This window comes from Vulpes vulpes, chromosome 3, assembly GCF_048418805.1.
Source record: "Vulpes vulpes isolate BD-2025 chromosome 3, VulVul3, whole genome shotgun sequence".
NCBI lineage: Eukaryota > Metazoa > Chordata > Mammalia > Carnivora > Canidae > Vulpes > Vulpes vulpes.
Genome location: NC_132782.1, coordinates 8,518,965 through 9,672,397, shown reverse-complemented (window position 1 = coordinate 9,672,397; position 1,153,433 = coordinate 8,518,965). Strand labels below are relative to the sequence as shown.

Below are 1,153,433 nucleotides of genomic sequence, written 5' to 3'. Positions count from 1 at the left end.
GCCAAAGGCAGAAGTTTAACTGACTGAACTACTCAGGCAGCCCAAGATTTTATTTATTTACTTATTTATTTAGAGAGTGTGCGTGAGGAGGAGGAACAGAGGGAGAGGGAAAGACTCCCCAGCAACTCCTCGCTGAGTACAGAGCCCCATGTGGGGTTTGATTCCTTGATCCTGACTGAGATCATGACCTGAGCAGAAACCATGAATCAGATGCTTAACCAACTGAGCCACCCAGGTGCCCCACATTTCTGGTTTTTATTATAGGGAAATAGTTCCTAAATATATTCATAAAGTAAGATAATTTTCTTAAGCAGAAAGTAGTAGTTTATACAAACTTAGTGTTTGAAATAGTGAGTCTTTTTGATCACTTATACAAGGTATGATTAAGTAATTGTCAATAATATCAATAATAAATACTGTTGTGGGAGCACCTAGCTGGCTCAGTTGATTAAGTGTCTGCCTACGGCTCAGGTCGTGATTTCGGGATCCTGGGATGGAGCCTTGCGTCGGGATCCTGGGATGGAGCCTTGCGTCGGGCTCCCTGCTCAGCGGGGAGCCTGCTTCTCCTTCTCCCTCTGGCTCCCCCTTCTACTTGTGCTCTCTCTCTCTCAAATAAATAAATAAAATCTTTTAAAAAAATGCTGCTCTATCATGCCATCTAGGTAGTGTTTCTGAAAAGGGAAAGTATCTTCTTTTTGTCAAAACCTTAAACTGCTCAATTCGTTCCCAATGAGAGGAAACAAATAACTGCTAAGTGTCCACTATTGGCAGGTCAGTTTGCCTGATGACTAGCGCTAGATACTGTGTGAAATACAAAAGTAGTTAAGACTTGGAGTCTACGGTCAAGCAAATTGCATCTTTGGGGGTGGTTGGTAAGTGAACAGGGCAAGGATGCAGAGATGTATGTAATTACTATAAAATATAGAAAGCTAAATTGCTAAATAGGAACACAAGTGCTAGGGGAGATACATGAAAGAGTAATTAACTCTGACTCAGAGACTCAAGGATGGACTCATGAAAATAATCTTGGCTTTGAATTCACAAGTATTTGAGATGTGGCGTAGGCATTCCAAGTTGAAAGGACAGCATAATCAAAGGCACAGTAGCATAAAAGTACATGCTGTAATTGGGAAAACTAAATTAATCTGCTAGGTTTGGGGTTTAGGAGTTGAGGCAGATTAAACTGGGTAGTGATAACGATAGGTTGAGTACAGATAGATTGTTGAACATTTTAAAGAGTAGTCTGAGTATTTTTCCCCCCTTTGGAAATGGGAAGGCAAGGATGGGAAGTGATGTGATTTAGTCTGGATTTTTAGAAGATTAGTGTTAACAATATAAAAATAATAGCTAGCATTTAATGAGGTCTTGGCATGTGCCAAGCACTGTTCTATATGTGTAATATATATTAACTCACTTAACCCTCACCGTAGTTCCATATTTAGTTATTATTATCGTTCTCCTTTTACAATGAGGCACAAGGAGCTTCAGCAATTTGGTAATGGTCATATAGCTAAGAAGGAACAGAGCTAGGTTTTGTCCAGACTTAATGGCGTCGGAGTCTATGCTTCCAACTATGCTCTCTCTCAGTATCCAATATAGGGGGTGCAGTGAGTAAGAGAAAGTTGGAGGTAGGAAGACCATTCAGTGAGTCCAGGAGTATGATGATAAAGGCCGAATAGGAAATTAATGGTGAAAATAAAAATAGAAGGATAAAACCAGGAAGAAACATTTAGAGGAAGAAGTAACTAATTTGGACAATCAGTCGGACATCTGGAGTGAAGAAAGGAGAGGAGATGAAAACAACAGCAAGGTCTTAAAATGCAGGAAGGTGGCGAAGTGCTAGTAACAAAGTTAAGAGGTGCATGGGGCATGGAGATTGGGAGGGGGTGATTAAATGTTTGGTTGCTAATATGCTCACCATAGGGTGCCTGCGATTCATTTCTGTGGATGAGTCAAGTAGGCATTTGGAAACAGAAGTCTGTTGCCCAGGAGAAGGATTGAGGCTGGACAAAGGTTATAGAAGTTGGCAATCATTCAACTGAAATGTATTGAGTACCCGTCATCTGCCCAATTCTGTATTATAGATACAGTATGAACATGTAAACATGTTCTCTACCATCATGAAGCTCACCATGGAATAGAGACACTGTCAAGAAATTGATAGGTGATTTAAATGGTTATTGGTTCTATGAAGAAAAGTGAATGGTAGGACTGGGCCTTATAATAGAGATCTAACTTTAATTGTGGGAACTCGAAAGGCCTTTTCTGAAGATGCTTAATTTGTGCAGAAACCAGGAAGAGGAATAAGAAGGAGTTACCTGAGTTAAGAATGCTGGATGTTCCGGCAGAAGGAACAGTGTGTATGGAAATGCTGAGGTAGGAGAGAGGTGTGAGTACTTCTGGAACTCAACAAAGATGACAGTGGCTGAAGTTTAGAGAATCAGAGAGGGGCACATTCTGACAGAAATTTGTAAGGGCCATCAGAAACCATATTATATAAGGCATTTTAGGCTGTGTTAAGGATTTTAGAATGTATTTTAAGTCAATGACCCATTATTGATGAATTTCAAGCAGAGAAGAGGCATGGTAAAATCCGCATTTTTTTTCATGGCTTCTAGGAAATAGGATGGATGATCAGGGTTAAAAAAAAGGAAGTGATTTAGTTAGGAGGTTATATCAATAATATCCAGTGAGAGACGATTGGGATTCAACTTCCATGGTGGCAGTGGAGAAAAAGAGAAGAGGCAGCAGAGCTGAAAGATATGATGATGAATCATAGATGGAAAGTGGGAAAGAGATAGGAAAGATGACTTCTAGGTCTCCTTAAGGAACAATTGAGTAGATGGTTTCCAATCTCAATTAAGTAGTTGGAAATATCAGTGTCCTACACTAGCAACATTTAAGAATAGTTACAGCTCAGTTTTTGAAAATATAAGTTTAAGTTCCCTGTAATAATTCCTATTGGAGATAATATGTACATAGCTTATCAGGTTTCTGGAGCTCAGAACAGAGCATAGGCAGTTATGGAGATGTGCATTTGCAAATATATAGCACACAGAAGGTGATTAAAGCCATGCCAATTGGTCAGATTGCTATGACAAGATGGAAGAGTGAGAAGAGAAAGGATATATGAACCAAGACTTGAGGAACGTCAATACTTAGGGTTAGGGTGGGCGACAAGGTGTTATTGTTCAAAATAGAATTGTGTAGGAGAGTATGAGGTAAGTCAAGAGAGTCCAGTGTCATGGAAGACTAGCCATATAGATAGTTATTTTATGTTTCTAGTAGGTCAAGAAAGATGAACGTAGAACAATGTTCTCTAGATATAACATCAGAGGTGACCTTAATGAAAATGGTTTTGAAACAGTGAGGTCCAATAACATCAGACTGAGTTGAAGAGTAAACAGGAGATGAGGAAGTGGAAGAGATATGCAGGTAGGCAATGCTTTCCAGAGTCTGACTATAAAGTAGAGAAAATGTCACTTACAGAAAATGTCATTAAAGCAGGAGCTGGAAGGACATGTGAGGAAAAGGCAAGGCTTATTATTGTTGTATTTTATTTTAAATACAGGAACTATTAAACACATTTGAAAACCTAGGGGAGGAGTTTAGTAGAAAGGGAGAGGTTGTGCATAAAAAGATGTGGAAACAGATGGAACAAAGTCCCTGAGAGGGCTGGAACTGATGAGATCTGAACTAAAAATGGAAGAATTGGTTGCTGTGTCTGTGGGAAGGATACACAATTATGTTGTAGAGAACTGGCCCGGTGAGGACAGGGCTGATGCAGCAGGGCTTAGAGATTTGGTGGTAGGAAGATAAACTCAAACTGGCCTCATGGTTTCTATCTTACTTTGAGATTCATGAAGCAAGGTCATGTACAGAAATGACAAGATAGAAATACCACCTTGGAGCATCAAAGGTCTCAAGTCTAGAACGTGTTGTGAGAGGAAAAATGTTCCGAGGTCAGAAACTTAGAGCATGCCTGCATTTAAGGACCCAAGGGAGAAAAAAAAAGTGTATGCAGAACACTAAGAAAGGATGGACCCAGAGGCAGGAGACCAAAGAGCCTAGATTGTAACAGGACAGAGAAGAGGTTCCAGATGTCTCCAAAGGGAGAGTCAATGTCAGGTGACCTGACTAAAAGCTCTTGGAAAGCTAGTATTTTTTTAAAGTTTGTGTCACCTGACAAGAGCTGGGCTAAGTGCTTTCCATGAATTAGATCATGGCAAAGGCTAAGAAGAATGTAATATTAACTGTAGACAGATTAAGTGACTTGTCTAAGCTCAAACGGCAAACACTTATATAGTGAGGTTTTTAATGTAGGAAAGACAGCACGTGAAGCTCGCGAACTTACCATTCTGGATTCTGTCTCAAAAGGCTAACCAACGTATATTGGGCCTTTGCTATCCACAGGCATTTTGATAAGCATTTTATTTCTGGAAGGTTTAGGTTGCTAGTCGAAACAGGAAAAAAAAAAATTAAAAATAAAGACTTAACAGTATTGGCCCTTAACTAAAATAGAAGACTATCATGTGCTCCAAAATCATAGTAAGGCATCTTATTAAACTCATAAATAACAGTATTTATTAAGTGCTCATTCCGTAAATACAAAACTGAAAGATGGGATGGGTTAAGATAGGGTTAGACCAACATGTTCTCTCACCCGTCAGAGTTTACAAGGTGTTACTGACTCCATACAACTGAAGAGCAAGGGGACAATACCTAAGAATAAATACATGAATAAAATATTGATACTGAGTAAACACAAAGACAGTGCTGAGCAATACAGAACATTTTAGGAGTTGGTTGTTCAGACGGGATCCAAATTAGAGTACCTCTGCCTAGAAATTGGGCCACTAGAAGGAATTTCTGGAGCAACATGATATTTTTGCCATATCTCCCTCCAGCACCTTAATATAAAAGCTTGTTATCCTCTAGGAGGTCCAGATTCTAAACAAGGCCAGATTAGAATGAAAATAATTGATACTGCTGAGGTGGGTAGTTCAGAGGTAAGGATGGGTTACTGGTGGTGTTCAGGCCTGAGTTAACAGTCTTGCTGGTTCCAAAGTCAAGTCACTAATGTCACATGGAAGTAAAATGTGAAGAATATTTTTCACTATATCTAGTTATATCTATATGTATATCACTATCTATCCATCACTTATCTACTATATGTTTATTTTTATATGTCTGTGTTCGACTAACTGAAATAGTTAAATAGATCTTTATAGATATATTGGCAATGCCTGATGAGTATCTATCTATCATCTATCTATCTATCTATCTATCTGTCTAATCTATAGATATATAGTGCAATGCCTGCACTGTACTGCTGTTTCTATATTAAAAAATGATTTCCATGTTCAAGCAGATGGATCATGTTCACAGAGCTTCATAGATTTTATTAAGGCAGATATAAGTCTAGGATAATCACACAGTCTTCATCCACACGATAATTTCTCTTTAAGAGGAAAAAAACCACCCAATTTAATGCTGGTTATAGAGGTATTATTTGCTAATCATTGTAAAGTAAAAATTTCAAGTCTATAATAACTCTAGAGATGTGAGGTCCTTTACCACATTTTGATTAATAACTGCTTTTTAATAATTAAACACTTTTTTAAAAAAAATTATTTATGATAGGCACACAGTGAGAGAGAGAGAGGCAGAGACATAGGCAGAGGGAGAAGCAGGCTCCATGCACCGGGAGCCTGACGTGGGATTCGATCCCGAGTCTCCAGGATCGTGCCCTGGGCCAAAGGCAGGTGCCAAACCGCTGCGCCACCCAGGGATCCCTAATTAAACACTTTCAATACCGCCCATGTGTCAATCTGTCTGTCTGTCTAATAAAATCAAGGCACTAAGAGTAAAGAATATTTTGTGTATTTGTGGGGTGACAGTAGATTTCTGTATAGGGCAAATTAGTTTTCTTCTCATTCAGAAGACTCGTCCATTGATAGCCCTTAGAGAAAAGCAGTTTCTAGAAATCTATGCATTGTAAAAACCAAACAAGCAAACCACAGTGGCATGTGTCATGAGCTTTGGCGAGCATGGTTTTGCTTGCCATATGAAGCATTTAGAGAAGAGGGATTCTGGATCAAAATGAAGACAGCTAACTTGAAGTGAGTAAAGCTCCAGGTATAAAGGCTGCCCCTATCACGTGGAAATTTCTCTTCTTGTGACCCTTTGTTCTCCTGCTAAGACCTTGATTTTAAGGCTGTGGTTTCTGAGGAGTGGGAATTGCTGGGAATGGCTGGCAAAGGGATCCTGAGTGATTTTCTTGTCCTTTCAAAATCTTCTTTAAAGTCTGGACATGTCGGGCCACTGCTAAATCCGTCTGGCATAGCATTCCTGACAGGCAAAATTACTATCTTGGAGCCGGCCTTCACTAGGGCTTCTGTTTGAACTCCCTGGAAGCTGACATCCCCATAGAGTACGAAATCCACCGCATTGGCTGTCAACAAGCTGGCAGCTTACTGACTGTGTGTGTCACCTGCTGGCTGTTCTTCCAGAGTGAAGACTCCTGTCTGATGATTTATCCCAGAAAGAGGCTTGCAGATTAACTGGGAATGAGCATCCTGTGCCCAAACGAGAGTGAGATTCTCGTTCACCTACCTGCTTGTCTCCTCTTCTCCAGTGTCCAAAGGGCAATGATCAGACAGGCTGCTTTCTAGCAACATACAGTCTTAGTCACCTTTCAGCCAAATGAAAAATCCAGAAGCAAAACAGATCATTCGGGTTTACTGTGTGAAGTGGCAACACCACAGAAATCAGCAGATTGATAACTATTTAGAAATAGATTTATCTGATTTCATTTCCCATCTAGAGTGTGGGTCAGTGTGTGTGCCTCTTTATGCATAGACACCTAACTCGTTTGGGATAAAATATTTAAACGTGAATAAAAACAATAAGCAGCCCAAATGCTCTTAAGGAGAATTCACTTAGAATTTATAAATATGTAGTCGATGGGAAAATAGATAGATGGCTAACTAGACGGGCGGGTAAATACACACATCCAGAAAAAGAAATTGGCATCAAACAGAAATGTGATTAAGTCAGGGGTTTTTTTTAGACTACATAGACAAAGTCTGTTTACAAACAAGGATCTGCAACTCCCTTTTTTCCCCACCAGTGACATGGGTTTTTTCCTTCTCTCTCTTTTCTTCTCCCCAAAATGCGTGCTCAGCCCGAGGAGTCTGCTGAGTGGCAGGGCCGGCAGCAGGGAGCAGATTAGCAGCAATATTTGAGAGACAGACTCCGGCTGCTTCCCTTCATCACTCTGCTCTCACTTCCAACTTCAGCCCTCTCCCCACCACCTGAAAGGCAATCAAAGATTAAGTGAAAGAGAAAAATATGTCAACGTTTTTTCTTTCAAAAAGAAGTCTATTTGTCTTACAGCTTGATAAAATGCCCTAGTAGGTTATGTTTACTTAAGCTTTCTTTCTTTCTTTTTTTTTTTTTTTTTTTTTTTTTGACTTTTGATTGCTAGGCCTGTGATTCCGAAGCACACCGGATAGACCCCACAGACTAGTCAGCTGTGGTCACTCGTAACAAATATCTAGCATGGAGTGTGACTACAAGTCTGTAGTTATTTACATTTTTTTTTTCCCTTGCGTGAGCCTAACTAGGTTGTAGTAGGTGGTTTTGCGTGCCAGCATTAATGTTTAAAGAGAGCCAAGGATGGAAGCAGTGTTTCTCTCTTACTGCCTATACTGAAACAGGAAAAAAAAAAAAAGATTTTTAAAATACGTAGTCCCATTGTTACCTTAATCCTCTGCTATTGGTCAGATCTATAACCTGACCTTAGTTAATCTGGGGATAATTTTGTTCCTGGTGATGCCACCTGCTATAGACATTTCCTGTTAAAATCTACTAGTTAAGCAAACACTAAGACCTTGGTCTTAAGCAAGCACTAAGAACCTTGGTATTTTAATCTGTAAAATGGGGATAATGGTATAGCATGGGATTAAGTGTCAACTATATGTTAATGTGTCTACTATAATACCTATAATTACATAGGGAGTGTTCAGCCAACATGAGCGTAATCAAATTTAACCATTCCTACACATTCTAATGAGCCCTCCATCGACACTAACAGAATAAAGAGTTACTATTATCATGTAAACTTACGCACATAATAGTCTCCTCTAAAGCAAATGCCTTAACCCTAAATCTTGATATTAATGGTAATAATCAGCAACCTGAATATACATAGCACTTTACAGATATCGAAGATAAGTAATATCCATTTACTTTATCCTTCCAATGATCCCAAGACTATTTAAACATGAGATTAATGAAACTCTTAGAGCTTAAAAACACACTCAAGGTCATACATGAATCATGCAAGAGAAGAGGGACTGGAGCTCAGAATCTAGAACCCAACTAGAATCAATATTTATTGATTTTAATTGAGGACAGAGCTGGTAGGAAATGAGATATGCTTACAGCAACCAAATCAAGTAGATATCCGTCTTTGGCAGCTTTTGCAGCAGCCATATTCCACTGGGTCTACTGAAACTAACATTTTGTGAGCTAAGGTGGTCTTCAGGTAAGTGAAAATACAATGTATGTGTTGTGGCTTTTAATTTCATTTCACGACGTGGTCTGTGTTCGGCTACCTAATTCAATTGACAGCATTTTCCTTGATGATTTTTGGATTTTGGATTATTTATATGGTGTAGACTCTCTAACCCTCCACCCAACTTTTTTTTTTTTTTTTTTTTTTTTTTTTTTTTTTTTTTTACAGCCTGATGGTCATGGATATAATTTTCATTTGGTTAGAGCAATTCATTTATAAGCCAGTGTGTGGCTGACCTATAGGAACCCTCTACCAGAAGTCCAAGGGTTTATCGTTTTTACAGAGTCTCAAGCATTCAAAAACTAAAGTTTCCTATTTCTTGGGGATATAAATGGACCTTTATCTACACTTTTGCCAGCATTCTCCATTTGCGAGAGTTCGTGATAGTAGTAAGAGGGAAGCAGGGGGCCAAAAAAAGGAAACTATGGGATATATTTAACAATTTATCAATACATGCATACTGGCATCTAATTTTTGACAAGAGGCAGCTCCATTTTGAATGATTCTAGAAACTCTGAGCTTTGTCCATTCTGTAGGATCAATAAAATAGTTGCAAATTATTGTCACATTCATTGTCGATTCTGAACTTCCATGGTAAGAAATGTCTTAGTAAGCCATTTATTCATTTTTGCTTGTTCGAGCAAGACATTTAGAATGTTTATTATGATTTTCATTTTTTTGAAAAGAAAAGAATATCATCATTTTGTAAGAGTATAATCTGTGACAGTGTGAAGGAAAAAAGCTAGTGTGTAATTACATTGTCAAATTCCAACAATGCTCAAATTAATCTTCCTATTTGGTTTTACATTAATCATATTTTTAATAAAGATCACCTACCCCTGTGCAGACATTTCAGTACTCTGGCCCAATATCTTGTCTGAAAACCAACTCCTCCTCCCACAATAAGCCGCGTGCCTGATTGTTTTCACACTAAAAATTTCTTCGTGGTATGCACTGGAACTCTTTTTAGGAAAAAAATCTCCAAAAAGAGAGTGCTTTGGGGTTAATTGTTTGCTGTTACCAACAAGTAAAGAAAAGAGAAAAGACATGGTTAATGTGAATATCAACTCTAAAAATCTCATTCTTGAGCAGAAGGGATACTGCAAGGCTAGCAGATGTAAAATTTCATCAAATGTCAGTCACTTTACACCACTGGCCTCGCCACAGCCCTTTGGAGTGTTATAAGACTTCTCTTATTTTTTATTGGAACTACACCAGGAATTATAGTAGGAATTATGTCGGTCCTGCAGCAATTTTCGAGAAGCCACAAGTCCATGATCCTGAAACTTTGACTGCTGACAAGAAGTTGCTTGGAGCAGCAGTGTTATTAACAAGCTACCTTGCCCGCACCCCATCTGCACTGGAAGCCATCCCCAGCTCATCACCTCCATCTGTCTCTCTGTACGACGGGGCGTGCACACCAGCAGGCTCTGGCCATGAGGTCCAGTTTGCTGCTGAGTTACTCATCAAACATCCCACGCTGTGTAGACTCCTTACTCTCAGTATTGTGGGCTGCAGGCAACCAGTTCTTGAGTCTGCCAGAAGTGTATACTTATCTTCTTTTATAAGGAAGACTCTCACGGCAGTAATTTTGATGCCCTAAGAATGAAGATATTTAAGCATGTGCCCAGAGAGATACATTTGGTGCTGTGGGTGTCTCCCTGGGATTTATTATACCTCTTAGGGGAGGGGGGCATCCCTTGATTTGATGCCATCAGGGCTTCAGAGGCACAATGTCCCCTGAAGACTAACAGGTCCAGATTCTTGTTTCAGCTTTGAAAAGGCTTCTGGGGACTCAAAAATTCAGGGCTTCTGGATTAAAGCATAGGATATGCATGAGCCTACTGTTCTGCTCTGCTCTGGTCTTTTCCTGGCAAAAGGCTCTACTTTCATTCCTGCTGCTGGTTATCACATGGTGTGCAAATGAGTTACCATCCACTAGAGTTTTTGGTTTGGGGTTTTTCTTTTCTTTTCTTTTTTTTAAACAGGCCCTGTAACTTACTTTGCTCCAAACTGGTGGGTTATCAGAAATTTCATTTTCGTTTCTTAACCTCCTTTTCTGGGTAGAAATGGGGGAACGGTGAGAGACAGTTTTCGTATTGTTAGCTCTCTCAGATTCTTTTGTGATACTTTTGTGACATAGGGAAACGTCAATGACTGGCCACAGAACAGGACCATGGATCCTAGAAGTCATATTTCTTTTGACTCAATGTAGGATGGGACACATGAACTATAGAAAGGGCAGCATTATGTTGTAACAGCGAGGATGAGGCATGGACATTGTGGGGGAAAAAGCAAAACAAAACAAAACTCTACTTTAAGTTCTAGCTTTGCCAAATACCAGTTACTTGGCCTTAAGTAAGTTAAATGGCCTAAGCCTCAGTTCTGTCATTTGTCAATGGGAGGAAATAGCATCCAACTCCTAGGTAACTTTGGCATGTGGTAGTAATTAAACAAGATCGTGCATATGCGGGACTTAGCACAGAACACGACAAATAAAACATGCCTAAGTGTTATGTTAGACTACTGTTCTGAGGACAGAATGTTCTACCAGAAGCAAAGGAGAAAATTAAACTGAATGATTCTTTTCAGTTTCACTGTACCAAAACTTTCTGCTTTATCCTACCCCGTGATTTTTAACTCACAGGTGGAGAATCTTAAAGAGAAAATTAAAACTGCTATTTGGTGATTCTATTCAGGAGTTCTGCATATAGAATTCAACCAAGAATTCAGGACTTTGGGTCCTCCAGATGTGTCTCTATCCATAAAACTGTATTTCCTTTGACTCGTGTAGAACTGTGTACCCAGAGGGCACTCAATAAAAATAATGACAAAAAAATCAACCCATTGCTGCACACAGGAGTGAACTTAAAGATCGATTTCATATTATTTTTAGTGTTCTTCAAAGCACCCAGTTTCTTGAGGGAAAAGTAAGCCATATTGCTTGTAAGCTTTTATGTTTTCTTGTTTAACATCTGTCTTGGTCTCTCGGACTTTGCTACCATCACTGACATGTGGCAAATCAGTTCTTGAAGTTAAATGTTATCAAGCGTATTAACTAGCTAATTTTATAGAACCAGAGAGATCACGAGCTTTAGATTCAGGCACCAAATGGCACCTACCTGTCACAAACTCCGACAAAGGTCAGTAAAAATGGTTCCTATACTAGAATATTGAAATCTTTAGGGCATAAATGCATATAAGTAAAACTGGGAAAATCTATTAACTAAAATAGGTTGATGGCATCAATGTCAATATCCTCCTTGTAACACTAAACTATGACTTTGCAAAATGTTACTACTGGGGAAAATTGGGCAAAGTATAGAGGGAAGATATTTCTGTGCTATTTCTCACAATTGCATGCGAATCTACAATTATCTTATTAAAATTCTTGATTAAAAATATGAAAGAGAGATACTTTAATAATGAGTCATATTTATAAGTATTTTTTCCCCACACATCTTCAACGGCTCATTGCTTTGTAGAACATCTAAGTGAGATGTTTTCTACAGTCAAACCCATTTAGTTGGTCCATGGCCTTTAAATTTCATAGCAAAATGGAGTGAAGTGGCTCAACTACTATAGCTTGCTCTTTTTTTTTCAAACGAACCTTGGAAATTGGGACAATCCTTACTTTTAGACCTACAAAGAATTGGCCAGAGGATAAATAGAATCCACAAAAGAAATTTGCATATAAAGTGGCACAGAAATGTCTTCAAAATAAAAGCATCTTTCACTGATCTAGTTTTAAAATAGAATGATATATAGTGACAAAATCTAAAATTTTAGAGCAGCTTCCTTCTTTCAATTCTGAAATGTATATATCCATTAGCAACAGCAGTATATAGTCCTGCTGGGAGCTTAAAAATAGTTATTTTCTGATAATTTCATGTCCCATGGCCTACGGTGTGATGCCCTTGTTTATTCTTCATGTCAGATCTTCTTAATATTTTTGCTAAAATCATCAGGTGCAGATTCATGTTTCTTTTGATAATAATTATTTGAATCTGGTCATGTGAGCGTGAAGAATTGTTATCAATACTAAAGATCCAAAATGACTATAGATCACTAAAGGTGGTATACTGGAGTGTTAGCGTGGCAGGAGTCAGTGACAATACATCTTTGTCTTTTAGACCTCAATAGAGCCGTGCTGATTTTAACCATAGGAAAGAGTGTGGAGGGGGAGAAAACCATGGCTTTCCAGCTGTGTTTCTGTAACTCAGATATTTACAGCTGAGATAACTAATCCTCTTGGCTTTTCTCTGCTTTAGTGAAAACAACAACAGTGCCTAATGTACAGAACAGGGCTAATCATGGTGGAGTGTTATGTATATTTGTTTTGACCTATGTTAAAGGAAAATGTGGGGGAGAGATGCTTTATTTTGGGTACCTAGAAATTATTTCCATATTTACTCCCCATTATCTCATGTCCCCCAGAAGACTTTAGAGATCAGGACAGATGGTAAGTTTTGCATTTTCACTATTCCCAGACACCAATCCATCCTTAAATGTCTGAAAATTGTATTCAGAGATGCTGAAGTATCTATACCTGTTAACTTAGGTTGTGAAATAATGAGTCACAGGGAAAGACATGGGACACACATCTTTTTCTCTGATGATCACTCACTCAGTGCCTCGTGGATATGATTTCATAGATCTTTAAACTAATAGCATTCATAGAGTCTTCACCTACTTTCCCTACAATCTGCATGTTGGTTCTTTCATCATCCATTCTCAGATTTAGTTGGAAATCTCCCAAAGTGTAGCTCATATGACTCTTCTTGAAAGGCAACTGCCCAATCAACCGTACTTGACTTCAAGGAAGTTTTGTAGAAACTAATTATAGGAGAGTCACGATAATCCCCAAACTCTTAGGTAGGTAGAAGACACTGTGGAGCTGTGCGGTTATGTTAACAGCTTATTTATGGAATGTGGTCTTTGTTTTGGCAATTTTTTTAAAGGTTTCACTGCACACTTTTAAGGCACATGAGTATGCATTTGCTGCTCATTACGCGCTGTAGTTCTGGGGCAAAGCTGGGTACAAAGAGTCTCTGAAGGACAAACCCGACCATTCATCTGTACACATGTACCATGCTGGCTGCTGTGTGTTGTAGAAAGAGGCTCTGCAGATTCTCCAATCGGAAGAAATAATGAGCTTAAAGCAACAGCTCCTCTGAAAACAGTTGGCAGTTAGATAATGATGGATATGCCACAAGTTCCAGAGATACCAGCCAAGAGAGATGAATGATGCATATAAAGAAGGGAAGGCTAAAATCTACTACCTTTGTTTTAAGGGTGAAAACACAAGATGCCGTTCAGGATGTGGCGACATAATTTGAAGTACATTGTGCTGCATGATAAGCAGCACCACATTCCAAAACAAATTGCTTTCTGAAGAAGGTTATTAAGAAAAAAATTAGACATGGTAGGAATTGCTGCGAAGTGGAGGTTGAAATCTTGGCCTTGAGTTGAAGTTTTCATTTGTGCTCTCTTGCTGGAAAAAACTTCATATTCAGCCACTTGGTCCCTTTTTGTAAGGTGCACATAGTCTGGTTAACTTCCGACAGTGTTTATGGACATCAATACCATTGATTAAAAAGTAAAAGTTCTGTCAAACAGTAGTTTGATCTTCATGACAGCAAACAGCCTGTTTGATGTTTTTATTGAATCAATTGATTTTTTTTTCACTGAATTGATTGGTTGTTTCACTGTCATGTGGACACTTCCTAAATCAACATGTCCCTCTGTTGAGGTTGTCTGTGAAAAAGTCTGAATTCATGGATGTGTCTAGAATCTTGGGCTAATGGAATCTTATGAAATCCAAACCGCATCAGAACAAATGGCATCGATGCTGAGAAGAATTTTTCATTTTTCCTTTTCTTCAAATTGGATTCGAATTTCAAGCAACTCAGTGTTACAGACTGATAAAAGGTCCTTTTTTCCCCCTTATCTTGTTTAAATATGTACTTTGGATGTTGACTGAGTTGTTAGATAATACTCTATCAATAAGGAGAAGTTGATTTGTTATAGAATTTTAAGGATAAAAGAAAAAGGAAACAGCTCCTTACACTGCCTCATCTCTTCCACAGACAAGCTGACACATCAGCCAGCCTTCTGCCTTTCCAAGGGAATTATCAAATCTACTATTCACTGTGGTCAAGATTTTTTAAATGCCCAGCGAGTCCCACAAAACTTCATTATTTCTCTAGTATACTTAGATTTACTGATAGGCTTTTGTTTTTAGTTTTTTTTAACAAATTTTATTTTTTAAAAAAACTTTTTTAAAAAAAGATTTTATTTATTTATTCATGAGACACACACACACACAGAGGCAGAGACACAGGCAGAGGGAGGAAAAGCAGGGTCCATGCAAGGAGCCTGATGCGGGACTCGATCCCAGAATCTTGGATCAGGCCCTGAGCCAAAGGCAGATGCTCAACCACTGAGCCACCCAGGCGTCCCAGGCTTTTGTTTTAACAGTGGTGGTTAGGCACAAAGATAAAGTCTGCTATATTCTACTATAAAAGTGACGCACTGACCATTTACATACTCATATTCATGCACTGGCCTTTCTCCTCTGTGGGAAAAAATGGTAGTTGCAGACTTGTTTATCTGTTCTGGGCTCAATGCAACATATTAAGCACCACATCTTCATGGAGAGATTGATGTCCTTGGTATGTTTCAGCATGTCTGTCTCCCATAGGGGCTGCTGCAGGATCTCTTTAGAAGGTGGACTGTGATGACCCTGCGGGGTCACTTTATAATGGCTCTGACATATCAACTTTCAACACACACTGGGGTTGTTCAATCCTCCAAATTCACTTAATAGTGAGACTCTACCTATTTGGTGCATACCCTCCCTTTGACACGAACCAAAGTGTGCCTCTGGATTTTCACCTGTCATCCATCCATCCATCCATCCATCCATCCACTTTCAGTCCTCAGATCCTCTTCAAGACATTTGATTTATAATAAATACCTTTGTCTCCTAGTTGACTGATTGAAATTATCTGAAACAAGTTTTCCCATTTCTTGCTTCACTCTAACTTCCAAATATCTTTATGCTTGTATCTTTCTTATCACTTCAATAAGCCAATGTATTTTTAGCTCTTTTTTTCTTTGTTTCCTACCATTAAGCACAATTTTATGAGCCAGAACTTTCCTCCTACGTACTGAGCCTTGTAATTATTTCCTGATTCTTCCGAGTGAGCATTGATTTCTAGTGGCTCTATCACCACTATCCACAAATATTTTTATGTCTTCCCTAACAAAAGAAAAAGATGTCTCTAGCTCATAGTACTCTTTGGTTACTACTCTTTTACTGCCAAGTTTCTCCAGAGGGCAATTTACAATTCCAGCCATCATTCCCTCACCACCCCTTCACTGACAGTCTGGCTTCCAGCCTCATCACTTTACAGGAACTCCTTTTCCCAAGGTCACGAGTGTCTTCCTAATTGCCAAATCCAACAGTGTGTTATCAGTTCTAATTCCTGAAATCACTGTAGCATTAAACACTTACTTGACTTCTTTGACTCTTGCCTACTTTCTTTTTTTTTTTTTTTGGCCCCTCAGAGAACTTGTGCATTCTCATGGCTTCGATTTTGAGCATCAGGGATGGGTGGAAAAAGAGCATTGATATCAGGCAGAGATATCAATTCTAATTCTCTATGGTTCTTACATTTATTAGCTATATGATCTTCGATACATTTTTGACTTCTTATAACCTTAGTTTCTGCATCTAAAAAGTAGAGAGAGAATAATGCCTTTTGCATGGGATAACTAGGATTAAGTAAAAATGAGCTGCCATGGTGGATGGTCAATAAATGTGAGTTTCCTTGATTTTTCTGAGTAATTTCCTGAATTTCCTGCAAAGTTTCAGTTATATTTCTTTCTTAGTTGCTTATTTCTGCTAGTTGCACCTCAATTGTGCATAGTAAAACACAAATATAATTTTCATTTCATGACCACCACCCCAAACTTCCTTGTCTACAATCCTTTCTCTTACAGAGTCACCATAGCCTTCGCAAAGGCCAGTGACCCTACTGGGGTTCGCTTGGGAAGCTCTTGACTGTTGGTCCTCAGAAGGGATCACGGACACAGGTTTGCCGAGGAATCTCCATATCCGTGAATATTGGTATCTCTCCCAACTCCATTTTGACTCTATCTTACGTCTTCTTGCTTGGTAAGCTGGCTTTTTCCTGACTTCTACCCTTGACTTTCTTCTGGGTCCAGCGGAGACTCTGGGTCCTGGTTTGGGTCCATCCTTGACCGTCTCCTCAGGTCTCTCTGGTTTTGCTGCTTTCCCTAGTGGTTGACAACCAAGTTCATGGTTTTCTAGGGCACCCGAGTTGCCTCTCTAGATAGCTTTTTGTTCCCTCACCTAACACAACTCCATAATTATCAAAGGCACCTTACTGGGACCTGCTTCTGAGATCACCACTTCAGGGTGTGACAAGTGATGTCATCACTTTCAATTTCTCAAGCACTTGAATTAACTTGTCACCTTTATTCCCCTTCTCTCACTCTAGGACAACCCTCAAATCCATTCAATCCTAAATTACTGTAGCTTTGCAAAGCTACATACATGCATCTTTTCTCTTATTATTTATACCAGTAGAATAATAATGTCACTAACGACAATAACAACTGCTAACATTTGTCGAGAACCTATGGTGTGCTATCCATTCTGGCAAGACTTTCCAACCTTCATCTCTTCTAAAAGAGAAAATTGAGGCTTAAGGAGGTTAAATACCTTGCTCAAGGTCATAGTAAGTACTGGAGCTAGGGATTTAAGCTCAGATTTGTCAGCTCTCAAATGCATGTTCTTATTCACTGTTTTATTTTGTTTGAAATGATCACATTTCCTTGATGGAAGCGCTTATGTGTTTTTCATAAATATTTTTCAAATTGCATATCTTTCCAGCCACAGATTTTGTGAAATTGCACTGAACAAGAGGTTTCTTGGAATTAGAGATAAATTGTAAATAGATTGTTACTCTAGTAAAGATTTACCCAGTATTGGCCAGAAATAAGAACAGTCCCAATACAGAGAGAAGCCAAGAGAAGGGAATAGTGTCATATTGCAGAGAAAGGAAATGGGTGAAAATTTACTCTCCAGTGTTGTCAACTTATTTATCAGTAGGGGCATTCTCTGGTTGGGAAGAAATAAAAGGAAATGTCCTCGGAAAGAGTAAAAATTGAAACACCGCTGACGGTGTCAGGCAATAGGAAGTCAATGGAGAGGAGCGTGGTGTGGTTTAGGAGAACAGTTTACTGCTTGAAATACTTCCCATTAGCATTAACCCCTTGAACATGCACATGACAACGTCAAAATGTCTGTGTGAAAATCCTAGCACTCTTTGTTCATAGTCTGAGACAGAGCACTGGACTTGGGATCTGAATACTGAATTTTCTTCCTAGCTCTATCACGAAATAGCTACTTGACCTTGGACACATGTCCCAACCTTCTTGTTCCTGAGTTTTCTCATCTTTAAAATCCCTGAGAGTTGGGTTGTATGAGCTCTAAGTCTCTTGCCTGCATTTGCTATTCTATCCTCTCAAAATGTGGTGAGGACTTAGAGCTTAGCTTTGTGGCCCACTACCTACGCGACACATTTACGAACATTACATATGGATGTCACGGGTTGCTCTGGTCACTCAGATTGTGGAGAAAAATGAAAATCTGGATAAGAGAGTCCCCAGATGGGGCTTAAGCACAGACATCACAGGTTACACACCTTTTGTAAAGTACCAGAGTGTGTTAGCACTCTGCTCTGCCGGCAAGATCCCTTTCTAATTCTTGAGTCAAGCACTCTTCTGCCCCTTGATGCATCTATTTCCTTGCACTGCTGCATAGGACTTTGGTTAGCATGTGCAGGGGACGGCCTGTGCGACTGCAATGCAAAGGTACAATTACAACCGAACAAGGGAATAACGTGGGCAGTAGTTTAGTATCTCAAGATCCAAAGAATGATCACCTTCGGCTAGACTAGTAGACCCAAATTGCCCTTTTTATTGCTTCACTAAAACACACCACTTTGCCCAGTTCATTTATTGACTTTTTCATCTCAAGCACAAATTCTTACCTAGGTAGAAGTTAAAGGTCCGCAACACACTAATTGTAGAAGCAAAAGTGCCAATTCAACAGAATTCCAAAACCACGGGAAAAGCCTATGAACTTGACAACTCTTGTGTAAATTAAGCCTGAAAATGTTTTTTTTTTTTTAAGAGGCTTCGGGTGTTCCTCGAAGAACTTTACCTTGGTTACAAGAGTGTGTATGTCTATGGAAAACAAGAAAAGAGCTTAGTGTTGTTGGCAGAAAAGAGTAGGAGACCGTGAAGTTGCTTTTTGGGAAACAACCAAAAACTAGCTGCAAAGCTTTGATTTCAATCTCACCCCAAAAACTATCACCGTAGCTTCCAGAAGCTTACATGATTTGCATGAATAATCTATCCGCCCCCCCCCCCCACTACTCTGCTTTGCGAGCAAGCAAGCAAGCAAGAGTTAAAACACAAGAGCAATTTTTAGAGGAAACCTTATGACTAGCAATCAGTGTTAATAAGATTCTTTTCCTCTTGCAAGATTCACAGAAAGCCCTAGATCCATGCCGAGCACATTCAAAGGCGAGGGACTAAGAACTCCTCTCACAGGTTCATTATCATTCTCAGGTTATTCCAAGCCAAGTGAATCAGGAAAGCAAATGAATTAGTGAGAATTACGGAGCCTCTGTGGTCTGAACCCACTCCAAATCTCGGTGAAGATGAAAGGTAGACGCTGATGTCTTATGTCCCAAGGTTCTCAGGATGGGAGCCCCAGTGCCTAGCTGTTCCCCCAGAGCCTGGCAGAGATGTGCAGGCAGTTAATGTTGCCTAACGTCTTCTGACCGTAGGTTCAGCCATGTGGGAAAAGTTTTATGAGGCTGCAAAACCAAACCCCCTTTCACTCACAATTAATTACAGAAGACTTGCTATAGCACCTAGCTGTCAATGAGTCCAGCGTGGGCACTTTTCTTCTTACTTTGGTCACTTACGAATAATCAAAGATACCAGGATAATGCTTTATTAGGGGATGATACCAAATGGGATTTTTGAAGAAACAAAAAATCTGTAAGATAGTTGAAGTGCTAAGGGTAAACTTCAAAAGCATCTTCGAAAGAGATGCTTCAAGCTGAGGAGCAGGACTGAGTTCGAACTGAAGTCCCTGGCATCACAGAAGTTTTGGTTGTTGTTTTTACTGTTGTTTTGAAGGCTACTGGCAAATCAGGGTGGGCAGGAGGGAGAGAGGGCATGCGTTTTTTGGTTGCGGTGCAGATACAGCGATCCTTGGAGCGTCTATGGAATTTAAACAAAACATGTAGTAAAGGTTTGGGAGTAGCAGTTTGTTTTCATTAAATACTTGTTACTGCTAATTATATTTGATCACTATAAAGAATACAGTTTAATTAAAGAAACACGGTGGTTAGAAAAATATTTGATTTCCAAAGGAGAACAATTTATCTTTTCATTAGTAAGTGAGGGGAAAAAGTAATTGTGACTGTATGTTTTTCAGCATGTTATTGGTTTTTATGGAGAGGTTTTATTCCATTCGTAGGGGAGAATCTGATTTCTGTTCCTAAATTTGTGGTGAACTACTAACATCATATCACGTTGTTTGCATGCATGCTTCCAATTATTTAACATAAGTAATTATTTGAAAAATGAAACAACATTTGGCAAATGATATAAAACAACATATTCTAACATCAATCTGAATCAACGTACCTTCTTTCTCTTTGGCGATCATTTCCATGTTAACTCTTTCAGTGAATGCCGAAATGTACAGTCACATGAATGTTTTCCCTAACCAACATATGGTTTTCATTCTCATTTTGCAAGGTAATATTTCAGCAGTGGTCTGGAGGACATTAATGGAAAATGAAGGCAGATAACTATCCTTGTAACTAAAGCCTAGTGTTCATGCTGCTTGTATATCATTGTATATAATAATTCTCTTAAGCAATCACAAAATTTAAAATTTTTGACTTGTAAAAATGTATCCTCTCTACATCAGTTTAGTTTGAGTGAACTCCCACAGGTTCTGGAAGTGTAATGGACCAAGATACATCTCAGTAGAACTGGTATAAGATTAAGAAAAAGGACAATTTCAAATATCGTGTTTATGGTACGTAAGTGTCAGGAATGACTCAGAACAAGAGAAACCCTTTTCCTTGCAGTCTTCACACCAGAAACAGCACTGAAAAGTAAGAACGTTCAGAGTTTGGCATCATGTTTTTAAAGGAACTAATTTTTCTTTCCATTTTAAACATGTGACTGTGAATTTTGGACGATATTTTGCTTGTAAAATCTTTGGATGGTTTGCTTCTTTCAACACCTTTTTTTTTTTTTTTGCTATAACATGCAAGAAAGGTACTAAATGTGCATAGTCATGTATTTGGAGAATTATGCTTTTTAAAATGTTTTCTTTTATCTCACGGAGAAAGGTGAACCTAAAAATCATTTAAAATACAGTGTAGATGCATTTAAAGCTTCACAGCTATTTTTCTCTTGCATTATAATTTGAACATTCAATTTCTCTTTGGCATATACACAAATTACATTGAACCCAAGCAAACATAAGCTCCCGAAGGGCCCGGGGGGGAAAGGAGACACTGTCTCATTGGTGCCACTGCCTGGCATTCTGCTCGTGTCACTGTCCTTAGGATTTTCTCCTCTCTTCACTTAAATGTTTCCCAGTGAGAAGTTTTCCCTTTCCTTTCTTTTTTGCAAAGCTAAAATAATTTGACACTTCTGGGTAGAGGAGGAAAACAAACTTCCAGCTTTTGATAAATCATATTAGTGTGTATGAAAACCTGCATGTTCAAAACTCCGTGAGCAATTTTACACTGAAATCAGCGTTTGCTAGGTTTCTGAATAAAGCGCAGGAATGCAATTAGAGCAGTTTGGGATACAATGAAGGGCCTCGAGAGCAGCTTTCTGCAGGCTTCCGTCAAAGCAGAAACACACCTTTGTTCCTAGAAATAGGACTTAGAGCACTGTGAATGGGCAGCGGCGTGGCCACGGGAGTGCTCCTGCCTTAGCACAGAGGCCTGCCTTGCCCTGTGCTGCCCACAGATGACCAGGGAAATCCCAGAGGTACTCTAGAATTTCTGCATTCTCATTTCTTCAGCCGTAAAATAGCTGTCACTCACCTCTCACTCTGGCCAGAGTGACACCTGCCAGTCTCAAGAACAAGGCCGAATTACGGTCCCTGGGCCACCGCGGCTCAGCGATGGGTGTGCATCTAGGGGTGTGTTGCTAAACTCTGTCGTTTGTTTTTTGAGACGTTTCTTTCAAGGAGGTTGATTCTCAGTATATTGTTGTTTAACCTTCTGAACCTGTGTTTCTGTGGTCCCCTGTATATCATAATGACACATTTAAGACTATTTGCAAACAGGTGGCAAGAGCCATGGGGGAGAAGTGTAGGCGTCACTGTGCAGGGCGATGCGATGTTACTGTCCTGAATGACCCATGGCTTTGGCTGTCAGTGGAAGGCTCCTAGGGTGGTTTTAGGACCCAAGTCCTAAAGCATTCCCTCGGACCCACAATTCCCATCTAAAAGTTCTGTGGTGTGTGTGTGTGTGTGTGTGTGTGTGTGTGTGCGCACGCCTGGGTGCATGAGAGAGAGAGAGAGAGAGAGCTGTCATCATGTCATATGAAGTTATGCAACGTTCTATCCCTTGTTGATGAAATGCAACATGACAGGATGTAATGTAATGTAACGTATCAAAAAATGTAAATCCTATAGTTTGTGGGCTCCGCTACCTGCTGCCGGTTCCTGTAGGGGGGTGTGTGAGCTGGACTGACGGAGCGGCCGGGAGTGTTCGGCACGCTGGCCGTGGTGTTCGAGAACCAGCACACACCACAGTTCACTGATTTCCCCAATTACTTTGGGGCGGTTTGGCACGTATAGAAATGTTCAACAAAAGTTCTCTTGTTGGACACTTCTGGGAAGTAATTTGATTGTTAATTACAAACGCTCAGGGTGATTGCTCTGCATAATTGTTTTACTCCTTCCGAACTCCATCAGAAGCTTATCCGCCCAAGGTTTATTTTCAGACCCTGGAATTTTTAACATCGTCCTTATGTCACACTGATGCAACGTGAGGGACCTCTCCAGAGAAAACCCTTTAACCAGCCAGGCCTCCCGTGGCAGGTGGAAGCGCGGAGACAGTAGGGGACCACACGCGTGTTATCTCCAGTGGCATCTGTAATCACAGAACACGCACCCACGCCCGCACTTCCAGGCTCCGCACCTTTTGAGAAACAACTTCAGCTATACGCTCTAAATTGCTTGAAAATCGCAAAGAGCAAAAGGCACATCTCAGAATTAAACCAAATGCATTCCAGATACGATTTCTTTTTATTACCAAGCTGTAGTCTCGACTCTTAACAATAGACAACACAAAACAAGTCCACGTCGCTTTAAAGGTAAGTGGGCAGGAGCTCATCTGATACCGCATTCCTGAGCATGGAACCTTTTATTTGCTGTCATAGTGATGACTTTTAATTGTCCTAATAAATAAGCTTTTAAAAGGCTTCTAAAATGTTCTCTAATAACATACTTTGGTCTTTAGCCATAGAAATGCAGAAATAATTAGAAGTGGCATTGTGTACACTGCCTTCTGGACTGGGCTGAAGGTGAAGGAGAAAGTCTCATGCTATCCTTGTCAGCTGCAAGGGTAATTACTGCTGGCTGAAATTACTCAACATTTGTTTATAAGCTCCCCAGAGCATGCTGTAAATAGATTGTCTGTTATAGTCCAATCACATTAAAACACTGCTCCTTGCAAACTGCTACCTCCTGCTTTCTGTAAGCTAGACAGAGAGAGCCTGCTGCTCACTTAGTGAGCACCGAGCAGGGAAGGGCTATGTTTAATGTGATTGTTTTCATTAGATTCTTCTCTGTCCAAGATCACATTTGTCGTTTTCGGAGTCTGAATGCTAGTGGGGTCCATTACTTTCATTAGGACCCTTGTATTTGCATTAGGGAGGATGGATATCTTTATTATGGGGATGTGCATGTAACAGTTTGGAAGGGAATTTGAAACAGTGCAGAAGACTGACCACAGACAGTCCCTTCCACACAGGGGATTTGTTTAGCTCTATTGAGTTTTAGGAAGTGCAGAGCACCTCTTGGTTACACCAATCTGATTTCATTTAGCAGGTACTTATGGAGTCCTTGTTGTGTGCCTAACACGGGGCTAGGTGCCATGAAGGTAAATATTTATTATTTCTAGAGAGACTAAAATATGGCTGGGGAAAATGGCTTGGATACAAGATGAAGTTAAAGACTCTTAAGATATGTGATGAAATCTAGATTTGAAATACAACAAGCACCAACATGAATAGGCGGAGTATACATGTGGACGATCAGCAAGTTTTTGTGTTTGGAGAGCAAATAGAATTTACTGTTTTGGAAAGGTAGTAAGGCTTTATGAATTAAATTAATTGTGTCCCCTTCAAAAGGCACCAGAGACAACCCAGAGAGTAGTTAGCTCAGCTTTTTGGTGACCCTTGCTTTTAGTTTATAATTTCACGTGAGAGAGATTTGATTGGACCTTTAGGCTGGCTGGCCTGAAATGTTTTGAATACAGAAGAGAGCATGAAACTAAAAGCAGCTCAAGAGAAAGAACCTAGATATTCATTGAACCAGATCCTAAAATAGTCCAAGGTTGCTCTCTAATTGATTAGTAAATAAGTTTAGCTATTTTGTTTTTGTTCTTGCCGGGAAAAGAACTGGAATAATTCCTGAGTTGTTTCCATTTATAATTGACCAAGATTTCCAAAGTCTGGGTGATCATGTCTCTACAGCAGTCTCAAATTTTTTTTTTAAAAAAAGTATTATAAACCTGTTTTGAAAAGGAAGAGATATTGGAAGACAGATACTGCAGAGAAGGGATACTACTCAGTAAATGGCACGCATGGGAACAAGAAATGCAAATTGTATACATGCAGATCTGAGACACAAAAGGACTAGTTGTGAATTGGAAGAAAAGTGGGCATTAATTTTACTTTCCAGGAAATATTTAGCCTTTCCCTTCCTTCACTCCAATTCCATTTTCCCCCCCTCAGGGAAATTATCCTTCTTTTTCATCTAGTCTGGAATTGATACGAGGTTTTGGAAAACTCTCATTTCCCATTATGCATGCCAGTGTCACTGGAAAGCAGTTCAAGAGACTGAGACATTTGGGTACCAGAAATGATGATTCAATTAGATTTTACAATAATTCCTGGAAGTACTGTATCCTAGGCGTTAGTGCCGGCAAGAGCATCAGCTGCAGAGCCGATCTGGGGTAGGCACATATATTGCCATGGAAGCCAGTGATGTTTTACATAGAAAACTAAATGAGCACGGGGATGCCGGTGGTGTGTTCATTTCAGGAGGTTTGGCTAAATTTATTTTCAAGAGAAAAAGTAAAGCTAAATAAAATCGTTCTTTAGGGCTGGCACACATTGTCTTCAAATAGACTGAGTCCATTTGTAATCTATATAACATTTTTATATGCTTCCCATTACTCACTTTATGCCATTAGGAAAGCACTGAATCTTTAAAGAGAAACTTCCTACAGCTAAAAAAGACATTAAGGGGGAAAAATGCTGGGAGCCATAGTGACAGGTACAACTAAGCTTGCATCCTTCGGTTCCCTGGAAACCAGTCAAACACTATCTCATCTTGCAATGGTTGTGTCTGATCCTCTGCTTCAGACATCTTCCTAATAATGGCAACTGCAGAGGTGACTCTCTGCAAATAAGGGCTTGCAGCCACTGGGCATCCATCACATTTCTCCAGAGCAACATTAGACCACCCTAATGGGTACTCCCGTCTTCATTATGATATTAATTCTCTAAATTTCCAAAGTGATTTCATTTGTAACATGACAAAGGCTGGCTGCTCAGGAGACAAACTGTTTTCATCCCCCTCCTGCATGCGCACAAAGGCCTGCTCTCTTTAGTCTTTGGGGGAAAAGGAATGTGATAGCATCAGATCTCTTGTGATACACAAGGCTGGCTAACGGCTCCACCACCTGCCAGCGCTCCGTGCCTGCCCCTCCGGCCTGAAGCTCTCTAAAGCACTGGTGGCTTGAGTGGAACATGGAGGTTGGTTTGGAAACCAGCGATCTGGACAGAAAACAGCGGCCGAATAAAAAACTCGGCATGGAAGCTGAGTGGGATTTGAGGGTAACAGTGGGGTCGCGGAGAAACCACATCTGGTGCAAGAGGCCTGTTGGGGAGATGCTAGCGAACGTTCTGCCTTTTCTCCCTTGTACACTGGAGCCTTTGTTGTGGCTACAAATTCCAAGACTGCCAACTCCATATAACCTCCAAAATATGGTCGTTCATTTCTCTTTCAATATGCTGGCCTCCATGGACTTTCATCCAATCTACCCGCATCAAAATTAGCTTATCTTCTACAATCTTTGCTAGACAAAAAAACTTCACACTTCCGGAAAAAAAATCCCTTCTCGATCAGTATTGAGGATTTTCTATTCACCAATGATCATTGCTTTCAACTGAGTTGGCATCATAGATAGAAGGTCCGAATTGAGTGACACAGTGCTAAATTTCTGAGAGGTCCAGCACTGGTCAAAATACTGAAGGAGATGAAATTTTTCTGTGCTTTCCCCTTTCTTGCCTTCCACGAGCAGCTTTTTCGTCTTAGTTCTTCTTACTGCTGACACGTACTCTGTTTAAAGAAAAAAAATTCCTATTAACATGGTCGAAAAGAAGGGAACTATTTTTGAGTAAGGTATAGACTAATCGGTAGTTCACTGTTATTTAAGATCCCAGTACCTTTAACTGGAGGTGGCACATTTTAGTGGTAAGCATCAGCAAAAGCTGAGCTTGATTCCATGAGTGAATTTTACAATCTCATGAAAGTGAATGAAAGAAATTACCTGGCCTTTATTTCTTCAATCTGTAAGTGGGGGAACGGCGCCTTGCATTCCCTGCCCCTGAGCTGCCCGCTCAGCCCAGCCCCGCTCAGCTCTACTGTGTTCTTTGACATCGCCCTGGACGGCCAGCCTTTGGACTGAGTCTCCTTCTAGGTGTTTGCAAAGTTCCAAAGACAGCAGAAAACTTTTGTGCTCTGAGCCCTGGGGAGAAAGGATGTGGTTATAAGGTCCCTTCTTTCACAGGCTTATTCAGGGATTTCTGTGCCCGGGTGGGGACTTTGCTTGCCATAATGGCACTGGTGGCAAGCCCATCTATGGAGAGAAATTCGATGATGAGAGTTTCACCCTGAAGCACATGGGTCTTGCCAACTTGTCCATGGCAAATGCTGGATCCAACACAAATGGGATCCAGTTTTTCATCTGCACTGCTAAGATGGAGTGGTTGGATGGCACACATGGTCTTTGGCAAGGCGAAAGAGGTCACAAATATTGTGGAAGCCATGGAGCACTTTGGATCCAGGAAAGGCAAGACCAGCAAGGAGATCACCATACCTGACTGTGGACAAGTCTAATACATTTTTCTTGTGTTTTATCTTAATTACCAGATCATTCTTTCTGTAGCTCAAGCAAGCACCCTTTATCCCCACCTGCTTAAAATAACCTATAACCTGTGCTGTTGCTGGAGTTCTATGGGTTTTATAGTCCACAGTCTAGCTGGGTTGCAGAGTTAAATTTCTGATTAGGAAATAAAAACTAAACAAACAAACAAAAATCAAGTGAAGGAACTGGATATAGACTCCAAGTTCTATTTTATATTATTTCATATTGTATTTCTATTAATATTTTAAGTAGTATTCTATTTTATATTTGACTTTTTGTCTATGTATGTTCAAATACCTGGTGCCCTTGCAGGATAAATTTAGGCCATATCTTATCATCACAAAGTTTTAAATGAATATTCATATCATTGATTTACAATTTTAGGATATTTACTACAGCTCAGAATCCTCAGGCCGTTATAATTTAGAAAAAAAATTGTTAAGATTTTATACTTGAATAGATTTCTTTTAGGTTTTATTATTAGCGTAATGCAATCATATGCATTATATGTTTCTTTTAGAAATATCAAAATACAGATGTACAGATTTTTAACAAAGTAAAGCAATTATTTGGGAGTGATAAATTTTATCCTATTCCCCAAACCACAAATTCTTCAAAAGAAAATTATTTTGAGCAAGAGAACAGTATGGAACAATTCATCTCTCATCCATCCTATTTTTTCAGTTTAAGAGATTGTCCTATAAATTCCTTAAAGTTGTTGCTTTTTTGGTTTTAAAATATATTCAAAATGAAGCTTTGTTTCTTCAATCTAAAACTTCCATAAATGTTACAATGCTTCCCTTTAGAAATTGAGAGTTGGCTGTTTTTTCTTATAGTTCAATTTCTACAATAAGCCATGATTTGCTTCTCAAGATTTAAAGAAGATAAGCGTATGCCCTAAAACTTAACATGAATCTAATAAATATTTGTCAAATCTGTGTTCAGACCATTCCCAAATTAGCAATGTCTGATTTCAAATGGCTCTTACAGACAACTGTCAGACACTTCTGATTTCACTGCTGACAGAAACTTCACAGAATCCTGTCCCCTCCCTAGTCTCTCCTGTAGCACTACAGTCTCAGGATCCCTTGCCATGACTGTAGCATAACACCTGGTGGTGTGATGTGTTGGGAAGGGAACAGCGTGGAGATTCCTGATACCAATGGAGGGCTTTTATAGTGGGAGATGTCCTCCTTAGGCCCCAAATTAAAACAAAGGTGTAGAGTTACTGATCAATCATCTGAATTTTATTGTTGACAGCCTACTATGTGCAAACCAGCCCTTTACCTCCAAATGTCCTCCTCGGAACATAATGCTTCACTTTCTTCAAATGATTGGGATTATACTGGTCATAAAGCATAAGGTCTTAGGACATAACACCTAAGGCATAAGGCCTTTGCTGTTAGATTAGTTTCAGATGAACAACATTTACCGCAATCTAAATAAAATATAAACAAATGTATAGGATTATTGAGCCTTTGACATCTGACTGAAACTCTAAATTAAATCAAAGCTCTTTGAGTTAGGGATCATTTCTTAATTGTATTTCTATTATGTGTGCTTAGTATTTGCTAGGTGCTCAATGTATATCCATTGAACTAAGCTGAACCTACCCCAAGATCCATGACTGGTACATTTCCATTAGTTTATAGTACAGAAATTCAAACTCATGGTTTGGACAATCTATACCAGTAGTGAGGATGATATTAAGAGTAACAGCATGCCATTATGTTGATAATAAAATATATGGCATATTTAAATAATGTCTTGCATGGTGATAGAAATTTTTAGTAATCAATATTTTAATTTTAGGCTAAGCAAAACAAGTGGCTAAACCATTTTAGGTTAGTCTTGAAACCAAATTAATTTGAAGAGCTGTTTAAAATTACTTCCATATTGCTATTTTTTAACTGACTCTCAACTAATATATTTTAAAATATTAGTTCATAGAAATGGTTTTCACTTAAAAATAGGATGAGCAAAGAAATCACTGATGACTGTTCTTATAGTGGTAAAATGATTAACAGACATTCGCAAGCTGAGAATCAGACTGGCTTTATTAATCCAATGATTTTGCATAAGCTTAGCCAGCTGGCAGATATTTAGATTCCTTTTTTCTGTGATTGCCATCTGCAAAGATTGAGAACAGGGTTTAGACTCCACCCTAATCTGTCTGGATTCTTAGACATCATCCTTCTAATCCAACAGGCCCTACTCGTGCCTTTTTAAAGCATTTGTGAAGGTCCTAAATTAATCTAGCTCTTCACAATAAAAAACTGTAGCTCAGGGTATTTGGTTCAGAGAGTGACAACCATATTAATATTGAGAAAAAAGGCCTTTTTGATAGAACATGCTTTCGCATTCCTCTAGTCCTGAGTGCAAAGCATGGTGAATACATTTAAAAAGTTTTGAACTCTTTGCAGTTGTTGGATATTAGCCCATAACATGAAAAATAACAAGTCTCAATATTAGTTTTTTTTTTAAGGTTTTATATATGTTTGAGAAGAGAAAGATGAGCAGGAGGTAGGGGCAGAGGGAGAGGGAGAAGCAGACTCCCCGCTGAGCAGAGAGACTGATGTGGGGCTTGATCCCAGGACCCTGAGGCTACCACCTGAGTCAAGGGCAGAAGTCCAACTGACTGAGCCACCCAGGCACCCCCAGTTTTTAATTTTTCTAATTCACTAGTAGAACAGTTAAGAGTACTAGTCTAAAAATTAAGAACCTTAAGTTCAGATTCCAGCTTGACTAATAAATGGCTCTGTGTCCTTGGACAAACCCCATACTCCTTAGTGCTGTAACTTTCTTAATGTTCAAAAGAGATATATAAAAAAATATAATGTGTATTTATAACAACTACAATTATATTTCTTTAATTACTCACTTATAACCATCACTCACTCCTTTTAAAAGACTAAACAGAATGTTCATTTATTGTATTTTTTAAAAAAATACTAAAGGAATATGATTTTTTTATATCATCATGCCTTCATCTGCTCATCATTATTGTTGCTTTTGAAGTGACCTTGGGAGTTTTGGCGAGAGGATTTTTTTATAAGTAGCTTTTTTTCAATAGACATTTTCCTCCTGAATAGCTAAATTCTATTGCCATTGTTTCAGTGATTAACAGAAGCATCAAGTCAAGTTGTAATCATGAAAGAGTTTGAACATTTGTTTCCTACTCGGTTTAAAAAAATCAAATGCAAAAAATACTGATAGAATTAAGCATAAAACCCTATCAATTTTCTTCTACCCTTAGCTAAGAAAGCCAAAAAAGGTCTGCTGGAGGTAGAAGCTCTTACACAAGGTAGCTCTCTGTAAAGAGATCTGTGTTTGCTTGGAAAGCTCTTATCCCAGATATCTACATAGTTATTTTATTCAGGTGTGTGCTAACATGTTACTTGTCAGAGAGAACGTCCCTGATACCCTGTCGAAGATACCATCCCCTGTCTCGCTCAAGCTCCTTCCTCTTTATTTTTCTCTACATAATACTTATCCCCACTTGAGATGTATTTATTTATTGTTGATGTCCCCTCTCATTGCTAGAGAGAGAGCAGACATACCAGCAGACACTACATTGTCACCAGTGCCCAGGACAGTACTTGGCATTTAGAAGAAGCTAAATAAACATTGAATGAATGAATGCCTGGAAAAACTTAGTGATAAACTAAATCAGTCAAGTGAAGGAACAGACCATTGTGGAGTAAATAATAATATAATAAAGAATATTCATTCCTTGCCTCAGGGAAGTCCAGTCTCTAGAGTAGAGCTTAACTGCCTACAAGGACCAATAAATTAATTGTAAACATGTGGGTAAAAACAATAGGGATTAGTAAGAACTGTTGCAAACCGGAAAATGTATTCCTATCTAAAGAAATCCACACATTTCAAACATTTGGAAGCCCAAACCAAACAGCTATGTGCTATATTTGGTTCACAGGCCACGTGCTTATAATGTGTGCCAGGTAACCTTTGTGGAACAGTGCAGGTAAGGATGACCTTGTGCTCTATTATGGAGGAGACAAAATGTAGAGCAAAATAAATAAAACCTAAAACGGAAGCTACCTGAACATTTGAATAGCTATTGATGTAGAAGGTCACCAAGAAAGAGAACTTGGGCTCTTGGACACTGAGCCTGATGGTGACAATTATCAATTTATCAATAATTAACTTGATATTCCTGGGGGAGGGATGTTTAATGTGATTCTAAATATTCACTCTAAGTCAATATTTTTTCAAGCTGTCCATCCCTTGCTTCTAGAGAAAAGCTCCTGTGTCTACAATCAGATCCCTTTCAGAAAATGAGAGCATTGCAGAAATTATATTTCTGACATTTATTTTCAAAGCAAAAATGGAGTCAGACTCCAATATATAAAGAGGCCACTGATGTTTCAGTTTTTTCAGTAGACATTTATGGAAATCTCCCATGCTCTAATCCCTGTGCTTGGCTTCTGCTGCCAAGAGGTTTACAGTCTAGAGGGGGAGATGACTGGCCTTCTGAGCAGATTACGTGCATAGCGGTATGAAGGACCACCCACCAGGTGAGACCTACCTATGGGAACATTATATTTGGCCATTGGCAGGCTTTCCTCTTGGATGTATACAGTGAAGTACCATTATGTTATATTTCCTATTTTTTAATTAAAAATCATATTTTAAATAGTGTATCAATCTTAAATTCCAATTTAAATATTGACCAGAAGGAAGGGAGTAGTCAAAGGTACAAAGGAGTTTCTATCTGGATGTGCCAATCGGAAAGGGTGGGTGTTGTAGTATTCCTCAAGCTTTATTTGTTTGTAGGGAAAAGTAAATTCCGGGGGGTAGCCTAGTTCCACAGAGTTCAAACCTGGAAACTATTAACAGAAGTGCTGATCTTAGCTGTCCTGAGGGTGTTGGGAGAAAAGGGTGTATCTCAGTCACTAAATATAGATTTACAGAGCTCCCATCAAATGGTGACGTTCTGCAGGAGCAAAGACAGGCACCGGATATCTCAGGAAAGCAAATGAAGGTTGAAAGAAGCCATTGTGAACAGTGCATGTTTTCCATTATGCACAACTGTGCATATGACAAGTATATATGTAGCCAAAGTGAAAAATGCATGATTGCCAAACTGGGCACACACTCCCCTCCGACACAATTGAAGCACAGCTTCTAATGCATCTGTGATTGTGGGTCAGTTGATATATACCTGGAGTCCTGTCAGTAGGAAATATGAATGTGCATAAAACTCTTAAATTTAGTGTTTGAGGTGGTTGGAACGAGCCATTCACCTTCTCTTCTCCCCCTCCTCCTAGCTTCTCCTTTTCTCTTTTCTTCTCCCTCCTCCCTTTGTGAATTTATGATTCAGAAATTATTCAAACTGACTTCAAGCTCTGTCATTTCTTCATGGGTGTTTTATGCGCGTTCTTGGATTTTCATCTTGTCACTGGGTCTAGAAGCGGTGGTATATCATTACATTAGAACATTTTACTGTGCTGGGTCTGTCAGCTTGCTTAACTGGGGTGGAGGAGCCAAACCAGATTCTCAAATGATCCACTGGATCTTTTCTGCAAACATTAAAGAGAGGAAAAAAAATTAGTTCCAAATTGAACAAATGCTACATTAAAATAAAGGGCTACATGGCCTGACGCTGCAGCTTTTATCTATGATTTTGTTTAAATTGCTAAAATATTACTAGTTTTGGGGTGCTTTTGCATGCAGCTGATGTAAAAGGAGGTTAAATACTCCTTAATTAATGGTTCTTATCTTGTCTTTTTCTTTTATGGCTATATACTCTACTTGTTCTATTCCCCAATTAATGACTACAACTTGCCGTATGTGATTATAATATATATGTTGGAGTTATTTAGTCTTTGCTATGTAATCTTCAGAACCATGTAATAGGAGGGCAATTATCTCATCCTGAATATATAGCCTTAGAAAGAACCTTGAATATATACTTCTCTTTCTCTTTCTTCCTCTCTGTCTCTCTGTCTCTCTTTCTCTTTCCAAAATTTGCATGTGCTTGTCTCTCGAGATAACTGAATTTTCTCAGTGAGGGCAAGATGATGATTAATCAGCTGGGTTCCTATCTGTGTTTAACTGCTTGTCTCTAGCACTGAATGGGACGAGTCCTTGCAGGAGTGTACTGGAACGCTTTGCATAATACAGATAGCTATTCGAACTGCTGTATTAATATATGTCATCAACAACTTGTCACTTTAGTACCTTTTAGGATGTCTGTGGGAGTACATAATATAAATCTGAATTCTGGGCAAAACTATACAATCGGTTCATTTCCAAACTCTATTATGTATAAGATTAAAACCCTGAAGGTTTAAAATGACAGGTTCATTGTCAAGTGCACTGTACTTTTTATTCTGAAGGGACAAAAAGACTTTGTGAATTCTTAAGTCTTCATGAAAACTCCACCAGTGATCTTTAGAGCAGCACTGTGCTGGTGAGACCTCTACTACCTTCAGGGTGTCCTGCGGTGCTCTCCATCTGGATGGAATAGGGAAAAAATTGATAAAAGAAATGGAAGGAAAATTATTTTTTTGGTTGTTTGTTTAAAATCACCAGATGCTTATTTCATTCCTCTCTCTTCCTACCTGCCTCCTTCCCTCCTCTTTCCCTTCCTTCCTTCCTTCCTTCCTTCCTTCCTTCCTTCTTTCTGACTTCTTTCCTTTATCGCTTTCTCTGTATGTTTAATTTTTATAACTTTGTTTTGATTAATCTTTTGCAGCCATACCTGGGAGCTGGCATGTTGAAAAATAAATCACATGAGTAATGTCTATAAAGTCTAGAGAATGATTTCCTGACTGAATGGTCACTTGTGACAAGGCTAAATTTGCTCTGTTTGGAAAGAGGCTACTGCTCACCTGGGAGCTTTGCAATTGGTAGATGACTAGCAAGTCTTCTCGTAGAATGCCATCATCCCATGGCAATTTGAACAGAGAGGGCTGCATTCCCAGATTTACCTTCCAAGATTACATGAGTTTTTGAGTCTCCAAGAGTGAAGGTTACAAAGTATCACCTGGAGGTGGGGGGTGCTTCAGAGAGAAAAATACACACCAATATTCTCTATTACCCCTACCCAAAGCAGAATCTCTGAATGTAAATTACAACAAAGTAGGTGCAATAAACTCTAAATTATCTGTGTTAATGCAGGGGTGCATCTGTTCAAAGCCATTTATATTAAATTTAGATGACATTCTGTCAATTGGCAATGGGTGGGGTGTATTAGATTTATTATTTAAATTATATTGCATCTAGGCTCATATTGGAATCTCAGTAGTTTGCATTTCCTGTGCAAGCCATAATAAGAGGGAAAAAGCTCAGAAATGTATTAGATGGCAAATGGAAACCACTCTGATAGCAATCATTTCTAACAGATAAGCTAGGAAGTAGATAATTTACACTTGGGTGATATTTAGATTACTAGAAATGACCGTAGGTATATGTGCTTAGAATTCATGCCTATACAAACATTGTTAACAGGTTGACTCCTGAAAAGGAATGTCAATCAATGATCATGTTGATGTGAAAGCAGGTTTTTTGGTTACCAAAGGACTTAGATTTGAACTCATCTTTAATCGTACCCTTTTTTGAATAAACCTTCAAAGTCTCTGAGTATCAGTTTCTCTACCCATAATATGGAATGATAAACCTACCTTTCTTATCTAATGTGTGTTGTATCCTGAAGTTAGGTAAGAATAGTTACAAAGATGGGTAAGACATGATCTTGGGCCACAAGGAGAATGGGGGTGGGTAGGGAGCAGACAAGTAAACAATCTCACTAACACAGGGAGAGTTATAAGAGAGGTTGCGTGGAGTAATTCCATAACCTGCCTTGTAATAATAATAATATATGTAATAATAATATATGTAATAATAATAATATATATGTATGTATATAATATATAAGAATATACTATGTAATATAATATATGCATAATATCTATGCAATCTATATAATCTGTACTATTTAATATCACATATACATATATATCTGTATCTACTGAACCATGAAATCTTTGACGTTAGGTATCATGTGTAATTTACTTTTGAATTAGTAGAAGCCAGTTCAGGCATAGGCCATAAAAGGCCCACAAAGCTTTCTGTGGAATGAATGATTCTTAAGCTACTCAGCTGAGAAAAACTTTGAAGCCTAGAATTGGGAAAGTCAGACTTAGCACCAAGTACTGTTTGCATGCTGCCGGGTCAGCACCAACCCTACAGGTAGGTTATTTAATGAAGTCTTATCTATAATATACCTGGCATAGTGTTTGGCATGGAGCTCATTAAAGCAGAATTAATACGGGCTATGGCATAGGGAGTAGGAGCCATTGAAGTACCCAAAATGTCACTCTCAGCATCCTGACTTACTTATTGGTTGGTGGAAATTTCCTGCCATTAAGCATTCACACTGACAACTAGGAAATTGCATCCCTGGAAGTCTTCCTAGAAGTTTTGATGTCCCAGAGGAAAGATAAAACTTTTAAACTATGGCAAATCCCTAGCACTGTGGTGTGAAGTGATTTTTGATATTAGCAAGCATTACATCAGAACCCAAAGGGTACATGAGATATAGTAGAAAAGCTTGGTAAGAGAGACAGAAGGAAAGGTCTATAGTCTGGGACTGGGACAGTGAGAGTCCAACCCAACAGGTGGACCTTGGGGTGCGGGGGTGTTCTTTCTTCAGCCAGGATCAATGTGATGAGCTCCATTACTTGGCAATGTTCTGCTGTCAGGTGGTGAGAGGGCCCTGGCTTCAGTCTTCACTTTGCCGTGGACTAGTCCTGGCTGTTTCTGTAAATCTGCCAATAACGGTAGAAAGCAGGGAAAAATGTCATGTGTTGAACTCCTTCTCTCTACCATAAGAAGTGAGGAATAAACTCAAGAATACATCAAAGTGGGAGTTTTGATAGGGGTTAAAGTGGCCACATCTGTACATTTCCTTCCCTGTTCCTAGGTTACCAGGAGAAGACATCAATTACGGAACTGAAGAGTCGGTCGGTATGGGGTAGGAAGCAAATAAGAGGAGCTCTGTAGACACTTTGATTACCCGTTTCCCCTTGTAAGTCGAGTGCCATTCATTTAGGCATTCTTGTGCAGAAAAAGCTGTCAGGCTAAGTCCTGCAAGGGAGATGTGGAGACAAAAATATCAGCATGCACATTAAATATTGAATGGAAGTCAAATACTGGTCATGAAGATTGCTAAGCAAGACTAAGGAACAAAATTCTAAAGCCACAGGTAGAGATAAGTCCCACACTTTTCATATGAGATTTAGCAGTGTGCGGAATTTTTTTTTAAGTGTTAGGGAATAATCCATTTCATTAGAGTGTTTGCAGCAGATACATGAATGGCATAAATCACATATTACAATTTGCCATGGAAATCTTACTGTCCCAATTAATTGTCTGTTTAGTTAGTGCATTCTGCAGTGAGCCATCCTTCTAAGGCCTGGTGGTATTTCATGGTACGTCAGTCAATAACCTGCATCCCCAGCCTAATTGCCAAGGAGCTATATCCTGACTCTTAGACAGAGGTTGGCCTTGGGAAGGATAAAGTTATGTTTGTTAAATGCAAGCCTCATGATCTCTGGAAGGCGTTAGCAATAATCTTCCTGCCCATTGCACAAATTTCTCCCTGTAAATGCCAGTGATCATGGTGTAGACGAGCATGTGCTCCAATCCCATGATTTTACTTGAAAACTAAACTTCCTGTCAGCTTCTAAAGCCTTGCTCTCTCTTTTAATGTTAGCATTTTGTGAAAGTAAATGGAATTAGAAGTAAATCCATTTAATCACACATGAAGCACAATTTTTCCTGAGAACTTCAGATATTTTCATATGAACAATGGAAAAATGAACATGTCATTTGCCATCATGTCATTGGAAAATTCTAAAAAAATATTTAATTCTAGTTCCAAACACTTGTCTATCTTATTTAGAAATAATGTTTTATTGGGTTTTTTTTAGTACTGTATTTCACCTGTATCTTTGCAATATAACTTTTTGATTTTTTAAGATTGAAATATAGTTGACATACAATATTAGTTTCAGGTGTACAACATAGTGATTTGAAATTTATATACAATACGAAATGATCACCATGATTAGTCTAGTAACCATCTGTCACCTTATAAAATCATTACAATGTTATGACTATATTCCCTATGCTGTACTTTGTATCCCTGTGACTTATTTGAAATAAATCTTTTTTTAGATTACTTAGCTTTGAGTCTAACATTAAATGACAAATTTTCTCTAATATTGTTTATTCTAAAGAGAGAGAAATTCTTGTGCCTGTGTACATGCACATAAATACACACACGTCTTATAGCTTTTAAAATTCAAGTGCGAATATGTCTAATTCATCTCCCAATACAGTATATCAGAAGAAAGGTATGGATTTAATGTGAGTAAACTAATTTGTATTGTGAGAAAATAGTCAAAATAATTGCTAAGAATAAGTTTCCCAATATTTACCAAAGTTTAAATTTCATAGCACAAACCCAATTCTTAAAAACTAAAGTCTGAGTGAGAATAAAGATTTCTCTAACTGGTGTAGGTGGTCAAGAATCTATCTTTTTGAGTTATTTTAAAATTCTTATTGGATTTGCTATTACTTTGAAAAATGAATCAGGTAGCAATCCTGCTTATTTGCCACAATTTTCTATTTTACATTAGGAGGAGAATAAATGTACTCAATTAGAAACAACACAAATCCTTTGATGAAAAGTTTTACATTTAATTTAACTCTTTGCTTGACCGAAAAACTGATTCAGGGCTGCTGTGTAAGGTTGTACAGTTTGTGTACTGCCCAAAATTGACTGCCTGAAGATCTGGATGAAACTCTAAATCAAGCCTGGTCTTAGCTGATCATACCTTTGCTTTGGGGGCAGCAACTACCATTTCATCTAATTTCTACAAACATCTCATAGAGACACTCTGCATTTTTTTTTAAGCAAACTCTATACCCAACATGGGGCTCAAACGCATGATACTGAGATTGAGAGTCACATGCGCTACCAACTAAGCCAGCCAGACACCTCAACATCTATACTTTTAATTCAAATTTAATTTGTAGTTTTATTTTTTTAAGATTTTATTTATTTATGAGAGAAAGAGAGAGAGAGAGAGAAAGAGAGAGAGAGAGAGAAAGAGGCAGAGACACAGGCAGAGGGAGAATCAGGTTCCATGCAGGGAGCCTGACTTGGGACTTGATCCTGGGTCTAGGATCACGTCCTGGGCTGAAGGCGGCGCTAAACCACTGAGCCACGCGTGCTGCCCCAGTTTGTAGTTTTAAAGTCAGCTTTCTAAGACTATGTTTTAATAATCTGATTAGGTCAATGTTTTGTTGACTTTTGTTGACTTAATTCATGTCTTTATTATAAAGTAACAACTTCAATACACAAAAATTGAATTAACATTCCAATTTTATCCTTTACATATTATCCCCAATAAAAATTGAATAATCTCATTGGAGGAAACTTTTACCTGTTTTTAAAATCAGGGGTTATAATAGATATATATTTACAATAGATCCTTTTTTTACTCATATAACTTAAGAGTTAGAGAAGTAGCTTTAGATTTTTTAAACCTAAATATATGCTACAAAACAATCTAATTACTTGTTTTTATATCCTTACTTAACTGCCATTAAGAAAATGTTAGATGAATAATATCATGAGTTTTGGTTGAGTTGAGGTCTGAAATTTGATTAACATTTCCCTTATATTTATCTTAAAAATAGATACCCCTCTGAATTAGGATGAAGAATTAAATGTAGTACTTGCACTGAGAAGAATTAAGGATAGAGCCATATACCCCAGTGAAACGAAAGGGATAGGACGTCAGGGTATAGAGTTGTCACCTTTGAATTTCATCCAACAGTGTGTTCAGTAGCATATTCAGAGTGCGAAGTAGATAGAGCTTGTTGAAGGGCCATTTTTATATCACAAGACATCAAGTTTAGAGAGAACCACATTGACAACCTATAGGTCATCTCTTTTAAGACAAAGGTGTTCACCCTAAATATTCTGGCAGCTGGGACATGGTGACAAGTTTAGATTTAGAAATGGAGCCATATGATGAAGATGGCTAAGTTGACTGCCCACTTTGAATACATGAACAACATCATAAAGCTGAGCTCTCTACTGCCCTAAGCCATCTTCTTAACATTGACCATCCCATCTTATTTAATGCCACCATATTTTGGGGTTCTTTGTTATAGCAGGTTAGTCTAGACCCTGACTAACAAATTTGCATGTGGGAAAATCTGCTTCCTCTTAATTTCTTCTATTAGTTCAAGTTATTGCCTCTGGAATTGTACAGAATTAGTATTCTCCCTTTGAAATGTGACATCACTTTAACTATTAAGGGACAAAGCTGTCTACTATGCATTTATTTTTTCTTTCCTAAGTCTTCATCAGACTTGATCCCCTCCTCACATGTCTGAGCAGTCCCTCCTTTAATCTGGACACCACATCCCCTTAATGCAGCCAGAATTTGCTGCTCTGTCACATTCTCATGTTCTTTTCTATGAAGAAAACTCTCAGGTCTCCCCTATTATAATCTCCTGGGAAGCCCTTAATTTATCTCTGTTAAATTTCATCTTGTTGATTTTAATCCCTCATTTCAGCAAGTTGAGATAATTTTGAAAGAGTGCAGGTTTTAATGAGAACATTGGTAAGTGCAAACAAGCAGTTTGACTATTCTTCTCAATAAATTGAAAGATTGTTGTTAAAATTTGAATATTACTGCTACCGCTTTTCCTAATGAATTACTAGTGCCAGCTGCTATAAACCTTTTACAAGCATCAGGTCAGATTATTACTCACAACAATTCTATTATTATTTCTATTTTTCCAATAAGCAAATGAGTCTTCAAGGGAAAGGATGACTTGTCTACACAAGTAGAACAATAGCATAGCCAAAGTGCAAACCCAGAACGGTATGACATCTGAGCCTAATTAGCCACTAGATTCTACTGCCATTTGATGTGCCTTCATCAAGAAGTACAGGCTTCTGCCTTGTACAAGGTTCTATGTCTGGAAAGGATAAAGCATATATTTACCTGTCATCACAGAAAGCATGTGCTTCTCTGTGTCTATTTTTGTCATGTTAACTTAAAAGCAAGGAAAGGAAACATTCCAAATAATTTAGAAAACTGAATCTATCAAACTATTAGGCTTGTTTTATACACAGGTGATGCTGGACTCCTCTCTTTACTGAAAACATGGGGTATTTTCTTTTTTTTTTTATAATTTTTTTTTTTAATTTTTATTTATTTATGATAGTCACAGAGAGATAGAGAGAGAGGCAGAGACACAGGCAGAGGGAGAAGCAGGCTCCATGCACCGGGAGCCCGACGTGGGATTCGATCCCGGGTCTCCAGGATCGCGCCCTGGGCCAAAGGCAGGCGCCAAACCGCTGCGCCACCCAGGGATGATGGGGTATTTTCTACTCAAGTCTTTTCACAACATGGTTTTCACAACTGAATTTGGTCCTGAAAAAGTAGGTCTGGTTCCTTTTTCTGTTGTTTTCGATCTTTTTGCTCCAGCTAGAAAGATGTTATTACGATTCTCAGGATCACAGTTGGTTTTCTAGAAGACTTAGCATTTTTTGCTCAATGTCTCTTTTCTTTGCTGAATTGGCTGAGAGATTTCTAACATCCAAGAATGCTTGCCAGCTCTTGGGTTTGATGGGAAGCACGTGTAGTTTATGCTCAGGGGTCCCCAGTCTGTAAGTGTGTTTCTGTAATTTCCCCGTGTTCTAGAAGTCTGCTCACCTTCCCTTTATGTGCAAGTCATACTGCTGTTCTTATGCTCTTCTCTCCTAAAACTCAAGAAAGCAAAGCACAGACTAAGGAGTTATGGATGTCTTGTTTGGGACATTTATATGTTGGGATTTTAAAAAGCTTGCATTATGGAGTCGTAAAAATGGAAATTGTTACTGAATGATGACGGGAAAAATATCATTGAGTTCAGAGAGAGTTTCCTAATCATCTATTTCAATCTCTTCTTTATATAGATGAGAAAATCAAGTCCCAGAAAGTTGAAGTGACTTGCTCAAGTTCATATAGATAGGATGGCAAATTTGAGTAGGAAGGCTTCTGTTACATCCCTCAAACTATATCATGTGTATTCCATTTCTTGCTTACACATATATTTATTATTTGGCCCTATGCCATGCATCCTATTTGTAGAACAAAGCATGTAGTGATGGATGTAAAGTATTTAAATCTTGCCTATGCTTCTGTCTTGTCTCTAATAGGCAGTGAATATAAGTGATAATAGTAATAATAATACTTGACATCATAGAGAATATTTATTGAGCACTGACTATAAGCTGGACACTATTATAAGAAATATATATATATACTATTATATTTTACATCTTCTATAGATAATATATATGTTACCAAATTATCTGACCCTCAAAGAAAATTTCATGTCATTTTTAGTTCAAATGAGGAAATGAAGGTCCAGGAATTTGTCTGAAGTCACAGAGCTCATTGTGGCAAAGCAAAAAAATTCAAAATTTGGAATCTGGCTTGGAATCTATGTTCTAAACCATTACGCTGTGCTCCCTCTGATAGTGGACTTTCTACCTAGTTTTTTCACAGTGGAACTAGTGTGTGTGTGTGTGTTCCTGTGTTAATACCATATGTGCATTATAGTCTTTCTATATGTGAGCAACAAAAAGTTTTCAGAAAAAAAAAAGTCTGGTTACTCATATCTACTCATGTAAGATTAACTTCATGGGCTCAGAATTTGTTGAGATAATCGAATAATGCAGAAGGAGGATAGACACTTCCTGATTTAATGATTACAATTAAAGATCAATTATTAGACTTGCATAGCAATTTATGTGTTTTAAACGGACTATCCTATGCATTTTACACCACATTTGCTTGTCAAAACTGTCAATCCATAAGCCACAGAGCAGGCAAGAAAACTTAAGACAGAGAGAAAGAAATGAAAATTAGTGTATCCATTTTTTTTTTTTTTTTAGTGTATTCACTTTGAATGTAAAAAAAGTGATACCCATGATGTTTTTGGCCAAGAATATAATAGGACATTTTTGTCACCTTCCCTCCACATCACCAATATTCTCACAGGCCACCACTCTCCTATCTCCCATTTGAAACTCCTCAGCCCATTTTAAAAGACAGTCTATTTTTCCTTTCAAAATAAAAATCTTAAAATTATAGGAGAAAATATATTTTGAGCAGTGTTCCTTCTTGCCTCTAAGAATAAGCACAGCACATTTAAGTCTGAATATTGTGTCCTTAAAGCAGATATTTATTTATTTATTTATTTATTTATTTATTTATTTATTTATTTATTTAAAAGATTTTATTTATTCATGAGGGACAGAGAGAGAGAGAGAGGCAGAGACACAGGCAGAGAGAGAAGCAGGCTCCATGCAGGGAGCCCGACGTGGGACTCGATCCCGGTCTCCAGGGTCATGCCCTGGTTTAAGCAGTTTTATTAATGCATAGCCAAGAATGTTATGTATATCTATTTTAAACCTATTTTAAAGTTTATAATCGACTTTTCACACTGCAGATATTTATGGCTTATTATAGGAAAAAACGACGCTTTATAGCTTTTTGTTTTTCCAGCATTTATACTGTTAATTTTTAAAACATGATCACATATCTAACACATTTAGAAAATAAATATCTAATACAAATCTTGGCATATTTAGGGTATTGCTAAGTATCCAAAAATTTGAAAGACTGCTCTTTTAATGATATCCTGTGATTCAATTTAAACATTCAGCTTTTATATGATTAGTATTTATACTCAAAACTGGGTAAGTTCTGTATATTTCCTATAAACATGCAGAATAAATATCCTTAGTCAATGGGGAAAGGAAAGAGATGGGCTTCAGAAGAAAAATTGGAGGCTGGCTGTCAGTACATTTTAGCCTAGCACTTTCACTTCTTATAAAAACATTCAAAATACTGCAATACATTCAGAAATATCAAATAAAGTTCAAACTGTTTAAACTTAATTTGCATCATATTACATCAGATCAAGTTTCTAGTTATTTCTTCAATCGATATTTGTAATATGCGTATTTTTTAATAAAGATCCAAGAAATGGACTGAAGCTTTGTTTTTAGTACAAATGTATAATCTGGATTTATTATAAATATGAGCCTAGCAGATATTTAGCATAGATTCGTGTCAGTCAAACCAATGTCACTGTATTGATACTCTTCTTCTAATTGGGAAATGGAATTGAGGTGGCATTTTTATCATGATGTCCTTTGTGGTTGACACGTGTCTGTTCTGAAATATCTTTGTGCATGAATTCGCAGTGCAAATGGGATAATTTGCCTCCAGATAAAGTTATGTTTTAGAAGACTTAAAAAAAAAATCCAAGGAAGGCAGAGATATCTGATAACACCCTCTTTGAGGATGGAGAAAGAAATAAAATACGAAATTGTTAGAAGTTACAGTTTAGAAATATGTACCTGCTTTATTTGTTGTTATGATTAGAGAAGAATGGATTGAATTAATCTTTGAAACAGAACTGTAGCAAAAAATCTAAGTGTCAAACATTAACTGCATTAAAAGAACCCATTATTTGTCTTTTGTTCTCTGTCCTTTTAAAAAAGATAAATGCCTCTCCATTATATTTCATTATCAAAGTTCTGTTTAGAGTCCAATATTTGCAAATTTGACAGGTTAAAATATAAACTAGTCTACAGCTGACACATTTGAGAACTTATGAACTTATCACTCTGCAATCTAGATTTTTATGCCACTCTCTAGATGATTTCTTTTTTTAAAACAAGGATTCTTTCAAGTCTAAACGCCTATAAATTACAAAATTAATGCGCAGTTTGATTCTTCTTCTTATTTTTCTTCCTATTATTTTATTTCAGTCTCTTTTATTCTCTTCAATTAAAAAGAGAGCAAGACAAAAGAAAAGAAGGAAACAGAAATGACCTGAATCCTCAAGGTAAATGAATGCTGTAGATTATGCAAATGAATTGTTGAATCTCTAACTTCTAAACTGGCAATTGGGAAAACAACCTGATAACAGGAAACTCTCCCCCATTTCTAGAGATTAATAAGAATAGTTACACTGTTACTCATTTCAAACCAGTGTTTGTTGTAAAACCGCATTCTTTTGTATGCATCATGAAAGCATAACATGAAAAACATCAAAATGGCCTAATTTTGGAAGCCAAATAGCAAAAATGAAGAAGCCGCTCCCTTTCTCCCCAGTGGTTTGCAATTGAACCCCAGTTTCCTAAAGTTCATCCAACCTAAGGGAAGAAAGAAAACAAGAGAAACAAGGAAAGACGCAGCTATCCTGAAAGAAATGTATTGAAAAAGAAGAGAGAAAATAAAAGCAAAAATTAGTCATGTAAAGATGGAGAGACTGAGCTATAGAAACTGGTCACATAAATAGTCATGAAATGAAAAGTTTCAGATTTGTATTGAAGTAAAAAAAAAAAAAAAACTACTTAGAGAAAGGCCAACAGGCCAGACTAAATAATCCTCGACTTACCGTCCAATTCTGAATCCCATATTAGCTGCAGAGATTTTAATGTAAATATGCCATTACACTGTCATTACAGTGATCAGGCTTCATGGCTCACAGGTCACATCTCAGCCACTGTTAATTTTGCAGGCAAAAGCTTTTTTTCTCTTGAAATGTTAATAACTTTCTATTAGTTAATGTAGCGTGACTAAAATTCAGATTAGATATAATTCATTTTAATATCTGTGACTGGCTATCCTGATCATTTAGCAATGGTTTCCAGCTGAATACAAGATGCTAAATTGGACTCATTTGCATAGCCCTGTTAAAGCAATGCCATTCTAGAAATGTAGGCATCTTCAAATTAATTTAAAAGATTTTTTTTTCTCCTGGTTTTGCTACTAGGATAAAATCTTTAGTTGGCAACTAATTGAAGTTACCATGGGCTGAATACACATCCTTTTCTCTGCCTGTCCTCCCATCCCCCACGACAAAAAGAAACCAAAACACTAGTCAGGAGTGTTAATTGGTGAGTGCAGAAGATACCAGTGCCTCAGAACGTAGGGAGGGCTTAGTTTAGTAACCGTAATGTTAAAATCTGAACAAATCTGAGCTACTGACAAGGTTTGCAACTACCAGGTCTAGAAGAAAATTTAATTCCACCTTTGCAAATCTGTTTTTAACTCTGCACTATGTAGATGCAATGTATCACTACCTGTCCTGGATATGGGGTCTAGTTTGTTCAAGTAGATGATAAAATCTGCTGCTTTCCAAGGAAGCCTGCACCAGGGTGGAAAACACTGTTGTTATTAATCATAGATAGAGTCTGTTCTTTTCTTCCTTTGCATACATAAGACCCATTAATGCTAATGGAAAACACAGACAATACATTCATGCAACATGGGGCAACCAGACCTCTGACTTATCAATGCCAGTTGCTAGACACTCAGACAAACAATCCAGTGAATACACCTGTGGAAGGGATTAGGGATTCTTTGACTGTAACTTGATCCTGTTTTTTAAACTGTATCATAAGTGATGATGTTTTCCCCTTTCAATGAAAATGCAGACAACTTAAAATATTAATCACTTCCCAGTTGTCTCACTTCCCACAAGTCTCAAAAATTTTGTGTAGAGAATAGGTAAATAATCTTATACAATTAGGTCAAAGTTTTGGTTCAGAAACCCTAAAAGATTCCTAGAAAGTTAAAAACTGAAATAAATAATGTTTTAAATGTTTTCTCTCACTTTCATTAATTTAAAAAGCGGTTTGAAATGTTCATTTTCCTTTATGAATGTATTTCATCATTATCCATTCACTTTGGTATAGATGTTTGGCTTTAAGAATTCACATTGTTACTCTCTTTGAAATATGATTTTCAGAAATGAGGGTATAATTATTTTTTACCTCAAAGCAAAAAACAGGTCTCGATACAGATAATGTGTATCAAGGTTTCTTTTTATTTGAATTTGATCATTTCTAGGCTATTTGAGAAAATATGTGAGTCGGAAAACAGTCTGTTTATTGTACTACTCTCCTACACCTTTCTTCTTTCTCATCCTCTTCCTTCGTTTTTTTCCTGGAGCAAAATATCAGATTTTCCTGCTGATGCTTGTAATCTGAAAAGTTAAAGAACTGTTTGTTCACCCCCATCCCCATTTCTCTTGACCTCTCTCCTTGCCCTCAGGAATTTAAGGGGAAGTATAAGATTCAGCTGCTATATGTGTGGGAGAGATAGAGAAACTTTCAAGAAAAAAAGAATCTAGTGGAGATTTTGAATAAACATAGAATTGGCACAATTATTCCCTTCTAAAATTTATGTGATAATTTTCAGTTGTGTTGTTATGTGGTATATAAACCACTAGGCAATAGGCACAAGATGCCAACCAAATAATAAACTTCAATATGACTGGCTATTGGGCAATTGAGGAGCTAGAATGCCAGCTCCTGAAAATACTTCTCCATTTAGTTTTCCCTCAAGAGTCAATGGTTACTGTAGACTAAGTTTGATTGGCATCTTTCATCTCTCAGCCTATAGACATAGTCAGATATGTGTGCCCCTCTCTGAAATTCTTTCTACCAGCTTATCTCTCTCTTTCCCTTCAGGGTTAAACTTCTTGAAAGAGTGACTATTTCTACTTTCTCCTTTTTCTTCACTTCCCAGTATACTTCCCACCTTCATTACAAGCACCCTGCCATTTAGCTTCCTTTCTTCCCAACCCTCCGTTGATACATCTTATGATCTATTATTGACCCAATCACATGCACATCAGTACCTCCATCTCTGGTCTGGTCATTTGGTCAACTGATTGAATGATTAATTCCATCCCAAGGATCTATTTTGGCCCAAGTGTTAGAATAGGTACTGGAGGATATTCAATATGCCTGGCGTATAAAAGCCTGGATATGTAGATCTTGAAAAATTATCCCTGTTGATTTTTTTTAAAGATTCTATTTATTTATTAATGACAGACACAGAGACAGAGGCAGAGACATAGGCAGACGGAGAAGCAGGCTCCACACAAGGAGCCCAGTGGGGGACTTGATACCAGGATCCGGGGATCACGATCTGAGCCAAAGGCAGACGCTTAACTGCTGAGCCACCCATGTGTCCCATTCCTGTTGATTTTGAAGTGGTGCCTATAATCTGGCCACTGTTCCTTAGACATGTTATCTACTTCTAAGGTGTTACCTGTCAGCTATATTGGAGTATCTCCCAAATCTATAGCTTAAACTTGGGGCTCTTTTTTTGACAGTCTAAGCCAAATATCTAGTTGTCTACTGGCTATTTTCATCAGATTGTACCAGTGTCAGATGAAGAGAATAGTGTGCAAACTGGTTCCTCTTCATGGTTCGCCAAAACCTGATTCAGGATAGTAAAGTTTCTCTTGGCATCCAATTCTGAAATGTGGGAGTCAACCTAGAGTTACTGTCTGTATATCCAGCTGGTCACTAAATTATATTAATTATATTTCCCTCATAGGTCTCCAATTTGAACCTTTTTCTCCATTTACTGCATCAGGTCGGGGTTTTATAATTTCTGTCTGGGACTGTTTTTACTATTCAATCTATTTTTAGTGGCCACCTCCACTCCAATTTATCTTCATAGCCAGAACTGTATTTCCACAGTACAGATCTCATTGCTCCTTCTGTTAAGATATTTTAGTGGCCTCTGCACCACTTTTAGGGTTAGAAGTCTCTGTATGGTGAATTTTTCCCTTAATGATTGGCCCCTGACTGGTTGTCCAGCCCTATACCCTGCATTATACACATTTGTACTTTGTGCCCCAATATGAATGAATTATTCCCATTTCTTGGAAGGAGCCATGCTCTTGCTTGCATCTGTGTCTTTGTTCACACTATTTTCCTTTTGCAAGCACTCTTCTCTTGCCACTTTCCCACCTAAGAAATTCTTACTCACTCTTTTTTTTTTATATGTATATTTTTTTTATTGGAGTTCGATTTGCCAACGTATAGTATAACACCCGGTGCTCATCCCGTCATTACTTATTCTTTAGTACTCAGTTCAATTTCTTAACTTTCCTAGCAAGCCTCTCCTCCCTCTCTCATGCCTTTCAGATAGGATTAAGCATGGCCTCTGTGCACCATGGTGTACTGGCTCATACTTGAATATCTCACGATATACCCCCCCCCCACACACACACACACCCCTCATGAGTGTCAGGAGAAGAGGGGAATGTATTGGTACACATTAGACCCTTTATAAACATTTTTGAAAAGTTTTTATTTATTTATTTGAGAGAGACAGAGATAGTGACAGAGATAGCAAGAGAAAGCACGAGCAGGGAAGAGGGAGCCGATGGATATGGGCTTGATCCCAGAACACCGGGACCATGACATGAGCTGAAGGCAGATGCTTCAACTGCAACCAAACCACCCAGGCACCCCTATATATTTTTTAAAGAAATAAATGAATAGTCAACATGCCTGTCTGTCCATCACCAAACATCTAGCATAAAGCAATATTGAGCCCACTTGGTCTTCCTAAAGTTTCAATTCACCAAAAGTACTCTTGACTGATCTTTGAGCATAAAATCTCTCAGGAGCCTAAGGAAAAATTTCACTTTGAAAAGGTTGTATTTCAGACTCGTTCTTGAGATACATTAGTTACTTCTAGCTTTTCCTAAGGTCACCTGGAATTTTTGGTTCCTCCTTTCCATTCTTTCTTCTTTTCTTTTCTTTTTTCAGAAATTTCAAAACTCTTTATGGATTTAGAAAATATTTCTCTGGATAGTGACATTGGTTATTTCCATTTAAAACAGATACTTGGGGATCCCTGGGTGGCTCAGCAGTTTAGCACCTGCCTTCTGCCCAGGCCGTGATCCTAGAGTCCCAGGATCGAGTCCCACATCGGGCTTCCTGCATGGAGCCTTCTTCTCCCTCTGCCTGTGTCTCTGCCTCTCTGTGTGTGTGTCTCTCATGAATAAATAAATAAAATCTGAAATGAAATAAAATAAATAATAAAACAATACTTGACAATAGTTAGCCTGAAATAGATCTTCTAGTTTTCAAAGCCTTATTTTCTGGTAAGTCATTTTATTAAAAAACAAACAAAAAACCAACAACCACAAGATATTTTGAAATACAAAATAGTTTGGAGCAGATTTTAGAACTTCATAATGTACCATAATCTGTGTTTAGTGGCCCTTATAGAAAAATTCCTCATTCACTACCAAAATCTCCACATGCAGAGAAATACAAATGTCTTCCTCCTTTTATTTATTTCAGAATTTCCTAGTTGTAATATACAAATGCAGTCATGTAAATATGCCACACCAACATAAAGCACATAAAAAGATAAAATCTTAGCCTTACCTTCAAAAGGCAACCACAAATTAATAAAACAGTTCTGTTTAAAAAAAAAACCCACAGTCATGTTTTCCAGTTACATAAATCCAGTGGCACCACACTTAGATATTCTAGCAAGGAATAAACTGAGAAAACAAAGGTTAAATAGAGACTATTTTAATAAGGTGAATGCCTTCCAATATCAGAGAAAGAAATCACCTCATAACAGACAAAATCATCTGGTCACTTCAGTATAGTTATTAGTTTATCTGATTATTTTTTACTTTCTGTCTAAATTTTTCATGGCCTAAGTATTAAAGCATGAAAATAAATCTTTTGGCATTTTTATTAAGATATTTTTCCATTTTCCACTATTTGAGGTTGCCTGTGTTGTTAAGAAGACCATTAGGCTGTATCTTCTGCAAATTTTCTTTGTGTACTTTCAATCTACTGATCACTTTTATTCCTCTAAAGTATTGATAACATTTCTAAACATTTTCACAATTAGATGAAATATTAATAGCAGTGTTAGGATCACAAGGAACACGTTGGTTTCAAAATACTCCTGTGAACTAACTTTGTGGGGGCAAACTCCTAGAAGGATGAATAGTTGACTGGATTAAACATTCAATTAATTAGCAGTTATCTGGGAGGAGAAGGTCAAAATTGTGAAGGTAGGGGAACTGGAGAATGGATTTAAAGAAATGAACTATGATGAATCAACTTATATGAATAATTACACCAAACTTGAGTTAATTCCATGGAATATATCAGTACATAGGACAGAGCCATTGGAAAACACTTTATGGTGGTAATTGTTAGGACTTGGTCCTTGATATTAGATACGGAAAGATAAGAAAAGACATTCTGGAAGGTGAAAGCAAAGGGTAACATTGGAATGAGCAATTAGATTTGGAAAAACTTCAGTTCTTCATAGGTCTTACATTAGATGGGATGGAATCAGATAATACAAAATGTGCAGTTACATAAGCAGAGGAATCTGGATTCAAAGCAACAGACAAATATAAACCTCTAGAGACTTATGGAGAGTGGTAACAGGAAGAAGTGGCAGCCATATATGAAGTAGAGGTCCTATTTGTTATCTGATGCTATGTGACAAAATTCCCCCAGATTTAGCAGCTTGGAAGACATTCATTTATTATCTCACAGTTTCTTAGGGCCAGAAATCTGAGATAATCCTAGTTGAGCATTCTCTGGCTCAGATTCTCTCACAAAATGGCAGTCAAGCTATCATCTAGAGCAATAGGCTTCCTGGGACTGGGAAATCTCTTTCTAAGTTTGATCATGTAGCTGTTAGGAAGCCTTTGTTTCTCACTGGCTATTATCTGGAAACCTCCATCCTTTGCCATTAGGGCCTCATAGGCTGTCCAAAAGTTCTCACAACATGGCAGCTGATTTCCACAAGAGGGAGTGATCCTGGAATGGAAGTGAAAATAAGAAATCAAGAAAAAGAGTGTTCCCAAGATGACAGCTGCAATCTTTTTGTAATGTAATATCAGAAGTCACATACCTTCACCTCTTCCATAGTTTACTGGTCACAAGACCAACTCTGGTAATATATGGGAAGGAACTACAAAGTGGTCTAATTGTCAGATGAAAATTATTGGGGTCCATCTTGAAAACTGGCTACCATGGTAGTTGGGTTAGAAAGCAAGCCAAGAGGCTATTAGAATGATCCAGTGAGAACAAGTTGAAGACATGGCAATAAGGATGGAGAGAAAGGGACAGATCTGTGAAATGTTCAGAATACAGGACTATTTAATACTAGTAAGTTTGATACAAGTAGGTCTCAAAAGCTAAAAGAAAACTTCAAGGTTTTGAACTTGGATAATTTTAAGAGTTATCTGGCTACCAATTAATTGGTATAGAAATGGTAGTTTTTAACATGAACATAGCTTGTACTGTAGACCTGTTGAATTTGAGTTGGCAGTTATTTATCTAAATAAAGATACTCTATAGGTATTCTGTACCTTTTAATGGAAAGTGAGAATGATAAAGGCAAATAATATATTGAGTACCATTCATTTTTAATAAGTTGTTTTTTTAAGCCTCACTGCTAAAACACAGAATGTCTGACAAAGAAAATCCTGCAGGAAAAAAAGAAAAAAAAATTCCAAGATGGCTTTAATAAATAAATAAATACGGAAATTCAAATTATTGTTTCATATTATCGGTATTTTATTTTCGATGATTAAAATGTGTAGCGAAATGAGTCACCAATAAATTATCTAGGTTGAGATTTTTTTTAACTACATCCATTTACATGATTCATGTAGTATATGTATCCTCATAAGATTTAAAAGGAGAAAAGATCTATTAATTTATGCCCCCCCCAACACTTTTTGTCAAAAGTGCAAAAAGAATAGGAGAAACAATGGGATTTTTTTCACACTTTATTTTTAGGTGAGAAAACACTTTCTCTACGTTGGCTAATGAAATCAAGTATGTTTCAAAGGCTACACATTTAAGATAATCCTTTAAATATAAAGCCTTATTAATTCATGAAATAATGGATAGTTCCAATGAGAACTTCCAACTTTTTTAATTTTGAAAATTTAAACATTGAGAGCAATTTTGAGATTTATTATTAATATATCGTCACCAGAAACTGGTCTACCTAGGCTCTTTGTGCTGAGAAAAAGAAATACTATATAATGATGCACAATTTAAGCAGAACAAAACAATTAAAAACAAGTACTCACTAAGAATACTTTTTGCGAAGTCATTTCCCTAAGTCAAGTATGACTCTAAAAGTCCTAGTTTACATAATCCTACATTACTCATTAATTTGTACTAAAACTAATGTCCTCAATATTTTTTCATTTCAGTCTTTTATCTACAAAGTAGCTGGAATGATTAAAACGAAACAAAACAACAGTGAGATTATGTAATGCCATTAATATCATTCCATGACTTTCACTTTTTCTTAAAATCAAATTTCTTATTATAGCCTACAAGGCCCAGTAGGCCGAATTCCTTTTCTCACTAATCCTTCTCCTCATCTTTAACTAGCCTTCAGTTATGCTGGATTCCTTTCAGTTCACAGACCAAGATGAAATCTTTCCCACTTTACAGACCCTTTATATTCTGCATCCTATTCCTGGAAGGTTAAGTCCAATTTTTCACCAGCACGGCTTTTCCTCATTTTAAAAGTCTCAGCTTAAAAGATAGATTCTCAGATAAAATTTCTTGGCCAAGTAATTCCTCCTTGCACACTTACCCCCGTACTACTTATCAAAGCATCTTGATAGGAACTTTTTAGCTTGCAATTCCATTGAGTGTATATGAACTCATGGATTTATATACACATGCATACATATGCACACACATACATATGTGTATATGTATATATGTGTAAAAGTATGTTTTTATGTGTCTACGTCTCACCATATGTCTATATGTATGTGTGTATGTATACTTTATTAAGGAAATATATATTCCAAAAATATACAAATACTGTGATCAATGAAACACATCCATGAATCCAGATCACACTATAGAACATTATGTGGATGCCAGCCAGCCTTGCTCGAGACAGCTACAAGTACCTATCAAACTTCCCACCAGCTCCCCACAAAGATAACATATGATATTATAACTTTTATCACAATAGATTAACCTCTTTTGAACATTATATATGTATGTACTCTTTTGTGTCTAAATTCTCCACTCAACATTTTGTTTGTGATTCATCCATTTAGTTAAAGTTTGTTCATTCTCATTGTTGAGTAGTTTTCCATTAAACTGGATGTGACAATTAGAGTTATCCATTCTACTCCTGATGAATAATGCTGCTTGAACATTGTTGCATGTGTCTTGGTGCATGTATATGTGCAATTTGGGGGGTAATGCAGTTGCTATGTATAGGGTATGCACATACGTAGCTTTAGTAGACACTCTCAGTGGATTTCTAGAATGTTTGCATGTGTGTATAAGCAGCATCAGTGTTTCAGTTGTTATATATCCTTATCAACACTTGGTACTGTTATTATTTTATTGTTGGTTTTCTGGTATGCGTGCATGTATATTGATAAGTAGTTTTGATTTTAATTTCCATTGTCTTAATGTCTAATATTAAAGATTTTTTTGTTATATTCACTATTTTGGGGGGTATACCTTATAGAAATGTCTATTCATGGCTTTTTCCCATTTTTAACTTGGTTGCCCATTTTTTTCTTATTTGATCTGAGATTTAAATATATGTATTTAAATATATGTGCATATATACAATGTGTATATTCTGTGCATTTATCCTTTGTTATCGATACATAATTACATATATTTTTCCTACTTGAAAATCTGCTTTTTCACTCTCATAATGATATATTTGCTGGTCAATTGTTCTTAATTTTAATGAAGTCCAAACTTATCTTTCCTTTTTGGTTATTTTCTCTGTGACATATTTAAGAAGACTTTACCTAGGTCAAATCGTAAAGATATTCTTCTCTGCCATCTTTTTCTAGTTTATTACTTTGTTCTCCATATCTAGTTTTATGATCCACCTGGAATGTATTTTGGTACTGTGAAATAAAGGTCAAGATCTATACCTATATCGTCTATATCTATATCTATCTATATCTATTTCTATATACGTATCCTTTTTCTCTTTTGCACATCCAAATACTTTTGCATCTTCCACTCCACTCTGCAGTGCTTGTTGTAAATCAGGTGACTATGTAAATGCATTTGATTCTAGGCTCCATGCTCTTATACTATTTTAATAATGCACATTTTAATTTCTGTGTTTTTAAAATAAATCCTGGTGTCTGATAATGTAGATCCAAAAGCTTTGTTCTTTAACATTCATTTCCTTTGCTATTTTTGGCCCCTTGCATTTCCATAAAAATCGGCTTGTCAATTTTCATTTAATCACCTTTTGGATTTTGATTGCATTGAATTTACAGTTTAATTTTAGGGAGATTTGGCATCTTTACAATATTGAAATGTCTGATCATGAACATGGCATTCATTACAGAATGAGCCATCAGCCCTTTACCTTTGCTTGCCTGCAAGAAATAACTTAAACTGACAATGTTGTTGGGTGTTGCCCATCATTCCAAACTGAGTGAGACCTCTTTGACTGGCAGAAGCTGTTGGTTCTCATGGCTCACCTTGTTGTGGCTCACCAACAAATTTGGAAGTGGAGGGGTATTGGAAGCTGATCCAAGATAGAATCACAAATTTCCATTCTTCTTTCTCAAATCCCAGCATCATTCATGCATAAATGCTTCTCAGATTATTGTGTACATTTATGTACCTTCCAGAGCCTTAAAACATTTGCCTTTTGCTAATTCCATAGGGCTTTAGAAACATTTTGGGAGAAATGAGTTTGTCTCAATTATTGTCAAAAGTCCTAAATAACGATTTGTTCCCCAGGAAGTGGCCTGCTTAACTGAAATAGTCCAACCTGTTGTCATAATGTTATTCATGAAAGCCTATGATTACATTTGTAATACTTGCAACATCTATATCCATGTCCCTCTCTATACGGTATTTTTTTTTTAATCAAGACTTTCTAGGAGTTTACAAATTTTATGGTTATTTTAAAATAACAAACCTTTGGCTTTGTTGATTTTTCCATTGCACATTTGTTTTCTATTTAGTTAATTTTTACTAGGTTTTTTTTTTTTTTTTTTGCTATTACCTTGTGTTTACTTAACTTTTTCTGGCTTATTGAAAATCATATTCAGATAATTTATTTTATACATTTCTTCTTTTATAATATACATTTAGGTAATAGATTTTCTGTAAGTAAAGGTTCAGCTGTAATCCACATATTTTGAATACAATATCTTCACTAATATATAATATATCCAATATATATATAATATATCCAATATATATAATATATAATGTCATAAATATTAAGTGATATATATGAATATAATATATTCACTAATATATATCACTATCTCACTATCACATATCATAGATCATTACTACATATCATAAAATATATATTTAATTTCCATAGTGACTTCTTTGAGCCCCGAATTATTTACTATTTTATTTGCCCAATTACCTAATCTGGGGGGATTGTCTAGTATTGTTTGTAATTGATATATATCTTAATTTCACTGTGCTCAGGAAAAAAAGTGTTCAGAGTTACTTTGTGTTCCAGAACAAAGTCAATTTGTTAAATATTCTAAGTAAACTTAAAAAAAAATGGGTACTCTGTCATTTTGAAAAGCTTCTATATATTAATTTTTTGTTTGCCTGTTCCATACTTTACTGAGAGTAAATCTCAAACTATGACTGTGGAATTTTTGGTTCTTCTGTTTCTGCAAGTTTTTGCTTTTTATACATTGAGGCTTTCCTATTAATGCATATAAAGTTAGGATTTTTATATCTTCACATGAATTGACCCCTTAATTATTAAAAAGTGTTTCTCTTAATCTCTAGTTATACTTTTTTATTTTAAATCTACTTTATTAAAACAGCTGCTCACCTTTGTTTTGTTTTGAATTGTTTTTCTTTTACTTCCAACATGTCTGTTCTCTTATATAAAAAGATATCAACAGCATATAGTTGTGTTGAATTTCTTGTCTGGGCTGATTCTCTTTGATTTGAATGTGTATATATATATATATATATTGGTCATTTACATTCAAACTGATTGTGTATTTTGAGTGGCTTAAATCTATCTTATTTTTTCTTTTCTTTTTTGCCTGTTTATTAACCAAGTAGTTTTTATTATATAATCTTTCTCCTTTGTTAGATTTTTATTTACACACTCTTTTATTGATCTTTTAGTAGTTATTCAAGAAATTATAGTATACACATTTAAGAATCTATCTTAAATTATTACTTTTGCCACTTCCCAGAAAATGCAAAGGCTTTAGAATATTTCATCTCCATTTTCCTGCTTTATTTCTGCATTCATTTAAAAACTCCACCATCTTTTATTGTTGTTTAAAGTAGAACTTGGCAAAGTAGGACTCATGGGCCAAATCCTGCCCCAGTACCTAATTGTTAGTCTGTTTTAATCTGTGAATTGAATTTGGTTTTTACATTTGTAAATGGCTGAAAAAAAAAAAACAGCATTTTAAGATATGTGAAAATAATATGAAATTTAAATTTTGTGTCCATAAAGAAAATTTTATTGAAAAATAGCCACACTCATTCATTATGTTTCCTATGGCTGCTGTCCTAGCACAGCAGGAAGGTTGGCAGCCATTGTGATAGAGATCATTCATGGTGTTCCCACTACTTTGCACTGCTGCTTTGTGCACTAAAAATCTCAGTGATGCAGCTCTAACTCATCAGAGTTTCAAGTGTCATACATATTGCTGTGCTGCAATATCTTATTTTACTTTTTTATACCAGTGCACCATGTATACAAATGGATTTTGTGTATACACACACACACACACACACACACACACACACGACCACCATGGCAAAAGAAAAAGGAAAAAAGTAGTCTTTGAGTATCACACTTTTGAGACACAGTGGAGTATGGTTTGTTTTGTCATCAAATTAGATGACAAAGTATTGTGGCTTTTAGCATTAACAGTATGGCTGTACTAAAAATTTACAATATACATCAACATTCCCAGACTAAGCACTCAACACAACAATCACAACTCACAGGAAAGCAACAGTAAGAAAAATCAGAAAATTTAGTATGAAATATCTTTCAAAGAAGAATTTCTTCTTTGAAATAAAAAATGAGTCTACAACCAGAGTAAGTTGTTGAGAGGCTCATTTGTTAGCCAAACACTGCATAAGTATTGTGAACTGGCAGCAATTTCATTTTGATGTCTTAAAGATGTCATTTCTTTTCTGCTGGATTTCATTTGTGTTGAAAGTGAAATATTTTTATTATCATTTCTTTGCAGGCAATGTCTTTTTTTAAACTTGCTTTTAAGAATTCCTCTTTGTCCTTGATTTTAACTTTTAATACTATATAACTAGGTGTGATTTTGTTTGTTTGTTTGTAATTATCCTTCTTAAAGTTAGTAGACCTTCTTGTATCTATTTGAAAAACTCTTACCCCGTGTCTCTTGAAATATTGCTCTCACTTCTTTATTGCTTTTCTCCTTCTTGGACTCCAGCTACACATATGTTAGACCTTTTCTTCAAACACAATGTCTTTTATGCTATTTTACATCTATTTCATTCCTTTTTCCTTTAGTGTTTCCTTCTGGATTTTCTATTTAGCTCCACTGTTATTAAATTCATATATTGACATCTTAATTTTAGTTGTGTGGTATTTTGTGAGGCTTTTTGTTTTTGTTTTTTATTTTTAGAATTTCTAATGATTCTTACTGTAGGTTTACTTTCTATGGTGAAATTTTCCATCTTTTCATCATAGTATTGTTTATACATATTAATAATAGTATCATTGACTTCTATTATCCTTGATGTGAATTGGCAAATGCTTTAAAAAGAAAACGTGATGATAAATGTTAGGGTCACCTCAATGATTTTCCATTTTCTTAGGAAAATAGTTTTCTAAAGTTCTGGTTGCCTTGGTTATTTTCCATTGTTTTTAAAATAGTGTTGTATCTTTCTTTGTCTCTTTCTTTCTGTGTTTTACTCAACTTCTATAGCTTTACTCAGGATGATAATCTGAAATAAGCTGCACAAAAAAATTCCCCAAAACAAAATACACCCCCACCCCCAAAATTAGCCCTTTTACTGGCCCATAGTTTTATTTCAACAAACATTTTCAACTGAAATAATTAATGTACTAAATGCTGAGTTTGTGCTAAAAATCTCAGAATGAATATTTCAATTGTACTAGAACTTAGGACCCTTGCTCATGAGAAAGCCTAAGGTGAATGGGAATAGAGAGGTACAAGAAATGTAAAAGAGTCTTTTTTAAAAAAAAAAAAATTTACTGCAAAATAGAGACTTAGTAAATTAAATCTTTCCTCAAGGGCAGCCCCAGTGGTGCAGCAGTTTAGTGCTGCCTGCAGCCTGGGGTGTGATCCTGGAGATCCAGGATCGAGTCCCACATCCAGCTCCTTGCATGGAGCCTGCTTCTCCCTCTGCCTGTGTCTCTGTCTCTCTCTCTCTCTGTGTCTCTCATGAATAAATAAATAAAATCTTAAAAAAAATAAATCTTTCCTCAAAATCTATTTCCTATACTCTGCCCAGAACTATTAGGAAAAATAAGGAGAAACTATCTCCCAAAAAATAAAACCAAATAAGAAAAATTTTTTAAATTTACAAGCAGTCATGATTTCCTGGAAATTGTCTGATTAAAAGGTAAGAAATTTATAAAGTACCAGCTCCTTGTTTGACCATGGTATGGAGAGACATTGTATTCTGATACTTTCTGCGAACAATACTATTAAAAGTACATGGGTCATTATCCTTCCAAGTCTTTAAAACCTTTCAAATCTCAATTCGATATTAATTTCACATCAACAGGGTCTGGACTAGAGTGAGACATATAAAGCACTAAGGGCATGCAATTTAAGGACATACTCCCTCTCAAGGTCATAGAAGAAGCAACCCCATACTTGCATGCCCCTGGGAGTGAGTGACTCCTTAAATTTTATGTCCTTGGTGGGTGGTATGTCTCATCTGACTTTTAGGCCTACTTGTGAGGTTATAATTACAACAAAATCTTATGATTTTTCTTTTCTTTTCTTTTCTTTTTTTTTTTTTAAATCTCATGATTTTCTAATTGTGGAAGCAGGCATAGAAAACTAATTGACTCTCCTAGGGCCACACTGGAACCTAGAAGACTGATCAAAGTAAGTAGAAAACTTGGGGTGCCTGGGTCGCTCAGTGGGTTAAGTGTTGCCTTTGGCTCAGGTCATGATCTCAGAGTCCTGGGATCGAGCCCCAAATTGGGCTCCCTGCTCAGTTTGGAGCCTGCTTTTCCCTCTCCCACTACCCCTCCCTGTGTGTTTTTGCTCTCTCTCTCTATCAAATAAATAAATAAAATCCTTAAAATAAAAGTAAGTAGAAGACAACTTTGGTAAATATGGATAGGATATACAATTCTCAATAGTCAAACTTAGATCAAAGCCATATGAGTAATTTAGAGTAGCAACAACAAAAGTAAATTTCCCGGAATCAGTCCTCAAATATCCAGCATGCTCCATACCCTGAAAGAATAGTATTTTTGGTTTTTGGGTGGGACACATTGACTTTAATGTTTTTTGTTGTTTTTGATCTCTGCCACACCAGTTAGGCTTAAACTTGAATTAACAAATGATACTTAAATTTTTTCCTCTAGCTTGATGATCCTTAGTTACAAAATCAAACTATTATTGTGTATTCATTTTTTTTTTTACCTTAGCAGACATAGCGCTAATCGCCACAAACATGTTAACAAAGGCATTTGCAGTCAGCGTGTACAGAAAAGTTTTAAGAGATTCCCTCTATAGGAGTGGCCTCTGTTTAAGAATGTAGAATGATTTACAGGTGTTATAGGCATGCATTATTGTTGAACTGCTGCTCGATTAAGGCATTTGTGGAACTACAGAAGGGCTGCGTTGAAAATGAGTGCACCTGTTTGCAACCTGCTAAAAGATGCTTTGAGAATAAAATGCAGTTACCCAAAATAGTCCTAAAATCAGAGATTAGAAAGCCTCATCTCTTTCCAGCCTTCCTTTTTTTTTTTTTTTTTTTTTTTTTTGTATTCAGTGTCTTTCTCAGGTATGAACTGAAAACTTCACTTTGGGTCAGAGTCGTTTTACTTAGGAACGAAGGTTGAGTTTAAAGCGGTATCTCTTAAGTGTAGGTCAATGGTTGATCCATTACAGTACCCAACCCTAAATACTTTTTGCAATTAATTATATCTATATCTGTTTTTATAGAGGAAAAGAATAAAGAAATGACAGTCAGCAGTTTTAGGAAATACAAGTTAAAGGTGTCCTATCATTTAAAATGATATATCATTTTGGAAAGAAAATTTAAAAGCTGGTATATGCAATCTAAAATTAAATACAGATTTTGAATTTCAGGCTGTGAAGCTAAAAAGATCAAAGGAAAGTCTTTATAGTACTTTGGAATTTGGTATAATACTTCCCGGGAGGTCATTTACTCCCATAATTTAGTCTGACTTATTTTGGCTTCAGGTCCATTAAAAATGTGCAGCAAAAAAGGAGGCCTCTTTCTACTTTAATTTTTAACAGCAACTTGTCAGTAGAAAAGAAAGGTATCTGAAAGAGGATCATCTATCATAGTTCTAATAGCTTTCAAATCTTCTAACTTTTTGAGTCCGATTGAGAAAGAAACTTGCCTTGAAATATCTATATTTTAACCCTTTCCACTGTTCTGTGGGAGAATATTACCTTTGATTTTAAGTGTTTCTCAACTGTGTCACCACCTCCCATGATACCCATGGTTGCTACCCCTTAGCTAAGGAAACTTCAGATGTCCTGAGGATTAAGTGTGTTATTAGCAATTTCGTTCCATCTGTTCTTTTCAAATGATTGAGTCCTACTGATGTGAATTCAGCTCATCAGTGGAAAGATGACTACAAAAAATGAAGACCTGGCTACATAATTCCTTTTTCTTCTTTCTTTCCTGTCCTTTCTCGCCTTTGTCTCCCTGCTCTGTTTCTCTCCCTCCCTCTCTATCTCTCTTTCTGTCTCTCTTTCTCTCTCTCTCTCTCTCTCTCTACACACACACACACACACACATACACACGGAAGGATTTTTTTTAAGCTGCATTACTCAAGGGTTAAAGTGCTTGGCTGGACTCAGAAAGGCAGGAATCTCATGCCCTATGTTTGTACATGTATAGGTTTCATTGTAGTCAGTTCATTTTTCTAGTCTTCAGTTTTCTTCTTTGGAAAATAAGGATGTTGAGTCAGATGAGGTCTCTTTTATGCTTGAACTTGTCCTTTTTTAAAAATTTTATTTATTTATTCATGAGAGACACACAGAGAGAGGCAGAGACACAGTTAGAGGCTCTCTGCAGGAAGCTCAATGTGAGACTTGCATCCTGGGACTCTGGAATCATGCCCCGAGCCAAAGACAGACGCTCAACCACTGAGCCACCCAGGCGTCCCTATGCTTGAACCTGTTCTGAGCATGCCTAGTCTGGGATAGTAGTAATTACTGTTATATGATGGCAAATCCTACAGTGTAGTGCTCATCTCTTCTTAATGTGGGCCCAGAAAACTGACAAAGGATTACTTTAATTGTATCAATGTAATTCAACTAAGCTTTCTAAGTGTTCATCGAGCAGATTTCTACTTTCTATGAAGACCTAAATGGCTATCAATCAGCTCCTGATGAGTGGCTGCCTAGAATCCTGTGCTGGGAAGGAATGTGAAATGAGATCCAGGGAGCCCTGCGAACTCTGAGCACTGGCCTCCATTGCTGAGCAAGCAGTACAGTACGTAAGTGGGGCACACCCACCACTTATTAGCCATCTCTGACTTCCCTATTTGTTGATATAATGCAAAATGCACTAGTAGGAAGATATTAGCACAAATCCAGCTTGAATGAAAGAAAATAGAAGGCAAAAATACATCTTTACATAGAATTACCAACCACAGCTGCAGCCCTTATAAACTTAGGGATTTCTAATACTTGTCAATCCTAGAATTATTATTATCATTACTTCAAGAAATACATTTATTTTTGGGGGGCCTCCTAAACACATTTACAAAATAGAGGTATATTTTATTGAATTTTGTTAATCTAGGAACTTCAGGACATTAATTCTGTATTTTTGACATATTTTAGGGGGTCTCCCTACCAACCCACCTATGCAATCCTCATCCTTTAAATAATTCCATATTGGCTTGGTTTACTATGAGAGGTAATCTCTGGGACCACTTTTTGACTCAGATGAAATAAGGTTCTGGAAGGTCAGCCTCTATTGTATTATAATAGAGGAATATGAACAACATTAAGCATTATGGAATTTATATTCTCATTTTAGTGGTATATTAGGTTGGTAGGAATTTTTAGATATTTTCTATTGTATATATAATAAAACCAAACAAGCTCTTGGAGATCTTGGCACCATACACTTCTCAGAAACACTTATGATATTTGCTGAAGAGTTTGAAGTATATATTTACCCCTTGTGTAGCATAGTGTGATGTTACATTATGCAGAGAATTCTAGCCAAACCATATAAATTCTAGACAAACCATATACAAAAGTCTAGCCAAACCACAAATAATCTGTTGACCTCCTTGCATTTTTCTAAGGTTTTTATATTAAAAGGCTTTATTTTCATATAATTTCACACTTACGGAAAACTTAAAAGCTGCAAGTGGTTCAGGAAACATCCTATATCCTTCACTTATTCACTAGTATTTCACTCCTCTCATTTGCTCCTTCTTCTCATTCCCTCTTTCCCTTCTCCTTCCTTCCCTCTACATCCTCCCATTCCCTCCACTTTTATTTCTGAACCAAGTGGTTGTTAACTAGAGCTACCATGCCCCCTTTTCTGGTTACTTCAGTGTATCTTCTAAGAACAAAGTCATTTTTTTACACGACTATGATATAATGACCATTAAGTCAGAAAATCAAATATTGTTACTATTATATGACCTAGAGCTCATGTCCAAATTAAATATATTTTACAACTAATTTGTATTTTGCTGGGAAAGGTTCAGTAGTGAGGGGATAATTGATGATATAGGAGAGGGATGAGAATTATTAGAGCACAACCTTGAATATGCCAGATGAGTTGCTGTCTGGTGCACAAACCATGGAGTTGTCTTTGGTTTTGAGAATAGGCAGATTGTATGGGCACAGACAAGAATGGGTTGATCCATTCTGTCGTAATGGAAACTTGATAGTCTCCTCTGTTACTTTTATCTTCTTAGATAACTAAGAAGCTGATATTAAGGAAGGAGGAGTAGATTTAATGGTTTAAGGGAGGAGAAGAGAGCAATGGGATGATAAATGGATCATGAAAATGTGTTATGATTGCAGGTAGCATCGAGGGCACACTTAAGACTAGTGGTCCTAAAGGTAAAGTAACACAGCGGAGCATGACTACTTTCTCTCAACCACCCTTGGTGGTTTACATGAAGGGGATTGTTTTATTTAAAGCAGGGCTGATATTTTGACATGGTTGTACAATGAAGCAAGAATAGCAGAGTTGAGGGTTTTATGCAAGGGAGTAACGTTGAAACCTGACCCTACCTATAAACTGGAGAGTGGGGAGGTGAGAAGCTTACAGGATGAGAGACAGTGAAAAAGATTGCAGTTACTCTAGTAATGATGAGGTCTAGGAGTTATTCTAAGAGGTGAGAAAATTAAGATCCCTGGAGGAGATGTCACGGGACTCAGAAATCCTGAGTTTTAGAAAGAACAATCTATATGAGAATTGAAATTATGACAGGAATAGTTACATTTCTGCCAGGGAAAATATTCCAGGAAAGAGGAGTGACACGGAGCAACCAGGACTGGTAAGTGTGTGGTGGTGTCCAATGAGAGAGTCAAAATTTGCAATTTTTTTTTTTTTTTTTTTTTTTTAGTGGAGGGAGGTTCGTCTGAAAGCAGCAGTGGGGAGCATGGAAAACACTTAGCACACCTCAGGCTCGAAGGGACAGGGAAGTGGGGAGAAAACATAAAAGGGCTAGAAGTGAGGTAGAGGTCTGCAGAGCCACCAGGCTTCTGTGAAGCCTGCAAGGGAAGGGTCCCGCACGCCCCAGAAGTGCCACATCTAAGAAGGTTTTCTTCTCAGCACAGACTTCACAGCTTTGTGCATGTAGTCTTGCAGTGTTCCATCAGATGGTAGTGAAGTGTCTTAAGGAGAAGCTCCGCTTTCTAACTTACAAAATGGGTTATAAGGGCTTGGGAGAAAAGTTGAGAGTAAGAGGTTTTGTTGATTATAAACCATCAATTCCAGTGAAAGGACTTGAGCAGTGGGGAGAGATGCAGATATGAAGTAAAAATAAAAATGTAGAGCTTTTAGGGATTGGAGTCTGGGAACAAGAGGATGACCTTCAGAGATTCTGATTCAGTTGATTTTGGGTACAGCCCAGGCATTAGTAGTTTTAAAAACTCCCAGTAATACTAATATGCTGCCAGGGCTGAGAACCATTGTCCTAAATACTTTACTTGCATTAAATTATTTAAACAATTCTTCTAAATGCCTATAAGCACTATATTAAATTCACAACATGTGACACACACAATGTTACGTATCATAAAGACTAAGTGAATAAATCACTCAAGCACACACACAGTTCTGTTTATCCATCACTGTCATTGTCAATAGCTCTAAATTAACACAGAGAGATTTCACCCAATAACTAGATGCTTCCATGTTCATTCATTGAGAAGATCAAATGAAATCTGCATCCAACTGGAGCTCGGAGACACGTGAGGTCATTGGACATCGTGTGCTTTCAGAGTGTACTTCCTGAGTAAAATCATTTCAAAAATGAGCACACTTTTGCTCTCTTCCTGATTGTGTTGTTTATTGGAGATCAGGCTAGGATAAAATAAATGCTTTCGTCCTAATTTTAATAGCTCAGTACCTGCTTGAGTCTTTGACTATGAACACCTTTCCATAGTCTCTATTTTATAACATTTGGAGTTTACATTTGATTTTTAATTTACTATGGCAATAGTGATTCCAAATCCTACCAGAGGTGTTTGGCTGCCCCATATCTTCATACCTCTCCTGTCTGCCATTGAAATATCTCTCAATTACCCGTGTTAAGACATGTTGCTAAACAACTTTATTTGGAATTTGAAAATTAAATTTGCACTCTGATCATTACAGATATTGATAAAATAACAATCATCTTCTGATCAATGGTGGCCTGATTTCACAGTTTCCCATAGTAATATAAAGCAACAAAAGCAAAAGGTGTGCTCTAATTTTAATTTTAAATCTACGGTCGTCTGCATGATTTACTGGGAACTTATCTCAGTTCTACCTTAATTATGATGAGCCTGAGCATCATCTGTCAGAAACAAACACATTGAAGTTGCTGAACTCACTGCTCACAGATTTTCTTTTATTATAATGTTAAGCACAGGATGTAAGAGATCCTAAATGTAGCACATCAGAAAAATATTATCTTCTACAAATACAATGATTTGGATTTGCTCCTATTCAGAAGACGTGCTGAAAATGCTGTCGGATATTGTACACTGATTTCTTTCAGTCTGCAATAGCTAATCCCCCTTTTGGATTGATACAAGTAGTCAAATCACTCCCAAATCTTCAGGAAATGAAAGGCTAGATCACTAATCACCGCACACATACTTCACTTTAATATTTCATTCAGCATTGATAGAAGATTATAATGGAAGATATTATGAAAGGGCACCGCTACAATTGTACTCAGTGGGCCATGTGTAATATTCGAAAGCACAGCATCTCTGTGGGTACTTGGCAAGCTGCAGTTGTTAGGTGAAGAATAAATGTTAAACCGGATTCTCCCAGTCATCCAATCAAAAACATTTATTATGTGCCCTCTATGTGTAAAGAACGACATTAAGTATACAGTTTTTATCTCTGCTATTATTCTAAAACTATGCTCCTGGTGTGTTTTAAGCAGAGCTGAATGGGTCGTGCCATTCGAATAAAATGAAGGTATTTTTTTCCCAGTTTCTAGAAAATAAGTTAGGGCTTCGGACTTTTTCAATTTTAGCTTTCTTCTGCTAGTTATCCTTAAATGTGAGATGCCTGCTGCTGTTTGTTTATGTCATAGCTTATTTTAGATAGTTTTACAAGCAGGAGTTATTGGAGTTTAGTGCATTTTTATTTTAAGTTGTTCAGGAAACAACATCATGATTACCAAGTGTCCCTTTTTCTCACGTGAACAAGTCTGAACACCAGTGTGACTTCAGATGCCTAAGGAACAAGTCTAATTCCTTAATTCGATTCAGGCTGCTAAAAATGGGTAAGTTCAGACAGTTGACTAGCACACAAGTTTCTAAAGTGTAATCATGTAATTTGAAAGAATTAACGCAGCATTTTATGTAAAGAGTGAAAATAGGTTAGATCCCAGGAGGGTTTGGTTTATTTTGTTTTTACTTACATGATTTTCTAGTGAATGAAGTTAAATCATGTCTATTATTTCTTGATGCCAATCATTTCCTACAACTGCATCAGACCATCTCTAAGTTTAGGCTTCACAGAATATGTAACAAACTCGTTTTATTTTTGTCAAATAGCATTAGCTTAGTAGTTAATAATAATAATAGCATTAGCTTAGTAGTTAATAGCAAACTCTTACTGAGCACATACTTTGTGTAAGGAACCATATTCTACACCCTTTGACTCATCCAAGTCCCACAACCACCTTATGAAGAAGGTGCTACTATTATCTCCTTTATTTGGGTGAGGAAACTCAGAACCTAAACTAAACCTCATTAACTAGTAAAGCTAGTGAACTAAACCTTGTACAAATCAGAGATTCAAACCCAGTCAATTTAGCTACAGAGTCTGTGTTCCTGACAATTGAGCTAAACTAACCCCATTTTTTTAAAATTCAGAAAAGTTTTATTATTTAGGATGCCTTTAGCTGCAAGTATCACCCTAACCTAAACTGGTGGAAACAATAAAAATAATTTAGTGGCTCACATAATTAAAAAGACTAGAAATAGCACTTGCTTCAGGCAAGGCTTGATTTATTGGTTCAATGATGTCACTAAGAACCCAGTTTCCTTCAGTCTCAATGCTCTGTTTTCCCAAGATGGATGCCAGCCGCGTCAGAGGAAAACGCTTCCTTATTCACATTCAGCAAGAGAAAAAAAAAAAAAAAAGTGGCTTGGTCTCAGTATTTCTTGCAAAAGTCTTGAGACTCACTCTGAATGAGCCGGGGGAAGCTGCTGACTGCCCCCTGAATCAATCACTTTGGTTAGGGAGATGACCTGTTCTGCTTGGTTTAGGCTAGATCACATTTGCTTCCCTGAAACCACAGAATCCTCAAATGGGTTTCTGGTGACGGGGACATAGACACTCCAAAAGCAAACCACAGATGTACACAGAATATAGTACTTCTACAGTCTATAGTCTCTTACATGAAGGAGATCGTCTTCCTGCATGGTTACAGGGAAGTCATTTTCCCTTTCACAGTTTCGAGGTTCAACAAGATCGATGTCATCTATCATGACATTGAGATGGGCAGTGATGAGTTCAATGTAGGAGGCTGTGGACCGCAGTCATACCAAAGAAGCCACTTCTCTTTCTTTGTCCTCTTCCACTTGCATGTTTATATCGAGTATTACAAGACTCTTTCACTATGAGCCATATACACATATACACATATACACGCATATATATGTATATGTACACGTATATATGATATTTCTATTTCTTCATCTATCATTTATCTCTGCCTGATGCCTATTCTTGGGAATCAACCTTCAAACTGACGAAGATTCCATATAAAATGACTTTGGGAGGAGCATCTATTCTAAATCATCTTGTCAGGCTACCATGTAAGTGGCAATGGCTATAAAACCAATATTCATCCAGAATATTTCACTTTGTGGACATTTGGATTACTCAATAAAACAGAATAGAACATTTCATTTAAAATGACTTTTTCAAATATCACTAGCTGACATTATTATCCATAGTTGTTATAGGAATAATTTTTTTTTTCTCTAGTACTGTTTTTGCTTTTTATTCATACTCTTTTAGGAACTAAGTACTTCTTTGAGATATGGAGCTCACAAAGACTGTAGTCTGACAAATTTCAATGCCAAGGTTACACTGGCGGCTTGTGATGTGTAGGAATGAAATTCGTGTCTAAAGGAGACATACATGCTTCATGTTCTTCTACGTTTAAAAACAAACACCATAAGAAATACCCACCTCAGGATTCTCATGTCAAGGCTAAACCATTTACAAAGTACAGTAATAAACATGCAAGTGGAAGAAGAAACAAAGGAAGATAAGTGATTTCTTTGGTATGACTGAAGTTCATGCCATCCTAAACTGAAATCATCGCTTACCCATCTCAATGTTACGGTATATGACATAGACAGTCTCGTTGAAACTCGAAATTGTGAAAGAGAAAATGACCTTCCTATAATTATGTAGAAAGACTACCTCCTTTATGTCGGATGTTTCTATCTCAATCAGTTGTGGTGATCTACTTGAATTAACTGTAGTGTTTTACAGATTTATACAACACAAAATGAAAGTACTTCACTGAGTATGCGTGTGAATCATGGAATTTTTTTAGATTTTCTCCACCTGTCTAGAAAATGTAGAGCTGTAACAGAGCCATAAAATCTGGAATCTCCAACCAGAATATATCTTTTGAAATAACAACTGAGAAAAGTGAAAAGAAAAAATATTTAAAATAAAATGCTATCTTTACATTCATATTTTTTTCAAACGAAACTTTATGGCAGTTTTAGATTTTCAGAAAAATTGCAAAGGTAATACAGAAAGTTCCCATACATGCTATAATCAGTTTCCCATATTATTAACACCTTATATTAATATAGTATTTTTTTTACAATTATAAACTGATATTGATGCATCATTATTAACTAAAATCCATGCTGTATACAGTTCTTAGTTTCTAAAATATTTTTTTTTATTTTAGAAGTTTAAAATATACAGAATTATTGTGAAAAGTACTGAATTTCCATGTACCCTGCACTGCATTTTCCCTATTCTTGACATTTGTATGGTACATTTGCCACAATTAATGAACCAATATTGATGCATTAATATTTAAAGAGTCTATACTTTATTCAGTTTTCCCCTAAGGTCCTTCTATTTTAAGATCCAGTCAAGGCTATCACATCACATTTGGTCATCGTGTCTCCTTAGGCTCCACTTGGATGTGACAGTTTCTTGGACATTCCTTGTTTTTAATGACCCTAACAGTTTTGAGGATTATTGATTAGATATTTTATAGAATATCCCTCAGTTGGGATTTTTCTCATAGTTCTATTTGGTTGGACTGGATCTTTGAGTTCTGAGGAGGAAGAGCACAGAAGTAGGGTTCTGTTCTCATCACAGTGTATCAAGGAACATAGGATTTACCAGTGTTGATGTTAACCTCAGTTACCTGGCAGAGGTCCTGCTAATCAGGTTTTTCCCCTATAAAGTAACCCCCCCCCCTCCCAATACTGTCCTTTTTGGAAAGAATTTTTTTCACACAAACTATACTTAATGGGATGGGGAAGCCATGCTCCACCTTGTTAAGGGCAGAGGATCTATATAAATAATTTGCAATTCTTCTGCGTGGGAGATTGATCTCTCCTCTATTTACTTATTTTTATACTCAATTTTTTATATGCATTCGTGTCAATGACATGAATCTTGACCAATAGTCAAATAGCATAGACAAATAGTCAAATAGCATAGAATTGGTGTAAAAACATTTATTAGAAAGAGTGAAAAATGGGGCCTAATAGGCCAGTATTCCAGGGTTGGACTGGTATTAATTGGAAATGTCCAGTATTCTAGGGAGGGCATGAGACTTTCCTCGGGTATAAACTTACTTCTTCCTTGCATTATGCTGCCTGTCAAATCTTGTCTAAACTCTTTCTGTTTCCTATGTTTAACTGTATCTCAGTGATAATGGATTGCAGTGGTCCATTATCTTCTGGGCAAAGTAGCAGATACTAGGATTTGTTCTAATTGTCTCTCTCTGAACGTTTATTAGCAACAACAGCAACAGAGGCACCAGCAGCAGAGACACTACTAGGTTTATTGAATGGGCCCCATTGTGCTGTGTTTGACACAGAATGAAATTTAAGCCTGACCATAGCGCTATGAATCACAATGTATTATCCTCATTTTGAAGACTAGGAAAACTTCAGAGGGTTAAGGAACTTGACCAAGATCACTAAGCTGGCAAATAGCGAGGCTGCGATGTAAACTAAGATTTTTGTGATTCAAAATTTTAAGTTATGAACTACTGTTTACTGCTTCAACTCACTTCATCACTCATAGTGTTAATGACTCAGCATTTCCCCTGTCGGTCTTTGCCAAGCTGATTCTTTTTTAGTTTATGATACTTTTGTCATTTCAGCTCTCAGATAATTAAAATTTTTCTCCTATATGCCTTTTTTGGTCCAATAATATCATGTGTGAAATGCTGTAATAAGAATTTTTCATTATGTTTTGTTGCTTACGCATTAGAGTTTTGTTCTGGGGGCTAACATCATGTTAGCTAGTTGCTAACATATTTGATTTTTCCGATGGTTTCCTTGGTGTTCCAAATCTCATTAACATTTTGACTAAGACTATTCATTAATCCATATACCCAACTAATTACCATTAATCACCTGGCTTTTCTTTCAATAAAACTCCGGGTGAATAAAAATAATACACATATCAAGATAGTATGAAGAGAGAATGTGGTGAAAATTATGATTAAGGGATAGGATTCAGGAAAAAGATTAATTTTGAATAGGAGTATCAAAGCAGCCTTCTTGGAGGAGGTAACATTTGACTTAGTTCTTAAGCAGCTGATAGAATTTGTGAACATGGAGATGGATGTGAGCACAGTACAATGTAGAATTGACCTCCAAGATTCCACTTTCTTCTGGTTCTCTTTGTATCAGACACTTTTAGGTGCTCATCATCTTCTACCTGCCTTTTATTTTATTTTTTATATTTTTTAAAGATTTTATTTATTTATTTATTCACCAAAGACAGAGAGAGAGAGGCAGAGACACAGGCAGAGGGAGAAGCAGGCTCCATGCAGGGAGCCTGACATGGGACTCAATCCCGGGACTCCAGGATCAGGCCCTGAGCCTAAGGCAGATGCTCAACTGCTGAGCCACTCAGGGATCCCTCTATCTGCCTTTTAAATATAAAATGATTGGCTTCTGTCTGCGATTCTCTTCTTTTTGTTCTTTATACACACAGTGTGCCTTCAACTATCAGCCACATCTTGAGAACCCCAGACTTTTCTTTCCACCTACAAAATATCTCAATAGACATCTCAAACTCAGAATGTCAAAAATAACTCCTGTTCATTTCTTAGATATATCATAATAACTAAATTAATTTACGTTTGAGTCAAGCGTTCCTAGGTTTAAGTGCAGTTTCTTTTTCTTTTTTTCTCTTTTTTTTTTCTTTTTTTCAAGATTTTGTTTATCTGTTTGTCAGAAAGAGAGAGAGAGCACAAGCAGGGGGAGCTTCAGGCAGAGGGAGAGAGAGAAGCAGTCTTCCCACGGAGCAGGACTCCAGGATCAGGACCTGAAACCAAAGTCAGACGCTTTACTGCCTGAGCCACCCAGGTACCTTTGAGTGCAGTTTCTTTCACATACTTTGGGGCAAGTCACTTAATAGCTATAAGCCTCAGGGCAGCCCTGGTGGCCCACCGGTTTGGCGCCATCTTCAGCCTGGGGCGTGATCCTGGAGACCCTGGATCGAGTCCCCACGTCAGGCTCCCTGCATGGAGCCTACTTCTCTCCCTCTCTCTCCCTCTCTCTCTCTCTCTGTCATGAATAAATAAATAAAATCTTTAAAAAAAAAGTTAAAAAAAAAACCAACTATAAGCCTCATTTTTTTCCTCAGTAGAACAAATAGTAATTGTACTCATATTATTTAGATAGTATAAAAATTAAAAAACATAAATGTCTAAGTTCTCAATGCTGGATGTTATTGTTAGTATTTTTACAATTTTAGTAAAGGATGTCACCATCCACTTGATCATCCAAGCACCAAACTTTGCAATCGCCACCAATGAAGCTCTTTAACATCACCTTCCACAAATGCTGTCAATTCCATGTCTGCATGTCTCTTTTCTATGCCCACCTGCTACTTCCTTAGCCCAGTCCTCTTCCTCTAATTACAGTAGGTTACAGCTAATTTCCCTGCATTAGGTCATATCCTGCTTTTTAATTAATACTCCACATTATTGCTAAAATAATGTTTCAAATATGCAAATCTGGTATTTCTCTTCTGCTTTAATCGATAGTCTGTATTATTTAAATGTTAAAGTCCAAACTCCTTGTCATGATCTGGCCTCTGTCATAACCTCCTGAATTATCCCGAATAAACCCTTGGCTGTGAACCCCATAGTACTAAATCTCCCTCCTCTGCACCATGCTACTTTTTTTTCTTCCCAACATTCCATACTGTTTCACACTTGGACTTCTTGGAACCTTGACACATCAATGTCTTTTCCACCCACGCTGCACTATGGAAAAGGTATCCACGGCCCTCAGAAATGTCTTTTCCAACACCTTTTAAGACTGACTCAGCAACTTTTGAGTCCCCATTGCAAACTTTATACATGCTATTTCCATAATACCCTAAACTTCTGTTGCACTCATTTATTTACAAGCCTTTCGATCTTACCAGACTAAGTATCACTTGAGGGCAGGAATCTCACATTCTGATTTAAAATTTATTCTCAGATCCTAGTAAAGTGCTTGGCATGTGATAGGTATTTAATAAAAGCTTGCATGCATTATTGAACAAATTGGTCTCCAAATGATCAAAGTTTACTCATTTCCTCACACTTCTGTTAATTTATATATATATTTTAAAGATTTTATTTATTTGTTCATGAGAGATACATAGAGAGAGACATAGACAAAGGCAGAGAGAGAAGCAGGCTCCTCATAGGGAGCCCAATGAGGAACTCAATCCATGGACCGGGATCAGGCCCTGAGCCGAAGGCAGATGCTCAACCGCTGAGCCACCCAGGAGTCCCTCTATCAATTTATATTAATTCACAACAACATATCTATTTTTGAGATACTTTACTAGACAGAGAAGTTTGCTAGACAGGGAAGTTTGTCATTGGAAAGAGAATTCAGTGTTATTTGACCACCAAATCATTTATACCAATGGCGCTAGACATTGGTATCAGCTGGTACCAGCTCTGGAAGACCCAACTCTAGACACATCTTCATTTATCTCAACCCATCATTGGTTGTTTCTAAACTGGGTCCCCACCCATGTCAAAGTAGCTCTGGCTGATGGCATGATGGTCCCATTTCTCAGATATACATCTTGGAAAGCAAATTTGCCTAAGGTTCTCCTGCATCTGATGTTGAATTCAAAAGTAAGTTTAAATTTGATAGACAGAGCTAGAAAAGATGCCCGGCACCTTCTGAATTTAGCCTGTCACCAGGTACACCACAATGCAATTTCCCATTTATTAAGAAATAAAATGAAGACGAAAAGCATTTAATTTTAATTGCCTCTGATGCTCACCATATTGTCACTTTTCACTGGCTCACTATGGCTGCTCAGTTAGAATTTCTCTTTCATGCAAACAACAGGACTAAATTGAATTACATAAAAAGAAGCTACACACTGACTCCCAGCAGTATGTTTTGACAAAACATTTTGTCTCCATAAATGATTTCAGATCCTGTAGTCAAAAGCCTTGACTGCAAATAATGGGTTCATAAAACCTATCTTTAAAATTTTACCTGACAGTAATACCGTGCAAATATCTGCACTTCCAGTTCACCTTCTCCACTTGTTTACATCAGGATTTTAATAGAGTGGCTGTCACAGAACAACAGCTAAAGGCCACTGTTTGATAAGTTCCTGTAAAAACACACTGTTTAAAATGAGAATTTCCTTCCTAAATTCAGCCATCATAAAAGGTGATGGTGGTGGTGGTGGTTAGAAAATTATTGAAGGAAACATGTCTTCTTGGAGGACCTCAATAAAATTCTCAGAGTTAAGTGACATTCTAAATAGTGATGACTTTCAGATTCTGAGTTTTGAGTTGCTAAAGCAGCACCTGGCAAAAAAGTACTCCACATAGTAGGTTCTCAATAAATGTGTTGCTCACAAATTACAGCACCCATTCTTTAAAAATATGGCTGCATAGAAGCTGAATTTTGCCCTAGTATGTTAACTTTATCAAATAAAAACATGAATTCTTTCCATAAAGAAATTGTATTACTATTTTAAAAGCAACGAAATATATACATGCTATGTGCATGTTTTGCTTATTCGCTCTTAAAGCCTCACGATGAGAAAACAAGTAAGACCTTAAGAGTGAACTGAAGGTTTGGTTAGTGCTTACTACGTGGCTTGCAAGGTGCTAAACACTTTGTATGGGCTATCTTGTTTAAGCTTCTCATCAGGCTGATGAAGAAGGTATTTTTTTTAGAAGGTATTTGTTTAATGAAGAATCTAAGAAACTGTTCTATTTCTTAAAATTGATTTTTTCCATTTAACTGAAACATGTTATTAGTTATAATGCCATAATAAGAGTAATATATGTGAAACATTCAGTGTCTTCAGAGAATATCTTTTTTTACTTGTTTTTTTTTTAAGATTTCTTTTTTTGGAGAGAGAGAGAGAGAGAGAGAGAGAGAGAGAGACTGTGCACAAGTGTGCAGCAGGGAGAGGCAGAGGGAGAGGGAGAGAGTGGACTCTGAGTGCTGAGTGCGGAGCCCAATGTGGGGCTGGATCTCATGACTGAGATCATGATCTGAGCAGAAATCAAGAGTTGGGCATTTAATCTACTGTGCCACCCAGGTGCCCCTATCTTTTTTTTTTTTTTTTTTTTTTTTACTTCTCAACAGCGTTTCTGAATGTGGAGACTCTATTTCTCGTTGAAACATGTTTCGGTGTCTGATGCTTTTTTCTAAAAACTGTGCAACTTCTTTTAATATCTCAAATTCAGCTTCAGTTTTAACAAGGTGAATTCCACACCTGTTTTAGTTTGGTTTTTCAGTTCTGTGAAATAAATAGCAACAGTGTTAGTTAGCATTATCTACATTTTAAGAAGTTAAAATTAGCTATCATTTTAAATATCAAGTGCCACAGTTACAATCGTAGTAAGAATTTGAAAATGCCAAAGAGTACTTCTAGACTCTCATGTACCTTGTCAAGACTGGACACTACGCTTCCATTTTATTTTCTGCTTTCAGAATGATTGTGCTAACTCCTACTCATTTCAACTGGTGTTCTCCTTCGAGCCAACCTTTTTTTTTTTTTTTTTTCTAAAGAAGCTTGTTTCTTTGTGAAAGTTCCTGGAATGATGTCAAATGAGAATCGGTCACATGACATTCTCTTTCTTGGCAAACTCCTTCCACACGATTAGAGAACTTTTATAAATTAAAATTGTTGAGATTATTTTAATTCTTTTTTATTCTAAGTAAATTAAATTCTCTGTCTTGTACTCTCTTGCTCATTTTATTTCATCAATGTCTATAATTTGAAAATAGGAAGGAAATTAGATTTTGGCTCACAATAAGATGATATTTCAGGGATTATAGCATCCCCTGTGATATTAAAGACTTACTCTATTGAAGAAGAAATGGCAATCCATTTTTCGTCTGTCTCGTTTCGTGATATTGTCTTATGTATGTATTCCAAATCTATGCTCCTTTTACAAAATCCCTAGGAAAGACCTCTGTGAATCAGCATGCACAAACCCTTGAATCTTGAGGTTGAGACAACGTAAGATATGCAGCCCGGAAACTGTTTTGCCATTCAGAGTGCATCATTTCTTCACCACAGGGGAAAGCTTCAAAAAATATTGAATTCAACATTCTCGTAGCAGTACTTGTTTGCTCTCTTGCTTAGGAAAAATGTTATAGCAACTCTCACACTTTTGCCATTTCTGAGAATTGAAGAACCACGGAGTGTTAGAACTGAAGTGTATCTTAGATATGATTTCGTTATTCAGAGGAACTAAATTGTGCTTCCAGTGTTCATCCACATGGAAAACCCAGGAGGCAAATAAATAGGGGGTCCCAAATTGAGTCTCCCATCTATTTTTCTCTAATCTCATGTTTGAGACACTTAACGTGGTCATTTTTATCCTTGGACTCAAGATGCAATTGGAACAAAAGCAAAAGTTACACCCCCACTCCCCACTTGTGCCCATCTCCTTCAAGGGCAAGGAAATCTTATATTTCACTATATTTTACTTCCCAATTTACCCCAGGTCAAATGCTCTCACAGTCATCAAGTCTATGAGGATCATGAGTTTGGGCTTCAAGCAAGGGTGATAGAAATGTGTAACTGGGGACTTTGTAACCTCGAGCAAATTACATAGCTATTTTGAATCTCAGTTTGACCACCTGTAAAATTCAGGGAATAATAATATTTACTCATAGCATAGTCTGAGGAATTTAATATATTGATTCCAACACAATTTATCCCAACACAGAGAAGCCTTCAACAAATAATAAACACTGCTGTTGGATTTACTACAATAGGGATGGAATATATCTTTGTAATCACCACCAGCAGGATGTATGTTCCTTGCTGCCTCCTCAGTCACTACTCTCCTAGTTATTATCCATTAATTCACCTGTTTTGGAATGTTCTATGAATGGAGTTTCTGTAAATAGAATTTGTATCTGGCTTGTGTTTATAAGACTGATTCATATTACTGTGTATATATATGAATATACTAGTATATGTTCATTCTCATTACATGAAAATATCACAAATTATTTATCTATCCTAAAGGTGATAGGATTTTTGGAATGTTTTTAAATCGAGTTCATTATGAATAAAGCTGCTGTGAATATTCTTGTACATGTCTCTTGATAATCATAGATGCGTCTTTCTCTTGGATATAAAACCAGGAATGGAACTACTGGTTGTAGCTTATGTATGCTCAGCATGAGGAGACGCTTTTAAGTAATTTTCCAAAATTTATACTCCCACTGGAAGAATATGAGAGCTACAGTTGCTCCACATATTGCAAATACATACTGTTATTTTTATACTGTTAACTTTCAAATATTGACTCTTCTGTTTGGTGTATAGTAGTGGTATCTCATAGTTCATTTCCCTAAAAAAGCTGAGGGCTTTTAGTTATTGTTGTTGTTTGTTTTTTCATATTTCATTGACCAAATGAATTCCTTATTTTGGAAAATGTCATGGAAATGTTTATGCGTATTTCTATTGGGGTATTTATTATTTTTCTTATTGAATTTTAAAAGTTCTTTACACATTTTGGATTCATGTCTTTAATACGTATATTCCACAAATATATTCCCCCCCCTTAATAGCTTGCCTTCTACTCTCTTAATGATATATTTTCGTAAATGGCCGCTTGAGTACATTTTCTTTCTTTTTTAAAGGTTTTATTTATATATTCACTTTAGAAAGATGGGGAGAAGCCATGGGAAAGAGAGAGAGAGAATATCTCAAGCACACCCCATACAGAGCTTGGAGCCAGACGGGGTGCAGACCTCAATGCGGGGCTCAATCCCCTGACCCTGAGATCATGACCTGAGCTGAAATCAAGAATCAGATGGACGCTCAACTGACTGAGCCATGCAGGTGCCCCTTAATGATATATTTTGAGAAACAGAAGTCCCTAATTTTAATGAAGTCAAATTTAATTAACTTTTTTTTTTTAGTTAGTGCATTTTGTTGTCTTGATTTAGATTTATTTATTTATTTATTTATTTATTTATTTATTTATTTTCCCATCTGAACCTTTTGACCATTCAGAAGATCAACTAAGGATTACATTATAAAAAGGAACAATTTACATTTTAAAAATGTAAAATTTTTAAATGTAAAAATTTTAAAAATGAAAGTTATTTTATTTTATTTTATTTTTTTAAGATTTTATTTATTTATTCATGAGAGATAGGCAGAGAGAGAGATAGAGAGAGAGGCAGGGGGAGAAGCAGGCTCCATGTAGGGAGCCTGATGTGGGCCTCCATCCTGGGTCTCCAGGATCACACCCTGGGCTGAAGGCAGTGCTAAATCGCTGAGCCACCTGGGCTGCCCAAGTTATTCATTTTAATTCATCATGTGCAACCCTAAAAATATGTTTTATATATTAATGTGAGTTAAAGGATAGAAAGATAAAACAAAAAAAATCCAGTGACAGGTAAGGAAGGAAAGCCAAAAAGTCTAGCCAACAACAGGCCTGAAAGCAGATATAGAAGAACAGAGAGTGGGATGCACTAAGTATAATGCAAGAATAAAAACTTGACCAAAGTGGGAGAGAAGAGAACCTACAAAGAATTGAAGGAACAAAAAGAATTGAGAGAGAAAAGAGATGGAAGGAAACAGAAGGTTGGAAATTCAGAAGTAGAGGCTCCAATGAGGCCACACTTTTTCAAGTTGGGAGCTATAGAGTAAGATCACCCTCTGATCTTGAGTTAATTACAATTTGATTAGCTGACTTAACCACTGTTCAAAGATCTTCTACTTAAACCTGCTCAACATTGTTCAAAATAAATAGCAGCCAAAACAAGAATTGGGGAAGGGATTATTCTTTGGACAGTGGCAGCTGAGGTCAGAGCAATACGTGAGACAACTTAGAATCCTACTCATCAATTCTGGGCCTAGAGTTCTTAGTGCTGATTTTAAAGAATTCCTCTAAATAATGTTAGGTGTATGAATGTTTTGTAGATTTGATGTTGTTTTTCATTGGGAGTGTGTGTCATGTCCTTTCAAAAAGTGATCTTGTCTCAAATCTTTTTGTGTCACAATAAATAAAAGTGACCCAGTGTGTAGGAGCTAAATGTTACTCCTCTTATTAGGCTAACATTTTCTAAACTGTAGATTTGACTCCAAAAAATTATTATTATGTGTTGTGACAAGCAAAAATTTAATATGTAAATTTGAAAATAGTGCATCAATGGCAAATATTGTTTTTTTTTTAAAAAAGCTTAATTTATTTATTTATTTATTTATTTTTTAGAGAGAGTCTGTAAGCATGGGGGAGGGAAAGAGGGAGAGAGAGAGAAGTCTTAAGAAGATTCTTTGCTGAGCCTAGAGCCTAACGCAGGGCTCCATCTCAGGACCCTAAGATCATGATCTGAGCTGAAACCAAGAGTTGGACACTTAACTAACTGTGCCACCTATAGACGCCCCAATGGCAAATATTGTTTTGTGAAAATTTTGCTTTTTATATATGTGTGGCTATTGTAGATTTCAGTGCATTTCTGATTGTGGATTATTTTAGTTTGCTAGGGCTGCCGTAACAAAGTATCACAAACTCAGTGACTTAAGCAACAGAAATGTATGGTCTCACAGTTCTGGAGGCTGAAAGTCTGAGATCAAAGTGTTGGCAGGATTGTGAGGGATAGTTAATTCCATGCAGCTTTCCTACTGCTTTGCTGGCAACCTTTGGCATTCCTTGGCTTGTAGACACATCCCCTCAATCTCTGCCTTCATATTCACATGGAATTCTCTCAATGTGCATATCTTTCTCTGTCTATAAATTTCTCCTTTAAAAAAATATTTTATTTATTTATTTATTTGGGACACAGAGTGGGGCAGGGGGTGGAGGGAGAAGCAAACTCCCTGCTGAACAGGAAGCCTGACGTGGAGCTCCATCTGAGGACTCTGTCATCATGACCTGAGCTGAAGGGAGACGTGTAACTGACTGAGCCACCCAAGTGCCCCTTCTTCTTTTATAAGGACACTGTCATATTGGGTTCAGTGACCTTATCTTAACTCATCTGCAAAGACCCTGTTTTCAAATAAAGCCATAGTCATGGACATTAGGAGTTAGGACTTCAACATCTTTTGGGGGGATCCAATTCAACTGTTAAATTGGGTTATTGTCAAAAAAGTTTGAAAGCTTCTATGTAGGCATTTCTTTTCCACATTATCTTTAAACCCTAAAACCAAGCAAAATTGTATATTGATTTCAAGATGCAATATGGTATAAAGTATACTGATTTGGGGTGGTCCTCTCTGACCCTCATAACCACTAGCAAATAATTTGTATAATTCTAATTATACTTCTTTCTATTTAAGCAGCCAATGCACATCTTTCAAGGTGTTTAGAAAGTTAATAAGGAAGCTGAATAATGACTTATAAGGCCATATTTATGCTCACTTAAGCTTACTTTTTTATCAACCCTTAAGGATATAGCTAATATTTATGTAATACTTAGCCATTTATAAAAATACATTATCAAAATATAAGGTTTTTATTAATCAAATGTTATCTACAAGATTGAGTTCTTTGGGAGGATATATGTAGATGCCAGATATTTACAACTAGCTGCATGTATTTATTCCCTGATTCTTAATCACACCACTGTATGCAGTCATCAGTTTTCTGACAACCATCTGCTTAGATGTCACTCATTCCTTCCACCCCATCTAGTTGAAATTAAAATATTGACAGAAATAATTTTTGCATGGAAAGTGGAAAAGCTAATAGGGGTGGTGAAACTAGATTGGATTTTGCATGCATTGCCCCTGACAATATTCTGACAATTTTTAGCTTGCTCCTTCAAGTCATGCAGCACTATAGGAAAATAAAATATAAAGCAAAGATTTGAACAAAGTATAAGCCTGGGTTTCTTCTGATGGTCTTACAATATTCTTGAAAAGTAAAAAAAGAAAGAGAAAGAAAAGAAAACATGAGAGAGAGAGAGAGAGAGAGAGAGAGAGAGAGAAGGCTACTAAGCTGTAACCATCATATTTTATGGCAACTATATGAAGTTAGAAGAATGGCACTAATAGAGATAAAATGTTATTCTAGTCTTTTACAAATGCATAATGACAATAACAACAATAACACACTAGACATGAAATAAAATTTTTAAATGGAATTGAGAAAGCATTTCAAAACTTTAAAAATATACCAATTATAAATTCATTTTGAAATTCTTAATAAACCTAGAATATTCTTTTTTGAGCATATTTAATGTCTAAACAATCCAACTCTGAAATTCTTTTTGACCTTACCAAAGACTTTTCAGTCACATGAAAAATTCTAAGCTTAGATTTTAGAATTTCCTTTACATTATTAAACTAAACCCTTGATTTCCTACTCTTAAAAAACTCATAAGCTAATAAAAAAATTATACCACTAAGTGGTTGGATTTATCCTCCCAAAACAAAAAGTGGTATCTCCAGGGGAGTAGAGGCTCATATGTACTTACAATTTATTTGATTTTAAAAATTGTATCCATGCAGTCAACAGATAAATCATTACATCAGTGAACTGGATTATGATGGCATACATTGACAAGGACAGGGAATGAGACAACAGAGTGAGTGGCTAGTTGAAGGAATCAGAGGAGCTAGTTGAAGGAATCAGGAGCCATCAGAAAAACAGAAACAAGAAAAATAAAGAAATCATTTCCTCTGTGCTCTTTCCAAAGGCATGGGAGAGGGTTTTCCATATTTGAATCACAATTGCCAGTATAGAGACAATCTTTCGGCAATGATGCCAGGATATCTCAAAGATATGACCAACTTCATTCCAATCTCTGGCATATTTCTTCCTTCCTACCTCTCACAATGCACACATTTCTATCTCCTATAAAGGAAAAGACATTGGTTTTTCTTTTTGTTTTCTTTCTTTCTTTCTTTCTTTCTTTCTTTCTTTCTTTCTTTCTTCTTTCTTTCTCTTTCTTCTTCTTTTTTTTTTATTTTAAAGCCAGGGCAAGTACATCCTGAACTTCCAGTTTTGGAAAAGTGTTTCATTTCGTCTTAGATCTATTCATAGTTTTTATCATTTATAGTATAAGTTTCCATGTTAGGCTCTCTACTGGGGACTCAAAGACGAGACAGGAGAACTCATGGCCCATTGAGACAGGTGGGACATGTACTGTAGAAAATGGATATGATAGATGGTAAAGGTAGAAGGAATGGAGAAGAAAGTGGGGTGCAGGAAAATGTTTCAAGGAGAAAGTAATATTTGATTGGGGTTTTGAAGGTAAAGGAGAAGTTTGAAAACTTGAGTATAAGCATTTTGGGCAGAGGAAATATTGTGTTCCAAAATAGCATCATGAAAAGGCTTAGCTTGGCAAGAAAGAAATTGAACATGATTAGATCAGAAAAAAAGAATGTTCATCCAGAGGATAGGCATCAGATGTTGCTGTTCTAGTCTCAGTTCACCTTTTCCAAACCAGGAAGGAACTCTAAATAACACATGAATCTCAGTTCACAAACACTACCCCATTAGCCATGGCATGATCAGTCCCTGTCTAAGTTGATGAAAGCAATGGCACACATCTTACAGGACAAGCCCCCTCCATTTTTCTTTTTTCTTTTCTCTCTCTTTTTTTCTTTATGATTCATTTATCTATTTGAGAGAGGAGATAGGAACAGAAGGAGAGGAACAGCATCTCAAGATACCCTGCTTTGTGCAGAGCCAGGTGCAGGGCTCGTTGCCGTGCTTGCTCCCACGACCCTGAGATCATGACCTGAGCTGAAACCAAGAGTCTGACACTTTACTGACTGAGACCCCAGGTGCCACCAGCCTCCTCCTTTCAAGATGAGTATGACTCAAGTAGGATGGTCTATTGGCCATATGAAAACATGACTTCAGGAGTTGGCATATATGATTAGGCCAGTGCTTCACAAGTGGATTCTACTATCAAGAATTGTGCTTATGCTAAAGATGTAGCAGGAACCAGGAGGCCATGAATTATAACTTTGTCCTACTGAAGGCATAAAAAAAAAAAAGCTGAAGTCAAGGAAATTAAGTGACTTGCTCAAGGTCATACAACATATCGGTGAAAGAGCTGGTGCTGAAACAAAGATTTCTGGCTCCCAGGCCGCTTTCATTTCCTCTGTGCCATGTGCTGGTCTGTCAAATGGAAGTGTTTGCTGACATTTGAGAGGGCTGAGTTCAACCCATGAAAGAAATGTAAGTTCCTTGAGGAACTTTGAAGGTAATAGACTTCTAATCACCTTTTCCTGAGGAATCTTGCCTTAGATTTGCACTCACTTCTGGATTTGCCATAATGCAAACTTCCCTGAGCTTTCAGAAGGGAAACAACAACAACAAAAAAACCTTCATTCTTTTCTTAAAGATACCATTTCTAGTGCCCACTGGTTTTGACCTGGTTGAGACTATCTGATATTATCTGCGTAATTCAGGTTTAGGTTGCTTTCAGCCAGGGTCCCAGTGGGAAAAGGAGAGCACACGTACAAGGGTCAATTGAAGAGACTTCAGGGAAAGTACTATTGACAAAGAAGTGGGTGGGATTAAGGGAAGCTAACACCGGATAGTGAGTCACTCCAGGACCAGCTAAGGTTGGAGAGATGTTGCCAACCTAAGTCCAAGGACGGAAGGTGGAAAAACTGCTCCTGGAATCTGGAGGGAATATCTGCAGATGTGAGAGATGGCCCTCCGATGGAAACCGTGGCTATAAATATAGGAATATAAGTCATCACCAATCGGAAGCAGAGCAAGGAGGGAGCCAGGAATTATAAATACTCCAACTCCAATTTTTTTCCTGCCCTTTGATCTCCTCAGTGCCTCAATTTGATCAAACCGAACAGAAAGTCAGAGAATAAGGCCATGCAAGGAGTCTCCAAGGGCACAGAGAGGAACAGGATACAGTGGCGCGTGCATCTGGAGGAGAAAATGGAGAAAATTCAGGATGGGGGGAACACAAATGCATCCCAGGCCTGCTCCCCGCCCCAGGCTCTCTTCCATCCACTGATTCCACAGTGCTTTCTGGAGGTGCCAGCTCCACAAACTGCTCTGATTTCAGAAAGTTTACCTAACACTACTGGGAGAATTATGTAAATATGAATAGTTTGGCTGAGCGGTGACTAAGGAGAGAGGGAAACATGACCTCCATCTGCAAGCAGTGGTGGGAATGGAAATGATTTCCTGTGGGAACACGGCTGGTATTACTGTTAAATCATTTGTATACTGTTAAATGAGTTGTGTGCTGGTGGGGCAAAGAGGTCTTAGAACTGTGTTTGCTGGCATTCTCCCTACCTCCATCATTGTCTACAAGCATTTGAAAGGTTGAAAAAACAGCAAGAGAAGGCTCTGATTCAAGGTGATAGAACCAGGTAGAGTACAGTAAAATCGGGAGAAAGATATTGTAAGAAAAAAAACATAACACTGTTCATTGCAGAAGAAGTTAATCTTTTATTAAAATATTCTAAGGGAATAAAATATGGGAAAGCTCTTCTTTTGCATATTTAATCTCGGAGTGAACAGAACTCTAAAAACTTCCTGCTGAAGATAATCTTTGTGCAGAAAAAAAATGCACAGTTTATTTTTTGTTTGCATATGTAACAAGCACACTTAGCAACATTAACAAGCTTCAGGAAGCTTCATGTTTAAGATTCGGCTAATTGATATTTACTTTTATTATCTGAATATGGTTTCTGATACGAAACATTCTTAAATCTCTGAAGATAAAAATTCTTTTTTTCCCCTTCTGGTAAAATGCTGAATATGTAGTTTAAAAAACGTAATAAAAATTTTATGAAAAGGGGTTTTGATATTAGGCTTGTTTTCAAGGAATATATTGAAAGCATAGCATAAGGCTTCCTTTAAAAATTTCAATTAAGTTAAGCATATATTGTGTACCCACTAAAGCTAATATTTTTCAAGTTTAAGAATTCTCTACCTAGCCTGACAAATTCTAGTGGACAAAAACTACGTCTTATATTTTATTGTTTCTCCTACACACCCAGCATTGTCCTTAAGAATAAGTTATGGTATAAAATTCCATCAAACAATGTTGTGCGATCGCAGCAATAATTCCTATTATGGACCAGACCATGTCTGATGCTGCTCTGAGCACATGATGTTTTCCACCCGTTTACGATTCTTGAAAACTTCATGAGACATTTCTATCTCTGTGGAAGGGGATACTAAGGCTGGAGAAGCTAGATGCTTTGCTCAAGATAATGCCGGTGGTTAGTGGCAGGGCCAGCATTCAAATCTGAGAAACAGAATGCCAGATTTTGAGTTTTTAACAATAACATCATACTATTTTAAAGACAAAGATAAGGTGGGGCCAGAATATAAGGAGCCTTATATGCCAGGACAGTAGGTTGTCAACTGAGAACCACTGCAGGTTCTGCAGGTTTCAACACAAAAAAGGGCCATGATCAAATTTCTCTTTTAAGAGGAATATTGTGTCTTTTTTTAAGGTTCAGTGAAGACGGACAGAAAAACTGCCTTTTTAGTTCCATGCACAGTTGTTTGGGTTTTTTTTTAAAGGTTTTATTTATTATTTATTAGAGAGAGAGAGAGAGCATGTACACAAGCAAGGGGAGGGAGAGGGAGAAGAAGACTCTTCAATGCACAGACAGCCCAAGGTGGGACTGGATCCCAGGACCCAGAGATCATGACCTGCGCCCAAGGCAGCTGCTTAATCCACTGAGCCACCCAGGTGCCCCATTCTATGCACTGTTTACTTAACATTCATCCTGGGGCTAAAATAAGCTATGCTGAAGAGAATAAACAGAGTTAATTCTATAATTCATTGGTTTTTAAACCATTTTTAAAAACCTTTGCCTCAACAATATTTCCCATGGACACTGAATATGAAAAATATATGGAATGGTTTAAAATACCTTATTCTTATGATTCTGAGAGGAAAGAGTAGTTTCTGAGAATAACACTGATAGGAAAGTAGAAACCACGACCCACTTTCTCAATGGCTGTTCCTCTCCCTCTGCATACATCATGCCCACTGACAAGGACTTTACTCACCAGCGCAGGCTGATTGCTGCAACAAACAACTGCAAACTTGTCAAAGACTTCTTTCCCTTTTCTCATGGATATAGTAGAGTGGGATTTGGAGAGGGTGGGAAGGGCCTCAGTATCACAGCTGCTTAGAGTCAGGTCAGTGGAGCGTCCATCATCTTCAATGCATGGAATTCAGCACCCAAGCAGCACATCGGGGAGAGGGAAAGCATGGAGAAGGCACACCGCACTGAAGTGCTTCACCCCCAAGGGACAAGTCCTGTTAGTTTCCATTTTATTGGTAGGACGGAGGCCCAGGGCTCCACCCTGCTGTGAAGGGCTGGCAGCTGTAATGTAGGAAGAGGAAGGATGCTGGGTGCCTATCTCTGCCACAGCAACTGCATTAGAAATTGAAATGGATTCAAAATGGCATCACTCAAGTTAAAGCAAAGAGTAAGTGGCCCCGTGAGGCATGACTTCTAAGATGTGGAGCTAGGACTTGAACTCAGACTGTCTAACTGCAGAGTCCACACTCAGAACTGTGAGTGCCACAAGGAGAATACACTCGCTGTGTGTCCTGGCCTTTTGAGGACAGAGTAGCTGCGACAGTGATAGGTGGCCATCAATCTCTGGTCTTCACTTGGGAGCACAGGTCGACTGTTCAATAAATGTCAGTTATTTTTATTATTGTATTAGGTTTCCAATAAAAGGTAACATTTTGGAAATGATTTTAAAGGAGATGGGCCATTGACAAATGGGAAGTTAATGTGAATGGGACTTCTTCCAAAGTCATTAGAAGGCTTTTAAAAAAGGTACAAAGACTGGAAAAATGAATGAAAGGCGACTGCGAGGGGCTCATGAGCCTGGAGTGGGAAGAAGGATTCTTGCGCTAGCTTATTTGCTCCTTTTTACCTTCTTTTTTTTTTTTTTAAGATTTTATTTATTTATTCATGAGGGACACACAGAGAGGCAGAGACACAGGCAGAGGGAGAAGCAGGTTCTCTGTAGGGACCCCGATGTGAGACTCGATCCCAGGACCCCGGGATCATGACCAGAGCCAAAGGCAGAGGCTCAACCACTGAGCCACCCAGGTGCCCTCCTTCCTACCTTCTGAGAGGCTTCTGGCCCTTGTCCTTCCTTAACTTCAACCGTCAATCAATGTCGGTTTTATTTGATCTGGGCAAAATACTCTGATGCTTGAGCCTCAGATTCCTTATCTTTAAGAAGAGAAAGTATGAATCACATCATTTCCACAGCTTCTGCTAATGCTGTGGTTCTTCAAAATATCTGAAATTCTAGGGTCTCAGTAACTACTAATTTTTAAAAATGTTTCTTTTGCTCTCTCAGTTTTGGGCAACCTCAAGCTGTGTATCAGATTAGTTTGAAGATATAAATGTTTATGTTCTGTATATGTAGGTGTTAATTGCAAGTCTGACTTTAAATAGTTTGATATAAACCTATATTATACCATTAACCTTTCTCTTTACACATTTTCATTGACTTTCTGTTTTGTTTACAGGGTGAGGTTTTCACAGTGGAATTTGGCAATGGGATCATGGAAAATCTTAGGATTTAAGGACATCCATAGGAAATGTGAGTGGGAGTGTGTTTTCCTGAAGTTAATGGTAACAATTTAAAAATTAGACTGACAATAATGTTAAGAAATGGCGTGCTTTATTGATGAAAGTTTCTGCGGATATTTTAATAGAAGATAAAAATTAGAAATACAATTATTTAGACCTTGGCTGTGAAAAGAAAACAGTATTTCATCTATTTTCTGTATTTAAGAAACAGAACCGTTTTATCTATTAAATTAAACTGGAGCATGCTATCATCAACCTAACACACACAAAAAGAAGTCTATAAAAACTTCAGTCATTTTCATCTCAGCATGATGACACCCCCCTGTGAGGTTTATAATTCTCAATTAAAATGAGTAATTCAATGAAAGAACAAGTCCCATGAGGGAAGATGCCAGGAAGGAATCCTAATGTTAAAGAAATATTTTCCCATGGTAAGTCTGTTATGGTTCGTGATGCTGCTAACATACCTATGCCCACAGTCTTGGAGTACCTTTCATGTTAATGAGGTAGTGCTAAAAATAAATTCAAGAACAGAAATTTAAAATAGCTACTTTTGTATGACTAATCACATTGCTTTCTATTAAAATCGTCTTATCTGATAAATACATCTTTTGGTTATTTATATTATTAATAGTAGTATAGGTAGTACCAGATTCATTGAAGCTATAAATTGTTCTGCTTCTGATTCCATGGGTCTTAGTTTGTGTCTGCTATCTTTTTGCCATTTTGCTGGGGTTTGCCATAAATGTCTAATTTATTCCTCAGAATAATCCTATAATGTTTGAGGAAGTGAGGTTACTTGGGGACAGTCGCACATGTTAGGAAGTGTTCAAGATTGGAACTGAAATCTTTTGAAAGTCTCTTTCTATATAGTTGGTCATTGGCCTGTTTATTTTTTACATCTTCAACTGATGGCTTTGCATAACTTGAACATTTTGAGTGCATAGGACCTGGATCAAATGTGAAGATGAGATCATGAATATCGGATTACAAAGAACACTTGGAGGGACCAGCTTTACAACTAAGTAGGTAGAGTTGCTAGGCTAAAGGGTCAAGCACCCTCCTTACCAGCCTGCCAGTAAGTAAATTTCCTGTGGCTCTAGGTGTTCTGTAGTGGTCAAAGCCCTCCATTAAATGCAAAAGTGCTTTCTAGGACAAGGACATTATGGTCTTAGCCATTAATACCTTAGTCTGAGTTATTTTTTAGATCTTACCTCCAAATAGAGCCAAAGGGCATGGGATATAGGACAGAGGACTTATAATAGTTAATTTAGAGTCACAGACGTGAGGGATGCTTGAAAGTGAACAGCTAAGAGGACACTAAGATGGGTTTCTCTCTTGATCACTGCTAACACATATAGCATCTTTCTCCAAGTTTATAAAAGTTTTCCTATCTGAGAATAAATTATTTTTAAAAACCCCACTCATTCTAGGTGGTTGAATTACTAAAAGATACCCCCCCCAACACACACACACACCCTTCCCCAAATAATGTAGCCCCAAGCTAAGGCACAAGAGTTGGTGAGGAAGTCCAAGCTGGACTTCAGCTCTATGTATTCCATTTGGCAGAGTACTTTTGTGCACAATTCCTACAACCTTACTTGGCAGGTCCAGGTTTCCAACTACGTTGCATGAAGTCATAGGGCCCTAGAAAGGGAAAGAAAAATACGTTCATTATAGAATTGAGTACCAACTTTATTTAAGGCTGCAACTTACTTTGGGGTAACTTGGTGTCAAGGAACTCTAGCAGCATTACGCCACAAGAGGCTCACAGAGGCTCCACCCTATAGGGTGGAAGCTGGGATTAACGTGGAAAATATGAGATTTGATCGAGGCAGAATCATGGTTATTTAAAGATGTCAAGGTGATCTCCCTATAATACTGAGCCTAGAAAAAGTTCTAGGTGCTTTTAGTTATTTATCAAAGGGATATCAATTATGGTGGAATTTGAGGCAATCTGTAAGGACTACTTTATAGCAGTCTATAAGGAATTCAGAATTTTTCTGGAAAGAGGATGTTATTTTAATTTCCAAGTAGGGAACCTCATGTTTCTCTTTAGGCATTAGTTTTGAACCAGTTATTTAGTTAACAATAGTATATGTCAATATATTCTTCTGCTATGTTTATACTGTTAGCAGCTGTAGTCACTATGAAACTGCTATAACTTGTATTAAAATTTTTGAAAACACAGAAATACCAAGAATGAAATAGAATTGAATTTCAATCGCACTAAGAGACACAAGTCTCATCCCACTCTTGTATTGACTTCATTTGTGTCTGCCATCATCTTCCTTCCTATTTAGTTAAAGTCAGAAGGATGTCGTCTGTGCTCAAGATCAGGAAGTGTGTGCAGACCAATATCAAGGACAGTCCAGGCTGTGAGTCTTTGAGCTGTTTTGGTTCCTCTTCAGATTTCTTGGTCCCTGGTAGCCATACATTCTGTCCAATCTTAGCAGCAGTTATCTCTGATGACCAGTTTGTTGATGATCAGTTGGTTTTTACTAAGGCCTTTGGAGAAATAACGAGGGCCAAATTCTTCGAATTGCTTTGATTCTTTCTATAAGATTCTTCAGTGATATCCTTCTTCAATGCTCTGGGAGCAAAGCGGTCAGGCTGCAAGTATGCACACAGCTTCCTTAATCTCAAGTAATTCATTTTTTCAATCTGCATCTCAGACAAATACTGAGGGCCCCTTCCTAAGAATTCTCATCAGAATTTTGACAAAGTCTGGAGTTTTGGGGTAAGTCTGAGTGGTTATGTATAGAAATACATGGGTTGGTAGTAGAGGGTAGAAGGAAGGGGGGGAATGGGAATGGGTGAGATGTTTAGACTAAAAGGACTTGGGGGAAGAGTGAGAATATTTTTAATTTTCATTGTTCCCTGGCATCAGGACCGTTTGCAGATAAAAAGGCCAAAATAAGCATGAATTTTGTTTTAATTAACTCTCTAAGATTTGTCTACCATTTAGTTGCCCCCTCCCACCCTCATCTGTTATTTTGTTCACTTTAAGGCCATAAATATTATTAATCCACAGAGATTTCTTTCTGCTTCCCTTAGTTAATTAAAGATACACTAGAATTTATCTTGTGCTACCACCAGGAGGGCACAAAAAGTGAAATATTATATTGCTAGATAGTTCATTCATTAGCATAAAATAATCAGTGAGATTGTGTATTGGAGTTTCAAATACCTTCACCAGACTTTCTTTTAAAGGACAGATGTAATCAGTCAATGGAAGAAAATAGAAAGAGAAAGAGGGGAGAAGGGAGTAACAAATTAAGGAGATAGGCAACCCTGAACGCACACGTTACTTTTTTAGAGATAGTTTCACTTCACTCCAGCCTGGGAAAGAGCTGTAATAACTCCCTGCCCACATATCATTAGTAAGAGACACAATGGCCAAGTCTTCCTTCATCTGTTTCAAGCTGTGTCATTCAGTCGAGAGAGGGGGAGGGCACCAGGGCAGCTGTCAAAAAAAAACCTCACTAAAATGATCATTCTTATATTTTACTTACTTTATTTTATATTAATGGTTTTATTACAAAAAGAAACTATGATGTAAACTTCATGTATCATTCACTTACAACATTTTAGACCAAACCAAGCAGAACCCAACACTAGACAGCTCCACTATTTATATTCCTCTAAGGGTAGCTCATCCTGCCCTCTTTTTCCACCCTCAGTGTTTTTCTTCCTTCAGGGAGAGATTCTATATCAGTGTTTCATTTCTCCTCTGGGTGGACTTAAAGGCCAGACACATTGATTATTAATCATTATATTGGGGTTTCTCTCCTTTCTTGACCAATGACACAATCTGCAGAGCATGATAGGTATACTGTAACTGACATCTGTACTGAAAGAAAAAAAAATCAGGTTATGGCGTATATATCTGCACTAATAAAAAAAGCCATCCTTCAAATCCTCCTTTTGTAAGTCTTACTAAAAAGACCACTGTGTTACAAATGCATAGGCACTGAGCCATAAATCCAGTAACAGAGACATATCTAAAAGCCCATTTTGGGACATTCTTTACTTGGACTCTTGGGACACTCCAGGCTTAACAAGAGTCACATTTTTTTCTAGGTTGTGCTGCTGATGAATACCAGGGAGAAAACTTGAAACATATGGGATTTTCCACCCCTATTAGCTGGCTGTGCTATTTTACTTCATCTATTTTGGTGTATATCTTTATTTGTGTAAATGTCTCCACTTAACATCATTTGCCATTCATGCTTTATAAAACTCATTGGCTTTCTGGTGTCTGGGCATATTTGAAGTGTATTTGTGACTATTAGTTTATCATTTTCTGTGATAGGGCATGAAATTTCATGAGGTAAAGAATAGGAGGAATCTAGTGTAATAGTTAAAAGCATGGATTTTTATTTAAGGTGCCAAGGTCTGAATCATGGCAGTCGGTCTCCCTATATGTCTTTGGGCAAGTTATTTCACCCCTAAGAAGTTCAGGTTTCCCAGCTGTGGAATGGAAGTAATAATAATACAAACCTGGGACACCTGGGTGGCTCAGTGGTTAAGCATCTGCCTCCCACTCAGTGCATGATCCTGGAGTTCCAGGATCCAGTCCCACATCGGACTTCCTCCATGGAGCCTGCTTCTCTCTCTGCCTGTGTCTCTACCTCTCTCTGTCTCTGTGTCTCTCATGAGTAAATAAATAAAATCTTTAAAAAAGTAATAATACAAACCTAAAGCTCAGGACCTACATTTAACTCAGGGACTGCCTCATAGTGAGTCCTCAATAAGTGAGGACATTATCACTACTATTGTCAGAATGGCCAAATCAGGATACCTGGTAAACAAGGTGTCTGTATATCTTTAAATAATTACACTGAACCCAAAGGCATACACCAATGTTATCCTGAATCAGTGGGACATGTGGTCAACCCTTATGTAGACTATAGACAATCTCAGTATCAGCAGGAGGAAATTCAATATTGAATTACTCATTTTGATACAATGTTGAGAGGCACTAATGGCAACCACAGTAAGAAACCAAGGGAGGAAGGATTTTGTTACTGTTCTTGTTGCTTATTTCTTATTTTCTTTCCCCCCCTTTTTTTTTTTGAAACATTTTTGCAGTGTTGGAGAGACGGGTTTGTAGTCATACCTTTTAGCTTCGCCCATGTGTCCTCACATACAAGGGTAGTCTCTCCTTTGGTCACACCATCTCTGACTGTAAAGGACAATATGGATTTATGCTTAGTGACCTCTTGCAAGTTTTCTTTCTTTGCTGCAAAATTATGGGGAGCAACAACTTGATTTATTCCATTAGTTTTGAACTGTGCTGCCAATAAGTAAATTGGTTCATGGTAATCACAGTATTCACTTCAATTAAATGATCATCAATTGAGTTATTTGCCTTTTTGCATGTAATTTATTATGGTCTACTTTTCTCTTTCAATTAAAAAGTTGAAGTGTATAATTTACTTGTTTCTGGGGATTGAAAATAAGGGAACTAGAATTCTAAAATGATTATCTTAAAGATTTAACAATTAGAAATGTTTATGTTTCTTTATAGTTTACTGACAATACATGATTAGGAAATTATTTTGTTGTATGCAATCAAAAACAATTATTTCCTTATGCAAAATCCACCTCAGGAAAAGAGAGATGAAACAGATGAGAAAACACATTTTACCTAATGATTTTCTTTCAGGAAAAATATTGCTATCATGATCCTTTTTAATTAAATAAGAATTTAGCACTTTTGCGTGTGTGTTCTTAATGTCAGACTCTTTGGTTATCACACTTACACCTCTGTTATTAATGTTAGCCATGGTTTGCAGATGAGGAAAAGCTAGTTATCAATGAATAATTCAGATTCCATAACTGTCAGACCTCATTATTTTAAATAGGGCCTGGTAGTTCCAGTTGTAACCAGCTAATTGCCTCGTTTAAACTTAAACTGTTAGACTATTCCACATAATTCTGATTTTAAAAAACTTTAAATACATTTAAAATTGCTGTAGTACATGGAGCAATTTGCCTTAAATCAATCTAGAAGAACAAAAGGCATTCTGCTTGTGATGTCTTCAAATAAGAATTAAAATTTATTTTAATTGAATCCACTAGCTGTCATGAAATGCTCACTTCACATAGCATGAACAAAATGTTTTTAATTTATAAAAAAAAAAAATAGAGTGGGAAGCTGGAGACCGAACAATTCGGTTTAAAATTTGATCTCTTTTGTTTCAACATATTGCCAAATAAAAGTCCAGGACCAAACTGAATGTGATGGAAGAGATCACTGAAAGCTACGGCCATTGCTTCCTAAATCCCTGTCACTCTGAAAACTAAAACAACTGTAACTTTACTGGTGACTTAAAAAAATAAATAAACCTGTAAAGCTAGTGTGGGTGGCTAGAGAGGTTGAGTGGCTCATTTCTTCCATTCAGAGAAGATGTCCAGGTTAGGAGACCTCCTCTGAGGGCCACACCTTCAGATCTGCCTCCGTGTCCACGCCAACGTGGAACCTGCCGGCTGCCCCCAGCCACCAGGAGCATAGAGGAGGGACAAGTAGGAGGAGCAGGCCGTTCCAGCAGCAAGCGCACCCAGGATGCCCATCCTCTCTCTGGGACCTTCCTCAGCTGTGCTGAAACTCTCTCAACTGTGCTCCTCCCATTAACCCTCCTTCCTTCTCTCTGTTCTTTTCCAGAGGTCAGAACTGTGCTTTGCCCTGAAGGCTCCCTGGACCCATCCTGCTTGGTTTCCCCCTTCTCGCCCATGTGCAAGCTCCCCTGGAAAGCCCTAGAACATCCAGATCTGTCATAGTGTTTGCTTCTTGCAGGACCCGCAGTGACACAGCAAGAATTCTACAGTTTCTTCAGGTCTAATTAAACAGTTCTCTTCACAAACCTCATCCCTTACACTTGGCTTTGATCATCTTTGGAGATGGTGAGGTTTGGCAGGAGTGGCTCTCCCAGTGATGAAGAGCTTCATATTGTGGTTGAGGCCTGCGTATAATAACATTTTGTTTCTTTATTCAGGCCAAACAACCCTACCTGTGGTGAGTCTCTCGTAACCTGAATATACATATTTTCCATTTCCTGAGTCTTCTCTAGGTTCTTAATGTATCCCAGCATGAACACACAAGGGCTGAGCATGTATCTAGAGTACTCTTACCTAAACACTTTATCTTAAAATCTCACTTAACCCTTCTTTCAGTGGGGTCACTGCCTCCAGGAAAAATAAATTTGTTTATATCCCAGGTCTACAAAGCTTTGTTACTTTGATGTTAATTCTACCTTTATTTTATAAATTCTGATTAGAAGCAATGTGGTTTCTTAACGTAAAAACCGTGGTTGGTTATGCTCTAACGGGGAGGGGGGGAGATCTCACAACGAGTTTAAAAAAATCAGCAAAGCGCTATTGTGATGACTTACATCATAGTTCAGTAACTACAATTTCAGTTCTTCTTGAAAATATACATTAAAGGTTTATGCCCACGATCATGGTTGTGTGACTGTAGAAACACATTTTATAGCAAGGGGGAAGAAATGTTTCTACGGTCGTGACTTACTATCCTCGGATCCTGTCTCTTGTGTTGGGAGGCCTCTACAGCCTCCAACATCTAAACAAAGATGGGAGAAGGGCCATGGTGTGGAAGTTACATGGGCATTTGGAAATAATATACTGAGGTTTTAGCTAAGTTTAAAAGGTGCTTTAAAAAAAAAAAAGTGCTTAAAAATTTTACTATCACGGTGTCCGCAACATTCTGTTGTACTTATGAAAAGAATGAAATTTGGAGGTCCATATTCTTATAGTTTAGTTTTAATGCCACCATCTACCAGCTTTGACACGCGGGTTCATCATGGATGTTCCCTGGGTCTGTTTCCTCACCTATGGGACCAGTCACATTCAAGGGCCACTCCCAGCCCTACAAGTTGAGCAAGTGCGCTGCACCCCCACACCCTTTAAAAGAAATGTTTTCCAGGTATTTGAAGGGAACATCTTTGTTTACTTTTCCAATATAAATCTGTATTGGAGGGAACAACGCATAGGGTTGTCCAAATTTAATATCTTTTTCTGAGGAGAGGTGAAACATGAACTTATTTTCCTCTGATTCAAAGGTAGGGCAGTTTTTATTTCCTTAGTTTTTTCACAGATAAGTGTTCCACCCCAGACTACCTTTGTATCGTTAGCACCATACTAAGGTTTCAGAAAGTTACGGATTACTTTCCTTCTCTCAATTTACATGTAAGAACTTCTGAAATATTAACACATTCTGGAAGGTTCGTTCCCCTGTATTACCATGCGATTTCTGAGCAGGATTAGTTTTTGTCTGCTCTGTAACATTCTGAAAGTATAATAGGCTACTGTGAAATAATATAGTAAATATTTCCTCTTCATGAATTCTTATATTCTGACAGGTTTTTCCCCCCAGAAAACCCAGAAGATAAAATGCAGACATACACAATTAATGTCAGTTACAGTTCATAGAAGCACATGCTTTCCTTCCATTGCAATAACTGAACATTTAGGAACTGAAGAGTTTACCATCTGTGAGCTATGTGTCGGCTTAGCTGTCTGAGATCAAGCTTCGTGTTTTAAATATTGTGCTCTGAGGAAAGCCCACCTCAGTCTCTGAATGCTGTGCTGTGGCCACACTCAGATACCCCAGTAAGAGGGAGACCTTGCTTGTCCATCTTAAAACTTTAGCACTGGCTCTACTCCTCACCCGTGACATGGGTCTTTAGTGAAGTTAACCATTATATTTAGTAATGTTCTGAATTCTACCAAAAAAAATGAGCACTAATGTACCACATTTAGAATTTTTAGATAATTACATAAATAGGACCATAAAGATTGCAAATGTCATACTTAAAATTGATTCCTTCTACACTGCGGTTTAGAATCCTATTGGATAGTAAACGCTTTCTTATTAAGCATTCATTTCAGTTAATTTTGTTGCAAACTAATAAAAATAGGTGCCTTGGGTTTTTCTTTGCTTTGTTTTAAAAGGTTCCATTAAAATTTAAATTCTTAAAGCCATTATTATAATGTAAATTTGTTTTAGTAGATAAAGACTTTGATTTGCCATAAGCCAGATTTGCCAGAAAGGAAGAAATTAGTTTATTGAGTAAGTATTTGGGTAGAGTGGTGTTTTGGGTTGTGTTATACATTTTGTATTCTACTTAGCATTGAGAAGGATTTGATAACCTAGGACAAGATTCAGAGAATTAAATAGTGTCTGTACACATAAATCGTATTTAAGTCACATATTTCCTTAAAAGTACTGGAGCCTGGTAGAGGTGAGAATCCAAAGGCATACCTTGCTTTCTATTGTGCAAATTTGGAATGTGAAAAATTGGAATATTTTCAAAGGCCAAGATTGGAAGTATGGTCACTGTTAACACCTGTTCTATAGGGGGACAGATTCCTTTCTATGATTATGATATTGCAATGGGTGGAAAGTTCCAAAAAGAAAGTAAATATAGTTTCCTAAGGATTAGTAAGACTTTCAATGTATACTGAGTGCTTCTAACATATGGTACAGATGGATTGCAAGCTACACCTGGGTGATTGACTAGTTCTAGCATTTGGTGTTTATGTTGTGATTTTAAAATAGCCATTCATTAGTCTGCTGTGTGTGTGTGTGTGTGTGTGTGTGTATGTGTTTAAGGTGTTTAAGAAAAATATTATTTTACAATTTCACAGAATATGGAGAATACTATATCATAGAAAATTTAAGAGCACAAATCACTGCTAGTTGTTAGTCACTGATTCTTAATACCTACTTAGTCAACATGAGGAACAGATGGCTTGTGGGAATATCTTTTTTCTTCTGCAGTGTTCTAAAATGGAGAACTTATACTTCAACTTTTTAAATAAAAATTCTAATCCCCAAAAACTTCTAGCAGCAATAACTATGGATTCAAAGGTATATGCTAAGAAGTGGTTAATTGTAGCAGAAAGGAAGGTTATTCGACATCAGCCTTATCTAGCATTTGTGATCTTCGCCTCTGCAACTTAAACCTCATATTTTCAGTTCTGAAATTTTTGCTCACTTGGAAATAAACTGAACTTTTTAAAATGAAATAATTAAAGTTAATTTAATAATTCATCATTAACATAAGATATTAGTGCATATTAGTTACATTCAAATTAACAGAATAACCAATAATCTGCTGTGGGCACATATAAGCCCTTTAAACCTGAGCTGTATCACTCAGGAGTGCTCATGTTTAGCAGTAGGATAGATATTCCTTCAGAAAAAAAGAACTGTGCAATTTGCCCACGTGTAAAGCAAACCCCAAACATCACATCATTTATCCATACACATTTCAATCTCTATCCATAAAATATCAGAACTTTTTTTACATAAGATAACGGCATTATCATATGTAAAAATCCAAGATAATTCTCAATATTACTAATTATCCACTCAGTGCACAAATTCCCCTCATTGTCACATACACATTTTTTCAGTTGGTTTGTTCAAATCGGAAATCAAACAAGTTCTGAACATTGCATTTGGTTCGTATGTTTCAAGGAACTTCAAATCAATAGTTTCTTCTTGCTCTTTTTATTGTAATTTGTAAATGGAAGTCACTAGAATTTCCTATACACTGTATATTGTATCTCTGTATTATTATTTAACATAATTCTTTGTCCCAATTTGATGAGATACAAGTTTGAATTTTTACAATGAAGCTGTACAACTGGGGCAGTATATACATCAGGTAGCACATATTATTACCTCTTTTGGGGGGATGTTAGTTGGCCATTGGATTTAGATATTATCAATCTGATAAATCTATTATGAAGTCTCTGTTCAGCTTTACAATTAAATATTTCCATAGCCATGGTTGATCATTGCCTCCATCCAACAGTTCATTCAGGGATTATGTCTATTTTTGTTCTCTAAAAGTTCTATAAAAAGCTCTATTTTGGTTCATACAATATGTACATTGCGGAGATCACAGCTATGTAAGTGGGAGGATGATGACAGTTTGTAACGTTTTGTTCTTCCTGGGGGATGGGAGAAAACAAGCATTTCATTAATGTGTGTGTGATTTCAATTAATCAATACTGTAAATGAAGCTGTTTTCCAATATAAATGACAGTGGAGTCAACATTCCTGAAAATACTAATGTGACTCCTGCTACCGTGGAGGAAATAGCTTATTTTAATTATAAATCTTGATTCCTACTCTAGGGCTAAGTATACTGACTACTTGGTGCATTTAGCACCATTGCTCATCCATTCTACCTTCTGATTCTCATGGCAATTCTATGCCATCAACAAGGAAAGTATCATTTCTTCTGTTTTACAGATGTGGAAACCGAGGTCAGGAGAGTCAAAATCACTTTCCACTCTCATCCAATGAGAATGGAACTGGGATCAGATCTTGGGTTCCCGGTTCAAAATCCAGTATTGTGGGGTTTTTTTGTTTTTTGTTTGTTTGTTTGTTTTTGTTTGTTTTTATAATCATATCATACCTGAATTATCTCTAGTTTCAGGCTGCCAGGTCATTTGTTTAAATTCAGTAATACAAGGCAGCCTGGGTGGCTCAATGGTTTAGGGCCACCTTCAGCCCGGGGCATGATCCTGGAGTCCTGGAATGGAGTCCCGCGTCAGGCTTCCTGCATGGAGCCTGTTTCTCCCTCTGCCTGTGTCTCCGCCTCTCTCTCTCTCTGTGTGTCTCTCATGAATAAATAAATAAAATCTTTAAAAATTCGGTAATACATATGGATAAGCCATTAAATTATATAAAACTGATACTTCATATGAACAAGTAAATATTAAATAATACGCATAAAAAAATAAAATAAAATAAAAATAAAAAATAATACACATAAAATTAGAAGTTGCTTTTTTTTAGAAGTTGCTTTTAATAATTTCCATGGGACCATTAAAAAGTAGTACCTTTCTGCCAATTTTCATTTTCTGTTGTGATTTTTGTTGCATTAACACATTCTCAAAACTTCTGAATTTCTGATACGTGAGAGATGCAGAGAATAAGACATTTTGTCTCCATTGGAGGACTTCATGGTATGGTACAAGAAAAGAAGATAAACCAATAATTATAGCATAGGTTAGGAAGATGATGGGTTTTAACTTTCAACCATTGACAATTTTAAAGATTTTTTAAATTTATTTATTCATAGAGAGAGAGAGGGAGAGAGAGAGAGAGAGAGGCAGAGACACAGGCAGAGGGAGAAGCAGGCTCCATGCAGGGAGCCAACGTGGGACTCGATCCCGGGTCTAATCATTGACAATTTTGATTTGACCCTAAATTTCTGTCTCTCTTATTACTGTCAGTATATCAAATGAACAAATGTTACTTGCTCAAAACACCTAAGATACATTTTACAAATACAGCTAGGGGCTTTTGTTTAAGCAATCCTACTTGTTTTTAGGTGTCAGACATGGCTAATCACTGCTTTGAAATTTTCTTCGGGTCTTTCCACCTGAAGAAATAGTCTTCTCTTGTTGGTTTGAAAGGTTCACTCTCAGGTAACTGTTGTGTCTGAGCATGGCCTTACCATTAGCCCTGTCACCAAAATAGGCAGATCCAACTGTTGGAGCAGAGTTCAAGGCTAGCTTTCCACAAATCCAAGCTATCAGTTTATACCTGGCTCAAAGAGTTTGGGACACATTTCAAATCTAGTAGGTATGAGTGTCTGTTTCTGGGGCCCAGTTCCTACAAATCTCTGATAATAGTGGATGACATGTTTTCCTAAAACAAACAAACAAACAAACAAACAAAAAACAAACAAAAACACTAAATTATCCACCCGGAGGAAAACTGCATTTTTGTCTAGAGAAACCAGTAAGACACAACACTAAATGATACCATGAAAGAAAAGTGAGGGAAAACAATAATACAGACATACTATGAATACTAACATACTGAATTAGGTGAATTTTAATGTTATACGTGCCTGGCCTAATGCTTGCAATGATGAGATGAAGATTTTGGTCTTGGAGATGCTCTTAAGCAGATTGGAAAAGCGTCTATGAGATGTGTTATTTTTCCTTGGTGTCTTTATCACTGACCCCTAACCAAAATTTTTAATCAATGGAAAACCCAAGACTCTTCCTAGTCTCTAAATCATAGAAATTTTATGGAAGTGTCTTTAGATCTCCAAAACATCTTACCATTGTTTCCTGGTATGTACTAACATATAGGTGTACACACGTACACACACACACACACACACACACACACACACACATACATATATACCACCCCTCAATATATATTTATTAAACACTTTATTACCACTTCTTAGAAGAGAAAGCCAAATTTCAGAAGCTAACTACCTTAGATATCTGAACAAAGATTAGGTATTGAGTATTTTTGACTCAAAAGCCGAAGTTTTCATCTGTTTCTTAATTTCAAAAGGCAAATGTTATCCTTCTACAGCAGATATAGTGATTTTCCCTGAGAAAACTTTAGTTCACCTGGTGACTGATATAAATGATGAATTTGCTGAGTCATCTTGTTCTATTTGTTTAATGTGGTTACACCAGATGGAAGTATTGAAGTAGGATAAATGAGATGTAAATACCATGAAAACAGCATGTATGCCTGGCTAGGGAGATATAGTGAGCACATTTTGATAAGAGGTTTCCATGATTCCCTTCCCAGTAGCTCCTTAGGAATGTTCTGACACTGGAATTTAATGATTTCCCTAGGAACAAAAAATTAAATCAAAAGAATATTTTGCATTGGCTTTACATTTTTTTTTCCAAATTTTGTGAGGGAAAGAACATTTTGAGTATCATTCTCTTTTTGGAAAGATTGTGGCACCTTGGTACTTTATATTCTAATGTGAAAAATCGTAGATACATAGGCATAGGTAGCTGGAAGACCTTTACATACCAGCTTTCTTTTGAGGAAGGTCATTATTAAGACTATAAAGCTTTTTACTGTCCTTCATTTTTTATCTCCAGAAAGCATTTATTGGCACATTCACAGTGCTCAGAATTTTATACCAGGCAAGGTGGGCAATAATGAAAGAAGATAAAGGCTGAGTTCACAACTGGAGGAGTTATAGAAAGCTACCTAGGGGCAGCCTGGTTAGCTGAGCGGTTTAGCGCTGCCTTCAGCCTAGGGCGTGATCCTGGAGTCCTGGAATCGAGTCCCACATCGGGCTCCCTGCATGGAGCCTGCTTCTCCCTTTGCCTGTGTCTTTGCCTCTCTCTCTCTGTCTCTCATGGATAAATAAATAAATCTATAAAAAAATGAAAAAAAAGAAAACTACCTAATGTGTGTGTACTCATGACTGTGCACCATAAACAGCAGGATCCAGGCTTTTCCACTCAGTTAAGCTACTCTGTGGATACTCTGAGCAGGGAATGGATTTGCTTCTTTTTCCCTCAACACAGCACAATCAAGGGCACAGCTCCATGGACTATGCAAGTTTCGCTAAAACCCAGCTGGAGGATCCTTTACAAATTGTTATTATTTGGCTTCATGGTCCCATTTATTACCATGGAGGTTGAAGCTTTTGCCATATAGATATACATTTTCCTAAGTGGTAGGAATTTGAAAATATCTGTCTTCAATAACCCACAAGAAGTGTATTGTCCAACTGTGATCTTTTTGAAGCACACAATAAGAAGTATATTTTTCATTGTGATATGTTTTTGTAACCACCTAAGTATATTTTGTATTGTGAGCCATTACACACACACACACACACACATGCACACACACCACTAACACAAAAGTTTCAAAAAAATACTATGTGCACTGGACTCCAACATTTTCTTTACTTGCTTTACTTGCTTTACTTGCTTGTTTTATTATATTATATATTATATATATATTATATATTTATTATATATTATTATATATGCCTGCTCTTTTGGAGATTATTTTAAATATACTAGTTGCTACTTAGTGAATTTATTTCATAACCCGCTTATGCATCTGGATTTATTGATTGAATGACTTTGTGCTAAAGAATTTGCAGAATTGGAAAAATTACATAAATAATCTTCAAGTAGAATCTATTTGATGTTCATAAGAAAACAAGAAAACTGATATGCTCAAGTAAAGAGTTATTAATTTAGAAATTGATTAATTAGGTGTGGTCAGATACAATTTGTAGTTTGAATCATGTTTTCCCTGCGCCACATCTCCAATGTCTAACACGGTAACTCTAGTTACTCTAGGAGTTTATAAATGATGCATTGAATTCGGTTAAAACCAGTAATGTGGTTATAGAAATGGATAAAAGTCAAAGATGAGAAACTAGAATGGAGAAAGAATCCAAATAACTTGGGTACTTTTTATATGTTTGACTTTAAAAAAGAAACAGTAACAAGATTATATGATTTTTGTGGATTTAATTTGGAGAGTAAAGGTAAGATTTTGAAAGAAATATTAAGTTTTTAGGAGTACATGGCTGTGCCTAGTGTTTGATAGTTAGATTCTTCGGGAGAATGGACATTAGGGATCATCCAAAGTCCAAACTCTTTCCCAATTTAAGATTTCCTTTTGTTGTATCCTCATATGTTAGCATACTTTTTGTAGTATCCATCTTTCCATAAAACATTCTAGTAAAGGGAGAATGCACTTGAATAAGCAGTCTGGTCTGTTGTTCATTATCTTGAATTACTGTAGGGTTCTTCTCTCTCTCTAACTGAAATCTGACTCCTTGTTTTATCCACTCCTTTTCCTTGGTCTGCCTTCTACCATAATATAAAAATTTATTTGCTTCATTTATACAGTAGCCCTGATCACCTCTTAGCCATGTACTTTCAATATTCCTCAATGTCCCTGAAACTTAAAGTTAAAAGTGTTAACAAGGCTGACAATGTTAAAAAGAAACTGAGGTTATGAAAGGGAATGAAGCATTGAATAATCACAAAACTAAAGCCCAGTTCTTCAAAATGTTGTGGGCAGTTTTTCATGGTTATCAAATCAGGACCTCCAGTGTTTCTAAAACTATGCATATTGTTGACTTCATAAACCAGTTTCAACAAAGTAATATTTATTGAGAACCCTTATGGAAAATGGTTCTGTGTTAATTGAAGGTATAACATATTTTTAATGGTTTCTTTGCATGTGGGAACTGCTTCTTCCCAAACGATTAGAGAGCTCTTAAGCACATTTGCATTAATATCATCATTTGTCTAAAAGTTTACTGAAAAAGCTGAGCTCCTCCTAAAAAGAGATGATCTCACGTTTGAAGAAAAATATGTTTCCCCATTAGAGTGACACAGTTTACTTAACTGTGTTTTTTCCCTTAAGTAGTAGTCTGCAAGGTGGAGTCATCTTTGACCCAAAATATTCACCTCAAGATTTTCTATAATATAATCCTTAGTAATAAAGCATTAGGCAGAGTAGCTAAATGCAATTTTAGAAAATAGTATTGGAAATTTTCCAATAATTTTTAGGCAAAGGATACTGGAAGTGTTCACTCTAATTCTCAGAGATATGCATTAATCACAGGCTTATGTATTTTTAAACTATAAATCATTTTTAAAACTATACATCATTTGTATATAAAATTCCAATAATCTGAAACATATGAAATTTTGAAAGCTCACAATCTACTAAACCCTAGCGATTTTCAAGGAGCATTTGAAAGACTAATGATGGGTAACAAATGTACCAATGTCACTAATCCTCATTATAATGCAGTCATAAAAATATATAAAATCACAAATATACAAGAAGAGAAACAAAGATATTGAGTTTTACAATCTCTGGTCTTTCTAAATCTCTTGTAATAGTTTCTAATCAATAATAAAGTATATAAATTACACATATATGTGTTTTCTTTTTGGTTCTCCAGCCTTTAGTCAATCCAATAATGGCAATCTCAAACAGGCATACTGCTAAGAACCAGAAAAGCGAGGAGTACTGCACTGTGGCAAAGGTGGTAGAAAATGCGCTTGTTCCTTTAAAAAAAGATTTAAAAGTGTGTTGAAGATCCCAGACTGCATGCCCCAGGAAATGACTGAAGGCTATGAAAGAAAGTATAAAAGAATGTACATCCATTCAAAAAATCATAAATGATGAAAGAAAACAAATAAATGCTTAGAATCAGGACAAATATTCTTGAAAAAAAATTTAGAGGACCTAAGTTTTCAACAAAATAAACAGGCAGGAAGATTGTGCATATGTGAAGTTACAGTGTTAGAAGGAGAAAAATATTCAGGCCTAATAGTGACTTTAACGGAAATGGAGAAAAAGAATTAAGGTAGAAGAGTGGTAGCTGAACAGCTGAAGAAGCACTTTGCAGAGGCTAGTACCTTCTAGTCATGTTGAGTCAGATGCAGTTGTTGATATTTAGCCATGTGTACTTACAAACACAGCCATTTCAAATAGCTTCCTCCTTCAAAAAAGTTTCCTTATCTGAGCTCTAAGAACTACCCGTAGTAGAAAGCCGGCTCTTGTGTCCCAAGGCAAAACTATTGAAGAGCAATGCCTAGTGGTTTTTTTAATTAATTAATTAATTAATTAATTAATTAATTAATTAATTTATGATAGTCAGAGAGAGAGAGAGAGAGAGAGAGAGAGGCAGAGACATAGGCAGAGGGAGAAGCAGGCTCCATGCACTGGGAGCCCGACGTGGGATTCGATCCCAGGTCTCCAGGATCGCGCCCTGGGCTAAAGGCAGGCACTAAACCGCTGCGCCACCCAGGGATCCCCTCCCCCCCCTTTTTTTTTTAATTTTGCCTAGTGGTTAATCATAGGAATTCACATCTGAATTAGGCTTTTTAGGTGACTTTCTAATGTACCCTACAGTTTAATAGCCATCATTTGTCCACCATTCATGGCTGAGAAATAGTCCTAGTATTTCCTTTTGTACTTGATCCTCTGGCTTGACCCTGTGGATTCCTAACCCTAGGTAGCCAAGCTTGGGAGCTGACTAGTAGTTATGATTTATTTTCGAACAAATCAAAAGCAATAAGCTCTGCCCAGACATGGCAAAATGGTAATCAACAGAACCAATTATTTTCTTTTTTTCAGCAATTTTAGCCATAAATATAGAAAAATAATCAATTAGTGGAAGATATATATATATAAATATAAATATATATATATTTATATATATTTATATAAACATAGTGGAGAGATACACAAGTCATACTTACAGAGAGTGTTTAAGAATCAAGAATGTCTACTTCTGAGAAACACTCACATTTTTGGAATTACGAGAGCTACCATCCAGCTAGAGCTGCATTTGGAGTTCAAGAACACTTTTGTATTCCTAAACTTGGTAATACGGTGGAACTTCTTACTATTTCATTGTGTATCCTTAAATTTCTAATTTATGAAGTGACTGAAATGGGCACCGTTCTCTTCAACCATAAAAGCAATTGCACGTCAGTGTGAAGTCCAGACCAAGATTTTAAAGAAAAGTAAAATGCTTTAATTTTAGAATAAGAAGGAAGGAAAGCCAAGAACTAGTTATTTGAGTGTCTAATCAGCCCTAAGTAACTGAGTTTGATATACATTTTGAAATAAGATTAAATAATATGAACTTTCATCTCTTTCCTCCCCACTACCAATCTAAAATCGCAAGAAAAATGTCCTGTTATCCTGCTTGTTAAATTAAAATTAGTCTACATGGCCCCAACTTCCCTTGAACTTGGAAGCAAAATCTCCAGTAATGAGGTCACAATTTTGAGTGATATTCTTAGCCCATTGCTTTAAATGGTCAGAATCATTGTGATTATGATTCCAGTTTTCCTTGGTTGCAAGTGAAAATGTTTAAGCACCAAGTACTATGCATGGTAGTGAAGAGAGTCTTATTTTAGGGGACACATTGAGAACATATTAATGATTTTGGCTGAAAAACCAGCATTGAGGGAATTTTGCAAGGGATAATATCACAAACATGCATACACAGTATTTCTTGAGAACTAAAATGTTTTAGTTATTTTATTTCATGGCCTTTAATGGCCATAATTTTCCAATGTGGCACCTCCAATTAATTTTCAAGAGTTAGTCCAGAATCTACCAATGTGCGATAATATCTGGGTTTGCCTTGATATTCCAAACTTCTGATACTTTCTGTAAGAAACCTTCATCTCTCAACTTTTTTAATGGCACTATTCTGTTGTTTATGAATTTTGGAAACTTCAGAAGGATTAAAATCCATAATAACTTAAAATAATTGTCACTACCCTAGTTTAAATGGCATCTCTTGATCACTAGATCTTTGTAAATGGTTTCTGCTTCTGTTCTTGTTTACTACAAAACATTTTTTTTCACCAAACAGCCAGAATGGATTTTTGAAGTTATAAGCTGATTTTTGTCACACACATACACACACACATTTCTCACATAAGCTACTTAAATCCATTAATGGTTATCTACAACTTTGAGAATAAAATACGAACTTCTCCTTGGAACCATCTCTCCATCTTATGCAACTGACCCACACTCCCTGAGCTCTAGCTTGATCTCAGCCCTAGAATTTTGTGCTGATTTGCGTTGTACTTGCCCTAGGAGAGCCCTAACTTGGATCTTCCTGTAGCTGACTGTGGCCTCAGCCCAAAGACCTCCTCAGAAACTTTTTCTCTCACCAATCCATATAAAGTGGCTTTCCTTAGCTACTCTCTTTCACATCAGACCAGGCTTAACAAACTTTGTTCTCCTTCCTCAGGCCCAGCTGCCAAATGCATTCTTTTGGTTTGTGCATTGATTTCTCTTCCAAGTATGTGGTCCTGGATCGCAAGTCTGCTTTTACTCAATGGCTGTAATATGAATCACAGCAACCATCTGCTGAAAACATTGCTTTCCTCGTTTTCTTCAGAGGGGTGATGGGCCTGGTAGGGTCTCTGTACAAGTGGACACTACAGCATGATTCTGAGGAAGAAGTTAAAAATCATTAATGGTTGGATTTTAAAAATACAAGCCTACATGAGAAAGTCAGTGTCATATGTGCTTTCTGAAAGGCAATTATATTCTTTAAATTGATATTCCCAAGTAGGAATTTATCTGGAGGAACTACCACAGACAATAATACTACAGACAAACGTGTAAAGATCTATGAATATAGAGTTCAGTGCAGGGGGCTGCTTAAAGACCTATCCATAGTCATTAGTTCAGTAAATTATGAGACACCTACACAAAGAAATAAAATGCAATTCTTTAAGTGTAGGGTGTACATATATATATATTCATATTGACATGGAAATTATCTTTACAAAATGTTGCAGGGAAAAGTGGGTTGCAAAACAGCATATCTAGAGGGAAACTATTTATTTAAATTACTATATATTAATAAGGACATTTTCATATTAAACTGCATATCCTCATAGATATTCAACGGAATTCTGTTAGTGGTTGGTTGTGTCCAGATTGTGCAATTTTTTACTTTCTTCTCTATACCTTTCTCTAGTGATTTATTTTACAACTAGAATGTGGTTAAAAAAAAAGTGAAACAAATAACTATAGAAGAAAAAATACTGTTACAAACTGCAAGATGGGGAAATATTTAAGTGTGAGAAAACATGGAGGACTGCGTGGCCACGTGATTTTAACTATGCCAACATATACAAGAAGAAAAGACTTGAAGGACTGGCACAAAAGCAGTAATTGTGTTGGGATTATAGGATTAAGACTATTCATATACTGCTTAAAACTTTTAGTAATGCTGCATTATTTCTATAATTGCTAATATTTTGAAAGACTAATCTACATGTACCTATTGATCACTTAGCAGAATTTGGGAATTCATACAAGTGTTGTGGACTGGGGACTTGGACAAAAAACGGTTGGAATATTAAAATATGCTATTATTTACATATTATATATTTATATGCATTTATATACACACACATATATACACATCACCATGAATTGTCATGAAATATATGCATTACCATGACATAAAGTGCAGTAAAACTACAATATTTGAAGTCTGCAGAGAAGTAAAGTCAGTTCTGAATTCTACTCTAGTATGTCTACACATAGGTAGAGTTTTATCTTGAGGACCACTTTATACTTTGTAGACCGAGGAATTTCAGAAAGAATATAGACTTCAAAGCTTCAGTTCATGCTACATTGGCAGAAGCACTTCCTCTCCTACTTGGTTCACCACTTTGAACTATATTAGTAACTAATCTAGTCACCTTGCAGGATCTAATGTGGGGCATATATGCCACAGATAATTCTTGGTACTCTAGAAGAACTTTGATCTTGTACTGCCTTTTTTAGTAACTAAAAGAATACTTGGGAGTGAATCTAGTGGAAATGTTTCTATACAGAACAACTGTCTCAGAAAATATTCTACATGGCTATGATGTATGTTTTTTTTTTCCTCTGGCTTTAATGTAAGAGCAATTTCAATTTTGTACCTCGGTATATATTCTATATCTACTAGTTCATTCATATTCTTTACATCTCTGAAGAGTACATGTAATCATTGCTGTATAAGGTATCAGTAACACTAAGGTTGGCATCAATAATTAAAAGTGATTTTAAAACAGATTGTAAGCATATAAACCTATTCAGTTCCAATTTTTGTCTTTTGGAACTGAAACTCAGATGTCCACCAATCACTTTATAAATCAGTGAGTGTTTGCTTTTATTGCTTATAATAATGTTGGGTAAACAGCAAATCACTTATATTGCTTTCATGGATCTTTTAAATAAGCCATTGCATTTTAAACAATAACAAATTTTTCTCCTCCTCCATTATTCCTACACGTTGGGCTCTGTTACTGCTTAGTCTATATAGCATCATAGTCTGAGTAGATGCTGGATGAAGAATACTGTCCAGACAAGGTAGCCATTTTTCTTGCAAGTAGAATTAGTAAGACACAAAATTGAACCAAACATTTACTGAGCTTCTGCCTTATATTAAGCATGTTGCTTAGCATTGAAAATATCAAGATAACAAGACAAAGTAGTGTTCTCACGGGCCACTAGGAAAAACAAAAGCTGTACCTATAGGTAGACACACTATGATAGGAGAAAGCTTTGTGAACATGGGAAGCTATTGATATGCATGGATAGCAGGATGTAATATAATGTAAAAAGTATCCTAAATAGAGGTTTGTGTAATGTACTTGCCTGATTATAGAAGAGGACATAATTAACTTTGGGTGACTGGGAAAGAATTGGTCCTCAAAGAAAACTGCAAAACAAATAATCTGAGCCAGACCTCAAATGATGAGTTAGAACATTCCTGGAAGACACACATCAAACTATGAAGAGAAAAACTGACTCTCCCATGTCATGGACTATTCCATATGATGGAATGAGAATGTCAACTATCTTACTAATTTTATTGTATTTTTTTATTTTTATTTTTTTAATAAATTAATTTTTATTGGTGTTCAATTTACCAACATACAGAAAAACACCCAGTGCTTTAATTCAGTATATTCTTACATTAGTGGACAGCTTCGGTGGTTTCATTAGCATTCCATTTGGCATCTCTGCCCTTCCTCTAAATTCTACGAATTTATTAGGTTTCTTTGCCTTTCATGAATTGTGCACATTGACAACAGAGGTGGTTGGCCATAGATGAAAGTATGTCGAAAATACGCTGGCGATCGTCGCAGAGGTTGGCCCGCATCTTGCTCTACATCCTGAGTCTTTTCTTTTTCCCACTGGCAAAGTCAAATTACTGGGGCCCCAAACGAAGAGAAAGAATTGTGATCAGTCAATATAACTGGTCTGAAAAACTTCCTGAGAAAGTTAATTTCTCAACTGGTTCTGCAGCCTGGCTCTGGTCTCAGTGGCATCAAATCACACTGTTATACATCCTAATATGGTTTAGTTTCTTCTAAGTCTGGGAAATGTGCAAGTGTTAATATACATTTTTGGGGGCATGTTCCTAGATCATAAGATAATGCAAAATATTAGATCGACAGTGAGAATACCGCATAGGGAAGAACAAATTCTGATATTGATACTAGAATTAAGCATATGTTATAAACTCATGTGACACAGAAAAGGAGCAATTGTACTTAGCAAGGAGATTATGTGTGTGTACGTGTATAGAGTAATTATAAATTTAGCATTAATCTAGGTGAGTGAGCTATATTGGGTCAGGGGTATTTCACAGTCTTAATTTAGAACTGCAAGTCAAAGGAAAAAGTCTGGTTTAAATGCTTGTATTTGACCATTGCCAGGAGAGAGATATGGAGATGCCAGTTTTGTCTGACTCAGAGAACAACAATAACATGTCCAGAAGAATAGCCAGAAATATGACACTGTAGTTGATAGAAACTTGTGTCCCTTTTATAAAACAAATATACTATGAGTTTTTTTCTTCAAAAAACTCTATGACATTGCTATTGCCTCTGGAGTTCTTGGTAAAGCACAAGAACTTATTACACCTTATTCATTAAATAAAATTCAAGAATTATTCCTGAATTTTTAAGTCTAGGAGAGGCTGGAGTCTATTTTATGCAGTGGAGGCTTCCTGGGGCTCTTTGGTAATCTGTAAAAGCTGCCATTGTTTGGAGAAGCTGTGAAAGCACTGGCAGCTGTTGATACGTGCGAGTAGCAGGAGCAACTGCTAATGGCTGAGAGAACCACTGAGGTAGCATAGGATCAAGGAGACCTTGTTGTTCAGTGAGACCCACCTAACCATTCACCCTGGGGGGTTTCTTATATAATTTTCACTGAAGGGAGAAAAACAGTAAAGTCTCACCAGAAAACCAGACTGCGATTCCAGCTTAGGAACTATGGCTAAGGATTGAAAGCAAGGATGGTGTGTATAGGGAGGAAACTGGTCTTCTGATTCTGGGCTGGATAATATGGCTTGTGAAGAAAGACTTCAATTAGAAACTAACTTCCAAGCATTCTTTGGTTCAATTCTTTCCAAGTATTTGTAGGTTCACAGCTACTGTCTGTTCAACACTATCAGAGCCAAGAAAAAAAATCTATTGGTTTAGATACTAGCAGACTAATGTTATTCCAACTGAGCTACAGTTATTTTTTTTAAGATTTTATTTATTTTTTCATGAGAGATACAGAAATAGAGGCCGAGACATAGGCAGGGGGAGAAGCAGCCTCCCCCTTGGGAAGCCCAATGAGGGACTTGATCCCAGGACCTCGAGATCACATCCTGAGTCAAAGGCAAACGCTCAACCACTGAGCCACCCAGGTGTCCCTGAGCTAGAGTTATTATTAAATTTTCTCTTTAAGTAGTTATGTCTGTGAGAAGACGTAACAAAATTTCTTCAAAATTTTCATGTCTTCTTCAAATTGGCCAGATTTATTTCCATGTATTATGCGGAATGGGAAACCAACATTACCTGCAAAAAAAAAAAAAAAAGAGTGAAGAAAGGAATAATACCTATTTCAGGAAGGGTTATGGTAGGAAGTATATTTAAAAGTGACAATGAGACCATATCTGCCTACTAAATTCTTAGAAAATCTGAGTATTCTCTAAATAATCTTGCTCCCAACTGCCGATCGACAGAACTCTCTAAATAGGACTGCTCTCAGAACATTAATCTTGCAAGAGGAGATATGCAAGAGTGAAAATGGTCATTTGTCTAAAGAATGGACCCAGGATTGTTTAGGAAAGATCATTTTGTTGTTGTTGTCTATAGGCACTCCTGTGGCCCAGTTTTATGTGGATGTGGGCGACCATCTGTTAAGATTAAAGTCTGCTTAGGTTTATTGTCATGAGAGGAGGAAAATTTTATTTTTGGCTCATTTAATTATTAAAACATATGTATCTGCCCTTAGTCAGTAACACAAAATTTCAGCACTCAGACTTCTTGCCAGAATGTAGTCTCAAATGTGCTGTGGTGAATACTACCCAAGGAACACGTGATCTATCTATTCATCAAAATCAGAGTTTCACAACCTTTTCTAAGCCTATGTTCCCATTTAATAAAAAACATTTCCTAGAGAGTCTCAAAGCTTATCTATTGAATATAACTGTTTTCTGCATATTCCTACCGATCTAGAAGTTGTGTTTTACTTTCTATAGATATTGTATTTAAGAAATGGGGATATTATTTTAATTTTATGGATATTAAGTAATATTTTAAGTTTGTATATGCTTTATAACTCCTGCTCCCCTCCCGAGATATGTCTTCATACAAGCAGGTGATTAACTACATCACCAATTAAGAACCGTTCTTCAAGATGTCCAAGATACTTTAAATGTTACCTTCGGATCTAGCGAGACCATCATGGAGTTGTACAACTAGCTTGCATTCCTTTCTTCTTCCTTAACCTGAAATGGAATGAAGGAATTTTCTATTTTGAATTTTTCTATTGGCTTACATTGAGGGACTTGATAAACAAAAATTATACAAACTTATAGGATATTGTTGAGGATAAAATCCACTGTATCTTACATATCCTTTCATAAAGACATGAAAATATATATGTGGCAGGGGGGGTATGGGGAGCAGAGACTTTGCTTTTCCTAAAGGACAGTTTTGTCTGTTTTATCTATACATGCATCTTGAAATCGTTCTCTTTTCTTCTTATCTTTGGCTACTGGGATCATTAGTCCAAACATAAGCTCACCCCTTTTAGTTGTACGAAATTTTATCGTGTATATTTTATGCAACTTAACCTCTAGATGGTTAGGAGCATCTATTTTGGAGTCACCCAACCAGGGACTAGAATCCTAGTTCTTGGCATTTACTAGCCCCATGACCCAAGTCAAGTAACTTAAAACTCTAACTTTTCCTTTCCTTAGGAAAATTAGAAACTAAAAAAATACATTCCTCATGGAGTTGCTGTGAAGATTAAATAGGAGAATTTATTGTGTCTGACACAGTCGGTGGCATATGAAACACTTTCCATAAGAATAATTATGGTTTGAATCGTTTCCCTTTTTGCCCTGATAATTTTATCTTTGAGTGTTTTTGTTTGTTTGTTTTGTGTCTTATTTTGTTTTCTACGTTGGTGTTAAGGTGTTTATTCAGAGAACCCCAAATACCTTTTAAAATAAGGTTGAAGATAGGTAAATAAAATAAGGTTGAAGATAAGTAAATAAAGATCATATCATGCCTGTGGGATTCTTCAGAGCAACTTAAGGAGACAAGTTGGGAGCTATTAGGAATTGGAAATTCCAATCATGGCAAGTAAACTGGTTTTGAGGGGATTAACCAAAAGAAATTTTGCAAGGTAAGTGGGTATTTTAAAAAATTCGTAGTATCCTTAATTTTTTCTTTTTAATTTCTGCTTTCATTTTTTTCTTGTTGCTTTGCTCTGCCCACCCCCAACAATATGCCCCCTGACTTCAAGAGTAGAATCTACTTCATTCTTTTGATCTCTTTGCCAGAGTACTAGAGGCTCTTAAAGCTACTGAGTGGACAGTTAGGTGGGATAGGTTTGAGGTAGAGCACCATCCATTAGGGAGCTAACATTTGAGAACTGGCAAGGAGCTATCATCCCCTATCCCCATCCCACATGCCATGCATGAAGGCCTGATGACCCATGAATATTCAGGGAAGCCTCTAAAGGTTTAGCTACACAGTGTCCTCCATGGACATTAAATCTAAGAAGTAAGTCCTAATAAGGAAACTAATATCATAGGTAGGGCTCCAGGTTGAAATAGGATTTTAGCATATCTTAATTATAATAGTGAAGTTCTTAAAGTTTTATGAATGGGCAGGGCCAATTGTATGCTTGTTTTTCTTCTAATAGCAACAATATTAAGATCTTATGAGTAACATTGTAATAAATCTAAATACTAACCATAAGGGCATGAAATTTAGACTTTTTTTTTTTTTTTTTTTTTTACAAACCCTTGTGTCGAGGGCTGACTTTCAATAGGTCGCAGCAAGGGAGCTGCTCTACTACATAGGAAACCCCAACCCAGAAGCAGGTCGTCTACGAATGGTTTAGCACCAAGTTCCCCACGAACATGTGTTGCGTGGCGGGCGAGGGGTAGGCTTTGTCTTATAGTCATCTATGCCAGAGGTAAATGAAGTTATATTTAGAGTTGTTATGTAATTTAGGTGTATATTTTCAGAATATAGCTGATTAGGAATAAATAAAATGCAAGAAAATAACCACCAGAGAGAATCATAAGAGATGCAAAACCTCTTTTTTTTTAAGTCTTGAAGTGATTGGCTTTGATAGAGATGGTTCTGTTCCTCTTAAGAGGTTATCTTAGACCTTGTCCAAACAAGATTTCATTCCCACAACTCCACAAAAACTGCTTTCATTGGTTACCAATGACCTTTATGTTACTAAACACCTTGATCAATTCTCAGCCTTCATCTTGATTATCAGTATCATGCAATTATCAGAGACATGATTATCAGGTCCCTGCTTTCTTCCTCATGTGTTACCTTCATTCAAATTCAGAAAAACCATACATATTGTTCACTACCTCATTGATTGCTCCTTTCTAATTCTCTCTCTTCTTCTCAAACTCTTAATGTTGAGGAACCCCATAGCTCTGTCCTTTGTATCTCTCTTTTCTCCATGTACATTTACTTTTCTGGTGATCTCATCCAGAGTCATCACTTTATATGCTAACTATATGTTGACAAAGCCACTTTCTAAATTTTTTTTTTAATGGCTCTCAAATTTGTCTCTCCAATCCAAACTTCTGCCTTATACTCTAGCCTCAAATCCAACTATCTATTCAATGTCTTTCTGTCCATGTCTAATAGACATCTCAAATCACTGTGCCTAAAATGGAATTTCTGATTTCTCTCCCTTTCAAACCTGTTCCATTTTTCAAGTTTGGTTGACCTCAACTCTACCCTTCCAGTTGCTCAGGCCAAAAACCTTGTAGTCATCTATGACTCTTTCCTTTACCCCACACATACAATTTGTTAGAAAATTCTATGATTTTTTTATTCAAAATGTTTTCACAATCTGATCGCTTCTCATCACTTCTGCCAAATGCCTGGTCAAAGCCAGAATTATCCTCTATCTATCCCTGCTCTACTTTCTCTTTTTTTCTCTTTTAACACTTATCACCATTTAAGAAACAATGTAAGTCACTTATATATCACATTTATTATTAATTATTTATCTCACTCAAATATGTGTAAACTCTCTGGGGGCTATTGTTGGGCATTTACTGTCCCTTCTACTTATTGATTGATTGCAAATTTTTATTTGGCTACCATAAACATCTTTATCTACCATAAACATCTTTATCCTAGTAATCCTATCTCTGGCAATCTATTTTAGGAAAATAATCCTAATAATTTCCTAATAATTTTAAGAAAAAGGATTATTTTCCTAAAATAGTTTGCCAGAGATAGGATTACTAGGAACAGGACTCTTTTAAGACTCTGGATAAATATTACCAAATCGCTTTCCAAATGGATTGTGTCAATTTACATTCTCACCAACAATGTACTAGTGTTTACTTCAATACATCCTCATTAATTTTGTGTTGCCATTTTTTGACAATTTAATTGCCAAAAAAATGTTGTATGCTAGTTATTTAGCTGCAATTTCTGTGACATTGAAAATGTCACCTTCTTGACTTTTAAAAGTTGCCTGTGCTCTTTTCACCTCTACCAATCACCTGTACCTGTCCGTTGTCCAATTATCTTGTAGTGTTTTATGTCATTCTTTTCTTGTCAATTTGTCAATTTTTTGCTTGATATATCTTAAAACTGATATTTATTTGATATGAGTGACTGTCACAGCTATAATGTCTAGGTATACTGTACATATAATAAGTAAAATACACATGTTATCATTCAAAATTGAGTCTTTAAGGATGTAAATGTTCATCTACATCTGAAACTAATGATGTACTATATGTCGGCTAATTGAATTTAAATAAAAAAAGGCAATTCATAAATTTTTAAAAAAGAATAGAAATGTTCAGTGGCTTTATTCATAGGTGTTACAGAGAGAAGGAGGTTTCCATGGAAAATTTAAATGTTTATAAAATTTTTTTTCATCTCACTATACGTGGAGCTCAACGCTTGTCTCCAAATAAATCTCACAGAAAAGATTTTAAGTATATGTAGTAAAGTTTATTCTTGAATGATGTCTAATGTCCCTACAAAAATGTGGCAAAAGTGCAAAGCAGGTGGAGCAGAGAAATAAACAGAGGCTTGGTGCATAGATGAGCATGACTTAGAAATGCACTTCCATTGATAATCTGTCAGCATCAATTGTACTTTTAAATTTTCTTCTTCTTAGAATTTATTCTCTGATACCAATTTCTAGCCAAGGAGAATGACATTGATTGTAGATAATTGACACTGAACTTTTGGGGTGATTTTAAAGGTGACTTTAAATCTCTTCATATTTTGCTTGTTGGTATTTTAAAGATCTAATGATAATGATCTTACATTTACAGCCAGGGCAAGCTAAAAAAATCTCCCATTACTGCAGAGACCCTGTCAGAGACAATTCATTCTATTGGATTTTTTCTTTTTCTTTTCTTTTTGAATCTTTAGTTAAGACTGCCATATGGTTTCTTTTTTCTTTATTACATTACATGTTCTAAAACCTTTACCCCAAAAGTGAATTTATACCGATACTATGCAGAAGGATCAAGTTTTCACCAGAGATGCTGCTATCTGCAGGGTTAAATGTGGCCTCTATTGAGTTGTGGGCAGCAACATCACAAAACAGTGTGAGGTGAGAATGAAGGCTCTCTTTGGACCCAAAGAGAATTCAAGTAGGCAGAATGTAATTACCCAAGTTGGACTTAAGCCAGAATGACGGGGTTAACATCCTTACTAACATCCATCCTAATTGAAGAAAATTGAAACTAACAACAGCTACTTTCCCAAAATGTGAGTCATACACCTTTTCCTAGTGTCTTTCATTTTCTCTTTATTGATAGAGTCTCCCAGGCAAGGACTGGGTTTTATCTCCGTCAACTGTCTATTGCCAGCAAAACTGTTGTTCTTTAAAAATATGAAAATGCAATCTAGTCATTACTCAAAAGATTTATGAAACGTGAGAAGAAGTATAATTTCTCTTTTGGTGTCTAGGTTAAAAACAAAAAACAAAAAACACTATACACATGGCATGGAGCCCAGGTTTATAGACTTTGTGATTGTTTCGCTCTGATGTCAAATCAAATAAAATTATAGTCACTTGGCTAAAATTATGAAAACATTAAAATATAAGATTCAGAATAAACCCACCTTTAAAACCTATTTTAGGGACGCCTGGGTGGCTCAGCAGTTGAGCATCTGCCTTCAGCTCAGGGCGTGATCCTGTGGTCCCGGGATCGAGTCCCACATCGGGCTCCCTGTGAGGAGCCTGCTTCTCCCTCTGCCTGTGTCTCTGCCTCTTTCTCTGTGCCTCTCATGAATGAATAAATAAAATCTTTGAAACAAACAAAAAGAACATATTTTACACCTCCTATAAAGGATGATAATAGCCCTTTGAATGTAGTATGTTTGATTCATTTGTTCACATTTCTGCCTTCCTACGCTAAAATGTGAACTCTTAAAGGTAGGGAGGATTTTTTGGTTTTGTTTCATAGTACATTCTCAATGCAAATGATTGAATCCTTCTTATTTACTTTATTTACATGCACCTTAACAACTAACTAACCAGTTTAGATGAAAGGAATAATGTGCAATTTCTCTTCTTTTTGAAATGTAGCTTTTCTTGGATTCATTAATCCCTACTTTCTCCTTTTGTTAGAATATTCCCAATTCATACTCCTCCAATGTTCATTTTCTTCTTTTTCTTCTATTGGAAACAATCACGATCCTATAATTAAATGCATTTAATTAACAATGAGATTTTCTAATTCTTACTCTCTTGGAAATTGTTTTTTTAATTTTAATCCCAGTTAAAAATATTGAATGCAAGAAAGACCTTGCTAATGCAGGGACATATTAATTTACAGCCCAAATTCACTTTCAGGTATTTGTTCTTCAAATGACTCTTTAGCCAAACATCAGGGAGCTGCCCTATGGTAGTGGCTGGGTATACAAGCAGGGCAACCCAAAGAATCTTTGAAAGTAAACATCAGGGGAACAGATATCAGCTCTCGTGCTTTTCTTTTATGTGAATATTACCTTTCCCATGATGCTTGGCAGTTTTGAAATGCTGCTGTAATGCAGTTTGTAGCCCATAGCAGAAAGAGACAGAGATGTAAGTGTGATACGGTCTACAGGCCCAGAGACAAAACGAACATGTAAAAAATTGAAGTGACAAGGTTATATGGATAGCTTATTTATTTAAGGTTTCTAAACTAGGTGGTAACACCGTGATAAGAGTTGAACAATTTGACTTGAATAAAGGAATCTTTAAACTTTTAACTCTCTCAAATCTAGCTTTCCTGTTTTTGTCTCTTTTTATAGTTCAAAAAGTTTGGTAATATATTTGATGCTCCACATTTCATGAAGCTGTGCATGTATGGCCTGGGATTAGGACAAGTGTCAGTCAGAAACACAGCACTACTATAAAAAGTGCTGTTCTTGTAGAATTTCCAACCCAATTTAAACCTATTTATTTTTGATATCTTATAAGAAATATTTAGTGCCATGGGACTTACAGCCCAATTTTCTGACTGAACAGGTTCAGATAATTTTTAAAAGCTTATGATAAGCAACTTTAAAGTTATGTCCAAATCTCTGATTTTAGACCTCCTTGCAAACCACAAAAGATTATTCTGGTAAATGCTCCTTAATCTTTGGTTAGCCAGCATTTGATTATCTTTATGGAGATGGTTATTGACACCAGCAGACTTTTGAGCTACCTTCCCCAACTAGTAGGTGGATACTAGTAGGGCTCAAAAAAGTACTAGTTTTATTATACTATTATTACTAGCTTTATTTTATGTTTATTACTATTTTAAGCATAACCAGGGGGTAAATTTGCTATAAAAGTCACACAGTGCCTTCCAATGGCAAATGCAAATGGCATTCATAGTTTTGGCAAATAATTTACTTCTACGTACTCCTGGAGAGGAAGGCAAGTGACGTGGTGTGTCTGTCTAGTCAGGTGCTTCTATGTGGAGTCTTGGGGGCATAGAAAAAAGCGTTAAGTCCTTTTGAGGTTATTTTTATAGAAAAACTGGTGGAGTTGAGGATTTAGCAGCATGACCACACTGAGGTTCTTATGTGATATCTTAAATAGAGCAAGAGAGGATTTTGGCTGTGTCTTTCCTTTCCTTTTCTTGTGTTCTAGGTTGTTATTTCTGCTAACTCATACCCAATAAATATCTTTTCTCTTTAAGTTAACCAGGGAAAGTTTCTATTGTTTGCAACTAAAAAGCCCAACCAATAGTAAAAAAAAAAATATGCCATGATGCTTTGTTTGCTTTGCATCTGAGATTGACATTTAATACTATTGACATCAACCTAGATTGTCTATAATAATTGCCCAATAAATATTAATACTTCAACTAGATGAAATTAAAGCAAAAGAAAACTCAATAGGACATTTTTGTCTATATCTACCTTTATGAAAAATAATTGAACAACAGAGTCTAGAAATTTATTTATAAAGCTACTTTTGACTTTTGTTTTGGTTCTGGTACATAAGGATTTTGGAAGTCATTACTCTGTCCTAACAACATTGAAAAAACAAACAAAAAACATCATGAAAACTCAATTCACCCTAGATCTGTCAGAAAAGTGAGGTCCTAGGCCAAACAACTTTCCCTAAAATTTGGAGAAACAGACAAATGAGTGTAGAGAATCACAACCTACCCACTAGAAGAAGCTGCCATGGGAAACAGTAAAGCTGAGCTGCTTTTGAGGAAAAGCCAGAGGCTCTGAGAGTTAAAAGCCCAGAGGGACCCAGTTCTAGGAGGAGTCTCAATATCTTGGCAAGTTTTGCCTCCACAAACTTAACCAGGTTCTCACACTAAATACTGAAGCAAAAATCCTCCAGTTTTCTATCAGGGAAAGAGGAAAAAGAACCATATTGAAATATACCAGAGCACTCTATTCTTATCAAAGCAAGTTTCTCTTGAGGCTTTTTACCAGAGCCTAAACCATTGGGGTTTTATCAGTGCCTAACGGACTTAGGGGGAGAGAAATATCCAATCCCAGGTGGCTATATCCATCTATGTGAAAGAAGGAAGTATTCAATTCCAACCCTCTCTGGCCTTCCACCTGGGAGAAAAAAAATGCCCAACTTCAAGCCACTCTGGTCCACCTGTCCACCTAAGGTAATAAAAAACTGAGGAGCACTTACAAAGTTTACAGTAAAGAGGTACAGGATCACTAAAAGAGTGAGACCTGATTATAAAATACAAATGCTTCATCTGCATTCCATACCTCACCACCACATACTAAAGTCCTAGTCACCTTGGTTCCTTTCACTCAATACATCATATCCAGCTGGTAGTAAAAATTACAAGGGATAATAAAAGGCAAGAAAGCACAGTTAGAAGAGACAAAATAAGAATCAGAACCAGAATTAGACATAGCAGGGATGTTGGAATTATCAAAATCGGAATTTAAGACAACTATGATTAATATGCTAAGGGCTCTATTGGATAAGTGGGACACATGCAAGAACAAATGGGCAATGTAAACAAATAGATGAAAATTCTAAGAAATAATCAAAAGGAAACACTAGAGAGAAAACACTGTAAAGGAAACGAACAATGCCTTTGATTGGCTCATTAGTACACCAGACAATGAAGAAAAAGATCTCTGAGCTTGAGGATATGTCAGTAGAAACCTCCAAAATGAAAAAGCAAAAGGAAGAAAAACTGGAAAAACAGAATAGAATATCAATATCAAGGCCTATAAGACAATTACCAAAAATGAAACATATATGTAATGGTAATCCCAGAAGGAGAAGAAAGGGAAAAAGGAACAGAAGCAACATATGAAGCAATAATGAGTAAGAATTTCCCTAAAACTAATGTCAGACACAAAACCACAGATCCAAGAATCTCTGAGAACACCATGCAGGTAGATGAAAAAAAAAAAAAAAAAAAAAAAGGAAACGAAAAAAAGAAATCCCTACATGTAGGCATACAATATTCAAACATCAAAAAAATCACAGATAAAGTCTTGAAAGAAGCCAGAGATGTGAATTATATCTGACTTCTCTTCAGAAATCATGCAAGCAAGCAGAGATTGGAGTAAAATAGTTAAGATGTGAAGGGGAAAAAAATCACAATTTAGAATTCTGTATCCTTTGAAATGATTTTTAGAAAGTAAAGGAGAAATAACATTTTCCCCAGACAAACAAAAATTGAGGAAACTTGTTGCAAGTAGACCTGCCTTGCAAGATATATTAAAAAAAAAAAAAAAGTTCTTCAGAGAGAAGAAAAATGATATAGGTCAGAAACTTGGATCCACACAAAGAAAGGAAGAGCATCAAAGAAAGAAAAAGTAAAAGCAAAATAAAAACATATTTCTCTTATTTTCATAGATTTAACAAATAACTTGTTTTTCAAAATAATAATGCAAAAACCTTTCAGTTTTTTAAAAATATTTATTTATTTAGTTCAGAGAGAGAGAGAGAGAGAGAGAGAGAGAGAGAGTGTGTGTGTGTGTGTGTGTGTGTGTGAATGGGGGGGAGAGGGGAAAGGAGAGGAGAAGCAAACTCCCTGCTGAGAGCGGAGCGCCAACCTAGGGCTCTACGGAGGGGGGCGTGGTAGTGTAAAGATCATGACCTAGAAATCATAACCTGAGCTGAAACCAAGACTCAGTGGCTCAACCAACTGAGCCACCCAGGTGCCCCAATAGTGTATGTTTTATACATACACACTTATGCCTCTCATGTATACATGAAATGAATGACAGTAATAATACAAGGAGCAGTATAGGAATTCGATTATTTTGTTATTATAAAGTACTTACACTATGCGTGAAGTGGTATAATGTTGTTTGAAAGTGGACTTGGGTTAGTTGTAAAAATGTATTGGAAACCCTAGGGATATTACTAAAAAAAAAGGTAAAAATAACTGTATAACTAATATGCAAATAAAAGAGAAAAATTCAGTCATATAAGATGCTCAATTAAAACCAAAAAAGGCAAAAAGAGAGAGAAAGAGAGACAAGACAAAAATAAAAAAATAAAAACAAAGAACAAAGGCAATGATCAGAAGACAGAGACAGATATGGTGGATATTAACCCAATAATATCAATAATCCATTATTTATTTTTAGAGATTTTCTTTGTTCACTTTACAGTAGGGGAGGGACAAAGGGAGAGGGAACCTCAAGTAGATTTTGTGCAGAGTGTGGAGCCCCATGTGGGGCTCAATCCCATGACCCTGAGATCATGGCTAAAGTCAAACCAAGAGTCGGATACTCAACTGACTGAGCCACTCAGGCACCCCTCAATAGTCATTCTAAATGTCAGTGGTTTAAATATACCAACTAAAAGACAGAAATTGTCAGACTGGATGAAAATACAAAACCCAACTATATGTTGTCTGTAAGAAACTCACTTTAAATAAAAAGACATATAGTGTAAAGTGCTGGAATGAACTCAAAATGAATTAAACACCTAAATGCAAGACCTGAAGCCATAAAACCCCTAGAAGAAAATAGGTAGTAATTTCTTTGACATTGGCCATAGCAACATTTTTCTTGACATGTCTCCTCAGGCAAGGGAAACAAAAGGAAAAATAAACTATTGGAACTACACCAAAATAAAAAGCTTTTGCACAGTGAAGGAAATCATCAATGAAACAAAGCAACCTAAACTAAATGGGAGAATATATTTGCAAATGATGTATCTGATAATAGGTTAATGTCCAAAATATATGAAGAACTTATACAACTCAACAACCCCCCCAAACAATCAGACTAAAAAATTGGCAGAGGACCCTAAACAAAGATTTTTCCAAAGAAGAAATACAAATGTCCAATGTATGCATGAAAAGATTCTCAATATTACTAATCATCAGGGAAATGCAAATCAAAACTACAATGAGATAATACCTCACACTTGTCAGAATGGCTAACATCAAAAACACAAGAAACAAGTGTCGGTGAGGACATGGAGAAAAAGGAACCCTACTGAGCTGTTGGTGGGGATGCAAACTGGTGCAGCCACTGTGGAAAAGAATATGGAAGTTCCTCAAAAAATTAAAAATAGAATTACCATATGGTCCAGTAATTCCACTCCTGAGTATTTACCCAAAGAAAACAAAAACATGAACTTGAAAAGATATATTCACCTCTATGTTTATTGCAGCATTATGTACAACGGCCAAGATATGGAAGCAACACAAATGTCTATTGATAGATGAATGGTTAATGAAGATGTGGTATATATACTCAATGGAATATTACTGAGTTATAAAAAGAATGAGATCTTGCCATTTGCAATAACATGGATGGATCTAGAAGGTATAAGGCTAAGTGAGATAAGTCAGACAAAAAAAGTCAAATACTGTGATTTCACTCATGTAAGTAATTTAACAAAACAAACAAGAAAAAAAGAGATGGATAAAAAGAACTCCAGACTTTTAAATACTGAAAACAAACTGATGGTTGCCAAAGGGGAGGTGGGTAGGAGAATGGTGAAAAAGATAAAGGAAATTAACAGTATACTCGTGATGAGCACTGAGTAATATATAGAATTGTTGAATCATTTTATTGTATGCTTGAAACTAATATAATACTACATATTAATTATACTTCAAAAAAATAATGTATTAGATTAAATTATTAGATTATTATAATAGCTCAGTTTGATTTTCTTCATTCTATTTTTCTTGCATCCAAACTTTAAGATTTCAGACTTTTACGATTTTATTTCTGGATCATCAAAGTAGTCTCCAAAATTGATTCCCTATTTTCAGACTATATAATTCTAAACCTTACTACTGATTAATATCAGATTCATATTCTTTGAAACATCAACCTTTTACTGTGCCCATATCTAGGACTGTTGACAATACCAACTCCGTCTTTAGCCTTCCATCTTGTTCATGTTTGCTCAGTGATCTCTTTTGTGGCTACATGGTCCAGACCCCTTGGAGATTAATATACATATCTTAGTAATGCCTATCAGAGCCAGGAATGGGGGAGGCTTGTTTTGGCCTCCCATGAATCTGTTAGAAATCTCCCTGATATACAGGTGGTGCCCCAAGATCTAATTAAATTAGCTATCAAGTGCATGCAAGTCCTTGGAGATGCATGGGAACCTCTTGATCTTACTACAGTGCCCTTCTGTGTATCCCCTCACTCTACAACATCTGTGGGCTAAGGTCTGGATTTTTGGAGAATAACTATCCAGGTACTGTGGATTGTCCTCCCTGCCAAATCCTCCCTGTCAGTAAGGTACCAGAAAGAAACCCTATGTAAACTGTATGGACTGGCCTGCTTCATTTTCTGGTCTCAACTGAGACAAGAAGTGCCTTCTCAGTTTGGGAAGATCTCACAGTCTGTGTTCCATCTTCCCACCACCATGTTAGAAACTTTAAATAGCCTTTTATTATTATTTCTTGAATAAAAATCAATGTTCAAAAAAAATCTATGTTCTATTTTTTCTAAAAAGTTCCCTATAATTGAGCTGTTTATCTATCCATCCTCATGCCCCACCATAATCCTGTAAATTCCTTATCATTTCTAGCCAATGCCAAACATCCTCCCTTGTTATTAGTGTTTTCTATTTCATATAATATTTATCTATTATATATATTTGTCCACAGTTTACTCGAGTCCCTCCATCTTTATAATTCCCTGACTACTCTAGTTATGGAACATAAGTAAAGCATGAGGAATATGGTCAATAATATTGTAATAACATTTTTTGTTGATAGATGGTGACTATGCTTATCGTGATGAGCACAGAGTAACGTGTAAAATTGTCGGATCATTATATTCTACATCTGAAACTAATATGACATTGTATGTTAAAATAATTTGAAAAATAAAAATAATAAAAAATGTAAAAGGGTGAAGGAAGATATACCATGTATGTAAGTCTGCTCAGGCTGCCGTAACAACACAGCAGAGATTGGGTGGTTTAAACAACAGAAACGTGTTGCTCACAATTCTGGAGGCTGGAAATCCAAGATTAAGGTGTCAGGAAAGTAAGTTTCAATCTGAGGCCTCCTCTCTTGGCTTGTAGGCAGCTGCTACATTACCTTCAAAATCTACCCAGAGTCACATAACTTCTAGTAACTTCCATTGCTACCAGCCCCTTATCATCTCTCATGGATTGTTCCCAGAGCATCTTACGGGTCTCTCCCTCTTTCTGCCCTTCTCCCCCTACACTCTATTCTCAACACAGCATGTCCCTATAATACTATGGGAGCTCTGTTCACAAACTTGTCTACTAAACATTGTGGAATCTGGCCCTTTTCCATCTCTCCAGTTTCATCCCCTCGCCTCCTCAGCTTTGGTTATGAGACCTTTCTGCCGCTCCACACATGCTTCACACACACGTCACATGTGCTCCTGCTGAGGGCCTTTGTTGTTACTGTTCTTTCCTGGAATTCTCTTTTGCCAAATCTCTGCTTGATTTTCTTCTCACCTTCTTCAGATCTTGGTTGGAGTGTCATCTTCTCAGTGAGATCAACGTATTTAGAAATTGAATCTCCATCCTCCTTCTCTACATATATTCTCCAATTTATAAATATATAGCATACCAGCTCTCATACTATTCTGCTCACTAGAATATAAACCCATTGAGGTCAGGTTTTTATTTTATTCATTTATTTACTTATTGGTCTATTTTGTTCATTGGTCTATTTTGTTCAGTATTTTTTCAATTGCCTAGAATAATGTCTGTCCAATAAGAAGCCCTTAATATATTTGTGTAAAATACATAAGGGACACACTTACCTTTGTGTATGCTTCTCATTGCACTTAGGTCAGGACGACCATAAAGTGTCTCTCCTTTCCTCTGCCCTCTGCCCCACTGGACACCAAGGCATGCAATTCGTATTTAGCAACTGGGGTTTTGTGTGTGTGTGTGTGTGTGTGTGTGTGTACACAGTGCACACAACTAGTGAGTGTTAGAGCTGAGAATGGAACCTATGTCTTCTAAATTTAGTCTGTTCATGGCTGCGTCCTTCATATGACAATGTATCTCCGCCTCAGAAGAATCTGGCTGAAGAGGTCTGAGTGTTGTCCTTTAAATTTAAAAAATCACTATCTCATTCATACCGATTTCCTGACTAGCAAAAATGTATTTAATGCTTGATTCACATGCAAGAACTGTGTGATATGGTGGTGAAATATTGTAATATATTTGGTGAAATTTAAGCAAAATACAGAGTACATTATTGCAATACAGCCCAGTTGTTTATCACATTAATGATGATATAGCCTCTTTAAAAGGTACAAAATGCCTTTTTTTTTGCCTAGCAGAGCCTAGCTTTGAAGACTGAATGAAAAATGTGTGCCAGTCTCCCACTCTATGCATTATTCCAACCACCTTGCCCCATTTCCCAAGATTGCTTGAATTTTCTGATGGTCACTTTTGCAAGGAAAATTCTTTAATGTTACAGTTATCCTCATGAACTAAAAAGTTAAGATATGAGAAGTGCATACATACAAAAAAAATCAAGCAGAGAAAGTGTAACTTCTTTGATTAGGCTTTTTGCATCAGCTGAGGGTTAATTTAATATTTATTTTCTCTGTTTTATACTCTTGCTGTCTCCTGGGAGAAACTACTGCTGCTTACAGCACAGGTTTTTATAGTTTGATTTATCTCTCATTTTTCTCCAGTATTTACCAAATAAATACAAGGTTTCATAGCTTTACACTCCATGGCAAGAATGTTCTAAATCTCTCCCTAGTTTTTGTAAAAATCTTTGACAGCATATTCTTATCATTTTTTCCTGTTCAAAAAATTATAGAAATCAGAGGGCAAAGAAATACTTGTTTTTCCCTTAAGAGAATGGAGTGAATAATCATAATAAAGAGTTTTCAAGATCATTCAACATTCAAGAAACCTCATCCTACTGTAAGACTAATTTTACTACTACCACTGTGATTATTACCCTTACCTTTATTACTATTAGTTACCATTATTGAGCTGCCTTACTTGTATACTTTCCTTAATTCTCAAACTCTACTATGAAATGGTACTATTTATTAGTTATTTATTCCACTTTATGGAATAAGAAACTGAGATTCACAGTGGTTAGATAATGTTTTCGAGGTCACAGAACTATTAAAGGTTGGCGTTAGGATCTGAACACAGACCCATGTGCTTTCTCTTCATATGTGTAGTATGAAATTGCTGTGAAGTCTATAATCTAAATAACTGTGTTCTTCCCAAGTATAATGAACATATTTTATTTTATTTTTTTAAAGATTTTACTTATTTATTCATGAGAGACACAGAGAAGCAGATACGCAGGCAGAGGGAGAAGCAGGCTCCACGCAGGGAGCCTGACGTGGGACTTGATCCTGGGTCTCCAGGATCAAGCCCTGGGCCAAAGGCGGTGCTAAACCGCTGAGCCATCTGGGCTGCCCTAATGAATATATTTTAGTTCTCTATTAAGGAATTTCCAATATAATTCAAATTCTTTCAGTGTGCTATGTCAGGATTTTGTTCTTATATTAAAATATTTTAGAAAATAAAAAAATAAGATTATAGGTGATAATAAGGATTCTATTTTTAAAATTATAGTGATAAATGAAGGCAATTCAGTAAATTTTCCTTTTGAAATCTAAACTTTATCATAGGATATTGTATGAACTACTAGATTTATAAATTAATAAATCTGAGGAAAAATTAATTGTATGTTAGTTCAAAAGAGGAGATCCTCATTGAATTAGTTTTGAAAGTTATTAGACGGGAGAAAAGAATAAAATTTTATAGCACTTTTTGCATGGCAGGCATATTTATTTTTTAGCAGGTATATTTCTTATTATAGATCTAGTTTCTTGACAAAAGACCTTTGAAGTGGGCATTTCATCCTAATCTTAAAGATGAGGAAACTGATACTCAGAGAGAGAAAATAATTTCTTTAGTCTCCAAGCCAATAATTGTAGAGCTGAACCGGAATGTGGTCCCGAGATTCCCTTGTTAACAGTCCACCTGATTCTCTTGGTCTGCGTTGCTAAGTATTGAGTCTCTGAAAAAGAATGTTTGTGGTGGAGAGTGGGGAGGTGGTGGTGGTGGTGGTGGTCGTGGTGGTGGTGAATCAGACAGATTGCTCTAGGAGGCTTGGTTAGATTGGTTCTTGTAAGCCACAAGAGTTTGACCTTCCTTTGAATAAAGTGGGAAGGTCATAGAGGCTTTTTGTGTAGAAACACAGTACAATCTGGCAGACATTAACAGTATGAGTGTGACTATTCTTTTACAAATAGACTTTAGGATAATAGGGATTGATGCAGCAAGAGCAATTAGGGACTAATGCAGTATTTCATGCAGAGAATCTGATTTCAATCATATTTTAAGGATAAAACTAGTAAGATTTTTTAATGGATTGAATGAAAACTCTCAATCTCATGCTATGAGAAATATTATGTATCTTCTCTGCCTTCTCTTTCATTCTCCATAAACCAGTTACACCTTTGTCATAGTCAGAGGTATGTCTTAGGAAGAACACTGGGTTCTTGTGGGGGATCCAGGTAGTTTTTCAGGAAAGAGTGGTTCTCATGTGTATGGGTTCAGAGGAGACATCAAGACTCGTGTAGAGTCAGGCTCATCATTAGCGCTATGAAAATATTTGAGATTATCCAAGAAGAAGGTTTAGAATGAAAAGAACAAAGATTTGAGAATAAAATGAAGAAGAATACATCCATTAAAGGGGTGAGTTGATGTAAAAGCAGTCCAAGAAATATATATTAAAAAAAAGGTTAGAGGGAGTTGGAACAAATTTACCAAGGTTAAGTGTGGGGAAGCCCAGAGAATGAGTGTGTGGTCAACAATCAGAGTAAGGAAAGGAAGTAACTGAAAGGAAGTGGAATTAGCAACACAGAACTAATTTCAATGGTGAGGAGGAACTCTATTACTGTAGTTTGCCTGCTGGCTTGTTCACTAGACACAAAGCTTCTATAGCATGGTGCTGAGTTCTTGAGTCTGCTCAACTCCTTTTCCTCACCCCCACCTCATGGTATATCACACAGTGGAGATTTGGGATTTCACTGTCCATCTGAAATGGTGACTTGGATTGTAATGATAAATCATGGGGCCTGCGTTGTATATGCTATGCCCCTTAAGCCTCTTAAAAAATATTATCCTCAATTAATTTTCGCTGAGAGACTTAAGACAACTGGACTATATAGCATCTTGAATTGCATTTGTCATTTCCTGCTTAATTATAGATGTCTCGTCTTATTTTTAGTGCCACCGAGAATTACTATCTTTGGGAGCTAATTGCTATAGAGTCAGAGTGTCGGTTATTTGTGACTCGTACAATCTATCCTGATGACTATACAACTTACATCCAAGGAATGCCACATTCCACAGTGTGCTGTGTTGGATAACAAGATCATTTTACACTGAATTCCAAGTTCCCTAAACTCCACCACTAATATATCTGGATGTGAATACCCTAATTTGTGAGCTATATAACTCCTTTGTTCCCTTGCAATAGATGTTGTATTAAAATGTCCTTCATACCCCAAAGACAGTGTTCCTTCCCTATAAAGCACCCCATTATACCCGAGAGCAGTAGAGGGCTTTTGTAGCCTCACTCAGAACTCCATTCATGGCCTCTCTAATAAAGGCCTCTTTGTAACATGCACATTAGTAGAACTCCCTAAAATCTCAGGTTCTCTGGAAGAACTCTAAAGAGAAGGAAGGGGAATGTTAGAAGATGTACTTGGCGCAAATATAAATAAAAGACTGATCAGTTCAAGATCTTTTCCCTTTGCAATAATGCCAATGAGATGAAGAATCCGTGTGCCTGTTTTCATCACATTGTTCTGATGATAGCACCTCTCTTCTTTGCCTGCTTTATTAGTGTTTACCTACTTATTTTTTATACGTTCCACCTTTGGCCTTGCTTTTTCAATGCAAGAAACTTATGCATACCCAGAGACTAAAAATTTCCATAAGCTGCATCTTATCAAATAAAACATTTGTACAAATGTAAGGATTTTTGGATTTCGGAGTGAAGTTTCCTATCCCTACCTATATAACATTGCAAAGGAGATTAAGTTTGACTTTGAAAGCAGAAGCATTTTTTTTCCTCCACTTTTGTGTAATACCTAATTTGATTATTTTGTCATTTTTGTTCTATGAAAGAAAGAAAGAAGGGGAGAAAGAGATGAAGAGAGAGAGTGAGAGGAAGAAAGAAATCACAGTGGAGGAAAGTCAGACCAGAGATTATATTAGGCTGAGGCAAATGGTATTCACCTTTTATAGTCCCTATGTTTTATAATGAAGATACTTCATTGAAACAATGATGCATACTTCAAGGGTCCCCTGGAGAGCCGTGAATCCTGTTTGGAGAGATTCATGAATATGTGCATTAGCACAATCCAACTGGAACTTGCCCTTAAAAACGAACCACAAGAGAAGCTGATCAGTTTCTGCTTATGTATATAATCAGAAGGTTATCATATTATCTCCCTCTCCACGGGAAAAGCAGATGCGTATTTTTCTACCACCTTAAGATGAGAAATGCCAAAGGAAACAACAATTTTTCCCCCTCTGTGATGTTCATTACGTGAAACCCCATAGAGACCTTTTAATACTGGGTAAAAAGAGCAGAAAATGAATAGAGGCTCAATTTTTCAAAATGAACTTCAGTTTTTGCATAAGATGAATTGTAGAACAAGCCTTCAAAATACACACTTCTGCTTTCATTTGCTGAAGGGCATTAATAAACCCGCATCGAGTTCAAATATTGCTAGAAATTGCATGTATGAGCCGTCTGTTTCAGAGTCAAAGCTCACAGAAGGGTACATGAACCTCCATGTCTTAAAGACAAATGAGGGGCACATGGCAGATTTTGAAGTAATAGTTTATTTAAAGTACAAAGAATTCCATGAAAAATATTTCTAGCCAGCAGTTGGGGACCAAATTTCACTAAAAATGGCAAACCACCGCTAAGTTAGCCACAGTGATGAAGAGCATCCAGGTATATTTGTAGATTTATCTTTAGTTTTTTTAGACTACTAAAAAGTGGGGGGTGAGGTGGGGGAGCCTCCAAATCTTGACCATCGTGTGGAAAGAAGAGAGAAAAATTGTTGTTGCCTGAGTACTGAAGTACTGTTGTTCAACTATCATCTTCTATGAAGTGCAGAGCACACCCATCATTTGCAAATGTAAATAAATTCGAAGTTTTTTTTTTTCTTTCCCATTTGAGGAAAAAAGAAATATTCCTTAGAAAAGACCTCATGTAATTTGTGATGCATAGTTATTCTCACTTGAAGTCCTGTGCTCTGAGTTCGGCCGTGTCAGGGTTTGCAGCACGTCGTGCAAACATAGAGGACAGTGATAATTGTCTCCAAAAGAAGAGTACAATTCTATTAATGTGAAAAACTACTTAATTCCTGTCTGGAGATTTCTTTTTTAACTTGTCGGTTAGTCATTACTTAGGCATCTGGTAATGAATTGCCAGAAATTGTTTCAATTTATCATTTCTAGTCCCTGTGTTCATGGAGAAAACGGTCTTTGAACTTGTCCAGTATTGTTCTCAAACCTCTGGATTCAGAGCTTCCTGGACATCTTAGGCTCTCCACGATTTGAGAGTCTGCACCATTCTCAGTACGCAGCACAGGGCCAAGGGAACATTGTTAATTTGAGAGGGTACAATGGTGTAGTCATGCATTTAAATTATTTCTAACTTTTCACCAGAAGTCGTATTCATGTTTTGGAAAATTAGTACTTAGCCAAGCTCCGAGGAAGAAAGCATTTTATTTAGTAATAGTTCAAATAATGCAGTAAAAATGTCTCTCTATGCATTTGAACTGGCCCTGGTGGCCTGATTCAGTATTTTGCCCATTTTCTTGGCTTTTCGAGCTTCACACACACACAAAAAGAAATTGTACAAAAACACTTAGCACTATTTTTTTTCCATAGCTGGTAACGGGGCTTTCGCTGCACAAAGGCAAGGAGAGATTATTTGGAAAGGTGAACAGGTTTTTAGAAACACTGAAAAACTCTCCTCTTATGTTTTAGGCTCCGCTTTCTGAGTCTTTCCTGCATGGTTTACATCCTCTAGTCACTAGAATCCCTGGAAGGATTAGGCTTTCTAATGTTAAACGCTGGATGTGATCATCCACAATGTCCATAAAAAAACCCCAAATTTCATAAAAAATGATGTCAAGAGAAAGACTGCTATGTACTGACAGTTTTCTTATTTTTTGTGCCTGTGCATATAAAATCTCTGTGCGCCCACCTCTCTATTCCCAAACTGCCTCAGAATCCACGAACGTGGCACAGAGAATGTGGCTTGGAGCTCTTTTTGCACCTAGGTCCTATCATAGGATCTGAGAAGTTTTATCTTGTGCAAAAAAAAAAAAAAAAAAAAAAAGGCAGTTTTCACCAGCAACACAGCCATCTGTTTAGTGAAAACAGAGCTAGCTAGTGAATTGCAGCTTCTGTGTGTGTGTGTGTGTGTGTGTGTGTGTGTGTGTGTGTGTAGGGAGGTGGTGGTGAGGGAGTAGGAGGTCAAAGGGTAAATTCCAATTGCTGTGACATATTTTTATGAGCTGAATCATACCCAGCTTTTAGCCTTGAAAGGGGAAGAGGATCTTAGAAAGGGAAGTAACATGAATGGGCAGGTCAGGAAAATCCTCCAGAAGTGCTCCTCCAAATTAGCCGTTAATTGCTCCCCAACCTGCCATCCTCATGCGTCTGAATTTGATTGCATTGTCCCAACAACTTGAAAAGATCCGTGTTCTCTTGAGTGGATCCCGGGAAAATTTGGACGGCCAGAGACGAAGTTATGTCGGAGAATTTCCTTCCCTTTTTATACCTCTGGTATTTTTTTCTCCTCGTTGGAGGGGTGAGGGGTGAAGCATCCTTGAGAGTCCGCGGGGAGGAGGGGACGGTGCGGGGACTCGGTCCCAGCCCGGGGCTGACAAAGCGGAGCCGCGGCGGAGGGGACCGGGGGTGGGGGACCGGGGGTGGGGGGCGGGGGGGGGGCGGGCCCCGGGCTCCGAGCTTTGTTCCAGCCTCAGCCTCCCCACCCGGCCCTCGCTCTCGGCAACTGTGGACGCTATTTTCTGCTTTTTACAGGAGGTGCTCCAGGAGGAAAAGAAAAAAAAAAAAAGAAAGAAAGAAAGAAAAAAGAAAGAAAAAAGGAAAAAAAAAAAAAAGAAAGAAAAAGAAAGCAAGCAGGGGTTGGGGTGCGGTGGAGGCGGAGGCCAGGGCCGCGCGCCCGGGGGCGTCGGGGTCGGGGTCCCCGCGGCCGGGGCCCGAGGGCTGCAGGGGCCGCGGGGGGGGGTGAGCCAGCACATTCCGGGCGTTCCTGCGCCCGCCGGCCTCGGCGTCAGCTGAGCGCGGCCCCTCCCGGGAGGCCCGGGCCCCGCGGAGCCGGAGCTGCGGGCCTGGGGCGGGGGCGCGGGGGGGGGGGGGTCCCCGCGGGCCCCGGGCCTGCGCCTCTGCCGCGGCGACTCCCCCGCGCCGGCTCCCGCAGCCCCGGCTGCAGAGGCGCCGGCCGAGGCCTGCAGGCACCGGGGCCCCCGGGGCCACCTGGGTGCCTCGAGACGGCAGGACGACCCTCTCTGTTGCAAGAGGCACAGACATGAGCTGCACCTGGAATGAAGTTATGGGCCAGGGAGGGCGGGCGGGGGGGGGCGAAGGGGCGCAGGGCGTCCGAGCCGGCTCCAGCTCCAGCTCCAGCTCCAGCCCCAGCTCCAGCTCCAGCTCCAGCTCCAGCTCCAGCCCCACGGGCGGGGCAGTCCTGCCCCCCTCCCCCCCCCCCCCCCCCGGGGGGCAGGCCGGGCGCTGTCCACCTGCTTCTCACTTGTGAAAATCACACGGGGCAAGGTTATATGTGACACACATCGGTAGATTATTATTTTTTTTTCCCCATGGTTTTGGAAGTCAGGGTGAGTGGAAGCATGCCAGTTTATTTTCCTTATTTACATGGACTAAAAAAAGAAGAAGAAGAAAAAAAAAATCAATAGACCTTTTTTGGTATGGATTTCTGTCTTCTGTTACACACTCCAGGAAAACTAATTGTGCATTTCTTTGGCACTTAGAGCCCATCTGTCTGCCTCGCTGAAGTCCACCCCATAGATGATCAGTAGAGGCTCCCTAAGAGTTGAAGAGGTTTCACGCGTGTGCACTTTAGCTCCACCACGTGATGGTGTATTTCTTCACACACTAGAGCACTTGCCCCTCCAAGATCTCAGGTCACCTGATGGACAATAAGAGGAATTTATTCTGGGTTTTGAAGTAGAAGCTCCTTAAGGGCAAAACTGGGACTTCGCCATAGTCTGGAGGCTACCAGCCTCACGATGAGCCTCCAGTAGGTGCATTTCCTTTTGGAAAGTACAAATAAGCCAAACTCCAAATTTCAACTTGTATACTTACGGTAATTGGCCTCAACTATGTGGAGAAATGAGATTTTTTTCTTTTTTTTTTTTTAAGGGCGTGAAAGAACTTCGTGCCTTCAATCAGTACATGTAATTATTTGATGCAGTGACAAAGGTATATACAAGTATAGAATTGTGTATTTTGAAATGTTTATATGCATTACATTTTATTTTTTGATTTTTTGAAATGGAGTGGAACAATTACAAGAAAGATCACATTTGTTGCATAAATGAATGTGCCCGAAATATTCATTTGTATTAGAAAAAACAATTATGCTACATTTTGCCAAATTGTTTTACACGAATTTCAACTACATGATGTAGCATTTTACAAATACCCAACAAGACTTTTCTTAAGGACGACTAAGAGAAATGACTCTCAGAATACTGTTTTTCCCTGTGAAACTGAAGGAATTTTTCTAACAAATGATAGGCGAGGTTACATGAAAACTAACATTCCATTAAGAATATTCTTTAAGAAGTTTTCAGAAGAGAAAGAACGATGAAGCATTAATATTTCTGTGGTGAGCTGAGCAAATAGAATTTTTATGTCTGATATCATTTGGAACTTTGTATTTTTATAGTGTGATTCTAGGATTTTGATGTATTTTTTTGCTGTGTCCCTTAATGTGTACCTGGGGGTTTGTTCTTCATTGGCTCTTTTAACTAGAGAAAAATCAATGACTTCTTCATTCATAGACTGATCCCTGATTTGTTTGCTATATTATTGTTATCACTGATCTTTTCTAGACACGGTGATAGTGCATGGAATTTATGTTTCAATATTTTTATGAAATAACATAAAATGAGAAACAGGTTTCACATAATGAAAACAAACTTTTGCATCACATAGTTTCTAAAAAAGTGTCATTTAAAATGTACACTAAAATTACATTTTATTTCTTTATAGTCAAACAAAAGCTCTCTGAATGAAGAGTCAGGGATTCCTTGGGCTTTGTCTAAATTCAAAGTGCCCTCTACTGTCAAAAACGTGTACTGCTCAGAAAGAGAACACTTGAGGAGTCTGAAATCCGAATCTAGACAGTGAGAGACAGATGGAAGAAAACCAGGATAGGTAAGGGCACTGCCATTCAGCCCCAGGGCAATTCAGTTTGGAATGTTCCATCAGTGAATAGTTATGCTGCCATTCCAAGTTAAAAGTTACATGTAAATCATTTGTAATTTTTGCAACTGTTGCTTCATGCTTCTTTTCTTTTTTCTTCCCTTTGGTTTTTAAACCTGAAATTTCACTTTGGTGCCACTGTATGTCTTCCTATTGTGATCCGAACCAGGCGTGTTATGTCTGCGAGACTAAACTTTAAAACCGCACACATCCCGTTATCTTCATTTTACCCCGGAGGAACATTACTTAGAGTTTCTTTTCTTATTTTTCTATGTTATGGTATTTTCATCTTTATTATGGGTTATGTATACTTAAAAAGGCAAAATATTTATCATCCCTCTGACAGAATCAAGCTAAGTAATCAGTTGAACCAGACTCTTAAAAATATCATGCAAACAAATAAAGGGCTGCCTATTTTGTTCCTTCTTAAGAAGGTGTTTAAACATTATCAAGACAGTCGTAGCATGCTCTGTGTGTTTGTGTAAGCTTATTATAATCTTTCAATTAAATTCAGTGACCCAAAGAAAATTTTGCCATAAGAAATTCAGGCTATTCCATAATGTTAAGTTGTGTTTTATAATGTACTGCAAAGCAGTGGAACTTGAGGTATGTGATAGATGCAGGTGAAAGTTCTAGAAATCGTTACTGAGATGCTTTATTAAAGCTACAGACGGTGTGGCAGTATATTCAAAAGAGAGTATTCTGATTGACTATATCTATTTTTATAAAATCAATAATTTGAAGTGAAATTAAAGAGGCACTGATGCAATTGAGAGACGGGAAAGCTCATAATTTAAGTGGCCGGTATGTCTAACAGGTCTTGGTTAACTAGCTCTTTGCAATATTTGGTCTGTATTTCAAGCGAAAGCAGACTAGAGAATTAGATCATGTGGAGGAAGATTTTATATAAAAATCAAGGGCTATTGCTTTTCTGCCGAGTAAGGGTAGAAATAGTTTTTAAGTTAATGAACCACTAGGGACTTCAGGAGCTACCTTTGGTGGAGAAAGCCAGAGAGCTTCCATAGCGTGGGCCTCAGGCCACCGCCCCATTTCCAGTGTGTTCTTTCTCTGTGCCTCTCATCTGGTTGGCTTCTGACTTTGCCACATGCCTGATGTCCATGCTGTGTTCTGTGAGTGAGAAGGACATTCAAATAACACTTAACACCGATACTCTCCTGGTGTGAAAGGTCATATCTATCAGGAGTATTTGTGTGCCACAAACAAACAAGTGAGTGAACAACTAAGCCAACACATGAACGGGAGAGAGAGGCGAAACTTATCCCCAACAAGTGGTTCTCTGATGGCAGAATTTAGAGGTGATTTGGAGAAGGAGAAGTACTTCAGGGTGAATCTCTTAGCCCGAGTGCGTACTTGAAACGTAACTTTTGTGGAATCACCATTTCTCTTGATTAGTGCTGTTATTTTCCACTCCTTGGAAAAGAATGGCTTCTGTAATACTAATCCTAAATTCCATAAACTCATGCCCACCTAAAAAAAAAAGTCTAGTACTATGATATACTAGATGACCAACTAAATGTTGTATGCTTCTATTTCCCTTTCTTTTTAGAATCAACTCTTTTCTTCTGAATTCAACTTGAGATAATCTAATTTCTAGATAACCTAATCTCAACTGATTAATAATGGATCCCTTTTCTTTGGCATAAGTAGTGTTTGTCCTTGTGAGTCAGTTTGGGAAAACTTTAAATCAACGGGTTGACATCCTTTAGCCAGTGACGAGCAAAGTTCGACCCATGGAACTCTTTCTTCCAGCAAAATGAATCTTGAGGTAAATGCTACAAAGAGAAACAAGCAAACATTGGCTCCCCGAAGAGATTGCTCTTTATTTCCTACTTGGAACCTGAAACTTGTTCCTTTTCTTTCTTTTTGGCCTGGTTATCCAGCTGTTCCAAAGCTTCTGTGGGCTGTGCAACAGCCTCCTGACAAATTCCATTTCTCTGCAAGGTAGCCAGCCGGTCACTTTCTTTTGTTTGTAACCAAATAAATCTAATGGACATAAGTCATGTCTTTCTCAGTGAGCAACTCATAGATTCATAAGTGATAGGCACAGTAAGTTCACAGACTTTCATTTCATGATCTGGAAGCTTGCTGGAATAGGGGGCTTGGCCAGTGCCACATAGAATGCGTGTGCAAGAGACTGAGACTCAGTCCCAAGCCTCCTGACAGCCGCAGCATTATATTGGAGCACTGATGAATCACTTCCACTTTCATGATCTGTTGGATTTTACATATGGCTTTGTTGACAGAAATTCTTATCTTTCACATCCTTACGATCCAATGCTGAGAACATTGGTTTGGATACAAAAGTAAAGAATGGAAATTGAACAATTTTAGGAAGTGAGAAATTATGACAAATTGAAGTATTTGTAGTACATGTAGGGCTCTAACGTTACACAGTTTAGTACAAGGATTATCTTCCCTAAAAAAAAAAAAAGTGAAATCTAGTGTATTTAAACAGTGGAAGGGACATGTTTGGATTGCATATGTTTATGTAACTGTATCAATAACAACTGTCTATCTCCAATTTGATAAGGTGCACAGCGAACCCCTTCTCTTTTTCTTATAAGAATTGTTGCAGAGAGAAGGAAATATAAATTGTGGAAAATTGTCTTTCTTTAACACATCAGTAGTGACAAAGCATGCCACAAGCATTTAATAAAGGGATTATTGTGGACTTTTTTCATTCCTGGGAACCAACAGAAAAATCTCAAGGGACAGATCATTAAATCTTCTTCCTCAGTGTTAACTTGGACAACAGCTCAGGAGATATCTCTGAGGGTGCAAGGCACTTATTAGAAGCATGTTTAGGAATCTCTGACTGTTTTTCAAAAATCACTTCTGCAGCAAACAACAGGATAGTTACCAAGCATTTCTGGAAAGCATGTATAACTGAGGAAATTCAATTCATTAAAAATATGATAAATTATAAATGGTAAAGGCTGAAAAAGGGTAAGTTGTGGGGGAAATATAAATTAAATATGAGAAGTATAATGTAACCATGAGAGATCACTTGGTATATATTACTTTACTATATTTTATATTATACTTTTTGAGATAAGGCAATTTACCACAGTATTATTTTATGCTTCACTTACTTTATAGGGGATAAAGCAAAGCAAAAATCCAGAAACAGAAACGTACAAAGTGTGTTTTTCTCCTACTGCTATTTTTTCACATTATTAAATATTCTCACTCATAACATAGAACATATTTATGGATCCTTCATCAGCTATAATTAATTCCCATTACTTTTTTCTTCCTGAAAGGGATTATTACTAAAACCATGATTTTTTTTTCTCCCAAATCTTTATGTCTCCTTGACCCAGCACTTTACGTTTTTTTCTTCTAATGGATTTAAAGTAATAAATACAGTGTCTTTCATTTGTGTACCAATTCAGACTTAGTAAGTATTTTATAGTCAAACTTTTATTTGCCTCTCCTAAGGGCTCTCTTTCATAGTTGGCAGGCACTTTACTGGATGGTAATTTATTTGTTTGACTTTTTAAAAAATAAGTTTCCGTGATTAGCTCAAGATAACCCCTATATTAAGAGATTAAAATAGGTTTAAAGTTCAGATCTTGGGAATCACAGCCGGGAACGCATTTTTTTTCACTCTTGTATTAAATCACTCATCTATGTATTTATATATTTTTCTGCAAGTATTTGTTGAACACCTACTTATATGAGATACTCTTGGGGCACCTGGGTGCCTCAGTGGTGGGGCGTCTGCCTTTGGATTAGGGCATAATCCCCAGGTTTTAGGATTGAGGGTCCAGGAACCGAATCCCACAGTCCCCTAGGTCCTCTCTGCATGGAGCCTGCTTCTCCCTCTGCCTGTGTCTCTGCCTCTCTCTTTGTGTCTCTCATGAATAGATAAATGAAATCTTAAAAAAAAAAAAAACATGGGACATTGCTGTGTTTAGCCTGAATCAGCTTTCCCTTACTAGGGGTAAGAGCAGCAACTTTAGGAGGGCAGGATGCTCCTTGGGCCTCAGGGCACCAATTGAGGCTGTATATTTGGATAGATTTTATGACTAATTACTTTTAACTAATTCCCATGAAAGATCTTTATTTATTCCCTTTTTGCTTTTGAAAAATAATGTTTTGGACTCTCCACCTTGGAACTGATGTTTAATATGGTTCCTAACGTGCAGGCCCAACTTTGCTTGTAACTGTTAGACTTCCATACCTGGCTCTCAGGAACCAGGAGGTGTGGACACTTCCACTGTCCCCCTCCACTACTTCTCATCTCACCCCCACCTCCGCCTCGTGCATCTTGTCTGGGAGGTGACTTTTCTGTCTAGAGTCAGACCTTATGGAAATCTGTGATTCTGAACTCCAGATAATGTCAGCTTCATTTTTATTCACTTGGTTTTTTTTCCCCTTCTTCCTTTCTCCTCTGTGCTTTTCTGCTTCAGTTGTTCTTTTATTTCCTTATTTATAATCCTTCCTTCCACTCATCTCTACCATTAATTATACCATTTATACGTGGCATTGGACAAGTCACTTAACCTCAATGAATCTGGTTTTGTTATCTGGATAAATAGAAATAACTTTACTTATAGAGCCATGGAGATGATTAAACAATGCATTTGAAAGCACTGGACTAAATCCTTTTTACATAGTAATTGGGATTGGTGAGTGCCTTATGAACATTTGTCTTCCTTGGATTTGTGGATAAAACCTGTAGACAATTGTAAACCAACTTGTGAGGTTGTTATAACATGATCAAGAAAGAGTTCAGTCGATGTAGGCGATTCTCTATTCTATTACTTTATTATTTATACCTCACTTCTCGGATATTCCTTTGGTTTTAGCTATTACTGTTGTTTTTGTGATTTCTAATTGACCATTTTCTTACACCTTGAAAACATTCAGTAAACAAGTAAAAAGTTGGTTTTTTTTTTTTTCCCTGTAAATGAAACCTCTAAATAGAGGGCCTACGTCTTAGTATTCTCTATTTATAATCACTGGTTAGGAGATCTCACCCTTTGCTCTAAATTCTTTTTATATGCTGATAATTATGAAATTTATATCCCTGGCCTGATGTATTCCTTATGCTCCAAACTGTGATAGCTCTACTCGCATGCCTAATGAGCATCACAAACCTGTATGTATAAATCTGAATTATTGATACTTCCCAGAAATCTTCTCCAATGTTTTTTTTTTTAAATTTGGGGGGACTAATTATGCAAAGACATTGGACCAATTCTTAGACTTTTTTTCCTCATACTTTAATCTAATTTACAAGTAAATGCTGTCAAACTCAGTCCTCAAGGATATCCCAAACCAGCGCCTCCAATGCTACAAGCCTGGTCTAATCCACTTGCCTGGTCTAATCTACCCTTTCAGCACTCCTAACTGGTATCCCAGCTTTCACTCTTGCTCCTTTGCAGCCTATCTTTCACCTAGCAGCCAGAGGGAGACACTTAAAATGTAAATTAAATCGTGTGTTTCCCCTACACAAAACTTTTAAAAAGCTTCTTCTTATATTTAAAATATAATCCACAGTTTTTATGATGGCTTAAGAGTCTCTATCTACTAAACAGATAATCTAAATTAATAAGAACTTCTGGCTGCATCTTCTAACTTATTTCTTCCCCGTTTCCCTCACTTTTTCCCATTGACTTCATTACCGTTCTTGGAAAACATTTCAACTAGGTCCATCACTCTTGTTATTCCCTCTGCCTAAAATGTGTTTAACCCAGATGTGTACATGCCACAGACCTTTGCTTCATTGAAGTTTCTGCTCAAATATTGCTGGCTTCAAGACATATACTTTGACTATTTTTTGTATTTTATTTATGAAGATATTCACCCTTTGTGTCTTTCTTGTTTCCATCCTGATGTTTAAGTTTCCCTCTCTTATTATTTCCTTGTAAAACTGTCTTTAGCATCCCTCTTTTTTTTTAAGATTTTATTTATTTATTCATGAGAGACAGAGAGAGAGGCAGAGACATAGGCAGAGGGAGAAGCAGGCTCCCTGCAGGGAGCCTGATGTGGGACTCATCCAGGGACTCTAGGATCACACCTGGAGCCAAAAGCAGACACTCAACCACTGAGCCACCCAGGCGACCCCTTTAGTATCCCTCTTAAAGCAGGTCTGTGGTGACAAATTCTCTTAGTTTATCTTCACAAAATTTTTGTTTTCATCTGAAGGATATTTTCACTGGATATAGAACTCTGAGTTGACAGATTTTTTCCACTCACGACTTTCTCAATGTTGTCCCCTTGGCCTAATGGCCTCCATGCTTTCTCACAAGAAATCCACAACAATATAAATCATCATTCCCTTTTTTATGTTCTTCTCTGGTGGTTTTGAAGGTTTTAATTTTGTCTTGTTTTAAAGTTTATGCTATTTGGAGCTTAGGGTTTGCTGAGCTTTTTGGATTTGTGAATTGATGCTTTCACTAAATTTGGAAAAATTTCAGCCATCATTTCTTCAAATTTATTTTCTGTACCAATCTATGTGTTCTTTCTTCTTCTTCTGGGACTCTTATGACATGACTGTTAAGACATTTTGATATTTTTTAATTTTTTCTTTATATATTTAAATATGTGGTAACTTTTATTATTCTATCTTCAGGTGTAATAATTCTTTCAATTCTGCCATTGAGCTTCTCAGTGAATTTTTAACTTTCATGATTGTATTTTTCAGTTCTAAAAGTTTCATTTGGCTCTTTGTATGGTTTCTGTTTCTTTGCTAAGAATTTTTTTTTTTTACCCATTTGTTTCAAGAATACTTCTTCTTACCTCCTAAAAGGCTATTAAAGTCCGTCTGTTTGATGATTCCAATGGATAAGTCATCTTGCATTTGGCTTTGGTTGATTGCCTTTCTCCTTGAGAGTTGTTTAGGTTTTCCCATTTTTTTGTATACTGAGTAATTTTGAATTACATTTTGAAATATTGGACATTTCAAACAGGGATATCTATTACATTATGAGATTCTGGATCCTGTTAAAATCTGGAGATCGCTATTTTTTTAGTCTATCCTGTTAGATAAAAACTGCAAGTCTTGATCTTTCTTCTGTGGCCTGTGGTCCCAATGTCAATTTATGTTTCAAAACCTTCATGGTGCTATTTTGGTCTTTCCTGATTATACATCAACCAGGGACCAATCTGGAACTTGTACAATGATTTACCCTGTAGTTTATTTTTTAAGACTTTGTTGCATTGATTCCAAGTGGTCTCATTCATCTATAGTTCAGCTTGGCACTAATCTCAGAACTCAAACTTAATGCACAGATTCAAAGGGTTCCTTTCTCCAGCTCCATCTTTTCAGTGATTACACCCCTATGGTAAGGTTTCCTGGAGTTTCCCCTTCCTGGCATTCTGACTAGAAAGCTGGGGTTGTAGATTCCCCATACTGTTGCACGTGTCCCACTATTAGGCCTGCTATGTGGCAGAGTAGAAAGACAAGAGAGTTTGAGGGTCTCCCGTGTAGCCCCTGCTGCCCCTTTTGCTACCAGAGAAGTTTAGTTGTGTTATTGGCTTTTATCTGGAGGTGGGCAGAGAGACTTAAAAGAACTTTACCCTTCAGGTGATGCTGCCACGGGGGTTGCCTCTTTGTTGTTGGCATTTACCCAGAGTAAGACAGACAAAGTCCAAAGTGCTATTCTTTTGCCCTAGTGGGAAGGGGCAGGGTGTTGCTTTGTTGTCAGCACTTAGTCAGTGAAGAGCAGGGGAAGTCAGGAGGAATTGCTGTTGCTGCAACCGCAACCATGTGCCAGTGAGGATGTGGAGGGGTACATGACTGTTCTATCTAAAGTCTCTCTGCAATTGTTCTCTATCTGCTTATTCTCTGCTTCACAGCATTTATTATTACCAGGTGTGTGTATGGAGGTATATCTCCTATAATTTCATATATATATATATATATATCCTAGTAAACCAAACTGGAGGTGGTACAATGGCTGGCTGCAGTTTATGTTGTCACCATTTGAGGAGAGTGAAAGAAAGAAGGAAGAAAAGAAAGAAAAAGAAAGAAAGAAAGAAAGAAAGAAAGAAAGAAAGAAAGAGAAAGAAAGAAGAACGAAAGAAAGAAAGAAAGAAAGAAAGAAAGAAAGGAGGGAGGGAGGGAGGAAGGAAAGAGTATACAAGATCTGCTTATGTGAAAGGAAGTTTAGGAAGATCTGCTTTCTCATTTTTTGCTTGCATATTTGGGATTTTAGTAGGGAGATGCTCCCTCCTTTCCTTAGGAATTATGGACAACTGTTTTCTTCCCCACTGAGAATTTAGGGAGACTATTAAGAGGGGATTATGGATTTGGAGTCAAATAAGAAAATTAAAACATATTGTTTTGGCTATATTGGTAGATCTAAATGGTCTGTTTGGAAGACAGTTATGAAAGAATGGATTTTCTGAACAAAAAGCATGCTTATATTACTGAATGGAGGTCTTGGAAGAAGAATGTGGCTGAGAAAAGTTAGGCAGGACCAAAACTGTCACAACATACTTGAAAAACAAGTGGTCATCACTCTCCATACCTGACTTTTCCATGAATCTTCTTTAGTTTCTTTGAAAATGGAAACTTCTAGAATTAAATGATCATTCTAACCTACAGGAGAATTTTAAGGTAGTCCTTATATAGTAAAAGCACATATATCTAGTTTTTAGCAAGGAAATGGTGACAAAACTGCATTTTTTAAACATTAAAATGGGGGATTGGTTACCCCCTTTGTTTTCCTCTTACTCTCTGCTGTCCATTTCTGAAGCTGTACTGGTTTCCTAGGAGACTATTAAGGAATGAAACTTGATTGGCTATATTGGCAGAAAGAGAGTTGGTGTACATTTTGAGAAACATTTACATATCAGCTACACGCAAAAAAAGAAATGCTTGACACATGGAAGATTTTTTTTAATTGCAGTATGAAAAACCTCCTTGATAAACTAAAATTAGAGATGGAAACAATAACCTAGCAGGTCATCTTGTCAATCACCCTGCCAATTATTCCTTTAAATATTCTCCTCCTTGTCCAGTACAGTTAATGTCTTTATTCCTTTAGAATAATTTCCTCACTAGACTATTTCTTTTACCAATTTGCTACATATTCTATATCTTTCCGTTTTCAACTAGTCCCTTGCAAGATTAACAAAGGATGAGGAAGATGTATGAAGAATATCTCCCTCAGTATCTTTCTGAGCAAGAAGGATGCACAAGTGTAAAGCAAACAAACACAACTCTACTATTCATGTTATACAATGTTCTGCAAGACTAGAAGCACTAGTTCAATTTATTTACAGGGAAGTGGAGTAAAGCAGAGGATAGCATCAAGAGATTGCTAAACAGGAACCACCTTTATTTAAAGCTCACAGATGGGACGAAGGATGCAGTTCTAGCTGGCCCTTAATTTGAAAATATACATAAATAAGCAGGCTTGTTTTTGCAATTCTATTCCAAGATTTTGGTACAATATTTTTTTACTGCTATCTGTAACTATCAAATTCATTCCAAAACATATTTTCAGTTGACAAGAAAAGATCGGCACATGTTTCTTGAGTAAAGAATTTTACCATTTGTTGATAGGTATATTTTTTTTCATGGGGAAAGATACAAAAAAAAAACTAATTAAGGAAAATTTTCTCTGTGGCTGATCTTGAAATTGGATGTTATAAAAGATTTTAGGAATGTTTTCTGCTATGTACATTTTCCTAGCTTAAATCAGTTTTTAAATTTAGTTCAGCAATTATTTGAGAGAAGTTGATGTTTCTTGCACTGATCTATGTGCAAAGAAAGAAAAAGGAGAGCACTAAGATAGCATCTGACCTGGAGGAGACTATTACCTCGTTTGGTAAACAACAAAGACAAGGGCAGATGTAAAGCAGCACGTGATCAATAGAAAAAACAACCTGCCTATATGATCATATCACTGTAGCTAAACTGTGGTAGTTTCATGACCCATTTTGTAATGTTAAAATAGAGACTAGCAAAAAAAGAAATTTCTAACTACAAAAACTCTTCCAAAGGATTTTTTTTAAAAACAAAGTTTACTTTGATATCTATGCAAAGATAATAATTTGTATAAATGTTACTGAATTTATCAGCATGTATATTATAAATTCTGTCTTAGAAAATACTCTATTTCTTGGATGTTATTCTTAAATGCAGAAACACGAGTTAGAGGAAGACTTTTCTAGAGTTGATATTAAGTTGTAAGATATAAAAGTTTATGTTGCAGTCTTGGAGCTGTTCATAAAATAGAATGGGCAGGAGGTAGTGAATTCTCCATCACTGCAGGTATGGAGGAAGGGAATGAAAGACCACCTGTTAAGAATGTTGTAAAGGTATTTCATGCCTTTGAAAATAGTTGGAATGGATGATCCCTGATGTTCTTTCAAAATTTATGACTTTATGAGTCTATGATAGTCTGTAATATCTCTCTGTCTCATATAAATGGCATTCAAAGTTTTTTTTTTTTATTGTGATCTGGGATAGTCTAGGAAATCTTAGGCAAATATGAAACAGGATAGGTTTTGAATAATGTGTAGGATTTAGGTAAGAGAAGAGTTAGAGTAATCTCATTATAATGAGAAAGGAAGAAAGAAAATGAAAAAGAGAGATAGGCACAAATGAACTTGGTATCTTTGGAAACAATGAAAAATTTGGCCTGACCAGAATGTAGGATTGTGCAGATAACAAAGGAATAGAGGTAGATCTAATTGCAAAGGGCTTTCAGTACTAGAAACTGGTCAGGGGAGATTTTATCTCACTTGGATATTATAGAACTGCTAGATTTTTGTCTATTAGAATAACTTGTTGATACATGTGTTTTAGTGAGATAAAGCTGGCATTGTTATATTGAAGAAGGAGGAATAAAATATGTAGATAGCTTGGGCATTAGTAGATGAGGACCTAGTCTGGGAGAGTGCCAGTAGGAACAGGATCTTTGTACAAATAATTACTTAAAACTATTCTATTTATATTTACTGATCCAGATAGATATAAACTATTATTCTTCTAATATAAATGAAATAATATAAAGGTGCACATAAATTGTATTGCAACAGCTAAAGATATTTTTATAGCATGTGTATTAGTCTGGATTATCCAAAAAAGAAACAAGGGGGAGAGGAATAGACAAAGGGAAGAGAGAGAAAGAGACAGACTAGACAGACAGACAAACAGGTGAAAGGGAGAGAGAGAGAGACAGAGATAGAAAAAGACTGATTTTAAGGAATTATTTTACATAGTTTTGGCAGTTGGCAGGTCTGACATCCACTGGACAGTCTAACAGGCTGGAAACTCAAGTTAAGTGTTGTTATAACAGTCTTGAATCCAAATTCTGCAGGACAGTAGGCTTGAAACTATGTTGATATCTTGAAGAGAATTCTTTCTTCTTCTGGATACCTCTGCTTTTTGCTCTTATGGTCTTCAACTGATTAAGTCTCACCCACATTATAGAGGACAATACAGTTTTCTCAACATCTACTGATTTAAATGTTAATCACATCTAAAAAAATACCTCCATAGTAACATCTAGACAAGTATTTGACCAAACAAATGTGGCACCCTAGCCTAGCCAAGTTAACATATAAATTAACCATCACAACATGTCATATATATAGAAGTGGATTGCTACTTTGGCATTGATAGACAACCATATTTGTACAGTTCCACACACAGGTAAGTATATAGTTGATTACTTATTAGAAAGAACTGTAGAGAAGACATATGATTGATGGGACAGTCTGATTTCGTTAACTATCCACCAGTCTAGTTTACTAAAATATAACTTCTGATACCTTGATTAGTTGTTGACAATATCAGATGAAACCCAAAATAATCCTTTTAATCTTGTTTTTTTACATAATGTGCAATAACAGGAACCTACTGCACACCTCAAAAGAAAGGAAACAGCTAAATTCTCCCTTCTGAGAATTTTCTCTATACCTTGTGTCTTGGAGAAAGGGATGGTGGGAAAAAAGATAGCATTGATCTTTTTAGTATTGTACCCCATGGTAATTTGAAAAGTTATGTTAGTTCTGCTTTTTCTATTATGCTTTCTGATTATTTCTCCTTTCTTTTTGAATTCCATCTCTGTCATATACCCTCATAAACCTTCTCATGTTTTTTTAGTCTTATCCAAGTTTATTTATCTTTATAATTATATGGTTTAGTGTAATTAGCAATGTACTGATAGCTAAAGCCTTGGAATGTCTTGCTCTGATTATTCAAAAGAAAAAAAAAAAAAGGGAGACTTATTTGGCTAAAAGTTAAATTCATTTGTATTCTTCTCCAGGGACTGCATTATAGAAGAAATTGAGAAGAAAAATAGAGAATGAGTTTGGCATATGGAGAAGTAATTAAGAATTTCAGCTTTAAAAAAATCAAATCAGCACAGATAGTGGGCTAGTGGGTTTTGCTCTAGAGATACAACTTGGGCAAATAGTGTGGGGCAGATGATTTCTCCTTAAATGTAATCCAAATGAGTTCTCACAAGAAAAAAAGCAGAAAGGAAACAGAAGTGGCAGTATTAAATTTAGTGACCTCTGAGCAGAGACAATAATTTAATTTTAAAGTAAAATTAGCCAATATGGAATAAAATTTGATATCACCTAATAAGATACACAGCCTTGAAGGAAGCATTCAATTTGTAGTAATACTAAGAGAAAATGTTCAATGGGGAAGAATGTCCAAGGAGAAAATTTTGGTAATGGGGTGACCTAGAAAGAAGTCCAGTAAACAGGTTATGAAAGAAATATTGCTGACAGAGTAAGAAGGCAAGCAAGATATAGTCTGCTAAGAAAAACAACAAACAACTAAACACAAGAGACGTCAGTCAATTTCACTTTCTCAGAAATTCATTCTCTGAGACCTGGTAGTAAATGGTCTTCTTAAAGACTGTAGAACCAAGAATTGCTAGTCCCCCCACCCTCAAACACAACAGCATTCTAAGTAATTTTACAATTACGGTTTTAAAGAATAAGCAAAACAAAGTTAATCAGATTATTTACCTATACCACAGAGAGGATGTAAGGATTAATGAGTTAATTATTGTGAAATATTAAAACACTTTGGGAATATCTGAATGAAAAATGGAAATAATTATTTATGGCTTTGCTAGGATGTCTCAGTAATCATAATTACTTTTTAGTATGGACTCTTTCCTTTCTAGTTACCTTATGGTTTCCAGTAAAAATTAGACTTGTGGCATAATTTGGCACCAGAACAAATATTCAATCGAACAAAATTATGTAGATAGAATAATGCTAAAAATAATATGCCTTTGATTCTCTTCTGATAAATGATCATTTTCTACTATCCACTTCATAATTTTCTTGTCTAAGACTGTGTTTAAATGATTAGACAGGGAATATATAGACTAGTACATACTTCCTGAAATGGGATACATTTGCGGCCATTTGGTTAGTTTCTCCTTCAGACATGCTTGAAAACAGTTTGAGACAATTTGATGAAAAAAAAAAATAATTGAATGAAAATGAGTAACAATTACCAAACTTACAAAAATGCAGTATCCTTGGTATTTGTTGAGTTGAATGCAATAGGAAAAGACAAGTTAAGCCTTGACAGATAAAAGGAGAAATAGAGGAGTGCACAGCCATAAAATTTGAGGGTTGGAAAGATGTGGAGAGGTCATGCAGGTTACCACCTTTCTGGCAGGACCACACTAAAAACTACTAAGCCCGTGAGAATTCAGCCTAATGTTGAAAACAAAACAAAACAAAACAAACTTAGAAACTAAAATTCTCTAGCTTAAGAGATAGATTTGACTCTCTTGAATTTCCCTTTTCTCCTGACAATTTTTAAAGATTCTATTCTTGATTTTAACATGACTTCTTATGAGGTGCTGACTGCCTTGTTGTAAATGTACCAATTATATCCTTGAATAAGATTCATTTCATTGATTACATAAAATAAAAGCTTTGGGTTTTGAAGAACAGCCTTCGTGTCTTTCTAGTTCACACTGGCTCTTTGATACTAAACTCTGGCAGGTCTAACAAGTTTTTAAAAAATCATTTGATAACATTTGTAGACAGGGGAGGGGTAGGCATAGGCAACTTATTAGAAATGCAAAGTTTTGGGCCCTACCCCAGAGCTTTCAAATCAAGATCTGCCTTTTGACAAGATCCTCAAATGATTCACATTAGCACTTTCCAGTTTTTGACATGCTGATCTAGAGTACCTAGGTGTCCAAGAGATACTGCAGACCTCGCACTCTCCTCCTTAGGTAGGACTGCCTTTTCCCCACATTCACTCTCCAGCTGATAAGACTGTATATTCAAATCAGAAACCCAGAGAGTCTTTCTTGATCTCTTTCTCTTTTTTACCACCTATACACAATATGTTCACAATCTTGTCATTTCTATTTTCTAAGTACCTCTTCAATATTTCCCCAGCATTATGCTGCAGCATAATCCCCTGCAGCAGTCACTTCCAGAGGCCCCGTATTCCACACACAGACTTGAGCACAATCTTTTAACTAGTCTCATTGCTTCTAACCTCACCTTTCTCTAATCCCATCTCCTTGATCATTCAAGGTATATTTTTAAATTATATAGGATCATAGCTTGACATACTCAAAAGTATTTTCATGATCTGTCCTCCGCTACAGGAAAAATATTGTTCATGTAGACCCTTTTAAACAATCTCATCTTCCATAGCACCCCAACTTATTTCCATGTGCTGTAGTCATATGCAAAGATTTGCAGTTTCCTAAATATGTCATATTTGGTACCTCTACACTTTGATATACTTTTGCCTAGGACTGAAATGTTCTTCCCTTGTCAACCAGATGCACTGCCACACAGTAACTCAAGACCAGATTCAAGTGACCCTTGCTCTGCAGTGCATTCCCTGGTTACCCTCCAGGCATTACTAATTTCACCCTTCAGAACCTCCAGCCCAATTCTATCACACCTCACTGAATGCTTTATTTATATCTCTACCCTGATGTGGACTAAGTAGTTACAAGAGATCATGTATTTTTGATGTCTTGGGTATTGCATATAGTTGATGCTTAATAAATATTGTTGAACCGATATCAAATATAGTCATTATTTTTGAAATAAATGCTATTAATCAAAATCATTCTCCATATGACCATAAATCACCCTTTACTTCAAACCAAATCTTTTACAAAATATAATAACGTTACTGAATTTCATGTGATAGACAACTGTTTTGTTTTTTTTTTTTTCCCTCTAGGAAGAATTGAGTCTATTGATAGAAATGATGAAAAGCATTACAAGAACTGGGTGAGATTGTTTTTGGACTTAGGTTCTGGGTGGGGGGGGAAACACATTAAATCTATTCTAATTTCTGATTACGACCAAAAAAATACAAACACAACAAATCTTTTATGAAAATGTGTGTACAGGGTTTTTTGTGTAAGCATATGCTTTCATTTCTCTTAGATAAATGCTTAAGCTTGCAAAAGGAAAAATTGATAAATTGGATCTCATCACAATGAAAAACTTTTGCTTTGCAAAATCCCATGTGAGAAGGATGAAATGACAAGCTACAGACTGGGAGAAAATATTTGTAACCACATACAGGATAAAAGACTTGTGTGTAAAATACATGAGGAACTCTCAAAACAGAACATTAAAAATCAAACAATCCAATTAGAATATGGGCAAAAGACATGAACAGACATTTCACCTAAGAGGATATACAGATGGCAAATAAGCACATGAAAAGATGTTTAACATCATTAACCATTAGGGAAATGCCAATTAAAACCTCAAAGAGGTATGACTACACACCTGTCAGAATGGCTAAAATAAAAAAAATAGTAACAACATCAAAAGCTGGTGAGGATGCAGGAAAGCTGAATCACCCCTCCATCACTTGTGGGAATGTAAAATTGCACAGCCACTCTGAAAAAGAGTTTGGCAGTTTCTTGTAAAGATAAATGTGTCCCTATCAGTTTTTAGAAATGGACCGTAATCATCATATAGAACATTCATGTCAAAAAATGCCAAAGATAAAAATAATCTAACTTAAAGGATTGACATGGAATATCTGTACATTGTAGATGATAGACCACATTCAGTAAAATAAATCTGATGCACTAATATTGAAAATGTATTTCAGTTAACATAGAAACCCCAGAAGAGAGCAATACGATGACTGATGGAAATATGGGCTTCAGCAATGTAAGTGATGGTGTTAGGCAATCTGCAAAGTGCTGGAAACATGCTGGATATCACTACAACTATTTATCTCACAGAGTCATTGTGAGAACCAATTGGGTAACATATGTAAAGACACTTTGAAAACTGGGAAAGTAAAAAAAAAAAAAGAAAAGAAAACTGGGAAAGTATCGTAAGCATATTAAATATTAGGAATTGTTTTGACACCACTAAGTTGAGATGGTGCATAGAGGTACATTTAAATATCTTAATTTTCCTTAATGTGCTCATTAATCTCTGAATCTTTTGTAAACTGGTAATTTCAATCAATTTCTTTTACCTTGATGGGGTAAATAGTATCTATTTTTAAAATATGACCAATTTTCTGGTCATGCTGATTTGAGGTTTTGAAGAATATTAATTTTTTTCCCAATAGCACAGAGACCAGCCAATTCTTTAATCTCTCAGATACACTCCTTCCTTTTGACGGCCTTAGCTGCTGCCCTCATCTTGGCCATCATTCTATCAGGATAGCATCTTGGCTACTCACTTTCCTTCTAGCCTCTTTTTCTCAAGTCCATCCTTCTCAAAAGCTGCTGAAAAACTCACTGTGTTATTGGCTTCACAATTTTAGAAGAATCACCATAATAGTACTATGGTAATCCATGAAAAATACATAAATGAAGAGTAAAAAATGTTTATCATCATTTGTGGATTATGGAATCAATATCAAGGAAACCTAAAATAAATAACTAAAAAAAGAAAAAGAAAGAAAAATCTCCAATTCACTGTTTTTCTATAGGACATATGATGTAAAAAAGAAAAAAAAAAGAGAGATGCCATGCAAAATGGCCTGTCAACACCAAGGTGCTGGAGCAGATGAGGGAAGACTAAACATTTCTTTCCTTAATTTTTTGCCTCACTTCAGAGGCTGTACTTTGAAGAAGTTCTACTTCTGTCTAAAGTCTCACAAAATCTCTTATGATGACTGATCCATCTACTTCTGGCCCTTACCCTTTTTAAATCCTGTTCAATAATGTCATGACATCTTCTCAACACTTTCATGCCTCCTAGATAAGACATATTTCCTCTAAACTTCCCTTGGTCTCAAACAGACAATATTTATATTCCCATACCTGAAAGAGTTCTTCCTTCCATTTTGGTACATGGTCTTTGGTTTTTATTTGTATCTCTAAGAGAACCATTTGGGTGAATTGCTCATAATGAATTTGCCCTGGAATCTCTATCTCTTGTCATATAAGAAATTTTTGCCACTTTAAAATAATTTTTAATACTTTTTAATTGAATTTTATTTTTTTTAGCCTTATACCTACCAAGGTTCCCAGAATTATATACTCCCAGCTTCAGCTAGGGCACTCTAGATGTTTCTGTAGGACCCAGTATGATTTACTAATTGAATGCCTTGTTCTCTTTCATGACAGAAAGAGTTGGGGATAGGTGTGTGAACTTCTCCTAATCAGTATTGCCTATAAAACCAATCCTAAAGAATAGGGTCTGTTTACTGGGATGTCAGTCCAAAGAAGTTTTGTTGTTGTTGTTGTTGTTGTTGTTGTTTGTTGTTGTTGTTGTTTTTCTTTTTGTGGTCTGATCAAGGCAATGGTGCATAATGAAAAAGAGCAAGGGTTTAAAATCAAAAGATGTAGTTTTGCATTCCAGCTCTACCACATGTGAGCTGTGTGGCCCTACTTAACCTCTCTGAGCTTCTTCTTTTTTTTTTTTTCTTTGTAAAATAAGGATAATAGACATACCTACCTCATAGTTTACTGTGAAGATTAAATGAGATACATAAAGCACTTTGCATGTAATGTCTGGTATGTAGTAGATTCTAGGTAACTTTCTGATTATTTATGTTGAGTCTGGGAATCAGAGCCAGTTATGTCAAGAAAATGATTTTTTAGCAATTTTTAGCCATATAAAATTTGAAGGTCAAAAAGAAGAGTTGCAGACATTAAATAGAAGGCCTAAGGGGTGACCAGAAATGACCCCTCCTCCTCCTCCAAATAAATAGATGAAAAAGTTAATGTGTTAATGGCTGGCTCAGAAAGAATTCCATTAACTTCAGCTCCTTTGTGCACAGTTTGCTGTACTGGGCTGGTCCTGGGACTTGTTTATAAAACATTAGCATAAGACCAGACACAGATGACAGGTGAGGTAATAGATGATATAGACAAATCAACCTGACTGTTGTAAATTTCAAGTTTGTTTATTCCAAATTTTGGTGTAAAGCCATTGAGATCTAGAACCTGGTCTTTAACAATTAATTTTGAACTTCTAAAGTGCTAAATGCATTGGGTGTTCTAAACATGTGTGTGATTTGTGACTATCCACAGCAATGCTATCTTTTCTCCAGTTAGGTTAAAGGAGAGTAGAACAGTGTGTAATGAGGGGCTAGATAACCATTTAGAGAATGTATTGACCCAATGATTATCCAGTTCCCTTATTTCTTAAAATACCAGTTATTTGCCTTAAGGGGAACAAGCTTTTTAATTCTCTTTCATTATAATCCTACAATTTATTGCCATATGCTCCAAGATCTAACATTATTGTATTAGCTCCATTATCCCAGACTCCGCTCTAATTAATAGCTCATCTTATGCCAAAACATAGAGATTAGTTTGAGGTTTTTACAGAAAAACCCTACAGAGGTGTTACCTAGTGACTGGTAGTCTCCCTCTTTTGATTGTTTTATACAGTGTTCTGATAATCAATATATGCAATTAGTTTTATAAAATTTAGAGCAACTGTTACTATAAACAATAAATGTACTATTAAAATATGACACATTAAAAAACTAACATGCTGTTCAAAATAAGTTCTTATAGTAAAATTTAGGGTTTTAGTATGTCATATTTTGCAAATGACAAATCAGTATCTTTTCATGTATTTAATTAATATTGATGACATGGGTATTGATTAATAGCTCCAGTTACAGTTATGCATATCATAAATGGATTTTGGATTTCTAATTAAACAACCCCACTATAAAGCAAGATACTTATCAGTGAATTCACAGTGTTTCTAGTTCATCCGTTTCTTCATAAACTCAAAACCCTGTAATTCTGATAGTTATCCCAATAAGTCTAATTATCAATATATGGTACTCAGAAAACCTTTTGGGCTATTTGAGCTTTATGAATTTTGAATGAATTTGAATTTAAAATGTGGCTTAAGGAAGGTTTCTATGTGAAAAAAATCCAAAATTCTGTTTATTCCTTTTATAATTTTTTTCATAATCAAGGTGGAATACTAGAAAATGCATGCAATTTGGGTTCAGATAGACTGGAGCCTAAGATCTGAACTCCTCAATTTGTCAACCATGTGACCTTGGAAAAGTCACTTGACCTCCTGAACTACAAGTTTTTCATCTCTAAAATAAGAATAATTTGATTCAGTGATGTGTGGAAGCTTAGAGATAATACGTGTAAAGCCTCTGGCACAAGGCCTGGTTTACAGCAAGTATTCAAAATTGGGTGCTACTGATAGTAAAAATAATAACACTAATAAAGAATCTAATGCAACATAACAATACCAAAACTATTAATTAAACTAATCATAATATGTCAAGATTAAATACTTTAGAGTCAGTAGGTAATAACTAGTTCTGGATCAACACTCAATCTTAACATAGAGAATAAATAGAACACTTTTTCTTTCTGTCAACATAAAAGTGTTTTCTTGCATTGAGAGTCCCATGTTTCACAACAAGGTTGCGTCATTTATCTGTTCATTCACTTGTGTGCCCTGGCATTAACAGCCCTCCGCAATTGTTCCTCTCTCCCTCACGTCTCTGTTTCCTCCCAAAGGGATTAAAAGGGTTGCATGTGAGAGTCTTACTTAGTAGATGCTTATCTATCTCTTTTATATGTTCAAAGAATTCTCAGTAAAAAATACCAAGTTTTAAAATATGGCCAATTTCGAGTAGGATAGAGGAAAACATTATTGCGAGTTTAGGATAGCCTATTGAAGAGAGTGAAATGCTTATAGATATATCCGGAGAAATTGATTAAATTTTATTGATTATCCTCACTTAAAAAATGGAGATAAAAGATCAGTCTTTCAAGGTTATTTGAAGAATTAAACTTCTAAATAATATAGGCAATGTTCAGCTCCTGACAAGTAAAGAGCATTTATTAATTATTAGTGATTATAATAATTATAGTAGTGGTGGTGGTGGTGGTGATGACGATGATGATGATGTAAAGAAACACCAAGAGAGTTTTGAGAGGAGAGAGGGGTGATTTGGTGTGATACATTTAGGGCTTTATGAAAATTTTCCTAAATAAATGGTGTCATGTTCTGTATTCCTACATAGAACAGATATCCAAGACAAACGTTCTGCCCCTAGAAGATACATATTTTAACATCTAATTATTTAGATGTACCACATAATTAGGAAGCAGGAAGAACAGATCCATAAGTGTGTAAAAAATATAAGGGAAATTATCTATCTGAGATGCAGCACATATAATACTCATACAACCAAAGCAGCATAAGGTATGATGTAAATCATTTTACTAAGTCAGATTAAAGGTGCTATTACTCATGGTTATGTAATACTATCTGTAATTTCTGTGTTAAACTTGACATTATAAATCCTTTAATCTGCGTATTTAAAAGCCATTCTATGGCTCATTTTTCAAACAGATTCCCGTTAACACATTTACTGCTAATGAACCACTAACGCGTTCTCTCTTTCTTAGATAAACGCTGTTGACCAACATTATTATTTGCTCCTCATATAATTATTTTTTTGGCTTTTTAATTTAATTGCTTCAATAAAAAATACACCAATAATGCATTTTTAATTACACTTCCCAGGTGACCTATGTAAAAAGAGGTTTTCTAATGAAGCCACAATAATTAGCCTGTCACAGTCCAGTTTGGGGCTATTGTCTAGTTGTCCTTTCCATGGCTTGTTGTGGCATGACTAGAATTCTAAAGACCTTGTGTATTATCTCCCATAATACTTAGGAAGGTATTAAAAATGTGTGCAATACTGGCAGAAGCAGGCTTTCTAATTATTGTCAGCTATTTCTAGTGTGACGTGGTAAATTCCCTTGAGAACAGAAACAACAGCCCACTCCAGGGTTTGTAATAGGCCCTAGAGCCTAAGTAGTTGTAGACAGAGCTGTTTCCCTCCGGATAGATAATTGGTTTACATAGCAGCTCAACATCTGAACCAAATCCATTTTTTTCCTATTGTGATTTCACTGTTTACTCTAATATACATAAACTATTTTGATATATTAAATAGCATATGACTCATTCTTTAATAGCTGAGTAAATTTGCATGTTTGCCTCACCTGGAATACTAATGGCTATTATGTCTGCCTACTTTTCATGCATGAAATATTAAATATTTGGTTTGTTAAGCACACACGCTTACTGTAAATAATGTGTTCTGGCAACTTGTTAAGTACGATTATCCTTTGGTTTCATTTTTCCAGGGATGAAATGTGGCTTTAACTTAAAGAGAGATGCAGATGATTTCCAAGAAATTTAAGGATGGTTGTCCTTATTAGTGTAGTACAATAAATTACTGAGAAACATTTGTTAATGTTTGTATACTACTATTCACAGTAACCTGGTGACACTTTATTGTGCAAACAAAGAAAGTATACCAGATTCTCCTGGGCATGCAGATACCTTGCTTCACAGTGGTAGGTACATGTATCATGGCATGTAGAAGCTTCAGCGAGACTTGTTTTTAATATTGTTGATTCCTAACAGGTAAACTGCTCTTGATACCTGTTGTGAACAAATCCTATCATAAATGCTTTTCTTTTAATACTATGTCAGATCTTGAAGGCACCACTTTCCTCCTTTATCCCAATGCGACTAGATGTAAAAAAAAAAAAAAAAAAAAAAAAAAAAAAAGCCTATGATATATAAGAAGGCCAGCAGAATCGGGGAATACTTTCTACTGTTTTATACAATCCTTTTTCTCTTCCCTTCCATAGAACAGTATAATACTCATCCGATGCTTTCAGTCTTGCCCCCAATAAGGGTCTTTTCTCTGTGTTACCCTGTGGGATCATGTGTAAGGCATCTGCTATTACTCAGTAGGATACTTCCACCAGCCTTCAGTATTTCCCTCTCTATTACTCAGCAGGCCCTATGAAATCATTTTGGGGACTCAGAATGATAGGATTATTTGGCCACCTTGCATTTAATGTCACGTGAAAAGGTGTGGAGACGATCTGTCCTGACATCCTGGTTTGTGTTTTTACAGAAATAAACATTCTCTTCAATGAATAAGAATATAAAGTGGGAACTGAAACACTATATTATATTCCAGCAAATTAATTGTTTTCCACGAGTTTTGCCATCATGTGTAACAGAAAGGGACCCTTCTCCACCTCACGGTAAATGGCACAAGTAGCTCCATGACTTTAGGCCAGTTCCTTAATCTCTCTGAGCCTCAGTTCTGTCATCCGTAAAAAGAAGAAAGAAAGAAAAGAAATTGACTTCATAAAGGGGTAAAGATAGGTATTTAAAGTGAATAACATAGCTCGCAAAAACAGGATAATCACTCAGCAAAAGTTTAGTTCTTTCTCCAGTTCCTATTTTTTTACATTCAATTTCTTTTTAATAAGGTTGACAAAATATTTGATGAATAGATATAAGACTATGATTTTAATCAGAGATGCAAAATTTGCCCTTTTGAAAAAAGATGTTCTAAATACTTTACCTCTAGTGTATGTCTTTGACATTGTATGAAATGTACATACCTGGTTGCCATTTTGAATTTTTAAATACTTGTGTTTGTATTTTAATGAAGATTCAATAAGCATTGATCCAAAGGTATTTTAGCAGATGATAAATATCTAGACATGACAAAAACATACTAAGATTAAAATACGTTGCTTCCTTAAAAAAAAAAAAGAAAAAAGAATTTCTTAGAAAAACAAAAACAGAGTAAAAAAAATCAGTGATGTGAGTGGTCAAATATCACCTTTTGGCATTCTAATAAACTGTTGCTTAGATAGAAATATCAAGCTATTACTAATGGCTATTAATGTGTACATGCTTCATGTAATTTTATAGTATCTTATTTTAATATCTGTAATTTTAATGAATTGCAATTTAGGAAAGAAACAATTTTCATTTACTTTATATAACATAATTATGGATCAAATTAACCCCACACTAGTCTTAATTACATTTAGTTTCATTTGGCTGATCAAGCAATTAACATGCCACTGTATTTTGGAAGTAAAAACCAAGTTGTTATGGTCTTTCCTCCAAAAAACATGTACTTGTTCATCTGAAGTGTAGCCACCATGTAAAATTATTTCTTGGAGCGTGTGTGTGTATAATTTTTTTTTCGTTTACTGTACACTCAGTGTGTTCCTGCTCAAGAATAGGTATAATGAGGAAGTGCAGCACCTGGGGTCCTGTTATATGCTACTGCTTAATAATCTCTCCTTCATGCCACCCTTTATCTGCTACATTCAGATTGGTTTTCATGCATTTCTTTTTTAATTGGAACTAATTTTAGGTTTGCCATTACTTGTGATTAAACAGCCTCTTTACCACACATACATTTCCTTCCATTTACGTATTGTTACCTTCACAATCTTCTTTAGAAGAGAATGATTTGTCAGGAAGAGACCATCTTTTTACTCCATTAGCTAAGTTATATCTGTAAGGAGCATAATTTTAACAGCAATAAAAAATATTGGGTTTAATAATAATAGCATTCAGTACCATATGAGTATCACTGCAACTAATCCTTTTCAACTAATTGAAAATGAAAATGGCCCTTTGCAATATGTGTGTATTGTGAATAATCCTAATTAGGATAATGCAAGGTTATTTTAGCACAGTTCAGAGGCAGGGTACAGTCTCAGAAAAACAGCTGAGCTGAAGTGTAGTCCATTTAGAGTTGCCTTGGAGCCTATGGGAAGGCACAAACTTGGGCCATGAATCCCACAGAAGAGTTGGTTCCTAATTGTTTTTAAACAGGCCACAAATGGAAAAGGACCCAATATTGTGATGTTTCTAATATTCTCCAGAAGGAAAAAACTAATTCCTAAAATCTATGACAATAGCCTAATATCCATGATAGAATATATCTCGAAAGAGCTGAGTAGAAGATACTTGAACAAGCTCCATGCTGGTGTATTATTTGCTTAGATTCCAAAAGCTTTGTTTTTATATTTCATGATAAGTATTTTTTTTCCTTTTCAGTCTGGATAAAGATAGTAGCTTTCCCTTGTTTTCCTGTGACATTTCATATTGTGACTGGATTTGTCAGATTGCATCAGTCACATTTGATTATATTATATCATGTCAAGAAACAATGAAAAATAAGGTATGTTTCTACTTTTTTTACTGAAAGAAGCAGGATTCATGGTCCATCGGATTTCTTACATAAATATTCCCATTCACATAAATGAAAGAAACAAAAATATATTAGTGTGGCAAAAAAATAAAGGAAACTAATAATGACTGTCAATTTAAATAACACATGCTCATTGTAACTAATTTATTTCACCTGAAGGACAAAATATTATAGTTCTATGTGTGTCTAAATCCACGAGTGATTTGTTGCTTTTTAAAAACTATAGTTAAAGTCTGGGTGTTTGCAATCAGTAGTGACTAAAGATCAAAACTTTTTTGTTACTAAACGTGAACAGTTTTAAGAAGTTTATGTTGTATTCACAAGATTTTTTTACTGTTTCCACTATTCTCATTTTGTTTTTATAGTAAAGTAATCATCCAAATAGATACTCTGTCTGTGAAAAGGGTGTTTGGTTAATTAGTGCATATTGACTATTTTAAGTCAGGTCAAAAAATAGTAGTGATGTAAGATGTTCATTGGCTTTAGTTTCTCACTTAAGATGAAACACAACAGATAAAAGAGGAAAAAAACAAAACAAAACATCTAGACCACCAGGAACATATCTGTACTTTACAAGGTGTGACTGTTACTTGTTATAACAGGAGAGAACCTGTGTGTGTGCACCTGTGTGTGCATGTGCACACGTGCATGTATGCACATGACAAGGTGGGGGGTGGGTGTGGGGGTGGTGAACCAGGTGAGCCTGGGTGGGCTGCCTCTGCTCAGCTCTTCCCTCAAGGCTGTGGTGGGGAGGGATCAACAGTAGGGCCTCAGGGCTTACTGTCCCAGCTCACTTCTTGACCATTTTCTGAAGTCTCATTTCAAACTCAAAATCACCTTCTGAAGTTGCAGCTGAGAGGTTAGGGTGTTGCCCAGGGTCACACAGTCAGTAAGTGGCTCAGAGGATGCTCAGGTGATTAAGCAGAAAGCAGCACTTGGGGAAGCCTTGGAAGGGACCCAGAGCAGGTGGGGCATAGATTCTCTCTAGGTTGAGGGTCTTCAGAACGGGGTTGGTTGAGAAGCACTGGAGAGGAGGGAACACCTTGGCCACTTGCTCCAAGCCTCACACTTGGGCTTCACTGACCAGGGACATGGCATCTCTTACTAGCCCGTGAGAGATTTCTAGAGCTGTTCTGATAATGAATGAAGCATAAGGCATGTGTGTGAAACAGCACCCAACACAGTAGGTCCTTGATAAATGTGTCAACTATCATTATCACGTGCCTGCCACACACACATGAGGTTCAATAAATCTTTGTTGAATTGGGTTAATATTGAATTGCCAACCATTATATGCAGAAAATGAAGTCAGTTTAGGATATGGAGACAGTATCTCATCTTTACTGAAGTTGAGTCATGCTGGGAAGTCCATAGTCATACTGGTGTCTGCGACCCGGTACTTCACCAAAAATATTAAATCAATAGATATATAGATAAGTGAAGTCAAGTAGAACCAGGTTTGAGTCTGGGGTCCGATTAGAAAAAATTCCTTCAGTTTACTGAACTCCCTCTGTTAAATGGGAATAATATCTAATTCATGGGGTTATTTGGAAATTAAATGAGTTAACGTGTGTACTCTAATGAGTATGTTACCAACCAGGTAGTATATATTTGCTACTTTCCCTTAATTTCTGCCCCCACTTTTCAAGGACATGCCCTCCCACGTAAACCTTCCAAACAGCATGGGAAGGGGCTAGGCTACAGAGCAATTCTCTGATGAATGTCTTCCAAAGACGGGATCTAATGCAGGATTTGCCAGTGATAGAGACAAGGAAGTCGACAGCAGACACCGGTTAAGGGAACTGGTCAGGATCCAGGCCGAGGCAGAGGGGACTTTTTAAGGTGAGCAGGGTAGTTTATGTCACAGTGACCAAGGAGGCTGGCACCACCCTGTGTGAGAATCTTTGCAATTGAGACCGAGGAGGTCAGGCAAGGCCTGTCCCTGCTGGGGAAACAAAAACAATGAAAATTTCAAATAGAGAATTGGTTGCCCTGGTATCAGAGGACTGCTAAGATGACAGAGAATCACCACAGGGAGCAACCACTTCCCCAGGGATGGGAGGGGCGGGGGAAAGAGGTCGGAGGCACCAAATATCCTCAAAGGGAGTTATTACTCTTCCAACCCTCAGATCCTCACTCTTCGGTTCCTGGTGCTGATTATGAAGCTATTATCTTTTAGCTACAAACCCACTCTTCTATATTACGCTTTGTAATACTGGGGCTAAGACCCTGCAAACTTCACCTCTCTTTTGCTTACTGTCTCTATTGAGTTCTGCTAATAGCAGACCCTCCAGGGAGGCCAATGACTGGAGGAGGGAAGGGACTTGCTCCTCTCTGTTTTGTGTGATGCTTCTGTTAATGGTACTCCAGCAAGGGCCTTCCCCGAGTATTGGTAATATATTCTAGTTTCCACCTTTTTCCCCATGCTCCTAGAACTAGCCCTATTATGCCTACTCAGGGGTCTCAGCTCTAGCTGGAGAGTGCCCATCCCCAGAAAGAGTCAAACACTGTAGGAATCCTCATCGGAACTTCTAGGGTCCGACACCCTCAACCTCTTTCTCCTCCTGTCCCTTCCCTAGGGAGGGAGCTTCTCCCTGCATTACTGCCTCTCTGTTACCACTGTGGTTTTTGTTGCCTCTCCAAGTCCTAGAAAAACCATGTAACCAATTCTCTACTTGAAATTCTCTTCCTTTCTACTTCCCTGTCCAGACTCTGACCTATTCTTCCACCCTTATGAGATCTTTAGATCTGCACACAAAAAGTAGATGCATCCTTTGTGCACCAAATGTCCTAGAGAGTGAGAGAATCTGGGAGTTTGGGAATGTTGTGTTCCTGATAATATCTCAGAGTAAATCATCCTGAGCTTCTCATGCCTAACCTCATCATGGCTGGCATCCTTTGTTCGCTATCAATCCTTCTATGTGGTACATTCTAGGAAGACATAGATCACGTGGCAGCGTCTAGCCTGGCACACAGGCACTATTAAATTATCTGTTGATAAATCACATAGGCGATGGAAATATTTTCATATATCTGTGTAAAACTGATGACAACTACCTATATTTAATGCTCAATAAAGTGGACATTCATGAAACTCTATGCCTATAATGAAGTTTTCTTCCGTGACTCGTGAGTAGTTAAGCAATAGAAAGTTCCTTTGTGATTGGAAGATGCATAACTTACAAATACAGCCAAATACATATGTTGTGACTTTTCCTATTTAGGAAATGAAATGGACTTTAAGAACCTTCTGGGGCCAGATTAATATTGACAGATTTTGAAGGAAATGTATAACACATTCCTTATATCTTCTCTTGAAAAGAAATATGTTCAATAGAAAATTCAGATCTAAACGGAGAATCACTACCTTTCTCGCAAAAGAATGAAATTCACATCAAACTGTTCTTTAAATTTAAACGACACTATTTTAAAACAATAGTTTAGAAAGCAGGTTTTATTGTCGACATATTGAATTTGAAATTCACGACTTGAGAATTTGTTAAATTTCAGGAGTATGCTCTGAAGAGTATTATGCAATTGGTTGATACATGAGAGTTAAAAGCACATTTTGTATAACGTGTGTGAGACTGGTCCTCTAGTGACTTATAGACTGAGGGTCAAAGAAGTAAAATGACTGTTCCGACTCAGGCCTTCTCTCAATTTTCCATCATGCAGCCCTCAGAGAAAAAAACAAAAAACTGGTAGGAATTCACTTTTATTAGTACGTACATGAATAATAGAATAGTTTTAAGTGTTATGTGTATATGTACATATGCTGTTTAAAAGTCTTATCACATCCCTAAGTGAAGTTATGGGACTGGATGATAAAGATTATCCAGAACTTGAGGAATCAGTGCTCTAGGACTGGATATCAAGACATGATTCTGAAGAGAATGGGAAACTTAGAAGCCTGACTCTCCCTCAAAGAGAGAGTTAGGATATATACAGGGTTTAAACACAAAATATGGAAGAGTAAAGGCATCACTGATTTGGAAGGGATAAGTTCATAATCCCTCGCACTCATATTGCAGACATAGGCATGGAGACAAATACTCTTCTGCAGTGAGAGCCTGCACCTAATCCTGAGCTTGTTTTCCTGGTCAACCCCTGGCCAGAACAGGTGGATTCTTGAATCCTTTAACATTACAAACTGGTCATAGAAAACCAAAATAGTTGAGGAGGTAGAGATGCTGCCATATGGACTTCTCTTACCATATATCCAAAAAACACACAAATTTAACAAGTTCACATTGATCATTTATAAATATTTTACAACATCATTATGGGTGATGGTAGTATTTTCATCTTCAAAAACGACAACTACCATTGTAGTTATGTGGTATCTTATAAAGTTCCATGACTTTATTTGCAGAGAACACTGTTGAAAACACTATTCTCAATTCTCTAATCTGTGGAGACAAGCAAAACTCCTCTGAACTTTTAAAGTGAAGCATTATTGAGATTTTCTCCACAATACAGGAAACATAGATAAGAATCTCTCCCTTTTAATCTGCATGGGTAGATGTTGCCCTGTGAATGCCTTCTGCATTCCTAGTGAGCACCTGGCGAAAGCCACTAAACTGTTTTTTTTGAGGAAGAAACAAAATAATCCAGTTTGACACTTCCTTAAGAATCTCCAAGAGAAAAATACACTACTAGTACGGCATGGTGATTCTGTTAAAGAATAGATTGTTATAACCTACAATCTTTAAACCATAGACTGTCAGATTTGGAAGGGTTCTTTAAAGTATTTTACCCAACCAATTAAAGTTCCATCACCCCTCACCTTGCTCTAAGGTAGTCATTCAGTTTATGTTTAAATATCGACAGCGACAGGAGTTCTATCACCTTTGGAGATAGTTTATGCAGTAACCATAACTATTGTGACTAGTTTGACCTTCTGAGGTTAGAATGAGGCCAAACCAGTGCCTATGAAGAGAGTGCCGTATCATATCACCTTGGAGTTGGTATTTCCATGAAGAATGCCTACTTTTCTTTTCAATGTTTCTCCTGGGACAGTTTCAAGTTCCTTTCCCATCCTACCAACTGTGTCAGAAGTAGAAGAGGGGAGCTTTCCACTTACCCACTCCTCTGCCTACCTCCCTTATTTAGAAATGCACCCAGCAATACCTTTGTAGTTGCTTATTTCAGTGATTCCCAAAATGGGTTCTGTAGGACATCATTCTTACAAGCTACTATATGAAAAAAGTTTCAAAGGACAAAGATATTCAAGAAATATTGCAAATCTCTATGCTTCTCATTGTAATTCACAGTGAATAGGATCATCCTAAAAGCTCTAAGAAGCCCTTGAGAAAAGAAACCTGTTTAACTTTCCATAGTTTAGTATTCTCCAAACTTCTTTGATCTTAGAACCCTTTTTCAAGTAACATCTGCTAGCATTTCTTTGAACCAACTGTTCTTTAGAAATGCATGTTGAGAAATGCTGGCCATAAATTTACTGAGATGTCAAATCATAGGAGGAGGACGGAACAAATATTTGGTCAAATATGCTTTTAGTAATGGGAGATGTCATGTAATAAGAAGAAAAGGCAACATCATCACCGCAGCATCACCGCTTTCAAGCTTTTGCTCTCCCTGCTTTTACTCAAGTCTTCCTTAGGGTCTCGTGATTTTGCCCCTAGTTGTCTTGTTCTATGCATGAGCATTACAGACTCATACAGAACTACAAGTCACAGAACATTTATAAGAATTCTGTGGAGCCTTAAAATGTCATAAATAAGACCACCACTAAAAAAAAAATAAATAAATAAGACCACCATTATAATATTATTTTTAAAAGAAAGGCAATGGATTGGGAAGAATTAGCCTGAGCGACTATTACAAACATTCACTTTTCTTCATTATAGAGACAAGTGGTTATATGGCATGAAATTCCTTACCAGATAAAAAATAAAATGACCAAAACCCTTTATAAATATTTAATAATTAAAGATAATTTATTCTCAAGTGGAGTTTACCAAAGAAGGTCCTAGAAACAGTTTTTTTCTTTTGTTTTTTAAAGTTAGATTGCTAGCTCTTGGAGCAATATAAAATCTTAACAAGCTACAGCAAGAAGAAAAAAAAAAGGCTGCTGTTATTTAAACTATATTTTATAGGTAAATACTTGGAATTATGACTTTCAGTTGATATTTCCTTGTTATGATTTGGTGGTATTTGCAACAAGGGTTTAATACTCTGACCTGTGTTTTATTACTTATCAGTAATTTTGTAGCTAACGACCAAACTAAAGCAAAATCAGAAAATGGACACAATTACAGTAGAATTTACAGAGAATGCAATTCATCCCTTCTGATAAGGCAATAAAAAATCTCTCCACTGCTGTAATGGGCCATTCTCAAATGGGGGTTTTCTCGATTGTTTGATTAGACAATATTTTAAAAATTAATAGGAAACGCTCCTAGTAATATAGTGGTTTTGTAAGAAAGAAATAAGGTTTCCTTTTTTAAATTTCCTTTTTTTAGAACATGAACCAATACTCTTAATAATGATAATTTGATAATTACTGTATTTCTAAGTTTAGGAAACTGGTAGAAAATAAAATCCTTTGTTGGCAGTCAGTACATGTTAAAAAAAAAAAAAAAACAAACAAACCCAAAACCAAAAAAAAAAAAAAAACCAACCTCAAGCCAACAGCCCTGAAAACAGAATCCAGTGTTCTTCAGAATGTAAAACTGAGAAAATGGAATTGACTTATTATTGCCCAACAATAATAATTTATGAATTGTAGCATTATATATATGTATATATATATTAAATTCACACACACATGCATGCACATACACACATACAAGAACCATTTCCAAGAATGTATATTGAAATTTGATAGGAGGAAAAAAGAAACAGGGTCCTCCTTTATTTTATGTTCTTTAAAATTGGAATTTATAAGCAATGAGTTCACATAAAGTATTAAGAAAAGCAGAGGAGAAGGTCTCTGCCTTTATTTCAGTGTTTTGACTATGAAAATAGCAGGTATTGATTAAAAGATGTTATCATACTGATAGGCATTCAATAAATTACGCGGAATGAGTTAGTATTTTTAGATAGAGGATTATGTCTGTAAAATTTCCTAAACATAAACACCATCTCATTAGAGCTACCACCTTCCTGTGGTGTTCTGGGAGATGCAGTTTGGGATTTTGATTCCTAGTTCTGCCCCTTATTAGCTGTGTGATCATAGGCAAGTTATATACACCTCTGAGCCTCGACCATTGGTTATTATACGCAAAACAGATATAACAATGCCATCCTCACTGTGCTGTGATCATGGCCCATACAGGATTCCAGAGTGTCTTCCCTTTAGTAAGAATATAATAAATCTTACATCTCTTTTCGTCGCCTTCTCTTTTTCCTCTTCCTCCTCTTTCCTGTCTTCCTCTTATCTTTCATTTTCCTCCTCCATCCTCATTGTTATTAAGCGCCTGCTGTTGACATCTCAATTAGAATGACCATATTTCAGTTCTCCATTGCATCAGACTTCACCAGGTTAAAGGCAAATACATGTATCACAACTGCAGTAATCAAAAAAATAGAGCTACCTTGATAAAATAATGAAAAGAAAACAAAAGAGAACTCTGGTGCCTCAGTTCCCCAGACTTTTTCCTTCCATGAACTGTACTTTAAAATATGTTTAATGATGCAATGGAATGATTCCTACGGAGGCTCCCAGAGCAACTAGCTGAGCACAATGGTGGGAAGTGTGTCTCAGTCTGCACTGGCCTTGGCCTTGCTACCTGCAACTACATGCTTCTAGCTTCTCCCCTCAGCCTCACTATTCCCTTCGCAGGCTGGAGGTGGGGGTGCGGTGGGGGTGGGGGGAGGACTTAAGAATTCAGTAGCAAAAGTTGAAGAAATTATGAGGATTCTGACATTTAAGAATTTCTTTCTGCAGTGCCTTATAATTTTTAAATGTCAGAGAGAATTGGAGTGGCTATTAAGTCTGAGATCTTAGCACAGAGTTAGGTCAGTTTTATTTTACTAAAATCTCCCTGTTTACGTCTTGTAAGCAAACACTGTACTCCAATGTGACCATCTCTTTTCCTCATCTGTAACTACTCTATCATTGGTTTTAAGGGTAAGGGCCATGATTTCAAAGACATAGCAATAAAAACAAAAGCAGACTCACTTTATGGGCTATAGGGTTGTGTTTTGTTTTGCTTTGTTTTTGTTTTGTTTTGTCCAAAGGGCAATAAAACAAGGAAGAAGCTAACATGTTTGATGTGTTTCACATCCAAATAGTTTTATCATCAAGAATCTTATCAATAAGCAGCATAAGAGCACCTATTCAGAGATCCCAGAGTCACCTTTAGAGTAATATTGGTATTTAGATTTTCTATAGAAATCAATTCGGCTGTAAAGGAGTGTTCTTTCAAAAGTAAAGCCAAAGGAAAAAAAAATCTAGGAAATTACGTATTCACTTAATTTACTATCAATAAAAGGCAAGAAAGTTTTAAAATCTGTAATAAATACCAAGTTACTAAGTATGTGACTTGCCAGTAGGAGGGGGAAATTCTGGATGTATAACTGATTCTACTCTTGAATTTTTTCTGTGATCTCATATGTTCACAAATAATTTTTTTTTATTTTTTTAAGATTTATTTATTTATTTATGATAGACACACAAAGAGAGAGAGGCAGAGACACAGGCAGAAGGCAAAGCAAGCTCCATGCGGGGAGCCCAACGTGGGACTCGATCCCGGGACTCCAGGATTACACCCTGGGCGGAAGGCGGCTCTAAACCGCTGAGCCACCCAGGGATCCCTTCACAAATAATTTTTGAATAATTGGTTCTCTATTGTTGAGGTTTGGTCCAAAGGTCATATTCCTAGTGAAAATTTCCAAGACTCCTCTGGAGGGGAGTATTTTCCTTCCACTCTGAATTTCCAAAATGTTTTTTCTTTACTTCTCTTTCATTGCTTATTAGTTTTACTTTATGTTGTCATTATTTCCATATTATTTGTATCTTTCCTATTTAAATGTCAGTCCAGGAAAGCAGGGCTTTTGTCTTATTTACTTTTATATTCACCACACAGCCTTATATGAAATAAATACTTACATTATTAAATATATGAATGAAAGGATGAATGAGTGACTCCTCACTTGAAGTCCATTACCTTAAGACTAACTGCCAGAGTGACACACACACACACACACACACACACACACACACACACACACATATCTCTGCACACCCACATTCAGTCAAGAGTGATTGCAGAGATCATTCTCTTTCACTCTCTTACCATATTTTACTCGTTAAGATGCTAACACTCAGAGAAACCAAATACTAAAAGAAGATATACAATATGTCCAAGAACACTTGTGAAAGTGTTTTTCAACTGGAAGAAAACTTAGAGATGATCTTGTTTGATACTTTTACTCTTTTCTCAATCGTTTATGTGCCCATGTACATATGAATGTATGCATGTGTGTATATGTGCTTATCTATTATTTTTAACCAAACAAGAGTGTCAGAAAGGACAGTAAAGGCCACATCAGGACCTTTGTTAGAGCCCGGACTAGAAGACTGTTCTCCCGGTCATACATTACACAGCCTGGAAATGATACTGTTTCTGTGATACATGAACCCACTAGTAGCTTTGTCCTTTTGGCTCAGCCAAACCAGCTCACACACGTTATGTGGGAACTGGACCTGTCTAAGAATGCCTTGTACAGATAGGTCTTGAAGACTTAGGGAAGACAACACACATTTCTACGATGGCAAAACCCACCGAAAACACACAACCTACTTTTTACTCTTTTTATGAGAGAATAAATAGATACTTCTGCTTATGGTTCTCACAACTATGAAAAAGATATGCATTCTCCCATTTCTCCTCTCACCTTTGATGAGGAAAGAGGAAGAGCTATTTAAGATTATAAACTGAATTGGAGACAGAACCAAGATTTGAACCTAAACATTTCAAGTCATAGCCTGTTCCCTTAATCTTCTGCTGTTGTCTCCTCGTAGGTGTGGGATGTCACATAAAGAGCATAGAAAACAAAAAATTATTGCGTTTCTGTAGAAATGTTCATGTTGTCCTAATAAAATACTTTTCAACTGAGGAAATCAAAATATTTTGTGAACTTGCAAGATGTAGACCCCAGTGGCTATACTTTAAAGGTCAGGGAAGTTAGAGAAGGATTTTATTGTGTTCTTTTTTCCACGCTGAGACTCATGTCTAAATATTTAGCTTCTCTTTGTTTAGTGATCCTGTTTTTGTGGGTTAATTTGGTTTCATTTATGATTTTATTCGATATGTCAATAGCTTTTTATATAAAAAAGACAACAAAAAAATCAAACACAGAAATAGAGTATATGAATGCCTGGATAAACATGGTTGAGAGTTTGAAGTATCCTTCCAAACTTTTTAATGTAATATATAAATATGTTATCCACACATATCAATAGGGATATTTAAAGATTGAACTGTATATATATCATTCTACTACCTTTATATACCTTATATATCATTCTACCTTTTCAACTTCACAGTCTGATTTCTAAACTGTGTTGAACCCTACTCTTATTAAGAATATTTAGCTTATTGGTCATTTTGTTTTTGTTTTGTTCCATTTTTAGACAAATCTACCATGGGTGTTTTGCCCCTGCCACCTTCATACACCAATGGAGCTGTTTTCTTATGATAAAATCATAGCTGTAGAATAGCTGGCTCATGCAGAGGAGGTGCCCCAATAGCATACTGTGACCTGAAGATGCCTTTAGGCATATTAGGAAGTGCCTATGGGGTCAATACCTGGGGAATGGAAGGGAAAGAAACAGGACTCTGAGAAGCTGGCTGCCATGCAGTCTCAGGGAAAGCCTCTGCTCATCCTCCAGGGAAATTTTAAGTTGGGATGGCCTCCTAGAGTAGCCTTGAGCTGGATTGAGGTGGACGGTCCTAAAATTGATTAGTCACAGGATGTCGGCTGCCCAAGGAAGGAGGCCGGCCTGCCCTTGAGCAAGGTGGTTCTCTTCAGCCAGAGTGATTCCTGAAGACTGTTGACAGCTGAGGGCTCGCTGCCAGCAGTACTGCCAGCAGCTGGGGAAGGAGTCCTAAATTTCTGAAAGGGGGTGTGGGTGGTGCGTCACTGCACTGTGTCAAAGGCAAGGCACGTGATATAAATTGATACATTTATCAGCTGATAAATTGTACCAGATTACCATCCAAAACTTTGTTTAAATACACTAATTTCACCAGCAGTGTGTGAGACTGCTTGTTGCCCCAAATCCTTGACACTAACAACTGTCAATCTTTATTATTTTTGCCAACGTGATAGACAAAAAAATCCTCATTGTTGTTTTAATTTGCATTCATTTATTAGTGAGATTAATATCTTTTCATACATTTAAAGGCCATGCATATTTCTTCTTTAGTGACTTGCCTGTTTATGCCTCTTTTGCCATTTTCTATTGTGCTCATCTTTATGCAGGAAGGATATTAACCGTTTACTTGTCACATATGTTGCGTGCATTTTCCGGGTTTGCAATCTGCTTCTTAATATGCCTCATACATCCTTCAGTGTAGTCTTTCATAAGTCAAGTTCATCAATCTTTCCTTAATTTCTCCTCCTTATGGTAAGAAGCACATTTCTTATTCAAGATTATACATATAATCTTTATATATCCTTGCCTTCTAATACTTAACCATATATTGAAGCCATTTTGAGGTTTTTAAGTAATGATGTACATAACATGATACTACAACTGAAGTTTCTGTTGAGGCACCAAGACACGATACCTTATTGCAAAGTGTCTAGATGGGGCAGGAAGAACGTGATGCAGCCATTACAATTTCATATCTTGATGGTTGCAGGACTCTTCAAGCCTTCAACGATGTCTGGGGTAGGTGAAGGTCAGGAGCTGCTGATTAACGGAGTGGATGTTGTTTAGATAAAGCTCTTCACGTCCTGGGAATCTCACTATCAGCCTCAAGGGGAGGAGTGGTATGGTGGGCCTCCCTTCGCTTTAAGGAAACCACTTCACTAGTTCAACTGTCCTCTGAAGTTTCAGGGCACAGTGGGTAGGTGTCTGATGCGGGATGGAGAACTGAAAGGACAAGTGACTAGCTTACTAGCTCCTTTGATGTTAGAATGAAGGGCAGATTGCTACTGAGTGGCTGATCTGCATTCCCAGAATTTCTCAGAACAGAAGTTTCTGAGTGCTTCCTGTGATCAGAAGCTCCCCACCCCAGGCCCCTCAACACAGAAGCATAGAATGTGGGGTCAGCTTAGGTCTTGTCCCAAAGGGTCACCCATGAGGGCAAAGAGATATCAGCAGAACTCAGATTATATTTAAAGAGAAAAAAGGAGACAAGACAAAGTTTATAATTATAACCTACAAGCCCCGCTTCTTCAACATAATAGTTACAGTAGCATGAAGCAAGGGTCTAATTTTTTCATAAACTTAGCTGATTCTTCCAATACTATAGATGAAACGATGCAGTCTTTCATTTGTGGATTTGAAAACCAGTTTTTAAAAAATATGTTAAATTCAAGTATCTATCTACTTGTTCCTGTATTCCAGCTGTTCCAAGAATATACTCATTCTTCTGGGCACCTGAGTAGCACAGTCCATTAAGTGTCCAGTTCTTGCTTTTGGCTCAGTTTGTGATCTGAGGGTGGTGAGATCAAGCCCCTTGTGGGGCTCTGCACTCAGCAGAGAGGATCTCTCTTTTCTTCCTCTGTCCCAACCCTTCCCTCAAATAAATAAATAAATCTTTTTTTTTAAAAATTTAAAAAGAATATAATCATTCTTCAACATCGTCATCTTCTGTTAATAAATAAATTGATAAAATATTTCCATGTATGGTTAGAGAAATTTATTATCAGTTTGGTCTAAACTTTTTTTGTCTCTACCTTAGTATTTATTTTTTTTAATGAGTAAAATAAACTATAAATTAAGCAATATCCCAAATTATAGCCATTTTATTGGAATTACAACCAATTCACAGAAGGTTTTAGGGAGACATTTCTATAAAGTTTAGGCTTCCCACCAAATACTTAGTATGTTTTCCATTATCTCCTTCAGCAACTTTTTATGGCTTTTTTCCTGTATGTCCATACAATTCTTATTTTATCCAATTTTAGTTATCATATATTTTAATTATTGTGGTGAATGGAATCATTCATTTTCATACTTGCAAACATCATAGGATCATATATATAATAAATACATTATACATAATATATATAATTATTTGTACTGATGAATGCTTAATAGCTGACTCTCTGGAGGAATAATAAAATTCCTGACTTTTAGAATTTGCTATTTTTCACGGTGTTAATATTTCTGCCATTTTATTTCTTGAAATACCTATGGACATCAATGTCACAAGTTGTGGAACTAGGAAAAATATGCTGAATTTACTCTTGTGAGCTGTTACAAACCAATTCTAGTATGTTACTATTCCTTACATCTTTTCTAGTCAAGTAGTTTTTAAACGGTTACAATCAATTGTGGCATCCAAAGTAAACCTTATAAGAATTTAGAACCTAATAATTAGAATTAAGACCTTAGAAATTAAAATGTAGAAAAAATTAAGATGTATTGTTCCTAAAGGTATTTTTTCCCTTGAATTCATTATTCATCACTATGTCTAGTATCCATTAATTGGGGAAACATTTATGATCATTTATCTTGGTCTTCCTCATAGGGGCTTTTGATCTTGTGGTTTCCCTTTTCCTTCTGGTGCTTGGTCAACGGTTGGCTTTGTAGATGAGTGAAGTGCACTGCATTGGATGTGGGAGTCTATGACACTCAGCAGGCTTGAAGTCTCCACTCGACCAGACAAGTTCTCTGTGCCAAGTAGCATAGGGTTTTTGTAAAATTCTCAAAGCTTTTCAGTGTGTTCTTTGTTGGGGCAGCTCCCCAAAGTTTCTTCTGCATCTGCTAGTTGGATTTTACAAGTGTCTGTGCCAGGTCAGAGTTGAAATTCGCAGTTAGGATGCCATGGAAATTAACTGGACTTTTTTTTTTTTTTTTTTTTGCTTTAACTCTTTTTTGTTGTGATGAGCCCAGTTTACCTGTTAAGATGCTCGCCTCGTTCTCTCATCTTTCTCTCTCAAGTAGGAGCCATCAATGTTTACCTTAAACAAATCTAGGAAAAAATGCTGCATCTGGTTGTTTGGGGCTTGACTAAATTTCACTCCTCCATCATCTCTTCCTGCTTCCTTTTCCCACTCTCTCAAACTGGAGCTGAAGGTATTTTCCCACTGACTATTTCATGCTTGAGGGTCTTCCAGGCCTTTTTGGGAATATACTTCCAATGATTTTTGAAGTAGCTCCTTTTTTTTTCATATTTGTTTGCTAGGGCTGCTACCATAGGCTTAATGACTTTAACAAGGAAATGTATTTCCTCACTGTTCTGGAGAATAAGAATCTCTCATTGGCTCATAGATGACCATCTTCTCTTCCAGAGTTCATGTGGTCTTTCTCTGTGTGTCCTCGTTTTCTTTTCTCATAAGGATGTCAGTCATATTGGTTTGGGATCCACCCAAATTATCTCATTTAAATTGAATTACATTTTTAAAGACCTTGTCTCTAAATATAGTCACATACTGAGGACTAAGGGCTGAACTTTAACATAGAAATTTGAGGGGGGACACAATTTAAGCCATAACACCGGGGTTAAATTGTTAAATTATTGTGTATCAGCTGGCACTTTATTTGATTTTCTTATTTCATGATACCTAATCTGATTTGCCTCCCCTAATTCTTTATTTTTTAAAAGTTTTATTTATTTATTTGACAAAGAGAAAGCACAAGCAGGGGTAGCGGCAGAGGGAGAGGGAGAAGCAGGCTAGCCACAGAGCAGGGAGCCTGGTGTAGGGTTCTATCCCAGGACCCTGGGATCATGACCTAAGCTGAAGGGAGATGTTTAACTGAGCAACCCAGGTGCTCCTAATTCTTTCATATTTTTATATTTTCTTGGACTTTCTAATAGGATATGGGGAAAGGGGGAAGATAAACACAGGCTCAAATTGCTGTCTTTATTTTGAAGTCTTCTGTTGTTTTCCAATGCCTGTTCAGGAAACAAAGAGAAGAGAAAACATATCATTAGTGATTACTGTAGTGTACTCATCTAGCCTAACCCTGAAGGGCATGAGTTATGTGTGTGCCTGTGAGTGAATCTTCAGTGAAGAATAAAACTGAAATGCTATCATATTTAGTATTCATTTGAATTGATCCAAAATGTCTATAAACCACATTTAAAGTTGTTGATTAAATGTAATTAACATTAACAGGATTCATAAAATTAATGATGAAATACAATGGAAATATTTGTGTATTTCCTGAGATCATCTCCAGAATATCATGGTAATGCTTATTTTCTTGGAACCATATATATATATATATATATATATATATATATATATAGTATATAATATATTAATTTACAGTATTTTACTGTAAATACTGTAAATTATAATTAATACTGTAATTAATTTACAGTATTTTACTGTAAATACTGTAAATTATAATTAATACTGTAAATTAATATATTATATACTATATATATATATATATAGTATATAATATATTAATTTACAGTATTTTTCCCTATTTTTATCTAATTGTATTCTTATTTTCTGGTATATCAAAATATGAGTCTTTATAAACTACAAAAACATTGTTAACAAGGATGGTTAAAAATAAGTCTGAAGGTTTCATATTGTAAGAACATTTCTTGTGAATGTATTCCATTCTACCCTCTTGACGCCTCAGCCCACACAACTAATACAACTGCTCCCTTTAATTAAAATGAGAAAATATATTACTTTTAAAGCTTGGTCTTAAGCAGAGCTAGATACAAAATCTATAGTTCCCATAATGGGAGAGTCACTATAAAATGGAATAAAATGATAAATTGATAAATACATTGTATAATTATTTGTTCCCCATTGCCATCTATCTTTTATCACTGGAAAAAAGTACAAAAGAATTATAAAGCCTCTATTTAATAAAAAAAAACTAGGAATTATATAACTTATGAGATCTAAAAACATTTTTGAAATTAAAATTCTCCTTAGATCTTTTTACCCTTCACATAATTTTTCTATTCTCTTTGTAATAATTAACAAAATCCTTCCAGATAATTTTTCCTCCCATTTATTTCAGAAGTGCCAAATTATGAAAGTGAAAATAGTTTTCAATGGCATGTCCTATTTTGTACTTGTCCACAGATGCTTTGGTCATACATTGGAAAAATGAGAACAAATGCAGCTATATTATGAGATGAGCTTTCGATACCAAATAAGTATTCCCTGAAGGGGAAGAAACAAATATGAGCTGCTCACTCTGGGAGCTATTCAAGTCCTCTAATCTGTTTGAAATTATTTTGATGCCATTAATTAAAGATTAGAATTTTCTTGTAGCAAGCAAACCTCAGTTTGGCATTTCATACCTGTGCTGTCTTAACAGTTGTTAGGATTCTGGAATCAAAATTTCCTGAAACATTACATTTTGACTCAAATGAAATACATTTCTGCTCATAACAGATATTTCAGAGACAAGAAGGAAGGAATGGGGAGATTGGAGGAATCAACCCAAATGGGTCACTATGCTCACATATATTTGATCATATATAGACTGATGAAAACACTCCCTGCTTCCATAGCTTTGCTTATAGATTTCGTATTAAATGAAAGAGATACAGCAATACAGAGCTATATTTAGAAAACTATTCACACTCAAAGCATTTTCAAGATGTTTCTTTAATAATATAAAAACAGAAAGACTGCACCATTGTTTTATTGTGTTTATCCATCCATAGGCTAGTGTGAAGGAATATAAAACTGAATGGCTGCTCCTGAGGGAAGTAGAGAATTTAATATGTATTTCATTTTAACTCTGTTTAAAATAAAGTATCAAGGTGCTACTTGGGTTTACTGGACTCTTAGCTTATGTCCCACTTTTAAGGCAGGTTTTAAAACTCCAAGGTCTCCAGGCTCGATCCTGGGACATGTATAGAGACTAGGCTGAGTCTGTCATAACTGTCTTGTGATGAGAAGCAGAATAATCAAAATAACACTTATCTACTAAATGTCAGATACATTTTCTATTAAAATAGGTTGTTTTAACCATGCTTGTAGAGGGAAAAAAATTTAACCAAGAGAGTAATCATGGTACCCAGGTTTGAAACTCAGAGCTGTCTTACTCAAAAGGCTACGTTGATTCCAACTCATGAAGTTACCTCCGAGATAGTCAAGCACATATACTGATTCCATAGCTAGTTACTACAGTGTATATGAAGTCACAAGAATGGAGGTAGGGAGCAGTTGAGGTGAATTACAACTCTAAACTTTCTTTTGGCTCCACCCAAGAGGTTCAATCAAGTAGTTTCAACCAGAGGAATGAAAATATGTTTTCTATATATATGTATATGTATACACACATAGCATATATATATATACACACATATATATACACACACACATATATATACACATAACTTCTATAACCCATTGCTCGATGACTTCCTAACCAAAAGTATCTCAGATGAATTACAGACTCACTAAGATTCATAGATATGGAATATCTGAGTTCTTGAGGTAGTGTATTTACCACCTCAAGTTACTTACTTGTCCTCCTCCCAACCACCCTGCCATGGCTGAAGCATAGGAATCCTTTACATTTCAAGAACATCCATTGCTTAACTGGTCCAATTCTGTCTCCTGCCACTCTTTGTTTGGTACAGCAATATTGAGACACCAGCATTTCCAGGACATACCATGTTCTTCCAAATGGCCATGTCTTTGCTCAAGCTGACCTCTCCTTTGGGGATGCTAAGGCCACCACTACCTCTTTCTTAAATCCAGCTTGTCTACTTGGGGTATCAGATCAATGGCAATAGTTTTTGTGGCTCCTCCTGTTAAGTCCCCAAATAGACTAAAGAGATCCTCCTCAGCTCCCACACACCTTGTATATATCTAAATTATAAAGGTAGTGGCTTGTTTTTATCTTTCGTTACTATCTTATTGTACTCTAAAACTCATTCTGACAGAAACAATGCTCTCCATGTCTACATTGGTGAAGAGATCAGAGTAAACCCTCACTAAAATTTGTTTAATTAATTGCTTAAAAACTGATATAGAAAATAAGACTATAGGATCTTCTTTTTAGTTTTTCTTTTGGAAGCGAAACCAATATATATTCCAATCATATGATAATTAATAATGAAAATGCATTCTCAGGACTACACACTACTATGTACATAAAAAAGATGTACCATAGTTTCAAGCTTTCTTTTGATTAGAAACTTAAAGAAGAAATTTTACTATTTAAGTATTCTTTTTTTTAAAATAAAATGAGAAAAATTCCATATTCAAAAAATTTTATTCTTTTTCTTTCAATGATACTCAGTTTCAGTGGTCTTGCTATTTAAATACTTAGAATTAAGTGACCACATGAATGTAAGGGCAATGGACAGAATTGTTCCTCCTTTATATTTAACAGTAGAACCTACTGAAGGGGATTACCAAAGAGCTAAGCCAATTTCCTTGAATTACCATCAAAGGGGCTTTTATGTACTACTTTCAATTACAGTTTTAAAATTCATATTCAGGAAATACTGATGCTGTGTTCTTTACTTTTTTGAATAAGCTGAGACTTAATTTATTTAGAATAACACAATCACAATGAAACATTATGAATGTGCCTAAAAAATTACCATTCAGTGAGTTTATCCCATGTATCTCAACATAAATATTTTCTTGAAATGTCTTGGGGAAAACAAAACCCTTTTAAGAACTATATCATAATGATTACTCATACAGCATTTACTACATTGTTCATAAACTTTCTCTTTCATTTTTTAAAGATATGTATAAGTGTGACAATATAAAATTAATCTTAGAAAATTTAGAGAAGTTTCCTACTCAAGGTTGTAAGTCTACAAGTGTTACTCACTGGATGATTTGTGTAGAATTAAAGAAGTGCTTGGAGCCATCAAGAGGTCACTGGGAGAAATTTGAAAATATTTATTTTGTTTTGCCATAAATGATACTATAATAAATATCCTTGTATCTACATTTTTTTTGCTTGTAATTACTTTCTTTAGAAAATTACTTAGAATTTTGAGTAAAAGAATATGCAAAATAAGGGTTTTTTTTGAGATTTTATTTTTAAAATCCCCCCTCCCCCTTTTTAAGTTTTTATTTAAATTCCAGGTAGTTAACACACCATGTAATATTAGTTTTAGGTGTACAATACAGTGATTCAGCATTTCCATACAATACCTGGTGCCCATCACAAGTGCACTCTTTAATCCCCATCACCTGTATAACCCAATTCCCCCACCTTCCCTCTGGTGATCATCAGTTTGCTCTCTATTGTTAAGAGTCTGTTTCTTGGTTTGCCTCTCTTTCTCTGTTTTTCCACTTTGCTTGTTTTTTTTTTTTTATTTCTTAAATTCCACAGATGAGTGAAATCATATGGTATTTTCTTTCTCTGACTGACTTATTTCACTTAGCATAATATTCTCTGGTTCCATACATGCACCCTGATGTTTATAGCAATATTATTTACACTGTGGAAATTATGGCCCATGTATCCATCAACAGATGAATGGATAAAAAAGACATAGTATATATATACAACAGAATATTACTTAGTCATAAAAAAGAATGAAATCTTGCCATTTGCAAAATAAGGTTTACTGTGTTCCCTGATGATTCTCCAAAAGGTTTTCATACCATCAGCAGTATATGTGTGTCTGTTTGTTTTCCTCATCCAAATATAATTTCTCATCAAAATATGTTATTTTTAAGCAATTTATACCACAATGATCATTTAAAAAAATCTTACTTAGTTTAAATTTTTTGTATTAATTTGCATTTTGATTTGTGATGAAGCTTCGTATGGTCACAGCCATTTGTATCTGTGTGAGCATATAGGAACATCTGAATTTTTTCTCAACACAGAAAAACTGGTTGGTTGTCTTTCTCTTGTAAATGTCAAAACTTTGTATATAGTAGATACATTAACTTTGCCTGCGATATATATTTCAAATCCATCTTTCTACCATGTTATTTGATTTATAATATTATTTATTTTGATTCCTGACATACAGAAATTAAAATTTTTAATGTAATTAAAATCAGCATTATTTCTTATTATCATTTCTGGGCTTCATTTCCTCCTTAGACAGCTTTTTTTTGCATAGTAAGACAATGTTACTGTTCACCTGTATTTTCCTAGAGTGTGTTTTAGCTCATTGCTACATGGATAAAGTTTTGGGCAATTACATTCTCATATTTGCCTTAGCATAGAGCATGAAGAAACTCATGCTACTGTTTTTCAATCACATGAGGCTTTAAACTTAAGGATCTGTAAAGTTTCTTCCAGTCGAAACATACTGATTTTATGAGTCTGCATTGTGACATTATTCCTGCTGGCATAAAACTTTACAAGTTACTAAATGCATTTGATATTTGTTCTGACTCTGTATAGGTTTTTGTAAAAGCTCCTTTTTTGGTCATCTCTTCCATGATGAGACCATAAAAACTCAAAGGCAGACTGCTTCTGTTCCAGATTAGAAAAAAATTCTAAAAAAAAAATCTTAAGCTTTTGACAGAAGGGCACGTGAGTGTCTTGCCACTGCTTCTCTAGACAGAGGCAGCAAAAAAGTTCCAGTGGAATGCTGTTTAGTGAAGTTTTCAGCTAAAAAAGAATTGCTTTCTTCTGTGCTACCATGTCAATCCTGGTAGTCCTATTTTATTTTGTCTCATGAGTTTTCCCCCTTTGATGTTCACCTTACCTCTATTTGCTCTCATGATTATTTTACGTGAATCATAGACACAGGGACTATGGGGAAATGACAGGTCATTGTATTCAGACCTCTGTACCTAGTGCATGTTATTGCCAGACACTTATATTATTCCCTTTCGAATTATATTTCATCTCTTTCTGAATGTCTTATTGATGTTTCTTCAATGACCTCTTTGGGTGGCTATTCCAATGTTAAATTGTTCTTTCCTTTAGGACACTTTCTCTTATAAGTAATTTAAACATGCCCTTCTTATTTCTTGTAAAACATTCTAAGTCAACCACAAATGATTCTTCCCTCTACTGTATATTATTTCTTTCTTCTCCAGTAAAATACCACATGTCATAGGAAGCAAGCTCTCCATTCAACATGTAGGCCATTCAGAAGAAACCTCAGATTTATGACATTCCTTCACCTCTGAAATTCTTTCCAGTTCTAATATTCTGTGATTCTTTGATTCCTACATTTAGTGGTGAGATTTCTAAATCAGTCTCTATCCCATAGTTTGTTATGTCTATGAACTTCTAAGTTTTGTGTTCTTGAAATCTATTATTCTTAACTTTTGACCATCTAAAAATATAAATTGTATTTTATAAAATTATCTACTTTTATTTAGTACTTTTTATGTACTACTTTATATTATTGAAAGACTTAGGTATTTAAGATTTTTCTCCTAGTGATATTATCTAGCTTTTTGTTGGAGCTAAATATATGTACACACACACACACTCGCTTACATTGTGAGTTTATTCACATTGAAGTGTATTAAATATGTTATGAGACATATTATTATTAAACACATTGTTAAACAATTATTAAACACATTAAAGTTTATTCAATATATTATGGAGCTATTACATTCAAAACCCCTTTTCTCTATACTTTTTCTTTTTGTGTCATCACATCATTTTTTCCTTTTTCTTTATGAAGACTTTCTGAGGACACTTATCCCATGAAGACACTTTCTAAACTCTTGTCCTATCCTCTCCTCTCCTCTACGACACTATTTTTCCAATTCTTTATTTTTTGAGGCTGACAAGAAAGTTTCTTTACCTCCATCTATTTTCAGGTACTCTAGAGCAAGCTAATATTTTCAAAAAATATATATACTTTATTTCTTTTAAAACTCAGCTTACAAAGTGAATTGTTCAATCAATAATCTCATACCAAATAGTTTCTTTGTTGTATGAAATTTTCTAGTGTAAACCATATGCTAGGCCACAAAACAAGTTTTAGCAAATTTGAGAAAATTGAAATCATGTCAAGAATCTTTTCTGATGACAATGGCATGAAACTAGAAATCAATAACAAAAGGAAATCTAGAAAATTCACTAATATATGGAAATTATCAGATCTAATCAATAAAAAGAAAGTTGTAGGATATGAAATTAACACACAAAAATCAGTAGCATTTCTATACATTAACAACAGAATTTCTGAAAAGGAAATAAAAAATTGATCCCACATAATAACATCAGAAACAATAAAATATTTAGGAATAAATTTAACTAAAGAGATGAAAGATCTTCAACATGAATGTAGAAAACTACCAGACATCGAAGAAAGAAATTGAAAAAAGATGCAAATAAATGGAAAAGTATCTCATGTTCATGGATTAGAAGAATTAATATCAACACTACTGAAAGCTATCTATAGAATCAATGACAATTTCTATCAAGATTGCAATGGAAATTTTTACAGAAGTTAAAAAACAAACAAAAAATAACAACAAAATGTCTAAACTTTCTAAAAAGTTTTATTTATTTATTCATGAGAGACACACAGAGAGAGAGGCAGAGATATAGGCAGAGGGAGAAGCAGGCTCCATGCAGGGAGCCTGACGTGGGACTTGATCCCCAGATTCTGGGATCATGCCCTGAGCCAAAGGCAGACACTCAACCACTGAGCCACCCAGGCATTCCCAAAATGTCTAAAATTTATATGAAACCATAAAAGACCCCAAATAGCTAAGGAATTCTTTAGAAATATAGTCAAAGCAGGAGGTATCAGATTTCTTGATTTCAAGCTATACTATAAAGCTATAATCATCAACATAGTATGATTCTGGCATGAAAACAGGCTGATGAAACAAAATCAAGACCCCAGTAATAAGTCCAAGCATATACAGTCAGCTAATATTTGACAAGGGAACCAAGGATACTCAATGGAGAAAAGATAGTCTCTTCAATAAATATTGCTGGAATGATTGGATATTCACAAGTAAAAGAATGAAACTAGACTCAGCTTATACCACTCACACACACACACAAGAAAAATTCAAAATGGATTAAAGACTTAAAGGTAACATCTGAAAGTGTGAAAGTCCTAGAAGAAAACTGATGAACAGAGTTCCTTGACATGGGCCCTGGTAATGATGTTTTGGATATGACACCTAAAGCAAAACAACAAAATAAAAAATAAACAAAGTGGAATTACATCAAACTAAAAAGCTCTGCACAGCAAAAGAAACCATCAACAAAATGAAAAGACAACCTATAGAATGGGAAAAAATCTTTGCAAACCATATGTCAGATGACTCAACTCAACAGCAAAACCCCAAATAGCCCAATTAATAAGTAGACAAAGGACCTGAATAGACATTTCTCCAAAAAGTTATACAGAAGGCCAACAGTTACATTTAGATGCTCAACATCACTAGTCATTAGGGAAGTGCAAAGTAAAACCACAATAAGAGATCATCTCATGCCTGTTAGAATGGCCATCATCAAAAAGACAAGTGATAACAAATGCTGGCATGGATGTAGAGAAAAGACAGTCTTTGTACACCATTGGTAGGGATGTAAGTTGTTGAAATTACTATGGAAAACAGTATGGAGAATTGTCAAAAAATTAAAAATAGAACTACCATATGATCCAGCAAGAAAAACATTAACTTGGAAAGATACCTGCACCCCCGCATTCATAGCCACATTCTTTATAATAGGCAAGACATGGAAATGACCTAAGTGTCCATCAATGGATGAATGGATAAGGAACTTGTGGTATATACATACAATGGAATACTACTCACTCATAATAAAATGAGGAAATCCTACCATTTGTGATGATATTGATGGAGCTTAAAGGCACTATGCTAAATGAATTAGGTCAGAGAGAGAAAAACAAATGCTGTGTGATCTCAACTATATGTGGAATCTGAAAGAAAACAACAACAACCAAAACTCAAGGAAAAAGAGATCAGACTTGTGGTTATCCACTGCATAGGGTGGGAGGAGAAGGAATTGAAGGAAGGTGGTCAAAAGGCATAAACTTCCAGCTGTAAGACAAATAAGTGCTAAGGATTTAAGGTACAATATGGTAATGGCAGCTAATGCTGCTGTATAATATACAGATAAAATGTTAAGAAAGTAAATATTAAAGGGTTCTCACCACCAAGAGATTATTTTTCTTCATTATTTTTTTTCTTTCTTTTTATTGTATCTATATAACAGGATGGATGTTACCTTGAACCTATTGTAATCATCTCACAAGATATGTAATTCAATCCATCCTACTGTATGCAATAGACATGCCATAATGTATGCCACTTATTTTTCAATAAAATGGGAAAAAATAGGTTACTTTCACAAAGATCAGTGTTCCGTGTATGAAGTCAATCATCTTTTGTGTTGTTAGGAAGAAGAATATTAGGTTATAGCCCACAGATCATAAAAGGGAGTCAAGTATAATTAAGAAAAACTTTGTAATCATCACCGAAGTGTTTTCCAAGTTTGATTATTTCCGGAATTATACCTACTACTGATTAAGGGAAGTAAAACACAATAGTTGGATAATTCACCACAAGGTGATTTTTATAGCACCTGCAAAATACAGCTGTGGGTTCTTTCTTAAGGTAGCATATGTTTCTGTATTTCTGAACTGATGACCTGCTTTGCACTTCTCAAATAGCAGCAAAACAAAATTCTCTTAGAATTGAAAAAATTTTAAACATGTCAAATAGTATGTGAAGTTGAGAATCCTCTAAGGCAGAGGAATCTAGTTTTTAAGAGAGTAGAGAAATAAGCAAAATGACCCAGACAGAAAGCTTACCCTAAGAGAGAAAATAGCTGGGAGTGGAAAACCAATTCTTCAGAGGACAAAGATAGGAGGATAATTGGTTCAGAAGAAAACTTCTACCTGAAGTGGAGAAAAGCAGGTTGATAACCCTTGTGGAACTATGAAGGAAGAGAACCAGAACTGTCTTCATAATCATGGAGGCTGGGATGGCCCCCAGTATTAGAGTTTCTATTGTGAAGTTAAAAGATAGAAGAAAGGAAGTCATTGTTCACTTGGAAAGGAGCTAAAATGTTTTCAGGCCAAAGAAAATTCAACACCGGGATTGAAACTATGAGGAAATAAAAAGATAAATGAAACACTGGATGGAAAACTAAAAATTAATAACTTTTAGAAAGACTATTGAAAAAAGGATAATGTATATTCCCCAAATTATTGAATTCATTCATATTTCTGCCTTTATTAAACTTGTGTATCATTTCAAAATAAATGAAGTCAGTGACCGTATTTCTCTTTCCTACACATAAATGTATAGATATGTATTGGACATTTACACATATCAAACATGATGCCTGCAGAGACAACTCAGTGCTGTGTAAGATGGTTATGCAGTGAAGCTGTGAGCTACTAGAATGAGAGTAAGGACTGCATATGTTTAAGTGTGTTATGCCGGCAATAGAATGGTTTCCACATTTCTTTGTAATTCTGAGAATCTTTCCCATTCAGTCTGCATCTGGAATTTTGTTCCTTCTTTCCAAAGCAAGGAGAATAAAACCCTAATATTATATATTTTGAAATAGAGACAAAACCAAGGAACACTGCAAACTGATAGACAATTTTTGGAGAATATAGATGCCTTTAAAGACCACTATTAATGATCGTGTACTAAAAATTGGAGAGTGGGGGTTTCTTACACTAATTTTAATGACATTATACAAAGGAGAAACCATCTCCATATACAAAGACTTCGGACAAAGAACCTGGACATTTTAAGGGGAATCATGACAGGCTGAATGATTTAGAAAGAAGTACAGATACAGCTCTTCATGCAATATATTTCCTGGCCAGTTCTTCATAAAGACTTTCTTAAAATGAGCCAATCCTTTTTGAGTGTAAATTTAAAACAAAATAAAATACCACCATGTGATTCAAAGACATTGGGATTTCCTCTGACCTTCAGAAATCTAGTGATCTCCTCTTTTAAAACTTCTGCCCATTCCAGAGCCAATGGAAATGAAAACCACTGGAGTAGGTGATGTTGGTGCCCTATTCATATGCCCTCACTCAACGTTTGGCTTCCAGCACCTACAGATTGAATTCTATCTCTTGGGGTCAGAATTGCCAAGGAGTACCCTCTGGGAATAGCTCTCTACCAATAATTGGCAGGAATGATATATTAACTCTCTCCACCCCAACCCTCTGAGGTGTGTGTTTCACACTGGCTGTGCTTTCCCCAACAGGATGAAGCCCTATCACTCAGAGTGCTGGATGGGTTAATGAACATTTTGGGGCTACCTTCCCTTCCTTGTCTCATTTCCTCCATGCCCTACTGGTTGGTGGTTTCTTCTGCTCCGAGATTAACTACTTGTACTAGAATCCTTCTCTCAGCATCCGCTCCTGGGGGCATATAAACTGTGGTACCCTCTCTGAGATCTATATGCACTCCCAGGGTGATAACATTTTTAGAAGCTCTGTGTTCTCATAAGCTAAACACCGGTGAAGCTCAGCTGCTTCTTCAGTTCTCAAAATAAATATTCACTCCCACAACTTTTACAAATTTAAATGACTTTATCGAGAATTTGGAACGATCTCTGGGAGGAGTCACTTTACACAGCACTTCTCTTTTCTCTCCCTTTTTGTCTTCTACCTCCTTTTTGCAGGTTGCTGTGGAACCACAAATTCTCCTCCCTTCTATTACATAGAGCAATATCTTCTAATTTCTTCTTCCTTTCATGGCACAGTGCTGGCCAACAAGGGTCTGGGAATCCACCTACTACCCCCAAAATTTCTCTTTTCTCAAAAATAGCTCTGCTCCTTAAAGGGGTTTTGAAGTTACCAGTTAAAGTAACATTTCTGTACTTCGTTATGGTCACAATGACCATATTAATGATACTTATATTTTAAAGTTATTACTGGCTCTCCTTATATAGAATAAAAATAAAGTAGTGATTCTCAAAATTCTGTGTACAATAAACTGAATAGACTCTTCTTACCTCATTAGTGTTCAATAATTGTCAGCTCTTTTCATCATCGTGGTGAAACTCTAAGTTAAAGAAATCCTTCTAGTACAGTTATGAATAATTAGCGGGATTTAGTCCACTCTACTTGATCAGAGGTGGAATTAAGCTAAGCTCTATTGGGTTTGAAGCCTATACCATTTGGGATATGCTTTAAGAAGATAAAAATATAGGGGTGCCTGGTTAGCTCAGTGAGTTGAATGTCCAACTCTTGACTTCTGCTCAGGTCTTGATCAAAGTGTCATGAGATGGAGCATCACATTTGACTCCTCACTGAGTGGGGAATCTGCCTGAGATTCTCTTGCTCCCTCTATTTCTCTCTCTGCCTCTTCTCCCACCCCTCTAAAAATAATTTTTAAAAAGAAACAAAAAAAGAAAAATACAAAAGTTGGTATATGAGCTTTGGGAAGTCAGGGACTTGGAAAATTAACTTTAATTAGCTTCACAGTGAATCAGCCTTGGTGCCTGGCTTTCTTATACAGGGTTGACAAGCCAGAAATGAAGCATCTCTTAAAACTTCCCCTTATAAAACTGGAATACTGAGTGCCTATAGTCTTCCAGGCATTGTTCTAGGCAATTCATTAGGAGTAATTAATTTAATCTATTTTTAATCCCAGATTCACAGATGAGGAAACTGCAGAACAGAGTATTAAATAAGTAATCTATCTGATAGGGTCCACAATTACTATGGCAAAGCAATAGCTTAGGCTGTGATGATGTGTTTCTAAAACCATTACACATAACTTCTATACCATAATGCTTCTGAAAATTGAGTCTTCTAAATAGCTCACTCAGCCTTGAAACAGCTCACCATCTGTGAAAGGAAGTACACACCAAAGATAAATCCAGCATGAACAATAAAGCTCTACTTGCTACTTCCATACTACCTTCACAGGTCATTGGATCAGTCACTTACTCAGGCAGAGGAGTACCAAAGGTGCACTTACATCTCCTGCAGCTTTCCCACAGGGCAACCACAACAGTAGGAAACTCACTATTTGATTCCCTTCAAAGTAAAATTAAACTGTCCTATTAAACCCAAAACATATACATTAATGCAGACATGTTAATCTGTCTGATGTTGTAATAATACAATTACTACAGCAAAGTATGTCCAAATATAGAGTCCCTGAGGCAACCCAAATTCCTGGGTTAGTAAATGAGCCCTACTGGGATTATAATAAATACTCCACAGAGTATTTTTCTGTCTTACAAATAGCTCCTACCTCAATTGCCTTTTGTCAGTTGTACTTGAGGGCATAATCAATCTTTCTATTCCACTGGACTGAACCCAAAGGGAAAAAAAAACTCTCCAAAATGACAAGAAAGAAGATTGTTCTTTCCAGTGAATTCATAATTGATACTAATATATCCTTGGTCAGTTAGGAGCAACTGTAAACTTAGAAGTAAGGGGTGACTCTCTTCTATTCATTGTGTGGTGGTGATTTGAGAGGCAGAGAAAGCCAGCTTGCAAAGAGAGAAATTGCTAGTGAAGTTTCCTGTTCACAGAGCTGAGCTGCATAATTTCTCCTTTGGGGTTATAATATACCTGCATATCATTTATAATGCTTGGGCTTTCCTATTGGTTTCTTTATATTTTAATTTAGTTTGAATTTATTTCCATTAATTACCATTTATGGAGTCCTAATTAATACAGATGTAGCCACAAACTTTTATTTTATTAAAAACAAACTTTTTATCAAGTTTGTCTTCATTCAGAATTGCAACTACAGTTTGTTATGACACTTTTCAATTATTATTAATAAGAGCCAGCATGTTCTGATTCATCTACGACCAGGGATATACCTTACTGTAATGTGGCCAGGACTTGTGATTTCTGAAATCAATGGTTATTTTTTCAGGATACACGGCATTAAATATGTCTTTACCAGGTCCTTCCTTAATTCCATGTTCTCCTTTTAAAAGATTGAGGTCATTTTATTTTTAGTTTCTTCAAGTCATTAATATATTCCTGTTTTTCCTCTTCATAGAAACTTTTGCTAATGAATCCTTGCTTTATTAGAGCTTGGGGCTTTTTAAAAGTTCAGTTCCACTGTGAAGTCAAGATCTTAAAATTCCTTACAAGTAAATGATTTTTGCTTTATTTTCATCTCATCTACTAGATTAGTTATAGCCTTAACTAAACTTTTAGTTGATAGTTCAAATGTGTGTGTAGAAGCATGCATGCAATTCTATATGCATGTAATAGTAATAGTAACTAAAGTAAATTATCATGCTAAAAATAAGGGGCAGATGAAGACCAGCACTAATATTAGCTAATTAAATAAAAGTAATTTCATTAGTGAATCAGATTTAACCCTTATATGGATGTTGTTTTTTGGTAGTCCAATGTAATTTGAGTATTTTCTGAGGTACAGGATGTTTCCTCTACTCTTTTGGTTGCCTACCTGATTCTGTTACATTTTCTATTCATGAGAAAATTTTAGAAGAAGCTGAAAAATATTTTAAAAGGAAAAATGTCACTTGTCAATTGTTCTAAGCAGATGATAATGTATTTTAGTAACAACAATTGGAAAATGGGTTTATATTCTCTTCAAATTTTGTCTCATGAGTAGTTTAGAAGGGTTGGATTGTTATCTTTATAACTTCCAGAAAACAGTTAAAGTAAAATTACAGAAAACAAAACAAAATATTGATTTGGTTATTCCAGGAAGAGCTAATAGTATTTGCATAACATTACAGTCTCCATTGTTATCTCTCTCTTTAAGAAGATATTTAAATTTTGGAGCTATATTTATCATTTAAAATAACATAATATAATAGAAACAGTAGGTACCCTCAAGCCACATCTCTTTACATCTCTAATATATAAGTATTGTGTCCTTGCAAGACATTAGTAAGACTCACCAGAGAAAATGAAATTTTATGATAACTGATTGCAATTTTCTTGTAGCAAGCTGAGCTGGTGTAATCGTATATAGAGATTAGAACTACAGCTCAAGCTTAAAGAGCATGTAGGATAGAGCAATCATTATGCAATAAATATTTTACTTGTAGGGCATACCTTTCTTGCCCTGACTTTGACTTTTTTGTGTGAAACATAATCTCACATAAAATACATAAAATGTGTGGGAACCATTCACTTGTCTTTTTAGGGTTTTTAAAAATTATTTATTTATTTTTCGAGAGACAGAGAGACGAGAGAGAGGCAGTGGGAAGAGGCAGAGGGAGAGCAAATCTTAAGCAGACTCTGTATGGACTGCAGAGCTTATGTGGAGATCGACCTCAGGACTCTGAGATCATGACCTGAGCCAAAACTGAGTCAGATGTTTAACTGACTGCATCACCCAGGAGGCCTTTATTTATAGTTTTATCATATGTGCAGTCACCATGTTTTTTAATTTTTGAAGTTTACATACATGAAATCATATTGTCTGTATATTTTGGTGAGTTATGTTTTTTATCTAACTTTATGACTTTTGAAGGTATATCAATTTGTAGATCATTCATTTTTACTTCAAATAATAGTCTGATTTGAAGATATATTATTTCAATATATTATTCTATATATTAATATATATTATATATACAATATATTATTCTATATATTAATATATATTATATATACAATATATAAGATATATTATTCTATATATATTTGTTTTTAGTATTACTCTATTGCTATGAACATTTTTGTATGCATCTCTAATTATATATATATTTAGAATTGAAATTGCAGAATCAGAGGATATGTGTATATTCAAATATATTAGGTAATTCAAATTGTTTTGCAAAATTTTGTTATTTAAAAATTCCATCCATATGTGAAAGTTCATTATTCTAAGTCATGGTCAAGATTTAGGATATACTAATTTTTTAATTATCATCAATCTGATAGGTGAAATATATCATTATGTATTTAATTTGCCTTTTTCTGATTACTACAGATGTTGAATAACTTTAATATATGTGTGTCATTTGTTTTTAATTTCTTTTGAAGTGCTTGTTTATGTCATTTGTCCATTTTATTCTATTGAGTTGTTGATCTTTTTATTATTGACTTATAGAAATTCTTTATATATTATGAGTGCTAATCCTTTGTCTTTTGTGTGTTTTGCAATTGTCTTTTCCAGTCCTGGTCATAGTTTGCATTTTCTCTGTTTCTAACAATGGAGATAGAGAAAATACAAACTATTTTAACTATTAACAAAGTCAAAGACTTTTTTCCTTATGTTTGTTTTTTTAATGTCTTATTTAAAGACACAACCATTGCCTAACCAGATGATTGTTTCCTCTAAAAATATAAAAAGTTTGCTTTTGGAAATATATGTCCTCCTGTAATTTATTTTGTGTATGATTTAAGTATTCTTTGTTTTTATTTTTGATGAGAGAACCAGTTGTAACTCTACCACTTACTAAAGACTTCATTCTTTCTCTACCAATCTGAGTATCCAGTTCTCTCATTTTTTAAGTCTCCACATATTTAGAAGATTTTTGAATGCTCTGAAACTATGCCATTGGCTTATCTATTCCTGCACCATTATGACAAGCTTTAAATATATTAACTTTGTAATCAATGTTGGTATCTAGTAAGGAAGTCCTTCAACTTGTTCTCTTAGAATAGCTCTTGGAGGAGGAGGGGCACGACGGCGGAAGAGTAGGGGTCCTCAACTCACCTGGTCCCGCCAACTTACTTTCAAAACATCCTAAACACCTACTAATTTGACCTGATATTTGAAGAGAGAACTGCCTGAACGCTACAGAGAGAAAAGTTTTTGCTTCTAACAAGGTAGGGCGGTGGAAATAAATAAATAAGAATAAAGTGGGGGAGGGGAACCTCTAGTGGCCGGGCTAAAGTGAGGCAGCTAGAGCCCCAGGGCAGGAAAGCCCAGCCCTGGAGAAGCGGGAACTTTAAAAATCCCCGCTGGAGTTTTTCCAGAGGGAAAAGTGCTTAGCAGGGAAATTGGTCAAAATCCCAGAAGGGCAGTGAAGCCTCAAGATTCCTTGGAGTCACTGTTAGAGGAGGGGCACCCAGGGGAAAGCTCACCGCAAACTGCTGGCTGATCTCAGTAAAGGGCTGGAGTGCCACAGCCTGCAGGGCACCTGGGAGAAGCTGGTTGGTTAGGCGGCGGCTCTGGAGTTGCCTTTACCCTAGAGGCTGGCAATGGAAGGAGGCGGCAGTGCTCTGTTCCCTTCTGGAGAGACGCCCCCAGGAGTCGGGTCTAGTAGCACAGGCCCCAGATCCCAGGGCGCCCCAGCAGACAAAGCCAGTGATCCTGTTCTCCCCCAGGACAGGAAGAAACGGGTGGGGGGAGGCACAGGACAGCGGGGACCCTCCTGTACCCTGGTGCCCCCAAGTTGTGCGTAGCAGTGCACCTGCGCGCCCAAGAGCACATCTAGGCCAGTGTGGACTGAGAGCTGCGGTTATTTACTCGTGGGGAGCTGACTCCAGAGCTGGAAATCTGGCCACCACCAGTGTTGTTTTTCCTTTTTATCCTCCTTGTGCCTGGGAGAGGCAGGGCGCCAGGGAACAAAGGTCTCGGAGTAAACAGCTCCTATGAGCCGAGCACTTGGTGGGGAGCGGGGCATCTCCCCCAGCTGCACACACCTGAGAATCAGCTCAGTAGACCCCTCCCCTAGAAGACCAGCTGGAAGAACAAGGGAAAAGCAAGTGTATTAACCAAGCAGTGCTGGAAAGCTCCAGGACTGAGGGAAAATAGGATATAGAATTAGAAGGTCCTTTTTTTTCTTCTTCTTCCATTATGACTCATTTTTGTATCAGGCTAAAAATTTACAATATTTTTTCTCTTTTACCACCTTATCTACAATGTTTTACCAGCTCTTTATTTTTAAGGTTTTCCTTTTTGACTTTTATATTTCTACAATTACATGTCTTAGATATATTTTCCACTTCTGGATTCCCTTCAATATATTCAATTTAATTTTGGTAGATATACAAGATACAGGTTTTTGTTTTGTGTTTTGTGTTTTTCCTGCCTCGTTTGTTTTACAGTGGTGGAAGTTAAGACCTTCTATAATACGACTAACATACACCCAGAACCAAGTGGAATACTGTGCTGGTTCATTCTGAGAGATTACATTCTCCCTTCCTTCCCATTCTGCCCCCCTCTTTTGTCTTATGTTTTGGTCAATGTTGGGGGTTTCTATAAGTATTTCTGGTTTATATAAATTAGGGATTGAGCATCTTCTAACATGCAGAACTTAATACACTCAGAATCAAGAAGATCACCCTTTAGGACCTCTCAGGTAGACTACGTTCTCTCTTTGCTACCACTTCTTCACTACCACCATCCCCCAGACCCCTTCCCCTTTCTTTTTTTTTTTTTTCTCTTTTTTTTCTCTTTTCTTTATATATACTTTTTCTTTTTCTGTTTTCTTCTTTGTGGTTTTTGGCCTTTTATTTTTACTAGTTGGTTTTAAAATTTGTTTTTCACTTTAATGGTCCTTTTGTTTTATTTTCTTCTGTTCTTCTTTTTCATTTTCTGGTTTCTGACCTCTTCAGAATCATCTAGGGTGTATTTTACATAGGTTGTGGTTGATATTTTTGACTCAGCTGGCTCATACAGCCACTATGCACTGGACAAAATGACTAGAAGGAAGAATTTACCACAAAAGAAAGAACCAAAAAGAGTACTCTCTGCCACAGAGTTACAGAATATGGATTTCAATATGATGTCAGAAAGCCAACAGAAACACAATTATAAAGCTACTGGTGACTCTGGAAAAAAAGCATAAAGGATTCTAGATTTAGTTACTGAAAAAACTGAGATCTAATCAGGCCAAAATTAAAAATAGATCACATGAGATGCAATCCGAACTGGAGGTCCTAACGATGAGGGTTAATGAGGTGAAGAGAGAGTGAGTAACATAGAAGAGAAATTGATGGTAAGGAAGGAAGCTGAGGAAAAAAGAGAAAAACAATTAAGAGAACACGAGGAAAGGCTAAGGGAAATAAATGATAGCCTGAGAAGGAAGAATTTATGTATAATTGGGATTACAGAAGAGGCTGAGAGGAAGAGAGGACGACAGAGCATATTTGAACAAATCACACCTGAGAACTTCCCTAATTTGGGGAAAGAAACAAGCATTCAGATCCAAGAGATAAAGAGAACCCTCCAAAAATCAATAAAAACCGTTCAACACCTCAACATTTAATAGTGAAACTTGCAAATTCCAAAGATAAAGAGAAAATCCTTAAAGCAGCATGAGACAAGAGATTTTTAATTCATATGGGGAGAAGTATCAGTAACAGCAGACTTCTCCACAGAGACCTGGCAGGCCAGAAAGGGCTGGCAGGATATATTCAGGGTCCTAAATGAGAAAAACATGTATCCAAGAATACTTTATCCAGCAAGGCTGTCATTCAAAATAGAAGGAGAGATAAAGAGCTTCCAGGATAGGCAGAGACTGAAAGAATATGTGACCACCAAACCAGCTCTGCAAGAAATATTAAGGGGGACCCTGTAAAAGAAAGAGGAAGCCCAAAGAAAAAATCCACAAAACAAGGACTGAATAGGTATTATGATAACAATAAATTCATATCTTTTAATGGTAACTCTGAACGTGAATGGGCTAAATGATCCCATCAAAAGATGCAGGGTTTCAGACTGGATAAAAAAGCAAGACCAACTATTTGCTGTCTACAGGAGACTCATCTTAGATCTAAATACACCTTCAGCCTTAAAAATAAAAGGTTGGAGAACCATTTACCATTCAAATGGTCCTCAAAAGAAAGCTGGGTAGCAATCCTCATATCAGATAAATAAATTTATCCCAAAGACTGTAGTAAGAGATGAAGAGGGACACTATATCACACTTAAAAGATCTATCCAACAAGAAGACCTAACAATCATGAATATCTATGCACCTAATGTGGGAGCTGCCAAGTATATCAATCAATTAATAATCAAAGTAAAAACATACTTAGATAATAATACACTAATAACAGGAGACTTCAACATGGCACTTTCTGCAAATGACAGATCTTCAAAGCAGAACATCACCAAAGAAACAAGGGCCTTAAATGATACACTGGACCAAATAGATTTCACAGATGCAGATAGAACTTTCCATCCAAATGTAACTGAATACACATTCTTCTCAAGTGCACATGGAACTTTCTCCAGAATAGACCACATACTGGGTCACAAATCAGGTCTTATCTAATACCAAAAGATTGGGATTGTCCTCTACATATTTTCAGACCACAATATTTTGAAACTAGAACTCAGTCACAAGACAAACTTTGTAAGAAACTCAAACACATAGAAGCTAAGAGCATCCTACTAAAAAGATGAATAGGCCAACCAGGAAATTAGGGAAGAATTAAAAAGATTCATGGAAACTAATGAAAATGAAGATACAGCCATTCGTAATTTTTTAGGATACAGCAAAAGAAGTCCTAAAATGGAAATAATCAAAAGCATCCTTCAAAAATTTGGAAAAAACTCAAATACATAAGCTAACTTTGCACCTAAAGGAACTGGAGAATGAAAAACAAGTAAAACCTATACCAAGTAGAAAAGAGATAATAAATATTTGAGCAGAACTCAATGAAACAGATCAGAAGAACTGTAGGACAGATCGACAAAACCAGGAGTTGGTTCTTTGAGAGAATTAATAAGATAGATAAACTCCTAGCCAGCCTTATTAAAAACAAAAGAGAAAAGACTCAAATTAATAAAATCATGAATGAAAGAGGAGAGATCACAACCCATGCCAAGGAAATACAAACAATCTTAAAAATGTATTATGAGCAGCTATATGCCAACAAATTAGGCAATCTAGAAGAAATGGATGCATTTCTGGAAAACCACAAATTACCAAAACTGGACAGGAAGAAGTAGAAAACCTGAACAGGCCAATAACCTGCGAGGAAATTGAAGAAGTTATCAAAAACCTCCCAAGACACAAAAGTCCAGGGCCAGATGGCTTCCTAGGGGAATTCTACCAAATGTTTAAGAAATAATACCTATTCTACTAAAGCTGTTCAGAAGGATAGAAAGGGTGGGAATATTTCCAAACTTGTTTTATGAGGCCAACATTACTCTGATCCAAAACCAAGACCCCACAAAAAAGGAGAAGTATAGACCAATATCCCTGATGAACTCGGACGCAAAGATTCTCAACAAGATACTAGCCAATAGGATCCAAGAGTACATTAAGAAGACTATTCACCGTGACCAATTGGGATTTATCCCCAAGATGCAAGAGTGGTTCAACAGTCATAAAACAATCAACGTGATAGATCACATCAACAAAAGAAAAAACAAGAGCCATATGATCCTCTCAATAGATGCAGAGAAAGCATTTGACAAAATACAGCATGCAGCATGCATGATCAACACTCTTCAGAGTGTAGGGATCAACACTCTTCAGAGTGTACACTTCAGAGTGTAGAGGATAGACATTCCTCAATATCTTAAAAACCATCTACAAAAAGCCCACAGCGAATATCATTCTTAATGAGGAAAAACTGAGTCTTTCCCCTAAGATCAGGAACATGACAGGGATGTCCACTCTCACCACTGCTATTCAACATAGTACTGGAAGTCCTAGTCTCAGCAACAAAAAGAAATAAAAGGCATTCAAATTGGTAAAGAAGAGGTCAAACTCTCCCTCTTAATAGATGACATGGTACTGTATCTAGAAAACCTAAAAGACTCCACCTCAAGATTGCTAGAACTCATACAGCAATTTGGCAGTGGGGCAGGATACAAAATCAATGTCCAGAAATCAGCGGCATACCTATACACTAACAATGGGACTGAAGAAAGAGAAATTAAGGAGTCAATCCCATTTACAATTGCACCCAAAAGCATGAGATACCTAGGAATAAACTTAACCAAAGAGGTAAAGGATCTATACCCTAAAAACTATAGAACACTTCTGAAAGAAATTGAGGAAGACACAAAGATATGGAAAAATATTCCATGCCTATGGATTGAAAGAATTAATATTGTGAAAATGTCAATGCTACCCAGGGCAATTTACACATTTAATGCAATCTCTATCAAAATACCATGGACTTTCTTCAGAGAGTTGGAACAAATCATCTTAAGATTTGTGTGGAATCAGAAAAGACCCCAAATAGCAGGGAAATATTGAAAAAGAAAACCATAGCTGGGGGCATCACAATGCCAGATTTCAGGTTGTACTACAAAGCTGTGGTCATCTAGACAGTGTGGTACTGGCACAAAAATGGACACATAGATCAATGGAACAGAATAGAGAATTCAGGAATGGGCCTTCAACTCTATGGTCAACTAATATTCGACAAAACAAGGAAGAATATCCACTGGGAAAAGGACAGTCTCTTCAATAAATGGTGCTTGGAAAATTGGACAGCCATGTGCAGAAGAATGAAACTAGACCACTCTCTTGCACCATACACAAAGATAAACACAAAATGGATGAAAGATCTAAATGTGAGACAAGAATCCATCAAAATCCTAGAGGAGAACACAGGCAACACCCTTTTTGAACTTGGCCACAGCAACTTCTTGCTAGATACATCTATGAAGGCAGGGGAAACAAAAGCAAAAATGAACTATTGGGACTTAGTCAAGATAAAAAGCTTCTGCACAGCAAAAGAAACAGTCAACAAAAATAAAAGACAACCTACAGAATGGGAGAAGATATTTGCAAATGATGTATCAGATAAAGAGCTAGTATCCAAGATCTATAAGGAACTTATTAAACTCAACACCCAAGAAACAAACAATCCAATCATGAAATGGGCAGAAGACATGACCAGAAATTTCACCAAAGAAAACATAGACATGGCCAACACGCACATGAGAAAATGCTCTGCATCACTTGCCATCAGGGAAATACAAATCAAAACCACAATGAGATACCACCTCACACCAGTGAGAATGGCGAAAATTAACAAGACAGGAAACAACAAATATTGGCGAGGATGTGGAGAAAATTTGCACTGTTGGTGGGAATGTGAACAGGTACAGCCACTCTGGAAAACTGTGTGGAGGTTCCTCAAAGAATTAAAAGTAGAGGGATCCCTGGGTGGCTCAGTGGTTTGGCGCCTGCCTTTGGCCCAGGGCGTGATCCTGGAGTCCCAGGATCAAGTCCCATGTCAGGCTCCCAGCATGGAGCCTGCTTCTCCCTCTGCCTGTGTCTCTGCCTCTCTCTCTCTCTCTCTCTCTCTCACTCTTTCTCACTCTCATAAATAAATAAAAATAAAATCTTAAAAAAAAAAAAAAGAATTGAAAGTAGAGCTACCCCACAATCCAGCAATTGCACTGCTGGGGATTTACCACAAAGATAAAGATGTAGTGAAACACCAGGATATCTGCACACCATGTTCAGAGCAGCAATGTCCACAATAGCCAAAGTGTGGAAAGAGCCTTGATGTCCTTTGACAGATGAATAGATAAAGAAGGTACACACACACACACACACACACACACACACACACACAGTGGAATATTACCTAGCCATCAGAAAGGATGAATACCCACCATTTCCTTGACGTGTATGGAACTGGAGGGTATTATACTGAGTGAAGTAAGTCAATTAGAGAAGGACAATCATCATATGGTTTTACTCATATGGGAAATACAAGAAATAGTGAAAGGGATTATAAGGGAAAGAAGGGAAAATGAGTGGGAAAAATTAGAGAGGGAGACAATCCATAAGAGACTTCTAACTCTGGGAAACAAACAAAGAGTTGCAGAAGGAAAGGTGGGTAGGAGGATGGGGTAAACTGGGTGACAGGTACTGAGGAGGGCACTTGATGGGATGAGCACTGGATGTTATACTATATGTTGGCAAATCGAACTTGTATTAGAAAGAAAGAAAGAAAGAAAGAAAGAAAGAAAGAAAGAAAGAAAGAAAGAAAGAAAGAGGAAAGAAAGAAAGAATACCTCTTGGATATTATTTGTCTTTAATCCATATGTATCATCGAATCAGCTCATCAACATTCATTTAAAAAAAGCTTTTGTGATTTTGATGTTGACTCTATAGATCAATTTTGCAAGAATTCATATTTATTCATATATAGTCTTTCTATCCATATGCATGGTATACATCACCCCTTCACAAAATTAGGTATTATTCTCTCTTGGTTCGAAATTATTCCTTGGGCACTTATTAGTGCTGTGATCTTGGGAAAATTACTTCATATACTTCTATCTCAGTTTCTTTATGGGGTTAATAATTTTCCTACCTTATAGACTCGTTAAATTATTAAATGAGTCTAATAGAGTGGTAACTTACACATAGTGTGTACTCCAAAAATGATGATAGTATTGATAAAGTGGGAAGAAATTGAGTGTGGCCTTCTTGTTAGATCCATTTGCATAGGCAGAGCAAATTAAGTCAGGGCAGGCAAAATGTATAAAATTTGACTTGTAGACCAAGTCAAAGATGAAAATCTTATTAGTAATAAAAGCTATACCGTTTTATCCCCTGCACACTTTGATTCCCAGCTTACTCTCCTTTAGGATCAAACCATTGGTCCATGGTAGTAGGTTCACCGTGCAACGTTGCCATAACTTCTTGATAAAAATCATTGGGCTCTTTGTTTAAAATGTTTATTCTCAGAATCCTTTCTTACAGATTCCAATTCAATAAATCTATTTTAGGTATCAGGAGAGTGAATTCTAATAAGTGCTGGCGGGGGGTGGGGGGCAGAGAAAAAAACTTGTCATCTACCTTCTATTGTTCAGTAACTAGGAATTGGAAATTAAACTAATAAAAGACAGATTAACAGGAGAAAAACGGTTTATTTATGCATACAACACATATACATGAAGGAACGCTCAGTGATGAGTAACTCAAAGAGGTGGTTAGCATTTGGAACTTTATATCATCGTAGAGGAAAGGGAAGGAAGAGGAAAGACTCCAGTGGGAAGAACAAATAGGTTTCTTTGGGAAAGATAAGGATTTTTTAAATTTTGTTTTGTTTTGTTTTTCCTTAGGATAACTGATGAGAGATAAGAAGAATTGTAATAATATTCATCTATACAAGTATGGTGGTCTTTGAGTCTTCCTCTAGGCCATAGAACTCTACCAGTGAGGAAATGTATGGTAGATTTACTCCTGGTTTCTCCTCTGGGAGTAGAATCCATCTCAAAAAGGCAAATTATGGCAGTCCTGATTTCTTGGAAGTTTCTGCTTTTTGTCAGGTAGGGGAAGCTCTGTGAAGATTTCTCTCTGCGTCTGTTGAATCTCAGATGTCTTCAGCCTAAAATAATCTTTCTATAAACTCTAGAATTCCTAGTGGGTCCTTACAGACCTTAGGGAAATCCAAGAAACACAAATCTACGACATCATGTACTAAAATAAAATATAACATATTATTCTACTTCTGATATCACTGAAATAAAAGATTTCAAGGAAGTCATTTGTACTTCATTCTCTTTTATTTTATTCAGATAATCATGCACACTCTTTGTCATTAACCTTGAAGAAAAATGGGTATGAAATACCACTGATCATTTTGGAAAGAGACAATGTATCCAATTGAAGCCAAATAATTTCTTAAAGAATAGTTATAGTTCTCCTTTTGGTGTTTGCATTTTGGTTGTGTCCTCCAAATGCATCTGGCCAGATCCATTTCTTGAATCCTCTTGTAACAGCACAATTTCCTCTTCCACAGTTTCTCTCATATTATCCCAAACCTCCTTCTACCACCTTAGAGATGCTATTAAAATATCTTTAGTGACTTCATTGGAATGTGTGTACCATAAGGGGAGTGAGCTCATAAATAAAATGCAGCCAGATCAGTTTATATCTGATATATTAGAGAGTGGTTAAATCCAATATGAATAAGAAAGTTTGGGGATCCCTGGGTGGCTCAGGAGTTGAGCGCCTACCTTTGGTCCAGGGTGTGATCCTGGAGTCCCCAGGATTAAGTCCCACATCAGGCTTCCTGCGTGGAGCATGCCTCTCTCTCTGCCTACATCTCTGCCTCTCTCTCTCTCTCTGTGTCTCTCATAAATAAAATCTTAAAACAACAACAACAACAACAACAAAGTTTGTTTTCTTTCACATTTTTTTCACATCTTTGTGAAGAGATTAAACTATAACAGGTTTCTGCAATTCATAAATCAGAAATACATCATGCATGTTATTAAAAAAAAGCTTTAGTACTAATATAAAGATATACACTTACAGTTTCTTCTCTATTTTTGATGTATTTTGTGAAATTCTTATTAGTTTTCACTATGGTTGTCTCACTTTACTTAAAATTTTAGATATGAGGTACCAGACACAGATATATTAAAATAGTCAATAAAATTTTAGATATTTTCAGCCTAGTTACTGAAAGCCATGCATTTTAAAATTTTATTTATTTTTGTTTTTTAAAATTTAATTCCTGTATAGTTAACATATAATGTTATATTAATTTCAGTGTACAATCTAGTGATTCAACAATTTTATATATTGCTCAGTGCTCATTATGACAAGTGTATTTTTAATAGTCTTCACCCATCCTCCAACGCTGAATGCAATGCATTTTTAAAAAATTTAAAATATGGATAAGATGATGTGGTTTTTGTCCTTTGCAATAATATAATCCTGCTCCCCCAGCTTCCAACCACCCCTCTTGCCACCAATCTCACTAGAATAGAAAAAGTAGAAATCAGTTTTAATAAAAAGTACCTTATTTCTTCCATACATTGCATCAATTCTGGTTATTGAGTATAGCCCTATGGCTCATTTGTATCCAGCATTGTGAGTTCTGAGGAAGGAGCAATTAGACTTGAACAATGGGATTCCAGAACATAATGGACAATATGCCAGGTATTTAGTTTCACTATCTTCATTTCTATTCACATCTTTATGTACTGTGATTTTTCCTTAATTTAATTTTAGCGCCATTATTGTATCTTCTGTTTAATTTTTTTATAGCTTCCTATAATTAAGCTTTTATTTGGAAGTCATTTTAAAACCACTGCATCGTTGTCATGGAATTGTTGGTAATGTGTGATTACATTATGTTGTCTTTTGCCAGGACACTCCTGTAAATGAAGCATTATCCTCAGAGATTTTCTTGGCTGAAAATGTAAGTAATTAAAAATGTAAACAAATATTATCTGTTACATATGCTGGAATAATAAATACTTCAGCATAATACAAGTTAATGTCTCTTTTGGGAAATAGTTTAATCCTACTACAACATGTTTTATAAATGGACAAATAAATGGTTAAGCACTTAATATCATATGTACTATAGCATGCAGATGTCCAGGGCTTTTACACATTCTCTCTGAGTATTTATGCATTTTTTAACAAGCACTATCAATATTCCTTTAGCATTATTTGTTATTTTATAATAATGTCAACTTTGGAGATGTGAAAAATAGAATTACCCTTCAAAAATTCCCAATTAACATCTAATGTAAATGATAGTCTAGGAAAATGGGCACTCCTGTGTATATATTTTAAGATGAAAATTAATACATCCTGACTGGAACACAATTTGGCAAAATGTAACAAAAGTCTAAAAATATGCATCACCTGTCTCCATTAACTTATTTCTTAGAAATTATCCTAAAAAATCATTGAAATATATACAAAAAAGAGTGTGCATGCTTTTCAGCACTATATTATTTCTAATATCAGAATATTGTAAATAATCTGAGCAGATATTTGTAGAGAATTGGTTAACTAGAATATGACAAATCATAAGGTGGCTATTATGTTGCTATAAAAACCAAGTTACAAGGGAAAAGTAAATGACATGCTAACATTAAAGTTCATTTTACTGGGACGCCTGGGTGGCTCAGTGGTTGAGCGCCTGCCTTTGACTCAGGGCATGATCCTGGAGTCCCAGGATCGAGTCCCACATTAGGCTTCCAGCATGGAGCCTACTTCTCCCACTTCCTATGTCTCTGCCTCTCTCTCTGTGTCTCTCATGAAAAAAAATGAATAAAACCTTTAAAAAAAGTTCATTTTACTAAATGGATAAGCAACAACAAATAAAAATAGACTTAACCAAGAATAGTTTTGCAATGGTTATTCAAGTCTGTTAAAAAGAAATCATGATGGGCTCCATGTAAACAGCATCCATTGTTTATCAGTGGTTTTGTCCACACTAATGGCAACCACCTAAAGAAAGTTATTAGATCAACTAGTTAAATAGACAGATAGAGGCCTCAACCCATGAGATCACGACCTGAGCCAAAACCAAGTCAGATGCTCAACCGACTGAGCCATCCAGGTGCCCCTCAATGGCAATATTCAATTTGTGATAGATATTGTAGCATAGTTTTGTAAGATGTTATTATCAGTGGATATTGCACAAAGAGTAAAAGGAACCTCTTTGTATTATTTCTTACAATGGCATGTGAATCCACAATAATCTAAAGATAAGAAGTTAAAGCCAAAAAAAAAAAGTATCATACCACAACCAAGTGGGGTTATTTCAGCAACGCAAAGCTGGTTCAATATTCAAAACCATCAGTGAAATGTCCTAAAACAGCAAGCTACAAAAAATAAAATCACGTGATTGTATCAATTGAGGGAGAAATATATATGTATATATGTATTAGCAAAGGAAAATCTGAAATTGAAATTAAGAGAACATCCTCATTCATAATAGCATCAAGAACAACAAAATAGGAATAAATTTAATAAAAATTTTTAATACTTACCTGTTAGAAATTATACCACATCACTGAGAGAAATTAAAGGAGATCCAAAGAAAGGTAGTCTATGTTCATGGATTAAAGTCTCAATGCTGTCAAGATGACAACTCTCCTCAAATTGATCTTTACATTTATTGCAATCCCTATTACATGTTAGCAAGGTTTTGGGGGGAAATTGTCAAGCTGACCCTACGATTTGTATGGAAAATCAAAGTACCTAGAATAATCAAAACAATTTTAAAAAATTGATGGAAGACATACAATCGTTTAAAAATGTATTAAGTCCACAGTAATCAGGACAATGTAGTATTGGCATGAGGACAAAGAGACAGATCAATGGAACATTTAAGAGTTCACAAATGTAGTCTTACAGCTAAGTTCAATTGATTTGCAATAAAGATGAGTTAATGGCAAAGGGTTAGTGGTTTCAAAAAATGATACTAGAACAATTGAATGTGTACATGCAAAAAAAGTAATCCAGCAATTAGACTTTAACTTATTACCATATTCAAAATAACTCAAACTGAAGTTTAGACTCATGTAAGGGTAAAAACTATAAACTGGAGGAATGCAAAAGAACCATCTTCATTAACTGTGGGTTGGGTAAAGAGTTGCTAGCTGTGACACCAAAAGTAAGGCCAATTAAGTAAAAACATGATATATTTGATGTCCCAGATTGGGAGAAAATTTGACAAGTCATAGATCTGATAAAGGAATTTTACCTAGAATACAAAAAGACTCTAATGACTCAATTAAAAGAAAACATACAGGGCAGCCCAGGTGACTCAGCGGTTTAGCGCCGCCTACAGCCCAGGGCCTGATCCTGGAGACCTGGGATCGAGTCCGGTGTGGGTCTCCTGGCATGGAGCCTGCATCTCCCTCTGCCTGTGTCTCTGCCTCTCTCTCTCTCTCTGTGTGTGTCTATCATGAGTAAATAAATAAACTTTTTTAAAAATCTAAAAGAAAAAGAAAACATGTAGAGGCACTTGGGTGGCTCAGTCGTTGAGTATCTGCCTTTGGCTCAGGTCATGATCCTGGGTCCTGGGATGGAGTTCCATATCACGCTCCCTGCAGGAATCCTGCTTCTCTCTCTGCCTGTGTCTCTGCCTCTCTCTCTGTGTCTCTCACGGATAAATAAATAATATCTTTAAAAATAATAACAGAAGACATACAACCCAATTTTTATAATAAAAAAGATATATTGAGAGATTACAACAAATAAAATATATGAATGGCTTTTGCTATATCAAAAGGTACTCGACATTGTTATTAGAGAAATGCAAAGTAAAATCATGAGAGATCATTACACAACCATTCAAATGGCTGTAATCAAAGAGACAGACCACACTAAGTGGCGGTGAAGAGGTAAAGAAATTGGAATCATTATGCATTGCTGGTGGGAATGCAAAATGTTATAGGCACTTTGGAAACAATTACGCAATTTCATAGAAAATTAAACATAAACTTACAATAAGAACCAAAGAGTCCTTTTCTAGGAATCTAAGAAATCAAAATGTTTTTTTCACACAAAGACATGTACACAAATGATCACAGCAGTATTACTCAAAACAGTCAAAGTGTAAAAAAAAAAAAAAAAAAAAAAACAGTCAAAGTGTAGAAAAAAAATCCAAAAGTCCATTAGCTGATAAACTGATAACATACTGTGGTATAGACATCAATGTAATATTATTTAGCAATTAAAAGGAAGGAGTTATTGATATATGGGTGTCTAAGACATTATCAGGAAAAGGAGTTAGAAGCAAAAGATTCTGTGTATTGTCCCAGTTATTCTAAATGTCCAGAAAAGGCATATTTAGAGAGTTAGAAATCACATCAGTGGTTGCCTAGGACTCAGAATGCAAAACAGAGATTAACTGTGAAAGGGCATAGGAAACTTTTTGGGTCGATAGAAATGTTCTAAAACTACATTATGTGATGTTTTCTCATCTTTATAAATAATCTACTAACATCATTAAATTGTACATTTACAAGGGTGTCAAATATTTATCTCAAAAAAATCTGTTCAAAGATAAACATCGATATACTATGTAGTACATATTTCATCTGAATAAATGTAAAATAAGCTATTGGAAAAGCCTAAGTCCTTCAGTCAACCCTTGCATGATCCAGAATTTTTGTTTGTTTGTTTTGCTTAGTCTGAAAGCCCCAAAACTCTAATTAACCTTCCTTCCCTCCTTCTCTCCCTTTTTTCACTGCTTTTCTTTCTTTCTGTCTGTCTGTCTGAAGTAGAGTTGACACACAATGTTATATTGTTTTCTGGTGCACAACAAAGACTTACTTACTCAATGCTCACCACAGTGAGTGTTGATCCAGGATTTTGGTGACTAGTCATTCATTTTGTTTTGTTTCCTATATCCTGTGATGCACATTGCTTATGTTATTGTTTTCAAGTGAAGAGATTCACTAGATAAGTGCATAATATGTTTAGTAAAACTTAATTTAAGAAAAACAAGTTTTATGGATTTTTTTCAAGCTATATTCTTAGACAACACATAGATGCCATCATTTTTAGAAACATGGTTCACACTCTAGTGTTTCCTGATGCTATGGTAGTTTGTTGAGCAGGTGAACACACAGATGTATAGCTATCTTTATCAGGAAACATTTGTTTGATGTCCACCTGTGCACATGTCTATTAAATACTAAATTTGTTCATTTTGTGTTTTGCATCCTTGTAGGGTAAAAAAGTGATATAACAGTACTCTCTCAGGCAGCATTCTAACATCATGAATTAGAGGAGATGTCAGCAATGTTGGAGAATGGGAATAAGCTAGAGGAAGCTCTAACATCACAGATGCACTGCTTGTCCTAAATGTGACTAGGGTAAAATCCTGTCTTCTAGTCTTTAATATCCACCTATAGTTTACCCCTTTTTATCTCTGAATTATTGTACACACTTCTACTTTTTATTTCAGATCATCACATAAAAACTCTTGTTATGAGTCTTACCTATACCTAATGGCATGCATAAGTGCTTAAACATACATGGCCTTTCACCTTAAAGCAAATAATTTAAAACAGGTTACATTTACATGAAAGGCATATGAACAACTGAGTGTATAGGATTCTAGTATTATACCTTGGTTCTTAAAAAGAGGCCTATTTGTCATTAATATTTTGTGAATATGGTTATGAGCATTCATACAACACTGAGCCATTTCATATCACATTAATCTTCATTCACTTCTATAGCTCCATGTAGGAATTCTTCAGCCTCTATTTTAAAGTGTGGAGAAAAGCAACACATGACCCATGAGAGTTATATAAAGAATGTAAAAGTTAGGCTTCCATTTTTTGTTTATTTTGTTTTAAAGATTTTTTTTTTTTTAATCTTAAATTAGAAGGCTAATAAGATTAACAGCCTGAAAAAAAAAAAAAAAGATTTACAGCCTGCTACATTTCTCAGGTATCTCCACTAGGGTTGGAAATCTTGTGCCTTTGCTGAGTATGACAAAGCAATGACTCACACAAAGGGAGAGGAGAACAAGAAAACCCCGGGGGACAGTGGAGTAAGTATTAATTCTGTGGTCATCTTCTCCACTGCAGGAAAAAAAATGAAAAATTCTGCCATTAACGAAATCCTTATCTTACAAAGGAAAAGTGTCTTTAAATAAAGCCTAACATGACAGAAGAATTGCTAGGTAGAGAACATATGTTAAACATAGAGATCATTCAATCTTTTTCTTCAGTTATAAAACCAGGTGATACTTTTAAAGAGTTATAGGAGCTGTTTGTTCCTCCAAAGTATAATAAGGAGAAGAAGGAGGGTATTATTATTAATCAGAAAAAAATCTTTAGTTACTTTTTTAAATAAATGAAAATGATGACATATCCCATTAGTATGTATATGGCATTAATGATGTGTGTATTTGATGTCAAAAATATTTAAATTGAGAGGGGCCAAAACATAATAATAAAAGTGTCTCATATCTGTATACCACTTCTTGATACAGGGTGGAGCTTTACTAAAACTGGGACCTATTTTCTAAATCAGCAGGGAAGATTTCTGAAAGAGATAGGCTTATAGTTCTTATTAATTCAAAATTGCTATATTTTTTCAGGCTCAGACCATGCATCAGACATTAACCCTCCCATACTCTATTTCCTTTGCCCCCTTCCTTTTTACTCTGTGGATGATAAGGGATACCAAATCAATAGCTGTGTAGAAGAAGCAGATATAACATTCTGAGAGACACTGGAGAGAGGGAATAGAAGCAACAATTCATTTTTCTGTCTCAGTTTAGATTGTATTTATACCACCTGCTATGCCTGTGGGAATGGAATCTATAGTAGTGTCTTTAGACACAAACTTTCTCTTAGTGACTTTCCTTTTTCTATTCAGTGTGATAGCATTTTTTTTTTTTCTGGGAAAAGTAGCCTATGGCACTTGGCTGAAGAGATGAGACTTCAATGAGATATAGGAGACAAAGAGTGACAAATTAAAATGACAAGGCTGTCTTATAAGATTGTGATCCAGTGAAATGAAGTATTTCTGGCCCAGTCAATGTAGACAGCATTATGCTATGTGGGAATAGATTGCAAGACCTGGGCAGCCTGTATATGTCTTCGAGATAACTGAATTTGTCACTATCAACACTCTCCCAAATTGTGTCTTTCCTGGCTTTTGAGAATAGGAGTATGGACAAAGGTATTCATATAAGTCAAGTATTTAGGGGTATTTTATTTTTCCTTAAAAAAAAACACCAACTTAAAAAAAATATATTTAGTAATATATTTGTCTCTGACATAAAATTAATCCAAGGAGAAGCCTTGAAACAGATAACTGATTGCCCTAACAGTGATAGTGAACTTGGGCACCACATCTATTGAATGTCTTGTTACATCTATCCCCTCAGAACTCTACCTAATAGGTGACTACACACGTCTCCTGAGCTTCAGTCCTACTTTGGGACCTCTTTACCTAGTCTTAGCACTATTATTCTAAATTCAACAAACATTAAATAAAATGAGTAGGCTTTCTTTAAAAAATCAGTGGAAATGCCATTGAAAATCATCAGACCAAAGTTTACGTTTAACCTGCCTTTTGCTGCTTGGTACCAAATGGGGTTGGGAAAGAGAGTAAAAGGTTGTAAGCATGCTTGAGAAAGAGGATATCTACTATGTCCTATCTTTATCTCCTACATGTTACTTGGTAAATCACCAAATCCTATAGTTTCTTTGCAATGTTTTTTACAAACATTTCTCCCTTTCCAATCCTTCTGCTTCCTTCCTAACCCACGTCTTCATTTCTTTTCAAAGTGAGAAATGTGACTCATTCAGGGAATCTAATCATATTATAAAACACTTACTGTGGAATCCTGAGAATACATGAGAGTAATTTTTTCCCTTTCATCAAAGTTCCTTTTGATGATTATAATCATTTATATTATGTTTGAAAAGATGTGGCCATCTATGGTAGGCTGTACTTATTGTCTGTTTTGGAAATATTTTAAGATTTCTTGAGGATGCAAAGCAAGAAAAAGTAACCCCTTCATAAAGCAATGAATGTCTTCAGTTGTGGATAGCTATATTTTTCATCTATGGCTGGGGAGATTTTTAGTTGTTTCTAGTTTATCAATGTAATCATGACAAAAACTAGATGATGGTGTGCTTTTTTTCAGGTATGTGATAGTTGCAGAATGGCCAGATTATCATACTTGTGTCTTTACTTAAATATTATGCCCATTTCCTCCAGTAAGAGTATGCATTTCTTCTTACTATTATTCATCTATGCAGTATGAGAGATATTTTGGATGATTTCTATTTTCCAAAACCAAATTCTAAAAAGTTCAGATAATTATTTAAGAAGCTGAGTAAATGAGTGATGCCAAACTTGATTGTTGCAGAAATCTTAGACTCCCCCCCAGACTGAGGCTCCTGGGGCATCTCTTTCATACCCAACTCTAGGAGTGGGTTATAACAACAGCCCTTTGGATGCAAAAGAGTTTGAGTGGAGCAGTATTTTGTAATTTGGAAACACAAAGTAAAAGTTAGGATTAGAGCTATCACTCTTGGAAATAAGAGTCCCTTATACTGAATCAAGAAAGCTTCCATACGTATTCCCATTCTAAGAGAAAATAAAACCATTTCTCAAAGTCCCCATCCTTATCCTATTGTCTTATTTTTTAAAGTTTAGGTTATTTTACTAGTTCCTGTTTTTGGAATTCCCAGTGTGTTACAAAAGTAAAAGGTAAATTATATAATGTCAAAACAAAATTCAAAATACTCATATAAAATGCAAGACCCAAATGTGGCTTATTTCTCTGACCCATGCAGGTTAAGAATCAATAAACATGACCTCTCTTTTGTAAAGTTAGTGTTTTTAAATTAGAAATTGCTCAATATACAAAATTTCCTCTGGAGCTGATGGAAAAAAAAAAGGTGACACTTCAACATCAAAGATAACACTACATGAATGAGCTCAATGATGGTCATAGTAGGCTCAATTGGATTTAAGATGAATAAACAATTTCAATAAATTGAATTAATTAGATTGGGCCTGAGTGTGCAAGCAGTCTATTTTCTGAAATTATGTACAATAACTTGTTCAAGAAGTGCTGGTGTATAATTGCCTGAAGTCAGAGGATAAAAAAGAGAAAAAGCTGAAAATCCATTATGTTCGTGTTAACAGTCTAACTAAACTAATTAACTGCTATCTGAATTTTCACACCTCTATTTCATGATCTTTCTTGCCTCAAACCTCCAAACCTCAAAAGCAACAAATAAACAAAAAACTATTTGAAAGAGAACAGTACTAAATATAATGCGAACCATCCCATTTTGAAAATCGGTTACTCTTATTTTTTTCCACCTTCACAGGTTCACGTTGCCTGACCAACAATCTTGTCATATATATTCTCTCTATAAACTTACATGTCCTAATGAGTTTTGTGCACAAAATCAAATAATCAAATAATAAAATATTTTTATACAGCTATCAACTGTGTTATGTGTTAACCTACATTAAAATTTAATACCAAGAATTAGAATTCCTAATATTCCAGAAAAGTTTGGAAGATATTCAGATTCAAACTTTTAATATAATTGAGTAAAAAAATTTCAAACCAATACTCAACTCTATATTTGTTATACAGTATTGAAAATGTCTAAAAGGCTTTCTGTAGTTTCTACCTAGATTAGAATCAATTGATTCACACACCTTCCCTAACTAGGAACTACTGTCTTATATTTGATTTCTAAAGAAAGAGATATGAAAAGGAAACAAGTTTTCTTAATTAAAAAGTTATACTTCTGTAACAGGAAAGTGACCAACACCCAAAAAATCAAAACTGTTATGTCGAACCATATGAAATCTCCAATATTTGGCTATTTGTGTCTCATGTAAATGTATATTTAATACGTTTCAACCAGATTTAGCTCTGAATTAGAATTACTTATTTCCTATAAATTCCAATTAATGGAGGCATGATAATATATTGAAAGATCTCCCAAAAACCTTCAAATTTTCATTGCTATTTAATGTCAAGATGCCTATTTTAGCCTTGAAATTTTGAAAAGCATATTCTATAATGTATCCTGATTTCCAAATAACAAATTTCAAACTATGAAATGTAGTTTTTTGAAGGTTCAGTTATTCTCATACTATCTTATTCTTTCATAGAAGATATTGTGATGTTGCTCAATAATTGGTTTTGTATATATTTTATTGTGATTTATTTTTATAATTTAATGAAGTTCAATTTATTTACAAGAAGAAATGATAGTGATAGTATTTTACATTGTAACAAATATATTTTTATTTTCAACAAAATAAAATTACTTTATGTAATATTTATGACATAAAATGTCATAATAAATAATATTTTTACACTGATTATTTCTTTATAGTTTAAAATACACATTAGAGTTAAAAACAGAACTACTCATGAACAGTTTTCTTAGTTCTTAATAAAATTTCTCTTGTTGAGTTTTTTATTCATGACTCATGAATAACAATAAATCTGAGATTACACAATCAATAAGTAAATTAAGGACTCACACACCAAAAATTGTGTTATACTCTACGAATTGAATCTGCTTCTAGTCAGTGTCATATGCATGCACTGCAATCTTTGAAAATGATCAGACCCTAATTTCTTATACCGCAATCCTTCTTTCATGCTCTTTGGTGTACAGATTGTCTGGCTAATTTCTACATTTGAGTGTTGACTGCGAAGTGGCACTGAAGTTCAGCAGGACACATTTCCTGTCTATATCCATGGCTGGTTGTGCAACTGGTGCGAACTCTCAGGTAATGAATCTAAGGTCACGAGTTCACTACTGTACGCAGTCGTTTGCTTTGTTGTATTTAGAGGTTATGGATCACACCCTTCATCACAAATAACTTTCTTGCACATGTATGTTACTTGTCACAGGAGCAGTCCATGTGCTAGGGTTTGGAAGGATCAAAGCAAATCCATAGGCACGGGTGGGAAAGTCACTCAAAGTGCATGTCCACTTGAGACTGAGTTGACATCTTCCTCACCCGGGATTCCTGCTGTTCTATATTCACATGTTCTCCACATTCTCCTCCACCCCTTGCAGCAAGGTAATAATGGGATTTTTCATTTGAGGGAGAGAGCCCCCTACTAATTATATTATGCCCTCCCACTATACCCACGATAATGAACCAGTGGATCTAACACTCAGAATCAACTCTCACAAATTCTGTTCTTCCAGCCTTTCTATATGGATTTTGAGTTTTAATTAAGATCATTAGGAACACAAAATTTCTCAAATCAAGAGTGAAAAATTCCACAAATCCAGGGACTTCTTATACATTATGAAATCAATTGCAAGGGTCAAAAAAAAAATTTTCCTTTACAATATTTATAAAAAAATTTAATAATCATTTAATAAAACTGTGCTTGTTTTCAATATCTACTCCCAGCAAGCCATTAAGACATAATCACACTATATATATATATATATATATATATATATATATATATATCTCAACAACATGAAGGAAGATATTTTATAGAGTTTAGAACTAATATCCACTCCACTGGCTTTCATTTTCTAATATACTAAATCTTTGCCTATAAGTATTTACATTTTTCAGGTATTAATAAAATTTAAAAAGCAGTCCCTGCTAGAATGGAAACCTCCAAGTGTAAACATTGTAATAGTTGTGCACCCAATAATAACATATAAACAAGGTAAAGAACATTTACAAATAAAACTTTCAAGGTCTAGAAGTAAGAATATTAAAGTAATATTAACCAGGCCTGTCGATCTTGAAACTTCTATGTAAATGTCAATGATACTGTGATGCCACAGTACATAAGGATTTCTTATACACACTCCAAATATACAAAACAGGGCTGTAGTTTACATCAATTAAAGAACTTTTGTAAAATAAAAAAGAGAAAACTAGAAAAATGGACAAGTAGAGTATTACTACTAGTAAAGAGAGAAATGCAAATTAGAATAGCAATACTCTACCTGCAGTAATAGGTTATAGTACTCCATGAAATTTAATGCACAGACACCTCAATTGTATGACTCTACAATTCTATCCCTGAGTATGCACGCCATCCAGAAAATAACTCTTGCTTAGGTTCATAATGGGGTATGTATAAGGATGCTTCAACATTGTGTGTGTGTGTGTATGTGTGTGTGTGTGTGTGGTGTGTGTATATGCACGTGGCCATGCTTGTGTACGAGTGGAAGCAATCTAAGGATCCATCCATAGGGAGATGAGTAAGTAAATGTGTGGATAGGCAGAAGCAATAAACCAGAAATACATAGAGGAAGAGGAAATCTTAAAACTTATTGCTGAGTGAATAAAGTAAAACAAACAGAAAGAATGCAGAAAAGTAAAAGCAAGAACAGTAGTATGATAGGTATTACATAAAAGCAAAAATCACAATATACACCTACAGATCTTTTTAAGTATTCTTACACATCTTGCAAATTCACTTTTTAGAAAAGGTCTATTTTTTTACTATAGAGAGAGAGGGTGAGTGTAAGAGCTAGTGGGGGGAGAGTCGGAGGGAGAGAATCTTCAAGCAGACTCCCCACTGAATGTAGCGCCTGACACAGGGCTCAATCTCATAACCCCAAGATCATAATCTGAGCCAAACCAAGTGTCAGATGCTTAACCAACTCAGCCACCCAGGCGCCCTACAACAAATTCACTTTTAATGGGAATACATACCTAATAGGAAGAGGAAAAGGGGGGGGGGAAGATGAGGATAATGGAGAAAAAATAAAAGCAAAATAAAACAGCAATAGACCTTGAAGAAATTCGCTATGATGAGGTGTCATGAGCTGAAGGATTCAACTTGCTTCTTTGCATCTGAGGTTATACAAGAGAAAGAAATGGAGGAGGAGGAAAGAAGAGGCAGATGAAAGAAAAGAAATGATCAAGCAAACATATTAATCTTAGTCTTCCTGAATTACTGAGGATGTAGTTTTAGATAAGTTTGTAAACTCAAAGTAAAGTGAAGTCAGTGTTCTCAGAGCATCCCCAACACTAGCACATTCAGAGAGGTTGGAAGTGGTCAGCTTACTTTATGCTTTGCACAAAGACTCTGCTGGTTTTCATTCATCAAATGCTCCTTACATTCTGGCAATGATACTCTCAGATTTTATTAATTCGGGAATTGTTTTTCTAATAAGGCTATTTGTGTGATGACATGCCCATGTCACTTTGAATATATTTGGTGAACTATTAGAATCTTAAAAGAGTACATTGGGTATATTGTGTTTGATTAGAAAAAGTGCCACTGATTGCCCTACAGCTAAACTCTTTATTAATTTGTACCATGCAATTTCTAGTTTGAAATTCATAGGCATTTAGAAAATTAATCCTTTACAGAGAGAGGATAATTCAGGTGGTGAACTTAGTAGAAGGAAGGCCTTTTGGGTATTTGCTTTGGACACATTATCCCCAGCAGACCTGAATGAAGAGCACTCTCCGAACCATTTGCTGCAGAAATCCTTTCGGAAAGGCAAGTTCAGACGTTGGCCTTCATCAGCTTATGGAGGGTGAATAAATTTTGCATTTACATAGTGTTTTGCATTTTAGTCTTAAGGTGTGCTACATTGTACACTTGGTTCAAGTGGGCAGAAGTATATAATCTCGGGCGCTGGGGCAAAGCAACCCATGGTTCTAAGCACATTACAAACATGCACACATGCAAATAAAAAAGCCCCCATTCTTCCTCAGTGGTAGAAATCAGTGTTGACAGGAAAATCTTTCACCAAGAAGCCAACTGTGATATCACAAGCATATGATTAGAGGTAAATTTTCTGCCAGCTAGCTATGTAGAAACTTCAAGCTGAATTACCTTCTTGGTGATTTCCGTCCGATTCTCAGAGGAGTTTCATGGCATAAATATCAAAGTGCAGAATTGAGTTGAGAGCATAAGTACGTGAATAAAAACTGGTTTCCATAGAAAAGGGAGTGGGGTGATTAACTCATATCAAATAACATTATTTGATAGTTCTATATTTCTTGCGCATGACTCAAGAGACCAAAAAAATTCACAGAAAAAATTATAGAATCAGTGTATATGCAGCTGGAAACATTGTTCAATAGGGTAATTATCTCTAAAAATTTTTTTCAGATGATGAACAGGTAATACTTTGGAACTCAATCTTTAGTATAATGTCGTATATACTACATACATTTATGTGTATACCTACAAACTAATTTTTCAGAATACACCACAATAACCAAGAGCAATACTCCATACATACCCACGTATAGATGTGTGTATGTGCATATGTATGCATGCCGGATGGTTCTCCGTAAAATAAAGCATAAATGTTAGTGAAAAATTAATTTAACAAACAGATATATCTTCAAATTTGCAAGGAATCTATCCTCAGTTGTCTAAAAAAAAGTAAAAACTCTCAGGTACATTTTTAAAATAAAGTTTTGTATTATATTACCATTGTCCATGGCGACAGAAATTCTTAGGAAAATTAATGGATGGCACTTTACAATATTGCTTCTCAAGTTTGTAATTTCTCCTTTTCTGTCAATATATTCTAAAACAAATCATGAAGAAGCTGATTTTGTGGCCGATGATCATAGTACTCATGAAGCTGTTAACAATTCAAAACCCTCTCCTGAGCGGAGGAGATTGGCCAAGGATGTCTATTTCCTTTGTCTTGTTGCTGTTTTCAGAAGAAGAATTGTATCTTAAAAATAACAGCAAAAATTAAAAATATAAAAATAAAATAAAACAACAATAATGACAATTCCTAATGAGAACGTATGCTGGAGACTGTGGAAGTATAAGGTAATAATTTGAACATAGTTAGGCAGTTGATTGACACGACTTGGGACATAAAACATTCAAGGTGTGTCTGTGTGTGTTTTGACTATTTACTCATTAATAATAGTTTCTGGCCTGCATATAACTTCCCAGCCTTCAGCTTAGTTTACATCTGTTTTATCTGCGTATAGGATGGAGGATCCGGATTTCTTCCTGATAATGAGGTAACAGCCAAGTATGACAAACTAAGTCCCTGCCAATCTTCACGTCTAACACTTGGTTTTGTGATACTTTTTTAATCTGTGCTTTAAAATCAACTAATATAGTCAACTAATAATATGTTCTATGATTTTTCTAAATAGGTATCCTGGGGAAAGGGTCAGTTTTAGAAATAGGTAGGTTATAGATGAGGACACGCTTAGGCCTTAGGGCCATAGCACATCTGTGGCCAATTCTGAACAAATTTCTACGGCCTTTCAGCCATAGCCTCTGCACTATGCTGGCAGGTTTGTAAACATCTTTAAACTAACGAAGTGGGTGAGAGGGGTGGGGAACAGTGATATAGTAGCAACCAGATTGACAGGAACACCACATTATTATCTTTTATTCCTGATTTTTTTTTGTTAAAAATGCACATATTATTAATTTTCATAGCACGTATAGAAGAACAAAAGGAATGATTTAAATGTCTATTACCACCTATTATCTGGGACTACATTAAGGAGGTGCTGGTCAGCTTGGCTTCATTTGTCCTCCAGACGCTACAGAGATGTGAGGCCAGGCCAATTGGGGTTAAAGCAGGCAGGGAACTGGTACAGCTGGGGATCATTAAGAGTGATCAAGGGCCAGCCAGAAGAAAAAGTCAGCTGAAAACAAGGCTGAACGGTCTTCCAGGCAGAGCGGGAGAGTCGTGTGCACTCAGGAAACAGCCTAACCCCATCCAGCGAACTTTGTTGATTTAATTAGATTTTGTTTAAAATTCCAAAGTAGGAGCAGCTTGGTCAGCTTTGATGCAAAAATTGGCAGGGGAAACTATCGTTAATTTTCAAAAGTAATATTATTGGGGCATTTAAGCAATGTTAAAAATCTTTGTCATGGTTAAAAAAAATGCAGTACAGCACACAAGTATCTCCTTGCTGATAAAATATTATCATCTTTCCTTGAGCAATTAATTGATAGATTGTGGATTATATTACACGCCTGTTCATTTATGTGCTTTTAATTTATTGGCTTTCCTCCTGTCTCTGTCTCACATTTCTGTTCCCTCATAGTACTTTCTGGATGGCTTTCCAAATAAATAATTTGCATTCAAATCCTTGTCTTGGAGTCTATTTGGTAAACTAAATCAAGACATAGAAATCCTAGTAAGTACTTATATTTGATCTTTACCTCACAGGGATGTTTTGAGGATCACATCTAGTAATACATGCAAAAAATCATTTTTAAATGTAAAGTGATATAAGTGGAAGTTACTCAAAGACCCCCAAATTTATCTTTGAACCTATTGTAATTTGCAGAATGATCAAAATAGAGAAGGAATTTAATAAACGTCTGTGGGAAAATGATAGAACTATGATACTTACTTGGCCATGTGAAATATTTTTAGAACTAAAATCTATTTTGCTATTCTCATGGTCACACACACATGGGCAATGCTGCCACGGAGTTCTTGCTGCTTGCTTCTGTGCTTCTCTGAGAGAAAGGGTATGACACCAAACTAGGAGAGCGAAGGCAATGGATGGCACAAATAATATCAGCTAAAACTAGATCCTTGCCTATTCAAATCTTTGCCAACAAAAACATAGCTCTGAGGAAGATAAACAAATTCTGAGTCCCTAGAGACCAAGGCTAGGTTAAAACTAAGATGATGAAGGAGAAGGATTCAGTTCACTCCCAGTATTTTCCATTGTCTTTTTTTATGGAGTCCTAGAAATTTCATCCCTTCTAGAATTTTGCCTGTTTAAACATAGCTGACCGCAGTAGTTCGCAAAGTGTGGTCCTCAACCACAAGTATTAATATTATTTGAGAGCTGCTAGAAGTGGAAATTCCTTTTTAAAAAAATTCATTATTTATGTATATTACAAAATGATCACCACAAGAAGTCCAGTTAACATCCGTCACCATACAGAGTTACAAGTTTTTTTCTTGTAAGAACTTTCAAGATCCACTCTTCTAGCTACGTTCACATATACAAGACAGCACTGTTAACTACAGTCACCATGCTGTGCATTGCATCTCCGTGACTTACTCATTTTAGAGATGGAATTTGTACCTTTGAATCTCCTTCACTCGTTCCCCAATCCACTGCCTCACACAGCTACCAAGCTGTTCTCTTATCCATGAGCTTGTTTTGTCTTAAATTTCACATATAAGTGAGATCATATGATATGTTATATTTCATTTAACTTAGCATAATGTCCTCAAGGTCTACCCATGTTGTCATAATAGGCAAGATTTCATTCTTTTTTATGACTGAATAATATTCATATATAAACATATATCTATACATATATAATTCTATTTCTCACATCTTCTTTATCTATTTAACCATCAGTGGTCATTTAGGTTGCTTCCATGTCTTAGATATTTTAAGTGAATGTGGGGATACATATATCTTTTCAAATTAGTGTTTTCATTTTTTGGGTGAATACACGGAAGTGGAATGCTGGGTCATATAGTAATTCTATTTTCAATTTTTTTCGAGGAACCACCATAGTGTTTTCCACAGTAACCACAGCAATTTACATTCCAACCAACAGTGCACAAGTGTTCCCTTTTCTCCACATCCTTGCTAACACTTATTCTTGCTTGTCTTTTTTGTAAAAACCATTCTAAGATGTGTAAGCTGAGATCCCATTGTATTTTGATTTGCATTTCTCTGATGATTAGTGATGTTGAATATCTTTCATTAATCTGTTGCCTATTCCTCTTCTTTGGAATGATGTCTAGCTAGATCCTCTACCCATTAAAAAAAATCAGATTGTTATATTTTTTGCTACTGAGTTGTAGGAGTTCTTCATACACTTTAAATATTTTACCCCTTATTAGATATATGATTTGAAAATATTTTCTCCCATCCAATACGTTGCCTTTGCATTTTTTTGATGGCTTCCTGTGCTGCGAAAAAGCAAAATTCTTGAGCCTCTCTGTACACCTACTAAATCAGAAGCTCTGGACTCAGGGCTCAATAATGTGTATTTTAACAAACATTCCAAGTGATTCTGACAATTAAAGTTTGAACCTATAGTAATCTCTTTGTATCAACTAAGAATGCCTCTGGTTTAAACTGAAAGTTCTGGAACCGATCTAGCCTTCTAAATTTCTGTTGTACCAAAGCTTGCCTATTTATGGTTTTAGAGTATCTAAAATTGAGGATCTGAGTTACATCATCCAAGTGTCTAAGTGCAGAGCAATAAAATGAAGCTCGAAGGATTTCTAGTAATAAGACATTGGGAACCACTGGGTCCTGCCTAACCCAGTGAGGGTAAGGGAGAGCAGAAGTCTATGCACATCTCCCAAGGATAGCAAAGCTAAGCTGGTGGTGGGAAAGGAGGTGTCTCTCCCAAATTCTCTCTGCAGTGCTGTTTGGATGGGGAAAGAAAGGTCTTGCTTATGCATAGCTTCTTTCCCCAGACCATCTCGAGACTTAAGTGTATCATTTCCTTGGGAAAGAACATCACTTATATTATTCTTGATATTGGTTATATCTCTTGGTAAAGGCCCTGGCGTGACCTCTGTGAATGGTCACCTCCAACATTCTTATAAATATTGGCTCTTAGATAAGTAGCAATGTTTATTTTATTTGGAAAGTACATGCAAACTGGGTATAATGGCACTTTATCTGTATTTACAAATATGTTTGTTAGTATGTTTAAACTCAGCATTTCCATGGAAATTTACAGTTTATGATTTAGGAAGCCTTAGAATCAATGATCTACCATTTAGCCAAATCTTCTTTTTTTTTTTTCTAAATTTGACCATCCCACTATTTCCAAATATTGATGATTGTATATTCTCCCTTTGAGAATTTTCTGTTAAAAAAAAAAAAAAAAAGAAAGAAAACTAGGGACGCCTGGGTGGCTCCGCGGTTGAGCGTCTGCCTTGGGCTCGGGGTGTGATTCTGGGTCCAAGAGGTCCTCCCCTGCGAGGAGCCTGCTTCTCCCTCTGCCTATGTCTCTGCTTCTCTGTGTCTCTCATGAATAAATAAAGAAAAATCTAAAAAAAAAAAAAACTATTGAATTTGTAAAACTATTGTTGAGATCTAAGGAAATTGATTAGGTTCCAATTAGCTCCTTTATCAAAAGGAAAGTTATTTTTATGATGGAAAGGTTGAGAATATTTTCATGCCTGAGAGGAGGAGATGCCCACTGGCATTCAAATCCATATAACTTAAACTCAATAGAAAATCTGAAATATTCTGCTTATACATCAATTGTTTTTCACATAATAAAGGAATTGAGGAGTTTAATAAATCGATAATAAATTGGTTTCACTAGGAAAAGTGTTTAGCATTTATTGTGTTTTAAAGTGAAGAAGACATACTTAATGTCTGATTTCTTTAGGAGTTCCAGGGAATTTGAAATATTGTATGTGTGTCTGTTAATGTAGAAGGTGGCTAGGTATGTGCTTATGTATGTGTATATATGAGTGCACTCTACATGCCCATATTTCAGATATCTAATAATTATTAAAAAGAGAATCTTGTAAGAAGAGTACTTCCAGGACATGATTGATGTAGATGAAATCTTAAGACTTGATAAATGATGGAACACTGGAGAAATCTTGGTTCAAGGTCATTTTATTAAGTCCTCTTTTTAAGTAGGAAACAGTCTTATGTTATATAACCAATCAGAAACACATAGACTCTAAACTACATTGCCCCACCCTTTAAAATGATTGGATTTCAAACTAATAGGCTCATAAACTTGGATTCTGAAGTTTTAAGAGTTAACACAGAAGTATTGCACGTCAGTTTAGATAGTAATGATTTGAATGTGTTCACAATTATCATTGCTTTATTTTATTAATCTTCGCACATCTGTTAAATAACTTTACAACACAACTATATAAATCCATTAAATAGATAAATGTTTTGATTATCTTTTATTGTTTATTTTTTATCTTCAGGGATTCATTACATTGACTATACCTTTCAAAACATAATCTACAGCTTAATTAAGCCTCGCAGTTATAAATTTTGAGCCGACATATTAAGAGAGAAGTTATTGCTTTTGGGGGTACAATATTACTAATGAATGTTTTGCTCTGTGACACCACTGCTGGTATAAAATTCTAAGTCTATCCAAAAGAAACCGTCCTTGATTTCACTATTCAGAGATCATAAGTCAACTTTTTATGTACTATAAGCTTCTTAGGAACAAAATCCAAACCTATTGATGGCTGAGTAAATTTCACAGCTTGTAGAAAAGACACATATCATTGTAATGTGTGAAATTTTAATCAAAAATGTTATGAAGGAGAAAGGTAAACTGACTGCTATAATTAATGTGTTCTGACACAGAGATTTAGCTGGCACATTTGTGGACCGTGCTGTGCTCTGTTAACTGTTCCGTTGCTTAAGGACTGTCAGAGTTTGAGGAGTTCCTGTGTTATGGTTTCACCACTCGACACATTTTCCTAGAGCCTCTGCTTTGTCATGATTTGAAATTTAACGTCATTTCTCCCTTGGCTTTTCTATTAATATTTAGTTAGGTGTCAGGGGTGTCCGGTGATAGGGAATGGTATCGTCCCCTTAAAAGCAGCTTCATTTCAAATGGAACTACAGAAACATTGCTTTTAAAATGAATCATCTTATGTTTCGTTTCCCTACCATTTTTTAAAGATTTTATTTATTTATTCATGAGAGACACAGAGAGAGAGAGAGAGGCAGAGACACAGGCAGAGGGAGAAATAGGCTTCATGCAGGGAGCCCGATGTGGGACTCAATCTCAGGACCCGGGATCATGACCTGAGCTGAAGGCAGATGCTCAACCACTGAGCCACCCAGGCATCTCCTCTGCAATTAAAATATTATCCAATGTCTTAAAGGGGAGAGCATTGAGCAAAACTAAGTGAGCTAATGAAGAGATTAGGAGCCATACCCTCACGTCGCACCCCAGAGAAAAGTATTTCCATATTTTTGCCACGTACATTTCACCATTAAATGACACTTAGTCTCACAAAGTAAACGAAATATTTCTCCATACGGGATAAGCTCTGATTTTTAAAAGAACATTTGTCATATATTTACAAGGTGGAAGTAGCATCATAATCATGAAGTATTTGTAAAATGGTGCTAAAATAGCCTTTCACGCCAGACACTGGGCATGAGAGTGAGTTTCATGGCAGATGCTAGGGTTTGATGGTGGCTCTGTATTTCAGAGAGATTCTTCTGAAAATTATAGATTGGGTTCTTGGCTCTGCTGTGTCAATCTACTTGCAGAGATCTACTACAAACTCTCTCAGAGCCCTGCCAGTGTGGTTGTGCAGTAGACAAAAGACATACCTGAAAGGGGAAGACAGATATGCCACTTAAATTAAATAGGAAATGAATTGGCCAGCAAGCTGGCATGTCTGCTGAGACAAATCATGGACAACATGTCTCTCAACAACAAAACTTATTTGTTTTCTCTTGCCAACAGATTCATCACTGCCCAGGCAAAACAGGCAAAATACATTAGTGTCATGGTAAACTGATAAAGAGAAGTGCCTCAATCTAGCATCCTCAATGGTGAAAGTCTTAGGGCAGTATTGATCTGTGTTATATAAATCTTGTTTTCTGTCTGCAGAAGTGAATCAGGAATGACCCGCAAGGTTAACAAACATTGTAATGTCTTTCAGCTGGGGCAGATGCCTGTGAGTTCCACACATTGTGTTTGGTCAAGTTCCATCTTGTCATTTTACCGCCAAGAAGCTTAACTAATTGCTGGCAATCATAAGAATGTTTGACGGAAGGAGAGAATTCCTACAATTTTTACCCTCTCTCCCATCCCCTCTTTTTTTTTCCCCCCTTAAGTCTTAACAAGCAGTCAAAGCCAAGTAGCGGAAAACAATCAACACTGAATTAGCCAGCAGGAGTCTTCACTTAGTTGAAAGTTTATGTAATTGGCATGTCATGTTCCTACATTGCCAAGAACAGACCTGATTAAGCTGATGCACTTTGTTTCAGGAAAGTTTGACAAAGAAAGCGTCTCCTCCTTTTGAGTTGCATGTCAGGGTATGTACTTCCCATGATTTTCTTCTGTCCGTAAGGAACCCAAGGCTAAATGTGTATTCTGTGAACCAACAAAATAAAAATTGTCACCAAACTAAGGCCAGACACAATAGGTGTTTGGGGGAAAAGGCAGGGCAATATTGGTGGTGAAAGATAATCAATTAATGGAAAGAAGATTTATTAGCAAAAGTGCAATTCCCCACGACGGCCTGCTTTATTTTATTAACAGAGCACTATTAAAGGAATGCAAATTCAGTCTTATTTTGTGACAGGGGTTCACTTGATCATAAATGCTTTCTCCACATGCAGGGTCTTATGCTTTTGCTTACAACAAATAGTTGTAGCTTTTCTTTAAATAATTTAGATATTTATTGATTTTCAACAAATAGTTGTAAGTAAAAGCCTAAGAACCTTAAATTTTTTTACAATGGAAGCTCTCTTTAGAGACTAATCAGCCATCTGAATGTTGTCTGCTAACTTCTTACAGTGCTTCATTAGGCTGTGTGTGATGGATTTTGCCCTTATTTGGAAAGTCTGCCTTTTTTGATGAAAAAACGAATGCCTGGCATTAGAAGAGACTCTATAAAGCTTATGATATCTTATTTGTATTTGCTCACACTAGCGTCTCCTTGTCATAACCCTAAATCAAATGGTAGATTTGAACTTGGCTTAGATTATTAAAGCTACAAGACAGCAGTTACTGAGGGAGCGGTCCACGCATCTATTACGTCATAGTTGACAGTATAAAGGCAAGATTCAGGGAACTAATGGAGTTTCTTTTTCTTCTCCCCTTCTGTCATAGAAAGGTCAAGCTAGTTTTCAACATTTTTATGTATGTCATTCTCAATATAGCAACAGAATCTCTTATGGAAAACAATGTAAGTAAATGTCTCCGCGATGCTACTAGTCACCTGATCAAAAGCCAATGTTGAAAAACACTTCTAATGACTGTCTCTTATGCATCAGTGCACCTACTAATGAGCTGCCAGAAAAGGCTTTGTAAAGCTTTGCTAAGATAGAGCAGGAATGTGAGAAGCCTGAGATATAACTTCCCTGCTGTGATCCCTGCCTTTCTACTAACAGGGAGCCTAGACTTGGAGCTGCTAATGAGCATGCTGGAGAGAGTGTCCAAACCAATGCAGGCTGGAGACAATTCACCTGTCTGCTTTCAGATCCAGGGTATGATGCATGACAGTAAGACACCCGGTAGTAGCTTTTCTTTAAATAATTTAGATATTTATTGATTTTCCCTCTCTACCCCCCATATTTTTATTTAGTCCCTGCATTTTACTTTCTTCCAGTGATTTCTAGCGCCATCAGAGTAAAAGGAATAAGAATTGAATTGTTCTATCGCCTTCCTCCCCCACCCACATATATGTAAGAAATTAATGTCATCATGTCATATAATAGCAATATGGAATACCTAATTAGTTTTCCTGTAGGAAAGAAAAATATGTGCTTTCCAGAGGTGATATTTATAAAATGAGGCAGTTGAAATTAATAGCTTTTTAAGAGCCAAAATATGGATTATTTGAATTAAAGGAATTCAAAATATGGTATGTATTTTGACACTTAAAACAATGCATGACATAAGTTAAAGACTTTTCTCCCTCGAGCAATGCCTGTTCAACATCTTTATCCACAGCAAAACCCAGCAAGATCTTTATAAAGAACGCTTACTTAACTTGGTTTGTAGAAATTCCTGGCCTATAAATGAAATAGTTAACTGCAGGATACCTTTCAAGTTCAATGCTAAGCTGTTCACATTACAGGTTTTGATGCTATGCTTCCTTTGAGTTTTCCTGGAGGCTATTTTACTAGTTAATTTTTTTTTTTTTTTTAGTCAAACAAAATTACAGGATACAAACTGTGTAATTTCACCGATTTGCAATGCCACAGTTATCCCAGAAAGAGAATCAACACCCCTGTCCATTAATTACAATCCTGACTATCTTCGAGCATCCCAGGAGGCCGCCCGCACGGTGCACACGGGCTAGTACAATCTGTCCCTTCCAGTTGCCAATGTTCCTATTTCCCACAGCGCACCCTGGCTTTTTCTCAGGTTGATACAACATGCCATGGGACATCGCAGGCTTGGTGCCAGCTGGGGAGATGAGAATGCCATGTGCCTCGGCAGCCCCTTTTATCCCAGGATCTCCAAAGAGCTTTGTAAAAATCCATCTTTTAATCCTCTGGATACCCCTGTGAGATAGGTATTAGCCCAACTTCACAACTAGCACAGCTAAAATCGGGGAGCATCCACCACCATCCATCATCAGCCCCAGAACCCTTCTTACTGTTGGATACGGTGCAAGAAGAGAGCTTGAATTCGGAGCCCAATTCGGACAATGTGGGGAGCGAGTTGAGAGTACATGTTTCCTGCCAGGAAATGTATGAGTTCCCAGAGAGAGGGGGTCGCACATAAATACTTTCCTTGAAAAAATAAACAAAACCAAAAATGTAAAAATAATATAATAAATATTTGAGGTCACAGCTGTATTATAACAGGCCTGATTCCGAGCTAGAAATCCTTACCCTCTTAAACTTGATACTCCAAAGTACTCTATTTTATTTATTTCCTGTAGCCACAAGAGTAGAAGCAATAGTAGAGGTGAACCAATAAAGGTTTTTGAGTAAATCTCAACTCTCTACCCAAATTGTAGAAATCAACTTCTTGCTCTTGGAAACTTATAAGCTAAGAGGAAAGAGAAAATTATAGTTAAGTTTATCAACATAAATGACATTCAGGTTATATCATGAATAAAACCTGCTGCTGTTCAAAGTTACCTTTTGAGAATTTCACTATGTGTAGTGATAGAATATTGAGAAAAATGTCTCTTTTTATCATGCTGTTTGTAAAATTCTGTCATTGTATATCCACACCTAGTAGAAAAATAAGTTCTTAGCTAATATATTATTTTCTTATTGAAGAGTGATCTTGAAGTACAACGGAATGCTCTCTTAGGTTTCCTGAAATACCCAGGAGCATGATAAATATAATATTATCATTGTCCTTTGGAACATTTCATGGTTTAAATTTTGTTTTAGCATGAAGTTTTATTTTTTTATTTTCAGCTATTTGCCAAAATATATACAATTTTTAAACATACAGTTCTCTTTAAATTCTCTCTTCTTTAAGATCAATATGATTTAAAATATTCTTTGCCACTCAGTGGACAAACATTTCAGAACCTAAATAAATACCTAATAAATAAATTATTAAACCTGTAAGAAAGCTTCCTTTCTTTTTTATTTTCCTCAGAATCTGAGCTTGTGAAGAAATGCAAGCAAAGCACAATGTTATCTCAGCCTATCAATACATAAGCCATATTCTTCCCTAAGCAAGGGAATTTCTTGGAAAGAGATGTTCACTCTTGAGCCACTAGGGTCCCATTATATATGTATCATATTGACTGGTGCCTTACACTCAGTTTAGATTTTTATATTTCCCACTTATGTCAGTAAAACACTTGAGCAAGCATCCTTAATATATTTGCAGTTATAGATAAATTATATATCTATGATACTATCCTCAAAATATATATTCTAAAATATGCATATAGAGAATATTAAGGATGAGAAAAATAAACAAACTATATTAATATCTTATTTATTTATTAACAGGGAAAAACATATTTTGCTTCTCATAATTGTACTGACTATAATATTTTAGTGAGCTCTACGTAACCAGATATGATTCCTTATTTTTGGAAATCTTGGTTAAAGACTTGGTGGTATAGTAGCATCCAAAGACTGGCTCTAGCTTTGGATTATTCTGATACTTGGTTTTAATTGTTACCATAGCTGGAAACAATACCTTACAAAGTTATTATAAAAGAAATCCATTTATGAAATCTTTATAATGATTTTCTAATTCCATCCCAAATATGCAAATATTTACATTTGAATGTTGAACATAAATTTCTATCTGTATGATGACAGTGATTTTTGCATTGAGTTGGTTTGAATAGCATTTTCACATTTTTAATGAATAACTTCAAAATTGCTGAAATTCTAGAGATCACAAAACGAGTTAGAAAATTTCTTGCCAAGATTTTTTTCTTCTTTAATGAAAGAAGATGCATCTTTATAGAAGATACATCACTTTGACCACAAAATTCCAAAATGACAAATCATCTCCAAATAATCTATTTTCAAAATTTATTTTTATTATATATTTTTTCAAAATGAAGTTTCTTTATTATTCATTGGTATACAAAACATCTTTATCTAAAGAGACATATGAATGTTTTTGTTCTTTGCAGGGGAGGGAAGCCAGTTAATTATCACACTACTGGAGCCACTTGTCATCAATGAATTTGGAGTACTTATCTCTTTTATAAAATAAAAATAGACATATGTTCTAAGAACTTTCTTGTAAGATAACCAGTAAATATTTTCATGGCATTCTTTATGTCATCCAAAATTACTATAAAGATTCTACTATTTTTAAAAGATTATATTTATTTATTTTAGAGAGAGAGAGAGAGAAAGAGAGTGCACATGAGCAGGCTGGAGAGGCATTGGTAGGGGGAGAAGCAGACTCCCCTCTGAGCAGGGAGCCCGATGTGGGGCTCCATCCCAGGACCCTGAGATCATGACCTGAGCCAAAGACAGACACTTAACTGACTGAGTCACTCAGGCACCTCTAAATACTCTACTTTTTAACTGGATTGCTCATAAAAGAATAAACTCTGGACTTGTTTGTTGTTGTTGTTTTAGTTTCATAGTATGCAAACTGTGAGTTGTTACAATATGCTGAAGGCAAACAATTGTGTAAGCCATCTCTTTTGACCACATTGTGGAACTTCATTCTTTCCTCAGGATGGAATACACAGCAATAAGCTTCTTTTCTTTGGACCAGTGTTGATCTCTAGAAAAGCATAATTTCTTTTTGTTTATTGGATGCAAATAAATTTTATTACAAGTTCTAATATTTTTCTGTATCCTAAATGGAATGATGACCTGTCCACTTTGGAGACCATCATTCCACATAGCCAGAGGATGAGGTGAGGATGACTAAGAAGACGGTATCTGAAGAGAATTTTAGTTGAGTTTAAAGTAATAATGTCAAATATAAAAATAATGTTGGATAATTGGGCACAGTCACAAACATTAGGAGAATTCAGTATATTGGCTGGTCATAAAAGCAGTACACAGAAGTCAATAGATTTCTTCCATACTGAAGGCAAATTGGACTAGAAAATAATGACTAAGTTGTTATTTTTTAAGATTTATTTATTTATTTAGAAAGAAAGAGAAAGAGAGACAAGGCAAGTTGGGGGAGGATTATAGGGAGAGGGAGAGAGGGAATCTCAAGGCAGACTCCCTACTGAGCATGGGGCAGGCACAGGGCTCGATCTCATGACCCTGAGATCATGACCTGAGCCGAAATCAAGAGTCATGCACTTAACTGACTGAGCCACCCAGGTGCCCTTAAGTTGTCATTTTTAATATTAACACAAAGACATGATACCAAGAAGGAAACCTAAAGAGAATTGTTCAAGACCTAGGTGTACATAATTATAACATGTTCTGCAGGATATAAAAGGAAGACTGGAAAAATGAAGAGAGCTACTTGGTTCTTGCATAGAACTACAGAAGCCTGGGGAATAGGGAAACAATGGTTGCCTCCGAGAGAAGGAACTCAGAGGCACCACACTTAGTTTTCAAGGTATATTTTTCTAATTGTTTAAACATTTTTTATCTATGTGAAAGTATTATTTTTAAATAAATGTTAAAATAGCTTATTCTTGTAATACGCTTACACTGCATGGCAGGCAGGGTTATAAGTGCTTTACTTATATTAACTCATTTAAACATTACTACCACCACCTGAGTTGAATACCATTATTCTTATTTTGTAGATTAGGAAACTGAGGCACAGATCGGTTATTTGCCATAGTAAGTGGCTGGAATTTTTAACCCAAACCTAAGCTTTAAGTATTAGCATATATTTCCTCTCCAGAATAAATATCTAAAAAATTATTTTTCCCCAATTTCAGGTGACTTCAATAATTCAAAATAAACAAAGAAAATATATGCTGATGAACATACTGTTTAGATGCTCTAAATACTGAAGAGACACTATTCACCTATGCTGCAATACCTCCCACCAAGCACACATCCTTCCACAGACCAATACGGACATAAAACCTAATTATGTCCTGTATTTCATGAGAATCCAAAAATCTGATGCAAAATCTGAGGCAGCAGAAGAGGAGTCTTCTACTTAATAAGGAAAAAAAATAGAAAATTCACAAACTTCATCTGAAAAATGACTTCTTATTCTTTCCTGTGAAAGAACCCCCCAACCAGTCACATATACTAGTTCCTGCCTCAGGGGAGTTTTCTTTTTTTTTTTTTTTTTTTTTTAATTAATTTTTATTGGTGTTCAATTTACCAACATACAGAAAAACACCCAGTGCTCATCCCGTCAAGTGTCCACCTCAGTGCCCGTCACCCATTCCCCTCCAACACCCGCCCTCCTCCCCCTCCACCACCCCTAGTTCGTTTCTCAGGGGAGTTTTCTCTGTGCTTTTCCCCCCATTCCCACATCTTCATGGCCAATTCTGCCTGTAACACACAAGTTAGTCCTCCCTTTCCACCAAATCTTACCAGAGTAATACATTTTATAATTACTTTTCTCTAATATGAACTTCTTATTATACTCCACTGTAACCTGAGATATACCTGGTCGTTCTTATTCACATTTTTTCTTAGAAATATTCTCTAATTTTTAAACATGTAGTATGATTTCTCCTTTTCTTATTTTTATGGAACTTGGGAAAATGGCCTCATTTTCTTCTCTATATGCTATATGATCCAACATAGTGTGGAACTCAATAATTATTTAATAAATATATATACTAACTCTTTTTTGTGTACATGTTTGCTAGATATTGAGGTTCTTAAGAAAACGAATAAGATGTCGCTGCTTGCTGTAGTGGACATATTGAAATTTAAGCATGATAGCAATTACGTGAAATGACCAATTCGATATCTTAGGGTATATAGTTAGTCTAAGGTTTTCTTTACCTTGTTTTCTTGATTTCTGATAATATAATCTATTTGTATCCATCACGTATTGTTTAATAAGGTTAAACGTTGCTCCTTAAAAAGACCATGACATGTAATGTTAACTCTAAAAATAAGTGAGATTTATATAGTGTGTCTTTGGTTTCATAATGTTGATTTTCGACCACACTCTAGAGGTTAAATATTCAACTTACATTTTTCCAACCCTTTTTGTTATGATCCCAAATACTTATGTTTTGTTCTCTCTTTTCGATCATGTAGCCTAAATGCCAAACGGTTGAATAATGAAGCAGCACATATCAAAATAAAACTCTATTTTTTCTATTATCTTCTTGGGTATAATTCCATGGTACAAATTATGGGTTATTATTTTAAGGAAACGTGTGTGTGTGTGTGTGTGTGTGTGTGTGTCCATGGTAACATAAAGTAGAAAGCTTGTGTTTTAGAAATATTTTACACAGCAATAAGAAATGGAGAAATCAGTTGTTTGATCTACATTTACTATGTAATTTCTACAGGCCATGTGCAAGCTATCTCTGAGCAAATGGGACATTTTTGAACCTTTGTCAAGCAACATGCTGCAGATAACAAAATGTACATGCTGGGACTGATGAAATTCTGCAAAGGAACAATGCAATGAATGTCAACATAGGATACTACTGCTTCTAATGAGTAGAGAATTCCACAAGACTGGCTGCCATCTTGTCCATGTAGCTTTTTTGGCTTGGAAAAGTGTCTCCTATATATGTAACTGCACTTCAAAAAGAAATATTTGAAAGTACAGAAAGACATAAAATTAAAAGTGAGTTTTCCTATCAACTCCTCCTGCTGCTTTCTTTCATAAAACTAAATACTAACCTTTCTATTAATCTATCAACAATAAATATTTCTACTGGCTTCCATTAAGAAAGATAAGGAATTTAAGTCACTACATTATGAATGTATGAAATTTAGGTCATTTCATTATGAAATGAAATTTCATTTTCATTTTCTAGAAATATTTTATTTTCCAAAGTTAGTGAATTATATTTTTATCTTTAGTTAATAGATTACACCTTTTACTTCCTGATCCAAAACTTTTGGATCCGTACTATTTTCCAGAGTGACTGCACCGGTTTGCATTCCTACCACCAGAGTAAGAGGGTTCCTCTGTCTCCCCATCTTCACCAACATCTGTTGTTTCCTGTGCTAATTTTAGCCATTCTGACAGGTGTGAGGTGGTATCTCATTGTGGTTTTGATTTGCATTTCCCTGATGATAAAGCAGTACTAGATAAGACAAATATATTTTAGATCTCATACCTTCCTCTTTCTTAAATTTCATCTTCATTTTATAGAAATATTTTATTTTATTTTTTTAAAGAATGGATGAGTAGCAGGTTTCTGAGGCCTTGCATTCCCCCACCCCTCCACCACCACCAAAAAAGTGTTTTTTATTTCACTGTGCCCCCAGTGGTATGCTGCTGGAATGGACTTGTACCAGCTTACAAATGCTGACTGTTTAGTATTTCTTCATGTTTTTCTATTGGTTACTTATATTTCTTCTTTGCTCCTATATATTCTTTTCTCCTTTTAGAATGCCTTGAGTTTTATCTACTCCAATAGAATGTAAACTCAATGAAAGCAAAGATTCCTTCTTATTCATTACCATGGCAAATCCATGAGAACAGTATTTAGTACATAGTAAGCACTTGATAAATATTTGACTAATAAATAAATCAAATTCTGTCAGAAAAACATTAGCCCTCCTAGATTTATTTTATGTGCCTCTTTACTTTTTTTTAAGTATTCAGTCATTTTTGTTCAAGTGTTCATATTTTGGATGCTTTAACCTATGTTCAGGGAATTTTTCAGTAAATTTAGTAAATTGTTATTATTAATTTTTTATTATTTCAGCAATCAGCTCAATTTAAGGAACTGTTCTCTGTTCCTTTTTCATAGAAGCATGTTATTGTGCCATGATGCAGTATCCTTTCAATGCTCTTTGAGCAGGTATCTTTGGAATTCTTTTAACATCCCTTTTCTTTCCATTTTCTCTGCTTGTGCTGATCCTAGTTTTCCTGTTTCTGTAGCTCAGTCTTCTTTTAAACTATTAGTATTCCCTAGGTCTTATGATTCTTTAGTGATTATTTTTTATTTATGAGTGAAGAACTAATTTAATGAATATAGGTAGTTTGTGTGGGCTTTGGTTATTACTATCGGCCCTTCACCTGATTTAAGAGGACTGACCACAGAAACTGTGTGAGTGGATACAGTCTAACAACTAGAAGGATTCACTTCAGTCTAGCAGACAAGAGACTTGCCACACTACACTACATACCACATATCAATACTAAAAGGCTCTACTCTGAAAAGTCAATATTCTGTTTGAGGATGTAGATAGAGAGATGATAGACAGAGATACAGATAAATATATGTATATTTGAATAAGATTTTTAACTTAGCTGGCCCTTCTTTATCCATACGTTTGATTCTATATGACTTTACTTTTAAGAAATTCTACAAAATGATTGGCCCTCTCATATCTTGTCCTTCTCTTTCCTATAGCTTGTACCTCAGATTTTTGAAGTTTTTTTTTTCTCACTTGTATGCTACTTTATATAGTCAATTCAATGAGTCTTACTGAAAGGAGTAGAACCTTTTAGTAGGAGCAGCCTAATATCAAAGGCCATGTGGGAACATGAAGGAATAGATGTGTTCTGAACATAGTGTGTTAAATTTAACATAGCAAACCAAAGCTATTTCCTTTGGAAATGTTTTCGTCTATTATGGATATTTAAGGAACCATAATTGCTCAGTGAGTTCAAACAGGAGAACTCTTAACTAAACTTCTAAATTATGTTCGATTGCCTGTTGTGATTAGACAGAAAAAGGGGTTATTGGCTCTTAGGAGTCTTTATCGGCCCTGCTTCTCAAGTTCCTGGAACTTTTCCTCTATTAATAAGTATGCTTAGCTTGAACTTAACAATGACAAATGACCATTGGCATATCTGTCTATTTCCAGTAATTGAACAGGCAGTCTATAACTCCATGTACTATAGATTTGTTGTGTTATAACAATCTAATTATATTAATGCCACTTATTTACAATGCTATCTTCTGATTGTGATGTCTCCTTGGCTTCTAGAAAATATGTAAATTGATTATTTAATCCACACAATACATACACAATTTTCATCTGGATTGCTGCCACAATCAACACGTTCAGAAAATAAAAACCTTTAAATATCTAACTCTAAGAGATCTGAATCTCTAAAGTTTTGGTTTGAATGAATGGTTCTATGGATCAGAGTACTAGACTGATCAACCTGGGCTAGTTACCATTTCTAAGTTCAGTATTTTTTTTTCACCTATAGAACAAGTGAATTGTATTAATTATTATCTTGTATACCTCTTAGCTTTAAAATTATGTGATTGTAGGAATCAAAGACGATAACACATTTAATAATAATATATATTAACACAAAATGTAAAAATCTAAGAAATATATTTAAATTTGAATGCATTGCCTTATATAAGCTTAAAATTATAAGAATAATCCTGGGTTAGTGCTCAAGTTTTACACTTGGAAACTCTTGAAATGATATAAATGTAAAGCTTTCCTGAATCACTCTTCTTCAATTTTGGCAAAAAGCTAATCACTTTTCAATGTATTACTATAGAATATATTAAATGCCAAAAATGATTAATAAAAGTTGAAATCAGCTAGTAATTTCATTAAGTGAAATGGGAAATCAGTGGCACAAAAGGTGAAAAGTAAATGCCTCTTTCATGTTCTCATTTAAGTCATAAATAATGCAATTAGAGCTTTGTCTTAAATGTTTATTGAGACCACGCTCCCTCATTGAGAACTTTCAGACTTTGCTCTCCCTGTGCTTAAATGTTCAATTTCATTAATACGGTTTTGGCATGAGTAATAAAGTATAAATATTTTACAGAATCAAAGTTCTAAGAAGGGACTATGAAACAGTTGGTGTATTTCTTAAAGTAGTTCCCTCCAAATTAATTTAAATTGGCTCTGGAATGAGCACTGAAAATTTGCTTAAGGACCATAAGAAAAAGGTAATTATGAATGGCAGAGCATCCGACTTAGGGGAGCTGTCTGGTGGGGTTTTTGGTGTTCATCCAAGTTTTCTCTAACAACTTTATTAATTATCTGGAAGAAGAAATAAACAGCATGTTAATTAAATTTGCAGCTGATAATAATTGGGAAATGTTGCCAACTCTAATACAAAAAAGAAAGAAAAAGAAAGAAAGAGAGAAAGAAAAGTAATAAAAGGACAAATAGATTGGGTTGATATCTGTCAAAACTAGAAGAAAACAAGAAAGAAATGACAAATATGATAGAGGAAAATAAAAGTATAGAGCATCCCAATCATAAGTCCATGAAAAGAATACATTAATAAATGATTTTAAATATTTGTAATATAGCTAGTAATATAACTAATAAATATTATAAGCTTAAATATGGTAGACAATCTACCATCTGTAATGCTTTCATACCTTAAATATATGGATAATCAATAATTATACACAAGAAAAAAGAAAAAGCACTAGCACAAAAGATGCATTAAATGTTGGCGTTAGAGATTTGGGGAGATGAATGTGATAACTAGGGTAAGAACATTTATCATGCTAAATCATGTTTAGGCTTTCTTTTACCTAATCTCCATTTGAAAACTCTACTACCAGCCTTTACAGTCTTTACCTCTTCTTCAAGGTAACTATTGGGATTTAAAAAATCCTAATATGTTTGCTTTTGAATACGAAATATATTGCGTAGCATTTATCAGACATACTGCAGGGTTCTTTGCTCACAAAGAGTAGTTTTTATTATATATATTCAAGCCTAAATAGCCATAACATAGAAGGGAGATGAGGAAAAATGGCAGATAAATAAAACCCTTAAGGACAAGTTTAAATAAAGATGCAGTTCTTTCTTTCCTTACTCTCCTTAATCTATTGTTCTCCTAGTCAAGATATCCATATTACAGGAACAGATTAAACTCCCAAAGTCTCTTAAAAATCCTTTATACTAAAAAAAAAAAAAAAAAAAAAAAAAAAATCCTTTATACTATTTGTCATTACAGTATATATTTATCTGTCTCTCTTCACTATGTGGTAATCCTTAAAGATAGAAACCATATCTTAAACATCTTTGCAATTTTCAACATCTAGAACATTTAATATCTAATAAATGTTCAGATAAAGTTAACTGACCGAATACATGTTTTATGATATTTTGGGAACCTCTTTTGGCTACTTATTAGTTCTGTGATATTGAGCAGAGTTTTAACTTTCTGAGCTTCATTCTTCTTAATCCTAAAAATGGAGAAAAATTTTTTAAATGGAGAAAGTAACTAATATCTTATTTTCCATAGATCTCAATAAATATGGCATATAAAATACAGTGCCTAGCCTGTAAAATTCTAGCTCCCTTTCTTTTTCTTAAAACTTGTAGTTTTCTTTTGAGATTTTATCCAAATTTTATGTTCAACTCTATATGCACTGTTAAGTAGGTGTTAAGTGACTTTCCTTGACTTTTCATAATGATAATATGTAAAAAGATCTTATGATTTATATATTTGGGAATTTTAAGACAATTATTACTTAGAACACTATATGACCACTCCATAAAAATACACATCACCATAAAATAACTGCATATGGAGTATTTAATCCTGAACTTCTAAAGATGAAAAGTGAAAGTAGTTACAATAATCATTATTTTCAATTTTATGTAGTTAAGTGGTTTTACACAAAAAAATTAGCCTTCCAAATGACATAGTTATAATGCGTTAATGGTAGCATAACGTGTTATTACATTATGCAACATAATTTCATGGATATTATGTATGGCATTTTAGAAACTCATGTACTTACAGTTATTAGAAGATACTCAATTTTTTCAGCTCATATTCTTCTTAACCCTATTACTTAATGTAATCCTTGAGTGGTTTCTCTGCCTTTTGATGAGGTCTTCGTATGGATTGTATAACTTATTTTCTAACAGTTTAACATACTGGTCCCCAATTTCTTGATTATCGTCTTTTTATCTTATTCTTATTTCCAAGTGAATATTTAGAATATTGTCTTAGAGGGATTCCAAAGTCAAAAAGTAGTCGTGATCCAATGTAGATAGTTTATAAAAGCTGCTTTGATTTTAGAAGTTGACTATTTATGTAATAAATCTTGATAAATTTAGATGGAATTGAATATTTCTTCTATCCTCATTAGCACCAGAAGTAGTACTTTATTCCTCACAATTCATTCAACTCTTTAATAGCAAATTATCCTTTAGCAAATGGTCAACATTCAAATTCCCCATTTGCTGAGTACCTGATTTTTGGGAGACCAGCCATATGTTTAAAAATACAGACCTTCCCTTCAAACAGAACTGGGTTCAAATCCCAAATGTGACAATTCCTATATGAATTTAGGCAAACTGACCTACCCTGGGCTCATTTTTTCCTTATATAATAAATTTAGTGATAATTACTCTAAACATTTCTTAAGGATATATTGAAATAAGATTGCTAAAACATCTGGCACATGGTAATTGTTCAGTACATGCTAACAGATATTGTTATTCTAATTAATAGTTTAATGTTTCAGATAGTAGTATTAAAAAGGTAAAAAAAATATTCATAGTTTTATGAAGCTAAGAGCTGAAAGATCACATAATCAGGTGAAATTAAAGTCTCTGATCTCAAGAAATGTCAAGTAGTATTTGTTAAATAAGAAAACTGGGGACAAAGATTTGGTATAGCATTAACTTCAGTGGAAGTCAGTGTGTTAATTACCATAATCAATATATAACCAAAGCAATGTGGATATTCTGGAGAAGGGGACAGAATGATTACAGTTGAAGAAGATAACAAAAGATTTAGAGATTTGAATTTGGAGGATAAGTAGTAATATAAAATATGAAGAATCCTGGAGGGTGTTCAAAGTTAAGAGAAAACTATGGACAAAGTCATGAAAGAATTAAATTGTTGAATGTTTGCAAGGTCAAGACTTCTAGTATTCTATGAATGAGGGGTGTAGGGTTTAGGAAACAGAACAAACAGTGGTGGGAGGTATGCTGGGTAAAAATGATGACTGGGAATGTATATGACATTGTTTTTTGTGGAAAATGTGGAGACATCCAGTGATTAAAACCATCCAAATAATTTAGAAATTGTACTTCTGTATTTGCATGTGCATATTTTTTTTCTATAGGAATTGCGGTAGAGTTTTGGGTTCTATTCACAATAGCCCAGAGCTTGTTCTCCAGCATCTTACAATCTATTCAGACATTGATTGCAATAGATAAATGAAAGACATATAGAAAGTGATCTGACACTCACGTTGGGAAGCATAATTTGGAAAGAAGGCAGTACTAATGACTATCTGGATGGGGTAAGGCAGTATTTACAGTCTGAGAAGACCCAACTATGATGAGTGGGCAGGTTCCAAGCAAGGATTTTTTCCTCAAAACAAAAGTGATGACTACCTTTTTCCTGACTTGTTTCCTCTATTCGCTATAGTCTTTAGTGTAGGAATGCTGTTCTGACCCTCAAGTTTATTCTTTTCATTCTACTTTTCAGGCCACTCTGAGTTTTGCTTTACTTCTTTCCTCTCCTGTTGTTCTTTGGAAATGGGTAAAGAAATGTTTTGGGAAGAGGCCTGAGATGACGAGAAGTAGAGTCATACCTTGGAGATATTGTGGGTTTGGTTCCAGACTACCACAATAAACATATGTTGCAGCAAAGCAAGTTAAATGATTTTTTAAAATCCCGGTGCATGTAAAAGTTATGTTTACACTATACTATAGTCTATTAAGTATAATATAGCATTATATCTAAAAAAATGCATACTTAATTTAAAAATACTTTATTGCTAAAAAAAAAAAAAAGAATAGTAACCATCTCCTGAGCTTCCAAAGGGTCATTATTTTTTGCTGATGGAGGGTCATGCCTCCATGCTGAGAGCTGCTGACTGATCAGGATGGTAGTTGCTGAGGATTGGAGGGACTGTGACAATTTCCTAAAATAAAATGACAATGACGTTGGCTGCATTGATTGATTCCTCCTTTCACAAATAATTTCTCTGTAGCATGTGATGATGTTAGATATCATTTTATCCACTGTAGAACTTCTTTCAAATATCAGCAATAAGGCTGCTTTGCTTTCTTATCATTTGTGTGTTCACTGGTGTGACACTTTTAATTTCCTTCAAGAACTTTTCCTTTGCATTCATAACTTGGTTAACTGGTTGGTATAAGAGGGTCAGCTTTCAGCCTCTTTTGGCTTTCAACATGTCTTCCTCACTAAGCATAATCATTTTTAGCTTTTGATAAGTGAGAGATGTGTTCACAATTCCAGACTTCAAGTTACATTATAAAATTGTAGTAATCAAAAGAGTATGGAACTGGCACAAAAATAGACACATGGATCAGTAAAGCAGAATAGAAATCCCAGAAATAAACCCACAATTACGTGGTCAATTAATTTTTAACAAAGCAGAAAAGAAAATCTAGTGGGAAAAAAGATAGTGGGAAAACTGGACAGCTACATGCAAAAGAATGAAACCACTTTCTTTCACCATACACAAAAATAAATTCAAAACGGATTAATGACCTAAATGTAGGTCTTGAAACTATAAAAATACTAGAGGAGAGCACAAGCAGTAATTTTTCTGACATTGGCCATAGCAATATTTTCCTAGATGTGTCTTCTGAGGTAAGGGAACTAAAAGCAAAAAATAAACTACTGGGATTACATAAAAATAAAAAGCTTCTCCACAGTGAAGGAAACTATCAACAAAACTTAAAGGCAGCCTACTGACTGGTAGAAGATATTGGCAAATGGTAAATCTGATAAAGGCTTAGTATCCAAGATATATAAAGAACTTCTACAACTTAAGACCCAAAAACAGATATTCCAATTTAAAAAAATGGTCAGAAGACATGAACAGACATTTGTCCAAAGAAGACATCCAGACGGGCAACAAACACATGAAAAGATGTTCAACATCATTCATCATCAGGGAATTGCAAATCAAAACTACAGTGAGATATCACACCACACCTGTCAGGAAGGCTAAAATTAAAAAACACAAGAAACAACGAGGATTGGCAAAGATGTGGTGAAAAATGAACTCTTTTGCACTGTTGGTGGAAATGCAAACTGTGGAGCCCCTGTGGAAAACAGCATGGAGATTCCTCAAAAAGTTAAAAATAGAACTACCCTATGATCCACTAATTGTACTATCAGGTATTTACTACCAAAAATGTGAAAACACTAATTCAAAGGGATATATATCCCTCAGTATACAGCAACATTATCTGCAATAGCCAAATATCTACTGACAGATGAATGGATAAAGAAGATATGGTATATAGACGCACAACGGAATACTATTCATCTGTAAAAAAGAATGAAATCTTGCCATTTGCTGAGACATGGATGGAGCTAGAGAGTATAATGCTAGGCAAATAAGTCAGAGAAAGACAAGTCCTTATAATTTCACTCATATGTGGCATTTAAGAACAGAACTAATGAGCAAAGGGAAAAGAGAGAGGGAAACACAAATGAAGAAACAGACCCTTAACTATAGAGAACAAATTGATGGTTACCAGAGGAAAGGAGGATAGGGGAATGGATGAAATAGGTGATGAGTATTAAGGAGCACACTTGTCCCAGTGAGTACTGGGTGATGTATGAAATTGTTAATTCACTATATTGTATGCCTGAAACCAACATAACACTGTATGTTAACTATACTGGAATTTAAAATGAAAACACACACACAAAATAGATCTGTAAGTCTTCATTCACTTAAACACTTAAAGCTTATCGTAAGGTTATTAATTCATCTAATTTCAATATTGATGTGGCTCAGGGAATCAGGAAGCCTGAGGAGATGGAGAGGGATGAGTGAACAGCTGATTGGTGGAATAGTGAGAACATGCACAACATTTACCAATTAAGTTTGCCATCTCATTTGGGCATGGTTTGGGGAGCCCCCAAACAATTACAATGGTAACCTTAAGGATCCTTGATTCACAAATCAGCATGACAAATACAATACCTATGAAAATTTGGAAAATGTGACACAGATGTGATACAGAGATGGGTAGAATTAAATATTGCCATTTGCAACAACATGGATGGAGCTAGAGAGTATTATGCTAAGCAAAGTAAGTCAGTCAGGGAAAGACAAATACCACATGATTTCACTCATATGTGGAATTTAAGACACAACAAATGAACATGGTGGGTAAAAAAGAAGACGCAAACCATAAAACAGACTATAGAGAACAAACTGATGGTTTCCAGAGGGAAGGTGGAAGGGTGAAATAGGTGAGAAGGATTAAGCAGTACACTTGAGATGAGCACTGGATGTTGTATGCAAGTGATGAATCACAATATTGTACACCTGAAATTAATATTACACTGTATATTAACTAACTGAAATTTAAATAAAACCTTGGAATGAAACGAACAAAAAACAAAAATAAATTATACAATGTCTGATCTCACATCACAATGGAAGGAACTTAGAAATCAATAACAGAAAGATACATGGAGAATTCAACAATACATAGAGATTAAATAGCACACTTTAAATAACACATGGGTTAAGGAAGAAACCTGAAGAGAAATTTTAAAATATTTTTAACCAAATGGAAATGAAATACAACTTACCAAAATTTGTGGGATGCAGTGAAAACAGTTCTAAGAGGGAAAATTATAGCATTAAATGTGTATATTAAAGATCAATAATCTGAGTTAACTATTTTGTAAAACTACTAGCTAAAACATTTTAAATTGTTTATGTGAAAAATTATACTTTGTTATGATTTGACTGACCTACTCACCAACTTTCCTTAGAGCATTTATTTTTTTCTTTATATTCCCTGAAAGATATCAATCATGTATAAAATTATTCTCCTTGGAGTTTCCCTTTATGTAAAAATAAATAAATAAATTATTTGAAACATTTCAGACACTGTATATTTTTGCTCAAAAATATCTAGAGTTAAAATTACCTGAAATAGCAAGCAATTTGTTCTAACCATCTGTTCTATTTATTTCAGCAATTGTGGATCTTTATCCTGCTTTTGATTTCAAATTTTGCTATGTGTGTTGTGAGTAAGTAAACTATAGAACAGCTCATGCTTCTGATGTACAACTGTGTCAAATGCATAAACTATAAGGTACACTGATAGGTTAAGGGAGAGGAATAAAGACCTTCAATCGGAGAAGGACAAACATTGTATGGTCTCATTCATTTGGGGAATATAGATAATAGTGGGGGGAATAGAGGGGAAGGGAGAGGAAATGGGTAGGAAATATCAGAAAGGGCGACAGAACATGAAGACTCCTAACTCTGGGAAAGGAACTAGGGGTGGTGGAAGGGGAGGAGGGCGGGGGGTGGGGGTGACTGGGTGGCGGGCACTGAGGGGGACACTTGATGTGATGAGCACTGGGTGTTATTCTGTATGTCGGCAAATTGAACACCAATAAAAAATAGAGTTATTATTTAAAAAAAAATACCACGGACTCTCTTCAGAGAGCTGGGAAAAAAAAAAAAGAGAGAGAGAGAGACATGTATAAGAATGTTTACAGGGCAGCCCGAGTGGCTCAGCGGTTTAGCGCCGCCTTCAACCCAGGGCCTGGTCCTGGAGACCTGGGATCGAGTCTCATGTCAGGCTCCCTGCATGGAGCCTGTTTCTCCATCCTGCCTGTATCTCTGCCTCTCTGCACCCCATCCCCCTCTATCATGAATAAATAAATAAAATCTTTAAAAAAAAGGAATAAAGACCTATTAGTTAAAAATCACAGAAAATCCAATTTATTTTAAATAAACCTCATTTAAACCTAGACTGTATTAAGCACTGCAATTTAAAATAAAAAATTCTAAATAACCTGACGCCTCCTGCCAGAAATATGCTACAGACATCTCTTGAAATATGAAGTATGGACAAAAATATATCTATAGAATCAGTTAGTTTGTGGTCTCCCTTTCCTTCCTCCTCTCCAAGGTTTAGAGAATCTACCCCACCCAGCAGGTAACCATAATGATGCCTCTCACACATGACTTGTTTATCGGCTACCTAATAGCCATTCTCAACCCTCTCCTCCCTTCTCCAATCTTTGTTACAGAGGCTAAAAAGTTTAACACTTCCTCTCCTAACCTCTATTGTAGATAGAAATGCCCATATGATTTAGTTCTAACCAATAAGCTGTTAGGGGAAATCTGCTCTGAATCTTCTGAAATAAGTTTTCTTACTGGGCAAGAGAATAGAGACTATTGTAAAGTTTTCAAGCACACTTCCACCTTTGGATGTAGTTGTGTGAGAATATCACGACTGGAATTGTAGCAGCTATGTGTAATCAAGAAGTAATATGACGTGGTGCTCCTGGCTGGTTTAGTCCCCGGAGTGAAGAGAGGGTGACTCTTGATCTCAGGACCATGAATTTGAGCCCCATGTTGGATATAGAGGTTATTTAAATAAATACAACTTTTTAAAAAATAATATGACAATTCTGGAAGCTTAAAACAGAGGGTGAAAATTCTCCAGTTTCTTAATAACATTGAGCTCATGAGCGAACCACAGGATAGCCTGACTACAGTTCCCTCATCTGGTCAACAATAAATGTCAAATACTGGTTAAGGAAAGGAAATACATGAAACCAGGAGAATAATTTGTCATAGTTAAAATAAAAAAAAATCATGTACTCTCAAAGCCCTCAAATATATACCATGTTAAATGTACACAGAACACTTTCTTCTGAGTTGCTTTTCATTAAACTTGTTGCTTTACTCAATAACCAAAACTAAAAATACATAATTCTAACAACAATATTTATTTTCATTCAATTACATTTTTAAAAGATGATATCTTTAAGAGGGATTTATTCTGTCCCTGAAAGGCTATAGTATTTCAAATTCATAAAACCTGATGATTTTGTGAGCTGGCCTGGAGCCTTTATTACCACCCACAGCATTTTGTGAAATGATCCATTCCAACTGATTCATAAACAAATTTTGGGAATACAGTCTATGTCTTTGGTAGCAATACTAACCGTATTTTCTAGAAGTTTGGTATTTGCTAATGTAGTACCACTTTACTAGATTTATGGGGATTAATTCCTTGCTCTTTGGAATTAAAATGAAGCAAACAAAAACTTCCCCCTTATGGAAGGTTTAAGGCCTGAGTCAAGACACTTTCCATGCATTCTCTAACTTAGTCCTCACAATATCACTATGATAGGAATGAACATCAGGGATGAAGATACAGCTATTCCAAGAGATGCTACAAGCCAAGATAGCACATAAGTATGTGATAAACGAGATTTGTTAATCTCCACCATAAGTAGAGGTTGCAAGAAACAAAGATATATGTTTTTAAAGTAAATTGTGTGTGTGTGTGTGTGTGTGTGTGTGTGTGTGAACAATTTTTTTTTTCTCTCAGGTTACATTCATTAATAAGTTTTGTTTGTTTGTTTTCTGTTTTCAGGACCTCTCCTGGTGTTGAGATTGATGATTCCATGGGATTTCTGGCAACTTTCTCATTTGTGCTCTGTGGAGTTTTCTGGGGTTCCTTAGCTTGTCCCTTGGGATAGAGCTGGTGAATTAGGGGCTGCTACTCCTAAAAGCCTGCAGAGTCAGGCCCCCCATTGCTGGTGCCCTTTCTACTGGCTGTCCTGGGCACCAGATGCTTCTCTCTGCTGTTGTGACAGTTGGGAAGGCACTGTGTCTTGATTCTTTTCATCATCCTGCTGGGCCTGTTCCTGAACTTTGACAGTAGCTGCTGCTTAATGACAGCAAGGCTGTTGGTAAAATAGCTGTTGCTTGTGTTAAATGATCTATAAATCTATGATCAAACACTGTGGTCCAGGGAAAGTGGGCCTAGAGTTAAATGTGGCCCAACCATTTAATAAGATGAACTGTGAAAATGTTGCAAGGAAGACCGAGTACAAACAAGGTTTAACACCATGGTCATCAGAATATAAAGACTTCCTTATTACAACATGAGGATGACCTCGCTGAGGTTTTCAAATTCAGCAGTGAGTTGCATTTTTGATTGGGTTTCAGAAGTCAGAGGGACTTCCCAATGAGTCCATTTTCCTAGCAGCTGAATGCTAGTTATCTACCTTTCCTCTGCAGGCTATAGGGCTCTATGATCTAAGTTGGGCAAAGCCAAGATTTTCCTCTACTTTATAAAAGTTGGTCATTAAGAAGGTTTTATATTTCACCATTTTTTAAAATTCTAAAAATGTCCATTTCAAAGAGATGTGTGAATATGCAAAAGTTAAAGTTAAAAGGAGAAAATCATCAGTTACTGTTAAGGGAGAGGACTGTACACTGAAAGGACATAAATGAACCTGAAGACATTTTTCCTCTGTTTCAGTCAAGCTGTATTTTTTAAGAGCCAAATAAAGTCTAAAATAAACAAAAACAAATTCATACTTTTTGAAACTCTAATCAGTGCCTTGGCGCCCAACCTAATTTCTGCGGGTGAGGCTCCTGTACACCCAGCAGACTGAATTCCTAATAGTGAACATAAACAGGGACCTACCTAACTCTAAAAATGATTTTTCTTTTGTGTTGTTTGGATTGAGTACTAGAGGCTAGATTTTAGACGGTGTCAAAGAGATATAGGGAAAATGAGGGTCCATAAAATAAGCTCCTCCTCACCTATTCCACAGCCAGTTGCTGGACAGGCAAGACCATTTCCATGAAATTTAAATGAGGCATTTAAATTGGCTTCCTGAATAAATTACTCTACGTGGATATTCTCCTATCTGACATCCTTGCTGATGTTAGATCAGTCTTGCTGTTACATGAAGGGTAGTTTATGTAAAATGGGTCAGGATTGGAAAAAAAAATTAGGTTGGCCCAATGAGCAGGTTAAACTAGAATAAGAGAATATTTCTCCTGAAACTTACATTATTCGTAAAATTAGATGCAACAAAAATTACATTAATGAAAAATTAAGTTTGAGCTCTTCATTACAGAGGTATAAGGAATTTACATGTTACAAGAAGAATAATTTCTTTAATAGGAAAAAAAAAAAACTCTGGGTTCCAAGAGCTTATACTGCTTAATTTGAGGGGAAAAAAAAAGTAGAATTGTCAGTACCTAAGAACAAATGGGATCTAAGGAATTGATGATTAAATTTCTGTACTCTCCTGAGTCCCACAGGTTTCCTCTGCTGAGAAGTGGAACATTGTCCACGGTGCAAGATGTGAATAGTGAAAGAAGCAAGCTCACCCAGTGTGGCATATCCCTCCTTTGGCTTCCTGCCTTCCCCAGATACACCGAAGCTGATTTTCTCTTCCTCGTTTGCCTCACCTTTGTCTTACAATCAGTACAATAGCTCTGCACCTGACACTTGCACTTAACTAGAAATGTCTGCCCTGAGGTCAATGTTATAAAAAGTGGCATAAAAAAGATGGCGTGAGTTCTTCAGAATAAACACTTGCTGTCTCAATCATGATTCACCACTAAATGAGATCACAGATTATATTAATTCCTCTCTATATATTGGTTAAAGAGTATGAATACTTCCTTATTGAAATAAAGAAAGCAAGTCTAATAACTGTATTGACTCTGAAAAATCCCAATTATCCTCATGATATTTATGATTCTTCAAAATATTTGAATATACATTCCTCACAATATACCTTTTGCATCTCTAGATACTTTATATTCAGAAAAGTATTTAGAAATCTATGTAGTAATCTTAATGAACTATTTTATGTTCTCCAATTGAATGATATACTGATAGGATACCAAGAAACTAGGGCATTTTAGGGATATAAACATTAAAGTGAAACAAGGTTACGTTGTTTGGTAATGTGTGATGGAATCTGAAGCTCAAGATGTCTTTAAATTGTGGGAGAGGTCATAGAGATTCCAGGAATTCCAAATGGTATCTGTTAGGGCATAAATTGTATCTTCCTCAAATTTTTATATTAAAGTCTTAACTCCCACTATCTCGGAATCTGACTGTATTTGGAGATGGGGTCTCAAAAAGATAAATTAAATAAGTCATTAGATGGGCCTTAATCCAATATGACTGATGTCCTTAAAAACAGAGAATATTTAAACCCAGACACATACAAAGGGAAGATTATGTAAAGACCCAGAGAGGAAACAGCCATCTACAAGCAGAGAGGTTTCAGAAGAAAACAACCCTACCAGTACTTTAATCTCAGACTTCTAATTTTCCTAATTCTGAGACAATAATTTCTGTTGTTTAAGTCACCTATCCTTTAATTTGTTATGCTAGCCTTAGCAAACCAATACAGTACACCAATGGCTGGAAAGAGATAATATCTTCCCTAAATTGTTTTGTCTACTCCTCATACAAAATAGTAAACTCTGAGGCAATCTGACTGATTAAAACCTTCAGTAATTCACTAGTTAATTCACACTGTCAACAAATAAGCACCAACTGATTTTTTCTATCCACTAAAGTTTGGAGCTATCAGGGTGTCTTCTCTAGAAATTCATGGCTAGTGAGAGATACCAACACAAAAAAATAATCCCAGTCAGTATGCAAGTTGTCAAAGTGAGAATATTCATCCCCTTATGCGTTCATTTATTTTCCCAATCCAATGTAATTTGTTGAGTTCTCATTCTGTGCCAGCACTAAGCTGGAGGGATATTGAACTCTCGTGACAAGATATTTCAATGAAGCACTTCCTAATAATGTATACGTTTTCAAATGAGGAAGAAAGGTTTCACTCAGTGTGTTTTATTGGTGTTCATTTGGATATCCCACTAGTATCTCACAACGGAACCTCCACGATAGTGATGTTCCTTCCTTCCTCTGCTCCTCTTTCTGGTTCTCTCATCTTATTTCATGGCATGACCCTCCATCTAATCACTTAAGTCAAGACCTGAGATTAGCTGTGGTCATCCTTTCACTCCTACCCTATATCTGTTAGGTCATCAAGTCTAGTGACTCTTCTCAGATATCTCTAAAGGCTCTCTCTCCATACCTTATTCTGTATCTTAGGCCTTCATCATCTCCTGCTTAAATTAGTTTAGTCTATAACCATTATAGTCTACAATTTAGGATCTAGATTATTATATTCTATAGTAGGAGAACTTCTACTCCCTGTCGCCTCTCATTCTAATCAGCCTTCCATATTGACTCAAGAATCATATTTCTAAAGTGAAAACATGAACATGCACCTTTTTGTGCTCTGTATTTCATGATGGTTAATGGGTTATAACCTGAACCTCTTAACCCAGAATATTAAGTTCTGCCTGTTACTCCAGCCATACTTCCCACCATTTACCAAAGTATATCTAAAGTTCTTATCATTAAAAAAAATTAGAATTTGAGATTTTAAATGTAGAATATAAACCTGAAAAAAAAATAGGGGAAAAAAAGGAAAAGTTTTTATCTCTCTCTCTCTCTCTCTCTCTCTCTCTCTCTTTTTTTTTTTTTTTTTTTTTTTGCACTTGTCAAGCTCAGGAGAAGATAGCCATCCTAAATCTTAATATTTGTGCACTCTTTCAATATTTATGATTTGATATTTGTTAAACCAAATGTTCTAGTTTAGGACCTATTTATAATCATCATCATTATCACCACTCTCCCTTTATTATGCATACAAGACTTTACCACATGTAGGGAGGGAGGAGGAAGACTACAATATTCAAAGAAAATGTATGATTACATATAATTAAATAGGAATAATCCCTACCTTCTAGTATCTTGATAATGGAGACTGGAAAATATCACGTGGATATAGGTAAGCAACAAAGTAAATCAATTCAACATCTTTTTCCTCAATTGTATTTTATTTTTTCCTTTTTTTAAAAAAAAGATTTTTAATTTATTTATTCATGAGAGGCACACAGAGAGAGGCAGAGACACAGGCAGGGAGCCTGATGCTGGACTCTAACCCCAGACCCCAGGATCATGACCTGAGCTGAAGGTAGATGCCCAACCACTGAGCCACCCATGTATCCCTGTATTTGATTTTCTTAAAGAAATCTGACTATATAGAGTCATGAAATGGACCCATTAAAAATGTTTAAATAAATAACAACTCTTCATATACTTTTCTGACAAGAAAAAGAGCTTTTAGTGAAGAATATTTTGAAGGAAAATTAAAACATCCAAACCTTCAACTCAATGAAGGCAATAGGATGACATATAGTATATTTTTCCTGAATAGAATATGTATTATGTCTTATGACCTCCAAATTGCATATGCCATGCATAGCCCCAGAAGCAGGATCAAGGAGTTATTTAATACAGCTGATAATATAAATAATTGTTTTCCTCTTATATTAATGTTTGCTAAAATATGATTTTGTGATCCATTTCTTCAGAATAATAAACATTGAGGAAAAAATGCCCACATGTTGTAAATCAAACAAGGAAAATTCGCTCAGTTTTTGACAGCAAAAACTGACAATCTGGGTCTTTACACGTTGAATTTTTACTTTTTTTAAATCCCTCCAAAAACCAAATTGCTGATACTGCTAGCCTACCTTTTTGGCATATATCACATTGCTAGAAATCAATAAATATTAAGACATTCTTTTCAAAAGACTAACAGTTTCAGGCCATCCAACCATGAATATTGTCTTCAGAAGTTCCAGCCTTCTGGAGCCAGCCATGGAATTCATGAGAGTTCTGGGAGGGAATAGTCCTGCAAGGGTGTCTGAGGACAAAGGCCCTGAATACTATGTTAAGAAGCACTGATCATCAAAGAGAGAAAAAGAACCCAGCTTGATTTTAATGAAATCTGTTTAAAGTGCAGGAAAGGCAAGGAATGTGGAAAACATCAGTGAGTCGGGAAGCAGGTTGGAGGAGGCCCCAGTCTGTTCAGAAGATTACTTGGTACCCGACGATAATTAGATAGTCTCTTGGAAATACGTTAATGGATGGCCCTTATTCTGGACAGGTATGTTTCCTTTCCAATCCTCAAATTATTCCCCAAACTGGATCTGTTAAAACCCTCCTGCCTACATCAGTTGGGATTGGAGATTACAGTCTTCATTGTGGTTTCCAGGGCTTCGAGGAAAGCTTCCTGCTCTACAGGTTATGTGGCTAAATGGAAGTTTCCAGCCTTCAGGGCTGCTAATTTAACAGCTTTCGCATTAGAGTTCAAGGAAAATAATCCTTTTTAAAAAGGGTACATTAAGTTATTTCTCACTAAATCATGAGAAAAGCCTTTTCTACCAATTACAAAGTATTAAAAAGTTACCAATTATTAGGAGCTTTACTGACAAGGTCATTTGTAAAAGAATCATTCAATCTAGCCAGAGAAACCCGCTGCTGAGAACACAACTAAAAACAATTCTTCAGCTAAATTCTCAGGAAATTAATGTTTCTGTTATATCTATATTTATATTTAGAGAAGGAGCAGTGAGAATGTTTCATCCTTGAACTGAGAACCTACCTCTGAGCTCTTTGCAGAGAAAAGAAAGTTTGATGGCAGTGGCAGGCTTGAACAGTTTGGACGTGCAGAGTATTGATTTCTCTCTTGTATTTATTCTATTCTTGTGTTAGGAAGCGTTAAGTATCTGGAGAGGGCCGGCCAAGTGGACATTTTTAAAACAGTTTGACATGATTGAAAGTCTTCATATTTGTCAAGGTGCTTACCTGCTATATAGAATTGTTTTTTTTTTTTTTTTTCGCATTTTTGCTCTCAATAGATGTCATATCCTTGAAATGTGACAAATCCATGTCTCTGAAATAAGAGTTTTTCAGTGTAACACCAGACGCAGTCAGTTGTGGACCAGGAAGCCACAGTATGTTCATCTATCCACATGTTTTTACTTCCACCCATCCACTTTTTTTTTAAATATATATACTAATAAAGTGGTCGGTAAGTGCAGGAATGGCCTGTATTGTAGTGTCCAGTACATGGATCAAACGTTGTTCCTAGTACCGTATTCTAACCGGGCAGGGCCAGTTTTTAGTCATGTCTCAAAAGGTACCACAGTTCCCAAGTTGGTTTCTCCGGCAACTGTAGAGACAGTTGAATTACAATTCGTAATTGACTAGTCACTAGCCCCGGGGATTGTTCTTCATCCGCCCAGCTTCCATGTGGCCTGTGGAGTGTGGATAGTGGTTGCCCCTCCCAGTTTCCTGGGCCCTTTGAGACAGAACCAGTGAACCACAACCCTCTGTGTTCTGATCACTGGACAGACTTTCTTTCTTTCTTTCTTTCTTTCTTTCTTTTTTTTTTTTTTCTTTACAATTCATTCAGAACCGCTTTTACTTTCCTAAAAGACTGTTATTCCAGGGAACAATGCTGCTTGTTTGGGATTGTTTTGTGCTCTTCATACCTGTTGAGCTCAAAGTATGCTAAAGCTGCCAACTCACTTTATAAAGAGTCATCTGGAAAACAATTTGAAAATGTCACCTCTTTTGCTTCCTTTATAAGCTTCACACCAATATGACTCCCCTATGACCAAATATAATGAGAAGAACTTTTGTGAGGCTCCCAACACGTTTCTCAGATCCTCCTCATGTGGAAGCCATTTCAGATAAGTTGTCTGAAGTTAAAGATCTCGTCAAAGACTCTATGTTTTAAATAAATTTGTGGAAAACTCCTTCTCAGCCCTTGAAAGAATATTGTGTATATTTTGCCCCAGGTTGATGTGTGTGAGAAGTCTTGGCATCTGAAAAATGCTAGTTAATTTAGGCACTGAAAGTCAGTCGAGTATGTCACAAACATAGAATAATTCCAAATAAGCCTGCTATTCAGTAGCATTACATATTTTGGGAAATATCTAAGCACAATCTTCCATCGGTTGAGGTATAAATAAATTACCAAATTTAGGGATCCCTGGGTGGCGCAGCGGTTTGGCACCTGCCTTTGGCCCAGGGCGCGATCCTGGAGACCTGGGATCGAATCCCACATCGGGCTCCCGATGCATGGAGCCTGCTTCTCCCTCTGCCTGTGTCTCTGCCTCTCTCTCTCTCTCTGTGACTATCATAAATAAATAAAAATTTAAAAAAATTAAAAAAAAAATTACCAAATTTAGATAAGCAAGATAACTGCATTTGGAATTATAATTACTTAGAGTTGCATTCACATTTGGTTTTCGTTTTCCACAAACATTGATTTGATCCAAGTAGGTGAAGATGGTAGACTAATGTGAAACTTCACCTTTTTTAAGTCCATGTCAGGGTCTGTACAGTGCACACGCGTTCGGGACAGAGGCTGTGTGGAATTGTCAGGCTTCTGTAAGCATGAACTCCATGGAGACCCCACTACTGCCATTAGAAGGGAAGTGCTCCTTTTGCTTACCATTGTCAGTCACATTATCGATCACCTTGGGAAGAAATGTTACCACCAATGGTACAAACTGAGCCTGAAAAGTAACTCAATTAACATGGTTCCAATGCCATGGTCACTTTTTCAAGATGTGTTCTTGCTCACTCAGTGACTTTCCTGTTTTCATTGATTCCAGGCACTCGGGTTCTCTGAGAATATATATGACCAAGTGCTCTTTTGCTTTTATGGCTTACCATAGCACAAATTGCTGCAGATGTGAATGTTCTTATTGGCATACATGGAAGAATGACCTTACTTTATAGTGCTATTATAAAAGCACAGTTTAAACCAGCCTTTCAATTTTTGTGTGACAGAAGAAGGGGCTAATCTTATAGGTCTTGACCTCCCTCGAGCATTCAAACTATTGATGACAGAGCACAAGGCTCTTTACATTCCCTGCTTGTCATTTTCTTGGCCTTAGATGGTTTCCAACCCATTTCGGTGCATACGCCTTATTGACGTCCTGCGTTGGAAAGTCATGTATCTTCTCAGCCTCAACATCTCTGGTCTACTCTTCTGTAAGGATTGGGGAAAGAAACGATCTTCCTGGGTCCCAGACCTTGCTTTCTACATCTCCGGTTCATAGCAGCAACAATACTACTAGAGGTATGAGACCTCCTGCCTTATTAATAAGAATACCTAATCAATGCATTATTTCAAGCAACTGGTTGATCATCCAATTTCATGGTTCACATTTGTTCACTAAGCTGGATCTTTCTCAGAGACACCTTTAATTTCTTTTACAGAAGACGTCTCAGATTAGTTTTACAGTTTTTACCAAGGTTTCAATGAGCATTCTACCTACTGTGCTTATTCTCCCCTTAGGCATTTATCAGTACTCTACACAAATTTAAGCAGGAACATTTTTTAATTCCACATAAGGACATTTGCATAAAAATATAAAATTTTAAAGGATGTACAGAATAGCATACAAAAGAAGACATAAATAATACTAAAAGGGGGCATCCTAACCCATCTGTCAGTTTTGTGGTTTCCCCTGGAGATTCCAAGGTGCCTGTTGCTCCAAAACTTCCTCGGAGGGGCTCCTTCTGCAGGGGAGGTCACCACTCTTACCATATACAATTGGCCCCAGAGTGTGTGCTAGACACAAAGGCACCCACGTGGAGTGTGGCCAGCAGAGTGTACATTTTCCTGGCGAGAGCACTTTCACCAACTGGACTGCCTTAAAATGGATGAGACTGACAGAGCCGATCAGATTTTCATCTCTTTTGTGAAGTTTGAATGGGACGTTCAAAGAAAGGCTGAAGACAATAGTGGGGGGAAAGTTGCTGAGAGATCCACAGAAAGGAAGCAGTAAGCAGAAACTATGGGGATGTAGGACTCAGGGTTAAGAAAACGCCTCCATAGAGAAGAGAAGAATGAGGGCCAGCTTGCAAGTGACAGCAGGAGCTGTGGATGCAGACAGAGAGTGACCTAGTTGGTGTCATGTGGAACACTAAGCAGGGGAGAGTGGGTGACTTGTGCTGAGGGGACAACTTGGTTCTCCTGAGCTGTTTTTACCCTGAAAGATCATCCACTTCTTCATGGTGGCTGGCTGTGTGGTTGTGGGCGGATCCTGAAAGCTATTTCCATCTCTATGACTCCAGTTGGGCGGCCACTTTGCTCCTCCGCATTTCCTCATTTATCTTCTCAATAAACAATAGCCAGAGTGTATAGGATTCTCAGGAGACAGAAAACCTCACACCATATTTATTTTTGGTCATTTTTAGTGGGGAGAGTAGATGATCTCTAGCACAGATCACTTGTAAATATATTGTTGAGAAAAGTTACAAATTCAGCAAAAAAAAAAAAAAAGTGATTTACATTAACAGCAGTAGTCAAAGGATTGTCAGAATAAGTATTTCCCAGCTGTTTTCTGAGGGGCACACATGGAGGCAATTTTTCAAAATGAGAGTTTAGGATGAGGATGATGTGTTAAGTTTGGGAAAGATTTAGGATGTCCATTAAGCTTATTAAAACCTCTGTCAACACTTGCACTTAAGAACAAATACTACTTCTGTTTAACCTAGCAAAAGAAAACACCGTTTCATTACATCAGAGCAACAGATAATATCTCACCAAATTATTTTTTCTATGGTATACAGTTTTTAAATCTTTGACTTATATATGTAATAACCACATTACATCTTATAAAGGATAGCTGGTCTTGAGATTGTACTTAGCTGTGAATTATTCTAAACTCTGGAATTCTTATTGCAAGATGTTATGCAAGAGTTCTTAGAAATAATACCAAAGGTATGTTGGCTATTAAAAGTTCTGTAAATACCAGTTTGGAAAATTTCTTTCTGTATCTTCTCATCCACCCTCTAGTTGTCTATGGTAGGTTTCCTTTGTGGATTGTCGCTCAATTTAGAGATGTTACATATAAACTTTCTAACATGAGGAAATTGGAAGAGCAGTGAGTATAAGCTGTAAATACAGTTATCTTAACAGCTTTGGAACAATGTGATAAAGATTGAAGAGACCAACAGGGATTGGATAAACACACGTTTCATAACTCCTGTATGCTACAACTGGATTTCTGTACCACTTGCTACAGTTTAATAAGACACTGGATATTCTGAGATACATGGTTTGACACACAAAGTAGAATAATCAAATTTTATATTTCAGTAAGATATAAGAGATGGCAATTAACACGATTTTAATAGGAGTTCAACTAGTTTAATGGGAGAAAAAAGAGAGAAAATGATTTTAATTATAAAATCAACTATTGGGTTTAATCTAAAAAAGATTATTTAAGGACCTAAAGGAGGAAATCACTTGTAAATTATGTGATATCTCCTTAATAACTCCAAAAATAGAATGGTCAGTAGAATATAGTTACATAAAATCTTTAGCCGAGTAGCTTTCAGTACTCTGATAGTACTTAGGTGTAGAGTCGTGTGGGGGTCAGCAAGGATGTTAGAATTTTCTGATTGTTAAAGTAATAAATGTATCCTTTGAAAATTTGGAGAACCATAGAAAAGAAATTACCACCCACTCATAATTATAGTGTCTAACAATATTGACTCTGTTATATTTGGCAGATATTTTTTCCAGTCCTTTTTATGCATATGTCCTTTAACAGAATTGAGATATTAATGCAAGTTTTTCCAGCTTTTACCTGTGCTATCATTTTATCAATATTTCCATATATTCCATAGTATTCAATCAAATGAAGATTATTAAAAACTTTCTCCAATTCTCACTTCAAGAATTACATAATATTTCATTGAAATGTATTTAACATTTCTCCCACACTGGTTAATTCAGATTGATTTCTAACTGAATCAATTTCTTTCTTTCTTTTTGTACATCTTATATTCTTTAATAAGTAAACATTCTTTAAATAGTAAACATATTTACTTTAGATGGATTCCAAAAATAAAACTAATGGGTCAGATGTTTCAATGTTTTAAAAACTTGCAAAGCATATTTCAAATATTTTGTTATAAATTTTGTAAAAATGTACATTCTCTACTGTAACACATTAGAACCTTTATATTTATTCATTTCTGAATTTCTCGCTCACATTCTTTTTACTCACCTATTGCCTATATATTTTTCTTATTGATTTTATATTTATTTATTTATTTATTTATTTATTTATTTTTAAGATTTTATTTTTTTATTCATGAGAGACACAGAGAGAGGCAGAGACATAGGCAGAAGGAGAAGTAGGCTCCCTCTGGGGAGCCTGATGTGGGACTGGATCCCAGAACCCTGGGATCATGACCCTAGCCAAAGGCAGATGCTCAACCAGTGAGCAACCCCAGTGCCCTATCTTATTGATTTTATAGGAAGTTTTTTTCATATTAACCCTTTATTTTGCATGTTAAATAAAAATATTGGTAATTTGTTCATATCGTTTGCTCTTTTTGTTATTTTAATAAATAGAAGGTTGATGATCATGTTCTAAAAGCTACTGATATTTCTACTATGATTTCTTTATTTCGGTATAAGCTTAGTATATCCATTTGTTTGTCTTAGGACTTATGCAAATTAGGAATGAATCCTCCCTTTAGGCTATTATACTTGTGAGAGAGAATTTTCTGAACACCTACTTAGGGACTAGTAAGCGTTATTCTTCCTTTATTCCTTACCAATGTTTTGAAGAGAGGAAGTATTCTGACCTTATGTGAACCTCTCTCACAGCAGAAATGGGGTCTGTGATAACATTTCATGAAAATTCTCAACTTGTCAGTAGAGTGCAATCAGTTTCCTCTAGCTTCGGATAGAATCAAAGAGTGTAACCTGCACTTCTAAACAAAGAGACGTTGAATGCAAGATTTTGTAGAGGTTTTTTGCTCCACCCTCAATTGAGTATCATCTAGAAAAGGAGCATTGAGGTCTTGGTCAAACTTGCTTATGAAAAGTGGAAGATAGTCACTGACTGTTTATTTCATGCCAGTTCTTGTGATAAACTTCTTTGTAGAATCTGTGTCTAGACTGTTTTATTCTATCTTGTTGACCTGATGTTTATTCTAATAACATCACATTGTTTTAGTTGTGTAATTTTATAGTTAAGTATAAAACCTTGCATAGCAGATATTCTATTATTAGTCTTTTTTATCATTTTCTAAATATTAATGTCTATTTGATCTTTCTAATAAAATAGATTAGATTCTGAAATCATCCCATTGGGATTTTTATTGGATTTTCATTAAACACATGCACTAACTTTAGAAGAAAATTATAATATTATCTTTTAATAGACATAATATCTCACAAAAGCCAAAATATGTTAATTTTTTCTGAAATATAATGTCTAATGGATTGAAGCTTGTTGTAGTGGAAAGAATAGTGGGTTAGGCATTAGGAGATTTGATTCCCAGGTCTGGGTTTCAGTTTTCTACCTTTGCAAATGTGGGGAAATTGATTCACTGCTCTATGGCTCAGTTTCTTTATTTGAATAATAAAGAGGTTATACTAGATGAGACATTAGAATGGTCAATGAGTTCCATCCCAAATTGTGAATGCAATGAACATTTGATGTTATTAAAAATAATTGTTTTTTGCCCACTGGCAACTTAGCAATACCATCTTAGTTTAACAACCACTCTTCCTCCAAGTTTAGCACTTCTTTTCTAGTTAAAGATATATTCCACAGAAATGGGTAGGAATTATTAGGCATTAAAATTTTTGTTTGCCTTATAAAGAGATTACCTAATTTCTTGTGGAATGGCACCATGCACTGTATTTATAAAACTAGAATCCTAGATTTGAGTTGTTTGGTTTTTAGTAACATAACCTCTTTATTCCTGGGATATCTTGCACAGAACTCCAGTATACAGAAATTAACCTGGTGGGAAAGAAGTCACAAATAAGAAAAAAATGAAATACTGTCACAAAATTAACATAGTAATAGGCTACAAAAAGGGGTTTAATGCAAAACAACTTGGTTAAAATGAAATCCACCATTTGAAGCACATTCATGGTTTTAAATATATCAACCTAAAATACAAAAAATAATGCCTTCTAAATACGAAAGTGAGATATGCAAGCAGCTATAAAACAAGAAACCAGACTCTCTTGTGTCTTAATACAATTAAAATGTATGTTCTCTGTGTCATTATTCAATCTGGATTTGTTCCATAGTGTCACTGAGAAAATCAGGGTCTTTACCTACTGTAATCCAACAGCTCTGAGAGCCTCATTTTTCTCTTCATTTAATGGTATAGATGAGCAAAGAGATAAGGGATTCACTCTTAACCACCTAAATCTGGGGATGACATGTCACTTCTCTCTACTTTCTTTGACATCAGTTGTGTGGTTCTATGTGACTGCAAGGGAATCTGGTAACACTCAATCTCTTTTGTTTGCCATGACCCCTACTCCATACTCAAAGTGGATTGTTGGCAAAGGGAGGTCGTATTATTACTCAGAACATCTATATATCTGGTCACAGGAAGAGGTAGTTGTACATTGCCATAGACACCGCATGGCAATTACTGTTTATCTTATGGTGCCATACAATGCATAAATTCTTATGTATCGATACTGAGTTATTGTAATTTACTTTTAAAAACTTAAAAATTTTTAAAAAAATGTTTAGAGGAGTGAATTTATTTATTTATTTATTTATTTATTTATTTATTTATTTATTTATTTTTACGACACTAAACCTGAAAATTGTATAGTCAATCTGTGGGAGATTGAGGCGAAAATTGAGATGAACATGTATATTCTCTGGATTATGGCAGTATAGGTATCTAGTAATTCTGCCTACAGAGGAGGCTTGTTAAAAAAACAAAACAAAACTCTAGAACTACCTAGACATAATTAGAAAATCACTAATGGGGGCCTTATGGTAGAGAGTTATTGGTTCTAATTGATTTACAAATTGGTTTACAAACCCCTGAATTCATATTCTTTTCCATGTAAATTTGTAGTTCCACTGGCTAGGGACAATGTATATTTCTTTACCCCTTAACTTTGGGCTCAGCTACATGACTTATATTGGCTAGTGGATTTTAGTAGACATGGAGTAAGAAAAGGTTTGAAATGTACTTGCTTGGTTGAGCTTGGCATTGCCCTCTTGCCTTTCCTGCCTTTCCCATTTAAAACATGCCCCAAGAAACGCATCCTCCAAGGAGGATGAAAGACATTTCAAGAACTGGAGTCAAGGCTGTCGAAGCCCAGTTGAACCTAGTCAGGATCATCTAACCCCAGTGAAATGGCAGATGCATGTATAAGAAAAAATGACGGCTGTTTTAGGTTACTGGGTTTGAAGACGTTTTCTTAAGCAGAAATAATTGATTGATAGACTCCTCAACAGCTAACAAAATGAACTATGATGAAAGTTACTTGCCAAAGGCAAGAGTCAGGATATATAATCAGACGATTTTATTTCTAGATGGGTGACCTTTATAACACCACTTTTAGTTCAAACTTAGTTTCTATAGATATCTAATTTACGTCATGGCTTAAGTTCAAAATAACAAAGCTTATATATTCTAAATATAAGCAGAATTAAGACACTATTAGAGAACTAAGCTTTGTTTATGCTTTTTGTTATAGTTTTCTAGAGTGTGTTTTAAGCATTGGCCACAAGCCACATTGGGACATTAAGTAATCACAATACTAACACATTTCAATATTCAGCTGGCAACAAGGCCTACAATTACACTTAAGCTTTTATTCTCTGTGTCTGCAATTACCTAACCAGTGAAAGAAGATTTTCATGATTGCCATTAAGGGTTTAATTATGACCGAGTTAGATACAAGAACACTTGTTAGCTGGATATCTATGCATCCCTGTGGTTATATTTGCCCATCTGAGGACAGGGCCCCGAAAGATAGGTTGAAGTAGTAAAGGCAGCAATCAATTGCATTATTGTGGACTCAGGACCCCAGAGCTGCCATGCTAGTTTCCTTTCAGCAGCTTCATAAGGCATGGGCCACTCAAATGGCCTCAGTGGCTTGGGACGGCTGATTGACTTCAAGTGCAGGAAGGACATGCCTGGTGTAGTCCTCCTGCTGTATGAGTCTGGATACTTACTCTGCTACAAAGGGCGGAATAAAGGAAAGTTCTTAGCACCTAAGTAATAAAAGACAAAGCAAACACTTTGGGCTTCTTGAAAAAGAATTGAAAGATTGGATATTACTCATTCATTGGTTTTATTTATTGAATGTTCCTGTCACTCTAATAGGCCATTTACAAATGTAATCCAACATTGAATATTTAGTGGCTTTGTTATAAACCATATCAAACAATTTGAATCTAAGCATGTCAGAAGAGAATGTCACTGGTTTGCCTAGTTTTTGACAGGCATGTTTGTTGGCAGATAATAAGCCAAAAGTGCCATTGTTTTTTTTTTTTTTTAATCTGTGGAATCCAAATCATACCACGAACAAAGGCTCCACTAGGAAATAGCGGAAATAGATAGATATTATGTAGTGCTTTGGAGAAGCTAGTTAAAAAGTATGTTAGTTCATAAGGGAACTAAGCAAAGGTGATCTTATTTATCTGAGTGTCTGAAGCACATATTGTCCTGATTAGTTGTTTGCTTAAAGACGATAGCAGTGATTATAATACAGATATTTAAAAAACCTCATGTTTTTGTTACATCAAAAGAAGAAACGTTATTCATTGTCCATATGCTAAATTTATTTTAACAAGAATGTGTCAAACTACTTTTATAGCTCTAAAATAGTATTTTTCTCTTCAGCTCAAACCTGTTCTATCATTTTTAACTATTTGGAAAATAAATTTGATGACTTTTAGAATGTACCAGAGCATGGAGGATTCTCAGTAGGAATTTCACATGCCACAATAAATTATATTTTTAGAAAATGTTTGCAATTTAGCTTGAGCCTGAAAAAGATGAAATTACTTTCTCTCATACATAAAAATTCCCTTAAAATGAATTTATGTTGAAGCAGAATTTAAAAATATGCCATCAGTGATTATTTAAGTTGAAGAGAATCAGAATTATGCTTTAATTCAATTTTATTCATTCATTAAATTACAAAACATGGTCACACGATCCACTCTTTCAATAAAATTCCATGTTAGAATTTAAAGTGAGAAACTTGCAACTTAGAATTAAATGTAGCATCAGGAAGACATAAAATATCCCAAAGAACAAAGTCAACATAAAGCCATATTAGAAAAATGGCCCTGTTATGGAAACCAGTGAACGTGTTAGGAGGGAAGACATGAAAAGAAGGAAAGAACTAAAATACTCAAAGTGATTAGATACGTGTATGTGAGAGCAAAGAGGTCCACTCTGTAAGTCTTCAAACATAGACATCTTTTCTACCATCTGGAATTTAAAAAGAAAGAAGAAAAAATCACATGCAGACAGATCACATTGCCTGTTTACTAGTTTTTTGTTTTTATTTATTTTAGAAAAAGTGCATGCACACACACACACACACACACACACACGTGTGTGAGGATGGTGGGAGAAGGAGCGGGAGAGAGAATTTCAAGCAGACTCCCCATGGAGCTCTGAGCCTGAAGCCAGGCTCAATCTCAGGACCATGAGATCATGGCCTGAGCCAAAATCAAGAGTCAGATGCCCAACCTACTAAGCCACCCAGGCACCCCACTTTTTATCTTTAACACACATTTTGTAGCACTCATTATAATCGGATACAAGCAACTAGCTAAGTACTTTGTCAACTTGTACCATTTCCAAGCAATTCCACCAGGTAAACATTGACATGACTACTGATGTACAGAGCAGGTAATAACTTGCCCGAGATCACACAGCAGTAAATGGTGGGGGTGATATTCAAACACAGCAGACTGATTCCAGTAAGTACACAGAACCACTATACTTCATTATTTCTGTAGTAAGTCAACAAGTAGCCACTTCTTTGCCTACATTTATTGCCCCTTCCATCTTTATGTTTTCAGATTTTTGCAAGTGGTGTACATATATTAAACTAAACTCGAATTTTATCTAACATAATTTTCATGCTATTCTTTTTTCTTTTCTTTTTTTCTTTTTGTGGAATATATTCGCTGAAGAGAATTAAGAAATCTGTGGAGTAAAATCTTATGTGTTCAAATACAAAGAATTGCCCCCAAAAATTTTCTCTTAGAATATACCTTATATTTGAATTCTTCCCAGGTTTTTTTTTTTTTCTGTAGAAGGCAAATTGGAAATAACCATCAACAATGTTAGTTTTGAGGACGCCTAGGTGGCTCAGTGTTTGAGCATCTGCCTTTGGCTCAGGGCATGATCCTGGGGTCTGGGATTGAGCCCCACATCGGCCTCCTTGCAGGGAGCCTGCTTCTCCCTCTGCCTGTGTCTCTGCCTCTGTGTGTGTGTGTGTGTGTGTGTGTGTGTGTGTCATGAATAAATAAATAAAATCTTTAAAAAAAAACAATGTTAGTTTTGGATGATCATAGAGGTTACCTATAATCTTTATACTTTTTTAAGGGGTCAAATACAGATTTACTTATTATCTTTGGGACTAAAACCTTCCAATTGTGTTAGATGCCATTTTACATAAACCTTGTGTAGATCATTTTAAAAAGGAAGAAAGCAACGATTACATTACAGAGATCACATACTATAAAAATTCTCATAACTAAAACAGACAGACAAAATAACAAGAGCCACAACAAAAATCTGAAACTTCCCTAATGATCAAATAGGAACTTATAACTTGGGATAAAACTTCCATAATGGCATCATATATGGATTCAAAAACTTTCTGTTTCAGGACACCTGGGTGGCTCAATGGTTGACTGTCTGCCTTCGGCTCAGGGCATGATCCCAGGGTCCTGGTGATCCTGAGTCCCCCAGGGAGCCTGCTTCTCCTACTGCCTATGTCTCTGCCTTTCTCTCTGTGTCTCTCATGAGCAAATAAATAAAATATTTTTTTTAAAAAACCCACATTTCTGTATCATATAAACTAGGTAAACTAAAGATAAACATTTCTAGGAAATCTTTCTAAATGACGAAGATATGTCTTAATCGATAACAAATTGATGTGGAAGATGTGTAAGTAGCATTTAAATAAAATTGTCTCATAGAATGTGAGTGGAAAAATGTTGCAAAACTGAAATATTTTAGCATGTAACATTAACTCAAATCTATAACTAAATTTTTAAAAGAAGTACTGAGGGCAGCCCAGGTGGCTCAGCAGTTTAGCGCCGCCTTCAGCCCAGGGCGTGATCCTGGAGACCCGGGATCGAGTCCCACGTTGGGACTGCTTCTCCCTCTGCCTGTGTCTCTGCCTCTCTCTCTTTCTCTCTCTCTGTGTGTGTCTCTCATGAATAAATACAAATAAAATCTTAAAAAAAAGTATTGAAAAGGCACATTTGACCTTTTCCTTTGTCATATTAAAAGTTTATACCCCAAATTTTTGTGATTATATGATATAAAAACTTTCAGTGTGTATGATTTTAAATATTTCGTACTCAGAGATTGAGTTATTTTCTTTAGCTGCTGTCTTCATTGTTTGAACAGCAGAAATGAAATCAAGAGGCTTGCTTCTCTAGCTCTTTGTCTAATTCTGTATTCTGTTGAGTACTGCTCATGATTAAGAACCTCAATAAATGTTAAATGACAATATTGACTCTTGTACTCTCCTTTTAAGTATGCTTACCCTTGAAGCTTGCATTGAATATGTGTACTTTTATTTTTATTAGTATATATATATATATATATATATATATATATATATTTCACAATTTAAAAATGTTGTTACCCATCGATATGCTTGCATTTGGTTTGTTATGTGTGTGTTATCTGTCAGTATTAACAAATTTAAGTTATTAGAAAAATTGGGCTTACATATTTATTCTCTGAACTTGTGTCAAGTACTAACTAGCTATAGTATACCTTATGCTCAAAATGATTAGGAAGTACAAAATAATAAAGCTATAATATCCTTAAGAAAAGAAAAGCAGGCCCCAGCAACTGTAGATCATCCTTTGTAAATAATAGTCTATCATTAAATATTTTATGAGTATTTCACATAAAAATAGTGCTTAAGAATATGCTGCAAAATATAGGATTATGTGTTGGGAGAATGTGGGTTTAGACTTATTTGAGAAGATGAGCCTTATGATGGAATTTAAATAAATTGACTTGCTCCAATCAACAATGGTCTTAGGGGGACACATATCACAAGTGTTAGGAAAAAACCCTTACAGATGACTGGAATTCTCACAATAGTTTTAAGGGATACAAAATAGGACTTGTCTGGGTGGAGAGATGAGAATGTGTGTGTGAGCATGTGTGTGTGTGTGTGTGTGTGTGTGTGTGTGTGTGTATACACCAGTGTCTTGGAATTAAAATGAGATGGAGTTGAATATCAAATTAAGAATTTATATTTAAACTAATACATAACAGAATATCCACTGGAGATGCTTGGTTGAAAGAAAATATTTTACTGAAATAGTGGTGACATGAAAATGGCCTTGAAGTAAAATAGTCTTTGTAACTGTGTATGTGATGAACTAAAGTAGTGACAAATCATATTCTGGCCGGCCAAATCAGAATAGAAAGATGACAATGTCATTATAGAGAAGGAGTCCATTCATAAGATGATAATAGGAATACAATCATGGTGTCCTTCTTGGAGAAAAGTGACTATAAATATCCACTAGTGAGCTTCAAATTTGCATTTTTCTTTGAATTAAGAAAACTACATTCCCCATTTCATTACCAGATTTGTATGAAAAAAATAGGTACAAAGTTAGGGGTGAGGGTGGAATTATATAAATTGGTCTCAGAGGTAAGGGAGAAATGGTTAAAAGGCTCCCAGTCCGAAGTGACTGGTCCATAGTGCCACCTTGCGTTGATGATCCAGTTGTTCGGTTTGATTTGGTTTGGTTTGGTTTGGTTTGGTTTCCAAAGACTAATTTCTTTGTGCTAAACAAAATACAGAAGCAAATATGGGCGGATTTTGCCCTAATTTCAAATTAGTGAAGTCATAAAATAAGTGGCAAATAAATATTTTTGAATAATTTTTATTCACTATTCTACTCACTCTGTTGCAAATTACTGCTTTAAAAAAAAAACACACACACAAACTAAAATGTCGTCCATCTACTGGGACCATGGAAAGGAGTATTGGGACAGGTGGATTCTGTGCTGAATCTAAGGGTAGAACTAAACAAAGCATGTTGTTTTAGAGTCTCTATAATCAAAGAAGGTACATGACCAGAGTATGCACAGCCTGATATAACACCACAATTAATTTACATTAGGTCATCTGTTTTGTCCAGTATTTTTAAATGGGTACCAAATTATTGATATTATAATGGAAAATTTTTTGTTAATTCACTGTTTTGGGGATGATTGAGATAGGAACTGATCAAATCTATCTTTATGAAGTCTTTTTATTATATCTAATCCTTCATTATTTGAAGTAACAGTTGATTACTACTTCTAATCATCAGCCACATTGGATCTCCGTCCATTAATCCCTGGAGGGCTCGCAGAAAAAGTGCTTGGGAAAGATAATTTAGGCAATAAACCACAAGCCCTATTTCGAAAACTACTATCCAAAATTGTCTCATGGCCTACAAGTCTTTGGATTGCATACTTTTTCTTCCTGGAAAATCATAGTAGCTGTTTCTTTCCTATCTTCCCTTGTCTCAATGACTGATTCATTTAGGGGAAAATAAGCTTGAATTGGCTTTTTCAGTACTTTCCTTTTCCTACTGTCGAATAACCTCTCTCTCCTTAAATATAGTCTGGGATTAAATGAGAAAATAAAGATAGTATATGAAATTTATTTAGAGTGTAGTCTACCAAGATACTAGGCCTGTCCCTGAAGAGTCCTCAGTTTCTTATTCAAGTCAGTAGAGCTTCTTAATGAAAAACTTAGACATACCAACACACCTCTAGAGTCTTTATTTATTATGAAACAAGAGGCTTAATGTGTTTTATATATAAATATCCATAATTATATATATAAATTTTAATATATAAGTTTTGAACGTATAATTTATTTATGTATATATGTACAATTCTACTGAAAACTCTATTTCCTAAGTTTGCATGATGGATAATGAGATTCTTTAGATGTCAATAGTAAATAACTAAAGCAATTTACCTATTAAGGATAATTTTAGATTCTATGTAAATTTTACTATAGGCAAAATTCTTCCCATCTAGCACAGAAGTCAATAAAATTTTCATCTTTAGAGTTTGAGTATGCTAATTAAAATTTCATACTCTTAAGACCGATTTAACAATATGCTTAATTATTGTCAAAGAATCTCAGCTCTTCATAAAAACACATTTCTTAAATGATAAACAAGGAATTTGTCACTAACAATTATTCTGGATGTCATGTCTTTCCTTTTCATCATAAAAATTCTGTCATTCCTTTGCAGAATGCATATTTTTGTCTATCTGAAGTGCATTATTTTTAGGGGAAAGCTACTCAACAGATTAGGGAATTTGAGCCAGCCAGTGGAGGATCTAACTACATAAGCCCACTACACCTAATTATAAAAGATGAAGGCTTTAAAATTTGCATAATTGCAACTATTGGTAGGGGTCGGTAACATATTTGCATTATCTACTTATGTTCCATACCAACATTTTTAAGCACCACTTAAAAAAAAAAAAAAAGTCTGCTAAGTCAGATGCTTGTAGGTGTCAGAACATTGTAACCTAAAATGCAGGCAATGCCTTTCCCTACCCACATGCCTGGGTTCTGACAGCTTTCTAAAATCAATTTCTAGGTTTTGGTACTATTTTATCTCCTGAATTTTGAAATAAACAGTCTTCCTATCCACAGTTGCATGTGGCAAGAAAAATGTCTGGTGCTTCTAAACCAAGTCCTAAGTAGTCCTGTACCCCTTTGTTTAAATAGTCATTCCATTTGCCATCATTCATAATAATTAATATTTACCAAGTGGCATTCTCAAAATCAAAAGGTAGAGATAGTCAAGAATAGTGGTTGGTTATAAAAATTTCCCCTGTCTACCCCCTATTACAAGAATATTTAGTCCTTGTTAGAAAATGTTTAATACCTCTTGACTACAATATTTAAATTTGATGTTTGTGTCTGATGGAAAGGAATTAGAAAGTTTTCTACACAGTAGGATATTCCAAAGAAAGATAGGGGGTTGTATTTCAATGGACGCAAATATAACAATGCTAGAAAAAATATGGTACTCAGGTTTTCTATTTCTCTTCCATCAGCTTTCATGGGAAATAATTAGCAACGAGTATAAAATTGTTTTTGATGCAAGAGGGTTGCTAACATTACATCGAGGAAAAATAAGCCATCTAGTTATCATTCCCGTCATGGTTTTAATTTTTCTACTCTGTTTTTGGAGGTGTCTGTATCTCTCAGCACTTCCTTCTCAATGTGGTCTTTTCTTGTCTCACAGCATAGTTTTTAATATTTAATTGAAAGTGAGTATTTTGGTTTATTTCAGTAAAGCCATTTCAGTAGTTCACCTGTCCTCAGTATCCTGGCTTTCACTTCTGTACTGTCTCTGTACTGAAGTCTTTTTCCCCTGAATTCCTGTTTTGATTTTTTGTTTGCTCATTTTTATGAAGTTCCATGTAGCTACCTATTCTTTACAGCTAATGTAATAATGTTTAGTTTTTATTACAATTCTCTAGACTCCGCTCACTTTCTATCTGATATTCCCACTATGGCTGTAGTAGCATGTTGCAAGAGTAGGTAGTCAGGATTAGGGGAGTAAGGAAAGAAATAAATGGAAAGCACTTGATATTATTTTGAGGACAACTAATCTTTACTAGTAAAAGAAGCAGGGCCCATCATATTAACTAGATTATTAAGGTTTTGCCACAAAGGTATTATTCGTAAAATATAGCTGTAATTTTGTGGCAAGAAGTCAATGTGGAATAGTCGAAAAACCATGGACTTTAGAGTCTCAAAAAGCAGGTTTAATCCAGGTTTAATTTCTATGAGCTCCATAAACTTGGGCAGATGATTACACTTCTCTGAGCTTCAGGTTTGTCTTCTCTAAAATAGAGGTAAAATATCTGTCTTATTGGATTTTAATGATAATTAGAAGTAATATGTGCCAGGTACCTGGACTTTGCACAGAGAAGCTATCAAATCAAACTATCATCATAGTTTTTATCAGCAAAATCTCAAAATTGATTTATCAATCCCTCTTTCTTCCTATGTTCTAATTCAATTGTTTCAGATGTTGTTTTGATATTTAAACAACAGCAGCTACAAAAAGATCACTTCCCTGAGAGACCGGGATCCTTTCAGCCCACAAAGTGTAAAGGCCCTTGTGATAGAGGCAGCGGCTTCCTGGGACACCACCAGCGCTCTGGGCCTCTATACACTTAAGTATTGTCATGTAGACTGAAGAGCACTCACTGAAGACTCAACCAGCCATTTTCCTGAGTGTCTCTGCCTGTAATGGGAAATTTCTCCCTCTCCTCTGTTTTATATCCCCTTGAAGTCTGGCCTAGGCGCCTCTTGTATCAGGAAAATGTTGTCCTGGGGTGAGGAGGGGTGAGGGAAGGAAATGGAGCACAGCGTAAAGGTGATTTTTTCTAAGTAGCAATCTACAAATATTTAATTCAAAATGTACAATGTCCAGGGCACTAATGCACTCACAAACTTCCATCCTCGAATACACAGAGTCACAGAGGATGTGTGATTATTATTTATTATTTTTAAAATTTATTTATTTATTTTTTGTTTTTTTTATTATTTTAAAGATTTTATTTATTTATTCATGAGAGACACACAGAGAGAGAGAGGCAGAGACACAGGCAGAGAGAGAAGCAGGCTTCAAGCAGGGAGCCCGACGTGGGACTCGATCCTGGGTCTCCAGGATCACAACCCTGGGCTGAAGGCAGAGCTAAACAGCTGAGCCATCCGGGCTGCCCGTGTTTTTTTTTGTTTTGTTTTGTTTTTTTTTTTAATGTTTTGATAAAAGTTTAATGTAAACTTACATAATTATCATGGTCATGCAAAGAGATGGAATAGAGGACTAAAAAAAAAAAATCACAGAATATTAAATCTAAAAAATGACCATTATTAGAAATCATTTTATAGATGAGAAAACAATTCTCAAGGGATTGGATGATTTCCTTCAGCAGATTTGCTAAATGAGAATGGTGACTCCACGATCAGAATTAGGTTCTATGTCCTGTGCTACGTGTCTTCTACTCTACTGTATACTTAACCATGTACCTGTGAAGCAAGTAAGGCCAATCCCCCTCTGGGAATATGGTCACATGAGACAACTAGTGTGTGTGTCTCTCTCTTTTAAGATTTTATTTATTAATTCATGAGAGACACACAGAGAGAGGCAGAGACACAGGCAGAGGGAGAAGCAGGCTGCTTGATGGGAGTCCCATTCGGGACTCGATCCCAGGACCTCAGGCATGACCTGAGGCAAAGGCAGATGCTCAACTGCTGAGCCACCCAGGTGGCTCGTAAGTCTCTTGCAAGTCTAGCTCAGATCTGGCCATCTGTGAAGTCTCTTTTATAGAAGCTAAAAGACTTCTATGTTTTTTGGGGTGTGCATTAAGTTATTTAATTCTGGTATAGTCAATATACAGAATTCTATTAGTTTCAGGCACAAAATATAGTTATTCAACACTTCCTTATATTACTCAGTGCTTGTTTAGCCTCTACTTTTCTCTTGTCTCCCAGTAGATTCACACGTGGCATTCATGATGCGACAGTGTGTGTATCTGGAGTGTGCTTCTTTGATATTAAGAAGTTTCTAAGAGGGAACAATTTTCAATCTAGTTCATACAAGAAAATGTGTCCTTCTTGGCCTGCTCAGTGTTTAGTCAGATAGAAAGACTCAGAGAAACGAGTTAGGAAAGGGAAAACATTAAAAAAGAAAAGCATTTTAATTCCACAATGAGTCATGCATTGTCGAGTAAGAGTCTGGAGAGTCAAATGTCAATTTTTTTATTGTTTTCATACCATACAAATGTAACTGGGAGATAATGTATTCATTATAATGCTATATTCATAAAAAAGAACCCAAAACAACGTTTGCTTACAAATCAAATATGACAAGAAGGTACGTTTCCTCTAATTAAAATTGCTTGTGATATCCTGGCAATTCCCAATGATCCAAATAGCCCAGGAAGTGAGGCTGTTTTCGCTGGCTCCGGGTGAATATATCCATTTACTTCACACTTCCAGCAAATCCTGAGACTTTTCACTTTCATTGCCCACGTTCCCTTCAGCTTCTGCTCTCCTGAGGTAAGGTTCAAGCCCGGCATTTTCTGTAACTTGATTCCTCAGCACTTTCGAGGACGGAGGGGTACCAATGAGCCTCTAGTTTTATTGTTAACTCCTTCATAGTAGAATAAAGCCTTTTTTATCATTTTCACTCATAGAAATAAAAAGCAAACAGCCGCATTTTCTTTCACATAAGGTCCAAACATCACCACAAAGTATAGTAAAATCTATGGTCACATTTCTCTGAGCTTCCAAAGCAAGCACATGTGCGTGTGCGTGCCCGTGTGTTTGTGTAGGCCTGCAGGCCCGTGTGTGCTTGTGTGTGCGCGTGTGTTGTGTATTTCCTGTCACATCCTCACCTTGATAATGACAATAGTGGATGGCTCTGCACGAGTGTTTTCCTCACTGCAGATTGTGATTTGCTGGTTTTTGAACTCTTGACAAATTTGGTGACACTCTGGCTGATCCACTTTATCCCTGCTTTGTTTGGACATGGTCTTGCTCTCTGAGGGTCCACTTCCCGGTTCTCATTGACTTCAGGAAAAGGTTCATTAGGCCTGATCTCCCTTAGTCTTTTTTCTTCCTCCCCTTTCTTCTCTCTTCTCCACGCTGGACTCTGGGGCTCTTTATTCCTCAGGTCCCCTGTAGGTTAAGCCTAAGCTCTTATCCTCTCTTCTCTTTAACTCACAGTCAGCGCTGGCATCTGTATTCCGTAACCCTCCATATAAATAAATAAAAGCAGGTACCAGCCTCCCAAATCTCCAGGTCTAGCCAGACAAACAGCTTGAGACGCGGCTCCTGTCACAATTTCATATCACCTTGGAGCAAATACTCCCTGGTGCCATCGAGATGCATCTGACTGTAACTTAAATTCCCTGGTGTTTAAGTTTGCCAGACTCCTACAGCGCTCCATCACCTACAAATAATTAACATCTAAAGGAAGACAAACTGTGGGCACACATGATGCACTAAGGCAGAAGGAATGGACGTACCTATGCATGGGATAATTAAGAGTTTCTGTGGAGATTTTCATGCTTTTTGGAGCGTCCGATCTGTCAGTCGACAACTAGGGTCTGAGCCAGTTTGAGTAGTTGGATCGGTAATTTGCATTTGACACGATTGTTCACTCCTCATTCTGGGTTTCCAAGATGCTTGCTCTTTAGAAAAATTCTGCATTTTTCAAATAGTGTGTTGAAATTATTCCAAAATGATGATGGTTTGAAAATGAAACTCATGGGGGGGGGGGGAGGGCTAGTACTGCAGCTCTTGTGAAGTTTTGTTTTTGCCTCTGTTTTTACACTTGAGCTATTTATATTACCAGTTCATAAAACATTATCATCCCGGGTGTATATAAGTGCTGTATGTTGGTGATTTGGTTGGTTGCTTATCTGATTTTTTCTTTCAAATTCCTTTGCACCCCCGGTTGTTCCTTAACCACACTTATCAGTCCCTGAATGGGCAAACACTTGAATGTCTAACAGCTTTCTCTTAGACTGTGTTCTTGCAAACCGTGCCTTGTTTGCATATATGCATATATGTTAACATGAATGACTTTGTTATCTAACTCTATTTCCCACTTTTACCTTCTGTTTTTAGTAGCCATCCCTGTTTTTAGGTCTATTGTTAGTTCATTTTAATGGCTCCCAGTGCTCATGCTATGCACCTACCACATTTTGCCTATTCATTAGAAGTCTGCATTTTACTTCAGAGTAAAGAAAAACACACAAATACCCCAAGGTTGGGCACCTGGGTGACTCAGTGGTTGAGCATCTGCCTTTGACTCAGATCGTGATCCTGAGGTCCTGGGATTGAGTCCCACATCAGACTACTCGCAGGGAGCCTACTTCTCCCTCTGCTTATGTCTCTGCCTCTCTCTCTGTCTCTCATGAAGAAATAAACAAAATCTTTAAAAACAAAACAAAACAAATATCCTAAAGGTGTGTGTGTGTGTGTGTGTGTGTGTGTGTGCTGGGTGAAGGAACTATCGTGACCTAATTGAAGGACGGAAATAAAAGGAGAGAGGATGTGAATCAGAATTCTGAATAGTTTAGAATAAATAGGATTAAGACTTAAATGTCTTAGATTCAATATTGTACAGCAACAGGGTAAACATATCTGTGCAGACTTGCTGGATGCCAACCATGGCTCATCAACTCACCAACTTTCTAAACTTAGGTAAATTACTTAAACCTTTAAGTATCAATTTCTTCATCTGTTATGAATATATAGATAATATATTTCTTGTATCACTCCAGATAGACTATATTATGCTGCTATAACAAGCCATCCCCAAATCTCAAGGGATTAAAGGAGCAGAAACTATTTCTTGCTCATGTTACGTGTCCATGTTCGTGCCTTAGGTGAGCAGTGTCTTTCAGTATCTTTTTAAAAAATATTTTATTTATTTATTCATGAGAGAGACATGGAGAGAGGCAGAGACAAAGGCAAAGGGAGAAGCAGACTCCATGCAGGAAGCCTGATGTGGGACTCCATCCCAGGATCCCGGGATCATGACCTGAGCCAAAGGCAGATACTCAACCACTAAGCCACCCAGGTGACCCATCTTTCAGTATCTTGACCCTCACTTCAATTCTCTTGGTTTTCCCAGTCACTGATTCCTTGCCAACTCGACCATCATAACCATGTCTTGCCCCTTGGATCTACTTGTGCTACTGGTCTTGGTGACAGTTGCCTCACAGCTGTATTTACTATAGCTTTACTTATACGTTTTGTCATATAAATAAGTTTATTGTCTCAACTAGCACTTTTTAAGAGTAAAAGGGGGACAAGTAAGTCAAAACTGGGACTGTTTCAGGGAAAATGGGATGGGTAGTCACTCTACTTTGTTGACTTTAGCAATGAATCAATGGGCTGTTTTAACAATTTGCTGTGGTTTTTTTATTCTGTATGGTGTCCGCTCACTAAGCTTGTTCTAACCTTGAGGATTTTTGCATTTTTCAAGATAACCTCCAGCATCACTTTTCCTGGACATCCTTTTCCAATTCCCTCTTTCCTCCAGTTAGTGCATTCTTTCCCATAGAAAGAGGAGTATACTTCACATTGTATGAAAATTATTTACGTGCTTATCTCCTAAAGCTATGAAGTCCTTGAACACAGGGATCTCATTTCATTAGTCTTTGTATCCCCGGGAACCTACAAAGTCCTGACACATGGTAGGCAATCAATGTTTGTTGCACGGATGAATGCAGTCCTAGAAATGTAATACCTTAATTAAGGAGACCAAATCTTTAATGGGTTGGGAAGTGGGTATTTTAGCCATTGTGGGAGAACAGCTGGAGATAGATTTTGAGGAAGAAGGTATTTCACTATTGTCTTAAGACTCCTTGTCAATCAACGTTTTTGTTTACATTCAAATACTTATTCTAATTGATTTGTAGCATTTGAAGTCATTAGTGTATAAGAATTAGAGTGTTCTAATACTATATAGGATAGTTTTAGATATTCTAAAACAGAAGATACTTTATTAATAATAATAGTAGTAGTAATAATAACCACATGAATCTTTAGAGAATTAGGTCCTTCAAATACCTGGCACATTTTTTTAAATTTAATTTAAAAAAAAAAAGCCCACAACTCCATCACTGACAGAATTTATCAGACTTCCTAAAAAGGTCTTCCTTAAAAGGCTGATGGTAAAACTTTTTAAAAGACCAAAATTTGCACAATAGTTCCATAGCCTCGGTAACTTACATTAGGATCCATTTTCTTTATATTATACCTTCTTTATCTTCCCACCCAAGGCATTTCATTATTGCAGGAGTCCCTCTGCCCCAAACACTAGCCTCTTGCACCTCAAATCCATGCATCAACATCATGGGCCAGTGACTGCAAACCAGTAATTAGATCGCATTGCTTCCTTTACCAAAAAATTACTTAGGTGGATATTTATAATTTGAAAATTAAAGGACAGCCTGCCATTCGAAATCCCTTGACAGTTAGACCTAACTTACCTTTCCAGATTAAAGACCTACTAGTGTTCCCCAGAATTCCTACTCTTTAGTAATGCAATTGCCTGCCTGAATGTACTAGATACTTGTGCAACTATGTCTTTTTTTACATCCTTTCTTCCTTCCTTCAGCCTTCTAAAAAAACCTCTGCTTTTTTACCTTAAATGACACACTCTCGTTCCATTTCATTTCTATGAATTTACAAATTTACCTTTACCTTCAAATGGTTTATATACTTATGGTTTATACTTCAAATGGTTTTTAAGTTCCCAGACACGAATTTTCATTTCTTATTCATATTTATTCCTCTTAGCACCTACTTAAAGCTTCTGCAAATTATAGTTACTGGAGTTTTGTTTGTTTTTTTTAAAGACTTTATTTATTTATTCATGAGAGACACAGAGAGAGACAGATATATGGGCAGAGGGAGAGGCAGGCTCCTGCTAGGGAGCCCAATGCAGGGCTCTATTCCAGGACCTTGGAATCATCACCCAAGCCAAAGGCAGATGCTCAACCACTGAGCCACCCAGGCATCCCTAGTTAGTGGCTTTTAAATGGAATTGAATTAATTGTTGTAAAATAACTTACTGCATTAGAGTCCAGTTGAAGAAAGACAATATTTTAAACAGTCATACTTGGGAGATGGACTGGACTTTCATGAGCATTTCATCTTTCTCAAACGATTTAACCAAGGTACATATTTCTAGGCTAAGATCAATCTTTCTTATTTCTTAGTTTCACTTTTTCTTCACATCAAGATTTATTAAAAATAGAATATGCTTTATAAAAATATATAAATGTTTTGCACAGTATACACAATGATCATGAACTTGAAACTGTTAAAATTGACAGTAAAACCTCTAATACTCTTAATATAGGGTGACGCAAAATGCCTATAATAGTGACATCTGGTGGCCCCTGGGAAATGTTACATCAATCTACCAATTTTAATTTCTATATGTACTTCTATTTTAGTAAGACAATTGCCTTTGTCCTTGTAAATTAGTCTTAGTTTTTCAAAAATATTTACTGAGAAAAATTAATATTATGCTATCTTTTCATTCTCTAATATGTACAAATCTTAAATATACATGGTTAGTTAGTAAAAGTAAGCTAAATTGTAGACCCGAGTTCTTTTTATGACTACAAGGGGCAGAGGGTAAAAGAATGAATTAATAGCATCTGTAATCCATACCACTGTAACTCTAAATGCAATTCTGATCTCCTAGAACATTTATGTTAAAATTCATCCTTTGTACCTAGTTGATGGAACAAAGTTTTTTTTTTAAAATAGAAGACTGGAATTCCACATCAACTCTACCACTCCTGAATTTTGTGACCTTGAATCAGTCCTTTAATTCCTTGGGCCTTGATTTTTTCGTTGGAGAGATTTAGACTAGATATCCTCCATCTTGAAAATTCTTAATGACAGGGACTTAATAGACAGTGATGGTTAATTACAATGACATAGCTCTCCTCTGATATTTGGCTTTTGGTGCATAGAGGATAGGTATTTTTAAAAATGATAATAAGGCTTCTTCAAATTTATATTCAGTATTCATGTAACATCCATTATCAGAGTACCCAATGGGATAACTCAAGATTCCCAGGACCACTGGCAAGGAGCCAAAGCTATTACAGTCACATTTGTGAATAAATTAGAAACAGCTTAGGCTCAGTTTCTCACACTAAAGAATCGACTAAATGTACCTGCTGCTCTATCCCCATTCAGTAATTTCCAATGTCTGTTAGAGAATAGATTCATTAGAATCATTTGGACACTTGTTCGATGTACGTATCTCATGCACCCCACTAAACCTACCAAAGAGAGATGACTGGCAGCCATATTTTTAACAAGCTCTCCGGATAATACCGGTGGCTATCCTGGTTTGGATACTACTTACTAACACAACCCAGAAACCACATAGATTCAGACAGAAAGAAAAACTGGTACCATCTAATTGATAAAAGATAAACTCCTTTAAATCAAGACTTGTAAACTGAAGTGTCTACAGGGCTCCATAAGTGATTTAAATGGGGAAAAATGGCCAAGTAGCAATTAAGGAGAACTCGAGATAACATGCTCCATGTAAAGTAGATAGCCTTTCATTAGCTCTAGTGGTTGCCAGGAGGCAAGCTTCCCAGGGTTGCCCTGTGCTTTGTAAAAAGAAGATGAAAATAGGATTCTTATGTGAAATCTCCAATATGTAGGAGTTGGAACTAATTCAATGTGAGCCAAATGAAACACATTTGTGGCTTCAAGTTTATATTCTCTATTTGAGATCCAATTCTCATTGTGCCCTCTGCATCACACTTCTCTCTTTTTCAGCTCCACTGCTTTTTTCAGTCTAATGTGTTTAACCAGCCAGATGAACCTACAGAAAACCCCAAATAGAATGGCTATTCCATCTTTTCTGTTGTCATATCCTTTCAAATTCTTATAAAATTTGTTGAAACCTTGTCTCTTCCATAAGGCATTTTGGAATAGCACTCTCTAAACAATTCATTGCCAGTGTACTCTTTTCAAGTATAATGCCCAAATATCTTTTTCAAGTCTGTTATTTAACAAATATTATTATAGGTGTTATTCATCTTCACATACTACTCTTACAGACTTTAGTGTAAATAAGTGGAGATAATATTTCCAATAATAACTTTTCATTAGTGACTAAGTATTTACAGACAATTAGCCTTCACATATAAATTTCATGGTGAAACCTTATTATTTATTCCTTGAGTGTCTATTACTTGCTTAACATTACCTTGATTCAAAGCAAATGCTGTGAACAGCTGTCTTCATTCTAAAGCAAGAGTCACAATTTTGAAAATAAATAAACAGAAAGGACTTCCCCAATAAGAAAATTGAAAATAAGCTTTACAATGAAATGTTCTCATAGTCTGTATCCAAAGACAGTATGAAAGGAAGCCTCTGGGGAGAATGGCAAAGCAAAATACTTTAAATAGAGACCCAGAAACTTTTCATAAAACAAACACTACAACTTATGCTGGAAAGAAGTTCTAATAATTAACCAAAGGTAGTCAGTCCACTTTTTCGTTTTTCACTTGATTGTTTTTGGTCATGATGAGGGATTGGGTAAGGTTTGCAGTGACAGGAAACTTCAAATTCCCTGAAGGGAAAGGAAGGAAAATAAAAGCATATTATTCTGAGACAAGATTCCCTAATAACAGTATGAGGACTGAGGCACACCAAAGCACTATCAATTATCGCCACATATTCGAATTGGTCATCCAAAGGAACTTCGGGATTTATTGTAACCTGGAACGCATCCAAAGCCACTATTTCTGAATATATGACATATCACTAGGACTCATATCATTGTAAAATGATATGACTCGATTAATTTGAATGAAGATAAAAGATATCTAAATTTTATGTCCTATAATAAGCATCACTTATATGACACATTAATAGAATTTATAGAGGTTGATGATTTATTGAATATTAGCTATGATTATGGCCTGGTATGAAATGATGGAGAAAGAAAAAAAAATAAACACAAAAGATCATTTCCACGCTAGAGTAGCTTAAGCTTTATTTTAAAAATATAAATAAACTATAGGCATAAAGATGCCTCAGAACAAAGTAGGATTCCAAATGAATTGTGTATTTTGATGAGAATTTGGTCCACTGAGTTTTAGGGAATTATAGATTCAGAATACAGCAGCAATTACTAGGGAAATTAACTAAGCTCTTCTTAAATTGTCAACATAGCTAAGTTTAAGTCTTCTAATTCATTTAATCATTTATTCATTCAACAAACATTTGTTAAGTGCTTTTCTGCATTTTTATTAAGCGGTAATGCACTCACATGGCTCAAAAATTTTAAAAAACATTAAGAAGTCTCACTACTGCTTCATCTGCTTACTCCCATAAGCGATCATATTTATTAATTTATTTCTTATCCTTATAGTTTATTTATGCAAATGCAAGAAAATATTAATAGGCTTTAGTAGTGTAACCCCCTAATACACAAAAGATAGTATATTGTGAATATTGGTCTTTATCTTACTTTCAGTTTTATAGAAGTCTCCTATAAAACTGAAAAATATTCCACCATGTGATTTTACTGTTGTTTAACCCATCCCTTCTAGATGGATACAGGTTATACCCAGTTTCTTGCTAATTTGCTCCAATAATAATCTTAGAGTAGTGTTCATATTCCTTGCCTTTTCTTGCCAAACTCCCTCAATAGATTCTAACACTCTAATAACGCATGCATTACCATTGGTTCAAGAGAAGAGAGTTAGGAAAGGCCATGGAGCAAAATAGTAAGAGAGAAGAGGAGAGGTGACAAATTTCCCTTCCCACAGAAGCAGTAGTTCTGAAACCAAAATATTACTCAATTGTGAAAACTAAAAATCCTGCCATGGTTGACTATAAAATATAAAGGAAAATAATTTTAAAGAGAATGGACAACATAAATTCAGGAGAGGTACTAGTTGTTCAAGAAATCCTAAACAGGGACGTCTGGGTGGCTCAGCTGTTGAGTCTCTGCCTTCAGCTCAGGGTGTGATCCTGGGGTCCTGGCATCAAGTCCCACATCGGGCTCCCTGCATGGAGCCTGCTTCTCCCTCTGCCTGTGTCTTTGCCTCTCTGCCTCTCTCTCTCTGTGTCTCTCATGAATAAATAAATAAAATCTTTTAAAAAAAGAAATCCTAAACACTCTTTTATGATATATGTATACACATGTGCAATTTTATGTACATATTTATATGTGCAACTATATAAAAGTCTGTTATGTGTTAAACATAATGAAGAATTTTAAACTTGCATATTATTGCTGTTGGTAACACCCTTTAATATATAAGCCATAGCAAGAATTTTCCTCCATGTCCTTTGAAGCAATTTTAAGAAACCCTAACACAACTTAAGGGAGAGATGACATTTTTGGCAATCCACACCTCACATGATAATTTTTTTCCTAGCAATAACCATCTTTTCTGTCTTAATCTCTTATCAATATTAAGTTGTGGATCATTACACAGTCAAAATGTTAACTGAATCATGTCATGTCCCATGGAGTTTTATCATGTTTAAATTTTCAAAACTTGACTACATGTAGGAAAATGAAAGGTATTAAAAAAAAAAAAAAACCAAAGCCCAGGTTCTTCCCAAGCTCTGACAGCTTGAAAGGAACTCCAACAGAGAAACAGAAGTAAAATGAAAACTCCCGGAGCCTTAGCCCACCCATACAAGGCTCTAATTGGCAGCCTTCATAGGGAATTTGTCAGTCATCCGAGTTCCATATACTATATTTCCTGATTAACTTTGAAAACACAGACATCATCTGATACTGTAATTTGTCTCAAAATTAAATAACAGTTAAATATTTTACAAGAGCCTGCATGCATTCAGGATCTACATTTATTTTAAAACCTCCTTGTTACATATTTCTTTATCTCCTTTTGTTAGAACTGTTGCTTACATATCTACTTCAGATCCTAGTCCTTTTGCAAATGAGATCATGTTCATGGCTCATTTAGTAAATTTATCTTTTAAAAATGCTTCTATGTAAATGTAAAATATTTCAAAGCCCTTCTCTGCAATGTGAATGTATAACAGCACACACCTGACATCCACTTTTGAAAACTTGTAAGATCCTCTGCTAATTGAAAAAAAAAATGCAGCTGCTTTAGAAGATTTCAAAGAATTTCAAAATTATCTGGCTTTAAAATCCTGTACACTTGTGAGGGATCAATATTATTTTGAAGAATATGTGACTTCTGAAAGCTCAGAGTCAGTGGTGAAGCTCAAAATAGAACCAATGAATCTTGACTCTCAATTTGTGTCTCTAGCTAACCACATTAACTGGACAATTTTCTTTCATCTGTGTATTATTAATAACATAATATCCTGTGACACAACAGACTAATAGCCTCTTTGGAGAATTACCTTAGAGTTATGTGGTACACGTTTTTAAAGAACATGTTATGTGCAGATACATATAACTTATGACTGTCACGTAATTAAATAATTGCCACCTATTTAGATGAAGGTTTTCACTTTCAATAGTCTTAGTCTTATAAGTAGGTATAAGCCACTTGGAAAATGAGACATCTACATTTACAGAGTAGCTTTTCTCAGAAAACTCCAGTTTTCTCATTCCCAGATACCTTATGAAAAGAGAGGTAGTTAGGACTTTCACATCCTAACTTTAAATTTGGGTTCAGTGAGGTCTGGGCTGAATAGATTACTGCCTCTGGAACCAAAGGAAATTAGTATTAGACAAGACTTTAAACCCAAGCTATTCAACTTGGATTCAAGATCAGTGGGTTTTCCAACTTGTGTGGTCTCTGCTTAATGTTAGTACCGTTAGCTATTCAAGTATCATGATACCTGCACTATATTTCATACGTTCAAACTCTTCCCTTTCTTAGTGGTTATAACAATGTGCTGTTAGAGTTTTCATTTTATTTCTCTATTTCTAATTTCTTCTATACCTTAAATGAAAGTTTTCCTTAATAGTCTCTCCTTGAACTTCTTCCTTTCTTTGTGATAAAAACTTCCATGGCTCAATTACTACTTATACGAAGCTCTTTCCAACATGTATAACACCAGCTTAACCTTACTCCTGAGATTTATTTGCCTTCTAGCCATTTCCTTCTGGGTTTTCATTAGCAGCTCAAATTCAACATGTCCTAAGCTTTCGTTAGCTTTTTACTCTTAAAGCTATCAGCCACATATACTCTGTGACTCCATATGCAAAAAAAACAAAAAATAAAAAGCCTATTTTTTTATCAGATTGTTTTATAATTATATCTTAATAGGTCTTTTATCCCAACTAAGCTACAAGTCCCTCATGAACATGCTTTTATTCATCTTTGTTGTCCTGGTAGACAGCACTGTAGAGCAGTTGGCAGATGTTCAATAAATTTTTGGTGACTGAATGACTGAATGAATGATCATTGGGTAAAGGTCTGGTAAACTTTCAGGTTACGTGAGATGGAGGGAGATCAATTTCATACCAGAAAAATAATGTAACCTTTGCCTTTTAAAAAGTTGCCAGAGAATAAATTATTAAAATCCACTCTATTAACATACTAGAACACCATTGCAATGTGTATCATTATTATGTAGTTTGGGGATACAATTTTAATAAAATGATAGTCTCTTGATGGAACAGCTTCAACAATAGGTGTTATTCTCTTAAAGTCAGTCCTAAGGAGTATCATTATATTAAAGTTTATGTTAGTAAAGTGGTAGGTATTTATAATTACGAAAGAAGCACAATTAAGACAAAAGCATTTCCAATCAAATAGGATTTGATTATCCATTAATGCTAAATGGGGGGTTCATGACCTGAGCCTAATGGGCCCTTTACAAGTTGTAGTGGACAATTAAACAACTCAGCAGTGAAACTGACATTGAGGAGCAGATTTTGCCTGCCAGCCGCTCTCAGGGTTTGGATTTCACTGGATCATGTTCCGAAAGGTCAGCGCTGGCCAGATGACCAGTCCAGAACTGCAGATGGCAGTGTGGTCACCTGACCACTCTGGGGCTCTCCAACCTGCTGCCCAGGCTCAAGTTCACTGAAAGGTCATGGCAGGCCCTGGGTCGCTACTCAGGAACACCGTAATTCCTGGGTATGCTCTCTTCTACATTATGTAGAATATAGTAGATAATTTTGGTCTGCGATCCAGAGGACAAAACGATGACACTGTTGTAACCATTGCAAGATAGCAGCTTAGCTTTAGGGAACAGCAAAATGTGGGCCAGCTTTCTTCAGAGGAATGTCCACGTCCTGTAAATGAAACAGCATTTCCGTACTTGCCAGAAACTTGGAAGACACATACCTGCCTTCAAGTCTGACTGTGCCAGTTATAACCTTCACATCCTTATGCCAGTCATGTCATCTCCTTGAACCTCAGTTGTACTTCAAGCTATATAGACTGGTGAAAATAGGATTGTACCTATCCTGTTCTGCCAACTTCAGAGGGTTGAGAAACAGAGCACGTAAGTCATTGCCAAATGTCTGGTGATATACACACACATACATCCATTTTCTTTGTGTTTGAATGAGTCTTTGTATGAATTTCCAAAGGAAAAGAGTACCAAAAAAAAATGTTTTCCTTATTTTTAAGCCATGCAAGTTAGGCTTAATGAGCATGTGAAATTGCATTCGTTACCCCTAAGCTCTTTTAAAAAGAGATCCAAAGGAGAACAAGTTGATCTAAGAAAATCTTTTGGTCAATGATCCTCTTGCACAAATGTTGCCAAATCTAGGAGGAAAATGAAACTAACTTTAATTTTGAATGTTTTTATAATCTCAGAATCTGAATCAGGGAATATACATTTGAATGTGGCTTGAAACTATTGTATTATTTACGTTCAAATGGCATTAAAAAAAACTATAGGACATAATCACATAATCTCTCCCTGGTTCTGCCATTTTCTGACAAGACAGGTTGTTTGTACTATAACTCTCTCTGCTTCAACAGGATGTTTGGTTTGTCTACAAGCTCCACCTCTTGGACATTACTCTCTCCAGGTAAATGGACAGAGATTATGTCCGTAATATGAACTGCTCATCTGCACACAAGAGAGAGAAAAAGCTGGACTCCCAGGTGGTGCCAGAAACTTAAATAGTGAGGTTATTCTTTTCTGAAAAACCTCTTAAGAATGATCAGAAATGGATTGTCGGTCTGGAAGCAACCCCTGACACACACAAGTGAGCCATTAGCTAAGATTCTGCAAAGTTTGCTTACAAATGTCCTTCTCAAAGAGTTAATCTTGAAATTTTTTAACTTGTTTATTTTGAATTGTAATGTACTAAGGAAGGACTTAACACATTTTAACTTAGAACAAATGTGGAAAAAAAAAATGTATTAGTTTGAGACAATTTTCACCGGACAAAAATCAAATTCACCTTGGTACTTCCTAATCCTGCCCAATTATATGTCTCTGCACTGAGAGAATAGGGCATCTGTATACAGCTAACATGATCTTCTCTGAAAGTTCTCAAGGAAAACAGTCAAGAACACAATGGGCAAGAGGGCAGAGGTACAGTCCTCACGCCTCCCGTTGGCGTGGCTTCGCTTCAGGTCCTGGGGAATTGAGAGACTGCTGATTTGCATGGTTGATGCAGATCAAAGGGAAGGCAGAGTGTCCCGCTGCCCTGTTGCTTGCACCCCAATAAATACTTCTGGTTCCTTGGAGTAGAAGCAAGCAAGAAAATAATTAGATCAGCTGTCTCATCGAAACTATTAAGCTAGAGTTTTGACCTTGTTTTTGTGAAAATTGGAGAACAAGGCAAATTTAGTAGCATGCAGGAAAGGAATAGTTGGAGAGATAGAAATAGACTGTCATAAGTGTCCTCTTCTAATGTGTGGGCTCTGAGCATTCTGAGTATCCCCTGCCCTTATGTTGTGCCTGTTCTGCTATCAGTTTCTAAAAACTATTTCTACACATATGTGGCTAAAACTTTCCTCTCGTGGGTATCTCCGATCTATACTGGTGGTTGGATTTGGCTCCAGGAACCGGGATTTCTGTTTGTTCACCCAGCCACCCACGTATACACCTCACCTACTGATTCTGCTTTCCTAACCTTCCCCAAAGCTCCGATCACCACTGACCTTTGCTGCCAGGACTTAATCTGCCCCAGAGGAACTACTGGGACAGCTGCTGGAGACAGACTATCCTCTGTAACTCTTCCATATTTCACACCTTAGTGGCCCTTCAATTAGAAAAGGTATGCTCCAGTGCCTAAAAGTGCTCCTGTGGAGGCTGCTGTAGAAACATTTGAACTGTATGCAAATCTATCACCCCTCCCTTTCTGAAACCAAGTCTCTCTTTTTTTTTTTTTTTTTCAGCCTAGGTTTCTGTTCAGCCCCACACCACCCAAGCCTGGCTTGCAGGGTCAAGCTGTTGTTTCATAGTGGGAAAAAGCTGATGAAAATCCTTCACACAGAGGTGTTAAGAGCTTAATGATGAACACTCCCTTGAGTATCTTCATTTTGAAAGAGATTGCCTGGAGAGGTTATTGATTTACACAGAGAAATGGATTTCTAATCCTGGAATTTCGTCAAGAGAAGGAAAAGAGATTGACTTGGGTGGGGCTGGAGATCATTTTTTGTTTTGGAATAACTCCAGAAATTAAACAGAAACAGCCACCTGATGTGTCCTGCTGAGGTGGACCAGGTTACACCAGTGCCTCTGACTCAAATAGAATGATGACCTTTCATAGAGAAAAGAAAGGGGAGAGAAGGCTGAGGGGGGAAGGAAATCTAGAGCTACAGTCAGCATCACTTCACACTAATATAAAGGGAACAGAGAATTCCACAAAGCCCAGCCCTGTGAGAAAATGGGTTTCTAGGCAAATATTTGGATAACTTGGGCATACTTCTATAACCATGGAGTTTGGCAATTGAACTAGATTAAAATGAGTATGTTCTAGCAGCATAAAATAAAAATAAAGCATATTAAAAAAACATAATTAATCTAATCAACTATAGTGTCCACTTAATTGTGTTTCCATGAGATCTTCCAAAGTGTCATCTGTTATACATTATGACTCAAAGAAAGAAAGGAAAGAGAGAGAGAGAGAAGAAGGGAAAGAAAAGAAAAACCAAACAGAATAGGTTGAAATGAGATCACTGTAATTGGGTATCAAAGATGACTTTTAAAAATACCCACTTTCTATCCAGCTACACAAGTGCAAGAGGAATAAATAGCAGTAATATTATAATATTTATTTAAGATAGTGGTAGTAGTAAGGATGACCAGTTAGCACCCTATTCTGAATCCTTACATCACAGCAATGCTATAAGACTGACACTATTTAGCATTTTAGAGAGGAGGAAAAGGAAAAAGTTGATGGACTTAAAATTAGCAAGTGGCAGAGCCAGCAGTAAGCAAAATAGTTCTGTGGTTTTTCCTTAGTGCATTCTGAAGCTACGCATGAGCCTTTCAAAGGAAGGTTATTCTAAACGTTTGCTGTGCTTTTAATTGGCTCTTTTGTTTCAGTGCTGTAGTAGTTTCCTAATGACAGAGCCCAAATAATGACAAATCCTCACAATATTTGCAAATCCCACAGATCAATACTTCAAATGGAGGTAGCACCAGTTGCTTTGGGGATTTAAACAGGAGGAGAATGATTTTCTAAATCAATCAATCAATTGCCATACTTTTCTTCCTTTAGAAAACAATGGCAACAATACCACTTAAAAGTCTTTGTTTCAAAGTTTGGAAGAGATCCTAGAGATAATCTTGTCTCTCACCCTCACTTTGCAGATGTGAAAACTGAGGCCCAAAGAAAAGCATTAACGAATTTGCTCAAGGTAATACAATGATATGAAAGGGATTAATTTTCAAAAAAAAAAAAAAGTAGTTTGAAGTGGCACTCACCACTGTGTCATTGTGTCTTTTGGTGATTTGTGATATAGTTAGTCTCCATGACTCAGGTGGCTTAGCATAAAACAGGCATTTTGCCACTTTTTCTTCATCTTGATCCTTTTGCTCAGTTTTGACTTTTGCCCAGAGGCTCCAGAATCATTAGTTTTTTTTTTAAAGGTTTTATTTATTTATTCATGAGAGACACACACACAGAGAGAGAGAGAGAGGGGGGCAGAGACACAGGCAGAGGGAGAAGCAGGGTCCATGCAGGGAGCCTGATGTGGGACTCCATCCCAGGTCTCCAGGATCACACCCTGGGCTGAAGGCAGATGCTCAACTGCTGAGCCACCAAGGCGTCCCTCCAGAATCATTACTTTTGGTAGATGACGGCAAACATTCAATTTTTAGTAGGCTATTCCTCCTTTCCTGTATCCCTCCCACCTTCATTACTATTCTTTTTTTTAAGATTTATTTATATGTTTGTTTTCTTATTTGAGAGAGAGACTGAGAGAGAGAGAGAGAGAGAGAAAGAAATAATAGCGGATACAGCCTAGAGGAGGATGTGCAAGGAGAGCGCATGGGGGGTGGGGCAGAAGCAGAGGTAGAAAAAGAATCTCAAGCGGACCCCGAGTGAGCAGAGCCAGACCTGGGCACCATGTCCCCACCCTGAGATCATGACCTGAGCTGAAACCAACTGAACCACCCAGGAGCCCCTGCAATTCTTTGTTAAAGAATGAAATCTTTTAACAAGTTTGGTTTTTTTTAGGGAGGAATCACTCTTTTCTTTCTTTCTCTTACTGTTTTTAGCAATGCTTCATTTCTAGGACCAGCAAGGAAATCATGGGTTAAGACGTTTAGCTAATAAATTTTTGACTTATTTTCCTATAATCCACTCCCTAGTTGTAGAATTATTTAGCCATCTTACACATTAAATTTTGTAGTGAGTTATGTGTGTGTATATGTATGTGTATATATTTGTATGCATGTGCATGCATATGTGTATGTTATATATATTTAATACATCTCCCCCCCTCCACCCACACACACACAACTCTCCTAGCCCTAGTGCCATCTATGAGACATTATAGAGCCTAGACTTTGGATTCAAATGTTAACTCCAATTCTTAGTAGGTAGGTAACTTTACACAATTTATTGCCTTCTTGACTCTCTTGTTTCTTCCTAACTAGTTAATAATAGCATTTTTTTTCAAAGCTGTTTTCTAAAATAACAGATATGTGATTGTATAAAGAGTCTAGCACAATTCCTGGTGTATAGTAAGTGATCAATAAATGCTGTTATTATTTTTGCTTGGCTTAAAGTAGGTGTTCAATACACATTATAATGTTATTATTCTATGTCTCTGACCATTCAAGATTTCTCTCACTACCGTAGCAACAATGCTCTATAATTACCACCACATAACTTAAGTCTTTAAATAGAAAAATGGGCAGGATGTAATATACTTGTGAGGATTATGTAAGATGATCCACATACAACTGTCATATAAGGTGGTTAATGACTGTTAGATATCATTATGTTTGCCAACGTAACTGTTGTATGAGGCTTGCTGTGCACATTTTCCTTCTCGGGCTATTTTAGCTTCTTAGGTAGATGAATCAGCTTAGTTCTTCATTTCTAAAAGGAATATAAAACCACCAATTATATGGAAATCTTAGTTCTGCCCCTATTGTCTTTTGTGGCTTTGGCCAGACAATTCATCATCTGTAAGACTCAGTTTCTCAGTCTTAAAATATCCAAATGAGACCTTTCCCAATTTCATACAGAAGTGATTTTTTTGAATCTGTTATGTGAGCGAAAACCACAGGGCAATCACTATTCGCCCCCAAAACATGTGACCACTGCTTTGCTTTCAGAGTCTAATTTGAAATAATCTAATGAGATTTCTTATAAAAGAAGCGTATGCCAGTTGAAAGTCAAATACTAAATACCCCTGCTTTAGATACAGTTCTTAACTTCCTATATTTTCTCCATTTCCTAATTTGGCAGTCAGGTACAACATCAGGATAAAGGGCAGTGTGTACATTACTTAGACATCGAGGATCTCAGTGTAAGCCATTTGTTTTGTTAATGTCATTATAAATATTTTACAACGTCAGCCTAGACCTTATTATATGTGGAACCATAGAGAGTCATAATCTGATGAGCCATAAAGCAATATAGTTTTGTCAAAAAAAAAATCTATTTGTTGAGTAAAATGCATTTACACTTGCTTGCTATACTAGGTGGTGTCTAGTGACATCTATTGGAGATTCCATGTAACGGATAACATACAGCTAAAATCAACATTCGATGGGTGTGGTAAGCTTTTAGTGTGGAGAAAATGCACTACATGGAAACAGGAAAATATAAATTCAGTATTAACACTTATGGTGGATGTCTCCCCAAAGAATTAAAGATGATCCATATATATCCCATAAAATGAATAGCTTCAAATGGCTGGAAAAATTGAAGGGGAAGAGAGCAATTTCCATGGTAACCATATAAAGGGGAATTTTTTAAAGAAAGAATAAGGTGAAGAACAGAAATAAAAAGAGGTTGACCAGAAAGAAGAATATACCTGACAAGCAAATAAATAGGGCAGAAGCAGTTCCTTAGTTGAAATATTGGGTAAAATACTATTTAATTCTCTAGAACAATAGCCTTAATAAAACAACTATGGATGTGATTACAGCTATATCGTGCATTATGCCATAAAATCAAATTTCCCAGATAAAAGTATTGTATCACAGACATGCCTGAAAGAGCAGTAGCAACACAGCATGGAGAAGAGAGTAGACCGGTGGTCAGGAGTGCCGTTCCAGATACCACGCCTGTGTAATTTCTGTGGACCTTAGTTATTTTACCCACAAAATAAGAAGGAAGACAATTTCAAAGGCCAAAGACAGCTTTAAATTTTTCCAAGTACGACTTTAAAGTAGTGGCACCTTTTCTCTATCAGTGATTCCATGATCAGTCATTAACTTGATGTGCAACTTTGTACAACGCACTTAGCCTCTCTGTGCCAGTCTCTTCACTTACAATCATAGGTGTTTGGACTAGATGTTTCTAGATTGACATCTCTAAAATGTGATTCTTTTCAAACATTCAACCACATTCAACCAAGCCTATTTGTACCTGAGTGAATTAAAATTCTACCTTGAGGTAGAGTTAAAAGAATCAGTGAAACCCCAAGCAGCTAGATAAAAGGACTACTTACATTAAACACGAATATAGTTCAAAATATGTTTATATGAGACTGAAGAGGATATTTTGATTTTCTTAAAAATATATGCCTCTATACCATTTCTGTAGTTTGCTTGATAAGCAGGGACAACAGAAACAGTAGCTTGTCTCTGAAGGCCTGTCTCCTCCCCAACTCTACCCTCGATTGGGCTTCAAGTTTGGTACAGTGGCAGTAGAGGGAAAAAGAGGTCTAAGTTTCAGAGCGCAATGCCCTGGATCCTCCCAAAGCCTTTAAAGTTTAAGCTGAGACGCATTCAGGGATTGCCTAAGATTATGAAACATAACTAAACATGCATCTCCTATACCTGTTCTGAAAAGAGACATTTTAGTATAGGAAATCACACTACCTACATTCAAACTTTACTCAGACCATTCTGGAAAAGGGTACAGGTTACTAGGATTGCTTCATTATCAACAAAGGAGAAACTCTTTTTCCTGACGTTTGACTTAAAGCCAAGCTTAGAATCCTCTTGGTCGTAAATTAAAGACCAATTTTATTGGGCACATATTATGTGCCAAAAATGTTGTTAAAACTTCAGGCACAGTGTCTCATTTAATCTTTATAATTGAATGGTCTTTTAACCTTGTATAAATGAAGAAAATTAAGCTTTGAAAGTTTAACATATTAAGCTTAACACTGAATTGCGGTATCATGAATTCATGCTCATTCTGCCTCTCTCCCCTCTTTATCTCCATATAAACATATATGTGTGTGTATATAATGTGTGTATATGGCACACACATGCCTGCACACACACAGGTCCACTTTAATTTGCTTCTAGCATTGTTATTTAGATTTAATCTTTCTCATTTGTATTATGAGGTAACAGTCAGTAATATGTTTAGTTTCTATATAAGAAGGGCTAAGGTAAATTTAGGGCTAACAAATAGCTTTACTTTCTATTTCTGATGTTGTTACTTTGCCATGGGAAATAAAACAGAATGCAGAGAAATTTATATAAGGTCAAGAAATATCAACTGCTTTTGGTGAAGGTGAATGGGGGGGGGGGGGGTTGAGGGACACTGAATTAAACTTAATATGTTTATTTTAAGTAACTTAGTCTTAAAAATTTTATTTCAAGATATTCTTTCAATGAATGGATAAAGAAGATGTGGTTTATGTATACAATGGGATATTACTCAGCCATTAGAAATGACAAATACCCACCATTTGCTTCGACATGGTTGGAACTGGAGGGTATTATGCTGAGTGAAGTAAGTCAATCGGAGAAGGACAAACATTATATGGTCTTATTCATTTGGGGAATATGAATAATAATGAAAGGGAATAGAGGGAAAAGGAGAAAAAATAAGTGGGAAATATCAGAAAGGGAGACAGAACATGGAAGATTCCTAACTCTGGGAAATGAACTAGGGGTGGGGTGACTGGGTGGCAGGTACTGAGGTGGGCACTTGACGGGATGAGCACTGGGTGTTATTCTGTATGTTGGCAAATTGAACACCAATAAAAAATAAACTTATTATTTAAAAAGAAAGGTATTCTTTCAACTTTTCCTTTTTCATTATAGAGGATTTTCAGCATATTAAAAAATAAGGCAATAAAATGAATCCAAACCAACATGGGCAGTTGGCCTCTCCCAAATTATTTTGAAGCAAATCCTTAGCATCACATAATTTCATCTCTATATGTTCTATAATGTGTTACTAAAATATAAGGAATTTGGGGGCACTTCACTGGCTCAGTTGGTTAAATGGTCGTCTCTTCATTCTGGCTCAAGTCATGGCCTCAGAGTGGTGAGATGTGTGAGACAGAGCCCCATATTAGGCTCTTTGCTAGGTGGGGAATCTACCTGAGATTATTTCTCTCCTCCCTCTGCTCCTCCTCCCACTCGTATTCTCCCTGTCTTTCAAATAATAAATAAGTCTTTAAAAAAATAAAATGTGGGCAACCCCGGTGGCCCAGTGGTTTAGCACCACCTTCAGCCTGGGGTGTGCTCCTGGAGTCCCAGGATCGAGTCCCACGTCAGGCTCCCTGCATGGAGCCTGCTTCTCCCTTTGCCTGTGTCTCTGCCTCTCTCTCTGTGTCTGTCATGAATAAATAAGTAAAATTGTAAAAAAAATAAAATAAAATGTAAGGAATGTTGTGTAATATAACAATATATTTATTGCATATATCTCAAAACAATAATTTCTTGTTAGCAAATACTCAGTCGATGTTTTTTGAAATGCAATTGAATTCAGAAAATTTTCTTAGCAAATAAGACATAGGAATTTTTTAATCTGATAAAATCTTTTAAAAAGCTATAGCATATATCATAATTAATGGTAAATTATTGACAGGTTTATCTAGAAATGAAGAACAAGACATGGGGTGCCTGGGTGGCTCAGATGGTTAAGTGTCTGCCTTTGCCTCAGGTCATGATCTCGGAGTCCTGGGATCAAGCCCGGCATAGGGCTTCCTGCTCAACATGGAGTCTGCTTCTCCCTCTCCCTCTCCCTTGGTGCTCTCTCTCTCTCTCTCTTGCTCTGTCTCAAATAAATAAATAAATAATCATAAAAAAGAACAAGACATGGATGAATGCTATCACTACTTGCAGAAAATATAGTACCAAATCTTAGCAATATAAGGAATCAATAACAAAATGATATTCATTTTCAAAGCAAGAAATTAAGTTATCAGTTTTGTAAAGGCATGATTGTGTATGTAGAAAATACAAATTCTTTAGCAAGGTAGCTAGATGTATCAAGGTAGGTGGATACCAGGTAAATGTACAAAAATTAATTGCATTTTTAAATACCAAGAATAAACAGATGCCAAATGAAAAATTTTTAAATAACATAAAAAACATGAAGTACTGAGGAAAAATTCAATCAAGGCATGTAATACCTCTACACCAAATCTATAAATACACAAAAAAACTATAATTATCATTAAAAAAAATAAAGAGGTCCTATATAAGTGAAGAGATATATAATGTCCATGGATTGGAACTGTCAAAATTACAAAAATATTAATTCCTTTCAACATGATTTCCAATAAAAACCAAATTAATATCTATAGACTTTATATCTAGTTGTATATTCTTTTGAAGCATACACAAATATTTACGAAAATAGATTTATAGTAAATATCTAATATGAAAGAATCATGGAGGTTCACAAAATACAAGATAAGGGCTGATCACTTCACTAATAAAGATGCAATGAGCCACTTTCAGATTTAGAGAGTTGACTGGACAGCAAAAAGAAATAAAAACCAAAGGTGCCAGTTCCCTGGGCCCTTGTCCAAGACACTGAACAAAAAAAGCTGAATGATCACACTGCAAGTTGTAGACTATCCTGATTTTGAGGAGCCAAATCTGGACCAGAGCTAAGTGGTTTTATATTTTACAGCTCTACATTGAGGAGAATTGACAGGAAGCCCCATAACTCAATGGACACAGGAGGTGATGAAAAACTGTCTTGTAACTGCCTTCCAGAAAAGATAAACAGACAAGTGAGCAATGGCTTCCTAGAAGATTCTTAAAGGCCTCGCATACTCTCATGTCCCCAGATCATAAGGTGTACTGTCAAGACTCAAATAAGCTGCAGTTCAAGCCTTTGCTTTTATGAATATATGCAAGGTCAGCTAGGTAGCACGGATGAGCCATTCCCCTAAAACTATGTTCTTTGTGAAAAATATAGTAAGCAAAAAAAGACTCAGGTGCTATCACTACTTGCAGAAAATATAGTACCAAATCTTAGCAATATAAGGAATCAATAACAAAATGATACTCATTTTCAAAGAAAGAAATTATCAGTTTTGTAAAGGCATTATTGTGTATGTAGAAAATACAAATTCTTTAGCAAGGTAGCTAGGTGTAGCAAGGTAGGTGGATACAAGGTAAAGGTACAAAGTATATTTGTATATTAAAAGATACTCCATATCATATGCCACCAGCTAAATGCCAATTAACACAGTGAGATACCACTACACACCTATTAGAATGGACAAAATTCACAACACTGATAATATCAAATGTTGGCAAGGATGTGGAGTAACAGGAACTCTCTTTTATTACTGCTGGGAATACAAAATGGTACAATCACTTTGAAAGACAGTTTAGCAGATTTTTTGTTTTGTTTTGTTTTGTTTTTTAACAAAACTAAACATACTCTTACCATTCACTCCAGTAATTGCATTCTTTGGTATTTACTCAAAAGAAACAAAAGTGTATGTTCACATAAAACGCTGATGTTTATGGAAGTTTTATTTGTAATTTTCAAATTCTGGAAGCAACCTAGATGTCCTTCAGTAGGTGAATGGATCAACAAACATTGGTACATTCAGACAATGGAATATTATTCAGTAATAAAACAAAATGAACTATCAAACCATGAAAAGATATGAAGAAACCCTAAATACATATAACTAAGAAAAAAAAGCCAACTAGAAAAGTCTACATACTATATCATTCCAATTATATGATATTCTGAAAAAGGTAAAAGATACTATGGGGACACTAAAAAGATCAGTCATTGTGGGGGAGAGGAAAAAGGAAGAGAAGAATATGCAGAGCACAAAAATTGTTTAGGATAGTAAGAATACTATGTATGATATTATAATTATGGATATAGGTCATTGTACATTTGTCCAAAGTCTTAGAATGTAAGACACCGAGAATGAACTCCAAAGTAAGCTATGTGCTTTGGGTGGTTATCCTTGAAAAAATGTACCATTCTGGTGAGTAATGTTGACAATGGTGGTCGCTATGCATATACAGGGGTGAAGGATACATGAGAAATCTCTATACTTCTCAATTTAGTTGTAAATCTAAAATTGCTCTCAAAACAATTTCTTAAAAAATAAAAAATAAAAGTAAAAAAAATAAAAAGCAACACAAAATATGATATTTTTAGGAACTTAAAAAATAAAGAAGGGAATGGGGAAGAAGATGTGGGGAAAATAATTATGGCTCAATGTCAAATTTCTGAATATATATAATTTTTTTTTATTTTATGATAGTCACAGAGAGAGAGAGAGAGGCAGAGACACAGGCGGAGGGAGAAGCAGGCTCCATGCACCGGGAGCCCGATGTGGGACTCAATCCCGGGTCTCCAGGATCGCGCCCTGGGCCAAAGGCAGGCGCCAAACCGCTGCGCCACCCAGGGATCCCTGAATATATATAAATTTATATATATATATATATATATATATATATATATATATATATATATATATCAGAAATGAGAAAAATAAAATCATGGTTTAACTGAGTCAGAGAGATTGAAAAGAAGAAATAAATAATACAAATAAATACAAAGCAATAAAAAAGGAAATATTACTAGATGTAACCATCAGTATCCACATTATGTTTAAAATGAATTCTTACTGATTTCTCCAACACAAATCTATTACCATATGCATCAACCCCCTTGCTAATCTCTAAGAAATCTGATTTCTGTCATTCATTAGCCAGTTACTTAATTATTCAATTCCAGTATTCTTGTATAATAGCACCAGAATTCTTAACCTATACCCTATGGGAAAATAACTTTATCAACTAGATAACAGTACTAATGTGAAGTACTTTTGCCTTTAGGCTTCATTTATATCTATGAATTTATACCTATGTATTTATAGAGATGTGTGTATGCACAGCTTGGCATGCAAACACATAATTCTTTGCTTTGTCAGCTGTAAAGCAACTAAAAGCCTAAAATTAATTACATACCAGTAGCAACAAGCACACGAAGTGCCCAGATTTTGGTTTCTAACACCCTTCAATAAATGGAATGAGAGCTCCTTGGGGGGTAATAGCTGAATTTAAGATAAGGCTAGAAAATACACAAGATGAACCTGGAGCATCTCGTGCCATAAAGTTAAAAAATTCTTAAAAAAAAAAAACAGATGAGCAACCTCTCTCACATAGTTGGGGTATATCAAATGAGTATATGAGCCAAATGAAAGAGCTTCAATGGGAAAGCTAAAACAATTCAAGCAACAAAATAAATAAAATAGATTATAATCCAAAACTTAAATACTAATGAGTCCACATTGATATAAATAAATGATTGAAAAATAGGGACACAAGTCAGATCTAACAGTGAAGAATAATTCTAAATAAATTCTGCAGGTACTCCACACTAAAGAAATGAGCATAACTCCTCACTCCTTAAGTGTGGGCTGCACATAGTGATTTCCTTCCCACCGGTACAGACTGGAGGGGGGAACAGAATAACTTTACCATGGAGAAACCTCACAAACAGTACTTCAGACAGGTGATCAAGGTCAACGTCAACAGTTATAAATCATGTTGATAGTATGTTCCCTGGATATGATGTGATGAAAGTGGCACTTAACCTTTGTGATCTTCCCCCCAGAAACTCAAAATCCCAGGATAATCATGAGAAAAAATCAGACAAATTCTAACATAGAGCATCCTATAATATACCTTACCAGTACTCAAAACTGTCAGGGTCTTCAAAGACAAGGAAATTCGGGGAAGTGTTACAGCCAAGAGGAACCTAAGAAGATATGACAAATAAATATAATGTGGTATCCTGCAACAGAAGTAGAGCATTAGGTAAAACCAGAGGGAATCAAAATATGAACTTTAGTTAATTTTAAAAGGAAGGACATGACAAGAAAAAAAAAACCTCACTGAAAAGACTTAAATAATAGTACACCATGAATTATCCCCCAAAACATAATGTATCCTATCCTTGTAAGTCTGGGTTTGGAATTTGTAATGCAGCATTAGAATTAAAATTCTAAGATATTTTAGGCAACACAAACACCTTAGAAATACATTTTTTTTTCTGTTAGTACAATGAGGCAACATCCATTAAAAGCAGGAAAATGAAATGATGTCCAGTTACTGCCAAACAATAGAAAGTTGGGTGTCTGTTAGGTCTAACTATTCTTAGTTCTAACTGTACTTACTCACTAATCTTACTGGTAAGAAGATCCAATGTTTATGACAACATTTCTGACACAGGTTTACAAGGCAAGCGAATTCCCTAAAATGAAATTTATAGAGAAAAATTCGAAGTTTTATCATTCAAGTTGTCGATTTTTATTTTATTTTTCAAATTAAGGATTTAATGTGCTTAAGGTACAGAAAATACATGAAGAATGTCAGTAGCTCAAAGGGTCCTGCTCCTCCCAAGATATACTCTCCCAAAACAGAGCCCTGTCACCAGGCAGGACCTGGCTGCAGCCAGATTTGCAGACCAAGGAATTCACTTTTCTTTGAAGCAGTGATTAGATAAATGGATGCACCTGAAAATATGCTGATCCTACCCTATGTCTTAAAATTTCTATGATCTACTATGAGGAATTGGTTCTAGTCCCATTATCAATGTTCTTTTTTTTTTTCCTGTCTCTTTCTGTATTCTCCTTTTGTAAATAGTAATTCTTCTTGTAATTTTCCTATTTGGGAGCGTTTAAGTTTTAATTAAGAGTTTACTAGTAGGGGGCAGCTGGGTGGCTCAGTGGTTGAGTGTCTACCTTTGGCTCAGATTGTGATCCTGGGGTTCTGGGATCAAGTCTCACGTCGGGCTCCCCGCTTGGAGCCGGCTTCTCCCTCGGCCTGTGTCTCTGCCTCTCTTTGTGTGTCTCTCATGAATAAATAAATAAAATCCCTAAAAAAAGAGTTTATTAGTAGGGCTTTTTCATGAATCCAGTCAAAAGATAATAATAATAATAATTAATAATAATAATAATTATTATTATTAATAATAAAACCTGGAAGAGGAATGGATATAAGTTAAAGACTGTAGACTCAGAGAAATGTGTCTTTTGATTTCTCAAATCTTTGGGCTGTGTGTCTTTGAGATAAATACTTTTGAAGCTGTTTCTATATAGTTAGAGTTGTAACATGTTTCGAGGAGATATATATTTGGAATCTTATAAACGTGGATAGGCGACTATATATCCCTGGCCAAACAAAATGGATAAAATATAATAGAAATTCCAAATATATCATCATTAATCAGCTATGATATGAGACGTGAGTGTTGGTATTTAGAATGGCCTCTCTAGGACTGAGTATGAGGAAGGAGCTTTGCAAAGGTGATGTGAGTATAGAGAGAATGCATCCTTGAGTACTACTGTCAGAATCTCTTTACTTGCTTCCTGTGCAATTTAAATGATGTAAAGGACTTTTTTTTCCTGTTCAAATTAATTAGCTTTCTTTTTTTTCTCTTCAAGCCCTTGTCAATGCTATGTTTTACTATGCTGTATCTGTATTTTTGCAAATACAGAAAGTGCAAAGATCACATGTTCTGGCAAATGCTTTAGAAGTCTACGTTAAATAATTTTATTATTTTTGCAAAAGCGATTAATGAAATGAGTAATCAATAGCCACTTAACATTTATTCCCTGGAGGAAATGCTCACATACTCTTGTATTTTCCTAATTTCACAAATTAGAAAAGAGGTTTTTTTTCAAACCACATGAGATAGTTTTGGATAAATAAAATGTAAAGATGACTTTGCCTTTGTAACACTTTGGTGAAATATTTCAAAATAGTAACACAGTATATAAATTAAAAATATGCTGTTGATTGAAGCAGTAAAGATAAAGACTAGAAATTGAGTCCTAGAGTAAGAGATTGTGAGAGAAACAGTTGCTTCAAATATTTCTTCTATTCCTTTTTCTCTTTCTTCTTCTTCTTCCCATTTTGTGCATGTTACTTATATCTTTTGAGGTCATCCCACAGTTTGGAGATACTCTGCTCTGAAATTTCCATTCTATTTTTCTTTTTGCTTTTCAGTTTGGGGATTCTATTGACATATCCTCAAGCTCGTAGATTCTTTCCTTAGCCGTGTCCAGTCTACAAATGAGCCTATCAAAGGCATTCTTCGTCTCTGTTACAGTCTCTTTGATCTCTATCCTTTTTTTTCTTTCTTAGAATTTTTATCTTTCTGCTCCCATTACCCATCTGTTCTTTCATGTTGTCTACTTATTCCATTAGAGACCTTAGCATGTATATACTTCTTATACTTCTTATACTTCTTAGCATGTATATACTTCTTTTAACTTTACGGTCTGATAGTTTCAAATGCTCACTATGGTTGATTCCAATGCTTACTATGCCTTTTCAAATTGTTTTTGTTTTTGTTTTTGTTTTTGTTTCTGCCATTCAAATATTTTTTTGGTTGAAAGGTAGACATGCTATATTGGGTAAATGGACCCATGGTAAATAGACTTAAGTGATGTAGTGGTAAGCTGTGTGTGTGGGTGGGGGGAGCATTCTATAGTTTTAGGATTAGGTCTCAGTCTCTCAGAGAGCATGTGCCTGTGGGCTGTGAACTTCACAATTGTTTCTCTGTTCGTTTCATCCTCTGAGGTAATATAGAATGGCTAGAGGGTGCTGCAGTTCTATTTTTCCTCCTCCAGGTCGCTTAGGTTCTGATAAAACCCCAATAGGTTAAGCTCTGATAAAACAGTCTCTCTTGAGGGCAGGACAGAGTCCTGCTGTTAGTTAGAACAGAGTCCTCTGATGTATTCTAAAGTGGTTGCTTATTCCCTCCTTGCGCTAGAAGGCCAAGGAAATTTTTCTTTGATCTCACAGGTTCTCACAGTGAATCTGTTAGAACTCCAAGAGTTAAAACTCACAAAAATGTGGCTGGATCCCTCTGACTGGGTTCATCTGTAGTTATTTTATTATTATTATTATTTTTTTCTCTCAGGCTTGTCCATACTGAACCTCCAGCAATTTGTCAATTATAGTTCTGGCTTCCTAGGAAAGTCTGTGGGTGGGTTTCTACACCTGTAACTTTGTGATTCTCTATATCTGCCATCTGTCTCTCTAATTTGGGGGGCAGTGTTTGCTCTGTGGCCTCACTTCCCTGATAGATCTAAGAAGAATTGCTGATTTTTCAGTTTGCTCAGCTTTTTACTCGTTAGGATGGAGTGGTGATTTCCATGCTCCTTACGTGCCAGGCTGGAAACCAGAAGTCCTAAATCAATAAACTTTTATTCTTTTTTTATATCTGATTGTGTAATAGGATTTTACTAGTCTCATAAAATTAGATGGCTATTTCAGTATCTTTTTACTCTCTTTTGTTTGCTGGAACAAAACTATAAGATGGAAGTATTCATTCTTTAAATCTGGTAAAATTAACCTGCAAAACAAGGTGGACTGAGGAGTTCTTATGACTCTTTTAAATATTGCTTCAGGTTATATTTCCACATAAATCAATTAAATTAGTTGAGGTTTTTTTTTTTTTTTTTTAAATTCTCTGCATTCAGTCACAATTCTTTTTTAGTACCTAAAAAAAACAAACAAACAAAAAAAAAAAACTCTGCGTTTTGTACATCTATTTCTCTTTTTGTGGTACTTTCCCCTCCTTATATTTTGCCAGCTAACTTTTATTATCCTTTAGTTTTATTTGATACTTTTGTCTGTAATCAATAGCTCTCATAAGATACGTATGATCCTAAGTTCTAAAGAACCGTGTCTTCCAGAAAGCCTTCCTTGATCTAAGTAAGATTACGTGTACATGCTGAGCACACAGAATACTGTACTGCTGTTCTATATTCCTCATCACAATAATACCCTCCCCCCAGACTAATCAGTAAGTCCCACCAGTCCATTATCTCCTTGAAGGTGAGAGATTGACTCCTTTACTTTATTCTTTGATTCCTTAGTGATTGACATATATTGTATTAAAACACTTGTTAAATACAATAATTATTCTATAACATGATAATTAGGTTATGATGTCAAGGAGGAAGTTATCGACTTTCTCCATACCTTTGTTTTGGTATTGACATAGGACATATTAATTGTTCAGTGTACGCTCTAAAACAGATAACCGCTACCATCTGGTGGCAGTTACATGAATTACAGCCCGTAGACTCGATATTTTCTTTTAAACTTCAGGCGGGGAAATCAGATGAGTGGGGCAGTGAGTAGCAAATAATGTGGTTATCAAAATACGTAGGTGGTCAAAGTTAACACATTATTTTTGAAAACATTATGGTGCATTCAAAGGTAAATCTATAATTACATAATTTTACTCACAATCTCAAAACTCAGCTGTTGCTTGAAGATAACCAGTAGTTGAATACACATTAATTATTGTTATATTTCCCCACAGAATTAACTTTTTGTCCTCATAAAATGTCCTCTATTTCTAGTAATTCCTCTTGCCTTAGGTTCTACATCAATATTAATATAGCTGTACCACTTCCTTCTGATGTTGCTTTTTTCCATACTTCACTTTCACTGGATCTGTGTCCATATATGTAAAGTTTGTGGCTATCTGCTCCGCTGGTTCTGCTTTATACATCAGGTAGCCCTCTGGAGCTCACCACACCTGTCTTCTCTCCCTTAGAGAAGCCCTCACCACCATTACTTTAACCCTTGCCTTCAACATCATGCTATTCTGGTTTGTTCTAAATTATTGGGCAAATAGGATCATTTCTTTGTTCTGCTTATATGCCTTTCATGTCTCCTCTGCTTGTGACCTTTTGGCTTTGAAGAAGAGCACCTACTAGAAATGCAGTGATTATAGCCTAATCTGTCACAGAGAAGACATAGGTGGAAGATGTATAGCTCATACTATGAAATTCCAAATAAGAAATTTAACATGACCAACAAATAAATTATTGTCCACATTTTTATACATTTACTGGAAAATTATCAGTGATGCATAGTTTCAATTTTTAAAAATTTTTTAAAGATTTTATTGATTTAGAGAGATACAGAGAGAGAGACAGACAGAGAGACAGAGACATAGGCAGAGGGAGAAGTAGGCTCCCTGCAGGGAGCTAATGTGGGACTCGATCCCGGGACTCTGGGATCACACCCTAAGCTGAAAGCAGACCACTGAGCCACCCAATCGTCCCTTAAAACTTTTTAATGATTATTTTTATTTATTTATTTGAGAGATAAAGATAATGAGAGCATAGGGGGAGAGGGAGAGGGAGAAGCAGACTCCCCCCTGAGCAGGGAGTCAGCACGGGGCTCTATCCCACGATGCTGGGATCATGACTTGAGCTGAAGGCAGATGCTTAACCACCTGAGCCACTCAGGTTCCCCCAGTTTCAGCTTTTAGAGAGTAATTAAAAACTAGTATTCATGGGCAGCATAATGGATGATGTAGCATCATTGGTAACGATGTACCCAACATTAAATTAATGGTACTAAGATACTGTGGAGGCAAGATCTATACTGTTTCAATACAAACACGTTCTACAGAGCCACAGCACAGCACTATGATTATTAATGATGTCGCTATTTTTCTAAATATTGAAAATATGAAGCTAGCCAGGAATATAGCCATTTGACAAAAACCAACACACACAACATCATTCATGAACCTGAATCGAAAGAGACTGTGCTTGGACACTGCAAGGAATCATGATGTGTACCATTAGAACCTCTTCTCTGTGCACTGTCAAAAAAAATCTTTATTACAGACCACCATACTTTATATAAACTCAAGAATATGGTAATGCATTTTAAATCATGTTGTATATATAGAAAGAACCCTGCATAAAATAATTGCCTGAAGCCCTGCTCACCCTAGAAGTAACTCTGTAAGCAACTCTAATAAGATAGTATAGGACTTGTTTAGAAGTGGGGCCATAGAGGGAAAATATCCCTAACTGATAAAGATATAATTAAACAGAACAAATTGAGGATTTCTTTTGAGAGAAGCAAGGGGTGCACTCACTGATGATGTTCCATAAATTAATGAAAGGCACCAGTTCAAATTTTGCCAAAGGACAGGTTGAGCACAGACCTTGATTTCTATACTTTTCTGAGTTTCTTTCTAGGATAATGCAATATGACATTCTAGAAAAGATAAAACCATGGGAATAGAAAATGACTTAGAGATTTTAATGCCAATCTGCCCTATCTGAAGAAAATACTCAGGGGGTTATTATAATTAGATGACAAATGAAACAGAGCAGCGATTCCAAAAGAGACCTGTAAGAGAGGGAAATTTTGTTAAAGAAGGACGTTAAAATCTCTCTCCATGTTTTTCTTAATCCATCTATCATATCTACGTTCCTATCTATCTAAAATGGCTATGCTTTTGAAATAGAAGCTTGGGGGCACCTGGGTGGCTCAGTGGTTGAGCGTTTGCCTTTGGCTCAGGTCATGATCCCGGGGACCTGGAATTGAGTCCCACATCAGGCTCCCTAGAGGGAGCCTGATTCTCCCTCTGCTTATGTTTCTGCTTCTTTCTCTGTATCTCTCATGAATAAATAAATAAATAATCTTTAAAAAAAAGAAAGAAAGGAAGAAATAGAAGTTTTATGGACTCTTTATTCAAAAAAATTATCAAGAAAAATATTCATAGAAGCTTGAAATGGAAATTTTAAATTTTCTCAGCCAAACAGGGTTGGTTGGTATGACCATTGAAATTGATATCACTTATTTGATATAATATTAAAAGGGATAAAAAAGAATCCTTTTTAAAATGTAAACAAGATAATATAATATAAGTAAGGAAAGTGAGAATAAAAAAGATTCATTTTTGTAAAAGCAAACAAACCAAAGCTCTGTAAATGTACAAATGTTTGTACATAATTTTGTATGGGGACAAGATGAGAAGGGATATAAAGGCTGTTAACACGGGCTTGATTATGAATGGGTTAAGGAAGAAAGTGATGGGGAGAAATCATTAAGTTTTTATACCGTCTTGCACTATTTCACTCATCCCAGTGATCATATAATGCTTCTTTAATTAATATTTTAATAAGGAAACTTAATTAATGGTTACCTATCCATTTGGATAAACATTTAGTCTTTGGTTGAGCACCTACTATCTTTAAGATATTGTGTTGAAGTGGAGGTATTAGGACACACAAAAGATCTGCCCTCAAGAAACTATCAATCATTTTTCCACTCATTTGGACATAGTCAGGCTTCAGAGAGTTATAAAAGTCAGAACTAAAGGGAAATCCAGAAAAGTGAGCCCAATATTTAGTGCCAGTTTTCCTCTCCTTGATGTATTTGCCAATTAACATATACTTCTGATAGGCTGAAAAGATGTAAAGCAAATGGTAGCTTAGGGCCTGAGAAATTGGTCAAAGCTTCTGGTCCTTTCATTTGGCTGATGGGACATAATTGTGTTTCAAAGCAACCAAGAAGGAGGATGTTGAGTCTGAAGACCTTGAAAAGCTACCACCTGAGAGACGGGAAATAGACCATCTTTCACAAATAACAACATCTAGGTAATAATAAGCTTAAACCTGTTTACCCTTAACCTAGCCTGTCAGAAGTAAAACTAAATCTTCTTTGAAAGGTGCAACATCATCTATAGCATGAAAACACCATTTTCATATGCAATGTTTGGCATTAAATCAAAATTACAAGGCATAAGAGAAGACAAATGACATAAAAAAGATCAAGAGAAAAAAAAAAACAAAATAGAAAGAAAGCTAAAGAAGAATGTCCTGTTTGATTAATCATGAATTTGTATCACAAAAATAAATAACAAAGTCCATGAGGAAATATTTTGAATTGAATGGCTATGTCTATTTAGACCATACAAATATTTATGAAATGCAGCTGTAACAGTTACTGAAGGGAAAAGGAAGAAGACACATTACCAACATCACAAATAAGAAATGGAGATAGAAGTATAGCTTATACAGACACTAGACGCATTAAACCATGATTTCGTGAACAGCTTTATGATAATACCTGATAAAATGTTTCAAAATATCAATTAAAAAGGATAAATTCTTTAAGAAATACAAATTATCAAAACTGCCATAAGAGGGAAGAGAACATCTGAAAAGTCCTATATCTATTAAAGAAATGCAATCTATAATTAGCATTTTTCAACTAAGAAAACCTCAAATATAGAAAGCTTGGAGATGGAGAATTATTCCTAATATTTAAAGAGAAGACAACATAAATGTTGGTCAAATTATTCTCTAAAATTTAAAGGAACTCCTCCAAATTCACTTTATAAGGACATAAAACTTGATATAAACATCTAAGATAGGTATAATTAAAAAATAAGTGTTTAAGCTAATTTTCCTAAATATAGGTGAAGATTTACTAAGCAAATAATAAGTAGCAAGCCAAGTCAAAGTGAAAGAATTATAATATACATGGTTAATTGGACTTTTTTCAAGGGTAAAATATAATTTAACAGTTTGAAAGATAAATAATGTCATTCACGTCATTAACAGGACAAAGGAAAAAATATGTGACCTTCTTAAAGAGAACCTAGCCAGTACAATATGATACGCAAAAGAAAAAGTTGAGGATTAAAAAGGGAAAATAAAATTATTTATTTGTTGGAGGCATGGTTATATATCTAAAAATTTTAAAATAAGTGTATATGGAAGGAAGCCAAGTGTCCATCAATTGATGAATGGATAAACAAATTCAAGTAGGATACATACAACGAAACATTATTCAGCCTAAAAAGGAAAGAAATTCTGACACTTGCTACAAGGTGGGTAAACCTTCAAGACATTATACGAGGTAAAAGAAACCATCTGCAAAAAGACAAATACTCCTCTATGATTCCAATTATATGAGGTACCTAGAGTGGTCAAATTCATAGAGAATGTACAATGGTAGTTGCCAAGGGCTAGGGGGAAGGATAAATGAGGAAGTGTTGCCTAGTGGGCATAGAGTTTTAGGTTTGCAAGATGGAAGAGTTCTTGACTGGTTGCACAACAAATGTGAAGGTACTTTTTAGTACTAAACGACACACCTAAAAAGGGTTAAGATTATAAATAGTAATATTTTGTGTATTTTACTACAATAAAAAATAAGTGTGTAAATACAGTATTAGAATTAGTGAATTAGGTAAGCTCACTTTAATTGCTATATACCACCACAACCACACACACAAAAAGCAAGTACCTAATCTAACAAATGGTGTGCAACACTTCTACATGAAAAACTTTAAAACATTAGTAAACTAGGTTTAAAGGAATTTAATCAGTGGGGTATGCAGTATGTTCTTGTACCTGAAGATTCAATTATGTAAATATATTTATTTTATCCAAGTATATTCCTGGATTTAATGCAATCCTAAGCAAAATCCTAACAGTCCTTTTGTATGTATGAAAATATGGTATTGACAAAGGGATAGACAACGTATACAAACGTAACAATAGAATCCAGAAACAGATTCACATTTATAGGAAACCTTAGGTATAATATAGCATTGCATAAATAGTGTTTGATATACAAGCAAATAAGCACACTTTGATTAACATCTCACATAACATCTACAACTAAATTCAAGGATGCCAGATGGATTAAAGTCTTTAATATAAAATGTAAAATAATAAAACCTTGAGAATATTGTATAGAACGTATCTTTATGAACTTCTGCTAGGTTAATTTTTAAAAATGCAACACAAAAAGTAATGATCATTACAATTACACATTCCTAGTCAACTAAATACAGTGTTAAAAGATTTAAAAAAGGATAGGATGTTATGTGTTTTTTAGCACAGTTAAAAAAAAATAGAGTGAAAAGACAACCCAGAGAGTGGGAAAATCTATAACTGGCAAAGGCCTCACTGAATAATATATAAAGAACATTTACAAATCCATAACAAAAAAGACATAAAGCCACTATAAAACTGAGCAATAGACTTGCACAGGCACTGTGAAGAAAAAAAATTCAAATGGCCAGGAAATGTATACTGACTTGTTCAATTTCATTATTCATTAGGAAAATATAAATTAAATCTATAATAAGACACCAAACATGGGTAAAATTTTAAACACTGAAAATTCTAAATGTTGGTGAAGATTCAGAGCAATTGAAGAATCCAAAGCCAAGAATACATTCAGTATGATTCCATTATTATATAAAGTTTATAAAAATGATGAACTAAAATCTGAGGGTAGGTATTTGAATGGTTGACTTTGGCAACAAGGGTGGGAACAATGATTTGGAAGTGACATGAAGGAGGATTATAGGACCCTGGTATTATATTAGTTCTTGCTATATAGATTGCTTATATCATTGTCAACTTGGTGCTTATTCTTCAAGCTATACAAGTGATTTCTGTATTTTTCTATAATATTGTTCATTAAAAATATTTATTATAGTATAATAAGAATTTGTTGCTGGAGTACAGATAAAGTATATTTAGAACATGGTAGTTAGGAGAAAATTGAGCTGGAGACATCAAGAAAGGCTGAAATTGGAAAGAAAACCTGAATTTGATGGTTGTAGATTGGTCAAGTGTGCATTTCAGGCAAGAGAAAAGCATGACCAAATCCATGGAGGTAAGAAAGTATGGAGAATATGTACTAGCAACGCTTTAGCTTAATTATAGCTGGTGTACAGGGATTTCAAGAAAAATGAGAATGGAAAAACAGGTAAAGGTTAGCTCGAGGAGGATTGACACACTATTACATGAATAACAGACCCTTTAGTCAGTTCAAGATGCAAAATCAGGGAAGAATTTAAAATGAAAATATTAATTCTATAATATTTCGTTAACTGGTCTATTAAATCATACATGTAAATTTACATGTATGTAAATGGTAAGCCTCAGTTTTCTCATGAATTTCTCTAATTATAAGGAGTTGATCCAGGATTCACAGTGCAACAAAGTACAACTTTCTGTAAAAGAAATGTGAACAAAGAGAAATGAAAAAGCACTCTCAGGGGCACTTGAGTGGTGCAGTTTAGTTAAGCATCTGCCTTCAGTTCGGGGTACTGGGATTGGAGCCCCACAGTCTGTTCAGCAGGGAGTCTGCTTATCCCTCTCCCACGGCTCTTCCTCCTGAGCAGCCTCTCTCTCACAAATAAATTAATAAAATATTTAATAAAAGAAAAAAACGCACTCTGAGGTGCTGGAGCTTTTCCAGTGAGGCAGTATGGACCAATGGCCAGAGTTCACCACCATCTGTGATGCTTTCCCTGGCCAATCTCACCATTCTCAGCCACTTCTCTTGGTACAAAAAAAATCCAAGTGTGAATAAATATAAAGGAATATATGGGAGATATATGTGTAAAAATCATTAAAGAGGTTATTCTGCAAGACTTGATAAAATTTTAAATTTGAGGAAGAGTACAGATTTTAAAATAATTCTGAGAATTTTTACCCTATAATCATCCCAATTGGTACTTATGCAAAGGACAATATACTGGGAGGTCCTCAAGTTGGAGTCCTCAAATTGACAAAAAATTTTACATTTCTCAACCACCTTGGAGTTTGTTACAGGCACTCAAAATTTTGTGTACTGACGGATAGATGAGATAGCTGAAACAAGGGAATTAAAGGTGATGCTGATGAAGTAACTGGAAAGATATAGATGAGAGAGCGAGTAGTGGGGAAAGAGAGATTGAAATCAACATCTTGGAAAATATAGACCATACAAGTCTAAGGATCACATCAGATGTTATCAGGCAAATGCAAATTAAAACAATGAGATCTGGAACACTATGGCCCAAATCTGTAACACTGATGACACCAAATGCTTGTGAGGATGTGGAGCAACAGGAACTCTCATTCACTGCTACTGTACCATGCAAAATGGTACAGTCACTTTGGAAGATAGTGTGGTGGTTCCCTACAAACTAAACATATTCTTACCACATGATCCACTTGAAAATTTATGCCTACCCAAAATCTGCACATGAATGTTATAGCAGCCATATTCTTTTTTTGTTTGTTTTTTTAGCAGCCATATTTTTAATTGTTAAATTCTGCAAGCAACCAAGATCTCCTTCAGTATGTGAATGGAGCAATATACTTGATTATGTCCAGACAGTGAAGTATTATTCAGTAATATAAATAAATGAGTTATTAGGATGCCTGGGTGGCTCAGCGGCCTTTGACTCAGGTAGTGATCCCAGGGTCCTGGGATCAAGTCACGTATCAGGCTCCCTATGGGGAGCCTGCTTCTCTCTCTGTCTATGGCTCTACCTCTCTCTCTCTCTGTCTTTCATGAATAAGTAAATAAAATAAAATAATAAATAAATAAATAAATAAATAAATAAATAAATAAGTTATCAAGCCATGAAAAGGCATGGAACCTCAAATGCATATTTACTAACTGAAATAAGCCAATACAAAAGGGCAAACATAAGGCTTGATTTCAACTATAGGATGTTCTGGAAAAGGCAAAACTGTGGGGACAGTAAAAGAAAAAAAAGAGTCAATGATTGACAGGGGTTGGGGAGGGGGGAATGGATGCAACTAATGCTTTTTAGGGCAATTAAAATACACTCCATGATACTATAATGATGAGTACATTTCATTTTACATTTCATTCATTATTTGGACAAGTGTCCAAATTCATAGAATGTACAATGTTAAGAGTGAATTGTACTGTAAACTGTGGGCTTTGGATAATTATACTCTGTTAATATAGTTTCATCAGTTGTAATGAAAGTACCTCCCTGGTGGAGAACATAAATAATGGGAGAGGCTGTGCATGTGTGGGAGCAGGCAGTATTTTGGAAATCTCTGTACCTTCCTTTTAATTTTGTTGTGAGTTGTAAAAAAATTTCTAAAGAAAGTCCATATATCATATATCTATATTTTAGTTATCTTGGTATGCTGTTATTTGCTTATTATAGCAATCGTCTTCAAGATTCTGCTTAACAAATATTTATTACATTTATTTCAAGCAGATTTATTTTGTTTCTTCAGTCTATATCAGGATAGCATATAGAACTGAGGAGAGAGACATTGCTAGAGGCTGAGAAAAGTGATGGTAGCAAAAGTAACAAGGAATAGAATAACGAGGTAATAAATACTTTACAAGCCAAACAATTCTATAGTCTTCAGTGTGGGGAATAAATGGCCCTCCCAACAACCTAATAGTTCATCAGTGGGTCACTAGTTCTAGTGCAACATGGTTGATAGAGAAAACTATGCCCAGAAACCATTAAGAAATCAACACAACTTAGAAGCCAGCTCTTTATTTGTATTTTAGTGAAATCACTTCATAACACAGTACATTACAAACATATCCAATAAAGTCTTCGGTATTTATTCAGCTTGAGGTGTAAATAGAGTGGGAAGAGGATTGAGACAGACAAGATTGATAAGGATTTATGTATATGTACATATATATTTGTTTAATATATATTATACCAAATATGTATTTTATATATTCATTAGTTACAATGTCTATTTTTATTTTTTAAATTTTATTTAAATTCAATTTGCCAACATATTGCATAACACCCAGTGCTCATCTCATCATGTTCTTTCCTTAATGCCTGTCACCCAGTTATCCTGTCCCTCCCCTTCTGCAATCTTTTGTTTGTTTCCCAGAGTTAGGAGACTCTCATGGTTTATTTTCTCCTCTAATTTTTCCCCACTCAGTTTCCCCCTTCTCTTACGTTCCCTTTCACTATTTCTTATATTCCACATGAGTGATACCATACGATAACTGCCTTTCTCTGATTGACTTATTTCACTCAGCGTAATACTCTCCAGTTCCATCCACATCAATGCAAATGGTAGGGATTCATCCTTTCTGAGGGCTGAGTAATATTCCATTGTGTATATAGACCACATCTTCTTTATCCAGTCATATGTCAAAGGACATTGTGGCTCCTTCCACAGTTTGGCTATTTTGGACATTGTTGCTATGAACATTGGGGTGCCGGTGTCCCGTTGTTCCACTGCATCTGCATCTTTGGGGTAAATATCCAGTATGCAATCTTAGGGTAGCTCTATTTTTAGCTCCTTGAGGACAATGTTTATTTTTTAAAACTTCTCTTATGAAGGCTTTTATCATTCTTACAAAAAGAGTCAGCTGACTAGCAAACCAGACTTGGGCCTTGAGAATAATATTTCTTCAAGGGCCTGTTTTTATCTGACTCTCAATGTCCCCCCAGGGCACCAAAGGCTTTAGACCAAAACAAAACTATGTTTATTTACTCATGAGAGACAGAGAGAGGCAGAGACATTGGCAGAGGGAGAGGCAGGCTCCACTGCAAGGAGCCAGGGATGTGGGACTCGACCCAGGGGCTCTAGGATCACGCTCTGAGCATAGGCAGAAGCTCAACCACTGAGCTACTCAGGCATCCCTATAATTAATACAGTATTATTAGCTATTGTCAGCATGATGTGCTTTAGGTTCCTAAAACTTACTCATCTTCCATAACTAAAGCTTTGTACCCTTTGATCCATATCTCCCCATGGTGTGATCTTTTTTGGTAAGTGAAAATTACAGAGTTAAAATATTTTCTATCCTAAAGCATTATTGTGGTTTATATTCTATTATACACATAATTTACATACATAATGTAATATATATAAGGTTTTTAGGTATTGTATATTATGTTGTAAAATGTTTGTAAATGGCTAAAATATGACTAACTCCTTCTCCCTCTTATTTGGCTTTTTAATCATTAACCAGTAAGCTCAGAGCCTAATTGAGTTCCTATTACACAAGAATTTGAACACCATTTTTTCTGCTTTCAAAGTCACATGATTTATAAGCATGAGTCTTATCCATCATTTTATATATTTCCACTAATTGATTGTTCTATCCTTAATATTTTAACAAAAGCTCCAATTTTTATCCCTTCTATCATCTCATCCTCTTCCTGCATCCAATTTCTTTATTTGAAAAAAGAAGTACAATTTATTTGAAATTCTAAGGAAAAAAACAAGTGAATCATGATTATGGAAAAACTGTGAAGTCATAAAGGCAGATTTCTCTGAGAACATATCCATGAGCTAGATTGAAAGTTTGCTGTATAAAGAAATGTGCCCACACTCTTGTGCTCTGCTAACATTGCATTGCTATAAAAAGTCAGACTAACAAAATCCCAGCAGAATATGTACATTACAGCAGTTGCTAAGGTAACCCCTTTAAAATTCTCTAAATAGAAAAAAGAATTAAAAATACATTGTTTGAGGGCATATAAGTTAAGGCTATCCCAAGGCTTTCTAAGAGTATTTTTGTGGCAGCAATAAATGACTGTAAGGAAAATAGCTGGGGTCTAAGCTGAGGCTGAGTCACAGGTAAATAATTAACCAATATGAATTAAATTAAAACAGCAGAGGACAAAGCCCTCCTGAAGTCCCCTTTAGGTACCCACAAGGAAAGGTGGCCTCAAGGAGAACTAAAAATGAGGAAATTAAACTATATTGTCATATTCCCCCCTTAGGGTGAATTCACGATGAAGAGGGAATGAAGCTGGGAATAATTTGCTCACTATACAACTCTTCCTATTCAAACTTTATCTTTCCTGTGGGGTGACCTTTGAAACGAGATTTCTTATATAAGAGCCTGGAAATGCAGAGAGAACAAGTTTCAGAACAAGATTAAATTACCCTCTATTTGAAAAGTGTAAGGTATCTAAATACATATTATTTAAAGAGGCAGCCACTGGATGTCATTGTAATGCCATGAAAATAAAAGTTTCGTAAGTAAACCTTTATTCCATAAATGTGATAGTGTTAAGCACAGTTCAGTTTATATTATATAAAACATCACATATGTTTTCCAAAATTGTTTTGTTTGGTGGAGACAGTGATGAGGTATTCATTAAAGGACATTTAATTTGATTTTGTTTTGTTTTGTTTTTGTTGTTGTTGTTGTTTAAGTAGTTTCCATACCCAGCATGGAGCCCAAAGTAGGGTTTGACCTCACAACCCTGAGATCAAGACCTGAACTGAAATCAAGAGTAAGATGTTTGATCGATTAAGCCACCCAGGGAAGGGTGTGATCCTGGAGACCCGGGATCGAATCCCACATCAGGCTCCCAGTGCATGGAGCCTGCTTCTCCCTCTGCCTATGTCTCTGCCTCTCTCTCTCTCTCTCTCTCTCTCTCTCTGACTATCATAAATAAATAAAAATTAAAAAAAAAAATTAAGCCACCCAGGGACCCTTTCTTTCTGTTTTATGAGTCACGTGAGAAGTAGACTAAAAATATTTTATGATTTTTCTGTTACAACAACTTGGCTATCCAAGTCAGAATAGTTCATATTATTAATTAATGAACAAGTATTTTATTAACAAAGACATTTTTATGGTTCAGTTGAACCAAAGAAATGATGAAGATCTGAGGCCCAGCCCCATTGGGTACTTCAGCTTTTTTCTGAAGCTACTGGAAAAAAAATGATTGATGAGGCACTCTGAGCACTCCCAGAGACAGGGCATCGGATCACTGTACCTGCCAAGGTACTTCGCCCCTTATACTCCTTGGGCCATCTTGTTCAGGGCCCCACTTGCCCGGCGAAGCTCCTAATAGGATTCCACAGTTTAAGCACAAATGAGCAAGTCAAATGGATAGAAATGCCAATGAAAAGACAGTGTAGATGAGGTTATTCTTGTTCTATTTGAAGTTAGACCATAAAGTTTAGGTAATTAGGAAAGTGCCTTATCTCCATCTCTTGCATCCTTATCGCTCTTAATAATGACCCATGATAAATCTGTTGTTGTTTATCTAAGCAAATTTACCGAAGGAAATTCAATGAAACCAGGATTCCAACAAAATTCTATGTAAACAAAAGGACATAGTGGTTAAGATTTTAAAAAATCAAGCTAGTCTGTGTACCTCTTGGAACTACATAATGAGTTTTATGTTATCAAAGGTCTGAGAATGCTCCCAGTAAAAAACTCTAACTTATATGTTTAATACAGACTTGTCACCCTTTAAGTCCTATCATAATTCATCAATCTAATATGTTGTCTATTTTGACATGCATATAATTTATGAATAGATTTTCTAGAGAAAAGGGAGCACCATATGAAATGCACATGCACAATTATTCACCAGAACTGATATTTAATTATTCCTAGACTTAGCTGCTGCATTTTTCTTGAGTACAAGCACCTATGTTTCAGTCTACATCTTCTTCACATTCTGAATTTAAGATTCCTTTGAATCACTCTGGGGTCAGAGTTGTACAGTTTTTCCTATAATGTGATGTCCTTTTACTATGTTCAGTTCTGATGCACCATTTCAAAGATTGATTTTCTGTGTTGTTTGGGGTATTCTATTTCCACCATGCTCTCATTCTGCAAGCTCTTGTGCAGATATCCTTTTAATCTTAACCACAAAGAAGCTGAAGAAATAATTCAGTACGCTGTAGGTTTCATACTCTTTCCTCAGGTAACTCTTTCTAAATTTCAGCATGCCTCAGACACGCTTGGAGGGTTGTTAAAACACAGAATGCTAGGCCCCACTTTCAGAGTTTCTGATTCAGTATCTGGAATGGACTTCAAGAATTTATATTTACCAAGTTCCTATGTGATGCTAGTAGAGCCCAGGGACCACAGTTGGAGAACCATTGACTTGGATTTTCCCTAAAATGATTTGTTCAAACATCAAGGGCTGGAGGTAGAGGTATACTATGAGGGATAAAAACTATGTCATAGCACATTCTGTTAAACTTACTTCACTTGATTGAATGAATTGATTGTTCATAGAACCTATTAAAAATATGTGGGCCAGTCATGTTAACTAAAGATTTCCTGTGTGAATATTCAAGAAAATTTTTCTAGTCGTGTACCAGTTTCAAGGCAAGTATGATTATATATTTGAGAAAGAAAAATATATATACATTCTATGTAACTTTGTCTTTTAAAATGATACAAAATGGTAGGAGTACTAATAAATAGCACCAAGGTGAAGTACTTCATTTCAAAACTTGGTGTTTTGAAATTAATACCTGAGCTTTAGGATTAGCAGTATAATTCGAGATATATTTGATACACTATTTTTTTTTTTTGGTTAAATTTGAGGTTATTTTTTTTTTTCTTCATTGAATCACCGAAATTCAGCCAGTGTCTTCTGAAAGTCAGATGTGGAATGATGGCAACTTGTCATCTGATTGATATTACTTCATGATGCACAAAATGGAACATAATAAGTTCTTTTAACTTTGAGAAGTTTGGGCAGCCCCAGTGGCTCAGCAGTTTAGCGCCGCCTCCGGCCCAGGGCATGATCCTGGAAACCCAGGATTGAGTCCCACATCGGGCTCCCTGCATGGAGCCTGCTTCTCCCTCTGCCTGTGTCTCTGCCTCTCTCTCTCTCTATGTCTCTCTCTCATGAATAAATAAGTAAACTCTAAAAAAAAAAAAAAAACTTTGAGAAGTTCATTTTCTTGTATAGAAATGTGTCAATGTGTATGTCTTGATTTGCATCATCTCATACATAACAATTATTTTGAATAAGTCACACTGACAAAATGAAATAAAACTTTTTTGGGGGGTATCTTGCATCTTGAAGTTCTGAACATGTCTTGGTTGTTTCTTCACAATTAAACATAGAAAAGTTTTTTCTCCATGAAACGTGTTTAAATCTCATAACTGTATCTATGTTCTTTTTGTTTCAAAATCTTATTATAGTGAAAACTTTTAAAAGATATTTTCATTTTACATTTTCACAAATGTAAACAATTATGTGATTTTATCAGTGCTAATGTCTGAGGTGACAATTGGCTCAGGTTCTTTTTATGCTCATTTGACGTAGATATAAGCAAAGACAACACACTTCTGTGTTCCGTCCAGAGGTTGGCCATTAAGATGTGAGAAAATGTATATATGTTTATTTATTATTTGTTTTGTTTTATTTTTTTATTTATTATTTGAAAGCAAAAAGAAATTCATTTATTATTTCATTTATTCAACCAAACATTAATTGAATGCTTAATATATACCAGGCAGGTACTGTGCTAGACTCCGAATTTGCAAAGATGTTACTACCTCTACTACGTTAGCAGACAGCACCACATTAGGACAGCACCACTAATGAAGATGCTGCAGCAGTTGCTGCTGCTACTGCTAATAAAGATGAAGGTAATGATTGCTGACGTCTGTTGAAATACTCAATATTTCCCAGAATTTCTCTAAGCATTTCACTCATTTAATCTTTAGAACAAATGCAGGAGGTACATACTTTTATCTTTGCTTCAGAGTTGAGAAAGTCAGAGCAGCTTGTCTAGTGTCACCGTGCTACTAGCTGATGCATCTAGGATTAGGTGATGCAGCTGGGACCAGGCAAGTCATCTTGGGTCTGGACCCCAAGCAGTCCAGCTCCAGAGCCACTTATGCTAGAGCCATTATGCTAGAGAGAATGTCTCTTTACATCCAAAAGCTCACAATCTGAAGGAGGAGCTGGACATGAGTGGACATGAGAAGTTGCCAATTATGCTCTGCAAATTCATGGCAGTGAATGTGCAAAGACAGATGTATTGAGCTCTCCTTGGATGTTGTGGAGGCTTCATGGAGCAGAAAGTATGATGTAGGTTTTACAGGAAATCGTAGCATATTTTTATTCACACCCCTCTGGCAGTCTGATGAGATTTTCACAGAATAATATTTTTAAACACTTAAAATACATGAATTGTAACTGAACAAACTATATGGAAATATTTATTTAAATTACATTTTCATGTACTAATAAATGTACTTATTTAGTAGTGTACTAAATAACATTAAAAGATGTGAAGAACCTAAATATTACTTGAGACATCTGTAAAAACTATAACCTGTTATGAAAATATCTGTGGTATTGGAAGAATCATAGGTTCTGCTAATAATACTGAGATTTACAGCCTACATTTATTTTTTAAAGATATACTGAATTTCAGGTAGCAGTTAGCAAAGTTGAAGATATAATTTTTTTCATCCACATTCATGAACACATTGAATTCTATCCATAGTCTATCTGGGGTCCATGGACCCATGGAAGAATAAAGAAGTGCTTATGATGTGGACAAGGCAAGCATAACCTTCTATGCTATTATTTAGAAAATGCTATATTAAAGGCTATCTTGAGTCGAATCGCAAGCAAAAGTCTTTCTCTAAAGTATAAACAGATTATTGCGTTCACAGTTCACATTATGAACTGCAAGGATGGCCTGCTGAGAAACACCATTAATTAAGAATGAAGAGTAAGCAGTTTAATCTCTGCAAACTTTGTCTTCTCTCTTAATGTAGCCAATTTAGGATTTACGTGCTCTTGCCAGCACTATCCTGAAGATTTCATTCTCTTAGTAACTTTTTATTATGAGGTAAACACATTGGATTCTGATGAAGGCATAGTTTCTACCTGTGAAGCAGCCAGAGAGTGGGAAAGAAGACCCAAAATGTGATAACAAAAGGAGTCCCCAGTCATGCTGGGACCAGATTCTGATGGCCAATGTCCAAGTGAATGTCCAAGTTGGGACTCAGGACACATCTTGCAAGGACTGACAGATGATCGGCGGGGGGGGGGGGGAGGGGGGGGGAAGGAAGGGATTTCTGGTTACTCTTTGAAGGAAGGGTCATCTTTGGAATGTAATGGACCTGTCTGAGATTCAAGATTCAAGTATTTGTTTACCACCTAGCTCTCTGCTGCCAGGTTGCAGGGAGTGCCGGGATGTATTCCTCAGCACATGCAAAGGCTCCAAGTAGTTCATTAAGGCTTCTCACCTCTTCCTTGCTCACCCTCGTTTTTGGAGGTGTAAATTAGAGAGGCAGATGTACAATCTGGGAAGTTTTCCAGCTACATATTTAGAACATGGCGTGTTCGGCACCGTGGGCGTTGAGCAGGGTTTTTCAGTCTGTCACACATCCAGCCTCAGTGCCAAGGAAACCTCCCAAATGGCCCCCGAATACTTTGTTCTAGCATAAAATAGTAACCTTTCTCAGGACAGGCTACAGTTTGCTTTGTCATTTTTATTGTGTAATGAGAACTGTTGAGCATGGTGGGAGAAAAGGATTCTGTCTAAAGTCTGGGAAGCCCTGATTTCCTAAGTAAGGGATATCTGTTAGGTGAAACCTTTAAAGGTCTTTTTTTTTTTTTTTTTTAAGATTTTATTTATTTATTTATTTATTTATTTATTTATTTATTTATGAGAGAGAGAGAGAGAGAATGAGCAGTGGGAAGGGGCAGGGGGGTGGGAGAGAGGGAAGCAGGCTCTCCGCTGAGCAAGGAACCCAACATGGAGCTCAATCCCAGGATCCAGAGATCATGACCTACGGCAGAGGCTTAACCGACTGAGTCACCCAGATACCTCTTAAAAGGTCCTTTTATTGCAGTTTGCAGAAAATGCTGCTGCACCAACACATATATTAGGTACTAGAAGGCATAAGAGCATACTTAATTATATTTGAAAAGTACTTTTCAGTTGGAAGAGTGCTTTTATATATTTTACCTCAGATTATCCTGACTGAACCTCAAATCTGCAGAGTAGAGTTTTATTTTTCCAAAATTTGATAGGAAAGCAGAATTGGGTTAGGTAGGTCAGCCAGTGTCATAAAGATATACTACAATGGAACCAGGTATTAATCCCTTCATTCATGAAACTATTCAATAACTGTCATTTACCAGGCAAATATAGAGGGAAATAAGATCTTATAGAATTCTACACTTATCTGACTTCCTACACTCTCTTCCAAATAACCCAATATGGAGAACAGTCATCTGAGAAACAAATAATTGAGTATAAAAGGAAATTAAGGGCAGCCCATAAAGAACACGAAGGGTGGAAGTTGGGAGAATTGTTCTTTGGGTGCTTGTAGTACATTCAGATTTGTTTCTATCTCACACTCTTTTCCACATAATTCAGTTTTCAAGTCCTCCCTACTCTAAATTTCTCTTGCTTCTTTTACTGTAAATTGAGAAGAATCTGACTCCGTTCATGGTGAAAGTGCTATATCTTCATTTGTCCCTCAGGTGAACAATTTTGAGATGGATTCCATGTGGCTCTTCAGAGGCTCCCAGTAGGATTGAGGGCCAGTTGCCCACAAGGGTGACCATCTTAAGAACACTTGCTCGTAATGACTCTCTCTTCTTTTTTGTTTTTCCTTCTTTCCCACCTCACTTCTGCTCTCTGGGATGACTTCCAAAATAAGTCACTTGTACACAAGCCCTCATTTCAGGCTTTATTCTTTCTGGGGAAAGTTTATGTGGACACAGAAGAAAACTATAGGTTTTTGGTCTTGTGTGTAACCTAAATTCCTCAGCTGGCTCTAGGTTAGCAAGGAATTCTGTCACTGCATACTATCAACTCCAAAAATTAATAGTTGAACCAAACGCCCTGGGAAAGGAAGTGAATGCCATATGCCTCTAACTTTGAAGAAAGCCAGAATGAGTATAGCCCAAGTTTCAACTGCTCCCAGCCTACACCACAAAGTTGCAAGACCATCTTTGTATTATGTTCTTCCCATCTTCCCTAATTAGAACTCTAAGCAGAAAAAAAAAGAGAAAACACCTTCTGCCCTGCACGTTTTACCCAGCATAGACTCAGCTCTAAGGCGGATTCCCCTTTCAATTATGTAAGCCCCCAACTGAGGACTTCACTTGTGTGCTCCATTCTATTTTCATCATGAAATTCAGCTTGCCTTCCTTAGCAAGATCCATTCCAAATGAATGTGCTAGGAAATCCCCATCCTCTTTGACTTTTCTGTGGTAGCAGAACACATGTGGCATTGTTCCTGACAGCCACATTGCCACAGGCACCTCCTCTTCACCACACACTGCATGCATCAGGAAGCCAAGCCTTCTGCTTTCTTTTCCAGTAAGTTATGCAGTGGCTTTGGAAATAAAGGCTATGATCTAAGATCTGGACACTTTTACCACAAGCTACTCTAAGGAAAAAAAATCCCAAACCCTTCATTTTGTATTTAAATGATTAGCAGTTAACTTATTTTTTTTTTCAAAAATATAGACATAAACCATATGACTGACCTGCATAACATCACTCATCAGAAGTTGAAGAGCTGGTCTCTTAGACTTAGTCTCGTTCACGAGCTCCAGACGAAGTTATTATGTGAATTTTCATTTTCAACATGATCCCAGTCTGTGGAAAGAGCATAAAAGCTTTGAGTATTGTATTTTGTTGTTCACTGTTAGCAAAATAATAAATAAATAAGTTTCACTTAAACATTTTTATTCAGCATGAGGACATTCCCTTTAGTGCTATGATGGAGTTCAAGAACAAACACATTATCTGACAAAATGGTGCAGCAATTGCAAAGCTACAACATTTGATACCTTTTAAAATACTAGACAAATATGAGTTATTTGTAAGTGATGGTTGTGTTTTTGTGGGTGTGTCAGGAGCGAGCAAAACCACTCCTCACATTTTTTGAACATGTCAAATGACAAGTTTTGTGATTTATATCTGGGGTAAATATAAAGATATACATTATTTCTATTGAAATTTAAAAATTCTAGAAAACCTTTTGCTATTTTTAAAAACTACCACTAGATGGTATGCAAATACTCTTTCTCCAACGAGTATTGGAGAAAGATTGTTAGGATATGAGACGTATCTGTGTATGTGATGTTCTCATTTAACTTTATTCCTGAATTTGAGTTGGAGAATAAGAGGAAGGGAAGCTGCTTGGATCGAGGACTTTTCATTAGTTATTTTCAGGACCAATATTTTCCTCTTATATGCTAATGGTGATATTTTGAAATTTTAAACTTTAAATTTTTCCGTACCATTTCCCCAGCATACCCACAAACCAATTACTAAATAATACCGTTTAAGGATAGCCTGCAATTAGCAAGTACATTTTGTATCAAGAAGTCTTTGGACTAGAAAATTAATGATGTTTTACATTAGTGATTTAAAAAAATTACTCAGAGGTTTAAAAAACTACATAGTTACCAAACATAAATATGACTTACTAGTCTACAAAAAGAAAAAAATTAGTGTTTTTAATATGTGTTACCTCATACTTTTTAATCGCTAAACTTAATTCCCAACTTGGTCTATTCAATCAAACATCTATGTTTTTAATATATGTGCAAATATTTAATGTCTCTCTGTCCAACTGAAATTCTGATTTGTTTTCTTCTAGCTCGTAAAGAACATTAAGGGGCTACTCTTGCCAAAGAGTTAATGACATCTATCATTATATAACAAATCTATGGTGAGTCCAAATCTTTCTAAAACCGAGTACTATTTGGAGTATCAACCAACTCTGCTCCCAGTCTTAGATAGTATGTTCACCATTCCAACTTCTTTATTCCTGCCGTAATGTGGGACATCTTCTATGCAAAAGTTACTTACCACTTTCCGCAGTCTATAGACTCCAATTGGCAGTTGTGGTCTCCCTGCCATTCTTCTGGATGGGAGATTAATGGAAGATCAAGAAAGAGTAGGGAGGAAAGAGAAAATGAGGTGGGATAGTCACAATAGTCACTGACACACTGTCTATGCTTAAAACTAACCTTCTCTCGGAATATGTAGTACAGTTTTATGCATTAGTGCAATTTCATAGATAAAGAACATCTTATCTCATTACATCATTTAGTAGTTTCTGTAACTACATATACCTACATAGCCATACACACTATGAATGTAAAAAAGCCATCTGCATACCTAACCACATAAATAGTAAAGAATTGCCTTATATCTCGAATTATCTGGATTTTTCTGATTATTCACTCTCAGATAATTAAGACTTCATCATCAGCCTGAATTTCATGTTGCTCTATTTTATTCCGTTTTGTGCCATATTTTTTTCTAAATCCTTGGCCTTTTAATCTCATACCTGTTTTCTCTGTTCTTGTTCTAAATCACACAATAATCCCAAAGGAAGATGGATAACCACACAGATTTCACACATTACAGAAGCCAGCTCAGTAGCAACTCTCCTGTTTTCTAATTTACTACTGAGGACCCGAAAGTAATTATATTCTTTGTTTAAGTTCCAGGATGACTGGTTCAACACACACTATTTATGGATAAACTCACTTTTGGCTTCATAGAAAGAATGGAGACTCTTGGATTTATTCTCCTGAAACTAATTTCACACTTTTGTGGAAAATAATTGTGAAGGAAGGTGTGGCGATCTTTGTAATCCATGACCAGTTGCTTTTGATCCCATTATTTCCTGACACATGAGGACTTTGCTTCTTTCTATACCCAACTCTGCACAGTTGTTCTATTTCAAGCAATTCTTTCTCCTACTTTAATACATGGTATTCCTTTCCTCTTTCCTCTTTTAAAATTAAAAAACAAAACAAAACAAAATGAATCCTTCCTTCACTCTCCCACACTTACTAACTTTTATCTTTTATTTCACTGAAAATATGTCAATACTCCAACATTTTAATTCTTGTCTTTATCAACTGGAACCTCTGCAATTTTGCAACTGACCCTACTGTTCTGAAAAAAATGCCCACTTTCCAATACAGTTGACCCTTGAACAACACACAGGTTAGGGGTGCCAACCCTACATAGCCTGATATCTACATTTAATTTTTGATTCTCCAAAACCTTAACTATGAAACAACCTATTGCTAACCAGAACCCTTACTAATAACATGAATAGTTTAATTAACATATATTTTAAATATTATGTGCATTATATACAGCATTATTACAATAAAGTAAGCTAGAGAAAGAAAAATGTTATTAAGAAAACCATAAGGAAGAAAAAATATATTTATGGTACTATACAGTATTCAGAAAAAATTCCACTTATACGTGGACCCACACAATTCAAACCCATTTTGTTCAAGGGAAAATTGTATTCTATTTATCACCACTGCTAATGACATTTCTTATTTCTCTGGATCTGAGAACTATATTTATTTATTTTGTCGATGGAACTTTCCTTCATGAACTGTGAATTCCTTGTACTGTGAATTCTGTAATCATTATCTTGATTCTTCTTCTAGCATTCTGAGAGCATGTCCATTTATTTGAGATCTCTTGCACTTTCTCTTTCTTCTTAATTATAAACACTCTCAGGGACAACTGCATCCTGATCCTTTGCTCTTTTATTTGTTCTCCACTTTACTTTTTCATCTGCCCATTCCTTTGGTACAGCTCTCATATCAGTCTACCCTCACCACTACTAAACCTACCACATCTTTTTATGTGATGGCTTTATAGGGAAAAGATCATTAGAGAAAAGCTGATTGGAGAATGTGGAGAGAATGCTGGTGTTAGGAAACCATTATTTTTTAAATGAATAAAGTTAAGTTTGTAAACCACATAATCATATTAAAGATTAAGTCAGTCAAGAATCATCCATGGATGCTTAATCTAGAAGGAAATTTTGATGAGGTCTAAGATATTTGGATTGCATTACATTGTCTTCCCAAATAATTGGTTCATAGTTGCAAAAGGAATTCAGGAACTGAACAGTGGAGAAAGTAAGCATCATCTTAGCTGGATTATAAAATTAACATCACAAAATGAGAGAATGATGGACATTGTCTGCCTCCACATGCTGCACCCTGGTACAATATTACTTAAGCCATCCACACCTTAGCTTCCTTAGCAAAGAAGTGAAGATGTGCCTTGTGAATTCAGGAATTCAGCCCTGTGCCTGTACTGTTGTGAGTATTCAATAAATGTTAATTTCTTGTTTCAAAATTTTCCACTATATGTCTTCATACATTTCTTACCTTTTATCCCATTGCTCTTCAATATGCACTCTTCATCCAGGTCATCTGTGTGTGTCTCTTTTCCCCAACTAGATTAGCAAGTAGTGTTCATTATTGTGTCTTACACAGAGTAGATGCTGAAATGTGTTTGTTGTCGCCATTGTATTTGATTACTGTGTGTACTGTTTTGTTTGATGAATTAGAGGTGAATGGATTTTTACTAATTTATACTGTCTGTTGCTATAGATACCACATTTTCCTCTAGGTTTTCATTTTTTAAATTCTCTCCATGGTACCAGCAAGTTATTTTTTTTCCTAGCAAATTATTTTGATCACATCGCTTTTTAATTTCATTTAGCTACACAAATAACAAGTAAGAATTTAACAAGTAATAATAACAAGTAATAATTTAATTTAAAAGACAAGCTAAATTCAAAGCTTATAAATAATCACTCTCATAATAAAGTTTATTTTCCAAAACTAATATTGGAAGACATATTTATTGATTACGCTGTGAAACACAAGGTGACACTAAATTTTAAAGTAAAGCTCTTATCTAATTGTGACTAAAGAAGCAAGTCAAAACTAAGTACATGATGCAATTTAATTAAATGGCTTAAATTGCATTTGTTACGTAAAAACTATGTTGGAAAATCATGTTTATTGATTACACAGATAACTATTGATTTTAAACTAAAGTAGTTTTCTAATTGAGTGCAAGGAATAATTAATATGTCAAGGTCTAAGGAATGATTCGTTTTTATTAAGCCACCTTGGCAATTCATCCTTTAAATTAAAATGTGCTTGTCCAATTTTATGTTTGATTCAGAGAGCAACAAGAAATATTGTTTTAGTTTTTGTTATTTATTATACAGAGTACAGAGTTTCTACCCATTAAAGCATATTATGATTGTTTATATAAATGAGGAAAAGGAATATCCACCCATTGAACACAAATAAAATGGATGAGTTGGAGTGAATTTAATATTTTGTGTAATTTTCTCAATTGATTGCTTAGTAACTTAGCAGTCATTGTATACTGATTTAATTTTTTAGCTGAGACAAGGATTTTTAAAGTTTTCTTTTTGGACAACTTAGTGAATATATTAAGGTAATAAATTTCAGAATAAATAAATACATTTCAGAAGTCAAGTACATATTCTTCAATTTTAAAATCAAATGCTAAATTATCTGCATATACATAATCAATTAAATCACCTTATTTGGTTAAAAAAGCAAGAAAAATAAGTTAGCTTTATGATGTCCTAGTCCACTGTATTTTGTAGCTTGTTTCTAAATGCAGGGTAGGGCTGAATCCTTGAAATAAAAAGCATTAAATAGCAAATATGACATTTTTTTTCTTTCTTTAATAGTATTTAAAGATACAATGTTATAAGAAACAATTAGGAAAACAATGAATCTCTATTTTTTTTTGTCTAACTTACCTGTAATTTTCAAAACCTAAATTTCAAAACCACAATTCTTTATCAATAACATTAATAACTTCTATTTATCCATTTTTCAAATATAAATGGCATCTTGCATACATTAATTTCTACCTCAACACTTTCGATCTTTTGACAATTAAGAAAATTGACCTATATTATCTTTACTTGATAAATGAGAAAATAAAGACTATAAGAGGTAAAGTAATCTGGCCAAGATCATGAAGTAAGTATAAGCAGAACCAGAATTCAAAAACAGTTCTGTCTACACTTAGAGTCTGCACTTTTAACCAGTATGCATACTGCCTTCATGGTTATGCTTATATTTGAAGTGTGGAAGTTAAACAAGTTTTAGTTTCTATTGTTCTCCTTTGATCATGGCTACAGTCTACTTTCATTTCACCAGAAAACTGAGAAAATATGAGACTTTTGATATCACCTGCCATTTTTTCCAACTTTCATTTCATAGAAACTATTTGAAGGCCAAGCTTAAGATGGCAATGCTTTATCCTGATACTACCTTTTTTTTCCCCATTTTCAGGTGAAGAAAATTATATTTACCATCAAAAATTGTTGTAAACAGGGGTGTTTGGGTGGCTCAGTCAGTTAAGCACCTGCTTTCAGCTCAGTTCATGACCCCGGGGTCCTGGGATCAAGCCCAAGTCTGGCCCTCTGCTTAGTGGGGAGTTTGCTTATCCCCCTCTCTCTGCCTTTGCCCCTCCCCTCCACTCCACTCATGTGCACTCTCTCTCTCAGATAAAAAATAAAATCTTTATTTAAAAAATTTGTTGTAAGGATTAAATGAGATGGCTTGGGAGATGTGGTTGGGTGTCTCAATCGGTTGGGTGTCTGCCTTCAGCTCAGGTTGTGATCTCAGGACTCTGGGATTGACCCTCTCCTCCATCTGGCTCCCTGCTTAATGGGGGACCCTGCTTCTCCCTCTCCTTCTGCTCCTCCCTGCTACCTGTGCTCTCTCTCATGTGTGTACACTCTATCTCAAATAAATAAAATCTTTAAAAAAAAAAGTTATGTGTAAGAAATACTAGAGGGTGCTACTCAAATGTGAACAGTGTTTTTACTTTTCTGTTTCCTTTTTTTTTTAAATCAGTGCTTAGCATAATGATGTAGTTATGACTTGAAAAAGGAGCCTCAACTTCTGGATTAATAGGGTCATAAATAAATTCACCAGTATAGTACACTAAAAAAATTCTGATTTGCCCCTATCCACAGGGTGGATATGAGTTGTTTAAGGAATCCCAATTAGTACTCCGATAGTTTGATGTACTTGCTTGTTTAGATCATCTAGGGAAACTAAATATTTCATAAAATATTTGAGTAGAATCAAAATTTGTATACCTCTTGTTTTGAAAATTGTTATATGTATATGTTTCTATATACACACATATATATAGTATGTATGTGTGTGTGTGTGTGTGTGTGTGTTTATGGACATTATATAAATTGGCTGCATGCTCATCAGCCATAAGAACTTCTGAGCTGACTGGATCATGCATACTTTTTCTGTTATGTATGTACTGACAACTCTGTCCACATAGAAGGGAACTTTTAAACTAGAATACATGTTATACTTTAACGTTTTCTCAACAGAGTGTCAATTCTACGACCTGCACAGCTAGTATCTAAAGCATATGGATCTTTCTACATGGAACATTGGCACTTCGAATACTGTCACAGAATTCAATCATGACAGATGTGATTAATACTTGCCACATGTTCACTTGAGATAGCTAATATTTGAGAGGTACTACAGGGATTCATTAAGTGTCCATTCTTCTGAGTTCTCTAACTTCCACAGTTTTCCCTATACTGAATCAGGCCACTTAGAAAACAATATTGAGTTTTCTTAGGTTCTTGTAAAAGACTTTTAAAATCAGCAAATGGAGCTATATCCCTCTGGTTATGTATGGCCACTTCCAGATCTTTGTTCCTTTTGCTTGATAAACAAAAACAAAAACAAAAACAAAAACAAAAACAAACACAAACAAACAAACAAAAAAAAAACGAGTAGTTTTCTACTATAACCTATAAGGAGCTTGACAGTTGTCACCCCCATGCTCACAAGGGAAAAAAATGAGAAAATCGAAAATCAACAATTCATCTCTAATCAGAGAATTGAGGTTACTATGTAAATTGCTTCCTCAAAACTGGAGAGACAGGCTAATACAGAGAATCATGGTTTATTGGAAACAGAAGCTGCTTGCTGGAGCCAGAGACCGGTAGGAGCACTTACACAGTAATTGACAAAATGCTGGAAGCTGAATGTAGGTTAGCTTCAGAGTTGAAACTAGTGGGGCCCAACCATAATCCTACCCGCCACCACTTTCATTAATTTTACCTCCAGGAACTCCACCAATTTTTCATGCTGAACACTGCAGAAAACTCCTCTTGTGCTTTAGGTAGGAGCAAGGGAAAAGGAACCATTTTGAAATATACCTAGAGCATTCTGTTTTCCTTGACCAAGTTCTGTCCTCAAAGAAAACTACTTTACCAGAGACTCATCTGACCTGAGGGGAAGGGCAATAAGCCAACTCTAGCCCCACTCTGGCCTTCCTGTATCAGATAAGCGAAGAAACAAGAAGTCTAGGAAACTCATCTGAAGGTCACAATCCAGGGATTTTGTCCTTCCCCTCTCTGAAAATGGAGATTTAATTGCAGGATTATAATTATAGAAGGTTTCCTCTCCCTAATACTGCACACACATCATCAGGGCTCTCTTATATTTGCGGTGCATTACATCTAAGAGTGGAGTAAGACATCCACTCTCCTTAAGGAGTTTCTAGGGAAATCAAACACAACAGAGTAAACAAAAGATGAGAACACCAGAGGAAATTGAAACCTCTGACATGACTACAGCATATGTGAAACACAGCCTAACTCCAAGCCAGATAAACATAGATCACTCACTAAAGCCTATTTACTTCAGTTACTATTACCCAATATATCATTTCCAGCATTCAACAAAAGAAGTACAAGGCACACTAACAGGCAAGGAAAGCACAGTTTTAGGAAACAAAGCAAACATCAGGATATATTCAGATGTGGCAGTTTCTGAAATTACCAGAACAGGAATTTATTTTACTTTATTTTAAGATTTTATTTATTTACTTGACAGAGAGAGAGAGAACACAAGACAGGGGAGCAGCAGACAGAGGGAGAGGGAGAAGCAGGCTCCTTGCTGAACACGGAGCCTGATGCAGGACCCTATCCCAGAACCCTAGGACCCTGACCTGAGCAGAAGGCAGACACTTAACCGACTGAGCCACCCAGTCACCACTGAACAAGGAATTTAAGAACAACTATGATTAATACACTAAGGGCTATAATAGAAAAAGAAAGGACAACATGTCAGAAGAGATAGGTAATGTAAACAGAAAGGTGGAAATTCTAAGAAAGAATAAGAAGGGAATTTTAAAAAATAAAAAACAGGGATCCCTGGGTGGCTCAGCTGTTTGGCACCTGCCTTCAGCCCAGGGAGCAATCCTGGAGTCCCAGGATGGAGTCCCACATCAGGCTCCGTGCATGGAGCCTGCTTCTCCCTCTGCCTGTGTCTCTACCTCTCTCTGTGTGTCTCTCATGAATAAATAAATAAAATCTTTAAAATAAATAAAATAAAAGACACTAACAGAAATGGAGAATACTTTTGATGAGCTAATCAATAGATTGGACATGACAAAGACAGAATCCATAAAGTGGAAGATATGTCAATAGACATTTCTCAAACTGAATGCAAACCGGAAAAAAAAAAGTTTAAATAAAAAGAAGTTAAATAGCCAAGAAAATTGAGGTAATTACAAAAAAAGTAACATGAATGAGAATACAAGGAGAAGAAAGAAGCAAAGGAACAAGAGCAATATTTGACATAATAATGAAAATTTTCCAAAACTAAGAACAGATTTCAAAACACAGATCCAGGTGCTCAGAGAACCCTAAGCAGGACAACAACAACAAAAATGTACTGTACACCTAAGCATATAATACTCAAACTGCAGAAAACCAAATACAAAGAAAAAATCTTGAAAGAAGGTAGGGTGGGGAGAACCCTACCTACAGAGAAAGAGAGATGTGAATTACATTGAACTTCTTTTCAGAAAATATGCAAGCAAAGAGAGGGTACAGTAAAATATTTAAAGACTTAAAAGAAGGGGCAGTGGGGTGGCTCAGTGGGTTGGACGTCTGCCTTTGGCTCAGGTCGTGATCCCAGGGTTCTGGGATCAAGCCCAGCATCAGGCTCTCTGCTCAGAGCCTGCTTCTCCCTCTCCCTCTGCCTGCCACTCTGCCTGCTGTTCTCTCTCTCTCTGTCAAATAAATAAAATCTTTAAAAAAAAAAAAAAAGACTTAAAAGAAAAAAAATCTCACCTATCTAGAATTCTGAATCCAGTGAAATTAGTTTTCAAAACTGAAGGAGAAATACTGTCTCACACAAACAAAACCTAGGAATTTGTCATTGGTAGACTTGCCTTGCAAATAATGTTAAAAGAAGTTCTTTTGATGACATAGGTCAGATAATCAGGCTTACATAAAGAAGATATTAGAGAAGGAATAAATAAAGATAAAATATTTTTAAATTCTTAATTGATCTAAGAGATAACATAAAGAAGATATTAGATAAGGAATAAATAAAGATAAAATATTTTTAAATTCTTAATTGATCTAAGAGATAACTGTTCAAAATAATAGCAATAATGCATTGAGTAATTATATTTATGAATAAACAAAATAAATGACAACAATGTTATAAGAGATGGAATGGAATTAGGAATACTCTGCTACACTCTGTACTACCCATGAAGTGGTACAGTGTTATTTGAAAGTGGATATAGGTTAGTTGTAAAAGTATCCTACAAACCCCAGGGCAGCCACTAAAAAGTGAATATGAAAGTATAACATCAAAATTTGTGGGATGCAGCAAAACCAATGCTTAGAGGGAAGTTTAAAACATCAAATGCATAGATTGGAAATGAAAGAAGATCTAAAGTTCATAATCTAAATTACTGCCTTAAGAAAGTAAAAAAAAGGGATGCCTGGGTGGCTCAGCAGTTGAGTGTTTGCCTTCGGTTCAGGACATGATCCCAGGATCTGGGATTGAGTCCCACATCGGGCTCCCTGCGAGGAGCCTGCTTCTTCTTCTGCCTATGTCTCTGCCTCTCTTTCTCTGTCTCTCATGAATAAATAAATGCATCTTAAAAAAAAAAAAAGGAAACTAAAGAAAGAAGACCAATGTAAACCTAAAGCCTGAAAAGAAAAAAAAAATAATAATAAAAATTAAGGCATAAACTAATGGAATAGAAAACAGGAATATGATAAAGAAAATCAACAAAACCAAAAGCTTTTTCTTTGAAAGGAACAATATAACTGATCACCGTCCATCCAGGCTAGCCAAGAAAAGAAGAGAGAAGATACATTACTAATGTAAGAAATGTGAGAAGATCCATCACTATTGATTCCACAGATATTAAAGTTTAATAAAGAAATGTAATGGACAATTCTATCCCCACAAATTTGATAACTTAATGAAATGAGCCAATTCTTTGACAACAAAAAATTTACCTAAACTCACACAAAGATGACAGACCATCAGAACAGGCCCAATATCTATTAAAGGATCTAAATCAACAACCAATAATCGTACCAAAAAAAAAAAGTATAGGACCCAGGTGGTATCATTGAATTCTACCAAACATTAAAGGAAGAAATTACACCAAGTATCTATAGCCTTACCAAAAAATTGAAACAGATGGAGCACTTCCTAATTCTATAAGGTTAGTATTATCCTAATACCAAAACTAGACAACATTGCAAATTACAAACCAGTATTTCTCATAAATATAGATGCAGGGATCCCTGGGTGGCGCAGCGGTTTGGCGCCTGCCTTTGGCCCAGGGCGCGATCCTGGAGACCCGGGATCGAATCCCACGTCGGGCTCCCGGTGCATGGAGCCTGCTTCTCCCTCTGCCTGTGTCTCTACCTCTCTCTCTCTCTGTGTGTGACTATCATAAATAAATAAAAATTTAAAAAGAAAACCATTTTAAAAATATATAGATGCAAAATTTCTTAACAAAATAGCAAATCAAATCCAATAATGTATAAAAAGAAATATACAGGAGCACCAGGATGGCACTTCTGTTTTCCCCCATTACCTCCCACATTTAATACATGTTATTTTCAGAAAAGTTATAAAATATTCAGAAGTAAAAGCATTTTCATTACACATATTGCCATCTAAAAATAACTACTGCTAATATTTTATGTACTTACTTCCTGTCCTTTTATTGTGAAAAAAATTTAAATGTCTATTTTTTACAAAATTGGATTATACTATATATTTCACAACTTTAACACTATCTCATGAATATACTTCTGTGTCAAAAATAGACCTTGATTTTTTTTAAAATTAATTTATTTATGATAGACAGAGAGAGAGAGAGAGAGAGGGAGGCAGAAGCACAGGAGGAGGGAGAAGCAGGCTCCATGCAGGGAGCCCAACTGGGGACTCAATCCCAGGACTCCAGGATCACACCCTGGGCCAAAGGCAGGTGCTAAACCGCTGAGCCACCCAGGGATCCCCCGACCTTGATCCTTTTAATGAATATATAATATTCTATCTGGTTCAACATTCAAAAATCAATATAATTCATCAAGTCAATAAGCTGGAAAAGAAAAATCACATGATCATATTAATAGATGGAGAAAACATTTGATAAAATCCAAAATTCAGTTTGATAAAATTCTCAGGGAATTAGGAATAAAAGAGAATGTTATCAATTTGGTTAAAAACACTATAAAACACCTTAACTTGAGCGCTTGGGTGTCTCAGTCTGTTAAGCATTTGACTTCAGCTCAAGTCATGTCCTCAGGGTCCTGGGATTGAGTCCTACATTGGGTTCCCTGCTCAGCAGGGAGTCTGATGCTCCCTGTCCTTCTGCCCCTTCTCTCCTGCTCAGGCAGGCTCTCTTTTTGTCTCTCCAATAAATAAATAAATAAAATCTTAAAAAAATCTTGATGGTGAGAATCTTCCTTCCCTATACTGCAGCTATGAAAAATTAAAGTTTGAAATCAGAAACACAGTATTATTTACATTAACACCTTCCCCCTCACCACAAGAAAAAGAAATACTTTTGTATAAATTTAACAAAATCATAGAAGGAAAGCCACATATGAGGAAAACTATAAACTATGATTAAATAAATCAAAGTCCTAAATAGAGAAATATTGCATGTTCATGGATAGGAATATTCAACATTTTTAAGATGTCAGTTCCTTTGAATTTGATCTATAGGTTGAATTCAATCAATCTCAATCAAATGTTATTTTGTGGCTATCAGCAAAGTGGTTTTAAAATGAGTAAGGAAGGGGATCCCTGGGTGGCTTGGCCCACGGTGTCATTCTGGAGTCCTGGGATCGAGTCCCACATCAGGCTCCCTGCATGGAGCCTGCTTCTCCCTCTGCCTGTGTCTCTTTTTCTCTCTCTTTTTATCTCTCGTGAATAAATAAATAAAATCTTTTTAAAAATGTGTAAGGAAAGTAGAAAGGGGCCAAATAGCCAACACAATACTGAAGAATAATAAAGTCAGAGGACTGACATAGGCTGACTTCAAGACTTATTATAAAGCTGTAATAGTTAAGATAGTATGGTTTGGCAAAAGAATAGACAAATGGGTCAATGGGACATAATAGAATAAACCCACCCAAACATAGTCAGCTGTTATTTGATAAAGAAGTGTCAAGAAGCAAAAGCAGTACAATGAAACAAAAACAGTCTTTCAACAAATGGAATTGGGACAGTTGGACATCTACATGCAAAGAAAGAAAGTGAATCTAGACACAAATTTTATTTCATTTCCAAAAAATTAACCAACCGCAAATGGATCACATAACTAAAGTAAAACACTGAAGCTACTAGATAATAACACAGAAAATCTAGATGACCTTGGGTATGATGGTGACTTTTTAGATTCAACACCAAAGCCATGATTTATGAAAGAAATAATTGATAAGATAGACTTCATTAAAATTAAAAACTTCTGCTGTGTAAAAGACAGTAAAAAGAATGAGAATACATGCCACACATTGAAAGAAAATATTTACAAAAGTCGTATCAAATAAGGTAGTTATTCAAAATGTATTAAGCTCAACAATAGGAAAACAACCCAATTTAAAAATTGGGCAAAAGACCTGAACAGACATCTCACTGAAGAAAATAAGCAGATGGCAAATAAGTCTATAAAAAGATGCTCAATGTCATGTGTTATTAGGGAATTGCAAATTAAAACAACAATGAGATACCACTACAGGCTTATTAGAACGGCCAAAATCCAAAACATAGACAACATGAAATGCTGATGAGGATGTGGAACTACAAGAACCTTCATTCGTTACTGGTGGGAATGCAAAATTGTATAACCACTTTGGAAGACAGTCTGGCCATATCTTATAAAGCTAAACATCGCATTACCGTATTATTCAGCAATCATATTCCCAACTATTTGAAAATAAATGTCCACATAGGCACCTGCACATGAACAATTATAGAAGTTTTATATGTAATTGCCAAATTCTGGAAGCAGTCATGGTATTTTTCTATAAGAAATGGATTTTAAAAACCCTGTAGTACAACCGTACTATGGAATATTATTCAGCAATACAAAGAACTGAGCTCAGAAACCACAAGAAGATATGGAGAAAAGTTAAATGCGTTTTGCTAAGTGAAAGAAGCCAATGATAAGAGGCTACATATTATATGATTCCAAGTATATGACATTCTGAAAAGTAAAATTATCGAGAGAACAAAAAGATTAGTGATTGCCAAGGGACTGGGAGTAGGAGGAAGGACATGGTTAGGGCTGTGAAGGTGAAGCACAGATTTTTAGCTTCGTGAAACTATTCTGTGGTGTACCAAAATATGGGATATATGACATTAATCATTTGGCAAAACCCATGAAACTGTGCAACACAAAGAATAAATCCTAGTGTAAACTATGGACTTTAGTGAATAAAAGAAAGAAAAGAAAAGAAGAGAAGAGAAAAGAAAAGAAAACGAGAAAGAAAGAAAGAAAGACAGACAGACAGAAAGAAAGAAAGAAAGAAAGAAAGAAAGAAAGAAAGAAAGATGAGAAAAAAGACAACCTGATTCTTTGAATCATATCTTATCTGACTTAAAACTTTTACATGCCCTCCTAACTACTAATTTTCTAGCACGTGGCTCATAGACTTAGACTCTAAGTTCTACTTTTATCCTTTGGAACATAAAAAAAAAAATATTCAACAGTATGATTTCTTAGTTCCTGGATCCTCTCATCTTTAGCGGCATTCATACACCTGAGTTTACGGGTATAATTTCGCCACGCCATTACCTGAAAATAAAAGTAATCTCAGGGCACCTGGGTGGCTCTGTGGTTGAGCATTTGCCTTTGGCTCAGGTCATGATTTCGGGATCCTGGGATTGAGTCCCACATCGGGCTCCCCTCAGAGAGCCTCTCCCTCTGCCTATGTCTCTGCCTTTCTCTCTGTGTCTCTTGTGATTAAATAAATAAAATATTTAAAAATAAAGTAATCTTTTTTAAAAAAATTGACTCAAGTTTTCCTCTCTCTCATCAAAACTTTATTTCCTTTTCACTCTCTTATTTAATTTCTTCTATCACACCACAGTTTGATCTCCAGGTCTTTGTATCTTCTATGTTGTCTCTACCAACATTCTTAGTCTTCACTCCCTTTCTTATCCAGGTAAGTTGACCATTTTTAACTATTCCTTGGCCATATCTTTAGTTTTATTAGTCATCGCTGCTTCACAAAACCCAAACTCCAGACCAACTTATCTCAAATGCCTAACAATGACCCCTGACTACATCTCCCCTACCATCAGGTTGTGATCTACTTGTAATCACGCATACACACAAAATTGCCCTATATTTTGCTTTCTAACTGCAACATAAGCCCTATCATTGCTCAGCAGTAATTTTTGTATTTTCCTACTTTACCTCCTTATCTCAATCTTCAGAGCAATCATTATAATTTCTGATACTGCATCTTTTCCTCGTTTTCAGTATTCACACTAGAATGTCCTTGGGGTTAAACCTCTGTTCCAATCTCAGCTCTAAGAGTTAGTATATGACTTTGGGCAGGTAATTTAACTTTACTGAATGAACTTTATCTTCTATTTGATGAAAATGATAAGAATGAAAAATTACAAACTACTGATAAACTCAATATGGACATTCTTTAAGAATGTTGCTAAGCGAAGGGACTTAGATGCACGAGACTAAATGTAATTCCATTTATATGAAGCTCAAGAATAAAAGTAAACTGGTAAAGTCAGAAAAGGAGTTCCCTTTTGGGATGGAGCTGCACTAGAAATGGGCATGAAAAAACTTACTGGCCTGTACCTCGATTGGTGTGGTGGTTATATGGGTATGCACATTTGTCATGAATCTTCAAACTTGACTTCTAAAACTGATTTTTAAATCTTGCATGAAAATTATACCTCAGTTCTTTTAAATAAGTCTTTATTCTCACATAAATCCTTGACTAGCATGCTCTCTCCAATCTTACCATATAATTGCCCCATCCAACAACTTCTGGCAGTCACTCCGTTCTCTTCATCTACACTGCCTCCTCATATATTCAGGCTATCATTTCTCTCACATGGTTTATTGAAATATCTTCTAATTAAGATCATTATCTGTAACTTAGTCAAACTGCTCTTTAAAAATGCAAAACTGACTGGAGTGCCTGGCACCTGGGGCTCTGTACTCAGCACAAAGTCTGCTTAGGAGTCTCTCTCTCTCCGCACCCTCCCCCTCACTCTCTCAAAAATAAATAAATCTTTAAAAAGTAAAAAAAATATAAAAATGCAAAACATATCATATCACATTATAACAAAATCCTCTAGTGGCTGTCAGTGAATCTTTGGATAAATCTCCAATCCCTTTCATTAACTTCATGGGTCTTCATGATGTAGGCCCAAGGCACCACTTGTCTTGTCTTTCACAATTTACCTACCAGAATATTTTCTCAGACATTAGAAATGTTTTAGTTTAATTTCACCCTCTTCCCTTGATTCTAGTTCTTCTTATAATTTTCCTTTGATGAGAAGTAATCTTAATATCCTCTTACTTGACTAACTCCTACTCAATATCTGCTTTTCAATTCCTACTCAATCATCAACCTAACCTTTTGTTCTACAAGCTGTCTCAATCACATATTCTGTTAAGGCCATAAATGCTACCATAATATCCCACTCTTCTTATACTATATGTAAAAAGGTCTCGATAAATATGTAGTTTATTATTACTAAGTCATTGAATAACTGAATGAATAAATGAATGACAAATGAAATAAAGAATGAGTGAATACTATATTCCTGACATTTAGAAAAATTTCCTCTATCAAAGAATTGTTTAAAAAATAGGTGGATTAAAAAAAAAATAGGTGGATACCACTCACAAACCTGGAGTCCAGAGTCCTGTCCATAAAAGTCTCACAGCTGATGAAATTTGTCCACTTCGTATCAATTGTTTTTAAAAAACCTCTGACCAACACAAGGCAAGAGAGTCTCACAACAATTTCTGCTAATGATTTCTGGGATACTTAGCAAGTATATTGTGAGAAGGTCAAACTAGTTCTGTTCCTGTGCAAGTAGGGCATAAGGTCTCCTATAACAACAGCTGCTAAGTAGTTAAAAATAAAAATAAACAGTTTATAAGTCAACTCCCCAAGGGGAAACTCGGAGGAAGCAACGTAGTTAAGTTAATATCCTTTTATAAACCATGTCAATTTCTAATTAAAACAAAATCCCCAGTAGGAAATTTGGGATGCAATCATGTCACCTCTCAGGTAACACAAGTAAGCACAACTTTGTAAATTATTTCTTGTCATTTGATTGCCATGTGATGCTCTCTCTTCATTTGTTTAACCCTGCCTTCCCCGAGTTGAAGTCTGGTGAACCTATCAGATATAAAAACATTTGGGTAATAAGTAAAACTTTTAAATAATTAAATAATTATTTTTCCAATCTAAAACCTTTGTAGCTTATTTTTAGTTCATTTTCTTTAATTATAAGTTATAATGCTAACTGTCAGCGTTTACCAAGTGGTGTTCAGTTACTGGTTTACAGACAGGTTTTGTTTCACCTTATTGAACAATTATTGAAAAATTTCACCTTATTATGAAAATGAGTGGTGGAGATATGTCTGTAACATATTACTGGAAAGTATAACATTATTAAAAAACATCCTGAGTAATATTCTGGTCACTTAAAATTATAGATATACTGTGTATACGTGTGTGTACATGTAAAAGAGCCTAAGCAGAATCCCCACCAAAATGTTCACAATGATTTTGCCTGTGTGGAAGGCTTTGGGGGAATTCTTAATCTAAACAAATTATTTACAGTGTCTTAAAAAGGCATTTTATAATGAGCACATATTTCAAGTATCAGCAAGCACTTCTCTGCCCCTACATCCATATTTACTTTGAAGAAATTAAGATTAGACTTTTTATCATATTTAAAATTTTCCATGTATTTTCATGTCTGTAAAGAGAAATCTTCTATTTCCAGCTTTATAGATTCAGAGTTTTTGTTGTTGTTTGTATATTTTTTGCTATTTCTTATGTCTGGACTATAATATTATGCCGGAATTAAAGGAAGTAGAAATGGCTCATTGAACAATAAATGAATCATTTTAAATGGAATAAATTGCAATATATCTTGACTCTTTTCCCTTCTTCTTAGTGTATAGCAAAACAGGTTAGTTTTAAAATATATTGAATTAAGACCACTAAGAATATAATCAATAATCACATTTCTTTACTCTTAAAAGTTGGAAAGCACTTAAGAAATTATTTAAAAAGAATAATTACACATTAACTACATCAAAAACTGAGTATTTTTAGGACAATTTCCCAGTGTTCAGACAGACAATATAAAATCATTCCATCCAAAGTTTACTCAACAATTATGAAGCTGCAATTTGAGACTACAGCTTGCAGCTAACGTTTTCTAGTAGGCTCAACAAAATCTGTGAACTTCAAAATCAGACATTCTACTAGAGCTATCTAGAGATTTTCTTATTGCTTATATTTGCACCTAAAATTCTGTAGGTTTTAAACTCCTACTTCTCCAGCCTTTAGGGCAATTTTTAGAAATTATTTTGAGAAAATATGTGGAACTTATTCCTACAGTCTGTCTTCCCACATAAGTACCAGGGCACCATACCTTCAAAAATGTAATGTTGACACAATTACTTAATGAAATGTTATCTAAAGCAAGAAGAATCTCTGTCCAACCATTTAAATATCTCTGCCCTTTAGACATTGACCTGAGCGCTTCGTCCTTAATTGACTCTTCCATTCTTCTCAAATATTTGAGATAAGTGTTCCTTGGGGAGAATGTCCAAAAAATATCCTATTTCTATTATCAGTAAAAATTGTGCTCACTTTCTCATGAAAAGGTCTCTTCCATAAACAAATCACTTGGAGATAATTCCTTACTTCAGATGGAGAACTTTACTGAATGTGACCTGATGAAGAACATGTCTCAGCTCCAAATACCTAGAGCAAATAAGAAACTTTAAATCCATCATAACTATTTTTCTTGATTCTTTGAGACCTGGTTCTACTCCTTAACCTTGAATTTTGAATAGCAACTCATGGTAAAGATCAAGAGGTACTGTGTCTCTTATTCTATCCATATTCAGTATATCTTATCTTAAAATTAAAGATGGTCTAAAATAATATTTTGTTTACAACCAAGGGTGAGAAGTGGGGAGAAGTGTTGGTCAGGCACTATTCATATAAAGAATATGAATAGCAACCAATGAATAGCCTGTTCTTTTCAAATATTTTAAATTTGCTTAACATTAACAATATATTATTTCATAAAATGTGTACAAAATATTGGGTTCTAGACAATTGTGACAGATCTTTTCTTATTTTACCCTTTATGCTTTGGACCAAAACAGAGAGCATCTTCAGAAATGTCTACTGACAGGAATTAAATTTTTCTTTGACTTTTATCAATGATCAAATGAATAAATTAAAAAAAAAACTATTTCTTTCCATCACATGTAAATATTTAATGCCCCTTAAATAAATTGTTATTCTTCCTAAAATGAATAAGATAAGGAGGAATGATAAATTACAATTTAGAGTAAGAAAATGTGTCTCTCTTGATAATCTTTTTGCAAATTGCTCTAATGACTACAACGTGCATTCTTTCCTAATGATACTATATTATGGATTAATAATTAATCATTACATATATAATTTAAGAGGCTTATAGTATAATTCCATTTATACCTTTCCTATTCTTTGTGTTACTTTGTCATGCTTTAACAGATATTTTTTTTGACATATATGTTTTAAACACTGCATACATTATTATTATTTGTAACTAAATAATATACTTTTTTTGAGGGAGAGAGAGAGTGTGATGGGTGAAAGGGGCAGAGGGAGAGAGAGAATCTTAAGCAGGCTGAGATCATGACCTGAGCCGAAATCAAGAGTCAGATGCTTAGCCAACTGAGACACCTAGGCACCCCTTAAATAACCTACTTTTAATGAATTTAAGAAAAGATATACAAATATCCTTTGGTGTTTATCTACAAGTTTTCCAGTTCTACTGTTCATCATCCCTTCCTATATATAAAAATTTCCATCTGGAGTCATTTACCATAAGTCTAAGAACTTTAATTAGCAATATTTTAGTGTATATCTTCTGTGACAAGTTGTAGCAGCTTTTATTTACATGAAAATGTCTCTCTCTCTTTTTTTTTGCCTTAAATTTTTAAAGATATTTTTCCTGGATATAGCTTTTTTTTTCCTTTTGTGATTTTTAGAGTGCTATTACATTCTCTTTTGACTTATATTGTTTCTAAAGAGAAATAAGCAGTATTCTAATTGCGGTCCCACTGTATTTAATTTTTCTCTTCCTCTGGCTCCTTTTAGATTTTTTCTCTACTTATTAGCAATTTGGCTATTATGTGCCTGTGTTCCTTTTCCTCTTTGTTATGCTGCCATGGGTTCACTGATTTTCCTGCATCTATAGGTAGCTTTTCTGGGTCAGATTTCAAATTTTTTTCAGTCAATATTTCTTCAAAAATATTTTTTCCCTAGACTATCCTTCTCTTTCTGGGACTCTAATTACATGGATGTTTTACTGTTTGATACTGTCATATTGGCCATTGAGGCTCTATTCATACTTCTCAGTCATCTTTCCCTCCATATTTTAGTTTGGATAATTTCTCGTGACTTGCTTTCATGTTTACTGATCCCTCCTCTCTTTTGTGCAATTTGTTGTTAGTCACAAGCAATCAATGCTTGTTTTCAGATATTATTTCTTTTCAGTTTTACATTTTCCATTTGTTTCTTCTTTATAGTTCTATAGCTCTTCTGAAATTTCCACTTTCACTAATTTTACTCATATTTTTCTATATTTCCTTTAATGTATTTGTCATAACTGTATTAAAATTTTGAAGGCTAATTCCAATATCTGGGTCATAAGTAGGTTTGTTTTAGTGAATCACATTTCCTATTTCTCTACAGATATGGGAATTGTTTAGTAGTTTTTTTTTTTTCTTAGTAGTTGGCATTATGTATTGCAGAGAATCTGAAAGCTGCTATTCTTTTTAAAAAGTGCTGCATTTTCTACAAGTATGCAAATAAATTATAAGCAGTTTACTTGATCTTTGAAGAGAGTATTTTTAGGCATCCTTAAGAGTGGTCATTTGTAGGTTTTTGTATGTGTTTTTGTTTCTTATTTTTCTTTGTTGTTTTTTGAGTTTTATGTGTAACTCCTTAGTCTTTGGATGAAGTCTTTATTCCTAAGATGTGACCTTATGTTGTCAGTGAAGACCCTGACGTATTTATCGAATGATGAGATCCACACTCCAATCCTGTTTCTCCAGCGGTGGGCAGCTAGTAATATCTCAGTACAATTGTTTCAGCTTTCCAGATGTTATTTCTCCGGGAGAGATTCATTATCTTATTCTGCACATATGTAGTTCAGGAGTCAATGGTTTGAGAGGGCTTACATACAGCCTCTGTGGTTCTCTCCTTTTGGGCATTCTCCCTTCACTTTCTGTCTACTCCTAGATCCATGAATCTAATTTGAATCTACTTTTTGACCCCTTAAACTAATAAGACAGTGACTTTTTTCTTGAGTTCTATCAAAAGCATATTATGTGGACTTAAGATTTCCCTCAAGGGAAGACTCTGTAAATGAAAATCTCACCCAGGGTGTTTCCATTTTTTCAGGGTTAAACCTCTTCCAGTTTGCATTTGTTTTTGACACTTTCCAGTAACTTTAAGTGTTTATATTTTATAATTTGTCCATGATTGTATAATTGTTAGCATCAGATCAATTAGTCCACTGTGCATTTTTGCATCATTGATGAAGATTCCGTCACTTTTATTTGCTTGATTTGCAGATTATTAGTGAACTAGTAGATCTTTGAAATATTTTATGAAAATTAAATTCATTTACATGCAAATTACTTCTTCATTATGTGCATGTTGGTACAACATATGAATGAGAGCCTCAGAATTTAGATATGTCTTATTTTAAAGTATATTAGTCATTATGCCATGAGCATACTAAAGATCACACAGATACTTGAAAGATTCCAATCAGGACTCTCAAGTCATCTTTATCCAAGTATTTACTGAAATTGCTGATGTGTTTTTCTAATGTTTATTATACTACTCTTGCCTTTTAGTTCTCTAATTGTTCAGGTTAATGTACTTGTTTAAAGCAGCACTAAATATCTTGGGAAAGGATTTATGAATTTGTTCAACATAAATGATTTTACCTAAGGATATCTCACATTCATAAATACTATAGAGTTGGAAAACAAAATTCACATGTGTTTACCTGGTTTAGTTTTCTTAACTGCCCTCTCAGGTGGCATGCCAAGATTTCCATTTTATAGATTACAAAATTAGAATTTTAAGGGAATCTTGGTGGCTTTCTAAATAGAATACATATAGTAAGTGATGAAGCTAGGTTCTGGACACAAACATTCTGTCTCTTAGTGAAATTTTGTTTCCACTATTCCATAGCTATGTCCTTAAGGGGGGAAAAAGCGAAAAAGCTACTAATCAGTTTCAATGTTCTTTTTTTTTTTTTTTTGTAGAATCAAATACTTTGTGTTATCCTTCATATTACACAGCAGTAATATAGGATTTTTGATGGCAATTTTGAAACAGATTACCTTGATGAGACAATAAAACTCAGAAAGGTTAAGTAACATGTAGAGATCTAACAGATTGATTTAGCTTAGATTAGAATTTGAGTATTCTAACTTCTAAGTGTTTCATAGTTTCGCGCTTGACATAGTTAAAGAAATGCTTTCTGGCTCATTGTTTTCTATTACCAATGTTTATATTTTTAAATCCTGATCAACTCCAAACTTAACACAAGCAATACATTTACACTGGAGGTGAGAAAATGTAGGGAAAAAAAATCAATAATTGCAACTTCTGAAGTAAATGTTAAACTAAAACCTGTCTCCCTTAGCCTCCAATGTTTTATATCAGGCCTGAGGACAAGTTTTTAAAATTTACTTGCAAATGGCCTTTTTATATCTGCATCCCATAACTATTCTATTTTAACCTCTTGAAAACAATGGAAGATGAATATAATTCAATTTTTTATCTACAAATCCCACTTATTTAATCCTACTTTGAAATTAAACTATTTTTTTAACCTCTAGATCTGAAAATATGGCTTCAGCCTCTCAGGCCCTACACAATGTACAGCATTTTGGTAATATTATTTATTATCATGGGAGTTTTCTTCTCTATAACTTTTTAAAATTGAATCAGACCTAAAAAATCTGCTGGTTGAGTATCTGTTTGTCTTCTCCCTCTTCTATACTATAATTGCACCACTACTTTGATTGTTAGATGTCTTGTACAGAAAATGAAACTGCTTCTGGAAAGCTCTCGCCTTGCTAATACCCTGTAGGCATATGATTGCAGAGATGGAGCTCTTGAAGAACTTATATGTGATTCTTGTTACTTGGAAACCACATTCCTAGATTAAATATCTCTTTCATACAGCCACTGCTTAATATAGATATATATAGATATATTATACATGCATATGTATATGCATATCCAAAACTTAGCACATACATAAAAAATCAAGTTAAAATAGGAAATGGCCTTACACAAATATGATTTCTACAAATCTAATTGTACTGAAAACAGGTCACTTTTGAGATGCCAGGCAAGCATATGATGGATCCTAGATCTTATGTTCTTGACCCTAAATATATACAGAATGGAGAGTTAGAAAATAAAACAAGCTAACTTTGAAATCTTTCCAGTTTCTTATTATTCTGTAATGAAAATATATGTGTGGATCATAGTGAAGAGAGGCATTTGGTTAAATGACTGACTTTAGATATATTACAGGATTTATAAATGTACTTTCTCTTAAAAGAGTAAGAAAGAGATATGTATATCAATGTAGTGATTTTTCTGGGTCTTAAAGAGTGTTATAGCCCATCCAATCACATTTTACTTCCATTACTACATTATTTGGTAAAATTACAGAAAACTGCCTTTTGCAAATTGGTATAATGGTAAAGTGCATCCTCCCAAGTACTATTGTTCAGAAAACTTCTCCTTAGTGGACATTTGTCTAAAATTAAGCCTGATATGGAGAAATATAAAAAGGAGAATTATTTTGACCCAGTGGCCAGAATGACCACTAAGGTTCTTAAGACAGAAGGAAAGCTCCACTAATGGGAGCTATTTTAGAGAGCAAAATGATTATTAGCTCAACTATATTAGAAGTAAGTATATTACACTGGTGGCAATGTTTAACCCCTCCAGATTTGTAGGTCAGGTCACACACACCCTCCTAATCCTAAAAGAGATTAAGATACTTCATCATAGGATATTTCTGAATAATAAGGGGTTCACATGATATTACATACCTAAATGTGCCTTCAGCTATTTGTGTATATGCACTGGTGCGCACGCGCACACACACACACACACACACACACACACATTTAACCAAAAATGCCAACCCTTGGGTAGTTGACCTAGAAAAGTTGGTTCTATAAAAGTCAGTATGCAGGTAAGACAGACTAATACAGACTAATACATAAAACCAAACTATTGTGGGATTTCAAAACTTGTGTCTGTTATACAAGTATTTCTGTGGCCTTGTAAGGGAGTCAAGGAAAGAATTTTCTTGGAAAGTGAGGTAGGTTTAGATACAGGTGATTGAGGAGACTCAAATAGCAGTAAGGCCAGAATCGTGAAGATAGAGACTGCTTGAGGAGGGCTGGCAATTACCGAATTGTGAAGCTTCCAGTTTGGGAGATACTTAATCAATCACAACTCTTAGATAGTGAGTTGCACAACTCACAAATGTGCATATTGTAGACCAGACTAATTACCAAAGCTTCAAGATGTAATGACAGAACCACAACTATATCTCTAGTCTCCTGATTCCTCTTCAAGAGTTTTCCCCTTGCAGTATGTGTATTCATACATGAGTTCTCCATAGGCTCTCATGCAACTGCATTTTTATTGCTCCTATTACTGGGAAGCAAAATAATGCCCTTTGATTGAAGGTCTAGTCATATACTAATAATAAAAGCATTGAGATCCAGAGATTAAAAAAAAAACCTTTCCTCAAGAGAATGGATGGAGTATGAGGGATCCTGGGAACAGAATGTCTGGCCATAAAATTATGAGGTTAAACACATCCACAAAATTATGTGATTTTGGTTAAAAAAAGGAAAGCTAAGTTACTTAACAATTTAAAAATATTCATTCATTTATTATAACTCAAATCTTCATTTTTTTCTTTTCAGGCTAAGAAGTAGATTAAAGGATTTGTGGCATTGGTAAAATGACAAAGCAAAATTAAATCATCTTCTAACTACAACACCTTTTAGGTATTTCTAAAAATCTTCTTAAGTGTAAATGATCTGCTTGGACTAAATGGTCAAAAACTGCAAAATAAACTTGCATTATATATATATTATGCATATATATACACACATATACACATATAAAATTAGGCAAGAAATGTAGTTATGCTATCTGCTCCGGATTTTAGTTGGCTTCAACACTGCTTCTGCATTAATTGTGGGTGACTCATAGGAACTAACAAGATTATTCCTTTTTCATAAAAACCCGTCTTTAACAAATATTGATTAGGAAGAAATTTTTTTTGGCTTAAATGACTACTTCAGCACTTTGAAATTAATGAAAGCACATACAGTAAGATAAGACCTTTTTATGAAAAAAAAAAAAAAAAAGACCTTTTTATGAGTTTTGCGCTTTTTAAACTATTTTTTCTTTTGGTATAAATTAGGTATGAAACAGAATTGAGAAGCAAGAGAAAAGATTAATAACTTCAACAAAATAAAAATAAGTTAAAATTGCACAACCTAAGAAGGACCATAAACAAATTAAAGAGAAAAAAAAAAAAAGGACAGGGACGCTGGGTGGCTCTGTGGTTGAGCATCTGCCTTGGGCTCAGGATGTGATCCTGGGTCCGGGTTCAGGGGTTGAATCCTGCATAGGATTCCCGCATGGAGCCTGCTTCTCCCTCTGCCTGTGTCTCTGTCTCTCTCTCTCTATGTCAGTCATAAATAAATAAATAAAATCTTAAAAAAAAGACATTTTTCCAAAAATGGAAGGAAGTGTTTGCAGTATGTATTGTAGATTAGTGTGCTTTATCTGTAATGTGTAAAGAATGCTTCAAAAGCAAGGATAGAAGGTCAGAAACTTTTTAGAAAAATGAGCACATGGGGCACCCGGGGTGCTCAGTAGGTTAAGGATCCAACTCTTGATCTTGCTCAGGTCTTGATCTCAGGATTGTGAGATAGAACCCTGTGACAGGCTCTCTGCTGGGTATGGAGCCTGCTTAAGATTCTCTCTCCTTCTCCCTTTGCCCCTTCTTTCCCTCTTTCTCCATCTCTTAAAAAAAAAAAGTAAGCAAATGACATAAAGATTTTCCAGAAAAAATATGCAAATGGCCTTTGAACTTATAAAAAAATCTTCAACATTACTCATAATAAGAGCAACACTAAATAAAATTACTCCATGATGCCATTTCTCATCTGTCAGATTAGCAAAAATTGGAAGTCTGACAATACACTCTGCTGATATTTTGTTCCAGCAGATACTTTCATGTACTGCTGATAGAATATAAAAACTTAAAACCATTATGAAGAAGAATTTCCCAATAGCTAAAAAATAATTACATGAAATTATTCTTTAACTCAGTAATCTCACTTCTAGGAATTTACCCGTAAAGCATATCTCCAAAGAGAACAAAACAAAGCAAATACTTATGGCATCTTTATTGCAGTAATATTTCTAATAGCAAAATGTTTGAAACAAATCGAGTTCTCATTTATAGAAAACTGATTGGATAAACTCTGTTAAATCCACAAGATTGGAACTAAGCAGATGTAATAAAGATCATCTCTATGTATCATATTGCATTTATTCTAGGCTATATTGTGCAGTGGAAAAAACAAGGTGGGGAAAATATATTTATTATGCTATGTTTTCTTTAATAGTAAAGGGGGAATAAAATATTTATTGATACATATTTTTATGATTTCTATTTCTTATAAAAGGAAATTCAGAAAGGAACGATCAGATACAAAAGAAGAGAGTTACAGAGAGGGAATGGTAGGATTGAGTGGAAGGGGAAGGGTGGAATGAAACTCTTCTAACTATATGTTTTTGCTTTGGAACTATGTAAATAATTTACTGTAAATTATTTACTGTAATATATTCTGTAATAATTTATTGTGAAACTATATAAATAATTTCCATATTTAAATTTCCATATTTAATCCATATGTGAACTATGTAAATAATTTCCATATTTAAATTTCCATATTTAATCCATATGTAAATTAGGGGTGCCTGGCTGGTTCAGTCAGTGTAGCATGCCACCCTTGATCTCAGGGTTGTATAGAGATTACTTAAAAGTAAAATCTTTTTAAAAATATCAAATTAAAAAAGAAAAATGGAAAAGAAGCAACAACATGAAAAACAAACAGAAACAAAGGAATGTAACACTAAAATGTAGATAACATAATCACACAGAAGAATTAATCTGCTTAGTTAAAAGTGGAATTAATAAACTTTTTTTCTTCCAATTTTTTATTTAATTTCTAGTTAGTTAACATATAGTCTAATACTGGCTTCCGGAGTAGAATTTAGCTAATCGTCACTTACATATAATACCTAGTGCTCTCCTTAATTCTCATCACCCATTGAGCCCATCCCCCACCCACTTCCCTCCATCAATCTTCAGTTTGTTCTCTATCGTTGAGAGTCTCTTATGGTTTGCTTTCCTCTCTCTCTCTCTTTTTATCCCTTCCCATATGTTCATCTGTTTTGTTTCCTAAATTCTACATATGAGTGAACTCATATGATATTTGTCTTTCCCTGACTGATTTATTTCGTTTAGCATAATACAGCCTAACTCTATCCATGTCATTGCAAATGACAAGATATCATTCTTTTTGATGGCTGAGTAATATATATACCACATCAGTCTCATACACACACACACACACACACACACACACACACACACACACCACATCTTCTTTACCCATTCATCAGTCAATGGACACTTGAGCTCTTTCCCTTGTTTGGCTCTTATTGATAATGCTGCTATTAACATTGGGGTGCATGTGTCCCTTCAAATCAATATTTTTGTATCCATTGGGCAAATATTTAGTGCAATTGCTGGGTCATAGGGTAGTTGCATTTTTAACTTTTTGAGGAAACTCCATACTGTTTTCCAGAGTGACTGCACCAGTTTGCATTCCCACCAACAGTGTAAGAGGGTTTCCTTTTCTCCACATCCTCATCAACATCTGTTGTTTCCTATGTTGTTAATTTTAGCCATTCTGACAGGTGTGAGATGGTATCTCATTGTGGTTTTGATTTGTATTTCTCTGATGATGAATCATGTTGAACATCTTTTTATGTGTCTGCTAGCCATCTGGATGTCTTCTATGGAAAAATGTCTATTCATGTCTTCTGTCCATTTCTTGACTGGATTTTTTTTTGGGGGGTGTTGAGTTTGAGAAATTCTTTATTGATTTTTTTATACTAACCCTTTATCAGATATGTCATTTGCAAATACCTTCTTTCATTCTGTAGGCTGCTTTTAGTTTTGTGATTGTTTCCTTTGCAATGAAGAAGTTTTTTTCTTGATGAAGTCCCAATAGTTCATTTTTGCTTTTGATTCCCTTGCTGTCAGAAATGTGTCCAGTGAGAAGTTGCTGCAGCCAAGGTCAAAGGATTTGCTGCGTGTGTTCTCCTCTAGGATTTTAATGGATTCCTGTCTCATATTTCAATCTTTCATCCATTTTGAGTTTATCTTTGTGTATGGTAAGAGAATGATCTAGTTTCATTCTTCTGCATGTTGCTGTTCAATTTTCCCAACACTATTTGTTGAAGAGATTGTCTTTTTTCCATTGGATAGTCTTTCCTATTTTGTCGAGTATTAATTTGACCATATTGTGAGGCCTTTTCTGCCTTTTCTATTCCTGTCCCATTGATCTATGTGTATGTTTTTGTACCAATGCCATACTGTCTTGATGACTACAGCTATGTAATATATCTTAAAGTCCGGAATCATGATGCCTCCAGCTGTGCTTTTCTTTTTCAGGATTGCTTTATTTGAGGTCTTTTGTGGTTGCATACAAATTTTAAGATTGTTTGTTCTAGCTCTGTGAAAAATGCTGTTGGTGTTTTGATAGGGATTGAATTAAATGTATACATTGCTTTGGGTATTACAGACATTTTAACAATGTTTGTTCTTCCAATCCATGAGCATAGAATTTTTCCCCATTTCTTTGTGTCTTCTTCAATCTCTCATAAGTGTTCTATAGTTTTTAGAGTACAGATTTTTCACCTCTCCTGTTAGGTTTATTTCTAGGTATCTTACGGTTTCTGGTGCAATTATAAATGGGATCAATTCCTTGATTTCTTTTTCTGCTGCTTCATTATTGGTGTATAGAAATGCTACATATTTCTGTACCATGATTTTATATGCTGCAACTTTGCTGAATTCATGTATTAGTTCTAGCAATTTTTTGGTGGAATCTTTTGGGTTTCTACAGAGTATCATGTCTTCTGCAAGTAGTGAGAGTTTGACTTCTTCCTTGACAATGTGGATGCCTTTTATTTATTTTTATTGTCTGATTACCGAGGCTAGAATTAGTACACTTTTAAACATAGCTCTCTGATGGTACCTCCTGGATGTATATACTCTAAAGACCACTGCCTCTCCCCCCCAAAAAATCAGCAAAATCTACAGAGAAAACATAACATGGTAGGTTTGATATTTGTAGTGGTAGGAATGCAGCAATTCAAAATCTACCTTGGTGTATTTTAAGATTGAGCAAACAGAGGAACATATTGATCCTATTGAGAACTAAGTTCTTACTGTGAGAGAAGTGAATACAAGTATGGAGTAGAAAAGGAGACAAAGGAGACAAAGAACCTAGTGGGACAAGAATAGAGTTATCAGTATAGCTTCTCTTCTTGTTTTTTTTTTTTTTTTAAAAACCCTCTGTATCCATCTATCAATTTATCTATCATCTATCTTTCTTTCTATCTATCTATCTATCTATCTATCTATCTATCTATCTATCTGCTAGATAACAATGCATTTCTTAACATGCCTTTGACAGAGTCTAGAATTCTAGTAGCTATACAGTGCCCAGATCTTGTTTTTTGTGTTTTTTTTTTTCAATATTATTCCTCACTTAAAGAAACAAGAGCTTCTTAGAGAAGTGGGGTGGAACAGGGAAAGTAGATATTTGGAAGATTCCACACAGAAGGTAGAGAAGCCCTTCAAGATATATAGAGATGTGGAAAGGACATAGGAGCCAGCTTAAAGGGGCTCCTTTAAGCTGTTGATCAGCCAAATTTAGCACAATTTGAATATCAAAATAAGCAATGACCTAAATGGTTTCATAGTATATTGAATAAAAATGAATTCTTGAGTTTATATGGATATATAAAAACAACTTTAAGGGAGTAGAAAATACAAAGTTCTTTCTTTTAATTATTTTTTATTATTATTTATTTATGATAGTCACACAGAGAGAGAGAAAGAGGCAGAGACATAGGCAGAGGGAGAAGCAGGCTCCATGCACCGGGAGCCCGACGTGGGATTCGATCCCGGGTCTCCAGGATCACGCCCTGGGCCAAAGACAGGCGCTAAACCGCTGTGCCACCCAGGGATCCCGAAAATACAAAGTTCTTTAGAGAAAGATGCCAATCTACAAACACAGAAAGATTGATGAAATTAAGACATCATCACCATACTATTAATTGATTCAGGCAAGAATCACCAATGGATTTTAAAACTATTACATCAAAGGTTTTTATGGAACATGATTTTCATGCCAAAAAATCACGCTATGATATTCTCTCTCATTATGAGAACATAATTAGTGATGGTGATGAAATAAAAGTAAAAAATAGATTTTATTAATTGAATATGTGATAATACAAGGACTGATAAATATTTACTTTGAAAAGTACAGAAAAATTCAAAGAGTAAAATGAAATCCACCATCAATCTCTTTTCAATGAAACTCTTCTTAGTATTTTAGTGTATGTTCTTCCAATCTCCTCTGTTTAATATTTTTCTTTTAACATAATTTGGCTTCTCTGTGCACTATTTTTCATTTAACACAATGCCATTTCCAAATATCCCTGAATATTATGCTCTATCTTTGTTTTTACAAGTAGAATGGGATGCTATAATGTAGATTAACATCTGTATGGTTTTAATTTCTTTCTAGATTGGTATAGCAAGACTATTCTAAGCTTAAGTTTACTTTTTCAGGAGATATGTTTTCTCCTCTAGGTTCTAATGTGTATGTTTGTAAATAAAAGGGGCTTTAGTTAGACAAAATAATTTAAAACCTAGAAATAGTCCATTTATAAAATAAATGAAACCAGCAGACATATCACACTAACAATTTCACATCTGACTTGTTTCTCTTTGTAAATTATTAAGTCTGGTGCTCATTAGCAAAAGACATACAGCATCAAATGGAAATGGTACTTGAATTAACAAGAATGTCAGTGCTGGAATTATCTCTGTTATTATCTCTGCTTCTGTTAAAAGAAAAAAAAAAAGGAAGTTTCTTAATCTATATAATTGGAAGCATAGTTTAGGGACCCCATAGAAGTAGGGTAATTAGCCAAGATTATCTCTCAGGCTCAGTTTTAGACTGGGCTGATGCATAAAAGATACCCCTGCCCTGGGCGGATGCTCGGACAGGTCTCTTTCTCAAACCTCTGGTACCTTTCCAGTATAACTTGTTCCCTAGTTTCTGGAATGAGATTCTATTTCCTCACACCTCATCTACACTGTGCTCACACACTCCCACACTTCATGCTGAGCTGAACTGCTTCTTACTGTGGATTGTTTATTTCCCTCAATGAACAGGTAAGCACAAGTTCTTTGAAATCACTTATGCAAACATATAAACTAATCAATCCAACACCAGATCTATAATTCACCAACCCCACCCCACTCTTTAAAATATTCCATAGACACATTAAAGTAAGAACCTACCTTTATTGTAAATGTAACACATTTACTTTGATAATATTTGGACATTAAAACCCATTTCTTTCTGTATATGTGTAAAAACAACATGCTCTCTTCACATATTATAGGAAATTCAGAGCAGGGCTTTCTATTTGTGTTCAGGAAGCCAGCAAGACAGGATTTGAGCATTAATATGTTTTTTTTTTTCATTTTAATTTAATTAACTGTGAGAGAAGCAAAAAAGTAACTCTATTTTCCCCCTATTTTCCTCCCATATGCCTCACACCTCTCCAACATAAGGATAACCAGTTCCGCCCAATAAAGTTGGCGACATTAATTATTGCTGCATCACTTTGGCTGCTACAAGAGGCTCACTGCAGTGATGTCTGGCTGTCTGCCAAGAGACAATCTTTCTTCTCAGCCTTTCTCATTCTTCTCTCATTAGCTGCATGTGAAATTGTCACATATATTTTTATAAGAAGGCTTTTTTATGAGAACCTAATTCATTCAATATTATATCTAGCCTGAAATTCTGGGCATCACAAGCTTCTGTGTATTTCAAGAAACTTTATTTTTAGCTGGTCCTTTTTTGTGCCCTGTCAGCACTTCCGGCTTTCCTCTCTCTGTAGCTAAGCAGTTAGGGAAGGTTAATAGTTGAAAAGATGTATCCATTCAGAAAGAAGAGCCTCTTGAATCCTTGTGATGACTATGCCAATCCTGTGATGCCAAATATTTGTATAGCAGCCTATAAATGAACATCATTCATATTGCCATCGTCACCAAAGGTCAACTCTTCCTTTTATAGATTCTGTTCAAATCTGTGTTGACACTCACAAAGCCCTGATTTGGTTTCTGCCCCTTGATCACCCAAAATGATCCAGCAACAGTGTAGTTCTAACATTCTAGAGGAAAAGTCCTAGTAGACTTTAGTCCATAAAATTGGCAGACTTTCATGGGTCACACTTTATTGCTCTTACTCCTTGAAAATAGTTTGTCAAACTGATCCACATGCCCAGAAAATATGAATTACTTTTATAAGGCGGAGTGGGAAGAAAAGAATTTAACAAGGTCAATGAAAAATAACGTTGTTACTACTTTTGGCAATTGATTTGATTTGAGCCTCATCCTTAAGTTGTAGGAAGAAGCAAATTTTCACACTCCATTTTTCCCTGTATCTTCCTTGGTCTGAAGGATAAAGCCTGAAGCCATTGGTTAGCAACTTTGTGAACAGAAGATTTGAGATAATCACTGGCAGTGCTCTTGGGTGAAAATAATTAAGAGGAAATGAGTGGGTAAGCTCATTGGTTTCACAACTCCAGCCTACCACAAATCACAATAAGGAACCAAATATTTGTCTAAAAATAATTTTCTTTCTCATGAATTCAATTGGTTTTTACACTAGGAAGATCAAAACTAGTCAAATACTTTCCACCTTTGTTGCCTATGCCTATACTCCAGAAGTAGAATTTTCCGTCAAAATTAAATGCTATGAAATTCTAAAAGATAGTGAGAAGTTAAGGCTGGAATAATCTTTGTTTTTCAGTAGCTGTGGAAGTGGCCAACAGAGCAAGTTATGGAGCTAATCATTGGTAGTCAATGAAAGGAGGTGCAGATGATTTCTTTGAGCATAGAGTCAAAATGCTGAATTCATCAACCCAGCAAAAAAAGATGCGAATAAGGAAACTTCTTGAGAACATTTAGCAGTGATAAATTGCCCTCTGGTCTGTGCTGGTGAACGTCCTTCCCTTGTGTTTTTTCCTTCTAGCCATGGTTGATAAAATGGTATATTTTATTGTTTGGATGGTTGTCCTTAACGTTTTAAGAGGCATATTAATATAAGTGTAAGGCTAATCATTAATGCTACCCTAATCACCCACACAACAACACAAAACATAGAATTATTTAACCTGAATATTTCTTTTTACCTTATGAGGTGTTTTTGTTTGGTATTTTTTCTCTATTTTTAGTACCATGAATAAATAATTACTATTTTTATAGTGTCCCTGTTAGTGTAAATTTACCCACATATTTACCAAGAACTGTGCACAGTCTTCTATTCTACATCTGTCACTTTCCTTAAATAATTATTTTTTAATTTTTCTTAAAGTACATCTTTTAGAAGTTTTTTTAAATGAAGTTCTATGGAAGGTAAGCATTCTTAGTTTTATCTAAATATGTATTTTATCTTACTCTTAAATGTAAGTTAAAGTAGTTTACAGTTTTTTAAATTATAGTTATTTTTTTAGTAAACTGAAGCCATTTTTCCATTAACATTTTGCTTCTATTGTTCTTATTAAAAGGTTGTCTTCATAATTGCAGATGATCTGTCTTTATTTTTAACAACCTTTAAGATATTCTCTTTGTCTTTGGAGTTCTACAGATTCACTATGATATATCCAATATTTTTCCCTTGTTTGTATCTTGTTGAGATTCCTGAGTCTGAGAATTCATGTCTTCAGTTATTAAAAATGTTCAGCCTTATCTCTTCAAATATTGTCTCTCATTATACTTCTAGAATTTTAAAATGTATTAGATGTTTTTATTTTTGTCTGACATCTCATGTTTCCTATCCCTTTACTTTCCTAGACTTTAGATTAGAAGTTCAGCTTACTAAAGTATCTTCCGTTGTGTCTATACCTGATATTATGTGATCTAATTTCAATAGTTTGAAACTAATTTCAATAGTTTTATGTCTACTGTAGACATTTTGTATATGTTTTTGTTGTTTTGTTCTGTTTTTCTGTTATTTTTTAATATATGACTACTTGTAAGTTTCTTTTTCCTTTCATTTAATCTTAAGTAAAATTTCTTTATATGCTGTATCCGATTTTTCTAAAATCAGAAATGTTTATGAATCTAATTCTGCCGATGGTGGTTTCTGCTGATTGACTCTTACTCATAGTGATCTACTTCTTAGCATGTTTGATAATTTTGGATTATGAGCTCATATTCAGTTATTCTTTATTGAATTTATATAAGACTAGGTTTAGGTGCATCCTTCTAAAAATAATTTGTATTTGATATTTCCATATACTTGAGATATCACAATAAGTTCTCCACTTGGGGTTTCCAAGGACTTAACAAGTAGTATAAATTCAGGCCTAAGACTGTGTGAAAACACCTCTGGTCATGAATTCTCAGGGGGAATTTATTTTTTCCACCTCTAATCAAAGTGAGGACAGACAAATTATTTTGTCATTTTTAATTGCCAGAGGGAATATTTTTTTCTAGTGTATCCTCCAGTGAAGAAGGACTTCATCATGGAGGTTCTCTGGTTTCATGCAAGTGTCTCAGTTTAAACTCAACATATTGCATGACCAAGGCCTTATTGCCTTTCCACCTTGAGAACAGATGCTATTCCAGCTTTAGCTTTCTATTTCTCTTTTAGATTCTTTTCCTTTATATATTTTACCCATATAGCCAGAAATTGAAGATCACATTATGTTTTTTCAATGTGATCCACAGAATTATGGAAGTAAACATTAGAGATATGGATTAGAATCCTAAATCCAGCACTAATACTCTGAACATTGATGTTTATGAACAATGAGCAACATATCTCTCTAAAAATATTTTTTCATATAGTGAAAGAATCGTATTGGCTTCTCAAGACCAGATTTTGAGGCATTATAACATGCCTTAAAAAATCCATGTCTGATCACTACTGTGTATTTGAGGTACACTTTAGATAGCTCATTTGTATTTGTACACATTTAACACTTTCCATTACTTCTAAATCTTCCTTTTTAACAAAGAGAAAGCAAGCCCCAGGCTTAAAGTCTAATGTATCAGACAGCTGTATCCAATTAGACTTAAAAGCATTATGTTTGTGTTATTGGATTCATTTTAAAAATATCCTCTATTTATGGCAACATTAGTATTTTCTTTTTATAGTAGTAGATACAAGGCTTCCTTACATATCTGACTTCACAAAATGAATCAATTTAAAAATAGTAAGTAAATAATAATATTTGTGAGATGTGTACATGGTAAAACTTTAAAGATTACACTCAGAAAACAAGAGATGGTAAACCTTGATCAGACATGTGCTCTTAACCATTAGTCCATCAGGAACCATGGATTTGACTTGATCTTAACAAACTCTCTAGTGTGCTTTCTAGCAAACAACAATAGTAAATAAACAACATACTTATAAAAGCTCCTGGTGAAAAAGTGAGGGACAGTATATGATGACAGAAAAGTGTTCTAATTATAACTTATGCTTTAATAGGATGATGCTCTACCTGGCCGAAGTAAAGAAAGTAGATTGTAATTAGTTGGTAACCCACATGATTAAAAACAACAACAACAAACCTCTAATTCCATAAAAAAATTAAATTAGAAGTCAGCCACAGAGCAAAGAAGGAAAGTGAAATAATCTTGAGAAGAGATTGCTAAATCATCATATTAGAATCACCTGGGGAACTAGTTTGACTATTCATGCCTAAGGTCCACTCTGAACAATGAATTAGAATTGTTAGTGACAGGTCTTCTGAAAAGGGATTGAATATAATGTACTATAGTTAAATGATTTTGACAATATGTTCCTGAAATAAATTGGGAAGAACACAATATATAATTTATCCCAGAGGGGAAAAAAGGCATGTTATAGTTTAAAAAATAAAAAGGAAAGAAAATAAACAAAAGAATAGGAAATTAAGAAATGAATTTTAGCATTTTAACACATATAATCTTTTTTAGAATTTTAACACATATAAATAAGTTGTAAAACATATTTTTTCTTGGTTAGTATTATTAGAATATTATATGGATAGAAAGTAGAATAATTTGGTTTTGCCATCCTTGTTATGTTACTCTTGAGGTATTGACTTCATCATTTATAAGTTCTGAAGAAGACTGTTGTCTTTTCTAAGTTTTCTTTGAAAAAGTTCAGTCATATGAGATATTTCTAGCCATCATTCTTATTTAATGAAAGACTTACTAAAAATAGTTTCAGATGATTGAAAGAGTGGAAAGGTTGTGAATAGGTTGTCATTCGAAAGGATAGCCAGCTCCATGCTAATGATGTATAAAAAAAAATTTAATACATTAACAAATATATAAGAATGTAAGTCATATGAATCTACAGCTTTCCAAGAAACCCACCTGAAATTATCATCTGGTGTTTTTCAAGAGCAAATTGTCTGACTTTCTTCCCATGATTAGTGGCACATTTTGGCACATGTACAATTAAGTTACTTTCTCTGCGCCTCGGTTTTAAAAGTCATCTACAAAATAAAATAAAATAAAATAGAGATAATAATCCTTATATAGTTGTTATGAGGATTGGATACCATAATGAACATCAGATTTTTAGTTCTTATTCATAGCTAGCAAGAGATCTCTTACCTTTGGGAGATTTGAGTTTAGATTACAAACATAAGTTTTGATGTAAAAATTTTTTAGCACTAAAACATGTGAGATCATGGTATTCAGGAATAAATATAAATAATTTATATTTCACAACTGTAGGAAAAAGAGGCTCTTCTACTTTCTTGGAAGGAAAAACATTGTTACCATCTATGAAGAATATGATATTTAATTTGATATGTTTTAAGCAGTGCCTTGAGGATATGTTAAGTATAATATAGCCAAAATTTTTATCATACTAATATTTCAACCTAATATTTTAAGATCCTTATAATCCCTTGTCAGGTATTAGATGAGCTGATTTTAGTTTATGGTAACTATTCAGCATTAGTATTATTTCAAATGGACTATTTGAGTATATGATATCAAGATCATCGCAGATAAATGTGACAGTACCTGCAAATACAAATAAAGGCAAATGTGGTCATTTAGAAATGAACAATATGAGAAAGAAGATGAGATGAATGAAATATATCATCTGGAGAATATTATACAGTTACACATGATGACAAATCATGCTTGTTTTAGATTTGTCAAATGTCATGAACTCATTTTAAAATGGTTAAGTTTGATAAAACACTCAACACTTATTAAATTACTTTTAGATCATTCATAGATTAATCTTTTTATAAACTACTTGAACTTCTTTTTAATATGTCATTAAGTGTTCTTGAAATATTTTTAAAGAAACCATTGATCCATTGTGAATTTTTTTAATTAAGAATATTTGATGAAGTTCTTTCAGGCCAATTTAAAAAAAATCACACACACAACAACAACAAAAACAACAGATCCTGAATGCAACACTTTGCTATTGTCGAGAATTTATTTGGAAACCCTGTAATTGTCAATTTGTAAGGACCCCAAATTCTGAGGAAAAGTTCTCTTACCACTAATTCTTGTACTATTTCTGGCCGTCAGATGCTTTTAAATATTTTGAACAAATATTGTTGCTAAGAAGACAGGGAAACTAAAGCATATGCAATGGTATTGGTTCTTTTTTCACACCAACAGGAATGAGAATCTTGACACATAACAGGAAGAAGTATGTTCTAAGAAATCCCCAAACAGAGTCAGAGATTAAATATTAAACATATTGGAGGCAGTCAAGCCTATATATTTTGTCATGACTGCAGAAGCAAAGTAGATGTGATGTAAATAGGATCAATGTTCAAGGAGTCTGTGAGTTTTCTGTCTTCATCAGCAAGAGACCTAGATGGCAGGTTTGAACAGTTGTCTTCGGTAGTCATTAAGAAATCATAAACAACATGCAGGAAGGGCAGCTTGCTTCAGACTGTTCTGCTGGCCTTGGCTGGATCAAGAGACGGTACTGTTTCAAAACCTATCAGATTTGGGGATATGAGGACCTAAAACAATGTTTCCCAATTGTAGGATGTGAACAATGTGAAATCCCTTTCCATCTAGAACTAACCAAAATTTAGTTCAATCTGCCACACAAAACATTATTCTCTGACCATAAAATTACTTGTAACACATACAAAATATTTTAATACAGCTTAAATATAAAAAAGGAAGGTTGTTTAAATAATTTTAAGAGACAATGGGATAGAGGATTTGTTTCTTAGCATAGAAGGAAAATCATGGCTTTGTGACTAGCAGTGTCTACATCTACTAAAATAGGGAAAATTTGGCATGACATAATGTTTAACCTCATGGGGAGAAGTCTTGCACTTGATCTAATGATTTTCTCTAACTCATCTCTCCTAAAGAGAGAAAGTAGAAAAGATAGAAAGGAGAAATTAAACTTTATTATTCCCTTCCACTCAGATAGATCTCATGATGTCACAACCTGTGTATATATTCCAGAATTACATATACTTCCAGGAATCTTATGATAATAAAATAGAGTATAATAGAGTCATCCTGCCACAAGCCAGCCATTGAACACTTGCTGATTTTTTTTTTTACCTCCTCCTTTATAAAAAGCAGTGAAGAAACAGATCTTAGATAACTAACATGAAAGGTGAACCTTCCTACTATAGATTTTTTGTTTATTGTCTGTTCATTTATTTTTGGTTCTTGGGTGATAGAAAGCAAATCAAAAAAGGTGGTGATTACTTGTGCTGCCATGAAACTGTAGAAGCAATAGAAATTCTCTAATATTGATTGAGTGCAGCAATAACTGTATCTTGAAAGCCCTACCTGCAGACACACATTCTGAAAATAGATCCCCTGATAGTGTTTTCAGACAATATCTTTCTTTTCAGTCAGCTGCAGGAGCATCCAAGCTCTTTACGTTTATTTTTTTGATTTGTTAAAAAGAAATAAAATATATCCAAGATGAATTTCAGTTGAATTCTACCAAATTCAAGGTTTTTCAAATTTAACACATTTTGCATTGAAGTTCATTGAGTACCAGGGAATAAAATAAGGCATCAAGTCCTTATTATCTACCTTCAAAAACCCTTGATATGAAACCAGGGCTTAAGAACACTCTCTCAGTTATTTTCACTCCCTACTTGCACTGTCTGCACTTTTTAAGGAGCAGACAATACCCAAGCTAACTTTAAGGGGCTCTGAGACCCACTAGGAGAAAGGAAATTACAGCAATTAGGTAAGTCAAGAACATTGAGAAATATACACAGCAGTGCTAACTCCTATAGGTATTAAGAAAAGGAAAATGATTTCTGTGGTTTGGAAAAGGTGAAATGTGAGCTCCGTAACGGTGACATAATGTTAATTTAAGGATGGATGACAAAAGAACTTTAGGGTCAGAGGAATGGAGATAAGCAAACAATTTAAACTGAGGTGACCAGCTTCATAGGCAGATATCAGAAGCCTTATTTAAAAGTTGAGGAAATGGAAGTATCAAGAATGTAGGAAATTTGTCCAGGATCACACACCTTAATAAGTGACACTACCTGAATTTCAAACAGTGTCACAGCTGCTTTGCCAATGAGGAACCCACGTTTGCCTGGGGGAATGGTGAGAGACATCATGAGTAGGATGGGTAGGGTCTCCACTTAAAACCCATTCCTCCAACCTGTTCCTATTCTGGTTTCCTTTATTTCCACTTTTCAGTATTGGTCCTTTTCCATTTTATTTTTCATTCTCAAATTTTCTCAAAATAAGACTCTCATCCTTAACTCGATTTCAGGACTCAATGGCCACTGCCTGAGAAACACAAAAATTAATTTTTCTCCTACAGAGCTTTTTAGGTGTGCCTCATCCAGAGATTTTCTCTGGGAATGAAGGACAAAGAGCAAATAAAGGACTGCAGACAAAGCTGGACTGGCGAATTACCATTTCAAAGGAATCTGATGAGAGCCTCCTATCAGACTGAGTACCAAGCTCAGCTTTAACTTTACTAATTTACACACATTTAGCACCACAGAAACTGCTCCCTCTATAAATCTCCCTCTTCCTGTTCACTTTCTCTTCCTTCTCTTACAGTTTAATAATCTTTAAATTTTCTGTCTCTCTCAACCTGTCATCTTGATATAGTTCCCTTTCTTTCGTATTTTATTCTACTTCTTTCCTTCTCCCTCAAAAATATGTAATGCTTACCTATATACATGTATGTATAACGCTTACATATATGTACTAACACATATGTATTCATATAATGTAAAATATTTTTTGCACTTATTTAAAAAGATCTTTCTTTTTTTTAATAAATTTATTTTTTATTGGTGTTCAATTTACCAACATACAGAATAACACCCAGTGCTCATCCCGTCAAGTGCCCCCCTCAGTGCCCATCACCCATTCACCCCACCCTCCACCCTCCTCCCCTTCCACCACCCCTAGTTCGTTTCCCAGAGTTAGGAGTCTTTATGTTCTGTCTCCCTTTCTGATATTTCCCACATACTTCTTCTCCTTTCCCTTATATTCCCTTTCACTATTATTTATATTCCCCAATGAATGAGAACATATAATGTTTGTCCTTCTCCAATTGACTTACTTCATTCAGCATAATACCTTCCAGTTCCATCCACGTTGAAGCAAATGGTGGGTATTTGTCGTTTCTAATGGCTGAGGAATATTCCATTGTATACATAAACCACATCTTCTTTATCCATTCATCTTTTGATGGACACCGAGGCTCCGGTGGTTTCCTGTCTTGTTAATTTTTTTTTGTATTAAACGTGTAAATTGCCCTGGGTAACATTGACATTTTCACAATATTAATTCTGCCAATCCATGAGCATGGAATATTTTTCCATGTCTTTGTGTCTTCCTCAATTTCTTTCAGAAGTGTTCTATAGTTTTTAGGGCATAGATCCTTTACCTCTTTGGTTAGGTTTATTCCTAGGTATCTTATGCTTTTGGGTGCGATTGTAAATGGGATTGACTCCTTAATTTCTCTTTCTTCAGTCTCATTGTTAGTGTATAGAAATGCCACTGATTTCTGGGCATTGATTTTGTATCCTGCCATGCTACCAAATTGCTGTATGAGTTCTAGCAATCTTGGGGTGGAGGCTTTTGGGTTTTCTATATAGAGTATCATGTCATCAGCGAAGAGGGAGAGTTTGACTTCTTCTTTGCCAATTTGAATGCCTTAAAAATGTCTTTTTGTTGTCTGATTGCTGAGGCGAGGACTTCCAGTACTATGTTGAATAGCAGTGGTGAGAGTGGACATCCCTGTCTTGTTCCTGATCTTAGGGGAAAGGCTCCCAGTGCTTCCCCATTGAGAATGATATTTGCTGTGGGCTTTTCATAGATGGCTTTTAAGATGTCGAGGAAAGTTCCCTCTATCCCAACACTCTGACGGGTTTTGATCAGGAATGGATGCTGTATTTTGTCAAATGCTTTCTCTGCGTCTAATGAGAGGATCATATGGTTCTTGGTTTTTCTCTTGCTGATATGATGAATCACATTGATTGTTTTATGAGTGTTGAACCAGCCTTGTGTCCCGGGGATAAATCCTACTTGGTCATGGTGAATAATTTCTTAATGTGTTGTTAGATCCTATTGGCTAGTATCTTGTTGAGAATTTTTGCATCCATGTTCATCAGGGATATTGGTCTGTAATTCTCCTTTTTGGTTGGGTCTTTGTCTGGTTTTGGAATTAAGGTGATGCTGGCCTCATAGAACGAATTTGGCAGTACTCCATCTCTTTCTATCTTTCCAAACAGCTTTAGTAGAATAGGTATGGTTTCTTCTTTAAACGTTTGATAGAATTCCCCTGGGAAGCCATCTGGCCCTGGACTTTTGTGTCTTGGGAGGTTTTTGATGACTGTTTCCATTTCCTCCCTGGTTATTGGCCTGTTCAGGTTTTCTATTTCTTCCTGTTACAGTTTTGGTAGTTTGTGGCTTTCCAGGAATGCATCCATTTCTTCTATATTGCCTAATTTATTGGCGTAGAGCTGTTCATAATATGTTTTTAAAATCGTCTGTATTTCTTTGGTGTTGGTAGTGATCTCTCCTTTCTCATTCATGATTTTATTAATTTGAGTCTTCTCTCTCTTCTTTTTAATAAGGCTGGCTAATGGTTTATCTATCTTATTAATTCTTTCAAAGAACCAACTCCTGGTTTTGTTGGTCTGTTCCACAGTACTTCTGGTCTCGATTTCGTTGAGTTCTGCTCGAATCTTTATAAACTCTCTTCTTCTTCTGGGTGTAGGATCTGTTTGCTGTTTCTTCTCTAGCTCCTTTATGTGTAAGGTTAGCTTCTGTATTTGAGTTCTTTCCAGTTTTTGAATGGATGCTTGTATTGCGATGTATTTCCCCCTCAGGACTGCTTTTGCTGCATCCCAAAGATTTTGAACGGTTGTATCTTCATTCTCATTAGTTTCCATGAATCTTTTTAATTCTTCCTTAATTTCCTGGTTGACCCTTTCATCTTTTAGCAGGATGGTCCTTAACCTCCGCGTGTTTGAGGTCCTTCCAAACTTCTTGTTGTGATTTAGTTCTAATTTTAAGGCATTATGGTCTGAGAATATGCAGGGGACGATCCCAATCTTTTGGTATTGGTTCAGACCCGATTTATGACCCAGTATGTGGTCTATTCTGGAGAAAGTTCCGTGTGTTTTTGAGAAGAATGTGTATTCAGTTGAGTTTGGATGTAAAGTTCTGTAGATATCTGTGAAATCCATCTGGTCCAGTGTATCATTTAAAGCTCTCATTTCTTTGGAGATGTTGTGCTTAGAAGACCTATCGAGTATAGAAAGAGCTAGATTGAAGTCACCAAGCATAAGTGTATTATTATCTAAGTATTTCTTCACTTTGGTTATTAATTGATGGATATATTTGGCAGCTCCCACATTCGGGGCATATATATTGAGGATTGTTAAGACCTCTTGTTGGATAGATCCTTTGAGTATGAGATAGTGTCCCTCTTCATCTCTCACTACAGTCTTTGGGGTAAATTTTAGTTTATCTGATATAAGGATGGCTACCCCTGCTTTCTTTTGAGGACCATTTGAATGGTAAATGGTTCTCTAACCTTTTATTTTCAGGCTGTAGGTGTCCTTCTGTCTAAAATGAGTCTCTTGTAGACAGCAAATAGATGGGTCCTGCTTTTTTATCCAGTCTGAAACCCTGCGCCTTTTGATGGGGTCATTAAGCCCGTTCATGTTCAGAGTTACTATTGACAGATATGAGTTTAGTGTCATCATGATATCTATTCAGTCCTTGTTTTTGTGGATTGTTCCACTGAACTTCTTAAAGGGGAATTTTAAGAGTCTCCCTTAAAATTTCTTGCAGAGCTGGTTTGGAGGTCACATATTCTTTCAGTTCCTGCTGTCTTGGAAGCTCTTTATCTCTCCGTCCATTTTGAATGAGAGCCTTGCAGATAAAGTATTCTTGGTTGCATGTTCTTCTCATTTAGGACCCTGAATATATCCTGCCATCCCTTTCTGGCCTTCCAGGTCTCTGTGGAGAGGTCTGCTGTTACCCTAATATTCCTCCCCATAAAAGTCAGGGATTTCTTGTCTCTTGCTGCTTTAAGGATCTTCTCTTTATCTTTGGAATTTGCAAGCTTAACTATTAAATGTTGAGGTGTTGAACAGTTTTTATTGATTTTAGGGGGGGATCTCTCTATTTCCTGGATCTGAATGCCTGTTTCCCTTCCCAGACTAGGAAAGTTTTCAGCTATGATTTGTTCAAATACATATTCTGGCCCTCTGGCCCTTTCGGCGCCCTTGGGAACCCCAATTAAACATAGGTTTTTCTTCCTCAGGCTGTTGTTTATTTCCCTTAATCTGTCTTCATGGTCTCTTGTCTGTCTCTTTTTTCCTCAGTTTCCCTCTTTGCCATAAACTTGTCTTCTATGTCACTCACTCGTTCTTCCACCTCGTTAACCCTCGTCCTTAGGACTTCTAGTTTGGATTGCATCTCATTCAATTGATTTTTAATTTCTGCCTGATTGGATCTAAATTCTGCACTCATGAAGTCTCTTGAGTCCTTTATGCTTTTTTCTAGAGCCACCAGTAGCTGTATAACAGTGCTTCTGAATTGGCTTTCTGACATTGAATTGTAATCCAGATTTTGTAACTCTGTGGGAGAGAAGACTGTTTCTGATTCTTTCTTTTGAGGTGAGGTTTTCCTTCTAGTCATTTTGCTCAGTGCAGAGTGGCCAAAAACAAGTTGTATTGGGAAAAGGAGAAAAAGAGAGAGAAGGAAAGAAAAGAGAAAAAGAAAAATGAAAAAAGGAAGAAAAAAGAAAAAAGAGAAAGAAAAAGAAAGAAAAGAAAAAAAGGGGTGGGGGAAACAAACAAATCAAAAAGCAAAAAAAAAAAAAAAAAACAACAAAAAACAAAAACAAAACAAAACAAAACAAAACAAAAAAAACACGGGGGAGTATCTTCCGATTCTGTATACTTTAAGTCCCTTGACTTCCCCTGGAACTTGTCCGTCTAGCTGGGCTTCTGGGGGAGGGGCCTGCTGTGCTGATTCTCAGGTGTTAGCACTTGGGGGAGCTGCTCTGCCCCTGCCAGGTGCAGGGCTCAGTGGGGGTTGTTTACCCCGTGAGGCCCCAGGAGGAACAACCGCAGTGGCGGGGCCAGCTCTCCAGCCCTGGATTCAGCTCCCGCAGTAACTACGATGCTCTCCGTCTGCAGGGGCCTGGATGCTCCGGGGCGGGGTAAAAAGATCTTTCTTTTAAAATTTTAAGCATGGATTTCTTTACCCTTTTACCTCTCATAAAGAATTGATCTTACATGGGCTTATCTTAGAACTCTATTTGTTAAAAGATGAACTGAGGCAGATTACAATTTTTAAGAGTTTATTTGAGCAAAAATTGATCCGAATTGGACAGCATCCAGTCTAGTTAGTTGAAAGGAGCTCCGAGGAGCTGTACAAAATGAAAAGCTTTTATTGGCAGAAGGAAGCAGAAACAAGGAAATTATACTAGGTAAAAAAAGTGTAGTTGGGTATCGCAAGGTCACTTTCTTTTAGGGGACAAGAGTCTATCCATCAGATTACCTAAGTAGTGCTGACCAGTTAATTCCTGAGTGACTGGTTTAAGATTCCATTTCTGGGAAAGCCAGAACTATAATTACATCTCAGTTTGGTGACCTAGGACTTATCCTAAAGGATTCTAAGTGCGGCCTGTTTTGTTTTTAACAATCCATCCCTTCTTATTCAATATTTTAATTCCCCACAAATTAAAAAAAATCTTATCTGGAACTTTTTTTTTGAAGATTTTATTTATTTATTCATGAGAGACACACAGAGAAAGGCAGAGACATAGGCAGAGGATACTGATGTGGAACTCAATCCCAGGACCCCGGGATCACAACCTGAGCCAAAGGCAGATGCTCAACCACTGAGCCACACAGGTTTTCCTTATTTGGAACTTTTTAGATAAATAAATACATGGGTACTAAAAGGTAGTATCTTTTTCCCCTATTAAAAACAAAAGCAAAACCAAACTCTTGGAAGTTTATTTGAAACTTCCACCCCTATTTTAAAAAGTTAGAAAACACTGTTTTATCTGTATTTGTTTCATCCTAAATAATTATTTGGCCTTCAGTTTTTCCCCAAGCATGGGTGGGTCATTGGGTCCATGTTACACACATAAACACACACACTCACAAAGTAACCATGTAATTTGTTAAGTAATAGGTGACCAAACAGCAGCAGATTGATTCATTGCAAGACCTCTCCAAGCCTTTAATACGATCATGTGCATTGTGGATTTGCTTTAATTCTTCATTTTCTTTTTCTCATAGCATTTTATGATAGAGCTCATGCCCCATAAACATACTGTGGGAAATATTGCTTGTTTATATATTATGTAGTATAAGCAAATATCTCTGCAAACTGCATTTGTTTTCTTTGCCGGCATAATAATAATAATAATAAAAGATTCCATTAAAGCTGTGTCAGAAAAAAAAAATGAATCTAAACCAAGAAGTGCAGTATTGATATTCTAGTGTGACCTAGAATTACCTTAGAGAATCTATTCTAGGTTTCGTGCTCCCTTGGTTCTTATGTTAAGAGTTAAAATATAGATTTGAGTTATAAACAGAGCTGACACACTAACAAAAATAGAACTTAAAATGGTCCATACCTATTTTTCCAAGACACCTTGAAAGAAAATTTTACACAGTAAAGATTTTGAGATTTAATTTAGAGATTAAAAAAACAGTAACATTTATCTATTAATAATTGGTACATCTGACTCTCAACATTTGGTAGTTATCTTTATGGCACCTGATGTCTTTTTTCCCAAAATGGAATTAAAATCTGACGACCATGTGTTCTCAGTATAAACACAGATATACACAGGCATACACAAGGATTGTAGCAAGATTGCTTTCTGCCTTCTGCTATGTCTGCATCAACTGGAATCTAAATTTTTTTAAGTTGCTAAAGTAAATTGAAAAGCCAAAAAAATTATGTTGAAAATAATATCTTTCTAATCTATGCACTGTTGATGATAAAATAACATTTCTTTAAGGCATTCTTTTGTGAGTACATATCCACATTTCCTCATCCTTAGAGGAAATTGTGGTTTTTCGATTATAGACTCAGGTTGTGTGTTTGCCCGGGGGTAAACAGATTTTTAATAAATGGGCCATATTGAAAATTTGTTATCTTTCAAATCAATTTAAGTCTTTCCTTCAAAGTGGAGGTCTGCTCATGGTTTCCTAGTTTTGGATTGTTAATCTACATTACAACTGACCCTTGCCAAGGCTGGTTAGGGGATTGTAACCTTCAGAAGGAAACATCAAGCATAGTGCATGCTGGGATGCTGACCTAATTCTTGAAACTTCAACAACAGCAGTGACACCTTTGCAATTAGTACAGCGTCAAGCTTCCTTCAAAAGGCTTCAAAGGGACATGATGCTAAAATCTGCAAAGACCTTCCAAGGTGGAAATTAAAAAATTAATAGAGGTGACCATGGGTTCAAGAGACTATATTTCTGTTTGCTTTTCTTGCTCCTGTCCCAGCTCCTGCTGGGAAATCCCACACAGAGATGTTAATCATAATTCCACCAGAACTTGCCTCAATATTTTCACGATGACTCATCAACAAAAAGTCTGTATGGTATAGGGTTTGAACCTTAGAGTGGTTATCTTAGAGCTGGAAAAAAAGGGTAGAAAATTTCCTTGACATTATTCTGTCATTTGATACTGACACTTCAGATTTCCAGCACAGTGTTCTATCTAGGGAACCCAATATATTTCAAATGTTTTATCTCCTTTTTCCCCCTTCTTCACAGCATCATTTCAACAAGGGCATGAAGTATTATTTCTATTGTAAGAGAGGTCACATTGCACCAGGGAGTTTATAGAGAAGCTGGTCCTGTGCCATTCTAAATTTAGCAAGAAGATCCCACTGTGCACAGACATTTGGTCCTACATAATTGTGGGAGAGTCTCCAGCTTTGTTTCAGAAGCTTATGAAAACAAACATGACCCTCCACCACAGCAACAACCAGGTAGCCTAGAGCATCTCTTGACTCTCGCTTAATTGAAGCTTTACCCAGCAAAGCAACTGCTCCTTAAAGATACAAAATTCCAGCTGTATCTACACATAGCAATCAGGCTGCAGAGGGAGCAAAGAATGGAGACAGTACCTAAGGCAGAATGAGTTCCATACAGAACCTAAAAGCTGGTTCTTCTCCTGGAACCAGAAATAAAGTATTCCTTTGACAGTAATAACTGTAAATAGCTGCTGAACTGTGCCCTCCCGAAACTGTGTTTCAAGGTTGCCTTCAGTGGGAAGAAATACATGATGCTAATAAATACCAAATGATAATGCGACAACGTGTTATAGATAATATAAAGACTGTACCATGAAAGGCAGGTATAGAGATTATCAATCAGGAAGACCACAAAATGAATCCCATAAGCAGAATTATTTTGTCCATCCTTCTTGCCTTGTTTTAATTTTAGTTTCTAACATTTAAAAATTGGGAGAGTTTCACTCCAAGAACCATTCTCTACCTTCTCTTAAAATCCGGAGGACCTGAACAAGTGTTTGTTAATGGATGAGTGGATAAAGAAAATGTGGTGTGTTTATGTGTCTATATGTATACACACACACACATTTCGGACGTGAAAAAGAAGGAAATCTTGCTATTTGTGACAAAGTGGATAGACCTTGAGGCATTATGCAAAGTGAAATAAGTCAGAGAAAGATGTATGTATTGTATGTATTGTATGACCCCAAATGAAGTCTAAAAACATCAATCTCTTTTTATTTTAAGATTTTATTTATGTATTCACAAGAGACACAGAGAGAGAGAGAGGCAGAGAGAGAAGCAGGCTACCCGCAAGGAGCCTGATGTGGGACTCGATCCCGCATCCCAAGATCATGACCTGAGCCAAAGGCAGACGCTCAACCGCTGAGCCAGGTGTCCCTAAAAACATCAGTTTCATAGAAAAGGAGACTGGAATAGTGGCTACCAGAGGCTAAATGCTTGGGAAAACGAGTTGTTGGTCAGAGTATAAATTTTCAGCCATAAAATGATTAAGAGCTGTGTCTAAGGTAGAGCCTGGTGATTTCAGTTAACAAACCTCTGTTGCATACATGAAAGTTGCTGTGAGATAGAGCTTTAATGTTCTTGCCATAACAACAGCAGAATGGTGATCATGTGAGGTGAAGGATGGGTTAAGGAACATTATTGTAGTAAATATTTCATAGTGTAAATGTGTATCAAATTGTCACATTGTACATACTTAAAATTACACAATGCTGTATATATAATGCTGATATACAACATTAAAAATTAAATTGGAGGACCTGACAATAGCAGGCCCACATTAGTTAATGCCAAAAATGAGCTTAAGCTTACTTCACCCTACGCCCTCTACTTAGTCTGTTTTGCTTGTTATTTGGGCACCTGAATTTGCAAGTCCTGCTCTAAGAGATGCTTGAGATATAAAAACTGCCTGGATATCACCCAGAGGCTCCAAATGATATAGACAGTGACTTTCAGAAGATAGCATCTAGAAATATCAGTTTTAAATTATTGCAGTTTGGAGCAATAAGGAGCCCAGAAACAGGTACCACAGGTACCACAAAACAACTAATCTAATGTGAATGTAGAAGTATTGCAAAGCCCACGCTCAGGAATGACTGAGGCTCTGTGAATCCCTATTCTTCACCATGAACACTTAAGATTGCCACATCCATTCATCTGCTCTGACTTTTGAAAAGCCGTAGTATTTGAAGGAAGGCCCCTGGGTTTGGTGTACGGTATAATGATATGTCTGCATTATAGTTTATTTCCTGAAACAGGCAGGAATTTCTCTTCATGAAGATCTAAAGTCATGAAGAACTTAAACCAATAACTACTGTCAATGACATAGAAGCATTCAATATGTGAAATTACATACAATATATTTTCATAACACTTTACACTTAATGTGCTACACATGCATTAACACCTTCATTTCTGATAACAACTCTGAAAAGTAGGCAAAATAGATATTCTTGCTCCTGTTAATAGTTTCTGACAATAAAAATGACTTCTGCTGAAAAAAAAAATCATATGAAGAGCAATGAGTAGAATTCTGACCTATTTTCTACCAATAATAAAATTTTGGAATGTGTCCTTTAAATCTCTAAATTATCTGCAATTGAGAAAATGTTATAGAGAGATGCAGTTGTTAAGAATGCAGGTTCTTACTCTGGATGCTGCTATTCCAGGTGTGTTGCTAAATAAGCCAGACCTTGCCAAGTTAATATATATTTTTAAGTTTTATTTTTCTCATTTGGAAAAAACACAGAACTATAGTCACTGTACAGAATAATTGTGAAAAAAATGAGATAATGCCTGTTAAGTATTTGTAACTGTGGCTGGAACATAATGGAAATTCAGTAAATAGTACTTAAAAGAATTATGTTAAGATTCATAAGAAAATAAAGAATTTGAATTTACCTGCCTGGCTGAAAAACTGATTTAGGTTATTTTAATGTAACTTTCTAAATAGCATGTATGGGGAAAAAAGCTCAATGTGGCTTTAACTTATTCAATGGAATATATATGTACCAAGACTCCTATAAAGATGCTAGCTAGCATGGTACTTGGGGAAAAATTTTGCTTTTGGATTCTATTAATTTTTTGTGTGCTGTGAAATTTTTTAAAAAATCATTTCATTTTTATTGACAGGATATTTTTAATACTTGAAATGCTCTCAAGCATGGCTTTTAATAGTTTATTTCACATTTGCATTAACAAGTGGAAACATTCGAAACGATGTTTTCTCCATTACAACTGTGAGATATTCTATAAAACTCTTGGAGAGCTGTAATCTTCCTTCCAATTTGCAACAAAGTTGATTTTTTTTTCTTTCTGTCCTTCAGAATTGGTATAATTCTCTTACTGGATAATGAGAAACTGGTTTACATGAGTCGAAACTCATTAAGATGAAAACCAACCCAGGCTCCTACTTCTCTGCATACCATATAATAGATACTGTGTTCTCACGTTAAAATCAGTATAAATGCTTAATTCGTTGCCTGATTATCATTCATTAGAAATGGATCTTGACAACACTGCAATATTACTGACTTTTAATCTGTGAACTACATCCTTACAAAACACAACCAAACTGCATTCTCTTTATATGGCATACTTCACATTTCACACATTTCCCAAATCACAAGGTTGACAATGCAGGCACCTCTAAATCATGCTCATAACACTTGCTGAATACCATGTGTTTTTGTTATCTTCAATATTCTAAGGCTTCATGCAAAATTCTACCACTAATTATTTAAAGTATCTAAGTCAAATTGGTAATGACTTTGGGACTTGGCTTAATTAAAGAACTGAAGGTTTGGGTAAACCCATCCAGTTTGCAGTCTTTACTTGTAGCTTCCTAATAGTTTGTGTGCAGTTGTTTTGGAAGAAAAAAAATTATTACCTTTCAAAACTTGGCAGTTATAGGAATTATTTATAAAGGTAAAACCAAGATGTTATTCTTCACTAAAAATGCCCAGTTTTTGTTAAGAAATAGATTTTTGTTTTAATCTGTAGTCTCGGGATCCCTGGGTGGCGCAGCGATTTGGCGCCTGCCTTTGGCCCAGGGCACGATCCTGGAGACTCGGGATCGAATCCCACGTCGGGCTCCCGGTGCATGGAGCCTGCTTTTCCCTCTGCCTGTGTCTCTGCCTCTCTCTCTCTCTCTCTCTCTCTCTCTCTCTCTCTGTGACTATCATAAATAAATAAAAATTTAAAAAATTATTAAAAAAAAATAATCTGTAGTCTCTCTCAAATTCAGATTATAATTACAAAGCAAAAGAAAAAAACTATAAAATCATCTCTCAAGGCAGTGCTAATATTTTTTTTTAGTGCTAATATTTTTAATTGCCCTTTTAACTTAGCTTAATAGTTTATATTTCATTACATCACATTTTTAACATAGCAATTTTTATATAAGATTCTTATCACTATTTTTTGTATATTTTATTGACTATAAAGTTGTTTTGCAGTTACCAACATATGCAAATTAGTTGCATGAATACAAACTTTGATCTTCACATATGTATGCATATGTTTTGTTCTTATCAATAGTTTATATTAAATATATGTTCATAAAATATTTTTCATAAAAATAATAGCATATTAAATAAATTAGGATCTTTAATCTTGCTCAAGCAATTTTATGAAATTTATCATTAGCTACAGGATATATATACATATTGCAAGAGAAAAAAATTTGTTGCATACGAAATTTACACAATGAGGCAGCATTAAAATACTACTTATTCTGATGCATTGCACAGTGTGTTTATAGACATTTTTCACTCAATGGCTAGTATAATGAGGACTAGAGAAACTAAACTACCTAGAGAAAAACTAGTAGTCAGAAATTAAAACTAGCCAGAAATAAAAGAAATAAGCAATGGATCCTTATCAGTTGACACCCCATTTGAATATATAATGCAAGTTGCTAGAGAAGAAAGAGAACCTTTATAAAGTTTGCACATTAATTTCTGTCAAAAGTATTTTTTTTACAATTCACTTCATTAGTTAGTACCTCAATATTTGTGGTAGAAAGTATAAGTAAAAAAATAAAGGGTGAATGACTAAAATATTATAATCTGACATTATTGTACATTTCTATATACATGGCTATTGGCTTTTATAGAAGTTATAAATAACTAACTTCTCTAATCGTCATTTAAAATCTGTTTATAAATGAAAGAGTACCCACTTCTTTGCTTGGAAGCTAAGAAATTGGCCCCTATGCCCACTATGGACTAAGAACTCATGAAGAATCAGCCTCTGTTCTTCACAGAGGCTTTAGAATAGTGCAAGTTATTAACTCAATCGTTTCCTTTAAAAAAATAAATTTTTTCATGGTCCCAAATTTTAAGTCTGAAAACCTTTAAACCGAGATTCCAATAAAAAAAATAGCCATATATTTGAATCCTTGGCCTATTTCAAAAACTTAGTCTGTGAGGATACTTCTTTCTGTCGCACAATTCTCCATTGCCAGTTACCATTTACAGTCTCTGTTCCAAAAAAAAAAAAAAAAAAAAAAAAAAAATCCAACACATATTATTGAACCATTCAGAATAAGTCAAAATCCTTGAATTTCATGAAATAATTTGAACTGCAAAATTTCACTAATGGTGATATTTTAAATTATACTGGTAAGATTTTAATTATTTGTATTTGTGCACTGCTACAGGATAAGTTGCTAATCATTATCAAGATATAGGATCATTAACAATACTATCATTAAAACAGCTAGTACTTTTAAAGTACTTTGTATACATCACCCTTGGATGTTATATGTATTATTTCATTGAATCCTTGCAAAATTACCACCATATTTTATTTAAGATGGCATCAATTATAAGAAACATCATCACTTCTCATGTCACTAACAGAACTGATGCCTCCAATCAAACTATGTGCCCATGCTAAAATGCCATAGGCTGTACAAGATCTCCTGACTTTGGAGATGATGAAATGTGGGACAAAATATGTATTAAGCATCTATCCAACTATTCTAAAGAAATAAGGATGCTTCTATAATTGTTTCAGAACACACACACACAAACACATATCTTATAGCATTTATGAAATGAATTGCAGCCCTTTGATTTATCTAGTTGCCTTTTCAGTTACCTAGCAGATTGATGACTCTGTATATCAAGACATCATAGGCATCTGTTGCTTTGCCACCCATTTTCTATTCCTTTTTCATGTGCTAACAACATCCTCACTTTGCTTTGGGGGTCCAATTAGTTAGGTGTACTCTGCTCGGAATTGGAAGTATGAGCACAAAAATACTGACCATGATACCACCCTCAAGAAATGGTCTGTTCCCTTCCTTCCAGGTGCTGAGAGCTGCCTTGGACCTGACATTTCCAAACCTAATGATTCAATAATTTGGTTTATCCTTACACTCTACAATCTATTTAATCTATCTGTTCCTTTCCAAATAATTCCCTTTCTGATTCACTTGCTTGCAGCTAATGAACCTTTAATGACACCTACCATGAAAGCCAAATGACCTTTGATACAACATGATTCCATGGCCATTTAGATGTTACAACACTAAGAAAATATTCCAGCGAAACTAACAAACTTAAACTACCTGTAAACATATATCTACCAGGTTGTGTTACTTTTTGATTAATTAATTAAAATTTAAATGTTTATATTTAGAGTATTTTGTTGTTTTTAGGAGTCCATAGCAGCCAAAGTATCATATGGGAGCTTGTCTAAGATGCAGATTCTCAAGCTTCACTCCAGATATATTTAATTAGAATCCACATTTTTTAAAGGCCACCATTCTCAAATGCTAAAGTGTGAGAAATACTGCTTTAAATCTTATTCTGAACCAAATACATGGAACTCTGTCGGCTAACACAAGTAAAAGCCATTCTTAAAACTATTATGTCTGTTTCAGTGAGAAACATCCATGATTGTTGGAAAGTGCACTTGGAAAACCTACAACCCACAAGTGGCTAACATTCAATGAAAACTATCTTGTTTGTTCATTATCTTTTAATCATAAAATTTACTTAGCCTTAGAGAACAATGTGTTATAAATTATACACTTTTCGATGGTGACTATTTTACATTTATTTTTAAACAAGTCAAACACAAATATTCATTCTTATAGCCCAGTGAAAAAAAATAAATATAGCAAAAAGCTCTAGGTTCTTTGCATTCTTCCTACCTCAATAATTCCTTATTTCTCCTAGAGTTAATAAATAGTTAAGTGCCCTTCCAGATATTTCTATTCATGTGTGTGTGAGTGTGTGTGGTTATACACATAGATAGACGAACATACAAGTTTATTTAGAGATGCAGGAACTAATATAGGTAGTATGCATAAATCTATAAAAAGCTTCATAAACTTTTCTGTGGAGAAAATAACATTTACTTTTTTTATTTCTGAACTCTCAATACATGCCCATTTTCTCCAGTAATGGGAAGTTTATTTTTTCCAATTTTTGGTAAACACAGTCAAATCAGGCATTCCACAGTTTATCCAGTGATATATTTAAGTTCCAAGGGCTTATGTAACTTAATAACATCAGCAGGGGGACTCTGGTCCTTGTCACCACCTCTGCATGCAGTATCTGCTGAGATGGTCATGCTCACATTAGGTATCAGGTCATACTCGAGACGAATGGACTTTCATTGCTATTTGTTCCTGCTTCTGCACTGGGGTTTATGAGGTCTCTGAGACTGGAATAGGCCTGTTTGCCAAGGCACCATCAAGAAGACATTTCTATTATTCTTCTGTACCATGGTAACATGGAGATCTTTAAGGGCAAGTACCTCCCCTCAGTCCCTAGGCAGGAGATGGGACTTAGGCCTTTCCTACTATCAGATCTCTGAGCTTATCTAGGAGTTTCGTGATCATCTCTGGTCAGCACAAAGGGGAGGCATAGTGTCCTATCTCAGCAGATCTTGCCAACACCTAACATTCCTGCCAGCTTCTCTAGTATGGCAAATTTTATCTTTGGGGGAGTCTCTCCTCAGTTCCAATAATTATCTCTTTTTGTTACCTTATGGAATTACCTACAATCTCTCATATATATTGAATATAGTGGTGATAGTGTCATTTTGTTTTTACAATTTAGTAGGGCCCTCTATCTTTCAAGAGGATACCACTTTATCAAATTAAGAAAGTTTCTTCCTATTTCTTACTTTTTTTTTTTTTAAGAGAGAGCACATGTGTGCTCTTGCAGAGGGGTAGAAGGAGAGGAAGAGAGAGAATCTTAAGCCAGGTCTAGGCCCAGCACAGAACACAGCGCAGGACTTGATCTCACAACCCTCAGATCATGACCCGAGCTAAAATCAAGAGTTGGATGCTTCACCCACTGAGCCACTCAGGTGCTCCTGACTTACCATTTTTTAATATCTGCCAAATCCCTTATGCTAGTTTTCTCTTTGGAACAATTAATTACTTGTAGATCCCCTAATGTTGAGTCCTTTTTGTGTTTTTTTAGAACAAATCCTACCTGGTTACAATACCAAGTCTGCTAGAACACTGTTGGAGTCAATTTATAATACATTTTTTAAAGATTTTATTTATTCATGAGAGACGGAGAGAGAGAGAGAGAGAGAGGCAGAGACTCAGGCAGAGGGAGAAGCAGGCTCCATGCAGGGAGCCCAACGTGGGACTTGATCTTGAGTCTCCAGGATCAGGCCCTGGGCTGAAGGCGGCGCTAACCTGCTGAGCCACCAGGGCTCCCCAATTTATATTTTATCCACGAGTTTTATATCTGCATTCACAAGTAAGATTGGTCTACTTTTCTCCTTCTTGTATTAGCCTTATGTTTTTATTTTAGTGTTTCATCAGTGGTATCAATATCTTTCACGTAAGAAATGTGTCATTATTGAAGGGCTAATGAACAGTTAGTTGTCTTATTCTGTCTTATTCAGTTGTGCAGAGTTTCATGGCTCTCCTTTGCTTTATATTCCATCACAACTAACTGAGCTTAGTATATTGTCACCTTGCACTTAAACTCTATAGTATTTTAGTAACCGGTAAGCCACCAATATGACTACCTTCTAAAACATTTCACAGATCATTGCTAAAGTAATCTTCTCAAATCTTTTCATTGCCACGTATTCTTCCCTTTTCAAAAATCCATTCCCAATACTAATTCACTTGTGAAAATTGTGCCTTGATCAGGTAAAGGTTAGATAAATTTATTTTCTGACGTTGACAATTATAACAAAATATGGTTAAAAAGCACATTTTATATACATAATATAAATAAGCTATAAATAATACTTTAATATTTCATTCTGAATGCACTTAGAATAATATAAGAATCTTCATGAAATAGTTTATCTTTTACGATGCTATAAAATGGGAGGAGGACTCTTATGGTCTGAGTTTCTAGATAAAGTTTTCTCTCAGAATTCAAAGGGAAAAAAATTACAGAGATGTAGAAAGCAACAACAGTATACTTGTTACTCTGTGTGAACATATGTAGTATTTGTATTTGTGATTTAAAGAAGCAAATATTGTCAGTTATAATTTATAAAATAAAATGTGTATAATTGTCATTCATCAAAAATTTGGAATGTTTTAGTTTATATGTCATCTTGAGAAAATTAAATGAATCTTAGCTAAATATAGAGCTCAAGTTTCATCGATTCTACTGTGTCTCATCTGTCTTTGCAGAATGTACAGCTTTCACTCATCCTTGGAATAGATGCCTATGACAATATATATAGATAGATCAATATTCTCATATACATGTATATATATATCTCATATACATATATAGTCACATAAATTAATACAAATATGCACATAAACTAAGGTGGCAAACATTAAATGCATTCAGCTAAAGTGAGGGAAGAACCAGTGAAAATGTAGAGTGATGGAAACAGGGGAAACTCAAATTTTTGAAATGCATTGGACAATGTAAATTGAAGTGAAACAGCACTTATTTCCAGCATCAGAAAAACATACACAAAACTCTCTGGTTGGATCTATTTTGGTCTATAGGCTGCATTTTTATTTATATGCCAATGTAGCTAAGTTTAGTAATCCTCTCCTCTCTGTTACCGCCTGTAAAAACAACACTTTTTGGAATAAAAATATGTTTTTACTGTAACCTGTTTAATATGCATTTTTCTTTAGTTTTACCATATGATTCAAATGTATGGTTTCTTTCAGGCAATAATTAGATTATCAACCTTACCCCCTCCCTTAAGCCTTTGTACTGTGTATTACCTCCAGCAATCAACACAGTCCCAAGTTAGGGCACAGGATCCTGAAAATAAATGTCATATAGTTTTTGGAGTAAGAGTTCAAAATAAAAATTAAGTAAAATTATAGAAATAAAATACAGTTCTTATGAACATTCATTTGTACACCAAAATTCATGTCATAAATTTGTACGCCAAAATTCATGTCATATATATGTATATAGTTGTTGTTTTGAAAAGGAGGAATGCAAAAGAAAGAGCATCCCAAGCAGGAAGAACAGTCTATGGAAAGGTGAAAAAGTTAAAATGAATATTTCATATTGTACCTAGAGAATGCATGACTCCTGATACAAAGTAGCTGCAAAATAAGTATTTATTGAACATGCCAAATTAAGAGCAAACACCAATAACTGATGAGACATTTTGTTTTTGTTTTTCTTTTTAAAAAAAATATTTTATTTACTTATTCATGAAAGACACACAGAACTGGTATCGCTGGGATGTCTGGGTGGCTCAGCTGGTTAGGCACTGGATTCTTGGTTTCCACTCAGGGTCATGAGATGGGGCTTGTGTTGGGCTTTGCACCAAGCACAGAATCTGAGATTCTCTCCCTCTCCCTCTACCCCTCCAGATCCTGCTCTGTCTCTCTAAAATAAATAAATCTTTAGAAGAAAAAAAAAAACTTGTATCATTAAGTCCAGTGTATGTAAATACACTTAAAAGGCCTACCTGTTGAATTTCCAAATATTTTTCATATATTCTGATTTGTTTCATATCCCAAACTTAAAATGTAAACATCCCAAATGAAATCATTTTCTTTTACCTCCCCCTATCCAAATTAACTATAATCTCTCACTCTTTCTTAAAAATACGTAGACAAACTACATTGCCTAACATTTAGTAAGATGATTCAATAATTAAAATTAGTAAGTTACCAAGATGGCAATTATTTTCTTCTTTATAAGGATCTCTGTACAATATTCTAAAAAAAATTATATTATATCATACGTCCCATACCCAGGTCAGGTCTAGATATATTTGCAACCTCTTGGGCTCCCTAATGCAAATGTACCTCTATCTCCATAGCCATCTACCATGACAGACTTTTCATTGGCTCATAGTCAGATATGTTTGATTCCACTCAGCTGATTTTGTTTTTGAGCTTTTCCCCATCTGGTGCATCTACAGTATTTGTTATACCATATATGTATTTCTCAAGAATCTTATCAGTAGCTTAAATATATTCAAGTCTTAATAGATTCAATATTGTAGATTCTTCTCACTTTAATGCTTTTCCCACACTTTTTTCATAGTTTTATTTTTTTAAATATTTTTCATCATGTAGCCCCTAAATTGGTCCTTTTTCCTATTTTCTACATACTTATATAGAACTGACCACTATCTCTTTACCTTTGTAAAGATGTGTTGAGATTTCTATTTTTGTATTTGAGCTTCACTGATCTTTTTGTAAATTATTATTTTGTGTTAGTGACTCAAATCTAGTTAGCTCTATGACCTCCTAATGCTCCTAATAAAAGTAAATCACTTTTCTTAACACATGATTATGTGTCCTAATTAATAAACTCAGTAATTATTTTTATGGTAGTTGGGATCACTTTGCCCTTTACATTTTACTTGTTATTACTAGAACTTTAAACAAAGTGTTTCAATGAAAGTTCAAATGTATATAGTAGGTACACTTTGAATCTTGTGATATATAATAAGGAATTGAAGCAGGAACTACCTCCATCTTAAATGAAGGAAAGTGAGGCTTAGCAAAGTTGGGCAATTTATCAAAAGCCATTTAACTAATGGCATATTCAAAAAGAATATCTAGTTTATTCCAAACACTTGTTGGCCAAACTTCTGTTTCTCAACTACAACAATATCACACCACATGAATAGAAAATTAATCATAAATTCAGATTGAAGAGGATTTACATCTTAAAATAACCCAAGTGGAATTCTACTTAAGTAGCATCTGTTCCCACCCACCTCTTCTGATTTTTTCCCCCAAAGTGCAAGGATTGAGGACATTCAGCAATGTTCTTATGTGTTTTACCTCCAAATTCAATATTTAAATTGACCTTTTGATGTGAGTTACATTGTCCTATAAGAAACGGACTGTATGTTCTATAGTTAAAAATTCCTTAAATCAAAATAGATCTCATATTACATTTTTAAAAATGGAATTTGAAATTCAGCTAATAATTTCTTATGGTAACATTATAACAAGGTTTTATTGAACATGCATTTGTATATTCATATTTTTGTCACAAATCTGGTTTGTTTGCCAAATACATGATCTATTAAGTTTTGTTTTCCATTGCAAGGTTTTCTTTTATTTGTATTTTGCACAGGATGATGATCTGAACTCACACATATTTAGCACCCCATCACCCACCAAGCGGTAAGTACCAAAGCCTTTAGCTCACAATATCACACACAATTTCTAACTTATTTTTAATATTTATGACCATTTATCTGTTGTCATTAAGCTCTATAGCACTCACAGATGTTAGGAAGCACCTAAAAATGTGTGAACTATGGACAGCAATGCAAGTAATGAAAATGAGCCTCCCTATGCAGTCTGCTATGCTTATCTTTGTCTGGTACAACTTCTTACTTTTTCTTGCAAGCATAAGAAGCAGATTTGGATATTCATGTTAGTTTCTTGGGGTTTCATGGAGGTTGAGAGTGGAAAGTGGTATCCTTTTAATTTCTCCATAAGTAGCACAAGCTTACCCAAGACTCTTAGGTCTATACTTCAGTACTCAAGAAAATGTTCTTAGTCTTTGGTGCTCCCTCAAGGGCTTACAAATACACTTATGCAACCTAAAGAATAGGCCATTGCCTCCCAGTAGCTAGCATCCTGTCCTAGACATAAATAGAGATGGGGTCCTAATCCAGACTATGGACCCTAGAACTGTCTTCTTTGCTTATCTTTCTCCTACTTCTTCCTTACATCTTTTTCTTAAGATTTTTATTTTTTTTATTTTATTTTATTTTATTTTATTTTATTTTATTTTATTTTATTTTATTTTATTTTATTTTATATTTTATTTTTTGTGAGCGAGAGAGAGCTTTCATGAGTGGAGGGAGAAGCAAACTCCCCACTGAGCAGGGATCCTGGTGCGGAACTAGATCCCAGGACTCTGATCATGACCTGAGCCCACAACAGATGCTTAACCGACTAAGCCACCCAGGGACCCTTATTCCCTACTTCTATCTCTGTTTCCATTGCCTTCTCTCAAAACATTTAAAAGGTAACAGCTCTTTTCAGTAGGAACTTATATGATATGTGTATCTCTGATTGGAGCATAGTGAAGACAAATTTGGCTCAGAAGGCTTTTATGTTAATTGCAGTTTCTGAGGTCTCTAAGAGTTCAAAGTTTCCAGTTTTGTTCCTTGATTTTATCTCCTCCCATAATATGAATTTTTATTCTACTCAAATCCTTTAACAGGCATTTAGGCTCATTTATTCCTTTTGGCTTACTAGGCAGGAAGTAAGAGGGAGAAGAAAAAGAATCTAATTCCCCAAGCTTCTGTCCTATTTTTTCTTCACATCTTCTGGTGATATTATCAGAGTCACTGAGTCAATCTCATTAAACACATTATAGCCCAAGATTTAGATTACTTATTACACTTGGTGCCTTCCAAGAGTGGTGTGTGTGTGTGTGTGTGTGTGTGTGTGTGTGTGTGCGTTTGTACCACACAGGAGTTTTTAACAAAGTGTTAACACCTGACTGAGTATAATGGCAAGGGCCCAGGATAGAAGGATTTACGTAACCATGAAAATGTAACTATTAAGCGAAATATTTACCCAAGAAAAACTTTGTGTCTTTATGATTCTACCACAGAACAAAGAAGGTCTCCATAATTAATTCAATGGGCTAAGAAACATACCACTATAACATTCAAGTAAAGAATTATGAAATAGCAAAAGATTTTGAAGCATTTGTGTGTTTCTCTTTTGTAGTAAATATTTATATTCTTTGGTTGCCATAATCTATGTTCATAATAGGTTCCCTGTTTCTAAAAAAAAAGCATGAATGCTTTAAGAAATTTTCTCTGTTTTAGAGGTTGGATTCTAAATACGGAGAGGTTTCAGTAAATATTTTTGGTGTTATTGACCACAAGAAAGAAATGACCTATAAAAATAATTTTTACCCTCATTTGTGCTACTGTGTCCAAAAGAGGAGCTGTGTAAACAAAATCAAGGTTAGCACAGCTTACGACAATAGCTAATATTTATTGAGTAGTTACAATGTGCTAGATACTATTCCAAGCATTTTATGCTTATTAATTTTGTAATCCTCAAAATAACTCTAGTAGGTTATTTTAATTCTCCAAGTGATGCATATTGGTGGCAGTTTATATTAATTCCTGTTCAATCCAAATCAGCTTCCTTTTACCATAGCAAATCTCTATCATGCTTTATGTACTTAAGTGTTATAATCATTGAATTATAAACAAAATTAAAACAATTCAGTTCAATTAAAGCAAATTAATTAAATCAAAACAAATCTGTTAAAATAAGAATATCAAGTGAAATTTGGCATAATTAATCGAGTGATGATGATATTATGGTATTACAACCCTTTTCAATAGTGCTTCCTTTAGAATTTCCCTGAAGGTCAGTGAAAAATGGAATCCTTATTGTGCATTAGTAGGAGGCTATCTTATTCCATAAACTGATGATTTTGCTATTAATGAATTGAAAATTTAGTCCATGTGTAACAATTATTTTCTGTAAGACCCAATTTATTTAAGAAATTGATAATTAGTCCTTATCACTTTGAGTGCAGTTTGAAATTCCACCACTATTTCTTTGTTGTGAGTCACTTCACTAACTGGAACAATTACTGTTGCATCCCTAATTCCACTCTTACAGTCCTGCAGTAGCACTTCCCCTCAGCTTCTAAAACTGACTTTTTCTTGCTTATACCTTTCTTGGGGAAGTGTCTGGGTACGGAGGACAATGGTAACTCTTTGAATCTGAATCTCTTCCTACATCTTTCTGGGGAAAAAACAAAAACAAAAAACAAAAACCACAAGATTGAAAATAACAAATAAAATGACATAAACAAAAGCCAAAAATGAAACAGAAATCAGCCATATTTTAGACTTTTCTAGGAGACACCAATGCCATCTAATTCTTATAAATAGAGAAATGAAAACCAAATTCCAGCAGGCTCTCATGACTGGTGAAAGTCTCCAGGTACAAAGAGTGAAGGAAGGAGACTTTAGAGATTCTGTGAAAAAAAAAAAAGAGTAGAATGGAACATATAGCTAAAAGATAAATAAATCACTTCCAGTAAGAAATTACAACAGGAAGTACCAAAATACCAGAAACAAGTCAAGAAATTGGTAGTTTCCAGCACCAGCTACAAGAATGGGGCTTCTGTGTAGGCAGAGATGGAGGAATGAGCCTTTGGGGAGCATTGCTTCTTATGGGGAGAATCTGCAAGATAGAGCAAGAAAAAGAAAGGAGGGGGAGAATTATAGCTAAGGATCCTACAGAAATGATAGATAAAAATGAGACACCATTCATTCCTTCTTCCTGCTACCATTGCAACTATAAATGACACGACCAATTTTTTTTTTTAAATTCACTTTAACATACTGGTAGACAAAGGCATTCTTGAGCTAGGAGATTATTAAAAAAATGCCAAGTATTAAAAAAAATCAACCAAAATCAACACAAAGTACCCCAAAGAGTAAGCAGAAAATTCAAATTAAAATATTTCCTGTGATAATGTTTTTTCCAAAATTCAATAAGGAAGTAGAAGGACACTGTGTCAAACACTCTAAATTTTATTAAAAAGCCTTTAAAAAGCATTTAGTTATAATTCTAGAAAGCCATTAAATCAGGAAGTTCAAAAAATGTGACAAAAAAGGACACAACATAGGAAAAAAATGCAATGAAAGTCCAACTCAGAGAAGAAATTGAAGGCAAAAATGTCAACCAGGAAATGAAGAAGAAATTAGAAGTTACCAGGGAAATATAGATTGGGATACAAATTTAATAAGTGACTTTTTATTTTTAGGAGTAAGAAGTTTAAGAGGAAAGTGGATGAAATGCCAGGAAAGTTAAAGAAAAAAAATCTGTCCTTAATATGATTAGACTCACTGGAAAATTAAAAGAAGCAGAATAGAAATGAACATTGGAATCTGTAAGCCAAGAAAACTATCCAGAAATTTAAAAATTGCTTAAAACTACATTTCAAAAGGGCCTATCTTGTACCTGGGAAAATGGTCTAAAACAAATGATTTGGCAAAATACATTAGGAAAACTATTCTAGTTTAAGGGGGAAAAATAGTTCCTCCAAACAAAATAATGAAATTATCTATAATGGGAAGTATATTAGTCTAACACCAGCCTATCAAGAGCAATATAAAGCACAAAGCAACAATGGAGCAATACTTCCAAAATGTTCAAAAAGAGAAAAGTTAAGCAAGGTTTCTATATTTAGCCAAGTTGTCTTTAAAACCTCAAGACTGTAGAAAAACAGTTTCAACTGTGCAAGAACCCACGGTCCATTGTATGGGTGAGTCGTTTGTGAGGCATCTACTCCAGGATGAGTTCATGTAAGTAACCAAGACATACCAAGGAAATCTTGATACGTGGATTTATGATGATTTCATATATTTAATTGAAAATCACAGACTACCTCAAGAGTAGAGTAAGAGATGAGAGGATAATATTTAAATGTCAACATTCTATTTAGATTAAAAATGGAAGGAGAGAGAAGTGCAAAATCTGAAAAAGGTAATTGGCTATTGCATATGTGAGTGCCAATGACTACTACATAACTATTTTGTCGATATTGATAAACTGATTCCAAAGTTTATATGGAAAGGCGAAAGACATGCAATCTTTTTCAACATAATATTCTTTCTTCATCAGTTGCCATGTTTTCTTTTCAAAATAGGTTATTTTTGCTCTTAATTCCAGACTTCCATATTAGTAAAAACATGTTGTTAATATCTCTGCAAAAGTAGACTGGTTATTGGAAAATTCCCTTGGAAACAAACTCAGGTGTATCACCACGGGATGTACTTTTGCCATGCTTAAGGAAATTGGCAGTTAGTTGTTTATTTGGGTTGCTCTGGGATTCTATTTTAAACTCTCCACTATTATATACCCTAAAGGATTACACATGCCTGGTGGCAAGCATGCTGAGTATGTACAATTTGATTCACTTCATTGCTCAGATGTTCAATACACATCATGGTAATGTGCAAACTGAAAATCACAATTTCTCCTCTTGCTGAGCATAAGGGACTTATCAATACTGATGATTCTTCTCACGCAGGCTTCTGTCCCTGCAGAAATCTTTGAGACAGCTGATCAATGGCTAGGCCGCCATTTAAAAATTCATTATGATCCCCAAGGAAGATGTGATGCTGTGTTTCCTTTTTATAGCTCAGGAAACGTCTAACCGCCTGCACCTACTCCTCTCTTTCATTTGTTGTATGTGGGGTGGCCTATTTAGAAAATATGGACTACAAACCTAGAAAGAAAGAAAGAAAGAAAGAAAGAAAGAAAGAAAGAAAGAAAGAAAGAAAGACAAAAGGAAAAAAGAAAGAAAGAAAGAAAGAAAGAAAGAAAGAAAGAAAGAAAGAAAGAAAGAAAGACAAAAGAATGTTTTTCCCTACCTTACAAAATTTTCCAAAGTCATAATAGATCTCCACCGAACAAAGTTAGAATGTGACATATCATGATGGAACTAGATAATTAGGTGAAAACTTACTAAATAAAAACAAAACTCAAGCAATTCACTAGTTTAGTCTGGTAAGTGAGTCTGTAAAAATCAGATGACTGAAATTCTATCCTTATATAATTCTGCACATGTATTGATTAGTTAAAATTTATGGAATCTGCTATGACTGATCATTATTCTTCCCTAGCAGAGTGACTTTTAAATTTTGATTTACAATATAATCACCTGTAGAACTTGAAAAACTCATAGATGCTCAAGCCCTTCTTTCCCCAAACTTACTATATTGGATCTCTAGGGCTTGGTCATTTGCATTTTTAACTAGCTCATCAGATAATTTTGATGTACATCAATTAGTGGATCATTCTCTTAGCACATAGTAGGTCTTCTAATATGATGCATGAAAGGAATTTACTATTAATTGTTCACTATCAGTGCCCGGTATTTAGAGGACCAGTTTCTTTTACTGTAACTATACCTTTGCCACTGTTCTATTGGCATCTCACTTTACATTAATATATCTATCCTCTAGTGGTAGGAGGAGGTAAAGAGAGATGAAATAAAAATTTGTCAGTTTTTCTTCTCAAAGGTTTTGGTAAAAGGTTGAGAAGTAGACTAAAATTGATTTTCAGATTATTCTGGGGATTTTTCTATCTACACTCTCCATGATTTTTTGTTGTTGTTGTTCTCACAGATTAACAGAGATGATTATGTTATTTTGGATCCTAAATAAATCCTAAAATAGATTCAAGAATTACAGAACTAAAGAATTAACAGTAGTCTCAGAGATTATCTCAATCATGCCAGTTTCTTGATATAGAACCTGAATGATTTTATTTATTTATTTTTTTTACTTTCAAACAGGCTTTCACTTTGCTTGATATCTTCAAGTCAGCAATATAGCGTAGGCCCATTAACTTGTAACAAATGAGCATAATGTGTCCATGAAGTCTTTACATCCTATCAACTTTATAAAATATATGCAATCTTGAGGCAACTAGTTTGAAAGAAAGGGAAAATCTGAAGAGCAATTTACAAAAAGGGATATATTTTTTTAAAAAATATTAAAAAGAGGAATCTAAGGGCTTATATGGACTATCATGTAGGAGACTAAAACCGTGTTTTCGATTGCAATTGGGAATGAAAAGCAAATGTGTTTTAGATTGCTTCAGGAAGTGTAGGTTCAGAACTTCTATTTGCACTTTCCTCAATCTAACTACAATATGTCATGCCTCAGTCTCTTTGCACATGCTATTTCTTCTACTTGCAATGTCTTTGTCTTGCAAGTTTTTCTTGGCTTCAACTACCTTCTTTTGGCTTCTAATAGTTCTAATAATAATAATATTGTGCTTGGCTGCTAGAGCTCTCCTCAAACAGAGGTCATATTCTGTTCACCTTAAGTTCCCCATTCTTATTACAGTGCCTTGAATATACTAGTGCTAGAAAAATATGTTGAATAAATGAAAAGTTAAATGAAAAAATAAAATTCCTTTTGATGAACGAGTTATGGGTTAATCCAGAAAAAAAAGTGATTGTGGGGGGTGGAGGAAGATAGAGTGAAATTGTGTTTTCTCTTCAGAATTTGTCACAAGGTAAATGTGTGAAGCCTCTGATTTTTTTCTTCAAGCCCATTCTCTCTCCTAAGTTTACAGGGGAGGCAGTGAGCATGGCAGCTCTGGTGGCCTCTGAGAAGTTTCTTCTTTAGCTAGACCTACTACTTTAAAAATCTGAGCACAGAATCTGGGGCCAGACTGCTTGCAATGATATTTATACTGAAACATCTGAATGACGGGAGCTATAAGGTGCAACCTTCTGTTAGAGCAGCAACTTTACAGCCTTCAATAATCACAGAGCCTAAAAGCCTAACTGCTGGCTATACCCAGGCAAAAGCCAACTCCCATCACAACAGATTAAAAAAAAAATACCCTGCATTTTGTTTTAACCAGAGCTTCACCAAATTTAAAGTGTGTAAGATTCATTTGAGAAGCTTGTAAACCCACATTCCCATTGACAATTGATTCTGTATGAGTAAGAAGTTGCCTGGAATCTGAAATTTAGCTAATGCTTTGTGATTCTAGTGCAGTTGGTCTTTGAAAATCATTGTTTCATATTAGCTGCTGAAAAAAAAAAAGTTTTTGGCTAATTACATGATGAAATCCTAAAAATTTGCCCAAATAACATACAATTATTTTAAAAATACTTAGTTAGCCTTAATGGAATTAATCAAGATATGTAAGAAGTTTATTTAATTCCTATTCTTTGCAAGATAGAGGCAGACAGTATAGTAGTTCAGAGACTGCTCTGTATTCTTACTGTGCTTTGGGAAACAGGGCACTGGTAGGAGAGATGCTTAAATGTTTTGCATCTTAATTCCTTCCTTTTTTAGGAATGGGAAAAATGAAAGTCATACAGAGTGGCTGTAAGGATAAAATGAAATAATATGAAGTACTTAGTACTATGTACTACTTCTAGGGGAAGTTAAATACAGGTTTTCTGTATTGTGAGATGTGATGTTATGATGGAGGGGCAACTTGCAGTGGTTGAGCAAGGTATAACACAGTTAACCCCATAACACAGATAAATATGAAGTTCTGTGGAGTCCAGAAGACAGAAATAGTATATTCTGGGGCGCCTGAGTGGCTCAGTCACTTAAGCATCTATCTTTGGCTCAGGTCATGATCCTGGGGTCCTGGGAATGAGCCCTGAGCTGGGCTTCCTGTTCAGCAGGGAGTCTGCTTCTCCCTCTCCCTCTGTGATCCCTCCCACTCTCTCTCAAATTAAAAAAAAAAAAAGAAAGAAAGAAAAGAAAATGAAATAGTATATTCTACTGTGGGCAGAGTATAGAAAAGGCATTGTGGATGGAGTGACAGTTGATTTGAGCCTTGAAGAATCAGTAACCTATAAACATATGGGCAAGAGCATCTCCAACAGAGAAAACAAACAATTTTTGGAAGCACGGAAGCATGGTGTGTATGGGTGAGAGAGTGCTTTTATTTTGCTTTCTCAGAGGAGTAATGAGAAATAAGATTGAAATGTTACATAAGTCTAGAAAAAAAAAACTGGCAATTGAATTTTTGCTTATTTGATAGCTTTTTCTATACAGGTGTGTCTAACATGAACAGAGCAGCAGACACTTTTATTTCCAGCTTGAGAAGCAGTCCCAGAGGTGGTAACCGGAATGTCAATATGACTGCCTTTTCAAAATGCAATGAGTCAATTGGAGTCTAGAAAAAAGGTCTCTATTAGTCACAGATAAATATTCAACTGAGCCTGTCACATGAACCTAACAAGAGGGGAGGTGCCAGCAGTATTGAACAGATACAGCTTTTTTCACACCACAGTCCCCAGGCTTTTCCTAAAGAGAATGTAAGAAAATGACAGTATTTAGAACTGAAGAGAACACGACAGCTTTTGGTAATGAGCACCACAGTGTAAGTAGGAGTGTCTGAGTCCAATCTTTCCCTAGTTTTAACCCTTTTTGTGGTTTGGGGTAGATTCTAAAGCATTGAGGACATTCCCTTTCCAATGCTGTGACTCCTAACCTGAAAGGAAAATCATGATCTCAAGATCTTGCATTAGGCCAGCAAGTCTGAGGTGTTATTTTTAGTAAAGAAATATTAAACTGGTACTTTGGTTTTTAAACTTAAAGTAAAAAAAAAATATGTTATATACTATTAATTCCAGTAGTGTTATAGAAATTGAAAATGAGTTTTTTGAACATTGCAAAGAAGCAATAACTTGAAATCCACGTTAGCCATTCAACTGTCTTTTGAACATCAAGTTTCTAAAAGATAGTCATACCTACACTAAAGATTTTCTAATAATATAATGTACTTGTTATTGTTTTAAAAGAAATTATATAACAAAAAAATCAATAATTGTGGACCTGAATTCAGATTTTGTAAAACATCTGTATTGTAAAATCTGTGTTGGCTGTGTTTCTCTACATTAAAAACTCATACGCTAAAATATATGTATATATGCATATGTGTATATATGCTTAAGACCTACATACACACACATAGATGCATGTGTTTAAAAGAAGACAAATGTTCATAGGATTCCTCTAAAAGGATTTTCATTAATATATGTTAATGCGATATGGAAAGATATTGCATTAATGACTCCATTAAACATCCAGAATTGTGCATACTGCACATATACCAAAAAGGATATTATTCAGGGTGCTTCACTGAGTAGGCAACACTAGATCATATCTACCTCATGATCAGAATGAGCTGGCCTCATGTGAAGTGTAGGCCACATTATTGCTCCTAAAGGTAATATTAACATGTTGAATGCAAGGGACATGGCTTATTGAATGACCTCGAAAATCCAATATGGCCATTGTTAGCTCTGACAGTTTTGCTGACTGACTTGCTAGGTACTATTATTGGTTTTCCTGATGACACATCATTTTTACTTTCAAAGTGTATACACCAATTATTGGCAACATCATTAGAATGACAATATACCAATACTATTTCACTACCTAGGTGCCACATAAAAAAACAACAAGCCTACTTATACAAGAATTACCATTAGAAGAAGAAGGTATGAATCTGAGGAATAAAAGTAACATGAACCTTGGGACAAATGGAAAGGTGATTTCTGTAAACATCTAACTTAATCTTTAGCATAAAAGAATGAGGGAACTGGCTAAGTAGCTCAAAAATGAAAAATCCCAAATAAGCTTTGATTTAAAGTATTTAATGAATTCTTTTATTTTGTTATTGCTAAGGTTTATGTATAAAGAATAGGCTTGTGGTATTAAATAGCTGGGCACTCCACACACTAGTGATATTTTTTAAATCATCATTTTTGTTCTAGAATGTAAATGAATGAATATTTTATTTCAGAACATTTTATGTGCAGAACTGATTCCAAAATCTTCTTATCTTAATTGATGAAATATACTGCCTGTACAAACATGTGCCTCTTTAAAAATAAGCTCAGGAAAATCCCAACCTGCTTTGTTTTTAAGTAATGTACTTCTGGTTTGATAGCAAAACATCATGAATTTGGCTAGCATTTCCCAATGAATAAATTATATCCTAAGGCAAATTTGCACACTTTGGGACTTGACTGAATAAACTCATGTAATGTGGCTCTTGATTCCTCCTAGAATTTGATCCTCAGAGCTTGCAAGCAGTACTACAATGATTATATCCTAATGATGTACCACCTTTTGTCATTTTATTGTTTTACTAAGTGTACGTGCCTTATATAGAGGTCATAGGGAACAATGATTTACATTGGTTTAGAGAAATCCAGTTCAGTGATAATTTGCTACATACCTCCTGTGTGTCAAGAATTGTTCACTTAAATTTCTGTTGATATGTAGTATTCAAAAGTTTTAAGCAGAGAAATTAATCCGGATGCTATAAGGAAGATGATTCGAGGCAATCACCCCGTAAGCAAGATGATGCCAGAGTCTGGGCTAGAGATGTTCAAATTTTACTCAGGCTCTGAGGGAGATAGATGATGAAGACAGAAGAAGAGAAGAATCCAAGGAATACTAAAAATGTAAATTGGGTCTGTCTGGTGATTAATTACATGTAGAAAATGGATACAACCAAGGGAAAGAAAAGAGTTGAGGGTGTTTCTAAGATACTTTGCATAATATCTTTAGGTTGGGATGATTCATGACATCACATCTCTTGGGATAAAGAACACAGGAGAAAGTATTGATTGGAGGCAAAGCTATACAAGGGTTTAAACTCTGGGTATATTAATTTGGAAGTTCTTCAAGGCATGCAAGTAGAGTTTTCCATCTGGATAGGAGAGTCTGAATGAATCTCACAAAAATTTCAGAGCTGGATATAGACATTTAGTCAGAATCAGCAAATGATAGTAGAGTGGATGAAATCACATTTGGGGAGAACAGAAGAAAATCAAAAGAGTTTGATGGTAAGCTCTTCTTATAGAGAAGATAGATGTTTAAGGCATTGATAGAATAAACAGGCACTGTAAAAGAAACTGAATGGGAAAGTCATAAAGGTAGAAAAGCCAACAGAATGGATTTATGGAAGCAAAGGAATTTTATGAATAACCAAAGTGAGTATTCACTTACAACATCAGCTTCATTACAGCAAGGAACCCACCGGACTTGTTCAATGTTGCATCCTCAGCGCTGGGAGCAATGTCTGCCCCTTAGTGGACACCCAAAAAGTGTTAAATTAATGAATCAATCAATAATATGAAATGTGCTTCAAAGGTTTACTCAAATAAACACTTAACAACCTCAACATACAAAGGGTTGGAGTCAAGTCATTTTACAGTGGAGCACAGAGAGGAGAATCCCATCATCAGATTGTAATTTCTTAATAACAGAGATAGCATCTCACTCTGTCTTCTTACCATAGTTCTATGTAAAGTAAGTACTCAAACTGAGTGTGCTTGCTGAATCAACTACATCTAAACTAGTTTTACTCCTAGATGAAACCTTTATTAGTTTGCACTTACTATTCCTGTCCTTCCCCTCTCTCCCCTCCCTCCCCCCTCCCAGCTTGGCAGTGGACATAGAGTGTCTCAGGAGTTGGGCCCACACTTGCGGGTAAAATGATTGGAAATGGTCAGAGTAGCACTATTTGCAGATGGGCTTAATTATGCTCTAATCCTGGAAGCTCTGAGGAAATGAGATGAAACCATTGCTCCTTATAATGAAATTAATTCTCACTCTTCTAGACATCAGATTTGTTATACAGTATTTGAAATTTTTTATAAGATTTCTTATACAGGATAAGAAATTTCTTGTTATGCAGTATTTGAAATTTTTATAAGCTAGATACCAATACTATTGGATATTGGTGAATATGTATTTTATAGCTATTTTTTAGCTGAAAATAAAGGTTTGTTCATGTGAATATAATTAAATTACTTTCATATATTTACCTGGATATTAAAAAATAATGGTATTATTTTAAATCTGGAATTTGTCTTTCCTTCCTTCCTTCCTTCCTTCCTTCCTTCCTTCCTTCCTTTCTTCCTTCCTTCCTTCCTTCTTTCTTTTAGAATGGATATAGGTGGAAGCTGCAAAATTTCTGATTTAGGTGATTATATTTCTGTTTTGTTCCATGTTTCTCTCTTACCACTATACAGCTAGTTTACAGTGTTTGGATACATTCTTGGTATCTGCAATGATTTGCCAAAATACTAGTTGTAGGTAGACTGTTATATAAGTTACTGCTGCTCTGCAGACTCTCAGCATTTGGAGCTCTGTCATTGACAGTTGCACTTATTGGGAGCTGTTCTATCTAGACTTACAGGATGTCTCAGCGGATCTTTAATCTGATGTGATTGTGCCAAAATAACCTGGTGCCATGCATGCACAATATGTCTGTGCTAAAAATTCCCGCGGAAATTTTGGATGAGTAACCTCACAGGCAAAGTAACTGGGATCTGCTATTTTAAAAACAGAATTAATGCGATTATGTTTGTTGTTTTCAAATAGCGAAGAGTATATTATCACTAAATATGTTCAATTGCTCAACATCCCCCACATAAATGTTTTATGCTAGGTCTCCTATAAAAAATATCAATATAACATACAGCTTCAAGTGCTTGTTTATATTCCCCAAGTTCATAAAAGTAGAGCCCCCAGTATAAGACTTCATTTGTTATGGGAAACTAAACTGTCTCTTAAAACTATTTTTGACTCCTTGAAAACTCTGTGATATAATCAACTTCAGAACCAGCTATAAAGATCAAATAATTAGCTAGAAAGAGTGGAAAAGCATAAGACCCAAATTGTATTAATGTTCCTCAAATTTTTGTATGCCTAAAAGCCACTTGGGAGATTTATTAAAATTGCAGATTCCTGGGCTCTGTTTCATGCCTACTGCACAGGAGTCCATAGGTGTGGAGTCTGAATTAAGGAATTTCATAACCATCCTTAATGAATTTTATATCCCTGGCCCTAAATGCATAGTGTCCAGGCGGTTTCAAACTTTTCTGGGATTCAATGCCAGATTTTTAAAAATCTTAGTTGGTTTTCATATTTTCTTTCAGCCTTTGTTTATATGTGAAGGTGGTGTGAGATTAGCAATAGACCATCATGAGTCTGACAATCCCGAGAGGGTGAAGGTCAAGAGAAGAGAAAGGGCTGGGCCTCCCCATCCTCTTTGTACAGGACATAAAGATAAGACATCCTTACTCTTAAAGCAACACACTCATAGGAGGCGATTGACCAATGAAGTGAAGGGAATCAGGTCAATCCCTGAGCAGGTGTATTTGCTATTTGAATAATCTGGGGAACTGACCTGATTTTCAGCTTTGTCTTGTCAATGGAGACGTGAACTAAATTTGTCCTTCACTGCATGCACACCAAGTATGAGAAGTGGTCAGACAGATCCAAATGGTCGAGGTGCTTTCAAGACAGTTGTATTAGTCTTTCATTAACATTGACACCATATTCAAATGAATTTTGATAACCCTTTGGATATTATAAAGTCTTATATATATGTTATGTCATTTGAGCTTCAAAAACTACAGGACAGGATTTTAATCCTATGTTTCTGCTTAAAAGATAAAAAGGCCAGAAAAATCTAACAGCTTGTTATTTGAAAATCAGGGACTATAACTCAGATTCTCTGACGTATCGTCCAGTGTTATATCTTTGATTGTCCTTTGATTTCTTTTTAAAATTATTAATGAATAATTGTTGCTAGGTAATAGTATTAATCTATTAGGATATTTTAAGTTGCAAGTCACAAAAAAAGTCTCAATTTGGCTGAAACAATAAAAGTAATTTTTTGATTCGTCAAAGCAAATGCTTCTATAATTAATATTGCTTCGAGAGAGGTTTGATCCTGGAACTTACATAAGGAACTCCCTATTTTTTTGCCCAACTTACCACTGTTGACTCTGTTCTCCAGCATGATCTTTCCTTATAGCCATAAAACAATAGCCAGCTACCCACCAATAGCTAGATTAAAATCTCGGATTTACATCATATGCTCAGCTCTGCAAGTAGAATAGATGGTATGATGATCGGCTTAAGCCAACCACAGGTCATACTTGAAGGTGAGATTCTCAAAAGCCCGGTGGTAAGGGAAAAGAATGTTCGTGGAGATCAGATTAATTTTGCTTGTTGGAATTCTGATTTCAAAGTCCCAGTATTCTTTACTATTGATATTTAGATTATTTGTCTGATCAGCTGGAGATCTGTGATATTGGAGTAAACACACTGGGTAACAAACTAGTTAGACTAGTTTTAGAGAGGACAAATCCCATTATTCTCCTAATTCTGAACAGCATTTGGGCAAAGCTTTACTTTTGATGACAAAAAGAATCAAGATAGAGAGTGTACATGATTCCGTGTAATTTCTTTATTCCATTAATATATAAAATAACATGTATAATTAAAATATATAATCACTGATATACAATAATACATTATATATATTGTGCACATACTATACCAGTAAGTCTTAAATCATGAGTGTTTTGATAAACATGGGAGACAATTTCTACGGCTTTATTCCAGCCCTGCCCTCCAAATTTTATTGGTGACGAAGTGAGTATTGGCATTAATTACTAGAAATACAACAAGAATATATCAGTGGAAGAAAAATATGAAAGCAAAAGACAAATTAAAAAGGAATTTTCATAGTTTTCCTTAGGAAATCTCCAATGCCAAAAGAACTCTCTAAAGTTTAGGAAGATTAGCTTATCTTGAGAGAAACCATTTCAATTTTATTTTATTTTATTTTATTTTATTTTATTTTATTTTATTTTATTTTTACCATTTCAATTTTAACAGCAACATGACTTTACACAGAAAAACTGTTCAAGAGCTTCATTTCATTAGGAAATATTTCTTTTTTTTTTTCATGAGCATGTATTTCTTAAGCAACAACTCTGTGCCAAGGATTTTTTTAAAGCATCCCATTCAATTACTGCAAAGAATTGTGTTGGTTGGTTTTTAGTCCTATTTGTTGTATTTGTGGATTGACCAGCCTCTAATCCCAAACTCCTTAGAAGGATATTGATATGCTTTTTGAAAATCACAGGTCCCTAATACTCAGATCACCTGGTTGGGACATACTAACCATACCGCATTTCTCACAATGACCACATGACTTTCCCCTTAGCTGGGAATAGATTTGTTTTTTCTCTGTCCATGGTAATTGGTTCAGAGATATACCCAAGCCAGATCAATGGCAGTCATTTCAGGGAATGTTGCTGGAACTATTAAGAAAGAGGAACTGGTATACTTTTTACATGAACTACCTAGATATAGACATCAGTCTTCTGGGGGCCACCATAGGGGAGAGAAATGGCTGGGAAATAACACCAACATGGAAGAGAGCAGAGCTGAGAGATGTAGATGAATATCTAGTCTTGATGATAATATTTGAACAACTATTATCATCCTTGTCTGAAACTACACTATATGCTTTCAGTTAAGTGAGCCAATAATTATTTTTTCTTTAAGCCAGTTTGATTTGTGTTTCCTTACAACTAAAGTATGGACTAACATACTAGTTAGTGCTAACCAGTGCTAACAGGTTTATAAATGTAAACCCTTACTTTTAAACTAATGAAGAATTAGGGATCCCTGGGTGGCGCGGCGGTTTGGCGCCTGCCTTTGGCCCAGGGCGCGATCCTGGAGACCCGGGATCGAATCCCACGTCGGGTTCCCGGTGCATGGAGCCTGCTTCTCCCTCTGCCTGTGTCTCTGCCTCTCTCTCTATCTCTCTGTGACTATCATAAATAAATAAAAATTAAAAAAAAAAATTTAAACTAATGAAGAATTAAACATTTGAGTATATACATGTGGGGGAGAGAATGTAGCCAGTTATAGTGGACATTTGTTTAAAAAAGAGTTTGTACAAGTGATCAAAATCTTCTAAGCGTAGACCCAATTTAATTGCAGTTTCCCAGTAGATACCATGCCCCTCTTTTATCACAAGTGGTCAGAGATTTCATCTCCTTCATAGAAAGACAATATTTCTGCATATTTATGTTGTTTTTAAATCAAATGTGCCTAGTTCTCAGAAGAGGCCACTCCAGGGTCAAGGAATTTTAGAATAAGAGGACCTCGGGTACACTTACAATTTAATTTTACCCTAGGCGTTAAATAGGGAATTTGAAAGTTGTAGATTTTTGGTCTAGCATGTTCATCTAGGTGACTTTCTTTTTGTGACATTTTGAAAGTGCAAAGCATAAAATAACTGAGTGTTTTGATAAGTCTTGAAATAAATGGCATGGTAAGAAACCATAAGAATGTGCCAAATTATACACTTTTAATTTCAGTCCAAATAGGAAAAATTATTCTTTCTTTCTTATGAAGGAAAAGTTTATGTACAATGAATTTCTTCAAAGTGCATATTTTGATGAACTTTGATAAATATACACACCATAGTAACCACCACACCAGTAAAAATGCAAAAAAATTCCAATCACCTCAGAAAATACTGTGGTATAATACTCTAGTCAACCAATATCCCCATAAACAATCACTGTCTGTTTTTTGTTTTTAAAAATATTTTATTTATTTATTTGACAAAGCAAGAGAGAGAGCGAGCATGCACACGCAAGGGGAGCAGCAGGCAGAGGGAGAGGGAAAAGGAGACTCCCCACCAAACAGGGCTCCCGATGTTGGACTCCAACCCAGGACCCTGAGATCATGACCTGGGCCAGACAACTAGGGGCAACTCTGCTAGCCTTACGGTGGACAAGGTGGGAGAAGAAGATAATATGCTGGAGATCTTAACCTACTACTTTGCAAAGCTTGGAGGGAACAAACTGCCTAGGATTAACATCCAGGCTCTTGTGGCAAAGCCTAAAGGGGATGCTATGAGATGAGATTCCTGGGAAAGTGAGGATGTAAAGAGGATGTTGTGGTGATTGTTGGTGAAACACATGGAATGCCCTGTACTATCTGACCTCTAATACAAAGGAAAGTAAAAGCTAGTAGAGTAGTGGATATCACATTTCTCTAACCTCAACTCTTCTTTCAACTTTCTAACTCAAATTTCAGCTTCTGGTTGGGCATCAGTGGCCAGCCAAACTGCTCACAGTAGGGGCCAACCCACTTCAGCAGCCATTTGTTTCTCTTCCTTGCCACAGGTTGCTCTGCCCAGTTCCTCAAACAAATGCATTAAAACAGCTGGCATTTTCAGGCATCCCATTGTCATGCAGTGTGGCCCACAAGCATCCCTAGCCAATGGAGCAGCCCCCAATCTAGGACATGTTTATAATGAAATAATATACTTCCACTCAGCTTATTTAGATAGTTCTCATGTTCTGGCAAAAGGCCAAGGAAAGTATCCAGGTGTGGTGAGTGTGGCTATAAGATGGGGGAAGGGGGCAGGGAGTAAGCGAGGTGGCAGTGGTATTTCTCCCACTGACAGCAGGCAGAAAAATGAGAAACATCACTACACACCGTGTCCACTGGCAGCATTTGCATGGCACTAAGGAGGTTCAAAGCACTCAATACCTTAGAGATTGGATGATTCTAGCCCGAAGGGAGGCTTGACCCAATGAAAGGGGGTCATGTGGGTCCCCAGAAATCTAGAGAGGAGATACAACGATTTCTTAGGGAGCTGGAAGTGAGGCAGGCAACTATGCCCCAACTTGGAAGATCCTGATTGGTCCAGTCACTATAAGATACTCCAGTCCCCACCAGCACCTAGGAAAGGATGACAATATCATCCATAGGATGACAGCATCATCCTATGATGCTGAGCCCAATCATAGGATAAGACATTTGTGATATAGAGCAATCTATTTCTGATCTGGAAGAAGCTATAAGTCTCAGGAATGAGTATGGGTTGTGGGAAAGGCCTGAGACACAGAGGAATCTCTGAAAGCTAAAAGGCTATCCCAATCAGCTGTAAAGGGTCCAGTAAAAGTAAACTGGAAGCAAACGTGATTTGACTTCACTGCTGCTAAGATCCCACCTGAACATGCAGACTGATGAACCAATACTGTGTTCGTCATCCTGAAGTCTGAACAACAGTTCATACCTGCCCCAGTCGTCCCTATCATACCTGATGCCCTGCTAACTCCAGCCAAGGCCTTGGGGATATTGTCCTATTTGGAATGGGTTCCTCCCATGTTCCAGGTATAGAATACAAGCCAAGATTACCTCCAGGTGAGGGCCATTGGAGTCCATTAGAGGCCTCATATTGACCTATGTATTGGTCGCTCAGAAACAAACAAAAGGTGGCACTGGAGCCAAACGTATAGTAGTGTCCCCTTATCCATGTGGGAAACGTTTGAAGACCCCCACTGAGACCACAGATAGTACTGAACCCCCTATATACTATGATTTTTTCCTATACATACACACCTATGATAAGGTACAATTTATAAATTAGGCACAGTAAGATTGACAATCATAACTACTGTCAAAATAGAATAATTATAGCAATACACTGTAATATAAGCAGTATAAGTCTTTCTCAAACTCTCTTATACTGTACTCACCTTATACTGTACTCACCTTTCTTCTTCTTCTTCACGTGATGCTATGAGATGATAAAATACCTAAGTGAAAAGATGAAGTGGGATGAATAATGTGGGCATTGTGATGTAGTGTTAGGCTACCGTTGACCTTCTGGTGATTCATCTGGAGTAGCACTTGCTTCCAAATCATGGTTGACCACAGGTAACTGAAAGAGCAGAAAGCAAATCACAGATAAGGGAGGCCTGCTATACTGACTTACTTGGTAACTCTCAGAAGTTTTCTTGCCTCCTCAGCACCACTGATGGTTACAGAAGGCAAAAGGTTAAGATCAGGAAGGTTTCTTTGGGACTGCAAATTGGGTGTTCTCCCCGACAAGAATATGTTTTTAATCTCTCTGATAGCAGAGGACATATTGGCCATTGATATTCCACAAGATCAAACTCCGGAAACCTCTAGCAGTGAATTTGACCTCCAGGTTAAAGCAATCAAACCAGAGTTAAGAGGGAATGCCAACTGGGAATCAGTATGCATGCTGCCCCCACAGAGTGGTAACTGTCAAATGATAGAAATTGTCTGGGGGGCATAAGGAAATAGGAGAAACTATCCAAGAACTGCACCAAGTGGGCATTGTACACCTTGCCATAGTGCTTTCAACAGCCTGATATGGCCAATAAAAAAAGCTAGATAACTCATGGTAGAGGACCATAGACTACTGAGAATTGGATAAGGTAGTGCCACCATCCACGTGGCTGTGCCAATATTGCCATGATCATAGATACCTTGGCCACGGTACTAGGAGTAATACCATGCTGTACTACACAAATGCATTTTTCAGTGTACCTCTGGCCACTGAGTGACAAGATCAATTTGCCTTCACATGGGAGAGGCAGCAAGAACCTTTCAAGTCTTTACCCAAGGTTACCTGCACAGCCCCACAATATGTCACATGATGGTAGCTTAAGATCTGTCACTATTCTCCTTGTCCCCATCAGTAAAATGGGCCCATGACATTGATGATATAATGTTACCATATGAAGACTTGCCTCTGCTGCAGGACACTCTGCAGGCTTTGCTGGGACATCCACCAGGGACAGGATAGCTAGGTAGTGAACCTACAGAGAACTCAAGGCTCAGGCACTGCTATAAAGTTTTTAGGAGTCATTTGGTTAGATAGGACATACATTGTCCTAGGATCTGTGATTGATAAGGTGCAAGCCTATCCAATCCTTCAGAAAAAGAAAGAGATGTTAGCCTTTGTAGGGGTTTTGGGGTTTTGGAGGACTGTAACTGCCCACCTGGTAGAGTGTCTCTGTTCCCTATACAATCAGGTAAAAGGGCAGATGTGGGCCTGAGGATCAGAGCAGCAAGCCACCTTTGAAAACATGAAAATGTTAGCAAAGCAGATTAAAACTCTGGGAACTTTCCAAGTAGGGCTGCCATTTGAGTTAGATGTCTCTGTGACTACAGAAGATATGGGTTGGGCACTGAGGCAGAGAAAACAGAAGGGGAAAGTAGCAGTGGGATTTTGGCCCCGAAAGGGGACGGCAAACCAATATACCCCCACAGAACAATAGCTTCTAGCAATGTACATAGCACTCCTCCAAGGAGAGCCTCTCACGAAGGAATAACATTTTATAGTAAAAACTTCTCTATCAAAGGGTGGGTTGAGAATATGTTCCATTGACCCACTTCTGCGGTGGCTCAAACTCCCACTTTGACTAAGTGGATGCCTATTTGCAGCAGAGGAGATCCTTGTCTGCCAGCCCACTGTCTCTACAAATGCGGTTCTACTAGGCCTTTTAGGGTATACAGATCCTTCAAATGCCTACCCCCTTTCCTGCAACCCATAGATAGGGAGCAGAAGAAATACCCACTGAGGGATGGAGTGAAGGCAATCGATTCACAGGGACCACAGTCACTATTTAGCCTGACACTGACCTCATCTGGCGGCAAACAGGAATGAACTGCAGAAGCCAGTGGGCCAAACTCAGTGGTTTAGCTGGTGATCACTTTTGAGTCCTGGCCATTTAACCCTCAGCACTGATAATTGAACTGGATCTAAAGGGATTAACCCTATAGTGTGGATAATCATGCATGAGCCCTTCGGAGGTCAGGAAATGCATAGAAAGATTGGCCACTATAGCACTCGGGGGATGGTGTACTGCCAAGGATGCTGAATTGCCCTTGAAACACAGTGACCTGGTTAATGCAGTAATAGCATGTCCTGTGTGTTCCGAACAACCAAGACAGCTGCCAAAGGAATCTGGAACCATAAACCCAAGTTCCCAACTAGTGAGAGACTGAGAAAATTATTCTCCTAGCTCCCTCCCTCAAGTGAGTGCCCTAAGTATGGCTGGTTTGTGTGGCCACTACACCTGGCCTAACCCATGCTTTCCTCTGAGCTGCACAAACCAGGCTGCCACCATCGGAGGGGATTAGAGAAGCTGAGTAGCATGTACACACATACCCTCATCGAAAAGACGATAACCAGGGACTGGGAATCACATTTCAAAGGTCATGATGTGCAAGACAAGACAACAGTACGTGATATTGAGTGGAGGTTCCATCTCCACTCTAATTCACAAGTAGCAGAGATGATAGAAAGGAAGAATGGACTATTAAAGTAGTGGAATAAATTTACTAACAGATAAAATCACCTACATTGGGTAGACTAAGGTACTATTCCAGGCTTCACTATAATTTAACGATCAATCAGTAGGGCCTATGGTTCCATATGTTTAGATTGGGGACCCCTGCTGAGGCACCTAACACCGTGAAGGTGTGTAAGTCACAGACTATCATTGTGGATAAACGGGCTGTGCTGCTAAGAATGCTAAATCCCATCACATCCAGAAAAGGCATTTTCTACTGGAATCTGCCAACAGGCTGTCCCACTGGGATGGGTGAGTTACTCCATGCCTCTGGGTAAGGGGGGAACTACTCAATCTCCACTGGCATCCTATTGTCTTGCTGCAAGCCAGCCCTCTTGAAACACGATACCTGGAATGGACCATGTAGCATTGAAAGAGGGGAGAATATTGAGATATTGGGAGAATATTGGGGCTAGTCTGGCATATTCGACCCCCAGTCCATTTCCTCATGCCTGCTGGTGCTACCTGCCTCGGTCAACATATCTGGTATGCACATGCAGGGCAAATTCCTAAAGCTGCCAACCTCCCTCTCCTTATGGCCAGGTGGGCACATTCTGTTTTCCATCCACAGATCATTTGGCCACCATCTTTATTCCTTCCATTGGTCTTGGGGACGTAATCGAACACATGGAAGCCCTTACTAAATTCACCCAGGAAGCCTTAGCTGATAGCCAGCAAAGCTTGTCTTTACTGAACACTGGAGTCTTCCTAATGAGGAAAGCTGTCTTCCAAAACAGAACTGAGCAGTATCACTGCCTGGCGAGGGGGCACCTGTCCCATTACGCACATAGCAATCCGTGTGTTGATACTGTTGAGTCTGCTAATGCGTCAACTTTATTAAATCACATGAGACACAAGTGACCAACTGGAGGCATCCGATCCTTGGCCCAGAGGACCTAATAACTCAATGGCCCACACCGTGGAGCTCTTGGTGGAAAAAGATGTTACTTATTTTGGGAATCATTATCTTAATCCGTGTCTTCTCTTGCACGGGCCTCTATTACTGCCGTGGTCCCTGCCTCCCATGGAGCCAGACAGCCACCCCCAATTAGCCACCTTCAGGCTGATGAAACCCCTCTCTGACCGCTCAAGCCACATTTCAGAAGAGGGGGATCTGTGAGACGGCAAGAGCCGGTCCCAGGAGGTGGAGTGCTCCAGGAGGTCACTGGAAGGACAGACCACAAACTGGCCTGCTAGCCCATGGGGCAGTGGGAGGCCGCTCAGGACCTGCCCCAGCCCAGCCCAGCCCAGCCCAGCCCACTCCTCCCCACCCCAACCCATCCCACCCCACTCCTCCCTAGCTCCCCAGTCCTCCCCAGTCCTCCCCAAGCCACTCGGCCCACCGCACCTCATCCCACTCCACACCTCCCCTTCCTACCGCATCCCACCGCACTCCTCCCCAGCCCACCCCAGCCCTCCCCACTCCTCCCCACCCTAGCCCATCACACCCCACTCCTCCCCAGCCCACCCCACCCCTCCCCACTCCTCCCCGACCCTCCTCACCCCTCTCCACTCCTCCCCAGCCCTCCCCACCCTACCCCATCCCATCGCACCCCACTCCTCCCCAGCCCTCCCCAGCCCACTCCTCCCCAGCTCCCCAGCCCTCCCCACTCCTCCCCACCCTAGCCCATCACACCCCACTCCTCCCCAGCCCTCCCCACTCCTCCCCACCCTACCGCATCACACCCCACTCCTCCCCAGCCGTCCTCACCCCTCCCCACTCCTCCCCAGCCCACTCCCCCCCACCCTACCCCATCCCACCCCACTCCTCCCCAGCTCCCCAGCCCTCCCCAGCCCACCCCTCCCAGCTGCCCCCCTCCTCGGGCCTCCGAGCGGTCCGCCCACCCGCGGTTTCTGCAGCAGGAGCAGTTCCGAGGACGCATCCCTGCGGGAGTAAGGTGTTGCTGGGACCATCTGGATTGGGTGCGTCGCTCATCGCGGTTCGGGCCCCTAACTTCGAGGATCCTGGCGGCGCTGCGGGAGCGGGAGCGCTGCGGGTGGCGGCCGCCGAGCCTGGTGAGGCCCCGGGGCTGGGGGGGGGGGTGCGGGGCTGACCCGGGTCTCCGCGGGCCGCTTGGGAGCCAGCGCAGGTGCCGTGCGGCACCCCGGGGGCCTGCGGCTCTCCGTGTCTCGGTTCCCGCGACCGTGAGGTGCGATCTAAGGATTTTACCTGCTGTGTCTCCACTACTGTGACGTGGAGGTGGGTTTTTGTTTTTTAATGTGATTATTTGCTATTCATAAATCTTACCTCTTTGGTAAAGTATCTCTTAAAGGTTTTGCCTACCTGTATATTTTTAAGTTCGTCTGTCTACTTAATATGTTGTAGATCCAAGGTATTTATGAGGTATGTGGTTTATAAATCTCTTCTGCAAATCTGTGGATAGCTGTTTCATTTTTTAATTTTTTTTTTACTTTAAAGAGCAAAACATTTTGATGAAGTCCAACTTATGTATCTATACATACTTTTTTGGTTCATGATTTTGTACTCTATCTAAAAAATATTTGCCTGATCCAGTTTTCTCCTTTTATTTTTCTCTGGAAGCATATCTTTAGCTCTTACCCTAAAGTTTGTTATTCCTTTTTATCCAATATTTGTAATGATGTAGGACAAGATGTGAGGTTGGTTTTTTGCATATGGTTTTACAGTTCTGCACCATTTGTTGAGAAAGGCTCCTAACCGTAATAGTTTGCAATTAGTGCTGTAACATAGTATGAGAAATTTTGTAGCTTATAATAACTCAAATCTATTATCGTATAGTTCTGGAGGAGAGGGGTCCAAAGTCAGCGCCACTGGGCTAAAGTCAAGCCAAGGTGTTGGCAATGTCGGTTCCTTCTGGAGGTTCTAGGGTGGAATCCTGTTTGTACCTTTTCCAGATTCTAGAGGTTTCCTGCATTCTGTGCTCAGGCTGCATCCTCCATCTGCAGAGCCAGCGATGTAGCCCTGTCAAATCTAGTGTCCTGATTCTGCTTCTGTCATCACATTGCCTTCTCTCATTCTGAACCTTCTTCCTTCCTGTCATAAGGACTCTTATAATTACATTGTGCTCACGCAGAAAATAAACATCCTTAACTTAATAACATCAGCAAAGTCCTTCTTGCCATATAAGGTGACATCTCCATAGGTTTAGAGATTAAGACATAGATATCAGTTAATGTGTATGGTAAAGTCCCTAATCTCATTCCTGATACCAGTAATTTGTATTTTTTAATCAATTTATTTTATCCACTATTGAATTTTTAAAGAACCAACTTTTGAATTCATTGATTTTCTTTTTTTTTTTTTGGATTTCCACTTCATTTTATATTTCATTGATTTCTGCTCGTGTCATTATTATTTCCTTACTTCTAGTTACTTTGGATTCAGTTTGATTTTTATTTTTCTAATTTTTTAAGTTGAAACTTAAATTACTGCTTTGAAATGTTTCTTCTTTCCTAAAACCATCACTTAATTTAATGCTGTAAAACTCCCTGCAAGCAATACTTAAACTGCGTACCTCATATCTTAGTATGTAATTTTTTTCATTCATTTCAAAGTATTTTATAATTTATCTTTCAACTATGAGTTCTTTCAAAGTATATGGTTTAATTTGCAAATACTTTGGGAATTTTCTGGTTATACTTGTTTAAGTTTGTTCAGATAACATACTTGGTATGTATTCAGCCCTCTCGAATTTATTTTGATGTTTTTTTATGGGCCAGGATGAGGTCTATTTTGATAAATATTCTGTGTTCACTTTAAAAGAATATGTGTTCACCTAGCATGGACTCTATATGGACTCTGTAAATGTCAGTTTGGCAAAGCTGACAGTGTTGTTCCAGTTCATCTGGATCTCTATATTTTTCTATTAACTCTTGAGAAATTGGTAGTGTAATATATAATTGAATTAATAACACATTCATCAACTTAATTGTTCGATTGTTTCAAGAAGTCACGGATCTCAAACAGTTGTTTTTCACAAAATAACTTTATTAATAAAGGTCTCAAACCATCACTAACTGCCTACAGGCAAAGCATCTTAGTACCAGGAAACCCAAGGTCTATGATGGTGAAGGTCTTTAGAATACACTATTATAGGCATATCCTAGCTATGTGACCAGCCTTAATTCTTGGAGCCCCATTAACATTTACTAAAACCAGGTGCAAATTAAAAATCCAATTAGAATTTCTAAACAATGCTTTCAGGCTATTAATTCCTGCTCTGAAACAATCACAAACCATAGTTACAGAATACTATATGATATTTTAATAATTTCCATAGCATTGACCCAAGTGTCAGTAGCTCTGGAGATAAGCATGAGATCAATCCACAGATGAAATGAATCCACATTATACCAGTGAAGTGTGGTTATCAATTTAAGAGGCAACCAAACTAACATAGAATTTCTGTGAAAATTTTAACAGATTTTTGCGTGAACTTAATTTTTTTATAACCTTTGCCTGTTGTAATTTGAACTGTATTATAAGCTTAAACTTATAGCTTTTAATAAATAATCAACTTATTATTAATGAGATATAAATCTTATTCAGGCCCATAATTTCCCATTGAGATTACATCCTAAGCAGATTTTAAGTCAGTTTCCCAGTACTTTTAATCAACTATCTGTATTATCATAAGTCTTATGTCATCTATCAAATTGACTCTTCCAATGACCTGAATATGGTACCAAATTGCAACATAATTATGAATATTAAAAACAATTACAAAACAAATCAGAAATTATTACTGTAATGTTTATTGCTACTTTCCAATAGAAATAAGCATTTCCTATGTGCCAGATTTTATTACGTGCAGAATTATTAACCAAAGGCTGTGTCTCAGTGAGGTATGAAGTTCTAGGGAATCCTTATGAAGATACATTCCTTCATCACACAGGATCAAAAGAAGGTGGGTTTGAAATGGAAGGAGGCTCCTAAGAGTCTTTTAACTGTCTCTTGGGAGTATTCCTGTAAAATTTAAAATTTGTCTGTACTAACAAATTGTACGATGGCTTCCTTGTCCTAATCTGTGATGTTGCCAGAGATTTTAAGCAGACTGATATAAAATATACTCCCCATTTGGAAACTTGTATTGATAAGGGGTCTGTATATTTTCCATAAATGGACTAGTGTTTTGGCAGTTGTATGCCTGGCCAATCGGATTGGTCTATTTGAAGTAATATATTTAAAACTCCTGCCTGTGTTATGATACAAAGCTTTCACTCACTGTTGTGTAGAGGCATGTTGTCTTAACTTTCTTTCATTTGCAAAAACTATTTAGTTAAAACTATATTATCGGAACAAACAGCTTGCACTCTTGGGTCTATTTCATGGAATTTGAATACTCCCCAAGCCACCTTTACTTCCAAGATCGTTTTTTTCTCTGAGAATTCTCTTAATTAAAGCAAATTCCATTTATCTCAGTATCCCTAGGCCTTTTCTTATTTCCCCTAAAGCTCTGTTTGATCTGGACCTAAATGTTGTTTTTTCCATCATGTTTGTTGTGCCCACTGTGTGCTATTTGTCTATGTGTAGTTGGGAAACATAATCAAACATGCCATATTTTCCAGGACAAAGTCATATGGGAAATTAGTGTGTGTATGTATATACATATAAATATACATATACCAGAATATCCTTCATAGCTCTCTCCAAATTTCCAGGTATTGCATATCTGATACATGATACCAGTGGCTAGCCATAAAAACTGATCCATCTCAAGAACCCACATGTTCTCTTAGTTTTCCTTTAAAGGTATAACACTATTAGGCACGAAGAAAATAGGAGAAGACATTCTATCATTTTACCTTTTCTTAAACAGTCCACTAAAATTGATAGTTACACAGTAATCTTCAGGGTTTTTTTTTAAGATTTTATTTATTTATTCATGAGAGACAGAGAGAGAGAGAGAGAGAGAGAGAGAGAGGCAGAGACACAGGCAGAGGGAGAAGCAGGCTCCATGCAGGGAGCCTGACATGGGACTCAATCCCAAGTCTCCAGGATCACGCCCTGGGCTGAAGACAGCGCTAAACCACTGAGCCACCCGGAATGACTTAATTTTCAGTTTTAATACAGAATGAAGCATGTAAGTATGTCCTACAGAAAGAAATTAACATAGAGATAGTCCCATTTGGGGTCACAATAGTAAATTTACCCTGTAAAATGAAAGCCAAATGACATAGTATGTTAGTATTATTCCATTTAGACATCAGGAGGATTTCTTTTCTTTCGTGGAAGCATATGACATAAGCCATTCCAAAAACAATGTTGCATGATGCTATCTCCCAGGTCATGATGTTTTGTTTTTAGTAATGATGGAGCTCAGCAGAAAAAGTCTATAATCTTTACAGGCATCTGAGCCAAAGCTAAGAAACAAAACTATTTTTTTTTTGCTATTATATCTTTTTTGAGGTACCAAAATAGTGTTTAGTGTTCCCTTATGGATAATTCCTTTGTTAACTCCTTTACCCTCAGTGATTAGTTTACTTTCTTTCCACTTATTTCAACCCAAACTTCTCCTCCTCACATGTGTACTCAGGTTTAGCCATGGTGTTGATCCATATTGGTAAAAGAAATATGCACCTTGCTAGTGCCTCCCCCTCTCACCATTCTCATTGCTCTGGGATAGGATTAGAAAAATACAGATTTATGGACCATCCACTAGGGAATAAGGCACTTGATATTGTTGAAGCCAGTTTTGGCTTTATACATTGGATTAAGTGCATATACATTTAGTATTTTATGTCTCCTTGAAAAATTTACCTTTTTATCCAGTTTTATTGAGATATAATTGACATACAGCACTGTTTAAATTTAAGGTATATGTAGCATAATGATTTGATTTGCATGTATTGTGAAATGATTACCACAATAACTTTAGTTAACATTCATCATTTCCTATAGATACAAAAGAAACAAAAAAGAAAAGAAAAAAATGTTATTTTCCTTGTGATGAGAACTTTTAGGATCTTCTGTCTTAGGAACTTTCAAATATGTCACACAGCAGCGTTCACTATTAATCATCATGCTGCACATTATATCCACAGACTTATTTATCTTACATCTGGAATTTTGTACCTTTTGATTACCTTCATCTAATTCAATTATGAATTGGCCCTTTAACATTATAAAACATTATTATTCATTTTTTATAATATTCCTTTTTCTGAAGTAAATCTTATCTAGCAATTCATTTTTTTTTTTAAAGATTTTATTTATTCATGAGAGACACGGAGAGAGAGAGAGAGAGGCAGAGATGTAGGCAGAAAGAGAAGCAGGCTCCATGCAGGGAGCCCAGTGTGGGACTCGATCCCGGGAACCCCAGGATCAGGCCCTGGGCCAAAGGCAAGCGCTCAACCGCTGAGCCACCCAAGTGTCCCTTATCTAGCAATTCTTTTTTTTTTTTTTTTTTTATCTAGCAATTCTTAAAGCCATTCTGACTTTGTTTTGATTTGTGCTTACATGATGTATCACTTTTGTCCTTTTGCTTTTAAAATATCTTTGTATTTATATTTAAAGTAGATTTTCATAGACAATATAAAGTGAGTTTTACTCTGTTCCACTTTACAGTTGGAGCACTTAGGTCATATGAGTTTGATGTAATCATTAGCATACTTGCATTTAATCTTATAATCTTGCTCTTTGCTTTCCATTATGTCATGTGTTTCTTTTTGTTTATATATTTAATTTGTTTATTCATAAGAGACACAGAGAGAGAGGGAGAGACATAGGCAGAGGGAGAGGCAGACTCCCTGCAGGGAACTCAACATGAGATTCAATCCCAGGACCCCGGATCATGACCTGAGCCAAAGACAGACGCTCAACCACTGAGCCACCCAGGCATCTCTATCATGTGTTTCTTTTTCTCATAGTAGATAAAACATTTTTTTTTTGCTTATTTAAATTCATATATGTATATAAAGAATATTTTTCTGAATGACAGTTTTTGACAGTGAGTAAAAGTTACAATGAAAAACAATAAGCCCTTTCACTATTTTTTATATTCCCCAAATGAATGAGACCATATAATATTTGTCCTTCTCCAATTGACTTATTTCACTCAGCATAATACCCTCCAGTTCCATCCATGTTGAAGCAAATGGTGGGTATTTGTAGTTTCTAATGGCTGAGGAATATTCCATTGTATACATAGACCACAGCTTCTTTATCCATTCGTCTGTCGATGGAAACCAAGGCTCCTTCCACTGGGTGTTACACTATATATGTTGGCAAATCGAACTCCAATAAAAAAATATACATATAAAAAAATGAACACAATAAGCCCTAATTTTCTGTAACAGCTTTTTTTTCCGTAAACAACAGTCCATTTTTCGACAAATACCATCATTTAGATATGTCTTCTAAAACACATGAAATTTTTTTCTAAAGTGCTAAAATGTATATCATCTCCATTATTTCAGAGGAGAATTACAATGAGCAGAAAAATACATCAACTTAGATTCTCAAGGTTATCTCAAATTCTGGAGTCCCTGGTTCCTGTGATAGGGTAAGAGTAACAAATGATTTGGACTAAAATCAAGCAAAATGCTATAAATCTTTTTTAAGAATAAAAAATTCTCAACTTTTTAATATATTGAAACAATTTTTAATCAAGTCTAGATACGTGACAACAAGACCTGAGAATGTTTTCTAGAAATTGTTTTAAAAATTCCCAAATAGGGCAGCCCCGGTGGCTCAGCGGCTTAGCGCTGCCTTCAGCCCAGGGCATGATCCTGGAGACCTGGGATCAAGTCCCATGTTGGGCTCCCAGTGCATGGAGCCTGCTTCTCCCTCTGCCTGTGTCTCTGCCTCTCTCTCTGTGTGTGTCTCTCATGAATAAATAAATAAAATTTATTAATAAAAAATAAATATAAATAAATAAAAAATAAAAATTCCAGATAAACATTTTTCCCATTTCATATTTTACTATTTATATATTTTTTTGTTTTGTCTGTCTTTTCCTTCCACAAATTCCCAAGGACAATCCCTAAAAAAACTGTTAGCCCTATTATTTGGTTGGAGGAAACAATCTCCACCATCCTCCGGTCTGTGGATGTCTAGAGTGTAAATCTGATGAGGTTGATGGCTTCCTGTGGCCAGAGCAGTGTAGTAGCAAGTGGTCTGATCCTTACTAGAACCCTATTAGGTACAGTGCCTCCAGGATCATGACATTGAAGTCACTGAGTCACTCTTTGGTGTTTTTACTGAGCCACAGTGCCCTCGACTTCAGACCAGTCAGAACATCATCTCTTTTGTCCTGATGAACATGGATAGTATCATATATTACCGTTTTCAAAATTCTAGAAAATAAAGAACCAGGTAACCACCTGGATTACAGGAGCCCTTGTTAGCACACCATCCAAATAATAATCCCCACGGCTAAAAGTCAACCCCAAGGGTAATTAAAGCCAGTATGTAATTCTTTTTATTAGTGAGTAGGTGATTACACGAAGTAGGGATGCTGGTCCCATAGCTATACTTTTTATTGTAGTCACTGCCCTGCATGACATGAATTGTACAGCTTTGCTCCAATGCCAAAGAGCTCATCCTGGCTCATAGGCCAATTCTGTGCTCCAGGTACCTGGCAGACACAGCAACCAGATTCCAATGGGTTTGTCTAACTACATGAGGAGAAGGTAAGGTTGTAGAGGGTAGGATGCCAAATCCATGACCCCCAGAGCCACAGGCTGAGCAGCTGCTGGGCCTGACAGCCACCAGTCCCCCTGTGGCAATGGGTACCACTGGGAGCAGGGAGCAGCCCCAGGAGTCCTAGAGCCCACGGCTCCCTGTGAGTCTGCACTGGGGAGCCTAGGAAGCATAGTCCCCTTGTCATGTGGCCTTTGTTCTTTTTTTCTCATTTCCTGCCTTCTTTGGGTTGTTGAGTACTTTTTATGATCCCACTGTATTACCATTATTCTCTTTTTAGATATATAATAAGAACCAAAGAAGCAGAACCAATAGGAGTCATATATGTATATATATGATTTTTTTTGTCTTAAGGCCTTCAGCTGATTCAGAACATATTCATCATTAAGAGATTCCATCATGTTGTCATTTTATAGCCATACGCACTTCTCTCCTGCCCCTACTTCTTCTTCTTCTTCTTTTTTTTTTAGGATTTTATTTATTTATTCATGAGAGACACAAGCAGAGGGAGAAGCAAGCTCCCTCTGGGGAGCCTGATGCTGGACTTGACCTCAGGATCTCGGGATCATTGCCTGAGCTAAAGGCAGACACTCAACCACTGAGCCACCCAGGCCCCCCAAACCCCTACCCTCTTCTTAACCACTATCAACCATAGCTCTGTTCTCCAATCCTATAACTTTGTCTTTGTAAGAATGTTAGTAAATGGAATCATACTGTATGTACCTTTGAGATAGTTTTTTCCCCCCACTCACCATCCAAGTTTCCTAATGTCAGATAATTCTAACATTTCTGTCATTTTGATCTGGGCATCCAATGATTTTTTTCTGAATTCAGCCTGGGATCTTCTTGGTTCTTGATATGAGGGGTGATTTTTAGTGGAAATTTGGACTTTTTCATGTTATGTTCTGAGACTTGGGATTTTATTTAAAATTCTGGTTTAGTGGACTTTTTCTGACACTGCTTCAACAGAAAAGGGGAAGGAGGTGTTGCCTCAGTACTTCCAGAAGGAAGTAGATGTTCAGGTTCCCCACTTGTATTTTGTTGGCAATCAGGAGAGTGAGAGCTTTTTACTTTGCTGAACAATCAACTCTGAGCTCCCCATGTGGAGTCCATTGATGTTGCGGTGAGAATGGCTCTGTTAGCACTGGGTAAGAGTCCTGACTCTCCTCTAGGCCTGCCATGGCACTAGTGAGGAGCAGTGCTTTGTTGGGTGTGCACTGCTGGGTGGGTGTGGGATCTAGGCTGTATGCTCTTCATTAATTCTATGATCAGGGGACTCATTACCAGCTGGTGAAGATGAAAATCCCATCTCCTACTTGACCTTGTCTGACACCACCTCAAGGGTGATGACTGCCTTATAAGAGTGGAAGTCTAGTTTTCCCACTCAGCCTTTGCTGGTGTGGATGGAGTATGGCCAGAGTTTTTTCCTTGGTTTTTATTGGAGGAGATTGGTCATTTACTAAAATTTGTCTGTCTTACTAGATTCCCTATTCCTGGTCTCTTGGCTAAAGAGAAGACCTTTTTGTTTGTTTTTGTTTGTTTTTGTCTGCACTTTCTGACATTTCTAAGCTATCTTCTTCAGCTCCAAGTCTGGAATTAAAAAAAAAAAAAAAAGACATCCCAGAGAATTCATCACCATGTTGTCCCTTGGGTCCTGAGGTCCTGCTGGTCTATCTTCTTGCTACCTTTCAGAGTCTTCTTAAAATTTTACATATGTACATAGATACACACATGTACACACAACACACACATACACACACACACCTGCCTATCTATCTATCAATCATCATCTTAGTTTCCTCGGGCTGTCATAACTAAGTACCACGCACTGGGTGGCTTAAACAACAGAGATTTATTTTCTCACAGTTGTGGAGCTTAGAAATTTATAATCAAGGTTTCAACAGATTTGGTTTCTTCTGAGGTCTTTCTCCTTGAGGTGTTGATAGCTGTCTTATCATTGTGTCTCTGTACATACATAAGACTGATGTTTGTGTATCCAAATTTTCCCTTATAATGGTACCAGTCAGATTAGATTAAGGACTGCCCAAACCTATATATTTAGTTGTACTTAAAGAAATAGGGAAAGTACATGTACTCCATCATTCCAGAAGTAGAAGTCTTTATTATTGGCTTTAATATCATCACTTTAAATATTTCATTACATTCTGGCTTCCATTATTAAATCTAGTGAAATGTCAGCCATGATTTTTAGAGCTGTATATCTCTCTTTATGATATATATTGCTTTTTCTTTTGGTTTTCAGTAGTTTGACTGTACATGTGTAGATATGGCCTAGTTTGTGTTATCTATTTTGCACTTACTTGACCTCTTTGTAGTTTATTTTCTTTACCAAATTTTGAAAATTTTCAGCTCTAATATCCTGAAATACTTTTTTCTTTCTCATTTCTCTCAAGTCCTTTTGGAACTCCCATTACACATAATAGATCACTTGATTTTGTGTCACAGATTATTGAGGCTCTTCTGTTTTCTTGTCATTTTTACCTCTAGCTTTTCACATTAGATCATTTCTATTGAACATTTTCTGCATACATTGATCCTTTCTTTGGCCACCTCCAGTCACCTGTTGATCCCTTTGAGTGAATCTTTTATTTCAGGTACTGTGCTTCTAAATTCTAAATTCCTATTAAGTTATTTTTATATTTCCCATATCTCTGCTGAGATCCTACATATATTCACTCATTTTGACAATAGTGTCCTTTTGATCCTTGAATATGCTTTTATTAGATGCCATAAAGTTCTTTTCTGAAAATCCCACTTCTGGGTTATCTTGGAATCTCTCTTATTAACTGCTCTTTCTCTTGAAAATGGGCCATATTTTTTTCATGTAACTAGTAATTTTTGTTGTATATTAGATATTGTAGATGATACTTAGTAGAAATTCCGAATTCTATTATCTTCCCTGAAGAGTGTTGATTTTTCTTTTTTAGACTGTTAGGTGTTAAACTACAGAAGCTTGGTTTTATGCTTGATTAGGAAAGATGTTTTGCTTTTATCTCTGTTCAAGATAAATATTTCTATAGTCCTGCTACATGATTGATAGTTTTAAGACATGACCTTGAGGTATTTCACTGAGAAGAACCCAAACTCAAAATTGTATGTTCCTTCTGTAGGAGGAAATTGAGATAGTTTCCAGCTTTAATCAGTCTTCCACTTGATGTTTTTCACTATTATCATTAGAGTCTTCTCCATGCATGCACAATTTAGGGAAAGGCCATAATAAAGTTATGTTTATGTATAACTATAAATCTAGTTATACATAGATTTGTGCATACCCCTTCAGTGTCCTCTTTTTCCCTCAGGATTTTTATACTCAGTAGCAGCAACTGTGGAAGCCAAAAACTCTATCCTTCGAGACTTCAAGCCACTGAGACAGCAGTTTTCTGTTTGGGTTCTAGTCCCCTCATGCTAGGTGGACTGAAATATGCTCTAGTAAAAAGGGGAAATCACTTTAAGATATAATTCCTTTTAATTTTATATGTCTCTTCATTTGATCTCCCATGCCTTCAAATAGTTACTTTAAAAAATATTTTGTTTAGAGTTTTTGTTTTCTGGGAGAGGGTTAAGTTATACCAATAAAAATTATACTACCAAACCAAAACCAAAACCTTTTTATATTTGTAAGCAAAGGAAAGTGACCAATTAAAGAGTGATAAGAAGATGGAATGAAATGTAAATGATAGTAATTTACTAGTTTCTTAGGATGATACACGAAAATGCCTTCCAATGGGATTTTGAGTTTTAACAATCTGATTTTGTTCTTTTTTGAATAAGGGTTAGGAATATCAAGTAGGTAAATATGAAATAAGCAGATAAAGACAGAAAAAATCAAAGAAATATAAAATTTAGCTTTAGGATCCCATTCTAAAATCTGATTTTTAGACTGAATGTCACACTGTTTGCTAATTCTAAGTCTCCCTGGAACAATTTCAGTTATCATATCCAAGACTTCAAAGAGGAAATAGTAATGAACTTTTACACTTTTTATTAGATTCTTGAAAAGTAAGATTTTTCTCCTTATGACTAACAGAATTATTTTATCAATAATAAAAATCCAGGCAGTGATCTTTGTGTGCTGCTTCATTTGTTAAGTATGTAAAAAGAATGTTTTTAAGGGGTATTTGCAAGGTGTTAAAAAATGACATCATTTTTTTTTCTTTTCCAAAATCCTCCTTAAATCAAAACAAAAACAAAAACAAAAACAAAAACAAAAACTTTCAGAGAGCTTTAAGTGTCAGAGAGTGGGTAAACCAGTTAGTTCAGCTTGACTGGGAGGCTCTGTCATAAAGCCAAATTTGTACCTTTGCAGTTTCAGGACAATTTTCTTTTATGCTTAATTTCAGGAGTCAAAATTAATTCCTCTTATAGTTATCCCTACAAAATTTGTTCTAGCAAACAAAAGTAAACTGAAATACAATTATCTTCAAAGAATGAAGTAATAGTCATCTCAGCCTCAATATTGGATTTCCCAATTATGCCCACAGTGTGGCTTAACTTTTTTATTATTTAAACTTGTCCCTTTGTTCTTAAGCCCTCCTTTTCTTATTGTGCTTAAGAGTCAGTGGAAAGGCTGCCTCTTGGAAGGTTAAGAAGTAATTTTCTGGGAAAATACTTTCACACAATTAAGCATGTCTTTTAAAGATAAACATTAAGCATTATGTGCGCAATTATGGTCTTTTAAGCTAAGCTGCTATATCCTGTTGAGTAAATCATACATTAGTTTTTCAACCTAACATTGTTTACCAAGTAGACCTAAAATATTATGGAATTCAAGTTTGAAATACATGTTATCGTAAAAAAACAATGTTATTAAATTGGTTATACATGAAATTTTCTTTGCATTTTTTACTTTTCTGTTGCATGCATATGTTTATTTCTAACATTTTTTCTTTCTTTCTTTCTTTTGATTTTTATTTGAAATACACTTTAAGTGACTGTAACTCAAAACGGTCCTAGTTAGGAACTCTTCAAATAGTCAATTTGAGCAGCTATTTGGATATCATCCTGTGGGTCCATTATGGCAATTCCTTCTAAAGATGGGAATTAGCGTTTATTAATATTTATTTACATACAATGTGTAAATATATGTATGTATTTCTCTTATTTCTTAAACATATTATGCCTTACACTTTCTGTTTCTCCCTGACTCCTGCCCCCTCAATCTATCATCTCAATTGCACAAATATTTATTTTGCTAGTGATCTCATTTTGTCACACTGTGAACAGGTGTTCATCACTTGTGTTTTCCTGCAAGATACTTTTCAAATCCAGTATACTGTCAAATACTTTTCCCTGTTTGTCAATGAGGTAGAGTTTTATTGGACATCCTGGTGTTATTTTGCATTGACAGGTTCAAGAAACAGGGTGAAGGCATGCATTGATGAAGACATATTGTGTACTTATCCGACTATAGGCTTTTGGGAGAATTGTTAAATCAGGTCCCCATCTTTTTAAATATTTATTGTGCTTGTTACTGCTTCTGCTAAACAATTTTCAATAATTTGTGTCTTGTTGAACTCTTGAAGTATACTAGATACAGAGGATTATAGTTATGTTTTGGCTCTTCTGCTACATTGTTAGTGACTGTTCTGTTCTGTAATTTGGAATGGTTTAACACTTATTTTATCTAAGATACCTAAAACAATTGTGCTATTTATATAATAACAATTCTATTAATAAAATTAAGCAACAGCAAAATTTGATTATGTTTTGATTATATCACCTATTTCTGTCACCTGTCTGTCCCATAATATTTGCTCAATTTTGAGTTGCATTTATGTAATATGATTGAATTTTTATGAATATATTATTATATTATTAGTAATATTGAATATATTTATGAGAGTTTTCATACAAATGCCATAACATTATGGCATTTTATTATCTATAGTGTCTTCAGAGTTAAGTAGGTGAAGTTTGCTCAAGTCACAGTTATTGAACACCCACAGGTGCATACCATTTATTATAATCGACTTGTCATAATCCTGCCTGCCAGAGGTAAAGGCACATTCATCATTTTGTTCAAATCTTTTAAACTTACTGAAACATTGGGACGCCTGGGTGGCTCAGTGGTTGAGCGCCTGCCTTTGGCCCAGGGCGTGATCTTGGAATCCTGGGATCGAGTCCCACGTCGGGCTCCCTGTGTGGAGCCTGCCTCTCTCTCTGCCAATGTCTCTGCCCCCCTCTCTCTGTGTCTCTCATGAATAAATAAATAACATCTTTTAAAAATAAATAAATAATAAATAAACTTACTGAAACATGTAAGAGACTATATGTTAGAAATAATGTCAATAGTGTAAAAAAATTACACTAGAGGTGTCAGGTGGCTCAGTCTGTTGAGTGGCAGACTCCTGATTTCAGCTCAGGTCATGATCTCTGGGTGATGGGGTGGGCAGCCTTTGTCTCCCGTGCTCAGGGCTCAGCGTGGAGTCTGCTTGTCCCTTTCCCTCCCGCAACCTCTCCAGATAAATAAATAAAATATTTTAAATAACAATAAAATTACACTACTAGGTGAGTTTGACCTGGTATATACTCTAGATTACAATTAGATTTTATCTCTTGATTAAAGGCCAGATCTACTCCCTTTTCATTGTTTCTCTGCTGTTCTCTATTGCATAGGATGTCAAGGACTGTTCTGTCTCAAGGGGACAGCATAATCCATTAATGGCCAAGGGACTATAGTGGCAAACCTTTTGCTGTACATTTTTTTAGCATAGACCAACGGACCATTGATATACACAATTTATTTCCTTTTCTAATAGTATGAGCCTATGGGCCCATGAGTGTGGTTATGCTTCAAAATAAATTATTCCCAGACTATGCAACCACTTTACTAAGAGACACTACAAGAACCCTACAAGAACCATCTGTGGGAAGATAAGAGGATATTAAATAGTCTTAAATGAAGTAAAATGTTTTAGTGTGTAAAGTCAAAGGTGTATTGTAAGAAAGGGTCTTCCACAGTGGGAAATTATTGTTAAAAAAGAAATAAAAATGTTCATTTGACAGATATGAAAAATGATTATTCCTTAGTATATCTAAACAATTATTAAGGAAAAAATGATACAACATATATAAATTCAAAGTTTAAAAATAGGAAAGAGAGAGATTAGAGTTTCTGTTGAACACCAAGTTGGAAATTATCATCATCCTTACCAGATGATCAATCATTCAGCTTGTTTGGACTCTGACAATGATGAGAAACTCCTCTCGGGAGCAAGCCTATATCCTTGTTAGACAAATTATCATTTTAAAAATATTTCACCAACATTTATTTGTAAGAAATGTCCACATGTCAGTAGATTTATGAGAATTAAAGGCAAAGGACAAGCTAAAAATATCATGCCTTATCATAATATAATTATGAATATGAATAATAATATTCATAATATATTATTATGAATATATAAATGAATAATATATATTATTCTTTTGAACTGATTATTTGTTTTTTTGCCTGTTTGCTTGCTTGTTTTTAAGCAATCTGAATTCTCTGTCCTGAGGTACCAGACCTTAACATTTCCTGGTTCTTCAGTAACTTGCTGATCTCATGGGCAGATCTGATTGTCTCACTGCATAGCTACACTGGCCTCCTTGCTATTCTTTGAATACTGCTGACATATTTTCTCTTTATTATGCACCATTGTCTAGTGTATTTAATATTTACTTAATTTGTCTTGATCATCTGGTTCTTTTAGTAGAATGCATTCTCTATGAGGGAAGATACTTTTGCCTCTTCTATTAACCACTCTACAGAAAGGACCTAGAATATTGCCTAATACATAATAGATACAAATACTTGTGGACTGAATGAATTGATCAAATATATCTGCATTTTAAAACTAGAATATTTAATTTTGGCATGTATTTCTCTTATTTTGTAGTTCCTGGCGGTTCCTTTTTCTAAATAGTCTTATTTGCTTATTCCAGAATTGTTTCAAAGTTATCCATATGCTTTTTAGTTATATGAATGTTTTTCTCAAAGTTTTTCTGTGAAATTCATAAGCCAACGTTATGCTGTGAAATATGGAGATTAAAATCAAAGCTTTGCTTTGATACCTCCAAAATGTGTGACTTAGGCAACTTATTTAACTTCTCTGTGACAGTTTCCTTATCTACAAAGCGAGAACCCTCATATTTCTCTGAGAATTAAATGAATGTATATATTTACAGTCCTTAGCACATCTTAAGTACTAAACAGTTGAAAATAATTGTCTTAGTCCATTTGAGCTGTTTATACCAAAGATTACAGACTAGGTGCCTTAAACAATACACATTTATTTCTTACAGTTCTGGTAACTGGAAATCCAAGATCCAGAGACTGGTGGACTTGGTGTCTGGTGAGGGCTGTCTTAGTGATTTATACACTGCCTTCTTCTTCTTGTGTCCTTTCTCATAGTGGAAAGCAGAGAGGGGGTAAGCTCTCCTGTCTCTTCTTCTAAGGACACTAATTTCATTCATGAGGGCTCCAGCCTCATGAACTAATTACCTTCCAAAGGCTCTACCTCCTAATTCCAGAATGATAGGGGTTCAATACTTGAATTTTAGAGGACACAGTCAGTCCATTGCAACATTATGATTATTACTCTCACTGTCATTATATCATAAATATTAATTATAAATGGTAATAGTTTTCCTTATGGAAGAAAAAAGCATCATCTTTTCACTACTGTTTTCCCATTCTTTGTTTCTTTGATTCAAAAATATAACAGTTGTCCTTCTTCTCTCTTGATTTAATAAATATTTGGTTTTACAAATAGTTAATTTTGCATGGAGCTCCCCCATAGGCTAAAAATAATAAATTAATATAGACATGATCCTAAAGGTATGGAGTTTAGTAAGAAAAGATACAGTAAAGAAGTCAAGATATAAAAATAAATAGATATATAAATAAAACTTAAGAAAAATATTCTAATTATAATAAACCTGTGCTGTGATAGAAAACGCTAGGAAGGACCCTTGGTTTCTGGTTCTCAGACAAAGGCCTTGAAGGTGATATGAATGAAATTGAGAACCAAACAATGAAAAGGCTGGGGATATTGTCAGTAGGGAAGCAGGTAGACCAGAAGCTTCAGGCAGAAGCAACTGCATGTGCTCATAAAATTATTTATGTTTAATCTTCAAAAATCCCACCAGAATACAGACTATTCTCTTTTAACATTAATAATAATAATAATAATAATAATAATAATAAATAATAATAATGTTATTTCAGGGAGTTTCCACTTTCAATTTTTAGACTAAATTTTCTTTAGATACAAGTGTTTTTTATTCTGTCATTTCTGTTGATACTGTTTAAAATCCATTTTGGAAAAAATAAATAAATAAATAAATAAATAAATAAAATCCATTTTGGTAAGAGAGATTCTGTGGAATCTGACCTATGTTCTCCAATACTTTATTTTTAAAATTTTTCCTTCTTTCACTTTAAGTTTTGGGGGAATTTCTTGAGTTTGATGTCTTTAGTCATTTGACTTTCCACAGCATTCACTGTCTTCATTATTTTTTAAATGTGGTATTTATACTTTAAATTCTCTTTAAGTTCCTCATAATGTCAGATAGTCCTGTTTTTATACTTTTATACTTGTTTATAATTCAAATAGGCAAAAATTATTTTGAATCATATTGAGGATACAAATCGTTTGTGTCTAATGTGTTTTCTTTTTCTGCTTATTTAAATGACTTTTAATAAGAGTAAACTTCTGTATCTTTCAAAAAGTCACCCTCTTTTGAACCAAAGAATCTTTTAACGAGCTTGGTAGGTTTTCATTTTGTTCTGTTTTCTGTCAGTAAGAGCTTTCTGATTGCTCAGAATTGGCTGGTCATCTGATAGAATTGGACAAAGGTCAGTGAGGGTCCCTGCGGATATGTAAAGATATTTGTTTGAATTTCTATGTACAATTATACAAGGAAAAGTGAGATCAAGTGGTAATTTGAGTATAGATAATTTCCTAAAAATACTTTAATAATGATATTGAGTGAGAAAAGAAAAAAATGCCATTAAGGATCTGTTTAGTTTCATAGATTCTATAGTTTTTGTGTTAAACAGATAATAAATCTGATTATTTTGAATTAGTGAATTTTAGCTCTAAAATTGTCCTAACTTTTACTATTTTATTAAATTTTTCTTTTCTTTCTCTGAACAGATCTTAGGGAAAAATAGCTAACTAAAGAAATTCTGAAATATTCAGAATAGGCAAAATTATGGAGACAGAAAGTAACTCGGTGGTTTCCATGGGATGGGGAAGAGGGGGAATGGGGATTATTAATAGGTATGGAGTTTCCTTTTGAAGTGATGAAAATGTTTTGGGATTTGATAGTGGTGATGGCTTCACAGCATTTCAGGTGTAGCAAACGTCACAAAATTGTACACTTTAAAATGGTTACTTTTTATGTCATGTGTATGTTATCACAATTTTTTTAAAAAAGGATCTGCCTACAAAAAAAAAAGTCAATTCCTTTAAGTAACAATAGGATTATGCTGTACAATAGGAAATTTCTTTTTCTGATGGACAAGAACAAAAGCAAGACAAACTTAAGAGGCAAACCCTGGCCCACGATGAGGCAATTATGGCCAGCACATTGTCCTCAACTGGGTAAGGCATCTTGTTACCCACCTCCACAATACATGGTACAAAATTATGGAACAGAAACACAGTTTCTATAAGAAAGGCATCTGCTTGAAAAAGATCAGACTAGAAAAAATGGTGGTCTTTTTTCCACAGCATATATTTTCTGCTAAATAGAAATAAAGACTCCCTGCTACCAAAGGAAGAGACTTCTGTGCTGGCCCATCTAGAAGATAGTCCTGCCCTCAAGGAAGAGGATTTTTCTCCATTGTCCTGCATAACTACAACGAGAGGGACCTTTTCTATGTCCATACAGCTTTAGTGATCCACCTCCCGTTGGTGTGAAGTTGGTGGCTTTAGGATTGAACATTCATAAGTCATTAAGTTCCTTTGTATCAATGGAGTCCACTCAAAAACTTAAGTCTTCTGTAGTACTAATTGTTGGGTTAAAAGTTGCAGCCAAGATCTTGACTTCACTGAACTCCATGTTTTTCCCACACCTAACTTCCAGCTTAATGGACACTGCCTTGAGTCCAGGAAATAATAACCACTAATCAGATTTTCTTCTTAACCAAGTTTGTTTATTGTGTCTGGTGGAGAATACTTAATGAAAGATCCCTAGAGTAGGCGAGGCTTTCACTCTAAACAATTATACTTTCTGCAAAATTGTTTACTTTCTGATTATCTGAAGATACTAGCTTCAGCTTAAGGATAGAGAAATTGGTCTTATAAATCCTGAAAAGTACAATATAAAAGGATTCAGTCTACTTGGAAAGCCTGTTATAGACCTTTCTAGCATCTTTATTCTCAAGGCTATATTTTTTTCCTTTCTTCTTTAAGCTTGACATTCTTTAAAAAAAAATTATTGATTTATTCATGAGAGACATAAAGAGATGCAGAGACGAAGGCAGAGGGAGGAGCAGGCTCCATGCAGGGAGCCCGATGAGGGACTCGATCCCAGGACTGCGGGATCATGTCTTGAGCCAAAGGCAGACGCTCAACCCAGGTGTCCCAAGCTTGACATTCCTTAGGCTAATTTTCTCTCTGTTATACATATAGTCCTTGGTCAAAGCCACAGGATGAAACCAAAACACAAATGTTTTAAATTTTTCATAATATTAATTTTTATAATTCTATATATTTTTAGTAGGACACTTTTTATGCTAGAAATAAATCAAAAGTGATGGTGGGGTTTGGATATAGATGGTAACTATTGAATGAAACAGCAAAGTCTGTTAGATTCAGGGCTTAATAAATGTGTATTGAGTTATTTTCCATAGGTTCATAGTTTTCTGGACGGCTCTTAATATTAAAAATATTTTCTTATTTTAGAAATCTTTCTTTACCTGTTCTTTTTTGTCCCTCTGATTCTAAATATATCTGCATTATTATGATCAGGCTGCCATGTAAAATACAACAGAATGGCTTTTAAAAAAACAGAAATTTACCTTTTCACAGTTTTGGCTGCTAGATGTCCAAGATCAGAACACCAGTAGGGTTCATTTCTGGTGAGATCTGTCCTCTGACTTTCAGATGTGTTCTCACTATGTCATCATGCATAAGTGGGGAGGGGACGCTCTCTGATGTCTCTTCCTTTATCTTTTCTAAGGACACAAACCTTGTTTGATTAGATCCACTCTTATAACCTCATTTAATCTAAATCACCTCCTTAAAGACCATATCTCCAAAAACAGTCACATTGGGGATTATGGTCTCAACATATACATTTTGGAGGAATACAATTACATCCATTAAAAATACCATTTTTAAACAAAATCCTAGTAATAACTACATTTCTCTTAGAATGTCTGTTCTCACTACGAAAGGTGTATTACCACTTACATGTCAGAGACATTGCTCACTACTGTTAATCAGATAGGAAATCTTTCATGTCTAAGCAGGGAAATTTATTTGCTTAAGAAAAACTAATATAGAATGTATTTAGCATGAGGGCTAAAAAAGTATAATCTCGTGAGTATTGTGCTTGTAAATGTATGTTGAGTTTTTAGTAGTATATGCCAAATTGATATACTGAATAAAAGAGGTCTTATAAGATTTAGGGAGACAAAAAGAGTAGGAAGAAACAGTAAGAAATCTGCATTCTTGTAACCATGGAAATGAAGCATCCTGGGGAAGGAATATTGCCACGTCTGACCCTAGAGGGGTAAAGATTTCAATTAAAAATGAACTAGGTTGTCCTCATTCCTGGTTTCTAGAGTTACTAGACCCCTTTGCAAGATAAGGGATTTGTTATGAGTGCCTAATGTATTCTGAACACTGAGGATACAGCAGTGAATTAGGCGATGAAGTAGAATAGATGCAGGTGATGTCTCATCACCGCATCTCGTGTCACCTCAGCCTTTGGCTGTAGAGGACAATTCCTTTGCAATTGGACAGCTTTTCCACTCAGGTATTTTTGCTTTCCAATCTAAATGTTGGGTTTTCTCCAGAACTCGGGAAATTGTTCTTTCCACACAATGCTCAGCTCAGCAGAACTGGAAATGAAGCATTATCAGGACAAATCGCCTCAATGGGAAAATTTTGAGGCACAATCAATTCTGCTATCATACTTGTTCTGAAAATGTGAATATGTTACAACACAATTGATATATTAAGGAATTATTTGAGCAAAACCTAAGTTTTGTGTTTTCTTATGCGTGATTTCTTCCATGTGAAACAAATTAGGGAGAGGAAAACTCTGGCCCATTGCCTATTTTTGTAAATAAGGTTTTACTGGAGCACTACAGACAAGTTTGTTTTTTCTTAAGCCTCCTTTCTTTGACTGTGTTGGGGTCCCTGTGGTCCTGAAAACTAAAAATATTCGCTATCCGATTATTTAAGGAAAAGTGTGATAATTCCTGATCTTGGTGGATGGAGAAAACAGCATAAGGCTGACCAAAACTACATAAAAATACAAAAAATAAAAATAAAAAGGCACATATGCACACACCTGAAACATCTCCCTGTGACCTCAGGGTACAATATATATTGTGAGCCACACCCAGCCACAACTTGTGTTGTAAGTTTCCATCAGATTTCACATAATCCTTCCACCACTTTGTAATAGCTCACAAACTGCAACTCTTCCCACATGCCCTTCCATCAGCAAACATCAGGCTCTCTTCAAAACAAAGTGCCATAGTATTATAGGTTTGATGTATTTCTTAACCATTTAATATGTGTGACACTGCTACCATGTTTAAGCATCCTAACTTTTTAATGTGTAACTGATGGTTTTGAGTATTGTGCTTCTGACTTCATTTTTTATTCCCACCAGCCCTGTGGTTTTATTGCGTGTTTTTGTATCATACAGTGCTTTTTTGAAGGAAACGTGTGCCACACCCTGTCAAAACTGACTGCACTTTCTACACTATGTTCCTCAGAAGGTCCCCAGAAGAATGAGCCCTAATTGGCCAATCAGTGACTTGCTGATTAATAGATGGAATCCTGCCCTCATGGCAGGAACTGGGGTAAAAATTATAATTGTGTAATAATGGGAAGACTAGTGGAAATCACTAAATGGAAAAGGACCAGAGTAGTTCATTATGATGTTATATCAATACTTGAGGATGTGTTGGGCACTACAATGCATGCCATTCTCTTACTGGTATGGAAACAGCTAGTATAAGTGTATTTTGTTTTAATAAAGCCCTGTTATACTCATATATTGAAGAAACCATAGCCTGGAAGACTGACGTCCATATTTAGCATTTGGGAGACAGGATGGATAGGTAAAAACTGCAGCAAATCACCACCTCAATTGTTCTCCCTGTCCTTTGCAAAAGTAAGGTTTTCATAAAAAGATTAGAATCAATGAGTAGGAAAAGAGGTCAACAAATATGGTAAAAACAAAAAATGTGGTACAAATAAAGCATTAAAGGTAAGAATCTGGGGCACCTGGGTGGCTCAGTCAGTTAAGCATCTGACTCTTGATTTTATCTGGAGTCATGATCCCAGAGTCATGAGATTGAGCCCCACATTGGGCTCTACCCTGTATGTGGAGTCTGCTTGAGATTCTCTCCCTCTCTCTCCACCACTTCCTAACCCTGCTCCTGTGCTCTCTCTATTAAGAAAATTAAAAATAGGTGCACCTGGGTGGCTTAATGGTTGAGCATCTGCCTTTGGCTCACTCAGGTTGTGATCCTGGGGTCCTGGGATTGAGTTCTGCATTTGGCTCCCTGCAGGGAGCCAGTTCTACCTTTGCCTATTTCTCTTTCTCTCTCTGTGTGTCTCTCATGAGTAAATAAATAAAAGCCTTAAAAATAAATAAATAGATAAATAAAAGCTAGTATTTAAAAATAATAAAGTAAGAATCCTCTAGGTCCCCAGTAGCAGGCTCTCAAGGAATGGTAGTGGTGATGGTTTTGACATTGATGTTGGTCACTATGATAGTGTGATAATCATGATACTGATTATCAACCTTCAATGCAGAAAAAATGAAACACTATCAACCATGAGGCTTCCTACCAATTTGGAAGAGACACAAAATTTGAACATTTTTTGTAGGAATGGCTCTTAAAACTTAAGGTGTCCCATCAAAAAAGAGAGGAATGACAGAAGAAAGGATGGGTCAAGAGAAATGATATTGCTGAATGTTCTACATATCATCACTCTTTGTTATGTTTTATGCTATTTTACTCATCTTTGCAACAATCATATGTGACTGATAGTAGCCTACCTAGTTTTTACACACAAGGAAACTGAATCTTGGAGAAGTTCAGTAATTTGCCCAAGTTTATAGAGGTTATTTAAAGCAAAATGTACCTAGCTCCATGTTAACAGAGAGAGAGAGAGAGAGAGAGAGAGAGAGAGAAGAGCTAATGTAGGCTGAATAGGTATCTATAATTTTAAAGAAAAGAACAAACATGAAAAAAATAGATGCCAGTTTTAAGTTGAAAGATGTCATTTAGAAAAGATTTGACAGGAGAGAAGACAAGAAGTGCTGCAGTAGGACTTGAGGTCTTCTTACTCATATTGTACTGTCTTTAGAGTGAACTCATTCTTGTGGATCATCACCTCTACTAAGATACAGAGTATTGAGCTTACTGTCAGTAATTAAACATTTGTGCTGATTTTGAAAACTTTTATGAACATGATAGGAAAGCCAAACTGATTTAATTGTTTTACTAATTGCTAATTAATTATCCTCAGTATAATGGCAGGTGTTTGTGTAATTAGGAAGAGGGCCAGAATATCATTTGTAAGAAATCCTGCCCTAAAATTTGAGAGATGTGAGAACTTTATCAGTTGACCAAGTTCCATACTATAAAGCAGATCGTTTAAAATATACTTTTTTTAGTTTTAAAATAATATTGATTCAATGCCTTTAGATTTGCCTACTTTCTTTGAGAGAGTAAGAGTACACTGTTTTTGTCTCTTTTTTTTTTTAACATATTTTAGGAATGAGCCTGCTAATGGACTAATGGAGATTACTTAACATGAAAGAGTATAGAACTAAAGGGAAAAAGGGAAACCTATCACTAGCCGTTAATTCTCCTACCCCCCCCCCATTTTCCTCCTCTACTTCTTCCTTTCAACTTTTCATTCATTTATAAATAAAAAGATTTTATTTATATATTCATAAGAGACACAGAGAGACAGAGGCAGAGATATAGACAGAGGGAGAAGCAAGGCTCTTCACAGGGAACCCGATACAGGACTCGATTCATAGACTGGGATCATGCCCTGAGCGGATGGCAGATGCTCAACTGCTGAGCCACCCAGGTGTCCCTATAAATTTCAATTTTAACTTATAAATTTAAAGTTTTCTTAAATGTATCTCCATTCTTTAAAAAGAGCCTATTCTTTTATTTTTTAAATTTTTTTGAGGATGGTTGACACACAATGTTACCTTAATTTCAGGTGTACATCATGATTCAACATCTCTGTGTGTTACTCTGTGCTTGCCCTAAGTGTAGCTACCATCTGTCACTATACAATGCTATTACATCATTAACTATATTCCCTATGCTGTATCTATTACTCCCATGGCTTGTTCTTTATGCAACTGGGAGTATGTATCTCCCACTCCCCTTCACCCATTTTGCCCATCCTTCCACCCCCTTCCCTATAGCAACCATCAGTTTGTTCTCTGTGTTTATTATTCTGCTTATTATTTTTTCATTTATTCATTTGTTTTGTTGTTTAGATTCCACATATGAATGGAATTATATGATATTTATGTTTCTCAGTTTTATTTTACTTAGCATTATACCTTCCTAGGTCCATCCATGTTGTTTCAAATGGCAAGATCTTATTCTTTCTATGGCTAAGTAATATTCCACTGTGTAAAGCCACATCTTCTTTATCCATTCCTCTATGGATAGGTTCTTAGGTTGCTTCCGTATCTTGGCTATTGTAAATAATGCTACAATAAACATAAAGGTGAATATATCTTTTCAAATTATAGTTTTTATTTTCTTTGGGTAAATGCCTAGTAGTGGGATTGTTGGATCATATAATATTTCTATTTTTATGTTTTTTTAGGAACCTCCATACAGTTTTCCACAGTGACTATGCCAATTTACATTCCTTCCACAGTGCACAAGGGCTCCTTTTTCTCCACATCCTTACCAGCACTTGTTATTTTTTGTCTTTTTGATTCTAACCATTCTGACAAGTATAAGATATCTCGTGGTATTCATTTGCACTTCCCTGATGATTAATGATGTTGAGCAGCTTTTCATGTATCCGTTAGCCATCTGTTTGTCTTCTTTGGAAAAAGAAGTGAGAAGTGTCCATATTAATAATGATAAGTTAAACTGCCACTATTTGCAAATGACAGGATACTATACATAAAAAACCCTAAAGACTCCACCAAAAAACTACAAGATAAAATAAATGAATTCAGTAAAGTTGTAGGATACAAAATTAAAACCTAGAAATCAGTAGTGTTTCTATACATTAATAACAAAGTGGCAGAAAGAGAAATTGAGAGAATAATTCCATTTACAATTGAATAATTTTTTTTATTTTTTTATTTTTTTTACTTTATTTTTTTATTTTTTTTACAATTGAATCAAAAGGAATAAAATACCTGGGATTAAACCTAACCAAGGAGTTGAAAGACCTATACTATGAAAAGTATGAAACACTGATGTAAGAAATTAAAGAAAACATAAATGGAAAGATATTCCATGCTCATGGATTGAAAAAAATTAATACTGTTAAAATGTTCATACTGCCCAAAGCGATCTACAGATTCAGTGCAATCTGTATCAAAATACCAATAGTATTTTTATCACAGGACTAGAACAAATAACACTAAAATTTATATGGGACAACAAAAGATCCCACATAGCCAAAGTAGTCTTGAGAAAGAACAAAACTGGGGGTGTCATACTTCCAGATTTCGAGATATACTGCAAAAGTATAGTTATCAAATAGTATGGTACTAGCACATAAACAGACACATAGATCAATGGAACAGAATAGAAATCCCCAAAATAAACCCATGCTTATGTGGTCAAACAGAGGAGACAAGAATATATAATGGGGAAGAGAGACTCTCTTCAATAAATGGTTCTGGGAAAACTGAATAGCTATATGAAAAGCAATGAAATTGGACCACTTTCTAACACCATACATGAAAATAAACTCAAAATGGATTAAAAACCTAAATATGAGACCTGAAACCATAAGAATCTTAGAAAAGAAAATAGGCAGTGATTTCTCTGACATTGTCCATAGCAATATCTTTTTAGATAAGTCTTCTAAAGCAAAGGATGAAAAAACAAAAATAAACTATTGGAGCTACATCAATATATAAAGCTTTTGTACAGTGAAGGAAACCATCAACAAGACAAAAAGTAAACCTACTGAGTGGGAGAAGATATTTGCAAATGACATATCCAAAATATATAAGGAACTGCTACAACTCAACACCAATAAAACCCACAAACACACATCCTGAAACAAACAATCTAATTTAAAAAATGAGCAGAGGATCTGAACAGACATTTTCCAAAGATTTTCTGTTCTTCGTTATACACTTTTACTGTACTTTTAGTCTTTCTTAACCTTAACAAGTTCTTTAGAATAATAAGGCTTCTCCATACGTAAATGCTGTTTGAATTTTATTATGTTCTACTTGAAAGACAAAATCCTATTACTGATGGAATGTCCTATTGGCAAAATAGGTTAATCAACATTTCAAGAACTTTGGGGAAATTGCTACAAACATGATATATATTTTTTTTCATAGCTTTATTTCTTTAGTATGAAGAAGGAAGCAATTGTGCTAATGTTTATCTGAGTCGTGTGCTTGTAGGAAACAATGATTATGAAGAAATCCTCTCACCATTTTTTAAAAAGATTTTATTTATTCATTAGAGAGAGGGTAGAGAGCACAAGCAGGGGGAGTGGCAGAGTGACCAGGAGAAGCAGACTCCCCGCTGAGCAGGGAGCCCACCTTGGAGCTTCATCCCGGGACCTTGAGACCATGACCTGAGCCAAAGGCAGACGCTTAACCATCTGAGACACCCAGGTGCCTTCCTCTCTCCATTTTGCTTTCCAAATTCCCTCACCATTTTGTTTTAAGAAATGCTTAACTTAACCACAAAAATCCTTTCCTCTTTCTCATATTCCAAAAAGAATGCCTCACCTCCTCCTCTACCTATTTGCAGTGATTCAGGTTAGACTCATCTGTGTCCTTCTTAATGATTCCCATAAGATTCACAGATAATTTCTTAGTTTACCTGCCCCTATAGAAGTGTTCTTCATTAGTGAACATTCTCACTATTTTAATAACCTTAATAGAATCATCCAGTACAAATAGAATTGTCCAGTACTTTCTGTCTTTTATAAAGGTTGAATGACTTGGAGACGTTATTTTAATTTATACTTGACAAAGGCTTTCATCACATCCATTCTTTGTCCTTTAGGTAGCCAGATGGGTGAAGAACATAGCACATAGCAACTAATTGATTCTTTTCACAAACTCTTGACACAAATACAGCTCCCTGAAGCAGAGGAGACTGTATTTCAGTTCATCACCACCAAGTGATACGAGTTGAGTATCATGAGATGATGTTCCATTCAAAGTGTCTTATTCCTATCTTATTGATACACACTTACAAACCGATCCCAAACAGACATGCACGCTTTAAGTTCAGGACATGGTACATAGTGAATGCTCTCTAAATATTAGTCTTGTGTACTATGTTGTTAACTAAGTGCTCACATTTCTTCTTGTAAGTTAAACTTTCATTTCTCTGGCTTGAAAGGTCTTCTGTATCTGAGACGTTCACTAGTAAATGCAAATCCACTTGGAATGGGTAACATCTGAATCTATTATTGGAAAAGCTCTAGATTAGCATGAATTAAAACAGAGGAGCCAAAGCATTCTCTGTAGTAATGGGTGGCCAAGAAAGGAGAAGGTGCTACAAACAGTCTATTTGTAATTTGGCCTGATCCTGGTCACTCAAGGTCATTGCTACATCAGAGAGTTTGGTGTTATTTTTAACAGGATAACAAATTTTTACTGTATACTCCGATGTACAACAGAAAACATCCTTTATTTCCTGTATGTTACTTAACCTACCTTAAAAGCATCCCACTGCCACATTAAATATGTATCCATTCCACTGACACACGCATGTATATGTGATGTACATGTATCTGTATATGTATATATATTTTTTCCCCTTGTATATAGATTCCAGGAAAAAACTAACTAAATGTAGTTCAGTCTGGTAAACTCAATCCAATCTGATATTTTAGTCTCTGTCTTTTTCAGGTCAAAAGAAATCTAGAACATACCTATTCTCTTCCTCCCTACTCCTTTTCTAGGTAGATTTTTGATAAAATTAAAACTAAGGCTTATATGACATTGGATCTTAGAAAGGTGGGGAATGAAGACTGGGACTTTGATCCACATGGTAACTTTGAAAGCTCCCTGGAAAATGCTGTGGTGTATCCATTCTAGGCTGCTCTCTGAACTGATTATTTCTGAAACGAGTTTGCTTTTTTTAAGTTTTTTTTTAAAAGATTTTATTTATTCATGAGAGAACAGAGAGAGAGAGAGAGAGAGAGAATGAGAGAGAGAGAGGCAGAGACACAGGCAGAAGGAGAAGCAGGCTCCACGCAGGGAGCCTGATGTGGGACTCGATCCCGGGTCTCCAGGATCACGCCCCGGGCTGAAGGTGGCGCTAAACCGCTGAGCCACCCGGGCTGCCCGAGTTTGCTTTTTTAATCAGCCATTAAAACCATCTTATAAGGGCCACTTGTCCTTAGTCAGAAAGTCCTTGTGCATTGTGGCTGCTTTGTCCTGATCTCAGGTCTCTGCAGACTCATCAAATTTCTCCATTTTTCTCTGGTTCTTCAATCAAGGCACACAAAACACCTCAATTCCTTATAGTTTATGCAGGTTTTGGGAATAAGAGGCATTTCAAAAACTTTTCTTTTATGGAAAACAATTTTTTCTTCCTTTTTCCAGAGCTTTATATATCCCCACATCTTGATAAATGTGACTGTGTTGAGCTACATATAGAGACTTGTGACCTTCCCAGGAAAGTGTGCCACTGGCTAGTACCAGCACAGTCCAGTTCCCCATCCATTTTAAGGTGCTTCTTCCATTTTATTTTTCACATCCTTTATTCCCACTTTTAAAAATAGAAAGCAAGGAGACATGCATTTTTCTACACTTTCTTCACGTCTGTGTGTTTTTCCATACACTAGTAACCATAATGGAAGAATTCTCATTTCTTTATTATTTACCATCCTATTCAAGGCAGAAACTACCCAACAACCAGCTCCATGTTTCACTTTCTACTGGAACAATGGATCCTAAGAACTTCAAGAAACCCTGCTGTCTACCACAGATGAGCATCTCCATGATAACCAGTATACGAGAAAACCAGAGGAATTACCCTCTGATGTACTATTTGAGACTCTTGTTTTTACATGCCTCTCTGGAGTAGAGGAAACACCAAAAATAATTGAGCTCTAACTTCCCAGCAGGCCTACTGGATAAGAGCTCTTCTCTGTCCAGGACTGAATTTAAGTAGATTAAAAGAAAATAAAGAAACACTTCTTGCAAACTCATTTGTAGACACCTCACATCTACTACATTATGTTGTTCCTCTCCACTGTAAGCTCAGAATGTTTGATGATTTCCTTAACATTCACAAGTGCTAATGATATGAATTTAGAAACTGATACATTTAATATAAAATAGTTTTTTTTCCTCTTGAAAGTGCAATTTTAATGGATTTAAATCTGCCTAGACTGTAATAGTTAATTCTTCTATAGGTAATTGAACTTTTGTGACATATTATACTAGAATAACCTTGCATTTCTCCATCATTATATGATATGGCAAGTACATCATATTTGCAATATCTATATTGTTTATAGTTGTGGTTTTTAATAATTTGAGTAGTTTAGAGATAAGACATACTCAACCCATACATAAATTCTTTATGCTGGGCAAAATATCTAAATCAATAAACATTTTAGAAGAAAAAAAATCAATACTCCCCAAATTCCAGTGAGTAGAATACGTCCTTGTGCTTCAGGTAAGATCAGTGAGGAGACCTATAATTGATTTTGATTTTGTTTTTGGCTTTTGTAATACATGCTATATTACCAGCGTCACCCTTTGCATTCAACCTTGCATTCAGGATCACAGCCCCGTTTTCAATTGTGTGTGTGTTTAGTGTATGACAACTGAGGGACATCTGGAGTCATCTGCTTAGGGATGGATACAAGGAAGCAATTATAAGGACAAAATGTTGCAGGCAATTTGTAAACTGATGGGGGTTTTTTTTTGTTTTTTTGTTTTTTGTTTTTTGTTTTATTTCCAAGGCCACTGCCATAGAGAGCATAGCATTTTACTTTATCCTGGGAAAAAGAATGAATATCATAAATAATTGAGTTCTAATTCCCCAGCAGCAGGCCAGATGAGGGCCTTCCATTGACCTTTACTGAGTTCAGTGAACTTAAAAGGAAATAAATGAGTCTTTTCCTACAAACCTAACTAAAAATGCTAATGTAAATATGTTGTAACTTGATAGATAAATGAGTATATAAATAATCACATTAGGTGTTACACCCAAAACCATAAAAAAATGAATGTATTTTTATGTTGTATATACTTTAAAGTCAATTATTTGTTTGAAAAGTTAGACATTCCTAACTTCCCAAGCTAGGGTTTACTTCATGTGTTCTTTTCAGTAATAATTAGGTGCCAAGGTGCACCCAAATGGATCAACTGGATTTCCCAGGTATTCTTCTTCATCACTTGCTATGGACTTAATTGTGTCCCCTCCCAAATTCATAGGGTGAAGCCCTAACCCACAATGTGCATGTCTTTGGAGATAAGCTTTTTAGGAGGTAATTAAGGTTAAATCAGTTCATATGGATGGGATCCTAATCCAGTAGGATTGGTGGCCCAGTAAGAAGGAGGTGAGGCAGAGAGAGAACTCTCCTTCTGCATACATCAGGGAAAAGTCATGTGAACACACATTGAGAAGGCAGCCATCTCAAGCCAGGGAAAGACCCCTCACCAGATCCAACTATGCTGGCATTCTGATCTCACATTTTGAGCCTCTAAAACTGTGAGAAAAACATTTTTGTTGTTTAAGCTTCCAATCTATGACATTTTATTATCACAGCCTGAGATAATACACCAGCATTTTGTAAAAGTGCCCTAACCTCTTACCAATTGGGGTCAATTATGTCTGGTAATGTAATTATGGCTCTTTTTTCTTGCTGGTCCTTGGTCATAAGGAATCCAAAGGGCCATGGTGGCAACTGTAGCTTATAGTTCAATGTGTCCCTTGCTATTTCTCAAAAGTGTATCCTTTTTGGAGACTGTCCTCTAACGTTATAGAAACCAGAGTTGCAAGGATAGAGAACATAATTTTCTAAATAGGTATTTCAGAATGATGGGAAGAGGGGCCATTCCTACTAACCCGCCTCCATTCCCAAGTCAGAGCATTCTTATTGGTAACACAACACCATATACAGTTTTCTGATTTAGTACCTGTACTGAGTCCTAAATTTAACATGTAAGTCCTGAATGATGACACCCACATCCTTGCAGACTACTACTTCCAAGCTGGCATTTTACCATTACCTTCAGTAGGCCATCCCTACATCCCTAATACATCCCTGTATTAGTGGAGACTAACTTCTGAATGTTTCAGTATGTGGTATAAATAGTGGATCCCATTTTTATAGGTTCATTCTTGCATATTCTTTGCTGTAAAATGGGTCATTTGGTTAAAAGCTATATTATGTGGAATTTAATACCTGAGATCAGGCATATACTAAACCCATGGGTAGTGTTTCTGGCTCAGGTTCTGTAGGCAGGAAAGGCAAATCTACTGAGAGAAGTATCCATCTCTGTAAGGATAAACCACTGGCACTTCCAGGGCAGAAGTCTCTGGGTAGTTAACTTTCCATCAAGTAGCCAGTTGGTCACACAGTTTGAGAAATTGTGTTCTATTCGTGGCTCAGTATTGATCTTTGTTGCTGACATGTTGAATATTCAGGGGCAGTAGTAGATAGACCATTCCTGAATGTAGTAGCTATATCATGGCATTTTTTTTTAACTTGCACCCATACACCATAACTGACTCATAGTAAACGAAGCTTGACCTCTTTCTTACTCTTTCAGCTTGCCATTTGGAACCCATTCCGTAAGAACATAGGCATGAATTGAAATGGTTCCTTGTGTACCTTCAGAGGAGGCTGGGTATCTGTTGATGCAGCTTACTTGTGCTCTGTGGTCCTCTTCAAGTTCAATTCCAGATGTACCATTTCCATTCTGATGGATGCTGCTGGGCCTGTCCATCTCTATAATTTGACGGTGCTAATAGAATCCAGATACTTGGTGGAGGATCAATGGTCAAGCATCTCCTCTATTATAAGATCCCAATAACATTTCAGGAACTGTTTTTGTTTGTTGTTGTTGTTGTTGTTGTTTTATTTTTTTTTAAGTACATCATTCTCCACTGTAGAGGACATCACCTCGTTCCAGAATCTCAGGAGCTTACACTGAGTCTTTAACTTAGACTTACCATGAATTCCACCCTGCAAATCTTTTTTCCATCACTAACACCTCCATCACCAGATATTGTGGCCCAAAAGTCAATCTAGACTTTCTGTGGAGCCATTTCCTCTCTGGACTTCACTCAATGCTTGCAGCCTTCCACATCCCACAGTATGTAGCTGAAGCAGTATTCCTGGAGTTGGAATGTTTTGATTCTAGAATCTGAAGAATTCCAGCAGATAATATGCTTCCCTGTCTGTAGTAGGAGAGACAAGTGGCAATTTGTCTTTTAATTTAGAAGGAATAACCTGGCATGCCCTTGATCATAGAGACTGATATTTTTAATGAAACGGAAGATTTCTGAATTTCTCAATTTTCATAGGGCTTAATCCCTGCTCTTTTAGTGCACGTTTTACCAAGCCTTCCAGGGTATTCACCACTTTATGCTGAGTCCACCTGACCACTATGATGTTACCAACAAAATGATCAGTATCACATTTTGTAAAAGATTCAGAAAGCACAGATCTCCTTTGACTATATTGTGAAAGAGGCTGGAAGAGTTCATATATCCTTGGGACAAAACTGTAAATGAATATTTTTCTATTCTTTGTGAATTCAAATTATTTCTGATCCTGTTTTCTAACTCCAGACTTGACACTCTGAAAAGAGAGAGGGATTTGATAGGAAAAGCTTCAGATCAAAGTGCAACTAAAAACCTAGGCTAGGATCATGGGGAGTCCTCAGAAAAACTTTCCTTGGAGGAATTCAGTGTCAAACAGAAATGGCCTGGCTCTATCCGGTAGGCCACTACTGTCCACTATTGCTGGCAGCAGCCTGGGGGAAGCATGGCCTTTGTTGTGCCTACTATGGAAGAACAGAGGTGTTCTGGAAACTCAGTCAGCTGTGCTCTCTGCAGCAGATTTTTCTGAAGGAACGTCCAAACCATGCAAATCCATTGTTGCCACCAAGAGAAAAAAGAAAATATCTGTTATCTCTGATTTCTCCATAAAAATTGTGAATTTGAAATTGGTATTACTTTCACAGGATTGGACAATCCCTCCAGTGGAAACAGACAAATCACTTCTCACAGGTACTCATTCCTACCTCCTTAAATAATGTTGAACAAATATATAAAGAATATCCAATTGAAGGGATCCCAAATAATTACTCTGCCCAGGCTAACTCCATGTATTTGTGGATCCTTTCACTTCACCTTTTTTCTCCCCATCCCGTCCCTGCTTTGTGCTCATGCATTCTGGCTGTTAGAGTAGATGATATTTTAGGTAACTGCATTCAGGGATTTGGTCATTTTCTTGTTTTAATTATTAACACATCTTCCAACCATCAGGTATAAATTATGGAGTTATATTAGATTTTCAGTGGTTTAAAAAAAATTGCCTTTTTAGCATTCAGGCTGACAAAATAACGATCAAATTGAAGAGGTGCCGTGCTAAAATGATTTGTAGATTTGGCAGAAATATAAAGGCTTTGTGCTTCAAAGCAAGAAATGTCACCAACTGACTGGTTGTGCTTTGGGTCCTTAATGTATATTTTCCCACATCAAAAATATGTGTAAGCATATCCAATCTTATTCTGGGAAGTGTTGTGAAAAAGTATTACCCAGTAAAAAAACAAAACATATTTGTTGAGTTAGTTTTTCAATGTGAATATACTATATTCTAGTGGCTTATTAGATACAGAATTCAGGTTCTTCTTATCTTAAATTTGTAGTTGTCTGCTTTGATGAAATAGTCTGTATAATTTTGTGTGTGTTTTTTTAATGAGGATTTTTTGCCACACTGGGTTCAAACGACTCATGTCTTCTGCCTTTAAATTAATCTTAGCACCTGTCTACGGGGTTCTTTACTGTTTACGGTTTTCTCCATAGATTGTTTCATCCATCTGTGAAAATCTGTTTCTCTTTCATTGTTTTTTGCCCCTGAGATAAATTTTCTTCTTCTTCCGTTAGAGTAAAAATCGTCAAAATAGACACTTCATTTAAAATATATAGGTGGGAATGTATATCCAGCATTCTTCATTATGATACACGTTGAATTAGTAATACTAACATACATATACGTTTCATTTATTATTTACAAATATATATGTACAAATATAGCATTTTAATACCAAATCCTATGGTCATTTATCAGTTCTTATTTCACTGATTTTAAATATAGCACGCCTTGAATATCTGTTTAGTAATTTAAAATCTTTTGTTTGGCAGTGAAAGAGAACACTTTAAAAAAAACCACATTGACTCCTTAAGAAATCTAGAAATACTCTTGAATTTAAATTCAAGTAACATGGCTACAAGCTAACTACCGTATTATGTGTTAAAGGAAAGATTTTTCTTACTCAAAATTGAAAACACATCTCTTTAGAAAAGACTTGTTTATGAATAAAATCTCCCCTTCATCTCCTATTTATTCTTTTTTAAATTTTTTTCTGATTTTTACAAATTTTTTAACTTTTTATTTAAATTCAGTTAATTAACATATATTGTATTATTGGCTTCAGAGGTAGAGGTCAGTGATTCAACAGCCTTATATAACACCCAGTACTCATTACATCACATGCCCTCCTTAATGTCCATCACCCAGTAACACCATCCCCCCACCAGCGACCCTCAGTTTGTTTGCTATGATTAAAATTCTCTTATAGTTTGTCTCCCTCGCTGATTTCATCTTGTTTTATTTTTCCCTCTCTTCCCCTGTGATCCTGTTTTGTTTCTTAAATTCCACATATTTACCCCAAAGATAAAATGTAGTGATCTGAAGGGGCACCTGCACCCCAGTGTTTATACCAGCAATGTCCACAATAGCCAAACTGTGGAAAGAGCCCAGATGTCCACTGACAGATAACTGGATAAAGAAGATGTGTACACACACACACACACACACAATGGAATATCGCTCAGCCATCAAGAAAATAATGAAACCTTGCCATTTGCAAGGAAATGGATGGAAATAGAAGATATTATGCTAAGTGAAATAAGTCAGACAAACAATTATCATATGATCTCACTCACTCTAATTTATTCTTTTAATCCACTCTGAGCTTTCCCTCTAACATTCAATATAATTATCTTTTGTAAAGGTCACAAATGTTTAACAAATCCTACAGTCATTTATCTGTTCTTATCTCACTTAGGTTGCCATGGTTAAGCACCTCTCCTATGTGAATCACTTTTTTGTCTTGGCTTTCATGATGTCATATTTGACTATTTTATTTTTCTCCTTTCTTACTTTCCTGGACACTATAGCTTGATCTCCATTATTGACTTATAGAAGCATGTTGCAATATTCTGTGATACCTAATTGGTCTTATCAACCTTGCCAACTATAGTACTCAGCTATTGCTGCATAACAAATAAGTACAAAGTCTCAATGGCATGCAATATTAAGAATTTGCTTCTTACACGTCTATTGATTGGCTGAAGTGGTTCTGCTGATCTTGGCTGGGCTTATTCCATAAACTGGAGGTTGAATGCAGTAGATGGAATCAACTGGGCAGCTTGGAATAAAATTTAAAGTCTGCCAGTCAGCCATGTGGTTCTCTTTTATGTGTCTCATCTTTCTAGGATATGGCCCTAGAAAGAGTATGTTCTTTTCATGGAGATGGCAGAGGTACATTGAGGAAAGCCAAAGCATACAGTGTTTATAAGGACTAAATTCAGAATTGGCACAATACTAATTTCATTCATATTCCATTGATCAAAGAAATTCACATAATTGAGTCCAAAGTCAAGAAGCAAAGAGAAACATTCTCCCTTTAAGGCATGAAAATGCATATTACATGGCAAAAGATGTGGCTGTAAGGATGGAGAATTGGGATCTCTGGGTGGCTGAGCGGTTTAACACCTGCCTTTGGCCCAGGGCATGATCCCAGAGTCCCAGGATCGAATCCCACATCAGGCTCTCCTTGAGCCTGCTTCTCCCTCTGCCTGTGTCTCTGCCTCTCCCTCTCTCTCTCTCTCTCTGTGTGTCTCTCATGAATAAATAAATAAAATATTTTTTTAAAAAAAGAATGAAGAATTGGAGCCCATAACTCAGTCTACCACACTCATCTAACTTACTACCAATATTGTTTATCTTCAGTTCCACAGATAGATTACATTTTCTCCCATATCAGGATCTTGACACATAATGTTCCTACTTTATGGAATATTCTTCTTTCTGATACTTGCCCTTCTGTCCTTTATACAAGATTTATCTCCTTAGAATTATCTTTTCTTACTATTATAGTACAATCAATAATCTTCTCCCACTTTTTCAAAGTACTCTATTGTTTCCTTATAACAAAGTATAGTATTCTACAGAGTATTTTGTTTTCTGCATGTTTCTCCCTCCAGAATTCAAAATTCATGAAAGTAGAGAATATGTCTTGTTCACTGTTGTTGCTCAGCACCTAATGCAAGGTTTTGCATGTAGTGTTTAATCAATAAATTTGTTGAAAAAAATATAAACTAAAATAAAATAATTTTTAAATGAATAAAATGGAAAAATATTATGAGAGCATTTTTTTTCATTTAAAAAATATAGAATACAGGCAGAATCAGAAGCATTACATCTAGCACATTATGTCATAAAAATGTCTTTGTTGTGGTTGGAAGGGGAGGCCAAGAGAATGACTATTAAAGATAATGAAGTATTGATTTTTTTTCTATTCCTTTTCTTTCTTATTCTTTTCTTTATTTTCTTTTCCTTTAATTTTCTGTTATTTCATTTTTTTAATTCAGAAAGCCTGTTTCATTTCTACATTAGAAAATGAACCTATGGGCAACCCAAGTGGCTTGGCAGTTTAGTGCCACCTTCAGCCTGGGGTGTGATCCTGGAGACCTGGGATCAAGTCCCACGTCAGGCTCCCTGCGTAAAGTTGGCTTCTCTTTCTGCCTGTGTCTCTGCCTCTCTCCGTGTCTCTCATGAATAAGTAAATAAAATCTTAAAAAAAAAAATGAACCTACAATGAAATAACATCACAAAAGCAGAGACCAGTTAGAATATCATTGCAATAGTTCAGATGAGATGATGACTTGGAGACTGGCAAAACAGAAATAGGAGATTTAAGAGGAAGATGGTGAGTTCCATCTTAAACATACAGAGTTTAAGGGGTTTGTGAGAACTGAAGTAGTAGGCCATTGGAAATGTGGACTAAAGAAAGAAATTTGTTAAATGTTAATACGTGGTATTGAGGCCATGGCAATGGGTACCATTATCTCCAGGGTATAAGTGAAGAAGCAAGAATGAAAAGCATCCTAGAACTCTGTCCTAAGAAGCTCCAGCATTGCATTTAAAGTTTGTTTAGAGGAAATGAAACAGTAAATGAAAATGAGAAGGTACAATTAGAAAGGTAAGAGGAACACCATGACATCACAACCACAATAGAAGAAATTGTTTTCTGAAAAAATAAATAAATAAACTGGGTTGATGGCTGTTGAAAGATTAAATAAGATGTAGGAAGAATAGTATTCAGTAGAGATGGACGTGTAGACCTATTTTACATAATCAAGAGGAGTTCAGCAGTTCTCTGTGGGTGGAAGCTAGAACAGAGTAGACTGCACATTAAATAAGGAAAGGAAATAAAGTCAGGTAGAGTCCTCTTTGAGAAGTTTCTCCAAGAAAAGGAAGAAGTATGAATATAAAATTATGATTCCCACCATATAGTCCCAATCCTAGAATATCCTTATCTTTAGCACATGAAATAGTCAAATATCTAGATTGGAATAGCTAGTCTTGAGCTTGAGGTTTAGCCCCACCAATTACTAGTTATTTATTTAATCCTTAATCTTCAATTCCTCATATGTAAAATCGGGGATAATAATGTTGAACTTACTGTCGTTCATAAGCATCAGTGAAATGATTTGTGAGCATATATGACTGTCAGAAAGGAGATGCCTCATAAAAATATGATTCTGAAAAGGCAAATTTTAGGGCACCTGGGTGACTCAGTCGGTTAAGTCTCTGCCTTTGGTTCAGGTCATGATCCCAGAGTCCTGGGATTTAGTTCCAAATTGGGCTCCCTGCTCAGCGAAGAGTCTGCTTCTTCTTCTGCTCCTCCCTCCACTCATGCTCGCTCTCTCGCAATCTCTCTCAAAAATAAATGAATGCAATCTTTAAAAAAAAAAGTAAAGTAAATTTTAGAAACCTTACGGCAATAAAGCACATTTTGTCGAATGGAAGGCCTTTTAAGATATTTTTTTCAATTTATTTTCTTGTCTTTAAATTTAGTACTATGATTCTATATTTTGCTATTCTGTGATAGTATCTTTTTTTTTTTTTTTTACTCTCTTTGTCACTATTCATTCTATTAGTGTTTGGAAACACTTTATGTTCTTTTTTCTCCCTTTCACTTTCTGATTGCTTGAACTTCTCTCCTTGGTCCACCGCAGCACTTGTTTCAGGACAAATGGCACCCCTACATCATAGTTGCAGTTATACATGGATGTGGATGACTCCTCAACCTATACTTCTTTTCCCTTGAGACCACAAATTTCTAGGCAGGTATTAGTTTCTGTCATTTGTCACTTACCTCTTGGAGGCTTTCGATATTAGAAATTCAACAAAATAGTTTAGTAGTTTGCTTTTGCAACCTGTCATAAAAAGCACTGTCATAAAAAACAACATTTTTTCTTATGGTAACCCTATGAGACATGTAGTTAATAGTGTCTTCATTTTATACGTGAGGAAACTAAAGCATAGAGAGGTTGAGAAACTTGTCCAATATACATAATTACACTATGCTCTGCAGGTCCATAGATTTTTGTTGCAGTTCTAAAATACATATATTTTTTAGCTCATTTTCTGGCAATAGAAACTTGACCTTAACATGCTTTAATCCAGATGCTTAAGATGGTAGGATATATCAAGGGGGGACTTTTGTTTGTACAGGGGTTCCCAAACATATCTGCAGGCAGCAGGGAAGATACTCATGGAAAGAAAGGAAAATAAATTATTTTGACACATATGTATTTAGCTATATATTTTTTCTTCTTGATGTGATGTTAAATTCTGAGTGTACAGCAATGAATTCAACAGAGTGTCTGGACTCATGGGGTCCATACTCTGTGGAGGAAGGATGGTTGATAGAACAAGATTCCAGAGGCGGCAGGAGAAGGTAGGATGTGGGCAGTGTGATGCCAAACGTGGTTTACTGATGACAACATCTGCATCATCTGGAAGCTTGATGGACATGCAAATTCTCAGGCTCTCCCCAAAGCCCACTCATTCAGAATCTCTGCCGGTGAGGGCCTGGAATTTGTGTAATTACACTCGCTTTACTTGATTTCTATGTGCACTGAGCTGTGAGAATCACCATCCAGAGCATGCATAGAGGGATCTGCCTTGTTAAAGAGAAAGGAGGCATGAAAGGGAAAATATATTGAAGTTCTGAGGTGAAGTTCTGTGGTGGAATGAGACAGAGTAGATTCCACCAGAAGACTGTCAGTCTTCACTGACAGAGGGCTGAGACGTCACCTGCTGAGCATATGCTGTGTGCCCTGCATCCCTCTGCAGTTAGGTCTCCTACTGTGTCCTTCCTTATGTAACCTCTGCTCTAGCCACCACTTCATCTCCCAAATGCAGCAGACACCTTTCTCGGCTTTTGCAGTTATCTGACATGCCTTCTTAGTCCTCTAAGCGTATTAGGGTCTCCCCCTTACTACAAACCCACCTTGAATTGGCATAGCCTTCTCATAGAGGTGTGTTTCCTATGAATTCCGATGGTAGTCTGTAGCAGTAGAGCCCTACCATAGCCAACCTCTGGAGCCAGGTGACGGGGTACAGCAGCTCTGCAACTTAACATGTGATTTTAGGGAGAGTTACTCAAGTTTTCTGAACCTCAGTTTCTTCATTATAAATTGGACATGAGGGATCCCTGGGTGGCTCAGCTGTTTAGCGCCTGCCTTCAGCCCAGGGCGTGATCCTGGAGTCCCAGGATCGAGTCCCACTTCGGGCTCCCTGCATGGAGCCTGCTTCTCCCTCTGCCTGTGTCTCTGCCTCTCCTTCTCTCTCTCTCTCTTTCTCTCTCTCATGAATAAATAAATAAAATCTTTTAAAAAAATAAATTGGATATGGTAAGTGTTTACCTCATAGGCACACTCGGCACATAGTAAGCACTCTTAATTCTTAGCATTTGTGGCTCCTCCATGATTATCCTCTATGTATGCTACCTGCAGAGTTATTTCCCACATATCTCTATCTACATGCAAACGTGTGTATATACATATATATCACATACATACGTGCACACATGGTTCTCATCTCACTTGAAAGGACTGAATCTTAAGTGCTCAACTATATCCATCCCTAGAGAGCTATCTGGGAACTTAATAAAAGTGTTGAATAAACAATGACTTAATAATTCTCAATCTTAGGCTTTTTCTCCAGTGTCTTAGATCATACAATCCCTCTTAATATATCCCATACAATATTTCAGAAACTGTGTTCCCATGTTATTGCTTCGGGAAGGAAAAACACTAATGGGATAGGCACAGTGAGCCTTGAGTTTGAACACCTGTTTCAGAGATGTGCAAGCTCAGCACTCTTGGGCATTTTGAGCTGGATAATTATTTGTTGTGGGAGCTGTCCTTTGTATCAAGATGTTTAGCAATGCCCCCGGCCTCTATAGATACCAGAGGCCAGCAGTGCCCCTATCCCAGTTAGGAAAGTAAAAAATTGTCTCCAGACATTACCACATGCCCCTGGAAAGCACAGTTGCCCCTAGTGTAGAACAACTGACCTACTACCACTGACATATTTCTACTTAAACTTTGTCGTTTTTTAGCTATATGCAGCCTCAGTTGGGTCACTTCACTACTCTGAGATTCTAAGCCTCAGATATCTCATCTGTAAAATGTGTGTAATAATAGGTACTGCATGGGAATGTTGTGAATACTAAATGAGAGGCTACAGGACCATGCACAGAATATATTGATCATATAATTTGCTCATCTAAATTTCAGCAGTCCCTGTAGTTTATCCAGGCAGAACAAAAGAAAATGCTGAAATGTACCCAAATGAAGGAAAAAGACCATCCCATGTCTAACTTCCTTACTTTTCTCCTACTTTGGCATCACTTCCCACTCGGTTTGACCTGTGTTTGCTGTGCAGCTAAAATTGGCACTGTTTTAAGTAACCTTCACACACCACCTGTCTCTTCTGGCAGCCCAAACTTAGAGAGAGACAAGTCAGAAGTGGAAGGAGAAGAAAAAAACACAACCAAAACACCAGCAGCCAGGGGTATATGGGATTCTATAGCTAGAGAGGGTAAATTCTTTGTCTTTAGGGAATACATCTCATTCCTGGGTGGTTTCACAGGGTTCTAGCACCCAGATAAATTTGAGGGGTACTATTCTTGATCCTTGAAATATAGCATTCTGAAGTGTGTGAATTAATTATGACAGAAAGTAGACAGTTAAATATTCTCTTTATAGCTCAGTAGTTTAATGAAACAGCTATCCATGTAGAATGAAACTATTCCTTAGAAATTATTTGATTCAGCAATCTAATTCTATCCTCTTATGATATTGAAGCCATAAATAAAATATTACAATTACTGAAATAATTGTGAATGCCTTAGACTGTAAAACCAAATATGATTATGTCAAAAGATACAGATGTGGGGTCCTTTCCCAATGGATGTGTTAGCTCTAAGATGTAATGAACAGAAATGTAATGTTGCTACAGAAGTGAGCCAGTCTGTTTATTTAACTTGAATGTTTTTCTTTGCATAGAGTTTTCAAAAATTTCCAAATTGTTGTAAAAATACTTTTGTCCATTTTCCTATCCTAACAAAACAATTTGCGCCTTTCCTTGCCGAACCATGTTCTTGAAATGCTGCAAGGGTCTTCGTTCTCATGAAGAATGAGTATTGAAGAGGTAGAAAACTTGGTATCGAAATATGCAGAAAAAGGTTTTTAACAGTAGCTCCCAGACACCCACTGTTTTTCTTAAATTCATCTCTGCGTGATAGAAGCAAGTACAAAAATACCTAGATAACTTAGCATTTATTGTACTAAGTTGATTTTGTCAGAAGGTGTAATTTAAAATCACTGGGGTTCTGACCACACAAGGTCATCAGTCTCTGAGCTGATATTAAAATATGTATTTACTTACTACGATTAGCCCTAGAGTCCGAAGGAGTTCTTGTTAAAATGTGCAATATATGGTCCTTCATTTTTCTTTTCCCTCCTTTCCTTCCTTCCTCTCTTCCTTCTTTCCACCCTTCTTTTTTTTCTCCATTCATCAAATCCTTTCCAGATTCAACAAATATATATGTTGGTTATGTAAACCTATTTCAAATGGTAAATTTGATCACTATTAATAAACAGTGGGTTACTCACAGGCCTAACTGGCTCTGGGAAGTAATTTATTTCACCACTGAAGAGTAGTGCTTTGACACTAAATGTGTCATAGGCACCTTGTTATAGATACTAAACGTGCATTTTATAGTTACTAGATATCTAACTATTCCTACCATTCACTTTAGAGTTAGAACTAAAGCATAAACTGCCACACAAAAGAATTTGAAGCTATTTTATTTGCTTTTCCCTACATCTACCTTTCTTGACTTCAAAAGGTGTAAGAGAGAAAAAAAATAATTATGCTCATAAGTAGCAGGTAAATCACCACTGTCACCCTGCCCCAGGTAATTATACATACCCCCAGGTAAACATAGTCACACACAAACACACATAACCCTCCAATCCATCCACATTCTGGTTTGTTACATAAGGATTTATAAAAACAGATGATTGCTTAGATAGAAAACTTTAGAGAAGGCGCAGGTTTGTTTGTGATTCAAAAAGAGTTTCCATCCCGTGGTTTAATTATTCACAGTTGATGTTCTCTCTGATTCCAACTACTCATTACTTTTATTTAGTAGTCAACTTATAATTGCTTCTCTGATATTGCTCTGGGAATACAATTTCTCGAACCTTTTGTATAAGAAACAAAAGATGAATTATTTTGCTTGACTTTCCTATTTTATCTGTATTTTTCTGAAATGAGTAAGAAAACTTGCTCAGACTGTATATCATAGACTTAATAAAAAAAAAAAGGTAGAGTAGGAGTGAGCTTGGCCTTTCCCGTAATTGTTCCATACTAAAAAAATATATCAATTTACTTTCATTTAATTAGGATTATTGTAAATATTTCCAAGACCTACTTCAACTATCTCATACACAAATGCACACACACATACACAAACACAAAGGCATGATGAAAATTCTAACTTTATGCTTCTAAAAAAAAAGATTTATATATTTGCAATTTGTACTTTTTACTACATTTTATATATTTTAAAGCATTTCCCCCATAATTTAAATATCAAATATTTTCTTCTTGCTTGATAAAGAGGTAAACAAAATACAATTTGGTTAAAGAGCTTATGTAAGATCACAAAGTCAGGCAGTGTCCAGTGTGAGACTAGAACCTGAGGCTTTGCTTCCTAGCCTAGCAAACACTCCCCTACGTGTTTTTACTGAGTAAGGGTGTCAGAACCCTCTTGAGGGAAGAACTCATGAAATTGACTTATTTGAGCCCAGTATCATACATTGGAAATAATTAATGTGAAATAGTATAATTCGTTACATAGAACAGTATTAACTTAAATTTCATCTTGGGCATATCCTTCCAAGCAACGTAGATAGGCAAAGATCCTTTTACTATATGAATGGTCTACTTTGGATCCTAAATCTGTTCTGCCTCTCTATTCTCTTCATTCCCAAGCCACACTCACACACGTTTTCTCCCACCATTGCTTGCCTCCTACTGGGTAGTGTTCCTGGTTTAGGAGTTTGCAGGTGTGTATATGTATATATGTGCACTCATGGCTGACTATATGTCTGAATATATTCCTTTTTGTTTATTATGATGTACTGCATCTCAGATTCTGCTTTTGAGTGGTGTGCCTTATAAACTGTTATTGGTATTCTCATTAAGGCTCTTTACAAATAGAATGCCATATTCAAGCATCCGACCTGACACAAAACAGGTGGACAAGGAGGCTAATTATTCATTTTTGCATTTCTCATCTCCCTCAAGGAAAAAGAAGTGAGGTGTGAGTTTAGAAAACACAGACAAGGTGAATACAGAACACTCACTATTCCAAGACAGATGCCAGTGAATCAACTCATTTGAGAATAGCTATGAAATATTCAAAATCTGTTGTGTTGGGACAGCAGAACTAACATGGTCATGCATAACAACTTTTTTCAGAGCTACTTCATATACAGAACTGATGTTGTTCCTTTATACCAGACATAAGCTTGGGTAATTTGAAATGGGAACCAGAAACCTTCACTTGGTGAAAATGTGAAAGGGAAAATCATCCAGAAAACAAACTAAAGGTAAGAAATGTCTCCTTTTAGGTGAGACCAAATTATACAGTTGTCATAACTTACTGAACAAACTCTGTAAACTCAATGGAAAATCTCACTTACCCTCTCTAGCTTGTTGTCTAACATCTGAACACAAAGCTGTCCATTTGTGTGACTGAGCTGCTATTCCACTACACCAGGAGACTGTCCCCAGTTGGATTTCAGCAGCTGTAGAGAAACCATGTATTAGGGCTCAGAGAGGTGTGTTTGGCATCCAGATCTCTTTTGAGTCATATTATTTCAGAGAAGTGTGTTCCCTGTGAAATTAATATGCCAAGGGTTTTAGTCTAAGTCAATAATTATAAGTAAGATTTCATTTTAGTAACGTGACTGATGTTTTAATTTTTAAAAAATGTCCTGTAAAATTTCTGGGGAACTTGCTGACTATAAGAAAAAAAAATACACATTAAAAGTTTATTTTCTGGGCAGCCCAGGTGGCTCAGCAGTTTAGCACCGCCTTCAGCCCAGTGCCTGATCCTGGAGACCCGAGATCGAGGCTCACGTCGGGCTCCCTGCATGGAGCCTGCTTCTCCCTCTGCCTATGTCTCTGTCTCTGTCTCTCTCTCTCTCTCTCTCTCTCTCTGTGTGTGTGTGTGTGTGTGTGTGTGTCTCTCATGAATAAATAAATAAATCTTTAGAAACGTTTTTTTCTTAATGTCATCAATATGATAAATTTATACTGGTGGTCTGCTAAATCTTGCCTAATCATTCAGTAAAATACAAATACACACCCTGCAAACAATGCTATTGGATATCCCGACTGGGACATGCCCAACTGAAAATATTCATAAAAGCTTTCTAAGATAGTTTTCTAGCAATTTTTTTTTCTCTAATTCACTTTCTAATGGCTTGAATTCAAGGATGAAAATGAAAAACTGGCCACCAAAGGTGTCACAACTTCCTCTCTGGAAATGAAACCAATATGTCATCTAATTTCAAGGAATATAAAGCAGTACTTCTATTTCTGATCCTGATGAGTATGAATGAGGTAATGATCTTTTAGCTACATACTTGAGATGGACTACATGGAGCAAAAGAGAGATAAGGAAATTATACTGTATTGCAATAAAGCAGCTCATTTGTTATTTTCAAGTTTCTTACTTCCTCTTAGAGTAGCCAAGCCATCAAGGGTTGCTATAACCATGGGAGTCTGGCAGATTAGGCTTATCCCACAGAGATGCCTCTCATGAATAGCCTAAACCCTGATGAGTCAATTCAACAAAAATTTGGGGGGCATCTAATTTATGGCGAGCCCTCTGTGGGAGTTCACGGCCAGAACTGTCATTGGATCTATGACACAGTAAGAAGTAAAATACGAAGCACAGAAAGGAATTGCCTTATATGTAGCAGGCAGACTTTTAAATACTGATATGACCCTCACCCAGCCTAATATCCAAAAGGCACTGAACTATGGGGTGTTCTGATTTGCCAGGAACCTGATTCTTCATAAACTACCACAAAAGATGAAGACATTCTTGTGAGGAATTAGGGAATTCTAGATCACACTGGGCAGCTACAACTGCTTTTCCTTTTCATCTTTATCTCATATATTATTTGCTCTAATTGTTTATAATCTGCTAGTAAACCAAAGTGAAAGCAATTTACACCAAATGTGAGTCTTCATTTTAACAGATACTCTGAGTAAGATAAAATCTTTGTAGTTCACTTTGGCTCACATTTTGGTAGGTGCTCTTGAATATGCAAGAACAGGGATTCTAAATGTGAAAAATTTAATCTTTGGCATTTGCTGTTCAATTTAAATCTAAATATTTTATTTTGGTCAATTAAATAAATGAACTAGTCAGTTGTTGTTGTTGTTGTTTCTTGATTTAACTGAGTCTAGTTGATCATATGATTAACCAGTTATGGGTGTTGAATATAGGAGTCCTGTGTATATATGGGCTCCTCAAGTTTTCCTTTTCATTCTATCTTTTATTAACTTGATTAAGGAAATATTTGTTCCTCTATTTCCTTTAATTCTTCTTTTTAATTCTTCTTTAGGATCATAGAAGAATCAAGATACTATATACAATTAAGCTCCTCTCATTTTTTTTTTTGTATTTTAGATGTATTTAACAAATAGCTTTTAATATGGGCCCTGTTTTTTAATCTAATTGTTGCAAACTTGATTTTTACATTCAATTTATTTAGAGAGAGAGAAAAAAAAAAAAAAGACTGGTTATACTACATGCAAAGCTGTTGAGTACACTCCACCCTCTGAAGAAAATACTCCAGTGCCCCATCTGTTGTTACCTAAGCTGGAACAGAAGACTTAAATTTTTTGCCCAAGATAGAAAAGAGGCCATCAACCTAGTCTAGATTATAACTGTAAATTCTCACAAAGTATTCTTCTCTATATATACTCTGTGTTAAGTAGTAAGAATATAGTCATCATCATATTTGAAAAACTTTTGGTTATCCAAAAATTGAAAGTCAAACTTGACAAAGGGAATGCTGAACCTGAAACATAATTATGACCAAGGCTAATTGCAAACCTGCTATCAAGATAGATTATAATTTACTATATAGACTTATTAATTAGAATAAATACTTATATCTGCTTATATAGGCTACTTCCCATGCATTCCAAGTAGGGGAATACCAAAAATGATCAAACCTAGTCTTAGCCACTATATAGATTTATCAAGAATACTTAAAATTCTAAAAATAAATTCAGAAATTTAGAAAGTCTAGTTATATTATTTAAATATTTACAGCAACATATATATTTAGCTTTCTATCAAATTCTAGATGCTCTCTTTTCCAAAGTCCTGGTGACCTTTAGAATAATTCTTTGTAAGCAGGTATTTAATTTGTTAAATGCCTTCATTTAATTTATCCAAGGCCCCTGCTAGACTGTTATCTTTGTGCAGATAGAAAGAGTACTCACTCTGGACAATTGATTAAGAAAAGCCTCCCCCTTTTGGCAGATGCATCCCCATGGGGACCATGCTTGGTGACCTGAACACTGGCTAGACTTGAGTTCTTACTCACAACCCCAGGGGAACTTAAGTGCAGTGTCCGATATGCCTGCTGGTCCTGAGTTCACCCTTTGCTGTGTGATATGATCATTATTTACATTCTCACTTTTTAAAAATTTTTCTCATCTAGTTTAATAATCTTGTTCTTTCGTAGAGGTACTTGACCAGTGGATTCCCTACCTTTTTTGCAGCCAAGATTCCAGCTTTAAACATCCTTGGATTTATCTGAAAGCAACGGCAACAAAAAGGCAAAGTTAAACCCCTTAAGCTTTGCAAAAATGTGGAAATTTAAAGAGAATAAAAAGGCAGGAATCATCAGTGAGACCAAAGAACTGAGACTTTTAAGTGTTCTAGCTTAAATTCAATCCCATGAGGGCACCCATGAAATATTTATACTTTAATGTCCCCAAAGTAGTTTAATCTTATCTGCCAAGTCACGGCTACAGTGGAATACTATGTCCCTGGGTCAGACGATGTGCTGAACTCAGCAGGATGGGCCCATTTCCATAGACAAAAATATATGTCCTGCAGGCTTCGGCGAAAATGCTGTAACTAAACATTTCCCTCAATTCTCAGCCACAGAGCTCTCTTAGAAATGTTAAATAATTTTCTGTTTAGTCTCTGGATTTGTCATTTCTTAATTAATATTATGAGTAGAAGAGTCAGTATGTATAGAGTTGCTACACAATCGCTACACACACACACACACACACACAAACAAGGTATTAACTGATTGTCAGCAATTTTGAAGGACTATTTATAATTAAAGCCATGAGGTTGCTTCAAAATTGTATATGTTATTAATACCTAGCATGAGAAGAGTGTTAAAATGGAGGGATAGTGGAATAAATCAATCTTAATTGATTTATCAGTTACTCAGAATAACACCATGATAAATAATTATCACCTAACACGGCTGGTTGTACTATTTCCTTTCAAGTGATATTTATGACATATTATCAGCATACACTACTTAAAAGCTTACATATGTTTTTCTCATCCATGTAATCTAATCAAAGGTGCAAACCCTGGATCTATGCCAGTACAAACCTTCCTCATTACACGGTTGCAGGCTGCCTGGTCCATCTGGAGTTGCTGGTCTGCTTGATGTCACATGACAGATCCTACTGGCGTGGAAGATGAAAGGATGTTCAGGCCACGTGTCTGGGGATGACAGTTTTCTTTGTGAGGAACCACAGAGTCACAGCTTGTTAAATAAGACTGTGACAGTGATAAAAGACAAAGCCATCAGTTTATAGCAGAATATGGTCTATCTGCCCATGACAAACCATGCTATCTTTACTCACACACGCTGACATCTCATAAAGCATTCCCACAAGTGGTGGCTAGAAATAGTCTCTGAAGACAGCCCCTAAAGAGAGTAATAGCTTGCTGCTTATCTTTGAGCAAATGAATGGAAAAAACCTGGAGTGCACAATGTAGTTCTGTTAGCCTCACAGATAAAGGTAGCTTTCTACTTAGAACATTTTGTGTGGTGGGCTTATTTCACATAACATTAAAATCTTGAGCAGTGACAGAAAGATGACTATGAGGTCCCTGTTTCCAAAAACATGCTAATTTTGAACTCTCCTATTCTATAAATCCACAGGCTCACTTTACAAGACTGCTTCTGTTTATTCAGCAACAATATATCTATTAACCAAATAATAATCAAAGAACAATAATAAGAGCTATTACCTAGTTTATGCTTATAACATTCTGGGGATAGTGCTAATCACACAGTATACATTTCAGTGAATACTTATAACTTACATGTCACCTAAACATACATGGATATACCATTTCCTTTCAGGTAATGGCATCAATATTCTCATATTGCAAACTAGGAAACTGAGACAAATAATTTACCTGGCCCATTGAATGGATGAATCAAAAATTGGAATGTGAGACTACTGATTTACCATTTCCACACTACCAGAATAAGTAACAAATAGAGTAGGAAACGTTATAAAAATAGATGGATGAAAGAATATGAGGTCTGTGGTCTTATACCTCTATTCTGAGGTCACATTCAAATTCATCGATAATTTAGATCAAGGGTGAGAGTTAAAATTGTTAGGTACAGCCTCCGAATGTCAGAAGATTATGTTCTTTCAGATGCTTAGCCAATTTGTGATTATTCACAAAAGGGATAAATTTTCAGTAACATTTGACCACTTCTTTCCTTTGCTATTTTTTGTTCTTCCCATTTCCCTAATTTCTTTCCAGTCATCTTTCCATGACCCCAGTTCTTTTTGTCTGACTCATTCATACCTTAGACTATCCATGATATCTTTGAATTTTGGTGTCTTCTCTTCCTTATCAGCCATACACACACACACACACACACACACACACACACACACTCAGCTGTTATGTTCTATTTAATCATAGGATGTTTTTACATAGTTCCAAATTGTTTTACATATATAAATTTTGGCTCTCTCCTCTTCTCAGCAAATTTCTTGAAAATGTAAATGGATCACACACTTCTCTTGTATTTATATCAGACTTTGCAGAGTCCTGGACAACTAGAAGACACTCAGTGAATGCTTACCCAATTGAAGTGCTTTTCTCAGCTAATGGTTTCAAAGACTAAAGAGGAGACTGAGCCCCAGCATAAAAGAACAATAATACATGATAAGTCCAAATTCTGACTAAGCTGATTTTAAGTAGCAATAGAAGTTTCCTTTGGGGAAAAAAAAGTGGCTTTTTCTGTTACACTAAAATTGAAAAAAAAAAAATCCTTTCAATCTAATGGTTCCTCCTATTCCAAGGGGACTGACTAAACTATTGCTATTTTAGTTTTGATGGCCACCTTAGTTCTAAGCAATTATGACAGGCTTTTAATAGAATTTATAAACACATTAGGATGACAACTAGTACTGAAAAACAGTGTTTTAATTATGAAATATCACATTAAGAAAGTTTCAACCTGAGACTGAACTTTTAAGTTTACTTAAACAGATTTTTTTAAGGTTTCGTTTATTTATTTGAGAGAGAGAGAGGGCGAGAGAGCACAAGCTCTCAGAGGGAGAATGAGAAGCCGGCTCCCCACTGAACAGAAAGACAGGACATGGGGCTCAGTCCCAGGAACCCAGGATCATGACCTGAGCCCAAGGCAGATACTCAACTGAGTCACTCAGGCACCCCAATTAACTGATCTTAATGGGTTCTCAACTCTGACTACATATATGAATCAATTTAATTTAATATAAATAAATACATAACTTATTTATATGTATTTAATACACATAAATGTATTAAATGTATACAAATTATGTGTATAATATGTATTAAATCATTAAATGTATATAACCTATTTCTTTCACACCTTCAAGTGACAAGGCAGTATCGGTATACATAATAACTCTTACGAATTGAAAACCTTGAGAGTCACTTGCAAAATACATTATTTACAACCAGAAAAGAGCACACAGCACTCTTAGATATCATAATTAGTGTATTTTACAAATTTACTTCAAAATTAAAAAGCATATACCAGAAATATGACTTTTAAACCATGTCTTTCCTCCTAAAGGCTTTGAGTTCTTTGTGAGAAAAATGGGGAAATCAAGTAGAAAATTGTTAAGAGATCAGTGTAAGATTCTTAAGGAGAAAGCAATAGAAAGAGGAGAAAAAGAATTTAAGCTGGAAAATGAATCATTACCTAGTTCATTATTCTGCAAGTTTGTCTATATCCTTTGATTAACTTTTAGCCCCCATCTTCAAGTCACGAATAGCACTACAAATCAGGTTCTATGTGCATGTGTGAATGTGGTCTGTTACTCAAGAGCACTGGCAAGCTTCGTAGGAGAATGTCAAAACTCACTATCAGGTGAAGTCAACTAATGTTTATTGAACATGTATTATACGAAAGTCACTCTTAGAGTAAGGGCTTAAAGTTAGCAAGAGTAGCCAGTATATGGAGGACCTAAGAGAAATTTGGCTTGTTGAGGTGGACAGGTTAGATTTGAAAGAGACACAGAGTAGCCCATTGATGGAGAGATGGAAATAGAAAAACTGTCAGTATCTGAGGGAAAGTGATGAGAGTAATGAACAATGATTCTGAGTGATATATGAGCTTGGCCTCCTGTAATAGAAGAAGAATAAGTTATTAGAAAATAATTGCCCAATTAGGAAGATAACCTTCTGAATGACTTGATAATATTGAACTAATGATTTGGGCCTCTGTGTTCCCCTAGACTAAGAATCATATTATAACCCCCAAACTGAAGTTTAAAGAAAGGATGGGAAAGATGATATTGCAATTGAAGGATATATGAATTTCAGCTGAAGTTATTTGAAGTTTACAGGGCCAAGCATCAAGAAGATTACTAAAGCACTATGCTATATTTAATCTATTAAGATGATTAACGTATTCTCTTCCCTCCAACAGATAAATTAATAAGATGATATTAATAAAATAACATTTAAATATAACAATAGAACTGTTATGAGATTAGTAGAAGATTAATTGCATCACAATGAGTTGTTCTGAAAATAATGGCTCTAAGTGTCCCAGAGAGGTACAGATCCCTTTAATCTGTAGGGCTAAGGAAATCTGAAGAAGAACCTTATGAATGAGTATAAGTAGCAGATAATATCCAGGGAAGAAGCATTCTGTCATTGAATGCTTATAGGCAAGATATTAAGACAGTTATATTAATTTACTTTATAGGAGAGGGATTTGGGGCAAGGATAGATAGGTTTAGATACTAAACAAATGTTGAATAGTTTGGGCTTTATTTTTTAATTAGTAGGGACCCTAATTTGTTTGCTGAGGGGACATTTTTGCAATCAAAATAAGGTTAGACAAACTGACTTGATAGTTCATGAAGAATGGACTAGAGAGGAGAGAAATTGGAGGGATAAAGATCAGAAATTATCATAATAGATAGACGTAAGGCAGGAAGGTCTGAATTGAGTTATGGCAGTGGAATAGAAAGAAAAGGTCTGATGTAGAAGTTATTCTAAAAAACTGAGATGTGGCAACTGCTCCTTACTAAGTTTAGTGTTTCTATCATTTAACTGTGATCAGAAGTCTCAAATGAATTGATTTGGTGAAACATTGGCTCAGTTGAAATTTGTGACAGTTTATCACTTAAAAGGTCATACAAGTCAAACCCAGAAAGCTTTCTTATTTGGATATAATTATTCAAACACCATTTGGAGACAGCATTTCACTTATTTGCCGCCAACCAAAATTTAGCCAGTCCCTTCAATTAGGCGTTTTCATCTGTGGAACTTATCCAAGTCAACAGTGTTCCTTGGCCTCTGATGTCCCTTCCAAATCATATCTGACAGGGAGAGAACCCTCTGTCTGCACCGAAGATAGAAAATAACATTAAGTTCCAAGGCACTATGGGTTCATTATCATTTAAAAGGATTTTGAAAACACAGAGGTTATGAATTTGACCATATAAAAGCTCCATTTAGCTCACTGGTACTACAGAGAGGTCAGCTTTGTAGGGGGCAGAATAATACCAATGAAAAAAAAAAAAACCTCAAAAGTACTTAAAACATCTTAAAAATTGAAAAAAAAAATATTTAGCATCTCGATTTTTCAAATAATTGAATATTTTCTAGGTCAATACTGTTTGTAGCTAATTGTCGAATAATTGAAACTTTATTGTGTAGAATGCATGAAATTTGGAAGAATCTATCCCTTAAGTATCTCTGGAGATCCGTTGTTACATTACATAGGTAGTCTTTAGTTTTGTATTTTTCCCCTGCTTTCTTTGAACCGCCCCAGGTACACAACACAAAGTGATACACTTGATTCTCTTATTTGCCAGTGATATACTCTAATTTGTTCTATGTAGAACATTCTGGGATTGTACTAGCTTTTCCAGCACATCTTGAAATGATAATACTTCACAGAATCATGACATCTTAAATTTGGAAAAGACTTTAGAAATTATAAAGCCAACCTCCCACTCAAGACAGAAATATCTTCTCTGACAAGGATATCCCTGACAGAAATTATCACCCAGACTGTTTGAATGCTTTGCAAGTATTCCATTCTATAGATTTTACTATTAAAAAAATTAAGTCTTTTTTCTATATACTTATGCAAGCAGTTGTAAAATTGTTGAAAAAGCAAAGCCAAATGCTAACTCTCCAGTACCAGAGACCTATTAGAAATATCACCGTGGGAGAGGAAGGAAGATGGAAGAGGAGTAGGGGACCTTAGTTTCAGCTGCTCCCTATAATTCAGGTAGATAACTATCAAATCATTCTGAACACTTGTGAACTCAAACAGAGATCTAAGAAAAGAATTGCTGCAGTTTTACAAAAGGAAAAGCGTTCAGTTTTTGAAAGTATATTTTTCTGGGGTTGTGGTTGCTATTTTAGTATTTTGTTCTCTTGTTCATCTATTCTTCTATGAACAGAATGACAAAACTGAAAAACGCATCCCCCCAGAAAGAACAAAAGGTAGTAATGACTGTCAGGGACCTAATCAGTATGGATATAAGTAAGATGTTGGAACTAGAGTTCAGAATAACTATTATAAAGATACTAGCTGGGCTTGAAAAAAAGCATAGGAGACAATAGAGAATCCCTTTCTGAAGAAGTAAAAGAACTAAAATCTAATAAGATTGATATTTTTTAAAAAAAAAGGCTACTAATGAGACACAATAAAAAAATGGAGGCTCTAATGGCTGGGATAAATGAGGCAGAAGAGAGAATCAATGATATAGAAGACAAAATGATGGAAAAGAAACAGATAAAGAGAGATAAACAACTACTGGATTATGAGAAAGACTTCAAGATAAATGATACCATAAAGCAAAACAATATTAGAATAATTGGGGTCCCAAAGGAAGAGGAAAGAGAGAGAGCAGAAGGTATATTTGAGCAAATTTTAGCTAAACTTCCCTAATCTGAGGAAGGAAACAGGCATTGAAATTCAAGAGGCACAGAGAACCTCTTCAAAATCAATAAAAATATGTCAAAACCTCAACATATAATAGTGAAGCTTGCAGACTTCAGACAAAGAGGAAATCCTGAAAGCAGCTTAGGACAAAAGGTCTTTATCCTACAAGGGTAAAAACATAAGGCTGGCAGCAGACCTATCCACAGACCTGGAAGGCCAGAAAGGACTGGCATGATACATTCAACATGCTAAATGCAAAAAATATGCAGCCAAGAATACTTTATCCAGCAAGGCTGTCATTCAGAATAGAAGGAGAGATAAACAGGACAAATAGAAACTAAAAGAATTGGTAATCATTAAACCAGCCCTGCCAGAACTATTAAAAAGGCTCCTTTAAACAAAGAGAAAGCCAAAAGCAACAAAGACTAGAAAGGAATAAAGACAATATACAGAAACAGTGACTTTATAGGTAATAAAATGCCACTAAATTCATATCTTTCAGTAATTACTCTGAATGTAAATGGGCTACATGCCGCAATCAAAAAACATGAAGTATCAGATTAGATAAAAACACAAGACCCATTGATATGCTGTCTGCGAGAGACTCATTTTAGACCCAAAGATACCTCCAGATTGAAAGTGAGGGGGGGTCATAAACATTTATCATGCTAATGGACTTCAAAAGAAATCTAGGGTAGCAGTCTCCTATCAGGCAAAATAGATTTTAAACCAAAGACTATAGTAAGGATAAAGAGAGACACTATATCATACTTAAAGGGTCTTTCCAACAAGAAGATCTAACAATTATAAATATTTATGCTCCTAACTTGGGAGCAGCAAATTATATAAATCAATTAGTAACAAAATTAAAGAAACACATTGATAATAATACAATAATAGTAGGAAACTTTTAAAACACACTAATTTCAATGGAAAGATCATCTAAGCAGAAGATCAACAAGGAAACAAGGGCTTTGAATGACACACTGGACCAGATGGACTTCACAGATATATACAGAGCATTCCATCCTAAAGCAACAGAATACACATTCTTCTCTAGTGCACATGGAACATTCTCCAGAATAGATCACATACTAGGTCACAAATCAGGTATCAACCAATATCAAAAGATTGGGATTATTCCCTGCATATTTTTAGACCACAGTGCTTTGAAACTTGAACTCAATCAGAAGAAGAAATTTGGAAGAAACCCAGACGAGGTTAAAGAGCATTTTACTAAAGAATGAATGGGTCAACCAGGAAATAAAAAAGAATTAACACATTCATGGAAACAAAAGAGAAGGAAAACACCACTGTTCAAAACCTTTGGGATACAGCAAAGGTGGCCCTTAATGGGAAGTACATCGGAATACAAGCCTCTCTCAAAAAATTGGAAAAGTCTCAAATATACAAGCTAACCTTACCCCTATAGGAGCTAGAGAAAGAACATCAAATAAAGCCCACACCAAGCAAGAGAAGAGAAATAATAAAGATTAGAGCAGAAATCAATGAAATAGAAACCAGAACAGTAAAACAGATGAATGAAACTAGAAGCTGATTCTTCGAAAGAATTATAAGATCAATACACCCCTGGCCAGACTTATCAAAAAGAAAAGAGAAAGGACCCAAATAAATAAAATCATGAATGAAATAGGAGAGATCACAACCAACACTGAAAATATATAAACAATTATAAGAACATAGTATAAGCAACTATATGCCAACAAATTCGGCAATCAGGAAGAAATGGATGCATTCCTAGAAACATGTAAACTACCAAAACTGAACAGGAAGAAATAGAAAACTTAAATAGACCCATAACCAGCAAGAAAATAGAGGCAGTAATCAAAACAAGCAAGAGTCCAGGTCTGGATAGCTTCCCAGGGGAAGTCTACCAAACATTTAAAGAAGAATTAATACCTTTTTTTCTAAGCTGTTTCAAAAAATAGAAATTGAAGGAAAGCTTCCAAACTTTTTCTATGAGATCAACATTACCTTGATCCCCAAACCAGACAAAAACCTCACCAAAAAGAATAATTACAGACCAATATCCCTGATGAACATGGATGCAAAAATTTTCACCAAGATATTAACCAATAGGATCCAACAGTACATTAAAAAGATTATTCACCCCAGCCACATGGGATTTATTCCTGGGCTACAAAAGTGGTTCAACATTCACAAATCAATGTGATACACTAAATTAATAAGATAAAGGACAATAACCATATGGTGCTCTCAATAAATGCAGAAAAAGCTTTGGATAAAGTGTAGCATCATTTCTTGATTAAAACTCTCCACAGTGTAGGGGTAGAGGGAAAATCCCTCAGTATCATAAGAGCTATGTGAAAAGCCCACAGTGGATATCATTCTCAATGGGGAAAAACAGAGCTTTTTCCTTAAGGTCAGGAACACAACAGGGATGTCCTTTCTCACTATTGTTGTTCCACATAGTACTAGAGTCCCAGCCTCAGCAATCAGACATCAAAAAGAAATAAAAGGCATTTGAATAGACAAAGAAATCAAATTCTCACTTTTCGCAGATGACATGATACTCTCAGTGGAAAACCCAAAAAGATTCTACCTGAAAATTGCTAGAATTCATATAGGCATTTAGCAACATGGCAGGATATAAAATCAATGCACAGAAATCAGTTGCATTTCTATAAACTAAGAGTGAGACCGAAGAAAGAGAAATTAAGGAATCGATCCCATTTACAACTGCACCAAAAACCATAAGATAACTAGGAATAAACTTAACCAAAAAGAGAAAAGATCTATACTTTGAAAACTATAGAACACTCATGAAAGAAATTGGAAAACACACACAAAAAGAGGAAAAAAGTTCCATGCTTATGGTTTGAAAGAACAAATATTGTTAAAATATCTATGTTACCTAGAGCAGTCTATATACTCAATGCAATCCCTATTAAAATACCATCAACTTTTTTCACAGAGCTGAAACATTTGGAACAATCCTAAATTTGTATAGAATCAGAAAAGACCTTGAATAGCAAAGACTAGTTGAAAAAGAAAACCAAAGCTGGTGGCATCACAATTCTGGACTGCAAGCTCTATTACAAAGCTGTAATCATCAAGGCAGTTTGGTACTGGCACAAAAACAGGCACAATGGAACAGAATAGAGAACTCAGAAATGGACCCTCAAGTCTATGGTCAACTAATTGACAAAGCAGGAAAGAATATCCAATGGAAAAGAGATAGTCTCTTCAACAAATGGTGTTGGGGAAATTGGACAGCCACATGCCGAAGAAAGAAACAGAACCATTTTCTTACACTGTCCACAAAAATAAACTGAAAATGGATGAAACACCTAAATGTGAGACAGGAATTCATCAAAATCCTAGAGGAGAACACAGGCAGCTACCTCTTTGACCTAAGCCACAGCAACATTTTGCCAGACTTGTTTTCAAAGGCAAGGGAAACAAAGGCAAAAATGAACTATCGGGACTTCCTCAAGATAAAAAACTTTTGCGCACTGAAGGAAACAGTCAACAAAACTAAAAGGCAACCTAGAGAATGGGAGAAGATAGTTGCAAATGCCTTATGAGATAAAGGGCAGTGTTCAAAATCTATAAAGAACTTCTCAAACTCAACACCTAAAAAGGAAAGAATTCAGTCAAGAAATGGGCAGAAGACATGAACAGACATTTCTCCAAAGAAGACTAAACAAGTGGCCAAAAGACACATGAAAAAAATGCTCAACATCACTTGGAATCAGGGAAATACAAATCAAAACCACAATGAGATCCCATCTCACACCAGTTAGGGTGGTTAAAATTAACAAGTCAGTTAACAACAAATGTTGTCAAGGATGTGAATAAAGGGGAACCCTCTTACACTGTTGGTCAGAATGCAAGCTGGTACAGCCATTTTGGAAAATAGTATGGAGGTTCCTCAAGAAGTTCCAAATAGAGCTACCTTATGCCCCAACAATTGCACTACTAGGTATTTACCTTAAAGACACAAATGCAGTGATCTGAAGGGGCTCCTGCACCCCAATGTTTACAGCAGCAATGTGCAGGTAGCCAGACTATGGAAAGAGCCCAGATGTCCATTGACATATGAAAGAATAAAGGCGTTTTATATATAACATACATACATACATACATACATACATACATACATACATACAATGGAATATTACTCAGCCATCAAAAAGTAAAGTCTTGCCTTTGCGATGATATGGATACGGACCTAGAGTGTATTATGCTAAGTGAAGTGAGTCCGTCAGAGAAAGACAATTATATAATTTCACACATATGTGGAATTTAAGAAAGAAAACAGCAGCATAGAGGAAGGGGGGGAATAAAATAAGACAAGATCAGAGAGGGGGACAAACCATAAGAGACTCTTAATCATAAAAAACAACCTGAGGGGTACTGGAGGGAAAGAGGGTGGGAGGATGAGGTAATGGGCATTGAGGAGGGCATGTGATATATACACATGGGTGGTATATACAACCAAAGAATCACTTAACTCTATCTCTGAAACTAATAATACAATATTTAAAAAAAGAAATATTACCATTTTTTTTTTTTGTATTTGACCTCATCTCACCATCTTGCCCACAGTGATGTAAGAGATTCTAAGAACTAAGTTATTAGATCCTTTTGAAACAAAAGCATTTCCAAAGAGAAAAGTTTAGGTACTTCATCTAGGGCATTCTCATCTGCCAGAGAAAATCCAATTAATAGGGCATGACTTGTTCTTTGTGAATCCATGATGTCTTCTAGTCATTACTGCTTTATTTTTGGAGTGCTTACAAATGATCTATTTAATAATTTATTCTTGAATTCTTCCATGGCTTAATATTAAATTGACTAGAATATATATTTATGATATAATTTATTGATGTATTCAGTTTGACAAATATTCATTAAGCACTTACTTTATACCAAGTACTGGTCTATGTTCTAGCAATGTGATGATAAATAATTCTCTGCATTCCAGGAGTCTATAATCTAATAGGGAAAATAGAAAACAGACATCTTAAACACTGGTAAAAGTGGTTTAAAAAAAAAAAAAGGAGGAAGTAGACTTTTGATAGTACATTGGAGGGGCATTTACTGAGGCTACAGTAGGTTTTCCAGAGGATTTTAGATCTCAAATGACACATAATAGGTAGAAGTTAAGTAAAAGCAAAGATAATCAATACGGAAGAATCACATGTTTGGAGGTTCCAGTGATAGACTTTCATTTCACTGAAGAAGATCAGAGTTTGTAGAAAACAGAAAAGGCAGTAGTATGACTATAGCAAGAAGTGGGACAAAAGAAGACAATACTCAGAGGAGTTTTAACATCCAAGTAATACAGTGTACACCCACTGAATATATAGTGTATCTGTATAAGGCAGAAGGAAAATCAGGAGACTATATAGTGGGATAAATTCCAAAGGAAGACCATTTTTTTCAGGCAGGAGTCAAGTATGCCATATATACTTTAAGAAACCAAGCAAGCTAAAACTGGGTAGTGCTTTTTGGATCTAGCAACAAGTAAGCTTTTGGCAAATGATGTGAACAATGTCAGTAAAGTTGGATATGCTAAGTCTAAATTTTTATGGTTTGAGAAGTGACTGTAAGGGGAAAGAGTTAATGTAAGTATAGAGAACCCTATGGATAACTTCACTGTGAATAGAGGATTAAGATAACACAGTAGCTATAATGGGGCAACTGGGTGGCTTAGTGAGTTAGGTGTCATGATCTCAGGATCATGATTTAAGAACATGAGAGCAAACCCCAAGTTGGGCTCCATGCTTAAGATTCTGTTCCTTTGCTTCTCCCCACCCCCATCCCCACTCACTCTCTCTCTCTCAAAAAGAAAACATAAAAAAGCAATAGCTAGAAAAAAAAAAACTCATGAGAGAATTTTTTTAAGCAGGGAGATATGAGAGGAAATATTTAAATCTAGAGTAGGTATAGGACAAGGAAAAAAAATTGTTTATAAACCTGAAGAGTCAGGAGAGAATAAGATCAAGATCAAATGGAGAAAATCACCATAACCAAGAGGAGAGATGCCATTTCCATTTTAAAGAGAAAAAAAGGAGAAAAAGATGAATGTACTTGCAAGGAAGTCTGTACATTTCATTATGGCTAAAGAAAATGCTTATGTCTTTATTTTCTGTATAAGACCAACAGCACAGATGACCTAAATCAAATGTTTAAGAGTGGAGAAGATATTGCATGCAATGTAGAGGGCTAGAGGGGAGAATAGCAATCTTGAAAAATACTAAAGTATTGAGAAATCATAAAAGTATCATGGTGGCATTGAGGACCCATTTGGGGATGATAATCTTAAAGTTGTAATTTGTACAGTTTTGTGAAATTTATCTATTGGCATCATCAGATAGATTTTAGGTGGGGAATAAAGGAAACACTAGATGAAAATACCTAAGAAACGTTGGCTTAAGTGGGGTGAAGGTGCAGGTTATTAAAGTTAAGACCAAAATACTCAACGATTAGTGAGTTGTCTTTGTGGAAGCAGATCTCTCCCAGGATAATGGCATGATTAGAGTGGTAAAGAAGATAGCCAGACACTAAAATCTCCAGTGAATGAGGAATGTGTATACAGAAGAGTTGTGTATGATACCAGTGAGGAGGACTAGAGGCTGAAATGGCTTGATATTATTCCCCACCAAAGAGTAGTAGTTACAAGGAAATCGAGAAGTTATGGCTCTGAATCAACACTGGAAGTCCTAGAAGTAGCAGACCTTGCTGTATGTGGATGTGAGAAAAATAGCAGTCTCCTCTTTAGGGGTCTGCAGAAGGGAGGGAATGGATAATTATACTTTACCCTATTTTAAAAATTAGAAATTGGCATTGTGACTCTAATCTATGGTGCTGCTATGATTGAGAAAAGATGAATGACAAGGAATTAGTAAGGTGACTGAGGTGCCCAGGATCCACATAGTTGTGATTGGTAAAACACTATAAGTGATGGCTAAGCTGCCACCAGCAGTTCTGGTCTGTCAGATATTAAATAATATTCCCATTCACATAGAGGACAAATCAAACTAGAAAAGTGTGATATTGACTGATACATATTTTTTTCTCACTACTGGTTCCAGTATAACAGCATGCTCACTGCCCACTCACCAAGACTCTCATGGATCCTCACACCTCTCTCTATATATTTATATTATTTATATTTATATTTATATTTATATTTATATTTATATTTATATATTTTTAAGATTTTATTTATTTATTCATCAGAGAAAGAAAGAGGGAGAGAGAGAGGCAGAGACACAGGCAGAGGGAGAAGCAGGCTCCATGCAGGGAGCCCCACATGGGACTCGATCCCTGGTCTCCAGGATCACGCCCTGGGCTAAAGGTGGCGCTAAACCGCTAAGCCACCCAGGCTGCCTGGGTCCTCAGACCTCTTAAAGCTAATAACCACTTTCCATCATTGAGTGTTTACTGTGTGCAGCCACTTGACATGTTTTCACCAATTCTTTGAAGTAGGCATTCCTCTTATTAAAATGTTATGATGAAAGCAAACTTAGAGTAAGTAGGTAAATTAGCCAAGCTCACAGAACTGACTGGCTCCAAACATCATGCCTTCAGTGACCATGAACCAATTTTACTTTATATCTGATATCCCATTTCCACTTGTTACCTGGCCTAGTAATCTTCTCCTTTGCTGGAAACTTAAACCTCACATGATCAATTGTGCATTCTATCCATATTTGAATAATGCCCTTTGATCTTAAATTAGTGCTCTATTTTTCCATTCTGTCTTTGTCTGTAGAGTTACTTTCCAATTCATTTTCCAGCCTCCCCATTCTTTAATTGTCCACCTGATACTTTGACTACTATATGTCTCTACACATGGCTTCTGGCTTTCTTCATTTCCTTTTGTTACCCTAGTTGTAATATCTGTGGAGTTCCTGACCTTGCTTTCAGCCATTATACACTGCTAAGTACAGTAACATGGAACAGAAATATAAGATAACGTCATTGCTCTCCAAGGAAATTAGAAACCTAGCTGAGGCCCAAAAAGGCTCTCTCATCTGGAATCTTATAAGGAGACAACTGGACTTAAAAAAAAAAAATTTAGTTGGAATGGTAAAATGAGTTAATTACCGTTTAAATATCTTTAAAGCCCTAAATGAAATTTCATGATTCTGAGATCCAAACTTAAGGCAAACACAATCTTGTTCTCCAAGATCCTCCAGACCACTGTGAACCTATTGAATTCTAATCTCTAGTATGTAGCTGAGAGTTAAGCCTCTGGGCTTAATGCTGCCAGAAAACCTATAACCCTTTTGGTCTGATTGCCTTTTGCAAACCTGTAGAGCTTGATAGACAAGGTACTGCATATGGAATGTGCAAACTCCTTTGGACATGAAATAAATGTTGATATGCCCCCAGAAAAAAGAAATTTTTCTACACCCCAAAGTGATAATTTACTTAAACTTTTCACTTCTTTCTTTCATTCATCTTCTAAGTATTTTTAAATGATTGCTATTGCCAAGAAAGTTGGGAAAGTACAAAAAGAATCTCATGAAAACACGAGTATAAAGATGAATTTTTTCATAGAGAAGAATAGATATAAATGTGAATAATTATGATTTGTGAAATATACTGTGAAGGCCTTAGAAGTCTCGGCATAAATTCAGCTGTAATGTTTAATATTGACATTGGAAATTATAATTACTATTCTCAATTTTTCTTATACCGATGGTTACAAGAAACTGGCAGCAATTCTTCTGAGGTGATAGGCTGGTTGGGAAGAGTTAAAAGAATAGAAGAATGTATACCAAAATCTAATGGAGAGGGAGGCATGTGCAATTATTAACAGCTTCCAAGGGATCAGGATATAGTACCCTTACACACACAGGCAAAAATGCACATCTTTTGAAGACTTCTGGGCTAAATAAACAAAGGCTGTACACAGCTATTTCTTTGTTCATGGTTTAAGGAGAGTGTCTGATCGCTAAGAGATCATTGTTGGGTTTAGTAGGTTAATAAGATTAAAGTTTACTACTTATTATTTCTTTAGTCAGTCCTCAAACTAAATATATTTAGTTTAAACTATATATACTATATAGTTTATATAAACTAAATATATATTTTTATATATACTATATAAATACTATATATTTTTATATACTATATATTTATATATACTATATACATACTATATATTTTATATAAATTAAATATTTTTAGTTTAAAAATGCACAATGCGGTTATCTAAATATAAACTGAAGAAAAGGTTAAGAGCGGAAAACAATCAGACCTAACTGTGTGAATGTTTCTAATTTTGTGAATAAAGTGCTAAAATCTTACTAGTTTCAAGATGCTGGTTGCCATGGACTTAGTGAGAAGAACTGTTTATCTACCATGTGTAAGAGTTGTAGAACTAACCGTTATTAGTCCCCTTTAACCAATGTGAAGACTAGGATGCTATTGAAATGCTTAATTTCGGTAAGAGGAGAGCTGTCCAATGGATATTGTTGTAGCAGAAGCTGGAGGAGAGTGAAGTAAATGAAAGATTTAGCCTTGGAGCTCCAGTCAAGTATTAGTGGAAGGATCCTGTGTTCTGGAAGGATGTGTCTCTGTCCTTGATAGTCATATTGCAAACACAAGTACATGGGGTTAAATGGCCAGAGATTTCCCATACTCGTTATGATTGTATATAAGAGTAAAGAAAATGTCCAGAGGTTCTTGGTGTCACTCTACATTTTAATGACAAGGCAAAGAAATTCACAACTAACAAAAATGATACTGTTTCTGGACTTTCTATCCTCTTGTTTTCCTTACTCTCTTTATTTTACTTTCTTCATCCCTTCCTTAAACCATTACTGTCAGCCATCTCTCTTTTTTTTTTTTTCAGAGATTTTACTTATTCATGAGAGACCCACAGAGAGAGAGAGAGGCAGAAACACAGGCAGAGGGAAAAGCAGGCTCCCCGCATAGAGGGACTCTGTGCGGGGTCTCCAGGATCACACCCGGGCTGATGGCGGCGCTTTAACCGCTAAGCCACCGGGGCTGCCCTTAACAGATCTGTAAAGTCCATATAGTTTATGACAAAAGACAAGGGCAAAAGAAAAATAGAGTCCTTAAAAATTCATACATATGTAGAACAAAATAATATGATAAAAATAAAATTCAAGTGATAGATGTCAGTCACTGAAAAATGTCAGAACTTAGAAAATATGATAATATATATTCCATTTACAACAGCATCAGAAATATAATTTACCTAGGAATAAACATATGAATACTACAAATTTATAGTAAAATAAAAAACTAAGTAAAATAAAACAGATTTTGCTATAGCAAATGAAGTAAAGTTCTGAATATATAGAAGTTACTGTGTCTATATTATTGAATTGGAAATTTTAAAATTATAAAAACATTAATACCCCATATGTTAATTTATAAATTGACCAAATTGTTGAATGCTCATCAAAGTATTAGTTGTAGTATTTATTAATATCAAAAGAACATATTTTCCCCTTTTTTTTCAAAATGTTCTTGGCTATTGTTATTTGCACATTATGTTAAATGATTTTTAGGATTATTTCACCAAATCATTAGGCAAATGACCAATTTACTCAGTAGAAAATTCTACAAAGGACATAAATGTAGAATTAAAAGGAAAAAAAATAAAAATGGCCAATGAATATTTGTAATATAAATGCATAACGTCTGTAATATAAAATATAAAATTCAAATGAAAGCATTTAGCATCTTCCTCTTCAAGTTGAAATTTTACAACATTACAATATTATGTTAGTGAATATGTGAGTCGGTAGTCTCCTACATTGCTGGTACAAATATAAGATTATAAAAAGCAAAATACTTAATCTTTAATGTAGTGACTGACCCCCCCATTCCCTGTGCACCAGCTTTCAACTTGCAGGAATTTATCTGAAGGAAATAATTGAATAAAAAACAAAAGATATATTTATAGACATATTTTTTGGTATATAAGATTTCACAGAGAATAAGTCACCAGTCAACATTTTAATTGATAAGTGTGATCCATGGCAAGTTACTAACTCCTCAAATTTCTATTTCCTCAGCTTTGAGTTGGGATCAAAATACCTTTCACTCAAGATTGCTGGCGAGAACAGCTATGACAATACATGTATAACATGATGCTTATTGAACGTATAGAAAGTAGTGCTTAACAAGGGTAGTTATGAAAAATATACATAAACACATAATCTATACACATATAAAGATTTAACATGTCTGTGCATATGTGTCTATAAACTGTTTACACAGGATATAATTTTATAGATTTTAAAATAATAAATTATATTTTCTATATAAATAGGGCTGCTGGAAAAGTAGCTGTGTTCCTGTACGTATATCTTTTGCTGTGTAGGTAGAAGCATCAAAATAAATGATAGTCTGGGGAAAAGTAAAATTCTTAAATATTTAATTTTCCCTACAGCCTCCCTAGCTGTGCTCCCCAACGTAGACACAGACACAAGACACACACACACACCCCTACAGAGTCCTGAGGAAATACAATATTTAGTCTTATGCTTCACAATTTAATGCTTACTCTTTCATAAACTTCCCCCAAATCATCAGATGTACCCTCACCATTGCATTTATGCCTAACACATTGAATGCATGCATTGCCACTGCTTTGGAGCAAAAAATAGACTGTGACTCGACTGACTGCCTCAAAGACAGGTGTGTTGTTGTTGGCTCCTCTGTTAAATTTCTTTGTGTTCTTGGCAGAGCTACTTGATAAAGCAACCTGAGACTGATTGTTTATACACAAACCTCATCTTAGTGCCTTATAAACTGCACTGATACCAAAGTCACACACAGCAGTGACACAAGTTAAAAACACCATTCTCAAGAATATCAGAACACAGGGTAATGTGGGAAGAAGGCTACTTGAGGAACTCTATTTAAACTCCTGAAGACAGTCTAAAGTAGGTTGCATACTCCTGCTATCACTACCCAAAGGGGGTATCAACGTCTCTCTAAACTCTACTATTTTAAAATCTTTGTGCAGTTTGGCTTATTTTAGTGTAGAAATGATGCATTCCAGGTGCAAACACTATATCTCTTCTACATTTGCTTCAAATACAGAACGTATGTATAATCTTTTAAGACAAAAATAGTAAAAGAAAAAAGAAAAAGTGATTTTCAGTTCACACAAGGTGTTCTCAAATTTCTTATTGGCCAACCTAGACAATTCCTTAACAAATTTGTTAGATTTGAAATTTCTAAAAATAAATAAATTAATTAATTAATTAAATAAAATTTCTAAGGCTTGGGGCACCTGGGTGGCTCAGTCGGTTAAGCGTCTGCCTTCTGCCCAGGTAGTGATGTCAGGGTCCTGGAATCAAGCCCCGTGTCAGGTTCTCTGCTCAACATCCTGCTTCTCCCTCTCCCTCTGCCTGTTGCTCCCCCTGCTTGTACTCTCTGTGTGTCAAATAAATAAAATATTTAAAAACATAAAATAAAATTTCTAAAGCTGGACCATCAGCCTTTTTTCTTTAAGATTTTATTTATCTACTCATGAGAGACAGAGAGAGAGAGAGAGAGAGAGAGAGAGAGAGGCAGAGGGAGGAGCAGGCTCCATGCAGGGAGCCTGATGCGGGCCTCAATCCCGGGACCCCGGGATCATGCCCCCGACTGAAGGCCACACTAAACCACTGAGTCACCAGGGCTGCCCTGAGTAAACCCTTCTTAATTATTCTAATCTTCTCCAGACTAATATGTAAGGTATGTGCTGCTCTATATGGAGGTGAGATTCCCTTGGGTTTTGGTTCTCTAGGCTAGAAAGTTAGCCACAGTGACCAGAAGTTCTTGTACTGGCTCTTCTTACATTGAAAAGCATTAGTTAACTACTGCTGATGTAACAAAATGCTAACTATTTAATGAATTAAAACAATACACATTTTTTAAAAAGATTTTATCTACCCTTTCATGAAAGGTACAGGGAGAGTTCTGGGCTACATTGAAAATACTCCTGGCTATTAGAACTCCAGAATATAAAATAAATGATCTGAGGAATTAAACAGGGTTCAAGTTGGAAAATATAAGGAATTGGACTATTTCGTAGTCTTCAGAAGGAAGTACATCTCTAATGAAACCTTGATTTTAGTTCAGTGAGACTACTCAAGTCAAATTTCTGACCTACAGACTTCAAGATAAAAAAAAAAAAAAAAAGTGTATTGGGCACCAGGGTGGCTCAGTGGTTGAGCGTCTGCCTTTGGCTCAGGTCATGATCCTGGGTGCTGGGATCAAGTCCTGCATTGGGCTCCCCGTAGGAAGTCTGCTTCTCCCTCTGCCTATGTTTCTGCCTCTCTCTCTGTATCTTTCATGAAAGGGTAGATAAAATCTTTTTTAAAAATGTGTATTGTTTTAATTCATTAAATTGTTAGCAACTTATTACATCAGCAGTAGTTAACTAATATTATACACATATTCGCTTTTATATATATTGTGCTTATAGATGTAGTTTATTCATTCTCATTGCTTCATAAAAGTCCATTATATGAATAGTCTATAATTTACTTATCCCTTCAACTTTTGGGCATTTGGGTAGTTTTCAGTTTGAGACTGTTACAAATAGCTCTACCTTAAGCATTCTTGTACATGTTTTTAGAGAACATAATTCTGTTATGTCTATACCTAGGAACAGAATCGCTAATTCATGGGGTGTATGTACGTTCAGTATTAGTGTATGCTATCAGTTTTTCAAGGGTTTTGTATCCAATTGCACTCTAACCAGCAATGTATGAGAAGTTTCATTGCAGAACATATTTTCCAGCACTTAGAATTTTCATTCTATTTTTAACCATTTTTATGTGTGTTGATATTACATTGTGCTTTTAATTTTTTTGTTTTCATTATTAATACTTAGTTTACTAAATCTTTAAAAATAAGTAGATGTTAAATTTTACCAAATTACTTTTCTACTTGTATTGAGATAACCATATAATGTTTCTGTTGTGTTTATATTAATATACTGGATTATGATGATCAATTTCCAAAAATAAAAATACTCTTGATTTCTTAGAATAAATTTTGCTTAGTCATGAAGTACTCTTTTGTTTTTAAATATGACTGAGTTCCATTTTCTAGTAGTTTATTTAGGATATTAGAGCTAGCTTGGTGAGCAATACTGGGCAGTACATTTCCTTCCTTTTCATATCTTTTTCTTTTTTTTTTTTTAATTTTTTTTTTAATTTTTTTTTATTATTATTTATTTATGATAGTCACAGAGAGAGAGAGAGAGAGGCAGAGACACAGGCAGAGGGAGAAGCAGGCTCCATGCACCGGGAGCCCAACGTGGGATTCGATCCCAGGTCTCCAGGATCGCGCCCTGGGCCAAAGGCACGCGCCGAACCACTGCGCCACCCAGGGATCCCGTCCTTTTCATATCTTTATAGGGTTTGGTTTCAAAGGTATATAGGCTCCATATGAAGAGTTAGTAGTGCCCCCTATTTATCTGTTCTCTGGTAGATTTGTATAGTGTTGGTATTTGGAAGGATTCATAGTTTAATTGATTATGGCCTGGAATTTTCTTTATGGGGGGATTTCAAACACTGGATTAATATCTTTAGGATATTTAAGACTATTCATATTTTAAATTTCTTAAATCTCTTTGGTAAGTTGAGTTTTCAGAGAACTTTTCCATTTCATTCAAATTGTCAAATGTATTTCCTGAAATTTTCTCATAGTTAGTCAATATAGTTTTAATATTTGGATGATTTACATTGATGCCTCCTCTTCTATTCCTGATACGGGTAATTTGTATTTTTTCCTTTTTGTTTTCATCAGTCTTGCTAAGAATTTTTCGATTTTATTGAAAGTTAATAAACTTTTTGATAATTTTTTGTTTTGTGTTTATTTTGTATTTCATTAATTTTTTAGTCTTACCTTTATTATTTGCTACCCTCTTCATTTTAAAAGACTGATTGCTTTTTCCCCCTTGTCTTGAAATGGATTCTTAATTGGTTTTTAGTATTTCTTCTTTTCTGCTCTATGCATTTATTTATGACTATTTCCTTTTAAGCACTGCATTATTAGCTCTATCCAGCAAGGCTGGATATGTCATGTCTTCATTATTATTTGGTCCATAACATTTTCTAATTTCTAGTATGATTTCTTCTTTGATGTATGAATTACTTGGCATTTCTAAGCATATGGAGTTATTATAGATTCTGTTTTATTATTTGGTTTTAGCTAAATTCTACTGTGGTAAGAAAATATATTCGAAATGATTTTAGTTCTTTGATATTTTCAAGGATCTCTTTTTATGGCTTAGCACATTATCAATTTGGTGAATATTTCTGTGCAGTTCAGAAATGTAAATGATGTTGGGTGCGGTGTTCCATATATGTGAATTTGGTCAAGTTTTGTTATTTGTGTTGTTTAAATTTTCTATGCCTTGAGTTATGGACACAGATCTGTTAATTCATCCCGTATAACTGTGGGGTTGTGTGTTGTCTGTTTAGATCTCTAATTTTCTGCCTTATATATATTAAAGCCATGCTACTTAATGCATATATATTTAGAATTGTGATATTTTCTTGGGTAACTGACCTCTGCAGGATTTTAAAATGTCTCTTTATAATTAGTACTGCTTCTTGCCTTATTGCCTACATTTTCGGATAGGATAGATACCAGTGTTCTTTTTATTAGCATTTTCATGATACATCAATTCCTATCCTTTTATTTTCATCATGTCTGTGTACTTATATTTAAAATATTTTACTTCTCAGCAGAAGTTATTCTTCATTTGAATCTAACAAACAATATTTTAATTAAAATAGCCTATCTACCTTATGATTACTGATATAGTTGGATTAGTTTTCTAATAGTAATATGATAGTTCCAGATCTCTTTTATTCCTTTGTTTCTCCTTTTTTCTTTTGGATTTGAACAATATTTTTATTATTCCATTTTCCGTCTCTAATACCTTCTGAATTATACATTCTTTTATTATTCTTTTAGTGCTTACTGATTAAAAATTTATCTTTGACTTATTACCATCTAATACAAGTTATTAATAATTTTGTTTCCCTGTAATGCTAGCATCTTAGAATGTTTTACTTTCAATAATCTATCTCCCACTTTTGCACTATTGTTGTAATGCATTTTAGGTCTATGTTTATGTTACACATTTCATAAGACATTATAATTTTTGTTTTATACAATCAACGTATATCTCCCCAAATATCCACCATTTTTCATGCTGTTACTTCCTTTAAGCATGTCATTTATTTATCTGGAATTATTTCACTTAAGTATAAGAAGTGTTTCTATGTATCGTACAATGTATATTGATGAGGTAATCTTTGTTTTTGCTGAGAACATCTTTATTTCATGTTTATTTTTGGAGAATATTTTGATTCATTATAGGATTCCAGATTAATAATTATTTTTAACACTTTAAAATATTAACGCATTACTCTCCAACTTCGTCTCTGATGAGAAGTAATTTGTTACTTTTATTTTAATTCTTTTGAAAATATTGTCTTTTTGTCGATTGCCACTTGTGAGAATTTCTCCTTCTCTCTGGCAATCAGCAACTTGACTGTAATGTTCACAGTTATACAGTTATATTTTTTTGAAATGTTGCTTGTGACTTGTTGAGCTTTTTATATCTATGTGTTGATGGTGATCTTCTGTTTTTAAAAATCTCAACTAACATCTCTAGTATTTCTCCTTTCTTCCATTTACATGTATGTTAGACTTCTTGATAGAATTCCTCTTATCTATAATGCTTTGTTGTTGTTATTGTTATTCTGTGCTTCAGTTTGGATATTTTCTGTTGCTATGTCTTCTGTTTTGTCTGAAGTTCTGTGAAAACTATTTCTTGCTTTCTTGATTTCAGATAATGTGTTTTTGTTCCTACAATATTTATTTTATTCTTAGTGTGTAATGAACTTCCCCATATTAACCAGTTTTTCCATCATTTCTCTAATTTCTTGAATATATTAGTCATAATCAGTTTTAAATCATTGACTTCTGATCCCAGTATCAGGACCACCTCAAAGTCTGATTTTATTGTCTGGTTTTCCCCCTTGGTTACTGACCATATGGTCCCATATTTCTATATAATTAATGATTTTTCATATAATTGTGACTACATAAAAACTTTAAAGGTTCTGATAATAGATGACATTTTATCACTACAGAGGTACTGGGAAATGGATTTAATCCAGTCAGAATGGAACTAGGTCAAAAATGCATTGGATTTTTGGCGAGATTCAATATATCTCCACTTTGTCTTCATTCTGAGGGTATATCCCTCAGGAGCTTTTAATTGAAGGCTTGAAAAGGATTTTTCTTCTAACTCTGGGAGATTGTTGGAATTTCAGTCATAGGTTTTTAGCTTACTCCTGTTCTTTACAGGTTTTGAACAGCAATAATGTTATGAAGAAGTCTGGTTGTATGTTTGGCTGCCAAAACTCTTGGTTGTTTTTTTTTTTAGTATTCCAAAAACTCTATGCCAGGGGCCAGACCTGGATTCTCTACCTCTAGCTGCACTTAGAATAAGCAAATATTCTCAGAAGGGAAAATCCATGGTAGAGAGTGCCAGTGTCCGCTCACCAGTCCCTCCAGTATTTTCAGAATTTTTTTTAAAGATTTTATTTATTTATGAGAGACATCACCAAAACATTATTCACGAGAGCCAAAAGGCGAAAACTCATATGCCCATCAACAGGTAAATGAATAAGCCAAATGTGGCATTATCCATTCAGTGGAACATTATCCGTAAAAAGGAATGAAGTTCTGACACAGCTGAAGCATGGATGAACCTTGACAACATGATGTCAGTGAAATCAGCCACACTCCCTCAAAAGTTCAAAATTGCTAGATTTGGATGTCAATTTACATTTTAGTGAGTGTCGGTCACTCCATTCAGATGATCCTGTAGGTACATACAAACACACTGAACTGTTGGCTTCACTTCTCTTCCTTCCTCAAAGTTTATGATAAAGAGACTAATCCCTGTATTGGGACTGACACAGAGAGAGAGGCAGAGACACAGGCAGAGGGAGAAGCAGGCTCCACACAGGGAGCTTGATACAGGACTCAATTCCGGGACTCCAGGATCATGCCCTGGGCTGAAGGCAGGTGCTAAACCCCTGAGCCACCCAGGGATCCCCCTCAGAAGTTGTTTTTAGCGGTCCTTTCCTCTGGCAGAGTGACCTAAGTACTGAGTAAAATTTCAGTATTTAGTAAAAAACTCATTAGAATTTCTACCTGGTTCTTTAACCAAGCGCTCTGTCCATTGGTAAATTAAACTCAACTCTTATGAGATAAATTGGCCATGTGTTTGGGGCAGTTTAAGCGTCCAGCCCTGGATGACTGCCAAAAAGTCATTGGTTTATTTGTCCCTTCTCATCAGTTTTTTTCTCTGAAGGAAACCTAGATCCTGTCTCTAGATCATACTCCAAATTATCACGTGTTCCCAGAGAAAGAGACCTGAGAATTCCAACCTCTAAAAGTTTAGTCTCTCTAATCTTCCTTCCGTCCATAGCTTTCTGATGGCTTTAAAACGTAATTCTTGAAAAAAATATATTTGGCTTTCCTAAATGTTGACACTGTGCATGTATAATTTGCAACCTCCTGCAAATAACTTTATCTTTCTTGGAATAAAACTATCCATAGATAGTTTTGATTTGAATACTAATAAGAGCAATTATTTTCCAGTTTTCCAAAAGTTTTATAAGTCTTGATTGTCTAAAATACATGCGGTAGAATAAGTTTGTGACCACTATGCTGAAAGAGACTCTGTTGTTTCATCTCTGCTGTCCAATTCTTTTTTTTTTTTTTAAGATTTTATTTGTTTATTTGAGAGAGAGAGGGAAAGCAAGAGAGATCACAGAGAGCAAAGGAGAAGCAGACTCGCTACTGAGGGAGAGCCTGATGCAGGGCTCTACCCCAGGACTGAGATCATGAACTGAGCTGAAGGCAGACACTTAACCAACTGAGCTACCCAGGCATTCTTGCTGTCCACTTCTTAGTTTTTTAAGGTACGATTCCAGCCAAAGTCCTCTGGGACACCTTGCCTGCTTGGCAGGAGATGCCTACTTTCAGGAAATCTTTGACACTATCGTTCTCTGTCATTTTACTCAACAAAAAATATATGCAAAGAGCTCCTGTGTTACAAAATGAAAGAACATGCCTATTATCTGAAGTAGTTCAGATACGAATAGAGACCAGGAAAGACTAGATTTTGACCCTTGCCAGTTTTGTCTCACCTTTATAATTGAAAAGTTGTTTAAAAGTCTTTAATAGCTATCGACTGCATGGGAGAAAAGCTAATAATTTTTTTAAAAGAAGCAGCCTTTGGACTACTTTGGAAAATATATTTTATAGTTCTCCTCAGCGCTTTACTGTTTCTGCAAACTGAAAACATAATGAAAAAAAGAAAGAAAAAAAAAAAAGCGTACACAAAAGTCAATTGCCCCAATAGCAACATCAAATTTATCCCATTGAATCTGAGTGTTAAGTTGTTCACTTGAATATTCTGCCTCTGGCTATATTTAAAATCCCTCAAGCTTCAGAGATGAGTGTAAAAGGCCCACTATACTACTAATGAATTTTATCTTCCCAGTTTAGGTAACGTAGCACTCTGGGCACCAAAGGCAATCAGCTAGTGCCCTGAAGCACACAATTTAAATATACAGTTACTAATGGTAATAAAATGATAGCTTTTATTTTGATAAAATAGGTTATAGCAGTATTGATAATATTCCAGCAGTGGTATTTGAAAATCCAGCCACAATACCTTGATATTAAATTCTGTGTATTCAGTAGTGTGCATTTATCAATACACCACCACATGATTTATTCATACTACTTACCCTGTGTCCTCCAGCATTGATCTCAAGGCTGCTTTTTAGTTCTGTAATGAAAGCTCTAGAGCTTAAAATCCTGATCAAATGTCATCACTACACCAAATCAGAAATACAGCCATAGGGCTTAAGGTAGGAGACACTCTTTAGTTTGCATCATAAAATCCTGCCCAAAGCTAATATTAAGACATGAGGGGTGTGGGGGGCAGGGAGAGGGGAAACAACTCAGTGAATTAGAAGACTTATCCTTCCTTCATCACCGCAGTTTGGGCTTATCCTTTTGAACCATGTGCTCCAAGTATGGGGGAAAGATGCCATTGATCTAATGAGTAAGAGAGGATGTTTAACCAAACTATGACATTTGAAAATGTGTTTATGAAGGAAGGAAAAAAAAAACTTAAAGAAAATATCGTTCAAAATGCCGTTTATTTAAAAATGGAAACAAGGTTGGGACAATAGGAGTGAAAACCTCACTAGACTGCTCTATTATGAATTAAAAACTTAGAAAAGAGTTAGCTCTGGATTGGATAAGTAGCATTATCATTTCTAACACCACAGCCTCTGAGGCATAGTAGTGATATTTTTATAAATAAAAATATAAAAAGAATTCCCAGGAGACCACTGAAGTATTTCTGGTCAAATTCTTCTTGGAGGCCATTTTATAAACAAAGGCAGCACTCTGTGGTGCTTTCTGGCTAATATGATGGAGTTGGCAATGATGGTGAAGTGCAATTATTTTATTTTCAAAGATAGTGAAATAACTATTTCCGTGTTTCTTTATTCAAACAAAAAATCTCCATCATATGTACTTAAGAACTACGGACTAGTTCTTCTTGTTTAAGGTCAGTCTTCTTGTTTATACTACTTTACATGTCTATTATCTATAACATACACACTTTAATAATTATATAAACATCTAAAGTATCCAACATGGAAACAAGTAGGATTCCACGGCTAAGAAACAAAATTATTGAAGTTGATCCAAGAAAAATCAGACTAGATATAAGAAATATTTACAGAATTGACAGAAAACCTGTAACAAGGAAACATAATCTCTGAGTTTAATTCATTTCTAAAATATAATACTATTTTCATCAAGGTTAGGAAATACCATTGAGTACTCTTGAACTATTTAATTGATTAATGTTCTGTTTAGAGATGCAGAGTCAATAAGAAATATAAATTAAGAAATTTATAATTGATTTATGCCATTTGGGGGCCAGGCCATCACAAATGGCAGACTGGAACTCTCAGGTACAGGTTAAAGCTGTTGTCTACAGAATTTCTTCTTATGGGAGTCTTGGCTTTGTTCGTAATGCCTTTCAAATAATTGAATCAGGCCCATCCAGACTATCTAAAATAATCTCCATTACTTAAAATCAACTGATTATGAGTTTTAATCCCATCTGCCAAAAATGTCACAGCAACACCTGGAATAGTTTGAAAGAATAACTGGGGACTAGCCAATTTAAACATCAAAAACACCACTACAGTAATATGCAAAAGTTGCAAATTGAAGGTTGATTTCCTCAAAACTCAAAGAGCATTGAAGATTACTTATTTGAAATTCAAACCCTGGAGGGTTGATAGAGTGAAATGTTCTTATTCCACTTTTTTTTTAGGTTAACAATAAATGAAAAACCCTTCATGCCCCTGATAAAATATATTTGCTGTTATTATGTTAACTTAAGATGTATTTTGAATTTCCAAAGTTAAGATGGTCATCCCTCTGTATAGTTGAACTACACAGATTTTTAATTTGCAAACTTCAGTCTTCAGAAATTACAGTATGTAGAAAAAAATGGATGCCATAGATTTTTTTTTAAGGAAAAACTCAAATAGAGCCATAGATTAGACTACATACATAACAAAAAACCCTGACTACTTTGTAGTGTAGGAATTTGAAAATAATTGCATTTCTCTGAATTCTCATTAATAGGAAGCATTTGTTATTGGGAACAGCTTTATGAGTCTGTCATCAGATGCAGCTCGTTATGTGGCCTTGCATTACTTTTATCCACTTTTGCTTAGCATAACTTATTCTTAGCAGGGCGGGAACTTTTGCATTGTCGTCATTGAAGTGCTTTATGTGAGGTAGCAGGGTGATGGTGGAAAGAAGCAATATGTTTGGAGTGTGAGCAAACACACAGACTTGAGTTTTCCCTGCAAAAGGAGTTGTGTCTCAGCTGGCACCTTTTGGCTAAAAATATTAGTTGCTTGTTTTGACTATTACCTCTGTCGCTGAACTTTGAGTAAAGAAAAAAGAAAAGTTTAGTACCTGTAAATTGGAGGATTTCTATGTTCATGGGGACTACAGACAACCTGAAGAAATATCTGGCATGCTTCTGCCTAAGTTGTCCAAGATCTACAAAAATGCCCATGAACAGAACCTCCTGGATTAGCCAGCACAGTGCTGGACAAAGAGAATGGGATAGAAAAACCAGAACACCTGCATGCTAGACTTGTTTTTCCCCTGAAGAGATACCTTACCTTTCTATCATGGATAGAATTTTCTAACACTTGAACTTTCATTGTCTCATTTCAGCTGCCCATCCCTGTTGTCCACCAGGAAGAACTCATGTTTTTTTCCCACTGAAGGGGTGGGAAACAAAGGTTCAAAGCACTTATGATCTTTACTCTTTGTCAGTCTAAGATTCTTTCCACTCGAATGTCATTAGTCAACTGTGTTACTACTAGGAAATTCAGTTTCTTGATCTATAAAATTAACGATTTTTACTTAATTTTTCCCAATATTTTTTCGAGTTTGATCTAGTCATATTTCTACATTTCAGATACCTATCAGCTATATATAATCAGCTATTTTATAAATGGTTTATTAGGAAAATTTTCAGTTTTTCAATCTACAAAATAGTCTTATATTCTGTTACTAAAGTATCCAGCATTTCTTCTGATCACATTCCAGTGCACAAGTACTGGCTGTGGGTAATAGCAGCATATATCTTACTATAGGTGAATAGCATCTGATTTCTCATTGTGTTTACAGAATTATTTAATTTGAGAATTGTGATTTTAAAGGTTTTTAAATTTTGTGGATTCCAACCACTCACCCAAATTCTCCCAATCTAATTTCTCTCATTAATATAAACACTCAATAAAAAGGCAATGGATATAAATGGAGAATTCATTGAAGAGGAAGTATAATTAGACAAGATAGATTATAGATAGATAGATAGATAGATAGATAGATAGATAGATAGATGATAGATACTCAGCCTCACTAATAGCCAAGCAAATGGAAATTTAAATAATGAGACACCATTTTACACACATCAGACTGGAGAAAAGGTATAAAAGATTAATTACATACAGTGATGATAAGGATATATGGAAATAGGAAACCTCGTATACTAGATCACATCAGTTAATATTTGTTATAGAATGTCTGGCATAGGGATCCCTGGGTGGCGCAGCGGTTTGGCGCCTGCCTTTGGCCCAGGGCGTGATCTTGGAGACCCGGGATCGAATCCCACGTCGGGCTCCCGGTGCATGGAGCCTGCTTCTCCCTCTGCCTGTGTCTCTGCCTCTCTCTCTCTCTCTCTCTGTGTGACTATCATAAATAATAAATAAAAAAAAAAAAAAAAAAAAAAAAAAGAATGTCTGGCATATTGGGGATCCCTGGGTGGCGCAGCGGTTTGGCGCCTGCCTTTGGCCCGGGGCGCGATCCTGGAGACCCGGGATCGAATCCCACATTAGGCTCCCGGTGCATGGAGCCTGCTTCTCCCTCTGCCTGTGTCTCTGCCTCTCTCTCTCCCTCTGTGACTATCATAAAAAAAAAAAAGAATGTCTGGCATATAGTCAGCACTTTAAATTTATTGTTAAAAATAATTAAGGGCCATGTGGGTGGCTCAGCCAGTTAAGCGTCTGACTCTTGATTTAGGCTTAGGTCATTAACTAAGTCCTGAGATTGAGGCCCACATCAGGCTCTGTTCTGTTCCTGGAGCCTGCTTGGTATTCTCTCTCCCTTTCCCTTTGTCCCTCCCCCTGTTCTGTCCCTCTCTCTCAAAAAAAAAATCAATAATAATAATAATAATAATAATAATTAATAAACTACTAGTGCAAATATGAATTGATTCAAATCTTTTCAAAAGTTATCTGGAAAAAAAGTTATCTGGAAATATCTATAAACATTAAAAATGCACTTAAATTTTAAGTGAGCACTGCCACTTTTGACAAATATATTACAGAAATAAGAGTACCAGTATTTAAGAATGAATGTAAGAGGATATTTATGCAAAAATACTGAAAATAAATTGAATGTTCATCAGCAGAAGAATAATTATATAATATTATCTGAATCCCAAGGAAACTGGTAAATCTTGACTTTTTTTTAAAAGATTTTATTTATTTATTCATGAGAGACACACAGGGAGTGGGGGGCAGTGACACAGGCAGAGGGAGACACATGCTCCATACAGGGAGCCTGATGTGGGACTCCATCCCGGGACCCCAGGATCACGCCCTGGGGCGAAGGCAGGTACTAAACCGCTGAGCCACCCAGGGATCCCCAGGTAAATCATGACAATTTGAGGAGAGTTTATTCACAAAGACAGTATTTTAAAGTATGATCAGCATGGAGCCTGCTTCTCCTTCTGCCTGTGTCTCTGCCCCTCTCTCTCTCTCTCTCTGTGTCTCTCATGAATAAATAAATAAAATCTTAAAAAAAAAAAAGTATGATCAGCATGTAGGGAATCCACAAGACCTATTTCAGTGACCCAATTTTAATAGGAATGGAGCTGTTACTCTCCTTGAGCCCAAGAAGAATCTGTGACCAAAGTTCATAAGGAAAGTAGAGGAGAGGAGAACGTGAGAGAAGTGGTCTTCAGTTGAGGGACACAGTCAGGCTGAGGTAGACTTGCATAGAGAGAACTAAGAAATAAATATGCTGTCCTGAAAAGAAGAAGAAGGAAGAAGGGAGAAAAAGGAGAAGATATAGGAGAAAGAAGAAGAAGAAGAAGAAGAAGAAGAAGAAGAAGAAGAAGAAGAAGAAGAAGAAAAGAAGAAAAGAAGAAGAAGAAGAAGAAGAAGAAGAAGAAGAAGAAGAAGAAGAAAAGAAGAAGAAGAAGAAGAGGAAGAAGAAGAAGAAGAAGAAGAAAAGAAGAAGAAGAAGAAGAAAGAAAAGAAGAAGAAGAAGAAGAAGAAGAAAAGAAGAAGAAGAAGAAGAAGAAGAAGAAGAAGAAGAAGAAGAAGAAGAAGAAGAAGAAGAAGAAGAAGGAAGAAGAAGAAGAAGAAGAAGAAGAAGAAGAAGAAGAAGAAGAAAAGAAGAAGAAGAAGAAGAAGAAGAAGAAGAAGAAGAAAAGAAGAAGAAGAAGAAGAAAGAAGAAGAAGAAGAAGAAGAAGAAGAAGAAGAAGAAGAAGAAGAAGAAGCAGGAGGAGGAGGAGGAGGAGGAGGAGGAGGAAAGGAGGGAAGGAAGGAAGAGAAGAGGGTGGGGGGGGAGGAGAAGAAGAAGAAAGAAATGCATTTTCCTCACTGTTTTTCCTTTCTTTACTCTCCTGCCAGAGCTACCTATTTGTCATGCCAGTCAGAACCACTGGCTAAGGGAACCCCCGAGAGTCTCCTTCTCAGAGTGCAGGGTAGAGGCAGCTAGAGACAGGATCTGGGTAGTCAAGTAGAAGTTATCTAACATAATACTCATGTCACACAGACACTATAGAATAATACTCAGGGTTTTTTGTTTGTTTGTTTGTTTGGTTTGGTTTGGCATTTTTTTGGCTGGGTAAGGTATACTTTATTGATGGTACATGACAAGGTGAGGCTCCCCAAGCCCCTCCACGTCCTCCGGGTCTGGGATGTGAATTGGAGGTCAGGAGATTCTCAGTGTGTTGGGGGATTAAGTCAGGGCAGGGACTCCCCAGCCCCGCTGAGGGCTTCTCTCTTCCTCTTGTTCTTGCTAGGGCTGGTGGTCCAGGAGGCTCTTACTCTTTGGAGGCCATATGGACCATGAGGTCCACCACCCGGTTGCTGTAATGAGCTTGACAAAGTGGTCATTGAGGGCAATGCCAGCCCCGGTGTCAAAGGTAGAAGAGTAGGTGTCACTGTTAAAGTCGCAGAATACAACCTGGTCCTCAATGTAGCTCAGGATGCCCTTGAGGGGGCCCTCCGATGCCTGCTTCACCACCTTCTTGATGTTGTCATATTTGGCAGCTTTCTCCAGGCAGCAGGTCAGATCCACAACTGACACGTTGGGGGTGAGGACACAGAAGGCCATGCCAGTGAGCTTCCCGTTCAGCTCAGGGATGACCTTGCCCACAGCCTTGGCGGAGCCAGTGGAAGCAGGGATGATGTTCTGGGGAGCTCCTTGGTCATCATGCCACAGCTTCCCAGAGGGGCCGTCCATGGTCTTCTGGGTGGCAGTGATGGCATGGATGGTGGTCATGAGACCCACCATGATGCCAAAGTTGTCATGGATGATTTTGGCCAGAGGAGCCAAGCAGTTGGTGGTGCAGGAGGCATTGCTGACAATCTTGAGGGAGTTGTCATACTTCTCGTGGTTCACAACCATCACAAATGGGGGGCATCAGCAGAAGGAGCAGAGATGATGACCCTCTTGACCCTGCCCTTCAAGTGAGCCCCAGCCTTCTCCATGGTGCTAAAGACCCCAGTGGACTCCACAACATACTCAGCACCAGCATCACCCCATTTGATGTTGGCGGGATCCCACTCCTGGACGATGGAGATGGACTTCCAATGGATGACAAGTTTCCCTTTCTCAGCCTTGACCATGCCATGGGATTTGCCATGGGTAGAATCCTACTGGAACATGTACACCATGTAGTTGAGATCAATGAAGGGGTCATGGATGGCAACAATATCCATTTTGCCAGAGTTAAAAGCAGCCCTGGTGACCAGGCACCCAATATGGCCAAATCCATTCACTCCAACATCATGCTTCAGGGACACGGCTGGCACTGCACCAGAAGATGCGGCTGTCTGTTGAACGGGGAGGAGCAGAGAGCCTAATACTCAGTTTTTGAAAAGGTGTATGAACTGATATCGATGATCTATATCATGGATATACATATCCATATATGATACATATTTGGGAAAAAAGAGTATAAAGTTTGAATATGATTCAAAGTTTCAAAACAATAACTGTGTATGTGTGTATGTATTAATGTATAAGCATATATGTGTGTGAATATATTAGCTTATTATTTTAGTATTTCTACAAAACTTTTGAAATATGTTAGGATGATAATATATTATAAAGCTTGTGATACTGCTAACTGCATTCTGCATGTGTGTGGCAGGTGATTGGTAATATATACTCACTAAGCTGAAAGCGCTGAAATGTAGAGAGAATTTGTGCGTAATTTTCGTAAACTAAATTTTGCTTTGCAATATGAATAGACAAAATAGTGTACAGAAACATAAACTTTCAGAAGGAAAAGATGGCAATTCTGTGTTTTTCTCATATCCACATGGCTGGAATTTAAGTGGCATAGAGCATACTGGAATCTGGTCTATGTTTGAGCCAGAGAAACCTAACAATCATTTGTAGGCAACTCCAGTGTGAGGGAATTCAATGAGGCCTTCAGTTCTGCAGCAACTTATCTCAAAGTCAAAAAGTTATCTGCAAGTCTGGAACGTTTGTTAGATGATAGATGATAACAAATCTGATTTCTTCCATTCAACGGGGAGTCCCTAAATACTTGGGAATTCTTCTTATTTACTGAAGGATTTTTTTTTTATAGGCATCCCGTACCTCATTTTTAATAGATGTCTGTGTATACAACACATTTTCCCATTTTTAAAGTTTTCTCAAATGTCATTGGCTTTCAAATATTATCTTTTCACAAAGCAATTTACAGACCTTGTTGTTTTAAAAATACATGCCAGACTTGGACTTGCTACAGATAACACACCACACTTGCACAGCTGTTTCGTCAACCTTACCTGGGATCATTTTCAAAATTCCAGGGCAAGACAGGAGTCCCACAACCAAATGCCTGGAACACAGCCAGTCTCACAGCACTGAGTCAGTATGACACACAAACAGTGAGTCAAAGCTATATTTGGTTCTTAGATCTACAAGACATCAAACAAATGGTATTCTCCTCCTTCTCTTCCTCTCTCTCTCTCTCTCTCTCTCTCTCTCTGGATATCTATCATCTATCTATCTATCTATCTATCTATCTATCTATCTATCTTCCTCTCTCTTTGATCTATAAAATAATATATGAAATCAAATATGATGTATTTCCAAAGAGATATGGATGCTCTGACTTTATGGGCCCAGGGTCTGTTGGAAAGCTCTGTGGGAAGCAACATAAGTTACACTTGGGCCCTTTTCAAGTATGGTCGTACATATGGAGAGCGTTGGCTGTCATTAATGATGCTTCAGATGTGAAAGGCAGCAATTATGTAGCTACTTTTTAAAAGAAAAAAATTCTGGTATGGCAAAGGAGCGATTTTATCAGGTATAAATTCTGATCATCTAAAATAAATGACCTATCAGGTGAGAATTATACCCTTGACATTGTAGAATTATCACCAGAACTAAATAGCTCAATGTTAGTGAAAATTGAAAATTGGTTTTAATCATAAATTACATATAGCAAGCTAGACAGTGAGTAATACTGAACAAGCTAATCTAATAATTGCTTACTCTTATTTTCATGATTTATTTTTGTACTCTCAGTGCTTGAAGATGGTGGTATAGGTAGAGGTGCATAAAAGTGTCTGAAAGCTTTCATGACCATCAAACAGGTGGTTATCACTGAAAAACTTGAATAAAGCAGGTCAAAGTTTGAGAATCTCAATGTTTTCCCATACCTCCCCATGTCACCATTTTAGTTTCTAGGCCAGAAGGAAAGGAAGCAGAAAGCAAAACAAGCAAAACTGAGCAATAAAAAGTCAAGCAAATAGGTAAGCAGTAAGGTTGAATCAATGACTATTCTGTGATGTTGGGGAAGGCAGAACAAATTGCCACCAAATGACACGACAAACTTGTGAAATATAGCGCAAAGGCAGATTTATAGGCCAATACCATAGGTAGGACTGGCTAAGCGGTCTTTGGCTGAACAGAACTCTTGCAGCTGGTTTCTAAGTACCTTGTGGATCTCAGTCCATTTTCTTTATTCCTACAGTGTTACTTAGTCAAGAGACTATATACCAGGGAAGAATTTTAAAGGTGTCATGTCACAGTCCATTTGCAGATTGGAGCCTACTGAAAATACCCTATGAACTAATGACCAATAATTACTGACAATCCATGAGTTAATAATGACCCATAGATAAAAATGTCAGTTATTAAAAAAAAGAAGTCAGTTATTGTTCCTCCTGCCTCTCAGCACCACTGATTTTCTTCCACTGTCACCTGCCTTCTCCCCACTCTCCCATTGCTGTGATAGCTCTAAAGGAAAAACTAAAACTTTGCTACCAGTTAGGTGGCCTGTGGATTAAGAAACAAAGACATGAAGCAGTAAGAGAGAAAGAGAGAAAAAAAAAATATGCTTTAGGGAAGTAGAGTTTTATACTTCTAGACTGGGCTGATAAGCCTATTCAGTGACCTACTGCCTAACTTCTTCATGAGCTTGCTGAATTTTTCACTTAGCTTCATATTGGGTCAAAGGTCAAGGGCCTCTTATTAGTTTCAAAAATTAGCAGAATATGTTGAATGGCTGCTAAGTAAGAAGCATTCGATAGATATTTTATCCTCACAATTACCCTGGGAGCTATGATGCTATTAATCCGATTTAAGACCTGAATAAGCAAAGACTCAGAAAAGGGTTAAGTAATTTGCCAAAACCAGGGTAATGGAGCCAAAATTCAAAGACAAGTATCAAGCCCCAGAAAGTATCTTTGTTCCTTCTTTTGCCATTCTACCCTGCCTTCTGCACTGCTATCAGTACTTCATAGTTTAATGCGATTGATTCCGTCTAGATCCATTCATTCATCCAGGATCTGGCGAACTTCTGTTGAACACTTTGTGGGGTATTCTGTTAATTCCTGAAGCCTCACAAGCTCAAGTGCACTAAGAAATTGACTTTGATATAGGAGTGTGGTCAGGTGGCTGCGTGTTGATTATTCAGCAGAAGCATAGATGAGTACTGCCTGGGGAGGGCCTCTACCGATTTTGTACAGCAAGTATTAGGAAAGAACTAGATAACAGAAAATCAGAAAGTACTAATGACCAGTTTCACATTTTTTGAAAATATCACTAAACTTGATGGTTTTTAAATGTGTCATTGTGGCTAGGTTGAACTATATTTCCCAAATTTCCCGGGGTATTTCTGGTTAGGGTGGTAACAAAAAAAATATTTTCATGAGAGATTTGGAAGGGAAGAGTGACGAAGCAACTATTTTGTCTTTATTCTCAGGTCAAAGCAGGTGCTTCTCCAGCTCATGCATGTTTTCACTTATCCACTGACTCACCTTGGGATTGGGTGGTAGCCAGGCCTACAATTCTCTCATCTTCCCCTGATCTTCTTTCAGTTTCTCTGACTCCTGGGCCAAGGGCATGTTTAGCTCCATGGCAAAGGGTAGCAGCTTCTCCTGTAGGAAACTTTATCAAGGTTAGAGCCAGTTCCACTCTGTCCTCAAACAAGTTAACAGCCTGTGCTCATAAATGCCAACTTATCCTTGTACTCCGCCTTCACATCCACCTTCCATTCCCATTTGTCTGTGTCTTATGCATTTCAAGCTCCAACATCAGAAAGGAAGTAGTTACTGAGACTGTTCAACCAGCTTCCACATTTTGTCTGGTCAAATTTCTATTAAAAAAAAAAAAACCCTCTGATTGGACTCTAATACACTAGGGAAGGAGAGATCTAAATGTTCTCCCTCCAACATTTTTAGATTACATGTCCTAACTGAGTCTCATACTCTTTGAACCTCATATATATATGTGCCTCAGGGATCATGAACCTCTTTTTTCTTGGTCTGTGCCATAGACAGAATTCTATATGTTGCAACAAAATTAATATGTTGAAACCTAACCCCTAATGACATAGTATTTAGAGATGGGCCCTTTGGAAAGTGATTATGTCATTATATATTATGTATTATGTGTTATGGGCATACCATTATTTATTTAAATTATACAAGTAATAGACACACATAGTCAAGAATGTGTGCAGAAAGCTATGAAATATAAAATAAAATTGGCCTTTCCTCATAGCCCTATTTCCATTCTACTATTTTAATCAGTTTCAAAAGTTCGTTTTATTAGTCACACTGAGTTTAATATTACAACTTTATTTTTTTTTAATATTACAACTTTAAATTCTGTACTATCCCTCTGTTTTTTGATCTGTAAACACTAAATAGTAACTATTCACTTCTTTAAGTAAAGGATGAAAATTCACTGTATTTACATCATCTCCATTCCTCTGCCACAAAGTAGATGTATTTTTAGTTTTCATGTAGTAATTTTACTTTAAACTGTATTTTTAAGCTTTTATTTTTTCTATCAACTTTTAATCAGTAGATATTACTGATGCCCTTCTATGAAAGATGAGGAAATTAATTCACCTACTGACCTTTTCCTACATATTCTTTTTCCCCATCCCATGTCTCAATTTCTGTCAGCTATATCTTGATTTTCCAACATCAAGATGAATAATATTGACTGGTATGTTCAATTCTATCCCTGTAGTTAGGTATACTCTCCTTTATTTTTAGGTTTTTTTTTTTTTTTTTCTGTCTCAAGGCTGAAAACCAATAAATAACATTTGTTATACCCACTCTAAATACACGTATTTACTGTCCAACCAAATAAAATATTTGGACCATAAAAAGAGTAATAAAATCCTATGTAACTGAAACTTCTAAAAGTCCAGGGATAGTGGCTTCTCTTTTATTTCTTTTTCTATGTTTTTCTTTTCTGGGTCACTTTCAAATATCTTTTTCTTTTTTTTTTTTTTTTTTAAATTTTTATTTATTTATGATAGTCACAGAGAGAGAGAGAGGCAGAGACATAGGCGGAGGGAGAAGCAGGCTCCATGCACCGGGAGCCTGATATGGGATTCGATCCCGGGTTTCCAGGATCGCGCCCTGAGCCAAAGGCAGGCGCCAAACCGCTGCGCCACCCAGGGATCCCTCAAATATCTTTTTCTTATATCTTATCTAATACTTCCTTGAATTACCAGGAACACATCTGCAACTGAACAACTTGTAGCAGGGGAGACACATACTAATGGGAACCATAGGACATCTCAGTTAGAGGCTGTTAGAACTAACTGACTAGGGGCAGCCTGGGTGGCTCAGCGGTTTAGCGCTGCCTTTAACCCAGGACCTGATCCAGTAGACCTGGGATCCAGTCCCGTGTCAGGCTCCCTATATAGATTCTGCTTCTCCCTCTGCCTGTGTCTCTGCCTCTCTCTCTCTCTCTCTCTCTCTCTCTCTCTCTTTCTGTGTGTGTCTCTCATGACTAAATAAATAAAATCTTAAAAAAAAAAAAAAAAAAACAGAATTAACTGACTATAGGATTTGGGTTTGTGTTAGATGGTTTGGGAGATAATTTAAGAAAGTAGGGTTTGCTTTCGATTACATACTCTGAGGAAGCCAGAATAATGATGTGATTGGGTGTCTTAGTAAATCTTTTCTGTAAGGAGAGAAGATTAGATGGAGGTTAAAGCCATAATTTATAAAGAAGAAGCAATCACTTATGAGCCAGGATAAAAGAATGTTGGTTATTATTGTAGTGTGGACATTGTTCATGTTTGTTTGTGTTTAGACATGATTGTGTAATGGTCTTAACTTGTCTTCTTTCATCATTGTCACGGAGTGGCTGTGTCTGATGCTGATGTGCTATGAAATTGTTTATGTTCAATAGGAGAAATCAAGGCCTAGCAATGATTGCCGGGCCAGCTCATAGCAACACCAAGATTTACCTGACAATTCCAGGCCACCTGGGTCTCAGGAGCTGCTAGCTAGCTGTCTATCATCTATCTCTCTATCTCTCTATCATCTATTTTTTAATCCTATTCATATATTATGTATATTATAGTTTGTGTATATATAAAATCCTATATATGTTGGTGAATATAAATGTATATAATCTTACACATATACATAGATGTGTGTATGCTTTTTTTGTGTGTGTATATACATGGGTATATACATATATAGGTACACACTTGCGTGCATTCTTAACTGGAGGATATTATGCTCCTCATTTTCCTACTTACTAGGAATGCTGCTAAATATTCTATAGTGCACATGATAAATCTTCACAACATAGAATTATCTGGCCCAAAATGTTGATAGTGCTGAGGTTGTGAGGAGAGAAATTCTAGTATCTATATTTATGTATATGTGTTTATGTATACATAAAATAATACATATACATATCTGTGCTCCTACATATATACATGTATATGTATATGCATGTGTGCAGTATAATAGATGAGAAATTTTCTGAGTCCCTACATGTCGCCTAGTTTTCCAAATTTATTTTCTTCTTACTTGGTTAATAATGATATGGGAGAGCTTGGTTCTTGTCTCACAGAGTCAAAGAATGAATCTTGCAAAAAAAGGAGAGGTGAGTAAGGCCATAGAAGTTTATTAAGCAAAGATATACAGAAAGCTCTCAGAAATGAGAGGAGTCCAGACTGGGTTGCCCCCGAGGGCTTGTAGGGTTGGTCTTTTATTGAACGCCAGCCAGGGAACCTAAATCTTTTAACATATCTATTGATATCACCGTTGAATAAGGACTACTGATAACATCTTTAATGGCTTAGTTCCTTTTTAGGCTCCTGTAATTCTTTGTTAGTCACAAGTAGCTGTTATAACAAGACCCCATCTCTGGCAGGGACTGGATGGTCTGGTTTATTTATCTCCAATTTACTTCCATCTCCACATTTTTGGGATTTTTGTGAGCCTGATTCCGTGGCCCCCTACCTAGCCCTGCCTTACCCCCATTTGTCCCTAATTTAATAATCTGGCTAAGTATAGAACTGTAAGCTTAGGATTTAAAAATATTACTCCACTATACTCTATTATTTAGTATTGCTGATGAAAAGTCTGAAGTAAATGTAGTTTTTTAATGTTTTATAGATATTTTTTACTCTCGAATTTTTTAAGATTTATCTATGTACCTAGGTGTAGGTTCTTTTGTAATTTTTCCATTAATTCTATGGGTCTTTTTAACACAAATATTTATACTATTCTTCAGTTTAGAAAATGTTTTCTTAGTTCTTAAGTGTTTTCTCTCCTTCGTTAACTGTGGTCTATATCTTTTTTCCTATACTTTTTGAGTGTATCCTCTACATACTGTCTCTGTATCATATAGCCTAGAAAACATCTTTAATTTGGATCACTTATTTAGTCTTCAGCCATCTTTATTTTATTAATCAGAAAATTTATTGGTTTTGGCTTCAAAAATCATAGTATAGTTTTCAAAATTTTTAATTTTTTAAAAATTTTCTTTTCTCTACCTGTCGTCTTGGTTTTATTTTAAAAATACAGCATGATTTGAAAATCTCTGAAGTTATTAATTATATATTTTGATTACTTTTTTCTCTAATGACTTGTTTCTAGCCAGTTTTATTTTTGCTGTCATCCATAGTGTTGACTGTCCTTATCTCTCAGTTCCATCTTGATTGCCCATTTTTAATTAATTGAAAGACTAGGTTAATTAACATACACAAGGAGCCTGGAGACCCACACAATTGCCAGGAGAATGACTTGACTCTGGAGATGGAGCAGGATAAGTTATTTCCCTCAAGGGCAGATTGGATTTTCTGATTTTCCCTTCCTTATTCACTGTGGCTGTCTGTAAAACTCCAGTGTGTCTCTCTCATAGAACCTTAAACCCTCCCCAGACAGATTACAAACTTTCTTTAAGTTATGTCAGGGTATTACGAGGTGGGCAAAAGCCCTCATGTCAACCACTCTGTTTTCCTGTGCAAGAAAGGAAGGGGTTACTCTCTTAGATATTTTGTAATCAATTATTTAATAACTTTTTCTGATGCCTCCAAAGCCCACTTCTGGGAAAACTACTGATGAGTATCTTGGGTTTCTGTCTCCAGGGCCCTTCTGGATGTTGGTGCTGGATAAACACTGCATGAGTCTGTGTGAATGGAGATTCCAGGAGTCGTGCAGTGCACAGCTTGAGAACTACAGTTCTGCTCTTTCATAGCTTTGATATTTCTGTCACTCTCAGTCTAGCTTGCAAAATATCTCTGAATTCTTATCTTCATGGATTCCCAATGATCTCACTTTTTTCTTTTATGAATATTATTTTAAATATTTAATATTGATGAAGTTTTGGAATATAGGTGAGGTCCGGAGCCGATGACCAAGAAAGAATTCTTGAGACATCTTTGGTGCAAAACGTGGTTTTATTAAAGCCTGGGGACAGGAAGAGCTGCTGCCCTGGGCCTGTGAGGGGTGACTGATTATATACCTGGGAGCTGGGTGGGATTTGAAGATAGGGTACTCGCTAAGGAATTTTGGAAGCAAGGTTTCCAGGACCCTGAGGGGGCTAGCTTTTGGTGGGAAAAGATCACTTAATACCCTCTAGTAAAGCCTGAGTCATGAGACCCTTCAGATGTGTATCAGTGGGCCATGTGCTTGGAGGATAATTGCTAAGAAGTATCTTGGGGGTTTAAAGATAAAGGAAATTTCTAAAGGAATTTTTATATGTTAAAGTAGACTTAGAGTCTCTTGGAGGTTGGGCTAAGATTGCCTTCTGCCCTTAGCAAAGTATGAACATAGAGGCAGTTGAGTCTGTAGAGGAACGTCACTCTCTTGTTTCAAGGACTTGTCAATGTGCTTTGTCCTCAGCTAGTCCTCTGTTCCCCCATCAATATGACTTTAGAAGGAAGGGCAAATCAAGTATTCTTAGCCCAATGACTTGAATCAGAAACTATGCATTATGTTTAGTTGTATTAGTTTCCCTGGATATTATCTCTAATTAGATTAACCCCTAATATTATCACTCCAAAACTCAGGAGAAATAGGAAAGCTTCTCATAACATTTATATGTAAAATTTTCAATTTTATTTGTGAAAAACTATGACTTCTTCAGAATAACACAGAGATCATTTAGAAATTCCTTGGGAACTTCTTTATTAGCCTCAGATACTTGAAACATCGAAACACATTAAAGTATATGTATATAAATGAGAAATAGAGTCATGAGGATGGAAATTACTTTTTTTGAAATTTACTTTTTAGAAGAAGTATAATATTTATGTCTATAAGTTCCTCTACTGAAAATTTCAGGTAAGATAAGTAAATTCTATTTAAGGGAGAAAGGATTAATCTTAAAACTTTTAGTTTAGGAAGAAAAAGAATAGAAAGAGAAGGAAAGGAATAAAAGACAGATTCTTGACTGTTTCTTTCCTATTCTAACCAATGGAAAACAATCAGTTGTGTCTTTGGCTTAATACTTGTCAACCAAAGGAGGACAAGTGATGTGTCACAGGTTGGGTTCCCTGAGAAGCAGACTCTAAGATGGAGATCTGTATGCAGGATGTTTATTAGGGAGTGCTCTTAAAGTCAATACCATAGAAGGGAGGGAAAAGAAGCAGGAGAACATAGTTGAACCAGGATGTAGCCCAACCAAGACTTCAGCTCATCCCACAGGCAGCTCTGGAACTCATCTGGTGTTTTAGAGATGTCTCTATTTAGTATAAAAGAACTGAGCCTTGATATACCCAGGATGATCAGCCATTGGATATAGGCACACCTATAGAGGTGTAGCTTGGCTGAGGTAACTTTTTTTTTTTTCCTGAAAATAGCCCTCAAAAAGGCTAATAGTTGATGGCCATCTTCTGATATCACACCCAACATCTAGGGAAATAATAATTCCTTTATCCCTGAAAGGCAATTCAGGGAGTACATCATGCTTTAACCGTAATGCATCCCTCTACAACTTTCTACTTCTTCTTATAGGTTCTGGGAGCATCTTCCTTCTCTTTGAGAAAGGGGAGGGTAAAAGAGGAAGGTTAGTGGGACAAACTAGCCCCAGTTGCTAGCCCAGGTTCCAACAGCGCAACAGGAGATGTTTCTCAAAAGCCATAAATACTGACTACAGATGCAATGGCCGTGCTCCAGAATCCTAGAGGTCTGCATAGCATCCTCCCACTAGGGCTTGTCATGAAGTCCATATGGTGTCCTTTCCACCGCTAATATTTCTAGTACGTCAGAGCTATATGACTGCAATTCAGAGTTGCCTGCACTGCAGCCAGGAATTACTACGGAGCCCTTTCCTGCTCTGGGGCTAACTCTTAGCCACCGATCTTTCAGGTACTAGCTCTAGCCTCAGGTGTGAAGTATGCTGCCTCCAGGCCTACTAGCCCTAGGTTTCGTTCTTCATTGGTGGGAGGCACAAAATGCAATAACATGCCCTTTACTTTGAAGAGAATGTCCTAGCATGCTGCAGCCTTAAAATTTTTATTAACCTGGTGGGCCCCTGAAGCTATTTCATAGGATTTATTTCACACTCTCTGGAATGCATATGACTTATCAAGACTTCCATCATACTAGCCACTTCTTGCTCATCCAGTCCAATTAGAATGATGTCATTTATATAATAGTAGAGCAGAATGATGTTCTGTGAAATTATCAGACAGTCTGGATTTCTTCAAACTACATTATGTCAAGAAGATAGAATAGCTACCATATCCTAGAGCAAAACTGTAGATATATTTTGTTGTCTGTTCTTTTCTACTGACAAAGATACAAAAGAAAACATTCACCAGATCAAATCAATGGCCACTTAACAAGTTCCTGAGGTCATGCTAATCTGTTCTAGCAAATATACCACATCTGGCACCACAGCAATAACTGGTGCTGTTGCTTTCTTGAGTTTACAGTAATCCACTTTATCCTTTGTGGTTTTTTGTTTTTGCATTTTGGGCTTTGTTTTTTGTAGGGATAAGACGAGTCTTAAACAAAGCTGTGATGAATATCATTCCTGTGTCTTTTAAGGTATTTAGAGGTGATGTTAATTTCTGCCATTCCCTGCAGTGAGATAATGTTGTTTATTTCTCCTATCCTAGTTTAGGTGGAGCAGTTTTAGAGATTTCTGCTTGGTCTTAATAGCTCTTGCACCACAGGCCAAGAACCTAATGTATGGGTTGGCACCAAATAGCAAATATAAACATTATATATTTGGGGCTCAAATGATCATTGGGTGATTCTGCAAATGCAGTCAACCCACTGTGAACTATGCCTGGGCCAGAAGACCATTTATTATCTATCCTTACATGATCTCACTATATAAAAGTTTATGACATTACATCTCACAGTATCATCTCATCTCAGACCTATGTCCAACAGTTCTTTTTTTTTTTTTAAGATTTTATTTATTTATTCATGAGAGACACAGAGAGAAAGGCAGAGACACAGGGAGAGGGAGAAGCAGGCTTCATGCAGGAAGCCCCTGTGGGACTCGATCCCAGATCTCCAGGATCATGCCCTGGGCCAAAGGCAGGCGCTTAACCGCTGAGCCACCTGGGCTGCCCTGTCCAACAGTTCTTTTTTTTTTTTGTCCAACAGTTCTTAAAATATTTAGATATTTCTCTTTTTTCATGTACAATTACACTAGTCAATACCCAAGATCCCTTTTGGACAGGACTTGGAAATTATAGCTATGTACAATTGTTGTGGCTTTGAAGGGCTATTTTTTCTGGGGACTTCGTCTCTTTTTCAAAAGTCATTGTGTTTGAGATCCAAAACCTGGCTCTGGGATGGAATCTGGCTAAGATATTGTGAATATTTGCCTTTACCCACAACTTCCTGATTTTTTATCACTGATTTTATAGATTAAGAAATATATTTCTGGCTACTCATTATTCCCTTTGGGATCCTATATACTATTAACCATCTCTATAACTCTGCAAGTTAGATTCCTTGGCTCCCTGACTTGACTCCAACCTTAAAGTTTGTATATGGCAGATGCATCCAGTACATGCTTCTAGGTAAGTGCTGCTACCTTGTTTCTATTGTGTTGGGTCCTATCATTCCCATCGCTATTGGTGATCTCAGATCTGCAGTGGCATTTTGCATTCACCTGGCTTAGAGAGGAGGTCCATAGATGCCCTTCTCGGTGATGTTGTGACCAGCATCACTAGCATATTCATTATTATTTTGGTAAATGATCTATTCCACTGGCCATTTCATGGAATAGAATAGTCTAATGGGATTTCTGACCTTATTTAATACATCCCCTCTAAAATATCCATAGCTCTGAGACTTTCATCACTTATTCCAGCATCTGCTGTGGCAATTCTGACATCACCACCTCACTTAGAATGGGCCATCTAAGGAGCATGCTAATAAATGCTGCCTTAGCTACATGTTCACATCATTCCCCAGGGTCTTCCTCAGGGTGATAAATTCTATATCCTTGAAAAATACTGCCCAAATTTATTTTCTATCCTCCCCCTTGGTTCAGCACCCTCAGAATCCAGTCCCAAGCATAAACTGCCATCTCATGCTGGTACATGTCAGTCAGGTTCTACTGTTTTTTTGAGGTTTAATCCCTTCTTATCTCTTAGTAGGCCTACTGACTTCCTGCCTGGGTTATTATAAAATTTTGTCTAATTCATTGTCCTGGTGTTCAGAAAGTGAGGAAAAAGTACATCCTGAAGATATGTTGTCTTTTAGAATAAAGTCTTCTATGTTTTGTTCAGACAAAGAGATCTTTCTAATTTTTTTTTTTAAGATTTTTATTTATTTATTCATGAGAGACACAGAGAGAGAGAGAGAGAGAGGCAGAGACACAGGCAGAGGGAGAAGCAGACTCCATGCAGGGAGCCTCACGTAGGACTCTATCCAGGGTCTACAGGATCAGGCCCTGGGCCGAAGGTGCCGTTAAGCCACTCGGGCTGCCCGGTCTTTCTAATTCTAATAAGGTTAGGACTTGGGTCATTTCTACAAGTTAAAAAGGGTCAGGGGAACCTGCAATTCAAGAGTTTTAGATGTATCACCTACACATATCACCATTCCAGGTATTAGTGCTTTATTCTTTTGCAGTAAAGACCCTGACCTGTGCATGGCACATCTGCCTTAGCTGGGAATTGAATCTTACCTTGGAGCTTGGTACTCTTACAGTGCAGTTTTGGGCATGGCCCTCGACTTTCTGTGCCCTCCTGGGGTAGGAGATGAAGGCCTTTTGACACCAACGAAGCTATGTGGCTTTCACACTTGGATTTTAGTTGTGTATTAATCACTAATAGTCTTTAAAAAATCTCTTTTTAACTTTTTGTTTTGTTTTGTTTTGCTTTAACCCAGAAAGTTGATAGATCTTAGCATGAGCAATCCAATTCCAGTGTTCTTGAGGTTACTGTTTCCTCCATAATGCTCACCTGTTTGCTCCATAATTCTTAAATGAACCATGCAAGCTAATGAAGTCTCTTCCACAATATGACATTACAGTTTGCCACCAAAGGAGGCTTTAATAATTCCATTAGTACCTCATACATAAGAACTATCTATGTTCATCTACTACCAATGGTGGGTTCCTTGTTTCCATCACCAGACAGGGATAGATGATCCAGCTTCAAATCCTAGTCAGTATTTCATTTCTCTGACCATTGACCATAGAGATGAGTTTCCCTAGGAAGTTGATGCTGAGATTGAGATTAATGTGCAGGAGCAGGTTTATTAAAGAGTGTCCTTGGGATCAACATCGTGGGGGGAAAAACAGGAAAGAAAGCATGATTTGGCAGAAGTGGAACTGGGATTAAATCCCAAAAAAGGCATAAACTGGGGGCACCTGGGTGGCACAGTGGTTGAGTGTTTGCCTGTGGCTCAGGTTGTGATCCCAGGGTCCTGGGAGAGAGTCCTGCATCAGGGTCCCTTTAGGGAGCCTGCTTCTCCCTCTGCCTGTGTCTCTGCCTCTCTCTCTGTGTCTCTCATGAATAAATAAATAAAATCTTTAAAAAAAAAGAGAGACAGCATAAACTGGCACCATGGGGAGTTCTGCAAATGTAATGGTCTATCAGAGGTGTATCAGCTCGGGGTAAAGGGGTCTTTTTATCCTCTCATTGATAAATGTTGGTATGCATGCTTCCCCTCAAAGGAAGTCTGAAGTTTTCTTCAGCCAAGGTAATTCTAGAAGGGGCCTGACATATCAAAGCAGCTTCCAGCAGCTGGGGAAAATATCCTTCATCAAAAAAGGGTGATCTGGATGATGTATCATAGCATCCATTACATGATATAATCCATTATAGCTGAAGGAACATCTTACAAACTGAAGATGGAAACACAAAAATTGTGGCAAAATAATGTAAAGAGTTTCTATCCTTATCATTTTCAAAATGTTACTAGAAGAAAGTAATTTAAATAAGAAAGACACTGGGGATCCCTGAGTGGCTCAGTGGTTTAGCACCTGCCTTTAGCCCAGGGAATAATCCTGGGGTCTGGGGATTGAGTCCCACACCAGGCTCCCTGCATGGAGCCTGCTTCTCCCTCTGCCTGTGTCTCTGTCTGTCTCTCGTGAATAAATAAATAAAATTAAAATAAAAAAAGAAAGAAAAAAGACGTTCATCTGTTATTTGCCCATTTCTTTAAAAATGTCACTTACTGAGAAAAAACTTAGGCACTTGTTGAGTTTCAGATGTGAATAAGACATAGTCCTGCTTTCATGAAGATTACATTTTATAGGAAGGGACAGATACTAAATCCATAAGCAACAAATATACAAGGTAATTTCAGATAATTTAGTAATGGGCATATGTTATATGGATACTTTAATATACTTTATTGGGCACTAGCTCTATTCATACACTAAGTAGTGTGTGGAATACAGAAAAAAAGAGTATAATCTGTTCAAACCATCTCTTTAATTATAAACAAGGAGGCAGTTAGACTGATGCGCCTCTAATGCTATAGCAACATATAAGCAAACTGAAATCTAAGCCTTTACATGCCTCAAAGTTACTAATCAGATAATTTTCTTTCTTTGCTTCTACACTTTCTTTCTATAGGCATTCTCTGACTTTTGATGATTTATCTTGAAATTTCTTGACTTTATGATGGTGTGAAAGTGATACATATTCAGTAGAAAACTTACTTTGCATTCTGGCTTTTGATATTTTTTCCCAGGGTAATGATATGTGGTATGATCTTCTCTCCTGATGCTGGGCAGCAACAATGAGCTGCAGCTCCCAGTCAGCCACACAATCATGAGGGTGAATAACTGATGCACTTACAAACATTCTGTACTTGTTTGACTATTCTGTGTTTCACTTTCAGCACAGTATTCAATTTAATATTACATGAGATGTTCAACACTTTATTATAAAATAAGCTTTGTGTTAGATGATTTTGCCCAATTGCAGGCTAATGTATGTTGTGAGCACATTTAAGGTGGCTTTGGCTAAGGTTTGATGTTTAGTATGTTAAGTGTATCAAGTACATTTTTGGACTTACAGTATTTTCAAGTTATCATGCTTTTATCAGGCTGTCGCCCCATCATAAATTGAGATCTGTGTAAGTCTTTGACCTGGCTCTTGTTCCCAAAGTGTTCCTACTTCTGGATTGATGCTGCCCAATTTGAATAGATTTTTGCTCAAATAAACTCTCACCATTTGTAATGTGCCTCAGTTTATCTTTTAACACCTTAATGAATTTACAGTCTTTCCAGGGCAATCAAAAAGGCCAATAAAAAAGTACAAACTATAAATGAATGTGATTCAGATTCAAATAAATCAACCAGAGAACTGTTATGTGATATTTCTAAATGTGCAATCACAGGTCCACCAAAGTTTGAATCAACTGCAGTTTTGGTTAAAAATGAAGATTCTAGGAACAACCTTAGATTTATAGAATTAGAATTGCTAGGTTGGAGCGTGGGGATGTGCATTTTACAAGCATTGTAAGTAATACTGATGTACTGTTGTGTTTGAGAGGGACTTGGGAAAATGGCACCTGAGAAGGGGTTACAACAATTCCTTACGGGATGAGAGAAAAGATCCAAGGAGACAAGAATCTTGAGAAGAACCATGAAAATGAATGAAATTTAGGTCAATGAAGAGAGGATGTGTTTCAAACAGGGGAATCTAAATCTTAAAGGTGAATAAACGAGAAGATATTTAAAAGAAGAAGAACCATGAAAATGAATGAAATTTAGGTCAATGAAGAGAGGATGTGTTTCAAATAGGGGAATCTAAATCTTAAAGGTGAATAAATGAGAAGATATTTAAAAGATATGGAAGAGATGAGATAGATATAATGATGTACAAATTGGAGAACAGTAGAAAATGAAGTTGGAAAAAAGTTTGCATTAGGTGATGGAGGGCTTTGAATGCCAGATGTAGGAATTCTCATGTTTTTCTAAGCAATAGGGAATATTTACTTATGCCAAAGGAGAGTATTGACACGTTGCAACTTTTTAGAACATTAACTTGGTTGTGGTATAAAGGTAGTCTGAAATGAAGAGACACTGTAAACAGAATCTCAGTTAAGACACCATGGAGATGATCAAGGTATGATTTCAGCAGCCTATGTTAAGAAGTGAAAGTAGAAGAAGTAAATGGCTGTAAGAGACACTACAGAAAGAATACTTCATTCATTTTTATTTTTTATGAAAGCTGACACTTATTATTCTGAAAGATATGAATAAGCTTTAATAAGATAACTACCTCAGTTGATAAATGGTAATGCGTATCATATGTCTGGCCTAGTCACACTGACATGAGACTGATACTCAATGAATGCCAGCTCCAATACTGATTGTTTATATGCGGCACAAATTTGTGCTGCTGTGAGAGGATAATTGACCAGAATCAGGAGTTCTGTCTACAAATACTGGCAAGGTCTTACTTTACAGTAGGCTTTTGCTGTTTCATCTAGGGCATGTGGGGAGTTATACCAGATGACTCTAAGGTCCTTTGATATTCTGAAATCCTCTGATTTTAAGAAATGGTAATTTAATAGATGATCTAATATATGAATATGCATCACATATTGTAAATATAATAGAAATTTTTTAGTCTCTTCTAGGCAGAGATAATTCCTTTTTTCTCACATAAAGTCTTTAAATTCCTTTGTTTAGGCTATTTTCAGTATACAGTATGGTATTTAAGTTTGAAGAAGAGAGACTTATTTAAACTTTAAATAAGAACCAAGTTTTAGTGTTCTATGAAAAAGTAAACAGTATGCTATAACAAAGATTAAAACTGCACATCTTTCATTTGCCTACACTTCTAGAAGTACTTGTGGAAATCAATTTTAAAATCATGTTTCCAGGGATCCCTGGGTGGCGCAGTGGTTTGGCGCCTGCCTTTGGCCCCGGGGCGCGATCTTGGAGACCCAAGATCGAATCCCACGTCTGGCTCCTGGTGCATGGAGCCTGCTTCTCCCTCTGCCTGTGTCTCTGCCTCTCTCTCTCTCTCTGTGTGACTATCATAAATAAATAAAAATTAAAAAAAATCATATGTTTCCAAGAAAAATAAACATAAAGGAGTTTACAGATGAACATCCAAGTCTGAGAAACTGTAGAACATCCATCTCTGCAAGTTGAGTTTAATGACTGTGAAAATGTCTTTCCATCATCTAAGAAGATAATTATAAATTGATTTATCAGACTTATCCTATTGAAAATCTTATACTGCAAAGATAAATGCAAGTATGTTTTAATTGGGGGGAAATTACTTTTGTCATTTTGGGTTTAAAATAAAGACAATTTGCTTTCTGTGATATAATCTCTTCACCACCGCGACCAACAAAAACAACAACAAAAGGTGAAAAGCGTAGAATGCATATCTTGTAATTTAGCTTTAGGAAAGTATTTCTAGACAAGTACATTTTTCTTTACTGATGTTTGTAGGCAATCTAATGAAAAAGCAACATGAAAGTAAATTGGGTTTATTTAGTAGCACTCATGATAACTATGAAAAGATTTGGTGTCAACAGTGAGTTATTTTAAAATAGATTTGTTTTTTTTTTTTTACTAAAGAATAATCTGCTTGATGCATAAATAATAGGTTGAAATTGTGATAAAAAATAAAATAAAATTGTGATTCAAAGTTTTATTTTTATGTAACTGTTCACCCTGGGAATAATTTGAATAGCAAATTTCTCAAATATACTAAAAAGAACTTCAGTTACCAAAGTGTATTTTATATTTGTTTTTAGATTCACATTTACTCTTTATATGTACCTGTATTTTGAGTCCTACGTGATGAATTTTGGATATTTCAATTAGCAGCCTGGTTTATCAGAAAAGTTGATTAGTCCTGATCTTATGCACCAGTGCATGATATCAGCCCTAACCCGAATAAAAATTGTACATAAAGCTCTATTATTTACATATTATTTTCATAACCTAATGGCACTTATTTCAAATGAGTTTTAAGATTCTTAGAATTAAGTGTTCTTTCTTTTTGCTTCGAAATTTCTTTTGCACCTTTAAGTGCCTAAGTGATATAACTTTAAGATATAACTGATAGGAAATATGAAAAAGCATATGGGATATGTAATTTTGTTATAAGATCTGTCTTTCAAAATTACTGAAACAGGATTAATTGGCAGAGAGGGAGATGAAGGAAGTGCCAGTTCTGTTATGTAGTCATATGTGGGCATTGACTGGGAGGCACGATTATAAAGAACTGCAAACAGATCACAGAGCCAATCCAGAGGGATGCAGAAGAGGCATCCAGGAATAGGAGGCGGGATTTAGGCAAGGATTCAGTTATCCTTGGGGTATCCTAAAGGTATCACAAGGACCTTATGACTGGGAGACCCAGACTTTTCGGACCTCGAAATTTGTAGATTTCCCACTCTTCTTTCCAGATCCATTACTTCCCATCAACATTCTTCCTAAAAAAGAAAGGGAAAAATGGTCCAAGAAGGATTTTAGTAACAAGTCAAGCAGGTTTTGAATTTAGAAGGCATGCGTCAGAACTAAATATTCCCACTAACCCCATAACTATTAAAAGCAATTCCTAAAATAATAGTGCAAGGTGTCAGAAGATTTATAGAATTTCAGACCATCCTTGCTTATTTTTCCAGCAATGTTCATTCCCAGATGAATATTGACAAGGTTGGGGAAGGGGAGCAGAAAGCTGTCATTATTCTGTATTTTTCTTCATCAATTCAAGCTAAGAAACCATGGAAAAGTGCCGGTAAAGAGCAAGAAATCTTGGTCAAACATAAATGCACAGTAATAACTACCTGAAGATGTTTGAATTATGGATGGATGTTAGAGAAAAGTTGCTGGATTATCAGCCTGCTTTGGGGGAAGTGTTAATTTGTCTCAATTTGAGGTCTTAATTTTATAAATATGGTGCTGCAAATTGAAGGTGTTATTTTATTGCACTGTCTTAATTAGAGAAATAAGTCCATTGATAAGCAAGATGAATAGAAAACCAAGTATTCCAGCCACTTATTAACATAACTGGTTAATTCTCTTTCCTTTCTTTCTAGGATGTTCACTGTACACTGAATTGTACATTTCTTCAATATATTTTGTTTGATGTTTTGAATGTTTAATTCAAAAGTTTTCTCAGTTTAGGGAACAAGTATTGCATAAATATGCACAACGTCTATTTAACATAGACCCATGAGGCATGATCAGCACATTATCGTCAAACCTATAAAGTGTAACTAGGATTCCATGTTCTGATGGCTGAGCAGGCATAACAAAATACATTTCATAGGAGGATACAAAATCCATTTATTTCAGCCCCTTGTTTCTGGTGAAACAAGGTTCTGTTGCACGTAAGATCCATAGTCAAAAAAATTGCCACTCCTCAACTCGTTGGAGGATTAACTAGACTGACAGATCCTTGGCTTTCCCCTAACCCAGTGACCCGTACTAATCTTCAAAAATCTGTAAGACAGGAAGAGTGTGCATGTGTTCAATACATGAACACTACTAGGAAAACAAGTCAAAACATACAACCATGGTTGCATGACAATTATGACTTTTCATAGGCAGTGCCACGTATTCTATTTTACTACCCTGATTTCTATGGCTTTTTGAATTCCATATTCAAATATTAGACTCATTTGAATGGGTCTGAGAATATAAAAAAGAAAAAGAAGAAAGGGCAGAAGGCCAACTAATCTAAATGTACAACTCTCCAAATTTAGCTTTTAGGAAAAATTTATATTATTAATTTTAAGTTTGTTGTCATTAGTAATCTTTCGTGAAGCCCTTCTGGGTAGGCACATTTCTTATGTTTAATTCATTGTTTACATTAGCCTCACAGTTATCCTACCAGCAGAGGGAAGGCACAAATCAGAGCCCGGGTACAATTTTGAAGGGGTGAGATTTCCCTGTAGGACTTTCCTTCTTCCTATCAGCATTGTTCCTTGTTTTCTGGAACATAGTCCCTAGATATTCTAGTTGCTAAATTCCTCAAGATACACATGAGTTACTCAATCTAAATTTAACCCCTCATTATATCTTCTTTTTTTCTCCCACCCAAGCACTTCCTAACCATCCCATGAGTTTTTTTTTTAATTTTTTTTAAATTTTTTTATTTATGATAGTCACAGAGAGAGAGAGAGAGAGAGAGGCAGAGACACAGGCAGAGGGAGAAGCAGGCTCCATGCACCGGGAACCCGACGTGGGATTTGATCCCGGGTCTCCAGGATCACACCCTGGGCCAAAGGCAGGCACCAAACCGCTGCGCCACCCAGGGATCCCCTATCCCATGAATTTTAACTTAGATTCCCATAGAATATAATTTCTAGGAGAGCAAAGACCTAACATGTCTTGCTTGCTTATAATTTTACCTTCAGTCTAATGTCTATAAGAAGATCAATACATTCTTTTGGATAAATAAATTATCCAGGTACTACTACTGATTTGAGCTTGTCATTAGAATAAACACTTCTGATTCAACATATTTCTAGCACCATCTCAGATTTGATGATAAAGGCAACATCGTTGCCTTACGGTGTTAAAGAAAAAAAATATTCATGATATTTGTAAACAGAGTAAAGAAGACTTTATTAAAGAGAAGACTATGGTAATAGGTATAGGGATTGCTGCAATTAGTTCTTGTAGTGGGGGAGAGATCTTGGGCTCAACTTCAAATACAACAAGGAAAAGTGAAAACATACAGCCAAAGAGCAAGGTGGAGGAGTCAGTGGAGAGAAAAGTACCAAGTGGAAGCAATGAGGGGTAAGTATGGTTTCTAGCTAAACTGATCTAACAAGATTCTTGCTGCAGAAAGGCCAGAGTGATTAGACATGACCTTGGCAGATGGTAAAAGATGAGGAACCCGATTATATGTTGAAAGTGATCAGATATGGAGGATGAGGGATTCTGGCTAAACTAGCTTAGCAGGATTCTTGCTAAAACTGGACAATTCAGAAATGAACACAGGAATCAAAATGTCAAGTCCTACTTGAAAAAAAAAAGTTCAAATTGGACTGAATCTATTCAGGCCGGGTCAAGGAGAGAAACTTCATCTAAATCTTCTCTAGACAAGAGTCAGTTAAGACATTGCATGAATTTAAAATAGCATTACCAAGTTTGCTTGATTTTATTATTTTATTTTATTTATTTTTGCCTAACATTTTCACATTTTCATGTCTCTTACTATCAACAGTCTGGGACCTGGGTTTGAGTTTTTATCTTTTCACTTATTCAGAACTATCTGTTTACTTCTATTGGGTAGTCTAGTTTATTTTATTATTAAGCTTTTCAAATAGCAAGATTAAATCATATAAATTACCTATATTGCTTTTAAGGCTTAAGATAACTTACAACTAAAATTTCAGAATTTGGGTCTGAAAGGGTCTTCAAGAATTTAGCAATTCTTGCCTCTTGCTTGTGAACTATTAAATGCCAAATCCAACTTGCACCAATGATTTGGGTTATGATTTAAAAATATTACCATAATACAATTGCTTCCCTGTATGAGCTTAAACATTAGTAGAAATTGTTTATGAAAAATAAAGAGTTTTACTATTAATCCTACATGTAAAATGTGTCCAATTTCCCTCTTCTACTTTGATTATGTAAAAACACTTATTTTTGCCATTATGTGGTCCTCAGTAAATAAAATGGCTTAAAACATTAGCTTGAAATTAATAGGAGCATCAGAAAAGTGTTTCTTGACTTTTTCCCCATGAGATAAATGCAAGCTTCATGAGAGTTGGTGAGCAATTAAATATAGAAAAGAAAACTGTGGGAGAAGGCAGTGTATTCTCTAAGACTCTCATAACAAATGACCACTGGGAGTCATAAAACGACAGAAATTTATTCTTGCATACTTCTGGAGGTGGAAGTCTGAAATTAAGGCTCTCTGTAAGACTTTGGCTAAAATCTGTTCTTGCTTCTTCCTAGCATTTGGTGGTAGCCATTGATCCTTGGCTTTCCTTGGTTTATAGGTGCATCATTCTTGTCTCTGTCTCTGTCGTCTCATGGCATTACCCCTGTGTATCCCTATCCAAATTCCCTCCTTCTTATAAAGACACCAAACAAATTAGATTAGAACCCACCCCAAGGCCTCATCTTAATTTGATTACATCTACAAAAATTATTTCCAAGTAAGGCCATATTCCAAGCTACTACGAGATAGGGCTTCAACATATTTGGGGGAGGAGGGATAATTCAATGTTTAACAGAGAGTTCAAGGTAGCTTTAAGATACCTACTTGGACTGTTGGCATGCTATGTAGGAAGAAGGTGGGTTGGGGAAATACACAATTTTGTGGGTAGTGTTTTCAGCGCTATCAGTTGTGTTTGCCTGAGAAAACCATGTAGGCTCTCAATATTCTACAGGTCAGCATTTTAATAAGCAAGAGGAGATAGAGAAATGACAAGAATGGACAGACTCTTTTGAGAAAAATTAGGGGCAGGTTTTATAAATTAAGTTATAGAATTTTAAAAAGGAGAGTAATCAATCATGTTGAGTAGGTTTAGGAAAGGAAATCCGAAAAACTCAAAATAGTAGATACATAATAGAACACATAATAGATCATAAATATGTATGTATTTAAATTATGAGAAAAATAACAATGAAATGTCACTTCATTTAACCTGAAGCCATATGCATGTATTTTTACAACATTGAACTGAGTAAATTCCTAATCTTAACCATCAACATGCTTGCTCCCTTAATTAGTCAGTATAAGGTGGTCAGAATGCAAATAATGAATCTCAGCTTTGTATGTGCTTGTGAATGTGTTGACTATTGTTCTGTAACTCAACAGTAATCTAGTCAAGCCTAGACATAGACAACCTGGCCCCCTGCCTCAGCTTGCTCTGTGGCCCTCACGTGCAGCAATGAGTGCTTGCAGATCATGTCAGAATAACACAGCCCAGAGTAATTATATTCATGAGATGAATTCGTCCTATAATTATAATTGAAGTTGCTAACCAGTCTTGATATTAACTGCAACCTAGAAATTTCGGGACTTTGTTCTTTAATGAGTGATATTTAGAAGGCCAACGTCATTACATGTTGAGAACAAAAGGCCATTCAGGAAGCATCCTACCATGGCATTTTACAAATTAAATCTGGATCTTATTTTTTGTTTTTTGCTTTTCATCTTAAATTATTAATAAACAACGCTCTGTTATCCATTGTATGGCTTCCCATTTGCATTGAGACAGTGGATTTAGTGGAATGAACACTGGGCTGGAAGCTGAGATTCCTGGGTCATGGTTATGGCTCAGCCAGTAACTTACCATATAAATATAATCTGGTCTTTTACCTCCAGGTGCCCTAGTTTTCCCTCATTTTCATAAAAAGCGTGTTTCAAATTTAAAAATAAAAGATACAGAATTATTCTTATGCTGAGATAGAACACATTTTCAAGGTATTAAGGAAAATAATTGTCAACCTTTATGCTAAACATGGACTGATTATTCCCAGAAAGATTTGACATATCTTTACATTTACATGAGCTGTTACAGCAATTTTGAGGCTACTTCTAGGCAAAGAAGTGAAAAATAATATTTTGCATGGACATAGTGACTTTTATATCCAAGAACTAAAATCATTTTAGAAACTTAATGGGAAGTTATGACCAGGAGAACAAGTTTTAAATGGTTTGGTAAAAAGGCATTATATCTTACTGTCACTGTAAGCAAATTGAAATGTAAAATTTCTCACTATTGTTTGGGGCAGTAGGAGTCAAAAAAAAGAAAAAAGGGAAATGTAAAATTTTGTCACTTACCACAGACACTCAATTGCACCAGGTAAAAAGCATTTAAAATGTTTTTGGATAGAACATAAAATAACTGGGTAGTAAATTTAGTAGTATACCCCATCAAGAGTTAATAGAATTGTTTCACCAAAGCAATCCTAGAGTTCTGAACAAATAATTAAATGCATTAATTAATTATGAAATTGACAAATAATTAAAACCACCCATTCATTCATTCCAGTAAAAATTATTTATTGAAAACTTCTACAAACCAAGTACCGCTTTGGGTGCTGAGTATAAGAAAATGAGCAAGCAGAAAACACCCCTGTCCTCATAAAGATTACATTCTACTAGGGTTAGATAATAATAAATGAACGAGCCAATAATGCAAGGTCTTTCAAAGAGTGATGTACGATTTTGAAAAAAATACACTTACGTGGATGTGGTAGAGAATGCTGATGTGAGTGAAATATTTTCTTTATAGGGGTGACATTTTGCGGAGATCCAAATAATAGGAATAAACTAGTATGGTAGGTAAAATAATGGCCCTGAAAATGGCCTTGCTACAATCCCCAAAACCTATAAATACGTTACCATACGTGGGAAAAGGGACTTTGCAGATGTGATTATACATAAGGGTTTTGAGATAGGGAGATTATCCTGAATATTTGGATAGGTGCAATGTAATCATCATGAGTCCTTAAAAATAGAAGAGAAAAGCAGAAGAGTGGGTCAGAGACATGAGACATGACAAGGATTCAACCTGTTGTTGATGACAACCAGGATGGAGTTAGAGGGTCAGGAACCAAGAAATGCAGCAACCTTTAGAAGCTGAGAATGGCCTCAGTTCATAGGCTGCAAGAAAGTGTAGATTTGCTTATACAATTATAAGGAACTAAATTTTGTCAACAACATAAATGACCAAGAAACAGATTCTCCCCTAGAACATCCAGAAAGGAGCATAGTCTGCTGATATCTTGGTTTTATTCCAATGAGGCATACCAGACTTCAGCCTACAGAACTGTAAGGTAATAAGTTTGTGGTGATTTACGCCACTGTCTGTGGTCATTTGTTATGGTGATGATAAAAAAATAATAATAAATTAAATTAATCCCTTAGTTTATTTGGATTGCTATAGCAAAATATCATAGACTAGGTACTCTATATACAACAGAAATTTGTTTCTTATAATCTGGAGCCTGGAAGTCTAAGATCAGGTGCCAGCATGGTAGACTGAAAGTCCCCTTTTGGTTGCAAATTTCTGATTTCTTGCTGTGTGTTTACATGATGGAAGAGGCTAGGGAGCTCTGTGGGATCTCTTTTATGAGAGCACTAATCCCATTCATGAGGGCTTCACCTCATCACCTAAGCAGCTCTGCAATCCCACCTGCTAATACCATTACACTGAGGATTAGGTTTTAACATATGAATTTGGGGAGGATGCAAACATTCAGATCACAGCATCTGACTGTAAAAAATAAAGATAAATTTCAGAGAAGGGTGTTCCATGCACAGGGAACACCAAATGTAGAGGTTTCATAGTTGAAATGAGTTTACCACATTTGATAATCAGAGAACAAGCAAAAGTTGAGTATAACTGAAGAGAGTTAAGTGATGAGAGATAAAATCAAGGAGGCAGACAGGGACAGGATTCAAGGGCTTTATTGGCTCTGCTAGAGAGCTTGGATTTGCTCTAAATGAAATTCAGACACCAGAGGCTTTAAATCAGAGTATGACATGATACAATTTTTTTTTAAATGTATTAATCTATTGTGTGGTGAATGGATTATAGGAGGCAAGAGCAGAAATGCTGAAGACCACAAGGAAATAAAGCAATAATCTATGCAAGATGATGGTGTATTGGGAAATGGCAATGGATAAAGAAAGCATAGATGAATTTAGAATATATTTGGAGGTAGGTTCAGCAGCATGAACTGGTGGGCTGGAGGCAAGACGTCAGTGATGGAAACAAATAAAAAAAAATGACTGATGTTATTGTTTTGAGGAGATGGCCGGCTGGCAAGGGTATTTTTATTTTATTTTATTTTATTTTATTTATTTATTTATTTATTTATTTATTTATTTATTTATTTATTTGATTTTATTTACTTATTTGAGAGAGAGTGAGCATGAGAGAACACCAGCTGGGGTGGGGGGGTGCAGAGCAAGAGGGAGAAGCAGACTCCCCACTGAGCAGGTAGCCTGGGCTCGATCCTGGGACTCCAGAATCATGACCTGAGCTGAAGGCAGATGTTTAACCACCTGAACCACCCAAGGGCTCCAAAGGTATTTTTTTTTTATATATATGGAGGAAACTGGAGAGGAAAATATAGTCCCCATTGACGATTGTATGATATGATATCAATACAAAGATAAATTGACCAAAAGTAGTCTGGGAATATTTAGATTTCATATTTATTCTTCAAGGAATATGGGAGTCTCTTCTATCACTTTCTCCAGCACCTTGGTGAAACTTTAGAACATTTATTCAAGTGTGAGTTTCACATAACTCAGCTTAATCCTTTAGGCATCCCTGACAATATGGCAACCAAAGCCTGTATGTAGCCCATATGTTGTGTGTACTCTTTACCTCCAGCAGCTGTGAAATTTATCTTACTTAAGAATGTGGTATACTAGCAAGTTTCTTTTCCCTTGGACTTGACTTTAGACATGCTATTATTAGGATGAAAACTGAACTGGCAAGGCAGATTTTAAAGTAATTGCTAACTATGCTCTCTGAAATGAATTATAAATGATAATTATAATAAAAAATATAATTTATTGAGGTCTTATTGTATATCAAACACTGAACTAAATGTTTCACACCTGCTCATTATCTGAGGTACATACTACCTTTAACTAATCTGCTCTATGCAACCCTGATGTTCAGGGAGGTTAAGTAATTTGAGGTCACAGAGCTAGCAAGGGTGGAGCTGTGATCGAATACAGGCTTGAAATTCTTCATATTCCACATTCTTAGCCCCTACATTAAATATTTTTCCTTCATATATCCCTTATAAGTGTCTAAAATTCTATCTTTTATGTAACAGATTTTACATATTTATACACACACACACACACCCTCGAGTATTATAGCAACCCTTTAAGGAAAGTATCGTTATTTCATTTTTTCTGATAAAGAAAGTGAAGCTTAGAGGGCCTAATGCATTTTTCTAAACTCACAGAGCTACCATTTGGGATTTGTTCTAATTTTAAATTTCACCCAGTTTGTTTCCTAGGCTTATTTCTCCAGTATAAAAAGTAATAAAAATAGAGGACATTTATTCAGAAACTATGACTTAGTGTTTATTATATACTGGCACTCTTTTAAGAACTTGAATATATATATATATATATATATATATATTTTTTTTTTTTTTTTTTAATCTAATTGCTGAGACTTCTGCTTCTCACTGTATTGGAGTAATTGGTACCTGACTTATCCTTCTGTCATAAGCAGTACAAAACTGATCAAAATGTAGGAGTCTGTTGTTTGAGGCACTTCATATCAAGCAGTGTTGTAGTGTAATTCTTAAGCGAGGAGAACCACACAAAGTGAGCTCCACATTTTCCCACTTCCTGCATGGGGGAATTTTCTGTATCACTGCACTGGGAAGATGAGCTCAAAGAAAGAATAGATTCTAATAGGTTCAGGAGTCAGAGATCTGAGTCTGGACTCACTGAAGTGTCTGGAAATTGTGCAACAGGGCAATGGAAATAAGGGAGTAGCAGGTATGGGTGCAGAAGCCTGCTTAGGGTTTTTTTGTGATCCTGGACGAGGGTGTCATTGTGCATGAGCAGGCCAAAACTCACTCTGGCTTACCAGAAAGAAGATACTGTGCAACTGAAACCTGAATGAACTATCAGAAATTGCCCAAGGCTAAGGCTGCTGAAATTCTGGCTCACCTAAAGTGGAGTGACCTCACTGAGTACAATGGCATTCAATTGGGAGACCATGGAAAGACTAAATTTTAAGATTAAGGGTGCCACCCTAAAGAGATGACACCCTAGCACTAAGGAAAAAACTGAAATAGTCCTAAAACAAAATAAAGTAAAACAAAACAAGCAAACAAACAAAAGGAAACCTGACAGATGCAAGAACATCTCTAGGCATGATAAAGAACCAGAAAGTGTGACAAATAATTGAGAAAAAAAACTCAATAGAGATTAAGAGATGACTCGTATGTTAGAATTCAGGTAAGAACTTATTAACAGCTATTTAAAAAATATTCAATAATATAAAGGGAAAAATTAGATAAAGTTAAAAGATGAGTACTCTTAGATATATTATGTTTGAGATATGTATGTGTATATATATAGTACATTATATATTTAATATATTATTACAATAATTATATGATATATACACATATAAAAGGAAATTCTTAGCAGATATATTATGTTTGAGATATATATGTATACTTATGTATTGTAGATATATATTTAATATATTACTACAATAATTATGTTATATAATATATACACATATAAAAGGAAATTCTACAACTTAAAACTACAGTATGGGAGAAGAAAAATCCATTCAGTGGATGGACTAACCAGAAGATTGAATACTACAGGGCAAACCAAAAAGAAAAAAAAAAAAAAAGAACATCGGCGAACTGTAAGACAGATCAATGAAAATTATTTAAAAGGATGAACTCGGAAAATTTCCACTTCTGAAATGGCACCTGTGGAGCTTCATGGACTCACTCTTCACCTAGACAAACATAATAAGTAAAAATTATTGTTTGAAGAACTAACCATTTCAAGTTTCTAGAAATTATATTAAGGATATACAGAAAATGAAAACACTTTTTACTCAAGAAAATCCATAAATCTTCGGAAGAACAGTGAGTGGAACTTGAACAGTCTGTGGAACTTGAGCCACAACCTGCACCTTTCCTAATTCCATTTTAGTGTGACAGATACTCCACTCTGTGTGGGTGTGACCAAGTAAAGGGTAGGGAAGGATTCCTCTCTTCTCACTCCTAGCCAAGGGACAGTGTATCTCTTCAGGAGAGAGATATGTCTCTAGCATTCTTCATGCCCCACCATTAGTCTTACTTTGCAAAGACTAACATCCTAGTAAATATATTCAAAATTTTGGTGATTCCCTTTTTTAAAACCAGCATCCACTCAAAGGACAGTATGCCAGGCTGAGGATCCTCTTGCCCCAATCACTCTTACCCCAGCTTGCTCATAGGATGGAGGTTAGAAAAGCAAGCCAAGAAAACCAGAGACTACCACTTAAACTGAGCATACTGCTTATAAACCAAGGGTGTTACTCTTAGAGAAGCAGATCACAATCCCCACATTCACTACAGAGATTTTACCCAGTGCAGGAAGAAGGACATAACAGCAGAGTGCTCCAAAGTTCTCCCCAAAGAAACCAAATCTATTTGAAAGATTGCAAAAAAGTTCCAAGATTAGGGTACTCTTTATGTGGAGGCTGAGAAAAATTAAGGCCATCCCACCCAAAGTTTAGCATTAGCACAAGTACAGCCATTTTAGGCCCCTGTGAATAAGAGCTGAACTTTAGGGGGAAAACTGCCCAATGTCCTCAATGTCCTTGGCAGAGAATCCCATATCAGAAAGACAACAGAGCCCACGCAATGGTAGAAAGTCCCATATTAGAATGAGAACAGAGCTCAATGCCCTTGAAAGCCCCATACCAGAATGTAAACAGAACTTGAGAAATTCCTCCACCCCTTCTGAAAATCCCCTAGACCAGCCTATAAAAAACCCAGCTGTATGTAACCCACTTCGGGGTCCAAGTCCCTGATCTGTTGTGTTGGGTATACTTGGACCCAAGCTCGAGCTTGCTAATAAACCCTCGTGCGCTTGCATCGGTGTTGGCTCCTTGGTGGTTTCTTGGATTTGCAATCTTGGGCATAACATTGAAAACAGTGAAGACTTTGGTGGTAAGCAATTAAGGAAGAGGCTAGTAGTTCCACAAGAGCTAAACTGTAGGGCAGCTGTTTATCAGAGAGAACATGGAAAAAAAAAAGGCTAAACAGAGCCCTGCCAGGGTAAGGAAAACTTCATTGAAGAGCCTTAAAAGCTACTCCTGCTTAGGTATTAGCTAAGGGGCTTAGTTTTAATTGGATTAAACTATGGAGCAATTTGTGCCCCAGGGCATTATTGGAAACAAGAGAACAATCATCCTGCAATTAGTGGAACCTAACAACTGGTATGATACCAACAGAAGCAGAGAAATCAGAAAAAAACAAGCAAAAATAATCTGAAAGAGAGACTGCCAAAATCACTGTCATCTGTCATCCTAGGCTGACTGCATATAAAAATGTATATTTATTTTCCTTTATTTTCCTAAATCATTTAAAAAGCAATCATATAAAACAATATGTTTATAATTGAATTGTTGTGTCTGTAATATATAGAAATGCTATACACTTGACAATACATACACAAAAGAGGAGATGGGGAGTAAAGCTGTACTAGATTAAGAAAGTAACATCAAATGGTGACTTGAATCCATAGGAACAAGCTAAGTAAATCAAAATGCTAAATAAAAATATAAACTATCACAAACTTTAAAATATATACTTGGTCTCTTTTTCTATTTCAACTTCTTTAAAAGATATAAAGTTACATAAATAACAATTTTAACAATTATTGTTATATCATATATAGATGTGGTATGTATGACAATAAGAGCACCCAGTGGGAAAAAGGAGTAGAGCTACACAGGAATGATGTTTAATATCTCAGTGGAAACAAATTATTATAAATCTGAAATAGATTCTTATATGTTAAGATGTATATGAGAGACCCTAGGAAAATAAGTTTTTAAGTATAGTGAAAAAATAATGAAAGGAATTAAAATAATAACATTGGAAATTATTTACTTCAAAAGAAAGCAGTAAAGGAAGAACAGATGAACAAACAGACTTGAAACACATAAAGAAGGAAAATGAGAGACACAAATCCAAATATACGAGAATAATATTAGTATAAATTAATTAAACAATACAGTCAAAATACAGAGATCAACAGACTAAATTAAAAAAAAACAATATTCTGCTTTATGAAGTCTACAAGAAACATTTTAGATCAAAGATACAAATAGGTCAAAAGTAAAAAGATGCAAAAAGTTTTATTATTCAGGGAGCAACCATGAGATAACCTGAAATGGCTAATCTAATATCAGACAAAATAGATTTTATTATTTTTTCAATAAAATAGATTTTAAAATTAAACAAAAAGATGTTATTAGAGATAAAAAGGATAAAGATAAAAAGGTCAATTCATTAGGAATATCTAACAATTATAAACATATATGTATCTCACAACTGAGTCCCAAAATATAATCAAGCAAAAACTGATAGACTTAAGAGGAAAAATAGATAATTAATAATAATAGTTGGAAATTTCAGTACTCCATATTCAAAAATGGATAGAAAAACTAAACAAAAGATGAACATGAAATGGAAGACTCTATAAAGACCATTATAAACCAACAAGACCTAACATATCTATAGAAAACTTCACTTAAAAATAGCAGAATACACATTCTTCTCAAGTACAAATAGTGTTGTGCCCAAGATTGTGAATCTGAGAAACCACCAAGGAGCTGACACCGATGCAAGCACACGAGGGTTTATTAGCAAGCTCGAGTTTGGGTCCAAGTATACCCCTCACAGTGGAGCAGGGACTAGGACCCCGAGGAGGGTTACAGCTGGGTTTTTATGGGCTGGTCTAGGGGATTTCCAGTAAGGGTGGGGGAGTTTCTCAGGCTCTTAGTTCCTCATTCTGATGGTTGTGCTCTGCAGTTTTTCTTGGAACTGACTTGGGCTACAGGCTGCAGGGTGGGCTTATCTAGGGGCCCCGAGTGAGGGACATTTTCTGAATTTCTTGGGTCCCACAATAGATTGGTACTTCAGAATAGATTAAATGCTAGATGACAAAAGAAGCCTCAATAAATATAAAAGAATTGAAATATTGTTCCACTGACCACAGTGGAACAAAATTTGAACCAATAACGGAAGATTTTGGAAATTTACAAATATGTGGAAATTAAACAACACACACCTAAATGAACAGTGGATCTAAGAGGAAATCAATGAGCTTATAAAATAATTTAAAATGAATCAAAATTAAAACACAACATAGCAAACATATGAGGTGTAGCTAAAACATTTTGAGCATTTTGTACAGGGTGATATATAGCTATAAAAGCCTATATTTGAAAAAAGAAGGATAATCTCATATAATAGCTAAATATCTCTCCTTACTATTTTATAAAGAGAGAAAGCAAACTAACTGGAAACAAGTAGAAGAGAAAAAATAAAAATTAGAGTGGAAATTAATGAAAAGGAGAGAAAAATGGCAGAGAAAGTCAACAAAGCCAAAAGTTCATTCTCTTTCCAGAGAATGGAATGGATTTTTCCAAATCATCAAAATGACAAAGATAAAGATATTTTAGCTAGATTAAGATGAAGACTCAAAAATTAAAACTGGGAATGAAAGACACAATGTTATTACCAATATTGCAAAAATAAAAAGGATTACAAAGAAATAAAATGTTAATCAATTACGTAAAAAATTGAAGGGACAATTCTAGAAAGATATAAGCTATCACAACTGACTGGAGATCTGAAACATAGAAGAGGGGAAAACTCTTTCTGTAAGGAGAGTATTTCCCTGATTCCAAAATCTACTTTTCTGGGCCAGCATATCAGGTCAGTATTATCCTGATTTTCAAAACCAGACAAAGGCATCATAAGAAAACCAATATCTCTTGTAAATAGAGATACAAAAATCCTTAGCAAATTGAATCTAGCAATATATAAAGCACACAAAAGAGGATTATACACTGTGGCCCAGTGGCATACCAGGACTGAAAGGTTAATTATGTGAAAATCAATTAATGCAATATTCTACATAATAAAATGAAGGATAAAAACTATATGATCATATCAATAAATAATAAAAAAGCATTTGACAAAATCAAAAGATACTTATGATCAATCAAAAATCCTTATAAAGAAATGGTCATATGAAGGCAAACACAGAGGGAAGATGATGTAGAAAAGGGAGAAGATGGCCATGTGATTCTCTGAAATACATGTTAAATGCCTCCCTTAGAGATTGTACAGTTTTGTTCTTCCTTTTTTGTTTGATAATCTCTACCTTCTACTTAAAGTGCAAGGTCCACTTATATTTAATGTAATTATTGATACTATTATATTTAAGTCTACCATATTGCTCCTTTTTCTTTTCTTTGTGTTATACAAAACTATTGGCTATAATTGCCCTGATTTTTTATTCTAATCCTTTGATTAATATTTCCCTTTATCTAGATATATATCAAATATATATCCCTTCCTTCCTTCCTTCCTTCCTTCCTTCCTTCCTTCCTTCCTTCCTTCTTTCCTTCTTTTCCTTCTTCTTTATTATGCTCTATATATTATACTTAGAGATGCACAAATTGTTCCATCTCTGGTCAATGAGAACCTTCTCAAGTTGATTCCTGAGTCTTTTTACATGACTTTACAAATTATTGATGACTTCCTTGTTTTTTTGTTATGGTGAGATATTCCAGGCTTATCTTAACATATCCTGTCTCAGACCTACTTTTATCCGCTTGATAAAAGGAGGTCGAATTAGGGACAGTGGTAACTGGTGTCTAGAGACCACAATCTGGACATTAGTTGTACTCATTGATATTGAGTTTATCACCCTTCTAGGCCTTTAGGAAACAGAGATAGGAGATAATTTGCCTTTCTTTTTTCTTTAAAATAGTATATAGTATAAGTGCATACTGATACTTTCAATTAAAAGTTAAAACATTTGTTTAAAATTTTTATCCATTTCTGTCATACTAAAATTAACTTTCTGCAATATGCACATACTAGTTTAGAGTAACAATATTACCATGAAATATGATAAATAAAATTAGTTTGAACTTTTCTTTGCAGTGCTTTTGTTCACAGGATACATTGTACAGAAATCATATAAATTGACTTCAAATTACTGTATATTAATATTTTATAGAATAAATCCTCTTCAGTTATGTTACCAACTCAAAGCACAGGTTAATTTGTTGTCTTCAGTTTTTAAAGTTCTCCTTAACATAATTAATTTGGATTTATAATTGTGTAAAATGTTATTTTTCAAAGTCAAATAGAGTATATACAGAGACATATAACTTCTATCCATGTTTTTTCAATCTCATTCTCTTCCTTTCCCTTTGGTAAATATTTTAAAACATTTTTTTCCGTTTGTTTTTAAATAAAAGCAAATGCATGCATGTATATTTTTGTAACCTCTCATTCTTAAATAGTAGCACAGTAGACATATTTTTTTTCTTCCTTGCTTCTGTCACTTGAAGTATCTTGGAAATCACTCCATAGTAGTATGTAGAGTTATTTCTCATACCATTTTATAGTTGCATAATACTCTGTTTTGAATATATCGCAGTACATGCAACCAGTCTTCTATTGATAGACTCTTCATTTGTTTACATCCTTTATTATTACAGATCATGCTCTTTAACTACATTTGAAGGAAAAGTTTACTGATACCTGATGTTTTGATCAAATCATCAAAGTTTCAACATTATTAAAGTCTGAATAAATGTATTTTTGCATTTGGTTCTAAAACTAAGGTAATTTTTTCCTTTCACAGTTGAACTGTGACAAAGTGTAAAAGCTTTAAGATGGCCTTAAAATATCTCAAATTACCTTGATATTTGAAGAAATGTATTATTTTGCCTATGTTATCTCCAATCTTTCATCAGAGAGATACTTTAAAGAATAACATCACAACAGAATGAGCTGTACAGGCACATACTGTCCACAGAAACAGTAGTGTTGCTTTGAGATGGTTGAATTAAATGTGGGATTGTGGTAACATTTTCTCTCCTAATTATAATTCTAATATATACTTCTATAACACAGTTATTTAATAATTTATGGAACACTACACACTCTTTTAGTAAAAATGTGTATACACACATATACACATGTATACCTACACCTACACATAATCTTAACATTTTAGAGTGAGTAGCAAAATACTAAAATCTATGGACTCTGGGTTAGGAATCTATCTTAAAACTACATGGCAATAAGACAGCTGCTGCTCATGGTGTGAATTTCTCTACATACAATTTCTCTTCATACACTGAACCGAAGTGCTTTCCTGTAGATATTATGGAGAATAATTTACTTTTGTTTGTTTGTTGTTTTTGTTTTCTGAAGAATTTACCTCTAAAGGCAGATTTGGTTTTCTTTCAAATTTCAAAACAATATTTTTACCTTTACAAGGAAATTTTGTTTTTAAATGTTTTTTTTTTTTTAATTTATTTATTCATGAGACACACACACACACACACAGGCAGAGATGCAGGCAGAGGGAGAAGCAGCCTCCAAGCAGGGAGCCCGACGTGGGACTCCATCCTGGGTCTCCAGGATCTCACCCTGGGCTGAAGGCGGCGCTAAACCGCTGGGCCACCCAGGGAATTTTGTAAAATTCTTTCTGTCACGTAGAAATTGAGGGGAAATGAAAGTTTTTCTCCTTGAACTGGGAAGTCAAGTTACCATTTGTTAGACTCATTTGTTGCAAAAATCATAATGCTATACTTTCCAGTGATTGGAATGTTCACTCATTTATTAAGAATATATGCTTGTATATGTGTTTGTGTGTGTAGTGATGGTAGATTACTTGTGCTAGGGAATAAGCACTGATCAAAACTAGATATATTTTCTACCACATGAAGATTAAAGTGAAGTGACAGGTATAGATATTAATTAAAAGTTCACTAAAATAACAATTAGATTGAAAGACTGCAGTGCTATGAGGAGGGCTTATAATGGGGAGATATGACTTAATCTAAGAAAGCAGAGAAGTCTTCCTTTTAAATAGAATAGTGATTTGAGCTGAGATATGAAAAGAGAGAGATATTACTTAGGTAAAAGAGAGAAGAACTTCCACCAGAAGCACCAGAAGCAAATTATTTATTTGAACGCTCCATGGCTGGAAGGATTATGCAATTGAAATCTTTCACATATTATTCTTATTTTTTTCTGTATAAATAGAGGCATCAGTTGGCAATTCATAAACCTTATCATAGTACCTGTGACTGTAGATTGATTGTTGTTCTAATTTGCTCAAAGTAATCTTGGTTACAGTCATGATACGCTATTAGTGTCACTTTCTTTCTTAGAAGTGTCCATGTTTAGACAATAAATAGCATGGACATCTACATCTCTCTGAGATCTGGCAACCTTTTTAAGACTGGATCTTTGATCTTCAAGGCTCTTTTTTAGCTATGAGTACTATTGCAATAATTTTGATAGCCATGAATTTCTGGATATTTCCATTTCCTCTTAATTTCAAAAGTAGTTTATTCTTTTGTGCACTGCCTATGTAATAATTGCACATTGTGTTTACTGACAGCAATTCTACTGTCTAAAGAGGAGTAACTGTCTTGTCATGCTTCTTTCTATATGTGTTCATTCATGCATTTCCATATGTGTCATTGTGTGTATAGCCTATTGATATTTTCTATATTTTCTGAGCATCCTTACATTAACAACTTGGTTCTTGATGATTAATTCAGTGGTCTCTTTGGTACTTTTTTTTTTATCCATTTCATACTAAAATGTGAGAAATTACATGGTAACCTTATGTGTTGTCTCACTGCCACCTGGTGGCAAGAGTATAGAAAAGGCAGCAAAACTGCATGGATGACGGACCAGTTGAGTCATTTCCCATAGCATGTTCTCAGACTTTTTTCAAAGATCCCTCGCAGAAGCATTTTCCATTATTTTAGATATAGCTCTTACAATAAATGGTACATAAAGCCCTGAGAAACAAGGAATGAAATTTTTAGTGATTAATCAATGTCTCTTTTGAAGAAAATATGAAAATCACAAGATATTAAAGATCTACTTTAAAAATAAAAGATTTTATTTATTTACTCATGAGAGACAGAGACACAGGCAGAGGGAGAAACAGGCTCCATGCAGGGAGCCCGACGTGGGACTCGATCCTGGGTCTCCAGGATCACGCCCTGGGCTGAAGGCAGCACTAAACCACTGAGCCACCTGGGCTGCCCAAAGATCTACTTTTTAAATATAACTTTAGAATGTTTTCTTTCAGTGATTTTTAAATCTCAAGAGTAAATTTTCTTAAAAGTTTTTTAATTTTATGACTTCACTTTTTGTAAAGGAAATCAAGCCCCCAATATTTGAAAATATACCATAATATATGATTTTTAAAAATCAAGTAGATATGGCTAATGATCTCTCATTGTGACTTAAGTCATTTTTAAATGAAAATACCTAAGACTAAAATCATTGCTTTCGGCTTAAGCATCTGTTCTTCATTACTAGCTGTTCTATATTATTCTTCACACCAGGATAGAGACAGATGTTGATTGGTATTTTTCAATGTCTAGAAATTTCATTATATACTCTGGAAAATAAGTATTTAAGAAAATACCACTGAATATCAGTTTGGCTTTTGCTGTTCACATTTTTCAGATTCATTATGCTTTAAATGAATGAATTTCATGGACTATCAGGGTTGACTTCTATGGTCTTTTTTTCCTATTTGAGGAATTTCTCAGTTCAATCTTCTACATTTGTCACAATTGTATGTATATATCTATATAACATAGATATCTTATTTGAGTTTTTCATATATACTCAATTTTGATAACAGAATTAATTGCATCCACATGGGTATATACATTAAGTAGTAAATTAATTCTTTACATTTTTCCCTGCTTCATTTAGATGTAATTAACGTATAGCATTATATAAATTTAAGGCATGCAACGTAATGATTTGGTACACCTATATATTGTGAAATGTTTACCATAATAAGATCAATTAACACATTCTTCACATAAATATCATTTTGTTGGTGGTGGTGTTAAAGTGAGAACATTAAAGCTCTACTCTCATAGCAACTTCTTCTTCTTATTATTATTATTTTTTACCAATTGTCTTTATATGTTCTACTGTATCTGGTTCTCAAAAAAAAAAAAAGACTCTTGTGGTAGAAAGAGGAAAGAAAATAGGACTAATTATCCCTATTTCATAAATAAAAAAACAGAAACATAAATTGGTAGAGCAAGGAATTGTTGAAACCAGGAATTCGGGTTTCAATCAATGCCAGAACTTCTTTCTATACATCATAATAAATGATGGGGCAATTCTTTCTTCTTTTTAATGTCCACTGAAATCCAGCATCACTAAGGGAATTTGGCATTTTTCTGAAGACATCCCCAAGAAGGTGTGAAAGAACATCACTTTGGATTTTACAAGATACATGACTTGGCCTCAGTTGAAAAACTAGAATGATAACATATTCCATTCCGATTTAATAAGAGGATTAAAGGTAATATATGCAAGGCTCCTGGCACAATGTTGGACATATAAGTATAAGTAAGTGTTACAAATAGCCACTATCAAAAAGAAAATATGATGCTCACAAGATCCTTGTGGATCATCAGCCTTGCATTGAAGACAGGCCCTCAAAGATAAACTGAACTGACAGTGGATTACCTGAAAGGGACTGCCAAATCTCACTCCTGAATTCCAAGGCCACACCATCTCCTGTCAAGTGCCTACCAATGACTTTATCGCTGGCATATTAACACTGGGAAGAATATAAGTGTTACTAATGTTGGCAAATCTAGTTCCCTTATTTGCAGCCACATATAATTAGTTAGTTTGGTTCCATCCAGCCAGTACATGAGAGCCTATCTTATTCCTAGTACTGTGCAAGACAGGTTTAATAAACAAGCAAACAAATAAAACTCAGAACTGTACCAAATTCAATATATGTTGCTAACATAAGAGATAAGAAATTATAGAATAAATAAAAATTCAGCCTTATAATTATATGATCATTCCTGGATATGGTGTGTGTGTTTGTGTGCGATTATGCACATGTACAGGCATGTGCGTATGTTTTAATTAAACAGCATACATGCCCTGATCACATAAGCAAAATCAATCTCTGTAACACATTGCTTGTAGGCAAGAAAAGTGAGTGAGTGGGTTTTGGCCAAGACTCAGAACTGAGAAGACACTGCCAGGTGCCAAGAGATTCTAACCAATTCAGTATCTAAGAAAAGAATGTTAGAGAGGGCAATAAATGGTCTGGAAAGAAAAACAGAAAATGTCACCTAGTAACCACTTTACAGTAGCATGCTTAGGCCAAATACAGTCAAGACAGCAGTGCCTTATGCAAAAATATGGAGAAGGGACCTGTGGGGAAAAGACATTGTAAGCAGGGGCTAGTGTTTTAGGAAGAGGAATTCAGAACCAAAAAGAAGCACTTATGTAGATAGATATAATCTCATAAATGAGTAAAGTTATTTTTGAAAGTCCAAGAAATGGTTAATATAATGAAAATGAATTTCATATTTCTATGCAAGTACTGAAGTGATGCACATCTCAATATATATATTTTTAAATATTTTACTTTTTAAGCAACCTTTACACCCAACGTGGGGCTCAAACTCATGATCCTAAGATCAATAGTCGCGTGCTCCACAAACTCAGACAGCTAAGAGACCCTCAGTGTATTTACCTTTAACTCTTATAAACAAATATAGTTATCTTTAAGCAAATATATAATGTAGAAATTACAAAAATAAATTTGAGGTAAATATTTTCTTTATAAAATATGCCATTGAGCATATTCTTTACAAAGTAAGTTCTATATGTGCATTTAAGTTTGATTTTCAAAAGATAGTAATTTACAAATAGCTGTGACTTTTCATTGTAGGATATGACCTACAATGAAAAGTCTATCGTACTCTCAAGCATGAGAAGTAAAATAAAACTGCACACTCAGATCAAGGTTTTAAGTGTCACAGAAATTCAAACATTATAATAGACAGCCTACAAGTTAGATAAGGAAATTGCCTTACTAAAAAGAGAATATAATATATCTCTAGGCTGATAGAAAAATGAAAAAAAAAAAAGAAAAGAAAAGATCTAGCCTTTAGGAACATGAGTCATCAAATGTTAAATTGTTGAACTATGATTCTTCTCTGATTCCATAATACAGAGACAGGAGTACTCAGTTCTTACTCAAATTTGATTTTTAGAGGAAAATAAACTACCAGAAGATTGAGTCGCGATTTCTGTAGTCTAGTTATAGTGAACAAAAACTTGGACAAGAAGTGAACAAATCTGTGAGAGAAAAGGACATCTAATTGTACTCAATCCAGAAGTGCATGGAGAATGATGGGACATACAAGTAAAAATTAACTCATAAACCAGTTGTCTGCTTTAATGAGTGGTTGATTTTTTTTTAAGAAGAAAATATGTGGGGTGGGAATGTAAGTGTGATATGTATTTCTCCTACAACTGTGATTTTCTACCCTGGTTCCACATTATATCACCTGGATCACCTGGGAAGCTTTTAAAAGAGAGAGATACTTGTGCTTCACTCTAAAATAATTAAATCCAATCTGGAAGTGGAACCTAGACATTTTAAAAACATTCTCCAGATGACAATATGGTGCAGCCATGGTTAACAAACAGTGACCAACATCAACAATAATTAACATATAATTCGGTCTATACTTGCCAGGCACTGTGTTATATGATTAACTCACATTCTCTCAGTTGTCCTCACTTTGGTGTTAGTATGGTTTTATTCCTAGTTACAAAAGGGAAGATTGATGTTTTAGAGATGTTAAGCAACTTGCTAAAGCATGGGATTAGAAAGGAGGGGAAAAAGGATTATCTGATTTCAGGAACTTATAATTGACTTCTATTATAAAATCTACAAATTTATTCAGTTATTTTTAAACATTCATTTGTTCACCAATTATGTATTGAGTGCCTATTATGTATTTGAATTTAGAAATACTACAGATAAATAGACATGCCCTTTCCCATGACCCATACCCTTAGGAGGTTCATTCCTAGAATATTCTTACTCTTATGGCTAGAATGTAGCTGTGAATACTGATGTCCCTATGACTGTCAGTATATGTTCCCATCTGTCTTTAGCAGCTCTTCAGATAGGAATTTTATGGCAGCTGTACAAAGGAATTTTAAGTTGGTACATGCATAGCATTCTTTGCTTGGACCTCATAATTCTAAAGCTTTGGTAGGTTGTTGACTGGTTAGTACTTATTACAAAGCTGGGGTTTGATAGGTTAAATTAGCCCTTCAAAGAGGTGCATTTGGCACCTGTCTCAGTCGAACATATCTACTAACATTTATATCCACTGTCCTTAGCACACATCCTACCTAGCATATAATAGATAGTGAATAACATTATTTAATTGATGTGAACCAAACTAGAATGCCGATTTCAGTTACTGAAAGATTCATTGTCGTAGACTTATTTTTCTTTTTTTCTTTTTTTTTTTTTTTTTTAGACGTATTTTTCTTTCACAAGCTTAAACCTTTTACTCCCAGACTTGTTACTGGTGCTGGATTACTAGATGAGGGCACTCTGATAGAAGAAGGCCTTATATAGACGTGGATGGAACTGGAGGGTATTATGCTGAGTGAAGTAAGTCAATCGGAGAAGGACAAACATTATATGTTCTCATTCATTTGGGGAATATAAATAATAGCGAAAGGGAATAGAAGGGAAGGGAGAAGAAATGTGTGGGAAATGTCAGAAAGGGAGACAGAACATAAAGACTCCTAACTCTGGGGAACGAACTAGGGGTGGTGGAAGGGGAGGAGGGTGGGGGGTAGAGGTGAATGGTTGACAGGCACTGAGGGGGGCACTTGACGGGATGAGCACTGGGTGTTATTCTGTATGTTGGCAAATTGAACACCAGTAAAAATAAATTTATTGTAAAAAAATGACAAATCTATTTTGTGTCTTCTGCTGGGATCTATTTATTCTTTTGATTTGATCCAAATTTGTATATTCCCTGGGATGGGAGGTTTATAAAAGTGCCATGTACCCTACTGAGTCCTTCATTAAATATTAAACAGATATTAATGGAATTAAACATTAAACTGATTCCAGAAAATTAAAATAAGCAAAGTCATCATTTGGTGATGAGGTTTTGTACTTTGAAGTTTATATATACAATTACAGGAAAGACTTTGGGCAATGAGAGCTTTTAACTTTGGGAGAGAAAAGGTTGTAATAAAGTCTCCGATGTGAGAACACAAATGTTTCCCCACGTAAAGATTGCACTAACTCTTGGGATTTCAATGCCAAATTTTGTGTCCTGTCAAGAGCTTTGGAGAGGGATTCTTTCCAACTAGACGCAAACGTAAAGAGAATAATCTCCCTGCTATGAACCACTGTTTTTCATGTCTTCTTGCCTAGAATCTGGGTGGGGGAAGGAGCCTGAAAATGAAACTCAACATTTTAAATGTGCATAAAAATGACTGTTCCAGGGCTTTCCATAGAAAGGTGAGTGGAGAAGAAAAACAATCCGAAACTTGTGCAGACCTTAACTGGAGCAGCCAGCATCATCAGTGAAAAGCTGTCAGAGCTCTCAGATCTGATAGCAGGGACTGCCACAAGCCTTAGCGCAGTGAACCGGCCCGCACATTCAATTTTAATTAAGTCCCCATGCCAGGAAAGAAGGCTTTGGGGGAAAGTAAGCTTTGGGAGTGCCATGTGTTCACAGAGTTGCTCTATATTATGGACCATTTGAAATAATTGCAACTGGTGTGGACATTTAACAGACCAATTAAAAGAATTTTATCAGTTGACTCCTGCCAAACATTTGACATAACTACAAAATGATTTTTGAATTATGCACACCTTTATGGCTGTTTGTTCTCCTAGGAGGTGAGGCTTTCATCCAGAATTACTGTCTCTCTTGAACTCAGGCCAGCTCTTCCTCTTAGAGTTTCCTGTCACAAGTAATAAGTGAAAAATAAACCATTCCATCCTTCTTGCAGAAACACCAAGGACTCCGAGTTAATGTTTTTAGCCCAGCTCCAAAGAGGCAGAGGAGGCCAATTACAGCTGTCGAAGGCAAGCTGGACGTGGTCTTTGCAGGTAATAAGATCTGCCTGTCACTCCCCATCTGCACCTTCCTAGCGCCAGTTGCTATCAAATTACATTTCCCATAAAGAAATTAAAGAAAAATCGAATCCTGCACCATATGTAGATCCAGCTCCCCGGTGTTATTTACATTTGCCTTTGCCATAGTGACTATTAGAAGAAAGGATACTTGTGACATGTTCTACTACTAAATTATAGGTGGATGATTCCACTGCTACAATATGGCTTTATGCCAGTAATGCCACCTTCACATATTATGTTAACATCTTATCAGTTACCTTAGGAACAGGGGACTGGCAGGAGGTTCAGTTTCAGTGAACCATTTTTTTCCTCATTCTGGAGTGCAGAAGAAGACTGGGTCTTTTTATTTGTTTGTTTTGGTTTGGTTTGGTTTTTGTTTTTTAAAAAAGGAAAGACAAGAAAACACACACAAGTTGGAAGTCTTATCACAAATATCTCCTTTCTGCACCCAAAGTTGGTGCTGTGGATAAAGAATGAGAAGCAATAGCTTTTCTTAATAGCACTGAAATGACTCAGAACATTTCTTTGTTAACTCTAAGGCTGCAGTTTACAGCAAAATAAGGAAAGGAACAAGAGGAAGTGTGCAAATTGGGAAGATAGTAAAATGAAGGCCGACCTCTTGATTATTGGGATTTATTTGGCTTATTGTTGTTTAATGTCGCCTAGTACATTGCCTCTTTTCCCTAGGTATATTTACAAGGTATAAGTCCTTTCATCTTTAAAAAAAAATGTTATCAGGTCACCGCAAGCCCCTGCTCTGCTATTGTATCATCTTTTTCTTTACCTTTATTATTATGCTTTTGAAAATCTCACTTGCTCACTTCCCATCAGTGCCTCAGTTCACAGCAACTTTCCCCAGTTATCCTCAGCATCCCACTCAACTGGGACATCCCCAATTCAATGCACAGATTTTAGTCATCCCACTCTCTCTGCCCCAGAAATATTTTACTACTTTTTTTTTCTTTTTTAAACTCTAGTTTTATCCACTGCCTCGTTAATATCCTTTCCTTGTTTTCCTTCAACCTCTGGTCTCCTCACTGCATCAAGCCCATCCCTTTTCCTCTCCACAGTGTTATGATCTTACTGTAGGATGCTACTGTTTTTTTTGCCTCTACTCTTTTTTTGCCTTTACTTCAAAACTCACCTGAGAGAGTATCCTTCCACTGACTTACTGAACTTAATCCACCTTTCAATCCATCTTTCTTCTTGTTGCCTCTGCTATAGTTTTGTAACAACTCTCATTTCTTCTCCCTTGACTTATTGAAATTTTGCAGTGGTCATTAGGATAAAGCTCAAACTTCTTATCATGTCTTGCATGTGTCCTGGTGACTGCTTCTCACCCTCACCTAACACTCACCCAGAGACACGAAGCCATACCAGACTATTTGCAAATTACTTGACTACTGTGTTCTCTTCGTCATAACTTAAATATATTATCCCTTCTTCTAGTAAAGCCTTTATTTCACCTTTTCACCTGGCTAACTCCTACCTGTATTTCACAACATATTTCAAATATTATCTCCCTGAAAAATCATCCGAGACACCATATGCAAACAGCCTGATGTCCTCCCTCTTCATTGCTTTTGTTGCACTCGGTGCAACTTAGCTTTACAGATACTTACACTGTTTTTGCAATGGTCTGTATCCTGCCACTAGACTCATCTTTTTTCTACCTATGGGCTGTTTTTTTCTAATTGATATATTCCTACTATTTAGAATAGAGCTTAATGTTGGTCACTCACTGCTTAGAAGAATGTAGGGAAGTAAGAAAGGAAGAGAGGAAGGAAAGAAGGAAAGTTATGGTGCTAGCCCACAATTCATCCATTTGTTCATCCATCCTTCTTGTAGTAGATTCCTTAGGAACCACCCTCTTTTACTCTTAGTTTATGTGATTCAGGTGGAGTTAATTCCACACTTGGCTTCAAGGATGGACATATGGATTTTGAAAATACAAGTATAATTTTTTCTGCCAATTCTGAATGTGGAAGCTTTGAAAGCTCAAATATTTCAGAAATAGAAAAATTGTGTGTGGCTTCTAAAAATACGTTGTATTGGAAGTGAAATTGTATACATCTTTATCATACATATCAACAAAGCTAAGATGTCTACGATATATTCAGCAAGTATTATATCCCCAAGGTCTAATCCATGAATGGCCTCATTACTTTCAGAGAAGAATAAAATAATTTGTCTGGCAAATGAGTCCTTGGATGCAAGTTTACATACTTTTTGTGAAAACTTGCTTGAACTTTTTTCTAGAAGATCCTTATACATACCCTATATGTTGATATTCTTTTGGTGTTTATGGCAGAACAGTTATTTTTGATTCTTGACTCATTTTTTTTCTTTTTAACCAGTCATACCGTCCTTCCTCTGAGATGTTCCAGCAATTCCATATTTTCTTTCCATCTCCAATCTTACTCTGCCATCACCTTCCTTAGTTCTCTGTGGTACCAGCTCCTGGAGAAAATAAAGGAAGGCTCCACCTCTTCACACTCTCTTCCCCCAGCAGCACAGAAGTAACAAGGTGACAAAGATGAAAACTCTATCCAGCCTACAGAAGTATTTTTAAAAGCCAAATTATAATGATTTGAGGATTCAACATAAAAGTTAAATTTCCAGCTTATCTTGAAAAGTAAGTTCCAGCAAACCTAAAGCCCAAGTTCTTGCCTAGTAACTTTTGTGAATTGAATGGTAAACCCCCACCCCCAAAAGATGCATTGAAGTCCCATCTGCTGGTATTTATGAATGCAACCTTATTTGGAAGCAGAGATTTTGCAGATGTAATCAAAGTAAGATGAGGTAAAACTGGATCAAGGTGGGCCTCAATTTAATGAATTGTGTCCTTTAAGAGGGAAGTCTGGACAGAGACATAAAAGAAGAGAACACTGTATGAATATACACATTCATAGGGAGAATACCAACTGTGGCAGAGATTATAGAGATGCCATCCACACCTAAGGAACACTTAGGATAGCTGTCTAGACAGGGGCAAGAAAGGATCCTCCCATAAGGTTTCAAGAAACACATGACTTTGCCAACACTTATATTTAGAACTTCTAATCTCCAGAACCATGAGATAAGAATTTTCTATTGTGTTAAGCTACCCAGTTTATGGTATTTTTTATGCAGCCTAGGATACTATCACAGTAACAGTAGGCAAGAAGTGAACAAAGGCTATTCCCTTTAGATGAGGCTTATGATCTCTAGTTCCAGGAGTTAAAGACCCTCATTAGGATCCCTGGGTGGCTCAGTGGTTGAGCATCTGCCTTCAGCTCAGGGCATGATCCCAGGGTCCTGGGATCAAGTCCTGCATTGGGATCCCCTCAGGGAATATGCTTCTCTCTCTGTCTCTGCCTCTGCCTCTCTCTGTGTCTCTCATGAATAAATAAAAACGATCTTTTAAAAAAATAGACCGTCATTTCCTATGGTTTCTGTGTCATCAGGCTAAATGTCAGTGCTATCTGCCTTTTTCTACTCAATTTCCCTTATTTGCATTACATGTTTGGTCCTTGTGAGGCTTCGAATTTGTGATATCTTAGTATCTGTATATTAATACACTCATTTTTATTTCAAGTTGTATATTTTAACACAACTATCAACAATATCATTTTGTTTCTGCTGCTGCTGTTCTTGATATATTTGCTTACCTTTTGGATATTGGCTTTATCTTGACAAAAAGGAAAAAAAATGGAAAGAAAAAAATATCCAAGTCTTTCCATATGGATATTTTGTGCTGGACAATTCTTTGTTTTCGGGGTAATCCCTTGCCTTGTAGGATATTTATTGGTATCCCAAGCTTCTACTCAGTAGACACCAGAAGCACCCCAGTAGTTGTGACAACCCAAAATGACTCCAGATATTGTTATATGTCATGGAAGGGAAGAGAGTGGGAGGTAGAGGGTGAGGGAGGAGGTGGGAGCAGAATGACAAAATCTCCCTCACAGAGAACCACTGTCCTAGGCTATTTTTCACATCCAGTCTCATAAAAATAAACACAGTAGCATACTATAACAAATGTTTCAACATAACAAATGCCTCTCAGAAAATGAGGCGCACTTTTGTCTTGTCACCTTCCATACATCTAGCACTAAAAATTTTCTTCTATTTAGGCTGTGACAAAAAGTGCTAGCTGTTTCCCAGTTTCCCTTTGGCTATTCTACCTTAATAAGAACAACACGGATATTTCTGTGGGCACACTGCCGTAAAGATGGAAAACTTCATCCCTAGCTGAGTGTGGCCAGTCAAGATATGTAAATAGATGTAGATGGTGGCCAAGGGATCTGAATGGGAGTGCTATGTGAAACTTTCAGAAAGTGCCATTAAAGAAAGGGCTTACCCTTATTATTTCTTTGTTGCTTTTCTGCTGCCTGGAATTTTAATGTAATGGTTGGGTCTCTGGCAGCCATCCTGAGGCAATTCACTAAAAATAGAGGAAAAACAAATCAGAAGTCTGGGTCCCTGAAACAGAGCAGCTGTCATATCATTTCAGGACTGCCTCCCTTAGAACTTCAATTCAGGAGAGAAAAATAAAATTTTATCTTGTTGACATCACTCTTATTTCAGGTTTCCTGCCACATGGAATACAGCCTACTTGCAGTTAACAAATAGCCCATTCCAATTCTAAGAAATTCTCCCAAAGTTTATTTGATGATAATCTGTACTATTTCAATATTGGTTCATATATAGCTCTCTTTAAAGTTAAAAAAAGTCAAATGTTTTTTTTTGTAATATGGCAATAATATATATCTTATGAAAGTATGTTTCAGACCAGAGATAATGTATGTAAAGCACCTAACACACTGCCGGTGTGATAGATATATTGCTATAATCAATCATGAGGGCAATTATAACCATTGAATTATTATTAGATCAGAGAATATCTTCATTTAGAATCTTTATGATCTAGGGAAATGATTCTGATGGTCTTTACAGTTCTTTTTTGGGTGGCTAGGATACCAGGCCGAGTGAAATTACATATATAACCTAACTGTTTTCTTTTGTGTTTTGTATAAGTATAATATTAAATACACAATATTTTAAAAATGGTTTTGGGGAGGCAGCAAAATGTTATGACATTTAGTCTTTTAAATTCAAGTACAGTTATTTCCTGTAACACTAGATCTGACATCTGGCATCACCAATGATATTTTAAAACTTATAGATGACTGGCTACCACTTCTAGAGAATCTGATTTAATTCTTGGGTTAGCTTAAACATTGGAATGCTTTTAGAGCTCTCCAACTGGTTAAAATCCATAGCAAAGTTTGAAAACCACTGCTTTATACAATAGTTAGGACAGGTGGTTTTCCTACTGTTTGTTAAAGTTGTTAGAGATCAAGAGCTTGGTACTTGAAAAGAGTGAGCAAATGTTAACTCTCCAGGTTGCCAGAGTGCTAATCAAAGTAATCATAAGATTTGCTTATTTTTTTCATCATATTCCTTTCTTCTGATATTCTTCTCTCTCTGTCAATCATTAGCCATTCTAAAATGGGAAAGGGACTTACTATTTAATTTTTTAAAAACTACATATGAACCCTTAGAGTAGCAGTTGAAAAGGAATTATCAGAATGGCTTGGCATCAGAATGGATTCCCCTGGCATTTTTAGCTACAATTGTTTTGACTCCCAACCCATTGCTTTTCTTACTTCTAGCATTGACCTTTGTCACTACTATCACTGTTTTTCAAACTAAACTGTTTCTACACCTTGGAAATTGTCTGATAACAAATTATAAGATGAAATAAAGCAATACAAAATGAGGGGACGATATTTTGTTTTTTAACAGCTTGGTATTTTTTAATATCCATTTTCTATGAAAAATAATTCATCAAACCATTACTTCACCTCCATCAAAACTCAACTTGCTAAAAAATTATAGCTTATAACAATCCAATTTTTACGCCTGGAGGTTAGTTTTAAAATAGACAGAAAGCATATTATTCCTTGTCCTAAGTGGCGATTATGATCTAGGATTTAAAAGAAAACATTATATATACCCAATTGCTGATGTCAAACAGATTTTAAAGTGGTTCAGGTTTAATGATAGAAAATGGAATTTGAAAACTGCACATAAACTTTATTTGAAAAGGTAAAGAGCGGGATGAGCACTGGGTGTTATGCTATATGTTGGCAAATTGGACTCTAATAAAAAAAAAAGAAAAGGTCAAGAGTGTATTCCTTTAATTTGGTTGTAAATATAATTTTAACTTTTTTTGGGGGGAAACTCTCACACAAAATACATTGATAAGGTTGTTATAACAAGAAACATCCTTCACAGGTCAAGAAAATAGAATATTGTCAGCATCTAGAGTACCAACCAATTATTTTTCAATCTCTACTCTTCCCTCCTGCAAAAGGTAATCAACACTCAGAATTTTTTGGTAAACGTTTATTTACTTCTATTTATGGATTTATCAGTTACGCATGTATCCATAAACACTAGAGTTATGTTTCACTTATAAAATTTATATACATATTTATAATTTATATAAATGTGTATACATTTTATATAAATGAAACTGTTTCGGGGCTGTTCTTTTTTCAATTTATGCTATGCTTGTGAGAGTCATTCCTATAATTTCCTATAGTTGTAGTTCACAAAATTAATGCTACACATTAGTTCATTGTGTTAGCATACCACGATTTATTCATTACTCATCATAAAAATTTGGCTATATTCAGTCTGAGGATATGATAAATAAGACTCCTTGTACATGTCTTTTAGAGCATCCAACAAAGATTGGTGCTATAAAGAGCCTGACACAGGGAACCATGGAGACAATTGATAGGCAGAAAATAAGAATATTACTTAATTCAGGGAGCCTGGATGGCTCATGCAGTTTAGTGTTCAACTCTTGATTTTTGCTCAGGTCATGATCTCAGGATTGTGAGATCAAACGCTGCATCTGGCTCTGCATTCAGCGAGGAGTTTGCTTGAGATTCTCTCTCTCTTTCTCCGTCAAGTGCAAGCATGCATACGTGCACACTTTCACTCTCTCTCAAATAATCTCTCAAATAAATAAATCTTTAAAAAGAAAGAATGTTACCTAATTCATGCAAGAATAAATGTCCAGGAGACTGAGAAGAGCACTATTGCCTCAACAAGAGAGGCAATTTCTTACCACTCACAATTTCTTACCAAGTTTTGCACCTGAGCTAGTTCTTAGACCCCCAAATCCATTGACTGGAGGAAAAGCTGGATCCTCAGGGGGCAGAACACAGTAACACGATGGCAAATGTATGCACTAATGTTTCTCTGAGTCCTTTCTCAGGGCAACATATATAAATCTATTCAGGTTACCAATCACTGGCAAAAGAGGCATGCCCAAATGCTTTGAGTACTTTTGGACACAGGTTTGAAGTTGACACTGATACAAAGGGTCCTGAAACGTCATCATGGCCTACTGATCAAGATAGAGACTTATATGGGGGCAGGTAATAAATAGTGCCCTGACCTAGTCCCCTCTCATCATGGGTCAACTGAGTCCACAGACTGAACTGGTGATCATTTCTATATTCCTGAATATATAATTGTAAGACACGTCAAATAATCGTTGGCAGAACCATACACTGGTTTCTCATCCTATAGTGTAAGAGCTATTGTAAGTGGGGAATTCAAAGTGGCAACTGATGATTTCCTCTGCCAAAATAATAAATAAAAACAATACTCCTCCCATAGATAATGACAGAGATCATTATCATTTTTTTTAAGTTTTATTTATTTATTCATGAGAGACACAAAGAGACAGGCAGAGACACAGGCAGAGGGAAAAGCAGGGTCTCTGAGGAGAACCTGATGCAGGATTCGATCCCAGGACCCCGGGATCACGACCTGAGCCAAAGGCAGATGCTCACCCAGGTGCCCCTGTTATCACTTTAATAACCTAAAGGATGCAAGGTAATATCCTCATCATCACCCATTTAATTTTCCAGTCTGACTCCTACACAGGCCAGACATAACCAGGATGATTTAGTAGATTACCTCAGACTTGAGCAATTAATAGCCTATGGTGCCTCATGTAGTATCTTAGCTAGATAATAGATTAGCTAGACTACATTAATATAATATCAAGTATACAGCTAATGATATAACAAATGCATTCTTTTTTATGTCTGTGGGATGGGGAACCAGAAATAGTTCACATTCACATGAGATGGATAAGGTAAATATTTATTATCTTGCACAAAGGGTATGTTAATTTCTTCAATCTCCACCATAATAGAATCCAAAGGGACCTGAACCACTTGTACATTTCACATGAAGTCCACATTTCACCATATTAATGACCTCAATTAATCAGATCAAATTTATTTATTAATAAATAAAGAGACAAATACATTGGAGGCTATGATACAACACATGAAATTGCTACTTGGGACTCGTGACCCAGCAGACTGTCTAATGTAAGAGGCACCCGTGATGAGAAAAGATACTGTGTAGAGTTCACAGCAATGTCCAATAGAATTCCAACACATATTCCTGGGGTTCTGGGGAAGACACAATACTGTATACCAATTGTAGAACACCCACCTGTCCTGATAAAGATGGACTAGGAGCCTGACTGGGGGCTGTTAAGCAACCATGTAGCTCATCTTGAGCTACAGACCCACCAAGTGGTAATATCAGGTGGAACCTGCACCAATCCACCACAAGATGAAAGTCGTTCATTTTGAATCAGAAGGAAGGCAAAGAATCTGAACCACAAGGCCAGGAAAACTAGGCCTGATGCCATATTCCACTGTTGCCCCTAAACCTCTCCTTTGGTTCATTGTATGGTTACTAACAGGAGAGAGGTGGTGAGCATGTAAGGATGAATAATGGACCTCTAAAAATATCCACATCCCAATCTTCAGAAACTGTGAATATGCTAAATTATGTGGTATAGTGGATTGCATATTGTCCTCTAAAAAATTCATGTCTACCAGGAACCTCAAAATATGACCTTATATGGAAAAAAATCCTTACATATATAATTAAGGTAAGGATCAAAATGAAATAATAATGGCTTAGGATGGACTCTAAGTCCATTTAAAGTATCCTTATAAGAAACAGAAAAGCACACACAGAGATACAGAGAAGAAGATGATGTAAAGGTAAAGGCAGAAATTATAGTAATGTATCTATAAGCCAAATACCAATGATTTTTCCCTGAGAGGTTCTAGAAGGACTCAACCCTATGGATCCCTTGATTTTGGACTTTTGGATTCCTAAACTGTAAGGAAATAAACTTCTGTGGTTTTAAACCACCCTGTTTGTGGTAATTTGTTAGAGCAGTCCTAGAAAATTAATACACATAACAAATAGGAATTAAGTTTATAAATAGAAATGACGTTGCTACTACTCAGCTAACCTTGAAATGGAGAGATTATCCTGGATAATCCAGGTGGGCCCAGTGTCATCACCCAGATCCTTAAATGTGAAAGAGGTGGCATAAGAGAGAGAAATAGGGAGATGGCAGCATAAAAAGGAGTCTGCCCGCCTGTGATGGTTTTGAAGATAGAGGAATGAGACCATGAACTAAGGAAAGCAGGTAGCTTCTGGAAGCTGGAAAAGCAAGAAAATAGACACTTCTCTAAAGTTTCAAGAAGGAAATCAGTCCTGCCAATGCTTTGCTTTTAGCCCAATGAATTTCCTCTTGTCCCATGAAAAATACTTGTATATTTAATCCCTTCTTGTGCCTTTCTCCTGTTGGTCCTTTTGCCTGGAGCTTGGACAGTTTCCCCTGTCCAAATTTTATCCATTCTTCAAACATAATTCAAGTTTATTTTCCTCCAAAAAGGCTTTTTCTGGTCATTTTAGTCCTAACCAAATGTCCCCTTCTCAAATTTTCTATAATATTAATGATCAGTATCACATAACCTAATGCATTCATATATCTTTGTCTTATATTCTCTTAACATATGCTAATCTTGTCTTCCAAAATAAGTCTCAAGCAGTATCAGTCAAAGTCTCAAGCAGAAACAGACGGCAATGACACACACAAAGTAGGATAGTTTGAGGAGGGTTTATTTACAAAGGGACTATTTATAAAGATGTGGGTGAAGTAAGATGCAAGGGATTGGGGATAACCCAGGATAGTATCAGCAAGTTAATACTATCCCTAGGCAAGAAGGCATACAAAGGAAGGACTAGATACCAGAACCCAGAGGGGGAGACACTAAATTATAATCAGCTGCCTTGAGAAGACCAGTTACCATTGGTTCAGAGAGCAGAGTCTTGCTTGGGACCTAAGAAAGGAATAAATACCTTGGTTTTACTCTGGCTGGTGCTTTCATTGACAAACCCAATTAAAATCCTAAGGCAAAGGAGTCCTGTTAGCATAGTTCATATGGTTCTGCCTCCTGGGGAAAAGAACAGGGTGGAAAATATTGGAAAATGGATTAGTAGAGGCAACAGAATAAGGGCTTTAGTATCATTCAGAACTTTCAGAGGTCTTGGCAGGACTATGGGAATATTGTATAAATATACACTGTATAAATACTCATTAATTATACCTAATGTAATACAAAAAAAGTAGCTATGTGATTATGTTAAATAAATGTTAATTACTTACCATGTAAATGCTTCTTTAAGTCCTGAGGATATAGTGGTAAAAACAACGGGAAGAAAAAAAAAAAAACCTTGCTTCATGGAGATTACATGAGTCAGGTAGCAAGAATATATGATAGAACTATAAAATACTTTGTTATATGCCAGAGATGTGCTCAAATAGACTCCAAATCTCATAATCAAAACCTTCCTCTAAATAGTGTAGTGATTTATAAAAGGTCAGTTATGAGACAAAATACGTGAATCTCTAAAAGTTATATGTGGACATTTAAAAAAATTATGCTAAAAACCGCAGTAAATTATGTTTTAAAACATCATTAATTGTATAAATTCCCCTTTGTGTTTGCTTAATGCTAGATGAACATATACAGATTTGATATATAGATTAGAGCCCTCAACCCTAAAGCTCAAGTGAATGTACTTTGATACAAATAAATTCCACAGATGCACAGTACTTCAGCTTTCAGTTAAACTCCAGCCAAGCTTCAGCTCTGTTTGGCCCCATGCATTACCTCTTTGATGAAGATCTTTTTGCTATGAAAATTAGGCATGGAATCCCTTAATTTTAATGCTGCACATAGTCCCTTTAGGTTGTTCCATGACAGGCCAATGGTTTTCCAATAGGACATATGAAGTTTTTCAAATGTTAAGTAAGAGAATTGCATTAATTCAGTTACCATTAGAAAACATTAATTTTTGGTGTTCTTATACGTTAGCTCCTTTTGTTTTAAGCCTAATAAACTCTCCATTTTCCTGTGTTTCCCAAAACCCTTTTAATTAAGATATTCAAGGTCACTAGATACTTATTAATCAAAATATCCAACAATTAAAACAAAAAGACACTTAAGGACCTAGAATGAATCTTCATGGGCAGGATCTTAGTCATAGGTATTCATTATCAATTATTTTCAGGTAGTCAGCATATTTATTATTATACATCAACTATATAGTAAGCACAGTACTATATTAGGTACTGTGGAGAGAAAAATATATAGAGGCTATAGAAAATGTCCTTATGTTTCTAATCTAGTTTTAAAGTAAAACATTGGTGGGGAGAAGCTAACTGTAATTCAAGATCAAATGTAATTCTGAGGTCCCTATATATTGAAATTTAAGAAGATACTAACTATACATAAACAAGAAATGCTTCAGGGAAAATAAATATTTGAGCAGATAAAACAATGAGGTTTTATTTATTTTTGTCTAATATGAAAGAAGGCAACATTTCAGGGAGAGAAAATGACATAACAGAAAAGCAGATATTAGAAAGTATGGGGCTCTTTGTCACCCAAGTTTGTTGCTTGGACAAATAAATCTGTTTGGTTTTCTCCATTAGGAAGACATTATGAAGAAAATTTCCAAGACCACTTTCTTTCCATTGCATCTGAAAATATTTATATTATTCACAGCCAGAGTAATTATATTCTTTCTTCTTCCTAAAAGCAGATCATTGTTTACAAGATCAATAGTTTGAAAGAATTAAGTGTAATAGATTAAAAAAAGATCTTATGAAATATGAAATGTTAGCTTCCTTTCCCCTTTTTTAGTCATCAAAAATGCTATTAATCCTTTAAGGATTTATTTCTTCATCTTCAGACCAGAAGTTACCTCCTCTTATTTTGTGTTTCTATAGTTATTTGTTTTTCCTGACAAATAACCACATGATATATTGCTCTTTAGAATTCGTACCCAATTAATATTGGTTTACCTTCGAATACTGAATTATCTATCAGTAAACATTATGTGACAGGTCACATTTATCTTTTCCCTTTAAGTGCTCAAAAGCATAAAGCTGACTTTGATGCTCAATCATAGGATTTACACTAAGCCAAATAATCAGTGTATTTGTTTCTCCCTTCATTTAAGTGCATATTTGTAAACTGTAAAGCTGTTAAGATATGTAGTCACACGTAGAGTATATTTTAGAACCAATACTCTATTTTTAACATAGTCTTTCTCAAATACTTGTGAAAACATAAATAATACATTGCTTAAATGTTTTCTTATTTTGAAAAGTACTGATTCATGTCAAATGTCCCTTGTACAAGAGTGTCTCCATGAATAATTTCTGCACATTTATGAACTACTCATTTTCAAGCAATAGAGTTAAGATATTTTTGAGAGTTATGACTCTACTAAATAAAATACAAAACAAAGATATGGAAATAGAAAACTATTTGTTAAAACACATAGCTCTCTGGGGCAGCCCGGTTGGGGCTCAGCGGTTTAGCACCGCCTTCAGCCCAGGGTGTGATCCTGGAGACCTGGTATCCCTGCGGGGAGCCTGACAGGGGACTAGATCCCAGGACCCTGAGATCATGACCTGAGCCAAAGGCAGATGCTCAATCACTGAGCCACCCAGGTGCCCCTGTCAGAATGTTTTCTTTGAGGAATTATGTGAGGATATAGAATAAGAATGTTGTATAACTTGAGCATGTATATAGTTTCTTGAGGCCTGTGCATTTGACAGAGAGGGATAAAATTCTGTGGTAGAAATCTCAGATATCAAACACATCTTGTCAAACAATCTTTCTAGTCACTTGAGGGTCGACATGGTGCATGGTTTAGCTCAAAGAGTCATAGGCCATCGTTTGCTAGGTGGGATTTCTGAGACTATGAAGGCCTTTTTCATTAAAAAAAAAAAAGGAAAAGGACGGCAGATTCAGCTGATATATGCTTTCATGCCCTTTTTTGGTCTATTCTCTTCTTCTTCTTCTTCCCCTAACTCATCTTGCCTGGAATGCTGATTAGAGGCTATGTTACAGTCATGAAGAAACAAACATGAGAAAAATATTAAAGCATAAGATGGGACAACTTCTGTGCCTCTAATGGCATGTGCTTGAGCTGTCCTGCCCAGGACTTCCTAACAAGGACTTTTTATGGTTTGAGACTAACAGACTTCCAATAGACAGTCTTCTGTTGTGTGTAGCCAAGTGAAATTCTAACAGATACACTTTCAATCTCATCATGCAGGGAACTGCCTACTCCATCACTTATTAATCATGTTGCAATGCCAAAGTCAATTGGATAATCCAGGAGAATGCCACTGTCACGTTGGTTAATACTGACACCAATGTTAGAAAGTTTTTGTAAAGGTGAAGGATTCTAAAACTATCCTGAATGATTATTATGGAAACTTATTTAACATAAAAAATGCCACACATGAACAACATAACGCCCAAGGTGTTTTTTTTCATGGACTATTTAAACAATCATTTAGAGCAAAGAATTCCCATCTGTATGTCTTTTTTCTCCTAGGTTTATTTTTAGCAGGTTTCATAATGTAGTGTCTGCCAGAATAAGGTAGAAAAAACCCTATTTTGTCCCATAATGATGCATGACAAAATATCATGAAACAAAACTAAAAAGAATTGAAAGAGGAATTTCTTGACCCGAATTTATTTGTTAGGTTATGGTTGACAGCATAATGAGCGATGACAGTAAAAAACGATCTGTCAGGGAATATGATGCAGTATTTTCTGCAGTGTAGCATTATGCCATGAAACCATAATTTAGATTTTTAAAAGGTAAGAAATTAAATCTTTAAAAATATAGTAGGAAAAATGTAGTTAACAGGTGAGAGTTATTTCCAATACTTAATTCTATCCCAGATTAACAATGTTAATGGCTAATTTAATGGAACTACAGTTTTGTTATTTAGATTAACTTTCTATGTAAAATGCATTAATAGTATTCGGCAAAAGAATTTAATGCAGAAGACTTGAAATAAAATATTAGCATGAAGAGTTTCATAATTATATTTTGTCCAACAAGAGACAGAATATTCAGTCAAGACAAATTAGAGCAAGAGAAATGGAAATTTGTCTTTGAAAAGATTAAATATGTCCACATTGGGTAAAAGCATCTCAGAGAATTTCAAAATCCAAAGTGCTGTAAAACATTACCGAAATGTGCTTGAATATGCAGTATGGCTTACATATGCAGTGTTGGTTAAAAAGAAACATTCAAATTAGTTATCAAATTTAGAAATTTAACAGATTTGGAAGAGGGTGTCTGTTTTAGCAGTTAGTAAGGGCATGGAATTCATGTATTAGTTACAAAGCTGGGAAATAAACTGAACTGAACTCATTTTGTGACCTAAAGCATATCTATTCTCCATCTTGATTTCCTTAGCTGTAAAACTGGGCTGATAGAGATCAGTGGTCCTTGTTTCCTTAACCTGCCTCACTCCATGGGTGGGAAGTTCCCTTGAAAGTCAGAAATGAGGAAGTTGAAGAGAAAAAGGCACCAAAAACAAACATTAATGCACATGCAGTGGTAGATTTTACCAGGCCGTAGATTTTACCGTGATAGTAATGACAATTTGCCAACTATGATTATCTTTGATTTATAGTCAAGCATGGCTATTTAATTGCAAATATGTATTTTAATTTAGATGTTTCAAGGTAGAATTGATTTTGTATTGTCAATAAGTATTTTACTTATGCACGTGCTTATTTTTATAATGTTATTAAAATAGATGGCAATTTGTAGTAAATTATTTCTAGATACTTTTATAGTACCAGGCATATGATAGAACTGTATATCAACATGAATAAGACATATCTATGTTTATTTAGAAATAGACTCATCGATACTTAGAAATAAGATATTTCTTTTAAGCTATGTGAGGTGGTGTGAATTTGTTGGTGCTACTTTCAGTGATTATTGGATTGTGTAGTAGTAGGATGGGCATGTTCCAGAAAGGTAATGCTGAACTCATGATTGCCTTCCTGCCTCTTTCTTACCCTCTTTCCTTCTTTCCACTATTCCTTCTTTTTTTCCACCCCACCTTCTTTCACCATTCCTTCACTTTTCCTTTCTCATTCTCTTGCTTCTTGTTTCTGTCCCCACTTGTCTCCTTCCATCCCTTCCAGCTCTTTCCTTTCTCCTGCCACCTTTTCATCTTCTCTCCTTCCTATCCCCAGATCCTTCCAACCCTTCTCTTTTCTTTTTTACTGTCCTGATTCAATTCCAGCCAGCTATCTCGCTTGCTTCTCTGTCTTCCTTTCATGGGCCCTGCCTCCTTTCCATCCGTATATTCATGTATTTAGCCTCATGCTTTCCTTTCTTCTTTCCTATAACAAACATTTAGTGGATACTTCCATGTGCCAGATGGTATGCCCAATATTAAGCATCCTGAAATAAATGATACATGATCTCCAAGGAACAAAATGTCTACAAGGACGAAAGAAAAATGTAAAATTTATTAGTAAAACCATATAGAGGAAAGCAGTATGGGCTGGTAAAATGAGGATTGGGCACAATGTTCCATTTCTATCCTCCCTTTCTACTTGCAGAGACCACTTACAGATATCTAGTGCAGCCAATAAGCAACCCCCTACTGTGATACACTGTGCTAGATCTTATAATAAATGTTAAGAATTTCTTTCTGCAGATCTCAATTCTTTCTTTCCATAGCCCATCATGTTGTCCTAAAAAAAGTTTGTTCAGAAGAGACCTTGAATTAGTCAAGCACCAGAGATCTACTTGGCTTTCTCAAACCCTGCACATTCTTTAGAAAGACCTATCTTCGTGTCTGGCCCTTGGAATATCCTGACCTGAATTCTTGGGATATCCTGCTTGATAAGGATGTTTTTGTTTGCCTGACGTCTCGGGCCATTGTGTATTGATCTGTCATCTTAGGAGCCTGGAGTCTGAGTAACAGAGGTCAGTTATATGAGCATTACACGCCTATGTGACTGATCTACAGTAAAAGCCTTGACACCAAGTCTCAGGTGAACTTGCCTGGTTGGCAACACTTCACATGTGGTCACATGTTGTTTTGGGGAAAATTAAGCCTGTCTCCAGGTCACTATACTGGGACGGGACATGTGGAAGCTTGTACGAGGTTCTCCTGGACTTCACCTATGTGTCTTTTTCCTTTGCTGATTTTAATGTATATCCTTTCACTGTAATAAGCTATAACAATGAGTATGAAAATAACTTTATGAGTCTTGTGAGTCTTTCTAGTAAATCATGAAGCCTGAGGGTGGTCTTGAGGACCCTTAAGACACCAAGAGATAACTACTCTTTTTACTACACATTCTACAAACCACACATAATAGTATAGTTATATAGTATGATACAACTGAGAGAAATTAGGTGAAAATGTATGGAAACACTATTTTTTGTTTGTTATAACCACATGTGGATCCACATGTACAATAAAGTACATTGCAAGATCTCAAAATAAAACTTTTTTTATACAACTCTCAGATGTATCCTTAAACTTGGTATATTTTATTTTATGTCAATTATACCTCCCCCAAAAGTTAATATTAAAATTTCTAGATTCTGACACAAATATTCTAAGTATTTAGAGAATATGTCACCACTATCAGTAATAAAAATTGAAAAAAGTTCTAAATTACTTTATTACAAGATCATGGTCCTTCCTCTTCCTATAGTAGCCAGAAACATTTATGCATTCTCTTGATGTAGGTTTTCATTAGTAAACCAACTTCATGCTTTTCTACTTAGGTTTAATGTCTTCTCCAGAGGTTCCTTAATCCCTCCCACAAATAGGCTTTTGTAGGGCAACCTCATCTTTCTGTCAGAAATACTCAAACACACTGTAAAACCAGTTAGACACAAACTGGAATCCCACCTTCAAAATACTAAATCAACTCAAAATATGTTAACAAAGTGCTTATTTAATGAAAATGTTTTACCAGGAATTGCAAAAGTTATTAAATCATATAAAACATGATCCATACCTTCAGGAACATTACTGTAGCTTTGCTGCCTGCTAGCCGTGTGATCTCAGTTAAGTTTCTTAATTTCTTCATACCTTAGTTCTCTTCAATATAGAATAGTGAAAATGAGTATTTGCCTTATAAGTCATGAGAATTAAATAAATTTCAAAGTATTATATAACAATACAAAGAAAGTGGCGTAGTGGGTGGAAAAGAATGTAAGCACCAGGAGCTTCAGAAGAGCAAAGAAAAACAATAATTAGAGAATTTTAAAGACTGTGTGACATGAGTAACCTGTGGAGAAATTAGGTGGTGGTAGAGGAATATACAACACCAATAACAGAGGAGGATACTTGGCACTGGGCTAGAAATGAGAGTGAATTTACTGTGTTATGGTGAGACGTGAGGATATGTAGAGTACAATTATAGAGAGCTTTGAATAATAAATAAAGTTTAGATTTTTTATCCAAAACATAATAAGAAGTTACTAAAATTTCTAATATGGGAACAATAAAAAGTTGATGTTTCAAAGAACATAAAGTGATATTAATCAGTAAGATAGTTGATAGTTACATAGTCTGAAAACTGGAAAAAATGTGAGAGACTACTTTGATGATCCAGATACGAAGTGATTCATCATTGAAGGCAAGGAAAACAAACCATAAGAGACTCTAACCTATAGAAAGCAAACAGGGTTGATGGAGGGAGATGGGTAGGGGATGGCTAGATGAGTGACGGGTATTAAAGAGGGCACTTGTGATGAGCACTGGGTGTTGTATGCAAGTGATGAATCACTGAATTCTACTCCTGAAACCAATATTGCACTGTATATTCATTAACTAAAATTCAAATTAGGGTCATCTGGGTGGCTCCGCTGTTGAGCATCTGACTTTAGCTCAGGTCATGATCCCGGGGTCCCGGGATCGAGTCCCACATTGGGCTCCATGTGGGGTGCCTACTTCTGTCTCTGCCTGTGTTTCTGCCTCTCTTTCTGTGTCTCTCATGAATAAATAAATAAAATCTGTAAATAAATAAAATTTAAGTAAAAAAAGATATGAAATGATAAAAGTCTGGAATCTTAAAGTTTGGACCCAAGAAATAGAATTAAAGAAATGAAACTAAATTATTATAATAAATTAATAATTCAACCTATGGGTGCGTGGGTAGTTCAGTTAGCTAAGCATCCAACTCTTAATTTCTGCTTGGGTCATGATCACAAGGTTGTGAGATCAAGCTCTGTGTCAGGCTCCGCACTGGACATGGAGCCCACTTAAGGTTCTCTTTCTCTTTCTCTTTCTCTTTCTCTTTCTCTTTCTCTTTCTCTTTCTCTTTCTCTTTCTCTTTCTCTTTCTCTTTCTCTTTCTCTTTCTCTTTCTCTTTCTCTCTCTTTCTCTTTCTCTTTCTCTTTCTCTTTCTCTTTCTCTTTCTCTCTCTCTCTTTCTGTCCTTCCCTCTTCTTCCTTCCACCCTCCCAAAAATAATTTAACCTAATGCGTTATTTTTATTGAAGTATAATTAATATACAGTGTTATGTTCAGTTTTAGGTGTAGAATTTAATGATTCAACAATTTCATACATTGCTCAGTGTTCATCTTAATCCCCTTTTATCTAATTCACCCATTTATCCCACATGTACCTCTCCTGTGGCAACCACCAATTTGTTCTCTAGTTTAAGGGTCTGGGTTTTCTGTTTGTTTGTCTCTCGTTTTCTTTGTTTATTTGTCTTTTTCTTAAATTCCACATGTGAGTAAAATCATATGGTATTTGTCTCTGTTCAACTTATTTCACTTAGCATTATACCCTCTAGGTTCATTCATGTTGTTACAAGTGTTAAGATCTCATTCTTTTTATGGCTGAGTAATATCCTATTGTATATATCTTTTTTTTCCTATTGTATATATCTACCACATTTTCTTTATCCATTCATTTATCAATGAACATTTGGGTTGTTTCCGTATCTTGGCTATTATAAATAATGCTATAATAAACATAAGCATGCATATAGCTTTCTAAATTAGTGTTTTTGTTTTCTTTAGGTAAATATCCAGTAATGGAATTATGATCATATGGTAATTTTATTTTTAATTTTTTGAGGACCTTCCATACTGTTTTCCACAGTTGCTGCACCAATTTGCATTTCTACCAACAGTGCACAAGGGTGCCTTATTCTCCACATCCTCACCAATACTTGGTATTTCTTTTTGGTTTTAGCCATTCTGATGGGTGTGAGGTAATATCTCATAGTGGTTTTGCTTTGTGTTTTCCTGATGATTAACGATGCTGAGCATCTTTTCTGGTGTCAGCCATTTGTATATTTTCATTGAGAAAATGTTTGTTTGTGTCCTCTGCCCATTTTTAATTAGATTATTTGTTTTGGAGGTGTTGAGTTTTATGTTCTTTATATATTTTTGATATGAACCCCTTATCAGATACATCATTTGTAAGTGGCTTCTCCCATTCAATAGGTTGCCTTGTTGTTTTATTGATGATTTCCTTCACTTTGTAAAAGCACTTTATTTTGATATAGTCCTAATAGTTTACTTTTGTTTTTGTTTCCCTTGCCTGAGGAGACATATCTAGAAAAAATATTTCCTATGGCCAATGTCAAAGAAATTATTGCCTATGTTTTCTCTTAGGATTTTCATGACTTCAGGTCTCACATTTAACTCTTTAATCCATTTTGAGTTTATTTTTGTGTGTGGTGTTAGAAAGTGATACACTTTCATTCATTTGTATGTAGGTGCCCAGTTTTCCCAGCACCATTTGTTGAATAAACTATCTTTTCTCTGTTTTATATCCTTGCCTTCTTTGTCATAGATTAATTGACCATAAGTGTGAGTTTATTTCTGTTCTTTCTATTCTGTTCTATTGATTGATGTGTCTCTTTGACCTAATACATTATTAATGGTAATTATTAATGGTAATAATAAGATCTATGTGTTTTCTTTCTTTATCAAAGAGAATATATGTTGATTTAATGGTTTATTAATGGTCTATAACTATTATACACATCATTATTTCTCTTCAATGGGAATTTATAGTTTTCCTCTCAGCAGATGAATGAATGACCCATTATTCATGATATTAGTAACAAGATATCAAATATACATTGTGAATTATTTGCTAAATTTGTTACACAATGATCTTTAATTTATTCAGCAAATAATTAGGTCTATATACTACATACTATATCATGTTAATGTATGATACTTTATTTCATGTATTATTTCATTTTAATTTCTACAACTAGATAAATATAAACAGTTCAATCCTAACATAAAACACTTCCATCATTTCCAAAATTTCCCTCTGGGCCCTCTATATTCAATCCTCTTCTTCACTTTCTACCCTCTGAGTTATCTATTTCTATGATAGTTTTACCTATTTTAAGAGAAATTTTATTTAAATGGAATCACATAGTTGGCATGCTTTTATAACTGATGTCTTGCATTTAATTTAATGCTTTAGAAATTCGTGCATATTGTTGAGTGTAGATTTTTTTTTTTTAGATTGTTCCATTTTATTTCTAAGTAGTATTCAATTGTGTGAATAAACCACAATTCTTTCATCTATTCACTAGTTTTCAACTTTTGGGGCTGTTATGAATAAAACCGCTATGAATATTTACCTATGAGACTCTGTTTTGGGCAGCCCAGGGGAGGGGGTAGGGGGGTGGTGCTCAGCGGTTTAGCGCCGCCTTCAACCCAGGGCCTGATCCTGGAGACCCCATCAAAGTCTCCCGTTGGGCTCCCTGCATGGAGCCTGCTTCTCCCTCTGCCTGTGTCTCTGCCTCTTTCTCTCTCCTCTCCTCTCTGTGTTTCTCATGAATAAATAAATAAAATCTTTGAAAAAAAAAAGACTGTTTGGATTTCCATTGGGTCAAATGATAAAATGTATGCTTAACTTTATATGAAAATCTTTATAAGAAACTTTATAACTTTTGTGGGAAACTTACTTCAATAGTGGCTGCACCGTGCTTATTGCTATGTGTGAGAGTTTCACTTGTTCCACACCTTCATCAAAACTTGGCATTCTCAAACATTTCTTTTAAAATTTTAGCCATTCTATTGGGTGGAAATAGAATGGCTAAAACATAGTGGAAGCTATTTTTTTTTTCATTATTATTTGCTCATGAGACACACAGAGAGGTAGAGACACAGGCAGAGGGAGAAGCAGGCCCCTGCGGGGATCCTGATGTGGGACTCCATCCCAGACTCCTGGGACCACACCTTGAGCCAAGGCAGACCCTCAACCACTGAGCCACCAAGGCATCCCAACTAATTTTGGTTTTGATCTTTGTTTTGCTAATGATTAATAATGTTGGGCATATTCTCAAGTGCTTATTAACATCATTATATCTTTTTTAGCATGGTATTTGCTCAAATATATACTACATATTTTTATTGATTTTTGTCTTCTTATTATTGACTTTGAGAACACTTTATACATTCCAGATATAAGTATTTTATTGGATGTATGCATTATAGTTTCCCCCAATCTTTGTCTCACTTTTTATTTTCTCAAATGTTTTTAATTTTGTTGAACTCCAAGTTACATTTTTTTTTCCTTTTTAATGTGGTTTATTTTCTGTGGATTCTATTTAAGAAATCTTTGCCTAAGTCAAAATCATTAAGATTTTGTACTGTTTTCTTCTGGAAATTTTATAGATTTAGCTTTCATATTTAGATATAGGATCTATTTTGAATTAATTTGTGTATGTAGTGTGACATGAGAGTTGATTTTTTTCCATATGGCTTTTAATTGTTCTAGCACCAATTATTTAAAAGACTACTTTTTCTTCATTGAATTATTTAGGTTCATTTGTTGAAAATCTAATTGTCATATATACTTGGGTCTATTTTTGAACTCTTCCTTTGGTTCCATTGATCTATGTATCTATGTATCCAGTTTTACACAACATCACATTGCCTTTATTAATGTAGCATTGTAGTGAGCATTGAAAACAGATAATATAGGTCCTTCCACTTTGTTCTTCACTTTTAAATTAGTTTTGGCTATTTTAAGTATTAAGGGCATCATATAGGTTTTAGAATTGACTTGTTAATGTCTATAAAACTCTGTTGGAATTTTTATTATGACTGTTGAATCTATAGATCAATTTAAGGAGAATTGACATTTAAACAACATTAAGTATTTTGATCTATGAACATTGTGCCTCTTTCCATTTATTTCCTTTAATTTTCTCAATAATATTTAGTAATCTTTGGTGTATCGGATTTATTTATAATTTTAAAATATATCCCTATATGTATTCTATAATCTCTGGGCTATTTTAGGATGTCTCATATTTTAACTTGAATTTCCAAATATTTATTGCTAGCATGTAAAATATGCAACTGATTTTTACATTTCTGCTTGTATATTATGAGCTTGATAAAATCCAATCATTGTTTCTAAGGCTTATTGTGAGTTAATTAAGATTTTCTGCCAAAACATTATTTAGTCTGTGAATAAAGATCATTTTACTTCTTCCTTTCAGTCTGTGCAATTTTTATTTATTTATTTTCTGCCTTTTCCCAGTGGCCACAATCTTCAGTGGAATGTTGAATAAAAGCTGTGAGTGAACATCTTTTCTTTTTCCCCTCTTAGGAGGGAAATAATATAGTTGGTCATCATTAAGTATCATATTTGAGAGAAACTTTTAGAGATTCCTTTATCATGTTGAGGAAATTCTCTGGTATTCCTAACCTAGGTTTTTATTTTTTCTAATGATAAATTTAAATTTATTATTGTCAGGGTTCTTTTTTCTACATCTGTTAACAAGATCACTTTTTGCTTTTTATGTCGGTATGGTGAATTACACTGACTTTTAAATATCAAACGAACTTTAAATTCTTGAGAGAAACTGCATTCAGTTTTCTATGATTTAGGTGAGGAAGATTCACATCTATGTTCATGATGGAGAGTGCTCTAAGGTCTCTTGTGGTTGCCAATATACAATTTCTTTCATGATCTGAAAAATTTCCCTCTTTTGCTTTCTGTAAAAATTTCTTTAGAATGGTATTATTCTTCCCATAAATATTTTATAGAACTCACCAATGGGGTCCAAGTCCCTGCTCCGCTGCGTCGGGTATACTTGGACCCAGGCTCGAGCTTGTAAATAAACCCTCGTGTGATTGCAAAAAAAAAAAAAAGAACTCACCAATGAAGGCACTGAAACTGGAATTTTCTTCTTTAGGAAAGTTTTCACTGCAAATTTAATTTTTAAAAAATAATTATTGAACTATTCGGGTTATCAATATCTTTTTGAGTGGGTTTTCTTAATTTATATATTTCAAGTTTGTGTTTTTCTCATATGATTTGACAAGTGTATAGGTGTAAAATTTTTCATAATTTAAAAAATTGTTTATATGTATGTAGGATTTGAAGCATTGATTCCTTTTTTATTTCTGATACTGGTAGTTTGTATTTTTTCTTTCTTTCTTTCCTTTCCTTTCCTTTCCTTTCCTTTCCTTTCCTTTCCTTTCCTTTCCTTTCCTTTCCTTTCCTTTCCTTTCTTTTTTCCCCCTGATTCATCTGGTTGGAAGTTTGTCAATTTTACTGAACCTTTCAAATGAACCAATTTTTATTTTTATTGATTTTATCTATGTTTTTTTGCTTTCTATCTTATTACTTCTGCTCTTATCTTTATTATTTTCCTCCTTATGCACAATTTGTAGGTTTTTGCTTTAGTGTGTTTTTGTTTGTGTCTCATTTTCTAAGTAGAGAGCTTAGGTTATTGACTTGATACATTTCTTATTTTAAAAAATGAGCAATTAATTCTATAAATTTCCCTCACAATCCTGCCATAGTTGCATCTGACAACCATGTTTTATTTTGGAGAATTTGTATTACTGTGCCCTCAATTTCTTTTTTATAAAACTTTGGTAGAGCTCTTAGTGTCGTCCATTTAAAAAAAATTTAGGTATTATACATACATGTATAGAGTTTGATTTGGATCTTTTTTATATTTTGCATTTATTTTTTTCATCAGATTAATGTTTTCTTCTAGATTTTGGATATAGGTAGTATATTTATAATAACTGTGTAATGCCCTTATCTGCTCATGCAATCATCCATATCCTTTGTGGTTGTTTCCATTGATTGATTTTTCTCCTTTATCTTTTTCTCTTTCTTTTTCTTTTTCTTTCTTTCTTTCTTTCTTTCTTTCTTTCTTTCTTTCTTTCTTTTTTTTTCTTTCTTTTTTTGCATGCCAGATTGTGTTTGGTTAAAAGCTGCTCATTATTAATTTTGTGTCTTATGTGCTGGATTTTGTTATAGTCCCTTAAATATAGCTGGTCTTTGTTCTGAGATTTTATTACCATGTCACTCTAATCATTTTGAGACTTTCTTCTGAGTTTGGTAGATCAGTCTCTACTGATAGGGTTACATTTCACCTCTTACTGTAGTAACTTTCTGAAGTCTCACCAGTGTTCCCAAGCATTAGGAAGTTTTTCACTTTAGATGGTGGCATAAGCATCTATTTACAGTCCTGTATAAGCTTTGGTAATTGTTATGCCAAATGCTTTCCTTAGTTTTTCCCTCTAGTTTTGGGTAGTTTTCTTACACACTTTTGCAAATCAGACAAGACTTGAATTGACATCTATGAAGATATCTGTACCTCTTTTTCTGTGCAACATCCTTCTCTCCACAATTCTGCTCTGTAAATTGAAGCTGCTTTCGTTTCCCTTAACTCCAGACTTTGTCTCCTCAATTCAGTCCATTGAGCTCAGTTTGATTTCCCACTCTAAGTACTCTGGTCTGAAAATTCTATTTAGCTGGTAAGCTAAGGCAACCATAGGGCTCACCTTGTTTTTGCTCTACTTTCAGGAAGCAGTCTTTTATTATTCTTATTGTCCAATATCTGAACACTGTTGTTCTCTAGATTTTGTCCAATTATATAGCTGTTACAAGTAAGAAGTTAAATTCTGACCCCGTTACTTCATTATGAACAGATCTGGCAGCTAAATGATAGCTTTCAGTGTATTTGTTTAGGGTAAAGCTGGTTCCTGGTGTACATGTTTGCTTAAAATTATAGAGATTTTATAGTGCAATAAATCTGTCCAAAGATATAAGGACATTAAAAAAAAAACTAAAGAGTATTTCTTCCAGAAAAGAAGCAATGCAGTTTAGTGTTTTTCTAGGGAAAACTATGTATTTTCATAATGTGTAAAGACCAGTCAAGTTAGATTTAATGAATATAACAGATAATCTGAATAATGAAAAGAGTGTATTTGTTTACTAAGAAACAATTTTAAGGTCTACCTATATAAAATAAGTTTCACACACTACCTCAGTCTTCAAAAAAGCTATAATTTGAAAAAACTGACTCATTTTTGGTCCCATGTGATAAATTACTTCTAAATTGAGTAAAGAAATCATCTTCTAAAACAACCTTACAAAGCATTTAGTTAAAGCATTTACTCACCTAAAATGTCTCTATAATTTTTTAACGAACTTAGATTTCATAAATTATAAGAGCTTTAGGTCATTATTTTCATATCTCAATTATTGATGAATGTATTAACAATCCACATATGAGTGGATTAACTTCTGCAAGAATAGATAGCATGTTTTAAGGAAGTGTCTATTGACATGTTATTCCTGGGGCTCCTGGATCACTCAGTTGGTTAAGCATCTAAGCCTTCATTTCATCTCAGGTCATGAACTCTGGTTAGTAAGTAAGATTAAGTCCACTGGGTGTGGAGCTTGTTTGGGATTCTCTCTCTGACTCTCCCTCTGCCCTTTCCCCTTCCTCTTTCTCTCTAAACAAATTTTAAAAATACCTTATTCTTCACAAAGAAAGCCTTAGTTTACAGTAAGACTTACATATATTCAGTGAGATGAGGCAAATACTAACAATTTATACAAAAACTATAATGTGAAGTATATTATTGCAAGAGTATTCCAGGTAAAGTAATAACCATTTGGATTAAAACTAACATGTAAATTATGTTATCAGGAAAGAATCTAAATTTTCTGAAGGAATGTTCAATTTTCTAACTATGTATGCTTACGTTAATATATTAGAAACAGTTAGTGGTATTAGTCCAGATGACTCAGACTATGAATACAAGTATGCTTTACCCACTCCATACACTCCCTTAATTTTCATAGCCCAAACAACATACCACTGGCAGTACTTTAATCTACAGTAGTTAAATCCTATATGTTAATATTAATATTATTAATTTACTAATTAAAAAATCATACTGCTTAGATTATAGGACAATGGTTATTTAAAAGTTCACTATCTGCTAGAGTTTGCACTAATCACTTTATATCCACTTTCCTAGTTTTTCTGTACCCCAAAAAATGAATATTAAGGATTGTTTTACTGATTTTAGAAAGGAGCTGTGCATAAGAGACCTTATTTATTTTCATTGGTTTCTACTATAATGGCAATTTTGAGTTACAACCCAGTTTTTTTCTGCCCTTTAGACTACACCATGCTGCACAGAAATATTGTTTTAATGGATGACCTCAAAATTTCTGCCTCTTATGATATTTTAGAGCTATGTATAATAATACAAGCCAAAATTTGCCTAAGTTGTAACTGTAGAGTCAGAAGTTTCTTAGGTTAAATGTGACCCAGTTACTAGATAATACCCAGGACCCCCATAGAAGGCCACATTGAAATAACCTCTTATGCTTCATCATGCTCATGAGATTTTTAAACTTATTTTGCCAAATTAAGAAGACTTTAATTTCATCGATTTATATTCTACATTATTCAAACATATGAAACAAATTACATTGCTTACTTGATCTTAAACATGTTTATTCTTTCTCAATATAAGAGTATCAATTTAAATCACCCATAATGGTTGCTACTATTTCCTCAAAGTTTCAAGCATTAATGTATGATACTCAAATGATTTCAAGTGCAGGGTTTTCAAGCAGGGCTCCATTAATTCTGTAGACCTGTATACAGAATTTTATGTTACTATGTGGTAAACATTGTTAAAAAGTTTCCAACACCATAAATATTAACCTACTGAATTTTACAGTAAAAAGTCCAGTTAAGTAATTTTAAGAATATATCAAAATCTAGTTTGTGTCTTCACCCATAAGTAGATGGTGGTGAGCGTTAAGCTGTATACATGATAGGATTTTGATGCTGAATTAATGTGCTTTGTTCAATATCTGGACTTCCGAAAAAAAGTCCAATACTGAAAACTTATCAAATCTGGCCTCAACACAATATACACAGTGTGCTTTTGTAGATGGTGGGATGAGGGGAGGGGTAATTTTCCAGCCAGCAAGCAGCAATGATTACCATCCTTTGGTTTGATTCTATTATTGGCTGAATATAGATTGATGTACTTGTCTCCACTGTACCAATGTATAATGCATGAACACGATTACTGGGGTAATTTAGAAACAGGATGCCTTTAATCTTCTGCTCAGATCAATCAATTACAATACATAGGTTATAGAATGTCCTATGATCTTACACTGAATCCTTAATAGAACTAATCTTAGAACTAAATGAGGTCGGGAAAAATGTGAAGCCCACAGAGATTGCTAATATGAACACAGACAATGGAACTTCAACTATCATGTGTTTAATTACTCAGAACAAACAAAGAGAGACCACTCTGAAGGTTGTGGAGAAATAAATGGCATATCAGGGAGCAAAAAACAAAACAAAACAAAAAAACATTTTTTTTCTCTTGAAGCAGCCACTTTTCCACCCTTAAGGAGGAATTCAAGGGTTTTGAGACTCAATAAACTGTGAAAGTATCAAACTCCTACTAGAAACAGTTTGCACTGTTACCTTTTGTATGTCAATACGTCTTGTCATATGGCAGATAAATCTGTTTCAAACTGCATTTGGAAATGCTTATTTCCCTTTAAAGCAATATTCACTCACTGAACTTACTTGTGATTTAAAAAAGAAATAATTTGCCATATGACCTTGCCATAACCTACTGGTATTTGGTTATGCTTTTATGGTGTACCTGAGACCTTAATTACAATCTGCACAATATGAAGTTTGTTAAGTTTTCTCTGGAGGTTTTTTTTTTTTTTTTAATAAGCTCCAACATGGAGCTTGAACTGACAACTGCGAGCTCATCTGAGCAGACATCAAGAGTTAGACACAACTCACTGAGCCACCCAGGCACCCTGTTTTCTCTGGAGTTCTTGATGTATTTTGGGAAGTAGGCATTTGAGCTTGGATTTCGCTAACCAGCTAAGTTGGAAAAAGTGTTTTAGAAATGGGGTGCAGGTAGCACTATTTCTGTGGGTATCCAGGAAAGACAGTAGTGCATGTGGATATATCAGAGCCACTTGCCTGGGTTTGCTATTCTATTGTCTGTGGCTGAACGTAGGCAGAAAGCAGTTCGTAACGACAGTCGGAGTCAGCACCACGGATAGCTCCCCACATTTAACACCTGGGAGAGGAACTCCAGCGTTTCCCAAGCCCCCTGCAGCTAGGAAGCAGAATGATAGAGTGATCTACTTATGCTGCAAAAGGGAAGAAAATAAAAGTGTACATTGGAGGAACCTGCCTTTTTATGTTCCGTGAGAGGGAACTGTACAGATTCAAGAAAGCTCAAGCTACGATAAGAGCCTAGGGGTTGTCATAGATTGCTTCTTCTTCTTCTTCTTCTTCTTCTTCTTCTTCTTCTTCTTCTTCTGTCATAGATTGCTTCTTCTTCTTCTTTTTTTAAAAGTAAAGCTAATTAACCTGAAAATTCAACATTCCCAGGCAATGTCTCACATTTCTAATTCATTTTCATTACTCTGACATGAAAGGGAAAGGGTAAGAATTGCTTAGGTTGTTACAGGTTATTTTTGCTTTTTTTTTTTTTTTTTTTGGTGGTGGTGGGGGATTCTTTTTCTTGGCTGTGTTTTCTGCAACGTAAAGTTATAAAGTCATTATGTTCATTTCCTCGTATTTATTGCAACCCACATGATTCACCTTCGCTAAGCTAAACCTGTCTCTCAGCCCTTTTTTGGTTCCATCCTCATTTTTTTTTAAACTTCAGATTTGAGTTTATAACTGAGAAAATAGGAACCTGACTGATTCAAGGCACAGGCAAAGCAGGCTAATGAGTTGCAAGAACCCCCGACACTATCATGCAGCTACAGGTTTTTATAGAGGGCGTAGGACTTTTATCAACAGCTGGAGACAAGAGGTTTGTCCGTGTTCTAGTCGTTCTGCAGGTTGTAGCGACGGCAAACTCCATTTAGAGAAAGGGGCTTGGAGAGAGACTATTAGGTTATAGGAAATAACATAAACGAGGGGAAAGAAGCAAGAAAATCTAGAAAAACAACTTAGATAACGTCCTCTCCTGGGATGTCTTGTCACATTTGATTTCCTAAGTCTCCGGGAGGACTATTTGGACACAAGTGTGTATATATCCATGAGATTCCTTGGCAGGCTCTGAGAAGCAAGAACCAGAGGACTCTGTTCTGCTCCTTGGACACTTTCCTAGCCTAAGCGAGAGAATTTCTTAGAAATAGTGGAAGAGAGTAGGTGCAATGGTGTGCCTAGGTGTTCAAGAGGCAAGTGGCATTGGAGGTCACACCGAGGCTGGTAACTCTTAGCCCCACCCACCTTTTGTTCCTTCCCCCTGGCGCCCAGCCTCGCCCATTTCAAACACTTTCCTTGTTTTGTACCAGTTGCTCGCACAGCCTTTGGCCTCCCCATCTTTCTCACAGCTTCCAGCACCTAGAGACCCAATCAGCCCCCAACGTTGCAACTCCTCAGGGGCTCACGCAGTGCAGCCGGGCATGCTCAGCGGGGCGCCAGCTGCCTTTAGGCTCGGGGAGACTCCGCTCAGCTCCGGGCAGGGACAGGAGTGCCAATCAGCTGGGGCTGCGGCGCCCACCCCCGCGGATCCCGGGGGATCCTGGAGGATCCCGGAGGATCCCGGAGCATCCGAGCTGCACCCTCGGGCTAAGCCTTGCACCCTTAAGTGGCTCATCCTCGGTCTTCAAAGTCCCGAACGCCACCGGCGCTTGCAAGTCCTCCCTGGAGGACTGTTTTCCCACCTGTCTTTCCTTTGCAGCTAAGGCTGTTTTAGCGACTGCGGCGTGAGGAGCTCAGGGCTGGAACCCTGTGGCCGGGGGCCGTGGAGATCACCTTCCCAGAGTAGCTGTTTGTCACTGAGTTTTGGAGATTTCTTGGCTGGCTTCCGCTAAAGCACGCTTGAGTAATCCGAGCTGTGGCGGCGCCCAAGCTCTCGGGATAAAGGGTGTGAGTGTGTGTGTGTGTGTGTGTGTGTGAGTGTGAGTGTGTGAGTGTGAGTGTGTGCGCGCGCGCGCCCGTGTTGGGAGAGAGAGAGAGAGAGAGAGAGAGAGTAGGGGAGAGGGCGGGGATAGAAACGTCAACTCCCCCCAACCCCCCAGCCTCCTTTTCTTTCTCGCCTTCCTGCAAAAGCCGCACGAGTCTTCCATCCCCCCCGCCCCCCCCCCCCCCCCCCCAGGCCGTCCTCCCAGCTCTGGGCAACCGCCAGGTTAAGCCCATTTGCACTGGGAGATTGGCGCTGTTTGGGAGCAGAGAAGCGGATCGATTGCCCTTGTGACTCCCCGCCCCCTCCCACCCCACCCCACCCCCGCCGCTCCCTCCCTCCCTCCCTCCCCCGCCGCCCCCTCCCCCCGCCTCCTCCCCTCTCCCCACCCCCAGGCCCTCTCAGCCCCCGCGGCGGTCCGGCGCCCCCCCCCCCGCGGGGCGGAGGGGATGGATCGGGCTCGGCTGGGGACGGCGGGCGTCTAGGAGTGGGGCTAATGGGCAGAGCCTCGGGGCTTCCAGGGAGGATGCTCAGCCACAAAGAGCGGCGCGCGCGCCGGCCTGCGCTCTAGGCGAGGAGACCCGGGGAAGTCCGAGCCGGGCGCGCTCCTCGGAGGACCGGGCCAACATGCCTGTGCGCAGGGGGCATGTGGCACCGCAAAACACATTTCTGGGGACCATCATACGGAAATTTGAAGGGCAAAGTAAGTTCGTTCGCCGTCTCCCCCTCCCCGGCTCTCCGCGCCGACCATCGCCGCGTGCGGCCGCGGAGCCGCAGGTCCGGGCCCCCCGGGGACGCGCTGCGAGCCGGGCCGGGGCCTCGCGCGCGGACCCTGCGCCCCGGACGCGGACCCGGGTGTGCCTTGCGGAGGGGGGTCTCCATCAGCCAGGCTCGGGGTCCTGCTCTCCCGCGGCTCCGCCATCCGCCTTGCACTCCCGGTCCTGCTCTCCCACTATCTTAAAGGGAACGTACCGGGAGAACGGGGGTTTGCATTTTTGAGGCTGTTTAACCGGAGACTTTTGCAAAGTCGGGAGCAGGGCAGAGCGAGCCCCGGAGCAGGGCAGCGTCAGCGGTAGCGGCGAGGTAAAGGGCTGTGCAAACTCCGCGTTACCTGGGCGGAATTGCAAGGCTGTGCGATGCCAGGGATGCTTGCTCGCTGTCAGTCTCTGGAAGCTAAACTTTGCCTTGAACCCATGCAAATGCATCCCGAGAAGGATAATTTGGAAAACAAAAAACAAAAACAATACCCGATCCGTACTACTTCCCAATGCAAACGGTTCATTATTCAAAACAAATGTTTCTGTCTCTTCATTATTTCCTTAAATTTCCATCAAGAAATTTGAAAATTGAAAGGCAGTAAGGCGAATCCCAAAACTGAGTGCAGACAAATTTTACATTCTCATGTGTCATGTGGACTAACTATAAGAGATAAGTGATTGTTGTATCCAGCGTATTCATTTTAAATCCTTGTTAATTTACGTTCAACATTTCCTGAACTCCACACTGACACACGGTTGGTGATGTTGTGCATTTTGCAGTTATTTTGGCCCTGCATTGAGTGACATGAGGATATAGTACCTTGTGTACAAAATAAACTAGTGTATCCTGTTCACAGTCTATCTGGAAATAGTAAATATAACTTATGATCAAAATTTAATGAGCCTTTTGCATTAAAATCCCTAATACTACACAAGAACTCGAGGTTCTCCCAAAGTAAAAGTGAAGAGGTGTTAACATGATATTTACTGTGTATGTGTAAACATTTCCATCTCGTGGAAAATATATCTCACAAAAGGTGAATCTTTGAATTATTGAACTGCCAATTAACGTAAGATAGTTTTATGGCTAATAGTTTCACGTTTTGTTTTGTTTTGTTTTGTTATTTAACATGATGAGTGTGTACTATGCCTTAGAGGGATAGAGAAAAACCAAATCCAAAAATAATAGCTACTTTGAGAAAGTTGTACTTTTAAGGGACAAGGTTGAGATGAGAAATCTGTCGGCTACAGGATGTTTCATTGTTTGCCTTTGAAAATATTTATCTTACAATTAAATGGCATTCTAGAAATATCAGTGGGCCAGCTGCTTATTTGAGTATGCCTTAGGACCCCTGGGAGTCACAAGGTTTGAGAAGTAGACTATTTGGGAAATTACATTCTCAAAATTTGAAGACTAGTTCCTAAATACTTTTTGTTAAAAATACTAGGACCGTCAATTTCACATTTAGGGTTTTTTTTTTTTTTTTTCTTTTAAAATCCTGGGCAGTTAGTTAGCAGTTTGGGAAGCACCTGCGTTTCAGATCTCCTATTATGCAACAATTTGCTCCAGTGTTTATGAAAATCTTGTGGAAGCTTTTAAAAAGATGCCTTACTATCTTCTTATTACAGATAAAAAATTTATCATTGCAAATGCCAGAGTGCAAAACTGTGCCATCATCTACTGCAACGATGGTTTCTGCGAGATGACTGGTTTCTCCAGGCCAGATGTCATGCAAAAGCCGTGCACCTGCGACTTTCTCCATGGGCCTGAGACCAAGAGGCATGATATTGCCCAAATTGCCCAAGCATTGCTGGGGTCAGAGGAGAGGAAAGTGGAGGTCACCTACTATCACAAAAATGGTAAAGTTCATCTCTTTAGAATTATTTTTATTTGTTTCCATTGAAATGAAATCTTGACAACTGATTACTGAAAGTTCACACACAGAGAAGCTCCAAAAATTCAGTGTAGATATTTTGTGCTTATATATTTATATATATCTTATATATTTTAGGATTCAAGAAATATAGATGTTGTCATTAGTGCACTAGTAGGAACAATTTCTTCTTTGAATAAGGGTACTCTGTACTCTTCAATAGTGTAGTAACTTACTATCACTGAAGACAAAGTGCCACAAATCACTCTTACACTGTCCCCTTTCTAGGGAATAACATAAAGGCCAATAATTTACTGATTGCGTTGATATGTATTTGGTAGGAGAGAAATACAGAGATTAGTTGCTTGAACTGTATAAATATCTCACAAAGCAATAGCTTGTTGAAAACTGTATATCTGCAACTAAAACTATTGCAGTTATAAATATTTCTTGGTTCTTCAGCTTTATTTGATAGGCAACACCTCTTGTTTCTTTTGCTCCTTTTTATACATGAAGGGTGATATACAAGAACTTCAAAAATCGGTCTAGTAAACCTGTATAAATTAAATAATAAAAGCTGCTCATGTATTCAAGATTTGTCCTAAAATAAGAAATGGATAAAAGGAGCTATGATACTGTGGAGTTATTTGTACTCGTTTGTCAGCTGCAACAAAACTGACATCTCAAACTTAAGGTCATACCTCAACCTCAAGGGCACTCCTCCTTCTTTCAAGTTTGCTATAGGAACATAATATGTTACACCTATAATAATTCTCAAAAAAAATGCTCATTTACTAGACATGCATTCATTAAATATACCATATATAGCATATGAACTCACATGTATGAATATTCCCCCCCATTTAAAAGAACACATATTCTCAAATATGGACACTTAATGGTATTTAACAATTTAGTGCTTAAAGATAAATCCCTTAAAAATGCATAATGTAGGTAGTTTTGTTGATATTGCATTATCATTTTTTTCCATTGACAGAAATCCATGAGGCAGAGGGATATCTAGTCAGTTTTTTAGGAAACTCTTAAGTCTTGCAAATGAGAAAATGAGTGATTTGTTATAGCTTATATCATATAATGATTCATCATTTGATAAAATCACAGCAGAAATTCTAGCATGGAAAAGGTTTAACATTTCCTCTTATTTTCTTACAATTAAATATTTTATGATAGAAAATGTAATTTTTAATTACTGGATTTTCCTTAATATTGACTTGAGTGAATATATGTGACAAATTATGATTAGATAAACAGGTTTGTGTAATTTTGGATTAATCCGGGGTGAAAACAATTATATGATTATCAACCAACATAGAGATTGTTTTTAAAGTTCTCATTCTCCCCACCACCACCACTTTTCAATCAGTAGTGTTGGCTTGCTAGAAATAGCCTAATTGCTCTGTTGTCTTGAAAGCATTTCTTGGACTAAGGCTCTCACTACCCAAATGCAACTCATCCTTTTTGTGTGTGTCTCTGATGCCAAGAATTTGGACTTTTGGAATAATTTGAATGTCTGACATTTTTTCCCCCTTCTGAATATTTATCATGACGTTGACATAGTTTGCATTGTGGTTATACAGGGCATGTTGGTCCACATTTGGTGTTATGTTTTTTTGGGACATTTCAGAGGTTTTTTTCAACTTATAGAATTTAAGTATAAAAATGAATCTGGACTGTTAGGATCACTTAGATACTCACCATATTTTTCAGTTTATATTTTGAAATGAAAGTCATTATTTATTATACTGCAAGTGGAATGGTGATATTTCAAAGCCTGTGTGGCTTGTATAATGTCAGTGTAAAGTTATCTCAAAACACCTAAAGAAAAGGCAAGTTAATGTGGAATCACAAACATGAATGTAAAGGTTTCTACAGTGAAGATGCTGGTACGTTGACTAATGCAAATCTTTCTACCTGAAGGATGCAATTGATTGTATGAATTAAAACCTTCTTGTTTTAGACAGGAATTTATTTGAAAGCTTATTCAGGTATATAAATATCAATCTTTGGTGATGACGTTGCTTGTGTTGGCTTTATTTTCAGATTTGAGTCAGTCTACAAGGACTTAGTAATCTTTAGAGCTAATGACAAATGCTGCCTATTTCACTTTTATTAATATGGGAATAGATAAGATGATGAGCCAAGCTTTTTTTTTTTTCTTTCTCCAAAGAAAAAGTTTAATTTTATGACCTTTTTAGATTGTGAAGACACAGTCAGACTTATTTGCTCTGAGTGTAATCAACTTGTGTTTTAGAGACTAGTTCAGATACCTTGAATAGAATCTTCGAAGTGCATTGGTTTTATTCACATGGCAACTGCAAATTCAGTCAGAGCTTGTGAAGTTCAAATGCTTTGAAAGCCTTGCCTCATAGAGACCTGCCAGCCACTCTATATTTATAAAAGCAGGAAGGGATAAAATCACCAACATTTGTATTGGTTTGTTCCTCAAAGTTTCCTTAATTCTTTATTATTGAGGTCATTTACTTTTGGGAGGTTCTTGGTTTCTTAACTATGTATAGTAAATGCTTCCTTTACTTATTCTCTATTTAGCCCTTTATGGGAATACAGATAGGAATGTAATAAGCACAATGAGCAAATTAACAAGAAGTTGAGATATTGTTTCCACTTTTTCCATTCACTCATACTGGGGTAGCAAAAATATGAGCATGTTATTATTTCTGAAAGCTTGATTTCCAGATTCACCAGAAGCTTCATAAGCACTTTAAACCCATGATCTACATTATGAGTTCACATCGATGCAGTGCACGATGAGCTGCATGATCATTCTTATGAAGCAATACTTCCTATCATGCTACTTTATGTGATTTTACCAGGTATAGTTGAGCTTGCTATTTACCAGAATATCAATTTTTTAAAACCTAGTTATTTGCAGTAGGAATATTTGACAGCCCTTCCTTTGAGGATTCTATTTTACAGTTTAAGTCATTATTGCATAAATCATTCTTGGCAGCTGTGAAATATTGCTTGAGGTGATAAAGCTGTAAATCTTTTGACATAAAGCTCTAATTATACAAAACTATAATTACACTGAGGCTTATACAAAGATGGGCATGTATTTTAATAATATAATGCATTCATTTTAGGAACAACTTTTTAGGGGTGCCTGATTGGCTCAATCAGTAGAACATGTGCCTCTTGGTCTCGGGGTTGGGAGTTCAAGCCCCATGTTGGGTATAGAACTTACTTAGAAAATAAAAATCATTTTTATCATTAGATTAGATTGGGGAATAACTAACACTTCGGTTATTAACTAGATCATAGTTCGGAGGTGATGTTAATAGTGAGGAAACAGAAAAGTTGGTCATCTTTCAATTTATTACTTGTCAGGTTTGGAACATGTCATGGAATAGAGCTAGCAGTTGAAGTGCTTATCCACTTCAGGCATACATAGATGTGTGATTTTTACCTTAAATTATCAAGCAACTCTAAACATTTGGAAAATCAAAGTAAGTTTCTCCAAAAGAAATAAAGGTCTTAACTCGGTAGGAAAACAGGACATTTACAATGCTTTATTTTTAGAGGTTTGAGCATTCCTATATTTTTGCCATTATGCTCTCAGACATGGTACAATGGAAATTTTGTTAACAAATCAGAAATGTCCCTATCTTTGCCTTGCCTTCAAAGAACTAAAGGATGAGAAGAGGCTGAGGGAAGTCCTCTTGATCCAGAGAGGGATCAGATCCATACAGGGCACCAGTCATGTTGGGACAAAGTTTCAGAGGCAATGTTTGATCAGCTAAACTCAAAAGAGGTTTTGGTTTGATAACAAATCTACCATCTCTAGGAGCTATTAGAAAAGACCTTCTAGAAAGCATTGTGTTGTTGGAAGTAAAGGTGAAGATGTGTACCATGTGCCACCACCTCTCTTTAAGGTAATGTTTTAGTCACTAGAGGAATATCCTATTGGAAGAGATGCAGAAGAGGACACAGACTCATTTCTGCTTTCAGAATATTTGTGTTATGGAGTGACTAATGTTCACTTCTATCTTCTAAACCCCAAGCTGTTTTCATGAAATAGTTTTTAAAGGAAAAAGAACAGACTATGAAATGAAGATGCTTTTATATAAATGGAGAACAGAATTTAGGGTTAATTACCACTCTTCTTCAATCCCTCTGACTGTAAAAAACAAAAAACAAAAAACAAAAAAAACAAAACAACAACTTGTTTTTGTGTATTTCCTGTCTCCTTTTGTCATTTATAAGTAATCCTAACTTAATAAAGAAGCAAGGTAGACTACTTAAACTTTAATAGCTCAAAAATAAATCTTAGAATAGTTCTATGTGTTATATGACATGTGAAGTATTCAACCGTCATAATTTTTGAATTGTGTAATAGAGATACAGATGGTAGTTTTTGGAGAAGAATGGAAATATATTCTATGTATGTGTAACCCAAGTAATGGAAAAATTTTCAGGGAGCATATCGCACAGAATTTATTTGGGTGTTCATTTTAACTTTTTGTTTATATATTCTCCTGTTTCATCCAACATAGTATTATAACAGTAATCTTAAAATATATTTTCTTTCATACCTAAACTTTGTAACCTTTCATGAACTATGGATATTATATAGAGCTTAAATTTGATCAGTTAGTTATTGAGAAACTAAGAATTCTCTAGAAATATTCTTCCTCACAACTTGAAAACTTTATTTTACTAATTGTCCTAAGTGAAAACAAAATGTCCCAAAACTACAGTTGGGCTATGCTCATCAGTCCCCTTTTTACCACCCATCAGCACCGGCACCTCTGTGCAGCTCTGGTGCTAAAAAGAAGCCGTGTTGTCTGCAGGCTTCAGAGATAACGGCTCAGTTATTTTCACACCCAAGGGACTTGAGAACAGGGTCAGTTTAGGGCGATAGGGATAGGCTATCCTTAGTGGGAGGAACTGGCTTCTCTGGATTCTGAGGGCTTTCAACATGGTTTTTATTTTTATTTTTTCACTATAAATAGTCACTAAATCAATTACTGGCAGTCAGCAGCCAGGAGAGTCCTAGGATAATTAATTCACAGGAAAGTGGCAGTTGAAGCATGAAATGTTACGACATCAACATTCATCTGGCCATATAAACTAGAAACCTTGGGATCGTTTTGTTTTATATTTTCTTCCCTCTCCTCCCTGAACCCAACTGGTCACCAGTTCCTTTCGATATTCACGTCTGAAACATCTCCCCATGTCTTTGCTTTTCCATCACTGCCGGGTCCTCCTAGTTGAAGCCCTCTTCATTCTTCTCTGGGAATATTAAGGATTGAAGTTTTCCTCACTCTACAATCCATTCTCCACAATGCTATCAGAGAGCTATTTCTGAAACAGGAATCACATACAGTGATGACTTATTGGAGCCAAGCATCATTGTAAAGAATTTTATGTATTAAATAATGAGTACAACAATCTCATAAAACATATACTCTCATTATCCCAATTTTATGAGAAAAAGCATTGAGACCCTGAGAGATTAAGTCACTGAATCACACAGTTTATAAGTGGGGATGCCTGAGCCCTTAACAACTTTGCCATATTTGCTACTCAATGCACTTATGATATACCTTGACTTACAAAAACCTGTCTTAACTAATTAAAACTCTCAGGATAAAGTTCAAGACTCCTTAATAGGATGCTTCGTCCCCTTCAGAGTTGAACTCACTTGCTTTTTTAAGTGGGGTGTGTTTAGAGGAACCAGCTGAATTCACAGGTCTAAGTTTACCTTCCTTGTGCCTCAGTTACTTCCCTGATACACCCTTGGAGGATAACATCCACTTTGTTAGGCTGATTGGATGTGTTGTATAAAATAAAATATGCAGCATTATTTCCATCTTGGTCTCTTGTCCATCATATATACTTAATAAATATCAATTAGTTGAATATCTTGCCAACCCCATTTCTCTTACAAATCTTATGTTTCAATAATATTTGACTGCTCACAGTTTCTCAAATCAGCCCGCTCTTTTATGTCACTGAGGCTTTGCTCACCCTTCAGAAGTTTTCTTTCATCTGTAATAAACAGTGGAAAGCCTCATTGAATGGATTGCCTTTCCCTCAGCTTCTCATCCTAAAGAAACCATTATCATCCTTCCAAAGACAGATCAAAAGACTTCTCTGTGAAGTCTTTCCTGATGCTCCCACTGCTTGCTCCAGAATATTAACATTTCTCTGTGTCTTCACAACACTTGGTTCTAAACCTCAATGTAGCACCTGAAATGTGCTACATACTATTACATATTATTGTAGTTAATATTATCTGTTTTTAAAAATTCATTCAAAGAAAATATTGAGTCTTATTAATTTCTATGTCAAGAAGACATAGAAGAGCACCTGGTATGAAAAACATGGTAGCATTCACACAAAGAATGAAGTAGCATTCACACAAAGAATGAAGAGAAGATGAAAAATGGTAGCATAGCTCTGGGGAAGCAAACAGATTGAGATCAGAAGAGCTTGACAAAAGTGAGCTATAGGGAATATGTGCTGTTTTGATTTTTCTTACTTTCTAAAAGTTCTTAAGAACAATTTTCACCTGAATTTTATCAGTGACTATATTTCTTTGCTTATAAGCTAAAATATAAATCATCTTCATAGACTAAAACTATGCAAATAGCTAGAAAATATTTAATAAAGCATTAGAGAGAAGCTATTAACAAAAAATTATTAACCAGTTACCCAAGTGTCACTCACTCTCCTCCACATCACAATGGCTCTCACTAATGTCTCCAGCAATCTTTCTGTAATAACCAAAGCCAAAGTTCTCTCCTGTTCTTTTCTGGCTTGCATTTATTGCTGCATTGGACATACTCTACTAACTACATAAGTTACACAGTGTTGGTATTTTTTATTTCTCAGTGTTTTCTTGAAAATTCTTAATTGACAGTGAAGCTTGCTCTCAGAGCCACTCAATAATCAGAGTGTGAAATCTAAAATAATAAAGCTAGTTTATTAATAATAATAAAAGCTATTATTATTATGATTGTCAGATGAAGATCTTCTCTCTCTTTACTGCAGTATCTGCATTTAGCAAAAGTGCTAAACTACTGAAAAACAATAGAGTCAGGCAGCAGTAAAACAGGAATCACCATCGTGAGGAAATTTGTTGTATTACTGAATAGGTAAAGTAAAATGGCCATTTGTCACAGGTGGGTTAAGAGAAATCCAAGGACTGGGCTCCTATTGCTGTGACCAAACATTCCATATCTTTCTCTTAGTCCTTTAATTTATAGAAAACATCTAATTAAGAAAACTGAAGTAGTCTTTCTGTGGGCAGTTGAAATGGCCCCCTGTACCCTTTCTTCCATTAAAGTAGGCCTGCACGTACACAAACTCTTCATGGTTTCCATTGTTTTGTAGAATATATCAACCTACTTTTTATTTTGAAAATGGATAAGCCAGCCTGGGCTGGAGCTTGGTGGGTGAGGACTGGAGAGGAGTGAGAGAGGACTATGTGTTCGTGAACTCACCTAAACTAGACTGTGCCAGGCGAAGTCTGGAGAGGCTGCTCCAGCCACGCTGCTCTTGTTTACCTGCTTTTATCTCTGGGTTGCCAGTCAGATGACATTGTTATGGGAAGTGGACTCTCACCATTGCTGATTTTATTTGGGTTTTTGCTTTCTGTTTTTTGTTTTTTCTTCTTTCCTGAGAATCATTGGGAGTGTTTCTATTTGTTAAGTTTTTTGTTTGTTTGCTTTGATGGGACATTGATTCTTTCATGTTGTTTGAAATATCGGTTTTTAAACATGTAATAACTGCATGGATTCAAGACAACTTAGAATTGCCGTGGCTTTGCATAAAGATTTTTGACATCTTGTGTGCAAAGGACCTTTCTTAATTCTAATCAGTGAAATCTGTACTAATGACCCAAGATGATTGGTATGATGATACAAATTAAAGTATAAAATTAGTGGTGGTTTCATAACCAATATCCCAAAGATCAAGTAAAGAATAAAATCTAGGACAGGGCACCTGGGTTGCTCAGTGGATTGAGTGTCTGCCTTCAGCTCAGGTCATGATCCCAGGGTCCTGGGATGGAGCCCCTTGTTGGGGTCCTTGCTCAGTGGGGAGTCTGCTTCTCCATCTACCTCTGTCTATCTCCCCTGCTCATGCGCTCTCTCTGTCTCTCTCTGTCTCTCTCTCTCAAATAAATAACATCTTAAAAAAATAAAATCTAGGGCAAACTGAATAAGGTATTTATACTAAAAAATGAAAACCCATTTGTGCTAGAAAAGATCACATATTGAAATTATAATCCTCAGGTTTTTTAATTTACTAAGTTTACATCAATTCAATGAAATCAATGTTAGAGCTACGCAACATTATATGTTGTATGAATAATTTTTCCTCAGGTTCCCATGCACTTCCCTCAGCTAAATTAGTTAAAAATTTTTTCTGATTATATCCATCATCCATTTTCTTTAATAGTGTTAATCAGCTAATCTTGAGCTATACATTTAATTAAGTCTTTTATACACACAGATGTGCTCTTTAAGTTTTAAGTTCCAGGTTGTAGTTCATAGACCATAGCCTTTCACCCTATTACTCTTTTCCCAAAGGACTAATGTTAATTGAGTTCCAATCTTGTGACTGACTCTTTATATACATTATTTGATTTTCATGACAGCTTTGGGAATAAGTATTATCCCATTTTACAGGTTAAATTGACATTCAGAGAAGTTAAGTGAAGTACTGATGATCACAGACCTGAGTGGGAATGAGTTTGAAATCTAAATTAGTCTATGCTGGGCAGCCCTGGTGGCTCAGCGGTTTAATGCCACCTTCAGCCCGGGGTGTGATCCTGGAGACCCGGGATTGAGTCCCACATCAGGCTCCCTGTATGGGGCCTGCTTCTCCCTCTGCCTGTGTCTCTGCTCTATCTCTCTCTCTGTGTCTCTTGTGAATAAATAAATAAATATTAAAAAAAAAGATGAGAAACTACTAGTTAGAACCATCTATATTCAGTATTTCTCTCTCTTAAAAAAATAAATTAGTGTATGCTTACAAAGTCTATTGCCTCTAAATGGTACACTTTTTAAAACTCAACCTATTCCATATTGTATGTCCTAATTGTAGTTCTTAACTATGATTTCTTATTGATTATCTGAGGTGTGAATCTGATTGATTTGATTCTAATCAAAAGATGGATGAAGCAACCTTTATCCTTGATATTTTGTATTTTAAACAGGACTATATCATTCAAAATGTATCTTTATCTGGTAGGATGCTCAGTATCAGTAGAATAAGGAAAGCTAGCATATGCTTGTAATCTCTGCATAATTATTAATGGCGCTGTTTTTTCCTTTTAAAAGTGTCCCTGTTTGGGACTGTAAATTACCTGGTCAATTTAGATTTGGGGGACATTTTTAGTTAAGGGCTGCTCAACTACTCTTTATCTAGTAGTTTGGAAGAAAATTCATATGGCAGTGTGATTCAATTGCAGAAGCTCTGTTGTGTTCTTACTCTCTTCTTCCCCCAACAAAGTTTTATTTCCTGGCAAAATCATGTGATTCGGCCAAATGCACCACTAGTATTTGAAAGGGAAATCATAAATTTACTGGTGTGGTGAGTCTCTGGTTTATTTAAAACATCTTTAATTTTCTTGATCCAAATGTCAGTCTCAGTTTCTGCTACACACCCTACTATCTTGTGCTTCTGAGATCCATCCAGAGGCCATCGTCTCCTCTGCATGGTCTTCTCTGAATCCCTCAGGCAACCGTGCCCATATTTTCTAGCTTTTTTTTTTCTTATCTCTGTTAGAATACTTAAAGAAATAATCTTGTAATAATTTGTTTCTAGTCTGTCTCTTCCCCTCAATGTTGAACTCTTTGAAGGGCTTTGTTAAGGCACTTATTTGAAAGAGAAGAAATGGAGAGAGAGCAAAAAATAAATTTAAAAGAACCCAGGCGTACACCTGTTTACCAATGAAAAGGTCAGGTGGCTTGTTTTAGAGAAGTCTCATTCATTCAACATTCCGTACCAGTCATTTTGCTAGATGTGAGTTGTAAAAGTTGACCAACCTACATTGTTTAACTTAACAACTTGCTGCCATGTGGTTATATATTGTGAAGCAATTTATTCTGAGCTACTTAACCTGTAGCTCTTCATAGAAAAAAGACATAACAGCCACTCATCCTTCAGTTAGCCTAGAAGGAGAGAGATGAAGGGTCACGACAGTCCGAATAGATCTTTAATGTCTATATAGTCAGCTAATTCTGATGGTTCATCTTCAGGTCAATAAAAGAAAGAATATGTCTACACGTTCTTATAATAATATATGCACATTTGAAGCAATCCCAGCCTTCCCTAGATGTCCTTAGTCAAATATACCGAGTAATAAACTTACAAATACTTGCCATTGTTTTGATGTCTTTTTCTGCAGTCTTTCTCTAAACACTGAAAACAGCCTCATACTTAGGTTGGTTTCCCAACACATTTCATTCTTTTACCCAGACCAGAGTCATAAGTTGAGATGGTGAGGCCTGTTAGGTATCAGCAGACGCTTCATCAGTCACGTCCCTGAAACAGGATTTCACCCCTCAACAAGGACTTTATGATCTCTGCTCTCTCTTACAATGATTTAACTCCACTGTCAAAAAATGAGAAAATACAGAGAACAAAAGAAAAAAAAGGCCCATGATCTTGAACCTAAAAAATAAGTGTATTTTCTACACACACACATGCATTCACACACACATACTTGTTATTTTCTTTGACAAGACCAGGATAGGAGTATCTGTACCAAACTGTAGCCTATTTTCCTCACTGAGAAGTTAATCATTATATAATATTTAACACATGGACAGTCCACAATTTGAATATTCACAAATTATTTGAATATTCACAAAGCATTACTTTAAAGGAAGTATTACCAACCAAATACTTTATTATTATCAACTTTTCACAATTGTAAACACATACGAAGAGGCTATCTCTCTTGCACACTTGTGCTATTGTTTTCCTTAGTGTATACTCCTAGAGATATAAGTGCTGGGTAAAACAGTATGTGTATCTTAAAAACTTTTGGTACCTATTATCAATTTACACTTCAGAGATAATGAACCTAATTGCACATTTACTGTGTATAGTAAAGATGGGCACTCTTTAAAATTTTTGTTGACCCAATAAAAAGTGTATCTTACTGTTTCATCACTGAATTTGACCAGCACTCTTTATTGAAAAACCATGTAGAAAATATTTGAGGCAATTTATATTCTTATTTTAAAGAAAATAGTGCTCAGTATTGCCAAACCTAGAAAGTAATGAAAATCTCTTGAGTAGCTGATTGTGTAGACTAGACCCATCATCCCACGCCAGGGTCACTTTTCCAAAAATGGCTCTTCACTTTCACATTTTCATTTCAGTAACTTGCCGACTGTTTTCCCAGCCTCAGATTCAGAAACTAGTACTAATTACTGACTACTTAGCAGCATTCTGTGAACAGTTTCTCCTTTCTATTTGGAATAAGTTCTATTTGAAGTTACTTTCAGTATTTCACATTTTGTATTATCTATCTAAACAATAATGAAAATCTTGATTAGTGAAAAGAGTTTTTATTTGTCTGCATCTGAATATATATACATATAGCTACGCATATTTAAATATTGATAGTTTTGTTTAGACTCAGAGTGATAAACATGAAAGGTAGTGAATGCATAATAATAAACATTCAGCTGAGATACCATGTAACAGAAGCAAAATGTACTCATAAAGTATAAATGACATTAAATGCTTAAAATATGCAATAATACATGAGAAATATACAAGCGACAGAAACTCAACATAGTAGTCGATAAACCTGTAACTTTATCCAATCTAACACGACCAAAATGACTGCAGACAAAGATCATTCTCTTCCTAGGCTGCCTTACTTAACCAAGACATGCAGAGCTCAGGTAATCTGATCTTTCTAGCTGTGGCTCAATTCTCGGGTCTTCCCTCTAGGTGTTCTTTATAATGAATGTCACTTAACCAAAGCTCAGTAGGATTTATGGATTCCCAGATTGCTCTCCTCTGAATTTGCTCCCTGAATGAAGGACTGCACAAAAATGCCACTAATGATGCACAGCCTCGACTGTCCTGTTAGCTGGCTTCTACTCAGTTCTCCCTCTACAATTGTAGGACTCGTTTCTTTGCAGTTCATGTTTCCAGAGTGAGCAGAAGGTGCCCTGCTGAAATTTCATACCCACCAACATTCATTATTTTAAATATATTCATAACAATGTGAGTACAGTTTGAATTGCACAACATTTTGTTTTAATTATTTGCTCCTTTGAGGATGCCAATAACTTCACTGATCAATTTCCCTCCAGAGAATACTTCACGTAAAAGAGTTCTGTTAGTACTTTTTGTTACTAATCTAATTTTTTAAAGTGTAATGGATACTGATTATGTTCTCTAAATCTTTACCAAGTAAGTTTTATAATATCATTCTTGATTTGTCTTCAATAAATGAAAATAAAGATAAATATTTGGTTGAGCTATGGCTCAGCTAATGAAAATTAATCTTGAGTGTAAAAGAATAGGCAAGAGTATTTTTGTAAATACGTTTCATATGCTATCTTAAAAATTACTAGTGACATTTAAAAACATTTTATCCAGAAAAGAAGGCTTAGAGATTTTAGTTAGAATATCTAAGGTTATAGCATTTAAAAATTAAAATATAAAGAATGAAGATGAAGCCTTACCTTTTAACTATGTTAGATACATGTTGATTTACCTGGAGAAGACAAACAAAAGAAATTTCAGGGAATTTCATTTTCATTCCAGCAGAAATGATATGTGCGAGCTTATGTTAAAGATTCCAAGAAACATACACTAAAGAAATGAGAAAAAAACATGTCTTAAGTAATGACATAATATTTTAACCAGGCATCCTTGCTACTAATCCCATTGCTCCAGAATTGAAATAATCACCCCTTGCCGATCTCCATAACCATTTTAAGCATAACTTAAGTGAAAAATCAGATCCTGGATTGGTGTTCTTTTTGCTGATCTTAGTCTATTTACATTCATGCACACTGGTATCTTGCTAGTGAGTTAAGACTGGGCTTGTTAAATTATCTGTCTGTGGCAACTTATGTTTTATTCTATAACTGAGCTGGATTAAATAATGCAGTATGGTTGGAGCATTTTAAAGAATATGAACTACCATTTATTGAGCATTTACAATGTGCTAGTACTCTTCTAAAATCTTTTTCTTTAATCCTTACAACTTCTTATGAAGTAGATGTTTGTTCCCATTTTACAGATTGAAAAGATGAAGTCAGTAAACTTCCCAAGGCTGCACAGGTAGTATATAATACAGCTGCAATTTAAGTGCATTTTGTCTTCTTTCAGGACCTATGTCCTCTGAACTCCAGAACACCACTGGGCATTCCTTCTGTCCATGTGTGGGCCCTGATGCCCACTATATACACATCTATAGAGTCAAATCCCATTTGACAGAAAAATATGAATTGTTTCTTGATTTTTGTTTTAAATTTGGGAGTTTCTGATCTTTTCTTAAATGCAATTAGACAAACACTTGCTTCTGGTGTTTTAGAAATAAATTCACCTTTTTTCCCTTCTGCCTAATTCAGTGCCTTGCAAAAGTAGCTTCTCAACAAATGATCTCTTTAAATAAATGAGTTCATTAAAACATGAGGCAAACTCTCCTAACCATTTGATCTGCCAATTATTTTTTCGATAAAATGGAAGTCATCTCTTGTTTTTTTTTTTAAAGGATGATAAGGAGGGAACATAGCATAGTAGCTAATAAGATCATAGACTCTGGAGTCAGGTTGTCTGGGTCTAAATAGTGAACATACACATTGTGGGATCTTCTGCAGGTTACTTAACTACCTTGTCTTCAGATTCATCATCAGTGAATGGAGACTCTGATAGTAATAGAACCTCTCTTACTGGTTTTGTAAGGATTAAATGTATCTGTGTTTGTAAAAGCACTTACAATTTCCCCTGGAACCTAGTAAATGTAATACGATTGTTAACAAATAAACTAATATGAATAGGAAAAAATGTGTGAAAAGGAATTGGATTAAAAATACATATTAAGTTAGTATGCTCAGTGAGTGTTGTGCTCAAAAAGAAACTGAGCTCCATGTGTCACTGAATAAAAAATGTGAACCAGATTCTGATGTCAGTAGGTAAAAGAAGATAACAGGATTCCTTAAACATTTAAAATGTGAAATCCCAGAGATTTTATCCTGGAGATTATGGCCTAAAATTCTGCATAATTTATTCTTAGACCTATTTTGAAATGCTGAAACCCTTTTTAGGTATGGTTGCCCTGAAAAATGTCAGCAGTCTGGGCAACTTGGACTCTGTGCACAGATGTCTTTCAGCTACATTGCAACCAATTCCAGTAATGGTATTCCAGAAACCTGTGTGTTTTTGAAAGAGAACTTTCAAGTCACAATGAGATGTAAGCTCAGTCCACCACTCCAGGACTTAGTGGGAAGCAAGAAGTTTCTTATTTAGAGTAAAGATGTAGAATTATCTGAAACCTATTGATTTGAAGAAAATATATGGATATAAATGCCCAAGTATAGCTAAGGTGATCATATAATTTATTATCCAAAGCAGGACTCTTTTTAAAATAAAAAAGGGAAGTAATTGGGATCCCTGGGTGGCGCAGCGGTTTGGCGCCTGCCTTTGGCCCGGGGCGCGATCCTGGAGACCCGGGATCGAATCCCACGTCGGGCTCCCGGTGCATGGAGCCTGCTTCTCCCTCTGCCTGTGTCTCTGCCTCTCTCTCTCTGTGTGACTATCATGAATAAATAAATAAAAATCTTTAAAAAAAAAAAAGGGAAGTAATTAATAATTATACCAGAAGAACATGAAAAATCCAGAACTGTCCAGACGAACTGGATGAATGAACACTCTAAATACAACCTATATCTGGCACTGTGTATCAGGTTTTCAAAATGAATACCATTCTATAGTGCAGACTTTTCATGAACACTTTGTAGGTTTCTGGAAGTAGTGAGTTTTAAAATGTAGCGACTCATTCTTGTGATGCCTGAAATGCTTTACTGTGTAGACAAAGACGGTATCTTGCAATCTGGAGAAATGAGTCAGAATTCCTCCAAAGAATATATTGCACCTGCTGACCTCTTTGAAAAAGGACTACAAATGAATCTTTCTATAAATACCAAGTTGAAGGTTCTTAGTAAAGGACTTAACATCAACCACTTTGTGAACCACAGTGAGTCATGAGAGCAGAAAGGACTAAAAGTAAAGCAACGGAGTTCATTGTTGAATGCCAGCAGTTCTTTATGAGGTACCTCGGACTCTTAGAGGTCCTATAAAGGATCTTTATCTTGGAATCTGTTAAAGCTTGGGTGTGTACAGGGTGTGTGACCAGCCATCTTTTTTCCAGCTTCTCTGTAAGGCCTTAGTCATGTGTGTTAGTCTGTTTGTAATCCTGTGATAAAATTAGCCTTCTTTTGTGTGTACAATTTGTTGCCTAAAGGATATGTGTTAAGTAGGAGGAACAACCCCAGAGAAGTTGGGACAGATAACATTAAAGCAAAAAGTTAATAATAACATTCTAATAAAAGCAATTGAAAAAATAATTAATTCATTCAGATTTGCAGTACACCCTAAACTTATTAGTTCTCATGGGTTTAAATGGAAGTTGGTATTTCCAAATTTAAAGAGAGAGATGTAATTATCAAAAAATCAAACTTAAGGAGTAAGGGATTGTTTTTCAGAGGAAAGTAAGCAAAAATAATACAGCTGGTATTCTCATAATTGTGTGTATTTTTCCAGATCCAATACAAACATAAAGGAAGTCATTTTTGAATGGGAAAATTGAGTTTGAAAACAATTTAGCTTTTGCAGTGCCACAATCCATAAAGGAAAATAATAACAATGATAACAACAACAAAAACAATCATGGATAACAGTAATTCTAAAAGTCCTTCTTTCCTTGCAGATCCAACTAGCTGTCTTTCTAAAAATACTGTTGGTTGTTGAGGTCACTGCCCATGACGAAACATTATCAGAAGAATGTGAGCAAAATAAATGGAGGTATGGGGAATTACCCTCTCCAAACTGCTCTGTTTTCCTGTCCACCTGTGGAATCTCAGTCACTATATATTTGCTAAATAAAAGTCCATGGAAGAAAGAAACACCTGGATAAATAGACTGAAGAATTTATATGTGGAAATAGAAGTTACGTTTTTATGGGTGGTCTTACTTTTGGGATAAAATGTCTCCCCCTCTTGACGAACTAGGATGGAACAAGCACACACAGGCTTTCAAATCAGCATTATTTTCAATTTAGCCTTTCTGTAGTCACAGAGAAGAGCAGCAAATATTCTTGGATTAGGAGCCATTTCTTTTTATCCCTTACCCTGCATTCTTGCTCAACTCCTTATTTGAAGGAAACAGTGTCCCCTCCAAACAAAGCATAATGAGCTAGACATGCCAGAAAGCTTTGGTAGCTGTAAAGCAAAATGTCTTTCAAATGGCACTCAGATTAACGCTATTACTCTTTTAAACTTTCAGGAAAGATCCATATGGGTGATCACTTTAATTAAAATTCTTATTTTGGAAAATACTCAGACCTATGGAGAAGTTGGAAAAATATTACAGTGAACTCTAATATTACCATAATATAGATTCAGCTATTGTTTACAAGTTGCCACATTGGCTTTATCTCTCTCTCCATTTTCTGTGTAACATATACACATTGCTTTTTTATGCCTACTTATTTTGCTGAGACCCTTGAAAATTATTTGCACAGATCATGCCCCTACATCCATAGATACATCCTTAAATACTTCAAATATTATCTAATATACCCTTCAAATTTTGACAATTGTCCCTATATTGCTCTTTAGCTCATTAGTTTTTAACAATTCAGGATTTAAGCCAGGATCATACATTGCAGTTTGTTGTCATGTTTCTTTGGTCTTCTTTAAATGGATGACTGTGTGACTTCCTCAGCCTTTCTTGTCTTTCCTGACATTGGCACTCTTTAAGGATATTGGCTCATTGTTTCGTAGAATGTTTAGTTTGAATTTGTTTGGTAAATCATCATAAGTTAATTCAAGTTATGGATTTGTGTTATATATAAAATATGAAGTTGTATCCTTTTCAGAGCATTACCAGAAGCACCGAATGTTAGTTTGCCTCATTATTAATGTTAACTTTCATCACTTATCTTGCCATTTTTACATAGTTTAATAAAAAAAAATTAAAATACCAAAATCAGCATCAATATCATAAACTCAACAAAAACATGGAAAACATCTACATTAAAATAATTACAAATATCACTAAAAGAAGTTAAGTAGCAAATAAGTAAATGTAGAGATACTACATGTTCATGAATTGGAGGTCTCAATATTGTAAAGATGTCTACTCTTCCCAAGTCAATCTGCAATCTTAACCAAAATTATGGCAGATTTTTATTATTATTATTATTATTTATTTACGATAGTCACAGAGAGAGAGAGAGAGAGAGAGAGGCAGAGACACAGGCAGAGGGAGAAGCAGGATCCATGCACCGGGAGCCCAAAGTGGGATTCGATCCTGGGTCTCCAGGATCGCGCCCTGGGCCAAAGGCAGGCGCCGAACCGCTGCGCCACCCAGGGATCCCCTATGGCAGATTTTTTGATATAAAAATGTACATCCATTTTCATGTATATTGACTAAAAAATGTATATGAAAATGCCAAGGCTTTGTAATTGCCAAAACAATTACAGAAAAGAAGAACAAAGTTAGAGAACTCTAACCACTTGATTTTAAGAATTACTATAAGGCTATAGTAATCGTGGTGGTAAAGTCTTGGCATAGAGTGTAATTAAATAGATCAATGTATCAGAACTGCCCATGAATAGATCCTCACATATATTGTTAATTAATTTTGATAAAGACACCAAAGTAATTCAATGGGGAAAAATACCAGTCTTTTCAACAAATGAACTAGATTAAACTGGATAAATGTATGGGAAAAGTAGATCTTGAGCCTTACATTATCCTATGCACAAAAACTAATTTGATATGGTTTGTAGACCTAAACATAAAGGCTAAATTTACAAACTATCTAGAAATAAACAACAAAAAAAAGTTTATAGCTTTGGTGGACAAAGATTTCTAAGAAAGTATGCAAAAGACATTATCCATAAGAATGAAAAATGATTAACTTGACATCATCAAAATTAAAAAGTTATGTACTCAAAAACTTTCATTAAGAACATGAAAATTAACATAGACTGAGAGGGAAATGTCACCAATGAATTTATTTGACTAAGGAATTATATTTTAAATACATGTGTATATACACTATATACCATATAGTAAGTATATGTGTATGTATGCAAATCAGTAAAAAACAACCCAAATAAAAATTATGGGCATAAGATTCTTATAGATACTTCACAAAAGAAAATACTCAATGGCCATATAAGCACAAGAAAAAGGAAATACAATTTAAAACCAAAGTAAGATGCTATTTAATAGCCACCAGAGGGACACCTGGATGGCTCAGTGGTTGGGCATCTGCCTTCCGCTCAGGGCATGAACTCGTACCCTGACTCAAGTCTCACATTGGCTCCCGCAGGGAGCCTGCTTCTCTCTCTGCCATTGTCTTTGCCTCTCATGAATAATAAATAAAATCTTAAGAAAATTAATACCCAACAGAATATATAAAATGAGAAGACTGACAATATCAAATGTTGGTGAGGATATGGAGCACCTGAGACTTTCATACACTGCCAGTGAGATTACAAAATGGTACAAATACTTTGGAAAACTGTTTAGTGTTTTATTGTAAAATGAAACATGCACCTACCTTAAGATCTAGTAATTCCTTTTCCAGATTTTTATCCAAGACAAATGAAAATATATGTCTGCAAAACGGTTTCTATAAAATGTTTGCAGTAGCTTCTTTTATAATAGCTCAAATCTCCAAACAACCCAAGTGTTCATTGACAGGTGAACAGTTAAATAAATTGTGGTATAACTATCAATATACCAATCAACAATAAATAATAACAAACTATTAATATGAAAGAGCAATATTATAAAAGATTCTCAATAAAGAGCCATAAATAAAAGAAAAAATAGTGCATAATTTTATTTATATAAACCTCAAGATTAGGAAAAACAAGCTAATCTATTGTTTTTTTTTAAAGATTTTATTTATTTATTCATGACAGAGAGAGAGAGAGAGAGAGAGAGAGGCAGAGACACAGGCAGGAGGAGAAGCAGGCTCCATGCAGGGAACCTGACATGGGATTCGATCCCGGGTCTCCAGGATTTCACCCCAGGTTGCTGAGCCACCTGGGCTGCCCCAAGCTAATCTATTGTGATAAAAATCAAAACTGTAGTTGCCTATGAGGTGCAGGGAGTAGATATTGCTTGGAAGGGAGCACATGGAAATGATTGGGAATGATGGGGACACTCTAGATCTTGATTAGTATGTTGATTACATGAGTCTCTATATTGGTCCATACTTAACAAACTATATACTTAGATTTGCATTTCACTGTGTATATATTTTCCCTGAATGCAAAGTCACTAGTTACATTCAGAGTCAGATAGTTTTTTCTGTAACCATACAATCATTACACAGACTTTAGTATGACTTAAATAAATGCATCAAAGGAAATACATCCTTTAAATTCTGGGCGTTTACTTTCATGTATAGGGGAATCAGCATTATTTGTAATGTTCTACTATCAGATTTTCATTGTAGCAGTAAAATAAAAACTAATAACATTTTTTTTCTGTCTTTTTTCCCCCAAAGTTGAAAGACATTAGTAATATCCTGAAATACCAACCAGGATTTATTTTCATGATTAGGAAATAAGAGTTACACATTTGATTAGTAACTAGTTTTGTTTATTTTCCCCAGTGGCCTCTCAGATTTTAGCAATGCCTCAAAGGCACTAAATCCATTGTTTTATTACATGTTGGCCTATTTTCTATTGACTTTCACCCCTGGTAACAGTGGTAACTCATAATCTTAAATACAATATTTCATCCTCTTAAAACTATATCTAAACCAATTGCATTTAATTCTTTCCTGCATTAGTAAATGGTACCTCACTTCTGTTTAAGGGTATTATTTTTATTGTTAAGTGGCAAATGGATCTTCAGTAATCTTTGAGCCCTTCAGGGTAAGGTACTCTCTATTGATTTCTGCTTGTAATTTTCAAGATTCTATTATGGGTAAGGCAGAAAAGACAATTTTAATGAGCGCCATTTTTTTTGTTGTTGTTAGATGTAGATCCAAAGAGTTCTACTAAAATAAAATAAGTGAGAGGAAGGAGGAAAATGGAATGGTAGAAAAGGTTTCATTGGTAGGGAAGATTTCTAACTAGACTTTTTTAATCTAGAGAATAAGAGTTATGAGGAAATCCATTGTGTAATCCAGAAGTTCCATACGTGTTGCTCATATGGTCACATATATCTCTTCTTCACCAAAATACTGAAATCTAGAATGACCCAGCTTTCTTTGAAGATTGAAAGAGAGCATGTTTAAATGTATAGTTATATTGAGATTAATATACCAGTCCCTAAGAGGTGGTGTTGATTAAATTGATAAATATATTTAGGACAAGTTTATTTGTGGTGCTAGAGCTGAGACAGACATGTTTGCAATGCAAACTTAACGTTTTATTGACTCACTCGAGACTTACACAGAGGACAACCAGTTTTCCTAAATGGCCATCCCTTGGTGCCCCGTTTACTTTCAAGTATGCATAGTCCATCAGGGCATTCTGAACCAATTTTTGTGTTTCTTACTTTCTTTTATTCCTCTTTATGTTTAATAGATTAAGATCAGTTCAAAACCACACCTAAAACGTTACTTTGAGATTACTTTATAGGATTTTTCTAATGTTTGCTCACATTAATCATAATGAGAATTAAACTACATCCTAATTATTTTCTCATGTGATAAACCACTAAAGATTATTGAACACATATTTGTCTTTATTGAGAAAAAGTTTCATGTTCTCATTTATTAATATTATCATTCTGATTACTTTTATTGGTTGGAAGCTTTAAAACTTTCCTACTTTAAACAGAGGCTTCATTTTGTAATTCTGTTCCTCTAATTATAAACTGAACCAACATGTTTAGAATAAGTTAGAGGATGAGATATGTCCTATATCTCTATATATATTATTTTAGTAAACATTAGATTAGGATCTCTGGTCTTTAAATTTGAAGTATTTGAGGAGATTACTTCCTGTGAAAAAAATATAATTTTCAGAATATAAAAGATAAAGTTCAGTTTTGCTGATCACTTATTGGAAAAGTCATAAAATAGAAACAGAAATGGAGAGTGGGGAAAAATATGTAGGAAAACAAAACTGTGAAGTACAAAGAAAACAGGTACATGGACCTTCAGTGGAAAGTGAGTTGGGTAGGAAAACTACCAAGGCGATGAGGGAATAATAGGAAGAGGAATATATTTTAAAAAGGAGAAAGACTGCTGCTTCCTGCCCTCAAAAGAAAACATGCCCATGAAATCTCAACAAGCACAAGTTCAAGAGGGTTATCTGAGACTAGACACCATGATCCTAGAAGGATGAATTCTTCAGTGTGAAGAATATTTATTCCTTAGATCTGTTTGCTGTTCTATTTGGAGCTAAGGCAAGAGTGATGAATAATGGATAACAGGACACCCTAATTGTCTCTGTAACAAAGGCGGCAGCACTGGAATTCATTATACCTTATTGTGTGAGACCATATATTGACAGTTACACAGATGAAAGAACTTACCCTCTATAGATAACAGTTCTTTGTTCCAAACAACAGATTTACTTTTTCAAAAGTAGAAGCTAATAATTAGGGCCTATTTTGCCTTCCACACCTCATCCCTTTGGTGAAGTAACTACATTAAGCCTCATGGAAAACAAGATCATGATGATCATGGCATTTCCACCCTCAAGTCAATTTAAAACAATATTATCTAAACATGAAATGCTGCAGAATCACAAAGTTTTAGGATGGTAAGGAACTGGGATCCTGTATTATACTTGATAGAAAGTGTGTGAGGGTTGCTGGCCCAGAGTAGCAGCCCCCCCAAATGCTAACTGACTAACCAACTTCTTCCTGCCTGCTGCTTTTCCTTCTTCTCTTTTTTCCTCACCCACCTCCTCTTTCTTTCTTTCAATGACCTTATTTTACAAAGGTAGAAGCCAAGGCCAAGCAACTTGTCCAAGCTCTCTTGGCATCAAGATCAAAGTTCAAAACTTCCAATTTCTAAAATAGGGCTGATTTCCTATTTTACAGTGAAAGCAGGGTCTTCTTGCTCATGCTTTCAAATAAGCAATACTCTTATAAATATCAATAAAGATTTAATTTTTTCTTAAAGATGAACATTTTGCCTGAATTTCAAATCAGCATTTCTCACTAAGTTTAAACAATCATATAGCTTTGTGTTTCCCTATTGAGCGTTTCATTTGCTCTTTTGGTGCTTTTTAAACAACCTTTCATGACACTTTCTTTTTCCAATATAATACATGAAGTGTATGAATCTATAAATTGATTTAAGCCCCTTGAGAAGGGATGGTGCTACTTGTACTCTATATTAAAATAGTAAGGCACCACTATTTGCCATAAAATGATACTGCAATATTCTAAGAAAGGAACTCACATCTCACAGAGCATCTACAGGGACATTAGAAATGAAACAGAATGTAAATCTGTTTAAGTTGGTGAGTCTGACTTATTTGGCTTTATGAGCCCTTGCAGGTAGTTTTGGGTAATGAGCTGTTGCAGATAGTTTTGGAGAATGTTTGTATTTGTGTCTATACGAAATGTTAACATCATTCAGGCTTAGCTATGCCTTGAAGACAATTCATGTTCACTGTGGAGAAAAAAAAAATTAAATGAGGACAGTACATTCTAGTTACAGCTAGACTTCTGAGTTTGTATATTTTCTGAGTACAGTTTCAGAAATTGAATACAATCCTTAGAGACTACTCTCTATCTGAAGCACAACTATGATGCAAACTGCGATCATCCTGTGCCCTTTTGGCTTCCAGTTGTGCCTAAGAGGACACTGGTGGTGGGGCAATTAAAGAAACCCCAGTTAATGGTATTTTCTTCCTTCATGATCTACCCTGCTGATTGCACTCTTAATTTGCCCAATTGTGGAAAATAATGAAACATTCATTTTTTTTAAAACTCCATCTCTTGGGAGGATAAGTGTTTGGTCAGAGTTTTGAAAATATACAATTCTGTTTGCTGCTACCTTCATTTGGTAGATAATGTCTTTGTTCCTTTAACTTTTTAATTGTGTATATGTTCTGTTGAGGTATTTCTGCCTCCCAAAAATAACAGAATTGAGAGTCATTTTATCTATTTTATTCAAAGATTTAGGTGTCTGCAGCTTGCTCTTTTCCAAATCATTTTTTTCCTTTAATTCCCAAATGATAATTAGGGGAGGAAAATTTTATAATATAGTATTTCAATAATCTAGTTTTTCTCATCAACTAGTATGTTATAGTACAAGGTGTTTGAGAACTCTAAACATAGGAGGGGATCATTATTGAAGTAGCTTCCAGTATGGATCTTATTAATCGTTTTGATTAGAAACTAATTAAAACTCTGTATAACTGCTACTAAAATGCATTTAAGAAGTATATATATTTAAGAAAATAAAGGGTTCTAAGGTTGGGAATCATTACAATGATCTGGCTAAGTTGTTGTTTTTGTTTGTTTGTTTACTTGTATGAGAAGTGAAATATTAATCGATATATAAGACATGGACTTAGACCCAACAGACCACCAACCGGAAAAGACTACTTCCCAGAAAAGTAGGGAACCAGCCAAGCATATGTGGGAGCACAATCCTGGAGGCCCCCATGTACCAGGAATAATCCTGTGGTAGTTGGATTATGTTGTAGTCCGTGGGGTCCGGTGTAGCCAAGGTAGTGTGGGCAGCATAAAAAGAGCCATGATTAGTGGTTGTTTACCAAAGTATGCAGAAATATTTTGGAATTTTATTAACAGGAATGGCTATACTGGGTGTAATTACCAAATTATTATATAAATGTATATCATATAAAATATCACATTATGCCTCATTATTTTATCCTATTTATTACACATATGGGTTTTTTCCTCAGGATAAGCAGTATATAACTAGGATGCCTAATTGGTTTAAGTCTAGAATGCAAGGAAACTATTACTTATTAGCTAGGTTCAATATGATTTCCTAATAATCGTTAACAATTCTAGTGTTATAACCAGTGTCCCCAAATTTCTTGAAATGGAGACTACTAGTAGCTACATAGTGTTTAGTGATTGTCATTCTTGAATGCAAGCCTCCATTAGCAGAGCTTGGTGTGGTAATTTTTTTGTCTACTTCCATGGAAAATTTATTAGAATAGTTAGGCGGTGGGGGGAGTTACCTATTGGGAGGAAATGTAAAAAATACCATCCACAAACTGAAATAATAGCTTTTTTGCATTTTGAATTTTTTTTTATCAAGAATATATCGATGGGATGATTCATAGTTTCTTTTGCTATAGCCGAGTTATTGCAGGATATAAGAGTTTGACTCCATATCAGGTCTTCAATTAAAAAAAAAAAAGGTTAGGAATTTTTGTGAACCACACTAGCGTATCTGTTTAGAAGTTTCTTAGTAAATGGAGTTTAGAAGTTATTAGAACCATCTTAAAAGAGATAGACAGTATCACCAATAAGACAATTCACTACAACTCTGATTTCTTCTAATGCTCCAAATAATGCTAGAGTATGATTTATTAAGTACTTCTGTCATATTTGCTGTGTAAAATGTAAAAGAGAATACAGATTTGAAAATCAAATTTTTCTAATGACAGACTTAAGAGAAATTTGGATGAATTTTTAAATTTGTAAACCTATGTGAGTAGTGGGTTCATGGTAAATGGGAAATAATTAAGCCTCTTAGTTTTTTATGGCTTTTCCCAGCGACAACTGGGAAATTATGGACAAGTGAATTATGGACATAAAGTGCTGATCTAAAGGTCTTCGAAGTTTCCCCAAGTTTTAATGAGCCTCACCAATTACCCCGATGGTTGGTAACCTGATATTTTACAACTGGTCCAATAAAGTTTTCTTCCCTACTGTTCAGAGATACTCTCCTATATACAGAAGTAGAGGGATGCACCTGATGAGGGAGACTTCTGGCAAAGCAGAAGAGTGCAAATTGCCTTTAATTTTTATTCCTGATTATCTTACCTTTTTTTGAATTGAAGGTTGATGTCTGTCAATTATCGCTGTCCCTCCTTGGATTCTGGGAGAAAAGCAATCTAACATTAACTACACAGGTCACCATATTTTCCAACTTCACCTTCAACATTTCCGATCCCCTATCTCCATAGTCCTTGTCCTCTCTGACTTTGAACATGCAAAGATATTGCCTAAGTTTCAGAGGGAGGTAAAGAAAATATCTATTATTTTCTTATTAACTTTTCTCTATTTTCTGTCCCTTTTTTCCACATAAGAATTCTTAGGGTTTTTTTTTTTTTTCTGCTTACTCTCTCTTCATTTCCTCATCACTCTCTCCATCTTTGAGTTCCAGAAATCTTTGAATCCCAGCCATTCTAGCAAAACTGCAGTCTCAAAGGTCATTAAGGATATTTTCACTGCAAGGTCAGCCTGTTCCTCTTCAGAGTATCCTCCAGGCCAGTCTCCTCTGTCATCTTTCTTGATACTGCAATGTTCTTCCCTTCTGATTGTTTGATTCTCACCTCCTACGGTCTTTGGATCTCAATTACTTATTATCATTGTTGACCTTTCATCTGTACTTTGACTTTTCCATTCTTACCTGTGAGACTGTAATTTTACCATAGTCAAGTACCACTTCCTAATGCCTAATGCTTATTTCAGCTTCACTCCAGTTATCCTGTATTCGACTGCCGATCTGGTTTCAACATGTGTTATTTTTTAAGAAAATGTTGGAGGACCTCCCATTGCTTTCTGCTTCCCATAATGTCTCTGTTGGTATGTTAACTTTCATGGTCTCTCATAAACTCACTCCATTCTGCAGGCTGGGGCTTTTTCAACTTTTTAAAATATGATCAGAAAAAGAAATATATATTTTATATTGTAACCTGGCATGTGCAGAGGTGTGTGGGCATGAAAACACACACACACACACACACACACACACACACACACACACACACGTCTTACAGACTCACATATTAGAAAGAAGTTTCCTGAAATGATATTTACACATACTATATACATTTACTTTCATTTTCTGTTGTGTTTATCTTAAAATATGAAGTTTATGAGTCCCTCACTTGACTTCCTGTCCTGGTCATGCAGTTTAAAATGGTCTAGCTGCTCCGATCTTTCACCTCTTCACACACTACCCTCTCCACTCTCTCCAGGAGAGTATGTCCCTGTCCCACTAGCACAAGAACTCAGGTTTCTGAGTTTTCATTCATATATTTCCAGTTCAAGTATCTTCTAATTATCAAGAGATCTCTGTCAGCTAGAGCTCCTGAAAATCCCCAGTTCCTCTGAAGGATGATATTTCTAAACTATCCCAAACAAGATGACCCACAATTCTTTGCTGATTTTATGAATGGTTTTATAATAATAAGCTTTATCATTCCTATCTAGCTTTCAAACTCATTAAGAATAACACTATATCCTCAATAGCCACTTAAGTGGCCAAAACAAAGCTACTAAGGCCTTTTAAATTTATAGAACAAAAAGATTGTGATTAATTTATTTTTCAGACTGCTGGACTTATATGATGACATGAAAAGTACTTGGTTTTTGAGGGCTAGATACAGATCTTAACTCTACTATTGTAAGCTATGTGATCTTGGGTAAAATCCTTAATATCATCTTGTCAGTTATAAGACAGGAACACTAGAACCTGCCTGAGAAAATTGCCAAAAGGATGAAATGAAAAAACATGCAAAAACTCCTGGCATATACTATTCTTCCACTGAATGTTTGTTGTTAAACACACTCTCCTGGCTCATAACCATTATATCACTTTTCTTGCTTGTTTATTTCTCTATTGTTTATCATATTTTCAAATACAATCTTTTCTCCAGTCTTCCTTGTTGCACTTTTCTCACTCTACCGATTACCTATTAGACACATTTTTCTAAATTTTATACTTCTTGAGATAAAATCTAACAAACAATAAATGGAGATTATGCATATCTTCAAAATCTTGTCACCCCTTGTAGTAATAAGTACATGACTCTCTAATGTTCCAGAGAACAAAGAGATAAAACTAGCTTCTATATTACATTTTCTTTGTATGAGTCTTTCATCATAAGATTTGTTTCTACTAACTCTGAAGGTTCATTATACCAAATTAAATTGATTTTAAATGTTTTATATAACAATTTTAAAAGCTTCTGAAATGAAAAAAAAAAGAAATATTTTGAGCTAATTCTTCATTTTGGAAGGGTGGGTGTTGGTTTGGCCTTTAGCATAACTAGTTATTTGACAAATTATGACATGCTTTTTTTTTTTAATTTGTGAAAGGAAGGTTTTGTATTTTAAGATAAACTAGGACACTAAGTTTTAGAGGCACATATTGCATCAGATTTTAGAACTAAATTTAAATACATTTTCAACTTTCTGTGCTATGATATATGCAGATTAAAAGAAAAGTGACACACATAAAATCATGTCTGTTAAGTGTTTTAAATTAAAAAAAAATAGTTCCTTTACTCACCAATTTCTCAACAGTGAACTTACTGGCATAAATTACCTAGCCATCAGTTAGATGGCATTAGGTAACAAAGACTAGTAGCAGATATTAAGGCTAAAGATGGGTGAAATAAGCAAACATGAACAAAGAGATGACTTCCCCATCAATGTTAATTTACCTCCACCTCAAATTAAATTCAGTATGAAACATTTCTTTTTCCTAGTTCATTTGGTTTTTATTATATGTGGTAAACATGTAGCCTCTGATATGATGACAAATTTCTGACAGACTTTCTGTGAACACCCACTTCATATCTTGATTTCCTTACCCACATTTCTCCCATTTCAGGGATGTGTTCCTAGCATAATAAACTTATTCTGTACCATCAATCTGTTAAAAGTATAACCCCTGTTGCATTCAGTTTATTCAACTATAATATGAATATCACAGTATATAGATGTATTATATTATAATAGATGTGTCATAGATCTTTAAAAATTACAAATGTATATTGTATTAAGAATCAGTAAAAGTGCATGATTTACAAAATAATTTTGAAATCTGTGAATCTATGTCAGTTAAAAGATTATGAAAACTTTTATAGAATCAAATAAATTGTTATCTCTGCTCTCTCGATTAAATTGGAAAGCTTGAAAATTATCTGTTGCTTATATATATTTCCTACCTTAAGAATATCTAAAACTGTTAACATGAAATGAAAGACTTAGACCTGGATCATCTTGGGTATCCTAAAAAAAAAAAAAAAAAAAAAAAGATACTTTCATAAAGCTTTAGTTCTTATAAGGTCCACTAATCTTATGTTCCCCCAAAATATTTCCAGAAAAATACACTTCTGATATACAAGTGCAATATTTGTTTCTTAGGAAAATGAGCCTGAACTATCTTCTTGATAGTTATCATAAGTACTGAATAATGCTTTACCTTTAGTGAGGTTAAATTGCATTTCAATAAAGCTTTGACCTTATTCTGGGAAGAGGCAGAACAAAATATTTCTAAAATGTCATTCCAATATCTTTCAGTGTTGCAAGTTAAAGGGATAGTAGCGTCTTCTGAAAGATCTAGTTCTTAATAAATTCATATCACAAGAAACAAGAAGCTAAAGAATGTCAAAGGACCTATGACTTAAGCTGATATAAATTTTTTAACTTCTTATTCAGATTGCCTCAAGATAAGTGGGGACAGGTGCCAGACAAATGTTTTTTCTTTGAACTTTTTCTCTTTTATAACATAGGGCTTAATAATGATTTGGTTTCATATCGTTACATAGTAACTGATAATCATCATCTTTAAGTGAAACTAATTCTCAGTTGGTGGATCTCAGAAATGATTCTGTCTAAATCCTGACTCAGATTTATCTGTAAAATTCAGCTGTTAGTGCATTAGAAAAATCTATCAGAAAATTCTGGTTAATCACTGATATGTACAAAACAACTCACCCTCCAAGTACTGAGATTTGCAGAGCAAACACTGGACTACCCAAGCTAGTACTAGCATGTCTTATTTCATGCGAAATTCAACCACCAGTTACTTTTAATTCACCACCTGGAACATTTCTCCCTGTTATTTTTTATTGTACAGATGCTTGTTCTTAGGGTTGGGAAAATAATTCTAAAATTACCTTATGAAAAATATAATTTGGATTCTTTATTTTATATGTATGCATGCATGTATACATCTATTTGCCTATATACATACACACAAATATGCACATGCATAACTGTACATATGTGTGTAAGCATATGTATGTATGGCATATTTCAAGATTTAAGTAAACTGAAGAAAGAGATTATAAGATAGTGGGCCTCATTTTTAAAATCTTTTATAATTTGTACTCTATTGTTATAATTCTTGATCTGGTCTTCATATGGGTATTGGCAGTTTCTAAGTTAAAAAAATTAATAATATTTTTTAAATAATAAAAATTTAGTTTAAGAAAGGTTCAAACTGACTATATAATGTCGATAAAAAATTAGAGTTTTTCTAATGTCCCATTAAAACCCAGCCCTACTTCTCAGTGATTAACTCATTTAATCAACTCCTCCTGAATTCTTTCCATACTAAAAGCTTTATGGGGTAAAGACTACCATGGATCCAAAGCCTTACACAATATTAGGCCTTCACTGAATATTTATTAGAAAAATATTAGGCCTTCCCTGAATATTTATTAGAAAAAAAATGGTTATCAAAAATAACTAAATAAACAGATATTCCATGTTCATGGATAGAAAGATCTAATCAATATTGTCAAAGTATCAATTCTCCCAATCTTGATCTATATACTTAATGTAATCCCAGAGTCCCAGCAAATTATTTTGTGTATATCAACAAACTGATTTAAAGTTTATATAGATGACTTTAGGGTTGGCATTGACTTTTCATTCGTAACACCAAAATCATAATCCAATAAGGATATATTGATAAGCTAGACTTCATTAAATTTCTGATCTGCAAAAGAAACCATCAAGAGAATGAAAATGCAGGCCACAGACTAGCAGAAAATACTTGGAGAACATATTTGATAATAGGTGGTTTTCCAACACATACAAAGAGCTCTTAAAACAATAAGGACTTAAATAACTCAATTAAAAAATGCCCAAGGCACTTAACAGACATTTTGCCAAAGAAGATATACAGATGGCAAATAAGGGAAATACAAATTAAAATAACAATGAGAGGGACGCCTGAGTGGCTCAGTGATTGAGCATCTACCTTCAGCTCACGGTCAGGCTCAGGGCATGATTCCAGGATCCTGGGATCAAGTCCTACATCGGGCTCTCCTCAAGAAGCCTGCTTCTCCCTCTGCTTATGTCTCTGCCTCTCTCTGTGTGTCTCTCATGAATAAATAAGATGTTTTAAAAAATAAAATAATAAAATAAAATAAAAATGAGATACCACTGCATGCCCATAACAATGGCCAAATTCTGGAAGACTGACAACACTAAATGCTGGTGAGGATGTGGAACAACAAGAACTTTCATTCACTGCTGATAGGAAAGCAAAATGGTACAACTACTTTGGAAGACAGTTTGGCAGTCCTTACAAAATTAAGGACTCTTACACATGATCCAGGAATGGTATTCCTTGATATTTGCCCAAAGGAGCTAAAAACTTATATTCATGAAAAAACTGGCATGTGGATATTTATAGCAGCTTTATTCATAGTTACCAACAATTGGTAGCAAACAAGATGTCTTTCAACAGGTAAATGGATAAATTGTATTCATACATACAATGGAATATAAGTGTTAAAAAGAAATGAGCTATCAAGCCATGAGAAGACATGAAGGGACCATAAATGTATATTACTAACTGAAAGAAACTAATCTGAGTAGGTTACATACTATATGATTCCAATTATATGACATTCTGGAAAAGACAAAACTATACATGGAGACGATAGAAATATTAGTGGTTGCTTGTGGTTAAGGGGGAAGGAAGGATGAATAAGCAGGGCACAGAGGATTTTTAGGGCAGGAAAATGCCCCATATGATACTATAATAGTGGGCATACATCATTATACATCCACCTGAACCTATAAAGCATGCAAAACTAAAGTGAAACTTAATACAAACTGTGGACTTTGGGTGATAATGATGCATTAATGTTGTTTTATCCATTATTACAAATGTACCACTTTGGTGGGAGAAGTTGATAACTGGAGGGGAACTATGGCATAAGGGCAGGGGATAGAAGGGAAATTGCTGTATCTGCCACTGAATTTTGCTGTGAGCCTAAAATTGCTTCTTTTTTTTAAAGACTTTATTTACTTATTCATGAGAGACAGAGAGAGAGAGAGAGAGAGAGAGAGAAGCAGAGACATAGGCAGAGGGAGAAGCAGGTTCCCTGCAGGAGCTCAATGTGGGACTCGATCCCAGGACCCCAGGATCACGACCTGAGCCAAAGGCAGATGCACAACCACTGAGCCACCCAGGTGTCCCAAACTTAAATTGCTTTAAAAATAAAATCTATAGAGGAGAAGAAACAAAGAAAGAGAGAGACAGAAAGAAGGAAAGAAGGAAAAAGGGAAAGAAGGAAATAAGAGAAAGAGAGGGAGGGAAGAATAATGGGTAAATGAATGCAAAGAATATAAATAGTAAATAGTTTCAAGGTCCATGTTATATAAATTATTTAGAAATCAGTTTTCTACTTCATGTCTTCTTTATTTTCAACTTGCAAAGGAATGTTAACTTTGGGCTTTACAAATGCAAATAAACCATAAGCCTTGTTTTCAGAAACTTGACTTCCTATAAATTGATCATTGTATAATCTAGATGTTTAAAAATATCGTATAGAAAATCATTAAAATATAGTGATCTATATTATGGTCAACACCAGCTAGTTTAGGTAATACTTTTATTTTGTTTTAAGGGTTCATCTAGTTACTAATTATCATTCTATGGCCTCATTGAAAAATAATACTCTTTTTTCCCACAACTGTAGTTTTACCGAAACCACACATTCCATTCAAACATCTAGTATTGCCAGTGTTGTGAAGGCCTAAAGGAGTGAGGACAACTTATATTGCCTCAGACTACTAATATTTCTTCCATTGCTGACTTGAAGAAAATGCCTTTAAGCACAATGCAAATTGTGACACTGACTAGAATTTGAGGACTAGACAGACAGATAACTTTCTTTTTAAAAAAATAATGATTATTGGTAATTGCCTGCTTGCTATCCATGGATAACTGAGATAAAGAAATCTATAATCTTCAGTAACAATTTGTGCCAGCTATAATTCAAAGGCATCTACTATTTTCTGGTATTACCGAACAGAGAACATGGTAAGAATCTAAAAAATTGTGGGTTATAAATAACATTTTATTATCTTCCTCCAAAAGCCCCTGCATTGAAGACTGTGTATGGACAGACATGCTGCTGTCCTAAAACCGAGTTTATCCAAAAAAAAAAAAAAAAAAAAAAAGAAAGAAAAAAATTCCTAAAGCAGAATTACCTAAACTTAGAGTTAGTTTATAATGATTTTATAAATCTGTATAATTCTTTGAGGCAGTGAGATTAGAAAATGTCATGGCTGGGAATTAAGATATTCCCATTCTCATATTCACAGAAGGAGTAGAACTAGGGGTGAGAGAGTGAAAATAAAGTGAAATTACTTTGATTGGAGACATCTTGGCATGTGACCAAATGTGTCATTGCCCACAGGTTCTGTAACTCAGTAGGAAAGAGAGCGCCACTGATTTGAAATGCAGCTTCAGTTTAAGTCCAAGTTCCAGTAAATTTCTTTGTTCTTTTATTGTTCTAAATGTTGCTCTGTGAATTATGTACCAAGGTAAAAATTGTTCTCTTCAATAGTGGAGATTCCAGAGATGGATGTGATTAGAATGAAACATATATAAATATTGTTGGTTCTCAGATAATTGACCTCTGAAGAATGGTCTTAACAAAGTGAAATTCTGTATTATTTCATGGTACCAGAATTTTATGGTAGAAAGAACATAGGCTTCTCCACAGTCAGAAAAGGTCATTTACTAGCTGTGTGACCTTGAGAAAAATACACACTCCGTATTATTTTCCCCATCAGTAAAACAGGGCTGATAACCATTTATGAGTGAAGAGTTAAATCCAGTGTTACAATGAAAGTATCTCAAAGAGATAAGACAATAAAAATGCCTTAAATATATGGTAAACATATTAGTTTATCAACAAAAGCTATTCTAGAATTATTTTTAAATTCCTTCTCTTCCCTTTTTTACATTTCTAACATTAGTTTAATTGAAGTAAATTTTATGGAAAATGATCTAAAATTGAAATACATTTTAAGTAATTCAGTTCTTTCCTTCAGAAGGCATCTGTAAAAAAGTTTAGAATAACTTTATTTGTAAATAAATTGACCATTTCACAAGAGATTGAAGTGCCAAAATTATTCATGTTAGGGTTAGAATATCATTTACTTCTCAAAATAGAAATCTTTGGGAAATTGAGAATAATAAATAGAATAGTAATTGTCATGGATCATTGAATGTTCCACCTTCAGCTATGCTACATTATTTGACCAAAAGGCAATTTCAAAGATGATGGAGTTCTTCTTCTTCTGGCTTGGTGACATCATGTCTTTGAGTTTTGCTCCTCTTCAAGCTCTGCAGCTCTTCCTCTGCCACATTCAGTAAAATGAAAGGGCTACTTTGGGGGCTCAGGAATTTCCCTATTATAATCATCTGTCACTAGGCCTTCCCAGGTCTCCTGCTAAAATAAATGGATCCATGCTGTTGTTAAATATATCGAATTGTACTGTCTTTTAGGGTAGTCACTTATTCCTATGTAGGTATCAGGAACTTGAAATGACTATCAGACTATTAAGACTAAGAAGCTGAATTTTTCTTTTGTGTTTTTAAATTAAATTAAATTAAAATACAAAAACTGGAACTTTCTAAATAACTTTTCTGTTTAACAAAACTATTGGTTTTTTTTTTTAAAGTACATTTTCAGTTAAGCCACTGAAAATTTAGCATCTGAGTTGAGATGCCCAGTAAGTTTAAAGTGGACACCGTTTCAAAGATTTGATATAAAAATTTAAAATATCCCATTAATAAGTTTTGTATATTGCTACATGCTGTAATGCTATTATTTGTTATAATCAAGTTAGGTTAAATATATTGTCAAAATTTATTCATCTTTTTCTTTTTAGTTTTCATATTCTGTTCACTAATAGAAAATTTAAAATGTCACTCATGACATTGATTCTATTTCTTTTGGACAATGCTGATGTAGAGAGATTGCTAAAGTCAAAATATCCCCATTGAGAATTAAATGTTGGCCTAAGATAAGTCAAATCAGGTGACTTGGGAGAGGAATGCTGTCTTATGGCAGAAAGAACAAAATTTGTCTGCCCTTAAATAGTCTCACTGAGAATCTGCTGGAGTGTTTAGTCTCAGCAACTAGCACATATATCTGTCCGTTAGCTAGAGTGCTACTGACAGCTTTACCTAATCTGTAATTGCCTAGATTTTCCCACTGCACTTGAGTATTGTAAACTTTCAATCATACTGTATCTCTTGTTCTTTGGAAAAGAAACTAGAAAGTCATTAAACTGAAGAATGTCCTAGAAGCATCAGCATCAGCATCACCTAGCAATCTTATTTAAATTGTAGCTTCTGGGCAGCCTGGGTGGCTCAGTGGTTTAGCACCACGTTGGAGACCCAGGATCAAGTCCCACGTCGGGCTCCCTGCATGGAGCCTGCTTCTTCCTCTGCCTGTGTCTCTGCCTTTCTCTCTCTTTCTGTGTCTTTCATGAATAAATAGATAAAATCTTAAAAAAAAAAAAAAGTAAATAAAATGTAGCTTCTAAGGGTGCCTGGGTGCTCAGTGGGTTCAGCGTCTACCTTTGGCTCAGGTCTTGATCTCTGGGTCCTGGAATCAGCTCCATCTCAGACTCCCCACTCAGCGGGGAGCCTGCTTTTCCCTCTTCCTCTGCCTCTTCCCCGGGTTTGTGGCTGGCTTGTGTGCACTTTCTCTCTCTTCTCTCTCTCTCTATCTCACTCTCTCCCTCAAGTAAATAAATAAAATCTTAAAAAAAAAAAAAAAGCAGCTTCTCCACTCTCTCCCTAGATCCACTGAATCAAAATGTCTGGGGATGAGGTCCAGAAATCTCTAACTTAAGTCCCCTGGATGATTCTGGTGCGCACTGAAGTTTGCAAACCTCTGAAATGCAATATTCTTGTATTGGAAGAGAATTGTGCTGATGAATAAAATCCACTAATATGCTGAGAAAACAGTCAACAGGTATTAATGGATAGTTAACTATAAGGCCGTGTTTAAGTCCTAAGGGTGTCAGGAACTCATTAAAGCACAATCATGGCTTCCTCTTCCAACAACTACTTGTTATTAAAACATTAAGTTTCAGAAAGATCTCTAGATATGGGTTTTCCCGGCTTACTGTTTGATTTTTATTATCAGTTGTCTTAATGGAGTTCACTGCTTAGCATTCTCAAACAACTTCTGGTTTATTGTGATGCAAGGACATCTAATCTACCATGGTGGTTTTACTTTTCATAATGTGCACAGAATTGCTGAATGGGATAATATGTGAGTTTTAAGGCGTCTCACTATGCTTCATCCATTTTGATGAAAAATGATTGTGTTGCCTTTTAAGAATGTCAGAATGATTATGTAACTTTTATGGTGCTAAATTATTTTGAATATGACATTCTTGGTAAGGAAAAAATGGGTGCTTTAAGAAATTACTTCAGAATCATATTTTTTTTTTATTCCACAGTTTGGTTGTGTAAATGAAAAAGAAAAAGAAAATTACTTTGTTCAGGATTATTATCTCTGCTATTAATTTTAGCACCCTCAATATTTAAGTTAACTTTAAATATTAGAGTCAAGAAGGGAAAGCTTTTGTTTGTATTTTAAATTTCTAATAATAAATTTCTACTTTATTATTTATTTAGTTTGGGGATGATTTTATTTAAGTCTACAAAATATTATTCGTTTTGTAAACATATTTACCCCTTTCAAGTTAGTTCCAAATATATCAAAATGAATTTTTCCTTCTTTTAAAGATGAAAAACCCTTGTCTGTATCCCTGCATAAACCTAAATATAGACTTAAATAAAACATGAATTTTACATTAAAATGTGAAATAAAAAGTCAATATATGCATGTACTATTTGAGTACATTTTCCCTTTCTTACCAGGAGAGACAAGCCAGCAAGAAAAATCTGTTAACTACTGTCACCTTAAAAATGCTTTTCCAAACACTAAGCCTCCCGACACACAAGACACAATTTTTAAATAAACAGGACAAGCATACCAGAACACAGGATAAAAATAATAATAATAAAATAATAAAAAAAAAAAACCCAAGAACACAGGGTACCACATACTACTCTAAAGCTAGGAGTTCTTCAAAGAGTTTTAAACATCAGGAAGGTATCAAAGGCCTAGCACTTCAATATGCAACATTCATGTCAACATTGATGATTATTATATTTTATAATCTAAAGCACAAGAGTGATAAAAGCCATTGCAGCTTTTTGTTGTTGTTAGTATTAACAAGTGCTATTCTTGTTCATGTGCATGACTAATGCTTTCTTAAAACGTAGTAATTTGACCCAATAATACTCTATTACATTTTGAGCGCATAATAAATAATATTCTTTACTGTGACTGGTGGCTAAATACTTCAAAGGACACTTACTTTCTGGGATATTTGGAATCAGGGCTTGAGGCATCCTGGAATTAAACTGCTTTAATCAAATTTTTTAAGTTGGCCAAGGTGGGTGAAAATACGAACTAATTAACTTAGGTAATAGCGTATACAATACAAATTGAAAATACTAATGTTGACTATAACTTGCCTTAAAATGATCTGGCAAAAGCACTTGGCAAGCTATTTACTTTCTATTTCTGCAGTGCTGCACCTGGACAGCTCACCTTTCTAAGCCTTTCACCAGGCATCCTTTTTTCCTCTTTGTAGAGGGTTTTGTGTATGCCCCAGGCTCCTAATTTTTCTGAAATTAAATAAATATGTATATTTATATTCTTTGCATTTGAGAGCTTTGATTCTCCCTATTTTGAAGTATTCACAGTGTATGTAGACCCAGAGTTATGCAGACATTTGTGTGTGTGTGTGTGTGTGTGTGTATATAAAATGAAGTATTTTGTATTTATAATACAAAACCACTCTCTTACACTTAGATAAGCACTGGTAGGTACAGAAATACAGAAAAGACAAATGCATAATTGATGATCCCTGGATTTTCTAAAGCTTTGAAATGAAAACCAGGCATGCAAATTGTTTTACCAAAAATGAAAATGTTCTTTTGTGTGACAGCAGTTTGTTTCAGTTGCACCTGTGTTTTGCTGTGAAACACAAATTGGCTGAAATTTGGCATTTGGCATCCTTTTAGCCTCAAAATGTTTAAGTATTCTAGGGATGAAAAAAAAGGAGGACTTGAGCATTTGTATACTCATATATGATTTTAGAGAAATTTTAGTTTTATAAATACCAGATAATGTTTTGAATAGAGCTATCTGATAAACTAGGAAAGACTATTTATGATGACACACAAAACAATCTTCTAAAAATTTGAGATCTAAGTTATAATGATTGGTGATATCAATGTTTACCTGATCTTCAAAAAATATTAATTCATAGATTATTTCTTATGCTTCATGTCATTTCACAGGAAATATATATCTGCTATAGCAAAGATATATGCAACTCAGTAATAATTTTTTTTCTGAAATTAAAACAGAATTTAACTTTCTTCCAAAAGTTAAAAGGAATATTTATGGAGAAAAAAACCACAATATATACACCATTCAGACCCCACAATTGCTAAATTTGAGCATTGAATTTGGCACTGAATTTCTTGACAGCTTAAGGAAAATGTAGAAAGGGCCAGTTAAAAAGGAGAAAACATCTGTTTCTCTGGGGAAGCAAAGCTCTCCCCGGTACTGAAAAAAGACATTTCTTCAATGATTCTTCACCCACAGGGTCTTTGGTGATAGATATTTAACTAACTCTGTTCAAATACAACCCAACAGCAAACCTGGTGAGAGAGCTCATTTTTTATTAGGGTTCATCAGTGGAAATCATCAATAAGCATTAAAAGTCAACTCACTGTTCTATTTCAAAGACAAAAGTGAGAATTTCTAGCAAGAATATCTTTCATAAATTGTCTGTTATTCCCATTTCTTTCAGTTGTATTAGAGATAGCTGAAAATTCTTTTATCTGTCCAAAATTTGAGATACAGGAATCCTCTATCATTAATTGGGAACCAGATTCTTTTTTTTTTTTTTAAATAAGAAAAGCAAACCAAGAATATTGGCCATTATCTAAAACTCAAAAGATAACAGTTGTTGATAAGGATGCAAAGAAATTGGAATCATTGTGTACTGTTGGTAGGAATATAAATTGGCCTGTTGAAAACAGTATGGAAGTTCCTCAGAAAACTAAAGACAGAACAACATATGATTCAGCAATTCCACTTCTAGATATTTATCCAAAATAATTAAAATTGAGGTCTCAAATATTTGCATTCCCATGTTCATTGCAGCATTACTTAGTTGCCAAGATGTGGAAAAATCTAAATCTTCATCAGCATGTGAATGGGTAAAGAAAATGTGGTATATACATACAGTGGAATATTATTTAGCCTTTAGAAAGAAGGAAATCCTACAACATGAACTAACTTTGAGGAAATTAGGCTAAGTGAAATAAGGCAGTCACAGAAGGACAAATACTACATGATCCCACTATGTGAGATACCAACATTAGTCCAACTCCTGGAAACAAAGAGTAGAATTGTAGTTGCCAGGGGCTAGGTTTGTGAAAAGTAGAGAGGGAAATAAGGAGTGCAAAAGGTCCAAAGTTTCAGATATACAAGATGAATAAGTTCTAGAGATCTGCTGCACATCCTGCTTATAGGTAATATACTGTACTGTATTCTTAATTTTTCTGAGGATAGATCTCATATTAAATGTTCTTACAATGAGATATAAATGTTTATATATGTACATATATATATATGCATGATAGGTAGATGATAGATCGATGATAGATAGATAGAGTGGACAGGGTGTCTGGTCTCCCACAGGAACTTTATAATTATTGTTTATTGTTTATATTTCTATCTCCATTATTGAATTGTGAGGTCCCCTTAAGGGTCCTACACTTTTCACTTACAGTGTAGTGCCTGGTACATATTATGCACTCGGTAAGGAAAAATAAGAATGTATAAAGATTGTTCTAGCTCTTCCATGAATGTATTCTGTAGGACACTTTTCTACTTTTTAATCTTAAAAATGACTTTTTTAAGACAATATTAAAAAATTGAATAAAAGATCTATTCAGACTGTCTACTTTTTTAGGAAGTCACAGAATTAAAGAGAGACATAAAGGGTTCACTATATATTGTTGATTATGTTGGTTTGAGCCAAAATTTTGACTATTGTGTATTCAGATTAGATCTGTCATTATATTCCTATACTAGGGAAACAAAGCATTCATAGAAAATGAATCACAGAAGGTTGTTTAAGATTATATCACATGACTTGTGGAATGTACAATGAAGACTTTGGAATAACTGTGTATAATCTTCTAAAATTCATGTGTGTCTCTTTAAGAATCTGACTATATTTATACCAATTATAATGCAAATGAAAGCTTTGGCAAAATTTATCTTTTTCGAAATTCTTTCCAAAAGTATTAGCTCCACAGCACTTCCTTCAGAAATTCTCCGGGTGGAGAAAAAAATAAAAGAAAAAAGAAAAGAAAAGAAATTCTCTGGGAGAGTAAATTCACAGGAAAAAAAATAATGTAAAATTTTAGAAGCCTTAAGACCAATGATTTTTATCTTCTTGTTAAATTACCTTGTTTCTAGAAAGGAAGTTTCTATTATAGAAAATAGGAAAGTGCTATAAACTATATCTATATCTATATATAGAATAGATAGGGCACAAGGGGACAGAGCTTCTTAACCTTTGTTTTTTCATTTACAGAAAGCAGATAAATTTGTATTTCTTTAAAGAGTGCTTGATTTCATATTATTTATAATATGAAATTATTTATCACACTTTTCTTTAATCTATCAAGTAGGAGAAAAAGATCAGAATCATCTGCCTTTTAAATCAGAAATGGGCCACTAGAGATAGCAAATGCAACAATTCAAATTTCCAGATCCAAAATGTTCTATACTTGATTAATTTGCATAAATCCATGATATCTCTCTAACCTTAGCTGAATTTCCAGAGATATAACTTGGCCTGCACGTCTAGTTGACAGCCTTAGTGCAGTCAGACCCTGCCTTAAGCAAAATGGTGATCTTGCTTCTGCTGCTCATGGTTGCCTGTGGGTCAGTGCTGTCAACGGTGCTATCACATTTAAAGATCTGCATTGACAACCTCATTCCCATACCATTAACATTTATGTTACAGATCAGGGGTTTACAACAGGGGCCCACAGGCTAGAAATAGTCCAAAGATTCCTTCAATGTGCTTTCATTTGGTTCTTGACAGTGTTTCATTTGAATGCCCCTGTGTGTCTGTTCTGCTATAGCCCCAGTCCAACCAGTCTTGTTTTCACTTCCGGCCCATTACACTCATTTATAATAATCACTTGGCCCCTGAAGATCTATGTTAGTTCTTCATTCCTATGACAGCTCTTGTTTTCTGCTGATTAATGTTAGATTTCTCAGTTCAAATAAAATATGTTGATATCCTAATAACTACTAATGAATGGATCAGTTCTCTTAGGTGGCTTATGTGTTTTCCAGAGAGAATCACCAACATCATACTGTAAGGATGCTGCATAGTCATTGATTCTGAGGAAACATTGTTGGAAATTTTTGAGAACAAATCCAAGTTCATAGCGAAAGACTATAGTTATTGATGGCCGTAGGCTGTGAAAGATTAGAATTTATCAACCTTCTGTGGTTCTAATAGATGAGAATTTACCATATTATACCTTATAATTATATACTTGCCATATTGCCCTCCCATCCTTCAACTAGATTGTAACCCAACTAGGTAAGTGAACATCCTAAATATCTATGTGTTGTTGTGGTGCCTGTCTCAGAGCTTTACAAAGGGAAAGCTACCTATATAATTGAAATGGGATTAATCCAGATCAGAGGAAGAGATACTTTCTGATCTCTTATCTCTGGCTTCATTTCACATGCAAAAAGATGAAAACTTCAAAAATAAATGTAATAAAATAAAAAGATTTTTAAAAAAAATCCTGAGTTATGACTATCAAGTGAACATAAACATAGCTTATTTTATTGAAGGTACAGGTCTCTTCTAGATACCCTGCAGCTGCTAGTACACAGGAACCATGGTTTGTTAAATGTTCACATATGTGCCATGCTACGCATAATATAGAGTATATTCTACTTAGCTGCTACTGCTGAGGAACCACAGGTGGTGCCTGTCCTCAGAAATATTTTTCTAGTAAGAAGACATGAGAAATATTATCATGTATTTTATTTATTTATTTATTTATTTATTTATTTATTTATTTATTTATTTCTACTATCATGTATTTTACATGATCTAAGACAAGCTGGATAATGTATAACCGAGGTCAGTTATATTACCTGGATTACATGAGGAGAAAACCTCTAAATTTACTATCATTAAGGAGGTGCCTGAGCCCACTTAGGCTCACCCGAGACAGATAGTTAAGTATCTCACTGGACAAAATATTGCAATCCCAAAAGACTCTGGTTTACTCACTATCAACAGGAAGGTCTCCTTGTCACACGATGTTGACTTGCTGTCTGTTAAGTGCTATGCTTTGACTCGGCCCCTTGTGTACATTAACACATCCAATCCTCTCAAGAACACTTTCAGGTTGTTATGTCCACTTTGCAGATTGGAAGACTAAGTTTTAGAAAAATGAAATCACTTACCCAATGTTGTGACACTGATCAGTGATAGGTATGAGATTCACATCTGGCCTCTCTAATTCCAGTACCTGTGCTCTTTTTTAATTATTATTCTTGGTATATATAAACAACTTTTTTTTTAAAGCTAACATTATAGAATTTCAAATATCCTGTTTGTTTGTTCCTTGGATCTGATTATGCTTGTTTTAGGATTTCTTTTTTTATTCTTTGAGGCAGCATTTTTACTCTATGCTTCTTTGTTTCCTTTTTTTACTTCTCTCTCTTGTGCTTCACAGAAGTAAAATAGCTAGCATCTGTCTGTGATTCTGTGCATAGAGCACGTTGCATGATCCTGTGTTCTTAGATTTGTTCATAAGTAGGACCTAGGATGCTTTCCCCTCTGATTGTCAGAGCAAGGTGTTCACAATTATTAGCTTAAACTGTTTATGAATTCCATAGATGTAACCTCCTATTCTGGGCACATCTCAAGATTATAGGACAAGAAATGGTCTCTGTTCTACAGAGATTTCATAACACATCTCAGTATGACCAGAGGAAACTCAAGTGTCACAATCTGTATGTACAGCTTCTCTGACATTCTTCTCATTTGCTAGATTTAGAATTGTAGATTTTCAGAGTTCATACTCAGTGAATACGAAGCATTAGTCCTGAAGGTAGAACTCAAGAACTCTTAGTAGCCAGCTGTGGGACATTGCCCTCAGGACAGACTTCACCCTACTTTAACCATCTGAGTAGGATATCCTTTGTGAAAAAAAAAAGTGTCTTTGAAACCAAAACAAGAAATATGAAATGCACCGATGGTCTAGATTTCATGTAATTGTTGCTGCTCCTTCTTTCTCTACTGTTCTCTCTCTTCCTTCACCAGCAAACTGTCCTAAAAGTGTGAAGTTTTAAACATTTTCATTCCAATTTATCCACTAAATTTTGTAATGATTAAAAATATTTTAATAGAAACTAATTGTATTATCTAATTACTGATCATATAATATTAAATTATTGATAATATGCAAGGCAAACCTTAATCTGAAGCTAGCTAATAGTCCTTTTTTATCTATGAAATGAGTTCACTGCCCAAGAATATAGATTTTGTAATTACTTATTCATTTTAATGATATTAAAACTAAAGCATGTTCTTAATTATTGACTGGGCAAAATAGCTAAAAGTGCAATGAATAACTTAAAAAGAAAAAAATACATAGTATAATTTCACTAACTCTGATATGTATTTTACTCAAGGTCACGAATCAGAACTTTTAAAACTATTGAAACCACAGGATATCAAGAAATAAAATTAATGTGTTTCTATACATATTAATAAGGTCATTTTTCCATGTCAAATTCCTCTAAGACTTAAATCATACGATAGTTGGAAGTTAGGGTTTTTGAAAGGCATTATCATGTGTTAATAGGAACACATAAATGATACAATGAAAATTGGTTTGGTAGGTCTAAGTACTAGAACAACTTTAGGCAATTTAGTCAAGTAAAAAGCTGAGACTCTTTTCTCATTTGGGCAATAGAAATAGACTTAAGAATATAAATGTATGGAAGAGCATTTGTGTTAGGGAAAAAGAGAAACTATTTTAAGGACAGTGATTATTACATACTTGTGGAGATTACTCTGGCAATTAATGTATGAGTGCCAAGGTGGATATATAGGAGCCACAGCTGTAATGTTTTCTCTGGTTTTTCTCACAGTCTTTTCCTAGACTAGCAATGAATGGAGTTGTATTTGGGGAGGGTCATACTATTTGCAGTGTACTTGTTGCTTTATAGGCAAAGGACAGGGGGTGATTTTGTATGCACATATATCAAACATCAGATATATGATACATCTGAGTTAGTCTCTGCCACATAAATTATCAAATCCTTCCTCTCCTTTCCTTCCTTCTTTTCCTCCCTTCCTTCTTTCTTTCTTTCTTTCTTTCCTTCCTTCCTTCCTTCCTTCCTTCCTTCCTTCCTTCCTTCCTTCCTTCCTTTCCTTCCTTCCCTAAGCCAGCTAGCTATCCATCCATCTTTCTTTATTTCAGCATACAATTTCTATCCAGAATAAAGACTAATTTTTTTTAATTTCTGAAAATATTCCTATAAAGTTCAGAGATAAGAAACAAGTAAAAAATTTTTAATCATTCAGATGAAACGTCGAAGACCTAGATAACTCTCAAAGTTAACATACTTTATGCTTGGTAAATTCAAATGCACTTGTATTGGACAGTAGCTTTATATTCAGAATTCTTGCTTAAAATGAAAACATAATTCAAAAATGCTTTATTTCAAATATCCTTAATTTTTAAAAGCACTTTCAAAGACATTATGCCAACATTTACTCAATCAATCTATAAAGCTATACGGGTTTTTAAACTTGTTTTGGTTCTAATAGAAGTATGAGAGTTCTATTGCTACACTTCCAGGGTTTAAATCCTGCCCCTGGGACCACTTTGGATTTTATCTCCTTGTGTGCCTCTGTACTTAGTTTTAGGCCTTTTTTTTTTTTTTTTTTTTTGTCTATTAAATGAGTATAACAGTGCCTATCTGCTGGGGTTGTAGTAAGGAGGATTCGATAGATATCATGCACATCGAATAGTGCCCAGCACACAGAAAGTACTCTATGAATATTGGCTAATATTGATAGTTTTAGTAGAGGTTTTCAGAACCATTAAAAAGGGGAGCTCATTAAATTATTGGAAAATTAATAGCCCAAATTAAAGTGGTGCAGTCACAAATCAATGTCCATATTCAAGGGGTTCTAAATTCTATGCAGCACTGGTCTCAGACCCTTTTCTGATAAAGTTGTCCTAAAGAACAACCAATAAACAAAAGCAACAACTAAAACAAAACTCCCACCCATTTATGCTCCCTTCGCAAAACAATAAAAAAACCCCACACATGGGGATCCCTCGGTGGCGCAGCGGTTTGGCGCCTGCCTTTGGCCCAGGGTGCGGTCCTGGAGACCCAGGATTGAATCCCACGTCAGGCTCCCGGTGCATGGAGCCTGCTTCTCCCTCTGCCTGTGTCTCTGCCTCTCTCCCTCTCTCTGTGTGACTATCATAAATAAATTAAAAAAAAAACACACATGTACCCTAAATGGGAAACAGTAATGGAAACCAGAGAAATAGAAAATCCAGTGCAAAAGGGCTTCCTTTGTAGCTCACTTGAGTGTCTAGAAAGTCAGATTTAAGTGACTCCAAAAAATTCCAGTGAAGGAAGTCAGGATAACTAACCAATAGCAAATTATGATCATAAATCAGTAAGACACTGAAATGTTGAAAAACTTTTGACATAAAATAAGAAGTGATGATAGACTAAAAATTATCATATGAAATGAGCTACAATGATAGGGTAAGAAGTTTACAGAAAAGTACAGGTTTTATTAAACAGTTATATTTAAGGCCATTGATCTTAAGAACAAATATTGCAAGCAGCCCGGGTGGCTCAGCAGCTTAGTGCCGCGGTTGGCTGGGGCATGATCCTGGAGACCTGGGATCAAGTCCCATGTCAGGCTCCCTGCATGGAGCCTGCTTCTCCCTCTGTCTGTGTCTCTGCCTCTCTCTCTCTCTTTCTGTCTCTCATGAATAAATGAAAAAGGTCTTAAAAAAAAAAAACAGATATTCCTAACTGATGAATATTTATATCAGGCTAAATGTGATTCATAGCACTTAAAAACACTGATGTTTCTTGGTTTATGCTGTTTCATGACAAGCTAATATTTTCTTTCAAAAGTGAAATATCTGTATAGATTAAAATATTTTAAATGGATTTAAAAAAATAAAAAATTAGGAAATAGTGCAGACTCTTTGATTAGCGGGCCTGTTCTTATTGGGCCCATGTCAGCTGTTACTGATGGATTGAGAGCACCAGTTGGAAGAGGTCTCGGAGAATATGACTCTCTCCCAAACAACCTTATCACCTCTGCTCATCCCCCTTTCCTCCTTTTGTGGGCTGGCTGCAATACTGTGGAGATTAACCAGCAGTTAAAAAATATTATATTCCACTGGTTCAGACTTTATTCTAAATTAGAAGCTTCTGAAATATCACTGTTAGTAATAGAGGACAATTTTGTCACAGGTTCCTTTTTCCCTTAAGTATATGCTGAAGTTACCCAGAACAACAATGTATTCCGAGTAGTGTTGCCTATGAAATCTTTAGGAAAGGAAGCGAATCTAACGTTTATTGAATCCCTGACTGCATTTCACTTGTCACTGCAATCTTGGGGGTAAGGTGATCCGCCTGCTATTTTTGTGGATGAGAACAGTGAAGCTCAGAGTCATTTGCCTGATATTGCCAAGTTTGCAAAGGAGTGGCTCTGGCATCCTCAGGCTTTGAGCTCTTTCCACTACTTGATGGAAATATATAAATAAAATTGAGCACAAAACCACTCAACTAAAAGTTAATTCTTCAGTGCTCAGGTCAGTAGCTATATAATTGACAGTAGGAGAATTAATACATCCCTGGTAAGGGTACAATGAGAAATAAATAAAATATTGGGGTCAGTATTATTATTTCCAAACCTAACATTACAGAGATTGGAGGAAGGAACATGAATCTGTAGTTAATATGCCAGGGTCTGCACAGTAGCTTTGCCACTCATTGGTGCTAAGAATATGGGCAAACTATTTAATCTCTCAGAACCTCCATAGTCTGTAAAACTAGACCACAGAATAGTAAGGAGGATTAAATAAAACAATGAAATAGAGAATCTATCATTTTTTCTGCATATTTCAGTTTGAAATGTAAATGAATGTCTGACTTATTCATCAGTAATGAATCAAGTGAATAGAGAATGTATAATATATATTAAGGAATTTGAAATAGTGAATCTATAATAATGTTAGTTCAATCAATTCTTGTTGACTTCATATCAGTAGTATTGAGTAACATCTAAGTCATTTTTTAACCTTAATTTGCTAAAGACTTCCACTGCTCTTCTACAGGTGGTCTGCATTTCACCAAATCCAAATGTTAGAAACAATGTAAATCCAGATTAAATGGGAGTTTTGCTTGAATAAAAATCAAGGGAATTCCTCAAACTCAGTTTTTTCTTTCAAAGGATATTAACATATGTTTTACTCAGACATAGTAGTTATTAGCACTTTGAGCTGCAACTAGAATGCACTCAATACATTTAGAAAGGAGAAAATCTGAAGTCTGGCATTACTGATGAATAAAGTCAGACATTCATTTACATTTCAAACAGAAACATGCAGAAAAATTCTCTTTAATGTGTGTTATCTTATGTTCAATTCTGTGGTATTATAGACTTTTTGCTGAGTTTTAATGGCAACACCTTTTTGTATTCATCATCTTAGGGATGTCATCTTTGGGGGATATGGCTAAAAGGATTGCTAAAATAAATTTAAAAGAGAATATTTATTCAATCTAGTCTCACGTTGTTTTTCCTTAAGAGAGTTTGCTGAGGCATCAGACTGGCAAATACATCTCTGTCAACATCTGCTCTCATTTTCCAAATTGACAGTATTCAGAAGCAGAAGTTGAGATTAGATTTTATTCTTAAACCTTGGATCAGGCTATAAAATCAATATTGTCTGTTACAATAAAACCTTCCTGAAACTATCTCAAACATCATTGGCCTAAGCCAAAGCATCCTGCAAAGGACTTAGGTTTATTTTAGAATTTTCCAAAACTTGCCAATAATTGCTAAGTTTGTCAAATGTTGAAGCAAATGAACAGTTTTCTGTAAATGGGCTGGATCAGGAAAGTCCACTAATGAGTGGTCACTAATGAGTGTTAAGGGATAAGGAATTCATGAAAGAAATTAGACCTTATATAATTGTAGGAGGAACCATGGAAGTGAAGATCAGAAACAATAGTTCTATCATCAGAAAAGCACTCAATCCGTGAAGCCTCACACCTCCTGCTGCCCAGGTTGAACTGCCAAGAAGCTTGCATGTATGTCTTTGGGCAAAAGTTACCTCTGACAAGTGGCCACCTTATACACCGTTAAGTGTCTGGTTGCAGCCCTCACCATTGTTGGATAACAGGGTCAACAGCTAGGAAGACGCTAGATGGAGAGTTAGGAGGAGAGTTAGGACAGGCTGTAACCGTCCAGGTGCCTCTACAGCATCTGATGATGGTGACCCTCACAGAGTAATGACTACTGGACTACTCTACTTTCCACTTTTAAGTCTCACAAGCTCCCCTTCTGGTCAACCACATTAGGCAATCATACAGGGAAGGGGAGTCTGGAAATGTAGTTTCAAGCTTAACCAGATACACAGTTTAAACCATCACATACTCCATAGTACATGCTATGGATGCCCATTCCTTTGCTGGCCATGGTGAGGGCTGTTTAGTCTCCTTCTGAAGCTATTTGATTTTATTCTTCTCTCAGAAAACTGTAACCGAAACACTCAGAATCATTGCTGTTCTTACTACTTGGATGCTTTCTTCATGAAATCTCTCCAGTGGCTTTGTTTTTTCCTTAATGGGAAAACTAAAATCCTTACAATGACCTAAAAGATTTTGAAGATGAACTACTGGTGTCCTCTCAGATCTTACCTCCAGCCTTCTCTCTTCCCCTCCTTCACTCCAGCTACCCTGGCTGGCTCCCTCAGATTTCCTTGAAAATATTTGATATGCTCCTGCCTTAATGTCTGTGCATTTGCAGTTCTCAAAATACTTTTTTCCAAAATACCCACGTGACTCATCCCATCAACTTTTTGTGCTCTTTCTTCAAATGTCAACTTTTCAGAAAAGTTTTTCATGACTATTTTATTTAAAACTCTACCCCTAACTCCCTATTTACCTTTTCTGATTCATTTTTTTCCTCATTTACCATTTATTTCTATCTAAATATATATATGTATAGTATGTATATCATATATATAGTATGTAAATACGTGTGTGTATGTATATTCCATATTAATTTTGTGTGCTATCTTTTTTCCCCACACTAGAATGTAAGCTCCATGAGGACAGAAAGCGTTTGTGTCATTTACTGCTGTGCCTGACACATGATGAACATGTAAGCCAGTAGTAACCCCATGAGTATTTGTTGAATCTGTTTAATGAAATAATTAGAGTCATAAAATTGTTTGGCCTATTCACAAGGATTATGCAGGGGTTTTTGTTAGGAATTCAAAGAGTAAATTTAGATGCCATATTTCAAAATTACTAATGCTAGAAAAATCTAAACTTCAGCTAGTTTTTCATTCTGACTTTTGTCTCACTGAGATGATGAGACTTGCAACTATAAAGGAATATTTGTTGAATTTACCAGCCTATCTAAATTTACCACTTTGCATGGTTTTGAAACAGCCATTCATAAATGAAAATTTTCTCTGTCATAGTAAGAAATTTGTTCTCCTCTCAAAGCCTGAGTTAGTCACTTTTCCAGCTGATCCCCCTGAAATTTGAAAAGCTTGAGCTTTGAGACTTAGGGGATGAACAGTTAAAATACATCTGTCTAGATTTACCTGTTGATTTCTTGCCTTTGTGTGGCTACTAATTTTTAAGGACCTCATGCTCAAAAAGTACTTTTGACTAAATCCTAAAAAAAATCTTTACCTATTACTCCACTGTTCTCCTCCCTTCCACTATTTTAATTTTCCCCACTTTCAATCTGATTTTATATTCCTCATTCACTCCTACCATGTTTGTTTCCATTCTCCTAAGTCAGGAGAGTATGCATAAATAATGTTGAGTGTTCATAAACATGTGGATTTAATTAATAAACATAGGGACTTCATAAATATGAAAATTAGGATTAATAAGCAACCCCAAATTCTGTCTCTTGCCTTACCACTTACTACAGACTCACTTTGTGAATTTTTTTTTTATTTCCTTAAGCCTCCACCTATTTAAATAATAATAGATAATAATGGATTCTATCTTTGTGGAGACTAGATGAGTAAATACACATCAAACATTTAGCACAATGCCAAAGACATAGCACACAGTGGATTCATGTAATTATTAATATTATTATTTATAAAGGTGGATATATGCTTTGTATTTAATAATTTATCTCTCGTTGTCCGTTTCCTTGGGTATAAAATGAGAATATCTTTAACCTCCTTTTTAGCTATAAAATTCTGGATCTACAACATACAGATTAAGAGTGTAAATATGTTTGGATGTTTAAACATATGATATAATCTCTATTGACTTATCTCTTAAATTGATTAAACAATGAAGGTAACAGATTATATAACATCATCAAACCAGTTTATTACAGTCCTTATACATGACTGATACCTATTCTAATAGCTACTTTTTCTGAAAAGGAAACAAACCATATTAATGTGAAGCAGTACACTTTTGAAATTGTGAGTTTATAAGATTTTTAGTTTAATAAATTAGCAGAAATAATGTCCTCTGCAGGAAATCTTATGCTTACAAATACATTCTCTCTCAAAAATTGTAAGTCAATTATTTGGAACTCCAAAACCTTTTACAGAGATATAAGGTTAGAAATGGAGGCCACATTTCTTTATGTGTGAGAAAAGTCATTTCAATTTGGATAAGGCTATAGATAAGAACGGTTTTGCAGGGTCTAAAATTTGTGTCTGGACACTGTCACAAAACTTATGGGGTATGCCACAAAACTGGCAAGGGTACAAGGTTTCTATCTTTATTTCATCTCAAAATTTTAATATTTTCTGCCCCTACCCTTTGGACTCAATGACTGTTTCTAAGTGTTTGTTGAACTACCCTAGCGCTTGCACAATGCATGAATTTTTGTAGTTGCAAAAGATGAGGGAAAAAGAAAAACTAAAAATCCTTTGTTGGAAAACTTGCCACATACAAGAAGTACAACCACAAGTGGAATACTATGCAGCACTTAAAAAAGGAAGTGACCCGTCATATATGTTTGTGAAAACATCACTAAAATATTTATTGTGGAAATGAAACAAGGCATAAAAAGATCTGAATAATAAGCTATGATTTTTATGGAGGAAAATCATATTTCCATGTATATGTTTGTGGAGTTCTACTAACTGTTAACCCTCTAGGGAAGAGAATTACTTTTCTGGGAACAGGGAATGAAGAGAGAGGCACTTTTTTTTTTTTTTTTTTTTTTTTGCTGTTTATTATCAAAATGGATTTATAAGCACATAGTTTGCCCTCATATTTTGCATCTCCTTAGATACATTTATACCACCAACACTCTTGATATCAATCAGTCATTCATCAGAAGGATTTTGTTTAAATGTGCAACTGCAACAGAGGGAAAGAGAAAGCAGACATATACTTTGAGCATATGGAGGCAATTGAGAGGGGAAGAGGAAGAGGGTTTAAAATGATGTATGAGTACATTGAGAAAGAAATGATTTATGGTGCAATTAAGATAAGAAGAAAAGAGGGTGACAGTGATACTGGATTATGCACAATTTCTCTGAGAATGAAGAGACCTTGGAGAACATGGTTGGTTCAGACAGTTTTCTGCCACCAGGTGGCATCATTAACCCAAAACAGTTTGGATGCTATGGGTTAGTATGAGTTGGGATGGGTTAATGATTAGTGGAGGGAAGGTAGAAACCAAATAACTTGAATTAAGAAGTGAAAAGCAATATGAGCTACTATTCAGGAGTTATTATAGCAAGAAACATACATGTAACAACTAAATTCTTACACTGATAGTGCTTTTAGAAAAAAAAAAGTGTATATGTATAAAATTCTTGTTTAAGCCTTGCTTGAAAACTATTGTTTTCTTTAATGTTAACATTCATATTATGGCTTTGAAAAAAAAATATTTTCCCATAAATTTTGTTAGGAAAATAAAACACAGCAAGTTGTAAATTAAAACAGACTTGACATAAGTCATGAAGACAGCAGCAATTTCTGAGTTGCACTAAAATTTGAGTTGAATTCCTGAGAAAGCTGAATCCTCCAGAAACAAAAAAAATAGTGGGCATCTCTCTTATAAGGTGTCAGGATAATGGAGTCAATAATTGGCAGAACAGTAAATGCACATAACCCCCGGATAGATCTTCTATAACAGACATAAGGATTATATCCTACCTCAGAATATCATGTTGGGCACTGATGTCTGATAGCATAATATATTAATTTAAATGTGAATATCTAAAATATCAGTTTTACATGCTATAAATAAAGCTATCCATTTATTGTATCCATTCATTCTCTATTGATCCATTTACACAATTTAACAATTTTGAAAGAAGTATTTTAGATCATCTTATAAAATATTTTTTGATATCTATTCTATCTAGAGAAGAATCTTGTGAGTTTATTTATTCAAGAATATTTTCTGGTTACTTGTCCTGTGCCAAGTTCTATGCATACACTGACAGCAAGATGACGAAAATGTATAGTCCCAACACTCATGGTGTCTGATTATGAGAAATAAAGGGACTGAAGTAAACCTGACTGTTATCCCAACATCTTGCTTATTGATTATACATAATACTGACAAATTAATTAGTTTCTCTAATTCTCCATTTATTAAAAAAATACTTATGGGGAATCTTTCATGTGCCCACTACAGTTAAGGTGGTGAGCAAATAGAAGTGAATAAAACAGATAAAAATCCATGACCTTAAAGAACTTACATATCAGTTTCTTCATCAGATAAATAACATAATAATCTCCTTGCAGTAAAAATTGGATGAAAAATTACACATATGGAGTATTGAGATCAATTCTAGGAAACAAATAGGCTCCCAAAAAAGGGAAACTCCCTTCTTCTTTAATTTATTGGGATTATATGTTTTATTTTTCTACAAAGCCTCCTTTTTGTGGGAAGGAAGGGTCTCTGCCTTTTCCCCATCTTTGTATTCACAATAGGAACTCAAAGTTTACCAAAGTTAATATTTTTATTTGGAGAAGTGGTAAGAAATAACACAGGAAAGGTAGACGAGGGAAAGTTCTTACCTGATAAATTTAGGAATCTAAATTCTGTTCTGCAAGCAGTGAGGAACCACTGAAGGGTTTATTTATTTATTTATTTATTTATTTATTTATTTATTCATTCGCTGAAGGGTTTTAACTCAAGTTTTTCGGAGTTCAGATTCATAACGTAGAAAAATAACTATGTAAGCAGTTAAAGTCAAGGGAGAAAATAAGGGAGCCAGGGAAGTTAGGCTTCTGGGGGAGGGAAGAAGTGGTTCATTATTAGAATAGTTTTTGTACTCAGAGTTCAGGTAGTAGATCATTTCGTTCAGGGAGATCTTGTGCAGTGAGAGATGTGGGTTAAGGGCAGACCCCTTGGGAATACAGATGTCAATACAATTCAATTATATAAATGCTTATTGAGCACCTGCTGTGTGCCAGGTACTGTTCTAAGTGCTTGAGAAATAATGATGAATGGGTGCCTGAAGTTTACATTTTGGTGGAGGGAGATAATAAATAAAACCAGAAGGCAGTATTAGTGACAAGTTATGCAGAGAGTTGAAAAATGTGGATGTGAGAGAGAGTAATGTAGGGCTAATGTGGATCAGGTGTTCACAGAAGACTCTCTGGAAGGAGATGGCTAAGGTCCATATGGCAGGAGGGAACCAGGCCAACGAAAATCAAGAGAAAGCCTACTTTGAGCAGAAGGATATATAGATAGTTAAAGCAGAGAAAAGAGAGCTGGCTAGAAGGACTGAGAAAGAGCAGTCCGGCATTTGGAGGTGAAGGAGTTTGGTATTGCTGTCCAAGATGAGGGAGGAGAGCCTTCCAAGGAAGAGTGATCAACATCATTGAATCAGAAAAATCAAGTTTAAAAAAGCCCACAAGCTATTGATTAGATTTGTTAATAGTGACTTTAGCGAGAGTTAAGAAAAGTTATCATCTGCAATGTAGCTATGTTATTTTACATTTTATGTGACTGTTTATTTCAGTCTTCACATGAGCAGCAATATTACTACATTCATTTTACAAATGAAAAGACTTAAAGATGTTAAAATACATACCAAACAGCTAATAAGCTGGTATATGAACTCAGTTCTAACTACAGAACTCTTAGTGTTGCCAACATCAGTGGGGGTGAAAGAAGCAAGATTACAGATTTTTTTTTTTGGGGGGGGGGGTGGGGGGGTGGATAGAACAGGGAGAAAGTGAATATTTTGTGTACATAATCCCTTCATGGCATTTGACCCTGAAAGAAAAGCTGTGGAGTAGGGGCAATGAACTGTTTGACTTGCTGAATTACATGTTTCATTAACAATATTTATTTTATGTTGTTTAGTAATTTATAAAGGCCCTGAAGAACAAATGAAAGTTTTTTTTTTTAATTTTATCTATACCAGGGGTTTATAAACTATATAGTCTATGGGTCAAATCTGACCCACTGCCTGTCTTCCTAAGTAAAATTTTACTGGAATAGGACCACACTCACTAATGGGAGTCTGTGGCTCACATTTACATACTGTCTTTGATTGTGTTTGCACTATTTGACTGAGTCGAATGGTGGCAAGAGACTATGTGATTCATATAGCCTAAAATATTTCCTAGCTGGCCCTTTATGGGAAAAGTCTGCCTATCCTGTATATTTTGCATTTGCTTTTAGGGAAAAAAAAGAGTGGTTGAAAGTTGTTAGTAAAATGAAATGGATTCTGTGGAACATAATAGTGGTATATGTATAAACGAAATTATGTGGCTGTTTGTGGAGAATGGATTTATAAGCAGTTCTGCTACTGTTGCATGAAAGAAGTGATGAGAGCCTCCAAGGTGGGACAGGTGGGAGAGGATAGAGGTGGACTTGGGGGTGATGGAATGCAGTTGTAGGACAACATCGGGGCTGATCCAAAGGAGCCAGGTGAATGAGTGCAGAAATGAGGAAGTCAAAAGGAAACAGTAGAGAGGAAAATGGAGAAATTTATTTTAGAAGTGTGGAATGCATTAGGGTGCCTGGGTGGTGCAGTCAGTTGAGCACCCAACTCTTGTTTTCAGCTCAGGTCATGATCTCAGCATCGTAAGATCGAACCCCATCCCAAGCCCTACCTGGGCTCCACGCTCAGTGCAGAGTTTGCGTAAGACTCTCTCTCCTTCTTCCCCTCCTCACTACTCTCTCTCTCAAAGAAACACATATTAAAAGAAAAAAAAAGTGTGCAATGCATTGAATGTAGCATAGTGCAAAGAACATAGACATGGGTTTGATTCCCAGCTATCCCAGCTGTCCATGTGTGACATAGAGAAAATGACCTTTCTCAGCCTGTTTATTTATCTGCAAAATAAGAAAAATGATGGTTTTGGGTGAGATCAAAATGAGATGTCTTGCACTTAGCATTGTGCTTGGCACATGTTAGCTAATTGAAGCAATATTAAGCTATTGTTAGTATTGTCTATAAAGCTATTATATCTCAAAATACTATGGAAATTAGGCCATCCTAACAAGTATTGCATTATGTTAAAGTAGATTGCATTTTCCTTTGTGTCAAAAGTGAACCCTTCGCTTGACTTTGGCCTATTTCTTTTTATTATCCAATCATCTTTTTTTATACTTCCTTAATAGACAGACAATTCGTCATGTACATGCCCAAGGAGGAAACTTTCTAGCATAACATCAATTTCCTTGGCATTGAAGAATAAATTTAAATGATTCATTAGCATTACAGAATTATTTGTTTAAATTGGTATGATTTTAATGAAATTTTAGGATATGATGAGATTATTCTCTTTTGAAAACTTAGTACTTTGCCTTCACATTTATTTTTATTTTTAATAAATGTTTCAACCTCACCGTTTGTCTTTCTACAGCTATTCCAGGGCATAATGAGATTGGCATGGCCACCGACCGAGTCACCCAAGAATTCCTCTAGATGATTTTTTCCCTCCTTTCCAATCCTTATTGATCATTCCATATGCTTTTTTTATACTATCCATGAATCAAATTCCAAAATCAAAATTAAATAAAGCAAAACAACTTTTTTAATAGTAGTTGTCGATGAATAGGTCTTACGCATACATGCATGGTCATGATGTACAGTTTAAAGATTTGTAAAATATTATACCCACAACATACACATACACACCCATGTAATCTGTCTTAGCTATTGAAAAAAGAATACTTTTTCCTTTCTACCTGACTAGAAAGTAATTGAGACTTAGTTGCACAGGTAAAATGGCTAGGTCAATTTTATTATTAGTGAGAACTAGGTTTGGCAAGTTTGGCTTGGCTGGCAAGTAGATAAACTTTATAATACTTTTTGTTAAATTGAACCGTAAGCACTGCTTCTCAAGAAAAGGGGGAAAGGCCAAGAGTGTCGAGCTAGCAAAAGTTCTCTGCCTGGAAACATTGAGAGTAGGGAGTAAATGTTTACTCATAGCATTAGTTTGTTCTTCAAACACTTTCTTACAATTAAACGTATGTGAGTAGAAGAGTAGAACGCTGAATGCCTGAGATTATATTGAAGCAAAGCGATGCAGTGTTTATCACCATCCATTTTGATAACAAATTTCCCTCAAAATCTCTTTTGTTATTTTCTTCTATCGTGTCTCTTTTGACATGTATCCTCTTCTGCTTCATGTTTTTTCAGTTCTGCGCTCTGATATTTTCCCGCACTACTGACACTGGTATTTATTTGATTGCTGATCTTTTATCTCTCACGCAAACATGATTTAAATTTCAGCATGATATCACCTGGATGGGTACTCTGGTGGCTCACTGAGCATTCACTCTTGCTGTACATGTACATTGCTGTCTTTCACGCATTTTGGGTTATCCTTTTAAGCAATTTGCAGTAGATTAAGCTTGCTGCCCAACCCTTTGTTTCCAGTCTTCCTTAATGCACACATTGGGTTTGTATTTAATGATTCATTTGGCTAATACGTACCAAAAAGGATCATTACAAAGGCCAAAGTTAATCCTTTTAAAATTTTAGCAAATAACAATAACCAGTCTTAGAAAAATCAAGTTTTAAAATCTGCTTCAACTCAGTATTACATTCAGAAGCAGGATAGCAATTACTGTTAATTCAATTTATGTCACTAGTCTACCTAGTTTCACATGAGGGACCAAAATGAAGGACCTGGTACCATTTTCTCTATGACATCCTATTGTGAATTTTCTCAGAGCCGTGTGTCTTAGTGGCTCTGCTACTAGCCTTAAGGTCATTGGGAAATTGCTCCACTTTCTTAAGTGTCAGTTTGCTTCCTTACAAAATGATGATACAAACCTCACAAGATTACTGGAGAATAAAATGACATAATGTAGTTAGTATATATAAAGTACTTAGCATAATGTTTAACTTATGTAAAACATACTCAACTTAGATTACTCTCAACTTCAACTTTACTCTCTCACTTTCCATGCCCCTGGAAGAGAGTATTCTCTTGGTGATACTTGTTTAGTAAAACAGCAAAATAGTGTTTAAAGATTCCAAGACCCTCTTAGAAGATAACTCGCTCTGCCTGTATGTATGGAGCCTGGGATAGTGAGAAGACACTGGGTTCCAAATACCAACTCCAACTCCCAACAACAGAACATTGAGAACAGAGACAGAGAGAAAGAAAATAATAATTGTTGGAGGGGGCGGTTTCATATAGAAAACTTCGTGTAGAATAGCTGATCCTGTGCCCATACTTTCCCCAAATCAGGAAGTTACTTCATGGTCCTCTACTATGCATTGATTTCTTTTCAAAGCTTTTATTTGCAAGGGGGAAGGGGGTGAGAGAAAGAGAGAGAAGGAACAGGAGGAGGGGCAGAGGGAGAAGCAGACTCCCCACTGAACAGAAAACCCAACTTGGGGCTCAGTCCCAGGACCCTGAGATCATGACCTGAGCCAAAGGCAGATGCTCAGCTGACTAAGCCACCCAGGCACCACTGTGCATTGCTTTAGTTAAAGCTCTTTGAGGAATGAAAAACAAAACCCTACCTTAATATCTCAAGTAGAAATGAGAGTGGAACAGTAGCAGATTTGATAAGGATATGAGAGCTATCTCATTGTTATCCAAGATCACAAAGTGAAGTCCAACCATATCCCATGGAAAGTGAGGAACTGTTACTTAAGTTCAGGACTCAGTTACTGTCTCTCTTTCCGAGGTCGCACTTTCTCCTGTCCTCTCATCTTTTTCTTCTTTCTCCCGATCCACCCTCTGCAACCCTACTGTCTTCTTTCCTCACTTCCTCTCTCCCCTTTGTCTCTCCCTCTTGTCTCTCTTTCTCCCCCCACCCCCTCTCTCCCCACCCTTTCTACCAGCATTTGTCACTTGTACTTGGTCCTTAATGGAGTCTTTAAATCAGTATGTCCTTTCAACTCATCACTCAAAGATATTTGGCTCAGTCTTTGCTATTTTAATTACACTTTCCAGAGAGGAGCTGATTTGGCTCAGATCATTTGTGTTAATCAATGGATTGGCCTCCCTAGATATGAGGGTGAGCATTTGGGTTGCACTTGTGTGATACCTATAGTAAGTATACCTACCTCCGGAAGCCATATGAGCAGATTCATTAGGAAAGTATCATTTATTTTCCTAGCACTTCTCACAGAATCTGTAGTGTGTGCTCAATAAATATCTGCTGAATAAATAAATGATAACACTGAGTTCATTGCTTATTTTGCTAAGATTCTCAGCTTTACTAATAATTGACAGCTAGTATGTGTCAAGTATTTATCATTAGCCAACCGCTATTTGGTGTACATTACATGTGGTCAATCTGTAATCTTCATGATAATCCAATGGGAAAATCAGACATGGAAAGGTTAAATAACTTGTCTAAGGATACAGAACTGATAAAGCAAGGGACGTCTGGGTGGCTCAGTGGTTGGGCACCTGCCTTCGGCTCAAGTTGTGATTCTGAGATCTAGGATCAAGTCCCGCAAATCGGGCTCCCTGCGAGGAGTCTGCTTCTCCCTCTGCCTATGTCTCTGCCTCTCTCTCTCAGTCTGTGTCTCTCATGAATAAATAAATAAATCTTAAAAAAAAAAAAAAAAAAGAAAGAACCGATAAAGGGCAAAGTTAAGCCTATGCTTAGGCTCCTTGGCTCTAGTGTCCATATTCTTGAACTCTATCCTAAGTCAGCACCAACTCTGCACTTCCCTACAACATAAGGCAAATGTATATTAACTTACAGCACTAGTGATATTTTAGCATTTTTCAGTAATAGTTAAAAACAAATAATAAGAAGATGGGGTTGTATAGCATTAAATTAATAAATATCAAAAAGGTCAGAGTTGACTAAAGTATATATGCAAATGGATGGCTAAAAAAGTTTACCATTTAAATTTTTTCTAAAAATGTTTTATTTCCTTCTTTACCTCTCCCTGGTTCTACATCTCTATATTCTCTTCTATTTTTTCGTTTTCCTTATCAATCTTTTTCCTTTTAATAGCCATTTTATTTGTATCCATTTTACTATTCAGTGTGACAGCTGCTCTTGTTGAAACCATTTTTACTCAATTTCTGTTCGGTACCCTAGAACCACAAATTTTCAGTGCCTTCTCAAAGGGTAATATGTGAATAGAAAGGAAAGCATAGTAGACAATAAGAGGAAAGCCTTTTGTTCAACAAAGAGCAAGTCCTAATGACAATTTAATTTCAAAAACTCAAAACATTATGTAAAACACAAAGACAATGAAATGGAAAGTACAAGATAGTTCAAATTGACATTAGACTTACCATTGATCAAAGAAAAACTAACACTGTTTTCTTTTTTAGCTAAACTAGTACATTTTGAAAAATGGTAATACTCCCTGATGTAGAGGACACATAAAGTAGGAGAGCAGTGTGTTTCTAGGAAAGAATGTGATATGTCTTTAAAGTCTTTAAAATTTCCAGAGTGCCTGGATGGTTCAGTCAGTTAAACACCTGCTTTTGCCTTAGATCATGATCCCAGGGTCCTGGGATTGAGCCTCCTGGAATCCAGCCCTGTATCTTAGGGTTCCCTGCTCAGTGGGAAGTCTGCTTCTCCCTCTTCCTGTGTCCCTCCCAGCTTGTACATGCAAGGATGCTCTCACTCTCTGTCAAATAATAAATAAATAAATAAATAAATAAATAAATAAATAAATAAATCTTAAAAAAATTCACCAATTTCTCTTTCAAAAATTATATGCTAAGAAAATTATTTCAAGGGTGGCATAAATTTGTGTATAATGCTGTTCATCATTGTTATATTGTTAATCAAGCCTGGTGATAATGTAAATGTTCAAAAATGAAAAAAAAACATTGTTAGATTATACATGTAAAATATTATGCTACTATTAGCATGATGTTTACAAAAAAATCAGTATCATTGTTAAATCCCATTGAAGTAATGTTTACAGAAATGATTCTAAAGTTACATGTAAATGCAGATGTATACACACTCACAAACAAAGAGACTTGAAGAGACCAAAATATCTGTAGCATTCATCTCAGGCTGGTAGAGTTATACATAATTTTTAAAAAAATATGGGGCACTTGGAGTGGTTCTGTTGGTTAAGCCTCGGCCTTCGGCTCAGGTCACGGTCCAGGACCCTGGGATGGAGCCCCACATCGGGCCCTCTGCTCAGTGGGGGGTCTGCTTCTCCCTCTCCCTCTACCTGCCACTCTGCATACTTACGTGTGCTCTCTCTCTCTTTCTCTCTCTGTCAAATAAATAAAATCTTTAAAAAATACATATTTTGGTACTCCGAGTTTTCTCCAATAAGCAGGTTGGTATGGAGGCAATATTCTCCTATTAGTTTTGTGTTTAAAGGATTTCCTTACTACCTGACTTCTCACTACAGACAAGCTTAGAGCATCCACTTGCCAATCCACTTTGGAAACAGGCGTGGTCATGGTATGTGAGCCCTAAATTGTATTGCTTTAAGTTAAAAGAAACCTGAGGCTGCCCACCTTACATGTAGGGTAAGTGTTGCAAAACAGCGGCAATTACCACCATTCAGATAAGCCCTTTCCCAAGATGAAATTCTTTGAGTAGCCAGCCATTTGGGGTAAACCTTGGCTTTTCCTTAAGTAGGGAAAAACAAAACAAAACAAAACAAAAATCCCCCCCCACACACACACACACACACAACCCCCAAAAAACAACCTGTTTCCTACTATGTGTTTGAAGAAAGGCATTGCACTGCTAATCAAATACTTTTATCATTATTAAAAACGGAAAGGATAATAAGTTTTAAACATTTACAAAATACTGATAATCAGAATTGACATATCTTAAGAATTGTTTTGTGATGACATTAATCCTAATAACGTTTAATTTTAGCTACAAAATGATGGATTAATTTGTAGGTATAAAAAGATTCATTTCTACCCTTTGGGTTTTTGGTTTTGCTTTAGGAGGCTTTTATTTATGTTTGTTTCTCAGTGTGCTTTCTGTTTCGTTTTATTTCTGAGTCATAAGTTAACATAATTCACACTCCCCCTTTTTCCCTTGTTATTTGCCAACGCCTTTAGTTCATGTTGGTAGGACACAGCTCCTAAAAATGTTGCTGCTCCTTATAAAGACATACTGGATTTAGAATGATACTTTTTTGTGACCGCAATATTCAAAGGGCTTTTAGTTTTATTGACTGAACTCTATAATCTGTAATCTTTATTATAAATAGTGCCTTGAAGACTGAAAGCTGTCAGATTAAACTTGCTCTTGTCAGATGCTAGATAATGGGACCCAGAAAAAACAGTAACTTGTGTCCACCAAGAATGTATTTAGAAATCTCCTCTTGGTATGAGAGGAATTATTTATTCTCCGTGTTATTTGTTCTGGAAGCCTACTACTCATTTCTTATTTGTTTTTATATCTAAAATACCTATGTAATAAATGTGTATTGAGTAAATTAATAGATTTTTGTCAAATTTTGTAAGTGTTATAGATTCAGAAATTCCCAGTTTAGGATATGGGAAATATTGATTTGACATGAGTTTTCATTTTATTGTTAGCAAGACCTATTATTTATCTCCTTCCAGGGACTCTTTGATACTCCCTTTGATACTGGAGGATAGACAGCGGCTAGCCTTTGACTGCTACAAGTTATTATTTAATTTAAGAAAATATAGACATTTTTCTTTGCTCTAAGAAGAATTCTAATATGGTAGGAAAATTGGCCAAGTAGAGTTGTATATAAATATATGTAAAAGGACACAATAATATTTGAGGTGAACTGATCCATTTGAGGTAAAACTTGATGACGGTTGGTTACCAGGAAAAAGATAGATGCAAAGCTTCAGAGAGGTGATTAAGCTAGCCATGTGTAGTGATCCATTTGTCCTGTGTTATGGAAAGAGTGGAAACTGATGCCCTGCTTTTCTTCTCTCTCCTTCACTGTATAAACTGCTCAAAGACAAGGACAGTATCTTTCATGTTGACACACACACAATGAATATTTAATGCATTGAATTTATCGAATTAGGAGAAAGAAATGGGAGGCAAAATGCTGGAGATGTTATGTTAAGGTCATATTTAGTTTAATTATACTCCTAATTGGCCTCCACTATTGATTCTATGTGATTAAAATAGAGTTGAGGATCTTAAGGTTGAAATAGACTGATGTGTTTCCAGTTGTATCTGACTTGGCTGCTCTGGTACTCACTTGACTTTAACAGAATTCATGGCCAATGGAAAGTGGAGAAAAAGGAAGATAGATGTAATAAATACTTGGAGAGGAGAAACTATACTATATTGACTGAATTTGGATCAAAAAAAGGATAAAGATTTAAAAAAGATTTCATCTTTTGAAGCCAAAGAGGCGATATATTGATGTCCCTGGAGAAGTTGTAAATAAAAGATGATAAAGGGGCAATAAAATGAATGCAATGGGAAGAATATAGTATGGAGAAAAGAACAGCACGGGTTCAAGTTCAGTCTCTCTTCTGATTACTGGCTGTGAACTTTGCCATTCTCAGCTTCTTCACCTCTAAAATGGAGGAAATATGAATATTTTAACTTCAGAGTTATTTGTCATATGATTGAATGTAATAATATATGGAGTATTTTAGGGATTGTTTGGATTCAAGGACATGAAATCTATTTAATAATATCAAAATAGGGATATATTTTAAAGATTAAAGGGAAATTAGTGACCAATCAAAAGCAGGATAGCCTAGCTCATAAGAAGTTGTGTCATTGTGACTCTCTTCCCTTTATCCTCCCCTCTTTTTCCTTGGGATCTCATGGTCTATTACCAACTCATTGTCCTGAATTCCTGTGCCATCCTTTATGACGTCTTTGGCCAAGAGTAACAGAAAATTTAATTACAAGGGGCTTATACAACAAAAGATTCATTACCTTGTGTAAATACAAAGTTTGAAGGTAGAACAGACCCAGAGTTGACTGTTCAACAATTCAACTATTTCATTGTGGCCTCAGTTGTTCTTCTCTTTATGTTTCTCTCTTCACCTATAGGCTTGCCCTCAACTGGCCAATTACAGGGTACTCAGATAGTTTAGCCTCAAGCATCAGCAGGCCTCAAGAAGAAAAAGGGCTGCTTTTTCTTGCATATTTGTTTTAAAGAATCAAAACTACTCATGGAGTATATTCTAGCAATAGTTTTTTTGTGTGTGTGTGAACTACAAAGCATTATACAAATAATTTTAAAGCTATTCATGAAATACTCAATAGAAACATTCTGAAGATACAAAGGTATAAAATGAGATAGAAGGTAAGAAAGAAATCTAAATTTCACTTCTAGATTTACTTTATTGATAGACCAGAAATTATACATAGTCATGTATAAGCTGTTTAAATTTGTAGAAATTGTAATCATTTAAAATACTTTTTAAACATTATTATGATAGTTGCCAGAGTGAACACTAAATTGATTAAATAAATATAAGATCCAGTAGCACTATTCAGGTATTCTGTATTTAATTACATAATCTAAAGATCTTTAGGGTTTTCTAGATTTCTTCTCACTTTGAATCAAAGTCTGTTCTCTTCAATTTTATGCTGTATAGAGATAAAATGAGTGGCTTGTGATGAGAATTCTCAGGCAAATATTTAATCATATTGCATGAACTGAGGCTTAAGGTGTAGCACCTCTGAATACCTGCAATTGGCAAATGAAAACAACCAGATATTTCATGGATTTTACTAAAAACTCAAAGTTTGAAAAATCCCTTGATAGGCAAATGATGAATAAATTTTAATTAAAAAGCAGGAGCATCACTTTGCTTTCATATTGCACTTTTCCCAAATCCCAAAGGGTTAGAAACACTATAGTACACCTATGTACAATATTAATTTGTTTATAACGACATCTGTTCCTTCTGTTTTGCTTATTTGCATGTGAAATTTGTGTATTTACAGAATTTGACTACTCAACTAGCAGATGCCATTTTTAATATTTTGCTTCAATATTTTTAACACGTTGAATTTCTACTTTATGCCATGTACTTACAGGTACGTATATAGGGATATAGATGGATATACATATAGGTGTGTATATATGTACATATATATGCACATGTACATACACACATATACATATTTTGGTAGAGGATCTGTTCCTTAAAATAAAACCATATTTGTCCATATCATTTATATTACTTACTAAGATCTATAAAAGACCTTAAAATAGACTGATTGTAATAGCAATTTATGGACAACAGGACTGTTAATTCAGAGAATATTGTTAGTGTATGAATATTCATTAAATTTGTTTTTAAGCAGCATTTCACCTTTGTAAATGGTTGCACCCAGAAAAGGCTCTAATTAGAGGAATTAATTAGGACTTGGAAAGGTGAACAGAGATTTGTGGGTATTTGGAAGGGATATTTTTCTCCTGTGGAGAATGTGGAGAAATACCTCCCGGAGATTTTGCAATATAGTTTGCATGTACATCAGGTAAAATGAGAATGGAGGGCTTTGAATCTTAAGGGCATAGATGGTAGATGTCTTGTTCAAATTAGCATAAGACATTTTGCAGATTTTAGCACATCTGGGTCTTTCCTTGGTAAAATTCGTCTTTTAAAAGATCTGGTTACAGACATTCAAAACCTCCATTAACCCTAGCATAAAGTTAAATCCAGTTAAACAAGAATAATCTCACTATGGAAACTATTCCATGGTCAGAGTGGTGCTTCTTCCCCTCTCAGTTACCTCTATAAAATCCCTGCCACCAGAAACCCAAAGGAAGCAGCTGTTCTGAATATGTACAAACAAAAGAAGCTGTTACTATAGCAACCATAGAACTGTGGAAAAACTCTCTCTTTAATATTAGCCAATCCCTCCTCTCCACCCCTCCCTGTTTTCCTTTTGTGCACCAGTGCAAACTGCCCTTGGGCAGAAATGGTGATTGGTGATTTGACTACACGTGGGCTGAGGGTGAGTGCCCCAGCAGAGGAAATGCTTCAGCTTGCATTTACAGTTTGCAAGAGTTGAAAGCTAACTCCCCCTGGCCAGTGAAACTTATGAAAGGACTGCAGAAATGGATATTTATGAAGTACTTGGTAGCTTTTTATTCTCCTTTAAAAAATACTACTGGCCTCTCTCATTCTCTACTTGATAAAGGAATACTGTCTCTTTCATCTCTTCAGTTTCCTCCCCATCACAAACATCCATACCCATGAGCCAAACCTGGCATTGCTGAATGGAATCTAAATGGAATCTGATTCCACAGTTGCTATTAATATAGAAGAAAGATAGGAGTTTTGATTTCAGAAGTAGATGGGTGGCGCTAGTTGCTCAAGATTGTTGTGTTTCTCCATATGGTAGAAAATACAGGCATGTTTATAAAAATTAAATGCAGCTCCAGAAAAACCTATCCCAAATAATTATTAAGTACAATCATTTTATCTCAATTTTAATGTCTTGAAAAATTACGTTTTGATTAATCTATCAGCAATATCTTCCATTTACTTTTTTTTTTTTTTTTAATTTTTATTTACTTATGATAGTCACAGAGAGAGAGAGAGAGAGCCAGAGACACAGGCAGAGGGAGAAGCAGGCTCCATGCACTGGGAGCCCGATGTGGGATTCGATCCTGGGTCTCCAGGATCGCGCCCTGGGCCAAAGGCAGGTGCCAAACCGCTGCGCCACCCAGGGATCCCTACTTTTTTTTTTTTTTTAAGAATTTTATTTATTCATCTATTTATGAGAGACGCAGAGACAGAGGCAGAGACACAGGCAGAGGGAGAAGCAGGTTCCATACTGGGAGCCCGATGTGGGACTCAATCCCAGGATCCCGGCATCACACCCTGAACCAAAGGCAGACAGACGCTCAACCACTGAGCCACTCAGAGATCCCCCATTTACTTTTATATCTTGTTTGGTAGTCTACCCTCAATTTACTAATTGTCTGTTCTCCCAAATTAGTTCCTATTAATATTGCTTTTCCTGTACCTTGAATTTAGTCCCACTCAGGTTTCTTTCCCTTCCATCTTGCCCTCCGAAGAGTAAGTTTATTGTTGAATGTTGGCATTAGTAGCAGACTGGTCTTCTATTTTCTGCTCCCCTATATTATTTTTCCTCCTTTCATATCCTTTTCCTAGTCACATCATCCAAAATAAAGTCCATGTAAATATTCATGTTAGCATCATGACATTTTAATATTTTTTGAATTTCCTTTTATGGCTCTATTTGATGTTTATATGGTTATATATGTCTAACAATTTAAAAATATAACAGCTTTAAAAAAACTATGTTAGCTAACCAAAATATATTGGCTAGGTCCTCTTTGCCTATTTAACATAAATTTATTTTGGCTGGAGTAAACTTATACATGATGCTTCATAACATACTAAAATATCATGAATTTGAGAAAATTAAAATTGAAACTGCATCTGCTTAGAGATTTTTATGTTTGCATTGGGTACATGCCTTTAGTTTTTGAAGAATAATTTATAAGTAGATTTTTTAGGTATCTAATATCCAAGTTCACCTCACATTGTTTGTCTCCTGTCAATTCTATTCTAGCCATTGTTCTTGTGGTAATTTGTAGAGGGATGATTATTTATGCCTGGGCATAATGGAAGTGGATCAATCAGTCCATTTTATCCATTTTTAAAGCATTTATGTATCAGTTTCTAATGATACCTTAGAATTATTTTGCTGGATTATGTTAGCTTTTATCAACTTTATCAATACTTAGATAATTAGGGAAGAAAATACAATATATTGTTTAGTTATAAAGGAGGTTAGATGGAGAAAATATTCCCTTGTAAAGGATTTTCTTCTTAATGCTTATATAAAATATTGCTGTCTTGTGCCTTGAATTTTTATAGTCATACCAGCCATAAAATCAAAGCATCACTGGTTATTGTAGATGTTGATATGTTTCTTTTATAATATGCAACTTTCCAAGATAGCATACTGACTGTAGATTTTCCAGTTCCTGACTTACACTTCTCTGATTTGAGATTTACATGAAACCTTAGGGAAATTTATAGGCATAGTAATATATTATTGAAAAATATTTACCCACTTCTGATATGGAAAATATAAGCAATGGAAAAGGCAAGTATTTGGAAAGATACATACTAGAAGGAAGAAGTTTACAAACACTGCCTATTGGTATAAAATCTTTCCTTCAGGTGGAGAGCTGTCCCCTCTTCTTCCATAGGCGCTTAAACCCTAAAGCACCTTTATTATGCAACCCTTAACCCATTATAATACTTGTTGCATGGTTTACACATCTGTCCAATTAAAGACAAAGATACTAAATTTTATCCACAGAGGTCACTGTAGTTGTCACACAGTAGGTACTGAATAAATGTGTAATGAATGAAGGAGCCAATACACACAAGCAGTGTAAAACGCTCCTGCTGCAAATTTACTCCTTCAGGTTAATTTTCCACCAGATAGTCAGCTCAAGTCAGGCAAAATTTCTAGAACTCCAATGACCCCCGACCATTCATCTCTATTAATCAATTTCTAGTCTCCCCCTTTCTCCCGCCTGTCCAATTCAGTTAAACATTTACTATTTGCTGAGGCATCAAGCTCCGACCACCTATTCTTTACCAATTTGGGGTTTTATTCTGATCCTTTGAAGTATCAGCATGGTGATAGAAACTAGAAAGAAATATACTGTGTAACTTGCAGTGAATAATTTGCGGTTTTAGGTAATAAAAATAAATAATGTTGAAGGGATGCTGAGCAGATGCAATTTGCATTGAACAAATTATATCTACTTGGCTTATCATAAATGGGACGCAAAATGGCACAGTGGTAATTAAGGTAAGAGGGAATGTAGATGCAAGACTTTTTCCTAAAGATGCTGACTGGTTCAGTGATTGGAAATGACTCAGAAATAATATTTTAAGTGTTTATTGAGTACTCAGAATAGTGTTCAGTGAACTATGGTTGCCATTTTAAAAGAGTGTGCATTCTTTTATGAAACTCAATTTGTATAATTCAGACAAAATTATAGAAGTCAAAAGAAATGCATCAGTTGGAGGGCATTGTGTGACACCGTTCCTGAACTATACTTTTGAAGTGTGGATAAAAAATTGGATGGAAGAAAGAATTATAGTAGCAGTGATGGATCTTATATCTCTCTTCTATCCATCATATAATAAAATGCTTTCAAGATGTCATAATCAATCTGTTACTTTAGTGACTGAATGTTCTTCTTTTTGTCACATTGAAATCACTGCTGAAATAATAGTTCCTTAAATATAGAGAATATATTGACTGCTTAGTCTGAATAAAACACAGGTTAAGAATCATATATTTATGGTTTTCTACACATATTCATATTAATTATATAATTTTATGTCCCACAAATTTTATAAAGTGGACAGGCCAGGAGTTAATATGCTTACTGTATTAACAATGAGTTTGAGGCACAGACCTAGTGTAACTAAAATCCAATTCTCATGGCTCCAGCAAACTTTCTTCAGACTCCCTTAAAGGAGCCCAAACTTTAATAAGGTTTCAAAACACGCTTGGCACATTAGAATGAGTTATAAATGAGTGATGTGCACATGCTGCTAAGATTGAGAGGAGGCCTCCAGATCTCTACCATGGGATGCCTTTGTGATTCCTCCTCTGCTGAGTAGACTAGTGTGAATCTAAATACCATCCCTTTTTCCCCCATTCCCCCAGAAGGCATAAACTTTTCCTCCACATCTCTTACTGTTACCCCTGTCCCGGGCTTTCTTCCCCTTCAACAAGAGCTTCATTAGCTTAAATTATTTGCTGCCCAGGTGTTATAACAAGGACTTATTAATGTATATGTTATTTCATGATCCATTTAAAAGGAATTATATAGTGTATAGGGGAAAAAGGAAAATTAAACTGAGGAAAAAATAAAAGTCTTGACCATTGAAAGTAAAATGTATAAATGAGAGAAACTAGTGTGGGAGACAGACAAAGTAAAGAATTCAGAGGGTTGCAGAAGGAAAGGAGACCTTATTGCCCTTAGGGGAGAGAAAGAACACTGGGTCTTGGTTTCCTAAATCCTCTATTCATCTCTGAGGGACTCAGCTTTACTATATTTCCTTTCCTTGGAGTATCAGCAACTAATTCACACTAGGTTCAATGACAAACAAACAAACAAACAAACAAAAACACAAAAGACAAAAAATAAAAAACAAAAACGAAAAAACACCTGAGACTTACTGAAAGAATGAGAGTTTCTTCAGAATTAAAGGAATAGTTGAACAGAGGCTGGACCACTGACATGGCCATAACTCAGAAGCAACTGGAGCCATAAATTCAAAACCACCAGACACTCTTGTCTAATTCCTGTGTGATATACCTCACATCCTCACACAGTTGCCCTCCCACTGGCAGGAGGGGGAATGTGTTGTTAAAATTTACCAGATTAAGATCAGACTGCCTGACTTCAAATGCCATACCGTCACTCATTTGCTCTAAGACTTGGGTAACAAGTCTAAATTATAGTTTCCTCACCTGTGTAATATGGTGACTACAGATAGGGTTGTAAAACACTTAAAGTACTTGGTACTTACAGTGTCAGAACTCGACAAATACCAACTGTTGTTGTTGCAACAGATATTTTGGCTTTGGGGACTCACTTCTCATGGTACCACTGCCTGAGAGAAATAGTCTATTAGAATATAGGAACTGCAAGTTTGAAGTCAGTAGGGGAGGGACATTTCCAGGGGAAGAGATAGAAGGGATACTGAGCAGATAAAGAAATAGATGCTTACCACTGATAGATGTCTGCAATCTTATGCCTACACTAAATCCTCCTTTAAGCTTGCTGAACCCCTGATACAGATATTAATGTAAATATAGGTACAAAAGTAAGAAAACATAGACATAATTTAGATAAATACTATGCGACCAAAAGATAATTGTTTTGTCAGTTTTATAGAATAAGAAAAGTAGCTTAGTTTTGCTGTAGTTTATCAATCTGATTCTTACATATGAAACTTTGAAAAAACATTCATAAACTTAGAAATCACTGCCGAGCAACTAGAATGATACTAAAGTATAATTAGCCACTATTCTACATGTAAATAATGTTTTGTTCGAAATTGAAAAATAATATTCTGTGCTGATCTTCCTAAGGATATTTTATTAGCATGTGCATCTAGAGACGTTTTAAGTGTGCTGCTCAAAAAGACTATTTATGCATTCAATAGAGTATATACCTAAAAGGGAAATCCTTGTTCAGCAGATGCTACAATGAAATAAGTGCAGTGAAATAAAATATTGAACCTGAGCTTATTTGTGTGCATACCAGACACTTAGCACTTCTGTATAATTAGATTTTAAAGACAAGTGATTCACTACTTTTGACCACATTAAAGATACTAGTATTTGACTCAGAGGATAGAATTTAGAAGACTAATGAAGGGATCTTAATAACAGCCCCAAATCAAAATTTATAATATTTTTTCACTTTTAAAGGTAACTAAGTGATTATACCTTTCCAACCTATGGATCACAAACCTTAAGAAGGTGAGGAATTACTATTACAAATCCATAGAAGAAATAAGTATTATCTGAAGATTCCATTAAAAACTAAGTTTTGCAAATATGTAATTCTTTTTAATATAAGGACAAGTTGTTGAGATTGATACAAATGTAAGTTAATTACTGAATAAGGGTTCAGGGCACTAATTTTCTCTATAATTGATATATGTCAGAACAAAGTATTATGTGCAAAGTTGAGACATGTTTAAAATTATGTAAAGTTCTCAAACTAAAAAAAAATTTGAAGGCCCTGCTTTAGATTCTCACTGAAATATATCATATCTCTAAATTATGTCAATGAATTGTTGAAAATAAATAAAGGTTCTATCTATGATCATTAGCTATGCTAATTTAAGCCATTAACAAACTATCTGCTGCATGCCTCACAATTACTTAACGTGAAAATGGTAAGACACTTTCCGCATCAGCTACAGGCATACCTCATTTTCTTGTACTTTATTGCACTTTGCGGATGTTGCGTTTTTTTACAAACTGAAGATTTGTGGCAACCCCACATAGAACAAGTCTGTCAGTACCATTTCTCCAATAGCATTTGCTCATTTTGTGTGTCTCTGTCACATTTCGGTTAATTCTCACAGTATTTCAAAACTTCTTTTTATTATTACTGTATGTGTTATAGTGATCTGTGATCAGTGATCATTGTTGTTACTATTACAATTGTTTTGAGGCACCATGAAACATATAAGATGACAACCTAATTGATAAATGTCGTGCACGTTCTGACTATTCCAATGATGGACCATTCCCCCTGTCTCTCCCTTTCCTCCCGCCTCCCTATTCCCCCAGACAAAAGAATACCGTAATTAGGACAGTTAATAACCCTACAATGGCCTGTAAGTGTTCAAGGGAAAGGACAATCACACATTTATCACTTTAAATCAAGTTCTGGCAATGATTAAGTTTAAGTGATAAGAAAGGAAAATATTCTTATTGCTGATGTGGAGAAAATTTTAGTGGCCTGGATAGATCAAACGAGCCATCGCATTCTCTCAGACCAAAGCGTAATTCAGAGCAAGACTCCAACTTGCTTTGATTCTCTGAAGTCTGGGGTAGGCAAGAAGCTGCAGAAAGAAGTTTGATGCTAGCAGAGGCTATTTCATGAGGCTTAAGGAAGGAAGTCATCTCCATAACATAAAAGTGCAACATGAAGCAGCAAGTGCTGATGCAGAAACCGCAGCAAGTTCTCCAGAAGATCTAGCTAAGGTAATTAAAGAAGGTGACTACACCAAACAACAGATCTTCAATGTAGACAAATCAGCCTTCTGTGGGAAAAAGATGCCATCTGGGACTTTCATAGCTAGACAGGAGAAGTCAATGCCTGACTTCAAAGGTTGAAAAAGGACAGGCTGGTTCTCTTGTTAGGGGATAATGCAGCTGGTGACTTAGAGTTGAAGCCAATGCTCATTGACCATTGTGAAAATCCTAGGACCCTTAAGAGTTGTACTAAATGGAACGCCTGGGTGGCTCAGCAGTTGAGCATCTGTCTTTGGCTCAGGGTGTAAACCCGGGGTCCTCGGATTGAGTCCCACATCGGGCTCCCTGCATAGAGCCTGCTTCTCCCTCTGCCTGTGTCTCTGCCTCTCTCTGTGTCTCTCATGAATAAATAAATAAAATCTTAGAAAAAAAAAAGAGTTGTACTAAATGTATTCTGCGTGTGCTCTGTAAATGGAACAACAAAGCATGGATGACAGCACATCTGTTTACAACATGGCTTACTAAATATTTTAAGCCCACTGTTGAAAACTACTGCTCAGAAAAAAAGATTCCTTTCAAATTATTACTGGTCATTGATAGTGAACCTGGTCACTCAAGAACTCTGATGGAAATGTATGAAATTAATGTTGTTTTTATGCCTACTACACAATATTCATTCTACAGCCCAAGGATGAAGGAGTAATATTTGCTTTCAAGTCTTATTATTTAATAAATAATTTCATAAGGCTGGGACGCAAGGGTGGCTCAGAGGTTGAGCGTCCGCCTTCCGCTCAGGGTGTGACCCCGTAGTCCCCGGATCGAGTCCTTCATCAGGCTCCCTGCATGGAGCCTGCTTCTCCCTCTGCCTGTGTCTCTGCCTCTCTCTCTCTCTCTCTGTGTGTCTCTCATAAATAAATAAATACAATCTTTTAAAAAAAATTCATAAGGCTATTGCTGCCATCAATAATGATTCCTCTGATGGATCTGGGCAAAGTAAATTGAAAATGTCTTCAAAAGAATTCACCATTCTAGATGCCATTAAGAATATTCATGATTCATTGCAAGATGCCACATATCAACATTAAGAGGAATTTGGAAGAAGTTGATTCCAACTCTCATGGATGACTTTGGGGGATTCAAGGCTATAGGAGGAAGTAACTGTAGATGTGATGGAAACTGAGTAGAAGTAGAAGTAGAAGTAGAAATTGAATTAGAAGTAGAGCCTGGGGATGTCTGGGTGGCTCAGTGGTTGAGCGTCTGCCTTTGGCACAGGGCGTGATCCTGGAGTCAGACTCCCTGTGTGGAGCCTGATTCTCCCTCTGGCTGCCTCTGCCTCTCTGTGTCTCTCATGAATGAATAAATAAAATCTTAAAAAAAAAAAAAAAAAGTAGAGCCTGAAGATGGGACGAGGAATTGTTCCTTATGGAGGAGCAGAGAATCTACTCCTGGTAAAGATGCTATGAAGATTTTTGAAACTGCAACAAATAATTTAAAATATTACAAAACTTAGTTGATAAAGCAGTGACAGTGTTTGAGAAAGTTGACTCCAATTTGAAAGTTCTACTGTGGGTAAAATGCTATCGAATGCCATCACATGCTGCCAGAGAAATCATTCGTGAGAGGAAGCATCAATGTAGCAGACTTCACTATTTTATTTTAAGAAATTGCCATGATCACCCAACCTTCAGCAACTACCACACTGATCAGTCAGCAGCCCTTACCATTGACCCTTCGCCAGCAAAAAGATTAGGACTTGCTGAAAGCTCAGATGATCGTTGACATTTTTGAGCAATAAAGTGTTTTTTTAATTAAGGTATGTGCTTTACTTTTTTTACACATAATGCTATTATTTTTTGTCTGTTTTTTTGTTGTTTCGGTTTTTTTACTCTTCCTTTTTTTTAAGATCTTATTTATTTATTCATGAGAGATACAGAGAGAGGCAGAGACACAGGCAGAGGGAGAAGCAGGCTCCATGCAGGGAGCCCGACGTGGGACTCGATCCGGGATCCTGGGATCACACTCTGAGCCGAAGGCGGACTCAACCGCTGAGCCACACAGACGTCTCATGTTTTTTTTCTTTTTTTCTTTTCTTTTCTTTTCTTTTCTTTTCTTTTCTTTTCTTTTCTTTTCTTTTCTTTTTTTCTTTTCTTTTCTTTTCTTTTTTTTAAATTCAGTTTTCCAATGTATAGTAGAACACCCAGTGCTCATCTCTTCATGTGCCCTCCTTAATGCCCATTACCCAGTTACCCTCCCCCCTCCCCCCACCTCCCTATCTGCAACCCCCTGTTTATTTCCCAGAGTTTGGAGTCTTTCAGAGTTTGTCTTCCTCTCTAAATTTTCACTATTCAGTTTCCCCCTTCCCTTATGATTCCTTTCACAATTTCTTGTAGTCCATATAGGAATGAAACCATACAACATAATGTTATTATTGCACACTTAATGGACTACAGGACAGTGTAAAGATAACTCTCATATGCACTGGGAAACCAAGAAAAAATTATGTGACTTGCTTTATTGCAGTATTTGATCTCTTATAATGATTTAGAACCAAATCATACAGTATCTCCAAGATATGCCTGTACTGTATTATCACCCAGTTTTAGTAAACACATTGCACACACAGTTACCATATTTTGATTCTTCAGGGCTTTGCATTGTTTGAATGTTTTAATAGGTGGGACTCTGAAGCCTAATTTGACAATTGTAGTAGCAATGTTGAAAATGATTAATGGAAACAAATAGCCATTATCATCTAGAAAGTAAGATTACTGATATATTTGTAACAGGTTCAAATTCTTTAAGTCTCTGGTTTTAAGAATTCTTAAAGTTTTCCTTTCTCTATTACCTATTTTTTTTTTAAGATTTTATTTATTTATTCATGAGAGACAGAGAGAGAGAGAGAGAGACAGAGAGAGAGACAGAGAGAGGCAGAGACACAGGCAGAGGTAGAAGCAGATTCCATGCAGGGAGCCCGACGTGGGACTCGATCCCAGGACCCCGGGTTTACACCCTGAGCCAAAGGCAGATGTTCAACTGCTGAGCCACCCAGGCGTCCCTGTTTCCTTTCCTTTCCTTTCCTTTCCTTTCCTTTCCTTTCCTTTCCTTTCCTTTCCTTTCCTTTCCTTTCCTTTCCTTTCCTGTCCTTTCCTTTTTCCTTTCCTTTCCTTTCCTTTCCTTTCCTTTCCTTTCCTTTCCTTTCCTTTCCTTTCCTTTCCTTTCCTTTCCTTTCTTTTCTTTTCTTTTCTTTTTTTTCTTCTTTCTTTTCTTTTCTTTCTTCTTTTCCTTTCCTTTCCTTTCCTTTCCTTTCCTTTCCTTTCCTTTCCTTTCCTTTCCTTTTCTTTTTTCTATTCTTTCTTTTTTTTCCCTTGTTCTCTCTCCCTCCTCCTTTCCTTTTTTCTTCTCTCCCTCCCTCTCTCCTTCTCTTCCTTATTTTTGGTCCTTAATCCAATCAAACCTGGTTGCAATTTCTTTCCAATGCATGTCCCTGGTAAGTCTAAAAGCAATCATTTTAACGCACCCTTATTTTTCTGGTTTGTGGAGAGTCTAGAGTTTCTTTAGAAAGAGTCTAGAGTTGAGAAAACTTGATTGATTAATGCACTATAGCTACCACTGTAGATGTACCTTGACTTATCTTGGAGAGCTACTTCAAAGATGGCACTTCTGGGGCATTGGGGTGGTTCAGTGGTTGAGTGGATGCCTTCAGCTCAGGTCATGATCCCGGGGTCCTGGGATTGAGTCCCGCATTGGGCTCCCTGCAGGGAGCCTGCCTCTCCCTCTGCCTATGTCTCTACCTGTGTGTCTGTCTCTAATGAATAAAAAAAATCTTAAAAAAAAAAAAAAGATGGCATTTCTGTTGACATCAGTCCCTTAATGCTATGCTGGGCAATTCTCCCCAGATTCAACAACATTCGGACAGCTCCTCCTCCTCAGAGGCTGTACCACTTTCTGGGAACTGTGTGTGAGGCTAGGTTGTAGAACATCACCATTAACAGAGAAAGCAATCCAATTCCCTTATCTGGCCAGGCAACTTCCTTTTTATCCTGGATTCCCAAGGTCTGTATGCGGTTTATTATGTAGGTAAATGCAATTTAATTATCCCTTCAGAGATCTAAGTTTTCCAAAACAAAGGACTGTTGCTCCTTGAGTTAAAAGAAGCAGAGACCCAATCCTTATATACTTGTCTGGGAAAGGGTGGGAAAGTCTGTCTCCTCCTTTCTTGAAGAGGCAAAAACTTCTCAAGTCATTTAACAAGGAATTTTTATTGGATCATTCTAGTACAGTAGATTTACATATTCTTTGTGTCATACTTTTCTTCCTTAAATAATTCACTATTTTCTCTTTATATTTTGGTCTCAAAATGAGTTCATAATGATACCCTTAAATTTCCTGTTGTGCATAGCATATCATGAGAGTTCAAAGTTTGGTTAAAGAGCAGTAGAGTTTGTATTGCTTGTTTGCTTTCAGGTTTACCGAAACTTTGATAAATTGACTCACATTTTAAGTATTGAGGTCATCCTCAATCTATAAGAGGACTCAATAATAAAGCCTTTCTTGTAGTGAAGAGTTCCTTCTAAATTTAATGTTTTATCAGAGCTGCTTGCATATATTTTTATGTCTATAGCATTAACACAACCACAGAAATCAAGTTACTACCCAAAGCTATACAGTTTCTTTAACATTTTTGACCTGAGGGTTGCATAAAAAAATTCTTTTTCTGTTTGATTAAACATAACATATTCTCTAATACTAACATAACCTTGCTGCTTACACCGGATTCTAACCAATCTTTAATGTGTGCCCAGGAGCTCCGAAGATTGTCCTCTCGGGGATAAAAGACAGTCTTGAAGATTACTGATGAAGTGATAGAGCTTTATTGCTAGAATTTAAACTTGCCAATAATATACCTGATTTTCCTGACTTTCCCTGAACTCAAGTTTTCCTTATCTCATATCTCCTAAAACAAACCCATTAAATATCCATTTGTTTATTCAACAAATATTTACTCAGCTCTTACTCTATTCCAGGCACAATTTGGTGTCACGAAAACAAAAAAGTATAGATTGTTGTCCCTTTTTCCCCTGGTGTTAACAGACCAGATTTGCATATATAATCTCTAGTCCTACCCTTTGTACTGACTTTAGCTTTGGTTCTGCCCAGGTACAGTGAGCTCATGGAGATTAAAGTCATTTCAGAAGTGCGTAGTACAAACACATGGGGATTGAATAGGAATGCATGAAAACATAGCACTAAATTTTGGAGAAACTGTAACTTGACAATTGTCCCAACAAATAGGGTCTTTGGCTACTTTTAGCTGAAATGTGTGCTAGAGTTACAACCTTGTGAAAAATGTAGGGTCTCATATCATGTGCTCCCGGAACATGGTGGGGGTTGAATATTTTCATATAATTCTTTAGCATGTTTGCAAGCTCTGAAGTAATAATCATCTCTGTACTCCAGTTCCTTTATTTAGAAATTTTGGTAACTTAGATACTTTTGTGATCAAAAGCTTCCTGGAATCTACATTTTGAGGATGATGGGCCAACTAAGTCTAGAGTTATTTCAGGGAGATTTTATTTTGTTTTTTTATTTCTTGACATTTAAATTCTAGCAATAAAACTATATCATCTCATCAGTAGTCCAATCAAGACTGCACTTTTAGAGGGAAAAATGCATTAAATAGACTAATTGTGGAACCTGAAGGCTAGTCATTAAAATCAGCTGCCCCTTCAATACTTGTTGAGAGGTTTGTCTGGAAGCCTTTCTTCCTTCTTTTTTTTTTTTTTTTTTTTTGAAAGCCTTTCTTTCAATCGTCCCTAACTTTTAAATCTCTAAACACAGATATTCCCATTTTATTTTATTTACTTTTTAAAGGATTTTATTTATTTATTCATGAGACACACACACACACACACACACACAGAGAGAGAGAGAGAGAGAGAGAGAGAGAGGCAGAGACACAGGCAGAGGGAGAAGCAGGCTCCATGCAGGGAGCCCGATGTGGGATTCAATCCTGGACTGGGATCACGCCCTGAGCCAAAGGCAGACGCTCAATCACTGAGCCACCCAGGCATCCCAGATATTCCCATTTTAATTTTAGCTGGCACCAGAAGGAAATGGTAAAACAGCAGATGATTACCTCAGTAATTCATTCCATATTTTCTAACAGCTTTACAGATTCAAATAAAAAATAATAATCTAAAAATAAAAAAGCCATCACTAAAATTAAACATAGAAATATATTCTTAAACGAATAGATTTTTATCTCCTTCATACTCTCCCAAATGGTGGGAAGAAAACGCCACAGTAAAATGGACTTAATTTTACCACTGCCTGTTTTGAGGACTACCTTGGGCTTTTAAAGAAAATGAAAAGAAAATGATAGATTCAGAATAGGCTGATGATTTTCATCCCCAAAATCCAAGTCATTTACAGCTCATGATTAGTATTTCATGTGATAATAGAAGCAACATGGTGAAGGTTTTCATAAGTCAAATAATGAAACAACAATGTTTGTTGGATGTGTCTCTAAGTGGTTGAAAGTTCTGTCATTAAATCTTAAGGTAGATACATTGTAGTTCTTCCAAATGTATTTGCTATGAACTATTCACCTTGACCATCTTTACATTTAAATTTGCATTCACGCAGTATCACATGAGGATTCCATCAAACACTTTTGAGAAAAATTGCACTAAATTACATTGATTAAAGCAGATTGATAAAATTTCTGGGTTTTTAATTATATGATAGGTATGTATTTAAACAAATGGAATAGGCTATTTCTTCTGTTCAAAAGAAAATAGATATTTTGGGAAACTTTTTTGTTGATGCTTTTCTAGAGAAAAAATAATGAGAGAGAATGTTAAACAGGAGGACCACTATAGTGGAAGAAAAACATTGTGTTTCTGTTTGGACACCTATTGTAACAGTCATTAGATGTAGAGTAGATTTCCATCCCAGTGTAGACTTTAGTAGTCAGGCATTTCGTATGTTTATTTGGGGCCAAAATAAATTTCTTATAAAGTGACTCTTATTCTTAGTACTCTACCCAAGCTGCTTTCCCAAAGTTTGCTAAGTACTGAGCCCAATGGCTTTTTCATAGCTTCATTTTTCTTTTTCCTTGCATTGTATTCTTTTGGAATTGATAAAATTACATTCTCTTGATTTGACTTTTCTGATTATCTCTTCCCAGTCTTTTTACTCCAGCTGCCCTTCCTCTATCCATCTCTTAAATCTCTTTATGTCTTAAAAGTAAATATAATTTCCCCAAGATTCTGTCCCTGGACTCACTCTTCTGGCATCATTATTTTAACAATTATATTTGTTATATAATTTATAAATTTGTAGACCCAGTCCTGATCTCTCACCCACTGCTTGGATATCTCCATATGGAAAGGTTACCAATAGTTCAGTCTCTCTTCATGTTGAAATCTGCACTGATCATTTTAATTATTTTCTCCCAAACCTTTTTTCTGGTCTATCCATTAATTTTATTTTCCCAAAATATTTTTTTTACACTTTCTATATCCTCCCATCCCCTTCTTTGCAGTCAGTTGCCAAACTTGTTGATTCACTCTGCAAATGTATTTTTCCTCTTTGTTTTTTCTCATTCCTACTACTTGAGTACAACTTAAGAATTGTCACTTGGTCTATCTATCCTTTCTCCTCTTCTGGTTTTCAGTCTCTACCTTCTCAAATGTATCCTATATTATTGTGTTAGTTTGGGCTATGCACTCTGGGAAATGAAATAGCCTATTTCTAAGGATATTATAGTATAAATAATAAATATTATTATTTAATAAATAATATAATTCCCTTGTATTAGTGTCTTATCCCATTGAAAATGCATTTACATATGGATATATATATATATTATACTCAAGATTAAAACAAGTAATGTTGTTTAATATAATGTTCAATTTTAGTTAAGGTTAATGGGGAAAATATAAATGGTTAACTCATAAAACATGTAAGCTATTATTTGGTAGAGGAGGAAAATAATTCTCCCTCTAGCCTTCTAGGTTCTTGAGTGAGAGCCTTCTGTAATAAAAGACAGATTAACAAAAGAAAAACAAACAGAAATGTAATTACATGTCTACCTACTCTTAGGTAGAAATTTAAATCATTTTTAAAATCTAGAGTTTCATGACATGTCTTTCTTCAATGACATATTAAATAAAAAGAACAAAAGTGATAAATATAAATGACTGAGATATTTCCAACAATGTACTTGATATGAAACTATCCCTAATTCATATCAGTAACAAAGTCAAAAAGAAATTTTTAATGCCAGTGTGGTAGAATTTTTTCCCCTCGAACTTAATGGACACCCTGATTCACAGGTAAAAATTTCTGGCCTAGGATAATTTCAAAGTACGATCCTGACTGAGCACAGATAAATGATTTATGTGGGAGAGATATCCAGGGAAGCTGAGTAACTCCCAAAATGGTCCTACCCATTACCTTCAATACTCTATCTAGCTAAAGACAAATACAGAGGTTGGAGATAGAGAGCAAGTCATGGGGGTTCTCAGGCAAAACAGAGAAAACTAGGGCCTGGTTGTTTTGCACATTTAAGTCCCTCTTCTCCATTGGTGTTTAGTCATCTTCCTCTTCCTGGTAAACAGTTGCAGATGCCTTTATAAATGGAGGTTTCCCTTATAAATATAAATTTCTTTTCCAAAAGGGCAATATCTTTTATTTTCAAAGGTTTTCTTGTGTCTGCAGTTTCTTAAAAAAAACCAGCTCCAGATGATCCTTATGCCAAAAGGCAATTTAGGGGTGGCAAATTCTGTCCCCCCTTCAATCTGCAAATAGGACTTTTATAACTTCACTATGTATGAATGTGTATGAGTTTGTTAAGCTTTTAGAGGGGAAAAGAAAGTAAACAGAGAAACGAACAGGGAGGAGAAATAATTCTTAAACCCAAATTCATTCATCTAGGAAATCTTATTAACAACAAAGGGTAAGCAGCTTGTTCCAAACTAATTTAAAAATTATAAAATGAAATCGTCCCATCTGCAGCAATTCTTCTAGGATGCCAACTGAGAGATTATAGTATTAGTTTTTTGTTTTAACAGAACCAACTCCAACTAATATTAAGTGATAAGAAATTTACTGAAAGAATATTAGGGTTTTGCCAACTCAGCCACGAGTTGAAGTCACTAAATTTACCATCACTGTTTGATAGCATGGAACAATCCATGTTTCCAGTTTCATTGCCCCTCTGCCCATGAGTCAGAGTCTAGGGAAGGAGCATCTAATGGCCGGGTTTGAGTCATCATTTCTAATCTTTTCATAAGCATCAGTGAAATACAACGTACATCTCAAATATAGAAAATATCTATGGCAGAAGACTGTGTTGAAGGAAATTGAAATTGTATGTGCACATTTCCCACATCTAAGCTGGTCAAATTAAGCAAACAGACAAAAAATAATGAGTAACATTGGGAATATTTGAGATAACAAAAAGAATAATGCTAGAACCCCACCTCCCTCCCCCCCGCCCCCCCCCTCGCCCACACCACATGTTATCTTCATAATGAGCAAAGAAGGCAGAGGGAGACAAAAAGGGCAAAATTATAAGCATTTGTAAAATTCTGAGTAACTCTTTAATGGTTAAGTTTATTCTTGACTGAGTTTAAAGAAATTCTTTAGAAATCAAATTAGAATTAATCAAGATTCCTTAATCTTCCATTGTGCCTTGTGCCCTTTTGACATTCTTGTGAAGTCTGTGAAGCCCCACTTAGAATAATGTTCTAAATCTAAAATATATCTCCATCTATCTAGCTAGCTAGCTATCTATCATCTATCATCTATCAATCCATCATCTATCAGAAACTATAGAAATTTAAATCATTTTTAAAATCTGGAATTTCATGACATGTCTTTCTTCAATAACATATTAAATAAAAAGAAAGGATAAATATGATAGTTTGAGATATTTCCAACAATGTATTTGATATGAAACTATCCCTACTTCATATCAGTAACAAAGTCAAAAAGAAATTTTTAATGCCATTGTGGTAGAATTTTTTCCCCTCCCACTTAATGGGCACCCTGAATCACAGGTAAAAATTTCTGGCCTAGGATAATTTCAAAGTACAATCCTGACTGAGCACAGATAAATTATTTATGTGACTTCTGCTTAGTTATTTTAACCCTATGTTTTCAGCTGAAAAGTGACTTATTTGAAAGGCTGTAAGAGAAAATCATTAGACAAAATAGAACATTAGCTGACTTGTGTTTTAGGAGATGCCAGGTATATATTGGAAAGCAAAAAAATACTTGAAAAAAAAAAAACAAAGTTGTATTTTCTTCTTGAAAATCCTTCTTTTGTGTTTTTTATGACCCTGGGTAGTTAAACATAGGTTAGTTAGTCTCTAGAGGTTTTGGTTTAACTTTAGCATCAAAATAAAGCAAAAATGTTCTATCTGCCAAAATTATTTTGGTCATAGAAGTACTTTCCTTTTAATAATTTTGAGGAAATATTTTATATAATGGATTATTTGTACAATCAGCCTCCATCTGAGGTAAATATAACCATCAGTTAAATAGAGCAATAAGTCTTACTGACATGTAGAAAATATAAATCATGGCAATAAAGAGACAGCACAAGAAAAGCTAATGTGGGATTTAATCTCTGAAAAAAAAATCAACTGAACACATTTGCAGATCTAAACAGCTTTATTAAGTAATTCATGAATTAGGAAGCTTCCCAACTAGTAAGTAGAGGGGAGCTCCTAAGAATTGTACAAAATATAAGATTTTTATAGAAAAGAGGGTTGGGCAAGGAAGTTATTAGCAAAAGAAAAGAAAGGAGTGTTCCAGGCAAGTCACCTTCCCTTAGGGGGAAGAGCTATGGTCTTATTTGGTGTATTACCTCACCTTCCTTTGGGAGATCTATAGGACCAATGTGTCCGTGTGACAGATTACCTCATTGGTGCTGACCAGAAGATACCTGACTGACTAGTTAATAAGACTGCATTTTAGAGGGAGGTCGAAACTATAACTAGATTAGGTATTAAGCCCCGGTTTGGTGATTCGACCTGAGTGACACGATTTGGGGTCTATGGCTTTCTTTTTAAGCAATATAAACAAGAAAAAGTATATAACTGCTCTAATTTATTTTGCTTATCTTTTGTACATTGTTCTTTTTGTAGAACATTAAATAATGGTAAAATACTTTGGTGGAAAGCAGCTTGGCTATTATAAATATTGTTTATTGTGTGTATTATGGGTATTGTGAATTTCTATTTCCACTTGAATTCATTCTTTGGAAAGTATGAATGCCTTCCTCTTAAGACAAACGTTACATACAACATTACATAGGTTAAGAAATCCAAGACATCCATAAATCAAGAGGACCACAGTATCATGGCAATGGACTCTTGTTCCGTGACCATATTATACATAGCGTGAAAGAGTCCTGGGAGATAAAACATGTGTTCCTGAAAATTATTGTTGATGATGTTGTTATCTTGTTTTTTTGGTTGTTTTCACTAAGTCTAGAAGTTGTACATAGAGTAACTAAGTCTTGGAGATTACAAAGAAAGAAAAAGCCAGTTAATTTTTTTTTTAAGATTTAAAAATATGTACTTATTATCATTTGAAAGAAAGGCATAGATTTTCAACGAGACTTCTTCAGATTAGGCACATTTTCTATTATCATATTGGGAAGCATTACCTTTTTTCCTTTTGTTTCTATACATAAGAAAGTGAACAAAAATAATTTCAAGGTGACACCTTCTTTTATACAACCCCAAAACCTAAGTCAAACAAAATTTAAATGCTGATGAAAAGTACATAAATCAAGTGCCCGACAATGTTAAACATATCTATCAACCTACCTTTTCACTTTTATAAATGGCTTAATGTACTTCTTTTACCTCTAAATTATCTCTAATATGTGTATGGTATACAAGTTCATTCATTTAATAGAAACTTAACTTGGAAAATATTTTATTAATTATATTAATTCCTTTGTATACGCTTTATGGATTGTATTCATTTTCTGAATTCTATAACCATTTTATTTATTTTAGCATGAAGTTTATCCAATGTAAATGACATTTTATTCTTTTTTAACCTTATCTGGAATTGCTAAGTCTTATGTTTATTTTACTGCATAAGCTAAAGCTTATCTAGTATTTTTTGTGTTGGGAAGAATTTTCTCTGCCCTTCAATTTTCTCAGTCCTTCTAGCTGGACTAAGAATCAAATTGACATGAGACAGATTAATAGGAGGAAATAAAATTTAATAACATAAGTAGAGGAATTTGTACAGACATGGAAATCTCAAAGACTGTGGGCAATAGGATACTTATATGAGCTAGGAAGAAGGGTAAGAGTCTGAGGATACCCAAGAGGAGAAAGACCATTATCAGGAAGGTGAAAGATTTTTGGAAAACAAAGATTGCTCTATTATGAATAAGTTTCGTAGTTAAAGAGGAATCCCTGTTAATAACTCTCTTCTTGATATAAGCAGGTAGTTGAGGGGGAGGTAGGGAGCTTCTCCTAAATCTACTGGATTTTGATTGCTTTTAACTCAAAATTACGTTCTTGATGAAGGGGAAGAACTAGGTTCTTGTCTCATGGAGTCAAAAAATTAATCTCACTGACGAAGAAGAATGAGTAAAAGAATAGAGTTTTATTAAGTGAGGAGACAGAGAAGGCTCTCAGAAGTGAGAAGGGTCTGGACAGGGTTGCCAACATGGGCCTTCATTGACGGTCTTTTGTTTAGAACTGACCAGGGAGCCTGTTTCCTTATTCTTGTGATGTCTTGGTTTAAGTAAGGACTGGTGATAACATCTTTAATGGCTTCCTTCCTTCCTTTTAGGATCTGGTTATTCTTTGCTAGTCACAGATGACTGTCATAAAAAAGACACCCTCCCCACCCACACCTAGGGCAGGGTGGTCTGGTTTGTTCCCTTATCTCTGGTTTCCTTACACCTCAGCATTTTTGGGATTTCTGTGAGCCTGATCCCAAAGCCCCCTACCTATCTTTCCCTACCCACTCAATGCCAAAGTGGCCCATCCTGGCATGGCCTGCTATTCGCTTCAACTTTTGTTTGCTCATATGATTTTTTTTCCTTTTCCTTTGTGAGATTAAAAACAAAGTTCTAAGACATTTTCTGCACTCCCTGTGTATTTTCACCCAGAATTCAGCAAGGCTTGTGGTTCTCTTTCTCTGTAACCCATCCTATTGCCACCTTTTTTATGTGACACTACCATGAAGTTAATGCCCCAGTGTGTCCTGTTGACTCCCTGAATTTGCAAAGGCTGATTTGATGTCATTAATGATTTTAAAGTTTTCATCCTTATCTCCTCTGTGTTAATGGGTTGAATTCAGATTTGTCATTTCTTTTAATTAATCTGATTAAACTTCCTAGGCTCACATAAATCCCCAGTGTAAGTTTCATGTTTGAAAACAGAGAAACGCCACTTTGAAGGTCTTTCCAAGTCGTCAATAGGAAGAAATTAAGTTTACTCATTAAAAAGATGTACTCATTCTTATCACAGCATTTATTTTGTTCTACCTTTAAACTTTACTAACTCTCAGCAAGAATGTTTTTTCCTCATTTTTTCCTTCATTCGATCCTTATTATCGTTAAATTCTAATACTCCTGTGCTTTGCATTCCTCCAGCACTCATAGAGACCCACTATATTCTACCAATTTGTTCTTTTTGGTATTTTCTGTCATGTTTAGTCAGTTAAAAAGAAAACTACAAGTCAAGCTGGAGCCACTTGCCCCCAGGATAATAAACCAGTACTTAATTACAGCGTCAGCTTTTCCAGGAGTGGAATTTTAAGCCAGTTAATTTGAAATTTTCTGCATCAATGAGGTTATCTGTCACATTGGACCTCTCCATCTTCCCCTTTCCCCCTCCCCAGACAAGATAATCTTCAAGACAAGACATCCTGCCCTTACCCCTAAGGGAAGGTGACCTTGCCTGGAACAATTGTCTTTTACTAAGAACTTCCTTGACCCACCCTCCTTCCTATAAAAACCTTCCATTTTATACAGCTGCTGGGAGCTCTCCTCCACTTGGGAGGAGAGATGGATGGAATTCTTCTTGATTCATGAATAGCTTAACAAAGCCATTTAGATCTTCACGTTTCATTGGTTGGATCTTGGCTTTTAACAAGTCTGTGTACTTTCTGCACAACTATATAGTTCAAAGGTTTTAGAGATCCTCTAACTTGAGGACTATCCTTCAAATCTTTGTTCAAATGTCAGTTTCTTAAAAAGACTTACTGTGTAAAATTGCTATTTACTACTCACTCCTCTCCTCATATGGTCTTCCGTGTGCACAGTCCTAAACCCCCTTGTCTGCTAAATGTTGTACACATTACTTGTCACATTTCACAACACATATAAAATTTACTTATATACTATTTTTATTGTGTTGCTTACAATCTGCCTTTATTACTAGCAGTAAGTTCCACAAGGACAGAGATTTTTCTTTCTTCCTTTTTTTTTTCTTGTGTTCATTAATATATCCTATGAACCTAGAAGAGTATCTGATATATGTGTTTTGGAAGTAATTATTGAATGAATGGATAATATCAATCTCCTGCATTGTGTCCTATTCCCATGTTTCTTAGTACTCAATGCAGCATATTTCAGAAAGGGTGATCAAAATCCACATTGGGGGATGCCTGGGTGGCTCAGTGTTGAGCGTCTGGCTTCGGCTCAGATTGTGATCTTGGGTCTGAGGATTGAAGCCCACATCGGGCTCTCTGTGAGGAGACCGATTCTCCCTCTATGTCTCTGCCTCTCTCTCTGTGTCTCTCATGAATAAATAAATAAAACCATAAACACAAACACACACACACACACACACACACACACACACAGACACAGACACAGAAAATCCACATTGGGTAGATCTCCAATTAAAAAAAAGGGGAGGATAATTTTTAGGAGTCTTCTGAAAGTTATTGGAAAAAGAGTACCACTACCTGTATACTCATATCATAGGGATTCTACTCTGGCAAGATCAAATCTGGAGAGAAAAACACAGAATTATGAGGAAGAGGGAGATGCCTACCTACCTAGCCAGATCAGCAAAATCATTGAGACTATTACATTTATATAACCCTCATGCATGAAGAGCCTTCTATTTTCTTTCATCATCAATGCCTTGGCTTAGGTATTCAATATTTCATATACCTACACTACGATTGTTCATTAAATAGCTTCACTAGGCTGAAAAGTAAGGAGTTTAATGACTCTTGGGAAAGGCATAAAAATCTAGTGTATCACATCTCAGCAAAGGTACTATTGTTCTAGCTGAAAAAATATGTGAAGCATTAAGAATCTAATTGGATATCAATGGTTACATGAAATTTTAAAAGTACAGTGATGATAGTTAAGACAAATTTCATAGAAGGCTTAACAAAACTTTATGGCAAAAAGAATTCTATAATGTATTCTAAGCCATGATGTCCCATAGGATTTCCCTGAGGGCTATGAAATAATGAGCCCACAAGTAATTTGCATTTCCTTTGTGCAAGACTATACAGACCAGTTTAGTGTCTTTTGAAGACTTTTCAGAGTAAATTTTTTTTAATTGATATTCAAAGATTATTATTTCAAGGTTCATTATTTGCTTTGACTCCCAGGCAACCACTTCAACCAACTACAAATCTCTAAACTACAGAACAGCTCTCAAGAAATGTAAGAATGAAAGGTCAGGATGAGTGTATGTTCATAGGGAAGGTAGATACATGTTATACATTAGTACATCTTTTTTTCGAGGCCACTGTAGAAAGTACTATAAGTAGTTCTTAAGAGTCAGTAGGTCATTGATTTAAATATCAACTTTTTCAAAAAATGAATTATTCGAATAGTGAGGGTATTTGAATATCAAGAATCCAATTCTACCGTAGAAGTTATAAACATCAGACTATCTGGTTAGCGCTGATAGCTTTTCATCATCCCAGCATGCTCCATTTTCTGATAAGTCTTTAAATTCAGTGCAACTAGTAAGGCAACTTTCATCATCTTGAACTAGCCTATTGGGTGAGATATTGAGTTCAGTTCTGCCCATGCATTTACTATCATTCCACAAAATCCTAGCTGGTCAACCCACACTCAACTAAAATGTACAAGCATTCTATGTGCATTAAATGTACAAAGTTTTGAAATACATCAACAAAAAGCAGTAAAAACCTAAGCATTTTATTCTCATCTACAAAAAATAGAGAACATATACTTGTTTTTGAACACCCTTGGGAATAATTCCCTAGAACTAAAATATTGGTTCTGTCCTTTTCAGTGCTAACAGATCAAAATTCTTGATGGTTTCTTTTATTATTTTTAATTTATTGATGTTAAATTCTCAGAAACTAATTCCTGTTTAGATAAAGCTTCTTTTTAAGCTTCATAGTTTTCTTATAAATTCAACTGCTGTTCACACCAGATGGTTTTTTCCTACTTTTTTAAAAAACTTTTTTCTTATACTGTGTCCAGCTCTTCTTCCACCTAATGGAATACTCAGGTACACTTGGAAGTTGTTTAAAACTGAAAATATATGCATTGGAAATATTTTTATAGGCAGTGTTTTAGATCTTTATCCAACCAAATGAGTACAATTTTTCATACTTTTTTTTTCCTTCTTTGCTACTTTGGTTCCATTATTATTTCCATATGGGGGAGAAAATTTTGAATTGTTAATTATTAGTGGCTAATCATTTGGAAGTTTGTGGTAATTCAGTAAAGATAAAGATAGTCTTTACTTTTTTTCTGGTTCTTTCATTCTGACATGACTATTTTTGGTAAGTTTTATAAATGAACTTCAAGTTTTTAATGTTAAAAATGCTGTCTTTTACATTTCTTTTGCTAATTATCTATGCTGTTCTCCTATGTCATCTGTAGAGATCATGATGAGCAAAGATGATATACTAATAATTGATCCATTTTTTTAGAGTGTGGACTTATTGGCATTTTATCTGATTTCTGATTTACATACTTGCTTTAGATTTATAGAAAGTTTTATTACAGTTTCAGGGCCTTGATGATTTCATGAAATTGGAGTTTTGAACAAATATGGGCTGAATTTCAAGTTTGATTTATTATTTTAGGCAGAAACCATGTAAAGTTTGGCAGTGTGAGATCAGTTTTTAGTTTAAGTTTTCTGGTTCATTTAAACCTGGATCTCAAAGCAATCCTCAAGGGATAAGAACTCAGGAACTGAAACCAAATTCACTATAAATATTTTCAAGATAAAAATACTTTCTGACCTCTAACTCAAATTCCTTTTTATATATTAACACCTAGAGCAGTACTGTCCAAATCAGTCATCTTTTTACAGGCTAAGATGACAAATTACTATTTGAAGGCCATATATTTTATTGTAGCATTATTAAGAATGATTCAGCTGAAATGCAAAGCCAATGAGTTTGAAGTTATTAAAATCATTTTCCAGCAATATTACTTACTATATTTATACTATAATTTTAACTTGAAAATCTGAAAACCAAAATATTGGAGAAGGGAGGTTGAAAAGAAATAACTGTTATGTACCTGTTTTAAAAAATATAGAAGTACAGTAATTAAAACAGCAACCCTTTACCTTTGAAAACAGCAAGTTATGAATTTCATTTTGCAAATTCTACATGTGTAAAACCAACAATCTTTATAAAGTTACTTACATCTCCAAGGATTAAAGTGTTAACTGAGCTGGGAAGCATCAGACTTTGGCTTATAAGAAAAAGCTACAACACACTTAAGTGCTCTTTAATACCTTTTTTATATGTTAAAAAAACTGAAATAAAAACAGAAAGCTTTTTTTCCTTTAAAGAGAAAAACACCGAGAGAAAGATAATTATAAAAATGTTTTATTTAATGCATGCTTAGAATAAAAAACCAAACTCATTACTTACTTTATTTTTTATTTTTGATTTGGTCTTCATGAACTGTGATTAAACACTTCAGAAATATAGTATGCCATTATATATCATTTTCTGTTTAGTATCTAGTTCTTCCCTTTGGAAAATACCTTCTGTGTGGGATATTGCTTTTTCAAGGAATATTCTGCTAAGGCAATAGAAATCATACTATTTTTTTTATTTAAAGAGAATTTTTATTGAAATTGCCTGGTAATATTTTTATTTTCAAACAAAAGGAAAATCTCAATTAGGGGGCTTAACTCACTTCATTTCCTAGATATCCCATCTAATATTCTTGGTCAATAATTCACTCTAAAATATTGGGCTCTTTAGTTTAAAAAAATAAGCTTTTAGGCACTGACACATTTTTTCAAGTTGCAGTTGTAAAAAGTAGGTCGAATTCAGTGGTTGAGTACAGGTAAGTGAGCCTCTTTACGGTAAATGAAGCTTAGAACAGAATTGAGATTGAACTGACAAATGACTGTGTCAAGTTGCTTGTTTTATGATTGTTGACTGTTGACAAGACCCCTATGAATCATCTTTGTCTATAAAAGCTTAGAAGCTCTACCAGTTAAGTTCACATAAAGTCAAGTAGTTGTACAAGAATATTCTCAATTTTAACGTTTTAATGTCTCCCAGGAACAAAGCATCTCTGATTCGACTACTTGAATGTCAAAAAGTAAATACGTAAAAATCAATGAGCAGTAGCTGCAACTATTTTTGCAAAATGTTTGGTTACTTGTGGAACCAGTCAAGGTTAAGTTGGGTCTGAATATCAACAGGCTTGCCACACCAGTCTTGTTTCCAGAATAATCATAGGTTTTTGTGGTAATTAAAAGTTCTACAAATTAGGATGAAACTATATGTGTAGAATAGAAATTTTCAGGACAAAACTAGTGAGAATGCTATGATTAGAGCCAGGAGGAACTGGGAATACCTGCCTGGTAGGGAAGTTTGTTTGCCTGGGGAGAACTTAATTACAGTGAATACAAGGAAAAATACCAGAATCACTTGAGGGAGAAAAAGCCTCATGCTTAATTTTAAAAGGTTGTATTGACAGTAGTTATATATCTTAGAGGAACTATTAAAAATGAGCATTTGTCTCATACAATGAAAATGTTGTCACATTTTCTTTGGCAATTAGAATTTTGGAGCTATATATAATGCATTTACTAAGGTAGATCTTTATGGTATTTTAAATCCTCTGTGATTTGGGATATGAGTAGTCGGATGTATTTGTAAGATGTTTTATAACCTAACAAATGGATATATTTGTAAGGATGATTTCTTTTCTATTTCTTTATTAATTGCCTTACCTCCCTAATGACTTCTAGATCATCAACATTTGGAGGATATGGTGAGCCCAAGTATTATGTGGAATTTGAAATAGAAAAAGACTTCCTGTGTCTGTAAAATATCTTGAAATAAATCAATTTCACCAGAACTTAGATGAATGTGATGTTTATTATATATAGCTTGTGGCAGAGGATCATCCTTCTCACACACTAGTACAATATTTGAAGAAATGTTATAAACTGTATTACTCCCCTTTAGATGTACTTTGTGATTATATATCTTAATTCTTGTTCTGTGATTACGGTTTGTATGAATGACCCAAGCACTAGCATTCTAGAGTGCCCTAATGTAAATTCTCAGAACCTCAGTCTCTCTTATTTTTATTTTGGTTGTCATTGTTGTCAACTTGCTCCAGACTACTGAAATTTTGGTCGCTACCAATGTCTGTTGGTATAAAGTGTCAGTGCATTAACATATTTTTCATACTTTTAATCTTTAATACCAGAAATATGGTGAGTCTGTTATTCTAGTCATGGAGCTTGACTTCTGATTCCAATTCTGAACCAAGTTTCACTTATATTAGTAAGTTAGGGTTCTATCATTTTCCACTTTTCTTTTGCTAACGTTTTATGTTATGTGGTGTTATTCTGATTTTGAAAATAGTCTCATTTGTTTTCCTTCTTAAATCTTTGGTATACTCATCTTTATTCTTCTTTCCTCCCTCTTTTTTCCTTCTCTTAATGCTTTGACTTTGAAATTGCTCTCTGCAGAGCTTCTTTTAAATTATTGATTTATTAATTTCATTAATTTTTAAAATAATTACACAAGACATAAAATTCAAAATGCGAAAACCAGATTACAAAAAGGCTCTCATCCCTGGCCCCTAAAAATCCAGTTACACTTGCCAGAAGTTACCACCTGTAAACAGTTACAAAGAGAGATGCAGAAGAGAGACTCTATCATATATAGTGATGTAGTAACTAACAGAGAAACATAAGTCATGTTGACAAAAATAATCAACGAAATAGGAAGAAGTAGCAACTGGTGAGAGAATCACAGAAGGAAAATTTGGACTCCAAAGATGGCAGGGAAAATAGTTTCTGCGGGGCCATCAGAGACTGTGGCAGATTACCAGAAGTGAAGAATAACATTGCAGTTCACCAAAACCTGAATGTATTACTTCTGAGACATTTCTTACTCCTGTATATCGTAATCTGACAATAAAGTTTCACTATCTGAAGTAATTGGGGCATCTCCCTATTCTTATTGCAAGAGCCATTAACTTATGTCACAGACAAAAAAGTGTCTTTGCCAAATTTCAAGTATAACACCAACCATAAAGAGGTCTCTCAATCTCTGTTATTCTATTCTATGATAGCAAGTTAATACCAGAGTGCAGGGGGATGAAAGGAATGGAGCCTAAAACAATCTGTATTGTTTAAATCATTCACTTAGTGGAATTGGAGATAATTTGTCTACAATGTTATTCTGTTCTCTCTGAAAAAATGTTTTAAAAATCTTTAGTTCTCACGAGGAAAAAGGAAAAAAAAATAAAAGATTCCATTCTTACCAAGGAATGAAATATGAAAAATATAGTGTGCAAAATAGTAGCTAGATAGTACAAATGGATTAAATATGCAAAAAGCATTGACATAATCAATAGATTATATTAGAAAAATATTTTAGTATTTCATAGTCAATAAAGAAACAAGAGGAAAAACATGTAATCTATGAAAATTATAGAAATGAAGTGAGAGTTATGCCCATTTTGTGGCCATTCCACTAACAAATACAAGATCAAAGTTAAAACATAGATTAAACCAATTCCTTCTGACACTCTGGACCAACTTCAAGCCACCTTGATCTTGATTATTCATACCACCCATAGCTCGTGTTCTTTTATTCTTTGAAACTATGTCTCTGTCATACAAATATCAGGAGATGTGGCATATCAGGCTTAGAACTCCTGTCATAATTTGGATTTGAAGTCACCTTCTGATCTTAAAGACAACATTTGGACTTCTCCATTAAATCATTTTGAAAATTGGTTTTCATATCACAAGTGATAAAATAAATGTATTTTCAAAACAAAGCATGAAGATAAATCCAACCATTCTCTGTATCCACAAATTTATTCAAAAGCAATACTATTGCTTCAAAGGAAATGATCTTAACTTCAAGAAGACCAGACTTTTTCACCTTTAAACTGAGTTTTACTATCTTATACACATTTCACGTTCCTTCATGAAATTGGCAATACATATTTTGGAGGAAGGTAACGTATGAAAATTCCATGCGAAATGTAACATGTTTTATGAACTGAAATGTAAGCCACATTGTTTTTATATTATGAACAGCTAGTTATCCATCTTACAAGGAGCACCATAGAGATTATAAAATTTGAGATTTTCATACTTACAACTTGAAATTTGAGAGCTGAAATCAATTAAGACCATTGAGTAATGTGGAATTACAACTATTTATAAATATATTGGTAAAACAGTGGTGATAGGTGCATAAAATATATAATATATAACATCTAATATCTAACATAGTATATGTTATATAACATAAGAATTACAACATATAATAATATAAAATATATATAACAACCCTAATTAATATACAGCGACATAAAAATATATAATAACTTTATTACAAAAGTGTATCTATTTCTACATTTTTAAAAAATTTAACATAAAAATGACTTACGTGTATATTATAATGCTAATGTGTATAGAGCTAGCATAACACTATGCCGTTGTGTGATGCCAACTACCTCCCCTAAAACACTGATTGAATTTTACCTTGAGAAGATGAAGTTAACTTGTGTCTGGATATGCACAACTGATCAGTAAATCATCAAATATTTCTGAAGTCTATATCATGTGCAGAATTTTGAACTAAGATTCACAGAGAATTCCAAAAGAATAATAACAGAAAATTCATACCCTTGAGATTGTTACAACCTACTGTATATAGCAAATTAACAATTTCGAAAAGCCCAGAAAAGTGCTTTACAGATACACACTGACCAGATACACACTAACAGAAAGAGGAAAGGAAATTGTAGATGACAGTCTAGAGTAGAGTGATGGAGGCAGAAACAGCAGAAATTTTGAGGGGTTGTACTAGATGTCATGACGCAGAACTGGAAGGTCACTACTGAAGATCTGGCCAGGAATTTAAAAGGCTGGAACCCTGAGATCTGCCATGCGCTTGACAGGCTGGCGATACCAGTTTAAAGATTCAAATATGCTCCCTAGTTAGGCATCATTGAGCAAGTCATTGAGCAAGGATGTGACTGTAATAATATTTCCTGTATCCTGTGCCTTTCTCTTTAATTGGATGTACTCTTGAATTTCACCTGCAGACCTAGATTCACTTTCCTCTCTTCTGGGAGGAAGGTCAGCATCTCCATTTTTCCCATCTGGTGTTTGTTGAAGTCTAACTATGTTACCAACCTTGTCAAGTGCCTGATATGCTTGGGAGGAACCCTGGGATCTTTTGGCCTTTCAATTACAATGCTTCCAAAATCCTGTTTGTCTGCCTTGTTAGCTGCCTAAGGTCTCAGGTTTACCAGACACTGGGATATTGCTCCAAACCCATATTCTAGTAAGCTTTTGCCTCTTCTGACTATTTGGCTCCAATTTTCTCCTTTTTCTCTCCTTCAGCTTATATATGCCTGTTGTCCAGCTCCTGGCTGGGGTCCTGGCACAAAGGGATAGATCTCTCTAAGCGATGATGACTTGACATTACCCTTTGTCATTGAATTATCGCTGCTTTTGTGTACCATCCACTGAACTGAATCACCCACCATTCACCTCAGGTACTGACATGCTAAAACTTGTTGAGCCACTCCTGACCTAGTGGCCCCTTGGGATACTGGCCATCGACTGCTTGGCTCCCCTTGTCTAAATTAGTTTTTGCTGTCAAGTTAATCCTCCCCATGTGTGGTGCTTTAATGAATAGGTACTTCTGGGACTTCACTCAATCCCAACCTTCCTCACCCATGAGTATGCCATACTTCATAGCTGCGTCTATTCTTTTTTTTTTTTTTTTTTAAGATTTTATTTATTTATTCATGAGGGGCACAGAGAGAGAGAGATGCAGAGACACAGGCAGAGAAAGAACCAGGCTCCATGCAGGGAGCCCCATGTGGGACTCGATCCAGGGACTCCAGGATCACGCCATGGGCTGAAGGTAGACACTTAACCACTGAGCCACCCACACATCCCTGTGTCTCTTTTCATTATGTCTGAGTGATCATATCTTTAGATGTGGCTGTGGGCTTTAGATAACTGGTAGTAAAATGAGGCAGGAAGGAATAAGCTGGGATCTGGCTTTCTAACCACTCTTTGAAGTCAAAGCAAGCTACATGAAAAAATATTGGGGAAGTATTCCCAAAGATCTGGCCTCACACAAGACCATGCCAGGTCTGAAGTGGCCTCATTGGCACTCCCAGCCTCCACTGCGAAACTTAGAAAAATTTGAGGGATGTTCACCTGATGACAGGGGCTGGGACACAACGTCTCAGTCTCTTAAAATAGTCCAGGATGGTCTCTACTGGTATAGTGGCATAAGCAGTGAAGAGAAATTTAAATTGTCAACTAGAAAAAAATATGGTATCCCAGGTAGTAAGGCAAACATAGAGAACATCCGGGTACATGTGGCTGGCAATCAGAAAGTTCAGGACGAAGTAAAATTGTGTCAGAACATGGTGGTTAGGCATCTAAGGTTCTATGGTGACAATACTCAGAAGTCGTGGTAGACCGTTGGCATGGGTATGATCAGCTGGGAAGTGGACCTTAGCCATTTAGCAGACTTAAAAGCATGATTCATAGCTTTGTAGACAGGAAATCGGGGTGAGTGTAGGTAAAAAGGAAAAAGAGCCAAGAGTAGGGCAGGTGTACAGAGGGTTATGGGAAGAGGAATTGAAAAACAGACATCGGAGTAGAAGTGTGTTTATAAGAGCTGGAGCCACTGGGGCTGAGGGTGTCTGAGGCTCCCAGAGAAGCCAGGCATCTGTATTTCAGAAGGGCCTGCATGTCAGCAAGCCTGGGGAGCTTGGGGGAAAGTTGAAGTCGGGTGCAGGTGTGGGTTAGTACCCAGAAGCAGAGACAGAGCTATATCTCCTACAGTGGCATCTAGTGGGGAGGGATTATGGACTAGGAACTAGGCTGGGCCTAACATAGACCCAGTGAAAGTGGTTTTCTGCTTTTACCAAATGTATGTTGTGATGCAGTTCAGCATCATCAGGATGAAGGCAGGTAGACAGCTTGGTTGTCTAGGTCTCAACAAGAGGGGAATGGCAATTAAGATACATTAAATGCTACTTTATATTTAACATTTATTTTATCCTCCTAGGAGCCTGCCATGAGGCTGTAACCCTCTTTTTTCTTTTCTTTTCTTTTCTTTTCTTTTCTTTTCTTTTCTTTTTTTTTTTTGTTTTTGTATTAGTCTCAGTGAAGTTAAAAAATTGCTTAACAGGCAGGCAAATATCACAAAACAGGGCATACAGGATTCTGAGCTTTGTTTTTGAATATTTGTGCAATGTGCTCTGTTGGCATTGACTCGGTTCCAGCGTTTCCTTTAGGATTTTTGTTCATGGGGGAAGAACTGGGTCAGGGTAAGCAGAATCCAGCAGGAAGCTACAGGGTTCAGAGACCTCCTGACTCAGAAAGGCTTCGTCAGCAAGTTCCACAGAACCCTGATTAAATGAAACCAGCAAGGCAAACACGTCCTTTGAAAAATGTCAAATTAGGGCACCGATCATTTTAATATATAAGGGCTGTACTTCTCCGTGCTGGAGAATACTTAGGGGGCAGATCACTTGGTCACCAACAGGGTAAGGTCCTCACTTAGCCTCTCTCGACTAGTGGTTATACCAGAAGGAGAAAGGTCTTTGCAAATGAGGACTGATAGCAAAGAGCAAACGTATGTGTATGTGTGTATAGAGATAGACACGCGTACGCACAGATGCCCTACCACCAGAACTGACCGATGGCTTGGCTTCTGGCATTTAAGGTTAGAACTGTTATTTTTATTTTTTTAGAGATTTCATTTATTTATTTGACAGAGAGAGAGAGAGAGAGCACAAGCATGAGGGAGGCAGGCTCCCCTCTAAGCAAGGAGCACGATGCAGGACTCAATTCCCGGACCCTGGGATCATGACCTGAGGCAGGAGCAGACACTTAACTGACTGAGCCACCCAGGCTCCCCTAGGATTAGAATTTATAAAAGGAACTTATCATAGAAATATTCTATCTCATTGTAGCAAGAACAAAGTAATCCTGCTTTTGTTTGACAACTATTTTCAAAAGCCAAGGAATATCATCCAGTGTTTGACCCTCTTGAACTTATGGCAGGAGAATGCAGTTAATGGTAAAGAGAGCAAAATATTTTAGATCCAGTCAGTAAAGTTCCAGAGTGTGTTTGTGATTAATTTTGAGTATTAGTCTTGTCTTTTGTGTTATAGTTTCTGTCAGTCATTAATATTACTTTCTTTGAATGCAGCATGTGGTTATTTTCAAATATAACTTTTTTTAGTCTTCATGCATGTTTTTCCCAGGAGGGATCTTATATAATTTAATATATGTAACCCAAATGTTTTTATTATATCTCTTACCTGAATGATGGCAGAACCTTGACACCTTCCTTCAATATTTTCTGAGAATCCTTGGAATACTCACATTTTCACGATGTCCTTGGGGCTGTGTCTCATTTCCTCCTTCCTGCTCAGTGATCTCACCTTGCCTTGTGCTAGTCACAAGGCTGCACTCCCACTGTTCTGATCCATGAGTGTAAACAGGGTCCTTTCCAAATCTATTAGCAGCTGCTCCTCTTGGGAGCACCTACCGCTCTGGGTCCTCACATCACTTAGACAGAGGACCAAACTCTTACAGACTAAGCTGCCAGTCTCCAGCCTAGCAAAACTTAGGATGGATTGCTTTTTCCTTCCCAGATGCCTTTGATGAATTCACTGAAGACATGGGGTCCAGTCTGAAGTATTTGCCCTTGGCTCACTTCACCAAACACTACAGGCTCACAAATAATGCAGGAATATTAGTTGTTCGATATTTGGTAGTCCCGAGTAAAAATCTTATTCTCCAAATGGCTACATTTTGCTTGCTAGAAATGTGAAGGTAGTTCTTTTTTTTTTTTTTTTTTCCCCAGAAGACTTCAGTTTCATCTCCCTGGGCACTCCCAAATCTAAGAAGGTAGAAATGTGTTTCATCCTTCACTGGGAAGTTGTGTACATTGTCATGTTACTGTTATGTAGAAGATCAAATTCTAGGACCAAGCTTGTTTTCTGTGAGACTTTCTGCTAAGCTGCAGAGTTTGCCGCACTTTCTTTCCAGAACTATAGTATTGGGTTTTTGGGTTTTTTTTTTTTTTTAGATGTCTGGATCTGTGAAAGTAATTGGATTGTGAAAAAGCTATACCTCCTTAGCAAAGCTGCTTTAGTTGCTGAAATCATGGAAGCATGAATCTTTTTAAAAAAGTGTGTAATTGCCAATCACTATGAGGAAATACAATAAAGATAATTAAGACATGGGGAAGTAATAGAACTGCAGAGTCTTGTAGCAATGGCCCTTATTCTATTCCCCTTTCTTGAGGAAGGTCCAAAGCCTCTTGCTGTCATTCTTTAAATTCTGAGAGTACTTCTTGATGCTTCCTACCTTTCTTTGAGGAATGACCACTGTCCAACACACCCATTTCTTCTTCTATGTGTCTTTGGCTACCTTAGAAATGACAGCAGTTTATGTTTATTGGAGAACAGCACATCATCTCTGATGAGTAAGCTGTGTAAATATCCATTCCTTCTGTGGTCAAGTCATTGGCCCACACAAGTTACTTAGCATCCTCCTTATGTTGACCATAGGCCCTTCAGATCTACTGTCTTTCTCTCACTAATTCCATGCCCTTCACAAAGAAAGTTTTGTAGGAATGAAATGATTGGTGGGGCACTCTATCAGGTCGGCTTAGCTAGACATGACATAGTCATTTCTTGCTGCTTCATACCGTATGAGATAGACTGTAAAGCTTGCCATCTCCCAGAAAGAGAAATGCAGGTTCTGTTAATTTTAAGATCCCCAAAATAATTTGTTGGTGTTTAGATCCCCAAATATAAGGCTTAGAGACAAGGCAGTAAATATAAGGAACAGGGTTTAAAGCTCCTTTTCAGAGACTTACATCAGCATTTAAATCTGTTGCTTCCATTGGGACTCTTCTCCTTCAATACCACTTTCTCTTGTCCCTATTTTTATTTGATTTAAGAAGGATTAGTATGAATAATTGATTCCAATCCATCATAGATTTTTCTATGACTATGGCTTAGGACTTATGATATAAGCTTTTTGTCTTGAGTTCTACTGAGCTCAAAATTAAGCTGTGGTTTTGAAAATTGCTCTTAGACTATCTCTACCATGATTTTTAAAAGTCCAGTTAGAAACTCAAAACATTCCATTTCTGTTTAAGCAACTTGTCCTGAGGAAAGAAATGTCTGATGTCTGGTTTTCACAGGGAGGAGGGTTTCCATGTGATAAAGGATCACAGAGGAGAAAACACATGTTCTTTTCACGTTTCAAAATACATCCCACACACATATATCGGACAAAAAATGAAGACTTATACCATGCTGTCTTAATGCTCAGATAAAGACATTGTACAAAATCAGCATCTATCGTCATTATTTCTTAAAGGAAACCATGTTTTGTCGTGAAAAACTTATAAAGGTCATAATCTAAAAATAAAGAATAGTTCTTTTTAATGGATGATATGGAGAATTATGAAAGAAAAAAACCACTGTATTTTCCTACTTACACTCTGGCGGGAGGTGTGGGAGATGAAAAAACTTCATCATGGGCTGTCACAGATCCATGAAGGAATCATTGTCTCTACTCAAAAGTGAGGTAAAATGTGAATGCTGCCGTATTTCTGAGTAGAACATTCTGAATAAGACTTCCTAGAAACTACACTTTGAAGAATGGAATAGGCTTAGAAAAGAAGACATAAGTTTACGACTAAAAAATGTACATATTTAGGGGATCCCTGGGAGGCTCAGCGGTTTAGCGCCTGCCTTTGGCCCAGGGTGTGATCCTGGAGACTTGAGATCGAGTCCCGTGTCGGGCTCTCAGCATGGAGCCTGCTTCTCCCTCTGCCTGTGTCTCTGCCTCTCTCTCTCTCTCTCTCTATCTATCATGAATAAATAAATATTTTTTTAAAAAAAATAAAAAAATATACATATTTAGATACAGACGCTTAATCTAAATTTCTGGGCTGCAGTTTACTTGTTTAAGAGCAATTTACTTTTTTAAGAGCTGGGAAGAACAGTAACAATATATTCAAGTAATGTTGATCATTTAAAATGTGGTAAAGTGTGAAAAACACCTAGTCCATGATGGGGCTTCCGTTAATACTAATTTATATTCATCACATTCTAAACTATGAAACTAAGAAGGAAACTTTGATGCCATTTTATACAAAACCAGATACTTCTGTCATGCTGTATACATTCCCCTTTCTCAAAAAATTAGATTCATATCACTGGATCAGATGATCTTTTTAGGCAGGCAAGAGATTGCTGCTGACTTTTGACAGAATAAAATGGCTGGCAGGGCTAGAAAGATGTATTGAGCTAGTTTAGGCTAAGATCTGCTGAAGTAGAAAATGACACCAAAGTCTCAGAGGCTCACACAAACATCACTTATTTTTGCTCATGTTATATGTGCATCATGAGCCTGCTTTAGCTCTGTTCCTTATCATCTTCATTCTGGGATTAGCCCAGAGGAGCGGCCCTCATCTGGGGAAATCCTGATCTCTTGGCTCAAGGAGTAGTACAGAAGGCAGAACCACATGAGGTCTCTTAGAGCTTCTGCTAGGAACTGGCTTATGTCCCAATTCACAGGCCAAAGTAAGTCATATGGCCAAGTCTGATGTTAATGGGGTTAAGGAAAGAATGAACCAGTATAATATGGAAAAATAACAAATATTTTGGACAATAATACAATCTAACAAAGTGGGTAGAAGTAGAAGTATTAATAAGGCAAGGTATAAACAAAAGAGGGTAGCTGGTACTATTGGCAGCTCACTAGTCAGCTCCAGGTTATTTGCTCTCATGCAGGATTGTGGACACAGAGTTGCCAGATCTATATTTTCAGAAGAAGATAAGGATTGGTGACTTTGTCGATTCATAGTTCATAGCTGGCTCTGAGCCAGGTCCAGCTCCTGGACAGATCCCGGCTCCCTAGAGCCCTACTACCTGGTATAATATAAGATTATACCATGGCTGGAAGGAATGGACATCCACTATTGCTCTACATGCTAGATTCTCAAGAAAAGCTGGGAATCTGGAATTTTATGTAAGATCTTTATATTTCTTAATATCATCAATAAATTCAAGTATTTTAATAACACAGTGCCAGACTAAGGAAACATGATCTGAGCAAACCTGGCTCACTGACCAGTTTGTGAATAATGAGGGTGAAGTGGCTAGGCATCCCTTCACTTTCCTGAATTGGCAGTTTCTAAGAGGGAGTAATCAAGCAAGTTGTCAGATTGCTACACAGTAAATAAATAAATCATTTTCTTTTTCCATTGTTGGGAAACGGCCAGTTTCTAGGGACTTCATTTTTTATTTTTAAGATTTTATTTATTTATTCATGAGAGACACACAGAGAAAGAGGCAGAGACACAGGCGGAGGGAGAAACAGGCCCCCTGCAAGGACCCCGATGTGGGACTCAATCCTGGATCCCAGCATCATACCCTGAGCCAAAGGCAGACATTCAACCACTGAGCTACCCAGGTGTCCCAAGAGACTTCAGTTTTGTGTGACGAATATGTCTATAACATTTAGGTGGAAAGTAAGGGATTTGTTCTATCACACAAAACATTTACAACGATAGAATTAGTCTATAATAAAAGTGAGTAACAACCAAATGATATTTTAAGTCCTTTCTAAATTTGCATTTGTAAATGTTCACCAAGCTATAATGCAATGGAAATCTTTAAAATTTTGAAATTAAAAACATGGCTGGCCTCATTATTAATGAAGTTTTATATTTAATGCACCATAAACATCCTAGCAGAAAGGTATAATAACTGAATAAAAAACTCAGGCTATATAGAACAATTAAACAGGCTCATAGTTATATTAGGAAGTCACTCACAGTAAATTAAGATAATTGAAGTTTACTCGTCTTTTTTTTTTTTTTACTCGTCTTTTTATATCTAATAAGACCTTACACTTTTTTTAGAACATGAAAGTAAAGACATACCCTTACCCTCCACCTATTTGTTTTTTTTTTTTTTTTTAATTTTTATTTATTTATGATAGTCACAGAGAGAAAGAGAGAGAGAGAGAGGCAGAGACACAGGCAGAGGGAGAAGCAGGCTCCACGCACCGGGAACCTGATGTGGGATTCGATCCCGGGTCTCCAGGATCGTGCCCTGGGCCAAAGGCCGGCGCCAAACCGCTGCGCCACCCAGGGATCCCCACCTATTTGTTTAACATCCTCACTCTTGTTGTGGTCTAGAATTAGGACCACAAAGGCCACAGTTGAAGTGTATGAACGTGTAGCTAAAGGAAGATTTTATCTATCTCTGGATCTTCATCACCGAGCAGAGTGTATGATACCAAAATAGATATTCAGTTAAATGAATTAATATTCAAGATAATATAGATGTTTCTATCAAAATAATTGAACCCCCTATTTAATATCCTACTTAAACAACATAAGTACTTGAGAGCAAGAATAGAAGTTTATTTTACTTTATTATGATTACGTTTGAGTCACTTGGCCTGAATGAATTACTGGATTACCTAGAGAGAAGGATTTTTTTAAAAACCTTTAATTTTTTTGAGGTTTTATTTATTTATTCATGAGAGACACAGAGAGAGAGAGAGAGACAGAGAGAGACAGAGAGAGAGGCAGAGACACAGGCAGAGGGAGAAACAGGCTCCATACAGGTTGTCCTACTTGGGACTCGATTCTGGGTCTCCAGGATCACGCCCTGGGCTGAAGGCGGCGCTAAACCCCTGAGCCACCCATGAGGCCCAGAGAGAAGGATTTTAATCACAATTCCAGAATTCCAGAATTCTGGATCCAGATGCCTTTCTCCCCCCCCACCCTTCCTACTTCTCTTCCTTTCTTCTTTCCTTCCTTACTTCCTTTTCCTTCTCTCCCACTCTCCCGGCCCTTCCTTCCTTTTCTTTCTTTCTTTCTCTCTTTCTTCTTTCTTTCTTTCTTTCTCTCTTTCTTTCTTTCTTTCTTTCTTTCTTTCTTTCTTTCTTTCTTCTCGCCTGTTTACCTATCTGTATCTATATTTGTAATAGACATACAAAGTACCAAATACCTATACAATTTATTCCCCCTATATCATCATCTTTTTCAAGCCTCACAGTAATCTTTTGAGGTTGATATAACAATTATAATTTTACTCTTACAAATGAAGTATTAAGATTCAAAGAAGCAAAATCATTTACTGAGGTGAGCATACCTTATAATTGGAAATAAAATTATTGGATCTCCAATTCTGTTTCTTTCCATTATACTTTGCATTAAATTTAGTACTACTTATAGAATTCCTAATGCATTATTTTAAACATCAATTCTTTAATCAGTGACTGGATGAATGTGAATCGCTACTTATCCACATGAACATATAAACTCTAAGGTAATATGTCATTGAAGAAAGATATGAGAAGAAAATATCTATCTATCTATCTATCTATCTATCATCTATCTATCATCTATCTATCATCATCTATCTATCTATCTATCTATCTAATCAGATATCTGCTTAACTTAATTGTGGTTTTCTTTTTTCTATATAGAACCAATGCTCCAATGTTTTGGATCATTGATGGCATTCCCTGCTACAGCTTGCACCAGAGACTGTCAGAAAACCAATCAAATGTCATTTTAACTTCCAATATCAACTCAGGAGAACAGCTTACTACAGAAACGGGAAAATAAAATTTCCATCCTCCTCACACACAGTCCCTTTAAATGGCCATAGAATCTGCCCTGTCCCAAGACATTTTGTCTGCAACATCACCGTGGTGGTAGTGATGTTCCTACAGTTGCAGAGGAGAGTAGGGATATTGTGACACCTCGCTGCCCCCGCCCGGCGTCAGCATCTACCAGTGTCTAGCTTTCTCTGTCATTTAACAGGAAATTCAACCACCCTATTTCTGCCAACTTTGTCTGCCAGCTGTCAGCAGTTCAGATTTCTAAGCCAACAGGCTTATTTTTATATTCCTATTTTTGTAATTATGAAATATTTCGAATATAAACAAAATAAAAATGATATACCTGACATCCTTACACCCACCACCCAGCTTTACAAATTTAACTTTTGCCACAATTATTTCAGTTAAAAATAAGAAAACTCCCAAATTTTATTTTTCTCCTCTCCAGAATTTTCCCAGGAGTAATCTACTATCCTGAGTTTGGTATAGATCATTTCCATAAATATTTATGTATTTTTATTCATAACATATATTCATAAAAATAATAAGACATTGCTTTGAATGTTTTATAAAATATTATAAAATTCTTCCACCTTCTACACCCTGCACTTTTTGTTCAATATTATGTTTATCCATATTAACCCATGTAGCATAAGTTCATTTATTTTAATCACTGTATAAGATTCAATAGAATAAATTTACAAGAATCTTTTGGTCAATATTTTGTTTATGAGCATTTAGGTTTTTGTTTTTTCTTCCTTTCTTTTCCTTTTTGTTTTTTTTCTTTTAGATTAATTTTTCAAAACAAGTTATAGGAGCAGTTTTTTATGCAAATGTACAAGAATTTTAAAATGTATATGAATTAGCCATAGAATTGTATTAAAAATATACACAGTTTCAACTTTACTGAATATTGCTAAACACTTCTCCAAATGGGAGCAAAAGATTTACCTTTCTTTCAACAGTGTATGAAATAACACATTACTTCACAGCCTCAGCAATATATGATATTATCAGACTTTACTTTGTTCAATATGATGCACAACTGTATCTCATTAGTGAGTTTGAACATCTTTTATGTTTGTCATCTAGGTTTTCTGTTTTGTGAATTGTTTATTCATATCTCTGCCCAATTTGGGGGAGGAGGTTATCTATATTATTGATTTCTAAGATCTCTTTATATATATGTAGGACATCAAGTCTTTAAGAGTTAACATGCATTATATCTATAGTCTTCTCAGGCTCTGTTTTTTACTCACATTGTTTATGGTGGATTTTATTTTCTTTTACTGAGAGAGATTTCTTTTTTTTTTTTAAGATTTGATTTATTTATTTGAGAGAGATAGTCAGAGAGAGAGAGAGAGGGAGAATATAAGTGGAGAGGTAGAGGGAAAGGGAAAAGTAGACTCCTCACTGAGCAGGGAGGCTGATGCAGGACTCAATCCCAGGATTCTGGGACCGTGACCTGAGCCAAAGGCAGCTGCTCAGTCCACTGACCCACCCAGGTGTCCTTGGAGAGGTTTCTAATTCTAAGCCTGCTAATTTTTTACCAATATTTATTTTATATTTTGCATCATATTTTAGAATTCCTTTTTGCTCTGAGGTAATAAATATTTGTCTCTTATTTATTATTATACATTTTAAATCTCATTAAGTCAATAATTCACTTAATTCATTATGTGTGTAGTAGAAAGATAGATCCAATTTTTGTTTAGTCTGCCTGTCTGCCTGCTTTCCTTCCATCCTCCCTTCCCTCCTTTCCTTCCTACTTTCCTTTGATAACCCATTGTTCTAACACTTTTAATTTTGTTTAGAATTTTTGTATCTGTTCTCATAAGTGATGTTGGAATATATTTTCCTTTCTGTCTTTGTCAAGTTTTAGTATCAGTTTTATACTAAATAAGTGAATTTAAATAAGTGAATTTCTCCCTTTTTTCCTAGCTTTTGTCATACTTTATGTAAGATGGCAGAAATTATCTATAAAAACATATCACATTTTTGGCATATTTGAAGGGAGAGATATTTGGGGACAAATGGACAGATTTTAACCTATTAATTCAGTTATCTTAATAGTCACCACTAATTTAGGTTTTTAATTTAATCTTATTTAGTCGTTAAATGTAAATGTAGAAATTTATTAAAAAGATTCTCATGACAATAAATCATGATGTCTGTAGTTTTGAGCCTTTTATTTCTAATATTATTTTTGCCTTTTCTAGTTTCCTTGATCAGATAACCCAAGTTCTATTTTATTACTTTTTTCAAAGCACCAGCAATGGGTTTTATTTTTCCTTTATATTCTAGTTCATTATTCTCTTCTCTCCACTTTAATTTCTTTACTCATTTTTAGAAATTTCATTAGGTTTCTTCTAATTCTTGTCCTAAAATTTTGTTATAAGCATAGTTAATTTATAGTTTATTATTTTCTAATGCAAGAACTTATAGCTATAATTATTTTCTCTTAGTAACATTAAATTCCAAATTTAATTTCACAAATTTAATATATAGTTTTTAATTTTTCTTCCAAGATTTTATTTTTTTAAGTAAACTCTATACCTAATGTGGAGCTCAAATTCACAACCCCATGATCAAGAGTTACATGCTCTATCAACTGAGCCAGCCAGGTGCCCCTGTATTATTTAATTTTTTAAAGATTTAACTATATTTTATTTTATTTCTAATTTTCCTATTTTTTGGTATGACTTCTGTTTCACTTATGAGTTGTTTAGAATTAGTTTCATTTGTAAAATTTCCAATGTATTTCTTCCTATCACTTTTTCATTATTATTTTCCATTTAATTATATGTGATTAATGAATGCAACTTGTATAATATCAGCTCTCTAGCTATGAGGTTTTACTTGTAGTCAGTTTTTTTCCAGAAATAAGTTGTTATAATGGAAAGTTTTTTGCAAATAATATTTTCTTGATATATTAATAACTTTTTAGAAACTATGATGGTCTATTAGTCAATTTCTATTTTTTTCCTGTAGTTTTTGCTTTATACATTTTTGAGGCTTTAATATGAATTGCATTGAAGAGTTGGCTTACAATTTTGGCAGTTTTCTTCTTAGCATTATGTTTTGACCCTTTTTTATCTTATTCTTTTGTTGCCTTAAAACAAATTTTGTCTGAGGTTATTATTGCTATAACTACGTTATTTTTTTATTAGGATATGTCTGATACTTTATCATTTATTTTCTTTTCATTTTTGTATATTCTTAAGTTTTTATGTGTCTTTTGTAAATAACATATAGATCAGTTATAGTTGTGTGAATATACAATAAGCTTCATTGTGGTGTTTTTTAAATAAGTAAGGTTTTTCATATACATTTATTAAAATTTCCAACATGTTTGGATTGATTTCAACTATCTTATTCTGAGTTTTCTTTCTTGTTGTTTGTTTTTATCCATTTTCCCCACTTTCTATTTGAATGGATCATTTCTTAATTCCCACTGAAGAAATAAAATCTCATAACAAAGTTTCTAGGTATGTATTTTTATTAATATTGCTTCAAACTTACTATACTTATAAACTAGAGACTTGTGTTTTTCACAAAATCTGGAAAACTCTCAATTATGGTCATTTTCAATATTGACTCATTCTCCATTCTTTCTTTCTAGAAATATTCGAATCATTTAGATCCATGATTCTTAATTTCTCTTTCATATTTTTCATCTCTTTTTATTCAAAATCTTCCAATTTCCTAATTACGGCTGTGTTCATTAGTAATATGTTTTAATCTTACTTTTGCTTTTTTATTTTAGAAACTGTAATACAATTTTAAGTTATTCTTTGTATATTTTTTGGCCATATATATTCTTTAAATCAACCTTTTCATGTACAAACTGTCTTGTTCTTTTCTTCTATTTTCACTTCCTTATTCTATACCTAACACATTTAAATCTACTTATTTTATAGACTTGATTTTATTGCTAAAAGGAAAACCATATGATCATCTCAACAAATGCAGAAAACACTGAACAAAATAATTCAGCATCTACATATGATAAAAACCAATAGAAAACTACCAATAGAATAGTGTCTTCTCAAACTTCAGGGCATCTAAAAAAAACCCACAACATCTTATGAATAACATCGTATTTAATGATAAAGGGCTGAATTCTTTCCCTGAAATTAAGAGGCAAGATGCCCACTCTAATTACTTATATTCAACATCGTACTGAAGGAGTTATCTAGTTTCAAAAGCATAAGAAGGAAATTAAAAGTATGCAGGTTGGAAAAGAAGTCAAACTATTATAAATACAGATGATAAAAGATGTTACTACAACTAATTAAGATTACCAATTGTTGACTACTAGATTCATTTCCAAAAATCAATTCTATTTTTTAAAATTTTATTTTATTTATTTACCAGCTAGGTGTGTTGTGTGTGGAGGGTGGGGGGATGGAAAGGAAGAGAGAAGCAGACTCTCTGCTGAGCAGGGAGCCTGATGTGTGGCTCAATCCCAGGGCCCTGAGATCATGACCTGAGCTGAAAGTAGACACTTAACCAACTGAACAACCCAGGTGCCTCTCAATAATTCTTCTTCTTCTTCTTCTTCTTCTTCTTCTTCTTCTTCTTCTTCTTCTTTTAAAGATTTTATTTATTTATTCTTGAGAGACACAGAGAGAGGTGGGGGGGCAGACACAGGCAGAGGGAGAAGCAGGCTCCATGCAAGGGAGCCTGACATGGGACTCAATCCCGGGTCTCCAGGATCACACCCTGTGCTGAAGGCGGTGCTAAACTGCTGAGCCACCCGGGCTGCCCTCAATTGTGCTTCTTAATAGTGGGAATAAAAACATTTTTTAAATTGAAATTATAGCTTCAAAAGCATGAAATTTTTTAGGATAAATTTAGCAAACTATTTGTAAGAACTGGTTACTCAAAACTACAAGAGATTAAAAAATGCAATATCGTTAGGATGTTTATTTACAAATTAAGTTGTGGAGTCTATAAAGTCCTATCGAAATCCCAGTAGGTGGGGCACCTAGGTGTCTCAGTCAGTTGAGTGTCTGCCTTCAGCTCAGGTCATGATCCCAGGGTCCTGGAATCTAGCCGCATCTGGCTCTCTGTTCAGCAGGGAGTCTGCTTCTCCCTCTCCATCTGCCCCTCCCTTCCACTTATGCTGTCTCTCTCTCTCTCAAATAAATAAATAAAATCTTAAAAAAAAATCCCAATTGGTAATTTCAAAGTAATTGACAAACTGATTGCCAGATACATTTGGAAAGGCAGAGCAGTTAGCATAGCCAAAAATCTTAAAAAAAAAAAAAAAAGTCATAGGACTTCAAAACATACCATAAAAGCTACATTAATCATGATAGGAAATATTGAAGTAGGAAATATATGATAGTCATATAGATCAATGGAAAGTATAAAGTTGACAAGAATGTATATACATGCCATCTATGTATATGGTCAAGATATATAGGTAATTCAAAGGAGGATAGTCTTTTAAACAAATGGTGCTATAATGATTAGATCTCCATGTGAAAACAAAATAAAGCAAAGTAAACTTTGAAACTTACTCCACAACATGTAAAAGTAAACTTGGAATAGATCATTGTCTAAATATAAAAGGTAAAAATCACTAAATTTTGGAAGAAATCATAGGAGAAAAGTCATCATAACATTGGATGAAACAAAGATTTCTAAGCATAAAAACCATGAACTATAAAATAAAAGTGTAATCAATGAGTTTTGCCAAAATGCTAAACTTTTAGTCTTTGAAAGACACTGTTAAGAAAATTTTAAAAGGCGAGGCACCTAGGTGGCTCAGTGGTAGAGCATCTGCCTTTGGCTCAGGTCCTGATCCCAGGATACTGGGGTAGAGTCCCACAATTGGGCTCCCTATGGGGAGCCTGCTTCTCCCTCTGCCTGTATCTCTACCTCTCTCTGTGTATCTCATGAATAAATAAATAAAATCTTACAAAAAAAGAAAAATTTGAAAGGCAAGCCACCCACTGCGAGAAAATATTTAGGGAATATATTTCTGAAAAAATATTTTTCCCGAGCATATAAAGAACACTTGCAAATCAAGAAATTCACTTGAAAATAGGCAAAAGCTTTGTATAGGCATTTCACCAAAAATGATATGCATATCAAAAAACAGCACGTGAAAAATTTATCAAGATCATTAGTTATTAAAGAAATGCAACTGAAAATCACAATGACATACTATGTACCTCGTAAAATATATATTTTTAAAGATTTTTATTTATTTAATCATGAGAGACACAGAGAGAGGCACAGACAGAGGCACAGACAGAGACATAGGCAGAGGGAGAGAAGCAGGCTCCCCACAGGGAGCCCAATGTGGTATTCAGTCCTAGACCCTGGGATCAGGATCACGACCTGAGCTGAAGGCAGACGCTCAACTGCCAAGCCACCCAGGCATCCCTAAAATATCTTTAAAAAACAAAAAACCTATTAAATCCAAGTGTTGGAAAGTATATCAACTAAACCTCTCAAATATTGCCTATGTAAATATAAAACAACTTTAACAATTTTAAAAATAAAATCAAGCATTACTTAATCATATGATCCAGAAACAACTTTCTTGTTTATTTTTCCAGGAGAAATGGAATCCTGTGTACTCATAAAAATTTGTACATAAATGTTAATAGTAGCCTTATTAATAATAGCCAATAACCTGAAAATGCCCAGGTGTTCATCACCAAGAGAGTAGATAAACAAAAGGGGCTGATTTCCATGCAACTGAATAATACCCAGCTACTAAAAGAAGATACTAACAATGTGGATGAATTTTAAAAATGTGATACTGAGAGCTAGAATCCAGACAAAAAAAAAAAAAACATGAAATATTACTCTATGGCTATCATATTCTTTAAAAAGTAAAATTAGAGCAACAGAAACTATATTAATGGATTCTAGGGTCATAAATGGGCAAGACGGAGATTGACTATAAAGAGATATAAGAGAAATTTTAGGGTGATGGAACTCATCTTTATCTTTTTTTTTTTTTTAATTTTTATTTATTTATGATAGTCACAGAGAGAGAGAGAGAGAGAGAGAGGCAGAGACACAGGTAGAGGGAGAAGCAGGCTCCATGCACCGGGAGCCCGACGTGGGATTCGATCCCGAGTCTCCAGGATCGCGCCCTGGGCCAAAGGCAGGCGCCAAACCGCTGCGCCACCCAGGGCTCCCAACTCATCTTTATCTTAATGATAGTAGAGTCTATACCAAAACTGTACACTTAAACTGATCACTATGATTTCAAGACAATTCTACTTCAATAAAAACGATTTTTTAAAAAGATTTTATTTATTTATTTATTCATGAGAGACACAGAGAGAGAGAGAGAGAGGCAGAGACATGGGCAGAGGGAGAAGCAGGCTCCATGCAGGGAGCCCGACGTGGGACTCGATCGCTACCTGGGATCACACCCTGAGCCAAAGGCTCAACCACTGAGCCACCCAGGCATCCCAAAAAAGATTTTAAAAACTCAAATAATTTGCTATTCATCCCTAATAGACTATGGTCTAAGACAAAAAAAAAAAAATCTTAAACTTTTTAAAGTAATTATATTTTTGTTGGTAGTGTTAGTGCTGTTATTCAAAGAATTTTAAAGATGCCCTGTAAAGTATATAAGTAATTATGTTGTTATCTTTGGGAACCAGGATCCTTGTGCGGATAAAGGGAGAAACAAACAAGACATAGAAGTTTAACTAAATTTGAATTGAAGGTATCACCGTTAATTCGTAGTGTTTTTAATTTTAAAACAAAAACTAGCCCTGCCACTAAAAAGCAAATCTTAAAAATACAGACTGAGTCAATAGCAATGATTAACTTCTTCCTCAGTATTTCATTTACAATTCCTAACTACCATTTCTCACATAAGTGAAAGGAACGAGCATTTCTTGGGGAAATGGCTTATTTCACTCAGGTGTAGGATGGGAAATATGTATATGAACCCTGAATGTCATACCAGAAACTAAGGAAACTATTAAAACCATTAGTCAATTAAAGACACTTTTACTAGCCATAGATGGGGCAATTTGAACTTGAAAAATAATAACCTCCATAGGTTGAAACATGTTTAAATATGAGTTTATAATAATGTCTTAAAAAAACTCATTGGACACCGTTCGATATAACCAACTTATTATTTTGAAGACCGGAAAATAAAGGAAATACTCAAGCACTTATCTTGTTTGGCTATATACATTATACCTTTGGCAACGAGTAATTGATGAAGGAATTTAAAAAAAAAAATACTACAGATAATAATACTTAAAGAATGAATGATAGAAATGAAATCACACTTTTGCAACTTCCATTGAAACAAGGGATCCAGTCAATAATTATTAACTGTTAATTACATCATCACAAAAAGAGAAACGACTAGATATTGTGTATCTCCTGAAAAAAATGTAAAATGATACCTATAAGGTAGCAGTACAAAAAACTGAACCTGAAACTGGTCTAGCTTTGAACCTCATAATCTAATCATCATGTGACAAAAGAGCATAAAAAAAACATCATGAGGATACAATCAACAAACTCCAAACTGTGGAAAACCACAGAATAAATGACCCACTTTGTTTTTTAATTATAAAACAATATAAAAGTACAGTGAGGCTATGTGTATATAGATTACAATATTTATAGGTTGAAGCCTATAGACCCAAAGAGATAAATACATATCTATTAAATGCAATGAATAGTCTGTATTATATTTCAATTCAAACACATTTTAAAAATCAGGAAAAGTTGTGTATTGATTGGATATTTAATCATATACAAGAAATACTACTAATTTTTAAAAACATAATAGCATTTGTGGGTTTTTTATTATAAAGAAAATATTTTTTTTAGAAATAGTGTTGAAACGTAGGCAGATGATATGATGTCTGATGCATGTCTGATATATGAGATAGTCAATATATGTGAACCAACTGATAATTACGTATGCTGAGAATTGAGGATATCAAATATTTGCACTCTATTATCTCTAATCGTGAATGGATTAGAAATTTCCCATAATAATGAAAAGAAAAGTTTTGAAATGTCCACCTGAACAGAAGTCACTTATGCGGTATATACTCAGCGTGAAAGAAACCAGGCAAGGCCTAACCGTGATTTAAAAGAGAGAGAGAGAGAGAGAAAGACAAAGAAAAGCTTGTCTTCTTCCTTTTGGTGGTCTTCTTCCTATATAACTTCTGAGCCCTCTTGTTATTTTAGAATACTAACATGAGATAAAGGAGGACAGGGTAATTAAGCTTCATATAACATTGGGTGCCTTTTATAAAAAGACTGCATGAAAGTTGCCTGAAATATATTCTGAATATGTCTTCCAGAGTTCTTGTGGTTACCGTATGATTAAACATTTTTATTTACAATTATTTTTCTAAAAAGAAATCCTACCCTAGCGAGTATTCATTATAAAAATGCAAGAATGATAACATTTCTTCTCTAAATTCAGAACGTAATTTGGAAAAAATGTTAAGGAAGACTTTTGTTTCAATATGACTTCACTAGATACTAAACTATTACAGGAGGAAGCAATAATCAATGTGAACATAACATATATAAATGAGTATCACCAATAAGAAAATTGTATTTGCATTATTAACGTTGAACTAGATCTTATCATGTTATTAAAAACATTTGAAAGAATCTCATTTAAATACAATTGAATTGAGAAACCACAGTAAAATTAGGTTTATGGGCTTTCTTTTTCATATTATACAAATGTTCATCAGCAAGCTGTTGGCTGATGTGACCTTAACTTTGCAGAAGACATTCCAAAAATAAAACACAGTCAGTGAGTCATGGAAAAAAAAAAAAAAAAGGATTTTCCAGGGCTGTTGTATGGAATTTAAGAGAAGTAACCCTTTCCTTTGATGCAATCAATTGCTATTATATCTATTTGACTATATTCATTTTTATTGCTACGTAGCACACACATACATGTGCACGCATGCACACAGAGTAGATTTAAGCACGTTAACAAGTCTAGCAAACAATTATTTTTCTGTTAGAAAGATATTAGAATTTACTATGTTTCATTGTTACTTATTACGCCAAAGTTGTTGATTTGCTTTATCTCATTTTCCAAGTCCGTAACTTAAACTGGAGTTATTAGAAAACTTTTCATTATTTTTCAACTGAATCTTTATCAGACATATCTTTTCAGTAAAACTTGATAAGAATCTGTATTTGAAACTGTGTGAATTGGTCTTTAGTTATCATTGTAACCTTCATGATTCTAGCCCCAGAACTAAGATATCAAAGTGCTTTTATGAACTTTGTTCTTTTTTAAAGGAGTCCTCCATCCTTGGATCACAAGTTTTTCTCCTGTGTTATCTTCCCATAAGTATACTTTTAAGTTTTACATTTGGGGTTTTAAATCTACATGGAGTTTCCTTCTGCATAGGTAGTAAGCAGGAATTTTGTTTGTTTTCTCCATACAGTGGGTTGGTTTTAATAAGACCTTTTACCAAGCATCTGATTTTCCCTCATTGATTGGTGGAGACACTACAAATTAAGTTCTCCTTTGTACATGGGTCTGTCTCTATAATCTCTGTTATATTCACTGGTCTATTTCTTTAGTTACATGTCATTGTCACACTGTGCTTATTATATGTTTTTGAGTATTTTTTACAATCTAGTAAATCAAGTCCCCTCTTGAATTCTTTTGCAGAGTTCATCAACTTCTTTTCTATAAATTTTAAACTATGTTTATCACATCCTTTAAGAAATCCACTTGGAATTTTAGATTGGATTTGGGGTTGTATTGAATATATAGATTCATTGGGTAGGATTTATATCATTCTTTTATTAGAGATGTCCCAATCAAAAGCATGGAATGTTTCTCCACCTACATCTTTCAGAATTTATTTTATGTCCTTTAATAGAGCTTTAACATTCTCTCTAAATATGTCTTGAGTATTCTTTGTTAAACTAGTTCCTACATATGTTCTAATTTTTTTTTTAAAAACCAGTTTTAAATGCCATCTTTTTAAATTCATACTTCTGGTAAAAATGTATTATTTTTGTTCAATTTAACTTAATTTAGCAGCTCTGCTAACGTTTCTTACAAACTGGAATTGTTAATAATGTTCTTTCTCATGATCATACTATCTAAAAATTCTAATTTTTAATCTTGGTACCTCCATTTTCTTTTTCTTTCTTGTAACATCGTCTGATGTTCCCTGTACATTAAACAGGATTTTGAGGGTTTTTTTTTAAACCAAACTCAGGAGGTTCACTTCTAGTTCTAGAACATATACACAATGAATGGAATGATTCCATTTTAGATTCCATTCCATTCCATTTTAGATTTTAATTTTACACACATTTGTAGTTGCTATTAATTCTGCTCTAGTCCCTTTGTTCATTTCTTTTTGTCCTTTATTATGTCATTTTGCTTTAGATTCTGCTTTAAATTTGATTTAAATTTGTCTGATATTCAGATTACTGTTTCAACTGTATTTTGATTCATTTTTGCCTAGTTTATCTTTTTCTATCATTTTAACCTTTCTATATCCCAATATTTTAAGTGTGTCTCTTTTACTTGATATATTATTAAATATTTCTTACCAGTCTGAAAATATCTTTTAGTTGGTGCATTAAATCCATTTACATTTATTTTAATTATGCTTATTTCTGCCACTTCTTTTTTATATATTTCATTTAGTTTATTTCATTTTGGTTACCTCTCTTTTCTGTTTTCAGCTGGTTAATCGAGTTTTCTTTAGCTCATATAAAAGTAAATTGTTCTGTTTTTGTTTATATAGTGGATATCGTTATGACCCATACTGGTATTTAGCCCTGTAGATTTTTTTTTTAATTCATCACTATCCATATTCTCCTTTCCCCATCTGACAATAAGGCAATGTTTATATTGCCTAAAATTAAAGTTTTGGAATTTTATTAATGTATTTTTTATATGTCACCTCTTTGGTATTTTAGAAAATAGTAAATTTAGCTATTTACTATCTCTATTTTTAGTGCCCTCTTATATTTATTTTTGTTCTCATTAGATTCTTAATCCAAGAGAGTTTTAGAATTAATCTTCATGGAATAAACTTTCTGAAATTCTTTAACATGAGAATATCTGTTATGCCCTTTCATTTAAATGGTAATTTGACTGGATATAAAACCAGGTGTTGTATTTTCCACGTTGAAGCCCTAAAATTATTACTTGATTTTTTTCTTGTATATTATAATGTTGCTGTTAAAAAAAAAAGTCTGATTAGTCTGATTCCTGGCATTATAGTTAATCTGTTCTTCTTTTTCTAAATATTTTTAGAATTTTTCATTTTATTTTTCCATTCTCATGTATGAAAGTATGATTACTTCAGTTAGAAAGATATTCTATGAATGTTTTCAATCAGAAACAGTTCATTTGTTTTTAATTCTTGGAAATTTAATGTTATTATTTTCTAATCTCCTTGGGTATTTATATTATCTGATACATTTCCCATCCTATCCTCCATTTCTTTCAGCTTTTCTTGAAAATCTATTTTCTTATTATCTACTGTCTTCTGTTAAGGCATCTCAAGTCGACGTTTCAGCTCACTAATTTATTCTTTGGCTTTATCTGTCCTATACTTTTCTGGTTCACTTTATTCATTCATTCATTCATTCATTCATTCATTCACTCGATCCTGGTCCACTTTAGTATGCTTTTCAACTGTTATGTATTTTTTTTTATTCCTAAAATTATTCTTGACTTCTTAAATGATTTTTTGTTCTTGTTTAATTGTTTTATCTTCTTTAAACTATTTGAGTGTATTTACTATGATTATTTTAAAGTCTTAGTTTCTCCTTTTCGATAATTCTCCTTCAGTTAGTAAATAGAATGTTTGTGCTTATTTTGGCTTATGTGCTAATGTTCCCCTGGACATCAGTTATTATAACAGTAATATGTACCAGTAGGAGGTTGAATGCTGGGCTCCAGAGTCATCATAAAGAAGAAATGTCATGGTTAGGAATAGATATATGGCAAAAATAAACGAAAGTGTTAAATATTGCCATTATTTTTTTTCTATAAAGCTTTTAATACAATCAACGTCACTTTCTCTTAGATTTTAATAATGTAGTATTACTTGGTAGGATATTAAATTATTCAGCCATCAATTTTCTTTCATTGAAACATTAAACATCAGTATGATTTTGTTTTTCAAGTAAATATAATCAAATACTTGAAAACCCTTAATTAGTCCTCTTTATAATACTTTAATTTTAAAATTTTTCATAAGAGGTACTGTAGACCTTCTGGTATCTTCAGATTCAGTGTGAACATTTTTACTTCTTAGAGCATTTGAAATACAAAGTAATTAAAGCATATTAATTACCTATTATGAAATTTAGCCAGTAAGAAAGAACTGCTACTGCAACCAAAAGGCTAATTCACCCATAACTGGGCATGATTTCATTCTGTTTTTCTCACCTCCCCTACTGAGTTGTGAGATCAAGTAGTATAGATCAGCTAATGAAAGAGAGTGACCTGAGAGGAGGGAAATACTGCGGTGTGACTAGGGAAAAAATCTTAGTGTCTGTATCTTTTCGTGTCTCGAGTTTACGTAGATATTAGGATAACTAAGAGAAGATGGTGCCTTGTTGTTTGGATTTCAGATGTCTTTTCTCACATGTCGTGGTGTGCTGGTACCAGCTTGATCAACTCACCAGAAGTGATTTTTTAAATTTTTAGGAATTTTGTGAGCCCATTGTTAAAAATCATTTCAAAAACTTATTAAAAGTAAACTATTTTAAAATTCCAACCATTATTAAAAATTAACTCACGTAAACTTACAATTTAAAAAATGTATCAAAACCAAAGGTAATAAATCCTCAGAACTCATCCTTCCTTTTTATTTCATCTTACAATTACCTATGCCCTTGAGATTATTTACATCTGATTATTTACATTCCACCATTTGTCTGAATGGTGGAAGTACTCTATACACTGCTGTGCCGCTGTGCATCTCTTCCCCATTTCAGGTTTCCTGGCATCATGCTGGTAGCTTGGAACAGGTCTTTACATATTGGAATTCAGCAAACACCACAAGTCTGTACTTGATTTATTGTTTTATTGGTTTAAATTTTAAAACATGATAAAGAAAATGCTAATAATGCAGATGTAGGGAAGACTGTGTAGTGCCTGTAGTCATTATATTGTGATGAACACATAAAAAAAAAATTGAGGGAACGTTCTTCTAGCATTCACAGACTTTTAGCCAATTAGATGGTGTTACAGCAGGATAAACAAGTACAGTTCCTACACTTGTCATAGTTGCTTCACTTCCATCTTACTCATTAACTTATATGAAAATGTTCACCAACATTCAAGTTGGAACTATACTCATTCATCAACTGCAATCATATTTTGACCACGGATACCAGGATTTAGCAAAATTCAACTGAAGTATTATGTGAGAATCGATTGACCATATGGAATTTACAATCGAATGTTGTTTATTTTGTTATTATCTTAAAATTGTGTGCTATATAACCTTTATATCAGTAAAAACTATAGGCAATTCATTCATGTATAGCGATGCACACTTTTTTTTTTTTGGTGGGAGGGGAGAGGAATGCTATTTGTGAATTGCCTATGGCACACCACTGCCTACATAGATTTAGTCTCAAATAACTTAGTAAGGCTTGATTTCTCCACCCCAAGGTTCACTCTTTCTTGTTTTTCTTTTTTTTTTTTAATTTTTTCTTTTCTTTTTTTTTTTTTAAGATTTTTAAAATTTATTTATTCATGAGAGACAAGAGACAGAGGCAGATACACAGACAGAGGGAGAAGCAGGCTCCCTGCAGGAAGCCTGATGTGGGACTCGATCCCAGGACTCCAGGATCATGCCCTGGGCTGAAGTCAGACCCTAACCATGTTTTTGTTTTTTGTTTTTTGTTTTGTTTTGTTTTGTTTTGTTTTGTTTTGTTTTTAAGGAGAGGGAAGAAAGAAAGGCCTGTAGAGAATTTGTGATTTAGTTGATCTTCTGTACTTGTCTGAAAAAAAAATTTTGCCCCACAAATCTTTCCTGGGGCTTTATGAAGACTAGCATTTCAGCAAACAGTTTTTGTAGATGTGCAAACCTATCTCCACAAGTATGCAAGGAAAATACTTGATTCCTGGACTTCTTGATAAAACAGTCTCAAGGTATCAGTGAAAGCCATACATTTGTGACCCATTATCTTTATACTTGCAAGTCAATGGAAATTTGGACTGACAAGATTTGTGTTTTATTTCATTTTTCTTGGTCATGGTTAACAACTCCTAGTATTTTAAACATATCCATGGATACAGAAACTCTTATAAATAAACCTTCAGGGAACCATTCAAACAAAGATTGTTAACTCAAAGGGAGGGGTGTGGTAAAGTCCAAATGGCAAATTCAGGTAAACTTTATCTGTCTTGGGAGTTTTTTGTTTGTTTGTTTTTTCTTGAACCTGAGGATGTTGATTGAAAATAGCAAGCAATTTGGAAGAGTGAGTGGGTTGAAGTCATGGTTTTGTATTTAGTATCTAGCCCACATATTCCTATTTAAAAACGAGGTTGCAAAAATTAGGGTTTTCACTCCATCTGTTTAAATCTGTTATTTGCATAGTCAGTGTGTTCTTTTTTAATATAATAAAATGTTTCTTGCTAAAACATGAGGACACCTTTTATCCTAACAAAATAGAGATATTTTGTGGATATTAGAAAAGAATGTAAGTCAGTTCCCTTAGAACAAATACTCTCACACGAGTACACTTTGTTACTTAGCAGTTTGACATTTCAACCTTTTAGAATACAAGTTTGGATTTACAATACATCTCAATTCATTAAGAGCAAACAAAGAAAAAAACTCTGAAGCTTACGTATTTAACTGTCAGTACTAAAAATAAACTGTTACTTTACCATGTTTCATGCACTTCTTACATTTCCTAAAAAGGATTAAGTAAGGATAAATATTAGTTTTACAAGATATTTTATAATAAGGTCCTTTGAAATAGAAAGCTCCTACTAATGCACTGAATAAAAGAATAGCTAGGACTGGAAAGGATTGTAGTGATTAGTCCCAAATTTACATCCACACAGTAGAAACTCAGGCTCAGAATAGTTAGGTATCTTGTCTGAGATCTACAGCTAAGAAACTACCCAATATAGGATAATAACTCATGTCTCCTGACATCTCTTCTTTCAGAGAGAGTGATATTATCACTGAATTGGAAGACAGGTGGAAGATTATAGACCAAATTCTATTTTATTTTTCTTTTTTTTTTTTTAAGATTTTAAAAATTTATTTATTCATGAGAGACAAGAGACAGAGGCAGAGACACAGGCAGAAGGAGAAGCAGGCTCCATGCAGGGAGCCCGATGTGGGACTCTATCCCAGGTCTCCAGGGTCAGGCCCTGGGCTAAAGGTGGCGCTAAACCGCTGAGCCACCTGGGCTGCCCCTATTTTCTTTTTAACAACTTTTGAATTAACATTTATTATAAATGTGCGGGGGAAAATAGTGTTCAGGTTAATTGAGTGTTACCAACTATTTTATACATATATATAAAATATATTTATATAAATATATATAAAATATATATTATATATTTTATAAATATATAAAAGACAATATTGAACTAACTTAATCTTTAATAATTTAGAAAGCACTTAAATAACTAGCATCATTATAAACATAACTTAAAAATTTTTAAATTTGTCATACGCAATACTTGCAGGAAATTAGACTGAACCTTGCCAAGTGTATGGCATTCCCTAGAAACCTTGTATAAGAAAAAACAAATCAACATACAATTTGAACAGTAAGGAACGGAATAAACAAAAATAATCAACATACCCTTCCAGATGGCACATTTGTTACAATTATAGAACCTATGTTGACACTTCACAATACTCTAAGTTCATATTTTACATTAGGACTCACTCTTGAGTTTGAGATTTTCTGTTTGGACAAATGCATAATGCCATGTATCCAACATTACAGTATGATAAAGAGTAGTTTCACTGCCCTAAAAATCTTCTGTGCTCCACCTGTTCATCCCACTGCCACCCCCAACCCTGGCAAATACAAATCTCCCATGACTCACAATGAGATTACATCCTGATAAGACCATCATTATGTTGAAAGTATTTTAAGTCAAAAATGCATTTAATACATCTAACCTGCCAAATGGACTTCATAGCATAGCTCTAAACATGTCCAGAACATGTGTATTAGCCTACAGTTGGGCAAAATCATCTAACTCAAAGCATTTTTTATAACAAAGTGTTGAATATTTCATGTAATTTGTTGTCTGCTGTACTGAAAATGAAAAACAGAATGATTGGATGGGTACCTAGTGGTTGTAAGCATATTGGTCGTTTACCCTTGTGATGGAATGGCTGACTGGGAGCTATGCTTGCCTCTGCCCAGCATCATAAGAGAGTATCATACCACATATCACAACCCTTGGAAAAGATTCAAATTCAAAAAAAAATTTTTAAAGATTTTATTTATTTATTCATGAGACACACACACACACACACACACACAGAGGCAGAGACACAGGCAGAGGGAGAAGCAGGTTTCATTCAGGGAGCCCGATGTGGGACTCGATCCCGGGACCCCGGGATCACCCCAGGATCACATCTTGAGCCAAAGGCAGACGCTCAACCGCTGAGCCACTCAGGCATCCCACAAATTCAGAATTTGAAGTATAGTTTCTACTGAATGCATATCGCTTTCACACTATCATAAAGTCAAAAAAGTTTAAGTCGAACCATTGTAAATCAGGGACCATCTGTACCGATCTGTCTACTATCTCCATAGATTTGCCTTTTCCAGAACGAATTTCTTTTCTGCATTTAAAATTTTATACCTCTCTGACTCTTAAAATTGGGTTGCTATACAGCAAGTCAGAAATATATGCACTGGGCAAAATGAAGTTATCCACCTTGCTAGTTAATACGATTTTATAGAGAGCAACCAAAAAGGTGTCCATATGCAGGTTCAGAGATATTTGAATTAAAGTTCACATGGAAACTGGACAGAATATGTTGTATTCTGAGCTCTGTATATATTAACTATAAAATGGATTGGTATTTTTAAACATAAATCAAATGTATCATAATTTGAACATCAAAATGAGTGTCCTTCCATCCAAAGTAGTGGTTTGGGGTGTCAATACCAAGGTTCCTGCTATACAGGAATGAGTTCTACAATCCAATTTTGAAAGTTCTTCCAGAGCCACTTTGTGAGCAATCAGTGAAAAGGAAAGTTTCATTATGTTCTAGTCCCATCACTTTTTTGATGAAAAATTCATGAAGTCTGCTTTGTTGATACCATGTTCCCCACAGTGGGCTTTAAATGACTTCTGGCTTTTTCCAAGACCAAGTCCACTCTTAACAGATAAAAATATCCATTATTGAATATATTACAGATAAATTTTCAGAAGCACTGAAGGTGCCGGCAAATAGTCATTGAAAGTAATAGCATGTGAACAATGCTAGAGTCACTGGAGTCAGTGCACTGCCTTCCAAGGGCTTGATTTTGAGGTGAGAGCACTACTTAGAATTTTACACTCTGGTATGTTTCATATAACAAGTCACATTACTTCTTAGACACATGGTTGATTTCCTTAAATGTGGCCTGGGGTTTTACAAACAAATATTGGTGTCCAGAGTTTCTAGAGGTTTTGTTTTGTTTTGTATTTTTTCTGTAGATGTTATCTAAGGAATTTCACTCTTTAGGGAAAATTTTTATACTCCTGAATTTATTTTCCAGAAGCAGCTCGTATGTCAACATCTATTCATTCAAGTGTTGGGAATAGATGTTGTGAACAAAACGGGCACTTACCTTCTAGTGGAGGAAACTGACAATAAACACCCGAATGAATAAGATAAGATCAGGTAGTGAGAAGAGCTAGAGAAAAGATTAAGCTGTGAAGAAGTGAGTTGGAGGACGCTTTTTTTTTTAGTCAACATGATCAAAAGGGCCTCTTCGAGGGGTTCACAGATGATCACATCTGAATGCATTTGGTCGGACTGTTTTCCTACTAGAAGACACAGTGCAGACCTCCTGAGAGCTTTGAGGAGCAATGAGGTGCCGCTGAGGCAGAAGAGGTGTAGGCAGGCGCTGGTGGTAAGAGAGGTAGAGACGTAGACACTTCCTTTCAAAAGTATATAGGAAAGTGATTAATGTCCGGAGCCTGATATTCATCAATTATTATCTGTTTTCTTAACATCTCCCTGTTTTGGATCTCCAACAGCCAAATGGGAATAACAGAGGCAACCATCTCATACATGTGGCAATTAAACAAGATGACACATGGGCCGCGCTTGACAGAGTGCTGCAATCAGTGTTCAAGAATTAGTCAAAGGAAGAGGGAGTGGAGACATGAAGTTGTGTCTAAAAAAAAGAAAGAAAGAAAGAAAGAAAGAAAGAAAGAAAGAAAGAAAGAAAGAAAGAAAAAGTTACATATCTGTTCACATATTAAAAGGAGAAACCTTAAAAAATATTTTCTAGCTCCAGTGAAAAATTTGGAGTTTCCATGCAGTCTTTTCTTTCAACACCTCCTTGTAACAGCTGCCATTTATTTACTTTTAGGGTTAGCTCCTTTAAAGCAGCACCCACTCTGCTCAAGATCTTCATAAGAGCACAACTGAAATAATGTTTTATGCCTTTTTATCATAATCACAAAAGTATTACCTAGTTGTTAAGGGGAAAAATGTAAAGCACAGAAATATAAATATAGGAAAATTATATACATCATGGCTGTAATCTGAGATTATCCTTTTATGCGATTACATATTAGTATTTTGACCTGGTTCCAGTAACTCCAAATTGTAGCAAAGATTTGATCATATTTTATTTTATTTTTTTAAAGATTTTATCCATCTATTCATGAGAGACACAGAGAGAGAGGCAGAGACACAGGCAGAGGGAGAAGCAGACTCCAATGCAGGGAGCCCAACTCCCATCTGGGACTCGATCCCAGGTCTCCAAGATCAAGCCCTGAGCCAAAGGCGGCGCTAAACCGCTGAGCCACCCAGGCTGCCCTGATCATATTTTATAACTTGATTTTTATGTTGGATTTTCTAGTGTGTTGCTGTTTTGCTGTGTGATCCAATGGAGAACTAACTTCAATATTTCTTCTAAAAGCAAAACTTATCTCATTACTAATTTGAAATATAGTCTCTTTCAAACACTAATGCATAAAAATTTCTTGGGTCTATTTCTTGATTTTCATTCTGGAATTTGATTCATTACTTGAAGTATCTTTTTCTGATACATTATAACATTATTTTAATAATTTTACATTTAAAGTATTACATCAGATATATGATAATATTATAAACTTTATCTTGTAGCAAATATATGATGCGTCACTACTTTTTAATAATTTTATTATCTACTCTTAGCCTATTACACTTTCAGATAAAGCTTACATTATTTTATCAAGCTAAAAATATTGTTTTCTTTTACTGCAATTGTTTTAAATTTATAGATGTATTTGGAAGATCTGATTTTTTATAATTCTTCTCATCTGAGAATATGTGTTGTCACTCTGTCTTTTAGTGTGTGTGTCTGTGTGTGTGTGTTCTTTTACCAAAACTCAGATTTAAAGGGAATTCTTTATTCTTCACCTTTCTTCCTCTGCTCCAGCATCAATAGCTGTTAGGGAAATGCAAATGAAAACCACGATGAGTTGTTACTCTATCCATACCAGAAAGGCTAATTAAAAAAAAAAAAAAAAAAAGTAACACTGTGTAATGTTGGCAAGGATGTAGAGAAACTGGATCACTCATATATTGTTGGTGTGAATGTAAAATGGTACAGCCACTCTGGAAAACAGTTTACTAGTTTCTTTAAAAAACTAAACATGAAACCACCATATGACCTAGTAGCTGCATTCCTGGGCATTTATCCCAGAGAAATGAAAACTCATGTTCACACAAAAACCTGTACAGGAATTTTATAGTAGCTTTATTCATAATAGCTAAAATCTGGAAATAGCTCAGTTTTTTGTCAGCAGGTGAATGGTTAAATACATTGGGTTTCATCTAGACCATGGAATACTACTCAGCAATATAAAGGAAAGAGGTATCTATTGATATATAGAACACCTTGAAATAAAGCTTCAGGGAATTATGTTGAATGAAAAAAGTCACTCCCAAAAGGTTACACACCACATAATTTCATTTATATAACATTCTTGAAATGACAAAATTATAGAAATAGAGATCAGATTAATGTTTTCCAGGGATTAAGGATGAGGTGTGGGTGAGAACAAGTAGATGTGAATAAAAAGGACAACATGATATGGTGATGAAAATGTTCTATGCCTTGACTGTATCACTTTTTTTTTTTTTACTGTATCACTTTCATCATCCAGGTTGTGATATTGTGTACTATAGCTTTGCAAGTTGTCACCTTTGAAGGAAATTAGTTAACTAAGCTACATAGGATTTCTCTGTATTATTTTTTTACAACTACACTTGAAACTATTATCTCAAAAATTTAATTAAAGGTAAAAATAAATGCATGAGTAGAAATTTTAAAAAAGTATTCTTACAATTAACTTTGATTAGAACTGTTAAATTTGTAAATAAAGTTGGAGTTATCTAACATTTTTATTTTTATTTTTATAAATCTTTTCATCCAGAGACATCTCTCAAAAAAAAAAAAAAAAAAAAAAACAGAGGGATCTCTCTCTCTCTCTCTCTCTCTGTCTCTGTCTCTCAGTGTATGTATTCCTTTAATAAATCTTAAACATATTTAAAACAAATAGAAAGCAGTTTATTAATCTTTTTTCTCTATTTCTATCTTTCTTATCTTAAAAGTTTCAAAATAGAATATTGACCTAGATAAAATAAGTCTAAAAAAAGCTGAAATTTCACATGCTCAGTTTTTTTTTTTTTCCACAGTGTTATCTCATTTAGTGTCAAAAATGAATCTTCTCCTTAAAGTTCTGACTGGCCATAGCCTTATTGAAACAAGTTTTGGTAATCCACAACTGCTGGTCAGCACAAAAAATAAATTTTAGCCAACAATTAATTGCTGATGTAAAGTTCAATCAAGTGATTAATATCTATTTTATTAAACAGTATATTTTTCCTCAAAAACAGGGCACTGGATTGGGTTTCAACTTTTAAAATTTGTGTGTTGTGATTTTTTAACAGATGACATCTTCTCTGAGTTCAGTTTTCTTGTCTGTAAAATGGAAGATAATTTCTATGTGTTCTTTCATCTTTGGGTTTCTTAGATTGTTGGATGTTTTACCTTTTTATAGTCTTATAATGAAACTCTAACCATCTAATGTAGTACCATAACTATGTGTTATGGTAAAATACCTTTTATTATGAGGGTTCTCAATAAGTGAAGAAATCATTGTCTATTAAAACCTTTTCAAAAGCTCTTCGACATTTTAATATCCAGGCCATTTTGTGCTGTAACCTCATGTAGAAAAGGGGCACAAGTTTGGGAAGAGATCAGTATGATTGAAACTATGGCTCCACCATTTATTAGTAGAATAACTCTTCAACAGTTATTGAGAGTGTTTTAAGCCTCAGGTTCCTCCTCTGAAAAAGAGTAGTTGAAGGTTACAGTTATATTTATCCGTCTCACAAATGACAGGCCTTCATGAAATTTAAGTTTCTGGTTGATAATGATAATGTGTTTTCTTCATTGTAAATTAGTTATTGTCCTAAAAGAAAGACAAGTTTTATGTAGTTTCCTTATAATCCCCTATTAAAGTCTATGCCCTTGTTGCTTGATACCTATGTCATCTCACAGGGAGTTATAACACTGTTTCGAATTTCTTATTAAAAATCAGTCCACGGGGGACCTGCGTGGCTCAGTCAGTTAAGCGTCCAACTCTTGGCTTTGGCCCAGGTCATGATCTCAGAGTCCTGGGATCAAGCCTCACGCCAGGCTCTGCTCTGTGCTGAGCGTGGAGCCTACTTAGTTAGGATTCTCTCTCCCTCTCTCTCTATCCCACTCCACCAGCTGGCAATCAATCAATCAATCAATCAATCACATCTTTAAAAACAAATAAAAAAACCTAAATCAGTCCACATTAGCACTGGGTATATATAAAAGTAATCCAAGTTGTTTCAGATAACTTTTTATACCCCAGACCACTGTAAAAGCAATTATCAATCCTTTGGTGAGAGACAATGTTCAGTATAAAAAGGTAGATGTGCAGACCTGGTTTAATAATATTTGTAGACTTTGATTGTTTACATGATGCAGTTTGCAAAAAGCATTTACCTAAAAAAATTTGAGGTAACTTTTTATAATATATCACTTTTGGACTTAGGAGATAAAATAGAACTGATTACAAAACTGAAATTTCTGCAAACTGCGCATAATTTATTTGAAAAGCCAAAAGGCTTGAATAAGATCTGATTTCACAGTATTTAAAATTAAGACTAATTTCTGAGTGTCTTGAACACATTTCTTTTTACTCCTTAGGAGAATAATTGAATGAGATTTTTGTCTTTTATACTGGAGTATGTATAGGAAGATAAGACTACACAGGTTCTTTGAAAATAAGTTCATAAATACATTAAATATAAACATAGGTCTTTATTTATGAAATTATTTTAAATTTCCTAAGTTGCCTCATTGCATTTTAAATGGCATGCTTGTCTCTTGCATCATAGTAGTTTTTATATTTCTTTGAATTTAGATTTCAATAAAAGAATCTAAGTTCTGATTCTAGCTGTGCCAATTGCTAAATACATGCCTCTGGGAAATTCAGAATTTTAGTCTCTGACAGAATTCTCAGAGATTATTCTTAATTTCAGAATTTTAGAACTTTTCACAAATCCTATTTTGAACGTGGCTAAATTTTATCCTTTGTAAAACAGACAAAAGTACCATCCCATTACATCAGTTATGTATTGCCACAGTAATGTTACTTGATAAACAACTACAAAATTTAAATTACATACAATTATAAACATTTAGGGGATCCCTGGATGGCTCAGTGGTTTAGCGCCTGCCTTTGGCCCAGGGCATGATCCTGGAGTCCCGGGATCGAGTCCCACGTCGGGCTCCCTGCATGGAGCCTGCTTCTCCCTCTGCCTGTGTCTCTGCCTCTCTCTCTCTCTCATGAATAAATAAATAAAATCTTAAAAAAAAAATTTAGTTAGTGCACAAAGAAGCAAGGGTCAGCTGATCTTGGCTGAGTCTATTCATGCATCTGAGGTGAGCTATGAGTTAGCAAGATGATCCTGCTGACCTCGGCTGTGTCTCCTCACATATCTATTGTTGCTTGGCTACTGATTGATTTGGATGGCCTTGATGGGGCTATGGGATTAAGTCTGCTGTGTATGTGTGTGCATGTGCATGTGTGTGTGAGACAGAGACAGAGACAGAGAGTGTGTCTGTGCTTTAGAACTTTGTATTGTTAAAGCAGTTTAGGTTCATAGCAACATTAAAAGGAAAGTATATGGGATCCCTGGGTGGCTCAGCGGTTTGGCGCCTGCCTTTGGCCCAGGGCACGATCCTGGAGTCCCGTGATCGAGTCACACGTCGGGCTCCCTGCGTGGAGCTTGCTTCTCTCTCCTCCTGTGTCTCTGCCTCTCTCTCTCTCTCTCTCTCACTATGTCTATCATAAATAAATAAATAAATCTTTAAAAAAAATAAAAGGAAAGTACAGAAATTTCCCATATATCCCTCTTCCCCCCCAACATCCACAGCCCCCCCATTATGAACACCACTTACCAGAATAGTACATTTTTTACCAACAATGGACCTACACTGACACATCATAATCATTTTGTAGACCATAGTTTACCTAAGAAGTCACTCTTGGTGTCATACATTCTATGAGTTTGGGCAAACGTATAACGACATATATCCATTGTTGTAATATCATGCAGAGTATTGCCACTGCCCTAAAAGTCCTCTGTGCTCTTCCTATTCATCTGTACCCCCACCCTCACCCCTGGCAACCACTGATCTTTGTGTTGTCTCCATAGCTTTGCCTTTCTAGCACATCATATAGTTGGGACCATACAGTGTGTAACCTCTTGGATTGACTTTTTTCACTCAGTGATATGCATTTAAGTTTCCTCCGTGTCTCTTTATGGCTTGAGAGACTATTTCTTTTTAGTGCTGAATAATAATCCTTTGTCTAGATGTACTAACATTTATTTGTTCATTCACCTACTGAGAGACAACTTGATTGCTTTCAAGTTTTGACAGTTAAGAATAAAGCTGCTGTAAACATCTGTGTTGAGATTTTTTTTTTTTTTTTTTTTTTTTTTTTGTGGAGATAAGTTTTCAACTCTTTTGGGTAAGTACCAGGAAGCCAATTGCTAGATCACTTGTAAAAGTATGTTTAGTGGGGCGCCTGTGTGGCTCAGTTGGTTAAGCATCTGACTCTTGGTTTTGGCTCAGGTCATGACCTCAGGGTCATGGGATCCAGCCTTGCATCAGGCTCCATGCTCAGCAGGAAGTCTGCTAGAAGATTCGTTCCCTCTGCCCCTACCCTGCTGGCTCACTCTCTCTTTCTCTCTAAATTAAATAAATAATAAAATTAAAAAAAAAATAAATAAAAATAAATAATAAATAAAAAAATAAAAATAAAATAAAATAAAATAAATAAATAAATCTTAATAAATCCACTGAATTCTTGTCCAAAGTAGCTGTACCATTTTGCATTCCCACCAACAATGAATGAGAGCTCTTGTTGCTCCCCATCCGCACCAGCATTTGGTGTTATCAGTCCCAGATTGTGGCAATTCTAATAGGTATATAGTGGGTATCTCATTGTTTTAATCTTCATTTCCCTAATGACATATGATGTAGAGCATGTTTTCATCTACTTATTTGCCATCTGTACACCTTCTTTGGTGAAGTGTCTGTTAAGGTCTCTGGCCCATTTTTCTAATTTGTTTTCTTGTTGTTGACTTTTAGGAGTTCTAATTCTTGATCTTGGGGTCATGAGTTCAAGCCCTACACTGGGTATAGAGATTACTAAATAAATAAATACATAAATAAATTTTAAAAGATTTTTGTATGTATTGGATAGCAATCCTGTGTCTTCTGCAAATATTTTCTCCCAGTCTGTGGCTTCTCTTTTCATTCTCTTAACATTACCTTTCACAGAGCAGATTTTTTTTTTTAAAGATTTTATTTATTTATTCATGAGAGACAGAGAGAGAGAGAGAGGCAGAGACACAGACAGAGGGAGAAGCAGGCTCCATGCAAGGAGCTCAATGTGGGACTCGATCCCGGGACTCCAGGATCATGCCCTGGGCCAAAGGCAGGCGCCAAACCGCTGAGCCACCCAGGGATACCCCAGAGCAGAATTTTTTGTTTAAATAAAGTCTAGTTGATCAACTACTTCACAGATAGATTTCTCCTGTGTTATCTTCTAGGAGTGTTATACTTTTGTAATTTACGTTTAGATCTGTGATCTATTTTGAGTTAACATTTTGTTTGAATTAATAATTTTGATGCTAACATACCATCGGCCGAAGTAAATCACTTGGCTGAACTCAGAATAAAGGTCAGTGTAATGTAATTCAAATCCTTGCTGTAAGGAGCTTCAAAGTCATGGCAATGGGCATGGATACAGGGAGAACTGAAGAACTCTCATGTAACCCTTCCGGGGCCGTATGTGATCTATCTACCACACCCACTATTTCATAAGACCTTTGTAAAGATGAAATGATGTACTTGAAAGCTCTCAGTAAATTACAATACATTTTGTACATCTTGTTGTTATAGACATTCTCTTTATTTTCATGACATTTATAATAAAGCTATCTTGACTGACATAACTTTAAAACAGGGGTCAGCAAACTTTGGCTCATGGGCCACAATTGTCCTATGGCTTCTTTATATAACCCACAGCCTAAGAATAAGTTTATATTTTTAAATGGTTGAAAAAATAAAGTTTTAAGAATAATATTTTATATAATGTAAAATTATATAACATTCAAATTTAAGTGTGTCTAAAGAAAGTTTTATTGGAATACAACCAGGCTCATTTATTTTATATGACGTCTGTTGCTGTATTTGCACTACAATGGCAGAGTTCAGCAGCTGAAAAAGAAACCATGTGGACCCCAGCCCGTAAAATATTTACTCTCTGGCTCTTTATAGGAAAAAAGTTTTCTGACCCCCCGTTGTACAATTATGGATCTTAAGTTTTTAAACAGACATTTCTAAAGAAGTCTAGCATAGTGATGTGGGTCACTCCTCCAAGATCCTTCAGTGAAAATTTGGAAGGGTTAGGAGTGATATTACATGATTTTGACAGGCAGTCCTAATATACTTTCTTTGTCAGCTTAACGCCTACCTTTTTTTTCTTCCCTCACTGCTCTTTTGCTTTATTTAGTCTTTCAACTTCACACTAGCTGACTATCCCTCTGCAGTGTCCTTGAAACTCAGGTTTCGACATTTAACTGATGTGAGTCTCAGTGACCAGTTGTTCCCTGCAAAAGTTCATCTCAAGGAGAAGTCCAGTTCTGGAAGCACCCTGCCAATACTCCCATCTGTCAGAGGCAGCGAGAACTAGAAAACCCCCCTCCATCCCCAGCTGGAGCCTGCTGACTCTACTCTCACATTTTAGGCTCCCACAAGGCACAACCCCTGAGACATAAGTGAATACTTAGTGAAAGGAATAGGCTGATACAGAATTCAGATAGTCTGACTCTAAACATTAGAAGAGTGCTATATCATGCTCTAGTCATGGTTCATTAGATGTTTAGCTCACATTTACATTTTCTACTTCATCTTTATTCAAGAAATTAAATATATAATGTTAAATAATTCCACCTCAGAATCAAACTGCACATGCAAGCATGACATTATGCTGGTATATACTCTTTTCATTCTTAGCTCTGTTTACTTACCTGTGCATTTGACTTTATGAATGAATTTTTAGTATGAATAATTTTATAGAAGTCTGCTCTTCTAGTATGAATAATTTTATAGAAGTCTGCTCTTATCCTCATGCTGGATTATAGCGCTCCTTTCTAACTCACCTCCATTTCTACTGTGGAATTAGCTCACTTTCAATGCTAACATAAGGTTCTAAGTGTTCAGTGCATTTGGGGATCAAAATGCCATCAATTTTGCCCAGAGCTACCAGCCACAAGGCACGTCCTCTGCCTTCAGAGATTTGCTGGCTTAGGTGGCAGTTGTCTTTGCGCTTTTTTGTCTCCAAATTCGCCTTTCCAGTCATTCTCTCTCAACTGGTAAAATAAGAAATTCCCATCTTATTTCTTCTCTTGACAGTGAATGCCTTATCCATGACTACTTTCTCCAGTCATAAGAAATTGTCATTCCAACATCCTGAATCAATTACTTGGACTCTGTACACATCTTTCCTTCCAAATGCTTGAAAAAAGAGGGTGATTATAGCCAGGTGGCTACATCTTGCAACAGCATTCAACTGGCACTTCAAATCAAATCAAAGTGTATATTTTCCCCTTTACTTGAAATAAAGTAGGAAATATCTTCCTTCTGCCTGGTACAGTTCAGTGAATTGTTCTGATAAGTGAAGCTTGAAATGTAAAAACCTAAGTCAGCTTCTAATACTTTTTAAATGGTCCTTTAAATCATATGTGTTGAAGACTGATAGCAAGCAAACTAGTAGAAGAACAATATTAAGGCATTTGTGCACTATAAAATACAGATGTTCTAGGAAGTATAAATTAATCTATTTCAAAAAAAACCTTTCAAGACTGATTTGTTCATTTAATCAATCTCTTTTAGAATCATTCTGATAGTTGTCTATTTCAAGTTTTTATGATTTTAAACCATTCTGAGTGCAGTTGAATGATTTTGTCATGACCACTGTTCCCTTACACAGCAAAAAAAGACACTTCCCAACTCATCAGAAACAAGAGTTCGTAGAGGGCCCTGCAGAGAGGGACGCTCACACAGCCCTTTGCCAAGTGCCAGAGAGTGGGGCGGAGGTGGCATTGGGAAACTGCTAATGAAGAGAAATAGGAGGCATTCTCAGGAGAACACCCACTTGTACATTTAGGGCTGAGGGGCAAAGAGTGTGCAGCACAGGAGCATTTTTCTGTGATTCTCCAAAGCTACTTTTGTTCAGCTAGCATTAAAATTGCTCACTTTGCTTTTTTTTTTTTTTTTTTTTTAAATCTGAAGATGCCAAATAATCAAAAGGCTAAAAAACAAATTATGGGAAAATCCTTAATAGAGTAAAAAAGTTCAGCCAGTTAAAAGGTTGAGTGATAAGTCTTGTACATGAGGACAAAATGCCCTTTGATCAAAGTAATCGGGTCCTGTTGTAAAACTTAGAAGAGAAAAATGCAACATCCTAAATGCACCACAATGAACATAGACAAAAACAATGGGAAAAGTGGATGGGGGAACTGCTCTCCTTTTGTCATCTCTTGGCTCCTTAGCCTTTCATATTTATTGCCTTTAGCTGGGGGTTGTGTATTTGTTTTGGTCCCTTCCCTTTCTTTTCCCTCTCCTTTAGAAGGTAATAGCTATTGTAAACCTGCTTCACTGCAGGAACTGAGGCTTCTGCTGCGTGCTCCTTCTTTATGGGAACAACAACAACAACAAAAAGCATTTACTGTGTGAAGTGTTCAGAACTCACCCTGGCCATTTGACTTCTAAGCTAAGAGCATATTTTACCCAATTTTGAGTTATGTGAGCTGCTGAAGAGAAACAGGACTTTTGGTCATTAGGAAAAGTTCCTTCGAGGTTGCACAGGCACACGATAGCTCCAAAGTCATTCTTTTAATGAAAATAATGTGAACTGAATTCCCTTTGAAATCTGTTTGAAAATGCAGGATGTAGGAGGAAGTGGGGCAATATTTTGTGACATTTTTTCAACAGTGCATGTTACAGAAGCCTTTGCCATGTATAACCTGCTTCCCTGATTCTCCCATTTATACTCTATCAAGGTATTGCCCTTTGGAGACTATTTTCATAGTACCTTCCTAGCAAAGGCAGAGACTAATAGATGAATGGTAGCAATAGCAGCCCTAGTGAAAGAGTTCTAAAAATATAGTACCTTTCAAAATCTCTGCTGATACAGAAGACCCAGAGATGACATCTGGATTATTGCTGTAGGAAAATATTCAGCCCAGAGGGCATACACTGAATGAAATAGGGGCAAGAATATCATGCAATCTACATTTCCCCTTAAAAACTCCTGCTCCTTACCTCTTGGTTTTCAAGCTTTTCCTGTTATTTTTAGATAAGGTTTTTTTTTCAGCCATGTGGAAATGTATTATTAAAAGTGTAATGGTAGGACGCCTGTGTGGCTCAGTGATTGAGCTTCTGCCTTCAGCTCAGGGCATGATCCCGGGGTCCTCGATCGAGTCTCCCATTGGAGCCTTTTTCTCCCCCTGCCTCTCTCTGTGTGTCTCTCATGAATAAATAAATAAGATCTTAAAAAAATAAAAATAAAAGTATAATGGTTGCTTTTAACATCTTATAGGTAAGTTTTTTATGTGGTTGTTGAACTGAAGTGACACTGAAAAATATCATCATGGGAATTAAAAGCAAAAATTGCAAAATGGTGGTGTACAGGCCATACCAGGACCACAGATGTGTTTTGTTTGATCTATAATATTTTAGATGAATTGGGGTCAACTTTTAAAATCTTTAAATCTCAGATTCAAAAGTCAAGGTCCCAACTTCTCCCAGTAACTTGGAAGATATTGCTATAGAGGCTTACATTCTCAAATGGCAAAATTGGCTGGAGCTAAGTAATAGCAGCTCTAAAAGGATAGCTCTGGCCACAGTTTGTCAGAATCTCTGACACCAATCCACATTCTTACACAATGTGTGTGTTCTGTACTTACACTCCTCATTCTATACTCATGCGTGTTATCTGCCCTGGAGGCTTCTAAGTATGTGATCTTCGTTCTTAAAAAAAAAAAATCCAAATCAAAGTGTGTCTTTTCCCAAATATTAATGGATAACAGTGCTAACATACTGGCACTTTCAGAGTTATTTATATGGAAATACTGGTTTATGATAACACTTTGTGCAATTCTACTGCAAACTTCTCCATAGTATCAGTATCAAAGGATTGACAGTAGGCATGGGTCATCAACAAATAAGAAGGAAGAAAAATAGAAAGTTCTGAACTTAACAGAATTTTGGTCAAAAAAAAAGTCTACAAATAAACTAGTCTAATTTTATCATATGTATGTGTGTTGTACTTTATGGGTTAACATTGTTTTTGTTTCAAATTACTATGGTGGTCCACATAGTCATTTTAGTGCTGTAGAGTCTTTAAAGGTTTTATTGAGTTAATTCTGAGCAACTGGCTTTCAAAACTCCTTTTGAATCCTGGAGGTAATTTTGGATGTCATATGGCGAAGGAGTGAAGCTAATTTTAACATTTAACCATTTCTGCTCACCTGTTTGGCAAGTCTTTAGTTTCACTTTTGGAAAAAAGTGTATACCTAATCATTCTTTTGATCTCATCTTTTTTGCTTGATGATCATGCATGTGCAGAAGGGTGAATTCTCTCTAAGATTCATTCTCAAAGGACCTAGTTTCATCCCTTCAGTATCTGCTGCTGAATGATCAAACTATAAACCTTCATCGTTTTAGTAGCAATTTGCACTTTTGGGCATCTGTTAAGCATTGGGCAGAGAGGATACAGACTACATTCAACAAACATTCAGAGAGAAGTTATCTCAAGGGTTGGGGCAGATAGAGAAGGAAGGGAGGGCTTAAATAGAGTATCAGCAATAAGTAAGTAAGTAAACTAGGCAAAATGTGTTCTAAACAGAGGCAATGAGAAAAACAAAGCCTCAGAGACACAGTGTGCCTTGAGATGTTGGGAAAAGTATAAATAGGTCTGTTGACTGGAATAAAGTCTGCAAGAGAAATTAGAGGCAGAATGTGGTGGGCTTTGAATTCTAAGGTTAGGGGCTCAAAGTTTATTCTGTAAAGATAAGAAATAGCCACAGAAAACTCAGACCAAGGGATGATGCTATAACTTTTAGGCAGCTAATTGGGAAACAGTTTATTCATGTAATACTTATTAGGTATATGTTATATACTTAAATATGCACACATGTATATACACACAGTAATAAAAATATAGTAGGTTAGGTGCTAAAAATACAAAAATGAATAGAGATCACAATAGAGAATCAATCTTAGAAGAAAGAAGAAAAACACAAGAAGACTTAAGATATTATTATAATATGCAAAGCTGCTACTTAAAATACAGACAGTTCCCAACTTCAAATCGTTTGACTTTATGTTAGTGCAAAAGCAGTACACATTCAAAGATACTGTACTTTGAATTTTGAATTGTGATTTTTTTCCCCTGGCTAGTGATATGTTTGCCATACTCTCGTGATGCTGGGGATTCCTGTCAGCCATGTGATCACAGGGTAGACAACTGATACACTTACACCACTCTACCCATATAATTCTTCTGGTTTTCACTTTCAGTACAATATTCAATGAATTACATGAGCTCTTCAGTACTTTCCTATAAAATAGACTTTGCATTAGATGATTTTTGCCCAACTGTAGGCTAATATAAGTGTTCTGAGCACATTTAAGTTTCACTAGGCTAAGCTATGCTGTTTGGTACGTTAGGTGTATTAGATGCATTTTCAGCTTAACAATATTTTCAACTTATGATGGGTTTATTGGGACATAACTCCATTGTGAATGGAGGAAAATATCTCCATTTCAGATACTCATAAACACGAGCACACACAAACACTTTCACACACACACGTTCTGTTGTCTTGACGTTAGTCAAACTAACGTTCTGACCATCACTTCACCTTCCACACAACCAGTTAAGAACTTCTGCTTTAGTGAACCACTGTTACATATGGTTACTTATCTTATCTATGAGTTATTTTAGGAGATGGAGAACATGCTAATAACTACTGGATCAGGAGATCACACTTAAACACTGTGCTTATTCTAAACCAGATGTTATTTTAGATACCCTATTTAAATTATATATTTTTAATCCCTCTTCCAATATTTGTTTTGTCTCTAGGATCAAAATGAATTTTATTTTTTCGTCATGATAAATATGAGTTAGGTACTAATATCATCTTTATTTTATAGATGATGAAATTAAGGCATATTTGGAACCTTACAGATTATTAGAGCTACACACAACCTTAATGACAAGTTTTGGCATATTACCACCCCACTACTCTCTATCACTGAACCTAGCCTTGATTCTTCTTCTGTTTTAAAGATTTTATTTATTTATTCATGAGAGATACACAGAGAAAGAGGCAGAGACATAGACAGAGGGAGGGGAAGCAGGTACCATGCAGGGAGCCCAATGTGGGACTCAGTCCTGGAACTCCGGGATCATGACCCGAGCTGAAGGAAGATGCTCAACCACTGAGCCACCCAGGCATCCTTAGCCTTGATTCTTTCATCTGCATGATTACTTAAATTGTAGCAACAACAACATAAGAACAATCATATATTGGGTGTCTAGTATGCATTTCCACGCTATGTGTCAAATATTAGGTAATTCTGAACATATACTCATTTTTTCTACTTCATGATTGTCCTGCCTAGCATTGTACCACTCTGATCTTCCTGTCCCTTGGCCTGGATGACACCCAAGGTATTACTTGTCTGGGCTTTCTCAAGGATGTTAGGGAGGGTACATATAAGGTACATATAAGGTGGCTGACTGATTGCATATAATATACTTGCAGTCAAATTCTCACTACTCATAAAAGACGTTCGACTCATCTCCAGGAATTCTCTTTTGCACTCTATTGAACAGCTATTCTAACCTTTTATGGTCCCAGAAGCCCCCAGTTTCTGCCCCTGTAGGCTTCATTCTCAGCCAACAGCCCTGGAAAAAAGTAAGTTTCCTCAGGTTCATTCTTCTCACATTTATAAGTTCCTTTTTTATTCTCACCTAGCTCTCTGATTTCCTTTGATCTTGTCTTAAAGGATGAGGTGTTCCCCTAGAGGAACCTAATTGCTCTACTTAGTCCTCTAAGCCTGTGTCCTGCAATTCTTTTAAGACTTTGATCCTCAATTTTTTTTCTTAATTCTTCTTTTTTCCCCTCTGGTCCCTGCCTCATATTTCTTGGCCTTCAAATATATTTAAAACCTACCTTAGTTTTAGTAAGGCAGGACTTTCCCTGGACCCTGATAATATTCTAGCTACTATCCTAAATTTCTAAAATTATTTTGTCATAAAGACCTTCACCCAAAACTAATCAATGTTTTATTTATTTATTTATTTATTTATTTATTTATTTATTTATTTCACAAATAACTGTTGAGTGCCTACTATATATATGCTAAATGCTCTATTAAATTAATTGTGAAGAGATTTAAAAGTTCCTGTGGCTCATAGATGGTAAGAGACAGATAATATGTAAGTTAGAAAATATTATACTATGTTTGAAAATAAGGGCTAAGAAGAAAAATAAGGTAGGCAAGGATAATGAGAAATAGGTAGGGAGATTTAAATAGGGCAATGAGGGAAGATGTCACTGAGAAACATTTGAGGAAAGTTTCGATGAAAATGAGACAGCAAGACTTATGGATTGATCTGGTCAGGAGAGAAAGCAAGTGCAAAGACTCCAAGACTGGAGAGTATCTGGTGTTTCAAGAAACTACAAGGAGGTTAGTCTGGCCAGAGTGGAGCGAGTGAGGATAAGAGTAGGGCAAGAGATGTTGTCAGATGTCCCGGATAATGTCACTTATCTGCTTCTACTGTATCCTATCTTATCTTTTACCTCTTTTGAATACTCATTACATGTTTCTTTCATGTCAAGCCTATGTATATATAAGGCACATCTACTTTATTTGAACATCACCTTCTTTACACAGTTTAAACTTGTTCATCCTCACTGACCCAACTTTTGTTCTCTAGATACAATAGATGTGCTCGATCAATGCTTCTTTAATGGAATGAAATGAAATAAGCAATGACGTTAAAAATGAAGCATTTCTTTATAAACATATTTTAAATTCTTTAAGTCATTCTGTTTTAGATGATGGTTGAGTGCAAGCTACATAGTTTATTGGTAAAGACTAATTCATGTCCTTCTGTTTTAAGCAGAATGATATCTAAGTTTGGCTGTTACCAACTGATGTCAAAGCCTTCTCCCTTAAAGGTTAATAATCTTAGTTCTTTTTCTGGTTTTTGAATTTATGCATTCTGGCCTTGCTCTTTTAAATCTAAAGGAGTACCAAATGTAACCTCAAATTCATAGCCAAGATTAAAAATTCTTGAACAAAAATAAAATCAATTAGATGTTTTATAGTCACATAGATTTGGATTCTCTGCCTTTGATTTCCAAATGCAGGGAGAAAACATTCTGTAAATGCAAAACCTCTTAGGGGAAAAATATGGACTGTCAAGAGATGTGTTAATAAGTTGTGTCCTTGGGCTTAAGTGAATGCACATTCTCATGTACTGTGAGGGGAACGCCATGAAACTGGAGATGTTCCTTGGCTCTCAGAAATAGAAAGCTTCCCCGCTCCAACTGTGCTCATTAAAGGTCTCAGTAACACACATTGTAAAAAATAAAATGCTGGTTTAAATGACCAGAACAACCTCTAACTGTGGTTATTAACTTCGTAAGTATGAGAGGCGATTTTAAGCAGTTTTTATTTCCTATGTGGACAAGCATTAGTCCCAGCCTCTTCCCTCCTACGGGCAGCTGCATTTCGATGGTGGCTGACATGACTTCTCTGTGGGTGAAAGCAATTAGAGGCAAATAGTTTATCAAGAACTCTGACGGTTGTAGAAATAAAAATATTTTACAGAGATACCAGACAGTATGTTTTTGGAGGAGTTTGAACATCCTCAATTCTATAAAATGGTAGGATGATTAAGGATAAAAACTCTAGTAAGGCATACCTGAGCTCCTAACTGGGCTCAGCCATATGCCTGTTGTGACCTTGCAGTTTACCTAACACCTCTGAACTTCAGTGTTCTCTTCTATAAGGCACCCAAGGTAACAAGGGTGTCTACCATAGAGTTTTTATGAGGTTGAGTAATGCATGTGAAGTACACAGCAGATGTTCACTGAGTAGATAAGAACTGCCCCTATCACCACCAACAATAAATCCTCATCATTCATGCCAGCATCATGATTGTCTATAAAATTACTAAAGCTGTTTTTAGATTACAGGATTTTCTCCCAGTACATCATTTTTGAAAAAGCTTTTGGTTTCTTGACATTTCTGTAGATTAAAAGGAGAACTTTAAATAATTTCCAAGGTTTGCTATGTTCACTAAGTCATCCTGAGTGCATCAGAGCACATGGTTTCCAGCAAAGCTCCCTAAGTCCTTCTGTCTTTGGGAAAAGGAACACAAAAGATTTTACATTAGGTAGAACACTCTTCTGTGACTCGAAAGTGTACCTCTGTGGGCATACACAGCAGAAGCTCAACTGAAATATCAAAAACTTTGAAATGTAAAGTCTGACTTGCAAATCCTGTGCATTTGTGTAGAGTGTGTTTTCTTTCCAACGTTCTAATTTTATTGCATCATGAATGCTCCAGCTGGAAGCACTCGCTGACAGTTGGTTTAGAGTGTGTTAACTTAATTTTTAATGCATTTTTAGGACTTTTCTAATTCGGTGCCCAAAATTCATTGATAAGAAAAAGATTCACTGACTTCAATACTAATACCAACTTTTTGCTGGATGCTGTTACCAAAAGGTTTTAGATGCGTGAAGGCTAATTTAAAATCTAAAATTACCTGATGTGGGACTTGCTAGTCACTCATAATACAACACAGTCCATTTTATTAGCGCAAGGATAATAATGGGTATCATTAATTGGACAAATCCCTGAACACCGCTTTAGTACATTTTCACAATTTGTACTATAACAAATTTACACCAGATGAGACACAAAAGAGTTATGTCCAGACATAATTTCCCCTTGAGGCACGAAGCAAACAACTTGAATCCACTTCATTGTTTCAGTGATCTGAAAAGGCAAATGTTATGTAATTTTATAGTCTTCCCACAAGTGAGAAGGATAGCTCAAGATTTATAAATCTTATCTGTTTAAGCCGGACCCTAGTGATAATAAAATTGCCATTAAACCCTTTAGTTACTCAAATTTGCTGTTTTTAAAATATTTTAAAAATGTGTCATCTCTTACCTGCTTTCACTTAAACAGATATTAACTTTAGTTTCTAGATAAAGAAGCAAGCATACAGACTGTGCCCATGGTTCCAGCACAAGTCTTAACTGAATAAGCCATGTGATGTACATGTAAATTCCATAGTACAGCAACTTTTAGTTACTAGATTGCTTTGGGATAAATTCCCTAAGTGTTATAAAACGTTTACATCAGTTTTTTTCTTTAGATTCTAGTATTATTTATTTCCATATAGTTTCGATTTGTAAGTACAATGTATAATAGAAATGAATTATATTTACAAATGACTTTCAAAAAAAAATCCACCATGAAAAACTATTTAAAGGTGCTAAGAAATCTGACTCCATTTATTTTAGGTTTTATCCATTTTAATGTTGTCAAAGCACAGGTTGTGAAAAATATGAGAACTTTTCTTGCTACAAGCTTTTTCTCCCTGAATTTCTCTTTCCTTTTCTCCAACCCTACTTCAGATCAACTTAACTACAACCCTTGAGCAAGAGGGCAAAGAACAACAACAACAAAAATTGCATAGATTGTTTTCGGTATCTTTGTATACTCTTCCTGGCCAGAAAGCCTTTTTGCCTTCAGTCACCTACAGAACCCAAATGGGGGTCATGATTTTAGAAACAGCTGGCTCAGAATGGCAGGGAACTTGGGAAGGGAAACTCTCTCTCTCTATACCATTGCCTAGGTTCTTCTTCTGTCTTATGGAGCCAGAAAGAGACACTAACTGGATGAGGTTGGGGATTTGTCTTTTAAAATCAAAAAACAAACAAACAAACAAAAAAAAAAAAAAAACAAAAAAAACCCCAAGTATTTAAAAGTAATAATTCTTCCAAAAGACACAGCATCTGAAATGTTGACCCTAACTTTCACTTTCACTTTGAATCAAGGCATACAACTCATAAAGAACAGGCTCTAATTTCTGCACAACCAAATGTTGTATTTCAATTCAGTTTAAACTCATGGAAGAAAAAATAAAGTTCATAATCCTTTTCCCTGAGATTTCAATAACTTGATTGCTTTTCTAATTGATTTTTTTTTGGTTGAACATATTAAAGTAAGAATATTACTTTGCCATTATTTTTTTACCTTTTAATTCTCAAATCTATAAACACCTACTTATCCTAGAAACAGGTACATTTCTCTAAGGGAACTAAACGACAGAAAATAACATATGATTTAGTCCAGGTCAAACATAATTTCAGTGGTAGGGAGGCATAACGGAATACACAAAACTATATTTTTACTCTGGAAAATATTATCCTGATTTTTTTTTCAGAAAATTCATATATATCATTATTTGCTAATATTATAGTTTTCACTGTAACCCTTTAAAATATACTTGAATAGCAGAAGTCACAGTGCAATCATAAATAGCTATTTTCACACCTTTGCATTTTTCCATATTAATAAAAAACTTTTTATTTATTCTTTTCTCTGCCCTGTTCCAAGAAACTCACATATAATTTTGAACATTTGGCAGGTTGATTACATGATTAAACCACCTTCAACCGTTTTCGTCATTTTCTTAAGATTCTATATGGTGCCTCAGAAGTGCTAGAAATTCTAGGCACAGGATAATTGACTCACCATTTCAAAAGACTTCTGTTATCCTTCAAGTACCATGGTGACTATGATGATAGGTAATCCCTGCCTAGTAAAAGCCAGTGTTAGTCCTAGGCCAAATTGTGAAGTAGTTAAATTTAAATTTTATGCTTCTTTGTTTCTTATATCTGTTTTAAAATACCTGCTCTTGAAAAAGAGATTCCTGTCATGTACACATTATATATAAGGTTTAACATCATCCGTGTTTAAAGATAGATTTGTCCTTTTAAATTGGTTATTTGAATGTAAAAACTTACTATAAAATAATGAAATAGATAAGATAGTCTTGAAGTTTGCTTATGCTCTGTGATTTGGGTGTTTCATAAATAGAGTAGAGATAATAATGGTAGGCACTGTGTGGGTTTTTGGGATCAAAATAGATATAACATATTGCCTAGTATACAGTAATAACTACTACCAGCTATGATTACCTGTTGTTATTATTTACCTACAACTACTGTACATAATTTGCTATAAAAACTGCTCTTCCTTTTAAATATCTATCATATTCAGCATTTTTTTTTCATCCTTCTTCCCCCCCACCCCCCGCCCATCATGGTGGCTCAGGTACTTGCTGGTTTCCTGAGTTAGCACTACATAACACTCTTTGCACAGCATTTATTAGGTTCCTACAAAGTTCTAGTGTATTTTGGGAACCCTGGATTTCCAAAGATGAATTAAACACTATTACTCAAGAAACATTGGGTTAAAGATGAAGAAAGAAAATAGGCAAAGATATACAATTAAAAGGACTAAAGGAAATCAAAAGAAAAAAAAAAAGAGAAAAAAAACCCTCTAACCTATAAAAGTAACAGTTAGGAGAGAGCACTCTAGACTCAGAGATCAGCTTGCTTTGGGAGCCAGTATTAAGACAGAAAGAAGAATTAAGAGAGCGCAGTGCTTTAAATTCATGAATAATAATTTAACTAGGAATCTGACTTTTTTTCCTTAAATATTGGAACACATGTCTTGAGTTCTTTCTTATCACATCTACAGTGCACTAACTATTTGACAGATTATGATGGGATAATTGTTGCAATTATTTTTAGAATATTTTTAAGCAATCCAAGCAAATGATGAGTAGTATCATTTGAGGCACAGTATTTCAATTGATTGCACTAAAGTGGTAACACATTATATTCGAGGTGGAAACCAGATGTCTGTACCTGATGGTGTGTCATCTATTTGACAAAACAAATTGATATCATACAACTTATTTTACTACCATGGCTAATCTATGCATAATATAGTATAATAGCCTCAGAATTTTAATACTCAGGCAGGAAGAAGGGGGATACTGAATAGAGATCCAGCTTTTTCTGATTTCCAAGAGAATATTGTGCTTATCACAATCAGTAATAACAGTGACAATGTTAATAGTGCATTGAATTTGTTTATGATTCATGTGGGCTGATAGTTTTCTTTCTTTAAAAGGATTTAGCATTTGAAAAAACAACTGTTTTATCACTTTGCAATGCCCTTTAGAAATTGAAATTGGTTGAACTATAAAATGCTGATGAGCAGCTGGAAAGAATCCTTAGTTTGATCTTAAATGTTTATGAGAGCAAACTCTAACCCTTATGCCTAATTTCAAATTGTGCAGTTACTGGCTTTTAGAAGCATTTTTCGGGGGGCCTTATGGGATTATATCTTGAAGACACATTTTATATGTGCAAAATAGCTGTTTCTAGCAGAATCTAGCCTATCTGGACCCTTTTGTCAATATTGTTTTCTTTTAGGCATTTGGTGCTGAAAACAGTAATAGGTAAAATAATTTTTAAAAGATGAAAATGTTATGTAAATGGCTTTCAACCAGAGTAATTTCTGAAATGGTCTGTAAGCACATTTTGAACATTTCCAAGTAGACTCTTTTATATATATATATATATATATATATATATATATATATATAAATAAAATATATAAAAACATATTAAAAATATATGAAATATAAAAAATATATATTATAATTGATTGCACTAAATATATATATAATAACTTACTGTATCTGTTTATATATATATGCTAAATATAATAATGTTTCAGGTAACTCACCAATGATATACAACTAGCAAAATGTTTATTATGCATATCCTACAGAAAAAAAATTAGATATTTACACTAGGTAAACTATAAATAAAATTCATATCACAGGAATGAGAATGTCCTAATTATTTATATATGACAATATTCAAAATAGCTTTCTTTTCTTGTTCCTCCCCAAATTATGTTTTGACAGTGTCCTTAGTAACAATTCACTGACTGTATTATAATGCTTCTGAAGGTGCCAGGAGTGCAATATGCTTGTCATTCCTTATTAACCGGGCATCTGATTATGTGAAACTATTAGTCTAGTTGGTTATGAAACCAATGTTCTGGCACATAGGGTAAACACAAGAATAATTCTATTTTGAAAGAACAACCCCAAAGCCTTAAAGAGAGCAACCAATATTTAACTATTTTAATAAGCCAAAATTCGGATTTTAAAGACACCAAAACAGATTTGTTGTATCGTGTTCATCCAGGAAAAAAAAAAATCTAACTGAATGAGCAACAATCTTCCAATTTGTTAAAAGCCTTTGACAGACTCAAAAAAGGAACAGATTCTTAAATGTTAAGGAAAAAACTGAGAGCAACAGCTTTTAAACCTCTGACACAATCACTAAGAAACAGATTCTGTTAACTTCAAAGAAATTGGAAAGGATCTTTATTTTTCAAATATGCTGACAGTCATAAAGTAATGGATTTTTTAAAAGAAGAGATTCCTTGCAAACATTTACATTTTTACATGTAGAATTCTGGAGTAGTTGTCTACTACAGCAAGGATGGCAAGTTTTGTCATATTTAATTCAGTCCTCTTTCCTTTCTCATGTACACCAAAAATAAGTATTTCAAATCATGATCGTTATAGAGTAAAAACTTTTTCACTGAAAGGAAAGCAGAGAGGCTGGCCAACAGGGATCTTTCTGTCATCTTCACAAGGTCATCAGCTTGTGGAATGAACAGGGATTCAGAATAGCACCTCATGACGCCACAGCAAAATTGTAAATGGGTGAAAAGTGTTTGCTTTTGGTCTTTACCTTACAGTAATATTTGAAATGTCTTCCTCTTCCTCTTGGCTGGGAACTTGGAGATGGTGTACCCTATCATGCCTCTGCCCCTCAAACTCACCCATCCCACTTCCAGTATCACAACACTTACTCCAGCCAGCGGGAGTCAGTTTCAGCTTTGGATATAGTCACATATTCATTGGGAACTCTCAAAAATTTGTTTTTGAAAAGAAAAGGAAATATGTGGTGAATTTTTGAACTTAAGGTTCTTTCTACCACCCCTGGAATCATTCTACAGAGACAATGCCAAGATGAAAATGTGGTCATAGCTAAAAGGTATCACAGTTGCTTTTACTGGAAAAAAAATCTATTTTTCCTTAGTTTCCTAAGCCACGTTATTTATCTTCTTTTCTTTCCCCTGCCACTTACATATTTCAGAGAAATAGGCAGTGGGGGGAGTGGAGGACAGTGGTCGGCAGTGGGTAGGATGCGGTCCACACTTAGAGAAACAGAATAAAGTGGCTCTTTCTGTGCTGTTCAGAGTGAAGACTCTCACTTTATTTTCAACATTATGAGAGGAAGAATTTGTGATCATCAGGAACAGGAAAGACCATCTTTAGAGGTGATTATTGGCTATCCACTTGTCATTTCATTTCTTTTAGCTTACTAAGTTAACTGCTATCAGATCTCAAGCAGATCACAAATATAGCAGATTTAAACATGTAAATGTCTGAAAAAGCAAATGAATCTGAAATAAGGACAAGAATCCATCACTTAGGAATGTAGGGTGTAGATTACTGAATGCATATTTGATACAGTCCCACCGTGGTTTTTTGTTTTTCTTTTTTTGATCAAAATAAATTTGGAAGGAAGTAAAGATCAGAAGTTTAAAGTCATTTAAAACTCCAAATATGTGGTTCTATGTATTTATAGCCAGAGGGCAGCGAGGTGGGGGGGGGATGGGCAACATGGGTGAAGGGGAATGGGGGATACAGGCTTCCAGTTTGGAATGAATATTACCTGAATAGAAGACACAGCATGTGGAATATAGTCAATGATACTGTAACAGCATTGTATGGTGACGGACTGTAGCCACACTTGTGGGAGCATGGCATGACTTAGAGAGATGTTGGATCACTATGTTGTACACCTGGAGCCAATGTAACAGTGTATGTCAACTGTACTCAAAAAACAAAAACACCACCAAAAACTGCAAGTATACCTGGCCTAGAAAATATTTTCCTACCCAGTAACTATTTCAGAATTAAATCCACTCTAGCATAAAACATAAACTTGAGAATATAATATTTAACAGCTGAGGAAGAGTAACTATCATTTAAAGGATATCTGAAGTCCATCAAATATTTTAGATGCATTTTTTTTTCCTTTAAGCTTTACAACAATCCTCTGCTACTGGTCTTATGGCCTCCGTTTTATAGCTGAAGAAATTGAAGCTCGTGGAGATAAAGTGATTTCCTTCTGAGTAAATACAGCATCTGGAAATGACATACAGGTCTGTCTGACTTGAGGCTAGTGCTCTTTCTAATATCCAGTTCTTTGAGTTTTGCTCAAAGGCAATTGATTCTTAAGGGTCTCTAATTTGGAGCTATTACAAAAAGAAATGGGAGTCAAGTGAAGCACAAAGCTTTTTGGAGAAAATACAGTATATTAATAAGTCTTGGAAAGCTTAAATTGTGCAATGATAGTTAAAAAAGAGGTGGATTACAGTTATCCTATGAAAACATACTTACTTACCCAGAGAAAAGGCAGAACAAATAATTAGAAGAGAGATTCAGTGCGTTCAAGTTGTTATGGCTTTCTATCCATAATCTTAAGCGCTACAGTACATTTCGTTTTCAGACAGAGGCATTAATTTAACAGGATAAACCTCTCTCATTGATGTCTGTAGCATTCCATTCATATGTGTAAAATGTCATCTTGCCAGAGTTAAATGTTTTATGGGTCTTAAGTAAAAGCAGAAAAGTAACAGGCTCAAGAGTTGAGAAGAAGAAATTAGGGAAAAATTGAGTGAAAGGCTGTGATTTTCAGTTCACTTGTCCCAACTTTGTGAACTTTGCATCACATTTGTAAATGCTGTGAACACTATGTGAGTAATGAGGTGGCATTAATTTTAGGAAACCTAAAAATCTTACACTCAAACTGTTCACAGTCTACCTTGGGAAAATTAATATTCTAATTTTTCATGTCCAGAGATTGAGACACAAGTAATATGAAATTATTTTTCAAAGATAGAAAGTCAGAGATAAGAGATTAAAAGTGGAAACAACAAGAATACGATATGAGGCACCTGAGGTAAACCAAAGCTGGTTGTCCACTCATTAAATCTGTCTGGCAATAGACTGACAACTGGTTGTTGTTATTTTTATTTTTTAATTTTATTGTAAAATATCTTCCTCACAAATGTACAGCATTATGAGATATTATAAGAGATATTTTCTCTCCTACCTAGGACAAGAAATGTAACTGCATTTCTTACCCCAGAAGTCCTTTCCATATCCTGAACCAATACCAACCCCCTCCCTTCACTCTCCATTAAGTAACCATTACTCTGATCTTAATTCTTAGAATTCCTTTTTATATTTATCATTCAGGTGTGTATCCATAGAACACACATGTAAAGTCTGGTTGCCTCTTTATTTGGGATGTTAATAGCCATTGATACTCAATGCACATATCCATTAATGCATTGGCAATTACAAGCTTCTTCTGGCATTTCTTTTTCATTTATTAATTGAAATAGTTTTATAAAGAGACACTTTCTCCGTGTTTTTAGTTACTGGGTGGTAGAGTTCATGTAGAAAAGACAAGTGGAATGGAAAGAACCAAGACTAAAGCTTGATTCTGTTGATTTGTTTACTACCAGTTTTCAACATAAAATACATTGGCTTCCTATCATCTTCCAAAAGCCGATTAGATTTTTAAGATATAGTTATAAGCTTATGAATGTGAACATATTTGAAGAGTTGCAATACTTACTTTTTTTGAATCTCAAATCTTTCTATTTTGGAGAAATGAAGTATTTCTGTTCCTGAGTCTTTCTGACATGAACCTAGTAGTTGTTGCTTGCTTCTTCAATATCTGATGTGACAAAATTTCTTAGGCACATTTGTACTGTTTCTGCCATAGACATATATCAGCCTTTTCTTGAAGAAGTCCTGGTTTCTTTTTGTGGGTAAGGGTATTTTAAAGCCACATCTTGGCCAAAGGATGTTGTTGTTAATGTATTGTCAACTGTTTTCCAGACCTTTTCAGTAGACAAAAGTAGAAAAAAATAGTCTTAAAAATAAAATACTTTATGAATCTCTATGGACACTTCCCATTCATATCAAGACTCTAGGATTTATTATTATTTATTATTTAACCTCTTCTGTATATTCCACATCAAAAATTGTAGTAATAGAGACTCAGGGGGTAATAGAATTAAAGTAGCCTATACTTATTTATTTAGTTTATGCCATTTTATACACGTAATAGACTCAGAATAACAATATTACATGTATATAATTTCTAAATACATACATCACTATATTTTAAAAACTATAAACATTTATAAGATGTTTTTAACATATTGTTTCTCATGTCCTTTTTTCATTATATCATATTTATACTACCTAAATACATAGCCCTTACTCTCCTTTTTAACTCTGATTTAGCTTTCGGTCTACAAGTAGCCATATCCTTAATTATCTCCTTAGTCCCCATTGCTTTGCCTCCTTTAGTCATTCAACTGTTTGAAGAGCATTCTCTGGTAGATTCCTCAAGAAGAGCTTTGTGAACAATATTTCTTTCTATGAAGTGTGTCTTTGTGAACTTTTAGGAAGATGTGGGGTTGAGGTATCTTTTCTAAATTCACAGAACTCTTTTGTGTTGCTTTGTTGTGAGTGATCCAAAAAGTGTGGTGGCTTGTTTTCCAGTATCTCCTGGAGCTGGTCTCCTCGCCTGCTTTTATATGGACCTTCTTTCTTCATTTCCTTTTGTCAGTGGCTAGTCTAGTTTTGATTGTTTGCCAGTACTTCCCCTCCTAGAGGGGGGCTCTGGGATTCAGTCTTAAGAGATACAGATCCTAGACTGCTGTGGCCCTTGTGCTCTGAAGACCTACCCAGCCTACATCTTACACACTTACTGACTGTTGGGCAACGTGAAACCACTTTCAGTTGTAACCGCTGGTTTCAAGGTGGTGCACTGTGCTTTCCAATTAAAACTTCCTATTTCTAGGTCCTCAGGATCAACTGATGTCCCATTACTTCCCTCTGCTTATTCCATAAAGATTCAAGTAGCCCACAGGCAGTGTCTGGCAGTGGTTTAATCGCAGAAGCTTGTACTTGGTGGTTCCTGGGAATATCTTATCAGCTAATTTTGTTATAAATGTTGTCCCTCTTCTTAATTACTTTGTCATTAGCTGCCTTCCATTCCTGGGAAGGAAATTCTAGGAAAGAGCAAGAACTCATGACATAGCCTCTCATTCCCAGACTATAACATCAGATTCCCAAGTGAGGGGCTTAAGAATCATAAGAGCTCTGACTCCTTATGGATATATCAACTGTATACACACACACACACACCCTATATAGTTCTCCAAGTGGTCACAACTCCAAAGATCTGTGAATGTCCACTGCCTCTCTGCCAGAGTGAAATGATCCTATAGAAAACTGAACTGTCAGGTTAGAGAAAGAAATTTGATGTATCAATGACTTATAGATATCTTTCTCAGTGATATCAGATATCTTTTCTGTATCATTTTAATAAAAAGCCCAGCCTCCAGTTCACTATTTCCCCAGTTCTGACGTGCTAATGAGTTCTATAATGCACTATATAAATTACTGAAAGATAAGAGAATTAAAATGAAAGTGATTAATTATAGTTCCTCAAATGTTTTCAGAGTGAGAGTATATATCATTAAAATATGTAGATAGTCGTTAATGGCCAGACTTTGTACTTGTATAACACCTTTCTCTAAGGGACCTTGAAAATACTAGCTTATTAATCCTCATGGGCTTTTTGGTTTTAATTAAATTATGAAATTGCTGCACCATTCAAAATTAGCACTAATGGAATAGTGTTTCTTCTACCCATAACATCTTAATTGACTCCTTATTATCTGTAATATCTTCTGAGATAACATCCAGACTTTCTTTTTCTATATTTATTAACATGAAAAATGTTTAATATTTGTATTCAGTTTATATTGCCACATATATTTCAGAGATTTGGAAATGGTCCTTTTTTCTTTTTACTCATTACATCAGAAATGTCATCTTCCTTTATAAGGAAGATCAGATTTCAAGATTTGTGTATATTTTCTCACCCACATGCTCAAAGGTCTCTTGCCCCTCAGCCAACTCTTCTCCTAAGAGATGCACTGCCGGTACCTCCAAGCACCATGCAGCCTTCTACCTCCTGCCCTCGGTGGTGATTCTTGTCCTTAACTGTTCTGATTTGCAGTTGGGTGTATGTGTTCATGGGATAGCACGTTATACACTGAAAATAACCTTCCACTGACCTGATGCTATTTAAACATAGAATAATTGTTCAATGTCACTATTTTACTACTTCCCAAGATATGACATTCTTCTGATGTGTGATTAGAACTGCTTGAAAGGAACACAAATCACATGCTATAGTTGAAAGTTACTGACTTAATCTTACTCACATAGCTCCCTTCAAAATTTAGCCTCTTCCTTTCTTTTCTATTTTTTTTTTTATTTCTAAGTTCTCTTTAGGTGTTATACGTGCATATATGCTGAATGTAGTCATTTTTGGTGGTCATCTTACTCAAGAGCTCCTTTAAAATGAAGAATCAGAGTTAAGCTAAAGGGTTCCAGAATGTGCTTTTCAATGAGTAGTTATAACAAGTAAATGATCAAATGGTCCATGTAAACTATTTAGAGTCCCTTTCTCCAAAATATTTCTTTTCTCACTTGTTTAACATATGTGTCTGTGGACTATTTGGCATTTATACTTGTATAGCTATACTCTAAATCTGATCATTTACAAATTAAGTGTAAGAAATGATCATGCAAATTCTCTTTCATTTACTTATTTCATCTTTTTTCCTCTGGATTATTTAGAAGTCTTCGTTGAGGGTAGCTCTCTGGGTGGCTCAGTCAGTTGAGCTTCCAAATCTTGGTTTTGGCTCAGGTCTGATCTCAGGGTTGTGAGATCAAGTCCTGTGTCGGGGGTTCCTCACTCAGCGGGGATTCTCTCTTGAGCTTCTCAGCTTGAGATTCGCTCTCTCCTGGTCCCTCTGCCCCTCCCTTCACCTCTCCCTCTCTCTAAAACAAATAAATCAATCTTCAAAAAAACCCAAAAGTTTTCTTTGAACTCTAGCACATCTTTTCTTAATAAATATCCATCTTTCTCTTTTATACTTTCTTTTGCTAGATTATTTGCAGTGTGTGGCTACTTTACACTGTTTACATTTATTGGGTTACCTTTCTTTCTTCTTTCTCTCTCTCACTCTTTTTTTTTTTCCCCCCATGTAAGTCTCATTTAGCACATGGAAATAGAATGACCTCTATGGAAACCATAGGGACCAATACAGACTGTGGGTTTAAATTGGATTGCATTTATTTTTGTAGTGGCTTCCAGATTCTTCCATATGGCCCCTAATTCTTGAACAGCAACACCTGTTTTCCTTCCCAATGGTTGAAAATAAGGCACACATATGAACTTTTTTCAACCCTTACCACTTGACTTCAAGTACTGCTTTTGTCCTTGATGTTGTTAAAGGGCATATACTCTAAAATATCAACACAGAAAAAAGTCAAATTATCTAGACACTCCCTTGTACCTATTGGATTTGTCAATAGAAAAATGAAGCATCAAACAATCTGTTCCTTGCTGTCAAACAGTCTTTTCAAAATTTGGTATACTGTATTTTATTAAAGTGCTTAAACCCATTAACTGACATTTCAGATGCAAAATTGTGTGTATGTGTGTGTGGTGGGGTGCATGGGAATGAGTATGTGTACATTAGGGGATTTTGTTTAAAAAAGTTTGACATAGATTCTAAAACTCACAATTCAATGAGCTATGATATAACTTTGATTATGAAATCTAATGTTATTCACATTAATTAATTTCCCTTAGATAATGCCAATGTCATGGTTTTACTGATAAGTAGATGTGAACTATCATATTTGCAGAACTAAATACAATTAGTCATGTCATAATTCCAATAGATCAGCAGTAATAGAAATCATAGGGGTGAAATGGTGAGTTTTTTTTTTTTTTTTTGAAGCTATGAGAGAATATTATGCAATGTTAACAACATCAGGGACATTGGTGTTTGACATCTTCCTCAAAGGCCAGAATTGTTTCATATACTTTCAAGTTGCTGATATTGTGTTTTATTTAATTAATAAAAAATAACAGAATATCAGTATTTGACTTGAAAAAAATGAGATTATCTGTTAAGAGATATTTTTTGAGGCAGTTGTCAAATTGTACAAGTAGTCTCCGTTTGCTATTCAATTAAAGAAAGGGTGAAGAAGATGTAGGAGAAAGGAACAGTTTTTAGCCTTATTGCAAAAGAATTTTAAAATGGACCCCACACATATGTGGAAAATACAATCTGTTGTTTCCTCATGTAGCTATGACCTACCAATCATATTACTCCTGAACTTGGTAGAGTGGACTGACTCTACCTATAAAGAATTACATATAAAATATTTATTATTTTCAGCATAATTCATCATTTTTAAGAGTTTGCTACTATAAAATGTTTTATAGGAAAATGAGTTACTGAAAATCATGCATTCAGACCTTGTAGAAACAGGGCCAGGACTTTTAGCCTACCTGCTACTAGCGCTTCTTGATCTGCTTCAGACTGAACTTAGAGGTAAAAATTCACTCAAAGTAAGGTCTCCACAGGGTAGAAAAAAAAAAATTACTGGCCTAGAGCATCAACAAACAGCATACACAACTTAAATATAAAGAGTAATGGCCCAGGAATAAATTGCTAACAATGGTCCTAGAAAAATAAAATAATTTAAAATAATCCAGAGGAAACTTCTACTTCATCTTCTCTATGGCTTTGGGCATATCAACATACAACATACTTTTTATGATGGTTAAAAGATATCTTAATTTAATCTCAAATTCTATATTTAAAGAGATTTTAAATTTGTTCTTGTTTTGTTGTCCTTTGATTTAGTAATCCACCTTTATCATTCATGGGTGGAAATAATACCACTAAGTGAAGTTAGTGGCCAGGAAGCAGGCAAATTTCTCTATATCTCCATTAACAATCAGAAGCAAGAGCAACAATAATTGAAAGTGACGTGATATCTACCTGAGGAGTACAGAAAACCAACCAGGAAATTCCAGCAAATGGGTAGTGTTGAAGATGGAATAGGCAATAGGCTTCCTCAGTAGAACTAGGAAGTGAGCTTGCCTGCACAAGTTTCCTCTCCTTAAAGGAAAGTGTGGATTAAATGCCCATTATTTGAGAAGACAATATTGACAGAATTCTACTATTTAAAGACAGACATTGTTTCCCTCTTCTTTCTTTTTGTTGGACTGTGTAAAAGTAAGTCCTGGAGGGCAGATTATTTACAGAGTAGCTCCTTATAAATAACGTAGTAATGCTTATCCTCCTCATACTTCTTATTTTCCTTATCTTCCTCAGATATCTGTATCTGAAAGGTATGGGTATGTTGAAATATTTATACATTTACTCTATAAAACAGGAACTCCAGAAATCATTTAATTTTAGATTAAATAGTGCATGCCACAATCCTGATGAGTGAACATCAGTGTTTCCTTTATTTGAGTCAATAAGGCCCTAAAAAATGCTAAATGCATGTTAATAAGAAACATTACAAGCAGAATTTACTGAACTTGGCATATCATAGTTCTTGAATTTACTTATAAACATGTTTGTCTTTTTAGGAAAAAACTGGAGATTTCTGTGTTACTAAATAAGAGAGAGGCCTAATAACCAAAATAATTTAAAGCCATAATTATTAGTATCTTATTTAATCGCAAGATACTGTTTATATAAGATGAACTATGTGCCAGACTCTGACTGAGGAGGTTGGAGAGTATCATTGGGTACTGCAATACTCAGATTTACAACAAATTTAGAAAGATGGTAGATGATACCCATTTTATAGATAAAAAAGTGGAGACTCAAAACCTATACTTGGGGATCCCTGAGTGGCTCAGCGGATTAGCGCTTGCCTTCGGCTCAGGGCATGATCCTGGGGTCCTGGGATCCTGGAGTCCTGGGATCTTGGAGTCATGGGATCGAGTCTCACATCGGGCTCCCTGCATGGAACCTGCTTCTCCCTCTGCCTGTGTCTGTGCCTCTCTCTGTGTAAATAAAAATAAATAAAATCTAAAATATATATATATATATATATATATATATATATATATATATATACAGCTAGTAAGGGGCAGAGAAAGTATTCATTCCAGACCTTTCTGACTCCATCTGGGCTCTTTGCATTATAGTCGCGTATAAAACTCTAGGACATAAGACACCTGTGAATGACAATGAACACAGCGTGCCATTAGATAATAGTCCAGATAGCAGACACAATAAAAGAAAAACAGGAAAAATAACTTTGCTGTGTTTTAAATTCATAATACCAAAAGGATGAGTTGCACTGGATTGAATTGCTTGACACACTATAATTCCATCATTGTAAAACTGAATTCGCTTTAAATGGAGTGTCCTAAATAGAGTTAGCCCTATATTCTTATCTATTAAAATGTGGTAGCTCGGTGGGAACTATCAGTCTCATAATTGCTTTATGAGTTTTTGTTTCCACATATTGTAAATTATCACTGGTAATTTTTTAAAATGTCCCCGTAAGCAGTGAAATATGATTTAATTAAAAATTTCTTGATGAAATGCTTGATAAAAGTAACTTGGATTGTGCACACAAATGGTTTACTTGCTAAAAGGTTCTTGGACCATTTTCCTTAGAAATCCATCTTTTGAATGTACTCTTCTAATAGAAAATCAGTCTGGTGATTGTCATGCACTAAAAAATCTTGAATTTTATTTATTTATTTAAAGATTTTATTTATTCGAGAGACAGAGAGAGAGAGATAACGAGAGAGAGAGAGAGCACGAGCAGTGGGCAGTGGGGAGAGAAGGGAAGAGAAGCATGCTTCCCGCTGAGCTGGGAGCCTGATGTGGGGCTTGATCCCAGGACCTTGGGATCATGACCTTGGCTGAAGGCAGATGCTTAACCAATTGAGCCACCCAGGAGCCCCACAAAATTTGAATTTTAATTTAACACATCTTTCTTCTGCCCCATGGCTCAGCCTTCAAAATGGTGGGCCCTTCCAAGGTGTGCTAGCAAATTTTTAGCAAAGGAAGGGAGCTCTGATTTGTACTCTTTGTCAATTTTTGTGGTAAATACATTAGTGTGGCTGATTTCAAGCGACCAATGTGACATCACTGAATGCAGAGTTGAGAAGAAATGCGCATTACTATACCTCGTGAAGTATTTCTACCATACAGATAGATACAACAGCATAAATCACTTCAAGAGCACATAATAATAAAATGTTATAAAAAATCACAACTAAGAATTTTGTATATTTGTTACCTTTATTTTTAATATAATTTAATTGTTAATTTATGTAATTTAATTTTTAATAATAGCTGTATTTAACTTCTCTGTCACCAAAGTCCTGAAAATGTAGCAGTTACTCCTTGGGAGTCATTATGAACTGTGAGGCAGTATTGGCCAACCCCAGCAGACCACAGATACTGGACACATGATTTCCTCCATAACTACGTTGCAATACAAAGCATCAAGGTTTGGAAAATGAGAAAATGGAAAATGAAGATAATACTGTTTGGAAAAGAGTCCACAGTTAATCAGGGTCAATTTCAAGGCTGAGGTTGTCACCTGCCATATTATTCCTAATGGACATTTTCATTGTTGGGGAAAGGTAGCTGGACACTACTTTTCTGGTTTCCCCCTGCTCGTGGTGACCCTGATAGATCTAGACAAGGAATGCTGGGGACAGCTATTTGCCACAATTACTCAGATAGAAACACTTTCTTCCTTGAAACACAAACAAAAACACCTTTCCCAGTCTGAGCATGGGTGTTCTAGGGGATCTAGAGGATTCCAATGAATGGAAAATTGTTTCTCTCTAATAAGGGAGTTGTTGAGACTTCATCTGAGGCTGCCTGCATGCCAGGCAGGGTAGTGGCCTTCAAGAATTTGTACTGGCCTCGGCAGCTTGATCTGTAAAACTGTTTTGGATCTACATGGCATAGGCACCTTTTAGAAAGGGAAGAATGTGGAAGAAAATATGGGATTAACAGAAGGGATTTCAGGAAAACTTTGCAAAGGAGAAAAGTAGACATTGTTCTTTTATGGCATGCAACTTTGTTCTGATTTGTAGATGAACTTCTTATAGACTTTTCCTAAGGCTTGAACTGATTTCCATCTCTTGTAGAGTATGATTAGCAAAATGTGACCCCCATTGTCTCCCTGGGTAACTTTTAAGACGAAACCATGACAAACATTTACAGCATGACTAACCTAGATTGGTAAAATTATTTCTAGCAATGAAATAGTTTGCACTCACTGGTCAGAGCTAATACAAATTACTTTTTTTGTTTGGGAGATGACACTAGCAAAAACTCAGGATTAAAAACTAACTGCTATATTCAGTCCTCTGGTTGACAGAGAAGTTAACCTTGGATAATTTGTTGTTGTTGTGTTTGTTTTTTAAATCCCTGGCTGAAGAAAGAAGCAAACATGTTTTTAAATTTGGGTTTTGAAATTGGGCGATTGCTTTTAATGTGTCAGGGCTTACCTCCTCTACTATAGAAGAAGAATATATAGTGACAGCAAAATCCTATGAGATCATTTTTATGCCCATCAGAATGTAAAGCCTTTGCTCCCACCATACATTAAACTTTTTTCAAAATCCTGATAAGTGCACTTTCCCCCTTTATGCCTCAGTGTTCTTGACTTGGTTGGCTTCTTCCATGAAAACTAGCTTCTAATGTCAGAGAACTACCGTCATGTTCCACTGAAGTCAGATTATCAATCACCTGATTAGGAAAAGAAAAGGCTAAATTCAGTAAGCTGGCTTCTCATTTTAGGATGGGATATCTGTTTTTATTGTTTTGTTCTGCTTTGCTTTATCTTCCCTGACTGGATGAGTTACAGTGAGTTGTTATTAAAGTTTGAGTTAATCGATTTGTTTTCATGTCCTATCTCATATCCCCTGCTTGGTTTTTCATTTGTCCTTTTCTTTCTGTTCTGTGGGCCAGGCCCTGCCACAAACCCCCCTGAATGACTTCATTAGCCTCTTATGGGCACCTCTGACTTTCCATCTGGCCTCACCTTACTTGTCCTTATACACCTGAAACAGCCCCTCCCACCACACCCTGCAACATTTGCTTCTATTTGCTTCTAATGTTTCAGCCGTGAAACTCTACCAGTCTCCCGGTACCAGCTCAGTTCCAGAGGCATCACAGAGCTATTCTCAATAATTCCAGCGTTTCCTTCTGGCCACTCATACCCAGCCATCTTACTATACATTCTCCCATCAGAATATATTCAATTGGCCTTCTGTCATATGTTAGCATATGCCAATTTTCTAATTGTGCACTTAATCTCCTAAATGAAGTACTAGTGTTCCTGAAGGTACAGTCCCCAAATATTTTTTTTTTATGTTGACTATAGTGCCTAACAATTTTCTAGGAATTCAGCAAAAAACTAGCTTGTTGATACCAGAAAGTATGAGGATTTGAATTAGAGAAATATATTATGTCTAAATGAATTTAGACATGTAGGAAAGGTCTTTTTATACTAGAGAATTAGATATATGTTTCCTAATCTGACTTCATGTCTCTTATTAGAAATGTCTTCACTGTGTCTCACATTTATGAATTCTGACATACTGAAGCAGTGTGTACTTAAAAGCTTGAGGTGCTTTCAATGAGCCACAGGAGGTGAGATTAAGGATTAATTTAGGTGTTTAAATAAAAAATAAAATCTAATGGAAAAAATACTTGCAAAGAGTAAGTTGTCAGAATGGTATATTAGAAGAGGTCAGTTGAATGTTTAAAAATCATTTCGACAAGATTAGCAGAAAGATACCAGGCTAGGAATGCCTTTTACCATTTAGTTGACTTTGAAGGAGCCACCTGATTTCTCTATCCTGAATGCCATCGTTTCAAAAATGAGGAAATTATAGTTGATGAATCCAAAGACTATTTTCAGCTCTGCAGTACTGTAATTTCTAAGTGAGAAATTTTCCTAAATGAAGAATTTTTTACTTGGGGATTGAAAAATATTAAAATAATTCTCAAATACCTACACTATCTGAATGGAATATTGTATGTTTTGTTTGACTATCAAATGATATGCACACACTTAAGAAACTCGATGTTCCAGTTTGCTTTACAGAGATGATGTAAATCTCTACATGCTAAATTCAGTGTGTCTTCCAGTAAATAAATAGACATCATCACCTTGTCATGCCCTGCAATAAAGAGTTCTGGTTCACTCAGCAGGAAAGCCATTTCTGTATTACATTTTCTCTTACCACAGTGCTTAAAGTTTTAACCATGTGCTTTGACTCTTTGTATTTCAGTATCATCTTTCTTCTATGCCTATTTTTTGATCCATGCCCTTGAGATGAGGAAGGCGAGAAAAAAAATCCATACTTTCATATATTAAACAAGCCAAATTCTGTACAAGACACTATGTAAGAAAGTCTTGTTTAAGCTGAAATGTATTGATTGACAAATCATTTAGTGTCTGGGGTTTCCTGAATGAACATTCAGGAAGTAATGGTTCTCTGTGGTTCTATCTAAACTTTGTGGTAATAGCCATATTGGTCATTGCAGATATAAGTAGGCCTACTGTTATATTTTTAAACTCGTTTCAAGGCCTGTAAGTTACAATTCAATATTTCTTTGATTGCAGAAGCAATTAGTAGCTCTGTATTTAAAATTATAAATTATAGAGAGCACAAAGAAGAGAGTGAAGTCATATGTAACCCTACCACACAAAAGTAACCAGGGATAACATTTTGTTGAACATTCCTCCAGTAATTATTGTTATACTATCTATGTCATTTGAAAAACAAATAAATGTCACTTTATCCAACCCATAGCTGTTGTCACAAGCCCTGAAGTATGAACTGACTAAACCATGACTGTTGTAGATTAGACTTACGTATTTTGTTACAAAATTTCTCAAATTCTGATATCTCTTCTTTCCCTCTCAGGACTACAAGATGTATTAATAAACCAGTTCTTAAAATTGGCAAGAAATGGGTAGTAGCAACAGCAAGGCTGTATGCTTCTAAAAATGGCCTCTAGGGGTGCCTGGGTGGTTCAGGTGGTTGAGCGGTTGCCTTTGGGTCAGGGCGTGATCCCAAGATGCAGGGATGGAGCCCTTCAGGGAGCCTCTGCCTCTGTCTCTGCCACTCTCTCTGTGTGTCTCTCATGAGTAAGTAAAATCTTTAAAAATAAAGAAATAAAAATAGCCTCTAAGAAATGGATTTCCATTGCCATGTACACCACATGTATGAATTACCATTTCTAACTCTCCATTGCTTAAACTATCACCTGGAACCTTTGGCACTTATATAAATATTTCTTCAATAAATGGATGCATACTATATTGCAAGAAAAGAAGGTCTGGCTATTCCATTCTGGCTGCGGGTACATTGTCGTTCACATTATATTTTAAGATCTGACCCATCACTTAACAGGGCCAAAAATACAGTTTTATGACTTTACCTTTTTAAATAATTATGACAATAAATTCATTTCAGCCAATAAATTCTTTTTTTAAATATTAGCAAGTTTATTTATTTATTTATTTATTTATTTAATAAATTAATTTTTTATTGGTGTTCAATTTACCAACATACAGAATAACACCCAGTGCTCATCCCGTCAAGTGCCCCCCTCAGTGCCCGTCACCCATTCACCCCCACCCCCCGCCCTCCTCCCCTTCCACCACCCCTAGTTCGTTTCCCAGAGTTAGGAGTCTTTCATGTTCTGTCTCCCTTTATGATATTTCCCACACATTTCTTCTCCCTTCCCTTCTATTCCCTTTCACTATTATTTATATTCCCCAAATGAATGAGAACATACACTGTTTGTCCTTCTCCGATTGACTTACTTCACTCAGCATAATACCCTCCAGTTCCATCCACGTTGAAGCAAATGGTGGGTATTCGTCGTTTCTAATGGCTGAGGAATATTCCATTGTATACATAGACCACATCTTCTTTATCCATTCATCTTTCAATGGACACCCAGGCTCCTTCCACAGTTTGGCTATTGTGGACATTGCTGCTAGAAACATCGGGGTGCAGGTGTCCCGGAGTTTCATTGCATCTGCATCTTTGGGGTAAATCCCCAGCAGTGCAATTGCTGGGTCGTAGGGCAGGTCTATTTTTAACTCTTTGAGGAACCTCCACACAGTTTTCCAGAGTGGCTGCACCAGTTCACATTCCCACCAACAGTGTAAGAGGGTTCCCTTTTCTCTGCATCCTCTCCAACATTTGTTGTTTCCTGCCTTGTTAATTTTCCCTATTCTCACTGGTGTGAGGTGGTATCTCATTGTTCAGCCAATAAATTCATTTCAACCTTCTTATAAGAAGAAAATTAATTTTGAATACAGATTTAAAATGCATTTTCAGTAATAGAAACAAATGGCAAATGTAAAAAGGTAAGATTTTCAGAACTGTCTTTATCTCTTGTACCTTTTATTTTCTTTTAAAAATTTTATTTATTTATTTATTTATGAATGTATGCACAAAAGAGAACACAAATGATGGGGAGGGGCAGAGAGAGAGGAAGAAGCAGACTCCACACACACTCAATGGGGAGCCAGATGGAGGCATGATCCCAGGACCCTGAGATCATGACCTGAATGAAAGGTTTACTTTTAAACCCATTTTATCACAAATGCACCAAAGCGAATTAAATAAATAAGGCCTCCTTTATTTTGTTTTATTTTTAAGGCCTCTTTTAAAGGAAAAAATCAGTTCTGAGTTGAACTATCTTTGTGTTATTTATGTAGGCACTTAAAACTAACTGCAAACTCTGGCTTTTGGCTCACATGTAATTATGAATTCTAAATTTACATTAGCTCCAAACAAAACTATAAAACTAATAACATTTCAGTCAGCAACACCAATGGGGTGATTGTTTTTGTCCACAAATTAACCACTTTCATAGCACAAAAAGATTAATACGGTGCTGACTGCTAAGTCATGAACTTTTTGGAAAGACCTGAGGAAGAAGTCTGCATCTTCCTTATTTTCACTTAAATTCTTTATTAAAATACACATAGAGAAAAGTTCACAAATCAGAATTGTACATCTTTCTGAACTATCACAAAATGAACATATCACATAATCATCAAGATCAAGAAACAGTATCACCGTCAACCCAGATACTTACATTGTGCCGCATCCCCGTCTCTATGCTCATCATTTTTCTTAAAGACCACCTGGCACCAGTTTCTGTGTGTGACATGTTTATACTACTGCATTCTCTGTGACTCCTCATTTTCTATCATTTTGAGGCACAAATATCCCCCAGTATCTGAAAGTAGAGCATTCCTATGAAGCCTTTCATAAACTGCAATGACCTTAAGTGAAGAAGCAATTACCATTAATTTATATGGAAAATTTTTGAGTGTTCCCAGACCCAAAAATAACCTCTCTTAGGCTTTTCTGATACCTTAGAACACATCTTGCCAATGGATGCAGAATATAAATCGAACTAAAGCACAGATGTTCACAGACACCGTTCAAAGCTATGGTGGCTTGACGCTGAGATGCTGCTGAGGGTATTTCTCAGGGAAGGAGCTTGGAAGGACCAGTCTCGCTGCCTCTTGTAATGGCTCACTGCAAAACGAATGCTGAATGCTATTATTGCCTTTTGCCTTTATTTCATAAAAGTGAAAATTCTTTTCAGATTTCTTTTAGTTGGGGAAAAGAGGTTACTAATGTAGGTCTTTTGAAACAAATATTCAAATAGTAGGAGATATCTATATTGTGGAGCCTTTGTTTGTGTAGCACTTTGACACCATTTGGCTTTTTGTTTTGACACAAATTTATTATTTATGTGGTAAGCCCCCATTTTTCCTGTTGATAGCTGACATTTATTATGTGCTTACTATGTGCTGGACACTCTTCTAATTGTTTAACTTGAACTTATTTAATCTTCAAATCAGACTATGAAACTATGAAACAGGTTTATTATTATTTTTTAGTTTTATTTCTTTTTTTTTTTTTTTTTTTTTTTTTTTAGTTTTATTTCTTTTTATTATTTATTATTCTTTTACATTTTTATAAATGAGGAAACTGAAGCACACAGAGAGTAAATGATTTGCCTAAGTTCATATGGCATGTAAATTATGGTTCTTGGATTGAAACCCAAATGGTTGGGCACCGGTGTTCCTGCCCTTAATTACCCAATCTGCTATGCCATTAAAATTTTTTTTTTAAATTTAAAGATTTTCAGAAGCACCATGTGGTACCAGCTTCATGAAAACTCCAATATAAACAGAAACATGCACATCCACTAGGTACCAGATAGAAGGAGATAGTTCACATGATCAAGCATAGATCTAATTTTTTAGATTATCATTACAATTCAGTTATTTATTTATTTATTAAAGATTTTATTTATTTATTCATGAGACACAGAGAGAAAGAGAGAGAGAGGCAGAGGGAGAAACAGGGTCCATGCAGCGAGCCTGATGTGGGACTTGATCCCTGGTCTCCGGGATCACACCCTGGGCTGCAGGTGGTGCTAAACCGCTGTGCCACCAGGGCTGCCCCAGAGTTAATTTTAGATAGCATTTTCAAATAGGAATTTTGAAAGCTTTCTCTCCCCCATATACAAATATGTTTTCTCAGGAAAACAGAGTATAAGAAATTAGAAATTTAAGTTATCTTTTCCTTATAAAGGCAATTGACTGGAGCATAATAACATAGAATAATCATCCCTACAGTTTGCCTACTACAGAATGAGTCACAATATCAATAAAACAAATGATTAACTAAAGACAGGTACAGCCTGTTATCATTCAATAGCATTTTATAGTTGTTGGATGATATTAGATGTGCTGTACCTCCTGGACACGAAAATGGATTGTTGCTGGAATGTGTTACTGGAATATGTTCTATCTGAACAAAGCTTCAGATAAGTGATCTTAGGAAGTCACTGAGAAACAGAAAGTAGATGTCAGTAGGGTATCTCGAAAAAGACAGTCTGCTCCTCTTTTTAATAAAAAAAAAAAAAAAAGTAACACATCCAGTCTCTGTCTCTGTCCCTTTTTGTATCTTCAGTTAAGGACTGATAACTTTATCTCTCTGAATTAACTTTAAGATTTGTCCTTTGACTTACAGCAGTGGTTCTCATGCTTGACTTTGGAAATGAAATGGTAGATGTTTGGGGAAAACTCCAACCTGATATGATGGTGCCAGGGTCACCGCACAAGATAGCACTTAGAATTCCCTTTTGTTTTTAACTTTCTATATTGATTTAAATGTGAATTTTTTTCTTCCCATAGCAAAATTATCCCTAGAGTTTGCTAATATTAAATACATGAAGACTTCATAGTTTACTCAAAACACAATAGTGCTTAAAAAAAGTGACTTTGAGTTCTTCCATAAGAAAACTTAGAAAACCATTGAGTTTATGAACATTTTTTATAGACCTGAACCTCTCCTCTGGACAGCACTTATCAGCCAGTTCATTCTAATCAATTTGGCACTTGTTTACAACCATCTGTTCTCCTCTTGAAACACTATCTCATCTGAACTTGACTTGGCCAACTAGGTCCTCATGATCTTCCCTTTCTTTACTTTGCAGCCCTCCCATTTGCCACTCCCTGGTCTTTCAAGTTTCCTGAATGGTCCAGGTATTCTTGCGTAGGTCCTTCACTGGAATACTCTGGCCCGGGCCTTATATGTTCACTATCTTCTTTATTTATCTTTCTGTTAGGACAGAGAGAGTGGGGTGAGGGACAGAGAGAGATGGGGAGAGAGAATCTTAAGGCTGGGTGTGGAGCCTGACACATGGACGTAGAGCCTTATACAGGGCTCGATCTTACAACCCTGAGATCGTGACCTGACCAAAACTCAAGAGTTGGATGCTTAACTGACAGAGCCACCCAAGTGTCTCTCATCTCTATTTTTTTAACAGATATTATATGTTCATCTTTAGAAATCAAAACCATTCAGAAATGTATAACATAGAAAGTGCAACTTTCCCCATAATACTATACCACAAAGACAGCTATAAAACTCTTTGGATATCTTACTTTCTTAAACTTTTCTAGAAATTATTTTTAAAGATTATGTATCAAGGGATACCTGGGTGGCTTAACAGTTTGAGATCTGCCTTTGGCTCAGGGCATGATCCCGGGTCCATGGATCAAGGCCTGCATCAGGCTCCCTGCGAGGGGCCTGCTTCTCCCTCTGTCTGTGCCTCTGCCCCTCTCTCTCATTCTCATAAAATCTTTTAAAAAATTAAAAATAAAGACTATGTATAAAGAATTTGATAATTACCAAAGAATATATGTGATAAATATCAGCATGATAACCATCAGTCATGATCCATTGTGCAACCTAGGAAAAGTCACATTATCAATACAAAAGTCCGATAGGCTTTTTTTTTTTTGTAATTTTATCTCACAATCCCCTTCCTCGCAGTACTGTGTCTTTACTTTTTACAAAGATTTTATAAAGTACAGACTAATATTATAGTTATTTAAATGTAAACTATTCCACACTTTTTTTTGTTTGAGATTCTGATAAATACTATCATGGCATTTAGAAATTTACTTTCATGGAAGGATCATGACTATAATTACATAATTGTTTGCATACCTATTGGCATGATGGTATACAAATAAACCCCCACTATTTTGTAAGCTCTCTGAGGGTAGGATACAGATGTGTCTTTTTCATCATCCTGTTACTTCAGCTCACTAGGTGTCTAGTGAATGGGTAGATAGATGGACTGGGGGCTGGTTATGTATATGGTTACAAATTTCATAGCTGTCTAGCAGGTGCTATGGAAAAATGAAAAAGACTTGAGTGTCTCTTATATGGCATATATACGCTGTGGAAATCCAACTTCTTTTATTTCTCTAGCCCTACTCATTCCACCAATGAGTACCCTGTGAGCAACTGGGTCTTCTATTTCTGTTGTCTCCTATTTCTCAGATTGTAGGTTGCTCTTTTTTGCCATGTCCTTGCTTCCTTCTCTTCCCCCTCAACACTTCCAGACTGCTGTTACATGAATGAAATATCACTAGAGAGAGGGTGGCCTACTGTGTGACCCCCACTTTGTCATCTGTTCTCCTCTGGAGATGATTGCAACATAGTTCTAAATTCTAAGGAATATTTCTTCCTTTTCAGTTTTGATCCTTAAAAGTGAATCAGCACAAAATACTGAGACTGTAATGTCAAATACCATTAAGCCATTAATGTTCTCAATTAGCTACATATTGCCATTCTTTAACTAGAAGGATGCTATGTTCTTTATTGATTTTTTTTCCATGGCAGATTTAAATATGGCATGTTTTCTAATTCTGTAAACAAAACTTTAATTTCTATATCTTAAATTATGTAGATTTGAAAGATACTTTAAATGTTCTCAGGGAAGTTTTTGAAATAAGTTTTCAAAAGCACATTAAGTCAAATTTAGAAATATTTCAGAAGGTCATTAAAATTGAGAAATATGGGGTGCAGACATAAATAAGGCATCATACATTAATTAACACAAAACTAAATCCTGCCTTGGTTTTCACCCTGGAAAGATAATTAAAAACACTGTGAAGTATTTTTCATATGACTCCTGGGTTACTGAATGGATTAGAAATAAAGATAATGATATTTAAAAAAGTTGGAAGTGAGACTCATAACATAAAAGCAAGAAAATGCATAGTTTGATGTTGTTGTTCTGTATTTAACTCTCTAAATTGCTCCTATATTTTAAACAACTGCTCAGAATGTTTCAGTAATTAGCACATCAGGGATGCATTAATATAGAGTAATGGTCTTAACTCTGGGAGTTTTTTAAGCTTTAGTAATCCCCCTCCCGCAAAGTATAACGTGCAAATAATTTAAATTAAAACAGTATATCTCAATCATATATAGCTATGCATTCTAATATATTAAACACCACAAAAACATTAGCTTACATATGCAAACTTGAAAATATTGCAATATTCCTTGTTGAACATTTCTCTGAGATGACTAAAGATATGGCTACATGATAACAATTCTTTCCACTCTGAGAATCATACAAGCAAAATTACCCTTCTGGGAAACCTTTGTTGCCAATCCTATTGTGTGGGGCTCTTCCCTTCCTTTTACATCTCAACAGTTCCTTTTCAACTCAGAAGAACCACTCTGTTCCTGAAAACTTACACTGTAGTATAGTCTATATACTGCTGTTGTTTCCAATTTCACACCTGTGATCTGTTTTTTCAAATGTTGACTCGGCATATATTTATAGTTCTTAAAGTCTGTGTTGAAATATACAACTCTTGGACTCAAATATCCTGCAAAGGCATCCAGTGGCTATTGTATTCGTTTCAAACTCTAACCAACTGTCAAGTGAGTGTGTAATCATCGTCTTCTTTCAATGTCAAAGCTCCAGAAGTTTTTCACTGTACATTTGGATAAATATTCTACACACGCCTAATATTACCCCCATCCTTAATATGCCCACCACCTGCTAGGAAAATAGGCCCAGTTCCAAGAGCTTCGAAAGAGTTTCTTGGCTGTGCTCAATAGGTAATTAAGTCATTCAATCCGAGCATATGTGTCCAAAGTCTGTTAATATTGAGGTTAAAGAAGTTTCTTACTCTCTGAGGCTCTAAAGTAAAATTCACACAGAGTTCCCAAAATATACTCATTTGAGTTTGATATGTTGTGTAATGATGTCAATGAAGCCATGATCCTTAGGCTGCCAGTCTTCCTAAAGCATTCCAAGGTTTTTGGTAGACTTTAGACTCTGCCACTTCCCCCCATTATATGCAGAGTTACCATGAAGCGATTTTTATTGGAAACAGCTCTTCATTGTTGATGAAAATCTTTAATCAGTTTTGTTTTTTCTAGCATTGGTTGGCTATTGAGTTCCATCTTGTTCGGGGATATTATCATTCCTTAGCAATGTTCCCAACAGTTCAAATTCAAGTTAAATAAAGTAATTATAATAGAAGCTATTACTTATGTAGCTCAATTACTTATTGAGCACAAAGTGTCATGCCCTCTTGTATGTCCCTTATGTATGTCCCTTATGTAGTATAATATATATACATATATATTTATAGTCTCTTATCTTCATAAAAAGAATGTTGTTAAGAAAGCAACACATTAGGAAAACTGGCAGCCTTCATTTGATCTAGAAAACCCCAGTCTCCAGGCATTAATAATAAATTTAATAATAAAAATGCTTTACATTTGTTCAGCACTTGCAAATGTATAAATATCTTTCATGTGTAGTATCTTATTTTACCCTCAAAATAACTTGATGATAACCCAATAAGTCAACGAACAAGAAAACTTAAGCAGGCACTTTAAAAGAAGATCTCTGAATGGTCAATAAATGAAGACCTACTCACCAGAACAAGAAAATTAGAACCAAAAAGTGATACTACTACTCACCCACCAGAATGGCTAAAATTAAGACAGAAAATACCAAGTATTGGTGAGAATGTGGAGCCAGTAGAACTCCCACAAACAAGTAGTGTGACTATAACTTGGTAAAAGCAGCTTGGAAAAACTGGCAGTGACTACTAAGCTAACCACATGTGTACCCTATGACTCAGTAGTTCCACTGAAATGCAGAATATGTTTGGCAAAAGAAATGTGCAAGAATGTCCACACCAGTATTATTCATAATGATTCTGAATTGAAAGCTGCACATGTGCTCCTCAAGAACAGAATGGATAAACATATTGTGGCACACTGGAATATTACATGGCAATTAAGAAGGAACAAATTATAAATCCCTGCAACAATTTGGATGGCTCTCACAAATGTAATATGGAGGAAAGGAGGCCATGCAAAAGGGTGTCTGGGGGTAGGTATCTTGAAGGGTATGCTTCTGCAGTACTGGTCACATTCTTTCTTAATCTGGGTGTTGGTTAAATGAGTATGTTCAGTTTGTGAAAATTCAGTAGGCGGTGTACTTAAAATCTTACTCTTCCATGTTATATGTCTCCAAATAATGTTTAAAAACAGCATGATGACATTACCAAAATGAATATTAATTAATTAATGACCAATTAGACATTTTCAGAGTGCATATTCCCAGGCGTCTATACTTTCTGCTATATAATCTGTCAAAATTTATTTATTTTTACTTATTTTTAAGATTTTATTTATTTATTCATGAGAGACACAGAAAGAGAGGCAGAGATACAGGCAGAGGGAGAAGCAGGCTCCATGCAGGGAGCCCCATGTGGGACTCCATCCCGGCGCTCCAGGGTCACGCCCTGGGCCGAAGGCAGGTGCTCAACTTCTGAGCCACCCAGGTGTCCCATAATCTGTCAAAATTTAAAAGAACAGTGGATTGCAATGGTTTTAGTCATTTTTACTGATATTTTTACATTCAGTTAACCAAGTTGTTTGGTAGAATTAAACAAGTTAAAGACATTAAAATGAAAATTTTGTGTTTTAAAGTAACGTTTTAGAAAAGATTTCTACATTTATATAATTTTTTTCTTATCTTTAAGCAGTAGTGCCAAAGGATTTTTTGTTTTTGTTTTTTTTCATAAATGATATCTTTGCAAATTTTCTGAGCATAAGTGATTTTTCTCAGGGAAACATCAGATACATAAAATAAGAAAATTAGTAATCTGTCACAAATGAAGCCGCATGTAAGAGTACAGGGTAAGAAAAGTTTTCTGTGAAGTTACCTTGAAAGACTTCATTTTTATTTCAATTTTAAAACCCTCACAATAGTAACTACTGGAGCTTTTGAAGGTACTTCTGTTTGCACCTCTTAGTTCTGGATTTCTTATAAAAATTACTTCAGAAGCTCTAGGGGATGTCAGCTTTGGCAGTTACATATTTCCTGTACATAGAAGTAAAAATTGGAAGTGCTTTGCTTGCCAGTGAAAATTCTGTCTCTTTTTTGGTTACACACTGTCTTATGCAATTATGTCAATGAAAGCAGAGGGACTGAAGAGTTTCGCATTTGATTAGTTTCCTAAGTCTTATCTAAAATGCTCAGAAATGGATAATTATTTCATAAATGGATAAGAACATGAAATATACCCATTTTTTACTGTTAAGATTGATTTCTATTTAAGTCTGACAGAGATTTGGAAATGCCTTCAGTGAGCTCTTACTGGATTACCTTAATAGGTTCCATTGTTGTCTCCAAATCCTCAAGAACTTTTTCTAGATATTAAGATGCCTTTCTGTAAGTGGAAAAGAAAAAAGAACCTCGGTGACAAATCTTCCTGCCTGAATGGAAGATAGATTTTAACAGCATCGTTCCTATAAGATACTCAAGCTGATGTGATGTCTCCTTTTAAGCACTCAAGTTAATTTAAAATGGGGGGTGGGTATTTAGAAAAGGACACTGGAATTAAATACAATAAGACTAAATACTGATTTCTTATCTATGCATCTTGATGCAGTCCTTTGTATTTCCCTTTGTGGAGAGCTATTGGACATTTACTTAATCTATTAGTGGAATCCTGGTAGTGAATAAGTATGATAATTCAAAGAATTGATTGATATCAATTCCTTTGATTCTAAAATTTTGCCTACTACCTTCATAATGTTTATCATGTAAAATTTTGCTTAACTGTTTATTTTATTATTTAATTAAGTGATTAACAAGTATAAAATAATATTTAAAAGTATATATTATCAATAATAATAATAATAATAATAACAACCAAATATCCACTATTGAGCTTAAGAAACAGAACATTTGAAATCCACTTAAATATTTCCTCTCTTCCTTAACATAATGTTATTATGTTTATTATTCTTTTTATTTCCTGTAACGTTCAAAAGAAACCAGTAAACCGTACATGGTTATATTTTGAATATTTTTTAAATTTCTTGCTAGTGGAAGTATACTGCATGTTACTTTTTTACCTACATGACCTACATGTTTTTCACTCAAATTTTGATTGTGAGATTTATCTTCCTTTGATGCATGTATCATTGCTTATTCATTTTCATTATTAAAGGGTATACTTCGTATGAATATTCTACGATTTATGCATCCAACACTGATTTGACATACATTTATTTTTTCTAATATTTTTGCTGTTGGAAATAATCTTACATATTTTAATTGTATTACATAACTCAAAATTATTTTTCTGAGTTGTATCAATTTATACTCCCTTCAAGATTAAGGACTTTCTATAAGTCCACATTCTATCTAAATAGATAATATTTGGCACTATTAGATTTCTTAATTTTTGTCAATATAATGAATATAAAATGCTAATTATGGATTTGGTTTGATCTCATTTTTTATCAGTTGTATTAATCATCTCTTAATATCTTAATATATCCTATACATAATATTTATTAATATATCCAGTATCCTGTTCTATAAAATATCTGCTCCATTTGCCTATTTTCTGAAATTAAGCTACTTATTGTAGTCTTACTGATTTGTAGGGTTCAGTACATAATCTGCCATCTAACCTTTTGGTAATTATTTGTTGTAATATCTTTTCTCAATTTATAGTTTGCCTTTTGAATTTCTTTGTATTGTCTTTTTGTGAATACAAGGTCTATAATAATCATATTAATATTTTCTTTATGATTAATGCCTTGGGATCTTGGTAAATAAATCTTGTCTTATTGCAAATTCATAGTTTTTTCACAAATTTGCTTTTTTTAAAGCATATTTTATTTTATTTTTTTAAAGATTTTATTTATTTGTTCATGAGAGACACAGAGAGAGAGAGAGAGAGAGAGAGGCAGAGACACAGGCAGAGGGAGAAGCAGGCTCCATGCAGGAAGCCTGATGTGGGACTTGATCCTGGGACTCCAGGATCATGCCCTGGACCAAAGGCAAGTGCTCAACCACTGAACCACCAGGGTCCCTCTAGAATTGATTTTTGAGTATACTTTGGAGTAGATATCCGTATTTTTTCCTAATAAAATAATCTGTCTTTTTATGCACTGTCTGCCATGCTTGTTCTGTTCAATAAGAATTTCCCTTGGGACACCTGGGTGGCTCAATGGTTGAGCGCCTGCCTTTGGCTCAGGGCGTGATCCTGGAGTCTCGGATCGAGTTCCACATCAGGCTCCCTGTATGGAGCCTGCTTCTTCCTCTGCCTGTGTCTCTGCCTCTCTCTCTCTGCGTCTCTCATGAATAAATAAATAAAATCTTAAAAAAAAGAATTTTCCTGATATATGAAAAAGTTTCTGTAATTTCTATGTTATCCTATTTGTCTGCCCCTCTTCTGATACTACATCTTTTTTATCAGTATAACCCTGTAATGAATATTGATATCTGATGGATAAATCCTCTAAATTTATTATTCTTTATCAAGTGCCTAGGCCATTCTTAGACCTTTGCACATCTATAAATTAGACTCAGTATTTTAAATTCCACAAAGAATATATGTTAATATATTTATTGCACTTAATGGGTTCTGTGGTTAAATTTAAGGAGAATAAGTATCCCAAGGATTTTGATTCTTTCTGCCCCAAAATATTGCATACTACTCCATTTATTCAGTTCTTCTTAAATGTCTTTCATTAAAGTTTTAACATTTTCTCCATAAATATCCCACAAATATATCATTAGATTTATACCTAAATACTTGATATTTTTGTTGCTATTAGTTTGGTGATATTTCCCAACACTCTTTTTTTTTCTTATTACACATAAATTCTCTTGATGTTTATTAATTTGTATCCAACAAACCTGCTAAACTCTTATTAATTCTAAAAATTTATCAGTACATTCTTGGATTTCTTTTATATACAAGTATATCATCTGAAAATTCTTCCTTCCCAATCCTTTTATGTTCAATGCGTTTCCCTTGCCTTACTTTGAGATAACCCTTCCTAATATTTCTAGAAATGGTAATAGTTAGCATTATTTTCTTGTGCTCAATAGTAAAGTATGCAATATTTCAACATTAAAAATATGTATTATATTATGCATACTTATATATAAGTATTATACATAATTTTTTGCAGATAAAGGAATTTCTTCAATTTTTAAAAGTATAAGATCTTATCTTAAATTATTTTGTTTTATTGGAAATTAATACAGGGCTTTGCTTCTTTAGTTAAAAGAAGCAATGTGTAACATACAACAAAAATATTCATTTCTTTATTATGTTACATGACTGTTGTCAAATGTATATCAAATGAGTTCCAAATTTCATCACATTCCCAGGACCATATTGAAAGAGCAACTTCTCTCTGGGATGTATTTTCATGGCAATCAGCAAAACTGAAAGGGAGGAGAAAACCAAATTACGCAAGTGTATTTTAATCTTCTTCTTGGATGTGGTATGTCACATATTTTCACATTCTATCAGCCACAATAGATCATATGGCCAAATCCTAGACCATTGGATGAATAAGTATGGCAGGCTAGGGAAAGAATAAATAATTGTGAATAGATAACATGATCTAATACAATCTGTTAATGTGGTGGGTTATACTGATTTTTTAATGTTAAGCTAACTTTGCATTTTTAGGATAAACCTGATTGATAACATTGTCTCATCTTTTTCATAGCCTGTTCATATCTATCCATAAAGATATCTATCATAAAGCATATCTATGCGTAAAGGATATGGGTCTGTAATATTTCTTTCTGCTATGTTCTTGTCTCATTTTAGTATCAACATTATTGTAGCCTAGAAAACAAGTATTTCTATCTCTGATAGCATTTTTGAAATATTACAATTATTAGGACATTGGAAAGCTAATTAAACCCTAATTTATATGCTATTCTTTTCTCGTAATTTAGTTTTACTAGTTTACACTATGAATTTTGTGTGTTTATATAGTTAATGTTTATGACTGGATACCTTTCCTCTTAATTTTTTCTTGCATTGTAGACATTCTTTCTGGGGTATTTTCCTCCTTTCTTAGGTACATATTTAGATATTACTTTAGTGCAAGGTTTCTCAACCTCAATACTATTAACTTCCAGGACCAAGTAATTCTTTGTTGTGTGGGTTGTCCTGTACAGTGCAGGTGTTTAGCAGCATCCTTGCTAATAACACACTTTAGCTATGATACCAAATATCCCTGAGGAGGAGAAGGTACAAGAAGGGGGCCAAAAATTACTCCAGTTTGAGAACCAGTGTGTTAAAAGTGTCTTTGATATTAAAGATAAGATTATGTTTTTCTGAAAGATTTTTCATTTTGTCCTTACTCTTGAAAGAGCAAACTGTATATTTGTTGGGTATATACAATTCTGGACTGGGTATTATTTTTTTCTCAACAATTTGATGACATAAGTCCATGGACTTCTGGCTTGTATCATTGCTTTTGAAACTAAGGTCATGCTTTTGAAGATAATACGTTTTGGCTGCTTTGGCTTTGTGTCTTGTGCTTTGTCTTTATGTCCAGGTGTAGATTTCTTTTTATCCACCCTACATTAGATTAACTTAGATTTCTTAGTCTAAACAGTCACATCTTTTACTGTTTTTAGAACATTCCTAAGTATGATCTCTTTATTTTCTATTTCTTTCTCTCTACTGGATATCCAACTGGACATATATTACAACTTTTTACTCTATCATCTGTAATTCTTTATCTTTTTTTCAGACTTTAAATCTCTGATTCTCTGGGCTATTTTTAGTTCCCTTTTTATACCTATATTCTAATTTTTTAAAAAATAAATTTCTACTTAGCTATTCTAACCTACTATTTCAACGTCACAATTTTAATTCCCCTAAAACTTTTTTTTAATGTATTAGCCATTTTTAAGGTTTCTGGATCTTCATATGTATTTTTGATGCTTTCTTTCCTTTTTATGTATAGCAACTTAGTTATTTTATAGTTTTGTCTGACAATTCCAATACTTAATATATGTGAAAATGTAAATCTTTTCATTTTCCCTACTACTTCATTCATGATACCTTATTCTTATGTGTGTCTTATGATTCCATTGCATGCTCATTGTCACTAGAACTTTATCTGTGAGAATATTATGAGGGCATGGCAGGAGATTTATATTCTTTTCCAAGGAGAAATAACTCCTCTTATGTCAAGCATTAGAGAAAACTATAAACCTTGGATCACTTTAATGCTATAGTTTAAGTTTTGAAGATGATTCATAACTTAATTTAGACTCAAAACCTATATCAGGCTTGAGGTTTTGAATTCTCAATGAAATTCTCCACCTTCCCCCCACCAAGTGTAGTAGTTTAAGGCAGAAGTCTTTTCTGTTGAGTGGAACTGCCTCTACTTCTGTTGAGTATGTTTCATTGGGAGTACAATCCTTTGAGTCTTTGCATTCCATCTTGTCAGATCTTTAAAGTTTGGTAAGCCCTTTATCTCTCATTTCCCACACATTTAGAAAATGTTTAAACTTAAGGTCACCATCAATAAGAATTGATAGATGCCTTCAAGGTAGCTGTCAAGTTTTGATAATAGTTACCTTCCTAGATTCTTCTTTCCCTTACGTTAGCCTTTTCGTATTTTTCTTACTTTCTTGACAGCTTAGCAATAAAATTAAACATACTTTTCAATAACTTAGTGAAGATTTTTAGTTGTTTTGAAGAGCAAACATTAATCAAATTCTAATGTATGCTGTAAATGGAATTTAATTTTTATTTTATTTTAAAATACTAGTTTATAAATGAGCTGCAGTTACATAAATAAACTCAAGTCTAAGGATGCCACCTACTTGATTCATCCCATAAACACTTATTGAACATCTACAGTGGCATTAAAGGTATAATTTTAATAGGACAGATTCCATGACTTCAAATAAATTATTGTCTTCTAATAAGAGAAAATATATAATAAGCACATAACACATAAAAAGAATAATTTTGGCACCAATAACTGTGGTAGGTAAAATTAAGTAGGAAAATATAATAGAATTATATGGGATAGGGGACCTGATTTATCTGGAAATTGGACCAGTTGCTTAGAAGAAGTAAAATGTAGTTGAAGCCTGAAGGATGAGAACTAGATACTCACTCAAAAGTGAATGGCATTCCAATCAGAAGGAATAACAATTGCAAAGGTCGGGAGATGCAAATTAGCTTGATGTAAGGAATATGGTCTGTACAAAAGGTGAGGAGATGAGTAAAGAGATGTAAGTCTAAAGATAAAGGTATGTGACAAATGATATAATATGTGGGCCCTGGTGAGGTATTAAAATATTTTAATAAGTGGAATATAGAACCATTGGAAAGCTTCCTGCATGGGAATGATTGATCTGATTTACACTGAAAGATCCTCCTGACTACTGTATAAAGAATGGACTGGGCAGTGCAAGAACAATAGTATAGTAAGAATGATTCTATCATCCACATGAGGTTATAGAAAACTATAGAAACTAAATGTGAGGTTTAGGGTTGGAAAAGAAGTGGTAATTAGGAGGACTGGCTTGAGATACATGTGGAAATGTAATAGATTGAATGTATGAGAAAGAAAGAATGAAAAAAGAGAAAGAGAAAGGAAAGAGAAAGAAAAAGAAAGAAAGAAAGAAAGAAAGAAAGAAAGAAGAAAGAAAGAAAGAAAGAAAGAAAGAAAGAAAGAAGAAGAAGAAAGAAAGAAAGAAAGAAAGAAAGAAAGAAAGAAAGAAAGAAAGAAAGAAAGGCTAATTCTAAAGATGGTATTTACTGAAATAGGAAAAGTTTATAGGCAAGCATTTTCTTTGAAACACAGTAGTTATTTTGTTAATGTTTTAAGTTTGAAATGCCTATCAGATATCTAATTAGATATATTAAGAAGACAATTTTATATTTTGGGACTAAGATGGAGATAACATTTGAGAGTCATCAAAGTTTTGTAGTGTTTTAAGCCATTGAATTGAGTGAGATTTCTTACAAAAAGATTGAGTACAAGGGAAGGAAGAAAACTAAAGAAAAAGAGCAGGAGTAATTAAGCAATTATTGGTCTGGTAAAGAAGATATAAGTAAAAAGAAATGAAGAAAACCAGCTAGGAAGTATACTTTGCAGCTAATTGTACATAAAATTTAAGTGAATCTTGTCAATTCAGTTATGTAATATCTCTAGCAACTTTCAACTGTAATGGTAAAACTATAGGTCTTTTGCAAGCAGGTGACTGAGTTAGGCAGAGTTAAGATTTCATTAGACAGTTCTGACAGTGGAAGAAAGAGGTTAGTTATGTTTAAAAAGGAGTAATTATAGTATTGGATTATGGAAACTAGTCTAGATAAGGAAGCATTTGCCTAAAGTAGTATGGTCACAGAATGGAAGATTTACTATGCTCAGAGAATTGTTGGATTGGATGTACTAGAGAAGAATGGCTGGAAGGAGAGGAGAGGAGAGGAATTTTGGTTAGAGGGATGTCAAAATCCATATATTGAAGGAGTTGCAGACATTGGAGTGATAGCAAGATCTAAGGTATGGTTCTAACAAAAGAATACAGTATCTGAGGTACTGGAGGTGAATAGCTAAATGAGAAATGATGAACCTGAAAGTCAGAGGACATGGCACTGACTAAAGACCAAAGTAGAGAAAAGAACATTGTTTTCAAGAACTAGAGGAACCAACAGGCCTGGTTTGGGGTAGATCTTAATGACACTAGAAATCTCCAAGAATGCTGGAGAAGAAATCAGGAACTTGTTGCTAACACCAACAGTAAATGATATAAAATGACTAGGAAGTTGGTAGATGATAGTAAAGAGAAGCCATAATTGATGGTAAGGTTAAAATATGTGCTTTAAAGTTGAGGTTTTCTAACAGGAGCAAAGAAGATGCTCACTGTAACTCCAGGTCCTAAGGTATGTGAAATGTGGTATGAAAGGGATGAAGGAAGAACTATAGTCTGTTTGAACATCACAGGGAAACAATAACCCAGGGAAGAGTGAGGTTTTACTAAGGGAAGGATGCAAAGGAAAATGTTAAAGAGCTTGAAGAAGGAAGAAAGCATCCTTTGGTTGCAGCGAGAATTCTTAAAGGCGTTGTGGAGTGGTTAAATAAATTAAGAGTGGGGAGAGGTGAAGGACAAGAATTACTAGGGATTTTACAGAACATTCAGAAGATTTGGAAGATGATTATCAGTAAGATGTAGAGAGAATCTAAGAAAGTTGCTCTTGTGATGCGGATAGAGATGAACAGAAGTAGGAGGCATGACATCAGCACTGAAGTTGCAGCACACAACAGTGATTGAAAACCAATGCATGGTTTGCCTCCCTATTTGGCTCAAGTCTAGTGCCCTGGAGCAATGGAGGATCTTGGGGGTGGCTGGTCATCCTAAACTTATTGTATACAATAATTTCGTGGAAAAAAATGCTTGATGTGATAGTTCTTATTTTATGTCGTTTGTTAAATGGACTCTGAAATAAAGATAAAATTGCAAAAAAAAAAAAAAAGTTCTTTCCCTCACTTCTTTTTATATACCGTTAGTGTTATACATATACCATACTTGAGAAATACTGACTTCCGTATACCCTGTCATATTCATAAAGTTTTGGGAAAGCACACTCCATGAGGTCAAGGGAGAGTAAAGAAGGCGGTTAATATCAGAGTGAAAAGTATGTAAAGAAATGAAGGGATCCCTGGGTGGCTCAGCGGTTTAGCGCCTACCTTTGGCCCAGGGTGTAATCCTGGAGTCCTGGGATCGAGTCCCATATCAGGCTCCTTGGATGGAACCTGCTTCTCCTTTTGCCTGTGTCTCTGCCTTTCTCTCTATGTCTCTCATCAATTAAAAAAAAAATCTTAAAAAAAAGAGTGTCTCTCATGAATAAATAAACAAAATCTTTAAAAATATATAAACATATAAATAAATAAAAATAACTAATTCTGTTTCTCCCCAAATTTCTCTTTATTTAGAGCCAACATAACTTTTTATCAAAAGACATGGATAATACATTTATAATTTGTTTTAAAATTTCGTGTCCTTATTTAAAATCTAAATGAATTTTAAAATTCTCAGTTCAATTCACCTATACAAAAAGTGGGATTTTGTTTGTTGGTTTTTACATTCAATAGTGATAAGAAGATGAAAGAACACAATCATAATTTGAGATAACTTTGAAAATATTTTTCCAAGACTATTTCAATTCAGTTATGTTCTTACATAACTAAGGAAAGAAAGAAAGAATTTAGGAATTTAGAATAGATATCCAAATTGTGAACAAAATCCACAGACCTTTTCTCATTTTCCATATTGCATTTCTGGAAACAGAATATACTTTCAAAGGTAATTAGACTTGATAAAAATTATGAGTTGAGTAAAACCTGAAAGAAAAATAGAAGTAAAAGATTAGGAGGAGGAATTCGGCAATTTATTTTATGTTCTGTCCATAACCAAGAGATATTCAAAATATTTAACTTCTGCAGATGTGAACCAGTCATTGCTGTGGCCATGCTATGACAAACTTTAACCCCTAATTTCTGGGTGTCCTTTGAGAAGGGCTGGGAAGCTAGATAATCCAGAAGAACATTTAGGGAATTTACAGCTGAATATTTTTCTGACTGTTAAGTATTCTTTTCTATATTTAACAACGAGTGCATATATTCTACTGCATACTAGCTACAAAACGATACTGTCCTATTATCACCGAACATCTTTTATAAAAAGATGCTATGCTCTGTGTATGGAATAACTACCCATATTCTATAGTTATATGAAATATTATATGGATATGGAATATACAATCCCCTATACAAATTCCCTTTACTACCTGTTAGTCTGTAGAATTTCAATGGTTTTTCTTTTCTGTGTCTCATTCTTCTCACCAAATGTCACAAGGCAGTGGGTTGCAGGGGGAAAAGCATGTAATTAGAATTAGACTTGGATTCACATCCCAATTGACTACAAACTAAGTATAATTTTGGACAAATTATTTAACCTCTTTCTTATTCAACTGCATCTTCTGTGAAATGGGGTTCATGAAGTTTAGAGACAAAGAACAGAAGACACCCAGGGCAGCATCTGCTGTGTTGGCAGTTACTCAATAAATGGTAACTATTGCTACTGCTTTGAGAATTGGAAGGAGATTGCTAACACAGGTGTTCTTTACCTGGGGTTTATCCATAGTTGACCTTATGATGTTCAAGAATTCCCTAAAATTGCAAGTAAAACAGATGATATGTGATATATACTCCTCTGGGGAAAGAGTCCATAGTGTTTGTAAATTTCTTAAAAGCTGTCTTAAATTTAAAACAGTTAAGAAGAAAAAAATGATTGAAGAAAACCTGATAGAAAAAGAAAAAAGGAATAACATGGAAAAGGAAAAAGATGAATAACAGGGGAGTAAGGACAGCAGCTGAGCAGGGACTCATAACTTGAAACGGGGAAACTAACATGAGGAATTTGCAGAGAAAGGAACATTGATATGGTTGTGGAATGAAAGTAGAGTTGTCAGAAGGGAGTTGATAAGGTCAGATAGAATTAATAAAGCCAGGTAGGAAACATGGAAGCTTTGTTAATGGGATCTGCAGTAAGGGCATCGATTCTTAGCAGATTCCTGGGAAGCTATTATTTTCCAAATTGCTTCCTTTTTATCTTTCCTTGATGTTAAAATCCATTTACATAGTTCAGTTTACTGTATTATATATTTTACATTGATATTCCCACACAATTGTGCGACATTTAAGCCATCTCATCACTGTTACATTGTCGTATTGTCTGGGTGTTACTTATTTTCAATAACTGATATGCTCAATAACTGGTTTGATGAAGCCCATTCAGAGCTCTTTCCTATGCAGGTTAAACGTTTCAATTTGCATTTCAATTTCTGTTCTCTCTGACAGTTGATTATTTGATTCTCTGGAACATCTTCAGAGTAGGCAAAAAAAGTTAAATGATGGTTTTCTGGAAGAGCAATCTAGTCAGTTCTCTATTAAGGAGAATTTAGTGATAATCAAAATTATGTGTTACTGAGAGTAAAGTAAATTAGAAAAATTCTATTTGAATTTATTGTCACTAGTAAATCATTAAAAATTGTCATCAAAATAGGATAAGACTAGATATGGAAGAAAAAAACACAACACAGAAATGTCCATGAAACAATAGCAAGCAACATTTCTGTAAGCATAATACTTTCTCCCAAAAGTATAAAATGAAGTTATATGAGGAGTCCTGGCATCAGTATTAGACAATATACTTTCTGAAAATATGTGTTCAACAAATATCCACTGCATGTCCTACTCTCTGCCAAGGACAGAGCTTATAGGAATCATATTTTAACTTCACAACAACTCATTTACGGATTTTACAGATGAGTAAATGACAGGTTTAAGGTTATGACATATCCAAGGCTATTCAATCACAATCACTATTTACCAAGTGCCTGACATGTGCCTGTACTTCCATTTGCTATCTTTAATTCTCAAATATAAATGTAACAGAAGCTTTTATTGTTATTATTTATATTGAGAAAAGAAATTTAAGGCCTAAATAACCTACAAGTTATTTAGATTAAATAAGAAGTTAAATAATCTACATAGATAGATGTTATACAAGAATTTGTTTCTCTTGACCTCCAGTTCAATACTCTTTCTGCTATGTTATATTAATTCATTTATTTGTTCTCAGAACAAATATTAATTGTGTACATAATATTTACCAAGCATTTTGTTACATGCTATACCTTCCATCATGGTGAGCAAAATAGTTGTGGTCCTTGATCTAATGGAATTTATAGAGTACTATGCAAAACAGATTTTGACAACCAAGCAAACAAGGACTATAAAGAAAAGAGAACAGCTTATTGAGAGTAAATTAAGGAGATGATCAGAGAAGATCTCTGTAAGAGTCAACTAGAAGAGAAAAAGACTATTCCAGCCAGATGGCAGAGCATGTATAAAGGCTCTGAAATAGGAAAGAGACTGGATTTATTAACTCCAAATAAACACAAAGATCAAAGACTTCTTTATTTTTTGCACATAGGATGAAATGTACTTATTAAATAAAGGGATTGCATAAATTGACTCGTATATCAAGTATCTACCATCAATTTAATTTATCTGAAAACAAATAGGCTTACTTGAAAATAGTAATATGCAATATATGTATTAGGAATATAGAAATATGGATTATATATATTCCATAGTGAACGAGTGTGAGGTGTACAGTGAATACATTTTAACTCGGTTATCAGGTTTTACATGGAAAATCAGAATTTCAGTACAACCAATTTCTTTAAAATTCTTTTAGAATTTTATTTAAATTCAATTTGCCAGGCACTTGGGTGGCTCATTGGTTGAGCATCTATCTTTGGCTCAGGTTGTGATCCTGGGGTCCTGGGATCGAGTCCTGCATCAGGCTCCTTGCAGAGAGCCTGCTTCTCCCTCTGCCTATGTCTCTGCCTCTCTCTCTGTGTCTCACATGAATAAATAAAGTCTTTTTTAAAAATAAATAAATAAATAAATAAATAAATAAATAAATAAATAAATATAAATTCAATTTGCCAACATATAGTGTAACATCCATTGCTCGTCTCATCATGTGCCCCCTTTAATGCACATTACCCAGTTACCCTATTTGTTCCACCTATCTCCCTTTCTGCAACAGTTTGTTTTCTATAGTTAGGAATGTCTCATGGTTTGTCTTCCTCTCTAATTTTTCCCTACTCATTTTTCCCCTATTTTTTTTTCTAAAAAACATACAACTATAATATAATTTTTAATAAATTTTTACTTACCTACAACCAAGACCACTTAGCATCAGGACCTATTATAACAGAATTTGCAGAGAACAAAGGAGATATGCTACACTAGCTTTTTGGAAACATCTTTTAGTAAGTACTAGATCGCTCTTGCTTTTTATTTCCTTTCTAAATCTGGAGTATCTCCTTCTTAGTAATACACAACCTTTATCCCATAAATTTATCAGATTTGCATTACCTGAAATAGCTTCTTATAGGATCATTTTTTAAATTACAATCTACAGATTGAGCCATCATGATATCAATAATCAATATTCATGGCCTACTCAGAATTCCATGATTTGGATGAGATGTTTAGATTCTCAAATAAATCAATCTTCATTATATACAATGACCTTTTATGTTCTTAAATACAAATAATAATATCTGAAAAAAAGTTAAAGATTCCCAAGTGTATTTTAATTTCCTCATTGAGTTTTGTTAAAGATACCATACCCCAGTTTCTGTTTAACATCTAGTTCGTCTTTTACAAACTTTTTTTTTCTTTATTATCTTTCCTTCAACTTTGAGTTCTCTACATTTCCAAGTTCTTGTCTCAAACAGCAACTTTTAGGCATTCTGGTAACCTTCTACAAGTGTAAGGGATTATAATTTATTTTGCTTTTACTAACAGGTAAAGATCCATAGGGTTCCCATTGATGAAGCCCTTCTCTCTGTGACCTGGTGCCAGCAGGAAGTAGAGACTGGACTGTAACAATGTATGTTTAGGGTACCAGGATCATAGTATTGTCACATTCAGTCTTGCCTGTGGGAAATGTCTTTCTTTTGGAATATGTTGAAAATAATTTTAGGTTGACATAGTTTCTTCAAAGTATTAATAAACCAAATCATTTTTTAAAAATTTTCTAAGATAGATCCCTTTGCCAAAGAAAAGTACTGTGTTATCATACAGAACTTTTTGTTAAGAATCATCAGGAAGCCAGTCATAAAGGAGACAAGACTACTGGTGTTTAAAGAATTAAGTCCTTGTCTCACTGTTAAATAGCTATAGGGCATGTAGGTTTTTATCTTCTCTTAGTCTTAATTTCTACCTACACAATCTGGAAGATTTTGTTAAATTTAAATCCACACCGCAATATCTTACAGCATTTTTTGGCTTGCCATCGTATAAGAAATAATTTTTAAAGTGAAAGAATTTTAAGTAGATTTAGCAGATAGAAAATTAGGGAGAATGTTGAACTCAACAGCATTATCAATCAATTGAACATAATTGACATCTAAAGAATGTTATATCCAACAGTAGCGGAATACACATTCTTCTTAAGCTTGCATAAAACATCCTCAAAGATAGACCACATTCTCAACCATAAAATACATCTTAAATGTTTTACAAGAATAAGAACTATACAGTTGTCTTCTCTTAGACCACCATGGAATTAAGCTAGAAATCAATAGCAGAAAGGTAGCTGAATAATCTCAAGATACTTGGAGATTAAATAAATATCATGGGTCAAGGATGAACTCTCTAGAGAAATAAAAAATAGTTTGAATTCAATGAAAATTTAATTCAAAGTTTGTAGGATTCAGAAAGTGTTGAGAGGGAAATTTCTATTATTGAATGTATACATTAAAAAAGAAGAAAGATATAACCAATAATCTAAACTTCTATCTTAGGAAACTAGAAAAAGAAGAGAAGAAAAGACAAGGGAAACCAAATCCAAAGTAAGCAGAAGAAAAGAATAAAAATTAGAGCAGAAGAATGGATGACTGAGTGGTTGAGCATCTGCCTTCAGCTTAGGCATGATCCTGAGGTCCTGGGATTGAGTCCTGCATCTGGCTCCCTGGAGGGAGCCTGCCTCTCCCTCTGCCTACATTTCTGCCTCTCTCTCTGTGTCTCTCATGAATAAATAAATAAAATCTTTAAAAAAATAAAATAAAAATTAGAGCAGACGTCAGTGGAGTTGAAAAAAAAAAGGAAATCCATAGAGAAAATCAACAAAACCTAAAGCTGGTTCTTCAAAAAGATCAATAAATCTAATAAGCCTTTAGCCAGGTTAACCAAGGGAAAAAAAAAAAAAAAAAGAGAAGACACAAATTACCAATAACAGAAATGAAGAGACAATATCACTAAAGATCCTATAGACATGAACAGGATAATAAAGGAACGTTATAAGCAACAGTACACCCAAAAATGTGATAATCTAGATGAAATGGACCTATTCCTTTAAAGACACAATCTACCAAAACTCACATAAGAAAAAATGGACAATAAGTCTATATCTATTTAAAAAATTGGACCAATAATTAATAAACTTCTAAGACAGAAAGCACTATGTGCAGGTAAGGAAATTCAATGAAGAAAATATATCTATTCTTTACAGTCTCTCTCAAAAGATTGAAGCAGAGGGAATGGGAATACCTCTAACTCAATCTGTGAGGGCAGCATTACCCTAATACCAAACCAAAGACATCACAAGAAAACCAGAGACCAATATATTTCATGAGCATAAAATATGTTCAAGAAAATACTAGCATTCTGCTTTGGACAATATATAAAAAGAATTACACACCAATCAATTGGGATTTATTCCAAATATGCAAGGCTAGTTCAAAAACTGAAAACAGATTAATGGAATCCATCACATTAATAGGCTAAAGAAGAAAAATCACATGACCATATCAATAGTTATGGAGAAAGCCTTTGACAAAATCCAATACGTATTCATGATAGAATGTTCTTATTTAAGTAGGAATTAGAGGATAACTTCCTCAATTTGATAAAATATTTACAAAATGAACTACAGATAACATTATTCTCAGTGGTAAAAAACTCAAAGCTATCTTACTAGGATCAGAACAGGCAAATATGTTCCCTCTCAATACTTCTTTTCAGTTAGGGAAGTCCTAACTAATGAAGTAAGAGAAAAATGGGAAGCAAGGGGTACCTGGGTGGCTCAGTAGGTTAAGCAACTGCCTTCAGCTCAGGTCATGATCTCAGGATCACAGGATCAAGTTCCTCCTTAGGCTCCCTGCTTAGCAGGGAGTCTGCTTCTCCCCCTCCCTCTGTTCTCTCTTTCTCTCTCTCTCTCCCTGAAATAAATAAGTCTTTCAAGAAAAGAAGGATAGGAAAATAAAGGTATACAGGTAGGGAAGGAAGAAATAAAACTGTTTTTGTTTGTAGATGACATTGTCTATGCAGAAAGTACAAGAGTTGACAAAAAACCTCTTATAACTAATAAGATATTACAGCATGATATACAGTAAGATATGAAACTGAAATACATTAGTCAGTCATTTTGGGGGCAGCCCAGGTGGCTCAGTGGTTTGGTGCGGCCTTCAGCCCAGGGTGTGATCTTGGAGACCGGGGATCAAGTCCCACGTCAGGCTCCCTGTATGGAGCCTGCTTGTGTCTCTGCCTCTCTCTCTCTCCCTCTCTCTCTCTCTCTCTTTCTCTCTTTGTCTCTCATGAATAAATAGATAAAATCTTTAAAAAAAAAAAGTCAGTCATTTTTCTATGTACCAGCAAGAAATGACAGGGATTTGAACCTTCCAATGCCATTTATGTTGGCACCCTCAGGAACAAACTATTTGGGTATAAATTAAAAAACCTCACAAAACAAACTAAACAGAGAGTTCTTTCAATGTTATAGATAGATTTTCCAATTCAATCTATAGATTCAGCATGATCTCAAAAAAATCTACAAAGTTATTTTGTAGATATTATTAAAAAGGCTCCAAAGTTTATGAGGAGAGGCAAAAGACCCAGAATAGCCAACATATTATTGACGAAGAACAAAGTCCGAGGACTGACACTACCCAATTTCAGGACTTGCTTATAGTAGATGAGAAAAGGTAGTCTTGATTAAAGAATAGACAAACAGATCAATAAGAGAGCCAAGAATTAGACCTATACAAATAGAATCAAGTGATCTTTGGCAAAGGAGTAGAGGTAATTCAATGGAGAAAATACTCTTTTCAACAAATGGAGCTAGAACAGCTGTACATCTACACACACACACACACACACACACACACACACACACACACACAATCTAGTCACAGAGCTTACCTTCTTTATAAAAATTAACCAAAAGAGATCACAGACCAAAATGTAAAAAAAATGGGGAATTCTTAAGATAACATTAGAGAACATCTAGATAACCTTGGGTTTGTTCATGACTTTTAAAATACAAAACCAAAAGCATGATGCATGAAGGAAATAATTGCTTAGTTGGATTTCACTAAAACTAAAATCTGCTCTGTGAAAGATATTGTCAAGAGAATGATTAGAGAAGCTACAGACTTAGAGAAAAACATTTGCAGAACAGGAGCACCTGGATGGCTCAGTGGTTGAGTGTCTATCTTTGGTCCAGGTCATGATCCCGGAGTCCTGGGATCAAGTCCCACATCAGGATCTCCGCAGGGAGTCTGCTTCTTCCTCTGCCTAAGTCTCTGCCTGTCTCTGTGTGTCTCTCATGAATAAATAAATAAAATCTTTTAAAAATTGCAGAAGAGGGCAGCCCTGGTGGTTCAGTGGTTTAGTGCCGCCTTCAGCCCAGGATGTGATCCTGGAGACCCGGGATCGAGTCCCACGTCGGGCTCCCTGCATGGAGCCTGCTTCTCCCTCTCTCTGTGTTTCTGCCTCTCTCTCTCTCTCTGTGTCTCTCATGAATGAATAAATAAAATCTTTTAAAAAATTGCAGAAGAAATATAGTAAGGGGCTATTATCCAAAATATGTAGGAATTCGTAAAACTCAACAATAAAACATAATCCAATAAAAAAGTGGGCAAAGATCTGAATGGACGCTTCACCTAGAAAATATAGAGATGGCAAATGAAAGACTCTCCACATCATATGACATTAAATAATTGCAAATTTAAACAACAAAAGAGTGTAAATATATACCTATTAAGTTGGTGAAAATCCAAAATAGTGATAACAGTAAATGCTGATGAGGATATGGAGCAATAAAAACTTTTATTTATTGCTGGAGGGAATGCAAAATGGCACACTCACTTTAGAAGACAGTTTGGAATTTTCTTACAAGACTAAACATATTATTACCATATGATGCAACAATCACACTCCTTAGTATTTATCTACATGAGTTCAATTTATGTCCACACAGAAACCAGCACATGGATATTTATAACAACTTTATTTATATTTACCAAGACTTGGAAGCAGCCAAGATGTCCTTCAGTAGGTGAATGGATAAATAAACTCGAGTACATCTATGCAGTGGAATATTATTCAACGCTAAAAAAAAATGAGCTATCAAACCATGAAAAGGCATAGAAGAATCCTAAAAGCATATTACTAAGTGAGAAAAAAAAACTAGACTAAAAAGTTTATGTACTGCGTGATTCCAGCTATGTGTCATTTTTGAAAAGACAATCCTATAGAAAAAGTAGAAAGATCATGGTTGCAAGAGGTTCAGGGGAAAGGAGGGATGAAAAGGCAGCACAGAGGGCTTTTAGGGCAATAAAACTTTTCTGTATATTGTGATGGTAGGTATATGTCATTATACATTTGTCACAACCCAGAAAATACAAAGCTAAGAATGAACCCACATGGAAACTATGGACTTTTGGGTGGTAATAAGATATCAATCAATCAGTGTAAGTTTATAGATTGTAACAAATGTACTGGTCTGGTATGAGGGGTTAGTAATGGGAGAGGCTGTGTCTATGTGGGCGTAAGGGAAATATGTCAACTCTAGTTTTTGCTCAATTTCATTGTGAACCTAAAGCTGCTCCAAAAAAATGTATATTTTAAAGAATTAGAAGTTGTATACAAGCATCCCTTTGTGTATTAGCAATCTGCTAGAGCTGCTCAACATCTTTTGAGAGGACACATGTCCTCCAAATTGCCAGTCTTCCCAGCTTATTTCTCATTTTTCTTACCTGTAGTCACTTGAATTTGTAACCCTTGAGCTTGATGATTAATCATCTCTAACATTTAGTGTTTCTTTTTAAGCTGGATCTAGCAGAATAAATCACTGAACCTTTCCTGTGTATTTTTCTACCCTCTCTTGATGCTCCATAATGAACATCCACATGCTTTGCCATTGATGCAATCTGTTCATTTATTGTTTGTTTTTTTGTTTGTTTTTTTGCCATGTCACCAAACATGGCAACAAAGATGCTGTGTCCTACTAACAGGCCTGGCTATAGTCTCAGAACAATGAAAAGGAAAAGAGATGATTTGTAGCCTTTATGCTCATCTTTCCTTCCTCATCATTATCACTAGAGTAATACCTTTTCACCCTTCTACAATGCCCTGTATGCTTTTAGTTTGTGATTTCTTTTCTCATAAAAATGATGGATATGAATGTAAGGGGAAGCTTTTGGCTTTTGGTTCTGCGGAGGCAAAGGTGCAACTGTCTTTGGTTGTCTGGAATCTGGGTTCGTCGGATACCAGCTGCCTCCACATTGCCACCTAAGTTCAACCCCGATGAGATCAACGTCACGTACCTGAGGTGCACTGGTAGTGAAGCCAGTGCCACATCTGTCCTGGCCCCAAAGGTCGGACTGCTGGGTCTGTCTCCAGAAAAATTTGGTGACAACATTGCCAAAGGCGACCAGTCTAAGGATTGTAGTGAAATTGATCATTCAGAACAGACAGACCCAGATTGAAGTGGTACCTTCTGCGTCTTTCCTGATTATTGAAACCCTCAAGGACCCACCAAGAGACAGAAAGAAGCAGAAAACATTAAGTGTAGTGGAAATACCACTTTTGATGAGACTGTCAACATGCCCGACAGATGTGGCCCTGATCTTTAGCCAGAGAACTCTTCAGAATCATTAAAGAGATCCTGGGGACTGCTCAGTCTGTGGATTGCAATATTGATGGCCACCACCCTCATGACATCATAGATGACATCAATGGTGGTGCAGTGGAATGCACAGCTAGTTAACTACAAAGGAAAATATTTCAGTAAAGGATCATTTGACAACCAAGAAAAACAAATGGAAAAGGAAAAAAAAAAAGGCAAGGGGAAGTCAAGCAGGAAGTGCAGCAAAAGAACTGAATGCAAAAGACTCACCTCTAAATTCCTTGTAAGCTGGATATTTCAAATATGTACATATAGACTATGTTATAGTCTGTATATTCTGTGTAGACTATTTTGTGGTCTAGTCAGTATAGAGTTTGTATAGAACTTATATAAAAAGATTGACCCTAAGGTTGCATAGAAACTTGAGTCAATGAATTTAATGTTTGTTTCTGTTTCCCCAGAGAAATTTGCCAAGAGCAAAACAGACATCATTTTAGATTTCCTAGAGTGTTTACAAAACTAAAATCCAAGAAAGAATATTTAAAATACAATTAAAATCTCTTATTTTAAGAAATACATGTATAATATATATAATGTATATTATATATATATATATATATATATATATATATATATATATATATATATTAGAATAGAATCTTTTTTGAAAGGCTCGCCCCATGAAGTTATCTTAAGTGGTTGTAGGCTTGTGCAGTTGTATCCTTTCTTTGTGCTATATTGTTATTTATGTCAAATACTTGATCAGAAACTATGAGTTAGTCACCATGTGAAGAATTTACATATAATATCTCAATAATAACCGCAATGACCCAGTGAACTGCACATTATTATCCTCATTTTACAGATGCAGCTTTAGCTTATCCAAGGTTTCCTAACAAATAGCAGAGTTGGGCTTATAACCTACCATATTGGGCCTTTAGGACTTCAAACCTTGGTGCATTAAAAATATTAAAATTGCCCCAATAACTTCTGTTGACTTCAACAGAGCATCTGTGTAAATATACACACAGCACACACATAATTTTACTAGGGCCAGCACCTTACCTTCTAAACCCAGAGCTTTGAGCATTGCAGATGCCTGAAACCTACTAAAACAAGGTTAAAATCTGTGATGTTGGGCTCAGGTTTGCCCTGTAAGCCTCAGTTTCTTTCAAGTGAAATGCAATTATAACTCTGGGTTTTTATGAGGATTAAATGAATTAAAGCTCTTGGCACACAGGAATCATTCAGTGGTATCTGCAGCTATGTTAATCCCAAAGATGTAGTGAAAGGTGCTATCCAAATTCCTTGACATTTTTCTTCAAAAGGTCTACATATGTTTTGAGACTTAAACGTTGTGTTTGCTATAGAGAGAAAAACAACTTTTAGTAAATACTTCCTGTTATGAAAGTACTGAAATTGGGACTAGTATTTATAAAGCAGCTACAGTACAAAGTATTTTATTTGAAATATCTCTTTTAAGCATCATAACACTCCTGCTAACTGGTATTACTATTATTATCTTCATTTGGAGAATAAGTTAAAGTCTCAGAAATGTAGGCGCTTTCTCCAAGCTAGTGTGATAGATTGTAAGTCTCAGCTCTTTCAGCCACATCATAAGATTAAAGTGCACTGCTTTTGAGTTTTCCTAATTAAAACTAAGACAACTGTGACGTGCTTAGGAGACAAAACATTTTCTTTTGCTTAAGATTTTGTATAAAAAATAACACACTAAGCTATTTCTGTCCCACATTTGTAGGTATTCATATTTCAGAATTGGTCTTGAGCATACAGGAAAAAAAAATACCATAGTTTATTTTTTAATAAATAAAAAATCATCAACATGTATTTGAATAATGTTATCCCTTCAAACAACGGTTTCTAACTTAGCAGTCCTTCAGCATAAAAGCAATGCATTTTTTCAAGATAATAAGGAATCATTTATTTTTTTTAATATGCTTTTTAAAAATATTTTGTTTATTCATGAGAGACACCGTGAGAAAGAGGCAGAGACATAGGCAGAGGGAGGAGAAGCAGGATCCATGCAAGGAGCCTGATGCGGGACTTGACCCCAGGATGCTGGGATCGTGCCTTGACCCAAAGGCAGGTGCTTAACCACTGAGTCACACAGGCGTCCCAATATCTGTCTCTTGAATGCTATTCATGGTGCAGTTCTTTTTGGAATGTATGTGTTGGGGAGGGAAGATGATATAGGCTTTGTTATATTTACCTATCTGATAAGTGAGTCTTATTTGGGTCTTCATAGGCTTCTCTGTTCACTCATTCATTGAGTATTGATGGAGGACCTCCTCCATGCCAGGTCTTATGCTAAGAGAGTGAGTACAAAAGCATACATGACCCCTATTTTGGTGCACCCAAGAGCCTAGTAGGAAATACAGGCATCACATAAGTAAACATACTAAAAGATAAAAATTGTCATTCAGTAGAGCAGAGATCTGTAGTGCTGTGAGAGTATATTTGAGAATTGAACCCTGTCAGGAAGTTTGGAGAAGGCTTTGCTGAAGAAGGGACATTTGCAACTAGATATGAGGAAAGAATAGGAGTTGACCAAGTGAAAAGGAAAGAAAAGTTTCCTTCATGGTAGTAACATATACCCAGGCTTCTTGTTAGCTTCTTTCATACAGAATAGATATTATATATTGAAACATAGCCTTCAGGGCACATGGTTGGCTTAGTCAGTGGAGCATGTGACTCTTGATCTTAGGGTTGTGAGTTTGAGCCCTGCAGTGGGTGTAGAGTTTACTTAAAAAACAAAATCTTGAAACATAGCCCTCAAGAACATAACAGGACACCTGAGTTCTGAATTGTGAAAAAGACCTACTAAAGAATTATAAATCAAGTGCGTAAGTCATAAAAAGTCCTAATTTCATACATATCTTTATACACAAAAAAAGGATTTTTTAAAAACAGCCTATCATAGAAACATTTATGAAGCATTTCCATTGATACATGAACTAACTATGCTATATGCTTTATGGATGTGGAGAAATGTGCAGAAGCTTTAGCCTTGTGAAACTCATTAAAAACCTCACAAATTATCATAATGGGCCAGAAATTGTGCTAGGACTTTAGAGACTTTCAAAGAAATATAAGATAATGCCCCCATGCTCTAAGGGCCCCAAATCAAACCAAAGATCCATGAGAGCAATGAGCGAAATATCATCTAGTTATGCTGAAGGTCAAACTCTTTAGCTTATTAAAATGCTATAAGAACATAAAATTGGGAGGGGGCAATTACCTTTTTTTTTTCTTTTACTCCCTACTGCACTATTTGACTTTACCTAACATCCCAATATATTAGGAATATATTAATTACTTTATATGAGTAAACATGGAATCAAATAATCCTGTCATTACATAGAATATATTATTATTGCTGTATAATTTTATTGGTGAATGCAAATACAGCTATGTTTAATTATGCTCTGTTGCTGACGCAACAAAAGGAGAGCAGAATCCATTTTAATTTGAATATTCTGAGTTCAAACATCTGAAAATTCTACCTTTTAATTATTATTATTTTATTTTTATTTTATTTATTTACTTTTTTTTTTTTTTTGGTACAAGATTCAATGGCAACTCATCATCAAAGAAGACTTTCAATTCAATGCAGAACTGGAAAATTGAGGGCCAGGATTTGTTCTCCGGTTGTGCCATTGTCTTATTGAGTTCACATAAGGAATTTCCTAGTTTACCAGTGCCCAAAACAAGAAAATGCATGCTGTACTACTATGCACAGGGAATGTAACTTTTCAGGAGAGAATTAATATTTCAATGACTTCAAAATAATAAGTAGATATTTTAAAAATCCATTGAATGCAAAATAGTCCTAGATGATTGCTATTACAAACCTCAAAGTAAAAACCATTTTCATGTTTTTCTGGCATACTTTTGTTCTCTAAAAATTTACTATATGTGTAGACTTGCACTTTTCTCGAAACAAAAAGCTTTGTGACATAATTATTCAGATACATTCTCTAAGAAATCTTCAACATACAAAAAAGGGCTTCGGGTGCTTTATTTCAAAATCCATTCATGCATAACAAAGATGTTCTTCCTCTGAGAAGGTTTTGTCTTGAATAGGTTAGAAGAAGAAAACAGTCGGTGAATTTACTTAATAATTGATAATGGAAATAGAGTCTTAATGAAATTTCCATCTTCCTGAACTATGAACTCTGCATTTATAACTTTTTATTTTACCTAATACTGTTGTGCAGTTACCTGACAGCCTAACTACAACTCCTATTAACAATATAAAGTATCTGTGTTGGTAAATTTTTCAAGCACTGATCTCTCTTCATTAATCTCAAATAAAACCATATAGACAGTGTTGAAGAGAAAATTGTCATGACAGAAACATGTTCTTACTCAAACATTTTAATTTAAATGAAATTTATTTTTCAGCTTCAAAGACTGGACACCAATAATGGTAATATTATTTCATTGAAACAGATTTTTTTTTTGTATATTCATTGAAATTTAAGACCACCACCTTGAAAGTGGTTAAATTTACCTTTTATTTAATAAATTCAGAAAATAATCATCCTTAGAATCATAACATTTGGAAAGAATCCTCAGATATTAGGGCACTCCCACTCCAACACTTTTTATTTTACAAATCTGAAGACACTCAAGTGCAGAAATAAATGAACTTCAATTGCCTCATGTTCTGGAACCATCAAATCAGAGGCTAAAAAAATGAGCAGTGTTCTTAGCAGCCCATCATTCCAATGAAGTAGCAATTGGACATGATAGAAAAATCATTATCTAGCTTCAAATGGAATTCTACAAGGAAGGAAGCCCCAAACTATTCCTAAACTGTTTAACTAATTTATGAACAATGGTACTTGTAATGCTTATTTATTGGTCCCTGTTCTGCCTTCTGGAATCACAGTAATTCTTTATGCTCTTCCATAACTGTCTATCAACCCTGATTGGAGCTCTCATGGCTTTTGAGAAATCTTTTAACCTAGTCTTGATATTTCACTCATTCCTCATATGAACTTTCCTTCAAACTTCTATCTTCTGTTTGCTCTTCCTCAGAGGATTTTATTCTGTCAATTTCCCTTCTAAAATGTGATATCAAGAATAAAAGACTACAAAATCTGATTATGACCTCATTGGACACTCTAGAATTTATAGGCCACTAAAGATTTGTATTATCAGAATTATATTATATTATATAATTAACATAAAATTATATTACTTTATTTTAGTCTTGTCTTATTTCTAACTTTAAAAAACTTGATCTTAGATACTCTAACGTGTGATTGTTAATGATAATATCCACATTATAAACACATTTATAAAATTCATGTATTATTTTTTTCCCTGAGGATTTGAGAGAATGATCTAGAAAGGATAAATTTAGGAAAAGTAACCAATTAACTACTTTAAGGATTGTAGTACTTTCATATAATTGAAATTATTCTATAGCAATATATAAAGTAGCAATTATACAATTTTCTCAGTCCAGGAAAAACAGAGCCTTTATAAGGGCCAGATTATTGGCGCTTCCTTCCTAATAAGTAGGTCAGACATTAGCTGGAGGCATCGCAAAGGCTGTTAAGCATTCATTAACTTTATGTGAAAACACTGCTGCTGTAAGGAAACCATACATTTCTAAAGAAGAGACCAGTATTTATTAGCAGATTATTTAGAAATGACTACTCTCTCCTCATCAGGGATTTTTTTAATGCTAATAAGTAAAATTAATGGAATGCTTACTTTAGCCAGGTACAGCGCTAAGTCCTCTACACATATTCTTACTTCTATTTCTTACATTCTTTTAATATATATGTATGATTATTAAGCCATTTTACCCATGAAGAAAAAGTAAGGCTTATTGAAAATAATTTGCCAAAAATCATAATTCTTGTTAGCTGACAAAGACAGGACTTGAACTAGATATATCTGATGCCCAAACTCTAACTACTTTGCCATTATCCACCCATTATTTGGTTACTTAATTATTAAAATGAAGTTGACCCAAATGTTGCCAAGGCTCAAAGATAGCTGTTAATAAAAAGTGCTGAATCTTAATCAACATTCAAGGACTCTGAACTTCTGACCTCAGGACCAACTTGTGTCTCTCTAGGTACTGCTATGGCAAAGCTGACATACCACAGTCCTAAACTACGTATCACATTTAGCTCTATTTGGACTTCATATTTTGAAACTCATTAAACCAACATATAGTTTGATCTCTATGTCTTTTTCTTCTCCCTCGTAACAAAACATCCATTTTCAATGTCCCTAATGGCAGAGGATAGTTGAAATGTATCTCTGTAAGCAATTAATTACCAAAAAAAGGCTCTCATACTATATATATATATATATATATATATATATAGGAAGTTTTGTTACTCAACCTATAAATTAATGAAAGTTCTTACTTTACTTCATAATACATAATTGTTTTATTTCTATGTGTTTTTTTAACCGGAATTTTTTTTAAAAAAATAAAGCTTTGGAAAGAAGCACCGTATAACTTTTTAATCCTTGCTACCTTCACGCATCTGTAGGATTTCCATACCTCAATTTTAGTAAAAGGGTGGTAAGACATTCATTCAAAATTCAATTCAGGGACTCCTGGGTGGCTCAGTAGTTGAGCCTCTGCTTTTGGCTCAGGGCCTGATCCTGGAGTCCGGGATCGAGTCCCTGCATAAGGCTCCTTGCAGGGAGCCTGCTTCTCCCTCTGCCTATGTCTCTGCCTCTCTCTCTCTCTCTCTCTCTCTCTCTCTCTCTGTGTGTGTGTCTCTCATGAATAAATAAAGAAAGGCTTTAAAATAATTCATCAATTCATTTTTTATACTTAAACTTATAAAAAAAACTTATTGAATATCTACTTTATGCAAAAATGATGCAGACAGGATGTAGAAATAAATAATACATACTATCTGCCAATGAAAAACCTCAAAATCGTAGCGGGGAAAAAGCCTAGCAAATAATTCTAGTACTTATTCATCCTCTAGTAATAAAAGTTGCTGCAATAAGTCTTAATAGTTATTAATAAAATATTAACACATTATCTTTTTTCTAGTTTTGTATTTGAAACTCATATGGGCCATTTCCAAGCAGTGAATGGATATTGATGCCACAAATACAAATGCCATTTCTCAGTTGCTCTCTTATTTAGATTTTCTAGGCTTTTGCTCTTTAGTGTATCTCCTATGAGCACCTTTATATGGGAGAGTAGATGTGTGACATCAGGCCAAAGAAAACTTTTCTGTAACTACGAGATTTCATATATTTATTTGATGTGTTCAGCATCTCTTAGTTGTAACATTATTTTCCATATTAAGGCCTTCTGTGATGATTGCAATTTGTTGTATTGACTTCCAGTACTTCTATTTGATCAATATTAAGGAATTTCCCTGTTCTTCTCATATTCTACTAGCTTACTTATTTTGTAGTGTGCTTGTTCATTTTTCCCACCCTCTTACGGGATTTTAGGGTCATTCTCTATTTGGATTCCTTTAATATTGTTATTGTTAAATATCGTTACACTCTGTTTGTGGTTTCTCAAAGTTCTTTTAAATGGTTCAGCTGTTTTTACACCTTTAGAGATTTTAAGATTTATATATATTCTTCGGATCCCTGGGTGGTGCAACGGTTTAGCGCCTGCCTTTGGCCCAGGGCCCGATCCTGGAGACCCCGGATCGAATCCCATGTCGGGCTCCTGCTGCATGGAGCCTGCTTCTCCCTCTGCCTGTGTCTCTGCCTCTCTCTCTCTCTCTCACTGTGTGCCTATCATAAATAAAAAATAAAAAATAAATTAAAAGATTTATATATTCTTAAAAGCACACAAAGTCATTAATAAACACTCATAAATACTAATATTTCTTACAATGTTGCACTATTACATTAAAAATATGTAAAACATATTAATAATGTTCTGAATTCTAGGCCTAGTTTTAACAATACTATATAAATGCCAGATATGCATAGAGAGTTTATAAACATGCACTTCCTCCTGTCACCTACCAATAACATCTATGAATTAATAGTTATGATATTCAAATGGTTCCTCTCGGTTTATTTTCATTGATAATAATGACATACGAAAATCATATTTGTCTAAAACCTGCAGAAACACTTACAAGCATTTTATGTGTAGAGAAAAGCAAAACAATGTTTTTTGGCTGCTTAAAAATCTACTGAAAGTACTTAAAAGAAGACATTTTCTCCCCTACCTGGAAGACTTTAGATACTTTTCATGAGGAAGGTGGCATTTAATCTGGAATTAAAGCATAGATGAGCAAATTTTTCTTATAATGGGTCAGATAGTAGATATTTAAGGTTTTGCAGTCCAACGGGCAACATTGAAGATACTATATGGGCACTTATATGACCACTTAAAATGCAACTATTTAAAAATGTAATATCCAACTTGTGGCCTGGACAGAAATGAGTGAAGGGCCAGATTTGGCTACAGGCCAGTTTGTTGACCTGACATACGGTATGATGGATTTTAAGACATGAATTATGGGGAAAGAATGTTCTGGACTGAGAAAACCATAAGCAAAAGCACTAGAATTCTATATTTTTTTAATGTGAACAGGCATAAAAGAAACTAGTGAGAGATACAGCTGGAAATATATGGGAGACTAGATTGTGGGGGTGCTTAGCACATTGGGTTAAAGTTTAGAAATCTACAGTTAGTAACTTATTAGTCGCATTTATTGAACATGATATGGGCCAATAGTTCGCTGTCTGGAGTTTGACTCCAGATCCTATATTGTGACCTCAGTGATTTACAGCTCCTTATGAACATTTTGATTCATTACTTGTTTGGTTAATGCCCATGGCAGGCTAACTAAGGATATGATAATATGTATAACTTAGTTCCTGTCCCTTAGGAGTTTATAGTCTTATGTACTATAAACTGTGAGAAAGAATATTAATATGAAGAGTTTATAAGTTGTGGCAACACAAATTTAGTAATGACCCCTCATAGGTTTAAAAAGAAAATCATCAAACTTATTATGGAAGCTTTGTATGTTATAAGAGCCACTATGCTTTACTATATGTGTTACATGTACTATCCCTCCAAGACACATTCAAATACACACACACAGGTCAGAGTCCTGCTTGAGAAGGGAGTGCAGGGGACTGGAACAAAGAGAACGGTAGTTCTCTTAACAGGTTGTGCCAGGAGCTACTTAACTACTTCCCATGACCCCATGTGCCCTCAGGTGGACACAAAAACTGAGGTTTTCTGCCTTTTTTACTTGGGACCAGCAGCCTCTTGCTTGACTCTGAGAAGCCACAGTTGAAGGCCCTCTGTATTTATTGATGCATGTTTTGCTCTACACATTGCCTTCACAAAACTAGTCTTTGTCCATTTTGATCACACTGACTGTATATCTTTTTCTTAAACCCCTGGAGTAAACAAACAAACAAACAAACAAAACAAAAAACAAAACAAAACAAAACAAAAAAACCCTGGAGTATTCATGGTGTTTAGAAACCACTCATTTATGTCTTTCTAGGATGAGATGGACAAATAACTGCCATTGGCTTATCAACCTAAGAAAAAGAGATAATTTATGGAAGTTGAGAGATGTGTCATACACAGAGTTTAAATAGTCTCAAGGAGCATCAATATGGAAGATTTCCCAGGAAAGTATACCTTCTGGATGTTACCAGAAGCTCTGAGTGATCTCCTGTGGGAGCGAGAACAGAGAGCTTGAAGTAACAGAATACCGTTGCACATTCTTCCAATCCCCAAAGCATAATGAAAACTTACAAATTGACTTAGCGTCTTTAACAAGACTACAGGATAGTAGGTGAGGAATTTGCATGGCTATCGCCTCAGAAAATCTAGATGCATTTTTTTCTAATATTCTACATACCTAAAAAGAGCAATGTCCTTTTTTAATAGTCATAGAGATGGTAATATACAGTATATGCTCATTAAAATTACAAATGAGCTTAGCCAGAGTTGCTTCCCAGTTAAATGGTAACATTTTAAAAAGTAATAAAAAATTACAGAAAAAAATTACAGATTATAAAAATGCTTCAGTAAATACCTCAATCGAATAGAAACAATGCACAAGAATACCATAAGGATTCTTAAAATAGAAAACAAAAAAACGAATCTTCTCAAACATAGGATATAGATTGTTTTGCTAAAACGGAGTAGAATAGTTTTACTAATTGTGAAGTGCTACAAATTAAATATGAATCAAACTGGTAATGATTTCTAAAAATTAAATATATATATGCATATAGAGAGAGAGAAAGAGAGAAAGAGGGAAAGACCCAAGTTATATTTATAAGATTGTTATTTTCTAGGATCAAGAAACCTCCATCAAATAGTCTCTACATTTAGCTGTATTTGATCTTTAATAAAGAAATCTATTGAGTGTAGTCTTTGTTGTAAGGATGTTGTAAGGATGTACAAAGTTTTTCAGAGAAGAAAAATTAAAATAATTAAAGAAGAATAGGAAAGCAATTTTGTCAGTTTATTTAGAAAAACAAAAGCAAAGTGATTCCTTCCTCCTAGATATACGACATGAAAGTAAAAAAAAATACTTATTTTGATTTATAACTTTGCTTAAATGTAACTAATTATGAAAATAAGTATCATTTTTAATTGTAGAGATATTAATGACTAAAACCTTACATTTGCTCTTTGGATAAACTCTAATATTGGTCAAATTTCAATCATTGGTATACTCTGGACAGGATGGCTTAACTCACCATTTCTTGAGAAAAAAAATCATAGATAATAGTGTCATAGAAGCCAAGGGAAGTTTCTGGCTGATATAAAAAATATATATATCCAACGTATAAAACTATAGGGTATTGTTTTGGAATCATTAGTTGCCTTTAACTGTTTTATTTACATGGACTTTATTTTAAAAAATACCTTGACATAATAAAAGGATGCACCATCAACAATTTCCTCTCATACAAATGACTTTTTGCTTGCTAAGATTTTCTTCCAGAGTTAAAGACTGGTGATGCTTAAGGAGTCATTGATAATAGCACAGATGTCATGCATTTTTCTCAAACCTATTTTTCCTGTAGTTACCCAGAAAGACTTCCTTAAACCCTAGGCAGATGATGGGGGAGTTGGGAAGACGCAGAGCAAGAGGTACCAAGTAGAAAAAGAGTAGTATGTTGGTGACTCCAAGCTCATAAACAGGAACCACACAACTGGTCTGCTGAAGAACAAGTTTCAACTTTCTGTTGTAAAATCCCACTAATCCTCTGAGTCAGAACCATTATTTTTACAGGTGCAGACAAATCTCATTGAATAGTATATCAATCTGCTTTGTTAAGCATTTTCTTTAAATAATTAAACACATTCTTTGTTTTCTGTAATGTAAATGCAATTTAATTTCAGCTATAAAATTTTACATATAGTTTCTCTGAAATTTATGCCTCTATTTACTATGTAATTAGAGTGAAGCAGCATACTCTGGGAGACTTTTTGCAAATAGGTTCTGATAAATTGCTGAGAGTGGTGTCTAAAGCAAGATCAATAGTTTGAACAATCATCAATTAGGGATGCTCTGAGACAGCTGGCTTCCTTGATTGATAAAATAAGGTTAGAAACTAAGCTGGTTTAGCATTATTTGACAAAATCACCATAAAAACACTGGGAAGGCAGTTCTTAGAGTCATTAAAATATTTCAAAGGAAGAAATCCCATTAACTCAGGGGTTCCTCTCAGTAATAGCTTGAGCTGTATATGGTTTCAAGTTTTAATTGCATAAATATTTCTATTTTCTCTCCATAAAGTATTTTTAAAATTCTCAAACCATAAGCATTCTTTCATCTTATACTTCCCCAAATGCTCATAATTTGACCGCTACGCTTTTCCTCTTTTAATTGTTTCAGCATAACAATAAACATATCCTGAAATCTCTGGTACATTATTACTTAGTGCTTTTCTGGCTACCTACTGCTAAGTAAACTTCTGGTTATCAGCTCCCTTTCTCTACCCTCCATTCTAGAACAGCAAGAAAATAGCCACATGCTGATGTCGATTTTAAGTTAAGCAAGTGTTACTGCAGCCCAAGGCTAATCTGTGGCTTCCAGCAGATGCATGCAGGTATTTCTGCTGTCCAGTACTCTCTTGTTCCCAGGAGGCAGCAAAATGTGATACAAGTGAAAGAAGCATTTTGGCAGCAGATATGATCTTTCCTGAATTAGCCAAATATTGGTGACAACACACCTTCAAGAACCCACAATATATTCTGTACCTTTCCTGAGAAAGTATTGTAAATAGCTAAATTGAGAATCTCATAATTAATCACATATTTTGAAAAACATATGCTGTATTTCTACTGCGCATAAGACATTATAATAGAGTCATAATGATACACATACAAGATTCAGAGACCAGAACTCACCTTAAGGGCCTTGCTATCCATTTGTTTAATTTTTTAAAAAGTATGTGCAAATAAAAATTAAACAGCGTAAAAATTAAAAGACAAGATGATAATATAAAAGGTACTGTGTTCTAGCACGTTGCCTTACATATAGAGGCTAGTCGGTATGTATTTACTGCTATGATTACTATATGCACTGAGTTCTGCATACAAATGAGTGTTTTTAAAAATCTATACAGGCACCATCACTGTGGAGCTTTCAGAAAAACTGAACAGATTTGTTGTAGTAAGAGTGAGCGGGGCCTTAAGACAGAATTTAATCAAGGCAAAATCTCCCATACTTTATACCTACCTAGTAAAATTTACTGAGTTTAGTAGTCTTTAGTTCCATTTGAAAGATAGACTCTTCATGGCCACATTATTGTCCTTTATCTTAATGGCAAATAAAAGAAAACAACTGCATGGGCTTCACTGAAACTGAAGTGGTTAAAAAATATGGTTAAGACTTGTCAATTATTAAACTTATCCAAATGTCCCAGACTTTTTGATATTTTCTCTATGTGGTATTTTTTAATCAAAGTTTTCTTTTATTGTTTTTGGTTTTTTACTCTAATTGTAAGAAATACAGTTATGAGAAATATTGTAGAGAAAGTCTATATACCTTTACCTAGTTTTTCCCAGTGGTAACATCTTGAAAAACTATACTACAGATAGCAACCAGGATATTGTCGTTGATATAGTCAAGATAGAAAACATTTCTATCACAACCAAAATCCCTTAGTGATCACTGTTACTTTTCCTCCTTCTACCAGCACTTTCCCTAATCCCTAGCAACCACTGATCTGCTCTCCATTTCTACAATTTTGATATTTCCACAACGTTATATAAGTGGAATAATACAGTATATAACCTTTTGGTATAAGCTTTTTTTTTTTTCATCAGCATAATTCCCTGGGTATTCATGCAGGTTTTTGTATGTATCATTAGTTCATTTTATTGCTGAGTATTATTCCATGGTATAGATGTACCACAGTTTTGTTTAACCATTCATCTGTTGAAGGCATCTGTGTTATTTCTGGGATTTGGTTGTTATGAATAAAGCTGCTGTAAACATTCATATACAAGTTTTATATAAACACAAGTTCTATATAAAGAGAAGTCTTCACTTTTTTGGGATAAATTCCCAGGAATGCAACTGCTTTGTCACATGGTAATTACAAGTTTATTTTTTTTTAAGAAACTATCAAATTGCTTTGCAGAGCGGCTCTCCCATTTACATTCTCAACAAGCAATGTACGAGTGAACCGGTTTCTCTAAATCCTCACTAGCATTTGATTTTGTCAATATTTTTTATTTTGGCTAATTGTTAAATGTACAGTGGTATTTCATTGTGGTTTTAACTTGCATTTTCTTAATAGTCAACAAAACTGAACATCTTTTCAGGTGATTATTTGATATCTGTATATCCTCTTTAGTGAAACAAATTTTCATGCCTTTTGTCTATTTTCTAATTGAGTTGTTTCTTTTATTGTTGAGTTTTGAAAGTTCTTTATAGATAGTAGGTACTAGTCCTTTTTTGGATATGTGATTTGCAGATATTCTCTCCATTCTGTGACTCGTCATTTTATAAAAGTTATTAATTCTGATGAAGCCCAAATTATCTTTTTTTTTCTTTTATGGACTGTGATTTTTGTGTTAGGTCTAAGAATTCTTTCCTTAGTCTAGATCTTTTTCTTTTTTTTTAAGATTTTATTTATTTATTCATGAGAGACACAGAGAGAGAGAGAGAGGCAGAGACATAGGCAGAGGGAGAAACAGGCTCCCTGTGGGGAGCCCAATGCAGGACTCAATCTCAGGACCCCCAGAGTCATGACCTGAACCAAAAAGCAAACATTCAACCATGGAGCCTCTCAGGTGTCCCCCTCGTCTAGATCTTAAAGATTTTCTTCTGTGTTTTTTCTTTTCCTTTTTCTTCTGTGTTTTTTTTTTTTTTTAATTTTTGTTGACTTACACTTTACATTTAACCCTGTGATACATCTTAATTTTTATATAAGATTTGAGATTTAGGTTGAGATTCCTTTTGGTTGTTCTTGTTACTATTTAAAATGTCATCTTTTCTTCAACTGAATTGCTTCTGCACCTTTGTATTTTTTTTTGTATGGGTCAATTTCTGGGTTCCATGTTCTATTCCATTGATTTATACATCTATGCTCTACTAATACCACACAGTCTTCATAACTATATTGAAATCATATAGACTGATGTTTCTCACTTAATTTTTTTTCAAAATTGTTCTATTCTATTTCATTTGCTTGTCCATATAAAGTTTTTAATAATCTGCTCTATATCTTCTCTTTAAAAGCTTGCTGGTATTTTGATAAGATTTATTTTAAACCTGCATACCAATTTGGAGAGAATTGAAATCTTTACTGTTGACTCTTTCAATTCATGAACAAATAAGTCTTTATTTATTTATAAATTTTTATAAATTTGTATAAATATTTATAAAAATACATATTGTAGTTATAGTTATAAATCTTCTTTGGCTTCTTTTATTAGCATTGTGTGGTTTCCCATACATGTTCTGTACATAGTTGTTAGAATTACCTTCAAGTATTTATTTATTTATAATAAAATACTAAATAAAAAACATACTTGGTGATTAGAAATGACATTGTTTTAATTTTGGCTTATTGCTAATTTGTAAAAATAGAATTGATTTTTGTATGTTTATCTTGTATCCTGTTGACCTTATTGAACACACTTATTAGTTTAGGAGGCTTTTTGGTAGATTTTTTGGGCTTTTCTATGTAGGCAATCATGTGATCTACTAATCAGGACAGTTTTATTTATTTATTTTTCTTTCCAATCTGGATGCCTTTTATTTACTTATGTTGCCTTATTGCACTGGCTAGAATTTTAGCAGTATATTAAATAACAGCTCTGTGAGTGGACATTTTTGCCTTTTGCCTGATCTTAAAGAGAAAATATTCAGCCTTTCAGACTCTCTGATATTTTAATCTCAGCATATGGTTAACTTTCATGTCAGTTCTTTTTGTTTGTTTGTTTTTATTACAGATAAAGTAAAAGCTGTATTGGAAAATCTTGTAATGTAGTGCTTGCATGCATGGACTTTGAGGTAGTCAAAACTAGGTGTGTTTCCATGCTCTATCCCTTCCTACTAGTGTTACCTTGGGCAAGTTTCATAATTCTTCTAAGCCTCGGTTTATTTATCTGCCAAATGGTACACAATGCATTCATTCATTCCATAAATTTAAATTCAATATTTTAAAAACTTGATACTATATGTACCCGCCTATCTCACAAACTTGTGAGAACTGACTGAAAGGATACTGGTGAAATACTTAGCACATGGTAAGAATTTGAATTTTAGCTATTATCACTGTTACTATAAGACCATGAGTATCAAATGAAAGATTTTCCTATAATAATGTCGTTAGATCCATGGTACTCAATGGGGTTGCGGGGAATGATCTTATCCCCACCGCAAGGGACATTTAACAATGTCTGGGGACATTTTGCTTCACTGGAATAAGGGGTTCTATTGGCATCTAGCAGGTTGAGGCCAAGAATGTTGCTGAATTTCTACAATTCATAGGACAGCCCCCCATAACAGATAGTTATCTGGCCCAAAATGTTATTGTGCCAACATCGAGAAAACCTGATTTAGATGGATACTGGATGTATATGTATGAGTATGCTAAAAATAGCTTATGGGTTACCAGTAAATTCCTATCACCTCTTTAACCTTCGCCTAAACTCACTCTCTCCAGGACCCTTTCTTTGGTTGGCTGCTTTAAATTTAGAATGGCACTTAGTCTGACACCCTTTCAATTATATAGTAATTTATATGTCTAAATACCAATTGGGTGACCAGCCAGAGAGTTAATGTTTACATGCAAAGACTGCACATTCTTTGGGAATAACTCCACTTTTCTAGAACAAATTGCTGATAGTCACCAAATATGTTTAATAACTCTTCCTTGGCTTTATTCTTTCGTCTTAAATTCTGCTTACTTTTAAAATCATGCCTTTATTTATAACTATTTCAGCAACTCCTCAGAGTTAATGATATGGTACCTTGTCTACCAATAAGGTTCCGTGAATGTGCTAGAAAAATTGTTCTTCTGATTTCAAAATGCAAAAACTGATTTTGCTCTATGCTCCAGTCACTACTATATTGTTTGAAGTACCCCAAAAAGCAATGTATATAAGATGACCTCATTTGATATTCAAATGAGCATTTGAAAAATGGACTAAAAATTAGTTGAAAAAATTCAACTGATGATTGAACACAAATCCTTTCTAGGGGTACCAGAATCTAAATTTATATGCTCCAGTCACTGTTTGGGCCCCTGTGAGGTTTTTCCATTGACCAGTAGCACTTCTAAGCCTAACCCCTGGTCTTTCAAGGTGGACCTAGAAATGTTCAGAATCTGCCTCCAGATAGAACTACTACCTCAAAAACAAAAATAAAGTAGCCAAGAACCTTATTCTCAAGTATCATACCTAAAACTGGTGTATGGTTCCCTTTGAATGATAAAATTTGAAGGTTCATCCTGTTACAAAATGCTCTCCCACAGGCCCACCATTAAGTACTCCATCACCATACCCACTTGGAATTAAAACGTTGTTTCTCACTTGGAACTATCAAAACATAAGGCAAATGTGAGTACTAAGAGAGATGACAGGCTAGAACTTTCATTAACTTACATGCAAACTAACCATATTAATATTTGGGTCTACATGGGTCAATCAACTACAGCCATTCTTTTGCTCCAGAATCAGATGGAGACACATCAGCTTTATAACTACTCAAATGGATTAAAGAATAAAGTTTAAATGTTTGGTCACTTAGAACTATCTGATATGTTTCTTCTGGAACCTAAAGGATAGTTCACAAAGCTGATGCTTACCTAGCAAGCTGCAAGCTCCATAGGCCCTGCCCAAGGAGACAACAGGACCAGGTCACATAAAGGAAGGATTAAGTGGTGAAGAGAAAGGCCATAAATGTGGGAAGCCTCCAGATAAAAATTTAAGAATGACCTGACCATTCACATGGAAAATGGCACTGTCAAGTGTCAAGAGACCAAACCAGAAGGCACAGAGGATGTGCATTTTGATATAGGCAAAGTGGTAGAGGATTGTCAAAAATAAAAAATGTTCCAATGCTGACTTTTTCTGATTGAGGCCCTAATGAATCCCCTAAAGAGAGACCCCTTCTAGAAGATTCTATAAGAAGAAGAGGTGCAAGACAGCTAGGTGGCCCTAGATTAGGTAGAGGAATTGCTTGGGGAAAGGTAGTGGCTGAGAGTTAAATTGCAAATGACAAAGACACGCTCTGTTACTCAGCAGCATGTATCTGGTAGGCTTTGCTAGGTACAGTACGAGACTTGAGCCTTTGGAGGAAAATAGAACGAGCAGCTTTGTTTCTTGTCCTCAAGGAATTTGTAGACTAATCTAATGGGATTATTTGATCCCCTTCATGTCAATGGAATATATTGCTTTCATTTACATAAAAAATACCTAAAAAGCATGTGACTATAGTCAGTGTATTAAAAAATTCACTCTGTGATGTGACATATGTAATATGTGATGACTATATCATGTCACAGAATTTTCATGTTAATTTGTTTCTTTGGCATTAAAGTACTGGAGCTCTATGTCATCCAGTCCTGGAAACAAAACAGAAAAATTTATTGAGACAGTGAGAAAAAGTGAATGTGCGAAACCAGCCAACGCTGATTTTACATGGACTAGGAAACACAATGAGGGTCCAACAACCAGCAGGAAACAGCAATCAACATGACATTGGCTCTTTGGTTGACAGCACTTGGCAGCATCTGCAATGAATGTCCTACAAACAGACATAATGATTCAGGTAAAAGCTGGACAACATTCAGTGACAAATCTTTCCTCAAAGGAAGATCAATGTTTTAGATACATTTAATCTTCTGTGTTTCCACCTTTGGCTAAGATTTTGATTTATCCCTCATTTGATAGTGTTAATTTTAGGCTATATCCCTGAAATAATGCCACCTGATAAAATGTTCTTGCTGCCAAATAGGAAAATGTGCTAAATAAATACAACTAAACATCACTTTGGAAAGGACACATTTTAAGCATGAATTCTAAAATACCCGAAATCAAAGCAGGTACAAAAGGGAAGCTCTAATGAAATGACATGGCTCTTCCAGCAAAAGTAAAGTGAGTTTTTGTTGTATATTTTTAAAGTGAAGAAGAAAATTACTCTTACTAACTTGTGGGTAAAGAGAGAGCCACATAAAGTGCATATTTGATAGTTTTTTTTCTGGCAGCAAGATGTTCCCCCAAAATCCTCTGGCATGTGAATGAAAACTGAAAGGGAAGTCAAACTTTGTCTTATATGGTGAAAAAAAAAAAAAACAGAGTTCTCCAGCAGTTTCTCATAAGTGATAAAACTTCAAATACCTGAGCTGCCTGAGTGGTTCAGTGGTTAAGCATCTGCCTTCAGTTCAGGGCATGATCTCGGGGTCCTGGGATGTTTTCCTTCAGTTTAAGGTGTGATCCCAGGGTACTGGGATCAAGTCCCACATCAGGCTCCCCATAGGGAGTCTGCTTCTCCCTTTGCCTATGTCTCTGCCTCTTTCTCTGTGTCTCTCATGAATAAATAAATAAAATCTTAAAAAAATAAACCTTCAAATACCTAATAGTAAAGAATCAGTCTACTTTGCTGATTATTTTATCAGTGGTTATTTTATACAAAATGAACAAGGGAGAATTCTGGGTTGAGGTTTTCTATTTTTAATTAGGTAACAAAGACAAAGAAGATGTAAATAGATCAGTCTCTACAAAGTTATTGTCTAAGAAGAACTAGGAGAAATTATGATTCAGATGTATGCTGCCCAGGCAGCGTTTCGGGACCTGAGTAGGTGGGTGTAAAATCAGCACTAAGATTTACAAAACTTTAAGGTCAAAAGTCAGGACTAACCTTGTGGAATCCTAGGGCAATGGATAATTCAGAGCATCTCAGATTAATCTGATATAGGGAACAATTATACATCTGTGCAGGGAAAGAGATCACAAAAAGTAGTCTCTTATAGACCTATTATTATTATTATTATTATCATTGTTATTTTTCATTATTATTCCCAAGAATGGCAATTTTATTACTTTTGTTTCCCATTGGATTTTGAGAAACTTAAGGAAAAAGACCATCTTACCGGTTTTTGTAAACCAGTGCCTAGCTGATGTCGTGTACATACTACATGTTAAATATTCACTGAGGAAATGAAATTATAGAACAACTTCAGAATACGATTTCTGAATTGGATGTGCTTAGTCAACACTGTTCAACAAAGATTTCTATGGTGGAAATATTTGGCACTGCCCAATTTGGTAACTGTTACTAAGCACTTGAAATGTTGCTAGTGGAACTGAGGAACTGCATAACTAATTTTACTTAATTTTAAATCATTTAAATGTAAAATTAAGTTAGCCACATGTTGGGCAGTGTGGTGCTACATTTTGCAAAAAGTAAAGAGAATAGAAGGTGTTGGTTTTGTAATTTGCTATTTCAATACTCTTTGACTACCATCTGTCTCCTCTCCCAATGTCTCATATTTCAGATTAATTAAAAATGACCAGTCCTCCTTGTTGACTTACAATGACCAAACATCACTTATCCATCTCATAATTATTGACTCTGTGTCTATAATAGAGCATAATAGAACAAACACTAAGCACATAGACCTGTTGTTTCCTCATCAGTGAGACGGGAATTGTTATACCCATCTGGTAGGTTGTTGAGAGGATTAATGTCAAAATTCTTAGTCTTTATTGCAATGACTGACACATAAGAGAGAGTAAATAGTAGTTACAAAATAATGTGTTAAGTATTGTGAGGGTTTTGAAGGATTAGTGTAGCTGCTAGCCTTTTAGAGTGGTTCCGAAAAATTTCCATTTATTCCATATAAGTACAGATGATTTTTCTGTCCCATATCAATATGTCATTAATCCTAGTCCCTTCATAGAAGGATTACAGGCCCTTCTACCAGGCTCTGCACATTTCTGAGGAAGAGACTCCTTCTTACTTATATCTTCATGCTCTTAGAACCTGATATTTAGTGCTTAGAATGATTACTGAATTTGAAGGACATAAAAATAGTCTTCACTTTACTGCTAACAGAAAACAAGGTAGTTATACAGCAACCAGCAAGAGCAACAAATACAAGATTAGACAAAAGAAAACATCCCATTAACTATAGTAATATTTATCTCACACACAACTCCATCACACAAACACAGGTAAACAAATAATCTAGGGATCTATGGGAAGAAAAGTATCAAATTCATACAAATTGTCATGTATAAAGAAAAATTGAATTAATTAATGTAAAGGCATATCTTATTCCTGGATGGAAGAATAAACATTGTAGAAAAGCATAATCCTTTTTAAAATCAAAGGTTTGTGCAAATTTTTTTGGAAATCTTTGAAAAATAAAAAGATCCCAGGACTCTGAGATCATGACCTGAGCCACCCAGGTACCGTAATTTTATTTCATTTTAAATGATTAGATGATTATCTCAACACTTTATTAAATAATTAATCCTTTCTAAAAAGTTTTAAATGTCATTTATTAAAGCTATGTTCATATTTATTCATAGGTCTTTTTCTGAACTCTGTTCTCTTCCACTGACCTATTTACTCCTCAAACAACCTCCCTGTTTCAATTACTACAGATTTTTTTTCCTATTTTTGACCTCTTTTAGGATAATATTCCTTACTGAAAATTACTTTTCTGAATTCTTTTTTATTTTTAGAATAACTCATCAAGTTCTCTAAATGTAATGTTGACATTTTTATTGGAGTTGTTTTAAATTTATGAGTAATTTGAGGAAAAGTGACATCCTGAGAAACTGAGTCTTTAAAGCCTGGGATTGGATATATTTCTCTAATTCTTAAACTTTTTTTTAGCACCACATACTCAATAAATTTGTAGTTTTCTTCAAATTTTCATCACACATTCCTTTTTCAGTTTATTCTCAAACACTTTATTTTGTTGTTGCTACTGTTACAAATGATATTCTTTTCCCATTAAATTTTCTAATTGGATATTCCTGCTTTATATAAAAGCTATTGAGTTTGGTGAACTTACTATCTTGCTGAATAATTGTGTTACTACCACTTATTTCACCTAAGTCATATGTATTTTCCTCTCAGTTAATCTTATCTGCAAATATTAAAAGCTTTTTCCTCTCCTCTCCAATATTTATACCTTCACTTACTTATCTTTCTTTTTCTTTGAATGAATGAAATCTTCCAGGTATGATATTAATAGTTTTGTCCCAAGTGTTTATTAAAAGGAAGGTTTATAATATTTAACCATTAAGTATTATTTTGTTTGTTATGTTTCATTTTTAAAGATTTATTTATTTATTTGAGGGGAGAGGGGCAGAGGGAGAATAAGAAAGAATCTTTAAGCAGAGTCCATGCTGAGCTGAGTGTGGAGCCCAGAGGGGGCATTGATCTCAGGACCCTGAGATCATCACAACCTGAGCTGAAACCAAGAATTAGAGGCTTAATCCAACTGTACCACCAACGTTTGTTTGTTTCTAATAGATGATCTTTACCGGGGGTAGGGATACCTCCAGCTCCTTTCAAAACCACTCCCTATGCTGGGGTCATTCAGTCAGAGAAAGGGACATTACAATTTTTGCCTGGGAAATAAATGCCTGAAAAATGGGTGGAGCAGGTGGTGGAAAATAGAGATGAAAATTATGCTTGATATTTTTATTTAAAAAAGAACATTTAAAGGAGCATCCTGTTGTTCTAATTATTTTAATTAATTAACATTTTGAAACGCAATTCCTTCCATTTTACATTTCATAAAATGAATAATAATACATTTACATTCTTTTAAAAACCTGTTAGTTTTCTCATTTTCTGTGATGTCAATTTTTTTCCTGCCAGTCGACTATTAATTTTATTCTTTCTGTGATTCATTGTGATTTAGGGTTTTTTTTTGTGTGTGTGTGTAATCCTTTTTTCTAATGCTTCAGGTACTTTTATGGATTTTATACCTATATTTACAAATGTGTATGACATTGGAATGAACACATGTTATTCTGTGATTTTAAAAATAATCTACTTTAGGGGTGCCTGAGTGGCTCAGTCTGTTGAGTGTCCAACCTGGGTTTTGGCTCAGGTCATGACTTCAGGGTTGTAGGGATCAAGCCCCTTGTCAGGCTCTGTGCTCAGCATGGAATCTCCCTTACCCTCTGACCTTTCACCCTCTCCCAGTATCCACACTCAAAAATAATAAATAAAATCTTTAAATAAAAATAAAGGGTTGATGCAGTCACCCCAGTCCAAAATCAATATATAATAAATAGATAAATATAAGCTCTTTTTTCCTTTGCATATTTTATTGTAGAGAATTCAACATCCAAAAAAAAAATCTTGTAAGTTAAAATTAAAAAATAATATTTTATAAATTTATTCCAGCTTCACTCTTAGGAGTTAGATATTAAATCTATCCAATGATAAGAAACAGTTCAAATCAAATTTTCCCCAATTTGTTATGAGAAGTTATTTATTTATTTATTTATTTATTTATTTATTTATTTATTTATTTGACTTTTGTTAGTCTAGCTTCTAAAAGGAGTACATCATTTTTTGACTTCCATCACACACAATTATCACAGGGAGATGTGGTTTGATGGAAAGATACACAGAGACACTGAAAAAAAAATGCAAGTTCCTTCAACTTGCAGAGAAAAAAAAATGTAGCACACAGAGCTAGTAACATAGCGTCACCTGAGGTGGGGAAGTGGGCAAGCTTCCCAGGCTACTATTGATCTGCACCAGAGGAAAATGGAATAAAACCCCGTCAGAACACTTTAAGTGGCAGCCCACAAAATTCAATTGGCTAAAATGCACTTGTTGGAGATAAGTGAAATATCAGGACAGGCCTACTCAGCTGCCAATCCAGTGCTCTTGAGGCCCAGCCATGACACCTCAGTCGGCGTGGTCCAACAGCCATTGGCATCAGTTGGCAGTGGTCTTTCACTCTGGGTGGGATATGGATGGGGATAACTCTAGGTCCTGTGGGGCAGGGGTCTTCAGAATCACAGAAGCCCTTGTGCCAGGAGTATCCCGGTTAGCAGGAATCCCATCTGCAAAATTAGGTTGGCAGAAATGCTTGCAGGTTTCTCACCTAACTCTGTACCTTCTCCCTTCAAGAAAATTGAGACTCTCACCCAGCTCCTCCCCTGATGGGAGACTTCAGCTTTTAAAGATCATTTTCCCATGGGGGCTGTTATCCCTGGCTGACCCAACCTTTAAAGCTGCCTAGAATCTATTACTACACCAATATTTCCAATCTGTGTTTAATCATTTCATTTATTTTGACAATACCCATTATATATATATATTTTAAAAAGTATCTGCATTCAGTGTTTTTATTATCTAATCTTCTCATTCCATTGCCTGAAACAGTTGTATATTCTGGGGAAAACAACAACAACGTCTAATTGCTAAAGCCAAAGTCTTCACCTTTGGCTATGACATTGTATTTTTAAAATTATTTTGTGGCATCTTTGTTTTTTCATGTCTCTTTTTAATGTTCTATCTTGACTTCTCATACTCTTTCCATGTCTTAGTTATAGATGTTCCTGCAGGTGTTGTCCTGAGCACACTTCTTTCCTTCTCTTAATTACATATATTTTCCTGAGTAATCTTGTCTAGGTTTATGCCATCACCCATCGTAGCAATGAATGTAAATCCCAGAATTTTCTTTCTTTTTTTTTTTTTTTTTAAGATTTTATCCATTTATTCATGAGGGACTCACAGAGAGAGGCAGAGACAAAGGCAGAGGGAGAAGCAGGTCCCTATGGGGAGCCTGATATAGGACTCCTTCCCAGGACTCCAGGGATCACAACCTGAGGGATCAGACACTCAACCACAGAGCACTCAACTACAGAGCCACCCGGGCATCCCTAAATCCCAGAACTTTATCTTGAATCTTTATGTCTCTCAAATTCTAGATCCACACATCCTCTGGTTACTACTTGTCCATTTACAGATGGTTCCCTCTAGGGACTTCAGATTCTCTGTCTGGGAAACTTAACTCAGTTTTACACATATCTGAATTCTTACCATTGTTTTGAATGACTTTTCCAGGTGCTGAATCTTATAGTTCCTTGATTGCCTCAATTCCGTTGACCTTCAGATCCATTCCACTTTGGTAATTCACCCCATGACCAACCTTGGATGTTGTCATCAACTGGGTGCTTTCTGCCTTTGGAATCCAAAATAACACCTTATGTTATCTCAGTCAGTACAAATGGTCCAATCCAAAATTCTTCCAGGTTATAATTTAATCTTTCTTGGGTAAACTCAGATTCTAGTATTCTTACCTCTATTATTATTTATAATTCAATGGCCTGTCTTTTAAGAATTCACTCTAAAGGGGGATCCCTGGGTGGCGCAGCGGTTCGGCGCCTGCCTTTGGCCCAGGGCGCGATCCTGGAGACCCGGAATCGAATCCCACGTCGGGCTCCCGGTGCATGGAGCCTGCTTCTCCCTCTGCCTGTGTCTCTGCCTCTCTCTCTCTCTCTCTCTCTCTCTCTCTGTGACTATCATAAATAAATAATAAAAAAATTAAAAAAAAAAAGAATTCACTCTAAACAGTAGTGTGCTGGTAAATGTTTAATAACTAGCTCTGTGAAAAATAAAACCTTTTACATATAACATTTTCTGGTTTCTGTAGCTTTCTGATTTCTGCAAATATTCCCACTATGGCCACTTTCAAGCTACCAACACAATGTCACTGAATGCTGTGTTGGGAAAAGCTGTGCATAATCAGGGGTTGACAGCTTGAAAGAATCATGGTAGCTCCAGCACACCACGCACTGGCTCTAAGCTTGCATTGCGCTTCCTCCTGGCTCATGCCACTTTCTAAACCCCACCAGGCCCTATGTTAATCTTCTCACAGCAAAGACAGTGGGGCGGAAGTGTCATCCACTGACAAATGAGCCCACAGAAATTACAAGTTGGTTATTTCTCTGCTGGTGTCTTACCCGGTCCAGTCTCTGCCGCTGGCTCTGTTACATAACTCTCTTTGCTCTACTGAAGCATCTCAAACATACTTTCCTGTGTCAGTGATCTCTTGAAAGAATAATCACTTAGGAACAGTCACCGGAACTCTTGCATGAGGGTATTTTCCATACTCAGCGGTCCATGGGTGAGATGGGGAAGTTAGTCATGGCCCAACTATCCTCTGTAGGCCCATGGGGGATATTTATATTCCCACCACCTCACTGTACACCATTCAGTCCCTGGCTTTATAGGAATCTCATGCGTGGTGGGGGTACGGGCAGGGAGGGGCTTGCATTTATTGGCTTTTACTTTATTTCAGCTTCTCATGTTGTAATGCCATTTGGCTCCTGACCTTCTCCCACACACACCCCAAGAGAGATGATGACCTTATGTGTTCTGCTGTTCATTGAACCTGAGGTCCAAAATGTATACTGGTTCCACGTTCAGAAATACCTACAGACTGTTGGGAGCAAGTCTCTCTGAGAATAAAGATTTCTTGTAAGGAAAGAGGAATGAGTGTTCCTCATCTCACACAGTGGAAGGAAGGCATGTGGAAAGGATGAAATGAGGCACCAGAAACTAGAGAATCACAAAAACTCTGGCTTGAAGACCCTCTCTCTACTGATGACTAATATTACATCTCTGCCTAGAATGGGGAAGGATAGAACGATCTACTTTCCATAGCATCAGTGACCTATTTTTTTCTTTTCCATGTGATTCCTGTTGGGAATGTTTCAAAAACAGAGGAACCAGGGCACCTGGGTGGTGGCTCAGTTGGTTAAGCGTCAGCCTCCTAATTTTGGCTCAGGTCGTGATCTCAGTCAGGCCTGTGAGATCGAACCCCAAGTCCGGCTCATACACTGGGTATGGAGCCTGCTTAAGATTCTCTCCCTCTCCCTGCAACCTACCCCTTCCTCTCTCTCTCTCTCTCTCTCTCTCTCTCTCTCTAAAAAGGAAACAAAGAAAAAGAAAAGGAGGAAAATGGCCTTTTCTTTCTCCAGTACCACATTTCTTGGAAAACCTTTATGTTATAATGCAAGCACCAATTAAAAGAAAATAAATGTATTTTCTCCTTAATGCCAATATTCTCATGAAGAGATTCTCTTTTTCTCTCTTTCTCATCTATCATCTAAATGTTGGAAGCATAGAGGAATGTGTGTGTACACATTTGCATCTTGAATTTATAAAAACTAATTCATCATTCTTTGTTTTTATGCAATTTGATGCTTTCAATAGAAACTGCAAAGATGACATACATATAATATGTGACTGTCCTAAATTTTATAGTCAGTAAATCAGTCATTCTTTTGCCTCTGAATATCTATTTCTGAATATTAGGTATAAGTCACTATTATGCAAAAGTAAGACAAAAGGAGGAGAAAAGTATATAGTTTCTGCTCTCAAGAATTTTTCTCACTAGAAAAATTTAAGTATTGTTCATGTCAATCACTCAGTTAATCACACGTATCCTAGCAATCAATTCAGTGACATACATTACATCATGGCCAGATTCCCCCAAAGTCTGGGTCAGTGCTGAGCCACCACGAAGTCCTTTGTAATTCCAAGTCAAAGGCATTATAATTTCATAAACAATGAGATCTAAAAATCCCTGGTAGTCTCATATCTTTCAGTTTTGACTTCATTAAAAAATATATAGCCATGAATTTAAATTAATTTCTATACACTATGTATTATCTAAGTATTTATTACTCATAAACAAAATAACATTTTTGTTATCTCATTTTTTTGTTGGGATGAATATTTAGGAATGCAGTTTTTTTAATACTGTATACATGTTAATTTAGTTTCACTATGCCTGAATCTTATATTTTTCATTATTAAACTATGACATTGATAAGTAATGTTTACCTGGGTTACACATGCTATTTCATTCACCATCTCAGCCTATGACACAAGTTACCATATAGAGACAGAAGGACAAATCAGTCACCAATCATGGACTGCCTCCAATAACTGCAGTTACCTGAATCCAAAGCCCTGAGCAAATCTAGATTGCAGTGCACTCTCAATATTCTCAGATGCCAGAAAGATCAAGTTCCCCAGGCTGACTGTCTCTGGCAAAATGTGAGAGAATAGACTTTAATTTCCCCATAGATGTCAAACAATACATATGATTGAGAAGCCTCTTTCAGGACTACGAGGGAATTCACTCCCTAACTCAACAAATATTTTTATTTGAGTGCATTCTATGACCATGGTCTTTCAAGTTGCCACAATGTAGGTACTCAATGGCAATATATTTTAAGAATTATTTTCTTTCATCGGTACCACATAGAGTAAAACAAGCAGGTCACTGCTCAGGTTTTGAAAAAATAATGTAGCATAAAAACTGAATTTCTGCTCACTATTTCTCCTGTATTTTCTGTATTGATAATTGACTTTTCAATTAACTTATCTTCATGTCTACAACTGGCATTGCTATAAAGGCATTGCTAAAGGCTAAGTTAGTAATTCTCATTTTTAAAAAATTCTGTAATTACATGAATCTTTAATAATGATCCATAATGGGTATGGAATGAACTTGTCCATGCAGTGATAGATAGCACCTATTCCTAATGACGATGCTGCCAACCTACAATTCAGAAAAATCAGTAAATTAATTTCAGCTCAGATATTATGACTGAATTTGTTACATCACAGCATCCATTACTCATCAAACTGTATTTAGATTACCATATATCATACATGTCAATCATTTATTTCTTTAGGTAAAAGAAATTTTGGCTCTTTAATCACAACAAACGTATTAGTCTACTTCTTGATGTTCAGAATTCCAGTTTTCTCTCTTTATGTTAACTACTCTTCTTTTCTACCAAATAACAAAATCTTTCATTTTTAACATCTGTTTTACAATTAATATTAATAATTATTTTATGAGACATTGGACATGCATTACAAAGGCTATAAAACTAAGTGTTCATATAGGGCCTTCATTCAAATATGTCAATGCTTTCTGTAGGTGCTCTTTGTCTCTAAATATTTATTATATTAATTAATAAGGTAAGGCTTGTGTTTGCTGACATTTTAGTTTAGTCGTTCCCACAATTGACATTTTGCATATGCAAGTGTAAGTGAAGTGCACGCTATATGGATAATATATTTTTACCGGAAATTGTGTTAAACAACCACATATTGATATAAATTAAAATTCCTTCATATCCATTCTACTCCATTCCACAGCTACACCCAAAATTTAACTGGGATATAACTAGACTGCCCCATAGTCCGGCTCTATGGCAGGATCACATTCAAATGAACTCCACTTGATCAAAAACAACTTTGTTTTTTCAAGTTTCAGATATGTGCTAAGATTCCACAGCAAGAATTTCAGAAACCTCTTTCCTCCAAGTGAGCAAAGACTCTCTTCTCACGTCACACACCATCAGTTTATGCCTTTTTATTTCGGCTCCTACTCCTACCTTTCCTAATAAATTCTTGCCTTTTGTTAGATCTTTTCCTCGTTCCAATGTAAACTATCCAATGTAATCTCAGATCTTTCAGCGCTTTCCACTTATTATCTTAATGCATACCAGAATACTAGAAAGCTAAACAAAAAACCCTGTGTGTTGCGGGGGTGGGGGGACAGTGGTTGGTGAATACTCATATTACTTTTTTTCTGGTTACCCAGTTCTATTGTTTTTAATCATATAATATCTAGAAAGCATCTTTTTCTTTAAAAGGGACTCTTTCTGCCTGTGCTTTGTTTCTGCCTAAAACAGCTGTACATCTAAGGCTCAATTTCCACGAGTTGTCTCACTCCTTGTTGACTCCTACTTGCAGAAGGTGAGAAAATAATAGTGGGCGACCTTTGTTGAATACTTACCAGGCGCCAGGTAAAGTTCAAAAGTGCTTTGCCTGCATTTACCCATTTAATCTTCACAACAACTTTATGAGGCAGGAACTCTTTCTTTATCACAAGGGGTGAAGTAAATTTCCCAAGGTCATAGATTAGCAAGTAACAGAGTCAGGGTTTGAACCCAGGGAGTTACATTGAAGAGTTACATATTTAATCACCATACTGCTTAAAACTCTCTGAAACTCACTTTGGTACAATGGAGTGAAGGAATCATTATACAACTCACAGTGGGATTACAGAGGTTAGGAAAGAAGCTTTAGAAACTGATAACAGAGTTGACAAGGTTGTCGTATAAGGTTTTATTGAAAATGATTACAGTTCCTCATTCTGGGAAGATGTATGTGATAACAATCCATAAAATCACAGATAATATGGCTAAAATAAATAAGGACTTCTCTAATTAATTTTGGAATATCAGAATTCAAACACGTTCCTGGAAATTCAGAGGTAAGAGTGTGTAAGTAAAAGGGAATTGCACAGTAGCAAATAATAAGCCAAGTTTTATACTATGCATTTATAGGCATTTTTCAAATGGGGAAAACTTAATATGGGTTAAGGATTCAACTCATGATTTCTGTGATCCTACAGTCATCACTTCTAATCTATGTGTTATCCTGCCTCTCAAAGACTCTCCAAATTGTTGGGTCAAAAGTAAATGATATTAACGAACAGAGTTTAATCTAGGTGCATTCACTGTTCAAGTAATTTTATAAATGTTAGCTCATTTAACATTTATTACAACCTCACAGGTAGTATTATCTCTATTTTATAGGAAACTGAGATACAGAGATTGTGTAATTTGCTCAAGGTCCTATGACTGATTCATAAATCTAGGTTTTGAAACTAAGTAGTCTTGCTCTGGAATCCATGTTCTTAACCTCCACACTAAACCAGGGTAAGAAGAATTTTAATATAGTTTGCCCACAGTTAATTAATAGGCCACATATAACAAAAACAGCTCTGGAGTCAGATTAGTTTATTTTTGTCCAATATAACAGATCCTTTAACAAGAAAATGTATAATGTAAATCTTTCTCCGGTATAAATTTTCATCATTATTTTAAACTACATGAAATTGCTAACATTTAAAAAAATAGACTAACAAAAATGGCAACAAAAGAGGTTGTAATATGCAATCTCTCTACGAAAATGATTTAGTGGGCAACTTGGGTGGCTCAGTGATTTAGCGCCTGCCTTCAGCCCAGGGATTGATCCTGGAGACCCAGGATCGAGTCCCACATCAGGCTCCCTGCATGGAGCCTGCTCCTCCTTCTGCCTGTGTCTCTGATGAATAAATAATTAAATAATTAAATGATTTTTTTTAAAAAAGAAATGATTTAGTGAAATACAAACATTTGAGAAAATTCAATGTAGTAAGCTCTAAAAGAGCTAATATTTGCTCATCTAAAAGATTCTAATATTTGCTTAAAAAATCTAGATCTAAGAAGACCTCTTCAATGTATATTAGGTTATTGTTACGGAGAAATCACCATGCCCTAGTACAATCACTTCTTATCAAAAACAGAATACAAAGCAAGATATTCCAGGAAGTTTTCACAAACTGCCTTCCGATTTACAACATGAAGGAAGTTTCCAAGCACAAAAACTCTAACCATATTATGTATTCTACTTATATCAGTCATAAATAATGGAGGAATTTCTCTGAAGAAGTTTGCTTGCTCTTTTCCATCTTTGGACTATTATTTTTCACCAATGATTAGAATCAGGATAAAAACATGAAATGCTTTTCTAATGTTGTTTCCCTTTGCTGAACAGAAACCCATGGAACAAAAAATATTCAAGAGATACAATGTATGAGAGGCAGAGCCTAGATTCAATGCACAAATTCTGTATCAGCTCTCCGTTTCTTAATCACATCCCTGATAATTTTTGATTCTCTGGGCATCTGTGATCAATATTTTATTCTTAAGAGATCTATGACCAGGTTTTGTGACCCATTACAACTGGGCTTTCAGTGGCACATACATAAATATAAACTGAAGAATTTACTATCGCATTCCAGAAGTCTAGACATTAAAAGACAAATTTCAGACCTACCAGAAACCTGAGAGGTCAATCCTGTCTTTCACCCCATTCCCAATAAAGAATGAAACTGAAACCAAAGGAAGCACCGAAGTCTCTTTTGGCACCAAATACAAAGGGATTTAATAATGAATATTCTGTGTTAAGAGTAAACTAATTTAACCTCATTTGACATCCTCCAGCTTTGAAGGACCTGCTTGATGAGACTTATTATTGTCTTGCAATAAAAGAATCACCAATATAGCTATGTTAGAGCCAAACAAACCAAAATCTGTTCTGTACACTCCATTGTGATCAGGAAACTGAGTGTCACCCCGTGAAGGGATGGTACTGACCCACTTTTGATTGTTTTACATGAATGCGGAGCTGATCGCTTTCATCAGCATGACACAACTCCTGTGAGCAGCCGACACAGGAGTGTTGTATATTTGATAACTGTGCGTGAGAATGGCAGTTAATTTCTTTAGGAGTTTAATTTAAGCCTTTCTGCAGTTTCTAAAAGTAAGTGGGAGAATGAATAGAACAGAATGTTCTCATTTTGCCGAAATAGAATAGCAAACTATATATCAAGAGAGAAATTAGACTGAATATTCTTTAAAAAGACATGAGAAGTGGCAAGAGGAAAATACCCTTTAATAGCAACTTTATCTTTTGGTATTTTGGTGACTTTTCTCATAAAAGAAATATTTGTGCTATGCATGTAACTGATGAGGATTCAGAGGATAATGCAAACTGATTCTTCAACATATGTAACTAAATAACCAAATTCTATTTTGCTAAAACAAAAGATAATGGCTACTTTGTATACTCAACAACCTCTTATGTAAAAAGGGGTTTTAGGGGCGCCTGAGTGGCTCAGATAGTTAAGCACCTGTCTTTGGCTCAGGTTATGATTCAGGGGTCCTGGGACCGAGTCCCCCTGGCGAGTCCCTGCTCAGCAGAGAGTCTGCTTCTCCCTCCCTTGCTCATACTTTCTCTTTTTCTCTCCCCTACTCATACTTCTCTCACCCTTTCTCAAATAAATAAACAAAATCTCTAAAAAAACAAAAAATAAATAAATAAAAGGGTGTTTTACATAAGACTTTAGCCTCTGGAGAAATTTAACCAGCTAATAAATTTTAAAATTTAAATTTAAGCAAAATTTAATCTTTTTTTTCTATCTATATGCCCACTGGCACTGAGTAGGTACTGAATACATACTTCCTGGGTTGAAGTCTGTGATTTAAATACATTTTGTAGATGTTAATTCTGTGTGGTTTTACAGAGCCACACAGTTAAAAGCATGCAATTAATTGTCAAGACAAATCTAGCACAAATTATTTTCATAGTCCGAGAAAAGCATATATAGGAGGACAGTAACTACGAAAGGTTCCAGCCTTCTTCCCCACTTTGGAAAACAAATTGAGATAAATTCATAAGTTTCTGAATGTGTTGGACCAAAAGGAGCAGCTTCAGTTGAGAGGAGTGTCTGTGGGCTCTGGGTCTTCATGAACTGGAAGATTATTATTTTTTTTTTAATTTGTTTTGAACTGGAAGATTATTGCCAGCAGGGGCATGCATTTAGGTTCCCAGATGCTATGGATCATCCTTGCATATTATCTGACTTTAGTGACGATTTTTACCCAGGATTTGAAGCACAGGAAAAACAAGAAATCACAAAATAAAATTATAGAATTGCCTTTGCAGAAGCTACAAGTTTCAAAATTAATAATTTCCCATAGGAGTAAGTTAAAAAATTGCCTAACCAGAACAATACACACATAGAAATATGTGTGAAATGGAAGATAGGATGGGATGAGTTAATCGGTGGAGGCATTTGGAAATCAGGGAAGGATGTTTAGGTCATTTCTGTAACCGTATGTTCCAAATGACAGGGGCATTCCAGTTTATGCCTTTTGTTCCAGCATGATATCCAGTTTGAATAATACATTATGTACTATGCTGAGTATTAGCAATTTCTTGTATATGATCGAGCAAAGGAATTACGTGACAGAGGCTCTATGACAGGAAGATTATTTTATGATTTCCCGGCATCTGGAGTGAAGGCAGGCAGGAAAAACTGTGAGAGGCCTTTCCATTTATATAAACACGAAGTGACTAATGAGTAGGATACGAATAACGAGGGGGAGCCATAAGACCTCAAAGAAGGGTAATTGATAGAATTTTTAAATGATTTAAAATAAAATATGATGGATAAAGGGTCTCAAAAGTAGACATCAGTTGTAAATTTAGGGAACTTGGAAATGGCATTGTCAATAACAGGGAAGAAATATTGGAAGAAAAATATTTTAAAGTTAAAATAGGAGCCCACTATCTAAAAGTATACTCAAGGGTCAAAAAGGCAAGGTAAGAAAGTTGTGTCATCTCATAATAATTGTAGAAACAGGAAATGAACATGTGAAAGCATCAGCTTTTAGGTGATTTTGCATGGATCTTAATGTTTCTGGACCAAGTTGATGTTTAAGTTACAGAAGGGACCTTAGAGATCTTGGAATACACATCTTCATTGAAAGTTTCTAGCATGGAGTCCAATATCCATACCTCTCTCTCTCATATATATATATATGGATATCCATATATCCTATCCATATATATATATGGATATATATCCCTATCCATATCCATATATATATCCCTCTCTCATGTATAAATATACACATATATACATATATACACATAGATATATATACACACATATATACATATATATATCTCATGTATATGCATATATATGTATATATATATATACACACACACACAGATCTCTATAGATATAGATGCAGATATACACATCAACAACCTGTAAAGCAGTAGATCTGGAGAATGACTCTAGGTCTCCCAGTACTTTGTACTCAGCTCTTCATTGAACAAATTGTGGTAAAATCTTACAAAGTTTAAAGGTTAATCAGTATCACACTCGATTTAGATATTTTTATGTAAATTCTTTATGCTCTCTTAAAAATAGGATATAAAGATAAATTAAAGCTGAATAGTAGATAATGACAAGTTAGATTGCCAACTTATATGTTCTGCAACAGATTTCTGGGACAAGGTAAGTATAATTACTGTGAATGAAGCATCTTCTGAGATCTGGAGATTAATTTGCAATTGTCAACAAAGTCTTTGGTTGTCAGCAAATACTTAAGAGAAAAAGAGAATTATTTCATCAATGATAGGAATGTATATTGGCTTATCTATAAAAAAGGATCCCTTTGGGGGAAGGACATAATTGTCTTCTAGTTTGTTTTCAGGTTGTGCCATCTCAGGCAAAACATTAATAGATCAGCTGTCATCCAGCATTGATTTTGGAGGGTTTTTTAGAGGAAGACTAGGAGATTGTTTGTTTGTTTGTAGGAATCGAGTGCCCTAGAGCAAAGGTTTAATTCTGTTGTTGTACCATCTTAGGGAGAATTATAAAAAATAATTAATGATTATTTATAATTAATTTCCTTCAAATAACTTTTCAGTATTACTTTTGTTCTTTTGTTCTGACTGCCCGTAAGATATACCTAGTTAACAAGATTCTGATTTTTTCTCTTCATTTTGTTCTTTATCTCTCAGCAATATCATTTCAGGCCTTCTTATTTTTTTGGGACATACCTTAATAAAGCAGACTATATCATATTTATTAAGGAAGATACTTTTTTTTCTTAAATAATAGCTTTGTACTTTCCAAGGCTAGTGACTAACTAGTCTACCACAACAGCTCTGAACACACAATAAATAATTGGTGAAGAAAAATTGAATGAATGAATAAATGAATAGGTAGACAGATGAGGTATACATTCAGCAAAAACTGGCCAAGACTATAATATCCTGAAGGACAGAAACTTTTTCTTTTTCATCTCTGTATCCCAACGGTGCCTAGAAGAGAGATGCACCCATGCCAGAATTTTAATAAATGTTTACTGAAGGAATGAATCAAATCCTGTGAGAGTGAACATGCCAAAGAATGATAGTTAACTGTCTGGTCTAATGCCTCCTAAGCTGACGACTCTACTCTTTTGCATCTCCATTTATTTATTTATTATCTATCTATCTATCTATCTATCTATCTATCTATCTATCTATCTATCATCTATCTATATATCTATCATCTATCTATATCTATCTATCATTTGATTTATTTATAAGATTGATTTATTTAAAAGATTTATTTATGTATTTATTCATGAGAGACACAGAGACAGAGAGGCAGAGACACAGGCAGAGGGAGAAGCAGAATCCATGCAGGGAGCTCCATGTGGGACTCGATCCGGGGTCTCCAGGGTCACGCCCTGGGCCGAGGGCAGGCGCTAACTGCTGAGCCACCCAGGGATCGCTGCATCTCCATTTAATCACCATATATGATAATGTGACAAAATCAGCTTGTTGTCTTGGACAGCTTTCCACACCTCTTCTGGTGCCCAAAGAGGAGATTCTGAGACATTTATTAAGCTACTTCAGTTAAAGAGAATATTCAGTTGATACAGTAACATTTGCCACCATGAACTCATAGATTCTTACAGATCACAAGTCATGAAAATTGAATCACAAAAGAATTTCTAAACCAAATGTGGCAGTTTATAAAAGACTACAATTTGAAAAGTTAGATTATTTCATCTTTTCAAAGTAAAATTGGATATATGTAGTTTTATTTCCAAATCTATTCTTGAGGGTTTTTTTTTTAAACTAATGATATCTTTGTATACATTTAAACTAAAATATTGTGTAAGCTTGTACCTGTGTGTATCTGTGTGTGTGAGTTGGTGCACACACCTGTCCTCTAAAATGACCTGTAAAATTATAGCTTTCATAATTAACTTATTTAATGACGTTGTGGGATCTATGTCATAAAACTCAATATTAGGGACTTAGGGGACGATAAAGTTTTCCTTGACCCTTTTAGGGCTCTCATAACTAGACTGACAAAGAAAGATTAACAGCATACAAATTTATTCAGTATAGTTTTTACCTGATATTCCTCATAAGGAAATGAAGACCAGAAGAAATAGCTAAATCTGAGTGTTTTTATGCTAAGTTTAATGAATAGGGTAAAGATGTGATAGGAAAAGGGTGTAAGTTAATGTAGTAAACTGGGGGAGACTTCACAAGTCCTGTTTGTTTAGATTCCTTTCTGTGTTCCTTTTGTTTTCAAAGATAAGGACGCTCCTTCCTCACAGGTATAGAGAGGGCACCTCTCATATGACAGTTTTATGACTTGCTTCAGGGAAAGTTCAGGAAGTTCTTACTACACATTCCTCAAATTATTTTGGCTTGAAATATTCAATATGCCAAGATCCCATGTTTTGGGGTGGGTTGCCCTGAATCTCATCAGGGATTAGAGGAAATTCTTTGGTTTTATCTTTGCTAGTCATAGAGTTTCCAAAGCAACTGAACAACTCTCATTTACAAAATGCAGCAGCCTGAGACTAAATAATTGGGGAAAGAGGTAGATAAATCTCTTGTAGCTGCAATAATTTATGAATATGTGGCTTTATAATCGCTTTACTATTATTATGCAGCATTTACTTATAAAAATATAATCAATTTTTTCCCTTCATTATCCTGCTTGATAGGATAAATTAATAACGTCCATTTTATTTACTAAAGCTTGGTTTAACTGGAAATATTATCATTGTTTTTTCTTTCTTTTTTTATTAGTTGCAAAAATAAACATAAATGTTAAAAAAAACCTCCCTAGATTTTGTGCTTGTGATATCAGAATTAAGATTTATATAAGAACTTTAAGAGAAAAAAATTAGGAAAAATATACGAAATGGATATCATTTTAATAAAAGCAGATTTTTCTCCTTATATGTAAATTGGATTTTATAGTCATTTTATAGATTTTATTTAGAACTAATTCACATTAAATTTCATAAAATTTTAACTTTTTTGTGCATGAATAACTCATTTAAAGAAAAAAAATTTTTAAGACTTTAAAATAGTCACTACACCCAACATGGGACTCCACCTTACAACTCTGAGATTAAGAGTCACATGCTCTCCCCTCCTGATTGAGCACCCCTGTCTTCAGCGTCCCCATGAATAACCCCTTTAACCCATCAGAAATGTTAGGCTAATTTTGTTTGCCACAAGTGTTCTCCAGACAATTTCTGTACGTCGGATTTGAGACCACCATTAATACTCTTGAGAATCCTAACTCCAGCTCAACTTCATGTGTTTGATTTTGGTTTTGCACGTTCCTCAGTCTTGCATTTCCTTCCTCTATCATCAGACCCAGTTGAACTGCTGTTGGAGGCTGAATGCTTTGGTTTTTCTAAATTCTTAAGGATAAGACATCAGCCTCTACCATGCTTCCTCCCCATCCCGGCTTCTCCACTCTCTGCACTGACTCGTTGGCTCGCACATCCACTGCTCCCCACCTTAAACCTCACCCTCCAGGACCATGACTTCTGTGCAGAGCCTGTGAAGCACATTTACAAAAATGAAAAGACCAGAATCGTGTATATGTAAACTGAAGCCACACTGCAGGCACAGACGATTACTGAATCTTCCTCTTTAGAATGAATCTCTACACTATGAGGCAGGAAAGTAAGTGGTATTTTGAGAGGAAAAAACAAATGCCCATTTTTAAAATTTGAAATATTTTTTTCTTGTAATATAAATGATACAAATGTTGTTTTCTATCACTATAGATTTTCCTCATGTCAAAGAAAAACCCCAGGACAGGCGTCCTCTCTAAAGACCTTTCCAGAATTTGCATTTCTGTATGGCTTCCTTTTCATCCTGCCACCTACCCCCCCCCCCGCTTTTTTTTTTTTGGTGGAGAGAAGGTGAGGCTGAGGTCATGGACAAATCCTATATAAGGACAAAAAGGCCAGGAAAATTGATGATATAATAGGAACGCTGGGAGGGAATTTAAACATCATACCATCTGATTTGCTCATTTTACTGATGAAGAAACTGAGACCTGGGAAGTTAAAAGTTATACTTGATCAAAGTTATACAACTTGTTGGTGATACATGAGGACAATAGTGCAAGGAGTACTTTTAAAAGATAGATTATTTATTTATTATTTATTTATTTATTTAGTTAGTTAGTTAGTTAGTTAGTTAGTTATTCATTTATAGCACATGAGCAGGGGTGAGGCGGAGGGAAAAGGAGGGAGAGAATCCCAAGCAGATTCCACATTGTTCTGCCTGGTATTCCTTTCTTTCCTTCTTTTCTTTTTTTCTTTCTTTCTTTCTTTCTTTCTTTCTTTCTTTCTTTCTTTCTTTCTTTTCTTTTCTTTCTTTCTTCTTTCTTTCTTTCTTTCTTTCTTTCTTTCTTCTTTCTTTCTTTCTTTCTTTCTTTCTTTCTTTCTTTCTTTCTTTTTTAAAGATTTATTGATTTGTTAGAGAAAGTAAGGGGAAAGGGCAGAGGGAGAGAAGAACAAATGGACTCCCCACTGAGCACAGAGGCACCCCAGTAATACAACTTTTCTAAAGTCCAGATTACTTCTCTTCCCCACCAGATGTGACATATCATTTTGTGATTATTTTTTTCACTTATAAGATTCAGCATTCCCCTGCGGCACCTGAGTGGCTCAGTGTAGAGCACCTGCCTTTGGCTCAGGGGGTGATCCCAGAATCCTGGGATTGAGTCCCACGTTGGGCTCCCTGCATGGAGCCTGCTTCTCCCTCTACCTGTGTCTCTGCCTCTCTCTCTCCTTCTCTGCATCTCTCATGAATAAATAAATAAAATCTTAAAAAAAAATTCAGCATTCCCAAATCTTGTCCCCACTGAATGTCTCCAAGAGTCTTGATAGGGAAAGGCTGTCACCTGCCCCATTTTCAGCCTCCATATAGGTTAGCATATAGAGAACATAAGGTTTATTTAATACATATGAGTTAGAATTGAATTGAAGGGAATTAAATTTCATTCTTTTACCCCATTAGTCATAGACTGAACTTCAAAAGTAGGGATTGGACTAATGCGGACAAATTTGGAGTGACGGGCTACGCCTATCAGAATCGGTACACAATGAGGATCTTTGGCATTTTTGAAGAACTGTGCCCGATTCCATTCCAGAAACACTTCAGATTTGAAGTTTAGAAACCATAGTATTAGAAACTTATCTCAGCAACTTTCCATCTCAAATTTAGTGGCTTCTTAGTGTGAATCGGAAATCATTTTGTTAATTACTTGAAAACTAACTTGTAAGCAATCCCGGAAATAAGTTGTACTTTTTTATTTTTTGCCAGTGTATTTAGTACGGGTCATTTGTACATTTTTGCATGTGCATTCACAACTGTAATTGCATTCATAAACATTGCCCCAGAGCTAAAACATTTTGCTGATCACAATCTTTTAAAAAGAAAAAAAAAATACAATAAAGCAAATGGGATAGTTTCATAACCTCATTGTTTCACTACCTTAACAATAAATAAAACAGCTCTAAATTACTCTGCATTGAGGGAGTGCTGCATAAATGATAAGCAATTATAATTAAAAGTAACAATTGATAGATAATACTTTCCGTGTGTGCAGAGAGTAATGTGATTCGTAAAGTAAGAGTATGACTTTGCCTTGCTACCTAACATTTGAGAACCTTAATAAATTTTTTAAGCCTCAGGAGAAGCAAAGAAAGAATGCACAAGCCACCTTGACCACTAGGCAAATCTTCGCTACTTTTAAGTTGTTAATTGAGTCCCTTGTGCGATATATTTTTAATGCTTTCTCTTTTATGTAAACAGTTAGCTGAGTAAGGCAATTGTCTTTCTATTTACAACTAACATGTTTGTAGACAGTGTTTGAAGTGCTGAATAAAAAAATGAAAAGTGTATAGCAGTTAAGTTTGGATTCTAATGTGGCAGCACAGTGTTTTCCTGTGCTTATTAGATAACCTTCCTGTAAAATCTCTGATGGGCTCCAGGCACACCGGTGCCTAGAAAACACTTGTTTGCGTGGGAGTAGGATTCAGGACAAGGAGAAGCCATAGGAGATATCCTTAAGCTAGCTTGGAATATGAACAGCACATAACTTGGAGTTCTGTAAACTGTGAAAACCAAAATTCTTTAAGTATGTTAAAGAACGGCAGTACTGAATGGTTACTGATAATAAAGCAGATCGCTGTAATTTTTAACTCTCAATTCAAGAAAATTCTGTTCATTATATCTTTTTCTCTTTTTAAATTAGCGAATGTACAAAAGATATAGAGAAAAAAAGGTGAAATGAGTATGATGAACACACTTGAAACTGCTACACAACTGAAGTATAGCAGTATAAGCAAAGTTCAAGAACTTTGCGTTTTCTTCCCTTTCCACCACCCAGTCCTAGGAACTATCCTGAATTTGGTGCTTATCACTCCTCTGCATGTTTTTATAATTCACTACAAATATGTGTATTCCTCACAAAACAGATCATTTTGTATTATAAGGTTACTATCGCGTGTGATGTGTTCTTCTGCAAATTGCTTTTCCACTCAGTATTATGTTTTTTAAAAATATTTATCCATTTTGTTTCATTTACTTCCAGCTCATTAATTCACATCATTAAGTATCATTACATGTACGAATATCCCACAGTATATTTACTGTTCTTTGGGGGAACTTTGAGCTCCTTGATTTTGTTCGGTTTGGTTTTGCTCTTTACCACAAGCAGTGCCACTGGGATTACTCTGATGTATTTCTCCTTACCTATGTGTTTAAGACTTTCTCTATGGCAATGTACTCAAAGGGTGGTGTGGATCAGTGTAAGTCAATGAATTACTAGTTGTCTGTGAGGAGTTAAGTACAACCACCAAGAGTAAGCAGTTGGAAACCTTTATAGCAGTTTGACATTGCTACAACACTCTCCTGCAAGATTTTGTATTTTGCAACATTATTGTTCTGCAGTGGATGATTACACGTTTTAAACGTTATGTTAACCATAGATTAAGAAGTATTGCTTGGGATGCCTGGGGGGTGCAGTCGGGTAAGCATCCGACTCTTGGCTTTGGCTCAGATTTGATCACAGGGTGGAGAAATCAAGCCCCACATGGGGCTCAATACAGAGTCTGTCTGAGATTCTTTCCCTCTCCCTTTTCCTCTGCCCATCCCCCCTCTTTTTCCCACTGAAATAAATAAATAGATCTTTAAAAAAGTAGAAGAATTGCACCAGTCTATATACCTTGGGATAGAATTGTTTTGTCATTGGGTATTCATGACTTAATCTTTAATATATTGCCAATTATTCTTCCCAATGATTGTGTTAATGTAGAGTCTCATTATAAGTGAGGAAGCCTCTGTTCCTTTGTGTTCTATTTACTCTTCTTTTCCTGTGCTTACTTTTCAGAACTTCTTTTGGTAGAGGGATTGCTCCATTTCTATTTCATTTCCACTCCACTACAGAATTTGTAATGCTTTTATCTCTATTCTTGTAGTGATGACCCTTCAAGAACTAACCATGTATACTCATCTGCAGTCATTCTCTCCTCTCTCACATATTAGTTATATCTAGTATATTATTCCATTTTATTTTTTGCCATTCAAATTAGTAGTTATTATTGTTTTATATCATCAGTGATTAAGTCATCTAAATTTTAACCAATTTTTCACTTTTGTGCTCTCTGAGCTTGTTGTCTGTTTCTGGAATAATTTTACTCTTAGTAACTAAGATGTTTTAGGGCTTTAGAAGTTTTTTCATTCACTGAAGGTCTGTTGATGGCAATTTTTTTAGTGCTTTTTTGATTAAAATACATATTCTTCCCTTGAATAAAATTCTATGTGACAGTATTTTCTCCCAGTACATAGGAGAATTGTTCTGCTGTCTTCCAGCTTCTTATGATGCCATTGAGATGTTTACAGTCACTTTAATTATAACCCTTTGGAGAAAATCTGCTTTTATCTTAGGCTGCTTTTGAAATATTTTTATTGTATTTAGCGTTCTGCAGTTTCACTATGACATGGTGTCTAGCAATGGATTCTTTTTTTATTATCATTATTTGCTTGAGATTTATTAGCCTCCTTTGATCTGAAGATCCATGCTTTTCAGTTCTGTGATTTTTCCTCTCCTACCTTTCTCTCATTATATAGAATCCTTTTATCAGAAGCACAATTGGACATATATAAAAACTCATTCAATCCTCCAAGCCCTTGTCATAATTTTCATCTTGTTATCTGTGTGTTAAATTCTCATAATTATTTTAATACATGTTACTTATTTATTAGGTATTCCTTTAGCTGGTGACTGGAGTAGCCAATTATTTAAGCTTTCCCTTGGATTTTAATTTTTACTTTTTTTTATTTCTATAAGTGCTTTTTAAAATCATGAACTATCTTTCAAAAATATATTGTTCTTTCACGTTTCAACTATTTTCCTCTAAGCATTTTAAAGCATATTCATTTACATTTTATATTCAGTAAGTAAACTATTTGGCGTTCTTGTGGATCTACTTTTAATTGAGCACTTTGCTGATCCTTCCCCATGTGTTTCTTAATTGTAATTATGCACTTTGAGTTCGTGTTTGGTAAGGCTTTATCTCTGGGAATGCTGAGAAGTTTTATTTCCTTTCGACAGATGTCCTGGCATAATATCATCATACCAATTACTTAATGGTAATTTTCTATTTGGGGTCTCTGAGAGTACCTGCAAAGTGCAGATTTGACCTTTAAATCCATGTGAATGGGGGATCCCTGGGTGGCTCAGTGGTTTAGCGCCTGCCTTTTGGCCCAGGGCATGATCCTGGAGACCTGGGATCGAGTCCCACGTCAGGATCCCTGCATGGAGCCTGCTTCTCCCTCTGCCTGTGTCTCTGCCTCTCTCTCTCTGTGTCTCTCATGAATAAATAAATAAAATCTTTTTAAAAAAATCCATGTGAATGTACGCAAAGAGGAGACTATTTTTCTCATTCAAGCTCAAGTCGAAATAGAGGAGTTTACTTGTTTTTCTCAAGTCCACTTTTCACGATGGATGCTGGCTTTGTGTGACGCTTTCTGCTGTGTACTTGCAGAACCACTCGGACTCAGTTCTCTTAGTTACCAGGATTGGGAAGCCCTTCCAAGGAAGCCGTGATTCTACCTCAGGTTCTACTTTGGATTTTAGACTATTTTTTTTCACTTTTGATTCTTGCTTATTTCTCTTCCTCTCTTAAAAGTTCAATTCTGAGTCTGAAATGAATGCTATATTCTATACCAACATTTTATCCCAAATGAATGTTTGCTATATTTTATCCCAACATTTATTTTTTATTCACAGGATTTTTCAAGTTTTCCAATATGCCATAATGCTGAAAATGGAAATGAAATTCTATGTTTTCCATTAGCTACTATATGAGCTCCTGACTCTATAGCTCTATTACCGACATCCACTCTTCCTGCAATGATTTTCTCCATTTTCTTAAGTTCTATGCATAAATTTAGTTTCAACTCAATTTCTACCTCCTTTGTGAAGCATTCCTTCATAATCTCACCCTCGAGTGAATTTCCCAACATGGGCTAGGAGTCAGACATAAGTGAAGCAATAGTGATATCTAGAATTCTAGTCAATTTTAAGTGTTTCGAGACAGGAAATGGGTACTACTCTTTCTTGGTATGTATCCAGTATGTTATTGTGAAGTAAAATTATGGGCTTGACTCATACTATGTTCAAAAGTACAAAGAAAATACAACTCTTTTTTCTCCCATTACTAATGCAGTCTTTCACCCTAACCTCAAATTCATCTTAGTCTTAGAACATTAACTTAATGGCTAATTCATTCAATTCTTTTTTGAATCTGCTCCTCTAATTAGTGCCTTTAAATAATCTTCACTGTCTAGGAAAACAGCATCTCTTAATATCTCATATTTCTTGGTTCATTATTCCTTTCTCAGTTCCTCCTTAGAATAGCATCAGAGTATCGGAGAGCAGTACGTCTTACACAACCTTGTATCCGAGAGCAAAAGTCAAGGTCTCGAAGTGTGATGCTATCTGGCTACTCATGTGACCGGACAAGATCTCTTGTTCACTTGATTACAGCTTGCCCTGCTGGAACTCTTAGATAATGAGCAAGACCTGTGTAACCCAAGATCTCATGTCTTTGGCCTCTGGCTGAGGACCTCTGCATCATTGCCACAACCTCCATTTGTCCCTCTATGGGCTATCCATGTTCGTGCCACCACAGTAAGCCCCATGGCATATTTCCTGCCTCTCAAAATTGTACCCCTGCCAAGTGTGACTAAAAATGTTTGAGATAGTTAAATCTCAAGACCATCAAGTTTACTTTCTTATGTTGTACCCTTAACTGATGAAGGAAGGTGTGATTTTTTTTCAGGGTCCCTACAGGATTTGGCGTCCTCCCAGGGAGTAGGATCTGGATCCTCTTTTGCCCTCATTTTTTAAAAGATTTTATTTATTTGTTCATGAGAGACACACACAGAGAGAGGCAGAGACATAGAGGGAGAAGCAGGCTCCTCACAGGGAGCCCGATGTGGGACTCAATCCTAGTCCCCAGGATCACGACCTGAGCCGAAGGCAGATACTCAACCACTGAGCCACCCAGGTGTCCCTCATTTTTATCTAATATACCTTTCATTTTGGCAGATACTGTGTTTTCACTGAGCTCAGCCTTTAAATCTATTGTCTCACAGAACCACCCTTTTTCTTTTATATGTCATTCAATACCTTACAAATCCTAATTCTTATCACATTGCTCACTCTCTGCCTTGAGGTAAAGTGGAAGTCTAGTACTCAGAAAGGCCAAAGAGGAAACACATTGCTAATTTTCAGGATATCAACCCAGTTATTATTTCAATAACTTCTTAGAGAACAGATGAATGAAAATGAAAATAGCTAAATCACCACTCCTATACTTTATTTGCTTAATATTGGCAGAAAACTGAGACTAGAAGAGTGGAAGATATTTTGATAAATTGTGGGTCACATATAAGTCAATAAAAATAGGGAATCTTTGTTGTCTCCAGAAACACACGTATAAAAACAGTTCTCTAAGTACTTTTATTTTCTGGTTGAATCTCCCTGTGCCCTAGGCTTTGGGAGAATAGCACTCTATAGAGTGATGTTTCTTGAAAATGATGTAGGTAGCCAGACCTAGGTGGGAAAAAGAACTCATTAGCTATTCCCTAAAGGAACTGTGGTACCTAAAATAAAAACATAAATGCTTTCCCTGCTTGCCTAGGCTCCCTAACCTCCCAAGTTATATTGCTGCAATGTACTTTCCAGAAAGTTAAGAACAATGCTCCCATATGACATTGAAAGGATATGCCACGCTCTCTTGACCTTATTTCCAAATTTTGGGTTCTATGTTCCTGTTTCCCTTAACCAAGCTCATCCTGTTGTTCAGTTTAGCATATCTTTGTTATATAAAAGTGCTGGTGAGAGAAAGAGATACACAGTGAGTGTAATCATGCCTGAGCTCTCTATTCTCCTAAGGATAGCTTGGCATCAGAATGCGCCTAGAGATGACCTGCTTTGAGCCTGAATCAGATGAAATTAGGTTTGGATACAGATTCTTCCAGGCCATAACCTCTTGGTTGCTTTATCTGAAGCCCAGGTCAGTGCCCAGGTCTTAGAGCAATGTGACACTCTCCCACTGACCCTTTACTCATTTCATTCCTTGACTCTTCCAGAGTCACATTTAGTGTCTGGATCTCTCTTGGGAGCTTCGACTCCATTCCCCAATTCTCCCTCCCCCTTCTACTTTCTGCCAAATATCCCTTCAAAAGGAGAAAAAGCAGCAAGAAGTTTGCCCTAACTTCATTTATGCACACTTAGCACTTTCTCCCTTAACTAACTCATCTTGCCTCTGGGCCAAAATACCTAAAATACCTTCACAGTAAAATCCAAAGGAAATATCAATGAAAAAGTTGGACTAAGTTATCTCTAAGGACCCATCTATGACTTCATATGAGGACAATAATGCAAAGGAAAAAATCCTATCCAGTCCTTAAAAAAATCCTATAAGTATTGAAAATCCATTAACTGTGAAATGTAAAGTGGTGGCAGACTAAAAAAAAAGACTTATTTCTATCCTTACCAACCCTATAGCCTCATTATTAAATATAGAAGACCTACATGCAAGAAAAGTTAAATAATATTCAAAGAATCCATTCATTCATTCATTCATTCATGAGTGGTAAACTCACAGTCTTGTAGAGCTTTACTTACAGATGATGAAGGGAACAGTCATAAGGGGCCAGAAAAGGAAAAATAGAGGATTCTTTGGGTTCATGTAGAAAGAGTACCCAGCCACCTCCTAGATGGGAAGATAGAAATATCTTCTTGGGAGCAATAATATCTTGGCTGAGATTTGAAGAATGTGCACACACGCGCATGCATGTGTGTGTGTGTGTGTGCGTGCGTGTGTTGTAACCATGACTAAAAAGAATCCGTGAGAGAAAATGACCTAATCAAAGACAATGATACTTATAAAAGATTCATAAGTTAGAATAAGGGCTCCTCCTTTTCAGGAAGCCGTGTAAGTAATTTACTGGCTATAGAATATTTAAATATCAATTTAGAATCATACAGTTATGCACAGTTCAGAAGATGCCATAGAAAAACACAAGTTTTCTATGAGGTGAACAGAATGCTATGACTTCAGAGGTTGATTAACAGAAATTACCTAAAATTAGCTACACCAACACATGTGCAGAGGGTAAGATGATGAGTGATTCCTAGTAGAATTAACAGTGTGATCAAAGGCAGAGTGAAAAGAATGTATGAAATTTTCCGTGGTCTGCAGGTGGGCCCATTTGACCAAAGTTAGGGTATGCGTAGGAATTCACTGGGCAAAATTTGCCACTACTGAATATATTTTCTTCCTCTTGCTGAATAAAGAGAACAATTTTGATCACCCCACAGAGTCCCTCACTTATGCACTGGGAGGAGTGGGAAATTACACTAACATAGAAAGTCATAGGGAAATGCCTTCTGGGTACAGAATCATGGCCATGTTATATATTAGAGGTGCCTGGTTGAGCTTAGAGTGTGGCATAATCTTGTGCCTGTAGCATGAATTTTAATATGATTGAAAACAAATCTTTTTGTTTGGAGTTCAAAATACCTAATTATGCCACCTGCATGTTTTTCGTTAGCTAATCATGCCATCAGCCACTTACACAGAATCCCTATCCTCCTGTGCCCAAGCAGTGGCCCACTGGCTGAGCTACTTGTGTTTGCTTATGTAGATGTGGTCAACACATGGAAGTCAAATTCTATCTTCAAAATACAGCTCCTTTGTAAATACCTCAGCCCAAGTACAACCCCAGATACTAACTAGATTTGGAATCTAACATAATAGAATAAACTTGCCTAAGAAATACAGAAATGAAATGTTTATTAGGTTTAAAAACAGCTAAAGGAGTAGGTCAGATTTTGTAAATTAAAAAACTGTGTAAGTGAACAAAGTCATATTTTCAGAACATTGTAATTATATCCATATCTCAAGCCGATTGAATTTATTAGGTTTGAAAGACATCAAAGGTGTTTTGTGGATTTTTTTGATTAAATCTAGTATTTAAAAGTTTTATATTTTCATTTAAAGGTATGTGAAATGTAAAATATTAATTATTACATGTTCAGAAAAAAATGATAAACTATAAAGTGTTTAGAATTTTCATTCTACTTACGTAAGTATTTAATTAAAGATGTTGAAATATTTTTAGTAAAGACAATTTCACACAGTTTACATTATTATGCATTAATTAATGTCCACTTGATAAAAATTAAAAATGAGGTGATAAATCAAGACATTTTTATGTATTCCAAATGAGTTTTTATTCTCTGAAAATTTAGCAACTATGCAGTCAGCTTGCTTTCTGAAGTTAATATACAAGCCATGTTTCTACTAATTTTCAAAAACATTTATTTTCCTAATTGGAAAATGAATGTATGTTCATAGGCAAATAAAGATGTGAAGAAAACATAATTTGTAATCTTACCACTTATTATAATCATGATTCATAGCTTGACATTTATTTCTAGTCTTTTTAAAAATGTGTATGTGTTTTTAAAATTGGGTTCATAGATATACATGTCGTATCCTCTTTTCTTGTATCAGCGTTTTTGAACATTATTCCAAGCCAATATGTACTCTGGGAAACCATCAATCTTGGCAGTATTATGATATTCCAAACTATGAATGTACTATTATTTAGTCTTCTCTGATTGCCATCTTTTTAGGCTGTTTTCATCTTTTTCCTGTTAAAAATATCATTTTAATGGATGTCTTTGTTTATACCTTTTATTTATGATTCTGATTACTTTAAAAGATAGATTTCTAAAAGAATTACTGGATCACAGCATATGAACTATAAAAATCAACTTGCCACATTTTTCCTTAGGAATTTACTTTTTTTTCAGTTTATTTATACTGAGGTATGTAAACCTGAACCCTCAAGAGCACTGTGTATTTATCTTGGTTATCATGATAGGCAGAAAATGGTCATCTGTTCAAATTTACATTGATATGATTAATAGTGAGATGGAACATTTTTCACATTTACAAGCCATTTATATTGTTTCTATTAACTGTTCATATCCTCTATTACATTTCCATTTCTTTCCTATTAACTGAATAGAATTTAGGATTTAAGGCACTGAGTAGAAAAAAAATAATTTAAAAAATGATAACAGTAAAATGTCACCTTGTAATTAAGTGAATACTTAAAAATTAATCAACTTTTAATTTACTGTCGGTTAGTTCAATGAGAATTTTAATTAACACAATAATTTTTAACTCCATTCAGTTTTTTTTAAGCTTGGCTTTAAAATATTAACTTTTGAATTCCTAAATCAGGTTTCTCACTGAAGGCTTATACATTGTCACAGTTCCCTTGCATTTCTCCCAGGCCACATATCTCATGCCACATGTTCAATCTGATTACCTAGTAACAGCTGAAAAAGATGTGAAAAAAAAATTATGGGCCAGAAAAATAAATCTTTAACAATAGAATTTAAAGGTAGTGAGGGAGATGTATATTTATTTACATACGAAGGGAACTTCTAATATGTAGTCATTGCTTATGAAGTCTGTCCTGAACAGAATATTAATCTTTCTAATACAACTAAAATAAACTGGAAAAAAATAGTATGCATGGAATTCACTAAAAGGCTTGCAGTATGGGCTAATGGAGAAGTACAAAAGGTCTTGGTAAATTGGAGTAAACTTTAAATAATTACCCTGCAGGCGCCTGGGTGGCTCACTCAGTTAAGTGTCTGCCTTCAGCTCAGGTCATGATCCCAGGGTTCTGTGATGGAACCCCCTGTCGGGCAGTCTGCTTCTCCTCCATCTGCCCCTCCCCCTGCTCATACTCCCTCTCTCACTCTCTCTCAACTAAATAAAAATAAAATCTTTTTTAAAAAATAATTATCCTGAATCTTAATTGTGTCTAAGCTAAAATAGAACCCCAGATTTTTTGATTTGTGTAAGTCATGGAGTTTTTCTCATTGCACCTGTCAAGGGTCTATTTTAATACCAAGAAAATCAAATGATCAAGCTAAGTAACAGGGATGGTACAAACTTTCAAGGGGACAGGATTAAAGCTGAAAATTGAAACTTTAAACAACTATGTCTTCTTACTTGTAGAGTATTTTCTGTCAGAGAAATTATACTTGCAGAATTCAAATTAAAGCAGAATTTTAGTCATTGCATCTAGCACCTTCTAGGCATCTAGAAATCAGAACAAGGGAAATCTTTCAAAAAATTGGAAGTTTAATTTTTTCCTAGAGATTTGAAAAAAACAAAAATGCATTCTACATTCCTTTTCCAGAAATTTCTAGTTATAACTCCTTAGATGTCTGTTTATTGCTTGTCACTGGACCGATATAAGTTTGAGAGGTGATAAAACAAGAACCCTAATAGGTTTTAACAAGTCTTCTCTGGGGATCCCTGGGTGGCGCAGCGGTTTGGCGCCTGCCTTTGGCCCAAGGCGCGATCCTGGAGACCCAGGATCGAATCCCACGTCGGGCTCCCGGTGCATGGAGCCTGCTTCTCCCTCTGCCTCTCTCGCTCTCTCTCTCTCTCTCTGTTACTATCATAAATAAATTAAAAAAAAAAGTAAAAAAAAAAAAAACAAGTCTTCCCTGAAATGATATATATTGTTATAGCTCCAGAGCAGGCTAAATTGAAAAGCAAACTTAATCTACCTCTATAAAGGTGAATTCTAGTCTATCATGTAGCCTGTGACGGTGACTAATGCTGCTTTACTTTCTCCCTCTGCTCATCCCAAGAACCTAATAATAATTTAGGTGTGTAGAAAACCTATGTTGAGCTTCATTCATTTCAGCCACAAAACATGAGGGAGATTGGCATGTTTGCACACTCTCAATCTCTCCCAAAAAAGAAGCTTTTGGTACGCATTTCCTCTTTTCAATTCTCATGTAATATTAGAATCTTTTCTATTTTCTAGTGAGGAAAAGAGAAATGATCAAGAACTTCTATGGTAGTTTGTAAAAATATGAATAATAAGTTGATGGGATTTTTTAGACTAATTTATGAAATAATTAGTATTTTAGGTTATTTTCCCCTATGTACTAAACAGATACATAAAAACAATATTCTTAGCTATTCAATGGTAGTCAATTCTTACATACCACTCCTGTTTTTAATACAAAAAATTAGGGCTAGAGACTCCTTTCTTTTTTTTGAACATAGTTTTTACTTGCTTCTCAGGTCAAGGTGACTTATTTTCCTTTTTTCAAAAGCAAGAAAATCTCAACTAATACCTTAGCTTGGAAAACAGGGAATAGGGGATAGATATGAAAGATATAGAGAAAATAAAATCAAAAGGTCAAAAAGATTTGAGAAGAGGCCAAGGTGAGCAAGAGGGATACTTCCAGAATAACTCTCTTATTTCTGGCTTTAGTCACTGGGTAGCTAGCTAGTGGCACCTTTCACAAAGATAAGAGCTATACAAAGAGGAAGAGATTTGTAGGTGAGAACAAACAGTTCAGCTTTAGATATATTCTTTGTGAAATATGTGTGGAATAAACAGTCCAGTATGAAGGTGGGAGCTTGAGAAAAATAATAAATCTAGGAATCCTTAACACCTCAAGCATCATTAACTCTGTGGAGTTGAATGGCATCGGCTAAGTAGAATGGCAATAGTTTATAAATTAATCCCCATTCTTCCATTGGAAATTTATTATTAGTTTTAATTTTAGGACCAATGAACAATCCAATATTGAACCAAAGAATAGATTTTCTAGAATGCTTGCATTTGTTTTTTACTCTCTTTTTTGTCCATAAGTTATGACCATGCATAACCAACAGAAATTTATTAAATTCTTAAAAAAGATAATGAGGCTGATAGCCATAATTAGGGAAAATGCGTTTTCTTCCTAAAGTAATCAAATTTGGAATAGAATCTCTAGTATAAAATAAAACTATCTCTAGCTAAGTAAATAAATTTGCCCTTATATGTTTGCCACTCACATTTTTTCATGTCAGTGAAAAGAAGAGTCAACAGGCCAAGTTTTCTTAATAATTTAAATTACCCTACTTTAACAATTGGGATTTTATTTTTAAACCATATATTTTAACACTTAATATTTTATTACTATCTATGATAAATGTAAGCAATTCTGAAAAGTTATTTTATATTTTTTAGAGACAGTTTGGAATAGATTATTAAGGGCTAATAAATTAGTTTATGAATTTTGGAAATGCATCTTTCCATTCTAGAACAATTGACTGAGGGAAGGGTTCAAAACATATGCTACATAGAGAATATGGGAAAAAGTGATTTGGAACACATAGGATATTTTCCAAAGGGTGGTAGTTTACTCGTTTTTTGAATGGAAGTATGTGGAAAAATATCTCCAAATGTCAAAACTCTGTGATTTTATTATCTTTCTTAAAGATAGTGAGAAGAATGTTTTCAAAACTACTTTTGTACCTTTCATTAAATCTTTACAACTGTATAGTAGAAAGAAATATTTGGCCATATGAATAATGAAAGCATTTATATAGAAACAAAACCTAGTCTTCCGATAGAGAACAAATCTCAAAGCAAATGAGAATTTGGGAGCATCATCAATGCCCCCACAGAATATAGATTTTATTTATTTATTTATTTATTTATTTATTTATTTATTTATTTATAAGATTTTATTCATGAGAGACACAGAGAGAGAGGCAGAGATATAGATAGAGGGAGAAGCAGGTTCCCTGCAGTAATCCTGATGTGGGACTTGATCCCAGAACCCCAGGATCATGACCTGAGCGAACTCCCATGTTTTACTTCACTACTTCACTGGGTCGTAATTTATCTTCTTTCAGTCCATACATCCCCAAAACAGTAAAGTCAAATGCTAATTTGGCCTATGTTTCATACTGACAATGTCAATAGTCCACTTTATTTGTATTCTTGAGACCCAGAGCTCAGCAGAAATGAAAAATAACAAGATTTTGATACCTCAAAAATCACAGAATTGACAGCAAAGTTCAGTCTCCAACTCCTAAACTCTGCCTGCCTGATTTGCAGAATAACTCCTGGGTGTGTGGTGCAGCCTTCCAACTCCAGGGGTTCCTGCTGGTTGTGAGTTGAAGCCTATGCGGGTCTAAAGGAATGTAACAGAAAGGGAACTCCAGCTTCCCCTCCACTTCATTGCCTTTCTTTTGAAAGACTCACCTTACCCCTTCACTTTATGGCTTTTTGAGCTTTTGACACTCAGCTTTCTCCTCATTGCTTATTTCTCCTTTTCTGGCCTCGTTGTTCATTCATTCATACAAAACAGTAATAACATACTATAACACCAAGTGGTGGTAAGAGTTATAAAGAAAAATAATTCTTTTTATAAAGAAAGACAACTCTAAAAAAAATAAAAATAAAAAAAATAAAATAAATAAAAAAAATAAAGAAAGACAACTCTTTTTTTTTCTTTTAAATATTTTATTTATTTACTAATGAGAGACACGGAGAGAGAGAGAGAGACAGAGACACAGGCAGAGGGAGAAGCAGGCTCTGTGCAGGGAGCCTGATGTGGGACTCGATCCCGGGTCTCCAGGATCAGGCCCTGAGCTGAAGGCAGCGCTAGACCATTGAAGCTACCTGGGCTGCCCAAAGAAAAACAATTCTTGATGATATAATTAGAATTGGAATATTTTAGGTAAAGTGGTCAGGGAAGATCCTTCTGAAAATGGAATTTGAGCAGAAGCCTGAATAAAGTGAGAAAATGGTACAAGTAAATACCGAGGTAGAGGAATGCAGAAGTGCAAAGGTTCTGTGATGGCAGCAGTGTGTTTGCATGTGAGGCATAGAGAAAGGCAGGATTTCAGTGAATGAGGAGGAGGAAAGCAGAAAATAAGGTTCAAAAGATAGCCAGAGGACAGGTCATGTAAGGTTTTGTGGGCCTTGAAGAGAATCTGATATCTAACCTCTTCTTCTAATGTGTTAGCTTGGTGCAGTTTCACACTTGTTTGGGTTTGGCCATTAGCTAACTGCTTTGTCTTGGGTTTCCTTGGAAAAGCTGTGAAACAGGCTTCCAGTTCAGCTGGGTTCTGGAGCTCAACCCTTTCTGACTGCTGAACCATCAGGGTTTGGCTCTCAAGCAAGGAACTTCCTCTGCAAATATCTTTCTAGGCCTCCTACTCATTACCTCTCATTAAAACTACCAGACCATGTTCCTCACCCATTTGGAGGTAGAGAGCAAAATAAAATGAAATTACGTTTTATTCCAAACTATTGTAATAGATTTTCCCACATGTGTCTTCCCCCCAACTGCCACCCCAGTCTTCTCTGCAACAGCCCTCACATCTTTGTGGCCACTTTTAGTTCCTTTTCCGGTTGGATTCAATTTTTCATGTCTACGTTATAATATTTTGGAATACAATATTGAGTTTTAAACTCACAACCAAAATAAATAAATAAATAAATAAACTCACAACTCACTACTCTAACTTTTCTGCTTAAATTCGACATTAATCTATTTGTCAGAAAACATGAATTCAGAGAATGCTGACTTCATTCCTTGTAAAAGAGGTGCATGTCATGGAAAGGAAAAATAAGGTGTAGTCCGTGTTGAATAGGTGAAAGGAAACAACCACATACCCACATGTTTACAATACTTAATATAGCTTGATAAGATAAAGTCTTTCAAAATCCTTAAAGTGATCAGTTATTCCTAAGCACATCCTTCACTACACAGATAATTGTATGACTTATTAACCTTCCAAGAAGATGAGTTAGAATAAGCTTTGCCATTGATGGTCCAAAAAGAAAGTCGATGACATTAATTGTGTAGTCTGTTAGAGAATGTGACATTTCAGTACAAATTGAGTAATGGCATGATCATTAAAAATCACTTGTACTTTGATTTAGAAGTTTAGCCTAAGAAATGTTTTTTTTTTTAATTTTTTTTTTTAATTTTATTTATGATAGGCACACAGTGAGAGAGAGAGAGAGGCAGAGACATAGGCAGAGGGAGAAGCAGGCTCCATGCACCGGGAGCCCGACGTGGGATTCGATCCCAGGTCTCCAGGATCGCGCCCTGGGCCAAAGGCAGGCGCCAAACCACTGCGCCACCCAGGGATCCCTAGCCTAAGAAATGTTAAAACACACAAGCACACACACAGATGCACACACGAAACAAGTTGTTTTTAAATTGAGAAGTCAGGACAAATGCAAGATACTCAAATAATTATTGGTAAAGATGTTAGGGCAGAATGACCAGAATCTGGACTGGTGGAATTATAGACTCACCTTGAAGGAAGAGACTCCTGGTCAAATGATATAATTTACCCTATCACCTGCAAACCACTGGCTACCAGTAAGTCACATACTTTTACTGGATTATGTTGAACGTTAAGTACTCTTCCACAACTACCTAGAGGAGTAGAAGTCAACTAGGTATTATTCTCCCAGGAATATTGATGTGAACAATGATTTACCCTTTACTTTCTTTCTGGTTGGCTATGTTCTCATTAAATCTTAGAGCCAAAGGGGACTTAAAATCATCTAGCTCAGGGATAATAAACAGCATACATGATACTCCTTTTCTCTTTTTCTCTCCCCATGAGAAATATTATCACTCTATGAATGTTCTTTCCTACGAAACATAGAACCACCTCACAGTTCCTAGGAGAACTTAAGACAGCCAGTTCCAGTCAATTGGTACTCTTGGTAAAAATCACCTGCCACATCTGATCTAGTCTAGATTTCTGTTTCACAGGTAAGGAAACAGAGACCCACAACTCATTCACAGCTAAGTTAGAGATTCAGCCTACAGTTCTTGATTGACATGGAGCTTTTTCCTATTGAAAATAAATTGATCCATACAAGAAGTATGACTAATCTCCTTTGCCCTATGTTCTAAGTTCCTAAACCAAAACATATACATAAAACTACTCATTACTGAGCTGACAATGGGAAAGGTTCACTTCTTTATGATTTCTACTCTATACAAAAGTATTAGAGCATTTTTAGGGAGTTGTCACTGAAACCAGTTCTTTTCATTATGAGCCAAGTAAAATTTTCCTAACTACTGAGCAACATGCTGCTTGTCTTGCAATAAAAAACAAAACAAAACAAAACAAAACAAAAAAAACCAAAACAAAACCAGTATATCTATCAGAGACAAAATCTTCCACCCTCAAGTTATCTGGCTTGTCCATGAAATAATGTCAAAGCAGGGTGCCTTAATTTGTTAAGTGCCTGGGGGAAGATGCCACCTAAGGGTGATCACCTTCCTGTATTTGCTTGGTCTTATTTAACTCAGTGAGACTTCTTTTTTGTCTTTCTCTGGGGCTCAGTGTGGAGAATAAGGCAATCACCAGAATTTAAAAATAACACAATATAGAACCGTTGTCCCTAAGCCCATAACAGGTGATACTCTGCAGAGAGCAGTCCCGGGTGCATTTAACATCTCTATGTGTGATTGATTACAAGCTGGAGAGTAGTCATTAAACTTGCCAAGTACATCATATTGTCGGGATGGGTGAGCACCTTGGAAGACAGGACTAGAATTAAAAATGACCTTGACAGTTAGAAAAATGATTACAAGCAAATGAAATGGAGTTCCCTAGATTCAGCTGTGTAGCAGCATACTTACTAGAGACCACAGACTGCACCAATTCAAGTTTGAAATGGATGATGAGCAGATAGTAGTTGCTGCTTAGGGAGCTGCAAGCTGTACTTTGATCAGCATTGTTTTGAAGATTAGAAATGTAGCCTGATTCCAGATTGCTTTAAAAAGCAGAGTTATATGTATCTCATATGATGTATAATATTTTTTAAACCTAATTTCTAAAATATTTTATTTATTTATTCATGAGAGACACACAGAGAGAGAGGCAGAGATACAGGCAGAAGGAAAAGTAGGCTCCATGCAGGGAGCCCGACCTGGGACTCGATCCCGGGTCTTCAGGATCGCACCCTGGGCCAAAGGCAGGCGCTGAACCGCTGAGCCACCAGGGCTGCCCTATAATGTTTACTCTAATATTTGATTAAATCTAGCATATAATTTTGCTAATGAACTAATGAAAAATGTAGATTAATCATTAAGTATCACTTTAAAATTAGCTTATGAGGTATATAAATGAAGAAACTCTTGGAAACCCTGGAAGAGAATCAGAAGTTTAGGATGGACATAATCACAAGGGAAGTAGAAAAAGTTAGGAAATGTTAACGAAAGGATTTAGAAATGTTAACAGTATAAGGCTGATCAGTGTTTAAAGAGAAATGAAGAGAAAATATGTTAAATAACAATCATAAAGAATTTAGGCCATAAATATAGACAAAAGACCTTGAATGTTATAAACTCTGATTTTATTTGGGAACATTATTTCATAGAGGTAGTGTTGATCTAGGCTGTTAACAGCTTTTCCCTGGATCAAACAATGCAAAAAAATTAGGATTCTATGATCTTGCAAGGGTAGAATTTTTAAGGGGAATATTGATTGCTTTCCTTGAAGAAATGCTAATTTATTATAACTATTTGAGTCATATAACCTTTCATGATAAGTGATTACAAAGTTATTGTTTCCACTATTGAAAAATTATAAAATTTCCCCAAAACCTTCTTATAAAATTGTAAATATTATTTCATATAGAACATCACAAAGAATATGTGACATTTCTTAGGATTGCTGATATCATAATATCTCTATTGTGTAAAGCGGGAGAAAAACTGGTGTGAGATCTCCCGTCACCTATGAAACTCTAAGACTAGAAAGGACTTTTGACCTAATCCCATTAATCATTTCATTTCACAAATTTAATATGACACCTTTAATAATTATAAATACTTGAAGTTATAGCTACACTGTACTTCAGTGTGCAATGACACTTTTTAAAAAAATTAACCAAATAACTCACTAAAGGAACTTCTAACTTGGTTTAAATACACATAAAATACGTAGTCTATATGGCGATTTATAGCTGCTAATGTGGCTTTAAAATATTGTACTTCTAAATGACTAGGGGAACTTTTTGTTTGTTTGTTTTTCTCTTTTGTAATCACATGGAACACCAAAGGAATTTTTGCAGTTTTAAAAGGCTATTTATGCAATTGGATATCTATAGCTTATAATGGCATTTAACATCCTTCAGATGAGTCTTTGCATAATTGAAGTGATTTTTCTCACTGTGTTCTTAATTTGTGGCAAAATACCACTTTTTTTTTTTTTTGCAACATTCCACCTCTGTTGTTATATCCTTAATTTATAAACAAAGAAAACTCTAGGGCAAGTTCCACTTGAACCTCACAGGTGTTCTAAAGGAATTCTCCAAAGTATCTTAAGCACACAGCTAGATTCTACACAGTTTAACTGCTGTGCACAGGGCTGGTTCCAGCAGCTGCTTCTTTGCCATGAGAGAAATGCTGGTATCTGTAATACCAGTTGTGTAAAAGCCATGGGAAGAAAAGAGAAAGAGTAAACGAATGAGCACTGGTACAGAGTAAACAAATAGGCTAAAGATTGGCTAGAAATACTGAGACTTAGCAGTAGGATGTTCTCTGGGAAATAGTGCACAAGCAGAGTTCTAACTTAGATCTCACAATTTACATATCTGAGTCAATGAATATCCAAATGTGTCCTCACTTCTGATAGCAGGAAAAAGTTGGATTTTCCAAAATGTTTATTTGGTATGGCTACTTTCTCTTGCCCTTGCCCTCATCTCAATACCTGCTCCCAGTAAGAAACAGATTGATGAGGAGTGGCATGTAAGAAAGAGACAAAGATGGAGAAAGGTTGACAAGGCTGAAAGTGGCTGAGGCAATTTCATGAAGCTTGTGGTTCCAAGAGGAATATTCACTGGTTATAAATTAGCATGTCTATTAGATAAGCTAGACATGTCTTAAAGATAGTGATAGGGATGTGCTTCCTCCCATCCCAAACTCTCAAGCACTTTGCTAAATTACAAGTCTAGTTTGGAATATGATGAACTAGATGTATGCTCTGCAACCAGAGAAAACTGTCATCAGATGAAGACGACCTGGTCCCAAAAGGTCATGGAATACAAGACTCCATGCTCAAAATGATGCTACTAAGGCCATAGTCCTCCCTTCATTCTTTATACCTAAGATTTGCCAATCAAGTGCAAGTGCAAGACAGGAAAAATAGCACTACAGAGTGATCATATGCAACCTTTGTATGAAAGTGGGCAGTATCTGAGTGTTCATTCATGGATATATTCACTCCATAAATACATAAATTGGTCTGTTTTGAAGGGAATTTGATTCAACTATCTGTCCTTGGCTATGAGATTGAACCTTTGACAAGTATTATTCGAAACAAAATTATAGAGAAATCATCTTCTTTCCCATATAGAAATGAAAACTCTGCAAAGTGAGAGATGTCAAATAGACACACAACCCTATTGCTGTTGTTGTTAGTTATCAAGACTGAAGATTTGGCCTGAAAGCAGAAAAAAAAGAGATGGAAAATCATATTTTCACAGATGAGAAGTGGCAATTCTTATCCCTGCCCAACCTCCTCCAACTTAAATAACCAAAGAACAATATTGAGGATGACATTTCAGAATTACATAGGGTGCCTTTTCTGGAAACAACAAAAAAAATTGCTACCAATGTTATATTGGGTCAATTTTTGAAATTGGACCAGACTAGATTAAGATTGACTACACTACAGTGGGCATTTAGAAATGTTTAATATCGCTACTCTCAAAGTGAGCCATGTCTCCCACAATAGAGAATACCTGTCATTTCTGTCTGCTTACATTATTATCCCCATTATACCAAAAAGGGAAAATGAAGCTATTTGGTTGAAGCAAAGCAAATTCTTAAATATAGTTTCCATTACTTATGCCAAGAATCAGCAAATTAAGTTCCATGGGCCAAATTCAGTCCACTGCCTTTTTTTTTTTTTTTTCTTCTCACATGGCCCTGGAACTAAGAATGATTTTTACATTTTTAAAGGATTATTTAAAAAAATATGCAGTGACAGAGAATTTATGTGACCCACAAAACCTAAAATATTTTCTATTTGGCCCTTTACAAGCCCATTAATAATATACAGGCACGCCTCATTTTGTTGTGCTTTGCGGATATCATGTTTTTTTACGCATCGAACCCTGCATCGAGCAAGTCGGTCAGTGCCATTTTTTCCAATAGCGTTTCCCCTTTCTTGTCTCTGAGTCACATTCTGATAATATTTCAAACGTTTTCATTATTATTATTACAGTTATTATTATTATTATTATTATTATTATTATTACAGTGATCTGTGATCTGTGATCTTCGATGTTACTATTGTAACTCTTTGATGGCATCACGAGCCATACCCACATAAGATGCCAAATTTAATCAATAAATGTGTATATTCTCACTGCTCTTCTGACCAGAAATTCCCTCTTCTCAACCTTCTCTATTCCTTGAGATGCAATAATATTGTAATAAAGCCAATTAATGACCCTACATTGATTTCTAAGTGTTCCAATGAAAGGAAGAGTCACATTTCTCTCACTTTAAATCAAAAGCTAGAAATTTTAAGTTTGGTGAGGAAGGCATGTTGAAAGCCATGATAGGCTGATGGCTAGACCTCTTGCACCAAAGAGCCAAGATGCAAAGGAAAAATTTTTGAAGGAAATTAAAAATGCTACCTCCAGTGAACACACAAATGATGAGAAAATGAAAGAGTATTATTGTTACTATGGAGAAACTTTTAGCAGTGTGGAGAGAAGAGCAAACCAACTACAACATTCTCCTCAGCCAAAGCCTAATGCAGAGCAAGGCCCTAACTCCAGTCACTCCTCTGAAGGCTGAGAGAGGAAGGGAAGCTGCAGAAACAAGTCTGATGCTAACAGTGGCAGGTTCTGGAGGTGTTTAAGTAAAGAAGCCTTCTCTGTAATATAAAAGTACAAGGTGAAGCAGCAAGTGCTGATAGAGAAGCTGCAACAAGTTTTCTGGAAGATCTAGCTGAGATAATTAATGAAAGTGGCTACACTAAACAATACATTTTGCAAAGTAGACAAAACAGCCTTCTATGGAAAGAAGACACCATCTAGGACTTTCATAGCTAGAGAGGAGAAGTCAATGCTTGGCTTCAAAGCTTCAAAGGACAGACTGACTCGATAGATAGGGGCTAATGCAGCTGGTAACTTGATGTTGAAGCCAACACTCATGTACCATTCTGCAAATGCTAGTACCTTTAAGAATTACGCTAAATCTCTTTTGCCTGGGCTTTATAAATGGAGAAACAAAGCCTGATAACAGCATATCTGTTTAACATGGTTTATGGATTATTTTAAGCCCATTGTTGAGACCTACTATTTAGGAAAAAAGATTCCTTTCAAAACATCATTGGTCATTGACAATACATTTGGTCACCCAAGAGCTCTGATGATCAACAATGAGATTAATGTTGTTTTCATGCTTGCTAATAGAACATTCATCCTGCAGCCCAATGATCAAGGAGTTATTTCAACTTTCAAGTATTATTATTTAAAAAATACATTTCATAAGGCTATCACTGCCACAGAGAGTGATTCCTCTGATGGACCCGGGCAATGTAAATTAAATACCTCTGGAAAGGATTCATCATTCTAGATCCTATTAGGAACATTCATGATTCATGGAAAGAGGCCAACATATCAACATTAACAGGAGCTTGGAAAAAGTTGATTCCAACCCTCATGGATGACTTTGAGGAGTTCAAGACATCAGTGGAGGAATTAACTGCACATGTGATGGAAATAGCAAGGAACTAGAAATTTGAAACAGAGCCTGAGGATGGTACTGAATTGCCACAATGTCATGATCAAACTTTAATGGATGAGAAGTTGTTCCTTATCACTGAGCAGAGAAAATGATTTCTACTCCTGGTGAAGATATTGAGAAGATTGTTGAAATGATTGCAAATGATTTAGAATATAACATAAACTTAATTGATAAAACAGCAGCAGAGTTTGAGAGGATTGACTCTAATTTTGAGAGAAGTTCTACTATGGATAAAATGCTATCAAATAGCATCAAATACTACTAGAGGATCATTTGTGAAAGGAAGAGTCAATCAGTGCAACAAACTCCTTGTTGTCTTAGTTTAAGAAATTGCCACAGCCATCTGCACCCTCAGCAACCACTACTCTGATCAGTCTGTAGGCATCAGCATCAAGGCAAGAGAGTCCACTTACAAAAAGGTTATGATTCACCAAAAGTCAGAGGATAGTATATTTTAGCAATACAGTATTTTTTAAAAGATTTTATTTATTTATTCATAAGAGTCACAGACAGAGGCAGAGATGTAGGCAATAAGGGAGAAGCAGGCTCCCTAGGGAGATTCTGATGTGGGACTTGATCCCAGGACCCCGGGATCATGATCCAAGCCAAAGGCAGATGCTCAACCTCTGAGCCACTCAGGCATCTCACAACAGTATTTTTAAATTAAGGTATGCACATTGTTTTTTATAGTATCATGTAAACATAACTTTTATATATACCAGAAAACCAAAAAGCTCACTTGACTCCCTTTATTGTGATATTCTCCTTATTGCAGTGGTCTGGAACTGAACCTGCTATATCTCTGCAGAATGCCTGTTGCTCCTTTAAATGTAACTTAAGTAGTTGTTTTTTAGTAAATTAAATGATTTGGATAAAAACGAATGTTTCTATTTAAACCTAGAAAATAGAATAGGACATAGACACTCATTTCATTTGCAAAATGCCATAATATGCTTCTGGTGTAGAAATAGTTGATGAGATGTCAAAAATACATCAATATTTTGATATCAAGAGGAAAGAAGCTTTTCTATTTGTAAACTTGGCCAGTTCTACAGAAGATAAATAAATTGATAAGGCAAATCTTTGCCAGTACAGTCAATAAATAGGAGTCATAAAATAAAAGTAATATATATAGTTTATTAACATCATTATAACAACACAGACCTACAAATAGAGTATTGTTAAATTCTCCAGTAAGTAGGCTCTGAGGGTCACTGCAGGGAGAGATTGTCGGCATTAGCTGCAGCCAATTTTTGCAGCTTTCATCTAGCCACATTTAGCTGGATCACCTAAGTCTTGACACTTTTCCTGCTGCTCAATTTCTAAGCTGCTGGGGCACCTGGGTGGCCCAGTCAGTGAACCATCTGCCTTCAGCTCAGGTCATGACCCCAGGGTCCTGGGATCAAGCCCCACATCATCCTGAGCAGGGAGCCTGCTTTTCCCTCTCCCTGTGCCCCTCTCCCACTCGTTCTCTCTCTCTCAAATAAATAAATTAAATTAAAAATATATCTAAGGCTGCCCATAACCCTCAACTAAAACCCCATTCTCCCAAAGCACTCTAGGTTTTGTGGAAAGAAGGGTCATGAAGAAGACCTAATAAAACTAGCATGCTCACAGTTTTTCCACTTCCCTCCACAGCCAACCCCCCACCCCTGCCCTGCTCCATGCCTAGGGACAGTAATTTACTAGGCTGGACTCTCTAATACTTAGCAATATCCTCCCTGCCTGTGACAGCTTCCAGCTCTTTCCTTGCCGATGTACTTAGAAATGCATCAGCCTCCTTGCCTTAATATAACTCTAGTGCTGATTGCAGATGGTGGGTGAAACCTTTGTCTATCAGAATACTAGGAATAGATCAGGAAACTCAGCACAACTCTGAATTAAGTAACCTTTCAGCTGCGGGAAACTTGAATCACCCTACCAACCTTGCACACTATTCTTAACTGTTTCTTTGTCAGTGTTTTTGTTAAATGGAAAAGGATAAGACTGCTCTCTCTCGCTCTCTCCTCTCTCTCTCTCTCTCTCTTTGTCTCTCTCAGGCTCTCTCCCTCAATTCCTCTTCCTGTTCATCTAGTAGAAGAAAGAAAAAACAAAATTTTACTCAAACCCATTGATTTTGCATAGGACTTTCACCATTGTTTTAACATGTACAGATTTTTTTAAATTTTTATTTATTTATGATAGTCACACAGAGAGAGAGAGAGGCAGAGACATAGGCAGAGGGAGAAGCAGGCTCCATGCACCGACGTGGGATTCGATCCCGGGTCTCCAGGATTGCGCCCCGGGCCAAAGGCAGGTGCTAAACCGCTGCGCCACCCAGGGATCCCAACATGTACAGATTTTTAAACAAGTTTCTCAGAAAGTTGACTGGTTATATGTAGCTGGCTGCCTTAGGACCTGGAGCTACGTGGATAATCTGTGAGAGAAAGAGAAAGGGTGTTAATGGGAATGGCAGATGTGCTGATTCTTAATTAAATGGAAAAGAAACTACTAACAATGAGAGTTTAAATTTCAAAAATTAAAATTCTTCCCTACTTCTAGAATATGAAAAAATGTGGTTAAGCCACAATTCAGGGTAAAAAAATTTTTATAGATTTTCTGTGACAAATACATAGAGACATGACAAAACTATAAGACCTAAGTCACTTGATGAGTCACTGAGAGTTAGTTGTTCAGCCACTTACCAGCAGCTGCATGTGGATTAGTTGGTGGCAGCACTATGTAGACTGGCTAATTTTTTTCATACCATGCATGGTTTCTCTTTTGCTTTTTATGTTTTCCACCAAATTTTTGTAGATGCTTAGTTCCTGGAGAAAAAAAATCACTTTTGTAAAAATGGAATTCTGAAATAAGAAGTTAGAAGTAAGTAGAGGGCAGCCCAGGTGGCTCAGCCTTTTAGCACTGCCTTCAGCCCAGGGCCTGATCCTGGAAACCCGGGGTCAAGTCCCACATCAGGCTTCCTGCATGGAGCCTGCTTCTCCCTCTGCCTGTGTCTCTGCCTCTCTCCCTGTCTCTCTCTCTCCCTCTGTGTGTCTCTCATGAATAAATAAATTTAAAAAAGAAGTAAGTAAAGGTGATTCCTTCATTTTAATAAATAATTGTAACATGCTGGATGAAGTTATAAGGTCTGTAGAGACACATTGTGATGGAAGATCCTTGCCCTGTTGAAATCATACCCCAATGTGAGAAGACAAACCAAAAAATAACAATAGAAATAGAAGATATATATAACTTCAGATAATGTGTAGCTAATAAATTAGGCGGTGTATAAAGAAAGTAATCCTGTTGGGGGAGGTAGATTGGTTGTTCGAGGAAGATCTTCCTGAGAAGATGATAGATAGTCTGAGCCCTGAAGGTGGAAATGGAGCCAGCCATTGGTTGAAGAACTGGGGGTAGTGTATACAAAGGAGAGGGACCAGCATTTGCCCATGGGTGAGAGTTGACATTGGGCATGTTCTAGCAACAGAAAATTTATTGAGACTGAAATAATGAATGGGGATGGGGATGGGAGTGGCTGAGACGAGGTCAATGGTAGGTGAGGACCAGATGGTGGCCCTTATAGGCTGGGATCAGGAGTTTGAATTTGATTATTGGTTTATTAGGAGGCCTTTGAAGAGCTTTAACAGCATGCTGTGGTACATATTTTAAAAATTATTCTGGTAAATGTGTAAGGGAAGTAGGTTTTAGGGAGGCAAGAGTAGAAGTTGGACTCTTATGGTCATCCAGTCTACAGAGTTAATAGTAATGGAGATGGGGATCAATGGATGGATTTAATATATATTCATTTTAAAATATAACCTAGAAGATGGGTTGTTGATAGGTTAGAGAGATAGCTTTGTGCTGATAATTTGGGTGCTAGGCAAAGAATAAAAATGGACTTTTTAGTGTTTGTTTTGAGCACAAGGAAGACTAGAGAGTACAGCTTTCCCTTTGTCTTTCTTTGCTATTTTTCTGCATATGAGTCCTGTGATCTGCTTCTCTGTCACCTTCCTGTCTGAGTGAGGTTAGGCATTGATCCATCAAGATCCCTGTAACCCTAGTCTATTTCCTATGTTAGAGCCCAAATATGAATCTCAAAGGCATTTTCTGTGTTTGTCAATCCAATTGTTTTAAAAATATTTACCTGAGCTCTTTCCCATATTCAGCTATTGAACTTGCTAGAGCTTCAGGAGATGCCTCTCTCAGCTACTCCAATGCATTAGAATAAATGCCTGGTACAAGATATCTTTTTTCCTGCCATGCTGTGGTTGGGGATTTTTGAAATCTCTGATTTAGGTGGAACAAAATTATCTTCAAGTGTATTTCTACATGAAAGAGTTTAAGTAAGTAAAAAAAAAAAAAAACAAAAACAAACAAAAAAGAAAGAGTTTAAGTCAGTTTTTCTCCAGTTGCCTCTATGTTCCATGGTTGAAGATTTCCTTTTCCTCTTCTACTCCCAGCTCCCATTCAGAGCTACTTCTTTAGTGTCCTTCCAGGATTTTGTCACTTAACTAATGCCTTCTGCTTTGAACAAGCTAATCTAACTTTCCACATCACATGCATGTTTTCCTCTCTATTTTGCATTTCATTTCCCAACGTTCATTCCTCTATGTATTGGTTCTTGCTTTACTGTACAAATACTTTAACAACAACGTAACACACGTGTAAGGGATTATTGTGCATGCCCATGGACGTGCCACAGCTCAATACTAGAGATGATAGCAGTGATGATACTTTATACATTAACCTTACTCCTTATCTTTTGTTTCAAAAAGCCACCCTTAATATGAAATCTGAAAATTTAGTCTCTTCTTATGTTAAATTCATGGTTTGAAAACTTATTTTACCAGTGGCATTGTTCCTCAGGGAGAATCGTATGTGGAGCCCCAACTCCCAATATGTAAAACAGACAAGAGGAGAGCTGCTCTGCTAGAAGAGGAAGATGAGCCACCCTTCCTGCCTCTTCCATATACCCTGTGATTATGCTTGAGACATTTATCCATATGAAATTTGGTGCTCTACAGAATGCAATCTGAAACCTCAGTGCTAAAAAATATTATTCTGGATCTGTTTCTTTAAAATGTTGTATTTGGGATCTTTCCTGCTTGTTTTACTTGTTATGACCATAATTTACGAGTACGACTATTGATGATAAATGCCACACACACACACACACACACACACACACACACACCCTCTTGATCCTAGGATCATGGTAATGTATCCAAGCTACCAAGAAAATATTCTGTTCTCTGCTTTGTGATACACATTGAAGAGATCACCGTCTTCAGAAGTAGAGTCTTATTTAATAAATAAAGAGGCCAGATTTCTGGGCCCTTTCCACCACTTTCTGGATTCATGCAGCTTAAAACCTCTCCTGTGAATCATTTGATCCAGAAAGTTGTTGGGTGAAAGGCCACATTATCATTCTCTACCCAGAATTCTTTTTTTAAAAACATTTTATTTATTTATTTGACAGAGAGAACGCACACACACAAGTAGGCGGAGCAGCATGCAGAGGAAGAGGGAGAAGCAGGCTCCCTGACGGGGTTGGACGTTGGGGCTCGATCTCAGGACGCTGGGATCATGACCTGAGCTGAGGGCAGATATTGAACCAGCTAAGTCACCCAGGCAGCCACTTTCCCAGAATTCTTGTTTTATTTACTTCTTTATCAGCTTTGTGAGGTTAAGCAGAGATGAAATCTTTAGTATAAGTTGAAACATGAAGACTTAGACCATATTTAATGAGCCAGATTAGCTTTCCAGATGACCTACTCATGAAATTGTGACTGGGGTCGTATAAGGTGTCAGAAAAAATCATACACCCTGACCATAGTAATCCAGATTTAGGCTTACACTTGCCATTGACCACATGGAGTGAGAGATAGGGGAATAAAGAGGTTAACTGACAATGCAATATAATTACTGGAGAAATGAAACTAGACTATAACAAATAGTGGAGTAAGACAGCCAACTTTGACAAGAGGTTCATAAACTTATCATATGTATCCCAAACTGATAATCACTCAATTTCTATTTTGGAAGGTATGTGGAAAAGACCATAGTAATACTAATATAGTAATTAGTTAATTAATAAGTTAATAGTAACAAATTCATAAACATTAGATCTGCTTCAGATTCAATATGATAATGGAGCTACCAGTATCTATATTAAATAGGCCACTTATTGGGTGAATAACCCATAAAATTTTTTTTTTCAGAAAAAAATAACTAAATTTAGATTTGTGCTTTCTTCCTTTTTCCCTTAGTTTCTTTCAAAAGGCATTTATCATAACTTGGGCAACATTCAGGTGTAAGTTAGGAATGCTTCTTTTCATATGCTGCAGTTTGTCTATACTTTGTGGGCTTTTAATAGCTCGTACAGTGCAGGAACAGTGGGAAGAAGAAGAGACAGTTTACCAATGGCACCATTGTTGCTATTCAGTAGTATGGCTGGTTTTCTTATCTTGGCAGCAGTTACAGATGTAGAGTTGCTTCCTGGGAAATGGTCTTTTTAGTATTTGCAGCAGAACTTCTATGTACCTCGGTTGTGCTGTCTTGTATTGTTATATATACTGGCTCATCTTCTGATCTCAGAGTGTGAAAAAACATAAAGACATTTAAATGAATTTGCATCTTAGAGATACAAAGGCAAGGAAAATGAAAGGTAACATATATTGTGGTAAGAAGCAAGTGTTTGAATACTCCATAGATACAACCGTTCACTACAGCACAAAAAGGGATATTCTTTTTTATTTGCTATTTATCATCATACATGCTATTTCCTCTGGACGAATCTGGGAAAAGGGAACTATATAAACCTATGAGTCTATTTTTAGACTCACAAGAACACAGAGAGGTTATGAATGACATAGCATACGTGTGTATAACTAAAAGTAAAAGTGTTTTTGCTGTTGCTTCTGTTATCTTATCTTTAAAAGAATCCTAAACACCATAAGGAGAAAGGTTTCACAATAAAGTTGGCATTCAAAACAATCTCAGCATTTTTTTACATGGACTCTGTATTACTTCTTTCATGTCGAACTTTCGATACTTCAGGAAGCTGTGAGTGCATGTCATATAGATTGGAGGAGGTAAATATATATAAGTAAAGGAAAGCTTATTACTCAGTATTCTAAAAGTTTTGTTCAGGTTTCACATCTCACTGAGTTGCCGGAAAAATTGTATCTTGACCTTGAATACCTCTTAACTAAAAAGTGATGTAGTCCAAGTATTTGATGAAACCCACACAAATTTCCCTAATGATACTGACAGATTACTCATATATATGAAGTAAATAGCATAATAAATAAACAAGTAGGAGATTAAATACATGAATTACAGACAAAAAATTACAGCTACATCACGATAGTATTCATGTATATGAATTCACTTCTTGCCAACTGTAAGCTTTCCTCACAAGTAACATTTAAGCAGTAATTTGAGAACTGCATGAAGCTATTCCTTCATTGGGGTAAAAGTGTGTATACTTTATGAATCAAGGTTTAAATTAGACGTGCAATCTTGACTAAATGTGGTTGTGATGATGATGGGTATGCAGGAATAGGTAGAGTAGACATGACCTAAGAAATTAAATTGATATAAATGTTTCTTATTTTTATTTTATTTTAAAGATTTCACTTATTTATTCACGAGGCACACACAGAGAGAGGCAGAGACACAGGTAGAGAGAGAAATAGGCTCCCCGCGGGGAGCCCGATGCAGGACTCAATCCCAGGACCCTGGAATCATGACTTGAGCCAACGGCAGATACTCAACCACTGAGCACCCAGGCATCCCTCTTATATTTATTTTAGAAATTTAATGGGTTTTAATGACATGGTAACAATTATTTGTACTAAGAAATATACATATATATCTTATTCTATTTTTAATTTCAAATTAACTTTCAACTTTCATATTGATTTCAAAGCCCACTTCTATTTCTTGGGGAAAATGAAAACAGAAGCCATTATCATTACATCTGTTATTTACTTCACCAGATATTTAGGCATTTCAAATTATCTCAAATTTAGTGACTTAAAGGAAATACCATTTATTCACTCAGAATTCTGCAATTTGAGCTCAACTCAGTAGGACAATTTTTTCTGGCTGGACTCACCCAGCATCCCACACAGAGTTACAGTCATCAGATCAATTGACAGGACAGAACATCTAGGATGGCTCCAAGTCTGAGGCCTCAGCTGGGAGGGCTTGGCCTTTCTCTTCCTGTGATCCCCCGCGCCACGCTCCTTCATGGCTTGGTGCTCTCAAAGTTCCCAAAGGGAAAAAACAGAAGCAAGAAGGCCTTTTGAAGTCAAGTTGCAAGACCAGACCAGCTTCGATGAGTAAGGAAAGAAAGTCACTTTACCCTTTGATGGGCAGAGCAGGAAAGGTACCTTGTAAATGGACACACAGATAAGAAAACAGGAGGAATTTATGGCCGTGTTTGGCAATCTACCACAACCATCAAACTAGAAGAGGAATGATACTTTGATAAGAGTGATAGCAATCCAATCGTGAATACAAAGGAAGAAAATCCTGAAAACTTAAAATTTTATTTGAAAACAAAGCTTTTATTGTATAAAAATCTATTTTAGTTTCTGATCAACTTTTTTTTAACTATTCCAAGACTCTGGAATAGTGTTCTTGGGCTTTATGAATTCACACATTTGTTGCATTTTACCATAATACACTTAGTTCCTTTCTTTTAAAGAAGTATAGATAAGACTTGTTGACATAGTCAAAACAAACATAATTCTCACTTGTTTTATGCTAACCTTGTTTCTGAAAGTCTTGCTCTAAGTTTGGGTCAGTGACACATGCACAGAAAATTGTTCGTTATTTAATCTTTCATCCAGTTTTGTCTTTTTATTTAATCATTTATCCAGTTGCGTCCATTTATGTTAGATAGAGGCTATTATTCAGTTGTGTGTTAGAGGGTATTTTAGAAATGCTTTATTAATCATTACCAAAAGATTAATTTAATCTTAATTTTCTTCAAAAATCTAAGAATTATTAGAATAAAAATCTATACATGATTAGATGAATCCAACTTTACAAAAAGTGGGCCTTTGGATATATTACATTTTTAAAGGCTGCATATGTTTCATTTTGCTATATTTTATTAATCGAGACAATTACTCAACTGATGCTTTATTCAAAGAAATTTGCTAACCATGGGGCAGGAGTGAGACTGTGATATATAATGATGAAGCTTACAGCACATCTCTTTCTGAAAAGCACTTTCACAGACATCCATGTTCTCAGTAAATCCCACAGTGCTCAGCGGGGCATTTAGAGCCCTTGCTTAACAGATCAGGCAAAGGTGATGAATTGGGGAGAGTGAGTTGCCCAGAGCAAAACAAAAAGTTAAAATGGGACAGAAATAGGGCAAAACCCCAACCCTGTGTTCATCTCATTTGGAGCAAATTTTCTTTCTCTTTATGTGGAGCAAATTGGAAATGTAATTGGTGAGCAAAAGCTTTCAAATGTATTGGATCTTGGTTCATTTCTCAAGCTAGGGTCTGAGGCTTTTGGAAGTTCAAGGGCATATTCTTGGGGATTAGCAAATGATCAAGAACTCTTTTAACCATACTGAAATTGATAATAATAATAATAATAATAATAATAATAATAATAATAAAAACAATGGAGGGACATCTGGGGGCTCAGTGGTTAAGCATCTACCTTTGGCTCAGGTCATGATCCTGGGGTCCTGGCATTGAGTCCCACGTCGGGCTCCCTGCTAGGAATCTGCTTCTCCCTTTGCTTATATCTCTGCCTCTCTCTCTCTGCCTCTTATGAATAAATAAATAAAATCTTTAAAAAACAACAATGGAGATGGACTTAATATATAATATTTCTCATGAAAACTAAAACATTTCACGCTGTGCTGTGTGAAAGATTTTGCACAATGTAAAATAAATCATCGCACAGTGCATTGTAGTAGAGGCCATTTGACTTTTATCCACAATTCTAAATGCAGCAAATTCTGAAATTAAAAAAAAAAAGTAATGCAAATGTTTTTGGCTTATTTGGTTGCAAACTTGACCTGTATGGACATGAGGCTGCTTACATTTTTCTATCTTTTACTGTGAATATGTATGCATTTATGTATCATGATGAAAAGATATTAATATGCTTCTTTATTGGGTACTGCCCCTTTCTAAAATCTGAAAGATTTTGAATTGTGAAATGGATCTTGCCCTGATGGTTTCGAAGGTCAGATTGCAGACCCATACAGGTATCATGCTGCAAAGGAATCTGTATCAGATGGCCAGTGGGCTATTCTTTATTTTTATTGGCAGCTTTATGGAGACATTAGTGTCCTATTCTTATTGGTGTTTGTTCCAGCAAAGCAACGCCAACCATCATATTAAATTACTGGTATTTGTTTCGATTGGGTTGTTAATGTTGTTGTTTTGTATTAATGTGTAAATACATTTTAGTTGTAAATGTATTAGGAGCTGTGGACATTTGAAATTAATTTTGAATGTTATGTCTTTATATGTTTTCCATACTGTTATAATGAAATTATTTTAGGTCTTCTGGAAGGTTTACAAGATTTTTTTCCCTTTGCTTATTTAAAAACAAGTATATCAATCATAGTTGAGAAACTTTGTTTAACATTATACTTAGTGACTAGAACAAGTATAACAAATGTTAGTTTAGAGTGACTTTTAACCTTTTTAAGCTTTGTATACTAACAAAATTACTCTGGGGAAAATGTAGCTATGTCCTAAAATATGACAGTGTTATTTTGTTATGTTCAGGGAAAACAGTTTTTACTTCTTGTAACATGCTATGAAAGTATATCTAAATCTCTTTCCTCACAGAAGGCCTGATGAAAATCTCAGCCTCTTTACTATAAGAAATCCATATTCTTTTTGCATCAAGCAGATATCCAGCCTATCTTTGCCACTAACCATCCAGTTACCTACCTGAAGCATCTTATAGATTCTGGGAAATGAAAATCTCTCTAAATATACAGCAACTAATCATAAACAATTTATAGCTATTTGTCAATCAGACTATTTAAATAGTTAGGTTGCTTTAAAACTTCAAAACTACAATCAGGGATGCAATTTTGAGATTTAGCATTTACCACAGAAGTTGTCTCCATTGTCCATGCCAAAAATAGATAATAAATATCTCACTCTTAAGCAACTAAAATGTAACATTTAAAATGCTCCTCAGTGTGGGAAGATTTTTGAGCAAGTAATTATAGCAAACTCTTATTGAGTTGTTGGTTTTACTTTCTCAGTGCAGGTGTCACCTAATATCATCTAAGGCAATGATCATAGAACAATGCCATCAGTCTTTTTGATCTGAGGAAGAAAATCAGGTTTCGAGAGGCCACAGGTAGTGCATGATCACCTGGCCAAGTAGTGTCTGAACCAGGTGCCCTCATTTTGAGTCTAGGATGAAAGTTTGATTATCATTTGGAATGCAGTACTCGAAACCGAAGGAGGAAGTGATAGTCTGTGCCCCTGGAGCATGCACATCGAGGGTCTCAGGAGTGCCAAGGGAGTTGTGGGGCCTGGGGACAAAGAACGGGTCTCAGCCAGTCTCCCTTTGGCAGATCAGGCTGCAAAGCTGAGTCACTGAAAATTAGATTGCAGGGTGCTGTGTGTCCCTGGCTTTGCCCCACCAGGAAAAGGGCAGAAAGCCTCAACCAAATTGAAATAGGGAAGTTTCTCTAAGGAGGCTTCCTGCCAGTCTTAAAGTGATTATTTTGTGTCTTATCCCTGCTAATCCTTACTAAAGAGTTAAATGGTAAAATGTCATACTATGTAGAAGGGTTTGAGGTAATGCTTCTCGGGTTCATTATTTTCCTAGGGGGCTCCAGAAGACCTTCCTCAATCTTAAAAAAGAATGACAGGTTGTTTAGGGCAGCAAATGTCAGCCTCACAGCCTCCGGAACCAAACCACGTGGGCAGCTAACTACTTGCAAGGCCAAATGGAGTCTTACATCCTATCCAGGCAGAGATTATCTTGACCTTTCAGAATCACCTTTCTCATAAATCTCTAACTGCAAGGGGCATGATGCAGCCATGCTTATCCAGCCCTGCTTAAACAGCCCATCAGGTGATCTTACCCATTTTGCTTTGCAAGCTGGCTTGTATGTGGAGACCTCCCCGGGCCTCCCATCAGATGCTGCGCTTATCATCTTCAAATGAGAAGCAGGAAGGGGAGCAAGAGATTCCAACACAGCAGATTATTCTTTCACAATGAGTGTCTCATCACTGATTGTCATTTCTCAGGTCAGATCGGTCCCTTTGTAGTACAGATGTTTGAGGCATCTCTCTGGATTGCTGAAGTTTTCTTAATTCTGAATCAAATCAAATTCTAGTCAGTTAAGATACATGACATTACCCCTGGAATTTGGTATTATATTTTCCCCTGTAATTGTAAATATTACTCAAAATAAGTATTAACTTTCAATCAGTCTAGTGATCTAACAAGATACCAATATGGAAAATTAAGTTTGCTTCTTGAAAAAAAAAAATCTATATTCGAATGTACTTAAAAAAAAAAAAACTAAAAGAGTTGCAATAAAACAAAAGGTAATTTTCCATGGTTAGAAAGGACAAGCAAGGGATATGACCTGCAATGCCTCTTCTTATAATAAGGCATAGAATAAGCACTCACCTCTGCAAGAATGTGCCCCAAATACTTTGGTAATGGATATAATAAAACAATGATTCTATTTTTGCTAAGCTGTTATAGTAGTGATCGTTGTATTGTTCAGTCATTCAAATATTTCAGGCCTTTCTGAAAATAGCTAACTATTGTTGTTTGATTTATTAAAGTCTTTTCCATACTTATGGGTACAAAAAAAGCAATTAGCAAAGTAAGTTGTCCAGTATTCTATGCTTGGATGGGAATTTTTTAAAAATCACAAAAACAAAATAGGTTTTAAAGTTTGGGTTTATTTTGTCTGTTGACTTGAATCTGTCAGGAATAAAAACCCTGTTATTTGAAATCAGAAGCTCTTCTGCTTGCAAATGAGGAATATATCCGGAAACTTACCAAATTTCAATTGTGTGATGCCCACCACCACTACCCATCATGGTTACTTCAAATTCTTGACGATTCTATTTTTTTCCCCTGACTTTAATTGTAGTGAAGCAATATCAGAAACATTCCATGACCCTCTTTGTGCACAGACAATAAAAATAATTCCACCATTTTTCAAAAATCTCTGTTATTCTCATCCTCTTCTTTCTCTATAAGAATATCACTCAGGCCTCTTGACATCCTGAAATCGCTTTTGTATAGGGGTCTTAGGGATTTCTCCATCTTGTTTCTCAATGCCCACAGGGGCACCCTGCTTGAGGCTGTGCTCTCTGCTTTCTACCCCAAATCGATCATTCTTCTCACTCTCTGGTGCCATTCTTTTAAAGAGGTTCTCCAGTGTAACCTCTGATGGTGACCTGGTTGTTTGTTCTCCTAGAAGGACCTCTTTCTCTCATCCAAGTCATTCATTGCTCTTCCAGGACACATGATATTTAAGAAGGGACTTCCTTTCTTGAGGTCCAACACATGAAGTTCTTGTAATCAAAAAGTTTTTAATTAAGTTGCATAAATAAAGCTTGAATGAATTAACTTGACTTGAATGCAATGGATTGGCCTATGACGGCAGGACTGGAATAGGATACATACCTTGGTACTAGACTTTGAAGCATTTCCTGCTTAGATTCTTACAGTGAACCCAAGTTTGTCTTTTTGAGGTGATAGTTTCTTCTCTGTTTTGGGTTTACTTATACCCATTTTTATTAAAAAAAATTACTCATGAAATATATCTTTCTCAAGAATGGGAACTGAGTCTTAATTATTCCTTGTAGGTGCTTGGTAAATTTGTGTGTGTGTGTGTGTGTGTGTGTGTGCATGCACACGCTTGTGTGTGTCTGAAAACCAACTTATACCATTTCTAAGTGATAGACACTGACAGTGAACCATAAATAATGTTAACAAGTCAGCACTGTCAGAGGACAAGAGTTCAGTTATAACTTAGAAAGACCTTCCTGGCCATGAGCTACAGTGTCTATAACACAAGCCTGGAAAGGTCACAGAGTTGCATTATCTGAATACTTTCAAGAGAATAGCCTGGAGTACATGTGGCCTGAACTAGAGCCAAGCCAGCTTTGAATGGAGGTAAGGAACTACTACATGAAATGACAGCAGCTCTCCATGAGGCTCTTTTATGGTAATTTTTTTTCATCTACAGAAAGCTTCTTTAACTTTCTCATAAAGAATTGTTTAAAAATTAGTATCTGAATATGTCATAAATAAGAAATAACTGTCTGTATGTAAATCTTTCCTTTTTCACAGTTCTGTTTGCTGGCCTTTCAGGAGAAAAGATGTTTTCTATCTTTGATTAAATCCTCTATCCACTCTGTATTTTTCTTGGCTAGGGTTTCTCATGAAGCAACAACCTCTGTTGCCATTATAAGACATATGGACTTTGAGGAAGGCTTACGCATGTTTTGTATGTGTCCACCATGGGGGGCCATTTATCTGCCCCTATCCCTGAACTTGCTCCCCACTGGTTCACTGCACCAAGGACAAGAAGCCCTCCAGGTTTCTATGCTGCAACCGATACTGTCAGATGCTAGGAGGATTATAGCATCTCCAAGCTTCTCACAGAAACAGAGGAAAGCAGGACTTCCATGTTGACGCAGCAGAGGAACAGGAAAGACGTTACTGCCTTGGAAATGTGACTGCACTAGTTCTTTCCACACATTTCCGTCACCCAAGAAATACTGCATCTCCCCCTACAGGAAATAAAGCTGAATGAACCCACACTTCCACTAATGTTCTCCATTTCCCAGGGAGGCTAAAGAGTGGCACAAGCCCACCAAGGAGCCAAGTGACCATTTGAGTGTGAGCCTCGTTCATGGAAGTGGTGAGCTTCATACTAGGAAGCAGCGAAGTGCCCCTTCTGGCCTTATTCCCTCTCAGTCAGCACAAATAAGAAATCCCTTGGCTCTCTGCTTGAATAATTTATATGATTCTTAAGGATTCACATAGCCCTCATAAGCTTCATAAATGACCCCAGGAAAAATCTGTCATATATTTTTTTATGCTATTGCTAGATTTCACTAATAAATAGAATTATTCTATTATCCAACCAGTCCAAGTGTAGGTGTTCCAATAGATGAACAAACGGAACATAAAATTCACTGCTTTGCCACACATAAAATTCTCATAAATCTGAATGAAAACTTAATTTTTGATTTTAGTAGAACTGAAAATAGTAATTGGGCAAGACCATACTCATAGAAAGTCTGTTTGTTTCCCCATTGATAGCAAAGATTGCTTATCGAGGGGAGTAGGTCCCACTTTCACATGGTGAAATCATTCTTCTCTTTTTCATTTGTAAATGAATATATTTCAACCCTCGATTCCTATGCCATAAACAGCATGATGCCTCCAGCTGCTGCCTTTGAAGTCAGCCCACCAAAAAATGCCTCAAGTAGGCAAAGTTCTTCTGTTTCTTCTTTCACTGTCAATTAACCAAGATTCAGCCCTGGCTTCCTGAGGTACTTGGTGCAGTGCCCTACGTTGTTTGTCATACTTGGGTTACTGAATTGACTTTGAGACACTGATGGGAATCCAAACCTGGGGGTCAGAAGACTTGGTTGTGTCACTGACCATTTTTTCATCTATTAGATAAGTCCTTTACCTTTGTGAATTGGGAATAATAAGACTACAGGGGCATGACAAAGACTTATAATATATATGTGGATATATATGTGGAAACACTCGAAAGCTTAAAGTACAAAATAAATATAAATGTTAAAATACTTTGAAATAGCTTATGTTAAGTGGCTGGCTCAATAGATACTCCTTTACTAAAAAAGTTACTGTTCAGTGCACGTTACTTTCATCTCTCTCCCTTTGCTAGTGTCCAGCTATTGTTGAAGGGCCCACTGTTTTCCAAAAATCATGCACAAGTACACACATATCACTTGAAAGGTCTCTCCCACTTCTTTGATTGTGAAATTCTTCTATCCAGAGACAAATTATTGCAGTCCAAATTATAGGTAATGAATATTCCCAGGGCAGGTTTGCTTAACAACTGAATTTCTTCCCTCTAAGATATAAATAAATTAAAAACAGATGCCTTTTGAGGATCAGTTCTCAAAAGAAAGAAAGACCTTAAGGGAGAAGGGGTGCATACTAGGCCCCAGGCAAGAGAGTAAAAACCATGTTCCCCTTCTGGATAATTTTGTGAAAATCTAGCCCACCCTTCTAAAGAATGCTTCTACCTTTAGTGCCAGTCTTCTCTCAATCGTGATTCCACTTAGTGCTGGGGATAATCTGAGTCAGCACCAAATAAATCAATGAAAAGGACTGGAGAAGAGACTATCCAATGATTGTCATGCTTTAGAGATGCTATCAGAACACTCTTTGTGGAAAATGGCCAAAATCACTGCAGGTACATTTACCGTGGGTACGTATTATAGCATAGAGACTTGACTCAATATTCCTTGGAACCAAAGGGCACGGCATCCTAGTGGAAAAATCATGGGTTAGGCAGACTTGGAATCATAGCTCAGCCACTTAGGAGCTCTATGACCTTGGGCAGGTGATTTAATGTGGTTAGGCTCTGTCTCTTCAATTGCAAAATGGAAATAGCAAGGCCCATGTGGAAAGAACCTGACACTGGTAATATAAATACATCAAGGTAGTTTTTTTTTTTTTTCATTTATTTAATAGGGAACTTGCAGAAAATTATTTTTTAAAAAGTCTTTTAGGTAACATTTTGCTACCTTAATGAGGATTAGACGATTCCACTCTGTGGGAAAAATAATGAAATATTTTATGTTGATATAAGCTTTTGCAGTTTATAAAATACTCTTCCTAGAACTCTTTCTCATCTGAGTTAGTATAACTCAATGAGAAAAGGAACAAATTATATTCTCTCAGTTTTACAGAAGTAACTGAAATTGGGTTAAGTGCCTTGGCTAAAATTTCAGGAAAACTTGTATGAATAGGGAAGCTAGGTCCAAACCCAAAGCTCAAGGCCTTTGACCCAAGATCCACTATTCTTTTTGCCATTCAAGACAGGCTTCCAGAGAAGTTGACAGAGCAGTGAACTTTGCAACTTCTTCAATTTCCTTAAAATGTGACGCCCCCCCCCGCCCCCACTGTCTTCCCAATGTATGGAATTAAAGATATTAATATAATTTCATGTGGTCTCCTTTAAGTGAGGGAGTATAAAAACAGAAATTGCAGGAATACTAGGTAAAGATAAAATGGAAGAGTGATTGTTTGCTGCTCTAAGAAACAGAGTCCATTAAAGAATAGGTTCCATTCCAAGTATTTCCCTGACTCCCTAAATCTTGGTAAGTTAGAATTAGAAGACATTTCATCTCCTTCCTCCCTCCTATCCCCAAGCCCACAATTTCACAGAATGAGAAAATGAAAGCCAGAACACTTCCAGAACTCAAGTTGCAAAGAAGTTAACAGAACACCAATTTTTCTTGCCTTTCGCCTCAAAAACTCCTTCCTAATCCTTAGCCTCAAATATTGTTAGAATAAAAAGTTTAACAGATTAACTGTTCATAAAGTCACAGGGAAAATTCCATGAGAGACTTTAAATTCTTCACATCAATTAAGAGGGAAAAAGGAAAAAAAGAAGAAACATTTGCTCTCTTTAGGCAGAAAAAAAAAGATGTTGCTATTAGAAAAATGCACTTTGCCAAATGCAGACCTCCCTCAAAACTGATGAGTTCAGTTTTAAAATCAAACCCAAATTATGTGGTTCTCAAAGTTGTTAATGCATGGCGAAACCCCATTTCCTGCAAGTGAGTCAGCTTCTGCACGATTGTTCATAATGCTTCCAGCACTGCAAACATAGTTGTTTGGTTTAAATTAATTTTACAGTTCTTTGGCTAACTGAGAAGGTCCATTGTAAAATATCTCTGTGAGCTAGATTTGGGATTTTTTAAACCAAAGTACTGATTTGGCTGGTTTAACGTTTGTTTGTGTGTGTGTGTGTGTATGTGTGTGTGTGTGTGTGTGTTTATTTTTGTATAATCATTTCTCATGGTTCAGCTCCCACAAGCATAATCTCCTTAGTTCCAAGGTAAAATATTATGTTCCTTATTGTTTCACAAATAAATGCTATTGTTTAAAAAAGCCAAAAGAAAGCATTTGGAAAGGCTACTGGGATGTAGTCAGTGTCATTACATGCAGAAAAAAAGGGAGATACTAGTGGCCAGAACCTGAAATATTATCTATTCCCTGGGAAAGTCAGTCCCTTGGGTGCCAGCTATAGCTACTGGTGCTAGGAGAAAGTCTGGCCCAAAATGACTATAATGTGCAGGAAGCATGGCCCTAGGCAAGAGCTGGCTGTCCGGAATGTCACCGAGCATGAGAGATCCAACAGAGGTTAAGAGGGTCAGGAATTCCAGGCAGGCAGGTGGGCAGTCAGTCCCGGGAAAATCTGTCTACAGACAGCAGAGATCCAGATAACAGATGGAAGTAGAATTTCCCCATGGGGGACTATCTAGCAGAGAAGAGACCAAAGCAAGTTACGAAGGCAAGATTCAGACAAGAAAGCAAGAGTAGAGTAATGGAAGGGAGCCAGAGTTGAGGAATAAGGCACAAAGCCAGTCATCCTACTGATCTTCAAGGTCAGGAGCAAACTAGCAGCAGGTGTGATTTGATCCTCTGTCCCCAAATAGAAGGCTTTACATGCTCAAAAGCCTCCCACGCACGGTCAGATTCCCAGCTCTGGATCCTGGACTAAGCCTGCCTGCCAAGTGACTTAGCTGGAGAGGAGGAGGCTGGGCGGGACTGTGCAGAGGCAGTGACGGTATGAGCACTACATTTTGCCAGTAACTGAAAAATCCAGGAAGTGAAGCTTCAAATGCCCAACACTTCCACTGAGGTTTGATATTGCATGCCAAGGACGGCTCATACATAATTTACCATTCTCAGATACCTGAGCATTTAGCATCCTACCTGGAAAAGTATTTGATCATGAGAAGAAACAAGAGTTGATGTTTTACTTACATAAACCAAACCTAAGGATACCCTCCAGAGGAAAGAACTTGGAAGTTAGTCTCCAGAGGGCAGGCTTCAGGTCAAGGACGTTCCGGCCCTAGTTGCAGTATCTCAGCCACCACCCAGATTGGTTTTCGTCACGTGCACACTGGCAAGATGAGTTTACAGGTTCATTCTGGCTCTATCTTTCTACATGTTTCTTCCCAAACTTAAGGGATAAGTACCACTTAAGTATCCAGGGGTTTTTCTTCTAGACAGTTCACATGGCGTTCATACACTGAACATAAAGGCTTAAATGAAAAACAAAAAAATAAAAAGTACTTTGCCTTCAGTAGCTTCTGAAAGTCATTACAATCTAATAAGTAAATAGCTTGTATTTGAAGCACATTCATACCACTGTATTAAGAAACCATAATAAAGGAACATTACAGTTCTATTAAGCCAATTCTCTAACATGTATATGATTGAGTTTTTGTTCCTCTATTTCTGCTTTACAAAGAGAAGAAATTAAGACTTAAAAAAAAAAGACTATGCTAAAGTTAAAAAAAAAAAAGACCATGAAAGCACTGAAATAATGACTGGAGACAGGCTCTTCTGTCAATTTGAAGAATGACTAATGAAAAGTCAGAGCTTCAGCTCATGCTTTCTCAAGAAACCACGTTTGTATTGTGTTAAACATTCGCTTTTATTAATCTGTAGCATATGTAGTTTGTAATATCCAATAAAAATATAAATATGTCACAGAGATAAAAAAAATAGACCTGTCTCTTGAGACTTGTTCAATGGATAGTCAGTGAATTATGTGATTGGAGATAATTAAATACCAATATTTGAGAATAATTTCAAATTCTTAAAAGCATTTAGCTGCTTAAGAGTGAGAAGTTTGATGATAATTTGAATAAACGAAAAATTATGATTCACAAATATGCTTATTCTGCTCTTTTTATAACATATTCATAATTTATATAACAACCCATCTTCACAGGCATTTGTTCCCAGTGAATATATAGAGCGATGTACTTGCATATGTATTAAACTAGGATACAAATATCTCTCTGCATTTTCCTTAAAAAGTTGAAACATAGAAGCAGCCTGCCAATTAAATAGATAGCAATATTTCTACAAAACAGTCAAGTAATCCTATTGAGCATGATCACATGTTGAAAAATTCTTCCAAAGTGGGACACAGAATAATTTTGTTAATCTTCATTTAGATTTATACAAGGCAGACAAAAATAAATAAATAAAAAGTAACAGAAATATTTTATCTAGTTAGTGGGCTGAAGGAAACAATCTCATTTACAGATATATTAAAATAATAAACATTTTACAACAATTCTGGGGCCATAGTCAATAAATGAAATTTTGGTAAATTCCCAAGCAACGTAATTGTGTAGCTTTGCTACTTTCTAAGGTATTTCAGCTGAAATCTCTGTACCCGAGTTTTCCCTGTATTTACGTTATTAACAGGGCCTTCATGAAATCGAAACTTTCATTCATTCTGGTATGTATTTCTTCAGGAAATGTTTATTTAGCTCTTCTTTTTCAAACACCGGGGGACTACATATTGATCCAATAAAGAGGAAGGAGCTATTATTCCTACTCATGAAGATCTCTCACCGGGTCATGGCTGGATGTCAGAATTCCTCTATCCTCCATTAAAATAGCCCTTTGACCTTTCTGTATATGATACCACTTAAGATACTTAATTTATGTAATTTCCCCCTTACCATTTCACAGCATTTCTTGAAGGGATTAGTTTCAGTGTATACTGAGATCTAATTTGAACATTTTTAGGCTGTATTTGTATTTTCTTGAAATTATTTGAGAACGTTAAGTAATGACTTATTTTTAAATTACAGCTGTATTTATTCCATATACCATATCTGAGGAAAACTATAAAGATATATTAAAAAGCCAAAAAAGACATTTTATTTTTAAAAAGATAAGCATCTTTAATGCTATTTGATTTACATTTGATTCTCTTTACAATAATCTTTTTAAATCCCTTTAAAATTATATTTCTTTCACTACCTTCTCACTAGAATCTTTTCTTTTACATACTTCTCATATAGCTTTAGATTTTCTTTGTATTTCTACTCTACCTAAGCTCTAGCTTCATTCTTTGATCCACAGAATACCTAAAACATTGAATCTGCTCATCATGCAACCCAAAAACCTTTGCTTTGTTGTACTATTTCTGTTACTTACCTAATTAGAAATGGGAATTATATAAAATATTTAATTTAACAACTTAAAAGTTTTAGAATAATGACTCATTGTTTCATACATGTATATTTCTTATCCAAATCAAATAAAACATGACATCAAAAACATAAAATGAGGTGAGAATGAAAATGATGAGCTTTAGGATGGGACCAAACTTAAATTGTTATCAACTTAAAGTAGACTTATAGAAATAAGTTGTTACATGTAAACCTTATGGTTACCACAGAACAAAAACCTATAGCAAATACACAAAAGATAAAGAGAAAAGAATATAAGTATACCATTAAAGGAAATCATCAAACCACAATGCTAGAGAGCAAGAGAACAATAAATGAATAGACAAGACAGCAAGAGAAAAATAAATGGATACACAGGAACTTCAAAAATAGCCAGTAAGCATTTAACAAAATAGCAATAAGTACACATCTATCAATATTTACTTAAAAAATAAATGGCTAAATTCTCCAATCAAAAGACAAAGTAGGGCAGCCCCGGTGGCGCAGTGGTTTAGCACCGCCTGCAGCTCAGGGCGTGATCCTGGAGACCCAGGATCGAGTCCCACGTCTGGCTCCCTGCATGGAGCCTGCTTCTCCCTCTGCCTGTGTCTCTGCCTCTCTCTCTCTAGCTGCGTCTCTATGAATAAATAAATTAAATCTTTAAAAAAAAAAACACAAAAGACAAAGTAGCTGTGAATAGATTAAAAAACAACAAGACCTATCTATATGCTGCCTCCAAATACACACTTTAGATGCAAAGACACAGCCCAAAAGTGAAGGATGGAAATAGATATTCCTTGCAAATGGAAACCAGAGAAAGCTGGATTACATCAATGGATAGATCATCAAGACAGAAAATCAATGAGGAAACATTGGCCTTAAATGACAAATTAGGCCAGATGAGGATTTAACACATATGTACAGAATATTCCGTCCAAAACCAACAGAATACACATTCTCTCAAGTTCACCCGAACGTTTTCCAGGATAGATCATATGTTAAGTTATAAAATCAGTCTTAATAAACTTAAGAGAATTGAAATATCAAGCATTTTTTCTCACCACAAAGCTAGAAAATAGTTACCTGAAGAAAACTAGAAAATTCACAAATATACAGAGGATAAACAACATGCTACTAAAAAACAAAAACAAAACAAAACAAAAACAACAACAACAACAAAAACCAGTGGTTCAAAGAAGAAACCAAAAGAAAAATTCAAAAAACTACCTTGAAAAAACAAAAATGGAAATAGGACTTGTCAAAATTTGTGGGATGCAGCAAAAGCAGTTCTAAGAAGGAAGTTCATAGCAATAGATACCAACCTCAAGAAACAAGAAAAATTTCAAAGAAACAACCTAACTTTACACCTTAAGGAACTAGAAAAAGAACAATTAGAGCCCAAAGTTAGTAGAAGGAAGGAAATAACAAAGATTAGAGTAGAAGTAAATGAAATAGAAACTAAAAAGACAATAGAGAAGGTCAATGAAAATAAGAGCTGGTTGGTTGAAAAAATAAACGAAAGTAACTTTTCGCCAGAGCCATGAAGAAAAAAGAGAAGGTTCAGATAAATGAAATCAGAAATGAAAGACCAGATGTTACAACTGATACCACAGAAATACAAAGATTCAAAGAGACTACTATAAACAATTATACACCAACAAAATGGGCAAATTCCTAGAAACATAATATTCCACAACTGAATCAAGAAGAAATAGAAAATCTGGACATTAAAATTACTATTAAGGAAATTGAATCAGTAATCAAAAAACTCCCCCAAACAACAAAAAAATCTAGAATCAGGTGGTTTCACTGGTGAATTCTTCCAAACATTCAAAGGAGATCTAATACTAATCCTCAAACTCTTCCAAAAAAAATTGAAGTGGGAACTCTTCCAACCCATTTTATGAGGCCAGTACTCTCTTCACACCAAACCAATGAGGATACCACAGGAAAAGAGAATTGTAGGCCAATATCTCTAATGAACATAGGTATACTACACAAATCCTTAGCAAAATATTAACAAACAGAATTCAACAATATATTAAAAATATCATATACCATGATTTTAGGAATGAGAGGATGGCTCAACATCCACAAATCAATCAATGTGATACACCATATTAACAAAATAAAGAGTAAAAATCATCTCAATAGATGCAGACAAAGCAGTTGACAAAATCCAACACCCATTTATGATAAAAAGCTTACAACAAAGTGGCGATAGATGGTATGTACCTCAACAAAATAAAAGCCATATATGACAAGCCCAAAGCTAACATCATACTTAATGGTGAAAAGCCAAAAGTCTTTACTCTAAGAACCGAAAAGAGACAAGGATGTTCACTCTCAGGACTCCTATTCAGCATGGTAATGGAAGTCCCAGCCAGAGCAATTAGTCAAGAAAAAGAAATAAAGGCATCCAACTTGGAAATGAAGAAGTAAAACTGTTACTATTTGCAGATAACATGATATATAGAGAAAATCATAAAAACTCTATCAAAAAGCTACTGACACAAATAAATTCAATCAAGTTGCATATACAAAATCAGTACACAAATATATTTTGCATATACACTAATAAACTATCAGAAATAGAAATAAAGAAAACAATTCCATTTATAATTGCACCAAAAAGAATAAATATCAGGAATAAATTTAACTAAGGAGATGAAAGACGTATATATTGCAAACTAGAAGACATTCATGAAGGAACCTGAAGACACAGCAAATGGAAAGATATTCCATGCTCATGGATTGAAAGATTCAGTATTGTTACAATGTCATTAATCTGTAAATCAATCTACTAAGTCAGTGGAACCCCTATCAGAATTTCCACATTTTTCAAAGATATAGAGCAAATAATCCTAAAATCTGTATAGCACCACAAAATACCCTGACTAGCCAAAGCCATCTTGAGAAAGAACGAAGTTGGAGGCATCTTGGTCTCTGATGTCAAACTATATTACAAAGCTCTAGTAATTAAAACAGAACGATAATGGAGTAAGAACAGACATATAGATCAATGGAGCAGAAGCTCAGGAATAAACCCACTCATCTCTGGTCAATTAATTTACAACAAAGGTGCCACGAACGTACAATGGGGAAAGGGCAGTCTCTTCACTAAATGGTGCTGGGAAAACTAGGGAGCCACATACCAAAGAATGAAATTCAACCACTATCTTACACCATATACAAAAATTAAATCAAATGAATTAACTGAAATGCATTAAAGACTTAAATGTAAGACCTGAAATCATAAAACTTCTAGAAGAAAACAGGCAGTGGATTCCTTGGCATAGTTCTTGGTGATAATTTTTAAATCTGATATCAAAAGCAAAAGCAACAAAAGTAAAAATACATAAGTGGGATTACATCATACTAAAAAGCTTCTGGACAGCAAAGGAAATCATCAGCAAAATGAAAAGTCATTCTGCAAATGGGAGAAAATATTTGCAAATCATATATCTGACAGTATAAAAAAAATTCCTACAACTCAACAATGAAGAAACAAATAATCCGATTAAAATAAGCAGAAGATCAGAATAGAAATTTTTTTATATATGACTAACAGGTACATAAAAAGATGCTTCCCATCATTGATCATCAGAGAGATGCAAATCAGAACCACATTGAGATATCACCTACACATGCCAGAATGGCTATTATCAAAAAGACAGGAAATCACAAATGTTGATGAGATGTGGAGAAAAGTGAACTCTTATGCATGCACTGTTGGCTAGAATGTTAATTGGTGCAGCCACTATGGAAAATGGCAGGGAAATTCCTCAAAAAATTAAAAATAGAGTTACCATATAATCTAGTAATTCCACTTCTGTGTATTTACTCAAAGAAAATGAAGTCACTAACATCAAAAGATATATGCATGTCGTGTTCAGCAGCATTATTTACAATATGGAACAGGCAAACAAGTTAAGTGTCCATTAACAGATGAATGAATAAAGAAATTGTGGAATATATATGTAATGGAATATTATTCAGCCATAAAAAAGAATGAAGTCTTTCTATTTATGACACCATGGGCATTATGCTAAGTAAAATAAGTCAGGCAAAGAAAGTCAAATACTGTCTGATCTCTTTTATATGTGGAATCTGAAAAAAAGGCTCACAAATATTAAAAATATGAAAAAAATTGTATTACAGATGCTTGAAGGGGATGGGACTAAAAATTGCCTAAATAACTTAAGAAATTAGTAGAAACTATAAAGAGTAAGGGAATGATACATAAAGACTGTACTACAGTTTAAAAAGTTGTTTCCCGTGGAAGTATAGGTTAACAATTTTATACCACTATACATGTATACTGGGATTGAACAAATAAGCAAATAGATAATGGATAATGATAAAAAAAAAACAGATAAAATTTTAAATGAAATAGAAATAAGTAGGGGCAGTTAAATGCCTGCCTTCAGCTCAGCTCATGGTCCCAGGGTTCTGGGATGGAACCGGTGTCCGGCTTCCTGCTCAGCAAGGAGTCTGCATCTCCCTCTTCCTCTCTCCTCCTCACCCTACTCATGTCTGTATTCTCTCTCAGATAAATAAATAAAATCTTAAAAAATAGAAATAAGTGTACTTTGAGCCCTTTTAGGAAGATAGATGATGGATGATGGATAGATGATAGATACATAGATGATAGATGATAGAAGATAGACAGATGATAGATATATGATAGATGATATAGATGATAGATAGATAGATAGATAGATAGATAGATAGATAGATAGATAGATGATAGATAAAACTTACAGTGTATATTTATATATGTATTTTCTATCATGATCATATGGATGCTCCACTTAAGCCTTTTTTTGCTGTGGCTAGAAAGTTGGGGAGGAAGCCTGAAGAAAAGACTCGCCTTCTTGGAGGGTTCAGACAGATAGCATGTGTGACAGCATTAACACCTACCATTCTCACTTTTATTCAGCTCCAACCTCCAGTTTCACATGGATGCCTACTTTGCTTAGCCCCACCTAATGGTTTAGGGACTGAATTATTCAGAAAGGATGGAAAGAAGAAAGGAGAGCTGAGGGGCACCCGAGTGGCTCAGGCAGTTAAACATCTGCCTTCAGCTCAGGTCATGACCCCAGGGCCCTGGGATTGAGCCCCACATAGGGCTCTCTATTCAGGGGAGAGCCTGCTTCTCCCTCTGCCTCTCCCTCCTGCTTGAGCTCTCTCTCTGTCCCTTTCTCTCAAATAAATACATAAAACATTTTTTTAAAAAAAGAAAGGAAGGCTGAAAGGAGATTTGATTTCTCAGTTGTCCCTAAAGCTTTGTAAATTCTGATTTTATTAGAAAAAAGATTATTTTGACTGCAGAGTATTAAAGAGTTATTGTGGAATTATCATATCTAGCTAAAGTGATATTTTATAATTATCATTTTCCTCCAAAGGGATGGCCAGTTACTTTATTTTCTTATATATATTGAGTTCATGCCATATACAGGTATAATAATGATTCTGCCTTTGTTCAGTTAAAAATTATACCATTGATAAGCTATACCTTTCATCAATAAGTTATATGTTTCAAATGCCTGAATCCTTGCATCCTCATTCAACTCATCAATCCTGCTCGTCTTTTGGAACTAGGTTCCCCAAAGGTTACGTGGAAAATAATGGAACTTCTGAAACTTACCTACCCAGTAGAATTGTTTCACTTTCCCTTTGGGTATCCTTGTGTTCAGTACATAATTCTCGTAGAGCTGCTGAAACAAAAATACTGCACTTTGGTGTGTATAGAGTTGATCTCTCCCCGAACCTCACCTTTGCTCACCAGAATGAAAGCCTCACAAAGGCAATTACTCTGCCTTATTTGTCTTTGCAGTGTCAAGCCAAGCAAATGGTCTTTATTTGATACTTAATAAGTGTCTGCTTAAATGAATAATGAATTAATGTTGTTTACATAAGGTGGTACATTATTTTTTCTTCCTTGTGCTTAATGGCCATGTTTTTAAGCCAACCACTTCAATTTAGGCAGGTAGTTTGTGTCAATAGGGTAGCCATATGTAACTGAGTTTGCAAGGAAGCCTCATTCTAATCTTGTTACAAATAAATGAACTGCAAATGATGATGAAGCCTTTATTGAGCACTTGCAAGTCTCCAAATATTATAATCCGCCTAAATAAAATTGGTCTAGAACAAAGTAAGCATGCTTTATACAAAAATTGATTTAGAAAAGACATTAAACCCAGGTAAGTGTCCTAACTATGAGATTGGTGAACTCCATGAAATATGATGGAAAGGAAGAACACAGAATGACAAACAAAAGGCGCTTGTTTCAGAGGAAAGGGTTGGTGCTAGTGGACTCCCCAGAAAGCAGTGACCTCTTGGGTTGAGTTCTTTCAAAGACTTTCAAGTCTCCACTCTGAGCATTAACATGGCAGGGCATGGTTCCCAGAAAAATGAAAATGACTTGTAAATGTCTTAAAGAAATAAATGATAAGCTAATATTTATTGTTTAATACTTAACACTTTTATAACCATTATTCTATTTATCCCCACAAAAACCTTTATTACCCCATGCTTTATAAATGAGAAAACAAAGTTACAAAAGGCTTAGTAATTTGGCCCAGGTGACATACCTCAGAATAAAGAAGCTAATATTTGAATCTGATGTCAGTACATTCCAAACCACTCTCCTGTTCCCAAACTTAAAAGATAACACAAAAACTCTTCAAATGATGAAATTTTACAAATCCAGTTTCACATCCCTTGTAATGATCTTGGGAAACCAACCACTGTCTTCCAATTTTGCAATTTCCTAGTATGTGTTTGAAAGTCATGGAAGTCTCCACTGTATACCATTAGGATAACTAAATGATCATTCCACAAGGGTCTTTTTTAATGGGATATGTTGAGATCTCATACAGCAACATAACACTGACTTTTCCCTTTCCATCTTATTTTTGCCATTCAGTAGAAATTGTCATCCTTTAGGACTTCTTATCAAGATGGTTTTGTAAGCTACTAATTTTTCCCAACATTTATATATAAAACATATTTTATCCTAGTGGGGAGATATACTAAATAATGAAAATCGATTTAAATAGCCTATGTATGTTGTCTAACTTATGTCAGTGGAAATATTTCCTACAGCTTGTGAGTTTTTTGGTCTTTTTCAAACAAAGTAATTTATTTGCCCATGTTACTTAAACAAGTGATGATCAAGAAAGAAATATGTTACTCTAGTCTAAGCATTGTGTAGGGAAAAAAATACCATGGCAACTGAAGGAGGCTGAAAATCATTACTCATTCCTAGGGGCAATATTTAGATATGGATAGCAGGCATTATGCCAGCCCGGCAGATGGGCATATTGAAGCCCTTACTTATTGGTATGAAATATTAATAGTGAGGGCATGATTCCAGGCTGAGAACATAAAAACAAATTACTTTGGAGGTTAAGGGGATATGCCATCACTAATCCATCGCTGAGCTGAATTAGCCTTCAGAAATAAAAAATGGCTCCAAATCACATGTCTAACTTAATACTAAACTTATTTTAACCAGGTGGGGTTTGAAGAAACTATAGGAAGCTATTATGAGTTTTCTAAGTTTATGAAATATGGGACAAAAAGTTTGGTGCAGTAGAAGATATATTGATCTAAGGGAGCTAAAAATGAACAGAATGGGGATCTACCTCAGAAGTACAATCATGTTGTAATTTTACAGATGCAAAAATATTGTGTTGTCCTTCCGTAATCCTAAACCAATAATCCTTCTCATCCTTAATGTTATAAAGAATTAGTGGTCAAGGTCACTCATAAAAATAATAAGGGAAATAAGCTGTATAAATGTCTCTTGAAATTTACCACAAGAGTTCTTCTCAAGATTTTCTAAGAAAGAAAAGCAGAACAGATGAAATGTAGAGCAATTTTAGGGTTTAGTGAATTCTCTTTCACCTCTCTGGACCTCAATTTCCTTGGGGGTACATGGCTTGCTTTATGTTGGCAGAGCTAAGAAAATTCATTGAGAAGAATTCTGCAAATATAACACTTTCAAGGTCCATGCTAATACTTTTAACTGGGACTTAGTACCTGTGAAATTTCTGCCATATTCCTCATCCTTGGTCATGTCATTTAAACTCTGGTTCATAGCTGTAAATTAGGTTGAACAAAATGTCACACCACGTCACACGGAGATTCTGGAATGAGAGATTTAAAAAAAAAGAAGTAAAGGTAGAAATGTAGATGGAAAAACAGGATCAAGGAAGCAGCATATCTGTGGTAATAATTGTTTTAAAATGAATTATATGTGGGGAGGATACAGAAAAGAAAAATATATATGTTTTAAGTTTGGGAAGAATAATTTTTAATTTCACTAGCTTATTACTATTAGAGAATGAATGCCCAATGAAAACTTAAATTTTAGCTAAATTTTAAGCCTCTGATAAAGAATTAGCTATGAGTTTTATTGAAAAAATATGTCTTAAATAATCCCATAATAAATCATTGTAAATGCCACACATAAGAGAATGATAAGGGGAAAAGAGTTCTAGGAGTGGGTTTTTTTGTTTTGTTTTTGTTTTTGTTTGGAAATTGACAGACTATCAGTTTCAGACAACTCTGTATAACCATGAAGAGACAATGCCATGAGCTCACTTTGTACTATTGAAAACGATCTTATTTGCAAAACTCTAATTATATGCTTTCATCCAACAGTCAACATGCTGGGTTCATTTTTTCAGCCTGGCTTTATAAACTTTGAACTCAATAACTCACTTCATTTTTTTAAAGAATAGTAGGTAATCAGTTAAATCTGGAAATTCAAGGATAACACAAGAAGTCATGAATTGTTGCAAGGCCGTTCTTTGATAGATTTCTTCCTAGATATACTACTAGCTAGAAAAAGCATAATGGTGTTGTAGGCCATGCAAATAAAACCAGCACTGAAGTAGGGGTGTGTGTGTGTGTGTGTGTGTGTGTGCATGCACACACAAATTTCCATATTGTGTTAATCAGGAAATAGGGTACAAAATGGAATAATTCACATGTAAAAGCCCACATACCTTAGAACTCTTATCAATTGCTGCTTATCAAACAGTACAGTTTATATATTCAGCACCTTCCAAAAGTTAGTCATTATATGATTCTACGCTGAGCACCACCCACAAGGGACTTAGTATTAGCCGAGTTCTCAGATGAAGAAAGCAAGTTTCCTCAGATACCATGCAGCAGAGATCTAACTCAAACCCTTGGCAGTTGTCCCTGCCTGGGAAATGCTTATTACTGCACATTTAAACTCACTGAATATGCCATCTTTGATTTAGTGGCGGTCACTTAAATTACAAGTGTCGAAAATAGTTACCCTATGGAAAGTGACCTTGTGTTTCTGAATCAGACAAGTGACAGTTTGAAGAATGACCAAACGCTACCCTTATCCTTAAATGTTAGCAATAGCTGTAGGATCTCCACAAGGACAAGCATTATTCCCTACTGCCGTGGTCATACCAGGCTATATGGTATGAGTGTGGATACTCAACTTGAAGATGGATTGTAGAAAAGCTGAATTCATGTTAGAACATTTAAATCAGACTTTGTGAAGGGACCACACACGAACTTGCAACATGGGCAAGACAAATAAAGGAACATAAACGTTGACAAGCCAGTTTGCAAGATCCCATTACATTTGGGATTCCTAAGCAAGCTGCTTCTCTTTGGCAGAGGCTACCCTTCTCTGACCATCTGACAACACTCTGAGCCTCCTCAAAGCCCAAGCTAAGTGGGAAAGGCTCAGAAAGAGACGGGTTTGCTTCCCATGTTCCAACAGCTAAGGACCAACTTTTTTCCTTGGGTAGCTAAACCTCCACTCACTTATCCTTTGCCTAAACTGCCTAAACTGCAGAAAACTGAACTCATCCCAAAGCCTCTGCTCAGCCAATGCAGAACACCACACAGGACACCCAATCTCCATGTAAGAGATATGCAGTGTTCATAAAGCAGAAAAAGTATACGTAGAAGGACCTATGTGTTACACTGCCAAACCCATAACCTTACAACTAAAGCCTGTCTCAATTACTCAGCTTTTTAATTATATACACGCAATATTTCAATAAAACGTTCCACATTATAAACCAATAATAAATTTTAATTAAGGTTTTGATTAAAATTTTTATATCTCATGACAAAGGCAAAGTTTTCATTTTTACAGACGAATAAAAAGTTGCTTTAAAGAAAACAAGATGTTGATGCTTTTCAACAAAAATAACTATTACCATTACTTCATAGTAAAAGCAAGAGCCACAGCAAAAATATAAATAAATGAACATAAAGTGCCTAAAGGAAAAAGAAAAGGGAAGTATATACATGTTCTATGTCATGAATTTTCAATATAAATTAGATTTCTAGTTGTGGTCTTTCTAGACAATAAATAAAAATTACAGATCTGAAAAAAAATCCACTACTGAGCAAAAATTGTGTTAAAATCCAAGTCAAAAAAATTAAAAAAATAAAAATAAAAAAATCCAACAGTCATTGGGAAGGACTTTTCCAGATTATAAAACAGTCAAATGGGAAGGATTTTTCCAGATTATAAAACAACAGCAAAAAGCTACTTCAATTCTATATTTTAAGTATGAAACTAGCTGACTACCCTGGTTTGGTATAAGAATCATTCCATTTCAACAGCTAACACCCTTGCAGAGACTAACATCCTGGAAAAAATGCCCTCATACTTAGTTATTTCAAGAAGGGTGAATCATGGAATGAGCCATTGTCTGGAGTCACCTTTTAAAGAGTCTGGTTACTACCCCTTTAATCTCCTGTAACTCTGCAATATTTTTAAATCCCAAGTATTTAGAAATAAAATTATTTTTTTTTAATTTTGAACAGATAGCTCATGAGAGCATATTGGTTTTATCTGGTTTTTCTTCAGTTTCGGTGTTGGAAGTATGATCTTAGGCATGGACACCGTACATTCCAAAAATGATGCAATTCTTTTACATTCTTGACCAGTTTCACTAGTTCAAAGGCATAACACTTTTAACCTTGAGTGCAGCAGGTCTCCTTTTTATACATAAAGGTTAAACAGTCAGAGCTAGGACGTGACATGTTCTTTTCTGTCCCTCTGTCCTCTGTTTAATTCTGGTTGCTGGCCTCCCAGCTACATGCAGACTCCCAGCTGTCACCACCAAGGATAAGTGGGCTCTTACCTTTCAGCCTCTGGTCTCTCCTCTCCCTGAATTCTTCTTAAAGCCAGAATTCTGTGCTACTCTTGCTCCTGTTCTGATGCGGTGGTTATAGGTTAGCTACTTCCTGAAAGGTAAAAAGAGCTTGTCAGCACAGGTCTCTCTGAGACCAGAGTCTTATATTCACAGGAAACTTTGAAATAGCCCAGAAATGCTTCAGAAATCTAAACTTCCAGTCGCAGAGAAAAAGTTGGTTCCTGCTTCATCAATTTTGTAGCAATGCAATTTGCCATTTATTTTATTTTATTTTTTTTTTTTTGCATTTGAGAACTCTATGTTCCTGGCTAGTTGCCCCACAAGAATTACTCTTATAGTTGGCATGCTCACTATTTTTTGGAGTTTACCCCCCGAAAGAGACACAGTCTCATCACAGACAAACATATAGGTCAAGCTGATATGTCAGAAAACAAATATTTTAGAAAGCTAGAACTGATACCTACAGTGGGTGTCCGTTTCTAAAGATGAGAACAGCTCCTGTCTGTTTTATTAATGAATACATTTCTACGGCACAACTGTACATTGTAAATTGTGTTCCTATGATTCAAATCTCCATCCATTAAATATCGCTAGTGACAAACATACCTCAGGCACACGTCCACACAGTCTACTGCCCAACATCTACGTAGACACAATTATGGAGCTACCTTTCCTCATTAGTATATATATCATCATCATTTTGGGTGTTTTTGGTCTCACATGTTTTCTTGTTGCATTCTATGTTCATACCTAAAGCTTTCGTTTTAAAGTGGTTGCAACAAAGACTAATAGTGACCATGACTAAAAAGAACTAATTGGGTAACTTGGAAATAATATTATAAAATGGCTATGCGTGTCTGGCTGCATAGTGTGAAGTCATAGAAATGGTAAACTAGGAGAGACATTAGCTTTTGGTTTTTATATCCTTGCTTTTAAACATTCTAAAATAAGGCAAATGGGAACATTGGTACTAGGATTAACAGCAAATATAGAAAGCATTTTATGCAGTTTCTGACATAAGTCAGCACCTTTATTACTAATTCTCCTGCTATAGATCACAATTGACTCTCACATTGACTTTTCTCCAAATAATTTATTGGGATTCTTTGGCATAGATGGATAGTTAAAGATAGCTCTTTAAACATGGTCTTGTAACTGAGTTCTTTAGAAATTATCTGTTACTTTGCAGTCTGGTTCCTTAAATTCTCTGGCTTAGTCTCCTCATCTGTTAATTGAGGAGCCTAAAATTGATGAGTTCTTAAATACTATAGTTCTATGATTTCTAAACCATTTGATATCAGAAAACTTTCACACATTTGCCACCTGTAAACCATCTATTTATTCTTTTTTTAGATGAGTACAGCGTTTTTAAGATAAGACTCTATTTTGTATCAGAACTTCATACACTTTACTCAGATACCCTTCCACCTTTCTTCCTTCCTTTATTTATTTATTTAGGTTTAGTTTTTGATTTTTGGTTTCTGTGGGAGTTTTTTGTTTGTTTGTTTGTTTTTTTAGTTTCAGAAATAGAGTTTAGTGATTCGTCTATTGCATATAATACCAGTGCTCATTACATCACATTTACTCCTTAATCCCATCACCCAGTTACCCTATGCCCTCATTCCCCTCCCCCCTCGCAACTCCCAGTTTGTTTCCTGTAGTTAAGAATCTCTTATGGTATGTCTCCCTCTCCAATTTGGTCTTGTTTTATTTCTCCCTCCCTTCTCCTATGGTCCTTTGTTTTGTTTCTTAAATTCCACATATGAGTGAAATCATATGATAGTTGTCTTTCCCTGACTTATTGACTTATTTTGCTTAGTATAATACCCTTTAGTTCCATCCATTTGTTGCAAATGTTGATGGCTAAATAATATCCCCGTGTATATATGTACCACATCTTCTTTTATCCATTCATCTATCGATGAACATCTGGGCTCTTTCCATATTTTGGCTACAGTGGACATTGCTGCTATAAACACTGAGGTGCACATGCCCCTTCAAATCACTGTTTGTATCCTTTGGGTAAATACTCAGTAGTGCAATTTCTGGGTCACAGGGTAGCTCTATTTTCAACATTTTGAGGAACCTCCATACTGTTTTCCAGAGTGGCTGCACCAGCTTGCATTCTCACCAACAGTGTAAGAGGATTCCCCTTTCTGTGCATCCTCACCAACATCTGTCATTTCCTGACTTGTTAACTTTAGTCATTCTGACTGGGGTAAGGTGGTATCTCATTGTGGTTTTGATTTGTATTTCCCTGATGATTTGTATTTCCCTGATGATTTGTATTTCCCTGATGTCAAGTGATGTTTTTTTCATGTGTCTGTTGGCCATTCCATATTCCTTTAGTGGATTAAAGCAAAAAGTAAGTTCAGAATTATGTGTGAATTCACCAAAAATGCATGTTTATATGACTATTTTATCATCATATGTAAATTTTCTGCCATAACACTACTTGCTTCTTTTACTTATTTATTTTAGATTGTCTAAATTAATTCACCAGACCTCATATCATCTATGAAACGGTTCCTTTAATAGAGCTTTAAAGTTACAAAAATTTTTTTTCTTTTATTTTTTTTATTATTTTTTTATTATTATTTTTTAAATTAATTTTTATTAGTGTTCAATTTACCAACATACAGAAAAACACCCAGTGCTCATCCCGTCAAGTGTCCGCCTCAGTGCCCGTCACCCATTCCCCTCCAACACCCGCCCTCCTCCCCTTCCACCACCCCTAGTTCATCTCCCAGAGTTAGGAGTCTTTATGTTCTGTCTCCCTTCCTGATATTTCCCAACATTTCTTTTCCCTTCCTTTATATTCCCTTTCACTATTATTTATATTCCCCAAATGAGTGAGAACATACACTGTTTGTCCTTCTCCGATTGACTTATTTCACTCAGCATAATACCCTCCAGTTCCATCCATGTTGAAGCAAATGGTAGGTATTTGTCATTTCTAATTGCTGAGTAATATTCCATTGTATACATAAACCACATCTTCTTTATCCATTCATCTTTCGATGGACAAATATTTTAAAGCAAACTTTATTTTGAAAAAAACACCAATTTGAGTAGGACACAGTAAGAGTGGGGAACATAGAATTTTATTCAAATTTGAGTAGGATGTTTTTAAGGACCTATTTTATTTATTTATTTATTTATTTATTTATTTATTTATGACTTTATATATTTATTCATGAGAGACACTGAGAGAGGCAGAGACACAGACAGAGGGAGAAACAGGCTCCATGCAGGGAACCCAATGTAGGACTCCATCCCGGGTCTCCAGAATCACACCCTGGGAGGAAGGCAGGCGCTAAACCGCCGAGCCACCTAGGGATCCCCAAGGACATATTTTATTTTTAATCATACCTTGTGCATTGCAATTTGTGACCTGTTTATTCTCTAATTCATGTAGCTGATATGATTCTTTTTAAGAATTTTGATTTTGGACTCAAAACATACATTCATAGCATAGCCCACAATATGTGTAATGCCCAGTGCTTTATGATTCATTGCAACTTGAGGGAGATAGTAGGATTCTTGATTGTCACCTAAATTGGTCTTCACTACAGGTCTGGAGGAGGTGGACAGAGATAGAAGGAAGGAAACAGTTAGGGTCCTTCCAAAAATGCCACTGAAGAGTCAAGTAACTCAGATTCAGAACAGCGCCCTGTTAATAGAAAGATAGAAGAACCAACTGGAAACAGTAAAACCCTGTTTGAGCTCCCAAGACTAAAAACAGTCCCCAACTGAGCTGCTATGGAAAGGACAGCCCCTGGGTGGCAGGCACATTAAGCGTGTCCCTGTTGTTACTTCCCCCGGTGCAGGCCTCACTTGGTCTTGGCGTGCAACAGGATGAATACTGAATTTTGAATCTTCTTTATATTTATTTCCAAAATCATTCTGTAGTATCTGAAGGGAGAAAGCATTTATTTTAAAGGCACTTATGAGGGATGCCTGGGTGGCTCAGAGGTTAAGCACATTTGCCTTCAGCTCCAGGGTGTGATCCTAGAGTACCAGGATCCAGTCCCACATTGGGCTCCCTGCATGGAGCCTGCTTCTCCCTCTGCCTAGGTCTGTGCCTCTCATGAATAAGTAAGTATAGTTTTTTAAAAGGCACTTATGATAAACTTCCCAAAATGACATCTACATCAATTTAAGTAAATAACCTCAAATTATAATTTTATAGAAACATTGTGTGTTTTATTTCCTGTTGGTAAAAATCAAATGTGTCAGTTTACCACAGAAACAGTTCTTATGGTTAAAGCAACAAGCCACTTTTAAGAATGCTTTTATATGTTTTACCAGCGACCTCATACTGTCTTTTGTGATTTTAAATAACTCATTAAAACTTGTGAATATCAAAAACCCCACCAGTTTTATGTAACAGGTTGTTAATTAGGAAGAGATTTTGGAAACTCTAATTTTATTTATTAACTTATATTCAATATTTGCTTAATGCTTAAGTTTGGAAATGTTCCTGTTGTTTCCACTAGAACTCACTCTACATCCTCATTAGTCTCTAGATATCTTTTGGGTATATAGCTGACTTATTTCTGGTTATATTAAGAAAAAGAAAGGAAATGGAAAGTTCTTGAATATGATCTCTTTGCAGAAGAAAGTGCTAATTAAAGCACTACATGTTACTTTTTCTGTACATACATATGTCTTATCAAAGCAATTTAGCATTTAAAATTCTCTTCACAAGATGATGTGAAGTTTAAAGGTTGAACTCTAACTCTTGTATACAAATACACTTTTAAATAGTTGCTTCCTGTTATATATAAAGATAATTTTGCTCATGATTTAGGAGGCCTCTTCAAAATATCTCTGTGTGCAATGTTCTCTCCTATTTTTAAGATTAGAAAAAAATTATTATTGTCTTTACTTTCAAAGAAAGTAGTTTTACTAAAATAATTATACACCCTCACAGAGACATACTTCTCCACTCTAGTGTGGAACATTAAAATGAAAGCAATAGGGAGGCCCAGGTGGCTTAGATGGATAAATGTCTGCCTTCACCTCAGGTCATGAATGATCTCAGGGGCCTGGGATAGAGTCCTTGTCCTGTGGCTCCCTGCTCAGTGGGGAGTCTGCCTCTCCCTTTCTCTCCACCACTTCCCCCTAAATTCCCCCACCTCAGCTCATTTTCTTGCTTTCTCAAATAAATAGATAAAATCTTTAAAAAAATTAAAATAGTAGATTACCTTACAAAACTTTTCACTATAAAATTAACTATGGACCTGACTAGGTGTGCCTATATCTCACTAAGAGCAAGGACTATACCTGATTCTTATTCATCTTTAAATACTTTGTTCATTGCCTGGCACATAGAAACCTCTAATAGCTTATTTGTTGAATGAACTAATTAACTACTTTAACTTGGTCTAATTGCCTGTAATAGCTTGCTCTCCTTCATTATGATTGCAATCATATAAAGAGCACTTTATTCATTTTCTGAGTATGTTTGGATACACATCTAGGTTAACAACTGAAATTTAAATACTAGTCATTGCTTCTTCAATTTGGAGCAAGGGGAGATAAAAGGTGATAGTGCAAAGGTCTGCTGCAAGTTAATCTTTGCCTATATCATGAATTCACCAATTAATATTTAATGAGCACCTATAGTATACGAATTTGTGTGCTAAGTAGTGAGAAACAAGTATTTTAAAATATTTCAGATATTTTTTGCCTCCAGAAACTTTCAATCATGTTTCCCATCTTGGACTGCAGTAGAGCATTTTATTGTTTCTAATTATTTAATCATCTCCCGGTAAGAGAATTGACATCCTTGCCACATTGATGTTGAACTTAACCATACAATATGTCTTGGGCTAATGAGATATGAGTGTACTGACATCACTCATATATCACATTTGAAAAAAAAAAAGAGCCATTATATGGCTCAGTCCTTGCATTTTCCCTCTGCCATAAGAACAAGGTGCCCCAAATAGTGACAGGCCTGTTAGCCTGGATCCTGGAATAAAGAAGGATCTAACAGCAGAGCAAAGGACAACCCACAGGTAAGTCTGTGTTTAACAGGAGCAGAAAATAAGTCATTTTTGGAGTAAATTACTGAAATTTGGGAAGTTACTTTTTCCATAGCATAGTTTTCCACATGTGACTAGTATATGGACAAGTTCAACAAAAATTTCCCAGGCTATTTTAATGTCTAAAAGGTGTTCTCACCAAGTGGGTTTTTTTTTTTTGTTTGTTTGTTTATTTTGCCTTGAAAAATGGTAGTGATTTTTACTGATAAAAATTAGATTCACCCGACTCCATAGTTACTCTGCTGGAGCATATTGACTTTTTAATGTAATCTTAATAATAACTGCCATAATAAAAGTATGAGATAACGTCCAACAAACATTCTCTTTGACTTTATTGTACTTCCCCACTTAATTCTCCCAACAGTTATACAACGTAGGCACTCTTACTATCGTCCCCATTTTATTTGTTTTCCAGATAAAAAGGTCATGTAGCTTTTTCAAAATTACATGGCTAACCTAGCTCGTTCTTGTTTCCTCATGTGCTTTTCAGAAAGAAAAGCCTATAAGGGTCATACGATTCAAAGTATAGGATCCTAGAGACAGAAGATACTGTGCTTCAATCTCCATTTTTAGCTACATGATTTGAAGGATATCATTTAACTTACTTATTCCTCAGGTTCCTGATCTGTAAAAAATTTTATGCAGACTCAAAGCAAGAAATATGTATGAAAAGTTTATGTAAATTACAGGAAAGATGTATATTATTACAATTATATAGAAAGAATGATCTTCCTTCTTTTAAAAAGTAACTGCAGATTAACAGCATTTATCCTCAAACTTATTTTGTTGTTTTATGGTTTCTGTCTGTGGATTTAGTCTTCACTGACAGACTTTATTACCATTCTACACATCTCCATTTACCAATCACCAATGACCCCCCCAAAAACAAAACAAAACAAAAAAAAGCAACTGATACAGAAAAATAGGCTGTCAGAAATGTAAAATGGCATATACAGCACCATTTATAATAATTACTATCAATGAGAACAATAACACCTGTGATAGCCAAGCTCATATATTCAGAAATTTAAATTATTCAGTCCTTGTCAATGACATCATAATTTTCTTACATCAAACATATTTTGCAAAGACTAGGTGAAGTTTACTTCTTAGTCAACTACAGCCCGTTGCCTTTCCAAAGACAGCTGCACCCATATTTCCTGTCTCCCATATTTTACCACTCTTCCATCAAAATGGAGAGTCTCTTTCCCTACTCTCTTGAGGATAGGTGGTCCCTGTGGCATTTTGACCAGAAGAATATGAAAGATGTGATGTTGTACTGGATCTGGGTTTGACCATTAATTAGTTGGCCTAGCAACTTCCACTTTCCGCTTCTTGTAAAGCTCACAACAGCACTCATTCTTGGGATGTTTCCTCTGGAACTTAAAGCACCTTTTTCTGAGAAACCCAGGCCACTTGGAGAAGGCATATGTAACCATTCTAGTGTATAGCTCTACTTAAACTCCCAACCACCAGGCACCTTCCACTGCCAGCCAGGTAAAGTGCACCACCTTAAATATTCAGTCCAGTTCAGTCCAGGCCAGCCTTCAGATGACTGCAGCCACAACCCAAATCCAGCTGTAACAACATGAAGGAAACTGAGCTAGAACCACCCAGCTCAGAACTTAACCTAGAGAACCATGCAATATAATACCTAAATTGTCATTTTAAAATACTAGTTACTGGGGTGGTTTGCAATAAATAACTAGAGAGAACACCAACTGATTTGTGCAACTTGTTTTCTTTCTTTCTGTGAATCTATTAACACAATTTGACTAAAGCCAAATGATTTTTAAACAAAATTATTTAGTGGTTGCACCATATTGATATTATGTTACTTTAACAATTGTATAGACTAATTTTATTTTACTTTATTTTTTTAAGTAAGCTCTATGCCCAATGTGGGGCTTGAACTCATGACCCCGAAATCAAAAGTCACATGCTCTACTAATTGAGTCAGACAGGCACCCTTAGATTAAGACTAAAATGAAGATAATATTTCACATGTTTTGCAACTTAGTATGATAATTAATTTTTAGGGAAGTTGGAATTCGCTTGCAAACACTAAAAAAATCATTGAATATTCAATTATTTGTGTGGGAATTTTGAAGTTGAATTTATTTTCCAAAGTAATGGATTTTGAAAACAGGTTTTCAAGTATCAGCATTTTTTGTTTGTTTTTAAAAGATTTTATTTATTTATTCATGAAAGACATACCGAGAGAGAAGCAGAGACATAGAGGGAGAAGCAGGCTTCATGCAGGGAGCCCGCTGTGGGACTGGATCTCCAGATCTGATATCACACCCTGGGCTGAAAGCAGAAGCTCAACCCCTGAGTCACCCAGGAGTCCCTCAAGTATCAGTTTTCTTACATTTCAAATAATATATCACGTGAGATAAATTGCAGCCAGATGTTCACAACTTATTTTCTCCTTTACAGGGATTTTTTTCCCATATAAAAAGACCTTCTTTTTCATAATTATGAAAGTAATACATACACACTCATGAGAATTCCAGCATAGACTGTGAACAAAGTAGAGGTAAGAGCCCTCTGAAAATTCACATCCCAAAGATAGTGTTAGATAACCAAGTGTCTTTGCCAAGTTTTTTCATCTGTCTGTGATTTGGTTTCATCTATAAAATCAAGATAAAAGGATTTCATAGGTGTCCTGTGGAATTATATAAAATGATACATACAAAACGTTTAGAACAGAGCCTGACATAGAATAAGTATTCAATGTTATTTTTAATTAGTAACAGTTCCATGTACAAGTGTATTTCCTTCCAGATTCTATTCTAAGCATGCATAACTATATGGATACATTTTAGCAAAATTTACGGAATATAAATATTCACTCCTCAAGCTGATTTTTTAAATTCTTTATTATATCATGTGAACATAGTTTTATACCAATACACAGCAATGTGCCTAGTTCCTTTTTACAATCGCATTGTATTCTAATTTTTTGACAACATATGTGAAAATTTCTCAGGGTTCCATTTGAATGTTTTGTTTTGTTTTTTTAACAATTTGAGCCAGCATATAAAACACTGTAATGAACATCTTTATTAACATCTGTCTAACACATAGGATCATATAAACAAAGAAACTGGAAAAATAATTACCCTAAAATGTATGGGAATTTTTGCTCAAATAGATTAGGCCATTTTATAATCACATGGCAAGTGCTTTAATAACTCTACATTTTTATAGACACCATGAGGTTGCTTATCTCCATGTAGAAGATAAATACTGATGAAACCAATATATGAAAACTACAAAAAACCTGAAACCTAAAATTCCCATAAGATTATCAGAATTAGTCTCCTAAATAACCAAATTTGGTTCAAAGTTCTGGGTTCCTACATTAAAATTAAGTTTAGTGTGTCACAAAGAGAACTCTTACTTTATTGTTCATGTAAAATTCTAATCAAAGACTAAGTAAGTTCCGAATATACATGAGTATCTGAAGACAGAATTTGGGTAAAGGGTATCAAACATATATTGAGAAATTGAGAGAAACTGAGGTACTTTGGCATACTGACATTGAATTGACCTAATGGATGAAATAAAATGCCAAAGAGAGCAGGACTTGTTTAATCAGTGAGCGTCGACACCAAGTAAATTCCATCCAGTGGGACCAACCTGCTTCCCTTTTTTTGTCTTTCCCTTTCCTTTAAGCAGGACTAACACTAACAATGGTAGAGCCAAGGGCTTTGACTTGAGGGGGGAGAAGAGGAGAAGAATTTGACTCTAAAAGTTTTTCTTAATTTTTTTATTTAAATTCAGTTTCGTAAACATATAGTATATTATTAGTTTCATGGGTAGAGTTCAGTGATTCATCAGTTGCATATAACACCCAGTGCTCATGACATCACATGCCCTCCTTAATGCCCATCACACAATTACCTCATCCCCCATCCATCTCCCCTCCAAAGACCTTGAGTTTGTTTCCTATAATCAAGAGTCTCTTACACTTTGTCTTCCTCTTGGTTTTCATCTTATTTTATGTTTCCTTCCCTTTCCCCGTGTTCATCAGTTTTGTTTCTCAAATTCTACATATTAGTGAAATGAAATGTATTTGTCTTTCTCTGACTGACTTCACTTAGCATAATACCTTCTAGTTCCATCTATGTCATTGAATTGGTAAGGTTTCATTCTTTTTGATGACCAAGTAATATTCCACATATATATCTTTATCTGTATGTTAGTGGATATCTGGGCTCTTTCCATATTTTGGTTATTTTGGATATTGCTGCTATATACATTGAGGTGCATGTGCCCTTTCAAATCACTAGATTTGTATCCTTTGGATAAATACCTAGTAGTTTAATTGCTGGGCCAGAGGGTAGTTCTATTCTTAAATTTTTGAGGACTCTCCATCCTGTTTTCCAGAGTGGCTGCACCAGTTTGCATTCCTACCAATAGTGTGTGATGGTTCCCCTTTCTCTGCATGCTCTCCAACATCTGTTGTTTCCTGAGTTGTTAGGTCCTGTCTTCAGTCTGCCACCATATAAACATAACATCCATGTAAAAATGTCAAGCTTGCTATGACAAGCCAACTCCAAAGTAAGTTTCCTAGACTTTACCTTCCAACCAGGTTGTCATCCCTTGCCAGTTCATTTTGGATTTCTGACGTCCAAAACTGTAAAATAATAAATTTATGTTGTCTTAACCTACTAAATATGTGGTGATTTTCTTTAGTAGCAATAGGAAACTAATATACATTCAATGAAGTACAATCTTATAAAGAATTCTATAGCTCCTTTCTTGGTAGTAAAGTAGCTTCCACAATGGGTTAAGTTCTGATTAGCACAAATGTGACTGTATTTTCTACCCATCTTTACAATCCTCAGCCTCACTTGTTTCCCTCCGTTTCCTTGCATATACATTTATTCTAGTTATATCCTTTTAAAACTATGCCAATGGGACACCTGGGTGGCTCAGTGATTGAGCATCTGCCTTCAGGTCAGGCCGTGATCCCAGGGTCCTGGGATCGAGTCCCACATCAGACTCCCTGCATGGAGCCTGCTTCTCCCTCTGCCGCGTCTCTGCCTCTCTCTCTCTCTCTCTCTCTCTCTGTCTCTCATGAATAAATAAATAAAATCTTAAAAAAAAAATAAAACTATGCCAAGGGTACAGAGTAAACTACACCTTCCTTTTGTTGCTTTTTGTAATAATGTAATAATGATTTTGTTATCTCTATAGCTATGCCAGAGATAGAGTGACTTGTTTCTTGAAACTAAGATCCCTAAGTCATTGATAATACAGTAGTCCCTAAACATTATAAAAAAGTATCCCAGGGGTGTGTAGGCAAATGCAACCCCATAGATACTTCAGGTCTGACCCAGTTTGACACAAAACCATGTCGTTTCTGGTGGGACCTACTCTGGGAAGTTTACTTACTCATTAAACTTGAACAAAACATTTGTGCACAAAGGAGTTGTGTTTTAATAAATATAAACAAATAAAAGAAATAGTATATCTTCATCTTATACTCAAATTGGGAAGTTAATATACAAATAATATTATAGAATCCCACGAAATAGACCATCAGTATAAATGGTGTAATAAATTGCAGAATCCTTCCAAATATGCTGAAGACTTCCAGATAAAAGGATAATAGAGTCCTTTGGAATTGTCCAATACTTTGTCTTTTCTCCTTAAATTCCTTCAAAGAGAAAAGTGTCAGTTTTTCAGTTGTATTTTCTAGATGAAAGCAACATGATTCCTTCTCATTCCTGGGTTCAGGGAACTATGACAATGAGATGTCTAATGTGCCAGATTAATCTAGGTCTTCATTTTAGATCTTTTGTCACTGTCTTGTTAGAGAGATTTCCATTTAAAAGTTTAATTACTGTTTGTCATGCATTTCCCCTGGTTAGAGTGCTCATAACAACTCCTAGAAGAATCATTAAAAGTAAAATTCACATTCTGTATCAAGAATTTAGTAATTAAAAACTTGATGTTGTAAAGTTAGTAAAGAATAAAGCTAGTAGTGAATAAAGAAAAATACACAAGAGGATTAGGATTACTAATCTTCCTTGTTGAGGCTCATGGGTGATTTTTATGCTTCATATATTGATATTAGAAACATTTCCAATGCTGAAAATTTCTTCAGATATTAAAAATGCCACACAGGTTTAGACTATTGCATAAATAATGAGAAAATGAATTAAAATATAGCAGGGATACCATGCAGAATGTTATAATAACCCTGTTTTATGACCTCAGAAATGTGGGCATGTATTCATAGCTTTAATTCTTTTTAAATTTATAATACTTAGATTTATTAAACACTCCTTGAAGTCCGTTGTAATTTCATCATGTACGCTTCTTAAATATATTACCAATTATGAAAAAAAAAACTATGCTTTAGGTTTCAAATTTTAAAATTCCTCTTTGTAATATTTGGAGGAGCTACCTTGTGCCCATTGTCAGGCTCTTTGAGGACACCTAATAAATAGTACTTTTTCCCTACCACATAGTCAAATAAACTAGTAGAAAAATAAGACCAACAATACAATTTCTGGAGCCAAACTTCACCTTTATGACTCCAAAAAAGGCTAGGGTGGAGTTTATGGCTTATATTTTTAGGAGGTTTAGACCTCCTCATAGTTGGCCTCAGAATAAAACAGCTTTATCTACTCAGAGACATCCAGAGGAGAAAATGTGTTCTCTTTGGTCAGGCTTATTCTTAAGAGATTAAAAGAGCAGCTGATTCAAGCATGCCCAATATATTATATCAATTTACCAACTGGATAAATTTCTCTACTTTCCCAAAAGTAACCAAAGGGGAGGAGAGTGGTCAAGAGTGTTACAGTAATCTAACTTCTGGGACATGGAAGAAATACACCAAAGGCAAAGAAGCAACCACTCCTACTAACTGGCTTCATATTGTTACAAACACACCTTCTCTGAAGTCCTTTTCTTTTCTTTTTTTTTTTTTTTGGATTAACATTGAGAATATTTCCTCAGTCTTTAATTCTCCAGATCAAGGGCATAGTTGTAAAGTGTACTTCCGAAGAAAGTTTGGATTGTTGTTCATTTTAGTTTCTCATCTGGGACCCAGTCTATCACTTAAGCATTTCTTGATGTGTAAGAAGGATAACTCTTCACATTATCAGGGAAAAGGATTAGCCATATAGTTTTTCCAGACCTTTTGATTCGAGTTTCCAAAGCCCTTCCTGAGGATACTCAAACATGTTGTTGGTCTTTTCAACAGAAGCCCGTTGAGCCCATGTCTACAGGGAACAATGAAAATGTTCCCTGTAGCTCTTTAATAAATCATAATTGCTGGTTGAAACCCATCCATTATCTTGCAAATATCATCTAGATTAATAGTTCCTGAAATGCCTTGCCTAAGCCCCAACTGAAACTTCTCCCATTTCACATAGTCCACATAACTCAATCTCCATTCAGTGTATTCCCCACAGATCAAACTTTTGCTATGTGCAAAATCTTCCTGTAATTTTACTGTTCAGTCACCTGAAGTTTTTAAAAATGTCAGATAAGTTTTTGTTGTGCATTAGCTTCCTAAAGCTGCATGATAAAGTACCACGTTGTTCAGCAGCTTTGAACAATGTATTAGCTCCTGGCCCTGTGGGTCAGAAGTCCTGGCACAGTGTTACTGGGTTTTTACTCAGGATCTTACAAGGCAGAAATCAAGCTATCATTCCAGGGCTGTGGTTCTCCTATGGGTTGAGATTCTCCTCAAGTGCAAGGTTGAGGGCAGAACCCATTTCCTGGGCAGCCCGGGTGGCTCAGCGGTTTAGCGCCTGCCTTCAGCCCAGGGTGTGATCCTGGAGAACCTGGATCAAGTCCTATGTTGGGCTTCCTGCATGGAGCCTGCTTCTCCCTCTGCCTGTGTCTCTGCCTCTCTCTCTCTCTCTCTCTCTCTGTGTCTCTCATGAATAAATAAATAAAATTAAAAAAAAAAAAAAAAGAACCAATTTCCTGCTAGCTGTCATTCAGCTTCTTGGGGCTTCCCCTCTCAGCATGAATGTTCTGTTTTCTTCCAGGCCAGAAGTCTAAGGTTTTCCCTCTTGTGACCAGAACCAGAAAGCTCTGCTTCTGAAGGTTCTAAGTGATTATGTTAGGATTTTCTTTCTTAAAGTCAACTGTACCATATGACATAAAGTACTTGTAAGGGTCAGACTAATCATATTCATTGTCCCTAGAATTATTCAGGGCATGCGCATGACAGGCAGGATATCCTGGGAATCATCTTCGAATTCGGTCTAGGAAGCGCTGTTGAAGATTCCTAGGCTTAGAGATGCCTGATTGTTCCTATACTTTTTTCTTTCTTATTTTTGAATCAGCTCCTTATCTTTGCCAAACACTTTCCAAATAAGACTGCCATTCACTTTTTTAACCTCTGATAAATATCTGTTAAACATTTTTAAGTAGTCTAAATGAATTTACTGAAATAAAGTCAATGCTTAGAACCAGACAGACCAGGGCAGGAGTCTGGAGTCTACTTCTCCATGATGATTCAAACTTAGCCAGTTAGTGATGTGGTCCTGGAGCCCTGCTTCCTTCTGTGAAAAGGAGACAAGGACTCTCACCCCCAGAACACTGTTAGTATGTAATGGATGTGTTAAAACCCCTACCACAAGGCTAGGTCCGGAGTGGCCAGCTAACAATTTCTATTCCATTGTTTTACTTCTCTTTTCATTTTGATTCTGCTTGGTATTTATTCAAGCTAAAAAATATCCAACAGATGAAACAGACCAGATTTTGCCTTACAGAAAAATGTTACCTTTCCACCAACGCGTTATTCTCAATAGGGCGTTAGTATCCTACAATTTATAACCATTGCCAACTGCTTGCCTGGCATAGAAACACTGCTCTAATCTGTTGATCCCTCTTAAATGCTTAGCGTGGGGATCACATTGACTAGTACATTGGTCATGAAAGTAATAAGTTACATACCTTGGCCACCCTACCTTGAGTATGTTAAATACTGGTCATCGAAGGTGACTTATATTCTTTTTTGTACAATACATTTAATGCACTCAACTTACATGTGGTTCTAGAACTCTTCTGTGTCTTGTAGAATGCACGCCTTTAACTGAGTTTCCTTTTCTACACTGAATGTACCTTCAGTCATCACATTTGTTCCCCAGTTTATCTCCTTGTTTTTTTTTAACCTTGTAATAACTCATTTAATTAATTGCTTAAAATTTGCAAGTGCCTCTCAAATTATTTGTGCTTAATTTTTTTACACTTCACCCTTGAATTTTACTAGGTTTCATAATTTTCTTTCACAATTTCTTCATTTTGGAAAAAATGTCTTAATTTTTTGTTTGTTTTCTTTATTCAAGTGTATAGTTTCGCCACTTAGTCATGCTGGGCTTATAGTCAGGTTATTTTCTTGGTAATACATAGTGGTGCTTTTAAGTGACCTAAAGGTTTCCCCTGGTATATTAATGAGGACTTTATAAAAAAAAACATTTTAAATCTTCCATCAGGTTTTTCTGTTTGTTTGTTTTCCATCATTAAGCACTCTTCTGGTTGTTATTTTTAGTTTCTCACTTTAACTAAAATGTTGAATTTGATTACGCTGGTGGTGCTTACTACTTTGCCATCCTCTGACCACTGCCCAGAACTAAATCTATTATATTTCATCTCCGTTGAAGTTTTAAAAGAATTTAATCTTGGAAAGTCATTTATCTTATCCAGACACCTGACACTCATGTTTTATCCTGATTAAGATTTCTGCCAATAGATATGGGGACAAATGTAGTGCCATGTTATTATTATTATCATCTGGCCTAATTTTTTAGGGTCTTTTTGTCTAACACATCCAACTGCTTCACATTATCTCCATATTTTGCTACATCTTTATTGCTTAAGTATGGAATGTCTGCTTTCACTTACTTCCCTTGTCTAGTAATATTTTTATCCTGTATGAATCAGTATCCAAATATTTTTGGAACACTCAAGTCGGGTAATTTGAGGAGAGTTCATAAAAGAGCCATTTACAAAAATGAGGGTAGGGCTTATGAGATGCAAGAAGAAACAGTGCAGTGTCCCAGGCTTAGTTTCCATGGAGGGTCATTAGAAGGGGCAAGCAGAGGGAATGATAATTATTGAGACAGATCCTGAGACAGATCTATATACTAAGGGATGACAAGGACTATGAATTTAGTGAGGGATGCATCCCAAACTGCAACCTAGTAGAGCTGGAGTCTGGGGGAAAATATCCCATCTCTCTCTTCCTTCCCTCCAATCGCTTGCTGGAAGTCTCCACTGGCTAAAACCCTCCTGGAAGCCAGAGGATGAAGCCATCCTGGTGCCATCTTCTTACCATTCTGAATAGAAGAAGGATAGAGAATCAGCCTATAAGAGCAAACTGAATAAATTCAACAGAAATACCAACACTGACACTCCCACCTCAATGCCTTCCTGAAGAGGACATGGCTTAGGAGTAGCATATGCCATCGTTCAATTATTTTCCCTCTAGCTCGGCTCTGAACTACCATTCACTGTCTCTCTCTATATATATACATATGTATATATGTGTATATATATATATATATAGTCTATATATTTTGACAAGCATTCTACACCTTGGCTTCTGAGATGGATTTAGAAATATTTATGCATTCTTCACTAAAATGCAACTTGATATCGCCTCTCTGGGAGATTTTCCATAAAATCCACGTGTAGACACTTTGAAATACTGATTGCTTCTTAGGTGCAGTTCTTAGAAGGAGCAGCATTTTAAAAACTACTGATGAAATCATCAATTTCTTCTTGTGAATCGAAATTTGGGTACAGAGTCTCCCTACTATGTTTTTTTCTAGTTATGTTAGTAGATGACCAAATGTTGGCTCCTCCCTTGTTTTTGTTAGCATTAATGGTATGTAATATTGCCTGCTCTCCTCGTTCCTAGCAATTTACTATGACAGTACAAGAAAAGAATCTAGTAAATTCTTTTCATCTTAAAATTTAATCTTTTTCTTCTCAAATATAATACATGATAAATCAGCCTTGCCAGTGGTTTTATAATGTCTATTGAAATCTCACCAGTGTGTTCAATTTAATTTTTTTTTCAGTTCTTTATCATTTAAGGGTGATAGGTTTCCACTGTCATCAAAATGTCTATCCCATTGGTTCACCATAGTAACTGAAATCTCCTTCTTTAGAGAATCTTCTCTAATATAGGACTTTATCTCCAGAGAGTACCTATCAAACAGACATACATTAAGAGAAGTAACGTGTTGATAGAGAGTTACTAATCAGCTTCAAAGTCATCAGGCAAAAAGTCACTGGCAGTTAGATGGACTTTTCTGTTTAGAGAAGCTAAAGGCTTAACCTTCAGCTGATGGAATTAACCCCAGCTTTTAAGTCCAACATATTTCTAGTCATGGATAAAACCAAATGAGCATAGGCCTTATCTCCCAAAAGTTTTCAGGCACCAGAGCTGAGATTTATTCTCTTATGTGAAAATTAACCCCCCTGTATTTCTATCAAACAAATATTTAGGCAAGACCCTTACATAAATATATGGACTGGTAAATTCTCCTAAGAGATAAACCTAGGAGAAGTTTAGAACCAGAGGCAAAGTCTGAGGAGGGGAATGAACAGTTAGATGCTAAGAGAACCAGAAATATGGGGTATTGCAGGCAGATGCTCACAGGGAAAAGCACATTTTGTCCTTTCCTCTCAACCTGAAGAAAAATTTTGGCTCTTTCAATTAATGAGTTGTTAGTTACTGAATTCAAAATTATTCTTTGGGGGCAGCCCGGGTGGCTCAGTGGTTTAGCGCCGCCTTCAGCCCAGGATGTGATCCTGGAGACCCGGGATCGAGTCCCACATTGGGCTCCCTGCGTGTGGCCTGCTTCTCCCTCTGCCTGTGTCTCTGCCTCTCTCTTTCTCTCTGTGTCTCTCATGAATAAATAAATAAAAATCTTTTTAAAAATTATTCTTTATTAATTCTTTTATGGTAATAATAGCTAACAATTTTTTTTTCAGTGTATAAGGCAATATCTTAAGCTTCTTGCAGATATTGGATCACTTAATCCTCGCAATAACTCCATGAAGTGGGTAACATTATCCCCATTTTTCAGATGAGGAAACCGACTCTCAGAGCTGTTTAGTAACTTATTCTAAGATCAAAAGCTGAGAAGTGGCACATCTAGGAATTAACTTGTGAAGACCTGATGCAGTGGCTTTATGCTTATCTGCTCTCAAGGACACAGCCTCTCATGGACACAGAAAGTACATTCTCACCCTCAGATAAATCTATGTTGCTGTGTGCACAAGTCAGATCATCCCCAGCCACATTTGTCTCTTAAACTCAGTGTACAGATGGACCATAGTGATTGCTACTTTGCTACCTTGAAAACATAGACTAGGTCATGAAGCCTGATATGGGTAAGACATAAAAGAAACACTAAAAGTAGTCATTGTGAATTTGAAGTAAAACCTCTCTCATGCTGTGCAACTGCATTTGGAAATATATATCCAGGGCAATATGAGCCATTGCAAAGCAATCCGTGCCATCAGGCGTCTGCTGCAGGCCCACGCTTCTGGCACCCGTAGGGAGCAGGGAACATCTGTAGTAGTCACTTGCCCCCAAGCTGGTGTCAAAGCCTGGGAGAGGGTGTTCCCTCCTAACGCTGCCAATGGGAACAAAATCCCGTGTTGTCACTAGTTTCCAGGACATCCTTTCTACTCCGTCTGCTATTCTGTAAAAATAGTCTAGGCATTTAAAAAAAAAAAAATGAAAATCCCAAGTTACAATGGTCAAACAAGATAGAAAATTTTATGAGAAGAGGAGAGGAGTAAGTTACTTGGAGAAATAACTAAAATTTCACCTTTTTCTGCTTCTACCGCTTTGGTCCCAGACAGGACTATGGAGACTACTTTTAACCCATTAAGGCCTGTACTCACTGTAAAGGACTCTCAGAAGAGGCCTGAACCACTTTGCATGACTTGTTTGGTGTTTTTTTGTTTTGTTTATTATTTGTTTTGTTTCTTTTTTTTTAATGATTTTTTAATTTATTTATTCATGAGAGACATAGAGAGAGGCAGAGACATAGGCAGAGGGAGAAGCAGGCTCCCTATGGGAAGTCCAGTGCTGGACTCAATTCCAGGGCCCCAAGGTCACAACCTAAGCCAAAAGCAGATGCTCAGCCACTGAGCCACCCAGGTGTCCCTGTTTGGTGTTTTAAAATGTTTCTTTTAAAAAAAAAATAAATAAATAAAAAATAAAATGTTTTTTTCTGTGAAATGAAGTAGAGGGTATTTATGAGCACCCTGAAGCTGCATGCTCAAGTCAAACCCTGAAAGACTATGATGCTCCCTGACTGAGTTCTGCATAGCACCTATAAATAAGTAGGGAAAAAAGCCTCATCATGTTTTATGAAGATGGTGCCATGTGCTGCACCATCTAGATAGTTATCCTGACTCTCCAACACACTGGCTGGGTGACTTGGAGGAAGTTACTTCTTTCCATGACTCAAAGGCTTCTATGGAACAGGGATAGTTACTCTAGTACTTCATCAGAGTTCTCATGAGGATTAAATAAATCACAGCATGTACAGGACTCAACATAATAATTGGTCAATAGCAATTGTTGCTTGTTGCTGTTCTTCAAGTTAGAATTACTAGGCATGAGGTAATTGAATTGGTTGCTCCAGAGGGGGCCACGCACCACTCACTTTGCCCCAGATTCATCATGTTTCTTCATTTCTCACACTTTTCCTCCAATCCAAATTTCCACCCATCACAATCATTTAAGGCTCAGTTGAACTGATACCTTTCTTCTTTCTTTCTTTCTTTCTTTCTTTCTTTCTTTCTTTCTTTCTTTCTTTCTTTCTTTTTCTTCTTTCTTTCTTTCTTTCTTTTCTTTTTTTTTTTTTTTTTAATGACTTGTCCTCTTCTCAGGTATAGCTCATGAGTGGATTCTTTTTTGGATGAAAAATTTTTTTACTTGTGTTTGTCACTTCTACAATTTCTGATGCAGTACCTTGCACATGGTGGGTATCTAACACATTCTTTTGAAATTTTATTAATCAAAGTGTATTTTTATTCAAAGATATGAAATGAACTCACATTATTTATAACTTGTGTACATGCTCCAAATTTGCAAATTTAGTGTGAGCAAAAAAATGTACAATTCTTTTTAACAATCACAAGTACACCATGAAGAGAGCATACCACATATGTGATATGTGCCTCCTTAGTTAACAATGGCATCCACACAGTGGTGTTGGCCTCAGGATTCTAATTATGTTTGACCTTGACACTAGCATGTACATATTCTGGTGATGTGCAAATTTGCTCATATTCTGAGTCCATCCAGTCACTTAAGTCTTATCTTAAAGAATAGCGGTTTAGTAGGATGGGCTTGCTATGGGTACGTTTGCAGCTTTGTAACATAAAAATGTCTTATGAAAAAATTTGAACCAAATAACCAAATATTTACTTAAGTGTAAAAACCACAAAGTATTAAAATTTCCACAAATGTGCCCCAGAATTCCTCATTAAAATATAAGGTTGTCTTGCCTGGACATTGAATACAGTGCTGTAAATCAGCTTCAGCTTGTTCTAACACTTATTAGTTCCAATTCACTAATTCAATCTAAACATCTCCAAAATTAAACAAGAACCAACACTGGGAAGTGGATCATCATAATAATATATCTTCAGAGACAATCTGATTTGCTAGCCAGACAAGGTGCAGGAATTTTTCTTTCTAAGTTCAATCCTCAAAATAATTTATTAGTGATTTATCAAGAAAGTTGGAAAATGGCTGAACCTGTTCTTTTTCAATAATCAAGTTTAATAAGTATGAAAAGAACCTAACTCCTGAACATAAATGTTAACAGAAAATGTATCAATAGGAAGGAGTGAGAGTAAACGAATAATTATAAGTTAGATATCCCCATATTTTGCAAATGAAGAGGAATGACTCATTTTTTAAAAAAAGATTTTATTTATTCATGAGATACACAGAGAGAGAGAGACAGAGACACAGGCAGAGGGCGAAGCAGACTCCATTCAGGGAGCCCGATGTGGGACTTGATCCCACATCCTGGGATTACGACCTGCGCTGAAGGCAGACCCTCAACCGCTGAGCCACCCAGGGGTCCCAAGAGGAATGACTCCTCAGGAAACACAGTGAAAATATTTCCTTGCAGATACCAGTTATCTCATGCAATTTCTGGTGCAGAATACTAATGAAATATTGAACTAGGGCTTTTATGTTCTACAACTTGATCTCTATTAAATAGTAGGACCTAGAGGGGTGCCTGGGTGGCTCAGCTGGTTTGAGATCAGCATCAGGCTTCCTGCCCAGTGGAGAGTCTGCTTCTCCCTCTCCCTCTGCCCCTCCCTCCAAATTGTGCACCTATGCTCGCTCTCTCTCTCTCTGTTTCTCTCTGTCTCTCTGTCTCTTTCTCTCTCAAATAAATGAATAAGAAGTTTATTTTTTTTTAAGATTTTATTTATTTATTCATGAGAGACACACACAGAGAGAGAGAGAGAGGCAGAGACACAGGCAGAGGGAGAAGCAGGCTCCATGCAGGAAGCCTGATGCAGGACTTGATCCCGGGACCCCAGGATCACACCCTGGGCTGCAGGAGGCACTAAACCGCTGTGCCACCCGGGCTGCCCTGAATAAGATCTTTAAAAAAAAAATAGTAGGACTTAGGATGTGAAGCATTCTTTCATATTTTGTTTACTGATAACCTCTCAACTTATAATTGGCTTATGGAGAAACCATCACCGCAAGATATGTGATCAAATATGAAAATGCTATTTTACCTGGGCTTCTGAAAGCTCAGATTTGGACCAATGCCAAGCAAAATATATTAAGTAAGTGACACTGACCTTTGCAATTCCCGTCCTGCCTCAGTCCTGTGTTTTCTGTATTTTCTTCCTCTCCTATATATATATCTAGGCAACCTATCCTATGGTGTATACTTTCTTCCTTCTCAGAAGGGTGTCTTTGAAACAGAGAGGAAGTGTGACACAATTCAGTGTTGTTGGTTTTTTTTTTTAAGATTTTATTTATTTGACCGAGAAAGAGAGCACAAGTAAGCAGAGCAGCAGGCAGAGGAAGAGGGAGAAGCAAGATCTCCACTGAGTAGGGAGCCCTATCTGGGGATCCATCCCAGGACCCCAGGATCATGACCCGAGCAGAAGGCAGATGCCTAACCGACTGAGCTACCCAGGCACCCCAATTCAGTATTTTTCAATGGCATTGCAGGGAGCTACATATTATTGCAAATTTCCCTAAAACTTTCCAATAGCACCTATTAACATCTCACTGTTGGGGAAATACTGACATAGGAGAAAGAGTAAAAGCTGGAAAGTTCAGAGGTCCAACCTGATTCTACTACCTACCTCAGAAACTTCTCTAAGATAAAGCTTTCTCATTAGAAACATGTGGCACATAGAAAACATTCAGAAAACAGTAGCCATGATTTAATTATGCAGTTGTTAACGGCAGTAGAAAAGATAATATAGAGAGACTGAGGGAGCAGAGTTGAACACCTTTATTTGTAAAAAACCCAGAGTTGATAAACAGGAGGGGGGGCGGAGGGCACAAGGCAGTATAGGACTGAATGGAGTAAATGAAATGTAGGGCTGAGGCAGTCCCAGCAAGTCCATGGTCACTTCCTGCCTGTCAGGTAGCAAGAGAAAGGAAGGCTGCAGAAATGTGCAAGACTTGAGGCCATTACTTATAAAAAAATAAACATCTCTTAGAACATACCTGATTTAAAAATCATGGAATTCAGGGTATTAGTCTAATGAAGGAATTGGAACCCAAGTATTCTTCCCCCACCTTGGTGAGGGGGAAGGAGTGCCTCAAGATCAAGGAAAAAGAGAACAGTGCATGGCTTACTTTTCATCTACATAATAGGGATGATAATGGTGCCATCATCATTTGTGAAAATGCAAGTGATATTAATGCATGTAAAGCCATTAGAACAGTGGCTGGCATCCAATAAATGTTAGCTGTTATTATTACCCTTCTTCCTAACATGTGCTTTCAAATACTAATTATGGTACCCCTAGAGCAAACCCAGAATTAAAGACTGTTTCACATGTTTCTGCTATATACCAAATTCCACTGACTGTGAGACCTGCCCAAAGAGGCTGAGCTCTGCTTTGGTCAATTAAAGTTACCTGGTCTATAGTTTTCTTTTTCAGGCAATAAGACAGTGTATGGGGACAGGAGAAATATAGGAAATAAACCAAGGGCCTAGTCACTCCAAAGTTAGGGAGACATATTTTAAGATCTTAGAGAATTAAAGAGTCTTTCTCTACTGAGCCCCTGCCTCATCCCAATGGCCATTTGATGCATTTTCTCATCTGAAGACAAGGGGGATCAAGCTAATGAATTCATCACGAAAGCTCCATAACGAGTTGAATGACTTGGGGCATCTAGGTGGCTCAGTGGTTGAGCATCTGCCTTTGGCTTGGGTTGTGATCCCGGGGTCCTGGGATTGAGTCCCGCATCAGGGTCCCCGCTGGGAAGCCTGCTTCTCCGTCTCCCTCTGTCTAGGCCTGGGCCTCTCTCTCTGTGTCTCTCATGAATAAATTTAAAATATCTTGAAAAAAAAAAAAAAAGAGTCAAATGACTTAATTTTATCATCAAAACTTTGAGGGAAGTTTAACTATTTCAAGTTGAGAAATTTATTTTTCCTACCCCAGTTAATAATAATAACTTTCATTTATTGCTCAACTTTTATACATCAGGTTCCATGCTACCTATTTTACAAATACTCTCTAATTCCACTTTCCCAACAACACTGTGAGGTGAGGCACTTTCCCTTCTTTTCCTCATTTTATGGATGAGGAAGCTGAGTCTTGGGGAGATTAAGTAACTTGCCCAAGGCCACTCAGTGAATAACAAACAGCAGAGCTAGGTCAGTCCAATTCCAGAGGCTACTCAGTGCTACGAATGGCACTGCTTCAGCATTTTCTGAAAGTTTAAAATTGTTTTAAGTGAAAAATAATTAAAAATAAATTATTCCTGTTGTTGACATCTCAGACAGTGCTAATACTACCACCCAGAACGTGAATGTGACAAGCAGCTTTGCATAAATTAGGTTAGTTCTTCAATTTTCAGATGAAAGGTGTCTATATAATCTCTCCTGAAAATTCTGAAAAGATATTTCTCATCCCATGTTACTCTATCAACTGCATCAACTATCTAAATATGCTCATAATTATTATGATTTAATCACATCTGTGATTGTAATGCTAAATCTATCTATGTTGGTGATTATTGAGTTAAAATTCTTTTTTTAGATCTAATGTATTGTTAGGTGCACTGCCTAATTTTTGCCAGCTCAGTCGTTTTGTTAATGATGCTTCTGTATAAAATGTTTTTCTTAGCTCACATGACCTTTTCCAATTTGCTTTGACTAGCTTCCCTTAGATTTAACCATGTGACTGGTACAATAAGAGAAATGGGCAAGTATTGGAGTATTTGCCTCCCAATAAGCACTCCAATTTAAGCTAGTCCACAGGCCAAATAAACCATGGGCTATTCCATTATTCTTGTTAATAAGTAGTTTATCTAACCGTGTCTGCTGTCTCTTCAAATAAATAGCACCTCCTTCTTTATCTGTCTTCCTTAAGGCATCACTAATACCTGGAACAGCCCATGTGCTCATTGTGTCCTACAATACTGCTTTCAAGATACTCTCATGGTTAAAACAATTCACTAGAGCCCCTCCCCAACTTCAAAAGACTGAATTCGGGGAACATAGAAGATATTCACACATGACCTCCTACCCCTCAAGGCTTCCTCCATCGCTTCCCATTTCACACGGTATGTCCTTAGTATACTACTAGTCTGCAAAGACCAACTTGCTTAACGAAGTGAGTCCAGTTCTTTACAGCAGTCAGAGACGATCACTTCCCTTGTCAGTCCATTCATTGCTGTCCCCTTGTCAATGGAAGGCATTATGATGGCCACCAGGGGCTTGTTCTTCTTCCACTCTCCTGGTCCCTTGTTCTGTTACCTCTCGGCCCTGGATCTCTTAGCACTTTCTACTCAGCTTCATTTGTTTTAGCCACACTGACCGTAGCTCTTTATCCTTGGGGCCTATCCTAGTCAGCTCAGGCTGCTGTAACAAAGTACTACAGACTGGGTGGCTTGAATTACAGAAATATATTTTCTCACAGTTCTGGAGGTTCAAAGGCCAAGGCCAAGGTCCCTGGTGAAAACCCTCTACGTGCCTCTCTTCTCACTGGGTCCTCACATGGCTTTCCCTCTCTGTACACATGCTCTTGGTGTCTCTTCCTCTTCTTATAAGGACACTATAAGATTCTGTTAGATTAGGGTCTAAGGTTCTGTTGGATTAGGGTCCCAGCGTTATGACTTCACTTAACTTTAATTACCTCCTTGTAGGTCGTACCTCCAAATATGGTCACACTGGGGTTAGGGCTTCAGTGTATGAATTTCAGAGGATACAATGCAGCCCCGTACCAGGCAGGACCTTCACATGTGTTGTTACCACTTTTTCTAGATATCCTCATGATTCACTCCTCAGTTTCTTCAGTTCCTTATTCAGATGTGACCTTCTCAGGGAGGCCTTTTCGACTCTACTAGAAGTTACAGACTTTCCCCTACTCCCAGCACTATCTCCTTTCATTATTCTGTGCTGTTCTACAATACTATCACCACTTAATCTATTATGTATTTTACTTATTTATTTCTGCCTCCCCCCTAACTCCACTTGATTATAAACTACATGTTGGCAGGGCTTAGCTTAGTTTTGTTCCCTGCTGACCCCTTAGCACCTAGAACAGTGCCTGGCACATAGTGGTTTCTGAAAAATTCGTTGTAAAAGTAAAATTGGTTTGATTGTTCATATGTTTCTTCTCACTGAAACTTCCTTCTCCAAGTTTACTCCTACTCAGCCCAAAAAACTCAGGCCCAACATTCCCTGGCCTCTTACAAGAGTAGCACTTTGGGTATATTCGGTTTCTACACCTACCATATTATATTAAAAGATTACATTCTCATAAACTACCATTTGTGAGTATCTATTGTATGCTAGGCACCGTACTCTAAATGCATCCTTTCATTTAGTGCTCCAATTTGAAATCCTAAGTACAAGTGCTCTTTAGCTACAGAGAAAAAAGCCAAGGCAGTGAGAAACTAAATTACTCATCCAGCTTAGAACCCAGGTCTCTCTCTACAACTGAAATCCATCTTCTTAAGACTATAGACTTGTACGCACCACAGTTACCATTGGTGCTCTGGTCTGGCCCTAGGGTCATCACCTGTAGGCAGCTTTTCACGAATATCTTACTGTTAGGAAGAAATAAAAGTAGTCAGCAAATATGTACTGAGTTCCGATTATGTGTTGATGAGGCTTGTGTGCATAGATTGATAATATCCTGTCTTTGGGGAGCTTACAATCAGGTTATAAATATGCTATAGATGGAATATTTTCACTGCTCAGTGATTCTGCAAACCTTGGGATAAATTCTGGAAGTGGATTATGAGTATAAATGAAGTCTCTGTGCATTTTCTTTTCTTATCAAGAGTGGGAAAACATCTGTTAAAAAATACCCAAATGACTAAACAATAGAACATAAGCTAAACTCTCCAATCATAGAAATTTCTTCTAGTTCAGTTGCAGGACTCCATTACAGTCTTCTGTCCTTTAAATCACAGCTTGTTCAACAGTGATATTGATATCTGCAAGCAATTACTTCGATAGTATGAGTTGAGGGATATCTGGGAGGTCTTCTCTCTACAACCAAAACATTTTTTTATATAGAGGCTACACTGGAGTTCATCTTAAGTTAAGTTGTTTTTCACTACCTCCCTTAAAAAAAATTTCCTGAGAATAGTAATCCATTATGTCATTGACAGTACTATGAGAAATTAATATATTTCATGATGCTCCTCCTTGGTAAGAGGAAGTTCATAATATTTCACCTTGGAGGCCTGCAGGGAGCAGAGGAATATGTAAGAAGTAATGAAAGAAGGAAATAAGAGGAAACACTAGATTCAGAAAATACAAATACAAATTTCACTTGTTTCCTCTTTTTGCTTCCCTGATTCTACCTTAAGTCATTTGTGACTCGGTAGCTCTCTCCTAGGAGGAGCAACAGTCCCCTTTGCTTTCTAAAAGGCTTTCCAACTCAAGATGAATAACGCTGCCTTTTTGATGAAGCCTTTGTGTCCCGAGGCTGCTGTTTTTTGTTTTTTTCTTCTAAGGCAGGTCTCTAATGGCATTTTTTAATGTTCAAAGAGTCCCCTAGTCTACGAGAAAGCAGGAAATTACAAACGTTCAGGCATTCCCTAAACCAATCAGCTCAGAGAAAAATAATCTCTACTTGATGTTCCAAAGTACAAATAGTATAGCTTTCCATTTCAAGAATGGCAAAAGGTTGGAGGAAATTACAGAGCCTTGAAAGTTAACTGGCCCCTCTGGAGACCCTCTAACAAGAGGCAAAAATAATTGTTCACTTTACTGAGTTTTGCTCCATGCCAGGTATAATTCTGTTTCTTGGGATTTTTTTTTTAAGATTTTATTTATTTTTGCATAAGAGACACAGAGACAGAGACATAGACAGAGAGAAAAGCAGGCTCCCTGTGGGGAACCCAATGCAAGACTCGATCCCAAGACCCCAGGATCACAACCTGAGCCAAAGGTAGGTGCTCAACCCCTGAGCCACCCAAGTGTCCTGCCAAGTACTATTCTAAGAGCTTTACATGCATGTGAGTTCTACTGATCGGTATGAAGCTTGAGCTGTGAGGTCAGAATGCAAAAGAAAGCCAGCTTCAACCTCTCACCATTTCCCTCTTCCCACACTCTGGTTGCTCTTTGCTTCCCTCCAAGTAGAAGATGAAAGGGCAGAAAGATACAAACCTGGATGGTTCCTACTTCGCTGGTGTCTTTGCCTTCTCTGGACCTGCCTACTCAAGAAAGAGCTGACACTGTCTTTCTTGAGTAGGCCCTTCAGACCTCTTGCCAGTACCCTACCTCCCTTCACATTCCTTCCCCTGCTGGTGCTATCCCTCCCCTGGAGTTTCTTGCCTATTTTCTCTTCAGCCTCCAGTATCTGATAGTTTCCTATCTGTCTCTTCATCTGCAGTCCCCTTACTCCCATCTCTAGAGGACCCTGTACCCACTCCTGGTCCAAAAGACTTGACCACGAGTCTTTTGCTGATACTTGGGTGCACCTGCCTGTCCTAGTAATGATGCCCTCTGTCTCTGCCACAGAAACTGAGAGCTTGTTCCTTCTTGGCCCTCTACACCCCCAAGGTTGAAGCCCCATTGTGACCTACCATTCATCCACATAGCTTTCAAATACCCATTCTCCCTGTCGTGCAGCTGCAGAGAACACATTTCAGAGATCTTGGAGTAGACCCTTAAAATCACTTCATTAGTCCTGGCTTTGGAAGGTGGTAGCTCATGAGGGTGGAAGGAAGGAAGCTCACAGCAATGGGCCAGTCTTCTCCAAAGAGATCTCTTCCTCAGTCCTCTCATCACTCTCCTCTCCTCTCCCAGTCTCCTCTTCTAAATCCTGGATATAAAGGTTCTGTAGTTATTTCCTTCATAAATCTGCATGTGTGAAGTGGAAGGAGATCATTATCACTTTAGTTCCCTGATAGCTATTATATTAGCATATACCATGAGTGAAAATTGAAAGAGAGAGAATTCTATTCTAATATCATAGTACACAGGTATTAATTCATTTGGTCCCCAGAACAATTCTATGAAGTAAGGATTATTCTTAATGTATAGAAGAGTAAACTGAATTGCTGTGACATTCACTAAATTACCCAAGGTTTTTTCAGCAGGTAAAGGATGGAGCCAGGATTCAGATTCAGACAGTCTGATTAGAGAGGTGATGCTCTCAAGGAATAGATTATAAACTATTATCTACAGATTCTATATACATGGAAATTAATTAACACTGAAGTGAGTTGCCCCTGACTAAGGAAACAAAAATTAGAACATTACTGTCTTGTAAATTACTATGTTAGACTTTTACTGACCTTACCAATAGTGGGACTTTATGTAACAAAAATTTGAAATGAATAAACGAATTAATTCCATTTCTATATAAATATGCTGTAGTACCTCTCAACCTAAAAAAATCCAAGGTCTGATCATTTCAAAATCTTCTCCAGTTATCAGCCCAGGTTTCCGATCACCTCTTTATTTAGTAAAGCACCTCAAAAGACTTTCCTATAATTGTGTACACTTCTGTTCCTTTTGTTTTAAGATTTTATTTTTTAAGTAATCTCTATACCCAGTGTGGGGCTTGAACTCACAACCCTGAGATCAAGAGTCACTTGCTCTACCGACCGAGCCAGCCAGGCACTCCATGTATGTTTCTATTCTGAATTGTTCTTACAGGCATTCCAAAGTTTCGTAGCCACTAACCTACCAAAATGTCTCTAAAACAAGTTACCCATGTCTTGATGTTTTCTTCGCTCTCATTGAGCCTATCAGCAAGTTTTGTGTAGTTGATCATGCCCTCCCTTGCAATAGTTCTTTCTGCACTATACCATGGATTTTCTTCCCACTTCACGATCTACTACTCCAGTGTTCTCTGGTTTTTCACCTTCCTTTCTTTGATGCTGTAGTCCCTTAATGTTTGGCTAAAAAACACAATTTCTCTATTTGTTCCCTAGATGACCTCATATTGTCTTTAAATATAATCTATTCCCTAATGACTCTCAAGGTCACATATCTGGCTTGGATCAATCCCTGAACTGAACTACGGTGTCCTATATCCAACTGCCTTCTAGACATCTGCACTTAGATACCTAATAAGCAACCACAGAGTTAACATATCCAAAACCTATGGATTTACCCAACCCCCAGAACACCTCCTCCCACCATCTTCCCCTTTTTAATAAATGGGCCTCAACCTCCAAAATTGGACTTGTCTGTGACCCTTCTCATTCTCTCACATGCTATCTACTATACCAGCAAATCTTATAATCTCTACCATTAAAATATCTCAGATGGTCCCCTTCTGACCAGCTTCAGCAACACCACTCTAGTTCAAACCACTCTAACTGCTCACCAGTACTGTTGTGATATTATCCTGCTGGCCTCCCTGCTTCTGTCTGGCTTTCCAAGCTATTCTTCGAATATAAGTCAGAGGGTAGTTTTAAGTCAAGTCATGTGAGTATCTGCACAAAATCCTCCAATACTATCTTGCCTGAGAGGAAAGTTCTAAAACCATATGTTGGCCTTCTACATGGTGGTTCCCTGCTTCTTCAACCTTACCTACTTTCCAACCCCACCCAACACCAACCACCCATACAACCAACATACTACAGTAGCCACATGGGCTTCCACATTGTTCTTGAGCTTACAACCCTGCTTTTACCTGAAGACTTTTGTACTTGTAGTTTTCTCTGCCAGCTGCACTTTTTATTCATGGAGCCACATAGCTAACTACATTACTTCTTTATGTCTTTGCTTACATGTCACTTCCAAGGAAATGCATTCCAAGAAAATACTCTATCATCTTATTCTGCTCTCTCTTCCTCCATTGCACCTATTTTTACTTGAGATATTAGATATCTATGTACTTATTTATGTCTATATAAATTCCATAAGAGCAGAACATTGATTTGTTTTTTCACTGCTGTCTGTCTCATCACCATCTGAGAACTCAGAACACGATTTGACCCAATATTAGGTGCTCAATAAACAGTTATTGATTTTAGGGACATAAGGATGGTTTGTGAATATAAACAGTAGAATAAAATATATTTAAAGTGCTCAAATGGAGGAGTCCTGGTCTTTTATTTTAAAATGCAAAAGCTAGGAGTATGCCAAAAATTTATTAATAAAAGAAAAATATTCAGATTTCCGTAGTTTGCTTGTTCTGTGGCTACAGTTAAAAATTAACATTTTAGACATTTTATTATAATGAGCATTGTTCTTCCTAAGCAGCTTTTCCTGGTTTTGAGAATGTTTTTACTCAGGAGACAAAACATGGAAATGAACCTGGGTTTCACTAATATTTGTATAATTGCATGTATAATTGTAAAATTATTGGATAATCTTATTGTAAATAAGCTTCTTAACAAGCATTATTAATTCCATTTGAATACTGATTCATTTTAACAAGGTCTGAACTTTTTATTTCTAGATTGGTTTAGTTCCCTTATTTACATATTATTGAGTGCATCTGGTTTTTTCTTCATTGCTTAGATTAGTGTTTCCTGGATCATATTTCCATTTCTCTTTCTCCCAATGTCACATCCAAGAAAAGTATTTAGGAGCACACAGTAATGTCTTCTTAAAATGATGTTACTTTCCTAAAGTAATACCTTGACAGAACTTGGAGTTGGTAGAATGATGCAAGCTAAAATGCTTTTGCTCTATAAAATGTATTTGATTCTCCTCTTCTAAATTCCATGTATCTCCTTTCAATATCTGCTTTCCAGGATGCTATGCAAGATTGATGGAGACATTAAATCCAAAAACTAAAAGAGAAAAAAAAATGTAAATGTGAATTTTCAGTTGACTTTAGGAAAGATATATTGCTTAATAGAAACATGCAGGAAACAATGCTAGTGGGCAGTAAATCCCAGATTAATTATACATATTCAATATGCTATGGAGCCAATGCGTATAACTGAACTTTTTTATAAAGCACTATAATTTTATGATTTTTAGCGCTAGCCAGTAAATTTACAAGCATTAGTATTGCAATACGTGATTTTGCCCCTGTTACCAGAAGCGAAATTACTATGCTCTATTACAAGCCTATTAGATCTCTATTCCCACATCTTTTATTTATTGATTTCTTAAAAATCTGTACTTTATGTTTTGTGGTACAATCAGCATACATTTCAATTGTTGGAAGGTTTGAAACTGCTAAGTAACAAATCTGTGAATTCACAACGATATTCTAATGATCTAGGAAATGTCATTTCTTCAAGTGGTAATATCAATATGTATTTTGGTTCATTAGCAGAATACACAATGGCTATTTCTAGCATCTTCTCAGTCATTCTGTTTAGCCAGTTTGTATTGTGATGCCTGGCCTGAAGCAATTCTATTTTTAGTTCTAATGGAACAGTCTTAAATTGCTTATTTTCTGTTTACTAAAGTCATCCCGTTTGTTACCATGGAAACTATGACAAGTGCTCTAGCTAACTATTTTATTAAATGAATTGAAGATATAGCTGAAGACTATGAAGGTGCAGCATGTCATTCTTAAGACATATTTTTCAACATCTGTACAACCATGGCCATATCTATAGAAAATATTATATTAATTATAAATAAAGCCTTCTACATTTCAAATCCGGGAGACTATTGACATTTAAAAATCTGAATCATAACAAACACATCGGCATCCCCAACTTTGTAAGGTCTGTGTTCTAAAAGTGTTTTTGTAAATCAGTTCCTTGGAAATTAGAATATGTTCACCCATAGAAACAGGATCATAAATAATAAGTAGACCCTGATGCCCACCCTCAAAAGCTCTACCACCTGTGATCTCAATCTATAGCAATATTAGCAGTAGCCTTTGTTCCCAGCTTTGGCAGTAGGAGCCATGTTGCAGGGATGAGAAAAAAAGGAAAGGATTTCTCATATTTATTTTGTTTTTAATAGTTACACAAACATAGGACACCATTTTGAAATACTAGTATCCGCTGGTCTTCGGGGATGTTGGACCTCCAACTACTTTCTCCTGTTATTTGCCAATGCCTCTGTCCTCAGACTCTTGTTCTCTCATTTTCTGATATCTCCCTCTGAACCCAGGTCCAACTTGCTCCAAACCTGCTCCTGCCTCTGCACTGAACCATCAAGATTCAAGATGGTTCCAGCTAGTTGTTTAAAAAAAAAAGTCAAAAGTCTGAATAACTGAGAACTCTTCCTGCAGTTTTGCATTTTAAAAATACTTTTCAACCCAAACAAATCCTTAACCCGAGGTTTCCATCACCATGACTAAAAAAAGAAATTTCCAGAAGGTAAAGATGTGAGTAAGCTGCTTAAAGGAAATACTTAGTTCTGCAAGTACCTGAGAGTTCTCAGCAAGTTCTGTGGTACCTGAGTTCAAGAAGTCAGTCAGAAGTCAACTGATTTAAAAGAAATCAACATCTTGACAGTATTCTCTAAATCTTGGATCTTAGATTTTCTGTTGGAGGATAGATGGCAGGAGTTAATTGTAAGCCGAGTCTTCCCTGTGTTCATCTCATTTCCAGAAGATTCTAATAAAATGTATCTTACTAGCCCCATAATTGTGCTTTAAAAAGAATATAATATTTTTAGTTGAAGGAATCAAATTAACACAATAATATAGACAAAATTTTGTTCTTGCTTTCTAACAGATTATAAACCAAATAAAATCATTATTATTTGGACATTGTGAATTTTGCAGAAAAAAAGAAAAGAATTATTGGAACATATGTAAGACAGAGTCAATAACTTACTATCTTATATGCAGGAAATTAAAAGAGAAAAAGGAAATAATTTGCTTAACACTCAAATCAAGATGACACAGATGAATTATCTTCACTGTTTATGCAGCTATACTTTATAGAATAGATTCTGAATTAATCAAAATATATACGAAAAGGCAGCATTTTTCTACAAAGTTAAAGAATATGCTTTTTTCCCTGTATACTATTATAGTGGTGGGTGTGAAAACAAATGAGATTTGATATTCTGTTTTCCTATAACGTAGTACCTGAATTTGCCTGTAAGGTCTTTATGACAAAATTTGTATATTTTTCTATAAATATATGTGCAATGAAATATGAAGTAAGTCAAATTATTTTCGTTAAATTTCAATAATCATTTAGAATCATTCAATAATCATTTAGAATAGAAAATTCTAAGGGTCTATTAGAATTTTAATATTACTAACACTTCAAAATGAAGGCATATTTTTGACCTAACATTCATTTTTCATCTCCTTAGGGTCCACTTTCATTTGTAACACTCACATAATTCCAGTGAAAAACCAAGAGGGCGTGGCTATGATGTTCATCATTAATTTTGAATATGTGACAGATGAGGAAAACGCTGCCTCCCCAGAGAGGGTAAACCCAATATTACCAGTCAAAACTGTAAACCGTAAGTAAAAGGCAACATGTACATAATGCTGTTGATATTCTCCTACTGATATTACTGTTACTAGTAATTTTAATACATTCTTCATTTGAGTCAGTTTTCAAAATATGTTTGCATTATAAGTAAAATAATCTTACGGTTAAAAAAGCCATAGCTTTCTTATTGCTATTACCCTTTGGTGCTTTGCAGAATTGATCAGTTGCTTTTAAAACCATTTGACTTGATTATACCATTTTTAATTCAACCAGTCCCCTACTGATGGACATTTAGGTTGTTTCCAAATTTTGGCTACTACAAACAATGACAGAATTAATTGTTTACATGTATGTATATTTTTGGAAAATTATCTTCAGGGTAAGGGTCTATAAGTGGGATTCCTGGCTCAAAGGGTAAATGCATACGCAACTTTTTTAGATGCTACTAAGCTCCCCTCCCTATGGTTTGAGCCATTTTACGCCACCACCAGCAGTATATTAGATATTTTCTCCAAAGCCATGCTCACAGAATGAGTCAGTCTTCTTGATATTTATGATTATGATAGGCGAGAAGTAGTACGTCAATTAGTTTTAGTTTACATTTCTTTTACTATGAATCGGTTTCAGATATTTAAGCATTAGGTTATTTCTTTTTCTGTCAACTGTCCATTTCTTATATACAATTTTTTGTCTTTTCTTTTTCAAATTTTAAGATAAGTGGCACATCTCTTCCCAGCAATGTTTTTTTTTTTTTTTTTTTTTGCTTTTTTCTGATTTTGTCATGCCAGGTTTTGTTGTTGTTTGTTTGTTTGTTTATAAAGCAGCTAAATTTGTTAAGCTTTTCCTTTATTGATTCTGAATTTTTGAGTCACTATTAGAAAATCTTTCAGCATTCCAAGGTTATAAAAGAATTCTTTTTCTAGAACTTGAATAGCTTTAGAATCTCTGTCACTTTTTAAGTTTAGCTTGGTTTACAGTGCAAGATATACATTTAATTTATCATTTTATCAATGGCTTTGCAGTTGTTCTAACATCATTTATTAGAAAGCCTATCTTTTCATCAATAATTTGAGATACCACTTTTATCACACACTAAAGTTCTTTATGTGCTTGAGTACATTTCTGGACTTTCTATTCTGTTTTGTTACTTATCATTCAGCATCACATTGTTTTAAATATACAATAAACCTCTAATATGACATGCTCCTTTTGACATTAATTTTCAGGAGCTTGAGGTTATTTCTTGTTAAACATTCTTTAAGAACTTTAGAAACAACCTGTCCAGATAAGGAAAAGATTCTGTTGTTTTTTTACCGGACTCACATTAATTTTATAAATATTAACATCTTTATGATGTTGAGTCATTCTATACAAGAATTTTATATGCATTTTCAAGTCTAGCTTTTTTGTCTTTCAGGAATCTTTACAATTTTTTTCTACTCTTTAGTTTCCTAAGTTGGCATTTGACTTTTCGTTATTGCTGAAATTTTAATTAGGACCTTCTCTTTCCTTATATCTTCTGATTATTTTTAAGGCTAGTGACTTTTTTTTCTGAGTATGTTAATTTTATATCCTACTACTTAGTGAGTTTTCTTAAATTGCAGTGGCTTATACATTGACTCTCATAAATTTTTCAAGTGTTCTATCTGTTTTACATGTTCCTTTCCAATTCTCATACATCTAATAGTTTTCTCTTGTTTTATTGTGCTAGCTATTACCGCCAACATATTATTAAAAAAGAAATTGATGATAAACAACATGCCTTGTTCCTGATGTTTGTGTGAATGGCAAGTGTTTTTCATTAATTCAAATGATAGCATCTGGGTTGAGTTGTATGTGTTCTATACTTTTAAGGCTTTCCATTACTTTGTATTTATAAAGAATGGTGTTGAAAATCATAAATTGTCTTCAGTATCTGTGGAAATGAGTGTAGCTTTCTGTTTCCTTATTTTTATGATACATTTTATTAATGGGGTTACTAACATGGAACTATTCTTGCATCTCTGGAAGTAGTCACATATGATCCCGATGTATTTGATTTTGTAATATGCTGCTGAATTCTCTTTATCTAAAATTAATTTAGGATTTTTACATCAGTATTCATTAGGAAGACCTATCAGTAGTGTTTTTTTAAATATTTTATTTATTTATTCATGAGAGACAGAGAGAGAGAGAGAGAGAGAGGCAGAGACACAGGCAGAGGGAGAAGCAGGCTCCATGCAGGGAGCCCGATGTGGGACTTGATCCTGGGACTCCAGGATCAGGCCCTAGGCCAAAGGCAGGCGATAAAGCACTGAGCCACCCAGGAATCCCAAGACTGAACAGTAGTTTGTATGTGTGTGTATATGTGCAATTTCATCAGTATTGGTATCAATGTTATAATTCCTTCAGAAAATAATTTGGAGATTTTTTTTTTCTATTTTCTATGCTACAGAACTATCAGATAGTTTGGGGATTATCTAAACTTTAAAAGTTAAGTATGACTCCCCTGGGAAATCATCCAGGTCTGATACTTATTTGTAAAGTAGCTTTTTTTTTTTAAAGATTTTATTTATTTATTCATGAAAGACACACACACACAGAGAGGCAGAAACACAGGCAGAGGGAGAAGCAGGCTCCATGAAGGGAGCCTGATGTAGGACTTGATCCCAGGATTCTGGGATCACCCCTGAGCCAAAGGCAGCTGCTCAACTGCTGAGCCACCCAGACATCCCTGTAGAGTAGCTTTTTGACAAATTTCTTTCTTTTTTTCTCCAGAGGTTGGACTACTCACATTGTCCCTTTCAACTAGTATCAGTTTTGCTAAATGTTATCTCTCAATAATTTTATGTAGGTTTTTAAAATTTTATTTAAGTAGTTTTACGCAAAGTAGTCTTTTATGATTTTTTAAAAATTTTTCTCAGTTCTATTTTCCTGTTATATATTTAAACCACTTTTTAGTTTTTGTTTTAGTTGTGCTTTTAATTTTTTATGTTTTAATGCTCAAAATGGCCTTATTTGTTTTTTTATAAATAAATTTATTTTTTATTGGTGTTCAGTTTGCCAACATACAGAATAACACCCAGTGCTCATCCCGTCAAGTGCCCCCCTCAGTGCCCGTCACCCATTCACCCCCACCCCCTGCCCTCCTCCCCTTCCACCACCCGTAGTTCGTTTCCCAGAGTTAGGAGTCTTCATGTTCTGTCTCCCTTCCTGATATTTCCCACACACTTCTTCTCCCTTCCCTTATATTCCCTTTCACTATTATTTATATTCCCCAAATGAATGAGAACATATAATGTATACATACACCACATCTTCTTTATCCATTCATCTTTCGATGGACACCGAGGCTCCTTCCACAGTTTGGCTATTGTGGACATTGCTGCTAGAAACATCGGGGTGCAGGTGTCTCGGCGTTTCACTGCATCTGTATCTTTGGGGTAAATCCCCAGCAGTGCAATTGCTGGGTCATAGGGCAGGTCTATTTTTAACTCTTTGAGGAACCTCCACACAGTTTTCCAGAGTGGCTGCACCAGTTCACATTCCCACCAACAGTGCAAGAGGGTTCCCCTTTCTCCGCATCCTCTCCAACATTTGTGGTTTCCTGTCTTGTTAATTTTCCCCATTCTCACTGGTGTGAGGTGGGATCTCATTGTGGTTTTGGTTTGTATTTCCCTGATGGCAAGTGATGCAGAGCATTTTCTCTTGATATACATTCTGGAGTTAGGTTTTCTTTCTTTTTTTTTTATAAGAAAAATAATACTTCTAAAAAAAGAAAAAATATTTTTTATTTGTAATTATAATAGATACTTATATTTACTGATAGAACTACTATGTTTTTTCTTAGTGCCAACATATTCTATGTTAAATATACTCTTAAAGCATATCTTTATGTTATGTTTTCTTTGCTTTTCTAAAAAAACTGTGTGGTTTGAGTTTATTTTATCCTTTTTTTGCTTTTATTTTGGTACTTGAGAATATTTGTATTTTTTTCTAGTAGTTATCTTTATAAAATAAATTTGATATAATGCCCTTAATCTCTCCTCCTTTTCCTCAGACACTGTATTTTGATTTCTTACTATGAGCGAGAATAAAATTAGCCTGTAACTCTTTTCTTCCTCTTTCCACCATATAATTTTAGTTAGTGATATTATCTGTTCTAATTCTTATCTTTGCACTCCTAAGAATGGTCTTCTACCACTCAGTTTGCCAATTTAAATTATATTACTTGATTCCTAATTTTTACCAACAAGGTACTCAGCTTATTCTAGATCTCCTTCTCCTGTCATTTTGTTTTGTTGCAGTATTTCTAGCTTGTTTTGTCCTTAAATTTCTAGTGAAATATCAATCATCACTCCTAGTCTCCACCCCACCACCACCTCTAAGAAGTGATGGTTCTCCAAACTGAGGTCTTGTGCACTTTCGTATTCTCTCTAGTCTCTACTAACTAGTGCTCTGACCATTCAGACTATAGACCTGCTCTCAGAATTTCTAACGCAGGGTGGAAAAGCTGTGGGTAAGCCATATTTGATATGTGTTCCATCACTCCAAGAAGACCTTTATAGATCCTTTTCTTCATTAAGTTTCTGCCTAACTCCATTGCCGTGTGCTTTCCTGAACCAATTCTGCTGCTCTTAGGAATTTATTTCCCTGCCTATATGTAAATTAAAGTGTGTAATGTCTCTGTCTCTAATTACTTTTTAGGCATGGTTCAAGGCTACTTTTACTTGTTTCTTTTATTGATCTTAATGGTTTTTAGGAAGATCCATGAGGAAATTGGAATTTAAGTATCTGTTATTGTCTGTGGGGAGCTGGAAGCCTTGTCATGAAACTTTAATATTTGAAAAAAGAAATTGTTACCCAAATATAAATTCAGATAGCAAACTACATCATTAAACCTAAGTATAATACTAAATCAGATGCGTACCAGCTGAGAATTTTTCATAGTATCAGTTACTTCCTTAGGTATGTGCAAATGACAGTACAATATTTTGTTAAAGCAATATTGGAAGAAATAGATTAATGTAATGATTCCAATATACTGAATATCTTACTCTGAATAATATCACACTCAGGGGAAAACTCTTTATCAATACCACCAATGTGTCGGTCTCCCAGGTGACATATTTAAAAACAAAAATGAAGTACTTTAAAAAAATTATTGCAATACCAAAGTTTTGTTCCTTTAAGTTGATGACTATTTTTATTTCTTTATATTTCCCACTAACCAATTCATTCTTTATTGAATGATTCCTGGGAGTATACTTTAGGTAATGTCAGCCTGTGTTTGGTCATGAACGTCAATAAGATCTTTTGTTTCGGGGGATGCTTGATTTTATTTCTCCATTGTCTTCACAAATTCTTCATTTTCCTATAGAACTGTTATCTTGCCTGGTCCATCAAACTGGATGGAAGGGAAAAGGAGAGGGGTGTTTCAGCAGCATAGCAAATCAGGGGGGAGATGTTTAATAAATATTCATTTCAAACAGAAATACAATTGGAAAATTGAAACTTTGATTCTTTGAATGGAAGATAATCTATACAGTAGCTTCCCAGGATGTAACACATAATCTATGCAATTTTACACTGTGATTAAAATAGCATCTCATGTGTAAGCCATAGCAAATTCAGTAGGATTGCTTTTTATTTTGTGAATAAGAGTGGTTTCCCTACACTGCAGCTGTCACTCCTATAGAGAGTATTGTAGAAAGTATAAATATGCAAATAATATTGTTTCCAGAACATTACAGAGGCCCATTGTTTACAACCAGTATATTGGATTTGATTATACCCTTCTGTCATTTTATGCTGTGGAATTTCCTTGACTTGATGTCAGTTTTTGAAGAGTTGATTGTTAAATCAAGCGGAAAAGTTAAAAAGAGATAAATTGCACATGGTAGCTTCTGATCCAATTGCTATTTAGTAATTTTTTTTTTTTTTTAGTATTATTTCTGACTTTGGGGAAAATCCTGATGATTTTTTTTTCTTAAAGTACAGTTTTACCACCTGTGTAAAATAGTGCTATTAGCTATTTCAAATGTTGTTCCAGGGGTGACCACCAAAACAAACAAAAAAAAGAAAGAAAAGCAAATCTTGATACACCTCTTTTTTTGCAGAACACCTTAACCTTCAAAATGCCTATTTTCATATCTAAGTAAGTAATATGTAAGTGTGTGGGGGTGGGGGATGGGTGTGCAAGCCCCCGAGTGTTATGATTTAAGTGAAAGTAATGGAGAAAAGGCTACCATTTGTTTAAGAAGATGTGGTTTTCTGTAAATGTAACTGCCTCTTCTGAAATGAAGACAAAATAAAGGGAAAAATATGAAGTGAAAACACAAAAAATACAGATGAGAAGAAAGTGAAATATTAAACTGAGAAGATTAAATAATAGGAAAGAAGCTAAGTGTACAATACAAAAGATAGATCATAAAAAGGGACTATGACAAATTGGGTTGAGAAAATTCTAGACACTTGTGTATCGAATGAAGTGGTGAATCATTTCTTAGTACAAATATCTAATTTCTGGGTCAGGAGCCCTACACAACTAAAGTGAGCAGCTTCCTCTAGGAAAAACTATTTTTTCACAAACTTATTCTCTGTTGAAAATATAGAACCAGCCACGAATAGATGACTTATGTCTCTTCAAATGAAGCAAGTACAGGAGAGAATATTATATTGATAAGTCTATCAAACTGATAAATACTGTGTAATTGAGGCAACTGATTGCTACACAAAAATATAAATGCCAAATAAAATATACAATTAAGCCCTTTTTTCATTGATGGTTTCTTCAAAAACCCTAAAATCTGAAGAATGGAAATAATATCAAATAGGAGACAAAATTGTATTTTTCCTACCCATTAAAGGGGGCCACATCTAAAAATTAATAGAATGAGGAAAATGCATTCTCTTTTTTTCTGCTCTAATATCTGTTGCTATGAAATATTTGCACAATGTGGAAGATAACTAAATATGTGTTCTTGCTAATCAAGTTTAAGAGACTTTCACTTTATTATTTTAAGTAAAATATATTTAAGCTTCATTTTAAATTATTTACAAGTATATTTGGGTTTTATATGTCTTCTATTTTATAGCAGGGGTCTAGGATCACCAGTCTGACACACACACACACACACACACACACACACACACACACACACGCACGCACATTTTGCTTGATAAAAAGTTTTTCATGGGATTTAGGAGGACCTCAATTAAACAAAAAATTATTGATTTAGCAATATACAACCAAACAGCAAACAAAGGCATTGTATGTTTTAATCTTATTTTAAAATCTGAGTCAGTTTGACTCACTATAAAAGTTGATCTTAAGCTCATATCCCCAAGTAAACCTTAACTAATACATTCTCACTTCTCTTATCAGTTTAAGATAATTTTTGTTTAAATGTAAATCTACTTAATTCATTCTTGCCATCATTGTCAAAAATCTGTGAAATATTCACACTTTACTAAACTTAAATATTTCCCAACAAGAAAACAGGCCTACATCGTTTCTTTTATTTACAGAAAAATTATGAACTCTATCTTTTATTAATTTATAAATGATTACACTGAAAGTCAAAACTATACATGAGATCTTAATTTTTTTCCAGATCTTTCAACTTTATCCCTTAGCAAGTATTTTAAACTTTTGTCAGGCTTCTCATGACTTTTAACCTCCAATCCACTCATTTTTTCCCACAGATAACCTCACCTCCCATGCCTCAGAGCAAGGGGGAAGGTGCCAGTGGGAACTCCTTTAACAAGCTGACCCTCAACAAAAAAATTTCCCAACAACAAACCGAGGCTTAGCAACCCACTTTCTCTTCCATCTCTTCAAAGACTGTCCTCACCAATCCCAGCCCCTTCACCCTATTGGCTTTTTCCCTTTTGCTCACACTCATATGGCTAAGAATAGCCTGTAGTTCAACAGATATATGGTTTAGATCACATAATACTTTCTAAAAGTTTTAATTAGTTAAGTTTGTTGCCAACACCGAAAAATTGGAAGATTACATGTAAAAAGGAAAATTCTGGCTGATTTTGGAAAAACATGAGTATCTGACTACATGTTTGCAATAAACTGAAACAGAATACCGGCCACACCTTTGATGGGGTGTGCACTCTCCAATTTGCCACAATCCTCACCTGACCTTCTTGTCTGTTTCTGTCTGGCTTCCATCATTTTTGTTACTTGCCTTTTCCTGTCGGCATTTGGATTTTTCATATCTACACACTTATTTTCCTTATTTCCTTCGTTCCTCTGCTCACTACTATACCTGAACTCTCTGTTGTGCTCTCTCCATTGCCTTCTAGATTGAATGTACCTTATTAAATCTGATCCTCTTTGTTCTTTTGTGTTCCATGACACCATACTCCTTTGTTTCTTTTGAGCTCTGTGACAGCTAATTTAGTACCATTTTTCTATTCCCCTTACTCTGTTAATGAACGCTGTTTGTTTATCCCCCAGAGGCCCCTCTTATTATCCTTCTCTTTAGTCATCTTATCTATATACCCTGGTCGGGCAAACTCATCTGTGATCTACAGGGTAAAGACCCCTCCACAAATCAGCATCTCCAGCCCATACCTTCCTCTAGACTTTCCTTATTACTTAGAACTTCATATATTCACCTGCCCACTGGACATCTCCTTTGGAAGATTTTTAAATACCTAAAAAAATTTAGTATTTCAGGCTGAGATTTGTCTTTCCGTATCCAAATGCCATCTGCCCATTACATCAAAAACTCTTGCTCTTTCTTTATACATCCCAAATGGTGTCATCCAAGCTACCACAGCTGGAAACATGGGCATTATGCTATGCTAAACCTCTCCTTCTCTCTAATCCTCTCATCTCCCAACCAAAGAGTGATCAAATTTTGTCAAGCACCCTCTGTGGAAATCTCTCTCACACAGCCCGCAGTAATTGCCTACTAGGGCCCCAACACATTTTTCATGGGCTGATGCACTGGTCTCATAACTGATATCCCTGCTTTCAGCCTCTTTGGCTCAGGATCAAATGTCACACTACTGTACATCAAATTATAATACCCAGCTTTGTATCTCCTTTAAATGATTCTTTGTTACTAACAAGAGCCAATTCCAAAGGCCTGCACATTATACAAAATACCTGTGGCAAGACCTCTGCTACTTCTTTAGCTTTATATCCCATCACTTCCCCTCATCACATCCCACGTTTTATACCGCCTTGTTTGTATAACATGGTATCCCCTCTATTAGAATGCTTTCATCCCTCCAGGATACTTTCTCCAAAGAACTCTTCATCTGTGAAGCATTCCTAACTTGCCCAGATAAATTTACCTGTTCCTGCCTCTGTGACATCATGGTACCTCACACCTGTCTTTACATATCTGTTTGCCTAGTGGACAAGTAACATAAATGATTGGAGAAGGCCATGAATAAAAATAGAAGGGTGAGGTCTGTGGAGAACTGGAAAACACCTACCTTATTTAAAGTGGCCAAGAACCCTTCAGTTCTAGATCACAGCAAGGATGTTGTATTTTCTTCCATGCAGTCCCAATCTTTTGCAAATAATAAGCATCCAATACATTTTTGTAGAAAATGAAAACAAATGAATGTTATTTTTTATTGAGTAGTTTTCTTTTTAAATTTTCCTACTGAGTGAACATTAGCCAATGATTCTCCAAGTGTGAGACCATCAGCATTACCTTGCAAGATGTTTGAAACACAAGTTCTTGGGCCTTACACCAGAAAAACTGAGTCAGGAACACAGAAATTCAGCAATCTGTGTTTTAACAAATGCTTCACATCACTCTGATAGCCACTAAAGTTGGAGAACTACTGGTCTAACTTAATTAATGTTTACATAAAGCTACAAAGATAAATTTTAAATGAAACTAAAAGTAAAAATATAATAAAGTTAAATTTTATAGTCTCTTATTCTTACAGTTCTTTTCAAAAGTGCATTTTTTAAATCTAATTTAATCTTATTAAGGTATGACAAAGGAGATCGATCCCATTATCTTTGAAATGATTGAAATTATAGTCTCCAAATCAAAAGAGAATGTCTACGTTTATGCTTATTAAAATAAAAGTTTGAATTACTCTAAAAGCTTCAACTGAAGCTAAGTCTATGCACACAAAATGCAGCTGATAATTTAGGCAATTATCTAACTAATTTAAACCAGTAAAAATGTATTCATCTGCTTTGGACCCAATATTCTGAATAATTGACACATAAAATATATATTTGCCTGAATAGCTACATTACTCCCTCAAATTTGCATCTCAGTTTTAAGACCTCAAGCTAGGGAACAAAGAAATTTTCTATATGCTGGTTTATAAAGGGGCATTCACAGTGTTTTTACTATTCTCCATTGGAGCTGAAAGTTATTCTTTAATTCAAAGATGAAGAGCTGCAGTAGTAATATAGAGTTTCTCCCTCAGTAAGCATTACTGTAGAAACAATCTATTATTCAGATGAATTTAATTAAACGTTTCACAACGTAACTAATATTTACTATTATCATAGGTTTGGAGGTTTCCTTTTTTTAAAGGTTAAATTTGATCTAGAAAAGGAACTATGACATGGTTGCTAAAAGAATCCGGGAAAAGTTCAGTCACAGGTTGCAATCAACTTTACATTTTCTCCCTAGGATTTGGGCAAAATACATATTTCTAAGATCAGGAAAATTGCTGGCAGTCGAAAAAAATTTTGTTTTATCTCTTTATTAACAATGAATGTTAATGACCGTCTAAATCAGCATATTCATGCCAGAGACTCCTCCTGTGCATATCATTTGGAAACATTTGTTACCTAGCAACACCCAAATCAGGGACAGTGTCTGTTTATACTGCATTTGGGCAACTGGTGTCTTTAACATTTGTGTTTGGAATGCTCTATCAAGAGAGTCCTCGTCAATGTGATGACTCTACAGTCATGCCTGGTCCAGTTTAAGTTAAGATGTTTTTACAATTTGACAATTTAAGGTGTTTCACAATTTGAATGGCTTCTTTAAGTTGGCATTTGGAAAAGGAAGAAATCTATTGAAGAGAAACACAGTAACAGTACCACTAAGTGAAATATTGATATATGAAGTGATTATCACATAGAAACTTTATTAGGTACAAATACTGCTGATGTATTTGCTTTCATTTCCAGTCCCTCTTCACCGACAGTTTAACCTTGAGTGGCTAAAAGCAGCCCACCGCCCTGTCCTGTTTTTTGCCTTATCTCCCTTATCCCAAACCTGTCTTTTCTTCTTCTTTGCTTTCCTGATGACTTGGCCAAGTGCCTCTCAGACATCATCAGCATTTGTGAACCTGTTCCAAGTTCTCTGCTGCTGCTGCAGCTCCCGTAATTGCTGTCACCACTACTATAGCACTAACTTCCCCCACTTCCATGCATGTGTGCCATGGGCTACTGGGTTAGAACCCGCATTTCTTCAAGACTCTAATTTGGTCTTACAGTTACTGCCTTACTGTAAGTTGCTGCTTTTTCTTTGGTATCTCTCACTCTAGGAATCTCCCAGGAGTGTTTCTTTCAAGGCATTACCACATTTGCTCCTTTAAAGTGTCTCAAATTTAGCTTCAGGTTTACTAAATGGATGGACTCCCCAGTGATCTTTTTCCCAGTAAAACTACCAACCACTGCCTTCTTTGACAATATTATGAGTTGTTCTAGCAGCCTGTGGGCAGCATCATATACCCATTACTACACTTAGGAGTAGGAAATGCTCATCCCCTTGCAGGGTGCCTCTATGGAAATTTCTCCCTAAAAAGACAAGGCAGATATGTCATTTACCTTCCCTGTTTCTCCCATCAAATTTGATCGGTTGCTGTTTCCCTGACTCAGAGATTAAAGTCATGTTTCTCTGCACATTCAGAGCTATTTGGCTGGAGAAAATCCTCACAGTGATGTTAAGGCTTCCAATTTAAGTGTCAGATGTGCGAACACCATGATTTTAGAAAGGTACATAGACAGTAATTCACAAATCCTTATGTTGTATGATAATAGCTGATAGTAGACCTAATTCAGACAATAGGTTTTTTTCAGACCAAAATCTGGGTATCATTCCTACTCTGCATTGTGGACACTGTGCTGCTCAACCAGACACCTCCCCCAGGACTGGGACAACCCTGATGCTGGGAATATTGGCTGCTGAGTGCCCACTGCTCTGCTTCTCATTGAGAATTGTAGGTCAAAGCAGAGAACTTCTTTATGTAGATTATGGGCCTTCTTGTGGGGTGGCTATAGCAGGTGACTGGCTGCTGCAGGGAGAAGAAAGCCAGATATCTTGACTTAAATTTGCTATCACTCCAAAGGGCTGTTCTAGCTCTGGGGCTCCCAGGAGGGCTGGCTGAAGCTCCCATTGTATTTGCATAAGAGTTTAACTGCCTCAGCCCAATCCAGTCTTCCTCCTTTTCTTCAGGCATAGCTTCTGAGAATACTGGGTCCAACCTCTCACCACTTATACTCCTTTGTGAGGAGAAATATCGCTGCTCGTGGTCACACAACATCCCCCATTTCCCGCTCCTTGTGCATGTCTCCCCCCTTACCCTGCGGTATCGTCTAGTTTGCATGACTTCTTGGACTGAAGTTTCTCTATACTCTTTAGTCCATAACTCAACTAAGCAAAACCAGGCAAGAATAAATTGTTTCTGATTTATATTTAACCGGGGTTTCATAGTAAGATTATTAAATAATCAAAGTTCTAAGGATTTGCAGAAATGAAGAAAAGTTGAATGAAAGGACTGATTGGGAATTTGTAATTATGAGGAAATTCAATGATTAGGAATATATGGAGGACCTTTTGGAAATATTTGTTTTTCTTCAAGAAATATTATTTATAATATTCCTAGATTGATTTTTAAATTAGAAAAATTGTTTTCTTCCAAATTCAAATAGAAAGAACCAGCTCCCAGAGGAAAGGAGAAAGAGAGAAATAGCAGTTCAGATTGATGAGGTCTTTTCTATTCGGAAAAGTTTAGTAAAACCTTATTATAAAGTCCTATTACCACAGGAGTTACGGTAGAAATGTAGCTGTGATCATTATAATTTTGTGGAAACTATGATTAGCTTAAATATATAAGCAAAGAAACTCAGAACTAGACGGAATGTTAAGAGTTAACTAATCCCGGGGAACTCCAGGGGAGGTTAGCAGTAGAAGGTTAGTAGTAGAAGGGTTTTTGTTGAGGTGGGGGATTTTGTTATTCATCCTCTAAGATCAAAAATAAAATTGTGTATATGCATTTATCTACATTTAATTAGAAGTGAGTAATGAGTCTCATTAAATCCTCAATTTGAATGTTTATGGCCCAAGAAAACACCAAGTCTTGGGTAAAACTGAAATTAAATAAAAGGAACTGCTGTTTTATTCTGACTTTATCCTGATTTCCTGTTTGGCCTTGGGCCATGTATTCAACATGTTTGTGTATATAGATTGGAGTCATAATTCCAGGCTTTTAAGACAATGATAATGGATTATCTATGTGCTTACTTGAGTGAGAAGTAAAAAGCTCTCAGTTAGATATGACGCAGGATACACGAAGATGAAGCTTCCAAACTTGTATTAGGCAGCTCCCTACAAGGGATATATTCTGAGAAAGACACTGTAGCAGTAGTTCATTCATATGTGTTAGAAACTTAGGTACGTCTTAAATGAAAATCATGTTCCTGTAAGCAGTTTACCAGTACTTAAAATTATTTGGGAGAGTGTAAAAAAACTAGTAAAAACTCTTATTCTGTTGTTCTTATGTCAGATTTATGAAACATTTTAGTAGATAAAAGGCTAAATAGTGTCTGTTTTAGTAGTTTAAATTAGAAAGCAAATATAGTACAATTTAGAGACTTAACTTATAGGGGCATTTTTCAGTGTTAAGAACTATGACAGGATTATACTCATCTATGTTTTATATTTCATGCCTGAAAGTGGTAGCATTGAGCAAAATTCTCAATGTGTATTCTTTCCGGATGAGCTGCAGTTAGACAACTAAATCTGTAATGCAATATAACATGGTCATATGAAGCTAGTGATGCAGAAAAGACCATCTGCACCACCTTGGTTACAAGCAAACTACAGGAGCAAACTAAATGCCTTGTGAGGTCATTAATTTAAGAAAGGCAGTGAATTGTTTTTAAAGGAGGAGGGTAATGTAACTGATGAAAAATGAATAAAAGTAGGCATTGACCTTCAGTGCATTGTAATAAGCTTGCAGAATTGATTTGCAAACTGCTTTATAAGTCAATTCCATGTGCATTAAAAACTAATCAAGTGACTTTGATGCAGTTCAGTGATTTTTAACTTGGCAATTTACTTGAGCATATAAGAGTTGTTGGTAGAATTATGTAAGAATGCTTGCAAAACAGTTACTGTGATACACTGTTGTTTAATCTTATTTGCGCAGATGGGTTACTCTCATTTACAATTTATTAATCTAGAACTTTAAGGTGAACATATTTGGAGTTTGCGGATTGTGTCATGTCTTTTATCAGAAAGATAAATTCTGTTAACTTCAGTATTCGATACTGTATTGTTAAATAGGAGTTACTGTATTTAACAGTGTTAACTACTGGTAGCCCACAAATGAAAGCTTACAATAATAAATTAGCCTGCTTAATTCTAAAGTTTTCTGTAATGGGTGTTTTGTGTAAAACAAGGAGTTTGGAAGCACTTTTGTTCTAAGACCAGAATGGTACCAATTACTAACCTCTGAAAAAGGCAAACTTAACAGTAAGAGTTGCATCAGGTACAAAGGGCAAAGGAGAGAGTTCACCATTTCCATGAGCTACTGACTTCTACCCAAGCAACCATTTTTGGTAAAAATGGGTCAATACAATTCCAGAAGGCTATTATCTAATTAAGTTGATCAGAACAATTAAATATCCTGGTTTTCCACAGTCAGAATCGAAGCACCTTATCAGATTAGCCTCTGCTTATAGAAATTCATTTGTCATGCTCAGGCATTCTATCAGAGGTGGGATTTGGTAAGCAAAATAGTCAAGGGCCCTGCCCTCATGAGGCCTGTAGTCCACTGGAGGACAGAAATGTTCATCAGGAAAAGGGCTAGAATTGGAGAGATAGATCATGAGATTGGATTTGCTATGGGATTTTGAGGCGTCTCTAAGACTTTTAAGTGACGGTGTCAATGAGGCCAAAAGATAAGCAGGTTTGGAACTAAGAGAGGAGGTCTGGGCTAGAGATGTAGATTTATGAGTCATTAGATTAAATACGGAATTGAAAGCATGTGTGTAGGTAAGACCATTTACTGGAAGAGTGCATTTAAGTAAAATGCAGAAAAGTCCATGAGTTTTGAGAATGTTCTTCCATGTTTTAAAACCATCCTCAGGGCACTGAGGAAAAGTTCATAGTAAATGTATTAAAGGTAATGCTGCCCGTGACACTTAAAGAATAGAAGGAGGTAGATAATATTGTGGCCCAAAGACTCCAACTGACTGACCAGAAGGGCAATGTGTACTTGTCAAGCCATGGGGCAGTGTGGACGTAGACTATCGCACTGACAATAGGATTTACAGACTCTGCAGTTTCTTGGAGACAATATTTAGAAAAGCTTTGAATCACACAATATGGTTTGGATGTTTCATCTCTTCATTTCTTTTAGAAGTTTCTCATTATATCTTTTAGAATTTTATAAGGAATTATATGCTTGATGTAACAAACAATAAAGATATATAAAGAAGAATGCAATACATTACCCTCCCCTACTTCTAAACCCACTTAGCCAGTTAACATTACAAGTTTGGTGTGTGTCCTTCCACATCTTTCTCTACTGCAATACAATTTCTGCGAACAAATGCAGCCTTTTATTATTATTATTTTTTAAGATTTTATTCATTTACTCATGAGAGACAGAGAGAAAGAGAGAGAGAGAGAGAGAGAGAGAGAGAGAGAGAGAGAGAAAGGCAGAGACACAGGCAGAGGGAGAAGCAGGCTCCATGCAGGAGTCCAACACGGGACCCGACCCCGGGACCCCAGGATCACGCCCTGAGCCAAAGGCAGGTGCCAAACCGCTGAGCCACCCAGGGATCCCTAGCCTTTTATTATTTTTAATGAAATCTCATAAACATATTAAACTGAAACTTGCTTTTTCACCTAACACTATATTTGAATAAACCCCTAATTCTAATCAAAACATATATATGTACATATATAAAGTTTATATAAAAAGTATATATATATATATACTTTTTAAAAAGATTCCAAAGTATAAAAATGCATAATTTATTCAACCATTCTCCCTTCTAATCGATATTCAGACTGTGTCTTGATTTTGTGCCTTTGTACTATCCTATACATGAGAGATTGCTGAGTAAAAGGAAAAAGTATGTATTTTCATTTTAATAGATATTGTACAATGACTTTCCAAAAAATTTGTGGCTATTTGCACTCCCACTAGCAAAGTGCCACAATGCTCACCAGCATTTTTGCCATCACTACATGTTATGTGGTTGATTTTTTTTTTAATTTATTGCTAAAGTGAGGAGTGGAAAATGATAGGCTCTTGTTTTTATTTGCATTTTTATTGCCACTGAGTTCATGCATTTATTAACTAGTATTGTAATTTTAATACCCACCTTTAATGTTAGATTTAGTTGTCCTTCTAAGCATCAACCACTGAGATATGTGTAACATTCAAGCCATAGTCTCAGATTTTGGAAGAAAAAAATATCAGGAAAGAGAAATTCTTATATTTACACCTCTATCTGAAGCCAAAAGCCTTTTAAAATTTTCAAATGGAGTGAGGGATGTTTTCATACACAATCGACCCCACTTTTCCAATCTACATCTGACTCACAGTATTATCTAATAGAAACCTTCTAGATATGACAGGCCAACTTATCCCCACCTCATTCTCTTCCTTCTTATTTCCAGTACTATAACCTCCTCCCCCATGTATGTACATATGCATTATAACCTTTCCTCTGTCTGTCTCTTTTACATATGGTGCCCCATCCCTTTTCTTTTCCAAACTGTATTCTACGCTTCAAATTTCCTTAAAAATAGTTGTATGATGTTTTTAACAATATGGGATATCTAATAATGTGTAGTATGTGTTTATCAAAATAAGAGACTTGTGTCATCCAAGTAATGCTTTTATGTCACTGTAGTATATTTAACCATCAGAGACATTATTTTACTATTATTTTACTATTTTCTTACTGCTTGTATGGCAGTTCATATTAGTCTCAGAAGTCTTCTATAATATCCCTCATTCCAACTACGAATGACTTAAGTATTGTTAATAACTCTTTTTACATGTTATTTAAATTTGAGTCAATGATACTTGTTCATTTGTCATAAAGGGATATGTTTACACAATGTATATGTGTGTGTGTATATTTGTCTTGTAATAATGTTTTTTTTTTCTGTCTATTTATAGGGAAACTTTTTGGGTTCAAATTCCCTGCTCTGAGAGTTCTCACTTACAGAAAGCAGTCTTTGCCACAAGAAGACCCTGATGTGGTAGTAATCGACTCATCTAAACAGAGTGATGATTCAGTAGCCATGAAGCACTTCAAGTCTCCTACAAAAGAGAGCTGCAGCCCCTCAGAAGCAGATGATACAAAAGCCTTGATACAGCCCAGCAAATGTTCCCCTTTGGTGAATATATCTGGACCTCTTGACCATTCCTCTCCCAAAAGGCAATGGGACCGACTCTATCCCGACATGCTGCAGTCAAGTACCCAGCTGACTCACTCCAGATCAAAAGAAAGCATTTGTAGTATACGGAGGGCTTCTTCAGTTCATGATATAGAAGGATTCAGTGTTCACCCCAAGAATATATTTAGAGACCGACATGCCAGTGAAGGTATGTTTTTTTTTTTAAGAAATGGAAATATATATTAATGGATAATGAAAGGTAATTTCCATATTGTTTTTATTTTTGACATTAATCCCTATGCCTTGGGGGAAGAAATGTGAGTAAATAATGGCAATTTAAAATGAGAGCCCTACATTCAGAGTTGTTACTGGTATCAGTAGGTATCAAAGGAACCATAGTGAATAATTTGGTTTCTTCTGGCTTCTTTTCTGTGTTTCTGAAATGGTATGATAACCATTATCTGCCTACTCTATGGAGTGTTAATTAATGCTTTATATAAAATATGCTCGGGTGATGACCCTATCATCTCAAGCATAATTAATTTTGCTGCATTTAGCCAGTAGGCAAGCCCTGAGAAGAATGAGTGGTGTGCCTTCACAGGCTTCTTTTATTAACCAAGTCTTTCCAAAGGAAGAGGTGTATAAAATGTGATGTACTGAGTGATCAGAAAGGTATACATGATGACTGGGTGGGGCGGAATTAGGAAGGAGGAAGAGGAAATGTGTAGGGGGAAAAAAAACCAAACCCAAACCCTGAGAGTACTGAAAAACCAAACTTGAAAACTAAAGCTAGAGCAAGTCAGAATTCACTTATTTTTCCCTGGCCTCTTGGTGTTCACCCTCTTACTTTAGCCAGTAGTGAAAACAGCAACGCTCAAAAGAGAGTGACCAAAAAAATTCACCATTAACGTGATGATTGTCAACATTTACTGATTATTTACTGTGTGTGAGGCAATGTAAATGCTTGACACACATTAACTCTCATTTAATTCTTCCAACAACTCTATGAGTTAGGCATTGTTATTAAGCCCCGTTTGATAAATGAGGAAAGTGAGGCTTAGATTTGCTAAAATAAATAATTGGTCCAATACAGAGGACCAGAGTCGGCTTTCACACCCAGGACCACCCATCTCCAGAGTCCACAATCCTCCATGAAGTGCTTTCTTGTCGTAGAAGGAGTCTGTGCATCACTGAACTTTCCCCCAGGGTTGAAGATGCAGAGTACCTGTTGGATGGATGTATCCATCCCACTTTTCTGAATTCCAGGAGTTTGGGTTCTGGAGAGGCCCACTGTCCTTTCCTGTGATATCCCTTTCTGTGTGTGCCCATCATCATGGCTACAGCTGTGAGTTTTCTTCTCAAAACAGAAATCTGATCACTGGGCTCATAGTGTAGGCTACTAAGCCAGCTGGCCACACTTAATTTTCAAGGTTTTCTAGCTCCTTCAAGATTCCTTCCCCTACTATAGATTCTGTTTTAAACTTGCGCAGAGATAATTGCTTTTTCCCCAAATCACTCATTTTCTTGCTTCATTAGTTTGTTCTGACAGGAATAACTCTTCCCCCACTTTGTCCCTCCTCATTCTGCCTCTCATAAGTGTAAGGACCCATTTCCCCTTCCCAAACCAAAAGAATTAGATGATTTCACACCTGATGTGTACAAAGCAGTATTTGCACATATTATACCATTTATTGCATTCTACCTTTATTCCACAGTATAAGCCTGTCATTTCTGTTGGATATGCAAAGCAATAATTATGCTTCTGTGAGCTCTCCCAGTGCAGGAATCTGGGCATAGTTAGCTCTGCAGCCTCCGTATCACAATTGCCTTTTTCATGGCAGGAACTCAATAAATGTTGGTGTGAAATTGAAAGGATGATGCTCATGAAGTATGTTTCAAAATCATACACAACAGGAAATGGTTATATTCCATAATACTTGAATTATGTGGGGGAGCTTTATTTAAAAGGCACAGTGAAGACGAGAAGGCAGAAATGATGAAGGAAAATTAAGTGGCAAGAAGAATTCAAAAAGAGATAAATCAATATCACAAAAATAGAAGGAAGAGTTTTCCATAGATAAGTTTGAGAAACTGTATATGGTACAAAAGCAATTAGTACATCCATTTTAATCTATAGTCTAAAGAAGAGCAAAAAGAAAAGAAAAATCAAGGACAATTCCCAGACTGAATAATCATCTAAGGCCCCCATACCATATAGCAATGGCATATAGGAGTCAACATCTCCTGACTGAATGGAATCTCTGAAATTTGATCTTTGAGCAATGAATCCCAACGGGTGATTCAGATAAATCCCAACAGGGTGATTCAAAGGACTGACATACATTTTAGTTAGTCCAGTTAGTGTAAGCATCTTTAGGAATCATACTGACTTCTGAAATTGCCCTTATTGCCCGAGTTACAGTATAATAACATTCTTATATAATAAATGATATACGATCAGAGCATAGTACAGACTTCGCCTGTCGTTTGACAGTGGTGCTGAGTAGGTTAGATCAGATCTCATGATTTCACTGTATTTTCAATTCTCTGTTGTCTCTATTTAGTACATAGTTGCTGGAACGATTATGGGAAAGGATAATCTAACATTTCTGGACTTCTCAATTCAGGACTGTCAGTAGTGAGGTCATTCTTGATTTTCTTCCCGTACCCAAGCTATGTTATTTTCCAAAAAGGTATCACTTCCTGGCAGATGCTCCAGTCATCTGGCTATTGATTAGTAAATTCAGAGAGTATTTGGTAGTTCAGCTTTAGAGCAATTTTAGCTACAAAATCACTGATTGGCATAGAAGAAACTATACCTCCTAAGGCTGCATAATTTGATATATTTTAGAAACTGAGCAGCTGACAAAGAAAGATGGAAAGCTTTTTTTTTTTTAATGTATTATTATTTTTTTACCAAGTGTAGTTGACACACGATGCCACATGTGGATGAGAAATTTTTTAAACTGATTCTAGTTTCATGAATTCATGTGCCTGGTGAGCACCTGAAATTCCACATGCAGGAGATTTTGAATTCAGATTATTGCCTCCTCGTTCAAGAAGAGGAATTTCCTTCTACATAGGCTATCTTTATAGAACTTTAAATAATTTACAGATACAGTAGTGCATAATACTTTACATTATCCGTCTATTCTGTATTATCAAGTACCTTAGAACTCTACTTCTCAAACCATTCATGGTGAAGGACCAGAATTTTTTCTAATCCATCCCAAACAAATACATTTGTAAGTATTAAAAAAAATGCACTCTTAGAAAAATGAAATAAAACAATAGACATAGAAGATATAAACCCCTATTGTTTTATTATTAGATTGACCAGACATAAAATTGCTTTGTCAAATTGCTACAAGGCTCTTCATTCTGATTTCTGCACTTACATTGTCATGGACAGATAACAAGGTCTCAACTGGCCCAATACAGACTGCATGCTCTTAGGATGTCAAAGCAGCAGTAACTATATAATGCAACTTCCAGTCAGGGATTTGGGGAGTTTCCAAATCTTTATATATAAATTTGAGGTTTGATAAGTAATGTTATAATTTTTAACTACGTGCAAGCAGTTGTTATTTTACTAATGACTTTGGGGTCCTGCTTCTGATGGAGATAATTAATTCTATGTAATCAAGATCTCTCCATTTATCCCTATTTGCCTTTTTATGGTCCCTCAAAGAGGGCAGAGTTGTCATGTAAGGTCACAACTTTGTGTATCTCTGTCAAAGGCAATGTCTACACTAGCAATTCAATATACCAACTATTGAAATTGCTTCGATCGTAAGCTTTGAAACAATGAAGATATATCCCAAGATTTTAAATAAGCACCGCATTAGCATAGATGTCAACAAATGTTGAACAGATTTTTCAAATCTTGGATATATTTGAATGGTTTTGACATGACTCCATTTATTTTAAGCTTGTTTGTTTCAAAACTAGTAATGCATATTTTGTTAGTAGCAAATATGCATCAAAGAGTCAGATTGCTAATCTCAAAATAAATCTGAAAACACTCCAATTTGAGACTTGAAAACAGCTCATGTTAATATAAATGAATTTCTTAAATATTTTAGGTACTGAGTGCCTTGTGAGAACATAAACTTAAAAATCTCACATTACTTTTAACAGTCAAATCTTTCAGTGACTTCTTACAATCATTTTTGCCTAAGAATGACTCTTTGAGTGCTATGTGGTATTTTCAAAATATACATTGAAGAACATTTGTAGGAGGGGCAGTTAAGAGAATTCTGATTAATAACTCAAGTTGGATTATTAAGGTAAGCTGTTGTCTTAGAAATATTTTTCCTTATTACTTTACTAGGTTAAATCATATGAAAAAAAATTACTTTACAATACCAAATGTTGCACAGTCTTCTTTGTAAATGATGGTTGAAGTGACACTAACATTGGCTTCTGACAAGATTGAAAATTTTTATCACAACTGTAGGCAGCTGGGAATGCCTTTCTCTAAACCGTCATAATTTTAAAATCTATATCTTGGAATCCAGTTAAGTGAGATAAATGTTTCATGTATTTAAACATGCATGCTTATTATGGCAGATATCATTTTTGGTTTATGCATTTTACTGGATTGAATAGTGAAAAATGCTAATTTCAAAGATGCATTTTCAGTCATTATATCCTGTTTACTCCTGATTGTTTTTACAGAGGTAATTCAGTGTATATAACATAATTTTAGTCTTCTTTTTATATTTCTTTCTTTTTTTATCCTTATGTGCTCAAAACAGACAATGGTCGCAATGTCAAAGGTAATGTACGAACTCAAATTTCATCATCTGATGCTCAAAGTGCCCCTTTACTTGGCATGTTAACTCGCCTGCTGTATGCCCTGTTCAATGCAACATCATGCTGCCCTTAGCTAGTCCAGGTGCCTGGTGGAGACATCATGGCTTGATTTTGTTGGAGACATTGTTACTTTCTCAGCTGTTCACCAAAAAGTTTATGAACTCCTTTTTTCCTGCAAGAAGTATAAGGCTAGGTTGACAATGAACACTTCCTGAATATTTAAACCATTTGGAAAGAAACAAATATCAAGCTAAATATATTCCAGTGTGAAAGAGGCACATAAGCCTATTTCAGCCAAAAAAAAAAAAAAAAACCCAAAAAAACAAAACAAAACAAAAAAAAATTGAGTGCAAGATTAAATAAAGTAATCAAAGTGCTACATGACAGTATCACTTCACTTGTTCCTCTTTTGTTTCCTTAAAACTAGTTTCACGTTCCTGGATGGCAGGGGGTATGGTTTTAAGCTTACTGTAGTAGTAAATTGTACATGCATGAGAGTCATTTCTATTTTTCTATATTACATTTCAGTCATTTTTAATTGTGTCCTATATTAGTCTGAAATCACTGGCATGACCTATAGCTACTGTAGGGCAATGTTTAAGTGGGCAATACCTCTGGATAAATCTGGATTTGACTAAAATTTGAAATTCACCTCTGTTTTTTCTACTATATCATAGTAGATACAGGAATTCACAAAATATAGTAATCATATTATTCTCATTTAGTTGAAAACTTTTGGACTTAGTCTTTTAACATAGGCCATGCATGCTGCCGTGAGTGTGCATATAGTGACAATGACTCATTTTGTGCATGTGTGTTGCATGGACACGTCTCCACCAGTAACCGTCATTACTTAAAATTCACTGTTTTGGCCTCTTCTGTATGTCACTGCTACTCTGATCACTGTGAAGTTTTGTATATTGATTTCTCAATTGCTTCCCTAATTAAGTCGGAGCTGCTCACAGTTATGAATTAATAACAGTAGACACTAAAGCTGTTTTCTGGTCAGCCATCCAGGGTGATTTGAAAAGAAAGGAAATTGTGGCAGCTTCTCCCCATACCAATTTTATTTTGCAAGCACTTCAAAAAGGGTCTGTGCAGGTGACCTCCAATAGCAGGATGGTACTTCATCTACATGATTATTCTATCCTTGGCCTGTCTACTGTAATTTGTAAAAGGGAGCAAATTAGTGTCAGCTGTGATGGTGATTTGCATAGATATAATTCAGGATATAATGTCAAGAAACAGAATACAGATACCTCTTGCCAACTCGTCTGTATGAAATATGACTGGCTTTAGCATTTAACAATTAGCAATTAATTATTATTAGACATTGATTTTCCAGTGATCATTTAAATGCAACGAGAAATGAATCTAATTTTTCTCAATATATAGAAAACTGAGCTTGCTTATCTTCCAAACTAGTAGTTCACACAATTGCCATTCAAACTATATTAATTTTATTTTTCCCTCATAAATAAATCCATTTAATCTCCAACTCTTTTCCCTCAACCCTCCATTTTTTAACAGCTATAGTCTTTGAACAAAAATAAATTATCAAAATCAGAATTTGGGATTAGGAAACTCTAAACCATTGTCAAAAGTTTTCACATGTTAATACTTATGAAGTTAAACTCCCAAATTAGATTTTTTTAAATGTGCAAATTTAATTTTTAAATGAACATAAATATATCCTCCAAAGTTTTCCTTATTTGTTCAGACTCTGGTTTTGAAACTATCAAAAAATACTTAAGTGTCTAGCTCTTTAAGGTTTTCGCAGAACAGGGGCACCTAGGTGGCTCAGGATTTGAGCATCTGCCTTTGGCTCACTTCGTGGTCCCAGAGTCCTGGAATCGAGTCCCCCACCAGGCTCCCTGTTTTGTTTCTAAACCACATTTCAATAAAAACTTTAAAAAATAAAAGACAAATTTCTATACTTCATTGTATACAAATCATAATTATAGTTGTTTTCAATATCCAAATCACCCCAAAATAATTTTTTACCAAAATAAAATAAATAATTCCAGCAGGACTTCAAGGCTTATTCTCCTCAGGATAGGGTGTTGGCTAAATCCCTGACACAAGTGGTAGAGAAATTTTTACCTCCTGAAGATACCATTCTCTAACTTCCTTGGGAAATCTATTTTACTGCCTGTTACACAAAGAGCTAACCTAAATCCTTCTTGCTGAAATGCAATTTTCTTCCCCCATTATCTATCCTGAGTGGACAGAGATACCAGCTGGTCACTTTTAATCTTGATGGAATATCACAGTATAAAAACTGCAAATTGGTACTTGGTCTTTTCTTCTAAAATGGAATCATTTCCATTTAACCTTCTTTCCTAGGATTAATTTTGTTTCCACTTAATAAATTTCCTTGGCACTCTGACTTTTTGAAATAAGACTTCAGCGATCTAACTGTAACCCATTATCAAGAATTGAAAAAGTTATTCAAATATATTGTGTATGCTGTTTATATGTACGTATGTACACAAATTTTTTAAACAATTTCTTTGATATTATGAGAGGTGAACCTAATCCTGCCTCACTCACATATTAACTGATTTTTACCTCCAATTTAATGGTTTCTCTGCTATTCTGCTTTTCAAATCATCCATAAAAATTAACCCCACTTACCCTACTTATTAAATAGGTCACTAATATAAGTTTGCCCCTCTATTGCTTCCACTTCCTTATTATTTCAGGTAACTCCGTATCCCACTGACAATGGAATGTTCAGTTCCCATCTTGTCTATGAATCGGACATATGAATCAGAAACAAAATTATTTGGAAGATTTATTACAATTTTCACTTCCGTAAGCCACAAAACCTATCAGACTTATAAAGAAAATCAACTCATCTGATACAGCTTGTTTCTCTTAAGCTACACTGGCCATTACCAACTTTTTGTGACCTTATAAGAATTTGCAAATTGATTTTCAATGGTGATAGTTATCTTCTGAAAATTGTGTGTCATGCACTGAAAGAGACAATATGAATATTGACCACAAATAATATGATCACTTCTTGTCTATCTTTCTAAGTGTTAAACTGGTTGCCAGTGTTTTTTTGCGAAGTCCAATTACTAGACACTTCATTTGCATTTTATTAGTGTTAAGTCACTTCAGCAATTTACATTTTTATTTACATAAAGTTTTACTAAACTTTAGCCCAATAAACTCAGTAACCTAAGAAATATTGTATACAGACCTGATGATTTAATAACAATCTTATTTCTTTTTTGCTTTCCTTCTTTTGTGTCCCATTTGATCCTCGAGAGCAACAATCTTAAAAAAAGAAAATAGCATTATTATTTTTTTAATTGTCAGATGTCCTTAATTATATATCAGCACCATCTAAAGGAAAATATATTCTCTTTCAGCTTCTTGTAACTTATGATAAATTCAAATAGCCTCATCATAAAAATTTTAAATATCTTTAATGTAAAATTCTTCCCAGTTGTTGCTTTAGCCTCTGGCTTGATACCTAAACTCAGGATATTTCTTTGGAGCTGGAACCTGGCCTATTTAATATTTAATCGGACACTTGTAATATATTAGAGCTTTATCCAGCTGTTGGTTTAGTCTACTTGGTCACCTGTTTTTCATCTCCTTCTAGTATACTGGAACGTTTAACCTGGTCATCCATTTCGCAAATGTTTCTCTAAAGAGCATCAACTTCCCCTATGCACTTTTGAGTTTTACCTTCCTTTCTATTGAACCTATTATTTCCCTTTATTTCTGCCCATTTATTTTATTTAAATTCATTTACTTTGTTTTTCAGGTTATTCTCCTTTCTTTCATTAGAATCCTAAATCCCATCTGTTCATGATCACTCTCAGGGAGGCTGCCTTTCACCTTTAAATCCTCAACCAAGGCCTCTCTGAATATAGACCTAGGAGGTAGGAAACCCTGTATTCTGATTTCTAGCCCTTGATGCTTATTCCCCTTTGGCCTCATAGTCTGTTTGCTTAGGTTTAAAATTATTAAAATAAGAATATTGTGAATAATTTAAGTGTTGGAAAAATTTTCACTAGAATTTGGGTAGGTTTTAGAGGAACCTAAGCTAATGCTGGTCATCTTGCAGACTCAGACTTCTGCATATAAACATTTGCTTTAAAATCAGTGGAAAAAGCATAATGATCTTTGTTATGCAGGATGAAATAGATTGTAAATATCTTATCTAAGTAGCGTGTGTGAATTATTTTAAGGAACATTTTAGGTTTTGCTGAATTCTTTAAATGGATAGATTTAAAAGAAAGCCTAGATTAAATCTTTAACATTAAGAACTTAAAAAAAGAGAAACAGAATAAAGTAACAGTTCAGAAAGGTTATCCGCCAGTAAATATGAGAAGCTAAAATATAGACTCAATGAAGTTATAATATTCTGAGGGCAAATCTGAGTATGACATGTATTGACCAGTGGTTTCTCAGCCCTATCAGATCCAATGTCCCTTTGTTTCTACAATATTTTATTATTTTCATTTTACTATCCTGTAACAATATTTAGAGATAAGTTAACCTATTTCTAAAAGATCAACACTGTTCTTTAACCATAATGTAAAGGAGGAATAAAAGAAAAGCAGTTGATAATAAAATGATATTTTTCTCAATGTGTTGATGTTCAAACATAAGTACACTAGAAGATATAATGCAATGATCGGGCATTTAAAAAATGGCTTTTAAGGGCATTAAGTTGTCCAGATAAGTACTGGATAAGATGATGGAGCAGGAGTATTGGTAGATAACAAAATAAAAACCACTAGTGGAATAAATAATAACAGATCATAATTATTTATATATGAATTTTAAAAACAGGAAATAACCAAATTTAATTATGAAAAATACACCAAGATAAACTGGGGGAAAATGAGGAAGTATGATATTCTCACAAATGAACTGGCCCTTACCAGCTCAGTGTAATGTTAACATGATTCCCTATGTGATACTAATGAATTGCACTGAAAAAGAAATCCCTCCAAATGTCAGAACATATAGTCTTCTTCCAATATTCAAGAAAGGTCTTGCTGACCATACACGTTCCTAAACAATGGGTTGGAACAAGAAATGGCAATCGAGACATTTTGGTGAAGTTGTGGCAGATCTCTAGAGAGTTACCAAAGTGAGACTGGAAACCAGCAATCTCAAGACAAAAAATTTCAAATGTTTAGCTCTTACTACATAGTTTCTTTTAATTGAATCATGTATCATTTTACATATATAGAGAACAAGAATATGAAATCTTTTTTGAAAGATATGTTATTAATGATTTTCACTGTGATTCTTATAATTCTCTGCAAATTTAATATTTGGTTCCAGCAGTTGACCAAAAAAAAAGGACACACATCTCTCTGCTTACATATTTGCTCATAACATGCAAACACAGACTATAACCTTATCCCTGAAGTCTGAAATTTCATATTGATAATTCAAATGCCACAAGTAGCATAGTTCCAAGTGATACGATTTTGCAAAATGGTGAACAACCTATGGTAAAGTTCTGAACAAAACGATATAAAGCTCTTTCCCCTCCATGGTAGTTGTAGCTCTGGAAAGCTCAATGCATATTAAAATCCTGTTAAAAGTAGATTGTGAAAAAAAAAAAAGTAGATTGTGCTATTTATATGTGAAACGGGTTCAAGACTCAGATCATTATAAACAGGCTTTCACCTCCAGGAGTGTCCACTGGGACTTCTGGGACAGTTTTTTCAAGATGAAAGAATAGCCACCTCCCATCATTATGAAAAACAAAAATGTCCCCACAAATGCCTGTAGGATGAAGTATCGTCATACTTGAGACCTCTTGCTTATTGGTGTGGACAATTCAGTGGAGTTTATTGGAACTGGCCACAGGGACAATCAAAGTGTATTTAACACTGTTTGCCTTAGTATCATAAATCATCCATGTTTTTGCTTGATTTTTTAAACAACTCTGTAGACAATCAGCTACAGAAATCCACCACATAGAAGGATGATAGAGAAAGAAAATTAAAGGAAGGTTGTAAGGCTTTTAAACACAACTACATATCTGAGCTCAACTTTCTCTAATCTCCTCTCAGTATCCCTGCGTGCCGTAAAAGCACTTAATGAGTAAAATATGACATTAAAGAAAAGACATTATCTAAGAAGTCTAAAGTCCTAGAATGTTTTATAAATTTTGAGATATAGGCCTGGAATGTAGCCATAGAATGATACAAAAAAGGAAACACCACCTAGGATATGTTAGAATAATAAATCAATGGTGTGTGGTGGAGACTTGTACAGAGACCTAGAGAATGGGGTTTCTGTCAGACTTGTCTGGGCGCTAGATTAATATGGTGCCACTTTGGGCTCATATTTCTCTCCTTGTCATATAAATAGAGAAGAGAGTATGAATCTATATGCAAATGAGAGCATACTGGACAATAAATGCTCAAAGAGCTCAATGACATTAGTCACTTAGATGGACTTGATCATGATCATGGATAAAACTCAGGGAATGAATAGAAATGCACCTCAAGGAACACTATATCTACCACATAAGTGAAAATTCTCCTAAAATCATCTGAAACTTATATAATAACCTAGCATAAACTTTTATAAATGAATACAGTGAGAATTTTTTCCAAATTAACTATGGACTAAGTGATGGATATTTTTTATTAGCATTATATTTAAACCAAGTTGATTTATTGTTGTGGTTCAAAATACACAACCTATAAATCTAATTTTCAGGTGTTTAGACCTTGTTTGGTGCATAAAGTGTTTTTTTATCCCTAAGATATATTCTTTTCATTCTGGACAGAAAAAAAAATAGCATAAGGCAAACTTTGCTGACTAGCACGTTTAGTCACACAGTTTGTATGTTTTAAGCACTCTCCAAGGCAGTGAGATAATGGCTGGGTAACACTCATGGGCTCAGGATTTCTATAAAATTATCCCTGATGCTAGGCTTTAAGAGCTATATAACTATAAAAGTTGCAATACCCATTGTACAAGAAACTCTTTGGGGCATTTCCTGACTTCCATAAACACACAATAAGTTCAACTCAAGATGTAGCTGGTCGGTGTATTCATACTCAACAAGGGGGCCAGGAGTCCTAGAAACATGATAAATTGTCTTCATAAGAAGGAAATGAAATGTGAGAAGTGACTAAGTTTGGACAAACAGTACTACTAACTTCCAGATAGAAAATGAATAAGTTCTGAGGATCCAACGTATAGCATGATAAAAAAAGAGAGAGAGAGAGAGAGTAACCAGGTACTACCAACCCCAGCCAATTACCTGGCTATGTCACTTCAATTCTAAGTTATGTTTCTCAAGGCATTCTTCTGGTAGGTTTTTATAGAGCCCCCCCCCCCAACCCTTCAAAAGAAAGTCTTAAATTTAAATGAAAGTGAGGCGAAGGAAAGATTTTTAAAATTTCACATAGGACTCTAGAGTTTTGGATAGAATACACACACATACATACAAAGACATTGGCCTTTCTCAGTCTTATCTGAAATTCCCCCATCCCGGCTTACCTCTTCTAGAAGCTCTGTAAAACATCTCATACTAGTAATAGAAGCAGACAAAAAACTCAGCTGCTTGTCAGTTGTCATGGCCCAGAGAGGGCAGTAATGCATATTGGAACTAGGTAGACAGCCTGTTCAGAAATTTCATGGCCAACATGATTTTAACCCTTAGGCAAGTTGTTCCCCAAATAATCCCTGGATTATAAAAAAAGACATTCTTGAGAAACCAATTTGGCCAATAATAGGCCAATAATAAGGAGTGGAGTTTTTTTTTTTTTTCTTTTATTCCAGCCTTTAATGAAAGAAGTTAAGTAACAGCTAAAGATGCCATCTGCTCTCTGGGTACACACCTTGGACCCCATCTTATCCTCGGATACTCACATGTTGCTCCACGTGGCAGACAGTGACCCTAAACCTTGTGTTCAGGTATCAGCTGGCTGCATTTAGTCCAACCCAAAGCAGGGTCACACTGGCTGTGGATCATTAGCTGGTCATTCAGGACCATCTCTTTCTGCTATTTCTCCTGATACTGCTTTTACAAATACTTTCCAATTTTTTTAGGGCCTTTTAATCATATCAAGTCAAGCCTCCTGGGATCCACATCAGATTCAAATCTCAACAAATACAGCACCATTAACAAGATTCCACAGCTTACGTTGAATTTTTCAGATGTCAAAACTGAAAAAAAGAATGCATCCCCTCCTTCTTCAGATAAAACCATTATTGCACCCAAGGTTAAAGATCGAACACACAATGTGACAGAGAAAGTCACCCAGGTAAGATATGATTTCACTCTCAATTTTGACTATTCCTGAGCTTCTTCTCTGCACCATATCATTTTTCCTATACGTGACTATCAAAAGAGGTAAGCTATTTATTTGTACTCCAATTTATCTTGAGATGTTGGGTAACTCTCTAATGCAACAGATAAATAAAACTATAGACTATGATTTTATCTATAACAAGACTTAGCAGAAATGGGCTAACTTGGTATTGTTTTTCTTTGTTGCAAAGGTAGTTAACCTGCTATTCATCATGTTAGGACATTTATTGTTTTGCTGCCAACGTCTGCATTATTAAAGCATGGTTTCTTAATATAATGGATGTGACTATTGAAACTTTAAGTGACTAATTGGGATTTACTCTAAACTGTGGCCTCCTTTTTTGCACTTACTCTACTAAGTAGACTCAGATATAAGTCAGTTGACTTAAGGAAAAGAGCTGAAATGATTAAAAGTCAGTAAATAATACATTTCACAGGAATAATATTGTTTTTGAATAAATATTGCAATTTGAACTAGGATAAAAATGTACTGTCTAGCAGGAACCCTGCTTTAAAGAATAGATAAAAATAATTTGTACCTATTATATCAAAATACCAACCTAAGCAATATCTAGCTTTTGCTTACATTGCACTTACATTGTTGGGAATTCATGACTCTAAAATTTGTGTCAAGTAAACAGTTCTTTTACAAACACTTTACTTGGTATATTTGCTTAGCAAATCTTTTCAAGAACTGTCACAATATAAAGGTAAACTTGGCCCCAATCTCTATCCCAAGCCTTGAAGATTTTGAATTGATAAACTTTTTTTTTTTCCTGTAATTATAATCACTACCAGCAGTACTATAGTTGGTCTGTAAATAACCCATTGTGTGTGAGCTGAAATAACTGTGTAAAGACTGCGAGTCAGTTATAAATAAACCCAAGCCGTCTGTGTTTGAGATGAGAGATTATACATGCCATACTCTACTACATATTTTTATGTATATGTAGTAATGAGGCTTCCTACCATGCAATACTAGAACATCTCTAGTACATATTTTAATATTTATGTAGTAATGAGGCTTTCTACCCTTAGCATTTCACTTTTTTAGCTTAGTAAACTGGAAATTAAGAATAAGTTATAATAGTTACATTATATTAATATTATAATTTATAATGATTATTTGTAATAGTCCCATAACAAAGAAATTAAGAGATTTCAGAAATTGCACAGAAGGCTGATTGCAAATATTAAGGTCAGGACCTAGCCAGTAGCCAGGACAGCATAACAGCAATGGAGAATATAGTGAATTGTAGAGTGCAGGGCTCCTCTAAAGCAGATGGTTACCATTCAGCTCTAGCCAATTGTGGTCACAAGAATCTTTGACGATGTTTCCAAATCTTTCCATTTAAAAAAGAAGCTGGAAATCCAGGATTTAAGATAAGCTTTTACTTTCCAAAAGTTAGTAAACTAATTCAAAATGCTTTTTTAAGCCAAACAAAATACACCTTAAAGTCTATGGGCAGCCCAGTGTGATCTCTGCAAAGCTTCATGCGCTTGGTTTACTGCAGGGTCCACCCTATCCTGCTATGTTTAGCAGGTCTACTGAGCCAGGAGAGGGTGATACACATATGGACCAGAGGTGGTACCTGCCTTGGTGACTTTCTAAGCCTGGTGAGAGAGGAAACATTACAAATAGCATAAAGAAATTATGTTAATAATGAACACAGGAACAGGAGGAAACTAATTATGCTTTAAAAAAAGTAATTTCAGGGATCCCTGGGTGGCGCAGCGGTTTGGCGCCTGCCTTTGGCCCAGGGCGCGATCCTGGAGACCCGGGATCGAATCCCACATCAGGCTCCCGGCGCATGGAGCCTGCTTCTCCCTCTGCCTGTGTCTCTGCCTCTCTCTTTCTCTCTGTATGACTATCATAAATAAATAAAATTAAAAAAAAAAAAAGTAATTTCAGAGAAGAAAGAGATGTGATGGGGCATTTCATCTGGATCTAGAAAGTTACTTATCACATTGACTAGTAAGTGATGTTTAAGAGCATAAGTTAGAGTCGCATGCACTTGTATTTCAACTTTGACTAAGTCATTTATTGTGTATCATGAAGATGGGTGCCATTTATCGTGTGATATCAAGGCAAGCTTTAGTGACAAAACTTATTTCTCAGTGTTTTTAAAAAATAAGCAAAATGATGTGTGGAAAGTGTTCATCATAGTATAGGTATATAACATGCAATGTTAGTCATTATTCTGTTCAGTAATGTGTTTGTATGACTTCTCTCTGCTCTCCTCACCATCTCTGCCTACATCCCTACATATTTGCAGACCAACTAGTAGAACACCTGGCAGAGTGGAGTTCATGAAATGTTTACTGAAAGAAGGGAGGAAGGACAGAAAGAAGGGAGGGTGGAAGGGAGTAAGGGGAAGTTGGTGAAAGGGAAGGGGTGAGAATCTCAGGTAGAGAAAACAGCGAGAAGAAAGTTGTGGAGGCCCCAAAGTCCATATGTCTTCTGAAAACAGATATTTTCCTGGCTCAGGGAGAGACTAAGCTGGGCAGGAGCTTATGAGAGGTGCAACTTTCCCCTCTAGGTGGTTCTTCATTATCTTTGCACAAAAGTGCCTTGGGAGTCTAAGTAAAATGCAACAGCTGCCCTCAGACACTTGGCATTCTGTTAAATTCTCATGCTTTCTTTTTAAATTCCTCTTTTATATTTACCTTCATAATACGACAGTATTTGTTTTAACATTTTTAAAAAGAGTTTTAAATTATTTACCACTAAGGTAATCCTAAGTCCTCAAAACCACCCCATTGCTTTCCTACAGCTTTTCATACTTCACCCAAATAGTACAGTGCCCCTCTCAGAGACCCCCTAGAACCCCAACTGAAAAACAATGCACCTTAAAGATGTTGGAATATTTCAATTGGATCCTGTTTTATAAAAGATCACTCCTTTTTTTCTTTTCTAACAGTTTGAAAAATACAGTGATAAGGAGATTATGGAGACAGAACACTTAAGTGGCTATGGTTCTGGTCAAAAATGATGAGGGACTGAAAAAAAGGCTGGGACCAAAAACTAGAAAGAAGAAGTGGTAGGAATGCTCCATCTGCTTTTAGTGCCGTCTATAGTTATTAGTAACAAACCTGCCAACTGTGTACATGTAAAACCAAACAAGGTAGAAATTGAATATTGAGAAATTCCTCCTACCGACATGGCCTCTGGAAATTTTGTTTAAACACTTGAAAGCAGGACTAGCCTCGCTTAATGTTTGTGAAATTTCTTCCTCATAGCTATCTCTGGAGTTCTCATTCACAGTATATAACATCAATTGTCCTCTAATCACTAAAAAAACTTGGTAATAACCCAAAGATCTTACTATTCCCTTTGTTAGGCCTATATGGAAATTCTCCTTGTTGGGATATTCTCACTGTATTTCTGTAGGCAGCCAGCAGTATTTTCTTTATTTAATGTTCTTATTTTATTCCCTTAATAGATTTGTATGTAACCCTTTCTTCAAAAGAAATCGGGGTTTTGTTCATAGATCATTCAATAGTGAGTTTTAAACATTCCTCTAAGCACAAAGAATAGAGCAGACATCAAGAAAAAAGGCATAAAATGAAAGGAACAATTAATCTCTGTTCATGTTATGCTCAATCAATATTTGGATTTCATCTCTATTATATATTGGTTAATTGCCAATTAGCCAAATTGTTATTTCTTCCCCAGCTAGAGTGAGTTTCTTCAGAGTAGAGGCCACATTGTTATTCATTCACTCTTTCATGCATTCATGTATCTGTTTATTCACTAAATAAGCATTTATTAAGTCAAGAATATACAGCGGTAAGTTCTAGGAATTTATGTGAAAAGGCAAATACTGTGTCTTCAAGAAGTGAGAGAGACAGACAAGTACAGGACATAGGAATTAGGATGCAGTGTGAAGGATTATACTGTAGGTAAACAGAATGCAGAGGGTACTGAAAGAGGAAACCTTACCTATATTGGGAGTTTGGGATAGTGGTTGGGGAATACAAACTCTAAGAAGAGTTTTGAAGCTTGAGAAGCTTCAAGGTTAGGAATTAGAATCTAGGGCAGCCTGAGTGGCTTAGCGGTTTAGCATGGCCTTCAGCCCAGGGCGTGATCCTGGAGACCAGGGATCCAGTCCTACATCAGGCTCCCTGCAGGGAGTCTGCTTCTCCCTCTGCCTGTGTCTCTGCCCCTCTCACTCTCTGTGTCTCTCATAAATAAATAAATAAAATCTTTAAAAAAAAAAGAGGTATTAGAATCTGGAATGGGACACACTTAGAGGAACTGTGAGTACCAGAGAATGAATGAAACATGAGATGTTTGTATCACTAGTGCCTGCCATAATACGCAACATACAAGAAGAATCTTAAAAGATTTGGAAATGCACCAATGAAGACATTGACGAGAATTAAGCAAGAGTAAGTCTGTTGGTCAAAAATCCCCGAAGCAAATGCTTGCCTTCCAAATTCTCTCCATAGGCAAGATTCTGATTCTGGCTATTGTTTCAGGTCCAGAGACTCTTCATTGGCTGGTCTTATAGGCCAGGCTTCTAGAAGGCATCAGCTCTTTATGTCATATTCCATCTGTCTTTCTCTATTAATTAGAGAAAATAGAAAATAACTCTCTCAGGGTGTGGATGTTTTAAAACTACAATCTAGCTGGTACAGGCTGATGTCTTACTTTGAAGACAGGACTTTAATTGGCTAATTCCTACCAAATTCCACGAATTTTGTGGCGAAAAAACAACGAATTGGAAGAAAAGTTGGATGAGTGGAGAATAAAGATCTGCGTTTGCCATGAAGTTGTGGTTCTCAGTTGAGGATCAAATTCTTGGCTATCTATGCCTTCTTTTAAATAATAGTAAACTGAACTTTTGTACTCTTCTATGGTTTCATTTTTCCTGAGGCTAATTCTACTAGCTCAAATGTTACGCTAATCTTTAGGGTAAAATGTATTATTTGTTGCAATGTTCAGCTTTTACAAATTGGGTATTAGATCACTCTCCCTGCAGATGCATAAGAGTATCAGGAAGATTTAAGAAGGCACTGTGGGTTCCAAATCTTTATTGGCCAGTCACATGATACTGTATCTGTCAATCGATGTCATAACAGAATATCACAGAAACCCAATTGGAACTACCCTAAGCAAATATGAAAGGGGGAGGGGGAACTTACTGGGTCGCATAACCAAAAAACTGCAAGGACAGATCTGCTTTAGGCCATGGCTACTGCATTCATGTTTGAACAGGTGATGACATTCTTGCCATCTCAGCTGCACTTTCTTCCATATTAACTTTAGTCAAAAAAAAAAAAAAAAAAAAAAAAAAAGAAAGAAAGAAAAAAAAAACTTTACTCCACATCTTAAAAATGCAAGGACTTCAGACTGTCCCAACTCACATAATGCTCATAGTTGATACTCTGATGAGGAGGGCCTTCTCTCCTCTGGTGTCCATTACCTTCCTGAGAAAGTAGAATCCTGTTGGCCAACTTGGGTTTTGTGCTCATCCTTGTGCACTAAGAAGCATAGCCCCTTGACCAATGACCACATCAGAAAAATGTGGTGGGGGAGGGGAGACTCTAAAGAAGGAAAACCAAATAAGTGGCCCAATGCAAAGATGAAGATAGTAATTCAGGCTAAACATCAGTTTCTCTCTCTCTCTTTCTCTCTCTCTTTCTCTTTCTCTTTTTCTCTCTCTCTTTCACACGCACACACACACACACACACACACACAACCTTACTAAATATGCATTATGCACTATGTGCTGGATTGGCACTGGAAACACCGAAATATAAAAACCAGTACCAATACTCAAGAGGTTATAAACTACTTGGAGAAACACTATATAACAATAAATAATAATAGCACTTATAAGTACTAATATAGTAAATGCTACAAGATTATATTGTGAAACCAAAAGCAACTTACATTTCTTTTAGACTCAGTACCAGTCAAATTATGACCAAATAATTCTAGATTTAATAGAAATAATTTAATAGAAATCTATACTGTGATCATCAGAAAATAAGACAAATGAAAGGCCCTAAATGAACCTGGAGACCTTAATTTGGGGAAAATAATTACTACTAGTCCACGAGTATAATTTTTCCATAGTGTCATTATGGAAAGTACTAAAGAAAATTAGTTTTAGGAGTAATTGGAGCCTTGGGTCACAAGAAAGTAAACTCTGAGTGTTTAAAAGGCCATATAATCCTGAAATCCACATAGAACTCTAGAGCCAGAATAGATTCCCATTATTTAGGATTCATTTAAGTGTATTATTGGCATGAAAATAGACTTCTGATAGATTTAATAATAGCTGACATTGATTGAGCATTCACTATGTGCCAGGCTCTATGCTAAGTGGTTTAATTCATTATCAATTTGAATCCACATAACAGTCCTTCCTCTGAGTTGGTACTATTATTAACATCTCCATCTCAGAAGTGGAATCATGCTTAGAGAGAGGAAACAACTGGCCCAAGTCACATAAGGAAATGGTGGAAGTAGCCTTCAAACTGAGATCATATGACCCCAAACTTAAGTTATTTATCTCTAAAGTACACCCTCTCTGTAAGTCTGAACTAGCTCCCTATTTGCCCACTAGATCTACTCAGCAGTTAGGATGGCATTTGGACAGACCTGCAACATTGGGCTGTTTAGTCAAATCTTCATATGAAAGTTTAGTAGCAATTTACCAGAAAAGTGAGTCCACAGAAATAGGAGAGAATATGGTAGATTTTCTCCAGAATTCCTCAAATTCCTCAACAGGGGAGCTTCATTTCAGCATTATCTTTTGTGTGAGTTTATATGCTATTTTTCTTCTGCTAATTTTAGATTCAGATAAAGGATTTTGGATTTTGTTGGTGGCATACCCCAGTTGCAGGAAAAGCAAAATTACACTGATAATATTGACATAAAGAAGAACTCAAAGACTAAGGCTTTTTATTTTCCACTAAATTTTGTCCATTGTGAATATGCTCATTATCTCTTCATGTTTTTCAATGGCTCTAAACTTATATTTACTTCTGACAGAAACCCAAAACAATACTTATAATTCAGGACTTGTTTAGAAATGGAGATTAACTTATAATGGAGAAATAGTATTGATTTTATTAGCTAATGTTTAAAATTATTAATGTGTACAATTTTTGTATATCAACTAGCCTCAATAAAGCCAAAAAATAATTTATCATCTCAGACTTAATAATATAAAATTTCTTAACACTTTCTGTGGTTTCCCTCATATTGGATAAATTTAATCCTAAATTTTCTTCAGTGCCAATATTTAAAAATATCTTTCTGATGCAACTACAAATTAAATGTAGTTATATGTATAGCAATGGTTTCATTAATAATACTGTTGTAATTCTAACTCCAGCTCAGATTCTGACACTAGCTGGATATCCTACAACTCAACTCAAATTATGACACTATCTACCTGGGGAGATAGCACCAGATTCCACAGGTTAAGGGTTCTGTCCCACAAAACTCCCCACTTCAGACACCAACCACAAGTCTAGGTTACCACCTGTACCTCTGACTGACTGGCTGGTTGCAGATTGGAGGTTCCCATGATCCATTCCTTGACTTGACTAATTTGTTAGAGCAGTTATAGAACTTAGAGAAACATTTACTTATGTTTACCAGTTTATTTTAGGAAGATAGAGCTCAGGAAAAGCCAGATGGAAAAGATGTATAAGGCAAGGTATGGAGATAGCGTTGGAGAGCTTCCAGGCCTTCCCCTGGTCCACTACTCTCCTAGCACCTCCATGTGTTTATCAGCCTGGAAGCTCTCCAAACCCCATCCTTTTGAGTTTTTTTGGAGGCTTCATTACATAGGTATTATTGATTAACTCATTGGCTATTGGCTGTAGATTCAAACTCCAACCACTCTCCCCATCAGAGATAGGGGCTGGGAATGAAGGTTCTGACAATTACTAGGTTGGTTCCTCTAGTGACCAGCCCCCATCCACAGGTGACTTGAAATGATTTAGGGGCTTTCCAAAGTTATCTCATCAACATTACAAAGACGTTTGTCACCCTCTTCACTTTGGACAATCAAGGGCTTAAGAGCCCAGGAACATGGAGAAAGACCAAATACATGTTTCTTTTTTAAACCATAATATCACAGTCATGAATTAAAAATTACATTTAATTTAAAAGTCTATATTTAACAGTTATTTTTATAAAGCCTCATTGATGCTTTGCTCATGAAATTACAAAACACAAAATTCACAATGCTTCTACAGAATGTTTTAAATGTTTTCCTAAACTTCATTTCTTGCTTAAACTAATATAAAATCATGCAAACTTCAATAAAACTGTACAGATCCTCTTGAACTGCCAGAAATAGTAATAATCACAAATTCCAAATTAAATTTGAAATGTAATGCAGGAGTCCGAAATTGCCTCTGAACACTTCCAATTTAATATGACATTAGTTTTGCATTCATTGTCTTATTATTCTTTATAGAATACTATCAAACTTGGCACAGCAAAACAGAAATCCCCATCTAGTGCTTTCCCCATATTCTGGATTTAATCTATGTCTATACATGCAAATCAAAATGAAAAATATATGTGGATGCTACAAGTAGAAATAAAGCACATTCATCAGGATAATTATGGATTCAACATTTATGAGTGCTTACCAACTGTAAGCCAAAGCTTTATGTATACTAGTGATGCAGAAATGTGTAAGTCAAAGTCCTTGCCTTCAAGGGCCTTTTACTAAATACAAGGCTTCTCCAGATGCCTGGGTGGCTCAGCAGTTGAGCCTTTGGCTCAGGGCGTGATCCTGGAATCCCAGGATTGACTGCCTCTCCCTCTGCCTATGTCTCTGCCCCTCTCTCTCTCTGTGTCTCTCATGAATAAATAAATAAAATCTTTTTAAAAAGAAAAAGCTTCTATATTTGAGATCCTGGGTTATGTTATCTAGTTTTCTCTGGGCAAATGAATATATTCTATCTAAGATTGTAAGTTATGGTGAGGAAAAGATAAAAATTAACATATACATTTAAGTAGCAATTGACTACTATAAACATGTTGTTGGCTATTAAATCTAAAAGAAAGATATTCATTATTTTGAAAAGGGAAATGTGTGATTTTTAAAGCAACAATTAATTTTTATCTATTTTCACTAAATACTATATGCATATTAAAACTCCTCAATATTTGCTCATATATTCTAAATTAAAATAGTTTTATTTCAGTTTAAAACACCATAATTAGCTCAAGAGTTATACTTCTCTGTAGTGTAGATGATGAAAGAAGGGCATCCTTATGAAACCCTAGTAGCAACTAAGAGCCATACCTTGTAGGGCAAGTATTTATGTGTAATCACTTAAAAAAAAAAAAAACACCTGTTCGGTTTTGTACAGTCATTGCATATTTTTAAATGAAGGAAAGAGAAAATATCACCTCCTTAAAAAGTTTTGTCAGCCAAAGAAACCAGGTTGAAAATAGATGCTTGAAGAAAAGAAGTAAAATACCAGTGGTCAGAAGAGACAGGTTAAAATAATTTGGCTCAGCATACATAGTGATAGCCCGGTTGCTATGGCAACAGAGACACAGGAAGATTGTGGATATCTGTTGCCAGGATGTTTCATTTTTTATCCCCCCCAGTTAGTATGAGCCTTGGGTTAAACTCAGACCCAGGGATAGAAAAGAAGTTTTAGAGGGAGAGTTTCTTTGCTCATTTGCCCTCATGGCTTACAGGTTGGGACAAACACAGTTCAAATTGCGTTGCCTAGAGGCAGTAGGCAGAAGGAGTATATTTTTCATGTTTCACGGGATGAGAATCAGGCAAAGGATTTTTATCAGCTATGGAAACTCCAGAGCAGACATGGCATTTTCACATACCCAGGCAACCCAAGGTCTTATAATGTTAAGTAGCGGTGAGCTGTTCCTAGATTCATGAAATGAATTCAACCATGGAATTTTATTTAAAAAGAAATCCCAAGTAAGACAATAAAATAAAATAATAAAATTAAAATAAAATAAAATAAAATAAAATAATAATAAAATAAAATAAATAAAAACGTCTCATTGGTTTTCTGGGTGGTGAAATTGTGGGTAATATATTTTCCCCTCTAGCTCTATTTCTCTGTATTGTGGAAATCACATTTATAATGAAAACTATGTAGATAGATAATAAACCTTCTAAAACTCGATTGCTTTAAAAGAGTTCATTAAAAAGCAGTTAATCTTCATAGAATTTTAATATTCAAAGGAACTTCTTCCCTAGGTTTTTTTTCAAAACCTACTGATCAATGGAGTCCTCTGAGACACCCTCCCCCTCTTTCTCCCGTCCCCCAACACACACACACTCTGGAAATTTAGTAAATTGCAGTGAAATCTGAGGATTCTGAATTTTTAACAATCTCCATTCCATTTGCAACCTCGATTCTAACATTTTTAACATCAAGCAAATTTGGAAAATATGGATGTAGCCTGACCCTTTCATTATGTTGCTAAAGAAACTGAGAAAGGAACCCAAGTACGGAGTTAAGCTTTATATTTCTTCATTGCTATCGTACATCTATCTCTTTCTGTAGATTTCTGAATGAGATAAAAAAAAAAAAAAACCATGTCGGTTCATGTTGGAGAAACAGGCGTCCTTTCATTGGGGAACATCCTGATTCCAGGAGAATCTACTGCTATTTTCACTTTCTGGACAAACCCTCTAAGACACAATCTCCATGTAAATGTGTTTGCCTAGGCTGGAGTCCCCCCAAAGTGTCTTCAGAACACTGGTCTCACAAGTATTTCCTAGAAGAAAAGTTGTCTTATTCAAACCAGGCACCCTGTCAGAACCTATTTTTAATTATCTGTTTATATAGAATACCTATTGATATTCTGAGGAATTCATATTTGAGGGGAGATCCTGTAGGAAATACCAGCCTAGGCAGAAAGCTTTTTCGTGGATAATTATGAGCACTGTAGTTCAACTCAAACATGGATGTGTTAGAAATCTTAAAAGAAACAAAGTTGGGAGAGGCATGAGACAATAGTAGTGGGAAGGTGATGATACATAGTAAGTACATTTTTCTCCCTTGTTTTAATGAAGTCCATTTAGGTTTCTTTTCCAACCATGTCCCAAATATAGAACTTAGCGTGGGGGAGCTGGTGGAAATAGCATCTATATTCTTTTTTCTATTTTAAATACATCTGTTGCAAATACACCTATACTTTGAAGCCTACTTCTTTAGAATCACTTGGGTAGAAATGGAAAAATGTGAAATGCAAGATCATGAAGGAGAGACTTAAAAAGTGTCTCAGCTTTTCTTCTGAGACTACCATAGTTAAGGCTGACCTACTGTATTTTAGTGGACATATTGCTAAGAATGGAGAACCTGCCTTTTCAGCCCATTGTCCCAGGGGTCAGCCCAGTATCCAGAGGTAGGTGGTCCTAAGGATATCACTTTAATGTGAGGACAGAGATGAGGCGGCCTCCGATAGGATGTGAACCAGATCACATACACATGCTGTTTTCCATACTTCCTTGGCTCCTGTAAGTCATTTTGGTCTCTCAGTTCTCTTTTCCAGATGTAATAAAAAATATTTTAAAATGGTCTGCAGCTAGTTCCTGGTGCCTATTGATCCTTCTTACAGTTGAACTGAAGAATGAAGCTGACAAATCTCCATACTATTCCTAGGAACACAGTCTTCATTTTCAGGTCATGGCAACCGTGCTAGGTGAAATTGAGTGAAGAAGTCAAAAGAAAAAAAAGAATGTAATGGAGAAAAATATTAAATACTATTTATTGGTTGACTGGCAGCTGTCGGTTGAGCTATACAATCCTATTTCAGGTGATAAGCTGTCATTTGTAAACTGTGCCCATAGCTATATCCATTATTCATGGTTGGTATTGGAAAACAGTGATTTCAGACCCCTAAATTTTCCTACCTGCAGGCACCTGAATTACTTCCAAAACAACTGTTATATTTCCTCTCATGCCCTCACCTCTTTTTTCTGCAATTATCAGATCCTACCAGCCCACTTTGTGTCTCAGGTGAAGATAGATTCCCTCCCTCCCTTTCCTATATTTGAAATGAATGCATAAATCCTTTTTAAAAAAGATTTTATTTATTTATTCATGAGAGACACACAGAGAGAGAGAGGCAGAGACATAGGCAGAGGGAGAAGCAGGATCCCTGAGGAGAGCCTGATGAGGGACTCCATCCCAGGACCCCGGGATAATGCTCTGAGTCAAAGGCAGACACTCAACCACTGAGCCACCCAGGTACCCCCTGAAGGCATAAATCCTGATGGACAAAGTACTTTAATTCCAGTAAATGTACAACTGCAGGCATGAGATTTCAGTATAAAGTTAACAAAAAAAAAAAAGATATTTTCCACAGAACAAGTATTACTGTCGAGTCTTTACAACCTATTACTTGAAAGTAAGTAAAAACTAAGGCACTAACTTTCTAGATATTAAAAAGAAATAATTACCATATTTTTACATTTTAAAATTATTTTATATAATTCATATGATAAAATAACCCATTGGCTTAGACTTCTGTTTAGTCACTTTAAGATTTTGAATATATTTCTTACATAGATTCTCTCAAATTTGTCTGCATTTTGAAACCAAATTTGTCCTTTAGAATCAGAGGGGAAAACAACTGTTGGACAGGGAACTTGGGGGAATCTTGCCTTCAACAAGACTGTTTTGTTCCATCTGGAATTTTCAATTATCCCCCCTTTTTTTTTAAGTTTGGGGAAAACATCAGAGACATAGGTGCTTTAGTTCCTATTTCTATGTAGTAATCTTCTCTGGCATATCAAACTGCCAATAGTAAATTATCACATCTTGAATAGCTAGATTGGGGTACATCCTGACAGTGGTGGTCCTTTCAGATTTCTTCACCATGTTGTTGCTATAACAATAAAGAAAAAAAAAGAATGTAATACAGAGAAATACTCTAGTGCTGTTTTGGAGAAAATCTCCTTTACAAAAATAATTGTTCCAGTAGTTTCAAAGCTTGTGCTCCTTAGAGCATTAGGTGCCAATAAGCAGGATGGACCCAAGGGGGTAGAGCTCCGGGACCTCCACAGTATGACCAGGTTGGTCAGATCAACTTCATCTAAACGGCTTTATATATTGACTTTCTCTTAAGGTTTCATATGTGTGTGTATGTTTTGAGGAACTTGAAAGGGTCAGACACTAAACTTTGCTCTAGTTCTACTATTTATTTTGTGCTTTCCTTTATCAAAATCATTTCGATGTCTGCATTGATTCTAGTCAAGACTATTTTTATAGAGAATTTTGGGTTAAGTGAATTATCCAGAGTCCCACAAATTATTAACTGCATACCCAAGACTAGTAGCTTCGTTTCTGGACTTGGAGTCCAGGATTTTTCCACTTGGCATGCCTAATGGAGAGCAGGACCATTTTAATCCCTGTATTTTCTCCTTTCCGTCTAAACCTTGTAGAGTCCTAGAATCTCGTCAACTGATCCAACTCCTTCTAAGTAGTCCAACTCTTAAATGGTTTGGATCCTCTTCTTTGCAAAATAAATGGTTTAAGAAGTACAAATAGTCACTACCAAATGTGAGTCTTCATAACTGTTTAAAACTGAGTAAGCAAACAGGCTACTTTTTTGGAGATGAATATTCTACTACCTGCCTCAAGAATAAGACAGAAAATTAACTTTGTGGAAAAGCAAACAACTTTTTTTTAAAACATAGTCACTAAAATTTAGACTGTTATTACTCATTTGTTCTGAGAATATTCTCAGAAAAAAATCTAATGCTACTTTTGTGCCAACAGGTTCAAATGTAGAATTGATACTGTTAGGAAGAGATAATATACAAGAACATAAAAAAAAGTAACAGAGAAAACAGTGAACTTCTGTTCCTTAAGAAAATATTTTTAGCATTGAAAAATAAGATTCCCACATGTGGTCAAGAACAGTAATTCCACATTGCAGAACCCCTCTTTCACTGTATGTTATTTGCTTGGCATCCTATTTTCATTTCCATAGCTTATGAAGAGTTAATTCCTTATTAATAGGATAGAAGTACTTCCCCATCCTCAATCCTGGAAGAGAAACCCAGAACACAACTACTGATGTGTAACAGTTCCGAGAATTTTCAGTTACAACATTTGAAAATTAACCTGCTAATAGTTGGGATATAATTATATTTAGTTGGCACTTGACATTCACTTCGTGTTCCAGAAAACATTAAGAATAGATTTTGAAGGCTGCAGGGAAACATTCATTTTGGTGTGGTTATCCAGTAAAGGAAGGAGAGATTCCTGATTAATCTATAAAGGTTAAGAGAACTTGCTTCTGGAACATTTTCAATTCCCTAAGCTTCTGTAGCTGCAGAAAGCAGCAGACATCAATAACATCATTCTCTTCTCCTGCTTCGGCTTAATGCTTCACCTGAGTGACCTACCGCACACCTTGGTTCTGGTTCAACCAATGAGTTCAATGTTGCTATTTAAAAGTATTGGCATCGCTTTAAACAGTTGTTCCCAACACTGTCTTAGAGCAAAACCTTTGGAATTTTAATGAGTTAATGTCTTTTTGCACTATCACCCACATGAACTCACTTCAGTATATTCTTTGAAATTGACTCCTCTCATCTGTCTGGAAAGTGCATGCGCACGCACACACACACACACACACACACACACACACTGCAGAAAACGTTTGAATATTTCTTCTCCCCAAAGCACTCACACTGTTCATGCTTCCTCCTTCCTTACCGCTTGTATTCTTATTCCTCACCATCACATATTGTCTGTTCTGGGCAAACAGTCTTCTTACGTCTCCACTTTTCCCACTTATGACAAGACCTGGATGTTTGCTGGCAGTGATCCCTAGACTTGCAATTGTCATCCTCTTCTCTATGCGTCAAGTCCTACCCATTTCTGAAATCCATAGCATCACCAGATAAATGTATCAGCCTTCACAGTTTGTGTTGACCTCTTCTGTCCTTAAACTCTAAGGTACTTTGTCTATTTTCAGAATACTAAACCATTTATTTTCATGCTCTTTTGTATATCTTGGTAGATAGATGATAGATAATAGATCGATAGATACATGATAGTTATTTGTGTGTATATGTGCCTTCATAATAACTTTTTTCATCTTCCTAACTATGCCTCAAGGAAAAAGATTATAACATCTTTAAAATATGCCCCCAAAGACCTAGCCACAGGGCTCACTCACCAATTGATAGACTCAATAAAATGCCGTTTTATGTAGAATATTCTTGGCACATACAAGAGATGATTCTAACTTCTGATACTACTTCGACAGTAAGTAATGAGGACCTCATGTATCCATTCATTTAACCTTTTTAAGGTCTGCCCCCTCTGACTCCTCCAGATTGGGTTAGATGCCCCTTCTCTGCTCATAGATCACTCCTTACTCACAGTATAATTTTTATCACATTTTTAATGTGATAAAATTTTCCATTTTTAATCTATAATATATATATTATCTTAACATATATAATTAACATATATTAGCATAATATTTTATATATAATATAGGAGAGAAAATATATATATTCTGTCCTTTTCAAAAATGAGAAAAAAGGCAGGAAATAATGAGGAAACATTGTGCTGAATAGAGCAATTTGGAAAGGACTGGCTTGGGCTAATCTGTAAGAGATGGTGACTCTAATACCATAGCTTCCAAACGGAGGATAAGAATGTCACCTGTATTGAAATTCCAGCCCTCATCACTTAATACTGCCAATGTTCTTGGCGACATTATTTGATTCTTCTGTCTTGAATCTGTAATTAGGATCTAACTAAGTAGGGATAATCTCTTCCTTGTTGTAGGTACTCATCAGGTCCACAGCAAAAGAGCAAAGGGTTCTCTAGTTTTTCAGATATATACCGAGTGCCTACTCTGAACAGGACATGGTGTTGCAATTGGGTTACAGTGGTAATACATCTCCACCATCTAGTCATGTGGACAAAGATAGATTAACAGAACCCATTAAAAAAATGTCATAGAACTTATACTGTGGAGTAAGGAGAGCCCTGTGAGCAGAGAAGGGGCATATAACTCAATCTGGAGGAGTCAGAGGAGGCAGTGCTGCACTGAAATATGAAGGGGGAACATGGAGGATGGGAGGTAGCCAGAGACATGAGTAGTAAGGATGCACAGTACCCACTAACATTCACACAGAGGCTTCCAAGCCAAGTGAATAAGGGAGCAAAGTCCTAGAGGCCACTGAAGGAAGGGTACAGTGAGACAGCTTCCCTTTCTTAACTGCCCTATTTCCTGCTTCCTCTTCCTTGACCCCCTTGCACCTAGTAACTTCTTGTTCTGTAAGGTAGACCATTTTTCCTGGTCTGTATTCCACTCCAAAATGATCCCTCCGTATCAGGAATGGCTATCCGATAGACTATCCAAGTGTTTACAGTAATATACAAAATTATAAATAGAGTTTGTTTAAAAGTAAATTCCCCCAGTTTTTCTCTTTGTAATAAAAATCCATGTCTTCTGAATTTTTGCTAATTTTGCTAATTCAATTGGAGTATTTCATATAAAAAGCAACATACTTAAATATCAGAGTTTTGTTCTCCCTGGAATGTATTTGCATCTTGAAGGAAAAGCTCATTAACTCAAATGAATCTTTTATTGATGGAAATGTTAGGGAGGGAGATGAAGGGATGACAGGCAAAAGAAAAGGTATTTTTTAAGAAGCAAGCCTTCTGGTTCTGTCTGTATCTTCCCCAAATCCCTGCCAAGCCACTTTCATCAGGCACCCCTCAACCTCACTGCCATTACCATTTCCCTTTCAGAGGGAGTTGGGGGCTCAGTAAAACAGTGTTCTCCTAAAGAAAGAGCATTAATTGTTATGCAAAATAAATTTCTGAATATGGTGGGCTTCCTGTGTTTAGTGTAGACTGACCCATTTACAATGTAGTGATTGGTCAGGAACACTAAGAAAAAGTGCTTACTTATACCACAGGTGTCTATTTAAAACAGTAACATTTCAATAAATCTAGATGAAAAAAAAAACAGAATTCTTATATGAACTAACTGGAAATCCATTTTTTATATCTTAATCTAATGCCTGCCTTCAACTAGAGATTTTCTTGCCTTTCGTAAGATCTTGAAATAGCTTCATTAAACCCTTGAGAAATTATGGTCTCCTTGGCAAAATCATTCTTCACAAAATATCAGGTTACATTTGCAATACCTTCAAATAAAATCTAAGATGACATTGTCATGAAGTAGAAATTAAAATAAATTCTATCCCTCTATCTTGAGGATCAGCCTGTACTTATTTCCATTCTAAGAAAGATGAAAAGTCAGAAATTAATAGAACTTAAAAAAAGGGTATTAGTAGGAATCCTATTTAGGCCCCTCCAAAGACATTCCCAGGTAGGTAAAAATACTTTTCTTCAGCTCTTCAAATCTGATTCTAGATATACTTCAGTTATCATGCAAGTAAGAACAATCTTACACACACACACACATACACACTATACACAATTCTTTAATGTTGTATCTTAGATTTAATTCCACTACCTCTATCCTTTGGAGGCATCATTTATTGTGTACCTGTGATACATAAGACATACACTACCTGCTCTGCAGAAGCAGTGTATATAGTGACTTCCCCTGATCAGTCTGGGTCGGAAGTCTATTTATAATATGTGACATAATAGGAGAATATACTACAGACCTGTATATAATTCAAGGGTAACATGTATAAGCCAGACTATATTTGCTGTTAGCATTCAGGTGAAGATTATATCTGCATGGTCAGAAGAAATTTTATGGAAAACTGGAATGGGCCTTGAACAATGAGCAGCACTTGGAAGAGTGGAGAGGGACTATAGACATGAGCATGAGCTGAGGCGAGACCCATTATGAAATGAGAAGTGCACAAGAACACACTCCTGGTCTCGAGTTATTGTGGCTTCACACTTTTTATTCTCCATGTCTAATTATTTTAGGTCTTTTTAAGTTTCCTTAGATGAAAGTTCCTTGAGTGTCTATTTATCAAATTCTAATTTATAAAAATTGAAACAAGGAGTAAAGTAAACCTGTATTGTTACTGGATTTATGCTTAAATGTGAAAGTTAATTTCTCATTCAGTTGAATTTGGAGTTGTGCTTTCGGTACTAGTCATTTGTTCTCATAAATAAGTGTGCTTGCTTAGAATCCACAAAAATATATAAAGTTCATGAGCCTTCTATTTCACCAAAAATCCAAGCCCTGTTCGTCCTAAACATAAAATAAAACCTTTGATCAATGGGTAAAGGTACCTTTAGCTAATAAGAAAATCAGCAATAGTGGGCGCTTGATTTCAGCTTGGGTCATGATTTCATGGGTCCTGGGATTGAGTCCCGCATTGGGCTCTGTGCTCAGCAAGGAGTCTGCTTGACGATTCTAGCCCTCTGCCCTTCCCCCCACTCATGTGTGTGAGCTCTCTCTCTCAAATATGCAAATAATTCTTTTCAAAAAATTACCATTAGTTTAAAAGATAAATAATTTATATTCAATTTATCAATAAATATTAGATATAACTTCAAGATATTGAATGGCTTTTTATATAATTTAAAAGAAGACTTTTAGATCCTCATATCCCCCTTTCCTGTTAGAGGAAGTTAACATTTTCCAGTAATTGAGTCATCCCTTACCTAAATTTAGAGTGCAGTCCCTCTCCCCTCCCTCGTGGTTTTTGTGAACAGATCTGAAGCTTTCAAAATAAAAATTTCCCACATGTTTTATTTGTATCAGTTCTGCTTCCTTCTCAAAAGCACTAGGAAAGCCCAGGGAGCTACAATGATTAATGACCTGTTCTAGAGTCTAACCTGCTCTATAAAATGTGCTGCATTCCAGAGCATAAAAGAAACTCTGAAGTAGGTCAGGAGCTTAAACTGCCCAAGGGCCTACCTTAGACTAAAGGCAAGCAAGTTTGAAATTAAATTAGCACCAGAATTGCAATGACTCATGATTCCATGGCTTCTCATCGGAAGGGGAAGATGGGAGCTACAATGTGTAATAAAGCCTTAAAAACCTAATTCAATTCAGACTTATACAATTTTGAATTTGAATTAATTCAGATGATGGTCTGATTCAAAATAGTTTAAACATTCTCTAAAGTTGAAGCAGGGTGGAAGGGAGAATCTGAAATGAATTAAGGAAATATTTAATCTGTATGACTAGAGACCAACAAAATGATCAAGGATAACTTTAGAAGAGTCACAGAATGGATGTGCTCATTACAAATAATTCTTATTAAACTTAAGATTTTTACAGCAAACAAGTAGATTAAGTCTACAGGATGTTCACCACTGAGGTAACACATGATACCCTGTGACCTTAAGCAGGTCACAGCTGCTTGCTGGACAATCTGTTGGCTCACTTCCATTTTTAATTGTCTATAAAACTGTCGTCCACACGGGAAGACTACCAAAGCTCCCAAAGCTGTAAAGAACTACTATGTGGAAAGATATGGAGGATTGCTGGATGGTGAATGTTTCTTAGAGCAAAGGCCTAGATTTCTAGATCCAGGGAGTGACTGGAAGCCTCAAGGCTGTTATTCCAGGCATGTAAGACCTACCTCTCTCTAGTCTCACCTCTGTGTACCACCACCATACCAAGCCCACTTCGGCTCAAATACCATTTCCTCCAGAACACTTTCCCCACCCTCATCAGACTAAGTTAAAGTCACTCAGTTTTATATTCTCACAGAGCCTTCCTTTTATCATTTATGACACATATCACAATTATAATCAGATCTTTATTTGTATAGTTTTCTGTGTCATGCCTGCCTTCTCCTGCTAGTACATAAGCACAATGAAGACAGGGGCTTATGTCTTTTTTCTTTTTAATGGTTTTCCCCAGATTTCATACATTGTAGGTGCTCAATAAATGTCAAATGGAATGGATGGGTGGATGGATGGATGGATGGATGGATGGATGGCTATATATGAAGAATAGGCATATGATTTAAGAGGCAAAGTGCAGCCAGATTTCTACCAAGTCACCTCCTAAATCTATAATAGTATTTGGTTTTTAAGAGCTGAACAATATTTCATTCAGTAATATCTTTATATTGAAAGTCTTTAGACAAAATAAGGAAGTACTAGAGCAAAATATTTTCTTGTAGAATTCATAGTATTTTGCTCAAGTGTGCATCAGTATTATTTTCTGCAAAGACAGAAATGACAAGCTGCTTTTTCTAGGGCCTGTCCAGCGCGCACACACACACACACACACACACACATGCACACGCACCAACCACCACCACCACCACAACAAAAAACAAGGGAAAACTTCATTTAAAATCTTCCTTTCTCTATCCTATCTCTGAAACTTACAGGGAAGACTTGATTTTTTTCTCAAGTCTGCTTGTCAGAGAAGATAGAACCAAAGTTGGAAAAAGAGCAAAAGGAGTAGGACTGTGCCAGACTCCTTTGTACTCCACAAACCCTGAGTCTTGGCTTTGCCTCGTACATGCTCCCTTACTCTCCAAGAGCTTGTTAAACTCTGAACACTCGTGATACCTGCAGGACCTTAGTCTCCAGCTGGGTAAATCCAAGCTAGGAGGTGAGGGCTTTCACCCAGGAAGAAATATCATGGCAGGGAATTCTGTAGAATGTCATAAGCTCCAAAACGTTCAAAGTACTGTCTTTCATTGTTACCATGTTCCAGGCAAAAATTCCATGCTTCTCTTTCATTCTTTTTCTTCTTCTTCTTCTTCTTGTTGTTGCTTGTGAATAACAAGGTTTCTCTGGCAGCCTAAGCCTTAAATGTCCTATTTCCTTACTCCTGAGGTAATTGAAACATGAAAGATGTTGAGGGATGCATCTTCTGTTCCTGACCAAAACTTGTATTATAAATGCAGAACTTAATTATATGCATAACCACTTTTAACATCTAACTTCTTATGTTTCTGCTGGAGGTAACAATAAGATCTTATTTTTTGAAGCTTCACATTTGCAAATACTCTCTGGAAAGGTATTCTTTCTTCTAAATGACATACAATTGTTTTCTGCCATTATCATGCACTACAGATAGTATAGGGGTTAACCTCTGTTTGATCAATGACCTCAAGATTTAGTTGCATTTAAATATGTTTTAAAATATATTAATAAATGTACTAATGAATCTATAATCTTAAAGATATAAATTATATATAGGCTAGCAAAATGGAAGTAATTGAAATGAACTGGTGAGAACACCCTTCATTAGTTTAAGATTTACAACCTTTATTTTAAATATATATTACATTAAATATATAAACTCTACTATAAAAATCACCTCATTTCACCTTCTGTCTTCATAACAAGGTAAATGATAGTTTCAAGATAATGAGTTTTTCTGAATCACTGAATGTATTAAGGTGCTCTGAGGTATTCTTATCTGACAGTAACCCAGGCAAACATTAATATTTTGGTACAGCCTTTGGTATAATGAATATGTCTTAGAGGATTAGCATTAGAAGTTGGCTCCGTGTATAAAATTCCACTGTAATTTTTATCAGAAAGTTTAAGGACATTATTTCAGCAAGTTACACTGAGAAAACTGAGGATTGATAGATTGAATTTCATTAATGGGTACCAGGCGCCTTTAATGAAATGCCAAGCTTCAGGGGCTTCATCCAGGTTCTAAATGGTCAGGACAAGGCTTGCCAGTTTGCTTTGCTGAAAGAACAGAGGTTCCCCTCAAAAGGGTCCTCTCCAGTTGCATTTTTCTAGGTTAATGTATTCTCAGCTGAATTATCTCACCCATTGATTGCTGCCCTGGGAATTTCAGTGTTCACACAAACTAACAAACGTCCACCAGACAAGCACCAGCAATGCCCAGCTGGCTCTTTGTCCCCCATGGGAAATTTTCTGAGTCAGAGTCTGGTAATTGTTTCGTGCAGCTGCCGCAGTTTCAAGGGTGCCAGCTCATCTGAGCCAACTGTATGCACACAGCTCATGACTCAGAAGGCTGAGAAAGTACACATCATGGGTGGGTGGGGGGGGCCTTTAAGGACTCCATTTTAAAGTTGCCCTCTTTTTTGTCAACTATTTGAGGGAGAATACATAATGAAAGGCAGTTATTTAAGGGTTATAAATATCCTATACAGTCGTGAAATTCAGCTATAAGAGCACATAATAATCTCATCTTTATCAAAATGAATTTGCTGTATATCTCAACCGTCGCTTACTTGGCTGTGGTCTATGTGTTACAACAACAACCATATTGTAACACTGTGGTTTCTTCCATACACCCAGATATAGAATAAAGAACTGGCTTAAGTGAGGGGCTAAGTGAGGGGCAATCTGGGTGGAGGCTGGAAATTGGAGCCCCATTATCTGGCCTCATGCCATGTTCGCTAGCTTGAGAGTTCACTCTCAGATCTTCCAAAATCATGCTAGAAATACCAAAAATATATTTTGTTAGAAAAGTAGACAAAAATGGGTTATTACAAGCAACTTTAATTCCTCAGGGCTTTACTGTCAATTAGAGGTAGTAATATTCTCCCAGAAAAATCCTCCTACATAGTATTCTGTACACAAATGGCATCATTAAACAGTGTCAACTTGCCACAGTTATAGCAAGTGTCTCCAGGGGCTTGCAGTCTATGATGACTCCTGATGTTTTAGTTCTGTGCTACTGAGAAACAAATTACAAAATCTTCATGACTGAAAACAAGCAGCATTTATGGTCTCAGGTTCTGTGGGTCAGACATCAAGGAGAGGCTTAGGTAGGTGATTTTGCTCAGGGTCTTCACAAGGCTGCAAGAAGGTGGCAGCACGTATGCTGTCATCTCAAGGCTAGAAAGAGGGCTCTGCTTCCAAGCTCACTTCTGAGGCTAATGACTGACCTCAGAAGATCCTCTCCTGAAGTAACTCATGGGGGCCTCCCAGTGGGCCTCACACCTATGGCTGTAGGCTTCTTCCAGAGCAGTGGTCCAAGAGACTGAGAGAGCACATGTGGGACCAGAGCAGCAGTTTTTTTACGACCTAATATTGAGAGTGACATCCCACAACATCCACCATTTTCTCATCATTAGAAGCAAGTCAGTAAATCCGGTCTACACTCCCCATGAAGGGATTACCCACGGACATTGAATACCAGAAGGCAGAAACCATCAAGGACCATCAGAGAGGCTGTCTACCACACTACGGACTGTCTTACTTCAAGACCTCAGCATTTCTCTCTGGAATTAGAGCAACCACCTCTAATTAGACTCACAGCCTAATCTTGATCCCCTCCAATCAAACTATCCTTGTTTTGGGAGTGGTCTTTAAAAACTACAAATCTGAATATGTCACTTAACAACTCCTAATTGTCCTCAGGAGAATATCAGACCTTCTAATGTGACATGCAAGATTCTTCATATTTGGTGCATGAAGACAGTATCACATAGTCTCTAAGGTCATGGGCTGTAAATCCAGGCTCCACAATTTATCAGCCGTATGCCCTTGGGCAACTTTATTGATCTCATTGGGCTTCGATTTCCTCATGAAAACCTGAGACAATAATGATACCTACTTTATAGGATTATTGTGAGGATTAAATAAAAAAATTCTTATGCAGCTGTTGGCAGTGTCTAGCACATAATAAGACGTCAATAAAGATAAGTTGTTATTATAACTTCCCCATTTATCTGAGGCCATTTCAGAACATACCACACAAGGAACCAAGCCAACCTACAGTGAGGAGGCCATTTTGACCCCTTATGACATTTGACCCCTTTGACCTCTTGTCTTTGCTTTAGAAGGCCTTTCCCTATTCTCCTTTACTTGAGGAACTATCATTTATGCTTAAATACTCGATTTAGAAGTTCTGTTTTTCTCCAGGAAACCTCCTCTCTCTCTCTCTCTCTCTCTCTCTCTCTCACACACACACACACACACACACACACACACACACACACCTTCTGGACTCGATGGCCTCTTGTGTTCCCCCAGGTCACATGCCTAACTCATTGTGGTACTTATCACACTGTATTGTCATTGTGTATTTCTCTATGGCCCTATGAAAATGCGAACTCCTCAAGAGAAAGAATGACTCTTATGTTTCTACATCCACAGAGCCTTGCTCAGTGACTGGCATAAAATAGGTCCCCAATACCTATGGTGGAATGATTTAATAAACAAGCGATTTGAGAGATTTTTGATGCACTTTCTTTCCTTCTTCTCTGTTTCTTAATACTACTTCTCACCCTCGCTTATTCATCCCTTTGCCCTAGGTCTTGGTTCCATAAGAATATTTCAACTATGACTTTGAAGAGACTCCTGCATGAACTACTGTACTTTGTTTAGATCAAAGAACATATTTCTCTTCACTTGCAGCTCTTGACACACAATCGGATGAAAGCCAATATCTCTTTCATTGCCTTCCTGTTATCTGGGATTTTGAAGTCTACAACTTTGTAATAACTGCATTGCTTCACAAGCCAAACTCTTCAGCTAGGCATTTGAGGATCCACAGAATCTGCTTGCCATAGCCCTCTCCAACCATGCCATTTCTATGTCACCTTCTTCCTTTGCCTACTCTCAAACATATGTACACACAAGCATGCTGACTCATACTAAATACACACAAACATACACCCACACACAAATACACAAATCTGCAAACACAGAAATATATACACAGGAACTGCTTTGGATTCCCTCTAGAAGCTTGTTAAAATTCAGACTCCTGAGTCTCACCTAGACTCAGAGAGCAAAGGAGAGAAAATCAGCCTTTTGACAAGCTTCACAGGTAGTATTTATACACAGAAAGGCTTGAAGACCACAGCCTGTTGTCCCGCTGAGTGGTCTTGATGAGCATGTCTCCAAGGTTTACTAGTGTTGTGGCCTCTTCCTGAAAAGCATCTCATTTCCGACTGAAAAAAAAAAAATCCCTGTTACCCTTTAAGATTTACTCAAACTGCACCCTTGTCAAGCTTTCCTAGATGTCTCCACACCAGTTGACGGATTCTGCTTACCTGGCTCTTAGCAGATATTATGAATATTATTAATTTGCATGTTCATTCTCCAGGTCAGATCAAGAAATTGAGTGCAGGGATTACCTCTGGCAGAACTTTCAGTACAAGATCAAAAATAGTCATTGCTCAATGTTTCCTGAAATTTTAGCTATGACATTAAAATACTATTTTGCTCTCAACTGCATTTTCTTGTATGAGTCTGTAAGAGTTTACTTTTTTAACATGAAATAAAATATCGTAAGCAGTATTTAGCCATAACGTGTCACCTTAACTTTTCAGACATTATAATAAAGAATATATAGCTTCCCCAAAATATATAAATAGGACATTAAATTCATCTGTAAAGACATTTTGTTGATAATCTTGCATAATTTGGAATAGCTAACTGCAGACTAGATAATGTACAGCTTTTAGTTGTATTGGCATAATAGGTTTGTATTCCTTAGCACAAAGGCATGAGGTCAGATCATATTGGCATTTTTACTTATATATTGATGTCCCAATTATTTTAATGCTTTGAGATTGCTGCTGAATTTTTCTTCTCTATTGAAACTTGGACTCTATCAGGTAGCCAGGAAACAGACTCCTCCAACTTAAGATAAACAATTACCAAGATTCATAACCAAGCACATTTAAATATAACCACTTCTGAGCCTATCACTACTAGGGTGGCTGTTCCAAGATGGGGAGGAACAAAAGGTGTGGACATCAATATACCTGGGCAGCTGGCAGAGTTGGTTCCTGGCACACAAATGTACAAGTTCACCAGTTGATCAAACATGGTAGATTACATTTAGAGTTCAATTGGCATATTGATTTCACAACCTTTGGTGAAAGAATCACTTCCAGCTTTTCTGTGACATGATGACTTCCTCTGCTGACTAGTCATCCCTAAAGACAGGGAATTTATATAGCTTTCCAGTCCTCAGTCAGCACAAAATCCTTTAGTCTATATAGTTTTTCTTTTAATATTTTGTGAATTTCCAGAACAAAGCCTCCATTGTCATAAGAAGGAATTAAAATCCATCCTGGAATCATACAGAATTATTTGGAAATGATACACTAGTTATGGCAATCTACTTCCTTTCCTCAAGAACAGATATGAACAAAAATCGATAGAACACATCTCTTCATTTATAAGTGATTCTCCCTTTAAAATCATTTGCTATTACTCTATTAAATATTTAATATATTAGAATCACCTCTCCTCATTCCACAACTTCTTTATAATGTTAATGCCTAGTTTAATTGTTCCAAATTTTCTGACAATTAGATAATTTTGAGTATTTTAGCTGAGCAACAATTACTTAATGCCTATTACCAGTCCTCAAATTGAATGAAGAACCCAAACTAGACAACATGAAATAATACTATTCCAAATGGCTGTATACAGCATGTGTAGTAAATCACAGAAATGTGATTTTGATGTCTTCTAAGTTTTCTGTCATGATACAATATTGCCAGGCAAAAGCTTGCTGCCACAGGTGTCCTTACCTATGGTGTCCCTCTCTTGCTATTTTCTAACCAATGTGCGAACACACACGTATGCGCGCATGCACACACACACGCTATATTTATATACTCATTTGCAGCACAGTTATAAGCTTAACCCCTAACCACTGAACTTACAGTGGCAAGAAAATAGATGCATTCAATTAAACAAAGAGAGAGAAGATAGCACACTAATGAGATGTTAAGTTTGATTTCTTGCAGTGCTGGGTAAAGTCTGATTACCTTTAGAGGTTGACTTTAGTTCAAAGGAACATTCTATGAAAACAAATATTGAAGATAGATTTGAAAAATAATTGAATGGTGTCCAGTCTTTCATCTAGGAAAATAGATGACTCTTCTGGATCTATAGCTACTTAAAAATGCATAGGAAAAAAGGTGTAAAAGAAAGAGATGCATGACTGAATAGCAGGATGCGCATTTGCCTGGTACTTAGCAGTTTTGGGGTCAATGTATAATATTAATATACATAGGTAGTCAGCTCCTGCCTATATGTTCATTGGGAATACAGTGTACACCATTCCTTAGCAGGACTAACTGAATTGTCCCTGCATAGAATAATATGTTTGTAACCAAAATGAGTAATCGAGGCAGCTTTCATTTTAGGGTATTTGGATTAACACAAAATACGCTTGGACAGAAATCTTAGCACTCAGCAGTCTGCCTCTATGAAGTCCTGCCCTACATAGCAATTGCCTATCTAATAAGTATATAGGATACGTCTTATGCTTAAAAATTGCATCCATATATTGAAAACCTTCCTTTTCATGATAGAATTTGAATTTAACATCACCAACACAGTAACCACTCTTGACTAGCAGAGTAATTTACAGTACAAAAAATCAGAAACTTAGAATATGTTAGGGCTGGAAAGGATTTTAGAAATCATTTAATTGAACCCACATATTTTCTAATTGAGATAATTTGCATCATAATTTTTCTAAACTCTGGTCTGCTGATTCAAAGTTGGTACTGTCCACAACAAAATGAGAAAGATGAAACAGTATAACAAAGTTTTCATCAAGCTGAATTCACTCACTTAAAATAATTACCCTTTACTTAATAGTTAGCCCTTATATTAACCTACTTTTATGAAATGTTGATGATAAAGTTGATTTTCCTAACATTTGTAACTGATTAAATAAAAAGTTGGCAACCTTGCTATGTGCTCCAGTTCTTTTAATTTTATCAGATTATAAAATCCAAGAGATGGGAAGCCACTGATTTAGATAGTATAGAATGGAGTCCATTGCTTATTCTACATAGTAGAGGTTTAAATTTATCAATAAGGCAAAATTACTAAGAAGGGTTATTTATGAAATGTTATGTTAAAGAACATTGATTCTGTTTATCATGTAAAATTTGACAAAATGTCTCAAAGGATGTAATATGCATCTTTTGCTATTCATGCATGACTCAGACAAGAGAATGAATGTGATGGTTTTTAGCTGTATTTGGGAAAAAATGGCTTTTATTTTTATCTATCAATGAGATGTAAAAACTGCAAGAATAAAGAAATCAAGGAGAATGAAGCACGGACATAATCATATTATTACACATTTGTTAGCATGGAGGTGATAGAGAAACCGATGCTTATCATCAGGAGGCATAAACTGGCTTGATTTTCATTTGTTCTGTGTCACATGCATAATACTTTTTGTTTCAGACAAGCATTATCAGATTTATGCCTCTCCCAGGGGACATGAGCAGAAGTCAAAAATCTTAGAAGCTTTTTTTTTTTTTTAATGTAAAAGAATTTCTAATGAGATACAAAGTATAATACCAGGTAAAATGGAATTCAGGACCACTTAGAATCAAGATAAATTGTTTTCTAAGAAGTTATCTCTACAAGAAGATGAACAAAAAATAGGAAGATAATGAATCCCTGATACAAAATTACACTTCTATGTTGTCTTTTAAATATGCAAAAATGCCTTATTTCTATCTTTAAAAAATTAATCAGAATTTCAGAATGCTCTATTAAACAACAATCCAACTTAGATAAATTTTCTCTTTTAACACCAAATCATTCTAAATTTAGATGGACTACCATATGTGAGTCCTTTTTTGTCATACCTTTACCAGAAAAAATACCTTTAAAACAACGGTTTGTAACCTTATAACTTAACATTAATAGCAGTTATATTTCTAAAAATTGATTTTATTCTTGTTATAAAAAGTAAAGTTCAATTTGTCTAAAATTTTTTATTCTTGAAGATATTAAAACAAAGTATGTTGTTCTATACTTTTAGATACAAAGCTTTGTAAACTCATAGTAAATTTGTGCATTTACTAGTTGTAATTATTGTAAAATATACCTGGTTAGTATACCAAGCAATACTCTTAACAATAAAAGATATTCCTTCAATATTATTTAATATTTGTACACAGAGACTTACATGACCTGCTTAGGGGTCTTGTTTTTTAAATATTTTGTTTATTTATTTGAGAAAGAGAGTGCATGGGCAGGGGAAGGGGCATGGAGAAGGGGGAAAGACAGAGAAGGAGAGAATCTGAAGCAGACTCTGTGCTGAGCACAGAGCTCCACATGAGGCTGGATCCATGACCTTGGGATCATGACCTGAGCCAAAACCAAGAGTCGGATGCTTAACCTACTGAGCCACGGGGGCCTTATTTCTAAAATGTTTCTGTGAAAACTACAAGTACCCATTTTTACTATGTCCATTTTCCAGACTAATATTTTAGTATGTTTGAAACTTCCTTGGGAGGTAAGCTCCATGAGGACAAGGTGTTTTTCTTTTTTCAATTGAATTATACTTGATATACAAACCCTATTAATTTTTGATGTACAACATAGTGATTGGACATTTGTATACATTGAGAAATGATCACCACAGTAAGTCTAGTCACCATCAATCACTTCACAAAGTTAATACAATATTATTGAATATATTGTCCATGTTGTGTACAGCATCCCCATGACTTACTTTATAACTGCAAGTTCGTACTTCTTGACCTTTCCCAATCTCGCCACCTCACCCCCTTTCCCTCAGGCAACCACCAATCTGTTCTCTGTATCTATGGTCTGGGTTCTGTTTTGTTTTGTTAACTGGTTGTTTTTTAGATTGTGCATATAACTGAAATCATGTACTTTTTGTCTTTCTGTTTGACTTATTTCACTTAGCATAAACTCTCAGGTTCATCCATGTTGTCACAAATGGAACTATTTTAATTTTTTATAGCTGATTAAAATCCCACGGTATAGATACACCACATCTTCTTTATCCATTCATCTACTGATGGACATTTAGGTTGCTTCCATATCATGGTTTTGGTAAATAATGCTACGATGACTAGAGGGGAGCATATATATTTTAGAATCAGTATTTTCTTTTCTTTTCTTTTCTTTTTTTTTTAATAAATACCTGGAAGTGGAACTGCTAGATCATATGGTAGTTCTATTTTTAATTTTTTGAGGAAACTCCATACTGTTTTCCACATGGTTACATCAATTTTCATCCCTACCAACAGTGCATACTCACCAACACTTATTTCTTACCTTTTGCTACCAACCATTCTAACAAGTGTAAGGTTATATTTCATTGTGGTTTTGACTTTCATTCCCTGATGATAAGTGATGCTAAGCATCTTTTCATGTGCCTGTTGCCTATCTTTATATCTTTCTTGGAAAGATGTCTATTCAGATTCTCTGCCCATTATTGAATCAATTTTTTTGTTATTCTGTTGTATGAGTTCTTTATATATTTCAGATATTAACTGCTTATTCTATATAGATTTGCAGTTTCTTCTCCCTTTCAGTAGATTGCCTTTTCATTTTATTGATGGTGTCCTTTGCTGTGCAAAAGCTTTTTAGTTTGATATAATCCCATTTTTTATTTTTACTTTTGTTTTCCTATCTTTGGAATCAGATCCAAAAAAAACCATCACAAATACCAATATCAAGGAGCTTATCACCTATGTTTTCTTTTTTTTTTTTCTTAAGATTTTATCCATTTATTCATGAGAGACACACGCAGAGAGGCAGAGATATATACAGAGGTAGAAGCAGACTCCCTTCAGGGAGCCTGATGCAGGACTTGATCCAAGGACTTGGGATCATGATCCAAGCTAAAGGCAGATGTTCAACCACTGAGCCACCCAGGCACCCCCAACCCATGTTTTCTTTAAAGAGTTCTACAGTTTCAGGTCTTACATTCATGTCTTAATCCATTTTGAGTTAATTTTTGTATGTGGTGTAAGATAGTGGTCCAGTTTCATTCTTTATGTGTAGCAAACTAGTTTTCCCAGCACCATTTATTGAGGAGGCTGTCTTTTCCTCCATTGTATATTCTTGCCTCTTTTGTCATAGATTAATTGACCATATACCTATGGGTTTGTTTCTATTCTGTTCCATTGGCCTATGCGCCTATTTTTATGCCAATACCACATGGTTTTGATCACATAATTTTGTAGTAGACTTAAAATGAAGGAGCATGTAACCTCCAGCTTTTTTTAGTAGTGGTGAACTTCCTTAGCTTTTATCGGTCTGAAAACCTATCAATTCTTCAATTATGAATGGTAACGTTGCCAAGAAGAGTATTCTTGACCTAAAGGTTTTTTTCCCCCTTTTCTTTTCAGTACTTTGAATATGTCATTTCATTCCCTTCTAGCCTACAAAGTTTCTTCTAAGAAATCTGCTGATAACCTTATAGGGTTTCCTTTGTGTGTAATAATTTTTTTCTCTTGCTGCTTTTAAGATTCTGTAACTTGTGACATTTTAATTGTAATGTTTCTCATTGTGGGCATCTTTGAATTAATCTTATTTAGAACTCTGTGTTTCCTAGACCTGGATGTCCGTTTCCTTCCATAAGTCAGGGAACTTCTCAGCCATTATTTCTTCAAATAAGTTTTATGTCTTATCTCTCTTTCTTACTTCTTGGACCCTTATAATTAATGTTATTTTGCTTGATGTTGTCCTAAGGGTCCCTTATTATCTTCATTTTTAATTTATTTTTCCTTTTTCCTGCTTAGTCTGGGTAAGTTTCATTTCTTCTTTTTCCAGCTCACTTATCCTGTGTATCTGTTTCATCTATTATACTATTGACCACCTTTACTGTATTTTTTAGTTCAGTACCACCTTTACTGCAATTTTTTAGTTCAATTGCATTCTTTATCTAGTGACTTCTGTTTGGTACTTTCTTATATCTTTTACCTCTTTGTTGAAGTTCTCACTGTTTTCATCCATTCTTTTCCTGAGTTTGTTGAGCATCTTTATAACCACTACTTTAAATTCTTTATCAGGTAGATTACTTATCTTCATATCATTCAGGTCTCTTCCAGAGGTTTTATCTGATTCTATTGTTTGGAACCTATTTATCCATTTCCTCGTTTTGCTGCACTCTCTGTGTTTGTTTCTATGTATTTAGCAAGACAGCTACCTCTCTCAGTATTGAAGGAGTGGCCTTGCATAGGTAATGAAACTTCTCATTCAAAATTTCCCTAGCTTTGTGTCTCAAACCTTTGTGATCACCTAAACTGGCTCAATTTATTCTTGATATGTCCCCATTGTTGAGGGTATTCCAATAGCAAGGGGAAGAATCTTATTTAGCACCTAGTTTCAGGCTGATTAGAAGTTTGACCCTCAGAGAGCACCTTTTGAAGTATGTGAATATATAGAGTCCTGTGGGGCTACAATCATAATCCCTGCTGGCCTCCAGACCAAGACATCTGGAGGTGTCTTTTCGGTGATAGTTGCAAAAAGTGGGGCTCCAGACAAGTATATTAACTCCTTTCTGGGAGGTCATGTTAAGTGGTAGTGAGGCCAAGGGATATATAAGAATAGTGTCTCCATGTTTGTGTTCCTTAGGAGCACCTCCTTAGCTTTTAGATGTGTAGGAAACCTTAAGCCTGTCCCACAGGCTGAAGCTCCAGGCTAAGTAAATAGGCCTTTCTCATAGGAAGACTGGGGTTGTTTTTCAGTCTGCTGACTATGCAGTGACCTGGGGATGGTGTCCTGCTAAGAACTATTTTTCCAATTGTTACATTCCTGCAGAGCTCAAGAACACTATCCCCTATGGCCACCAAGGCCAGGTGAGATCAAGATGCATCGCCTGTGTGGATTGCACAAACCTGCTGGCTTTAACAGCTGTAGAGTGGAGGGGCAAGGCATGCTTACAGGCTTCAGAAAGGCAGTGGAGAACTTGACTACATAGGCCTGTAGGCTTCAGGAAGGCAGCAGGTGAATGCTATGTCTGAGTGTGCCTGCCAGCTTTAGGCTGGGAATGGGAGAATGCTCCAGTCAGAAAGCAAGGGAGGACTGTGGCTGCTTTCACTTTAGGCTCCAGCAAGGCAGCAGGACAGTGCTCCATCCCTGGCCCCTGCCTGTCACTTCATCTTCAGATATAGCCCATCAAAGTAAGACTCTCAACTATAGATTTGGTAGGAATGTCACACTTGCTAAGGCTGCTGAGTAACTGAACGTACTCAGTCCTCGACAGGAAGACATTACTCATTTGAAAATTTAGCAGGAATGAGAAACTGTCCTTGAAGCCAAGTTATTTAAAAGCAAAGCACAGGCCTGAGACTTAACAGACCATTCACCCTGTAAACATTCAGAAAATCTCTATCAATCATGGAGAAAGAGCTCACCCGTGCTTCAGTTAGGATGCCATCCTTGTCTTCACTGTAACTTTGAGCACATTTCCTATTAGTGCCACCACCATTACTTTATGCTTCATTTTCTCTCTAAACATTTCCTGTTCTTTACTCTTTTGCCTCTCTGTCTCCTTCTTTCACTTGATGATTATAAAAATGGTTTGTGGTCCTAAGAGACTCATATACCTTATAAACCCATATAAGTTCATGCCTTAAGTTAGGGTTTTTACTCCTTATAGGTTATAGGTGCCTGAAAATCTGACAAAAGACATGAACACATATTTCATGAGAAATAAATAGCACCACACATCTTTGTTTCTTAGATCATTTCAAGAAGTTCACAAAAGCCCACCCATACATCTTAGGATAATACACAGTGCTAGACACTTATATGCTTATTCACACACATACACACACATTTATGTTTCCCCATCATCCTGAACTTTTTGTGGAGAGTGTTTCCAGTTTCCCTCCTTAAAATACATTAATCATTGACCTGCAGATGAATCACACTAATTTACTGTAATGGAGTAAAATCACACTAATTTACTGTAAAGGGTTAAACAGCCTGTTCAGTAAAAAAAAATAATAATAATAATAACATAATTGCAGAATTTCAGAGGTAATCTTACTGATTTGTTGTGTATATCATTTCTTCAGGATCCTTGGGAAGTGTACTCAAATCTAAAAAATGACAGGGATTCCATAAATACTTGTTGAATTCATATTGAAGAAATAGGATTCCATTAATTGCAGTAAAATAGAGAAATCCATGCATTCCTCAAAGATGCTCAAAAGTAATTTTTTCCAATCACCTATTGGATGCTCAATTCTTTATGATAAGCATTCCAACCAAACCACCTAAATGTTCCCTATGTCTAGGACATGTGCTTTTCTGAGAAAATATCCTATCATTTGCTTAACTGGGTCCTTTCAAAGTGTTTGAGGGCTTTTAAAAGATAGTTGATTCCTTAAATCACCACTTTATCACCATGGCCCACAGGTCAATATAGCTTGACCAAGATGTTCATAAATAAAGAAAAACTGTTATCTTACTGGCAAACACACATAATCAAGAGCCCATCCATCTGTCTTCTGCTGTCTCTACCTCTGGGTAATTGACTTCTCCGGGGGTCACATCAGAGAACTGGTTCAGTCAACAACTATAATAGGCATCGAATACTATCTATAATTAAATTTTGAGTTATTAAAGATAAATAAGCTGACAATTATAATGAAAATACTTATTTAGTGTTTATGGTGAGACAGCAATTATTTGTGGAGCTTTATACATTTGTGATCTTACTTATTGTACAGTTGAGGAAGGTATTGCTGCCCTATTTTGCTGCTAAGTAATCTGATACTCAGGGAGATTTTTTTAAATGGCCATGGCAGAGCTGGGATATTGCAGTCCGGAGTCTGGTCTGTTCAGCAATATTTGACAGATTATGGATTTCTAATTAATGGGAATCATCTGTTTTTACTTTTGGTGCCCATCATAGCCATTTCTCAATTCTGTTTGTTTTTTCTGTGTTCTACACATGGGTGTCCATCCAAACAAGTGCATTTAGGCTCTTGTCAAGAAGCGGTTCTACATGAGTCTCTTTATTTACTATTTTGCCATAGGAGATTAGGATTGTATTAAAAGCATTTGAAAACAATGAAAACATTCACACAGACCCATATAAAATAATGTCTTCTGGAAATAATATGTATAGCAAGAAAACACAGACTTTATTCCCATGAAAAAATAAATTGAATATTGGTGTGCTGCTTAGATCAGAAGACAAGTGCTATGGAACCAGAGAGCCTTGGGCAGTTAGCTAACCTCAGAATTTACATCTGTAGAGTGAAATAAACAGTAGCACTATCTTCATTTTCTGGCCTGTCATACAAATTGCCACTAACTAGAGAGCTTAAAACAACAGATATTTATTCTCCTACTGTTATGAAGGCTCAAAGTGAAATCAAAGTGTCAGCAGGGGAATGTCCTCTCTTTGAGAAGACTCTAGGGAAAAATCTTTTCCATGCCTTTCTCTTAGCTTCTGTGTGGTTGGCAGTCTTGGTGTTCCTTGGTTTATAGATCCATCACTCTAATCTCTGCCTGCATCGTCCCGTGATGTTCTTCCTGCAGATCTGTTTCTGTGTCTATTCCCTCCACTTATAAAGATACAAGTCACATTGGATTAGGGCTGCCTCAGTCCTGTGTAACCTCACCTTAACTTGATTATATCTATGAAGACCCTATTTCCAAATATGGTCACATTCATATACTAGGGGTTAAGACTTGAACATGTCTTTTTTTGAGTGTTGGGGGGAGAGTACAATTCAGCCCATAATCAGTACTTGTAATTGTGACATTTAAATGGGAAAAAGCCGATATAATTATCAGTAAATAATAGGCATTCAGTAAAGTTAGGGAATATTATGGTTGATAATACTTCAGTTGGCTAGCCTACAAAAATGGAGATAATTATGCTTATCTAAAAGAGCTATTGAGAGAATTGAATGGTGTAATTCAGTACTGAGCCTGGTAACTAACGTAACAGATATTCAGTATTAAATGTCCTCTTTCTCAAAGACAAAGCATTGATAAAATGAATATTCTCTCTCAGGAGTCAGGGTTATCTTATGCAGCATATTCCAAGGAAAAGATTCATGTATTAGGGTAATGCTAACTGCTGGAACTAATAGACCCCCATATTACTGTGGCTAATCCAATATTTTATTTCATGCTTAAGCAAGAGCAAAAGCTGGTATTCCTGTGCAATGAGGGATGTTCCTTCTCTTGGTAATTTGGTGACAAAGTTTCTTATATTTGTTTTTTTAAAAAAGATTTTATTTATTTATTTATTCATGAGAGACACAGAGACACAGGCAGAGGGAGAAGCAGGCTTCCTGCAAAGAGCCCGATGTGGGACTTGATCCCGCATCCCGGGATCACGCCCTGAGCCAAAGGCAGATGCTCAATCACTGAGCCATCCAGGCGTCCCAAGTTTCCTTTATCTGAAGGCTCTACCATCCCACTGGATTTAAGGACTGGAGGCCTTGGAAACATCTGTGCTTACCAAGTACTAGGAGAAAGAGAGCAGGAAAAGACACACTTGCTTCTTGAAAGCTTCAGCCAAGAAGCACTACTCATCAGGCATGTGGCCATACCTAGATTCAAATAGGCCTGAGTAATGTAGTTTTGGGCTAAGCAGACACATTCTAGCAGCAACAATTCTACTCCATGGAAGGGAGGAAAACAAATTGTGGTGCGCAGCAGCTGTCTCTACGATAATCCTTTCTCTCATGGATTTTCCATATTGCCATCTCCATGGTCTCTTTTTCCTTCTGTTTTAAGCTGCAGACACAACCCCTCAACTACTCTTTGGACTACTTGTGATGTATATATTCCAGGTACCATGTTAAGCTCCAGGAATACTGGCTATGCCTTTTTTGTCTATCCCACACTTTAGTTATTTCCAGTATATTCGGTCTCTTTGTGTCTCTCTTGGCAAATGAATCAACTTTCCAGAATTTCAGCCACTACCTGTACAGGTTGAAATTCTGAGCTCCACACCCTTCTGGAGCTCTATTCCAGACTTCCTATCTGCCAAACATCTCCTAATGGCGCCTGGTAAGTCTACCTCCAAGTATGCTACCTAAACCCTTTATTTCCCTCTCCCATCTCTAAGCCTGTTTCTTAGTTATCTGCACTTTGGAAGAACACTTGTGAAAGGCTTACTTACAAACTAGTGTGCTACATGCTCTTTCTCCTTAAATTAGAGCCATTTGAAAATAAAGATAAGTATGATAGGAGAGTGCCTGTGCACAGTCTCATGAGAAAAGGAGAGAGGAGAGAGGAGGCAAGGACGTAAACCTAGACTGAAGGGCAGCTAGTATTGGGCAGGAGGTGCTATCACAAGCTCCCTGGATCAGCCTGGCACAGGGTAGGAGCCAAAACTGAGGGCCATGCCCAGCTGGTCATTGGCGTGAAAGTTCAAAGTTTATGGCTTTGGAAGAAACTGTAAGTTTTAATATACATATGTTTGTAGTAGTTTATGAATATTATAAATGTTTAAGGTATTATCTAACCTATTTGTCTCACATTCTGAGTCACACATATTTTGAGAAGCAGACTTTTTTGTATTATTGTCATATTTACGACATACAAAACAAAACACTGAACCTAACATTTAGCTGACCCTACCCGACTCTGAGTTTTAATATAGTCTGACTCAGTCCAATATGTGCACAAACAGACGTGTGCACACATGCACAAATGATACAATGTTTACTTTAAGCCTTAGAAAAGTATTTGAATATGGGTAGCTGCAATGATTCTCCTACCTAATTTTAAATATTTTATTTATTTAAAAAAACTTCCTATGTGACAGATTTTATTTATTGTGCGGGTCTTTTTCATCTTGTACTTTGACTATTCAGCTAATTATCAGTGAGGCTGTCTGTTTTCATGAAAATTACTCGGATTTTGCTGGACTTCTTAAATCATCTGCTTAAAAGCCAGGGGAATTTAAATCTTTTCTGATGCTCTACAATCTATCTGATTCCTTTTGTTACTGACTCCTTTTCCTGATAGATAAAAATACAGCTAGCCTATTAGTTAACTGCAAGTCCCGAGTAAAGAATAAATAACAGATGAGCAGTCTCTACCAACACCTCAGCATGGCGTTTAACAGCTGCCAAAAGTACTGTATAATCTTTTGGAAAGCTTAATCGTTCCCTATTGCACTTTTCAAAAGAGAAGAGTAGTTATTAATCCTGGTGTTCACACAAAATTTTCGCAGTAGATCTTCATTGAATAAATAGTGCTGTTTCGTATAAAGATTTTGGTTTTATATAACACTTAACTGTTATAGATTAAACAAATAGCAATGTGTTAGCAAGAGGAAAAACTGAATTTGGTAGAGAAAACCATATTTTAGTCTGTGCTAAACTGTATATTTAATTGGTGGTTTGAAGAAAGAGAAAAATAGAAGTGTCTTTCCAGAGACTATGGAGTTCCCTTTTTTTTATATAGAGAGGGGTTTTTTTTCCTTCTTTTTTCTTTTACTTTTTAAAGAAAATCCTTATAATCGTTCAATTAATCATGTTTTATCTTTCTAAAGTATGTTATTTCTCAAATGTGTGGGAGAAGTTGGCTCTCCTAAGGAAACGTAATAGATTGTATAGCAGCCTTTCTCTTTTTAATCATTGGCACATTAGAATACTATTCATGTTTTTAAAACAAATATTTGCCTGTCTAATATTTCATTTCCAACATAATTGCTCTAAAGCACTTTCATGATTAATATTAACTTACTTATGACTTATAATTTATACATTTGTCCTATTTCCAAAGAAGTATAAAGTGACATTATAAAAGATACATGCTATTAGACCACTGAAATGGAAATAGAACAATTAAAACAATGTGAAGGGAAGTATAAATAATTGTATTGAAATTTTAAACTCACAGTTTTCTGCAAGAAGGCAAAAGGAGAATACAATTAATGAAATAATTCTTATTGTCATTTTTTTTAAAAAAAGAAATGAAACCTTTTGATTCCTCAAGAGAGATCAATTATTTCCTAGAAATGGATTTCCTATAAAATGAGCACATAATGCAAATATTTACCAAAATGACATTAACCAACATAAACATTGCATTTAGTGGTAGTTGTATGGAGGAAAAATGAAAAAACATACATAATGTCAATCTAGAATGAAAACTTGGAGTTTGAATGTGAAATTTAATAAAGCAAAAGCATTTCAATAAGAGGTCTAACCTAATGAGCCTCCGAGAAGTTGGCTGTATTTTAATCCAACTTAATGAGTAATGCAGCCAAGTATACTCAGAGGAATGAGCATTTGCAGACTTAGCTTCTTGTAACATGATTTGTCTGAGTCACCAATATGATGGGACTTTAAAGGCAAACACGTCAAGGCCAGCAAAGTTGGCATTGTGTTTAGTCTGTGTGGCTGAATGAAGGTCAACAGAATATGAATGAGATGTGTAGAGAGCAAATCAAACAGTCTGTTGTAGAAACAGTAATCCAAGCTTATCCAGCCAGAAACTCTGATAGGAGTGAGCCCTTGTGATGTGTGTAGACCTAGCTCTTTTTTTCCATCAGGAAATTACACCCTCAATTGATCTTACTTAGGCCTTTCTGGCTGAAATTCTAAAATTACTGTTTTTTACTGTAAAAAAATGTAAACATGTTATAAAAATAGAAAGAATACTATATGCCCATCTCCCTGTTTTAATAAAAGTCAACATGCAGCTGATGTTGCAGCACATAAGCAGACTTTGTTTCTGCCTTCCATTCTCTCACTCTGGATTACAGTAACTCCCCTCTCCCCACTTAGGTGCAATTTTGCTTTCTGTGGTTTAGTTACTCGTGGTCAACCATGGAAATGGATAATCTGTCTGTCATCAAAAGATAGCTTAAAGGTAGCCGAAAGTTATGTCACAATACCTATGTCATTCACCTCGCTTCATCTCAACATGTAGACATTCTATTATCTCATATATTATAAAAAGAAGGGTCAATACCTTATAATAAGATATTTTGAGAGAAAGAGAGACACCACATTCACGTAACTTTTATTACAACATATGGTTATAAAGGTTCTATTTTATTGTTCCTGTTGTTAATCTCTTACTGTGCCTAATTTATAATTTAAATTTTATTATAGGTGTGTATGTATAGGAAAAAATGTAATATATATTGGATTCGGTGCTGTCTATAGTTTCAGGCAACCACTAGGGGCCTTGGAATGCATGCCCCATGGTTATACCATATATTTAAGCAAACCCCCCAAAGCTATAGCATTTTATATAAATATTTCACTATATATCCCTAAAAAGTAAATACTGTTAAAAAAAAAAACCACAATAACATTACACCTAAAAACAATTGTCAATAATTCCTGTGACAGCTTGTTTCTAAGATGGCTACAATTTATTCTTGTTCTTCCATATATATGCTATTCTTCTTCTTTTTTTAATAATAAATTTATTTTTTTATTGGTGTTCAATTTGCCAACCTACAGAATAACACCCAGTGCTCATCCCATCAAGTGTCCACCTCAGTGCCCGTCACCTATTCACCCCCATCCCCCACCCTCCTCCCCTTCCACCACCCCTAGTTCATTTCCCAGAGTTAGGAGTCTTCATGTTCTGTCTCCCTTTCTGATATTTCCTACCCATTTCTTCTCCCTTCCCTTCTATTCCCTTTCACTATTATTTATATTCCCCAAATGAATGAGACCGTATAATGTTTGTCCTTCTCCGATTGACTTATTTCACTCAGCATAATACCCTCCAGTTCCATCCACGTTGAAGCAAATGGTGGTTATTTGTATATGCTATTCTTCTATCAAAAAGTAAAGACTACACCTCCATTGTCTTGAATCTAGGCTGGCTTGTGACTGCTTTGGCCAATAACATATGGGGAAAAAATGATCCCATACTATTCCTAGGTCTTAACTTTAAGAGGACTGGACACTTCTACTTCTCCCTTGGGAGTACTGAGCCTCCACATGGACATTTTACTCCCTGCTGAAGAGACCATATGGAAAAGTGCCCTGAAAAGGGACTATATAGAGAAACTATATATAGTTTTTATAGAAACTGTATATCTGTCTCTACATATACAAACATTTCTCTCTCTGTATATACATATACATACACATATTTATACAGTCTTTTATAAACACAGTTTCTATAAAAACTACATATAAATAGTCTCTCTATACATAGATAAATAGATATATATGTGTCTTTAGGTTATATTTATCTATATTTACCTAGAGACAGAGAAGGGGATAGACCCAGCTATTCCACTGTATTGCAAGAGGTCAGCCTTATAATTATCCCTACCAAGATACCAGACATATCAGTAAAGACTTTCTGGATTCTCAACTCAAGCTCAGCCACCAACCAAACATCACTCACTGACTGCAGTAGACACTGTGTGGAGTAGAGGAATGGCCTAACTGAACCCAGGCTAAATTTCTCATCCATAGAATCATGAATAATAAAATGACTGCTATTTTAAACCACTATGTTTTGGTTTAGTTTGTTCCAGCGAATAGATAACTGAACATTTCCTTAATATTATCAAAGTCCAGTCAGTGTTCAACTTTCTCCAAATGTGTTGGTTAGAGTTGGCTTATTTGAATCAGGATTTAAATAAGTAACCCTAGAATTCTAAACAGTAATGAAATTACTTTATCTAAATATTTCTTGTTTTATCAGATTCTGTTATAGAAATTACCTAAAGTGATTTGGTAGCTCTGTATGGATAGGTGCTTTGAGCAAAGACTCTATCTACATCACACAGATGAAAAAACGAAACAAAACAAACGAAAAACAACACACCAATCCAGAGAGATTAAATTAGTTACCAGAAAAATAGTACCTGAAATTTAAACCCAGGTCTTCAGATTTAAAGTCTATTTTAATAGACTTTCCCTTAATCTATAAATGGGGGAGCTTTCATAGATTTCTATTACCATGCTTGGCTCTAATAAAACTCATTATTGAAACCACAAAGAAACAAATGTTTTCTTATTCTTCATTCTCATTTTAAGATGCATTTATTTCCCAAATGTGTCTCTCTTTCCAGTCTCTGCCACCTTCCTTTAATACAGGCTTTCTTGATCTCTCTTCACGTATCTATCTTTCTTAGTACCAAAGTCCTAATTTATCTCTAAGCCTCTGATCCTGCCCTCCTCTCATTTATCCTTGCTTTCCATTACCAGATGCATTTATCTAAAACTAACTTGGTCACCTTGCCTTCTCTGCCTGGTAAACTTCAACAATTCTTAAACCAATATTCACGGAAAAGAATATTCTCAAAGGGCCATAAGTTCTCATGGACAATCTTAAAAATTTGTATATGATGGTGAAAACTCAAAACAAAATAATATTCTGACTCTGTAAGATTATCACTTAATAACAGAGTGCTAACTGACTTCAGGGCCTGTGACCTCATTTGGATTTATAATGAGACCACACAGGGCTAAGTATGCTGTATGAATACAAGTTTTGAAATCATTGACTGGTAAAATTCATGAGAGAATTGAATGATATAACACAGGCACACCTATGTAGAAGCCAAAAGAACTTGACCATATAATTTGATACTATACCAATTACTGCAAATGCATTGTCAAAGGATACTCCATTGCTATATAATAAATTTCAGTGGTTTGCTATCAACAGGTATGTTGAAATATAACAAATGGACTAACTTTCTGAACCCAGTTCCAGAAATCATTTGATTAGATACCCACTTCATTTAAAATCCAGTAATGCCCCAAAGCAAAACTGAACTTCAAGTGAACAAAAACTTTTATATGGTATCAAGTAACACCATTTAAATGTGTTTTGAAGCCCGGTAGGAGCAAAATTTAAATTAAGAATTAGATCAGGGGATGCCTGGGTGGCTCAGCGGTTGAGTGTCTGCTTTTGGCTCAGGGCGTGATCCCAGGATCTGGAATCGAGTCCCACACTGGGCTCCTTGCGAGGAGCCTGCTTCTCCCTCTGCCTGTGTCTCTGCCTCTCTCTCTCTCTCTCTCTCTCTGTTTCTCATGAATAAATAAATCTTAAAAAAAAGAATTAGATCAGATTACCCTAAAATAGTAAAATCTTTCAATTTTTAAAACTATTTTGACAACATTTTTTTACATAAAGGTATTGAGATTGAAGATAGAAAAGATATTTTACCTATTAGATTAGACCATGCACATTAGCCAAATGTCAATAATTTTTGACTTACAGATATGCCAAATACTGAACTAATGATGATAGTTTGAATTCACTGGTTAGCAATATTCTGTAATTCATTTATTTTTATTTTTGTCATTGTATTAATATTCTAGGCTTGTTATAACAAAATACATAAAATGGGTATCTTAAAACAATGGAAGTTATTCTCTCATGATCCTGGGGGTTGGGAGTTCAATATATTGACAAGGTTGGTTCCTCCTGGAGGATCTGAGAGAGCGTATGTTCCATGCTTCTCTTCTAGGTCCTTATGGCTGCCACCATTCCTTGGTGTTCCTTGGCTCACAGCTGTGTCTTCCCCCATTGTCCCATGGCATATATTCTCCCTATATGTCTTTGTGTCTCTGTACTCAAATTTCCTTCTTTTTATAAGGACAACAGGTTTTTTTTAATAATAAATTTATTTTTATTGGTGTTCAATTTGCCAACATACAGAATCACACCCAGTGCTCATCCCGTTAAGTGCCCCCCTCAGTGCCCATCACCCATTCACCCCCACCCCCACCCTCTTCCCCTTCCACCACCACTAGTTCATTTCCCAGAGTTAGGAGTCTTTATGTTCTGTCTCCCTTTCTGATATTTCCTACCCATTTCTTCTCCCTTCCCTTCTATTCCCTTTCACTATTATTTATATTCCCCAAATGAATGAGAACATATAATGTTAAGGACAACAGTTATTGCATCAAGGCCCACTCCAATCCACTAGGACTTCATCTTCCCTTGATTACATCAGTGAAGACCGTATTTTCAGTTAAGGTCACATTCATAGGTGCTGGAGATTAGGACTTCAGCATACCTCTCTGGGGTACACAATTCAACTCACAATAGTCATATTTAGTGCTGAAAGCATAAGAAGTTCTAACAGTGTGATTTTCATGTGTATTTACTTAACATTATAAATAAACTAATATCAGTTATCATTGTGATTCTACAATAAGTATCTGTCCCTTAAAAGGAGTCTGTATTTTATTCAAGTGTGAGAAACCCCGATCTAAAGGAGAAAGCCAGAGATTTCTACCATATTTGATTTTCCACAGCCTATCACTGTTTCTCTCCGCTGCCGTCCCCACCACAACTCCCCTGCATTTTGTCTATCTACAGCATAAGGCAGCTTATAATTCCTCAACACACAACAAATCATTTCATACCTCCCTACCTTTGTCATTCTGTTCCCTCTGCCTATAATATTCTTCCCTTTCCAATTTCCTCATCCCCGCAACTGCATTCTTATCTTTCCCCTACTCAAAATATCAATTCAAGTGACATCTTTCCCTGAAAAGCCTCTGTGGAGACCACCCCCTACTTAGCACCACCACCAACCCAGGAATGGATGGACCACACCCAGCAGGGCTTCGAATCCTTGGCCTGCATGTCTTTTTCTCCCAGTAGACCATAAACTGCAATGTCAACGACAGTATCTTCCCAATTTTTCAGTCTCCAGCCCTAAGCAAAGTGGTCACCTGTTAAGGAATGCTCGCATATGTGGAGTGGAAAGGGCTCCATCCAGTTTTCACTTCTCGGGGGATGTTCCATGGGGCTGAATGCATTCTAACTTCTACTTCTGCTAAAACAAGTATTCAAAGTGCTCTATGTGTGAGATTGTTATTAGGGGCATATCACTTAAGCTGGGATCAAACTCAGACAAATATCCCTCTTTTTAAGAATAACTTTTTTGGGGGGTTCTCTTTGAATAATTACATACTCTTTTTTTAATGAAAGAAATTTGTGAATTTAGGGTTTGGAAATTTCTCAACAGTTCAAAAATTTTAGCCAAGTTTTGTCAGAGTGCATAAAAGAATCTACTGTGAGAAGGAACTGTAAAGGTAGAATGGGTCCAATATTTTAGATGATTTTTGAGAGGCAAAATGAGGGTTTGGATTTTACTTTCTACACTCTGAATCTTCCTTGTTTGTTTGTTTGTTTGTTTGTTTGTTTGTTTGTTTTAAGGAAAGGCTATTACATAATGTCACCTTAAGAGATGATCCATTCTTTCCAGACCAAAATATTATGGGCTGATTTTCGGTACTGAGCATAACATGATTGGAGTTCTAACAGTCGGCACTACTCAACTTACAGACTTTCCAAACATTATTCCTCTTTAGAGTTAGAGATTGAGATCTTAGATTCTGAATATATTCAATATTTCAGAAACAATGAACAACTTTATTTTCCAGATTTCTTTTTTACTGATAATTCAGTCCTCTCTTATAATAGCTTAGAATAAAGACCTATTTCCTGTTGAAATTTGCTCTGGACTGAAAAAAAAAAAGGTTAGTTTCTATATTATTATTTTTTTTTCAAAGCAAGTTAAATCAGGTTAGCTGTTATTTTAAAACACTTTCGTCTATTTTAACTGAACTCTTCTATTACATTTAAAAATCATGTACCTCATTTGTGGTTATTAAACTTCTCAAGTTCTTTTTAAGATAAGAATGGTAACTCATTATATACGAAAAAAAGTATGAGATATGACAATGAAAATAAGATTTAAAATTGAAATTTGCCTATATATCGTTATAATCAAGTTAAAACCTACAGGGATAGAATTACCAAGAACACAGAAATAACACTGTTTGACTAATCAGTAGGGAATTCTCTGAAGTTCTTCCTGCAGAGCTGATAATACATTAGCTTTAGTAGAATCTAGCCTAAGAAAATTTATTTAGTGAAATTAGCTCTGACATAGAGCCATTGCATATATGTGGGATATTCATAATGCAAGAGTAGAACCCACCGCTCCCTTAAAACATGTCTCTGTGTGCCATTTATGGAGCCATCTAAAAATTTCAGTTTTTGTAAACCCCTATATTAAGACTAATTACATTTTTTGGGTAGCAAGATAACCTTTTTGCTTTGACCTTTGTTCTTGAAACTTAGTCTAGAGTTACCAACTCATGAGCTTTTTTACTGCACTGTGATTCAAGTTTATTTTTTTAAATTTTATTTATTCATGACAGACACACAGAGAGAGGCAGAGACACAGTAGAGGAAGAAGCAAACTCCCCATGGGGAGCCAGATGTGGGACTGGATCCCAGGACTCCCGGATCCAGGCACCTCATAATTCATGTTTAGTTCTCATTTTTTCAGATAAACTATTTTGATGAACTGTCAAAAGATGAATTATTCTGGTCTACCCAATGTCTCATCATGTAGAATAAATCTCAGGGCTTAAGTGCCCATTGGTGCTAATAATCTTGCAACATTTCCAGATCAATATTCTGAACATCTCCTTGCACCATTCTCTCTTTATGATTCTGTAAATGTGATGGAGGAGTTTGGGTGAAAGTACATTTGTCCCAGAATATAAAATATTCTCTCAACCTCAAAAAGAGTCCTTTGTGTTTATTTTAATCTCATGTGCCTTTTTTTCTACGTTAAAAACAGATTGCAGGTGGGAAAATTCAAATTAAAGATTTGAATGAGTTGGATTTAATTTATCAAGGTTTAATTATGAATTGAATATATGTAAATTAAATATGAACATGGATCCAAGTAGGCTGCTTCTATTCATTACATACAATCTTTTGTAAGGTTTTAAAACTGAATTACTCGTGTATCAGACTGATTTTATGATTTTCTAAAAACCGCTATGTATTTTTATTTCTGAGTAGTAGTATGTTAAAAAAAATAAGTAACCACTCCTTGCTATATCAGTGACAGTATTCATTACTTTTCACTGAAAATCGTATTTATCAAGAAATACCAATGGAAAAATAAATACCAATGGAGTTTTCTGGAGTCAAATATACTGCAAAGTGGGGGTTTATATTGGGGCCTTAAATGTATGTTTTTCACACACACTTCACAATTACATGCATCTTGCCTAATAGATTTTGATGTATAATTGCCTTAATATATTTATAGGTTAGGAGATTAAATAATGACATTTTTACATAGTGTGCCTACTTTCTTTTTTGTTCAGGTTCTCTCTTTAGGAGCAGATGTCCTACCAGAGTATAAACTGCAGACCCCACGCATCAACAAGTTTACAATATTGCACTACAGCCCCTTCAAGGCTGTCTGGGATTGGCTTATTCTGCTATTGGTCATATACACTGCTATATTCACGCCCTACTCCGCAGCCTTTCTCCTCAATGACAGAGAAGAACAGAAAAGACGAGAATGTGGCTATTCTTGTAGCCCTTTGAATGTGGTGGACTTGATTGTGGATATTATGTTCATCATAGATATTCTAATAAACTTCAGAACAACATATGTAAATCAGAATGAAGAAGTGGTAAGTGATCCAGCCAAAATAGCAATACACTACTTCAAAGGCTGGTTCCTGATCGACATGGTTGCAGCAATTCCTTTTGACTTGCTGATTTTTGGATCTGGTTCTGATGAGGTAAGAGCTGCTTAAAATTCTTATTTTCTGAAAGATTGCGATTATAAAAGTGAATCTATTTTAACTGCAAAAAAAAAAAAACCCCACAAGTAGTTGCTTTATAAACTTCTCGTATCTCAGAGATGAAATTCATTTCATTGGAAATGCTATAAAATGAAATGGGACAATTTTGGCACTGCAAATACTTCACAATTCTCTCTATTTTTGTTAAGTAGCACTAAAAATTATCTTTTAACCAGGAAAGCAAACTTTTGGGAAAGTGTTTCATAGCACATAACTAACATTTTCAGGCTGTAAAATCTCTACATGTTAATTTCATGGTTATAAAACTGTCAAAGATGAAGATGTCTCTTTCTTTCTTGACTCATAATTGTGGTTTGAGACAGCAGGAGCTTATTTTATGTTCAAATTATGTGGAACATGCATCTTCTAAAATGTCTTGTTCAAAACTCTTTCTCTTAAATAATATCCAGCTTGGAAAGTACTTCTTGTGTTTCCATTTTCTTATAAAGTTGGAAACTTCAAGGAAGTTGACAAGTACACATACAATGCATTTTCTGAATAGAATCCATACTTTAATCAGATTCTCAAAGGGTTCTTTGATCCAAAAGTAGTTAAATTCTCCTAAAGTCCCTCCATTTAATTACCACTATTTTTTATTGTAAATAATCTTTCTGGATTCTATAATGGGTAGATTTACAGAAGACGTGAAAGTAGTTCTAAGGGCATAGCTTGAGAAAGATAACCTCAATGTGTTGAATTTTAAAAATTAAGGCTACTTTTCTGAGAACCTCATTTTTTTAAGAGGAGATCAAAGATCCAAATGCCTCCTGCAGATGTTTGCTCCCTGACCAATTAAGGCTTCAGGATAAGAGAATCCTCCTCTGCCAAGAAGAACAATTGGTTTAGAATTAATTCTTTCCTATAGATAATGTCTGTTGAACTCTGGGCAGTTAGGAATAAGGCAATGGAGGGGCATCTGGGTGGCTCAGTCAGTTAAACATCAGATTCTTGGTTTCAGCTTTGGTTGTATCTCAGGATCCTGGGATTGAATTCTGCGTCAGGCTCTGAGGAGTCTGCTTGAGAGATTCCCTCCCTCTGCTTCTCCCCCTGCTCTTCCCTCAGCTCATGCTTTTTCTTTCTCTCTCAAATAAACAAATAAAATATTTTTTAAAAAGAGCAAGGCAATTGAACAATATATTCTTCCTGGATTCTACAAACCTTACACAAAGCCTCAAACCTGACTCTCCTTATCTGTAAGGATAATACTATGACCTCCCTCTTACACTGGTTTATTTATTTTTAATTTGAGGCTCTAATGAGATAAAACATGTGAAAATCTTACAAAAATAATTTTTTAAAAAGTTAGCTACTGTTAAACTACTTAAATGTTTCATGTTAAATACTCATAATTTTGGTTGTTACTTAAGAGGCAGGGAAGCAGAATATTTCTTGATATTTATCTTTATGAGTTTCTGACAATGGGTGATCCATCTCACTCTTTTAAATTTAAAAAATGTATACCAATAGAAATTAAATTTCAACTTGGTGAAATAAAAAAAATGGGTGGACAAGTAAATAGGTAAATAAGATTGTTAGAGAATGTTGATTTACTGCTGAGATTTAATCAATAACAATCAAACCAATATTTGGAAATACTGAATAAAACCATTAGGGTAGAATTTCTAGGATGCAACATTTGAGTAGTTTAATTCCAGTTACTATATCACTTGAAAATAATAAAATTAAAATATATAATTTAGATAATCACTGTTTCAGGCAGGACTTCAAGAGAGCTGAAACAAAAGTTAATTGTGATTCATTCACATTAGTATAGGATGAAATAGTCTGGTGAAAATGGTGTCTGGACTATCTTTTCCATGTAGCATCAAAGAAAAGATGAAGTTTGCCTCAAAAAAAAACAATGCCAGTTCTCCAGTCCTATGTGCTTTCATGGACTCCCCCGTGTTCCCAAAGTTTCTCCTCATTCTTTTTGGATGTGACATGATAATGGGAAGAGTTCTGGCTTTGGACTTAGACAGACCTGCGTCTGACTCTCCCCTTTGCTACTTATGTTCTATATTTTGGCAAGATACTTAACTCATTAAGATTTCATTTGTTTTTCTGTAAAACGGTGAAAGGTATCTTCTTGTGATTTTTTAAAAATAAAGCAGTATATGTAAAGAGACTAACTCAGTACCAGGTACATAGTAAATGTTTGTCAAAGGTTACTCCTCTTCTTCTTCCCATTCCTTTGGATTAAAGTCTCTGTTTCTTTTTCTTTTTTTTTTTTTAAGATTTAATTTCTTTATTCATGAGAGACACAGAGAGAGACAAAGACACAGGCAGAAGGAGAAGCAGGCTCCATGCAAGGAGCCCGACATGGGACTCAATCCCAGGTCTCCAGGATCACACCCTGGGCTGACGGCAGCACTAAACTGTTGAGCCAGCCAGGCTGCCCAGTCTCTCTGCTTCTTAATAAAGTCTTCCCTTAAACTTACATGTTACCACAGTAATCCGTAAATAACTTAATCATCTGCTCAACAAATACTTATTGCATGTCTATGATCCTATGATAGTAGATTAGCTACTTTTCTAGGAATCTTGAAGAAATGGGAGACAGAAAGGAAATATTTTGAGGCCAGTTATTGTATTACAAAGAGCATGGGGCATACTGTAGGGAGAAGTATGTATCATGGATAGCAAGTAGAGGGGATAAGGGTGTCAGCTGTTGGGCTGAGTTGGCTATAAAAGGTAACAACAAAACTAATGATGAATTGGCCTACTTTATATATTTTTCAAGAATAATAATGAAGATACTTCTTTTATTTACAAACTATATTAAATAACTAAAATCAGGTTTTTAAAAACGATTTATTTATTTGAGAAAGAAAAAGAAAAAGAGCTGGGGGGTCAGGCAGAGGGAGAGAACCCTCAAGCAGACTCCCTGCTGAGCACAGAGCCCAACCAGGGCCTCAATCCCAGAACCCTGAGATCACAACCTGAGCTGAAACCAAGAGCCAGATGCTTAACTGATTGAGCCATCCAGACACCCCTATAATGAGACTTTTAATTAGGCTTTTCAATACCTAGTGGTATTTCAGAATGATACTTTTCCAAAAGTGTATTGTGTAATGTAGTATGAGTATTAAAAATATTCAGCATCCATTTTTGTTTCTGGCAAAAGAAAAGAAGAAAAATGCTTCCAGAGAAAAGAGATCTTATATTCAAAGAAACTAATTTTGGAAGTTTCATCACATGAATATGAAAAAGAGAAAACTTTTTGGGATTTTTGACCCAAAATCAAATGGCAAATCCTAAAATTATTAACCTAGAGGTCACTTTAATGAAAGATTATCCAGTGCAATGTTTTTCAAACTAGGGTACCCTAGAGGTGATGGAGAGTTAGCCTAAGTTCAGAGACCCTCAAAAGTGGGCATCAAGACAGATTGATAAGACTCAGAGCCATCTACTCTACTATAAAGAAGCATTAGCTCAATTGTATCACCTTACTAGTTGGAGTTTCATGTAATTTTTTTACAAATTTTAATGAGAATTGACTTAATTCATTTTTACATTTTCAGAAAGTGCTATGGTAACCTCTACTTGAGTAGGTTCATTCATTCTATAAACATTTACTGAGAACCATCTATTGCCAACATGCTAGACCCTGCATTTACAAAAATAGAGTAGGACAAGGACCTTACTGTCTGGATCTTACAGTCTACAACAGACAGCATCAGATGAGAAGATAGAGTACTGTCCAGTAAATGCTTTCATAGTGCCATGCATAGGGGGACATGGAGCATTGGAGGGTTCCTGAGCTATAAAGTGTTGGGTCCCAGTCCTATCAGACCCCATGTAGCAAATATTTTATAAAGCCCCCTTTTATTATTGTTAAATACAAGTCATAAATAGTATTGCCTTTTATGCACATAATTTAATAAACACAATATATAATACCCACTCTTAATATAAAGAAGAAATAAAAGAAATGTGTTCATAATAAAATACCCAGTTAAATATATAAATACTTCAGGCATGTCTATGTTAAATGACATAATGAAATTATCAGATGCTTATAACTACTTACAATGAGGAAGTCCATATTTGAATAAAAATTCAATATTAAACTGAATATTAGTTTATTTTATATTTTCATTTTAATACAAGCATTGAATTTATATATGTTCTTATATAGGTATATATGTGTATGCATACATAAATGCAGGTAGATATGTATATATATGCATATATTAACATTCATATACCTAGGAATCTCATGATTGTGATAACATAACAAATGTTGACTGACATAGCCATGCTATATACACACAGTGTGTCGTTGAAGATATAATTTTCTGAAACAGTAAACAATTCTTAGTGAAGGTCCAAACTAAACAAGTTAATTATCTCTCAGTTTACAAGGTAGCTAAATTTCTGCATATTTTAATGAATATTAAAATGTACAGAAGTGAACCTCTGTTTATATGTAAAATCCAGCATTGAGGCTCAGTAAACAGATTTTTTTTTTTTGCCTATACAAATGACTGTGGAACATTGAAAGATTATATAGGACACCAATAGTGTTTTTTGTTATTGGAGACTGTGCTGGGTATTATAGGACTTCTACTTACCTCACTCCACTGGGAAATAAGGGAAAATTCAAGAAGATGGTGTCAAGTACTGTAAAGACATAAATAGCATGAAGACTGGAAATAAGTCACTGGGTGTGTCAGTTCAGTATGTGTTGGTGTCAGTTAGATCAGATATTGGCCACAGCCAAACTGAAGTGGTTGCGGAAATTAACAGGAAGCAAATAAAGCCCCTTCTTGCTAGAATCTTGGTAATAAAAGGAGGGGGGAACAGCAGCACTGGAAGGCTGCACATGGTGAAGGAAAGGGTTATTATTTTTGGTTTCGATTCTTCCCTTAAGAAGCCTGTGAGCTGTCAAGAAAAAGGCACGTGGTGCTGAATGACTTCTTCGGTTGGCTAATTTGGATGAGGAGATTAGGAAAGATCTTTGGGGAGGTCCCATTTGAGTTGAGACTTGACCCAAAGAAACTAGCCCCATGAAAACACATGCAGAGCATTTCAAGCAAAAGAAAACACTAGTGAAAGTGGCCCAATTGGGGAAGAAGCTTGTTGTGTTAGAACAAAAGGAAGGCCAGTGGCGGCTAAGCTGAACCACAGTGAGTTGAGAGTTGAGTGCTAAGATATAAGGATTCAGAAACAGGAACCAAATCATGTGCAACAGTAACATTTGGGGGTTCATACTGGCTGCACTAGAGCCTTCAGAGTGAGAACAACATGAGCTAATGGATGGTTTTAAAGACCTCATGGATGATGTCTGCAGATGGTTTAGTGGGGGTAGAAGCAGGGGAAAGACTTAGAACTTTGGCTGTAATGTAGCAGGGAAAAACAGCAATGGCTTGGAACACATGGTGGCAATAGAGGTGAGGAGAGAAAGATACATTTGGAATATAATAGAGGGCTTGTTGATGGATTAAATATTGTTGGAAGAGTAAAAAACAAAGCGGAATTAATGATGGTTCAAAGATTTTGTTGTTTCTTTCTTCATGTTTAAAATATTTTAGAGGATGGAGGTAGTGAAGTAACTTTTATAGGTGGCCACTCACTTATCCAGAGAGGAAAATCCTGGGGAGAAGAAGGTGCTTTAGAAAGGAGCATTCCCTGTTTGGGTCAAATTAAGTTTGCGATGCCTGTCATCCTAGTACAAATGGCATGTAGGCAGGTCAGGGACTAAGTGAGCAGCTAGAAAGATACATATGTGAGGATAAGAAAAAGAAGAGAAGAGCACCTGATGGCTCAATCAGTTAAGTGTCTGCCTTTGGCTCAGGTAATGATCCCAGGGTCCTGGGATAGAACCCCACATTGGGCTCTCTGCTCAGCAAAGAGCCTGCTTCTCCCTCTCCTTCTGCTCCTCCCCCTGCTTGTGCTCACTCTCTCTCACTCTCTCGTTCTGTCAAAAAAATGAATAAAATCTTTTTTTAAAAAATGAGATCCATTAAATTATAAATTTGTTATAATCATGGCAAGGATTGGTTTAGATCAGTGCTTCTACATGAGGACCAAGCACTGATTTCAGTGTGGATCTTATAAAAGAATTTGGAGATTCGTATTTGGTAGGTCTAAATTAAAGCCTTCGAAACTGCATTTTAAAAGTGGCAGGAATTTTTGCTGTTTAGACATTTAAAAACTGGTGTCCTTATCTGGGACAAAGAGGATATCCAGGAGAGGGCTTTCATATGTTCATAGATGAACATTTCTACAAAATAAAGACATAAATAATCAAGTGAAGCAGCGATTTTACTAAATATAAGGACAGTCATGATTTCATCATTGCTTAATTCTAGCTAAAGTATTAAAAAAATTTTTCTATGCTTCATAGCATCTTGGGTGACCTTAGAGAAAATAATTTTGTCAATGTCAATTAACTAACTTTCTTGCCAATTTCTCTAAATGGTAAGCTACTGTAACATTTCAGTTTTATTTACATTCAAAGCTAAGGAAGGAAACCTATTCGAATTTTGGATCCATATTATTTTAGCTATAAAACATATATCCCATCCTAGCAATGCTGAGGATAGTTTGGCATATACATTTTTACTAAAGTATATATATGAGCAGAATTGCTCACTTTTTTCAAAACAAACATTTACATTTTTAGCTTAATGAATACAAATCTCCTAGTAATAACTAGAGGATCTTCTAAAAAATGTTAAAAAAAATATGTTGAAGAAAGGAATAATGATAGGGGTGCCTGGGTGGCTCAGTCGGTTAAGCATCTGTCTTTGGCTCAGGTCATGATCCCAGAGTCTGTGATTGGAGTCCTGCAACATTGGGCTCCCAGCTCAGTGGGAAGTCTGCTTCTCTCTCTCCCTCTGCCCCTGTCCACCGCCCCCCCTCGCCCCCGCCCATGCCCTCTCACTCTCAATCTCTCTCTCAAATAAATAAATAAAATATTTTTTAAAAAAAGAAAGAAAGAAATACTGATAATAATTGGGCTTGCCTATTAGTATCATTAGTATCTTCCTGATATTAATGCCATCCAGACAGACCAAGGAAGGGAAAGATTCTTTATTTATTAATTTGTGCATCTTCAAATATCATGCCATCCATAGCAAATTATCTCAATATCATTGGTGCAAGAGAACAACATTATTGACCCAACTCCAAAAAGTCAACTTTTCATTATCTGCCTCAAGTTTTTCTCTATTTTGCTTATCTGTGGAAAATCTTACTTTTAAATATATCAACTGTTAGAATCTAGAGCATTCTTTTTAGCTATACACTTCATTAACCTCTTCCTCTCCTTAAAATTAGTCGGTTCTTTGGATTCATTACTTCCTTTATGAACCTCTCTCCATTCCCACTTTACTGTTATTTTCCAAGAATCCTGAATACAGGCAAAGTCTTTGAAACCTAAGTATATAAAGTCTCTTTGAGGGAAATTTTTAATAGAAGAGTTTCTGTTCACATTGATATCTTTGTTTCATTAATCTGTTAGATGCATCAGAGAATGGATACAAGGGGAAACTTAGCAAGTATCTGTATAGAAATTCCAATCACCTTGTCAGAATTCTTTCTGAACCTGATCTCTACAGCAGTTGCCATTAGTTTGTTAGAAGTGAATTGCTAAAACATTAGACATAGTCATGTTCAAATTTAAATAACAAAATACATTTTGAAGAACAGCATGCATAATATATTTCTATCCATAAAGTCACTGTGTCTCTCTTTAGATAGTTCTTGGGAGTTAAGGCAGATGTCTCTATTGGCTTGTATTTGAGGCTGTTGTTCATGCCTCCAAAAATCTGTGGTATGACAAGTTAGAGACACAGGATCTCTGATGAAATCATTTTTGAACCAAGAAAATATAAGAACATTCCATCAAAAGAATATGTTTAAAAAAAGAATATGTTTCACATTAAGTTAATCATTTATTCATCATGTATATATGATCTATCGTCTACAATTTACTGGAGATGACATAAGGTTCAATTTTTTTGTTAAATATTTCTCAAAAGTCAAATTCCTATTTTAAAAATACAATATCCATAATTTTTTATTCATTGTAACATTTGCTTGCTACTATGTAAAATCATTTGATGACCAGTTTTCCATATTATTGTAACTAAAGAAAGGGGAAGTGAGTTGAAATTGCACCAAAATAAAATGTTAATCATAAACAAAATAAAAATAGAAGCATCTTGACAGTAAAGGTTGTTAAATATTGGATTTAGTTTCACAAGGAGGTTGTAAAATCTCGTGTTTAAAAGCCTCAGTTGTGGAGGAATTTGTGAGGTTTGGTTTGAATAAAGAAAGGATAAGCTATGTGATTTCTTTAAAGTTTCTTGCATACTCAACATATTTTTTTTTATTGTATCAGTGAATGTGTCCTTAGAAATATTGAAAAAAGTGTGACTCAAGCTGAACAAAAAACTCAAAACTAGTTTCAATATTATTAAGTTTTACTGGACAAGTTATACAAGCACTAGAGCTTAGAGGGAATTGAAATAAAATCTAAAGCAAACCATGGGTGTAGAACTATGAAATGTATTACTCGCTAAGTGTTCCCATTTCTCCACTTGTACCCAAATATTTCTTGACAAACAGAACAGAATGATGGATTAGGCAGAAATTTCCAGTGATGATTCGTTCTTTCAACCCTGTAAACAAAACCAAAGATCACATACTTGTATCTCCCCATTTATAAAAGAATAATTCTACCCACTTACTATAGGCAAAAGTGTTGGAGAGTAAACCTCTGAAATCAAGTATTTTAAATGTATGATTCTTGAAAATGCTTACTTAAAAATTATTTTGAAATAATTTTGAAAAATTATTGAGAGCAAAATTTTTTTTAAGATTTTGTTTATTCATTCATGATAGACATAGACATAGACATAGACAGAGAGAGAGAGAGGCAGAGACACAAGCAGGCTCCATGCAGGGAGCCCAACACGGGACTCGATCCCAGGACTCCAGGATCACACCCTGGGCCAAAGGCAGGTGCTGAACCGCTGAGCCACCCAGGGATCCCCAGATTTTTCTTATTGATGAAGCTTTCTCAGTTTAACTGTAGCCAAATTTACTCTTGAGAAGAGAATTGTTTGATACAAGTAAGAAATCCCTATTCTAATTTCAGGCCTTCCGAAAGAAATCCACTTACACTGAGAGAGGATATTATCTCATCTATTGTAAAATATCTAGAAAAAAAAATCACATAGTCTTCTTGAGTCCAGGTCTGGTTTCTAACATGTTATAACATTGCAGTTGTTTAGAGTATATATTTTTAAAATAAAGTTCAGTTGAGAAAGTCATACTTAATAAAGGAAACTAACTTCTACTTCAGTATAAGAAACTATCCAGGGCTTTATTTTCTTTTTTAAGATTTTATTATTTATTTATTTATTTATTTATTTATTTATTTATTTATTTATGAGAGAGTGAGAAGCGAGGGAAAAGGCAGTGGGAGGGGGAGAAGCAGACTCTCAGATGAACAGGGAGCCTGACATGGGGCTCAATCCCAGGACTCCGAGATCACGACCTGAGCCGAGGGCAGACACCTAACCAACTGAGACATCCAGGCATCCCAAAGTATCTAGGACTTTAACAAACTATAGATATGGGTATATTTTTTTAAAAGTTGAAATTGGATTATATGGTTCAGCCGCCCAGAAATTTCAATAATTTGAATTGCCAGGGAAGAGTCATTTTACACTTAAAAAGTTCTGACAAAATACATTAAAATAAAAGTCCTAAATAAGTATATTTTCTTTACTGTGGCATCAGACAAAAAGAGTTTACACTCTCATTCAATCACAGGTAAAGGAGCTCAGGTCTGAAATGGCATAAGTACTGATGAGGTGAAACCATGGCTTATTCATTTTGTCTTTTTTGCTACAGTTAATGAGCAAAAACAAAAAACAAAGTACCTTGTTTCAATCTACTGTAAAGTAGCTCACCTCTTTCTCCATCTTATTTATTATCATGATGTGTTTGTAGTTCATAATCACACATATTTCTTGTGAGCTCTTATGTTTTCTCAGTCTACCAAAAGTAACAATAGACATTACAATATTTTTCTAATGCGAATAAAAAGTTAAATAACATCTAAGGGAAAGTTTTATTTTTTTTAAATTGTTGCAATAAGCTTAAAGATACTTTTATTTCTATTTTCAAAAATTGGGGGAAAAACCCCCACAAAAATAGATTTACATACTATATGTGAGTACTACATGAAATTAGATAAAGGTTGAGAGAAACATACATGCTGAAAACATTCTACTTAGCCAAGTTCTGATGTTAACACAACTCTAAGGTAGTTGTTGGTCCCATTTTTCATTCACACATAATACAGAAAGGGTACATTGAACTAAACAATGAGGACTAACCATCTCCAACAAATCAAGAGGAGATTGATCATTCCTTAGGCTACTGTCTCTGAGATTTTAGTGCAATCGTGTTTTTCCTTGTTAATATGGGCAAAACATTTTAAATCTTTAAAGAGATATTTAAGGAAGAAGAAAAGAGTTATTGCGATCTTAAGTGTCATCTACAAGATATGCTGTATGCAACAGTAGCTAAGGAAGAATGCCCAGGTGTGTTCTCAGCATCTTGATAACAACAAAAATAAGATCCAGTCATTTGTTACATTGTCAAACAAGATATGTAATTATGCTTGGGTACATGTTTATGGAATCACAAGAGAATGGCTTTGACTGTTGAAGCCAATTTTCACGCATCTTATGAAGCAACTGAAAGGTAAAAGAACTGTTTAATAATTCTTGTCCCTTTCCTCTTTCTCTCCTTCCCTCCCTCTGTCGTTCTCTCCCTCTCCTCTTCCTCTCTCTCCCTCTCTCTCTACATCTACAATTATTTTATATGAGTAATGTCAATTGGGTTGAGACTTCATCATGTGCCATATTTCTTAAGCTTTTTTTGTCCAGGAAAGATGTTATTTATGTGTCACTAAATAAATTATATTCATTTATCTGCTTAGAGAACTGTCACCTAGGTTTTACCTCATTTTGATATAATCCTAGAAGAAATATCAGATTTTTTTTTTTTCAAAGGAGGGAAGAAGAAGAGAGGTGGCCTACACAGCAGATTGATTCCTTTTTTTTTATATATAACATCATTTTTGCTTTACTGTCTTGGCAGCCAGAAGAGTCATTAGTGCTTATTATCACAATATGTTATTAAAACATCTCATTTGTTTTGAAGCACTTCACTTCATTAACCAGATACCCTAGGGAATTTTCATTATATTTCATTTATTTTGAGGTTCAGAGAGAAATTTTCTTTCAAAGATAAGTTTTGAGCAATACTCTTCAAATAGTTCTGATTTTTCAGTCCAAGTAAATAGGTAACAGAGCTAGGGGGGGAAATAAACACACAGACTGAAGCTGTGAAGTGTAGAAAGAGACACATTGAACCCAGGTGATTCCTGTACTGAACTCCAAGCAGTCAATGCCTCTAGACGATGCCTGTCTTTAAAATTCCTGCCATTCCCTGAGGAGGCCAAAAGGCTGGTGTTGGAATGCCTCCAATTAGAATTCTAGATATCAAAGTAATGCATTTGGAAATCGTGTAAGTTCTATGGATCTATTTCACCATATAATGTTTCTGCTTACTGACGGAAACTAAAGCATATGGGATATTTAATGCAAAAAGTTACTATTTATGGGGCATTATCTACAACCCTGTGAGGAGGCATTATTATGCCCATTTCCAGATGAAAAATTTGAAGTTTAGAGATTAAATAAGCAATTTGTCCAAGATGACAGACTAATATGGATACAGAATCCATACATTCATTTGTTTGTCCAAAGCCCTGACATAGAACTGATCAGCTAAAACAGACGTATGAAAAGATGCTCCGCATCACCACTCATCATCAGGGAAATACAAATCAAAATTACGATGAGATACCATCTCACACCTGTCAGAATGGCTAAAATTAACAACACAGGAAACAACAGATGTTGTCAAGGATGCACAGAAAGGGGAACCCCTTACATGGTTGGTGGGAATGCAAACTGGTATAGCCACTCTGGAAGATAATATGGAGATTCTTCAAAAAGTTAAAAATAGAGCTACCCTATACTCCAACAATTGCATTACTAGGTACCAACCCAAAGGATACAAAAATATTGATTTGAAAGGGCACATGCACTCTAATGGCTATAACATTATCAACAATAGCCAACTTATGGAAAGAGCCCAAATGCCTATCAACTGATGAATGGATAAAGATGAAGTGTTACATATATATAACATATATATTACTCAGCCATCATTAAGAGTGAAATCTTGCCCTTTACAACAGTGTGGGTGAAGCTAGAGTGTATTATGCTAAGAAGAAGTCAGTCAAAGAAAGATAAATACCATATGATTTCAATCATATGTGCAATTTAAGAAGCAAAACAGGTGAACATAAGGAGAGGAAGTAAAAAAAATAGAGAGGAAACCATAGGAGACTATTAACTATGGAGAACAAACTGAGGGGTGCTGGAGCGGTGGTGGGTGAGGGGATGCAGTAAATGGGTGATGAGGATTAAGGAGAGTACTTGTGATGAGCACTGGGTGTTATATGTAAGTAATGAATCACCAAATTCTGCTCCTGAAACCTACACTCTATGTTAACTAACTAAAATGTAAATAAAATCATTTGAAACAACAACAACAACAAAAAAAAAACAACTAACTTTGAAAAAAAAAAAGCTAATTAGTTAAAATGTTGATAATTCAAATAGTGGAAGGTTGACCTTCTTCCAGAGAACTACGTAACATAAACTCTCCATTTATTCATTGTGAAAAGATACACTCTTTATATTTGTGAAGAAAAAAAATGCTGCTTTCCTTATTCCACCTTCAAAATTAATAACAACATTGGAAACAAGGAAGACTCTCCCCTCCTCACATTTTATAATGAGTAAAGACCAGATCTCAAATGTGATAAGGACATCCCTACTACATAATCTCCTCTAACGTCTAGAAGATTCCACTACAAACTGAAAAGAATTCAGACACCGAAGGATCTCCCCTTCTCTTAGTGACCACTCTAGCACACACACAAAAAAGGAACTGCAAGACTTATTATAGAATACTAATGAAACTATATTTCTTAATATTTAGTGGGTTTTTTTTTTTACCACCAAGTCAATATGAACAGATAGAGGGTGATAGCTCTGACATGTGCTATTTCTTTAATTAAAATATAAGTGTTCTCAATACAGTTGGATGTACTCTGCAAAATAAACACCAACAATGAACACATAAAATGACTCAATAATTGATTGGTAAACACCATGTAACTATGGAATAATTATATGCCCTGTGAATTATATAGTACTTATAGCTGACATTATTTAGGAAACCTAAGAAATGAACTTGTAATTTGTACTTACCAGATTTCAAATTCAAACAACCAGTTAAATATCCTGTTATTATATAGAAGTGTCCTATCATTAGATACCTGGTCAGTAATAATCATACAATTAGTTACACATCACACCCCAATGAAAAGTACATAATATCATTGGGACATCAAGAAACAATTCATCAGTTTAGCACATTGAGAAAGGAAAAATGAATTTAAATATAGCGTGTAAAGCATGCATACAATCATCCAGTAAGTCTCCCAATTATCTGCTTGCCAGGCTCTTCTCATTATGTGGGTACGTCTCAACTCTAATGTCAGCTCCTCAGCAAGATCATCTTTGGCCTTTTTTTCTAGAGTCACTGCCATCCTGACTATGCCCTAAACATTCTCTATCACACCACTCTGTTTTATTATCATTACCACATTTTTCAGTCTCTGAAATGAGTTTATTGTCTGTTTCTTTAAAAAAAAAAAAAATCTATCAATCCCTTAAAGACAGTGGATCTTGTTTCTCTTCATTAAAGAAGGCATTTTGTCTGGTAAGAAAATGTTTCTTTCTGTTATAAAAGTGATCATGTCTGCTTGCTCAACACTATAATCCCAGTGGTGGCATTTGGTAGGCACACCAGTAACACACAAGGATGTTTACTGGTGAATGAATGATTTACTGAGTATTCATTATCTTCAAGGCACTTGGTTAGAACATAAAGCTAGACAGATGGAGTCTGTCCCATGGGTCTTGCATGTCAAGATAGTGAATTAATGTACCACACACTTTCAAAGTATTTTCCAAGGCAGATGTAAAATTTAAAAAAAACAAAACTAACCTTAATCCAAATTTGCATTCATCCTCAATGCTACCATATTGTTTTAACCTGTTTCCTCCTACTTTGCTTCACAGGAACACACACTGAATTGTTTGCCAACTGTTTCTGACCATACACATTTATTTCCACAGACAACAACATTAATTGGTCTTCTGAAGACAGCTCGACTCCTTCGTCTTGTGCGAGTGGCCCGGAAACTTGATCGATATTCAGAATATGGAGCTGCTGTTCTAATGCTCTTAATGTGCATATTTGCCCTGATAGCTCACTGGCTGGCTTGCATTTGGTATGCAATTGGAAATGTAGAAAGGCCCTACCTGACTGACAAAATTGGATGGTTGGATTCGTTGGGACAACAAATTGGGAAACGTTACAATGACAGTGACTCAAGTTCTGGACCATCCATTAAAGACAAATACGTCACAGCACTTTATTTTACCTTCAGCAGTTTAACCAGTGTAGGATTTGGGAACGTGTCTCCTAACACCAATTCGGAGAAAATCTTTTCAATCTGTGTCATGTTGATCGGCTGTAAGTAGATTTCTCTTTTGTTTTCTATTAGGGTAAAATATCTTAAAATTGGTATCTGTAGAACATTCAGAATCAGGCAAAGAAAAAAATATAGAAAACTGGAGAGATCATGGAATTACATATATGGGTATTATATTCTATCAAACCTAATTCTCACTGTGAGGGGAGATACCAAAAGGACTTTTAGCACCTCAGAAAAACTACAAATATAAAACTGGAGTTACATGGATTTTAGAATTCCAGAATTGAGACTTGCAGTTCACTATTGCTGCTGTAAAAGTGTCTGCAATTTGTTACCAATGGTTATTTTCTGTTTTAAGTTGAGGCCGAATTAGAACGGGAAAGATTAGTTTACATTACTAGATAAATAGAAATATATATATTTCTTAATAGAAAAATATATTTCTATATAAAAATATAGAAGTAATAAATACATATATTTCTTATATATATCTGTATTTACAGACAGATATATACACAGATAAATATATATATGTATTTTTCACTACTTACTTATTGATTAAAAATTCCTTTCCCTATGACATTATGCCAAAGCTTAAGTGATTGCTCTTTACCTTGCAATGTGGTGATGACATGAGCATCATTAAGAGGTATATTTTTGGAATAAGAAACAAAAATTTCTGCATTAACCTAAAGATGTTTTAATGTTTTTAAAAATCATACTATAGAGTCACTAAAGATAACTGCTGAGATACCGAGCAGCAATTGACAAAAGCATAATGAAATTTTAAAGCTTAGAAAAGGGCATTATCCCTAGATGGTGTACAAATCTGAAAATAGATCCAGAGTTGATTTTAAATGTTAACATATTGATTAATGAAGTGTACTTAGATAAGTTTTATTTGTGAAAATTAAATCAATTCACCCTGTTTATTGTTCATTGTATTTAAATTTTACTTTTCTTATATATACCTTAGTATTTTTATTTAGGTAAGATTTATGTAGGTAAATAGCAATATATTCAAATAACCCTTAAGATATTCTACAGATTCAGGCTAAGTCTGGGCTATAAACACAGAAGTAGCCTCGCACCCAGAAGGAAATGGAAGAGGGACCTACTGGGAAACAGAAAAACTCATTCTAGGAAGACCGACTATCTCAAACAGTGCCAACCACACTATGACTACAGCTGCTAGTAAATACCTTACAGTGATTATCAATTTTAGTGAAGTAACAAACAAAGAAATTTTTTAAAGTTTGTTCCTAATTATTTAAACATATGTATAGAAAAAATATGTATATATGCTTTTAATGAATAAAACAGACTTGCATATTGAAACAGAATTTGCAAGAGTTTTCTAACCTGCTCACCACTTAGAAATCCTCATCACTTGTGAGGATTACATTAAAAACAGTACTGTTCATCATGTGAATTATTTTAAATCAAAGAAAACTCAGTTCTTTATTTGGTCTATATCCAGTCTCTAATCCCTAAATCATGATAATTGGCAGTGTTTTCTCCTTCCTTCTTTCTTCCTTCCATTTCTCCTCCTTCCCTTCTTTCTCAAATATAGCACAGGCTATTTCTTTTGATTCTTTAAGGAAAATACTTGTTTTCTACAGATATTTTTCATCTTTTAGAAAAAGAGAAGACACTCTAGTTAATTGAGTAGAGTAAGATACAACCACATCCCACATGATATACTTTATTTGAATAATAGACTTGGTTCTATAACTTTCAAAAGGGAATTATGTAGAGCTCCATGTCACATAAGAAAAAAATTAAAGGTATTCCTAGAGAGTTCTATCATGACCTATTATGCTAAAATAAAGAAAAAAAGTCAAATTACAACTCAAAACTTAATAATAAAAATGCTCCCAAAATGCACAAAGCCATTTGATGTATATGGATGCATCTAACGTGGTATTTCCATTGAGATCCAACTGTGTTAGAAAATGATTTGGTTATTTTTGTTTAGTTATATTTCTACACTAAGTACATACTCCTTAGATCTGAGTGATCTGTTTTAAGCCAAAAATAAAATACAATATCTAAAATATAATGTAAAATAGTGTCTATATACTAATACTAGGTATAGTTTATATCATCTAGTTATCATGTTGAACTCTCTCATCATCCCTAAACTTCTTTAAAACCAATCTTCATTCTAAAAGAAAACTTTGAAGCCAAATAGAATAAAAGATCAATCTATCATCTCTCTTACAATATAACTCAAGAAAACTAAAAATCAAACATTAAAAGATACCATCTAACTAACTGGAAACAACTCAAATGTCTGTAGATGCGGTTTTTTTTTTAATAAATTATTATTTAATAAATAAATAGTGATGTAATGTAATGTATGGTAACTACAGTTAATAATACTGTATTGTATATTTGTAAGTTGCTAAAAGAGTAAATCTTAAAAGTTCTCATCACAAGAAAAAAATATCCTGTGCCTCTGTGGTAATGGAAATTAACTATACTTATTATGATTACTACATTTCTGACTGTATACAAATATCAAGTCACCATGTTGTACTTCCAAAGCTAATATAATTTTGTATGTCAATTATATCTTAATAAAACAAATAAAAGCCCAGAACCAGAATTGACAGAAATGATGAAACTAGCAGATAATATGTAGCACTTTAACAAATGTGTATATGGACTCCCAGAAAATGGGGAAGGGAACTAGAAAAAGAAATTTTAATGGCTGAAATCTTTCCAAAATTGATAAAAAGCTGTAAACCACAGATCCAAGAAGCTTAGTGAATCCCAAACTTGTTAAAAACACACACAAATACATACACACACAAGCACACCATACTTAAATTACTGAAAACTAGTGATAAGAAGAAAAAGTCTTAAAAGTAACTGGAAGGGAAAAAAATAGGATACATCATGTACGGAGGGAAAGCATCAGGTTGAGAACATAATTCTTATTAGAAACAATGCAAACCATTAAGACAATGTAATAAAATCTTTAAAGTGCTAAAGAAAAAACAAATTCTGCCAACACAGAAATATTGGTTCAATTAATCTATCCTTCAAAGGTGACAAACAAAACCTGACATAATTCATCATGAGCAAAGTACAAGAAATTAGAAAGCTCTCCAGGTAAATAGAAAATATTATTAAGATGAAAATTTGGATCCAGAAAAACAAATGAAGAACACTAGAAAAGGTTAATATGCAGGTAAATTTAAAAGATATTTTCTCATTTTTAAATGTCTTCAAAAATAATTTTTAAAGCAAAAATTAGGAGAATATATTTTAAATTTTATAACATATGTAGAATTTAAAATGTTACAATAATAGTACAAAACAGGAAGGGAGAATGAAAGTATATTTAAGTAAGAATTATAAAATCTTATATAAGATTCCTACATTATACATGAAGAGGTATTATATTATTTAAGGTACAGAGTGATAAATTAAAAATGCATACTGTAACTCCTACAGCACAGTTAACAAACCAATAGAGAAGATGAAATAGAATAATAAAAATGATAAAACCAAAAAATAGAAAATAAGAGAAATGGAACACATAGAAAACAAACAGCAAGATGGTAGATTTAACACAGCCACATTAACAATTCCATTAAATGTAAGTGAGCTAAACTCTCATTAAGCTTCCAGAATTGTCAGGCTATTTTTTTTAAAAGGCTCAATCATATGCTATCTAAAGAAACACACTTAAAATATAAAGACATAGGTAAAAGAAAAAGATGGAAAAAGATGTATATACAATCACTAATTATGAGAAAATGTGAGGAGCAGTATTGATTTCAAAGAAGGCTTAAAAACAAAGACTATTACCAGAGACAAAGTAGACACCACAGTCCTAAGCATGTAGATACCCAATTACAAAGCAATTACATTAAACAAAAACTGATAGAACCTAATGGAGAAATAGACAAATTCACAAGACAAATCTACAGTTACAATTAGCAATTAACACTTTTCCCTCTGTGTTTTATAGAATAAGAAGACAGAAAATCAGAAAAGATATGAAAGATTTGAACAATACTATCAATTAACATGACATTGGCAATTATAGAATACCAGCAGAATACACATTCTTTTCTAGTGTATGTGGGACATTCAGCACGATAGACCATCTGCTGCACTACAAATCAAATCCTCAAGACAGGTCATATGCTGAACCAAAAAGAAATTTTAGCAAATTTAAAAGTACTGAATCATACAGAGTATGTCTCTAACCACAAGAGAAACTGGAAATTATCCTGAGAGGGAGAGAAAAGGAGAGAGAAAAGGAAAGGAAAAGGAAAAGGAAAAGGAAAAGGAAAAAAAGGAAGGAAAGGAAAGGAAAGGAAAGGAAAGGAAAGGAAAGGAAAGGAAAGGAAAGGAAAGGAAAGGAAAGGAAAAAGGAAATTAAGAGAAGAAGAGAAAAGGAAAGAAAAGAGTGATATGTATTTGGAACGAAAGTAGGTGGCACACTTCCAAATAACCTATGGTTCAAAGAAGAAAATCACATGGAAAATTAGAAAATAGTTTAACTGAACGAAAATGAAAGTAAAATGTGCCAAAATGTGCAAGAGACAGCTAAAGAGAGAAATGTGTAGTTTTAAGTATTTTTTTTTAAGATTTTATTTATTTATTCATGAGAGACATGAGAGAGGCAGAGACAGAAGCAGGCTCCCTGCAGGGAGCCTGATGTGGGACTCAATCCCAGGACCCTGGGATCATGCCCTGAGCTGAAGGCAGATGCTCAACCAATGAGCCACCCAGGCGTCCCATTTTAGGGATAAGTATTTTTATTTAGCATTTTTTCAAAGATTTTATTTATTTATTCATGAGAGACAGAGAATGAGAGAGAGATGGAGAGAGAGAGAGAGAGAGAGAGAGAGAGGCAGAGACACAGGCAGAGGGAGAAGCAGGCTCCATGCAGGGAGCCTCATGTGGGACTGGATCAGGGGTCTCCAGGATCACGCCCTGGGCCAAAGGTGGCGCTAAACCGCTGAGCCACTAGGGCTGCCCAATATTTTATTTAAAAAAGAAAAGTCTAAAATCAAAGATTTAAATTTCTATATTAAGACAACTAAACTAAACATATAAGTAGAAGAAATAGCAGAGATAAGAGCAAAAGTTAATAAAATAGAAATCAAAGAAACATTAGAGAAGATTAATGGGAGTATATTCTGGCTTTTTAAAAGACCAATAAAAAAAAAAAGACCAATAAAATTGATAAACTTCCAATTAGACTGATGAGACAGAAGACATGTTACCAATATCTTATTGAAAGGAGAGCTATTACTACCCATTACAAAGATATTAATAATAAAATAACATTATGAATTACTTTATCATAGTAAGTATGGCAATTTAAATGTGATACGAAAGTTCTTTGAATGATACAAATTACCAAAACTGAAACAAAAAAATCCGGAGCCATAAAATAAAAAGTAATAAGTTGGATTTCATCAAAATTAGTAACTTTAGTTTTTCAAAAGACACTGTTAAGAAAAGAAATAGGCAAATGATAGACTAGAAGAAAATATTCTCAATACTTAGACCTTAAAAAAATTGTATCCAGAATTTATCAAGAATCTCTTGCAATTCTATAATAAAAGACAACTCAATTTAAAAATGACCAAAAGATTTAAACAGACATTTCAAAAAGGAGCTATATGAGTGGCCAATAAGTGCAGGAAAAGATGTCATTAGTCATCAGGAGATGTAAATTAAAACTCTAATGAGATATTACATGCCCGCTACAAGTGGCATGTAAAATTAAAGACTGGCAATAGCAGTTGGAAACAATTGATATTGTCATTTATTGCTGGAGGGAGTATAAACTGACACAAGTTTGAGGAACAGTCTAGCAGCTTCTTATAAAGTTATATGTACCACACACTTCCACTCCTGTTTAAAGGGAAATGGAAATATGTGCCCACATGAAGACTCATCACAAATGCTCATGGCGGTTTTATTCATAATAGCCAAAAACTAGAAACAGTGAGATTTCTGTCAACAGAAGAGACAAACTAGTAGAGCCATGTGATGCAAAGTAGAGTGATAAAAAAAGAACAAATTACTAATACATACAACAACAGAATTAATTTCAAAGACATGTACAACAAAAGAAATCAGACGCAAATGAATGTATACATTATGATTCCATGTATATGAAAACCTAGGAAATGCAAACTACTATAATGACATACATTGGAGCTTGGTTGTTGTCTAGGTTCTGAAGTAAGGGTAGGCAGCCAGTGAACACAAGGGAAACTTTTAGGGTGATGGGAATGTTCTGTACTTTGATTGTGTTTATAGCAAGCATATACATTTGTCAGAATTAATTGATGCATATAATTAAAATGGATTTATTTTATTATACGTAAATTATACCCTTATAACATCTAATTTCTTAAGTTAAAACTTTGTAAAACTGTGTAATAACTAGAAAACAAGTGCATTTGTTCTATCAGCACATTCCAGCTAATGTCTAATGACCAACTAAAGTCATTAGTTTGGTTAGCATATCAGATTTGGGGTGTGGTGTGCTGAAGGAAGTTTTAAGATATACCTGCTTTATTTCTGTAATATCTAAATATAAAACAAACCATTGATAAAATTAGAACTCCCTGTTGAGGAAAGCTAAGTAAAATATTGAGTTAAAGAGAGAAATGTCCTTATGTACAGTCTGCCATCTTGCTTTTGACTCATATTTTATGCCATTTGATAGGCATTTATTAAATGATGTATAAAGAATATGATTATGTTGTGCTTCTCTCTTGCTTACAGTCTTTAGCTCCTGTTGCTCCTAAAAAATTAGAAAAAAAAATAATTCATGCTTTCATTATAATTTATAAAACCATCACATAGAATTTACTAAGAGAAATACATATTATTCATGTATTCAACAATATGCTTATAATCTAGATTTTGCCATCTTCTCAACAAGTGGAAATATATTTTTATGACCCAAACTAATGTTTTGGTTCATTTTTATGGCAGTGTGGAGATAAAACCACACCATGAAAATGAAACCATAGTATTCATTACAAACAAAATAAGGTTTTCCCTGACTCTTCTCCAAGTAATTATGTGGTTTAGGTAAAATAACTAGCATTGATTATATGCCCTCTGATTAAATCAAGTGAACTTACTCTGTACTAACTAAACTATTTCCTGAAAAAAAAATGATAGATACTTTGGAGACATAGCAACCTGTATAAATATTTCCAACATTATAGAATAGTGAAGAGTAAAATACATTTTTCACATGAATCTCTTGGAGTCACAAGAATTGGTTTTAGGCAACTATTGCTAACTGTCTTTTTAATCAACTGTTCATTTACTCAAATTAGGCTCAAGTGTTTTTCCTATGGAAGAACCAACCTAGATAGCTTGTCTACCTTGCTGAGAATTATTCTTTCACACATCCCAATTCAGGCTCACTACAGATCTCTCCAACTTCCACCCCTTATTTTTTTTTTAATTTTTTTTTTTAGTATTTATTTATGATAGTCATACAGAGAGAGAGAGAGAGAGGCAGAGACACAGGCAGAGGGAGAAGCAGGCTCCATGCACCGGGAGCCTGACGTGGGATTCGATCCCGGGTCTCCAGGATCGCGCCCTGGGCCAAAGGCAGGCGCCAAACCGCTGCGCCACCCAGGGATCCCCCGCCCCCTTTAAATACATAAAAATAAAAGGCCACTCCTTTCTTTGTGACATTCTCTTACTTGGGATATCTATGATAAACAAGGAACCATGCTAGCCCAGAGACAAAGATAAGGTGGAAAAGAAAGCAAATGACCAAGAAGATAAATTGTTTTAAAATACTTAGCCTGAATCTGGCTAAAATCTACTTCAAAAATGATTAAGTGGTTTATAGAAGTAATGGTTTGTAAAGTGTGTTGGGGTCGGGGTGGGAGGAATGTGTTAGTTGAACACAGTTGAATCAAACACTGTAAGCTGTTCATTTTTTACCACCTGCGTGGCATAGTGCTGTTCCAGTGTCTTAAACATACGCTACCTTCTCTCTAAGATGCTGGCACACGCTCAAAGATCAAAATACAGATCGTGCATCATGATTTGACTTTATGTTCAGAATATAGCACTTTTTTTTAGAATTACTAGAAACCAAATACAAACATAAAAGGAAAGAGAAGATACTCAAAAAACTTATGTTAAATCATACAGATTTAGCCCAGAAATCACTTACAAGGGTACTCAACCTAAATACTGAAATGTATAGCTAGGATTGTCTTGGCAGTTTCTTTCTTCTCACAGATGAAAGAAAAAGATGTATTCTGGTTTTTTTCTACAAAAATAAAATTATATCTTTATATTCTAAGCCAGGGATATCTGTTTCTTGTGTAGAAATACTGTAAAAATGAATTTTAATAGATTAAAAAATTGTATACAACTAAATACTCTAAGGAAATTATGAGTTCCTTAAAACAATTTATCATTCCTTAGCAAAACCAAAGTATTCAAAATAATCTTAAGATTTATAATAGATTTTTAATAGTAAAAGGTTAGGTTTGAGACCAAGAGGCATAGATGTCCGAATTTAAAAATTAACTTTTTAACTCCCTTTCCAGAAAACATATCTGTGATAACCCTGTGACATATATCCTTATTACATTACAAAGCAAAGGGTTTATTCTAAAGGCATTTTTATCTCTAGTCATTACTCCAGATTATAGGCTGATACTGTAAACAATCTTAGTTTATATTTTAATTTAGAATCCATGGTGAATTTGGACACTTTTCCCCTCCAGATTTGTCATCAAAATTATAAAATTTACAACAGGATCGGCTTAGCTTATTTTTCTCTCCATGGGCCTTACAACTGGATTGAGATAATAAAAAGTCTACATAGTTGAGATTCTGACAAGATATAATAATGCCCAAGTGCAGTCTTCCCCCATAACTTTGTTTTTTATCCAATCCAGCACTAATGTATGCAAGCATTTTTGGGAATGTATCTGCAATTATCCAAAGGCTATACTCGGGAACTGCCAGGTACCACATGCAGATGCTTCGAGTAAAAGAGTTCATTCGCTTTCACCAAATCCCCAACCCCCTGAGGCAACGGCTTGAAGAATATTTCCAGCACGCATGGACGTACACCAATGGCATTGACATGAACATGGTATGTATTTCTGTTTTCCAAAATGGAAGTACCTCAGGCATTATAGCTACAGTCCAAATGGGAAAGCTAGTCTCACCAGCTTTGAACCCCTTGCTTTTGTTTTCCTCTCGGATGTTTATTTTCTCCCCTGGAGATAGTCTCTCATTCTCAATTCATGGCATTGCATGGTGCTATATCTAGTTATATTGTGTGGCAAAGGCATTATAACATGATGCAAACTGATATAACTGTGTGTGGTAGAGTTCCCATTTCCAGTTAGAGAGAACATTGCTAACATAGGATTTGGGCTTTCACCACATGTCCTAGCTGCCAGCACCCCAAAAGACAGTTGGACCCATGTGTGTTAAGATTTGACAAGTAAACAGCAACAACAACCATGATACCCCCAAACAGAAATCCAAAGTTAACATTCCTTTAAAAAACAAGAAAACAAAAACAGGACACTTTGAGGATTTGTGGGAGAGGTTAGGGAACTTAAGCATGCCATAAACATTTAATGATAGGAAGTTTCATGTGTCTTCTAAGGAAAAAATTTTCTATATTTACAATAATTAACTATGTCCCCTTTCACTGTACCTGGTTTAATGCATCTTTCCTTTCAAGGGGGAAATATGGATTTCTTCATAACTTTTAAGCAAATTCAACATCAACGATAACTTTTCATAATTCTTCCCACCTCTATCAATGCTTAAAAATCAATACAGTTAATAACATGCCCATGGTCTAAAGAGCTCTTTTTATTGTTAGGTGGATTACACACATTCGTTTGATCTGTTTAGCTATAGAGACGGATTCCTAAAGATAATTATGTGACACATCCAAATTCTATGGCATATCACAGACCTATTAAGAAAGATTAAAAATATGATGACTTCCCATCTAGCAACTACTCCACTGGACAAAGACACAGTTTATAAGAATTCTTCAGAAAATAAAACTACTCACATTTAATGACATGAACAGCATAATATACTTTTTGCACAAGTGAGCCTATCCAATTTAAATAGACATTTTTTGTTTGAACAGTAATATCTTAATAGAAAAGCAAAGGTTCAAAATTAGAAGTCAAAGGACAGAAGACATTACAAACATTGCCCACTTTGAAAGCCATATAGGATAAGTTTATCAAAGCTGCATGTGATCTATTTGAGAAGTAAGGACATGCCATTATAAATATTTTAATTTGAAAAGCTAATCAATTAGCACATTTTATATAAAAGCATAACTGAATTCCATGAGTTATTTCTAATTATTCCAAAGTTACTTGAGAAAATTAATTTGATAAATTGATATCACTAAGACAACACCTTAATCTCATAAGAAAGCACGTACAAATTGATCACTTTATGTATTTCCATCTGTATTATTGTTGAACAAAGATATCAGCATTCAGAAACTATCGGGGATTCTCTAATGCTGGGTTGGCTGAAGCAGTGTCAAGAATTTTTAATCAAAACACGTGTCACTCAATTTTGTTGTTCCATACCGCCAGATTATTTCCATAACAGTAATAAACATTTATTGTACATCCCCTCTCCATATAACTAGTTTTGTGACATTTTCGTGATAAAGCCTATTTTTTGACAACTATTTACCTTTCATTGTTTGACTCTATTACCTATGAATATGGTTTATATACCACTTGCCTATTTACAATGTACTTATGAAAGATTTATCTCTTTCCTGTCTGCTTCACACCTTAATACATGGAATCACAACACCCACCGGTAAGAACAGGAGGTATTTATATCCAATTTAATTCTCGTGTAAATTGTGGAGAATACCCTTGTTATCTGTCAGGTTTAGAGCTTGTTAAATGATTTCCAATGTTAGTTCTGATCTTTATTGCATGATATAGCAGAGGAAATACAAAGCAAGGAACTGGGGAAGATAACCTGAAGAGGCCAAGTTCAGATTAGAAGTCCTTAACTTTAACAACAACTTGACCTCTAGTAATATTTATATACAGTTTCCCCCTCCCCACAAAAAGGCACTTATCTGCTCCTTCCTCCACTCTGGTAAAGGTTATGGGTATACGGTTTGCATTAGATAATTGTCATAAAGAAAATGTCATTCTCTTTCATCATCCTCTATTTTCATGATGTAGGTGCTTTTCTTTCCTCTCATCTGCATGCCTGTATTACATGATCCTGGAGTGTGTGAGCTCTAAACCATGTGCCACTGAGTCTTGCATGTGGTTTTGAGAGCTTGACTTTGCACGAACTTCTTGTTTGTACACAGTGTCTACATTTCTCATCTTGTGACTACAAAGTGAGTAAAAAATCAAAGTGCAAGATTACTGAAAACTCAGCAAATGGAAGATGCTTGTTTATTAAGCACGATGTACAAAACAAAGTTAGAGAAAAACAACTGTACTCTTAGACTATTGAGAGATTTAAAAAAAAAGAAGAAGAAATCAAAGTGGATTTTTTACCTCCAAAACCACATTGTTATGATCCCTGTGTCTTATTACTTTATTATTAACTAAATAGTAATTAGTAATAATTTAAATTTATGTATTGTGATACATAAAAGTACACTAAACTGTTGTATTTTTGCATCAGCATTTCACATTATTTCATTTAAGTATAAACTTAAGTATAATTTCTCATGAAACATTTCAGGTAATTTTTTTACTGTTCAGCCATGTCAAAATGGGGTATAGATTTTCCAATCACACTGTATTAATTGACTCAAAATTATTTTTCATAATCCAAAACATTTAATTGCTTGATTGATCCCCCAAACATAGGAAATAATCGACTAAAATATGCAGCCATATTTCTTATTCCTGGATATTTTGCTTTCTGTGAAATAGCTATCGCCAGAATGTTCCAGAACCTAAAGAATTCTGGGGACATTTATGGGCTCCCTTTTAATCAAATAAAATGGTAGAGAGTACAAAAGGAAAAGGGTTAGGATAATTAAGTTAGAGGAAAGAAAGTGTTCTTTTGTACCAGATGGTAGGCTTAGGTATAGTGAAAATTATCTCAAAAATATCTACAGGTAAATTCTGGAAAACTGTTCCCATCTTCTCCCCCAAATTTGACTAGTTAGGAAAAGAAGATACTTTCTCAGATTAAGACTGAAAGTATCTCAAGAAATTTGCCCCAATCAAAGCTGTCCTCTGACCCAGTCTCAAACTCTCTGACATTATTCAACATTGATTTTAGTTACAACATTGGCAAGAACTGAAAATCATCTTCCATGTCAGTGTAGAGGCGAGTTTCTTCATACTACATAAAAGAGCCTGGCTTGAATGAAGAAGACCACTAATAGCCATGCTCTATACATCATTCTGGATTGAGAGAAATAAATCATTTATACAAAAACTGATTCAGAATCTAAAATCATATTGACATGGGAAAAAAAACTTTATAAACATTTAATGAAGAGTTTTATTTCTTAGCCTAAAAATGTCCCCCTTGTAATGCCTAATAATATAAAACAAATCAGAAATAGGAATTCAGAAGACCAAAACATTAGCTCTACAATTTGCCACGAATCTTGGACAAGTCACTTAACCTCTCTGCAATTTCATTCACTTGTCATTGTCAAATGTTTTAAAGTACCAGAACTCAAACATGCCAAATGTATAGAACAGTAATTATGGAAGTTATGGAAGTTTTTCCAGTTGAAGGATGGAGATTCTAAGCTATCTGCTGCCTACTCTTTTGCTTTCCATAGTGGGCTTCTACTTTTCTTTGATGATGAATTGTTGATGGCAGAGAACAGAAGGGGATCATTTCAGGTAAAAACTGGTTCAGAAATAAAGACTCATGGGGGGGAAGCTCAAGGAAGAATTAGGCAAGTGGTGCAGAAACAACTTTTTAAAATTTATTTTAGGAAGAAAGGGAGCAACTGACCTCTTTTTGGAGAGGGGTATTAATGGAGAAAATTTTGAGAAACAGCCATAGAAAGGAGTTGGACTAAAAACATAGGAAGAGGAATGAATGTTTCAGCAGGGTAGATAGACACATTTTCCCTAAAGACAGGCAGGAATGAAAAAAGAAAGGGTAGAGGCACTGGCTTTGAGGAATAAAGAAGAAAACTCAATGGCACTAACACGATATGGTCCAGTCTCTTTGGTTAAGCAGATAGTACATCAGGTCCTCAGAAGGGAGGAGGTATAAGATAGGAGAAAATTAAAGAGGGGGAGAATTTTTCAAGATTTCAATTAAGAGTCAATATCTTAGGCTAAAAATGTTTAGAATCACAGTAGAACTCTCTGACAAAGAATTCACTTATAATGGCCCCAACAAACAATGCCAATCAAAATGGAAAGAAAACTAATAAATAATGGCATATTGTCTAAAGAAATTCTTACTCCCTGGAGTTGATGTGTTGTCTAAGAACCATGTTAGTGAAAATCTGATTTCCTTTCCTTCCAAGGCTCTTTTCCAAAGCTCCTTTGCTACCCATCAGAGTACCCTTTGCTAACTAACTACTGACCTTAGCTACTAGCTACTACCCACCTACTACTACTTACTACTAACTACTATCTACTTAACTAGCATTGATTGTATCTGCATCCACAGTCTAACTCTATGCCAACAAAAACTTTGTTATATCCATTCTGTGTGCTTACTGAAATGACTTCATCTATGCCAGACCTTTACATTCAAATCTCCTCCACTCATGGACCATTTTGATACACCATAGTGAAAGGCAGCGATGGGTCTTTCAGTCAGCAACTCATGTAAAAACAATCCTTGTGTCATTAAACTTCATTAAAAATGTACAGCTTATCTTCACCATATTGTTTTTATTCCCCCTTAACTGTTCCTAATGATCCTTTACATAGTCAAATTGATAAATATGGTTAATGAAAAACCTTTGATTCATTAGTCATAAAGCTTAATAAAATGATTAAAAAACATGGTGCCCTCATATTTGTTCCTCTAGTAAGCAAGGATTCTATTTCTAAGAATTCTTCGGAAAATAAGATCACTTACATTGAAAGATATCAATAGCACAACACAATTTTTACGTAGGCAAACCTGTGTAATTTGCATAGATATTTTTTGTTTGGCTAATAGTATTTTAACAAAAAAGCACAGGTTCAAAATCAGCAGTGTGCAAAAAGCATTGAAAATATCGCCAAATTTTGAAAAGCATGCAGCTTCTCTACACAGCCTAGCAAATCAATCCACACATTTAAAAATAGGGCAAAACCTGAATTTAAATGATAATGATCCTTAGGACTGGTGACATCTTTTAGTTTTTTATAAAGAAATACCTAGTTACCTTAAGAGTTGAATTAAAATACTTGTCTACAATGTACTTTAAAAGATATTTTCAGAGGCATGCTGATTAGTTAACAGGAACTGCCTGGCTCTACAAAAATTATGTAAGTGGTAAAATTTTGAATTGTCAAGAAATTTCCTACTAGCACACATACTTGCCTACTATAGCCAGTACCTGAACAACAGGTGCTTACGAAAGAACAAGGCCCACGTCCTTCCTATTTTCACCAAGGTATCCACTCTAAAGTCTCAAAAATACCAGAGAGAACAATAAATACCATCTGGAACCCCCTGACATGAACAATATCAGGCTTAAGACAGACATCTGGTATTTTCAGGTCACAAATGGTATGTGCTCAATCATGTTTCACAAATGATTATGGTCACTTCATCCTGGTCTCCAACCATTATCAAGAAGGACTTATTTACAGCTGGCATCATGCTGCTTCTGTGCAAAGGGAGTTCTTAACAGTAAAATCTTGTCTTTAGTGGTTCCTGAGCCGAGAGAAATGACAGCCATGGCCTCAGGCTTTACACATGAAAAACAGTCATTGCAGAAACACCACACTGAGCAATGAACATACTACAGTTTCTCCATTCATTAATAATGTTCCTCTTCCAGTAGGAGGATAGTGGAAATGATGCCTCAAATTATTATTTTTTTAACTCCTTAGAATAATGGTACTTTCAAACCAGACTCTAGAGGGCAATTTCTCATGCTGGAGAAAGTGATGTCTTTTCAAATATTTTCTTTGGAGTCTTAGAAACACAGGAGAAATTTAAACTCAATTTAGGATCACTTAATATTCAACACAGGTTTAATCAATAATTAAAATATGGAAAAGCATCAAGACACCAAAATTCCGTTTTAAACTATTCTTTGTAAACATGACTTTAAGGTCCTTTTAATTCAACTATTAGAGTAACTCAGCATTATCAAACTTAATGAAATCAAACCATTTGCAATTTCTCTCAAAAGAAAAATCCAGTATTACTTTAGTGGAAGAATTATTTGAGACATTACAGGGGTATGGGAATTCATATTGAAATGGATATGTAAATATTCCACCCAATATGTCAGAGTTTTTTAAATCACTTTTTAAGGGTGAAAATAAGCAAAAGTAAGTTCATCTAGTCCAATTGCTCTTAATAGCCTAAAGGCCACGGTATTCAGGGAATTTACATATATTTTGTTTTTCTTGGTTTAGACGTATTGCTATCCATGAGGATGAGCATGAATGGAAAAAAAATAATCATTGCCTCTTTCATAGCAGATATTCCTAAAAAAAAAAAGTCTCTTTTTTGTTTGCAACTTGGACTCCTATTGATCAAGTGGGTCACCCCCCTAGTAGAATTCTATACTCAACTTAGGAATAAGGACTTTTTTATTCAGGAGTCAGGCACCTCAGATGGTACGTTTTAATACTCTGGAGCTATGTTAATTCATCTTTTCCCACTCCACTGATAATCTTCTCAGATCAAAATGCTAACTAAAAGAGATCAGTAGCTAGAAACACCTACCAGAGTGGGAAGATAAGTCAAAGACTCACTCCACATAGGTGTAATTATTGTATCAGAATCATACTGTTCCATTTCTATCCCTCACCTGTTCTAATTGTGAATCATTATGTATGAATATGAGGAAATTGGAGCATTAGTTGTGTTTTCTAAGACAGGGGCTTTAGCCCAGAATCTAACTCTAATTTTCTCTGCTTTACCTATGATCGGTGCTTAGTGTTGAACAGCAGACACCAAGCAGTGAGGTCAGAGCATTATAACAAAGCAGGTATGGTTAATCGGGTTGTTTCCCCTATGAATTACCTATATATCTATATATAGCATTTTTGTATAGTTTTTCATCATCTTTTTCTTATCATTTTATAAGAAAAATTTGTGAATTACAGATCCTAATGCTTTGTCATCTATATTGCAGTTTGTTTCCAATCTCTTTTCAATGTGTTGGTTTTGATTTAAAAAAAAAAATCTTTTGCATTTAAAAGTTTTTTTTTTTTTTAAGATATGGTCCAATTAGTCAACTTTTCTTATATAATTCAGAGGTCCTGTCCTGATTTTCAAAGGTCCTACTAAAACTATGGATTATACAAGTAGTTTCCCAGATTTTCTTATAAATTCTGTTACATGATTAGAACGAAAATTCTGTATTCTGTTTGAAATGTAGTCTTGTGAATGATTTTCTTTATGTGAATAGAAAATAATACTTCTAGAATATAAATAAGTCATTCTTTTTCTATTGATTTAAAATACCACCTTGTTTATACATTAAATTGTCAGATACAGTTGGTGTACCTATCTTTGCTGTCAAAGTATCTCTATTAGTTCATTCTTATGACAATATAATAATGATTTGTACTTAGTGGCTTTATATCATGCTTTAATATCTGACAAAGTAGGTCAACCCTAACTAATCTTGTTTTTCTGATTTCCCTAGCTACTTGAGAGTACTTATTCTTCCAGATAAGATATGTGACTATTTTTATTCAATTACAACAAACTCCATGTTGGCTTTTGAGATAATCCAACGATCAGATTGTCAACTCTGGCTAACAAGAGTCAGAAATTATAACCAATATCAAACTTTACCAACTATTTCAAGAATGTATGTCATCATAAGGCATAAGCAAAACGTGGAGGTTCTTCCTTGCCATATTAGTATGTGTTCTGGCTCAGATGTAACATAGCGGGTCCTTAAATAGTGTATGTAATGGCTTAACACTTAAGCACAATGAAACTCTTTTGGTCACTAAACTTCTACATTTTATAGTCTGAAAGTTGCAGAGCCTACATAACATTTTCCAGGAATCCATGTCCTATAAATATTTTAATGAAAGGTTTGTTTACCAAAGTAATTTAGATAACATACATCCTGCTAGAAATACTCTACAGATAGGAAGTACCCCATCTCCTTAGTGTGTTAGCCAGGAGCAAATCACTAATGTTTTGTCATTAGCTGGTCACTTTTCTTTCCAGATGTTCCTCAGGAAAGATAGAGAATAGATGGTAAGCCTGCTGCTAACCTTTTCCTATGAATTTTATGTTAGTTTTTGCATAACTTTGGAATTCATATATTAAGTTCTTATCCTTGCTGCACAATAAAATCATCTAAAAATACATTAACCAAACTTCAGTGCTTTCAGATCCACTCTACAACAAATAAATCAGAATTGCTTATAGTGAAATCCAAGCATCAGTATTTTTGTATGTTTGTTCTAATATGTAGCCAGGATTGAGAACTCTGGTTTAGATCTTTAAAAATAAAATCTCCTTCAATGAAATGTTATAATTTTCCTCTGAGAAATTCTTATCTTCGTTGTTAAATTTACTTTTAAATTTTATACAGTATAGTCAAACAAATGAAATATATGGCATATTTCCATTTTTACCTACTTATAGGTAATAGGGAGTAAAACTGTCTTCGTTACAGGCACCTTAACAAATTCCATGCCTTGTTTTGATAGGACTTTTTCTTAGTTTAATATCTGGTTTAGTTTGGGGTATTAGAGGGATTTCCTTGAGGATTTCCTCTTGGATGTTCTAGATACACAGTCATATCAGCATCAAAAATAAATAGATTCATTCTCTTTTTAAATACTGTGTATTATGATTTTTAGTTCACTAGATCCTCCAAAAAATTTTGAATAGTAGCAGCTAACTTCAATACAAATAAATTCACCATTAAGACTCATACTTTTAAAATATCTTTGCATTCCTGAAATGAATCCTAATTGGTCATACAGTTTTTGGTTCTTTGTTGATTTTGTTGATTAGTAAATTTTTTCAAGTTTTGCATCTATTTTATAATGATATTGGTGCACACTCATATGCTCTTTAACTGTTAAAGAAATCATCTGTAAAACCATGTGGTCCTGGAGGTTTTCATAGTAGGTCACCATTCCAACTCTACCACGGTAATTATCTATTCTGTTTCTTCCTTGGTCAATTTTGGTAATGTATGTTTTGTGAAGAATTCATCCATTTCACGTAGGCGTCAAAGTTGTTGTAAAATTGCATGTAGAATTCTCTTCTAACTCACTTAATCTTTTCTATATCAAAAGGTACACCTGTTTTCTCATTCCTAAACTTGTATATTTTTGTTCTCCTTCCCTTTAACAGGCTTTTGAAAAATTTATAAATTCCACTGGATTTTGTTCAAGGAACTAGCCTTTGCATGAATTTATACCTGCTACTGTTCTTTTTATTTCTAGAGTTTGCCTTCATTAATTCGCCTTTTTTTTTATTCCTTTGGATTGTCCTATTATTTTTAACATTGTATTAAGGTCATTTATTATTTGAATCTTTCTTCTATAATAATGAAGGCATTGAGAATTTTCCTCTCAATGCAATCTTTTCCGTGGTTTCATGGGTTTTAATATGACATGTTCTCCTTTTATTGCTTTTTACATTATTTCTTCTTTGATTCAAAGGTTATCATAGAGTGTGGTTCTTAATTTCCATATATTTCTGATTTTCTGGTCATTTTTAAATATTTTTAATTTTTTTGGATTATAATCAGAGTTAATGGACTATGTAACACTTCTACTTTTATAAGTGTTAAAGCACCTACACTTAAAGTAGAAGCAATCTGTAGTTGCAATTTTTAAAATAACTCATCTTTTATAAAGATTTTCCAACGCACTTAGCATTATTGTCATGGAGATGAGGGAAACCTGCTTTCCTTTTTTTTTTACACATATTTTATTTTTTTATGTAAAATATGATTAAATTATATAATTCCACTGACAAGTTACAGCCAGCATAAATAGGTTTCAGAGCAAACATAGCGGGTTTAAAATTCAGTTAGTGGAAATAAAAATGTACAGGGACAATACTGGAACATTCAGAGTGCTGGGGCAGCAAGAATCAATACATTTTACAGAAAAGGAATCTCCTCCTATCAGGAGGAAGAAAAATTCTATTTTGAGAGCTTCTCCTATTTTGTGAAAAAAAAAATATAATTGCTGACACAGTCATTGCTTTCTCTAGAAAACAATTGGAATTGTTGTCTGGCTCTAATCTTTCTGAGGAACAAATACCTTAACTGGTACAAATACCCTAACTGGTACAAATACCCTATCTGGTACTGGAAAATTACATTTATGCTACATTCCTATTCTGTGTTAGCTGTTGATAAAACCAATAAATTAAATGAATGGGGAACCTATTGGGATCAACTTTAAACATCCAATCTAACGGACAGCTGTGGCAAGTCACAATAGGTGATGGAATCCTAGACAAAATTTGAAGTCTTAGTTCTTCCACAATTAAAATCCCAAATGCAATTAAGCTTCAGCTTTCACATTTAAAAAATGGGGTAATAAATAAATAAATAAATAGGTAATTACCACTCTCTATTCCTTATATAAAGTTGATAAGTCAATCAAATTATGGTTCTAAAATATTATCACATGAGAAATGTTTCTGAAACATACAACTAGATTTAAGTTCAAGATGGCATATCAAGTACAAAGTAGTACTTAAATCATTCTTTTCATTACCTGGAAGATTGCACCCCCTCTCCCTTTCTTTGTAAGCAAGCTCAGGTCATTTACAATCAATGCATTTGAGAAGTATTTGCAAAGCATCCAATAGACCCTACTACAGTTATATTTTGTTAATACCTTCTCTCACTCTTTGTCTCAAATAGTTGGGTTGAGAGGAAGGTCCAAAAATTGTTTCTCCTTATCCAGATTCCTCCTATTACATTTAAAAACCCTGGTAGGTTCTATGGTTACCCTTTGGGACCTCATACCATAAATCCTAATGCACTTTTTAAAGTCAGGCTCTTGCTGAATTAGCAGAACTCCAGAGTCTAGGTAACAAGGACATGTATGTAAAAGCAATAAATCCTCCCCGCCTTACTCATCATTACCCACACTCCAACTCATCCCTGGCCCTGACTTAATTGGGGCCAATTTAAAGTTTGAGTGTCTTTCTGAAAGCAAAGAATCATCTCACATATAATGCTGTTAACTGGTGGTGAGATTTGCCAGAGAGGCAAGGAGAAGCAGGCGGGAAAACTTTAATTTTTCAGGGAACCTTTACTTGTACCAAAACCAGGTCAGGATTTATGACATTGTTTCCCATGTCTGTGTGTGGCAAGTTTTTGTTCTGTTCATGATTTTGCTTCTAAATTATATCTGCATGTGACAAATGTTGAAAAGTTACACGTAGAAAATTAATTTTCTTAAGGATTATGATGGCCCACGCTAAGGATTACTTAATACTTTGCTTTGCCAACGATCTGGCCAGGTATGATGCCCTTCCTATACAATAAAATAATTCCTTATTCCCATTAGCCACATGAAGATAAAATGAGAAAGCAGATAGCAAAGCAGTTTGAGTTTCAGACTAGGGAATGTGTACTTGAATGTTTAAAACTGCTAAGAGAACCTACCTATCATGATCAGTGGTTAAACAAGAAGTATTAAACCAAGGATACATGAAAAACGCGTGCTTCCTATTTCTTAACGATAAATCGTAACCATAGCAATGATATGACCTAGGATGACCTCAAAATTAGGGAATACATTAGCTTTCAGAAACAACAAAAATCAAGGTTTGGTATCTTATAAGTGGTAAAGATTTACCAAATGCTGAATGCCTACATGGCAATGATTCTATTAGAATCAGAAAATGCTATAAAATATTAAGGCTATACTCTAGGGCAGAGACTTAAGATTTAATATATTATTTGCATCATCTATTTGATAATCACACTTGAGGTTTAGTGTGTCATAGGGAGAGTTAATTTGTTTTTTGATTAATCCTAATTTGTCAAGATCTAAGTGTATTTAATGAACCAGAGAATTTCCTCAGAAAATTTCCTAATATCAGTTATCATAGTTACCAAATTTGTTCATAAGATTAATTTGCTGTTTAGGGGAAACATTTAGCATACTCAGACTGTCTTTCTCATGGTGTCCTTTTCAGCCTACCTTTGGGAATGTACCCCTCTGCAGCTATACTAGGTGAAACAAATCAGAAACTAGCCATTACAACATAAATCAATTTTCCAATATTATCTGGATAGGAGGTTATCTATAAGAAAATATATTTTGGTCCTTTCTAAAGCAAATAGAGGGTTTCCAAAACTATAGATAGTATCTGGAGAGAGTCATGGTAAAAATCCCATTGTTGATACTCTTCTAACAGAACCTAGAAACTGTACCCACCATACAAGAGCATTTTGCAATCCAAGGTAAGAGACAGTAAGCACTGAATCATGTGTCTTAAATTTGAGGAAGGAATAATGAGTTTATTATCAATATATTGTGAATTTTAACTTTATTTGAAAATCCTTATCTATCGGCATGCAGGTATGAGGAAATAAAGTTCTCTCCTGCAACTGGTGGGGCCAGGAGCATGAAGACTCCTAGAATAAAAGGAAGTCTTAAACTGAGTGGGGAAGAAAATCACATTTTTAAGACCATAAATCACCTGCCTGACCCATAGGACACATAGTTACTGTTAAAAGACAAAATTGTGTTGAAATTTGATTATAAAAGAACTATTTCCAGAGCAAAATCCAATAGTAAGTAGGCCCCACCATGAAGGGTGATATAAAGGTTTCATATAAAAATAATAATAATCTTAATTAACATTGATTAATTTTCTTCTTCTCAGACTCCACTGACTGAAGCTCAAGACACATTTCTCTAATTGTAATCTGTCATAGACATGAACCAAAATTATTTTTCATTGAAACCTCATTACATAAAATAGGTACCATAATTGTTTTATTGGCCTAAGTATATAAGTTTAATTTAAGGATCTACTTATTAAAAAGTAAATAAGACTAATGTCATTTTGATGAACATACTCATATCAAATCAGAAATTGGAGAGTTACATTAACCTCAGTTCCACTGCTTTCGAAATTTTGTATTCATTGCTCAGAATGGAGAAAATTTGAATTCACTCAATGCATAATTGCAAATATTAACAATATTGTAGTATTTATTCCACTATATGTGTGTCAGTACATACATATTTGAGGGAAGGTTAGTATAAAGTTAAATACTTCTGAATTAATATCTGATCATGTCTGAAAGGTGTTATCTATGGGATAATTATTTCAGTTTTCTCTCTCTATGATTTCTTCAAAAAGTTTTAGTTTGATTTAATAATACTATCTTGTGTAGTTGTTGGGCCATTCTTGTTTGAATGTCCTTAAGCCAATGTCCTTTGGTTCTAAGCTATGGGGTTTATTCCTGTTAGTAGTCACAGAAGGCATTTCAAACTCACTTACAATAATGAATGTCTCATTTGTCTTATGTAAATTGAGGATTGCAGAGAGTTTTATTCACATAAAGTTGAGTGAAAGAAAGTTAACCTTAGATTTATAAAATATTCAAATAACATTATACCATAATAAAGACATGGGATTTTTTATCAGCCTTGAAAACATTTTCTGGAACGTCAGAAAGTTTTTAAAATGCCCCATAACTGCAAATATTAGAAAAGTTAAATTGGAACTTTTCACTCACCTTAAATTAACTGTATATTGAAGGTTCATTTGAACAGCCATTAGTATTATAAATGTCCAAACGTATACTATAAACGTCCATGCAAAGTGAAGTGTGGGAAATTCTGACTATATATATATATATATATATATATATATATATATATCAGATTACATATTTACATATATAAATCTGGGCATTTAGAGAAAGGCTTAAGGGCCAGGTATATGTTCAGAGCATGTTTTGGTTTTTTTCCCCATCATAATGCTTCCATGCCTAGTCAAGTGCTCGGTATAAAGTAGATACTTATTACATATTTTCTAAAAGAAGAGAACGATTTTTTCAAGCTGCAGACCATGAGCCTAATTCTGGATCATGCTACTTGCTCTATGAAATCAAATCAACTCAATAAATAATGACTCGAGATACAGTGTCAAGTGCTGTGTACCCTCAGAGCTTCAGAACTTGACAGACAAGAAGGTTGTATATGGTGTAATGGAAGTAATTATAACAATCACTAAACCAGCTTGCATCTTGATACCTGTGTGCTTGGCATACCTTCTCTGTACAACCAGATCTGCTAGGCCTGATAAAAATGCTAATATTTGAGTGTTAAGTGAGGAAGTTTCGTGTTAAGTGGTTTAGCAAAGGAATCAAATCTGATGAAAAAAAAGTATAATGAATAGGAAGTAAGGAAGGCAACACAGCTGAGACCAATAGTAATGGGAGTCTAGGATGAATACTACTTAAATCTACCCCATTATCCTCAGTCTTTTCAATGTTCTCCTACTCTATTTCTCTATAAGCTCTCTCTTTTAACTCTGCTTTTAAAGTCCCATTTCTTAGGCATACCCCAGATTCCAAAGCTGCTAACTTATGTGAGACATTTAAACCTCTGGGCTAGTAAGAGATTCAATTACTAAATATTAACTTCTATTGACTTTTACTTAAGTGATCTATGTAACTAACTTGAGAAAATTAAGAAAGATAGTGAAAGTCTAACACCACCGGAGAATTCCTTAATCCAGATAAGTCCTTCATGCCAACATGTGCATGTCTTTTCCCTGAGCAAGCAAAAACTTCTCTGTGAAACTCTGTGCTACCTCCAACTTGAGGCCATTCTTTCCAATGGGTGTCACATCTGACAGGATAAATGCAAGGAAATGACACTTAACAAGGACGGGCACTGAGGGGGGCACTTGATGGGATGAGCACTGGGTGTTATTCTGTATGTTAGCAAATTGAACACCAATAAAAAATAAATTTATTATTAAAACAAAACAACAAAAAAAAAACCAACAAGGACATTTGAGAAGAGAATAGTGTTGAAAAACTTTCCCAAATACTTTGTATGACTTTGTGAGTGATTCTAAGAATATTGGCATTCCAAGAACACATTTGTATTGATTTAGTAACTGCCTACTTACAAAAAGCATTTAAGACAAGTCACAGTGAAAACCTAAGTGCAAGGAAGCCAAAACATTTAACACAAGTCAGAAATAGGAAACAAAAGTTAGAGAGAGGAGAAGAATAAAAAACCTTAAACGGTTGAAGCAATGGAACACAAAACTTAGTGGTGAATTTCTTATTCACCAAAGAAACCAGGAAGAATTCAGTGGGTGTTATATTTCTCAATTTTTAGCTAAAGAGAATTTACCCGTTCTTTAGGAGCAATGTGTGTGACAAGAAAGAAAAAAAAAAAGAAAGAGAGAGAGAGAGAGAAAGAAAGAAAGAAAGAAAGAAAGAAAGAAAGAAAGAAAGAAAGAAAGAAAGAAAGAATCAAGAGTAAACTGTTCCACAGAATGGATGGGATAATTTACATACATGATCACATTTAATTGTGGGCACAATCCTATGAAGTAGGTATTATTAATTATTTTTACAGTTGAAAAAACTGAATCTCAAGAAAAGTTAACTGAATTAACCAATTCACAACTAGTGTCAGAATTAGAACTTCAACTCATGCCTGATTCCATAGCTCATCTAACATACTCAGAGAAATGAGTAACCCCTACCTCTAGCTCATCTGCACCTTCTAATTCAAAGCACGCACACGCACACACATGCACAATTTTTCCTTTTATAAGCAGGCTATACTCGGGAAGTATAACACAGGAAAATGCCAGTAATAGCAGTTACAAGCTCAATAATCTCATCCAAACTATTATAGGAAAAGTGCTACTTCCCCATTTATGTGAAATATAAATGTCTTTTTGTACATTTTTATAGCCAAATCTTAGGAGAAAAATAGACATGTTACCTTGTTACTTGGCATGATACTCTTTATGTTTTTATCTGTATGGGAACATCTGAGAAGCCCACAACAGTGGGCTTCAGGAGGAAAAGGAAATCATATGCAGGAAGACAGTGAACTGGGATTTTCCTACTATAGCATCCTTAAATAAAGTAGCCCCATTTCAGAAAACACTGTGTAAACTATGCTTAACTCTAGTCTAGCATCACTTGCCAGAATTCCATGTGATCGTTTAGACCAGTAGAAGGAATCAGCGATCTACCAGAGGGGTGGTTTTATGAGAGGAGCTGAGTTGTTAGGATATGACAAAGAGTGGAGAAAGAGCCTCTAGCCCCCAAAAAGCAGAAATGGGCAAACACTAGGCAAGTTATCATTTTGGCGAGGGTTTCAGTCCAAGCAGGAAATCTGGTAGGAGTCCAGTCATGTAGACAACGTCTGAACGATGGAATTAAGGACAGAGGTTTCAAAGAGTGCCCAGGAATTCAGATAAGAGGAAGGCTCATTTCTTTGGGGTCTGAGCCAGGTAATATAGAAACTTCAGGATAAATGTCTGGGTTCCTACAGCCATGTAGAGCTGGGTAAGCAGTGTCTAGAAATTGGCCCACTATTTACTGGTAACTTATAACAAATTTCAAAATCAAAAAAGCTCTTATTCTCTGGCAAAGAAACACAGATAGATGAAGTGACTTGCACAAGTGTCAACCTGTGGCAAATTCAAGACCAGAACTCATATTCTGTGGGTTTTCTTCTAAAACACCCTTGACCCATTTCTGTAAGTGACTATACAAAGGAAACAAGATTTGAGTTAGTGGCTGTAATGTTTTAGATCTCTCATTGATCTGTTTGTATGATACCATGGCCAGTCCGACCAACTACATCACACAGTGGTCCTACAGAAACAGTACACTTGTGACTGCTTTAACATTTAAGGTAAAAATAAATTTAAGTTAACTCAAATTTAGTCTAATTTGTAGTCCTTCTGTGGACCATATACATTTCAATTTTCTGTATGAATAATTCATGATTACTTTTAGCTCTATGGAACAGCAATAGCAAGATTGACCCCAAAGTTAGGAAATCCTAAAATAACATTATTAAGCCTCTCCCCTGTACTCCAAAGCACATTTAAGTGGATTTATTTTTACTGACAGAGGAAAGTCAGCATGAGAATTAAAACCTATCTATGACACCCAAAATAAGCTAGGACACAGAGAAGCAAGAGTTGAGTGTCTTTGGTCTATTGTATACTGGGAATTTTATAAAATAATATAAAATTGTATACAGTTTAAATTGAATGGCATTTGTCACAAGCTATTATTTAATCTCTTCTACAAGATTTAATTTAGTCACTGAATAGGTTGTCAAAACGGTAGTGTTAGAAGCTTTACATTTGCACTGTAAACTTTTGCATAATTTCCAGTTCTGAAAACATAACTATACTTCAAGTATGGTTGCCATTCTCCTTCCCTTTCTCTATTTTCAGTGTTTACCAAAATATTTAGTATTAATTGTATGCATATGAAACATAAATATTCCACGTACTGCTACCTAAGAGCACTCTCTGGTATATGACACTAAAAATACCATAGCTCTTTCAGGATCACTATTTTTACTAGTTACAATTAAGAAGTGTACCAGAGACAGCAATCCAAACTGACTTGAGATTCCTTTAAAAGGTTGTCTTTTGAGCTGCATCGCCTTTCATTAGTTATGTCTTACTAATTGTCACATTGCATTATCTATGTGCACAGTATGATACTACCTCACATAATGCAGGGAATGAGAAGCAGTGTGAAACATAGGCATTACATTTTAATGAGACGGCACTTGTGTTGAGTCTGAATGCCTGCAGTTAATTCAGAGAACAGGTATTCGAGTTAAAATTCTGACATGTTTAGCACACCAAGCATTCAGTAAGGCAGGCGAGGTAGAAGCGTTGTAAGAACTCGTGTGACAATGACTACACCTGCAGCTCTGTGAGCAAGAAATAGACTTTACTTCTCAGGTGGATGTACCCTGTGCACTGGTAGTATGAAACTCTTTGTGTTTTCTTCTTCAGGTCCTAAAGGGCTTCCCAGAATGTTTACAAGCTGACATTTGTCTACATCTCAACCAGACTTTGCTGCAAAACTGCAAAGCCTTTCGGGGGGCGAGTAAAGGTTGCCTTAGAGCTTTGGCAATGAAGTTCAAGACAACCCATGCACCTCCAGGAGACACCCTGGTTCACTGTGGGGATGTCCTCACTGCACTTTATTTCCTATCCAGAGGCTCCATTGAAATCCTCAAAGATGACATTGTGGTAGCTATTCTGGGTGAGTGTTTCAGAACTGGATGGTGACAAATTGAGTTAGTAGCTGCTGCGATGTGTAGTTTAAAATGATAGAAAACAGGACCGATCTATTCATCTATGAGTACTATTTAAGACTGATCGGTAATCTTAAAGCTTTATTTAAAATTCAATCCAAATCAAATTGACCTTGCAGAAAGTATGTTTTCTTGACTGTCTCACTTTTTCTCTGATGTGTAAACATTTCCATGACTCTCTTTAATTCTTGGCAGCTCCTTAAGCATTTGAGGCCAAATGTATGAAAATAGTCAACATTTTGCTTTTCATGTTGGAGAACCTTGGATTCATGCTAGCGCCCTTAACACCTTAAATAAAATGTGTACATTGTAAGATACTCGCTAGCGTGCACAAATGCCCTGTCATGAACTGCATTTATGTGTTGATAAATTTCATCTATTTGCTCTGCACTTTTACCTGCTACGTCCCATCAGATGGAATTATATAAAACCTTACCTAAGTAATATAGAGAGCTATGAACTTAGCACCCAGGGATAAAGGTGGTGAAGAGATTGAAATTACTAGTAAATTAAACTGGTTTGGGTGCAAAAGAAAGTCCATCTGTCCAATCTGTCTCTTCAAGACCAAATTTAGTCAGTGTGAACTTATAGGACTTCTTCTGAATATTAGAACAGTGAGAAAGAGGAAAGGAGCAGAGAGAAAGGATATCAGTTTTCCTCCCCTACCACCTAGCCAGGAAGGTTCCCCATGGGAACACCTACCCCCAGTATTTGTGAACATATGCACCCCATTGTTGTCCCATGTATTAAATCTAGGTCCATTTAAATAATGAGCATGTGATTCAGTGATTTCCTTTCACTAGATTCTTGATTTTAACATCCAAAGGACCAGGATGTTGTCTGTTTTCTTTGCTGCTGTGCAGAACCAGAGTATGGCCTAGCACAGGATGAAGTTTGAGTAATTCCTATATATTTTGATAATTTTATTATAGTGACAGTTTTCTTTAAATCCCAGATTGACAAGATGCACAATTTGGTTTACGATTCAATAAGCAGGCAAAGAATAAAAACATAAATCAGGTAGCAGCTACATAATAAAGTTGGACTTTCACCCTGTTTGGCCTTGACAATTTGCTCTGTAGGCTGCCAGAAAAGAAGCATGCTTCATTGCATTCCTGATCTTAGAATCTGCCTGCCCCAGCTTCTACAGGGAGGTAACAAGCCTTCTCGCTTTATAAAACAGTAATTTTAGAGTAGTTAAGCAGTACACACTGACTGGTATAGTTTTTGCTCATTTACAGTCTTGTAAACTAATTAAAATGCAAAGCTCATGCTGAATTTAGTTGAGAGCTTTTCTTTGACAACATCCATAACCAAAGTATTAAAAGTATAATTTCAAGAGATCCTCTTTTTCTGTCCCCATTGCCATGTAAAATCCTCACAAATTATGATTGTTCATTACAGGTTTGAAGTAAAGTATTTATTAAAAACAAAGTTAATATAGTCTTGCCCATATCAAATTCTGTCATGGAGATATGCTCTCCGATTTCTCTCTGATTCACATTTAAAGTAAGATATTTTTGACCAATTAGAGTTTTATAGCTTAAAAGTCTTTTATAATTTCCATAATCGAGTATATATAAACTATCAAAAACTAACTTAACAGATCCAGAAAGTTTTTTTCTAAATCTGAAAAGAAGCTTCATGATACATGTAAGAAAGTACCATTTTACACTGCCATTGACAATCTTTAAAAGTTATATGATCAATAACTTAGCAGTAATTATTAAGCATGTATTCCACAGGCGTAATTTTTAAGTGTCTTGACATTTAGAGACAGAAAAAACAAAGTGGCCATGACATTCTAGTAAAATATTGGGAGAAGATCAAACATACCAAGTGTGAAATGATTTTGACTGGAGTCAGAATGCATGGGATTTAATCATGGCTACTCTCTCCCACCCTTCACCCAACAAAGTAGGTGACCTTGACCTAATCAGTTTACCTCTTTAATCTCCTTTCATTTGTCATAATATTTAGGTAATAAGTAGTAATTTCTTTATGAGATTATTTTGGAGATTAAATGAGATAATTCACCTAAGCATTTGACACAGTGCCTGGCACCTACTTAATTCTCAATAAGCATTTGTTGTTGCTGACATCATCCTCGTTATTGAACAAAGCCTGAAAGAGCAGGTGGCATGTGGCTAGGCAGAGGGGATGAGGAGGACCCATCAGAAAGCCAGATACTGAAATAATCCCAGGTTTGTCAAGAAAGCAAGAAGGACACACTTTTAGAATAAACGCCATTTGGTAAAAAGGCAAGACTATAAATAAAACTAGGCTTATTAAACAATTGGACAAATTCATCAAGGCCAAATCCAAAAGTGGTTACCAAAGGAAACAAGATGTGTTCAAATTACAACACTAGTCCTCTTAGTATTGAAAGCGTTCCACTAGACCCCAGTGCTTGGCATCACCCCCCCCCCCCCAAGACCATCCTGAGATAGAAAGTTTGTGAATCTGATCACTGCCAAATTCATATTCCTGGATTGACAAAATTAGACCACCCCGACTATGTGGCAAGACCCTTTTCTAGCCTTATAGGGCAGAGCAGACTAAAGTCATATTTGTGGCATCCCTAGACATTTAACCAAAGAATCAAAACAAGGAAATAATAGGAATTATACTAGGACCAGTATGTTAAGAGGTATAATTCCACTCAGCAAACAAGCATGACTGAGGCAGTCAGGAGGAGGTAGTATCATTTTGCTGCCTGAGTGTCTGTTGGCCATGGGATCTTCCATTTGAAGTCTTTGGTCCAGGGCTTGGTCAGTGGTCTCCTTGTACTGTTAGGAAGAAACATTAAGTCTGAACTTCCTTTTACCTCCTTTTTAATTTTTTAATTTTTATTTTTTTAGGAAAAAACGATATCTTTGGAGAAATGGTTCATCTTTATGCTAAACCGGGGAAGTCTAATGCAGATGTGAGAGCTCTTACATACTGTGACTTGCATAAGATCCAGAGAGAAGACTTGCTAGAAGTTCTGGATATGTATCCTGAGTTTTCCGATCACTTTCTCACAAACCTAGAGTTGACTTTTAACCTAAGACATGAGAGTGCAAAGGTAGATGTTAATGGTTTGCTTATTTTTGTACTTGTGACACTTTATTCTTGGGTTGCCAAAATGCTTCTGAAAGATCAAGCAAAATATAGCCAAACTTTACCATTTCTAAACACTTGGAAGGAAAAGCCAACTTCATGTTGGAATTTCTAAATTACACGGAAGGAATTCAGTCTAATTACTTTCAAATAAACTGGATAACTTTAAGTAAGTCAACTAAATTTGACCTTTCAGGAACTCTTAGGTGACACACTGGATTTAAAATAGCCATAGTTTATACTGAGTGTATCATTTCTTTGTAAGAAATGGGTGATCCTAGGCTATTGAAAGTCCATTTGAAAAGCTTATCTTACACCAGTGTTAAAAATATTTTCCCAGATATTATTTATACCACACACTTGTTAGCAAGGTCTTTTCAATAATAATGAAAAAAAAATTAAACTCATTCAAATTTAGGCCCATATTTCACACAATTTCCAAATCACAGAGTATAAATTAATCAGGCTTAAACCTGAGTCAAAATTAGTGTAGCCCTTGTATCCCTCACTCTCTTCTACTATGAAAATGTGTTTTTATGGCTTGTCACTATTCTAATAATATAGAATTGCAGCCTGCAATTTATTACTAGTTTATTTCTCCTTCTTTCCCCCCAAACCTCATTACCCCAGCTCTGATTCTAAATAGCTTTTTGTCAGAGACCAAATGTTGGGCTTTTGACACTTCCAAATGTCCAAATATATTCTCTAGAAAAAAAAATCCTCAAGTCAATAGTGAGGTAAAAGGTAGTAGATTTAATTCTCCCAGAGTTACAGTCATTCTCAGCTACTATGAGAGACTTAAAGAGGATAAACTTGTAAGATCACCAGGGTACCGTTTAATACACAAAGCACCAGCTCAGATAATTGCTTCTTTTCAAAATACTGAGAAGTTGAGAAATATCTAGGTGATAAGAGGGTCAAGTTATCAAGAGCATATGTTGTTTTTATGAATTCAGTACTTTCTTAAGATTTCAGTTTAATGTCACCAACCTCATTCTGATTTTGCCTTGAAAAACAAGAACTTTACAGAAAAAGTTTAGGTAGCAACCAAATACAAAAAATAGGAGCTACCATTTGTTTTATTTATTTGAGAGCATCCATTTTTATTACAAGAATGATAATATTATCCAGAGGGGGAGGAAGGAGGGACTGGGGATATATTAATAGCTCAAAATAATAAAATGCTTAAAGCACAGTGTTCATTGAATTTAACCTTATATTTATTGTTGTAAAATTTAACTTTGCAATCATTTCCATGTATTTAAACATCATAGCTAGTTATAATTGACTTTAGCTTTTTTCTCCACAGTAAAACAATATTTTTAATTATTATTTTTATTTTAACCTTACCAAGTTACGTTCCACATGAAAGATTATGTTGTCTCTAAATGTTGACATTATCCTCAAACATTTCTGATAAATAGCTTCTATAACTATGATTTCCTCATCAGATGGTGAAACTACTAGAATTAGTCTATCAGTCCGTTTTGTAATTTAGAGACAACCAGGAAGCAAAGTATTGTAGCTATTTGCCTGCAATCTAATAAATAAGCCTCAAAGTGCTTGAAATGGTATGAAACAGTAAGGGATTTACTGACATAACATTATGTTCAAATTGAGTAATCTTCCATTTTATCTTCATGTCCGTTAACAAAGGCTGATCTCTTACTACGATCACAGTCCGTGAATGATTCTGAAGGAGACAACTGTAAACTACGAAGAAGGAAATTCTCATTCGATAGTGAAGGAGATAAAGGTAATTCATTTTATTTCTAAAGTTTAAATAAATGTACAGCATGTGGTTATTAGGTCTTCTAGCTAAATACTCAGTTACTACTGCTTTCAAGGGGGAGTTTCATTCAGATTTAGGCAGATCCTTTGCTTTTTTCAGTAGCTAATGATAGGGTGACTGATTGCTAGCTCTCAATGATGTCATTCAGCAAAGCCATCTGATCGAGACATCACAGAAAGAGATACAGAGTAGGCTGGGTAAAAAAAGAAAAAGAGAGAGAGAGAGAAAAGGAGGCCAATTAATAGTTGAATAACTGCACTCAAAGTCCTGACCAGAGTGTTCTGGAGGGAGGACCCTTGTTACAGGCTGAGTGCTCAATCCTCTTACATGTATGACGTGGTTGAAGGTGGTATTGGTTAGACCTAGTCATCCTTACACTCCGAGGGACCTGCCACTCCTTGTCCTCTCTGACTTTTTCTGCCCCTCTAACTATTCTTTATGTTTTACTCATGTATTCAACCAATATTTCACATTTCACATTTTTAGAGAACCGCTCAATTTCCGAGAAACTAATTGTGTAAAACAGCCCCTACCTTCCCTAGGAAGGGAGAAGCCACATCTTTTGTAATTTTGAATAAAAATAGCGGGGAGGTGAAAGAAGAACCTCATACCTCAGTGGAAACCCAGATGAAGGTGTATTTAATTGTGCTTGGGTTGGTAAGAGAGGGTTTTCCTGAAGAAGTCTCCACTCTTGCCCCATGCTGATCTGACAAGCGTTCTAGTCTAAACCTTATTTGGTTCTCAGCAGAACAAGCCCCCTCTTTTTCTTGAGCAGCCTTCTCTGGCCATCTGTGATGATACCTTCTTCCAATTTTCCTTCTAACGCTCAGTAATTCCCTGAAGAGAATTACAGCATCGTTATCTTCTAAACCAGTTATTAGTTACTAGAATTTCTCAAGGTGTGGCTCTAGGCCCTCTTTTCTTCTCATCCTATATGAACTTTTCCCGTGTGATCTCATTTATATTGTTTAATTATATTCTCACATAAAAGATGTGAATATTTATATCTTAATCCCAGACCATGTGAGCTTTAACTTCATGTATCCAACTGCCTATTAAACCATCAACTTGAAATCTCAAAGGTGGCTCAAACCCAGCATTTCCTAAATTGAACTCATGATGTCCCTCCAGAAACCTGTCTCTCCATCAATTGGCATGTCTCTAAAAATGGAACCACCATCCAATCAATAGCACAAACCATGTATCTATCCAGGAGGTGACCTTCTCTCAACCTCTCCATCAACTCTGGCAACAAGTCTTGTTATTGCTGTTCCAGTACATTCATTTAGTCTTTACACAGGGTTCCTTTTGGTTCACTTTTCTATACCTTCTTAGCTACAACTCTAGGCCAAGCTACTCTAATCTGTCACCCAGAATACTGAAACAGCATCACAACTCACCTCCCAACACCCAGCTTGCCCTTTCTCATCTATTCCCTACAGTGGGCCACTGGTGATTTTTTTTTTCTAAATGCAATTATGTTTATGTCATGCACATATTTAAAGAACGTCCCTTCTAAGGACTTTCCCTTCCCTCAACAACCCTAAGCTATCTCTCTCCCAGCAGCTCCTCTATTATGCAGCCTTAATTCCAGTTGTACTTCTGTGTCTATTTGCACCATTATTTAATCAATGTTTTTTTTAAGATTTTATTTATTTATTTATTTATTTATTTATTTATTTATTTATTTGACAGAGAGAGAAAGAGAGAGCAAGCACAAGCCAGGGGAACTGCAGAGGGAGAGGGAGAAGCAGGCTCCCCACTGAGCAGGGAGCCTGACGCCAGGGTCCTGGAATCATGACCTGAGCCAAAGGCAGACGCTTAACCAACTGAACCACCCAGGCATCCCTATTTAATCAATCTTGTTTCCTCCTAGACCCTAAGCTCCATGGAGATGGGAGCTATTTAGTCACCTATAACTTCAGTGCTTGTCTCATAGCATGTATTCAGCAAATATTTGTTGAAAGGGTGAATTAATTAACGAAATAGAATTTGAACATCTTCCTTTTGATTCTCTTCCTCTTTTTGCCTTCTTCATCCAAGTTCCCTCCTTGGCCCCTTTCTGAATTTTCTCCCTGGGGCAGCTCATCTTCCAGCTTCAACTTACTTTACACTTCAAGGAAACTAAACTGCCCTCTTTTCCATGTAAATAATTTCTGTCTTTTTGCTTATATCATTCCTTTAGTCAGAATTTACCTCCCTGTTCTCTAACACAGGCATATGCAATCATACCAAACCACTTTTTCATCTACTAAAATTACCTTTTTCTTGTTATGGTTAATTTCCAATGATGTATTCAGTATAAACTTTTTTTCCTGGGAGATATAATTGACTTTATAAGCAATTCGTGAATTGGACAGCATCTTATCTAGTAAGTGGAGTGATGGTTCTCAATATGAACTCTTTTCTTGATTTCCCCAAATATATAAATTCTCCTTCTTTTATGAATTCCCATGTCACTTTCCTTTGGTGATATTGTCAAAATCTGCCCTGCACAGTGGTTAATGCTTTTGTCCTTTTTCTCTATCAAACTGCAGATTCCTTTAACAAAGAATGGTTGATACATATTTATTGAATTGAGCTAATTGTTGAGTCCTCTAGCTGATTGCAGAACAATAAACCACTCAAATAGGTGATAATTTATTTCTGCAGTGTCTTTCATTATTCTCTTGGTAACTTTTTCTAAAACCAGAACCATTACTGTCAAGCTGTTCTTCTGTAGGCTTAATCAAAATCCCTTATCCTGAAGTTAATCTCTTATTTTATCTTGCTGGATATGAAGAACAACTTGAAAGTGTTGTCTATACAATAATGTTTCCCGTACAGTTGAAGATTTATTAAATCTTTCAATCTTGTTTAGTTTTCTCATTCTCAAGCTAAATAATCTAAAGTTTTTATCTCATGATAAGACCCCAAGAGCATTTCACAATGCATATTGTGCTCATGCAACTAGACATTTCTATTGATTCTGGAAACTTCTCCTTTAATCACAGACTTAGTCTAAGAGACTTATTTTATATAAAGTATAGATAGGGGATTTGCCTGCCTGCAGCTCTTTGAAGTTTCCTGGTGTGTCAGTGAGTAAGCATGATTTGGGCAATGTGAAAACACAATTAACTCCAGTCATCCAGAGCTTGAGAACCTATTCTAGTCTTCAGGACTCCATGGTGCTACAGCAAGTATAAAATTTGCTGAAAGTAATCTAGTTTCCATTCCCCCCAGTTTCGTGTTCCAAAGGTGGCCACTCATTCTATACATATTTTGATGTAGAATCAATGTATAGGAGAAAAACACATACAAAAGTATAAAGAACAGAGAACCTTCAGAAAACTATTGATGCTAAATGCTGTGGGGGTACATGACCTTAAAGCTGCCCATGCAATGCATTGATTATTTTAGTTAATGGCTCATGTGAAACACTTCCTTGAAGGCAGACATCTAGGAGTGCTGATGACTCTGAATCACTCAGCAGAAGCATTAAGAACCAGAGAGAAGAACACATGACCGGGCATTGGAGACAGACAAAGCCTGAGTCCTACACTGCCACTCCCTATCTACTCAAGGCATCAGAACTCTTTGATCCTTACCATCCTCCACACCTTCCAATCATGCGAGCTACACATTGTTAAGGAGCTTACATTCAAAAAGATATATTTAAAAAGAAAATGTATATGGACTCTCTCACAAGCTGACGTGAACAAAATAGAAGCTTAACATTTTGGATCACTTATCTTAAAATTAATTTGTTGATGGATGTGGCTTGTCCTCATGAACTTGTTTCTTCTGCTGAAATAAACCTACTTCTCAACAAGAGAAAGTTGTTAGTTTAGCTTTGAGTTTGAGAAGATCTTGTTGTTTGTTTCCTTTTTTTTTAATCCTCAAGTAGTTATCTTTCCTTCTTAAAATTTTGGAGTGGAGATGCCCCTAGAACTCCCCAACTTAACTAAGGTCATTGTAGAAAGAGGACCTACAGTTGCTGAGATGGAAGTAAAGTCATTGTTACAGAAAGTGAAGAACAAAAATGATGCTTCAGTGACCTATTTAGTGGCCTTTGTTAAGGACTTGTTAAAATGGTTGGACAGAACAGAAGAAAATGAGGTATTTTCATTTGGAACGTGCTAAAAACATTGTCTCTAAGTAGTCTTCAAAGTTGGATTGTGCTTACTTCAAAGTATGCCAGTAATCATACCATCATTGAGTAATAGGAAAAATAATTAAGATTTTATGTTATGTATGATTTATAATATACATAATATATCAGCATAATAGCACATATAATAGCACATGAGATATGCACACATGCGCACACGTGTATTTTTTAATCAATAGGAGTTTTGTGACCAAATATTTGGAATGTTCTGCACAACGCTTTCTATGGACAGAAAATACTATATCAAAGTAGTAAGTAGTATGGAAGTCATTGAAGTAAGGAGTAAATATACACATTGTGAAACTTATTTTTATAGAGTAAAGGTGGTTTAATTCTATTATATTAAGCCTTAAATGTGTTGGTGTTATACTTTGGCATCTCCGAGGAATATCTTCTCCAGTAACAAATGATACTTAGCGGTTGATATCCACTTTAGTGATATATAAATGTAATTTCTGTATTTTAATTTTTAAGATAGTTTAAATGTTTTGATCTTGCATCTGTGTAGAAAAATGACACTAATCATCTTTTAACATTCATTGAAGCCAGAAAGGGACTAAGGTATTTGAAATCAATTGAAGAAATTTATTTTAGACCTCAATTTTTACTGAAATAACTTTTTAAAATGCATCTGGCCAGAAAACGCTCAGCTTATTTAAACGGTTACCAGTGGAAAATCCAAAACCCAACTGCTAACAGGGCAGGGCATGTTAAGTGCCTCTCTTTGACCAAAAGTTGGGTCTATCTCTTGGGTCTGCTGAATAAAAATAGTAATCAATATGAGATAAAGGCTCCTAAGGTGGATGGGTCAACTACTCCATCAGGATACTCTTGCTCTGTGCTCTTGAATTCATTCTGAACCCAGAAAAGCACCCACAGGTATATTTTAGTATTGTGTCTTGTGAGAAAAGGGGAGGAGGTGAACTGTCAGCCTCCAGAAATAAGGGATTTAAAAAAAAAGGGTTTTAATCATCTAAATCAGAAAGAAAATTTGAGGTTTAATTAAACAGGTGAAATTTTTTCTGTGTGAAATGATGGCAGGAGGAGTGATTATACAATTTCACTTCCAGCAAAGGGGAAAATGTAAAACTCCCTAGCCTTACTGCCCTCAGAACACTATTTCTACATGGAATAAGATTAGTAGTAAGAAAAAATTAGTATCAAGAAAAAAACTGCACCTAATACTATTTAATATCTATCAAATAATTCAGTTTAATTAGAAGAAGGCAGAAATGAAACAGGCCATCAAAATCTAGCAGTACCTGGAGGCTAATTATAATGCATTTTATCCTAATTTCATGTATTCCCTCAGCCACCTTCCAGCCTAACCCTGAGCATTTTCCATTTCTAATCCACAAAGAGATTGTCATTTCAACTTTCATTTTCTGTGATAGAATATGAACTTTTGATTTATCTAATAAGGAATAGAAAAATGTGGCTGCAGTGAAGCTGTATTAAAGAAACTGTCCATGTGGCCTATGTTCCAGGAAGCAGCTGGTTCATCATCCAGTGGCAATGAACACAGAAATAAATGTGGAGTAATTCTCTTTACATACTAGGAAAGTCCAAGGATGTTACACTCTTTCTTTTTCTCTTGTGATTCTGCTTTTACCTGGAATTTTTATTATAGGATTTAAGAGACCATGTATATAAAGTAATTTGTTACAATAGAACAAAATAATAATCCCTCATTCACCACATTTCATGAATACTTGTTCTGAGTTGAAATCAGCAAGTTATAATTCAACCTAAAAATATCTCTTAACTGATGAATTTGTCCCTCTGAATCCAAAATCAAGTCATGTTTAGTAAATAAAGACCAAAGCCCAGGTGGTTCGTAGGACAGAACATTTTACTATATGTGAGGATTGAAAAATCTACAGAGAACTCCTAAAACCTTTCAAGCCAAAAAGACAAAACGGTTGCATAATTTGTGATGTACATTCCTTACAAAGATCCATGTTAGCATTCTCCATACCTAGATTGGAGGCATAAGAAGTAACGGTTAATTCAGTTTAATTTAATTCATCAATTTAATTCATCTGAAACTGAATTATGGAAAAGACTCCATGCAAGTGATTAAAAAGAAAGGTATTCTCAGGAAGAGTCGATGCCTGGGGTGACTCAAATCCCACTGGTGCCCAAACTGCACACAGGTGTACTCAGGAGCAGCAAACCTGCAATTCAGTTAGCAGGTGTGAGGACAATTTAGAAAAGGGAAGCTTTTTTTTTTTTTTTTAACATTTACTAGCATAAAGTTGGAAACGATTATTTTTTGAGGAATGAAGTGTGTTCATAAAATGGGGAATGTGGATCAAATTTGGAGAGGAGTTAAAACCAAAGAAAACAGAGGATGAGATGATAATAAAGAGCTCCAGAAGTTTAAGGAGGGCTGTGTCAGGGACACTAGAGAGAAAAAGAAATGCTGATCTGTTTACAGCCAATTAGATTAGCAGTTGAGTGGGGAAACGGAAGTGACGCTGAGCAACCAAGGAGGTCCACAGAGCTTGAAACTGGAAATGGTGCCTGGGTGGCTCAGTCAGTTAAGCATCCTGCTGACTCTTGGTTTCCTCTCAGGTCATGATCCCACAGGGTTGTGAGATCCAGCCCTACATCAGACACTCTCTCTGTCGAAAGAAAGGAAAGAGAAAGAAAGAAGAAAGAAAGAAAGAAAGAAAAAGAAAGAAGAAAGAAAGAAAGAAAGAAAGAAAGAAAGAAAGAAAGAAAGAAAGAAAGAAGAAAGAGAGACAGAGGGAGGGAGAGAGGGAGGGAGGGAGGAAGGAAGGAAGGAAGGAAGGAAGGAAGGAAGGAAGGAAGGAAGGAAGGAAAAGAAAAAGAAAAGAAACAGGAAAGGTCTGTAATCTCAGCAATGATAGAATCACTATCACTGAGCAAGTGTGAAATCCTAAAGAAAATAAATTAAAGAATGGGTTTTTGCTACATTTAACTTTAATTGACACGACATAAGCTAACTCCTTAATAACAATTTCACATAAACTTGATTTTTTAAAAAAAGATTTATTTGGGGTAGCGTGCATGCAGAGGTACACAGGCACAAGCAGGAGGAGGGGCAGAGGGAGAGGGAGAGAATCTGAAGCAGACTCTCCACTGAGCTCAGAGCCCCATGCAGGCTTAATCCAGCCCTGGGACCATGACTTAAACCCAAATCAGGAGTCGTACATCGAACCCACTGAGCCCCCTAGGTACCCCATAAAGATGATTTTTAAAGTCTATTCATTTTTACCTTGGGCTGCTTTCTGGCTTCTCATATCGTAAACTCTGATATATATATTTTTTACATAAGTATTTTGAGAAATAGTTGGAAGTTTCTCTAGAGTGGCCTTAAATCAGTTCATTTGGCCTTCTATAAATAACAGACTAGGTACAACTGGGAATAGAGTAGATGGGGACACAATCTTAACCATTTCTCTAGAAACTACTACACCTTCTGGAGTTGTGTTGGTTAGTTATTAGCAGTAACCAGATGGAGAATTATACTGTCTCCCCAGGATACTAATGAAAATAAGTTCTGGGATTTGTCTTTTTGAGTTCTTCCTGCTGAAATATGTTCTAACACAACCTTCAGGGCTAAAATTATCCTGACATTTCAGTATAAAAAAGCCAGTATGCACTACTGGCTTTAATGTAATTAGATAAACCCACCTTAATTACTGTATTTAAGCTTTATATTCTTTGCAATATGCTACTCTACCAAACTGCCTGGAATATCAAGGCCATTACATATATTGAAATAAGGTTGAAATTCATCCCATCAGCCTTTACTACAAGGAGGTTTCTCGTTTTGACCTTCGCCATGCATGAATGCCTGCCACACGAGAGAACATGAAGGCTAAAAACAAACAAGCTGCATAGTCGTGATATTTTAGAATTGGGACACATTTTCCCTCCCTTTTTCATTTCCTTAAAGAGATAGTGGACCAGATTTTAAGAAGACAAAGGACTGTTGAGCATGTATAAATAAAGTTATAAGTTACAGGGGTTTTTCTGAGATGTAAACATTATTACTATTGCAGATAGTCTTTTAGTTCTGAAACAAATAATGTATTTCATTAAGACAATCCAATGTCCTTTGAATTAAAAAAAATTCTCATTAAGTAGCTACATTTTCATGGGAAAAAGAGAATGATCAACTTTCTTGGTGGTTTTAAAGAGAATTCTTTTTTTTTTTTAAGATTTTATTTATTTGTTTGAGACAGAGAGAGAGAGACTGAGTGAGTGAGCCGGGAGAGGGGCAGAGAGAGAGGGAGAGAAACCCTGATATGAGGCTCAATCCCATGACTCTGAGATCATGACTTGAGCCAAACAGAGTTGGAATCTCAACCAACTGAGCCACCCAGGTGCCACTAAGGAAAACTCTACGTTACAGTTATTTAAAGAACATAACTATTAAAAATGTAATTTATATATAGTTAGGTAGTGTAATATGCATAGAGTCTCACATTTTCTTATCTTCTATAAAATAATTTTTTGACAGATTTTGGCAAAGGGAACAGTACGAATGGTCCTGAAGACTCTATAGATACCATAAGACATTATCAGAGTTCCAAGAAACACTTTGAAGAGAAAAAAAGCAGATCTTCATCTTTCATCTCCTCCATTGATGATGAACAAAAGCCTCTCTTCTCAGGAATAGTAGATTCTCCTCCAGGAATGGGGAAAGCAGCTGGACTCAATTTTGTGGAAGGAGGGCCCACCTCAGGAAGAATTCACATAGATAAAAGAAGTCAGTCTTGCAAAGGTAATCGAGTTTCTCAGGAATCAGATTGTCTCCCTTTGGTGCTAATTGTAAAATGGTGATTTTTCACAAATGAAGAACTGTACTGACACATGTTAATTTAATCTTTTTACAACTTCATGAAATATTTGCAGAGCTCCCGTCTCAAATCATCTACAAAGCATTTGTGCAAATCGGGAACAGTGTTAATTATTCCTAAACATTGATAGCATGAGACATTTTTGTGGCAGTGAGATTTAACATAATGCCACATAGAACACTGTGGGAAGATCTCTTGTAGTGATTCCAACAGGGAGCAGGAATTAATGAGTATTTTATAAGAACTAACCAGTTGATTCTTCTTTGTACCCTCTGTACCCATTCCTAACCCCCAACCCAGTCATTTTATAGCATGAAAAGCCAATGAGGTAACACTACAATAAACACCAAGGAGAATGTCACTTTACTAAAAAATATGAACAAATGGGGAGAAAAGTCCCTAAATAAATTATGCTCTTTATCCAACTTATTTAAACACAGTTGTTTAACATCTCTATGAAGGAATACCCAAACATATGGGTTTTATTGTAGAAAAGAGGCATGAGATGGATAATAATGTTGGATTAATGTATGCAAATTTGGTGCTAAAGGATGGGAAACTTAAGAAAAGTTAAGAACTATCACATGGAAGAACAATTAACTTAGCATAATGGGAATTAGAGCTTTAGATCTAGTGCTCACTTTGGCAGCACAAATACTAGAGCTACAGATCTAGCTGAATCTAACTGGTAAGTGCGGTGTAAGAACAGGTGTGGGTCAGACTGCTTGGGTTCCAAACTCAGCTCCCTTTATTTATTTGCTTTGCTCATTTGTTCCCTTTATGTCTTTGAATAAGACACTTGACAGACCCCACTAACATTCTGTTTGCTCATCTTTCAAATAAAGTAATATTTTCTAACTACCTAGTTGATTGCAATTATTGAACGAGATAACATGCATAAATTACTTTCTCTGAAATAAAATCCCTGTTTCATATTTTTCTAGGATTTTATTTTCTAAACTTTTAATCATTGAATATATGTATAAAATGGATATATAAAAATGTAGAGATAAAGAGTGCATAGCCAAAAAAAATCAAAAGAACATAACAAAAATAAAGGAAAAATGGTCTTGGCCTGGCAAGATAGCAAAATTATGGCACAGAGTAAATAAATATTACCTGTCATTATCACCATTATTAGAAGCGACTGTATCTGACAACAGTAGTTTTATTGACTCTAGGATGGTTAGCCCTTACATTTTTCCAGTTACTTTTGCTATCATATCAAATCAGCTTTTGCTATGACCCCATGTTGAAGTAAGCTAAGAATATATGCAAATGTTCTCTGGACAATTTAAAATCTTGATGAAGTGAATGAAAATAGTACCTCATTTATCACAATGGAAGAATGGAATATTAGATGTGATTACCAAATGTCCCATTTTAGTTATTTATGAAATCAGATTCTAGGAAGTACCAAAAATAGGAAAAGGTTGTATCATGGAAGTCAGAAGTTCTGAAGAGCTCCGTGGACCATCTCTACTTCTCCAAAAGTCAGCCTAATGTAGACCTGATTTTTTAAAAAGTACTTTTTGTTGTCTTCTTCTTGAGTTTTAGAGTCTTAAGTAACAAGTCATTAAAGACGTATTTTTGGGACTTCATTTGACTTTATAATGACTCTTGCTGACAGTGAGTTCTCGTGCCCTTCATCTTGTATTTTTGTTGGCCGTTTCTTCCAATTACATTTAATTAGCTATTCTATGTACATGATTTTAAAAAGTATTCTAACAAATAATTTTAATATCTACAGGTTTTTAATTTTCAAAAAAGTGCAATTCAGTCCCTATTCAAATAATAAATCAATGCCTTGAATGAAAATACAGAGCTGAACACTCATGTCAATTGCATAAAATAATTGATGTCATAGAGCATTGACCAGTGTGATACATGGTTAATTAATCTGACCAACTAATGGACAATTCTAAAACTTCTTTCACTGCAAAATTTATGCCTTAATGATTTTTAAGGTGAAGTATTATGGAATGTTCAAGAATTTGAATGCTGTGAAGGGTATAGCTCTAAATGCTGCAGTGTAAACTACTAATTCCCCACAAATTTTAGTTTAATCAGTAAGAAATTTCATTTACTCACGTTCCTGCACTTGTCATGTTGAGTCCAACAGAAGAGCACTTTTTTTGTCAAAGCTAAAGAGAAAAAAAAGCAAATTAAGTGGATTCTGAGCCTACTTAGATTGAGGTCAAAAGTTAACTCTAGAAAAATTGTGTACCCAGAGCAAAGTGAAAGTTTACTTTCTGTTCATCCATTTCTAGAAATGTGTCTTGCAACTATAGCAACCTTTTCCAAGGCAACCAAGTGCAGATTCTTTCTGAGCTATATTTAGAAAGTATCTACAAGGATGTTCATTTTGATTAAGACCACTAACCAGGATTTCCCCTTTGAACTTTTTTTTTTCTATATTGCTATTTACGCAAGCCAGTCATGCATCTCCAGATTTTAATAAAAGAGTAAATTATAATCAAGGAAGCCTCTGTCTAATAGTTTACATTTTGTTCACTTCTGTTGAGAAGATAATCAGTTTTTTTTCCCTTAGGCAGTGAAGAAAAAATATAATACTACATAATTTATTGCATGTGGTTCAGCATTGTTATTTTAAAATCAATTTATTATATATGATTTTCAAATGAGAGAGCTGTTAAGCATGGGCAGAAATTCTGTAAGCTTTCTTGGCACAAAACTTCTGAGCATAATATGTAACTTCTATCTTACCAATTCTTAAGAATTGTCTTCTCTAAAAATTCCTACGGTAACCGGCTATAGGAATTTTTAGAGAAGACAATAAGGTATCTTCTCTATAGGTGGCTATTCAGGGGCAAGCATGGGCATCACCAAACCGTTATATGTGTGTTCTAAATGTTTGCCATTGCTGCTCCAAAATTGAAAACCTAGAGTACCAAGACATTATATTATTGTTTTTCAGTTTTAAATAGAGTTACAAGTCTGTGAATAGTAAATCATATGATTCAGTGAAAATCTGCTGAAACCTTCAACGATATTATTTTTCTATTCATTTTTGTTTGGTTTGGTAAGATATCAAAAGAAATTATACTTGGTTCCTTAAAAGACCAAACAAAACACCAGGATCTTGTAGGCTAAGGAAGCCTTAATCACAAAGAACCATTCTGGAGTTCATAACAAGTCCTCTGAGATCTGTTAGCCATTTCAACAGAACCAGGACCTGACCTCCTATTTTTCTAATGCTCTTTGGAGATGCTAATTCCTTTGGTACAGCTTCACTAAATTGACGCAGCAATTGTAGGCACCTCATTAGAGAAATTTCTATGTATTCAATGATAAAGAGATAATGGTAGAAGAAAAAATACAGAGACTTTCTCTGCTCCTTGAAGAAAGAGGATGTTTTTGAGCTATCTGACTGTACTTTTGAACAAGCTGCAGGAAAGGAAGGGACTGCAAGAAGCCCTGCAAATCCTGTTCCCTATTTCTAGACTCATACCTAATCTTCCCAAATCAGTTACTTGCTACCCAATTTTTTAAATAGCTGAGGATATAAATTCCTTAACTTTACATAACTTTTGTCAGTGTTTAATCATAGCTAGTGTACAAAAAAAAAAAAAAGAAAAGAAAAAAAAGGTTTTCTATCAAACCAAAATCACTTTCTGTAATTCAAATCTACTTCCATGTGAAAATGAAGACCAGTTTTAGATACTCTTTTCCTCCTACCAGCCCTCCCAATGAGAAGATGTCACTTCTTTATCTCTGAAATAAACTCTCAACTCTACTAGTATTTTTTCTAGGGTTCTATTTTCCAAACCTCTAATCATTGTAAGCTCTTATGTGGATATGTAGAATATAGAGGTTAAGAAAGAAGAGCAAAAGCCGTCAAAGTACATGATAAAAAATGAGAGGAAAAGTAAGATATTATATTTTCCCTCAAATATTTGTAACTTGCAAATACAGATTGTAAGAGAAGCCGTAAATTAAAAGAAGATTCATCAGCAGGTGAATCTCTGTATGAAAAATGATCAGGGGCAGCCCGGGTGGCTCAGCGGTTGAGCATCTGCCTTCAGCCCAGGGCGTGGTCCTGGAGACCTGGGATCGAGTCCCACATTGGGCTCCCTGCATGGAGCCTGCTTGTCCCTCTGCCTGTGTCTCTGCCTCGCTCTCTGTGTCTCCCATGAATAAATAAATAAAATCTTAAAAAAAAATAAAAATATTCTAAATAAAAGAGCCACAAGAAAACATATTGGAAATTAATATGAATATATTAAAGGACGGTGCAGAAGGAACTACAAGGAAAGATAAAAACATAAAATAGTGTCATGGGACTTCAGGACCTTTAACACCCTTGCCATCTTTAATGGCTCTGCTCTGAGTTGGGTTGGGTTGCCTAAGGGAATCTCTTGAAGATTAGAACTTTTCCATGGCTCTCTCCTTCAGCCCACTCTGAATCACTAAGTATGCTAATTATCCTGGGAGAATAGCCCAAAAATCTTAAATCCAAGGCAAAGCAGTACAGCCATGCCTCAGAGATATTGCAGGTTCAGTTCTAGAAAACAGCAAAAAAGTTAATATCACAATAAAATGAGTCATATAAATGTTTTGTTTCTTTGTTCACATCTTATGGTAGGTAGTCTATTTAATGTGCAATAGCATTATGTCTTTCAAAACAATGTACAACACCTTAATTTAAAAGTACTGTATTGCTAAAAAATACTGACCATTATCTGAGCTCTCAGGGAGTTGTAATCACTAATGATAGATCACCGTAACAAATATAATAATAATGAAGAAGTTTGAAATATTGCAAGAATTACCAAAATGTAACACAGAGACATGAAGTGAGCAAATGCCGCTGGAAATAAAATGATGCCCCATAGATCCTTGCTCATCACAGGATTGCCACAAACCTTTGATTTGTAAAAACTGTTACCAGGAAAAGCCTCCATAGCTCAGAGGGTAGAGCACTGGTTGAGTAAAAACTGGTATCCTTGGGGTGCAACAAAGCAAAGAGCAATAAAAGGAGGTATGCCTATAGGAGCAAAATATGCTGTTTCTTCCCGAATACAAAAACACAAAACCATTGCTCTCTAATGAGAGACAAAACCGTATTCAAAACTCATGATCCCTGGGTGGCCTAGCAGTTGAGCACCTGCCTTCAGCCAGGGTGTGATCCTGGAGTCTCAGGATCGAGTCCCACATGGGGCTCCCTGCATGGAGCCTGCTTCTCCCTCTGCCTGTGTCTCTGCCTCTCTCTGTGTCTCTCTTTAAAAAATTTTTTTTAAAAAACTATGACCATCTCTATGTTTTTATTCATGCAGAAATGGACTGAGGAGGTGGCAGGCAGGGTGAGGAAGAGTAGGGGTCAGCTACCAATTAGGTGTGGTCTCAGGACAGGTCCTTGAATCACTTGGGTTCTCTGTCTCTGGGGTTTTACTCTGAGATCCTTCCCTACTTATCTTGTAGATGTCTCTGTTTATTGATGCAAAGGGGCACCCAAAGAAGTTGACGCCCATCTTGCTATTTCCCACAGATATTGCTGACACAAGAAGCTGGGAACGAGAAAATGCACAGACTGGGGCTGACGAGTCTAGTCCCTCAGGACTTCAGCGAGCTGCCTGGGGGATCTCTGAAACTGAAAGTGACCTCACTTATGGGGAAGTGGAACAAAGATTAGATTTGCTTCAAGAACAACTTAACAGGTATAAGCAATGGCAAGGCCAAGGGAGAGCATCAGCCAAGGCAGTAGTTGGGTCTAGGGTTTCTCCTTGCAACTAGCAGCTTGCTACTACCATGATCTCATATTTTTCATATATGCTTACTTATTTAAAATAAGACTGGAAGTTGACAGAATTATTAATCTGTGTTGCAAGGAGCATCTATTTAGAACACTTCATGCTTCTGGCAACATAAATCCTCTTTTTTCTTTACTTGTCATAAAATTAGTATATCACCCACAGCAGCTGCTGAAGAAAACTCCTTTTTTCTCAAAACAATTCATATTTAACTTGTTTACTAACACTCTCTTTTAATCTTGCTTTTACACGTTTTGGTTGTTTCTGGTAACTTAGTTATGTGTCATGGCATTTTTTTTAAGTATAGACAAAATTATTTAAACATTTATTCAGTCAACTTCTCATAAGTGTGATTGCATTAAAAATACCACAGAGTTAAAGCCCAGATCTTCTCCATTTTCCTTCCGTGTTTGATCTATACCCTTTGGAGATGAGGAATAAATTTTTGTTTTGGGAAGGATGGAATTCCTTAACTCAAATCTGTGTAGATTTCTTAAAATTAAACTGGTCGATAAGACTCAGGGGGAAAAAATACACGAATGAGTGTGACACAGCTGTGTTAGTTGTGCTTCATGTGGGAATTGACCTTGATTCAAAGGAAGCCTCCAAGTACACCACCAGGCAAGGCAGTGGTCACAGACAGAAAACTTCACAGATTCACCTAAAACGCTCAAATCACACAATTTGCTAAATAAATGTAAAACATGAATGCTGATTTACACAATGTTCACATATGCTGCATCATCCTGCCATGATGTGTGGTTACTAGGACCAGAGTTGAGGTTTGCACGGAAGGTCCATAGGAAAAAAAAAAATCTGTCTATCCCAGTGGCACACACTTGCTCTTTCACAGACACATAAGGTGGGGTACCCCTGGCCACGGTTGTGTACTGTGTACTGTACGTACACTGTCCATTGTCTCTGCTGAACAGCAATATGCTTTATTTGTCGGTTTTTGTAGGTAGAGTACATGTGGGGTCAGAATGAGCCTCTGCTGTGTGTCAGCACTGGATGGCCACATTTGGGGGTGACAGTTTTCTGTCCAGAGTTGTCATAAGAATAACTTGTTTTTTCCATCTCTATCTGTATAAGCCACACTCCGGCTTGTTAGGTCACATCTCTGTTCTGTCCTCGGCATGTCTTACGGGTTACTAGCATGCTGTCTGTATTTAATACATCTTAGAATTCTGTCCTTGTCTAGCAAGTTACTTGCTCGCTCATTATCTATACGTAACACATCCCAGGAGTTTTGCCTATACCACATAAGCGATTTACTATTTACTTCTTGTTTCTTATGTGCTTCATCCATGCTGTTTATTGTTTTTAGTGTTTTTTTAAATGTTTCTGCCGGAAACGAACAATGTCAAACAATATAGTAAGCACAACAGAGTGTGTGTGCACACACATATATATTGCCATGAAAAAAGAATGAGAGATTAAAACAGATAAATGGAATTCGAAGATCTACAAATTTGTGGACTAAAATCAATTTGTTAATTTCAAAGTATGGAAATATTGCACAAACTAAAGATTTATTTTGTATTTTATCTTTTCATGGATTTTAATAGAATTTAAAATCTTCTGGTGCTAAGATCCATATTCCATTCCCAAGTGCTCAATGCAAGTCTTGTCAAATTGAAACATATCTGAGAACATTAAAACTTCAAGTATAAGAACTTGCCATTGTAATACTTATTATTGGTCAGTGAAACCTATTTAGTTGCTTAATTAATGCATTTGCTTTTTTACTCTCCCTGCTATTTCTGCCAAGTGACATTGATCCTTTAGCCACAACATGTATAAAACTATATACTGTACATACATAAGAATTGATATGTATGATCTCTGAACTTGAATTCTTTTTTTTATAAATTTATTTTTTATTGGTGTTCAATTTGCCAACATATAGAATAACACCCGGTGCTCATCCCGTCAAGTGCCCACCTCAGTGCCCATCACGCAGTCGCCCCCACACCCTGCCCACCTTCCCTTCCACCACCCCTAGTTTGTTTCCCAGAGTTAGGAATCTTCGTGTTCTGTCTCCCTTTCTGATATTTCTCACTCATTTTTTCTCCTTTCCCCTTTATTCCCTTTCACTATTTTTTATATTCCCCAAATGAATGAGACCATATAATGTTTGTCCTTCTCTGATTGACTTATTTCACTCAGCATAATACCCTCCAGTTCCATCCATGTTGAAGCAAATGGTGGGTATTTGTTGTTTCTAATGGCTGAGTGAACTTGAATTCTTTGATTCCTCTCATTTAGAAAAAATAATTGCCCATTTCTTTACTATTAGGACATAGAATATGTGTTCAGTTTGTTGAGGAGATAAAAACGTGAGTGAGTGAATGGGTGAACGACAGGGACAGCAGTGATTTCTTCAGCAAAAACTTGCAGTTAGCCTAGATTAAAGTCATAACTCTGCTACTTAACTATGTACAGGATGACTGGGTCAAGTCACTCAAGCTTCTCTAGCCTCAGTTTCTATCTTGGATGCTTACACACCTGCAGTGGTGTTTAAGGACTAAGATATGATATATGGAAACTATATATGCTCAAATTGGAAAGTGTTGTACTAGCAGCTACGTGAAATCTGATGAACAATGAACTTTACTTCTATTATTGGTGTTCTCCCTACTGTACATACACTTCCTTTAGTCCTTTCCTTAGGACTAAAATTAAAATTTTAGGATCCCTTTGTTGCCTCGTCAGAGGTACCAATCACTGCTGCTAGAATAAGTCAGATTACTGAAAACATATTTTCAATATGTCCTAGGATTATAAATGTAAACCCTTAAGGGCACACGCATCTAGGACTGGATGATTTGGAATCGCCCACTAATAATTATTATTATTGTTATTTGATTAATTAGTTATTATCATATGAAACTTTACATCTCAAGTACAATTAAATCTCTTCTTGACATCTCTTTTGACATAATCCCAGCATCTGTATGTCCCTTGACATACTTCTCACTTTGACTTACTTCTGTTAATCTCCAATTTTTTCACTAACATTATATTTCCTAACTCAGCTTAGCCTCTTTTGGATTTAAAATCCAAAATATTACGTGTCTACTGGACTAACATCTCCAACAACATCTTTCCTCCACTTTACTCTAAATGGCAAAAGTATAGAGAACAGGTTTGAAAAGAACAACTCAATTCAGACTTGGACTTTGCAGAATGAGAATCGCGGGACATTTTCCAGAGTCAGGCTTGCCCTATTTAGTTTCAGCATTTTGTTCAAATGTAGAACTGTGAATCACAGCCCCATTTGTCTCATTCAAATATTCATATTAAGTACACAGTGCAATAAAAACAGATATTAAATAATCTATCCTGAGACAGTTTCACTGCTGCTCCTTTTCTGCTTTCATGATCAATTAGACTATATGTAGGGCTAAAGCGTTACATAAGAAGGGTTCTTATATATTTATATATTATGCCTACAGATATACATATTTAGGGAAATCATTAACAGTTGATCCTAAAACAGAGCTTCTCAAACCTTATTTTGCATTGGAATCACCCAGGGATCTTGTTAAAATTCAGATTCTAAGTTCTATGATTTTAACATTTTTGGTAAGATTTCCCTTCTCTTTATATCTTTCATTCAGAAACAAAATAACACAAATAAGTGAAGAGCTAAAGTTTTCTAAGGAAGCATATGGCCCAAATTTTCTGTTCTTATTCCCACAAAATTCCCTTTTTAAAAATGCTGTTAACACATGCAAAAAGGAGAATTAGTCCCATTGTATTTTGCTATTTTCCTTTGAATTTTAATTTAAAACGAGAATGAAATTAATAGACCAGTTGGCTCCTTGTGAGCTTTAGGAGGAAAAAAAAATCATCAGATGCATTTTGCAAGTCAGATGGGTCAGAGAAGCAAGTGAACTTGTACATTTGGTCTCGTACATTTGATCTGTTTCTTAAATACCAAAGGCCTGGACTTACACATATGAAAGAAATGGAAAAGGAATTTAGCAACTAACAGCACCTCATGATAAAGAATAGTGAATAACATGCAATACGTGACTTGGAGAGAATCAGGTAAAATAAAGGTAATATAAATTTGAAACATTTAAGAAATGACTTGACTATTGCAGCCCTGAAAGAAATGTGCCACTGAATCCATTTTAAAGAATAAATAAAATGCCCACAAGAAGAAAGTGAGCAAAGCCTGATTAAGAAGCAAATTACTGATTAAAAATAGAGTCTCGATGTGTTTTACATTTGAAATCAATAAAGATTAGTAAAAAATGTAGTCTCTTTTGATGCAGCTGCATTTCTGTTAAGATCTTATTAAAGGAGCCTAAAACCAATGAGGTTTATCAGAACCACTAGTGGGACTTAGGAACTGAGCAGCAGCCGGGAGAGAATCTCCGTGCTCCCTCTCCTGTCCTTCTTGTTTAAAGCAGGGCCATACATCTGTTGGTGGTGCTGAAATTTTCTCAAATGCTTTGCAATCTTGGACTGTTTTAGGATTGTCTTCCCCCCTTTGTGTCTGTCCTGCAGACTTGAATCCCAAATGACTGCTGACATCCAGACCATCTTACAGTTGCTGCAGAAACAAACCACCGTGGTCCCCCCAGCCTACAGCATGGTAACTGCTGGAGCGGAGTATCAGAGACCGGTCATCCGCCTGATGAGAACCAGCCCCCCCGCAGCATCCATCAAGACGGACCGAAGTTTCAGTCCTTCCTCACAAGTGAGTGTCTATAGTGTAGAGCCCAGAGTAAATATCTCTCCAGGTGTGTTTCTGGGGACCACCTGAATCAGAATCATCTGGGGTGCTATAGGAAATGAAGTTTTTCATCCTCATCTGTTTCTGCTCGGTTAACATTTCTGGGAATAACCCCCAATAATCTGCATTTAAACCAGCTCCCCACTAATTCTTATGTTCAAGTTTGAGAACAGTGAATCTAGAAGAATGATTTTAAAACACTAGCGATTTTTTTTTTTCTAAAAAAAAATTCTTTTCAAGAGTCAATCTGCTTAATTTTATGTATGGTAGAACTGATAGCCCTGGATCCAACAAGTGCTTCAAAGAAAGGTCTGTAATTGGCTGTGGTGACAAGGGGCACTCATGGGCAGGCTCTCTGGAAGAAAGGGGAGGAGAAATAGCAGCTGTTCAAAGATCTGAGGCTCTGGGGCCAGCAGACTAGTAATCTCATTTGTGCCCCACCCCTCACCAGAGATCTAGAAACTTTTCTCATCTCCATCATGGTAAGAAGAGGATGATTAAAGTGTCCTTTATCTTGCCTCTGAAGACCCCTGAGTGCTTTTGAATTATGTTAATATGAAAAGTCTAACTCCCTTGGAATTCCAGTTAGGAAATTATTCTTAATTACTCAAACCAATAGCCAAATTGGACCTAAGAAAGGTGGACCCAAGGGCAAGGACTTACTGAACAGTCTTGTAAACTTTTTTAGGAGTTTGGGAATTTAGTGCAAAATGTTCTGGGAAATGAGACCACATCAATAATGGGGAAATGTACAGAAGGAAAATACTGAAATCTTTCTGATATATGATAGTAGAAATGCATTTATTCCTAACTAGTTCTGACTGTCTCCGATATGGCAAAACCATGTACTTCGTTCTTTGTTTTCAGTGGATTTAGGTAATAGTTTCTGGACAAGGATGAGTGATATTTCTTTTTTTTTTTTTTTCTCTCTCTCTCTCTCCTCCTTACACTGTCTACTCACCATATGACTCCTGTTTCTGATTCCAGTTTTTTCTTGAATTTTCAATTAAGACTCATCTGGAAAATTCAATATTAAATTTATTATTTTTTTTTAAGAATTTGATCTGGCCACAGAGTAAAATTAAAGTATTTGGAATGGTTGTTTAGGATAAACTGATGCCCAACCTCTAATGCCTAGACTCATCTTTGGGAAGGAAAGTTTAGCTAATACCACTAATCAAATATAGATTTGTGGGGAAATAAAATGTATTTAGATTTCATGAATAAAATTTTAGAAATCTGTCCAAATGAATTATTTAAAAAATGTTTTCTTATCTTTCTCTCAGTGTCCTGAATTTCTAGACCTTGAAAAATCTAAACTTAAATCCAAAGAATCCCTCTCAAGTGGGGTGCATCTGAACACAGCTTCGGAAGACAACTTGACTTCACTTTTAAAACAAGACAGTGATCTCTCTTTAGAGCTTCACCCTCGGCAAAGAAAAACTTACCTTCATCCAATTAGGCATCCTTCTTTGACAGATTCATCCCTAAGCACTGTAGGAATCTTGGGTCTTCATAGGCATGTTTCTGATCCTGGTCTTCCGGGGAAATAATCATTTTGTACTATTTACTCACATACAATGTAAGTGCTTTTAATGGCTGTTTTCCTTTTTTTGTATTTAAATCCTCTCTACTTGACTCAGGGGCTCACAAGTTACCATTATATGCAAAAGTACTGTATATTTTCCTAAATTGAAGCTTGTAAGGTAAAATTGAGCAATTAGGATGTAAATATACATATGAACTCTTTTGTTCCAAATGTTAAAACTGCCAGCATCTCAAGGCATCTTATTATTTTTTTTAAATCATGTGCATGTTAGGAAACTCCAATTTCTCTTGCATGGAGACTCCTACTTACTACTTTTACTACCCCAGTATTTTGTTATGAAAATGCCTTCCAAGCAAGTAAGAAACCAAGGAATAACATTGCTCATGGATGCAAATCAGATGATCCTCAACTCATGGAAGTTCCAGGGGGAGAAAAGGAGCATAGTCACTTTGAGAACAGATACCCTTCTGTATCAACATGTTTCTAGTTACATTCATGTCATCACACTGAAAAAAAAAAGTTTTAGAGTTCTAAATCTCTGATCACGTAGGGAGTCATCTCCTAATACACGAATATAGGCCAGCTTTAATGAGGACAAAAAGGCCTTTCTATTTAAAATTCTGTCTCTAACTTCATTTACAAACTACCTAAAATATTTCGCACTGGCACATTTCCTTGAACATTTAGAAACAAGTTTTTCGTCATTTTTCTTTCTTTTTTTTTTTTTTGTGAGGTGGGGAGGGAGTCTTCTCAAGAACTGCTAAAGCATGAGTGACGTACACAGCTTTGCTCTGATTCATATTTTAGTGCCATCCTCAACTGGATCAAAAGAGTGGACGCACATAGATCTTTTTTAAAAATGTGCAACCTAGTGGATGTGCATGGTAAAACTAGCTTCCGTGTTGTTCCATGGTTTTCTTATCCCAGCTGTGGAAAACCAATGTGCTTTTACCTGCCGGTAAAGAAAAAAACACACCAGCAGTAAAATTTCAGTTTTGTTCGGTTATTCAAACACGTATGAAAATGTGTTATTTATCATTGGGATCAATATATTTGAGCCCCAGAATATCAGAACATATGATGGAATGTATGTCAGTGTCTTTAACTGTTCGATTTTTTTGGAGGGAGGATATGCCTCTCAGAAAATTGAGATATGGAAAAAAATTGCAAGAATCTGATTCGTCAATTTTTAGTCAAGTTTTATTTCTCAATTCATCTGAGTAAAATTTTAAACTTATTATGGGCTTGTTCATTATATCCTTGCCCTTCTGAACAAAATTTTGAAATTTTTGCAAGTTTCTTCATTCTTTAATAATTCTTATACTCGCATATATTTTTAAAGATATTATATCTGTGCGCATTATTAAATGGATTAATTTCTATCCCAAGGGATAGAAATCTAATCTGTTGACTTACCTTCATCTCTGACACTAATAGTTTCAAATATAAGCAACCCATTTACATTTACAAAGCGGTTGCACTATTTAAAATATGATTAAAGTGACCTTAAGTTGTTCCCTATACATTTTTAAATGGTCACATGCATGGGAGGCAGTCTGTAGGCATGAGCAAATTCGTATCCCTGCTAAACATTTGAAAAAGCAAAACAAGTACGTATGACAAAATGATCAGTCCATTCGATAAAAAACAGAACAACTTAAGCTAGCTTCCCAAACCATGTGGTGTTGATGTAGTTACACATGTAGGGACTAACTGATGCTTTCCTTCTTTCATTCAACAAACACTTGTGGGTGCCTAGCAGGGGGAAAGAAATGGCTAACTTGGATTCAGAGGACTATTTAGGGATTTTATATCCATTTTTAGGCACATTTTTGCAGCTGCAACAAATTCCATAAGGATTGCCAGCCTAAGTTCCAGGGAAATTCAGAATGAATTTACCAGAGACTGTTCATCTGTAGGGAGCGAGGATTTGGAGCTGAGGAATTTAATCCTGATTGTTGGATTAGTGAATGCTTCAGCGGCAACATTAGTATGACATGTGTAAAATTCAGCATTCCATGTAAAGCCTTCATACTTCTCTATAAAAACTGAGCATGAAGGCATGGGAAGATGAGGAATAGTGTACAAGTATTCAGCTTCTTTAACTTCTAGCATAACACAAACTTTTTTCCTCTTAATTCCTTGACATAAAAGAATTGCTTGATATTACACTCTAAGTCTCAGAGAATTAGACAGGATTAAGAAGGTCCCCTCTTATAGGATCCTAGCATACAAAGAACCTAAACAATTTTTTTTTTTTTTTAAAGAACCTAAACAATTTAAAGATGTAGTTAGTGAGGCAGAAATGTCAGAGGCTCAACGGTTAAAATGACTTATGGATGACCAAAGCAATTCTCTGTAGTTACAAAATCCATCTCCTTGTCCAAGCCAGAGGTCTAATGCCTAAAGTCATTGTCACTTTTCCCTTGGGCTGTAGCAAACAGTCTGACCTCTTCATGTGGGAATCCTCCGGAAAGGCAGGATTAAGGCTACAGCCAGTTATAGCAGTATAGCACTGCTCTCCTTCTAGATAATTAGAAACACTAACAAAACTCCTTTTGTTTCCAACTAAAAACGTTACCTCGTTCCCAAGCCTAAATAAAATGCCATCTGAAGTTACCTGAGTGACAAGTTTTCCCACTGTTATTAATTGCTGGGCAGAGAGCTGGAAGTATCATTTAACCCCATAGGGGAGTCCCATGTTCTAATTAGTTGATAAGGAAACTACAGATGAAAAATGCTGAAGCAATGTCCTTGCAGGATTTTTAAATTAATAATCACTCATTCAACCAACATGAGAAGGCAGAGGCAAATTTGGGATAGCCTAGTTTTTTAGGTCCATGATAATGGATTGGTCATCAGAGATGAATCCTCCCACTGTCCCAGTCAGAAGATATGGAAACTACTTGGTGTGAGGTTGAGTATGTATGTATGAGAGTTGCTTACAGATCTTTTTTGAAGGTTTATCTTTAGCAATGGTTCCAAAATGCCTAAAAGAACAATGTCCTTAACTAAACGTTTTAAAATTCCCATCATATATTATCAAAGGTTAAAATTTAGCACCTCATCAGCATATCTAAAATAATCATTCTTACAGCATCTTTCCTTTGAAGGCTTTTCATGGTTAAAAAAAGAGAGAAAATGTAGTAGATCTAGTAATTAAAAATGAATCACAGCACCGACTAATTTATAATACAGTAGTCTTTAAACTGCTTATCTGTGGTTAAAACCAAAAGTAGATCAATATATTTGAGTAGATTTCTTACTGCAAATCAAAATTTTTATAAATTACAAAAAACTTCAAATGTTATTAGATTTCTAATCATAGTTTTGCAGTACAACAAATGTGTCTGTCACGTGAGTTAGAGGCACTTGGAAGACAAGCTGGTCTTCACATGTAATCCTAGAATAGCAGTACTGACACCTTCGGGGAACACGCTACAAATGGATATTGTTGGGCCCTACCCAGACCTACTGAGTCAGAAACTCCAGGGGTGGGACCTGGCAATCATCTTTTAACAAGTTCTCCCCTATATCATCCTAGTAAACACAAGAACTTTGAGAATCATCAATGTAGAGCATGGGCTCTGCAGTCAGACCAACATGGTCTCAGGATGAGTTCTTTCATTAATAGCTGTGTGACCCTGACCAATTTAATAAGGTCCCTGAGTCCTTTTCCTGAATTTGTAAAAATGAGATAATGGTACCTGTCTCAAGAAATTTAAGGAAGAAATGAGAGAACATCTAGTAAAGTGCCTGGAACAAAGTAGGTGCCCCCAAAACTCTAGACTCTTTGATTCTCATCTAGGAACATGATATTAAAAACAATCAGGAAAACAAATAATTTTCCACAATTTAGCTTTTATGTAATGTGCTATATGTCTCCAGCTAAATAGCCATTACCAAGACTGAGGTTTTTGATTCAGAACACACAAGTGTAGTTATTTTCTCCAATTGTATTTTGCACTATTAGGTTTATAGCTTTAAAGTAATACTTACTATTTATAATAATAACAGCGAGAGTATGAATGTCATTGTTACAAACCTATCTACCCTGAATCAGTGTTAAATGCCAGGTATGCAAGGTGATCTGTGAATTCAGTACTAGTAGAATGTGGTCTGTAAAGACTAGCTCACCGGGAAAGCCTCTCTTTAGATCCACGATATAGTTCCCACATGGATATTGGAAAATGCATTTTCAAAACATACTCTTAAAGGAAAGTACACTTTCTATTTTTTTTTTTTTCAGAAAAACAGAATTGATAGTTGTAGTGGTTCTTTGCAGGCATCTAGGCCCACACTGCCATGCACAGATATGTCAGGCAGCCAGCCTAAGTCCAGTGTGCAGTGGTAGAAATGGCAAGACTCAAGGTGGTACACCTGAATTAAAATCCTACCTTCTCCACTTACTTTCAAGACAAACTCTCAGTGAGCCAGAAGCCAGAACTATAGAGGGACGGTCTTAAATATCTTGAGAGGTGTTGAGGAGCCTCTGAAGCATATATGTGGAAGTTAAATACACTGTGGAAGCATATATGTGGAAATTAAATGGTGTACACCATTAAGCACCATGTAACGGTAAGGTCATTGTGTGACACTTGCATCATTACAATACGGTGCTATTATGGTGGAAATGCCATAGCATGACCTAAGTCTTCTGAAATCCTCCCATGGCGCTTTCCTCTAGCCAACAGACAGCATTTTCACTCTGTGACAAAAATCTCTAGTGATTCTCACAGCGCTCTCAAAGACCCAGTTAGTCAGAGAAGGAGAACACCAGTGCTAGGGAAGCATCCTCTGTGGTAGCATCCCAGGATTTGTCAAATCCCGCCCTTGTCCAATACCCATAGCATTATATGTTTGCGTTGCAATTGTCTTCTAGGTATGCAATAGCTTCGCCCTCCCTCCCTCCTAACTTCTTAAGGGTTCTCATTCAACGCTACTTTCTCTGGCTTCCATTGAACTTACAATGAAGTGATGTTAACATTTTAAAAACTAAAATGATGTTTTAAAATGCTTTATAAAGTATTAGTTGTTATGACTGATCAGTGCCTGAGCTTAGATTCATTACAGGTTGTGGTACAAATACACCTTATTCTAAGAATATGCAATACAGAAGAGAAAATTCACAGGAAGACATGAATTATTGATGATTGACAGCATGAAGAGAAAGCATTGCAAGGCTTATTTATATAAACTATTAAGCAGAGGTGGAGAAAGATGACTAATAAGTTATTTAAAACTAATACATTATTACTATGAATAGACAGATAACATATTATTAGGAATGCAATGTTAAGAACACAGAACTATACAGTCAATTGACCAATTTCATTCTTCTAGCAATCATAATCAAACTTTTAAATGAGAGTAGCAAGTATTATAGAAATGCTCCCAATAAAATATTTTTATTATGAGAAGTGGCAAAATTAGCATGGTTATTCTTGAAGAGCGAATGTCAAAACAGCTGAATTCCTAAATTGTAGTCATGACATTTGTTACTTCCATTAGTTAATTTAAGAGATACAAAATGATTTGGTACGCATACAGTTTTATAGCACTGTATGTTTAACGTGTATTTTTTATACTTCCCTTGTGCATACTGCTTTTAGATTGAACATAATCATACCTGTTAGCATTTAAACCATATCTTTTTTTTGTACTGATGTTATATTAAGTATTTTGATTACATGTTAGAAAATTCCACACCATTTCATCATCCTTATTTATTTAGGAGTAAAATTCAAGGATCAGTACTATCTTATAATTACCTCCTCTGTAGTTTCTTCAAAATGCCTCTACAATCACAACACTGAAATTATATGACACCCTTTTCCCCAAATATTAAAAAAATAAACATACTGAGGAATCCCTAGTTTTCATCTCCTAGGCACCCGATTTTAATGAAAGACACATTTACCTGCTTTTAGCTGAAATTTGCATTCTATGATTTTAGATAGGAAAATGTACATCAGAATGTTTGCCAGTTAAGTACATTTCAAAAAATGTGTGTTATCACATGAAAATTTCAGTCATCTGATACAAAGAAGCTCACTCACATTGGTTAAGTAGTAAGTACCTTGGAATGCTTTAAACGTAATGAAACATTCTACCAAAACATCCTTTTTCCTTGTCTTTATGCACATAATGTAGCATGAAATCATGATGCTTTTGAAATAATCTGTGCAGAAATATTTATTTTTTAGCAAATATTTTCTTCAAAGATTGGTATGTGGTATTGACAGTGTAATCTACTTGCACAACTAGTTTTGCAATAACCTACAAGTAACTGTAAATAAGAAAAATGTAAATTTCATGTAAAAATGGTTGCAAATTTTTGGTAGCTAAAAGTGTACAAGTTGTATTGAAAATATAGTATATATACATAATTTAAGAACGAAGCATATACTTTCTGATCTATTTATATGAAAATTCAAGAATTTGTAAAAGAAATTATTTTGGGGAAAAGAAAGTAAATCTCATTAGCTAGTTAGAATACTTTTATTAGAGAAGCCAACTATTTCCAACATTTTACTAGGCATAGTGCTAGATATAGGCATGGTGGTGCTGATGTATTTCATGAAATCTCATAATTGTAACAGTGCTACTACAGTTTTACTGAGTTCCACTGGGGCATCAGTAAACTGTATTAAATGGTAAAAAGCAGTAAATCTAAAATTAAAGAAACATAAAAACACTTCACTTCTTATTGGCTATCAAGAACATAATGGTAATTTACTGAAACATTTATGTTTCACCACTTAAGATTTCTGATAACTAAGCAAGCTTCAAATTACATGGGACATAAATTTTGTATAATGTGTACATGATTCATTTTTTTCACCGAGAATGGAAAATCCAGATAATATTATTTTCATTTGCCTAAGTTTCATATACTCTTAATTTCTTCCCCCCTCAGAATCATTTATCTGTTTTTTTTTTTTTTTTTTTGAAAATCCAACTATCTTCAGAGAAATCTTTTCAATAAAATGTGTTGGTCATAATGTGGCATTTTCTAAACTAAAGACTATTTGGTCCTTTTAATGGCTAAGATTCCCCACCATTCATTTTTTTCAGGTTTAAAAACCCAAGAGAACATTTCCCTATTTAATAAATGAAAAACCAAATCAAATATAGATTAGCAGAAAGCAATATACTGGTATCTTTAAGTGAGGTTGATTAGAAAATGAGAATCAAAGATCAAAGTATGAATAAGCTAATAATTTAACAACTTAAAATCTCTTGCCGTAAGATAAATTTGGGGGTGATGCATTTAGATAGCTTTGGGAAATTAAATATCCATCCAAAAGTTCAGCTAATCCTATTTTTTTAAAATGGCCTATCATTTTCAAAAGAATATGGATATTTATTTAGTATGTTTCTGGAACATTCATACCTGTTCAGGTTACCCTCTGAAATTCCAGTGATCACAGCAAGATACGTGATTAAATACAGCCAGCTAAAATGCCAATGACTGCATGTATCTATAAAGTACATATTTATATTTTCATGCTTAAGGGAAAAGGTTGGGACACCCCCCCCACACACACATGCATACAATGTATCAGAAGGTACTAATTCCTGGCATACTTGTCTCTGAATATAGCTATTAAATGACATAGCCCAATTCTCATTTTCTGTAAGCTTTCCAAATGGCCAGCATCTCTGACATTGTGGAAGGGGCACACCTGGAAATAAAAGTAGCACATCGGCAAGGACCCTCTTCATCCCATAACTGTATGGCACATCATAGTAATGTAGGAGTGCTGCCAATGTCTACTTGCTATATATTCAGATACACAAAAGCACATTTGAGTTTTGAATGCTCGCAAAATAATACACAAAGCTGCAAATTACCAAGCTACCTGGGTAAAAGGAATGTTAAGTAATATAAGGTTCTTTTCTTCATATGCCAGTAAAATATGTTTTTTAAAACAAGTAGAAAAAGACATGGCAAGAAACACTTAAAAGCACAGATTTCCCAGCATCCAAATAATGAGTTGATAGTGAGTCAGAAATTTTTCATTAAGTATCCTAGTGTTTTGCTGGAAAGTAGTTTTGTGCTCAGTCTTCTAAATTACAGGAAAAAATTAACTTAATATATGGACATATGTGATGTTATAACCTTATTCTAGTCTACAAATTGCCTAAACAGTATTTGCTTAAAATCCTCTCTGCATTCATCACTATACCAGAAGCTCTAAATATTTGTTTTTTCTTTGTATCATCTAATTTTATTATAAAGTCTAGACATATTCTTAGGTGATAGCTTAGCATAGTACATTTATTTCAAAGTGCTTACAAGACCAAAAAAAAATGTGATTTTTAAATACAAGTTTCAAAGTACTAAAATAACTGTGGTTGTATTTTAAAATTTAAGAGAAAAAAATCCTAACCTGAAAGCAGTCTTGGATTTTTACTCACTAAATATAATTATCAGACTTTCACAAATGTATTCCTACTAAGTTCCCAGAAAAGTGTTACAAATAGGAGAAAACATATCATCTATGAATCTGTCAAACATAAAACGACAAAAGAAAAGCACATTTCTGACAAACAGTATGTATTTAGTTTGTCCAGTTTAGTAATGCCAGAAGAGTACAGTGAACTTGATTTGTATATTTTACTTAAATTGATTTTTTTGTCACTTTTTAAATTGCACAGACTTTCAACTACATTAATAAATTCTACTTTCTTCCAGGGTGAATACCTTTTCTGGAAATAAACATATCGTTTGACATTTTAAAATTACTTTTTGTTTCTGAATGCATGCCTAAATAGATCAAATGAGCACCGTCCTTGAAATTACACTTAAAGTGGACCAAATTAAGATTCTGATAGTATTGATTTCCCCTTGATGTAATTTAACATGTGTAAACTGCCACTCAAAATAGAAGTGCAATACCTGACATTTAATCATTTGGCAGTGTTTTAGGCATAGGCGAATTACTGCACTGTTATTTGAACTGAAGCATCTCATATATGTAACAGATTTTGTATGATACAAAACTTTACAGCAAGCTATTTGAATGTTTATTAAAAAATTCTCAAAATGACATGGAAACATGTTTACTGTATAAATAAAAGCACTTAGATGTTAAGAGTGGACATTATTCAATAATTTACATCATTACAAGAAAACTGGGTGTGAGTTAAACAGTACAAACCACCACACTATATTCATATTGCAGTCATTGTTCATCATCAGACTATAAAGTCTGTAAAGTAATTTTTACTTTAGTGATGGATGTCTGTTTACATCAATTATCTTTAGAGCATCAAAAAGTGAACTGCATTTCATTTGTATAAAAATCCAAGTAAAATAATGCCTAATGTTTGGTAAGATTATCTATTTAATGGAAAGCACAAAAGAACTGGCAATTAAGTTGGATTGGCATAGAGAATCAGTTTTGCTACAGAAAGGAGTTCTGTGGCCAAAAAAAGTTTGGAAAAACTGGGTCAAGTAAAAGTAGACAGGATTTTATGTACCTCAGGCTTTATCAAGCTCCCTGAAAAGGATGAAAATTTCCCAAATATGTCTGATCATCAAAACTACTTCACAGACTTCCTGTGACCAAAATTCGTAGGAACACTTTTAGAAAAGGATGTTAGAGAATCATATAGAAAGTTCTAATACAAAGCGTTTGGCAAAAACTTATATGAATAATACCATATGTCATTTTTAAAGTTTCGTCTCAACTGTTAGCCTCCAAATAAGAGAAAGTATAGCAGACCTCAGAGCAGTACAGTGAGTAGATTACCTATAAGTTGGATATTAAGATCCCAGGCTGTTGAGTCATATTATCACCCTTATTCAACATGAATGATATGAGCACATTTATATTAGTTTTTTCCAACAAGACTTCTAATTCTAATCCTGTTATTTTGTTTATGGCTCAGTTAACATCCTCTCCAATTATCAAATATATGTTCGTGGAAAAAAACTAACAGCCAGGGGATAAAAGTAGATGGTTTATTTAGCCACACATTTTTATACTGCTGACCAAATGAATATAGCAGCTAATTATTTAAAATTATAACATCAAAATGACTATCCAATTCTTCCTTTCCAGGACTGTTAAAAGTTGATGTAAAATTCTGTAAGTTTATAAAGTTTTCTTTTAAGATACTGCCATTCATCCTCTACCCTTTAAGAAACAGAATTTTATAAAAAGCATAATTATTTTGGTCACCGGTCATACTAAAATCATGTCAATTTGTACTCACGTTTGAAGCCAGAAGAAATTCAGTTAAAGTGGAAGAAAAATACCCGGTTTCTTAAATCTTAACTAAGAATGTTTGCCAGGAAAGCAGCTCATTAATTACAACAGCTCACAAGGGGATCTTAAATGCTATGGATCTGATGACCACTTTGCAACTTCCACAGTAATGCCACAGAAATAGGCTGTGGCTGCGGTGGTCAGTAACCCCACATTACACACCTGCACTCAATGACTTACCAGTTTACCAATGCTAATGGTGAGCTCGCAACTAATGTTGAAAAAGTAAAACTTCCAATTTCTGAACATTTAAACAAAGTGGTAGATTACTTGACTTTTTTTTTTAACTTTGTTAACAGTTGGCATTATGTATAAAATAATTTAGCTTAAGAGAATACATTGAAATGTTGACACTTCATTAGAAATAAGTATCCCTTCCAGAAAGTCTAGCTTTAAAAGGAAGATGCCATTTTAGGCCATCTACATTGTCACTGATGGAAAAAGGGCAGCCATAAAAGGTATGTGTATCAAGAACTTCTTTTCCACAGAAGACAAAAAAATATATTGAAGAAAAATATGCACTGACAAAAGCCAAGGGGAAAAAATGCCTCCTGTAGCCTTATTTCTACAGATTAATTCATGGTGCACCTAAGGTGCTGTAACACAAAATTTCAGCAACTTTCTCTCTTCATAGACAAAGACTAGCGAGTTTCTGTTCTTGAATTGTGTGATCAAGGAATAAATTCTTCCACAAATATGGCACAAAATCTAGTCTTCTCCTTCTAGTTCACCTTGAACACCAAGGACTACAAACAAAATTTCAAAGTATAATTTGTAACCTTCAGGTAAGTATATAAATCTAGTGATTTATCCAGCTTTCGTTATTTGACTTCTTATATACTCTGTCTTGTAAGTACAGTCTTCTGGGCTAACAATGTTAAAAATTAAGGTTAAAAGTTATTTATATCAATTCATCATATACCAATATTTTATGATACTATACAGATATCTGTTAAGCGATAACTTTCCTAAAAGCAATTAATGTTCCAAATACAAAAATGCTTCTTTTATTGCTCTGAATTATGCACCAAAGGATAAATACATAGAAAGGGAACAGATGTAAAAGGGAGAAACACAGAAAAGCCCCAAGAGCTTCAAATTCAAAGTAGTCCAGTTAGTTTCTTCCAAGTAAAAAAAGTTCACAGTGTTTCTTCAGCTTTCAAATTCTAGATGTTCAAATTGCCATAGTACCCTGCAAAAACTAATATAGGCAAAATCATCAGCTGGTGGCAATTAATTACATTCCATAAAAGCATTTTCACAAGAGGGGAAGTTTTAAGTGTTTCCAAGGCTTGCAGTTTAAACCAGAATATACCAGCAGGGAAATGAGGGAAATGCTGACCCTTTAACTCCCCTATAACAAAAACAAAACAAAACCCCCAAAATATTGATGTACATGTGAAATATAATTTTCCTGTAGTTTTAATTAAACTCAGGCTAATTACAACCATATGAAATGAGAAATGAAGGGAGAAATGAACAGCATCATAACCATAGATGAAAATTTCCTCTCTCTTAAAGATCACCAAAAGTAAACAACTCTTTATAAAAATAATGGTCGGTTTGCCCTCAAAAATAATTTGAAAGATAAACTGCCAAAAACACATCATAAAATTTAAAATTGTCAAGTTGGAAAACAAATGAATGAATGAATGAATGAATGAATGAATAAATAAATAAATAAATAAATAAAATTGTCAAGTTGGTATTTGTATAAATACTGGATCATATATGCAGTTAGCTGAAAAATACAGAAAAAGAATATGGTCTATAAAATATATTATTCCCAGTACTGATACTAGGGATCACTTAAATTTTTTGACATAGTGTAAATATCAGAATACTTACATCGTCATATACAAAATTCACAACCCCTTGTTGCAAGTGGTCTCTTCTTCTAAAGAAATCTTCAAACAAACAAAAAATATTAAAATCTTAAGTATATAGTTTCAAATACTTGGTATCCCTAAGCACTAAAAAAATGACTAATATCATACTCAAAAGGTTATTTAAATTCCACATAGTTCACATATAGTGTAATAGTAGTTCTGGGTATACAATATCATGAGTCAACAATTCCATACATCACCAAGTGTGCACATCATGACAAGTGCACTCCTTAATCCCCATCCCCCTCACCCATCTCCCCTCTGGTAACTATCAGTTTATTCTCTATAGTTAAAAGTCTGTTTCTTAAATTTCCCAAGCATGAAATCATATGGCATTTATCCTTTTCTTGACTTATTTCACTTAGCTTAATACTCTAGCTCCATCCATGTCATTGCAAATCGCAAGAGTTCATTCCTTTTTATGGCTGAGTAATATTCCACTGTTTATATATGCCACATCTTCTTTATCAATTCATCAATTGATGGATACTTGGGCTGTTTCCATGATTTGGCTATTGTAGATAATGCTTTTATAAACATCAGGGTGAATGTATCCCTTCGAATTAGTATTTTTGCATTCATTGGCTAACTACCTGGTAGTGCAATTGCTGAATGGCACAGCAGTTCTATTTTTAACCTTTTGAGGAACTTCATACTGTGTTCCATACTGGCTGTACCAGTTTGCATTCCCACCAACAGGGAAAGAAGGTTCCCTTTTCTCCACATCTTCACCAACATCTGTTGTTTCTTGTGTTGCTGATTTTAGCCATTCTGACAGGTGTGAGGTGATTAATGCATTATAGTTTTGATTTGTCTTTCCCAGTGATGTTGAGCATTTTCTCATGTGTCTGTTCACCATCTTGATGTCTCTGCAAAAATGTCTATTCAGGTCTCCTGCCCACTTTTTAATTGGATTATTTATTTGTTTTTTGGGTGTTGAGTTTTATAAGCTCTTTATATATTTTGGATACTAACCCTTTATCAAATACGTCATTTGCAAATATCTTCTCCCATCCTGTAGACTGCCTTTTAGTTTTGTTTATTGTTTACCTCACTGTGTAGAAGCATTCTATTTTGATGAAATCCCAATAGTTTATTTTTGCTTTTGTTTTCCTTGCCTCAGGAGACCTATCTGGAAAGAAATTGCTACAGCTGAGGTCAAAGAGGTTACTGCCTATGTTCTCCTCTAGGACTGCTATAGTTTCAAGTCTCACATTTAGGTCTTTAATTCATTTTAAATTTATTTTTGTGTATGGTGTAATAAAATGGTCTAGTTTCTTTATTTTGCTTGTTGCTATCCAGTTTTCCCAACACCATCTGTTGAAGAGACTTTTTCCCATTGGATATTCCTTCCTGCTTTGTCAAAGATTAAGTTACCGCAAGTTGCGGGTTATTTTTGGGTTTTCTATTCTGTTCCATTGATCTAGGTGTCTATTTTTGTGCCAGCACCATACTGTTTTTTGTTTTAAAGATTTATTTGTTTATTCATGAGAGACACAGAGAAAGAGGCAGAGACATAGGCAGAGGGAGAAGCAGGCTCCCTGCAGGAGCCAGATGCGGGACTCGATCCTGGAACTCTGGGATCATGCCAAGCCAAAGGCAGATGCTCAACTGCTAAGCCACCCAGGCATCCCAGCACCATACTGTTTTGATTACTACAGCTTTGTAATATAACATGAGTCCGGAACTGTGATGCCTCCAGCTTTGTTTTTCTTTTTTAAGGTTGCTTTGGCTATTCAAGTCTTTTGTGTTCCATAAAATTTTTAGGATTGTTTGTTCTAGCTCTGTGAAAAATGCTGTTGGTATTTTGATACTGATTGCATTAAAAGTGTAGACTGCAAAAAAAAAAAAAAAAGTGTAGACTGCTTTGGTAGTTTAGACAATTTAACAACATCTGTTCTTCCAATCCATAAGCATGGAATGTCCTTCCATTTCTTACCAATTTCTTTCATGGTGTTTTATAGTTTCCAGAGTACAGGTGTTTCACCTCCTTAGAAAGTTTATTCCTAGGTATCTTATTGTTTTTGGTGCAACTGTAAATGGAACTGATTCCTTAATTTCTCTTTCTGCTGCTTCATTATTGGTACATAGGAATGCAACAGATTTCTGTACATTGATTTTGTATAATCAAATTTGTGTATCAGTTCTAGCAATTTTTTGGTGGAATCTTATAGGTTTTCCATATAGAGTACCATGTCATCTGCAAATAGTGAAAGTGTGCCTTCCTCCTTGCTGATCTGGTTGCCTTTTACTTCTTTTTGTCATCTGACTGCTTGCTAGAACTTCCAGTAATATATTTAATAACAATGGTAAGGGTGGACATCCCTGTCTTGTTCCTGATCTGAGAACTGAAAAGCTCCTCAGTTGAGGATGGTATTAGCTGTGGGTTTTCATATATGGCCTTTATTATACTGAGGTATGTTTCCTCTAAGCCTACTTTGTTGAGAGTTTTTTATCATGAATTGATGTTGTACTTTGTTAAATGCTTTTTCTGCGTCTATTGAAATGATCATATAGTTCTTATCCTTTCTTTTATTAATGTGTATCATGGTATATCATGATGATTGATTTGCAAATAATGAACCACCCTTGCAAACCAGGAATAAATCCCACTTGATCATAGTGAATTATTCTTTTAATGTACTATTAGATTTAGTTTGCTAATATTTTATTGAGAATTCTTGTGTCTATGTTCTTCAGAGACATTACCTGCAGTTCTCTCTCTTTTTTTTTTTTTTTTTTTAGGGTTTTAGGTGAGTCTTTATCTGTTTTGGTAGTAGGGTACTGCTGAAGTACTGGAAGTTTTCTTTCCTTTTCTATTTTTTGAAATAGTTTGAGTAAAATAGGTATTCACTCTTCTTTAAATGTTTGGTGGCATTTACCTATGAAGAAGCCATCTGATCCTAGACTTTTGTTTGTTTTTTATTACAGATTCAATATCTTTGCTGGTTATCAGTCTATCCAAGTTTTCTATTCTTTCTGGTTCAGTTTTGGTAGTTTATATATGTCTAGGAATTTGTCCATTTCTTCCAGGTTGTCCAATTTGTTGACATATAGGTTTTCATAATATTCCCTTATAATGTGTTTGTGTTTTTGTGTTGTTGATTGTTATTTTTACTTTTTTTGTAGTTTTATTTATTTAGGTCCTTTCTCTTTTCTTTTTGATAAATTTGGCTAGAGGTTTATCAATTTTATTAATTTTTTTTTGAAAAACGAGTTCCTGATTTCATTGATCTGTTTTACTGATTTTTTAGATTCTATATCATTTATTTCCACTCTAATCTTTATTATTTCCTTCCATCTGCTGGCTTTGGATTTCTTTTGTTGTTCTTTTCTAGCTCCTTTAGGTCTAAGATTAGGTTGTTTAAGATTTGTCTTGCTGCTTGAGGTAGGCTTGTATTCCATACTTCCCTTTTAGGACCACTTTTGCTGCATCCCAAAAGTTTTGAACCATTGTATTTGCATTTTCATTTGTATCCCTGTATTTTATTTCTTCTTTGATTTCCTGGCTGATGCATTCATTGTTTAGTACCATGTTAACTTCCATGTATTTATGGTCTTCCCAAATTTTGTCTTATGGTTGACTTCTAGTTTCTTAGTCTTGTGATCAGAAAAGATGCATGGTAAGATTTCAATCTTTTTATATTTGTTGAGGCCTGATTTGTAACCTAACATGTGATCCATTCTAGAGACTGTTCCACATGTACTTGAAAAGAATGTATATTATGCTGTTTTAGGATGGAATGTTCTGAATATATCTATTAAGTCATCTGGTTCAAGGTGTCATTCAGACATTGTTTCCTTTCTGTTTAGATAATCTGTCCATTGATCAAGTGGGCTGTTGATGTCCCCTGCTATTATTGTATTATTATCAATTAGTCCCTTTATGTTTGTTATTGTTTGATATATTTGGGTACTCTCATGTTGGGTGCAAAAATATTTACAGTTGGTAGATCTCCTTATTGGACTGTCCCCTTTAATTATGATATAGTGCTCTCTATCTCTTGTTACAGTCTTTTCTTTAAAGTTTGGTTTGTCTGATAGAAGTATTGCTACTCTTTCTTTTGACATCCATTACGTGATAAATATTTCTCCATCTCGTCACTTTCAATCTTCAAGTGTCTTTAGATCTAAAATGAGTCTCCTATAGGCAGCATGTAAATGGTTATTATTTTTTTACCCATTCTGATCCCTATGTCTTTTGATAGGAGTACTTAGTCCATTTACATTAAAAATATTTATTGATAGATAGTAGTTAGTGCCATTTTATTACTTACTTTGTCATTGTTTCTGCAGATTTTCTCTGATCCTTTCTTGTGTTTGTCATTTGACTCTGCTGCACTCAGAGTCCTCTTTAATAATATTGTAGGGATGGTTTAGTGGTCACAAACTCCTTTAGTTTTTGTTTGAGAAACTCTCCTTCTATTCTGAATGATAGCATTGCTATCATTGCTAATATCACACTATTCTTAGCTATGGATTTTTCCCATTCACCATCTTGAATAAATCATGCCATTCTCTTCTGGCCTGCCAAGTTTCATCTGAGAAATCTCCAGTTAACCTTTGGGTCTTCCCTTATCAAGTTAAGGACTTCTTTTGTTTTGCTGCTTTTAAGATCTTTTCTTCATCACTTATGTTTTGCAAATTTAATTACAATAGGTTTGGTGTGGTCTGCTTTTCTTGATTTTGAAGGCATCTTCTGTGCCTCTTGCATCTGGATGTTTGTTTCCTTCCCCAGATTAAAGAAGTTTTCTGCTTTTTTTTTTTTCAAATAAATTTTCTGCCCCCTTTTCTTTCCTTTCTTCTTCTGGAACTCCAGTAATATGAATGTTATTATATTTGATGGAGTCACTCAATTCCCTAAGTCTATTCTCATATTCCATAATTTTTCTCTCTCTTGTTCAGCTTCATTATTTTCCATTATTTTGTCTTCTAGGTCCCTAATTTATTCCTCTGCTTCTTCCAGCCTGCTTTTCATTACATTAAGCCTGTTTCCAATCTCATTTATTGCATTCTTTATCTCTAGTTGATTCTTTTTTAACTCTTTTATCTCCGTGGTAAAGGTCTCACTGATTTTTTTTTTCTTTTTTCTATTATTTTCTCAAGCCCAGTGAGTATCCTTAAGTTTCTTTAAATTCACCATTAGGAATGTTATTTACATCTGTTTTGCTTGGATCTCTGGCCATAGCCTTATCTTGTTCTTTCATTTAGGATAAATTCCTCCATCCTGGCATTTTGTCTAAGTCTCTTACCTTTTTCTATGTGTTAGAAAAGACAATTATGGCACCTGCTCCTGGCAGTAGTAGCTTTATGAAGAATAGGTCATGTAGTGTCCAGAGCCTGGCACTTTAGGGAATGTCTCTGGTATGTGCAGTGTATGCTCTGCTCTTATGTTTTGGCTGGTCTGTCCTTTAGGCCAGTCATCCACAGAGGCTCTACTCATCTGCTGTGTGCAGTGTTTTGTCCTTGGCCAGAATGTGGCAAGTTTTACCTAGGTGTCCACTAGTCTCCTTATTAAATAAGACCTAACACCAACTGCACCAGAACTGAGGCTCTACAGAACTCCTGTTGAGACATGGTGTGGGCAGGGGATTGTGTTGGTCTTCTGGGGGAAAAGCCCACCATGCTGGGACTGAGTCAAGTTTGACTGAGAAAGCAGTCCTGCCAGAGTGCAGAGGTTTGCTATAAACAAGTTAGGCAGCCAGTATCAGTGCTGAACTGCTTCTTGCAGGTGGCTCTGTATTTATGCTAAGGGAGTGGGAGAGGGAAATGACACCAGCCAGTTCCTCTGTTCCGGAGAGGTATCTCCATGAACACTGCCTCTCAGGGACATGCTCTTAGAAGAGTGAATACTCTCCCTGGTGTGCTCCAAGCATTCTTCAGATCATTGTTTCCAAGCTGTCTGCCCTCTGGGCTCTATCCTAACCAAGCACAAGGACCTTTAAAATCTGGGCTTTAAGCCCTACTGATTGCAAGAACTCACAGAATTGAGCCCCTCTCATTTTCCAAGCTAATGGCTTCGGGGAAATATTCTTGTGCATTCCTGGGTGTTCCTCTCTTACCCTTTTCCCTGAGCACAGCTTCCACCTCTCTAGCACGCATGATCCGTTTCTCCCCTAAAATACATCTCTGCCCTTTCTACCTTCTTTGATGGGGCCTCTTCTCCCCCTTTAGTTGTGTCTCCTCCTTTATCAATCTTCTGCTAATTTCTGGACTATATAGGATGATCTGTTAGTTATCTAGGTGTGTTTGTGGGAAGAGACAAACCTACGGTTCTCCTACTCCCCTGTCATCTTCCCTCTCTCTCTTCATTCTCAATTAAATCAAGTGATATCATATCCTGGGGACTGACACATGAAGAAAACTTTCCAAAACTGAGCTATGACAAATTTTCACTATTCATATTACTAAGTTTTTAAAGCCTTAAAAGTGATTAGATTTAATAGTGAATAAAAGTAAAAAATACATTATTATCAAAAAGTTGAATAAAATGAGAGATATTCAGAAAAACAGCTACATAATACTGCATCTATTTTTAAAATGATCAATACCTGTCAATGCTCGAAGCTTCACACAGCAAGCAACATAATCATCAAAGAAGATTCGGCCATTTTTGCTGTACCGTTTAACAATAGCAGTTAATGTTTGAGGACTCAATCTGTAACCTAGAAAAAGATATTTATACATTAAAATTTCTAAAACCAAACACCATAAGAACACAACATTGCATTTTTTTAAAAAACAATTGTAAAATAAATTTCCAAAATTCATTCCATAAAAATATATACTAGAAACCAAATACATTAACATTAAAATCTATCAAAGACTTATTATAATAAAGTAATAAAATGGGCAAATCCATTTTGAGTTCATTTCTGTGTATAGTATAAGAAACTAGTCGAATTTCATTCTTTTGCATGCAACTGTTCAGTTTTCCCAACATCATTTGTTGAAGAGACTCTTCCCCATTATACATTCTTGCCTCCTTTGTCTTGCTAGTATCACCAGTCTAACTGTGTAATGAAGTCAAAGCTAAGAAAGCAATTACATTTTTGCATTTTTAAAATATATTTTGATTTTTAAATAATGTCGAGTATCTTATAGGTTTTAATGCTTCAATATTTCAATTCTGTAATTTGAGACTTCTTTAAAGAATATTAGAGAAAACATTATTACAGATCTTTTCTATCATTTAAATTTTGTATTTCCTTTTTTTCTTTTTAATTTTTCATTGAGGTATAATTGGCATATAAAATTATATTAGTTTCAGATGTACAACATAATGATTCCATAGTTGTATGTATTGCAAAATGATTATTATAATAAGTGTAGTTAACATCTTTACCCTATATAGTTACAGAATTTTCTCCTCTTATTATGAAAACTTTTAAGATCTACTTTTAGCAGCTTTCAAATATATGTATAGTTTATTGTGAAGGGTGCTGACCCAGAATTATTATCTTTATATATTACTGGATTAGATTTGGACAGAAGACACTAATCTTTTTTTTTTTTTTTTTTCGAGAGACACAGAGCAATAGCACATAAACTGAGGGAGAGGGGCAGAGAGAGAGGAAGAGAGAGAATCTTAAGCAGGTTCCACACCCAGCTTGGAGCCCTGATGCAACACGGGGCTCAATCTCATGACCTTGAAATCATGACCTAAGCCAAAGTCAAGTCGGATGCTTAACTGACTGAGCTACTCAGGTGCCCCCAAAAGACAAAAATCTATTCAAAGGGGAAAACAATAATAAATGTAGAAAAATTCCTTATGTGGCTACATTAAAATATAACCCAGAAACTTGTTAAAAATAAATAAAAGGAAAGGTATAATTTAATAGAAGTAAAATAATGCAAATGAATGTAATTATATGCAAATATTTTTTTAAGCTTCCTCGTAGGAAGTTATGATCCTGATGTAGTAATAAAAATCTTAGGATTTCCTATAGCATCCTTGGCAAAATAATTTGAATATTTTAAAATATATCTGAAGATCTTAAATTTGAATAATCCGCAATTCTTCTTTGTGGCATGCAACTCTCTATGTGAACTCTAGCGGTTTTCTTTTTTGTAAAAGGTTATATTAATTTTCAACACTATGTTGAGTTAAGGGTCAAGTTTAATCCATTAGGTATTAATACTCTGACTGAACTACATATGATGTGGCTAGGATTGTCCCCAAAACTACCACCTATTAAATTAAAATGTCTATTTACAAAACAAGTCACTAGTTTCAACTTCTTTAAATTGGAATTTACGATAATGTACACTGTGTTCAGATTTTAACTCTCAAAAAGTTAATTTTCTTTAAATGTATTTTGTTTAGAAATGAGTGTAAGTAAAATCATAGAGGTAAACAAAATTAAGAAAACTACTTAAAATTGCATGAACTGTAAAAGTAGGTTAAACATCATTTTATGTTACTATGTTTGAAAGAAAATAGACAGTGAACCTTAGCTTACCAAAGATAGAATAAAATTAAAGTTATATTCTTTTAAATACTCTAAAATGCAGACTTCCCATTTTGAGGTATTTGTTATACACTGTGTATACTAATTACATAAGAAAGAAAATTTAGAAAACATGTTTTTTACTGTTGAAAAGCTAGACTATAATATGGAGCATAACATACTGAAATAAGCCTTTGCTATCAAATTAGAGCTCTTATCACAAATGAAAGATATTCCATGCTCCTGGCTTGGAAAAACCAGTATTGTTAAAATGTCCATATTACCCTAAACAATCTAGACATTCAATACAATCCCTATAAAAGATCAATGGCATTTATCACAGAACTAGGACAAGTGATACTAAAATTTGTATGGGACTACAGAAGACCCCAAATTGCCAAAGTAATTCTGAGAAAGAAGGACAAAACAGGAGGTATCACAATTTCAGATTTCAAGACATACAAGAGCTGCAGTAATCAAAACAATGTGGTACTGGCACAAAAACAAATAAAAATATCCATAGAACAGAACAGAGAGCCCAGAAATAAACTGAGACTTATGTGATCAATTAATTTATGACAAAGGAGGCAAGAATGTATAATGGGGAAGAGTGTCTTCAACAAATGATGTTGGGAAAACTGAACAGCTGCATGCAAAAGAATGAAATTCGACTAGTTTCTTATACTATACACAGAAATGAACTCAAAATGGATTTAAAGAAGTGGGGCATCTGGGTGGCTCAGTCGATTGAGCGTCCAACTCTTGATTTTGGCTCAGGTTATGATCTCAGGGTGTGGCATCGAGCACCATCAGGCTCTGAGTTCAGGGAGTTCAAAGAGGGCTTATCTACTGCTTCCTCTCCTTTGGCCCCTCCCTCTCTCTAAAATAAATAAATAAATCTCTTAAAAAAATAGATTAAAAAACTAAAGTGAGACCTAAAACCATAAAACTCCGAGGAGAAAACAGGCAGTTATTTAACATTGGCTGAAGCAACCTTTTTCTAGATAGGTCTACTGAGGCAAGGGAAACAAAAGCAAAAACAAATCACTGGGACTACACCAAAATAAAAAGCTTTTGTACAGTGAAGGAAACCATTAACAAAATGAAAAGGTAACCTACTGAATGAATGGGAGAAGATATTTGCAAATCACATATCCCACAAGGGATTAATATCCAAATATAATGAGCTTATACAACTCAATACCAAAAACTCCAAATAATCCAATTAAATATGGGCAGAGGACCCAAAGAGACATATTTCCAAAGAAGACAAACAGATAGGGGCACCTGGGTGGCTCAGATGATTAAGTGTCTGCCTTCAGCTCAGGTCATTATTCCAAGGTCCTGGGATAGAGCCCCACATCAGGCCTCCTGCTCAGTGGGGAGTCTACTTCTCCCTCTGCCCCTGCCCATGCTTTCTCTCTCTCTCTCTCAATAAATAAAATATTTAAAAAAAAAGATGACAGATGACCACAGACACACAAAAGATACTCAACATCACTCATCATCAGGGAAATTCAAATCCACAATGAGAGACAACCCCACTTGCAACTGTCATAATGGCTAAAATCAAAAAGACAAGGACTAAAAAGTATTGGTGAGGATGTGGAGAAAAAGAAACCTTCCTGCAGTATTGGCAGGAATGTAAACTGGTGCAACCACTGTAGAAACAGTATGGAGATTCTTCAAAAAATTAAAAACAGAACTATCCTATGATCCAGTAATTCCATTGCTGCATACTTACCCAAAGAAAAGCAAAACAGTAATTTAAAAAGATATATGCAGTCCTATGTTTATTGAGGCACTATTTACAATAACCAAATTATGGAAGCAACCAGAGTGTCCATCCACAAATAAGTGGATAAAAAAAAAGATGTGGTATATACACAATGAAATATCACTCAGCCATAAAAAAGAATGAGATCTTGCTATTTACAACAACATGGATGCACCTATATAGAGTATTATACTAAGTGAAATAAGTCAGAGAAAGACATGATTTCACTTAAATATGCTATTTAAGAAACAAAACAAAGAAAAAAGGGACAAACAAAAAGGTACTCTTAAATTCACAGAGCAAACTGATGGTTGCCAGAGGTGAAATTAAGAGGTACAAACTTCCAATTAAAAAAAATGAAGTCGGGGGATCCCTGCATGGCTCAGCAGTTTAGTGTCTGCCTTTGGCCCAGGCCATGATCCTGGAGTCTCTGGATCGAGTCCCCATCAGGCTCTCTGCATGGAGCCTGCTTCTCCCTCTACCTGTGTCTCTGCCTCTCTCTCTCTCTCTCTCTCATGAATAAATAAATAAAATCTTTTAAAAAATTAAAAAATAAAGTCACAGAGATGAAAAATACAGCATAGGGAATACAGTCAACAAGATCATAATATACACTGTATGACAGATGGTATATATACTTGTGGTGAGCACCGAGTAATGTCTAGAATGGTTGAATACCTGATATGGATTTGTATAGAAGTGTTGTACACCTAAAACTAATATAATACTGCATATTAATTATATTTCAAAAAACGGTAAAAATATCTAAATAAATAAACACTAGAGATCTTACTAAGTTACATAAAATACAATATAAATGGTGAGTACCAATGATTAGGGGACTACATTTTAATAAAGTCAACAGATGAAATTTAGAAATTATTTTATCAACCACAATGTATAAAATATCATCTTTTGGAAAAATCATAGATAAAATGGTTTTGTTAAATGTCATCAGTCAGAACATATCTACAATCTTGAAATCAAATTGGCTAACAATTGATATAATATATTCCTTAAACTCTAATAATTAAGATTCATCTCATCAAAGAACAAAGATGATCTGGATAGATTCTAAAGAATTTTAATATTCTTACCCATTGCAGCAATGGCTTGATTCAATTCATGATGTTCTACTGTGCCACTTTGGTCTTGATCAATAGTTATGAAGTGTTGCTTCCAAGCATTAAGAGCTGCCCAAAGTTCTTTGAATTCATTAAATCCCATTTTTCCTGTGTAATCTCTCTGATAGTTTTATTAATAAAAATAAGTTTTGATACCAAAGAGAATTTACTTGACCCAAAACTGTAAATCATGACTAAAAAATTGTTAGTATGCTTCTGCAAGTTAGCCAAGTTTAGCATATGAATAGACTTCTGTGTAAAAATGGAAAAGTACAGAATTCAAACAGGATCTTACAAAGTATTTTTAAAGTCTCCAATTTACTATGGTCATTTATAGCCAACAATTGCTTGGTTATATTCAGAAAGCAATTATTTCATATTCTAGTATATTCTATTTTTATTCAAGGATACATCCAACATGGCGATCATAATTCTGCAGGTTTCCAAACTGAAGGCTATAAAACATATTTATTATTTCAATTGGAGTCTGCCCAATTTTATCTATGTAAAATTATGACAATTTCTATTTTATACAAGAAAATGTTTAAAAATTGCCAAAAATACACAATCACCCTTTATCAACAGACTTTAAATGTTAGGGATCCTTGGGGGGGGGGGAGAAAAAAGGATGAAAATAAAGATCACAACTACTTCAAACTACTAACACTAGGCAGGGGATTTGGGTAGTTAGATATACAATGATAAAATAACTGAAAATTACTTTTATAGGTGAAAGGAGGGCTTCAGTGTTCCAAACATAAATGGTAAGTAGGTTTTAAGTAGAAGTCTAACCTATCCACAAAAATCACAAGAACTGAAGGAGTTAGAGATTTAATTAAAGCTTAGGTGAAGGACTGGCTTATGATAACATCTGAAAGGCAGATAAGGGCCAGATCATGAAAATCTTGAATGCCACCCTAAAGATTTAGACTAATGGAAGTCACTGAAGAATTTAAGGAACAGACTTAAAGCAGTGGGGCAATTCTTAAATTTTCATTCCAGAAACATCCTTTCACATTGACCAGACTACAGAGTAAGGTAAGATATAGGTAAATCATTTGCTAGTTTACTGCAATCAATCAAATAAGAAAAATATGAGCTTCTGATCTGAAGCAGCTATTTTCCCTTAAGAGAGGGAAAAGGCAGGAAGAAAAAAGTAAATATAAACATCTTAAAATCGTGGGTTATTAGGAACATTAACACCTCATATCTACAAAACTGTAACTGAAGACTCAGTAGAATTTAATTTTTATAACCCTTATCATAATTGCATTGAACTGGTAAGCTGATTTGCCTCAAGACCAATTATAGGTCAGTCCTGATAAGAGATATTATGTCAGTACAGTTTAGTTAAGCTTACAAAGTTCTTACTAGTAGCTCCTTAAAAATGAATGCATAAATAAATAAAAATGCTTAAAATTAAGTTATCTTATTTTTTGATAAAATATTTTGAAATTTTTATAAATGAAAAACATTTCAGCTAAATTTTAGGCCTATTAAGAAAAAATCATAAAACATTTTATAAGTGAGAATAGCCAATTTACATTAATACAGCGTCAATATTAGAATAGGTGGTTACAGTATTTTCAGATGGACAATTCAACAGACATTCGATGAGCATTCACTAAGAGCCAGGTAGTATGATTTTGTGATTTCACATGCTATTGCAAGAATTGCAAGTATTGTAAGTCCCAGTTTTACAAATGAAGAAACAGAGGCCCAGAATAAAGTTTTCAAGTTTCCAGAGCTAATAAGTGGAAAAGTCAGGACTGGAGCCCAGAGCTCCTTCATAAGGATACTACTCAAGTGGGAAGAGGGTGGCAAAGTTTCCATAAGAAATCTCTGGCTGACATTCAATCATTTTGTAAAGCAAATGATATATTTTGCTTTCAAGTTAACATGGCACACATCCATTACATGGGAAAATCTGAACATATGATAACAAATGGCAAGTGCTGAGTCTTCAAATAAGCATATCTTCCATCACAAAATAGGATTGAGTATATGTGTATATCAGATTAAATATTTTTGACAATAGAGAAGAATTTTGAGGAAAGTTAATAGATTTTCATTTCCCCCAATACCCCATTACAATGGACAAAAAATTAAATCTTCTAAAGTCAAACCATTAGAAAAAAAGAGAATGAGAGATAAAGGAAAAGAATTATGTAAAAAGTAAAAGAAAAGTAGTAGGATGGATGGAAGTTAACTAACATAGACCTGAGAAAGTGGCTTGATGAAAACCTAATAAGAAGAGCTGAAAAGGAGCCTACTTATCCAGAAGACACCAAACATCTAAGAATTGGTATTATATATGAAAAGGGTGTGAAGGTAGAGATAAAAACAGAAGGACCAGTTGAACATCTATTTAAAGAGGATGTAGAGCCTCAAATTCCCTCCTTGCCTCAGCTCCATAGATGGATGCCATGTCTATTCTAACAGAAATCTAGGGATTTACTGTCTGGAGAATTCCTTAAATTTCAGGATACTAGATACATATCCAAAGCACTCACCACTAAAAATAACCAGTACCCCTAATCTCTAACCCTGATATTAACATTCACCTTAACCTTAATCCCAACACTAGCCCTCTGGACAGGCCTCTGAACTGCAGGACACCAGACACCTACACTAACCCTATCCTTAATCTTAACTACTAACCAGTAATCTACAACCCCTAACCCTAACACTAACACCAGTTCTTACTCCTACCCTAGCCCTAACCCTAGATCTGAGAAAGTGGATTTTGAATATGCAGTAAGAAAGCCAAGAAGCAGCCTACTTATCCATGAGAAGACCCCAAACATTTAAGAGTTGGTAGTATTTCTGAAAATGAGTGTGAAGGTAGAGATAAAAACAGAAGGACCAATTGAATATCTATTTAAAGAGTTAACATTTACAGTCTCATACCCCCTCCTTGCCTAAATTTGGTAGATGGCTCTCCCTGTCTATTCTCATAATAGCATAAGTCTGGGGATTTATTTTCTGGAGATGTCTCTGAACGGTGGGATACCAGACACATGCCCAGACCCTTCAGCTCTAACCCCTAACTTCTAACCTCTACCATAATGCTATCCCTCACTCTACTACTAACCCAAACACCAAACCTCTGGAAAGGTCTCAACTAAAGGATGCCAAACACATACCTTAACATTGACCCTGACTCTGATCCTAACCTTAACCTGACCAATTACCTTAGATCAGAGAACATGGCTTCTGAACACACTATAAGGAGAGCTGAGAAGCAGCCTATTTGTCCTGGAGAAGTCTCCAAACATTTAAGAATTGGTAGTATTTCTGACAGTGGGTGTGAAGGTAGAGTGAAAAACAGAAGGAATTGACTGTATAATTAAAGAGTATTTAAAGCACCAAATGCCCTCTCTGCCTCAGCAGTATGGCTATCATGTCTATTCACAACCCAGCAGAAGTCTGAGGATTTACTGTCTACAGGTCTCTGAACTACAAGCTACCAGGGACATACCCAAACCTTTTGCTCCAAACCACTAACCTAACCTCAAATGGTAACTCTAATACTCACCCTAACTAACCTTAACCCTAACCTAACTCTAACCTACTAGAGAGGTCTTTGAACTGCAAAATATTTGGAATGTACCCTAACTGATCCTGACCCTAACCCTAACACTACCCCTAACTCTAGATCTGAAAAAGTGGCTTCTGAACACACAATAAGAAAAACTAAGAAGCAGCCTACTTATCCTTGAGAAGACCCCAAACATTTAATAATTGCTAGTATTTCTGAAAATGGGTGTGAAAGTAGAGATAAAAAAGAAAGACCAACTGAATATCTATTTAGAGAGTATTTAGAGTAGCAAATCCCCTCCTTGCCTCAGATCCATAGATATCTGCAATGTCTATTCTAACCTCAGCAAAACTGGGAATTTATACTGTGGGGAAGGTCTCAACTGCAGGATGTTAGGTACATACCCAAATCCCTAAACCCAATCTCCTAACACGTAACCTCGAACTCTAACCCTCACCAGATGAAGAAGTCTCTGAACTGTAGGATACCAGGCACATACCCTAACCCTAACCCTGACTCTAGGCCTCACCTTAATTTTAACCCTAGATCTGAGAAAGTGGCTTCCTAAATACATGATAAGAAAAGTTGAGAACCAGCCCACTTATCCTAGAGAAGACCCCAAGCATTTAAAAATTGGCAGTATTTTCTGAAAACGAGTGTGAAGATAGAGATAAAAACAGAAAGACCAATTGAATATCTATTTAAAGAGAATTTAGAGCCCCAAAATCCTCCGTGTTTCAGATTGGTATATGGTTGCTATGCCAATTCTCACCACACCAGAAGTCTGAGGCTTTATTTTCTGGAGAGGTGTGGGAACTGCAGGATACCAGGCACATATCTTAACTCCTAATCTCTAATGTCTAACCCTAACCCTCGATCTGTGAAAGTGGTTTGCTGAACACAGGATAAGAATAGCTAAGAAGCAGCTTACCGATCCTAGAGAAGGCCCCAAACATTTAAGAATTGGTAGTATTTCTGAAAATTGGTGTGAATGTAAAGATAAAAACAGAAGGACCAAAGGAATATCTATTTAAAGAGTATTTAGAGACTCACATTCACTCTTTGCCTTAAGTCAGTATTTGGCTGCCATGTCTAGTCTCACCCCAGCAGAAGTCTGGAGTTTTATTCTCTGGAGAGGTCTCTGAACTGCAGGATATCAGGCACATAACCTAGCCCTAACCCTAGCCTATCTAGTAAAAATAAGGCATTTAAGGGACAGTTTATCAATGACTGAGAACCCTGAGTCTGCCCTCTTCCTACTGGACAACTAGCCCAAAAGGAAATCCCTAAACATACTGTTGTTTCCTAACAAACTGCCCTGCTAAGCCATCAGACATGGAAGTCTACAATCAATACTAAACCATGACCTCAAAGCTTCTCACCTGCATTTTAGTTAAAACACGTGCAACCAAGGATCTCAAATGCCTGAGAAAAGCATCAATCACAAAAGACAACCAAACAAATAAACTGGGGAAGAAATTTTGAAGGAAACATAGTTGATAAAAGAAAAAAAAACTTTGAAAAATATATTAATAGCAACAAAAATACATTAACAACAAATACAAAATACAGCTTCATAGACACAAGAGAAGACTATATACATGAAGAGAAGCTCCTGCATTTTAAGAACATCATAGCAGATACAACTCAATAGAAGGTTTAGAAAATAAGATTGAGAAAATCTCCCCAGAGAGGACAGCCAGAGACAGGAGGAAAAAAAAAATAAGAAAAATGACCTCGTCTAAATGAAAAGCATTCCAAAAGGAGAAAATTGAGAAAACATCATTAAACAAAATGTCTCAGAACTAAAGCAAATGAATTCCCAGTCTGAGAAGGCCCACTGAGTTCCCACACAACACGACCAGGCACATCATTGTGAAATTCCAAACCAGGGACAAAAAGAAGATCTCACAAGCCTCCATAGTGAAAAAATTGACATATTGGCAGGACAGAAAGATAAAGTTAACAGTGGATGCTAGAAACAATGGAGCAATATTGTTAAAATTCTAGATGAAAATGATCTGTAATTCAGAGTTCCATATCTGGTCACTTAATTCTGTGGACAAAATGAAAGCACTTTCAGATTAAGTCTAAAAAGATTTTCCTCCTGTGCACTCTCTAAGAATGTTTTTTTTTTTTTTTAAGATTTTATTTATTCATGAGAGATACAGAGAGAGAGAGTGAGAGAGAGAAAGAGACAGGCAGAGGGAGAAGCAGGCTCCATGCAGGGAGTCCGATGTGGGACTCAATCTCAGGACTCCAGGATTACACCCTGGACCGAAGGCAGGCGCTAATCCGCTGAGCCACCCAGGGATCCCCTCTTCCTGAGAAGCTGGTTAATGTTATATTTTATTGAATTTTTTTTAATGACTAGAGATGGAATAAAAGGGAGATCCAACTCAAAAGAGCATGGAAAGTCAGTTCTGGAATGATGGCGAAGGAATGATAGCTTTGCAGCTATGCACAGAAAGTAGACCACAATAAAAAGCTCTAGAATGATGATTAATTTCAGAAAAAGTAAAACAGTATATAAAAAGGAAAATTAATCATACATTATCACAAGACAGAGGAAGAACATTCACATAATGACAATAAGGCAAATAGTGATTACTGACCTACTGAAAATTACTATACAGCTATCCAGTGGATGGAGGAGAACTGGGGAGCATTCCCATGTGGCATACGGAGACAAGAGTGAGTTTAAAGTTCTAAGAGAGTTAATTCTCATCTTCCATAGCAGGATATCAATTGTTAATCACTGAAACTGAAAATCTATAATGATGAAAGCATGCTATTTTGAGATCTGGAGGCAAATTTCAAAGGCATCAGATGTAAAAGATGAATGTGATTTCCTCTATAAGTGGTCAACATCTGGGAGATAATTATGCACAAGGAACAGCTATTTTCACAATAAGCTTTGCAGAACTATTTGACTCTTTAAATTATGTGCATGTATAACTGTGATAAAATATTTTTTATCACAGTTATACATGCACATAATTTAAAGAAGTGGACCCTGAAATGTACGGTCATCTAATATTCGATAAAGGAGGAAAGACTATCCTATCAAAGGCATCAGATGTAAAAGATGAATGTGATTTCCTCTATAAGTGGTCAACATCTGGGAGATAATTATGCACAAGGAACAGCTATTTTCACAATAAGCTTTGCAGAACTATTTGACTCTTTAAATTATGTGCATGTATAACTGTGATAAAATATTTTTTATCACAGTTATACATGCACATAATTTAAAGAAGTGGACCCTGAAATGTACGGTCATCTAATATTCGATAAAGGAGGAAAGACTATCCATTGGAAGAAAGACAGTCTCTTCAATAAATGGTGCTGGGAAAATTGGACATCCACATGCAGAAGAATGAAACTGGACCACTCTCTTTCACCATACACAAAGATAAACTCAAAATGGATGAGAGATCTAAATGTGAGACAAGATTCCATCAAAATCCTAGAGGAGAACACAGGCAACACCCTTTTTGAACTTGGCCACAGTAACTTCTTGCAAGATACATCCACAAAGGCAAAAGAAACAAAAGCAAAAATGAACTATTGGGACTTCATCAAGATAAGAAGCTTTTGCACAGCAAAGGATACAGTCAACAAAACTAAAAGACAACCTACAGAATGGGAGAAGATATTTGCAAATGACATATCAGATAAAGGGCTAGTTTCCAAAATCTATAAAGAACTTATTAAACTCAACACCAAAGAAACAAACGATCCAATCATGAAATGGGCAAAAGACATGAAGAGAAATCTCACAGAGGAAGACATGGACATGGCCAACATGCACATGAGAAAATGCTCTGCATCACTTGCCATCAGGGAAATACAAATCAAAACCACAATGAGATACCACCTCACACCAGTGAGAATGGGGAAAATTAACAAGGCAGGAAACAACAAATGTTGGAGAGGATGTGGAGAAAAGGGAACCCTCTTACACTGTTGGTGGGAATGTGAACTGGCGCAGCCACTCTGGAAAACTGTGTGGAGGTCCCTCAAAGAGTTAAAAATAGACCTGCCCTACGACCCAGCAATTGCACTGTTGGGGATTTACCCCAAAGATTCAGATGCAATGAAACGTCGGGACACCTGCACCCCGATGTTTCTATCAGCAATGGCCACAATAGCCAAACTGTGGAAGGAGCCTCGGTGTCCATCGAAAGATGAATGGATAAAGATGTGGTTTATGTATACAATGGAATATTACTCAGCAATTAGAAACGACAAATACCCACCATTTGCTTCAACGTGGATGGAACTGGAGGGTATTATGCTGAGTGAAGTAAGTCAATCGGAGAAGGACAAACAGTGTATGTTCTCATTCATTTGGGGAATATGAATAATAGTGAAAGGGAATATAAAGGAAGGGAAAAGAAATGTTGGGAAATATCAGGAAGGGAGACAGAACATAAAGACTCCTAACTCGGGGAAACGAACTAGGGGTGGTGGAAGGGGAGGAGGGCGGGTGTTGGAGGGGAATGGGTGACGGGCACTGAGGTGGACACTTGACGGGATGAGCACTGGGTGTTTTTCTGTATGTTGGTAAATTGAACACCAATAAAAATTAATCAAAAAAAAATAAAAAAAATAAATAAAAAGGTAAAAAATATATATATATTTTTTAAATATTTTAAATATGGGGGAAGAAGATCTCACGAGAATAAATTCCATTAATTCCAGACTGTGTCAAACATCTCTGAAGTTCCTCAGCATCCACTTCACCATCCTGTTAAAAAACAATTACAATCTGATTTAGTGCACAGCTATATCAAATTATATTAGTATGTTAATTGGATGTTTTAGGCCAATCAATAAATATGCATTCTTTAAAACTTACTCTATTATCAACTATAAAATTATAGAGGTAATTATTGATAGCAAAGGTAAATACAGAACAGCATACAATATATATATATTTTTCACAACCAAGTTATGTTCTATTAATATTTAAGCACTTCAAATAGAATTTATTTTTTCTACTTCTGAGAAACAGAATAAACATTTTGACCTATCATAGGTCAAAATAATATCTTGTGAGAATCATTGTACCTCTACTTAAAATGGAAAAATGACCAAAATATGTTCAGAAAAATCTCAAAAATGTTCCCCTAATGCCCGTCTCGTGGGGGTATTATTTCTAAGAGACATTAAGTTGTAACTGGAAAGAGAGAATAACTTTCTCCCACCACCACTACCCTCAGCAAAATTTTAGAGTCGTCCTGCATCTTGTTGCAATTCTTCTGATTATTTCCCAAACATTCGTGTTTGAACTTACTATGGGAAATAACACATTTTTTTTACACAAACAAGAAATCACAAGGGAAGTGAAATAGGCTGAGTACTCCCATTATGTTTCAGTACCTCATTATTTTCTACAGAAATATACAAAGTAATTTACTTGGAAGCATCATAAACATTGTCACAAATGCAAAACAAATAGCTCTGAGAAAGGATCAGGAAAGCAAAGTTAAAACATGAACTTCCTTAAGAGTTCATTTTTGTAAGAGACCCAAGAAATTTAAAAAAAAATTACAACCTACTCCTAAGAAGTGTTAAAACACTCATTCTAATGGATCTTTAGCAAGGAATTCCTTATAACAACAATGCCAGTGATTTTAACAGGAATTTAAAAATATAAGCAGCATTCTTTCCAATGGATCATCTATGTGCCTACACAGAATAAGTGTCCCTTTCTCTGCCCTGCATAGTTCTGGGATTTTGCTTACAAAACTTTAGTCAATTCTAAACTAAGAAAATTATTCTATAAAAAAAATTAGCCATATATTTAGAATCAAAACTAGGTTAGCAATTTTTCCTTCAATGATAAAGTCTTTCAAAGGAATTTTTACTTAAACAACAATTACCTACCTTTCTGTTATATAAAATCACTATTATATTTTAAGACTTTGAAAAACCATGCACACACTTCTAACATGATTTGAGAAGATATCATCAGTAAACAAAACAAAACAATCAATGAAGTCTACAGCTGCCACTGTCAACAGTATCTCAATGAAATGATGGCACAGATGCCAGGTCGTTGTCAATTATTGAAGGGTAAATTTTGAAAGACATTTTTTTTACAAATTATTAAAACAGAAGCAAAAGAAGGAAATGACTTTTCTCTCATTTTTAATTAATTAATTAATTAATTAATTTTTAAAAATATTTTATTTATTTATTCATAGAGACACACAGAGAGAGAGAGAGAGAGAGGCAGAGACACAGGCAGAGAGAGAAGCAGGCTCCACGGAGAGAGCCTGATGCGGGACTCGATCCAGAGTCTCCAGGATCATGCCCTGGGCTGCAGGCGGCGCTAAACTGCTGCGCCACCGGGGCTGCCCTCATTTTTAATTTAAAAATGTCTTCTATCTTCTAGTACACTAAAGATAACATGGTTATAAATTACTCCTTTCTTTAACTTTTCTTAAGTGGGAAAACGATACTATACCTGAGAATAAAATTAGTGAGAATTCTAAGCTTCATCAAATTTTTCATTTTTAAAAATAATGCATTGTGCAAGCAACAGGCTCAAACTTAAAACTTTCTAAAAAAAGGCAATTGGAATTTACCAAAAACTTTGATCAATCCAATTAAAAGTAAGGAAATCAATCCTTTGTAGTCTGATGATAATTTCTGTTCAAATATGAGCTTCTTCTATAGGATTTCACAGAAGTCCACTAGGTGTACAGAGGACCTTTCTCTGGATTCTGCAAATCCAAAGACACAAAAGAGACCCTGAAGAGTATGGAAATTTTTTTTGTACAGAAAGAACAAAGATTATAGAGGAAGCAAAGTTGAAAACTAGCAGGTTCAAAAGACACACACAAAAAGCCATTATAAATTTGAGTTAAGGAATATAAAGAATATTTTAGTCTTTATTAAACTTTTTTGAATAGAGTGAAACTAAGAAACACATCTCACTATTTTCTCTCCCACAAAATAAAAAAAGAGCTTGAAACTCCATGCATCAAATTTCTACATGCTTATTTATCTGCAAGGCCTATGCTTCCTTTCCCATGCTGTTTTGCACTGCTACAAGATGGAGTGCAATCTGTCCATATGTCTTCTACTTCAGACTGAATGTGTAATCTTCCTATGAAAAACCAAGTTTATTATTTTATCACAGTTCAGAATTAAATGCAGTAAAACTCAAAACAATTTACATTAAATTCATCAAAAGGTCCTAGTGCAAGGTCACCTGTGTGACTCAGTCAGTTGAGCGTAGGACTCTTGTTTACAGCTCTGGTCATGATCACAGGATCCTAGCATCCAGCCCATGATCTTGGGATCCTGCAATCCAGCCTCATGTAGGGCTCTGCACTCAACTCAGAATCTGCTTGTTCCTTTCCCTCCCCCCTACTCCTCTCTCCATGCCTGTGTGCTCACTCTCTCTCTCAAATAAATGAATAAAATCCTTAAAAAAAAAAAAAAAAAAAGGTCCCAGGGTAATATAAGTTCTGATCTTTTGTAAACTCTTGGTATCACAAAACTTTTATGACAGATGGAAGTAAAGTCACTAAAATATAAAATCATTTGACTTTAGTTGTCCCACTAAATACTTGGGTTAACCTTCCAGAAACAAGAGACTAAAACATGGTTAGTAAACTGGTATACACTTTAATATCTTTTTTTTTAAGATTTTATTTATTTATTCATGAGAGAGAGAGAGAAAGAGAGAGAGAGAGAGAGGCAGAGACACAGGCAAAGGGAGAAGCAGGCTCCATGCAGGGAGCTTGACATGGGAACCGATCCGGGGACTCCAGGATCATGCCCTGGGCCGAAGGCAGCGCTAAACCGCTGAGCCACCCGGGCTGCCCACACTTTAATATCTTATAAATGTAAAATTGTCACCTAAGTCAAACGGGCTTTACAGACTTAAACAGGGTCAATATCAAGAGGAAGTAAATGGGGTGAATGGTGCAACCATAGGGTCAGATCCTGGATTCAAAAACTGGATGTTTATTGGGGTGCCTGGGTGGCTCAGTGGGTTAAGCATCTGACTCTTGATATAGGCTCTGGTCATGATCCTAGGGATTGAGCCCTAAGTGGGGGTCCACACTCAGCAAAGAGTCTACTTGTATGTCTCTCCCTCTCCTTCTGCCCCTCCCCACCCCAACTCTCTCTCTCAAAAATAAATATTTTTTTTAAAAAATTGGATATTGGCTCAGTGGTTGAGTATCTGCCTTCAGCTCAGGACATGATCCCAGAGTCCTGGGATCAAGTCCCGAATAGGGCTCCCCACGGGAGTCTGCTTCTCCCTCTATGTCTCTGCCTCTCTCTCTGTGTCTCTCATGAATAAATAAATAAAATCTCAAAAAGAATTGGATATTTATTCATCATAGATTTTTGTGTTAATTTTGTTTTTGGGGTCTTTTTTTTAGTATTGGATTAAACCATTATATATCATGATTACTAAATTTTTTTAAACCCATTCAATTTAAAGGTAAGTCTCTCACCTGCCTTACCCTAGCTGGACATTCATCTGCTTAGCAATACGACAGCAAGTTAGGGGACCTTCTATGGAAATTCAGAAAGAAAATAACTGGGAGGGAAAAAAAGATTTATTTCTCTAAATGTGAGGCTCATTGCTTTATTTGAATAGTTTCTATTTTTAAAACTGTATGAAGCTAATTTATATATATATGAAATTCCAAACCTAAATTGGGTTTGGATACATCACACAGAAGCAAAAACTAGGAAGTAGAGTGCGAACAGATATGCAGTAGGGGCAGGAGGTTTGCTTCTGAGGACTTCACAAGGCCTGGGGAATGTGAGTGCCTCACTGTTTGAATGCAAGGAATGAGATGGGATCCTAGGATGCTCTACTCATGTTAAGAGGCAAAACAAATCAAAATATACTACAGACTATTGCCTGTTGACACCACTTCTGAGAAGCTGAAGGCTTACGTAAGTAGGACTAAAATGCTCAGCTAAGCTACCCCCAGTTTGTTGATGAGATCTGCAATGCCACTGCCAGGAAGGAGCCTTGAACTGTCATAAAATCTGATTCTGGATACAATCTAGGTGGAGACAATAACAAAACCACTAGATAATGAAGACTGGCATGAGGATAGAGGGATCACATAAAAAAGGACAAAAAGAGGGATCCCTGGGTGGCGCAGCAGTTTGGCGCCTGCCTTTGGCCCAGGGCGCGATCCTGGAGACCCCGGATCAAATCCCACATCAGGCTCCCAGTGCATGGAGCCTGCTTCTCCCTCCGCCTGTGTCTCTGCCTCTCTTTCTCTCTCTCTGTGACTATCATAAATAAATAAATAAATAAATAAATAATTATAAAAAAAAAGGACAAAAAGAGAGAGGGAAGAAATAAACAAAAACTCCATGTGAGATAGATTTAGAAACCAAAATCCCAAAATATCTGAACAAATCTAATATTCAGAAAGACAACAAAAAGCAACAATTGCAGAACAAATTCATACAAGATGAAATTAATCTTACAAAATAATCATAGAAACAAGTATGTTAAGAAAATGCAGAGATATAAATGAACAAATATCTTCCATTTAAAAAAAATCATTCACTTAAATATTTATTGAGTACCCCACTATATTCAAGCACTGCTAATTCCTTGCTTTCACAGAGCTTACCATATAGTGGTGGAAGAGAGACAATAAATCAAAAATTACATTCGGTGGTAATAAGTACTAAGGGGAAAAAAGATAACAGAGTGAAAGTGATACAGAGTGTGTGCACAGAAGCAATGGAGTAGACCAATGCTACTTTACACAATTAGAGAAAGCCTCACTGAGGCTGAAAAAGTAAATTCCCCTATAACTGAATCACTGAGAAATGAATTTACTTATAGGGTGAATTGACTTATTCATTAATACAGTGGGTTTCAAGGAAGATCTAAAGAAAGTAAAGGAGCAAGCTATGCAGATTATCTGAGGGAGGAGTGTTCTTGGCCTGAGTTGTCCAAAACAGTGGACATCAGCCATATATTCCACTGCACACTTTCACATGGCTAGTCTGATCTAAGATGTTCTGTAAGTGTAATACAAGCTGGATTCCAAAGACTCAGTAACAACAAAAAAAAGGAAAAACCTTATTAATAACTTTTATATTGATTACATATTGGTATATTAGTATTTCTGATATACACTAGGTTAAAAATATACTATGAAAATTAATTTCACCTTTTTTTAAACTTTTTTAAACATTCATATGTGGCTTATGTTTGTAATTCTTATGATGTTCATTTTAGACAGTGCTGTTCTAGACAGAGAGAACAAGCATAAAGAACAGAGAATGCTGGGGCAGCTGGGTGGCTCAGTAGATTAAGTGTCTGCCTTAGGCTTAGGTCATGATCCCAGGGTCCTGGGGTTGAGCCTGGGGGCCCATCAGAGGCCCTGTGTTGGGCTCTGTGCTCCTAGGTGAGCCTGCTTCTCCTTTTTCCTTTCCCTCTGCTTGCTGCTCCCCCTGCTGTGTTTGTGTGTGTGTGTGCTCTTGCATGCTCGCTCTCTCTCTCTGTCAAATAAATAAGTAAATCTTAAAAAAAGGATCAGAGAATGTTGAGTGCAATAATTTTTGCCTGTTTACCTTTAGCATTTCTTTCCCTGTACCATCATCATTCCCTGAATGTCTACCTCCCTGACTAGGTGGAGAGCTTCTGAGGCAGGATCTGAGTATCACTCATCTTTGCATCCCCAAGTCCAGCACAGTATGTAGTACAAAGAGGCTGGTTGTCTGGTGGAATGAAGACAATTACCATTGGTTCTTGATTTAACTATAGTCATTTCTGACTATTGTTGTGGCCATGTCCATTTATTATTTCAAAAGGTTGAAAATATTACAACTTCCCATTCAAGTGTCAATTAAATTTAAAAGTATAAAATCTAATTAATAAATGAAATTCTATTTTACATGTGCTTTTCCAGAATTTTGGGGGTCCATAAACAACTTGAACAGCTTTTCTATAAGTTATTACCATCAGAAAGCATTCGCCTAGTATACTACTTCATACTCATATTTCATACATTTTATGAAAACATCTTACCTTAATTGACTAACAAGTAAAGTCTTCCTAAATTATATGGAGAAAATCCAAGGGATCTTTTTGTATCATCTTACTGCAACTTAAGCTAATGATAATGACAACTCTATAAACCCTAACAATCACATTAGTGGTGAAAACTGCATTTCTAATTGAATAAGAGCTTTAGTTAGATAATTAATAAACAATTAGTTGCCATTGGTTAGGTTAATAGACAGCAAGATTTTGAAATGATACCCAAGTTCAAGTCCTATTTGTTCAGTTACTAAATATTAATTTCCATTTATTCATTTATAATAAAAGGGTACCTGCATCCTGCCGACCTTACAGAGCTACTATGTAAAAAGTAGAAGCAGCATGCACACCAAAGTTAAAGCTGTTGGTGTTATTGACATGTGTACGTGTGTGTGCGTGTGTGTATGTGTATTTGCGAAGGGACAAACCAGAATTTCCCCTACTCAACTGATGACTGAATCATTACTGTTCAAAAACTGTCATCCAATAAAAAGGATGTAGAACCTTTAATTGGACATTTCTCATAGAACATCATTAATTATGAGACCTGTCAAAAAAAATACATATCCAGAAGTGAGTTCAGTAAACTCATCTGATTCTTTAAACTGAGGCAAAATTCAACATATAAAAGAACTGCTTAATATTTAGACTAAACATTGAAGATGAGACAGTTCATGCATCCATCCAATATATTTATTGAATGATTAATATATTCCTAGGGCTTACTTGGTATAGGAGAAAACGACAAGGGCCATATCCTCATGGAGTTTTACTATTAAAAAACACAAAACTAGAGGCACCTGGGTGGGGCAGTCAGTTAAGCATAACACTCTTGGTTTCTGCTCAGGTCATGATCCCCAGGTCATGAGATCAAGCCCTACCTTGAGCTCTGTGTTTAGTATGGACTCTGCTTGAGATTCTCGCTCTCCCTCTGCCCCTTCCCCCTAAAATAAATAAATGTTCAAAAGCACAAAACCATGAAAAATTTAAGTATCAAGCAGTACAAACATAGCAAATCATTATTCATAACTATAACACTGAAAGAGTTCAGAAGTCAAATAAAGATCCCTAAATATATATGCCCAGTTCTTATATTTTAAGTTGTAATTTTATAAAATAGATTTATAATATAGTCATTTATAGATAACAGACTTATTCCCAGCATTACACTACTTAAGAGTTCTTTGCCGATAAGAATGGTATCATGTAATAGTTAGCATTGCATTTAGCTGCAAACAACAGAAAATATTACGAAAGAGGTTTAAACCATAAAGGTGTAGGGTACAAGAAGTCTGAAGGTAGAACAGGACTGTATGGCAACCTTATAATGCCATCAATCTCTTTACATTTTTCCATATATCCTGTTGCCGCTGCACTTCCCTACCTCAAGTTCCCTTCCTAGGCAGGAAGAATTAAGGAGCAAAAAGGGCCAAAACTGGCTCCCAGGAAAGCTTTTCTCATTTAGAAAAGGAAAGTATCCTAAAGAGATTGTGCCTACATCTCAATGGCCTATTAGCAAATAGTCCTATGGCACATAGCTACCTTTACTAGATTCAGAGGCATCCAGGATGGCATTAGGGCCTTTCCAACTTCCACCACAGAAGGGGAAAAGAGGTTATGAATGGAATTGAGGTCACCTCAACATAGTGTCCACCATATACAATAATTCCGTGTATATTCTCAATTTCTAGCCCAGCATATGAGACCTAGTGAACATGCAAGTGTTATTAGAGTTCTGTGAAATTCTATCCACTCCATTAGTTTTCCTTTGTGAGTCTAAAAAAAGAGATACAGACTGTGACTAAGGCTCACGTGTAAATCTGTCTCTTCTCACTAATCTGATGTTTGAACCTCCATTCTGCTCTGTTTTCTTTACCTTTTCCTGATTGGTTTTACCACTTAAGTCTCTCCCAAAACCATTCATAATTTTAAAAGTCTCCTTTTTGCTACTCTGTCTCAGCTTCCTCAAGGAGAGTTACATGTAGATCTCTTTTCCTCAATCCTCTTGGCTCAGTGGCCATGCACTACACTGTCTGCCCTCTAAGTGAAATGAACAATGCATCAGGTATCATACTAACAGACTTCTAAAAATGAAATAATTATGGGATCCCTGGGTGGCGCAGTGGTTTGGCGCCTGCCTTTGACCCAGGGCGCGATCCTGGAGACCCGGGATCGAATCCCACATCGGGCTCCCGGTGCATGGAGCCTGCTTCTCCCTCCGCCTGTGTCTCTGCCTCTCTCTCTCTCTCTCTCTCTGTGACTATCATAAATAAAAAAAAAAAAAAAGAAATAATTATGACTACCTTCATCTCTGATCTCAATTGAAAAATTAGTCTAGATAAGTTTAAAATACAAATTTCTTATACATTTAAAATAACACACTAAGTAATAGAGTCGACATTTCTTTTAAATAGCAATCACTGGGACGCCTGGGTAGCTCAGCGGTTGAGTGCCTGCCTTCAGCTCAGGGCATGGTCCCAAGGTCCTGGGATCAAGTCCCGCATCAGGCTCCCCATGGGGAGCCAACCTCTCCCTCTGCCTGTGTCTGCCTCTCTGTGTCTTTAATGAATAAATAAATAAATAAAATCTTTAAAAAAAATAGCAGTCACGTTCAGAAACTGATATTTGTGCAATATATTTAACATCTCACCTGTCCAGCAACAGCAGTGAAGTATGTCCACATGGGGTCTCCTGCTGAGGAATAACTGTCAGAATACGCTGGGTATCCACCAGGGAGAAGGTTTGGCCCTGTTCCTGGCAACGGCTGTCCCATTTGCATCTGCATTCCTGGCATCTGACCACTAAAATTTCCAAACTATAAGAGTGAAAAAGGATAAAGTTATTAGTACAAATATTACTTGTTAACTACTAAAGTTGGTTTAAAAGAAAATATTTAGGAGGAGTCTACTGAAAAGCAAGAATAGAAAGAATCATTAAAAGAAACCAAATTCACTATCCCAAATGCTGTTAGCTACAAAATCCTACATGTCCTGCATTAGGACATAATTCGGTTCATTAATGTGTCACTCAACATCAAAAGAAGTAAAGCAGAAAAAAAGAACTCTCTAGCCTCCAACAACTTAATCTAACAGAGGAACATGAAGCACACTTTTTAACTGTTTACCATCATCATCACTGAAATAAAAAAAAAACAAAAAAAATTTCACCTGCAGTCAAACTAAGAAGTAGTATACTACTCCAGACACATACTTAGAATAATACATGGTAAACACAATAAAATTTGAACTAGTCATGGGAAATTCCAGAGAGTAACATCTTCTCCACCAGAAAAAAAAATGTTATTTTTAAAAAAGCAAGACACCAATAAACAGATCAATAAAGTGATTAATTCCAACAACAGTCTTCAAAATTAGTAATAATACCAACAAAAATAATACACAGCTAATACTTACTGAGGGCGTTTTATGGCCCAGGTACAAGTACTTTCCATTATGTGCTTAGATTTCCCCAAAACTGTATGAGGTATGAAACTACTATGTCCTTTTTGTCACTGAGGACCTGAAACTTCAAGAGGTTTCCTAAATCGGTTAAGGTCAAACACCTACTAAAAAGGAGACCACGGTTCAACTGTAGATAGTCTGATGTTTGTTTCCTGCTGTGGTTTATGCTTCTCTCTACTTTTTTCACTATGGGACTGGGTATACATTTTTAATACCTTAGAAAGGTATTTTACTGAGCATTTTTATGAGTCTGGAGGAGAAAAAAGTATCAAGATTGTTTGTTATTCCGTATTAAACAAAATTCTTGATCTGCATCCTTGAAGGATGAACAGAGATTGCCAGAAGGCAAAAAGAAAAAAAAAAAGAATTCTAAACTGGGGGTCGATGGGGAGAGAGAGTGAAAAGGTCGGATACTACCAGGAGTTTGAAGAGCTGCGTGGCTGGATGTGCAAGGGCGAGGTTACGCAGGAGGTGCTGCAGCTCCAGAAAATGGACTTCAAACTCCAGGAAACGCACAACTAGATTATGAAGCAATGAAGTACCGGAAAGTAGACAGTAAACGTTAAAACAATATAATGGACTAAAAGCAAACAAAAATAGGTGAGATTTCTTATAAGTTTCTCCTTTAAAAAGAAGAGAAAAAAGACCACCCCAAGGCACCCAAAAAGGCCAACTGCAGGAATTTTTAAAAAGAGCATAAAACCACACATTACAAGTTCCAACTCTCCAAGGTGATTCAGGATAAACAGTTCTGTAAGAAAGGGTTGACCTAACCCCGCCCACCTACCATCAGGTCTCCGACAGGTTGCCCTTGGTGCGAGAGCAAAAATTAGGAGACTAAATGTCTACATGCGCATCTTAATTTATTCTGAAGCGAATTAGAGGACAGAAAACGAGAAGCGGCCAAAAGTTCAGAAAGAGGACGTCCAGAGAAGCTGAGGAAGCGCGGGTCGACCACAGAGTATCACTGGAACTAGCAGAGGGCACCCTTGTTCCTCCAGTCCAGGAAGGAAACTCCCGAAGTGGCGGCCACCGCGGGCTCCGCAAGGCCTCGCCCAGCGGCCCCGGGCCCCGGGCCCCGACCCCGCGCCGAGCGCCGTCCGAGGAGGCCCCGCGCCCGCCCCGCGAGGCGGCGCCCAGGGCGGGCCGCGCAGCTGGCAGCCGGGACTCACCGCGCCTCCGTATCCCGGGTAGGCCATGACGAGCCGAGACGGCGACCCCCGCCGCCCTCCCGCGAGAAGGGCGGAGCTGCAGGTGCAGGGCAGGTGCAGGGCAGGTGCAGGGCAGGTGCAGGCGCAGGTGAGGCTCAACACGCGCGGGCCCCGCGCGGGACCCCCCGGCGACCGCCCCTTCCCAGCCTCCAGCCCCGCCCCGCTCGGTCCCGATTGGCTGGGCCCCGCCCCTCGGAGCCCAGGCGGCCAAATCGCGCTCCTTCCCGCCGTCTAGTCCCACCCATCTCATCTCTGATTGGCTGCGCGCGCCCAGCCCCCCTCTGCTCGGCTCCTATTGGCCGGCTCGGTGGGTGGGGCGAAGCCTGGGCTCCCGGAGCTCCGGCGCTCCCCGGGAAGGCCGCCCCGGCCGAGCTGCTCCTTTCTCCGCGGATGCCCGGGGTCGCCGGGGGTCCCCGAGACCCGAGGCCCGCCAGGCCGGGACGTCTTTTCATCTCCTCCTGCGCTCTTTGGAGCTAGACTTGCAAAAGAGCCTCTGTGAATTACAAAACTTTCCGTTACTCACAATTATTTTTTCTGCGTAGCGTCAGTGTCACATCATCAAAACTTTGAGACCTTTATCGGCCCCAAGGGGAGCCCTTCTGACCTAAACCCCACCGGATGCGGAATTTTACCAAAATACAAAAAGCTATTTGTAGTTTGTTTGGTAGATAAATGGCGAAGAGAGTTGCCAGATTTAGCAAATAAAAGTACAGGATGTCCAGTTAAATTTCATTTTCAAATAAACAATGACTTTTTTTTAATGTACGTATGTCCCGAATATCACTCGAGACATATACTTAATAGAAAAAAAAATACTCATTGCTGGTATGTTAAAATACAGGGTGGCCTGTATGTTTTCTGACACCTGGACCAATGACCCTCTGGATGGACCTCCTGATTCCATCCACCGAGGGGGCACAGCTCGGTTTTTATCACTTGGTGGAAAGTTCTAACAGTCACTTTAATTTATTAAGTAATAGTAATGGACAGTTCCGCTGTTCTCTAAATTTTGTGGCTCTGGCCTAAAAAGGAGAGAAACGCACACACAGACACATGAAACAACAGGGCAGCTGCAGCATCAGCTTCAGAACAACACCAGGTGGTATCTCCCAGGAGTATGACGACTGCTAAAATGTTTCTTAAGAATAAAGATGTGGGGGAGAAAAGCATTAGCTGTCTATCAGCAGGGGAACTCAACCCTGCAAAGCTGAGTAATAATGGCACAGTTACACTGCAGAGAAAGAACCTTGTGAAACTTGATTTTATCAGGAAGAGGCAGAGAGAAAGGAAGATTGCTAATGCACAAGCCACTCTTGAGAAAGTCTGTGTTAGTTCCTCTAACATGATAAGAAATAATTTAAGCAATGAGGTTAGATTATTGGAATAAATACATAGAGGGAGAGGATAAAACCTACTTGATAAGAGGAAAAACATGACTGTTAAAGCATCAAGTGATAACGCACCACAAAGCAAAACAAATTGTTCCAAGGTTTTATTCTCACTGATTAACTACATATTCAAAGAAATGCTCAGAAAGGATTGAGTGTTTTACGTTTACAAGGTGAGTTTAAATCTCTGGTTAGAACTTTTGCACATTTTTTTTTCATCATAATAGACTTACGCTTGTATTGCATTTGTGTGTGTTGGGGGTCAAGTCTTCATGGGGCTCTTGCATTTCTACACATATAGTTTCAAAGATAGGGATCGTATTTTTCTCAAGGACAGAGAAAGTTGTTGCAGGAGAAGAAACATAATCTGTCCCTCCAGGGCAAAGTTTGGGTTGGTTTGCTAGCATGACATTCCTAAACTTGGACTTCCTCCATTCTGATACGAACGAACCGTGGGTGCTTGTGCAGCTCCAGGTCACACTGGGGGACTTGGGAGCAAAAATCTGAGAGCTGGAAGCTCATGCTGTCTGTGGCGCGATGAGTAATAAGATCCTTTGTCTCTGACAGAGGAATCTCATGCATCTGTCAACTTCTATGAGACTGTGGCAGGCTACTTGTTAGCCTACAAGTGGAATAAAATATCAAATCCTTCACATTTCTTGGCAGTGTGTCTCTTTCTTAGAGAAAGAGCTGCCTAGGGAAATTCCCACTGAAGGGCAGAAGATGCCATTCCAAAATATGCCACTTTGGCATAAGGATTATTTTTAATTAAGGGCAATTGAGAAGAAGCAGATCAAAGAAAAGCTTTCTGTTCTCCCTGTATTTGCCTAAAAGCACAGCATAAATTTACAAAAGTCCTTCTCCTCCTTCTATACCAGGAAGAACAAAGATTATTCCTCTGAGACAACGTTGGTCCCTAATCAATGGTGAAGATGCAGATTTAAAACCACATAACAAATCTTGCACTTGTTTTTTTGTTTGTTTTGTTTTGTTTTGTTTTATAAGAATAACATAACTTTTATTGGGAGTTGGGGTCTTGGGTGCCCTGTCAGATGATCAGAACATTAAAAATGGACTCAACACAAAATAATCCTGCAGACACCCCAGGACCCCGTGGCCTGGCCCTGCCCTCCCGATAGGCGCAGACCCCGCCTCACCTGGCACTGCTGAAGCCCGTCTCTGCGCCCCGAAATCTTGCACTTGCTTACACTGCTTTTCCTAGTATGTCCCCACAGCTAGTCTTTCCTCACCTTTCTTCCTCTTCTTTTTAGCCGAAGACGGTATCTAAGCTAGAGTCACCTCCGAAAGTTATTCATTTTTCCTTGGGTATCTCCCATGTATTTATGGGGATACATGTAAATAAATGTTGGGGTTTATTCTTTTGTTCATCTACTTTTTATTACAAGGGTCTCAGCCAAGAAGTTAGAAAGGTAAACATAGAATTGCTTTGTACTTTATGCATTGTCTTTTCAGAAAACACTCCATTATTATATAAAACATGCTACTTATAGAGTGGTCACTGTGTCACAGGCACTGTATGCTGCGAGGGGCCATTCCTCAAAACAACTTCATCAGGTATATACTCTTAGTATCACCATTTCACACAGGTAAAAAGTAAGGTGGAGAATTGTGTATCACATACCCACAGATGCCCAGTTAGTCGCAAAGCTGAGATTAGAACCCAGGCTTGGCTGAGGAATGTGGTCTCTTTAACAATGTGTTTCCCCTTCCCTGCCCACTCCCAACCATAGCATTTTAAAACATAGTAAAAATGATTTACACTATAGAAGGAAATGGCTTAAAGGGCAGAAAAGAACTAGACAAATAGACAAGAAAATGCACTGTTTTGACTAGGACTAGCCAATCACATCACTTCTCTTACACAAGATGCATGTTTTCTCTCCATGTTAAGCTTTTATGGTTATGTCTACTTATGATATTTCTTCCAAATCTTGGTGACCTTTGGTCTTACTGTAAATTTAGATATTCATCTAACCTGTGCATTTTCTAGTACAGTATAAACACTGATTTATTTATGTTTTCCTTTCCTATCTGTTGCTACCTCATTTGCTTTCCCTTTATACAGAAAGGAGGAGGGGGAAGGGAGGTGAGAGACCCAGGACATGAGAGTCAGTAAAATTTTACTGCTCCTCAGCAAACTTCAGTTCCAGAGCCAGAGGGTACTACTCTCATAGAAATTATTTATATGCTAAACACTATAACGAGACTACCAGTTAATGAAAAACAACATTAATGAAGCTTATTTTATATCATTAAGAAATCTCACTTTGATTGATTCATTTATTTAAACAAATTTATTGAACATCTATAATGTAGCACTAGTTTAGATGGGAAAAAAATACATCAAGGTTGGGGAAATGTTTTTGCTCTTCTGGACCTCACATTCTAACACGGAGAACAAGCAACAATAAGTAAAGACAATAAGTAAAGCATATGGTATGTTAGGAGATGAAAAATGCTACGGAACCAAAGGAAAACAAAAGCAGGGGTTGGAGAGTAAGGTCATGATGTGGGAAATAGAGGCAGAAGAAAAATTATTACATTTTCTTACTACTTACAGCCCATTGACAACTCCTTATAACAGGTGGAGTGACATTCCTCTAGGACTCAACTGCCTGGATGTTGACACTTTGCTAAAGGCAAAAGGCAATCGTAGCCCAACCCCAGGACCACATAAGTCTACTTTAACATATAAAAATTCCTTTGGAAACTTCCTGTATCTCTACCCCCCATGATTCATGTTGGCAATCATCCCCCAAGCATATGACCTACCTATATACATTGGAAGGGTCTCATGACTCAGGTTTTATTAGATAGTAATGAATGACCTTTTCCTAACAATAGTGAGCCCCCTCAAAGTCCTGGAAATCTTGCTTCCAAAATTCCTTAGAGACTTACAATACCCCCAACCTCCTCCCAACTTGAAAGTATATAATGGGCGCCTCCTCATGACCCCAGTGCAGCTCTTTCTGCCCACGGGTCTTGTCCCCATGCTTTAGTAAAATCACCTTTTTGCACCAAAGACATCTCTAGAATTCTTTCTTGGCTGTCGGCTTTGGACCTCACCAACATTCCAAAACTGCATCACTTGGACTCTGTCCTTTCATAGCCCAGCTCCTGTCTCCCCTCGTCTCCCCAGGTGACACTGGGCCCTCTGTGCCAGGGAGGATGCTGCACAGAAGTCAGAGGATGTGGGTTTCCACTCTCCAGAAAGTTGTTCTGGCATCTACTTCCTATCTGCTTCTCCCTCTGCCTGTGTCTCTGCCTCTCCCTCTTTCTGTCTCTCTCATGAATAAATAAATAAAATATTTTTTTAAAAAAAAGAGGATTTTGTAGACAGAACAAAAGATGTTGTGTAATTTTCACAAGCTTTCTTTCTGTTCTCACCTTTACTTAATAAACTATCACTTCAACCCTTTGTGTCCAAGAGATTCATTCTTTGGCTCCATGAGACAAGAACCCTGCAACAGTGACAGAGCAAGTTGTGGTACTAAATGAGATACTCCAGGTAGCCTCATTAAGAAGGTGAGGGTTATGCTGTTCAAGAAAAAAGGGTGAGGTTGAGCAAAGACTGGACATTAGTAAGTTAGACATGTAGTTACCTGTAGAAATAATGTTCCAGGTGGAACTAGAGCTACAGACCTAAGGCAGAAGCCTCCTGACCTGTTTAAAAAACAGCAAGGATGGCCAGGAAGTCTGGTGTGCATTGAGCCAGAGGGAAGTCTAAGAATGGTTACAGAGCAGGGGCATTGGGGCAGATCACCATGGGCCTTTATTGGCCATTGTTAAGACTTTATACTCTGAGTGAGGTAATAAACCACTGATGGTTTGGAGCTTTAGTCTTATAAAATAGGTCTTTATTTGTAAAAGATCACTCTTGTCTGTGTTGACAATAGACTGAAGGGGGTTAGCATAGAAGGAGGGTGAACTGAAAGCAAATCTGCTGGTAATTTAGAGATGGTGGTGTTCACCTAGATTGAACAATTGAGATGGTGAGAAGTGATGAAATTATTTTGTTTTTAAGGGATAGACCTCAGGATTTACTGATGTTTTAGATTTGCCCTTTAATGACATGGTAACAAATATTCTCTCCTTGACCAAACTCTAGCCACATTCTTCCGAGCTCTCTTCTTGACTAGGCCTTAATCCTGGCCTATAAAGAATTGAACAAACACCAATGTATTCTGACAGCTCAAGGCTGCATCCCTATGATGACTCTAGCCCCTTTGAAAGCACTTACCTGAGGGATCCCTGGGTGGCGCAGCGGTTTGGCGCCTGCCTTTAGCCCAGGGCGCGATCCTGGAGACCCGGGATCAAATCCCACATCGGGCTCCTGGTGCATGGAGCCTGCTTCTCCCTCTGCCTGTCTCTGCCTCTCTCTCTCTCTCTCTCTCTCTCTGACTATCATAAATAAATAAAAATTAAAAAAAAAATTTTAAAAAAAAGCACTTACCTGAGAGAACTCAAGGCTGCCAAAAGAATGTAGTGTTTGTTCCTGCCAATATCTGAAGATAGGGCCTATTCTCCTAGTCTCTGTGAGAGGGTAGAAGTCTAACTTGGATTAAGTGCCAGGAAACAAACACAGATGGATTTCACATAGTCTAAACCTTTCTTCCTGCTTTTTATAATTTTTCATTTCCCTGACACTACAGAGTTTCCCTCCTCCCCACTAACTCCTTCCCTATTCTCTGATTCTCCCTTTCAAATGCCCAGTCCTTTCTGTCTGAATCAAAGTTGAATTCATTTCACACTGGACCCTTTCCTTATTAATATTATTATTATTATTATTATTATTTCCCTATTATTAATAGTATAAGTAATATATTATGGTTTGAAATCATCCTCACCACTTTAACTAGAGTCCTGCTTTGTTTATCTTTGCCAGTGGTGGGGACTGGAGGAAGAGTTGTTTGGGGTGGCCAAATCAAAAATAAATATTGCACATGTTAGACTTGAGATGTCTATGAAAGTAAGTGGTAGTGTCAGGTAGGTTGTTGATCTGAAAGGCGGGATGGAGTGAACAGCTTAGCCAGTGCTGGTGCCTACCAACCACCCAGCATCTTCATCTCAATGAACCTTGCTATTTTCCACTTGTTACATATGCTGCAACTGTTTGGAGTGTAGGAAAAACTTACTGGGAGGTGGAAAGTATTCCTCCAAAAAGGCCCTAACGTGACAATTAATTGCTTAATGCTGGTAATGAAATAAAAGCAGCCCAAGAAATTAATGCCTCATATCATTTTCTATAAAAGTAATAATAGAAATAATTTTGTACCTAGTAGATAAAAGGCATAGCTTATTATATATGCAAAATGATTCTGGCAAACATTAAATCCATGGAGCTTGAGAAACCACATACATATAACGTCTTAGCTCATGCTGCCATCACAAAGCACCATAGAATGGCTGGCTTAAACAATAGGAATTTATTTCTCACAGTTCTGGAGACTGACAGTCCAAATCAAGGTGGCAGCAGGGTCAGTATCTGGTGAGAACTCTCTCCTTGGGTTGCAGATGGCTGCCTTCTTGCTGAGTCTACACATGAGTTCTCCTCATGCTTGCTGTGTCCTCTGAGTATGTGGATGCAGAGAGACAGGGAAGCAAGTTCTCTGTTGTCTCTTCTTATAAGGACATTAATACCATCATGAGGGTCAGACCTTCCTAACCTCATCCAAACCTAGTTACCATCCAATGACTCCCATCTACAAATACCATCACACTGGGCGTTAGGGTTTCTACCAATAAATTTTAGGGGGACAGAGTTCAATCTATAGAACACAAAATCTGAAAGGTGAGGAAGAAGAGACACATCGTCATCACATCCACTGTTGTGTTGTCACCTTGGAGCTGCTTTAAAATTTGTTTATTCTATTTTATGCTAAAATGTGTTCATATGGATTTCATGCCATGGTTTTAATTGATATACTTGCAATAATTATCATACTTTTTCCAGAAATTATTGTGTCTTTATAATGTGTTTTATGGAATAATGAAGGCTCTATAGGTATTATTTGTATAAGGCATAAAACATGACAGTATAAAATGAAGCTATTCACCAACACTTTTATTATAAGCCTAAAACTGTTCCAACTGCCTAAGGGTTAATGCCCACTATTGAGGAAGAGTAAAATAATAAGCTTCACAAATAAGACAGAAGTATATATTATTTGCCATTTATTACTGAGACCAGCCACTTGACAAACTGACCTTATTCAGCTAAGCTTTCCACAACACAGTTTTTTGTTTCTAATTCTGGTAATATTAAGTACTCTTTTGGCAGAAACACAAATTCAAAAGCAATTTAAAAAACAATAATGCATATGTGAAAAGTGTCAACAGGGCTCTTCAAAGAGGTGAAGAATGGTAATTTCTATATATATGCTCCTCACTTGGATCATTGCCCTATTAAGCAATTTGGATTCCATGCAAACTTCTTCAGAAATCGTAAAAATATATATATATAATCGTAAATATATTTATATATATATAAAATATATAATACATATAAAATGTTGACCACAATATGTGTCCACAACAAATGATCAATAAAAGCTGCAACACTGATTAATATCCTCCATAAAATAATCTGTTACTCAGGCAATATTTAATCATACACTCACAAAACTGACTCTCTAGAAAGATAAAAATGAAGTAATGTTGATTGAATACTTATTTTAGCTGGTGCTTATCCCTTTACTTAGTAACTTGCTCACATATAATGTGAATTAAGGTAGAATAGTCCTGTTATAACCAAAAGTACCTTATTTTTTAAAAAGATTTTATTTATTTACTCATTATAGACACAGAAAGAGAGGCAAAGACATTGGCAGAGGGAGAAGCAGGCTGACGTGGGAGCCTGATGGGGGACTCGATCCCAGGACCCTGGATCACGACCTGAGCCAAAGGCAGATGCTCTATCACTGAGCCACCCAGGCGTCCAAACGAAAGTACTTTAATCAAAAAAATAAAAGAGCCTGGGTGGCTCAGTCCATTAAGCCACCAACTTGATTTCATCTTAGGTCATGATTTCAGAGTTGTAAAATTGATCCCCAGGTTGGGCTCCACGCCTGGCATGCAGCCTGTTTAAGATTCTCTCTCTCTCTCTCCCCCTCTGTCTCTCCCCCCCACCTCCCTCTCTAAAACATAATAGATAAATAAATTGCAGAATGTAACACATGGACTGTGCTTAAAAACCTACCTTATAAAAAATAAAAGTAGCCCAGCGCTTAAACAGATTATGGACTGGCTAAAAGAAGAAATCATCCCATTTCTACACTAATCCTTAGGTATTTTGCTTATGTGTGAAGATAAGATTGCTCCTATCCCTCATCAATGTAAAACTATTAGAAGGAATAAGACCTAGTAATAGAAATTTTAAAAATTAAAATCTATTTATTTGCATAGCATGTGATACTTTTCATAGCTATTTAGCACATTATCATATTTGAGTTTCCCCCAAATCTTGTGACATTAGTAGCGCCAATTATATTTTAAGAGGAAACTAAGATAGTAATAGGTTGTAATTTGGAAGTAGACACACATCAAAACAGTTGCAAAATATTTTTAAAACAAAACATGACCTGATTAATTCATCATGTTTGGAAAATGACAGCCCACAGTGCTCCTGTAGTTTGGATGAGTGAGTGAATATATGAATGAAGTTCCATGCTTAGAGCTTTTGAAGTTGCTTAAACCAAGAATTAAGCTGCATAGAACATTATGGCTTAAGCTATCCTAAATTAAAAACGGAACTGAATTAAAAGAAACAAGTTCAGTACTCTCCCCGTACAGCCCGTGAGGACTGGAACCATAATACATACTAATATAAATGAGGACCCATGATCCGTGATGATGCCGGGCACAAACTGGGTGGGCATAAGGAGCCCAGTTAATGCCCCATGCAAGATCTGCTCTATTTAACCTACTTAGGACACTTGCTTTGCTCTCCAGCCTTTATCCAAAAAACTTGACTGCTGCCGTATCCATCAGAAAACAGCAGATGGCACACTCAAACAAAGTAATTGAGGAGCTGTAATAAAGTCACCGTTTACAAAGGTGTCACCTACAAAGGATGATAGGGCATCTCAGTACAAGCTGCAACGAGGATCCATTACTCCCCTTAGGATGAGAGGGCAAGGCAAAGAAGCAGTGTTGAAAGCCAAAGAGCATAACTGTATGGGGAGGGCCATCCGACACATAACCTCTAGAAGAGGGATACATGATGAACCCGCACAGAAGAGAGGTGAGGGGAACAAATACTACAACCTCCCTCTTTCCTCCACCTCTGATCTCCTGTCAGAGCTTCCACTGGCTGATCTCAATCAGAAGCCATAGGGACAGAAAGTTCATGGAATGCAGTCCATAAAGGTCAGCTTCCCAGCCACAGCGCAAAGTAGAGGGTAGAGCATGGATCTTCAGGAGCAAGTGGAAAATATCACATACATTGAAGAAAAAGAAATTCCACAATTCACACTTAACAGTGCTGCCAAAATTTAACAACTTTTCAGGAAGAGCCTCAACCTGTTTAATTTTTCTGTAAGGTAAGGCAAAAATGCAGGTAAATTGCATACAGTAAATATTTATAGAATAATTATATTGAATGGTGAATTAAATCCAAAGGGTTGATTGAACAAATAGGCTATATAGAAATGGGGCAGGGGGAGGGAGAGAGAGGAGCAGAAAGAGAAAAGAAACTTAGGTTTTTATTCAGACACCATGAGTCCAGTTAAGGAGAATGTAACCTAGCGACAGAATCTTTACACTCTTTAGAGATTTTATAATCTTTGCTCATAAATTGTTGAAAATGGTAGTTAGTGATATCAGAAAGCATAATTAAATAAAGAGAAGTTACCAGAATGACTGGGGGGGGGGGCACACAGAGAGCAGATACCTAGGTATATAGATAAGATCAAATGGTTCTTCAAATTCTACTATAAAATATCTTTCTGCACATTATCTTAAACAAATATGCACACAAAATAAAAACTATTTAGAAGGAAACAAAAATAATTTCTGCTGGAAAAGCATGTGCCTAAAATAGATCTTTTTCAGTATAAATTTGAAAAAGTTAAAAACTATTATCTCAACCTTTCTGGAAAACATTTATCTTCAAGCTTTTGATCCTGTTACAGTTTTCAATACCAAAAAGAAACCAGCTCATATTTAGATCAATTTTGATATTTCCTCCTGATTGATATTTGGTAACACTTATGTATAAAACTATCAGCTAATCACATCACACAGATAATAAATTAATACCAATATCAGAGTTAGGATGATTTATCTTTATTACTAGTGATTTCATTCATTCACACACACATTCTAAGTTCAAGAGAATATGTTAATTGGTGTATTTACTCTAATTTTTTTTTTAAGATTTTATTTATTTATTTATGAGAGAGAGAGGCAGAGATACAGGCAGAGGGAGAAGCAGGCTCCATATCGGGAGCCCAACATGGGACTTGATCCCGGGTCTCCAGGATCACATCCTGGGCTGAAGGAGGCACTAAACCGCTGGGCCACCCGGGCTGCCCTACTCTATTTTTGATGCTCTGGCCTCTGGGTCCTCTATGACTGGGGAGAGACTGGCCCTCCCAGGACTAGCCAATTCTTAGAGATAACAAATGACTCACCTTTCATATGTAAACCAGGCAATCCACAGCCCCTGCCCTACCTGAATCACCTCCTCTCTTTGGCTGAGAGACCAGCCCAGAAGACACTATTCCTCTCACTAACCTCCCAGACCCAGATACTAGGCAGTTAGGGATAACCTCCATGCCCCTGAGCCCTCTAAAATTATTCAAACTAGTCACTTCTAGCTCTGCTTACCATACCTTGCCTTGCCTTTCTCATGGAAACCATAATAAAGATTTCACCTTTCTGATCCCCTTGTTCCTGCTGCCTTCTGGCATTTCCTGTGGGGTCCCTCCTGGGACAGTGTGCCCCCTCCTCTTAGAAATTGTAACAAACTATTTTTTCAATGGCAATCATTTCTCATTTGTTGAAAAAAATAAGAAAATGTACATGTTAGAACAGTTGGTTCTAGTCATTACCGTCTATGGGGAACTCTTGGGGAAACCGTGCAATAAATATTTTAGAGATTGATAACTGACTCCAAGTTCATCTGCTGGCTGTGTGACATTGGGCAATGTAATAACAATGAATCTTGGTTTCTCCTTTGTTAAATGGGGATATTCCCTACCAGAAGGTCAGTTAGTCTTCTTTAGGTTGTTCTCTGCTTTAAAAAAAAAAAAATGATACTTTCAGTTTTTACTAAATTCTAGCCATGGTTTTATCTTCCCACTGGGAAATACAGAGTACCTGCCTTTTCTGCTATCTGTCAAGAAGTCTGTATTTTTCATAGTTATGATTTTACTTACTTGACATCGGCCAAATCAGATCTGACACAGCTACTAGTTGATAGTGAAACTCCCACAAGAGGGCGGCAGAGGCAACACAATTATAGGCAGGTGGCACCGAGAGCCTGAGGAGGAATGGAGGGATGGCTTCCCCTGTGGGAGTCCCATCCTGAGCATGGCTAGGTACAGGTGAACGTCCAGGGCTCGGCCTGGGCGGCTTCGTGTGTGCTGGCTCCTCAGAGCTGCCACCTTGTCATCAACGTCCCAGGAAACATAATGACCCGCAGGCAGTTCTTGGCTCCACCTGAGAACCTGGGTCAGCTTTTGGTATTCATTTTGTGAAGAAGCTCAGGTTTTCTCTACAATTCATTGCTGTGTTCCACAGATATGAAATCTTAATATCATTCTTACTTCCTGGTCCACAGACAGCACATTTATGTGCAATTACCACTCTACTCCTGGAAAACAAAACCTTTCTAAAAAGTATTAAATCAAAAACCACTCAAAATCCATGCTTGCAGCCTTATTTACCTTTATCTATCTACTAAAATAATAAGTCTTTCATCTTGAAATATTTTTAAGTAGATCATTGGTATTATATTATATTGATATATTATTAATATTATTATTAATATTCTTATATTAGGTAGATCATTAGTAGTAAAAATTTAGACCACTCTATATTTGAAAAAAAAAAACCTCACATAGTATAATATGTCCCTTTTGAGCTTTTACTGCATTTGAGGGAGAAAGAATCAACGAATTGAAAGCATCTGCACTAAATAAGTTCTAAAATTTTGTGCCAGTTTTGATGGTCGGGAAGGGCTATGTAAGGTCCCCTGTCTATATACCCTCAACACAAGTAGGCATCATAGATAGGAAAATGCACATTCTAATTAGCAATTTAGAGGAGAAGAGATTAAATTATTTTAGCAGTAATCAGGAAATATTTTACAGAAATATTATTATGATATTTAAAAAATCAATTTAATTATAAATTATATAAGTTTTAGTATCATTTTACTTTATAAAATATGGTCTAATTTGCAGCCTGAGTAAATCAGTGTGTCATTCTTTCATTCATTTGCTGATTTTACACATGCACTCTTTCATTTATAACCAGCACAGAAGTCCCTTTCTTGCCCTCAACAAAAAGGTATATTGTTTCCAGAACCTGCCCAACTTTTCTAATATTTGGTTCTATGAAAAACTGATGGAGTAAAGGCAGCTGCCCACCCTGAATTGGGAATTTTTTACTTGTTGGGTAACAGTTTAAGACAGCTCTGGTACAATATTTCTGCTGTTTAAAGAATTCTTTACATATCATGTCCTGATATTTCAGCACAGAGATTTTCAAATGCTTTTCCAAATATATGGAAAAATATGGACTTTTTTTGTCATGACACATTTAATTTTTAAAAAGTAAGTCTCTTGATTCAGTCAGGGCCCTGGGATTTTAAGGGATTAGCCACTGTCATATCCAAAATCATGCATTTATTCAGGGTAAAAGTTAATTTTCCTGGTCTTCCTCAGAAGAAATTGCCTCAGGGATGCCAGAGAGATTTGAGGTAATGTCAATTTAAAATACTTTTACTAGGGAGCCTGGGTGGCTTAGTCAGTTAAATATCCAACTCTTGGTTTTTGGCTCAGGTCATAATCTCAAGGTCTCGAGATCAAGCTGTGCATGGGGCTCTGGGCTCAGTATAGAGCCTGCTTGTCCCTCTCCCTCTGCTCCTTCCTAAATAAATAAATAAATAAATAAATAAATAAATAAATAAAATCTGAAAACACTTTTACTGAAACTTGATTCCTTGGGCCCGAGGAAAGTCCTTACTACAGTTGATGGTACAAGTAAAGCTTCATTTACTGTTTCCAGGCATCACCACCAGACTCCCTGTCACCACCAGTGTGCTTTTCTCCTCCAAAACACCTTCCATTTCAGTCCCAAGGTATGAAACTCAGAAAAGTTGATCAGCTCTTTTTGAGGTAAGGGCGGGGCCCAAAGCCTCACCCACTGAGCCTCTCTCCATCTGCCTCTAAGGTATCACTATGTCGTATTAAATTTCCTCAAACTACAGTTCAAATCTTAGTCACCAAGTATATGATAGACTTGCAATAGAAGTGGCTATCCAATGGAGCTTCATTGTGTGTGAAACCTGGATCTCCTGATAATCTTCCTAATTTCTTTCTTGATGGTTGGAAAAAGTGATAGCCGATTGCTCTCTTCTTATCGCAGATGCATCAAAGACTTGGAGACCCAAGACCAGAATGGGGAGATAGAGTTTACTGAGTAGATAAGTATAGTACACTTTCAAGAGTGAAAGTGTGCCACTGCCAGAGTAGAGTGGAATGGCCCCAGAAGCTCTAGCTGCATCCTTTTAACCCTGCTTTGCGTACATGTAAATTTGGCTTTGATTGACATTTTTGATTGACAGCTGGTGGTTATATAACATTTTGGCCTCTGTGCATGTGCCTACCCATGATGCATTTGGTTATAATTGTATTTATTTTTTGTGTTGCATATTTATGGACTTTTTAAAAAGATTTTATTTATTTGTTCATGAGAAACACACACAGAGAGAGGCAGAGACGTAGGCAGAGGGAGAAGCAGGCTCCCTGCAGGAGCCTGATGTATGACTAGATCTCTGGACCCCTGGATCACAACCTGAGCCGAAGGCAGATGCTCAACAACTGAGCCACCCAGGTGCCCCTATATTTACGACTTGTAATGAGTTTTGTTGTGACCTTGAAGGTATGTAAGGGCAAGTTGCGCCCCTTGGGTGCATACTCAGCTCTTAGACGTCCCCACGTGACTTTTGGGCCAGCTCTGTGGCTAGGCCTTTCTGTTCTGTTAATCCTTAGAGGTGACTCTGAAGGTGTCACTAAGCCTTGGAGGTGGAGCCCAGAGGTGGCCAACACATGCTTTATCCCTCCTTGCTCATGTCTAACTAACTGCCCAACAAAAGAATAAGAAATTCCAGTTGCTTAACATTAGGAAGACAGTTTTTTTTGGAATGCTACAGGGGTTCCTACCTCTGTCCCTCACTCTCTTTGCTGAACCGATAGGCTGGAGAACTACCAAAAGTCTTGGCGACAAATATAAAATAAGCAAAAATTCTTCAAAGGTCACTCAAACTCAGATTTTCTGCCCTTGTTACTTTCTTTCAAGTTTACAGACATTAGATGACCTTTTTGGTTGAATTTATATATATGATCTATTTTTTTCCAAATATCTCTCAGAGATTGACATTCTGGGGTGTTCACAGCGCTACTGCCATGAAGGTATGTATTTTCTGTGATGCATAATCGGTTTCGTTTGTTCTAAGCAAATACCTGACAATGTCCAGTTTAATGGATTTGGTAGATTAATGTTACAAACAACAATATCTCTCATAATAAATTACTGAAAATATGTGTTCATTTATATCATGGCTTTAGCTAAATCGATTATGAATGATTTAGGAAAATGTATACAAAACACAATTGAATTTTTCATATTTTCCTGGTTAGACCAGGGATCTACCTACCACTAAAATTTATTTGTAACCCCCAAATAATTACTTTTGATGTTTTCATGGTCACTGGTGGATCGGTGCAGAGGAGTGAAAAATTTGAGTTGCCCAATGAGCGTGTTTCCTGCTGAGGTTGAACAAGACAAAGCTCTGCCTTCTTGTCTCAGCTCTCATACTGTAAACAAGTGTCCTTTTCGTGGTATATTTAGTGCCAATTTTTTTTTTTTTGCATTTTTATGCTTTTTGTCGGTGATTTCACCGTTTAAAATAGTCCTGAAGTGTTATCTTGTATTTCTAAGCATAGGAAAACTGTGATGTGTCTCACAGAGAAAATATGGGTTAGATAAGCTTCACTCAGGTATGAGTTATAGTGCTGTGAGTTCATTGTTAATGCTTCAACAATACATATTAATTTAGGTGTCTTTAAACAGAAACACAAAACAAGTTATATATTGATTGGTTTTAGAAATGTTGTGACCAGAGTATGACCTTATTTTGTATGTCCCCAAGAGCAGTAGGTCAGTATGCACTAATTCAGCACAGCTTTATAGCACATAACTACCATGAATAATGAGACTCGCCTGTATTCTCAGCTGGCCCTAGGCAAGAAGAGGTCCTAACCCCTAGTTCTCACCTTTGACCAGAGTGGAATCACGTGTGGAACTGAAAGGGAAAATAAGTGACACTAAAGTTCCAATTGTGGAGATTTGGCTGCAATGGATAACTGTATTCATCTTTCCATGAGTCTAATAGGCAGCTAGCTGGGCTTGAGAACAACTATGCTAGCTCACTCTGTGGCCACAAGAACTGAATGGCAGCTCAGGAACTTCCCATTGGGGGCAGTCTCCAAGGGCAATATGTGTGTTCTCTTAGGGAAAGCAGCCTGAAAAGAGGCTTTTCTAGCCCTCCTTGCGTCATCTTTGTATGTTCATATTCAAATAAAATGGTTTAAGCTCCTATGACAAACAATGCCTTACTATTACATATCACAGTTGTTTAAGTTTTGAGCAGATATCACTTTATTTTAGGAGAAGAGGGCACAGCCCGGTGCCAGCCAATGAGATATATGAGAAAGTTTGCTGGGAATTTTTTCTTCCTTCACTGTTGGGTGGAAGCAAATGGGAGAAACGCTATGCTCTTTAACTGAAGTTATAGGAAAAAATAATGTTTGTAGCTATTGTAGCTATTTTGCAACCATGAGAGAAAAACCAAGAAAATTACAGGACACATCCTAGAGTTCTGACATCAATGAATGCACCAACTGTTCTTGTTATGTGGGAAAAATCAATCCCTCTGGCTGGGCCACATTTACTCAGGCATTCTTTATCTTGCAGCTGAAAGCAAGCCTACTGATATGGCCCTTTCCATCCTGCAGAGCATTGTAAATCTGGCACTATTCCTAAGGATTCCTAGAGGGTTCATGCTCTCACTGTCACCCTTGGATAGAATTCTCAATCCATGTTCCCTGTCTCACTTTCAACAGATAAGCTTTCTTTCTACGCAGCTCTGCTCCCCCACATGGAGCCACCAGCTCTCCTTTATTAACCAAAGCACCACAACACAAAGCTGTTACATGTGGTGGACTTTTATGAAAGATCTGGGACCAAGAAGGGTCAGTAAGCAAGTGCAACACAGGAACAAACTGATTATTCAATATTAGGCATTGCTGCCCAAATATCCTAGCCATCCCTGCTGTAGGCAATCTCCCTATAGGCTCTTCCTCCCCTTGGCATGTCAACATGTTCTCCCTACAGAGGAGATCTCCTCCTTGGAAATCTCTTCCTCGGTGTTGAGACCATCTCAGTTCACTCTCTGTTGAAGGGATGTTGAATGTGTATATGCATGTGTGCAATAAAATACTGGTAGGAAATACATGTAAAATATTAAAAATGTCAATCTCTGGGTGATAGGATTGCAAGTAATTCTATATAATCTTCTTCGGTGTTGTGTTATGCCCCCACCCAATATCTATAATGAACATAAACTGTTTCTTAAATAGAACATTACTTTTAGTAAAACATTCAATTCAAGAATTTATTTTATATCCTATTACATGTCTGGCAATAAGATATGAAATATATTCAGTTTCCATGTGTTAACGTAATATACTGACATTTGTTACAAAGCAATACTAGTAAAAAGAAAAATTCTGCTTCCAAGATCTAAATGCTTAATTGCCCTTTTTCCCCCAGAGTTAACTCTCTCTTCACTTATACATCTTCCTCTTCTATTCTTATTAATCCTGCTCTTCAAATTCATCATAAGCTCTAGCCCTTGGGTGGTTCTCTAGAGCAGTGGTCTCCAAGTACTTTGTTCCTGATTTTTTATCAGTAAAAATATTTGAACATGGACCCTAATGAAAGTATATGTACTTAGAAAATCTTTACATGTACTACTCTAATAATACATCATAAAACACAAAAATTAAATAGGAAGGCCTCAGATAAAGACGAAATAAGACTGTTCAATGTAATGACATAATCCATTGCATTGATAACAAAAGGTATTTTGTAATTGATAATGCTTTATTGTTTTTTAAAATCTGAGTTTAACCCTATGTGATTTAGCAAATCAAAAAGATTGATTCATCTTAGTATTTGATTTCAGTAACTCATTCTACCTCAAAACTTTGTCAGTTATAATATGAGCAGGTGAAATAAAAATATTTAACTAATTGTTAAAGGATGAGTATTAAGGAATAAGAACAGCAACCACTCAATCAGAATGAACACAGGCTGAGATATCTAATCCCAAGTGTTCACCAGCTATCAACCATAATTTCAAGGAAAAAAAAAAAAAACAATGGCACTCTAATACATTTGACTGTAGTTTGCTCTTAAACATAAATTTTATTTTATTTTATATTTTTTCCACCCGGGCTGCCCATAAACATTAATTTTAAAATAAAGTAAAAGAAGCATGGCTAATCTATGCCTTTGAAGTATAGGTGTTGTTTTAACAAACAACCAAAAGTCCTAGTGACTGTTCTTGAAAGGACTTAAGCTATAGAGGAAGCATTTGGAAAATAGATGTTTTGGAAATTTTTCACTTATTCCTGACTTTTCTCCCAACATCGTTTGTTATGTAGAAACACTTTTGCACATGCATGCTTAAAACCAGAATTTTATAACTGAATTGGTGGAAATAATTAAGAAATGAGTATTAGGATCTAATAAACTTTTAGCTAGAATTTCTTGTTCTGTTTTGGACTTAAGGTTTTGAAATATAGAGCTATGATAATACCCTTTCAATAAACTTTTCTTCTAAATCAGTCTATCCCCTTCTGTTTCCTGAAAAAAATGAACCTGTCTAAAAACTCAGCTACATGGCTAGTCCTTATGTAGGTTTATATACATAACTAATTTATCTCCACTATAAACTGTGCATTCTTTGAGAGGTAGCACCATCTCACACTCATAGCTTGTATAAGAATGCTGGCAGTCACTTCTTGGACACATAAAATGCCAGGGCTGGTGCGAAATGCTCTACCTTCCATCCTTTGAACAAACTTATGGCCTGGAACTGGTATCATTTGTGTTTCACAAATGAGAAATTTTAGGTGATTTTCCTAAGACCACACAGAAAGAGGCAGTGCTGAGATGTGAGTCCTGACACCCTGGCTCAGAGTCACCATGCATAATCAGAGCACTATACTGCTAGGCTAAGGACATCTAGCTTTCAATGAAACAAAGTAGGGTCTTTATTGATACAAGTTGGTAATAAATGAAAGGACAGAAACATAATTTTAGAAGGATTTCCTCATTGAACTAGAATTATTGTAATTTAATTGAGAAAAAAGCATACTGCTGTTACACTGTAGTTCTAGTTTGTCAAAAAAGTGGCAGCTATGATTTTTCACTATTTCTCAACTACAGAAAATGCAGATGAAAAGTTGGGTAACAGCAGGAATTTGTTATGTCCTATCTTCCTGAATTACTATTTAGGGAACAAAGTGCTAAGGTAACTTTTAAAATTGATAGGGACTGAAATGTTTCTTTTGGGTTTAAAAAGAAAAGGCAGGTCTAGAGAAAAGGAAAAGACATATATTGACAAGATTTCCTAGCCCAAAGGAGAAAGGAAACAGAAACTTACATTTAGAAAACCAAGAGGAGAATGAAAATGAAACTTGTCAGAGGAAACTTGACAGAGGAAAACATCTATTCAAACAAACCGCAGAAAATAAACTAAGTCATGATGCATAATTATAGATAAAGAAAATAGACACATTTTGAGAGACTGTGGCTTGGCTATTTCCACTCCTCAAATGCCTTTCTCCAGAAGGGGCCCTATCAAGGTGACGGAAGATTCCTAAAAAACGAGGTTCCTTTCTACTTTCCCTCTGGTGTTCTCACTCATGTTCAGTCTTCATCATTCAATCCTCATCTAGTGAAGTGACTCTTCCTTGAGAGTAAATATGAACTGTTATTGATAGATATTATGGAATGTTAATGGTGAGAATTAGAGGAGGGTGTCTATATGGAAAATCAACTGGTGAAACTATAATGTGCATTATTATCTAGATCTTACCGAGATCAGGAACAAGCGAAGGGTGCCCACTTTCACCACTCGTACTCAACATATACTGGAGGTACTGGCCAGAACAATCAGGCAAGAAAAAAAAAAAAGATAAAAGGTATCAGAATCAGGCAAAAAGAGGTAAAATTGTCTCTATTTGCAGATGACATGATTTTATACAGAGAAAATCCTAAGGACTCCACCAAAAACCCGTCAGATCTAGTCAACTAATTCAGTGAAGTTGTAGGATATGAAATGAATATGCAAAAATCAGTAGCATTTCTATACACTAACAACAAATTATCTGAAAAAGAAATAAAACTATCCTATTTACGACAGCACCAAAAGCAACAAAATACTTAGGAATGGATCTTATCATAGTCCTCACAGCATTTGTTCTCAACTGGCACATTGCCTAGTATTTGGTATCTGTCTTCCCACTCCCATTAGACTGTAAGCTCATAAAGCTTTGTTCAGTTTTATTAACTGCACAAGAGTAGCACTGATCATATTACAGGTACTCAATAAATAGTTTTAAATGATTGCATGAATAAATCTGAACACTAAACACGTAAGCTTCTACTTTTGACCCTGGATCTCACAACCCATGAGATCATGACCCGAACTGAAGCCAAGAGGAAGACACTTAACCGACTGAGCCCCCCGGGGACCCCTGACCTCTTTTTTTAGGTACAAGGTTATCTCCCCAAATTAAGGAAATATATAGTAGTGTTTTATGAAGAAACAGAAAAGAATAACCTAAATCAGGTCCATCTGCAAGGCCAAAGTTTTATTTCACTTGAGTAACTTTCATTATGTGCTTGCATTAGATCAGCCGGTAAGGTCAAGGCATACAAAATTGCCATTGGTGGTGATCAGCAAGGACCTACTGGGAGGACCTACTGTTTGTATTGTACCGGTCACCGTGTACATATGCCCTTTCTTCAAGGACCTTACCATCCTATAGGGGGGTTTAAAAGGCTTAGCTACGTAGTGTAATTAGAGCATAAAATAGGACAACATGCTCTCAAGAGCTCAGCTGAATACTTCTGGTGTATCTGGTAGAAACAAGGACGCTGTATTTCTCTTATCCAAAGCACCACCAGGTTCCCTGTCCTATCTAAACTTCATTGAACGTACTTTGCCAACAGATGACTTTTCCTACGTGTGTCTTTTTTTTTTAATTTTTATTTATTTATGATAGTCAAAGAGAGAGAGAGAGAGAGAGGCAGAGACACAGGCAGAGGGAGAAGCAGGCTCCATGCACCGGGAGCCCGACGTGGGACTCGATCCCGGGTCTCCAGGATCGCGCCCTGGGCCAAAGGCAGGCGCCAAACCGCTGCGCCACCCAGGGATCCCCTACGTGTGTCTTTTTAACGGCTTGAGTGACCCCTCCATCCTCCAGAGAGTTCTAGACCATGAGGTTCCCATCGTGAAGCCTACACACTACCACCCACGGCCCCCCGGGGCTGCAAAATATGAGTAGCAACCTGAAGAACTCACTTTTATGTGGCTTCTGTTCTGAACCAAAACTGCCATTTTTCAGTGTGGGTGTCTTTTTTTCTTTTCCCTCATGACATAGACAAATGTTGATGTTTACTACAAGTTGGTACATTAGTTGCTAATTAAGTTCCTCACTGCTTCAGCCAAAACTTTCTGTATTGAATCCAAGAAAAGAATGGCAGCTATATCAAAAATAAGTTGTTGGGGATTTTGTTTTGTTTTATTAAAGGAAAGTTGTATATTAAGGAGTATGGGGAACTTACAGGCTGGGAGATGGGAAACCTTCGTTCTCGGCTTCCCGCTAAGGTGAGTCGGTGGTTCAAGTCCCTCCGCGCCCGTCACCAGGCCCTGGGCGAAGCCAGACGAATACCACGATTTACGCCTCAGGCAATCCGACAAGCCGCGACAGGTCATTATTCCACTCGTGTTCTCACGCCCAGATTCCCACAGGGAAGAGCTGGTTTGGGGGGAAACGCAGGGAGTCAGGTTCCTTCCAGCGCAAAGGTCGCGTCATCCTGGGGCTCTGGGTTCACGCACGTCTGGACCGAGGCCTTAGCCGTATTGTCTGCACCTGCCCCCGACGTACCTGGGCGGGGGGGGGGGGGCCACCTGTCTGCCCCCGCTAAGGGGAAGCCTCACGCCCGCCTCCGCGTGCGGGCAGCAACCCCGAGCCCCCGGAGCCGGCAGCAGGGCGCGGGGACAGCGGGGACAGCGGGGACAGCGGGGACAGCGGGGCGGGGGTCCGAGCTCGCGGCGGGCCCTGCGGGGAGGCCCAGGTCCCCGCCCCCCCCGACTGCCCTGCCCCGGACCCGCCGGAGGGGGGCTCCCGCGCCCCGAGACCTGCGGACGCTCCCGCCCGCGGGCCCGTCTGGGGAAGGCCGAGGGCGCCGCGGAGAATCGAAACAGAAACCGGAGTCCGCCAAGTTCCAGGGCTGCCTGCGGGGCGCGGCCTCCCCGCCCCCGGCCGCCTCCCCGGCCCCCGCCGCCCGCCGCCAGCCGCCAGCCGCGCAGTCGGAGCCCGGAGCACGGAGCACGGAGCACGGAGCCCCCCGCCCGCAGCGCCCCCCGCAGCGCCCCCCGCGCAGGTGCGGCCGAGCCGGGCCCCCCGCGCCCCCGCAGCGCCCCCCGCGCAGGTGCGGCCGAGCCGGGCCCCCCGCCCCCCGCTCCCCGCTCCCCCCGCGCAGGTGCGGCCGAGCCGGGCCCCCCGCGCCCCCGCAGCGCCCCCAGCGCAGGTGCGGCCGAGCCGGGCCCCCCGCGCCCCCGCAGCGCCCCCCGCGCAGGTGCGGCCGAGCCGGGCCCCCCGCCCCCCGCTCCCCCCGCGCAGGTGCGGCCGAGCCGCCCCCCCCCCCCCCCGTCGGCCGCGGGGCGCGCCTCTCCCGCGGGGAGCGGCCGGAGCCCGCCGTCGGGCTGCCCGCGAGACCCGTCCCCGCGGGGCCGAGCGAGGATGTGGAGCGGCCGCCCCTCCGCGGACCAGAGCTTCCGCCATCTCCTGTCGTGCTTCAGGGCGCGGGTGAAAACCTACATCCAGGTGGAGCCGGTCCTGGACTACCTGAACTTCCTGCCCCAGGAGGTGAAGGAGCAGATTCAGAGGCAGGCGGCCAACGCCGGGAACCTGCAGGCGGCCGAGCTGCTGCTGAGCACCCTGGAGCAGGGAGCCTGGCCCCCCGGCTGGGCCCGCCAGTTCCTGGTGGCCCTTGAGCGCGCGGGCAGCGTCTTGGCCTCGCGCTACCTGAACCCCGAGCTGGCCGACCTGCCGTCGCCGTCCGCCGAGAACGCCCACGACCAGTGTCTCCAGCTGCTGAACCTCCTGCAGCCCACGCTGGTGGACAGGCTCCTGGTTAAAGATGTCTTGGACAAGTGCGTGGAGAAGAAGCTGCTGACCGATGAAGACAGAAACCGGGTAGGTGGCAGTTCAGGCGGAGCAGGGGGTGCACCTGGGGGCTCCTTCCCTGGCTCGCCCCGGCCCGAGCGGCCCCCGACATCCCTGGGTGAGTTAGCTTCCCTCCCTTCTGGAGGGGACAGCGGTTAGGCACTTAAAAATATACTTTTGAGGATGCAAGTACGAAAGAAAAGCTCTTTTTCTAATCCTTCCACTAAGATAAGCTGAAGAGGCGTCAACCGCGACGTAGTGCGGCCTGCTAACAGGTAGCGTTTATTGAGCACTTACTATAGACGCTTCGTATCATTGGCAAAACCTGTTCTCGGGGTTCATGCTCCCAATGATCCACTAAGATTTTTAAGGTCGTTAACTTTGTTTTACAGATGAGGAAACTGAGGTGGGTCACATAACTTGCCCAGGTGTCCCAGGAAAGCAGTGGCGGACCTAGGGATTGGGATCCCGGTGGGGTGACATTTGACGTCTTACTTTGTATAGTTCCATACAACTGGTGTCCGCAAACCCCGACCCGCAGGCTGAGTAAGTCCAGCGTGTTACTGGCTTTTACAGGCCCATAAACCAAGAATGGGTTTAGATTTTTCAATTGTCAGTGCTCATAAAGAAAGTTTTATGGGAACAGAGCCACGCTCATTCATTTACATACTCTAACCGCTTCAGCGCTTTCGGAGCAGTTAAGGAGACACCAGACAGCCACAAAGCTTACAGTATTTATTATCTGGACTTCACAGAAAACAACCTGCCAATCTCTGGCCACATTATGCCATTTGATCTTGGTCCAAGTGGAGAAATTACATAACACATGCACACACACACACAAACACACACACACTTTCTTTTTGTTTAACCAAACTTACAAGATCTCTGAGAATTAAAACTTGCAGATAATTAATTGAAAAAACATGCTCCTAATTGCAGTTTTCCATATTAGCAAAGGAGTGGTGGATTTTTTAGATGGCATTTTGAAAGGGTAGATTTTAGAGGGCACTTTACACTTAATGTAATGTTCCTTTTTTTAAAATATTTATTTATTTATTCATGAGAGACATAGATGAGAGAGAGAGGCAGAGACATAGGCAGAGGGAGAAGCAGGCTCCTCACAGGGAGCCCGATGTGAGACTCGATCCTGGATCCCAGGATCATGACCTGAGCCAAAGGCAGACGCTCAACCACTGAGCCACCCAGGCATCCCTAATGTAAAGTTTCATTGTTCATTGTTTCTTAATGAACAAGGAACAAGGATGTACTATGAAGTATAGAAATGCTGACCTATTTGAACATGACTTGCTCCAAATTGTAAGTAAATAAAAATCTTATTTTGAAAGGCATGTAGGCAAATAAACCCATGAGTAAGTCAAAGGCTTTGCCTAACATGCTATGATTCTGACATTTTCTTTCTTTTCTTTTCTTTTCTTTTCTTTTCTTTTCTTTCTTTCTTTCTTTCTTTCTTTCTTTCTTTCTTTCTTTCTTTCCATCCATTGTTTGTTTCTTCATAACAAAGTTCTGGACATTGGTTGGCCTCACATTAGCCTGTGATGTAACTTGGTCTTTAATGACTAAAGTTAATACTCCTTTGTAGACTTGACAGCCATGGGCCTGTCCAAAGACCCAAGCATGCATCTAATTTTGATGGCTGGTTTTCCCAACAAGTAAATTACTTTGCACTGTTGTCTGTAACGTTTATGTAGTTTTGTGTATTGAGAACCAGCTAGAACGCATTATAGTAGTCCAGCTGGATATGACAAATGTGTACATCACTGTGGCAGAAACTTAATTTGGAAGACAGTATGCAGCCTTCAAGCCAGCTGGAGATGGAAGATGGCATTTCCAGCCACAGTAGCTGTTAGGAAGTCCAGAAGCAACAGAGTCCAGTAACACCACAAAGCTGTTTATGTTTGGTGGGTATGATGTCCCGATTGCCAGCGAAACAGCACTTCTCCTTATTTACTCTAAATACTTCTGCCTATCAGCATCACTTTTGTCTTGCCTGGATTGAATTTCTGCCAGCTAGATTTTATCCAAGTTCTTGATTCTGGCAAGCTTGGAGGCAGCTAGCAGTAATGCAACGGATTTGACACAAAGAAGATGTAGAGTAAAGGGACATTTATGTACTGGGTATCAGTTAAAGCCAAAGCAACCCAAACCCTCCCTCAGATTTATATTTCAAAAGAGACTCTGAAAGATGGAGGAGCTATGCATTTGAAGCTTTCTGAGGAGGAATAGTGTCTCCGTGACACTCTAGAATCATGTCTACACATCGTTTTGCATGTGTCAACAAAGCTCTCAAAGACAATGGCAAAATAAGCTATTGGACACAGTGGGAAGGAAGTACTAGGTTTAGAAGAATCTATATTGATACAAGAGTCATTGATAAATGTTTATCTCAAAATAGCAAAGAGTACTCTGGGGAAAAACATGAGAATTTGGAATGGGAAAACCTGGGTTTGAGATCCATGTTTCTTACTCTATGTGTTACTTTGGGTCAAGTTATATAAGTTCCTTGATCCTAAATTTACCCATGAAAATGGACATAATGTCTCCTCTCATTCATGGTACGTTAATGAATACAAATGAGAAATCATGTCTATGAAAAAGCTTCACAATAAATAATAATAATAGTTGTTTTGATATGATGACGATGATGAATTTTATCATTATTCATTTGGTTACACTTTCTTGTGAATTTAAAGTTTCAGAGATTTAGGTAAATCAACCACATTGAGTCTGCTTAACGCCCCTGGATTAAACTGTGATTTCAAGGAAAAACTATGTCTCCCATCTTTAGAAACCCAGCCAGGACTAGGTATAGAACTGGTTCTTAATGAGTAATAACTGATCGATTGAATTTATTTACAAAAAGTTGTCTGGGATAAGGGATGAGAACAAATGATGTCATGAATTACTTTCCCAGGCATTTGAAAATGAATGGATGATGGACATAAGATCTTCAGACTTGCTTTTCTGACAGTCTAAAGTAATATTTGACTAAGAAGTCAAGACTAAAAATATTTTAATTATTTTCCTGTTTTCTAGTAGACATTTTCTACTTCTGTCATTTTAGTTTATGGGTCTCATGTCCATCTCTGGAACCCTCATACATCAGAGACTCCAGAAATGACCCTAGATTTAGTTTTGTGTCCAGTAAGGACCCAAAATTTATTTAAGGGATTGGTTATTTATTCATTTGGTTTAAATTTATGGAGTGACATCTTGTGGCAGACGCCATGCCAGTGGTGAAAAGACTGGATAATAAATGCCAATACTGTCTGTGGTTTCATGGAGCTTAGTTATAGCATTGATCAGTATTCTTTATTCCAATAAATAAAGTCTAGCGTGTGCAAGGTACTGTTGTAAATACTGGAGAGTCAACAATAAATATAAGAATCGATTTATAGGGGATCCCTGGGTGGCTCAGTGGTTTGGCATCTGCCTTTGGCCCAGGGCGTGATTGTGGAGTCCCGGGATCGAGTCCCACGTTGGGCTTCTGCATGGAGCCTGTTTCTCCCTCTGCCTATGTCTCTGCCTCTCTCTCTCTCTCTCTTTCTGTGTGTCTCTCATGAATAAGTAAATAAAATCTTTTTTTAAAAAAAGAATCACTTTATAGATCACTATAATGTAATGTTCCCTAATAGAAAGGGGCTGCCCCTGTACTGACCTGCTTTAATTTTAGGACGCTTAGCGAGCTCTCAGCACCTCCATTGACTTAGATAGCCATGAACTCTGGACAAGAGGAGACCATATAAACATTTCCATAGTGTCTTATTATCAGTGTGAACAGCTGAAGAAAGGTGCGTGTTTCTGTCCTGGCCAGTTCAAAGCATTAAACATGCAGAGTCCAGGAAAATTCCATATACCTTTCATTTACATAGGAGAACCAGAAGTACTATGTTCAGTCCAGCTAGAAACCAAGTCCATTTGTCCTTACATGAAGTTGAGAACCTGAGTCAGTCTCCCCCAGCTCACTGTATTGCCAGGTAAATTGGTATATGTGAGAATTTTATTAGCAAGAAAAAATACTAGTAAGAAATTAGCTATGTCAATGAAATGATGATACATGTTCATTTATTTTTTTTTATAAATTTATTTTTATTGGTGTTCAATTTGCCAACATATAGAATAACACCCAGTGCTCATCCTGTCAAGTGCCCACCTCAGTGCCCATCACCCAGTCACCCCCATCTCCCGCCCACGTCCCCTTCCACCACCCCTAGTTCGTTTCCCAGAGTTAGGAGTCTCTCATGTTCTGTCTCCCTTTCTGATATTTCCCCCTCATTTTTTCTCCTTTCCCCTTTATTCCCTTCCACTATTTTTTATATTCCCCAAATGAATGAGACCATATAATGTTTGTCCTTCTCCAATTGACTTATTTCACTCAGCATAATACCCTCCAGTTCCATCCATGTCGAAGCAAATGGTGGGTATTTGTCGTTTCTAATAGCTGAGTAATATTCCATTGTATACATAGACCTCATCCTCTTTATCCATTCATCATAGTACTAGAAGTCCTAGCCTCAGCAATAGACAACAAAAAGAAATAAAAGGCATTCAAATTGGTAAAGAAGAAGTCAAACTCTCCCTCTTCGCCGATGACATGATACTCTACATAGAAAACCCAAAAGACTCCACCCCAAGATTGCTAGAACTCATACAGCAATTTGGCAGTGGGGCAGGATACAAAATCAATGCCCAGAAGTCAGTGGCATTTCTATACACTAACAATGAGACTGAAGAAAGAGAAATTAAGGAGTCAATCCCATTTACAATTGCACCCAAAAGCATAAGATACCTAGGAATAAACCTAACCAAAGAGGTAAAGGATCTATACCCTAAAAACTATAGAACACTTCTGAAAGAAATTGAGGAAGACACAAAGAGATGGAAATATATTCCATGCTCATGGATTGAAAGAATTAATATTGTAAAAATGTCAATGTTACCCAGGGCAATTTACACGTTTAATGCAATCCCTATCAAAATACCATGGACTTTCTTCAGAGAGTTGGAACGAATTATTTTAAGATTTGTGTGGAATCAGAAAAGACCCCGAATAGCCAGGGGAATTTTAAAAAAGAAAACCATAGCTGGGGGCATCACAATGCCAGATTCCAGGTTGTACTACAAAGCTGTGGTCATCAAGACAGTGTGGTACTGGCACAAAAACAGACACATAGATCAATGGAACAGAATAGAGAATCCAGAAGTGGACCCTCAACTTTATGGTCAAGTAATATTCGATAAAGGAGGAAATACTATCCACTGGAAAAAAGTCTCTTCAATAAATGGTGCTGGGAAAATTGCACAGCCACATGCAGAAGAATGAAACTAGACCACTCGCACCATACACAAAGATAAACTCAAAATGGATGAAAGATCTTAATGTGAGACAAGAGTCCATCAAAACCCTAGAGGAGAACACAGGCAACACCACACCCTTTTTGAACTTGGCCACAGTAACTTCTTGCAAGATTTATCCATGAAGGCAAGAGAAACAAAAGCAAAAATGAACTATTGGGACTTCATCAAGATAAGAAGCATTTGTACAGCAAAAGATACCATCAACAAAACTAAAAGACAACCTACAGAATGGGAGAAGATATTTGCAAATGACATATCAGATAAAGGGCTAGTTTCCAAGATGTATAAAGAACTTATTAAACTCAACACCCAAGAAACAAACAATCCAATCATGAAATGGGCAAAAGACATGAACAGAAATCTCACAGAGGAAGACATAGACATGGCCAACATGCACATGAGGAAATGCTCCGCATCACTGGCCATCAGGGAAATACAAATCAAAACCACAATGAGATCCCACCTCACACCAGTGAGCATGGGGAACATTAGCAAAGTAGGAAACCACAAATGTTGGAGAGGATGTGGAGAAAGGGGAACCCTCCTGCACTGTTGGTGGGAATGTGAACTGGTGCAGCCACTCTGGAAAACTGTGTGGAGTTAAAAATAGATCTGTCCTATGACCCAGCAATTGCACTGCTGGGAATTTCCCCCAAAGATACAGATGCAGTGAAACGCCAGGACACCTGCACCCCGATGTTTATAGCAGCAATGTCCACAATAGCCAAACTGTGGAAGGAGCCTCGGTGTCCATCGAAAGATGATACATATTCATTTAGAAACACATTAACTTTTTATGGGGAACTAGGTTTTAGAAATTCTTTGTTTTTAACATGAGTTTTGCTTCCTGGTTTACTGGTATGAAAGCTGAGCTCTGCTGTGTTAAAAAAAAATCACCATTATATTTAAATAATTATCTAAGGCTTTTATGAAGGAGAGAAAACATTTTTATCAAAGAATTTTGGTGGTAACCCAGTGCTTACTGGAAATTTCAGTGTTTTCCCTACTGATTTCTATTGGAAAGAAAGCATATAAATCAAAGTATTTAGAATGTGAAAGCATCTAATTATATTACCCACAAATTCATATTTATTTTGTATTACATAAATTAACAGTGTATCTTAGATACTTTAAACTGCACATTCAGAGAAATAGTTCAGTAGGAGAGGAACATGAATGAGAATATCATTAGCTGTTCCGTTGGAAGTCTCAAGCCTGAATAGTCTCAAGAATTTCCATAATCAAGTTTGACATTGGAATCTAATGTCTTCAGTAGGTTTTAGGACAACAGATTAAGTAAAAAACAAAAACAAACAACCTCAGAAGACTTCTTTAAAAGTCAGAATCTTAATGAAGCTGCTAAAATTGCACAAGTGTTACATATAGTTCCACTGTTCAAATAATAAAAATACTCATAGGAAATAATCATACAATGATCCTCAAATGCCTGAACTCAATAAGGACATAGCAAACTTGGCTAATGTAATTCTACAGTGAAAATCAACCTAACTAATAGTGGAAGAAAATGTTGTGCCCATAATATAATTAGGTTTTTAGTGAGAATATTCATTACAGTGCTCACTCTTTTTAGAGAAATGCTTTCTGATTACTTCTGTCAGGTGGATTTAAAGGTGATTAAAGAGTGAGGTGATTAAAAATAGAAATGGTTGAGTTTGAAAAAGGTACTCAAACCAGTCTTACTTAACATCTGTAGCAACTATGATTTAAGTTAGCAGATAATAATAAAGTTACAAACACCAGAGAAGACAAAAAGTTTCCATTAGGAGATTAGTAAAGTTGGACAAAGGGTAGGAATGAGCAAGAATCTGCTTAGAAAATGCTTTCAGGGAGATGGACTGAAGTCACCTAAATTTTATTAAGTCTGATTGTCATCCTACCTACTTCTTGCTAGAAAATGTGCTTAAAATTGGAGACAATTAGTAGTTCTAATCATAGCTCAAGAAGGCAGTGTTTAGCCTCTGAAGTCAATTGACTGAGATGAAATTTTGCGTCTGCCATTTACTAGCTTTGTGGCTTCAGGGAAGTAACTGGAATGCTCTGGGCCTTGGATTTCTGATCTGCAAAGTGGGTTGATACTGTTTCCTTCTTCAGGGTTTCTGGGTTAATATATGAAAAGCCTTTCTAATAACATTATTAAGTATTATCTAAGACAAACACCCTACTGGGTAGAAATCATGCTGCATACTTCTATACTAAGTGATGCTCACTGGTGAAGTGGTTACACAGGTAGATCCTATCTTTGGTTATCCATAATAATAACTAACACTAAATTTGTGTTGGACGCTGTTCCAAAAAGGCAAACACATACCTGACACTAAAAAGTTATAGGATATTATAGGACTAGAAAATACACAAATTTAATAAGAAACAATTAATCTAGCTAGTCAACCCAGATTATAGATGTAGAAGGTGGACAGATGTTCAGAAGGACCTTCGAGAGTAGGTAAGTCATTATTTCTCATCTTAGCTGCTGATGAGATCCTTAAACAATATTGAGTCCTACATCGGGCTCTTGCAGGGAGCCTGCTTCTCTCTCTGCGTATGTCTCTGCCTCTCCTTCTGGGTCTCTCATGAATAAATAAAATCTTAAAAAAAGATAAAGCTCCCCTGATGTGTCTAATAAGCAAGTAAGATTGAAAAGCCCCGATTTTTCTTTTCAGTTGCCTCATTTTGCACATGCAGAAGCTGAGGCCCAGAGAAATACAGTGCTTTCCCAAAGGCACAGCAGGCTGATGATGCCCTGTCTAATTTCTTTCTGGTCTAAATGTGGCTTGTATGAGTCTTTTCTCCAACTGTTTGGTGCTGTATTAAGAACTGGGCAGTGCACCGTGATAATGATCACACAAATGATCCACACTTAAAAAGATTTGCTAATTTAAGCTAAAAGAAAACTAAAAGGAAGACTAAAAGTTGTAATGAATGCACGTAGAAATAATTTTGCCCCATACTTTAAGAAATATATGTAGAAATAAATTTGTCTCATAATATTAAATAAACACAAATTTAAGAAAATATTATAGTCATTAATACCTATTACAAATACCAAGTAAGCAAGAATATAAATCTTCCTTCTTTTTTTTTTGTATATTTTTTTTTTATTGGAGTTCTATTTGCCAACATATGAGAGGTGGGCAAGAATATAAATCTTATAAATCTTATAATAGTAATTACTTCATAGTTATAGTCAAGAAAGAGAAGTCAGGTAAGAAATATTTGGCTTCCTATTTATAGATTCCATTGGTTAAAAAGAAATAGCAAGCACTAGATACACAAAGAAATTGATGCAAATAGACATAACAGAACTAGAAATGAAAGACACTTTCTCTTGCACCCTTATTCAGAATGACCAAAGTAGAGCATTTATTTCCTAAGTGTCACTTTTTAATATCTTGGTGGCTTTAAAAAACTGTGCATTTTTAAAAGGGGGATTGGCCCACAGGGTTGCTTTCCCCTACGATCCAGAATTGCTACAAGTGACATTGTTCTTTTCTTTAGTGGTTGAATATAAGCCTTGACTAACCTTACCCTTAATTGCTGATTTTTTTTTGAAGGCTAGTTCCTGCTTAAAACTGTTCAGAAGATGTGTGATCTTTTTTAATTCTGCCTTTCTCTTAAAACAGATCTCTGCTGCTGAAAACAATGGAAATCAATCAGGTGTAAGAGAGCTTCTGAAAAGGATCGTGCAGAAAGAAAACTGGTTTTCTTTATTTCTGACTGTTCTGAATCAAACGGAGAACTATGCCCTTGTCCAAGAGCTAACAGGCACAACTTGCTTTGAAAGCAAAGAAGGTATATCTAATTCTACTAAAAAAGAGTTTGTACATTTTGCCTAGTGATTGAAATGAAGTGAATTGTGTGTAGACACAATGCCAAACACTAAGATATTTTGTGTAGACATAATGCCAAACACTAAGATATTTAGAACCAAAATTTCAAAATTGGAAGCGATTAGGGATATCATGTGTGTTTTTTACCCCTTCCCAAATGAGGAAACTATCGCTTAGGAAAAGATGAACTTACCAAAAATCACAAAACCCAGCAAACTGGGCTAGAATATTGGCAGCTGACCCCTTTAGTTTAACATTCTTTCCGCTGCCCATCTTATATTGAAAACAAGATGATTACCTAAAATTTTTATCAAAATAATTTATACATTGGCTATATTGCCAATAAGTTAGAAGAAAATATTTTAGTTGTTATCACAGCTCTGCTGCTAGTCATCTATATTAATTTTTAAGGAATTTATTAAATGTTTGAAAGAGGATCTGTAATTACCAACATATCTCAATATTACTTCCTGTGAAGTTTTTTTTTTGATCCTTCAATTATAATAATAAAAGCAACATTGTAGAGCCCTTGTACATATATTACTTGTAAATCTAATATAAACTGCCCTCTAATTTTCTTTTCAGGGTCTGTATCTATGGTTTCAAAAATATCATATGTAAGACAAATTAAAAGTTAATTGGTGATGAATAATTTAAATAAATTAAAATCACTTCAAATTTACTCCACTTCTTCTATTCACCCAGTCATTTGTTCAAGGAACACATATCGAGTACCACACACATTGTTGCAAGCGCAGCAGACTTGAATGAGACATATAAAGTCCACATTGTGACATACCACTTTCTAATGGAATAAGATACAGAGTAAACACTTTTCTAAGATGCTTGTGCAAAATAAAAACAGTTACTAAATTATTAAATAGCACATTATGTTTTTATTCTAAATTATTTATGAAATGCTTAATTTTGCCCAGTAGTTAGAAATACACATACACACATATATATATATATATGTGTGTGTGTGTGTGTGTGTGTGTGTGTGTGTGTGTACACAGAGACAGACACACACACACACACACACACACACACACACACACAGCCAACTATGGTGAGTTCCCTTTCAGGACCTCATGAGACCATTTCCATCCATGACAAATATTCAAGGACTTAAATTTCAGAGGGAAAAATGGCTGCAGTGTAGATTTTTTTATTGTTGTTGTTCCCTGGGAAATTTTGGCCTCAGTGTATCAAGGGACATTAGAAAGGTAGACCTGAAGTCACAAGACTTTGTCATTTCTGTCCCTCAAATTCAAGAGTACCTACCCATTTTACAGCTGTGTATAGTAGCACAACTTGTTTAGGATGGAGTCTAGAAGATCTGCTCCAAAGTGTGTTCAAGATTCTCTTGATATAGACAACATGTTTGGTCATATTTCCTTCTACAATATATACTTTTTAAAAGATTTTTATTTATTTGAGAGAGAGAGAGTGTGTGTGTGTGAGTGGGGGAGGGTGGGGGGTGTAGGGCAGGGGGCTGAGGAAGGTAGAGGGACAAGCCAACTCCATGCTGTGCACAGAGCTCTTCACAACTGAATCCCAGGACTGATCATGACCTGAGCAAAAACCGAGAGTCACTCAACCCACTGAGCCACACAGGCATCCCTCTTTCTAAAATATTTTTAAGTTCCTCTTCACAAGGTGCTTTGTTAGAAGTTTTATTTGTTTTAGTAGGCTCCATGCTGGTCATGATGCCCAATTCAGAGCTCCAGCTCACCATCAGTGAGATTAAGACCTGAGCCAAGATCAAGAGTCTGACCTTCAGCCAACTGAGCCATGCAGGCACCCCTAGAAGTTTTTTTTTTTTTAAGATTTTATTTATTTATTCGTGAGAGAGAGAGATAGAGAGAGACAGAGACAGAGACACAGGGAGAGGGAGAAGCAGGCTCTATGCAGGGAGCCCAATGGGGGACTCGAGCCTGGGACTCTGGGATCACACCCTGAGCCGAAGGCAAACTCTCAACCACTGAGCTACCCAGGCATCCCTAGAAGTTTAATGTAATTTTAAAAATTATAATTCTTTGAACAAGAGCAATGAAGGTCAAGTAAATATAGTAAATCCCAGGTAATACCTACACTGTAACACACCTCATCATGTACATCTGGTACTCTCATGCTTTCCTCTTCACTTTCTTTACTGTATGCCATAAATATGTGTTATTATTAGGTCTTCATGTGTCCGTTTCCGAATGGCTAGGGACTAGTTTATCCATATTGTCCCACCCCACGCACATATCCTGCCTTGCCAAGGCCAAACACTTTATAAAAGCGGAGAAGGCCTTGTGAAATGAAAAAAAAAAGTGGCACCAAGTATCCATCATCCTCTCTGGTCCCATTGTAGGGTCCTCTCATGGTTGAGGCTTCTCCCTCCTTCTTCCAAAGTGAGTGATGATGGGTGTTGACCCAGATATGAGGGCTTCTACGAGGGCAGGGAGCAGAGTGGAAAGGCGTCTCTGAGCTTCCTTTGAGGATTGGAGGGAAAACTGCAATCCTTGGCTGGGGCAGCATCCGTGTACTCTCCTATCACCCCTACCTGCAACAGGCAGGTTGCTCCTGACCAACTCATTCCAAAAAATAGGGCTTACTTTTTCATTTCCTCGGGAAATCCAATCAGAGGAGTCAGGATTTAAATTTTGTCTGCTGAACTGTACATCTTTTCATGGGAATTGAAGCATTTTTCTGGTAGGTCTTTATGACCAGAATAAAGTTAGCTGTGATTACTCTTGTGGTTTGGAACAAGTGCATAGTATGGACTAACTTGTGTTTCCCCAAAATTCATATGTTGAAGCCCTAATCTCAAATGTGACTGCTTATGGGAATAAGGGTCCCAGGAGGTCATTTAGGGGAAATGAGGTTGGAAGGGTGAGGCCTAATCTGATAGGACTATGGCTTTAGAAGAAGAGGAAGAGATCTCTGTCTCTCTCTTCATTGTGTGAGGACACAGTGAGAAGATGGCCTTCTGCCGCCTAGGACAGAGCTCTTACCAGACACCAGCCTTGCAGGCACACTGATCTTGGACTTCCAATCTCCAGCACCAGGAGAAAATAAAATTCTCTTGTGAACTCATTCCATCTTTAGTCTTTTGCTACTGCGGCCTGAGCTAGCTGATACAGGAGCCGAGGCTCCGGATCTGGATACTTACTGAAAGCTGGCTCTTTTACTTCCCCAGAGGCATAACTTTGAGCAGGTACTTGCACTCTCTGTGCCTCAGTTTACTCCTCCATGAAGTAGGGAAAATACTGTCACCTATTACCTAAGGCTGTTTTTGAGGATTATATAATTCAACATTTGCATAGCCCTTATATGATAAGCTACAAAATAAATGAATTATCATGATTACAAACCCCAAACATATTGAATGTGTACCTGCAAACACGGTCAAATCATCCTGGCCAACAACAGAGTCCAAACTCCCAACAATTGTCTTTGGGACATTCTCCATACACAGGACATACTTGCCCTTTATTCTTTAAGATGGGTCAATCTCAAATGATACTTTCAGAAACTTTCTTTATAGACTCAGTCTTCTCTGATAGATGTAGTTTCAGGAGGACAGAACTCTTGTTTTTCTTTGTAACCTACATAGTCCCTTAAGAAAACAGTTGATACATGTTGGCTGAAGGAAGAAATGCTGATGGGAGACATGGAGGGAAGGAGTAGGAAGGATACAGAATATTTTATTGAATTCCTAAAAAATCTCCAGATATTCAAAATACATGAATTTAGGCTGACATTAAAGCATATGTACATCTCATGTAGAACGCACAGCGAGGGAACAAAATGGCAAGAGCGCAAGCTAAAGAAAAACCAACACCAAATTTGCATTTTCATAATTCAGCCTTAAATAGAACTTTGTGCCATTAAATAAGTGTCTTACTTCCTACCAGTAATGGTCAGATAGGAAATCATCAGACATTTTTTGAGATTACCATGATACTTCTTAGAATGTCTTTTTAGATTAAATTTAATCATTACAAAAGGATTGCTCAGTGTCCATATTAAAAATAGAAGTACCGTATCATAACAAAAAATATGTTCCTAGCATCTCAAAATGTTAAAGTAAAAATCCTATTCAGGCAAATTTCTACTAGGAACCTCCACTTGGTTTTCAAAATAACAACAGCTATTTATATTGTATAAAAACTTGCATTAACCATACAATTTACATTCTGTTTAGGATTCTGAAGCATTTGTAATATATTCAATATATTCAGTAAATGTCTATTAGGACCCCCTGTTTCATTTTCAAAATAGCAATTGCAGGTATGCAGACTCTATAAGACTTATATTGCACTGTTATTTACATTCTAATGCATTATTCACAGGGACTGAGAATTTATCACAAGAAGATGGCCCTGAAGTTAAAGCGGCAGCTCTTTTAGCTATGAGTCAGCCAAGTCCAGATAAAGAGGGCTGGGACATGGAGAATAATTCACTGGAATCATCTTTGCTGGATTCTTCTGTAGTTTCAGGTATTTGGAACCTGCACATATTTTACATATTTTCCTAATTACTACTTCCAGGAAAATCATTTGGTGCATTGATGACATCAGGATCTGTTAAACACGGGGAGAAAATTTGGGCCTTGGAGTTTTGTGTGCTTTTTATTAAAATCATATAGCCATAATTCTTTGTGGCTAAAATGTTTTCAAAACTAATGCAATATTAATATGTTATGAATATGAACATGAACACCTTTGGTTCTAATTTTACTTGATAAGATATTCATGGTCTTTGTGATGTGGTAAGTATTGTAGCATATATATTTCATAGTTTTCAAGGTACTTTCAAATCTATGAGTTTGATTCATCCAAAGCTCTGAGAATTAAAAAGGCCATTCATTATCTTTTCCTTTATTTTATAGACTGGGATGTCTCAGAGAGGTTCAGCTGGGTTGTAGAGACCAAACGCAAAGCTGTAGGAAGGACGATGACAAGTGTTAAACTGGGGTTGGTTTGATTTGCAGTAACTAATTGGTGAGAGAACTATTTACCACGAGGGCCACCTTTTTTGATACGAAATGTTCCTGGAAGGATCAAGCTAATTTAATTACATTCCCCTCCCTAATCTGCTCTTGATAGGGAACTCCTCTCATCCCTTCTCCCTACCAAAGGGCCAAATTCTATTTTCACCAGAAATTGTCATTTAAAAGAAATAATTTTTAAACATGTGTGGTGTGCTAGTAAATGTTTAAGAAGTAACTCTCTGGGGAGAAGAAGGGAAGTCCTGATTTGTAGCATTTGCCGGCCTTCACCATGCAAATATCCCCCCTAAAGCCGATGACAAGCCTCCAACCTAATGTCCCTGGGTTGGGAAGAGACAGGCACTAGCTCACCATTGTATTAGCATTTCCACCATACAGATACGTGGGCATAAGTAGCCTCAACGTCATAGATAATAGTGAAATCCAGGAACACGATTAGGAAGGGATGAGTTTAGGTATTCATTACCTTTGCTTTCATATACTTTAATTGTAAATTTATATAACTTTACTTTTTAAATGTCTGTGCTTAACAACCTGCTCACAAATTCCTGAAATTTTAACAGTTGGCTTTTGGGAGCCTAGCTAAGCTGACTCTATCATACCACTGCAAAATTTGTTCTTTTTTTTTCTCCTTTTTTTCTTTTTTTAAGTAATCTCTACCTCCAAGGTGGGGCTTGAACTCACAACCCTGAGATCAAGAGTCACATGCTCCACTGACTGAGTCAGTCAGGCACTCCCAAAGTCTACTGTTTTCTACTCAGAAAAGTAATGTAGCTGCATTGCAGGAAATTTGGAAAATGTGAAAACCTATAAAGAAAAAGTCACCCATCCTCCCACAACGTATATATATTAGTCTTAGCAGTTGCGTATCTGTCCTTGTGATCTTTTTGCCTAAGTGGATGTTTATACAAAGTGGCATTTCTCCTGTGTTCATTAGATATTCTTCTGTAGTATGGTTTTTATTTATTTTTTCTTAATATTTATTTATTTATTTATTTATTTATTTATTTATTTATTTATTTATTTATTTAAGAGAAACAGAGAGAGAGAGTATGAGTGGGGTGACAGGCAGAGGGAGAAGCAGACTCCCCTCAGAGCAGGGATCCTGACATGGGGCTTGATCCCAGGACTTCAGGATCACAGCCGACAGAGCCACCCAGGCGCCTCTATAGTATGGTTTTAATGACTTAATAATAGTTCCATTCAGTGGATGCTTTATAATTAATAAATCAGTTGTTAAATATTTAGGATGTTTAAAAATTTCTACATCATGATAACTCCTTTCATATCTATGTTTCAGTTTAATTCTTTAAAACATATTATGGGATGCCTGGGTGGCCCAGCAGTTAAGCATCTGCCTTCGGCTCAGGGCGTGATCCCAGAGTCCCAGGATCGAGTCCCACATTGGGCTCCTTGCATGGAGCCGGCTTCTCCCTCTGCCTGTGTCTCTGCCTCTCTTTCTGTGTCTCTCATGAATAAATAAATAAAATCTTTTAAAAAAAAAACACATTACATAATTGGAACTTCTGGATCAAATGATGTTTACAATCTTAAGACATTTCATACTTAATGTCGAATTAACAGTATAAGAGAGAACAGGTATTTCTACAAAATATTTTTTTTTCAAAACTTTGCTAATTTGGTATTTTGCTACTTAAATTTGAGTTTTTTGATTCCTAATGGAAAACCTTTTTATAAGCTTATTCTTTTTGTTGTTTCTAATAGTCTGTTTTTCTATTACGGTATTTATATTATTCTTGCTGTTTTATGTGAACCATCTAAATATATAGGATAGCAATCCTTTGTCATAAATAGCACCGATATGGTTTATAGTTTGCCTGCTATTCAGGCTTGAGCTTCGTTTATTTATTTTTTTAATGCAATGCTTCTGCTGCTTTGCTGTGTTTATGAATCATTGGGAGGAGTGGGTCTTACTGAAATGTGTTCTGATTCAGTAGGTCCTGTGTGGAGGCTGAAATCTGCCTTTCTCACACGCTCCCAGATGATGCTGTACTGCTGGTCCTGAACCACACTTTAACTCATGAGGTTTAATATATAGAATAGCAAAAACCTGAATTCCAGAGGACTTTTTTCTTTTTATTTTTTTCATTTGAGCAGCTGCGCTTTCTTTCAAAAACCATAATCTTACAAGAATGTCAAAATCTATTTTCTGAATGTGGATATCTCACATTTTAATAAACTTCCTTAGTAGGGTACCTGACGTCTCTGTGGGTTACTGACTATTTTCTAAATCCACCCTAGAAAGAATTGAAAACAGGACTGAGATTGGCAGATGATCCTGTATCTCAAATGAGAGTTTTGTTTTGTTTTGTTTTGTTTTGTTTTTTTATCAAGTGTTGCCAGCAACGCATCTTGTCAGCCTGTAGTTTATGTATCTCTGGAGGATTTTGAGTCTCAAAGTGAACAAAATTAAAGGCAAAACTTTAAAAATTTTCTCTTTTCTTACTGGTTAGTGTAAAACAAAGTTTCCTGTTGTGAAAAAAAAATCTGGATCTTAATAATGAACTTGAAGAATAGAAAAGTTTCCTTTTTTTCTCTTGTGTTCCCTCCCTTCCTCCCTCTCATTTGCCCTCTGTCCCTTGCAATTCTTTCATTGAGCAAATATTTCTTTAAATACTACATGCCAGACATGCCCTGTTCAGTACCGCAGGTACAGTGAACAAACGTAACAGAGATGGCTTCTTGCTCCCGCAGTTTTTTTTTTCTTCTTTTTTTTAAAAAGATTTTATTAAAAAAAAAAAAAGATTTTATTTTATTTATTCATGAGAGACACAGAGAGAGAGGCAGAGACACAGGCAGAGGGAGAAGCAGGCTCCTTGCAGGGAGCTTGATGTGGGACTTGATCCCAGGATCCCAGGACCCCAGGATCATGACCTGAGCCAAAGGCAGATGATCAACCATTGAGCCACCCAGTGCCCCTCCTACGGAGTTTTCAACAGATGAGTATGTCAAACAGCAGTCTGTGTATAGCTGCACAGTAAGTGCTAGTAACCGTCATACAGTAAATGCAAGCACAGCCTATTAAAATATGTACTAGTCTGAGAACGTGTGAAAGTATGTACACTGTACAGTGATATGAGGACCCCACCCAATTCACAGACTTTAATGACCTCTCCGTGTCTGGACTTCCCTGTGGACTTGGGAGCCAGTCAGTCCAATCCCTTCTGGCTCTTTTCAGAACAGTAACACAGGGTAACTTATTTATTAAAATGTAGTTCCTTTGCTTTAGGTCTTAGACACCACTGCCGAGAGATGCTATGGTTCACTCCAAGTGTTTGTCTATTTTCTTATTGTTCTCCAGAACTAAGAATCACGGATATAAATAACTTGTAAAGTACCATTAGCCCAAGAAAGTTACTGGTGTTCTTTTGATTGAAGTTTTTGTTGCAAAAATTTACAGTAGAAGGATTTTGCCTGTGCTGGCATCCTTTCGTAGAATTAACAATCAAAATAAAGAGGAAAACATCCCATAGTCTGCAATATGCATTTGCATAATTTTGTTTTGTGTGTCTTGCCAGTATTGACAATGTATAATCTTTATTTTGAATTCTAATATGTAGAGTGAAGATTTCATATACAGCTCAAATATAGTCAATGCTACCAAAGTAGCATTGAAAGAAACTTCTTGCTTAAGCTGCACACGTTCTATAAATATGAATTTTCATATGCAGAAAGAAAAAAATGTGACTCGAATTATTTCTAATTTTAAATTGACTCCTCTAATTTTTATTTCTGAACCAGTTTCTAAAATATTTTTTTCAGTGCATAATAGTCGTGGTGCATACAAATGGTAATTATTTATAGTTTCAATGGAAAGATTCCTGATATGTTGTTTTTTTAGCCCTTTTTACTCCTCAACACACCTGATGGGCAAGATACACTGCCACAATAACAGTAGCCCACTCTGAAACCAGTTTTAATCACATTTCTCCTTCATCCTCGGGGTGATAGATCAGGATTCCCTAGTAGGTGGCTCTGGAGAGTCATTTTGTCATGCCTCCCATTGGGGACTGGCATTTTTCTTCCTTCCTCTTTCAACTACTTCCCATTAAAAGGTGGTTAATAATGAAGATTCACCAGTTTTTAAAATTTGCCTTATTCCAAATTAACACAATAATTTCTATAGGCTATTTGAATAATTCTCAGACTATTAGTAGAATTTTAATGCTATATATTGTAATTCTGCTTTCTAAAGTCACTGGTCATCTCTTTAACAAGAAAACATTGGTCTGTGCTGTTTCTCCATACCACACCACCCTAGAAGACATCAGGGGGGACACATTCATTTTCTTATGTTGAAAACCTTTTAATTACAAAGTTATCTGGATTATTTTAATTCTATAGGCTTACAGTAAAATTGATTGTACAATCATTTTTAATTTAGTACTCTGCTATTACTGCTTTCTCAAAACAAGTAGTTCTTTGACAGTAGGCTATTTTAGGAATTAATGCCTTGTAATAAAAGTAAATCAGATGAGATCCAAACAAAGTAAAATTTTTATTTATAATGAACTTACTTTTATGCAGAGTTTCGCATAAAATCTCCCAGACTTCTTTTATCGTTCTCTGTTGCATCTTCCTGTTAGGAAACTAGAAAATGCAAGTACCTCAGGTTGGCCAGCAGAGGGCGCCTTTACATTATAATGGAATTCACTGTTCAGCGTGGAAGGTTCTAATGTAACTGTAGAGTGTGCCATGTGTGAATATACAGTGCGCATGACTGTGAATGCATGTGTATATTTTGATTTATATATTCGTTCACGTGAAGATTTTAAAATTCCACCCCAGCTAATGAGCTTACCAACCTGCTTGTTTTCAGACTTTAATACCTTCTTTTTCATATTCCCCCATATGTTCCACTCCTTAGGTTTATCCGGTGACATTATGCTTTGGAATATATTGTGGATATATTTTGCATAGATCATGTTCTGTAGGAGGGGTTTAAAAATTGACCTTTATAAAACAGCCTCCTTCTCCCTGTCCCAATCTGTTATAGCACTTTTTTTGTTGTTGTTTTGTTTTGCCTTTTTATAGACCAAAGTCCAATCTTAGATTTGGTCTATACTAATTTCTGTAAAAATGCCACAAAATTTATCCTTGCACTTGAGGACCAGAATAATGTTTTATGGCACCAGCCTCTAGAAATTTAGAGATTTTTAGAATCTCTAGAAAAAAAAAAATACCATGTAGCACTTGAGACCTTCATGGGAAAGATAATTGATATAGCAGCATACGATAAGGTTATGTCAGAATTACCCAGACTATTACAGGACTGGTTAGATTTCAGGTCCTTTACTCCCTTTACTTCTATATTTTGCTAATTTTAGTTACATTAATTATTGGGAACTAGAAATGCTACTGAGGCAATCCAAAAGGCAAATATTAATTTGATCTGAGAAAGAAAAAGAGAGAGAGAAAGATGACAAGAGAAAGAAAGATATGCTGAAGTCAGCGTCGGCTGATGTTTTATGTAGGTTTGTATTTTATTCGAAGAAACCTACCATCTAGGTTAGTTATATGACTTCCACTTGCTTAATAGTTCTATGAGGGTTATTGTTCATCTCTCAGGATTAAGGGCATAGGTATTTTGACAGAAAGAATCTCCCGGTATACAGCTAAGACATGCTGCCTTTATTTTCATGACATCCTTTTATGGCTACAAGCCTAAAGCTTTTTTTTTTTTTTAAGCACCTTTTTTAACAAGGGCAACAATTTTAATTTTGATTTGATGCCTAGGCCTTACCTTCTCTGTTTTTGCATGTGAATGAGCTCTAGAAGCCAGAGAGTGAGTTGGGCAGGTCTTATTATAGAGAGAACCAAGTACCAGGGTATTGCCCTCACCCTCAAGGAGTTTATAACCCAATCATCTACCCAGAATGAAAGAGAAAGTGTTAACAGATAAGGAGGGAAGACTTGGTAAGGAAGGAAGACATAGAGACAGCCTCCCCTCAGGAGGAATCCGAGACATCCGTTCATCCGGTTCTGTGTTGGATCTGTGCACGGTGGTGTCAAGGCAGCATTTTCGACCGCATGGGCAGTATGGGCAAGTGAGTAGGTGTAGGAAAATTCAAAATATGTTTAGGGCGGGAGTGTCAATGAGGGGGGGCTCTGCATATGTGGGAGCAGGCCTTTTATGGAAAGTCTCCGTACTTATACTCAGTTTTGCTATGAACTTGAAACTGCTCTGAAAAATAAAGTCTCTACAAAATGAATCCAACTATAATAAATACATAAAAATCCAGCTGTAGCAAACACAGCAAAATGATACAAAAAAAAATGTGTGTAGAGGAATAGTTTGATTTCGGGGGAGGGGGGGAGGTGGTAGGAGATAAGTCTTCTCAGATCGATGAGAGTTAATTGGTTTCTCTGTGGTTTTTATAAATGATTTCCCTATGGAAAAAATACTCTTCCAAGTTTATCATTCATTGTTTGGACAATTATGAAATACTAGCACAATGCGTATCCGATCATGTCAGATGATGACTGTAGGAGAGTCCTTCATAGGAGGAATGCATACTGTGGGGAGCTGGAACTGGCTTCCACTGGCTTGCCAGAGCCAAATGCACACATCTCTTCTCAGCTCCACTCTGTGACATCACGCTGGTAGCTTGAAATCAACCCTGGCGGGAATATTTACACCATGGAAATTAGCAGATACTTTTAAATCATGTCTTGTTTTATTTTTTTTTTTTCCTCAAAGAGCCCACCATTGAGCATTTACCAGGACACTCTTAGATGCATCTCTCCCCATACTTTTCTCACATTTGCTTTAAGCCTGCTTAACTTGAATAGCTGTTCCTTGCGGGGTGCTTACCAGGCAAAGAAGTTTCCAATTCATCTTCTATCTTGCCGTCACTAACCCTTGTTACTGCCAAGACTTACTTCCCATGTGGTCATCTGGCTTTTCACTCATAACTGATTTACTCTGGGCCTTTTTTACCTCTGTTACTGACTGGCAGTGAATGAATGGGACACTCTAGTAGGCATGGTTATCCCCACAACCCTGTATTTTAATAACTATTTTTATATATCGAGACCCAAGTCCAAAGGCTAAAGGGTATACATGATACAATGTAAGCCAACACTATTACTTACACACAATTCAAATTTAATTCTGACTGAAACATTTCAGCAGTATAAATTCTATAAACAGGAGCAAGGAGCTCCATGGATAGCCATGTGGGCCTGTGGCTCTAGGAGAGTTTTTTCTCTTTGGGGAACTCATTTCCTAGAAGCTTGGATCCAGGAGAGAATATGCAAGGTGGGTGGAGGTGGCTTCTCTCCATTCTGCGGGAACACATGTTCCCTGGCACAGAGAGCAGAATCTGACAGACCAAAATGTGAGCGTGTGTGTGTGTGTGCGCGCGCACACACGCACAAATCCATATACATAGAGCTGAAAATAAAAGTCATCTATTTCCTCTCAAAAAAGATTAAGGATAAGTTATTTCAAAAGAAAAGGAGTGTTTGAGTGTTAGGATACTTTGCATTTCAGAAAAAAAAAAAAGACAAGAGGTCTTAGCAATGTGTCTGATCCAATTATAGGAGCCCACAGAAAAGCACAGAAAGATTCAAAGGAACCCACAGTAGGAGAAGATTCCAGAATAACTTTATTGGTGGTCTTGAAGAGCTTGGCTAGTATATCTCAATGAGACAAGAGAGGAGGAAGGGAAAAGAAAGAGGGTGATCAAGATGCATCTTAGTCCCAAATGTACTCCTCACAAGAAGCCTGCTTTTTCCATACGGACAATACTCGACTGTTGTTCATTTTCAAGTATCAATAAGAGCTATTGAAAAAGATAGGACCTAAAGAAAGAAAGAGACAGGAAGAAAGAGTATTAGTAGTAGGGAAGTAAGCACACTTAGGAAGAAGCCTCTGAAGTCTTTGTGGGTGTGCCCATACGTGCACACATGTTTGACTCTTCAGGGGTAGTCGTCTACATTCCAGACCGTGGGGATTATGAAACCAGGCAAAGGGAATCGCTAAATATGCGAAGCTAAAATGCATTACAAGGTCAGAACTAGAAAAAACATGCAAGTACCGTGACAAGTGAAATTAGACCATTGGCAGGCCTTGGAAGCACTACAGTCTCCGGCGAATGGGATCTGCTGGTGCCCTTCTTTCTCAACGTCCTCAGGGGCCCTGGCCACTTGCGCTGCTTCCTGCTCTAATGCAAAACCACTTTTCTGCAAAGAGAATGTATGACAGCCTGAGGCAAGGGGTGAAAAAGAAGAAATATTCTGTGGAGTGGGAAATATATCTAGGCTAAAAATAGGAGGGATATTACCTGGCAGGAATAGAAGGAAGAACCAATTTGTAATCTGACCTAATGAGGCTTAACCCTTAGGTCGAATAAACAATGTACTTACCAACTAATTGTTATAATAGCATTTTCCAGCAGAGGGCATACTTTACATTGAAATAGATCTAAAAAGGCCTTCCACCAAGAGGTTGGTTTTCTTTTCCTTTTTTTTCATTTGAATTTTTTTAACTTCAATATTTTTGGTTTCTAAATGGTTTAAAAATATTTTAAAGTATTTAAAGTCTAGAAGATGTTAAATGTGAAACTTCTCAGATTCTGTTAATATTTCTGTCTTATTAGTGAAAGATTCAAGTTGTGATTGAAAAATGAGGCATTTTTCCCATGGCTAATGGACTGGTCTTAGACACTATCATTGTACGCAGAACTGTTCTTTTTTTGTGCTGTTTACAAAATTATTACAGAAAATCCTATCTTTTAATTGGATGAGTATAGTTTTCCTTCATTCCAAAAGAGTTTGATATAAATAACTGCTTTTTTTTTTTTTTTTTAACAGAAATTACCAGCATTTTCTAATCTATTTTGTAGCCAGCTTTGGTATTTTCCCAAGAGGAAATGACACCTATATAAAAGTTAACTAAACTTATTATATAATATAACTCCAATATTCAAAGCCCATTTAAGTAGCAACTTCATGAGAATTTAAGATTTGTTTCTCTTCAAGATTCATTTCCTCTATCTAACGGAATCATTCTCAAAATAAATGAGAAAGTAGAAACTACTGTCTATATTTTAAAAATTTTAGGAAAACAAAGGCTAAGTCACTTGTTAGCAGTGGCTGAGATCCGGTCTGGAGACCGATCTGTTTGACTCCATGGCACAATGTTCTTTTCATGGCAATACGCTGCCTTCAATTGACTGTTTTATCTGATCTATTTTAAAATCATAGACATGACTTTGTTCATCAGGATATAAGTCCAGATTGACATACTGTGAAAAAGTACAAGGAATGAAACAAAATAATACTATATAAATCAGTTGCAGGAATTCTTGGCTTATAACTTATAGCTTGGATTAATTTTGGCATCATAGAACCACTTCATCTGACTTCATGTGTATGTGTGTTTGTGTGATTTTTTAAACATAGTTTCTTTAAGTGAATGTAGCAAGAAAATCTCTGGGAAAGACATTCTTAATGTTATGGAAGATTCAATATATTTTCTTTTATTATTAAAGTTATTTCCTTTAGTACTTCTCTTTCTATGAAATAAAAGAAATTATATGAAATGCATAAGAATTCGCTGCCTAGGAAACAAAATTATTTTTGTGTTGAGAAAGTGGAGATTTTATATGTCCTCAAAATGACAAAGAAATAGACCTCTATATATTCACTTTCATTTTCATAATTATCTCTAGCAGAATTATTCCAATTAATTTTGTTTAACAAGGATGGAAGAGCTCCTCTTTTATCTGCATGCAAAAAAGTAAATTTCAAAATAAATGTGGATGTTTAAATGTAAAGTAAACAAAAGTCTATCGACGAAATCAGAAATGTTAGCAAAATAATACAATCTCTCTACTTTGTTTTTCCCCCTTGGGAGATAAACTGTTTCAAGATTGATAGAGAATTTGACATTACCATGAAAATGACTATATGCTTTTAAACAACGACAACAATAATCAACTTTCATTTCACTTAACACTTGGATATAGGATTGTTTGCTTGTTTATAAAGCTTCACACAAATCATCAGCCATGATTGGTATCAAATAAAAAGCCCTAGAATACCAGGCTTGGATTCAGAAGATGAGGACTCCTAGCTGGGCCCCATTCTAGCTGTGTGATCAGTATAAATCATTTAACTTCTCTGGGCCTTGTTTTTTCAACTGTAAAACTGAGGTGATAATGAGTATCTACCACATAGGATGTTGAGGTTTAAAGTGTAATATACATCTGTGAAGGCACTGAGCCCAGTGTCTTCCCGACACATTGCAGATTTGTTTGTAAGATCAAAATAAGCCATATAATAAACTTAATTAATAATACCCTATTTTTGGTAGCAACTTTCTTTATTATTTATAAATTAATCATGCACATTGCACTAAATTAGCTCCCCTAAACTTATCTATGTTAAAACAAAGCATGGAGAAAACCTCAATTTTACATATATACAAAGTAGTTTTAAGATTGTTGGTTAACTGCTAGTGGTTAGAAAATGCAACGAAAATCAAGTATAATTTCCACTTGTGTTATGCATAAGTAGGAAACTTAAAGATACAGGGTTGGATTTTAGATAATACTTATCAGTATTTTTTAGTATTTTTAGTATTATCTTCAATTCTAATACCATATTTAAAACAACAAATGAAACGCATGTCAAAATTTACTTTTTTTTGCTTCAGGAGTCTTAGTCTATATTTCTAGATCTAGAATTATCCTTGCAATGACATTTTCTCCATCTCATTTTACACCTTGCCTTTTCCTTATAAATCATATTCTCTTTTCATCAGTACATCTGCCCAAAACGTTCTTCTACTTGACAGTTCTATCCCACACTCGCCTCTAAGCTTCTAACAAGGCATACCTCTGGGAATTGCAAAGTGCCATATTTAAAATCTCTCAGTGAGATATACAGGTTTTCCCGTGTGATCATAAGGGATTCCTCAAATCTGAGTTTGAAAGCTAATCTATGACAACTGGTAGGCACAGTATTTTCACATTAGTATATTTATGTTGTGCTAATATACTTAAACAGTATGTATGTCCATTGAGAATTTTTCTACAAATTTCTTATCAGCTTTCTCTTAACTTTTAAGAAAGATGCCATCCATACATGTTTGATCGGCATTGGCTATGATTACGTTATATTTCCCACTGACTAGGCTTATCCAAGTTGGAAGGGAGATGTCACAGATGTTGCAGATGCTCCCGGAGTACTAGTCAGCAATAAAAAGGAATGTTCCTGATATAAACAACGTGGATGCATCTCGAACATCTTATGCTATGTTAAAGAAGTCTAACAGAGGCTACATACTGTGTGGATCCATTTATGAGACATTCTGGAGAAGGCCAAACCATAGGGACAGAAACCAAATCAGGGACCCCTGGGGGACAGCAGAAGAGAAATGACACCAAAGGAGCTTGAGCAGACTTCCGAGGTGACAAGAAAATCTTGTTTGTGATGGTGGTTGCAAAACTGCATATATTTGTCAGACTCATCAAACAAACCTACCTAAGAGAACAACCTAAAAAGTGATTTTTGCAGTATGTAAATTATACCTCAAGGTACCTACCCACTTAAAAAAAATAAGTGGTTAAGGAAAAGGAGATACTTGTAGTTTTGAGGAGTTGTACACTGTCTTTTTCCAGAGAAGTTTTATTGATAATATACTATGTGCATTTTTCAACCATTTCTATTTCTAGCCCTAAATGTGTGACACTCAGGTTAGTTTTAAGTAGCTCAAGGCTACCTTCATGTAATTTATTCAATGAGTTTGGGAGCTTGAGCATGAAATGAGAATTCTGAAACAAGTATAAATATTATGAAATGTCATTAATTGTAGGAAGAACATTATTTAATGGAACTCCTACCCTCATAATATACCAACGACCTAATTTTTATTTCATTTTCCAGTCATCAGCAGTTAAGCTACAGTGCTAAGAGCTTATTGTACCTAATATAATTTAATGGTTATCAAATTCTAGGAGGTGAATTGTACTATCCCCATTTTAAATAAGGGCCAGCCAGGCTCAGAGCAACCTCAACAGCAAATTTCACAAGTCCTGATTCCAGAGCCAACGTTTGTTGCCATCTTTCATTTACGTTTACCAGTTTCACGATAGTTCTGATCCTTGTGGATAAGATTGCATAAGTCCTTGGCAATAAACTGTAAAGAGGGAAGTCTTCCCTAGAGAGAAAAAAAGACTTTCAAAAGGCATTGATACTGAGTACTGAAAACCAAACATCAGGATTCACAAGTTAAGGGAACGCTCTTGCCATTCATCTTAACCGTAACTTTTTGATGGAAGCTTAATTTAATTGTAGTAAAGGAAGACATTTATTTCCAACCTCATATAAGCTTCCAGTACAACTGCAATGCCAGGCTTTAATGAGATTCTTTTTGAGCACATTCTCTTTGAGATTTTAAAGTTATGCTTATCACTGAACTGTTATTTTCATAACCAATCAATAGAACCGTGTACTTTAATAATTTTTTAAACCTTATTAATTCCCTACCATATTGTGTTAAAATAACTCAGTGGTTACTATAAAATACTTTCTGTTTCAGTGCCATTATCAAGCCTAGATTTTCTTTTCTTGGACAAAATCTCCATGTGGGGGGACAACCAAAGTCATCAATGTTTACAAGTTTGTGTTTGCTCTCATATCAGATGTACGATACTTCAAGTAGGTGTATATGTTTGATTCACTACCCGCCAGCTGCTCATCCATAGTAGAGTTTTTAATTGTGGCTTGCCAGAAACTCTTACCTTTTATTCACAATTGTCTGGGTGTGCCTTTTCCACTTGCATTGAACTGTATGTACTGTGTGCTGTAGAGGTGTGCAGTTAAAATACGTTTATTCTCAGAAATATTTTAAAAATATTTTAAAATGTTTTCCTTTGCAGAATCAGACACAAGTTTGGCAGAAGGAAGTGTCAGCTGCTTAGATGAAAGTCTTGGACATAACAGCAACATGGGCAGTGATTCAGGCACCATGGGAAGTGATTCAGGTACTGCCTAACTGTTGTGTAAACCTTAAAAAGTGTGAAATAAGACGCCATATAGTGGAAAGCATGGGGGCTGTTCATACCCTCCCTAATGTATTTATGCAATTAAAGCAATTCTTTTCTACAGTTGAAGTGGTTTTGGAACTTTGCCATTCACTTTCTTTAAAAGTACAACTTATAAAAGTCTTAGAATCAAGCTCTCTAATTTTTGATCTAGTACTTATCTTTTTGGTGTAGATAAGAATATGCATATTCCACATTCCATAGAATCAGGTCATCTATTTTATTTATGCTATCTGTTTCTTAATTTGACTGCATTTAAATTATGTATTCAGTTTGGAACATGTGTTCCCAAACTCTACTTTTTAATTTTTTTAAACTAAAATACATTTTAAATAAAAAAGTTAATACTATCAATAAGATAATTGTGACTCTAGATTAACTGCAGGTAACAAGAGTCCTTTTATTATTTATTTATTTTTTAAAATATCCTTTTATTTAAATTCAATTAATTGACATATAGCATAGGTACAGTTCAGTGATTCATTGAGTTGCCTATAACACCCGGTGCTCATTCCATCACGTGCCCTCCTTATTGCCCGTCACCCCGTTAACAAGAGTCCTTTTAAAATGAAAAACTAAAAATTACACATGTAGTTAAAAGATATTCAATTGTCTAAATATCTCTGGCATAAAAGTAGAGCTTCCAAAATTATTTCTGTCACTAAATGAGAACTTTATTAGATGTTTCCCTAATGCTCTATTAGTTGGATAGCACACCAGCAGTAAATGAGAGGGCCTCCTCCCAGCCCCACACTTCAGCAATATTTCCTGTTACCGGATTGCCTAAATTCTGTCAGTATGGTCGATTTCATATGGCCTCTTTCTGTTGTTTGAGTGTGTAATTCCAATGATTGCTACTGAACTAGAATGTTAATTAACATTTTCTAAGAGCTGATAGATCCTCGCATATCGGTTATACACCTTCTTATATTTGTTCTGTGTGTTTGAAATATTTCGCAATTAAAATTAATGATTATAAACGAACAAAAAATGCTGTGCAAAGTGGCCAGCTAAGAATCAGTAGGAAACCGGCAAATTAGGAAACACAAAGTACCTTGTTACTCATTTGTTCTGTGATTGAGTTGTAGAAAACACTTGGAAAATATTGTGAACTTCAGATTCCCCCGCATTGTCAGGAGAATTCTAGAAATTTAGTCAGGAGAATCCTAAAGGGACAAAATCGTTTACATAAAAATGGTCATCTGCCCTAAAAGCTTTCCAAGATCTTAAAAGGTTAATTCATTTTCTGTTCACTGCACTCAGTGTTTATTAACTTATTGCCCTGTGCTTTTTTCTGTGGCTTATATTTGATTTTTCCAAACTTGTTATACAGTTGTTAGATTTAATAATTAACATTTCTATTAAATGTTATTGATGTTAGAACTCAGAGTATGCTCTAGCTAATATTTAACATCTTTATGGTTGTTTTAAGCTTCTGGACCTCATCCTAATTTTTGTTTGTCTAGTAAGGGCTTTTCAACAATATTCATTCCTTCAATAAATATTTAATGGGCATGCTCTATGTACTGGGCATTTTGTCTATTTAGAGCTGCTAGCAAATGTAACTATTTGCTGATTTTCAGTCCTCAATGTGGCATGAAAGACGTGATAAATCTGAACGCAACCTACTTTTAAAAAGCAAATACATTTTCAAAGGCAAATATATTTGAAGACAAACACATTTTCAGAGGGCACCCATTGATGGTCTAGATGAGGTCAGTGCTTAAAAACAGAGAATTACTTTGCACAGTGTGTAGTAAAATTCTGAATTTATAAAATTATGAAATTCCTTTCCCTCAGGTGCATGATATAGACCGAAGTAGAAATCAATGCAAAAAAAAAGGATTAGATAAATTGCAAATTGGTGAACATATATTGAATTTCTGAAAAACATTACAATGTTTGGGATAATACCTTAAACTTTGAGGTTGACAAAAAGGGATTCTATCCCATATGTCCTTTCCACCTTCACCAATTATATAATGGGACATAAGGATCATGAATGTGACCCAATACTATAACATTATGTCCCTTCGTGGAAGTATTACATCATAGTAAAACATGATTAATGATGCTTTTAAAGTTTAAATATTCTAATTATGCTGTGGAAGGCTTTTTTGTTTTTCTGTCTCTCATTTTTATAGAGATATACCGCATCTCACAAAGTGGCAATATTTTTGGCAATACACATTGGCCTGATATGTAGAAAGTGTTTCCTTACTATTTTGAGGTAATACCTATTAATATTTGTCCAGCTGGAATGGCGTGTTTTTCTGTAGTTACATACTATAGGTAAAGGAATACTTTGTCGATTTCAAACACATGCAGTGACAGACCTTTTCTCTCCAAGAATAACTCAGCTGTCAAAATCAATGTGAGAATGAAATGTGCCACATGGTGTAGTTCCAATAAAATGTTATTATTTAAGTCCTATTCGATTTTATTTTTTGACCATTTATATGGTATAGTATAATTTCAAGGTCTTCAACCAATATTTGTTATAGGGGAAGGGCACAACGTTATTCGAAGCTTGTGCATATTTTAAATACCATATTCATTATTGCATGTAATTGATTTTGCTTTTCAAAGCAAGCCAAAAAGAAACAAAAAACAAACAAACAAAAACCCAAACATTTCTTTTATAAAGGAAATTGGCTCCTAGCTCATTGACACCAGCCCAGTTCTCTCCTTCTGGTGACAGAGAAGAGAAAATTCTCTTTTCATTGCTTATGTGGATAAATTCTTCCATCCCTGTGTCAGAGGATGTGATAAGGCAAGAATCAGGCTGAATATTTAGCACTCACCCAGCTCTTCTTTGGATGCTGTTCTCACAATGAATCCAACTCTATTTTTTTTCCCATTTTCACTCTGTGCTTGTCTTTCAAACTTGGGGCTACCTATCAAGTTTCCCGGACTTGACTCAAAAGTATGGATGCTAATTGAGCTACCTGTCTAATAGCCAGTTATTTTTTAGTGGCAGCAGTATAGTATTTTAGGCTCTGAAGTCCCTGAAGACAAGGGCTATATGCCTGGGACTACATGGCATATAAGAAGTACTCCATAGAAAGGAGAGAAAATGAGTGGGAAATATCAGAGAGGAGTCAAACCATGAGAGACTCCTAACTCTGAGAAACGAACAAGGGGTGATGGAAGGGGAGATGGGCGGGGGGACGGGGTGTCTGGGTGATGGGCACTGAGGGGATGAGCATTGGGTGTTATACTATATGCTGGCAAATTGAACTCTAATAAAAAAATACACACACAAAAAAAGAAGTACCCCATAAATATTTGGGGCAGAATGAACTAGAAGTACGTGATGAGTTAGGTGGCAGTGAAACAAATAAGTTTGGTTCTAGAATCAAATTTTGAACATGATAGCCCTTTTAACATCTTAACTCACATTTATTAGTGCAATATGTAGAATGCATAAGTGTTTTACTCATTTGACTTAGTTTTAAATTACTTGGGAAAGAGACAGAAAATTGCTCTAAGTTTCTCTTTTTAATTTGTGTTACCCAAGGATACAGTAGTAAACATGAAAAACAAAAGGGAAACTGATTATTTAAAGGGGTACTTGTAACTATATCAAGGGAAGCCAAATTTTGTTATTTTTTAAAATCCATGCAAAAATATACCTAGAGTGAAATTAAAGGGAATAATTTGCTAATCTCTTTTAAGGACTTTTCTAAATTAAATATCAACTTAGCAAAAGTAAATTTCTGAATCTTGATGCTAAACACAACTTAAAGTATAGCTTTATTACAAATATTCTTGCTCTTTTGGAAAAGTTAGGTAATCAATTCTCATAATATAGGTGGAATATTAGGATTTTTAAAATAAGAGCCACATAGCAGAGAAGTAAAGATATTCTTAAATAAATTTGAACCTTACATAAATATAATAGAAGATGAATTATTACAATTGCTGTAGAGTTCAAAGCAAGCATGGAAAGCAAACTTGTAAATGTGTATCTTTAAATGTTGGTGATCTTAAATGGGTTTTTCCTGAAAATCATATTAAATGAATCAACAGATGATCCAATGATAACTTAAATGGGGGTTTTTCCTGAAAATCATATTAAATGAATCAGCAGATGATCCAATGATAACTTAAATGTATTGCTTCTTTGTTTACTCATCCATACAGAAGGCAAATTTCCTGCCAGGTTAGTAGATGACTGACTCTTACTAAGTGATATTTGGTGTGAATTTTCCTACCTGTGCAGATAGTACTATCGCAATAAGCTAAAACCCATTTAAATAGAATCACCCAGTTGCTGAAATGGAATCATCAGCAACTTTTGTGAAGTTAATGGGATTATATTAGTTTAGTTTTATTGCAATCATTGATAAGAGAAGGAATACTTCATGTGTAATGAAGTACTAAGTGCTGTCATTTCACTTTTTCTTATGATTGCATAAAGCAAAAGATGGGTTTTAAATTGATATAATATTTATTTTACTGCATTCCACATGATAGATTATACATTTTTAGACCTTTCTTCCCCCTGGAAAATATGATCTCTTTCCCTATACATAAATATGATCACTTTTAAACAAAATACATTTAAACCGAGATATGTTTTAACAATTTTATTCTATTGTTTAAAAAATTAGGGTATGTTAGTACTTTATGAGAATTTTAACTTTAAAAATCTATGTTAATTGGAAAGATTTTTAATATATCACATTTTGAGTTTCAGGAAAATATGGATACGTGGGGAATACATATAAGAAAGTGATAAAGATCACAATTCAAGACTAAATGCCAGAATTAGTCACAATTCAATTTAAACCAAAAAAATTGCTTTTCATCTTTTAATGAAAACCTATCAGTTAAAAGTTTGCATGGGAGATTTTCTCCTTCTCCCTAAATATGGCTTCTGTTTAAAGCAGCTACCTCACATGGCAAAAATAGGATTATTTTTGCCATTTTAGATATTTGAGATAAATAGATGATAGAAGATAGATAGATAGATAGATAGATAGATAGATAGATAGATAGACAGACAGACAGACAGGCTGGCTTTTGGATACTTTATTGTCAAAGTTTTTCTAATGAGGGAAAGCTCCATCAGCTATAATATCTTCTTTGCAATAAAAAGAAGGGAGGAGGTGGTACGGAACAATGGCTCCTGCTTTCCCAGTTCCCCTTGAATTGTAGGTGATAAGACACAAGTAGGGCATAGGGGCTCAACAAAGAACTAGAAAGTCTGATGCATTAAGAATCATTACTGCCAATTCTGTACCACAGCCCTTTTTGCTATTTCCCCTGGCTTTGCCCACACTGTGAAAGGACTCTCCCACGTTGCCTCCCCTTCCTGTCCTCCATCCTGTTAATTCACTCCCTCTGCACCTCCATCCCCAGGCCAACTTCATGATGGAGTGCCTGGGTTGTATCCTGCAAATGCCAGCCTAGAGCTGATGCCCATTTGGTACAGAAACTAGAAAAATGGATTGGTTTGGACCACACATGAAAAGGAATTTAAACTGTGAGAAGCCTATATTCAGTTTTGGATTTCCTAGCCTTAGTTATTTTATTGCCCATTCCCTTATTTTTCTACCTTTTAATTTCCTTCAGATGAAGAGAATGTGGCAGAAAGAGCATCCCCTGAGCCAGAACTGCATCTCAGGCCTTACCAAATGGAAGTCGCCCAACCAGCCTTGGAGGGGAAAAATATCATTATATGCCTCCCTACAGGGAGTGGGAAAACCAGAGTGGCTGTTTACATTGCCAAGGATCACTTGGACAAGAAGAAAAAAGCATCTGAACCTGGAAAAGTCATAGTCCTTGTCCATAAGGTATTCAAATAGCACATAATACAACAGTGTTTATTTTCACTTTATTTTTCTGAAGCATTTGTAAAATGACATACGTAACAACACAGATTTAATGTAATTAAGAGTAATATCAAAATAAGTAACTTATTTTATTTTAAATCTTTGCTTTTTTTGCAGGTTTATGTAATATCTAAGTTATTAGCTTTTAAAATATTTTTTCATAATACCAGAGCATAAATCAAATAGCTGTTATTTATGTGTAAATACATTTACCCAGATATTCTTTAAGGTTAACTGGCACTAATTTAAATTATCATGTACATGGACATGAATGACTTCAAAATAGTGCTGCAGTCTAGGATCAGATATTGTCTTTTGGAATCTCTTTAGCTGTTGACCCTTAGTCAAAGGTCATAAGTCCTTCTTACCAGAATATATATCATTTGCTTGAAGACAAAGAGAAAATTAAGTGAATTTGGCTGATCTAAATCAAGTTAAAAAGGAAAATAAATAACTTTTAAGAGTTATTAAATAGATGTTACCCAAAATGCAACTGAAGTTTTCCTCTAATAATTTATATTTTGGGGCATCTGAAGACCAATCCTCATAAATAGGTATAAGTCATCTCCACAGTAAAATAAAATCTAGTTATTTGAGCTTTATTCAGATAAATGAGTTTATTAACTTATAAATCTGTATGTTGGGCAGGTTAATCTTTACTTTTGTGGAGTAAAATTGAGTATACGTTGGCATGGTCAGACATAGTCTTTTTTCTATTACTTAGAGTAACTAGACTTTTCTCATTTCCTTTACCAAAAATATAGTAATGGGTTATACAGCTTTTCTGTATTCTTGGATTTCTATTATGCCAAAGGGTTTAGTTGCAACCTGCCGTTCAGTACCAAAGAAACATGCTCAGAATATATGATCTGAATAATTTCTATCACATAGTTCCAAATGCATTTTGAATGTATCTGCTAAGTCGAAAGACCTCTTCTTTATACTTGAATGCCTACTATTAGAACAGTTTTATTTCTCTTGTGACAATAGTGATACATTAGAATTTATTTGGAAATATCCTTTCACATATTCTCTTTCTTAAGGATATTATCTTTTGGAATAAAAGGAATCTAGCTCTGAATACAACTTCTACCCACCAGTAGTTTGACCTTGGACAAATTCCTAACTTCTCCTTACTTTAGTTTCCTCATCTGTAAAATAAACAAGATAATACTACCCAGTATAGTTGCTCTGAAATTTAGTCTATCTTAAGCCTGCAAATGACTCCGTAAGTTTTAGTTCTTTCCCCCACTCTTCCTTCCTCACCTCCATGACTGATTAAATGGAACTCTTTAACCAGTAAACAGGGTCTTAAGTGCCAGGTTTAGAGAAAAGAACAAAGTTAACTGGATTTGAAGGTACTTCAACTGGAGTTCTTGAAACCATTTGAATATTCTGCAGTTTCTTCAAACTGTATTTGCCTCCCTGAGGGTCTCCTTCCCTCTTCAACTATCTCTTTGTTACTTATACCACCTCCTCCAAAGCATGAAGCCTCAACACCTAGGAGATATTTTTGATTCATCTGCTTCCTTGCCTTCTCTTATCAGGCCCCAGGGTCATAAACTCTTAGAGCTGAAAGAGGACTTCAGGATCCAGCTCTTGTCCATCGCAGTGTGGTTCTCTCACCCCTGCTGAGTAAGCTGGAATACCCAGGAAGTCCTGCTTTTAATAAGATAGCTTGATCCATTCTTTGAATAGCTGGCACTGATGGAAAAGCCCTAACAAAATCTGTTTCTCTGGGATCCACACTCATTGGTTAGAGTCCTTTCCAGTGTGATTATAAAAAGTAAGTATGAATTCTTCTGCCTCGTGACTGCCCTTCACATTGAGAAGACAGCAATACGACTACTAAGTCATTTTTCTCTTTTGTTCCCTGGGATAAGTATTCCAGTTCCTTTAACTAATTTTCATATAGCATGGTTTCCAGATTTTTTATCATCCTGAGTGCCCATATTTTTTGATTCATTTATTTAGGACCTTCTTCAAGTACAGCGTCCAGAGTTGGGCAAAATACTATAGATATGGTGTTATTAGTGCAGACTGTAAGAGAGATGACATGTGACTCTAAGCCCACGACCTGGTTTGCATTTATCACTGGTGCTGGCACCCAGAGATACATCTGGAGTTTGCTGTAAACTAAAAGCCTCAGTTTCTTTTTTGTCTGAAAATCTGTTAAACTAGAATTCTTTTAAGTTATTTTTGTGCAGTTAATTTTTGAGCCTAAATGCAAATACTTATATTCATTTCTTCATCTTATGCATGTTGATTGATCCTCGCAGGCCTCAGGTTTTTGTATGCATCTAATGCACCTTGTTCTTATAATGATTCCTCCTCTCGATGTTGTATGCTCATCATGAATTTTTCATCTCATTGGATTGAAGTGATTCTTACAAATCCACATTTGCAGCCATGTTTAAATGTTAAATTATCCTCATTAATTATTCATTTTCACTGCACTGTTATGGAGACAGTTAAGGACGTAAGTCTAATTCATCATCTGCTTCTCTGGTATTTTTCCCTAAGAATCACTAGAAATCCCTCCACTAGTTCTTCCATATATGTCACAATTGTTTACTTTATCATCCCATTTCTTTCCATTTTAAAGTAACTTGAGTTTCAATTCTCTTCGACTGAGTCAGGAAATCTCTGGTCCTCTATGTCACATAACCTTAGGTTTATATTTGGCCTAATAGATGGCATCGTAACCCTTGATCTCGAAAAGAGAAATCCTGTCCCCTCTAACATCATTTACTTTCATCTCCCTGCCTCCATGCTTTCCAAAGTTATCGCCTTCAAATGCAGGGAGAAATGAAAACACCACCTGTGTTCCCAGACTTTCTATTTCCTATCTAGGGCTTCAACATCACGAGAGATAAATCCCAGGTTCCTTCAGATGCTATAATGCAGCCCCATATGATTCAGCAGAAGTGGGTAGCAGTTGGGTTTGATTAGTCTTGGCAGGCACTCTGTCACATCTCAGGAAAAGGCTCCAAGAGGACCACACACCTCCCAATTAGCCATGTCAGACTTGCATCTGGCTTTCTCTGTGTCCTTCAGTAGGAAGTCAACGCCACCCAGAGTGAGTATCAGGATTTCCAACACCTGCTACCTCCTGTGAAAACTTATTTTTGTTCTGTAGGCCAGAAGATGCTGCTTCTTTGGAAGGTCTTGACTTATCCTTTATGGGCTGAACCCCAGGTTGCTATGTCACCCCATGGTATAGAGATTCTTAAATCATTCAGCAGCATGAGGGTATTTAAAGACAAATCAAAGACAGATCCTATTCTCAGGAATCTACAATCTAAGAAATGAGAGATGTATATTAATCATATAATTATTAATATTGCATTATAGCTCATGATACAGTATTAATTATTTTTATTGTGTCTCACTAAATCTACACAGCTACTCTGTGAGGTAACCATAATTATTGTCATTTTACTCATCAGAAAATTGGGGCTCTGAGGCTTTATTTGGTCTGTCAGGGCTCATCCTTCCAATAAGCAGCTGAGCTGAAACTTGAACCCTTATCTTCTGAAGCCAACTGGCCTTTTTTTTTTTCCCCCTGTGCTGGAATAAAAGAATCAGAAAAATATCAGGAAAGTTTCTGAGGACCAGAAAAATGACAGCTTATATTTTATTTAATTTTCACAACAGTGTTATCAGTAGTTTAACATTGATTGTTAACATTCTCATTTTTTGATGTAGAAATTGAAATGATTGAGATGATTCAGTAACTTGTCCAAGGACACATAATAACCGAGTGGCTGTAGTAGTTTTTAGGGCTAACTTTCTCTCCTCTGGATCTTGCTCTTTCCACTAAGCTTAATTTTCATTCTCTTCTTCAGAGTCTTTCTTACTCCCAACTCAGATTATTTCCTCTGTCTCATGTAAGTAGAAGAAAAAGAATAGTTCTAGAAAGATGTGTCAGCAATGACTTGGTGTAAGAGAAAGAAGAGCTGCGGTTCTCACATTTTAAAGATTTATTGTCACATGAGAGCTTTCATATAAGTGCAAGTTGTGCCTACAAAGTTGTGTCCCTAGAGATGATCGCTAGATTCAGTGGCCTTTTGATGAGGCCCAGGAGTTTGTATTTTCCAAATATCTCAAATGATTTTGTGCAGATGGACCAAAGACTTGACTTTGACAAAAAACAAACAAAAACAAAAAACAAAACCCCCAAAACACTAACAGAAAGTTTCTCTTCTTATTTTTCTCACCTCGTGTTATTTTCTCCCACTTACCAAAGTTGGTTATTAATTTTAGGTCCTCACTATTTTCTTGAAATGACTAGATTCTATTTTACTCCTTCTCTCTCCACACTCACCCTTCTATAACTTCATTATTTATATTAAACAGTGATACAAAGTATTGCTTTTTGTACACTGTTCTCGGCCAGAGGTATCAGCCAGCCCTCATTTTACACATAATGGAGCTCACCTCAAGGAAAAAGATGAGTAACACATGTTCTGCAGACCAGTGGAAAGATAACCACTGATCATATTATCTGGTAATTATGTTATGAGTATAATGCTTACTCTTTGATGCTTTTCCTTGAAACTCTTTCTGCCAACTCTCTTCTCGCCACACTGTATATCCCTAGGCTTCCATGGTAAAAACTCTCCTAGGATATAACCTTCAAGATATCCTGGTTATTCCTTTCCCTGATCTGGGTGGTATTCTATATAACTAGTAATGTGTAGCATTGAGGTGTCAACTCAACCACCTTCTGCAGATACTATGACATACAGAGATCCAGCTAAAAGGATTTTATTTTACTTCCATGCAACAAGACCTTTGTTAAAATTCCAATAGGTTGAGCATTTACTGAAACTGGTAATTTTTAAACTTAAGTTGGGGTAAATGCCCATTATGCAGTGTAATGCCATCACTGGGGAGTGTGACTGCAAGACTGAAGAATTAATAGCCATCCCTCAGACAGAGGACCAAGTACAGGGCTGACACTTTCTGGATGTTGTGACCAGAAAGAATGTGGCCATCTTCCAACTGCTTGCCTGCAAAGATGTACCTCTGCTGGCCAGGGGGCATGCCTTCTTTATCCTGGGTCTTGGCCATCACATTCTCGCTGGGTTCCATCTTCAGGGTGATGGTCTTGCAGGTCAGGATCTTTATGAAGACTTATATTTTGACTGCCCAGTGAATGCAAAGATATTGTGAATCGCCATCACGTTGAGTAACTTCAATGCCAACATACTCCGACAACATAATGCCAGTCATCTCTGAAATATTTCCACTTATTTTGCCAATCTGCCCTTTTGTTCTTTGTTAGCTATCAAAGCTATTTTAATGGTCTATCCCTTCATCTCACATCTGCTCTCTTCAGCAGTATCTTACCTCCTCACTTTTAGTTCTCTGTTACCTTCAGTTTTTTAGGCATGTTGCCTCTGGCCCCTTTCCAAAACAAACTACAGGAAAAAATCAACACTAAACACAACTCACAAGGGTCCTATGAACTATAATACTATATTTAAAATATTCTGCATGGTATTCACAGCCCTTTATAGCCTGGCCCTGACCTATTAATTCAGAATTTATCTCTTATCCAGGTTTGGTTTTAATTTATCTTGTCACTGACCCATGGCTTACTAGATTAAAATTCTATCTAAACTCACCTTTGGAGTACTCAGTTACTTCTGCCTCCTGTGGTCACTTTGTATTTCTGTGGGAGAATTATCACATGTGTTTTAATAATTTGTGGGTTTTTGTTGGTTACTTTTACCCTATGTGCTCACCTAGACCTATTCCTCAAAGTTGTCAGCTATGTCTTAAAACATCTTCATGTTTCAGATATGATGTTTACACCTAATAGGCATTCAATAAATGCTTATTGATAAATTAATGAATGTAATGATAGTTTGGTATGCTTAGTTAACTGATAATGTAAACACTTCTGATAATGCTTGGCACATACTAGGCCTTTAATTGGTACTCTTTTTTTCTCTGACCATGCACTCTCTCTCTTTAATTTTGGCATTTTTAAAGGTACCACTAGTTGAACAGCTCTTCCGCGAAGAGTTTGAACCATTTTTGAAGAAATGGTATCATACTATTGGATTAAGTGGTGATACCCAATTGAAAATATCATTTCCAGAAGTTGTCAAAACCTATGATGTTATCATCAGTACAGCTCAAATCCTTGAAAACTCCCTTTTAAACTCAGAAAAAGGAGAAGATGATGGTGTCCAATTTTCAGGTTGGTTGAAGTTGGAAAAAGAAGAATTAGTAATATTGATGATAGTAACAGAGGCTGTAGTAAATAATTTTCAAAATGTTGATTTAAAAATATTATCTCTGATTTACAGGTGCCTGGGTGGTTTAGTTGGTTAAGTGTCCGACTCTTGATCTAGGCTCAGCCCTTTGTCTCAAGGTCATGAATTCAAGCCCATGTTGGGCTTTATGCAGAGTGTGGAGCCTAATTTAAAAAAATAAACAAAAATAAAAAGATGATTTCTCATAGGATCATCTTTTTTTTTAAGATTGTATTTATTTATTCATAAGAGACAGAGAGAGAGACAGAGACAGAGACACAGGCAGAGGGAGAAGCAGGCTCCATGCGGGAGGAAGCCTGATGCGGGACTCAATCCTGGACGCCGGGATCATGCCCTGAGCCGAAGGCAGGTGCCCAACTGCTGAGCCACCCAGGCATCCCATAGATCATCTTTCATTGCTTAAGTTTTCCTTAAAACTGTTTACTTTCCTGGAGATACACAAAAATGAGATACATTTTTAATTAGATCACTTTATTTACATAAGAATACATTATTAAATCAAGCACCCACTGGACTTTTTATTACTCTTTATTTCTAGATACCAACAAGTTATTTTCATATGCTAATGGATACTGTTAGATATGCCATCATTTCCTTAGAATGAAATATAATCTTTTCTATTTTGTGGGGGGGAGGGAAGAAAAAGTGAGAGAAAGGGAAAGGAATATAGTCATTATAATACTTCTAATAATTAAATGCAATGTTAAAACAAAGCAAAGTGATCTCTGTTTAAATGGAATGGTTTTTATCTGACATAAAAAAACCCTCATCAACTTAAAATTGAATGTTTTATTAAAGAACAAAAGTGTAATCCTGATTAATTTGGGGGGAACAAAGCAGGGATTGAATTCTATCTCATAAAACTTATTACCTTTATAAATTTTCCAAAGCTAATCTCTTCAATAAGGATAATATCTAACAAGAATAGTTTCATAATTAATATGCATGGGCCTCTGGATTTACAGATGACTAGCATAGACATTGTCCGCTTAAGAAGTAAGAGGTCTGTGCCATATTCTGCTCAAGAAAGGATGAGCAGCTCAGTTTACTAGCTACTAAAGGATGTCCCATAGCAGCCCAGTTTACTAGCTTTAAGGTACTTCTTTTCACTCTACCTTGCTGGTATGGACAAATGAACTACTTGGATTTTCTTTTAAGACTTTACCCTCATCATCATTGACGAATGTCATCACACCAACAAAGAAGCAGTCTATAATAACATCATGAGACGTTACTTGAAACAGAAGTTGAAAAATAATAAACTCAAGAAAGAATACAAACCAGTGATTCCTCTACCTCAGATACTAGGACTAACAGCTTCACCAGGTGTTGGAGTAGCCAAAAGGCAAGCTGAAGCCCAGCAACACATTTTAAAAGTAAGCCATTGACTTTATATGTAACGATGATAGCAACAACAACAATAACGAACCCTAAAGCAAATACTATGGCTTTTTGGGCTTTTTGAGTAGGATTAAGTCCAAGTGCCATTGAGAAAGAAGGTATTCTATGATCATTAGTTAAGGGAAATCAATATGTTTTAGTTAAAGTAAATATATTCAATCTTCTACAAAACAGTAATATGCCTTAATAAATTACTATGGCACAGAAAGATATCACAAAAATTATGGAGTGTAGATATAATCAATGAAAAACTGGGACAAATGAAATCCCTTATTTTAAATATCTACTCATGTTGTTAAACTTGATGATCCATCTGATACAGAAATGTGCTCAAACTATGAAAAATTTCTAATTTTCAAAATACTGCATTAGTTTCAAAATTGCATATTTTCTTCTGTGCCTTTTTTGTTCTGTGTGATTCTCAGATTCTGGGTAATTCAAATTAAATGACAAAACGGAGATATGAGAATCTTTAGTCGAGGTTGTCAGCTGACCCCAAATGATAACACCACATGAAGTACTATTGTTGATTTCGAGTGTTATGTCAATTCAGAGTAACCCAAGAAGTGTGTTAGCACAAAGGCAATTGCGTTTATATTATGAGTCCCTTACTTTAAGTTGAATTCAGTGAAATTCATGTAGAACAGACATAGGCACAATTATTTGTTCCAAGATATTTGGGAATTTATTATGGGATTAAGGACTAACATCAGTTTAGATCCAGGCACATCCTGGCTTTGGCTGCTCCTAGCTTTACATTGTCCTCGTTATGTGTAGAAGAGGGTGGTAATCTGATCCAAGGATGTCAAGCTGACCTTTAAAATGTCTTATGTAATATGGTTATCTCATAACCATTCTCTACTGATCTTTGTAATTTGCCACACTGTTTCCATGTCAGTTTTTCCACCTGGCAAATGGAATTTAAGGAATGAAAATAAATGCACTTTTTTTTCTGCAATTATACACTGACAAAACTTAGAAGCTTCTTTTGAGTCCATCGAGATAGATGTGTTGGTTTAGCAGATCCAGAGTAAAGCGATATTAAAATGCTGTATTTAGTTAGTCATGGTCCCTATTTATTACATGAAAATGTTTCTACATTGAATCAATTGAAAAGGAAAAGTAAATATTTGAATATTAAAAAAAAATCTCTTTTTCAGATATGTGCCAATCTCGATGCATGTACCATTATAACTGTGAAAGAAAATATCAATCAACTCAAAGGCCAAATGAAAGAGCCATGTAAAAAGTTTGCAATCGCAGATGACACCGGAGAAGTATGTACTTAAATTTTTATGTTTATTAGATTGAGAATACCATACTCAACTGGAAAATGAAAGATTACTTTATACCATCTGAAGAATATTATCTTCAATTTTTAGCAAAATAAGTTACAGTTTTACTCTTTATTATTACTATTAAGCAACAAAACACTGCTGTGAATTCTCTCTTTTCAGGCTTCTTTTAGTTTTCCAGTTTATATGAAAAGTGGCTTGACTACATGAGGCCCATGGGGGTAAGGGTGGAGGGAGTTATATTGCTAAACTAGAGGGATTACTGTAGTTTATTTTATTCTTTTTACTTTCTTGGTGAATTTCAGGCCAGGTTTTTTTTTTTTTTTTTTTGACATTTCACAGAACCATTTTGTTGCTACCAGATTACAGTTGGTAATGATAATGGGAATCCTAATAATTTGCATATTTACTTTCTTAAAAAAGTGCCGACACAGTAAAGAAATAAAATATTTACTTTAATGGTGCTTTTGCAAGGAGTATTTTCACTGATTATAAAAACCAACTGGGTTAGTTTGGACATTATGACCAGTGTGTTATGGCAGTACTTTCTTTTGTAAAATATAAAAAAGCATGATAAATTTTAGCTCTATGTACTTGATAACAAAGGTAATCATTAAAAATCTACCTCAAAGGATGTTAGGATTAAGTGACATGAAATATGTATAATAGACAATATTGTATTTGAAATGTAGTAGGCACTAAACCAGTGTTAGTGACCAATCTCCATAGATTAATTTTTTTGAAGTTCTGAAGATGACTCCTATCTATTCCAGCTGAACTAGAACATTTGAATATACTTTATTATCCTTCATTTTTTGTTATTTAGTTTTACTTAATAAATTTAAAGGTATGTTTCTACTCATAATCATTTTTAAAACTTCCACAGAATCCTCAGGATATATTTTTAAAAGAAGTTGCCATCTTACCTTTTAACTTAATTTTGATATACTTTTTATTGAAGTATAATAGACATACAGAAAGGTACAACTTCATAAATGTACAGATTGCCGAATTGTTATAAAATGAATTGTTATAAAATGAATTGTTATAAAATGAATACACCTGTTTAATAAAAATCCAAATCAAGAGATAAAACATTTTCAGCACCCCAAAACCCCTCATTCCTCCTTCTAGTCACTTAGCCCCCAAAGATAACTACTATTTTGTCTTCTAACACCAAAGATGGATTTTAACTGATTTTGAACTTAAAAGTGAAATCATATAGTATGCACTAACGAAGAATGCATTTAAAACTCTCTTAACTTTTAAAAAAATTTCCAGTTAAATACAGCATTATATTAGTTTCAGGTGTACAATATAGTGATTCAACGTTTACACACATTACCTGGTGCTCAATACAAGCCTACCTTTTAACTTTTTACTTTAGTAAAAATAATACTGAAACCAGTTCTTCAAAAGGTAATTTTTATGAAATTACATTGTAGGCTTTCTAAATAACTAGGGCATTGCTTTAATATATAAATATTTATTGGGGCAGCGTGGGTGGCTCAGCGGTTTAGCGCCGCTGTCAGCCCAGGGCCTGATCCTGAGACCCGGGATCGAGTCCCACGTCAGGCTCCCTGCATGGAGCCTGTTTCTCCCTCTGTCTGTGTCTCTGCCTCTCTCTCCCTGTTTCTCACTAATAAATAAATAAAATCTTTTAAAAAATATTTATATATTTAATACTTATATAATTAATGATATAATTTAAATAATTAATATTTACTATATATATAAAAATAAATACATTTAAAATTATTGTTAGCACTCAACGTGCATATTATTCTTTAATTTTATTTTTGTAAAACTTTTAAAAGGGAAATTCTAGCAGCAGTACATGATGTTGGTATATGTATGGCTTAAGGATGGATTACTGAAAAATAAATGTATAAAGAGATGGTCAGGAATTAACTTGTTACTTTGTCTAGACCAAAGATTCTGAATTAAATTTATTATAACATGGGAGTTATTTTAACAAAGATAATGCTATTTCTTTAATAATATGAGCATGTAATAATGTGTATAATTTATTTTTAGGATCCATTTAAAGATAAACTTTTAGAAATAATGAACAAGATTCAAAGTTTTTGCCAAATGAGTCCAATGTCAGATTTTGGAACTCAACCCTATGAACAATGGACCATTCAAATGGAAAAAAAAGGTAATTTGGGTTTTGACCTAACACTTAGTTTATTCCAAGTTCATGCCAAGATTTCAGATGGATGTGTCATATATTCTCAACCAAGCTGAAAGCAAATGGAATATCAAATGGAATTTCTGTGTTCGAAGTACTACTAGGATGAACATGTTCTAATCCCTTATCTAAGGAAAGAAGCAGCAATCCATTAATTTTCTATTTATTTCCAGTCTTTCACTTATTGTATGTTTAACATATTAAGATAGATATTAGTCTCTGCCTCCAAATACAAACTCAACCGCAATGTTTTTCATGCCATTCTTTGAGTCAGTATGGATCAGGACTCTATTCTTGCTGATACAGAGCTCAGGTTGCCAGTTTAGGGGCTGGGAAACTTTTAGAGCTGGAGGCACATTTGGAGGCCCATCTCAAAAACAGCATGAAGCTTATTTTTAGAGTCGTATCATAGACGTATTCAAGTCCACAGCACAATTTTCAGGGATGTGTTCTACCATTATTTCACTCTATGTAATGTATTCTTTCATAGCTGCACGAGAAGGAAATCGAAAAGAACGTGTTTGTGCAGAGCATTTGAGGAAGTACAATGAGGCCCTACAAATTAATGATACAATTCGAACGATTGATGCATATAATCACCTTGAAGCTTTCTATAATGATGAGACAGAGAAGAAGTTTGCAGTCCAAGAAGGTGATAGTGATGAGAGTGGTGAGGATGGTGACGGTGATGGTGATGAAGCTGAGGATGATGAAAAGAGACCTTTGAGACTGGATAGGACAGATAGATTTCTCATGGAGTTATTTTGGGGTAAGAATGTTATGTTGATTTTATACTCTCGTGCATTTGCCTCAGGGTGTGAGCCTGTTGCTTCTCAAGAGCTCTCCAAAAGGCCCTCTCAAAATTATCTTTTATTTTGAAAGAAGAAACCCCAATCATTTTGGGGTTCTTTCCAATTGATGAGCTCAGATAAGCCATGAATTATATACTCAGAATCAGTCAGTTGGTCATCTGGTTTTATTGTTAACAAGACTGCAATACCTTTATTTATTAAGCTAGCCTGATCATTAGATACAGCATAAGATTAACTATAGTCCAACTACATATTCGTATCTCAGTACATAAAGTCTCCCAGTGTAATTTATTCACATATTTTATAATTCAAACTAATTCTTTCTTAAAGAAAACAAGAGAATGTTGAAAAAGCTGGCTCAAAACCCAAAACATGAAAATGAAAAGCTGATCAAATTAAGAAACACCATAATGGAACAATTTACAAGGACTGAGGAACCGGCCCGAGGAATAATTTTCACAAAAACACGACAGAGTGCATTTGCCCTTTCCCAGTGGATTACTGAAAATAAAAAATTTGCAGAGGTAGGAGTCAAAGCCCATCATCTAATTGGAGCTGGACACAGCAGTGAGTTCAAGCCCATGACACAGGTGAAAACACCCTTCTTTACTTCTTCCCTTATTCTGTTATTACTCTTCCCAACTTAGTTGTAGTCTTTTTTCCATCAATTGTCTTGCCCTGCAATTCTCTTACCCACAAATAATTTTATGGAATGGAACACTTGTTCTTAAAATATGAGTGAATCACAATCTAATCTGTGATGTCTGATAAGCTAAGAATTGTGTTAGGAGTCACTTCTTTCATATACTTGGAGGAACCTTCAAAATCGAGTTTCCTTTGCAAAAATGATTGACATTTAAACTTGGTAACAAAATGGAAAAATGGTTACGATATAATATCAAGTGGAAAAATCAAATCCCAACAAAAATATGTGCATTATAATTAGAAAAATGTAGAATATGTTTGCATAGGATGAGATCTGTAAGGCAACTTGGAAAAATGAAGACATTTCATGTGTTAGAGATTTGGGACTATAAGCGATTTTCTTTTCCTTTTTAAGATTTGTTTTGTGTTGTTTTTGTTTCATTATACTACTTATCATGTGCACAATAAAACCCATGGGAGAGAAAAAAAGACACTTGTAGACATTATAAGCGTGGCTTGTTAGAATAAAATGTTCTTCTGAAGTCATATTGACCTTGCGTCTTGCTAGACAAGAGGACACTCCAATTCTATCATACTCATCAAAATTCAGTCCAATGGAGGAAATTAAATCTGTTTTAGGATTTACTGAAGAAAAAAGTCATTCTTGAAATTTTATGCAATATACTTACTGCACATACTCAGTTAAAGTTGTCTCTAAAATTTATACCAGAGAAAGAAAGCATTGTTTTCCTTGGGTAAGGAGCTTACTTTCTCTTTTGTGATGAGAGCCAGTTTCCTTTTTGCCATAGCTTTCAGGAAGCTCACAGGCAAAACTGAAGTTCAGTCTCTCTGCCTCTATGCTAATTCTTACAAGTAGTACATCTATATTCTTCTACTCCCGTTTTTGAGTTTCTATTATATTAGCTTTAGTGTTATAACTTTGGTTATACGTGGCTTCAGATCCGCTTTGAAAAGAGGTGAGGTACAAAAGGAAAGTATGTTGTCAAACTACTTTTTGCTCCTTAGCTCTTTCAGATTTGGGGGCTACATGCCAAAATATAGAACACACCTTTTTCTTATGCCCCACATCCTCTTCTTGTGAACAGAGTTGGTCTTACTCATTGGAAGAGGGAGTCAGCATTTACTTGATGTGATTTGAGGGTCTAACTCTGTGTCTGAAATTCTCATTATTAAATTTACTCTTTTTTAAAGATTTTATTTATTTATTTGAGAGAGAGAGAGAGAGAGAGAGAGAGAGAGAGCATGACCTGGGGAAGGAGCAGAGGGAGAGGAAGAATCAGACTCCTGGCTGAGCAGGAAGCCCAGCACAGGTGGCCCTCCACTGAGCCACCCAGGCATTCCTAAAGTTACTTTTTTGAATAGCAGGCACTTCTGCTGAAATCCAAAGGCATGGAAGATTTTATTAGTGGACATGAGTGCGAGAGGGAGAAATTATCAGAGAAGACTGGAGAGTGGCTTTTCTGCACAATTCTCCAGCCTTTAGGACTCAAAAAAAAAAAAAAAAAAAAAAAAAGACACACCACCTCTAAGAAGAAAGGGAAGAGGGTGGGAGGACACACTGTTGGTCTGACATGTTTATTTTTATTTTTGTCTAATGTTTAATGTTTTTGTTTAATGTTTGGGGATAAAACATAACAGAAATCTGTACAGGCTGACAGGAACAACAGTTTTGATGAGAGTGGTTCTAAGAACAAAACCACACTGGCCATATCAGGCTAGGTTTATGCTCACCCATTCATCCTATGCAAGGACCAGAGTGCTTGTTTTATTTCTTTACTTATATTAAGTTTGAAAATTCAGAGTTTTTTCATTGAATTATAGTTTTTAAAAGTCTGTTTTGAATAACTTGTTATTTCATTTTTATTTACTCTTCTCTCTGAACACATAATATATTTACCTCCTTCAGAATTAATGAGCTTTAGGACACACCAGTGCTCTCCAGCCTTCTTGCTCCCTCCCGGGAGAAAGCCAATGTTTTTGGTTTCTCACATGTCCTTCCAGACATATTCCATAGGTTTCACGCTTGAGTGACTCTTATAGTGACCAAATGTGGCATAGAGTGTGTTATTTTTTCTGTGACTCAAAATTCAATGATCTCAAAAAGTGTCCCCGAATCTCATTTTCTGGATATTAACAATTCTGAAGTTAACATAGTGAAAATCACAGCCCATTCTAGTTTCTCATTGCTTTGACCCTCTTCTCCACTGAAAGCATCTCTTTTTCCTCCCTCCCAAGTCATCCATCAGTTTATTTCCTTGGCATAAATGATGGTCTTCCCACTTCCAGACTGGATGATGGAAATATTTTTGTTATTGTGTGGTAATCCCAGATTGGAAATCAAATGTTGTCTCACCATCATGTCTTTGTTCAATGCCAAAAACAGATGGCAGAGAATCCGTGTATGATCTAATCCTTTGATTTGCACTGACCAGTTGCAATTTATTATTTCTTCTGCTAATTAGAAGATTTTTAATGTGTTTAGCATCACAAAATTTAATTTATTAAACTGTTTCTACAGAATGAACAAAAAGAAGTCATTAGTAAATTCCGCACAGGAAAAATAAATCTGCTTATCGCTACCACAGTGGCAGAAGAAGGTCTGGATATTAAAGAATGTAATATCGTCATCCGTTATGGTCTCGTCACTAATGAAATAGCCATGGTCCAGGTATGTTTAATACCTCTAATAACTTGATTTTTTTATTTTGTGTTATTAGTTTGTTCTCTTTTAGCAAAGCAGCACAGACCATTTTAAAAATGTATCTATTCTCCTTCTAAAGGAGAAATCGTTTTGCACTGTATACAAATATCAAATCATTACATTGCACACCTGAAACTAAGAGTGTTACATGTCAATTATACTTCAATTAAAAGAAGAAGAAATCTTGAAGAGCTGCACACTACTGCCTTTTATGGTGTTGTTTAATTCAGATGATGATGACAGGTAACTGTCGTATTTCCAAACAACTCTTCTTGGGTTGTTATTTCTGTGTCCCAGGACTCTTCAGAAACATGACACTAGCCCATCTATAAGAGTTGAAGAGGCCTCCTAATTCCTAGGATGTCTATGAGCTCCCAGCTGGACCAGAAATCTGAAGAGCAGTGTCCCTAAAATGTCTGACAAAGTAATATGCTCAAAAGTTTGGGAACCCTGCTATTTCTGCCTTTTCCTCCCTATTCTTGCAATTTTTCTCTGTGTTTGAAAATTTTCATCATAAGAAGTTGGGGGAGGCATAGTTATACATATAAAACAAAAGTGAAGTATACTAATTTCCGTTTAATTTCGCTTTACCTCTTACCTACACTGTCTTAACAATATAATTGTTACCTTTCATTGAACATGTATGGGAGTTGTGCCGGTTAATACCAATAATATTCCTCCTATATCATTAACTAAAATCTCTTTTTAAAATATATAAAATTGCTTTCTTGACTGGAAAACAAGTCATGGAATATTAAGATAACCAGATAGCCACCAAATTAGGAAGTAATTGTATTTCAAGAGTTGCTTTGTTAGCAGTTTATTACACCAAATACATTTTATACAGATGGTGTTATAGTTGGTCGTTAGGTTCCTGGTTAAGACCATATTTTCTGTTACTCAAAATGTACCTAAATATCAATTTTTAAAGGGGACTATAGAGATTTATCACCATGTTAAGCATGTTTTCATGGGAAATGTGCTCAAAATCCAATATAGATACCAGGAGCAGACCTGCATTCTCAACAACTCTAGTGTCAAGGTCAGAGATGCCCCTTCTTTCTATCCATCCCTCCTACTAGGCTGGAGGAGTGCCTTCCCAGTCCAAATCAATGATGCTGGCTTTTAGGATTGAGAGAAGTTTCCAGGGACAGGATGGTCTTGTGTAACTCGGGATCTTGAAGGATGGTGTGGTAACCTAACCGTCATTGCTCTAGAACATTGTTTGTTCATTATAGTGCAGTTTGAATTTCAAATAACTGACTTATAAAAAATGGATAATAACTAACATTACTGACAATAGAGAAATTACTTAAAGACTGGGACACTGAGCATTGAATACCATTCCAGGCCAAAAATGAGAGCATTCACAGAAAGACATGACCCTTCATTAACTTGATTTCTTTATTTTTCTCAGGCCCGTGGTCGAGCCAGAGCTGATGAGAGCACCTACGTCCTGGTTGCCCACAGTAACTCAGGGGTTATTGAACGTGAGATAGTTAATGATTTCCGAGAGAAAATGATGTATAAAGCTATAGACCATGTTCAAAATATGAATCCAGAGGAGTATGCTCGTAAGGTATTGTTTTTGGACCTCTCTGAATTTTTCACTTTAAAGAGTCTGCAAGTGGTTGCCGCTGATAGCTTTGTGGCTAAGTCTCAAGACAGAAATTGTGCTAAATTTTAAGTTCCAGTTGGATGAGCCATGTTTAATCCAGATTCACATACAAAGAATTAGGACCGATGAGGGCAGAAATTGTCAGGCCGCTGTTCCAGTGAAACCAACCATAAACTTTGAAGATATAAATTTAGTCTGTCCTTGATCAGAAAGACTAGTATAGCTCACCCATTCAAGCCAACCTGGTAATTTTGGTTTGGTGCAATCTGTTTGTATGGGCACAAGTTTTTCATTCTAGAAATATTTATGAAGTGCCTACTGTGTGCCAGGTAACATTCTAGAAAGAGAGAACATGGCAGCAAATAACACAGATAGAACCCTCCTGTATGAAGCTTATATTCTAGAGTATACATAATGAGATTTGAGGAGGAGAAACAATAAGCAAAACTGAAGCAAGAAATGTATCACATAAGGATAAATGCTACAGAATTAGAATAAGACAATATGAAACAAGTCATTAGATGAGTACTCTATAGATTGGGTATTTGGGGAAAGTCTTGTAGGAGGAGTAACATTGAGGCTAGATCTGAATGATAAGAAAATACATAATATGTCATCTAGCTGCATCTCAATTTACTAATGCTCATTTGAGCTGCAAGAGGAATGCAGTGAGGGAAGAATGCACTTCTACAATATTTCAGGAAATCCCCCATACCACTGAATTAAAGACTGTAACTACTATAATAGCAAACAATCCATTTAGAAGAAAATTCACACCCTTGCATATGGGTGTGAATGTTAGTTTCTTAACATTGGAATTGGCTCTACCCTAAATAGAGTTTCACGAAAGGGATGCTTTTAAATTGGTGTGCATTGCTATAACCAACTCCAAGGTTTCCTGGCCAGGTTTCTACACAAACTTGTATTTTAAAACCCCTTTAAATATAAGGCAAACCAAACATTTGGTAATGTCAAATCAAACATCTGTGGCCAAATAATGTCACTGGAAAGTTATTCAAGTGGATATTTTCAAAGACCGATGTTTCGAGACCAAGTGTTTTGGGTAAGCTGTAGGCCGTCCCTGGAGTTTATGAGTCAAAATTTTCCAGCTTATATCTATAATAAGATACAGTCTCTTTCGGGGCCCCAGAATCGACAATCTTTTTAGGTTTCCTTTGGCTAAGAGACCTGCCCTTCTAAAGCTAACTCCAGGCTGACAAACTCAGAGCAGGGATGGCAATGATGTGGGGGCATATTCCACTACTATTCAGTTCGGCTCCCTCAGCAGACATCACTACAGTAGACATCGCTACTAGGTCCCAGCTCTCCCTTTTCCTGAGTTAAGAATCCTTCTCAACACAGTTTGCAGGCAGCCACTAATAAATGGTGAGCATTGACGTAGAAGGTGAAGTGTGTTTTCCATGTCGTATACAGAATTTGCACCTAACTGAAAACCTCTAATCAAACTTCTAGAAACAATGTGAAGATTTTAAACATTTTCCCTAACAATGACTCAACAACTTTTCCCACATCATTACATTTTATTTAGACTTTGACTGCCTGTACTGTGCCTCCTATATATTTACTATGCTTTGTTTTATTTTTTGCCATTCTTTTTGATTCATATTCTTTATTATTCTAGAACCAATCCTTTAGTTCCTGGTGTCCTGTTTACATATCTGTACACTAACCTTAGATGTATTTTTATCTTTTCTGTCACACATATAGGTGTTTCTTGATTGCCCACCATGTATATGGTCCTATGCCAAATCATCTTTTATCAGCTCACTGAATTATAAATATCTTGCAAGTACAACCTATTAAAGTTTAGGAAACATAATATTTCAATTTTTTATATTGTTACCATTTACAGAGGACATTGATTTTTGTACTTGTCCGATTAAGGCATTCTATGGCCCATAGATTGCTCACAAGGTTTAGTTTTCTTTTCTGTACTAAATATGACTGTCTTGAATCAAAGCCCAAAACAGAGGTGAGCGCCAAAGGTGGGCCATTCAACTTTGTTCATCAGCACTGAGAGTTTACATTTACTAAAACTTCCCCTCAGTCTTCAGGAAAACAATGGCTTCCTCCACAAGTTAGTATAAATTTTCCATCTGTGAGAGGTTCAGTTTGGAAGTAAATATGAAGTTGTATAGGTGTGAGAACTGGCCAGTGCCTACCTCAAGGTTTGTGTCTTTCCATTGTTTCTATTATTAAATAAATTTTGCCACTAACTGCAGAGACTGCAATACAGGGGCTTAAGGACTTATTCTCACATAAAAATGTGGACAATCTGGACCCATATGATAGCTCCATGATGTTGTGAGGAAGCCAAGACTCTTCTCTTGCCCTTTTAGTATTAGGTTTCCATTATCCAAGTCAAAGAGTTTTTTGAATTTAAACTACCACTTGCTCATTTGAGGCAGGAAAAAGGAAGAAGATGGAAAAGGCAAAAAGTGGAAATGGCAACTGACACTTAAGGAGACTTCCTGGAAATTCTATGTAACATCTTATGTCTCATTGGTCATTGGCTTGGAAATGTAGTCATTTAGTTGAAATTATAGTTCTGTTTCCAGGAAGAATGGACACTGGGTGGGAAACCAGTAGTTTCTGCCACAAATGTGTAAAAAGGAGATTGACTAAGATAGCAAGGGGGTCTAGAAATTATAATGTGTGAGAAAAGCTTAAAGAAACTGGGGGGCTTATCACAGGTAAGAGAAGATTATTGGTAATATAATAACAATGTTTGTTCTTCAAAGAGATTCCATGTAAAAGCAGATTTAGACATATTTTATGAGACAGAATTAAAACTAATGGTGAGAGAGGTTAGGGGGTGAGGATTTTTCTCTGGGATATTGCCAAGAACTTTCTCACTACAGAACTTGTCTAAAATGGAATGGGTTATTTTCGGAACATCTGAAGGTTCTACATTTCCATGTCCACAGGGAGGCATTATATGCTAAATTCTTTGGGGCCAATCACCTCATTATTTTCATTTCTAGGCTATGGTCAGGTGTACATTTCCATAACTATCTAAGAACTCTGAATTCCAGGAGACTTACTTCAGTCAAACTGTGAAGAAAAAAAATAATAAACTTTTTTTGTCTCAATGCAGATTTTGGAACTACAGATGCAAAGTATCATGGAAAAGAAAATGAAAATCAAGAGAAGTGTTGCAAAGTGTTACAAGGAAAACCCATCATTAATAAATTTCCTTTGCAAAAACTGCAGTGTGCTAGCCTGCTCTGGGGAAGATATCCACGTTATTGAGAAGATGCACCATGTCAACATGACACCAGTATTCAAGTAAGTCCCGGAAGACTCGATTTTAAGTTCCCTTATAAGAGGTGAGGCAGATTGTATTGTGAATGTTCTTTCAAAATAACACAAATGAGACTCATTATTTTTTGGAATTTCCCCTCCTTTAGCCCCCAGATTATAGCCCCATTTCAAACATCATTTTTTTTTCAACTATATTGCACTGAGGCAGGGAAGAGAAGTGTAAGACCCAAAGCCATTTTGTCCAAGGTACATCAATTTGGTGTGTACTGATACTTGTTCTCAAAATTTTGGACAACTTAAGTCTAGTTAAAATAATCAATAGACTTGGAAGAAACCACCAAAGGCAACATGACCCCTGAGATGTATGTGTGGAAAGGGGGTATCTGTCTGATGATCTGCAGGAGGAAAAGGAGAGAAGGAATAAGGTGTGGGCTAGGCATGCCTGCAGATTAGCTTCAGGTCCAACAGCATGTACCCACAGGCTGCATATTTGTCCACTGCAAATTCTCAGAGATATTTTGTTATTTCTTGATAATTTTAGGGAACTCTATATTGTGAGAGAAAACAAAGCACTACGAAAGAAGTTTATAGACTATCAAACAAATGGCGAGATCATCTGCAAAATGTGTGGCCAAGTGAGTACATTGCTGTGGGCTTTATTTTTACTTCGGCCAAAAGGAATTCTTAATTGAATGTGCATTTAACTTTTCCTCTCACTCTCTTGTTTTTCAGGACTGGGGAACGATGATGGTGCACAAGGGCTTAGATTTGCCTTGTCTCAAAATAAAGAATTTTGTAGTGATTTTCAAAAATAATACATCAAAGAAACAATATAAAAAGTGGGTAGAATTACCTATCGCGTTTCCCGATCTTGACTACTCAGAATACTGTTTGTTTAGTGATGAGGATTGACATTTGATTTGAGAGCCTTTAAAGATATCATCAGCTTAACATTTGCTATGATCCTGATTAATGTTTTTACTATACTCCAGGACTGATGCAATAAAATCATTGCTTTACTCTGTGTTGAGCAGCATAGAGAAAGATCATATAATACGCTTTCAAGTATCTATCTTGTAGGTGGACAGGGGTAAAGGACACCCACTGGTAATACTCATTAGTGTGGAGCGTTATGGTGCACAGGGAATGCTGGGCTGTGAATGAGCACCCAGGGGTATCACTATCAGTCCTGTAACCAATCTGCAAAATAAAATTAACCAAATCAGTTCATCTTTCTGAACCAGTGTCCTTCTTGGTGAAATGGCTATGGTGTTATTTACCTTTGCTTGCTTTTATTAGTTTCCTATTGATACGTAACAAATTACCACAAACTTAGTGGCTTAAAACAACAGCCCTTTATTATTGCACATGTTCTGGAGGTCCACTAGTTGTCCACTGGGGATCACTCTGAGCACTAGGCCTGCGCTCACCACGTGGCCTGCTCACAGGGCTTTTTTTTTTTAAGATTTTATTTATTTATTCATGAGAGACACAGACAGAGAGAGAGAGGCAGAGACGCAGGCAGAGGGAGAGGCAGGCTCCATGCAGGGACTCGATCCCAGGTCTCCAGGATCACACCCTGGGCTGAAGGCGGTACTACACCGCTGAGCCACCCGGGTTGCTCACAGGGCCTTTTATAGCAAAGCTATTTGCTTCTTCAAAGCCAGCAGGATGATCTCTCTCTTGTGCGCTAAGATAAAATCTTAACTGCAACCACAGGAGTGATCATCTCATTATATTTATAGGTCCTGCCCACACTCAAAGTGAGGGGACTTTGAGGGCATAGACACCAGCAGGCAGAAATTGTGGAGGTCATCTTAGAATTCTACTTCTCACATCGCTTCTCCAGCTTTTGTAAGTGATATGTGTGTACATACATATGAAAGCTCTTTGAAAAATATGAAGCACCCTAAAAGGGAAGGTATTATGAAGAAGCAGCAACAGGTAGGTTAAGGCTTATTTTTTAGCTTTCCCTCCATGAACATAACACTATGCTCAAGGAAGATTACCTGGGGCGATGGAGATGTCCAGGGCTCACACAGGATTTAGCAGGTAACACATGCTGGATGTTATTAGAGAACAACAACAACAAAATATATCCATCTCCACCTGTCTCTAACCCTAGGTAGAAGGGAAACCTCTCTATGACTACGACATTTTCAGTGTTTCTGAACCCAGTATGACCATTTGGAGATGGACACAGGGCCCAGCCTGGGAACATTCTCCCAGGAGACAGGTAGCCTCTTTTTAGCTTGAAGAGCCACATGATTGACACAGAGCTACAATTGACCATTTTAACTCACACTTATTCAGATGATCTGCTACACGGAAGGTGTTACCTCTTACACAAGGAGAAACAGTATGTTGGAGGGAGTTAAAATTCTTTTGTGGTTTTGATGGGTTCATTAAATTCAGTCTAACATTAGCTTTTGTTGATAAGAACCAAGCAAAGGTGAATATTAACCAATCAGAGCTCTTGGAATGCAAGAGGACAAAAGAAGATTGCGATTTTCTTAAAATACTTTTAAAAACTCCAGCTGATTCCATTTAAAGTATTGCTGTCTTCTAGAACACTTTGGAAAGTATGCAGAAAACCAAATGCATAAAATAGCTAAATGTACTACTGTAACATATGTAGACTGTTTTTGAGGTGTCAACAAATATCAGGTTTTTTCATCTGTGTTTTCCAGAATTTTTTTCAATAAAGAAGTGTTATTTCTACCTCAAAGTTTTCAAATACATGTTTCAAATTGTATAAAACTTACTATGTTATCATACCTGAAAACTCAAACTTGGTGCATGTAATAATTGCAGCATTTTGATTGATCATTACTGAACAGTCTAATATTTCTAATATTTGGGGATGATTTACAGAATATGCTCATGACATCTAGGCATCAATCTGGAGTTGGGAGGTCCAATTTTAGTCCCCACAAAACCTTCAGTTGGTTGGGCCACTTTGGGCCACCTCATCTCATGCAGGTCCTGTTTCCTCTCCTGGAAAATGAACAACTGGATTAAGTGGTGTCAAAGGTCCCTTATGATTCCAGCATTGCCCTAGTCTGTGCTTCTGGCTCCATGGCTGCTTTCATTTGAAGACCTTGTCTAATGACTTGTGGTAATATCAGCTGTGGGCTAAATACCTGGCGAGCACATTACATATTCGAAGGTGGCTCCAATCTGCTAAGGGGCATTGCAGGGGTGTCACAGGACAAGTACATCGGCTGGACTCATGTGTCTCATGGTGGTTTTGAAAGACCTGGAAGTGTCAGGAAATTTTAGCACAGCAAGCATTTCCAAGATCATTGGCCAACCTTGTGGATAGGTTTTATACCAAAAGTTTGAGATCCTTTCAGGCCACGTGAAATTAAAATACAATAATTTACAGTTATGTATGTAAAGCATTGAGGCAGCACATAAATGAGAAAGAAATGATTTTCCAAAGGACCATGAGTGCATGTCACAAGCAGTCATTGGAAGCATAAAATACTGTAAGAGAGGTGAATATTTTTCTGTCTGCAATTTAATATATCAGAGTGTTAGGCCTTAGGAAAAAGGCCTCTGGTGGTGTTTTCAATTCAGTTGAACATAAAGCCAAAGAGGATTTGACGTTTCCCATCATTGTTGCTTTTCATTCATTCTTTTTTTAAAAATATTTTATTTATTTGTTCATGAGAGACACAGAGAGAGGCAGAGAGAGACACAAGGAGCAGGCTCCTTGAAGCAGCCCGATGTGGGACTCGATCAGGAGACTCCAGGACCATGTCGTGAGCTGAAGGCAAACACTCAACCGCTGAGCCACGCAGGCCTCCCTCACTGTAGCTTTTCAGATGTGAGAAACTCAAACATACTTATGTGCTGATGGGAAAGAACAATGAAGAGCGAGAAAATAGTAGCAATGTTCAACCCCAGAGTAAAGTGCTGGTTGTTATTTATTCTGTATGTTATATGGCATTTATATATTATTGACATTTCCTGCCAAATAATGTTGCCACAGTCTTTTCTGGGACCCTGATCTTTTCTCAACAGTGTGTCTTTGCACATGGTTGGAAGCCCTTCTTTGCGATCTCTCCAGCAGACATCCTTTATGGTCCTCAAAGATGAAACCCATGTGGCATTTCCCAGCATCTAGCACAGTTCACATTTTCAGAACCAGAATAGAGAGCACATGCAGGGTAAGTAACATTCACTCACCCTGAGCATAATGAAGTGCTTGTTTCCAAAACCTGATAACAATTGGATTAGGCATTGCAATAACAAAAAGGCAGGAAAATTAGTTTACTTCCTTCTAAGAGTTAGAAAGTTAACTTGAAATAACTATAACCTGGGGCACCTAGGGGTCTCAGTGGGCGAGCCTCTGCCTTTGGCTCAGGGTGTGATCCTGGGGTCCTGGGATCGAGTCCTGTATTGAGCTCCTCGCAAGGGAGCCTGCTTCTCCCTCTGCCTATGTCTCTGCCTCTCTCTGTGTCTCTCATGAATAAAAAATCTTAAAAAAAATAACTATAAACTTCTTCAGTCACCTTCAGTTTGTGAGTTTCTCCTTCATTAGTCATACTAGATATAAAATTTCACATCTTTGTTTTTATAGAGCATGGACTGAGACATTATTTGGGTTTGTATCCTTAGTAGTATTGTGACTTGGGCAAGTCACTTAATCCCTCTGAGACTGTGGGGAATTAATACTAGCCTTGAGGGGCTGCCATGAGAATTTGTATATTGCATGGAACATATCTTTTGGTACTTAGTAGGAATTAATATATAAACCATAGTAGTGAGAGTGGCCAGAAAAACAGCAGCAGTTGAAATAGAACAGTTTAAGTATAGCATAAAAATAGTAAATTTTAGACCTATCTTTATAATAAGTAGGATACATACAGGATTGTAATCCCCACATCCAACACACAGCCTAGAGGGCTTATCCCAAGAAGTAAGTGGTAGCTGTAATGAATCATGATTGTTATGAATATGCTATTCGGTGTTACTAGAAGGAAGATTTAATGTCCAGCTCTATAAGCACAGCAGAAAAATAGGTATCAATGTAAATAAAAAGATCAACACTTATTTGTTAAGTGGTTATAGGACTTAACTAGATCTGCTGTTTAGATATAATTTTAATTACATTTTGTCTTTACCTTTAAGAATAATGGGGAATGGTGTTGTACTGACCTGATCAGCAATTGCTTGAAAACAAGTGAGAGAGAGAGATAGAGAGAGAGAGAGGTTGAGTTGTAGCATGTCAACAGTAATTTTTGTCCAACACAAATGATAATGTTTTTTTATTTTTTTCTAAATCCTGAAACTTGCTTCTCAGGTCATAGATTATAAAATAGGAAATACAGATGGAAAGCATAGCAGATTTTTTTTTTGGTAATTTTTAGATTTTTTCCACACAGAGTATTACCAAGTTCCTCTTTACATTAAATTAATCATCCTATGAGCATCTCATTTGAAGATGAAACTGGCTGTGAGCCTTCTTAGTTCATAATTTTTAAATCCAAATTAAAGGTGAGATTTTAGGTGGGGCCATGGGAAGAGAAACAGACTTTATAGGAAGCAATATTTAACCATGCAGTTGTTAGAATATGTTTGGGCCACTATTTAAGTTGAATATATTTGATGAAGTATATTATTTTTTACATAATAATTTCATAAATGGACATGATATTGACACTTATAAAAGAAATTAATGTGTTTAATTCAGTTGTGTATATAAAATAATACTGAACCAAAGATGAGCTTTTTCTTCCAACTTAAATATTTCCTTCAAATTCTGTCTTTTGCTGTCTCTAATGACTATGCTTGTATTTTATTGTAAACACATAGGATGGGTGGAATGTTGGATGGTTAGTTCTTTCATTTTGAATCCCTTAATAAGCCATAAAAATGATCATAGTTTATCAAGCTGTAAGGATTTGTATAATACTAAAATGCCCAAAACAACTGATTTAGTGTTCTGTTATCTTGGGTGGGGTTGCCCATCTGAGATTAATATCAATTCAGTACCACACCAATGTCTTCATTGCTAAATCTACTTTTTTCTTACCATTTTACCCAGGTTTATAATTTCATGCCTATACTTTGTACATTTTATGCTAATAATAGTGATAACCTGTTGAATTCAAAATTGCAACTTTCAAGGAATTTATCTCATTTGACAAGCAGATCCCAAACCTTTCTCTAAGAACAATGTTTCTTGTGTTTAATTAGGTTAAATGATTTTTTCTATTGAAATATACTAACCTTATGGAGAAAGATCAGGTAAGGGCCTAATTTTTCTAATGAACAATTAAGTTCAGTGTTTTATTTTTATCATTCATTTCTTTGGGGATAAAATGCAAAACTCAAATAACCTCAAGAAACAAATCAAATGTGTCATTCCATGTGTTCCATGCAGGAGGAGAAAAAGAAGAAAAAATGAAGGCAAAAAGGGAATAAATAGAAGCCAAATGACATAGAAGCAAAGAGATTAAAAAGATAACCACAGTATAACACATAGACAAAAACAGAAGAAGGAAACATAAATTTAACTAAGGGATAGTCATACATCTAATAAATGGCCAATTATTTCTTTTCTTTCCTAAATATTTAGAAATATTAAAACATTAAAAATAGATATTTTAAAGTCCTATTGTTTATAAAGTATTGTATTTTAGGAACTAATAAATAAAAAGGATCTTGCCCACAAGACTTTTTACCCAATAGTGCGGATCTTTTACTCAATAATGAGCAAAATAAGGATCTTGCTTTTAGGATTCACTCACAGAGATTAACCATGTTCATAAATATCAGTATGGGAGACAATGACCAATGTCATAAGAGAAGGGAAGGAGAGATTACTTCCAACAGGGATGGAGGATGAAAGATTGCATTGGATTGCGGAGTGTCCAGGAGATTTTTCAAAGTCTTTTTTAGAGCTTTCCCTGTTGAGGAAGTTGAGGATGGATAGTACATAGAGATAAGAAAAAGGGAAACACCTGAAGATCCACAAAAGAAAATTTTACTTTCAAATATGGTTAGAATAGTCATTTTAACTATGCTCAGAATAAAACACTTCAGATTTAAAATCTATAATAATTTTGAAATACCTTGCAGATAAACATGACACTTGATTTAAAATATTACTAAACTTTACTTACCCAAGTAATTATAAAATAGTTACAACTAGTCGTAATAAGGTTCAGCTCCACTGGGGTTTGAGATGGAAATAAACTAGTGCAAAAGGATTTAACAGTTATGAGGAGAGGTCAAGACTTTTCTAGATTGAGCCAGAGGTGGAAGAAAGAATGTGAGATACCTGTGCTCTGGTCATGTCCATCATGTTCAAGAGGTGCCTTAAGACTCAATCTTATTTTTCCAACACTCTCCTAGACAAAGGCCTCAGTAACTGGCTCAACAATCATCCTTTGGCCCAAGTAAGGTCACTACCTCATAACCATCTGAGGAAAAGAATGCCCAGACAATCATTGTTTGGTCTGGGACAGGTAAACTTGGAGTTGGTACCATGTCCATTTTGTTCATAATATCCAATAATCAGGATAATTTAAAAGAAGTTTTAAAATATGCTTTAAAATGAGTGCTCAATTTGACTGTACTGTGTTATTATGCTAAGGAAAGCATTTACCAAGCAGGTCTGGCAGATAGTTTTCAACAAAGAGTGAGTGTGGGGAAGTGATGTAATAAGCATAGATGATCTTTATGTGGATATTGTGAAAAAGAAAAAAAGACGAGGAGGAAATTTTGAAAGGGAGTCCAAAGTTTTAGGCCTGTTTGCAGGCTGAGGAGCAAGAGCCAAGAAACAGGGAGAGATTCAAGACTCAAAGGGAGAGAGGAAGGCGTAACTGTTGCCACAAAATGTTTAGGAAGAAAGAAGGGGATGAAATCAAGAGCAAAGGAAAAGGTGAAGATTGAATAGAAGAATAGATGCTTCTGCTGCTGCTGAAGCAGCAAGGAAAAAAGTAAATATGAATAAAAGATACGGTTTAGTAGAAACACACAATATTTTGTAGGAGGCTGATGAGGTTTTTCTATTGGCATCAACCACTAGACTACCTGCGGAGTTGGGTTTGGATTTGAGGATGGACATGAGGATGTAAGGAAAGCAGTGAGGATTTTTAACATGCTTTAATGAATGCAGAATGACTAATAGAAACTAAGCAAGAGGACTATCCTGTAGTATCAGGACTGGCTGATTTAGAAACATTAAATGCTGTATGCAGGGTATTAGAGTAAGTTTTGTTGTATTCTTCAATATTTAAAGAAAAAATCAGAATGTTTAAAAATTTGGTGGACTCAAAAAGCTTTAAAATGTTATGGTCACCCAAATAAAGCTGCTACTGTTTGTGACTTCTCTTGGCACAGGGTTGTATTTATAAGAAACCAAATATATCAACATCTCTTCAAAACTCCTAAACTATCTTCCTAAAATCATGCTGTATTCTTTTTTTTTAAATCTCCCCTACTCTTCCCCTCAGACCTTTTCTTTTATAATGCAAATCAACATGATTTTACTTGTTCATTTCTTTTCCTCTTTCAGTTCATTCATCCTAGGCTTTACGGATGCCTGAACCACAAATGGTGTTTTCCACTTTAGATGTATACATTGGAAAGTGGGGAGGATTTTTTGGGAATATTCATATTAACACATTTTTAATCTCTGGAATATTAGAAAATAACAGTGCCAGTTATCAATTTATTATCTCTCATCTCCAAATTCAGCTTTTTTCATCTGGTCCCTAAACATGCATCTGGGCCCTTCAGGTATTTTTGTTTTGCCAGCTGGCTTTGACATTAAACTTTGCCCATAGAGGGTGCTGGAGAAACAATGCAGAAAGAAAAGGTTTTGCTCCCTGGTTCTGGTGCACTTGCTAGGCAGGCTTCTGCAAGTGTGCATGGCTTCTCCGGCATCCAGTTCCTGTAGCACACATGGCTTTCTCTAGCACCAGGGTCTTGCATGGCAGCCAGCAGTACTCAGTGGCCAGCAGCTGCATCTTCTCAATTATGTGTACAGTATCTCCATGACACTCCCCACGAACCCCTCCCCATGAACAACATTCCCTGAAACCCAAGGACACATTTCCAGCAAGCTGCAGAAGACAGATTTCCAGCAAGTTCCAGTGGCTCCTTGACAAATTTTTTGGTTTCCATAACCTGTAGCCGCTCTCTCCAATAATGTCTGAATCTCAGCTTTGGGTTGCCTATCTCAGGCACAATGGTAGTGGCTGCTTCATATCTCTGCTATTTCTGTATTTTTTAGAGTTCTTTTTTCTTCTTATTAGTTAATCTTCTGTTGCTCCAATCGCATTATAGTTAATAATTATTTATACTAAATATTACCTGTTCAGATGACTGTGGTTTCTCCCACCAGACTGGACTCACTCATACAATTATATCTAAAGAAATATGAGAGTTCGCAAGAAGTTATAATTTTCAAATATCAAGCTACTCGCATGTATAAACACTGTATTTCACACAGGAAATGACTCAAATGCATCTGACTGATTCTCTAACCAAATAACTTAGAAACAAAACAGAATATATTTTACAAGTAGATACAGTCAGCTTTATAATGCCAGTAGCTGAACCAAAGATTCCTATCCTACATAAAAGACCATGTAATGGTTTGCTGAGAGGATTTAATGAGAAAATATATGTATAATAGATTTTTTAAATGACTTAACAATCTCAGAACACATCTCAGAGAAAGAGAACTATCTGTGTTTTGGAAGCCTCATAATTTGTGGGCTTATTTTTGAAAACGAGGCCTTCTTATAGCTCCAATGGTAAATAAATCAAAGAAATAGCTAGGATGTTTTTGTTTTGCTTTGGTTGTGTGGTTTTTTGTTTGTTTGTTTGTTTGTTTGTTTGTTTTTCATAAAACAGAATCAGTTAGAAGGAGCTAGAGAGGAAGAGAGAAAATGTTAAAGAGATAGGGAATCCCAGGAACAAGGCAGGAGGCTACAGTCCAAACAGAAATTACTAGTGGAAATTCCACCATCATGGTCCCAAAGCACCAGTAAATCTGCTACTTCCATACTTCAGTTGGAATCTTTGGCACCAAGGTAGTCTGGCAGGACAATATGGAAACAATGAAGGGAAACTACACACACAAAGTGACTGATACAAAGAAATCATTCAATAAATATTTTCTTTTTCCGATTCGAAGTGTAAGATGTAATCTCAACCAATTGGTTGAGAGTTCAATAATTATCGCCACAAAATAATCAAAAAATATGAGCATACAATAATCATAGGGTATACAAATTATAGGTTTTACAGAATTCGGGAAAGTCAGGGCTCAACGGAGAAAAGCTTCTGAATCAGAGTGAGCAAGGAATTGGCATAATGCCTTGTGTATGTTAGACGTTCATATTTCATAATAATTTCAAAGGGAAAAAGAGTGGGAAGTGTATTTTAAGCGAGGGTTAAAAGGAATAAGGAAGAAGAAACTAAATACCAAACTGAATCTGGGCTTGACTCGGTAACCAATATGAAGTCATTCTAGTTTTTTGAGCAGTAGAGTGACATGTTATAGAAAAGACAATCCACAAAGGGTTAGCAAGCTAAATCATATTGAAGAGAGAAAAACTGGGAGAAAAAAAGATTAAGGAAGTTGGAGCCATTGAGTCCAAGGTGATGAACATTTGGACTTGGTCACTGGCAGTAAGAATGGAAGCAATGAGTGGTTCTGGATGATGTTGAAATAAAATCACGAGTTGGAGAAATCATGGCTGGTATGGAATTGATGGCAGTAAATGATAAATACAAAAATACAGCTCAGTTGGTGAAAGAAACAAGTTACAAGTAATTTCTTTACCTTACCTTCTTTTTGCTCTCATTATGACTCATGCTTCTGCTTGGTTGTCATCTAGTGCTACATGAGGATCATATTCCCGGCATACAGAGGAACTGTTTTAATGCACCCAAGAACTTGCTCATGGGGCTCCAGCTGTTTTCTAATCCACCCACACTGATCACTGAGCTGTGGTGTATACAATTCCCTTGTCCTGAGGAAAAGGTCAGAATCTCTTGAATTGTGAATAAAGCAAATATTTTATTTCCCAGAAGCTCTGGTTCTCAAGAAGGATGGTTACTCCTATATCCATCCTCATTCTGTCTGGGGTTATATGACCCAGATGCTATCTTGGCGTCTCAAGAGCTGAATAATGTACTTTGGGGTTGCCATTCTAGAAAGGCCAAGGAATTGAATTCCTGAGAATGTGGAGATTTCTACACTCATTCTGTGGCCCTTTCCAATAGTGCTCTGTCTTAGACTGTGGCCTGAGACAATGACGCCCTTTCTCAGACTTTAAGATTAGTCTAGACCAGTTCTGTGCAATGAAAGTAAAGGCAAAACACATAACTAATTTAAACTTTGCTAATAGTTACATTTTAAAAATTTAAAAAATAGGTCAGATTAATTTTAATAACATCTTAACTCAATATAGCTAAAATATTACATTGACATGTTACCAATATAAAAATTATTAATAAGATAATTCATATCTTTTTTTCTATCCAGCCTCCAAAATTTGGTGTATATTTTATACTATAAATACAACTCAATTTGGACTTGTGACATTTTCAAGTGCTCAATAGACACATGTGGTGAGTAGCCACTGTAGTGAGAACAATTCTAGACTAAATTACTTTTTAAGACAGAGTGAAAGTGCAGTTTAAACATGAAATTTCAATTTTATCTTGCAAGTTATTACTTAACTTTGAATTCTCTAATTTTCTCTAAATTCTCTGACCTCTTCTTATCCCTGAAGTCATGTGTATCTTTATATCTGATTATGAAACACATAATAAACGCCATGGTTTTCTGCTTAGATCCCCTCTTTAGGGCCAGGGCATTCATCCCCCTGGGCCTAAGAACATGGCTGCTGGGAGTATAGTTGCCTCCCCTCCCTGGGTATTATCCTAAACTATAGGGAACTGCCTTCCCTAGGATTATATTCTCTTGGCAGTGGCCTGAAGCCAAATCGCAGACCGATAAGGACACACAAGCCTATCCCCCTTTATTCCATTTGGGACAACTCTGAAGGGCCACCCCAGCTCCTGAGGTCCCTGTAGGGTAGGCTGGGGCTTCCTTTGCTATAGTTCCACAGGCCAGTGTCTCCTTCTTCCCCAACCTGCCTTCTTCCCCTCCCTACAGGTGTTTTTCTCCTGAGAGCAATCCCTCTGTATCCCACCCCTGTCTAAAAACTAAACCCTGCTTGCATCACTGTGCCTCAAAACCTGTTTCCATTAAGAGAATATATAAAGTAGCCTCTCTTCTACAAAAGCAAAATTATAGGCAGTGTTTGAAGTGATAAGGGCGAAAAGTAAGAGTCAGTCTTTGGTTCATTTCTGTATATTATATGTCTACTTCCCTACAAGTGAACAAGGCCAGAGCTCTCTCTGACCCTCCCTCTTTTTTATGTCTGTTCACTCTCATTATCTTTCTTTTCCTATATCACATATCATCCAGAGGCCAAAGTGACAACTGAGTAAAAGGTATGGTCAAAAATGGGATTAATCCTCACTGGGTTGAAGCATA

The 1,153,433-nt window shown here is 35.9% G+C and overlaps 3 protein-coding genes, 4 long non-coding RNA genes and 3 pseudogenes across 18 annotated transcripts; 6 read left to right on the top strand and 4 right to left on the bottom strand.

The window, feature by feature from the left end:
* The first annotated feature begins 26,469 nt into the window (after positions 1–26,469).
* LOC112916580 (peptidyl-prolyl cis-trans isomerase A pseudogene) lies at positions 26,470–27,083 on the top strand (annotated as a pseudogene).
* Positions 27,084–43,996: 16,913 nt separating this feature from the next.
* LOC140598108 (uncharacterized) lies at positions 43,997–94,030 on the top strand. The gene is made up of 3 exons (XR_012000237.1): positions 43,997–44,073; positions 87,155–87,228; positions 93,889–94,030. It is a non-coding gene; the product is annotated as an uncharacterized lncRNA (long non-coding RNA).
* Positions 94,031–202,017: 107,987 nt separating this feature from the next.
* LOC140598107 (uncharacterized) lies at positions 202,018–230,918 on the top strand. Its single transcript, XR_012000236.1, has 3 exons — positions 202,018–202,077; positions 211,820–211,934; positions 230,687–230,918. It is a non-coding gene; the product is annotated as an uncharacterized lncRNA (long non-coding RNA).
* A 49,735-nt stretch (positions 230,919–280,653) lies between these two features.
* On the top strand, positions 280,654–283,709 carry LOC140598106 (uncharacterized). The gene is made up of 3 exons (XR_012000235.1): positions 280,654–281,058; positions 282,661–282,793; positions 282,915–283,709. It is a non-coding gene; the product is annotated as an uncharacterized lncRNA (long non-coding RNA).
* Positions 283,710–407,563: 123,854 nt separating this feature from the next.
* Positions 407,564–432,677, bottom strand: LOC112916581 (4-hydroxybenzoate polyprenyltransferase, mitochondrial-like; annotated as a pseudogene).
* Positions 432,678–480,872: 48,195 nt separating this feature from the next.
* LOC140598406 (glyceraldehyde-3-phosphate dehydrogenase-like) lies at positions 480,873–492,763 on the bottom strand (annotated as a pseudogene).
* Positions 492,764–555,863: 63,100 nt separating this feature from the next.
* KCNH7 (potassium voltage-gated channel subfamily H member 7) lies at positions 555,864–1,027,391 on the top strand. 4 transcript variants are annotated; one of them, XM_025994147.2, is made up of 16 exons: positions 555,864–556,173; positions 557,858–558,088; positions 875,369–875,524; positions 892,858–893,286; positions 897,839–897,859; positions 905,952–906,166; positions 952,948–953,373; positions 967,746–968,145; positions 977,038–977,237; positions 995,279–995,531; positions 998,445–998,650; positions 1,000,342–1,000,441; positions 1,009,123–1,009,386; positions 1,014,972–1,015,140; positions 1,019,755–1,019,947; positions 1,021,270–1,027,391. In XM_025994147.2, exons 1-16 carry the CDS (start codon positions 556,098–556,100, stop codon positions 1,021,534–1,021,536), a joined length of 3,606 nt encoding a protein of 1,201 aa, XP_025849932.1. In that variant the 5' UTR covers positions 555,864–556,097; the 3' UTR covers positions 1,021,537–1,027,391. The 4 variants fall into 4 exon arrangements, 3 of the variants coding, with proteins under 3 accessions (XP_025849932.1, XP_072607847.1, XP_072607848.1); XM_072751746.1 differs by having other exon boundaries at positions 555,897–556,173; positions 995,288–995,531; XR_012000301.1 differs by lacking the exon at positions 897,839–897,859 and having other exon boundaries at positions 555,897–556,173; positions 977,038–977,241; positions 1,021,270–1,022,051.
* Positions 736,993–776,944, bottom strand: LOC112916464 (uncharacterized). The gene is made up of 3 exons (XR_003234311.2): positions 776,856–776,944; positions 772,070–772,211; positions 736,993–737,389 (listed from the first exon to the last, which is right to left on the bottom strand). It is a non-coding gene; the product is annotated as an uncharacterized lncRNA (long non-coding RNA).
* Positions 1,027,392–1,029,795: 2,404 nt separating the features above from the next.
* On the bottom strand, positions 1,029,796–1,106,348 carry GCA (grancalcin). Of its 9 annotated transcripts, none has more exons than XM_072751750.1 (10): positions 1,106,256–1,106,348; positions 1,085,882–1,086,075; positions 1,084,128–1,084,191; positions 1,062,300–1,062,464; positions 1,053,277–1,053,346; positions 1,045,464–1,045,507; positions 1,045,026–1,045,173; positions 1,040,253–1,040,366; positions 1,033,661–1,033,719; positions 1,029,796–1,033,013 (listed from the first exon to the last, which is right to left on the bottom strand). In XM_072751750.1, exons 4-10 carry the CDS (start codon positions 1,062,441–1,062,443, stop codon positions 1,032,987–1,032,989), a joined length of 606 nt encoding a protein of 201 aa, XP_072607851.1. In that variant the 5' UTR covers positions 1,062,444–1,062,464; positions 1,084,128–1,084,191; positions 1,085,882–1,086,075; positions 1,106,256–1,106,348; the 3' UTR covers positions 1,029,796–1,032,986. The 9 variants fall into 9 exon arrangements, with proteins under 9 accessions (XP_072607851.1, XP_025849936.1, XP_025849940.1 ...); XM_025994151.2 differs by lacking the exon at positions 1,106,256–1,106,348 and adding an exon at positions 1,060,531–1,060,593 and having other exon boundaries at positions 1,085,882–1,086,271; XM_025994155.2 differs by lacking the exon at positions 1,106,256–1,106,348 and having other exon boundaries at positions 1,085,882–1,086,247.
* IFIH1 (interferon induced with helicase C domain 1) lies at positions 1,086,349–1,143,616 on the top strand. The gene is made up of 17 exons (XM_072751749.1): positions 1,086,349–1,086,703; positions 1,086,752–1,087,518; positions 1,096,509–1,096,677; positions 1,101,059–1,101,205; positions 1,114,629–1,114,733; positions 1,120,374–1,120,594; positions 1,126,637–1,126,847; positions 1,128,082–1,128,299; positions 1,129,485–1,129,601; positions 1,131,657–1,131,780; positions 1,132,304–1,132,582; positions 1,132,956–1,133,215; positions 1,135,810–1,135,959; positions 1,137,410–1,137,571; positions 1,140,729–1,140,919; positions 1,141,437–1,141,530; positions 1,141,628–1,143,616. Exons 2-17 carry the CDS (start codon positions 1,087,063–1,087,065, stop codon positions 1,141,805–1,141,807), a joined length of 3,084 nt encoding a protein of 1,027 aa, XP_072607850.1. The 5' UTR covers positions 1,086,349–1,086,703; positions 1,086,752–1,087,062; the 3' UTR covers positions 1,141,808–1,143,616.
* The last annotated feature ends 9,817 nt before the right edge of the window (positions 1,143,617–1,153,433 follow it).

Coding starts and splice junctions, on each gene's coding strand:
- KCNH7 (XM_025994147.2), top strand. CDS start 556,098: ATGCCTGTGCGCAGGGGGCATGTGGCACCGCAAAACACATTTCTGGGG. Junction 953,374..967,745: donor TTGGATCTGGTTCTGATGAG/GTAAGAGCTGCT, acceptor TTATTTCCACAG/ACAACAACATTAATTGGTCT. Junction 1,015,141..1,019,754: donor CTTCAAGAACAACTTAACAG/GTATAAGCAATG, acceptor TCTGTCCTGCAG/ACTTGAATCCCAAATGACTG.
- GCA (XM_025994149.2), bottom strand. CDS start 1,064,309: ATGGCCTACCCGGGATACGGAGGCGCG. Junction 1,053,347..1,060,530: donor TACTAAACACAGAGCTCAAG/GTAGGGCTTGAT, acceptor GTTTTTTAACAG/GATGGTGAAGTGGATGCTGA. Junction 1,033,720..1,040,252: donor GAAGCTTCGAGCATTGACAG/GTATTGATCATT, acceptor GTTTGTTTGAAG/ATTTCTTTAGAAGAAGAGAC.
- IFIH1 (XM_072751749.1), top strand. CDS start 1,087,063: ATGTGGAGCGGCCGCCCCTCCGCGGACCAGAGCTTCCGCCATCTCCTG. Junction 1,129,602..1,131,656: donor TCGCAGATGACACCGGAGAA/GTATGTACTTAA, acceptor ATTTATTTTTAG/GATCCATTTAAAGATAAACT. Junction 1,140,920..1,141,436: donor AACATGACACCAGTATTCAA/GTAAGTCCCGGA, acceptor TGATAATTTTAG/GGAACTCTATATTGTGAGAG.